The 1,110,358-nt window shown below is 50.0% G+C and overlaps 25 protein-coding genes and 8 long non-coding RNA genes across 180 annotated transcripts; 18 read left to right on the plus strand and 15 right to left on the minus strand.

Annotated features, from left to right (window-relative positions):
* Window positions 1-3,150: 3,150 nt before the first annotated feature.
* Window positions 3,151-10,230, plus strand: FAM219B (family with sequence similarity 219 member B). 6 transcript variants are annotated; one of them, XR_014808992.1, is made up of 5 exons: window positions 3,151-3,367; window positions 3,572-3,659; window positions 4,372-4,449; window positions 4,558-4,923; window positions 6,638-8,629. XR_014808992.1 is itself a non-coding variant. In XM_005666128.4 (5 exons), the coding sequence occupies exons 1-5, from the start codon at window positions 3,169-3,171 to the stop codon at window positions 6,800-6,802; spliced, it is 579 nt and encodes a 192-aa protein (XP_005666185.1). In that variant the 5' UTR covers window positions 3,151-3,168; the 3' UTR covers window positions 6,803-10,230. The 6 variants fall into 6 exon arrangements, 5 of the variants coding, with proteins under 5 accessions (XP_005666185.1, XP_084822471.1, XP_084822472.1 ...); XM_005666128.4 differs by having other exon boundaries at window positions 4,875-4,923; window positions 6,638-10,230; XM_084966345.1 differs by having other exon boundaries at window positions 3,151-3,362; window positions 4,875-4,923; window positions 6,635-8,629.
* On the minus strand, window positions 7,244-19,274 carry MPI (mannose phosphate isomerase). 2 transcript variants are annotated; one of them, XM_084966273.1, is made up of 8 exons: window positions 19,156-19,274; window positions 18,552-18,679; window positions 16,937-17,177; window positions 16,043-16,184; window positions 15,524-15,706; window positions 12,728-12,901; window positions 11,363-11,571; window positions 7,244-11,078 (listed from the first exon to the last, which is right to left on the minus strand). In XM_084966273.1, the coding sequence occupies exons 1-8, from the start codon at window positions 19,249-19,251 to the stop codon at window positions 10,860-10,862; spliced, it is 1,392 nt and encodes a 463-aa protein (XP_084822399.1). In that variant the 5' UTR covers window positions 19,252-19,274; the 3' UTR covers window positions 7,244-10,859. The 2 variants fall into 2 exon arrangements, with proteins under 2 accessions (XP_084822399.1, NP_001240850.1); NM_001253921.1 differs by having other exon boundaries at window positions 10,356-11,078; window positions 16,937-17,137; window positions 19,156-19,199.
* Window positions 19,275-25,033: 5,759 nt separating this feature from the next.
* Window positions 25,034-51,571, plus strand: SCAMP2 (secretory carrier membrane protein 2). 4 transcript variants are annotated; one of them, XM_005666127.4, is made up of 10 exons: window positions 25,049-25,217; window positions 38,627-38,695; window positions 39,121-39,219; window positions 40,004-40,132; window positions 41,407-41,524; window positions 42,059-42,187; window positions 42,868-43,027; window positions 44,710-44,811; window positions 49,733-49,850; window positions 50,055-51,566. In XM_005666127.4, the coding sequence occupies exons 1-10, from the start codon at window positions 25,161-25,163 to the stop codon at window positions 50,187-50,189; spliced, it is 1,116 nt and encodes a 371-aa protein (XP_005666184.1). In that variant the 5' UTR covers window positions 25,049-25,160; the 3' UTR covers window positions 50,190-51,566.
* Window positions 51,572-52,513: 942 nt separating this feature from the next.
* Window positions 52,514-59,623, plus strand: ULK3 (unc-51 like kinase 3). 29 transcript variants are annotated; one of them, XM_013978070.3, is made up of 16 exons: window positions 52,514-52,791; window positions 53,345-53,485; window positions 53,570-53,690; window positions 54,239-54,343; window positions 55,371-55,514; window positions 55,728-55,810; window positions 56,324-56,479; window positions 56,643-56,748; window positions 56,955-57,022; window positions 57,223-57,325; window positions 57,465-57,529; window positions 57,615-57,693; window positions 57,774-57,814; window positions 58,151-58,198; window positions 58,323-58,389; window positions 58,510-59,623. In XM_013978070.3, the coding sequence occupies exons 3-16, from the start codon at window positions 53,597-53,599 to the stop codon at window positions 58,524-58,526; spliced, it is 1,176 nt and encodes a 391-aa protein (XP_013833524.1). In that variant the 5' UTR covers window positions 52,514-52,791; window positions 53,345-53,485; window positions 53,570-53,596; the 3' UTR covers window positions 58,527-59,623. The 29 variants fall into 29 exon arrangements, with proteins under 29 accessions (XP_013833524.1, XP_084824933.1, XP_084824943.1 ...); XM_084968807.1 differs by having other exon boundaries at window positions 56,955-56,995; XM_084968817.1 differs by having other exon boundaries at window positions 55,745-55,810; window positions 56,955-56,995.
* Window positions 59,624-60,438: 815 nt separating this feature from the next.
* On the plus strand, window positions 60,439-72,004 carry LOC146401647 (uncharacterized). The gene is made up of 6 exons (XR_014810560.1): window positions 60,439-60,491; window positions 62,827-62,952; window positions 64,443-64,561; window positions 66,452-66,525; window positions 68,844-70,230; window positions 71,824-72,004. It is a non-coding gene; the product is annotated as an uncharacterized LOC146401647 (long non-coding RNA).
* Window positions 65,174-69,358, minus strand: CPLX3 (complexin 3). The gene is made up of 3 exons (XM_003128491.5): window positions 69,195-69,358; window positions 67,925-68,012; window positions 65,174-66,301 (listed from the first exon to the last, which is right to left on the minus strand). The coding sequence occupies exons 1-3, from the start codon at window positions 69,356-69,358 to the stop codon at window positions 66,077-66,079; spliced, it is 477 nt and encodes a 158-aa protein (XP_003128539.1). The 3' UTR covers window positions 65,174-66,076.
* On the minus strand, window positions 70,256-82,744 carry LMAN1L (lectin, mannose binding 1 like). 4 transcript variants are annotated; one of them, XM_084968801.1, is made up of 14 exons: window positions 82,419-82,704; window positions 79,387-79,541; window positions 79,166-79,273; window positions 79,016-79,074; window positions 77,479-77,578; window positions 76,995-77,115; window positions 76,636-76,785; window positions 76,141-76,196; window positions 75,414-75,546; window positions 74,971-75,122; window positions 73,858-73,925; window positions 72,621-72,744; window positions 71,905-72,032; window positions 70,256-70,553 (listed from the first exon to the last, which is right to left on the minus strand). In XM_084968801.1, the coding sequence occupies exons 1-14, from the start codon at window positions 82,594-82,596 to the stop codon at window positions 70,421-70,423; spliced, it is 1,665 nt and encodes a 554-aa protein (XP_084824927.1). In that variant the 5' UTR covers window positions 82,597-82,704; the 3' UTR covers window positions 70,256-70,420. The 4 variants fall into 4 exon arrangements, with proteins under 4 accessions (XP_084824927.1, XP_084824926.1, XP_001925484.2 ...); XM_084968800.1 differs by having other exon boundaries at window positions 70,256-70,556; XM_001925449.5 differs by lacking the exon at window positions 76,636-76,785 and having other exon boundaries at window positions 82,419-82,744.
* Window positions 82,745-88,907: 6,163 nt separating this feature from the next.
* On the minus strand, window positions 88,908-107,776 carry CSK (C-terminal Src kinase). Its single transcript, NM_001190173.2, is given in 13 exon segments — window positions 88,908-89,826; window positions 90,095-90,181; window positions 90,287-90,482; window positions 90,589-90,662; window positions 91,109-91,199; window positions 91,298-91,397; window positions 91,479-91,544; window positions 91,756-91,849; window positions 92,632-92,851; window positions 93,234-93,346; window positions 93,457-93,570; window positions 93,922-94,001; window positions 107,094-107,776. Coding segments are annotated over 12 exon segments (1,353 nt in total). The 5' UTR covers window positions 93,937-94,001; window positions 107,094-107,776; the 3' UTR covers window positions 88,908-89,643.
* On the plus strand, window positions 107,337-161,591 carry CYP1A1 (cytochrome P450 family 1 subfamily A member 1). 3 transcript variants are annotated; one of them, XM_084966767.1, is made up of 12 exons: window positions 107,337-108,287; window positions 113,726-114,181; window positions 123,028-123,130; window positions 123,391-123,588; window positions 128,934-129,036; window positions 131,335-132,662; window positions 157,785-158,649; window positions 159,202-159,328; window positions 159,412-159,501; window positions 159,592-159,715; window positions 159,861-159,947; window positions 160,112-161,314. In XM_084966767.1, exons 6-12 carry the CDS (start codon window positions 132,622-132,624, stop codon window positions 160,395-160,397), a joined length of 1,620 nt encoding a protein of 539 aa, XP_084822893.1. In that variant the 5' UTR covers window positions 107,337-108,287; window positions 113,726-114,181; window positions 123,028-123,130; window positions 123,391-123,588; window positions 128,934-129,036; window positions 131,335-132,621; the 3' UTR covers window positions 160,398-161,314.
* On the minus strand, window positions 131,981-138,583 carry CYP1A2 (cytochrome P450 family 1 subfamily A member 2). 2 transcript variants are annotated; one of them, XM_005666124.4, is made up of 7 exons: window positions 138,469-138,583; window positions 136,475-137,314; window positions 135,509-135,629; window positions 134,959-135,048; window positions 134,571-134,694; window positions 133,603-133,689; window positions 131,981-132,641 (listed from the first exon to the last, which is right to left on the minus strand). In XM_005666124.4, the coding sequence occupies exons 2-7, from the start codon at window positions 137,303-137,305 to the stop codon at window positions 132,344-132,346; spliced, it is 1,551 nt and encodes a 516-aa protein (XP_005666181.1). In that variant the 5' UTR covers window positions 137,306-137,314; window positions 138,469-138,583; the 3' UTR covers window positions 131,981-132,343. The 2 variants fall into 2 exon arrangements, with proteins under 2 accessions (XP_005666181.1, NP_001153086.1); NM_001159614.1 differs by lacking the exon at window positions 138,469-138,583 and having other exon boundaries at window positions 132,344-132,641; window positions 136,475-137,305.
* A 19,585-nt stretch (window positions 161,592-181,176) lies between the features above and the next one.
* Window positions 181,177-247,038, plus strand: EDC3 (enhancer of mRNA decapping 3). Of its 4 annotated transcripts, none has more exons than XM_021099053.2 (7): window positions 181,177-181,322; window positions 202,452-202,680; window positions 205,743-206,062; window positions 220,289-220,624; window positions 239,257-239,410; window positions 243,252-243,469; window positions 244,565-247,038. In XM_021099053.2, exons 2-7 carry the CDS (start codon window positions 202,517-202,519, stop codon window positions 244,897-244,899), a joined length of 1,527 nt encoding a protein of 508 aa, XP_020954712.1. In that variant the 5' UTR covers window positions 181,177-181,322; window positions 202,452-202,516; the 3' UTR covers window positions 244,900-247,038. The 4 variants fall into 4 exon arrangements, with proteins under 4 accessions (XP_020954712.1, XP_001927907.1, XP_013833525.1 ...); XM_001927872.5 differs by having other exon boundaries at window positions 202,470-202,680; XM_013978071.3 differs by having other exon boundaries at window positions 181,177-181,228; window positions 202,470-202,680.
* A 474-nt stretch (window positions 247,039-247,512) lies between these two features.
* CLK3 (CDC like kinase 3) lies at window positions 247,513-261,669 on the minus strand. 8 transcript variants are annotated; one of them, XM_001927924.8, is made up of 13 exons: window positions 261,608-261,669; window positions 258,339-258,490; window positions 257,450-257,666; window positions 255,503-255,599; window positions 255,159-255,225; window positions 252,714-252,830; window positions 251,980-252,146; window positions 249,958-250,052; window positions 249,736-249,865; window positions 249,415-249,497; window positions 248,803-248,882; window positions 248,535-248,625; window positions 247,513-247,922 (listed from the first exon to the last, which is right to left on the minus strand). In XM_001927924.8, the coding sequence occupies exons 2-13, from the start codon at window positions 258,488-258,490 to the stop codon at window positions 247,746-247,748; spliced, it is 1,473 nt and encodes a 490-aa protein (XP_001927959.3). In that variant the 5' UTR covers window positions 261,608-261,669; the 3' UTR covers window positions 247,513-247,745. The 8 variants fall into 8 exon arrangements, with proteins under 8 accessions (XP_001927959.3, XP_020954709.1, XP_084824894.1 ...); XM_021099050.2 differs by having other exon boundaries at window positions 252,562-252,830; XM_084968768.1 differs by having other exon boundaries at window positions 258,678-261,669.
* Window positions 261,608-753,115, minus strand: ARID3B (AT-rich interaction domain 3B). 15 transcript variants are annotated; one of them, XR_014810555.1, is made up of 16 exons: window positions 351,228-351,344; window positions 348,055-348,704; window positions 316,202-316,273; window positions 315,921-315,993; window positions 302,626-302,809; window positions 299,299-299,594; window positions 298,926-299,180; window positions 297,343-297,441; window positions 284,235-284,307; window positions 277,374-278,003; window positions 276,275-276,407; window positions 271,208-271,430; window positions 268,009-268,126; window positions 263,636-263,680; window positions 262,937-263,020; window positions 261,608-262,253 (listed from the first exon to the last, which is right to left on the minus strand). XR_014810555.1 is itself a non-coding variant. In XM_084968792.1 (10 exons), coding segments are annotated over exons 2-10 (1,629 nt in total). In that variant the 5' UTR covers window positions 348,628-348,704; window positions 351,228-351,344; the 3' UTR covers window positions 277,866-278,002. The 15 variants fall into 15 exon arrangements, 11 of the variants coding, with proteins under 11 accessions (XP_084824918.1, XP_084824916.1, XP_084824917.1 ...); XR_014810556.1 differs by lacking the exons at window positions 262,937-263,020; window positions 271,208-271,430 and adding an exon at window positions 321,477-321,646 and having other exon boundaries at window positions 263,624-263,680; window positions 284,182-284,307; XR_014810554.1 differs by lacking the exons at window positions 262,937-263,020; window positions 271,208-271,430.
* On the plus strand, window positions 351,558-360,159 carry LOC146401648 (uncharacterized). The gene is made up of 2 exons (XR_014810559.1): window positions 351,558-351,837; window positions 357,056-360,159. It is a non-coding gene; the product is annotated as an uncharacterized LOC146401648 (long non-coding RNA).
* Window positions 423,369-436,783, plus strand: UBL7 (ubiquitin like 7). 6 transcript variants are annotated; one of them, XR_014809017.1, is made up of 11 exons: window positions 423,369-423,420; window positions 424,764-424,976; window positions 425,733-425,852; window positions 429,331-429,413; window positions 430,179-430,263; window positions 431,209-431,266; window positions 431,950-432,083; window positions 432,343-432,392; window positions 432,635-432,802; window positions 433,372-435,563; window positions 436,134-436,783. XR_014809017.1 is itself a non-coding variant. In XM_005666130.4 (11 exons), the coding sequence occupies exons 1-11, from the start codon at window positions 423,381-423,383 to the stop codon at window positions 436,669-436,671; spliced, it is 1,212 nt and encodes a 403-aa protein (XP_005666187.1). In that variant the 5' UTR covers window positions 423,369-423,380; the 3' UTR covers window positions 436,672-436,783. The 6 variants fall into 6 exon arrangements, 4 of the variants coding, with proteins under 4 accessions (XP_005666187.1, XP_084822537.1, XP_084822538.1 ...); XM_005666130.4 differs by having other exon boundaries at window positions 433,372-433,494; window positions 436,534-436,783; XR_014809018.1 differs by having other exon boundaries at window positions 423,399-423,469.
* On the plus strand, window positions 447,571-472,201 carry SEMA7A (semaphorin 7A (JohnMiltonHagen blood group)). 2 transcript variants are annotated; one of them, XM_021099054.2, is made up of 14 exons: window positions 447,571-447,818; window positions 461,883-462,034; window positions 462,533-462,574; window positions 462,910-463,002; window positions 463,230-463,314; window positions 463,462-463,572; window positions 464,206-464,345; window positions 464,901-465,085; window positions 465,933-466,041; window positions 466,125-466,323; window positions 469,454-469,581; window positions 469,791-469,945; window positions 470,145-470,206; window positions 470,512-472,201. In XM_021099054.2, the coding sequence occupies exons 1-14, from the start codon at window positions 447,638-447,640 to the stop codon at window positions 470,871-470,873; spliced, it is 2,004 nt and encodes a 667-aa protein (XP_020954713.1). In that variant the 5' UTR covers window positions 447,571-447,637; the 3' UTR covers window positions 470,874-472,201. The 2 variants fall into 2 exon arrangements, with proteins under 2 accessions (XP_020954713.1, XP_020954714.1); XM_021099055.2 differs by lacking the exon at window positions 447,571-447,818 and adding an exon at window positions 459,199-459,416.
* Window positions 501,394-541,168, plus strand: CYP11A1 (cytochrome P450 family 11 subfamily A member 1). Of its 4 annotated transcripts, XM_021098320.2 has the most exons (10): window positions 501,394-501,554; window positions 526,257-527,316; window positions 531,959-532,114; window positions 533,758-533,957; window positions 534,900-535,103; window positions 535,882-536,039; window positions 539,187-539,353; window positions 539,627-539,705; window positions 540,213-540,410; window positions 540,785-541,167. In XM_021098320.2, the coding sequence occupies exons 4-10, from the start codon at window positions 533,807-533,809 to the stop codon at window positions 540,914-540,916; spliced, it is 1,089 nt and encodes a 362-aa protein (XP_020953979.1). In that variant the 5' UTR covers window positions 501,394-501,554; window positions 526,257-527,316; window positions 531,959-532,114; window positions 533,758-533,806; the 3' UTR covers window positions 540,917-541,167.
* Window positions 542,782-661,597, minus strand: CCDC33 (coiled-coil domain containing 33). 29 transcript variants are annotated; one of them, XM_084968735.1, is made up of 21 exons: window positions 660,734-661,597; window positions 660,287-660,415; window positions 638,208-638,371; window positions 625,516-625,649; window positions 622,014-622,123; window positions 620,289-620,405; window positions 616,427-616,518; window positions 615,568-615,688; window positions 609,519-609,648; window positions 608,753-608,874; window positions 607,448-607,519; window positions 595,154-595,348; window positions 552,796-552,955; window positions 552,503-552,561; window positions 552,152-552,283; window positions 551,966-552,056; window positions 550,499-550,665; window positions 550,069-550,164; window positions 549,409-549,495; window positions 543,811-543,924; window positions 542,782-542,977 (listed from the first exon to the last, which is right to left on the minus strand). In XM_084968735.1, exons 1-21 carry the CDS (start codon window positions 661,244-661,246, stop codon window positions 542,900-542,902), a joined length of 2,883 nt encoding a protein of 960 aa, XP_084824861.1. In that variant the 5' UTR covers window positions 661,247-661,597; the 3' UTR covers window positions 542,782-542,899. The 29 variants fall into 29 exon arrangements, with proteins under 29 accessions (XP_084824861.1, XP_084824860.1, XP_084824862.1 ...); XM_084968734.1 differs by having other exon boundaries at window positions 552,473-552,561; XM_084968736.1 differs by lacking the exon at window positions 607,448-607,519 and having other exon boundaries at window positions 552,473-552,561.
* LOC102162300 (uncharacterized) lies at window positions 560,913-587,906 on the plus strand. 3 transcript variants are annotated; one of them, XR_014810557.1, is made up of 3 exons: window positions 560,913-561,106; window positions 583,172-583,245; window positions 585,683-587,906. It is a non-coding gene; the product is annotated as an uncharacterized LOC102162300 (long non-coding RNA). The 3 variants fall into 3 exon arrangements; XR_014810558.1 differs by having other exon boundaries at window positions 560,951-561,110; XR_002345829.2 differs by lacking the exon at window positions 560,913-561,106 and adding an exon at window positions 574,557-574,653.
* On the plus strand, window positions 667,264-699,599 carry STRA6 (signaling receptor and transporter of retinol STRA6). Of its 16 annotated transcripts, XM_084968778.1 has the most exons (21): window positions 667,264-667,492; window positions 670,325-670,512; window positions 672,164-673,670; window positions 676,748-676,908; window positions 681,681-681,747; window positions 682,056-682,141; window positions 683,397-683,536; window positions 684,573-684,596; window positions 684,777-684,943; window positions 686,189-686,311; window positions 688,361-688,428; window positions 688,600-688,676; window positions 688,948-689,009; window positions 689,940-690,102; window positions 693,683-693,758; window positions 694,764-694,897; window positions 696,304-696,421; window positions 696,510-696,611; window positions 697,534-697,697; window positions 697,957-698,106; window positions 698,730-699,599. In XM_084968778.1, the coding sequence occupies exons 4-21, from the start codon at window positions 676,799-676,801 to the stop codon at window positions 698,897-698,899; spliced, it is 2,001 nt and encodes a 666-aa protein (XP_084824904.1). In that variant the 5' UTR covers window positions 667,264-667,492; window positions 670,325-670,512; window positions 672,164-673,670; window positions 676,748-676,798; the 3' UTR covers window positions 698,900-699,599. The 16 variants fall into 16 exon arrangements, with proteins under 16 accessions (XP_084824904.1, XP_084824901.1, XP_084824910.1 ...); XM_084968775.1 differs by lacking the exon at window positions 672,164-673,670; XM_084968780.1 differs by lacking the exon at window positions 667,264-667,492 and having other exon boundaries at window positions 670,277-670,543; window positions 673,507-673,670.
* On the minus strand, window positions 702,001-705,119 carry ISLR (immunoglobulin superfamily containing leucine rich repeat). 4 transcript variants are annotated; one of them, XM_001928174.5, is made up of 2 exons: window positions 704,842-705,119; window positions 702,001-704,013 (listed from the first exon to the last, which is right to left on the minus strand). In XM_001928174.5, exon 2 carries the CDS (start codon window positions 704,003-704,005, stop codon window positions 702,719-702,721), a length of 1,287 nt encoding a protein of 428 aa, XP_001928209.1. In that variant the 5' UTR covers window positions 704,006-704,013; window positions 704,842-705,119; the 3' UTR covers window positions 702,001-702,718. The 4 variants fall into 4 exon arrangements, with proteins under 4 accessions (XP_001928209.1, XP_013833544.1, XP_020954725.1 ...); XM_013978090.3 differs by having other exon boundaries at window positions 702,001-704,044; XM_021099066.2 differs by having other exon boundaries at window positions 704,512-705,119.
* ISLR2 (immunoglobulin superfamily containing leucine rich repeat 2) lies at window positions 733,555-745,509 on the minus strand. 7 transcript variants are annotated; one of them, XM_013978091.3, is made up of 3 exons: window positions 745,369-745,509; window positions 742,268-742,384; window positions 733,555-740,826 (listed from the first exon to the last, which is right to left on the minus strand). In XM_013978091.3, exons 1-3 carry the CDS (start codon window positions 745,421-745,423, stop codon window positions 738,578-738,580), a joined length of 2,421 nt encoding a protein of 806 aa, XP_013833545.1. In that variant the 5' UTR covers window positions 745,424-745,509; the 3' UTR covers window positions 733,555-738,577. The 7 variants fall into 7 exon arrangements, with proteins under 7 accessions (XP_013833545.1, XP_013833548.1, XP_005666219.1 ...); XM_013978094.3 differs by lacking the exon at window positions 745,369-745,509 and adding an exon at window positions 743,824-743,967; XM_005666162.4 differs by lacking the exon at window positions 745,369-745,509 and adding an exon at window positions 743,566-743,706.
* A 4,269-nt stretch (window positions 753,116-757,384) lies between the features above and the next one.
* PML (PML nuclear body scaffold) lies at window positions 757,385-802,474 on the minus strand. The gene is given in 11 exon segments (XM_084968842.1): window positions 757,385-761,723; window positions 762,800-762,950; window positions 771,418-771,486; window positions 771,489-771,529; window positions 771,532-771,588; window positions 772,533-772,788; window positions 773,158-773,277; window positions 779,027-779,097; window positions 780,626-781,206; window positions 800,068-800,534; window positions 802,260-802,474. Coding segments are annotated over 11 exon segments (2,739 nt in total). The 5' UTR covers window positions 802,395-802,474; the 3' UTR covers window positions 757,385-760,932.
* LOC102164231 (uncharacterized) lies at window positions 769,070-781,302 on the plus strand. Of its 3 annotated transcripts, none has more exons than XR_001297906.3 (7): window positions 769,070-769,184; window positions 774,008-774,267; window positions 774,699-774,826; window positions 775,517-775,960; window positions 776,953-777,074; window positions 778,126-780,174; window positions 780,565-781,302. It is a non-coding gene; the product is annotated as an uncharacterized LOC102164231 (long non-coding RNA). The 3 variants fall into 3 exon arrangements; XR_014810566.1 differs by having other exon boundaries at window positions 774,008-774,265; window positions 776,953-777,636; XR_014810567.1 differs by lacking the exons at window positions 775,517-775,960; window positions 776,953-777,074.
* Window positions 802,475-804,530: 2,056 nt separating the features above from the next.
* STOML1 (stomatin like 1) lies at window positions 804,531-813,579 on the plus strand. 7 transcript variants are annotated; one of them, XM_021099071.2, is made up of 7 exons: window positions 804,531-804,768; window positions 806,292-806,398; window positions 807,715-807,944; window positions 808,144-808,347; window positions 811,284-811,479; window positions 811,917-812,129; window positions 812,649-813,579. In XM_021099071.2, exons 3-7 carry the CDS (start codon window positions 807,927-807,929, stop codon window positions 812,840-812,842), a joined length of 825 nt encoding a protein of 274 aa, XP_020954730.1. In that variant the 5' UTR covers window positions 804,531-804,768; window positions 806,292-806,398; window positions 807,715-807,926; the 3' UTR covers window positions 812,843-813,579. The 7 variants fall into 7 exon arrangements, with proteins under 7 accessions (XP_020954730.1, XP_084824978.1, XP_001928425.1 ...); XM_084968852.1 differs by having other exon boundaries at window positions 811,920-812,129; XM_001928390.6 differs by having other exon boundaries at window positions 807,715-807,864.
* Window positions 813,580-827,511: 13,932 nt separating this feature from the next.
* Window positions 827,512-857,518, minus strand: LOXL1 (lysyl oxidase like 1). 2 transcript variants are annotated; one of them, XR_014810561.1, is made up of 7 exons: window positions 856,036-857,518; window positions 842,194-842,302; window positions 839,283-839,420; window positions 838,685-838,841; window positions 838,020-838,115; window positions 835,205-836,608; window positions 827,512-829,670 (listed from the first exon to the last, which is right to left on the minus strand). XR_014810561.1 is itself a non-coding variant. In XM_005666170.4 (7 exons), exons 1-7 carry the CDS (start codon window positions 857,186-857,188, stop codon window positions 834,119-834,121), a joined length of 1,776 nt encoding a protein of 591 aa, XP_005666227.1. In that variant the 5' UTR covers window positions 857,189-857,518; the 3' UTR covers window positions 827,512-834,118. The 2 variants fall into 2 exon arrangements, 1 of the variants encoding a protein (XP_005666227.1); XM_005666170.4 differs by having other exon boundaries at window positions 827,512-834,125; window positions 836,493-836,608.
* LOC110261566 (uncharacterized) lies at window positions 850,288-975,856 on the plus strand. 2 transcript variants are annotated; one of them, XR_014810568.1, is made up of 4 exons: window positions 850,288-850,383; window positions 851,176-851,632; window positions 952,503-952,718; window positions 969,479-975,856. It is a non-coding gene; the product is annotated as an uncharacterized LOC110261566 (long non-coding RNA). The 2 variants fall into 2 exon arrangements; XR_002345835.2 differs by lacking the exons at window positions 850,288-850,383; window positions 851,176-851,632 and having other exon boundaries at window positions 969,474-971,397.
* On the minus strand, window positions 879,065-901,282 carry TBC1D21 (TBC1 domain family member 21). Of its 5 annotated transcripts, XR_014810564.1 has the most exons (15): window positions 901,019-901,282; window positions 894,206-894,313; window positions 893,964-894,067; window positions 893,017-893,111; window positions 892,389-892,499; window positions 892,163-892,263; window positions 891,185-891,281; window positions 890,765-890,865; window positions 889,739-890,550; window positions 889,520-889,636; window positions 888,526-888,609; window positions 888,026-888,145; window positions 885,942-886,058; window positions 880,183-880,288; window positions 879,065-879,515 (listed from the first exon to the last, which is right to left on the minus strand). XR_014810564.1 is itself a non-coding variant. In XM_084968855.1 (12 exons), the coding sequence occupies exons 1-12, from the start codon at window positions 901,076-901,078 to the stop codon at window positions 888,113-888,115; spliced, it is 1,110 nt and encodes a 369-aa protein (XP_084824981.1). In that variant the 5' UTR covers window positions 901,079-901,282; the 3' UTR covers window positions 887,990-888,112. The 5 variants fall into 5 exon arrangements, 2 of the variants coding, with proteins under 2 accessions (XP_084824981.1, XP_001928582.1); XR_014810565.1 differs by lacking the exons at window positions 885,942-886,058; window positions 889,739-890,550; XR_014810563.1 differs by lacking the exons at window positions 879,065-879,515; window positions 880,183-880,288; window positions 885,942-886,058 and having other exon boundaries at window positions 887,990-888,145.
* Window positions 926,610-937,224, minus strand: LOC146401649 (uncharacterized). 2 transcript variants are annotated; one of them, XR_014809222.1, is made up of 3 exons: window positions 937,090-937,224; window positions 936,675-936,784; window positions 926,610-927,163 (listed from the first exon to the last, which is right to left on the minus strand). It is a non-coding gene; the product is annotated as an uncharacterized LOC146401649 (long non-coding RNA). The 2 variants fall into 2 exon arrangements; XR_014809221.1 differs by having other exon boundaries at window positions 926,610-927,835.
* Window positions 975,857-975,960: 104 nt separating the features above from the next.
* LOC102167130 (uncharacterized) lies at window positions 975,961-1,012,133 on the plus strand. Its single transcript, XR_014810569.1, has 9 exons — window positions 975,961-976,229; window positions 986,104-986,321; window positions 989,388-989,500; window positions 995,836-996,070; window positions 997,090-997,240; window positions 998,493-998,607; window positions 999,013-999,158; window positions 1,001,046-1,001,252; window positions 1,010,177-1,012,133. It is a non-coding gene; the product is annotated as an uncharacterized LOC102167130 (long non-coding RNA).
* Window positions 1,012,134-1,017,089: 4,956 nt separating this feature from the next.
* Window positions 1,017,090-1,033,234, plus strand: INSYN1 (inhibitory synaptic factor 1). Its single transcript, XM_001928612.6, has 3 exons — window positions 1,017,090-1,017,321; window positions 1,017,771-1,018,471; window positions 1,028,697-1,033,234. Exons 2-3 carry the CDS (start codon window positions 1,018,316-1,018,318, stop codon window positions 1,029,426-1,029,428), a joined length of 888 nt encoding a protein of 295 aa, XP_001928647.1. The 5' UTR covers window positions 1,017,090-1,017,321; window positions 1,017,771-1,018,315; the 3' UTR covers window positions 1,029,429-1,033,234.
* Window positions 1,033,235-1,049,058: 15,824 nt separating this feature from the next.
* LOC146401650 (uncharacterized) lies at window positions 1,049,059-1,084,645 on the plus strand. The gene is made up of 3 exons (XR_014810570.1): window positions 1,049,059-1,049,244; window positions 1,066,368-1,066,447; window positions 1,080,563-1,084,645. It is a non-coding gene; the product is annotated as an uncharacterized LOC146401650 (long non-coding RNA).
* On the minus strand, window positions 1,055,549-1,085,912 carry CD276 (CD276 molecule). 3 transcript variants are annotated; one of them, XM_021099076.2, is made up of 10 exons: window positions 1,085,832-1,085,912; window positions 1,069,476-1,069,599; window positions 1,067,098-1,067,445; window positions 1,066,617-1,066,931; window positions 1,065,710-1,066,048; window positions 1,065,240-1,065,536; window positions 1,061,950-1,062,084; window positions 1,060,935-1,060,976; window positions 1,059,226-1,059,261; window positions 1,055,549-1,056,998 (listed from the first exon to the last, which is right to left on the minus strand). In XM_021099076.2, the coding sequence occupies exons 2-10, from the start codon at window positions 1,069,543-1,069,545 to the stop codon at window positions 1,056,976-1,056,978; spliced, it is 1,605 nt and encodes a 534-aa protein (XP_020954735.1). In that variant the 5' UTR covers window positions 1,069,546-1,069,599; window positions 1,085,832-1,085,912; the 3' UTR covers window positions 1,055,549-1,056,975. The 3 variants fall into 3 exon arrangements, with proteins under 3 accessions (XP_020954735.1, XP_084824970.1, XP_084824969.1); XM_084968844.1 differs by having other exon boundaries at window positions 1,085,325-1,085,912; XM_084968843.1 differs by lacking the exon at window positions 1,085,832-1,085,912 and adding an exon at window positions 1,074,239-1,075,298.
* Between the last annotated feature and the right edge of the window lie 24,446 nt (window positions 1,085,913-1,110,358).

A 1,110,358-nucleotide genomic window follows, 5' to 3' on the forward strand; every position in this document is an offset into this window, starting at 1 on the left:
TAGATGGAGAAAAAGCACAGGACAAAATTCAGCTTAATTTATGACACTCAACAACGTGGGATAGAATGTGCCTCAACATACTAAAAGTCATATATGACAAGCCCACAACTAACAGCATACTCAATGGTGAACACTGAAAGCTTTTCCTCTAAGATCAGGAACAAGACAAGAATGCCCACTCTCACCACTTTTACTCAATATAGCATTGGAAGTCCTAGGCAGAGCAATTGGGCAAGCAAAAGAAAAGATAGCCAGATTGTAAGGAAGAAGTGAAACTCACTATTTGCAGATGACATGATATATATTTAAAAAAAACAAAACAAAACCCTAAAGAGGAGTTCCTGTCGTGGCTCAGTCGTTAACGAATCCGACTAGGAACCATGAGGTTTCGGGTTTGATCCCTGGCCTTGCTCGGTGGGTTAAGGATCTGGTGTTGCCGTGAACTGGGGTATAGGTTGTAGACGCGGCTCAGCGAGTTGCTGTGGCTCTGGACCCCTAGCGTGGGAACCTCCATATGCCATGAGTGCGGCCCTATAAAGCAAAAAAAAAAAAAAAAAAAAAAAAAAAAAAAAAACAACTAAAGAAACTGTCACAACTAGTAAATACTGTAAAGCATCAAGATACAAAATCAATGTATCGAAATATGTTGTTTCTATACACTTAAAAGCTATCAGAAAGAAATTAAAACAATCCTATTTACAATTGCATCAAAGATAATAAAATATCTAATAGGGAGTTCTCATAGTGGCTCAGGGTAATGAACCCGACTAGTATCCACGAAGAAACAGGTTTGATCCCTGGCCTTGCTGGGTTAATGATCTGGCATTACTGTGAGCTGTGGTGTAGATCACGGACACAGCTCAAATCCCATGTCGCTGTGGCTGTGGCACAGGCCAGCAGCTCTAGCTCCGATTCACCCCCTAGCCTGGGAACTTCCATGTGCCGTGGGTGCTGCCCTGAAAAGTAAAAAATAAAAATATAAATAAATAAATAAGGAAGTCTGCCCTTGGGGAGGGTAAATCGAAATGAGAGAATAAACACTACATACTTAAAACACTGTAAACTTCCTAAGATTACATTTCTTGAGCACTTAGTACATGCCAGGTACCATTCCAAGCACCTTAGGATTTAACCTTATAAATTCTATTATGCAAGTACTATTAAAATCCCTGTTCCTCAAATAAGGACACAGATAAAGAATTAAAATCTGGGTTCAGGGCTCATATTCAATGACATAACAATTAGCTGAGCACTAGTAATGGGAGACCCAGAGTGACATGGATGGGTGACTTTTTGGCTACTAGTTCCTGGAGATTTTGTAATGTGGAAAGGTTCTGGTCACATTTTTTTGGCCCTTAGTGAAATATCCATCAGCTTAACAGGCAGCAATAGCCATGAGGAAAACCACCTCTTTGGAGTCCACAGGCTAGGTTCGAATTCCAGGTTTACCACCTAACTGGCGAATCCAACCAAATGTAAGCATCATTTGCTTAACAGAAGTAGTAGTCAAAAGGAGAAAATATTGAGTCATATGAAGTCGTTGCTTCTGGAGGTCAAAAATGGTGGAATCAACCAAAATAGCATTCCTTTATGCTTCTGATTTTTCTTTTTGGGGGCACAGGAGTTCCTGGACCAGGGATGGAACCCACGCCACTGCAGCTACCCAAGCTGCTGTAGTGACAATGCTGGATTCTTAACTCACTGTGCCACGAAAGAACTCTGCTTCTCATTTTTCAAAAAATTTAGTTCTAGGAGTTCTCATTGTGGTTCAGCAGAAACAAACCCTACTAGTATCCATGAGGATTCAGACTAAGGATCCCGAGTTGATGTGGCTGTGGCATAGGCCTGCACCTGCCGCTCTGATTCCACCCCTAGCCTGGGAACTTTCATATGCCGCACCTGTGGCTCTAAAAAATAAAACTTTAAAAAACGCAGTCATAAATTATTTTCTCCTATCCCGCCTAATCACACTCCCACTCAACTGTTTTTGTGGCCCTGGAGGCTCATAAGTTGTACATTTTTGAACTACCCTGTGGAGACTAATAAATTAGCCTTGGGACAGCCTCATGAGATTTCGCAGTTACTACAAGGATCTGGAGCTACTTACCAGCCAGCTACAAACACATCCCTTGGGGGCCAGAGAAGTCACGAGCTGTGACAGCTCCGGCCTGGACACACTTTCATTCTTCTTCCCAAGGCCTATTTTGCCCTTGTTTGTCGCTGTAAGAAGGGTAGTGATATTGGTTCCATTTTAAAACGTGGAAACTGGAGTTCCCGGTGGAGCAGCAGAAACGAATCCGACTAAGAGCCATGAGGATGCGGGTTCCACCCCTGGCCTCACTCAGTGGGTTAAGGATCCGGCGCTGCCGTGAGCTGTGGTGTAGGTTGCAGACACTGCTTGGATCCCGCGTTGCTGTGGCTGTGGCATAGGCCGGCAGCTGTAGCTCCGATTAGACCCGGTAGGCTGGAAACCTCCATATGCCACGGGTGCGGCCCTAAAAAGACAAAAAATAATAATAATATGTGAAAACTGAGTCCTAGAGAGAGTCAGCCTCATCCAAGGTCTCAGGCATTGCGTGGTGTTGGAAATAACCTGGACTTGACATTAGAGTATCAGCGCAGGCAGTGTCTCTGGTTGTGTGACCTCCACAAGGTCTTTAAACTGTTTTCCCGCGCCTAGTTTCTTTTCTGGAGAAGGGCGCTGACACGTTCCTGTCTCCTACTGCTCTTTCTGGTTCAATCCAAGCTCTCCCCGGTCCGCCCTGGGGGAGCTGCGGCTGTGGCAAGAGGACCCATGCGCAGATACCACGAGGAGCGCGTGCGCACCAGGGCGCAAAGAGCTCGAAGTCCGCAGGTGCACATCCGCGGCCACCCCGAAAATATTGATATTTAATTTCCACTAGAGAAAAAATTTAGTTTGACAGCCAGGAACTCAGGCCAACTAAAAGCACGTGGTGTGCCAGAAAGGCGGGACTGCAGCAATCCAAACCCTCCGGAAGGGCGGAACAATTGAGCCAACCCCGCAACTGATGGGACCGGAAAGCTCAGGCGGGTACAATCTGCGCCCGCGCGCCGCCATCTTGCTCGAGGAGAGACCGCCTCCTTCCCGGTTGCTGGCTGGTTAGCCAGGAGGCGGGGCTCCACCACCCGGAGGGGCGTGGCCAAGCGATGGCGACAGCGGAGCCCAGTGGGCACGCGGTTCTGGCGTCCGTTCTGGGACCCCGGCCCAGCGGTGCTGGGTCTGCAGGTCCGCCCTCCGGCCGAAGCGGTATTGGAGTACCCCGGCTTGGGGAGCGGACTCTGGCTGCTGTGGAGAAGCGGGGGCCATACATGGTGACGCGCGCGCCTTCCATTCAGGCCAAGTTGCGTGAGTGCTGCCTGGTGGGGGTTCTCTGCCGGGGCGGGCTGCTGTGTCCCCGGGCGGGCTCCGGAGCCGCACCGGGGCGACCCTGGAGGGGCACCTGCAGCCCGCTCCCGCACCTCAAAATCCGTTCGGAGAGCGGGCTCCTGGCGTTTGGGATACACTGCGGAATGGGGAGGATCCCTCTGACTGCGGCCCTTTGACTTCCAGAGAAACACCGGGACCTGGCCAAGGCAGTTTTGCGGAGAAAGGGCATGCTGGGTGCCGCGCCGAACCGCCCCGACTCTTCAGGAAAAAGGTCTCAGCAAGCGCCACTTCCTCTGTGCAACCGTTTCCAGAGAAGGCTTTAGTGTTCAGGCCGGGAGACAGAAAGCAAACACACGTTTAGGGGCCGAACTAGTGATTCCCCTGAAGCCAACCTGTCAGGTTCACTGCATTAAAATGAGAAGAGGAACCACCTTTTCTTTTCCTTCTAGAATGTGATGATTTCAAGGAAAGGGCTTTGGAATAAGTTTTGTCAGTGAGTAGGGTCATTCACTAAGTTAGGGAGGAATATAGTGGCTGGGGCCCCAAAGAGTGAGGATGGAGAGCAGTGTGGGAAGTCAGGGCTGTTTGTTTGCTTCTAACAGAATGGTAAACTCTAAGGATTGGGTGGGACTTTATCCAGGGCCTCTCTTACAAATAAGGGCTAAAGCAGGTGAAGGAATTTGCCTAAGAACTTTTTCTGTTCCCTGGTTAAATTAGGTGGGGAGACAGGGCTTTTCCCAATTCATTAAAGAGGGGGTGTGCTTTTCTTCAGGAGCAGCAGGGGGAGTGGTGTGAGGAAGTGCATATTCTGAGGAGCTGTAGCCACATACATGGCAGGCAGTGGTGGCTGTGTGACCAGGTAGAAGGCAAGTCAGGAGTAGTGCCATCAGTTGGGTTTTTTCCCATAAGGGTGAGGACTCTGGCTTTCGCTGCGAAAAGCTGGTGCTTTACCTATGCTTGGTTTTCCCCCCATCTCCCCTTAGGTCAGTGAAGTTTAACAAGGGCTATACTGCTCTTAGTCAGAGTCCAGATGAAAACCTGGTGTCCCTTGACTCTGACAGGTAAGTGCACTCCTTGGAAATACCCTTGGGGAGTGATTTGGGTAAAATTGCAGATCACTTGCTTTGCTTATTCCCTGTCTCTTCCAAGACCTTTTGTGCATGTTCCAGGGCTGCACTATCCCTTCCCAGGATGGCTTGCTTAGAGGACTCATAGGTCATCTTGCTGCTCTTGGATTTGAAGCACCAACCTTATCTGGGGAAATCATCCTACCCTATAATGTCTGCACTGTTAGTGCCAGTGACCCTGTCCCTGCTGGAGCCAGTGGAAGGAGCTATTTATACTCATGGCACATTCTGGGCTTGAGTTTTATGGTGTGTGGTCTTTGCTTCACAAGTCCCCCAAACCCCTTTGCATGCTCTGCACCGTGCTGTTTATAGCTGTACTCCACAGGCATCTCCCTGATCTGACTGTCTTCATCTTCTAGTGATGGGGAGCTGGAATCCAGATACTCCTCCGGGTATTCCTCTGCAGAGGCAAGTCCAGAGCGCCTTTCTGTGTGGGGCCAGGCTGAAGGCAGTGTCACTGCCACTGCCAAATGCTTGTCTGGTTCCTGCTGTATGCACGGCACTGTGCCAGACTTGTGGTTTGTCCTCCAGTCTTCTACTCTGCACTCTCCCCCCAGCAGAAGTAAAGGTGTCTAACTAAGAAGGGCTGTTGAAAGTTCAAGAGACCACAGACCCTTAGGGCTGCAAATGACCTCACAAGTCTTCTAATCCAGGCCACCACTTACAAAAGGAATCCTCTTGATAAATCTCAGCTAAGTGTTTACCACCCTCTACTTGTTTGAATGCTCATTGTAATTGGGTATTCAGTGTCTCCAAGAAATCTGGCTGCCTATCTCCACCTCCTACCCCAACACACAATTCAGGTAGCTCTTAAGTCTTCCTTACTAATTTCAGATGTCGCCTGCAGCTTGGATGTAGTAGTCCTAGTCCTGCCTCCATTGTCACACAGTAATTCTAGTCTCCCTTGTTTTGATTGTTTCTTATCTGAGTTAAGCCTTCTCATCCCTCCCCATCTGTCTTCCACCAAGCTTGCTTTCTTCCAAGCCAGACAACTTCTATTCCTTCAGTTGTTCCATCTATGAGAACTGAGACTGAGATACTCCTGGGCTGGCCTTTTGGACATGTTTCCAGAGTGATTGTCCTACACAAAAACACAGGAATGTGGAGTTCCTGTGTGGCGCAGTGGAAACGAATCCAGCTAGGAACCATGAGGTTGCGGGTTCGATCCCTGGCCTTGCTTAATGGGTTAAGGATCTGGTGTTGCCGTGAGCTGTGGTGTAGGTCACAGACATGGCTCGGATCCTGCGTTGCTGTGGCTGTGGTGTAGGATAGCAGCTGTAGCTCTGATTAGACCCCTAGCCTGGGAACCTCCATATGCCGTGGGTGCAGCCCTAACAAGCAAAAAAAAAACAAAACCAGGGATGTAAAGTCCTGGCATGTGCATCTTACTGCCTTTGATAGAGGTGAAGTGCTGGGATGAAGACTATACTGCTGGTATCTTGTCCTTATTTTCCTGGAAACCCTTGGATAACCCCTGAGTTTCTGCCAAAAAGAATACAGGCAGTTTGAAAATTGTATCTTCTTTGAATGTCTGGATGCCTAAGATTGTTAAAACTGAAGAGAAAAATTAGCTGAGAGCCAGAGAAAGGCCTAGACTTCCTAGGCTCATTTTCCTTCTGCTCAGTGGAACTGGTGAAGCCAGGCTAACAGGTTCCACTTTGCAAGGAATGAGCTCTGTTGGCATCAAAGAATAACATGTCTTACTGGCAGTGCAGAAAAAGCCATTCTGCACCCTGTTCTACTCTAACCCATAGTTCTGGTACATTGTTCCATATTCTTCAGCCCTCATAGGGACCAACCTGGGTTCTCAGTGGGAATGGTTAGGGCTTGACTTACAAATATAATCTGGAATCTGATACTTTCATCAGCTCCCTCAGGATTCTTTAGTGAGGGCAGTTTCCTTGGAGGCAAGTGACAAGGCAGCTTGGACAGTACTGGCTCAGTACAGGGTGAGGCACAGGTAGGAAAAGGTGGCACTTCCTCCTGTAGTCCAGGGATGTGTGGGATTGGCCTGAGGGTGGAGTGTGGACAGGAAGCCTCAGTAAGGAAATGTGGGTCACCCTTTTGAGCAGCAGTCATTTGCAGCCTGGCTTATAGTTGTCTCCTCTCACGCTCTTAGCAGGTGAACCAGGATGTGAGCCGGCAGCTGCTCCAGGATGGGTATCACCTGGATGAGATTCCAGATGATGAGGACTTGGACCTTATCCCCCCCAAACCTATGGCCTCTTCAACATGCTCCTGCTGCTGGTGCTGTCCTGGGAACTCTTCCTCCTGTACCCTCCAGTAGACAAAATCCCCTAAGATGGGTCCTGCTCACCATGCCTGCAGAGTCCACTTGGCCCATCAGGGGTGACAGAGTGTGGTGGGAACTGTCATCAGCCCCAAAACACTGGAAGCACTGATGCTCTAGGAAAGTCAGTGACCTGCAGTTACCCCTCACCTGGTGCTTCTTAGCCAGAGGCCCCCATCTGAGCCATAGGGTAATAAGTAGAATTCTGGAGTTTTCCTCTGCTGCTGGAGCAGAGTTTGGAGAAACCACTTTAATAAGGGCAAGAACAGAGGAATTCTGGTTCTTATGGTGAGAGACAAAGCTGGCTAACAGAAAAACTTGCAGACATCTTGACTAGTATTTGTCATCATGCTCTATGGAGGGAAAAGAGAGCTTTTGTGCCCAGGCTGTCCTGGTGGTGTAATATATGGAGGCAGAATATAAAAGGCATTTTATGGCTTTTGCAAGAGAATCTTTGAACAAGAATTTATTTGGGACCAGTTCAGTTCAAGGCATTTCATACGCTCTCTTCCTCTTCCTAGTTCCAGGATGGGTTACACCTTACCTTCAAGAGAGCATAAAGCAGGCCCTTTGGCCTCTTTACATCATGCCTGTTTGACTAGGGCAGGGAGTACAGCAGGTTGCTTGATGGCACAGCCTCATCAAGGCTTCCAGAATCCCTGGACTCAGAGCAGCCCCAGCTGGTCCAACTGTCTGTTCAGTGACTCCAGTCACTCCATCAATAGTTAGAGGAAAACTGCTCTACCGTGCAGACAAAATTTGTCTTTCTTTGGTTGCCACTGTTCACCTTGGTCAGACAGTATCTAGTCTTTAAGCTACGTTAGGATGAAGGTTCTGGAGCTTGCCCCAGAGGCCTGCAGTTTTTGGTTACCAGCAGAGGGAGCTGCAGGAGCAGTGAGGGGCCTTACCACTTGTTCAGCTTTTTAAACTTGAGGAGCAGTGGATATGTATACTAGCACAGCTCTGTGTGGGCTTTGGCATAGATGGAGGCTCACAGTGAGGAGGGACCTGTGGAAGCTCCCAAGGCCCCTACCCAAGGAGATAATCTTGCCATTGCACAGGGCCTCCCTTCACCCTAGTAAGGGCCATTCAGTTGCATCTAGATGCCTCTGACCACAGCATGGGCCTCACAGTGCATACTTGGGGTTAGACTTTATAGAGTAAACCTCTGGGTGCAACACAGGCCTAATCTCCCACTAAATAGCATCTCTTGCTATACCAGGTCTCTCTCTGGAATTTAGTTTTTCAGTGGTTCCTCTTTTTTTCCTGTCTAAAATCATGAGGGGTATGGTAGTCAGGATTGAGGTGGGCCCCAACTTGGGAACATGCCCAGTTTGTTGCTTCATTTGGTTAGGACAGTGTAGCCTGAGTGACAGCTTCTGGGAGTGAGGGTAGCAGTGGGACCTCAAGACTAAGACCTCCAGTGGTCATTGCTATAAATCAACACTGGTATTTTGGGTTGCACTTGTCCCTGGAATGTTCTAGAGCTGGTTGACCTTGTCTGGTAGGCATTACTTTTATAGAAAAAATTTCCGGAACACCATGCAGGGAGGCAGGGTAGAATTGGTCAATTGTCTTGGGCTAGAAGCCACAGGCTAAAATGTCACCAGTAAAGGCACCAAGGTACCTAGAACCAAACTGCCTTAATTAACAGTGCTGGGTGTTTTGCAGGTGACAGTGCCCTGGGGAGTCAAGGTGTATTCAGGCTTACCTCACAGATGGGAGCGGTCCTGTATGGTGTTTACAGAATACTCTATAGAACTCCTGGCTTAGGCTTCTACGGCTCTGTAAGTTTATAAGAATAAACACAATCATGCTAGTTGAGCCGTCTGTGTTGCACTAGAATTTTTAAGAAAGGCCTAGACCATTCAGTCATTCCCTTTTTGAATTCTGAAATGAAGAAATAGCCTAATCGCCCCAACTGTGACCGTTCCTCTAAGGACCTCTTCTTTTCCCAGTGGGTGTCGTTTTCAGGCCTGCTCACTGAAGACCATGGATGGAATAGGCCTTTGCATATCACTTCTCTTTAGAATGAGTTTCCTGGGAGTTCCTGTCATGGCTCAGCGGAAATGAATGACCAGTATCTATGAGGACGCAGGTTCAATCCCTGGCCTCGCTCAGTGTGTTAAGATCTGGTGCTGCTGTGGCTGTGGTGTAGGCTGGCATCTATAACTCTGATTCAACCCCTAGCCTGGGAAGTTCCATATGCTGCAGGTGCAGACCTAAAAAGGAAAAAAAATGAGTTTCCTTTAGCAGATCCTTTCTTCCCAGGTTTTTATTTAATTTACTAAAGGCCAAAAAGAACCCAGAACAGATTAGCTAGAACTTTTTTTTTTTGGCCACACCTGAGACATGTGGAAGTTCTAGGGCCAGGGATTGAACTCATGCCACAGCAGCAACCTGAGCTACTGCAGGGACAATGCCAGTTCCTTAACCCACTGCGCCACAAGGGAACTCCCGGCTCAACTTTTGAAGGTGTTTTCCTGGAATTCCATCCTACAGGTCTAATGCAGGCAACAGCCCAGAAAGGTCCTTTTGTGCAAGTCTGATCCCTTACCCCACAGGAAGGAGCCACTAACCTGGGTCTCTGCCTACTATAAGGTGACAGGATTCTGAGACTGGCAGTTAGGAACTTCAATGGCAAAACATGTGCAACCTCCTGCAAGGGTGTGTCCCACCTCTAGAGGGTAGGCACAAGGTGAGCGGATGTCCTCCTTGGTACTTCCTACCAGTGAAGAGAAAAAGTAGCTAGTTTTCTCTTCACAACACTAATCAGATTATCCTGTCTCTAGAGTGACTGAGTGTACTCTAGAGAAGTGGTTGACAAACTTTCTGTGTGAATGGCCAGTCAGTACACTTGGCTTTACAGGCCATACAGTCTGGCGTTCCTACTCAGCTTTGCCTGGACAGCAGCTGACAGCTGGATAGTATGTGAGTGGGCATGACCAGATCCAGCTTGCTGGCCTCAGCTTGAGGATCCCTGCCTTAGCTAAGGCCAACTAAAACACAGGAGAGAAGAATCTTGCACTGACAACACCTATCCTTAAACCCACCTTCCACTGTCTGCAGGGCTGGAGGGCCCAAGGCTTGCTTCCAGGCTCTGCAGCAGAGACTATAGCAGGCCCTCTGTCCCACACCTTCCTTTAAAAGGCCACAGGAGGAGTTCCTGTTACAGTGCAGCAGAAATGAATCCATCTAGTATCCATGAGGATGTGGGTTTGATCCCTGCCCTCACTCAGTGGTTCAGGGATCCAGCATTGTCATGAGCTATGGTATAGGCCAGGGCCTGGATGCTGCACTGCTATGGCTGTGGTGTAGGCCAGTAGCTACAGCTCCAATTAGACCCTTAGCCTGGGAACTTCCATATGCCATGGGTGCACCCCCCTCCCCCCTCCGGCAAAAAATAAAAGAAAATCAAAAATAAAGTCCACAGGAGTCTTAGCCTGCCTACTTCAGGGAAATGTTTGATATAAGAATAAAGCAAAAACTGGACAACATCCAGGGAGGGCTCTTTCAGCCCACTTCAGGGACTGGAATGGCAAAGGCTGAGTGCTCTTAGCCCACAGGCCTCAACACAAGTGATCTTTAATTGCTTTGACAGAGCCAGAGTAAGCAACGTTAGTCCCCAGGCCTTCCCTTCCCCTCCTTCTCTGCAGCTGAGGAAATAGGCAGTCCCAGGGCCAGAACCCTGTTCTTAGAAATTAATTGTCTTGCTCTGACTGATGCTGAGCTAATCACAGGTTTCACCATCCTGCCTAATGCTACAGGCTGGAACAGAGCTACTGCTTCCTGCATTGAGGGGAGCCCAGCTCAAGGGTAGCTAGAATACAAGGGAAGTGTCAGCCCTTAGTCCTCAGATTCTGCCCCCAGAAGAAGACGGTTCAGGCTAGGGCTGCTCAGGAATCAGTACTTTGAAGCTTACTCCTCTACCCTGCTCTTGCAGGGTATACCCAAAGAACTCAGAGCAGGGAAGGGATTTGGGCTGGGTCTGAAGAGGTGAGGCTGGCCAGGAGGTAGGGTGACTGGCAGAGGAAAGCCAGGACGGCTGTGGTCTCTACAGTAGACAGCAGGCACGGAACATCAGCAGGTCCTCAGGCATAGTGAGCTTCAGTGACACACTCTCATTGGCCCCAATGAAGAGCACCCCGCCACGCTGCAGGGGGATAGTTGCCTGGGCTGTGGGGGTGCTGGCTGTCACTGTTCCCTGAACCATCAAGAGAATGCTGGCAGAGTCTAGTGCCAAGACCTTGTATTCAGGAACGGAGCCAGGTACCTGGGCAGAAAAAAACAGCAAGTCTGAGCTACTGTCAGCTCACAGGGGGCCCTGGACAACCCCAAGGGCAGTGGGCGGGAGAGCTGTGCTGCCTTCTCCACTGCTCGGGTTGTCAGCATGGATGCCCTTGTCTGGTCCCTGCTAGAGGAGTGGGCAGGCCCTGTGGCCATTCCCCCACATGAGCTTGGTGGAAAGGAAACCCAGCCCCAGGTATACGCTATATTGTGGCTCTTGCCTGCATTGTTCATACCACACAACAGACACTCACCACAGCCCCCACTCACCTCCATCTTCATAACAGTGAAGTCTGGCACAGGGGGGTCATAGATAACGAGGTAAGGGTCTTCTTGACTCTGTGTTGGAGGGAAGAGCCTGTCCTGGCTGGGGCTGGGGGTATAGCTGAGCATTTCACACAGAGTCGACACATCGATGAACTTGGGTGTCAGGCCAGCACGCACCGTGTTGTCTGAACATGCCATGCATTCCACGCAGTCTGGGGACAGACAGTTGTCATGGGCTAAGCTAACGAAGGATGCCTTAGTGTCTGGCTCTCCAGGGCTGAGCCTCCTAACCTAAGCACCATGAGCCCCCTGCAGTTAGTTAAAAATGTGTGAATTGCATTTTCTATGATAATGGGCTAAGATATTTGATACCAAAAAGAGGTGACATGTCACCCACCATTTTTAAGGAGAGTCATGTTAACTCCTGAGGGAACCCCAACCCTCTGGAAACTTTGTATTCTCCCCTTCTACCACAGAATCCTGTCCATGAGTGGATAAAGAGTCAGCAGTCAATACGTGACACCCTTCTATAGCAATGTGTATTTTTTTTCCCCTTTTTCAGCCACATCCACAGCATATGGAAGCTCCCAGGCTAAAGTTCGAATTCAAGCTGCATCTGCAACCTATGCCACAGCTGCGGCAATGCTGGATCCTTAACCAGTGGGTTAACACTGAGCTGGGCCAGCAATGGAACTGGCAACATCACACAGACAAGCCAGATCATTAACCCACTGTGCCACCGCAGAAACTCCCAACGTGTATTTTAGCATAAAATCTCTGTAGATATGTTAAGGCAGTGTGTCACAGGGAGCAAACCATAGTCTTGGACTCAAATTTTGGTTCCCACACACATGACAGGGCTTAACGTTAAGAGTATCATGACCTCACAAGGTTGGTGTGAGGATCCAAGCAGTGTCCAAAACCAAGCTGGCATTCACCATCCCTACTGGCCACTTCCCTGCTGACCCCTGAAACCCTGCAAGGTCAGAGCTAGAAGAGACTTTAAAGGTGGTCTCGGAGTTCCCATAGTGGCTCAGTGGTCATCGACTCTGACTAGCATCCATGATGACGCAGGTTCAATCCCTGGCCTTGCCCAGTGGGTTAAGGACCCGGCATTACAATGATCTGTGGTGTAGGTTGCAGACGGGGCTCGGATACCATGTTGCTCTGGCTGTGGTGTGGGCTGGCAGCTACAGCTCCAATTAGACCCCTAGCCTGGGAACCGCCACATACCACGAATGCAGCCCTAAGAAGAAAAAAAGGAAAAGAAAAAAGTGGTCTCCTCGACCACACCCTCCCACATTTTTCCAGATGGGGAAACAAGACCTGAAGGGACGGCAGTGGGGTCACTACTGAAATGTGGCTCACCTCCTTTCAGGTAGGCATGGGGCACGTTGGCCTCCAGAAACATGGCCTCCCCTGGCTTCAGGGTAAGCAGGTTCAAGAAGTAGATGGCAAAGCACCCAATATCACCTGGGTACTGCTGGTGCAGCTGCAGCAAGAGCTCCCCACAGATGTCTTCCATGTTGTTTCCAGCAGCCACTGAGGAACAGAGTACTTAGGAACAAACACTCAATGGTATTCACAGCCCCATCCCAGCCATGGAAAGTGCAAAAGAAGTCCCCACCCACAAGAGTCCAGAAATCCAAGGGCTGTTCTAGTCACCCCCCAGCCCTTTGGGGGCCAGCCTGCCTTAATATTCCAGCCTACACAGATGCTGCTTCCCCCATCCCCCCCCCTTTTTTTGGCCACTCCTACAGCATGTGGAAGTTCCTGGGTCAGGGATCAAACCCATACTGCTGCAGTGAAAAAGCCAGATCCTTAACCTGCTGTGCCACAAGAAAACCCCTGCCCCCCCCCTTTTTGGTCTCTTCTGGGGCTGCACCCATGGCATATGGAGGTGCCCAGGCTAGAGGTCTAATCAGAGCTGTAGCTGCCAGCCTTTGCCAGAGCCACAGCAACGCCAAATCCGAGCCACGTCTGCAACCTACACCACAGCTCACAGCAACGCTGGATCCTTTAACCACTGAGCCACGATGGGAACTCCTGTTTTCCCCATTTTTATTCTATGTTCACCACTACACTAAGCACTAAAAGGGCTAAAGTATTATTTAGGACACTGTTTCTCAATCTCAGCGTTACTGACATTTGGGGTCAGATTTTCTTTCTTTCTTTCTTTCTTTTTTTTGGTCTTTTTAGGGCCGCACCAGCGTCATACGGAACTTCCCAGGCTAGGGGTCTAATTAATTGGAGCTGTAGCTGTCGGCCTATGCCACAGCCACAGTCATGCCAGATCTGAGCCAAGTCTGCGACCTACACCACAGCCCATGGAAACACCGGATCCTTAACCCACTGAATGAGGCCAGGGATCGAAGCTACAACCTCATGGTTACTAGTCGGATTCGTTTCTGCTGTGCCATGACAGGAACTCCCCAGATTAACTTTCTGTTGTGGGTGCTGTCCTATGCATAATAGGGTGTTTAGCAGCATCCCTGACCTCTACCCACAAGATATCACTAGTACCCTAAACCCAGGTTTGACAACAAAAAATGTCTCCAGATTGTCGATGTCCCCTGCTTGGGAATTACTGCTTTAGGAGCTTACAATCTAGTTAGGAGATAACCCAAGGGTTCCATGTGGGGTGACCAACTGTCCCAGTCAGCCCAGGTCTTTCCCTTTTTTAACACTGAAATTCACTCAGTCTTAGGCAAACTGAGGTGGTTGGTCACCCCAGATGGCATGAGGCAGGATGCAACCAAGGGCCAAAATGTGTCCTGGAGGCTGACCAGGGGAGAGTGAGCTCAGCCTGGGCTAGAGTGGAGAGGAAAGGCTTCTTGGGAACTGAGCAGGGAGGAAGGGAGGGTGGTGAGCTGGATTTCCCCGCGTGTGCAGAGAAAGAGGATGGTGTTTCTAAGTAAAAGCAGAGTGTGTCAGGGCCATAATGCAAGAATCACCTGGTCTGGACTAGAGGATTGTTCAAAGACATGCTGAATGCCTACTCTGTGCTAAGCACTGTGGGGACACACAAAGGTTGAGACAGGTCCCCAGCCTGGCGAAAACCCCAGTTTGAACAAGTGTGCATGTGATGATATCTACTCACAGGTGCTAAGGGCTATACATGCCATATGAACAGGGTGTTACGGGAGCTCCAGACGAAGTAATCAGCAATCCTGTGAGTACAAGAAGCCCTAAAGGGAGAGGCATGCAAGCAGGGAAATACCAAAAAAAAAAAAAAAAAAAACAGCCTTCTAAGGGAGAGTTCCCATTGTGGCTCAGCAGTAACGAACCTGACTAGTATCCATGAGGATGCGGGTTCGATCCCTGGCCCCACTTACTGGATTAACGGTCTGGCTTTGCCTTGAGTTGTGGTATATAGGTCACAGACACGGCTCGTATCTGGCATTGCTATGGCTGTGGTGTACGCCAGCAACTGCAGCTCCGATTTGACCCCTAGCCTGGGAACTTCCATATGCCGCATGTTCTGCCCTTAAGAAAAATAAATAAATAAGTAATAATAATAATGTATGATTGAGTAAAATAAATAGTTCCTTGTGGCTCAAAAGTAGTAGGGGAAATGTGTAGAAATAGAACCAGAACTCCAGAGTCGCTTATAGAAGGGGCTGGGGCCTTGTCATGTATGCCACATAAGCTCCTAGCAGAGAATCCGTTCTGCCTTGGTTTTCACTGCTTATATTGACTCCCCAGCCCAGAGGTGACATGACCACACCCATCACGGTCATTTCCTGAACTCTCCTGAGTTAGCACAAGGTTGGGCACAGAGCAGGTAACTGAAGGAAAGATCTACAATTGAGAGCTCTGCACTTCAGGCAGAGTAGAAAGAAGATCCCTCTGTCCCCCTCCTGCTCTCCAGCCCCAAAGTATAAAACCACACATGGAGAGCAGCTACAGGGCTGGGGAGATCTCAGAACACCTGGGTGGACACCTAATAGTCCTTCAGGCCAGCCATCTAGAGAAAGTGGTCACTTAGGAAGCAGCACTCAAATGAGGGCCCTGCTCCACAAAGACTGGGGAAGAAATGCTAACTCGCTATCAGGCCAGCTAAGTCAGGCTAGTTCTAACTGAGTTGAGAATCGTAGCCCCATAGCCCAGTGTCTGTGCCAGGGGTCCACGCCAGGGCATTACACGCAGGCCTAAAACACCCACCTTGTTGGGAGATCCGCTTCACCAACAGGTTGAGCTGCTCCACCACTACCTTCTTTTCGCTATTCATCAGATGGGAGAAACAGCTCCGCAGAGCAGAGGCCACAGCCTGGGAGTCATGGCTTATGCTCTGCTTCAGCTGTGTTGCTGCACTGTCTCCAATTAGAAACTGGAACTCGGGCACCTCTGCAGGAAGGTCAGGGGCCACATCAGGAATGGTTAAGATGGAACCCACAAAAGTGGGAAACTGGAAGAGGCCTCCCCATCTCATCCCTAAGGGGGCAGGCAATGCTATGCATGCTTTGCAGTGAAAACCAGCTGCTCACCACCAGCCCTCAGCAACTATACATGAGCCTGGTCTCATGGGCCTGCACCAGGGGCGTCAAGACTTCATGAGGCCAACCAACCCCTCAGTTCCTATGACATTCAGCCTCTACTCTCTGCCACTGTTCCAGCTCTGCCCTGGGTTGCCCATGCACCTGGACCCAATATGCATGCTCTTAGCATTTTGCCCAACCTTACTCGTCAGAAAGGTCACAATCTCTTCAACTGGCCGGAAGCCACATAAGCCCTGGAAGGAGGTGAGGGCAATGGCTATCTCTGGCTTATGGTTGGCATCAGGGTAGTGCTGTGGAGCCTGCAGGTGCAGCTTCTCTGCCAGCTCCTGTGGGATAGCCAGGGGAAGAGGAGGATGGCTAAGGTGCATAATCATCTAAGAGGACACCAGTCCCACCCAGTACTTGCTCTCTACCTTCCCCAGTTGCCAGAGAGCAGTGGCTTCCTACCTCTGGCAATGAGCCCAGTCAAGGCATAATTCGGAAACTCAGAGTTCAGCCAACCCAAGGCAGGCACATGGGCCAAATCTGGAGGAGAGCTGGGGCAAGCTTTAAGAGACATAGAGTACGAATAGGAAACTCAGACATCAAGCCAAGCTGTGACACTAACAAGCTGTATGACTGCGTAAATCTCTCTTCTCTGGGTCTTACTTTGCTCATTGAGAAATGAGGAGTCTGGACAAACGCTTAAAAGGTGTGACTCACGGGCTTGTATAAAAAGACTATGGGGGTGGAAGTGAGGTAATGACTAGGATACCTGCCCTGCCCTAGAAGGTGAACTCAGAGAGCCAGATGGAAAAATGGCAGATATAAATAGTCCTAGGATGGCTGAGGGGAGCCCAGGAATAAGCTTGAAGAAGCTCCCCTGGCACAGGCTGCTCGGCTGTTCACTTAGACTTAACTGCCAACATGTGTCACCATCAACTGGCTTTGCAGAGCTAAATTGGGAGTTGTCAGGCCTGGACTTAGTATTGGGCTGGAGTTGACACGGTCAGGGTAAAAGCAGCAGTCAAAGTTGTAGGAAGGCCTTGACATAAGCTCTTCTCTACCCTGACCTCTGCGCCCTACTCTGATTCTCTACCTTGTTAGGGTGTGCCTGGATGGACAAGGCCGTTTCAACTGACAGCACTTTGAAGAGGAAGGGCAGCTTGCCACTGAAGGTGTCCTTGACCTTCGAACCCAAGCACTCCTGGTTCTCAGCAATCCACTGGCCTAGGGTCTTCTGTGAGATGCGGTTGTCAAGGATCTTGGAATCTCCCCTGGGGTGGGTCCCCATCCACAGCTGTAAAAAACAGGAAACTTGGGAGGAAAAAAGGAAGAATCTGGCACCACCAGTTGGCCTGCCCCAATTTGTAACCCTGTGCTCCCCACAGAGCAGCTAAGTTCTGAGAGGGGCCTTCCAGGAATGGGTACAAATGCTCGTACCATCACAGATATCTATGGGAGCAAGAGACCACAGAAGCCCAGGAGTCAAGAGACCCAAACCCTAGTCCAGGCTTTGCCTCCAACTGGGGAGGTTACGGCTAGTTATTTCCTGGGTCTCAGTTTCCTCATCTGTCCAATGAGAACAAAACCTGCACTGTTAAGGTCACTGGAAATCTCCAATGAGAACAAAACCTACACAGTTAAGGTCACTGAAAATCTCTGACTCATTTACATGACTCTATAAGGGGTTAACATTCTTTTTTTTTTTTTTTTTTTGTCTTTTTGCCATTTCTAGGGCCGCTCCCATGGCATATGGACGTTCCCAGGCTAGGGGTCCAGTAGGAGCCGCAGCCGCCGGCCTATGCCAGAGCCACAGCAACGCGGGATCTGACCTGCATCTGCGACTTACACCACAGCTCACAGCAATGTCGGATCCCTTAACCCACTGAGCAAGCCCAGGGATCAAACCTGCAACCTCATGGTTCCTAGTCGGATTCGTTAACCACTGAGCCAAGACAGGAACTCTGGGGTTAACATTAATTTATTCCAGTCTCAAAAGTACAGACTAAAGACTTTCTGTGCTTTCACTTTTTCTCTACTAAATGGGCAGGAGAAATACATATATTTTAGGCCATTAAAAGTGTCAAAGTTAGAGTAAAAATTTTAATTGTCAAGGAGGACTGAATTAAATTCAGTAAGTGCTGGGAGTTCCTGTCGTGGTGCAGTGGTTAACAAATCCGACTAGGAACCATGAGGTTGCGGGTTCAATCCCTGGCCTTGCTCAGTGGGTTAAGGATCCGGCATTGCTGTGAGCTGTGGTGTAGGTTGCAGACTCGGCTCGGATCCCGAGTTGCTGTGGCTGTGGCATAGGCTGGCGGCTATAGCTGCAATTAGACCCCTAGCCAGGGAACCTCCATATGCCATGGGAGCGGCCCTAGAAAAGGCAAAAAAAAGACCAAAAAAAAAATTTCAGTAAGTGCTAAAAATGTAAAATAAATAAGATAAAACTTATTAAGTGCTGAGAGTTCTTGGGTGAGGAAGGAGGGTACTGGAATTCCCAGTCTATTATGACAAAACCTCACTTCTTTTGGTGCTACCATCTAGGTTCATCAACCTGCACAGACCTAAGGAGGCAAGAGGACCTCCTCTGTCTTTGCTGTTTTCCCTTCCCTGCTGATCTACCTGACTGCACCACCCCCCACCCCTTTGAGTGGAGGAGTCCCTTGGTCTCACCTGCTGGTAAAGTAGACTGAAATACAGCTGGGTCTTACCTCTGCATATGGCTTGTCCTCTGAGATCTGAGCCAGTGCATCACTGCTAGCCAGCAGCCTAGCCACTTCACTGTTGGAACCCATCTTCCCCCAGGCATACTGCTGCACCACACAGGAAAGTGGGAATACTGGGGATACAGATTGAACGTCAGCTTCCACTCCATTCCTGAGACCTGACCCTCCTGTTTCGGGGAAACTAGACCGAGCTGAGGGTTTTGTCTGGGGGATAGAGTCAAATAACGGATTTGTAGGTTGCTGAGGCACCTTTGCAGGCCTCACTGTTCGTATGTGTAAGACGGGCAGTAAGGACCTTTTGCTGATATGAGGCTGTTGTGCTGAGGTGACGGAGAGGGAGTGGGAGGAATCTCTTCCACTGCACCCGCTCTTGAAATGACCCACGCGCAGCCCCCTCCCCTGAAGGCTCTCCTTATAGGGCTGCAATAACGGCTCTGTTCCCACCTGAAGTGCCCCCTCCTCTACCCGGCATCCATCCATCTTTCCGCAGAGCCCCACGGGAGGGTTCGACCCGGCATTTCAGGTCGGGAAGGGTCCAAGCACTCGACCCACCCCCCCACGCTTGCCAGCACCCCGGCTAAGAGCCCACCTCGTTGAGCGGCCATCCTTCCGGCACCAAACCTGGCATCCAACACGTATACCTTTCCCGGCAGCTCCCGCAGCCCTTCTGCGCCCAGAGCTTCATGGGAAATGTAGTTCCTCGAACGCTTCCTTGGAAGCCCGTGCGTCCTGTGCGGCCATTCCCCGCACTTTCAATCCCTCTTCCAACCTGCAGCTCTCAGGAGGAGCCCCCAACAGCACAGAGACTTCCAGCCCAAAATTTTGGGTCTCGGTATTCATTCATTTATTCATTCACTGGACACGTATTTATTTATTTATTTTTATTACTCAAATGAATTTATCACATATGCAGTTGTATAATGATCATAACAGTCTGATTTCACAGGATTTCCATCCCACAGCCCAAGCACATCTCCCCAACCCCCAAACTGTCTCCTCCGGAGACCATAAGTTTTGCAATGTCTGTGAGTCAGCATCTGTTCTGCAAAGTTCAGTCTATCCTTTTTTCAAATTCCGCATGTCAGTGAAAACATTTGATGTTGGTGTCTCATTGTATTTCTAACTTCACTTAGCATGATGCTAAGTTGCTAAAAATGCAGGTATTTCGTTCTTTTTAATGGCTGAGTAATATTCCATTGTATATATGTACCACATCTTCTTGATCCACGCCTCTATCGATGGACATTTAGGTTGTTTCCATGTTTTGGCTATTGTAAATAATGCTGCAATAAACATTGGAGTACATTGGACACGTATTTATTGAGAACCTGCTAAATGCCACAGACTGTTCTGAGGGCTGGACATGCACCCAAGAACAAGATAAGGATTGCTTTGCCTCTGTAGAGCTTACATTCTGGTGAAGGGAAGACAGCAATAAATATGTAAATCACGGAGTGCCCTGGTGGCTGAGCAGGTTAAGAATCCCAGGTTGTCACTTTTTTTTTTTTGGTCTTTTTACCTTTTCTAGAGCTGCTTCCCGCAGCATATGGAGGTTCCCAGGCCAGGGGTCTAATGGGAGCTGTAGCCACTGGCTGACACCAGAGCCACGGCAACGCCGGATCCGAGCTGCCGTCTGTGACCTACAGCACAGCTCATGGCAACGCCAAATCCTTAACCCACTGAGCAAGGCCAGGGATCGAACCCTCAACCTCATGGTTCCTAGTCAGATTCATTAACCACTGTACCACGACGGGAACTCCCCCAGGGGTCACTTCTGTGGCTCTGTACAGCTGTGGCTCAGGTTTGATCCCTGGCCCAGAAGCTTCTGCAGTGCCAAAGGTGTAGCCAAACAGAAAATCACATAGTATGTTGAAAGATAAGCATTACAGAAAGTAAGGGGAGTGTGTGGGAGTTGGAGGCAGTTTGTAGAATTTTAAAATGTTGCCTGGGGAGCCCCACTTCAGTGGCCAGTGGGTTAAGAATCTAGCTGCAGGGGCTCAGGTTGCTACAAAGGTGCAGGTTCCATCCTCCTGCCGCTGCAGTGGGTTAAAGGAGCCTGCGTTGCCACAGCTGCTGGTGTAGGTTGCAGCTGTGGTTCGGATTCAATCCCTGACCCAGAAATTTCCATATGCCGCAGATGTGACCATCAAAAAAAAAAAAAAAGGAGTTCCCATCGTGTTGCAGCGGAAACAAATCTGACTAGGAACCATGAGGTTGGGGGTTCAATCCCTGGCCTTGCTCAGTGGGTTAAGGATCTGGTGCTGCCATGAGCTGTGGTGTAGGTCACAGACGCGGCTCAGATCCCATGTTGCTATGGCTGTGGCATAGGCTGGCAGCTATAGCTCCGATTGGACCCCTAGCCTGGGAAGCTCCATATGCCGTGGATGCAACCCTAAAAAGCAAAAAGGAAAAAAAAAAAAAAAAGGAGGAGTTCTTGTCATGGCTCAGCAAAAACGAATCTGACTAGTATCCATGAGGACATGAGGACACAGGTTCGATCCCTAGCCTCACTCAGCGAATTAAGGCTCTGGCGTTGCTGTGAGCTATGATGTAGGCTGGTGGCTACAGCTCCTAGCATGGGAATTTCCCCATATGCCGTGGGTGTGGCCCTAAAAAAAAGGAGAGAAAGAAAAGTTGTCTAGATAAGTCTCATTGAGAAAGTGAGATTTGAGCACAGACTTGGAAATGAGGCGAAGAGAATGTTCTAGACAGAAAATATAGCTAGAGCGAAGGCCCTAAAATGGGAACAGGGGAATGTATGTGTCATATTCTGGAGTAAATAGCAGAGGCCAGAGTGGTTGGAGCAGAGTGAGCAGGGCAGGTGTTTAGAGAGGAAAGGCAAAACTTTGTATACTATTGTGAGGATGTCAAGTTTTCGCCAGCGAGTCTGAGGAATGAATTGCTGTGATCTAAGCAGGAACACACTGATGCTTTGTGGTGATGGCAAATGTCACATGCAGGACTTTTAATCTAGCTGAGCATCAGTGTCTTCCTCTGAAGAATGTGGGTAATAATGCTGGACTGACAGGGTTGCTGGAGGGTCAGGTGGGATGATGTGAGACACATCAAGGAGGAGGCAGGATAGCCTCATGTTCTGTGGACTGCTCTCCTCTGAGGCTGCCACAGCAAAGATCTCTGTATGCTGCCTGTGATACTATGAAAGAATAACTAACTCCTGGCCAGAGCACCTAAAACCTTTGTAATTTCCTAAGCAGCAAGAGTTGTAGGGCCATCTTTTTTCTTTTTAGGGCTGCACCTGTGGCATATGGAAGTTCCTGGGTTAAGGGTCAAATTGGAGCTGCAGCTGCCAGGCTATACCATAGCCACAGCAACACCAGATCCAAGGTGCCTCTTCGACCTGACACAGCTCTCAGCAATGTGGGATCCTAAACCCACTGAGTAAGGCTGGGGATCAAAACCGCATCTTCATGGATATTAGTCAGGTTCTTAACACCCTGAGCCATAATGGGAACTCCAGGCATCCTTTGTTCTAATACTTGGTCTTTGACTTGGTTCCTGACACAGAGCTCCTAAGTCTCTTGGAATTTCCTGGGTGATCTGAGCATCTTTTGTCTTAATTGGTGGGCTCCTGGATAGCTTCAGTATGGGGGCGGAAAGACTAAGCCATGATTAGAAGCTTGGAATATTCAGCCACACCGCTCATGCTATGGGGAGGGAAGAGGGGAGAGGTTGAGTTAATAGTTAATCATGTCTACATGATGAAGCCTCCATAAAAATCCCTGAACTAATTTTTTTTTTTTTTTTGCCATTTTCTTGGGCCACTCCTGAGGCATATGGAGGTTCCCAGGCTAGGGGTCGAATTGGAGCTGTAGCCCCTGGCCTACACCACAGCCCACAGCAACGCTTGATCTGAGCCGCGTCTGCAACCTACACCACAGCTCACGGCAATGCCGGATCCTTAACCCACTGAGCAAGGCCAGGGATCGAATCCGCAACCTCATGGTTCCTAGTCGGATTTGTTAACCACTGAGCCATGAAGGGAACTCCTAATGGTTTATTTTGTTTCTTCATTTCAGCCACACCCGAGGCGTATGGAAGTTCTTGGGCCAGGAGATGAATCTGAGCTGCAGCTGCAATCTACACCACAGCTGTGGCAACGCCAGATCCTTCACCCACTGTGCTGCAGCAGGAACTCCCCTGAACTACTGGTTTAGAGAGCTTCTGGACTGGTGAACACATCCCCTTACCAGAAAGGTGGCACACCCCAGCTCTACAAGGACAAAAGCTCTGGGATCAGGACCCGGACCTCACCCTTCAACTGGCCATTCATTTGTACTCTTTATCATGCTTTTTATTATATAATAAGCCAGTAAATGTGTTTACCTGAGTTCTGGAAGCCATTCTAGCAAATTATTGAACCTGAGGGGGCCGTGGGAACCCTGATTTATAGAAGTACAGGTGAGAACAGCCTGGGACTTGCAATTTGCCTCTGAAGTGGGGGAAATCTTGTGGGACTGAGCCCTTAATTAACCTGAGAAACACAAGAGGTTTTTCTTTTTTTTTTTTTTTGGTCTTTTGTAGGGTCGCACCCATGGCATATGGAGGTTCCCAGGCTAAGGGTCTAATCGGAGCTGTAGCCACCGGCCTACACCAGAGCCACAGCAACACAGGATCCGAGCCATGTCTGCAACCTACTCCACAGCTCATGGCAATGCCGGATCCTTAACCCACTGAGTGAGGCCAGGGATTGAACCTGCAACCTCATGGTTCCTAGTCGGGTTTGTTAACCACTGCGCCACCATGGGAATTCCAAAAGAGGTTTTTCTTATATTGCCCTCCGAGGGATGGCCCTGGGGGGTTAAGGAGTAAGGGCCGCACTCTCACCAGGTCCATGCCACGTCTGCAACCTACACTGTAGTTCTCAGCAATGCTGGATTCTTTAACCCATGGATCAAACCTGCATCCTCATGGATTCTAGTCAGATTCTTAACACACTGAGCCACAACAGAAACTCCAGGAGTAGGTAGCTTCTAATAGGACACAAACATATGTCCCTCCTATTCTCCCATTTGACATTTCCTGAAGAAGTGTGAGCTGGACCCTAAGAAAAGTGGATGAGGGAAATAGTAAATATTTGCTAAATGTCTATCATGTGTTTAGTACTATGTCAGTGCCAGAAATAATGAGGAAAACAGAGGCTACTCGTGCCCTTGTGGAGCTTATAGTCTAGCAGGAGAGACAGACACAAATAAAAAATCATCTATACAAGCGTGTACTTACAATGTGCAAGGTATTATAAAGGAAAAGCACAGGGTAATATAAGAGTTTATATTGGGGGTGGGGCTGATCTAATCTCTGGTGAAGAGAGACTACTCCTGAGGAAGGGACATATAAGCTTGGATTTGATGGATAAGTAGGAGTTAACTGGGGTATGATGAGAGCATGGGCTAAGAGCATACCAGAAAAAGGAAAAGTCCAGTGCAAAGGCCCTGAGGCAGGAGGAACAAGGGAAGTCTGAAGCACTGAAAAGCTACTAGGAGAGTTGGGATGCACATGGCTATGTTGTGGTGGTAGGGTAGGCACAAGAAGGAATGAGAAGAGTTGATAGGTGGAGGCAGATCTTGTTAAGACCTGGAGGCCAAACTAGAATTTGGGCCTCTATGGAAAATAATTGAAGAGTTTTAAACAGAAAGTTCCCTACTAATTTTGCCTCCTTCGAATGGATCTCTGGTTACAACACGAACAATAGACAAATTAGCAGCCCTGTACTCATCCAGAGTAAAGGATGATTGGCTGGATTCAGTGGCAGCAGAACTGTAAAAAGGCAGGAATAAATAAGGTGAGTTTGTGGGGGGCGAATCAGCCATCTCTCCCATGGCTGATGGTTCTATTGCTGAACTCCCACTTGCTTGGATAAATGCTTGATCCCCAGGTTAATCCCTGCTCAGGCCTTAAACCTGACCGGGCTGAGGGATCCTCATCCCTGAAACGATAAGATAAAACTTGACATTAGGGGTCAAGGCCTGAAAGAGTCAGGGCTCAGCTAGTGTCGGGAACAGCAGCACTGCCGGTTCTTAAAAGAACCTCTCTGCTCGGCTGCTACCACTAGAACACTTTCCTAGCCTGGCGAAATTCTCTGGGTCAGGAATTCTATTCCCTACTCTCGCCATAGGCTTAGACTTCTGTTTCCGGACCTAACCTGTGCATGCTTCCTAAACTTGCCCTCCAAGGAAGTTAAGGGGTTAAGTTTCCAGGCCCACTTTGGGAAGTTTACTTGAGTTTACTTTGGGGAGTTCTCAATGCTGAAAGCTAACTGACCGAGAAGCAATTGGGAACGCTCCAGCCCCGCCTCTCTCAAGTCCCTTGTGGTCTCCCAGACCCTAAACGCACCAGCACAGGGAAGCAGCTGATGGAAGCGGAACGCCCACGAGCTGCTCCATACTGGGTTGGGCAGGAGGGCGGAGCGGATTTCTGTTACGTCACACCACCACGCCCCTCTGGGAGGATGCTGCGCCTGCGCCAGAACGGCTGCCTCGCTCCCGGAAGTGGAGGGTCTGCAAGAAGAGCACCGCTGGGTCTGGGTGCCAAGAGGCAGAAACGCTCGCGGAGCTAGCCCGTTGGACCCCGATCGCCATGTCGGCCTTCGACACCAACCCCTTCGCGGACCCAGTGGACGTAAACCCTTTCCAGGTAGAGTCCTAATCTTACAGCGCTCTCTAGTGCCAAAGGCCGCACCGCCCTGGCCTCTTTCGCCAGGGTCGGGAGACGTGGCATAGGAGGGACGGGCTATCTGCCCAATGGGAGAGCAGGCTCTGAGGGCTGGCTTATCATAGCTCCTGGGGGGCGGGACTATCAGCAGGTGGAATAGCAGAGGAGGCGGGGCGCTGTACTTTGGAAAGAGGTGGGACCATGTAGCTCCCCAGACGTAGCCCCTCTAACTGGACACTGCTGAGGAAGGACATGATCAAGGAGATCCTCAGCTTCAGAGAGAGAAGCGATTTCACCTGAGGGGGTAGTGTGGCTACATCCCACAGTCTTGGGGAGACACCAGCCTTGAGTCACTTTAGATGGCAGCAACCTAATGAGGTGGTGGAACCCTATAATTGGGGTGAAAGTGGAGAAAATCCCAAGACCACCCCTCCACAACACAGACACAGCCAACTACTGTATAAGGTGTAGGAGAGCCGCTGAGGTTTATCAGGAAAGGAAGTCTGGTAACCCAAACTGAAATACGGCCTTGATAACAATTCCACACCTCCGCTGTGGGTCTGTTTTTGACTGGATTTTGGCTAGATGGGAGAGCCCGGGTTAGAGAGGGAGGAGAAGTGCGGAGCCTCTGGTGATCTTGAAGCACAAGGAATGTTGGTCTCATGGATCTATGTGTGATGGCGAGGTAGTTGAGATGCCCTGACCTATGAGCTGCCTTGACCCTTTGAACAAATAATCAAGGAGAAAACAAACTTCCTACTCAAAGTAAAAACCATTCTGCCTTTGAGCTAAGAGCACAGGGGTATTCTTACTCATGATGAAGGGTTGGGATTCCAGTTAGCTCCAAAGCTCCCGTGCCTCTCGTTTCATGTCTGTCCAAAACCAGTTCTCGGGAAGCTTGCTTGTGCTGACGGGTGATTTATGAGCCCTGAGCTTTCTGCTTTGTCAGGATGTCACCAGGCAGATGAACTCATCCTGCTTGTACTTTTTTTGGTCACTGGCAACTTCCAAGTTTCCTGCAGGTGTAGGGGGAGTCCTTGGAGGGGTCCTTGCTGCACCTCACAGCATGAGCTTTCCCACCTTGAATCCACCTTCAAGGGTCAGAACAAACACAAAGGAGACTAGAATGAATGTCAGATAATGGACATTTTGTGCCTCTTTCTTGGTCTCAAGGTGACTTAGCCAATGGAAGCCCTCAAGGCAAGTTTTGGTAGCTTGTTCTTTGTAACATCAGGGAATTCCTAACATTCCTCTTATAACTTAACGCTTCTTGACAGAACTGTTTGAAGGACTTTATCTCTTATGTAATGCAGTCATCTCTATTTGAGTAAAGAAAGAATATTTGCTTTTTTTTGGTCTTTTTAGGGTCATACCCACAGCATATAGCGGTACCCAGGCTAGGGGTTGAATTGGAGCCGCAGCTGCCGGCCTACACCACAGCCACAGCAACGCAAGATCTAAGCTGAGTCTGCCGGCCTACACCACAGCTCAAAACAATGCCAGATCCTAAACCCACTGAGCAGGGCCAGGGATCAAACCGGTGTCATCGTGGATAGTAGTTGGGTTTGTTACTACTGTGCCACAATGGGAACTTCCATTTTCTTTCTTTTTTTTTTTTTTTTTTCTGTCAGTGTTTTCAGATAACTGTTTTGCTTTAATTATAAAACTGCTGCATGATACTGGAGTTTGGGTTTTAGTAAGGATCTAATAGCCCTTTGGCTGTGTGCTGTTGTAATGATATGCCTTTTTTTTTTCCTTTGGTCCTGTCAGAATCAGAAATAAAATATCCGCTGCTATCTGACAGAGGCAGTCAGCTGTCCAAATATGTAGAGAGAGCTTGTCCCCAGTGCTAGTGGTGGGCAAGATAGTTGGCCTGAATTCTGCCCTATATTGAAAGTCTTAAACCACATCTTCAGCTCCAGAAATGATTGTGCAAACTGTGGTAGAAGTAGCTTCTGCATTCCAGCGAGACGGTCTGTCCAGGCAGCCCCAGGATATGACAGGACAGGAAGCAGCTGTGGTCCTTAAAGAGCAACATCTGGTGGGGAACTCTGTGTGGAAAGAAGAGAGCTGGCTGGCTGCAATTCTGCTTCTCCTGACCCTGGGCTGGGTTTTTCCTCTTGGTATATAGCTGTGTGGGGGCAAAGGAACTTAGAACGTGAGACCCCCAGTCTCCTTCTCCTGGAGAGCTACCCTCCCTCTCTTTGTGATGGTTGTGTATGCCACTTTCCTGACTGCCAGGGCTGGAACATTGGGAGGGTGCAGCCCTAGGGTGACTGGGTGTGAGCCTAGCTTCATTTACCCAGGGTGTTGGCACAGAGCTCAGGAGAGAACAGGCGGAGAAGCGATAGACTCAGAAACTGGCACACCTAGCCAGCTTTCAGAGCAGAGTTAATTTTTTTTGCCTTCACTCCACGTGGTTTACGAAAATATACTTAGTGTTTAGAATCCATGGTGGACTGTTAGAACCGAGAACGTCCTTGGAAATCTCTGCTAACCCCTTTAGTTGAGAGATGAAGAAACCGAAAACTCAGTGAGGGTGGGACATGCCGGAGTCCCCAGCTAACTTGAAGCAGGAAGGGGCTCAGTTCTGGGTGTCATTCTCAGGGCAGTGCTGTTTTAAACTGCCTTGGGGTTATTTAGGCTGCTAAGGAAAGAATATAATGTCATCATCACTGTCACCATTCTTAAAATGAGAGTACTGGTGGGGTGAAAGTAACAATTTAATATTAAGTAAGCTTTTTTGGCGGGGGGGGGGCACGGTTCAGAAATTGGGGCTGGAACAATATGAATTGTATGTGCTTTTTAAGACAGTACTTTAAAACAGCACATGTTCTGATTAATACCGGTCCTGAAAGGTGCTCCAAGTTCTGTGGTTAAATGAATTTGGGAATCATTTTTCTTGAAGATTGACCAGGCTTGTTAGTTTGTTAAAGGCTCTGAGAAATCCTACAATAAAGATATTTGCTCAACTTTGTTTGACCTAGCATTTCTCAAAGTTATTCAACCATGGAGTCCTTTTTCTGCTAACTCTTAAATATCCCCTGAAAGTCCTGGTGTGCCTTTTAAGTTGACTTCCTTATGCACGTTCTTGATCCACACCCTGCTCCCATCCCCACCCCACACTGTGGTCATGGGCTTTTATGACCTCCTCCTTGTGTGCAGTTATAGCGGGATTATTAGAAAACTTCCTGCAGAGTAAGGCTGCTAATGGAAAGTTGTCACAAGAGTGCAGCAGAGATTTTACCAAACTCCTAGGAGGAAGGAGGAAAGTGTAAGCCAAGTGTGGTTGATTTCCCAACTCCACTGGCACTCCCCAATCCCTCTTTGAATTATGGCACATCTGCTTTGTACCATCTGGCTACACGGGTGTCCTGCTTTCACCTGATTCCAGCATGTCTGTTCCCCAAAGTTTCTCAGTAAGTCTTGTCGAATGATGAAGAGGTTGAGGGCTACAGGTAGACATTGCACTGCCCATTGTATTTTTCAGCAGTCCACTAACAAGCAGGTCATTCAGACAAAAGCTTGGGCTGCTTTCCTACTCGGGCATTTCTGCCAGGTTACCCCAGGCAGGAGGGGGAATGGACTAGCTGGTGGTGCTGAGCAGAGAAAGCCTTTCAGTGTTTGTGAGTTGCCAAATCACACCATATCACTTTCACACGTTGCCTCCTTGCAGTTAAAAGATAATCTTGGTGGTGTGGCTGCTTCCCAAGGATTTAAACATTTCTCTCCTGTAGGAGGAAAAAGTGGTGGCAGCAACGTGATTTGGGTGTGAACAGAGTTACATGAAGTTCCCAGCACAGACAACTGAGGACTCTGTCACTTCTCAGAGAGGGTGGGCTCCAGCTTGACTGTGGCTTTGGGAATTCATGAAATCACCAGTTAGACCTGGTGGAACTTTCCTGGGAACAGGAGCTTTGTCTCAAGAAATCTGAAAATGACAAAGTTCACATAGTTTAACTGACTCCAGACAGCTGCCCAGATGGGGGCAGGGAAGGTCTCCCTACCATCATGGTTGGCGCCTGGAGCTAGGCTTGGTGTTAGAAAGCACTGAACTTTGACGCTATACTTCTGTTAAGTTTTTTTTGGATCCACTTGGTATGGGACATCAGAGACACTGCTGAACTTTGACCCTATACTTCTGTTAAGTTTTTTTTGGAGCCACTTGGTATGGGATAATCCTGGATTTAGAGAAATGGTGCTGTTTTTTTTTATTTGTTTGTATGTTTTTTGGTCTTTTTGTCTTTTTAGGGCCACACCTGTGGCATATGGAGGTTCCCAGGCTAGGGGTCTAATCGGAGCTGTAGCCACCGGCCAACACCACAGCCACAGCAACGCCAGATCTGAGCCTCGTCTGCAACCTATACCACAGCTCATGGCAACTCTGGATCCTTAACCCACTGAGCCAGGCCAGGGATCAAACCCACAACCTCATGGTTCCTAGTCGGATTTGTTTCTGCTGCGCCACAATGGGAACTCCTGGTACTGTTTAACTAAGGCAAACAAGGGGTACTTGATGCTGCTTCAGGGAAGGGTGCCATACACATTAATCAGCAAGGTGTGACCTGACCAGCAGCACTCCTTTGAGATGCTGACACATTTGTGCATGTCACCGAGCCACTGCTACTCGAAGGGCCTGTGCAGGTGACCAAGGTAAATGGGCAGATGGCCTGCCAGAGCTTCTGATCTGGCAGGAGAGCTAAGAAATGCTCGCTGATCATGACAACACACCGTGGTGCGATGAGGGCAGTGAAAACTTGACCAGAGGATCTGTGAGGCCCTGAGGAGGAACAGTGCAGACTCCTGTGGTAGGAAGGGCTTGAGCTGAGAGCAGAAAGCCTGGCATATGGCACGAGAGGATATTTCAGGTGAAGGAGCACCAGGAACCGAAAGTTGTTTCCCTGCGAGGTCACCCCCACAGCCCAGGCGCCTCCTCACTTTTGGATCCTGTGGTCTCTTTGGGGACTGTGGGCCCGCAATACGTCAGCTGCTGGTGACGCAGATGCTTATCTGGCCAGTCTCTCGCAATCCTCTCCGTCCTTGGCCTCTTTACACTGGTAACTCTCACCTCCTTCTGCTTGTTTTCACCTCCCGTCTCGTACATTTAGAGGTGTCCTGGAGTTCTGTCCTTGACTTTGTTCCCACCATACACCTCTCGGAGTAAGTCCTCCCATGTCTGTGGTTTCAGAACAGCATCCACCTACCAGTGGTCCCAGATCTAGAACTCTAGCTCTCACCTTTTTCCTGAGCTTCAAACCAGTATATTCAACTCTCACCTGGACATTTCCACCCGTTCCAACCAGTGCAACTCAGTATCTTCTCGGATCTTCTCCCTGCTCCCACTCCTGAGAAACCCGTTCCTCTTCCCCCCTGACCACCTGTCCTGCTCAGGGGCAGCTCTGTCCTCCATTCCCCCGAGCTAGCGACTCCCGTCACTCCACTTCCTCCTTTCTCCTCCCTTCCCCTTCATTGCCCTGCAGTAACTCCATACCCCCAACCAACCCTGAGAGTGAATGAGCCTGTGGCAGCTACCTGAGAAGGGTCTCTGGTAGAGAGACCCCCAGTGTCATCCCTTAGTTCAGTCTTTGCTGTCCCCACGTGGACTTTTATGTCCCAGCCAGTCACCCTCTGCCATCCACCTTCCCCTCGCCTTACACTCCCCTCCCTGCTGGCAGAGATGGTCACGGCATTTCCCACTCACAATCTCTGGTTTTCCCTTAGGGTAAAGTCCAAACTCCTGTAGTCAGGCCCAACCTCTTCATCGGGCTGGCTTCCTGCTGCTCCTGGCTCCTGTCCCTTGCTCCACAGTCTGCAGGACACCTTTAAGCTCTTTTTAAAGATGCCGTATCTCGGGAGTTCCCATGGCTCAGTGGTCAACGAATCCGACTAGGAACCATGAGGTTGTGTGTTCGATCCCTGGCATTGCTCAGTGGGTTAAGGATCCGGTGTTGCCATGAGCTGTGGTGTAGGTTGCAGATGCGGCTCGGATCCCACATTGCTGGGGCCCTGGCATAGGCCGGCAGCTACAGCTCAGATTTGACCCCTATCTTGGGAACCTCCATATGCCATGGGAGTGGCCCTAGAAATGGCAAGAATACAAAAAAAAAAAAAAAAAAAAAAAAAAAGATGCTGTGTCTTTGCAAATGCTTTTCTTCTCTCCCTTTTTGGTGCTTGCTACATTTCTTTCATCTCTCAAAATCCAGCTCGGGTCCTACCTCTGTGAAGCCTTCCCCGAATCTCCAGACAGCTTCCTCACTCACTCCTCTGAGAGCCCACTGCACTTGCTCTCCTCTTCTCACAGCACTGATCATGTGCTCTCACTTCTTGACCTGGCTTCTGTTTTGCTCTCTGTGCTATTTGCTTCTTGAGGGCAGGAACCAAGGCTTTTTCTTGGTGCCCTCGCCCTGTGCTTGGTGTGGAATAGTTTGTGTAGGGAGTAAACAGAGCTGGAAGGAGATGGCAGGGGGCTCCATTTGAGAGGACAGGCTGGTGCCAGGTCATGGAGGGCCTCAATCCCAGGCAGGGGAGTGAGTGAGACTCACTTTTCTGGGCAGTTCTATACACCACTGCTGTGGCAGAGGGGGAGGCCCCCAAGGTGCATCTTGCTCATTTGGTGGGTTTTCAGGCTCTCTTTTTAAAAATAAATGTATGGAGTTCCCTGGTGGCTCAGTGGCTTAAGGATCCAGCATTGTCAATGCTGTGACTCTGGTTACTGCTGTGGCATGGGTTAAATCCCTGACCATGGAACTTCCACATGCTGTGAGTATGGCTTAAAAAAAAAAAAAGGAGTTCCCATGGTGGCACAGTGGTTAATGAATCTGACTAGGAACCATGAGGTTGTAGGTTCCATCCCTGGCCTTGCTCAGTGGGTTAAGGATCCGGTGTTGCCATGAGCTGTGATGTAGGTCGAAGACGTGGTTCAGATCCCTTGTTGCTGTGGCTCTGGCGTAGGCCGGCGGCTACAGCTCCAATTAGACCCCTAGCCTGGGAACCTCCATATGCTGCAAGAGCGGCCCAATAAATGGCAAAAAGACAAAAAAAAAAGAAAGTTCTTGTTGTGGCTCAGTGATAATGAACCTCACTAGGATCCATGAGAACACAGGTTCAATCCCTGCCTTTGCTCTGTGGGTTAAGGATCCAGCATTGCTGTGAGCTGCGGTATAGTTTGCAGACGGGGTTCGGATCTGGTGTTGCTGTGGCTTTGTGTAGGCTAGCAGCTGCAGCTCTGATTCCACACCTAGCCTGGGAACATCCATATGCCACAGGTACAGCCCTTAAAAAAAAAAACAACAAAAAAAACAGTAAGCGTGTGTTTAACATAAACATAAGATAATCACATCATAGGGAGTTCCCATTGTGGTTCAGTGGAAACAAATCTGACTAGTATCCATGAGGATGTAGGTTCGATCCCAGGCCTCGATCATTAGGTCAGCTTTCTGGTGTTGCTGTGAGCTGTGGTATAGGTCATAGATGCGACTCAGGTTCCCGGTTGCTGTGGCTGTGGTGTAGGCCAGCAGCTGTATCTCTGATTCAACGCCTAGCCTGGGAATCTCCATATGCCGCAGGTATGGCCCTAAAAAGCAAAAAAAAGAAAAGAAAAGATAATCACGTTATAAAAAATTTGGAAAACAAAATAAATCATCCATATTTCTACTAGTCTGTTATTTAGATGTGAGTTTTCTGGGTGAGTACTTTTGACAGAATCATCATCCGCTATTCATATAACCAAGCCTTTTGTGTATTGCTGCCCCGAGTTCTTAGCTGTGATTTTTAGTAGCTGATTAGGCCATCAAGGGGATGTGCACCCAAATGTACTTGTGCTCGCTGTTACTGAATATTTAAGTCATTTCCTGCTTTTTTTTCCTGTTGTAAATACTTATGCAATGAGTACATTTGCAGGTACAGATTTTTATATATTTTCATCATGGATCCTTAGGCTCTGGGTCAGAGGGTACCAAGGTTCACTGTGTCTCTTTATGCGCCTGGGACCCAGCCAGTCAGTCTGGGGATAACTGCTCTTTCTTGTTCTATAACACACAGCCTTGTCGCCAGAGTAAACAGGACTTCACAGAGGTTCCAAAGTCCTGGTGACTCTCTGCCCCCCAAGAGAGAGTGGCCAAGGTTTGTTTAGCCCATGAGGTTATTTATTTAATGTGTTTATTTGGAGACTGAAATAAACCACACATTAGGAGCTGGGGTGGAGTGTAGGGTGGGAAAACAAGAAAGTCACAGTAAGCTCCAGCACAGCCAGGAGATGGGATGTGCATGGAAAGGGGTTGCCAAACCAGGGAAAATAAGTGTGTTTTTCAAGGCCCTTCCCCAGCAGAGCTCCAGCCTGACTGTGCTGCCTCTTTTTCTTAGGTCCCTTACACCCCAGCTCCACGGAGGGCTCCCCTTGCCCCGGAACTGTGATGGCCTAAGATTACTGACTGGGTTTTTGCTCCCCTTCCTGAAACCCGCCTGGGGCTGCCCCTCCCCTCCTGTCTTAGGCTGTGTGCCTGCCGTCCAGCTACCAGATATGGTCTTCAGAAGGGCAAAGGGCTGTGCCCTGTTCTCTTGGTGTGTCCCTCACACTGTGACTCTTTGCTGAATGAAAAGATCTGAGTTCAGGGGCGTTCTCTTTGTTATAAATTCAGTAAAGGGCATGAGCCAGTCTGAGGCCTTTGGGTACCCAGGATGTGTCAGGTTACTTCTTTGTAGGTGAAACTTAGCTCTCACCATGCTTTTTAAATAACTGCTTGACCCACTTAACAAGCCAGTTGACACTTGGTGAGTGGGAAAGAAGGTCATTGCTGTTGACTTTTTATTTTTAACTCAGTAAAAGCTGAGGGTCCTCATTGAAGCTATGTGTCCTACCAAGGGTGTTTGCCAAGAAAGACTGCTGTGAAGTCCGTGAGTAAAGAGTTGAGCAGAGGGAGTTCCTGTTATGGTTCAGCAGGTTACGAACCCGACTCATATCCATGAGGATGTGGGTTGAATCCCTGGCCTTGCTCAGTGGTTAAGGATCCAGCATTGCTGTGAGCTGTGGTTGTGGTGTAGGTTGCAGATGAGGCTCAGATCCCATGTTGCTGGGGCTGTGGCATAGACCAACAGCTGTACCCCTGAGGCAACCCCTACCCTGGGAACTTCATGTGCTGCAGGTGCGGCCCTAAAAAAACCAAAAAAGACAAAACAAGCAAACAAACAAAAGAGTCAAGCAGAAGCAGTCATCCCGGTCACTCATGGTGCCCTGTCACCCAGCCAGCCCCACACCAACAGGGCACCTTCTCTTGGTCCGCCCCCATGCCTAGCTCTGGGGCTCACTGCCCACTCAGGTTTACCACTTTCTTTAGAGACAGACACACTTGGTTTCAAAGTCAGGCTCAGTCACTACCCCTGAGGTCTTGGATGAGCTACTTCCCCTCTGAGCTGGGGCTTTCTTCATCTGCCAGCTGTAAAGCCTTCTCCCTCACAGGGTGGTCTTGAGGTTAAACGAGAAGCTGTAGCTTTTCTCAGCCAGGGCTCCTCAGCTGAGCCACAGAACACAGAAGCTAATTGGAGCAACTCTTTTCTCCATTCTCCCAGGACGGAACACAACCAGGCCTTTTCTAGATGCACAGCAGAGGAGTCAAGTCATTGCAGACAGTGGATGCCTGAGGGCAGTAGGGCTCAATTTTCTTGAGAAAGGCTGGTAGAACCTCCTATTTTTATTTATTTTTATTTTATTTTTATTTTTTATCTTTTTAGGACCGCACCTGCAGGATATAGAGGTTCCCAGGCTAGGGGTCCAATCAGAGCTATAGTCGCCGGCCTACGCCACAGCCACAGCAATGCAGGATTCGAGCCATGTCTGTCACCTACACCACAGCTCACAGCAACGCTGGATCCTTAACCCACTGAATGAGGCCAGGGATTGAACCTGTGTCCTCGTGGTTGCTAGTCAGATTCATTTTCTCTGAGCCATGACGGGAGCTCTGGTAGAACCTTCTTTTTTGATGGCTTGCCACAGTGGCCAGTTCTGGAATGACTAGAATTCCATAATAGCATTGCTGGCACATGGGAGGCATTCAGTAAATGTCAGCTCCCTTCTCAGTCCCTCCTCCTTCCTTCTCTCTCCAAGCCTCAGCTTCTCTTGAAGCCATGCACATCTTTCAGAATGTGCCTGGGTTTCCTCTGATGGAAAGTACCCATATCTCCTTTTCCCAGGCAAGGTGCTTCTGGGCCCCAGGGCTGCCGCTGTGATGCGAGTGGCCCTCCCCTTCTCTGTGCCCTAGCATTTGGGCAGTACCTCCTAGAGAAAGCAGAGAAGGGCCTACAGCATGCAGCATTTATTCTCAGACATTAGCTGAGCTTTTGTGTGCATCAGGCCCTTCACCAAGTACTAGGGAGCCAGAAGAATGAGCTAGATACAGAAGCACTTGGCTGCAGCGTTTACAGCCTGCTAGTGGAGACAGGATCTGTTTATGGTGAGCTTGGCAAGGGGTTCAGGGACAAGCCTTCAAGATTTTTGAAAAAGGAGAAGGTTTCAGCATGGACAGGGTCGTCAGTGCTCCCCAGCCCCCAGACTCCTCTTCTGGCTGACTTTGGTAAAGGAAATGACATCTCTTCATGGGTCTGGAGCTGCCAACACATGTACCTTAGCCAGGGATGTAGACCAGCACCTGAAACTGCACCAGAGCCACCCCTCTGTCCTTGTCCTCTGGTGACAGACTTGAGTAACCAGTTCCTTGAATAGTGGATCGGATTTCAGTGACTTCAGCTCACTTACTCTCCTGTGGCTTGATGTCTGCTGAGTCTGAAAGGGGAGCGGATTCTGAGCCTTAAATCATTCTTGCAGGAAGCCAGTCCAGTAATTCTGGGAGAAATCTGCTAGTTGTTCAGCCAACAAATAACCCCAAGGCCAATTCCTCCAACTTCAGGGGCCTCTGGAGCCTGAAGTTGTCACTTTGTGCGAGTTGTAGAAGCCACCGGCAGGGATGGTGTCCAGCAAAAAGGACAGAGCCACACTGCCTCTTTGCACAGGAGACTGGGTGGGGTGCAGAGGCTGAGGCTCATCCAGAGACAGGAAATGAGTTGAGGCTGTGTGCCCAGCTCTGGGTTAGGCCCTGGGGCCCTTCAAACACAGTCTTGTCCTCTAAGCTGGTGGCCTCAGTGGGAAAATGTATGACAAGATGTGTGAAAAAGTCACATTCATAGCTGACTGGTCCTCAGCTCTATAAATATTGGAAATAGAGAGCCAGCTCCCATTTTGAGACCTAGGACAAGTACTGCACTATGGAGAATGTCATTTCCACATGTAAAAATGAGGGGCTTGGGGGTTCCAGTGGTGGCTCAGTGGTTAACGAATCTGACTAGCATCCATGAGGATGTAGGTTCGATCCCTGGCTGGGTTAAGGATCCAGCTTGCTGTGGCTATGGCGTTGGCCAGCAGCTACAGCTCCAATTTGACCCCTAGCCTGGGAACCTCCATATGTCGTGGGTGTGGCCCTAAAAAGCAAAAATAAATAAATAAATTAAAATGAGGGGCTCATCTAGTATCCATGAGGATGCAGGTTTGATCCATGGCCTTGCTCATGGGTTGAGGATCTGGCGTTGCCACAGGCTGCAGCATAGATTGCAGATGCAGCCTGGATCCCATGTGGGATCCCATGTGGCTGTGGCGTAGGCTGGCAGCTGCAGCTCTGATTTGACCCCTAGACTGGGAACTTCCGTATGCTACAGGTGCGGCCCTTAAAAAAAAAAAAAAAATGAGAGGTTGTTCCCCAAGGGTCTCTCTCCTGTTAACATTGTGTTTAAAAATCCAGTCTATGGAGGCTTCCTGGTGGAGGGGAAGCGGAGCAGGAAGGACAGGAGCATCTGGACGAGTCATCAGGGACTGAGGGTGAGGTGTACAGATAGCGGTGCCTAGGAGAGGCCTTAAAACGGGCCTTGGCAGAGTCTGGTAGCAGCTATTTCTCCCAGGGGCCAAAGGCCAAGCTGTTAAACTGGACTTGAGCCACACCTCTTGCCTGGGAAGAGGAGGGGGTGCACAGGAGCTCTGTTGGATGAAGGGCAGGATGAAGCCAGCCCAGCCCCAGGCCAGCACACAGAGGCCGCTTGGTTGGAGAGGGTGGTAGGGACCCCATGAGGCCTTAGGCCGGAGGATTGCCCTCGGCAGAAATCAGATGGGAAAGGGGAGATTGAAAACTCAGGAAAAGTCTGTGTTCTAAGGACGTTTTTGCATTTTCTGAAAAGAATCCGAAAAAAAAAAAAAACAAAAACCAAAAAACCCAAAACATTTTCCTGGCTTTTCATCTGAGTCCTTCATATCTGTATTCCTAGCAACTGTGCACGAGGTAATAAAATCACACAGGCAGCCAGCAGCATGTGTTTGTTCCAGAACCCTAAGCTGCCCTTTAAAAAATAAGAAGAATAAATGCTTTCTGTAAAATCATAAATAAAACAGTGCAGAGAGGAGTTTCCATTGTGGCTCAGCGGTAATGAACCCAACCAGTATCCATGACGATTCGGGTTTGATCCCTGGCCTCGCTCAGTGGGTTAAGGATCCGGTGTTGCAGTGAGCTGTGGTGTAGATCACAGGTGAAGCTCGGATCCTGTGTTGCTGTGGCTGTGGTATAGGCCGGCAGCTATAGCTCTGATTGAACCCCTCCTGGGAACTTTCATATGCCGAGGGTGTGGCCCTAAAAAGCAAAAAAACAAAAAACAAACAAAAAAAAAAAAACAAGAGGGAGTTCTCGTCGTGGCTCAGTGGTTAATGAATCCGACTAGGAATCATGAGGTTGCAGGTTTAATCCCTGGCCTTGCTCAGTGGGTTAAGGATCCGGTGTTGCTGTGAGCCATGGTGTAGGTTGCAGACGCGGCTCGGATCCCATGTTGCTGTGGCTCTGGCGTAGGCTGGCGGCTACAGCTCCAATTAGACCCCTAGCCTGGGAACCTCCATATGCCACGGGTTCCCATACGGGAACCTCCATGTGCCACAAAAAAACCAAGAGTATAGAGAGATTATAAAGTGAAAAGTAATTATCCATCCACACTACCTCCTTTACTCCCCCCCAAAAACCCCTCCCTGGAGGTAAATAAACTATTTTGAATTTATAAAGAGCACTTACAAGAACATGGATGGTGTCTATTCCCAGGTCTCAGAGTGTAAGCCTTACTCTGAGTCTTTTCTGGGAAGTCATCTGGTCTGAACCCCTCCTTTTTCAGAACTAGAGAAGAGATGGCAGCTATGGTGTGTCAGGGGCCAGGCCCAGGAACCTTCTGGAGAGGCTTTTGTGGGCGCTAGGAAAGGCCATCAGCAGCTTCACTTCAGCCAGGCGTCCCTGGAAGGGGCCAAGAGACGATGGTGCCCCACCACCTCACCACGGTTCTCCTTTCTCCCCAGTGTCTAATGGCTCTTTTTCACCTTCTAGGATCCCTCTGTGACCCAGCTGACCAATGCTCCACAAGGAGGCCTGGCTGAATTCAACCCCTTCTCCGAGGTTGGTGAACTTGCTCTCTGAGTCCCTGGGTCCCCTAGGTGGTGCTGGCATCTCTGGGGTAAGGAGCCTTGGCAGAGACACAGACAGGCTGAGAAGGTGCCTTCCTCAAAGGGACAGACCTACTGTGAACTTGGGGTGCAGTAAGGATGAGGAACTCATTCATTCTCCCCTGAGATTTGCAATCTGGGCCTCTTCTGGAAGAGGGCCAGGAATTGCTGGGGGCTCTCCAGCACAGCCCAGGGGTCTGTGTTGGGCATCACATTGCCTGGACCCTGAGGCTTGTTGGCCAAGAAGCTGCAGAGGGAGGCCCAGAGGGAGGGCCTCTCATGGGCAAGGGCATATCACTCACCCTTCTGTGGGTTTGTCCCCACATGGCCAACTAGTGGAGGCCCACTCATCTCCTTGCTCTGATCTGCCCCATGCAGACAAATGCAGCGACAACGGTTCCTGTCACACAGCTTCCCGGGCCCTCGCAGCCAGCAGTTCTCCAGCCCTCAGTAGAGCCAACTCAGCCAACCCCCCAGGTATTGTTGACAAGGTCCCTTTGGCCTCTTACTTCCAGAAAGGGATGCACCCAGATCAATAGCTGAGCCCCAGGATCGAAGGTGGGCAGAGGGCTTTCATCCCTGGCTCCCTTGATCATCTCTTTGGAGTTGGTCACTGCATATGGAGGGTCTGCTCTGCCAACCTTTATCCTCACCCCCACCCTGCTCCCACCACCCACAATATGCTCTACTCACCAGACCAGCGTCCTTGGTGTCAGAGCAAGTATTTGCCCCTGTTGTGCCATTTCAGATCCTCTCAGGCCTTTTGTTTATTCTGCCTTCCTCATGGCCCAGAATCTCTCTCTCTCTCTCTTTGTTTTTTTTTTTTTAGGGCAGCACTCATAGCATATGGAGGTTCCCAGGCTAGGGGTTGAATCAGAGCTGCAGCTGTCTGCCCACACCATAGCCACAGCAACGCCAGCTCTGAGCCGCATCTGCGACCTACACCACAGCTCACAGCAACACCGGATCCCCGACTCACTGAGCGAACCCAGGAATCGAACCCACGTCCTTATGGATACTAGTCAGATTTGTTTCTGCTGCGCCACGACAGGAACTCCTCTCTCTGTGTTTTTTTAACCTCATTTACTCCTTCCTGTTTGCCTTTGTCCCTTCACTGCCTTCCTGTTTGCCTTCGTCCCTTCACCAGATACTGTGAATCTTGTCTGTTTTGTGCCACACTCCCCTCCACGCCTCATTGCCCTACCCCACGCTCCTCGCTGCTCCCGGTGAGCGTGGCCCACAGTGGAGTTGTATGTTGCAGCTCCTGCTTAGACAGGCCAGCAGGTTCCTGCCTACCAGATTCCTGGCAGTGAGCGAGCTCTCAGAGAGGCAGATGCTCCTAGGCGGAGATAGTATTCTCAGAGACAGCTACATGCGAGAGCTTCCCAAGGTAGGCCAAGTGCAGATGAGCAAGAGTGAGGGCAGGGCGCCTGGAGCCTGCTCAGGCTGGGCTGTGGACTCCAGGGGGCCCCAGGCAGCTCCTGCCTTCTGATTGGACGTGCTCTGAATGTGCTGCCCCCACCTGGGCCCCACCCTTGGCCCCAGAACCCTGTGGAGGTAAAGTAAGGCTTGGAGGCAGAGGTAACTTTGCTGTTTGGTTGGGTAGTGGGCTATAGGGACCTAGTCCTGCTCAACTGAAGTTGCAGACTTGGAGAGAGGAGGCTAAGACTCTCAGGGTGGTCTAGTGCAGTTGATTCCTGGTTCTGCTTCTGTCCCTGCTGCCTCGTATTTACCTCCGGAAGGCAGCCTTAGCTCCCTGGAGAACTTCTTTTGGGGGGGATGGTGGAGTGTGTGTGCACACGCACGTGTGTACGTACATGTACATGTATGCCTGCCATGTCATCCTGTGGGATGACCAGTTTAATACCTACTCCCTAAGAGGACTGTAGACTTTAGGAGGAAACGGGCACCAACACGGGGTGCAGGGCCCTGGGATGGAACATGAGGCCCAAGCCTAGTTTTCTGCAGCTTCATGTGTAGTCTCCTAGCTGCCTTACCCAGAGGCCTGCCTTGCCTAGAGAAGGCTAGAGCTTGGACTCTGCACACATGAAAGCAGGGTCAAGCGTGAGGGGCCATCCTGGGGTATAGCCAGTCACAGTTCAGGTGGACCTCTGGGCAGCTGCTGGGGCTGGGGCAAGGGGAGGTGCTTAAATATAGATCCTTGAGGCTCCAGGTCCCCAAGGCTGCCCTCAAGTCTCTTCCCTTCCCTGTCACTGCTAGCTGGTTTGTACTGTTTTCCTTACACACACACACATGCAGACAGGCACACATGCATGCACATGTATAAACTCTTCAAATCAGGCTTGGGTCTCTGGGTTTCTGACTATAAGTTAGTCTCTTGTGAGGTCTTCTTCCCTTCACTGTTACCCCAAAGGCTTCAGTGAACTTTGCCTTGACTCTGATATGGGGGCTAGTTCCCCTTGATGGCAAGCTCAGGGATGAAGGGGAGAGGAGAGTCCTGGTAACGGCTAAGGGCCAGGGGTGATGAGAGGTGGCAGGGGCAGGTCACCTTGGCCTCTCTGTGGTGGTCTCAGGTACCCAAGAGGTGGGGGCTGGCACTTCCTCTGGGTGGGCTCTCCCTGCATGAGGCAAGGCCCCTCTGACTTCTGTTCAGGCTGACACTGTCTCTCGTGTCTGGGTGCCCGTCACCTCTGTTTCCTCCAGGCTGTGGCCTCTGCAGCTCAGGCAAGCCTGCTCCGGCAGCAGGAAGAACTGGACAGAAAAGCGGCTGAGCTGGAACGCAAGGAGCGGGAGCTGCAGAACACTGTGGCCAACTTACATGGTATGGGAGGCTGCATGGGGCTGGGCCACCATGCCCAGCTCAAGGAGTTGTCTGAGCCCGCTTGCTCTGGGGCAGCCTCAGAGCTTTGCTGAGCTCTTGTTCATCTTAGAATGGTCTTGGTCTTGGGGAAGAGCGGTGAGGTGGAGGTCAGGAGACTTGCCATGTAATCCTAGTGGATGTAGATTATTTTTATACTCCTCAGCTCTAGAATTCTTCGATAGAGTGGGGGCGCTGGTCCCAGGATTCCTCACTCATGAGGTTGACCCCTTGTGCTATGGGCTGTTTGTTAATAAAAATAATCACTTGGGCCGCTGAGCTGTGTTTCCCAGGACAGTAGGGGTCCATATCTTGGAATGAGCTCATGGTATTTGCGTCCCATCACCCTTTCCCATCCTGCCCCATACCCAGGGACCACAAGCCCCACTTGCTGGTACCCCTCTGTTAGCCCTGGTTTGGGTGGTGTACTGAGCGGGTGTGTGCACTCTGCCGTGCCCTGCTGAGGCCCGGCTCACCTCCTCACCTCTTTCCAAACAGTGAGAGAGAACAACTGGCCACCCCTGCCCATATGGTGCCCCATCAAACCCTGCTTCTATCAGGATTTCTCCACAGAGATCCCTGCTGACTACCAGCGGATATGCAAGATGCTCTACTATCTCTGGATGTGTGAGTCCTGCTCCTGCCCCTTTGAGCTCCAGGGTGAAATGGGCTGTGACTTGAGAGCCCTATCCGTGCTCTGGCTCCTCCTCCCTGGCTGGCTCCAGTCTTCCTCAGTGCTGGGGTGGGGTGGAGGTGCCTTCTCCCACGTGACTGGCCCTCTGCAGTCTGCTCCCTGCCTGGGAACCTCCCCGAAAGGGCCAGTCCAGGCCACAGATCAGGTAGGGTGGGACCGGCTGGGGGCTTCTGAGTTCCTGTGCAGCTCACTGCACTAAAGGGCCTTCCTTAGGCAAAGGCCTCCCTTCCCCACAGTCCCCTCAGCTCCTAGTTGTTGGGATAAAAGACTTCTTGGAGCTCCATTGTGGGCCAGGGGAAAAAGTTGCTGAGAGAAAGACTTCATTCTCAAGGATCAGTCCTTGGGTCTGCATCTGCCTTTCCACTGCCACCTCTCAGATACCTGGACTGTCCCATCACCTTTTAGGAACTTGGTTTGGTCCCTGGTTTTATGGTCCCAGAAACCCAGATTTGAGAGCTAACCCCGTTGGTGTACAGACCGAGTTCCTTTAGTATTTCTGCAGCTGCCCTCTCAGCGTGGACCTCATTTCCTCTCCCGAGGGCAGTTTGCCTTGTTGGGGAGCCCTTCAGTCACCCTGGCTTAAGCCCATCTCTCTCTCCCTCTTCTTCCTCAGTGCATTCAGTGACTCTGTTTCTGAACCTGCTTGCCTGCCTGGCCTGGTTCTTAGTTGACACCAGCAGGGGAGTAGACTTTGGCCTCTCGATCCTGTGGTTTGTGATCTTCACCCCCTGTGCCTTCCTCTGTTGGTACCGACCCATCTATAAGGCCTTTAGGTAAGTGGGGCTGGGACAAGGGGTGAGTGTATGGCTGGCATCCCCAGCAGCAAGCCAAGGGCCATAAGTCCTGGGACCCCATCCCAGTCTTAGAGCAGACTTTCCCATTCCTACCTATAGCGAGAGCAGACAGGGCTCTGGAGCCATTGTCTTCAGGTCTGCTGTGGGCCATGTCCTTGGATGAGGCACAGGAGACCTGGAGAAGGGATCGGGAGTTTTACTTGCCTTTCTCCTGTTCCCAGTCTGTCTGGTGGGATTTTAGTACTAGGAAGAGGGTGCTCCTCTGATGGAAATAGACTTCTCTGATAGTCAGAGTTGGATAAGCTCTCAATGGCATATTTCTCCACACCCATTTCTTCCCTCCCCACCTCCCCAGTAGCTCTCGAGCATCACTGAGTGCCACTATTTGCTTGACCTGGAGTAGATACTGTGGACGTTAATGAATCCACCTCACAGGGCTTTTAAAATTGTGCCTCAGAGTTGATGCTTTCAGCATAGGGAGGCAGCAGGCCCCTGGAAGAGGGGGCAGGGCAGTGGCTGAACCCTCCCATGCACTCAGCAGGCAGAACCTGCACCCTCACTGTGTTCTAGCTCTCCAGGACACAGAGATAGAGGTTCTCAAAACATCAGTTTGGTCCGATGTTTTTTGTTTTGTTTGTTTTTTGTTTTGTCTTTTTGCCTTTTCTAGGGCCACACCTTAGGCATATGGAGGTTCCCAGGCTAGGGGTCTAATCACAGCTATGGCTGCCGGCCTATGCCAGAGCCACAGCAACACCAGATCCAAGCCGCCTCTGTGATCTACACGACAGCTCACAGCAACGCCGCATCCTTAACCCACTGAGCGAGGCCAGGGATCGAACCTGCAACCTCATGGTTCCTAGTCAGATTCATTAACCACTGAGCCATGACAGGAACTCCCTTTTTTTTCTTTTTAATTGTAGTTGATTTACAGTGTTTTGTCAATTTCTGCTATACAGCAAAAGTCCCCAGTTATATGTATATATATATTCTTTTTCTCACATTATCCTCCATCACGTTCCATCACAAGTGATTAGATATAGTTCCCTGTGCTCTACAGCAGGATGTCATTGCTTTGTCTAATGTTTTTTACTTCCCGAATACCTTTTTTTCGACCCAGGCCTACATTTTTTTTTCTTTTTACAGCTGTACCTGTGGTATATGGAAGTTCCTGAGCTAGGGGTCAAATCAGAGCTGCAGCTGCCAGCCTATACCACAGCCACAGAAACACTGGATCCGAGTTGCATCTGTGACCTATGCCACAATTTGTGGCACTTCCGGATCCTGAACCCACTGAGTCACTGTTGGAACTCTTACAGTTTTATTATTAGGGATTTATACCTTTGGCTTAGATTTTCTTGCCTGTTATAAAATGCAAGTAAGTACTCCAGGAGATGAACTATTAGGCTCTTCATATTGTCTTTTGGGTGAGCAACTTTATTAGCTCTTTGAGGAAGGGGTCAAACATTGACCTCTTAAATTGGAAAGCAGTGGCAGGCAAGCCCTTTCTGATTATGGTGGTGAGTGTCTGCATGTCTGTGTCCTTGTGCACAGTGTGGCTGCCCCACCAGAACTCTGTCTGCTCCCGCATCCTGCCTTCTGGCTCTAAGTGAGGAAGAAGCCCAGGCCCTCTAGTGACTTCTCATTTCCCTCTCTCTCTACAGGTCCGACAACTCCTTCAGCTTCTTCGTGTTCTTCTTTGTGTTTTTTTGTCAAATAGGGATCTACATCATCCAGTTGGTCGGCATCCCTAGCTTGGGGGACAGGTGAGACCTGGGGCAGCACAGAGGGAATTGTACCCTGTTCCCTGCTCCCAGGAAGCTCCCACAGATGACTTGTCTTCTGACATGTGGGGAAAAGGGAGGGAAGGGAGTGCCCCCATCCACTTACTGTCCTGCCTTGCTCACCATTTTCTGGGGTGTTGTGGGTGAACTTGGCCTGAATTCTTAGGCTACCAGGGCTGTGTCCTGTACTGACTGATGGCCTCTTCTTCCTTTTTTCCTGTCATGTCCTTCTTTTTTTCTGGCTTCCACAGGCCCCAGACTAGCCCTGGGGGTTGTACAGCTGCTGATGGATGTCTTGGCCTTTGCAAACTCTGAGCTGTGACTTTTTGTCTTTTTTTTTTTTTTCCGCCTTTTCCAAGGCCACTCCCATGGCATATGGAGGTTCCCAGGCTAGGGGTCGAATCGGAGCTGTAGCCACCGGCCTACGCCACAGCCACAGCAACTCGGGATCCGAGCCGCATCTGCAACCTACACCACAGCTCATGGCAACACTGGATCCTTAACCCACTGAGCAAGGCCAGGGATCAAACCCGCAACCTCATGGTTCCCAGTTGGATTTGTTAATCACTGAGCCACGACGGGAACTTCTGAGCCGTGACTTTTCTCAGAGGCCCTTTAACCTCAGGAGATGGAGCCCGTGCCCCTTGTGGATTGGCTTCTTCTGGCTGCCCTCCTTGAGCATATAGCTGACTTGAGTGTCCTGGCTGCTGCAGTGCTCAGCTCAGAATTAGTCTCAGAAAGAAAAGCTGATGGCTGATGTTTTCCTTTCTGCTCCAGTGCACAGGGAACATTACAGAAAGGTCAGGCTGGCACTTGGCTGAAAGCCTGAGCCTGGAAGGGCTGCACTATTTTGGTCCCCTCCCTTCAGTGGAGCTGACACATCCAGAGTGGTAGGGAGGGGTGACTCACCTCATGTTCCGATCCAGTGCACACTGCCCTCCCCCCTGCCCCTCTTCCTTCTCACCTTGCTCTTTCTAATCTGGCCCCTTTTCTCTTTGACTGGTGACCCAGTTTCATTACTCATTACCCTAAGTGAGATCCTGGTAAAGGGCTATGATTAATAACTGCTGTTTACACCCTGGCCTGGGAGTTGGAAGGCTTGAGTTCTGGTCCTGGCTCCTCCCCTCACTGCCCTGCCTGGGTCTGTCTGGATGAGCTCTGCAGCCTCCAGCCTCCCAAAGCCTTTCTCGTCTCTCCTCAGAGCACCCACAGTTGGGTTGGCATAAGGCCCCCTGCCTTATTTGTTGATGGTAAAATACACACAACATAAAATTTGTCATTTTATTTACCACTTAAACCATTTTCAGTATACAGTTCGGTGGCATTTTATTAGTCATACTGTTGTGCGAATATCACCTCTGTCTAATTCCAGGACATTTTTACCCTGTAAGGAAACTCCATACCCATTAAGCAATCATTCCCCATTCCCTCGTTCCCTGAGCCCCTGGCAGCCATTAAACTGCTTTCTATCTTTCTGGATTTGCCTGTTCTGGACGTTTCATGTAAATGGAATCATACAGCATTTGACTTTTTATACCTGGCTTCTTTCACTTAGCACACTGTTTTCAAGGTTCATATTAGTACTTCATTCCACTTCATGGCTGAATAATATTCTGTTATTTTTGGAGATACTGCATTTTGTTATCCACTCACTCATCAGTTGATAGACATCTGGGTTTCTACCTTTTTGCTGTGAATAGCGCTACTATGAACATCTGTGTAGAAATTTTTGAGTACCCATTTTGTGTTCTTAAGGATATGTATCCTAAGATGAAATTACTAGGTCTTTTTTTTTTTTTTTGGTTTTTTTGCCTTTTTCTTGTGCCGCTCCTGCGGCACATGGCGGTTCCCAGGCTAGGGGTTGAATTGGAGCTATAGCTGCCGGCCTACACCAGAGCCACAGCAACTCGGGATCTGAGGCTCGTCTGGGACCTACACCACAGCTCATGGCAATGCCGGATCATTAACCCACTGAGCCAGGCCAGGGATTGAACCTGCAACCTTACGGTTCCTAGTCAGATTTGTTAACCACTGCGCCATGACGGGATCTCCTTACTGGGTCTTATGGTAATTCTCTATGTAATTTATCAAGGAACTGAACCATTCATTCCCAGTAGCAGTGTGTGATGGTTCCAGTTTCTCTATATCCTTACCAACACTTATTATTTTCCTTTTTTTTTTTCCCTATTAATAGCCAGTCTAGAAGTATGGTATTTCATTGTGGTTTTTGATTGGTGTTTTCTGAATGATGAATGCATTGGCCATCTTTTATGTACTTGTTTAGCCATTTATATATTTTCTTTGGAGAAATGTCTATTGAAATCGTTTGCTGGAGTTCTCTTATGGTGCAAGCAGGTTAAGGATCTGGTGTTAGCACTATAGTGGCTTGGGTTGCCACTGTGATGCAGGCTAGATCCCTGGCCCAGAAACTTGCATACAACATGGATGCAGTAAAAAAAAAATTCATTTGCTAATTTAGTAATCACATTGTCTTTTTGTTGTTGGGTTCTTTATATATTCAGGATACGAGCTTCTTATCAGATATGTAATTTATAGTTTTTTTCCTTTCCGCATGTTTTTCATTCTTTTTTTTTTTTTTTTTTTTTTTGGTCTTTTTGCCTTTTCTAGGGCCGCACCCATGGCATATGGAGGTTCCCAGGCTAGGGGTCTAATCACAGCTATGGCTGCCAGCCTACACCAGAGCCACAGCAATGCGGGATCCAGCCGTGTCTGCAACCTACACCAGAGCTCATGGCAACTCCGGATCCTTAACCCACTGAGCAAGGCCAGGGATCGAACCCGCAACCTCATGGTTCCTAGTCGGATTTGTTAACCACTGTACCACGACGGGAACTCCTGCATATTTTTCATTCTTTTTTTTTTGTTTTTTTGTTTTTTTTTTTTTTTTTGGTCTTTTTGTCTTTTGTTGTTGTTGTTGTTGTTGTTGTTGTTGCTATCTCTTGGGCCGCTCCCGCGGCATATGGAGGTTCCCAGGCTAGGGGTCTAATCGGAGCTGTAGCCACTGGCCTACGCCAGAGCCACAGCACCGCGGGATCCAAGCCGCGTCTGCAACCTACACCACAGCTCACGGCAACGCCGGATCGTTAACCCACTGAGCAAAGGCAGGGACCGAACCCGCAACCTCATGGTTCCTAGTCGGATTCGTTAACCACTGCGCCACGACGGGAACTCCCTATTTTTCATTCTTGATGGTGTCCTTTGGTGTACAAAGTTTTTTTTTTTTTTTTTTTTTTTTTTTTTTTTTTTTTTTAAATTTATTGGGAGTTCCTACTTTGGTGCAGCAGGTTTGATCTGCAGCCTGGTGAGCCCCAGCTGCAGCTCGGATTCGATCCCTAGACAGGGAATTTCTGTATGCTGCAGGGTGGCCAAAAAAGAAAAAAAAAAAAATGTGATTGTCCCATTGGGGCAGCGGGTTAAGTGGGTTTGATCCCTGGCCCAGTGCAGTGGTTTATGGATCTGGCATTACTGCAGCTGTGGCATAGGTTACAACTCTGGCTTGGACCCAGTCACTGGCCTGGGAACTCCATGTGCCACAGGGCAACACCCTTCCCCCAAAAAATGCTCTCTCTTTTTTTCTTTTTGGCTGCACCTGTGGCATATGGAAGTTCCCAGGCCAGGGGTTGAATCCAAGCCACAACTTTGACCTGTGGCACAGCTGGGGCAACACCAGAACCTTAACCCACTGTGCCAGGCCAGGGATCAAACCTGTGCCACCAAAGAGACAACGCCAGATCATGAACCTACAGCGCCATAGTGGGAACTCCTGCAATCTATTTGTATATGTTAATATTGTATCCTGATACTTGCTGAACTTGTTTATCAGTTCTAGTAGTTTTTGTGTGGAGTCTTTAGGGTTTTCTTTTTTGACTGCACCTGCAGCATATGCAAGTTCCCAGGCCAGCTGTGACCTATGCCACAGCTGCGGTAATGCTAGATCCTTAACCCACTGTGCCACAGCAGGAACTCTGTAGGATGTACAAAAGTTTTTTAATTTTGATGAAATCCAAGTTATTTTTTGCTTGTATTGCTTGCGCTTTTGATGTCATATCTAAGAACCATCACTAAATCTGAGGTTATGAAGAGTTACCTCTGTTTTCTTCTAAGAGTTTTATAGCTTTAGTTAGTAGGTTTGAGTTAATTTTTGTGTCTGGTTGAGGTAGGGTCCAACTTCATTGGTTTTGCATGTGGATATCTAGTTGTCGCTGCACCATTTGTTGAAGAGGCCATTCTTTCTCCATTCAGTGGGGTATTTTCAAAAATCAGTCAATGATAAATATATAGGTTTGTTTCTGGACTCTCAGTTCTATTCCATTGATCTGTATGTCTATCCTGATGCCAGTTCCACACTGTTTTGATAGTTGTAGCTTTGCAGTAATTTTTTAAGTCAAAGTGTGAGGCTATCCCCTTTTATAGATGAGGACACTGGGGCTCAAGGAGGAGACATGACTGACTGGAGGCAGAGGGGTTGTCCCTGGGCCCCAGTGGGAGGAGCTGAGGTGACAGGATGAATGGAGCGGATTGGCCAATGACCTTCCTTCCCAGAGGGAGGGCCCTCAGGAGTGAGCAGCCAGGCTTTCCATGTCCCCGGAGCCCCCAAAGCACAGGGAAAGGCCCCACCCAGTGCTCCTCCTGTCATGACAGCAGCCACATCCTCCCTTCAAGACCTCACATGGCCAGAAGATTCCTCATGGGCAGTATGTGGCCTGAGGGCCTTCACAGAAGCCTGGCCTCTCACAGGCTAAGGATTTCTGGCCCTCAGAGTTCTGCTGCAAGAAGATATCTGGGTAGTATTCCACACACAGTGGCCACTGGGAGAAGAGTCCCTCCAGGGAGCCCTGGGACCCACTCCCACTGTGCTCCCTCTGGCCTCCTCCCTTTGCAGTGGTTGGATCGCAGCCCTGTCCACACTGAAGGAAGACTTGGCCGTGTCAATCATCATGATGGTGGTGGCTGGCTTCTTCACCCTCTGTGCCGTGCTCTCACTCTTTCTCCTGAAGCGGGTGAGTGGTGGTGCTGGGCCAACAGCAGACCCGAGGAAGCAGGCACCTCTCTCCAGCCTTCTCCATGGAGATGTCCATCGCTATGGCCTCCTGGGTCCCCAGAGGTCCCGCAGCTCCCTCCAAGGCTCTGGGTGGGAGGTCAGCAGGCTGGGCTTCCTGGTGGCCCACAGGGCGGGCTTCTCTCACCGTAGCCTCTTTCCACAGGTTCACTCCCTGTACCGCCGGACTGGGGCCAGCTTCCAGCAGGCCCAAGAGGAGTTTTCCCAGGGCATCTTCAGCAGCAGGACCTTCCAGAGCGCCGCCTCATCTGCTGCCCGAGGAGCCTTCCAGGGGAATTAGTCCTCTTGCCTCTCCTCCCTTTGGCCCAGCCCTTTCTCTCAACCTGCCTTCTGAGCTGCACTTTCTGTGGGTGCCTTACGCAGTGGTTATGCCCAGCACAGACCTGGGGAGGGTCTTGCCCGTGTTTCTTCCTCCTTCCTCAGCAGCCAGCTGTCCCTTCCACTTGAGGAAAGGGGAGGGAGGGACAGGGACTTTTTTTTACACAGGAGAAAAGAGGAAAACAAAGCTATCATTCCTTCTCTGGTGGTGGTTTGGTAGGGTTTTTGGTCCCTCTGGAGACAGTGGGACTGAAGTTCTCTTCTACACACACACGCACACGCGCACACACACACGTACACATTTGGGATCGCCAGCTGCCCTGGGCCCACCACAGCTGGAGTTTTCTTTCTGTCGGGGTCCTGAGACACCACTCTTACCTGAGCAGGCCTGGCCTGAATCTGGCTCCACAGGCCCGCTCTTCCTTCCTAGCCAGGCTGAGGAGGTCTCCTAAGGGCTCCCCTTTAGATGAGCTGAAGTCTGGGCTCTGTTCCCCAGGTCAGTCTCGGGTGGTCTTTGGGCTTCCAGAGCCTCTGGCCTGGTTGCTCCAGCCTTACGTTTCTCACAGTTTCACAACCCTTTAGACCCGTTCCCTCCTGGTATGGGCAGTACCCTCTGGGGTGCTCCTTGAACCCTTTCCTCTTTAGACTTACTGAATGTGCAATGGGGTTGGTTGGGATTTGGGGATGGGGAGAGCTCGAGGACACTGACCCCAAGTTGTCCTGACCAGCCTTTGGCAGTCTTCTAGGAGAGTGGGTCGCACTGTTCTGGTGTGGTTTGTTTTTGGTCCTGTTTGTTTTGATTTCCTCTCTTCCTGAGGGACAGCTGCCCTTTACCTTGCCCCCCACCCCCCGCATCAGCAATATCTAGCTTGTATGACTCTTAGGGAGGGCAGGGGGAATCAGTCCAGAAATGCATCCTTCAGACTGGACTGATGAGCCACCTTTTTGAGAGTTCCAGACTAATCCTCCAGGGTTCCTCCCATACTTCAAGTAGAGACTAGGTCACCTTCTTCTAGTCCTGGGGATTTCCCAGGACATGTGTCACTGTGATGGGTACCTAGTAGTTCAGAGTTAAAACCTGTACCGTGTCCACCACAGGTGGTACAAGTGGGTGTGTGGACTGAGGGGACATCTCAAAAAACTGGCTTGCCTTAGGTCTCTAGGTCCTGGGCCCATCTCAGGCAGCCCACAGGATGCCACCCCATACAGCCCCAGAGCCACTGGATGATAATGTCAGTGACGACGGTTTTGTAAACTCCTTTCTGGTATTTTTTTCTCCATGTAAAAATGTATATGTTATGTCTCAATTTTTGTCCTTAAATAAAACAAGACATTTTCAGACAACATTGGTCCTCGTGTCTGCTGGACTTGGGAAGTGGGAGAGGCCCACAGGGTAGGTGGGGGCTGAGGCACGCCAGCCTCAGGCAGGAAGGGACAGTGAAGATGCTGCATCTGGCCACTCCACTCCCTGGCTGGTCTGTGACAGGCCAAGGCCCTCACCCCTGGGGCTAAGCCCCTTACTGAGACTGTTTGGCCTCTTCTGTGGTAATTTCTTTTCCTTCTTTTTCTTTTCTTTCTTTTCTTTCTTTCTTTCTTTCTTTTTTTTTTTTTTTTTTTTTTTGTCTTTTTAGGGCCTCACCCATGGCATAGGGAGGTTCCCAGGCTAGGGGTCGAATTGGAGCTATAGCTGCTGGCCTACACCACAGCCACAGCAATGCAGGATCTGAGCCACATCTGCAACCTACACCACAGTTGGTGGCAACAGCAGGATCCTTAACCCATTGAGCGAGGCCGGGGACTGAATCCACGTCCTCATGGATACTAGTCGGGTTTGTTAACCACTGAGCCACGATGGGAACACCCTGGTGGTAATTTCTTGTACCAGTACTTTCACGTTCGGAGCTGCTGGTCTTGGGGAAAGGGGGCCTCTTGGAATCTTCCCTACATTTTACACACCTGCGCAGCAGGACTCCTCCTCTGTCTTCCCGTGGTCGATCTCTAGGATGCTGTCTGAACCTGGATGAAATTCCCCGAGTGATCTGTCTGCCGGCTCCTGCTCACTTCTATTCAGCCTGCCCAAGTAGGTCTTGTGCGTACTGGCAGATCATGTGATTTCCAGGGCCGGTGGGGGCGGACGCCCTGGACGAGCATCTGGGGGGTGGGGAGCCCCGCCCAGCCCGCCGTGCTGCACTTCCGGCGGGCGGCGCTGGGGGCAGTGTGGAGTCCACTCCGGCCGCGTCGCGCTCTACCCTCTCGGCTCCCAGCCGGAACCCTGCGCCGGGAACCAGGAAGCGCCCGGCGGCTGGCGCGGGGCGGTCGGGATGGCAGGGCCAGGTTGGGGTCCCCCGCGGCTGGAAGGCTTCATCCTCACCGAGCGCCTGGGCAGTGGCACGTACGCGACGGTGTACAAGGCCTACGCCAAGGTGGGTGCGGGGCGCCCCGGGGTTTCTGTGAAAGGCAGGATCTGGGGGCACGAGAACTTCTGAGGGCCTGGTCTCCGTGCCCGCAAGAGCAAGTCGACGGCGAGCAAGCCGAGCCGGGTGCTGGGCCGGAAACTAGGAGAGGTTAGAGACGGCGTGAGAGGCACTCGGGGCTCACATCTGCCTTGTCCCTCCCAGGTTCTGTGGAGGGGGTGGGAGGTGACCGCCACAAATAGGCCTTCAAAACCAACACACGCGCACACACCCATTTTGTGTGGAGACACAGGTGGAATCCTCCATGCAGCCTCTGTGTCAGTGGCCCCAGAATAGGCTCACAACAGGGGGGGGGGGGCCGGTCTCTGTGGGCTGGGAGGAGTCTGGGGCAGGGTTCTAGGAGACTGGACCCACGGAGGACGCAGAGTGTGCGGTGTAGAGCAGGAAAGGGCATTCCTCAGCAGGGGCGCCTAGAACTCAGTGAAAGGGATTGTGGAGCAGAGAACACCAGGCTTGTGGGGAAGCTGAAATTCCAGAATCTGGGTGCCTCATTGGCCTGGGAAGGGGCAGCTGGGAAGCCTGGAGCGGGTGTGAGTGGGCAGGCCCAGTGAGGGGGAGAGGGCCAGAGGAACCAGAGCCCTTCTGGCCACACATGGTCCCTGGTTTTCTCAAGGCAGAGCTCTCAAATCTCCTGTCCCCACAGAAGGACACTCGTGAGGTGGTAGCCATAAAGTGTGTGGCCAAGAAGAGTCTGAACAAGGCATCTGTGGAAAACCTCCTGACAGAGATTGAGATCCTCAAGGGCATTCGACACCCACACATCGTGCAGCTGAAGGACTTCCAGGTGTGGACCTGCGGCGGGGCCACCCCCAAAGAGGGCTGGAGAAAGGACCCTCTCTCCAAGCCTCCTCTCTGCCTCTCATCACAGTGGGACAGTGACAACATCTACCTCATCATGGAGTTCTGTGCAGGAGGTGACCTCTCTCGCTTCATCCATACCCGCAGGATTCTGCCTGAGAAGGTGGCTCGGGTCTTCATGCAGCAGTTGGGTAAAAGCCTCTGAATGCAGTCTGCAACCTCTTCCCGTGATCTCTGCTCTCTCACCCACCCCTGCCCCTGGCTTAGAGCTCTGGCACTCTTAGCAGTTGCCTCTCATCCCAGCTTGGATTTGTAGGGCCCCTCCTTCCTAGGTGCCCATCTCTGGCTTAAGGATGCTGTGAGAAAGACAGGGAGGACCCCCATCTGTGGGGAGTCCAGGCTTCCACTATTGAAACATAATATAAGGACCTCGTAGAACATTCTGAAGACCCAGGTGCTTTGCCAAGGGAAAGAGCAAGGGCCTGAAGGGCTGGGGCATCTCGGGAGGAAAAAGACTTGTGAAGGGCTAAAGGGAGGAAGGAGGTCACTCGGGATGGGGGGTGGGACAAGTTCATGGCAGAGATGAGAGCCTGGTGCTTATATATAAAGCATTCAGTCGACCATTGAGTCCAGAACTGGGGTTGTGCAGGCTTGGAAAGACAGACAAGCCTGGAAAGATGAGAGGAGGTGAGAGATAGGGTCCTCTGACCGGGCTCTCTGCATGGGTCCTGCCCCCCAGCTAGTGCCCTGCAGTTCCTACATGAACGGAACATCTCTCACCTGGATCTAAAGCCACAGAACATTCTGCTGAGCTCCTTGGAGAAGCCTCACCTTAAATTGGCAGGTGTGAGTCTGGAACAGCAGGGGTGGGGGTTTGGAAGGTGGGTAGGCAGAGGCCTCCTCCTGTCTGGGTTCACTCGGCAGCCCTGGTTCTCATGGAGGCCTCTGTTGAGTCATCAAGCAGTGACAGACTGGGAGATCCAGGGGTGGGCCCTGTCACCAAAAGGCAGGGCCTTTCTTGGGCTACCCATGCTTGACTCCAGCAGTGGCATGGTGGGGTCAGGGCTCACTCTGGGGTCAGGGTTAAGACTCAGTGTGTGACCAGAGTTCAGAGTGTGACCAGGATTAGGACTTTTTCTGTCACCAGGATTGGGGCTCAGACTATGACTCAGTCTGTGGCAGTGTTGAAAGATGTGAGATGGGGAAGGGTTGGTTGTGGCCTCTGGTGAAATTTGAAGAACTGACTTGAAGCTGGAGGCCAGAGAGGCCCACTGAGCTTGGTGGGACAGTGAGGGAGGGTTCTAACCCCCGTGAGCCCTTATCCTCATTGCTGGTATGATTAGGGTGGGCATCCTAAAAAGGCGCTGATGGGAGTTCCCGTCGTGGCGCAGTGGTTAGCGAATCTGACTAGGAACCATGAGGTTGCAGGTTGATCCCTGGCCTCGCTCAGTGGGTTAAGGATCCAGCGTTGCTGTGAGCTGTGGTGTAGGTCGCAGACCCGGCTTGGATCTGGTGTTGCTGTGGCTGTGGTGTAGGCCGGTGGCTACAGCTCTGATTAGACCCCTAGCCTGGGAACCTCCGTATGCCATGGGAGTGGCCCTAGAAAAGGCAAAAAGACAAAAAAAAAAAAAAAAAAAAAAAAAAGGGCACTGATGGGGTTATGCAGGATTGGAAGGATTTATGCCCCTAGAGCAAGAGGTGAGAGGGTGTTCCAGGCACATAATGAGAGAAACAGCATGAGCAAAGGAGGGAAGTGGGATCAATCCCAGTGAGTCTAGAGGGTGGGAGGAGCCCTGTGCTGGAGCCCTGTACAGTCCTGGAGCAGAAGCAGCTGGAATCTGCAGCCCTGCTGCCTGCCCTCTTGCCTGCAGACTTTGGTTTTGCCCAGCACATGTCCCCCTGGGATGAGAAGCATGTGCTCCGTGGCTCCCCGCTCTACATGGCTCCCGAGATGGTGTGTCAGCGGCAATACGATGCCCGTGTGGACCTCTGGTCTGTGGGGGTCATCCTGTACGGTGAGAGCTCTGTCCCCTTGCCCCCACCTGGTGGCCTGCACTGTGTCCTCAGGCAAGGCCTCTCTGGGGCACTCCTGAAGGGTTTTAATGAGAAGGTTGACTTTCCTGGTCTGGGGCCCCTGTTCTAAGGGATGCCAGGCCCCCTCCCCAGGAGGGGCCAGACCAGGCTTGACCCTGTCCCCTCCCAGCCTGCCCTCTGCCTCCCTTCCACAGAAGCCCTCTTCGGGCAGCCCCCCTTTGCCTCCAGGTCGTTCTCGGAGCTGGAAGAGAAGATCCGGAGCAACCGGGTTATTGAGGTAGATCTAGCAGGGCCTTGGCAACTTTGGGGGGGGCGGAAGGAGTCAGGGCCCTGAGGTGGGAGAGCTCACTGCTGCCTACGCAGGTGGAGGGGTGGGCTCCAGGCCACCTTCATGGATCTGGGGTACACTCTGGCCTAGAAGTCAGGCTCCGTTCAGTTCCAGGGATTCAGATCAGCCTACAACAGGATGCAAAGGGCCTGCCCCACAGCCTGCTACAGTCCCCCTTTGGGGAGAAGGCCAAAGCAGACCTGGGCCAGGCTTCCCATGAGCACAATCCAGAGAGGAAGAAGGACCTGGAAACAGGGTTCTGTGATAGCTATGGGTTCCAGCGAAAGCGTGAGCAGGAGCCTGGGGGAGGAGGCTTGGCTCTTCACCGGCTGCGACACTCTAACTGGTCATGTTATCCATCTGGGGCATCTCAGGACAGGGTTACAAGGTGGTCCTGACAGGCCCCTGAGGCTGGGGTTGGAGGTGCTGGAGCCCAGTGTGATCTGTACCCCTCTCCCCCAGCTCCCCCTGCGACCCCTGCTCTCCCAGGACTGCCGGGACCTGCTGCAGCGACTCCTGGAGCGGGACCCCAACCGCCGCATCTCCTTCCAGGATTTTTTTGCCCACCCCTGGGTGGACCTGGAGCACATGCCTAGCGGGGAGAGCCTGGCACGAGCAGTGAGTAGAGACAGGTGGTCTGAGGGCGAGTTGGGGGGTCTTATCTACCCCTTTCAGTGGTGATCACGTGACTTGCCCAGCAGGAGACAGAGTGGGCATGGGACATCACCCCCTCGTGGTGAGCATGGTGGGTGGGCATGACTCCCATCTACTTGTCCCCCAGACCGCCCTGGTGGTGCAGGCTGTGCAGAAAGACCAGCAGGGGGACGCCGCAGCAGCCTTATCTCTCTACTGCAAGGCTCTGGACTTCTTCGTGCCTGCCCTACACTGTGAGTGCCAGGCTGTTCCAGGAGGGGTGGGGTCAGCCATGGCTGCAGTGGATAGATTCTAGAAGCAGCTCTCCTTCCAGAATTTTGTGGGAGACAAGGCAGAGGGTAAATTTGGACTTTAGTACTTTGTGGGGTTTCAGAGAGTTTGGTGGGGGCAGGGCTCTCCTTGCCCCACACTCCTCATATAACCCCCTTCTTTTCTGCAGATGAGGTGGATGCCCAGCGGAAGGAGGCAATTAAGGCAAAGGTGAATGAGAGGCTTCTGAGGAAATGGGTGAGGGATCTCAGGGCCTCTGGGGCTTGGTTCTCCTAGAGGAACTTCTCTTCTTGGGAAGGGGTCAGGCCAGCCTCTGTTGACCCCTGATGTTACAGCTTGGGGCAGTCACTGAGGACTCGGAGGGCGAACCTGGAGGTGGGTACTGGCGAGGGAGGCAAGGCGGGACAGCCCTTCCTCAGCCCCTTGCCTTCCTGCAGGTGGGCCAGTACGTGTCCCGGGCTGAGGAGCTCAAGGCCATCGTCTCCTCCTCCAATCGGGCCCTGTTGAGGCAGGAAACCTCTGCCCGAGACCTGCTTAAAGGTAGGCCCCAATTCTGGCTGACCACCAGGTCCCCAGCAATTTCCTCCAGCCTGAGGGGGAGGCAGACCCCTCAGGGTAGGTGTCCTGAGAGGAAAAGGCAGGTTGTTCCTCTCACCCTGAGCTTTTGCCCTCATTCCAGAGATGGCCCGGGACAAGCCCCGCCTCCTAGCTGCTCTGGAAGTGGCTTCAGCTGCCATGGCCAAGGTTTGCAGCCAGTGGGAGGGGTCCAGGTGGGGGAGAGAGAATCCAGGTCATGACCCTAAATGACCTCGTGTCCCTGGGGCTGCAGGCAGAAGAGGCCGGTGGGGAGCAGGACGCCCTGGTTCTGTACCAGCACAGCCTGGGGGAGCTGCTGCTGCTGCTGGCAGGTGAGACCCCATCTCCACATTCCTTCACGCCCCTGGCTGCCCTGCCCTGCCCTCACCATGCGCTCTTCCTGTCTTTGCAGCGGAGCCCCCAGGCCGGAGGCGGGAGTTGCTTCACACTGAGGTGCCTATTGGGGTTGGGAGGGTTGGGGCCTTCCTCTTCCCCATTTGACCTGCTCCAGTTTAGGGGGCCCTCCTGGGGACTTGCTGAGTCGGTGGCCCCCTCAGGGCTTGGGTGCTTGGTCAGGCCAAGGAGTCAGGCGGAATCTGGGAACTCGGCAGCAGAAAGTCAGCTGGTCCGCTGCAGTCAGACGGCTTCCTGGAGGAGGGAGCGGATGAGGGTTCAGTGGCAGGTTGTTCTAATGAGGCAGAGGATTGTGGAGAGCATCAGGAGTGAGGAGGAGCTCAATTTGAAGGCCCTTCATCGCCTCACACCCACGGGCATGTCTTCCCTTGACAGGTTCAGAACCTCATGGCTCGAGCTGAATACCTGAAGGAGCAGGTCAAGGTGGGCACGTGGGGGCCCTCACTGGGGCGAAGCCGTTTGGGTTCTGCTCCTCAATCTGTGTGTATCCCTCTCGTCTCTGTCTGAAGACTGCTCCATCGCTATCTGTGTCCTTTATGTTCCACAGATGAGGGAGTCTCGCTGGGAAGCTGAGACCCTGGACAAAGAGGGGCTGTTGGAGTCTGTTCGTAGCTGTGAGTCCTGCCCTGGGGTCTGACCTTCCACCCAAGGAGGGATGAGGGCTGAAGCAGCCCCGGATTCTGCCTCTTTGGCCAGAGACCTGAAACTGACCCTCCCCACTTTCCCCTCTATAGCTTGCACTCTGCAGTGACCCTGAAGGATGATTGGACAGGTCACTGGGAGTTGGGGACGCACTCACCCCTACTGTGGCCCTCTGCAGCCCTGCAGAGCAGGCTTCCTGGATGGGCGACTCTGAGACCTCCCCACACCCCAGATCCCTAGCACCCCTTGGGAGACTCTTTACCGGCTAGAGGGTCTGATAGCCCACGGAGTGCGCTGGGAGCACTGGGCCTCGGCCCAGGGGAAGAGGAGCAGGACTCTGGGAGAAGAGTATTTCTTTCACGTGACTTTTGTTATTTGGTGGTTGCTGTGCCCTGAACCTGTTGGTTTCTGTTTTTGCTCTGAGCAGAGGGCACGGGGCAGTCTCTGCCCTGTGGCCACCCCTGTCCTTCCTGAGAGCCCTTATTGCAGCTCACCTCCCTCCTTGCACTGGAATGGGGCCGAAGACCCCTCAGGGACCACCCATCCCACATATGCACTCAGCCCCGCAGAACTCACCAGTCTTCCTGGAAACTGACCCCTGCCCACTTTCTCAATATTTTAAGATACTCCTTCATGCATGAAAATAATATCCTCTGTAGAAGTGGAGCAAATATGAGAAACCCATGCCTTGTTCTTGCCCTGGCCCAGGGGGTACAAGGGGAGGGGTCCTCAATCCTCATCCTTCCCACCTCCGTCCCTCTTTGGGGAACGCCCCTACTGGCCCCAGAGCTGGTCCTGGCCTGGGAGAGAGAGGCATGGGGACTTCCTGGCCCATCAAGCTGTGGGGGACCCAGTGATCCAGGATAGCTGGTTCTAAGTCTGACACTGCCACTATTCCAGCGTGTGACCCTGGACAGGCTCCTTCCCCTTTCTGGGCCTGACCCCATCTCTCCAGTAGGTCTGCCAATATCTTCCTAGGATCCCACATGGGCTTTTAGGAGAACAAAGTGACTTTAATCTGGAAAGAACATGCATACCCATAGTTACTTGGAGGTTTCTTTTCTAAAAAATCAGAGAAGGTGTTAGTGGTTTCTAATCCCACTGCCCTTAAATGCCTCCTTTCTTTAGGAGAGTGTCTGCGTTCCCTCTAGGAGGCTGGGTGTAAAGAATGTAATTCATTGTTTTTCTATTAAATTATTTTCTGAATGTGTTCTTCTCTTCTTGCCCTGGGAAAAAAAACAGGTGAGGTAGTCCCTGTTCACAGGCTGGAGCTAGAGGGGCCCCAGAAAAAGCCAGGTGACCTGGGGGAGGCCACAAGGTGGTAGGGAGTGAGAGTCACGTCTCCTCCTGCCCTCAGCCTTGAGGGGATCCAGGGGCCCAGCCAAGACCCTATCTGCATGTGGAGGAGGGCTCAATGGCAGGAATGCAATCCTGGCAAACTTCTGAGCTCTGCCCTGTATGCTTACTTACCCAAGACAGGATCCCCGGCCCACCCCTCTTACTCTGGCCAGTGAGCTGGACTGGGGAAAGGACATCTTCTAGGGTATCTGTGCTCATGTGCAGCCCCCCAGGACCCCCAAGTTGGGGTGGTTTCCAGCAGCCCCCTTCCCCAGGTCTTGGTCTGAATGGTACTCAGGAGCATCTCTGGGGACTTAAGGGAGAGGCAGCTCACTCCCTGGGCAGCCGCCAAGGCAGGAGTTCCCTAGCTGCTCAGCCTTCCATGCAGACACTGAAGGGCTGCTGTACAGGGAAGGAAACCCTAGGAGGGACCTAATTTCCCTGAAGCCCTTGGCCTGACATTGGGAGGCAGTGTAGAGCAGGGGCCCAGAGGGCAGGAGGCAAGGCTAAAATCCTGGCCCTGCCATTTGGCCCTGAAGCTTGGGACCCATTGATTAGCCTGTTTCTTGGTAAAATGAGATGAAGATGCCATGTGCCGTGGCAATATGTAAGGATTAAGTTAGTCACTGTACAGGAGCCTGACGCATAGTAAGATTTCGATAAAATGTTATTTTCAAATCTAGACAGAAGAATGCGCTCAGATTTCTCTGGGAATGGGCTGGACTTAAAAGCTTCAGTGAGTAAAATAGAGGAAGGGAGGAGGGGGATGAAGGGGCCCATGGGTGGGTGAATGGAGAAGACTAAGTGGGAGGGAGAGTGGGAATTAGGAAGGATGGGGTTTGTGAAAGACTAATTGAATAGAAGCATGGTGGGATGGAGGACTGGCCCACAGGGCCCAGTTGTTTGTAATATCGGCATTGGTTCTCTGAGAACAGAGGCCTGAAGTTATTATACATGTGGATATGGAAGGGCATGAGCCCCCTTGGGGGGACTGGGTACAGAAGAAGCCAGAGGAGGAGGCCCTGGAGAAGGGCCCTCCCTGGATAAAACATTGAGATACCCTTCAGGCTGGTCCTGTGTCTAATCCACTTGCCAGGGAGGGAGGCAGGCCAGCCAGAGGAGGTGGGGCTCCCTAGAATTTTTTTCAAATGACAGAGGCCTATGGGAAATTACTAATGTGCTTGTTAAATACAGTTTTCTCCTAGAAGCGAGTTTTTTCCACCTCTCACCGTTAACACTTTGAAAGTGCCTAAGACACTTTCAAAGTGCAGGAAGACAGCCCCCAAACCCCAGCGTCTGAGTGCCTCACCCTGCCCTGTCCTCCCCGCTCCCCTAAGTCCCCTAGCCGAGCCAGCACTGGGCCAAGCTGGGGAAGCAGCACCTGAGCCTGGAGCCTGGACCCTCTGTCTCCCAGGGGCCTAACCCTAGGGTACAGAAACTTGGTTCCTTTTTTTTTTTTTTTTTTGTCTTTTTGTCTTTTTGCCTTTTCTAGGGCCGCTCTTTCGAGGCCTATGGAGGTTCCCAGGCTAGGGGTCTAATCGGAGCTGTAGCTGCCAGCCCACACCAGAGCCACAGCAACGTGGGATCCTTAACCCACTGAGCAAGGCCAGGGATAGAACCCGAAACCTCATGGTTCCTAGTCAGATTCGTTAACCCCGGAGCCACGACGGGAACTCCCCCCTTTTTTTTCTTTTTAGGGCCACACCTGAGGCATGTGGAAGTTCCCACTCTAGGGGAATCAAGCTACAGCTGCCGCCCTACGCCACAGCCATAGCAATGTGGGATCGCAGCTGTGTCTGCAACCTACAGCACAGCTCACGGCAATACTAGATCCTTAACCCACTGGGCAAGGCCATGGATCGAACCTGCAACCTCACAGTTACTAGTTGGATTTGTTTCCACTGAGCCACACCAGGAACTCCAAAACTTGATTCCTGATAGGAGGTCATTTAGAAGGGCCCTTGTCGGAGTTCTCAGCGTGGCTTAGCCACCTTGCTCAGTGGTTTAAGGATCTGGTGTTGCCACGAGCTGTGGTGTAGGTCGCAGACATGGCTTGGATCTGATGTGGCTGTGGTTGTGGCATAGGCCAGCAGCTGTAGCTCCAATTGGACCCCTAGCCTGGGAACCTCCATATGCCGTGATGCTGCCCTAAAAAGACAGAAAATAAAAAGATAAAAAAAATTAAAATAGAAGGATCCTTATCCTCAGAGGCCAGCTGCCATCTTACCCCTCCCTGACCTTGAGGCTAGGGCATGAGGGAAGGGAGGACATCAAGGACCACTTTCCCAAGAGTAACACACCCACACCTGTATGGTGGAAATCCCATAGATACACAGACATAGGCCATGGGCCACAGGCACAAAAACACTGAAAGCTACATACAAGATCACAAGCCCTGTAGACCCCATGCAGACTTACACTCAGGATCATACAGGCACAGTTCTCGCTAAATAAAGGAAAGGCAGCTTCAACATTACTCTTCTCCTGGACCCAGCCCATCCTGGCTCCCCTGTTCTGAGCCTCACACGGATTCCGGGAACAGTGATGTCTGGCAGGCACCTGGTGGGAGGCAGGGCAGCAGGCTTTGGGCTCCCCACCCCCAAGCCAGCCTCAGGAGTCAGCTGGGTCAATAGGCACTGCCAGCAGCTCAGGCTCAGCCAACAGACATTCCCCCAGATGTCCCAGCCCCTGCCCTGCCAGGGCCTCCCGTGTTTGAGGAGGGACCATCTGGCTGTTGGGGGAAGGGGGAATCCTCAGAACTAACCCATCACTGCCCTCCCAGACTTCTCCCTGGAGACTGACTGGCCTCCGGAGAGTCATTTGCTCTCTCTGCACCCCTTTTTCCTCTGGGAACCAGGTCTGAGCCATCTGGGGGGATGGAAGGCAGAAGGGGACTTGAGCTGTGCAGGAGCCAGGGCTTGTCACCAACCTCCCTGAAATTCCCTGTTTCTGGGGCCAGAAAACCTGAGGGTGAGATTGAAAGTGTACAGGGCGGCCTGAAAGAGTCAAAGGGGGCTGGAGGGCCGTCTCATGACCTTTCAACATTTCCTGTATCCTCTGGCTACTCTCAGGGCGAGAAGGAGGAAAGGAGAGAAGAACAGGAGGAAGGGCCTGGAGAGGCAGTGGCCTTCTCTAAAGTCTTGGTGCCCTAAACGATGGGACTTTATATAATCGGTCCGGAAGGGCAAGTTTTGGTGGTAAGTGCCTTTCTCTGTGGCCCTCACATCACACCAGGAGGGTGGACTAGCCTTGGAGAAAGTGGTTGTCTGAATGGGCGTGAAGCAGGATAGGAGGAGAGCATTGCTCTTTTTTTGCTTTTCAGGGCTGCACCTGCAGCCTATGGAGGTTCCCAGGCTAGGGGTCGAATCAGAGCTACAGCTGCCCGCCTACGCCACAGCTCACAGCAATGCTGGATCCTTAACCCACTGAGAGAGGCCAGGGATCGAACCTGCAACCTCATGGTTCCTGGTCGCATTCATTTCCACTGTGCCACAATGGGAACTCCAGAGCATAGGTCTAGTAATAGGGCTGGCAGTGGGGCAGGCCTGCCCCACACTGAGGGCGTCGGGGTAGGACACATAGGAGCCAGGAATGAGACAGAGGGTGGGGCACACAGATGAGGGGACATGGACTGACAGAGAAGCCTAGAGAGCAGAGGAAGGAAGGGGGAGGCAGGTGAGGCCAGCAGAACTTGGGGGCCCCTCAGCCTGCCCTTCTTGCCCATCTCTGCCTGAGCCCCAGAGCCAGCTCCTTCTCCCACAGAGCCTCATCCCCGTCTCGATTCCAGGGATGTGCAGACAGGTCAAAGCTTCTTAGGGTTCTCAGGCTGTGAGGAAGTAATCAGTGTGGGGGCTCAGCCCCCTCCCCCTCCCTGACCTCAGGCCCCAAGCAGCCCATTTTGTGAGGGTTTAGTGAGTGCTAACCCTCCAGCCTTCCCACGGCCCACATCCCTGCCTCTTTTGCTCTTGGTCTTGCAAACCACTGAGGGGAAAGGGGTCTGTCCAATCCCATTAGGCAGGAGGCCCCTGGAGGGCGGAGTGCTGACGTGGGTCTTGCTGCTGACGCTGCTGAGGCCCGTGCTCCCTTCTGCACAGCCCAGGGCTGGAACTTGGTCTCCTCCAGCTCCAGGAAGGTCAGGAGGGGTTTTTGTCCAGTGACCACCCCCAGGGATGGGGGTGTGGGCTGCTTAGGAGCAGCTCAGAGGCCCAGGCCCCTTGCCCCAGGGATGCTTAAGAGAGAAGGCCTGGCACGACAGCCTGAGCAGCACTGCCCAGATCCTAGGCCTTCGTCCCTTGCCACCCTTAACCCTCCAAACTCCTCATCCTCTCTTTCTCTTCCACTTGTCCCTCCCAACATTACCTATGGCCCAGGTTATATGTTCCTTGTTTTTATTTTAAAAAGGAGGCTTGGAGTTCCCATCACGGCTCAGTGGAAACGAATCTGACTAGGAACCATGGGATTGCGGGTTCAATCCCTGGCCTTGCTCAGTGGGTTGAGGTTCTGACGTTGCTGTGGCTGTGGTGTAGGCCAGCAGCTGTAGCTCCAATTCGACCCCTAGCATGGGAACCTCCATATGCTGTGGGTACAGCCCTTAAAAAAAAAAGGGAGGCCTAATGGAAGCTTCGCCCTTGAAACCAAACCCTTAGATGGCTGTTCCACCTGTAAATCTTGGCTGGCTTCTCCACAGGCTGGTGCCAAGCGGGGACATCAGGGTCGGCCTATAGCACCTTGTTCCTCTCAGGCCCCTGGGATGGCCTGCTTGTGGAGCCTCCTGATTGGTCTCCTGGACCTCCCCGCTTCCCAGTGGTAAGCAGGATGAAATTTGGACTCTTCACTTTCCTTTTAAAGAATGAGTTACTACTGATTGATATGGTGTCATATGCCAAGGACTTTACAGATGGTCACCTTTTGAAATGTATTATTGTTATTGAGGGAGGGACTCTCCATTTCACAGCAAGAAAAACAGGCTCAGGGAGGGAAAGAGACCTGCTCAGAAATCACACAGCAGTGCCAGGGCTGGAAACAGTTGCTCTGCCTTCTTTTTGTTACACCCTCCATTTGCAAGCTGCAGAGAGGCATATAGGCACAGGTAACAGAAAGAGCCATAGTTGAGCCTTGGCACCTCCTTCAGTTTCAGGTAATGACCCAGAGGCCCTGCCTTTCCCAACTGCAGCCCATCCAGCTGGCTCCCACATCCTCCCCAAAGCCCAGATCTGTTTCATCTGGCTGCAGACTGAACTGATGCTCATTCGACTAATACTAGGACCCTGCACTTACCCAGGGCCCTGAGAGTAGAGCTTGGATATCTTACAGGGGCTGGAACTCCTACGAAGCTACGGCTGAGGAGGGAGAGGACACCCCTCCAAGGGCCGGGTTAGGGGCCTGGGAAACACAAGACTCCTGGAGGCCAGTAAGAACTGGGAGAATAGGCAGGTCATTTGGAATTTTTATTTTTCACTGAGTTGAGAGAGGAAATCCAGCTATGGAATCCAGAGATAGAACTACAGGAACAGAACAGAAATTGGCTGGGCCCTAGGCCCAGAGAAGGCCTGGAGCTGCCTGGGCTACTGTTCAGTGCCAGCTTCATCCTTGGAAGTAGGCCCCTCACATAGCATTGCTCAGCTTCCAAGAGCCAGAGCCCACAGTGGCAGCCACTTGAGGCCATGGCTGCAGCTGCTGCCTTGCCCAAGGAGGAGTGTGGGTTTGACTCCAAGGGGCCAGAAAGGGCCAATTTAGAAAGTCTTAGAAATCACCCAGTCCATCCCCATTTTATAGATGATGAAATGAGACCCAGAAAGGGCAGTGGGTTTTGAGGAGAATAAATGTGGAGACTTGTATTTAGGCCTCCTGCCTGCTGAGGGTGTCTGCCTAAAGCCCCCTCTAAGCATATCTGAGTGTTGATGTCTAGAGGGGATAGGCACTCAGGAGCTGGCCTGTGTTTGCGTCTGTGTGTGCCAGGATGCATCTGAGGCATATGCCTCTACACCTGCCAGGGTTTCTGTGTCCCTCTGTGTATTCCTCTACAGGTGTTCCTGTGTGCAGAAACTTGGGACCATGGCCAGAGAGGGTCAGGCCTATTCTCACAATCTTAGGAGGCTTCCCCAGGCAGAGTAGGGAGGGTGGGTCCTGAAGGGTAGGGCAAGGAATGGGGACTTTTCTCCCTGTGGAGAGAGAGTGTGGAAGGCAGACTTGAGCCATGGATGAGAAGGGGCTGGTGTGGGGCAGGGAAAAAAGCCAAGATGGGATATGGGACCCTGGAATGTGAGACATGCTTTTAGTGCTTATGTGGGCCCAGCCCTCTGGTCACCCCAGGGGATGTAGTCACATGACATGGCACTTCTCAGCTGATTGCTTGAGGTCCCCCAGTGTGGTCTGGGCCTTGTCCTTGAGTGAGCCAAGGTCCAGGCCAGGGAGGCTGGCCAGCTGTCCAAGGACCGAGGCCCTCTCCTCCTCCTCCTCTGTGTCCTCCTCAATCATCTTGGCCAGCTCCCGGGGCAGCTCCACGTCTCCACCTGCCATCTGGATCTGGCTCTCATCTGTCTCGTTCTGAAGGGAAGAAGGAAAGGGGTGGGGTGGGGTTGGAGGTCTGTGGGAACTCAGAGTCGAGGGACAAGGAGGAGGTCTGGACTGGGTCCCAGGCCCCTAGATTCTGGAGTTCCGTATTTCAGTACGCTCAGTCCCCGTCCCCCATCCCAGGATCGAGCTTTTGCCACTTGAATATGGAGACCTTGCACTTGTCCGCCGGCTTACTTCACTCTGAGATACTGAAGGTAAGACAGCAGCATAGTGAGTGATGACAACACGAAAGTACCTGGGCGTCAGACTGAGTCAGCCAAGTTGTGTGTTGACTGTCGTTAACTGTCCTGAAGGATGTTACTAATCGCAGTGATGGGTTCCATTTGTCAAACACCTATTACATGGCTGACATTGAGCTGAGTGCTTGTGATTCTCAAAACAACCCTGTGAGGTAGATGTTGTTTTCTCCATTTTACAAAAAAAGGAAATTGAGGCTCAGATAGCTTAAGTACCTTGCCTAAAGTCACACAACTAGGAAGTGGGGGAGCTAGATTTCAACCTATGTCCCTGATTCTGACATCTGTGCCTTTTTTGTGCAGCACCTACCTGCTGATTGTCATTGCACCTCCCTGTCTCTTTGGGGGCCCTGGGGCTTTCTACTTTATATCTTGCTCAGTTACAGCCAAGTCTTTTCTCTCCTACTGGACTCAGAGTTCCCTGATGGCAGGAGTTGTGTCCCTTATATACTTAGTGCAAGCATTTGAGGATTGACTCCATTCCTAGCTGGATTTAACTCTCACTTTGAGAGCCTTTCAAAAGACTAATGCCCCGTAGGGAGTTAGAGGCCATCAAGGGCTCAGCAAACATTTGTTGAATGGGTAAATGTGATGTTCACATATCGGATCTTCCAATTCAAGTGGAAGATCAAGGTCAGGTGTACTGTAGCCCGTACTTCTGTTTCTCCTCAGAGTCTAGCATGATTATGGGCACTGGGAGTAGCTTGTTCTTCAGTTCCCTCCTTAGGCAGCAGGAGTAGAACACTTACATGCCCATCTGGTGCTGCAGTGCCCAGGGAAGCATCCTTATGGCTACTCAGCCAACTGAGGGGGTACTTTGCTCTCTACAGAGAGACTCCATACTCTAGAAGGCAGCCAGGGGTCCTGGAGCAAGTGCAGGCTCAGCACGCCCAGGCTTGAGGTCTGATCCCAGTTCCATCACTTGCTGGCTGTGTGACCTTAACCAAGTCCCTTAATCTCACTGAGGCTCAGTTTCCTTATTTCCAGATGTGGGTAATAGTTATGTGGTAGAATTACTGTGGGGTTATGTAAGAGTGTGAAGGTCAAGTGCCTGGCCCACAGTACTGCCTTCTCCCCATCTGCTCCCCTCCCTAAGTGTTCAAAGTCCAAGAGATTTTACCCCTGCATAAAGTATACTGCCTTCCAACTTCTCGCCTGTCTAGGCCTGACTCTGAGAAGGGGCCTGGACTGGCTCCAGAAGGACTAGACTACTTCTGAGTGCCCAGCATTAAACTAAATGAATGAATGAGTGAGAGTATCAGGATTTCGTCAAACCCTCCTCGAGAGTTGCAGAGGAGTCTGCAGCCCAGAGCTCAGGGTCCTGGATGTTCCTTGCAGCCCCAGCCCCTAAGCTTACCTTGGGCAGCCGGTATTTGTCTCGAAAGTGGCTCCGCAGCGTGGCCCGTTCTGCCTTCCTCTGAGTGAACTGTGCATCCCGCTCCATCCTGCGGGGGCACGAGGGCCAGAATCATGGACAGGGCTGAGAGAATGGGTGGGGGCTGAGAGGAAGGGGCTGGAAGGGTCTCTGCGTCCTGGCCAAGGTTAACAATGCTTCCACCTGCTGGCCTGTGTGCTGGGTACTTGGTGCTCTGATCTGCTGCAATCTTTGCCACCTCTCCCCTATCACAGAGCACTTTATCACCTCCACACCCGTTACTAGACGGAGCTATTGGGGCAGGGGCGTCACTCTGTCTGGCTCTCTCTGCAGACCCTAATATATGTCCCTTGTGGCCTCTGACTGGGTCTTTTTCCCTCCTTGACAGATTGTGTCTTGTGAGGGGAAGTATTCAGGACAGACATGAGTCCGAGTCCTGGCTCCACTTCCGTACCACTTTTGGTACGTCTTTGAGTAGGTCACTTACCTTCCTCTTTTGTAAAATGGGGGTAAGATTTTGCAACTCACAAAACTGTTATTACGACTAAGTGATATAATAAGAGCTAATATTCAATGATTTACCATGTACCAGGAGCTCCACTAAGTGGTTTATGTGCATTAAAGTTTATCCCTCAAAAAAATATAAGGCACTTTTTATGATTACCATCCTCATTTTACAGAAGAAGAAACTGAGGCACAGAAAGATTAAGTAACTTGCCTAAAGTCACCCTTCTAAAAAGAAGCAAAGCTGGGACCTGACCCAAGCAGCCTAGCTCTAGAGTTCAGCCCTTGATTCCACCCCAGCTGCCTTTTTGTCCAGCATTGTCCTCACACAAGTACCCTCAATATCTGTGAGTGCCTCCATCTCAGGATCTGTTTCCACAACTGGTTTCCCCCTCAGCTGCACCGCTTTTCTCAGAGTTTCAGGCTCTGAGGAGCTCCAGTTGGAAGACACAGACGGCTGGGACCAGATCGGATTAAGGGATTACTTATTTCGTCAGAAATGCACGTGCCCCCACCTCGTCCCAGGGCCCTATCGCCCCTTCCCCCACTCCCTGGACCCGAAGGCGAAAGTGGAGCAGGGTTTCTGGGTTTGAGATGGGGTGGCTCTGGGGGCAGCCTAGAGGGCACCTCCCAGTTTCTTATTGCGTCTAGAAAAGTAGGGGAGAGGCTCGGGGTCTGAGACTCCCCTAAGCGTGGGCAGGGCGGTTCATTAGGGGTTAGGATGGGGAGGGTCGTTGGAGCCACTCACTTCTCTTCCACCAGTTGCTTCTGATACTCTTCATACTCCTCTCGGCTCATGCCCTGCGCTTCGGCGGCCGACTTGTCCCCGTCCCCCTTGTCCTCGCCGCCCCCTAGGCTCCCAGTGAGGTTCTTCAGCTGGCCGCCCACCATGGTCTTCACCATAAACGCCATGGTCTTCGCTGGCCCCGGGCGCTGGGTACCACGCGCCGGGCACCCAGGCACGTCCGCGCCTACTTCAGCACTAGGTCTCGGGGACAGCTCCCGCCGCAGGCAGGCGCCCCACGTTCTGCACCGCCCACCGCCCGCCCCTGCCCGGGCCCGCCTCCACCTCCCCAAACCCCTCCTCACAGGGGGCGGGGGGCATGCACGGGGCTGAGAAGGCTGGACCACGTGCACGCTCTTCACTCCCGCCTCCCCCACGTCCCTCCTTCAATGCCAAGCTCCGCTGGCCACAGCGGATTGGGGCCTGCCGCGATGTGGGGGGTGGGGGGCTCGCTCTCCAGGGGAATGAGCTGCGCTTTTACGCGCCCAGAACCCTATTTCCTACTCTCCCCCTAGTTCCTCCTCCCCCGGGTCGCTAATAACCAGGATTTCACTGAGAGATGCGAATAGCGAATAGCCCCGGGCCCTACCCCAACCTCCTCTTCGACCCGCTGCTCCAGCAGCTGGGAAAGGGAAGCAGAGCGGGAATCCCAATTACGGCTCCATGGGTTGCCTCTCAGAGTTCTTAATTGTGCGCCTGCCCTGCTGACCCCTGGAGCTATAAGAAGCAGGGAGAAATAGCTGTTCCTGGTGATGCTGGCTGGGCAGGACCAGGAAAGGCACCTGGACCACTCTTTGTTCTGGATAAATGTGGGGACAGAATTATACACAGCTGTGACTCCGTCTCCCACCACAGCCCAGGGCTCAGGGCCTGTGGAGTATCAAGGACTGTCTTCTGGAAGTCAAGCCAGCCCTTGGCCTCTTTGCCTGTTTGGACCTCACTCCTAGCTATTATCTGAAAGAGATGGAAGTCTTCAGAGAGATTAAGGGAAAGCTGGAAGGTAAATGAGTATATTAAAGCATGGGGAGAGGGAAATCACTTTTAATAAGGTTGGAGCCTCTGAAAACTAAGGTGTGGATAGGAAGTGGGTACCCAGAGGGAGAGAAACTGGCCAAGCCCTCCATCCTCCAGGCATATATCGATTTCTTAGTTTCGAGTCGTGGACATTTTCTTCAGGTCTTTGAGGCAGGTCATGCATGTATGTTGGGGTAGAGGGGCTGCCGTCTCAGAGCACCCAGAGCCCTAGAGATTTGTGGTGCTGGACTCAGAGGAAGGCTGCCTGTGGACAGATAGTCCTGAAGGTTCTTGTCCAGCTCCTGCTTGCTGCTAGGAAGAGAAGAAATTTACTTGAGCTTCTCAGATCTGGGTTTTTGAGACTAGACACTCTACACCTGCTATACTCATCTCCCTACACACTGCACCACAGCACCCCCTCCTCTGGGACTTCTATAGCTGCCTTGACCTGCTCCATCAGGACCACACTTTCCTCTAGCATTCAAGGTCTGTGCAGGTAGCTCCAGCCTTATGGCCAGCATAACATCCCTGTGTAACACATAAGCCTGTCATCATTTCCACCACATACCTTTGCTGTTCTCCACAACTGCAGGTCATTCCCTCTCCCACTCTGCTTTTAAAACTCAGTGCATTTTGGTCCTCCTCTAGGACCATCCCAGCCCATACTGATTCTTCTTGTCTTGAAATTCCACCAACAAGGACTGTCCTATTTCTGAGCTCCTTAGCACACCTTAGTATTTCTAAATGTTCCATTCATCTACAAACACTCTTCAAGCAGAAATGTGACCTCCCTCCAACCTTTTTTTAATTTTTTTTTTTTTGGTCTTTTGTCCTTTTAGGGCCGCAGTGGCAGCATATGGAGGTTCCCAGGCTAGGGGTCAAATCAGAGCTACAGCTGCCAACCTACACCACAGCCACAGCAACACCAAATCCGAGCAGCATCTGCAACCTACACCGTAGCTCACAGCAATGCCAGATCCTTAACCCACTGAGCAAGGCCAGGGATCAAACCCACAACCTTATGGTTTCTAGTTGGATTCGTTTCCATTGTGCCATGATGGGAACTCTGCCCACCAACCTTTTAAATTCTCTTTGCCAAGTTTCAAAAACTGGTTCCACCCTTTGCCTAAGAGTACTGAACTTGCTACTTTTTCTCCAAACTATTCTGGTTTTTTTGTTTGTTTGTTTTTTCTCATGCTTCCATGCCTTTTCTCATGCTCTTCCTTCTGTATCATCCTGACTTATCTTGTCAGGCTGGAAAGTTCCTAGTTGCCTTGATGACCCATATCAAATATCCCTTCCAGGTGATTCCCTGATCTCCCCTAGCTGAATCAGGTGCTGTTTCCTGCATTCTTATAGCCCCTGAGCTTCCTGCCATCATGACACTGACCACAAAGGATGTGACTGTCATTTACTTGTCAGTTTCTCACTTTAGAGAGTGAGTTCTGTGAGGGCAGGACCGAGATGGGACCAGTGGCTGAGCAGGTAGTCAGTAGTCTCTAATGAAAAAAAAAAATGGATCCTAACTTGGGTACTGCTCCTTGCCAACCGGTGGACTAGACAGGCACCCCTACCACAGGCCTCAATGCCCCAATGACTATGACCCAGACCCAAGAAATGCCAAGTAGATGTGGGAAGTCCTGCCCACGGGAAGGCCCACCTGAAGTGTACGTAGCAGAAGAAGCCTACAGTCTGGACGAGGAGGAAGAACAGGAAGATGCCAGGCCGAAGGCACGAGAAAATCCCTGGGGGCCAGCCAGGTGGGCGGGGGTCCTTGGCTGCCGCTTTCTGAAAGGGGATATTCTAAGATCCCAGGTCAGCTTCTTATCCAGAAGGAGGGAGGGGGACCTGGAATCTAGGTCATTGTGGGCTCTGTTTCCCAGGCTTGGACTACCCTGGCTCTTATCCACAGAACTTGTAGAGGGGGCAGGGGACAAAACTGCCTCCCCCACACCAGCTCCCATGGGTCCATCTGGGATCATTGGGAGGCTGAAGGCTCTAGAGATAAGAGAATTAGAGAGCAAAAGACTGGTGTGATGGAGAGGGCAAGGGAAAGAGAAAGATGGGGCAGGGGTAGGGAAGAGCAGCCTTCACCGAGCTTTGAACGCTCTTGGGTACAACCTATTCCCATTTGTGTTCTGGTTATTGTGGGAGTTGGACCAAGTGGTTTCCAGGGCTCTGCTAGTACTGAGAGTCTGTGGGACTCTCCAGAAAGCAGAGACGGCAGAGGGAGGATGTGATCCGTGTTCTTGCATGCACACACAGACACAGGTGTTCCTGTTGGGAGGGCAGGGGCAAGGCAGGAGGGGTCTGGGGCTACAGAAGTGCTGGAAAAAGCGGGGCTGAGCCCCATGGTACCCCTTCCTTCCCTCTCACCGCTGGACCCCGAAGGTCCTTCTGCAGTAGGCTCAGGATCTGGGCCAGCTCTAAGAAATGATGCTTGGTGCCCACAGGTAGGTAGAAGACCTGGGCTCTTGAGGCCATGTGAGCAGCTGCATCCCTAGTGCAGGATGGAAACCAAGGGAGAAAATTCATTATCCTTTATTATTACACCCAAACTGCTTAATCATTTCCCATAATCCCCTAAGGCAGCACCTGGGTGGAGAACAGGTACCATTCATAGGGCCTCTTCTTGGGGGCTGGTCTTCTTACCCTAAACCTTCTTCCTGGATCCTGAGACAGTTTTAGCTCAGAGAAGCATCTCCCTAAAGCTGTCCATTCTTAAACCCAGGCTCCCTGGGCTCTGCTTTTGGTCCTTGGCCCCTCTTTCTCTTCCCATAGTCCCATCCTCAAGCATCTTGATGTGGGGGAGGGAGTAAGGGGGTTGGGCTGCAGCCATAGCATCCAACCTGAAGCCACCCTCCTCTCATGACAGGGCTTCATAGGTAACTCCAGAGGATTAGAGTGGGATGCTGGGAGGCCGAAGGTGAGTAAAATGAAGTTAAGGACTGCTCCCCTCTACCCCCACCCCTGCTCCCTCCAACTGGGCCTGATTTTGGTTGTACTCCAAGAATCCCATCAAAATGCCTCCTCCTTCCAGAAGCTATCACTGAAGGAAGGCTCAAATTTATTAACTCTCCCTGGAGTGAGAATGTCTCAGGGAATTGTATTTAAACTAGGAGATTCAAAACTTTAAACTTAATTCACTTAAATTCAAGTCAACTCAACAAACCTAATTCTGCCCCTAGCTCTTCCCTGGGCTCCAGGCTTTGTGCTGGGTGCTCAGGAAACACAAAGGAATAATGGGCTGGAGTTCCCTTCGTGGCTCAGCAGAAACGATTCTGACTAGTATTCATGAGGACGCAGGTTTGATCCCTGGCACTGCTCAGTGGGTTAAGGATCCGGTGTTGCCATGAGCTATGGTGTAGGTCTCAGATGAGCCTCAGATCTGGCATTTCTGTGGCTGTAGGCTGGCAGCTACAGCTCCAATTCCACCCCTAGCCTGGGAACTTCCATATGCCATGGATGTGGCCCTAAAAAGACAAAAAAAAAAAAAAAAAAAAAGAAAAAAAGAATAATGGGCTAATGGGGGGACTTCAGGCAGAGAAGCAAATCAGTGGACTGGGACTCCTCTTCCCTCTCCCCCGGGATCCTCCCCACCCTGTGCACTTACCTCATCTCTTGCAGGTCTTGGAGGAGAGTCAGCTGTCCACGGAGTAGGGCACTGACCTTGGCTGAGTCCTGCGGGAGTGCCAGCCTCTTCTCTAGGGCCCAGGGCACAGCCCCTCTCTTCTCAGATTCCATCTTCCCCAGGGACTTGCAGCCTCTTCCTTCTAGAGGCCTTCCCCGGGCCCTCCTCATTTTGGATATGTTAGGTTTATCTGACCCTGTCCACCTGGGCTCCGATTTCCCCCTCCTGGCAAACCCCTCTCCCTGAGGGTGCTGGTTTCCCCTTGACAGTGACTGACTAGGGGCTTTCTCAGAATCCCTCCCTTCCCCAGAAGGAGGCAGCAGCCCAGTCCAGTCCTTTCCTCTTCTCTTCCCGGGGTACAGGCAACCACTCCCAATTTTTGGGCCCCTGTCTTTCTGAGTGACCTGGAGAGCTTGCTGCTTCTCTCGGGTGGACAGAATCTGGCAGGGGGAGTTCCGGGCCTGGCAGTAGGGTCAGAGAGACCTAGCCCTTGAGTGTAGCCCCCTTCCCCTCTGCCCTACTCCAGCTGCTCTGGCAAACCTTGAGCTGCCAGAGCTCAGCAAAGCCCACAGGGGCTGCTGGCCTCTTCTGCCCAGCATCTAACATCTTGACTGAGTTCGGCTCTCAGGCTGCAGGCTGGGTATGCCAGGGGACATGACTCCCAGGGGGAAGCCAGGATGGCAGTGGAGGAGAAACGGGGATTCTGGTGCATCTGAGCGTTAAGCAAGCGTATGTGAATCAAATCACATGTGGAGCTACATGCAGATAAGCACTTGGTCTATTTCTGTCACTTGTCTAGAGACCCACATCTAAATACCTGGCAACTCCTCTCCTCGGCCCCAGCCGCGGGGCTCTGTGGGCCTTTGCTTGTGCAGAGCAGCCCTCCCCGCACACTCTGCTGCCTGGCAAGTTCTCCCCATCCTGCGACCTGCAGCATTTCACCCTGCCCACCTTTCCCTCCAGGCTTCGGGGGAGGCAAGTGCCCAAGTGTAGTGCTTGCTCCTCTTTTTAGACAGAGGGAGGCCACTGGTGCCTGGGGAGCTCAGCTTCTCCAGGCCTGTAGGCAAACCTTTGATTACCACAGAGTCCACTCACCCAGGTGCTCTCAGGCCTGGCACAGTCTGTGGACCCCAGCTCCTTCTTCCATTGCCTCTCAGCCTGGGCCAGCTGTTTGGAGAGACCCTGGAGAGCCTGCAGGATCTGGCTGTATCGGTCCAGTGTTTCCTCCAGGTCAAAGATTCTTTCCCCTGGGGATTGGGGCAGAGCTGGGATGGGCAGCCCACTGGGGTGGGGCAACAGACCCTGGCTTGGGGCAGAAACCACACTTTCCTGGCCCTCCAAGATTCTTCCCCGGAAAGATGTGTCTGGGTGGTGTGACAGGGACAGGACTCAGAACCTGGGCCCCAGAGCCTGCTAATATATGGCTGCCTCAGGCCTCCATCTCCCCACTGGGTATAGGACCCCTGGTCTGAAGGGAAGAAGATCCTGGGACACTCGAATGGGCCCTTGGACCACCTGCCTGTTCCCTGAATCCCTACCCTCCTCCTGGACTTTGGAGTTTGGCTTCAGAATCGTGTCCTCCTTGGTGCCCAGGGCCAGCCTTGCCCGCAGCCCTTCCAGCTGCCTTGCCAGGCGGAGCTGCTCCATCTCAAGGAAGGGCTGCGGGGGAGGCTGGAGGAAGAAGATAAAAACTCAGGCCCCAAATCCAGGGGTGACCTGGGGGCCAAAGGGGTCTTCCCACAAGCCCAGTCCCCCTCCTTGTGCAAACATTTACCCCAGCATGGGAAGGACGTGCTCCCCCACCCCAAGCCGGCTCTCCTTTACCTCAGCCACTAGGCCCAGAACTTTCCAGTTCTCCCAGCCCTGCTGTGGCCAATCCTCATACCCTTTCCTCCTGCTGCAGCCCAGACCCCAGCAGCTCTCTTAGGCCTCACTTTGTCTATGCCACTCCCTCTGTCCCTTCAAACTCATCTTTTCCATGCGGTCTTCCCTGCTTTCCTGGCCAGTTAGGAGCCCCCTGTACTCCCACGGCTCCCAGCCAGGCTGGAAAGTCCCTGAAGACAGGGCCTGGCTGGGTCAATTCCAGCCCCCAGCACTGCCCAGCACAAGGCTTGGCCTGAGCAGAGCTCAGCAAGCAGGTAGAGACAACAGCTGGAATGACAGGTCTGGCAGCTGGATTTGAACAGAGCATCCAGGGAGGGGAGAGATCCTTGGGCTGCCGCTCCCCCAGCCCTCCCCCCGGGGCAGGCCCAGGGCTGGCATTACCTCCGGACCCGGCTCACTCAGACTGAAGGTCAGGAAGGACAAGACATCATGGTCATCTGTAAATAGGGGTGGAGAGGGAAGGTGGCCCCCACCCAGCCACTCACCCATTCAGCCCTTGCCCCCAACCTCCATTATGTTCCAGGCAGGCAAGAGATCTGGTTGACTTTGGGCCGCTCTGACCCTTGACCTGCTCACTTCATAGGAAAGGTGTGAGGACCAGACAAGCAGATGAGTGGGCTGTGAGGGCTGACCCACACACAGAGCTGGGGGGAGCCCCAGTGAGAGGGAAACCTGGACAGTCCTGAGCTAGAGCCATGGCTGCAGAATAAGCAACACCCTCAGGCCTGGAGCCTGGCTGCTACTGGCAGAAGCAGCTACACAGAGGCCACCTCCTCTACGTGGGTCTGACCATGTCACTCTCCTCCTCTGCAAATTTCCATGGTCCCTGGGGCCCAGAGTCTAAAGATCAAAGTCCTGGCATCCCAGGACTCCCACCTCCAGCTGCACCCTGCTTTCCAGCTGAGTCTCTCCACAGGACCCCCGTTACATCACATCGCTTTGCTCCATTTCCCGAAATGTCCCTCGTGGCTGTCCCTCTTCCTCTTGCCCCACAATTCTCAGCTAGGGGCTCTTGTGGTGCCGATACTGGGAAAAAATCTTCTCATGTTTTATTCTTTTTGAGACTTTTTTCAACTCTGCAAGGCAGACATGACCTTCCTTTGCTGGTAACGAAGGCCCAGAGATGGCTCATGGCTTTACTGGGTCACACACGGTGGCCTCACACCCAGTGCCCCTTAGAAGGGGTGTCTAGCAGGCACCACTCCTCTGTTCTTACCTGCCCAGAAGGCACTTACCTGCCAGCGTGCTAGTGGCTGCCAAGACCCCAAAGAAACCTCCAGGGGCCAAAAGCAGAGGCCCCACGTCAACGCAGAGCTCGTCCGGGTCGCTGGGAGTGAGTCCGCTGTTCAGGGATAACTGAGGGGCATGGAAGGCACAAGCCCCTTGTAGAGGGAGCCCACTCCTCTCCCCTGAGCCCAGCAGGGGATGGTCCCTGCCTGACTCAAGGGCTCCCCTGGACTGGAAGACCTGCTGGCAGCCCTAGGGCCTGCTGTCAGAGCCGTGTGGAGGGGCTCACACATCTAGTCTCATCCTGGCCCACCCAAGCATGTCCTTGGGGCCAGTTAGGAGTCTGTGTGGGGAGGAGGATCCTGTGTGTGTATGCCAGGGACCCTGTGTGGTGACACAGGTATGTGGGGTCGTGGGCATTCACAAAACTCCAAGCCCTGTAATCTCCACCTCACGCCCAGTGGACCCGCAGAAGCAGGAGGGGCGACTCACACGCAGCCTCTGCCTCCAGTAGGTGATCCGTGCTCTGAAGGGGTTCGGCCGGTTCCGGAAGGCCCGGTGGCAGGACCCCAGCACCCGGCTGGCTCCATCCCTGTGGGCACATGCAATCCAGCCAAGTCACACAGGACCCAAGGCCTGACAAGTAGGGGTGGTCCCAGAGGCCGTCCTGCCCCGGGCTGTGGTGCCACCCCTCCTCACTGGTACAGGACGTGTCCCTGCTGTCTAGCTTGAGCCTCCCCGGCTGTGGTCTGCCCCCATGGCAGAAGAGAGAGGAACAAAAGCCTTGCCTGGCGGGAGGCTGGGACTTGGAATTCGCAGAAGAGGCCAAGGGCCTCCCTGGGGATCTTCCCTAGGGGGCAGAGCCTGAATCAGGAGTGGGGTTTCTACCCACAATCCTCCAGGCCCACCACCTCCTCCTACCATCTCCCACTGGCTTCCCTCTGGGTACAGCTGCTCTTTCCCTTCTGCCAGGCTTGGCTGCAGCAGGACTGACTCAGGACAGACAACATGAGACTGGATCACCTTAGCAGCCAAGAAGAGTATGACCAGCCTGCCCCCCCACCGGGGGGCAGTGCAGCTGGCTCTGAGAGTTAGGGGCGTTGAGCCTGAGAGGTTCTGAGTTTCTCTGGGCGCTCTCACACTGGAGCGTCTGTCACCACTACCTTCAGTGGGCTCAGAGCCAGGGAGAGCTGTGTGACCTTGGGAGAGTTACCTCACCTTCCCAAACTTGAGTTTCCCCATCTTTAAAAAAGGATAATAATTGAAACTACCTCATAACATTGTTATGAGTCTTAACCAAGAAATGAATGTGAAGTGCTTGGCGCTGAGCCTGGCGTACAGTAAGCTTAGGTCATAAATGTTAGCAATTATTCTAATTGTTATGAGCTAAAGGATGTTTGCCGAGAGACACTGACAAACTGAGGAGGCAGCTGCTGAGGCAGCAACCTGATTGGGGAAGGATGGGAAGCCACGTCATCTAGGAGACAGGGACAGGGCTGGCAGGCTGGTTGGCAGCAGGCGCGGAGAAGGGCGTGGGCCTTCCACAGGCAAGTCTGGCCTCAAATCTCAGCTCTGTGCACAGCTGTGTGAACTGGGGCAAGTCACTTCACCTGTTTGGGCCTCAGTGTCCTCACCTGTAACTGGGCACGAATCATCCCCACTTCTCAAGAGTGTCAAGATGAGAGGATGTGTGTGAAAGCACTGTGCTCCGACCCCACCCTGTGTCATTTCACCACCCCCGCTGGCCTGGGGCTGTTGCGTTGCATGAATGGAGGACTCAGTGGGATGGTTCCCGGGAAGAGCAAGGAAACTCTGGTTCCAGGCCAGAGAAGGTAGAGCTGGGACCCAGTGGGCAGGAGCCCCAGCGCAGCACCGTCAGCTCAGATGAGAGGTCAACAAGGAGGGCACCACCCTAGGAGGGGAAGGCTCCCCATCAGAGGCTGGGGCAGGGCATCGGGGGCAGTGGAGGTAACCTCTGAGCCCCTTAAAGCCCAGGGATGGGGTGAGGGTCAGCCCAGGCAGCACTTACCCGAGTGGCTCGTCGGGGTTGTGCCCATTACCAACCAGCACGCGGATAGCAGGGCTCTTCTGTGTGGGAGGCGACAAGCGGCCTGAGCCACTGGCACAGGGAGGAGGGGGAGGGTGTAGGCAGGGCGGGGGGCGGGAGACTATGACTTACCTGGGTATCCTCAGCCGAGGAGTCGAAGAGGATCCCGATGCTGTCCCCCGAGTCCAGCGCCCCCAGGACAGAGCTTACCTGGCCCCTGCCCCGGGTGTACCACACAGCCTGCGGGGCCCCAGCTGCTCAGCTCGGGGTCCCTGCAGGGCACTGGAACCCCAGGCTCACCTCCAGCCTCCCTGATTCACCCCCTCTGCTGGACCTTGGTGGGGGCCACTCACCATGCCCTGGGCTCCCAAGCGCCCCGGCCCGGTCACCCTCATCTGCACCTCTACCTCCCAGGCGGGGAAGAGGACAGGGGTCCTGCTCCACACAGCCCCACTCCGGTTCCGCATGGATGGGGCCAGGCGCACCTCCTCCAGGCCCAGGATGGCATCTGCAAACCGGGGCAACTCAAGGCCTGAGCCCCATCGGCCCTGCTCCCCAGTCCTTCTCTCTCACTGATCTAGGCTGGGCTCTAGGAGGAGGAAGGAGGTGACATCACGACCATCAAATAACAGGCCGGCTGGTCGGACACAGGAATCCACCGAACAAGTAGGAATTGGAGCCCAGCATGGCTGGATGGGTCTTTGCCAGGGAAGGGCCATGAAGGCCAGACTGAAGGGAGTACATTGCATTCCTTCTCATGGCTAAGGCTCACCGCACATCTGTGCGGTCTGCTTTCATAAGACCCCCACTTTACAGATGAGGATGCTGAGGCTCAGAAAAGTTAAGGAACTAAGTGAAACTCTACTCCGTCTCCAAAGCACAAGCTTTTTCCACCGTGAGAGAGATTTGTGTCCAGTCCTTTGTGTTTCTCAGTTGAGGGCCTGTGAGAGAAAGGATGTGCCCGAGGCCATAGAACACGGGGGAGCTCCTTGACAGAGGAAGCATGCGGAGGGCCAGGACTCCAGGCTGTGAAGTAGCCACATGAGGCTGGACCTTCCAAGGTGGGGAAGCCATGAAAGTGCGGGTGGGCTGAGGAAAGGCTGAAGGATGGTCTGTGTGACAATTACCTCTGGTGAGGGGCTGGGGGGTGGGATGAAAGGGGCGGGAAACTGAGGTAGGCTTGGCAGGAAATGGAGGGAGATGAGAGACCCCACCCCAGCTGGCTCCCTTCCCCTCCCCTGTGGCCTGCCAGCCTGGAACCTGGCCCAGGGCCCAGTCCCTGCTGGGATGTTCCGGAGACTGCTAATCCACCCTGTTTGCTCGGCAAAGGCCAGGGCTGGGGGCAGGGAGGCTCAGGCCAGGAGTGCTGGGGCTCGTGGAAGCCACCTCTGCCTCTGAAGTGACTTGCAGGAGGCAAGGATTGTCCACTGCCTACCCTGCTTCTCGTTCTGCTGCATATAGATATTTTTTTTCTTTTTCTTTTTTTTCTTTTTTGGGGACGCAAGTGTGGCATATGGAAGTTCCCAGGCTAGGGGTCTAATCGATAATCGGAGCCACAGCTGCCGGCCTACACGACAACCACAGCAATGCGGGATCTGAGCTGAGTCTGAGACCTACACCACAGCTCAGGGCAATGCCGGATCCTTAACCCACTGAGCCAGACCAGGGATTGAACCCACATCCTTATGGATCCTAGTCATAACCACTGGTTCATAACCACTGAGCCGCAACAGGAACTCCCTCATGTGGGTTGTTCATGGGACCTCACCCCATACTGCGGGCTTTGTGAACCTAACTCAGCCTCTGGGCTAGTCACAGAGGGTGTGGGAGTGAGGTATGATAAAAGGATGAATGAATGTTTTGTTTGTTTGTTTGTTTTGTTTTTGGCTGAGGCATGCAGTGGCTTGATGTGAGATTTCAGTTCCCATACCAGGGACTGAATCTGAGCTGTAGTGGTGAAAATGCTGAATCCTAATCACTAGACCACCAGGGAACTCCCAAAAGATGAATGAATGATGAACATTACTGGGTGATCTTGGCGAATATGCCTGTTCCCCCACATGGCCTGTGACACCTCAGACCTGATACTGCCCAGGGCAGTGAGTGGCCCTGAGGCGGGGCCTGGCCCTGTGCTGTGAGGAACAGCCCCCCTCCTTTGCTTACCTCCTGGCCCCCGTGAGGGAGGGCCCTGCTGAGAGGGCCTGTCTTCTTAGAGATATTTGTTCTGGTCTTAGGAATCATGCAGTCATGCTGTTTTTCAGAACTTACATCTCATAGACACAGAAATACACAATGGATTTGATTTCTTTCTTTGGTTTGCCTTCTAGGAGTCTCTGAACCAGATCAATGGCTCAGCTCTGAAGGGTGGACTGACTTTACAGCATAATTTTGGCAACTGGACTCATTTCCTGCCTCAACTCTTAAGTCCCATTCTTCTTGCTTGCTCCTGATTTAAGCTCTTCTCTATTACATAGGCCTTATACAGCCTCAAAAATATTTTTTTTAATTTAAAAATTTTTTTATTTTAATTTTTTATCTTTGTCTTTTCCAGGGCCGCACCCACGGCATATGGAGATTCCCAGGCTAGGGGCCTAATCGGAGCTGTAGCTGCCAGCCTATGCCAGCAATGTGGGATCTGAGCTGCGTCTGCGACCTACACCACAGGTCACGGCAATGCCAGATCCTTAACCCACTGAGCAAGGCCAAGGATCGAACCCACAACCTCATGGTTCCTAGTCGGATTCGTTAACCACTGAGCCATGACGGGAACTCCTCAAAAATCTTTTTAAAACAAAACCAAATAGAAGATGGATTCTTTGTAGGCCTGGATTTAGAAAGCCCTGAACACAATGCATGGGCTAAGATGCTCTCATTCTTACTTCCACCCAACAAACATATAGGGCAGGGCTAGGGGCGCTGCTGGTGAAATAGCTGGCTGTGAGGATGCCTCCCTCCAGCAGCCCCCCAGCTGTCATGGACAGCCACACACCTGACAGAGTGTAGGTTTGTGCTGGTCCAAGTTGCTTTGTGTCTATGTGTCTAGGACTCAGCATGTGAGGGTGTGAGTGTGTGTTCATGGGTCAAAGAGGCAGGGTTGGGGGGGATCCTACAAGGAGAGGAAAAAGAGAAGAGAGAAGTCCCAGAGCATAAAAGGGGAGAGGCAGAGAGTAGAAACTGAGGCTGGTGGATGAGGCTGGGGTTGTGGTGGAGTGGGAGACAGGCCTAGGGAAAGTCCTGGGGCCCCTGGCACTGTCTGTCCCAGTCCTGGCCCCATCTTGGGCAGAGGCTATTACTGGCAGGCCCATTCCCCACCAAGTCACAGCCACCCAGAGTTGGTCAGCTGCTCCAGCATTCTGAGGAACCCTGGGCATGGCTGGTCCCTCACCTCCATGATGACTCCAGAAAGGTATTCCAGCCCCAGGCAATGCCAGCCTTGGTCCTTTGAAGCTGAGCTTGTATTCAAACCTTCGCTGAGGAGGATGGCCCCCCTCAGGGCTGTGGGGGTCCAGGAGCAAGATGAGGAGAAGGCTGAGCAAAGGATCCAGACCATGGACCACCAGCATTGTGAAGGGATCTGGTATCCGGCCCCAGGGTGGATTTGTAGCTGGGAGGCTAGGGACGGGCTCCTGGGACTGGTCCAGGTAGGGAGGAGCTGGACTGAGCAGGAGCTGGTTTTTGGCACTGCCTCATCCCTCCCTCCCCAACACAGACATCCTGTTCCTTTCGGGCCTGACCTCAGGCCCCACCCCTCCTTCACTTCTTGCAAACCTGAGCTCTGCCCCTGCTCCTTGGCTCAGGCCATTTCTCCACCTTCCTTCTGCTCCAGCAGCTAAGGGCCTCAGGTGTCACTGGGACAGGCCACTCTCAATAGCTGACTTTCCTCCCTGCCTGGGTGGGCTCCCACATCCTGCCTCCTTCCCATAGCTGGATGTCCCCCACTATCTGGACATTACCTGCCCCCACCTTCTCTCCCTGTCCTACACTCTCCACTGTTATATTCAGTTCTCCTGCATGTTCCCAAATGCTCGTGCCTCCAAGCAACTGGCTTCCTCAATATTTATTTATTTAAAGTATATGAAAAAAGAAAGGGGAGTTCCTGTTGTGGCTCAGTGGTAACAAACTCAACTAGTATCCTTGAAGAAGCGGATTCAATCCCTGGCCTTGATCAGTGGGTTAAGGATCTGGTGTTGCCGTGGCTGCAGTGTAGGCAGGCAGCTGCAGCTCTGATTCGACCTTAGCTTGGGAACTTCCATATGCTGCAGGTGCGGCACTAAAAAAAAATAAATAAATAATAAAGAAAAAGGAAAAATAAAAGAAGAAAGAGGGAGTTTTGAGAGAGCAAATAAGTGCTATCCACAGACATTTTTTGTAGCCTAATTTTAACCAACTAAGTGGCAGTTGGAGGGGGGAATGAGACAATTGGGGGAATTTGAACAATGACTAATTAAATTACGGAATTCTCATTAAAATTTTTTAGGAGTAATAATGGTATTGCTGGCCATGCCTGTGGCATGTGGCAGTTCCCAGGCCAGGAATCAAACCTGCACCACTGCTGTAACCAGGGCCATAGCAGTGACAATACCAAATCCTTATCCCATTGAGCTGTGCAGGAACTCCTCGGGTAGAGTTTTTCTAAAAAGTCTTGTCTTCTGGAGTTCCTGTCGTGGCTCAGTGGTTAACGAATCCGATTAGGAACCATGAGGTTGCAGGTTCGATCCCTGGCCTTGCTCAGTGGGTTAAGGATCTGGTGTTGCCATGAGCTGTGGTGTAGGTTGCAGATGCAGCTCAGATCCCGTGTTGCTGTGGCTCTGCCGTAGGCCAGTGGCTACAGCTCTGATTAGACCCCTAGGCTGGGAACCTCCATGTGCCGCAGGAGGGGCCCTAGAAAAGGCCAAAGAGACAAAAAAAAAAAAAGTCTTGTTTTCTGGATAAACATACTAACGTGTTTTTTTATGGATAACTTGATATGACACCTAGAATTTGCTTCCAAATATCCCAGGGGGAATAGGGTGTGGATGACAGGGGAGTGGCCTTGAGCTGGTAACTATTAAAGTGGGTGGTAGGGGCATGGGTGTTCCTTGTATGCTTCTCCCTACTTCTATTTTTTTTTTTTTTTTTTTGGCCACCCCAGCGGCATGCAGAAATTCCTGGGCCAGGGATCAACCCTGAGCCACAGCAGCAACAACACTGAGTTCATACCTCCGTATTGAGAGTGAACTCCCTCTACTTTACTTCTACATGTTTGATAGTTTCTATAATTAAATAAAAATTTAAAAAGATATGCTAGGAGTTCCTGTGATGGCTCAGCGGTTAATGAATCTGACTAGCATCCATGAGGATGCAGGTTCAATCCCTGGCCTCGGCTCAGAGGGTTACGGATCTGGCATTGCCATTAGCTGTGGTGTAGGTTGAATCCTGTGTTGCTGTGGCTGTGGTGTAGGCTGGCAGCTACAGTTCCGATTTGACACCTAGCCTGGGAACCTCCATATGCCACGCGGGTATGGCCATGAAAAAAAAAAAAAAAAAAAAGATATGCTATATTTCAGATATATTCATCCAAATTCTGGTTTTCGAGTGGCTCACTTGCCAAGAATTCTGGATAGCTGCAGTTTTACTGTATTTTAAGTCCCCAGTAGAATTAAGATACTGAAGTGCTACAAATTAATTAAAACCAAGGCTGTAAATGGGGAATTTTAGGACATGAAGAAATGAAGAACTTCATTTCCCTACACTAAGCCCTCGGCCTGCTCTCATCCCTCACCTTCACAGCCAAGCTGTGGAAAGGTGGCTTCCGTTCCAGCCCTGCTTCCTGGCCTCCCTCTACGTCCTTCCAGCTCCCCACACTCCCCAGGGAAAACTGCTCCAACAAGACCCAGCCTGTTCTCTGTCTGTGCAGGGTCTCCACAGTGAGAGATGCTGTGGTCACCCCTCCCTCAGCCCCTCCCCTTGCTCCGAGAACCACTGCCCCAGGGCTCACCTGCCTTTCCCCAGCCCTCTGCACCCCAGGAGCTGCTGCTTCTTTTTTTGGGGGGGAGGGCAGGGGAAGTTCCCAGGCTAGGGGTCAAATCAGAGTTGCAGCTGCCAGCCCACGCCACAGCCACATTGGATCTGAGCCACAACTGTGACCTATACCACAGCTTGTGGCAACTCTGGATGTTGAACCCACGGATCGGAGGCCAGGGAGCAAACCCGTGTCCTCATGGATACTAGTTGGGTTCTGAACCCACTGAGCCACAATGGGAACAGGAGCTGCTCCTTTGCCACTGCTCTCCCTCCCCAGCCTTTCACAGTGGGGCCTCTTGCAGGGCAAGTCTCTCCTCACTGTCCACTGCTATCTGGCCAAGCTCATCCACACCCATGGCTTTGCACATGATCCTCAAATAGCTACTTTTAGCCTGGCTTCTTCTGGAGCTGCAGGCCCACATGAATGCCTAACTCTGGAGGGGACTTCTCTGCTTGGATGACACAAAGACCCCCAGCCAACATATCCCAAACCCAACTCCTTGCCAACCCCGACACATCCTCCTCCAGGGCTGGGGTGTCGTGAACGGCACCACCCACCTTATCAGATGGGAGATTGGAACCCACCCACCCCCATGCCTTCCTCTGCCTCAACATCTCTCATCAACCAGCAGCAGGCTCTTCAGTGTGCTCTTTGCACTCCCACACTGTGTCACCTGATGCTTCACTCTAAGTCTCATTTTCCTTATCTGTAAAATGGATGTAAAAATCATCTAAGAGTTGTTGGGAGGCTTCCATGAGATAAAACTTTTTTTTTTGCTTTTTAGAGCCACACCCAAGACATATGGAGGTTCCCAGGCTAGGGGTCTAATCACTAATTGGAGTCACAGCTCCTGGCCTATGCGATAGCCACAGCCACATCAGATCCAAGCCGAATCTGCAACCTACACCACAGCTCACAGCAATGCCGGATCCTTAACCCACTGAGCGAGGCCAAGGATCGAACCTGCAACTTCATGGTTCTTAGTTGGATTCGTTTCAGCTGTGCCACAATAGGAACTCTGATAATACATCTATTATGCTTAGAATAAGGTCTGACAGAGCTCAGCTCAGTAAATGTCAACAGTGTCTTGTCCTCACCTCCTACTGGCTTGCCTAGACCAGGGCACCATCAATCACTAAACTGGCCTATCAGCCTCCCCACCATCTCTCTGTCTCTACTTGGGACACCACAGCCCCTTCTAGTCAGACTCTAACTAGAATGACCTTTTAAAAATGTAGATCTGACCATGTCACTCCTTTGCCTTAAATCCTTCAATTGCTCTCGGTCATCTTTGGACAAAGTCATATTCCTCATGAGGCCTGCAAAGCCAGGTGGGGTCTGGGCCTTGCTTTCTCTTCAGTCTCACTTGCTCCCAAACTATACCCCCTTGGCCCCTTAGCCTCAGCCACACTTGAGTACCTCAGCAGTCTGTCACCTCACCACCTTTGCCCAGGCAGTGGCATCCCTTTGCCAGGATCACACTCTCCCTTTGTTCCTGTCCTCCACGTGTCTGAGAAGCTACTTTGCACTTTTGTCCTTGGCCTCACTGGCTCGGTGCTGGCAGTAGGCGACACCCACCAGATTTCTGGGCACGAAACCGCGTCCCCCATGTCTGTGAGCTCCTTGGGTGAGAGCTCTGTCTCACTTATCTATGTCAGTGGCCAGCAGGACAGAAGAGAAGGATGAGAGAGAAGAAAGAGGGACAAACAAAAAAACCTAAACCGAGAAAGGGGAGAAAGAAGGAATGGGGGCAGGAGGGATCACAGGCCACCAGGTAGATGGAACAGGAACATCCCGCTACCTACGCCTGTGCTCCCATAGCGCCCCATCAGCAGGGCTTGCCCCTGCACTCTTGCTTGTCACACCTGGCCTGATTCTCCATTATGTCACCTGCCTGGCCCTTCCTGTGACCATATGGTCATGGGCATCTTCGCAGGCTTCTGAACCTAAGCTGGTGAGGGCCAACTGTCAAAACCCCCCAAGCACTGCTTCCAGTAATGTCAGACTGGTAGTGTGAGATTGGCTGTGGCAGAGGGCACACCATGGATACCTCGCACAATTGATCAGAGCTCCCCACCCCACCCCACCCTGGCCCCAGATCTGAGGGTCAGACATGCAGTGTGCCACTGCTGGCTTCCCTTTCCTCTGCAGTTTCACTGGGACAATCCCGTCCCATTGCAGACCCACCATGCCTCATGCTGTGGATTCCAGCAGCCCGTCCTTGCTCTGGGGGAGGTTCCACCTTCAACCACTATCACTCCCTCCCCTCTCAATACGTGGATATGAACAAAGGTAAGCAGTCTTCCTTTCGGCAGTGAGGTTTGCTCAAGCCTCTGCTGTCTTAAAAATCCTCAGCCTCTCTCTTCATTAAGCAAGATTCCTCCAAAGACTGTCTGGCTTCCCGCATGGCTTGTACCTCCTCTAGCCACTGTAATCTGGAATCTGCCTCCACTAAAGGCAGCTCTTGCTAAAGTCACTAGCAAACACTTTGTGGCTGACACCTGCAGCAGTCAGTGTCTCCTCTCCCATGTGCTCTAGGAAGTTGGGACAGGCTGGCCCCACCCCCTTGCAATGCTGGGGCTCTCCAACCCCCCCCTTTTTTTTCTTTTGTCTTTTTAGGGCTGCACCTGCGGCACATGGAGGTTCCCAGGCTAGGAGTCTAATCAGAGCTGTAGCCACCAGCCTACACCACAGCCACAGCAACGCTGGATCCTTAACCCACTGAGCGAGGCCAGGGAGCGAACCCACAACCTCATGGCTCCCAGTCAGATTCGTTTCCGCTGCACAATGATGGCCGTTCACCCTTCTAATCTCTGCTTACATGTCATCTCTTCTGAGATGCCTTCCCTGATCTACATGTTATATGTGTTTCATAGCACTTACCAGTTTGTAATTGTCTGTGTGATTATCTGTCTTCCCAACTGTGAACTCCACAGGGTCTGTTTTGCTCACTGCTGAACCCCAGTCCTACTGCATAGTAGGTATCCAAATATTGGTTCTTGAATGGATCTAGTTTTAGAGAAATGAGTCTGGCAGTGTGCAGAATGGACTGGGGGAGGCGAGGAGCCAGCAGCACTGGGCTGCGTGGGGTGGGGTAGTGGTGTGTGATGGTGCCAGACTGAGGAGGCATGCTGCCAAGTCAGAACTGCCCGGATTTCAGGTCCTGCTGGCTGGGACAGGAAGGGTCAGAGCCCCAACTGGACAAGGGGAACCCCCACCAGCTGCCTGTCTCAGTGAATAGTGAACCTCCTCCAACCCTCAGAGGTTTGGCAATGACCAATGGCCCTAGGAACCTGAAGGGAGAAAATCCCATGGCTGGTTCACATTCTCCATCTATTCCCCCCAAGGGCGGTGGAGAAGGCCCCCCCAGCTTTTGTATCCTCAGGCACAGGGCTGGGCACACATGGGGGTGACGACAGGGTGAACTGAGAACCACTGGGAGCTCAGAGCCTCCCCTCTCCCTCCAGGTCACTGCCTCCTCTGAAGTATGAGGCCTTTATTCTGCCTCCTAGCAAGGGGAGCCCATCTCCAGCTGGTCAGGCCTGGTTTTCTCCCCGTCCTTGGCTCCAACCCCTCTTGTGCTGAGGGCTTGAACAGTACGGCGAGAGAGGCAGCCAGGACCTCTCGGCATCACCCTGTGGATGGGCCCCAAGCCCATGACCACCCCTGGGCCAAGCCTGCGTGGCAGCAGGATGCTGGGGGAGGCGGGTGGTGAGAGTTCTCCCACGGCAGACACAGGACACTCGCTCGTGCAGCTGACACAAAGCGGCGTTACATCTCCCGGCAGTGCTCCCCACCCCGCCCCACCCACAGGGCAAGCACAGCCCCACTCACAGAGACAGGGGGATGGACAAGATGGCACGGGGATGGGGGCCGGATGGGACAGGCAGGCCCGGCGGAGGAAGCGCCGAGGCCGGGCAGCGGTGTCCTCATGGAGTGGTTTATTACGATTCCATCTCACAAGGCAGGTGGGCGGGCGGCAGCGGCACACGGACTCCAAGCCCCTGACAGACGTCTGCCTCGGGCGCATGCAAACAGTGCAACATGGTCAAGCGCAGACACCGGGCGACCGAGGCGACACGGACACGGAACACTGGATGGGGACAAGGCTGGGGCGATGGGTCCCTAGAGAGGGGCCTGGTCTCCCCAACCCTTGCGGGCAGGACAGGAAAAATAAGATTCGTACTTCTTGTAAAATGCCCATTTGCTGGGTACTTTCTTTCTCCTTATCTTGAAAAATAATAAAAAATAAACACACGGAAAAAAAAATCTCAAAAAAGGAAAGGAATAAAACTCTAAGAAGGCGAGAGGTGGGAGGCCAGGGGGAGCCTGACCACGGAAGGGGCATCACCTCCTGCTCCTCAGCCTCCTCCCTTCTTGGCCCTTGGGCGGGGCTCCCAAAGCCCCCCAGGTGGGTCCTTGAGAGAAGGTGCCAGTCCTAGGCAGGTCTCTGGGAGCCAGAGGGGGCGCAGGCTGGGACAGAGAAAAGAGGCCCACCGGCCCGCTGGGCTCAGTTCGGGTTTGGGCCCAGCGAGCTGGGGCACCAGGTCCACAATCCATCCGAGTTCAGTCCCCGCAGGCCCACGAGCTAGGCGGGGGCTGGCAGTCACAGGTGCAGCTCATGGGTTTTGATGTGCTCCAGCTGCTCACGGAGCTGCAGGAAGGAGGGCCGCGTGGCGGCGTCCAGGTGCCAGCAGTTCTTCATGACCTCGTAGACCGCAGCAGGGCAGCCGTCAGGGGCGTCCATCTTGTAGCCCTTCTCCACCCGAGGGACAACGTCCTTTAGGGGCTGTAGGCAGGTGGCTGGTATGAATCATTGCCAGGCCTGACTTCCCCCACCCCTGCCGAGGGGACCCCCTACTCAGCATTCCTCTCCAAGGGCCGCTCTAGCTTCACCTTAGATCCAGGCCCAGAGAATGGCCTGGGAGGTCCTGAGGGCAAGTCAGCAGCTTCTAGGCCTAAGGCTGGGGAGGCAGGGCTCCAGGCCAAGCCCTGGCCCTCACTCTCCCTTGCCCCGAGCCCCATGCTCAGCCCCGGCACCCCCAGCCCGCACTCACAATTCTCGGATAAGGCACTCGCCCGAAGGAGTAGATCTCCCAGAGAAGGATTCCGAAACTCCACACGTCAGACTTGGTGGAGAATTTCTGCCACGTGGATGGGAGAAGCAGTGTCAGATCCCGGGAATTGGGGGTGGGAGGGACCCAGGAACCCCACCCCCCACTGCTCAGGCCCTGGGGGAGGCCACCCACCTTCTCTCTCAGGGCCTCGGGGGCTGTCCACTTGACCGGCAGCTTGCCCGTGTCCTGGGTGCTCGAGGCCTCCTTGGTGAGGCCAAAGTCGCTGACCTTGGCCACGTTGTCCTCAGATACCAGCACGTTGCGGGCAGCCAGGTCCCGGTGCACGAAGTTGTTGCCTTCCAGGTATTCCATAGCCTCGCAGACATCTCTAGGAGAGAGCCAGCCACAGGTCCCCTCAGACAGGGGTTCCAGAGCAGGGCTGCTCCCCCACCCCCGCCCCGCCCCGCCCCGCCCCCAGGGGCTGCTTCACTCACAGCGAGAACTTGAGGAGGCAGTCTCCGCCTAGCACCGACCGACCCCGGGATCGCAGATAGTCCACCAGGCTCCCCTGGGGTGGACAGACAGACCAACAGGCCCTATAAGTCAAACCTGCCCGCCAGACCTTGGGAACAGTAGGCCTGGGGCTGGGTAACCGGTGACACTCAGTGGGCAGTGTGAAGAGGAGGTGGACAGGGGAAGGGTCAGGACATCACTTCTGAAGGAATAGCAGACGCTGTGCTCAGCAATTTTCATGCATTATTTCTTAATTCTCATAAATCTCTGAGGTAAACTTTGCTAGTGCCTCTGTTCACAGGTGAGGACCTGAGGCTTGGTCTAAGGTCATAGTGAAAAAATGATGAGCCAAGTTGAGCCTGGGTGACTTCAAAGCTCGGCTGGAGAGAAGGAGCAGGGGCCCAAGGGTGTGTGTGTGGGGGGAGGGGCTTGGGGCAGCTGGAAAGCTCGAGCCCGTGTTCAGCTCCAGGATGGGGGCTGGGTCCCAGGGAAGGCACCCACCTTGGCCATGTACTCTGTGACGATGTAGAGCCCGCCTTTCTCCTCTACGATCACGCCCAGAAGCTGTACCAGGTTGCTATGCCGAAGTTGCCTGGGGCAACATGGGGTGGTCAGAGCCTGCCGAGCCTCCCCATCACCTCCTGGCCCCCGGGGCGACCTCCCTACCCCTTCACCCCCAGTCCAACTCACGTCATAACTGAGGCTTCAGCCAGGAAGGCCTGGGCAGTGGCGTCATTCTTAATGCACTTGACGGCGACTTTGTTCCCTCGGTAGTCGCCAAGCATCACGTCTGGAGAAGAGAGTTAAGGGTTGGCCCTGGATTCCGCACAGTCCCTGGCACCTCTCAGGGCTCCCACCCTTTCTGGCTCACCTCCAAATTCCCCCTTCCCAATGGTCTGCAGCAGCTTCAGGTCCTTCATGTTCAGTGCCCAGCCACCTGGGGGGAGGGGGTGGTCAGTTGAGGGGTGGTGAAGCCAGAGAAGGGGTCACAGCAGAGGCAGACTGGACATAAAGTGGAGGACGGGTCGGGGTGGGGTGAGGGGTTCCCTGGAGGCCTCCAGAGCCTCTGGGATGGAAGTAGTGCCAGGAAGCCTGGGTGGGAGGCGGGTGGGTGGGCCAGTGAGGTCTCGGGGAGGGGTGGCACTCACTGCGAAAGAACTCATCCTGGGCCGCCACGGTGCCCTCCATGAGTTTTGGCTTGATGAGGCGGGTACAGAGTCCATCTGCATCTGAGGTGTAGTGCTGCAGAGGGCAGGGCAGGCGCTCAGGGTCCCCTGTGCAACTCCAATGGCTGCCATGCCCTGTCCTGGTCTGACCACCAGGGGGAAGCAGAGGCCAGTTCCACCCAGCCCTGCAGTTGCTTTGGGTTTGGAGGGCTTTGCGTTTCCAGCAGGGGTGAGGGAGGCCCCAGACACCTGGCCCATGTCACCACACACCGAGGTGCTGAATGGATACTGGGGTTGTTGCTACCACTCTGGGGCCTCACCAGTATCCTGAGGCAGAGGACAAGCCCTGGCTCACTCTAGATATCAGGCTCTAGTGGGCCCAGGTGCCCCCTGTCGCAGGTCAAGCCAGGCCAGCAGAGAAAAGGCGAAGGCGCCCAGTGAGTGCAGGAGGCATGTGAAGGCTGCCTGGGGCACAGATGGCCTTGGAAGATTCAGGGACATGTGGCCCTTCAAGGTGAAGGTCATGAGTATGTGCTTACACACACACACTTGGCATATAGTCTATGAGGAACTGGATGGAAGCTCATTCTGGGGTCAGAAAACTCAGATTCTAGTCCCAGCACCTCTAGTTTACAACCATGTGACCAGAGGTGGGTTCTTTAACTGCTCTGAACCTTTGTTTCCTGACCTATGAACCAGGGTGCCACCTCCCTGTGGTGGGGTCAGAGATCAACCCTGGAACACAGCAGGTGCTCTATCAGGGTGTTGCTCACAGAGGCTGCATGACGTGCCCCAGGCCACCAGTCAGAAGCAGTGGGACTGGAGCTGGAACCTGGGCCAGCCCTTGTGTCTGCTCACCTCCACCAGCTGCATGAGGTTCTCAAAGTACACCTCCTCGTCGATGCTGAGCTTGCTGGCGTGGTACATGATGCGGTAGTGCTCCACCTTGCCGTCGCAGCTCACGCACAGCGTGTAGTCCCCGGGGTAGTTGGTGCTCTCCCGCACCAGGAACAGGCCTGTCTCTGGTGGGCACAGGAGCCGCTCTGCCTGCTCCCTTGTGATCTTGCCATGGAACCAGCTATGGGAAGGCCAGGCCTGGGGTCGTGGTGGCCCGCGGGCACTGTCCCCGGTGCCCCCACCAGCCTCCTCATGCATCTGCCAGGCTCCACTTCCTGGAGGCCCTCTCCCTCCGGGTTCTTCACACGCTTCTGCAGGTGTCAGGCCCTGGGGCCCTCACCCTCTGTCTCTGACTTTCTTTCTTCAGTCCTCCTGGCTCCATCCTCCCCTTCCAGGTCCAGCACCCACGCCCTTCCCCTCGTTGCCGGAAGCCCTCACGGAATCCCAGCCCCTTGCTCTCACCTCCCTGTTCTCCTGACTCTCTTCTGGGGAAACCAGGGCTCCTGGTCCTCTTTCCTCCCCAGCCTGGGGGCCCCCAACCATCGCTCCTCGGAGGTACTCACGGCATGAGGCTGAGTTTGGTGCCTGCCTTCACGCCCTCCCGCTTTTGGACGTAGTTGGCTGGGATGATGCCCTCACGGCCCACCTTGTTCTTGGCTTTGTACCAGTTGGGGTCCTGGGTGGGGAGGAGCCCAGACACGCTCTCAGGCTCACCCACCCTTCCCTGCAGGGCAGCTGGGACCCAGAGGTGGGCGTGGAGTTTGGGGAGCTGAGGTCACTGATTACCTTGGTGACGGCCACAATGGTGAGCACGTCTCCTTTGCAGAAAGGAAGGTCCTGCTCAGCAGTGCCGTGAAAGTTGTACTTGGCAATGCATTCTGTACCGGATGGCCAGGCGGCCTGCAAGGCAGGTGACAGGTGGGCAGTGCAGCCCAGGGCAACCCCGGCCCACCTGCCCGCACACCCTCGAGATCACAGCCTCTTGGCTGGCCTGCAGGAGCCTGGGTGAGGTGCCCTTCCCCCGGAGAGCTCCGGGCATCTTCCAGCTGAGATCTCTCCACTGCCCCAGACCTGTGCTCACATCTTTAGGACCCTGCACGACCAGTGTGCCCTGGAAATCTATTGTGTTGAAAGCCAGGACTGGGGAAAAGGGGAGGGAACTGACCTGAACCCTCACTCTCTCTCCTCTCAGCACCCCCCCGTGGTGGTGGTGGGGACACGCAACTGCCTAGCCCCCCATCCCTGCAGTACCTGTATTGCCGACATCTTCTCAGAAGATCTGGCGTCCCCGTGTCACAGGAAGGCCGACCTATCACTTGGTACCATGAGAGCTGTGGGGAAAGGGGACGATTGGGGTGAGGGTGAGAGGAGATGGGTCCCTCCAAGTCACAGAGATGATGCTCTTTCCCCAAAGCTGGGACTCAGGGCAAGGGCTGTCCTCTCCAGTCTCAGCAGGTAGAAGGCTGAGGACCACCCAGGGACAAAAAGGTTCACCAACCCCGAGCCCGATGCAGTCTTACAGCCCACAGAATGACCGACCGACAGAAGCCACGGAAGCAGAGTGAGTGAGTTGCACCTGCTCCACCAGTTTCACGCAATGTTAGCTAAGTGGTCTGTGGGGGACCACAGGGCAGCTGTGAACCTGGGGAAGGTGCTCAGGACCTTGGGAAAGTCACTTGTCCTCTGTAGGCCTTTAGTTCCTTCAACTATAAACACTCGCCCAGGCAGTATCTTTGAAGGTAAATGTACGCCGACCCCAAGATCTGGTCACCCCACTTCCTGGCATACGCTCAAGAGAAAATAGGGCAGGCGTCGCTGAGGCAGGCACGGGAGCACACACAGCAGCAGGGTCTGTAACAAACCTCATACTGGGAGCCGCCCAGTCGCCCATCAGGAGCGAGCTGGATAAACTGTGTACATTCACAGAACAGAATACTGTACAACGGGGAACGTGAATAAACTACAGCTATGAAACAACACTGATGCATTTCTAAATAGCGTGTGAAATACCAAAATGCCATGTGATTCCATTTGTATAAAGTTCAAAATCAGGGGATTTCCCAGTGCAGGATGGTGACTGCCCTTGGAGGGGGCAGTGACTGGAAGGGGGAGAAGCAAGTCCAACTCTGTGGCAATTCGCTGAGCTGGGCCCTTGTGACTGATGTACTTTTTGTGTATGTTTACTTCAGTAAAGCAGACTCCCCCCAGATAGCTCTCCACGCCCCGAGATCAGCAAGCCAACCCTATCCTGCACACACTCTGTGGCCCATGCTCAGAGCTCCCTCTATGAGCATCATCACCCAAACACAGCCCAGAACCCCCGTGGACCTGGCTCAGGAAGCAGGGGCGCTGGGGATACTGCTCTCTGTACAGATGAGGAAACTGAGTTGGACAGGGGTAGTGACTGCACCATGGTCACAGTATGTTAGAGAAAAAGCTCCTCCATGGGCCTTGTCCCCAGGCTCACTTGCAGGATGGACAAGGTCTGGGGTCGGGCGGACACAAACGTTACCTCCTGCCCCAGGCCAGGCGTGGGGAGAAGACATTTGAGTACCTGTACCCAGGGGTGTGAGGTGAGGGAGGAGTGCAGAGTTTAGGTGGGCTTCCTGGAGGAGGGAGCGCTGGAGCTGAGCCCTGAAGGTTGGAGAGCTTAGAAAGGCAGAGGTGGGCTGGAGAAGGTGCCCCAGGCTGGAAGCCCACGGTGAGGAGGGTGGGAAACAGATCCTGACCAATGAAGCCCCTGTCAGTCCACTGCAGGCGACTGTGTGGACTGGGTCTGCCTGGCACAAACCTGGCAGGGAGGCGGGGGCTTCAGATGCCAACATGAGGAAGCAGGGCTTGCTTCTGAGGGCCACAGGGCCTGGGGGCCTCAGCGGGGGCATGTGTGGTCTTGGAGACCAGAAGGAGCCGGGGAGAACTGCCACCGCTTTCAGGCTTCACTCCTGGTTCTACATAACTCAGGCAAATGACTCAACCCTTCTGAGCCTCAGATCCCTCACCCCAAAGGGGAGGACCGGAATCTCCTGCACGCAGGCTGTGGAGGAAGGGGAGTGAGCCCCAGACCTGGAAGTGTCCACTGTAGGGCCGGGCCATCACTACCATCCCACGAGGAATAAAGGGCTTCCCTTTCTCCTAGGACACAGAGCGCTTCCTGTGCCTCAGCTGGTCCGTCAACCTCTGCCATCTGGACAGGGAGACAGGGGTCCCTATGCCAAGTATACATTGACACGGCTGCGTAGCAAGCAGCCCTGGGCTCTGAGGACCACGTGTGGGAGCCATGAGATCTCTTACTCCCATTTAATAGAAATGGTAACAGGCTTGTGAGGTTTGAACAACTTGCCCCTAGTCACAGAGCTAGTTAGGGATGACAGTCCAGAACTTGAACTGGGGGTCTCTCTGTGGTTGGCTGGGACCCCCAAATTCAGCCCCTTCTGAATAGGGGCCCTGGTGGCTCTCTACATCCCCACACCTCCTCTCCTGCACAAGGCTCGCCGCCATGGGGGGTGGGAGGGCGCGGAGGCTGAGGCACTGTTAGTCACCCTCCCAGCTGTCAGTTTGCAAACACTCCTTTCTTGGCCTGCAGCTGCTGCTGCTGCCTCCCCACCGATTTGATGATAATAATAAAAATAATAACAGCCCCTGTTTGCTGAGCACTTATTCTGTGCCAGGCCCTGTCCTTGGCACATTATGGCTCATCAAATCCTCTAACAAGTGGAAGAGGGGCTATTATTATCCCCATTTTACAGATGAGGATCTCAAGCCAAGCCGAGAGGCAAGGCGGCCCTGCCTGGAGCTACACCTCCGGTGGGTGTCCTGACCCACGCAGGTGTCAGACACCTGTGCCAGGAGCCAGCCCTGGTGCCTCCCCACCCATGTGCCCACGCCATGCCTGCAGGGGCTGCCGGGGGGCAAACTGGCCTAGAAAAGAGTGCCAAGGAGGAGGCAGAAGCGAGCGGTGCTCAAGAGGAAGGGGCAGGCCCAGCCATGTGAGGGTGGGCTTCCTTCAGGGGCAGGTTTTGAGGATGACATGTCTAGAAAGGAGAGGGAGGAGCTAACCTCTCCTCTTTGCTCTACTGGCTGGGACTTTAGGATCTGGTTTCCACATCTGTTCAGTGGGTTGGTGATAACCCTGCAGGGCTGGTGAGAGACCTGCCTTCTTTAGACAGAAATCCCGCCAGTGGGAGCTGCGGATCCTCCCTGAAAGCGCCTCCCTGGCAAAGCCACGAGGCCAAGATGGCCCCTTCCTTATAGTTCTAAGGGTCCAGCTAGGCCATCCCCCTCCAGGTCAGAGGCCAAGAGTCAGAGTGGCTGGGAGGGGCTACTGCAAACCTGGGCCTCTGGTCCAGCCTTGGTCAGGCACAGAGAGCCCTTCCAGGGTTACATGAACCTGGTTTCAGGCCACTTTCTGGAAGAAGTGCAGGAACTGTGTCTTGGGAGTCAGGGGCTCTGTATCTGGTTCCTGGCTCTGCCACCAACTTGCTATGTGACCTTGGGAAAGTCCCTTGGCCTTTCTGGGACTCACTGGCTCTCTAACACCCGAGCCAGACCCGTTTCTCACCTGCTGCTCCTAGGACATGGGCGCCTCAGCCTCCTCCCTGCCTTGGCATTCCCTTTCCACTTCCTCCCGGGAGGTCCTCTGCCCAAGGAACTTCCACTCAACCTTGGCAGCTGCACACACGTGTGCCTCAAAGAACACAGTAGGACAGTCCCTATAGTACTGTTTGTAGTAGCAAGAGTTTGGGAGACAACCTTTATGCCATTAATAAGGGACCAAGTAAATCCATGACCAGACATCCCAACAAGGGAACACCGCAACTCCAGCAGTGATGAGCCAGGATAGGTGTGAGAGAGGACCCCCATCTCCATGAGAGAGTAAGCAGAAATGGCAAAAAACGAGCTCAAGTCAAGACAGAAATGCTGCTGGGGGAAACAAGATGCAGCATCCACGTATCACCCTCCAGATTAATCAGAGAGGAAAAGGCACCTCCACAATACAGAGATGTTGCAGACACCTCGCTCACCAAGTCATCGAATTAAGCATCACCAATACTGAGAGGGGCACACTAAGTGCTCTTCCCCCCGCACTGAGGGCACAGCATCCTCTGTGCCATGGTCCTGTAGAGCTGCTTCAGCCGACTCCAAACAGGACGACACAAGCAGACAGAGCCCAAACAACCAGCCTGGACTCCCAAGTCAGTGTCATAAAAGATAAAACAAACAAAGGCTGGGGAATGTTCTGGATTAAATAGGACACTAAAGAAACACAACACGACAACAAAATGGTAATTATGTGAGATGAAGGATGTGTTAAGTAATCTTATTGTGGTAATCATTTCACAATACACGCGCATATCAAATCATCACTTAGTACACCTTAAACTCACAGGATGTTAAATAGCAATTATATCTCAATAAAGCTGGAAAAGAAAGAAGACACATGACAACAAGATTCAATGAGTGATCCAGAATCAGAGGGAAAAAATAGCTATAAAGATCATTTGGGGACAATGGGGAAAATGAAAATGTTAGATAATATTATGGAATTAATGTTAATTTTCTTTTTTTTTTCTTTTGCCATTTCTTTGGCCGCTCCCACGGCATATGGAGGTTCCCAGGCTAGGGGTCAAATCGGAGCTGTAGCCACCGGCCTACGCCAGAGCCACAGCAACACGGGATCCGAGCCGCATCTGCAACCTACACCACAGCTCACAGCAACGCCAGATCGTTAACCCACTGAGCAAGGGCAGGGAACGAACCTGCAACTTCATGGTTCCTAGTCGGATTCGTTAACCATTGCGCCAAGACGGGAACTCCCCAAATGTTAATTTTTTAAATGTGATCACAGTGCTGTGATTATGTAAGAGATCCAAGCTAACGTACTTAGGAGAGAAAGGTACCCAGGCCCGTAGCTAACACTCAAACAAATCTGCAAAACAATACGTGTACATATGTGTGCATATATATATATATATAAGACAGGGAAAGCAAAAGAGCAAAATGTTAAGAATTGGTGAATCTGGGTAGAGTACATTCACTATACTATCATTTCAGCTTTTCGGTAGGTTTGAAATACTCAAAGTAAAAGACTGAAAGAAAAAAGCAGAGAGAAGGACATTATCCATGGTATATCGCAAATTATTATTTATTTTTATTTATTTATTTATTTATTTATTCATTATCTTTTCTAGGGCCGCACCCGCGGCATATGGAGGTTTACAGGCTAGGGGTCCAATCGGAGCTGTAGCTGCCAGTCTATGCCACAGCTACAGTAACGCAGAATCCCAGCCGTGTCTGCGACCTACACCACAGCTCACAGCAAGGACAGATCCTTAACCCACTGAGCAAGGCCAGGGATGGAACCTGCATCCCTATGGATGCTGGTCAGGTTCATTAACCGCTAAGCCACAACGTGAACTCCACAAATTATTATTTTTTAAAAAGATGTACCATTTTCCCCTGACCTCAGACATGCAGACTATCTCTTTTCTTTCTTTTTTTTTTTTTTGTTCCCGGGCCAAGGATCAAACTCGTGCCACAGCAGTGACAATGTCAGATCCTTAACCCACTGAGCCACGAGGGAACTCCTACAGATTATTTCTGAAAGATCGAAGAAACTGATAATAGGTTGCTTCTGGGAATGGGAAGGAGGAGTAAGTATCAAATTCAAGGGAAACTTACTTTTTATTGTACATTTGCTATTTTGTTCTTTTGACTTTTATTTTTTTAACCACATGTACCTATTAACTTCCCCCTAAAAATAGGATTAGTAAGAAAATAAGTAACGTTTTGAAAACCACATGTGCCAGGAACCTTCCATGGTCCCCTGGCTGTGGTGGCTGCTCTGGGCCTCCCTGGCCTCTCACAGCTCTTGCTCCAGTGTTCTCACTGACCCTGCATGGAAGCCCTGCAGGAAGAAGGCTGGGGCTGACTCATGTCCCGGCAGGGACTGGGCCCAAAGTGGCTGCTCAGTGAGTGAGCCTGAATGAATGAATGAACCAACAAACGACAAGGGAAGCTGGGCTGCTCATGCTGAGGTCCCATAACTGCCAGGACTATATTTAACCCCACAGGGACAGCAGCTGCCACCCCACCCCCACAGGGCTGGAGCACAGGGGGCTTTCACTCTGACTTCCTGCCCCAAACCCTGCTCCCAGCAGCCCTTGTGCTGGGGTCCCGGGAACAGGCTGGGCATTGTGCCCAAGCGCTGAGGTCAGTGGCCGCAGCTTCAGGCAGGCCTTTCTTGGGAACCCAGGCTGGCAGGGAGGGGGAGCCCATGAACTCCAAGGCTGCCCTCTCCCTGCCTTGGGGCAGCTGCACACCCCCAGAGCCAAGCGTGTGCTGAGGGCCACAGTAGGTCAAAGGGCTCCCACCCTGCCCCCCACACCAAAACTCCACTGCCTAATGGGGCGTGGGAGCCTTCAGTAGCTGTTTACACCCAGCTAAAAATACCCACTGAAAAGGGAAGTGCACAAGAGACCTGGGGGGACTCAGGGCCATGGCCCCCAGAGACTCTGCTCCTGCCACAGGACCCAGCTGGAGCCTCTGTGGGGCAGGGGCAGCCCCGGGAGGTAACAGGCAGGTTCACCTTGCCCTCTCATTCTTTCAGCTGTTGTTTCAGAAGCCTCCCTGGGCAACGTTCAGTCCCATGTGTGGGAAGCCAGGATGGATGGCGGGGACAGGGTCCAGGAGGTCCTGCTCTTGAAACCCCAAGAATGCTTCTCAATGTCTCTCCCCCGTGCTGGCCTGAGGCCCCCAACCCAATGCATCCTTGCTGATGCCCTCTGGCTACCAGGTGGTCAATCACGGCCAGGTCAGTGCCTCAGTAGATGGGAAAGACGGAGGTGGGGAGGGGGGACAGGGACAGGGGCCACTGGGGAAGGCTTCCAGGAAGAGGGGGAGGGGAGCTGGAACTGAGGACTGCAGGTGGAAGTGACTAGATCAGGCCAGGATTAGGATTTCAAATTATGGTACAGAGAATTAATTATGGCTGAGGAAGGTTCAAGGTGGGGGTCCACAGAGGCTTTGAACCCAGCCAGCCCGGAAGTTTCTGACAGGTCTTGGGACAGACTCAAGCAGAACTGAGTTTCCGCCTGGGCACGCCCCTCTGAAAGGGCAGTGCACCTGAGGAGGGCGGGGCCCGCCAGCAGCTGAGCTGGTTTGGCAGCAGTAAAATCAGCCGCTCCTCTGGTTCTGCAAGGGGCACCCAGGCTGTGTGACGCCTCTAGCCCCACACCAGGCCATGGGCTGGAAGGTTCCCACTGAGCCAGACGGGTGGTCCCGGAGCCCTTATCAGACCTGCTACACAGATGTCTCAGGGTCGGGCAGCTACAGAATCGGGCACAAGACCCTTGCAGAAGGCTGAAGCTCCCTGGGGGTCAGAGGAGAGGGCAGGAAGGAGGGTCCCACCTTGGCTCCAGTGTTTGCTGCCCAACCCCCACCTCTAGGGTTCCCCCAGCCTTCAGCACCCCTGCCCTAAGGGGAGGGGTGAGCTGAATGGCTGAAAAATGCTAAAAACTAAACGAGAGCAACTCACTGGCTCTTCCTGCCCCCAATGGCTCAGTGGGACCGGAAATCTCGTCTAGCGGTTTGGCGGGGCTGGGCCGCAGCTAGAGGAGGCTAATGGGGAGCCTCCTCCCCCAGGCACTTCTGCGGCTAGAGGCTGACACTCCTGGCCCAGAAAGGCTTCTAAGCTTCTAATTACCGCTCAAGAGCCTAATTACCTACATGCACTGGGCAGTGGGGACTCTAGGCCTCCCCAGAGCCCTAACCCAGGCCTCGGTTCTGCCGCCCCCCGCCCCAAGTACACGCTATGGTCTTTGCATCTTCATTTGCCCACATTTACATACAGCCTGTCAGCACTGACCTTCAATGAACCCTTAAAAACCAGAGTGTCCTTGTCCCTCACCCCAAAGTCTCCTAGCCACCTTACAGGTGGGGCCCAGAGGCCAGGGAACTATCCAGAACTTTGGCCCCCTGATTCCTGGTCTCCCCATCTCAGAACCAGGACCCACAAAACACACAGCTAGGGCGGCCCAACTCAAAGCACATTCAGCCTAGCTCCCCAGAAGAGGGAAAAGAGGTGTTACCAGTACCCTCCCCCCACAGGGTAGACTGTGCAAACGAGAGCATGGGAGTGAGCGCCTACTGACCCAATGCCGCCTGAGTTACTTAATCCTCAAAACTCCCCTCAGGTACTACTGTTGATCTGCTTGACAGAGGAGGAACCAGGCTGAGGAGAGTCACCCAGCTCCAAGGGGCAGAGCAAGGGTTTGAGTTCAAATTCTGTCTGAACTTGGATGGGAGAAAGCCCTCCACCCTCTCCTTAGGCAGGACAGATGACACCCTAAAAAGGGACAGTTAGGCGAAGGAGGGTGGCTGAGGGGACCTGTGCCCAGAGACCGGCCTCCTGCTCTGGGAAGTGTGGGTTACATCTGTGCCATACCCTGCCTGGCAGAGAGGCCAAGAGTTTATCCAGGGCCACACAGCAGCTAGAGAAGCCAGCAGCCCTAGAGCAGGTAGATACTCCAAGCAAGGATCTCTGCCCCTACCCTCCCTCTTTCTCAAATGCTTCTCGATGTTCATGGCCCTTCCCCTCCAGGAAGCCCTCCAGGCTGCTCCAGCCTACGCAGATCCCCAGCTTCTGAGCTCCTACCAGCCCTGCCAGGAAGTTGGAACCACAGGCCTCCCCTGACTAACTCCTCTGACTCTGGTCTCCTCTACTGGCCAGCAGTGGAGCTCTCAGGGTTCCTTCTTCCCCGCTCCCCTCCAGTCTCCCTGCAGTGTGGACAGCACAGGCTACAGCCAGCCAGGCCTGGGTGAGGACCAGGGGCCGGGCTGAGAAGCAGCCGCCAGGGTGTGCAGGCGTCAGATGATACCCAGGTTTTCACCCACCCACAAGGCTTCCAACTGCAGAGAGCAGGACCGACAGAGGGGGTGCCAGGCCGCCTCTCTTCTGCTTCTTGGGGGCCCAGACCACGGAAAGGGGGGGAGGCGGAGGGAAGCTGCGGTTGGAGGCCCAGCCCTACTGAGGCGTACAGAGCTGGTGTGTGATGAGAAGCTATGCTCATCACAGTACCTCAAAACCAGGAAGAGAAACTGAGCAGGCAGAAAGGCGAGCCAGGCTGCGTGGGGCCCTCAGGGCCCTGGGGGCCTGCCAAGGGGAGCTACTGGACAGTCACTGGACAAACCACCTCTCCTCCCAGGCCTCAGCTTCCCTATGGGAAAAACGGGATTCTCTGCCTGGTCCTTCCAGTCTGCCCTGACTGGGACGGGCTGGGGCCTGCCTGATACGAGACCACCCCCCACTAGTGGAGTACTCCTGATCCCGCAGTGGGCTCTGGACTCTCCCGGGAAGCGGGGTCAGCCCCCTGAAGCCAGCCTCGCCCAGTCTGCTTCTCCCCTCAGCCACGCAGGGAGCACACTAGCTCTTCCTTCACCAGCTCTTTATTTTTAGGTCTGAATTTGACTTTAATCATTACTTAGCGGATTCTATTTCCAGCCCTTGGATGAAGGGACCCAGAGGAGTGGAGGAAGGGAGGCAGTGCTCCCTGCCTGGCGTGGGGGGTGGCCTGCTCCTCCACCCATCCTGTCCCCAACCAAGGAGGGGGGCACTGAGAAACACCCAAAGGGCTCACCCCAGCCAGGCCAGCATCTTGGAGAGGACCACACCCTGTGACCTCATCCAAGCCCAAGCTGTGGGACAGGAGGGCAGTTGTAATGCCCACTTCCCCTGTGCCAAGACCAGGGAAGAGGGAGAAACTCCAAAGGCAAAAGTCTGGCTGCTGGAATCCAATGTCATGCACCTGGGAGCCCTCTGCATTGAATGGACCGCTTCAGGGAGGACCCTTTCCTAAGTTAGTCCTGAGCCATACCAGGATCACCTGGGGTTATGGACTCCTAGGCCCTGGGAGTGCCAGGCTGAGACTGGCTTCCTCCTACTGTCCACGGGCTGGCCCTAGTAGGGCACTGGTCCCCACAGAAGCAGAACAAGAGGAAGCGAGTGACGTCACAGCAGTACACACTCAGGTTAAACCTGAGGAACACCGGCCAAAGGGAAGGACGCTAACACACAAGCCTTCCCCCGTGATTTGGGGACTACCCATGTTCTCCTCCACCTCCCAGGGGCGAGGGTCTAGAATCTCTGCCTCCTCCCTCCCAGATGCTGGGAAGGGCAAGACCATGAGGCTGGCATGGCTGTCCCTTGCTTGGGGCGCAAGACGCCTGGGTCCCTTGTCCAAGACTCAGTTTTCCCAGGGAAAGCTGGCCTCTATTTGCACTGGGGAAACAGGGCTGGCCCAGGATGGCTGAAGCTGGTGGACAGGAGGCATCTGGACCCTCAGAGAAGAGGCCTTGTCTGTGCATCTCTGATGCTGGAGGAACAGAAGGAAAATGGGTAGGTCCAGGGCCCAGAAGCCAACCAGCAGCCCATCTTCCACATGGTGATGGGGGCGGGGCAGGGCAGGGAGGCAGGGAGGTGGGACAGCACACTGGCCTGAGTAGCCCAGAACCTCAGGGACATGGGGTTTCAGAAGGACTCCCCAGGCAGAGACCCCCCCCCTCCGCTAAGTGAGCCATCAGCCAACCCTGTCCCAGGCGTTTTCGGCACATGCAGAGGTAGCCTACGGTGGGCACTGGGTCAACAATGCGTCTAGTGGTGGCCAGGGGCTGCACCAGGGACCTTCTAGTACCTTGGTTAGTTAGTTAGTGTCTGCACATGCTCCCCTGAGGTATGTATCACCGCCCCAGCTCAGAGGATGACCTATCCAAGGTCCCTCTGCCCTGGCCTAAATAGCATGGCTGGGCCTGGAATCACGTTGGCTGGGTACCAAGTTGCCCCTCTCTCCAGTACCCTGGGGCCTGGAGTAACAATAACCACAACAGCAACAGATGGGAAACAACAATGCACAGGCTTGGTAAGAGGGTTGGGTGAAGCTGCTGTGGCAGAGCAGTTTGGGATGCTCTGTAGTTTTCTAGAGATTAAGTTACATGGACCATGTAGCCACAAGAGAAAATGCCCAGATACGGTATTAAATGAAAAAAGGTGTGATGGCTGGCACACAGGCCTAAATGACAACAGCAATGAGGGGAAAAAAGATAAGGAAAAGGAGGCGGGGAGTGCCACGATAATAACAGTCACGGCGCCGGTGAAGAAACAGTGGGTGAATTTTCTGTTTTCTAAATTTTCTGTAGTGCTGTTTTGTTACTTTCTAAATTAAGAAAACTAATACTACATACCGACATATGCAGTGTTCTCGCAACGAGCTCAGATTCATTTCCCTGGGGCCTGCCTGCCCCTCAGCTCTGGCCTGGTGTCTGGGACATCTATGAAAGGAGGGCCTTTCCAGCTTGGGACAGCACCTCAGCACATGAGGCTCCCTCCTTAATTTCTCTTGCCCAGACCCCAAACCTTTGGAGTGTCTCTCTGGGACCATGAGCCAAGGTTTCAAAATCCCCCAAGAGCTGGAGCCCAGAACTGGACCCAAGCTGTCCTGCCCGCTCAGGCTTGTGGGGGCAGCCACGTCACTCTGCAGGCCCTGGTCCTCTGTTTCTGTCTCTGCCTGCAGTCTGGTCTGCTCTGGGGTGGCTCAACCCCTTGGGGCCTGGTGTCCCCTGCAGTGGTGCTGGGGACCATCTTCTGGTCCTTCTCTGTCCCAGACCCCCGACGCAGAGAGAAGAGCAAGGAGGAAGGCACCAAGGTGGCCAGATAAAAAGGGAATCCCTGCACATATGTTTGCCAGAAGACAGACCCCTAGTTTCTACAAGGGCCTCGGGACCCCAGGCTGCACTCAACAGTTGGTATAAAGGCACCCAATGATGTCAGGCTTCAGCCCCAGACCCTCAGGCTGGAAAGGAAGTTAGGGTTGGGTGAGGGGAGCCTCACCGGCCCACCACATCTGTATCCCCTCCACCATGCATGTCAGGGCAACCGGAAACAACTCTAAATCAAGGGCAGAGGCCTAAGCAAGACAAAACTGCCAGATGCCCCGAGGGGCCCCAGATATGGCTCAGTATCCTCCAGGGAACCTCCCACACTTCCAGGAGCCAGAGGATGCTGCCACAGTCCCAATCTTCTTCCTGCTGCCTTCACCCTGTTCCTGCGGGGCCCCACCGAGAAAGACATTGGGACCATCAGGGTGTGGGGAGCTTGGAAGAGACCCCCTGGGTGTGCTCGCTCTGACAATGCTCCTATGCCAAGGCTATACGAGGCTTGCTCCCTGTGGACACAGGGCTCTCACATTCTGCATCCAGATCCATTCATGCTCCTATACCAGCTGGGCCAAAGGGTCAGGAATGACGATCAGGCTGTTTCAGCTCAGCACCAGGGCTACACCCCACGGGTGCCCCCGCATGCCACTTCCCGTCAGTAAGACCCAGCCTCAAGCACCAGAGGGAAATCCCATGGGCAGTGCTGATTCGGTCTGAGCCCAGACCCAGGCAGAACCGTCACCGGAAGCCCTCTCCCTCCTCTCTAGCCCTCTGCAGGGGAGCACGTGCTCACCCCACAAGGTCCCATGGGCCAGGCTGGGGGCTTATGGCCCCAGTGGGTAAAGGCTTATGCCTGGTTTCCCTGTACCCATAGCAGTCCAGGTGTTGTGGGGTGGTGGTGGGAGGGGATGGATGACGGAGGGACAGACAGCCTAACTCTGCCAAAGGCCTGGGATAGCAACTTCCCCCTTTGAGCCTCAGCCCCCCAGCCTACAAAATGGGAGGGGAGGTGAACCCTTAGTTAAGCTCCAAGGATCTGGTAGCTGGACACACCCCTTCCTGACAACTGGCCTGGCCTCCAACGAGCCTGGGAGAACAGAAAGGGCTGACCAGGACGCTAGGAGGTGGGGACCCACCTCCTAATGCCCAGTGTCACCTCCACCGAGGCCAGAGGCCCTGCCTAGTTTCCCACCCAAGGGTCAGATGTCCCTGGGCTTAGGCCTGGCCTTCTAAAAGTCCGAAGATGATAAGCTCAACCTCTGGCAGGCTCAAGGGAGGCGGCTGGACCCTGGGCCTCCGCAGAGGGAATGAAGGAGGGGTCAGAACCAGGCAGGCCAAAAAACCTGCAGGCCTGCAGGGAGGCCCTGGGCAGGGAATGGCAAACAGCCCATTCTCCTGGGCTCTGGTCCACGCTGACCCCTTCCCCTCCGCTCCAGCCAGCCCCAATACGGGGAAAGGACAGACTCCGGGTGGCCTGAGACAAGTCTGAGGGGCTGGGAGGGCAGTACCTCCCTCGTGAGCCCCCCTCCCAGACGGGCTGACAGTGACTCCCGGGAGATTTCGAACCCGGGAAGGAGGGGGTAAGGGAGTGGGGGATGGGTGTGGACGCCACGGCAGCTGCAACAGAAGCAACAGAAGCGGGACGTACAACCTCCACCCGTCTTCCCCTTGGGAAGCACTCGGACGCCCACCTCCTTCAGGGCCTGCCAGACACTCACCTTTTTCGGGGCACTGCGGTCCGGGCCACCTCGCTGCGGGCAGCATCAGCGGCCTGCGGGACGGTCCATGCGGCCAGCCGAGAAGGGAGGGGCGCAGGGGTCCCCGGGGGGTGCGGTACAAAGAGGTCTGGGTGCGAAAGGAGGGGGAGGAAGGACGGCCAGACAGAGGCAGGGGGATGGCTGCGCGGCCCGGGTCGGGGAGGGAAGAAAGGCGGGGGAAGGGGGGCGGGAGGGACTCAGGGGGAGGAAACAATGTAGCCGGTGAGGCCCCGGCAGAGTTCCGCTTCCAAACGCCGACACCAAGGCTCGATCTGGGGACGTCGCGCCGGCTGCCCCGGGCTGCCCCGGACGCTGGCTCGGGGGCCGCAGGGTCTCTCCACGTTCCACGCCCCGGAGACTCCTGCGGCCAGAGGCTGCCTGGAGCGGGAGGGACGGCTGGCCGGGGGATAGCCCCGACGGCGGCGCTGCCGGGCGATGGCCCAGCTCGGACCCCACCCCGGCAGGACCTCCGGACAGGGTGCGGGGTGGGGCGGGAGCGAGAGGGCGGCGGCGGTCTCAGCGGCGGCGGTCTCAGCGGCGGCGGCCAAGCTCGGCTCGCCCTGGGCTCCGCTGGGAGGAAGCTCGCAGGCCTGGCGAGAGGAAGCGCGGCCCCGGATCCTCCGCCCGCGGCAGCGCGCCTGCGCGAGGGAGCCAGCCGGGAGCACGGCGGGGCGTGGGCTGGCGGGAGGACAGCGCCCTCTGTCGGGATCCCGGGGCACTGCGGGGGGTGTGTCCGCGCCCAAGCCCTGCCCCCACCTGCCCGCCCGCGTCGAAGGCTTCAGAAGGTCCCTCACTGAGGGCCGAACAGTCCGCCTTGGAGCAAACGCCAAAACTTCCCTGGGGAACAGCTCTCCCTATGCAGAAGCGACCTCCTTCTTCTCGTATCTTTTTGTGGAGAATGGGTCTCGCTCGCAGCAGCATTCATTCATTCATAGGTGTTTCCTGGCGCTGATGTTGCGACAGGCCCTGTAATGAAGACCGCTTCATTACTGCCAAGGAGTTCCCAGAACTGGCAGGCCAGCAGACAAGCGCTAAGAAATAATTGATAAAAGTGAAGAAGTGTGTACAGGTCCACAAGAAGCAGAAAAGAGGGAAGGGTAATGGGCAATCTTCATAAAGCTGGGACCCCAGGCAGAAGGAACAGCATGGACAAAGGTAGGGAGAGGTGAGAGCCATTTGGTGGCTCTGGGAACTGTAAATAGCTCAGTATGGCTGCAGTTTGCAGTGTGGGTCCAGGAGAGTCCTGGGAGATGGCGTCCCCGACAGCCGCGGAGACAAAAGAGATCCAAAAAGACTGATGGGACTTTTCTTGGACTTTGTTTTCGAAAAGCCTGGCAGCAATGAGGAAGTTGTCAGTAGCTATGTGACCTTGGGAAAGTTACTTAACCTCTCTGGGCTCTAGTTTACCAAACAGGGAAAGTGACAGCACCAACTTCTTAAGGTTTTGTGGGGAGGAAATGAGTTAATACATTTAAAGAGCTTAGCATGCAGTGGCAGGCACATGGTCAGTCCTTAGCCAAGTATTGCCTGTTATTATATATTACAGTTAACAGGATGTCATCTGCTCTGAGCTACAGGAGCTGATGTGCATGTGGGGGGGGGGGGAGCATACAGTTTTGGGGGCAGGGCAGTGATGGTGGAAAGACCAGAGACTCCAGTGTAGGTGGGGGTGGGGGGGCACTATCCTAGGGACTGGGCCCTGAAGGAAGAGTCTGGTTTGGGTGGGCAGAGGGGAGGGGCATACTGTGGTGGGGGAAATGAGGTGTACTTGCAAAGTCTTGAAATTCAAAATAAGTGAGGGGCTAGGGACTGAGAGGGACAGTAAAGGGCCCTGTGGGAGAGTGAGCTGAATGTGCAGTGTGGCTGTACATTGCACAGAGAGGAGTTGGGTTTGCCTCCCGAGACAGACCACAGAATGGCCCTCCGACCCAGTGCACCCCTGGGCCAGCTTTCCAGTACGGAGCCAGCCCTTCAAGGAGTGAAGCAGTAGTCCCACCCCTGCCCTTAGGAGACATCCACTAAGTCTCAGAGATGGCTGTGGTGTGATGGGGAAAAGTATGAATTTGGAGTTCAAATCATAAAGTTAAATCTCAGTGGGGCCGCTTCCCAGCTGTGTGACCTTGGGCTAGTTACTTAACGTCTCTGAGCTCAGTTTCCTCCTCTGTAAGATCAAGCTCAAAAAGGCACCTCTTTCACAAGAGATGGTGCAGATCTAGCAAGATAACGGCCTAGGGGTGAGGGAGGTGGGGAGGGCGCTCAGCTTGGCTGGTTTCCCTTTCTTTCCTCTGAGGTCAAGATGGAATGATAAATTGGGACCGGATGGGGCCACCTCTCAGGCTGAAGGGAAGGCCTTCAGTGGCTTTGCAAAGACTTCTGGAAGTGCGAAGTTGACATCTCCCCTCCCTTGACTGAATCAGCTGGCAAAATGAGAAAGGGCTGTGGGGATTTGGGGAAAATGCTCTAATCCCTGTTCCAGTTTTGTCACCAGCCCATCTTTCGTTACCCTCAAGCACATTTGACTTTTTCCCCTGAGTTTGCTGCGGTCTGAGTATGAACTTTGGAGTCAAACAGACTTGTATTTGCATCCTGGCTCCACCTCTTCACAGCAGAGTGAAATAAACTTGTTAACGTCCTGAACCCCAGGCACAGGAGAAATCAATAAAGGGCCTTGCCCCACAGAGCTCTCCTCTAGTGGAGGAGCCAATTAACTTCCAACCTTATCACCACTCATTCCTTCATTCCCGCAAATACTGAGCGCCTGCAAAATGCTCTGCACTATTCTGGATGCGGGAGATGAAAACTACCCTGGTTCTTGTCCAGTGGGGTAAATAGGTAAGCAGGGCAATTAGACAGTGTGGGATGAGGGCCATGAAAGTCTGATGGAGGAGAGAGCACTGCAGGAGACGGGCCCAGAGAGCCCACAGTTTACAGGACAGCTGGAAAGACGGAGGTGACAGGATCAGAGGAGCAGGGGAGCGCAGCATGAGAGGAAGCTGGCCCAAGCTGCTCGGGTGTTGTGGACCAGGAGTTTTATCAGAAAAGTTTGGATTGTTGGAGTTCCTGTCGTGGCTAAGTGGTTAGCGAATCCGACTAGGAACCATGAGGTTGAGGGTTCGATCCCTGGCCTCGCTCAGTGGGTTAAGGATCCGGCGTTGCCGTGAGCTGTGGTGTAGGTTGCAGATGCGGCTTGGATCCCGAGTTGCTGTGGCTCTGGCATAGGCCAGTGGCTACAGCTCCAATTAGACCCCTAGCCTGGGAATCTCCATAGGCCGCAGGAGCGGCCCTAGAAAAGACAAAAAAGAAAAAAAGAAAAGTTTGGATTGTTATCATAGGAGCAATGGGGAGATGTTGAAGGATGTTAAGCCGGGGAGTGACACCACTGAGCAAAGACCAGTGGGGACGCTTTGCATAACCTGTCCAGTGATGATGGGCATGGGCCCTGGTGGACAAAGGAGAGCCACGCAACGCTCAGCGAGGGGTTGTTTGGGAGGAGGGAGGCCCCAGAAGAAAGCGGGCCTGATTCTCAGGGACCAGGGAAACACCTGGGGAAGTGCTGGTGCTCTTTGCTGAGGTAGGGAGGACATGGGAGAGGGGCAGGCTGGGGGTAACAAGCAGGAGGTGGCTTTTGGATGAGCTGAGTTTAAGATGCCTGTTCCATAGGATGATGCCAAGTGGGTGTCTGGAGCCATGTTTTACAGACAAGGCCACTGAGGCTCGAACCTAAAGAACTTCCCTAGGGAGTTCCCTTCATGTCTCAGTGGTTAAAGAAAGCGACTAGGATCCATGAGGATGTGTGTTTGATCCCTGGCCTCGCTCAGCGGGCTAAGGATCCGGCGTTGCTGTGAGCTGTGGTGTAGGTCGCAGACGTAGCTTGGATCCCGCGTTGCTGTGGCTGTGGCATAGGCTGGCAGCTAGAGCTCCAATTGGACCCTGCCTGGGAAACTCCAAGTGCCTTGGGTGTGGCCCTAAAAAAAAAAAAAAAAAAAGACAAGGAACTTTCCTAGAGTCCCATTCCAGGGCTATGGTTTGGTCAGAGGACTTCCAAAGCCTGAGGCACCAAAGTTCCTTCCCTCTCAGGGACTCTAGGAAAGGAAATCAGCAGAGAAGCGTCCTCGGGTTTTAGGACAGGGGAGGAAATTTAACAAGAGCCCCCTCCCTGCCAGGTCGGCTACTTGTCCCCTTCTTGGGAGAATGGAGATGAGAGGAAGGGCTGAAGATGCCTGGATGTGAGGAATGGGCCTCAGGACTCCTGGCTGCATTTGATGACACAAGGCAACTGCACTAGCTCGATGATGCAAAAGTTGGGTTGATTACCAGAAATCTGGAGCTTAAGCATATTATGTATGGACTGAGCTCTGCTCCCAGGGTCCTCAGGGAAGGGAAGGGCCTCTCCTTCTCCCCGCCCCCCCACTGTCTCCTCCCCTCCCCCAGCCTCTTTGCCCTGAGATGGCAGTTTAGAGAAGCTGGTGTGAAATAGTTTGAAACTCAGATCCTCTGGGCGGTCCCCCAGGGCAGAAAACAGGAAGCCAAGATTAAAGGCAGATTTCCAGCAAAGTCCCCTTCTACTTCCTGCAGAGCAGGTGCTCAGGCTGAGCTGACTGTGAGCAGCTTCCCTTGCTCTCAGCACCTCTGGTTGGCTCTTCAGAGGCTGGCTCTCCTGCTATAGGAGCTCATCTTTGGCCTTGTCATCACTCTCCCCACCTGAGAGCTCCTGCTGCTCCTGCTGGAGGGGGGGAAATTTAGGGAAACAAGCATCCCCCAGAAAGAGGCTAGGGAGGGTGGAAGGAGCCGTCACTGGGGAAGAGGCATCAACAGGAAACAGCACCTGGGGACACTTGGACGGCAGTGAGACCAGGTGGAAAGGGTTTGGGATCACTTGGGCCTGGTGTAAATGCCACTTCCTTGTGGAAGTCTCACTGACCTGTGGGGATGGGTGGAGGCAGGGAGGCAGTGCAAAGAAGGGCTTTAGGGAGACTGGACCAATGCTGGGGCAGAGTCCTGGGGAGGCAGCTTGTGACCACAGTGGCCCCTGCCATCTCAAGGCCAGCTGGCCAAGCTGATAGCCACAGCTGCTGAAGGCTCTGGGAACCAAGGACCAGGACGGCCCTCCCTTGTGACCTCTTCCCCTTCCTGAGCTGCAGGAGCGCTGGCTTCCGTGGGCTCCATCAAGGCAAGAAGCTGTGCCTGCCTCATGCAGAGGCAAAGCCTCAGCCTTCCAGATAAGCCCTGTGTTTTCCTAAGAAGCCTGAGCCCCCCTGCCTCCCTCTTACAAAGCTGCCCTGGGAGTAAGCCCTGCCCACCTGAATCTAGGGGCATCACACATTGAACCCATCCCTCCCTGGTTGGCTGACTTTATCATGAGGACAAGGCTGACCCAGGTTCTAGGGACAGACTGGCTCCTGACTTGGGGCAGATGCTCCCCATTTAGGCCTCACTTTCCCCTCCTATGTACTGAAGGGTTCATCTGGTGATTTGCGTGCGGCTCTGACTCCTTGTGCACAAGTGGAGCCTGGGCATGGGGAGGGTGGGCGGCTGCTAACTGCCTCCAATTTCTGTCCCCCTGGGACCAGGGAACTACATCTACTGAGCACCTACTATGTGACTGATACTTTTTTTTTTGGCTGTGCCCACAGCCTGTGGAAGTTCCTGGGCCAGGTATTGAACCCGTGCCACAGCAGTGACCCAAGCCATTGCAGTGATGTTGCTGGATCCTTAACCTGCTGTGCCACAGCAGGAACTTCCTGATACATAATTATTGTTACTGATGATGATAGCTGGGCACTTACTGTGCACAAGCTTTTTATTGTTAGATGAAGGTCTACTCTCTTTACCACACCACTTTGCTGCAAGTGGATTTCCTAGGAAGCTTGTTTGCTTGTTTCCACCATGATGGTGGCAGACGTCTTGGTGGTGATGGTTTGGTGGCTTTTTGGCTTTAGGGGTGTTAGTGGTGGTGCTGAGGCTGTTGGGAGCTGGAGGGCCTCCCCACCCACATCACTGGGGGTAAGTGGCTGGTCCCCTGACCTCAAAGGTCATGGGTCTGGGCTCCCCAACTTGGAATCTCTCTCAAGTGGGTAGGTACAGAGACAAGTTCATGACACAAATTGGTGGTCAAGGAACCTGGGATCCCTGCAACTTGTCTTGGAGCCTTCCTCCTGGCACATCTCTTCTTGGTCTGTCTTCTTAGTATATTCTCTCTGGTGGAGATACTGATGTTAAATGGGGAGCTGAGATATACCAGGAACGACGGGCAGGTGTGATGCTGGTGCAGCACAGAGAAGCCCTCCTGACCTGAGTGCTCAGACTGCGGGAGGAGAGATGCCTGGGAGGCAGGCAGAGCCCGTGATGGGAGCAGGGGTTGAGCTTTGGGAGAAGTGGCAATAGGCCAGGAAGGGCTGAGGTGCAGGGCATGGGGGGCAGGGCCCCGCACCTGCAGGGCTTCCTGTATCCAGTGGAGTCTTTGGACTTCCTCCTCAGGGCAGAGGGACCCTGCTCTTAGAGGGTTTTACCGCTGTCTCAGCTGTGTATTTGCATTTTTAAAAGATCACTTCTGCTTGTGGGTGGAGAATTGACAGGTTTTTTTTGTCTTCCAGGAAGCTGCAATGGAGTTCCCATCGTGGCTCAGCGGAAATGAATCTGACCAGCATCCATGAGGACATGGCTTTGATCCCTGGCCTCGCTTAGTGGGTTAAGGATCTGGCATTGTGGTGAGCTGTGGTGTAGGTCACAGACGCAGCTCAGATCTGGAGTTGCTGTGGCTGTGGCATAGGCCAGTGGCTACAGCTCTTATTTGACCCCTAGCCTGGGAACTTTCATGTGCCACAGGTGCAGTTCTAAAAAAAAAAAAAAAAAAAAAAATAGGGCATTTTCTAAATCCCCATGCTGGATCACTCCTCTCTGCTGTGCCCTGTGTGGGCCCTCACCTCAGCTTTGCAGTACTGACCACCTGCTTTGTGTGGGTTTCCTGGTCTGCCACTGGAGGCTGAAACCCCGTGCTAAGAAGTGGTTAAATGAATGAGTGACATGAATTCCAATGAATAATAATATCAGTAAGTAACACTACTCTAAGGCTTACAATATGCCAGGCACTGTCCTAGGCACTTTACATGTCTTAACTGTCATTTAATCTTCGCCACCCCGTTTAACAGGTAGGTATTATTCTCCCCATTTTGCAGAGGAGAAAACTGAGGGGATTCCATGAAGGAGCTCTATCACCAGACCCTGGGTAGGGAAGGGAGATTTCAGGATGCCATTGTATCATTCTTACCCAATTTATTTTAACAGCTTCTGGGTTAGAGACTGGCCTGGCCTCATTCCTGCCCAGCTGTGTGACCTTAAGCAAAAGTCACCTAACTTCTGATGCTGAAAAGTTAATCACTTAGCACAGTGTTTTGGCCCAAGGCTCACTTGCACTCACTGGCAGTGAGATGAATATGTTTTCTCTGACTCCTGAAATAGGCTCTCCCCTGCTGTCCTCTGAGTGTTCAGTCCAGCTTCCTGAGGCTTTTTTCTATTCCTGAGCCTGCAGTTTCACGATGGCTCATGAGCTGTAGCCCTCCTCCATCCATTCACAAATGTGGAGGGTGTGTTTACTATTTTCCAGGCACTGGAGTCCTTGGGGCTGGGTAGGACCAGAACTTCCGTGGTTCTTTGTACCCCGAGTCCTGGGCTCACAAAGCCTCTTACAGGTTGATGCTGCCCTCTCAGGGCTGCCCAGAGACCCTCACCTGCCAGGTGTTTGTCTTTTTATTTTATTTTTATTTTTTGCTTTTCAGGGCTGAACTCGTGGCATATGGAGGTTCCCAGCCTAGGGATGGAATCGGAGCTGTAGCCTCTGGCCTATGCTATAGCCACAGCAACTAGCCAGATTCGAGCAGTGTCTCTGACCTACACTGCAGCTCATGGCAACGCTGGATCCTTTAACCCACTGAGAGAGGCCAGGGATTGAAGCTGCATCCTCATGGGTGCTAGTCAGATTCACCACCAAGTCAGGCTGGACCAACCTCCACCCAGACCCAGGCTCAGCCTCACAAATTGGAGGCCTAGTTGGTGTTATTCTGACTCTCTCATGGGGACTGTGTGGGGGAAAGCACGGTGGGGTTCTGGGTTGGAAACTTGCTGTAGGACGGGGACAGGCGGGGGGAAGGAGCAGAGGTTTGCCTGGCTTGGGCTGCAAAGGGAGAACAGCTGGGTGCTGTCGAGCCTCAGGCCAAGCTTCTGCAAATCACATGCAAAGCCTCTTGCCCAGGAGTATCTGTGAATAAGCCTGTGTATCCCTCGCTGAGATCTGTGGAGCTTTTGGAAGATTGTGGGGAGCTGGGCTGGGAGGAGACCCTACCTGAGCTGAGGAGGTTCTAGAAACTCCGTGAGTCAGGAACGGGGCCTGGAGGGCTCTTGTCAGGGGGCTCCAGGGGACCTGGAGGGAAACCTCCCTTCCCTTTGGTTTTTAAGCCCCCCTCAGAATTTAGTTCTGAAGAGTGGGTGTCTGGGTGGGGAGTTTTGGGGCTGTCTCTCCATGGGGTGCACAGAACCTGTAATAGTAATTGTGTGTGTGTGTGTGTTTCATTTTTGGCCGCATATGGAGCCTCTGGGCCAGGGATCAGATCTGAGCTACAGTCTTGACCTAAGCCACAGCCATGGCAACACCGGGTCCTTAACCCACTGTGCTGGGCCAGGGATCAAATCTGCGTCCCAGCGCTCCCAAGATGCACCTGATCCTGTTGCACCACAGCTGGAGCTCCAGTAATTGTGTGTTGAGTGAATTAGTGAGCAACTGAATTCTCCTTGGGGTCTCTGGCTGCCATTCCTGCCACAGGTCTCAGGGTTCCCATCCCAAGGAGAAGGCCCTTGTCTGCCCCCCTGTTGTCCTCCCTCCCAGCCCATTTTAGACCCCTCCCGTTAACCGCTGGGTCTCCAGGAGTGCTCTCCTGTCGTAGAGGTAGCCTCCTGGAGGTCTGGATCACATGTCTCTCCAGCTAAAGCCAGTTCTGGTTGTAGAGCTGGTCCTCTTACCCCCAGACTCTTCTCCCTACTCCTGGGGCCATGCAACTCCAATTTCAGGCACACAAAGTGCAGCCAGTCCCCCGCCATGTGACCAGTCAGCAGTGAGGGAGGCAGCCTCAGAGGAAAGGCAGGCCTGCCTGAGTCTGGGAGCCCGGGTCCTAGGTGCTTGATGTAGACAGGGACCTAGCCTGGGGGGCGTTGAAGGAGTGAATGATGGAGGTGGGAGTGGTAGGGCCAAAGCTTGGGAGGAGCTGGTTGCTTCCATAACCTTGTGGTGCAGAGAGAATGTGAGGCTTCAAGTCAGCTAGGGAGAGGGTGTGCAACAGAGGGAAGCAGAGCCACAAATGCTAGGGACCCGTGAAGAGTTTTTTTAATTGCAGCTGGGAGCCAAGAGGCCCGGGGCGGCAGCATCCTGTTCAAACTGCACTGGAGGCCTGACGTTGGCTGTCCCCTTTGTGGCGGTCTTCTTTGAGTGACTCTCTTTTCTGCTGCTTTGGTGTACAGCACGTTTGGTTTTTGCTTGTTAGCTAGAGGTTGGTTTCTGTCGTTTGTGACTTAGCCCCCTGCCCCCACCCCTGCTCCCGCCCCCACTGCGGTGGCTAGAGGGGGAGGTGAGGTCCTGCGTGGGAAGTGCCAGATTCATAGGAGCGGTTAGACAAAGGCCATTGTCTTCCCTTGAACTCCCCACCATGATCTGCCTTCTGTGGTCTCTTAGAATTTGATCTTCCATGATGCGGGCCTGTGGTCGCATCGGGCCTGAGGGGGAACAGCGCCTTCTAGTGGCCAGAGTGCAGATCCCAAGGGCAAGAGAAAGTGATGGGTCTGCAGGCAGAGCAAAATCACCCAGCTCTGGCCAGCAGCCCCAGGGCCTTAGCTGCAGAGCAGGTGTCTGCTCTGGAAAAACTGGCCTCTAGGAGCCTGGGTAAGACCCTGTCCTGGGCTCAATTAGGACCAGAGACAGAGCTGACCCTCGCCAATTAGGAGTGCCGCAGGGCAGGCTCTGAGCAGGGCTGGCCAGGGTAGATGAGGACAGAGAACCCAGCGCAGCTAGAAAGGGAGGAGATAAGGCCTTTTCCAGAAAGCCTGAGTGGGTTGGTCATCCCTTCACAGAGAGGCAGAATCCAGCCCTTCCAGAAACCACTCCTACTGGCTATTGTCTGCCTTTGGAAGGGCTTTTTCCACACGGGGTGCTGGTGGGGGACAGCCAGATCAGCACCTGGCTGCCAGAGTTCCCCAGGGTCCCCCACCTTGGGCTGCTTTCTGATTCCAAGGCCACCACCATGCTGGCCCCGAGTGCCTGGACTGGCCTGAGCATTGCTGACGCCCTCTGGGGTTCCCCTGAGTAACAAGAGCAAGGTGAGGCCAAGAAGGCAGGCATGCTCTTCTGAACAGCAGGGTGTTTCTACATTTGATTTCACTTCATCATCATCTTTCAAGGAAAACAGTAGCATCTAGATCTTATCTGTATGGCAAGGGGGGCCCACAGAAAGTGATTTGCAGGACCTCCTCAAAGCCTTGGCTCTCTCCCCTGCCCCAAGAGAATTGCTCTCAGATGCCAGGCCACTTCAGAGGCCCCAGGTCACCAGTTGCTAGGCAGTAAAGGGGCAGTGAGCTGGGGCACATGTTCACAGCCTTCCTGCCAGTCCTCCACTGAGGTTTAGAGGAGCTGCTGGGGCAGGGCAGGAGGGTCTGAGTGGGATAACCTTGGGTCCCAAAGTGGGGCCGCTGGTGGAGGCAGGGCTGGAGGGGAGGGGCATGAGGGGGCAGGCTGGGATCAAACTTCTGGCCTCACAGTCTGCCCCAAACCTTCTCAGCAGACCTTGCTTGGGCCCAGATGTCATGCATTGGGGCAGGGTATTCTGCAGGAGCTGCAGGAGTCACCAGAGTCATGTCTGACTCTGCAAATGACTGGCCATGTCGTCCTGGGCAGGTGACCTCCCCCTTGGCACCCCATGCCCAGATGCCTGGCAGGCATGAGCATGCTGCCGTCAGACTGTTGTGAGCACTAAGTGGGGTAAAGCACCAAGAGGGACCTGGCAGAGAGCAAGTGTTCAGGGGACTCTGGCTGATTCTAGAGCAGAATTAAGGGGGCAGCCTGACCCAAGATATCTTTAAGATTCTAGGGTTTAATTCCTTTTATTATGAGACCCCTAAGAAGATGTAGGCGGGGGAGTAGGTTCTTTTAGCACTGGCCATGCCCATCTCTGTGCCAGTCGGTGCACCTGTAACCCTGTGTGCTCACCTCTTGCTCCAGGTGAGTGAGCAGTGTGAGTCCTAGGAGATCAGGGGTGGGTCAACACCATCAGTGTTCCTGATTACCTCCAGAACAGAAAAGGTCATGGGTCAGCCTTGGGGTAGTGAGTTCCCTGTCTCTGAAAGTAAGAGAACAGAAGATGAACTCCCATCAGGAAGCTGGGGAGTTCCCATCCCAGCTCAGTGGTGATCAACCTGACTAGTGTCCATGAAGATACAGGTTCAATCTCTGGCCTTACTCAGTGGGTTAAGGACCTGGTGTTGCCATGAGCTGTGCTGTAGGTCACAGATGCAGCTCAGATCCGGCATTGCTGTGGCTCCAATTCGACTCCTAGGTGGGAACTTCCACATGCCACACCTGCAGCCCAGAAAGAAAAAAAAAAGTAATCTGGATGTGTAATTTCTACTTTGGGTGGGTCTCTGAAGACCAGGCCAGGGAATGAAGGGGAAGGGATTGCAGGGAGAGTCCTCTGGACAGTTTCTGGGTGGGAAGGACTTGAGGCTAAACTCACTTTTCCTTAGATTGTCTGTTTATTTGGGATGGGGTCTCCAGGGCTACAGGAGGTGATGGAATCAGTGGCTTCAAGAAGCCTGTATTTCTCTGATTGGCCACGAGGGAGCAGCCCAAATTACATTATTGCTGCTCCAGCTCCAAGCAGAAGGATGGGGGCCGATCCTGACCTGAGATCTGGGGTTAGGAAGAGGGGCTCAGAATTGGACAGCTGCTGGGGAGCAGAACTCTCCTCCCGGAATATCACAAGCCTGACTTCTTTTTGGCAGGGGAAGGAGAAGTGGGGCATAGTAAGTCCAGCTACTGGGAAAAAATGTAGAATTTGAAGAAAACAGTTGTAGCAAGTGTCTAGGAAGTCTTTCAGGTTGGCGATAGGGACAAATTCCGCCTTTTCTGGGGCAAGGAGAATGTGAGGATTTGGCTGCCGGGAGGAGGGGCCTAGAGTACGGGAGAGGAGCCTGGAGGCAGAGCTGACCCCAGGTGGGAGGCCTGTGGTGGCAGCTTAAGTCACAGGGGGGAGGTGTGGGCTATGACCATTCCTGGAGTCCCTCTCATTATCCCCTGGGAGGGCAGACTGTGGTGCAGGCTTTCCAGTATCCTGGGCATGCACACCCCTCCAGGGAAACAGACCTCAAAGGGGGTGCTGGTGTGCAGGGGAGCAGGACTGCGCTAATGAGTGTGCTCATTTCAGAGCTCCTGGCCTCTTCCCGGGTCAGCTGCTTTCCTGGACTCTGTAGGGGCTTAGCACAGGCTTAGCACAGGCACAGCTGTGGTTAAGCACAAGGACTTCCACCTGCCCTTGGAGGGGGGCCTGCGTGAGATGAGGAGTAGCCTGGGGAGAAGGCAGTCCCTTGTCATACATATCAAGTGTGTCCCTGGGGGGGCACAGGGCCAAGAAGGCCAGGACTCCTTTGGATTCCAAGTTGGAGGTACAGGGCAAGGGCCAGAGAGTTCAGAGCCTTCCTGTTCTGTTCGCACCTACTACCTGCCTGCCCAGCTGGGTGGAAAGCTGGCAGGAGCAGGATGGTCTTCCAATCCTGGGAGGGGGCCTGGCTGGGAAGAATGAAGGCTGGCTTTTTAGCCTTGTCTACATCGGCTTGCCAGGTGCCTATCCAGACCTCAGTTTCCCCCTCCATGCCATGAGGCTCACTGCCTGTTTATCTAGTGTTGACCGAAGGGCAGGCGCTTTGCCATCCCACCCCCTTGGGTCTGAGTCTTTGCTCTGCCCCTTACTTGCTGGACAATTTATGTGATGATCGGGGCATCAGTTTTCTCATCTGTAAAAAGGCGTAAATAATAGCATGTGCCCCATGGGATTGTTGTCAGGATTAAATTATTATGCAACAAGGAAAATGACAACTGGATCCTGTCCTCAGGGAGTGCTCAGTGTAATCACAGGGAGAAGGCTCACACATGAACCTGCAGATACACGAGAATATGCATACTGGCGTGCCCTGAGGTTTGTACACAAAAGAAGCAGCATTTTAAAAGAGGCCCATTTCAAAGTCTGGGGCAAGGTAGGGCGTGTTCCAACTCCAGGCCAGAGGTGACCCCGGTTAAGTTAGCAGCTCCACTCAGCCAGGCAGTTGCGTTGCCAGATGTATGCCACTAGAGGGAGCTGTTACCAGAGCTTTCCCTGGAAAAGAGCTGATGGGAGAGATGCCAGTCTCCTAATTAGAGCTTCCATTCCAGGGGCCCTGCTAGAAACCCAGTGCAAGGGAATCTGTGGCTGAGGCCCCTGCAGGCCAGCTTCACAAGATGGAGAGCAGGGTGGAGCTGAGTAGAGAGGGCATCTGGAAGGGCCAAATGTGTGAAGATACCCTGCGCACATTTACTGTATGTTTTTTTTTTTTTTTTGCCTTTTTGGGCGTATGGAGGTTCCCAGGCTAGGGGTGGAATCAGAGCTACAGCTGCTGGCCTACACCACAGCCACAGCAATGCCAGATCCGTGCTGCATCTGTGACCTATGCCACAGCTCACGGCAATGTTGGATCCTTAACCCACTGAACAAGACCAGGGATCGAACCCACAACCTCATGGTTCCTAGTCAGATTCATTTCCACTGCGCCACGACGGGAACTCCTGCTGTATGTCTTTTGACTTTGTTCATGATTCCTCTAAATGCAGAAATGATTTATTTTTATATATTAGCATTAATTTTTCTTGTAAAGCTTTCGGACTTGTGTCAAATTTAGAAAGGCTTTTTCCACCCACAGATTATTTTTTAAAAAATCAATTCTTTTTTTTTTTTTTTTTGGTCTTTTTTTTTGTCTTTTGTTGTTGTTGTTGCTATTTCTTGGGCCGCTCCCTCGGCATATGGAGGTTCCCAGGCTAGGGGTCCAATCGGAGCTGTAGCCACCGGCCTACGCCAGAGCCACAGCAACGAGGGATCCGAGCCGCGTCTGCAACCTACACCACAGCTCACGGCAACGCCGGATCGTTAACCCACTGAGCAAGGGCAGGGACCGAACACGCAACCTCATGGTTCCTAGTCGGATTCGTTAACCACTGCGCCACAACAGGAACTCCTAAAAAATCAATTCTATGTTTTCTTCTGGCCTTTTATGGTTTGGTAATAACAACATTTCATATCTGATCCATTCGGGAGTTCCTTTGTGGCTCAGCAGGTTAAGGACCCAGACCCAGCATTGTCACTGCTGTGGTTCAGGTTACTTTTGTGGCTTTAGTTACTGCTGTGGTTCAGGTTCTATCCCTGGCCCAGAAACTTCCACATGCCGTGGGCAAGGCCAAAATTCTTCTTTTTTCTTTCTTTCTTTCTTTCTTTCTTTTTTTTTTTTTTTTTTTGTCTTTTTAGTGCTGCTCCTGTGGCATATGAAGGTTCTCAGGCATATGAAGGTTCTGTGGCATATGAAGGTTCTCAGGTCCAGTCGGAGCTGTAGCCGCTGGCCTATGCCACAGCTACAGCAATACAGGATCAGAGCTGCATCTGTGACCTACACAGCAACGCTGGATCCTTAACCCACTGAATGGGACCAGGGATCAAAGCTGCATCATCATGGATGCTAGTCTGGTTCGTTAATCACTGAGCCACGAAGGCAACTCCTCCAAATGTTTTTGATCCATTTAAATTTATTTTGGTGTTGGGAGGTACGTATCCAGTTATTTTCAACATGATTTATTCAATAACATATCTTTTTTTTTTTCCTTTGGATGTACCTATGGCTTGCAGAAGTTCCTGGGCCAGGGACTGAACCTACACCATAGCAGTGACCGGAGCTATAGCAATGACCACACCAGGTCCTTAACCACTAGGCTACCAGGGAACTTTAATTCATAACATATATTTTCCCCATTGATTTGAAATGTAAAAAAAATTTTAGTGAACTTTTAGTAAAAAAAAAAAACTTATATGAATGAATGAATGAACAAATGAATGAATGAAATGGTAGCATTGCTGGGAACAAAAACTCACTGCTGTATTATCTGCTATACGGCACTAGACCTCATTGTTACCCCTGGGCCCTGCTTGGGATTCATCCACAAACACCTGCCACATCCTTAGTGTCCTCTGAAACTTCAAGTGGGCATAGTCATCGTGTGGTGTCCGCAAGAAGAGAGCATTCTTGGGGTGGCCCAGCTAAGAGTACCAGTGAGCTGGTGGGGAGTGGGCTGTGGATGTGCATGCTCATCAAAGGTAGTTCTGGGGTGGGGTGGGGGAGTTCCCATTGTGGCGCAGCGGAAATGAATCCTACTAGGAACCATAAGGTTGTAGGTTCAATCCCTGGCCTCGCTCAGTGGGTTAAGGATCTGGCATTGCTGTGAGCTGTGGTGTAGATTTCAGACACTGCTCGGATTCCGCGTTGCTGTGGCTGTGGCGTATGATGGCAACTGTAGCTCTGATTCGACCCCTAGCCTGGGAACCTCCCTATGCCATGGGTGCAGCCCTAAAAAGCAAAAACAAACAAACAAAACCCATAGAAAACCAAAAACTAGTTCTGGGGGGCCTATTAGGTGGGCACCCACTCTCTGTGGGTGCGTGCACATGGGCAAGCATGAGCCTGGTGTGGTCAGGTGCATATATGTGTCTGAGTTTGCCAGGTGTGCGTTCAGGAGGGTCGGCACGCCAGCCAGGTATGTGCATGCTTGCAGCCAGGTGTGTGTTTGCAGGTGTGCCTACCATCTCTTGTGCCCTCGGGGCCATGGGAGCTGCTTGCGTGCATGCCTGAGAGTCCTTCTTGCCGTGGGAACCGAGGAATCACTCAGGCCCCAGGTTAGCATGTCCTCCGAGGTGGGGGTGGATGTGGCCAGGTAGTGTCATCAGGCAAGTTTGTGGAGCGTGTGTCTGTTCCTCCCGCTGGGAGGTCACCTGGGAATCTGGAGACCTGGACCTGGACAGGGGGAGACCCTGCTCAGAACTTTGGGGGTCATGGTGCACAAAAAGAAGTAGTGGAGCAAGATGCAGATCAGACCCAGCTCTGCCAGGAGGGCCTAGCTACACCAGAGATGCCACCCAGTCTACTCTGTACACAGGCTGCCAGGTGGGGAAACTGAGGCCCAGACAGAGTGCATCTTGTCCAGAGGATCTGGTCAGCAGCTCACCAGGCGTGAACCCTCTGAGTCACCCTGCTGGGTGTGGAGGACAGGCACAATGGAAGAAGAGCCCCTCTCCCCCCACATCAGAAGGCTACTAGTCTGATGGTGGAGGCTCTGGACCCACCAGGAGTGAAGGTAATTGTTGCCTGAGAAAGAAAGTTGGGGGCATAGGTGAAGACTCTGCTATATAAATGAAACCCTGAGTGCTGGAAGGAATTTGGGGGCGGGGAGAACATCCTGGGCCCTCAGCTGTGTGCCCTGTGCCCTCTGGAGGGATTTCTGGGGCCCTGACCTCCTCCCTGTCTGCAACGCAGGATTTCTGGCTGAGCCTGGAGCTGGATCCTTCTCTCTCTCATCTTTCCTGGCCCAGGCCCTGGGTTCTGACCATCCTTGGACTGGCTTCCTGCACTCACTCACTCACTTGGTCACTGCTCCAGCCAGGCCACACCAAGGACACAGAGATGAATGAGGACAGGGCCCTGGACTCTTGCAGGTGGACCCAGCCCAGCCCCTGGGGAGGGGGTCAGGGATGCCTCTGAAAGGGTGTGGGGGAGGCCAGGCCAGGTGCAAGGACTGACTGTACCAAGTGAGAGGCCTGGAGTGCACAGGCCCCCCCCTTGAGCAGCATGGGGGATCTCCAGGCTTCCCTGGGGCAGTCATCAGGGGGGCGGTGCCCCAATCCACTGGGAGGTGAGTTTCCTTCCGGCAGCTCCTTCTCACGCAATGGGCCGGAAGGGGTTGGGGGCCCATTGTTCCCTGGCACGCCAGCACCCCCCAGCCCTCCCCAGCTGCTGGGTGGGGGGAGCAGTGGAAGGAAGTGGGCTGAGCCCAGGTCCTGGCAAGACCCCAGTGAGGGGGTGCGAGGTCCCAGGAATGCTGGCTCACACGTGTGGGCATGGTATCTGCACAGCTGGGCATGCCATGCATGTGTCCTGCGTTCAGTCCTGCCCCGGACCACCTTTCCTGGCATTCCTGGTGTGTGTGCGTGTGTGTAGCATTGATCTAATATGTGCCACTTTACATACTTCATCTCATTAGGCCCCCAGCAACCCTGGGGGGTAGGATTATCATCCCCAGTTACAAGATGAAAAAATCTAGACTCAGGAATTTTGTGCAACTGGCCCAGGATTAGCGGGCGAGCTGGGCTTTAGACCTGTCTTTGTGAGCCAGCCTCCTGCCTCATCCCCTTTCCCTTTCCCAGGCCCTGCTGAGAATTAGACTCTTACCGTTAATTACCGGCCCAGGGTAATGGCGTGTAGAGGTGAGGAGTGGCCTGGGGAAGAATAGCAGGTATCACCATGCCAGCCTTCTAAAACTAGAAACACCTGCTGGCACGCAGGGTTGGCAGGGAGAGCACAGGTGGCCTCGGTGGAGACCAGAAGCCACCTCCCTCAGTCTCCCCACCCAAAAGTGCCCCCTCCCCTGCACAACCATAGAGCTGCCACAACAGTTGCCCAACCTTGAATTAGAGAGATGACCCCGGTTCCAGGGGAATTCTGCGACCCTGGTGTCACGTCAGGATAGAGGGGTAAGTGGAGTGTAGGGTCTTGGGGGGCTAATTTTGAGGGAGGGGATCCTTGAGGGCTGGGGAGCTCAGCTCAGGGTGTGATGACCTCTCGTGGCAGCCCCCTCTCAGGGATAGGAGCCAATGAGAGGACAAGGTGGAGGGCTGACTCTTTGAACTGCATAAACTTTCTTTCTTTTTGGGGGGGGCGAGTGTGCTTTTTAGCATATGGAGGTTCCCAGCTAGGGGTCGAATCAGGGCTATAGCTGCTCGCCTGCACAGCAGCCATAGCAATTCAAGATCCGAGCCATGTCTGCGACCTACACCACAGGTCACCGCAAAGTCAGATCCTTAACCCACTGAGCAAGGCCAGGGATTGAGCCCACAGCCTCATTTTTCCTTGTTGGATTTGTTTCTGCTGCACCACAACGGCAACTCCAACATCACCCTTCTTTCAGATAGTCTGCTCCCTCCTCAGATTCCTTTGTCATTTGGAAAATCCTTCCTTGGGGAGCAAGTTGCCTTTGGACTGAGACTTACCTGGACAGACCCAGGCGTCCCTAATGACTAGATTCATTTGCATAGGGACCAAGGGGGTGGGGGTGGGTGGGGGGTAACCCTGAGGAAAAAAGAAGTCAGGCAGGGTCACCTGCCCCAGTGTCACAGCCACCTTCAGAGAAGGGGTGAACTAGGCCAAAACAAAAGTGAGGATAGAGCTCCCATTGTGTCTCAGTGTTGTTGTGAGCTTTGGTGTAGGAGGATAGGTGTTGCTTCGGTTCCTGCGTGGCTATGGCCTAGGTGTTGCTGTTTGTAGATGCTTGGATCCTGCATGGCTGTAGTGTAGGCCAGCGGCTGTAGCTCTGATTCACCCCCTCGCATGGGAACTTCATATGCTTTGGGTGTGGTCCTAAAAAGACAAAGAAAAAAAGAAAGGAAAAAACAGAAGTGGTGTTTTTTTTCTCTAAGTTGTTGAGAAACCCAGCCGTTTGGCATCTTAGGGAGGACTGAGGATGAGGGCAAGATTGCTGGGCACTAAGAGTAGGGGGCAGGGTGGGCAGCCAGGAGAATGACAGGTGGAGTCTCTTGTGCGGCTCTGCTGGCTTTCCCCTGTGCCACTGCCTCTCCTGGGCCATGGTGGCCAGTGTGCTATGACTGTTTGGACACTGCTCCAAGGGGACCCAGCACTGAGCAACATGGCCTGGTTTAATCAAACTCCTCTCTCAAGAGCCTGAACTGAGTTATACAAAGGAGAGAGCAGGTTAGTGGTAGAGGCTTAGAAAAAAGGAGTTGAGAGTCTGACCTGGACAGACAGGCTGGGAGACTTCGGGAAGTCACCTCATTCTCCCTGTGAGGCCAAGGTGGGATTCCCAGCCCAGAGTCTTTCATGCCATTTTATCTTATTATTTTTTGTCTTTTTGCCTTTTCTAGGCTGCTCCCGTGGCATATGGAGGTTCCCAGGCTAGCGGTTGAATCAGAGCTGTTGCTGCTGGCCTACGCCACAGCCACAGCAACGCTAGATCTGAGCTGCATCTGTGACCCACACCATAGCTCACGGGAATGCCAGATCCATAACCCGCTGAGCAAGGCCAGGGATCAAACCCACAACCTCATGGTTCTTAGTCGGATTTGTTAACCACTGAGCCACAACGGGAAATCCACACACCATTTTATCTTCACCAGATTGCTCCTCCCCAGTGCCCTGCCCTCCCCAGCCGGTTCCCAGCTTCTCAGCCTTGTGTTTCTTATCTCTAAAGGAGGTATAATGGTGTCTACCTCCTGGGGAGTTGAGAGAACAGCCTGGGTGGTGTGTCCAGGGCCTGTCCAGGAAAGGGCAGGACAGGATGGTTCCAGTCTGCCACCAGCCTGCTGTGGGGGGCAAAGTCTCCATGTCCAATTTCTCCTGCTTTGGCTCTGGCCAGAGGGGAGCCCTAAACCAGCGCAAGTGAGTTAAAGATTGGCCAGGTGTGCGTGAGAAGCTCAGGCCAACTCCTGACCACAGGGAGCCAGGCAGGGCAATGACCTTGGGTGACCACTGGACCTGAAACTCTCCAGGTCCAGTGGGACCAGGCTGGGACCTGGCTGAGTCTTGGATTGAGAAAGTATGGCAATGTCTGGGGCTCACTGGGGGGCTTTGCAGGGTGCATCAGTGGAGTTTTCTGAAGGATGTGCCATGTCTCTGACAGACTAGAGCTCCCAGAACAAGGGCCCGTCTCCTTCCTCAGACCCGGCCGTGTTTCCTGAGGTCCCCAGGATGGGCTGCACCTCCCTCCTCAGACCAGGGCTCTCAGGGTAGACTCGTCTCTCCCTCAGACTGGAGCCCCCACATGGGGCTGCGTCTCCTCCCTCAGCTTGTGACGTTCAGGACAGGGTCACATTTTGCTCGGTCACAGGTTCCCAGGATGGAACTGCCTTTCCCCTCAGACCCGGTCCCCAAGGCAGGGCTGTGCCTCCTTCGTCTGCCAGCTGAGCTGTTTCCTCTCAGATGGAAGTTCCTTAAGGAGTTCACTTTGGGTTTGAGGCCAAGCCTGGACCCAGACAGGTTGGGCTCAGGTGAGGTGCTTCCTCCTTCTGGGTTTTAGCACAGAATCCAGCTGATTTTCTTCTTTTTTAGGGCTGTACCCGCAGTCTATGGAAGTTCCCAGGCTAGGGGTTGAATTGAAGCTACAGCTGCCAGCCTATACCACAACCACAGCAACGTGGAATCCGAGCCATGTTGTGACTTACACCATAGCTCATGGCAACACTGGATCCTTAACCCACTGAGCAAAGCCAGGTATCAAACCTGTGTCTTCATGGATACTAGTTGGTTTCTTAACCCACTGAGACACAACGGGAACTCCAGATTTTATTCTTGGGTTTTTTTTGTTTTGTTTTGTTTTGTTTTAGTAGCTTCCTTCCTTCCTTCCTTTCTTTCTTTCCTTCTTCCTTTCTTTCTTTCTTTCTTTTTTAGGACCACACCCTCGGCATATGGAAGTTCCCGGGCTAGGGGTTGAATCAGAGCTGTGGCTGCCAGGGGGTCAGGATAGATGTGCGGGCATAGCCGTTCTTTCTGTGTCATTCTCTCTCACCTCCTTCTAGGACACTCCTTGAGAATTCCTCAATCATTTTCCTTCCTTCATCCCCAACCCCCAGCCAGTTAATCCCCCCCAAGCATAAAGATATGTCCCTGGAAAGAGCCTTGGACATTAAGGAGACAGGAGGGACATTAAGGAGACAGGTGGTCAGTTCAGGTGTGTGTGAGAGGGGACGAAACCCAAATCTCGGTATCCTTAAGCACTGTTTCTCTGTATCCATTTTTTTCCCCCATGGCGAGGAGCCTTGCTCATGCATGTAAAACATAATGAATAGTAGTTCCCGCTGTGGCGCAACAGGATCTGCAGCATCTCTGGAGTGCTGGGACGTAGGTTTGCTCCCATTCCTGGCACAGTGCATTAAGGATCCAGTGTTGGAGGAGTTCCCGTTGTGGCGCAGTGGTTAATGAATCCGACTAGGAACCATGAGGTTGCGGGTTCGGTCCCTGCCCTTGCTCAGTGGGTTAAGGATCCGGCGTTGCCGTGAGCTGTGGTGTAGGTTGCAGACGCGGCTTGGATCCCACGTTGCTGTGGCTCTGGCGTAGGCCAGTGGCTACAGCTCCAATTCGACCCCTAGCCTGGGAACCTCCATATGCCGCAGGAGCGGCCCAAGAAATAGCAACAACAACAACAACAACAACAATAACAACAAAAAGACAAAAAAAAAAAAAAAAAAGGATCCAGTGTTGCCACAGCTGTGGTGTAGGTCGCAACCGCAAACGTGGCTTAGACTTGATCCCTGGCCTGGGAACTCCATATGCCTCATGGTGGCCAAAAAAGAGAAAACAAAGAAACATAATGAATAGCTCTTTCATTTTGTGAAGACTGAAGCCAAGGTATTATGCACTTAGAGCCGAGGGCTCTCGTGAGATCAAGTAATTCAACTCCCTGCCTCTGTTTTGCAGGTGGAAACACTGGAGGTCAAATTAGGGAGTGTGTGTCTGAGCTGAAAAGGGGGCCTCTGCCACCATGGAAGTGCTCCACCCCCAAGGCTATTGTGAACAAAGGGTAAGTCCTGGGCCTTCTTTCCCTAATGTTTTGGCAATATTTTATTGAATGACTTGCCTTTTTGGTTTTTTTAATTGATAGGCTTTTGGGGGGAGCAGGTTTAGGCTATAGAGAAATGAGCATGAAGTAGCAAGAGTTTTTATGTACCTCTCCCTGCTCCCAGTTTCCCCTGTTAGTAACATCTTGCATTGGTAGGTACTTATTCTACAATTAATGAGCCAGTATTGAAACATTTTTATTAACTAAAGTCCACAGTTTACATTAGGGTAGCACATTCTGTAGTTTCTGACAAATATATAATGACATGTATCCACTGCTACAGTATCATACACAATAGTTTCATAGCCCTAAAAATCCCCTTGCTCCACCTGCTCATCCCCCCTCCTCCCACCTACTCCCTCACCCCTGAACTCCTGGAAACCAAACCATTGTTCTTTCTTTCTTTTCTTTTCTTTTTTTTTTTTTTTTCACTTTTTAGGGCCACACTTGCAGCATGTGGAAGTTCCCAGGCTAGGGGTCGAATCAAAGCTACAGCTGCAGGCCTACACTATAGCCACAGCAATGCAGGATCCTTAACCCACTGAGTGAGGCCAGATATCAAACCTGCATCCTCATGGATGCTAGTTGGGTTTTTGTTAACTGCTGAGCCATGACGGGAACTCCAACCACTGATCTTTCTACTGTTCCCATTGTTTTGCCTTTCCCAGGATGTCGTATTGCTGGAATCATGAAATAGGTAACCTTTTCAGATTGGCTTCTTTCACTTAGCAATGTTCCTCCATCATGGAGTTCCCATTGTGGCTCAGCAGTTAACGAATCTGACTTGCATCCATGAGGACCCAGGTTCGATCCCTGGCCTTGCTCTGTGGGTTAAGGGTCTGGCGTTGCCATGACTTATGGTGTAGGTTGCAGACTCTGCTTGGATCCTGCGTTGCTGTGGCTGTGGCTGTGGTGTAGGCTGGCAGCTACAACTCCGATTCGACCCCTAGCCTGGGAACCTCCATATGCTGCGTGTGTGGCCCTGAAAAGCAAAAAAAAAAAAAAAAAAGTTACTTCATCTCTTTTCGTGGCTTTGATGCTTGCTCGTTTTTATTGCACACAATAACATTTTATTGTGTTATTTGCCTTTAAAAACTGTGGTTAAAATATACATAATAAAATTTACAATTTTAACCATTTTATGTGTATGATTCAGTGGCATTAAGTATGTTAACAATGCTGTGTAACTATCACTACTATTCATTTCTATTTCTAGAACTTTTTCATCATCCCACACAGAAACTCTATGCTCATGAAACAATAACTCTATTCTTCCTTCCCCACCCCCAGCCCCTAAGTAACCTCTATTATACTTTCTTTCTCTGTGAGTTTGCCTATTCTAGATACCTCATGTAGGTGAATCATACAGTATTTGTCCCTTTATACCTGGCTTATTTCACTTAGCATCATGTTTTCAATGTTTATCCATGTTGTAGAATGCATCAGAATGCCATTCCTTTTTTATGACTGAATAATACTCCATTGCATGTCTATGCCACATTTTGTTTATCCATACGTCTATTGTTGGACACTTGGGTTGTTTCTACCTTTTAACTATTAAGAATAGTGTTGCTATGAACATTGCCATGCAAGTTTTTGTTCGAACACTTATTTTCAGTTCTTTTGTGTAGATACCTAGGAGGGGACTTGTTGAATCATGTGGTAATTGTATGCTTGACTTTTTGAGGACCTGCCAAACTATTTTCCACAGGGACTCTATCATTTTATATTCCTACTTGTGATGTACCTGGCTTATGATTTTTCCATGTCCTTACCAATGCATGTTAATGTCCTTTTTTTTGCTTTTTAAGGCCACACTTGTGGCATATAGAAGTTCTCAGGCTAGGGGTCAAATCAGATTTGTAGCTGCTGGCCTACACCACAGCCACAGCAACGCCAGAACAGATCTGCGTCTATGACCTACACCACAGCTCATAGCAATGCCAGATCTTTGACCCACTGAGTGAGGCCAGGGATCGAACCCGCATCCTCATGGTTACTAGTGGAGTTCATTACTGCTGAACCACAACGGGAACTCCTACTATTTCTATAAGTTACAAAATGATCACCACTCTTTTGCCTATTTTGTAACTGGCTTGTTTGCTTTTTGTTGTCGGTGTTGAGTTGTAGGAGTTCCTTGTATATTTTGGATATTAATCATTTATCAGATATATGAGTTGCAAATATTTTCTCCCATTCTGTGGCTTATCTTTTCATTCTTTTGATAGCCCCCTTTGATGGAACCTGGGCCTTTTGCAGGTAATCCAAGCACTTCTGGGGAGCTCACCTTTCCCTAGCTGTGGATGAACAAATCAGAACATTGTGAGAAGTCAGATGTCTTCTTCCTTTTGAGGACTGCACACAAGGGATCCCCCTTCACCCACCTGGGTTTGGCCCACAAGGCTGGGTCCCTTCCTCCATGTTCCCTTCACGTGTTCCAAGATTTGGATCATACAGTAAAGGAGAGATGAAAGAGCAGTGAAAGATGTACCCATCCATGACAGAGGAAACTGACCTGGGCCTGGTCCCAGGACTTGCTGACACATGCTGTAACGTGGATGAACCTTGAAAATGTCATGTTAGGTGAAGAAGCCAGTCATAAAAGACCGCTTAGAGGTCAGAGTTCCTGTCGTGGCTCAGTGGTTAACGAATCCAACTAGGAACCACGAGGTTGCGAGTTTGATCCCCGGCCTTGCTCAGTGGGTTAAGGATCCAGTGTTGCCGTGAGCTGTGGTGTAGGTCACAGACGCGGCTCGGATCCTGAGTTGCTGTGGCTGTGGTGTAGGCCAGTGGCTACAGCTCCAAATACACCTCTAGCCTGGGAACTTCCATATGCCGTGGGTGCAGCCCTAGAAAAAGGCAAAAAGACAAAAAAAAAAAAAAAAAAAAAAAAAAAAAAGACCACTTAGTGTATAATTGCATTTATATGAAACATCCAGAGTAGGCAAATCTATACAAACAGAAAGTAGATTAATAGTTGCCTAGGACTAGTGGGGCAGGGAAGGTGGGTTGGGGGAAATGGGGAGTGACTCCATCCATAGGTATGGGTTCCTTTTTTGGGTGATGAGATGCTTCTAAAATTGATTGTGGTATGGTAGCATAACCCTGTGAATATACTAAAAGCCATTGCATTGTGTATGTTAAGGAGGTGAATTACATGGTAAATGAATTACATCTTTATAATGGTGTTAGTAAAATAAAAGAAAGGATGAAAGGAAGGTTCCTCAGCAACCTGCACCCTTCCCTCTGCCTCAGAACTCTGGTAACTTCATTTGATGGGGAAACGCAGATGTGCCTGGAAATGCTTGCAGTGGGCATGCTTCATGGTCAGCCCGTAGATGGGGGTTAGGTCCACTTTCACGCCTGGAGGCACGCTGAACTCTAGCTGCTGCAGCAAGATGGCCAGGAAGAGGAAGACCTCCCACTTGGCCAGGACCTCCCCTATGCACCGGCGCTTGCCCATGCCGAAGAGAATAACTTTCTCACTCATGGTCTTGTGGATGGCAGTGCCATCGGCAGTGAGGAATCTCTCTGGCCGGAACTCGGATGGGTCCCCCCACAGCTTCCTGCGAGAGGAAACAGAGGAGGTGAGATCTCTGGGCTGGGGAGGCCCTGGGGGAAAAGGCCTGGGTGGGGGGACTTCTGTGTTAGAATAGATGTAGAACAATGAAAGGAGGGTGGGGAAAGGGACCAAACTGTACTTTGTTGCTTATTTGCTCTACATAGCTCTCTCCAAAATGACCAGCCCTGAAAAAAGTGCTTTTTAATGTTAATTTCTTATTTTAGAGAAATAAAACTTTAAAAGAAATTAAAAGAAGGGATGGATGTCTTTATCCTGCTCAATATACAAGGGGAATCAACAGTCCATCCTGGTTTATGCTTATCGTTTTGTAGTAATTTTTTTTTTTCTTTTTTAAGGCTGCACCTGCAGCACATGGAGATTCCTAGGCTAGGGGTTGAATCAGAGCTACAGCTGCAGGCCTAGGCCACAGCCACAGAAACACCAGATTTGAGCCACGTCTGTGACCTCATGGCAACACCAGATCTTCAACCCACTGAGTGAGGCCAGGGATCAAACCTGCAACCTCATGGTTCCTAGTCAGATTTGTTTCTGCTGCGCCACAATGGGAACTCCTGTTTTGTGTAATTATGGATAGCATCGCTTTTCACACTCAGAGGTACCCCTGTTTGAATGGTAAATTATATGATCCTCCTTCCTAAAGACTACAGTGGGATTTTTTTTTTTTTTCCCAAAGAGGTCCTTAAGTGATTCGCATCAGAGTTTCCTGCGGGATACCACCTTACCTACCAAAGTAGAATCTGGGGGGACAGGGCCCCATAATCTAAAGCCAACTCCCTGATCAGTGCACTAACATTTGAGAAACATGGGCCTAAATTTTGTCCCTTAGCATAGGCTGCAGAACCATCAAGGCACCATTCCTTTATTATATGGCCAGTTCCTACAGGACAAAGAGCCTTCCTGACTGCTGGCCTTCACACATTTTTCAGTGGGGGATGTGTACTCACGGGTCATGATTAACCTGCCACTGGTTTACGAGGACATGGCGTTCCTTGGGGATGTAGAAGCCATTCAGTGTCGTGTCCCTTGTTGTGCTAAGGAGGGAAGAGGGCTTTGTCAGGCTCAGGGGCTGGAAAGCTGGGCTGGGTCTCTGGGAGCTTCTTGCTCCTACCTCCACCCCACCCCAATAGCCTGCCCACCACGGTTTCCCGCACCCTACACCAGGGGGATGGTCAGGAGCAGGAAAGTGTGGAAATGATTCTTCCTCTTTCTCAGCGCCTGTCCTTCAACTTCAACAGATGTTTACCAAACTTTTGTTTGTGCCCAGCTGTGCCCTTGGCCATTCTCTGGAACCAAGAAGCAGACAGTCTGGGCCAGTTCCCAGCCTGGCTGAGGAGTCAGGGCTCTTCCTCTGGGAATAACTAGACCAACACTCACACAGAAATCAGTGTTCACAAACTCTCTTGACATTGTTAAAATCCCAGGACTTAATAAAAGACGAATGACAGTAAATCCTACAGGACATCAGAGAATGAAGCTGTGCCGGCTGGATGAGTCAAAAAAGGTTTCTGTGGAAAGGGAAGTTTGCAACAGGATAGGATTCTGGGAGCCAGAGAAGAGGGGTAGAGGCCTTCCAAGTCGAAGGTCTAGCATAAGCAAAATTAGAAGCTGGCTGGTTCATGCTTGTGAGGGATGATGAGGCAGCCTGGCTGGGCTGAGAGTATTTGTAGGGAGGGGATTTGAGCAGAAATGAATGAGAGCTGAGGTCAGGAGTGCGGTTTTCTCCTGAAAGCCTGGTAGTTTGATCAGGTTTGGACTGGATGGGGGCAGAGTAGAGGCTGAGAGTCTATGAGGAATACGGTGCTGTGGCCAAGAAGGAGATGCTGAGGTCCAACCAGGGCCAGGGCTGAGAAACTGGGAGGAGGAAACATGGCAAAGATTTTAGGGGTGGGAGGGCAGGATAGGTGGGCCTCACCTGTGAGGGATGGTGAAGGGAACGAAGGAGGTGTGTCGGAAGAGCTCCAGGATGAAGGCCTCCATATAGGGCAGCTGGGGTCTGTCGGAGAGCCGGGGCCGCCGCGCCCGGCCAATCACTGTGTCTGCAGAATGCAGAGGACAGGCAAGGCTTCAGGGCTGTCCTGATTGCCTATGGCATCTGCATCCTCATGCCAGGTGTCACTCTATGTGGTACTACATTACAGGTCTGAGACCCATTGACCCCCCGCCACCCCAATATCTTCTAGGCAAAGGTAGGCATCATTGTATGCCCAGGTCTTGCACTTAGTAGGCATGTAACAGCCATATGTAAATTGAACAGATGACTTGGGACCCCAAGGACAAGAGTGTTGGGGGACACTGCATACCCAGCTCCTTCTGGATCTTCTTCTGTATCTCAGGATATGTCACAAGGTATAAAAGGCTCCAGGAGATGGCTGTGGTAATTGTATCAAATCCTGGGCAGCATGGGGCAAGGTGAGGAAGGAAGGAAGACAGGAACAAGAAGCCAGCATTTACTAAGCACTCACCATATGTGTACCAAGCATTGTCTTCCTCCTTTTCCCCCAAGCCCCCTACCCTGAATTTTCTGAGAGCAGAGACCTGGTCTCCTCAATGTAAACTTGAATCACAGGTTTCATGATTAGCTACTAGAATCACAAGGACCTAGACTTAACAGACCAGAGAAGCCTTTATTGTTTTGATGGGGACACTAAGGCTCTGAGTAGAAGAGGGACTGGGTTGAGCTTTCAGCGGTGGGACAGCCTGGGCTCAAACACTTAAGCCTGGGCCAGGTCTCTGTGTTCTGTACCATTGGCAAGTGGTTGGCAAGTTATCTGATGGCCCTGGGGGCTAGGCAAGGCAGTGGATGAACAGCAGGTGAACTAAGGGATGGAGGGGCAGGGGTCTGGCTCCTACCGGCTCCAAAAATGTCATTGACAAGGTTGATGGTCTTCTCCTGGGAGATGAGGCCACCGCTGGTGCTGGAATTCTCCTCGCTGTGCTTGAATAGGGCGCTTGTGATGTCCTGGATACAGTTCTGAGGGGGCACAAGTTTAGGGGCACCCTAAATTTCAGGGATGGAAGGCTGGATCTTGCCCCCATCTGGCATTACCTCCTGGCCCCTGAACAGTGGACTGAGCTCATGATAGGAGATGGCCAGCCCTAGGTAGGACTTAAAGTATCATTTCGGATTTCCCGTTGTGGCGCAGTGGTTGACCAATCTGACTGGGAACCATGAGGTTGCGGGTTCGGTCCCTGGCCTTGCTCAGTGGGTTAACGATCCAGCGTTGCCGTGAGCTGCGGCGTAGGTTGCAGATGTGGCTCGGATCCCAAGTTGCTGTGGCTCTGGCATAGGCTGGTGGCTACAGCTCCGATTCGACGCCTAGCCTGGGAACCTCCATAAGCCGAGGGAGCAACCCAAGAAATAGCAAAAAGACAAACAAACAAATAAAAAAAACCCAAAGTATCATTTCATGTCCTGTTGACCCTTCCTCCCAATAACCCCAGGGGTCCAGTTTCAAAGGGAGGTTGATGTGAGTACAGGGAAGCAAAGTGTCACTTGAGCTGGGAATTAGTCACTGCTGGGGTTCAGGTTCCTGTAGAATAAAAGCCTTCTCACTCATTCACTCCCCCCCACCCCACCCATTCACAGCCTCATCTCTCTGGGGCTTTGAGTGGCCCTGAGAGCAAGACTGTGGGAATGAGGAAACCGAAGCCAGAGAGGGAGAGGGATTGGCTCCAGGTCACACAGCTTGTCTGAGATGTCCCCAGAGTCTTCCTAGGCCCAGCCTCCTACCAGCTGTGTGGGTGCCTTGGAGCTGGGTGAGAGGGGCCATACCCAAGCTCTAGGGTGCCCTCGCACCACCTGCACCCTGGGCTCACCTTGTCAAAGTCCCGATAGCGCTCCTGGACCATTTTCCTCAGGAATTGCAGGAGCCTTTGATTGAAACTCTTGAATCTTTGCAGAGTAGGGCTGGGCAGATATCTAAGGATGGGGAAGAAGTCCACGGGGTTCCCGGATGAGGCGGTCTCCACAAATTCATGACTGTTCTTCACGATGCTGAACATCTCCTCACTGCTCTGTGGGAAGCCCTTCCCGAAGCACATGGCACCGATGACACGGCCCACTGACACCACAATGTGGTCATAGGGATCAAAGTGCCCAGGCCCTGCCATCAGCTCCTGGAACTTGCCAAGGAGGCACTCAGCCTCCTTGCTCACATGATCCTCCAGGTAGCAGGAGGAGGAGGAAGCCGGGTCTGAGGCAATGGAGAAGGTGTTAAGAGCCTTCTGGGCCAGGCGCCGACGGGCAGCCCACACTGGTCCAGAGTCTGGGTTGAAGGTCATGCTCTGGCCATCAGTGACCAGAGTGAAGCTGTAGAGGTTGGGCCGTCCCTTGAAATCGTCGCCCTGCCGCACCAGGGCCTGCCGGATGGTGTCCAGGCCGCTGAGCACCAGCACAGGGGTGCAGCCAATGCGGATTTGCAGCACATCTCCATAGCACTGGCTCAGCCTTGCCAGGGCCAGGTGTGGGCTCTTGCCCAAGGTCAGCACGTGCCCGAGCAGGGGCCAGCCCCAGGGCCCTGGTGGACTCTTCAGGCCTTTGGGGACCTGAGGCTGCCAGGTCCTGACCACCCAGAATACAAGGCAGAAGATGGCAGAGGCCAGGAGCAGCTCTGTGGCTGAGAAGAGACTGGGCTGGAATAATGTCATCTGTACCAACTACAGGGAAAGAGGAAGGAAGAGCCAGACTTAGGGATAGGATGGAGCCATTGATTCATTCATTCATTTGCTCACTTAAGTCAATAAGCACTTGCACATGTTTTCTGCCTTGCCGCCAGCTAGACATCAGAAAGTTGTACCCACTAAGTCATGTGGTTCCTGCATCCCAGGAGCTCATCCATAGAGTGCCTCACAGAATAGGGGCTGGAAAGGAGCCTTGAGATTCCCGACTTGAGTGTCTGAACTCTTAGCCCTGGCCCTCCCCTTTGCCCATAACCTCACTTTCTAATTCTGAGGCTGGAGTGACCACTTCAAAACAGAAGAACACTTGCAAGCCCCCAGTGCAGGGTGTATGCTGGGCATTGTGCCAAAGCGTCCCCACCAGGGCTAGCTTACTGTTGATACCTCCTCATACCCTTGGAACAGGGAGCTGCTCCTCCCCAAGCAACGCTGATGGGACCAAGGTCCCAGGGCTGATGCAAATGGCTTGGGAAGCTCCCTCCCCCAGGGCATTCTTCATCAAAACTAAGAAGAAAACCTCTTCCAAGGGCAAGTCCTCATCCCCTCATAGCCTTGAAGGCTGAGGCTGGGTTCCAGTCAGGCCAGGGCTGCCTTCTTGCCTGATGGGGAGCCCTATCCACTCTCTACTTCAATCATACAAGGCATCCTTAGAGGTGGCCTAGTCCAACCAAGCTTCTCATTTTAAAAAAATGGGGGGAGTTCCCGTTGTGGCACAGTGGTTAACGAATCCGACTAGGAACCCTGAGGTTGTGGGTTAGATCCCTGGCCTTGCTCAGTGGGTTAAGGATCTGGTGTTGCCGTGAGCTGTGGTGTAGGTCGCAGATGCGGCTCGGATCCCGCGTTGCTGTGGCTCTGGTGTAGGCTGGCGGCTACAGTTCTGATTAGACCCCTAGCCTAGGAATCTCCATATGCCATGGGAAGCGGCCCTAGAAAAGGCAAAAAGATAAAACAATAAAAAATTAAAAATTAAAAAATTTAAAAAATGGGGAAACTGAAGTCAGGAGCTGGGCAGCAAGAACTAGAACTCAGGCCTCCTACACCTAACCCAGGTCCCTCCATCCCTCAGTCTCCACTGGTTCCCAGGATACATGATGGGGATCTTAGGAACTTAGAAATGAGCCCAAGAAAGGTACCTGTAGAGGCAGGTGCTTGAGATCAGCAGGATTGTAGGAGCTGATACACAATTTCTGGTTCCTGGTAAAGGGCCTTTTATAAACATCACCCCTATCAGATTGGCCCTGCTCTCCTGGTCACCTGATATCAAAGACACCAAAATACGTTGAAAGGACCTGTCCTTGGCCTTGGGCCATGATCCCTCAGCTCCACCTACTTCCCAGGGCCCAGAGGCAGCTCTTCTGAAGGTAGGTGCTATGTCCTTGGGGAGTATCTTCCAGCTCCTTTCTGGGGTCCAGAGTCAGGAAGGGGGTGGTTATTTCTCTCAAGACAGGATAGGGTGCTGGAAATAAAATCCTCTGGGTCCAGCCTATTTTCCCACTGTACCCTGGAGGAAGGACCCTGCCTGGACATTCAGTCCAGGCAGGTCAGTGGGGTGGGGGTGGAGTGTGTGGTGGGGGGTGGTGGTATGTCACTGCTCCTCTCCAGAAGGATGCCCTGTAATACTCCTCCAACAACATATGAAACCAGGTAAGGAATAAGTATGTTCTGGCCACCTCTGAATTTCAGCCCTGGTCCTTAATCTGAAAGCAAGAGATGATGAGGATCCTATATTTTGAAGAGAGCCCCCCCCCACCCCTTGCTAAGAGATGGTAAAATTTCATGAAGAAAATCCACACTGTGGGCTATTCTTCATGGCAACTGGCTTAGAATCTTCAAAGTGGTCAATGTCATTAAAAAAGAAAAAAAGGAGTTCCCTGGTGGCTCAGTGAGTTAAGGATCCAGCATTGTCACTGCTGTGGCTCAGGTCACTTCTGTGGTGCAGGTTCAATCCCTGGCTGGGAATATCTGGATGCCACACGTGTGGCAAAAAAATAAAATAAAATAACAAAAAGAAGACAAGAACCTTTCCTAGAGGAAAGAGACCAAAAAGACATAACAACCCAATGCAATATGTGAAACTTGATTGGACTTTGGATTAAAAAAAAACATTTTCTTTTAAGCTACAAAAGACATTTTGGGGACAACTGAAGATATGCAAACATGGACTGAGGATTAGATGATATTATGGGGTTAATGTTAATTCTCTTATGTATGAGCCTGTTATCATGGTTTCGTGGGCAAATATTTAAAGACATATTCTTAGGAGATTAATGTTTTTAGGAGAGAATTGCTCCAGTGTTTAGGCGATGAAGTGTCATTATTTCTGCAACTTACTTTTCAACGGTTTTGTTTAAAAATGTACACTAGGAGTTCCCATTCTGGCTCAGCAGGTTAAGAAACCAGCTAGTATCTAAGAGAATGTGGGTTCCATCCCTGGTCTCATTCAGTGGGTTAGGATCTGGCATTGCTGCAAAGTGTGGGGTAGGACAGCAGCTGGAGCACCAATTTGGCCCCCAGCTTGGGAAATTCCATATGCTGCAGGTGCATCACTCAAAAAAAAAAAAAAAAAGTAAATCTGTGTATCTATATGGAGACGAAGGGGAGAATAGATACGACAGAGGTGAGCTGAGACCCTGTGGGAATGTCCTGGGCTGTCCATTGTATGAAAGGGACTTTTGAGGTGGAGCTGCTGCTTGGTAAGGAGGGAGTCCCATGATGGTTCTCTCCTCCTGCATTTGAGTTCCAGAGGACCCAAACCTTAAGAGTGGGATGCCTGCAAGAAGGGAACTCCTCAGCCATGAGTTCAGTTGGGTGGGAGCCTAGAGAGAGAGACGATGACATTTGTGTATTTTTCACGCTCTTTACAAGGCTCTTTACTTATGGGCCCCATGTTGTTATCCGAGCTCTAGACTTATTAACAAAAAACGTTCTCAGTAATCTTATGGGATAGAAATTAATTCTATTCTCATATTACAGTGGGATAATAGAGGCGCAAAGAAGTTATGTAATTTGTTGTAGATCTCATATCTTAGAGTTGGGACTTGAACCTTTAGAAGACTGTGCTCTGGACCACTAGGGGAGAGATCTGTGGACCCAGAAGCTGAGTGGACACTGAGTCTGTGATGGCAGGGCAGAGAGGGCACCCCACATGGCCTGAGTTGGGTACCTTATCAGGATGAGAGTCTCCTGAGGGCTGGGCCAACATGATGGACTTTAGCTGCATGGATGAGACCTGGCAACAGAGGGGAGGGGACCCCAGCAGTGACAGGCTACAGAGGGTCACCGTGGGAAAGAGCTGTGTGGGGGCGAGGGGCGCTGGTAAGAGGTCAGCCAGAGTCCAGCAGCTGCATTAGGCACTGTGTGATGTGGAGGACAGGCTGGAGCTCCGAGGCATTCGATGAACAGCTGGCTCTGGACGGTTTACCACACACAAGGACATTCTCAGCTAAGAGAAGATAAACAGCACCAGCCAAATAAAAAGAGATCGGCTCCTCTTCCAGCACCCTCCCCCTTTCCCTTCCCCCGTGGTGGGGGCAGGATGGCAGGGAAAGAAAGGAGTGCCAAACGGGAGTGTGACTCTCCCCTGCCTAGACAAACCCAAAACTGGGTATGAGAAGCCAATTTTGCTTTAGTTAGGACTGGGCTTTTTTAATTCCTGAAGATGAGAAAGCTGCGATGATGTCAAAGAGCAGGGCTGGGGAATCTGACGAAGCCACAGAGGCTTTGTGGCTGAGAGGAAAGGAGAGCTTTTTTCTATCCGTACCTTCACTGGGTTTGGCTCACTCTATAAAAAGGTCAAGGTCTGAGGTTAGGGTAGGTTTGTTTTTTTTTTGTTTTCGTTTTTTTGTCTTTTTGCTATTTCTTGGGCCACTCCTGCGGCATATGGAGGTTCCCAGGCTAGGGGTCCAGTCGGAGCTGTAGCCACTAGCCTACGCCAGAGCTACAGCAACGTGAGATCCAAGCCGAGTCTGTGACCTACACCACAGCTCACGGCAACAGCAGATCCTTAACCCACTGAGCAAGGCCAGGGATCTAACCCGCAACCTCATGGTTCCTAGTCGGATTCGTTAACCACTGCGCCACGACGGGAACTCCTAGGGTAGGTTTTATAGAAAACTATTTTTCTCTCTCCCTTCCCCTCTCTTCCTCTCTCTCTAGTCAGCTAGATCATACTTTATTCAGATTTTCTTATTTTTTTGTCTAATGTCCGTTTCTGTCCCAGGATCCCATCAAGGAGAACACCCCATTGCACTGAGTCTTTTACCTCTTTAGGCTCCCTTGGTTGTAACATTTCTCAGACTCTGTTTTTTCATGCCCTTGACAGTTTTCAGGAGCACTGGTCAGGTGTTTTGCATGATGTCCTACTATTGGGATTTGTCTGATGTTTTTCTCAGGACAAGGCTGGGGTTATGGGTTATTGGTGGGAAGACCACAGAAGTGGTTGCATATATCAAGCAACCTAGCAGGAAAGTTGATGTTGGCATTGATTAGCTGGCTAAAGAAGTGTTTCTCAGATTTCCCCTTGGTAAAGTTACTCCTTCCCCCTTTCCATCTGTGTAAATTCTTTGGACTTCTACATGAGGGACAATTTCCCTTTTTATTTTAAATATGTTCTTAATTTGCAAGATACGTACTGAAAAGTGTAGGTAATCTGCATAGCTCAATCAATTTTTTACAGAGTTAAAAAAAGTAATGTTACCAGCCCTCAGGTCAAAGACAAAATGTGGAGTTCCTATTGTGGCTCAGCAGGTTAAGAGCCTGACAGACCATCTGTGAAAATTCAGATTTGATCCCTGGCTTCTCTCAGTGGATTAAGGGTCTGGCATTGCCGCAAACTGCCCTGTAGATTGCAGATGCTGTACTGCTGTGGCTGTGGCGTAAGTCTCAGCTGCAGCTCCAATTCGACCCCTAGCCCGGGAATGTCCATATGCTCTAGGTGTGCCCATAAAAAAAATGTTGCCAGGACCCTAGAAACCCCTGGCACTCCCTCTCTTTGAGTAACAATGTTCCCAGCTTCCAATAGCATCAATTAGTTCTTTCTGTTTTTGTTTTTATGTAAATGAAATCATGCTGTGTACTTTTTTTTGGCATGGAATTTTTTTTTTATTAAAACCAATTTTTGGCTGTGCCCACGGCATGTGGAAGTCCCCAGGCCAGGTATCAAACCCTCACCACAGCAACAACCCAAGCCGCTGCAGTGACAACACCAGATCCTTAATCTGTTGTGCCACAGGAGAACTCTGTGGCATGGAATTTTAAAAAAATTAATGGATTTCAATTTTTATAGTGGTTTTAGGTTAATAGAAAAATTGAATGAGAGTGCAGAGAGTCCCCATATACCTCCCCCCGAATCAGTTTCCCGCATTATTAACATCTTGCATTACTGTGATACATTTTTGTTACAATTGGCAAATGAATAGTAATACAAGATTATCAACTAAAATTCATAGTTTACACGCACTCTCTGTGTTATAGAGTTCTTTGAACTTTTTTTCACTTTTAAAAATTGGGGTGGGAGTTCCTGTCGTGGCTCAGTGGTTAACGAATCCGACTAGGAACCATGAGGTTGCGGGTTCGATCCCTGGCCTCGCTCAGTGGGTTAAGGATCTGGCGTTGCCGTGACCTGTGGTGTAGGTCGAAGATGTGGCTTGGATCTGGCGTGGCTGTGGCTGTGGCATAGGCCGGCGACTACAGCTCCGATTAGACCCCTAGCCTGGGAACCTCCATATGCCGCAGGAGGGGCCCTAGAAAAGGCAAAAAGACCAAAAAAAAAAAAAAATTGCAGTGAAATAGAAAACTAAAATTTACTATTTCAAACATTTTTAAAGTGTATGATTCAGTGGGCAGTGTGTACTCTTGTATGTGGCTTCTGTCACTTCTTTTTTTATGAGATTCATCTACAGAGTTGGGGGGAGTTGTAGCTCAGTCTCATTGCTGTTTGGTGTTCTGTTATAATATGAAAGCACAGCAATGTATTTATCCACTCAACTGTCCATTGACATTTGGGTTTTCTGTGTTGGGTGATGATGAGACCTGCTGTTGTGAAATTCTTGCACATATTTGGTATGCATTTCTGCTGTGTATAGACTTAATGAGTGGAAATGCTAGGTCATTACTAACCATGCTAGCCTAGGCATGGTTTAGTGCTAGTAGAGTCTAGCTATGAACACTTTTCCAGAGTAGTTGAACCAATTCTTACTTCTGCCAGCTGTGACTGAGGGTTCCGATTGCTTCTTCTGCTCACCACCTCTGGATTATTTTTTTTTTTCTTCACCACTGGATTATTTTTTTTTTCTTCAGCTAAGATAGTAGAAGAGACAATTTATTGTACACGTGTTACATTCAGTCACAACTGAGAACAGAACTAGTCCAGAATGGGCATTTCTGTTGTGGCACAGTGGTTAACGAATCTGACTAGGAACCATGAGGTTGCAGGTTTGATCCTTGGCCTAACTTAGTGGGTTAAGGATCCGGTGTAGGTCGCAGATGTGGCTTGGATCCCTCGGTTGCTGTGGCTCTGGCATAGGCTGGTGGCCACGGCTCCGATTAGACCCCTCGCCTGGGAATCTCCACATGCCGCGAGAGCAGCCCTAGAAAAAGCAAAAAGACAAAAAAACAAACAAACAAAAAAAAAAACAAAAAACAAAAAACTAGTCCGGAATGTCACAGGTCCAGAGCAAAGAACCAAAAGGAACTGTTTTTTTATGAGCAGGGTGGGTCTCAAAGATGGTCTAGGTGATCAGAATGGCAATGGCATTGAGTAAGTTCTAGACAGTAGGCATGGAGTGCAACAAATTGTACCAGTACCTCTGGCCTCTGGCTTTCCTTGTTTCTGTTCCTGTGGCTTCCACGGGTGTACAAGCTCACTTGGACCTCTGCCTCATCTTTCTTCTTTGCTCTTCAGCCTGTGAGTTTGTTTTTTACTCCGCTTTGCTCTCATGGCATTAAGGTTCTCAGAAGATGGTGACAAGGCTGCCAGCACCACTGGATTATTTTTAATCTTTTTCATTTCAGTTCATTTTGGAGTGTGTGTTGACTCCTCCTTAAAACCCCTCAATATTCCCCTTAGATTTCAGGATACAAACCAAATTCCTTTGAGACTCAAAGTTTTCAGCAGTAACTCTTGCCTGCCTCCCTGGTTCTGTTTGCCACCATGTCCTGCCTGACCCCTTCTCCAAATGTTAATCTATTTGCTTGAAACGTGCGGCCTACCCTGTGTTCTCTGAGCAACTCCTGATCCTCATTTTATACCCTGCTCAGCTGTCACCATACTGGTTGGGTTCTGAGTCCCTTCTCTGAGATCCCACAAGCCCTGTACTGCCCTCCTTGACAGCGCCTGTCATGCTGTTTCCCCCCTTAGACTCTGTGTTCCTTGAAGGTCAAGGCAGCCTCTGTTTTCGTTTTTTTGTTTGTTTGTTTTTTTTTTTTTTTTCAGATCTCTAGTCTTTAGTACAGGGACTGACACAGAGCATGTATTCAGAGAAAGATTTTTTTTGGGGAGTTCTTGCTGTGGCTCAGCAGTAACGAACCTGACTGGTATCCATGAGGACTCGGGTTCAATCCCTGGCCTTGCTCAGTGGGTTAAGGATCCAGCATTGCAGTGAGCTGTGGTATAGATCGAAGATGTGGCTTGGATCCTGCATTGCTATGGCTGTGGTGTAGGCCTGTGGAGTTGTCATAGCAGTGGCTGGGTTTCTGTTGTGGCACAGGCTTGGTCCCTGGCCCAGGAACTTCCACCTGCTGCAGGAGTGGCCAAAAAAAAATTAATAATAATAATAAAATTAAATTAAATTAAAAATTAAAAAAAAGGAAAGAAAAGAAAAAGATTTGTTAACTCAATCAGTGTTCACAAGTGAGAATACTAACCTGTGTAAGAGCTTTGTGAAGACTGCTTTGGGCATTTTCCTGCATTGGTTTTATGGAAATTGCAAATAATAACCCTTACAGTTAAAATTTATTGAGTAACTACTATGCCCTCAGCTTGCCCAAATGGATGATGTCACCTCCCTGCCCAAAAACCTTCCCTCTGGGTTGTCCCCCTAGCCAGAACCCAGGGAATCTTCAGACTCCTTCTCTCATTTAACTGCTACCAAACTCTCAAGATTCTACCGCCTACGTACCTCTTGAGTCTGACCCCTTCTCTCCATCACCGTGGCACTTCCTGGAGAAGACTCTCAGTGCAACTTCCCACCTGGACTTTAGCAGGAACCTCCTACCTGATCTCGCTGACTCTAGCTAGTGTTCTCCAAGAGAACTTTCTGCGATGATGGAAAAGTTCTGTGTCTGTGCTAGCCAATAGGTAGCCACATGTGGCTACTGAGCATTTGAAGTGGCTGGTGCAACTGAAACACTGAATTTTTAATTCTATTTAATATTTATTTGTTTGTTTCTTTGCTGCATCTACAGCATATGGAAGTTCCTGAGCCAGGGATTAGATCTAAGCCGCAGCTTTGACCTACGCCACAGCTGCAGCAATGCCAGATCCTTAACCTGCTGCACCACAGGAGGAACTTCAATTTTATTTAATTTTAAATTTGAGTAGCCACATGTGGTTAGTGGCTACTGTATTGGACAGCACAGTTCCCCACCCCATCCCTTCAATCCATGCTCCACCCAAGTGAACTTTCTGAAATTGCAAGCCATATCCCTACGTAAAATCCCTTAGTACTGCTTTCTTAAGACATTCAAAACCAAACTCAAACTCCTTAGCTCAGCATGTGAGCCAGTTCCTACCCACTTCTCTTACCTAATTTCCCACTTGTTCCTCCCTTTCACGCATCTTTCCCACCACTGAGAAGGAAGCTCTTAGAATTCTTCTAGTTTTCTGCCTCTGTGCATTCAGACACTGAGCTCCAGGTTCACCTCCTCTGGGGTGTCCTGACCACCCACTTTGGTTTAAATTTTCCTTCTTCGGGCATAGCTCTCTCATGGCACAAACACCACAGTGCCATTTTGCTTTGGTTTCATTTGCCCTCTCTGGATTATGCACAACTTGAAGCAGACTATGTTCTTAGTCACCCAATCTTTATTATGGTGCCTGTCAAATAGTGGATGTCCAACCATATTCTTTTGAGTGTAAATTATGCTCAAACAGCCACTGTTTAAGGAGGAAATTTAAAGCAGTGAATAAGACAGAACTGGCCCTCAGAGAGGAGCCTGAAAACAAGTGAGCAAACAGATGAATGAGATCATTGCAGACCCAGATTGTGCTGAAAATCCTCTTTGTCCTCCACATCCACCACCACCCCCTTCTCCACCCTGCTCTAGGCACTGGGAGGCTTATCTCTGCAGACTATGTCAATGGGCTCCCTCATCCGTTGGCTACTTGTTGGTTGCAGTCAGTGGGAGGCATTGGCATGAGATGGGAGGGTGGGAGGAGATTGAGGTTAGGGTATTTTTTCTCTAGTCCCTGCCATGAGAGGCCACAGCTCCTGCCAGGCAACTCCCTTCTTCTTACAATTTCTGTCTCTCTGGGTTCCAGGAACAGATCCTTCCTCTTGTCCCTTCAGGCCCAAGAGAGTAAGGGCTCTTTTCTGTTACTAGTCATATGGTACCACACTACCCTGTGTTGGTTTCTCTATACCTTATCCACACTTTTGTAAATATTCCCTTTATTAAATTCTCCTCAGTGATTCAATTTGAGTGGATCTTAATTCTTGCAAGGGCCCTGAATGATAAACTGGTCCTCCGCAAATTTCTACTGCGCCATCATTAGAGTATCCACCTTTCCCCTAAGCTGTTTCCCTTAAGGTCACAGGATGGCTGCTTCAGTTCTGGCCATCATATCCAGACATGACAAGGGCCAGAGGGACAAGAATGTATCTCTTGTCATATATCCTTTATTTATTTATTTATTTAGCTTTTTAGGGCTGCACCTATGGAAGCTCCCAGGCTAGGGGTCGAATCGGAGCCATAGCTGCCAGCCTATGCCACAGGAACAGCAATGAGGGATCCTTGCTGTGTCCGCAACCTATACTGCAGCTCAGGGAAATAGCAGATCCTTAACCCACTGAGCAAGGGCAGGGATCGAATCCGCAACCTCATGGTTCCTAGTCGGATTCGTTAACCACTGCGCCACGACGGGAACTCCCTGGATTCATTTCTGATGTGTCACAATGGGAAGTCCTTATCATGTATCCCTTTTAAGAGAGAGGAAACCTTTCCCAAATGCTGGTTCAGATCTCTCCTACGTAACATTGGCCAGAATCATGCCACAGATCCATGTTTAATCCAATCACCAGCAAGGTACCTGGGGCCACAAAGACTGGTTCAGACTAGCCAGGACCCACTCCCTGAGGTCAGCCTTCTCCCAAAGCACATACCTCTGGCAAGGAAGATGGAGGATACCTGGACAAAACTGAGGTGGGGAAGGGTGGTGGGAAGGAGGAAAAGTCAAGGTGGTGGGAATGGCTATTGGGTGTCTACAAGGGGTAGAGCAGTTGGAAAGGGAGTTTTAGGTTGATCGAGTGGCCTGTTCCTGGCTGATGGTGATAGGTCTGGATGAGGCCACCTCTTTGGCAGAGACTATGAGAGGACGTCCAAGAGCACTTGGCTGACACAGCAGGGTCCTCAGAGACCCTACTATGATGAGAGGACAAGAACGTTGGTTGTCAGCAAACCTGTGTTTACATAGAAAAGGACATCTCAAATTTGAAAACAGAACAGTCCCCTGAGCTGCTGAACATGACCTTCAGTAGGCCAAATATCTCCCTGCAAGGCTCTTTTCACAATTCACTGGCTTGGTAAACATTTCCCCAGCAATAAACACAACTGCCAAGATGAGCAGAAATAGCCAAATTCTGATATCTAACATGGGTCTAAATTAATGATATTTGATGCTGTTGAAGGAAGAAGAGAGAAAGTAAGAGGAGGGTCTGCCTTTATTTATACTGCCTTCTATCTAGGGCACCTCTGGGATAATCCCTCTCCACCCCACTTCTCCGGGCAGTGCCCCAGGGTCTGCATCCTCCCTGCCCTTCCCCACCCATCAAGACATGGAGTTCTCTTGTCCCAATCCTGTAGAGCTCCCTCTGCTGAGAGCAGCTACAGAAACTGCTCTCTGCTGATTATAGCAGGGGAGCTGGATTGTGGAGAGAGGTGCTGTGACCTCTTGAGGGAACCAGAAGTCTTTGAGATTGCAAGAGGTTGGGGATTTCTGGCGATCACGGCCATATGGTCGGTAGTGAGACCTAGTCCAGGCACTGACCCTGGACAAAAGTGAAGAAAAGTGAAGGTAACTTAAGGTAGGATATCTGAGCTGGGCCAGGCTTTTTTTTTTTTTTTTTTTTTTTTTTTTTTTTTTTGTCTTTTTAGGGCCACACCCAGGGCATATGGAGGTTCCCAGGCTAGGGGTCCAATCAGAGCTGTAGCCACCATCCTATGCCACAGCCACAGCAACGCCAGATCCGAGCTGCATCTGTGACCTACACCACAGCTCACAGCAACGCCAGATCCTTAAGCCAAGGCCAGGGATCAAACCCGCAACCTCATTGTTCTTTGTCGAATTCGCTAACCACTGAGCCATGACGGGAATTCCCGAGATGAGCTTCTTAAGGCAGGACTGTGCCTAACTGCTTGTCTTCTGGCAGCAAAATGAGTAGCACTCAGCCAGTGAGTGCTGAAAAAAGGATCTGGACTTGGTGTGGGGGATGAGGAGTTGGATTCCATTTAGCTGACCATCTTGGACTTGATGCCCTGCCTACCATGAAGACCCATAATCTCACAAGGCCTCTGCCATTTCAAACTCGGTATATTTTCCTATTTGGGGGTTTAACATGTTTCCATTCATTTATTTAACAAATATTCACTTAGCATCCACAGTGTGCTAGTGTGCCTTTTTTTTTTTTTCAGTCTTTTTGCCTTTTCGAGGGCTGCTCCTGCGGCAGAGGTTCCCAGGCTAGGGGTCGAATCGGAGCTGTAGCCGCCAGCCTACGCCACAGCCACAGCAACTCGGGATCCAAGCCGCATCTGTGGCCTACACCACAGCTCGTGGCAATGCCAGATCCTTAACCCACTGAACAAGTCCAGGGATCAAACCTGTAACCTCATGGTTCCTAGTTGGATTCGCTAACCACTGAGCCATTATGGGAACTCCTAGTGTGCCTTTTTTTTTTTTTTTTTGCTTTTTAGGGCTGCACATGTTGCTAGCCCTGGGCTGCTGCATTGTTCCCGTTGATTTCTCTAAAGCTTGAACCTTAAGCAATTCACAAATTTCCTTTATTAAATTCTGCTCAGTGACTCCATTTGAGGAGGCCCTCTGTTTCCTGCAGGAATTGAACCTGACAAATACAGGGAAGGACTTGCCTGGTGTGACTCAGGCAGCTCTTGTGCCTGGAGAGGAATGGGCTGAGGAAGGGGAGTAACAGGGGTGGAGGTCAGAGAGGTAAGGGGAGCCCCATCTGGAAAGGCTTTGCCTGCTATTGGAAGGACTGTTTCCTCTGAGATTCTTCAAAAACTTCCTCCTGAAAACTTCAGCTTGGGGAGAGGATGGCATCTCTTCCTCAGCTAGGATCTAGGAGGGCAAATGGGGCACATTCTTTCCCAGGGTGTCCCTCAGCCAGGAAGCCTCCAGCCAACAAGGTGCGAGCGTTAGCTCCCAGCCGGGTGAGGTGGCACAGCCTCCTCTGATGATGCCTGCCTCCTCCTGGGCTCTCTCCAGGTGCTCCCTGGTCAGCAAGTCCTCAGTACCAGCATAGGGTCGTCTGGAGATAAAACTAGCCTCCCGTGGTGGTGCCAATGGTGGAATTTTTAGCACAGGGGAAGACCAGTGGGAAGCTTTTAGACACGAGTAACTTCTTAGGATTCTGTCCAACCTGTCTAGGCCTCTTAGAACTGCCTCAAGTGCTGAGATTTAATTACTCAGAGAGTGCTGCTGGGTAATCCTCTCGGGCCTGCAGGGTTTTGTTATAATTTTTTTAGTTGCCAACCCCTACATTCAACTCCTACTAGAAGAGAAAGATGAGGGGAGGAGAAGGTGAGGAGGAGGAGGTAAAGGATGAGATGGGGAGATGGTGACGATATTGAGTCATGTAACAGATGTTCTATGGTGAACTTCATTGGCTTCAGGAACAACTGGATCTAGGTATTCAATGTCTTCAATTCTTGCCCTCTCTCCCTCCCCTCATCTCCTGATTCTTCTTTCTTCTAATGAGTTGTCTTGAAAAATGGCCACTGGTAGGTCCAGAATTATTTTTCTAGCCAGCTTAGCCACCCTTGGTAGGCTTGGTAGAAAGAGAACTTCTTTTCCAGCAATTTCACTAAAACCCCTGTAGGGCTCTCACTGGCTTGGCCTGAATCATGTGCCAGCCTGGTAGCCTGGGGCCAGGTGAGCTCCACTAAACCTATTGACCTAGAGTAGGGTAGGGTAGTCCTCAAAGGACCATGGGCATAGTGTTTCCTAAGAAGAGAGGATGAGTGTGGGGCACACAAAACCTTTTACGTGTTTACGGTCACTGAGGTAACCATATAATTTATTGCCCAAGCCAGGACTCTTTTGAGAGTGAAAGAAGGCACTTTTAATTGCTATACCAAGACAACAGGTTAGACCAAGACTATCCTGGGAAAGGATATCTAAGAGCCAGGGAGCCAGGGGCTGCCTCATCTGAGCCCTGGATCCTACAAACCAAATCTCTCTGGCTCCTTGGACACAGGTAGGAGAAGGGAAGGTGCTCAGGGCTCAGATCTCAGGTGGGGTGATGGGTGGCTTGGTGGGGTGAGGACACCTTGGTAAACAAGTCCCAGTTCTCTATCTCCATTCAAACTCCACTTTTCTCAAACTGCCTCCCCTCACCCTCCCTCTCCCACCCTTTGTTCAAGTTATACCCCCTCCTTGCACCAGAGATACCCTTCCTGCCCTCCTCATCCTCTAGGACCCTTCTCTAGCCTTCCTCTCTCCCTCCGGGACCTCAGCCTTCTCACAGCTCCTGTAGCATTTCCAGATTCAGCATCACCTCTTGCTTGGGCATGGTTCCTGCTTCCACCATGGGGCAGGAGATTTGCTGTGGGCCTTGCTATCTCCCCATTCCCCTCGCCACATAGCCCTCAGCACTACTGACCAAAGACTCCAGGCTGGATCCCTCTGCTGGGCCAGGACCCTTACTTGTCTCTCTCCCTCCAGCCCAGAGCCCTCTCCTTTCTGCACTGCCCATCCTTCCTCTGTGTTCCTGGTATTGATCTCTAGGAAATCCTAGCCAAAGAGTCTCTCACGCAAAGGCATGCAAACTTTGACCCAGGATTGGCTGTTTGGCTCTAGGCCAAGGTCCTCTAACCTCTCGCCTGTCTCCCCCTTTCTCTTCCCTGTGCTCCTGAGGGCCCCCTTATGTCTTGGGGGCTGTGAAATGCAGGGCTTGGTGCTGAGAAATGCAGTGCCTCCTGTAACCCCAGTGCACCAGGCCCCTGTCCAAGAAGATGGGGAGTTGGGCAGCCCTGACCCAGGGGCTGAGCCTGTCAACCTTTGGCCTTCTGGGACTTTCCTGATAGTCTGGGACAATAAATCATGGAGGGAAGAGCCCTGACCGAGAAGCAAGAGGCTAGATCTGGGCTCTGCTTTCCCTGGTCATGTGTCCTTGGGCTTTCTTTCTGGCATCAGTCTCTCCAGCTGAGAAGTGGGAGAGGAATTAGCTAATTCTAACTGATTCTCTGGGAGCAAGAAACCTTTGAGAATTTGAGGGAAACAATGCGTCTTCCGCCAAGAGAAGGAGTTTTCTGGGTCTTGGTTAGGTGCCCCGCAGATGGTCTTCTAGCTCTGATGAGCAGGCTGCTGTGGTTCTCCAGAGCTCTAGGGCATTGGTGGGGACTCTGAGAGTCTAGGGAGAGATTGGGCTGCAGAGCAGGGTGATGGATCTGGGAATGCCTTGTTCCCCAGTTCCTTGCCACAGCTTCCACACCGATTCTTTACATTCTTTGTGGCTCTAGCTCCAACTGTGATTGAAGGACAGACACAGACCTCTCTTGGGTACCACAATGCTTCTCAGACTGAGCCAGAGATGCAAAGGTGAAATGAATGGAAGGATGCTGGACAGAATGGAAGCCCATCATTCCTTGTCTCCTACCTGTTCTGTTGCCTAAATTCCACCATTATAGCATCAGCGCTTTGTGTTCAACATCACCCTGGTCATGTGCCCCATTCATAATACAGCTGGATTAACCCATTTGCCAGTTATTAGCAGTTTCCCGCAGTGGGTTTTCTGTGTTGCTTGGAGGAAGGGGTGACAGGCTGGATCAGGGTCCTAGCAAGGGACAGATATCCTGAGAATTACCATGGAGAAGTGCTGGAAACAGACCAGGAAAAACTTAAATTGCTATGGAAAGGATCGAGGCAGACTTCTTAGAGAGGCAGTGATATTTTAACTGAGACAAAGGTGGGGTGATTAGAAGTAGCAGTGGGCATTCCTAGTAGATTCTGCTAAAGATTCTGGTTTCTTTTATTTTTCTTTTTTTTGTCTTTTTAGGGCCACACCTGTGGCATATGGAAGTTCCCACGCTAGGGGTTGAATCAGAGCTGTAGCTGCTGGCCTACACTGCAGCCACAGCAATGCAGGATCTGAGCCATGTCTGTGACTTACACCACAGCTCACGGCAATACCAGATCCTTAACCCACTGAGCGAGGCCAGGGATCGAACCCACATCCTCATGGATACTGCTCAGATTCTTAACCTGCTGAGCCACCACAGGAACTCTCTAAAGATTCTGGTTTCTATTCAGATGGGAGCTACTGAAGAGACGAGGTGGCGATGAAATGAGATTTTTGCATTTTTTGAAAAGACCACATGCCACAGGATGGAGAAGGGAGATGGTACCCAGGCTTGGAGGCTGGGAGCAATGATGGGAGCCTGGATGAGGATGTGGCAGTGTCGCTGGACAGACATGAAAGTGGAGAAATGTGTCCTTTACCCCTTTAGTCTACTCTCAGCACAGTAGTCAGTAGTCTTCCTTGATTCAGACTCTACAATGTCTCTATCTCAAAGGAAGTCCCATGTTTCTCAGCAAGGTGCTCCCTGAACCTGGGACAGGACTGTCCCTCACTCATCCCACTCAACTCCAGGACAATTCACCAGTCATGAGACACTGCACATTTCCAGTGCTCCTAGTACTGCTCCCTCCCTCAAGGACCACTGTGCAGGGCCTTTGAACTTGCTGTTCCTTCTGCCAGGTAGTCTTCTTCCAGATATCTGTGTCCCTTGATTGTTGCTCTCACCCTCCTGCCTGGGTTGGGTGTCATTTTCTCAATGAGGTCCTCCCCAAGCAGCCTGTGTTGAATTGCAGTCTGCCCCCACATGATTTCTACCCCTTCTCTGCCTTATTTTTCTCTATAGCACTTTTCACTCTCTGAGATTCTGTAGATAGTTTCTGTCCTCACCTCCCACTCCTCTTGCCCTACAATATAAACCAAGGTGAGCAGGAGGTTGTCAGTTTTGTTCACCTCTATGTCAATTGCCAGCAGAACAGTGTCTGGGACATTGTTGGTAAATATTATTTTGTACAATGCATGAGGTGGCATCTGATTGGAATGGGAGATGAGGGGATAGGATGAGGCTCTCTTTTCTGACCTGGGCCATCAGCTGGTGGTGCCACTCTAGGGAGGCCGGGTGATGTGGTTAGTTGGGGACACGTTGAGCTAAACACGCAAATGAAACTTTGTCTCTCCCAACTTCCTACATCAGGAAGGCTCGACAGGGGCCGGGACAGCGTTGGAGGCAGCTGGCCCGGCGACCTGGGGGGCACTGGGCTGCGTGTCCAGCTATAGGCATAGACCAAAAATACAGACACACTCAGGCACCCGCTTGTTTGCAAAAGCCCAGCTCCGCACGCAAACCTGGACCTTTTGCACCCATCCAACGAGGCTTCCGCCGCTCCTCTCGCTCCATGTCTACCCCCACGCTCCGTTAGAGACTGGCCCTTTAAGAGCCCCGCCTCCGACTCCCCTCCCCACCCCCCTCGCGTGACTGTATCGGACCGAGCCTGGCCAGGGAGTTGGGCGTCTGGGTGGCTGCGCGGGCCTCCGGGCCCTTCTCACGCAACTCCTGGGCACCGCGCCCCCGGCCAGGTGGGGCGGGGATGGGCCGCGTGACCTCTGCCCCCTGGAGGGATGTATCAGACACAGGCACGCTAGCCTGGGGAGGCATCGGCACGGGACTCCCTCCCTCTTTGGTCCTGGGGCCCCCTCTCTTGCCCGGCCCTCCCTCGCCGCCCAATTTCTCAGCGATGCCAAAGCGCGAGCAACCCGGGAACCTCAAGGGCCCGTGGGTCCTGGCTGGAAGTGCCCTTGGTTTGCAGCATTCCAAAGTGGCCCTAGAGGCAGCTCAACGTGTCCCCGCTAGTGCGCGCTCAGTGAGATTGCACATTCTCAGTCCATTCCTACCGCTCTGTCAGGGAGCACAGACTTCTGCTAGTGGCCCAGTCTCTGGGGACTTTAGGAGAAGGGGCCAGCCCATCGGCGCCTCGGCCTTCCGGTCCTGGCGACCTCGGGGCTGGGGTCGCCACGCTTCTCACGCGAGCCAGAAATCAATAACCCAGGTTAGGAGGTCATCAGCCGGCAGCTCCACCCCTGCCTGTGTGGCCCTTGCTGCTAGAGAGAGGGAAGCATTTACATGCCCAGTGTTCAGTGAGTGCAAAAATCAGGGTGAGGGGTCGTCTTGCCCGGGGCTGGGGCCACCCCATCACCCAATAGCCTCTCTTTTGGGCTATCCTGGGACTTCTGAAAACCCCTGCTCAGCAGGGCTCTGCAGCTGTTCATGGGGTACCTTGGAACTGGGGGTCCCAGGTGTCTGTAGCCCTCACCTTCCTAAGTGCCAGCACTTGAATGAGGCATCCCCCTGGTGTGTTCTTATCTATGTCCCTGTGTCCTTCCCCACGCTCCCCCCTCCATCCTGGGAAGACCGTCCCCCCCAACCCCAGGCTGCCCCTCCCTCTGTCCCATCCCAGAGCTCCAGGGGGCGTGGCCACACGCAAAAGCTGCCTATAAAGGTGGCAGTGCCTTCATCCTCACTCTGAAGGTGACAGTTCCTTGGGGCCTTCCTTGATCTTCTTTGGGGTCCCTGGCTCCAGAAACCACCCTTCCTAGCTCAGCTCTGCAGCCCTCAGAGCCGCAGGTGAGTGCTGGGGGCCTTAGGCTTGACCCTTCCCTCCCCCAAAAGGAAAATTTTGATACCTTCCTGTCTTCCTAGGTAGCCACCAGTCCAGCACCTCAAGAAAGGAGGCTAATAGTATCCCTAGTGAGGAGGCAGTCTGGCTCCCTCCCTAAGTGGGGAAACTGAGGCCAGGGGAAGGGCAGAGCTTACCCAAGGTCCCACAGTCAGTACCAGAACTCTAGATGTAGGTGCTCCCCTCAGGACTCTGGCTCCATCTCCCACTGACCACCTGAATGTCTTGGGGCTTCTCCATGAGGGCTACCTGGGAGGCTGGATAAGGAAACAGGTGTGGGAAGCTGGAAACAAGTGTAGCCAATCTTCAGGCTGTGTGAGGGGTGGGGGGCTTCTCCTGGGTGGTCAGGGTGGATGGAGGGGGCAGGGTGGGTTCCTACCAGCTGTACCCTGCCTTATTTAAAAGCTACCCCTGTCTGGCACCACCCTCCCAAGGCATAGCTTGTCAGGGCTGAGATGTGCTGGCCAGACAAGGGAGGCTGATCTGAGTGGGAGTGCTGGACCCTGCCCAGGGACCCTCTCTGTTCCATTGCCTGTCTTCTCTATCCTCTGCTGTGGGCAGGCAGTGTGAGAGACTGCCAGCTGCAGAAAGCTGGACCCTGAAAACTCAGCAGTAACATTTCTTTTTGCCTCCTATCACCTTACTAAGGCTAGGGGTCTTTGAGGCACCGGGGGTGCAGAAGGGAACACCATGGCACACTGAAGCCTAACGATGTCCCCATTTCACTCAGGGAGTGGGACAGAAGTGTGCTTTGGAATTTAGCTCCTCCAGGAAGCCTCCTAGACAGAGGCTGTAGCAGTTGAGGTAGGAACCACACAACCTCCCCATCCTGGGTGGCTTTTCTGTGGGGAAACCTCACTAGTCAGATGGTATAGTTTCCCAGGTTAGGTCTGGGTTTTCTTTTCTCTGAGATCCAGCTGGTCACCCTGAATCAGAGATCACATCCCACCTCCTCTCTCAGATGAGGCGACTGGAGCCCAGAAGGGTAAAATGACCCGCCCAAGGCCACATCCTAGAGCCTGGAACACTGGTGTTCTGACCTCCAGTCCAGGGCACCGGAAAGATGCCCCAGTCAGAGCCTCCTGCTTGGAGAGAATAGTCCATGAATTTGTATAACTTTTCTAGACCAAACCTAGAGACAAAATAGTGTCTTAGCATCTGTGATGTTCAGATCCATTCCTAATTTTCTGCATTCCAATCTGGAGTTTGCTTGTAGCCTTTGCCTAGTGGGAGCCTTTCATTTATTCTCAGCTCTCTAGTGATTGGCAAATGGGGGAGGCCCAGACTATTCATTCATTGAAAACTGAACCCAATGAAAACCCTGGCATGGAATTCTGTGACCAGGAGCCTCAATCTGGCTGGCATCTAGCTGCTTTTAAACTGTGGGTCAGTTGAACTCAGAGAACTGGGACTAAGGGCATTATGGCTTAGACAATAAGTAAGGGGGTAGTCCCCTGTCCCTTCTCTACCCTGCCCCAGAGTCTGGCAGGATTCCCAGATCCTGGGTTCGAGGAGTAGAGAACTAAGGGTCCTGGGAAAATTCCTTTTCATCAACTGATCTGACCACACTTCAAAGGGAGGTACCTATGGCAGGAATTGGAAACTTCCCCGGGAACTTTCCCAAAGAGAGCTGAGCCCCAGCTCAGTCTGTGTGCTGGGTGCCTTTAGCCAAGTCAGTGTCCCCTTGGAGGTCAGTTTCCCCACATGTGAAATGAGGCTGAGGAGTGAATGATCCCAAGTGTTTTCCGCAAGTGTGGTGGATAATACTCAAGGGGAATTGGATGATACACACCGATTATGTGTTAATTTTAATATATGTTAGGGGAAAAAGATCAAATCTGTTCTTTCACACAGCTATTATTATTAGGAATGATGCTAAGTGGGTGGATTTAAAGTTGATTTTAGAAAAATATGAAGTAAATAATAGTATAAATGCTTTATGGAAATCACAGACTGACATAGATCAGTGCAGCAGTTAAGTAGATGTTCTCAATTTAGGCAATTTGGGTTGGAATTTGGATTCTATACTTCCTGGCTGTGTGACCTTGGGCAAGTTACTTACCTTCTCTGAGCCTCCCTGCAGCCTACCACATATGCTGTGGCCAGAACTGAATGAAGAATGATTGCAATTCTTGGCACACAGTGGCAGTTCAACAAGCAGCTTCTCCCACCTCCTCCCCTTCATGCCCAGTGAGCAGTTCTGGATAAAGTTTTCCTTTCCCTTGATGAGCATGATAACACATTAGGACATTGCCTCCTCCCATCTCCCCTTTTGATGTTTTGACCTTTTCGTCTTGTCCCACCTCTCAGCAGCCACCTTGGAATCTCTACGCCGATCATGTTCTCTGTGTTTGGACTCCCCATCCCCATCTCAGCCACAGAGCTGCTCCTGGCCTCTGCCATCTTCTGCCTTGTATTCTGGGTGGTCAGGACCTGGCAGCCTCAGGTCCCCAAAGGCCTGAAGAGTCCACCAGGGCCCTGGGGCTGGCCGCTGCTCGGGCACGTGCTGACCTTGGGCAAGAGCCCACACCTGGCCCTGGCGAGGCTGAGCCAGCGCTATGGAGATGTGCTGCAGATCCGCATTGGCTGCACCCCTGTGCTGGTGCTCAGCGGCCTGGACACCATCCGGCAGGCCCTGGTGCGGCAGGGCGACGATTTCAAGGGACGGCCCGACCTCTACAGCTTCACTCTGATCTCTAATGGCCAGAGCATGACCTTCAACCCAGACTCTGGACCAGTGTGGGCCGCCCGTCGGCGCCTGGCCCAGAAGGCTCTTAACACCTTCTCCATTGCCTCAGACCCAGCTTCCTCCTCCTCCTGCTACCTGGAGGATCATGTGAGCAAGGAGGCCGAGTGCCTCCTTGGCAAGTTCCAGGAGCTGATGGCAGGGCCTGGGCACTTCGATCCCTACAAGTATGTACTGGTGTCAGTAGCCAATGTCATCTGTGCCATATGCTTTGGTCAGCGCTATGATCATGACAACCCAGAGCTGCTTAGCCTTATCAACCTGAGTAATGAGTTCGGGGAGGTGACTGCAGCTGGGAACCCAGCCGACTTCATCCCTATCCTCCGTTACCTGCCCAACACGTCCCTGGATCTCTTCAAGGACCTGAATCAGAAGTTCTACATCTTCATGCAAAAGATGGTCAGGGAACACTATAAAATCTTTGAGAAGGTAACCCTGGGGTGAGGCACCAAGTGGGTGGGTAGGGAGCAGGTAGGGCCAGGGGTCAGGAAGTCAGAGACAACTAGAACAGTATAGGGTTTGGCAGGCTCTCATGGGCTTTCACCCTAGGCTTTTGAAGCCAATAGTAGAGGGGACTCCATCCTTGGCAGGGAAAGAGAACTTTTTCTTGACCAGCCCTTCTAACTTCAGACAGCAATATTTCCTGAATAGCCAGCCCATGCAGGACCCTAGGCCAATTGTTGTGGGGACCAGGAAGAGTTAAAGAGTTAGTCTTCTGGCCTCATGGGAGAGAAAAGGGTAGAGAGTGTGTTGGGGTGATGATGGTACTAGAGTCTATGACCGATGTCCCCTGAGTTGGGGCTGCAAGTATTGTGAGTCAGGAGAGAGCCTTGGAGAGGCAAGAGTAGTTGGAAGCGCAGCTTGGAGGTGGGAGTGGTCCCCTCTTGAATGAAGGTGCTAGGGATGGTGAGGGACCGGTCCTGAATGGAGAGGCAGGTCTGGGTTTGGGGTCTTGCTCATCTGTGAGGCTTGCTTACCCAGGGGCGCATCCGGGACATCACAGACAGCCTGATTGAGCACTGTCAGGACAAGAGGATGGACGAGAATGCCAATATCCAGCTGTCGGATGAGAAGATTGTGAACATTGTCATAGACCTCTTTGGAGCTGGTATGAGCTACTCCGTTGTGCCCTTCCTGTGCCCAGCTGCCCTGACCCACCAAACACCTAACGTCTCTCTCTCTCTTGGCTAGGGTTTGACACAGTCACAACCGCCATCTCCTGGAGCCTCATGTACCTGGTGACAAATCCCAGCATCCAGAGAAAGATCCAGGAGGAGCTGGGTAAGTGGTAGCTTCCTTCAGTGCTCAAGGCAGGGGGCCTGGCCAGGGTCTGAGCGGCCCCTTCATCTGTCTGTCCTCTGCGTTCTGCAGACACGGTGATCGGCCAGGCGCGGCGGCCCCGGCTCTCCGACAGACCCCAGCTGCCCTATATGGAGGCCTTCATCCTGGAGCTCTTCCGACACACCTCCTTCGTTCCCTTCACCATCCCTCACAGGTGAGGCCCCATGGATCTGCTGCTGTCTGAAACAGGGCTTAATGCCAGTCCATATACCTGATCAGGGCAGTGGGAGGGACATGGTACGGGGGATGGGGGGATCTCCTTGTGGCCCCGAGCCTAAACGAGCTTCCTCTCTCCTCAGTACCACAAGAGACACAAGTCTGAATGGCTTTTACATCCCCAAGGGGCGTTGTGTCTTTGTGAACCAGTGGCAGATCAACCATGACCAGTAAGTTGAGAGTGGACAGGGGAAACTCCACCCTCTCCTGAGCTTCAGACTCTTGCTGTCCCTGGGCCAGTTGCCAAAACCCTGTTCTTTTGGGCTGGAGCTCAGCCCACATGATGGTTCTGAGCCCCGAAGCTGCCACTTTAGCTGCCTCTCTCCAATCACAGGAAGCTGTGGGATGACCCCTCTGTGTTCCGGCCAGAACGGTTTCTCACTGCCGATGGCACCATCAACAAGGCACTGGGTGAAAAGGTGATCCTGTTCGGCTTGGGCAAGCGGAAGTGCATCGGTGAAACCATTGCCCGCTTGGAGGTCTTTCTCTTCCTGGCCATCCTGCTGCAGCAGGTGGAGTTCCGCGTGACCCCTGGTGTGAAGGTGGACATGACCCCCATCTACGGGCTGACCATGAAGCATGCCCACTGCGAGCATGTCCAGATGCATGTGCGCTCTTAGGCGGTGGAGAGCCCTGCAACCTAGACTTTCTCCTGCCTGTCTGGGCAGCCAGGCCAGGGGACTGACCTGCGGGACCTGAGCTTTAGCCCAAAGCCCACAGATACTGTCTGGCTGATTTTTTACTGTCTGGGCTACAGGCAAGCCTGAGGGATCATACCCGTCCCCCACCCTGGACTCATCCCTCTGCATGCTGACCACAGGTAGCAGGGGCCACCTGGGAACTGATGGAGCCTTCCGAAGTTGTGCTTAAGCTAGGAGGTCTAGGAGCATTAGGGGGTCCCCAGGCCTTCAGAAAGGAGCTCTCTGGAGGCCCCTGGGCCCTGTAGCTGGCTGGTTCTCTGTGGGGGCTGACTGGCTTGAGAGATGTCCTGCCACACCAGGACCTATGCAATCTCTTTGACAATTAGGAGCTGCCAAGAGTGGGGGTGGGGGGGAGGTGAGGCAGTCCAGGATACTGGCACAAGGTGGTCTCCCCGCTTAAACAAGGATGAGCAACCAAATCACAAGAGTCTGGAATACTGTACCTGTGGGATCACCTTCCTCTTTGCAGGCAGGAACAGGGCTGCCTCCTGGCCTCGTAAGGCCCCTGCTCCTGTCTAGGATGGGCTGAGGACTATGTGTCTAAGAGGAGCAGAGAGCAGAGGGAGTGCCCAAATTCAGGCGCCAGGACCATGTCAGGAAGGAGGACAGCAATTCAATTGCCTTCAACTGGGTCTCCTTCTCTACGCCATGTCCTTTTAAAATGTTAGCATGCAAAGAGTGTTTTCTTTTAGCCTGTATTGTACTTGTATGTTTGCATTTATCACATATAAAAGCTTTAGAACAGTTTATTGAGTGCAATGGAGAAAATTCTAACCCAAGTATCCAGAAAAGTGTAAGAAACATCCACCTGAGCTAAATAAAGATACTATCCAGAAGTCCTGTAGGTGGAGATTTTTTGAATCGTGAGGGAAGCCACTCCCATCTACATGCCCACTTTGAGCCCAGTTCTGTTGGGTTTTACTGTGGGAGGACGAAGGGGAAGAGGCAGAGGTGAAGTGGTGAAACTGCTTTCAGGCTACTCACAGTCTGGCTGGGGCACAGGCTATCACTTCACTGCCTTCCTTCTTCTCTAACTGATCACATGTTGATGAAGAGCATTCTCTGGACCAGGCTCTGGGGGGATAAAGTGAATAAAACACTGTCTGCCTTCAAGAGCCTCCTAAGCTGGTTGGGGGGAACTAGCTCATTAAGACATCGTCCAATTCATTGTGATCAGGGCTGTACCAGACAGATGCATGCGGAGGGTGAGGCCCAGAGGCAGAGCAGGCTGGGAAGGTGAGGGAGTGTGCGCTGGGAGAGGTTACCAGGTCTTGGGGATATCTGCGTGGGGCCCTCCTTGATGAATGGAAGGCACTCTTATTTGGGTCTCACAGCATTAGATGCTCAAGTTCAGCAGGTGGACTCTGGTCATGGTGTAAGGGGAGGGGAAAGGTCCTCAGCTCAGAAGTCATGGTCTGCTCCTCTCTAGCCATGCCCCATTCAGGTCCTGCAACCCTATTAGACTCCACAGCTGATCACAGATGGAGAACAAGATGTTTCATTGTTGGCATTCCTGTTGTGGCTCAGTGGGGTAACACCTGACTGGTATCTATGAGGATGTGGGGTTCAATCCCTGGCCTCATTCAGTGGGGTAAGGATCCAGCATTGCTGTAAGCTGTGATGAAGGCTGACAGCTGCAGCTCCAATTCGACCCTAGCCTGGGAACTTCCATATACTGCAGGTGCTGTCCTAAAAAGAAAAAAGAAAAAAAAAGATGTTTCATTTCTGGACCCCACAAGCAGACTGTGCCCCAGATTTCAAAGCTTAAATCATCCCTCTCCACCTGGAATGGCAGAGTAGTTGTGCCAGTGAGCATAGAGGTTGGCCCCACATAGCTAGCAGCTGTTCTGGCTGAGGGACCAAGGGGAGGTGCATCTTGGGCTATGACTCCAGCCCAGCTTTCTTCCTGAAGTGTTGGCAGTGGCACATTGTGCAACACTAATGCACTATTCTTTCTGGCTTCCACTCACCAAAGGTTTCAGGCTGCTGTGAAAATGAGCTGAAGTCATCTGGAGCAACTCTGTTTATGTAGGAGGATGGGGAACCTGGTGCCCAATCATTCTCCTATTGATTTAATTTTAACTTAAAAATAATTTGTGGGAATTCCCTTTATGGCTCAGTGGTTAACAAACCTGACTAGGATCCATGAGGTTGAAGGTTCGATCCCTGGCCTCACTCAGTGGGCCAGGGATTTGCTGTTGCTGTGGCTGTGGCATAGCCTGGCAGCTGTAGCTCCAATTTGACCCCTAGCCTGAGAACTTCCATATGCAGTGGGTGTGGCCCTAAAAAGCAGGGGGTGGGGGGGAAGAAGAGAAAAAATAATTTGTGTTAAGGTTAAGGATCCAGCGTTGCCATGGTCACAGATGCGGCTTGGATCCTGCATTGCTGTGGCAGTGGCATATGTTGGCAGCTGTAGCTCCGATTGGACCCCTAGCCTAAGAACTTCCATGTGTGGCAGGTGCGGCCCTAAAAAGCAAAATATATATGTATATATTTTTTTATGTGTGTATATATATATATATATACACACACACACACACATATATAGTATATATATAATTATATAAAATTATATAATATATAGTATATAAATAATTGTATTATATATATAACATATGTACATATATTTCTAAGTGTTAGAAACAATGACCAACTAAGAGCAATGAGCATCCTAATGCCTAGGTTATCATTCAGGGCTTTTTTGAAGAAATGCTGGTTATAAATCTGGGGCAGAAAATGTGAAAGATGGGCCTTGAATAGTAGCCTTTACCAGACAGCGAAGAAGCCACAAACACTACCAGGAGTGGATCAGACTGAAGAGGCTCCAAAAGGACAAAGATAGGACAACTTGAGAGTCAAAAATGATAATTGCCACTGATTAAAACCTGGAAATACCTTTGAATCCGAGTTCATAAGGATATATATACATATATATATATATACACACATACATACATATATATATATTTTTTTTCTTTTTTGGCCACAGAGTTCCCAGGCCAGGGATCAGACCTGAGTCACAGTTTTGGCCGATACTGCAGCTGTGGGCAACACTGGATCCTTTAACCTACTGTGCCAGGCCAGGGATCGAACATGCGTCCAGGTGCTGCAGAGACACTACTGATCCATTGTGCCACAGTGGGAACTCCTATATATTTTTTAAAATTAGTCTGTCATCTTCAGAAGAACCAATTCACTATCTTAAAAAGTGAAAAAGGCAAAGAATAAAGCATTCATCCTACCTTTCCTATATGAACCATACCTACAAATAACCAAATAGTAGATAAGAAGCATCTCAGTAAAATTCTCCAATTAATAAATGAAAAAGAAATAATAGAATTAGAATGTCACGGAGTTCCCGTCGTGGCGCAGTGGTTAACGAATCCGACTAGGAACCATGAGGTTGCGGGTTCGGTCCCTGCCCTTGCTCAGTGGGTTAACGATCCGGCGTTGCCGTGAGCTGTGGTGTAGGTTGCAGACGCGGCTCGGATCCCGCGTTGCTGAGGCTCTGGCGTCGGCCGGTGGCTACAGCTCCGATTCAACCCCTAGCCTGGGAACCTCCATATGCCGCGGGAGCGGCCCAAGAAATAGCAACAACAACAACAACAACAAAAGACAAAAAGACAAAAAGACAAAAAAAAAAAAAAAAAGAATTAGAATGTCACTATTGGGGTTCCCATCGTGGCTCAGCAGTAACAAACCTGACTAGTATCTGTGAGGACTCGGTTGGATCCCTGGCCCTGCTCAGCGGGTTAAGGATCTGGCTTTGCTGTGAGCTGTGGTGTAGACCACAGATTCAGCTCTGATCCCAAGTTGCTGTGGCTGGGGTGTAGGCTGCCAGCTGCAGCTCCAATTCAACTCACAGCCTGGGAACTTCCATGTGCTGTGGATTTGGACCTAAAAAAAAAAAAATGTCACTATTTTGCATCCACCAGTAAATTAAGGATCTGGGCATTGTGTCCAACAACTGCTAGCGTCATAAAAAGAGAGAAAACCAGATATGTGCCTGATGAAAGAAACCAACACTGCCCACAGTATCGCCAAAGGGATTGAACCAGAGCCTGGCCGAGCCTCAGGATCCAGCTGTCATTTCGCAATAATACAGAAGATGAAGAAATGTGCTGAATGGAAACATCAGGGAGCACTTGTAAAATTCAGACTTCGGAAAATTCTAAAAAAGTCAAAAGCTATGGGGTCTTCACAGAAAAACTGTCAGGAAAAGAAAAAGATGGAGAAGATATTTGTAGATTAAAAGAAACTTTAAAAGACATCGAATTTAAGAAATAAGCAATACTATACTATAGTGTCTAGGAATATACACTTGGTGATAAATCTTATAATAATAAGGTAATTTTTTTTTTTTTGTCTTTTTGCTATTTCTTGGGCCGCTCTCACAGCATATGGAGGTTCCCAGGCTAGGGGTCGAATCGGAGCTGTAGCCACTGGCCTACGCCAGAGCCACAGCAACGTTGGATCCGAGCCGCGTCTGCAACCTACACCACAGCTCACGGCAACGCCGGATCGTTAACCCACTGAGCAAGGGCAGGGACCGAACCCGCAACCTCATAGTTGGTAATTTTTAATATTAGCATTTGGAAAGTGGTTACTTTTGGATGGAGGGAGTAGGTTATCAGGTTATCATTGAAATGGGATGTGCGGAGGGCTTTTAGGATGGTTGATAAAGTTCTATTTCTCTCTCTCTCTCTTTTTTTTTTTTTTTTTTTTTTGCCTTTTTTTAGAGCTGCACTCACAGTATATGGAAGCTCCCAGGCTAAGGGTCAAACTGGAGCTGCAGCTGCTAGCCCACACAATAGCCACAGCAATAGCAATGTCAGATTCGAGCTGCCTCTTCGACCTACACCATAGCTCACGGCAATGCCGGATCCTAAACCCACTGAGTGAGGCCAGGGATTGAACTCACATCCCCATGGATCCGAATCAGATTCGTTAACCACTGAGCCACGAAGAGAACTCCCAAAGTTCTATTTCTTAATCTGGGTGTCATTCAAGGATGCTTGTTTTATAAAAGTGAGGAAATAATAGAAATAACTTGTATTGCTTATTTCTTTTTAGAAGAATAATTAATATGTTAATGTCCTTTGGTCAAACACCACCAACCGTACACACCTGCAGTTAAACAAGCTGAGTTTCTTATTCAGCACAGTAAAGGAGAACACACACCATACAGAATGGTAGAAAGAACTCACACGATTTGGGTTTTGGCTGAAAGATTTAGGGGAGGGTTAGTTCTAAATTGGATGCTGTCAGAAATTGGGAATAATTCTGCAACAGGGAATTTGGTGGGTATCGTTGTGACCTTAATTTATCTGTGCTTAGGCAAAATTATAAAGCAGCCTTTTTTTTTTCATTTTAAAAAAGTTGGTAAAATATGCACACAACATAAAATTCACTATCTTAAGCATTTTAAGTGTACAGTTCAGTGGTATCAAGTTCATTCCATTCATAATGTTATGCGATCATCACCACCATCCGTACCCACAGCTCTTTTTAGGTTACAACACTGAAACTCTACACCCATTAAGCAGTAACTTCCTATTCCCTTCTTTCTGTGGCTATTCTACTCCTGACTCTATGAGGAGTTTCATTTTATCATGTTCTCCAAATAACCTGTATGAGGCTGGTGTTCTATGAGAAAAGAACCAGAGAAGGGGAGAACAAAGTGGCCTATAAGCAACAGACCAGTCTGTAATAATCTTGAGGTCCAGCTGTGAGCATCAGGTCAGTTCCAGCTATCAAGGGCTGCTCTTTCTCCAACCCCTTTTTTGGTCAAGAAAATTAGGTCTCAGAACATTTGTCCATTTATCCAGATTTTCCTCATTGCCAGAGTTTTGTTAAGATCAATTTGCAGATTAAGAACATCCACTGGAGTTCCCATTGTGGCTCAGTGTTTAACGAACCCAACTAGTATCCATGAGGACGTGGGTTCGATCCCTAGTCTTGTTCAGTAGGTTAAGTATCTGTCATTGCTGTGAGCTGTGGTGTAGATTGCAGACGTGGCTGGGATCCTGCATTGCTGTGACTGTGGCACAGACCAGCAGCGACAGCTCCAATTCAACCCCTAGCCTGGGAATCTCCATATGCCGCTGGTATGGCCCTAAAAAGACAAAAAAAAAAAAAAAAAAAAAAAGAACATCCACTGAATGTAGTCTATGAGTGAACAAGGATTAATCTTCTGTTATAGGATGAGTTATTGGACTATCTGATATGACAATGGCTATGCTACTAGTAGTGCCCCAACATGTGTGTATGTGTATGTATATATATATATTCATTTGTCTTTTGAGGGCCATACCTGAGGCATATGGAAGTTCCCAGGCTAGGAGTCAAATCACAGCTACAACTGCTTGCCTACATCACAGCCAGAGCAAAGCTAGATCTGAGATGCATCTGCGACCTACACCACAGCTCACGGCAACGCCAGATTTTTTTGTTTTGTTTTGTCTTTTTACCATTTCTTGGGCTGCTCCCGCAGCATATGGAGGTTCCCAGGCTAGGGGTGGAATCGGATTTGTAGCCACCGGCCTACACCAGAGCCTCAGCAACGTGGGATCCGAGCCGCGTCTGCAACCTACACTACTGCTCACGGCAACGCCAGATCCTTAACCCACTGAGGGAGGCCAGGGATGGAACCTGCAACCTCATGGTTCCTAGTCAGATTTGTTAACCACTGAGCCATGACAGGAACTCCGATGGCAACGCCAGATTCTTAACCCACTGAGTGAGGCTGGGGATCGAACCCGAATCCTCATGGATACTAGTCAAGTGCCTTACTGCTGAGCCACAATGAGAACTCCCTGTGTGTATTGTAATATAGGTAATTGTTGGGATCAAAATGACTGTTAGGCTTTTGATAGGTCTAGAAGCCAAGGACCTAGACTATTAAATACATACAATCAAAACATGTCCCAGGGGTTCCTGTCGTTAACAGCAGTAATGAATCTGACCAGGATCCATGAGGATGCAGGTTCAATCCCTGGCCTTCCTCAGTGGGTTAAGGATCTGGCGTTGCCATGAGCTGTGGTGTAGGTCACAGACAAGGCTTGGATCTGGTGTTGCTGTGGCTGTGGTGTAGGCCAGCAGCTGAAGTTCTGATTTGACCCCTAGCCTGGGAACTTCCACGTGTTGTGGGTGTGGCCCTAAGAAGAAAAAACAAACAAACAAACAAATAAAGTAATAAAGATATGTTTTCCCCTTTGGGAATTTCCTGAGCATCTCTTGGTGAGTCCTCCATAGAATAACCTCAATCTATTAAAAAGAAGGAAAGAAAGGAAGGAAGAGAATCAAAGAAAGAGCAGAATTGTGAAGTAGTCCAAAGCATTCTTGGGTTTATCACAAAGTTTGTTTAAATGCTTTTACCCTGGGAAGTTCCCATTATGGCTCAGCAGTTAACGAACCTGACTAGTGTCCATGGGGATGCGGGTTTGATTCCTGGTGGGTTAAGGATCCAGCGTTGCCATGAACTGTGGCATAGGTCGCAGATGCAGCTCGAATCTGGTGTGGCTGTAGCTGCGGTGTAGGCCAGCAGCTGTAGCTCCCATTCAACCCTAGCCTGGGAACTTCCATATGCCATGGGTGAGGCCCTAAAAAGCAAAAAAAAAAAAAAAAAAAAAAAAAAAAGTTTTTACCCTGTATGCAAAATTATTCATTTACTTCCCACTTTCTCCAGCCCTTCTCTTGCAGAGGGAAAATCAGATATGTCAGGATGTGGCTCTAAGGTAATGGAGGAGGAGGAGAACAAGGGAGATATGCAGCTTCCAATCTTTACCTGTTTGGGCAAGTGGGGAACAGGCACAAGTGTCCTGAACTCCTAAACATTCTGCACAATAATCTGACCCTTGAGGTGTGCTTGGGGAGGACAGCTAGCCTCTAAGTCCTCAGGAACACACTGAACCTGGAAGGCTCTGCGTTTGCCGTGATGAGCTAGGAGGGGTTCCCATCCAATCCCCTCCCTACCAACCTCGGGGTTCTGTTTGGTCCACCTCTGTGTCTGCAAGCTGAGATCGCCTCTCCTGAATATTTTAACAGTTGACTCTGTGAACTGGAGATCAGCACTGGCCATCTGCCTTTACTGCAGCTGCCAACTCTCAACACCCCCTGAAAGGAGCTCAGGGTGGAGATCAGGAGTGAGGCACTTTGTGCTCTGGGAAAACTGACACGTCTTCAGATTGTTAGATATTTTCAGGAGAAGATTTTATGAGCCCAATTCTTGCATCTCCTCATATCTACAAAAACACTAAAAATCCTTCACGGTGACGTCTGCTCCTTGTTACTAGCAGTAGCCTTCACTAGACTAGCAGCAACTTCTGTAAAATGTGTGCGTGGTTGCATGAACCTCCCCTTCCATCAAAATCTCATATATGCTGACATTCTCCCACCCCCGCGCCCGCCTCTTTGGAGTATTTCAGAGCTATCCGAAATGCTGCCTCCTGGGCTATAGTCCTCATTTGCCCCAAATAAAACTTAACTCTAACTTTTAAGCTGTGCATATTTTTTAAGTTGACAACTCACAGGTCCAGGTGAGGAAAATCAGGAGCTTCTGGGTCTGCATGCAACTCTTTAGGCTTTGCCTGGGAACCTGAGAGTTGTAAAGTCGAATGTCCTGAAACCATTTAAAGCCCTTGGGCGAGAGTAAGAAGTGGCAACTCAGCAGTAGCATCTGAAAAGGCCAGTTGTTGCTGAGCTGGTTTCTCTCTGAGTATCCAAGGAGGGGAAGGGGAGGCTGAGTGGCTGGAGCTGGGAGGGGCCTCATGCCTGAGGCAAGGCTGCAGCCACACCAGTGGCAGTTGCTGTCTGGTCTCTTTTTGGAGGTCTTTTCAAACAGGAAGCCCACCCTCTCCTATTATCTGGCCCAGTTCTAGATTCCCTTTGTTCTTCCTGCTCAATATCTATCCCTGCCCCATGTAGAAAATTAAGATAATTCTCTCTAGCTTAGACATAGGGAAAGAAGCTTGAAAGAAAAAATCGAGGATGTGGTAAGGATCACAGGGTGTGGTGGGAGAGGTGGAACAGGAGGGAGAACACCGCATGGTGGGAGAAGGTTTGTAGCTGTGGCTGGCGGACCACAGGTGCCTGGCCATGACCCTCCTAGTTCAGCCTCATCTGCAGTGAGTCAGGATCCCTGCTTACTGCACGGACGCCTGTTTTATGCATTTGATTTCACCAAATTGGGATAGAAAGGAAAGGCAATTCCCAGATGATTTCAGCCAAAATGCAAAGCTATCCCTTGAAAAATCTGAATGGTTTGTTTGGGGAGTTCTTGTTTAACCAGATGAGGAGGAGTTCCCGTCATGGCGCAGCGGAAACAAATCAAACCCCACTAAGAACCAAGAGATTTCTTAAATGTTGCTCGGCGGGTTAAGGATCTGGCATTGCCGTGAGCTGTGGTGTAGTTGCTATGGCTGTGGCTGTGTCTGTGGCCGGCAGCTGTAGCTCCCGTTAGACCCATAGGCTGGGAACCTCCATGTGCCACAGGTGCAGCCCTAAAAAGCCAGAAAAAACAAGTAACGAGATGAGGAAATTGCAACAATTTTGGTGGTGAGACAAGGTTCTATGAGACAAATCCATTTCCCTATTAACTTCCAGTAAAACTGATGGTATCTATCAAGTACTTTGCCCATTTAAATTAAATTAATTAATTATTTTTAGGGCCGTAAATGCGGCATATGGAAATTCCCATGCTAGGGGTCGTTCAGGAACTGTATCTGCCAGCCTACGCTGAAGCAACTCAGGATCCAAGCTGAATCTGCGACTTACACCACAGCTCACCATGACGCCAGATCCTTAACCCACTGAGCTAGGCCAGGGATTAAACTCCCATCCTCATGGATACTAGTTGGGTTCGTAACCGGCTTAGCCACAATGGGAACTCCTGCCCATTTTTAAATTGAGTTGTTCATCTTTTTTTTTTTTTTTTTTTTTTTTTTTTTTTTTTTTGTCTTTTTGCCATTTCTTGGGCCACTCCCAGGGCATATGGAGGTTCCCAGGCTAGGGGTCGAATCAGAGCTATAGCCACCGGCCTATGCTACAGCCACAGCAGCGACAGATACGAGCTGCAACCTACAGCACAGCTCATGACAATGCCAGATCCCTAACCCACTGAGCAAGGCCAGGGATTGAACCCGCAACCTCATGGTTCCTAGTCGGATTTGTTAACCACTGAGCCACGATGGGAACTCCTGAGTTATTCATCTTTTTGTTGTTGAGTTCTGAGTGTTCTTTATTCTGGACACTAGACCCTTATCAGATATATGATTTGCAAATATTTTCTCCCACTCTGTGGGTCTTTTTACTTTCTTGATATGTCCCTTGAAGCACAAAATTTTTAAATTTTGATGAAGTACAATTTATATATTTTTCTTCTGTTGCTTGTGTTTTTGATGTCATATTTTAGAAAGTCTTGTGTAATCAAAGCTTATTATTATTATTTTTAAAAAAATGTTTTGGCCACCTCACAGCATATGAAATTCACTAGCCAGAGATCAGATCCAAGCTGCAGCTACAACTCTGGATCCTTAACCCACTGTGCTGGCTGGGACTAAACTGCACCTTAGTGCTCCAGAGATGCCGCAGATCCCACTGCGCCACAGCAGGAATTCCAGGTTATTATTATTTTTTAATCCTGACCTTGTTTAGCATTTTAGAGTCTGGGACCTGCTTTCATGTACTTCATCTCACTTATAAAATGACATGTAAGAGTTTAAGACACTTAAACCTTTGAGATCACATGAAAGAAAAATAATCTTATAAGTAATTAGCATTGCTGGCCTAGCCCCAACTTTATGCTATATAAGTAGGGTGACTGTAAAATTTATTGTCTAAACCAGAACACAACTGAGAATAAAAGCAAGTGATAATAATTGTTATGGGTAACAGGTGTGAACTGAGACTGTTTTAGGCAAACTGGGATATATGTTTTCCTGAAAGGGTAAGTAATGGAGTCCCAATGTTGGATCCACCATTAACTCGTCAAGTCCTCACCCATACAGTAGATAATTTCTAAGGTTCCTTTCAGCTCTACCATTCTAGAACGCCATGTACTTTCAAGTCAAGATTAGTGCCTTTTTTTTTTTTTTTTGGCCATGCACACAGTGGCTTGATGTGGGATCTCAGTTCTCAGACCAGGGATTGAACCCAGGTCTCAGGGATGAAAGTGAAACTGACAATGATCATGACTTGAACCTAGCCAGAAGCCAGATTGGGACTTGAACCCACAGTTTTTTGGATTTACTGAAGTTCAGGTTCTTTGTGTCTCAGTGCAGAAGGAATTCAGTGAGAGACAAAGTGATAGGCAAGACAGATTTATTACGATAGGAAGGTTGTGAGAGATACAAGTGGGCCGGCAAAGAAGTTTGGCCCTGAGGATTGAGTGGGCTACATTTTTATAATCCAAGGAAAGTGGGTAGGTGGGAAAAGACCAGCCTCTTTCTCTCTCTCTCTCTTTTTTTTTTTTGTCTTTTTAGGGCCACAACCCACGACATATGAAGGTTCCTAGGCTAGAGGTCGAATGCTAGCTGTTGCCGCCAGCCTTCGCCAGAGCCACAGCAATGCCAGATCCAAGCCGCATCTGTGACCTACACCACAGCTCATGGCAATGCCAGATCCTTAACCCAAAGGTCGAGGCCAGGGATGGAACCCGCAACCTCATGGTTCCTAGTCAGATTCGTTTCTGCTGGGCCACCATGGGAACTCCTCTTCCTCTTTCTTAGAGTGGATGTCAGGCTTACATCATTAGCTCCCTCTCTGTATCCAGTAAGAGAGTATCTGACTATATGACATCAAACTAGGACTAACATGATGCTTATTCAAATCAGCAGAAGGGTGGTAACATATGCTAAAAATGTTGAATCATCTCAGCTTTCCGTATAATGAGGGTCTTCTACTTTGGAATGTCATCGTTCCCTTAAATTCCTTTCCTTGATCCTAAGAGTCATTATCTTTTTTTTTTTTTTTTTTTAGGGCCACACGTGCAGCATATGGAAGTTCCCAGGCTAGGGGTCGAATTGGAGCTGCAGCTGCTTACCTACACCACAGCCACAGCAATGTAGAATCTGAGCCTCATCTGCGACCTACACTGCAGCTCATGGCAACTGGGGATCATTAACCCACTGAGCTAAAGGCCAGGGATGGAACCTATGTCCTCACAGATACTAGTCATGTTCACTACTGCTGAGCCACAGCAGGAATTCCCTAAGGGTCATCATCTTGCTGAACTTGAATGCAGGCCTCATTTTATCTTTCACTTAATGATATGAGGCATATCATATGCTTTTACTTATGGTTTTATAGTTAAGCCTGCTTTGCTCTGATGGCTCTGATGGCTTTCGTGAATGATTATTAACTTACAGTAGTCTCCCAAGGGGCCCTAGGTTCCCCTCTCTGTCTATGGTCCCCTTTTGGGACTTCTATGACTACCTGTGTGGCTATCCTGCTCCATCCCTATCAAAAGCACTGACCACCACCAGACCACTAGACTGCCAGGGAACCCCCAGGGCTGTGCTGTTCTTGACCTAAGAATTTGGTGGTTGATATCCTTGTTAGATACTCTTATTATGGTCTGCAAGTCTCGTTAAAACATATGCTCTTTTCCATACGTCAGGAGAGGCAAATGGGTGTTGCTCACTAGTTTTATCTATCAGGGATTCCTGGAAACTTGACTCCAGGGTCCACCCAGTTCAAGTAACTGTGAATAACCAGCAACACCTGGTGGAGTTCTGTGACTTGGGAGTTTAGGGAGGCTTCCAGAGGATTTGGTGAGTGATAAACAGCTACCTTGTAGTTACTACTGTATCTCACTTCTTACCTTCATAGTCAAACTTCTCCAAGTTGTCTACACTCACTGCTACCACTTGATCACCTCTCATTCTCTCCTCACCCACTGACATTTGATTTCTGGCCCCTTCAGTCCATTATGGAACCCTTGTCAAAATCACCAGGCACCAACTGGGTGCTAAATCTAATGTACATTTTTCCCCCCCAGTTTTCTTCTGATTTGAACTCTTTGTAGTATTTAGCACTGTTGTACTATTCTTTTAAATGCTCTCTTTTCTGGGTTTCTTTGGCATCCCCACTGCTGTGTTTTCTTCTGTAGTCTTAGCTGCTGCTTCTCGATTTCCTTTGACTCATTCTCTTCCTGTGTGTATCCCTTAAAGTTGGTGTTCTTCAGAGTTCTGTTGTTGGCCTTTGACTCTTCTTATGCTATGTGTTATCCCTGGATAGCCCATTACTGGAACTTTTCTTTCTGCCTGATTATTGATGAATTCTAAATCTCATATCTCTTTCCTGAGCTTATCCATATATCCAATTTCCTTAAATGAGTGTGACCATAAAAAGTGCCTCTGTTGTGGTCAGCCTGGATTCCTCCTCTTCCAAGCTCTTTGGAACGTTTTCCGGATGCCAAAATGCTGTGTACTAGAATTGTCATGCCTTATTGTCAGTCTGGAACTACTTATGTCCTTCTTCAACTGTCACTCTAAATAATTTTTAAACAATTGCAGATTGCATTGCTATTAGGAGGCTTTGTTTTCCTTTAATGTTCCCTGTAAACAGCTGGTATCCTGCTCCATTTATTAAGCTAGGAATTTTCTCACTTCGTGGGGCACTTGGGCTTGCTAATGGCATCTGGGTTCTCAGCGTCCTGATCTATGTTTCTAAGCCCTGAATTTTTTTGATTCTTCAAGGTGCTGAGGTGAACGGTGGGCTGCTGCAAACTCCCCATTTGGTGGGTAAAGCAGGAAGTAGCTCTTTGATTGGAATCCAAGTTGTAAAAATGGGCTTCCCCACTGATTGCCAGTGCACATGAAATTACACTTTTCTGATAGCTTTAACACACATTTTTCTGCATTGATAACCAACGCCCCATTCTGATCAGCCGGCTCTGGCTTTCTCTAGAGTAGGTGGGTGGAGGTGGTGAATGGAATGCCCCGAAAATGCTCCATGTTACGACTCTTTGAAAAAAGATTTTTTAAAAAATATGTATGACATGGCTGTACCTGCAGCATATGGAAGATCCCCGGGGCAAGGGTTCAAATTGGAACCACAGCTGCAGGCCTACACCATAGCCACAGCAATGCCAGATCCAAGCCACCTCTGCGATTTACACTGCAGCCCCGTGGCAAGGCTGGATCCTTAATCCACTGAGTGAGGCCAGGGATCAAACCTGCATCCTCATGGATACTATGTTGGGCCCTTAACCCGCTGAGCCACAATGGTAAATCCTGAAATAATTTTTTGTTTTGTTTTGTTTTCATAGGGCTGCACTCGAGGCATATGGAAGTTCACAGGCTAGGGGTTGAATCAGAGCCATAGCTTCCGTCCTACACCACAGCCGCAGTAACGCCCAGTCCAGTCCAAGTCTGCAAACCACATCACAGCTCATGGCAACACTGGATCCTTAACCCACTGAGCAAGGCCAGGGATCGAACCTGCATCCTCATGGATTACCAGCCAGGTTCGTTACTGCTAAGCCATGACAGCAGCTCCCTGAAATAATTTTTAAAAGTTAAAAATTTTTTAATTACACATAATCTTTGTAAAAATTCAAACAGTAAAAATAATATGAGAACTTCATATTATTTTTTAAACAGACATCATATGATTTCATCAGGAAATATTTCAGTATGTATTTCCCAAATGACTTTCAAGAAACAAGACCATGCTGGAGCTCCTGTCGTGGCTTAGTGGTTAATGAATCTGACTAGGAACCATGAGGTTGCAGGTTCGATCCCTGGCCTTGCTCAGTGGGTTAACGATCTGGCGTTGCCGTGAGCTGTGGTGTAGGTGGCAGACTCGGCTCGGATCCTGTGTTGCTGTGGCTCTGGTGTAGGCTGGCGGCTACGGCTCCAATTAGACCCCTAGCCTGGGAACCTCCATATGCCGCAGGAGTGGCCCAAGAAATGGCAAAAAAAAAAAAAAAAAAAAAAAAAAAAAAAAAAAAAAAAGAAAGAAAGAAGACCATGCTTAAAAATTAATAAAAACTTAAAATCAGTAAATGTCCAAGGTGTTTGAACTTCCTGTTATTTAATAAGTCACAAAAACATCACTTAACAGTATATTTTAAAAAGTAGGTTCCAAACAAAATCTGCATATTGATTGGTTATCTTTTAAGGCTTATGTAAACTATATAGGTACACCCTTCTCTTTTTGTTCCCTCTTGAAATGTGCTGGAAAAAAAAAAGGTGTTTGTCCTCTAGAATTTCTCATAGTTTGGATGTTGCTTACTGCATCTCTATGCAGTCATTTAATGTTTCTTCGTCCAATGTATTTCTTGTAAATTGATAGTTAGATCTAGAGGTTTGTTCGGCTTCAGATTTGATTTAGGGGGGCAAGTTTACTCCATAAATAGTATTACATTCTTCTATCCAGCAGTATTTAATGCCTGATTGTCTTTCTTTCATGATGTTAACAGCTGTTAATGTTCAATGCCTAGATCATTTAGTTCATTAGAGGTAGCAAAGTGATATGCTATCATTTCTTCTTCATTTACTAGCTGGAATACTTTTTCTTTTCCCCTTTTTTTTCTTTCCTTTTTATGGCCACACCTGGGGCATATAGAAATTCCAGGGCTAGTGTTTTGAATCAGAGCTGCAGCTGCCGGCCTGCACCACAGCCACTGTAACACGGGATCCAAGCCACATCTGCGACCTGCACCACAGCTCATGCCAATGCCAGATCCTTGACCCACTGAGCAAGGCCAGGGATCAAACCTGAGTCCTCATAGATACTAGTCAGGTTCATTACCACTGAGCCACAATGGGAACTCTTAGATTTTCTTTTCTAGGAACTCCCTGGAATACTTTTTCAAAGAGAAACTTCCCCGCCTCTCTTTTGTGTACTCAATAGTACAGATGGCATAAGAAAGGCAGGCTAGGAGTTCCTTCTGTGGCTCAGCCGGTTACAAACCTGACTAGTATCCATGAGGATGTGGGTTCAAACCCTGACCTTGCTCAGTGGGTTAAGGTTCTGGTGTCTCAATGAGCTGTGGTGTAGGTCTCAGATCTGACATTGCTGTGGCTGTGGTGTAGGCCAGCAGGCGTAGCTCCGATTTGACTCCTAGCCTGGGAACTTTCATATGCCAATGGTGCACCCCCGCCCCCCAAAAGGCTGGCTATATGCTGATTCTTTCACTTCACTTATTTGTTTTCAAAATAATGTGTTAGTTTCTAGCATCCTCCAACAGTTACCTATTGTTTTTGGGTTTTAGATTACTTTATTCTTCCTTTACTACAAGTACAATTAATTGATAAACAGCTAAGAAAATGATTCTTTGTGGGATCAAATGTTGTAATCTAGTTTAAAAATTATTTTAAACTTACATATGATAAAATTCACTCTTCTTGGTGTAAATTCTATGATTTTTTTTTTTTTTTTTTTGTCGTTTTATCTTTTAAGGCCATGCCTGTGGCATATGGAGGTTCCCAGGCTAGGGGGCCAATTGGAGCTACAGCTGCCGGCCTACACCACAGCTCACGGCAACCTGGGATCCTTAACTCACTGAGCAAGGCCAGGGATTGAACCCGAGTCCTCATCGATGCTAGTCAAGTTCGCTAACCACTGAGTCACTACGAGAACTCCCATTCTACACATTTCTTTTTTTTTTTTTTTTTTTTGTCTTTTTTGTTGTTGTTGTTGTTGTTGTTGTTGCTATTTCTTGGGCCGCTCCCGCGGCATATGGAGGTTCCCAGGCTAGGGGTTGAATCGGAGCTGTAGCCACCGGCCTACGCCAGAGCCACAGCAATGCGGGATCCGAGCCGCGTCTGCCACCTACACCACAGCTCACGGCAACGCCGAATCGTTAACCCACTGAGCAAGGGCAGGGACCGAACCCGCAACCTCATGGTTCCTAGTCGGATTCGTTAACCACTGCGCCACGACGGGAACTCCCCATTCTACACATTTCTTAAATGCATACAATCAAGATTCAGTTTTCACATCCCCTCATTCCCTTGTGCTTCCCCTTTGCAAACTTCCCATTCCACATGCTCAGGTAAATCCTGGTTTCTGCACCTATAGTTTTGCCTTTTCCAGAGTGTCATACAAATAGGATTATAGCATATAGACTTTTAGGTCTGGCTTTCACTTAGCGTAATGCATTTGAGATTAATCTATTTTTTTTTTGCATGTACTGATTTGTTCATTTTTATTGCTTGTATGGATCTACCAAGGCTTGTTCATCCATTCTTCAGCTGAAGGGCATTTAGATTGTTTCCAATTTTTGGCGATTATAAATAAAGCTGCCATATACATCCCTGGGCTGGTTTTTATGTGGATAGATTTTAATTTCACTTGGGTAAATAAATAAGAATGGGAGCACCAGGTATATGGTTAAATGTTGCCGTTTAAGTGTTTAAAAATTATCGTTAGTGACACATGGATCCTAATATATTTGATGAATTTCTACTGTTTTCACTGATGCCCAAATTGTTCTACTTTTGGCCAGTGGGAACCTCTTCAAGTTGCCATCTGAGTTCTTTTAACAAAAATCTAGTAGTCTTTGCAGTTTCTTAATATCTTGTATGATAAGATGTTTCAGGCATATGGTATTTCTTGTCCAAACCAGTGTTTGAATTTAACACATAAGGAGTATAGCCCATGACTGTAGCAAGGACAAGGGGTTTGGAACAATGTCACAGGATGACTCTCCACCTTCTCTAACTCTGTAAAATGCCAATCTTTAATCTGAATTTGTTGTGCAATTAATGAACACCTCAAATTCTAGATTCTGCTGAGAGAACAAGCCTTTTGTGCAAAACTGAATATGCATTTGTGTGGAGATATCATAGCCCAGAGGAAAAGGCAAAAGAAAGAATTAGGCTTTGGAGGAGTAAACCTTGTCAATTTCTGTATGTGATTTGGACATGGAGTGGTGGTGGGAGGTTTGGAGAAGGAGCAGTGATGCTAGGAGGATGCCATCTTTTCTCTGTTAAGCAAAGAACTTGATGTGGCACCAAAAGTACAGTCTTCCAGCCACAGCATCAGATCTCCCTGTCAAAATACAGATTCCTAGATTCCACCCCAGATTTCCTGAGTCAGACTCTTGAGAGTGAGGCCTAGGAGGTGTAAATATTTTTTGGCTGTACCCTTGATATACGGAAGTTCCTGGGTCAGGGATTGAACCTGAGCCACAGCAGTGACAACACCAAATCCTTAACCACCAGGCTACCAGGGAACTCCCTAGAATGTGTTTTTGTTTTTTGATTTTTAGGGCCGCACCCCAGGCATATGGCGATTTCCAGGCTAGGAGTCCAATCAGAGCTACAGCTGCTGGCCTACACCACAGCCACAGCAACAAAGAATCCGATCCGAGTCTGTGACCTACACCACAGCTCACAGCAACACCAGATCCTTAACTCACTGAGCAAGGCCAGGGATCGAACCCACAACCTCGTGATTCCTAGTCAGATTCATTTCTGTGGTGCCACAATGGGAACTCTGAGAATATGTATTTTTAACAAGTAGGATACAACTAGTTTGTGGTTTCTGAAAGAACTTAAATAAAAGTAACTCTTATACACTCAGGTCAGGAAGGGAAACAATCCCTTTCTCAGGGAGAATCTTTGAGATTCTCAAATGACCAGCCCTTAGAGAAAGAATGGAATGGACACAGATTAGAGAAAACAATGATTCTCTTTTCCAATTCTGAATGTATTTGCCACTTTTTGTAGGCCAAAGGAGAAACTTAATGCTTAAAATCATGAAAAGATTTAAAAGTCTGGGTGATTGATCCTTCCATGAGATGAAAGTTCAAAAACAATATAGCATAATTCTCTAAGCAGAGCAATTCATTTAATGGAATTAAGGCGGATATTGATCTCTTTTCCCAAGTGTAATGGCTGGCCAACTAGGACTTCAGATCTGACTAGAGCTTCCTACTCTGAGCTCTGAGGAAAGTCCTATATTGCCTCAGAGCAATCTGTTCATTCATTCAACAAACACTTATTTTAGCACCTACTATTTGGTAGGCACTGTGCAAAGTGATGGGGATACATGAGCAGACAAGCATCCAAATGACCTTGGAGGCTACAGCAGTGCTTGCAGCAGAGAACAACCACAAGACGAAAGATTGATTCTCTTGTGAATTTGGACAACTACGCTGCCCTTCCAAGCAGTGGTTCCCAAACCAGGTGTCAGACTTCAAGATGATCTTGCAAACTCTAAAATTCCTCATTTACACTGTCTTGGCCCTAAACGTCCGCTCTTTTCAAAATCAAGACTAAAATACCACGGAAAAGAGAGCGGCACTTTTCCTCCCAATGAACAATGGGGGTGGGGATGGGGGTAGGGAAGCACAGGAGAATTAACTACTCTTACTGGCTGACATTAAGCCCAAAATGAGCTGGAGCTGATAAACTCTGAAGATAAACAACAAAGGGAATTTTTCGTTTCCTTTAACTCACCACTGGGATCTACTTATTGCACCCCACAGCTGAAAATGATCAAAGATGAGGTCCCTGTCACTAGGCGCAAGCCCCGCCCCTAAGTCTTCTGCCCAGCTATTAGCGTAAGAGGAACTGGAGGAGTTTTTAATTAAGACTAAGAAAGATAGGAATTCCCGTCGTGGCTCAGTGGTTAACGAATCCGACTAGGAACCATGCGGTTGTGGGTTCGGTCCCTGCCCTCGCTCAGTGGGTTAAGGATCCGGCGTTGCCCTGAGCTGTGGTGTGGGTTGCAGACACGGCTCGGATCCCGCGTTGCTGTCTCTGGCATAGGCTGGTGGCTACAGTTCTGATTCGACCCCTAGCCTGGGAACCTCCATATGCCGCGGGAGCGGCCCAAGAAATAGCAAAAAGGGAGTTCCCGTCGTGGCGCAGTGGTTAACGAATCCGACTAGGAACCATGAGGTTGCGGGTTCGGTCCCTGCCCTTGCTCAGTGGGTTAACGATTCGGCGTTGCCGTGAGCTGTGGTGTAGGTGGCAGACGCGGCTCGGATCCCGCATTGCTGTGGCTCTGGCGTAGGCCGGCAGCTACAGCTCCGATTCAACCCCTAGCCTGGGAACCTCCATATGCCGCGGGAGCGGCCCAAGAAAGAGCAACAACAACAACAACAAAAGACAAAAAAAAAAAAAAAAAAAAAAAAGGATAAGAAAGATAGGAGTTCCCCTTGTGGCTCGGCGATAAGGAACCCGACCAGTACCCATGAGTAAGCGGGTTTGATTCCTGGCCTCGCTCAGTGGGTTAAGGAGGGTTAAGGATCTTACGTTGCCCTGGGCTGTGATGTAGGTCGCAGACAGACACCCACTCGGATCTGGTGTTGCTGTGGCTGTGGCTTAGGCCAGCAGCTACAGCTCCGATTGGACCCCTAGCCTAGGAACTTCCATAGGCAGAAGGTGTGGCAGTAAAACACATACACAACACGCTAAGCAAGATGGACTTCCCATAGGGGCGCAGCGGGTTAAGGATCCATTGCAGCAGCTGTGGCTAGGTCACAGCTGTGGCTGGTATTGATCCCTGGCCTGGGAACTTTCATATGCCCCGAGTGCGGGAGACCCTCTACTCGAAAACAGAATCCACTTGACAGAAGTGGGGCACGCAAAATGGGCTCGCAGGAACGATTCCGGAAAGCCTCAGAGCTGCCGGAGGCCAGGTTCTCTCAAACTCTCAAATTTCCCGGGAGCCCCGCCCCTCAACAGCCAGCTCTTCGGTATCCGAGGCGTCGCGCCGGAAGTGACCTAAGGACGATGGTGAGACGCTGGGCGCTTCCGGCGGCGGAGGCGGCCGCGGCCCGGGCTGTGTAGGTGGGTGGAGGAGCCTATCCGTCTCAGGTCTTCGAGTGCTTCGGAGCCGGCTCCGTGTGGTGTGCGGAGGAGGCGTAGGCCCGGCGGCGTGGAGGTGGGAGCGAAGGGGAGGCGGGTGGCTCTTGGGCGCTCGTGGGAGGAGGCTTCCGGGGTTGCCAGGAGGGTTTGCTTTTAGGTTTCGTGGTTCTAGGCCTTGGACCTTTATAGAGGCGAGCACGAGCTGGGGGCCCATTACTAAGGCTTGCTTTGGGGATGTGGTTTGAGGTGAGAGTCGGAGGGGAGCGGGATTCAGAATAGTCGAGGAATTGTGGGAGGTGTGAGCCATTAGTGGCCTATGCTCTTAGTTTAGTCTTGTTGATGGCTGCTGCAGCCCGTCCACTTAGTGCTCCGTGCCTCAGTTTTCTTTTGCACAGTGGGGTCGGGTGGCAGGGAAGAGCGCGAGTGCCACATAGCTGGAAGACAGAAGTGAACTGGGGTCTGAGAGAGAAGGGTGGCTGAGAAAGTAATGATAGTTGGCTCAGGGCACAGCTTCTGCTGAATCCTAGGGACTTTCCCTTGTTTTTTTTTTTTTTTTTTTTTTTATTGCTGTTGCTATAAGTTTGAATTTGTGCTCTTTGTGTGATATTGGTTGATTTGGTCAGCAATTGACTTGTTGAATGGTTCATTTGGCGTGTGGGAGGCGTGGTCCTCACTTGCTTGGCCAGGTGGTTGTCAATAAATCTAGTTCCAGAGCTAGGAGCCCTAACAGTCCTCTCTTGTGGTTACAGATGAAGAACTCGAGGCCTTGAGTGGTTTTTGTTCTCTTTCCTAGCCACAGACTAAATTCAGTTGTCTGTGGTCTGTCAAATACAGGTCTTAATCTCATCAAAACAAATGTCTCTGACAGGTTACTATTTCAGCTGGAAACCTCAGGTGGATTCTAGTCTTTATTATGAATGGAAGATTAAGTATATTGAGCACAAAATTGATACTTTTTTGTTTTCTCTGTGTGAAGTGGATATGGTTACAAATACAAAGAACATAACTTTTTGACTGCTGAGAATTTTTGAGTGGAGCTTTCCTGAGGCTGTAGGGCTATGGGACTAGCATAGTGTCTCTCAAACTTTTTTCACCTGTGATCCACAGTTAATGTATTTTACATAGTGACTCTCTGTGATCCCCTCATGCATAGAGTGTGTACACACAAACAAAAGTTTACTCTTTCTACATATGATGCCCTCTGACATTTTCTATTTCATTAAAATAAAAAAAAGTTGATTGTAGCCACTAAATTGACTCTGACAGCTAATGAATCTGCCTGCTAAAGACCTGTAGTTTGAAACACATTGGGCTAGAAAATGTTTAAGATCTTTGTGATTCCTGAGATTCTCTAATGCAAGGTGAAAAAGTGTATCATTTTTCTGTTCTTAACCACAGGATCAGGGTTGCTAGAATTCTTCAGCCAGAACAACAGGACAGAACATCCATATTTGGTGTCCCAAAGGAGCACAGTATCCATAGTGATAGTGTGTCAGAATTTTGGCAAGGCATTTAAGTCTTTTACAATGACCTGGTGGGTGAGATGGGGTATTTGCCAGATTGTGATAAATAGATGAAGTCATGTCTCTAAGCATCTGTGTCTGGAGGGATTTGATTTACACAACTTACAGCTGGGATTTTGGTGATTGGCATTGAGGCTCTTTCACTCTCTTTATACACAGTGTGTATTTGAAGCCTTATCTGGAGGGTGTGCTTATCAAATTTGTTGCCTTTTTGACGTGAAGAGAGAAAGTATTAGCTGGTTAATCTCAAGATTTGCCCAGTGTAGTTTAATGAAATGGGAGGGTCATCATAAATTTAAGTAGATAAATATTTAATTTTAAATAATTTATGTTGTAATTTCTCACAGGTAGTAAATATTGGCTTTTTAAAAATAGAATTTCCCACCTATAATAGACATTTGGTGTTTTAAAAATATGCAAATAGGAGTTCCCGTCATGGCGCAGTGGTTAACGAATCTGACTAGGAGCCATGAGGTTGCGGGTTTGATCCCTGGCCTTGCTCAGTGGGTTAAGGATCCGGCGTTACCATGAGCTGTGGTGTGGGTCACAGACGCGGCTCGGATCCCACGTTGCTATGGCTCTGGCGTAGGCCAGAGGCTACGGGTCTGATTAGACCCCTAGCCTGGGAACCTCCATATGCCGTGGGAGCGGCCCTAGAAAAGGCAAAAAAGGACAAAAAAAAATGCAAATAACCTTTTTTATATTAAAAAACTCATGGAGTTCCCGTCGTGGCGCAGTGGTTAACGAATCCAACTAGGAACCATGAGGTTGCGGGTTCGGTCCCTGCCCTTGCTCAGTGGGTTAAGGATACGGAGTTGCTCTGAGCTGTGGTGTAGGTTGCAAATGGGGCTTGGATCCCGTGTTGCTGTGGCTCTGGCGTAGGCCGGCAGCTACAGCTCCGATTAGACCCCTAGCCTGGGAACCTCCATATGCCGTGGAAGCAGCCCAAGAAATGGCAAAAAGACAAAAAAAAATAAAAATAAAAATAAAATAAAAAACTCTTAAGGTAGGGATATGTATGAATGGTGTATTATATATAATACTTGATTTTCAGATGTTAAGCCAATCTGTGTTCCTAGAATGAATCCCATTGAGTCATGATGTAGAATACTTTGTATGTATATGTTGCCAAATTCAGTTTGCTCATCTTTTGATAAGAATTTTTTACCCACATTCATGAGGGATATTGGTCTAATATTTCCTTATGTTGTCTCTGGCTCACCTTAGTATCAGAGTAAAAGTACCCTCATACAATGAGTTGGGAAATGTTCCTCTTCTGTTTTCTGAAAGAGTTTGTGTAGAATTGTTATTTCTTTCTTTCTCTGTTTGATAGAGATTATCAGTGGTAAAGTCCTCTGGGGGAAGATTTTAAATTACTAATTCACTTTCTTTACTTGGAATAGGTCTATCTGATTTTCTATCACTTTTTTTTTCCTACCTGCTGATATTTATTTATTTATTTTTTATTTTATTTTATTTTATTTTTATTTTCCCACTGTACAGCAAGGGGGTCAGGTTATCCTTACATGTATACATTACAATTATATTTTTCCCCCACCCTTTCTTCTGTTGCAACATGAGTATCTAGACAAAGTTCTCAATGCTATTCAGCAGGATCTCCTTGTAAATCTATTCTAAATTGTGTCTGATAAGCCCAAGCTCCCGATCCCTCCCACTCCCTCCCCCTCCCATCAGGCAGCCACAAGTCTCTTCTCTATCACTTCTTGAGGCAGTTTTGATGGGCAGTTATGATAATTGTATCCTTCTGTCCTGGGAATTTGTCCACTTCATATTTTTTCCTTTTTTAATTTAATTTAATTTTTTGCTTTTTTAGGGTCACACCCATGGCATATGGAGGATCCCAGGCTAGGGGGCAAATTGGAGTTGTAGACCCTGGCCTACACCACAGCCAGAGTAAGGCCAGATCCAAGCCTCATCTGCAATCTACACCACAGCTCACAGCAATGCTGGATCCTTAACCCATTGAGCAAGGCCGGGGATTGAACCTGCATCCTTATGGATCCTAGTCAGATTCGTTTCCACTGTGCCACAACGGGAACTTGTGGCCACACCTAGGGATATGGAAGGGCCATATCCCACACCTGTGGGATATGGAAGTTCCCAGGGTAAAGGTTGAATTGGAGCTGCAGCTGCCGGCCTCTGCCACAGCAATGCCAGATCCAAGCGGTGTCTGCTACTTGTGCCACAGCTCCCAGCAATGCTGGATCCTTAACTCACTGAGCGAGGTCAGGAAATAAACCCACGTCCTCATGGATGCTAGTCAGTTTCATTACCGCTGTACCACAGTGGAAACTCCATTCCCACAGAATTTTATCCTAAAACAGATGTCAGCAGGGGAGTTCCCATTGTGGCTCAGCAAGTAAGGTACATGACTAATATCCATGAGGATGTGGGTTTGATCCCTGGCCTAGCTTAGTGGGCTAGAAAACTGGTGTTGCCAAAAGCTTTGGTGTAGGTTGCAGATGGGGCTTGGTTCTGGCGTGGCTGTGGTGTAGGCTGGCAGCTGCAGCTCCAGTTCGACCCCTAACCTGGGGACTTCCATATGCCACAGGGGTGGCCTGAAAAAAGAAAAAGAAAAAAAAGTCAGCAAACTTTTTCTGTAAATGGCCTGGCCATATCGTCTCTGTCAAAACTACTCATTTCACTGTAGAGCAGAATAGCCACAGACAACAAGCAAGCAGCTGCATGTGGCTGTTCCAATACAGCTTTACTGGTGGTGGGCCAGATTTGTTACATGGGCCATAGTTTTCTGACCCTTGTTTGAAAGTAACAGATTTTGAGGGAGTTCCCATTGTGGCTCAGTATAAATGAGGATGCAGGTTCAAGCTCCGGCCTCACTCAGTGGCTTAAAGAAGCCAGCATTGCCATGAGCTGTGGTGTAGGTTGCAGACACATCTTGGATCTGGTGTTGCTGTGGCATAGGTTGGCAGCTGCAGCTCCAGTTCGACCCCTAGCCTGGGAACTTATATATGTCGCACTTGGGGGCCCTAAAAAAAATGATAACAAATTTTGTGGTTCTCATTGTGGCTCAGCAAGTCAAGGAGCTGACAGTGTCTCTATTCAGTGGGTTAAGGATCTGGTGTTGCTGTAAGCTGCAGTGTAGGTCGCAGATGTGACTCAAATCTTATGTTGCCATGACTGTGGCACAGGCCCCGGCTGCAGCTCTGGTTCGACCCCTAGCCGGGGAACTTTCACATGCCGCAGGTGTGGCCGTAAACGGAAAAAAAAGTAGCAAATTTTATGGTTGAAAATCTTTTATTAATAATCCAGTTGTCCAGGCAGATCAAGTTTATGAAAGAATAGCTTGGAAATTGATTCTCTCGCTTGTGTATCTTTGTGTATCCCAAAGGATATATGTACTGCAATTTGAAGATTGAGACTTCGTTTCCAAGATGTTGCAGAAGTAATTTAGGCATTTTTGTGGTTTTGTTCAGGTGATGAGGAAGGTGGCCCTCATAGTAGAGCCATAACTCAAATCTCCTATCTGGCCAAGTATTCCTTCTGCAAAAAGGAGACTTTCAAAATAAAATTTGCCCTATGGTAGAAACTATATAGATTATCTCTTTTAATCTTCACCATGGTTCTATGAGGTGATAGTATAGTTAGTATACAGTTGATTGGAACAATTCGGGGTTAGGGCCACCAACTCTGCAAAAATCTGCATGTAACCTATAGTCAGCCCTCCGTATACATGGTTCTGTATCTGCAGTTTTGCATCTCAGATGCAACCAACTGCCCGTTTTATACTGCTTTAGTATTTAGTGAAGAAAATTGGCACGTAAGTGGACCTGTGTCATTCAAGCCCATGTTGTTCAAGGGTCAACTATAATTCCCATTTGTAGTTTATACAATTGACGCTCAGATTAGGATAATTTGCTCATAATGCTGGCCTGTGATGTCTGCCTTCAAAAAGTCCCTGCCCTTTTCACTATGCTGCCTTTTGTGGAAGCTAAGGACTAGATGTTTCCTTTTAAGACCTTTGCCATTCCCAACCTTTTGATTCTACAAACACCTTTCTGCATAGATGTGTGGGAAAATACCTACTTTTTCAGAAATCCATAACTGACAACTCACTCATCCATAGCTGTTGATTTAATTGTCCTTAGCAGACCAAGGGATTGCTCCTTGGATCTGAATGCTGTGAGTTCTGTCTGATGTGGTAGATGAGATGGAAGTTTGTAGGTCTGTGATTGCCAAGTTGTTTTTGAATCATTTCGGCAACTGCCTCAGTTGCATAACTTCGTTATCTAAAGGCTTTCTTACAAGGGAATTCCCATTGTGGCTCAGTGGTAAAGAACCTGACTGGTATCCATGTGGACTTGGGTTTGATCCCTTGCCTTGCTCAGTGGGTTAAGGATCCAGCATTGCCATGAGCTATGGTGTAGGTTACAGATGTAGCTTGACTATGGCGTGGCTGTGGTGTAGGCTGGCAGCTACAGCTCCATTTGACCCCTAGCCTAGGAACTTCCATATGCCATGGGCGCAGCTCTAAAAGATTAAAAAAAAAAAAATGCTTCTTACAAGAGAAATGATTCAGTAAAGTTTCATACCTAGTGGGGAATTCAGTAGTCTGGAAATCCTGATGGCATTTGAGCAGAATTGTCCCATATCTACTCCTATGTAATATGCCCAACATAAATGGGTACATTTGTCCACCACAAAGACGTATGCAAAACTATTTAATTCTTTATTCACAAAACCCCCAAACTGGAAATAATGCAACTATCTGTCAGCAGTAGAATGGATAGGCGTTCCCATTGTGGCTCAGCAGTAATGACTAGTATACATGAGGATTTGGGTTTGACCTCTGGCTTTGCTCAGTGGGTTAAGGATCTGGCATTGCTATGGCTGTGGTGTAGGCTGGCACCTGCAGCTCTGATATTCTACTCCTGGCCTGGGAACTTCCATATGTCATGGGTATGGCTCTAACTTAAAAAACGGGGGGTGGGCAGTAAGAATGGATAAATACATTGAGGCATAGTTATATAACAGAATACTGCATAGCCTTGAGAAAGAATGAACTATTGCTGCATGCAACAGGAATGAATCTTACAGATGTAATATTAGGGAGAGAAGCCAAACACTCACAAGAGAACCTTTATGATTCCATTTATAGGAAGTTCAGAAACAGGCTAATGAATCTTGTCGTGATATTAGAATAATGGCTACCTTTGTGGGAACACATGGAACCTTCTGGGGTGTTTAAAATACTGTGTTTTGATTTGGGTGGTGGTTATTTGGGTAAAATAATATGTAAGAACTCATTGGGTTATAAACTTAAACTCTGTAGATGTACTATCTATGTTGTACCCTGATAGAAAAGTGGAAGATAAAAGGCATCAAAGATGGGTCTGCTTGTAGCTGCTAGATCTTCTGTTCCAGTGGTAGCTCTTTTTTTTTTTTTTTGACATGAGGTGTTAGTAATTGACGAAGCCCCCTCCCTGAATGGTTCATCTGATTAGAAACCCAGGTGTTGGCACTCAATTTGTTTTAGATTTACTGTTTTCAGTTAATAAAGGACTTTTCTTGAAGATTCTTAAAATTTAAAGTTCCCATCTTGGCACAGCGGAAATGAATCCGACTAGGAACCATGAGGTTGGGGGTTCGATACCTGTCCTCACTCAATGGGTTAAGGATCCAGCATTGCTGTGAGCTGTGGTGTAGGTCGCAGACGAGGCTCAGATCTGGTGTTGCTGTGACTGAGGTGTAGGCTGGCAGCAATAGCTCCAATTCCTAGCCTGGGAACTTCCATATGCCGTGGGTGCAGCCCTAAAAGGACAAAAAAGATTTTAAAAAATCTTAAAATTCCATGATATAAACTTTAATGTATAACTTTAAAGATGGATGTGAGTCTGTTTCTGTTTTGTAGATGGGTTCATTTGTGTCAGAGTTTAGATTCCACATATAAGTGATATCACAGGGTATTTGTCTTTCTCCTTCTGACTTCTCTTCATATGAGAGAGACCAGGGATCAAACCCGCATCCTCACGGATGCTAGTCAGGTTTGTTAACCACTGAGCCACTGCAGGAACTGCTGATAACTGTAGCTTTTTAATATTGTCTGAAGTCTATGAGAGTTATGCCTCCTGCTTGCTTTTTTCTCCTCAAGATTGCTTTGGAAATTCTGGATCTTTTATGGTTCCATATAAATTTTTGGATTGTTTGTTCTAGTTCTGTGAAAAATATGGGTAATTTGATATGGATTGCATTGAATCTGTAAATTGCTTTGGGTTGTATGGCCATTTTAATGATATTAATTCTTTGAATCTAGGAGCATGGAATATCTTTCCATTTCTTTGAATTCTGTTTAACTTCCTTGATTAGTGTTTTATAGTACTCAGCGTATAAGTCTTGTACCTCCTTGGTCAGGTTTATCCCTAGGTATTTAATTTTTGGAGTGCGATTTTAAAAGATATTGCATTTTTATATTCCTTTTATAATATTTTATTGTTAGTATACGGAAATGCAACTGATTTCTGAATGTTGGTCTTGTATCCTGCTACTTTGCTGAATTCGTTGATCAGTTTGAGTAGTTTTTATGTGGAGTCCTTAGGGTATTCTATATATAGTATGTTATCTGCATAGAATGACAGTTTTACCTCTTCCCTTCCAATTTGGTTACCTTTTATTTCTTGTGTTTGATTGTATTCAAAGTTGTAGCCCCAACAATGTTGAATAAAAGTGGTGAGAGTGGGCTTCCTTGTCTTGTTCCAAATTTTATCGGGAAGACTTTTAGCATTTCTCTTGAGTACATTAGCTGTGGGTTTATCATAACTGGCTCTTATTATGTTAAGATATGTTCCCTCTATACCCACTTTAGTAAGAGTTTCTTTACTTTTTTTTTTTTTTTTTTTTTTTTTTTGTCTTTTAGCTTTTTCTAGGGCCGCTCCCACGGCATATGGAGGTTCCCAGGCTAGGGGTCTAATCGGAGCTGTTGCTGCCAGCCTACACCAGAGCCACAGCAACTCGGGATCCCAGCCACGTCTGCAACCTACACCACAGCTCATGGCAACGCCAGATCCTTAAACCACTGAGCAAGGCCAGGGACCGAACACGCAGCCTCACGGTTCCTAGTCGGATTCGTTAACCACTGAGCCACGACGGGAACTCCAAGAGTTTCTTTTATGAATGGATGTTGGATCTTGTCAGATACTTTTTCTGCATCTATTAAGATGATCGTATGGTTTTTGACTTTTGTTAATGTGGTGTATGACATTGACTGATTTGTGTATGTTGAACCATCCTTATGAACTTGGGATGAATCCCACTTGGTCATGGTGTATGATCTTTTTATATGTTGTTGGATTTGGTTGGCTAAAATTTTGTTGAGAATTTTTGTGTCTGTATTCATCAAAGTTATTGGCCTATAATTTTTTTTTTTTTAAAGAGCCACACCCACAGCATATGGAGGTTCCCAAGCTAGGGGTAGAATCAGAGCTGTAGCTTCCGGCCTACATCACAGCTACAGCAACGCTAGACCCATGCTGCATCTGCAGTCTACACCATAGCTCACGGCAGTGCTGGATCCTTGACCCACTGAGCGAAGCCAGGGATTGAACCTGCAAGCTCATGGTTCGGATTCATTTCTGTTGAGCCGCAACGGGAACTCCTAATTTTGTTTTTTGGTAGTATCTTTGTCTGGTTTTGATAATAGGGTGATGGTGGCTTTATAGAATGTCTTTGGGATTATTCCTTCTTCAGTCTTTTGGAAAAGTTTAAGAAGGATAGGTATAAATTCTTCTTTCATGTTTGGTACAATTTGCCTGTGAAGCCACCTGGTCCTGGACTTTTGTTTGTAGGGAGTGTTTTTATTACACAGTCAATTTCATTTCTAGTGATTGGTTTGTTCAGTTGATCGGTTTCTTCTTCTTCTTTTTTTTTTTTGTCTTTTTTGTTGTTGTTGTTGTTGTTATTGTTGCTATTTCTTGGGCCGCTCCCGCGGCATATGGAGGTTCCCAGGCTAGGGGTTGAATCGGAGCTGTAGCCACCGGCCTATGCCAGAGCCACAGCAACGTGGGATCCGAGCCGCATCTGCAGCCTACACCACAGCTCATGGCAACGCCGGATCGTTAACCCACTGAGCAAGGCCAGGGATTGAACCCTCAACCTCATGGTTCCTAGTCGGATTCGTTAACCACTGCCCCACGACGGGAACTCCTGATCTGTTTCTTCTTGATTCAGTTGTGGTGAGCTCTGTGTCTCTAGAAGGCTGTCCATTTCTTTTAGGTTGTCAAACTTATTGGCATATAATTGTTCATAGTTCATAGTTTTTTTTTGTATTTCTGCAGTATCCGTTGAGATTTCTTCTTTTTCATTTCTTATTTTGTTTATTTGAATTCTTTCCTCTCCTTTTGGTTAAGTCTGGCCAGAGGTTTGTCAATTTTGTTTACCCTTTCAAAGAACCAGCTCTTGGTTTTATTGTCCTTTGGTTTCTTATTTCACTTGGCATAATGTCTTCAAAGTTCACCTGCATTGTAACATACATCAGAATTTCTTTTTTTCTTTTTTTGGTCTTTTTGGGGCCACACCCATGGCACATGGAAATTCCCAGACTAGGGGTCGAATCGGAGCTACAGCTGACAGCCTCTGCCACAGCCACAACAATGCAGGGTCTGAGCCATGTCTGCAGATCCTTAACCCACTGAGAGAGGCCACAGATTGGACCCGTGTCCTCATGGATACTAACTAGTTACATTCATTAACTGATGAGCCATGACAAGAAGTAACAGAATTTCTTTTTTTTTTTTTTACATTGACATGTTGTTGATTTACTGTGTTGGTTTACTGTGTTAGTTTCTGGGTACAGCAGAATGATTCAGTTATACATATATATGTATTTCTTTTTCATATTCTTTTCCATTATGGTCTATTATAGGGTATTAATTATAGTTCTCTGTGCTGTATGGTAGAATCTTGTTTATCTGTTTTATACATAGTAGCTTGTATCTGCTAATCCCAAAGTCATAATTTATCTTTCTCCACCTCATTTCCCCTTTGGTGACCATAAATTTTTCTGTGTCTGTGAGTATGTTTCTGTTTTGTAAATAAGTTCATTTGTGTCATTTTTAAAGATTCCATGTATAAATGATATCATATGGTATTTGTCTTGCTCAGTCTGACTTTACCTACTTTGATAATTTCAAGGTCCATCCAAGTTGCTGCAAATGGCATTATTTCATTGTTTTTTTATGGCTAATATTCCATTGCGTATATGTACCTCATCTTCTTCATCTCTTCATCTGTTGATGTACTTTTAGGTTACTTCCATACCTTGATTATTGTAAATAGATACTGGGGTACATGTATCTTTTCAAATTAGAGTTTTCTTGGATGCACAGGAGTGGGGTTGCTGGATCTTATGGTAACTCTATTTTTAGGGTTTTTTTTTTTTTTGGTCACTTTGTCTCTTTAGGGCCACACCTGTGGCATATGGAGGTTCCAGGCTAGGGGTCTAATCAGAGCTGTAGCTGCTGGCCTATGCCACAGCCACACCAGATCCGAGCCATGTCTGTGAATTACACCTCAGCTCATGGCAATGCTGGATCCTTGACCTGCTGAATGGGGCCAGGGTTCGAACTCACAACCTCATGGTTCCTAGTCACATTCGTTTCCACTGCACTACGTAGTAACTCCTATTTTTATGTTTTTTTGTTTGTTTGTTTGTTTTTGTCTTTTTTGCTGTTTCTTGGGCCACTCCCGCGGCATATGGAGGTTCCCAGGCTAGGGGTCCAATCGGAGCTGTAGCCACCGGCCTACGCCAGAGCCACAGCAACACGGGATCCGAGCCGTGTCTGCAACCTACACCACAGCTCACGGCAACGCCGAATTGTTAACCCGCTGAGCAAGGCCAGGGACTGAACCCACAACCTCATGGTTCCTAGTCGGATTCGTTAACCACTGCGCCACGACGGGAACTCCCTATTCTTAGTTTTTTAAGGCACCTCCCTACTGTTTTCCATGGTGCCTCACCAATTTACATTCCTACAAACAGTGTAGGAGGGTTCCCTTTTCTCCACACGCTCTCCAACATTTATTATTTGTAGACTTTTTAATGATGGCCATTCTGACCAGTGTGAGGTGATGCCTCATTGTAGTTTTGATTTCCATTTCTCTAATAATTAGCAATGCTGAGCATCTTTTCATGTGCCTCTTGGCCATCTGTGTGTCTTCTTTGGGAAGTGTCTATTTAGGTCTTCTGCCCCCCCCCCGCCCCCACTTTTTAGGGCCAAACCTGTGACATATGGAGATTCCCAGGCTGGGGTCAAATCAGACCTATAGCTGCTGGCCTACAACACAGCCACAGCAACACAGTATCTGAGCCTCCTTGTCTGTGACCTATACCGCAGTTCACTGCAATGCGGGATCATTAACCCACTGAGCAAGGCCAGGGATGGAACCCGAAACCTCGGATTCGTTTGTGTTGCACCACAATGGAAACTCCTTCTGCCCATTTTTTTATTAGATTCTTTTTTTGTTATTGAGTTGTATGAGCTGTTTGTATACTTTGGCAATTAGGCCCTTGTTGGTTATATCGTTTGCAAATATTTTCTCCCAGTCCATAGGTTATCTTTTCATTTTGTTTATGGTTTCTTTTGCTTTACAAGGACTTCACTTGTAGCTGACAGCATAACTACTTGGGGAAGCTTCTACACTGACTCTGGTTCCATCTCTGGCCTCTTCTGTACAAAAGCTTTTACGTTTGATTAGGTCCATTTGTTTATTTTTACTTTTATTTTGATTGCCTTGGGAGACTGACCTAAGAAAACATTGGTACAATTTGTGTTACAGAATGTGTTGCCTGTGTTCTCTTTTAGTAGTTTTATGGTGTTATATTTAAATCTTTAAGCCATTTTGAATTTTTTTTGTATGTAGTCTTTTTAGGGGTGTACCTATGACATATGAAAGTTCCCAGGCTAGGGGTCTGATTGGAGCTGCAGCTGCCAGTGTATGCCACAGCCACAGCAACCCCAGATCCTTAACCCATTGATTGAGGCCAGGGATCTACTGCATCCTCATGGATACTAGTCAGGTTTGTTACTGTTGAGCCATAGCGGGAACTCCCATTCGGAGTATTTTTGTATTTTTGTGTTTGGTGTTGAGGGTATGTTCTAACTTCATTGATTTGCATGTGGCTGTCCAGCTTTCCCAATACCAGTTACTGAAGAGATTGTCTTTTCTCCAACATATATTCTTTTTTTTTTTTGCTTTTTAGGGCCGCACCCACAGCATATGGAAGTTCCCAAGCTAGGGTCTAATTGGAGCTACAGCTGCTGGCCTGTGGCACAGCCACAGCAACGGAAGATCCAAGCCGAGTCTGTGATTTACACCACAGCTCATGGCAACTCCAGATCCTTAACCCACTGAGTGAGGCCAGGGATCGAACCTGCATCCTTATGGATGCTAGTCAGATTAATTTCCACTGAGCCACGACAGAAACTCCTACTTTGTCTAAGATAAATTGACCTTAGGCTTGTGGATTTATTTCTGGGCTGTCTATTTTGTTCCATTGATCTGTATATGTCTGTTTTTGTGCCAGTATCACACTGTTTTTATTACTGTAGCTTTGTAGTATTGTTTGAAATCTGGGAAGGTTATGTCATCAGCTTTAGAACTTCCTTTCTTTTAAAGACTGAATGATATTTTATATATATATATATATAATATTTTATAGTGTATTTTGTTTATTCCCTCATCCATCATGGACATTTGGGTAGTTTCATTGTGTTTTGGTTTTCATTTCCCTAATAATTAATGATGATGAACAGCTTTTCATGTGTTTATTGGCTATTCATACAATTTCTTTTGCCTGATTTAAAAAGATGTGGTGTTTCCTTTTTATTCCTGATTTGTAAGCCTTCCTTATATATTCTGGATACAAGTCCTTTATTATATATATATCTATTGTGAATATTTTCTCCTTGCTTGTGACTTACCTTTCCTTTTTTCTTATTTTGGGGGTGATTATAATAGAAGAGGTCAGAAACATCTTTTTGCCATTCAAAATCTGGATGTTTTCTTGAAATGCTTATCTGTCTGGGATTTTTCACTGGAGTGATTTTGAGATGGGCTAGATTGTATGGAATACCTTCCTAAATATTTTAGTACAGTACCATTATTTTAAATGTATGACTATCTGAACCCATCCAGAGAATGACTTGGTTTGAAAAAAAGATAGTTTTCTGCTCTGGTATATTGTAATCAAAGTTAGGTTGTTTTTCCTTTTGATTGACTAGGCTCTATCCTAAGAAAATAATTTAAGACAAGCACTGAATGAAATTGATCATTGCTATATTAACTACAATTGTGAAAAATAGAATTATCTAAACGTCCAATTAAAAGAAAACTATAATATGTAAATTCAGTATAATAATATGTATAGCATGGAAAATATGCCATTGTACTAAGAAGTTGCCTTTGTCTCTGCTTACAAGTGTGTAAAACATTCATTATAATCTCTGTGTTTCAAATTCCCCATCTGTAAAATGGGATAGTAAAGTAGTTTCCTTATAGGGTTGTTATGATAAATGAAGAAAGAATGCCCTAAAGTTTTAGCTCATTCTTGAGACATTGCAAGTATGCAGTAAATGCTAGCTGCTGCTGTTGTTATGCAATATGATGGTATGTGTGTAAAGACTGTGGGGTTTTGTGTGTTCTGTTCACCTTTTGTTTTTTTCCTCTCTTCCTCCTTCTCTTCCTCCCTCCCTTCCCTTCCCCTTCCCTGTACTGGTACTCACAACATATGAAAGTTCCAGGGCCAGGGATTGAATCCGAGCTACAGCTATGACCTATGCCACAGCTGCCCTACTGCACCAGGTCGGTGATTGAACCTGTGCTACCACAGAGACAACACCAGATCCTTAACCATCTGTACCACAGTAGGAACTTCCACCTTTTGTTAATAGTGATTCACCCCCTCCCTTCTGTTATCTACCATATTAAATCATCACCAAATTCAAACCATCGTCTTTATAAGTGTTGAGTCCATCAGCTCCTTTCCATCTCCATTGATTCTATCTAGTCCAATTTACCTCCTTCTCTTTTTTTTTTTTTTTTTTTTTTTTTGTCTTTTTTGTTGTTGTTGTTGTTGTTGCTATTTCTTGGGCCGCTCCTGTGGCATATGGAGGTTCCCAGGCTAGGGGTCCAATCGGAGCTGTAGCCACCGGCCTATGCCAGAGACACAGCAACGCGGGATCCGAGCCGCGTCTGCGACCTACAGCACAGCTCACGGCAACGCCGGATCGTTAACCCACTGAGCAAGGGCAGGGACCTAACCCGCAACCTCATGGTTCCTAGTCGGATTCGTTAACCACTGCGCCACAACGGGAACTCCTACCTCCATTTCTTAAATTAACTGTTCTAGTTGCTTCCCAGCTGGTCTTGCTGCATCTTTTTTACACTTCTTCCAGTTTGTATTCTTTGGTCAACTTTTAATGACAGCTTTTAAATTTTGATGAAACCATGGCGTTCCTGTCATGGCTCAGTGGAAACGAATATGACTAGTATTCATTAGGATACAAGTTCAATCCCTGACCTTGCAGTTGGGTTAAGCTCACCTCGTGAGCAGTGGTGTAGGTTGCAGACACCACTCGGATCCCTCATTGCTGTGGCGTACGTAGGCCAGAGGCTACAGCTCTGATTTGACTCCATATGCCTCGGGTGTGGCCCTAAAAAGACCAAAAAAAAAAAAAATTTCTTTTTTTTTATGAAATCTAATTAATCAGATTTTTCCATTATTTATTTATTTTTGCTTCTTAGGGCTGCACCCATGGCACATGGAGGTTCCCAGGCTAGGGGCGAGTTGGAGCTGTAGCTGCCAGCCTACGCCACAGCAACGTCAGATTGGAGCCGTGTCTCTAACCTACACCACAGCTCATGGCAGCACTGGATCCTTAACCCACTGAGCGAGACCAGGAATCAAACCTGCAACCTCACGGTTACTAGTCGGATTCGTTTCCACTGCACCATTATGAGAACTCCAGATTTTTCCTTTTTTATAAAAAAATCCTTTTAGGCCCGCACCTGCTCATACGGAAGTTCCCAGGCCACGGGTTGAGGCCTACACCACAACCACAGCAACGGGGGATATGAGCTGCATCTGTAACCTATAGCACAGCTTGTGGCAATGCCAGATCCTTAACCCACTGAAAAAGGCCAGGGATCAAAATATATCCTCATGGATGCTAGCTTGGTTCACTACCCCTGGGCCACCATGGGAACTCCTGTGTTATAATTTAGATTCCACATATAAGTGATATCATATGGTAGTTGTCTATCTTTTTCTGACTTACTTAGTGTGATAATTTCTAGGTCCATCCACATTGCTGCAAATGGCATTATTTCATTCTTTTGTATGGCTGAGTAATATTCCTGTGTGTGTGCGCATGCGTGCGCATGTGTCTTCTTTATCTGTTCGTCTCTTGATGGACATGTCTCAGCTATTATAAATGGACCCAGGCTAGTGGTTAAATTAATATTTATGTTTGACCCACAGATCAATTTGGGGAGAATTAACATTAAGCTCTTCAGCCTTTGAATGCAGTATATCCCTTATCTCTCCATTTATTTAGATCTTTTTTAAAATTTTTAAATTTTTTGTCTTTTTGTCCTTTTAGGGCCACAGCCATCGCAAGTGGAGGTTCCCAGGCTAGGGGTTGATTCAGAGCTGTAGCCGCCGGCCTACGCCAGAGTCACAGCAATGCCAGATCCAAGCCACATCTGCAGGCTACACCACAGCTCGTGGCAATGCTGGATCCTTAAACCAGTGAGTGAGGCCAGGGATTGAATGCACAACCTCATGATTCCTAGTCGAATTCATTTCCACTGCACCATGGCGGGTACTCCAGATCTTCTTTTAATTTTTCTCAGTCTTTCATAGTTTTTATCGTAGAGATCCTACGCATTTTTCATTAGATTTATTCCTGAGTATTTTATATTTTAATATTATAAATAGTATTTAAAATTTTTATTTGCTGTTGTTTCTTGCTATTATATAAAACACAGTTGTTTGTTTCATATTGAGCATCTATCTGTAATTCTAAAGTCATTCTAGAGCTGTGGTGTAGGTTGCAGATGCGGCTCGGATCCTACGTTGCTGTGGCTCTGGCGTAGGCCAATGGCTGCAGCTCTGATTGGCCCCCTAGCCTGGGAAACTCCATATGCCGCGGGAGCGGCCCAAAGAAATAGCAAAGGAAAAAAAAAAAAAAAAAAAAGTCATTCTAGCAGGAATTTTTATTCATCTTTTTTTTTTTTTAAGGGCCTCACCTGTGGCATGTGGAGATTCCCAGGCTAGGAGTCCAATCAGAGCCATAGCTGCAGGCCTACACCACAGCCATAGCAATGCAGGATCCAAGCTGCATCTGCATTCCACACCACAGCTCATGGCAATCCCAGATCCTTAACCCACTGAGCAAGGCCAGGTATTGAACCTGAGTCCTCATGGATGCTCGTCATATTTGTTAACCACTAAGCCACGACAGGAACTCCAGGAGTTTTGTTTTTTTTTTTTTCCTGATACATTCCTTATGATTTTCTTCTTACACATCATCAATATAATTACAATTAAAGATAACTTTACTTCTCCTTTTCCAGTATTTATGCTTTTTATTTTTTTCTTGTTTTATTGAACTGCCTAGGACCTACACTATAGTGTTAAATAAGGAGTAGAAGTGGTGAAAGTGGACTTCTTTGCCTTGTCCCTGTCTTGGGGGAGAAAGAGTTATTGTTTCACCATTAGTAGGATGTTATAATTGTTTTGTTTTTTGTTTTTTTCTTTTTGCCATTTCTTGGGCCGCTCCCGTGGCATATGGAGGTTCCCAGGCTAGGGGTCGAATCGGAGCTATAGACACCAGCCTATGCCAGAGACACAGCAACGCAGGATCTGAGCCACGTCTGCAGCCTACACCACAGCTCACGGCAACATCTCTTTTTTTATACAATGGATGGATGTTAAATTTTGTCAACAAAATTCTTTTCTGCATTTATGGGCATGATCGTACACGATTTCCTCATTTCCTTTTTTTTTTTTTTTTTTAATGTGGTAGGACATTGATTTTTTTTTTTCCTAATGTGGTAGGACATTGATTTTTAAAAATTGACCTTTTTTATTTGAGATAACTGTAGATTAATATGCACTTGTAAGAAATAACACAGGGAAGTTACCAGTAGCTGTAGCTCCAATTCAACCCCTAGCCTGGTAACTTCCATATGCCACAGGTGCAGCTGTAAAAAAAGTAATAAAGCAGGGAAGGGGATAAGACAATGCTGGTGGATTGGGTGAAGGGCAGCAATAGTAATAATGTACTGCGGTTCTGCAAGACGTTACTAATGGGGAAAACTGGGTAGTCTATATGGAATCCCTGGATCATAACAATCCAGTTTCACAGGATTTCCATCCCATAACCCAAGCACATACCCCCACCCCCAAACTGTCTCCTCCGGAGACCATGAGTGTTTCAGAGTCTGAGTCAGCATCTGTTCTACAAAGAAGTTCAGTCTGTCCTTTTTTCAGATTCCATGTGTCAGTGAAAGCATTTGATGTTGGTGTCTCATTGTATGGCTGACTTCACTTAGCATGATAATTTCTAGGTCCATCCATGTTGCTAAAAATGCTGGTATTTTGTTCCTTTTAATGGCTAAGTAATATTCCATTGTGTATGTGTTCCACATCTTCTTGATCCACTCCTCTGTCGATGGACATTTAGATTGTTTCCATTGAAAATAGTGCTGCAGTGAACATCAGAGTACATGTGTCTTTGTGAGTCGTGGTTTTCTCTGGATGGATGCCGAGAGTGGGATTTCTGGATCAAATGGTAGTTCTATTTTTAGTTTTCTGAGGAACCTCCATCCTGTCTTCCACAGTGGTTGCACCAATTTACAATCCCTCCAAAAGTGTAATGGGGTTCCTTTTTCTCCACACCCTCTCCAGCACTTATTGTTTGTAGACTTTTTGGTGATGGCCATTCTGGCTGGTGTAAGGTGGTACCTCATCATGGTTTTGATTTGCATTTCTCGAAGAATGAGTGATGTTGAACATCTTTTTCATGTGTTTTTGGCCATCTGTATGTCTTCTTTGGAGAACTGTCTGTTTAGATCTTCTGCCCATTTTTGGATGTGGTTGTTTGTTTTTTTGGTATAGAGCTGCAGAAGGTGTTTATAAAGTTTGGAGATTAACCCCTTGTCAGTTGATTCACTTGCAAAGATTTTCTCCCATTCTGTGGGTTGTCTTTTTGTGTTTAGGGTTTCCTTTGCTGTGCAGAAACTTTTAAGTTTGGTTAGGTCCCATTTGTTTATTTTTGTTTTTATTGTCATGACTCTAAGAGGTGGATCTGAGAAGATGTTGCTGTCGTTTAAGTCAGAGAGTGTTTGGCCTATGTTTTCCTCTAAGAGTTTTATAGTGTCTGGTCTTATATCTAGGTGTTTAATCCATTTTTAGTGTATTTTTGTGTATGGTGTTAGGGAGTGTTCTCATTTCATTCTTTTCCATGTGGCTGTCCAGTTTTCCCAGCACCCCTTATTGAACAAGCTGTCCTTTCTCCATTGCATATTCTCGTCTCCTTTGTCATAGATTAGTTGGCTGTGGGTGCGTGGGTTTAATTCTGGGCTTTCTATCCTGTTCCACTTATCTCTATTTCTGTCTTTGTGCCATTACCATGTGGTTTTGATGACTGTTGCTTTGTAGTATATTCTGAAGTCTGGGAGCCTGATTCCTCTAGCTCCATTATTCTTTTTCAGGATGTTTTTGGCTATTCTGGGTCTTTTGTGCTTCCAAACAAACTTTAAAATATTTTGTTCGAGTTCTGTGAAAAATGTCCTTCGTAATTTGATAGGGATTGCATTGAATCTGTAGATTGCCTTAGGTAGTATATCCTGCCTGTTTTTGAACGGGACCTCCCTTTCTATTTCTTCTTGTATTAGTTTTGGTAACTTTTGTTTTTCAAGAATTTCTCAGATTCCTGTCATGGCACTGCAGAAATGAATCTGACTAGAACCATGAGGGCGAAGCTTCAATCCCTGGCCTCCCTCAGTGGGTTAAGGATCTGGCATTTCCCTGAGCTGTGGTGTAGATCGCAGATTCAGCTTGGATCTGGCATGGCTTGGCTGTGGTATAGGCTGGCAGGTGTAGCTCCGATTCAACCCCTAGCCTGGGAACTTCCATGTGTCACAAGTGCAGCCCTAAAAAGAAAGAATTTCTCTGTTTCATCTGAGTGGTCAAATTTACTGGTGTAGGGAGTTACCATTGAGGCTTAGCAGGTTTAGAATCCAGCTTGTATTCTTGAAGATGTGGGTTCGATCCCTGGCCTCAGTGGATTAAAGATCCTGTATTACCACAAGCTCTGATTCTATCCCTAGTCTGCGAACTTCCCTACGCTGCAGGTGTGGCCCTAAAAATAAATAAAATTTACTGGCTTAAAGTTCTTTTTTTCCCTTAGGGCTGTACCCATGGCATATAGATTCCCAGGCTAGGGGTCCAATCGGATCTACAGCTGCCAGCCTATGCCACAACCACAGGAACCCCAGATCCAAGCCATGTCTGTGACCTCCACCACAGCTCATGGCCATGCCAGATCCTTAACCCACTCCTAGTTGGATTTGTTTCTGCTGCACCACGATGGGAAGTCCAAAGTTATCTTTTTAATGCATGTGATGTCCCTTTGCTTATTCCTGACACTGACAATATATGTTGTATCTCTTGGTTAGTCTAGTTAGGGATTTATCAAGTTCATTAATGTTTTCAAAGAACTGATTTTTGGCTTGATTTTTATTTCCTGTTTCATTTATTTTACTCTTTAGTTCCTTTTTAATAACTTTGGGTTAATTTGCTCTTTTTTGACTAGCTTCTTAAGATGGAAGAAAACTTTCTCTTTTTCTAAAATAAGCATTTAAATTAGAAATCTATAAATATATATAAACTTCCCTTCAAGCTCTACTTTTAAGTGCATCTCACAAATGTTGATACATTCTATTTTCATTTTTATTGTTTGAATTTCTAACTTCCTTTTTGATTTCTTTAACTGATAGTTTATTTAGAAATGTCTTGCTTAATTTTCAGATATTTGGTGTATTTGAAATATTTTATCAATTTCAAATTTAATTCTTTGTGGACAAAATATACTCTGTCTAATTTCAGGCCTTTGAAATTAATTGATACTAACTTAAGGCCCAGCGTATGTTGATGAACATTCCACGTGGACTTGAAAATATTTATTCTGTAGTTGTTAGGTGTAGTGTTCTGTAATGCCTTCAGTCAGTTTTTTTTTAAACAAAAATTTGTCCAGAATTTTTCGCTATCTTCAGCAAGAGGGTTAGTCTGATAATGAGCTACTCAGACATTACTAACATTATTTTTTATATATTATTTCTTAATTATCTCTTTGAAAGCATTCTGATGGCAGATATATTAAAATATAATACATTATAAACAGGTGATAATTTGTGCAATTTAATGTCTAGGTAAATATCTTCAGCCAGTACATGTGATTTAAAGTAATTAAAGATCTTTATATATACATTAAATGATACTGCTTATTCATTAATATGCTTTACTCCAATGAAAAAAAGTTTTATTTTTTATGCTTTATTATCTCAAGGATGTGACAGAATGTGTATTACCAAATAACACCTGGTACAGAACCTAATAGAATATTTGCTGAATTGAATTAAAGATGTGTCTGTTTCTTAAGGTGCACTGCATGGTTCCTTGTCTCCACGGTGGCCTTACAGCTGAAACATGGCTACGGATTGGCTGGGCAGTATTGTGTCCATCAACTGTGGAGATAGCTTGGGTGTCTATCAGGGAAGAGTATCAGCAGTTGATCAGGTCAGCCAGACCATTTCTCTTACCCGGCCTTTCCACAATGGAGTGAAGTGCCTTGTGCCAGAAGTCACCTTCAGGTGAGTATCCTGACTAATTCTTCCAAATCCAGCCTGGTGGTCTGGGGAGCTTGAGCCTGGGTCTTGTTGCCAATATTCTCTTGCATAGGGCTATTTTTGAGTAGAGTCTTGTCAAGGGTGAGATTTTACAATCAGATCTTATAGTCCTGCTGCTCTTTTCAGCAGAGACTTTATGTTATAATTAGCTTTTAGCTAATGATTCAAGGTTTATGAAACATTTTTATTATCTCTGTCAAACTTATGCAGTATTTCAATGTGTCAGACTCTGAATAATCTTTCTGTTTTCTTTTATGGTTTCAGATTTCTTTTGTCAGTTCTGAATTGTTTGCTCTTTCTTAAATCTAAGGTCTTTATTGACTTCTTTCCTCCCTGTGTAACTATCTTTCTTTGCAGGTGTGTGTTATAATTTCTCTCCAGAGAACACACTGTAGCCAATAGCTAAAGTCCTTAGCTACAGGAATAAATTTGCCAAAGATCTCAAGCTTAGATGTCTTCACATCCCTCCTTTATAAATTTGGCAGATAACCTCCCTTTCTTATGTTTAAAAAAAAAAAAAGTCTTGAGCTAGAGCTTCCTTGACTTCCTACGTAACACCCACACATAACCTTTTCTGTAGGCATATCAATTCTTATTTCTTATCTCCTCTGAAGTCTCCATGGAAGGAATGCCCTTTGTGTTCAGGGCCAACCTTATCACATATGCTTTATGAGCTATGCTTTCTTATCTCCTTTGAGACCCTGCTCCTTTTCTTTTGTGTCTTCACTTTCAACCTTAATACTGGCTCTTTTCTCTTCTCTTTCTAACATTCTCAGGCCTCCCCCATAGTATAAACACTACCCTTCCACACACCTTACATTTGCCCTAGGTATTGCCCTGTCGGTTTCCTTCTCTTTAGACTCACAGTTCTTTTCAGAGTAGAATACAGTTGGCCCTTGAACAGTGAGGAGGTTAGAAGGCCAACCACCTACACCATCCAAAATCTTGGTGTAACTCTCAGTATCCATGGTTCTGTATCTGTGGATCATGTGGTACTGTAATATGTATTTTGTTGAAAAAAAAAATCCACGTTTAAGTGGACCTACACAGTTCAAACCCATATTCAAGGGTCGAATATAGTCTCCTTTTACTCCCTTTGTGTCTTAGTCTAGCCTCTTTCTACCCCACCATTATCTTTTTCTGTCTTTACCATCTTGCTGAACTAGCTGCTTTTGTTAATTTGTTTTGTTTTTCTTTTGGCCGCCCCATGGCATATGGAGTTCCCAGGCTGGGGATCAGATCAAACTGCAGGCTGGGGATCGAACCTGTGTTGCTGATCCCATTGTGCCACAGTGGGAACTCCTGAGCTAGCTTTTGCTGAGATTAAAAATGACCTAATTGCCAGATTCAGTGGCAGTGTCTTAGTTCTAATCTAATCTTATTCAGATGTTCCCTAACCGTTGGAGTGACCTCTTCTTTTAGTTTCTTTGTTACCCCTTTGGGTTTTCTTCCCAAGTATTCCTCCATTCCTTTATACACTTTTTCTCCCCAGCCCCACAGGTTCCTTTTCTTCTACTCACTTTTTTTTTTTTTTTTTTTTTTTTTGGCTTTTTAGAGCCACACCTGCGGCACATGGAGGTTCCCAGGCTAGGGGTCCACTCGGAGCTACAGCTGCCAGCCCACACCACAGCCACAGCAATGCAGGATCTTAGTTGCGTCTGCAACTTACACCACAGCTCAGGGCAGCGCTGGATCCTTAACCCACTGAGGGAGGCCAGGGATTGAACCACAACCTCATGGTTCCTAGTCACATTCGTTTCTGCTGCGCCACCACAGGAACTCCTCTTCTACTCACTTTTTAAGATGGATTTAGTCGGAGTTCCATCTTTGATTCTTTTCCTGGTCTGTATTCTCCTTAGACAATCTCTTGTATACCTTCTTACACATTAATGAGACCCCAGATTTTTATTAGACCCATTATCTGTGTTATATACACTTTAATTGTCTACTGGTCATCTCCAAGTGGCTATCCTACAGATATCTTAAATTTAAAATTTTCGAAGCTGAGCTGACTATGTTACCTGCACATTTCTTCCTCCAAAGTTCTATCCTTAATTAGTGACTGATGACACCTTTCACCCAAGTTAGAAATTTAGGAATCATAATAAAGTCTTTCTCTTGATCCTCATGTTTAGTTAGTCACCAAATTCTGTGGATTCCTGATATTTCTTGGTTCCATCCTTCCCACTTCCTTTGCATTGTCACTTGCCCTGTTCATCCCCATGTTCTTTATCTCCTAACCAGTGCCCCTGCCTCTAATTTCTCCACCTTCCCTGTAGCCATCAGGAAAATCCATTGTGATTATGATCTGGTCCCTAATTTCCTCCACAGCCTGACCTCCTAATGGCCCTGCACAAGCTTTCTTCCCTTTAGTAACCCTGTCACATTTGAAGTTCTCCAGATGGCCCACGTTTTCTCCATCTCTGAGCCTTGGCCTGAGGTGCCCTTCTCCCTACCAGACTGTTTTGCCAACTCTTTGTTTTCCTCCCCAGCCAGACTTAGCTTAAGTGTTTGATCCATCTCTGCCAAACTAACATATATTTTGCTTTGGGGTGCATTGGTCCCCAGTGCACACCTTTTGTCATGGTTTTTAACACTTGTGATTACCTACCTGAATTTTCTGCTGACTAGACTGTGAATTCCTTGTGGGCATGTATTGCTTTTCATCTCTGTATGCTCCACTCGTAATACAGAACTTAGCACATTGTGAGTACTCTGTATATACCTATTGAATGAGTAGATGAGTGAATGAATGAAAAAAAGCCATTAATTAAGCATTCTAGAAATCTAAGATGTTAATAATAGTTGTGTGGTTAACAGTAGGTCTCTTTAAAGGCCAGTGCTGTGACAGTTGAATGTTGGTGGCCGAGCCTTATCTTTAAGTACTCTACCACCTTTTCTAGTTTTTGCCTTTGATGACTCATTGAAATGCTGCCCTGCTATGGTATAACTGGTTCTTTTTGATCCCATTTTCATCACTGTTATCACTATTATAGTTTTGACTTGGGCTCTTTTGTGTACTTCAGGGCAGGTGACATTACGGAACTAAAAATTCTGGAGATACCAGGTCCTGGAGAAAACCAACATTTTGGAGACCTTCATCAGGCAGAATTAGGCCCCTCTGGTGTTGGGTGCCAAGTAGGTATTGGTCAGAATGGCATGGGCAAGTTGGTTAAAAAGCCAGCCTCTTCCAGCAGTGCCCCTCAGAACATCCCTAAGAGGACAGATGTCAAGAGCCAAGATGTTGCCGTTTCTCCCCAGCAGCAGCAGTGCTCAAAGAGCTATGTGGATAGGCACATGGAGTCCTTGAGTCAGTCCAAAAGCTTCCGGCGTCGGCACAACTCTTGTAAGTTGGATTGAGTTAATATTTCTTTTTTACCTGATGTTTCATGTCTATAAGCTCTTATTCATTGCTAGTCTTTAAATAAATCCTTTATTACCCTAATAAAAAAAGATGCTGGCAGAGCTTCACAAAAATATAGCATGGTTCTTTCATTCTGGAACTATTTCCTCAAGATAATAAGGGAAAGGAAATAAGCTGTTAGAGACTCACACCAGCTCCTCGCCCTCTCTCACCACTTCCCTTCCTTCCAAAAAAAGTCATTCATCTGTCTTGAGTTCACACAGACAAAAGCGATGTTGTTTTTAATCTGCTAACTGGTGGTAGTAGTGATACCTGGGTTGAACTTACACTTAAGCTGTTCTAGGGGATTCTCAAATAAGTTTTCTTCTTGTATTTTAATTCCCATCCTTAGAAGAGAGGAAGCGATGGGCCTAGACATCTCTGTGATCTTAAAATATCTGACATACTGACAATTTTAGATTTGCTGTATTCACTCCCTGCTAGCACATCAAGGAGAGCATGCACTGGTGTGTGTATTTGTTCCCAGTTTTGTTTGGTACTAATGAATTGTTGAATGCCATTTACTCGTTATAGACCATAGTTAATTCACTAGAATCTGGTATGCTCTTTAACATATTTACTAGAGTAATGTTACAGTAGTGAATTATAACAGATCCACTAGACTCTGTGTGGCCTTTCAGGACCCAACATTTTTAAGTTTTCAAAATGCCTGATTCTGTGAATAAGCTACTGACATTTTGATTTTTTTTTTTTTTTTTTTTTTGTCTTTTTGCTATTTCTTGGGCCGCTCCTGCGGCATATGGAGGTTCCCAGGCTAGGGGTCCAATTGGAGCTGTAGCCACCGGCCTACGCCAGAGCCACAGCAACACGGGATCCGAGCCGCGTCTGTGACCTACACCACAGCTCACGGCAACGCCGGATCGTTAACCCACTGAGCAAGGGCAGGGACCGAACCCGCAACCTCATGGTTCCTAGTCGGATTCGTTAACCACTGCGCCACAACGGGAACTCCCTGAAATTTTTTTTTAAATGTATTTTGAGGCACTTTGCCTCAGTACATCTTAAATAACTATATGAATTGACAAATGAAGACCTGAACCTGAAGTTGAATTGTTAGTTCTTCTGTGTCCTTTGAAAAATTGTAAAATGCTTAGATAGAAAATGACTTTTTCCGTTTAGACTTTAACATTTTCTACTTTGCTTTATTCTCTTAAAAAAAAAAAAACTTTTTTCTTTATCAAAAAATTGACTTGTTTATTAAAAGTTCAAATATTCAAGCAATTTATAATTGTACTGTACTTGGAGACAGTGCCTGTTAGCAATTTGTAAATTTTTTTCTGCATATTTTCTGCCTATTATTAACATCTTACATTTTTATGACATATTCGTTACAGTTAATGAAACAGTGATGAGACATTAACCAAAATCTATATTTTATTCAGATTGCTTTAGTTTTTATTACCCAGTGTCCTTGTTACAGGCTCTCATCCAGCATACCATGTTACATGTAGGAGTCACCTTTTCTCTTGACTTTGACGGTTTCTCAGACTTTCATTGTTTTGTGATGACCAGGACAGTACTCGTCAGATATTTTTGTAGACTATGCCTCAATTGGTATTTGGTTTTTTTGTTTGTTTGTTTTAGGGCTGCATCAGTGGCATATGGAAGTTCCCAGGCTAGGCGTTGAATCAGAGCTTACACCACAACCACAGCAGTGCCAGATCCGAGCCACATCTGCCACCTGCAGCACAGCTCACAGCATTGCTGGATTCTTAACCCACTGAGCGAGGCCAGGGATCAAACCTGTGTCCTCATGGATGCTACTCAGATTTTTGAACCACCGAGCCATGATGGGAAATCCTGATGTTTTTCTTATTATTAGACCGGGGTCATGTGATTGGGAAAGGAAGATCACAGAGATAAAGTGTCATTTTCATCATATATCAAGAGTATATACTAACAACATGGTTTCTGACTTTTTTACTTATTTCTACTGCTGCATCTGCAGTGCATGGGAGTTCCTGGGCTAGGGGATGAATCAGAGCTGCAGCTAAGGCCTACACCACAGCCATGGCAACACCAGATCCATCTGCGACGTACACTGCTGCTTGCAGCTACACTGGATCCTCAGCCCACTGAGCAAGGCCAGGGATTGAACCTGAATCCTCATAGAGACAACATCAATCCTTAACCCACTGAGCCACAATGGGAACTCCCTTGTTTCTGACTTTGATGTTGACCTCAAGTGCCTGGCTGAGGTAGTATATGTCAGATTTGTCCTCTGAAGTCATTCTGCAGCCCACCCCTAAGAAGTCGAGAGTCATGCAGAGTATCTACATAAATTATTTGGGATTTTTCTGTTCCAGAGATTTGTTTCTTCTCCCTCATTTACTTATTCAGTCATTTATCTTTATGAGTATGGACTTATAAGTATTTATTTTATCCTTTGGGTTATAATTCATTTCCACTTTATTTTGCTGCTCATATTGTTTCAGCTTTGGCCACTGGGTGCTCCTTCAGTTGGCTACTGTGTCCCTTTGGCATGCCCCCATTATACATTCCCTGCCTCCTGGAACTTCCTCCCTTTCAGGCACTGCAAGATGCTCTAGGTTTATCTGTGTTTTCTGCCCCAGCCCTAGGGACCTTGTTTCATTTTATTAGAGAATGGTATTACCACAATCTAGGCAGTAGATGTGCTTATTGCTGCTGGGTGTCACCCTTTCAGCTGACAGAGCAAGAAAATATATGTGTGTACTTAAACCAGTGTATATACACATATCTGTAAATACATTTTGTTTTTTTTTTTGCGGGGGGGGGCCATGCCTGCCTCATATGGAAGTTCCCTGGCTAGAGGTCAAATCAGAGCTGTAGCCGCAGAAACACTAGATCTGAGCTATGTCTGCAACCTACACCACAGCTCATGGTGACACCACATACTTAACCTACTGAGCAAGGCCAGGGATCAAACCCACCTCCTCATGGATACTAGTTGGGTTCTTAAGCCCTTGAGTCACAACGGGAACTCCTGTAAATAAATACATATATATATATATAACCTTCACTACTATATTAAGCTAAATGTGAATTCATGTTGATGTATCCAAGTCTAATCCATCACCACATGATTCATTCTAGCTTCCTTTTCTCATCTGTAACCTCTTACTCCCAACAGCAAGAAATCCATACTGTCTTTCATCATTGACTTAAATTATTTAATTCCAGTATACAGTATCAGAATTGCTAACTCTAACCCATGCCCCCATCCTCTTTATTGACTAGTCTCATATATTTGTAACAGATCATTTGCTTGCATTCTGCACTCCATCCTGGGCTCCTCCAACCTCCTCAATGATTTTTTTTTTTTTTTAATTTACGTACATTAGGCTCCCTCTTTGTGCTCTAAAGTTCTGAAGGCTTTGACAAATACATGTTATTTTATATCTATCAATACAGTATTGTGGAGAATCCCTGTGTTTAACCTATTCAGTCTTTTCCATTTTCCCTCCATGATTGCTTCCCCACTCCCCACCAAGCAACTACTGATCTTTTTATCATCTATCTCTGTAGTTTTGTCTTTTCCAGAATATCACATATATGTAGTCTTTTCAGGATTCTTTATTTTACAATATGTATTTGATTCATCCATGTCTTTTTGTGACTTAATAGCTCATTTCCTTTTATTGCTTAATAATATTCCATTGTGTGAATATATAAAATTTGTTTATCCATTTACCTATTGAAGAACATCTTGGTTGCTTCCAGCTTTTGGTGATTATGAATAAAGTTGTTATAAATATTTGTGGTTTTATATGGATATAAGTTTTCAGATGAGTTGGGTAAATACCTATGGGTGTGAATGCTGGATGTTATGAGACTATTGGTTTGTTTCTTTTTTTTCTTTTCTTTTTTTTTTCCCCTGTTACTTACAGTTGTAGCAGCTTCTTGAAAGAGTACAGTTAAGTTCAAAACAAGTAATTTAGGAGTTCTCTTGCGGCACAGCAGGTTAAGGACCCAGCAACTTGGGCCACCACTGTGGCATGGGTTCTGTCCCTGTCTGGGAACTTCAATATGCCGCAGGTACAGCCAAAAGAAAAAAAAAAAAAAACAACAACCAAGTAATTTATTAGCTCTTTATCACGTCACTCTAGTGTAGTAGAACATGGGGTCATTCTCAAAAGTATACTCTGGTTGATTCTGCTTCTGCTTTTGCTATTTGGTCCATTCCCTTTTCCTAGATTAGTAACAGCTTGTAAATAAGGTAAAGCGATCATGATCAGTAAATAAGGCAGTAAAATGCTGGATTCTCTTTCTGAGAATTTCTTTTGATCCTGGATTTGTGTGGAAATGTCTGTAGCCTGGGAATTTGATGATGAAATGTGTCACAGAATTGGTTTGTCATAGTAAGCAGAGTAACTTTTATTCGTCTGATTGGTGAACCCTGTAAAATGAGTAGAAAAGTCTGCCAGAGATTGACTTATTACTTAGCATTTATGTAGCATTTTAAGGATACCAAGGAGATAGGTTGGTTTCTTCCCACCATAGTTGTAATGTAGATTATCGATGTTTTTTTCATTGATGAGTGAGAAATGGATATTAAGTATTTTTCTCATTAGAGATCTATAAATCACATTTTCTCTATGTACATTGATGTTGAGGCCAGTAGATTGATAAAGCTATAGGAGTATAATCTCTTGTAAATTCTGGCTTTTAATTGATCTTTCAGGGTTAGTAATGAGTTTTTGAGGAGTTTGTTGATTCTGGTTCCTTAGTCCAACTTGATGAGAGATTTAGCACAAGCAGATTTTAATCTCTTCTTTTAGGCTTGGTGGTAGGAGGGTGGTTATAGTTTCTATAACCTTGGTCATTGAACTGACAACTCAGAATATTTTTCAAGTAGATAAATGGAACATCAGCCCCAGGGAGCAGAGGGATGCCTCTTGAGGCCTGTTAAGGATACATGTCTGTGTATATCGTCTGTTCAGTGTAACAGTGATCCCACTGAATGAGGGCAGAAAGTTATTTTTTGCTATGTTTTTGTGGTCCTTCTGAGGTCCTAATGTGACTTTTTAACCTCCTTAGATGTGCTTCATATATTCAGCAGACTTGGAAAAACCCCGTGGTGCTGCTGTTGGAGCCAAGACGTTGACTGATTACTGACCTAGAATTTGGGAGTTGAAAAGAAGGTCCCAGATACTCTCAGAAACCTCCTCACAAAGCCCCTCTAGTCTGGCACTAAAACATATGTAGGAGTTCCTGTTGTGGCTCAGTGGAAATGAACTCGACTAGAATCCATGAGGATGAGGGTTTGATCCCTGGCCTTGCTCAGCGTGGGTTAAGGACCTGGCGTTGCTGTGAGCTGTGGGGTAGGTCTCAGATTCGGTTTGGATCCTTGTGTTGCTGTGGCTGTGGCATAGGCCAGCAGCTGCAGCTCCAGTTCAACCCCTAGCCTGGGAACTTCCATATGCCACACCTGCAGCCCTAAAAAGAAAAAAATAATTGTAATTTGACCTTCATGTGCCCTTTAGCGTGCCAAGTGCAGGACAGAGTTCCCCTTTACAATATGTGTGTGACAAAAACCAATAAATAAGTGGCATTGAGGGTTACACAACAATGGATTTGTTATAAGTTGTCCTGGCCAAAGGACCTCTGTGCCAAAGGCTGGCAGCAAAATGGCACAGGAAGGCGGCCAGCCTCTAGTGTTAACATACACTTGGCCCTTGAAATTGAAAAGTAAAGAAATCTGGGAAGCATTGTTTATCTTTTCCAAGGGAAGTGGTTTTCTCTCCTACTGGACAAAGGCCACTTTAATATAGAGCCCAGCCCTTTGAGCTGAGTAAACCAAGTATTGAGACAGCCTATTCACCCAGAGCTTCCCAATATTTGTATCAAAGTACAAGGCAAAGGAAGAATAAGAGACAACTGAGGCAGAGCCTGCTTGCATCTCTCACAAGCATCTTAATCTATTTCTTGCCTATCAAAAAAAAAAAAAAAAAAAAAAGGGGCAACTGAACATGTTAGCCTGCCTTTCATTTGTTTGATATTCTCTTAACTTTTTCTTGCTGACCTGTGATATCAGAATTTCTTCCTGGAAATTTTTTTCACTGATGGCTTTCCTGACGGTATTTGGAGCATAGCTAGTTCTCAGTGTATATTTGTCAAATGAATGAATGGAAGACCTATATTCAGTAGGAACATGAGAAAATACCTGATACTTTCTGCAGTCACAACTGTGGGTTTTATTGTAAGTTATGTTTGTAGAGTCTGTGGCCGAGCCAAAAATGATTTCCCGTTTTGCTTCTTTTTTTTTTTTTTTTTTTTTCCTGGTCTTTTTAGGGCTGCACCCAAAGCATATGGAGGTTCCTGGGCTAGGAGTCTAATCGGAGCTGTAGCTGCTGGCCTACGCCACAGTCACGTCATATCCGAGCCGCGTCTGTGACCTACACCACAGCTCACGGCAACGCCCCATCCTCAACCCACTGAGCGAGGCCAGGGATCGAACCCAAAACCTCATGGTTCCTCGTTGGACTCGTTTCCACTGTGCCATGATGGGAACTCCCTGTTTTGCTTCTTTTATCCTGTCCTCTCTCCCATCGATTAATTGCTTATCTTCCTCTATCAGTGTAATAGGTCCAGGATAGTTCATTGTCAGTTTGTACTGGACTTGACTGAGCTCTGTTCCTCTGAAGCTCTTGTCTCATAGTCCCCTTGTATTATTGTTGACAACTTTATCTTCCTGTCTCTTTCAGTCACGCAACACCCTTGGCTTAGTTTTTGTTGGCTCCCTTTCTTTCTCATAGTTAGTCTCAAATTGTCTTTTATAACCGCTTTAGACTATTTTGTTGTTTATTTGGGGGGTTTTTGTTTTGTTTTTTGATATGTCTGCTTTGATTTTTTAATTCAGCAGAGATTTGTGTACTTATGGTGGAGCAGGCATGGTATCGGGTGACAGAACTGAATGACATGGTTCTGCCACTCTTTGGCAGAACTGGTTCTGTGTATGCCAGAGAGTAAAACTGGAGACTGGAGCCCACTGGCAATGCAATGTTGGTGCAGTATTGAGCAAATAAGAAGGAGGAAGTCCCATCTCCTTCTTCTTTCCTCCTACTCTCTTCAGGTACCGACTTCTGGTGGTAGAAGCTAACAGGAAGCCAGCTAAGGAAGGGAAAATGTAGTCTTTAGAGTTCTAGCTGGTACCGCAAAAGGTGAGTGTGGTGTTGGAAGACAGTAGTTTAATAAGTGACGCACTTAACACTTTGAATAAAACGAGATTCAAAGAACTCTGGTTAGGTACAATTAATTAATAAAAAATTTTTTTTTAATTTAATGGCAGTCATAGCTGGAAAGAATGCCTTTCTTTCCAGCATGAGAGGCATGGTGTAGAGCAGGGTGATGAAACTTTTTCTGTAAAGGTTCATACATTAAATATTTCAGGCTTTGCAGGCCATAAGGTCTCTGTCTCAAACATTTAACTGTTTTTGTAGCACAAAAGCTGCCTTGGACAATATGTAAACAAATGAGCGTGACTGTTATTCCAATAGAACTTTATTTACAGAAGGTCTTTTGCACAACAGGTTAAAGATCCTGTGTTGTCACTGTAGTGGCTTGGGTCACTGCAGTAGCATTGGGTTTGATCCCTGGCCTGGGAACTTTTGCATGTTGCAGGCATGGCTAAAAACAAAAAAACTTTAGGAGTTCCTGTCATGGCTCAGCAGAAATGAACCCGACTAATATCCATGAGGACATGAGTTTGATCCCTGGCCTTGTTCAGTGGGTTAAGGATCTGGTGTTGCCATACCTGTGGTGTAGGTTGCACACATGGCTTAGATCCCATGTTGCTGTGGCTTTGGTATAGGCCAGCAGCTGCAGCTCTGATTTGACCCCTAGCCTGAGAACTTCCGTGTGCCTCAAGTGTGGCCCTGAAAAGACAAAAAACAAACAAACAAACACAACCCTTCATTTATAGAAATAGGCAGTGCGTGAGCTGGATTTGGCCCTGGGATATGAGTAGAGTATATTCTTAGGGTGAAGTTAATCAGTGGTAGTCCATATAGATTCATGTTTAGAATAACCTTGATTACTTTTTAATTCGGAAGACCATCTTCTCAGATGTGATAAGATTAAATTTTTTCTTTTTTATTCTTTTCTTTGGCTGCACCCACAGCATATGGAAGTTCCTGGGCCAGGGATCAAATCCAAGCTGCAACTGTGACCTACTCCACAACTACAGCAACACCGAATCCTTAAGGCATTGAGCCAGGCTGATGATCGAACCTATGCCACCACAGAGACAACACTGGGTCCTTAACCCCATCCACCACAGTGGGAACTCCTTGATGAGATTAATTTATTTTATTTTTTGCTTTTCTTCCCCCTTTTTAAATTACTTAATGAATTTTATTAAATTTGTAGTTGTACAATGATCATCACAACCAAATTTTATAGTATTTCCATCCCAAACCCGCAGGGCATATCCCCACACCCCAACCTGTCTCGTTTGGAAACCGTAAGTTTTTTAAAGTCTGTGAGTCAGTAGGTGTTCTGCAAAGAAGTTCATTGTGTCTTTTTTTTTAGATTCTACGTGTAAGTGGTAGCATTTGATGTTGGTATCTCATTGACTGACTTCACTTAGTATAATTTCTAGGTCCATCCATGTTGCTGCAAATGCCGTTTTTTCTTTCTTTTTAATGGCTGAGTAACACTCCATTGTGTATATGTACCACATCATCTTTAGCCCCTCCTCTGTCGATGGGCATTTTGGTGGTTTCCACATCTTGGCTGTTGTATATAGTGCTGCAATGAACATTGGAGTACATGTGTCTTTTCAAGTCATGGTTTTCTCTGGATAGATCTGAGGAATCTCCATACTGTTTTCCACAGTGGTTGTACCAATTTACATTCCTACCAACAGTGTATTAAGGTTCCCTTTTCTCCACACCCTCTCTAGCATTTATTGTCCGTAGACTTTTTGATGATGGCCATTCTGGCTGGTATAAGGTGGTACCTCATAGTAGTTTTGATTTGCATTTCTCTAACAATTAGTGATGTTAAACATCTTTTCATGTGTTTTTGGCCATTCGTATGTCTTTGGGGAATTGTCTGTTTAGATCTGCCCATTTTTTTGTTGGGATTGTTTGTTTTTTTGGTATTGAGCTGTAGAAGGTGTTTATAAATTTTGGAGATTAATCCCTTGTCAGTTGCTTCATTTACAAATATTTTCTCCCATTCCGTGGGTTGTCTTTTCATTTTGTTTAGAGTTTACTTCGCTGTGCAGAAACCTTAAAGTTTAAGTCCCATTTGTTTGTTTTTATTGTCATTACTCTAGGAGGCGAATCTGAGAAGATGTTGCTATCGTTTATGTCAGAGTGTTTGGCCTGTGTTTTCCTCTAAGAGTTTTATAGTACCTGGTCTTATATTTAGGTCTTTAATCCATTTTTTTAGTAAGTAAATTTTATTTTATTTTTTATTTTTTTGGCTTTTCTAGGGCTGCACCCGTGGCATATGGAGGTTCCCAGGCTAGGGGTCTAATTGGAGCTGTAGCTACTGGCCGACGCCAGAGCCACAGCAACTCGGAATCTGAGCTGCGTCTACAGCCTACACCACAGCCCATGGAAATGCCAGATCCTTAACCCACTGAGTGAGACTAGGGATCAAATTCGAAACCTCATGGTTCCTAATCGATTCGTTAATCACCGAGCCATTATGGGAACTCCTTATTTATTTTTTTAAATTTTATTTTATTTTTTAAATTGTTTCCCCAATACAATTTTTTTTCTAATGTACAGCATGGTAACACATACATGTACACATTCTATTTTTCTCACAAAGTCTTTAATCCATTTTGAGTTTATTTTTGTGTATGGTGTTAGGAGGTATTCTAATTTCATTCTTTTTTTTTTTGTCTTTTTAGAGCCGAACCCATGGCATATGGAGGTTCCCAGTCTAGGGGTCTAATAGGAGCCGTAGCTGCCAGCACAGGATCCGAGCTGTATCTGTGACCTACACCACAGCTCACGGCACTGCCAGATCCTTAACCCACTGAGCAAGGCAAGGGATCGAACCCACAAACTCATGGTTCCTAGTCGGATTTGTTTCCGCTGTGCCACAACAGGAACTCCTCTAATTTCATCCTTTTACGTGTAGCTGTCCAGTTTTCCCAGCACCACTTATTGAACAAGCTGTCCTTTCTCCATTGTATATTCTTGGCTCCTTTGTCATAGATTAGTTGACTGTAGGTGCATGGGTTTAATTCTGGGCTTTCTATCCTGTTCCACTGATCTATATTTCTGTCTTTGTGCCAGTATCATACATTTTTGATGACTCTAGCTTTGTAGTATAGTCTGAAGTCAGGGAACCTGATTCCTCCAGCTCTGTTTTTCTTTCTCAGGATGTCTTTGGCTGTTCTGGGTCTTTTGCGCTTCCAAACAAACTTTAAAATATTTTGTTCGAATTCTGTGAAAAACGTCCTTGGTACTTTGGTAGGGATTGCATCGAATCTGTAGATGCCTTGGGTATATAGTCATTTTGATAATATTGATTCTTCCAATCCAAGAGCATTGTTATGTCTTTCCATCTGTTTGTGTCATCTTTGATTTCTTTCGTCAGCATCTTATACTTTTCAGAATACAGGTCTTTTGTCTCTTTAGGGGTTTATACCTAAGTATTTTATTCTTTTTGATGCAATGGTAAATGGGATTGTTTCCCTAATTTCTCTTTCTGATCTTTCATTGTTAGTATATAGAAATGTAGTCGATTTCTGTGTATTAATTTTGTATCCTGTGACTTTGCCAAATTCATGGATGAACTCTAACAGTTTTCTGGTAGAGTCTTTAGGATTCTCTAAGTATAGTATCATGTCATCTGCAAATAGTGATAGTTTTACTTCTTCCTTTCCAATTTGGCCAGGGATCAAATCCAAGCTGCAACTGTTACCTACGCCACAGCTACAGCAACACTGGATCCTTAAGGCATTGTGTCAGGCTGACAATTGAACCTGTGCCACCACAGAGATAACACTTGGTCCTTAACCCCTCCACTACAGTGGGAACTCCTCAATGATATTAATTTTTTATTTTATTTTATTTTTATTTTTTGCTTTTTAGGGCTGCATCTGCAGCATATGGAGGTTCCCAGGCTAGGGGTCGATGGAGCTGTAGCTGCTGGCCTATGCCATAGCCATAGCAACTTCAGATCTGAGCCGCCTCTGCAACCTACACCACAGCTCATGGCGATGCTGGATCCTGAACCCACTGAGGGAGGCCAGGGATTGAACTTGTGTCCTCATGGATGGTAGTCAGATTTGTTTTCCTTGAGCCACGACAGGAACTCCTGAGATTAATTTTTGAAAAACCTCATTTTGGTTAAAGAAGGCTCGTAAGAGAAATAGGAGAAGCCTTGTCCTTGCCATTCTTTTGTTCACTTACAATTGCATTATTAATATTATTTTATTACATAGCTTCTTTTTTGTGGGGGGGCCACACCCATGGCATGTGGAAGTTCCCAGGATAGGGATCGAATCTGTACCACAGCAGTGATGACACTAGATCCTTAATCAGCTATGCTACAAGGGATAGCTTCTTTATAGCTTCTTTATAGGAATCTTTTAAGCCACTTACTAATTTTTTATGCTTTAGTAGTTAAAAATGCATATAGTTGCACAACAATGTGAATGTACTTAATGCCATTGAATTGTATACTTTAAAGTGGTTTAAGTGGTAAGTTGTATGTTATGTATATTTTACCATAGTGCTAAACATTTGATGTAAATCCACTTGCATGGACACAGGTTTTTCCCCCCATTTTTTGAAGTTTTATTGAAGTATAGTTGATTTACAATGTTGTGATAATTTCTTTTTTGGGGGGGGGTCTTTTTAGGGCTGCATCCACGGCGTGTGGAAGTTCCCAGGCTAGGAGTCAAATCAGAGCTACAGCTGCTGGCCCACACCACAGCCACAGCAAACACGGGGTCCGAGCTGTAGCTGCGTCTTCGATCTACACCACAGCTCACAGCAACACCGGATCCTTAACCCACCAAACGAGGCCAGGGATCGAACTTGTGTCCTCATGGATACTAGTCCGATTTGTTACCTCTGAGCCACGCCAGGAACTCCTGCTCTCCCATTCCTAATCCAGCTCTGCTTTCTCATGCTTATTTCTATATACTTTATATAAACTTCTACTATAATTCTGACTATATTGCATTTTAGTTAATTGCTTATATCTCTCTCCCCCTTCCTCTTTGAGTAACATGTCTTAGTTATAAACTGTATTCCTAGTACCTAGCTGTGGCATACAGCATGCTCTCAATAAATGTTTTTATCTAATTATTAGAACTAGAATTAACCCAAACTTTGACAAGCATCTCAGTGGTTCATAATCTCAACTCTTTATGATGGCTCAACTAACTCTTCCTCCCCTTCATAATTTTGGTTAGCCTTGAGTTTTTTCAGCAGCTTAAATCTCATCTTTACTGCCAGCACAGCCTTTTTTCATACCAGTATTTGGCATTAGGAATACTTGGATGTGAGTTATATTTGCATAGTACATATCTTTCAGAATAATTACTGTAATTGATCTTGCTGATGTTGATTGTTAAATATTTATTGACTGCCTGCTGTGTGCTAGAGGGTACCACATTGAGTATTTTATATACAAGGAAATTATGAAATTGGATGATAGATACAAGATCCTGTAACATGTTAATGACAGAACTGCACCTAGATCCTAGGTCTCTTGACTTGTGGTCCATTGGATAGAAGGGAGTTGCTGTGAAAAGAGTTAAGTAGTAAAGTTGGGATGGTATGTGTGAGAGAGGGTTTGCTTATGATCATTCTAACCTCTACTTGAGTATTTTCAGTAATTGAGAAGTTAAGACTCAAAAAAGGAAGTACATTAGGAGTTCCCATCATGGCTCAGTGCAAACAAATCTGACTAGCATCCATGAGGACGCAGGTTTGATCCCTGGCCCCGCTCAGTGGGTTAAGGATCCAGACTTGCCATGAGCTGTAGTGTAGGTTGCAGACGTGTTTTGGATCTGACGTTGTTGTGACTGTGGTGTAGGCTGGCAGCTACAGCTCTGATTTCAATCCCTAGTCTGGGAATGTCCATATGCCATGGGTGTGGCCCTAAAGATTGAGACCCAAAAAAAAGGAAGTGCATTGTGTTTATTCAGACTTTTGGAGGTTCAGTTTAATCAGTTTGGCATACCTTTCTGGGTGATCGGATGGACATCAAACTGTAAATTCAGTATAGGATGCTCTGGGAAGAGATGGTGTGGGGTCTTCTGCCTTGGCTGCTATAGAAGTAGTTGACTGATGTGTGGTAGCCAAATAGAGTCTCAGAGACAGAGGGTGACTGACTGCTGTGGTGTTGTATGTATCTTGGTGGCCTCTACATGATACGATCAATATGGTCCTTGTCATTATTTGATGGTTCAGAAATAGCTTACCCAGAAATAGTAAAATTTTGAGAAAAAAGATCACAAAAGATCTAAAAGCAGGTCAAAATATATCAACTTAAAGTGGTAGATGTGTATCTGGCTCAAGATCTGGAATCTGTCTAAATAGGGATCCCTTCCTGCTGGGTCTAGCCTGAGACCAGGTTTAAAAATCAAAATGGCATTGGCGGCTCTGGAGTGCTGAGTCACAGGTTCAACCCCTGGCCTGCATGGTGGGTTAAGGATCCGGTGTTGCTGCAGCTGGATGAGGCGTAGGTCACAACTGCAGCCTAGATCTGATCCCTGGTCTGTCTTGGTAAGGACAGAATTTAGAGCCACTTGAATAGTGTCTTCCTATGAGCTTCAGGTTATGAGGACTTGGCCTTCTTTTACTCTGGGACTAGTTCTCTCTTAATCAGCTGCTGGACATTCAAAAGCAAATCACTCAGATCTGTGGGAAGAGACTGCTATATTCTTGGCCTTGCATTGTTTTGATATTCAGTTGTCAAAAAAGCCTGGGTTATTAACAATTTCCCTATGAAGGGTGGAGCTTAAGATTGCCCCAAAAAACGGAAATAAGAAAAAAAAATAAAAAACAAGATTTCCAGGAATACTGTTTATTTCATATTTACTGTTACTTGGGTAATATATAAGATCTATTATTCTATGAAATTTGTGGTAGTTTATGCTACTTTTTTTTTTCTTTTTTGTATTTCCCACTTCTGCTGAGCACTTTCCGTGGGCACACTGACTTTAGTCCCTATTTTTTTCTCCAGGGTCATCTAGTAGCAGGCACCCAAATCAGGCAACTCCAAAGAAAAGTGGCTTAAAGAATGGCCAAATGAAGAATAAAGATGATGAGTGCTTTGGGGATGATATTGAGGAGATCCCAGACACAGATTTTGATTTTGAAGGGAACTTGGCCCTTTTTGACAAGGCAGCTGTGTTTGAGGAGATTGATACCTATGAGAGGAGGAGTGGTAGCCGTTCCCGGGGCATCCCAAATGAGAGACCTACTCGGTACCGCCACGATGAGAACATCCTGGAGTCAGAGCCCATTGTCTACCGACGGATCACAGTGCCCCACAATGTAAGCAAGGAGTTCTGCACAGGTAAGTTAACCCTACATCTCACTGGCTGGTCTTCACTTTCTTTCTTTTTTTTTTTGTCAGTTTAACTTAATTTTTATTTTATGTTGGAGTATACTTGATTTACAGTGTTGTGTTGGTTTCAGGTGTATGGCAAAGTGATTTAGTTATGCATATATCCATCCTTTTTCATATTCTTGCCATATAGAATTATAGAATGTCAGAGTTCCCGTTGTGGCTCAACAGTTAATGAACCTGACTGGTATCCGTGAGGATACGGATTTGATCCCTGGCCCTGCTCAGTGGGTTAAGGATCCGGAATTGCCATGAGCTAAGGTGTAGGTCACAGATGCGGCTCGGATCTAGTGTTGCTGTGGCTCTGGCGTAGGCTGGTGGCTATAGCTCCAATGGGATCCCCTAGCCTGGAAACCTCCATCTGCTGTGGTTGCAGCCCTAAAAAGACAAAAAGACAAAAGAAAAAAAAAAAGAAATACAGAATGTTGAGTAGAGTTCCCTGTCCTTTCCATTAGGACCTTGTTGTTTATCTGTTTTATATATAGTAGTTTGTATTTGCTAAATCCAACCTCCTAATTTATCTCTCTCCAACCCTCTTGCCTCTTTGAAAGCCATAAATGTGATTTAAAAAAATTTTTTTATTATAGTTCATTCCATAAATGTGTTTTTTATGTCTGTGAATCTGTTTCTGTTTTGTAAATAGGTTTGTTTGTATCTTGTTTTAGATTCCACATATAAGTAATGGATAATATTCATCTTTGTGTGACTTTACCTGGTATGATAATCTCAAGATCCATCCATGTTGCTTCAAATGGCATTATTCCATTCTTTTTTATGGCTGAGTAGTATTCCATTGTGTGTGTATGTCACATGTTCTTTATTCATCTGTCGATGGACTTCTAGGTTACTTCCATGTCTTGATTATTGCAAATGATGCATCTTTTTTTTTTTTGCTTTGTTGAGTTAGAGCTGTAGCTGCTGGCCTGTGCCACAGCCAGAGCAACATGGTATCCGAGCCACATCTGCAACCTACACCACAGCTCACGGCAACTCCAGATCCCCTACCCACTGAGTAAGGCCAGGGATCGATACTGGTTGGATTCATTTCCACTGTGCCACGGCGGGAACTCCGCATATATCTTTTTGAATTAGAGTTTTCTTGGATACCCAGGAGTGGGGTTGCTGGATCATATGGTAACTCTATTTTTAGTTTTTTAAGGAATCACCTTACTGTTTTCCATAGTGCCTCACCAATTTACATTCCCACCAACAGTGTGGGAGGGTTCCCTTTTCTCCATACCCTCTCCAGCATTTATTATTTGTAGACTTTTTAATGATGGCCATTCTGACCAGTGTGAGGTGATGCCTCATTGTAGTTTTGATTTCCATTTCTCTAATAATTAGCAATGCTGAGCATCTTTTCATGTGCCTCTTGGCCATGTGTATGTCTTCTTTGGAGAAATGTCTCTTTAGGTCTTCTCCCCATTTTTTGATTGGGTTCTTTTTTTGTTATTAAGTTGTACGAGTTGTTTGTATATTTTGGAAATTAAGCCCTTGTCAGTCATATCGTTCACATGTCTGTATGGATGATTTCCTGCCTTTACTGTATGTTTGCCTTTAATGGTGAGCCTTTCCATTCATAATTTTCTTGTTTCTAGTTGTGGCCTTTTCTTTCCACTAAGAGAAGTCCCTTTAGCATTTGTAAAGCTGGTTTGGTGGTACTGAATTCTCTTAGTTTTTGCTTGTTTTTTTCAGACTGATCTCTCCATCACATCTGGATGAGAACCTTGCTGGGTAGAGTATGCTTGGTTATAGGTTTTTCCCTTTCATCATTTTAAATATATCATGCCATTCCCTTCTGGCCTGCAGAGTTTCTGCTGAAAAATCAGCTGATAACCCTATGAGGATTCCCTTGTATGTTATTTGTTGCTTTTATCTTGTTTCTTTTAGTATCTTCTTTTTGTATTTAATTTTTCTCAGTTTGGTTAATATATGTCTTGGTGTGTTCCTCTTGGGGTTTATGGGACACTTTGTGCTTCCTGGCCTTGAGTGAGTGTATCCTTTCCCGCGATAAGGAGGTTTTCACCTATTGTCTCTTCACATATTTTCTCAGGCCTGTTCTCTCTCTCTCTTCTCCTTCTGGGACCCCTACAATGTGAATGTTGGTGCATTTAATGTTGTCCCAGAGGTCTTTTAGACTGTCTTCATTTATTTTTGTTCTTTTATCTTTATTCTGTTCCTTGGCAGTGATTTCTACCAGTCTGTCCTCCAGCTCACTTATTTGTTCTTCTGCCTTATTTATTCTGCTATTAATTCCTACTAGTATATTTTTCATTGCTGTTATTGTATTGTTCATCTCTGTTTGTTCTTTAAATCTTCTGGCTCTTTGTTAAATATTTCTTAAATCTTCTCTGTGCATCTGCTGTTTTTTGAGATCTTGTATCATCTTTACTGCCCTTATTCTGAATTCTTTTTCAGATGAAGTGCCCATTTCCCTTGCTATCTGTTCTTCTGGGGTTTTTATCTTGTTCTTTCATCTAGAGTATAGTTCTCTGCTATCTCATTTTGTCTGACACTCTGTGTCTGTGGTCTCCATTCCATAGGCTGCAGGAATGCAGTTCCTCTTACTCTTGGTGTCTGCTCACTGGTGGGTGAAGTTGGTCCAGGGGTTTGTGCAGGCTTCCTGGTGGCAGGGACTGGTGCCCGCCCACTGGTGGGTGGAGCGGGGTCTTGTCCCTCTGATGGGCATGGCCATGTAAGGGGTGTGTTTAGAGGTGAGGCAGCTGTGGGTTCAAGGCAACTTTAGGCAGCCTGTCTACCAGTGGTTGGGGTTGTGTTCCCACCTGTTGGTGGTTGGGCCTGAGACGTCCTAGCACTGGAGCCTTCAGGCTATTGGGTGGAGCCAGGTCTTGGTGCCAAATGGTGACCTCCAGGAGGTCAGTGGATATTCCCTGGGGCTTCTGTGACCATTGTTATTGTCCCCACTGAGCCACAGCCAACCCACACCTCCCCAGGAGACCCTTGAAGACCTATAGGTAGGTCTGGCCCAGGCTCCTGTTGAGTCACTGCTTTGCTCTGGTCCCAGGGCATGTGAAACCTTGTGTAAACCCTACAAGAGTGGAGTCTCTATTTCCCTCAGTCCTGTGAAACTCTGGCACTCAAGCCCTGCTGACCTTCAAAGCCAAATGCTCTGGGGGCTCCCAGTTCTCCCAGGCTGAGGAGCTTGACATGGGACTCAGAACTCTCACTCCTGTGGGAGAATCTCTGTGATATAATTATTTTCCAGTTTGTGAGTCATCTGTGCAGTGGGTACAAGATTTGATTATATTGTGAAAAATGCCCATTCTGCCGTCTTGTTGTGGCTTCCTCTTTGTCTTTGGATGTAAAATATCTTTTTTCATAGTTTCCAGTCTTTTTTGTCGATGGTTGTTCAGCAGATGTTTATTTTGGTGTTTTCATGAAGTGAGCTCAAGTCTTACTCTGCCATCTTTTCTCTGATCCCTTCCCTTTCTTTTATATTTGAAACAGAGTGACCCAGATTCTGAGTCAGAGTCTTGAAGTAGGAATTAACTCAAGTGGCATGTTGACTGGCCCATTATACTATGTTGTCTCTTGGAGATTGTGGCCAGTGTAACATCCTGCCTACCACTAGGTTGCAGGTGAGGGCTGACTTCTCTTCATGTCCATTTATACCCTGCACCTGGAGGAATCTGGTCTCCTATTTATTAGGTATGTTATTAACAACTAAAGACACAGAGGCCGACCATCTATATTCACATAATCAGGTCTGTTTTCAGTTGGACTTCGCTGTTACTGCCTGTTGATTTTACAAGAAGTTCAGCTCTTTTTCACTGGTTGTTTGCTGGGGTAAGAAATAGTGGAGCTGGATGGTTAAAAACACTGGCTGAAATTAGAGTTTCAATAAATTACATTTGTTTACTATACCGTCACCTTCTCCTGCTCACCTTGGTCATTGAGTGTTGGCTGTGCATGATGGTCATGTGACACAGCAGTGCCTTGGTAGTTACGAAGTCACTGTGTGTGATAGCCTAGTCTGTTACCTTAGTGCTTTTTAAGTTTCTTTTTCCTTCTTTCTTTTTTTTTTTTTTAGCATTAGAATCTTTTCTTCAAACATGGCATTTGAGGCAGCTGTGGGAGGGGTGATCTACCTCATCCCTGCCTCTGTCCCTTCTCTAAACTTATTATTAACTGGACTTCTTGGAATACAGATTGAAACCATTGTTACTAAGTGATCTTAAGACCTAAAGGGGGAATCATAATCATTTTAATAGGTAGGGAAGGAACTGAGTATAATCATTTAAGCTTGCAGTTTTGAATATAGGGAATATAAATCTTGAATGCTAGTAGCAGCTACAGGGAGATTTATGGAGACAGCTTAATTACATTTAGAGGAAAATCAGAGATAGGGCGTGGCATTTTGTAAACAGTAAGGCTCTGTTGTATTTGGTTTTGCTGAGTATAAAAGCTTCCATGCAAAAAAAATAAAGCAGATTGTCAAGTTAAAAAAGACTGCTAAATTGTTTTCATCTTCCTCTGGCAGGCGTGCCTCTTTTCTAAGGTAGTTTCCTTAAGTGACATTGACAGTACGACTTGGTGAACTCCTTTAATTTTTATCATCTGTGTTAAGACAAACAACCTAGTTTAGAGCCAGGCCTATATATATTTTTTTTATATAATAATTTTTTTAAATTTTCCCACTGTACAGCAAGGGGGTCAGGTTATCCTTACATGTATACATTACAATTACAGTTTTTCCCCCACCCTTTCTTCTGTTGCAACATGAGTATCTAGACAAAGTTCTCAATGCTATTCAGCAGGATCTCCTTGTAAATCTGTTCTAAGTTGTGTCTGATAAGCCCAAGCTCCCGATCCCTCCCACTCCCTCCCCCTCCCATCAGGCAGCCACAAGTCTCTTCTCCAAGTCCATGATTTTCTTTTCTGAGGAGATGTTCATTTGTGCTGGATATTAGATTCCAGTTATAAGTGATATCATATGGTATTTGTCTTTGTCTTTCTGGCTCATTTCACTCAGGATGAGATTCTCTAGTTCCATCCGTGTTGCTGCAAATGGCATTATGTCATTCCTTTTTATGGCTGAGTAGTATTCCATTGTGTATATATACCACATCTTCCTAGTCCAATCATCTGTCGATGGACATTTGGGTTGTTTCCATGTCCTGGCTATTGTGAATAGTGCTGCAATGAACATGCGGGTGCACATGAGAGCCAGGCCTATTTTAAATTGACAGGTTTGGAGTTCCCATTGTGGCTCTGTGATAATTAATCCGACTCATATCCATGAGGATGTATCCCTGGCCTTGCTCAGTGGGTTAAGTATCCAGCGTTTCCACGGGCTGAGGTATAGGTCACAGACTTGGCTTGGAACTGGTGTGGCTATGGTGTAGGCCAGCAGCTGCAGCTCCAATTCAACCCCTGCTTGGGAACTTCCATATGCCGAAGATGTGGCCCTAAAAAGCAGAAAAAAAAAAAAAAAAAAGCCAGGTTTGGAGTTCCCGTCGTGGCACAGTGGTTAACGAATCCGACTAGGAACCATGAGGTTGTGGGTTCGATCCCTGCCCTTCCTCAGTGGGTTAAAGATCCGGCGTTGCTGTGAGCTGTGGTGTAGGTTGCAGACGCGGCTCGGATCCTGCGTTGCTGTGGCTGTGGCGTCAAACGGCGGCTACAGCTCCAATTGGACCCCTAGCCTGGGAACCTCCATATGACGAGGGAGAGCGGCCCAAGAAAAGGCAAAAAGACCAAAAAAAAAAAAAGCCAGGTTTTAAGCATTTCAAAGGCCGCTCTCTCGTTGTGTCATAGGCCTGCTGCTGAAGCTCTGATTTGACCCCTAGCATTAGGAATTTCCATTTGCCATAGATGTGGCCCTAAGAAGAATGAGAGGAAAAAAGCAGCTCTCATCCAGTAGGTCTGATAGTATACTCAGATCCTGCCATCCATCCACCTTTGATTGTTCTCCTTTTTATTGCCCTCAGTAGCCAAATGAGCTGCCTCTATTCATAACTCTCTGAAAGCTCAGGTGGTTGGGTCTTGCAGTGTGTGACTTCTCTAAAATTCATGAGCTTGAGGAAATTTAGCCTGCCTTGGAGGGAAGTGGCTAAAAGAGAGAGAATGATAGTAAGAATTAGGAAAGATTCTTAGATCTAGAAGTCTGAGAAAACATTTGCCAAGTTAGACAAGAGGAGAGGTGGGTATTTTTCCCTACTACATACTCCATCTTCCCAGCTTAATCTTCCAACTTGCGCTTTTTTTTTTTTTTTTTTTTTTTTTTGGTCTTTTTGCTATTTCTTTGGGCCGCTCCCACGGCAAATGGAGGTTCCCAGGCTAGGAGTCCAATCGGAGCTGTAGCCACCGGCCTACGCCAGAGCCACAGCAACACGGGATCCGAGCCACGTCTGCGACCTACACCACAGCTCACGGCAACGCCGGATCATTAACCCACTGAGCAAGGCCAGGGACCGAACCCGCAACCTCATGGTTCCTAGTCGGATTCGTTAACCACTGCGCCACGACGGGAACTCCGCACTTGCTTTAATTTAATGACGGAAGTCAGAGTTCCCTCCTCTCATATGAAACTATTTTCCCAGAATAGCCATTAACAGACATACTACAAAGCACATGTGCTGGACCTTGGCCAAGAACTCAGGTTGGACCTTGGCCAAGAACTCAGGTGTGGCAGCTGCCAGTGTGTAGTGACCAGTTGCATTCACTGGAGCATGACAGAGAGGAAACAGGCCCTGTAGCCTCATGCTGTCTGGTTTCTCTTTCTTCTTAACAATGGTAAGGAGTAGAAATGAAGTCTTTTTGCCAAGCAGGGTCTATGCTGGAAATAGAGCAAGCAAGCAGTTATCTTGCTGAGTAGCTTCTATAGATGATTTTTATCTCTGATCTGGCTCCAGGGCATAAGCCTCAAAGCAGATTTTCACTCAGGGTTATTCAGGTAGTGCCTAACTAATTTTCCAGTTGGGATCTACTATTCAAATGTTAGTATCAGAATAAGGCACACTATCTGGAATATGTGGAGAAACAACCTAGGGCCCCAAAATGTTAGTGTTGGGTTACTTGATCAGGTAGTATAATTTTCTCTTTTTACAGATGGAGAACATTGAGTTCCAGGGAGGTAAAGGCTCTTATCTGTCACATTTCCATTCCTTTTCTGAATGCGGATAAGTTAAAAAGAAAGAAGACTATAGTGTAAGAAGAGAAGGACGGTTTAATGGCAGTTAGACTGTCTAGCCGTCTCTCTTTAGTATTCCCCAGAAATAGGTTAACTTAAATCAGCACTTGTACCGTAGCTAGGCCAGCTCTCCAGTCTAGCCTTGTAACCTTCATGTTCTAGAACTCCAAATTACCTTTTTTTCTACTAATTCCCAGAATAGCAAAAGAACATCATGTTTACTACCCATTTGGTAATGGCTCGGGTTTCAGGATTCTGGCAGCCTGCTGCTGGTATTACCATTACAGTGGTCTTGCACATTGACTGCATGCTAAGTGGCTAAGTGGTGTCAACAGTTTCTAATCCGTTATACTCCTAATTGCTCATATTTCTTTTGGCAATACTCCTTGCCAACTGTGTGTGTGTGTGGTGGGGGGGGGGTGTTATAAAAGCTCTATTGATTGGGAAGACACATTTGGGAAAACACATTCAGGAAGCAACTAAATTTAGCACCCAAATTTTTTCTCTCTGGAAAGCCACTTTGGGTTCTTAAATAGTATTGCTGCCTCAAACGTTCCTCAGACGTTCCTTCAGCTTGGACCTGCGCTGCTAAATAATAGTATCCAGTGGTCACATACATGTTTGTTAAGTTTGGCTATAAAATGCTGGATGCATGCGAGCCCCCTGTGTTCAGAGGTGAGAAGTCCCCAAAGAACACTATTTGGGAGAGTGGTAAGATTTTTCAGAGAGAAGAATCTTTGCTAAATACTCATGTAATATTCTAAGAAGTAATACTTAAGGCAATTTGGGTCAGTCAGAATACTGTGGTTAGAAGTTTCCGTTGTGGCGCAGTGCAAATGAATCTGACTAGTGTCCCTGAGGATGTGAGTTTAATCCCTGGCAGGTTAAGAATCTGGTGTTGCCATGAGCTGTGGTGTAGGTCACAGGTGCGGCGTGGATCCCGTGTGGCTGTGGCTCTGGCATAGGCTGGCAGCTGGAGCTCTGATTCGACCCCTAGCTTGGGAACTTCCATATACTGCAGGTGCAGCCCTAAAAAGCATAAAAAAAAAAAAAAATACTGTGGTTATTATGTGTAAGTCATTCTAAGACAGTTGTAGCATTCAAGTTATTAAAGTTTGCTGGTAAATGGAAAGATATCATATATATCTGGAGTTCACTGAGTGCAGACATGAAGTGCACTGGCTGTTGAGAGACAGGGAGAGGTCCTGAAGCCTGGGTTAATCAGGGAAGGCTTCACAAAGGGAGCAGGACAAAAGCCTTGAAGCATGGGCAGGATGTCACCAGAGAAGAAGAGAAGGAAATTCAGTTAGGCTGGGCAAGTGCTGGTGAATAGTGTGAGTAAAGGACCATATAGGAGATTGGCCATTGACTGGTTTGGCCAGGGCAGAGGTTTTGTGGGGAGAGTAGCAGGAATTAAAAATAACTTAAAGAAAAAAAAAAAGAGGAGTTCCCATCGTGGTGCAGCGAAAATGAATCCAACTAGGAGCCATGAGGTTGCGGGTTCGATCCCTGGCCTTGCTTAGTGGGTTAAGGATCCAGCATTGCCTTGAGCTGTGTAGGTAGCAGACACAGCTCGGATCTGGCATTGCTGTGTTTGTGGTATAGGCCGGCAGCTACAGCTCTGATTAGACCCCTAGCCTGGGAACCTCCATATGCCACAGGTGTGGCCCTAAAAAGCAAAAAAAATAAATAAATGAAATTAAAATTAAAATGACTTCAGACCAGAGCTCAGAGAGCCTGTGTACTGGTGTCGTCTCTGTTTTATGGCCATGGGGAACAACTGAAGGATTCTAAAAATGACATGATCCAAAGTCTCTTTTAGGAAGACGTGTTAGTCTTTTTTTTTTTTTTTTTTTTTTTTTTGTCTTTTGTCTTTTCTAGGGCTGCTCCCACGGCACATGGAGGTTCCCGGGCTAGGGGTCTAATGGGAGCTGCAGCCTCTGGCCTATGCCAGAGCCACAGCAACGCAGGATCTGAGCCGCATCTGCGACCTACACCACAGCTTATGGCAACACCGGATCCTTAACCCACTGAGCAAGGCCAGGGATCGAACCCGCAACCTCACGGTTCCTAGTCGGATTTGTTAACCACTGCGCCACAATGGGAACTCCAGGAAGATGTGTTAGTCTTTAGGAAGACTGATCTCATGATAGAATTCAGGGTATAATTTGAGGAGAGAGAGATCAGAACAGGAAGATAAATTAGGCCAATGAAATAACTAATGTTCCAGGGCTTTGGATCTTTGAATGGAGAGGAAGACAAAAGATGTGAGGGAAATGACCAAGGGGAATTTGATAGGATTTGATGCTTGAAAACAGATCAAAAGGGATTGAGTGAACAAGAGGATTCAAAAGCATTGAATCTGAGGGTCATGAAGAAATGGCAGTGAGTCTAGTTGTGGTTAGATTACATGAGTTTATAATAGGCCAAATCTACATGGTTTTGTGATTTTTCCTCCTGCTTTGTGGCTGAGCCGAAAGAAAGCAGATACTTTCTTTACCACAATGAGGGACTTATTAATTATTACAGGCTTCAACGAGGGGCTTCTGCAGAATCAGAGAATTTAGTTATGTAGCCACATGGGGACTACTGAGCCTCTTTCTTTGTCTGTAGAGTGGGATAATACTTGTCACTGTATTATCTCACTAGTAAATGAGATCACGTGGAAAGCAGGTAGTATAATGCCTGGCTTATAATTATTATTTAGTTAATATTTGACTTTAATGTGAATTACAGAGTCTGCCTCAGTAAAATTACTTCAGAGCATCAATGTTTGCAAAATTTTTCCCTTGTGCCAAGCACTATTCTAGATACTCTAGTTAAGTCATTGCCCATAACCTCAGGGACCTTAGAGTATAGGGCACCCAGATGTGTAAACAAACAAATAATAGAAGTGTGTCAAGATTTAGAGGTAGCAGAAAGCAAAGGGTAGGGCCTGGTTCAGGAGAAACAACATTATAATCAACATCATAATATTAAATGTTCGTTGGGTGTTTACTAGTCCTGGGCACCATTCTAAGCACTTCTCGTGCTTGTCTCAGTTAATGTTCATAGCATCTCTATGAGGTTATCCCGATTTTGTTATATCCTCATTTTGCTGGAGCTAAGTGTTCCAGTAAATCTTTAATCAGGAGTGACTTTAAAGTGTCTGAAACTCTTCATTCCTGGGCTCTGAGAAATTCTTCTCAGGTATGTTTATTCAAGAGCCCTTCCTTTTTGGTAGATTTCTGATTTAACTTCCACCATTTGTTTTCCACTATGTAACCTTCTCTTGTCTTCAAGTGTGTAGAAGCCAGATGGGAGGCACCAGGGTGCCCTTGGTACTGGCACTGAATCTCCACAGTTGTCCCATTGGCTTTGCCTGAGGATGTTCCTCTGCTCCACACTATGTGTCTGCTGAGATGTGGAGAGCAGCAAGTGTGTGATCTGAAGTTGAGTTTACTGTTACTGTCTTGAATGACGAGGTCACAGTTTGAGTGAGACACTTTGGTCTAAGCTCCCTTATTTCGGCACCACTTACCCTGTACTCATTTTTCTCAGTAAAAGCAGTTCTTGTTCCCACTCTGAAGCACCTGGCGAAGCCACAGTTGGTTTTTCCTGCTGTTTTGTGGCTTTTGTCTTGATTCTTCCCACCTTGGCTAGCCAAGTCTTTGAGCTTCAGTGGGGATGTATCTTGCTCTCAGGACAAGCTGGCTTTCACCATGCCATCTGGCAGTTGTTTTCCACAGCTGGCATTCCATTTCGAACTCCCAGCCCAGGCTGCCTTCTGCTGCTGCTTATCACCAAGAGTCCTTCAAGAAGTGTCCTAATGTGGAGTTCCTGTCATGGCGCGGCAGAAATGAATCCTACTAGGAACCACGAGGTTGCGGGTTCAATCCCTGACCTCGACAAGTGGGTAAAGGATCTGGCGTTGCCATGAGCTGTGGTGTAGGTCACAGATGCGGCTCAGATCCAGCGTTGCTGTGGCTGTGGTTGGTGCAGGCTGGCAGCTGTAGCTCCGATTGGACCTCTGGCCTGGCAACCTCCATGTGCCATGAGTGCGGCCCTAAAAAAAGAGGCAAAAAAAGAAGTGTCCTAATGCTTTCAAGACCAGCAGTGTGTTTATTTCTTAAAGAATAAGTAATTAGGAAATCTCCTTTGCCTTTGCTTATACGTTCAAAAGGAACTCAGAAAGAAATACATCTTTTAGCTTAGAAGTGGCCGTTGAAGAATTTTACCCTGAGGGGAGTGAAGACTGCCTTTAGAGCCCCTTGTGCTCTTCAGGAAGATCCTTCTCCTGTGGAGACTCCAGTGTCTGCTGTAGTGGAACTGGTCATGATCTCATTGCTTTTTCAAACCATCGGCCCACCCCATGTAGGTTCCTGCCTTGATCTCCCTTCAACGCTCATTCCTTTTCTCATGTTTACAGAATAGACCATGTCCCATGCCCAGGGAGGTACCACTCCAGCATTTCTTCTCTTAAGAGAGCCCAAGGGAGACATGAGGTAAATTCTAGGAGGACCTGAAAACCTGCACTAACAGAATCTGTGCTCCTGAACCACATGCCACTGTAGCTTTTAATTGAGCAGAGCTTCTGAGCCTGGTTTCTGAAATTGTGTCTCTGCTGGCAGACTTCCTTGACAATGACTTGATTGATTTGGGGAACTTCTGGTTCTAGCAGATCCTCTCGTGCCAGGAGTGGAAGGAGTAGTCAGTCCTTTAAACGTGGAGTCCATCAGAGTTTATGGGCCTGAATAACCAGATGGACACTTGTCATCAGCACGATGGGCTTGGTTCTGGTCGTTGGCACTTTCATGAGGCTTTAGAGCAGTACTGTCAAGACAGGTATCTTGGCTTAGACCCTTTTCCCAGTAATGAACTCTTGTGCTTCCTACAGTCTTGGAAAGCGTCTCGTGGCAACTTATTGCCAGGTGTTATTTTTTGGTTTTTGGGGCTTGCACCCGCAGCAGATGGAAGTTCCCAGGCTAGCGGTTGAATTTGAGCTGCAGCTACCAACCTACACCACAGCCACAGCAATGCCAGACCTGAGCCACGTCTGTGACCGACACCACAGCTCATGGCAACACTGGATTCTTAACCCACTGAGCGAGGCCAGGGATCAAACCCACATTCTCATGGATATTCGTTGGATTTGTTACCGCTGAGCCACAAAGGGAACTCCAATTTATTGCCAGTTTTAATTTAAGATTTTAAGCTCTGGAGTTCCCGTCGTGGCCTCACGAAAATAAATTTGACTAGTATCCATGAGGACGGACATAGATTCGATCCATGGCCTCACTCAGTGTGTTAAGGAGTGCACGCTCTCTCCTATCATTGTGACTATAATCCTGCCTGGCTCAGAGTGAGAATTTGATTCTTCTTGCAGCTCCTGGTTTGAAATCCATACTTTGCACCTGTGCTCAAGATAATACAGTTGGTTTTATATTCTCTGATATCTGCATATATATATTTTTTGTTGGTAGCTAGGTTGTAAGACTGGGAACATGGTTTGTTTTCGTATTCTTTTTATTTATTCTATTTCCTGCCACTCCCACCACTGGCTTGATGTATTATTACTCAGCAAACATTTGTTGATCATATTTGGAGACATTTGACTCTTTTTTTCTCCCCCAATTTTTTTTTTGGCTGCACCTGTGGCATATGGAAAAGTTCCTGAGCTAGAGATTAAATCTGAGTTGCAGCTGCAACAGTGCTGGAGTTAACCAGGCCAGGAATCAAGCCTGTGCTTCTGCAGAGATAATGCTAGATCCTTAACCCGCTGTACCACAGCAGAAACTCCTCCCCAACATTTTTTTTTTTTTTTTTTTTTTTTTTTTGGTCTTTTTAGGGCCGCACCCATGGCATATGGAAGTTCCCGGGCTAATGGTTCAATCGGATCTGCAGCTGCCGGCCTACACCATAGCCACAGCAATTTCTGCTGCTTATCAGAATTCCCTCCAACTTTTTATGTTGAAAAAAATTTCAAACTTTTCAGAAGAGTTGCTAAAATGGTATAATGAATGAACAGCCATACATCCTTCACTTAAATTTATTAATTCACATTTTGCCACATTTATTTCACATAAATACATACACACACACCTGAACAATCTGAGTTTTAGTTGCACTCATTACATTTCACCCCTAAATACTTACATATGTCTTCAATAGGATGTTGCTCTATACAACTGAACTATAAGATTGCTCTCAGGGAAGAGTTCCCATTGTGGCTCAGTGGTAACAAACCTGACTAGTATCCATAAGGACGTGGGTTTGATCCCTGGCCTCGCTCAGTGGGTTAAGGATCCAGCATTGCCATGAGCTGTGGTGTAGTTGGCAGACATGGCTCAGATCTGGCATTGCTGTGGCTGTGGTGTAGGCTAGCAGTTGTAGCTCTGATTGGAGCCCTAGCCTGGTAACTTCCATATGCCACAGGTGTGGCCCTAAAAAGGCAAGAAAAAAAATTGCTCTCAGAGAATTTAAAATTAGTACAAAAGTATTATTTAATACACATTCCATATGCAAAACTTTCCAGTTACCCCAATCGTGTCCTTTATAGTTGTATTTTTAATCAACTATTGTCTGTTACATTTAGTTGTCATATCTCTTTCTTTTAATCAGGACAGCACCCACAACTTTTGTTGTCTTTTGTGATATTGACATTTGTGAAGAGCCTAAGCCAGACAGTTTACAGAATACCCCTTAGTTTTGATTTGCTGATTGTTTTCTTTTGATATAATTCATGGTAAATATTTTTTCCAGGATTTTGGTGGGGCTCTCTCTTGGGGCATCATGTTATAGAGGATACGATGTCAGTTTGTCCCATCACTGAGGTTGGTTTGATCCCTTGGTAAGGTGTTGTCCAGCAGTTTCCTTCCTTGTAAAGATACTTTTCCCCCTTTATAATTAATGAGTTAATCTTGTCAGGAAGTCCTTTACCTCATGAGTCCAAAGCTTGTTCCAGTAGAGCTTTAACCCAAAGGAATGAGGTCCAGTGTGGATAGGAGGTTTGTCTAGATTTTAAAGGGGGAGGAAGAAGTGGGGAAAGAGAAACATCTCACCCATGCTTGGCTTTGCCTACAGCTGGGCTCTTACCCAGTTGCAGAACGCCCTGAGGCTGTTGGGTAGGTTTCCCCTTCGCTCATTCAGCATGTGTTCATGCAGCCCCTCCACTAGGCTCTGTGCTAGCACCGAAGACACCGTGGAGAAGAAGGGTTCACAGCAGTGAACGAGACAGGGTTACTGCCCTCGTGGCGCTTACAGTCTAGCAAAGCTATAGTCCAAAAAGAAAAAAGAGTCACTTACAGGTTGTATTAAATACAACGAAGGAAGTAAGCAGCATGCTGAGTCTGAGGGATGTTTAAATTGAGCCTAAAGAATGAGGAACTAGCCCTGTGTGGGGTGGGGGAGCGTTGGAAGAGAGAAGAGTGCCTGAGGAGGGAAGGCTTTTGAGGGGCCATGCTTTCTGAGGCCAGAAGACCCCCAGAGTACTTGGAAACAGAAGGCAGCCAAGATTCCTGGAGCATGTGGGGATTGAGGTCCAAGGCAAAGAGGCTAAATAGTGTACAGGGGCCAGATCATGGGAGGCCTTATGGACCCTAATAGAGTTTTAAGAGTAGTTAGGTTTCTTGTAACCAATTCTTGTTTCAGAGATATTCCTGACACCAAATTGAGTTTTGTGGTAGATTTAATTTAAGTCTATAAGGGCTGTATGTACATTGTGGGTCTGAAGATATGAATTTACCAGTGGTTTTATACCCCCCCCCAAAGAACCAATATGAGGAATTCACGATCCTAGAGGAATACCTGTGCCCTTTACTGAGTTGTGCTCCTCATTGCTAAGACATAGGACACACACAGCCTTTCCAATTAAAAGGCCATGTCACTATGAGGATTGAGTTTGGATTTGCGATGCCATTTTGTTGTGGGAGTCTTGTTAGACAACGCAAAGGCCGGGAGGTTTGCAGGACAGGGGAGGGATTTTGAGGTTACTGGGGAAGGCTTAGATGCAGCTCTGGAGGGTGTCTTGAGTGTGGGGAGGTGCAAGGGAGGATGTGAGAACGTGCACAGGTGTCCACTGGGGAGAGAAAGGCCTGAAATAGTCAGATAGAAGAATCAATGCAGGAGTGGCCAAGACACGTGGGAGGGACAGTCTGTAGTGCTGGGCCACAGGCTCTATGGCCCTGCCTCAAGCTGTGGAATGATTGTCCTGGCCTGTGCTGGGTGTGCTTAAGCCGTTTTTCTTGATACCCTGAGGTTAATCAGATCCTAAGAAGTGTTCTGCTTGTCACGAACGGGCTATAATTATCTCTCTCTCCTGTTTCACCAACAGCTGTAAAATACATATTAATATTAAGAGAAGCCCTAACAACTGATTTTACTGCCTTGGTTCCCAAACAATAAAGATCCACCTTCCAACCCAAACATAATTAGGCTTGGCCCATGTTCAGGCTTTGGCGATGTTATTGTTTGCACTTTACACGCTATGTTCTTGGTTCCCTTCCTTTGGAGTTTATTTTATTCCCTCTGCCTCTTTCTGATAAGCCCGTCTGACTGGTTGGCTTTGTGTGTAACTGTTGTTGAAAAGGAACATTTTGTGGTGCTTGCATGTTCCTTTCAGAGAAACAGAGTGCAGTGGAGTCCTAGACCCTGCAACTGGCAGACTGAACAGAAAGCATTTCTGGCCTTGTCTTTCCCTAAGCTGCAAAACATGCCAATTCATCACAGAGGCCCCTCCCCCCAGCCCAAATCAGTGCAATATAGCAGACGCTGTTTCCAGCTGCAGCACTAGCCAGCCAGAGCGGGGTCTGTACCTTGAGTTTTATACCCTTAAGGACTGTGAGGAGAAAAGTAGCAGGAAATGCTCAGCCTGCCCCCACGGAGCCCTTAGAACTAGAGAGTGGGTGCCTGTACACACGGCACAAGACCTAGGCCCAGAAAGAAAGTTTGATTTGTGGGGCGGCAGGCCCAAGACTCACAGCCCTGACCTGTTTCAAATTCAGCAGAAAAGGAGTAAGTAGGGGAAGCAATGCCCAGACCCAAGGGGAAGCTCTCCCTTGCGTGACTCTGCAGGTGAAGACAGTCTTTGAAGTAGGCAGGTGCGTGACTTGTCTAACAGGTTTAGGGTTGTTAGTAGCTGGGACTCTTGAGAATTCATTCAGCTTTTTCACAATGCTATCAGTGGTTCCTAATTAGTTCTGATAATATGTGCATGTCTGGAGCAGGCCATAAAAAATGGCTGTTTTAATCAGCTTTTGACATGCAAGGTCAGACTACAGCTGCCAGCATCGGCACCTGGGACATCAGTGACTGACATTTCTGAAAGGGTGAAGGAGAGGCAAAGCTTGTGATGGCACTTTTTGCTGTTTCTGCCCCAAGCGGGGGTAGGACTCAGGTGGAGGGGATCAGTTGACCAACAGGATAGTGTTAATTCTGACATGTAGATGGTTTTTATTTTGTTATTACATGATTGTTATTTTGCCTTCTCTTGAGAAGATACAGACCGGGGTGCTTTAAGTTCAGTCATTGTGCTTGTATACCTGTTGTTAAAATGTACAGCCGCAGCCTAATTGTGTGTGGTTTTAAGAATCTATATAATATAGCAGCATTAGACACCAGATAGAACCGCAAGACATTTCTCCTGAAGTGATCAGTGAGGAAAAGAAGTTTTTCTGTACAGGACTTTGAAGCCAATAGGATGATGATGAACTTTCTGAAAACATCTGCCTTAGAGTTAAGCCACACCAGAAATAGCAGTAGGTTTGCATCATTCATACATTTGCGTACCTGATAAGAAATTGCCTCTGTTGATAGATAAATACAGCTAAGACAGTGTAACTGAGGTGGGGGCTGAGGAAGTACAATTCCCTACTTTGAGGAGTTTTCAATCCAGTGTAAATGAGGATACAGGATCTAAAAAGGCGTGTGGTCCAGCCAGACAAGACTAGTTACATGCTGGCCCATAATGACCTGCTGGTTGAAATCCGTGTTTCTTGGTCAGCCAGTGAGGCCAGATGGGGCTCTTTGGCAGAGCTTGCTCCCTTGGGGCCAGCCCAGTAACTTCAACATTTGTTTTTTATTTTTTATTTATTTTTTTGTTTTGTTTTTTTTAGGGCTGCATCCTCGGCATATGGAGGTTCCCAGGCTAGGGGTCAAATCGGAGCAGAGCTCCCATCGTGGCTCAGTGGTTAACGAATCCGACTAGGAACCATGAGGTTGCAGGTTCAATCCCTGGCCTTGCTCAGTGGGTTAAAGATCCGGTGTTGCCGTGAGCTATGGTGTAGGTTGCAGACGTGGCTCGGATCTGGTGTTGCTGTGGCTCTGGCGTAGGCCGGTGGCTGCAGCTCCGATTTGACCCCTAGCCTGGGAACTTCCATATGCAACGGGAGTGGCCCAAGAAAAGGCAAAAAGACAAAAAAAAAAAAAAAAAAAAAAAAAAAAATCAGAGCTGCAGTTGCCAGCCTATACCACAGCCACAGCAACCCCAGATCCAAGCCGCGTCTGTGACTTTATACCATGGCAGCGCTGGATCCTTAACCCACTGAGATCACAATTTTTTGACTTTGCTGTTCCTTTCCTGTTCTGGTTTTCTGGGCCCTGAAACAGTTCCTTGATAATGATATATTTAATGCTTTAGACTCGTTCAAGTGCACCAGCTGCCGCAGACTTAGGCTTTGTAAAACCAAGTACTCTCCATGGTGTAGTTTCAATGACTATGATCTCCTAACCTTTACAGAGTTCTGTTTATTTATGATGAATAAATTAAGATTCTTCTGAGCAAGGCATTGGTTGCTTTCCATGTAACTTTCCCCCTGTAGTATGAGTATTAGGTTGCAGTCACCCAAAATGGGGAGTAAATGACAAATTATTTGAGAAAAAAGGTTTCTAGTTGTACTTCTTCCGCCAAAAGGAGGGGCTGAGTAGAGGAGAGTGGGAGGAGGAGGATGTGTGGAGCAGATAGGATGAGCAAGTCCTCTTATCTTGAAATTGAGCAGCAGGGACCAGAGGGTCAGGAGGGTTTGCTGGTATCTGTTCCACTTTGGGGCAAGGATAAGGGGTCTGCTTGTGAGGAACACCCCACTGCCAGGAATGGCGTTTCCCTCACTTTGAGAAAAGCCTATTTTTTGCTAGTGTGGCTGATCGAGTGCAGCCTTTTCTTGCTAGTACCAAATACAGCATGGTGGATTTGGCCTTCGTGTTCAGAGCTGAACTTCTAGGAGAGCTTAACTTCACTTCTGCTCTCTGGAAACCCGAACAAATGGTTACTCAGTTCCCCGTCCACTGCTTGAACTCTGGGGCACAGCATAGCATCCCTCCGTCCCAGCTTTGGTGGCTGGGCTGGGGAGGGTCAGTCTTAGAGTCTTGGCTTTCGTAGATCAAGTGCACTCGTTTGTGGCCCTGGTTGCCCGTAATTGCTTTCCCTTTCTCTTCATGTCCTTTTGAACTGCAGACTCTGGCCTGGTTGTCCCAAGTGTTTCCTATGAGTTGCATAAAAAGCTGTTGTCTGTGGCTGAGAAACATGGCTTGACCCTGGAACGGAGACTGGAGATGACAGGTGTGTGTGCCAGCCAGATGGCACTGACCCTGCTTGGAGGACCCAACAGGTAAGTGCCTCCAGGTCGGCGGGGCCAAGTGTGGGTGATGCTACTCTGCCTCAGCTCCACCACAGCACCTCACACATGGTTAATTGGACAGTTGCTGCTCTTCTCACATGAGTACTTCTAGAAGTCACTTTCCTGTCTGCTACAAGGTTTTTGTTGGCCCCCCTCACCCATGTCCTGAAAGTCCTCGTTCTTCTCCCATCAAACCACCCTTGGCCCTTCCTTCCTGGGGACAGCTGGCTCTGACTTTGGCTGACTGCCAGAGGCCTGCCTGCTAAGGACCTTCGGAGACCCAGCCTTTGGAACTCATCATTCACTCAAAGGGTCTAGGATAAAAATCAGTTCTGAGTTCCATACCTGAGAACTTCTAGAATCACCGTGACCACTGAGTGTGAGAGCTAGACTGGTACCTTTCCACTACTGTTTGGGCTGATGTATCCGGAGCAGTGCTTAATTTTATTTGTGGATGTTTACTGGTACCATGTACCAGTCCTTGTGTTAGGGCCAGTTTCACAAAGAGAAAGAGACTGTGCTCCTGCCCTGCAGTAGCCTAGCGAGGCCTCCAGAAAGTGCAGTGCTGTAGTGGAGAAAACAGAAGACTCTCTAGGAGGCTGCATTTCTACTTAGAACAGTGACATCCAAGCCAAGTCCTTCAGAGCAAGGACGAGTGCACAGGGGCGAGCAGGAAGGGGGAAAGTAGTCTAGGTCTAGGGAGCAGCGTGTGCCAAGGGGCAGAGAGGATGGAGAGACTGTGAATCAGTCAGTCATTTTGTGTGGCTGAAAAGTAGGGCTTTGGTATAGCTGAGCAACAGGGAGCTGCTGAAGGGATTCCAGTAGGGCTGTAACATGATCGGTCTTGTGTTTTAGAAAGATGACTTTGAGTAGATTGAACGGAGGCAAGACTAGAGACCATGAGACCAATTGGAAAACTGTAACAGAAAACTAAGGCAGGGGCCAGATGAGAAGTGATCCAAACAGGGAAGTACGGATCAGAGAAGTGGGTGGATGAGGGAATTTCTTTAAGGTAAAACAACAGGGCAGGATAATTGAATGGATGTGGGAGGTGATAGAACATGGAGCGCCGATGATCACGGAACTTAAAGCTTTCCAGGAGTTCCCATCGTGCTCCTGTGCTCCTGCTCCATAGCTCAGTGGTTAATGAATCTGACTAGGAACCATGAGGTTGCAGGTTCGATCCCTGGCCTTGCTCAGTGGGTTAAGGATCTGGCGTTGCCGTGAGCTGTGGTGTAGGTTGCAGACGTGGTTCGGATCCCACATTGCTGTGGCCATGGCGTAGGCCAGCAACTACAGCTCCAATTAGACCCCTAGCCTGGGAACCTCCATAGCCGCAGGAAGCGGCCCTAGAAAAGGCAAAAAGACAAAAGAAAAAAAAGCTTTCCTGCCTGGACACCTGGTCAGGTAATAAGGAACGTGGGGAGAGGAGCAGGTTTGGGGGAGATGGTGGATTTTGTTTTGGATGTGTTGAGTTTAGGAGGCCTGTGAGATATCTGAATAGATCATTAGCAACCCGAATCTGAAATTTAGAAAAAGGTCTTAGCAGAATATAGAGATCTGGAGGTCACCACCTAGTCCATGGTATAAGAATTAAGGAGGGGGTGGATAGTGAGGAAAACGTATCACCATTAAAGCATGGTTACGAGATGAGGAGCCTTCCAAAATGGCTAAGAAAGTTTAAAGCTGGAGCCGTAAGAGAACCAAGAGGGTTGTGTTTAAGACCCCCGAAGTGGTGGTGAAGGAATAAAGGCACGGTCAGCAATGGTTCTGCTTAGAGAGCAAGTACCGTTAGAGTTGACAGGCGGCTGCTGGGTCAGCAAAGAGGAGGAGGACGGCAGCAGCCTTGTGGGAAAGTGTGGTCAAAGGGATCCAAGCTGGTTGTGAGATTTCCCCTCCTTGCTTCTCCACTCTCTTTGCCTAGAGAGTTGTGCTTATTCCTCCTTGGCCAGTGATTTAGACCTACTTCTCAACCTGGATCCCTTGCCTCTGCTGTGCCAGGAAGAGCCACTGTAGACCCCAGAGTGTGGTAGGGCAGGCTGCCTCTGAAGGAGCATCAGGCCCTTGGGTCTGGCAACTGCTGAACCTCTTCCCAGAGCAGCTGCTGGGGCATCTCTCGGAATAAGCTGTTCCTGGGAGTATTTAAGGCTATAAAGTGGCTTCCCAGAAATAGCAGTCTGGGGGCAGGATCTGAATGTCCTCACCAAGTCACCTTCCTCTCTTGTCAGCTTCTTGGGGATGGCTGTCCTTGTGCCTGTCTATTCTCTCTCTGTCTGAACTCTCCAAAGAGCCGCTTCCTAGCCTTTGTAGCAGTTGCCGGTTTTCTCCTAAGATTCCCCCAGTGAGCAGTTTCAGGTGTGTCCAGTGCCATGCGTTTCCCACTGTGTTGCACAACAGCACTTAATTTGACCCTCATAGCTTCACCTTGAAGGTGAGTCATGACTCATGCTTTAAGATGAGCAAGCTAAGGCTCAGAGCGGACATGTGACACTGCTGGTGCACAGTAGAGCCAGGTCTCCAGTGCCTGTACTCTGACCCCTGCTGTTGGGTACGTGGGGGCTGTGGTCAGCTTTGAGTCCTCTCCTGGGGGGATGCCTCTGTGAGAGGGAGAGTCCATTTAGGGACTAGACATAGGTGAGTCAGATGCCAGAACTCCGCAGTGTCTGTGTGAAGGGATGCCAGTGTGGTGGGGGAATGCATGGCTTAATGAATAAGTAGAGTACAGTGCCAAAAGTCCTGCAAATTTATTGCGAGGGTGGGGGTTTCCTCTTTGTCTTGACATCTGTCTTCCTCCCTTTGGGAAACCAGTAAGTGGCGGTCACTGCTCTGCCCCTAAGCAGGGACCTAAGCCTCTTTCTTGTGGTTCATCTCCTCTTCTTGCCTAGGGGCAAACTGCACTGCGTGTGAGTTGGGCGCAGCTCTAGGGCTAATCCTCCAAGCCTCTTTACTTGTGACTTCTCTGAGACCAGAGAGGTCTCAGCTTTGAATGGCTGGAAGCGACTTCATCCAGAAGGTCGGTATCCAAGGCAGCTACCAGCCTAGGAGGCTGGGAAGGCCCTAACCTGCTGCCTCTTCTGTGTCCAGTACTAAAATGATGCCAGCATTGATTGAATACTCTCTCTGTGTTGGTTCCTATTTCAAGTGCTTTACATCCATTAATCTACCCGGCATCCTGTGAAATAGATGCTATTAAGAACATTGCTGTTATTAGCTTACTGGCGGCTCAGTAAAGAACTTGGACTGGCAACTGATTGAGGATGATGTAGAACTATCTTCTTTGGTACTTGCTGTGAGTTTCTTCAGAGTTGAGCCATGGTAATACTAGAAAGGGTAGGTCAGAGTTTCAGAGATGAAAGGCTTTCTGGGCAAGGGAAGTAGTTTGAGTAGAAGCAATAAAGAACCTAACAAGTGCAGGAGAAAATGATGAGACCAGTCTTCTTGCTGCAGTGGAGCAGGCATGTTGGAGAAGAAGAGCAAAGAAGGCTGTAGAGGTGGACAAGGCTCTTTGCTAAGGAGAGTTTGGACCTACTAGGTCACACAGTGAGAACATAAGTGTTCTTGGTCAGAAAGCAGCCTTCTGCGAACAGTGTTATATGGAACAAGATCTGGGTGAACTACCTAGTGAGAGGACCCAGCAAATGAAGTGACACTCGGGTGTGGGACAGTGGGAATGCCACCGTATAAACCTAACCTGTAGTGGATTTTGTCCCCCTCTGAAACTGGAACTAATGAGAACTTCGAGAGCAACAGGTCTGAGAGGCACTTGTCTGGTATATGGCACCAGGGATTGGCAGACCTGCTGCTAATAATGCTCCTTTACTTTCTGTTCCAGATTGAATCCCAAAAATATTCACCAGAGGCCTACAGTGGCCCTGCTATGTGGGCCCCATGTGAAGGGGGCTCAGGGTATCAGCTGTGGAAGGCATCTAGCTAACCATGATGTCCAGGTCATCCTCTTCCTTCCCAACTTCATGAAGATGCTGGAATCCATCACCAACGAGCTGTCTCTCTTCAGCAAGACCCAAGGCCAACAAGTATCTAGCCTCAAAGGTGAGCACTTGGACAGGGCCAGGCCGAGGCCCTCTCCCTCCTCCGTAGTTTGATGGTCTGGCAGTGCCACCCAGTGGCGGCAGGTGGAAAAGCACCACAAGCATAGTGTTCTTTCCCTGTGAGTGGAGTTAGTGTCTGAGATAAATAATTTTGGTGCCAACCGGCCTACTTCCCATCCCTTCACCTTCCTCGTTCTCCACTCAGATGGAGAGGTTGGGACCCATTTATTCATTTCACAAATATTTACAAGATGGGCACCGTTCCTGACACTTGGGGATATTGGCAGCAGGTTTTGTTCTTTTGGATTTTTTTTTTTTTTTCCTCTTAAATCTGTGTTTCCATGGAGCTTACATTCTGGTTAGGATGGGCCACAAGTAACATTTCTATCCGGTCAGATGGTAGTAAGTGTTAATGGAGACAAATAAAGCAGGGAGGAGTTCCTGTCGTGGCTCAGCAGAAACAAATCCCAGTAGTATCCATGAGGACACAGGTTCGATCCCTGGCCTTGCTCAGTGGGTTAAGGATCCAGCGTTGCCATGAGCTGTGGTGTAGGTTGCAGCTCAGCTCGGATCCTGCATTGGTGTGGCTGTGGCGTAGGCCAGCAGCTGTAGCTCTGATTCCACCCTGCCCAAGGACTTCCATATGCCTCAGGGCGGCTGTAAAAAGAAAGGAAGGAAGAAGGGAGTGGAGGGAGATAGAGATTGTTGGCGGGTTGGGTGAAAGGTAGCAGACTTAAACATTTAGGGTCTAATCATAGATTATTGTAAGGATTTGACCTGTTACTCTGGGTGAGATGGAGAGTCAATGGAAGGATAAGAAGAGAGATAATCCAGCTCAGGTTGCAGATGATCATTTTAGCTGTTATTTGAGAGAAGATTGTTACAGTGAGCGGTGTGAAGGCTGTTGGGGTAACTGGAGAGGGAAATGATGTGGCGGAGGCAGCATGGTAGTGGTGGAATCAGTAAAAGGTGGCCCCTGCAGCGTCATCAGAGTGGTGGAGTGGCATCACTCTTGGGGCCACCTTGGTTCTGGTCCCCTGCCTGGGCTGCTCTCTGATTCGTAGGGGTTTTCAGATGGCACTCTTTCCACCTGCAGATCTGCCCACTAGCCCTGTGGACCTGGTGATCAACTGCCTGGATTGCCCCGAGAATGCCTTCCTGCGGGATCAGCCCTGGTACAAGGCAGCTGTGGCCTGGGCCAACCAGAACCGAGCGCCAGTACTCAGCATAGACCCTCCTGTGCATGAAGTTGAACAGGGCATCGATGCCAAGTGGTCGCTGGCTCTGGGCCTGCCTCTGCCTTTAGGGGAGCATGCCGGCCGCGTCTATCTGTGCGACATCGGCATTCCCCAGCAGGTGTTCCAGGAGGTGGGCATCAACTACCACTCGCCCTTTGGCTGCAAGTTTGTCATCCCACTGCACTCCGCCTAGAAGGGCTCTAGGCAGGCTGGACCTTGCGGTCCCCCCGCTGCTCCTGATACTGAACTTGACAACGAACGCCTTAAGGATGTGAAACTTCATGGACCTTGTTCAATTTTTTCGTTTGCATTTGTTTCTTTGAGAGAACAGATGGTATTTAAAACTGACCTGTCACCTGCCCTTAGCCAGGGAAGGCCTCCCCACTGGGTGTGCGGGGCAGGTGGCAGGCTGAGTGGATGGTGGGTCCAGGGATCCATACACTCAGCCCCCGTGTGGTCAGATGGGGCTTTGTTTACAGACATAGGCAGCTCACAGACTGTGTTTCAGGTTTACAGCCACTGGACCTGGACGAGCGCCTCATGGGGTGGGGCAGTTCTGTTTAGGGGCCTGTGCTTGCTCTGTTTCAGAGCTTGTGGCTTTGTCTCCCCTGCTTCCTCCCCCCAAGCAGCCCTTACCGATCATGTAGAACTGGCTGTGCTGCAGTTGCCCACTAGAGGGCAGACTTGCGTCCTCCATGTAATCTGAGGGCTTTGAGGTCTTCTCTGAGCCCCACCATAAGTTGATTTGGGGGCTTTTGACCCTTTCTCCTGAGCTGATCTAAGTTTTATGCTGGAGTTTTGTTTTTTGTTATTTTTTTTTTCTAAGATTCCTTCCTCCTTCCCACTCCATCACTCTGAGAGGCAGAGAAGTGGGGGTGGCATCAGAATTGTTTTACTATATTGGAATTTTTTACTGTTTTTCTGTTGTCTTCAGTACAGGTAGTATAAGGTTATGTTACTAGAGAACCACAGTGCCCATCTTGCCAGCAGTGCCCCCCGCCCCAAACCCATACTCTCTAGCTGGGGGCTGAGCCTTTGCCTAGTCTGGGGCCAGACCCCTCAGGGTGCAGCTTTAATGTTTAGTATTGGGGAGGCCCCAGGGGGAGCCTGGTGCTGAGCCAGAAGAGGCTCCCTGGTGCTTCTGTCCTAGGCCACCACTCCCCTCCGCTCCCTGCCTGCACACACATACCCGTCTTCTCTTCTACCCCCTCTGCCCTTCCTCTGCAGTGGTCCTCTGCAGCTGTGATCCCAGAGCAGGGTGCATGTCTCTCCCCTTTGGGCTCCACCCCAGCTTTTACAGTGTCTGGGCCTTGAACCCTCTTTGTCCTTTCTAGATGAGTAGGCTCAGGGCCAGCGCCCTGTCTCAAAGATGCCAAAATGAGGCTAGTTCTAGATGAGCTAGCTGGGGGGTGCTCAGCCTGAAGAACATTGTGCTGCTCAGATCCTATGCACTGAGCCCGTGGACATTCACAGGCCTAGGCCCTGGAGGCTGGCAGGACAGGAGCCATGCCCCGAAGTTTCTGGGAGAGGCTCTTGCAAAAGGCTTGTGCTTTAAAGCCTCTTTCAGGGCTTCAGGCTTCTGCTCTGTGCCCACTCACTCTGGTTAAGGGGGTGAGTAAAAGGGCTTGGCAAGGATTGTGGACACAGGGTAGGCCCTGGCACCATGGGTTTCAGGCTACTTTCACTTTCTTATAGGAGCATAGCCAGGAGCAGATGAGGCAGGGCAGAGGGCTGGTCCCTCCTTTCCTCCCATCCTCCTTCAAATGCTGAATTGTCTCTAGCAGTGGAAGGTCAGCGACTGTGAATCCCGTGCTGTATATCCTTCCTGAGCCTCTGCTTACTCTCAGGGCCAAGAAGCTCCCCACATGGGGCCCTCTCTTTATAGAAGCAGGGCTGTAAACTGAGGAGCAGTGCAAGATTACAGGCATTTTGGTAAGCAGTCGTTAACCCAGCCCTGGCTTCCGGTTAATGCAGGTAGGTCCCCTGATTGGGTGCAGTGAAAAAGAGCTAGAAGAACCCTGGCCCAGAAGACTCTGCTTGCTCCAGTAAGTCACAGTGGCCCTGGGGTGCTGGCCTTGTGTTGAGGAGCCACAGGGAATTGTTAGTGGCCAAGGCTTTCCCTCTTTTCTCTCCAGGCAGCATTGGAGCCTCTCCCCACCCCGGCCTGGGCCTTCCCCAGTGGTGTTAGAGAAAAGCATGTTCCTCTGTTGTCAGCTCTTTTCAGGGGCATCCTGCCCACGATGCTCAGTCCTCAGTCAGGTGGCTGAGACCATCACTCATGCAGCTTCTGGGGAACCAAAAACCAGCACTAAAATAAAGCTGAGTGACCGAGTCTGTGCTCTGGTGCATTGCTCTCTAGGCTGCAGTGAGGTACTGCCTCCCCAGCCCTAGGAGCCTGCCTTGATTCTTTCTTACACTTGACAGCTTTCAGTAAACCAGTTATTGGGCACATACAGCCTCAAGCCCCAGCCAGGGACAGGCCTGGAAGGATAGGTACAACCAGGTGCTGCCTGGCTGACTACAGGGGGCTACTGCTTACATTCCTTGGGGGCTGAGAGGGCCAAGGGCCAGCAGGGGAGCAGGTGCCTTTCAGAACTATTTAGCAGACCTACCACCTCAGGGCTATAACTGCTCTTCTGGGCCCCAAGGGACCTGAGCTGCTGGTCTTTTCACTGGCTAGCCCTTCTGTGCCTGGCCCAGTTCACACTTAGCTCTCCACAAGCTCAGCTACTAAGAAAGACTTTATTAATAAAGTAGGGAAGGGAGAAGGCAGGGAGCCTGGAGACGGACACACTGGTACCAGGGGTTACAAACAGTAAGAAACACTTTATTATAACTTTACAACATATAAATAGCTTGGGTCAAATCTGTGCTTTCTGGCAGCTGGGCATCAAGTCTCCTCCCCTGCAGGCTCCTGCCTGCCTTCACATTGCACTGTTCGTGGGTGGCTCTGGCCCTGGGGCCAATGGTAGAGGTTGGAGAAAAGGGCCGGGCAGCCCAGTCCCACTCTCCATCTCCTGGCGCAGTGGCCTGTGCCTGTCATCTGCTTGGGTTGCGGCTGGTGTGGAAGGACCGCTCCTCAGGGGTCAGGCCAGCAAAGAAGGGGTGCAGCAGGGCCTCCGCCAGTGTAATGCGCTGGGCAGGGTCGAATTCTAACATCTTCCTCATCAGGTCAAACAGCTGCACGTGCTCCAGCGAGTCTTGGAGCATGTAACTCTGCTCAGGGACACAAGGTGCCTCAGTGTGATGACAGGGCCATGGGAAGCCTTGCTGTGTGGCTGAGGAGGCAGTGGTACCTCCCCGCCTGGAGGACTACTGCCCTCTCGGACTGAGAGCAGCTCTTCATGCCAGTAATCATGTTTGCTCTGAACTCGGCAGGCTACTAGGTGTCTCCCTGGCTTGGTGCCTCTGCCCCACACGCAAAGTTCAGACAGGTGAGTAGGGAGCACCTCTGTGAAATCCACATCTGAGCACCAAATGCAGTTGACAGCGGCTTCCTGGCCATGTCTAGGTCTCCCCCCATCCCACCTCAGTCCTGCTTAAGTTCTTCCCCAGATTGGGGGGGGGGGGGCAGGAACTAGAAGGGCTTCTGACATCTGGCCCCCCGGGTGCTCCCCGATTACATTCACAGCCACCTTGTGGGGATGGGGTAGGGCTAAGGGGCCCTCTGGGGCAGTCTGCAAGAAGCCCCACTGCCAGCACCCAACTCCCATAGAGCTGGAGTGAGGAGGCAGCCTTTGGCTGCCTGGCCTGTCTCGCTGCTGTGTGTCTGCCCAGTGCCTGGGGTCCCCTTGGCATGCATTGAACTGGGGGAAGCCAGAAACTGACCTTCAGAGGTTTGCAGTTCTCCTTCACATACCGGCCGTCAGAGCTGTTCTCATCCCAAACCAGGCCCCCTTTGTAGAAATACTTCTGTTTCCTGAAAATGAAGGACAGGAAGGGTCAAGTCTTCAGTGGAAAAGACAGCAGCAGCCAGGAGCCCAGCAGCAAGGCCAGGTGGGGGATCCTGAGCTGACCTGGCAGGAAGGTCTGGACAGCAGCTTTGCCAGGTCTCTCTAAGGAAGGAAGGAAAGGCCCCGAGCCGAGGCCTCCTTACCTGGTCCGGTGGATCATGTGGGATGGGATGGGCCCTAGGATCTTTTCCATCATCACCAAATGTTCTCGATTCTCATGGGTCTGTGGAAGGGTGGGACAGAGCAACCAGGGGTCAGTGCCAGCCTTAGCCCCCTCAGAGAAGAAGGGGCAAAAGTTTCCTCCCTGCCCCAGGAGATGGAAACCTACAGCAGTCCTAGCCTTTCTGACCTGTGGCAGCCTGGGGCCAGGGATGAGGCCAACCTATTCTCCTTGCAAGGTCAGGGTCGGACTTCTTGACCCTCCCCGTTCAGGTGAACCCCATGAGTTCATTCCTGCTCCATTCCTCACTCCCCAGAAGGTGCCCATCTCCATGCCCTCGCTCATAGCTGTGCCCCTTTGCCTGGAATGCTCGTTCCTCCCATCCCAAGCCTCCATCCTGAAAGGCTGATCACAAGAGTCCCGGAGTGTTCCGGCCACCCTGATCTCGTCCTTCCCCTGGGCACCTAGAACCCTCAGGGGTCAGTCTCACACCATGCGTGCTGGTAAGCGGTGGGAGGGCTTCCCACACTAGGCCGCTGCAGCCTGTCAGAGCAGCAGTGCTTAAGGCAGTGGGGGGACATGGGAGAGGCCATACCTGGAAGAGTGTGAAGCCCCGGTAGTACTCAAACAGAATGCAGCCAATGCTCCAGACGTCACAGGGCTGTGCCCAGCCCAGCTCTGAAAGCCAAGATGGGAGAGGCTATGAGATTCAGCCCTGGGTTCCCAGCCTGGAGGTCACAGGGCAACTACCACACTGCCTGGCATGATTCTTGCCCCAAACTCTGAAGTCCCTTTCTTGATAAGGCCAAGTCAACAGCCACAGTGACTCAGGACACCAGCCCCAGGTGGCAGACAGGCACCATACCTTCCAACAACTGCCCACTTTATCAGGGTTGGGAGCTACACAGTCACTTACCGAGGATGACCTCAGGTGGGCGATAGTGACGGGTGGCCACGATAGTTGTGTGATGCTCGTGGTCAAAGGTAGCACTGCCGAAGTCAGCCACTCGGATGCTGGTGTTCTTCACAGACTTCTCCTCACAGCTCTGAAGGGCAAGGAGGGGGAGCCGGGTCAAGAGTCTGCCCTGGTGGGTAACCCAACCCTGGAGCAGGGGCTTACTCCTTCCCCCTCCAATACCTTGTGCTCATTGTAGAGGGTTTCAAACTCCGAGTTCACAAACAGGATGTTCTCTGGCTTCAAGTCTGTGTGGGTCAGTTGGTTCTCGTGTAGAACTGGGGAAGCAGGAGAGGAGGGAAGCGGATGCTGGGAACCTGGACTTTTCTCTGGCCTCGCTGCAAGCGCTGGGCCAGATCCCGCCCCCAAAGCCAGCCTGCCAGAGCCTCTCAGCCCCTAACCTCAGCAGTGAGCCAGCGGGCAGACTGAACTGCTGCTGCACTGGCTTTTTTTTTTTTGTCTTTTTCCTTTTTTTAGGGCCGCACCAGAGGCATATGGAGGCTCTCAGGCTGAGAGTCAAATTGGGGCTGGAGCTGCCAGCCTACACCACAGCCACAGCAACGCAGGATCCGAGCCGCATATGCAATCTACACCACAGCTCACAGCAACGCCAGATCCTGAACCCACTGAGCGAGGCTAGGGATCAAACCCATGTCCTCATGGATGCTAGTTGGGTTCGTTAACCGCTGAGCCATAATGGGAACTCCTGCACTGGCTTCTTTCTCCAGAGTTCTCTGTGCTTAGGACCTTGAAGCATTCTGATACTTGAGAAGTGGGGATACGGCAGACTTTTTTCATTTAGAAAACCTCCCTCCATCTGTCTGTGGGGGACCAGGCCTCCTCAGCCTGTCTCACCAGAGTTGCAGCATCAGCCCTGGGGTGGTTCCCACTCCCCACCACGAGCTACGTAATATTTGAAGTCCAGGGCAAAAGGAATATGCACGTCCCCTTATTCAAAAATTACTAAGAATCTCAGGGTGTTCCCCTGGTGGCAAGAGGGGTTAAGAATGTGGCACTGTCACTGCTGTGACTTGGGCCGCAGCTGTGGCGCACGTCTGATCCATGGCCCAGGAATTTCTGCATGCTGAGGAATTTTTCCCCAGCCAGAAAAAAAAAAAAAAAAACCTCAAGATGATATGAACAGGAGTTCCTGTCGTGGCACAGTGGAAATGAATCCAACTAGCATCCATGAGGTTGCGGGTTCAATCCCTGGCCTTGCTCAGTGGGTTAAGGATCTGGCATTGCCGTGAGCTGTGGTGGAGGTTGCAGACTTGGCTCGGATCTAGTGTTGCCGTACCTCTGACATAGGCCGGCAGCTGTAGCTCCAACTGGACCCCTATCCTGGGAACCTCCATATGCCTTGGGTGCAGTCCTAAAAAAGACAACAAAAAAGATGATAGCAACAGAGCATTAAACCAACATAGGGCCACCTACAAAGCCAGTCCTGTGCCTCATCCCTAGCCCTGAGTGGGGGCTCGGAGTCCGCCTTTTTCATCCAACCCCCATCACACTGATGGCTGTACTCTGTCACTCACCACTTTCCCCACCTGGCACTGAAGACCCTCACAACGGTGCAGCCCACCTCTCCCAACACGGGCCCTCTCTTCACCAGAGTGAGTTTCAGCACCTGCCAGGCTCTGGGCCATCACTAAGCGGCTCACACTGCTTGGAATGCTCCCCCGTCCCATCATCTATGCAGGCCTGGCAGTCTAGCTCTAGGTCTATCCACCTCCTCTCCAACTAGCCTCTCTGACCTGTTCCAACCACTGCAAATACTGCAGTGCCGGGCATAGGCACCAGCAGATATGCTCTGTGAGGTTGGCAGACAGATGGGAAGTGTGGTGAGACAGGGTGTCTATGTGGTGGGTGGGATCTGTCTGCCAGGTTAGTCTTTGACCTTTTCATCCTAAGCAGGAAGGTGGGAGTGGGGGGGGTACCAGGCCTATTTCAGAACAGCTCTTTGCTTTTACCTCTTCCCGAGTGCCTGGGGGCAGAAGATTGCTCAGGAGGCCCCTGGAGGGGACTGCAGCCTCTCCATCCCCACAGTCGCCCACTTCAAGGCCTTTCAGCCAAAGTGGCCCTGGTGTCTCAGGCTCAGCAAATAGTTAGCAACGTGCTGGTGTGAATGATGGGGAGCAAGACTGCCAGGTGACTTGGCTGCAGCTATGTGGCTGCCCCATGCTCCACCTGAAGGTGGAAACTCACATCTAAGGGCGTGGCAGAGCTGGTAGGCCATGTGCCGGACATGCGGTAGAGGGTAAGGCTGGAAGTTATTCTCCTTCAGGAACTCAAAGGTGTTCTTGCCCAGGAGCTCAAAGGCGATGCACATGTGACCATGGAAGTTGAACCAGTCAGACATCAAGACGCACAGGCTGGAGGAGAAGGATGGGTGGGGCTCAGGGTCCGTGCTGGGGGCTGGCTGCCCCACCCCCTCCTTCAGGTGAAGCCATCCCCGCTCTCTCCCAGGCCACTGGGTCACACACAGGATGTGGATACATGCCAAGAAAATTATGGACATAATCCCTGCATCTCAGAAAGAGATGGGATAAGACCAGTACACTCCACAGACCTGCACTGCTTTCCTCCAACTCCCTCAGCTGAGCTTCCTGACAGCTTGCAGGGCTCAGCACAGCGCCTGTGTGCCCAAGGCGGCTCTCCTCCGACTACCTGAGAACCCCACTGAAGCCCCAATAGAAAATACAAGCCTGGGAGGCCTGCCTCAGAACACAGAGCTGGTTGTGCTGGAGCCTGTACTGAAATCCAAAGGCTCCTTCCAGCGAGACTCACTTGACAAACTCCCCCGGCTCTGGGCACAGGGAGAAGGCAGGGTGCCAACCACGTCAAAGGGCACAGCTCAGCCCCAGGGTGTCTGGGCAGCTGGGGCTGCAGTGGACGCGGTACCCTTAGAAGCGTCCCTCCTCTTTCCTGCTGACACTCACAACTTGTTCTCTTTGTCCTTCTCCTTGATTTTTTTAAGCACATTGATTTCTAGCCGGGCGGCCTCCCGGTACTTGCCCACGTTGCGGATGATCTTCAGGGCAACCTGAGACTTCCCTCTGGGATCGAGGAAGGAAGCAAAAGTTCTCATGAGAAGCCATGCCGCCCTTCCCCCACCCTCCACCCCAACCCAGCAACTCCTGGCAAACCCTGCTCAGGACTCCAGGAATAGGGCTTGCCCTGAAGAGAGCAGATTCTTGACACGCAGCCTGCCCCATGCAACACCATACCTCTACCCTCCCAAGAGCAAGCTGCTCTTGGCATCCATGCCAGCCTTAGGCTTTTATGACCTTGGCCACTGCCAGCTCCCAGGGGGCGGTGTACAGAGGAGTAGAGCCCTATCCTGCTGACGAGTGCCAGGCCAGAACTCACTCATGACCCAACCTGCAGGCAGTCGGTCCTGACCCTGGCTAGGCCACCCCACTCAGAACCCTCTTGCGGCCCCCACGCCCCTCCTGGAGCACACTGACACGTCTGGGCAAACAGCTCCCCCTGGGGCGGGAGTTCCAGGATGGAGTGAAAGCCTGGCAGGCAAGAGGGTAAGGGTACCAATGATAGGTTCCTCTCACTGGGAGCCTTACCACACCCCGTGCCCCCGGCCCCGCCTGCCTGCCTACCAGCCATAGTATTTATCAGAGATCACTGAGTGGCCAGGAGCCCTTGTTCAGTGTCCAATCAGGATTCTAATAGTTCCTGCTCTGCACATCCCTTACCCTCAGCACCACCCCTGTAGGGCATTTGCAAGATGCCAGCAGAGAAGAAAATCTGCTGAGGTTAGGCTGCCAGCCCCAAAGCTGTCAGGAAGGGACAGCCAGAGGTCAAATGTCCAGTGGGGGACTCGAGTGATAAGCCCTAACCTGCAAGGGAGTGGCCTGACGGCCTCTGGGAAGGTGGCCTTGGTGCCTAAAGAAAGGTTCACAGGCCCCAGGGCAGAGGCATATTCTAGTGAATACGCCCCCTTTTCTTTCTTGAACCCATTTTCTCAGATTTTCAAGACAGGAAAGGGCCTCAGAGGAAAAGCCACCCCTCCGTCTTGCTAGAATAGGATTCCTCAATGGCTTTTCGAGCCTCGACAGAGAGCTCATCACTTCCACACAGCTACTACCAGGGTTGGACGCCCTTCCTTTTGCTGAGCTGAATTCCGTCTCCTCACAAGCAGCCCACTGGCTGACTTCCTCTGGACCCCCTAAAGGTCCCCAGAGCCCTGTGCCTGCCCATTAGCAACTTCAAAGGCTCACTTCCCCTCTAGCTTCTCAGAGCAACACAGCCCAGAGAGCCCCTAGGTGGCCCAGGTCTCAGATCTGCCACCTCTCTCCCCGGTCATGACACGGTCTACATTTCCCTCTGCGCACGGGTCCGGGCCACCCTCTTAGGCCACACCAGGTCTGAGGGTTGTTTAAATGGGATCTGGGCACCTAGGGAGGCTCCCTCAGTAAAAACCTCTACCTTAAACTGAGGCCACATGGCTGGCTGGACCGCTGGGTCTGTCCTTTCGGAGCACCCCTCTGCACCCCTCTGCATGGGGGAGAACTGCGTATAGTGGCTCCGCCACTCAGTTTGGTGGGGGAGGAGGGACAGGGATACAGACAAATGCTGAGCAATGTTTCCCCATCTCTAAAATAGTACAAGGCATGTACAGGCTCAACTGAGACAGCGAGGACACAAGCACTTTGTAGCCAAAGCAATGAGAGGGCCGTTAAGGCAGGAAGGCCATGTGCTCGCAGGAGGCAGGCCCCCAGCCTGAGGTGGAGAAGGCGAGAGTTCTGACCTTGAGGGATGACAAGGGGACAAAACAGTATTTCACTGTTGAGCCCAGAAGGGAGCAAGGTCCCCCCTGCAGCATCCCAGCACATGCAGGTGTACCCCTGCTCTACCTGAGCACGCTCAAAGGGGCCCACCCTTCTCAGCCAACCTGCAGAAGGCAGCAGCCTGCTTTCTCAGCCCAAGGTCTTGTTTCTCTCAACTGGAACCTGCACAGCCTCTCAGGCAGACCTCTTGCTGGGGGCTAGGGGTGGGGGGTACGCTCATGCTTGGGCTGGACTCAGCAGTACTCTCAACCCCCTGCCAGGCCCAGACCCTAAAAGAAATCACAAGAAGCACTCCAGACCACTAAGGAGCCAGAGCCTTGCCCTGTTCTGATACCCACCACCACAGCCCTGGGGAAGTGGGGAAGCCGGGAAGCCAGGGCAGTGCTGCTCACTATCCAGCAGCTCCTGGGCAGGGATGCCATCTGCCTATGAAATCCCAGGAGTTTCAGGGGATCAGCAAAACCCCAACACGCACAGGACGGAACTCTGCTTTGGTGCTACCCTTCCAAAAGAAAAAGGTTAAGCTGTGCCACCACCTTCAAGAAACTCGGGCCAGCTCTTTCCAGGAAGATGGCTCACCTGGCATGGTCCAAGCACTCCACCACCTTGCCAAAGGTGCCTTCACCCAGGTTCCCCACGATCTCATCTAGGAGAGAAAAGAAACGGGGCATGAGGGTCTGGAAGACAGAGGGTCGGCAGCTCCTGCAAGTTCACAGCATTCAAATTCTCAAAAACAAAAAAGGTTTCTCTCTCACTGCTACACTCTTAAAAACAGAAGTTGCTAGCGTCTGTGTCATTCAGGCAATTACTGGTGGCCCCGCTAAGGCGCCACGCGCACTAGAGGCCCCTCCGGGCGGGAGAGGTCTCGTCTAACAAGGGGGGTAGAAAGTAGAGAGGTAAAGTTTTACGAAAGGTGGCTGTACATCGCTCTTGGAGCCAATCGCCGATCCGGCACACCAGGTGGCCCTCCTTGTCATCTTCCACACTCCGGCTGCTGCGCTTACTGCTCTGTTGGCTTCTCTGCATGCACCGCCCCCCGAAACGCCATCCGACCAATCGCATGGTAGGCGGTTCCGATTGACAGATTGAGGTGTCAGTCAAAGGCAGAGGTGGAGACGGTGAGGAGCCGGTGGGTTGGTTGATTGGATTTTCCAGATCCCAGCATTTCATAAGGCACACAGCATATATAACGATAGGGATATTGCAAGGGACACGTCAAGACACAAACTGACTTCAAAAACAGAAAAGTAAAAACAGCTACAGGTATGTAAAGAAAACTCGGACATTATCTAAGAGAAGGACGCCGCAAATGCTCAGAAAGACCACCAGCCTCTGCTGCTGTGGGGCTGGGCCGTGTAGAGAGGCACAGCCCTGACTCCCTCCTCCACTGAGTCTCCCCCTCCCCGGCCCTCCCGTGATGGCTTCGCCAGGGTGAAGTCGCAGTGAGAACAACGGCGCAAGAAGACGGCCGGCCCAGCCTGGGTCCGAGCATCCAGAACAGTCAGAGGCCACTCTGGCTTCAGCTGCAGAGTGCCCAGCCTGTCCTTGTCTGCCTCTGTTCGCCCGCGCAGAGCTGCACGTGCCTGACAGCTGCCACCTGCCCCAAGACGGCATCCGTGGCCCAACTTAACTTCACTACCAGAAACGGCCTTCCATCAAGCAGCCCTTGTGCCACCAGCCTCGAGCAGGGAAGGAGCCCTGGATCTTCTGGGCCGGTCGACCCTCCAAGGCCTACCACCACGACGGCCCACACCGGCCCCAAGCCAGCTCCTGCCCTGGCCTTGGCACCTACGCTACTCACAGGTCAAGCCTACCCTGAGCCTCATGACAACCGAGGGCACCAAAAAGAGAAGCAGCAGAGCCACAGACCTGCACTACTATCCTACGGCAGTGTCCAGAGAGGCCACCAGGCCATGCCGGGCGCCCAGTCAACCCTCAACCCATGGCGACTCAAAGAAGTCACGTGAAAGCGGGGCAGAGAAGACACCTGGCCCCCTCCAGTGATCGGCCACCACTCCTCAGGGGCCTCAGGGCCGGGAGCAAGTGACGGAGGGAAGAGGGCTGGGGAGGAGAAGAGAACACCGCACACCCTCAGAGATCCGCAACTGGCCTTCCTTCCCCGAGCAGAGAGCGCAGTACGGGTTCCCGGTCTCAGCAGAGATCTCAACAACCCTCCACGTTAAGAATGCTGCCAGGCCCTGCTCTGGGTATGTGACCCGCATCTGGCAAGGCCTTTCTGCCATTTCTTCACATGCCCATCAGGCAGGCAGCTTGTCCTCCTCGCCTTGACTGCCCCTCAGGTGAAGAGGCTGGGCTGAAGAGGGCCTGACTGGAGGTCAGAGGGAGGCTTCCAGTCCGAGCTGATTGACAGGCAGACCCTCCCTCACCCGTGGGCGCTCCAGCCTCCGGGCCTTTGGGGAGGGGTGTGGAGACGAGACTGCAGAGGTGGATGCAGTCCACACCGGTCAGAGTGCTCTGCTGTGTGGGGACGAATCTCTGGGTGGGAAGGCCCAGGCCACACGGCTCCAGACCACATACCAGCAATCCTATTCAGGATCCTGAAGAAGTGTCCCTGGCCACTTGCACCATGTGGCCTGTGCCTGGGGCAGTGCGGAAACAGGCCAGAGGCCAGCCGGCGCCGGAACCAGAGCCCCTGCAGTTGCCAGTGCCCATGGGCCAGAAGACAGAGAAGCCGGGCCCCCTGCTCAGCCCTGCACCTGGACCAGACGACACATACACACACACATGCACACACACCAAATGCACGTGCGTGGGGCTGGCAGTACTCACCCAGACCAGCCAGCCTGAGAGAAGGCTAGAAAGAGAGGAGGCCTTTAAGCCCCAGCCAGCACACTCTGGCCACCACTCACCGAGGAGGCGCTGCTACAAGACCTGGTGCGGCGTTTGTGGCAGTGGTGGGCGTGCTTGCGGGTCCGGTAGGGCTCCCTCTCCCGTGACCGCCGTCGATGATGGGAACGTGAAGATCCATAGCAGTCCTCTCCAAAGGATGGGCTCCGCTCTTCACACCGGTATGTGTCGCTGTCACGGTGCTCCCTGTACCTCCTCTGGTAGGGTAGGCGGTCATGACTGCCAAGACAGGGACAGGGACACTGGTCAGATGGGGCCCTTCCTCCCACCAGCCAGGTTCCTGCTGCCGGGCAAGACTCGTGCAGTGGGGTCCCTGCAAAGGGCTCTCATGGGTAGCCTGCTGGAACAGCAGCCTCCAAACTAGGAGAGGTGGCGGGCGGGCAGGAGTGGGGCACATGTCCGTGAAGTCCAACCTCCAGAACCGTGGCTCCTGACGGCATCCCTCCGGTGCCGCACGAGGCAAGCACTGGGGAAGGTGAGTATGGCGGAGAAGCCTTTGAGGCTTCCACCGTCCTAGAGCTCTCCGTGGCCTGCGGAGTCTGTAATTTTGGTCAGGGAGCTGAGAGAAGTCCAGGGACCAACCTCTGGGAAGGGCCGAGGTGATGTTCCTAAGCCACACTGAGGAAGGCTCAGAGATTAGCAGGGGAGATGCTGGCCTAGAAAACAGGGGAACATGTCAGGAGAAAGAAGACTCAGAGAAAGCAGGGCGGCAAGGATGGCAGTGAACCTTGAGGCAGGTCGGGGGTGGAGGGGGCCTGAAGCAGACAGGGCAGCGATCTGGGCAGAGGCGGCCGTCACCTGAAGAGGCCCAGGGCTGCCACGAGCCTCCAGACTGTCTCGCTAGCCCAGAAGTGGGAAAGAGTCCTTTCTCTCACCCTAAATCCCTCTCACCTTCTAGACCGAGATCTTCGGGGCGGAGGCTCCCTTCGAGATGGGTATCGCAGTCTCCCTTCATGCTCCCGACTGTAAGACCTCCTCCTCTTCCATCGGTAGCTCAGGTACGGGTCTGGCTCAGGGGAGCGGTATCGCTTACAGTGATGCATCTAGGCCACAAGAAATAGAAAGCCCAGCTAAACATGCAGCCAGCCACGGGGCTCCCTGGGCAGCCTAAGTGTTCCTGAAGAAGAGGCCCATTGTTCTGTTTGGGGGCAGCCCCTCCCAGGGGTTTATGAAGTGAGGAAGAACTCTGAGGTCACACTGGTCAAACAGCAGACAATGGGTAACACCCACCTCTGCTAGTGAACAAACAGCTTCCTCCCCAGCAGAGCATCAGTGGCCTGGTGGTCTGAGCACTAGGAGAACTGGGCAAGCCAGGACAAGTGCTGAGGTAGAATGCAGGGAGAGGCTGGTGAGCACCTTCACAAGAGTCTGGGGCCAAGAAGAAAGGGAGACTCCTGTGCTCAGTTCCCTCCTGCCTGTCTGTAGGGTCCTAGGAAGTGCCTTTTCTGTCAAGCCAGAGGCCAGAGTCAAAAGGCTGCTGGCAGGAGTCAACACACAGGAGCAAAGGGTGAAAGTCCTCAAGTTTGAAAAGCCAAGTTGTCTGGCTGAGGCTCTGGAACTGGACCCTACACAAGGGAGCAAGGACCACAATTTAGTGTGAGGAGCCACTGGCAGAAACGAGAAGACCAGCCCTTGGAGAAAGAGGTACACGGGGCCCCACAAACATCCCTTGGGGTCTGGCCAAGCAGATATGGGGGTCTCTCCAGCCCTTCATGGTCTCTATTCAGTCTCAGCATCAATAAAGTCCTCAGAGCAACCAAGTTTCTTGCCTGAAACCTATTTAGCACCCTCAGACCACCTGCCACTGGTGCCATGCCAGGCAGTGCCTCACCTCTATCCCACTACTGTCCCCACTTCTATATTCTGAATTTCAGGAGGAACTAGAGGATCGGCTGTCTGGCAGGCTGTGTGCTTGGGAAAGCAGGCCAAAGGGGCCCCACCTCCCTATCCCTGGTTCAGTGTGGACTTACAGCCACCACAGGAAATTGCCATCTTGGATCAGCCATCAAACGAGAAAGATGGGTATGTGAGGCCAGCTCCCTGTTCCACCCACAATCCAAACCCTGACACTGCCTCCATAGGAAGGCTGGGCCTGAGCAATCCTTCCAGATAAATACTTTGTAACACCTCCTCAAGAGCTCAGACTGCTGCTCTCTTTTGGTGATCAGCTGACTAATGTTCACTGTTTCTCCCCAGTTAGGCTGGGTCACGTGACCAAGCTGTGGGATGAAGACGGTATCTCACATCTGTGTCACTAAGTGACATGGAAGATGCTTCAGTGGCCAGGGCAAAGGGCTTGCCCATCCTCACTGGGCAAAGCACCAGAGCTGGAAGTCACGGGGTCTAGTCCGTATCAGGCTAGACTCCTTCCTGGGACCTAGAAGATTCTTAGTGCACACATGTTCATGTTAGTGGAAAGAGCACAGCTTCAGTCACGCTGATGTCAACATGAATGCTGACATGGCCACTTCTAGCTTGTGCCTTTAGGCAGGTTATTAAACACCTCTACCCTTCAGCTTCCTCTTGCAACAAAGGAACAGTAATCACTTACAGGGTTTATGTCACATCTTAAAGTAACATGCCTAGTACATGCCCTTGGGTCAAATGCCTAGCATGGGTCACAAGAGATACTGAAGGCAGCTTTTCATTAAAAAGTTTCCAAGTAACACCTCTGGGTCTATGTTAAATGCCTTAAAAGCATTAAAGGTAGTTCATAAGTCCCAAGGGAGCAGAGGGGAGAGAGGTATAGGTAGAAAACCCTATACCTAAAGTAAATCCCAGTGCTGCCACTTGGCCTTGTGACCTTATACAAGTCACTCTGGGCCATGGTTACAATATCTGGAAAATGGAGATATGACCACCTCCCAGCCAAGTTGGCAAAGGGAATGACAAATATGAGAGATATAAAGTATCACACGCAAGGCAATCAGAGAGGACATAATCTCCCCTGTTTTAACACATTCTAGGCAGGTGAAATAATGGTAACACCAGATGCCCCTCATAATCCTCCCAGCTAGGGTTCTAGGGCCCATTTCTCCTCAATTATCTCTGATTCTCTGAGACCCCAGCAAACAGGTTGTAAAAGAAAAACAAGGGCCACAATTACGTTCCAGAAGGCTCTGCTTGGCACAATTAAGAAAAAGGTAATGTGAAAGAAACCAGGGCGAGGATGCCAGCTTTTCTCTGAGCACAGGCCTAGCTGTCTTCTCATTTGCTGTTCCTGGCCAGAGAACTGGGTTGACAAGAGCAGCCAGCCAAGTCAGCGGCAGCCCTGCCGGATCCCAGCCACCCCAGCGCCCCATGGTTATTTTTGGCTGACGCTGCCCCAACACTGCAACCTCAAACCTGCCACCTTGCAAGCCGCCACCACCGGGAGAAACGCTCCTCCTTTTCAAGGGCATGGAGGAGGGAAGCTGGAAGGCCGCCAACTCCGCCTCAACGGGGCCCTGGCTCAGGCGATTCCCACCCCAGCTCCACACCAGGACACCCGCACCCGGAACTAAAGCACAGAGACTCCTGGACCATGCAGCAGCCCGGGCATTTGTACTGTCAGCTTGGCTCGGCCCCTCCTCCGGGCTGGAGCGGCTCCATCATCACAACAAAACAATCAGGGGGCCCGCAGCCCTCGCTCGCGTCCTTCCTGACGCCGCGGGTCCCAGAGATCTGAGGCGGGTTCCTGGTAACCGCCGCCAATGGAGGCGAGGGGAGACCTGGGGTGGGGGAGGCGGGCAGGAGGAAAGCCAGCTTGGGCCGGAATCAGACTCCAAGCCGCGCGGAGAGGAGGAGTCTGCCGACCCAGCCTCGAGCCAGGGTTAGGGGAGGGGTCTGAAAGCCCCTCCAGGCTGTCGCAGGTAGGACCCTGACCCCATTCCGCGGGCAGGTATAGGGCCGAAGGTGGATCCCTGCAGGGCCCTCAGGGGCCTCTCACAGGTTCGGACTCGGACGCACAGGATCGAGAGACTGGGGTCTGCTGTGACCGCCCTCTGGGGGAGAAGCGGCAGGTCAGGGGTGAGAGGTCGGGGCCGCGGCCTGAGATGGGCCAAGAGAACGAAAGAGAGCAGACCAAGCCCGAACTAGAAGCCCGGGGACCCACACCCAGCGTACCCGCCCCTCTGACTCAACCCCCCGCTCCTCGTCGCGGGCCAGGGCCCCACACTCACCGTCTCCCAGGCTCCGGCTGAGGCTAGGCCCCACTCCCCGCTCCGAGCGCCTCTTCCGCTTCCGGCTCCGGCCTCCGCCCGTGGCGGGCCCGCCCCTCCCGTGACGCAGCCGTCGGTCGACTGAGCTCGGCGACTTGGCCCCTCTAGCCGTGAACTCGAAGACTCTGGAGGACCCGCCCTGTCCACCTGGGTCGCTGCGGCGGCGGTGGAACCTGGTTCCTGGAGGGCCGAGGGGATGTCCCCAGCCGCGGCCCGCCCCCTGCCGTGTCACGAGGCACGTAGGCCTCAAAGATGCGGCGGGGGGCACCGGTGGACAGGCGCTGAGAGCCGAAAGGTGGAGCCCCGACCCCGCCCAAGCCCGCTTGGCCTTTCCTTTCCTGAGCGCCGGGAGGAGGGCATTGTTTCGCTGTCGCCTCAAGTGAAAACTGGGTAGGCCTTGAGCGCCAGCCCGGCCTCGAGGCCCTGGAGGGCGCTAAAGCCCACGGAGGATCGGGAAGGAGGTTCCCGACTCCCGCTGATGTGAAAGAAGCAAATGAGACCTTATTCATGTGTGGAGGAGCTTTTTAAAGTCATGGCGGCGCGTCCAAGCCCGGTGTATGTGCACTGCAGTTTCTGGGAAGATACTGGAGAGTCACGTCGGCGGGGCCTTTGAAGGGAAAGGGACGGGTTCTGGGGTAAAAGGGGGTCTCGTTTTCCTTGAGCATTCTTGGGCACGGCAGTGAGCAGACCAGAGTTGTTTCTTAGTTCATAACCACCCGCGTCCCACCCCCGCCGAAGAAAAGCCCCGCGGCCCCCCTCACTCCTATTTCTCCCCTGGAGTCACCTGGTGACCTCTCTGCCCCCGCCGCCGGCGCGGGCTCACCGAAGCCCCGGCCACCTACTGCCCCGCTCTTGGTCATAGGGAGATAAGGAGGTCATCTTTTCCAGATGAGAAAACCGAGGTCAGGTCCTTTGGGAGACCTCGCGGTTTATGAGCGTGCACTCCCTGCCCCCCCCCCCCCCCCCCCCCGGCTCTCGCTGGCGTCGGTCAAAGAGGGCGGGAGCGGCCTCTAATTGCCCCCTAGCCACGCCAGGGCCCAAGAAGGAGGGACACAGCATCCTTCCGGGCCCCGCCCCTCCCGGGGACTGAACTGCGAAGGCTGCAGCATTTCCCCAGCACCGCGTGGGCCTGCTTGTCACCACCCCTTTCCCCAGCCCCGGCCCCGCCTCCGCCCTCGCCGCAGCGAGGGCTGGTCACGCCCCTGACATCCGGCTAGTCTCCCAGCCACTGAGGCGGATTCCAAAAGGAAACGACCCCTCCGGAGTTGCGAGGCCTCTACAGTCTCTAACCTCTAGTTCCCCCTTAAACTGGGGTCTGACGGCATGGCTTGAGCAGGTGCTTAGTACAAATCTCCGTTAGTTCCACCACTCCCACTGCAAGTAAACAACCAAAGCCAAGTTCAAACGGGTTGCTTACTACACTAATGCAGCCTCAAGACCGACTCCCGGTCCCGGTCCAACCAAATGCACCCATTCCCCCCAATATAAATTCCGGAGCCGCTTCTACTGTGTAGTTGGCGACCGAGAGCCCGGCTGTCTCTGCCCCTAAATCCTGCCCCTTTAGGCTCCTGCCTCTGGGGTGGAAGATTCTGAGCAGCCATTTTTGCCTAGGCCTTTGCCCTATGCCAGAGGCCACACCAGCAGGGGTCCATCTAAGGGTTTCATCCATTAAGATGAGGTGGAAGGGCTCTGGTGTCTCCTCCTCCTACAGCTATGTGTTGCCTGCAGTTTCCATGGCTCCTGCAAGCTAGGATCACAACAGCAGCTGAGGGTGGAGGAGCTCAGAGCCCGGAGTCATGACCTGGGCACCAGTCTCTGAGCTGGTAAGTCAGGCCATCTTCCCACCATCCCTCCCACCATCAAGAACACAGGAGTCCCTGCCTCCTAGTAAAGAAACAGAGCTCTCTTTTTCAGAAATAGAATAGGAGCCATCTCCCAGCTCCTTCTCTAAAGTCTGCAGTCCAGCAGCTGTCCTACCTGATACTCTACCTTTAAGCCTCATTCTTCCCTCTTTGTTCCTAAGAGAACTCAGACCTAGATGAAAGAAAGGCAGAGTGTCAAGCACTTGGAAAAAGTGAAGTATGAGTAACTCTCCACCCACAATGCACTCCTCCCCCTCTCTCCTCCAGTGCTGGATGGCTGAGACCTTGGCAGCTGGTGGCCGGGGAGCTCAGGGGCCTGGGCCACCTTTAGAGGAGGACTGCTCCACATCCGCTGCCACTCAGGCCCAAGCTCTATCTCTAGGCCTCAATGCATGTGCCCACCAAGTCTTTGCTATGCGAGTGGAGGACATCAAGGAGATGCCTCTGCCCTGTACCTGCCCTGCCTCCAGCCACCTAAGCACCACAGCAGTTCTGGCCCCCTTGATTTCCCCATTTGCCCCCATGGGCTCCTGGCTCAGCTCACCACTCCCTCCAGCTCCAGCTTCTCTGACCCCCCTCCTTGTCCTGCTGCCCTTGTTCTGTTGCCTTCCACATCCATCTTTGCCTCTTCTAGGGGTAGTTAATTCACTTTTGGGCCTTAGCCCCAAAGTAACCTCTCTGGAAAGCCTTCCTGGGAGCCCCAAGGGAGGGTAGGGCTTCTCTTCCCTGTGTTCCCACAGCACTGGTTCAACAGCCTGGGCTGTGCCACTCCCCATTCCATGAGCCTCCCTCCCCCAAACCAAGTCAGGCAAGCTCAGGGGCTCAGTCAGAGGGGATGCTGCCCAAAGAGGACCCCTGCCTCTAAGTGGGAAAGACAGAGCACCAGTCAGGGTAGAGCTGTGGGTGCTGTGCCAGGACATGGGAAGTGGGGGCAGGGGCTGGTCCTCATGGTGCCTTTTGGAGACACCTTGTGTGGTGGTGAAATGGGGTGAGACAGCACAGGAGGGAGCTCCAGGAACCTGAGCCTGGAGTTGGGGAGAGGAGAGAGTCAAGGTGTCTAGAAGGGAGAGGACCTGGTAGCAGTCCTGAGTAAGGAGCAGGTTGGGAATGTGGGCAGAGCAGTCGTGAGGCAGGGCCCCATCTTACTGCTGCAGCTATGAAAGCCAGACAGGGACCGGAGCAGTGATTTGATTTGAGGACTTCTGTTCCCCCCCACATACACACACATACATTAGAGCTAAAATACAGTGTCCCCGCAAATGTTCCTCTGACCCCGGCCATTTCTAGACTCCCACACTGGGAAGGAGAGCAGCAGAGTGGGGGCAGTAGGCCCAGGTCACAGTGGACTGACCACCAGCATCACCAGGGCAGCTGACTTCCCCTCTTGAGCTTCAGTCCCCCCACCCCAAAGTTGGGAACATCAAATAAACTCATGGTTGTTTAGCAAGTGGCTGGGCTATAGTCAGATCACAGATCATAGATCATGGAAACTGTTGGGACAGAGAACTGTTGGCAAGGTTGAGGCTAGTGTTCATTTGAAACCTGAATCACCAGAGAGAATCCTGGGCCAAGTGTTGGGGTTGAAGGTTTAAGTGTCTGCTCAGCTCAGGGGCCTCAGTTTCTACATCTGAGGGGTCTCAGAGGCTGGTGCTCTGGGAAGGCAGGCACGCCCCAGCTCCAGGGTTTCCCCTCTGTCCTGTTCTCAGGACCCACTGAAGCAGAGCCCCATGGATCTGCCACCTATCCTTGCCTGCTGTCCCCAGTACTCCCATCACCCCTGGCCACTGGACTGTGCCCCACTGAGCCCCACTGAAGGATGCGGGTGAGTGTGGGGAAGATGAGCAGGGGAGTCCCTGTGGCCCAAGCAGAAGCCTGGCTGCTCTTTCCGTGGCAAGTGTTCAGACAGGGCCCCCAAGAGAGACTAGAGGCCATCAGAGAAGGACCTGCAGGTGCAGCTGGCAGAGAGCAGGTAGCAGTGGGCCAAGCTGGCTGGCTGCCTATGGGCAGCATTGGAGGCCCTGTCTGAGCTGGCACAGGTGCTACAGAGGCAGGACAGTGAGCTGGGGTTCAGCAGGGCCCAGGGTGAGCTGCTGGCTCTGAGGTAGAAAGTGAGGCTCTGGTCCTCTCCCCCTGATCCTCCTTGCTTGTCCACAGCCCCAGGGAGGTCCCCTGAGCAAGCAAGTTCCCCTGACTAGACTGAAAACTCCACAATGTTTGGGGCTGGTGCCCACATCTGGTGTCATGTTCTCAGGAAGAAGTTTAGTCAGAGTCTGGGAATCCAGAGAGACAGAGGAGAATCAAGTCTCCATCCAGGCTACCATGTTTTAAAGTGTCATCTCTGTGAATGGTGCCCCCTTGAGGTGTGCAACGCATTGCCTGGTATGGCTGGGAGCAGTGGCTGGATAGATGCAAAGGAAGGGCCAGGGAACCTCTGCCCTCCCCTCCCCAAGCAGATTCAGAGGGAAGGAGGTGGCCAGGAACTGGTCTGGAGAAGGTGATGTATTCTGGGTCCAGCTGGAGATGGAGGGTTGCACATCTGGAGCCTGTAGTGATAACAGCTGGGCAGCCCCTCAAAGTAGTGAGGCACAGTCCCTTATATATAGTTCAGGACACAGGTCTATGCAGGGCCAACTGGGCTTATCACAGCTGGTGGAGCAGGCAGGGCTTTGTGGAGTCAGCCTGCTTTATCAGGGGCTGCAGACACTGCCCTGCCAAGGGTGGGGGATGTAGGTGCTGAGGCTGGGCCAGCAGGTGGAACGCTCCCTGACCCACCTGGAGCAGGAGAGGTACCACTTGTGGGGATCCCAGGATAGAAGGAGTGGAAGAGACCAGACAAGGACAGAGAGGACAAGTGAGGTGTCGGGAGGTGTGGGAGGCCCGGGCAGAGTGGCAGAAGATAGGCAGACAGTCCCTTTTGTCCCCAGGATCCTGCTACTGCAGACAGAAGTGGAAAAGGCCCAGCAGTGTTTGGACCAGATGAGCCGACAGCCCTTTGGCCCAGAGCCCAGCCTGGAGTCCCTAGGTGGTAGGATCTCTTCCAAGTGGGTGCATGGCAGAGCCCTGAACACTGGCCCTCCCACACCCTGGGCCCACCTGATACTGCAACTCCCAAGTCTTCATTCCCAGAGCAATTGCTGCGAAAGGAGGGCAGCACAGGGGCTTCTGTTCAGCCCAGAGAAGGACACCCTTCTTCCTAACATTTGGGAAGAGGCTGAGATCAGCCAGCTGACTCCTCTCCCATTTAAGATGGGAAAACAGGGGGAGTTCCCATCGTGGTGCAGTGGTTAATGAATCTGACTAGGAACCATGAGGTTGTGGGTTCGATCCCTAGCCTTGCTCAGTGGGTTAAGGATCCGACGTTGCCGTGAGCTGTGGTGTAGGTCACAGACGTGGCTCAGATCCCATGTTGCTGTGGCTCTGGTGTAGGCTGGTGGCTACAGATCCGATTAGACCCCTAGCCTGGGAACCTCCATATGCCAAGGGAGCGGCTCCAGAAAAAACAACAACAACAAAAAGATGGGAAAACAGCCTAGAGGAAAGGAAGAGCTTATTCAGGGTCTTAACATGTGATCTGGAGACTGGGAGGAGCCCCCCAGACTGAGTGTACCTGCAGGAGATACTGGTGCCAGGCCTACAGAGCCAGGAGCAGAAGTGGGATGGCAACGGGATCCAGGCACCTTAGGGCCCAAATGGAGTCTCAGTGGAGGCAACTGAGACCTCTGCTCAGGCTTCCTGCAGGAGCAGCTGCTGAGGCTCACCCAGGTGGGTTAGGACAGCTGTTAAACTCAGTCCTGCAGGGAGCCTAGGGCACCAATTGAGCCAGGCTGTACCCACCTGTGCCAGGGGGCAGAGAAGAAGGGGAGCCTGGGCCTTGTCCTTGGGAGATTCTGAGGTTAGGTGAGGGGATCTAAGGACACCATGGAAAAGAAAATGACCAAGAGGGACAGTCTGGAGCAGGGCTTCAACACAGCACAACTCCAGTGAGCACAGTTTACATCGTGGGCCACTGAAACAGCACCCTCTACTGGCGTCCAGCCTTAAATCACTTGGTTCAGAGTTAAAGCCTGGAGTCCTGAGAAGCCTCTGTGGGCTTGTGATCAGAAGAGGCCTCTTGTCCTTTTTTTTTTTTAGGGCCGCACCCACAGCGTACGAAAGTTCCCAGGCTAGGGGTCCAATCAGAGCTGCAGCTGCCAGCCTATGCCACAGCCACAGCAACATGGGATCTGAGCCCTGTCTGCAACTGACCTAGACCACAGCTCATGGCAGCACCAGATCCTTAACCCCCTAAGCGAGGCCAGAGAGCATCTGCATCCTCATGGATACTAGCCGGGTCTGTTACCGCTGAGCCACAACGGGAACTCCAGAGGAGGCCTCTGGGAAAGACTGAGTCTCAGAGGCTGCAGAGATCAGAGATGAGGAACTCGGGAGGAGGGAGCTGCATGAATAAAGGCCCGCAGGCTAGCTTGAGCAGACAGATCCCAGCCAGGGGAGCTCCCTCACCTGAGGCTGAGCTGTGACTCTGGGTGGAGTTGGGGTCTTCTCAGGTGAATGGAGACTCTCAGAAGAGCTGGGCCAGAGCCACCGGCAGCTAGGGGTCGGCTTGGAGCACCTGCAGCAGCTGCAAGGAGAGAAGACAGTGTTAGAGCACTGTGTGAAGGCCCTGGAGGCAGACGTGTCCAGCTGCTTGGGGAGAAGTCAGTGCTGGTGGTAGCGCTGGGGGTGGCCCTGGCCAGAAGGCCTGGTAAGTGGCTGCTCAGGCCCACCCTCAGTGTCCCAGTTGGGCTAGGGTGGGGTCCTGTTTTAATACTAGGTGAGATGGGCTTTGGACAGGAGGTGGGCCAACCTCTGTCACAGCTGATGAGCGGGAGGAGCTCAGGGCCCCAATCCTAAATCATGTGGCCACAGCCAGACTCCCCTTCCCAGGTATCAACACTCCTGGTTGTCACATTCTGGCTCCTGTGAGAGCACGTGGGAAATCCGTCAGCTTCAACAAGTCCTGTCTGCCCTACACACAGCTGAGCCGCCCCCTGCTGTCCCAGGGCCAGGCTGGGGGGGGGGGGCACACATGAGATAACCGTAGCTGCTGGCTCAAGTCAGGATATTTGGGATTAGAAGTGCTCAGGACAGAGGGCTGTGTCTGTGCAGGGAGCCGTGAAGGAGGTGTCCCTGTCCTAGTCCCCATCTCTGCCATCAGGACACAGTGAGGACATCTACGCGACTTGGAAAGGAATCATTGAAAATGGGTAAAAAGGAGTTCCTGTTGTTGCTCAGCAGTAACAAATCAATCCCTGGCCTCGCTCAGTGGGTTAAGTTTGATCCCGCGTAGTGGTGAGCTGTGGTGTTGCAGATGCAGCTCGGATCTGGCATTGCTGTGGCTGTGGTGAAGGTTGGCAGCTACAGCTCGGGCTCAGTCCCTAGCCTGGGAACTTCCATATGCTGTGCGTATGGCCCTTAAAAAAAAAAAAAGAAAAAAGAAAGAAAGAAAAGAAAAAGAAAATGGGTAAAAATAATGTGGGTGATCTGAGGTCCAAGCTGTGCCCAGACCACCTCATTTCTATTGGCACATTCCAGGTCCAGGAGAGACCAGTGGCCCTCAGGAGAAAGCTGGAGGAGAAAGGATCACATCCCAGGCTTCATGAGAAGGTGGCTGAGTACTGGAAGGCATGCTGGCGCCAGGGGGCAGTTGCTCTGAAATTTAGGGAGGAAGAACTACAGAGGCAGCATAGGCAGAATGAGGCCTGGCCTGCCCAGGTAGATACAATCTGTCTACCTTTTTTTTTTTTTTTTTTTTTTTGTCTTTCTGTCTTTTCTAAGGCCGCACCCACAGCATGTGGAGGTTCCCAGACTAATCAGAGGTGTAGCTGTTGGCCTACGCCAGAGCCACAGCAACATCAGATCCGAGCCGCGTCTGAGACCTACACCACAGCTCACGGCAACACCAGATCCTTAACCCACTGAGTGAGGCCAGGGATCGAACTCACAACCTCATGGTTTCTAGTCAGATTTGTTAACCACTGAGCCATGATGGGAACTCCCTGTCTACCTCTTTCCTCTGCCTGCCCTTGCTCTCCCCCATTCCCTTCCCCACAGCCCTGTCTTTCTTCCTGCATGCTAATGAGTCTCTCCCCCTTCTTAGAATGCACCTGGCCTTTGTCCTCCACTTCCTTCCCTCTGCCTGTTCCTCATCATGCTCCATCATTCTCCACTCATTCATTCATTCAACATGCATTTACTAAGCATCTACTACATGTCCGGCCCTCTTCTGTACACAGGAGAACCAGAGCAGACCATTTCCTGTCCCCAAAAGCCTCTGGTTTGCAGAGGCACACTGTCATCAAACAGGCAATTGTAACTGAATGTGTCTGATGAAGGGAGAGGCACTCTGAAAGCTGGGGGCAGGGCAGCAGACAGGAAATTCTCCTCCAGAGAGGAGGCTTCTGAGCTTCTAAACCCTCACTGAGGGATGAACAGCCATCCTCAAAGAGCCAAAGAAAAAAAAGGATACAGATGGCCAACCAGCACATGAAAAAATGTTCAACATCACTGATTATTAGAGAAATGTAAATCAAAACTACTGTAAGGTACCACCTCACATCAGTCAGAATGGTCCACAGATAACAAACACTGGAAAGAGTGAAGAGAAAAGGGAACCCTCCTGCACTGTTGGTGGAAAGGTAAACTGGTAAAACCACTATGGAAAACAGTATGGAGATACCTCAGAAAACTAAAGGAGAACTACCATATGACCCAGCAATCCCACTCTTGGGCATATATTCGGACAAAACTTTCATTCAAAAAGATACATGCACCCGTATGTTCAGAGCAGCGCTATTCACAATAGCCAAGATGTGGAAACAACCTAAATGTTCATTGATAGATGAATGGATTAAGAAGACATGGTATAACTATACAATGGGATACTACTCAGCCATAAAAAAGAACAAAATAATGCCATTTGCAGCAACATGGATGGAACTAGATACTCTCATACTAAGTGAAAGAGAAAGACAAATACCATCGGATATGACTTATACCTGGAATCTAATATATGGTACAAAGAAACCTTTCCACAGAAAAGGAACTCATGGACTTGGAGAACAGACTTGTGGTTGCCAGGGTTGGGGGAGGGGATTGGGATGGACTGGGAATCTGGGGTTAATGGATGCAAACTATTGCATTTGGAATGGATAAGCAATGAGAGCCTACTGTAGGGACTGGGAACTATATTAGTCACTTGTGATAGAACATGATGGAGGATAATGTGAGAAAAAGAATGTGTACGTGTATGTGTGACTGGGTCACTTTGCTGTGTAAAAGAAAATTGACAGAACACTGTAAACCAACTATAATAGAAAAAATAAAAGTCATTTAAAAAAAAAAGAAAAGAAAAAAGGACTTTTCAACAAGAGAGAAGAGCTCCTGCAAAGTCCCAGAGAGGAGAGATCAGGGGTGGGGGTATTGTGAATAGTCCCTGACTTAAATGAGCAATGGAGCAGGTGAGGGGTTGCCATGAAATGCGGGACAGAGGCCAAAGCAAGGGCTTGCGTGTTCCAGACACTGTCCATCCGACTTCAGCTCCAGCTTGGTGACAGTCTCCTCCTGGCCAACATCCTCCCTTAGTCTCCTGGCCAAGTGCACATGTGCACAGGCAGACAGACAGCTAGATATGTACACACAAGGATACACATCAGACACTCACCCAGAGACAGGTGCATGTGCTCCCAGATGTCCCCACACAGATACAGAGAAACAGGTACAGATATCGAGCAGGGATGTTGAATTTTAAGGACCAGGATGGGCTCCACACTGTGCTGCAGGACCCTGACCAGAGCTAGTCTGCTGCTGTGGCTTGAAGGCGAGGGAGAGCAGGTCTCAGCAGCTGTGCTTAGCTGGCCTTGGGCTTCATAGAAGGTGGAGTTGGTCTAAATGGGTGAATCACAAACTGGGATCAGAGTGAGGCTCTGAGAGGGCTGTTATTTCCTCAGGGAAGCAAATCTGCAGTAACAATTTGCAGCTGCACTTTTGTACAGCAAAAAACATTCATTTTTTGTCTGTTTCTCAGTTCAGACTCTTGAGAGTCAGAGATCGTCTCCTTGGGACCTGAAGGGACTCTGTTCTTTAAGGCGTGTTCAGTGGACTACATGAGTGAGAAGGCAGGACACATAGCGGCCGAGGGCCAGGCCCTCTGGGCAGATTCAGATTCCAGGAAGGAAGGAGGTGGTGGCAGGGGAGCTCTACGGGGTTTGTATTTTTTTGTTTTGTTTGTTTGTTTGTTTGTTGTTTTGCTTTTTAGGGCATATGGAGGTTCCCAGGCTAGGGCTCCAATCAGAGCTACAGCTGCCGGCCTACACCACAGCCACAGCAACACAGGATCTGAGCCTTCTCTGCGACCTACACCACAGCTCATGGCAATGCCAAATCCTTAACCCACTGAGCAAGGCCAGGGATCAAACCCGCAACCTCATGATTCCTAGTCGGATTCGTTTCCACTGCACCATGATGGGAACTCCAGGGGAACTCTATGTAAGCACCATGCAGATGCCCTGTAACCAGTGCCAATTTGGGGTCCAGCCCCATGCCCTTTAGGGACTGCCCTGCTGTGTCTCCCTCTCTCTAGTCCCTGGGTGCCCTGCCCAGGACTCACCTGTGAGTGGGTGCCCTAGGCTCTACGCTTGTCCAGGGAAGATGACCTAGAAATCCGCCCTGGGTCATGGGCAGGGGTCCTGTGCAGAGCAGCCGAGGGGCCAAACACAGCAGGGAGGGGGCAGCAGCTGGAGAGGGTCTGACGCTGCATCAACATCTGGCTGTGGGGGGGTAGGGGTGTGGGCGAGGGGGACCCAGGGCCTCCAGGTCTCTCCACCTCTAGTCCCGTCCCCCACCTCAGGCTCCTTCCACCGAGGCCCTCTCCGGGTCTCTACCTCTGGCTGTCTTCCCCTTCAATGCCGGGATGGTGTGGGCTTCATTGTCCCCAAATTAGTGGTTAAGACCATGGGCTCAGGAGCCTGATTGCTGGCTTATTAAATCCTGGCTCCACATTATTCTGGCTGGGCGCCATTGGGTAAGTTACTCCACTTCTCTGGGCCTCATCTATAAAAGCCAAAAACTGGAACAGTTCTCCTACCCCAGGAGCTGGCTGAGGGGGTTAAACTGGACAAGAATGTAAAAGGCTCAGTGCTATGCTGAACACACGGCATGTGGTTGTGAAATGTTAGCTACTATCTTTTTTTTTTCTTCTTCCTTTTTTTTTCTTTTTAGGGCCACACGGCGGCATGTGGAAGTTCCCAGGCTAGGGGGCCAAGCGGAGCTGCAGCTGCCGGCCTATGCCACAGCCACAGCCATAGCCACAGCCACACTGCTTCCAAGCCACATCCACAATCTACAGTGCAGCTTGCAGCAGTGCTGGATCCTTAACCCACTGAGCGAGGCCAGGGATTGAAACCCATTCCTCATGGACACTATGTTGGGTCCTTAACCTGCTGAGCCACAACAGGAGCTCCAAATGCTATATTGTTACACATTTCATGCTGCTGCAGGCCTGGCTGCTTTGAGGTGAAAGTCCCCCTTCTGAATCAGGGTTGCTTTGGGCCATAGACCTGCCACAGGGGATTGATCTCCTTCACCTTCTGTATTAGTTTGCAAGGGTCGTCTTAACAGAGTATCACAAAGTGGGGGGCTTAACCAACAGCAACTTACTCTCTCACAGTTCTGGAGGCTGGCAGTCTGAGATCAAGGTGTCAGTAGGCGGCTGGGAGGGTGCATCTGTTCCCCAGCCTCTCCTGGTTGCTCACAGTCTCTGATGTTCCTTAGCTCACAGACGCATCACCCCAATCCCTGCCTTCGTGTTCACATGGCACTCTCCTTCGGTACATGTTTCTGTGTCCATACCCACCCACCCCCCCGTTTTTTGTTTTTTGTTTTTTTTTGCCTTTTTTGTCTTTTTAGGGCTGTGCCTGCTGCATATGGAGTTTCCCAGACTAGGGGTCCAATCAGAGATGCAGCTGCTGGCCTAGACCACAGCCACAGCAACGTGGGATCCAAGCCGCATCTGCGACCTACCCCACAGTTCACGGCAATAACAGATCCTTAACCCACTGAGCGAGGCCAGGGATCCAACCCACATCCTCATGGATGCTAGTTGGGCTCGTTAACTGCTCAGCCATGATGGGAACTTCCACATTTTCACTTTTTATAAAGACCCCAGATGGAGTTCCTGTCATGGCTCAGTGGTTGACGAACCCAACTAGCATCCATGAGGATGTGGGTTGGATCCCTGGCCTCGCTCAGTGGGTTAAGGATATGTTGTTGCCATGAGCCATGGTGTAGGTCCAGACACGGCTCAGATCCTGCATTGCTGTGGCTGTGGTGTAGGCTAGCAGCTACAGCTCCGATTTGACCCCTAGCCTGGGAACCTCCATATACTGTGGGAGCGGCCCAAGAAATGGCAAAAAGACAAACAAAAAAACAAACAAACAAAAAACCCACCAGATACACTGGATTAGGATCTACTATTATCAGCTCATTTTTAATTAGATTACTCTGTAAAGACCCTATTTCCAAATAAAGTCACATTCTGGGGTACTGGAGGTTAGAACGCAAACATGCCATTTTTTTCATAAGGGACGCAGTTCACCCACAACACCCTCCAGTTTGCTTCCTGCTACCTTCTTGTTGGGTGGGTTGGGTGTGACTTGGGATCATGGGGTCCTAGCTCTTTCTTGGCTGTTTTTTTCCTTCATTTAATCCCAGGACCTTGACATAGCTGCAGAGAGGCTGGAGGGTCCACCAAGGGGCTGTTCACTGACCCCCTGGCACTACATCTGCATCTGGGTGAGGGAGAGAGACTGGGATCCAATTGAAGATTGGGCTCCTCTCTGCAGGCCAGGCCCTGCCCGGACCCAAGAGCCTGTGCTGGGGTGTCAGTGGGAGAAAGGATGGGGGCGGGGTTCCCCTCAGATGGGACTGCAATCTGTCCTTCACTGCCTGGCTCTGGCCAGCGACGGGAGCAAGATGCAGGCTCGAGAGAAGAAAAACAATCAGATGGCTGGCGAGATCCAGAGATGGAAGGTGGGAGGAGCTGGAGGCTGACTGAGGGGGGTGAGATGGGGCCCTGACCCCCAAGGTCAAGAAGCCCTTCCTGATGACCCCACGCCTGAAACCAGGGACCTAATGCAAAAAAACTAGATGTCCTGGGTTCTGCCACAGTCACCAGCTCCTTCTCCCCATGGGGCCTCAGTTTCCCTGTCTGTATAATGGGTCCCAAAATCCCTGCCTTGGCCCCTGTAGTACGTGGGGGCTCAGGTACAGGGTGTGGAGTCTCTCGGGCTGAGGCAGCCCTTCAATCTGCAAATGGCCAAGGGCCTTACACTCCAGGCTGAGCTGGGCGCCTGGGGGCAGGAGCAGGACTCTGGGTGCAGCTGGCACTGGAACTGCAGCTTGAGCTGCTAGGGGCCAGGGTTGGTGGCCTCGGCTGGGCATGGTCTGGGCCTGCCCACACCCCAGGACAGGGGCATGAGAACCTGGACAGTCCAGCCAGCCAGAAAGGGAGGCCAGCAGTCCAGGGGTTCTTGAGTCCTAGGCACCCACCCTCTTCCCATGAGCACAGTCCCCAGCAGGGACCCCAGGCAAGCTCCCAGAGTCTGGGCATAGAAGGAGGCTCCACCACAACTCCAACCCTCTGTGGGGGTCTGGGCCCAGTATGGCTTCTCTCTGAGGACGAGACTGGCATTTACTCGTCCTCAAGCCCACTCCCCTCAGCCTCCAGTCCCAGAGCTTGGGGAAGGCCTCTGCGGATTCCTCCCTGGGCCTCTCAGGCAGCAGGGTTTCCAACACAGAAGTGGGGTTGTCGCCCGGTGGCCTTGGACAAACCCTCTGCTGACTCTGGGCTCAGGTCCCCATCTGTGCCCCGGGACTGGCAGGTTCTGACCCTCGGTGATACTATGACCCTATGCAGTTTACCCTCTGAGTGTCTGTCCATGGGTCATGCTCTCCAGCTCAGTGCCTGTGTCCTAGCAGGGGGGCCCACTGACCTAGGCTGGGCTCAGAATGGGATGGGGGTAAGGGGTGGCAGAGGCTGGCAGAGGAACCCAAGGAGTGTTCAGGGCAGGCCCCAGCAGAGGCAGAGGAGAGAAGTCAGGAGCAGGTGGGGGCAGAGCCCCTGCAGGAGGTGAGAACTGGCCTGGGGTCGGCCTGCTGCCCTCCCTCAGATCAGACTGGGGATGGGGCTGGAGGTAGGGCCTCCCAGGCAGAGGATGCAGCTGTATGGACTGGCCTTCTAAGCCTACACAGGGTCCTTGTGACTAGGAAACAGAGGACCTGGGACTGAGGCCGAGGCTACCTGGAGAGGTGAAGGTAGGGTGAGCCCAGGAGGTGGGGAGGGGAGGGCTTGTTGGACCCAGGGAGTCAGGATCAGGATGTCTCCACTGAGAGCCAAGAGCTGAGCCCTGAGCTGTCCCACGCTGGACCCCAGGCTGCCTTGCCCTTGCACGGTCTTGGGGTGGTCCTGGGTGGGGACCAGGCACTTACTCCTTGGTGGCATGGGCTCACCAATCAACACAAAGCAAGTGCGTCAGGGCCAAGGCTCTGCAGACCCAGCCTGGTGCACAGGGACCTAGTGCAGAGAGGTGGGAGGATCAGGAGACGGAGGGGAATTTGAAGACCTAGGCCTGCCCTAGGAAGCCCTCAGACAGCTCTCGGGCTGGGTGGTATATTCATACAGGGAGCATCACCCATCAATATTTATGGAATCAATTTGGAAATTTTTAGTTACCTGTACAGTCTGGAGGGGCAGAAAGACACCATCTTGCACCTTCCCCCTAGTGCTGTTCCATCAGCCTCTCCCAGCACCTGGCAGCCAGACATCTGTCCTGTCTTCGGGTCAAGGTGCAGTCCCAGGCAGGACCCTGTGAGGATGAAGTGGGATGATGTCCTTGGGGAAGCACCAGACTGAGACGGGAGCGAATGACGACCCCCACCCTTGCCAGACTTCCCTGAAGGAGGTGGGCTCCGAGCAGACCCAGACGCAGGCTAAGCTGAAGAGTCTGGGACGTGTGGCAAGCCCAGGATTCAGAGCTGGAGGCTCAGCAGCCGGCCCTGGAGGGTGCCCAGAACCAGGTGCTCAGCACTGCCCCCGCCTCTGTGCCTCTGCCAGGCTGGCCTGCCCAGGGAGGAACCTATGGTCTCTCCTGACAAGATAATTGGCCATTGGCTTTCCCTCCCTCAACTGGAGTCAGTCCCTCCCAAGCCCTCACTGCCTCTTCCCCCAGGGCTCAAGCCCTGGAATTTGCTCACTGCCTCTCTCCCTCCCCCTCAAGGTGGCTGAGAGCCTCGCTGAGAAGCTGAGGCTGGAGCAGCAGCTGAGGCTCCACAGGAGCTGGTAGAAAATGAGGCCCATGGGGGTGAGGGGCGCCTGGGTCTGAAGGGCCCTGGGGGAGAAACCCCTTTCCCTCATGGAGATGCTCACTGAGCTGCATTGCTCTCCTCCCTGCCCCAAGGCTCTGGGGCAGATGGCAGGGGCATTTGGAGACATGCTGTTAGGCGCACCCTAGGATCCCTCAGTGGCACGGGGTGGGGGGGACATCGCTAGGCCTTGGGCCTGATGTATCTCACTCTCATCCTTATCCTTTCTAAAGAGGGGAATCCAGGGGAAGAAGCAGGAGGGGGTGTGGCTAGGTGGGCTCTGGTGATACGGGGGGTTGAGAGGTCTGCATTCCTGGGCCTGAGATCATGGATTGAAGGAGAGTGGCCTTCAGAGCTGAGAAGTCCTGTGCTTGAGTCAGCTCCACCCCCTCCTAGGCTGGTGAGCATGAAAAAGCTTCTCTAGGCCTCAGTTTCTTTATCTGCAAAATGGGGATACTGACAGTACTTACCTCAAAAAACGCGATGAGGATCATGCAGACAATGCACACTGCACAGAGCTTGTTTCCAGTCCCCCTGAACTTCCTGATACCTCAGGTCCAGTTTGGATGAGTCAGTATTAAAGCCCAATATCAAATGTGTGTGGGGCTTTAGTCTCAAAGTCTATTTATCCGGGGTTCCACCAGCAAGGCACTGCCTGCACTTCTGATGAAGCTCAGGAAACAATTTGATATAACATGCAGCTGCGAGTGATAAACAGTGTAGCACATCCACTCCCAGGAGCTTGAATGCTGTTAGTGCTTGGCTACTGTTTCACTCTGACTGAGGGCCTCATCTTTAGGACCTTGCATGGAGGGTATGGATGGGTGGTGGCTTCTTGTCTTTTGCCTCAGCTGCTCTCTGGGAACCCCAGGGGTAGGGGGGGCAGATCCATTGGTGGACCCTCAGGCTTTGGACTGTGTCCTCAGGGAACAGGAGCTGGTGCGGCGTCGAGCATCAAGGGCTCCAGAACCAGGAGGACAGGAGCTTCTAGCTGCCTCTGAAGCCCTGCAAGTAGCAATTCTCCAGACCAGTGGGCAGGGTGACCCCTGCCTCCCAGTGGGTCCCAGGCCCAGTTTCTCTCTCTGTTTTTGTCTCGCCATCTGTAAGTTGGAGGGAGAAACAGGATCGAAAGGGTCCTTCTAGCCTGGGCCTTTGCTGGTCCTCCTGGATCCCTCAGCTGGACCCCTTGCCTGCACAGAGCTAGGACAACCCCATATCTGTTCCTGCCCTGCCTCTGTGCCCTCTATGGGTCAGCCTCTGCCTCATCTGCTCCCAGATCTCAGCTATAGCCCTAGAACCACAGAGGAGGTGAGCATCTGAGAAAGTTGGCAGCCAGGGGCAGTACCCTGGTCAGGGGCAGTACCCAGGCTGGGGAAGAAAGGTGGTGTGGGGAGTTCCCGTGGTGGCTTAGTGGTTAATGAATCTGACTAGGAACCATGATGTTGTGGGTTTGATCCCTGCCTTTGCTCAGTGGGTTAAGGATCCGGTGTTGCCATGAGCTGTGGTGTGGGTCACAGACGTGGCTTGGATCCTTATGTTGCTGTGGCTCTGGCGTAGGCCAGCAGCTATAGCTCTGATTAGACCCGTAGCCTGGGAACCTCCATATGCTGCAGGTGCGGCACTAGAAAAGGCAAAAAGACAAAAAAAAAAAAAAAAAAAAAAAAAAAAAAAAAAGTGGTGTGACTGACTGAGGCCCAGAGCCACAGCCTCCCTCTGCAGCACAAGAGACTGAGGTCCATCCCTGGCTTTTAGCCTAGTGAGCTGGGCATCTTGGCACAGAGTGCTGGGATTGACAAGCCTCAGGGAATCAAGCGGGGACAAGGACTCCTGGGGAGAAGGGAGGCCCCATGACTATGCCTTTGGTCACCAAGGCCAAGCTCTCTCTCTCTCAGGCCTGAGGCTTATAAAGAAACTGTCCTTGTCTCCCACCTGCCATGGGGCCTGAAATGCTCATGTCAGCACAATATTCCTGACTGTCAATGGATGAGGCCACTGGGCCCTTTCCCAGGGGAACCGTCTGGCTCAGAGTAGAGTGGGGCAGAGAGTGACCTGTGGGGATGCTGGGGTCCTTGTGGGGCTTGGTTGGCCTACTCAGGGCCCCAGTGCCAGCAGAGTGATGCCACCTGTTTCACTGGGGAAGCCACTGGGCACTGGGCTTTCGATTTTAAAAGTGAGTTTTCATTTACTTGTACTTTACTCACTCTACAGTTTACATTTCACAGACAAGAAATTGCCCAGAGCAGGACAGTAACTTGCCCTAGGTCACACAGCAAAAGAGCAGCTAAACCTCTCTGGTTGCCTAACCTGTCCCAAAAAGGTGGTTTCTCATTTCATACTATCTATTCTGAACTTGAGAGCAGGACCATGTCAATGGTCAGCTTAGGGTTGACATCCCCCTCAAGGTCATCTGGCCATTTTTCTTTTTTTGTACCTCCCTCCCCACCCTCCTGGGTGCTTCCTTCCCCTACAGAGCTCTGTCAGCTGGGCCACATGCCCCCAGAACCCTCCTCAGTGCTGTCGCTGAACACTCCCTCCATCTACTATCTTGAGTGAAGTGGGGTTTTGCAGAGGCGGACTCTGACAGGGGGAAGGGACAGAATGTCTCTGGGACTGTTTCCCTAGCATCATCCTCTACAAAATGTTCTCTGCCCTCCCTGCCATCCAAAGGCTACTTTGTGTGTGGGGGGGGGGAATGCTGCTGAGTTCTCGATTGATCCAGCACTGGGTACGGAACCCAAATGAACCGATGGGTTCTTTTCTGGGATAATTGGACTTGGGACAAAAGAGTAATATTTCCAGGGCTGAAGACCAGACGCATAAAACTGGGGAGCTGTCAACTACATTGTTTTTCTCTGTGGAAAAACCTGGATTTCAGTGAAAGCAAATGCAGCTAGCGATTCCCAGACGTTGAAATTGGGATGGAGAGATTTTGGTTCAGGCCAGAGGCCCCTTGCATGGAGAAGACATAAACTTGACTTCTGGGGTATCATCTCAGTTTGGTCTGTGGCTCAGGCAGCAGGCTGAGCTGGTCTTCGGAGGGGAGAAATACCTTTCGTGGGCACGCTTCTGAGTTCTAGACTCTTCCCGAGGCCAGCCCCCGGGTCCCACTGCCCTTGGGCTCCTCCACACACCCTGGTGTCAGAAAACAAACGCCCCTCCTTTCTGCTCACGTGTGCCTGAGTGGTCTGGGTCCCTTGCCAGGGCAAAACCCTTAATGCCTCCAAAACAGACAGCTGCCGCTGCATCCCGAGGGCCCTCCCTAGATGCCGAGCCTTGCCTTCCACTGGCTTACTCTCAGACCAGTCTCCAGTTTGTTCTCCTGACACAGTGGGCCACTCCACCACCCTTTGGCCTTCTTCTGTGACCCTGGGTCTGGGGTTTGTACCTTACTGCCTCCAAAAGCAGCGGGCAGGGGTGTGTGGGGTGATCCCCACTCTTCCCAGTCCTGTTGTTCTGGTCGTTTCCTTCTCCCCTTTCTTCCAGTAGGGATTACAAACCTTCCCTTTCGGAAGCCCCAGGCCACCACTACTCACTTCCTTCTGGTCAGGAATACGCACACCCCCTCACACGGATGCAGGCGAAGGCGTGACCTGCGCTCACCTTTCCTCCAAGCTCCGAGAGATACCAGGGCCGATCCTGTAGCCCCGCCCCTCCTCCCATTGGCTGCGGGGCGGGCACATGCCCAGCCCTGGCCAATGCGGTGGGGGAGAGCTGCGGCTCGCGGCCGGGAAATCATCTCAGGGAGATGCTAAAGACCCTCAGGTGACAGCCACCTGTGCTCGGCGAGGCAGAGCCAAGAAGCGCGAACATCTGAGCGCCTCCACACCGCAGGCATCCTCTGCTTCCATCTCCTCACCGCGCCGGGTCGCCCCTGCACTCGCTGAAGCACATGCGGGGAAGGCCGGACAGCTGCATTAGAGTCCATTCCTAGCTAGCCCTGCCATTCACAACATATGTGACCTCGTGCACATCTCTGATCTTCAGTTTCTTCGTCTGTAAAATGAACAAAAGTCACTGCCTCACATGTCTGTGGGTGCGGTGTTAAATGAGATGCTTTGTACAACGTGCTTAGTTAGCGCTTGCTCGTGGTTAGGGCACAGCCTCTGTACCCCCTGACTCAGAACCCCTGCTGCTCTTCTCACATCTCTGGGACCACCTCATCTGTAAAATGGGGGTATTATAGTCCCATTTCATTAATGTGCAGAGGAGCAAATAAGTTAATTCATGCAAATAATTCTGGCACACATAAGTGTTCAGTAATTATAACTTTCACAGGCTCGTTATTACCAGTGCTGTCCTGTGTCCTGTGGCAGAAAGGTGCAGGAACTCTGCTGCAGAGTTCCTCTGGGATACAAACCTGGGAGCATAACTGATGGGCCCCAGGGCATGTGCATGTTCCACTTTACTATATAAAGTCAAAGTGTTTTCCTGAGTTAGGCTAACTTAAACTCCTCACAGCAATCTGTCAGAGTTCCACTGCTCCCCACCCTTGCCAAGACATGGTATTGTACGACTAAATTTCCTGCCAATCTAACAGTATGGAATGGTTTTCTGTACATTCCCGATTGCTAATGAGGTCCAACCATTTCCTCTTCTGCAGAAGACCTGTTCATGACTTTGCTCCCTCTCCTCAATCCTTCTTTTCGCTTTTGACTTTTTTTTTTTTTTTTTTTTGGTCTTTTCTAGGGCCACACTCCCAGCATATGGAGGTTCCCAGGCTAGGGGTCGAATCAGAGCTAAGCCGCCGGCCTACACCACAGCCACAGCAATGCAGGATCTGAGCCGTGTCTGTGACCTACACCACGGCTCATGGCAACACTGGATCCTTAACCCACTGAGCAATGACGGGAACTCCCAGTTTTGTCTTAACAACAAGCATTAAGACAAACATGCTGACAACTATGCCTGTTTTCTTTTTCGGGCTGCATCTGTGGCATATGGAAGTTCCCAGGCTAGGGTTGAATTAGAGCTGCAGCTGCTGGCCAGATCCGAGCCACATCTGTGACCTATACCTCAGCTCATGGCAATGCCGGATCCTTAACAGAGTGGGGCCAAGGATGAAACCAGCATCCTCAGGGATACTAGTTGGGTTCTTAACCCACTGAGCCACAACGGGAACTCCTCTACTACTACTCCTTTGTTGGTTGTGTGTTGCAAGTAGCTCCTCCCAGTTTATATCTTTTGATGAACTTCCTTTGGAGGGTCTAGTTTGAGGAATTCTTTCCTTTATCGAGATCTTGAAGATATTCATGTATTATATATACACTGGAGACACACGTGGCATGTGGACATTCTGGGGCCAGGGATCAAACCTGTGCCACAGCAGCAATCCAAGCCACAGTGACAATGCTAGGTCCTTAACCCACTGAGCTACCTGAGAACTCCATTTTTTTCTGTTAATTTATTATGGGATGGAAAGGCAGTGGCCTCGTGCCTTGTTCTTCCCAGATTCTCCATCTCCATCAGGAACTTCATCCAGCTGCCACTTCTCCTTCAGCAACCCCTCACAGCCATTACACAGTTTGTATCTCAAATGTCTCTGGATCCCGCTTCTCCTCACTTCTCAGCTCCTTGTACAGTAGGCTTGCTGAACCTCCATGTGGCAGCCCCCTGGTATGTCATAGTTGTGAGGTGTGATCCCAACTATTGGTTGGTTAGTAATTCAAGTACTAAAGGGTTGGTTACTTCTTTTTCTTTTTTTGCTTTTTAGGGCCACACCCATGGCACATGGTAGTTTCCAGGCTAGGGGTTGAATCGGAGCTACAGCTGCTGACCTGTGCCACAGCACAGCCATGGGATCCAAGCCACATCTGTGACCTGTACCACAGCTCATGGCAACACAGGATCCCTGACCCACTGAGCGAGGCCAGGGATCAAACCTTCATCCTCATGGATCCTAGTTGGGTTCGTCAACAACTGCGCCATGAGGGGAACTTCAAGGGTTGGTTATTTTTATCAAAAGATTTTTAGGGAGTTCCCGTCGTGGCGCAGTGGTTAACAAATCCGACTAGGAACCATGAGGTTGCGGGTTCGATCCCTGCCACTTGCTCAGTGGGTTAACTATCCGGCGTTGCCGTGAGCTGTGGTGTAGGTCGCAGGCGCGGCTCGGATCCCGCGTTGCTGTGGCTCTGGCGTAGGCTGGTGTCAACAGCTCCGATTAGACCCCTAGCCTGGGAACCTCCATATGCCGCAGGAGCGGCCCAACAAATGGCAAAGGACAAAAAAAAAAAAAAAAAAAAAAAAAAAAAAAAAAAAAAAAAAAAAAAAAAAAAAAAAAAAGATTTTTAGGAGTTCCTGCTGTGGCGCAGTGGAAATGAATCTGCCTAGTAACCATGAGGTTGGAGGTTGGAGGTTTGATCCCCGGCCTTGCTCAGTGTGTTAAAGATCCAGCATTGCCAGGAGCTGTGGTGTAGGTCATAGACATGGCTCAGATCCTGTGTTGCTGTGGCTATAGCTGTAGGCCAGCAGCTGTAGCTCCAATTCAACCCCTAGCCTGGGAAACTCTATATGCCACAAGTATGGCCCTAACCCGCCCCCAAAATTAGATTTTTAAAGCATCAGTGAGATTCAAGGCTGTCCCAATGTCACCCTCATTTTCTAGCACTTCAAAATGGCAGAGAAAACCCCTCAGAAGGCGCAGACAGGTGAGGTGTATGTATGTTATGGGTGCAGGAAGGCAATCACAAAACTACTCAGTGCTTTACCTCTCTGCCTATTTCTTTTTTTGGGGTCTTTTTGCCTTTTCTAGGGCCGTTCCCACGGCGTATGGTGGTTCCTAGGCTAGGGGGCTAATCGGAGCTATAGCCGCTGGCCTACAACCACAGCCACAGCAACTTGGGATTCGAGCTGAGTCTGTGACCTACACCACAGCTCACGGCAACACCGAATCCTTAACCCACTGAGTGAGGCCAGGGATCAAAACCTGCAATCTCATGGTTCCTAGTTGGATTCGTTAACCACTGGGCCACGACGGGAACTCCATCTGCCCATTTCTTTTGGTTTTACCAAAACCAGGTTGTGCCCATAGGATGTACATCGTGGCAGGGGAAAAAAGGCTGAGCAGGCCTAAGTTTCACTGGCAGTGTCTCAGGGTGCCCACACCTAGAATGTCTCCCAGTTCCAGATCACCCTTCTAGAAAAGCCTTTTCCTGAGCTTATGTCCTTAAAACATGCTAGCAGTGTCCTGATACTCAGAAGACGATGCCCAGATCACTTAGCATGGGATCCAACCTGGTCCCAGCTACACTTTTCCAGTCACCCATCCCCCTCTGAAGGTACCGCTCAGTTGCCCAATGCCAGGTCCTTTGATGCCACCGAGTTTCCATATGTACCAGTTCCCCTGGTGAGAATCTTCTTCCTCACGTCTCCACTTGACAATCTCATTCTTCCAGCTGAAACATCTACCTGTAAGCACAGGGACTGTACTTCAGCAGGAGCTCAAAGAGGGCTTGCTAATGGCGGAGAGCCCTGGCCCTGCTGGGGCCCTGCTGGGATCCTGTTGCGACACTGTGGGTATTGGTTTTGGTGATCAGGCAATGTCAGAGGTGCCTGGCTAATAAAGAAGGCAGGTTGAGAGTGAGTGCTTTGGGGAAAAAGGATGGCTGAGCAGTTAAGGGGAGAAGGTTGAGGAAAAGTCAGGAGATCAGAGGGCAGTTCACCCAGCTCCTTATACTCTGAAGGCCCTTGCTTCTTCCCTATTACTGTCCAATGAAACAGTCACTGAAAGGTGTTCCCTTTGTGGCTCAGCAGTTAATGAGCCTGACTAGGATCCATAAGGATGTGGGTGCGATCCCTGGCTTCATTCAGTGGGTTAAGGATCCTGTGTTGCTGTGGTTGAGGCATTAGACAAGCAGCTGCAGCTCCAATTTGACCCCTAGCTTGGGATCCTCTATATGCTGCAGGTATAGCCCTAAAAAAAGCAAAAAAAAGAAAAAGAAAAAGAAAAAGTCACTGAAAGTACCCAAGAGATCTGCTTGTGTGAAGAGGTAGAGGTTTATTGAAATATAAACATTCGAAAACATGTAAGATAGAAAATAACCACAACATATACAGACACTTGCTGCAAGAGGACATCTGAGGTATTTATCCACTGCCTAGGCTACCCATGTGCTATCACATTTTTTCCTGGTTAGAAAACAAGTAAGTTAGGGAGGGGGAAAAGACAGAGCAGCCCTGGCCAATGAATGCCATGGCCTCAGGGCTGTACCCTCAGCAAAGTTTCTCTTGGCCCAGGTGTTCTGGGGGGGGCACCTGCTGGCACTCCCCACCCTGGGGCTTTCAGGCTGAGACCCTGCTAATGCCCTGAGGGCAGCAAGGGCTCACTGAGAGGGTGAGGCTGGGCAAGCTGCCTGGGAGAGGGAGAGGATCCAATGACCAGGAAGACAGAATGCACTGGCCCTGCGTCCTCCGGGTGGGAAGAGTCCATCCTTCGTGACCAAACCCCTGAGAAAGACATATTGGCCAATGTCTGTGATGTCTTCAAGTGGGCCTGGCACTGGCCAACTGGGCTCCTCCCTGACCCAGACCCAGGACACCCTCTGCCTATGCCCTGCATGGACCTGGCGGGTAAGGTATTGAGGCTTCTGAGGCTATAAGAGGGTCAGCCCCCAGTGATGAGGCTATGCGTGACCGTGTGTGTGAGAGAGAGTGTGGAGACGGGGGGAGGGGAGAGAGGCGATGCAGTCCGGCACGGCTGCAGCTTACCTGGCTGAGGTATGTCTTGTGCTCAAGCATTTGGTTTCCCTTTCTTTTCCCAGACAGGACCGTGGGTGGGCCTGTGCCTCTGTGGCCTCCCACTGCTGCAGCCCACATCACACTAGGGGGGTTCTATGAACACTGCAGGGCTTACTCCATTGAGAGGTGAGCCTTGTGAGAGAATCACCTCCTCTTTATGACACATGAGCAGCCTGCTCCACCCCAGGGTCCGAAAGGAGAGACAGAGCTCTCTTAGCATTGCCTCACCCTCGACTTCAGCAAGGCCTGCGGCTGCACCTGCCCTGGGGTGGGAATGTTGAGCAAAAGAGAGACGCTCTGTCCCCACCCAGGTGAGCTGGGCTTTGGGGAGTGGGACTGCGATGCTCCAGTGGGAAATGGGTCAAGGGCCATCTTGAGAACCAGTGTGGTTTCAGGACCCAACCTGCATGAGAGAGGGCCTCTCAGTTCCACCTCCTCCTGCCACTGTGATCCCTGAGTCATTTCTCCTGCTGCCTCTCCCAGCTCCTCACCGGAGTCTTAGGGAAGGGCCGGAGGGGCTGGGGTACCAGATCATTTGCTCGGCTTTGGGGGTGATCTGCTTTCATTTCTTTGGTGCTATATGATAATAACAATAAAAATTTTAAAGTAAAAAACAAACAAAGTCAGCAAACACATATAAAAAAGATTTCAGAGATGCAAATACTTCCTGAAGAATCAAACATAAACAATTACAAGTCTGAGGTATTTCAATGAACCTGACATCAGCAGGTCTGGAGATACTGGGGCTGAGATGGCCCCATGAGAAGAAGGGGGGCGCAAGGGACAAGTGGGCTGTTTTCTGGGAGAGCTGGCCAACAGGGGTGAGAGGTCTGGGAGGGTCAGTAAAGGGTCAGTGGAGTGGGTGCCAGGGCCTGCCTGGGCAGCCCTGAGGCTCTGCCTCTCCCTTGGCAGATGCCCAGCAGGCCCTGAGGGTGGCCCTCATGAGCCCTTTCTTGGGACCATTAAAAGGGGGATATGGGGCCCTGAGATGCTTCAAGACTTGAATCTGAGGGACCCACACCCCAGGAACCAAACCCAGTAGGCAAGGTGGTTTGGGAGGACCTCATCCCATGCTCAGCAGAGAAGGGCTGCGAAGGCATGCTTTAGGCTCTGAGCAGCCCCACATGGAGGTTAAAGATGGGGACTGAGCAAGGGAAGAGACCAGGGAACCTGGGGTCATGGCAGAAGGCAGGAGAAGGGAAATAAATTAAAGGGGAAGGGATGTGGAGGGCCTCCAGCCCTGTGTCAGCTTACAGATTGTCGATACACTGTGCCCGGAATAGGAGGTGGCCTGGGAGCCCTGGAGGAAGCTGGACGCCCACAGACCCCGCCCAGTTCTCCAGGACAATCCCTGATTGGACAACGCTGCTGTCAGGCCCCTCCAGCCTCTCCCTGTCTCTAGAGTACAGCAGGACCTGATGGAGCCTGGACAGACGGACACATCCAAACTCTCAACATCTGGCCAAGTGGTGTTTGATGTGGGCTCCGAGAGATGAGGTAAATTCTGTGCATCAACTTCCTCCACTCTTGAAGGGAGAGTGGGGAGTGGAAGCTGGGTCCTGCCCTCAGAGGGACCAGCTGGTGGAGGGCTCTGCGCTGGGGGTGCCCCGAGATGAGGTAGGACTTGGTGAGCAGTGAGAACCGCTGCTGCTGCTGGCGCTGCTGCCAATGCTTTGGGTAGCAGATCCTGCGATGAGGTGGACCACAGGCTTCTGGGCAAACAGCACACCTGAGTGAGGGGGCGGGGAGAAGGAAGTGTGAGCAGATGGGGAAGACGGGACAGCTTCAGCTCACCACACTGTATTTACTGCTAACTCTCCATGCCAGATGCTGCGCTGGGGGGGACACTGCTCTGCCCCCAGGGGCTTAGAGGCTGGTGAAGGGGACGGAGTCATTTGCTCAAATGTCTGTCACAAAGGCTCTAGGGGAAGTGTGCCCAGGGTGCTGTAGTTTTGGAGGCTCTGGAGGGCAGGGGAAAGTGGGTCAGGAAAGGCTCCAGGATTAGAGCATGCCTGGACTTTTAGAAAAAGTGGTCACTGGAGTTCTCGCTGTGGCAAAGATGTTTAAGTATCTGTCTGGTGCTGTCTCTGCGGCAGCACAGATTCATTCCCCTGCCCAGTGGAGTGGGTTAAGAATCTGGTGTTGTCACAGCTGTGGCAGAGATTGCAGGTGCAGCCTGGATTCGATCCCTGGTCTGGGAACTTCCATATGCAGTGGGTGCGGCCAAAAAAAAGTAGCCAAGTAAAAAGGAGGAGATGGCGTGGCAGGCAGAGGAAATCTGAGAGAGCAAAGAGCAGAGAGAGGCAACAGAAGCGTTGGAAGCTCTGTCCCCTTCACCAGCCTCTAAGCCCCTGGGTGTGCAGTGTGGTATAATCAGGGGATGCTGGAGGCAGGAGTGTGGCACAGGGGGCTAGAGAAGTGGGAGGCAAGGAAACAGCCTCCTGAGAGCCTCTAGGCTCTCTGTAGGGATCATGGAGCCCCTGAAAGTGTTTTTTTTTTTTTTTTTTTTTTTTTTTTTTTTGTCTTTTTGCCATTTCTTGGGCCGCTCCCGCGGCATATGGAGGTTCCCAGGCTAGGGGGCTAATCGGAGCTGCAGCTGCCAGCCTACGCCAGAGCCACAGCAACGCGGGATCCGAGCCGCATCTGCAACCTACACCACAGCTAACGGCAACGCCGGATCGTTAACCCACTGAGCAAGGGCAGGGACCGAACCCGCAACCTCATGGTTCCTAGTGAGATTCATTAACCACCGCGCCACGATGGGAACTCCAGCCCCTGAAAGTTTGAAGGAGGGACATCGGGAGACATGGGGTTGAGACTACTCTGTGAGGTGGGGAGGAATGTGGGTGGGTGGAGGCCTGTGAGGAAGCTACTCTAATGGCGAAGAGAGGCCTGACCCAGGGCAGCAGCCGGGACACGGCAGAGATAGGAGGGCACCAGCGTCTGCTCAGCTCTGGGCAGCAATGGCCTGAGGGGCTCTTGGAGCAACCTCCAGGTATCTGACCTGGGTGACCGCATAGTTGCTGAGAAAGGGCACAGGTGGCATGGAATTGAGGCAGGTGAGTTTGGGGAGCCTTCAATTGCCTTCTGACTGGTCCCCATGCTGAGGGAGAAAGAGGCATTTCCTTCTCCTTTCTCCTGAGAGAGGACGAGAGGAGATGGAGAGCCAGGCACCAATATCCTCCTTCCCTGCTTTCGCCACAGACCCACTCCCACTCCTAACCCTCCTGAACCTCCTAGGCACCACCAGAAGGCAAAGAGCACTCAAGCCTTACCTAACAGCTCAGCCAGTCTCCTCGAGGGAGTCTGTATTAGCAGAGGGCTCTGAATGTGGCCTCTGAAGCACCAACTCTGTGGTCACTGGTGAGGCAGCCTGGAATCCCTGCTTCTCTGCAGGCTGCTCCCAGAAACTCTGTCTCTTCCCTTCCCCAACCCTGATGCCCCCCATGAGTGGCCCTAAGAGATCCAGAACACAAGGCCTCCAGGGTGGCATCCCGAAGGGGCCTGGTCCCCAGCCCCCGGAGAAGAAGCACTCAGAGGGCAGGGGATGCCCCACAGAAATGCCCCTGGTTCTGATGGAAGTGTGTCTCTAACCCACCTGCACTGGACACCTCGCCATACCTTCTGTTAAGAGGTGGCCAATGCCCAGGCCCCTGGCAGAAAGCTGCTGGCTAGTGTGCCCAGGCTCTGTGGCCCCAACTCAGCAAGCTACACGTAACAAGAGTCAGCTTATTTGTTCCCAGACTCACCCCTAAACCAACAAAATGGGAGTGGGAAAAAGATTGCTTTTTCTATGAAAACTAAGTTGAATACCTTGGAAAAACTTGTCGAAGGTGCTAAACCGACCAAATGACCAACCAACCAACAAAAAACCATTACCAAATTAGACTTAGGAAGACACACTGTAAAAGACTGAGTGGGAAAATCATGAAAACACAGGCTGACTTGGTTGCATTCAGATTCCTTTGCCTGTGTCTCAGTCCTTGGCCCATGAGAGATGATGTTTAGGAAGAGAAGAGCTGAACCACCGTCAAAGAAAGGAGACCTGAGCATTGGAAGAGCAGAATAGTGGACACTGATTTAACGTCTAATGTTAAAAGTAGAGGTATAGAGTTGACAACGATTCTTTACATTAAATGACATTTTCAGTTAAAAGGCCAACCAATAGTCGAAAAAGGGTTACACAGGGGGTCTCTATCACTCTATCAAAGATGGCGAAGAGGAGTTCCCATCTTGGCTCAGCAGAAACGAATCTAACTAGCATTCATTCGGACAAACATCCATCCCTGGCCTCACAGAGGGTTAAGGACCCAGCATTGCTGTGGGCTGTGGTGTAGGTCGCAGATGAGGCTTGGATCTGGCATTGCTGTGGCTGTGGCCTGTGGCTACAGCTTGCTACGATTCAACCCCTTGCCTGGGAACTTCCATATGCCACAGGTGCAAACCTAAAAAGACAAAAAACAAACAAACAACAAACAAAAAGGTGGAGGAGGAGACGGGATTAAGATGATGGAACAGAAGGACTGAAGCTCACCTTCTCTCATAAAAACAACAAAATTACAACCAACTGATGAACAACCTTCAACCAAATAGACTGCAAACTATCAAAAAAGATATCCTACTCCAGAAGACAAAAAGGAGGCCATATCAAGAGGTAGGAGGAGCGATTACTCGATATAAGCAACCCCATACCTGCCAGGTGGGAAGCCCACAGACTGGAAAGTTACTGTATCACAGAGACTCACCTACAGTGAGAGAGTTCTGAGCCCCACATGGGGTCCCCACGCCTGGGGATCTGGCAATGGGAGAAGGAGCCCCCACAGCATTTGGCACTGAAGGTCAGCAGGGCTTGTGTGCAGGAGCTCCACAGGACTGGGGGAAACAGAGACCTCATTCTTGAAAGATGCACACAGGCTTTCATGTGCACTGCGTCCCAGGGCAAAGCAGAGACTACACAGAAATCTGGATCAGACCTGACTGCAGCTCCTGGAGGATCTCCTGGGAGAACAGAGGGTGACTGTGGGTGGTTGTGGGGAAAGGACATTGGAGGCAAAGGTCTCTGGAATAATCATCAGTGTGTGTTCCTTTACAGGTGACCATTTTGGAAAAGTCTGGCCCCACCCACCAGGGCTGAGAAGCCCCAGACCAAACAATAATCCAGGTGGGATCACAGCCCCACCCATCAGTAAACAGGCTGTTGAAAGACACCCCCTCACACACACACAGCTGCCTCTAATCTCACCCAGAGACAAAGACCCACTCACCAGAGGGATAAGGATCAGCCCCACCTACCAGTGGGCAGGCACCAGTCCCTCCCATCAGGAAGCCTAGAGCAAGTCCTCAGTACCAGCTTCAGCCACAAGGAGAGCAGACGTCAAAAGTAAGAGAGGCTACAACTCTATTCTCTGCAAAAAGGACACCACACCAAAAATCTATACAAAATGAAAAGGTGGAGATCTGTAACTCTGATAAAGGAACAAGAAAAAACCCCAGAAAAACAGCTAAATGATCTGGAGATTATCAGCCTCCAGGAAAAAGACTCTAGACTGTTGATGCTGAAGATGATGCAAGACATTGGAAATAAACTGGAGGCAAAGATGGATAATTTACAGCAAACAGTTCGCAAAGAAACACAAGATTTAAAACTTAAGCAAGCAGAGATGTAAAATACAACAACTGAAATAAAAAAATTCATTAGAAGCAGCTAACAGCAGAATACAGGAGGCAGAAGAATGAATAAGTGAGGTGGAGGACAGACTAGTGGAAATCACCGATGTAGAACAGAAAAGAGAAAAAAGACTGAAAAGAAATGAAGACAGCCTAAGAGAATTCTGGGACAACGTTAAATGCACCAACATCTGTATTATAGGGGTGCCAGAGGGAGAAGAGAGAAAGGGTCAGAAAAAATATTTGAAGAGATAACAGCTGAAAACTTTTCCAACATGGGAAAAGAACCACTCACTCAAATCCAGGAAGCACAACGAGGACCATATAAAATAAACCCAAGGAGGAACACCCCGAGACACATACTAGTCAAACTGACCAAAATTAAAGACAAAGAGAAAATACTGCAAGCAGCCAGGGAAAAGAAACAAGTAACATACAAGGGAATCCTGGTAAGGTTATTGGCTGATTTTTCAGCAGAAACTCTGCAGGCCAGAAAGGAGTGGCATGATATACTTAACGTGATGAAAGGAAAAACCCTTCAACCAAGATTACTCTACCCAGCAAGGCTCCCATTCAGATTTGAAGGAGAAATCAAAAGCTTCACAGACAAGCAAAAGCTAAGAGAATTCAGCACCACAAAACCAGCTTTACCACAAATACTAAAGGAACTTCTCTAGGCAGAAAAGAAAAGGCCACAACTAGAAACAAAAATACCACAAATGACAAGGCTCACCAGTAAAGGCATATATACAGTAAAGGTAGGAAATCATCCACGCACAAATATGCTACCGATATTAGAAATTGTGAGAGGAGGAGGGTACAAATGCAGGACACTGGAGAGCACTTGCAATTAAGAAACTAACAACTTGGAGTTCCCGTTGTGGCACAGCGGTTAATGAATCCAACTAGGAACCATGAGGTTGCGGGTTCGACCCCTGCCCTTGCTCAGTGGGTTAACGATCTGGCATTGCCGTGAGCTGTGGTGTAGGTTGCAGACTTGGCTCGGATCTGGCATTGCGGTGGCTCTGGTGTAGGCCGGCAGCTACAGCTCTGATTAGACCCCTAGCCTGGAACCTCCATATGCTGCGGGAGCGGCCCAAGAAATTGCAAAAAGACAAAAAAAAAAAAAAAAAAAAAAAAGAAACTAACAACTTAAGAACAATCCTGTATATATACAGACTCCTATATCAAAACTTCAGGGCAACTGCAAACCAAAAATTGATACACACAAATTAGAAAAATCAATGCAAATACAATACTAAAGACAGTCATCAAACCACAGAGAAGAGAACAAGAGAAGGAAAGAAAAAAGAGCAACTAAAACAAGTCCAAAACAATTAGTGAAATGCAATGAGAACATACATAGCAATAATTACCTTAAATGTAAATGGACTAAATGCCCCAACCAGAAGACATAGACTGGCTGAATGGATACAAAAACAAGACCCAGATATATGCTATCTTTAAGAGACCCACTTCACTTCTAGGGACACATACAAACTGAAAGTGAGAGGATGGAAGAAAATACTCTATGCAAACAGGAATCAAAAGAAAGCTGGAGTAGCAATACTCATATCAGACAAAACAGACTTCAAAATAAAGAATAAGAGATAAGGAAGGACATGATATAATGATCAAAGGATCAATCCAAGAAGAAGATATAACAATTTTAAATATATATGCACCCAACATAGGATCACCTGAAAAAAAAGGCAACTACTAACAGCCTTAAAAGGAGAAACTGACAACAACACAATGATAGCGGGGGATATTAACACCCACTTCCATCATCCAGACAGAAAGTCAACAAGGCAACACAGGCCCTAAATAAAGCATTAGACCAGATGGACTTAAAAGGTATTTATAGAACATTCCATCCAAAAGCAGCAGAGTACACATTCTTCTAAGGGCACATGGAACATTCTTTAGAATTAATCACATTCTGGGTTACAAATCAAGCCTCGGTAACTTTAGGAAAATTGAAATCATATCAAGCATTTTTTCTGACCACAACGCTATACGAGTAGAAATCAACAAGAAAAAAACTGCAAAAAACAGAAACACGGAGCTGCTGTCGTGGCGCAGTGGTTAGCAAATCCGACTAGGAACCATGAGGTTGTGGGTTCGATCCCTGGCCTTGCTCAGTGGGTTAAGGATCTGGCGTTGCCGTGAGCTGTGGTGTAGGTCACAGATGTGGCTGGGATCTTGCATTGCTGTGGCTCTGGCATAGCCTGGCAGCTACAGCTCCGATTAGACCCCTAGCCTGGAAAGCTCCATATGCCGCAGGAGAGGCCCAAGAAATGGCAAAAAGACAAAAAACAAAAACAAAAACAAAAACAAAAAAAACATAGAAACATATGGAGACTAAACTACATGCTACTAAAGAACCAATGCATTACTGAAGAAATTAGAGGAAATTAAAAAATACCTAGAAGCAAATGACAACAAAGATACAACACTCCAAAACTTATGGGATGCAGCAAAAGCAGTTCTAAGAGGCAAGTTTAGAGCAATACAAGCCCGCCTCAGAAAACAAGAAGCACCTAGAGAGAGAACAGACAAGACCTAAAGTTAGCAGAAGGAAAGAAATCATAAAGATCAGAGCAGAAACAGATGAAATACAAATGAAGAAAACCACAGAAAAGATCAATGAAACTAAAAGCTGGTTCTCTGAAAAGATCAACAAAATTGATAAACCCTTAGTCAGACTTAACAAGAAAAAAGAGAGAGGACTTAAATCAATAAAATTAGAAATGAAAAAGGAGACGTTACAACAGGCATCACAGAAATACAAAGGATCCTAAGAGACTACTAGTTGCAACTATATGCCAACCTATATGTCCTTTTTTAAAAGGACAACCAAGAAACAAATTCTTAGAAAAGTACAATCTTGCAAGACTAAACCAAGATGCAATAGAAAAGATGAACGGACCAATCACAAGTACTGAAATTGAAACTGTGATTAAGAAACTTTCAACAAACAAAAGTCCAGGACCAGATGGCTTCACAGGCAAATTCTATGAAACATTTAGAAAACAGCTAACACCTATGCTTCTGAAACTATTCCAAAAAATTGCAAGGAAGGAACATTCCCGAACTCATTCTCTATGGCCACCATCACCCTGATACCCAAACCAGACAAAGATACCACAAAAAAAAGAAAAAAAGAAAATTACAGGCCAATATCACTGATGAACATAGAGGCAAAAATTCTCAACAAAATACTAGCAAACCAAATCCAACAATACATTAAAAGGATTGTACATCATGATCAAATGGGATTTATCCCAGGGATGCAAGGATTTTTCAATATCCAAAATCAATCGGTGTGATACAGTACATTTACAAACTGAAGAATAAAAACCATGTGATGCTCTCAACAGACGTAAAAAAAGCCTTCGACAAAATCCAACACCCATTTCTTTTTTCCTTTTTGCTTTTTAGGGCTGCACCCACAGCATATGGAGGTTCCCAGGCTAGGGGTCAAACTGGAGCTACAGCCACTGGCCTACACCACAGCCATAGCAACATGGGATTCAAGCCACACCTGCAACCTACACCAGAGATCATGGCAACACCAGATCCTTAACTCACTGAACGAGGCCAGGGATCAAACATACACCTCATGGTTACTAGTCAGATTCCTTTCTGCTGCACCACAATGGGAACTCCAACACCCATTTCTGATAAAAACCCTTCAGAAAGTGGGCATAGAGGGAACCTACCTCAATATAATAAAGGCCATATATGACAAACCCAGAGCTAACATCATTCTCAATGGTGAAAAGCTGAAAAAATTCCTGCTGAGATCAGGAAAAAGACAAGGATGTCTGCACTCGCTAATGCTATTCAGCATAGTTTTGGAAGTCCTAGCCACAGCAATCAGAGAAGAAAAAGAAATAAAAGGAATCCAAATTGGAAAGGAAGAACTAAAACTATCACTATTTGCAGATGACATGATACTATACCTAGACAATCCTAAAGACGCTATCAGAAAACTGGGAACTCATCAATGAATTTGGCAAAGTCACAGGATACAAAATTAATACACAGAAATCGACTGCATTTCTATATACTAATAATGAAAGATCAGAAAGAGAAATCAGGGAAACAATCTCATTTACCATGGCATCAAAAAGAATAAAATACTTAGGAGTAAACCTACCTAATGAGTCAAAAGACCTGTACTCTGAAAACTATAAGACACTAATGAAAGAAATCAAAGATGACACAAACAGATGGAAAGACATACCATGCTCTTGGGTTGTAAGAGTCAATAAAATCAAAATGACTATACTACCCAAGGCAATCTACAGATTCAATGCAATCCCTATCAAAGTACCAAGGCTATTTTTCACAGAACTAGAACAAAATATTTTAAAGTTTGTTTGGAAGCACAAAAGACCCAGAATAGCCAAAGCTGTCCTGAGAAAGAAAAACGGAGCTGGAGGAATCAGGTTCCCTGACTTCAGACTATACTACAAAGCTACAGTCATCAAAATCATATGGTACTGGCCCAAAGAGTGAAATATAGATCAGTGGAACAGGATAGAAAGCCCAGAATTAAACCCACGCACCTACAGCCAACTAATCTATGACAAAGGAGGCAAGAATATACAATGGAGAAAAGACCTTCCCTTCAACAAGTGGTGCTGGGAAAACTGGACAGCCACATGGAAAAGAATGAAATTATAACACTTCCTAACACCATACACAAAAATAAACCCCAAATGGATTAAAGACCTAAATATAAGACTGGATACTATAAAAGCCTTAGAGGAAAACATAGGTCAAACACGCTCTGACATTGACCACAGCAGTTATTTTCTCAGATCCACCTCCTAGAGTAATGATGATAAAACCAAAAATAAACAAATGGGACCTAACTAAACCTAAAAGTTTCTGCACAGCAAAGGAAATCCTAAACAAAATGAAATGACAATTCACAGAATGGGAGAAAATATTTGCCAATGAAGCAACTGGCAAGGGATTAATCTTCAAAATTTATAAATACCTGCAGGTCAATACCAAAAAAACAAACAACCCCATCAAAAAATGTGCAGAAGATCTAAACAGACAATTCCCCAAAGACATACAGATGGCCAAAAAACACATGAAAAGATGTTCAACACCACTAATTATTAGAGAAATGCAAGTCAAAACTACTATGAGGTATCACCCTACACTGACTAGAATGGCCATCATCAAAAAGTCTATAAATAATAAACGCTGGAGAGGGTGTGGAGAAAAGGGCACCTTAATACACTGTTGGTGGGAAAGTAAATTGGTACAATTGCTGTGGAAAACAGTATGGAGATGCCTCAGAAAACTAAAAATAGAATTACCATTTGATCCATCAATCCCATCCCTGGGCATCTGTCCAGAGAAAACCATGACTCAAAAAGACACATACATGTACTCCAATATTCACTGCAGCACTCTATACAATAGCTAAGACAGGGAAACAACCCAAATGTCCTTTGACAAAGAAGTGGATAAAGAAGATGTGGTACATATATACAATGAAATATTAATTAGCCATTAAAGGGAAAGAAATGATGGCATTTGCAGCAACATGGATGGACCTAGAAATTATCATGCTAAGTGAAGTTAGTCAGATAGAGAAATACACCAACATCATATCGTATCACTTACAAGTGGAATCTAAAAAAAAGGACACAATGAACTTCTTTGCAGAACAGATACTGACTCACAGACTTTGAAAAACTTATGGTTTCCACAGGGTGGGGTGTGGGGGGATGGGTTGGAGGTTTGCAATGGAAATGCTATAAAACTGGGTTGTGATGATTGTTGTATAACTATGTAATAAATTTCACTGAGTTAAAAAAAAAAAAAAAAGGTGTAGGGGAATCTGTCACCCTGTTAGCAATCTTCGGTCTCTCCTCATCCAGAATTGCTTTTTCCTTTGCAACCCTGAGCCTACACAAAAAAGCCACCCTGGGAAGGTGCTCAGACAAGCTGCAGGGAGCTCTACTAGCTGCCATGCCGCTGCCTCCCTCAGAGCACCAAGAGCCTCACCTGCATAGGTGGTGCCATCGATGTCCACAGACATGTTGATGCTCCCAATGCTGCTCGTGGTCAGGTTCAGTGCTGCAGCCGAGGCCTCTGCTCTGTCTTCTGCTGGGAAAAGGGAGACAGTGGGCCTGGTCAAGCCTTCCGGCATTTGCGTCCTCCTCTCTGAGGCTTTCCTGCTCTCCCAGCCTTAGAAATCATCTGTATGACCTCCTGAGTGTAAGGTCTGGCAGGAGAACCAGGCTTGCCATTGCTTGCTTTCTCCACTGAACTACTTCAACTTCCCCAACTCCCTCTGCTTGGAAAAAAAAAGGGATCACATAAGCAAGGAGGCTGACCTTGGCTCAGGGCTGTGCACTGATGCTTTTAACGCAAGTCAGCAAACCGTGAGCTCCACTATCCACCAGGCAGGGGGATCAGAGACCACTAAGGATAGGCCTGTTCTTCTGAGGACTCATCCTGCCTCCTCCTCCCATAACCAGGCTGGGAGGTCCTCAAGGAGTGGGTCAACCTGCCCAGCACCTGGCACTCCATCTCACTCTGCAGCTTGTGGAAGGCTGCAGGCACTGCACACAGGGCCTCTGTCTGGCTCACAAGACTCTACCCTTTCACGAAGCCAAGAATTACTCCAGATGAGGTACCTCGCCTATTAGCCTCCTGCTTGTGGAGGACCAGGAGCACTTGACCCGAGTGGGTAACACGGCAGAACCCTGCTGGCTGGGCTGTTACCTCCAGTTCCTTTTGGCTCCTCGACCAGGGGAATGTGGGACAGGAAGGGTGACTGGGATTAAGCATAGCTCCCTTCACACCTTATTTCTCCCCAACACAATCCTGCTCATGTTTGTTCTGAGATGGACTCAAGGGCAAGGATGGCAAAGAGAATGTGTGTGGGGGAGGGGAGAAAGAGGAACAAGGGAAGTGGAGTGTGTGGTTTGGGGGATGAAAAGGTGGGGCACCTGAAAAATGTGGAGGGGAAGGGAAAAGATGTCAGTTATGCTGCCAAACTTGAATTTCCTCCTTTCCTCTCTCCCAAGGGTCACTGGCAGCCTGGCCCCTCACTGAGTGAACGCACTGTCTTCCTCCCAGATGTGAGGTATCGGCGTGAAGGGCGAGTGTATTTTGTTTTTTCCTCCACACTGGTGGCACAGGGAAGTTTCCAGGATAGGGATCGAATCTAAGCTGCAGCTACAGCCATGCCAGATCCTTAACCTACCGTTCTGGGCTAGAGAGTGAACTTGCACCTCTGTAGAGGCAACGCTGGATCCTTAACCAACGGAGCCACAGAAGGAACTCCAAGGGCAAGCCATTTAACTGAAACTGATCAAAAGGCAGGAGAGACAGGGAAGACATAGCAGTTGTCCCTGAAGGTCTCTGGCTCCTCCTCCTTGAACTGTTCTTCCTTTTTTGCCAGGCATGCCTGAGGCAATTTCAGGTCCCCTGGAAAATGACCTCAGCTTGATGAATTGAGATCTCCACAGCCACCGAAGGGGGCCCAGGGGGCAGAACCTGGAGGGGCCCCACCTCAGTCCCTGAGATAGGAACTGGCTCTTGAATGGAGCACGTGTTTGGCGTGCAGGCCTGGTGCTCACCCCTGCCGTTGATCCTGATCTTCATGGGCAGCTGCCGCGCCATGCTGAAGAAGTTGCGCTGAAAGGCCTGCTGCACCAGGCGCTGCTCCTCCTCCGACAGCCGGGACGCCTTCTTCTCAGGGGGCTCCCCTGACTCCAGTCGCTCCCGCAGCTGCTCGAGTGTGGCTGTTCGGGTACCAGCTTGTTGGCTGGCCAAGGTCACGGGCACAGCCAGGCGATTTGGCACGGGCATGGTTGTCACTGGGACTCCATCACCTGACAAAGGCACCAGAGCTGGATCCAACCCACAATCCACCCTCCCACCCGCATCTTGGACCCGAGCAACCTGGCACCCTTCCTCCCTGTCTCCCCTCCTCCTAAGGGCCCTGCAGACCTTTCCTGAGAGTGGTTGCTGGGGATATCCGAGGGCCGCTGGCATTGGTGCCACTGCTGGAGCCTAGCCCGAGGATGGGGAAGCGGATCTTGGGTGGCGAGAGGAGGGCAGGGGCCCCGGTAACGGCGGCGGCGGTGGCAGCGTGAGAGGCACCAGCGGGGGAGTAGCCAAAGAGGGAGGAGCTGTAGCTGGGCCGCCGGCCCTCCCTCCGGTTGCCATCAATGGCTGCCTGGAGTTCGGCCGGGGAGCTCAAGGCTTTCTTCTCGCACTCGTAGGCATAGAGATACTTCATGTACCTGGAGGTAAGGAAGGAAAGAAGCAAGAATCATCCAAAATGCAGCACCAGGACAGCCCAGTAAGTCGATGGGTCTCTGGAGGCGGCCTCTGTGGAGCAGGCTCTGTCCTGCAGGACAAAGGAGCACAATGTGCGCCCTTGAAGCAAGGGGAGCCTACAGGACAGATGGGCGCTCCACCCAGGCCCTCTAACTCGACCCAGTTCTAGACACAGCTTAAACCAGAGGCACCATTCATTAAGGGAAGTAGCTAATGCTTCAAGTTGGTGTGGTGCCTTTCCAGTGCCCTGGGAGAAATGAAGCCCGTTTTTTGCAATGTCTTTCTGGCTCTTTGATTTCCTAACTGCTGTGAGTCAGGCTGGTTAGACAGGAGCAATTCTTCCCATTTTGTGTGGACCTGGAAATGCTATCCCTCTTTGTGTCAAATGCCCCAAGAAGCAATTCTCTACCCAAGTACCCTGGGAACACTGCTATGCTGGCTATTGCTCTGCCCCCAACTTCTGCTTGAACAGTATCACTAGATAAAACCCTTCTACTTTTCAATAAGGCCTTAATATGCCACCTAACCAATAATCCAAAAATTTATATGGATCCATAAAAGACCCAGAATTTCCAAAGCAATCCTGAGGGGGAAAAAAAACAAAGCAGAAGTATAATACTTCAGGCTGTATTAAAAAGCTACAGTAATCAAGACAGTGTGGTACTGGATACAAAAACAGACATGTGGATCAACGGAACAGAACAGAGTCCAGAAATAAACCCAGACACCTACGGTCAATTAATCTTCGACCAAGGAGGCAAGAATATACAATGGGAAAAAGACAGTCTCTTCAGCAAGTGGTGCTGGCAAAACCCGACAGCTGTATGTAAATCAATAAAACTAGAACACACCCTCATACCACACACAAACTCAAAATAGCTTATAAAACTTAAACATAAACAAGACATCATAAAACTTCTAGAAGAGAACGTAGGCAAAACATTCTCTGGCATCAACCATACAAATGTTTTTTTAGTCAGTCTCCCAAGGCAATAGAAACACAAACAAAAATAAACAAACGGGACCTAATTGAACTTACAAGCTTTTGTACGGCAAAGGAAACCATAAACAAAACAAAAGACAGCCTATAGATCAGGAGAAAATAGTTGCAAACGGATGCAAATGACAAAGGCTTAATCTTCAAAATATACAAACAACTTAAGAACAAATAAACAACCTAACTGAAAAGTGGGCAAAGACCTAAACAGACATCTCTCCAAAGAAGACATTTCCCCAAAGGAGGCACAGGAAAAAATGCTCAAAATCACTAATTATTAGAGAACTGCAAATCAAAACTACAATGAGGTACCACCTCACACCTGTCAGAATGGCCATCATTAACAAGTCAACAAATAACAAATGCTGGAAAGAGTGAAGAGAAAAAGTAACCCTCCTACACCATTGGTGGGAAGGTAAACTGGTACAACCACTATGGAAAACTGTATGGAGATACCTCAGAAAACAAAATATAGAACTACCACATGACCCAGCAATCCCACTCTTGGGCATATAACCAGACAAAACTTTCACTGAAAAAGATATGTGCATCCCTATGTTCAGAGCAGCACTATTCCCAATAGCCAAGATGTGGAAACAACCTAAATGTCCATTGACAGATGAATGGATTAAGAAGACGTGGTGTATCTGCATAATGGAATATTAGCCATAAAAAAGAACAAAATAATGCCATTTGCAGCAACATGGATGGAACTAGAGACTCTCATACTGAGTGAAATAAGTCAGAAAGAGAAAGACTAATACTATCGGATATGACTTATACCTGGAATCTAAAATGTGGTACACGTTGCTGTGGCTGTAGCTATAGCTGTAGCTCTGATTTGACCCTTAGCCACAGGAACTTCCATATGCCACAGGAACGGCCCTAGGGAAGAAAAATGTGGCACAAATGAACCTATCTACAGAACAGAGATTGACTCACAGACATGGAGAACAGACTTGTAGTTGCCAGGGGGAAGGTGAGAGAGTGGGATGGACTGGGAGCTTGGGGTTAGTAGATGCAAACTATTACATTTAGAATAGATAAGCAATGAAGTCCTGCACAGGGAACTACATCCAGTATCTTGTGATAGAACATGATAGAATATGAGAAAAAGAATGTATATATGACTGAGTCACTTTGCTGTACAGTAGAAAGCGACACACTGTAAATCAATGACACTTTTATTAAACAAATTAAAAAAAAAAAGGCCCTAGAAAAAGACAAAAACAAAAAACCAAAAAACCCCCCAAAACAAAACAAAACAAAAAAGACAAAAAAAAAAAAATTGTTGAAGGGGAAAAAAAAGTGCCACTTAACCGACATACAGCTGTTCTCTCCCTGTTCTTCAGAGAGCAACGTCTAGTGTTCCCAAAGAACAGACTCTCTTCTGGCCCTCATTCCCCAATGCTACTCATGCTCGCAGTACTTCTTTCATCCTTGTAATTTACTCAAATGGGTAAAAAAAAAAAAAAAAAAAATAGGTCACCAATCCTGGTGGGGCCAGCCTACCTGCCTTCCTCTGCATCTGGGGTTGCTGGGGCAAGCTGATTGCCAGGTTTGAAGGGCCAGGCTTGGGGAGGGGGCTGCTATGTGGGAGATGGTGTCCTGGAAAGAGTGGATTTCAGAGACAGGAGCCCAGGTGGAAATCTCGGTCTGACCACTTACTAGCTGGTATGGCCTTGACCAAACGATTTAATATCTGAGACTTCCTTCTTGTTTTTGGAAAACAGGGACAGTATCTACTTGATGGGGGTGCTGGTGAGGTTTGAATAAAACAGAATGGTGAAGCAGCAGCATACAGGAGATGCCTGGGAAAGGGCACTCTCAGAATACTTTAGGTTAGTGAGGGATTTATCTTAGAAACTCTTGGCTCTTTTGGGAATTCCACCCCTCTTGCTCACTGTACAGTGGAATTTCCTTCCTTCCTCTCCTCTAGGTTAAAGCATCCCTTTTCTCCAGCCTCAGCTTCCTTCCCCAGGGCCCTGGCCACTCACTGGGTCCTTAGGGTGAAGGCCGCGCTGGTGATGGATGTGGGCAGGTTCAGGCCCTTGGTGATCTCCCTCCAGATCTTCTTGTTGATGATCTCCACCAGCCCCCCCTTCTCTGTGACCAGCTTATACAGCATGTACAGGTCCAAGATCTGCTTGGCCATGATGGGGATTCGGTTGATGGGAGTCCCTGTGATTGCGCAAAGAGAGAAACAGAGGGTTGTGCCATCATTAAGCAGAGAAAGAAAATACCTGTGGGTGCCCACCTTTTGCTGAGTTGGAACTTCTATTCATGGTTCTGTTTAAAAGTATAATTTGACTCAAACTCCCAAAGCCTGGACACCATCAGACTAGCTGCCAGTTCTGGAGATGAACAGAAAAACAGGTCTAATTCACAGGCTGTGTGGCCCCGGGTAAAACACATAGCCTCTCTGGGTCTGAGTCCCATCTGCAAATTGAAGGGCTGGAGTAGATGACTTGAAAGATTCCACGCCCCCCGCCCCCTTTTTTTGCTAGGACTATGATTCCAAATTCTTTCCTAATGATTTGGCAACTCCCAGTCCTCCGCAGCCTTCAGAAGCCATTCAGCTGCCTCCTGGGGGAAGTCTTTCCCTGACTCCCTAGACAGGTTAAGTCCTGCCCCACTGGCCACGGAGATAGCTCCCCGGGCTTCTCTTTTGCAGCTCTCAGTACAGTGTTTTTATTTGCATACTGCCTGTTTTCTCATTTCTTCTCCTGCTGCAGGATGGAGAAGTGGTTTTCTCTCTCCTGTGTCCCCGCTATGGCAAAGGAGCTGCTGGACACATGGGTCTCCAGGGGGATAAAAAGCCATTCAACAATTCTCTCTCCACTAATCGCTCCCACCCCCCACCCCGGCCTCTGAAAGAGGGAGGGTCAGAGCCGCTTCCGCCCACTGGCCCCGAAGGGAAGTGAGAGGAGTCAGGGACTTGATTAGGAAACCTGGCACCGAGCAGGAAGGCCCACTAATGAGCACCAGGGGACGGCAGGGAGGGCGGAGCTGGGCTTCTTTCACAGGCAGCCGGGATGCTCGTCAGGAGGAGTGATGGATGACTGTCATTTGGCAGCCTCGGGATTAATGATCTGGAGGTCAGAGGGGAGAATTCCAGCGGGAAGGGTCACCGTCCGGGGCAGGGTATGAGACTTGTTGCCTTTTGATGGCAAGTCCTTTTACTGTACACAGGCTGCTCCTCCTCTGCCTTGCCGCCCTCGTCCCCCCTCAAGTCTTGCTGAGGTCTCACTGACTGCCTGGTGGACTTTTGGCCAGTCTGATTACAGAAGGGCTGTTTGTTTGACTCTTTCTGCTTCTTCCCCCTCAAGGAATGGCATTTTCTTCTCAGCCCTGGAACACAGGCCTCACCAACTCTTTTACAGGATAATTCGAGCCAGAGGGGAGTGAAGGGTCCCACGTTTACAAGGAGGATGCAGCATGAGCATGAACACGTGGCAGTGCTATGGCAGGACGGGGCCTCTTTTCTCAGTGTATGGAGGGAACCAGAGGTCTTGGAGACCTTTGCCTCGACTGGCTGGTCTTTGGAGGGTCAAGGACAAAGGGGCCATAGAGTTAGAGTCAAAGATTCAGAGGTAAAGTATCAGAGGACTGCTCCAGAGACACAATAGCTAGTATGATGGTTAACTTTTTCTCCCTCTGCTGTTTTGGGCAGTAGACCTCATTCCTGTCCTAAGAACAAGAGTCTTGTGCAGCAGAACTGGTCTCCTGGCAGGACAGGGCTAAGGCTACTCTCCCTCCTTTGGAGGCCGGCCTGGCCGTGCACACTCATGGCCTTGGCGAGTTCACACCCTCATGGCATCGCCTGGAGAGGCTGGTACGACCACTCCCAAGGCCCCCTCACACAGGACCCTGAAGCCCTCATTTCCAGAAGCTTTGAGGATATCTTTACACTTGCAGGTCAGACATTCACGCTGAGCTCACCATCCCCTAGGCTACCTCCTTTTCCCCACTGCTTCCTCTTTTTCCAACAACACCATTCTTTGAGGTCTTGGGTAGGAACGTCAGTGGCAGCACTGGCTCCTCTTCTCTTCTCTCTTACCCACCAATTGGATGTTGGGAGGCTCACTGATTCCCCCACTGAGGTATCTCTTAAAGCTATCCTCTCAGCCTGCAGACATCACCCTGGGCCAGGCTGACCATAGTAGCCTCAAATCGATCTGCCCTGCCTGAATGCTGCTGCCAGTCAATTGATGAAAACACCACTATGACCACATTACTTGCTTCCTTGATTAAAAACCTACAAATACTCTCATCTCTGGCCCATCCCACCTTACATGTTCAACCCCACGACTGGGTTCCCACCACTCCTTGGAAGATTAGGTGCGACGTATGTTGAACACATCCCAACAACTCACTCTCACTTTACTCAGCTGGGTCTTCTCACCCTCACCCATAAATCAAGCTCCTTCTGTACTTTTTGCTTTGTGCTCTCCCTCCTCATCAAGCCCAAGCTGACCTGCCTGTGCTCAAATCCTTAACGTTCTCTCCCTCCAGGAAGAACTTTCTAGCGACCCCAGTTCATGTGGACTTCTTGTCTCTCGAAATTTCTATTACAACCCCTTCAAGTTTAGCAAATAATCACACTCTAATTATTCCATGTTATGTTTGTCTGGTGTCACAGGAGGACTGGAAGCCCTATGAAGGCAGGGCCTGTTTTTCCTTTACCCTGTCTTGAATGTTATACAATGTTCAATAAGTTAAACTACCATGTCAATTAAACAAACCAACCAACCAACAAACCTGCTTCTCAGAGTCAAAGCAACCAGCTCTGTGGAAACTAAATGGGAATATTAAACACATTTCCTTCATGCGTGTGGGATGCCCACCAGGGTGTCAACTACCTTTAAGAATCTAATGCTGGAGTTCCTGTCATGGTTCAGTGATTAACGAATCCGACTAGGAACGATGAGGTTGCGGGTTCGATCCCTGGCCTTGCTCAGTGGGTTAAGGATCTGGCGTTGCTGTGAGCTGTGGTGTAGGCTGCAGACGCGGCTCGGATCCTGTGTTGCTGTGGTTCTGGTGTAGGCCGGTGGCTACAGCTCTGACTGGACCCCTAGCCTGGGAACCTCCATATGCCGCAGGAGCAGCCCAAGAAATGGCAAAAAAAAAAAAAAAAAAAAAGAAAAAGAGAAAGAATCTAATGCTGAGAGCCCTGAACAGAAGTCACCTCTCAGGTCCTGGCACATTCATTATGGTCACAACCCTCATTAAACAGACTGGGGAACCGAGACCCAGAGTGGTTAAGCCTTTCAAGTCTGAGTTCTACAGTAAGAGGACCACCAGCAAGCAGAGGAATGGATGGAGGGCTGGGGACTGTGAGAAGCTACAGAAACCATGATCTCATTCAGTGGGGCCAAAGAGAAGGGGAGACAGTCATTAGAGAGGGGAAGGTAGCTGGGTCTGTGACATACAAAGAACAGGCGTGGCTGAGTGAGAGCCAAGAGGTCTTGCCCAGCTGGGGGAGTGCTGTCCTTCAGAAGTGAAACCTTGGAGAGCCAGTGAGCACATAGTTTTGGAACTCTGTTTGTGAAAGCTTTCAGAATTTGCACTATTTTCATTTGACTCTCTCCAAAGGAGGGTAAATCTTCAAACGTAAAGGGTGTATTTTACTTTTAGAAACTGTCATTCGTGGAAGCAAGCCAGGAAAATAGGATGAAGTGACTAGGCTGTTTATACTGATTTTGTGTGACGATAAGGTGTGGCCATAAACCTTGACAGATTTTCTAGTGTGGCTCAAACCACCTCTGAAAGCAACTTCTCAGAAAGGAATTACAAATTCACTTTGAATAGTTACTAGACTAAATGTCAAGTCATTTGAGATGGTTTCTTTTAAAGACAACAATGTCATTATATACAGAAATTTCATCAAAATTTAGCCTTTTTAGAGTCACACAGAGAGTGACTGCATTAGGCTGGGGGGACTGCTCAGAGCAGGGGAAACAGGTAGCTCTAGGACCTGAGAACACCAGGGAGGAACAAAGTTGCATTTCAAGTCCCAAAAGTGAGCTCTTCCCAGCACCTCTGAGAGAAACCACAGGCAGGACCGGTCTGTGGCCCAGGCCCACTTTGGGCATGCAAGGGTCATGATTTCCCTCGCTTGGGTCACTGCGGTGTGGCCAGGCACCCTGGTTCTGGGGATCAGCGGGAACAGGCACTTTCTTCCTCATGGTTGGCCCTCCATCACATTGTTAAAAGTAGCTCCCAGTGTAGGGGGGCTGCTCAGTATCGTGAGAAACAAAGCCGAGGCTATTCTGAGCGCCAGCTCTAGATGACAGTATGGTTTTCTCACACTACAAAGCCAATCCAGACATAAAACGTGCCCTGACTTTGATTCTTTCATCAACTAAGAGACAGGCAGGATCCTCAGGCTGGTCTGTCTCTGAAGTCTGCTCTGTGCATAGTGGGCCTGTAGCCATCTCCCTTGTCCCAAGGAGATTCAACTATGAAAAGGAGGGAGAAAGACCTGTTAGCTGAGTTTCCCTGCCTGAACAGGAAAGGGAACCAAGGGGGTGAGGATGGGGCCTGGGAACACTTCCAGGCCTCAGTTTACCTGTCTGTCTGAAACAAGCAACTTGGACTAGATGACTTCCAGTTCTAAAGTCCTATGAGTCTATGAATAAAAACTTAAAACAAAAATTGATAGTCATGATTATTACCAAAGGGAGGTGACTTGGTTTTAGGAGTTTGCCTGAATTAAGGAATAATGTTGCCAAGTGACCTTCAGATGGATGGTTTAGGTTTGGGATCTTCTCTTATGAAGAGCTCCTGTGTGGCTTAAGACCAGGTCTGTGAAGTTCAAGTCCATAAGCAGTAACTCCTTCCTTAGCCTTGTGGGGAAGGGGAGGAATCTCTGGCCTGGTTACATCTTCCTCTAAAGAGGCTCTTCACCTGAGAGGGGATGGGCTTTAGTCCACAGTAAGTGCAAAAGCAACCTGTAGAGAACCAGGAAGGAGGTCAGCGGCCACTGCAGAAAAGTTCTTTGTGGGTCACCAGGGTTGGCCCGGCAGGAGGTGGAATCTCCGCCCCCATCACGCTGCCCAGAGGGGGCGGGAGCACCTGATAGGGAAGCCTGTGGACTGTCAGTCACTGCTATCAAAGCAGAAGCTAAGATTGAGGGTAATTAATCATGCTCCCTCTGACAGGAATCCAGAGCCTTATCGGTACCCCAAGAAATGCCGCTGGTCTCCAGTTCCCTCCTCAATAAAGGAGACTGACAGTTCCAACAAAGAGGCCCCTTATCAGATTTCAGCCAGGGAGCCTGAGGCAGCCCGAGGGACAAGGCGGAAAAGGCTTTTATGAGGGCCCCCAGACCCACTGAAGCTGTGGGGGCTCCCAGAGCTTTAACCCTTGGTGGTGGGAATGCCGCTGGGCACTGGTACAAGCAGGCCAAACCTGTGATTGGGGAGCTTTCAGCGAAGATGGAGCCAAACAAAAGCTGCTCCCTGGCACTTGGCTCTCCTTCCCAGCACGCAGACTGCAGAGACAGAGCAGGGTGGGGTGAGGGCAGAGCAAGGAGAGGGCCTCCTCTGGCACTAGAGACAAAAGATGGGAGATGGCATGAGTGGCCAGTTCTCCCCAACCCAGAAATGGGTACCTTGCAGTGAAGATCAGAAGCAATTAGGGGGCAGGGACCCCAAACAGAGTTGCACGGCTCCCTTCCTGCCCACTGGTCAGGGGGAGGGGCTAGGACCCAGGGCGTGGCCCCGCTAGGGACCCTCACTACTTTTTCCTGGCTTTGAACAAGATCATTCATCATTTCCATAGCCTGTCAAGAGAGCCAGGCAGCTGACCGGGGAGCCTAGAAGAGTTAAGTCCCACGTTAAGCAGGGAATGTGCATAGGCAGACAGGCAGGCAGGCCTGCTCATACCTCTGCATATTTACTTTGGCCCTGCTCTAGTCCTGCTCCCTAGGGGAGAAAGCAGAGGGATGACTAGTGATTTTTCCCCAAGTTGCTCATGGATAAAATACCTTTCACTGGGAAACTGGGCAGCAGGGCCTGGTGGTGTGCCATGCAGTGTGTAGCTGACTGTTCCACAAGACAGCGCAGAGGCAAGGATGTTCGAATATCCTAATACTGGACTGGACCAGCACATACTTTCAGCGCTCCACCTCCCATTTCCCACTGAGGAGGGGTTAACTGACAGAGTCTGGTGCACTAATCTTACATATACAGCCCACTACAGGTTTTCACTGTTGAGTACATCCTGTAACCGTTCCTCAGGTCAAAATACAGAACATTTCCTGCACCCCAGAACACGCTCCCATTATTCTTCTCAATCAATATCTACCCCTCACCCGACTCCTCACAGGAGGTAACCATTTTCCTGACATGTATCACCAGAGGTGATTTTTTTGAACTTGACATAAATGGAAGCATGTAGTACACACTGTTCTGTATCTGGCTTCTTTTGTTCAACATGAGACCTGTGACAGTCCTCCCAGTTGTACACAGCAGTAATTCATTCTTTGTTATTGCTGTGTGATATTCCACTACGGGACCATATATCACTTAGCTATCCATCTTACTACTGACAGATACTTGAGTTCTTTCCAGTTTTTGGCTATGCTGCTAGGAATACTCTCAAATGTGTCTTTCAGTGAACATAAGCTCTCATTTCTGTTGAGGATACACCTAAAAGTGGAACTGCTGGGTAATGGGGTTTGCATACTGTGGCTTTAGTGAACACTACCAGATTTCCGTGGTTATGCCCATTTACATTCCCACCAGCAATGCATGGGAGTTCTAGAGGCACCATAACCTAAAAGGCTAATTTTAACTTTTATTTTGCATTTTAGAGCCGTACCTGTGGCATATGGAGGTTCCCAGGCTAGGGGTCCAATCAGAGCTACAGGTGCCGGCCTATGCCATAGCCACAACAACCTGGGATCCAAGCCACGTCTGTGACCTATACCACAGTTCACGGCAACACGGGATCCTTAACCCACTAACAAGGCCAAGGATTGAACCCACATCCTCATGGATACTAGTTGGGTTCGTTTCTGCTGAGCCACGGCGGGAACTCCCTTGAGAAGCTAATTTTACACCTACTGCCCTTCTTGATACTCTAGCTCGGGCTAACTGCTCTTGGTGAAGCTCAACAGTATGTGCAGTGCTGTTTTCTACTATGGCAAATAATAAAATTACAGTTATGGTTACACTGTCTCCTGCCTTAAAAAAATAAGTTCAGAGAAGGTGGCCAAGGAGTTAGAAGGAGGTGGGCTGTCAGGTCTTCTCTGCTTCACCTGCTGCTGATCAACAGCCCTGGCCAGTGTCTCCAGGAGAGGGGGTGGAAGGCTGGCCTGGGAGAGGTGCAACAACTCATGGGCATTCTGGCCTGGGTAGTGCATGGCCGTTTGAGCTTCCATTGTCAATCCCTGCCTCTAGCCTCTTAAGACACAGTGTAAGTGGGCCAAATGCTTACCTTCAAACTTTCCCTACACCAATCCTTGGATGATTTACCGAATACTGGCTCACCTTGGAACAAAGCAAGCAAAACTACCAACCCAATTTTACCAAGTGCTGTAAGTACCAATAAAGGATTTTGAAGGGGAAGAAGCTGAATTTAAACACCAAAAAGGGCTACTGAAGTTAACCATGTCTTTCAAAAACCAGGATCTCTTCCCATTATCATGGATAACCAGGTAGGTATAGGGTATTTAAATGACACACACATAAAAGGGTGTGTGTTGGGGGGGAACCCTAGTATTTGAACAGTGGTTGGATCACCTGGGGAGAGAAAAAGATCTGGCCTAAAATAAAGGGTTACCCTGAGACAAAGATTTGCATTTTGGACTTTCATTTGGGGATAAAGTTAGAAAATAAAGTCCCAAAGCCCATTTTATCTGACAAAGACAAACATATTTTAGTCTATCAGGAAGAGTGTCCATGGCACAGACCATTTACTACCAGATACAAAGAATATACGAGAAACTCCCTCCACCAAAAGGCAAAGCAATATATGTCACGAACATTTCCTTGCCTGAGATGGATAGATAAGCACACAACAGGAGGAAAAACACTCAAATTGCACTTTGAGGCAGACCAAACCCTTTTCCCACAGTAAATTCTTTGTATACACACATCAAAAACAGATCCAACAATCCATTTGGGAAAACCAAGGTCAATTTGCAGCCTTGAACAGAGCTGGTGGGGGAGGGAGGGCACTTCTGTGGTGAGGTATGATAAAACTTGTCTTCCACATGACCAAGCAGGTCCTTAGGCTGGTGTGCCAAGCTGGAACAGAGGCTAGAGGGGAGATCCTTGCTTGCAGGCATTTGGGGTGCATGCAAGATGCTACTGTTAGGGCTTCTGTCTCCTGGGCCCCACCCCCACCCCATCCTACCCTGACAGATGGCAGCCTCTGTGCCCCTGTGAGCTGTCACATCTGCCCCCGCCCCATGAGATAGGCCTTACGCCGAGATGAAGACTCTTCTTAAATGAAGAGTTCTACCCTGTGTTAATCAGCTAGATGCTGTCAGATCCTACTGAACACTGACCTGTGGAGGTGGGCTACACTCTCTGTGGGGCTCAGAAGGCTGAAGGAGAGATGAGGCTTGCCTAGTGTTCCAAGGGGAAGTGATGGAACTGCTGGTGCTAGGAACAAGTTTCTCAAGGGCAGTGCAGGAGAGGGAAAAAGTCATAGCCTGGTGGTTAGGAGGCCAAGTGCTAAATCGGCTCTGTGGCCTCAGGTGAGTCAGTTACCCTGAGGGCTGATTCTTCAGGGCTAACACGATAACCTTTGTTCTCTCTACTCCACAGGGCTGGAGCTGTGGGGAGCAACAGATCAGATAATGGGTTGAAAGAGTTCTGTAAAGTGCATGGGATAAAGATAATAAAATTAACAGCAAAATAATCTTCCTCTTCTTTGATGAAACCATACTTCTGTTACACCGCCTGGGGAACAAGAAAAGCGGCTCCTCTTCCTCACTGATGAAGGAAGAATGGAACTATTTAAAAGCCTTTGCTGATGAGACTTCCAAATTAGTAACCCCGCCAAGTCACCCTAGAAAACTAACCAGGAAATGACAGCTCAGAAACCACTCACAGTGAGCATTTTATTTACAACTGTTTGGCTTTTTCAGAGGCAAAGAAATGTGTGTGTGTTTGACACACACACACACACACACACACATGCATGTGGCAAAGGTGAGCAAAAGAGGGCACTGGAGTGCTGAAATCTAACCCATCTTTCTTGAGGAACATTTGAGGGTGGAAAAAAAAAAATCAAAGGCAACTTGTTTAATTCAATTTGGCTTCAGTAAGTAAATGAAGAAACATTATTCAGCAAGGGAAGGAGTGAAGTGTTTGGTTTTGGGGGTCCTTGGTGTAGTTTTTATTTTTTCTATTTTGCGAGAAAACTGCTCAAGGGGCTTATCTTCTGTTTTGCTCATCGAGGGTGGCTCGTTATCTGTTGTAGTGCAACAGACACAATCATGACACAATCATGGACACATAATAAAAAACAGAACTGGGAAGAAACTTCCAGGATCGACTCTAACTGAATGCTCTTGTTTTATAGATAAGGAAACTTGGGGCCCCGGAAGAGGAAGGATTTGCTCAGGGTCCCAGAGAAGGGTGGGATGTTAGTCCTGGCCTCACACTCCTCAGCCCAGAGCCCTTTGCCTCTCCACCTGCCTCCTGACAAGGCTGTAATGGCCATTCCCTAGGCAGGCAGGCAGGACACAGGGAGCTCAACTGGGGGCTGCCTCAGCCTCTTCTCAGGCGCCTTCTGGGGCAGGCTGTTCTGCTGATGGGGGAGGGGTAACGAGGGTGCCTAGAAACCAAGGTGGCGAAAGCTGAAAGGCCCATCTGCTGCAGTCAATTCACCCAAACATGTTAACAAGCCAGAAAGACCAGCACAAAGCAGCAGTTATGGCCTGGCTCCCCTCCCACTGGACAGCAGTTTTATCACCTGCAGCTGCAGTCATTTGGGGCCGCCTGCTGCACGCTGCCTCCCTAGGTGCCCGGTCCACTCCCTTCGAGGTGCAGCCTGCTGTGTCAAAGCTGCCTAGCCTACTCCACGCCCAGGCAGGTGTCACCGGGCCTTTCAAACACAGGCCATTTTCAGTGGTTCCTTTGAAATCTACTGCTTATCCTTCATATCAGCTCTGCAGTAGGAGCTGCTGATCCACTGCTAAGGTCTATGAGGCCTTTCTTTGGACTCAGCCAGCTAACAAGATCAGGCTTCTGAGTGCCCCCAGACACTCTAATTTGGGATGTCACAAATTTCTAGGGGCCCTAGGCCTCACCATTCTGTGAAGAGTAAAGACAGCAAGCTTCACATGATTAAAAGTGCAAATAGCTCCCAGCCCTGCTGAACTGCCCACTCTAATTTAGACTATCAGACACCAGTTTTCCAGGAAGATCACTGTGAATTTAAACAACCTCCATAGTCTCCCTGCTTCTTCAGCTTGCATTGCCCCCAGCTTTCAGCAAGCCTCCTGAAAACCTGGCTCTGGTGACACTCCCCCTTTGTTAACTTCAATGACTCAGCTATGTCATAGCCTGGAGTGCTAACTTCTTGGCCAAACACTGCTCCTCAGTCTGGGGTCAGCTGATTCATCCAGGCCACAGACAAGGATTCTTCCAGTTGTGCCTGGGCCATGTACACCACTCATGCCACTGCATTTCTGCCTCACTCTCATTACCGCCGATATGTTGGTACTATAGCTCCTCTCAGCTCCCTGCACCCCCAGCCCAGAATGACTGTCTTTGATCAGTCATCCACTCCTCTGGCGCTCAGCCACAGCGGGGAGCGCGCACTTCTGCCTGACACAGGCCCTGCCGCCCTCAGGCACTGCTACCTGAGTGGAAGTAAGATGATTTCCTGGAAGAGTTTCTCTGCAGAGGAAATTTTTGACCTTCACCATCTTTCCCATCCTATGGCAGTGTCCTCGACAAGGGACATTTTATAATATCTGGAGACATTTTTGGTTTTCAAGACTGGGGGTGCACCCCAAACAAAGGATATCCAGTCGCCAAAGTCAATATGCTGAAGCTGAGAAACCTTATATTAGAGTAATAAACAGAGAGCAAAAATGACTTGACTGTTTCCCTTCTACTGGTGATGCCAGCAAATAGTGAAATACCTAACATACGTGTTGAAGACAGCGAAGATTTACTCAGGGCCTGAATAACAATAAACTGACTTGATCAAAGACAGGTCACTTACTCCTGCTTTGGGTTCACTCGGGAATAGACTAGATGGTAGCCCCCCAACGCTGTGGAACAGCAGCACACACTTGTCTCAACTGCCGGGTACAGGCCAAGGGTACAGCTTGGCCTCCCTGCATGGACAGCTGAGTTAGGAAAAGCAAGAGGACTGCTCCTACAACAAACATGTCCTGAGGACCTTCCTCTCTGGCCCTACGCTCGCTCGCACTGGGGACACAGAGGAATGACCAAGGGGCTGTCCTCAGGGAGCTCCTCATTTAGTGGGGACGCAGTAGTAAGCAAACAGTTACTGGTCTTCACTCTTGGCTAGGCTGATATAACTTCCATTTTCCTTTAAAAATCCTTCTGGGAAGAGAGAAAAAACAATAAAGTGGAAAATAAAGCAGGAGACACACTGCTGATTAAAATCTATATTGCTATGGCAGCCCCTCTGAGACGAGATCAGCTCCTGGGTTTGCACCAGCTGGGCTTGTGGAGCTTGTAAATAATTAAAAGGTAATTGGAAGGGGAGACCAAAGTATTAAGTGGATTTCTCTCTCTCAGGGCAACCGGGGAGTTTCATTGCTGCCAGTCACATTATCTTTCGGGATTATATTCTTGTTTTTTACTGACACATGCAGCTCCAGATAACAGTTGGAGGAGTAAACTAATTAGAGCTGCTTAGACTGCTTTGATAGGCTTGGAGATGGGGGGGAAACCGAGACTCAAAACTTTCGATTGCCTTTGTAAGCAAACCAGCAGTGACAGGCATGCTACTAAGAAGGCAGTAAGGCTTTGTGGAAGGTAAAGGAAAGGGAAGGAGGTGGAGGTCGGGGTGGAGTTGGTGGGGAGAGGAAGAGGGAGATAGGCAGGGAGAGGAGTTAATGCAGAGCATTTAGTTGCTGGGGGTGTCATACAGCTCAGCCTAGGATAAAGAGGAGGATTTCGCTTCCAGGTCTCAATAAAGGAGCTGACACAGAAACCAAGGGATGCATGATCAGGCAGGGCACCAGTGAGGATGCTGGTGGGAGCAGCTCTCTCTACAGCTCGGTCCTGAGGGTGAAGAAAGTGGAGCTTCACAGGCTGTGGTGGATTATCTCCAAGAGAGGCTGGGGTTCTGGCCATGCTTCCTAAGGACTGTCCCAGCTGGTGAACTCATTGCTATGAGAGGATACAAAGCCAGGAAGTTAAGTCACTGGGCTCAAGTAGAGATGGTCCAAAGTAGAGATGGTTGGGGGGTGGTGGGGGGAGAAGGAGAAAAGGACACAGAAGGCAGAAGGTTCACTGTAAGGCAGATGCCCATGTACTCCACACTCAAACTGCAGCCACACCCTGACTACGCCAGCGGCTGCAAAAAATCTTTAAAAAGCCAATGGCTAAGAAAAAAGAGTTAGCCTTTCCTTTTCATGGATCATTTCAGAGTTTCCAACAAATCCTGAAGGGCCTCTATTCTTTCATTGGCCTTTCTAAGTCTCTATAAGGCTAGATGTACCAGCAGGAAGCCTCATATATCAATTTAAGTGATGTCCAGGGCTGTTATAAGGTAAGAAAAAAGAATATTTGAATTTGAAATGACTCCAGAGACCAGTTAATCAGAAGAGTGAAAAAATAAAGCAGGACCAAACTTGGAGGATCATTACATTAATTTACTTATTTTTTATTTATTTATTTTTTAATGGCCGTACCTGAGGCATATGGAAGTTCCTGGGGTAGGGATAAAATCGAAGGTGCAGCTGCAGGCCTATGCCACAGCCACGACAATGCCGGATCCAAGCCCCATCTGCAATCTAGGTCGAAACTTGAGGCAACGCCGGATCCTTAACCCACTGAGTGAGGCCAGGGTTCAAACCTGCATCTTGACGGAGATTATGTTGGGTACTTAACCCACTGAGCCACAATGGGAAATCCTCCATTTTCTACCCAGGCCCTCTTTCTCCTCTTCAGTCTGTCTGCCAATTATTTGGCTAGGTCTGGGACCAGTCAGCAGCACACAGCTCTTGTCCTCCTAGGCTAAAATGGTGGCACTCTGTAGGGAGGGAGGCTAGCAGTGACCTGCACACTGTAGGTATTCAGCAGATATTCAGTGAATTGAAATGAAGAGTAGACTGCACACTCACCCCTCTTTTGCATAAAGACGAAGAGGTCATCCAGGAACTCTTTTCTTTCCGGATCACTGTCCAGTTCATACAGCTGCAATCCCAAACCCCAAAGGGGAAAAAAAAAACACCACACACAATGAAAAATTCCATCTTATGCAGAAGTCTTACACTTGAGATCACAACTATCTGAATGACTAATGTGACCCATAGGCCACTTCTGTCCTTAATCCTTGGGGATCAGATACAACAACTCACAATAGAACTGCCCCTTTCGTTGGCCCAAAGGAAACATTACAGACCTTGGCAAAATCACGAGAGATCTCTCTTCCCCGGCCTCCATCTGCATCATCACTCCAGGCCAAACCACCATTCTAAAGGGAACAAAGCACAGAATTCAGAAGGGAGTAGGGAGAAAGAGAGGGCAAGGAAATCATTTAGGGTGAAGATGAGGACCCTTAGCAACTGTGTTCCCCTGGCTCACAATGAATGACTACTCGCATAACCGCCTCCGCCGCCCCAACAGGGACATCTTGGGGGTTTTTTGTTTGCTTGGCCTTTGTTTTTTTGGTCACACCCAGAAGTTTCCAGGCTAGGGGTTGAACTTGTACCACAGCAGTGACCCAAGACACAGCAGGGACAACGCCAGATCCTTATCCCTCTGAGCGACCAGGGAACTCCAGGGACATCCTATTTTTATGTTTTCAATTATGGTTCCAAAACCAGAGCAAGTCAGGTGGAAGAAGCATTTCCACTTGTTGGAGGTGGGTGGGTGTTACTTACACCAGATAATCCTGGAGGAGGAAGACACCAAGGCCCAATTTTCTGAGATCCTGCTCATCTTAGCTGATATTCTGGAACTCATCACTCTGAGATGTACCATTTTTCTGCAAGCTCTGTATAGCATATGTTTGTATGTTTTACGGTATATTGTAAAGATACCCAGTCTGGACTCTCACACAACACTCTGAGTGGAAGATAAAGAGTCAAAGGGAGCAAGACAAAGATTCTGAAGATCTCAAAGACCTTGTGGTCTTTCAGTCAAATCTCACTAGAAGTCCTAACCGTAGTGATCAGAACTCTAGTAATTTGAGGGCCCTCAGGGCCCGAGATTATTCCCAATGTACAGAGACTCTGTGCCACTACAGTGAGGTTCATTTTCATTAGAGAAATGATGAAAACCTCATCCTAATTTAATTGATTATAACTAATACCATTCAACTGAATGGGAGGGAATGGCAAATAAGCTTTTATGCTCTTGAAATCTGCTTTCCACTCTTATTCAGTTGGGTAACTTTTTTCTTTTCTTTTGGCTGCACTGACAACACTGGATCCTTATCCTGCTGAGTCACAAGATAACTCCAAAGTTGGATAGCTCTTATTCCTCAAATTAGGACTCACCTTCTATGGGAAGCCTACCCTTCACACCCGGCTGCACAAATACCTAGAAACACTCCCTGTACATTTTGAGTTTAGAATCTGACACATTTTGGAGCTCCTGTTGTCACTCAGCAGGTTAAGAACCTGTCTAGTATCTACTAGGAAGTGAGTTCGATCTCTGGCCTCATGAGGTGGGTTAAGGATCCTGTGCTGCCGTGAGCTGAGGTGTAGGCCAGCAGCTGCAGGTCCTATTCGACCCCTAGCCTGGGATCGTCCATATGTTGCAGGTGCAGCCCTAAAAAGAATTTGATATATTTTGGAATGAACTATCATTCCCATGTATTATAAACTTCTTGAGAGCAACGTGTCTTTTTTGGTTTATTTTTAATTAAAGTACAGTTGATTTACAATGTTGTGGCAATTTCTGCTATACACAAACACACATACACTCTTTTTTTAAAATATCATTTTTTATCATGGTTTATGGTTTGGATATAATTCTCTGTGCTATATATAGTAAGACCTTGTTGTTTATCCAAGAGAGCAAAGTGTCTTATTCATCTTTGTACCTCCAGCACACAGCCTGACACTTATAAGGCTCTAGTGAATACCTGATGAACTATAATCATTGTTAAAAGGTGTTAACTGGTTACTGAACCAATTAAGCTCCTCTTCAAAAAATGTACAGACACATATACCATACAGGAGAGTCCAAAAGGCCCTCTGCTAGTGGGGAGTATAAAAAGTCAGGGCAGAAGTAGTCTGTTCAGCCGCCCCGTCGGTCAGTGGAGATTCCAGGGATGGGACTGGCACGCTCTCATTTCTCCCCCAGGATCAAAGGTGCCCACAGGCCTTTGAGCACATGTGCCTCTAGCTGGCTGGGGTGTATAAGTGGCTGTGGAGGGACATCTGGGGTTTGGGAGCAGAGGTTTCTTGGGAGGACATTCTTTGGACTGCAGAGGGATCTCGTAAAATCATGCCAATAAAATGAAAGCCTGGTCTAATTCCATTCTCTCCCACCTCCCCCTTCAGTAAAGCTTAACTGAAAGCAGGAGGTACTATTCAGTTATGTTTTGGGGCCATACTTTGCTTTCCCCTACTCAAAGTGATCCCTCAGATGCAGACCCATTTTCTGAGAGCAACAATTTAGCACATACGAAAGTAAAGTATAACCAAGAAGTGACGCCCTGTCAGTTGACATGAAACAGGCTACATCAAATTGTTTCCCTGTTATCTAGTCAAAGACGTGTGTAAGGAAGTGCTCAGGAAATGCTATCTGACTGTGGCTTCATCATCTCCCCCAGGCAGACGCTGTAGAAATCTTCCTACAGCACCTTTAGATCAGGGAGGCCTCAAGAGGGACAAACACTATTAAAAAAAAAAAAAAAAAAAAGCTAAACCCCACCCCCACATTGTAATTACAGTCAACAGAAATCTGGTGTCATCTGGTGGCAACTAGCACAATGAATAATCAAGATGAATTATGCCTGTCAGGTCAGCAAAACCAGACAGAGTTACAGTCCCCTTTTAAAGGCTACAGTAGGCTGTCCTAATGCCCAGTGATTTTGTTTGAGCCAGTAATTCCTGCTGGAAAGTCAATTATCCCGGGAGCCCCTATCGGCTAAAAGACACTTAATGGGGGATCATTGCCGCTTCTGTTATGTCAGCTGTTTACTGTGGCAGCTCAATTCCCAACTCTCTAGCTGGAGATCTGAAGCTGATTCTGGTCTCTGGAGGATTCTTTCTCTATCTGTCACCAAGAGAGATGAAAACACAGTTTTTTTGGCTAATCACAGTAACTTCCAGGCACCCTGAACATTCACTCAGAAACTATTTAACACTCAGTTGGGTGGAGAAGACGGAATCCACAGCCTAGAATCTCAGACAGGGCTTCCCAGAGCAGGAAGGGAGTGTAAAAACAAGCACGGCGGTGGTGGTGCCAGTGTCACCACGGTTGTGACTATGTGTGAAAATAAACACCTGGGTGTGAGTGTGGGGGCTCAGCTCCAGGAACAGAGGAGAATGCCCTCTAAGATGGGGGTGGGGGTTGTTGTGACCCCTTGGCTTTCACCAGCTCTGCCCAAACCATGGCAGAGTCTGAGCAGTGGGATGGTCAGACCATGTACTAGCCACAGTCCACTAAGAATGAACCACTCAGATTAAAAATCTGCCTTTAGACAGGATTTTGGCCTGAAATGCACTAGCTTGGTGACCACAGAAGACAAGGAGACTTGTCAGAACAGGATGGAAATTTGAGCAATCCCACTGTTTGACCCATTCCACCGACAGGAATGTCAGTTACTATTTAAAGAAAACACAGGAAAAAAGTTGCCTAGGAGTAGAGCTGTTTTCTTTTGTCCAAGGCAAAACTGGGCCATTACTTAATTTAAAACATTCAGCTGGGGCTGATGGGAACACGCATTACTTTGTCTTGGGGTGGTTAAACTTCGACCTTGCTTCACAGGATTTTCTGGCTGAGGTGAGAGTAACTCCTGAACCCTGCTCGCCCTTCACAGTCCAGCTGGAATTCCTCCGTGAAGCCTCCGTCTCTGCCCACCAGTCTTTCTCCTCTGGGCTGTGTCACCCCGTGTTCTGGTAACTTGTGCTCCTGCCTATGTCTCCAGTCTATAAGCATCCTGCATATCCCCAGTCCCCAGAACATAAAAAGCACTGACACATCTGCTGCAAGACAGGTGGGCTCTCCCATCCCACAACTCTGTTTTCCCCGGCTCCTTTCATTGGGAGGATTACAGGCTTCAGCAGTTATTTTCTTGGTTCTTAACTCTGACCAACTGCTATAAAACACAGCTCACTTATGCACTTCAAGTTTATGTGCAGGAGGATTCTTGGCCTATCAACACGGCACAGGTGTGATTGTGCAGAGTTATCAGCCCAGCAATGATTGAGTTTCGTGAATGCAGAGTGTGGCTGACTGAGACTGTAGCAATGGTGGGAAACAGGGAGTGGCAGAAGCGAGTATTGGGAAAACACACCCCAAAAGAGTCAGCTTAACAGTTCAGGGGTCAGAAGGGGTTCCCAAGAAAAGCACTTCAGTTGAAGGGTCACCACATGCAAGTCTGCCTGCTGGGGGAAGAGGTTTTATTCAACAGCCCAGAAATGTGCGGGATCAACAGTAGTCAGTGGCCACTCACTGCCATTTACGACCGTTTCAGCCTCTCCTACTTGAGAGCCTGCTTTAATAGCTTTGATCTCACCAGGAGCTCACAGGAAACTGACAGTTTGTTCCCAAGACTAGCTTTGGCTAGTCTCCCCCGAAACTAGTTTTGGCTACTATACCCACATTCAGCTCATTTTTCCCAGGGAGGCCAGAAGAGTGTTTGGCCTGTAAATCCCTCAAAATTGGTAGTGGGAGCAGGAAGTTAGTGTTTGTGCATCTTCTGTGTAACAAGGATTGGACCAGGAGTTTATCAAGTATTTTCTCACTTAACTCTACAATGCAGAGGTAGTTATTTGGAGATGGGAAAACCATGGCTCAAAGAACTAGTTAACTTGCCCACGGTCTCAGACCTTCTAAGTGGCAGTGCCAGCAATGAAAGCCACTGCCTGGCTCTCTGCCTCATGGGTTGAAAAAAAACAAAAACGAAACAGTAGAAAGTGTTCTGGGAGGGGCCATTAGGAAAGGAGAGAGGGAGGAAAAGAAGAACGTTCTCTGCACACAGAAGGCCTACAATGCCAAGTCTGGGCCTTGGATGGCTCCTATCAACGGAAGAGTCTTTTATTCCTTGATTCTTCTCAGTGGCTTCATCTGGGAGGTACATCTAAATAGAAAACCAGCCCTCACACAGCAGTTGCCCAGGAGGACTCATCTGGGGCTACTGAAATAAGAACTGCTAACCTTTCACCACTACCTCTAAAACAGAACATCCTGGCTGGGAGGAGCACCTCCCTCCCCTTCCTCTCAGGAGAGAGACAAGCAAGTGATAGCACTGAGGGGTCTCTAGAAGAATATGGCACTTAGCACAGCGACATGTGCTTTATGCCTGTGGAAAGTAACATAATGTCTTTTCTATCAAAAGGAAAATCTTGGTTACTCCATTTTGCTCCGGTTTTGGCCCAAACGCCCCCTGCGACCCCCTTCCTCTTTACCTCTTTTCCCAGCAACAATTTGTCTCAATTAGCCAACCAGGAAGAATGTGTGCCCTGACCTGACCAATGGGAAGGGGACAGGTACATCACCTGCGTTAGGGGTAAATAGGGGAGGGTCCTTTGTTCAGCACGCATGCTTTTTTGGAGTACCAGCGCCCTTCTGCAGAAGTAAAGAGCCTTGTTGAGATTTCTCCTTGTCCACGTGTCTCACTTTCCAACACTGACGACTTGAGCCAGAGTTATCTTAATTTCCAACATGCCTTCAAAAAATAACAAATCAACGACTAATCTGAGTGCTACTCAAAATGTAAACAATGCTCCCCCAACACTTCAACCCTGGAAGGGGAAACGTATTCATTACTCCCTGAAAATCTAAAAGGCTGCCTTGTGGAAGAGAAAGTAAGGTTGTCTTTTTTTTCTTCTTTTTTTCTCTAAAGCTCCAGAGCATAGAACTAGAGTTACCGGGTAGAAAAGTAAACAGGGGTAGGTTTCAGGTCGATCAGAAGGACTTTTCTAACAATCAGAACTGCTCAGTAAAGGAGTGGGCCTTCTCAGGATGCTTCCTGTCCCTAGATGACCATCTGTCTAGGATGTCAGGGTATGGAATCGAACATGAGACAGGGCTGGAGGAGAGGGTCCCTCTGTCCTGAGAAGCAAAGAGCCTACGGCAAATTCATTCAATGCTGATTTCCTGAGAGCCCACCCCAGGGAGAGCATTGTACAAGCTGCTGAGGAGAATTACCCTCCTCCCCCTTCCCCCCAACCCCAAAAGTGGTTCCCACCATCAGGAGTTTTACCACAGAGTTGGAAAAACAAGCTGAACACACACAGCATTTAATAGATAGGGCAAGTCAAAGTACCAAACACAAAGTGCCCAGGAGGGAGAAGAAAGGAGGCGGCTCAGAGGTGGAGATGAAGCTGGCCTGAAAGAATGGGCTGGGAGATTTACAGTCTCAATGAGCATGGAGTGGGGAATAAACAAGGCATGTTTTGGCAGGGAGGATGCAAGTCTGAATAGTTAGGTGGAAACAGGCTGTGAAATGCCTTGAATACCAGGAGGAAATTTCAACTCTGAACTGTGAAGATGGGGGAGGCAGTGGATGTTTTCTGAAAAAAAAAAATTGATTAAATCAGTATTTAGATGATTTTGATGATCCATTTTTGTTGGAAACTATATCATATACCATAACAAATGTATGCAGACATGTAACTGAATTGGAATTATAGGGGCGTTTCACTTTTCAATTTTTTCATTATATCCGTTCACACACAAACACCTGATCACTAGGATATGCTACCTACTGTGAAAGATTCTGAGAGAAAAAGAACAAGATTGTTAACAGCCTCTGACTTCTTGGGGGGTTACAGGCTAATGGAGAGAACGACAATTTAAAAAACAACTTTATTTTTTCTAGATTAACGTTGGAATCTTTGTCAAGACCTATCTCTTGCTCCCCATCTTTCCTCCCTGCTTTAAAAGGAAATTTGGATTGCAACTAAAATTACAGAATAATTTAGTGAACTGACACAATCACAATATTTAGTCTTTCAAGTATGCGAGTAGTATGACTCTTCATTTTTTTTTTCAGTAGTTTTATTATTTTTTGGCTGCACCTGTGGCATGTGGAAGTCTCCGGGCCAGGGATCACACCCCCATTGAGTTACAACCTGTGCCACAGCTGAGGCAATGCTGAACCCTTAGCCTTCACCACACAGGAACTTCCTATGACTCTTTATTTAATAAAATATTTATTAATGCTCCTAATGATTTACAATGAAAATATATTGTTGAAGATCTGAGAGGAAAAGCCAGCACTGGGGCTGGGCAGCTCTGCAATAACCCCACGCTGAGGATCTGAGTTAGGAGTAGGGGTAGGGGAAGCAGTACAACCAGGGAGAAATGACTGTCTTAAGAAACAGCCAAGTCAGAGAATCAACTGGATCTGAATCTTAACATGAGAAAGGTATTTTCTGATGAAAATGGAGATGCTGGGCAGGGGATCAAGCAGGAAGCCTTTGAGCACTAATGAAAATAGACCACTGTCTCTGGGGGTGCACGGAGGGTGACAAGAACAATTCTACAGCCCTGGAGGAAGCCAGGTCATGGCAGCTGGCAGGAGCAGGAGCCAAAGGCTTATTGCCAAACTTCCAGTGAGGAGAGAGACATTTAACCAGCATCTCTTGACCCAAGAAAGCTACTTTGAGCCTTTTTTACTGGGATTTGGGGGAAAAAAAACAAAACAAAACAAAAAACCAGACCACGCCTCTAAGATCTTAGGAGCCAGCACTGCATTCCTTAGAGCTGTACCTCCCCAGAGACAGGAACGCCTGACTTTAAAAGCAATTAAGTATCTAGGCTATTTTAGGATTACTCCTTGACCACCTGGAATATCTTATTAAAGCACAGCTCAGATGTCCAAAGCAATTTTAGTTCCCATTCCTCACTCTCCCCAAGGCAAGAGTTAACTCTTTGCTTCAGGTTTAAAGTGTAGGGACTAAGCTACTAACTCTTCATTTGAGCGACTTGTACTCTGAAACCTTTAAGAAACTGCCCTGTCCTTAGAACATCACACAGGTTATAACTTTTATAGAGATTATTGAGTGTTCTTTAAAGGCAGAACAGTAATGTATTTCTTTCCACGTACTCTATAATCTAGTAGATTCCAAATCCAACCTCAGGTTCAGATCTGGGCGAATTCCTAGGACTTGAGCCTCAAAGTAAAATTACTAGACTTCAAAGGGCTGATCCCAAGCTCATGGATATCAATTAATAACTCTGAAATACAAAGTATAACAAAAATATTTTTGTTGTTAGTATTATTATTTTTTATTTTTTGTCTTTTCTAGGGCCGTACCTGCGGCATATGGAGGTTCCCGGGCTAAGGGTCCAATCAGAGCTGTAGCTGCTGGCCTACGCCAGAGCCACAGCAACGAGGGATCCAAGCCAAGTCTGCGACCTACACCACAGCTCACGGCAACGCCGGATCCTCAACCCACTGAGCGAGGCCAGGGATCGAACCCATAACCTCATGGTTACTAGTCGGGTTCGTTAACCACTGAGCCATGACGGGAACGCCTATTACTTTTTTTTAATAAGCGAGGCATAAACTAACTTTTTCTCTGCTACACCTGTGGCTCTGCAGGTTTATTACCTGTTTCACACTTGTGACTACCCGACTACCAAATGAGCTGATGATGTTCTAATGTTAAAAGTCCAATTCCAGATCTTGGGAGAAAGAAAAGCAAAACATTCTGTCCTCCCACCAGTTTTAACTGATCCTAGGAGGTAATGAGACATGCACAGTGGGGGTAATGGGCAGGATTATAGGGGAATCCTAAAACGGGAGGGAGCCCCAGGAAGTAAAACAGATACTGTTATAAGCAACACTGTTGGACTACAAACCCTCCTGATAAGATCAGGATTACTGCTCTTAGCTCAATCGCTCAGGCCTTGGAAGCACTAGAGTTATAATTATCAGATGCACACCTTCTGCTGGTGCTGGCGGGTAACTTTAGCAGGAACCAGAAAGCACCTCCCCACCTTTTACTAGCAACAAAGATCAATTCAAACTCAGTGGCTTGGAAAAAGAGCCAAGGGACACTTTTCTGATTAAGCAGTAGAAAGGAAGGGTGGGGGAGGGGAGAGGGTGGCAGTCTAGGCACAAATAATCAAGAAGATTACCCAGAAATGGGGTGTTCCTATAAAAGGAGGAAGAACAACTAAAATGCACTGCTGGTGATGAGGATACCCCTATGCAAGAGTGAAGTGGCCCAGCCAAGACTAAGTCTGAGGGCCACAGAGCAAAATGCCAGCTCCTTTTCTCTGTAGGATTCACGTGGGCAGCACTGCTTCTTCTGCCCTGTGAGCTGCCTACCAGCTGAACGTCCACAATGGTTGCTGACACCCCTTCACATCATAGAGCTCAGGAAGCCAGAGCTTGAGAGCTGAGTGGAAGAACACCGTGTCTGACTTTCGTCAGACAGAAGGGCAGACTGAGATCTGCAGAAGTCAGGTAAACTGCCTGAAGTCAGTGCTTCAGAGAAGTTTCATAAAAACTTTCTTTCTTTAAACTACATATTTTTTTTTGTTTGTTTTGCTTTTTTTTGGGGGGGGGTTGTCAATACTTAACTGCTGAATGTATAGGGTTTTTTTTTTTTTTTTTTTTTTTAAATTGCCTTGTTAAAATCTCATCAAGGAGTTTCTGGTGCTGCTCAGCAGAAACGAACCAAACTAGTATCCATGGGTATGTGGGTTCGATCCCTGGCCTCGGTCAGTGGGTTAAGGATCCAGTGTTGCTGTAAGCTGCAGCGTAGGTCCCAGATGCAGCTTGATAAACTTTGCTGTGGCTGTGGTGTAGGCCACTAGCTGTAGCTCTGATTCATCCCCTAACCTGGGAACTTCCCTATGCTGTGGGTGCGGCCCTCTTGATGTGGCCTCCTCTTTGTCTCCTGGAGTAGGGTATCTTTTTGAAAGTTTCCAGTCCATTTGGTTGAAGGTTGTTCAGCATTTGGTTGTAATTCTATTGTTTTTAATGAGAGAAGTTCCAAACTACATATTTTAAATGTTTAAGAAGAAAACATTTTTTTAAAAAAATGCTATGATGAATTATAAAGTGAAAACATTTTTTCAAGTTGGGTATTCCACAGAACAGGTCTCCTCAGGCAGAACACAGTGGCATTTTGTGTTTACAAGAGTCAGCCCCATTTACAATTTTGAGTGCTTCTCCTAGGGCTTCTCCCAACCCCACACCCCCATACCCTTACACCCTGGGGATGGCACTATGGTATACTTGTTCCAACTCTGATGCCAACTGCCCTGTGCTACCCGCAGCCTCTCCCAGACTCAGTCTCTCAAACAGGGACAGTGACTTAGTCCTCTGTGAGGCTTGTGCACCTGTCATAGGACCCGGCAGATGGTAGGGACTCAAATGAATGTCAGTACCTGAAGAACAAGCCACAGAAATGAACTTCAGAGAATCACCACAGGCTAAGAGATGAATTTGGGCGGGGGGAATCACATGCTGAAAAGCAGGGGGGCTTCAAGTTCTAAAATACAACTCCATAAAAGAGATCTAAAAGGCAATATAAGCCATTTCCTAAAGAAAGCAGTCTAATTTTAAGGTTCAAGAGAATAATACAGGAGAGTGCACCTCCACCCTGGCAAAAAAGGAGCCTATCATTCACACGGGTGGTGGCATTCAATGATAACAAGGACTGGGGCAATGGGATCTCCTATATTTCCATCAAAATGGTATGATCAAAAAATGGTATGACCTTTCTTGAAAGTCACATGCCTTAAAATGCCCATCATAATAAAAACAACAGTGGCAGCAACAACTAATAATAACCGAATACTTAATATGTGCCAGGCCTTGTTCCACTGTTTTATGTGCACTAAGTATTTAAGCCTCAGCACAATGCTCTGAGGTGGGTACTGTTAGTACCCTCATTTTATAGATGAGAAAATCAAGGCTAAGGAAGACACAAGGAAGTGACTTGAAGAAGGCTGCAAAGAGATCCAAGAGTGCAACTGAGAATCAAAAGGAGGCAGTGCACCTTTAAGTCCCAGCATGCAACTGCCTTACTTAGTTTCCCCCAGATCCAATAATTCTGTTCCTTGAATCTATCCTAAGAAAATAGTAGAATGTATTACAATTTTATTTATATTAGTAAAAAATTAGAATAACCTCAACGTGTGATAACAAGGGAACAAACAGGTAACACATGAAGGTGCTATCCATGTCAGAACACTGTGCAGCCCTTTAACACTGCTTTTTAAAAAGTTTGATACCAGAGTTCCCTTCGTTAACGAATCCGACTAGGAACCATGAGGTTGCGGGTTCGATCCCTGGCTTTGCTCAGTGGGTTAAGGATCCGGCATTGCCATGAGCTGTGGTGTAGGTTGCAGATGCGGCTTGGATCCTGAGTTGCTGTGGCTCTGGTGTAGGCTGGTGGCCACAGCTCCGATTCGACCCCTAGCCTGGGAACCTCCATATGCCACGGGAGCAGCCCAAGAAATGGCAAAAAGACAAAATAAATAAATAAAATAAAAATAAAAAAATAAAAAGTTTGATACCTACTTCACACCCTTCCAATTAATTCCAGACGGAGGACAAAAATATACCACAAAGAAATAACAATACATATTTTTTATAATTCTGAGGAGGGCAGGGCCTTTTTAAGTGTGACAGAAACCATAAAGGAAAATATCAATAGATTTAGCTACAAAAACTTAAATTACTTGATGAAAGAACTACAATCAAGCTGAAAGACCAACAACTGTGAAAAATACTTGAAACATTAAGACAAGGATCCATGCACAATAGCTACTACAGATCAATAAGAAAAAAAGATAACATATGATGTACAGCAGAAATTTTTTTTTGTCGTTTTAGGGCCACACATGCAGCATATGGAGGTTCCCAGGCTAGGGGTTGAATCGGAGCTACAGCTAACAAAAATAAGTAAGTAAACAAAACCCCTCATATTATGAAGCTAAAATAAAAAAGAGGAAATGACTAGGAGTTCCCGTTGTGGCTCAGTGGTAACGAACCCAACTAGTATCCATGAGCACACGGGTTTGATCCCTGGCTCTGCTCAGTGGGTTAAAGATCTGGTGTTGCTTTGAGCTGTGGTGTAGGTCCCAGATGAGGCTCGGATCTAGTGTTGCTGTGGCTATGGCATATGCTGGCAATGCCAGCTCCGACTGACCTCTAGCCTGGGGGCCTCCATATGCTGTGGGTGTGGCCCTAAAAAAAAAGAAAAAGACCAAAAAAAAAAAAGAGGAAATGATTTCCATTAAATATAGCAGTATTGAGTAAATGAGTAAACAAGCAAATAAACAAAAAACCCCAACAGAACAGAAAAGGCAAAGGCAAGAAAAACACAACACACCAAAATTCATGAAATGCAGCAAAAGCAGTACTAGGAGAGAGGTTTATCCTAGTAATAAACATGTATACTAAAAAATAAAAAAGATGTTAAATAAACAATATAATTATGCCTCAAAGAACTAGAAAAAGAACTAAGCCAAAAGTTAGCAGAAGGAAGGAAATAATAAAGATTACAGCAGAAATCAACAAAACAGAGAATAGAAAAATATCAACACATCTAACAGCTGTTTTTCTGAAAAGACCAACAAAATTGACAAACCTTTAAACTAAGAAAAAAAAAAAGAGAAGACAAATTTGGAAATGAAAGAGGAAACATTACAACAATGCCACAGAAATAAAAAGGATTATAAGAGACTACTGTGAACAAGTATATGCAAATTGAATAATCTAGAGGAAATAGATAAATTCCCAGAAATTTAAACCTACCAAGACTGAATCATGCAGAAACAGCAAATCCGAAAGACCTACAACTAGTAAAGAGACTGAATAAGTAATCAAAAACTTCACAATTGGAGTTCCTGTCGTGGCGCAGTGGTTAACGAATCCGACCAGGAACCCTGAGGTTGCGGGTTCGGTCCCTGCCCTTGCTCAGTGGGTTAAGGATCTGGCGTTGCCGTGAGCTGTGGTGTAGGTTGCAGACGCGGCTCGGATCCTGCGTTGCTGTGGCTCTGGCGTAGGCCACTGGCTACAGCTCCGATTCGACCCCTAGCCTGGGAACCTCCATATGCTGCGGGAGCAGCCCAAAGAAATAGCAAAAAGACAAAAAAAAAACAAAAAAAACAAAAAAAACAAAAAAAACACAACTTCACAATAAACAAAAGTCCAGGGAGTGCTCTTGTGGTGCAGTGGGTTAAAGACCTGGTGGTGTCCCTGCTGCGGCTTGGGTAGCTGCTGCTGCACAGGTTTCTGGCTCAGGAACTTCCACATGCCATGGGACTGGCCAAAACAAACAAACAAACAAACAAAGAAAAAAAAGGAAAGCCCAGAACCAGATGGCTTGACAAACGAATTCTACCTAACACTTAAAGAACTAACACCAATGCTTCCTAAACTCTTCCCAAAAATCAAAGAAAAGGGAATATAAGGCCAGCACTACCCTGATATCAAAGCCAGAAAAAGCCACTATAAGAAAACTACCTAATGAATACAGATGTAAAATCCTTAATAAATTACTAGCAAACCACATTCAAGAGCACATTAAAAGGCTCACACACCATGACCAAGTAGGACTGATTCCTGGGATAGGAGAATGATTCAACATATAAAAATCAATGTGCTACACCACATTAACAGAACAAAGATAAAAACACACGATTATCTCAATAGGTGCAGAAAAGCCATTTGATGAAATTTAACACCCTTTCCATGGTAAAAATAGTCTCATCATTTTAAAGGCTATATATGTAACATATATATGTAACATAACAGCTAACGTCTATAGCTAACATATTCAATGGCAAAAAATAAAAGCTCTTCCTTTAAGATGAGGAACAAGGCAAGAATGCCTACTCTTAGCACTTCTGGTCAACACAGTACTAGAGCAATGAGGCAAGAAAAGCATCCAAGCTAGAAAGGAAAAAGTAGAATTATCTTTTTTGGTAGATGCCACATGTTTATACGTAGAAAACTCTGAGGATTACTTACACACACACACACACACACACACACACACACACACACACACAGAAACTGTTAGAACTAATAAATGAATTCCAGAAAGTTGCAAGACACAAAATCAACACATGAAAAATCAGTTGTGGGGGGGAAGGGATAAATTAGGAGTTTGGATTAACATATATACACTATTATATATGAAATAGATAATCAAAGAGTTCCCTGGTGGCCTAGTGGTTAAAGGTTCATCATTGCCACTGCTGCGGTTTGTTGTTACAGCTGTGGCTCAAGTTCAATCCCTGGCCTGGGAACTTCCGCATGCTCTGGGCATGGCCAAAAAAAAGAATAGTCAATAAGGACCTACTGTATAGTACAGGGAACTCTACTCAATATTCTGTTATTAACCTATATGGGAAAAGAATCTGAAAAAGAATGTATATATACACACATATGTATATGTATATATGCATAACTGAATTACTTTGCTGTACACCTGAAACTAAGACAACATTGTATGTTAACTACAATCCAATATAAAAGTCTTTTTTTTTTTTTGGTCTTTTTAGGGCCGCACCAGCAGCATATGGAGGTTTCCAGACTAGGGGTCAAACTGGAGTTGAGGTTGCTGGCCTACACCACAGCCACAGCAACGCCAGATCCAAGCCGCATCTGAGACCTATACCACAGTTTATGGCAATGCTGGATCCTTAACCCACTGAGTGAGGCCAGGGATTGAACCTGTGTCCTCACAGAAACTAGTCAGATTCGTTTCCGCTAAGCCACAAAGGGAATTCCCAAAATAAATGTTAAAAAATGAAAATTAGTTGTGTTTCTACATATTAACAACAAACAATCTGAGAAGGAAATTAAGAAAAACAATCCCATTAACAATAGCAGCAAATAGAATAAAATACTTAGGAATAAATCTAACCGAGAAGATGAAAGATTTGTACACTGAAAACTACAAAACATTACTAAAACAGAGATACAGATAAATGTAAAGACACCCTGTGTTCATGGATTGGAAGAACTTAATATTGTCAGAATGTCCATGCTACCCAAAGCGATCTACAGAGTCAACCAATCCCTATCAAAATCCCCTGTACAGCAGTAGTTGGCACAGCATTGTAATTTAACTATACTTTAATCATTAAAATAATATTCCAATGGGATTTTTTTAAGAGAAATAGAAAAAAAATTCTAAAACTCATATGGAACCACAAAGGACCCCAAATAGCTTATCTTGAGAGAGAAGAACAAAGCTGAGGCCTCACACGTCTTGGCTCCAAAACATATTACAAAGCTACAGTAATCAAAATGGTATGGTACTGGCATAAAGATAGATATACAGACCAATGGAAAAGAATACAGAACCCAGAAATAAACCCATGCTTATATGGTTAACTGATCTCTGACAGAATGGCAAGAATACACAATGGGGAAAGAACAGTTTTTCCAACAGCGTTGAGATAACTGGATTTCCACATGTAAAGATTGAAAGGGCTCTTTATTTTACACCACACATAAAAAACCAAGTCAAAATGATTAATGACTTAAATATAAGACCTGAAACTGTAAAGCTCCCACAAGAAAATACAGGGTGAAAGCTTCATGACATTAGTCTGGGCAATGATTTCTTGGATATGACACCAAAGAATGAGCAACAAAAACAAAAAGAGACAAATGGGATTATATCAAAGTAAAGAGCTTCTGGGAGTTCCCCTGTGGCTTTAGTGGGGTAAGGATCCAGCATTATCACTGCAGTGGCTTGGGCTGCTGCTGTAGCATGGGTTCAACCCCTGGCCCTGGAACTTCTGCATGCCATAGGTGTGGCAAAAAAACAGAAACAAAAACAAAAAACCCCCACAGAGTAAAGAGCTTCTGCACAGTAAACAACAGAGTGAAAAGGCAACCTAGAGAATGGGATAAAGTATCTGCAAACCATACATTTGAAAAGAACTTAATATCCAAAAGATATAAGGAACTCCTACAACTTGATAGCAAAAAACATACAGCCCAACTAACAAGTGGGCAAAAGACTAGAATAGATATTTCTGCAAAGAAGACACACAGATGGCCAGTATGTATATGAAAAGATGCTGAGTATCATTAATCATCAGGGAAATGCAAATCAAAAGTATAAGATATCACCTTGCATCTGTTAGGATAACCATTATATAAACAAATAAACCAAAAAAATCTAGAAATTAACAAATGCTGGAGAGGATGTAAAGAAACTGGAATCCTTGTGCACTGTTGCTGGGAATGTAAAATGGTGTCCCCAATATGGAGAAGAGGATGGAAGTTTCTGAAAAAGTAAAAAATAGAACTACCATATGATACAGCATATGGCAGTTCTCACTTTTGAGTACTTAATCAAAAGAATTGGAGTCAGGATCTTTTTTTTTTTTTTTTTGTCTTTTGTTGTTGTTGTTGTTGCTATTTCTTGGGCCGCTCCCGCGGCATATGGAGGTTCCCAGGCCAGGGGTTGAATCGGAGCTGTAGCCACTGGCCTACGCCGAGCCGCGTCTGCAACCTACACCACAGCTCATGGCAACGCCGGATCGTTAACCCACTGAGCAAGGGCAGGGACTGAACCCGCAACCTCATGGTTCCTAGTCGGATTCGTTAACCACTGCGCCACGATGGGAACTCCGGAGTCAGGATCTTGAAGAGATATCTGTACTCTCATGTTCACTGCAGCACTGTTCACAATAACCAAGATATAGAATTAACCTAAGTGTCCACTGATGGATGAATGGATAATAAAAATGTAGTTCATACACATTATGGAATATTAGTTACAAAATAAGAAGGACATCCTGCAATACGTGATAATATGGATGAACCTGGAGGGCACTGTGCTAAATAAATGCGAACATTTCAATAAAACTTTAAATAATGTAAAGTAAGCCACTCATAGAAGAACAAATGCTGCATGATTCCATTTATATGAGATACCTAAAGTAGTCAAATTCATTGAAGCAGAAAGCAGAATGGCAGTTGCCAGGGGCTGGGGAGGGGGGCAGGATGGGAAATGGGTATAGATTTCATTCATGCAAAATGGCAAAGTTCTAAAGATGTGCTGTACGATATTATGCTTATAGTTAATAATATGAACTTAAAAATACGTTAGAGTAAATCTCGTGTTACACACAGTTAAAAAAAGAAAAAAAGGCAAAGGTGGAGTTCCCGCTGTGGTGAAGCGGAAATGAATCGACTAGGAACCATGAGGTTGCAGGTTCGATCCCTGGCCTCGCTCAGTGGGTTAAGGATCCGGCGTTGCCATGAACTTCAGTGCAGGTCGTAGACGCAGCTCGGATCTGGCACTGCTGTGGCTGTGGTGTAGGCTGGCAGCTATAGCTCCAATTAGACCCCTAACCTGAGAACCTCAAAGGCTATAAGCAGGGTAAGTCACAGAACAAATACAAAAGGCATAGAAACATGAGAAGATAGTAATATATATATATACACTCTGATTACAGTAAGTTCAAACTCCAGAATAATCTATTTCTCTACAGAAATACAGACAGAAGGGCAAAGGGTTAAAGAGCATCTACAAAGAGAGTCTGTGGTTATACTAAATACACACACTTTCGTATATCTGCAACTGCACACTAAATAGGTAAACATATAGAAACAGCCATAGAAGCTGATTCATGCCTAACTGTGGCCTCCTCTGGGATTGGGAGGGAGCAGGGCAGGCTACAAGGCTCTATATTTTTTACAACTATAAATTTTTACTCTATATTTTCCTATATTAAGTTTTCATAAGCACCTATTTACATTACTTATATAAATTCTGAGTTGTGCTTATAAAAAAATAATAAGTTTAAGATCTTTATAAACATGCATGAAAGGACAGTCATAATACTGAATGAAAAAGTAGGGAGTTCCAGTAGTGGCTCAGCAGTAATGAACCCGACTAATATCCATAAAGACTCAGGTTTGATCGCTGGCCTTGCTCAGTGGGATATGAGCGTTGCCATGAGCTGCGGTGTAGGTTGCAGATGTGGCTCAGATCCTGAGCTGCTGTGGCTGTGGTGTAGGCCAGCAGCTCCGATTCAACCCCTAGCCTGGGAACTTCCATATGCCTCAGGTGTGGCCCCAAAAAGACAAAAAAAAAAAGTAAGTTGCATAACTATTTTTGTTACAAACAAGTAATGTATTTATGAAGAGAAAAAGCTCTGAAAAGGCTGGAAGTTCCCGCAGTGGAAATGAATCCAACTACAAACCATGAGGTTTTGGGTTCGACCCTTGGCCTCGCTCAGTGGGTTAAGGATCCGGCATTGTCGTGAGCTGTGCTGTAGGTCGCAGATGCGGCTCCCATATGGCGTTGCTGTGGCTGTGGTGTAGGCCAGCAGCTGTATCTATGATTTGACCCCTAGCCTGGGAACCTCCATATGCTGCAGGTATGGCCCTAAAAAGCAAAAAAAAAAAAAAATCCAAAACTGTTAACAACAATGACCATCTGTGGAAAGTCAGGCTTTTTACTTCATATGTCTGTATATTTTTAAAATTATCTGAGTCAACAGAACTCAAAAACATTTTTTTAACTCAAATTTTTTAAAAATTATACTATCTGGAGTTCCCTTCGTGGCGCAATGGTTAACGAATCCGACTAGGAACCATGAGGTTTTGGGTTCAATCCCTGCCCTTACTCAGTGGGTTAACGATCCAGCATTGCCGTGAGCTGTGGTGTAGGTCGCAGATGTGGCTCGGATCCCGCGTTGCTGTGGCTCTAACGTAGGCTGGCAGCTACAGCTCTGATTAGACCCTTAGCCTGGGAACCTCCATATGCTGCAGGAGTGGCCCAAGAAATGGCAAAAAGACCAAAAAAAAAAAAAAAATATATATATATATATATATATATATATATATATACACTATTTAAAAGTAACAGTTTATTTTTATTTATTTATTTACTTATTTATTTTGTCTTTTCTAGGGCCGCATCCGCAGCACATGGAGGTTCCCAGGCTAGGGGTCTAATCTGGAGCTGTAGCCGCCGGCCCACACCACAGCCACAGCAACACAGGATCCAAGCCGCGTCTGCAACCTGCACCACAGCTCATGGCAATGCCAGATCCTTAACCCACTGAGCAAGGCCAGGGATTGAACCTGCAACCTCATGGTTCCTAGTCAGACTCGTTAACCACTGATCCACGATGGGAACTCCTAAAAGTAACAGTTTAAAATAAATTTCAATTATAAAAATTGCTTATGGGCTATTGGTGATAAAAGTTAGGCACAAAATAAAACCAAAAAAATATTCCTGTAATAGGCATTTTGGGAAAACACAAAGGAAATACAAGAAAATGTTTACAGTTTTATATCTAAGTTATATGGTTGTGGTGATTACATTTTCTTCCTTATAAATTTTTCCGTTTTCTAAAGTGGGTCTGAATTACTTTGACAACCAGAAAAAATAGTTACTTTTGGAGTAATGAAACCACTGAGATAAGATTATTCTTGCCCTGCTTTCTCTGGAACAGGAAGAGAGCATGGAGGCAGAAGTTGGACCACCTGGGTTCACAGCCCAGCTTCCCAACTGTGAGGCCACAAGCAGCCCATTTCACCCTTCTTTCCTCACCTGTAAAATAAAGCAAATGTGTAGAGGGGGGATAACAGCAGGGCCTACCTCACACAACTCATTGAAATAAGGCAAATAACCTAGCACATGAGAGGTCAGTAAGTCCAAGCTATTAAAAATCAAAAACAAACAAAAAAAACCAAAGAGCAAACAAAATCATGGGTGAGGACAATCTGATGTGGAGTAACTTTACTACCTCCTCCCCTCTCCGAAGAAAATCTTGCTAGAAATGCTAGATAAAAATTTAATACTCCACACCCCTTACAGATATAGCTAAGCTTGAAACCAAGAAAGAAAGCAGAGTCCATAGTGCCAGAAACAAAAAGGAAGGAATCAGAGCAGTGAACAGGTGCCAAAGCTAAAGGACTCAAGAAGAGACCTGGATACTGTGCTTAACAGCTGAGGGCTGAGGACTGGGGACTTAATCATCCCTAAGGGAGAAGAGGCCCTGGGCTGCAGGCCCCCTGCATGCCAGGAACCAGAGTGAGATAAATGCTTAAAGCCAGAGGACAGGAGTTATTACACTTCCACCTCCATGAACTGGGGAGGTGCTAAAACAGTGCTCACCAACCTGGAAGAGTGAGGAATCTTCCCATCTCCTAGGAGCCTCATGGAAAAAGAGGGTCCATAAGAAATGGAAACCCAGACTCTCCACCAGGCACAGGTGTAGACTCCAAATGCATATATCCCAAACTAATGACAACCAGCTAAACTTGTAGGGTTCCAGCAGAGAAGAAAATAAAACTCCTCTTAGGAATCTTTCCATAATCCAAAGCACATAAGAGTCCCATGGAAATAAATCCCAATTCAAAATGAACTTATGCTGAAAAACAAAAACAGGAGTTCCCTGGTGGCCTAGTGGTTAAGGATTCAGCATTATCAAAGCTATGGCTCAAGTCTCATCCCTGGCCTAGGAACTTCTGCATGCTGTGGGCACAACCAAAAAGAGAGAGAGAAAGAAAAACCACTGCAAGAGGAAATAAACCATCGCATGGGAGAGTAACATGACACACATGTATTAGAAATTATATCCCAAGAATTAGAAATAATAAAATAATCTAAAAGTATCTTTAAAACAAAGATGTTTAAAGAATGGCAGAATGTTGGTAATTGCTAGAAGCTGGGTAAATGACACAGGTGGCTCATTACCGTTCTCCTGTTTTTATATATGGGACTTCCACAATTAAAAGTTTTAACAATTCTATAATACTAAGTTTTTAAAAAGTTAAAAGATATTCAAAGAGCTAAAGGAAGAAAGAGAAACCATATGGTGAGAAGAGGCAGATTTTTTTTAAAGCCAAAAAAAGAACAGAAATTAAAACATACTATCAAGATAAACTTTTCTTTTGAAGTGATTAAGTAAAATAGAGCTGAAGAGAGAATTAGAAATTGGAAAACAGAATGTGAAAGTACTCCAGAATGCAGGAGAAAGGCATAAAGTGATAAGGTTATAAAAGAAAAGACACAGGGAGTTCTCTGGTGATCTAGTGGTTAGAACTTGGTACTTTCACTGCTGGGCCCAGGTTCAATCCTGGTCTGGGAACTGAGACCCCACATCAAGCATGCCAAAGCCAAAAACAAACAAACAAACAAAAAACGAAACAATAAAACAAAGATGGCTAAATGAGAAGTTTCAAATAGAACAGTGGTCAAGAAAAAAATAGCAACCAAGGGAAAAATAAAAAAGACACAAATCAGGTTGAAGGAGCAGATCAAGGCCCAAGTGGGGTACACAGAAATGTATTCAAACCTAGAACACTAGTGCAAGTGCAAAATAGCAGAGTCAGGAAAATCCTAAAAGCTACAAAAGAAAAAATGATCACAAAGGCGACACACTGACAATAGACTTCTCAACAGCAAAAACAGTTGCTAGGAGACAATGGAATCATAGACACAAAGTATTAAGACAATCTAGAATCTAAAGCTATGAACAACTGAACAAAAATATGGGAAAGATAAAGAAAGACATAAATTAAAAAATTTTCTTCAGACATACCAAGACTGAGTTTACCACATACCAATCTCTGCTAAGAGAGTTACTAAAAAAGGAAGAATGAGGCAACAGGGAAAGAGTGGGATATAAGAAGTGGTGAGAAAAGAAATGGATAAACTTGTTGGGAAGTTTAAATAATACTGACTCTTGGGGGGGGGAACCCCCTAATTTAGGGATGGGGTTAAAACAAATTGAAATACCACAATAAACTGGAAGAGGGACTGAAGAGACAGAAGCTAAGATCCTAATATTGTTTGAGAGTAGTGTAACAAGTCAAGAATGTTAAAACCTAAAAGTAACCAATAAAAGAATAAAAACGTAAAGCATAACTTTTAAATCATTAAAGGAGAAAAGACTGACTAAAGAAAACTCAATCAAACAAAAGACAGGCAAGGAGAAAACAAAAAGCAAGGAAAAAGTATCATTAAACTGGAAGTCCATAGAAGGCACAAATAGATCCAAATGAATCTCCAGTCCTAATAACTACATGGATTAAATAAAACAGACACAGAGGAGTTCCTGTCGTGGCGCAGTGGTTAACGAATCCGACTAGGAACCATGAGGTTGCGGGTTCGATCCCTGCTCAGTGGGTTAACGATCCAGCATTGCCGTGAGCTGTGGTGTATGTTGCAGATGCAGCTCGGATCTCAGCACTGCTGTGGCTCTGGCGTGGGCTGGCAGCTACAGCTCCGATTAGACCCCTATGTGGTCTCCATATACAAAGATTTGAATACACAAGGAATAAATGAACAAATACTAATTAGAAGAAAAAGGTCTTACACTGGAATGTTTTGTTTCACCTCTCTGAAAATGATCACATAAACAAAACTTAGTAAGGATAAGGAAGATCTGAACAATACAATTAAAAGGCTTGATCCAATAGATACACCTTGCCTCTATCAAATAGAGAATATACATTCTTTCCAAGCTCAAACGGACAACTAACAGAAATCTCCATATGATCTCCTTGTGATCATATACAAGGCCAACACAAAGGCTACCATAACAAATTCCAGAAAACTTGTAGCACATCAGTTCTCTAACAACAATGGTTAGAGCTTAATTACAAGCTATAAGTTAATATTAAAAAAAAAATAAACCCCACATATCTGGAAACTAAAAAAATGCTTTTGGGGAGTTTCTGTTGTGGCTCAGGGGAAACGAATCCGACTAGTATTCATGAGGGTGTGGGCTGGATCCCTGGCCTGGCTCAGTGGGTTAAGGATTCCGGGTTGCTGGTGGGCTGTGGTATAGGTCATAGACATAGCTCGGATGCCAAGGTGCTGTGGCTGTGGTGTATCTCCAATTCAACCCCTAGCTATGGACCTTCCATATGCCACACCTGCAGCCCTAAAAAGCAAAATAAATAAATTAAAAAAAGTGAAAAATACTTTGGAACAACACATGGGTTAAAGAAGCAGTCACAACTGAAATTTTGAAATGTTTAGTACTAACCGATGGAAGCATTGCTGTTAAATCTTGAGGGATACAGCCAAAGTGCAAACTGAAGAGAGTCTGCAGCTTCAAATGCATGTTAAATATCAAGACTTTTAGAAGACGTGTTGAACATACAACTAAATAGGCTTAAAACAGGATAGACACATACAGAGTACAAGCAGAATTTAGGAAATCTAAATAAGATCAGTGGCTCCTATCAATGTCAATATTCAGGTTGTGAGAGTATACTATAGCTTTGAAAATGTTAGTATTGGGGGAAACTGGACAAAGTGTATGGGGATCTCTAAATTATTTTTTAGAACTGCATGTGAATCTAAAATTATCTCAAAATTTCAACTGGGAAAAAAAAAAAAAAAAAATCCCAAACACTCACACTACCACATGCTGGAAAGATGCGGAGTAACAGGAACTCTCATTTATTGTTGGTAGGAACGCAAAGCGGTTACAGCCACTTTAGAAGACAGCGTGGCAGTCTTACAAAACTAAACATGCTCTTTCCATACAATCTAGTAATTGTGCTCCTTGGTATTTATACAAATGGGTTAAAAACATGTCTACAAAAAAACCTGTACACAGATATTTATAGCAGCTTTATTCATACTTGCCAAAAGGTGGAAGCAACCAAGATATCCTTCAGCAGATGAATGGATAAACAAACTGTGGTACATCCAGACAATAGAATATTGTTTAGTGCTAAAAAGAAATGAGCTATCAAGCCATGAAAAGACAGGAAAGAAACTTAAATGCATAGTATTAAGTGAAAGAAGTCAATCTGAAAAGGTTGGTATGAATAGGCTGGAGCACAGAGGGTTCTTAGGGCAACAAAACTACTCAGCGCGTCACTGTAATGGTGGATTCATGTCACTATACATTTGTTGAAAGCCACAGAATGTGAAAGAGCAAACCCTAAGGTAAACTTTGGACATTGGATGATAATGTTGTATTAGTTTTGGTTCACTGTAACAAATGTAGCACCCTGGTGCAGATTTTGATAGCTGAGGAGGCTGTGCATGTGTTGGGGCAGGGAGGATATGGGAAATCACTATACTTTCTGCTTAATTTTGCTGGGAACCTAAAACTGCTCTAAGAAAAGCATTTTTATTTTTTAAAGTGATGAAACCGTGTTATTCACATAAGGAAAAAAAAGGCAAATTAAAAGGAAGTAGAACAGATATTTATACAGCACCTGTTATCCGTCATTATTCTGCTGGGTGCTGGGACACAATGAGAAGGGAAACAAACATGGTCTCCATCCTCTTAGAGTTTACCATTTAGTCTAGGACTCAGATATCAAACAAATCACACAGGGAGTTCCCGTTGTGGCACAGCGGAAACAAATCTGACTAGGAACTATGAGGTTGTGGGTTTGATCCCTGTCCTCAGTGGGTTAAGGATCTGGCATTGCCGTGAGCTGTGATGTAGGCTGTAGACCTGGCTTGGATCCCCTGTTGCTGTGGCTGTGGCATAGGCTGGCAGCTGTAGCTCTGATGGGATACCTAGCCTGGGAACTTCCATACGCCATAGGTACTGCCTTAGAAAGCCAAAAAAAAAAAAAAAAGCTTGTTTTTTTTGGCCAGTCCCTTGGTATGTAGAAGTTCCCAGGGCAGGGACTGAACCTGAGCCACAGAGGTGACCTAAGCCACTGGAGTGACAACACCAGATCTTTAACTTGCTGTACCACAAGGGACCTCCAGGGATACCTTGTTTTATTGTGCTTTGCCTCACTGTGCTTCACAGATACCGCATTTTTTACAAACTGCAGGTTTTCGACAACCCTGTGTTGAACATGTCTATTGGCACCATTTTTCCAATAGCATTTGCTCCCTTCTTGTCTCTGTGTCACATTTTGGTAATTTTTGAAATATTTCAAACTTTTAAAATATTATTATATTTGTTATGGTGATCTATGATCAGTGATCTTTGATGTTACTATTGCAAAAAGATTACAATTCGCTGAAGGCTCAGATAATGGTTAGTTTTCTTTTATTGATAAAGCATTTATTTATTTATTTATTTATTGCCTTTTTGCCATTTCTTGGGCCGCTCCCGCGGCATATGCAGGTTCCCAGGCTAGGGGTCCATTTGGAGCTGTAGCCGCTGGCCTATGCCACAGCCACAGCAACTCGGGATCCAAGCTGCATCTGTGGCCTACACCACAGCTTGTGGCAATGCCGGACCCTCAACCCACTGAGCAAGGCCAGGGATTGAACCTGCAACCTCATGGTTCCTAGTCAGATTTGTTAACCACTGAGCCACTACGGGAACTCCCGATAAAGCATTTTTAAATTAAGATATATGCACTGTTTTTCTAGACATAATGCTATTGCACACTTACTAGACTACAGTAACATAAACATAACTTTTTTTCTTTGGCCACACCTGGGGCATGTGAAAGTTCCCAGGCCAGGGATCAAACCTGCACTGCAGCTGCAGCCTGTGCCACAGCTGCAACGACAACAATGAATCCTTAACCTGTTGGATCACAAAGGAACTTCCAAACATAATTTTTTTTTTTTTTTTTTTTTTTTTGCTTTTTGCTTTTTAGGGCCCAACTCAGGCTAGGGGTTGAATCCGAGCTGCATCTGCGACCTACACCATAGCTCATGGCAATGCCAGATCCTTAACCCACTGAGCAAGGCCAGGGATCCAACCAGCAACCTTGTGGTTTCTAGTGGGATTTGTTTCTATTGAGCCACAATGGGAACGCCCCAAACATAATTTTTATTTGTACTGGAAAACCAAGAAATTCATGTGACTTATTTTACTGTGCTATTTACAAATGAGTAATATGATCTACACTAAAGGTTAAGGGTGCCTCTGAGGAAGTGATATTTTAAGGTGAACACTTACGGCTGGGTTAGCCTGGAGAAATGTTCTCGGCAGGACTAGCATATGTAAAGGCCAGGGTGGCTGGAGTACAGTGATAGGTCAGGATATGGGCAACAATAAGGGTGGAGAAACAGACAGGGATCAGATTATGCAGATTTTGACTTTTACAATTAGAGCAACTGATGACGTACTTGGAGGGCATTAAATGAGTAACATAATCTGATTTGCCTTTTAGAAGATCCCTCTGGCTGCTGTGTGGAGAATTAGAATGGGGGAGGGAAGACACACAAACTTGGTGATAGCTACAGCACTAGGTAAGTAGCTTGGATTAGGTAGGTGGTGGTAGGGAAGAGAAGTGGCAGGGTTCTAGATACTTAGATGGGAGAAATGATAAGACTTGGTAATAGAGTGGATATCATCAGAGGGAACGACAGAGTAGGAGGTATGAAAGATAGGCAGCTCAATGGTTTCTGACGTGAATGACCAAGTGGACAGAAATACCCTTTACAGAGGAGGAAATTAAAGGAGTAAATAATGGTGGAGGAGTAGGTTGGAAATTCAGAGTTATATGTATTAAACTTGAGGTCCCCGTAAAACATCTAAATGGAAATGTCAAGAAAGTAGTTGGGAATATATTTGTGGAACTCAGAATGGAAATATGGGCTCAAACAATATACTCCGGAGTCAAGAGTTTGAGGATGGTATTTAACGCCATGAGAGTGAAAGCAGTTGCCCAGGGGTGGCATATAGGGAAAAGGGTTTAAAATGGAGCCCTAAGGTTAAACTTGAGAGTTCCAGAGGTTAGACAAAGAGAAAGATTAAAGAAAACAAGCCAACGGAGGGGCTATAGAAAGCAAAACAGAGAATGTTTCAAGGAGAGGAGTCTATTGAATTTGATACTGCTAAGAAACCTGCTGAGAAACCACATGAGGTGAGGGCAAGTGGGGCTCAGTAGCATGATGATCACTGGGAAGCCTCACCAAGAGGAACTTCAGGGATGCAGAAGACACAGCGTCTAGAATGAAGGGTGTTCAACTGTGTGTAGAAGGTGACAGAGTGGAGGGAGGTAAGGAGTGCCAACAATTCCTCTGAGAAGCTTTGCTGTGGGAAGTGGGGGGTAGTTAGGATGACAGGACAAATTGGAAGGAGATAGTGCAGTCAAGGGAAAGGTTTTAAAAAGTAACTTATTTCCTTGTAGCAACTGAATCAGGCAGATTTGCTGATTAAGGGAGTTTTGTTTTGTTTTGTTTTGTTTAATTTGGGAGACAGTAGAACATTTACTATTAGATGAGTGTGAATATGGAAGAAACTTTAGAAATGAGTCCAGAGTCAGGGAAGTTAATTCACTGATAGAGCAAGTCCCTGAAATTAGGAGGGGATGGGTCACACATGAAGGGGATTAGTCTTTGTTAATAAGGTAAAGACCCAAGTTAGGTCACTGACCATGTATTTACAAGAAGTCAATATAAACGAAGCATACTTCTACCTAAAGAATATTTTTTTTTTTTGGTCTTTTTAGGGCTGCACTTGCAGCATATGAAAATTCCCAGGTAGGGGTCTAATCGGAGCTGTAGCTGCCAGCCTACATCAGAGCCACAGCAATGCGGGATCTGAGCCATGTCTGCACCCTACACCACAGCTCAGGGTAACGCCGGATCCTTAACCCACTGAGCAAGGCCAGGGATCGAACCCACAACCTCATGGTTCCTAGTCAGATTTGTTAATCACTGAGCCACAACGGGAACTCCCAATATCTGTATTTTAATATGGAAAGAAGCAGCTTCAAAAGTGCAATGGTTTTAGCTCACATAATCTTAAAATGTTTCAGGGAACCCTAGAATACTAGTTTTGGTCACAGCTCCAGAAAACTTCAAAAGGAGTTGTTTTGGAGCACTAAAATTTATGGAACATCTTACCGTACAGAGGTAGTAAAAACTGAAAAATTATAGCTTCAAAAATTATTTAGGTGCTTATGACAATGAGACCTAACCTCTGCATCATGGTATAAATTTTACAAAGATCTTTCACATTCATATTCTTCTGTTTTTGTAATATCTTTAAAAAATTGCTCCCTGAGGATGGCAACAGAGGATTATCACTCTCTGGGAGAGACATATGCTGAGTATTCATGCCTGAACATTTTGGGGTTAATGTCTAGAAGGGTGACTGGGCTCTCTCACAAATCACCATCAACATCTCAGACATCATGGAATGCTGGGCTGGAAGAACCTGATAGAGCCAAATGAGAGTGCAAGTTCTAGGTCCCAATCCTCTGCCAAGTAATGGGCAGTCTGCTCACCTAGATGATAACGGGGTGAACAAACAAACTCAACACAGATACTGAAAACAGAAGTGAAGAAAATTCAAGGTTGCCAAACACCCCAGTTACCAAGAGCATACATAACACAAAGGAAGAGTGTGGGGCAGTGTCTGATGAAAGCACAGTAATATGTTCTCTTTCTAATTACACAACCTAAAGCAGGGTCTGTCAACTTTAACACTACTAACATTTTGGACCAGATAATTCTTTGTTGTGTCCTGCGCGTTGCAGGATGTTTAGTGGTATCCCTGGCCTCTACCCACTCTATGCCAGTAGCACCTCTCCACCTGCCCCAGTCATGACAACTAAACATGACTCCCAACATTGCCAAACAACCCGTGGGAGCAGGAGCGGGTGGGGAGACTGACTCCTATTGAGAGCCATGGATCTAAATCCATTCCACTATGAATAAAGAAGCTAAAGGAATGCAAAGTAGACCTACAAAGCAAGTGGAGAAAGCTTATCAAGCGATCTTATTTACTTTCATTTAACAGTTTGCACAATCTTTACTAAAAGCATCACATGTTCCAAAGACATGCAGTATGTACCCAGAAAACTAAGTCTAGCCCAAGAGACTACATCTTATTATTTAGAGGGACTCTTGGTAATGGATTCAGGAGACCAAGCAGTCAGTCAACTTTTCTCCTTTCCACACTCAGTAATCCAAGTGCCCGCTGAAGGACATAGAATAGTGTGTTAGACACACACTCTCCGGCTCCCATATGCTGGTCAAGCCATCATTAATTGCCCTATTCTATGGGAAGGAGTCTCTGCCCTTCCGGAAACCTAGCTCCACTAACGGGCTCAAGACGACAAAGCCTGTGTTGCCTGAAATGCCCTCTTCCCAGGAGGACAGAAGATCACCCCTAATGGGTCAGCAACACCCCCTAATTGGTTGTATGTTGACAGGGTTCTACTAATCGCCTTTGAGAGAAGGGACACTCGGCTCTGTTGTCTTGTTTTACAATTATTTACTTTGCCCATCGAAATCTGATGGATTTTAGATACTTGGCTCATCTTCCCATTGCTCTAGTGTCAGAGTCTACCATATTTTCTAACAACCCAGGCCTTGAAAAGCAAATATTTTCGAAGACTTTCTTCAAGGAGAAAACATGAAACAATATTGATTTCACATGTTCTAAGAAAGAGATTTCAGAAACAAAAGATAATCTGTGAATGCTTAAACCTCAAATTTTGCTTTTCAGTTGGCAGATGCCTACTATGACCCCCAGTGTCACCCTCAAATCTTGCAAAGTACTTTTGAGTGTTCCTATTGATTTACTAAGCTATGTTGGCTATGCTGTAGCCAAAATCAACTTTATTTTGGTGTATGTATCTCGGAAATAAAACTGTTTCAAAACATTTGCAGCATAGCTCAGACTGGGTAGTTGGGCTTTACCTGACTTGGGGACAGAGTAAAATTGTTGCAACCCAAGACTCAGTCCCCCTTGAAGTTCCCACACTGCTTCTGCTAAAACCTAAATGGTCAACCCTTTGAAGGAGAAGCATGCCTAAGCCCCTGGAGCATAGGCCTGGCTCAAAGAAGCCTCCATAAAGGTCTGTTGTGTAAAACAAAAAAATGGACACTGTCACACATTAATAAGATGATTTTGTGTCAACTGTAAAAGATCTTTGTTAACTGTTGTTGGAGGAATGGATACTCTCTTTCTGCTCTGTAGAAGTTAACTGCATAAGAAACAAAAGACTCTGAATAATAATAAAAATCCTTAAAAAAAGCTAGTTTCATAGTTTGCAAAGGTTTCTCTAGGTTTTCCCCAAGAATGTTTTTTTTTTTAGTCCTTCCTCCAAAGCACAACCAAAAAGTTTTTAAAATCCCCAAGCACATTATTTACCACTTTTAGAAGCAGGATTAGACAAAGGAGGAGGGCACAGACCAAATCAGTTTTGAAGTATTAAATTCAAAGGGAAAAAAGGAAGTACACATGTAAGGTTTAGAATCATTGTCGCCCAGTGACCCCCTCCCCCCAACAGTTCTTGATCTCCAAACCCTAGGGGAAGGTAAATGTATGGTGTGAGATGAGGCCTCAGTTACGCTGGCATTTAAAAACATTTTGGCAGGTGCTCTGCCAGGCAGTCTATAATTAGTGAATGTGCTTCGGAAACAAAATGATCTCAAAGGGTTTCAGAAGCCAAAGCCTGCCTCCCGAGCACTGAGCTGTGTAGCCACAGGGCTGATGCTGTCTAGAACCAGCGCTGGGTGCCTGCCACGGTGCACACGTGTGTGCACGCACATGCCACTTCTGCAGAGTGTCTTTTTTCAAAGCTCTAATGGCTTGACCTCAACACCTGCTACACTTCCTGAAGACAGACAGGCTCTGGAGCTCCACTTGTTCCTCGCACGAGGCTGTACTTTCTAGGAACGACCGCACACACGCAGAGGCTGGCCAGCTGCCAAGGCGGGGGCAGCCCAGCCGCCTCAGGCCTGAACTTTCCCAGTGCTGTCAGGGCGGGATCCCGCTTGGAGCTGACTCAGCGGCCGGCATGGAACTCTGCCAACCACACAGCAGTGCGGGGGCTGCCGGCAAGTCACAGATGTTTTGCTAAACCAAAGCAATCAGCCGGGAGGCGGGTCTGGGCCGGCGGCCAGGCTGCTGCTGTCGGGGAAGTTGGGATTCTCTGATCCTAGTCCGAGCCCTGCCACTAACTCCCCAGTGATCTGAGGGAAAACCTCTGCGCATCTCAGCATCTCCCCTGCTTCTGAGCATGTCTGTATAGATGCAGCAGAGGATGGCACTGTTTGCAAAAAAGAGCACCTGGAGTCCTATTACCCACCCCATGCTAAACCTGTTAATCCTCACAGCATCCTTGGAGGTACGATTCATTATTTTTATTTCACAGAAGGCTCAAAGGAATTAAAAGCCCTGCTAAAAGATCACAAGGGATCTGAACTCCACTTGGCTGGCTCTTGAATCTACTGCAAACATTGCTACTGTAAAACTCAGATCAACTGCCCAGGCAGGGCTCTTTGATACAAAGATGCTCATTTTTCCGCTTGCAAAGGATCTTTCTCATGTAACTTCTTGGTTGCTCTGTGTAAACCCACAACTCTTCACAACTGATTTCTAAACAGCACCACTGGACCACATGAAGAATATGTGCTTATATGGGGAGTACCAAATATTAGCAGCTTTATCACGAATTCCCTGCCTAAGCACCAACAACTCTCACTTAACCCAGAAGAACTTATCATCACTCCCAGTCTTTGGGTGAAGAAAGCTGCATGGCAAGTCGGAAAGACAAGAAGATTAGAAGGCAAAGACTTGATTGAGAGCACAGATTCCTTAGGCCCTACCTACTGAGATAATTCATTAGGAACCTGGAATCTGTATTTCTTAAAACTCCCTGGATGACTCTGATGTTCCGCCACATTTGGGAATCACTGAAGCTTGCCTTAGTTAAAGGGAATTTTGAGGTTTACCTTTCCCTGTTTCCAAGAAGGTGATATAAGGCTGAAATGAAATCATGTCTAAAGGGCTGTTTGCTGGAAAATATACACAATGCAAAAGCTTCTCCTCAGCTATGTTCAGCAGCAAAACAACAAAACTATCCTTAAAGAGCATGATCCTGGATTAGGCTGGAGCTAAGACACTTAGGCAAGACAGTTCTGTTACCACAGTATTAGAAAAACTGAAATTAGAGTCACACATCTCATTCTTAGATATCTCTCATAACACACTGTTGCAACCTCATTCTTCCAAAAAAAAGGCTGGAGCTGACATTCTTTCACATTAAACTTGCAATGATCCAAATTAGAAGTTTAGAAGTAACTCACACATTTCACTGCTCTAATCAAGAAAACAACTATGAGGAAAAAACTTTATCCATGTCTAGGCTGCTGGTCACTGAAGTAGGCTGACAAGGCACAGACTCTGGACCTGGCAGTCCAGTACCCCTCCCTGGCTAGCCTTTCATGAGAACAAATAACCCCCAACACCAGAAAGACTGACCTGCTTGAGCTGCTCATCCAGATTCCAGCCTGGCTGCCCCGTTGTGGAGACTGAAGCTGAGGCCTTAGAAGCATCTTTGGTATGGTCTTCTTTAGCTTGCTGTCCATGTGGTGGGAGCCCTGGTGCTGGCAGCAGACCAGATACAGGTGCTGCCCTGGGGTCTTGGCGAGTCACCTTCTGTACATGAAAATATTTTGAAGCAGTCTGGGCCTCTTTCTCAGCGACCTCTGCAACTTCATCATCCCCATCCTCATCTTCCAAACCTCCTTCCTCTTCCTCAGGCTCTGAGTTCACTTTGCTCCGCTCAAAAACTCGGGCCACTGCCGGTGGAACTCTGGCTAAGGGACCCAGGGCAGGGCTGCCAGAAGACCTCCCAGGTGTGGCAGAAAGGTGAGTCTGCTGTGTGACCAGCTTCTGGGCATATAAGAATGGGGCTTCTCTCATCTGCTGTCCCTGCTTCTCTCTGGCATCCATCTGCAGAGGAGCCAGGTGTGGTGGCTGTGGTGGTGGTGGTGGTGGCGGCGGCGGCTGCTGCTGCTGCTGCTGCTTCTGCTGAGGCTGCAGTGGCTCCATGACTGCCTCAAGCTTCACCCACTGATTGGCATGGCTCTGAACCTGGGCACAGCCCAGGAGGCACACTGGGTCTATACCTTTAAGTGATTCATAGAAACCACAAAGGAGGGAAAAAAGGGGGGGAAAAACTACATAAAACAGGTATAAAAATGTTTTCTTTTCTCCAGTAAAGGGCGTGACTTCTGAACATTAAATATATGCCCTTAAACCTGAGTTTTAAGATGAGTGAGTGGTGGGAGTTGGGGGGTAGGTGGTAGGTGGATAAAGAAAAGTGTGAAGAAGAGGAACAGGATTTAAGAGGAGAAATATGGGATGAATCTCAGTAGTGGTAGACTACTGTGGGTTTGAAATGAAGTAAATCCAGATGACATCAAGTCTGCAAACATCTGTGTTCTGATCTCTCCCTCAACATTATCAAACATTAATCTGTTTATTACTGCAAAAGCAACTGGGTTTGCACTGTACAGAGGTTTTAAGTATGAAAACCACAATAAAAAAGGGAAAGAAGGGCCTGCCTATAAGAGAGAATATTGCTTATGTTCCCAGGCCCATCAAAGAAAGATAGTGCCACCTAAGCAGACACACAGCTATCAGGCACATGAAAGATTTCTCTTGCAGAAAAGCAAAACCTAGTAAACTGCTCTTGGGTTTAAACTTTTCCCAGATCAAATCGCCAGCCTGCTTTTTGAGTGGGCTGAATGAGCCATGCTAACTGGACATTACAGACTCAAAAAGAATCCAATTTCAACAACATGAGAGAAAGAAACAGGCAAGGAGGCAAGAGTTTCAAATTGCAATCATCATTCAAAAACAAATGGGGGGGTAATTCCTCTGGAGATTTTTAAGTTAATTAATTGGAAACAGGTATCAATATTGTCTAAACAAAACAATGCTTCTTTTTTATAAACAGCCTAGTAAACAGATCTTTTCACCTTCCCCTTTCTTTCTGATTCACTTCTATGACAAATACAAAAAGAAATGGCTTTCAGGCCAAAAGTATTCTGGGGGCAGGTTTATCAGCATTCTTACCAATCAGTCTCCAAACACACACCCCTTTCACACCCTCTCCTCCTCTAACCCCCCCCCTCCTTTCCTTCGTTCCAGGCCCCCACCTGCAACAAACCTCACTTGAGTTATGTTTCCTCAGCAAGGCTCCATAACTGAATGGATTACTATGCATGGGCATACTTTAGATGAACAGGATTTGCAACATGGCGTACAATGTTGTCATCACATGAAAGAAGAAGCTGCACTGCACAGGTTGGGACTTGATATTTGCACTGTTCCACTGTATTAGGATTGGGTAGAAAGATTTTTAAAAAGCAGCTAAACGTATTAGCATCTTCAAAAATTCATGAGGAAGTAATCACACCCCTAAGCAATAAAAACTGCTTGGATTTATGATTTTTTTAAATGGGCTAGAAAAAAAAAGGCACAACTTTTAAAGTTAGGCAAAGTAGAAATTTTAAAATTCTCACTTTCTGCTTATCTTAGGAGCACCGCTTTTGCCTTTTGCAATCTGTGAGAGATTCAAATTCCAATTTGCTTCTGTCTTTACTTCCTCTCCTGGCACTTTAGAAAGTGTGAGTTATGCCTGAAGCAATACTTCGTTCTGCTATAGCCCTTTTTATAGTGTAACAAAGCATGAAAAGATTTACACCCGCATTAAATAAACCCAGCTGCCAAAAATGTTCATTTAAAATAAAAATAACTTGCATCAAAGAAAAGTAAACAAACGAATAAAACAAAGAATTCAGTGGTCATTTTAATTCTCCTAGTAACATTAGGCAATCAATCACAAGTGGGGTAATTTTTCAACCAAGTCCTGCCGTCATTGAACAACTGCTTCTCATCTTATGGCACCATCTTCCCTGCATGCTGTCCCCAGCAGAGGGGGAGGTGTCTCACAGCCTCTTTAGTAAGACTGAGATGACTCAGTTCTACAATTCGATACACACACCCTCCCCCAAAGAGCCCATCTTCCCCTTGTCCCTAAGTAGCTAGTTGATTCAAACAACAATACTACCTGCCTACTTTTAGAAAAGTTATGTCTCAGAAATATAAACCACTCTATCCCTTCAGACGTCCCCCTCTCCCATTTCCCCTAAAGTTCCCGGACCTCCAGGTCCGGCGCAACGGACTGCTTACAGCTCTGAACCCAGCCTTGCCCACCATTCTTTTTACCTTTGCTGCCAGATCCCTCTGGCCTCAGCTCCCTTTAAGCCCCACACCTCCCCCCATCCCAGCCATTCTTCATAGCCCCCCAACCCAACCCTATCACTTTTACCTCTACCAAGACCTCCCAGCCAATCCGCCGGCTATGCTTAGATCGCTCCAACCCCACCTATTCTTACCCTCTCAGTTCCCGGGGGCCCCTTACTCATCCCATCCCTTTATCTCAAATCACCCTAATGGGCGAGGGCGCCTCCAGGCTCCTCCCAGCGTTCTCACTTTTCCTCCGCGGCCCCCGCGCTCCGCCTGCCCGCGCCTTCACGTTTTCCCTCTACACACCTGCCTTTCCTCCTACCCCTCTGTCTCCTCCACCTGCCACAACCCCCGCTCCCGCCGAGGCTGAAGGAGCCGAGCCCGGAGCGGCTTACCTGTGTCAGGCGCTCCGGGTCAGCCGTCGTTGGAGGAGATGGCCACTCAGGCCCCGGCTCGGCAGCTGGGTTTCGTACTTCTCCGCAGCCGGCGGCCACAGCCGGGGCGGGGCCCGCACCGGAAGCGGGACCGCTGGGCCGGACTGCCGGGCCGGGAAGGGGCGAGGCCACAGGGATGGGGCGGGACCTGAGGCCGGAAGCGGCCAAAAAGGGAACAATGGGCGGGTCGGGCGGAAGTGACTTCTAGGAACAGCCCCGCCCTACTGAATCGTGGGCGGAAGCGAGTTGAAGCTGGCGGAAGCTTCTGCCAATGGGAAAGCGGAGACAAGCAGGAGTTCCGGCGTCAGCACTTTCGCGGGGAGTTGAAATCAGCTGGGGTGCCTAGTCTTTTTTGCGCGTTTTCTGGTTGTGGAGGGTGATGTAGTGCGGGCGGTAGGTAGGGTAAATAAAGGACAAGGACTGTCAGGATGTTCTTCTGCTTTAGTCCCTTCCCCAATCTCCCACTTTCAAACTGGTCTTCTGAGATTCCCGCTTCCGGATCTGCTTTTCTCCGAACTTCTCTGGACTGAGACCTGGCTGTCCCGTAAGGATGCTGCATCCTCTCACATGGGTTAGTATTTTCATTTCCTGGGTTCCAAAAGTGGGGGACAAATGCTGCCACCTTTTGTAAAAACCCTTGTTTCTCTGAAGCTTAGTCTTTTTGTGAATCATACAAATTAGATTTAAAAAAAATTTTTTTGGAGTTCCCTGTTGTGGCTTAGCAGGTTAAGAACCCAACTAGTATCCATGAGGATGCCTGTGCAATCCCTGGCCTCTCTCAGTGGGTTGAGGATCCCACGTTGTCATGAGCTGTGGTGTAGGCCAGCAGCTGCAGCTCTGATTCCACCCCTAGCCTGGGAACTTCCTCCATACGCTGCAAGTGCTGCACTAAAAAGAAAAAAAGTGGTTTTTTTTTAAAATTTTTTTGGTTGCATTCGCAGAGTTTGGAAGTTCCCTGGGCAAGATATCAAACCTGTGCCATGGCAGTGACTTGAGCCATAGCAGTGACAACACAGGATCCTTAACCTGCTGATCAACTGGGGAACGCCTAGACTTAATTTTTTCATTTTATTATTTTTTAATTGAAGTACAGTTAATTTACAATGTTGTATTAGTTTCAGATGTACAGCACAGTAATTCAGTTACGTGTATATGTATGTTTTCTTTTTCAGATTCTTTTCCTTTATAGGTTTTTATGAAAGAGTTTGTATGGTTCCCTGTGCTATACAGTAGGCCGTTGTTGGTTATCTATTTTATTTATAGTAATATGTTATCTGATGCTTACTTCTTAAGACACTCCTCTGTAGAGAGGAGACCATCTGCTAATTTGTTCACCCAGCTCCTTGTCTTACTTTCCTCTAACCATCTTCCATCTTGATCATTTCAGTCAATGTGGACAACCCATTTCACATGCGGGCCTCATCCCTTACATTAGCCCCCCAATCCCAGTCAGAAACCTGGACCTTGTCACCAGAAACCCTATTGTGTCATGAATCAGTACTTCCGACATCCCTCTGTCCAACCACAGCCTGATATTCTTTACCTGGACGGCTCAAGAACTTCATTTACATTGTTTTCACTTTATCAGAACCTCCAGTTCTGATTGAAAGCTTCTACTTAATCCTCACTTTTCACTTCACTCCTTATCCATCTTAGATTCAGCAGTATATCATTACAGTCTCCCTCTTACTTACTCTTAAGCCCACCCCAACACCCCTCTTTTCCCCAACTAAGTCCTCCACCCTGGATGAACTAACATACTTCTCCATATACCTTGTCATAGTAAATTGTCCTGATGAACAAACAGGCATCACTAAATGATTTCAACCTTAAATGAGCTCCGAACAGTGCCTGGAAATTTCATTTTATTTTTCTAGTTAACTTGTTCTCCACTATCTGCAAATCTCTAAACCCTATGCTTCCCATACCTCTTCCCCTGATTATCTTACTGTGTAAGTAATAGGAAATGTAGAATACCCTAAAATCTAGAAATCTACATATGTTTCCATCCTGTCCTTTCCTCCTATAATTTACTCAATAAAAAATAGTTGTTGAACTCCCACTATATTCCATATGAGGCACTCATCTAGGTGCTTGTTAAGCAGTGAACAAAAAAAAAAAATTCCTTGTCTTCAAGGACCTAATATAGGGAGACAGAAAAACATACACATGTATGTTTATGTGTATATATGTGTGTATGAAGAAGAACAAAGCAGGGTAAGAGTTAGACAGTGGTGTCAGGTGACTGCTGTTTTAGATGTTAGTCAGAAAAAAACTCGTTGATAAGAGACACTTAAGCAGAAACTGGAATTGACTTGATGGGGGTGAGCCATGTGGATATCTAGAGAAAATATGTTCTGGGCAGAGATTACAGCAAATTCAAATGGTCTGAGGCAGGACCATGCTTGACATACTATAGAAATAGAAAGATACAAAGTGAGTGAGGGGATAGTGGTTAGAGTTGAGATCAGAGAGTTATCCAGGGGCCCATCTACCTGGGACTTAATAGGCCATGGTGACAACTGGATTATTACCACCTAAACCACTGAAGAAGTTTAAATACACAGTGATTTGATCAGATTTAAGACTCTGAAAGTTTCATTCTAGGAGTTTGTGGCTCAGTGGTAACAAACCTAAGATTCCTGAGGACGCAGGTTCGATCCCTGGCCTTTCTCGGTGGGTTAAGGATCCGGCATTGCTGTGAACTGTGGTGTAGGTCGCAGATGTGGCTTAGATCCTGAGTTTTTCTGGCTATGGTATAGGCCAGTAGCTGTAGCTCTGATTCGACCCCTAGCCTGGGAACTTCCATATGCCACGGGTGTGGCCATTAAAAAAAAAAAAAAAAATTCCATTCTAGCTGTTGTGCAGAGAATAAGCAGTGAACGTAGAGGGGTAAGAGTGGAAGCATTAGCCCTGGCATAAGATGACGGTGGCCTGAACTAGATGACACAGTGAATATGCTAAGAAGTGGTCAGATTTCAGGTGTATTTTGAAAGTAAAGCCACAGGACTTACTAATGGATTATGTATACGTTAGAGATTCAAGGATGATGCCAAGGTTTTTGCCCCAGATAACTGGTAGAACAGTGCTAACATTACCGACCTGGGGAATTCTATCAGAAACTGACCCCAAATGGAATACCACTCAGTAATAAAAAGGAATGAAGTATTAGTAAACCTCCAAACTTGGCATTATAACAACATAACAATAAAGGCATTATGCTGAGTGGAAGGAGCTAGTCTCAAAATGATAGTCTTGAAAATATTAAAACTATAGTGATAGAGAATAAGTCAGTGGTAGCCAGGAGTTAGGGATGGAGTAGTGACTGTAAAGGTATAGTTAAAAAGGAGGATTTGGGAGTGAGGGAACTCTTCTGTATCCTGATTGTGGCTATGTATAGTTACATGAATCTATACATGTGTTAAAATCCATAGAGATGTACAATAAAAATACAGTCAGTTTTATTATATGATAATTTTTTAAAACCAAACCTTCCATGCATGCTCAAATTTCCCTTCCCAATTCTCAGGGTTCTTCCTTTAACTCTTGCAACATTGGACCCTTCCATCAGTATTCAAACAAACTCTTGTTTCAACCATCTTTTGCTTTAAAAAACAAAAACAAAAAAAACCCCTTCCCTTGACCCCATATTCTGTGACTAAAGCCTTATCTAAAGATTCCTCTTCCTGCCAAATCTTCTAGAATTACTGTCCTCATTGCAGCCCAAGTGATCTTATCTCTCTCCTTAAAACGCTCTATGGCTTCCTGTTACTCTTGGGATCAAGACCTAAATTCCTTCATGTGGCCTGCAGAGACCTAGCCTCTGCCTGCCTCTTTGGTCTTATCTCTGCCTCAGGTGTAGTTGAGGACCCAAGAGGGCAGCCTTACTAGATAACCTAAGTACTTGAAACAGAACACCACCCTCCCTTCATAGTAATGTGTCTTAAACCTGAAGATAGTCACTCATCCTGGTCTGGTTACAAGGACTATCATTTAATCTCTCTTCTTTGGCTTCCTGAGAGTTTGAACAGAAAAGCCACAGTATTTTTTAGCTTCTCCCATTGAGAGGTGGAGTCTGTTCTCTGCATTTTCTGAATCTAGGCTTGGTCATGTGACTTGCTTTGTTCTATGGGATATTAGCAAATTTGATATTAGAAATCTTACAGAGTGCTTACAGTTATGGTTTGCTCTTTCTTGCTACTGAGAACTCTTCCACCACCTTGTGAAAAACTCCTGACTAACCTGATGAATGATTAAAGACATGTGGTCATCTCCCCAACTGACATCTAAGCAACTGCCAGACATGTGAATGCAGACCCTTAGACCAACTAGCCTGCCAACCATCAGACGTGTGAGCCAAGCCATTGTAGACCATCTAGGCCTAATAATGCTGGCCCAGAACAGAGGAAGCCCCTCAACAAAGCCACAAATCAGTGAAAAACAATGCTTATTGTTTTAAAGTTAAACCAGGAAGTTTTGAGGTGTTTTGTTTTGCAATAAAAGATAACTGATATCCAAGGCATTTCTTTGCATCTACCAGGCTGGATTTGCTTTGTGTAATTCTTAGAGCTACTGAGCACCTGAAGAAGAGATCCACCTTGCATCATCTTCACATAGCTGGCCTAGGTTACCTTAAGTTCTCCCATCACATTTCTCATAGTTTTCCTTAAATATAATAGGGATGGAATTCCCTGATGGTGCAGGGGGTTAAGGATCCAATATTGTCATTTCTGTGGCACAGGTTCGATCCCTGGCCTGGGAGCTTTTGCATGCTGAGGGTGTGGCCAAAAAAGTTAAATATTAGTAGGAATAATCTTACATCCTGTCTCTTTTATTTCAACTTGTTCAATAGAGGTGATAATCATTTGCATGGGCATGGTTTTCATTGATTTTATTACTCTTAAAAAAAGGCTAGGGAGTTCTCTAGTGGTTAGCTTTCACTGCTGTAGCTTGGGTTCAATCCCTGGTCTGGGAACTGAGATCACATCAAGCTGCTGCACCCTGTGCTCCCCCCCTCCAAAAAAAATTTTTTTTTTTAAAGTTTGAATTATATAAATAATGAGTATAATTTGTATGTATGTTTTGTTATAAATTTAGTCTTAAATAGCACAGGGCATAAAAACTGAAACAAACAGGTAAATGGCCATATTATAGAATAATGTAACTAGTCATAAATAATGAAAGGAAATGCCTTTATAACTAATGCTAATTATTGATGTAATTGTATCCATCTTAAAGAGAATTTGTGTTTCCACATGAATGGATGTCAATTTGTGAACTCAGGAACATATAAAATATTTTCCCTTTGAAATTAACAGTGATTACATTTTCAACTTGCATTGGCCCCAAATAAGAGATTCTTTCAGGTAAAGCAAGAGGGGACTGTCTTGCAGTTACTATACCTTTTACAGTAATAGAAAATTAAAATGTAACAGATGATTAAGGTTTTTTTGTTCTGAGATCAAGGTATAGCCTCAGGAGGCTAATGCATGTGTAAAGCCTCTGTTGAGTGAGTGGTATTAATGTGTGTAAAGAAAGAATGTGGCAGTCAAGCACGCGAGGGGGTGGGGGGTGGGGGACGACTGAAGGGAGGTGTATCTAGTCCACATTCCTGAGAAGACCTTGCTGTTATGGAGGTAGAGGTGGATACACCAGTATGTTATCTGCGGCCTAATTGGGCTACTGATGTGTTTCCTAACGGACTGTATGCCCATCAGGCTGACTCCTAAGTCCTTTCACAGAATTTTTTGTACTTTTGTACTTGTTCATATTTGTGTGTTTGTTTACAGCTTCCAGCCACAGCTTGTGGAAGTTCCTGGCCTGAGAGTGAATCCTAGCTGCAGCTGTGACAACAGCGGATCCTTTAACCCACTGTGCTGGACCAGGAATCGATCCTGCATCTCTGCAGTGAACCAAGCTGCCACAGTCAGGTTCTCAACCCACTGTGTCACAGTGGGAACTCCACCTTGTTCGTACTTTAAATCAGATTGTTGGTATTTAGTGTACATGTCTTGAGTTATACGTCAGCTTTCATCAACCCTAGGGAGCTGCCAGCACCTGGGTATTGAGGCCCCAAACTGAACTTTGAGATTCTTTAAAGTATTGAGGCCTCCTAGAAGTGGGTAGCCAGCCTTCCTCTGCAGGAAGCAGCTCTCTTGCCATATTCTGTTTCAATCTACTCTCATTGCAAAAGTCCTTTTCAATCCTGTAACTCTTGGCTCTGCTGACATTTTGATGAACTGGACTCTATTGTTCTTTCTCTCACCTGGGAAGAGAAGAGGTCAGACCTCTAAGGCAAATAAAAAGGCCAATCCCAAAGTGACTCATCTTTGAAAACACTGGGTCATTCCACACTTTTTCACACTTAATTGAAAGCTGTCTTTGCAAAGCTTCACCAAGAGATTTCCGCAGTGGCCTCAGCATTTAGTAGCCCCATAGACTGCCAGAGCAAAAGGGAACGGGAGGCAGTTTAAACCATCTGTTCTAGAACAAGACATCTGGTCTCGGGTCTGTGCCTTTGGTTGGGGCTCTTTGGGAACCATCTGCCTCCCCATCTGACAGAGCTGTTATAAGCCAGGCACTGTCAAGTGTTAGGGAGACTAAGAGGAGAGGGTGCCCAAGCTGAAGTCATCCTGGTAGTGAGCTTGGTTGTCTGGGAGAATTGTGGGGCTAACCAGTTCCTGTAAACATGTCTATAGACACCCACACATGCCCAGGGGCTTTAAACCATCAAAAGTCTTTTATTTCCAAGTGCCAACACTGGATGTTGAGTTCTTGAGGATAGTAATATACATTTTCTATTGCCAAGGTTGGCCAAGACTCTTGCCCTTTCTGTGTTAAAAGAAAAAAAAAAAAATTGAGATAAGTATAGAGATGTTATGGAGGATACCAGGCAAGGATTTTGGAAACATGAGCTAAGAAGATACAAGGTATATTGGAGGAACTTTAGTGGGAAAGAAGTTTCCCAAATAAAGGGTGAGGAGCACTTGCTTTTATGAGATTTGAGGTGTTTGGGCCCCAGGCTCATCATGCTTTTATTGCTGCCACACAGCATACACACCAAGCTATGTTAATGCTAGTTTATCCTTGAGTCTTAGCTAAAGGAAACCTAGTTTAATGGAAGTTCCTGATAGTTTATTAAGGTGAAATATATTCAGTGCCAGAGAGGTTGAGAAGGTTATCTGTTCTTCAGGCCTTTATTTGCTACTTTATGGCAAGAACACAAACTGGATCCTTTGACTGACTGACACCAGCCCTACAAACCAGGTTCTTACCTCTGCTGTAATTTCAGGGAATAAGAGATAGCCTCACTGGGGAATCTGTTTCAGAAACTTCATCTTAAAAAACAGAGCTGGGAGTTCCCTGGTGGCTCAGCCGATTAATGACCCGGTATTGTTGCTGCTATGGCTTGGGTTTGATCCCTGGCCGGGAACTTCCACATGCTTCAGGAGAAGCTTAAAAAACAAAACAAAACAAACTGCGCTGATTTTTTTTTTTTTTTTTTTAGGGCCCCACCTGCGGCATAGGGAAGTTCCCAGGCTAGGGGTTGAATTTGAGCTACAGCTGCTGGCTTATACCACAGCCACATGTAGTGTGGGATCCGAGCTACGTTGGTGACCTCTACCACAGCTCACAGCTACGCTGGATCCCTGACCCACTGAACAAGGCCGAGGATTGAACCCACATCCTCATGGATGCCAGTTGGATTCGTTTCCGCTGATCCATGACGGGAACTCCAGAAGTTTGACTTTTTTTTTGGCTTTTTAGGTCTGCACCTGTGGCATATGGAGGTTCCCAGGCTAGGGGTCAAATTGGAGCTGTAGCTGCAGGCTTACGCCACAGCCACAGCCATAGCAACTCAGGATCCGAGCCGTGTATGCAACCTACACCACAGCTCATGGCAATGCTGGATCCTTAACCCAATGAGCAAGGCCAGGGATTGAAGCTGCGTCCTCATGGATGCTAGTCAGATTCGTTAACCACTGAGCCATGACAGGAACTCTGAAAGTTTGATTTTATAATGCTTAAAACTACACTGAGACTATGCTGGAAGAGAATACAGAGCTAACTGGTTTAATAATAACACTCTCCTGACCAATTCCCTTTCATGCTTCCCCCAACCTCTGCAAAAAATAGGGCAAAATACTTAGCTTAACACTGTGGTCATCGAGCAACCAGTCATTTCCAAATATGGACAGTTGAACCCTCCAGTTTCACTTCTGGAATTCAAGAGCCAGGAGAATGGCATTTACGTTTGTGTACATTTTCTACAACTCTTTTCCTCTCATTCCCCAACTCGATGAAGCCTCTGTGTTGTTTGCTTTAATATTAATTATGGCATCTTCAATGAGTGAATTGTTACTAGAAAAAAAATAAGTTACAGTCTTTAAGAAGAATGCAGTTAATACATTTCTACTGGCATAGGAAGTTGTCAGTGGTAGAATTTAAAGAGAAACTAGCAAGTTACAGAAAAGTATGTTAAATAAAATCATTTTGAAAAAGAAAAATGATTTAATGTTTTAAAAAAGCAATTTCCCCTCTTTTTAAAATATTTAATTAATTTTTTTTTTCTTTTTTAGGGCTGTACCTGTGCTATATGGACGCTCCCAGGCTAGGGGTCGAATTGGAGCCACAGCTGCTGGTCTACACCACAGCCACAGCAACACATAGCTTGCAGTAATACCAGATCCTTAACCCACTGATGGAGGCCAGGGATTGAACTCATATCTTCATGGATCCTAGTTGGGTTCTTAACCCGCTGAACCACAAGAACTCCAAATTCGATGACTTTTACTATATTTATAGTTGTACAACCATCATCACAACCTAATTTTAGAACATTTCCATCAATTTCCCATCTTAACAATAAAGATAGTTATGATACATGTCCTGACATTAGACTCAAGTTTAATTTTTGCCTTCTTTGGTAATTACAGAAAATTATGTATTAAGGAAAATTCTACAGTGCTTATTAGCTGTTAGTTGTAAGTTATTGTTCACTAAGCACTTCTCTTACATTATCATTTAATCCCCATTTTACCAGTGAGAAAACTAATGCTTATAGGAGTTAAGCAACTAGCCCAAGGTTAAGTTGTATGTTATATGTAGCAGAGCCGGGATTTGAAGCCAGGGTTGTCTGACTAATTCATGCTGCTAACCACCATGCTATATTCCTCTCATCAATGTAAGGATTTGACTTGTAACCATTTGAGTTTTATAATGGTAGACCACAGAGAATCGATATGGTCACATGTTAACATTGTAATTTGGCTTAAAGAAAGAAGCTAAAGAAACTCTTAATTCAGAGTGTAATGTCCAGGACACTGGACCTGAAGCTGACCTGCACCTTGCATTTGCAGAGTAACAGCTAAAAGAACTACAACACAGGACTCTAGCTAAAGATTAGGAACAACAGAAACAGACTCACAGTGGATTAAAGAAAACACATTAAATTAAAAAAAAAAAAAGATTAGGAACAGCCTAAATGTCCTTCAGGAGGGAACTAGTTAAGTAACATGGTACTTAAGCTATCAAAAACCCAAAAGAGGAAAGAAAAGAAAAACAAGGAAGTTTTTTATGCACTGATATGGAATGCTTTCCAAGACATTAAATGAAAAAAGCAAGGCTCATTGCAGGATGTTTAGTACGTTACCATTAATAATATGTTTAAAGAGGATGTACATATATAATCATTATGTTGAACAAGCATGACTCATGGGGTGTGTATCAGTTCATGCAGGCCAAACTACTGCACAAATAGATCCAAAACACAACTCAGCAAAATAACTTATTTCTTGCTCACCTAATAGTCCTGGACAGATATTCAGGTCAGGGAGGAAGCTCTCCATTACTGTCATTCAGGGTCCTTGGCTCTGTTCATCTTGCGGTCTGCCATCCCCTAGGTCAGAAAGTGGTACACATTGCTTCCGCTCACATTATACTGGAGAAAATTTTGTCATATGATCTCACTTGAATTAAAAGGGAATAGAGGAAACTAGCCTAGTAGTCCCAGAAATTAATGGCTTTTGGTAGACAGACAAGGTCTCTGTTATAGTCAGCTTCTCACGTCACCAAATAAACTCACTTTTCTCCCAAGGGATATGACCAAGGTCCCATCCAATTACTGGATTTCATATCAAAGTCTGGATTGCAGTCTTTTCTAATCAGCCTGGATGAGTTTTCTCATGGTCCAGCAACCTATGAGCTAAAAGCCAAGTTGTTGCCATTTCATCACTACCCCAATAAAACCAGCCACCCTATAACCAGTGATAGAGAGGACAGAAAAACTGCAATGAAAATTCCTATTTGGAAATGGGAGAATGAAACACGAAACAGTCACGTCCGAAGCAATTACGGAATTCTGCCAGCTGTATATTATGAAAATGCTCTTGGACAGAGGACCTGAATAGACATTTGCCTTTTTTCTTTTTTCGGCCACCCTGTGGCATATGGATCCACATATGGATCCCCTGGCCAGGGATCGGATCTGAGCTGTAGTTGCAACCTACACCAAAGCTGTGACAGTGCTGGATCCTTTAATCCTTTGTGCTGGGCAGGGAATCAAACCTGCATCCTGGCACTTCAGAGACACAGCTGCCACTGATCCTGTTGCACCACAATGAGAACTCCTGAATAGACATTTTTCCAGAAAATATACAGATGGCCAAGGACACATGAAAAGATGTTCAATATTGCTAATCATCAGGGAAATGTACATCAAAACCACCTGTCAAAATGTCTACTATCAAAAAGACAACAGGAGTTCCCGTCGTGGCGCAGTGGTTAACGAATCCGACTAGGAACCATGAGGTTGCGGGTTCGGTCCCTGCCCTTGCTCAGTGGGTTAACGATCCGGCGTTGCCGTGAGCTGTGGTGTAGGTTGCAGACGCGGCTTGGATCCCGCATTGCTGTGGCTCTGGCGTAGGCCGGTGGCTACAGCTCCGATTCAACCCCTAGCCTGGGAACCTCCATATGCCGCGGGAGTGGCCCAAGAAATAGCAACAACAACAACAAAAGACAAAAAGGCAAAAGACAAAAAAAAAAAAAAAAAGACAACAAATTTTGGCAAGGATGTGGAGAAAAGAGAACCCTTGTACACTGTTGGTGGGAATGCAAATTTCCTTGTACACTGGAAAACAGTATGGGGGTTCCTCAAAAAACTAAAAATAGAACTACCATATGATCTAGCAATTCCACTTCCCAGGTTTTTTTTTTTTTTTTTTTTTTTTTGCTTTTTAGGGCTGCCTCTGTGGCATATGGAGTTTCCCAGGCTAGGGGTCAAATGGGAGCTGGAGCTGCAGGCCTACACCATAGCCCCAGCAATGCAGGATCTGAGCCACATCTGTGACCTACACCACAGCTCACAGCAATGCCAGATCGCCAACTCACTGGGCGAAGCCAGGGATCGAACCTGCAACCTCATGGTTCCTAGTTGGATTTGTTTCTGCTGCGCCACAACGGGAACTCCCAGGTATTTTTTCAAAGAAAACAAAGTCACTAATTTGAAAAGATATATGTGTTCCTGTGTTCATATAGCATTATTTACAACAGTCAAGATAGAGAAGCATCCTGTCTCTATTGATAGATGAGTGGATAAAGAAAATATATATTCTTTAGGCTAATATTACATTGTGTGTGTATGAAATCTTGCCATTTCTAACAGTATGAATGAACTTGGTATGATGCTAAGTGAAATAAGTCTGAGAACAGCAAATGCTGTGTGATCACACTTATAATGTGGAATCTAAAAAAACAAATGAACAAACAACAAAACAGAAACAGACTCAGATACAGGGAACAAACAGGTAATTACTGGGGTGGGAGGGAATAAATGGAATGGGTGGGGAGATTAAGAGGTATAGCCTTCCAGTTACAAAATAGATGAGTCATGGGCATAAAATGAACAGCATAGGAAATATAGTCAATAATTACATAATATTTATAACAAAATTCATTGAGGAGTTCCCGTCGTGGCGCAGTGGTTAACGAATCCGACTAGGAACCATGAGGTCGCGGGTTCGGTCCCTGCCCTTGCTCAGTGGGTTAACGATCCGGCGTTGCCGTGAGCTGTGGTGTAGGTCGCAGACGCGGCTCGGATCCCGCGTTGCTGTGGCTCTGGCGTAGGCCGGTGGCTACAGCTCCGATTCAACCCCTAGCCTGGGAACCTCCATATGCCGCGGGAGCGGCTCAAGAAATAGCAACAACAACAACAAAAAAAGACAAAAGACAAAAAGACCAAAAAAAAAAAAAAAAAAAAATTCATTGAATTATTAAAAAATCTTTGATGACAGGTGGTAACTAGACTTATGATGATCATCTTGTAACATATAGAAAAGTCAAATCACCACGTTGTGTACTTGGAACTAACACAGTGTTTGTAGGTCAGTTATACTTCAATCTTTAAAAAAGTTAAAAGGCAGGGGCTAAAAAACTTCTGGCAGTGAAGGAAGTCCTCATTATTAGACTCATCTTGCTCTTTAGGAAAAATTCACTTGTCATTGTTCTCCTTATACCCTGGCTCTGCCCTCTGGCAAGTCCTTAGCCATTTCCCCCCTGCCCTGCTCCACCTGAAGTGGGAACATTGCTTTCTTGAGGACTGTGCAGCTTTGACAACCTGCTTCCTGATGCTGCAGGGTCGGAGATCCAAGTGTTGTTTTATGGCTTATCTATTCAGGCCAGGCTTGTGAGGTTTTTGGCAATATGGTTCCCTCAGAAACTTTAGATCTGTTTGCTTCTAAGCAGCTTGTATTCCCAAAGATCTCTCAGACAGGTTTTCAACATTATCCAAAAAAAAGGTAGAAAAACTTCAAAAAGTTTCAAAAGGTAACAACCTGGGCAATACTCCTTGTCTTATTCCTCCCATAATTTATGTCAAGAAGAGAATTTTTTCTGGGGGTTTAAGCTGTGGAAATTTGGATCATGATTTTGGTGAAATTTCCAGTCTCTCCTTATTCTACTAGTTGTGTTTTTATGTTGTAGGCATATACTGTCTAGTTGGTGTCAGCATGAAACTCAACTGTGTGGTAGTTGTCTCATCACAGGGTGCAACAGATGATCCTAAATCGAAAACAAAATGGAGTTCCGCTGCAGCTCATTGGGTTACAAATTCAACTAGTATCCATGAGGATGTGGGTTTGATCCCTGGCCCCACTCAGTGGGTTAAGGATCCAGCATTGCTGTAAGCTGTAGTGTAGGTCACAGAGGTGGCTCGGATCCTGTGTTGCTGTGGCTGTGGCTGTGGCTGTGGCTGTGGCATAGGCTAGCAGCTGCAGTTCCCATTCAACCCCTAGCCTGGGAACTTCCATATGCGGCAGGTTCGGCCCTAAAAAGCAAAAAGAAAAAAAAGAAATCATGATGATCACTAAAACCAACATTTCACCTTGCAGGGAAACCATAACCCTACCTAATCCAGATAGATTAGATCTAGAATTCTAGACCAGGGGTCAGCAAACTATGGCCTGAGGGTCAAATCTGGCCAACCACCTGTTTCTGTAAATAAAGTTTTATTGGAACAAAGCCACACTTACTTGTTTTCCATCTTGTTCATGATGCTTCTGTGCTACAACAGAGTTGAGTAGCTTTAACAGAGACAGTACAGCTCACAAAACCTAAAATATTGACCTTCTGGCCCTTTTTCAGGAAAAAAAAAATTGCCCATTTTTGTTCTAGACAATATTTAATAGCCTCTTCCGTGATCTGTCATTGATGACCAAAAGGAAGATAAGAATGAAAAATTCCACTCTTGCCTGAAGAACCTTACTCATGCCCTTAGGTATTTAAACAGGAAAAGGTAAGACCAGTCAATTGATACTGGTTAAATCACTCACAGACACCAAACTCTGCTGCAACAGGTCGGCTCTTGAAATCCATCCAATCAGTGACTAACCACTTCACTCTGAAACACTCACAGCCAATCATTTATATTTAACCCAAACCCCCACATTTCCCCCAAGCCCTACAGAAACCCTATCTTTTACTTTGTTCACAGAGATTTTCTCTCTCCTTGCAGTTCTCCCTTGCCTGGCAAGAAATTAATTTGTGTGTGTGTGTATGTCTTTTTAGGGATGTACCCACGGCACATGGAAGTTCCCAGACTAGGGGTCAAATCAGAGCTGTAGCCGCTGGCCTATGCCACAGCAATGTCAGATCCCAGCTGCATTGTGACCTACACCACAGCTCACGGTGACGCTGGATCCCTAATCCACTGAGTGAGGCCAGGAATCAAACCTGCATCCTCATGGATGCTAGTCAGATTCGTTTTCACTGATTCACAATAGGAACTCCAAGAAATTAATTTCTACTTGTGTTTTCCATTTCTAGATTTGAAAGAACTGTGACTTCTTTATTTTTTCAATTTCTTTCCACTTTTTAAAGTTTTATTGAATATAGTTGATTTACAACATTGTGATATTTTCTGCTGTAAAACAACATGATTAGCTACACACATATACACATCCATTCTTTTCCAGATTCTTTTCCCATATAGGTTATCGCAGAATATTGGGTAGAGTTCCCTGTGCTATACAGCAGAATGATTCTTTTAATACAAGCAAACATAAATTACAAGGACTTAAGAAAGTAGGAGTTTATATCTTGCTCACCTAGTAGCCTTGGACAGGTATTCAGCTCAGTGGGGCATCTCTCATCCTCCCTGTCATTCTTGGACCCAGATTCCTTCTGTTGGTCATCTTTTATGCCCTTGTCATCATATGCATCCAGGTGGCAGGAGAGCAAAGAAGGAGTTTCATTGTGTGGGGGTGTTTACTAAGCCAGTCCTAGAAGTGGCACCCATCTATTATCCCTAACCCAGCTCACATTCCATTGGAGAGAATTTAGTCTAGAAGTTATGTCAAATTGTAAAAGACACAGAAATACAGAGTAGCTTTGTGCCTAAAGGATAGAATGTATACTCCTAGAGGGAGCTAGAGGTCTCCACTATGGAGTGTAGACCAGAAAGCATCTTAATTTTTTTTTTTTAATCTTTTTAGGGCTGCACCCATGGCATATGGAAGTTCCCAGGCTAGGGGTCTAATTGGAGCTGTAGCTGCTGGCCTACACCACAGCCATAGCAATGTGGGATCTGAGCGGAGTCTGTGACCTACACTGCAGATCACGGCAACACCAGATCCTTAACCCACTGAGCAGGACCAGGGATCAAACTCACGTCCTCATGGATACTAGTCAGTTTCATTACCATTGAGCCATGATGGGAATTCCAGTATCTTAATTTTTGCCTTCCACTGGCCCTTTTGTTTATTCTCCATGGCTGGTTTTCCATTGCCTTTTTCACCTTGGTCAAGTCCATCAACTTTGATAACCACTCTTATGTATTAAGTCCTCCTGAAATTCTAGTCTCCCAAACAACATCAGTTAAGTAACAGAAATGCCCAGCCCCCTCTAATAGTTATCACCCTAAAATTGATTTAAAACAGATTTCTTTCTCTCTCTCTCAGTGTGAGCCTCTAAGATGTGAGTGATCTCCTTTGGAAAAGGAGTGTGTGGTCACTTTTGTTCCTTCTTCATTCTATGCTTCCACTTTTCCCTTGTTGCTATCTCTGATCTTTCCAAGCTGGGTGGATGCTAGTTCATCTGGTGTCTTTGTGTAGATTAGAAAAAGGTTTCCTGGAGTTCCTGTTGTGGCTCAGTGAAAACAAATCCGACTAGGAATCATGAGATTGCATGTTCGATCCCTGGCCTCGCTCAGTGGGTTAAGGATCTGGCGTTGCCATGAGCTGTGGTGTAGGTCACAGACGTGGCTCGGATCTGACGTGGCTGTGGCTGTGGCGTAGACCGGTGGCTACAGCTCTGATTTGACCCTTAGTCTGGGAACCTCCATGTTCCGTGGGTATGGCCCTAAAAAGCAAAAAAAAAAAAAAGAAAAGAAAAGGTTTCTTTTCTGGGTGGATGCAATCCCATGGTGAGAGAACTGTGCCTCTGTGTGAAGTCGAAAAAGGCAACCCTTTCTCCAAGCAGATACAACCCTGTACCAAGATATATGGTTTGGAGAGTGGAAAGCAGGCTGGATTTGAGCCCCCACTGGCACCTACAGACAGACACCCTTTCCAGTGAATAACTGGTACAACCATGAAGGCTGTTAAGGCTGGAACATATGGAGGAAGTCTCAAGGGAGACAGTAATGTTTGAACTTAACTAATACAGCTGTGAGTGGCATCTGCATTCGCTGGGCTTTGCAGATGTTTAAGCCTTACTCTTTTTTTCTTTTTGCAGCCTGTATTTCTGAGTTCTTTAAAGCTCCCTCACCTCATCTTTGGGGATCTCATCACTGTGCTTTCCCACAGATGCGTACATTGCTCTTGTGGTTCTTTGTTTACAATTCTTTCTTGAGACTCTGGGCCTCTGCTGATAATGCCTCCACCCTCCTTCTGCTGAAGTCCATTCACTCCTCTAGGCAGCTTGCTTGCTTTCTTCCCTCCTTCCTTTTCTCTTTCTTATCTTTCCTTCCTTTTCTCCCTTCCTTTTTGTCTTTTTAGGGCTGCACCCACAGCATATGAAGTTCCCAGGCTAGGGGTCTAATCAGAGCTATAGCTACCGGCCTACGCCACAGCCACAGCAATACAGGATCTGAGCCGCATCTGCGACCTACATCACAGCTCACGGCAACACCAGATCCTTAACCCACTGAGCAGGGCCAGAGATTGAACTCGTGTCTTCATGAATACTAGTCAGATTTGTTACTACTGAGCCACAACGGGAACTCTCCAGGCAGCTTTCTTTTTTGGTTTGGTTGGTTTTTGGGCCTGCAGCATGTGGAAGTTTCAGGGCCAAGGATCAAACCCAAGCCACAGCAGTGGCCTAAGCCACTGCAGTGACAACGTTGATCCTTAACCCATTGCACCACAAGAGAACTCCCCTAGGCAGCTTCCTTGAACAGGACTCAAGACAGCACTTCTCCAGAGCTCTTGTATTTATGTACTACATTTGGACTAGAGAAAACATGTTCATTGACCCACTGTCAGGAGTTCTGCTTTATCTCAAACCATAGCCTCATCTCCACCCTACAGGATGCCTGAGCCAGGCCTTTACCTTTTACATATCCCAGACACAACTCAGACATCAGCCACTGTGCCTCTTAGGTTGGAAGAAATATTACATACTGCCATGTGATCCCAGAAACCTCCTCATATCAGTGTGAGGTGAGGGGGCAGACACTGCCCAGGATGAGGTTAAGAAGGTGGCAGTGACTCAGTACACCAATAGCTTTCTCTAAAAACTTTGAATCTTCTTTTTTTTCAACCTCTCCAACACCTTCTGTAAGCTGGAGGTGGGTGCTGAACTTAGAGTAAAAAAACTGGTTTCCTACACTCTCCATCTGCAAATCCTGTGTTGGTGAATTTGCATCTAACTTTGAATATGACCTTATTGTTCTGGGGTCTCAGCCAAATCTGAGACTAAGTGAGGTTCATTTAAACATTCTATCTATACATATCTCTGAAAGTATACATATGCAACAGAAAATATTGCTTACCTTCGGTGGGAAATTTGTTGGCACAGGGGAGCTGTGGGAGGGAGAGTTTTCACACATGCTCTTAAAACTGTTTAATTTTAAACTATATATACGTAGTACCTATTTAAGAAATACACCTTCTAAATATAGATTAAAGCACATTGCTATGATAGAGCACTTTCCAAGTCTTAAGAAGAATGAGCTAAAATTTCTGATGTAGACAAATCTCAAAGATGTTAAGAAAAGGAAGATACAGACTATTTCATAATATACCTGGTTTACATACAATAAAATTGGGCATAATTACATGTTTTTTAATGTGTGATAAACATTTCCAGAAGACTTTATCAGGATAGGCTAAATTATGTTTTAGTAACATATTAACATATTAAATTTGAAATATCTGGAGTTCCTGTTATGGCTCAGTGGGTTAAGAATCTGACTAGTGGGAGTTCCCATTGTGGCACTGTGGAAACGAATCTTACTAGTATCCATGAGGATGTGGATTTGATCCCTGGCCTTGCTTAGTGGGTCAGGGAACTGGTTGCTGTGAGCTGTGGTGTAGGTTGCAAATGTGGCTTGGATCCCACTTTGCTGTGGCTGTGGCAAAAGCTGGAAGCTACAGCTTCCATTAGACCCCCTAGCCCTAACTTTGATATGCCTTCAGTGTGGCCCAAAAAGACCAAAAAAAGGGGAAAAAAAAAAAGAGGAAAAAAAAAAAGAAATCTATGTTGGTTATCACTGCAAAGATTTATATTTCTTGTGTATACACATGTCCACTGAGAGAGGTAACTATTTTAAGGCAGCTGTTCTCTACATGGTGACTCAGGGATCCAGGCTGTTTCCACCTTGTGGCTCCCCCATCTCAAGCACTCCATAATTGCGGCAACAAGGGAAGAGAAAGCTGCAGAGTCACAAACTGGCAATAAATGCTTTGGCTCAGGAAGGCACATATCACTTCTGTTTATAACTCTTGAAGCAGAACTAGTCTCATGGGCCTAGCCTCACAGTAAGGCAGGGGAGGAAACGCTGTCATCCTTCATACTCAGGTAGAAGAAAATAAAATGGGCTTCAGTATCATATGACATTATCTTTGCCACAAGCATGCACACACACACACAAACAGGTAACAGGAGGAGGGAGTGTGAGGATCTGAAATCAGATTTACTTTCCATGGTACTATTCACAATAGTCACTATGTTTGGATTTTTTTTTTTTTTTTCTTTTTAGGGTCACACCTGTGGCATATGGAAGTTTCCAGGCTAGGGGTCACATTGGAGCTGTAGATGCTGGCCTACATCACAGCCATGGCAACACCGGATCAAAGCTGCATGTGCAACCTAAGCCTCAGCTTGCAGAAATGCCAGATCCTTAACCTACCAAGCAAGACCAGGGATTGAACCTATATCCTCACAGACGTCATGTTGGGTTCTTAACCCACTAGCCACAAAGGGAAGCTAGTTATATGAGGAATAGGATATAGTATAAAAATATCTTCCTACATGATACTTATTAATTATGAGTGGACAAAGAATAGCTTTACAATGACAGACAACACCTTAATTTAGGGATCAAAGTTAATTAATATCACCAATAATGGGCCAAAGAGACATCATATGCCTCCTGATTTAATGAGCTAAAAAGAATGCAGTATCATTTTTGTGACATTTCTGCCAAGAATGAATAGCCTGAACTTGAGGAATCATGAGGAAAAAAACCAGGTAAACCTAAATTGATGAACTTTTATACAAAATATCTTGCCTCTATTCTTCTCCTTCTTCTCTTTGTTCTTCTTTTCTTTATGGCTATACCTGTGCATATGAAAGTTCCCAGGCTAGGGGTCAAATCAGAGTTGCAGCTGCTGGCCTATGCCATAGTCACAGCAATGCCAGATCCTGAACCTGCTAAGCGAGGCCAGGGATCAAACTTGAATCCTCATGGATACTAGTTGGGTTCTTAACCTGCTGAGCCACAATGGGAACTCCCTCTTGCCTATATTCTTCAAGTGACAAGGTAATGGAAGGTAAAGAAAGACTGAGGAATTAATCTAGATTGAAGGAACTAAAGAGACTAGTCAACTAAATATAATGGGTAATCCTGGATTGGATCCTGAACCAAAAAAAACACAACAACAACTATTTTTTTTCTTTTTTAGGGCCACACCTGAAGCATATGGAAGTTCCTAGGCTAGGGTTCAAATCAGAGCTGTAGCTGCTGACCTACACCACAGCCACAGCAACACCGGATCTAAGCCACATCGGTGACCTACATCAAAGCTTGTGGCAATGCCAGATCCTTAACCCAATGAGCGTGGCCAGGAATCGAACCTGCATCCTCACGGACACTATATCAGGTTCTTAACCATCGAAGCCACAGTAGGAACTCCAGAAAAATACCATTTTCCAACAACAACAACAACAACAAAAATACCATTTTCCTCTTTGCTATAAAGGACATTATTGAAACATTGATGATATCTGAATAAAGTCTGTAGGTTAGATAACAATGTTATTTTTCAGATTTTATAATTGCTCTATTATGTGGGAGGATGTGCTTGCTTTAGGAAACATATACTCAAGTATCTTCAATTTACTCTCAAATGGTCAAATGGTTCAGGAAATAATTACACAAACACACATACATATACAAAGAGAGAGCGAGGAGGAAGAGAAAGAACAATAAAGCAAATGTGGTAAAATGTTAACATTTTGAGAATGTGAATAAAAGCTATATAGGAGGTCTTTGTTGTTGTTTTGCTTTTTTTTTTTTTTTTTGTCTTTTTAGGGCCACACCTGCAGCATTTGAGGTTCCCAGGCTAAGGGCCTACGCCACAGCCACAGCAATATGGGATCTGAGCTGTGTCTGTGATCTACACCAAAGCTCACGGCAACATGGGATCCCTAACCCATTGAGTGAGGCCAGGGATTGAACCTACATCCTTATGGATGCTAGTCAGATTCGTTTCCACTGAGCCAAGACAGGAACTCCAGGAGCTCTTTGTATTTTTTACGCAACCATTCTGTAAGTCTAAAATTCTTTCAAAATAAAAAGCTTTTAAAAGTGACTAGTGATTAACTTATTAAGTTTGTGACTTCTAAATAAAATGCCAATCAGCAAATTCCATTTGTAGTAGAATAAAAGTACAGGGTAACTATTTTAAAATTGTATCTTACAGACTTATGATAAGGATCAAATATTGTGCTATGTATAAGTACAGTCTGTTGTCATTATTGCATTGTTTATGTGTGAATGCATGTTTTCATTATAATTAGTATTACTGTCATTTTGGCTGAAGTGGGTGATTCCCACTGGAGAGTAACGGAGGCTGAGGTTGAAAGAGTGACATGAACAAAAAACAAAATCTTTTAATTTTGAAAAAGATTCTGAATGCCAGGCAAGGGGGCTTGAATTTTGCCTCATGAAGGTCACTTGTGGGACACTGAAAAGTCATTGCTTACCAAAATGGGTTGGGGGAAGGTGAATTCTTAGCCATGCTGGAGAGTATCAATAAGAGATGAGCTGATGATTGGTCCGGCCTCCTCATTTTAGTTAAGCTGGTGGGTTTTGCAGATGAGGCATCTGGACGAGAGTCTTGAAGATGAAGCTGTGAAAATTCAAAGATTGAGAGTGAAGATAAAGACAAACAAGGAGATAAGAAATGTCACATCACCAGGACCAGCTACATAGTTTAGGGACCTGCTGTGAAATGAAAATGCAGAGCCCTTTGTTCATAAGTTATTATGAATTTCAAAGCAGTAACGGCAGAAAATTAAGCCAGGGCTTGGTGGTGCGTGGTCCTACTAAGCAAGAACAGCATAAGTCACACATCCATGAAGCTGGCCCCACACACAGAGTTCAGCAAGGATGTCCACATTCTGTCATTCACCCAAGGTCACTAGGTGCTTTTGGTTGAAAGGGACTGGAACCCTGATTCAAATTGGCTTCAGCCATAGGGAAGTGTACAGGATGAGCAAAGGCACTTGAAGTCATCAAAGGCCCCGGGTTCTTTGAGGCAAATCTCTGTGCTCAGTGTACAAGATTTGACCTCAAGCCCCTTAACATCCAGTGTAGGAAATGGGCCACCTTCTCTGTTCTCTTTGAAGGGAGCAAAGACGACTTTCCCAGGAGCCTCTCAGCTTTCCTTAGCCAGGATTGGGTCCCATGTCCATGGCAGGAGGTAGCGGAGCCATGATTGGATTAAGCAATTGGGATGCCCCTCCTGTAGCTGGGAGTGGGGCCATCTTCCCCTGAAGCACAAGGCTATGTAGAGAAGGGTGGACACCTGAACAAAATCAGGCCTCTGGTGGGAAAGAGAAGGAGCTTTTGCTATGGTTCCTGAAACTGCTGATTCCAGAACTGCTGACCCTTGATGGGTTAGCAACACTAGGCTGTGTGAGAAGGAATGGTGTTACACAATCTAATCTTAGGTAGGTCACAAAAGAATATCTTTATTTCAATAAATACATGTTTATTCTTATGAATATATTTTAAAAATAAGTTGTAGGCACAAGACAACATTAACCATAAAGAAAAAAAATTGATAAACTTACTAAAATGAAGCACTATTGTTCATCAGAAACAACATTGAGAAAAAGGCAAGCCATAGAGAGGGAGAATGTATTTGTAATACATATATCCAACAATGGACACTTATCAACAACACACTCACACACATACATATATACATACATCACACATATACATGTATGGGGGGGAGATGGGACATGTTCTGTGTAATCTGTGGCCCAAGAAAAGTCCTTGGGGTTCTGGAAAAAACCCATGCCACTGGCAGTAGAGCATTAAAAACTTTTTGAAAAATATATACACATACTATAATACCAAAAAAAATCAATAAGGACAAAACCAGACAACTCAATTAAGGGCAAAATACATGAACAAACACTTCACAAAAAAAGGACATGTAGGTTGACTGATAAACATGAAAAGTTTTTCAGCCTCATTAGTCATCAGGGAAATACAAATTAAAACCACAATGAGATACAACTTTAAGCCAATAAGAATGGCTAAAATTAAAACAGCTGATGATATCAAATGCTGGTGAGGATGTAAAACAACTGGAATACTCATTCAGTGATCCTTGGAGAGTAAACTGGTACAGCCAGTTAGAAAATTATCTGGCAGTACATAGTCAAACTAAACATGTCTATGACTCAGCAATTTAACTTTTTAGGTAGGTACCCTCAGGCATATATGCGTATACTAGAAACATGAACAAGAACATTCATTGCAGTGCTATTCATAATAGCTAAGACCTGAAAACAACCTAAACGTCCATCAATGGTAGACTGGATAAACACACTGAGGTGTGATCATATAACAAAATACTACATACCAATGAGAAAGAAGAAATTATTGTCATACGCAACAAAATGAACTTCACAAACATAATGTCAAGAGAAAGAAACCAGCCACAAAAGAATACATGAGTATAACTTATTCTATTTATATAAATCTCAAACACAGGTAAATGAGTGCACTCATGTTCATAGCAGTGTTACTCACAACAGCCAGAAGGTGGAAGCAACCCATGCCTGGTAACAGAGGAATGGATCAACAGAAGTGTGGTGTATGCATACAATGGAATGGCTTAAAAAGGAAGGATGTTCTGCTGAATGCTACAACATGGATGAACTCTGAGGGTACTATGCTAAGTGAAATAAGCCAATCACAAAGACAGATATTGTATGATTCCACTTATATGAGGTATCTAGAGTAGTCAAATGCATAGAGATGAAAGTAGAAGCGGTTGCCAGGGGCTGAGAGAACTTATGTCTCCTATCTTATATCATAATATAGCCCGAGGGGGGTTGGCTATTCGGGCACACTGCAGAGCACCTCACAGATGCATCACATTGATGGCGTTATGTAACTGGGCCAGATGAACAAGAGTAGAGAGTTCACTGGAGGCCTTGGTAACACATGTACTCCACAGGGAGCTCTGTGAAGATTCAGGGCCTTCTGAGTGTATACAGTTTTTAGGAGTCCAGTTATCAAGGGCATGACGAAGTTATCAAGGGCATGACGATTAACCTCCTTCACAGTAAAAGACAAGTTATTGCCATCTTACATTGACCACAGAAGGAAGCACACCACCTGGTGAGCCTCTTCAGGTTTTAGAGTCAGCACATCACACACTTAGGGATACGGCGCCAGTCTGTGGCATGAAAGGCAGACAGCTTTGAGTGAGGCCTAAAGCAGGCCCAGAGCACACTGGATTCCTTCTATCCAGGAAGGGCCAATCGTTCGTTTTCACAGAAACAGGCACATGTCCCAGGTATAGGTTTGCCTTTCCTGCCCACAGCATCTCAGCCAGCACCACTAACCAGGGATTATTGAGTATTTGATCTGCTATCATAGTATCCTACATAACTGTGTCAGACCAGGGCCCACTTTATAGGAAAGAAGTTACAGGAGTAGGCCCATGAGCATGGTATTAATAGTCATATCCTGCACTGTACCTGATGCAAGAAGATGCTTGGGGCATCATTCTAGGGGACAGGAGTGGGAGGAAGGAGAACAATTAGGAATCTCTTAGGATAATTCTCACCTGAGATGATGGTGGCTTGGATGAGAATGGCAGAGATGGTAAGCGGGGGAATTCTGATCCACCTCGTTCTAGTGCCTCCACAGTCCACCAGAGGGCACTATACATGTGTCCTGGTGAGGCTGAGCTGTGACTTCTAGTCCTTCATCCTAGCAAAATGATAGGTTGTCCTATCTACCTACATAACAGTTACCCCTCCCTCTTTGATTTTTATTTGAGATAGTGGGGTGCCCATCCTCAAGGGAGGAATCTTGACAGTATATGCAACATTTCCATCTCCATGATGGTGTTAGCTGATGTTCTGACCTTCTTTTCCTTCCAAGACCCTCAACCTCTCTATCACCCTCTCCTATACATGCATCGACTAGCTTATTAAGGTATCTGGGAAAACAGGTTTGCTGAACATGACTAGAAGCTCCTTTTTTTTGTTATTATTTCTTTAAGAACACTGCTTTTTCAAACCTTCAGTGCTGAAAGGGAAAAAAAAGAATATTTTTAAAAATTTGGGGAGTTCCATTCATGGCTCAGCAGTTAACAAACCTGACTAGGAACAATGAGGATGCAGGTTTGATCCCTGGCCTCACTCAGTGAGTTAGGGATCTGGCATTGCTGTGAGCTATGGTATAGGACTCAGATGCAGTTTGGATCCTGTGTTGCTATTGCTCTGGCATAGGCCAGCAGCCTCAGCTCTGATTTGACCCCTAGCCTGGGAACTTCCATATGCCGTGGGTTCAGCTCTACAAAAGCAAAAACAAACAAACAAATTTAATTCATGTGCATGGATAGTTCAGGTTTTCAGTGTGTGGCAGAACATCTTATCATCCTCCCAGTATTCATTCTTCTCTTTTCGTCATTATAACCACCCTCCCACCCGAACCCCCTGCCAAATTTGACAATGCACACGAACGTCTAGCTGGAGACACCATTTCCTAGCCTCCCTAAGACTTGTGTGTGTATTTGTTTTCTATTTCAGTGTAACAAGCTACTGAAAACCTAGCAGCTTAAAACAATCCCCACACATTATCTCAGAGCTTTGTAGCTCAGAAGTCTGGGCTTGGTTGGGTTTTCTGTTCAGGATCCCACAAGGCCAAAATCAAGGTGTCCACTGGGTCAAGCTCTTATTTTGAGGCTCTGGGAATGAAACTGCTTCTAAACTCATTCAGGTGACCGGCAGAATCCAGTTCCTGTGGCTATGGATCTGAAGTCCTGTTTCCTGCCTGACTGTGAGCTGTGGGCTGCACTCTGTTCCTACAGGCTGCCTAGATGCCTCCTCATGTGGCCTCAACCCCTCATGCTCTAAATCTCTCTGATTCCATCTTTTTTTTTTTTTTTTTTTGCTTTTTAGGGCTGCACTCGCAGCATATGGAGGTTCCCAGGCTAGGAGTCTCATCAGAGCTACAGTTGCCAGCCTATACCACAGCCACAGCAACGCAGGATCTGAGCCACATCTATGATCTACACCACAGCTCATGGCAACGCCAGATACCTTAACCCACTGAACGAGGACAGGGATTGAACCTGCAACCTCATGATTCCTAGTTGGATTCGTTTCTGCTGCACCATTACAGGAACTCCCAAAATCTTTATTATGGACTATAGGCCATGTTGTAGTCTTTGTAAGGTCCTACTTTGATCTCCTTATTAGCTCTGTGACCTCAAATCCTACCACCGATCCCCTCTTTCACTTCACTGTAGCTTCACATGCCTTGCTATTCCTTAAATGTGTCAAAATGTCCTTTAGGGCTTTTGTACTTACTATTCACTTTGCCTAGAATGTTTTTCCTCAAGATATCTGAATGACTAGCACCCCCACCCCCCCAACCCCCACACACGGGAGACTTCATATTCCCCTACCTTGCTTTATTTTTTGCTTTGTAGCACTCTTCATTATACATCATAGTATATTTTAAATTTATATCTTGTTTGCCTCCACTAAAACATAAATCCACTAGAACAGGAACCCCCCTCACCCCCCACCTCGCCTGCCTCACACACACACACTTTTTGTTCATTATTATATCAACCTGGCACATGGTAAGCACTCAAAATTGTTTGGTGAATGAATAATAACATGAGAGAGCAATGATGGGAGTTAAGACATTCTTAGGTCCTTACATTGTTTAGAAAAAAGATAGCAATATTTACTAACTTTAGACTGCACTAAGCTAAATGTGCAGGCTCCATTTTTCAGGGTTACCACTAAGAGAACAGAAAAAGAACTATAACTTCAACATCAATGAGAAGGTAAGGGCAAAAGAAAATTTAAGCCAATGGAAGTAAGGAAAGAAGAGAAAGCAGCAGAGATATGATACAAAGAAAGCACAGAGCTCCCTGATTCCTATAGAATAATGGAAGATGTCTAAATCCCTTCTCAAATCCTCTAAAACCCACACCAATCAAATTAAATCACCCTAGCCCTTACCTACAGCATCCTAGGAGCAGGAGAGAGAGTACCTTAAACTTCAATGTACATGTAAATGGAGAGATAAATATCTGAAACCCGTAGAGCCAGCTCCAGAGCTCGTCTCTGAACTGAGGGGTGGGGGGTGGGGATTTGGTGCGGAAGAGAGAATAGTGCAGCCTGGTCCTAGAGGAGGCCAAATACCAACAATATCAGCTAGAATTTTCCCAAGAAGAGAGGATTCTTTTATGCTAGGTCTGAACCTGGTGGATCAGAGCACTGGCTATCAGATAATCGAAAAAACATTCATGAAAGCTGATGATCTATTAGGTTGCAAAAAAAAATCTCAAGGGTTTCCCACTGTGGTGCAATGGATCAGTGGCATCTTGAGCACTGGGATGCAGGTTCTATCCCCAGCCTGGCACAGTGGGTTAAAGATATGGCGTTGCTGCAGCTGCAGCTTAGGTTGCATGGCCAGGAACTCCATGTGCCCTGGGGCGGCCAAAAAAGAAGAAAAGAAAATATCAATACCTATAAAAATAGCAATAATATAAACATTCTCTGATCACAATGCAATAAAAGTATAAGTAACAAAATTAAAAGCAAAGAATCTTTCACTAGAAAATTTAAAAATTCTGTATTAAGCAACTCCTAGGTTAATAGATAATACAAACAAAAACTGCAGAATTTTATGAAACAGTGATAATGGAAACCTGGCTTATTTGAATCTATGAGGTACTGCTCATAAAATAGCTGTTAGAGGAAAATGTATTAAACTAAATATCTAATTAAATTAAGCATCAATTTAAAAGCTACAAAAATAAAAGCAAAGTAAACCAAGAGAAAGCAAAATGAAGGAACTATTAAAGATATAAGCAGAAATTAATGGGTTAGAAAACAGAAAAAGAAAATCTAAAATGAATTAAGAAGTCCAAATGGTTCTCAGGAAAAAAAAAAAATCATTCAAAGAGACAAACTATTAGCTAACCTGATCAGGGAAAAAAAGGAAAAGGCTTAAGTATGGAAAATAAGAAATGATAAGGAGGAAATAGCACTGAAACAGAAGAAACATTAAAAGTCTTAAGATACTACTTTTGGAGTTCCCGTTGTGGCACAGCAGAAATGAATCCGACTAGAAATCATGAGGTTGTGGGTTTGATCCCTGGCCTCACTCAGTGGGTTAAGAACCTGGTGTTGCGATGAGCTGTGGTGTAGGTTGCAGACGCAGCTCAGATCTGGCGTTGCTGTGGCTGTGGTGTAGGCTGGCGGCTACAGCTCCAATTAGACCCCTAGCCTGGGAGCCTCCATATGCTGTGGATGTGGCCCTAAAAAGCAAAAAAAAAAATACTACTTTTCATTAGTCTAGACAAACACATTTGAAAACCTAGATTAAAGATAATTTCTTAGGAAAGTATTACTTGCCAAAATTGACCTTATTAAACAAAAAATTTAAAGAAATTAAATGATCACTCCTCAAAAATTAACAAGGCCCAGAAGAATTCCTAGGAGAATCTACCAAAATTTTAAAGCTACTTAAAAGGTTCCAGAGCATGAAAAAGGAAACCCCCACATTATTTTTAAATAGCCACATGCAATTTATTCCCATATTTACCATTTCCAATGCTCTCTGTTCTTTTCCAAAGATTCAAGTTCCATCTGATTCTAGGCAAGATAAGGAGAAATAAGTGAAAAGGAGAGAAGGAATGATACTTATAACCAGAAAGCAAAGCTTTTCCAGGTATCTTTGGCAGAGTTTTCCTTATGTCTCAATGGCCAGAAAACTTTGGTGTCATTTTTAGCTGGGCACATTGCTTTCTCTAACAAATTTAGGGTTCCGGTGGAAAAGAAGACGTGGAGAATGACTACTGGGCAGAAAGAAAGCAGTGACTGCCACAGGCTAGACTTTTGGCAATTCATCCTCCTATATACAGAGTATATACCCTCCTTACTGGGGACAGTTCTAAAGTCTTATCCAGACACTGCATCCATCTCAAAAATCAGAATCTCTAGATATATGCAGTTTTCCCCATTACAGGACTATGTATGAGGATTCTGCTGTGAATCCTCATACATAGTCCTGTAACCTAGACACTAAAAACCAAGTTACTTCACCCCAAATATTCCACATATAATAGTGGAGAAATAGTGAAGAAGGAACAACATTAAACTCCCACATGGGAAAGAGAGGAATGGGAAACATAACAAAACTATTGCAAATATTACAACTATGGCAAATACCAGATTCTGCTATAGACAGGAACAGGCAGCACTCCCTGCCTGACAGTAATTTCCATACTTAGCCAACCTGCTCTCTGGGAGGAACTGTTCCATTGTGTTCCCTGGTCCAAGTTCCATCTTCTTTTGAGATGCTTCTTGTGCATCACCTTCTTTAACCATATCTGAAGTGAATTTTGGGGAGGATGCCTTTTCTGTCGTGTGTGTTGAGGGACCTGGGGTTGAAAAATGATGAAGTTTTGCTGGTCAGGTCCTTACATTTTCATTTTTGGTGATATGATTCCTTCAAAATTGTTGTAGGCTTCCAATCTATTTGCCCCTTCCTCAATCCTATGTGTGAGTAGCTACACCCAAAGTTCTTATGTAGCCATATTCTTTAAATCTGAAAATCCTCCTCTGTGGTTGGCCTCTGGTGCTTTGCCTATTCTAGCCTTCAACTTAATGCTCATTGACTTGAGACAATTGGAAACAAAAGGCTCTAGGCAGAAAAGAACATTCTGCAGACTCTTCTTCCTCTGTAGAGCAGTGATTCTTAAAAAAAGGTGCTTAGGAAAAGGCCCAGGACACTAGTCTCATCTTCTAAGCTTCTTGGTGTCCACCAATCCTATTTGCAAAACAAAAGCGATGATTATTTTTTGGGCCCTGCAAGTCTCAAATTATGAGATGCTCAAAGGGGATTTGCAGGCCCAAGCAAAGAGTTTTCCTTAGTGAAGTGGTACTTCCTTCCTGTTTTACTTCAGCTTGGATAACTCTCGTTCATTAGTCTCCTTCGGGACTTTGTTGAAAAATGGAACAAAGTCACCAGCGTGTGCTAACATTCTGAATCATTCTAGCTATTTTCCCTAACACAAAAGACTTGGTTGGTGTGTGGGATATCTCCCATAGAAAAGCAAATTGACCAAATGTTCCATCACTGTATAACAAGGTCACTGGCATTCCAGTCTGCAATGCATCTATCCTCACAGCCCAAAAGCTCATCTCTACAACTCAACAATATCCATGTTTCAGATCCTTGCAGCATCCCACTTCAGTATACTGAATTCTCTAAGTGATAGGACTGTATCTAGCTGCTTTAACAGAAACCTGACAAAGTGGCTAAAGCAATAAGGGGTTTACTCTTCTCATGTTATGAGGAGTCTAGGGTAGGGAGTCTGGGAACTGGAATAGCTGCTCAAGGAATCAGCCTTCTTCTGTCTTCTGCCATCCTTAGTGTTTGTGTTTTGGCTTTATGATCACAAGTTGCCTGTCACTCTTGGATATTGTGTCTGCTTTGCAGGCAGGAAGAAGGGGGTTAGGGAAGGCAGAAGGCATATGCCGGTTGAATCTGCACCTCCCGCTTTTGTAAATCAGGAAATTAATCACTTGTCCAGAAGTACTACCCAGGGATTTAAATTAGCATCTTCTTGGCCACACTGCCACTCTTAGCTCAGGGGAGTAGGGGAGATTAATATTTTTAAACTATGAATAAAATAGGTGTTCTGTAAGTAAAGAAGAGGAGGAGACTAAATTTTGGATAGTCAGCTAGGTCTGTCAGACCAATGCAAACTGTTTTATATCGGAAAAGGAATATCTTGGAGTTCCCGTTGTGGCGCAGTGGTTAACGAATCTGACTAGGAACCATGAGGTTGTGGGTTTGATCCCTGGTCTTGCTCAGTGGGTTAAGGACCCGGCGTTGCCGTGAGCTGTGGTGAAGGTTGCAGATGCGGCTAGGATCCTGCGTTGTTGTGGCTCTGGCGTGGGCCGGTGGCTACAGCTCTGATTGGACCCCTAGCCTGGGAACCTCCATATGCTGTGGGAGTGGCCCTAGAAAAGGCAAAAAGTCAAAAAAAAAAAAAAAAAAAAAAAAGAAAGGAGAGGAATATCTTGGCTCAAGTAACTGACAAGTCCAGAGGCTGCGCTTGCTTGATCCAATGGAATAAGGAAATCATTACGAATCAAATTTTTCTCCACCTCTCCACTCTGCCTTCCTCCATGTCAGAATAATCCGGGGCTGACTCCCCTTGTTGCTCTCAAATGGCTCCCAAGGGGAAATACAGAGCATCAGGATCTCAGGATTTGCAGCTGATATGCTCAACCTATCACTGGGCTCAGAGGATGGAATGCACTGATTGGCTTAGCCTAGGTGGTGAGCTCTAAACCTAGATCTAGGATTGCACCATTCTAGGAACTACAAGGATCGGATTCTCCAGTGGAAAGTATGGTCTGTTGAAAGGGGGCCACTGACCTCTGGGGAGAGAGGTGGGGCAATAGACGATAGGAAGACAACCAACAAATGTCCTCAGGGTATCTAAAGAAAGAAGGAGTCAGGAGTTCCCATTGTGGCTCAGTGGTAACAAACCTGGCTAGTATGTATGAGGTCACTGGTTTGATCTCTGGTCCCCCTCAGTGGGTTAAGGATCTGGCACTGCCATGAGCTATGGTGTAGGTTGCAGACTTGGCTAGGATCTGGCATGGCTGTGGCTGTGGCATAGGCTGGTTACTGCAGCTTTGATTCGACCCCTAGCCTGGGAACTTATATATGCCATGGGGGCAACTCTAAAAAAGACAAAGGAAAAAAAAAAAAAAAAAAAAAAGGAGTCAGTCAGAAAGGGGATTAGCACTGGAAAAAAGGAAAGTCACTGAAGGGACATTGTCAGTCTTGATCTGAGCATTGGTTGGGAGATCTGGCCCAAGGTAACATCCTGTCCAGTTCTAGCGGCAGATCCTTTTCACTGTGTGTCTTGGAAGCACATTCCTGCTATTCTCCCATTCTGGTGCTCTGGTTCCAGCTCACCTCAGCCTTCTGATTGTATTTGACCTCTCAAGTTGTTTTCTTACACGGAGTAAGTATCCTAATCAGCGACTGGAATGCTTGGCAATTCTGGTTCATGGTGTGAATTAGTACATCAGTATTCTGAATTTTACATTGATTTCTGACTCACTGTGTCAGCAAAAGCTCTTTTCTGAGCCTGTGTGGCTGAGAATCAGACCCTGAAGTCCTGGTGTCTCCAGGCTATCTGACAACTTTCGACTCTCTTAGCAACCAGCCAGTAGGTTTTCCTTGAAGATCCCCATGTTGCCATGTGTCCAACCCATCGCCTATTTCTTGGGTTCCGATTTGAGGCTTCGTAGAGTTCAGTGTCTTAGGCTGGAATCCCACTGTATCATTCCTGATGCTGATAAGACTTGGTTTGAGTAGATGCAAAGTTCTTTTTCATCTTCAGGATCTTTTGATGTGAGCTTCATGACCTTGCCTAGCTGCCCTTTTGCTTCAACAGTGGAAGAGTCTATGAAGCACAAACTTCAATCTTACATGAACAGACACTTCACACAAGAGGATATTCAAATGTTCATATGAAAATGTATGGATGCTTGTTAGTTATAAAGGAGCTATAAATTAAAATCAAAATGAATTATTACTATATTCCCATCAGAATGGCTAAAATTAAAAAGACCTATAATACTCAGTGTTGGCAAGGATATGGAGGAAGTGGGACTTGGACAATTCTTCTGGGAGTGTAATTAGTGCAGCTGTTTGGGAAGTCTGTTTGGCATTATGTACTAAGCTGAAAATACATTATCCTGTATCCTGGCAATTCTACTCCTACCTATATGGAACAGAAATGCATACATATGCTTACCAAAAGACATATGTAAGAATAGTCATTGCAGGAGTTCCCTTCATGGCTCAGCCGTTAACAATCCCGACTAGGATGCATGAGGATGTGGGTTCGATCCCTGACCTCGTTCAGTGGGTTAAGGATCTGGCATTGCCACAAGCTGAGATGCAGGTCGCAAACTCAGCTCAGATCCTGTGTTGCTGTGGCTGTTGCGTAGGCCAGCAGCTATAGCTCTGATTTGACCCCTAGCCTGGGAACTTCCATACGTCGTGGGTGCAGCCCTAAAAAGCAAAAAAAAAAAAAAAAAAAAAAAAAAAAAAAAAAGAATAGTCATTGAAGCATTATTTCTAATGGTTCTAACAGAAATAATCCAAATAGACATCAGAGGTAGAATTAATAAATACATTGTCTTATATCCACACCATGCTACACTATAAAGCAATGAAAACAAAGGAAGGACTACTGCTGCTCACAACAATCTGGAATAATCTCATTAATAGAATGTTAAATGAAAGAAGCCAGACACAAAAGACTATATATGGTATGATTCCATTTAGAAAAAATTAAGAGTAGGCAAAAGCTAATCTATGGTTAGAAGTCAAGATAATGGTTACCTTTGGAGGAGGAGGGTGGTAATGACCAGAGTGGGGGTGGAGGGCAAGCAAATTTCTTATAAAATGCTGCTAACATTCTCCTTTTTGCTCTGGGTAGTGATTATATAGATGTGTACACTTTGTAAACAATTCATCAGGTTATGCAATGATAATCTGTACTGTGCTCTGTGATATGTCTATAAGGTCATCTGGCAGACAGCTAGCCTAGGCTGGCCTGTCTTAAGGCAGTTTAGGAGACTCAGCTTTGCAGCAGCCTAGCCCAGGCATGTTCTCGTGGTGATGGCAGAGGTGCAAAAGGTTAACTCCCAGTGTTCAAGTCCCTTTAAAGCCTCTGCTTCCATCATAACTGCTTACATTCTATTGGCCAAAGCAAGTCACATGGTGGAAACTAGAATCAAGGGTGGGCAGGTCACTCTACTCATGGTGGGCAGCATGGCAAAGTTACTTAGTAAAGGGCATGGATACAGAGAGGATGATGAATTAAGCATCAACACAACCAAGTTGTGGACAAAAGAAAAATGAAGTTAATAACAATACAATACACATATGATACACATTTAATCACACATACAACACATACAATACAATAGCTGAGAGAAACACATATAATAACTGAGAGAAGTACCGGGTGCTTTAAGGGCACAGAAGAGGGTACATTTTATATTTCATATGTATTAAAATTATTCACAAAAAAATTGGGAGCTCCTGCTGTGGCTATCAGGTTAAGGATCCAGCATTGCTGCAGCTGTGGCATAAGTTGCAGCTGTGGCTCAGATTTGATCCCTGGCCTGGGAACTTCCATATGTCGTGGGTGCAGTCAAAAAAAAATTATTCATGGAAAAATTTATGCATGGACATTTCCCCTTCCAGATTATGAACTTCTTGTATATGCTGCATTTTCACATCTTCCACCACTCCTGGCAGAGTGCCTTGCATAAAATAGGCACTTGAACATTTCTAAAATAGATGTTCAGCCATAAAGGTAGTAATTTCTTCTTTATCCATTTTTATTTCAGGCTCTAGAAGAAGAAAGAGACCCACATATGCAGCAAGACATATTTTTATATTTTACAACCATTTTAGTGAACTCATAATCTCTATTCATAGAACAGTCTCCAGCCAAGTGGGGGGTTGGAAGAGTTACAGTACTGAGTTGGGTGGAATCACTAAAATTTTGATGTGTTCCCTTTTTTGGTGGTGGTGGCAGGGTCTTCTATGTATTTTTTAAAACTGTGGTAAAATATACATAACAAGAAATTTCCCATTCTAACCAGCTAAGTGCACAGATCAGAGGCATTAAGTACATTCACATTATTGTGCAACCATCACCACCATCTCTAGAACTTTTTTATCTTCCCAAACTGAAACCCTGTACCCATGAAACAACTCCTCAATGCTCCCTGCTCCCCAGCCCTTGCCAACCACCATTTTACTTTCTGTCTCTATGAATCTGACTATTTTAGATATCTTATATAAGTGGAATCAAACAGCTTTTTTGTTTTTTGCATTTTTTTTCAGGGTTGCACCCATGGCATATGGAAGTTCCCAGGCTGCCGGCCTATGCCACAGCCACAGCAACACCAGATCTGAGCTGCATCTGCAACTTACAACACAGCTCACAGCAATGCCAGATCCTTAACCCACTGAGCGAGGCCAGGGATTGAACCCAAAAACTCACGGTTTCTAGTCAGATTCATTTCTGCTACGCCACAATGGAAACTCCTCAAACAGTTATTTTGTGACTGGCTTATTTCACTTAGCATAATGTCCTCAAGGTTCATCCATACTGTAGCATGTGTCAGAATTTCCTTCCAATTTAAGGCTGAATGATACTCCATTGTATGTATATACAATTTTTTTTTTATTCATTCATCTCTTGATGAACACTTGGGTTACTTCTACCTTTTGGCTATTGTGAAGTAATGTGCAAAGCAAATTCCTTCCTGGTATAGAATTTTGGGGTGGAAAGTGCCTCAATACTCAATTTGAAAGCGAGATGAACCAGGACAATGTAGCTAAGACTCATGGCCTTTCATCGGAGCTCAATTTTTTTTTTCTTTTTAGGACTGCACCCATGCCAGATGGAAGTTCCCAGGCTAGGGGTTGAATTGGAGCTGCAGCTGCTGGCCTATGCCACAGCCACAGAAATTTGGGATTCGAGCCTCATCTGTGACCTATGATACACCTTTGGTAATGCTAGATCCACTGAGAGAGGCCAGGCATCTAACCTGCATTCTTGTGGGTATTAGTTGGGTTCTTAACCCGCTGAGCCACAGTGGGAATTCCAGAGATCATTTTCATTTTTTTGTCTTTTTAGGGCCACACCCATGACATGTGGAGTTTCCCAGGCTAGGGGTCAGATCTGAGCTGCGACTGTGACCTACACCACAGCTCACAGCAGTGCCAGACCCTTAACCCACTGAGCGAGGGCAGGAATCAAACCTGTGTTCTTATGGATACTAGCCAGATTCGTTTCTGCTGAGCCATGAGGGGAATTCCCCAGAGGTCATTAAAAAAATTTTTTTTAAAAAATTATAGTTGATTTACAATGTTCCTTCAATTTCTGCTGTAAGCAAAGTGACCCAGCCACCCATACAGACTTTTTTTTTTTTCATTTTCCATCATGTTCTAACCCAAGAGACCAGACACAGTTCCCTGTGCTGTACAGCAGGACCCCATCACCCATCCGTTCTAAATGTAACAGTTTGCATCTACCAACCCCGAACTCCCCATCTGTCCCCCTCTCTCTCTTCTCCATCCTGGAAAACACGAGTCTGCCTTCCATGTCCATGATGTTTCTGTTTTGTAGACAGATCATTTCTGCCATATTTTATTTTATTTTATTTATTTATTTTTTATTTTTTTTTGCTTTTTCTTGGGCCGCTCCTGTGGCATATGGAGGTTCCCAGGCTAGAGGTCGAATCGGAGCTGTAGCCACCGGCCTACGCCAGAGACACAGCAACGTGGGATCCGAGCCGCGTCTGCAACCTACACCGCAGCTCACGGCCACGCCGGATCGCTTAACCCACTGAGCAAGGGCAGGGCCCGAACCCGCAACCTTATGGTTCCTAGTCGGATTCGTTAACCACTGAGCCACGACGGGAACTCCTGTGCCATATTTTAGACTCCACATGTAAGTGATATTGTATGGATTGTCTTTCTCTTTCTGACTTACCTCACTTAGTGTGAGAATTTCTAGTTCTGTCCAGAGATGATTTAAAAAATAGGGATCTGATAATGATACCAGGAATGATAACAGGAAGAAAATATTTTTCTCAGAGTGATAGATCTGGCTGAGAATTTAGGAATAGGATGAGACATTAAGCTAAGTCTCATTATTGACCCCAGGAACAATATGCAGAGTGTGGCAGGCACTATGATTTCAAAACCAGGCTTGTGGGTAGAAAGTCATAGGTGAACTAACATAGGTCATTTTTAAGGTTGGCTGCCTCTGCCTGGACACTCCCCACCTCAACCAAACACCCTTTTCCCCGCCTGGCTAACCTCCAACTAATTCTTTGACAGTCAGCCCAAACATCTCCTTCTCAGAAAAGTTTTGCCAGACCCAGGCCTTCACCTCAAGCCTGAGCTGCCTGGCGCCCCTCCATGACATGGCAGGGATGAGGACCACTCGTCTCTTCCCCAGAAGTTGGACCTGGATCTGGTCTATACCTGCTCAGCAGCTCATCAACACTCACAGAACGCATGAGCGACTCCTCGACCACAACTGCCACAAGCATCCTAGCCAGGTGGTCCCTGGGGCCAGGCGGTGGTCACTGGGTGCAGGAGTGGAAGCCACAGGGACAACCGCCCTTGCTGCGGGCATCCTCTCCTGTCACACTGTCATGGCCCAGCTGTCCTGGAGCAAAGCAGGCCAAGTGGGAAGGGCCTCCACAGAGCACAAAAAGCTCAGTGTCCAAGGTGACAAAGAGCCGCGTGGACACCAGGAGTGGGAAGACTGACCTGAAGGCTGGGCTGCCCGGAGGCCTGCAGCGCATGCTGTAGGGCTTGGCTGAACAGATCGTTGGTGATGGGCGTCTCTGACTGGACGCCTGAGGACATTGGGGAGGTCCCAGAGGAATGGCCCTAGAGACAAACCAGAGTCAGTGCCACCCTCAGAGCCACCTCGATCTCCCAGCCCGCACCCACTGCTGTCGCCTCACCCCAGGCTGCCCCTGGGTGCCCGCTGACTGCCTCCCAACAGGGGCCTGCGTTGGTCAACCACACAGAGGCATCGAAGAGCTCCATGTGTGGCCAGGAAAGGTGCTGTTCTCTTTCGCTCCAGTGAGATGAATCAAGCCCCTGACCTAGCCTAGGACCCAGCACCGGGAGGGATGGACTTGGAAGCTGGAGTGACGGCCGCTGGGAAGGCTTAAGCCCATGGTGTTTGGCCCCTTTCAGGGAAACGTGAGGGCACAGTACTTGAGGGGAGGGTCTTCCACACTGCTGGGAGGAGGAGTCCATCAGGACTGTGCTGAACCCCGGACCTCTGAGCCCTGAAGGCAGATGAGGGGGAGGTCGCCTGAGCTGCAGTGGGAAACCCACCAGGGCACCAGGCAGAACTCAGCTCAAAGCGGATCTAGCACCAGAGTCAGCAGACCTGGGACCTTCTCCCGTGGGGGCCAGGCCACGTTCTTCCCGCCCTCTCTCCATACCTGGGTGCCAGGAGTTGGCGTGTGAGAGCTGCTCTCCGGAGTGCTGGCCAGGGCCAGGGCCGTGGCCAGCTCGCTCTGAGTGATGGGCCGGGGTCCGGCGGCTCCACTGTACCCCAGGGAAGCTGGGCGGGAGCTGGACGTGCTGCTCGAGGGCGTGGACCTGGCACTCTGGACAAGGGAGGCACCCAGATCAGGGAGCAGCCCTGGGACAGCCCAGATGAACCCCAGCCCGCTCCAGGAACCGTTCTTGGGGACACTCCCCAAGCCGCCAGGTTCAGAAAGCAAGAGCAGGACACAGCTGGGCCACCAAAGGGCCTCGGACCACCTCCCTGCGGGGGCGTGCCGGGTCCCAGGGAGGGCTGCATCCCCGGCACCATCTCCCCCAACTGGCATGCAGCCGGGCCACTTACTGGGTGAAAGTCATCCTCCTCATCGGAGAGCCCTTCAAACAGGAAGCCACCTGGAGGAGGGAGAACAGATTTCAGGAGGAAGAACAGAAAGGCACAGGCGCGGCTCCAGAATCAGCTCTAGCTACTCTCCAAACTCAGATTTTCATCTCTCCCCTTGGAAAATTACAGGACAGATGCACTCCCTGACTCAAAGTGAGAGTTCCCAAGGAACGCCCTCTGCCAGCACTATACATAGCTGCTGAGTAAAGCCAATCCCTGGGCCACTGCCTGCTCCCGAGGCGGCCTGCCTTCTGCTGTCCTGGTGCTCACTTGGCATGTCCTGGTATGGGAAGAGGAGTCAGTTCCAGTGCTTTGGCCAGATTGGAGCATAACAGCCCTCTTTAGCATGGAAGTGCGCACACTCATGTATTCACCCAGACCCATACGCTTCTGTGGGGACAGCCTGGGACCTGCAGAGCTTTGTACACTCTGCACCCTCCAGATGGCCAGCATCTGATCCCGTGCACCGCCACTACCAAGGCATTTCCTACTTTTTCCAGACAGCAGAGCTATGTGGTCTGCTCCTCTGGTGGCCTTCAGAGACACTGGTAGTCCAGATCAGCAGCATGCCAGGATGCAGGCAAACAGGGCTTTGAGTGATGCGCATCTGAGAGGAAGCCGTGTCACCATGTCTTATATATATATATATACGTTATGGAATTTCCTCCAAAAATGAAAAATAGAAATACCAAGTGATCCAGCAATTCTATTCCTGGATATTTATCCAAGGAAAGCAAAAAACTCTCATTAGAAAAGATATATGTGCCCCTATGTTCACTGCAGCATTATTTATAATAGCCAAGACATGGATGCAAGCTAAAGTTCCATCAATAGATGAATGGAGGAGTTCCCGTCGTGGCGCAGTGGTTAACGAATCCGACTAGGAACCATGAGGTTGCGGGTTCGGGCCCTGCCCTTGCTCACTGGGTTAATGATCCGGCGTTGCTGTGAGCTGTGGTGTAGGTTGCAGACACGGCTCGGATCCTGAGTTGCTGTGGCTCTGGCGTAGGCCGGCGGCTACAGCTCCGATTCGACCCCTAGCCTGGGAACCTCCATATGCTACAGGAGCGGCCCAAGAAATAGCAAAAAGACAAAAAAAAAAAAAAAAAAAAAGATGAATGGATAAAGAAAATGTGATTGATACGTATGCATTCGTATGTGTATGTGTATATATACACACACAATAGTCCATATCTTGCTACTGTAAATAATGCTGCAGTGAACATAGGGGTGCATACATCTTTCCTAATTAGAGTTTTTTGCTTTCCTTGGATAAATATCCAAGAATAGAAGTGCTGGATCACTTGGTATTTCTATTTTTCATTTTTGGAGGAAACTCCATACTATTTTCCACAGTAGCTGCACCAATTTACATCCCCACCAAAAAGGGTTCTCTTTTCTCTATATCCTTGCTGACAACTGCCTTTTTGACGACAGCCATTCTGACAGGTATGAGGTAATATCTCACTGTAGTTTTGATTTGCATTTCCCTGAAGAGTGATGTTGAATGTCTTTTCATGTGCCTGTTGGCTCTGTCTTATGTTTTTTCTTTTTTTGGTTGTACCCAAGGCATGTGGAAGTTCCGGGAGCCAGGGACTGCAACTGAGCCACAGCAGTGACCAGAGCATACCACATGTCAGACACTATTAACCCAGAACAAGCAACACCAAGACATAGTCTGTTAAATTTGCTGGTTAAGAAAAGAAGGGAAAAAAAACTTAGGTAGCTAGGCAAAAAGATCAAGTAACTTAACTTGTAAGGGAAAGAAAATAAGGTTTTCATCATCAGAAGAAAATATCTCAAGCCAAGGATTTTATATTTAGAAAATTGATTTTATATTTAGAAAATTGATTTTCAAGTATAAAGGACACACACACACACACACTGCTATTAATATAAAAATATCTTGGGAGTTCCCATCAGGGCTCAGTGGTTAACGAACCCGACTAGTAACCATGAGGTTGTGAGTTCGATCCCTGGCCTCACTCAGTGGGTTAGGGATCCGGCGTTGCCATGAGCTGTGGTGTAGGTTGCAGACGTGGCTCGGATCTGATGTTGCTGTGGCTGTGGTGTAGGCCAGCAGCTGTAGCTCCAATTCGACCCCTAATCTGGGAATCTCCATATGCCGTGGGTGTGGCCCTAAAAAGACAAAAAACAAAAACAAAAACAAACTCAGGGAATATCATTGCCCTTTCTGAGAAACCCAATAGAGAATGAGTTTTAGTTGTAAAAAAAACCAACCAATGGTGAACATGAAACATAGGATTCTTTGGAGAATTGAAAGGGTTAAGAGGAAGAAAGTAAAGTATTTAATGGGAATAGACTCAGATAATACATTTTATCTGTTAGAATAAAAAGAGTAGAGGGAGTTCCCATTGTGGCTCAGCAGGTTACGAACCTGACTAGTAACCATGAAGATGTGGATCCCTAGCCTCACTCATTGGGTTAAGGATCCAGCATTGCCACAAGCTGTGGCATAGGTCGTAGATGCAGCTCAGATCCTGCATTGCTGTGGCTGTGGCGTAGGCTGGCAGCTACAGCTCTGATTCAAGCTCTAGCCTGGGAACCTCCATATGCCTCAGGTGCAGTCCTAAAAAGGAAAGAGTAGAAAAGGTAGAATGAAAAGGGTATGCACAAACAATTTAAAACCTTTTTCTCAATGATTATATCAGTGATGTAGTACTCATATTTGTTATGCTGGAGACTGTTGTGCATGTGCTGCGGGGGGATAAAGTAAATGAGTAATCATGGAATATCCCCTATGTTCTTTTTTTTTTTTTTTTTTTTTTGGTCTTTTGGTCTTTTTTGTCTTTTCTAGGGCCGCTCCCACGGCATACGGAGGTTTCCAGGCTAGGGGTCGAATCGGAGCTGTAGCTGCTAGCCACAGCCACAGCCACGCCAGATCTGAGCTGCATCTGCGACCTACACCACAGCTCATGGCAATGCCGGATCCTTAACCCAATAAGTGAGGTCAGGGATCAAACCCGTGACCTCATGTTTCCTAGTCAGATTTATTTCTGCTGTGCCATGACAGGAACTTCTCCCCTTGTTCTTGAGAACTAGGATTCTCTGTGGGGAAAAGGAAATAAACATGTAATATACAAGTTTATATAAACCCCTGTAGTCATGAATTTGAAGTAGCTGTATAAATTATCTCTTTCTATCTTTATGAGTACAGAGATAGATATGAATATAGGTAAAGATCTAAATCTAGATCTCTCCCTAGCTCTCTCCACTGAAGCAGCTTAGAAATAATGACCAATCCAGTAGCCAGAAGCATCCCTAGTGCCCAGATTGAAATTCACTTCCCACTAAAAATCACCTGAGCTTTTTAACAAATGGCTCATTCTTGTGTTTGTGGCAAGAAATGTATAAGATGAGCCTGGAACTCATGCCAGATAGTAACGTAACTACCAGTTACTATGCCAGATAGTAACATAACTATCAGAAACTTTTCAGTTAAATGTTAAAATAACTCAGCCACAATTTGAAGAGTCTCCACTGCGATGGCACCATGGATTTCAATATGAGTAAATGCAGGTATATTTATTGTGGAGAATGGGAGACATTTTGGAGCAGAAAGATAAAATTATAGAGGAAAGGAAGACTAGAGAAGAATATGAGTGTTGAATTGTAGTTTGAAGTATTGGTATTAGAACATATATGTATTACTTCATATACATAATATATATATAAAATGCAAATATAGATGAATGAGTTTGTGTGCGTAAACATATATTTCCTAGGTCCATCCACTGACAGGCACTGGAAATAACATCTCAGTGGCAATAAACACACCTAGCATCCAGACTTGGATTCTAAATACCATTTTCCACTAAAGGGAACCAAGCCTATTGGGATTAATGACTGATATGAAAAACTTTGTGAAAATCTCCCACATAACTTATGAAAACAGCAATGAAACCATCAGTCTTCATCTACCTGGGACAGTTGATGAAATTTAAATTATATCTCTAGGTGGGATGGTACAACTATATTCATTTCTTGATTTTAATGGGTTGTACTGTGGCAATGTAGGAAAGTATGTCCTTGTTTTCAGGAAATACCCACTGAAATATTTAAGGGCAATAGGACATCTTAGCCTCAGCTTGCTTTCAAATGGCTTGGGGAAGAGGGAGGGAGAATAATATGCATATAAAGAGGATGGGAAAGAATGATAAGGTAAATGTTATGACATGTTAACAACTGGTAGAGTTCCCGCTGTGGTGCAGTGGGTTGAGAAACCAACTGCAGTAGTACAGGTTGTGGGTTCAATCCCATGATGGTTGCAGGGGGTTAAAGGATCTGGTGTTGCCACGGCTGCAGTGTAGGTCCTTGCAGCTCGGATCTGATCCCTGGCCCAGGAACTCCATATGCCTCAGGGCAGCCAAAAAAGAATTAAAAAAACCCCTTATTTCATTCAATTAAATTATATTTTTAGAAGCATTAAAAAGTTAACAATTGTTGTCTATTGATGATAAAGCCATGTTAAAGCAAAACAAACTTGGAGGACTTAATGCTACCAGATGCCAAGACCTACTCTGAAGCTTCAGAAGTCAAGTTTTATAGTAGTGACACGAGGAGAGAAAAATACATCACTGGGACAGAATAGAGTCAGAAATGGACCATTACATAAGTTACTTTGTTTATGACAAAGCTGCCAATGAAATTAAGTGGGGATAGGGTTAAAAATAAGTAGTTCTGATCAACTGATACTCATATGGAAAATAAGAACCTTGATTCCTATTTTACCTTATACATAAAAATACAAAATTAATCATGGACCTAAATGTGAAAGATAAAACTTTCAGAAGAAAACAGCAAAATTAGGGCAAAGATTTCTTAAACAGGACATAACAAAAATTAACCATAAAAATAATATTTCACAAGTTAAACTTTCAAGAAATTCTTAAAAATACCATTAAGGGAGTAAAAACACAAGCCACCAACTGAGATAAGATATTCACAAAATACATTTTTTCCTTTTTAGGGCTGCATATGCAGCAAATGGAAGTTCCCAGGCTAGGAGTGAAATCAGAGCTGCAGCTGCTGGCCTACGCCACAGCCACAGCAATGTGGGATCTAAGCCCCATCTGTAACCTATACTATAGCTCACAGCAATGTGGGATCATTAACCCACTAAGTGAGGCCAGAGATCAAACATGCATCCTCGTGGATACTACTTGTTTTTTGTTTTTGTTTGTCTTTTTAGACATGTGGAGGCATGTGGAGGTTCTCAGGCTAGGGGTCTAATCAGAGCTGTGGCTACCAGCCTATGCTACAGCCACAGCAACGTGGGATCCAAGCTGTGTCTGTGACCTAAACCACAGGTCATGGCAATGCCAGATCCTTAACCCACTGAGTGAGGCCAGGGATTGAACTGCAACCTCCTGGTTCCTAGTTGGATTCGCTTCCACTGCACCATGACGGGAACTCCACTAGTTGGGTTTTTAATCTGCCGAGCCACAACGGAAACTCCACAAAATATTTTTGACAAGGACCTACATCTTTTAAGTTTTAAATTTCAGTGACAATACTTCTTATTTCTAAAAGTTATTTTTAATCCTTCTCAAAACATCCTATTCTTTTTTTATCATGTTATTCTTTGTCTTGATGTCTTTTCAGTGTAAAAAATTTTATCATGCTTATTTTCTCTTTTTTAATTGTCTAATAATATCTGACATTTTTTGGTGTTGCGATGTGTTTGTTCTACTCTTTCTCATAATGGCTTATTTACAGGAACACTTGTTAATTCTCTGTGTGAAATCTTCAATTTAGCTTTCTTTTCTCCTGTTGGATGGCATGAGTTTTGGTAGTGTTGCTCCAAAAAGGACTTATATTTGCTTTACCAAGAACACCAGGACCAATATATATATATATATATATTTTTTTTTTTTGACTTTTCTAGGGCCACTTCCCATGGCATATGGAGGTTTCCAGACTATGGGTCTAATCGGAGCTGTAGCCGCTGGCCTACGCCACAGCAACGCAGGATCCGAGCCGCGTCTGTGACCTACACCACAGCTCATGGCAACGCTGGATCCTTAACCCACTGAGTGAGGCCAGGGATCGAACCTGCAACCTTATGGTTCCTAGTAGGATTCGTTAACCACTGCGCCACAATGGGAACCCCAGACCAATATTTTTCAGTGTACATTTTACTGTATGTAAACTATCTCTAAGTAATGTTGACTTAATGGGTTCTCTTGAGGCTCAGAGGGTTAAGAATCTGGCAGTTGTCACTGCAGCAGCTCAGGTCACTGCAGCAGCCTGGGTTGCGGCTGTGGTGTAGGTTCAATCCCTGGCCTGGGAAATTCCACATGCCATGGACATAGCCAAAAAAGAAAAAAAGTGGACTTAAAACTTGAGGTAATGTTTTGTGCATGCTAACGTTTTATTTTCATATCTTTGGTTTTTATATTTTTATTCATACAGATCTGGTTTTTGTTGATTTGTCAAAGAATGAACTGAATTAAAAATTTTAAATTGTAGAGTTTAATTGACATGTTATTTGCCTTTTCCCCCTATTAAAAAGCAGACTCAGCCAGTCAACTTCACTCAACACAAAAGCCACCAACTACACATTTCCTCCTGCCACTGAATCTTTAATATCCTAATAGAATACCACTGTTTAACTGTATGTTAAAATGCAGACCCCAGGAACAATTTTGGATACTTCTCGGAATGTCTGACCACAAACATACACAAAGTACAGGCCTGGGGTTTCAAATTCTTAGAGAAGACTATTATTTTACATATAACTCCCCTTTCACTGCCCTGCCCTCAGAGCCGGAGAACTTCTCTTGTTTTCTCTTAGTGTTGATGCATAGGTTTGGGGTTTTTTGGATTTTTTTTTTTTTTTTTTGTCCTCTGCCCTTTTACATACAATGCAAATGTCTTAATGATTTCAACTTTATGTAATGGTTTCAGTTTCAATAGCTCAGGGGTCCAGCCCAAAATTTTGTTATTAAAACAAAAATCTCCAAGCAAGGTTTTCAGGACCACTAAGCTCTTTAGAAAGGTGCTTATCAGCTTTCAAAACTTTTTTCCAGTTACCCCTTCATTTCTGGCATCTGAGGATTTCTCATTTCTCCTGTGACCATAGTTATGTGATTTCTGTTTTGTTTTGTTTGTTTTGGTCATGGCCATGGCATGCAGAAGTACTAGGGCCAGGGGTCAAACACACACTACAACAGTGACAGCACCAGATCCTAATGTGCTGAGCCACCAGGAACTCTGCTACGTGATTTTTAGTAAGCGTAGTATTTTTATACCTTTTTGTTTGTAGCAGGAATATTTATAGATGATTTTCATTTTCTATCTTTCCCACTGTAGTTTTTTAAATTTTTTTTTATTAAAGTATAGTTGATTTATAATGTTGTGCCAATTTTTGTTGCATAGCAAAGTGATCCAGTCATGTGTATATAATATACATTTCCTTTCTTCATTTGCTATCTTGCCAGACCAGAAATCCCCATATTAATTTAGAAAACAGTTATTCTAAAAATGCAAATTTAATTCCAAACCCCCAAAAAATCACAGAAAAGCTCAAGTGAAGTTAGAACAGATTGTTTTAAAAAGGAGTTTCAATTACATTTAGACTGGATATACTGTATAGCACAGGGAACTATAGCCAATGTCTTGGGATAGACCATGATGTAAGATAATATAAGAAAAGGAATGTGTATATATCATATGTGTGTATATATATGAATGACTGGGGCACTGTGCTATATATAGCAGAAATTGGCACAGCACTGTAAATCAACTATAATTTTAAAAGCAGTAAAAAAAATATAGTTTCAGATTTCTTTTCAGAGGAAAACAAGATAGTGGAGTAGAAGGACTTGAGCTCACCTCTTCTCATGAAAACACTAAAATCACAACTAACTGTTGAAAAACAATCAACAAAGAAGACTGGAATCTACCGAAAAATGTATTCTACACTCAAAGACAAAGAAGCCACAATGAGATAGTAGGAGCAATACTTTGGTAATATACTCAAATCCCATACCTGCTGGATGGGTGACCCACAAAGTGGAAAACAGTAATATTGCAGAAGTTCTCCCAAAGGAGTGAGAGTTCTGAGCCCCACATCAGGCTCCCCATCCCGGGGGTCCGTCATCAGAAGGAGCCCCCAGAGCATTTGGTTTTGAAGGCCAGTGAGGCCCAAGTGCAAGAGTTCCACAGGCCTGGGAGAGAAAGAAAATCCACTCTTGGAGGGCACACACAAGGTCTCATTGCACTGGGACCCAGGGCAAAGTAGTGACTCCATAGGAACCTGGGCCAGTCGTAACTATGGGTCTTGGAGGGTCTCCTGGGGAGGTGGGTATTGGCTGATGCTCACTGTGGGGGCAAGGACATTGGTGGCAGAGCACCGGGGAATAATCATCAGTGTGAACTTCTCCTGGAGAGCTTACCCAACAGACTTCAGGCTCTAGCGCTAGGACGCCTCAGGCCAAACAACCAACAGAATGGTAACACACCCCCAAGCATCAGCTGACTAGCTGCCTAAAGTCCTTCTGAGTTCACAATTGCCTCTAAACATGCCCTTTTATATGGCCATGCCCACCAGAAGGACAAGTCTCAGCTCCACCTATCAGTGGAGACATCAGTCATTCCCATCAGGAAGCCTGCACAAACTCCTGGACTGACCTCACCTACCATGGGGCACCAGAAGCAAGTGGAACTACAATCTTGCAGCCTCTGGAATGGAGGCCATAAACACAGGAAGTTAGACAAAATGAGGTGGCAGAGAAATATGTTCCAGAAGAAAGAACAAGATAGAATCCCAGAAGAACAACTAAGTGAAGTGAAGATAGGCAAATTACCTGAAAAAGAATTCAGGGTAATGATAGCAATGATGATCCAAGATCTAGGGAAAAAAATGGAGGCACAGACATAGAAGATATAAGAAGTATTTAGCAAAGAGCCAGAAGGTTTAAAGAACAGAGACAAAACAATATAATAACTGATTCTTAGAGGGAATCAAGAGCAGAATAAATGAGGCAGAAGAACGAATAAGTGAGCTGGAGGACAGATTGGTGGAAATCACTGCCAAGGAACAGAATAAAGAAAAGAATAAAAAGAAATGAGGACAGTCTGAGAGATCTCTGGGACAACATTAAAAGCACCAACATTAACATTATAGGGGTCCCAGAAGGAGAAGTGAGAGAATGAGCCTGAGAACATATTTGAAGAGATAATAGGCAAAAACTTCCCTAACATGGGAAAGGAAACACTTATTCAAGTCCAGGAAACAGAGAGTCCCATACAGGAAAAACCCAAGGAGGAACACACCAAGACATATATTAATCAAATTGAGAAAAATTAAAGACAAACAAAGGAAAAGCAAAAAATAACATGCAAGGGAATCCTCATAAGGTTATCAGCTGATTTTTCAGCAGAAACTCTGCAGAGCAGAAGAGAATGCTATGGTATATTTAAAATGATGAAAAGGAAAAGGCTGCAACCAAGCATACTCTACCTAGAAAGGCTCTCATCCAAATTTGATGGAGAAATAAAATTTTATAGACAAGCAAAAGCTAAGAGAATTCAGCACCACCAAACCAGCTTTACAACAAATGCTAAAGGGATTTATCTAAATGAAAAAGAAAAGGCCAAAACTAGAAACAAGAAAATTACAAATGGGAAAGCTCATCCATAAAGGCAAATATATAGTAAAAGCAGGACATCATCCACATACAAATATGATATCAAAACAAGCAATCATGGGAAGAGAAGAAGAAGTACAAAGCAGGATATTGGAAATGCAGTTGAAATTAAGAGATTAGCAACTTAAAACAGTCTTGTATGTATGCATACTGTCATATCAAAACCTCATGGGAACCACAAACCAAAAAATCTACAATAGATACACACAAAAGAAAAATTAATCTAAACACAACATTAAAGATTGTCATCAAATCACCAGAGAAGAGGCATTCCCATTGTGGCTCAGTGGTTAATGAATCTGACTAGGAACCATGAGGTTGTGGGTTCGATCCCTAGCCTTGCTCAGTGGGTTAAGGATCTGGCATTGCTCTGAGCTCTAGTGTAGGTCACAGACGCAGCTCAGATCTTGGGTTGCTATGGCTCTTGTGTAGCCCGGCAGCTACAGCTCTGATTAGACCCCTAGCCTGGGAACCTCCATATGCTGTGGGAGCAGCCTTAGAAAAGGCAAAAAGAACCCCCCCCAAAAAAGAAAGAAAGCTGGAAGTAGCAATACTCATATCGGAAAAAAGAGTTTAAAATAAAGAATGTTACAAAAAGGACACTTCATAATGATCAAGGGATCAATCCAAGAAGAAGATATAACAATTGTAAATATATATGCCCTCAAAATAGGAACACCTCAATATAAAAGGCACATGCTCACAGCCATAAAAGGGGAAACTGACAGTAACAATAATAAGTGGGGGACTTTAATCCCTTGCTTACATCAATGGACAGATTATCCAGACAGAAAATTAATAAGGAAACACGGGCCTAATTTGATACATAAGACCAGATGGACTTAATTGATATTTATAGAACATTCCATTCAAAAGCAGCAGAATGCACATTCTTCTCAATTTCACAGGTAACATTCATCAGGATAGATCACATCCTGGGCCACGAAGCAAGCCTCAGGAAATTTTAAAAAATTGAAATTATATCAAGCATCTTTTCTGACCAAAATACTATGAGACATCAACTGCAAGAAAAAGCATTTTTAAAAACACAAACATATGGAGGCTAAATGTTATTACACAACCGATTGATTACTAAAGAAATCAAATAGGAAATCAAAGAATACCTATAGACAAATGAAAACATGATGATCCAAATCCTATAAGACACAGTAAAGGGAATTTTATAGGAATTCAATCTTACCTCAGGAAACAAGAAAAATCTCAAATAAACAACCTAAACTTACACCTAAAGCAAGTAGAGAGAACAAACAAAACCCAGTTTGTAGAAGGAAAGCAATTATAAAGATCAGACAAGATACATGAAATAGAGATGAAGAAAACAATAGAAAATATCAATGAAACGAAAAGCTGGTTCTTTGAAAAGTTAAAAAAATTGATAAATCCTTAGCCATACTCATCAAGAGGGCTTAAATCAAAAACAATTAGAAATGAAAAGGAGCACTTATAACTGAGACCACAGAAATACAGAGGATCATAAGAGAAGACCACAAGCAACTACATGCCAATAAAACGGACAATCTAGAAGAAATGGACAAACTCTTAAAAAGGTACAATCTTTAAAGACTGAACCAGGAAAAAATAGAAATATGAACAGACCAATCACAAGTATTGAAATTTTTTTTGATCTTTTTTATAGGGCGACACCCATGGCATATGGAGGTTCCCAGGCCAGTGGTCAAATTGGAGCTGTAGTTGCTGGCCTACACCACAGTCACATCAATGTGGGATCTCAGCCGAGTCTGTGACCTACACCACAGCTCATGGCAATGCTGGATCCTTAACCCATTGAGCAAGGCCAGGGATCAAACCTGTGACTTCTTGGATACTAGTCAGGTTCATTTCCATTGAGCCATGACAGGAACTCCACAAGTACTGAAATTGAAACTGTGATTAAAAAACTTCCACAAAACAAAAGTCCAGGACCAGCTGGTTTCACAGGCAAATTTTATGAAACATTTAGAAAAGAGTTAACACCTGTCCTTCTGACACTCTTCCAAAAAATTGCAGAGGAAGGAACACTTCCAAACCCATTCTATGAGGCCACCATCACCCTGATACCAAAACCAGATAAAGATAATACAAAAAAAAAAAAGAAAAGAAAAGAAAGAAAAACTATAGACCAGTATAGATGATTAATATAGACACAAAAATCCTTGACAAAATACTAGCAAACTGAATCATTAAAAGAATCAGACACTGAGATCAATAGGATTTGTCCCAGGGATGCAAGAATTTTTCAGTATCTGCAAATCAGTGTGATACACCACATGAACAAATTGAAAAATGAAAACCGTGTGATCATTTCAATAAATGCAGAAAAAATTTTGACAACATCCAACACCCACTTATGATAAAAACTCTCTAGAAAGTGGGCATGAGGGGAACCTACCTCAATATAATATAGGTTTAAACTCACAACTAACATCTTTCTCAACAATGAAAATCTGAAAGCATTTCCTCTAAGATCAGGAACAAGACAAGGATGTCCACTCTCACTAATGCTATTCAACATAGTTTTGGATATCCTAGCCACAGCAATCAGAGAACAAAAAGAAATAAAAGGAATCCAGGTTGGAAAAGAAGTAAAACATTCACTGTATGATGTAACACATAGAAAATTCTAAAGATATTATAAGAAAAGTACTAGAGCTCATCAATGAATTTGGTAAAGTTGCAGGAAACAAAATACACAGAAATCTCTTGCATATCTATACACTAACATGAAAGACCAGAAAGAGAAATTAAGGAAACAATTCCATTTACCACTGCATGAGAAAGAACAAAATACCTGGGAATAAATGTACTTAAGGAGGCAAAAGACCAGTACTCTGAAAACTATTAAGACATTGATAAAAGAAATCAAAGATGACACAAACAGAAATATATACCATGTTCTTGGAAGAATCAGTACTGTCAAAAATGACTATACTACCAAAAGCATTCTACAGATTCAATCCAATCTCTATCAAATTACTGGAGTTCCCAGTGTAGCTCACTGGTAACAAACCTGACTAGTATTCGTGAGGATGAGGGTTCAATCCCTGGCCTAAGTTAGTAGGTTAAGGATTTGGTGTTGCTGTAGGCTGGCAGCTGCAGAACTGATTGGACTCCTAGTCTGGGAACTTCCATATCCTGCAGATATGATCCTAAAAAACAAAATGAAGAAACAAACAAACAAACTACCAGTGGCATTTTTCAAAGAACTAGAACAAAAAATTTTTTTAATTGTATGGAAACACAGAAAAAAACCCCAATATCCAAAGCAATCCTGAGAAAGAAAAAGGGAGCTAGGGGAATTAGGCTCTCTGACTTCAGACTATATTAAAAAGCTACAGTCATCAAAACAGTATGGTACTGGCACCAGACCAGAAACATATAGATCAATGGGACAGGATAGAAAGCCCAGAAATAAACCCATGCACCTATGGTCAATTAGTCTATGACAAAGGAGGTAAGAATATACCATGGAGAAAAGACAGCCTCTTCAATAAGTGGTGCTAGGAAAACTGGAGAGCTACATATAGAAGAATGAGATTAGAACATTCTTTTATACCATACAAAAAAATAAACTCAAAATGGATTACAGACCTAAACGTAAGACAGATACAATAAAACTCTTAGAGGAAAACACAGGCAAAACACTCCTTGACATAAACTGCAGCAATATTTTTTTGGGTTCACTTTCTAGAGCAATGAAAATAAAAACAAAAATGAACAAATGAGACCTGATTAAACTTAACAGCTTTTGCATAGCAAAGGAAGCCATAAACAAAACAGACAACCCATAGAATGGGAGAAAATATCTGCAAACAAAGCAACTAACAAGGGATTAATCTTCAAAATATACTAATAGCTCATGCAGCTTGATACATTAAAAAAAAAAAAAAACCAACAACAAACAACTCAATCAAAAACTGGGCAGAAAATCAATAGACGTTTCTCCAAAGATGACATACAGATGGCCAAAAAGTACATGAAAAGATGCTCAACACTACAAATTATTAGAGAAATGAAAATCAAAATTACAATGAGGTATCACCTCACTTCAGTCAGAATGGCCATCACCAAAGTCTACAAACAGGAGTTCCTGTTGTGGCATAGTGGATTAAGAATCTGACTGCAGCATCTCATATTGCTGTGGAGGTGTGAGCTCAATTCCTGGCCCAGGGCAGTGGGTTAAAGGATCCAGTGTTGGAGTTCCCATCGTGGCTCAGTGGTTAATGAATCTGACTAAGAACCATGAGGTTTTGGGTTCGATCCCTGGCCTTGCTCAGTGGGTTAAGGATCCAGCATTGCCGTGAGCTGTGATGTAAGTTGCAGATGCGGCTCAGATCCCGAGTTGCTGGGGCTCTGGTGTAGGCCGGTGGCTACAGCTCCAATTGGACCCCTAGCCTGGGAACCTCCATATGCTGTGGGAGTGGCCCAAGAAATGGCAAAAAGCCAAAAAAAAAAAAAAAGGATCCAGTGTTTCTGCAGCTTCAGCATAGGTCATAGCTGCAGCTCAGATTCAGTCCTTAGCCTGGGAACTTCCATGTGCCATGGGTGTGGCCATGAAAAAAAAAAAAAGTCTACAAACAATAAATGCTGGAGAGGATGTGAAGAGAAGGACCCTTTTGCATTGCTGGTGGGAATGTAAATTGGTAAAAACAACTATGGAGGAGTTTCCATCGTGGTACAGTGGACACGAATCTGACTAGTATCCGTGAGGTTGCGGGTTCCATCCCTGATCTCACTTAGTGAGTCAGGGATCTGGCATTGCCGTGAGCTGTGGTGTAGGCTGCAGATGCAGCTTGAATCCCATGTCACTGTGGCTGTGTGTAGGCCAGCAAGTGCAGCTCCAATTCAACCCTTAGCCTGGGAACTTCCATATGCCGTGGGTGTGGCCCTAAAAAGCAAAAACAAAACAAACAAAAAAATAACTATGGAGAACAGTACGGAGTTTCCTCAGAAAACTAAAAGGAGAACTACTATATGATCCAGCAATCCCACTCCTGGGCATATATCTGAAGAAAATCATAATTAGAAAAGGTACATGCACCCCAATGTTCACTGCAGTGCTATTTACAGTAGCAAAGACATGAATGCAACTTAAATGTCTATCAACAGAGGGATGGATAAAGAAGATGTGATACATATATACAATGGACTATTACTCAGCTTAAAAAAAAATGAAATAATGCCGTTTGTAGCAACATGGATGACCTAGAGATTATCATACTAAGGTGAAGTAAATCACACAAAGACAAACATTGTATGGTATCACTTCTATGAGGCATATTAAAAAACGATATAAATGAACTTATTTAAAAAACAGAAAAAGACTTCAAAAACAAATTTATGGTTACCGGAGGGAAAAGGTTGGGGGGAGGGATAAATTAGGAGTTTGGGGTTCAAATATACACATTACTGTGTATAAAATAAATAAGCACCAAGGATGACTGTATAGTATAAGGAATAGTAGTATAGAATTACTGTATAGTACCTACTACTGTATAGTACAAGGAACTATACTCAATATTCTATAATAACCTATACAGGAAAAGAGTATTAAAAAGAATGGATATAACTGAATCACTCTGCTGTAACCTGAAACTAACACAACACTGTAAATCAATAATACTTCAATAACAAATAAAAATTAAAAAAATAAAATTGAAAGTAGTTTCAGGAGATCCTGTTGTGGCTCGGCAGGTTAAGAACCTGATACAGTGTCCATGAGGATGCAGGCTCGATCCCTGGCCTTGCTCAGTGGGTTAAGGATCCAGCGTGGCTGCAGAGGAAGCTGGCAGCACAGCCCTGATTTGACCCCTAGGCTGGGAACCCCCACGTACCCAGGAGTGGCTGTAAAAAGGAAAAAAAATAGTTTCAGCTAGGGAGAAGTTATCAGTTAGGAATAGTATTTGCCTCCTGCTATACAGCACAGGGAACTGTGTATGATTGAGTCACTTTGCTATACAACAGAAATTGAAGAAACATTGTAAATCAATGACACTTTAATAAAAAAATTATTTATTTAATATTTATTTCTTTTTGCCATTTCTAGGGCCCTCCTGCATGTGGAGGTTCCCAGGCTAGGGGTCTAATGGGAGTTGTAGCTGCTGGCCTACACCACAGTCACAGCAACTTGGGATCCGAGCCCAGCCTGCGACTTACACCACAGCCCACAGCAATGCCCGATCCTTAACCCACTGAGCAAGGCCAGGGATTGAACCCACAACCTCATGGTTCCTAGTCAGATTCGTTCACCACTGAGCCATGACAGGAACTCCAAAACTTTTTTTTAAAAAAGGAATTGTATTTGCCTGCTATTAATTAAATATAATTTGTCTTAAAAATGCAAATGTGCATGTTTTTTGGATTTTTTTTTTTTTTTTTTTAGGGCTGCACCCACAGCATATGGAAGTTCCCAGGCTAGGGGTCGAATCGGAGCTGCAGTTACAGGCCACAGCCACACCAAATCTGAGCCACATCTGTGACCTACGCCACAGCTCACACAATGCCGGGTCCTTAATCCACTGAGCAAGGCCAGGGATTGAACCTGCATCCTCATGGATACTGGTTGGTTTGTTCCTGCTCAGCCACAGTGGGAATTCCCCAAATGTGCCTTCTTATAATTCATTTTCCCTTAGTTAATGATTGGGCAAATAATCTCTTGAAAGTTTAATGTAAAATTGTTCACCACTTTCTCAGAGAAAGCTAATGAGGGTATATGTCTCCAAATATGGATTGACTAAAGGACTGAGCCTGGACACTTTCCTTTTTACAATATCTACTCATCCATCTTGGTCTTGTGTCCAGACTTCTAATTTTACCTAGAATCTGACCCTTGCATCTGACAACAGCTCTTGGTGAACTGGTTCCCAAAGAACCTGTTTGGTCCTGGGTTATTCCTTCACTCATTAAAAAAAAATTATTATTATTTTTAACCAGCTTTATTGAGGTATAAATAACATGCAACAGATTGCATATATTTGTTTTTGTTTTTCTTTTTCTTTTTTGGCTGCCCTATGGCATGTGGAAGTTCCCAGGTCAGGGATTAGATCCAAGCTGCAGTTGTGCCCTAAGTCACAGCTGTGGTAACACAGCATCCTTAACCCACTGTGCCAGGCTGGGGATAGAACCAAGATGCCGCCGATTCCATTACACCACAGCAGGAACTCCCCCTTCATTCATTTATTCATTTAATAATATATCATTACACTGTAATGATTCAGAACTCAGAGAGGCTTACCTCCTTTCCTAGAAGCAACAAGCTACAGCAAGACAGCCATATTTGGTAGATGAGTTATTTATTCATGTATTTATTACTCAACTACTATGTTCCAGGTCCTGGTCAACTGCTGAAGATAAAGTGGAGGGTAGGATAATCATTGCTCATTCTATGGAGCTTATAATGAAATTAATCAAAGCAAAAATTCATGAGCATACAGTATATTCAGCTCCACTATGAGGAAAACAAGATGAAGACAGGGTCCCTGGTTTCTCCTGCAGGCAGTAAAGCACAATATTGAACAAAATTTAATAAAACACTAAATTATGTAGTTCAGGTGAAAGTACCTTACTAGATAGGAGAGGAAGAAGCCTTAAGAGGGTTGGATAGTTAGGATCTCTGAAAGAGAGGATATATCAAAAAATGGAGAGAGTTCCCATTGCGGTGCAGCAGAAATGAATCCGACTAGGAACAATGAGGTTGTGGGTTTGATCCCTGGACTTGCTCAGTGGCTCAGTGGGTTAAAGATCCAGCGTTGCCGTGGGCTGTGGTAATAGGTTGCAGACGTGGCTTGGATCTGGCATTGCTATGGCCCTGGTGTAGGCTGGCACCGTAGCTCTGATTTGACCCTTAGCCTGGAACCTCTATTAGCTGTGGGTGCGGCCCCAAAAAGCAAAAAATAAAAATAAAAAAATTGGAGTTCCCGTCGTGGTGCAGTGGTTAACGAATCCAACTAGGAACCATGAGGTTGTGGGTTCGATCCCTGGCCTTGCTCAGTGGGTTAACGATCCGGCGTTGCCGTGAGCTGTGGTGTAGGTCGCAGATGCGGCTCGGATCCCGTGTTGCTGTGGTTCTGGTGTAGACCGGTGGCTACAGCTCCGATTAGACCCCTAGCCTGGGAACTCCATATGCCGTAGGAGCGGTCCTAGAAAAGGTAAAAAAATAAATAAAAATAATTTTTTTGTTTTAAATGGGGGCGGAGTTATTTGGAGACAACTATGAGGAACCTAGGCTTCAGCAGGATTGAGTCGCTGGAGTTCCCTGGTGGCTCAGCAGGTTAAGGATCCAGCATTGTCCCTGCTGCAGTGCAGGTTTGATCCCTAGTCCAGGATCTTCTACATGCTATGGGTATGGTTAAAAAAAATAGAGTGGCAGACTTTTGTGAACATCTCCCACATAACATGTTAGAAGAGCAAGGTGGTGATTAACCTCCAACGTCAGGCCCTCAGAGACCCTGCAGTTTATCTGCTCTCCTCAGTCAAGTTGCCCTGCTCAGTTGCTGCGTTAGTCCCAGGCAGTACATTGGGATGTTTCAGAGTTATGCTTATGTTTGTGCACACTGGATCAACCTTTAGTTGTAGACAGGCTGGGACCTGAGACCCTTTGCTGCAGTGAGTGCAGTGCTTGCACCTGGACAAACAGCTAGAGCAACAAAATACAAATAAAGTATAAGGGACTAAAAATAACTAGAGCATGCAAAGTTGGGGCAAACTATGGTACAAAGAGCCTAAAAAAAACTGTCACTTCTGAAGAGCCAAGAGCAAAGGCAAGGTGTCAAGAGCAAAAGCAGGACACTACAAATGCTCCCTGCACACATCATCAAAGGGGTGGGCAAACCACCTAAGCCACCCCTCCAGCCTGACCCTTGGAGCCACCCCTACCCTCAATCCATATAAGGAACCAGTTCACCTCACAGGGAGCAAGCAAGTGAGCAAGGGAAACTTGCTCATTTCTGCTCCCCACTGCTGCAGCAGGGGCCCCAATAAAGCCTTGCCTGAATTTCTCTCCTGGCCTCTTACCAATTTCTATTGAGGAGGCCAAGAACCCTGAATGGTAACATTCTTTGGGGACCATTGTCCTGTCCCAGGAGAGGATCTGAGCACCTCTGGGACCACTGAATGTGGCTTCCCTGTGGGTGAAAAGCAGCCTCCTGAAGCTCTTGTTTCAGCATCACCACTTTTGATAAGTCTGCCTTCCTAGCTCCTGAGGGCCTCAGTACCTTCAGTCAGGCAACTCATCCCATTTTTTTGTCCCCTTCTCCTCACCACTTTCTCTTTTCCCATTGTCCTTTTCCCTTTCCTAAAATCTGCTTTCTCTCTCCTCTTTACTTCTGTCCTATCCTTCTGAGAGAATGGATATTGAGCAGCTGTATCACCACTTCTTTCAGCTTGTGAGACCATGCTCCCTCTGGCTGGCAATGGCTCACCTTGACAGGTGACAGGGAGAGGTGGTAGAGACTTGCCTTACACCATGCAGATCCTGGTCCAGCAGGGTCTTCCTAGCAGATTTTTAAGAGTGATAGAGGTTCAAACCTCATATTGTGTAGTGGCTGGAAGTCCAATCATCCCAGTATTTTCACCTTTATTTCCCTGCCAACAAGAGGAGTCCCATTGGGAATGGGCTGAAGCTGCTGATTTCTATATACTGGTGACTGGAGTATGTGTGGGTTAGAGTTCCATCTGAAGGTTGCAATCTCACAGTGTACAGCTGGCTGGTTTCTGGGCTTGATCACGCTGGAGAGCAGTGGACAGGGCACTCCCTCCTCCACTGGCCCTTTCTGGAAGACCCAGGTTGGTGCCTGAATAGACACCTGCAGGGGGTGGGTGAAACCACAATCTCTCTCTTTTCTCTTTTCTAATCTTTCCTGTCCCTCCTACCTTTCCCTTTGTCTTCACCCCATAGTCCCGTCCCCTTGATCCTGAAAACTTTTTGTGTCTTTTAAGTTTCTGGCATTGGTATCTTTGTTTTATGCAGTTCTGTTTGTCCAACTGCTCTTGCAAATCTCTGCCGAAATTGTGGGCATGGTGGTGCATTTAAGCCTTGAAATACAAATACAGCCCACATTGCCTGAGGCTCCAGCCTTTCCAAAGAGCAAAAAAAGAAAAAAAAAAAAAAAAAGAAAAGAAAGAAAAAGTGCTTGCATTTCCCTCTTCTGCCTTTGAAATGTGGCTGTTCTGCTTTGGTTCTCAGGAATTATCTGATCCATCTGTAATCCCACAGAGTGAGGTGAAAAAAGAAAAATAAGAGGCCTTTTAAAATTCAAGTGGAAAAACTATGAGCTCTCTGGTTCTGTCTTTATGTGAAAATTAACTTGTAAATGAGCTGTATTTAATTGGTTTAAAGGAAAGTGTGCACCTACATATACTCTCAGAAATATAAAAGAAATGGCCAAAAAACACATGAAAAGATGTTCAGCGTCACTCATTATTAGAGAAATGCAAATCAAAACCACTATGAGGTACCACCTTACACCAGCCAGAATGGCCACCATCAAAAAGTCTACAAACAATAAGCCGGAGAGGGTGTGGTGAAGAGGGAACCCTCTTACACTGTTGATGGGAATGTAAATTGGTGCAACCACTGTGGAAAACAGTACAGAGATGCCTCAGAAAACTAAAAATAGAATTACCATTTGATCCAACAATCCCACTCCTGGGCATCTATCCAGAGAAAACCATGACTCAGAAAGATATATATACTCCTTTGTGGGATGGAAATCCTATAAAACTGGATTGTGATGATCATTGTACAACTATAAATGTAATAAATTCATTCAGTAATAATAAAAAATAAGAAAATAAAATAAATTTACACCATAGGAAAAGAAATTAAAAAAAAAGAAAGATACATGTACTCCAATGTTCACTGCAGCACTCTATACAATAGTCAAGAGGTGGAAACAACCTAAATGTACATCAACAGAGGAGTGGATGAAGATGTGGTACATATACACAATGGAATATTACTCAGCCATTAAAAGAAATAACAGCATTTACAGCAACATGGATGGACCTAGAAATTATCACACTAAGTGAAGGCATCGAGATACCAACATTATATGGTATCAATTACAAGTGGAATCTAAAAAAAGGACACAATGGACTTCTTTGCAGAACAGATACTGACTCACAGACTTTGAAAAATTTATGGTTTCCAAATGAGACAGGCTGGGGTGTAGGGGGATGCACTGGGGATTTGGGATGGAAATACTATAATGTGGTTGTGACAATTGTTGTACAACCATAAATGTAATAAAATTCATTGAGCAATAAAAAAAAATAAAGAAATATAAAAGAAACTTGCCAGAGTACATTTCAGGTTCATGTGATTTGAGAAATATTCAATATTAAATTAATATCTGGTATTAAAGCTAGCTTAAGCCTGAGGGTTTAATTAATACAGACCTGTCTTTAGAGTCACTAAATATAATATTTTATTGCATCTGGATTTACTGAAAATCACTAAGTGCATATTGCTTTTGTTATAAAATTTATTGGAGTTCCCATGGTGGCTCAGTGGTTAAGAAACCCGACTAGTATCCATGAGGATGCGGGTTTGATCCCTGGCCTTGATCAGTGGGTTACGGATCCAGCGCTGCCATGAGCTGTGGTGTAGATTGAAGACACGGCTCAGATCCCAAGTTGCTGTGGTTGTGGTCTAGGCCAGCAGCTGTAGCTCTGATTCGACCCCTAGCCTAGGAACTTCCATATGCCATGGGTTGGGCCCTAAAAATACAAAAAAAAAAAAAAAAAAAAAGATAAAATTTGTCGATAAGGGGAGTTCCCGCTGTGGCGCAGTAGAAACAGATCCAACTAAAAACCATGAGGTTGCAGGATCAATCCCTGGCCTCGCTTAGTGGGTTAAGGATCTGTCGTTGCTGTGAGCTGTGGTGTAGGTCTAAGACACGGCTCGGATCTGGCATTGCTGTGGCTGTGGCGTAGGCTGGTGGCTACAGCTCCGATTCGACCCCTAGCCTGGGAACCTCCATATGCCGTGGGAGTGGCCCTAAAAAGACAAAAAAAAAAAAAAAAAATTGTCAGCAAGGAAAATACCTGATATGATTAATTTTTTAAAGCAAATATCACTGATATAAGAGCATTTTGATAAACTTTATAAGAATAATTGTTTTGGAAATGTCCACCAAATGTATTCTCTCCACATTTTGCTAACTTGAGACTAAAGTTATAGAAATTCATTGAATATCCAGGCCATTGCAAATAAGATAAACTATTGACACATTAATTGCTAAACAGGTTTAAATTTACCTACTATAGTTGTCTTATGAGAGAGTAAAGATGTTTGGTGCCACTTGAGATGTTCTCTACCAAACTACAGAATGCTGAAGATAGTTCATGGTTGCCAAAGGCAAGTAGGATAGGTGTTTTCAGTGAAGAAGTTATGAGAAATAGAAATACATTTTGTTAAAGGGGAAAAGAGATGATTTTGGCCTATAGCTTGTTGTTTCTGAATGGGAAAAGAATAAAGGACAAAATAATAGGGATATAGAAAGTTGCAAGTTTGTTGAAAGAAAACATTAGGGGAGTTCCCGTCGTGGCGGAGTGGTTAACAAATCCGACTAGGAACCATGAGGTTGCAGGTTCAATCCCTGCCCTTGCTCAGTGGGTTGACGATCCAGTGTTGCCGTGAGCTATGGTGCAGGTTGCAGACGCGGCTCGGGTCCCGTGTTGCTGTGGCTCTGGTGTAGGCTGGTGGCTACGGCTCCGATTAGACCCCTAGCCTGGGAACCTCCATATGCCGAGGGAGCGGCCCTAGAAAAGGCAAAAAGACAAAAAAAAAAAAAAAAAAAGAAGAAGAAGAAAACATTAGGAAAATAATTTTGTTTTCAGTCAGAATTTTCTAAGGTTGGATTAAATTTAATTAGGTAAATGGATTTTTTAAAATGATTTTTATTTTTTCCATTATGTTGATTTACAGTGTTTGTGGATTTCTACTGTACAGCAGAGTGACCCAATCATACATATATATATGTATATATATACACATATTCTTTTTCTTACATTATCCTCCATCATGTTCCATCACAAGTGACTAGATATAGTTCCCTGTGCTATACAGCAGGATCTCATTGCTTACCCACTCCAAATGTAATAGTTTGCATCTATTAACCCCAAATTTCCAGTCCATCCCAGGTAAATGGATTTTAAGAGTAGGCTGAAGCAAGACTGGATTTGGTTTCTCACATAAGAAAACAAAGTTTTCCTGGAATGTTGCTTTCTTTTTTCTTTTTTCTTTTTTTTTTTTTTTTTAGGGCTGCACCCGTGGCATATGGAGGTTCGCAGGCTAAGGACCGAATCAGAGCTGTAGCTGCTGGCCTATGCCACAGCCACAGCAACACCAGATCTGAGCCACGTCTGCAACCTACACCACCACTCACGGCAATGCTGGATCCCTAACCCACCAGGCAGGGCCAGGAATCGAACCTGCATCCTCATGGATGCTAGTCAGATTTGTTTCCTCTAAGCCTTGATGGGAACTCCGGAATGTTGCTTTTGATAACAGACTGTGTGAGTTTCTGTGCCTTTAAGTGACCTGTATTTACATTTGAAATCTTTCTCTCAGCTCAAGGAGTAAGTAATATTTCACAGCAACCTATGATCCTATTTGACTGGGTGTTTTAAAGTTTTTTGAAATTTTTGACAGACTTCTCAAAGATCAAATTCTAACTAAAGACTTTTGACCTACAGCTAACTTTGCTGTGCTTTGAAAGAACCCTGAAATATCCCAAAAAGAGATCTTAAACTGGGTTTATTTGTTATGTTAAATTATATGGGAAGCACTGTGAAATGAATACTAAATCTTAGGTGATATTGTATGGGTAAATATTACTCATATAGATACTCTAGAAATTATATGAAATTCCTAAAAGTCTAGTATGTCCTGATAATTTTAGTTATTATAACCAAGTTCCTTTGTCAATTACATTGTAATCAGGTGTTTAACTGTGCCTTCTAAGTCTTTCATCATTTAGACAGTTAAGCTGATGCTTTGCAAAAATGCTTAGGGATGAGCTGGAGTTCCCTGGTGGCTTAGTGGTTAAGGATCAGGCATTGTCACTGCTATGGCTCAGGGCACTGCTGTGGCCCAGGTTCAATCACTGGCCTTCTGCATGGCACAGCCAAGGCAAAAAAAAAACCAAAAAAACAACAAAAAAAAACCTTTAGGGATGAGAAAGTGTATCAAAAAGCAGGTTAACTATGAAAAAGTTAAAGGAGTGACCCAAGAAGTAAAAGAAAATCCAGCCCTCTTCTGGGGATGGCTTGTGGAGACTTAGAAAATTTACTAGGAGTTCCTTTGGTGGCCCGGCGGGTTAGGGACCCAGCTGTGTCATTGCTGTGGCTCAGGCCACAGCTGTGGCACAGGTTTGATTCCTAGCCCCAGAACTTCTGCATGTTGTAGGTGCAGCCAAAAAAGAAAAGAAAAGAAAAGGAAAAAAAAATTAATTTTGATCCCTCTACTCCTGAGAGTCAATCTCTGCTGGGACAACATTTTATCAGGAAGTCTGCCCCCCATAAACTTTTTTTTGGTAAATTCCAAAAGTTAAAATTAGGCCGACAAAGTCCTACATTCCAACTCCTGGAGGTAGTCTTTGTGGGTATTTAATAATTGAGATTGGGCTGAAGAGGAAGAAAGAATGCAATGTAAAAACAGGCAGGCCAGGGCTCATGATAAACTGATGACTGTTGCTGTTCAGCCATGCCTTCCAACCTCAGGGCAGCCCAAGGAAGCCAAGGAAGCTTAACTATCTACCTGGAGATAAAACCAGCAAGGTTTTATCAAAAACTTACATTTGCTTCAATGTTAAGTCAACCAGCCACAGGGCCTGAAAGTGCCAGAAAGAGCAATGGTCCATGTCTAGTCTGCAAACCAAAAGGAGATGGGACTGTTCCTAGTCCCAAAGGGGAACTCCTGCTCCTAGGATGGCCATGCTAGATGACTGAGGTGGCCTGGGAATTCTGGTGGTTCTCCTCCCTCATGATATATCTTCCACATCCTTAACTGGCTATGTCAGCAAGGGAACTCTGAAAATTAAAAATTTTAAAAGTGATATGGGAACAATTTACTCTGTCCTGATTTTTCATGCTGAGCCTCCAAAAGCTGTACAGTAACCAGTGTTGAAGGGAAGTCTTGCATTGGCCCCCTCAAACACTCAAACAGTGTTTGATCTCACAGCAATGGGCTCAACATTTAGGATTTGTTTTGACCCCAGGGGCACGAGCCCTGGCCATAGATCTAAAAACAGCCATTAGCACATTACCATCTTCAGTCACCCAGGGGCAACTCTGAGGCTTTCTCAGGATGGCTGGGTTCTGTCATATCTGGATACCAAATTATGGCCTTATAACAAAACTCTGATATGAGGCTCTAAAGGGAGAAAAAGGGAACACTTTCAATGAAATAGGGTCCATCAGCAGATCTTTGAGACTCTAAGGGCTGAGTAGAGTACAGCATAAGCACTGGGGCTTCCAAATTTGGACAAGCCCTTTACTCTATACATTTACAAGTGGTCAGGACAGCCCTAGGAGTCCTGACCCAAAAGCCAGAACCGATCAGAGACTAGAGGCTTACTTTTCAAAACAATTGGACTCAGTGACCCTGGGATGGCCAAGCTACCTGTGGGCAGTAGCAGCCACAGCCCTGTTGGTTAACGAGGTGTCCAAGCTTACCCTGGAATAACACTTAGATGTATTAACCTCTCATCAGATACAATCTGTGACTGGAAAGGTTAACAAGATATCAGGCCCGGAGTTCCTGTTGTGGCGCAGCGGAAATGAATCTGACTAGTAACCACGAAGTTGCAGGTTGGATCCCTGGCCTCAGTCAGTGGGTTAAGGATCTGGCTTTGCTGTGTGCTGTGGTGTAGGTCGAAGATGTGGCTCAGATCCTGTGTTGCTGTGACTGTGGTATAGGTCGGCAGCTCTAGGTCCGATTTGACCCCTAGCCTGGGGACTTTCATATGCTGTGGGTGTGGCCCTTAAAAAAAAAAAAAAAAAGATATCAGGTCCTCTTAAAGAACACTTCCGATGTTACCTTAGAGGTACGCCAAACCCTGAACCCAGCAACTCTGCTACCAGTGGTAGAGAGTGAAGACTTATCGCATCAGTGTATAGAGAACACCAAACTTAATTCTAGCAGGTCTGATCATCCAGATGAACCTCCTGAGAAACCTGAGGTCGAATGGTTTACTGAGGGAAGCAGTTATATAAAAACAGGAATCCATGGAGTTCCCGTCATGGCTCAGTGGTTAACGAATCCGACTAGGAACCATGAGGTTGCAGGTTCAATCCCTGGCCTTGCTCAGTGGGTTAAGGATCTGGCGTTGCCATGAGCTGTGGTGTAGGCTGCAGACACAGCTCGGATCCTGCGTTGCTGTGGCTCTGCTGTAGGCCGGTGGATACAGCTCTGATTAGACCCCTAGCCTGGGAACCTCCATATGCAGTGGGAGCGGCCCAAGAAATGGCAAAAAAAAAAAAAAAAGAAAAGAAAAAGAAAAAAAAGGAATCCAAAAGGTGGGGTATTGCAGAAAAAACATTTGACTAAGTCCAACATCCATTTATGATCAAAATGGGTATAGAGGAACATACCTTAACATAATAAAAGCCATTTACGACAAACCCACAGCAAATATAATACTCAATGGAGAAAAGCCGAAAGCCTTCCCACTAAAATCTGGAACAAGACAAGGATGCCTACTCTCATCACTGTTATTCAACCTTGTATTGGAAGTCCTAGCCACAGCAATCAGACAAACAAAAGAAATAAAAGGTATTTGAATTGGACGAGAAGAGGTAAAATTGTCACTGTATGCAGATGACATGATACTATATATAGAAAACCCTAAGGACTTATCTGAAAAACTACTTGAAGTGATCAATAAATTCAGCAAAGTAGCAGGATATAAGATTAACGTTCAGAAATCAGTCACCTTTCTGTATACTAACAATGAAATATTAGAAAAGGAATACAAAAATACAATACCTTTTAAAATTGTACTCCAAAAAATCAAATTCCTGGGAATAAACCTGATTAAGGAGGTGAAAGATTTATACATTGAAAACTATAAAACATTAATCAAGGGAATTAAAGAGGATTCAAAGAAATAGAAAGATATTCCATGCTTCTGGGTTGGAAAAATTAATATTGTAAAAATGGCCATACTACCCAAAGCAATCTACAGATTCGATGCAATCCCTATCAAATTACCCATGACATTTTTCACAGAACTAGAACAAACAATCCAAAATTTACATGAAACCATAAAAGACCCAGAACTGCCAAAGCAATCCTGAGGAAAACAAACCAAGCAGGAGGCATAACTCTCCCAGACTTCAGGCAATATTACAAAGCCACATCATCAAGACAGGGTGGTACTGGTATCACAACAGACATACAGACCAATGGCACAGAACTGAGAACCCAGAAATAAACCCAGACACCTACGGCCAATTAATCTTCAACAAAGGAGGCAAGAATGGGAAAAAAGTTTTTCAGCAAGTGTTCCTGGGAAAACTGGACAGCTGCATGTAAATCAAACTGGAACACACCCTCACACCATGCACAAAAATAAATTCAAAATGGCTTGAAGACTTAAATGTAAGACAAGACACCATCAAACTCCTAGAAGAGAACACAGGCAAAACATTCTCTGACATCAACCTTACAAATGTTTTCTCAGTTCAGTCTCCCAAAGCAACAGAAATAAAAGCAAAAATAAACCAATGGGACCTAATCAAACTGACAAGCTTTTGCACAGCAAAGGAAACCATAAAAAAACCCAAAAAGACAACTTACAGATTGGGAGAAAATAGTTTCAAATGATGCAACAGACAAGGGCTTAATCTCTAAAATATACAAACAACTTAACACAACTCAACAGCAAAAAAGCCAACAACCCAATGTAAAAATGGACAAAAGGCCTGAATAGACATTTTTCCAAAGAAAATATATAGATGGCCAACAAACACATGAAAAAATGCTCAACATCCCTGATTATCAGAGAAATGCAAACCAAAACTACTATGAGATACCACCTCACACCAGTCAGAACGGCCATCAATAATAAGTCCACAAATAACAAATGCTGGAGGGGGTGTGGAGAAAAGGGAACCCTCCTGCACTGTTGTAATATAAATTGGTACAACCACTATGGAGAACAGTATGGAGGTACCTTAGGAAACTATACATAGAACTGCCCTATGACCCAGCAATCCCACTCTTGGGCATACATCTGGACAAAACTTTCCTTGAAAAAAGACATATGCACCTGCATGTTCACTGCAGCACTATTCACAATAGCCAAGACACAGAAACAACCCAAATGTCCATTGACAGATGATTTGATTAAGAAGATGTGGTATATATACACAACGGAATACTACTCAGTCATAAAAAGAACAAAATAATGCCATTTGCAGCAACATGGACGGAACTAGAGACTCTCATACTAAGTAAGTCAGAAAGAGAAAGACAAATATCATATGATATCACTTATATCTGGAATCTAATATACAGCGCAAATGAACCTTTCCACAGAAAAGAAAATCAGACATAGAGAATAGACTTGTGGTTGCTGAGGGGGAGGGGGAGGGAGTGGGATGTATTGGGAGCTTGGGGTTAATAGATGCAGACTATTGCCTTTGGAATGGGTAAGCAATGAGATCCTGCAGTATACCACTGGGAACTATGTCTAGTCATTTATGATGGTTCATGATAATGTGAGAGAAAAGAATGTATAAATGTATGTGAAACTGGGTCACCTTGCTGTGCGGTAGAAAATTGACAGAACACTGTAAACTAGGAATAATGGAAAACATAAAAATCATTATAAATGGAATTAAAAAAAAAAAAAGGCAGGGTATGCCATAGTCAGTCTAAATGAAGTCATAGGAGCCAAGGCCCTGACACCCCAGACATCAACCCAGATGGCTGAACTAATTGCATTAATGAGAGCTCTGCAATTAGGGAAGGATAAGAAATATTTTTACTGACTCTAAATATGGGGTACACATGCTACATGTTCATACTACCATCTGGAAAGAAAGAGGAATGTTTACCACTGGAAATTCCCCCATAAAATATAAAAATTTGATTCTGGCTTTTTAAAAAGAGGTACAGGAATTCTGTGATGCAGCAGGTTGGGGATCCAGCATTGTCAATTCAGCAGCTTGGGTGGCTGCTGTGGCGCAGGCCTGATCCCTGGCTCAGGAATTTCCACATTTTTTTGTAGCCAAAAAAAAAAAAAAGAAAAAAAGCTCCTGACCTAGGTAGCAATAATCCACTGTAGTGGCCATCAGAGGGATGGATCTTTTGTGAGCCAAGGGAATAGCAAAGATGATCAAACAGCTATACAGGCAGCTTGAGTGCAGAAGCCTGAGCAGGTTATGGCCCTAGTCACTGCCCACCCTGCTGAACTCCCTAGCCTCCCCCAGTGCTCCCCACAGGAACAAGAAAATGCTGAGAAATGGAGCTATGAGAAAGGAAGTGTAGGCTGGTATAAAATGGAGGGTAAGTTTCTTATCCCTGAAGCCCAGTGATGGAAACTCACTAAAAGCTTAGATGATGCCACCCACCATGGGAGAGCTGTACTATGGGACTTGATGCAAAAGGCCTTTTCAGTGAAGTGACTTAAAAGAACAGTAAAATGAGTAACACTTGTCTGAGATTTATGTGCCCATAATAATCCACAGGCTCATCCAATGCCCCTTCTGTTACTCAGGCCAGTTCAACCCTGAGGGCCATTTGGGGAGTGGGGGGGAATTTCACCCAAATGCCCCCATGATGAGGATATAAATATCTTCTAGTGTTTGTTGATACTTTCATGGGATGGGATGAGGCCTTCCCTACCCAATCTGAGAAGGCTATGGAAGTCTCTAAGTCCCTTTTAAAAGAAGTAATTCCTCCGTTTAGACTTCCAAAGTCCCTCCAGAGTGGTAACAGGCCCTCCTTTATAGCCAAAACCACACAGGGGCTCCCAACGGCCCTTAGGATAGATTACAAGCTACATCCATCTTGGCACCCTCAGTCTTCAGAGAAGGTAGAGAAAATGAACCGTACTTTAAAAACCTTAGCAAGACTCTGCCAATAAACTGAAACGGCTTGCTTCCTATTGCACTCCTTGAGGTCTGTGTAGCCCCTGGGAGTGATCTGAGACTTAGTCCTTGACATGGCCCATGGGAGGCCTTTCCTTACCACTGACATTCTGCTTGATGAGGAAGTGAACTAGGCCCTGAGATTAATCTAGGACAAACTCAGAAGGTAATCCAGAACTATGCCCACAAGGCACTACCAGCTCCCCATAAAAATACAGAAGGAATTACTTCACCAATAAACAAACCCTAGAGGTCAAGTCCTTCTTAAAACCTGGAAAGAGGGTTCCCCCAAAGACCAATTATTGCCAAGATGCAAGGGTCCCATAAAGTAATTTTAGCCATCTCCACTACTGTCAAACTGCAAGGGATATCTAGTTGGGTACATCTGTCTAGACTAAAGCTTTTACCTCCAGAAACCCTGCAGGTTACAATGGGTGGACAACAGACCTGTGAGCTAGTGGAAGCTCTGAAATACTTATTCAAAAGATAGGTACCATCAACAGATAAGTAAAATAATGTAGTGGGTTAGACTCCCATTTGCCATTCTTGCTTTTGTACTCAAAAGGAACATACATGAACACCTTGTTTAAAATGTTGGAGAGATTTATATCTTATCAACATAATGGTCCGCTGTCCCCTAATTGTTTAAGTAAACTAACAAGAATTATATCCTTCAAGGGTTGTATGCTCTTAACAACCATGAGACAGACATTCAGGTCTGCATGCCTTAAGGCTTTGTTTTCCTCTGCCAACATCCAAACCTTCATAAATTGGCCAGGCCCTGTCCTTTTCCAACCAAGTTATAGCCTATAAATGCATTGACAATGTTCACTTTATAGAAGAGTGTACTACAGGGATAAGAGGGACTTTTTACCTATTACAGGACCACTCTGGCCCACCACCAAATCCGGAAAGCACTAGGAACGATCTTGGCAGAGGCAGGGCTGGCAGCTCCAGGGAGAGGCTTACCTATAATGAAGGCAGCATTGAGAAACCTCATCAGACAGCTTAGTTATATGACAAGCCTTAACAGGACTTAAGACCTCTTTTGTTTCTTGCTTTTAATCATCATCCGGCTCTTGATTATCTTCTGGAAGAATAAGGTGGAGCTTATGCAATAACTAATCTTCCTGCTGCACCTGAATTAATGTGATAGGACAGGTAGAATATTAAGGAAACACATGCCCAGGCAGACTGGCTTCACAATTTTTTCAGGGGCAATAGTGCCTTCACTGTCTGGTCAACAATTAAGCAATCCCTCCCAAAGTTAACCTGGTTCCTTTCCTTTCCAGGTCCTTTAGAGACCATTGTTGTTCTTCTTGGCCTTTGTTTGTTTAACTTTCTGGTTAAATTTATGTCTTCTAGGCTCCAACAATTTCAAGGAAGACCCATGATGGCTAAAGGATTCAACCCGTTCCAGTGGAGGGTGGCCCAGGTCCTTACAGATCCTTGGAACAGTCAGCAAGGTGTGGAAAGTAGCCTTCCACACCTCTAGGGAAAGCTAGGGTCTGAGGCCCCTGACCACCAGGAAGAAGTTTTGGCAGAGAACTTTGGGCCCTTATCCCTTAAGAATAAAGGTACTGAATCTCTCATGAGGGAATGAGGCAGGCTGGGACCTAGGACCTGGGACCCTTTGCTACAGTGGCTACAGTGCTTGCACCTGGGACAAATGTCTCTTTGAGCAACAAAATACAAAGAAACACTCAGGGACTAAAAATAACCCCATGCATGCACAGGAGGGGAAATTATGGACAATAAGATACAAAAAGGCTTCCATGCACCCCAGTGTTCCTTGAAGCATTATTTACATGGAAGCAACCTAAATGTCCATCAACAGAGGAGTGGATAAAGAAGATGTAGTACATATATACAATGGAATATTACTCAGCTATTAAAAAAAACGAAATGCCAAATGCAGCAACATGGATTTGCAGCAACTTCATACTAAGTGAAGTCAGACAGAGAAAAGTATCATATGAGGTCACCAATATGCAGAATCTAATAAAAATAATACAAAGAACTTACAAAACAGACTCAAAGATTTCAAAATCAAATTTAGGGTTACCGGAGTTCCTGTCGTGGCTCAGTGGTTAATGAACCTGACTAGGAACGATGAGGTTTCGGGTTCGAGCCCTGGTCTTGCTCAGTGGGTTAGGGATCCGGCATCGCTGTGAGCTGTGGTATAGGTCGCAGACGAGGCTCGGATCTGGCGTGGCTGTGGCCGGCAGCTGTAGCTCTGATTAGACCCCTAGCCTGGGAACCTCCACAGCCGCGGGGGGGGGGGGGGGGGCTAAAAATACATAAGACAAACAAAAACAAAAACAAAAACAAAAGAACCTACAGTATAGGCAGGGTAATCTATCAATACTGTGTAATATCCTATATGACAAAAGAATCTGAAAAGGAATGGATATGTGTATAGCTGATCTACTTTGCTATATACCTGAAACCAACACACCTTTGTAAGTCAACTATATGCCAATAAAATTAAAAAATACATATACAAAAAGACTGAAAAACCAGCTGCCACTTTTAAAGAGCCAAGAGCAAAAGCAGGGTTCTACACATGTCCCCTGTACACAACACCACCAAAGGGGTGGGCAAGCCACTTAAGCCACCCCTCTGGCCTGATCTCTGGACCTGCCCCTACCTTCACCCCATAAAAGGAACAACCTTGCCCCCCTCAGTGATCGAGCAAGGGAACCTGCTGCTGATTTCTGCTCCCTCCTGCTGTAGTGGGGGCCCCAATAAAGCCTTGCCTGAACTTCCTGCTTAGCCTCTTATCAATTTCTAGTAAGGTAGGCCAAGAACCCTGGCTGGTAGCAGTTGCTAGGACCTACCTTATTACTTTCTTACATTCACCTGTTTTTGGGTTTTTTTGTTTTTTTGTTTTTTTTTTTTTTTTGCCTTTCCTTAGCCGTTGGAGTAATTCCTTAAGTAGAGTCCAATCAGAAATGGGCCAGCCCTTTAAGAGCTCTCCTGTGGCATAGTGGTTTGAGGATTTGGCTTTCTCACTGCAGTGACTTGGGTTGCCTGTGTGGCACAGGTTGCATCCCTGGCCCAGGAACTTCCATATGCCCTGGGCACAGTCAAAAAAAAAAAAAAAGAAAGAAAAAGAAATTAAAAAAAAAAGGAGTTCCCATGTGGCTCAGTGGGTTAAGAACCCTACAGTTGTCTCTGTGAGGATATTCGGGTTCAAGCCCTGGCCTCTCTCAGTGGGTTAAGGATCTGGTGTTGCCACAAGTTGCAGTGTAGCTTGCCAATGTGGCTCGGATCTGGCGTGGCTGTGGCGGGGGCTAGGCCACAGGTGCAGCTCCATTTCGACCCCTGGGCTGGGGAACTTGCATATACTGCAGGTGTGGCCATTGAAAAAAAGAAGAAAAGTGGCTCCCTTAATTGATTGGCGAGGCCTAACACCTGCGCAAATACAATCCACTCTAACCATGCATCTAAAATACAGTTGGTGCGGCCTTAAAAAGAAAACAACAACAACAACAATAAAATCAGTTGGCCCCTCAGTATCCGAGGGACAGGGCATTCGGGAATAGGCAGGGCAGACTATATGCCATTTTGCATAAAGTGAGTATCCGCGGATTTGGTATCCGCGGGGGGAGGAGGAGGTGCAGGAAGCAATGCCCCGCGAATACCTAGGGACGACTGTATGCATTTTCTATGAGAATTCAGTGAAAATTCCCCTCCCCGAATTGATTCCATTAATGACCTGGATAAATCCCACCATCGCATACTGGGGCGGACCAGGAACCCGGTTTGCTAACTCCTAAGAACTGACTTTTCGAGGAAGTCATCATTGGGTTCCTGGTAAGCCCCCACAGGGAGGTTTAGTCGGGAGAATCCAGAGGCGAGGGTCACAAAAGAGGCTGACTTCACCGAGGGCAAGTCGTTTTCTGTGAGGGCTGCAAAGAACCGCTGAGGAGTGTCTGAAGAAGCTGCTCGGGAAAGGGCCCTCCCAGAGGGAAAGGTTGGAGCATTTGGGGTCCGCAATCAGGCCGAGAGCCCGGCAGCGGGCGTTCCCACCTGTGACGCTGTAAGGACCTGGCGTAACCTACGGACTCTGCATGCGTCCCAGGACAGTGCGGGAATCACCGGGCAGTACACCTCACACCAAGCCTTGCTCTTACGACCCAAGAGACCCACACCCTAGAACACTAACAATTTCAGTACCCTCTGAGGCGAAAGCACCCAGAGACCCTCGCGCCGTAACTTTCAAATGGTCGCGAAGTCACACCCTCCCCGGAACCGGAAACTTTGCAACTAGCGCCTCTCGCCGGCAAGCTGCTTATAAAGGAGCAGGAGCCGCAGTAGGAACTGCAACTCCCAGAATGCAGCGCGGAGCTTCCGGTTTCCGGCGAGAGGACCTGAGTGAGTGTTTACACGGCGGCCCTGCGGCCGGGTTCCTTCCGCGGGACGGGTGAGGGCGCTGGGTCCCGGGCCGCGCGGGCTCAATGCGTATTGACTAGTTCGCAGGTCCCATGGGAATGGTGGGGTCGTCACCCAGGAGATAGTATTCCTGTCCCAGTATTAACTGTCAGTGACCTTGGGCCACTGATTTCACTTTTTTGAGCCTCAGTTCCTTTGTAGTACGTAGATGATAATGCCTGCCTCGGGGTCCATTTGAGAGGATTAAATGAGATAGGGTATATTAAAAGACCTATTTCCTTCCTGTTTAAAGGCAAAGATGGAAGGTTTTGAGGGTGCCCTGGGGTCTGCTGGACGGCCTCGAAGCCTTTCTTTCCTCTTCCAAAGAAGCCACTTTGGAAGCAATATTGATTATAACAGTGGCCTGGCTTGCCTTACAAGATTCTTTCTCATAGTTTCAGATTCATTTTCTAGGCACCCATATGTACTGGGCATTGGGACAACAAGGACAAAAAATTCTAGTCTTTGCTGTCAAGGGCCTCTACGAATGGGATGCGGGGAGATTGAGATGTAAACAGATGTTTGTAATCCTTTGCCATGAGAGAATGTGAGAACAACAGAGGGGAGGGAGGGAGGACAGAGAGGTTGTGTTTGGGTTGGTCTTGGTAGGAGTTTGCTTAGAGACTGAAGAGGGAAGAGGAATTACATGTAGAGGAGTTAGCAGATGAGCAGAGGTATAAAGTGAGGAGAACTTTGTTGTGAATCCAGGCTTCCTGAGGATAGACCTAAGTGTTGGGGAGGGTGGGGCAGCCCAGAGCTCTTGGGGAAGGCGGTTGTCAGAGAGAAAAGGTGTGAATGGTTTTGAAAATCAGGCTGTGGCATTTAGACTTATTCATAGAGGTGGTTTGGATTCATTGGAGGGGTTCTAAGCAGAGGAATGACTTGATCGGATCTGGTTTTAAAACAAGTTGGCTGGCAGCATGGATATTTGATAGGGAGAGGCAAGAGGCTGTTGTAGCAGTTAAAGCAAGAGATAATGAAGAGTGTACATAGGGGAGAGGGTTGGATGATCTCATTTGAATCTCACAACATTCCTGTTAGCTGGGATGGCATTTTTATATCTACTTGAAAGCCAAAGAAACTGAGGCCTAGAGAGCTGAAGTTCCTTGCTCTCTGTCATAGGATGAGAGAGGACCCCAGATTCTAGTTCTAGCTTCCTGATGCTGCTTCCTAGGCTTTTTCAACAGTGTCACACTGAGTTATCTCTCATTTAGCCCCTTGGTGGGGTGGGGCTGGTGTAGAGTGATGGTCTGTCCTTTAACCATTAAGGCTTTGTTCCTTTCCAGGGAGAAAGAGAGAGCGCGAAAGAGAGAGGATGTCTCTCTCAGATTGGCACCTGGCGGTGAAGCTGGCTGACCAGCCACTTGCCCCCAAATCTATTCTTCGGTTGCCAGAGGCGGAGCTCGGAGAATACTCACTGGGGGGCTATAGTATTTCATTTCTGAAACAGCTTATTGCTGGCAAACTCCAGGAGTCTGTTCCAGACCCGGAGCTGATTGGTGAGTCTCTGTGGACTGGGGTTGGGCTGCTACTCTGATTTCTTTTTGGGGAGAATAATTCTGGAATTACAAGGGTAAATTAAGAGTTTGGGACTTGTTGTCTCATAATGTTAACACTCCAGGGAAGTGATTGTTGTTGGGTGAATAGAGACACAAGTCATATAACAAAGCTACTGGTTGCCATTTTAGTTGTACATTATACTCAGCTGCTTTATCACAAAGGTCTTTAACTATGACATTATTGAATTCTTTCTCTGAAAGAGCAAGAATTTAGGATGGGAAAGAGAAGCTGGTCAGGGAAAGACCCTCAGTATATGGCATTTGAGGTGGGTCTTCGGCATGTGTAGAAGGATGGTTGGTTGGTTAGAGAGAAGGCAGTGAAAAAGGAAGGAAAGGTGGCAAGGGCTTTCTAAGTGGAGGAAGACTAATTACATTATAAATAAACATAATGGTATATAAACTGAAAAATGGTATAAACTGGCAAAAAGTGTGTTTTCAGGCATAAAAAATACTGGGTTCATCCTTTTTTATTTTTGGACTTTCCCACTCCTTTAAATTGAACAGTCTTCATGATGTTAAGCTCTAGAGCTTTCCCGCATATAGATTCTGTATTTTATCAGTTTGTACCTGCTATTAATTGTTATTAAAACGTACTTATTAAATAAGAGTACTGTTTAAAGCATGTATCGTGTATTATTTTGAGGAGCAAAAGATAAATGAACAGGTGTTTTTTTGTTTTGTTTTTTTTTTTTTTAGATCTCATCTACTGTGGCCGGAAGCTCAAAGATGATCAGACTCTTGACTTCTATGGCATTCAGCCTGGGTCCACAGTCCATGTTCTGCGCAAGTCCTGGCCTGAGCCTGATCAGAAACCGGGTGAGAGATTGTTGGCTCTTAGACAGGCAGCGTTTCTGTAATATCTACAAGGGCAGGAGGATCTGTGTGTTCTTGAGGCAGAGCCTGAGTGGGACAAAGGACTGATTTACTGAGATGATAATAGAGGATGTCTTTATTACTTATTGGATTAGACCATGTTGATAAATAGAGCGTAATTCTGGTCTTCTTGCTGCCAGCACCACTGATAGAAGGGGATTTGTTTCTCTACTTTTAAGTTCATTACCCACTGTTCTAATAGGATGGGGAGTATGTGTCTGTTTAAACTCCTTTAGGGCAACAGTTTATTTCTCAGTGGACTTTGTATCTTTTTGTTATTGTTATTGTTCTCAGTAGAAAAAAAGCTAGAAAGCCCTTGCCCTCCTCTAAATGCTGTAGTTTGTTCTCATGTTAGCAGATCTTCCCACAAAATGCTTCAGGTGGTGATTTGTTCAGTCAGCTTACTCCTGCTATATTGGTAACTTATTTTCCTGACTTGAAAATATTCGAACAATATGAAAATAGCCCTTGGAGAAAACATACAAAGCCTCTAGTGCCTTTAATGACTTATTAATAAAAGGTGCTGCTTGGAATTACTAATTTAAATTTTGGAGTTCCCGTCGTAGCGCAGTGGTTAACGAATCCGACTAGGAACCATGAGGTTGCGGGTTTGGTCCCTGCCCTTGCTCAGTGGGTTAACCATCCGGCGTTGCCGTGAGCTGTGGTGTAGGTTGCAGACGCGGCTCGGATCCCGCGTTGCTGTGGCTCTGGCGTAGGCCGGTGGCTACAGCTCCGATTGGACCCCTAGCCTGGGAACCTCCATATGCCGCGGGAGCGGCCCAAGAAATAGCAACAACAACAACAAAAAAAGACAAAATAAATAAATAAATAAATAAATTTTGCATTTGTGTTTTAAAAGCCTCCACGAGGATAGAGCTAAGCTGTATAAGAGATTAGCTTTGTTAAAAATGGGCAGTTTTACATATTTTTATAATGTTCATGATTGCTATGACTGGTTATGAGCTTGAAATTTTCTTTCTTTTCAGTTATAAACATAAAGGGCAAAAAAAAAAAATCTTTTTTTGTATCCTGATGGGGAGTGAGAAAGAGAAAGGCAGTCTCTGATATCTGGGGGCTGGCCTGGCCCTCAGCTAGGCCTTGAAATAAGAACAGTTTCATAGATCACCAACATCTACAGGACTACTCACTCTGGGACTGTAATAGATCAAGACAAAAATAAGAGTCTTCTCATTTCTGAACAGAGCCAAAAGCCTGAACATTGTCCAAACCACGAACATTACCAAATACCCTTCCATCCTGGCTGCCATGAGTGACTACTGCTTCTTTAGCAGTTACCGATTTCACCTTGCTCTAGTTATTCCTTCCTTCTAGAGTTTTTAAGATAACCTGATCATAAAATCACCCCTACTTCCAGACAGCCTCCAATCCATAGCAAAACGCTGCTTCCTTAACCCCCCACCCCACCCCGAGTCACCCAACCAAAGCCCAAATCTTTAAGTCTTTTCTAACATCCTCTTCTTGAGCTGCCCCGTGGTTCTTGTGGTGCACGTTCTCTCTGTAGGGAGCAGTGAATACAACCTGCTCAGCTGCAGGTGTGCCCCTCTGGTCTTTGGCTGGAGGGGATTGACAGAAGGAAAGCCAGTATTTGTTGCTTCTTCCAGCCAGATTGTTTCTTTTTGATATCTCATTTAATAATTACAGTGGCTCTGCAGGATAGGTAATGGCATTAGCATTTTATAGATGAAGAAAAAGAGGGTTAGAAAGGTATGTATTCAAGGTCACCTGCTTAGGAAATGACTGCAGGAGCTGAAATGTGAATCTAGGTTTTCCTGGCTCCAGAGCCTGTGTTCTTTCTACCAGTATGGCTGCTTCCCATTTCCGAAGGGTGAGATTAGCTCAGAGATGTTAAAGAGACAAGCATAACTCTTAGCTGATTATGGCATTAAGATTTTGAGTTCCTTTTCCTCCCCCTTTCTGCCTGGAGATTTTTTTTGTTTTTTATTTTTGTCTTTTTAGGGCCGCACCTATGGCATTCGGAAGTTCCCAGGCTAGGGGTCGAATAGAGCTGTAGCCGCCAGCCTACACCGCAGCCACAGCAAGGCGGGATCAGAGTCATGTCTTTTTTTTTTTTTTGTCTTTTTGCCATTTCTTGGGCCGCTCCCACGGCATATGGAGGTTCCTAGGCTAGGGGTCTAATCGGAGCTGTAGCTGCCAGCCTACGCCAGAGCCACAGCAACGCAGGATCCGAGCCGAGTCTGCAACCTACACCACAGCTCACGGCAACGCCAGATGGTTAACCCACTGAGCAAGGGCAGGGACCGAACCCGCAACCTCATGGTTCCTAGTCGGATTCGTTAACCACTGCGCTACGACAGGAACTCCAGAGTCACGTCTTTGACCTACACCACAGCTCACGACAATGCTGGATCCTTAACCCACTGAGTGAAGCTAGGGATTGAACCTGTGTCCGCATGGATACTAGTCAGATTCATTTTCCTGAGCCATGGCAGGAACTCCTAAACCAAATTTCTTTGCCTATGAAATGAGCTGATGTCCTAAATAGTAAAGTAACCAAATAAAACTAAGACAACTGCTAAGCTTTCCCACATATGTAAGTCATACTGTCCAAATATCAAAAAGGAGCTTCGAGTCCCAGTGATATACTTGCTTTTGAGCATGTGATGAAAGTTTGTTAAGAACCCTAGAAGTACAGTGTTTCCTTGGTCCTTCTTGTATTTGGTTGTTTGCGGTGGGGGAGGGGGGCATGCCATGCAAATGTTCCTGGGCCAGGGATCAACTCTTTCCACTGTAGTGACCTGAGTCATAGCAGTGACAACACCAGATCCCTAACCTGCTGAGCCACCAGGAAACTCCCATTGTATGTTTTATTTTTTTAATCAAAATAATATTACAGAAGCCTGAAAGAAAATATCCAAGAGAACACAGTTACCCCTGATCCCATCACCCTAGCTTGTTCCCTTCCACCCTTGGCCCACCTGTGTACTGACACATCTTACAAAGTTTTACTGGAGAATGCATATACAACTTTATGTTCTATTTCTTTCTCTTAACATATTGTGTCAACATAGCTCCATATTGTTCAGATGGCTTGCAGCACTTATTTTAAATCACTGCGCTAAAATCTACCAAGTTCATTATACCCTCCTTTGCAAATGTAAAGGGTCTAGTTTTCTTGCAGTGGGATATTTATCAGAGCAGTCTCTTTCATGTGGTAAGATTCCCCTCTGTTGGAATCTGAATTTGTTTATCTACTGAAGATGCTTTAAAGAGAGTGCAATTTCCACATCTGTGGCATAATTTTTTTTTTTTAACAGAAGCTCATTCTTAGTGGGGTGATGAGGAAAGGGAACCTGCATCTGGGCATGAGCTGAAATGATATTCTGTGTTTGTGGCCAGGGCAGGGTCCAGGTTGTAGGGTAACTGAGTGTCTTGTCCCCAGAACCTGTGGACAAAGTGGCTGCCCTGAGGGAGTTCCGGGTGCTGCACACTGCCCTGCACAGCAGCTCCTCCTACAGGGAGGCGGTGAGTATGTGCCACAGTGCCTGTGAGACTCTTGCCAGGCCTGCTGGCAAGTGGTGCAGAGTAGGAGCTGGAAGCCGGTTGCCATGGCTTCCAAGAGTTCCTTGGGGAGTTTTTGCCATGCCTGTGGGTCTCAGTAGAGCCCCGTCTTCCCCCAAAGAGGCTCTCAGCTAGGCATTGTTGATTTGCTCTAATGATAATGATACAACCCTCCTGACATCGGCGTCATGGAGTGAATGTGGTTGCAGTCAAAGGATCCACATACTGTTTCTGCTGGGCTTCATTCTTTGACTTTGGCTGAACTGCCTGCCCGCCACTCCTCGCCAGGATTTCCTCATTGGGAAAACACACTGATGTTTTTCTGTAGGAGAGCTGATAGGCAAAATTAACACAGCTGCAAACTTCTCACTATATATAAATGTGAAATGGTAATTGTATGGAGATTGAAAGGGACTTTGGGGATCTAGAGAAACCTTTGTTATGGGGCTTATAATGAGAGCTTTTATTTTGGAAGCATTAGAGCTGTAAATGTGGGAAAGGACCAGAGACTGAAGGTTTACTGCGATCTTGCTTTTGTATTGTTTCCCCTCCAGTAACCATGATCTCAGAGCAAAAAGAGTTCATCTGTTTCCTGGGGCCATTGTTGCATTGTGGTGGTGTATGGGCAAGCACTTAGAGAGGGAGGAAGGGGTCCTGCAGTGGAGTGTGGGTATCTGCTGAGTGCAGTGAGCTGGTTGGAGTGCTCAGCCCTCCCCTTTTCTCCTGCAGGTCTTTAAGATGCTCAGCAATAAGGAATCTCTGGATCAGATTATTGTGGCCACCCCGGGCCTCAGCAGTGATCCCATTGCTCTTGGTAAGTGCAAGGCTGAACTTAAGGAAGTAGGAGCAGCTGGAGAAAGAGAAGGCAGGAGGAGGCAGTTACCCTAAAGAACCTTAGACCATCTTGTGAATGTAGAATCGCTGGTCATGTGGAGGGAGAGGGAGTAATCCAGATGTGTTCCATTTACCCAGCCCTCCAAGAGCTGGCAGTCCCATGGAGAAATCATGGCTTACTTGACATCAGAAATGAGACTATGAGGAGTTCCTTTGTGATACAGCAGGTTAAGGATCCAGTGTTGTCACTGCAGTGGCTTGGGTTGCCTCTGTAGCTCGGGTTCCATCCCTGACCCTCGAACATCCACAAGCCATGGGTGCGGCCAAAAAAGAAAGAAAACGGAAATGAGGCGCTCCCGTCGTGGCGCAGCGGAAATGCATCTAACTAGGAACCGTTACGTTTCGGGTTCGATCCCTGGCCTCGCTCAGTGGGATAAGGATCCAGCATTGCCATGAGCTGTGGTGTAGGTCGCAAAGATGACTCGGATCCCATGTTACTGTGGCTGTGGCATAGGCTGTCAGCCACAGCTCCGATTAGACCCCTAGCCTAGGAACCTCTATGTGCTGCGGGTGTGGCCCTAAAAAGCAAAAAAGGAAAAGAAAATGAGACTATGAGGAAGCCATGTTTAGCCCAAACCACTGCAATCAGGGAAGACTTCCTGCATATGTTGGTGGATAAGACAAGAACCCAGAAATATGGGGGAAAGAGGCTGCTGTGCTGGTACACTGGATATACCCTCAGTGCAGGGGGCAGTGGAGAGGCAGGGGTTTGTGCTGCTGGTGCTTTGTTTCCCCCACTTCTCCTCAGGGCTGCTTTGTTGTCTCGAGTCCCTGTTAAGCCAGTTGCTCTGAGGCCTAAAGCCTCTTCTCCCCATTGGACCTGGCTGAATTTCCAGTTTCTGAGATGAGCCCTGTTCTGCTTCAGGGGTTCTCCAGGACAAGGACCTCTTCTCTGTCTTTGCTGATCCCAACATGCTTGATACGTAAGTACATCCATTTACAAAAGGGACCTTATTTCTCATGGTTGGGCCAGGAACCTTAATTGTGGCCCCAGATCCACTCTTGGAGCCCATCCTCCAAATATGTCTCCTAAATGTGTCAGGAGGCAAAAATGAGCAAGGGCTGCTGGAACAGTAAAGCCCAAGGTCAGGGGTATGCAGAGATTTTGGAATGAAGCAGGGCTCTAAGGGAGGTGGCTTCGCAGGCCAGGATCTGTTTAGAACTCATTCAGTAGCTATTAGGGGGCCTTTGGAGGATTTTAATCTGGGGAAAGAAGCAGGTGCATAGATGCCAAAATTTTAGAGCTGGAAGGGATAGTAGAAGTTGTATCCTCTTGTTTGCAAATGAAGAAAACAGCCACACCCTGGAAGAGAAGGGACCAATCAAATATTGCCCAGTAAAGTAGTGGTGGGGCCCCTGAGCCTCCTGGTTGCTGGAGGGGAAGGTGGAGCATCTCTGGTAGGCCCGCAGGTGAAGGCCTTGCTGTTCTTTCTGAGGGCAGAGCAGCAACAGTACAAACCAACTGGAGGGAGGTACTGAAGGGTGGGGAATTTAAGGGCAGGCATGGGTGACTTGATTGTTGTCAGAGACATAAAGTATTCCTGTCATTGCCAAGGGGGCTCTCTCCGTCTTAGTCATCCTTGGGTTTCTTTTTGTCCCATCTCAGGTTGGTGCCTGCTCACCCAGCCCTGGTAAATGCCATTGTCTTGGTTCTGCACTCAGTAGCAGGTAGCACGCCACTGCCAGGGGCCGACACCTCTTCCCGCGGCATGCCCTCCAGCTCATACCGGGACATGCCAGGTGAGCGCCAGGACAGCAGAATGCAGGCCGCCTCGGGAGCAGGCAGTGGCCCAGGGATTGGCTTTACTCAGCAGCTATGTATAGTGCTGGCAGAGGGCGTTCCTTGGGAACTCTCACTTTGAGTCAGGGAGTGCATCTGTCCTGTAATTTTCCAAGGGGAGAGATGAAAATCTGAGTTTGGAGAGTAGCTAGAGCTGATTCTGGAGCCGCGCCTGTGCCTTTCTGTTCTTCCTCCTGAAATCTGTTCTCCCTCCTCCAGGTGGCTTCCTGTTTGAAGGGCTCTCCGATGAGGAGGATGACTTTCACCCAGTAAGTGGCCCGGCTGCATGCCAGTTGGGGGAGATGGTGCCGGGGATGCAGCCCTCCCTGGGACCCGGCACGCCCCCGCAGGGAGGTGGTCCGAGGCCCTTTGGTGGCCCAGCTGTGTCCTGCTCTTGCTTTCTGAACCTGGCGGCTTGGGGAGTGTCCCCAAGAACGGTTCCTGGAGCGGGCTGGGGTTCATCTGGGCTGTCCCAGGGCTGCTCCCTGATCTGGGTGCCTCCCTTGTCCAGAGTGCCAGGTCCACGCCCTCGAGCAGCACGTCCAGCTCCCGCCCAGCTTCCCTGGGGTACAGTGGAGCCGCCGGACCCCGGCCCATCACTCAGAGCGAGCTGGCCACGGCCCTGGCCCTGGCCAGCACTCCGGAGAGCAGCTCTCACACGCCAACTCCTGGCACCCAGGTATGGAGAGAGGGCGGGGAGAACGCAGCCTGGCCCCCACGGGAGAAGGTCCCAGGTCTGCTGACTCTGGTGCTAGATCCGCTTTGAGCTGAGTTCTGCCTGGTGCCCTGGTGGGTTTCCCACTGCAGCTCAGGCGACCTCCCCCTCATCTGCCTTCAGGGCTCAGAGGTCCGGGGATCAGCACAGTCCTGACGGACTCCTCCTCCCAGCAGTGTGGAAGACCCTCCCCTCAAGTACTGTGCCCTCACGTTTCCCTGAAAGGGGCCAAACACCACAGGCTTAAGCCTTCCCAGCGGCCGTCACTCCAGCTTCCGAGTCCATCCCTCCCGGTGCTGGGTCCTAGGCTAGGTCAGGGGCTTGATTCATCTCACTGGAGCGAAAGAGAACAGCACCTTTCCTGGCCACACATGGAGCTCTTCGATGCCTCTGTGTGGTTGACCAACGCAGGCCCCTGTTGGGAGGCAGTCAGCGGGCACCCAGGGGCAGCCTGGGGTGAGGCGACAGCAGTGGGTGCGGGCTGGGAGATCGAGGTGGCTCTGAGGGTGGCACTGACTCTGGTTTGTCTCTAGGGCCATTCCTCTGGGACCTCCCCAATGTCCTCAGGCGTCCAGTCAGGGACGCCCATCACCAACGATCTGTTCAGCCAAGCCCTACAGCATGCGCTGCAGGCCTCCGGGCAGCCCAGCCTTCAGGTCAGTCTTCCCACTCCTGGTGTCCACGCGGCTCTTTGTCACCTTGGACACTGAGCTTTTTGTGCTCTGTGGAGGCCCTTCCCACTTGGCCTGCTTTGCTCCAGGACAGCTGGGCCGTGACAGTGTGACAGGAGAGGATGCCCCCAGCAAGGGCGGTTGTCCCTGTGGCTTCCACTCCTGCACCCAGTGACCACCGCCTGACCCCAGGGACCACCTGGCTAGGATGCTTGTGGCAGTTGTGGTCGAGGAGTCGCTCATGTGTTCTGTGAGTGTTGATGAGCTGCTGAGCAGGTATAGACCAGATCCAGGTCCAACTTCTGGGGAAGAGACGAGTGGTCCTCATCCCTGCCATGTCATGGAGGGGCGCCAGGCAGCCCAGGCTTGAGGTGAAGGCCTGGGTCAGGCAAAACTTTTCTGAGACGGAGGTGTTTGGGCTGACTGTCAAAGAATTAGTTGGAGGTTAGCCAGGCGGGGAAAAGGGTGTTTGGTTGAGGTGGGGAGTGTCCAGGCAGAGGCAGCTACCTGTTTGAGTGAATATGAGGGTACATGTGATGGACTAAAATCCGCAAGACCAGGAGACAGTGTTCTTGTGTGTAAGATCCTGTGGTGAAGAAAAGGAGAGCAGAAATGTGAGTGTGAGGGCCTTGAGTGCGTGGGTGAGGAGATCAGACTTGTCCTGAGATGACCAGGGAGCCATGGCAGATTTTAAGCAGGGAGTGACACCATCTCCCCTGCCTCACAGAAGGTGGAAGCTTAGCTCACAGCTAAGTGGAGGACCCCAGGGCTTCCCATCTTCCTACATGCCTCTGTGCACCAGCTGTTTGCTTCACTCTCTCTCCTTCGCTCTTAAGCCTGCGGCATGAACCTCATTCTGGAACTTGACCGTTAAGTGATGCAAACAGAGTCAGGCCCGTGTAGTTCTTGCTGCCCCACGTGGCCCTGGTGGACAGTGAGGGGAAAGGAAGCAGGATCCGTGGACAGCTGGTCTTTCCATTCCGTCATCTTCTCCAGCCTGCTGACAGTTCACGCCACTGCTCAGCTTGGTGGCTTTCGTGTCTCCACCTGGCCTGTCAAAGGAATTTGAGTTGGTTTGTGTGGTTTTTTAAAAGCCTTCCACATCCACATCCTTGCCTGCGTGCCTCTCTGAATTTGTTTTTCATCCCACTGCCTTCTCCTTCCCACAGGGTGAGCACATCCTTCTCCCTAAGGTGTGTACTTCCTCCTTCCTGAGATCAAGATGTTGATGAAGTTTGGAAAATACTAAAGTTCTTTAAATCTTTATAGTAAAGAAGGCTTTTCATAGCTGAAAGTTAAAATCCAGGAATTATTGTATAAAGAGTAACATATAGAAGTGAACATTTCTCCATAGCAGACCAACCAACCAACCAAGTCTGAAAATAAGAAGAAACTGAGAAAAAAAAATCTGTGACACATATCAGACAAAGGGCAAAACCTCCCTGAATTGTAAAAGTTCTGGTAATTTAGTACCAACAACTCTATAGAAGAATGGGCAAAGGTTATGAGCCAACTATTCATAACAAAGGAAGTACAGATGGCCCTTAAAGCCGCATGATTCCTTGCAGTCCTGTGTCTTGGAAGTTATCATGGAGATGTATGTGCATGAAGAGAATGACACACAGAATCAGTCACTGCAGTGTTGTTTGTAATGGTAAAGATTGGAAACACATCAGTTGTAGAATATTTTGGGGCACCCATGAGTTGGAGTATTATACAGTATATGTTCTCCATGTGGTGGCATAGAGAGATCTGCAGGATACATTGTATGTTAGAAAAAAAGGAAGGATATAAGAAGAGGATAAATATAGGGACATAGATTCATATTTCCTCAGAGAAAATGGGTTGTTGGGGGTGGGGAAGGGAGTAGGTAAGAGCAAGACTTTTCATCATGTATCACATTAAGGAGCAGGGTGGGGTGGGGGGGCGCGCATGCGCACATCTAGCAGGAAAAACAAAGTAATTTAATCTTTCGAAATTTAGTAAATTTAGAAGTTTACTTTGCTTTCTCTCACTTTCTTTTTTTTTAAGGGCCGCATGTGCAGCATATGGAAGTTCCTAGGATAGGGGTCAAACTGGCGCTTCAGCTGCTGGCCTACACCACAGGCACAGCAATGCCAGATCTGAGCCACGTCTGTGACCTACACCACAGCTCATGGCAACGACAGATCCTTAACCCACTGTGCAAGGCCAGGGATCAAACCCACATCCTCATGGATACAAGTCAGGCTTGTTATTTATTTATTTTTGGCTGTATCAGTAGCATGTGAAAGTTCCCAGGCCGGGGATCAAACCATGCCACAGCAGCAACCTGAGCCACGGCAGTGACAACTCTGGATCCTTAACCCACTGGGGCATAAGGGGACTCCTAAAGCATGGTATCATTTTTTTTCTTCCTTTTCGACTGTATGTGCGGTATGCAGAAGTTCCTGGGCTAGGGATTGAACCTGTGTCACAGCAATGACCTGAGCTGCTGCAGAGACAATGCCAGATCTTCAACCCACCAAGCCACAAGAGAACTTCTTGCTTTCTCTTTTGATCCGTATGTTACATATTCCACTTTCTTATTGGGAAAACTTTTTTTTTTTTTTTGCTTTTTAGGACCGTACCCATGGCATATGGAGGTTCCCAGGCTAGGGGTTGAATTGGAGCTACAACTGCTGGCCTACACCACAGCCACAGCAACTCAGGATCTGAGCCTTCTCTGTGACCTACACCACAGCTCACGGCAACTCCGGATCCTTCACCCACTGATCGAGGCCAGGGATTGAACTCGCAACCTCATGGTTATTAGTCAGATTCGTTTCCTCTGCTCCCCAGCAGGAGCTCCCTGGAAAAACTTTTAATTTGTTCTCTAACCTCTCAGGCCTCTCTTGTAGTCCTCCTAGAAGCACTGTATTATATGGGACTTCACATCAGCAGATTTGCTGGAGGAACCCACCATCTCTTCCCTGACAGGAGAGACATAAGTGAGTTTCTGTAGGATCCTAACTAACAGCTTCTACTTGCCCTGTCTTTCTACAGAGCCAGTGGCAACCCCAGCTGCAGCAGCTACGTGACATGGGCATCCAGGATGATGAGCTGAGCCTGCGGGCCCTGCAGGCCACCGGGGGGGACATCCAAGCGGCCCTAGAGCTCATCTTTGCCGGCGGGGCCCCGTGAACTCCCTGGTCCTCCTGAGCCCCCAGCAAACTGCCAAGGCAGCTGCCCGTGGGAAGCACTCCTGAAGGTGCCCCATCTCTCCTTTCCCCAATACACCTGATGGCCGACCTTCTGCTTTGTCCAGTGCTTGGTCTTTCTGGCTGATCTGAGCTGGTGGAGGCAGTGGGGCGAGCGTGGTGTGTGGGTCCTGGTGCCCCTGCTTCTAGGCCCTGGGTGAATTTTAGCCCTACGTCCTGAGGTGCTGTGTGACACCCACACACACTCTTATTTTGGGAGAAGTTTCCAGCGATAGCCCCAGACCCTTTGGTGCTTGGGGCTGTGGCATCCTCAGGATGTGCCCAAGGACTGCTGCCTGGTCCTCAGGGTGGCTGCTGTGGCCAAAAGAGACTAGTGCTTCTGAAATGACCAGCGAGGAGTGGCCAGGTGGACTTCGGGGGGAGCAGGTCGGGGAAGCTCCCCCTCTACATGACTCCTTCTCCCAAAGGCATGCAAAAGATTTCTTATCCATCCCCTGGCCTAGCCTCACAGGCGTTCTGATGCCTGTTTTGTAATGATGCCAGAATCCAGGCCTCAGAGCTGTGCCAGGAAGCAGGGCCCTCTTCTCTGTCCTGAAGGCGTAAATACAAGAACAGTTAAATAACAATACTAAACAACAACACCAACACGAATGGGGCCCAGCTTTCATATTGAAGAGAGGGCACCAACCCCCAAGCTGCTGCTCCATCTGCCCGTGCTCGTTCCCCTTGGCACCATGTTCCCTGGAGCGTCACAGACATGTCCAAGCTGAGTGAGTGGGTTTCATGTGCTTTGAATACTTTGTCAGGAAAAAATCCTTCCCTTCAGCTGGTGTTTTGGTGGGAAGTTGCTCTGAGGTTCGCTCCTGCCCTGTGCCTTTGGCAGAGGTTTTACCTCCAGCATCTGTGATCACAGCCATTCATCCCCTTTGTCACCTTCTGGGACAAAAGGTTTACCGCTGATAAGGACTGCCTACTCTGCCCTTTGTCCCCAGAGGGTTTACCCCTGAGCCCCTTTTCTGTCTTGAGGGGCCGCACAGAACAAGCCTGCCCCTTCTCCATGAACAGGGCTTCAGTCAGGAAAGTGTTAGGGATTCATTGCCCTTTGACCTGTCCTCCTGCTTTTGGCCCTTGGCATGGCCTGTTCCTCTCTCTGAATGACCTCAAGTCTATCAGTGATACTCCTAAGGAGAAGTACTGGAAGTCCTCCTACTCCAGATGCAACCTAAACGGCACACTATTCTTTCCTTCCAGAAAGTGCGAAGTCTCTCCACATTTCCCTCTCCATCCTAGAGTTGATACTGAGGGGTGTTTGCTTCGGCTGAAAAGGCTCAGAACCCACCCGGCCTCTTGGTGCCCAGCCTTTGTGCCTCAGTGGTCTGCCTGGATCGCAGCTGCCTCTTTGTGGTCAGCAGCAAAGACCGGGAAGCTCTGTCATTGAACCTGATGTCTCTGGCTTGTTTGTGATGAAAACAAAGGCCAGTTCCATCCTCAGAGGCCTGCCTTGGTTAAACAGGGCTGACACAGCCCTTCCCCATCCCCATGATACAGCCTTCCTCGAGCTGGTTTCCATTCTGTGGTGGCTCATGCCACCCCAGGGACTGAGCTGGGGCTCCTTGACTCCCCCGCTCCATTCTGCTGCAGAACACTTGGGTAGCCTTGCCTTGTCCCTGGAACTGACTCCTAAACACCAGTTACACTGCTTCCCAGAATTGAACCTTCCCCTGATTTCCCTTTCCCTTCTTTGTCAGCTCTTTCCTCCTGGGTCTTGGCAAGTTGGCGTTGCTTCCTGTAGCCATGTTTTAAATAACATAGGTTGAGTCTGATAAGTGCCCCCACCGAGCCTGGGGCTTTCCATGGGCCAAGGACTCCTTCCTCGCCATTGTCCCCTTCACCCTTTCAACAAACATTCAGTCTCTACTCTGTGCCAGGTAAACATGACGAGGTCCTTGCTCTCTAGAGCTGCGCACTTGGTAAGACAGACAAACAGAATGTTCACACTAAAGCCCAATGAGAACAGGCCAGGCAGGTCCTGAGGGTTTGGGGCTGATAGGAAGGGAGCTCAACTGGGTTAGGGTGGGGATGTGTATGAGGGAGAGCTTCTTGGAGAAGGTGGCATCAGCCTGAGACCTGCAGCAGGTAAGGAGGAGTGGGACAGGAAGGCGTACGTGTGGAGTGGGCCGGGACCTGGGAGAAACAGCTCCCAGAGCCCTGTGTGTTAGGGTGGACTTCGAGGTAGGCAGAGGCTAGATCATTTTCAGCCATGTAAGGAGTTTGAGCTCATCCTAAGGACAGTGGGAAGCCACAGGAGAGTTTGAATCAGGGGAGTCAGGTTTACATTTTAGGCCACTGACGGCTGTGTGTGGCTAGATGGGGAGTGGGGCAGTTGGAGGGAAACCACCGGGGAAGCTGTGAGCCACTTAGAACTGACTGTGTGTGACGGGCAGTGTGGGAGTTGGGGAGGAGAGAAGGGGGTGGGTAGGGAGAGACTTCAGGAATTAGTGTTGATAACACATGTTGGGAAAGGCGAGTGTATTATGATGAGCTCCATTTATCAGATGGGGACACCGAGTTTAAGAGGTGGGATCATCTGTCCACAATCTCATGGTGGAGCAGTGGGCAAGTTGGCCTTAGAAACTCAGGTCTGTCTTCCTCCAAAGCCAGTGCCCTTCCTGCTGCTGCCATGGCTTCTGAGTGTGGAGAATTGGGAGGTGTGTGTGTGGGTGGGGTGGGTGGGGGGGTTTTCATCAGGTCGAGATTGGGCTTCATCCTGAAGGCAAAGAGCACCCCTTGGATGGCTTTAGCAGGCCAGTGGGGGGACCACACTCCTGTGTGAGATAATCTGACAGCTGCGTGGAGGCTGGATTTGTGGGAAGTGAGACTGGGAGTGGGAGACCAGCTCGGAGGCTCACTGCCTCCAGATGGGACACAGTGGGGGCCTCGGCTAGAGCTGCAGCAGGGGAGCTGGGAGGAGGAGAGGGATGTGAGATGTGAAAGACTGGATTTGGGGGGGGGGCAGGATGTGAGTGGGTAGATGGTGCAGCAAGAATGAGGGATTGGACTTGGGATTTGGAATGCAAGACCAGTTTGTGATATATTGAGCTTGAGGTGTCATGGGACAGCCAGGAGGGAATGTCTTGTAGACAGGTGGATATTTCTCAGCTGGAGATAATGATCAAGCAGTTTTAAGTTAAATACTGGGCCTATGTCATGTGAGAAGGGAATTCAACTTTTCTGAGAAAGGGAGAAGAAAGTTGCCTGCCCAACTGGACAAAGAGGGCATGGTCAGTGGTGTGAGAAGCCACAGAGATACATGGTAAAACCAAGGGCTGACCTGGGATTTGACAACTTGAGCCATGGTGACCTTGAGGTGTCATAGCCCAACTGCAGGGGCAGAGGCTGGAATAGGTAAGGGCATTGGAGGCAGGGAGGGCAGAGAACTCTGGAGAGCCTTGCCCGTGAGAGGGTAGTTGGAGAGGAGGTGGGGTTGAGAGCGAGCTTTTGCAGTTCAGCAGAGGTGAAGTTGGAATTGATCACGAGAACTTTTCTAGGAAGCGAAGGGGAAAAAAAAGGAAGAGACCCCAAAATAGAATATGCAAATATGCAGAGATGGGTTGAGTTTTTTGAACAGATCCCTTCTCCTGATATAACTCAGATTTGGCTGGGCTGACTTGGACTGGGCTGGCACGGCTTGCTGGGCACATGGGCCCTGGTTCTCCTCCTTGCCTCAGCCCCATCTGGCCTGGGCCCCAGACCAAGCTCTGAGTCCTACCCTGAGGTGGCCTCTTATTGCTTGTGCTGCAGGATTTAGCAGTGACTGGTGAGGATGTGGAGCAGGGACGGTTACTGAGGCCTCCTTCTATCCACTTACCCAGCTGCTCCAAATCCCCTCTGGCCCTGGGCTGAGGTTAGATCGGCTTGGCTGTGCCTCTGGTTTCCCTGGGCCTGGCCATGTCTGGCTCCTGTAGAGTCTGCAGTTGCTGGTAACAGAATTCAGCTTCCTCTATACTTGAAATGCTTTTTTTTCAGAGACCCAGGCGCTGCCCTACTCTACTTTGGCAAAAGTGGCTCATAGCAATGCAGTAGAATAGCGCTCATTTATCAACCACCCTCTGTGCCAGTCATCGAGCTGGGCTCTCACATATGCCATCTCAGTTGATTCTCCTAACAACCCTGAGGATTAGACGTTATTATCCCCATTTACAGATGAGTGCTTCCTGTTAACCAGACATGACTGTGCTGGGAAACTGGCCTTTCTGGGACTTGGGTGAGTTTGTATCAGCACGATTCCATCATTGCACCCACCTGGGGCCTCGTGCCGGGCTGGCAGGCCGAAAGCCACTCAGAGGGTCTGAAGGGTCTATTCACTACTCATCCTTCCTGGAAATGGCAGCTTGAGCCTTGGAGGGAAATCAGGCTTCAAAGTCAGAATGAGCGAGGTGTAGGTCTCTTTTCCACAGCGAACCTAACCTCTTGGAGCCTCAGTCGTATCTGTTTGACATTTTCCCTCGCAACTTATATGTGTACATTGACACCGTATCTATTAGAGATATGAAGGCACTCGGAGCTGGACTAGCGAACGTTCTAGGTGGCTGACAGAGTCAGGAGCTTGAAGACGAGGCAGCCCTAGGAATAGGGCACTCTGGGGGCCTCTGGTGGGGTCTAGAAAATCAGCTGCTCTCCTGCAGGCTAGGGTCTCATTTCTTCCCCTCCTGGGCCCAGATTCAGACTCACAATCTTTATCAACCAGTACCTCAGAAAAAAGCCACTGCTGATAGATGGGAATTGGCCCAAGGATGACCCTAGGCTAAGATAAACAGGATTTAACAGCCTGGTGTCTCAGCCCAATGAGGCAGTGCCTTTGGAGGGGCTGTAATAGGAGCAGGGAAGTCATCTTTCCAGCCCCTTATTCTTCCGCATTTCCCCTAGGTGCTCTGATCTGATCTGGTACTCTTTGAAGGAGATGGACACAAACCAAATTGCCTAGCACCTAGGCTGGTCTCAGGAGAAGTTTGTTAAATGACAGGCTGGTGATGTCCTAGGAACCAACCAGGATTAGAGAGACTAAGTGAAGTCCCATGAGGGACCTGGTTGGAACTGGGATTATTTACTGTGAAGAAAGAGTATTCAGAAGGACATGACCTCTGTTGAAATCCCTGAAGGGCTTTATGCCAGGAAGAGGGATTAGATGTGCTCTGTGTGGCCTTGGAGGACAGACCTAGGACCACTGGGTGGGAGTCTTCCCCTGGGGAAGAAGGCTTTGTGTCAGAGCCAAACAAGATGGGCAAGGCTGCCTTGGGGGTGAGCTTCTACACACTGGAGGTATGTAGGCAGATGCCAAAAGGGCTGCTGTGAGGAGCTCCCAGGTTAGACTGAATGACCTCTGAGAGTTACTTCCAACCCAAAGGACTAGGATTCTTGGATCACTGTATCTATGAAAGAAAGTGAACTGTTTGTGGGAAACTGCATCTGCATGCACTTCTTTTCCTTACTCAAGTAGCCCCAGCAGGACCAGGGATCACATCAGAACTGGGAGGGTCCTGGGATGCCATCTATCCTCCAGAGATTTAAAAGCATGTTTCTTTTAGCCTGTGAACAAGAAAACAATGCAGAAGATGGAATGAGAAATCTTTGTCTTTCTCTAGTCTAGATAGGAGATAGACTAGAAGAAGAGCTGATGGTGTAGCTTCTCTTTCTCATTTTGTAAACAAAGAAATGGAGGCCTGGCCTGGGACAGAGTCTTAATGTGGGTCACTGGCCAAGCCAACACTTGATCTTTGGCCTCCCAGTCATATCTGGTCAGGAGACTTAGTTGAGATGAGTTCCACATGACTCCCACAAGATCCTGCTCTGCCGCAGGCCTGGAGCGCTGAGAATGGAGGCTCAGAGATGGGTTCGGGGGTGGGGTGGGGGGGTAGGAGAGAGGGTAGGGAGGTGTGGAGGGAGGATTTTGTTTCCAGAAAGGCTTGGGGGTATATAGTTGACCCTTGAACAAGATGGGGTCAACTGGTGCTGACTCTGTGCAGTCAAAAATCCATGTATAACTTACAGTTGGCTCTCCAGATCTTGTGTTCTGCATTTGAGGATTCAACCAACTGGGGGTTGGACTATGTAGTACTGTAGTATTTTCTTTTTTCTTTTTAGGGTCACACCTGTGGCATATGGAAGTTCCCAGGCTAGGGGTTGAATTGGAGCTGCAGTTTCTAGCCATAGCCACAGTCACAGCAACACCAGATCCAAGCCACATCTGCAACCTACACTGCAGCTTATAGTAGTGCAGGTTCCTTAACCCACTGAGCAAAGCTGGGGATAGAATATGCAACCTTTTGCAGATGAATTCTAGTCGGGTTCGTTACCACTGAGTCACAACAGGAACTCCTATAGTATTTTCTATGGAAAAAAAAAAAATCCAACTGTAAGTGGATCGATGCAGTTTAGACCTGTGTTGTTCAAGGGTCGACTGTGTTATCTATGCACTTGGTCTCTACTGAGACACTGCTCTGTTCTAGAGTGACCACCAGGTGGCACTCACACCACAAGCCTGGTGCCATATGGGCAATTTTGGGGCTAAGGACGCTGGGCTGCCCCTGGAAGCCGTGCAAGGACCTGTCATGTTTTGGGGTGACCTGAGTGTCCTGATGGAAGGAGAAAAGGTCTCTCTCTCCTCTGTCAGCCTCCTGTCCATCACTGAATATCACCCTGCGGATTTTTACTTTTTTGTCTTTGAACTTGGCTGGCCAGACTCCGACCTTAGCAATTTAGGGTAAAGCCAGTCAAATAAAAATTCATCTAGAATGACGAGGACAGAGAACAGAGATGCAGGAATGGGATACTGCTGGGAAGTATTTACCCTCCAGGCTGCTGGGAAGTGTTGACCCTCAGGAAGCGTGATGGCAATTCTGAGAAGTTCTCATTCAGGGTGGCTCTGAGCTGGCCTAGAGGGAAGAGGCAGGTTTGGGTGGGAGTGGAGGTGTGGGCACTTGAGGGGACCATCCTGGCAGAGGTTTAGGGGTGGGCAGAGCACTAGGAAGGGTGAACTATGCTATTAGATTCTGCATGAGCCAAGGAGGGTTTCCTCCACACACCTTACCTGGTCCAGCCCAGAGCCCTCATATGGTCTTCCAAGAGCTGGGCAAAGTTCAGTGGAATCTAAGGCTAGTGTGACCATACCTTTTCCTGTGAGATAGTCACAGGCCTATATGCCGTGAGCACACAGTAAGTTAGAATTACCGGATGTCACCTATATGACCATAAATATCTTACTTTTGAATTATTTGCCAATATTTTAAAACTGAGGGAGTTCCCAGGTGGCCTAGTGGTTGGGGACCCACCATTGTCACTCCTATGGCTCAGGTTACTGCTGTGGCTTGAGTTTGATCACTGGCCCGGGAACTTCCAAGTGCTGCAGGCGTGACCAAAAAAAATTTTTTTTAATTGGGAATTTCAAAGAAAACTCATTTTCGTCTTCTCTTGAAAAACCAGCTGCTTGTCACACTGAGTGTACTTCCTCATGGCCCCCAGGGGCTGGAGCCGAATAGTAAAACTCCCCTGTAGACAGATCTCTCTGGTCTCTCTGCCCCTGTAGTCAAGGGTGGTGATGATGGGGGCACAGGAAGAGTTGATATTATTAGTAGCTAGAGGTCCTGGGTGGGTACCAAGCTCTGAGGGCTCATAGCAGCAGGGAGTCTAGCATGAGGAGGCTGTGGTGGGCTTGGGGTACTCATATCTTCATCCTTATGCCTCCCACAGGCCTCTTGTTAGGGGTGGGTCACTCCTTTGAAGAGCAGGGGTAGCCATGGCATCAGGGCTGAGGAGGGGTCAGAAGAAGCTTGGAGAGTGAGGAGTGTTTGAATAGGACCCTCAAAGGCCTTGCTCTGAAGACTGGGGAGGGCTTCTAGGGCCTCTTGCAGCTTTGGGGTTATGAACTCCAGGTCTGTGATGTCCATTTATCTGATTCCCCAGGGGGCTTTCTTAGATTTGGCTGTGCCTCCACTGCTCACAGGGAAGACCTCCTCAAGGTAGTTTTCTCCTACATAGGAGACCCCACATTGTTTCTTTCTCTCAGCATCCCTCCCCGATGCCCCCAGCTGTGGGGAAGGAGAAAGGCAGGAATGTGCCTCCCCTTCAGACCTGTTAGCATCCACATCTATTCCTTCTTCTGCTGGTCCATTTCCCATCATTGGCCATGAGTGGAGATCACACCCTCATCCTTGGTCCAGGCTCAAAAGCCAGCCTTGAGCCCCAGTAAGGGCAGGCTCCTATCACCACCTCACCATTCTGATTTGATTTCCATGTGCCACCTGAGGCAGGCAAGTCCATGCCACATACTGGCTCTCTGCTCTCCCCACCCTGGGCACCTGTTGCCCTCCATGCCCATAGTCAAGCTGCATTCTCCTTCTGTAGAATGGCTGCCTCAAATCACCAGCTCGGTTCTCACCTCCCCTGGCTGCCTGTATAGCCAACCAGGAGTGGGCTGCCATCTGGAGCTGGCCCTTTGCCCCTAGATTGGCTGGCTCAGGGTGTCCATTGGTGGTGAAGCAGGTGCTGAGCTGAGCATGGAGGAACCCAGCCAGAGGCCCACCCTGTGACATGAGGTGGGACTGTCTTTAGCACAACCCCCTCACCCCACCCCAGCCTCTGCCCCATTTTCCATCTGCTGCCCTGTTGCTTGGGAGGCTGAGCCCAGTCCCTGGCCTGCCCTCCTGTCCAACACCTGGTAACTTCTCTGGATCTTTCTGAGGATCGCATGGATCCAGCCATACACAAGAGGCAGCAGCAGAAGGGTGCATTGCATCGAGAGCATTACGATATGGAAGATACAGGTGTGGGCCCCAGAGAGACTGCCTGGGCTTCAATCCCAGCCCTTCTCTAATGAGGTGTGTGACCTTGGGCACATCTCATCCCCTCTCTGTACCTTGGTTTCCATGTTTGCAAAAGGAGCCAAATAATAACACCTACCTCTGAAGATTGTGAAGATGAAATTAAAATGAGGCTATAAAACATGCACAGCATACAGTAACCTCAGCATTAGCTGTTGCTCCTAGAATTAGAAAACCCAGCCTCCCATCCTGACTCCATCAGCTGACCATGGGAAGATCCTTCTCCCTCTCTTTGCCTCAGTTTCCTCCTCTAAGGCGGGGTTGTGCTCTCTCCCTAACCATGGGAGAGAATGTAGGACTGGCGGGGAGAGTGTAGGTGGGAGTGGGTTGTGTGTTGCGAGTTGCCATGCATGTGGGCAGTGTTATCATTAACTCTGAATTCTCAGTTCTTAAAGGTGGGGCAGGCAATTACTTATTTTTTTACCTGAGCAGAGAGGGCAGACACTGGAGGCCATATAGCTTAGCAGATGAGGTCCTGGGCTAGAAATTGAGCTTCAGTTGTGGAGGCTAGCCTGGGCTCGGACATGCTGCTGGCTTCAGAGCCAGAGGCTTGGGTGTAGGCCTGAGGAGGGGCTCTTCACCTGTCCACAGCCTCCCTCCCTTTGGGGCAGTGTCCCTCTGGGCCTCATGAAGCTGTTGGCCCCATCCAGTGAGCCAGGAACTTAGTCCTGCATGATCTCTGGAGCCATCTTGATTTCGCCTTTTGGCCTGTTGGTGTATTTTGGTGACACTTAGGGAAGCAGGAGGGGATAGCTGGAAGCAAAATATGGAATGGTAAGGCAGAACTTCCTGATGATAACCTCTTCTTGGCCATGGAGCAGGGCAGAGGTTTGGAGCTGGAGCTGAGGCCAGGACAGGCTGCTCTCTGTCTCTGGTGGTGTCTGCAGCGTGTGACTCAAGTCCAGCTAGGTCTGTGGGTCTTGAAGGCTGCAGTGCACCTCTGCTACTTACTCCTCACCCTGTCTCTTCTCTGTGCAGTCCACCTGGGGGTAAGCATCCAGTAGGCACTGGATAAGTGGATTTTTTCATCCATGGTTACCTTGGGCAGATGCAGAGGTGGGTCTGGGACCTCTCTGGCTTGAGGGAGAGAAGACTCCTTTAGAAAGGCAGGCACATGGCTCTGAATAGGTGAGCTGAAAGCAGAGCTGCCTGGGCTGTTCAGGTGACTGTAGAGGGACTGGCCCGGACCCTATGCAGGGGGTCATGGTGGGGTCATCAGGCTGCCTGCATAGCTGAGCACTAACTATGCATCTTGTGGGCAGAGATCCCTTAAAGCTGGTCTGACTGACTCTGCCTTCCCAACAGTGAGTCCTGGGCACGCAGGATGCTCCCCTCTCTTTCTGCTTGGGGAAGGGGACTTCTTAATTATATCCCCCTCCACTCACATGGAAATGAGTTTGGATTTTCTGAGCACACACCAGCTGGCTGGGGGGGAGGCAGCCCAGAAGGCTGCTGGCTGGGGAAGGGAGGAGAAAGGCGGGGAGGGAGCCAGGCCAAGATGAAAATTCCGTGTTCTCACAGCTGAGCAAGGATGGGGCTCTGAGTGCTCCCTACAGATTATCGACCTTCTGCCCAAAACCCACACCCCCTCCTTAGGGGAAAGCGTCTTGTTCCTTCTTATAGGCTCAGAGGAGCCGTGTCCACTCAGGTCAGCCCATCCTCTGAGAACCACAGCCTTCAGAGTCCACTTAGCTGATCATTATCGAGGTTGTCTGTTCCCTCAGGAGAGGTCCTCTCTGACTTCTAGGCCAATCCCTTCCTGGGGTGGGGGGAGTAAATCTAAGGCCTTGAGAGGGGACAGGACCTGGCGCCGATCACAGGAGACCACAAGTCTGTCTTGCTCCCCTTCCCCCAGGTTATCCCCGTGGAGTTGCCCAGGAAAGGGGTGTCGAAGATTCCCCTGACAGCGGTCACTGCTTTACCCCTAAGCCAGCGGGTGGGGAAGTCGGAGAGGGACGGGGGAGGGGCGGGGTGGGGTCAGGCGTTTGACTCCGCCTCCTCTCGTTGGATCTGCCTGCGGTCGGGCGCTGGCTCAGTCTCGGCTGCTCTCCGCCGTTGCTCCGGGGCCGCGGGATGACACCGCCTCCGCCCGGATGCGCCGCCCTCGGCGCCCCGCGCGCCCGCGTTCCCAGTCCGCAGGCTCGGTCCGGGCTCCCGCTGCGGCTGCTGCTGCTGCTGCTGCTGCCGCTCTGGACGGCCGCCGCCTCTCAAGGCCACTCGAAGAGCGGACCCCGCATCTCTGCTGTCTGGAAAGGTAGGTGGCGCCGCGCTTGCAGCGCGGCTCGAGATCCGATGCCGCGCGGGGCGGGTGCGGAGTGTGCAGCACTGGAGAGAGTGCGTGCGCGCGGCTATGCAGGTCCTGGGCTGTCCCCGCGGATAGCGTGTGGGTCTGGGTGAATGTGTGAGTGTGCCCGCTGCCACGCCGGAGCGGGCTGTGACGCTGCGGCGAGCGAGCGGCAAGGGCTGGAGCCCCGGCTAAGTCACTCCAAGTCCGCCCGCAGCCGGGAGCCGCAGCGCGGGGGTGCAGGGGGGAGGGAGAGGGCCCTTCTCTCGGCCCCGAGGCGCTCTCAGTCCTCCAGCGCTGAGGCCTCTGTGCAGAATCCTTTCTCCTGCCGGGACCCCCACCCAGCTCCTCTCTTTCTGAGCTATGGGCTCCGCTGTCGCGCAGGGCGCAGGCTGGGCCGGCAAGGGGGGCGCGGACCCTTTGCCGCCGCCGCTGCGCTCCGGCTGCGGGAACAAAGACCCCGCTGCCTGCCCCTGCCCCCGCCCCGGCCCCAAGCGCGGGCCGGGTAAAGGGGTGGGTACCCTGTAGTGAGCCGGGACGTGGCTCCGTGCGGAGGCTTCAGGCACCCCGGCGCTGCCTCTGCAATGCTGGGACCCGCCGCTCCCCCCTTGTCCGCACGTGGCAGTTGTCACCAGGAATCCGAGCCAGCATGGGGGGCAGTGCCAGTTGGGTGGGGCGCGGCCACTGGGACCCCCAGGTAGGGGATCTGGCAAGGGGCTGCAGCTTTTAGGCCCTGGTGGATATGTGAACTTGGGGGACCGAAGTCTCCCCAGGGGCGCCTCAGTTTAGATCACTGTACAATGGGTCAAAAAGCTGGCTGGGTAGGTTTTGAGGTTTTGTGTTGCAAGGGACTGAAGTTCCCTGCATTGCACAAAAATGCTTCCCCACCCCCAGGACGACTATGCTCTGTCCCCAAATTTGGCAGGTGCTGCAGCCCCCCTGTGGTGGTGGTGGACTGGCAGTGGGGGTGGGAATGGTAGGTCTGGTCTCTCTGGGAGCCTTTTGATGCCTGAGGCGGTTTGCAGGGATTGCAGGAGCCTGAGCATTATCTGGGGCAGGTATTCTTAGCAGAGAGAGAGGGGGAAAAAAAACCCAAAAATGAGTGTCCTGAGCTGCGGCTGCAGCAGAGAGACTATGACTCGCCCAAGGTCACTCTGCATTGTGTGAGCTCACAGTGCAGACAGGGGGCTCTGATCTGGCACAGGACCGGTGCTTGTTCTGGGTTAGAAAGTGAAGAAAGATTTAAGCAGTATTTTGATCATGAAGAGGGTACTCTGAGGGCCAGCCCAGCTACCCAGCCAGAGCTGATCCTTGTGGTAGTGGAGCAGGGCAGTTGGACCTCTGGCGATGCACCTACTCATGGTGGTCACTTGCAGACCCCTCAGTTAGACCAGCTCCAGGCTGGGCTTCTTCTGCCTTCTTGGCATTTGCTTTTTCTTCTTCCTCTTGGTTGTCTTGGACAGCACAGCATTTGTGCACTCTGGAGGGGATGAATGGCCATGTCTAAATGTTCTGGAATCTGCCCCTGTGCCAAACCCCTTGCATTTGGCTCTGCTCACCCCCATCCCCCAAGTCTTCCCAAGATACCCCTCCACACACAGATACTTAATGCACACCCACCTCTTAGCACTTAATGCTGCCTCCCCAGCTCGGGCACTTAGTCCCCACCCTGAGGCTATTTAAAGCTGCTTTCTGTCCTGTTACCCACTTTCCAAAGGGCTCTTTCTCCTGCATGCAGTCACCATTGTAGCCACACTGGCTGTGCCCTCTGCTTGGTAATGCACTCTTGACCCCCACTGGGGTCTTCCAGTCCCTCACCTGTCTTGTCCAAGGGTGTCTGTAGTCTTCTTCACTGGTGCCAGGCACCCCACTGGCCAAAGAGACCCTGCCGTCCACCTGTTCCCCAGGACCACCAGCTGGTAATGGTATGCCTAGCTGACAGCTGCCTCTTATTTCCTTTGGGATGACACATGGCAGTCAGACAGGAATGGGTTTGAGCAAGGCAAACCCAGGAGTTGGATGAGAGGAGGACCCTCCCAGCCTTGCTGTAGGCTGGTCCCTGTATACCAGTGGGTTGAGGGGATGGGATAGTGGCCTCCAGGAATGTCTAGATCAAGGATAGTGGTGGTTCTGGAGATGATTCTCCTTGAGGCCCAGATTGGGGTTTTAGTTATAAGTCAGGACAGGTGCGAGGACGAGTGGATATGAGGGATCGTCTCTATTATTTTCGGCTGCTTGGACCCCCTAAGTCCTAGAGAAAGATTAGATAAAGGAGTTCTGAGAGGGTCCCAACCTGCCTGAGGAGGTTGATGCCTCTCCAGCCTGATGAAGGCCTGGCCCAGGGCAGCTCTGGTCAGAGGGAGGGGTGCCCTTGAGCTCTGTACTTGTCTCTGACCCTCAGAGCTTGCCAGGGCTCTAGAGGTTGTCCCCTCAGGGTTGTCACTGCCACATGGGCCAGTCACAGATGTGACTGTGTGAGCCTGACCTCCTTGCAGCAGGTGAGGGTGGGGGTTGACATGCTTATGTAAATTGTGTACCTCTCTTCCATTCCATCTCTGGTTGGAGGAGATGGAGAAGCCTAGGAAGGCCCTGGCCTCCAAGGTCAGAGGTGAGCCAGCCTGCCCACAGAGAGAAACATAGCCCAGTCTCTACCTGTCCAGCCGGTTCTACCCTCTCCTTTGTCCAATTAAACAACAGGATGTTATCGTTGACTTGGTGGCTGCTGGGGGAGCCATTATGGAGCCGTTCCCCAGGGCAGGGGGTTGTTGTCACCTCCTACAGGGGATGAGGTCACAGCTGGGGCTCCCCAAGCATCACCATTTCCAGTGGAAATCCTTGCCCCCTTGGGAACTTAGATGTATTCGTCATCTTCAAGGTGAACTCCCCCTGCAGAACAGGGGCGGCAATTCTCAGGAGGAGGGAGGTTTCTAAGCCAGGAGAGATGCTTGATGATGTCACCAGGGGTTTCCTGCCAAGCTCTGAGGCCCCTCTGTCCTGCATAGTGAAGATTCTAAGAGCAGGCTGGGGTGGAGGAGATGCTGGCTTGGGCCCAAGCTGACTGTGGTGTGGGGAAAAGAGACGGGAGGTTGGAAGCCTGGTTCTGGATCCAGCTCTGGCCTGATTTTCTGTGTGACTCTGGACAAGTGCTTGCCTTTTTCTGAACCTCAGTTTCTTCAAATTTCCAAAGCAGGTGTAAGGAGTAGCTTATACTTATCAGAGCACTAATCCCCTGGAACTCTTGTCCCTCTGGGGTGGGAGGGGCTGTAGTGGCCTGTTCAAACCTTAGCAGTGAAGAGAAATTGAAATCTGGGAAGTCAGGGGAAATCCTTAAGTTTCGTGTTCTTATCTTTTTTCTCTTATGAGCTGAAGGCTGAGGATCAGCTGGAGGAAATGGCTCATTTGGTTTGTGTCTCGAGGGGGTAGATGTAGTAATCCAGCATTTTTTTTTTTTTCTTTCTTTGGCTGCACCCACATGGCATGTGGAAGTTCCTGGGCCAGGGATCAAACCCAGGCCACAGCAGTGACCTAAGCCACGAGGGAACTCCCTAATACAGCATTTTTGACATTTAACATTTGCAAGGGCCAAACTATGCTGGTCTTCAGCTTTGGGAACCAGGGATGAGAAACTAGATGGATCCATAGGTTTCTCTGTGACAATGGGGAGACACAGACAGGCAGGTCAGCCTGCATTTACAGTGAAATATGTCAGGCCATGTAACAGAGGGCAGCTGTGGGGGTCAAAGAGGTGCCTAAGGCAGTCTGCACCATCAGAGAAGACTTCCTGGAAGAAGTGATAAGTCAGAGTTCCCATGATGGCTCAGTGAGTTAAGGACGTGACCTTGTCTCTGTGAGGATGCAGGTTTGATCCCTGGCCTCACTCAGTGAATTAAGGAGCCAGCATTGCCACAAGCTATGGCTTAGGTCGCAGGTGCAGCTCGGATCTGGTATTGCCATGGCTGTGGTGTAGCCCTTAGCTACAGTTCTGATATATCCCCTAGCCCAGGAGCTTCTATATGCTGCAGGTGTGGTAGTAAAAAAAAAAAGTGGTAAATCATGATGGCAGGAGGAATAGGAGCCAGCTGGCGGAGAGGAGGGACAGGAGGAAGCACCCAGGTGTGACAGGATTTCAGACCCCCAAACTTGCAACTAGGACCAAAGAGAGGAGAGGAGTTGTGTGTGGGGTCACTAAGAGGGAGATTTTGAGTCAGCCTGGGGGCTCCGGGAGGGTGTCCTGATGGAGGGGACATCTGAGCTATGCTACCTGACCTTCCACAGCCAGCCCCTGGGTAGGAAAGAAGGGCCATGCAGGCCCGAAAAACCCGCCAGTGTTAGAGGCCGCTGATGGGAAGCTGGGGCTGCGTCCACACCAGGGCTTGCCACCTGAGTCCTGACCAGGACTTCTCCAGGGAAGAGGCCCGTCTTCTCCTCAGCAGAGACTCTTAATTTGGGAGGCCCCCCAACACCCCTGTGTGGGAGGGGAAGATGCCCTTCCTCTGCCCAGCTTCCCCTTCCAGGAACCTTCACATCCTTGGTGGGGGTGGATCACTCCCCACGCTGGGCACTTGGAGAAGCAGGGAGAGCTGGACATCTTTCTCTGAGGAGGGCCAGGCCAGCGCCCCTAATGTACAGGTGGGAAGCTGAGGCTCAGTCTGGGGGATGGAGCCCAGTGGCCTGCAGGGGGCAGTGGTAGGAGTGGGTGGCCTTTGAGGTGACAGCTTAAGCCCCAGCTGATGTCCTACCCTCCACCCCCGCGTTCTGTGTCCTTCATTTCAGCCACTGCAGGGCCGTCTAGCTGTGTCACAAGAGTCTGACTTCCCCCACTCTGGTTGGCAGCCCTGGGGCCAGAAAGTTCCCCTTTTCTTGTTTTCCTTTTTTGGCCAGGCCTGGCTGCCCCGGAAGCTTCCTCTCTCCCAGGCTGCAGGGAGGAAGGGGACCTCCTGGAGCAGGGGCTGTGGCCCCTTGTTTGGTGTCCCAGTCAGAGAACATGGGCTGCTCCCTTCCTTAGCCAGCACAGGCCATGAGGGACCATTAGACCTGTCCCTTTCTCACTCCCTGTGGTACGGGGGGGGGGGTTCACCCCCTCCACTCAGCCTCCAAGCCCTTTATCCCACCCCCACCCACCCCTGCGCCTTGGCCCGGGCCCTGCTGTGTCTTTAGGACTCTGCCCTGGCCTCCTTGAGGGCCCCCATCTCTCCGGGTCACTGTGCTGAGCATTCCACCTGGAGCGCACTGCCCGCCTTAGCTCCTGCAGGTCTCCCTGCCCGCTCCGCGGCTCCCTACTCTTTCCCGCCTCAGCGCTATTGCCCTGCTGGTCATTGTCCTGCTGGTCTACCCTTCTTGCACCCAGCTCACCCCTGTCCTCCTTTCTGTCTCACTTCCTCCCAGGAGCCTTCCTGGATGACTCTTAACTCACACAGCCTGATGACACAAAACAGATGTCAGAGATCAGCTGGGCCAACCACATGTTCCACAGATGGGGAAACCGAGGCCAGAGGTGACAGGGATGGGCCCAGCGTCACCCAGTGAGACAGGCAGAGTTGGGACCAGGGCTGTGTCTTCTGCCCGAGCCTGGCCCTGGCCTCAGCTCTTGGCCTCCGTCCACCTGTCTGTTTTCATGCTCTGGCTCCAGGTTGAGGACTCCCTGAGCCCATTTCCTCTTCAGCCGGTTCAGCTGAGCCCAGACTCCCCCTGTCCTGGCCCTGTCTGCTCCCAGGAGCCCCAGTGGCCATGACCATCCTCCCTTCAGGACCTTAGATTTAGGTCAACTCCATGCACCTCTTCTGGTCTTTCCCTCCGGGCAGCTGGGCCTCAGGTCTCGGGGAGCAGGTTGATCCGTGTCACGGCCTGGGCTAATCTGGGTTTAACCCTCACAGCAGCCTGGGATTAGCTTGATGCTGCTGTGCCTTCCTATACCTTCCTTCTTCCAATCAGGGGCTGGAGCTGTGAACCAGCACCCCTGGGGACAGCCCTCACTGGAGGGCAGTGAGTCCCCACTCTATGCCTAGGCCTGTGTTCAGATGCTCTGGGGCAGGGATGTGGGGAGAAACCCTGGGTTTGCCCTTGGGGGTACATGCTGGGGCCTGGAGAGGTGGGCCTGCTGCCTGTGACTAGAGAGGGCACCTGGGGAACTCAGGAGCCTTGTGCAGACAAGGACTGTGACAGGACGGGATGTGAGAGCAGGAAGAGTCAGTGTGGAGTGGTGCAATCAGGGAAGACTTCCTGGGGGAGGGGGAAGAGCCAGGCTAGAGAGAGGAGCAGGGGCATGGGGTGAGGCAGAGTGTGGCACAGATTGCTATTCGTGTTCTTTATCTTCTGGGCCTGGGGCTCTGGGCTAGCCTGGTAAAGAAGGAAGGTCACTGGGAGAAGCTCAGCATCCTGTCAGTGGCCCAGGAACCACTGTTCTAAAATGTCTCCTTGTCTGACATTGGGGTTTGGCCTACCCCGGTCCTGCTCCTCCCTATTCTCTGCGCTGCCCCCACGTGCCCAGTCCTGGCCTTGGCTTCACCTTCATGGAATACGAGGAGGGCTGGCCTTCACCTTGAGGACCCCACGGTCCAGCTGAAATTCCACCAAACAGTGTGATCTGAGAGAAGAGGTTGTGTGCCAGATGGTGTGTAGCGCAAAGTCAGGGGGAGGACGGAGCTGTGGGGCTGGAGCAGTCTGGAATTCCTCCTGAAGCCAGGGGGACTGAGGCTAGATCTTCAAGGACAGGTTAGACCACGTGCACAGGGAGAAGGGGGACAGGAGAGCGCAAGCACAAGTGCAAAGGCGGGAAGCAGCCAGGGCAGAGATGAGCAGAGACAGGTGGGCTTGGGCTGCCAGTTGGAGGAGTTGGGCCCTGCTGAGGCAGGCAGTTGGGAGCCATTGTGGGTTCTGGAGCTGAGGAACCAGGGGGGTGGAGGCAAGTGTTTTTTGCCCGTGCAGGTTGGAGGGTCTCTGAGCACCTCCTCCCTTTGTTGTGGTTTGCCCCAGACTGCATAGCGCTTCTATTCTGGGCAGAGATCACGAGAGACTTATATGCTGGTTAGCGCCCACACTATGCTACACCCCCAGATCCCTAGTCCCTCGTTTCCTCAAGCCTGACACCCACACTCATTTACATATATCCTCTTTGGGGCGTCATGATGGAGGTCAGATCTTCCTTGGCCAAGTGACCTCTGGCCAGGTTCCACCCTCTCTGGGCCTCAGTCATCTCGTTTGTATGGGGGAGCCTGGAGTCAGCCTGCAGGTCAACCTCGACTCCACCATTAGCTGTGTGATCCTGAGCAAGTTATTCAACCTCTCTGGGTCTGGCTGCCCATATCTGTCACGTGGGCATAATAAGAGAAGCCACCTCATAACAGTTCAGTGGTGATTGAATGCGTTAACAGATCTGACACTCGTGTAGAAGAGGGCCCGGCACACAGTAAATGCTATCGGATGGTTAGGTCGGGGGAGTGGGGTATCATCGTTGTCATTGTCATACTCCTTTGCCTTTGGCATCTCTGATTTCAGATGAAATGCAGCCCTGGCAGCCTGGCTCCTGCCAGCTCCCCCTAACTGGCCATGCTGGCTGCCTTGCTCTCTGCCCCCACTGGCCTGGGCGAGGGCTGAACTGAGGAACCTTCTGTTTTCCACAGTCTTCCCATCCTGCGTGCCTCCTTCCCCTTGGGGGGTGGTCTAGCCACCCTCTGCCCTCTCCCTGACCCCTGTTCTAGTTTTGGGCCCAAGGGCGGGCCCTGTACCTCTGTCCGTCCTCTCCTTCGAAGGAGCCACCAGCTGACTTCAGCCTCACGCTGGGGCTTTTGGAACCTGCTGGGCTGAAAAATGGCCAGAATCTGGACAGGACATGGCTTCCTGCCTTCCCTGGGCTTGGAGCCCCCTCCTGACTCCAGCTGAGCCTCAGTGCTAGCCTTCCCTCCCTGAGCTCCCGAATCTGTCTCAGCTCAGACCCGCCACCCCCACCCCCTGCCCACCCCTAGCTTGCTCTCCATGCTGCTTTTCCCCCACCCCACTCCCCAAGCCTTTGCTCCAGCTGGTCTCCTTGAAGGCCATGCCTCTGGTGCTTCAAGGGCAGAGGTGCGATGTAGAAAGCACACAATGTACAGAGCTGGCGTGGAGGGTCCTTAGCTCTCCTGTCTATGAAATGGGCATGCAGATGCTTGCCCCACCTTCTTTGCAAGGTGGTTGGGGGATGTGATGAGCTGCTTGGTGGGGGCAGATGAGGATGTGGTTTCTTTTTCTGTCTTCACCTCCAGAAAGCCGTCTCTGACTTCTTCAGCATTCACAATCCCACAATTTCCCCAAATGGTCCCAAACTTAACCCTGCATTTTTCTTTTTTTCCATGCCAGTGGCATGTGGGAGTTCCCGGGCTAGGGATCGAACCCCTGCCACAGCAGTGATCCTAGCCACTGCAGTGACACGGCTGGATCCTTAACCTGCTGAACCATCAGGGACCTCCAATCCTGATTGTTTTGTTCCAAGAGTCATGATAGGTCATAAAACCTAGACCTTAGCAAGTACCAGCCCCTCCAATGCACAGAGGAGGAAACCAAACCCAGGAAGGTCTGCTCTTGGTCACGGTCACAGCCAATCAGACCCCAGCCTGCCAAAGGGAGCAAAGGGTTTTTTGGAACCAGAGCTGAGCCCCCATGGAGATATGCTCCCCTCCCACTCTGGGCTGACCTTGGTGGGTGGGAAGACGTGTCCTTTGGGCCCAGAACACAGCTCATTGTTCCCATGGCTGATAAAGAGAGGCGCGCCTCCCACGCCCATGAGCTAAGTACTGCCGCAAGGGCCCACCACCTGCCCCAGCACACCAGTTCTGCCCCTGCCAGGCAGCTGTCTGGAACCTTGCCCTGCCATGTGTTGCCGGCCCCCCAGCAGCAACCACAACCCTTCCTTAGCATGGGCTGGTGCTACCCCAGAAACCTCACTTCTGGGTACGAGGAGAGGCTTCTCGAGCCCTCATCCCTGGCGCTCCTGCAAAAGGCAACATCGATGAAGTATTTGTTCCTTTGCCGCACCCTCCTCCAGTGGAAAGGTTTCTGTCCACTGCTCTGACCCACGCAGGGGGTCACTCCTTTGTGTTGAAGACTCTGATTGCTAAAGGCCCCTGGAGATCAGGACCCTACCTGGAAGGTAGGTGGGTGGGTCATTCCCTTCAGTTGTCAGGTTAGTGACTTACCCCCTGGAGGACACGGGAGTGTAGGGCGAAGAGCAGGAAATGACTTAGGGGAGTAGAGAGAAGGTGAACTTCGGCCTTTTGAAGATAAGAGGCTCTCAAGGAAGTCTGGGCTGTGGCCGTGGGCTGGAGCTGGGTGACGGCACCAGAAACCCTGAGCTGCAGCCTACCCCGATTGTGCCTCCCTCACTCTGTGCCTTGGGCCAGTGGTGCAGTCCCTCTGGCCTCTGTGCCGCCACAGCTCAGCGACTCTTCCCTTCCCTTCCCTTCTACCTTGACCTGTAGGGTGTGGGTTCCAAAGAGGGGAAAGGCTGCCGGCTAATTCCTGGGCCCCGCATGTGCCTTCTGTCTTCTTCCTCTGGTGACAGCGTGAGGTGGGCCCAGTGATTCAGGTGGGCACACCTTTGGGAGGAGGCTCCTGCCAGATGTGGGTGGACCCCCAATCGGAGGTTGGCCCGGCTCCTGCCCTAGACCCACCCGTCCAGGGGGCCTCTCTGGCTGTCTGACTCAGGCCTTCCCTGCTGGGCACCGCATTCCTGCCATTCTCAGGGCCTGCCTCAATGCCCGCTCTCAAAGGGCTCCTTGAGGTTAGCATTCAAGGCCCGTCGGTTCAGTGGGTCAGCTTGGAAGGCTGTGCCCACCCAGACCAGATCATGGGGGCCATCCATTGTTGCTTCCTTCACAGATGACAACACTGCCCCCCGGTTCTAACCGTTGTCGCTGCACCCTTCCCCTGAGCAGCCCTCTTTCACAAGCAATGAAGATAGGGGGATGGCAGGGACCAGATGGTGACAGCACCCAGTGAGTGAGGAGGAATGATGTTCCACCAGGCAGCCTTGCTTTGGGAAAACCTGCTCCACAGAAGTTCACACATGTCCCAGCCAGTCCGTCTCTGGGACTGTGGTGGGAGGGGTGGGGGCACACGAGAGGAATGAGGTCTGACTTGTTCCAATAGGATCGGAGCCCCATGGATGACCTGGGGCCTGGGATGGAGGTGGGGGGCCTGTCCCCTCACACCTAGCCATCTTTTTCTTCTTTTTGAAAAAATTTGTGTTTTTCACATGTCCTTTCTGATTTTTACTTTTTGGCCATGCCTGTGGAATGTGAAAGTTCCTAGGCCAGGGATTGAACCTGCACCACAACAGCCACCCAAGCAACTGCAGTGACAGTGCCAATCCTTATCCCGCTGTGCCACAAGAGAACTCCTCCCCAGCCACCTTCGTGACTCTCATCTCTGGCTGGGGCTGGGGCTGGGCCTTGTTGGTCCTGCCACTGTGAGGACAGTGGGGGTTAGGGAGCCTTGGAGTCTAGCTGGGTCCGGGGCAGCGCAAGTGAACCCTTTCTTGGTCCAGAAGGAGCCAGGATTGGCTTGGAACCACATGGGGGTGGGGAGGGGGGTGTCTTGTGCTGGTCTGCCTCGGGGGCCATGCCCACTTCATGTGTCCCTAGCCCCCTCTCCTGCCTGAACCCCTGGTTATTCTGGGAGCTTTTAGCTACCACTTAGTCAGCCACTAATGCGTCAGGCCGGGGAGTGAAGGGGGAGACACGGTGCCAGACGGTGCTCCTTTTAGACATCCAGGATGGGAAGCGGAGGGGGCTGGTCAGGGCAGGGGAAGCCAGGGTGGCGGGGTGATGGAGGAGAGGAGGCTGCTGGATGCTGGCCCTGCCCGTAGGAAGCAGAGGGCAGCTCCAGGGACTGACAGGCAGTAGGTGGGTGAGTCCTTGGGTGCGTCTCCCTTCTCATCACACTCCGGACTTCAGCCCACCTTCCTATTCTTCTCCCACTGGGTCTCTGGACCCACCATTCAGTCAGCTTCCCCACCTTTACTCAAGCTGTTCCCACTGCCTGGAATTCTCTTCCTGCCTGTTCTTGACCCGTCTAGCGTTCTGCCTGCCCCATCCTTTCAGATTCCTAAGGAAGCAGAAAGATGCATTTAGGGATGTGGCATTTGCTCCCTCGGCTGGGCCTCTTTAGGGGCAGCCCCCAGCCTTGCTCAGCTCCTGCTTGCGTGGAGCCTTGAATGCCACCCCCTCCCCTCTTGGTGCCATGGGGCCACGGATCCTGGCCGAGAAGGCTTGGTGCTGCCTTCACTTCCAGGCAGCCCTCCTGCCCCTGAGCCCCCAGCCCCCGCTCCTGTGACCTGAACAAAGCTGCCTTTCATGTATTCATCGAGCTGCTGCCGCTCAGACACTTCCCCGGCACAATCAGGCCCTTTGAGGGCCTTGGGCAGTGCGGGAGCCGGGCTGGGGCTGGGGTAGAGAACGGGCCAAGGCCTCATCCTGGGGCCGAGCTGGTGCCATCTCCCCCATACACATCACCCGGCGCAGAGCCGGGAGGGGTGAGCGCCTTGGGGTCAAGGGAGGCAATGCTCCTGGGCTCCTGTTTGCTCTTCTGCAAAATGAGGTGAGCAGTCCCTGCCTTCCCCCTCCCCCTGAGCCTGGCAGCCACAGCCAGGATTGGAGGGGAACCGGGCTCAGGCTTAGGAGTCTGTGCAGGTATGTCCTGCCCGGCAGCCCCCCCATGCTGCACCCCAGCAGCAGGCCGCCCTCACCCTCCTTTTGCGTTCTCGGAAATACTTTGTGAGCAGCTCTGGGGTCTGCACCGACGCAGTTTTGCTTGAGCGGTGCAGGGGCTTGCTCTGGTGTGGCTGTTTCACCCCTCCAGCCGGGGTAGAGCCAGGGCCTCCCACTTGGACCTTGTTCTCCAGAGCCAGGCTGCGTCTCCCATCAGACTGGACTCCTCAGGGCAGGACTGCCTCTCCTCACTTTGATGACCCTGTGACCCCAGATAAGGGCTCCCTCAGGCCCCCCTCCTGTGCCTCTTTCTCCACGACTGGAGCTGTGCATTGGCTGTGCAGGCCCCTCCTCTGAGGCCTGGGGCTGAGGCCTTGTGTGAGCTGAGGGGACCGGTGGAGGTGGCCGGCATGACCTGAGCCATGGAGCTCTCCTCTTCGGCCCCGGGGGGCCTCAGATCTCAGGCCGCAGCCCAACATCTTCAGACAGAGATATAAGCTTTTCCAGCCACCTGGCTGGCTGGGGGAGGTGGTGAGGAGCTGGGGTTATCAGACTGTTTGGATTCGGGGCTAGGCTGCAGGATGGGGACGTGGCTGCTGCTCAGGCCGCAGGTGAAAGGGGAGCCAGGGAGCCCTGGAGCTGAGACAGAAAAGCCTTATGATTGACCTCAGCACTCTAATTTCATCCCAGCTGGGGGGAGGGGAAGTCTAGAGCCTGAGACCTGCCAGCCCTGCCCAGCCTTGGCTGATACCCTACCTCTGCCACTTGGCAGAACATGGGCTCTCAGCCCCTGCCTTGCGCAGCTTCAGGTTTCAAAGAGGCCTGACATTCTGAGCCATCAGGCTGTTTGTGGAGCACCCGAGGAGAGCCGGGTGAACCCCAGAGCAGCGAGCTCAGTGCTTGTCTGTGGCCTGCGATGCTGGCCTCTCCGTGAACGCGCACGAGAGCCAGTCCTCAGTCTGGATGGGCCAATCTGTCCTGCCTCCTGGTATGACCTTGGGCTAGAGTGTCCCCCAGGGGCCCTCAGCTTCTGCCGCTGTACAGTGAGCCAGACCACAGCGAGGTGGAGAGTGAGAATAGCCCACTTCCAGGGACCACCTGGCCATGCAGGGACATATCTTAAGGACAGGGAGCAAGGGTGGGGGTCACCTGGTGGGTAGTGCTCTTTTCCCTGTGGACTGCAGAATCGGTAGGAAGGATTCAAATGGCACCAAGGGAGATTTGGGGGCAAACTCAAGGGCATGGCAGATCTTTTCTGTCTGGGCTGGAGTGTGTCCTGCTTGGGTGTCACCACTAAGCTGACTGCCCCTGAGTTTGCTGCAGCTGAAAAAACAGCGGTCAGGCTGAGTTCCTGGGTGAGGCTCTGGGCTGGTCAGAGGTGGGAAGATGCTGGCTCTGGCTGATTGCTGGGGGCACAGCCACAGGCTGTCCCAGCCCTGTAATTTAGCCATGCAACCAGGACAACCTCAGCAATGTCGCCGGAGATGAGACATCTTCTCCCCGGAGGCAGTGGCTGCAGACAGTTTCTTTTTTGGGCAGAACTGTTCCAGTCAGCCCTTCTACTTAGAGGCTCAGGTTGTGCTCTGTGAAGGGCCTCCTGTCCCAGAGTTGCTGGGGAGGGCGGGCTGACCTTATGCCCCGGGGTGAGCTGGCAACTCTGGGAAACCAGGCCAGGTCCCCAAATCCAGCTGGAGTTCATGGCCCACTACTGACCATGCGAGCTTGGTTCTCTCCAGACCCGCTCTCCAGACCTCTGTTTTTCCGTCTGTAAAATGGGAGGGAGTGAACCTTACGACTCCTTTCTAGTTCTGGTCTATACCACCTTGCTTGCTAAGAGAGTGGGTGGGCCTGGCGAGGTTGGAAAGGGCTTCCTGAAGGAGGGGATGGGTTCTGAGCAGCATGATTCCTGGGCACCTGAACTGTAAGTGGGGTTCTTAGAGGCCCTGCTGCCTGCAGGGGTGGAGGGAGCTGCTTGGTCTGTCTTGGGCACAGAGAGTTTCATAGAGCAGAGGTGGGGGCCTTGGTCCTTCTTGCTGGAGCCCAGCCCCTTAGGAACAGCAGAGTATGTGTTGGGGGGGGGTCTGTTCTCCCAGGGGTCCCTAAATCCTGCCCCCCTCTGAGGTCACCCATATTGTAGAGTGGGTACTATGCATAGCTTTGGGGTGAGGACAGCTGGTGGCTGGACCCCACCAGAGGACCCCCTTACTTCTCTCGCTCATGGCTCTGAGTCTCTGCACTGCCCTAGCCGGAGCCAAGCACTAGCTTCTCAGTGGATGCCTGTGTGCCTGGGAGGTGGGCCACGATCTTCCAGCCCAGGGCCCAGCCTCAATGTTTCTGCCCATTGTCTCCTCCTCAGGCCATGCAGGGCAGGACCATGTGGACTTTGGCCCAGTGGAGCCGCACACAGTGCTTTTCCATGAGCCAGGCAGCGCCTTCCTATGGGTGGGTGGACGCAACAAGGTCTACATCTTCAACTTCTCCAAGGGCAAGAATACCTCCGTGCACACGGTGAGCCTGGGCATCTCTCCCCACTCCCATCTCTGCTTATCGCCCCTCCAGCCTTAGGGAGGGGCCTCGGGGCATCTGGGGGAGCTGAAATCTCTTCTGAAACTGGTCGACCCCCTAGTATATACCATAAATGGTCCTTGGGGTAGATTCCCTTAAGGTGGTCCCAACTGGCATGGGTGGTGGGGTGCTGTGGAGAGAAGCACAGAGCTAACGCGCCTGTCCGGTGAGTCCTGCTGATTGCTGAGGCCTGGGCAGGAAGCTGGGCTCCAGAACCCCACGGGCCCTGTCTTCTGAGATCTCTGGCTGGCCCATGGGCTCTGGGCTTTGGCTCCAGGTTTCAGGCTGAGCAGCCTATGTGATCCCGGGTAAATCACTCCCCTTCTCCGAGCCCTAGTTGCTAATCTGTCAAATGAGCTAGTCCTGAGGATGCATGGAAAGCACTTCCAGGGGCATTTGGCCCCCGACAGAGTGAACTAATGCCCCCTCTCCTCCCCCCAGGTGAACATCGGCTCCACGGTGGGGTCCTGCCGGGACAAGCGGGTGAGTGGGAGAGAGGGTGTGCAGGGGGGAGCCTGGGTCCTTTGGTAGAGGGATGGGTGTTCCTGAGAGTCTGAGGAAGGAGGCATGGCCCTCCCTTGGGAGCCCCAGTCTGAGCCCTGCCCTAGGGTCCCAGTCTGAGGGGGAGACACTCCTTCCCTGAGGCCCTTCCTCTGCTCTTACGGGGCTTGGAGTCGGCTGGACCTGCTCTGGGCTCTCCTTGGAGGCTGCCTGGTGTGCTCAGACTTCTGATGCCCTCTTCCCCAAGACTGAGGCTCCTGGCGCTAGGCCTGCCGGGGCCACCAATCAACCCCTCTCCTTCCCCTTCTCCGGGGCAGGACTGCGAGAACTACATCACACTCCTGGAGATGCAGAATGAGGGGCTGCTGGTCTGCGGCACCAACGCCCGGCGTCCCAGCTGCTGGAGACTGGTGAGGAGACCCCTCCCGGTGTGCCTGGTCAGCTTACCCTTGTCTGGGTGGGCTTCCCACTCCTGCCCCCATGGTGGGAAGGAGGCGGGGGGACTCTGAGGCTGGCCGCACCTTGAGCAGAATTCCTGGGAGGATAAGGGACCCTGGCTGGGCAGCTGGAGCCCATGGGAGGCAGTGGCCATGGGATCACGTGGCGGTCTGACCCCCCTCCCCCCGGTCTCCCCCAGGTGAATGACACTGCGGTGTTGCTTGGTGAGAAGAGAGGCTATGCCCCCTTCAGCCCGGATGAGAACTCCTTGGTTCTGTTTGACGGTAGGGCTGTGGCTGGAGCAGGAGGGCTTCCAGAGGGCTACCACCCTGGGCTTGGAGAGGGTGGTCAGCTCTGTGCCTGGTGGCCCAGGCCTGGGGGTACTTCCAGAAGCTGTGTGACCTTACCACTGCCCCTCCCACTGTGCCCAGGAGACGAGGTGTACTCCACCATCCGGAAGCAGGAATACAATGGGAAGATCCCTCGGTTCCGCCGTATCAAGGGCGACAGTGAACTGTACACCAGTGATACCGTGATGCAAAGTGAGTCAAGCTCCGGCTGGGCTGGGCTGGAGGAGGAGGTGTGAGTGCCCGGGGTGACAGATAGGATGCTCACGTTCCTGGGAAGGCTCCCCAAGGGCCCCTGGCCACAGACCAGTTAGGAGAGCAGGGGCTTGGTACAGCCCTGTGTGGGCAGAGCCGAGGACTCTGGCCTGCCAGGGATCAGGGGAATAGTACAGACAAAGATGTGGGGGCAGGATGGGCCCAATACCCTCTGGGAACAAATCATAGGAAGCCCCAGCCCCAGTGTGGGGTCCCCAGGAGCCGTAGCATATCCTTCTGCTGAGCTCATGCGAGGGCAGTACTCTCTCCCTCCTCATTAGGGCTCTGCCAATTAGGCAGAAGTGACATAGGGGCCCCCAGGGAGCTCCCCTCAGTCCCCAAGCATGAGTCATTGCTCCTGGGCCGATGACATCTTTGTAGGAGAGGGCAAAACAGGTGTGGGGTGGGGTACAGAGTCTCAGGCCCCTTGGGATGTCGGACCTGATGTCCTGAAGTTTATTCCAGGTCCGTTTGCCCCGGGTTTGTTTGTGCAGACTTGGAGGGTGTGCAGGGTTGGAGTGGGTCCTCTGAGAGGCTCCCAGCCTCACACCCATTCGCCTCTGTCCCTGGCAGATCCACAGTTCATCAAGGCCACCATCGTGCGCCAGGACCAGGCCTACGATGACAAGATCTACTACTTCTTCCGAGAGGACAACCCTGACAAGAATCCCGAGGCCCCTCTCAACGTGTCCCGTGTGGCCCAACTGTGCAGGGTGAGTGGGTGCTGAGTGAACAAGTGTGTGTGTCTGTGCCTGCATAGGAGCGAGTGAGTATGCGAGTGCCCGTCTGCAAATGTGCACACATGTTTGTGTGAAGGAGTGTGCGAAATGTGTGAGTCTGTGAGGAATTGTGAGAGGAAGTGTGTGTGCACAGGAGGGTCTGTGCATCTGTGAGTGGGTTAAGGTGGCTGGGCTCACGTGCACATGAGATAGGTGCAAGTGTGTGCATTTGTGTGAGTGGGTATGCACGTGGGTGTGAGCATGAGAGTGTGTTGAGCTTCACCTGTTTGAAGGGGCTAGAATGTGTGAGAATGGGCAGACGTGTGTCTGAGCCAGTGTGCTCTGTGGGGACCTGACATGGACACCCAGCAGGTGTCCTGTCTGGAGCCTGGCCCAAGAACCCGGCCTGAGTCATGAGGCACCTCGGCCTCATCCCCTGGCGGGTTCCAGCCCCTTTCAGGGCCTCCCTTCCTCCTGGGAAGCCTGGGTGCTGGCATTCCTGGCAGCTGAGGGGGTGCTGAGGAGCTTCTCTCCCCTCCACCCTTCCAGGGGGACCAGGGTGGTGAGAGTTCACTATCAGTCTCCAAATGGAACACCTTTCTGAAAGCCATGCTGGTGTGCAGTGACACTGCCACCAACAAGAACTTCAACAGGCTGCAGGACGTTTTCCTCCTCCCCGACCCTAATGGCCAGTGGAGGGACACGAGGGTCTATGGAGTTTTCTCCAACCCCTGGTGAGTGACCCTTGTCCTGGGGCTGAGGCTGGCGTTAGTTAAGTGTCAAGTGGGGATCCGAGGGTTTGGGCCCTGCTGAGGGGATGGCTGATGTGGCAAGAGTAGGGACTTCAGGCTCAAGGGACAGGACTGTCACTGGGCCTGGTGGGCAGACAGTGCTCAGGGAGATGTGTGCCAGTGTGTTTGTGAGTCTGTACACACGGGTGTGCATCCACGTGCCAAATGCATGCTCATGGCTGCGCCTGGGGCTGTGTGTCCCCCAGCTGTGTGCTCAGAGCCAGTGCTGGGCCCTGGAAGAAGGCTGCGGAGGCCCCTCGGGGTTCTGGGTGCGGGGTGCTATCACACCCACACAGGCAGTGCCTGTGCCTGATAATTCACACCTCTTAATCGCTCATTGATTGAAAACAAGGCAGGCAAAAGTGTTGGGTGTGTATAGGGAGAGGAGGGGGACAGGGTGGGGCTCCTGAGTGGGTGGACCCAGCAGGCTGAGAAGGGGATGGGGGCCTGGCCTCCTTGGGCGTCAGCTTGGCAAGGACGCGCATGCTGGGATTTCTCCTGCCCTGGCATTGGTGTCTGAACTCAATGATTCTGGGACAGAACATGGGTTGTGGTTTTTCCTGTGGCAGAAAGGAAGTAGGTTGAGCTTCCCCTCTCCTTCCTTCAGTGGTATTTGATAACTCAGGCACTGGCCTTGGCCCCCAGGATAGTCCCTGCCCCCCTGGAGCTCGAAGGCCAGGGAGCTTGGTTGTGAGGCTGCAGTTGTGCTGTCTGGGGCTGGGCTGGCCCTGGGGAGTGGAGGTGGGCAGGTCCTGGGCTCCCCTCTCAGGTGGTCTTTGTGTCCGCCTAGGAACTACTCGGCTGTCTGCGTGTACTCCCTTGGCGACATCGACAGGGTCTTCCGCACTTCTGCTCTCAGAGGCTACCACAAGGACCTTCCCGACCCACGGCCTGGCAAGGTGAGAGGGACACCCACCAGGCCCCAGGCCCCAGCCCCTCCTCCCAGCCACCCCACTGATCTGGACCTTTGCTCCTTGTCCAGTGCCTCCCAGACCGGCAGGCCATACCCACAGAGACCTTCCAGGTGGCCGACAGTCACCCTGAGGTGGTACAGAGGGTGGAGCCCATGGGGCGTCTGAAGACGCCGCTGTTCCATTCTAAGCATCACTACCAGAAAGTGGTCGTGCACCGCATGCATACCAGCAATGGGGAGACCTTCCACGTGCTCTACCTGACCACAGGTGAGGTGCTTCCTGGGACCCATTCCCCCACCCCAGTGGCTTTGTACAGATGGATATGAAAGGTATAAAGAATAATGGAATTAATACTTGGCTGGATCTTGATACCTAGAAGGGAGAGTTGAGTGACAAAGAACTGTCAGGAGTTAATATGTGGGCCGTGGAAGAATGAGGCAGGGAGGGCTTCCTGGAGGAGGTGAGGCAGAGGGGTAAGGGAAGGGTATCATAGGCTGGGAGAAGAGCAGGTGCCAAGATTCTGAAGCAACAATGTGGCAAGTATGAGCAAAGCTGGGGGCAGCTTCGGTCCAGCTGTCTGACTTCTGAAGATGGTAGGAAGAGATGTGGAAAGTCAGGAGGAAGGACCTGGTTCCAGGGTGTCCTGTGGGGGCTCTGCCAGGTGGAGTGGGGAAAGTGGACCCTCTTCCTGTCTTTGGGATTATTATGCAGGTGAGAGGAAACATTTGATGTGGGATGCAAAGGATTTAGTGAGATGTGAAGAAGGACTTCCAGATGGCAGAGCCTTTGCAGGGGTACCTCTCTTCCCTGAAGGGGGCTTCCTTGGGAGAGCAGGGTCTGGCTGACCCTGGAAGCTGGGTTGAATGTTCTGAGAGATGTCCCTGCATCCTGGAAGTCACCAGCCATGGAGGCGCCAGCCCAGAGCTGGCTTTGTAGCAGCTTCCTGGTCCCAGGCTGTGGGCAAAGGTAGCTCTGGGAGTGGGCATGGAGATCATTGCTGGGGGGCTACTGCAGGCCTTCCTTAACACTGGGTGGTGGTGCCATCAGAAAGGCAGTGTCTGGAGTTTCTATTGTGGCTCAGCGGGTTAAGAGCCCAACATCATGTCCATGAGGATGTGGGTTCAATCCCTGGCCTGGCTGAGTGGGCTAAGGATCTGGCATTGCCACAAGCTGTGGTGTAGGTCGCAGATGCAGCTCAGATCTGGCGTGGCCATGGCTCTGGCGTAGACCTGCAGCTGCAGCTCGCATTTGACCCCTAGCCTGGGAAGTTCCATATGCTGCAGGTGTGGCCCTAAAAAGAAAAAAGAAGGCAGTGTCTGCCCCAATGCCTAGCATCTCTGGGGTCACTTAATCCAGTTCTCAAGCACGCCCCTCAACTGTTCATACTCGCCCCATGTGACTTCCTGCTGTTGCTTTACCTGGGGGTTTTCTTAGGGCCATAGTGGCCACATAAGTTTTGTCTGTTTGTTTGTTCTGTCTTTTTAGGGCCACACCCACAGCATATGGAGGTTCCCAGGCCAGGGTCCAACCAGAGCTGTAGCCGCCGGCCTTCACCAGAGCCACAGCAACACAGGATCCTAGCCATGTCTGTGACCTACACCATAGCTCATAGCAATGCTAGATCCATAATCCACGAACGAGGCCAGGAATTGAATCTGCGTCCTTATGGATGCTAGTCAGGTTGTTAACCACTAAGCCACGACAGGAACTCCAGTGGCCACATAAGGTTTTGTGCCTCCTGGGAATCTGGGGGAGAGTAACTTCCCATTAACAGGCCTAGTTTCTGAGTCCCGAGACCCACCTCTTTTCTCCTCTCTTCATCCTGGCTGCACCCATTGGCCCCTGTCCTTACTCTGTTCCAGCAGTGGCTGGCTTAGCTGTTGTGGCCAGCCATGGGGACAACAGGGCATTGGGGAAGAGGAGATGAGGAAGTCACAAGGTGTGGGACTGGGAGCAGGAGCCAGGATAAGGAAGACTGGGCCTGGGCTGAGGGACAGTGGGCCCCCTTCCTGCAGATCTGTGAAGCAGGTGTACTTGAGCGATGAGGGCGTTTGTGTCCCTTCTCCCTGAGGGCCATCGGAGAGGTACCATTTTGGGAGCCTATAGCAGGAAGGATTGGGGCCAGATAAGAAATAGAACTTTCTGAGCCCTCTGCAAAGAATGGGAGGCTCTCACAGGGGGAAGAAGCTCTGGGAGGCTGTCACCAGGCTGCGTGGAGGAGGTGAAGGGCAGCGTGTGTGTGTGAAGGCAGTGACTGGGCTAGGAGCTTGTCAGGCCAAAGGAGCATGGGGCTACATCCCAGAGCCTGCAGGGAGGGGGGGCGGGGGAAGAGTCGGGTCACAGACACGGGAGGAAATGTCCGAGGCAGGAATTATCTCATCATCTGACTGCTTTTTTGGGGCAAGTGATGCCCTGGGAAATTGGGAGGGAGGGGGAAGGAGGCAGGCTGTTCTAGAAACTGGGACAGCCTGTGAGATGGGATTGGGAGGATGCAGAGGTCAGCACGCCCATTATTCCCGACAGGTGTGGATGGAGAGAGCGCTGGCCCCCGAGGCAGGTAGCCTAGTGTGGGACCTTGGAAATCCCTCTGTGGAATCTTAGGTCCTTCCTTTTCAGATCTAAGATTTTAGATTAAAAAAACAATTAAAAAAAATCCCCTAAGACGACATGCAGTGTGGAATCCCAAATTGGATCCTGGAATAGACATTAACGGAAAAACCCATGAAATCCCAATAAAGTCTTAAAGTCGGTAGTCAAGTTAATAATAATATACCAGTGTCAACTGTTCAACTGCGACACATACCACCGTTATATAAGACGGTGACATTAGGGGAAACTGGGTGAAGGGTATACGAGAACTCTGTACGATGTTGGCAGTTTTTCTGTAAACCTGGAGTTATTCCAAAATAGAAAGTTTATCTAAAGAAAAAAAAACCCCAGAGAATCCAGGAAGCAGGGGGGTTTATGGGATAAGTTGAGGGGTGGGGTTCTGACGCTCTGGGTTCCAGTTACCGCTGTGTGACCTTGAGCAAGTTGCTTGTCCTTTCTGAGCCTCATTTCCTTATCTGCGAAGCGGGGGTGATAATCCCCACCTCCCAGGGGGGTGGAGGATGAGCAAGGTTATGCTAATGCATGGAGCTAGGGCCTGGCAGCACGTGGGCCTGCTGGTTCTGTTCATGCTCCAGCTTCCCCTGTGGCCTTGGGGAGCCATTGGCCTTCCTGGGATGACCCTCCTCAGTCGCACTGTCCCACCCCACCCGAGTCCTATGACCCTTGCCTGAGCCCTCACTTCCCAGCCCACCCCAACCTGTCTTTCCTGGTCAGCTTAGCCTAGAGGGAGGCTGCCTGGCTCCGGGGTGGGCCTCCCAGCTGCTGACCCTCTGCCCTTCACCCACAGACAAGGGCACCATCCACAAGGTGGTTGAGTCTGGGGATCAAGAACACAGCCTTGTCTTCAACATCTTGGAGATCCAGCCCTTCCGCCGTGCAGCCACTATCCAGGCCATGTCACTGGACGCTGACCGGGTGAGCCTCCCTACCCCCCAGCCACCCCTGTCCTATGGGGCTGCCCAGTGATGGCCAGCTGAGGACAGAGTTTCTCTGTGTGTGATCTGCATGTCCTTTTCTGAGTCACTGGGCCCCACGGCCTGCCAAACAGCTGAACCTCAGCCTGGGAGCTTAGAACTCATTTGTGGTGGAGGCCCTGGCCTGACCCAGTCCTTCTCTCCTTCCAGCGGAAACTGTATGTGAGCTCCCAGTGGGAGGTGAGCCAGGTGCCCCTGGACCTGTGTGAAGTCTATAGCGGGGGCTGCCACGGCTGCCTCATGGCCCGAGACCCCTACTGCGGCTGGACTCAGAACCGCTGTGCCTCCATCTACAGCTCCCAAGAGTATGTTGGCTAGAACCTCTTGTCCCTAGGAGAAAGTAGATGCAGCATTGGGGGTTGATGGGCTCCAGGAGGTGTCCCTTCTGGCCAGAGCCGCCTGTGGGTGGGCACCGCTGCGAATACTGGGTGGGGGAGGAAGAAGGGAAAGAGCCGGGCCTGTGGCCTCCTGTCTGCTTAGCCTCTGTTTTCCTTCCGGCTCCAGGCCAGTGCTGCAGTCCATCAATCCAGAAGAGCCACACAAGGAGTGCCCCAACCCAAAGCCAGGTACCTGATCTGGCCCTGCCCTGAGGCCCCAGTCCGATGAGGGCCCATCTGATGGAGGCAGAGTCTGGTCCTGGGGGCCCTGGACAGATGGGGCGGGACAGTCCTGTGGAGGGAGCCCTTTGGGTGTTGGGGTGCTTGTGAGAGGGGTGGGGTGAGGGAGGCAGGGGAGAGTAAGGAGGAGACTGGGCGCTAGTTTCCCCATGTTCATTTAGAAGCCTTGGCCTTGACAGCCTATCAGCGGGGGAGGACACAGCCTTTCTGGGAGCCCTCAGCCCCTCCTCACAGCCCCTCCCATCCCTCTCCAGAAGGGGCCCCACTACAGAAGGTTTCCCTGGCCCAGAACTCTCGCTACTACCTGAGCTGCCCCATGGAGTCCCGCCATGCCACTTACTCATGGCGCCACGAGGAGAATGTGGAGCAGAGCTGTGAACCTGGCCACCAGAGCCCCAACTGCATCCTGTTCATCGAGAATCTCACGGACCTCCAGTACGGCCACTACTACTGCGAGGCCCGGGAGGGCTCCTACCTCCGCGAGGCTCAGCACTGGGAGCTGATGCGTGAGGATGGTATCACGGCCTCACACCTGCTGGGCCACGCCTGCACGCTGGCATCCTCCCTCTGGCTAGGTGTCTTGCCCACGCTTGTTCTTGGCCTGCTGGTCCATTAGGGCTTCCTGGGGCTGAGCATGCTGCAGGCTTCTGCAGCCCCAAGGCACTAGAAGAGTCTCACACCCAGAACCGGCTGGGCCCGGGAGCTCCTTGCCCACCACTTCTTCCAGGGGGACTGCATAACCTGAAGGGGTCAGCAGGCCTGGAGATGGCCAGCCGCAGGCGGCTGCTGAGCCCCAGTGGGGCGGGGGGTGGTGTGGGCCAGAGAATGAAGGCTCTGACTGTGAAGCCGGGGCACTGATGACCCAAGACTTTATCTTTTGGGGACTATTTTTCAAAAACTCAAACTGGCTAAATCAATAATGCTCTTGGCCCAAGAGCCTGTGGGCCAGAAAGTGGGGTTTCAAAAGGGGACTTGGGAACCCATCTCTGGACCTTTGGGCTGAGGCCTGAGTCCTTCTGGACTCTCTATACCCAACCCCCCTCCTGCCCATCCTCCCTCCTGCCATGGCTGGGGGTGGCTAGTGTTCCTGCAGGCCCAGGGCTGCCCTCTGTGGCCACCTCGCCAGCCCTGGGTCCCACTAGGCAGCTGCCTTGCATGTTTATTGAAGGATGTTTGCTTTCCGGACAGAAGGACGGAAGAAGCTCTATTTTTATGTTAGGCTTATTTCATGTATAGCTACGTCTGACTGCATCTGTATGAAATACCAAAACTACATGCTGGGGTGGGGTGGGGAAGGGTGGGGCTGGGAAGGGATGGGTCATGGGGGAGGGGTCCCAGCTGTGGCTCCCGGGGACAGGGACAGGATGAGAGTCCAGGAATGGACATGGGTTGGAGGAGAGTAGCATGAGCTGGCTCTGCCCGGGGAGCCCAGTCTGAGGGGGATGGTGTCTGAGCCCCTGATGTGGGCTGATTATGGGAGAGGGTGGGATGAGAGAGACAGGGGAGAATGAAGGAGAAAACTGAGCCCCAGGTTCGCCATGTTCATTTAGAAGGAGCAGCCGGGTCCTCAGGAGGAGGTTTCAGGACTCTGCCCTTGGCATTGGGGGTTGGGGGGCGGGGGGTCTCCCTCCCCTCCCCTCAGCCCCCTTCCCCAGGGGCTGTGCTTCCATGCTCCTAGCCTCCCACCTTCAGCTCAGGACATGTTATAACTTAGGCTAAACTGTGAATTCCTGTAGGGACGCCCTGGGCCAAGCTCTCCTGGTGGGCGCCTCTGCCCTCAGCCCTGTCCATGGGCTTCAACAGAGAGCTGGGACTTTCTCTGGCTGTGTCTGGCCAGCCTGGGGCAGGGCCTGGGGCTGGTGGCCTTCCAGCTTCGGCCCCTGCATCTCTTCTCAATGCACTTTAATAATGTAACATATTACTAATAAACAAGCTATTTATTTACTTGTGCCTGCTTCTTACCTTCAAAGCCATTCTGGTCAGGAGGTGAGGGTGGGGGGCTCCTGTTCGTGACTCAGCACCTCCTGCCCGTGTGAACATGACACACTCTCACTGGCCTTCTCCTTAGAGCCTTGGAGCCGAGGAAACACTCAGCAGGACTCCCAGTTAGCAAGAGGTGGGAGTGAGAGCTGAACTCACAGCTCCCAAGCAGGGCTCTGCCTGCCAAGCGATGACCTTGGAGCCCAGACCACTCCTGAACCCCACCTCTTCTCATTAAGAATGGACCTTTCCCTCTTCCTGGCCTCCAACCCCATTGGAGGCCTGGCCCTACTAGAAATGGCTTCAGGCCTCCCTGCCTTCAAAGAGTCCATTGTGGGAGGGAAAGCTGATGGAATAAGCCCCATGGGATAAACCTGTGGTGAGGAAAGGGTGCGAGCAGGAGGCTAGAGGGCAGGAGAGGTGGTACCTGAGTGGAGACACGGGCAAGCAGCGTGGGGCTCAGTGTGCATGCTGAGGGGGTGCTGAGAGCAAGGAGGGACCAGTGTGCAGGCTTTGTGTGCTAGTCCCAGAGCTTGGCTTTTCAACCCTCAGGGCAGTGACAGGGCTGTGGGGGGATTTGTGCCTTAGAAACTCTTAAGCTCCCTTCACGATAAAGCAAATAGGTGTTAGAACCCCAAAGGATGAGTGAGAAGGGCCCCCAGAGGCGGGGTTGGGGAAGTGGGAAGGGGAGTGGCGGGGGGGGGGGCTGCTCAGGTGGGTGGGATTAGGACAGGACTGGGGATGGAGGGTGGGGCCGGTGGGGGGATGGGGACAGAAAGCCAGATGTCCCCCAGTCTCCCCACATCTTCTCCTCTCCCCTCCCTTCTATTCCCCTCTCTGCTGCCCCTGTGTGAGGACTCAGGCCTTTCGGGGTGTGTGGGAGATTGTCCTGAGCAGTAACTACTGGAGAGGGCGTGTGGCAAACTTGGGGGAGTTCCCTGCTCTGAATCTGAGCCCAGCTTCTGGCTGGCTCGCAGACCCCACAGGGCTGGAATCGCCCTCCCACCATGGAGTCATAGCCGTCTTGCGTCTGCCCTGTGCCCTCCTGTGCCAGCCCTGCACTGGAGATTCTTCCTGGTTCTCTCCTCTCCCACACCCTGCTTTCCAGGGCGGCCAAGGTGGCAGCAGGTGCCCAGGCCAGGAGTCTGGGAGCTGTGAGACCCCAGTGAGCTCTGGGCTGGGGGTAGACACCTGGGGCCTCCATCACCCCCCCATGATCCCGGGCAAATGTGACTTTTCCTGAGCCTCATTCTCCTCCTATTGAGGAGGAAGGGGTTGGACAGAGCTCCTGAGGGGCCCCTTCTTGTGCACTGCTGTGGGTTCTGAGAGCAATATGGTCTTTGCAAGGAGCTCGAAGTCAATGACTTGGTCTGTTTGCCCAGCTCACAGGCAGCAGCAGCAGCAGCAGCAGCAGCAGCAGCAGCAGACTTGACAGAACATCTCCTCTGCAAGCCCTCAGTGGTGGGAAAAGGGCAGAAGAAGTGGGTTCTGGGAGTGGCTAGTGGAGAAAGCGGGCTCAAGCCTTGACCCCACCTGGATTATTGAGCAATCTCCAGTGAGGTGCCTGCCCTATCTGGACCCCAGCAGGCTCCCTCTTGGTGATTCTCTTGGTGCCCCGTGGGCCTACAGCAGGGAACTTGAGGGACAGACGGAACTCCTTTGTCGCTATGGAGGCATGGGAGGGGCCAGGTGGGCAGGCGGGTGGGAAGCTGTGGGTATCAAGGCATGAAATGAGCCCATGTAAATCCCATGTAAATGAGCCAGCGGAGAGCGGGCAGCCCGAGCACAAGGCTTATGCCGTTTCCCCTGATGGGCAAGCAGCAGAGGGGACCTTGGGGGCGGTGGATGGCAGGACCATTAGGTTGGGCCTTGGAGGCATGGAGATCTGCACAAGATCATGGCACCAACATCAGCCTCTTGGGGGCCTGTCCTGCTTTCCATCTTGTGCATCCTTGACCCTGGGGAGGAGAGGGGCACAAAAGAGAGAGAGAGCAAGACTGAAAAACCAAAGTTCAGCTCTCCTGGAGAAGCCAGCAGGGAATGGGGGGCCCCTTTATGCCTCCCTCTGCTTCATAAATCTAAGGGCCACTGAGTTTACCCTGGTCAGTTAGCACCCTGCCATCCTGTCTCCCATGGGAGAAGGCCACTGCTTTCTCATCTCTCTGCTGTTTTTGAAGCCCTTTAACAACGCCCAGCATTCCCAGTCCTGAACCCTGGCCTTCTCTATCCCCGGCTCCCCTCAGTCATCCGCCTGCCTTTGCTGGAGACGCTGTGCCTTTGCTCCTCTGAGGCTCCCTGGCTCCCCTGGAATGCCAGGAGTAGGAATGCCAGGCAGGGGCTTCACAATGACCTTGAATTCTTCAGAGGAATCCTAGACCCCACCCCCACCCCCATGCCTCTCCTGCTCAGTCCTGAACTTGGAGGAAAAGGGAGCTTAGGGTGGGTGCTTCTGGAGTCAGGCGCTGGGGTCCTGGCGAGGGAGGGCACAGGCCCTCCCCTCAAGCCTCTCAGCCTGGTGAGGGAGGCAGATGTGGGGCTAGAGGGCCATTATACTTGTGAAGATCCTAGGTGCGCAGGTACCCAACCCATTTCTAAGGGAAGGCATCAAAGAAAGGGCAGAGTGGGCCCTAGAAGATGAGTAGGTGTCCCCCAGGTAGAGAGGCTACTGAAGAATTAAAGAGGGAATTTCCTGGTGGCACAGTGGGTTAAAGACCTGGTGTTGTCACTGGTGTGGTGTGAGTTTAGTCCCTGGCCCCAGGAACATCCGCAAGACATGGGAATGGCCAAAAGAAAAAAAAATAAATAAATAAAAATAAAAGACTGCAGCAGCCCCAATACAGCTCCTAGCCAGGGAACTTCCACATGCCACAAATGTGGCCCTAAAAAGCAAAAAAGAAAAAAAAAATGGAAGAAGAGGGAAGAGCATTTGCAAAGACCTGGTGGTATATGAGGATGTGGGGTATTATGGGTTTGGCTGGAGTAATGTGAGCTCCAGGAAGGCAGGGGACCGGGATCTGGGTTAGTTAGTTTAGGTCACAGCTATATCCCTAGAACCTAGACCAGTGCCTGTGATATATTCTTGTTTGTTGGAGGAATAAGATGAAAGAGGGAAGATGTTCTAAAAGTAAAATTAAATTACCCCATCAGTGGCAGCTCCTGGGAGCTAAGGCCCTGGATTTTTATCCTGTGGGTTCTAGGGAGCCAGTGAAGGATTTCCAGAAGGAACAGAATGGGTGATGATGCTAACAATGGTAAGGTGGCCCAAGATCCAGTTTTTCTCATATTTCACCCCTGCCTCCCTCATTCCAAGCACAGCCTTCGCTCCCCCAACCCACAGGCATTTCCAGCTGCCTCCGTGGCCCAATTTTAGCTTCTCATTGTCTGGGAAAGCAAATGGAGTCTGGGCTGTGCTGTCCCAGCTAGGGTTCCGGCCAGGAGGTCTGCGGGTGTGGGCTGGTGGAGTGGGGCTGAAATGGCTAATTCAGGCTCAGGAAATACTTTTATGTTGGTATTATTTAACTCTGGGAGGAAGAAGTCTTGGGAAAAAACAAAAGCAAAATCCCACATTCCCAGGGTCACCAGTGGCTACAATCTAGCCCACACGATAGGAAACCACACAGGACCACACCCAGGATGCCCTTGCCCTATTGATGTGCTGGTGCCTTTTGGTAGTATGGTGCTCAGGCCAAAAATCCTAGACTCACACCTGATTTAAGTCTCAGTCGTCGGATTGACAGTTTTCTCAGATTGAGCAAGATGATTGGGTTCAAAAGGCCTGGGTAAAGGAGAAGACACGCTTGGGGTTGGCAGACACATGGCTTCTAACCTTATCCAGCTCAGGCGTCCTGCCCAGGTCCATAGCAGACATCACTAATCAATTGTGGCATTCCTTTCTCTGAAGCTCTGATCAATGATTTCCTCTAGAACTGCATTCTCCAAGGGCTTTGGAACACCTAAAATGTAACTCGTTTGAACTGAGAAGTGCTCTAAGTATATGAGACCTACCGAATTTTGAAGATGTAACATGAAAAAATAATGTATTAAAAATAGTTCTATTGATTACACGTGGAAATGAAGATGTTTGGGTATATCAGGTTATACTAAACGTATTGTAAAAGTTCCTCTCACCTGTTCCTTTTAACTCTGATTTACTGTGGCTATTAGAAAATTAAAATTATCTGTGTGGCTCAAATATTCTGCTATTGGGCCACACTGCTGTACAATATATGCCCTGTGAGGGCATTTTGTCATTTTTGCTCACAGCTAAATCTCCATCACCCAGAATAGTGTCTGCCACACAGTAGGTACTCAAATGGTAATTTGTGGTTTGAAGGAATGAATTGCTCTTCATTGCTCTTCAGGGAGCCACCACCGACTGATCAGATAGAACGCATTTGCTATTCTGATAACCCCCCCTGCTTGTGCTTTCTGATTTTAGAGCTTCAACCCCCAGGAGGGGCAGCTAGCCGTGGACTCAGTTGAATGCACTGCTCTGCCAAGGGCCCTCTGAAAGGGAACTCTCAGTTCCTTCTGATGAGGAAGATAGGCAGCGTGCAAATGATATGAAAATCCTTCACGGGCATTTGCATGTCTAGGATGTGCTGGGCATGCTTCCGGTCCACATCCTGGGCCTCAGCCCCTCATGTCTAGGAACAAACGAGAAACCTCTGGAGACTCTGAGCTCCAGGGGGACCTGGGGCCACTTTAGTCTTTCCCCAGCGAGCCAGGGCTGTAGCCTGGAGCATCCTTGTCTCTGCAATCCATCAGGAAGGAGACTAAAAATAGTCTGCAGTTCCAGCTTCCCCCACAGCCAACCGCACGAAACTGGGCCCTGCGCCCGCCAGCTCCTCCGCAGCCCAGACTGTCTGCAAGGTCTGCCCCAGCCACCAACCCCCATCTCTTTAGCCTAGGGCCCATCCTGGCCCCTAGGGACCCTGAGCTCAGCACTCCCACTGTCAGGCCTGATGAGGGTTTGCTTACTGATTTGCCCTCCCAACAGACCAGACCCAGGACTCCTGGACCTCCAGACCCCATGCTCTGTCTGCTCGCCCATTCCTGAGAGGACGTTGGCCAGACACAGAGGCAGCTGAGGGTGTTCCAGGCAGTGGAACCAGCATTTGCAAAACCAAGTGGTGTGAGAGACATGGCACATGAGAAAAGATGAGCCATTTGGAAGGGCTGGTTGAACAAGACGGAGCAGTGCGGCCAGGCCTAGGCTGGAAGCCAGTAGGGCAGGTCTGCTGGCTCACCCCCTCCCATGCACGGGTCTTTCAGGTGTTTCTGTCCTGCCCCACGGGGAGGGGGCGACCCCTCTTAGATCTGGTGGTCTATGGTAGGGTGGTTGCCATTCTGTCCCGGGGGAGTGCTCAGTGCCAGGGCTCTGCTCCCTAGCATGGGCCTTCCATCAATCTATGATTTGTGGGAAGCCCTGGTGCTTTCCAGAACTGAGCTTTTGGGGTCCCCACCTGCTCATCAGGGCTCCCCACTGAGGCCCAGAACAGGGAGGTACTCAAGGCATTCTGGAGCACCTGGTAGATTTGGGACCAGAACCTTCATACCCGACGCCCAGCTGGAAACTATCCCCTCACTCTGAGGTTGGGTGACCGCTGTTGGGGGCTCATCCTGGTCCAAGTCTGAAGAATGAGGTTTGGGGACGGCCTTCCTGGTGGCAAGAGTGAGTGAGCAGGTGACACTGTTAGCTCATGACAGGTTTCCCACTCTGAGCTGAGCAGGGTCTCAGCTGCAGGAAGTGGGGGCGGCAGATGTCACAATTTCCTCCTCTGGGGGGAGGGTGAATTTGGGGGAGATGCTGAAGTCATGGGGCAGGTCTTCCCACAGCTGGTGCTTCTTCTTGCTCTCACACCTTTCAGGGGCCTGGCCACAGCCCTCCGAGGCAGAGAGCCAGTGTGGGCACCATCTTCCTCCAGTAGGAAGATGGAATGATAAAGCAGGGGCAGGGAGCCAGAGCTACCTGGCCCATTGGAGCCTGGCCTAGAAGGTTCACCTCTTCCCCCATACAGCACCCTCCCCCAAGGAAGCAGGGGTGGGTGTGATGTAGATCTTGCCCAAAGTGAAGGTGTTGAGGAGCTTTTAGAAGCCTGAGGTTTTCTCACCTCTTACTGCGCTCCCCTCATTTCCCGGCAGGTAGGAGCCCTCTTCAGTGTGCACACAGGCCACCATGAAATGTCAGACAGTTTCAGGATGTTCGTTCCTGGTTCTGGGGCTTTTTCAGGGGTACTCTCCGTCCCCAGCCACCTTGGGAGCCCAGAGCCATCTGGAGCTCATCTATACCCTGGATAGCATCCTTGGGACTTCGGACCCATTTCTCAGCTTGAGGAAACCACGGCCCTTGAGGAAGGCCCAGACTGGTCCTGTGAGTGAGGAGGTGTGGGGCTGTTGACATCCAAGCCCTGATACATCTTCTCCTGAACTCCACCTGCTGCTTACTCACCTCCCCTGGAAACACACCCCCCCCCACATCATAGGCAGAAACAGATACAGCTGTCAGTATAACAAGAGGTGAGCCACATGCCCTGGCATACAAATCAGGGAAGATGGAATGGCAGGCTTCTCTAGCTCTATGCCTTTCATGTCTACACATAACAGGCACATAGAACCATACACAATACCTGCTCACATTTATACACATGCAGCCATGTGCATCTGTGCACATGTGCATCCATCCACCACATACTCACGAAGCTCTCTTTTCCTGTGTCCACAGGCTCAGGAAAGACCCACATTGAATTTCCCTGCCTTCATGGCACCAGACTGGGACTCCCCCTGATATATGAATTTAGTGGGGATCACTAGGCCAACATGGCTGGAAGAGAGTTCGTTCCTAGGAAGAGAGCAGGGGAGCAGGAAGAGTTGCTGCCCTGGCCCTGAGGGTGTTCCAGGCCTTGCCCCATTTGATGTCCCTTTCCTGTGGGCCTTCTGTGAAGTTCTAAGACCCACCTGGGAACTGTGGACAGAGGAAAACTGGACCACAGGAGGCCCCAGGGTGAGATGGCTGCAGGGAGACAGCTTGACTGAACACGTACTCCGCCCACAGGGACCTGGGACCGGACGTCCCTAGGGGCTGGCACGGGGGCGAGGGGGGGGGTGTTGGCAGGGAGGTGGGTCATAGGCGGGCCGCTGTTCCTATCCTTTCAGGACAATGGGCTAGATGAAGCCACACCAGGTACTAGGGTTTCCTGGGCGGGCCGGGGCTTTCCTGGAATACCCAAACTTCCTGGTCTCCCAGGGTTGAAGCGATCCCACAGGAAGAGAAGGGGCCGTGCAGGCAGGAAGCCCGTGGAGACACCGAGGGCCGGCCCTGTCCTGGCATCCGGGCTCAGGTGGTCCCCAGAGCCTTTGCTGCGACCACCCTCAGCACGTGACCAGCCCTCTGATCAGAGCAGCCCATTTACTGAGCACATACGTGCAGGCTCTGTGTGCATGAGACTCGTGAGAGGCAGGAGGCGCCAAGGCTGGACACCTGGGAGGGGCCACCTCTCACCACTAAGGCAGGAACTAAAGGTCCTCCAGGGACTGGGGCTGACCTGGCAGGAGCCCAGAGTTCTCCCTAAAGGTGTTCACTGATCTCCACCCGCTTTGCCAGAAAAAGGCATTGTTCAGCCAGCCACCTGGCTGGTCTCCCAAGGGCAAGACAATGAGGGCAATATTACGAAGAGTGATGGCGGTGACTGTACACCACACATCACACATAGGCCTGGGACTGTTCTGGAAGTTTTATATGAATCATCTCAGTTACTTTTGTCACCAGCACTTTGAGGTTGATACAATTATTGTCCCCGTTTTATTAAAGAAACTCAGGTATCGAGAGGGTAAGTCAAGTTTACCAAAACCTCACAACAAAAAAATGACTCTCATTCTTGCCCTCAGGAAACTGGAGTTTTGAACCATATTTTCTGATCTCATTCATTCATTGTGCAGTTATTTATTAAGTTCCTCATCTTTGCTGGGCTGAGGTTGACACAAAAGATATACACAGCAGAGGTGAGCAGACAGGTGGGGGGTCTCTCAGGCAAAATGAAAGTGGGCAGGCCTGGGGCAGAGGCAGCCCTAGGGGACCAGGGCTCCTCATACACCATCAGCTCGTATCTGATGCTTGGGCATCAGAGGAAGATGGTGGGACTGCTCGTTCCAAGAGGCTCAAGGAGGGGAGGGCCCTCAGCCAACCTAGCCTCTGAGAGACTGCAGGCAGCCTGGGTGGGGACCCAGCCCCTCTGCTGTGGTTGGGGGGCTTCTTCAGTGGTGGGGGGAATCAGCCTTCTCCTTTCGCTGGCTCCCACCAGCACCATTTCAGGAAGCAGCTGCTTTGGGGGCTGAAGGGAGCCCACATCCTGCTTCATCACTATGAAGTGAGCATTCGAGTTCAAGGACCTCCAGGGGGTTCCAAAGCTGATTAAAGCTGAATCAGGCTGACTCAGTGGAAACCTCTGCCCACGGCTATCTCCAGGCTGATACCACAATCAGACAAAAGGAAGAACTTCCCAACGGCTGGCTGGGAACGCAAACCAAAGGAGAGAATTTCGGGAGGGTGCCCCGTCCCAGGCTTTGCCATATCTCATCCTGCCCTGTGAGGCAGACTCCTGATGGGAAACTGAAGGAGACAGGACCAGGGTCAGAGCCCAGACAGCAGCCAGACTGCAAGTCCTCTTGTCATAGGGGCACCTGCCCTGAAGCTGGGACACAGGAGAGAGCTTCATCCTACTATACAGCTCACCAGGTCTCCTCCCCTCCCACCCACTCCGCACAGGCTGAATCTGGGGGCAGGAGTGGAGTGTGGGGTATGGCTTCCCAGGACAAAGAATGGCTCCTGTGGGATGGTGTTTTCAGAGAGACACATATAGTTGAGCAAACCAGCCAGCCAGACAGACAGGTTTGGTCTTCCAACTCGTCCATGGGGAGGTGGTTTGCTTTTATTTATTTATTTATTTATTTTTGTCTTTTTGTATTTTTATTTTAGGGCCGCACCCACGGCATATGGAGGTTCCCAGGAGAGGGGTCCAATTGGAGCTGTGGCCTCCAGCTGATGACACAGCCGCAGCAATGCCAGATCTGAGCCACATCTGCGACCTACACCACAGCTCACAGCAACACCAGATCCTTAACCCATTGAGCGAGGCCAGGGATTGAATCTGCAACCTCATGGTTCCTTGTCAGATTCGCTTCCAGGGCTCCACGACAGGAACTCCTTTATTTATTTATTTTATCGATATAACAACCACCCTTTTTCTTTTTGTCTTTTTAGGGCTGCACCCACGGCATATGGATGTTCCCAGGCTGGGGGTCTAATTGGAGCTGTAGATGCTGGCCTTCGCCAGAGCCACAGCAATGCGGGATCCAAGCTGCGTCTGTGACCGACACCACAGTTCACAGCAATGCCGGATCCTTAACCCACTTAGTGAGGTGAAGGATTGAACCTGCATCCTTCATGGATACTAGTCATGTTTGTTTCCACTGAGCCACAACAGGAACTCCCCCCAAATCACCCTTTTAAAGTCTACATTTCAGTGGTTTTCTGTACATTTACGGTGTTGTGTGACCACCGCCACTATTTACCGAACATGCCGTCACCCCAAAAGAAATTCCATACCTGTTAGTAGTCATTTCCCTTTTCCCCTCCTCCCACTAACTGCCTTTCTGTCGCTACAAATTTCCCCACTCTGAACATTTCATATAAATGGAACCATACGTGTGGCCTGTGTGTCTGGTTTTCTTTCACTTAGCATACCGTTTTCACGGCTCACCGGCGTCGTAGTCTGTATTGGTTATTCACATTTCTTTTAGTGCCAAATACTAGCCCATGGTGTGACGACGCTGGATTGTGTTTATCCATTCATTAGTTCACGGACACTTGGGTTGTTTCCACTTTTTGGCTGTTACGAATAATGCTGTATGAGCATCAGTGTACAAATTTTTGTATGAACATATGTTTTCAATTCTTTGGGGCTCGATCTACCTGGGAGTGGAATTGTGGAATCATATGCTGAGTCTCTGTTTAACTTTTGGGAACCTGCCAAAGTGTTTTCTGCAGAAGTTATGCCATTTTACAATCCCACAGCAAAGGCTGGTTCTAACTTGTCCACCTCCTCGTCAACACTTGTTATTTTATGGGCCTATAGTCTTTCACCATGTGTTTTATTGAGCACCTCCTTGGTGCCAGCCTGTGCTTGGAGTAGGGGATACAGGGGCACCGAGGCTCCGGCTGCTCAGGCAGGGCCAAGGGGACACAGACATCAAACTGTGGCAGTTGGTGGTGAGTGAAAGCAGAGTAACAGGGGGCCCAACCTGTGAGGGGCAAGCAGGGCGGACTTCAGAGGAGGTGACATTTGTGCCACGGTCCCCAGTCTCTTCCTTGGCCTCCTTCCCAGCACTTGTGCCCTGGGAAGGATGGGTCAGGTGCCACACGCCTCAGTGCTGCTTTTCTGAGAGGTTCCATCCTTGCCTGCCATTCGCCCCCTAGAGCCTATTACTTTGTGTTGAGTCCTCATCTTCAGGTCACATGTCAGCAGCCCGAGCCAGATGAGGAAACTGAGGCTCAGAGGGGGAAATGATTTGCCAAGGATCACCCTAGAAGGCAGGGGCAGAGGGACGACCGGAGCCCTGATCTCTGGGTTCCCAGCCTGGGATCCTCGTAGCTCTGCTGAGGGGAGGCCTGGGGTAGCATGAGGCTGGGGGGAGGGGAAGGGAAGTTGGCAGAAGGCTGAAGGGAGGCTCAGGTAGGAGGAAGCCAAGCTTCAAAGATTTTCCCAGGCCAGGGGGAGGGGGCTTTTGTTGGGGTTTGTGTGAGTGAGGGGTGAGTATTTGAAGTCCCTGGGGGCTGCTCAGGCTGGTTTCTCCTCTCCCCAGTTTCAGTTCTGTTTCACTTGCCCCCTGAGACCCTGGGATAGGAGGTGGTTTGGGTGGTGTTGGCGTGACTCTTAGTTAAGCCCATCTTGTTCCTTGGAGGTGGGGTTGGGGGATGGGCCCAGCACCAGCTTAGCCTGCCTTTTTGTCCCCACCAGGTCCCACAGTCTGAGGGACCCATCCTTAGTGGGTGGGGGTGAGCTAGGGTGGGGCCTGGCTGACGATACGACAGTGTTGATGGCCTTTTCTGCTTTCACATCTCGAAGCTTGGACAAGTGATGAACTTGGGGAATGTTTGCTCAATGAACACAGATTTTATGGGACTAAGTTGAAATGCACCCCCCACCCCTTACTCCATACTCTGACTCACAGGACCCCAAGGTAAGTCCCTGGCCATACTAGGTGTTGTGGGCATATGGGAACAGAGTGGGATGGATCCCCATTCTTCCAGACAGCAGGACAGGCCCTGGTCCTCCCACCAGCAGGCTCAGGATGCTAGAAAAGGCTGTGGTTGTGGAGCTGATGCCGGTGCAGATAGGTGGGGCCAGCCTGACTGGGGTGCTCAGGTGGGTGGCCTGGCAGTCCCAGGCCCTGCCTGACCCTGGAAAAACATTCCCTCATGTTGATGTGAGCTCAGAGATCATGCCCAGATTTATCAAAGATGGTCTCCAGTTGAGGCCTTGGACCACCATTGGAGTTTTTTGTTTTTTGGGTTTTTTAAAATAAGATTGTATTTATTTAGTCTTTTTAGGGCCACACTCACAGCATATGGAGGTTCCCAGGCTAGAGGTTGAGACCAGAGGTTACAGCCATTGGTCTACACAGAAATGCCAGATCCTTAACCCACTGAGTGAGGCCAGGGATCAAACCTGCCTCCTCATGGAGGCTAGTCAGATTCGTTTCCGCTGAGCCATGACAGGAATTCCGGACTACCACTGGCTTTGTCAGGTACCTTTGCTGCCCTGTGGGAGAGGTGTCAGGGCTGCTTCCATGTCTTTGGTTCTCTGGGGTCCTCTAGGGGCTCTGGGCCCTGGCAGAGTGACCTCAGGCCTGCCTTAACATCCCCTCCTGCGCCCCTTGCCCAGGACTCTCCTTCTAAGGGCCTCGGCCCGCCAGTTCTGGGGGCCCGGAACTCTGAGAGCTGGGAGGGATCACACATCTCTCAAACTCACCACCTGCCCTCTCTCCCCTCCCCTCACACCTCATTTCCTCCTCTGGGGGCTCAGCTTACTCAGGCTGACGTGATCTTTTGATTTTGTGCCTTGGCAGCCCCCAGGCCTGTCCCAGTGGCTGCCAGGAAGAAATGTGAGTCGTGGGGGGAAGTCCAGAAGGTGCCGTCCTTGAAGGGCTTCCTGCTACCCCGGCCTCCTGAAGGCCTCACTTCCCCATCACAGAGCTCCCGTGGGGCTTCGGGGACAATTTTTGGATCTTCAGCAAAGGGCCTCTGAGGGACTGGCTTTTCCATGGGGCTGCCCTGGTGCTGCAGCACTGTGCAGTGGGGAATTATGGCAATGCCAGGGGTTTGGCATGGTCGAAACTCCCCTGGGCTGGCTTAGCTGCCCAAACATAAGCCCCTAGGCTGTCCCAGCCAGGCCTGTGCCCCTGGGAGGGTGGACATCAGGATGGCACCATGCCTTTGTGATGAGCACGCCAGTGGGGGCCAGAGCTCTGACAGCAGGGGACCCAGGTCAGGAGGTGTTTAAAACCAATGAGTTGCTATATTAGCAAAGTGGGTACTAGCTTAGGCTGGGCAAAGTGGTTCTTGAATTCTGACTTTGTGGAAACGTAGGAGTTATCTAGGCATGGAAGGAGCAGAGGGAAACTGCGTGGTCAGAGGCACAGAGGTAGGGAGCAGAATGACCTCTTTGGGAAACAGCAAGAATTTCCATATGACTGACTGGAGTGGAATGGCTGTGTGGGGACAGGAGGGCAGAGCAGCTCAGAAAGGACCCCAAGGGCTCGGGAAAGGAGCAGGAACTTTCCCTGAAGCCAGCAGTGGGGGGAAGAGCTAGGACCTTCTTGAACCCCTTGCACATCTGTGCAGGGAGGCCTCTTCCTGCACGAGGCTGCCAAGGCAGATGGCAGCTGACTCGGCTCTGCCGCTATGAGGGCCAGTGGGAGGTTGCCAGTCCACATGAACTACCTGAGCTGTGGTGTGGCCCGGGGCTGCCCTCGGGCCCTTCATGAGCTCGGGCTCTACTTCTGAGGGTAGGCATGTTGGTACAGCGGGGAGGATATGAATTGGGAGTCACCCAGCCCTGGGTCCAGGTCCAGGCTCTGCTGAGCATACCGGGTTTGTGAGGCAGTAGGAAAACTACATGTCACACTTGCTAGTTACCTTTGACCCAGCAATCCCACTTCTGGGCGTTTGTCCTACAGAGAGACACCTGCACGCATAAAACATGTGCAGAAGATCATTCACAGCAGTGCTGTTGTGACAGCCAACAATTGGAAACACCCTTTATAGCCATCAGTATGAGACTTGCTTCGACTAGGGTATGTCCCCATGACGGAATACTACACAGATGTGAAAAAGATTGTGGAAGATTTCTAGGTATGAATGTGCAAAAAAAGCTCTGGGATTTTTGTCAAGTCAAAAAGCAAATACAAGTCACTGAAGCACAGAGAAAACAGCTCATTCCCAGGTCAGTGGCGGGAATCAGTGTGATGTGTTCAGAAGACATGGGGAGTTCACTGGGCCTGGAATGAAGGGACGGTTTTGGCTAGTGAGATGGAGACCAGCTTTGGGAGAGCCCCTGGGCTCAGAGAAGGAACTGAAAGCCACCAGGAGCCAAGGGACAGTTTTCAACAGGTGTTGACCTGCTTTTTCTGATAGCAAGATCTGACAACTGCAAAGCAGTAACCCCCATTTATAATTTGCTTTATGCACATTGTCCCATTTAAACCTCTCAACTCCAAACCGCATGGGGGAGGTGCTATCATCATCCTTATTTTACAAATAAGGGGATGGAGCCCAGAGAGGCTAGGGGACTAGCCTAAAGTCACACAGCAGAGCCAGAAAAAGCACCCGGCCAGTCTGGCTCCTGAGCCCACGCTCAAATCACTTTGCTAGGCTGCCTGGAGGTGGTATGTCCTGGAGAGGGCTGGATGGAGGGCAAGGGGAGTCAGGAGGCTGTTTTAGCAACCCAGACAAGAAGCAATGAGGGCCTGGAGAAAAAGCAGTAGCTGTGGGGATGGGGATTCACAGGTAGATCTATAAGATTTTAAGGAGATGGAAACAAGACCTGGTGGTGAATGGGGTGTGGCTGCTGTGGAGGGGGAGAAGCCCAAGGTCCGTGCAGTCCACTCACTCATGTTAGCAAATTATCAAGTGCCTCCTGGGCGCCAGGCACAGTTCCAAGACCTGGGCTTGCCTCAGTCACCAAAAAAGCCAAAACTCTCTGCTCTTAAAAAGCTTTCTTTTTAGCTGGTGGAGACAGACAATAAAGGATACACATATTAGATATGTTAATTACATGGTCTGTTAGAATGGTGGAAAAATAAAATAGACGTAAGGGTGATTGGCAGACTTGGTCAAGGAGGCTTCTCAAGTTTTAAACAGGGTTGTCAGGGTGAGCCTTATCGAGGAGGTGCTATTCCGGTGAAGATGAGGGGAGGTGAGGGAGTGAGCCCTGCGGCTACATGGGGGTGGGGCATTCCAGGCGGGCGCTTAGGAGCTGGAACACCCAAAATGTTTGTTAGACTCGAGTGGAGCACAGAGTGGGCAACCAGGGAGGGGTGTGGACGGCCAGATGGCGCGGGGCACATTTGGGATGCAATCGAGAAGGAGAAAGTGAAAGTTTGCTTGGTTTCAGATGCTTGGTTTCAGCATCTGGGCCAACACTGATGGAGAGAGACGGGAGGGAAAGTTTGGGGGAGGTGACAAGCTGTGAGTTCCTGAGAGACCTGTGGGAGGCAGTATCCGGTAGGCATGTACATTATCTGGTCAGGAGCTCAGGGGAGGAGCTGGCAGGCCAGCACCTTGAGGATACACGAGGGAGAGCTAGGGGTGGAAGAGCTCTGACTCCTTGGGGTGCGAGGGCAGAGAGAGAAAAAGGCCCAGAACAGAGCTCTGGGTGGGGCTCATTTGAAGGGGGCCTGGGGAGCAGGGGGGAAAGAGAACCAGGCAAGGCCAGTAGGAGCAGTGGTCGGGGAGATGGGAGGAGGTCTGCGTGTGCATCTCAGGAGCTGAGAGGACTCAGGTTTCAAGACAGCGTGTGTGGTCAGCAGTATGGAACAACAGCGCCGAGGGGCAGCGTGAGATGTGGGCAGAGACACGGCGAGGAATGACAGTGGAGCCTGCCAGTGACCTTGGTGGAGTGTAGGGTGGGAGTCAGGTCTTTGAGGAGAAGAGAAGGTGGGAGGTGGGAGGCGGGTGGTGATGGAGGTGGTAAGTAGAGACTTGCTTTCAAGAGCTGTGGGGCAGAGGCTGGAAGTGGGGGTGAGGGGGCTGTTGAAAGAGGGTTCTGGTAGTGTGGGAAAGTCTCAGGCAATGGGTTGGATGCCAAGAGGTAGCAGCAGGAGGTGGGAGGAGGTTGGGATGCAGACAGGACAAGGTGAATGCCAACAAATTTCCTGGACCCTCTCAGGGACACATCCGAGGTGCTGGGCTCTTGCTTTGCTCTGGCTCCTGAGTCCTGAGGCGGGAGGAGAGGAACCCTAAGGAGGTTGTGGGAGGGGGAAGGGGGAAGGGGGTCAGAGTCAAGTGAAGGACTCCGACCCTTGAAGAGGCAGGAGCAGAGGGAAGAGTCAACATCTTTTGCAGAAAATATGATTGTTTCCACTGTGCTAAGGAGACCATAAATGAAACCCCATGAAAGTAGGGGTGCCTTTTGAAAGAATTTCCCAAATGTGGGGGTGCAGGCCCCCCTCCCGGTCTGATTCTTCCCCCAGGCCTGAAGCTAGAGATCCTCAGAGGGCCTCCCAACAGAAGGGCCTCCAGATGGGGCAACCCTATAGTCACAGGGCGAGAGGGGCCCTAACAAAGACAGGGAGGCAGGGAAGCCTTGTGACATCTGGGAGGCAGAAGAGAAGGGACTGGCAGGGAGGGAGGCTGAGGCCTGCCGGTGGAGACCAGCCCACCAGGAGGGATCATCTGGGCCCTGCTCACTCAGCAGGCTTCAGATGCCGAACCGAGCCGTCTTTGAGGAGCGTGACCTGACCAGAGATGCCCCCTGGCCCTGTGTCACCTGATGCACCCAGCCTGGGAGGGCCTCCAGGTCCTTACCACCCTCCCCAGTGCCTGGGTGAAAGGTCCCAGGAGGGAGTGGTGGTACAGATGAGGATTCAGGGGAGGTGCTCCACAGCTTTGTCACCTCTTCCTTTTCTTTCCTTCCTTTTCTTTCTTTCTTCCTTTCTTTCTTTCTTTCTTCCTTTCTTTCTTTCTTTCTTTCTTTCTTTCTTTCTTTCTTTCTTTCTTTCTTTCTTTCTTTCTTTCTTTCTTTCTTTCTTTCTTTCTTTCTTTCTTTCTTTTCTTCCTTCTTTCTTTCCATGCTTTTAGGGCCACACCTGCAGCATACGGAGGTTCCCAAGCTAGGGGTCGAATAGGAGCTGTAGCCACCAGCCTACGCTACAGCCACAACAACTCGGGTTCCAAGCTGCATCTGTGATCTTCACCACAGCTCATGGCAACGCCAGATCCTTAACCCACTGAGCGAGGCCAGGAATCAAACCCACATCCTCATGGATCCTAGTCAGATTCATAACTGCTGAGCCACGACAGGAACTCCCACCTCTTCCCTTTCTGGGTACACCTGGACCCCACCCACTGAAACTTTAGAGCTAGACGCTTGCCTAGGGCAAATCTTCCCCCTCCGGTCTAAGGTTTCTTAGGAATCTACCTACTTCCTCTTTTCTGAAAATCGGAACTACCTTTGTAACCTCAGGGAAAAGGAACTAACCCTTTTGACGGCCCTCCTCCCTAGACATGCATGTGTGCACGCACACACACACACACACACACTCCAGAGCCGGTTCTCACATACCTGTGTGACCCGCAGGAAGACCTCACAGCAAGGACGCTGTGCTCCCCAATCCTCCAGTGGGGAAGCTGAGGCCGTGGGAGACGCAGTGACTCAACCCAGGCTGCATTACGCAGTGAGTGGAGTGGCCTGGCCATGGGGTCATCTGCCCCATGTTATCTGCCTGTGGCCTTGTCTCTGGACAAGTTCCTAATCTCCCCTTCTATCTTGGGTGCTGGTTTCCCGGATGTCTCTGTTTCCTGTGGCTCTCAGGACATACCAGAGGGTTTCTTCCCCTCGGGGGAAAGTGCTCAGGGCCTGAAAAAGTCTCCGAAGGAGGACTTGGCACATGGCCTGCTTCATGGACACCGTTTGGTTTTGGGGGCACCGCACTGTGGACTCAGGATTGGCCCCTGAAGGAGCTGGTGGCAAGAGCTTGGGGTCCGAATGTGGCTCCCCAGTGGTGACCCCCAGCGGTCTGCTCTAGGCTGTGTCCCCAGTACCACACAAGCACCCCAGCCAGAAATGCCCCACACATCTCTGTCTGCTTAAGCACAAAGAGTGCAGACCTTGGACTCAGAGATGAGGCTTTGAGGCCATCTGTGTGACCTTGGGCAAGGCCTGTGAGCTCTCTAAACCCTGTTTCCTCATCTGCAAAATGGGGATGCTAACAATGACCCCGTCCCCAGAGGACTGCCGAGGTTGAGGGGAGAAGGGTCTAGAGCCTGGCCCGCAGCAGGTGCTTAGTAAGAACTGTTTCCTTTTCCCCCAGGCTCCCAGCTTCCTGGGATGACAACCCCACTGTCAGCAGCTAGGTGTCAGAAAACAGGAGTGGCTTTAGGTCTTGGTCCTGCTCCAGGAAGCTGACGGTTCACCCTGGGGCTTTAGAGTTCATGTCCCTTTCAGGGCCTTCTACAGGAAGGAGGCCATAAACTTCCGATCATGAATGAGGAAGCCCTGTCTGAAATGCCTCTGACAGGCCCACCCCTGACATCTGTTGGGCTCAGGGCAGAAGTAAAAAACTGAGGCCCACATAACACATGTCTACACATTTAAGTTATAATCAAGCAAACAGAATGCTCCACAGAATATGCTCTAGCCTCCCACACTGACAAATATACCTTTATGACCACCTGGAAGGCCAGGTTGTGTTTAGAATTCTTGGACAAGTGGGAGTTCCCATCATGGCTCAGTGGTTAACAAATCCGACTAGGAACCATGAGGTTGTAGGTTCGATCCCTGGCCTCGCCCGGTGGGTTAAGGATCCGGCGTTGCCGTGAGCTGTGATGTAGGTTGCAGACGCGGCTCTGCTCCTGCGTTGCTGTGGCTCTGGCGTAGGCCAGCAGCCGCTCCGATTAGACCCCTAGCCTGGGAATCTCTATATGCCATGGGAGCGGCCGCAGAAAATGCAAAAAGACAAAAAAAAAAAAAAAAAAAAAAGGAATTCTTGGACTCCTGGAGTCCAGAGCTGGAATGTGGCTGCATGAAGAAAGCTGATCCTCAGCCCACCCCTGGCCCCAACGCTTGGCCCCCTGTGTGACTATCCCAGGCCGTTGGTCTGTGGTCCATCCACACACCTGTCAATAGCTGCCCTTGGTGAAAAGCCCCTGTGGACCGGAGGGCAGGGGATTCTGGGGTTCTGTATTTGCTGGAGGGGCATAGGCCTCGGGTAGGTGTGTCCCTTTGGCTCAGGGGACTTTTTGGCCCCTGCTGCAGGATGGAGAGGCCAGAGTGCATTTTTTCTGCAGTGCAGGGGTCCAAAGCAAGGGCCCTTCTTGCCTCAATCTAAGTTTGATGCTGCTTCCGGGCACCCCCAGACCTGGCTCTGGAATGAATGTCCCCACCTTGCTTGCATCCCAGCACTTGAGGCATCCCAGAGCCCCCTGGAGCAGGGGGGACAGGGTCCGCTGTGCCTGGCTGGGCTTACAGTCCAGGGAGCCAGCCCTCCTTCCCCCCCAGACACCAGGGCTCCTCTCAGGCACAGCCTCTCCCTTCCTACCCGGAACACACCACTTTCCTCTTGTGGGGTTGGTGGGTGAGGGGGTAGAGGGGGAGGTCTGTCGCTACCTGCTCCCACCCTTCTGGGATCCTGACCCTACCCCTCCTGCTCTGGCTCCGTGGACCACTCAGTGCTGGGCCCTGCGGGCAGTCGGCAGCCCTCCCTAACTTGTGCCAGGAAAGTGGGCCATCGACTCTACTTTAGCCAATGTTTCTTGCTCACTCAGCTGAAAAGCTACTGCTTCCCTGAGGCTCCTAACCCTCCCTGGGCCTGGCAGCTCCTTCCCTGATGCTGTGTGACAGGCCGACATCAAGGCCCCCACACCTGTCCTGCCGCCTGTCCTGCTCCTGGGAGCCTCCTTCACAGGGGCACGGCATGTGCCACAAGACTCTTGCCCCCACCCCATTGGTGCCACCTGCCTTTGGGCTCAGCAGGACCCCTTCTAGACTCCCGTTACTGAATGTTCCCCCTTCCTCTGAGAGGGGTGGTGAATAGACCCTCCCAACAGGGTGGTGAAGCAATTCAGAGACCTTGTCCATTGAGAGAGGAGGGCCCTGGGCCCTGGGCAGAGGACACTGACAGGGCTCTCCCAGGAAGGCTCCCATGTGCCCTAAGCTATGGCCAGGAGGGGTCTAGGGCAGCCCTGATCCCAAGAACGTGATCAGAAACACTCTGGACGGGACCCTCAAGGGGGAGGTGATCTCATGCCTCCTCCCTCAGCCATGTGGCCGAGGTGCCCACTGCCACCTCAGGAATGACTCCTGCAGACGCAGTCCCCATCCCCGTCTTTGTTCACTGATGGCCTCATTCTTGCTGTGGCAGCATCATCGCTGTCCCCTGTCAGGTGTGGGGGCTCCTCGTTGGTGGGAACTGGGTCTGGGGCCAGGATCAGGAGTGACTGCCTCGTCCTGCCAGGTAACAGAGGGAGGGAGGGGCACCCCTCACCCCCAGGCTCTCCTGGGAGGCCTCACCTCCTTCCTCACCAGGATGGGCCTCGTCTCCCTTCCTGGCAAGCGGCCCCTCCCTGCTGGCCCAACAGGGACCAGTCACTGATCTGTCAGTCAGTGAAGAGACTCCATGATGGGGAGCAGTGCCGGGGGTGGTCATCACCTGTGGGGGACCCCGATTCTCCCCTTGCAGGCCAGCCTACCTGGCTCAGGTGGGACGCAGACCAGCGGCCTTAACCCAAGAGGGAACACTGAACCCATCCTCTTCTCCACACCTTTGCACCTGCTGTGGCCATCTCCCCCTCCTGGTGGCCCTTGAGACCCCACAGTGCCCCCTTTCTGAGAAGCCCTCCCCACCGCAGAGCTCCCCGGCCAGGCTGGGTGAAGGACCCATGACAATGGGTCCTTGTTTTGTGATTCAAGGCTTCTGGGAACCAGCCCGTGGACCCTCTTGGCCTTACCCTGCCACCCTCCTCAGCATGTGCTGAGCCCTTGGGGCTCATGATGCTCACAGCACCCACCCATGCCCCCGTTGCCCACCTGAGAAGAGGCACGCCCTGCCCCCTACTCCATTTCCCAGGCAGAACGACACCTGCATCCTGGTGGGAAGCACCTTCCTTCTCTGGGAAGGGCTCAGGAAGCAGTCGAGGATCTGACCTCATGTTGATATTCATCCGGCCCTGTCTGATGTCATCAGATAGATGTTCCAGGATTTTCAGCAGGGGAGGGGGTATGGACAGGAAGTGGGGCTGCAGGATGAGGAGCTGGACTTGACCTCAGCCCCTTTGGGGATGAAGCTGTCATTCTCTCCAACCAGGGTCCCAGGTTGAGGGGTAACCCAGGCTGCACAGCTCGGCTGCCCATGCCTCTTTGCCCAGAACGATCCCTGGCAGAAGCTAGAGATTTGCGGGGGAAAGCACACTGGTAGATACAAGGCCTTGAGCCTATCTGAGTCTTAAGGATGTAAAAAGGCAAGTTTGGGTCTACAGCTGACATGGAGGGCTGCTGGGGCCAGGGGACAGGAGCCTCTGGGACACCGTGCCCTGCTGGGGGTATCACTGAGCTGCCTTGTGGGATGGGCTGGAGGGCAAGCCAATTCCTCTCTTTGGACTATGCCTTTCTAATGAGATCATCTCCTGCTTCACTGCCCAGCCCACCTGGCTGTCACAGGAGCAAATGAGGTGACACAGAGACTGAAAAGCATAAAGGTGGCATTATTATTAGCAGGAGTCATATTTGACTTGCTAATTAGCTTCCTAAAAATAGCCCCGTTTATTATAGCACGGGGAGAACCCTAGCTGAAGCTGTCGCCCTGGATTCTTGAGGCTCTGTGGCAGCCTTGCTGTGGGACTTTGGGCTGGGCCCTGGCCCTCTCTGGTCATCTGGCTCTAGGCGGAGGCTAGACAGTCTCTGAGGGCCACAGGCCCTGAGTGGGAAACAGTAGTCAGATGTAAACTCAGGGAGGAAGGCTCCTCTGAGGGACTAGATCATGGCCATTGTGTCACTGAGGCTATCTCTGGCTCCTGTTGGGGAATTTATGGGGGTCTTGAGTCTGGCCCTGATCTTGGGGTCTGGGGGCAGGCTGTCTGCCCTGTCCCACCGCAGAGCCTAACAGTTAGGAGGCTCTGAGGATTCCAGATGAGAAGGGTCGGAGAGAGAGGACCTGTGGCCTTGTAGGGTAGGGTTGGGGGATGGGAGAAGAGGGGCTGCAGACTCACTACAGGTCATCCTGCTGGCTGGGGAATCCATCCATTCAGTGCCTGTTTACTGAGTGTCTATTATGTGCCTAGCGCTGTGCCACATGCTGCAGGGGGGATGGAGGCCAACCTAGACCTAGTTCCGATCTAGTGGGGGAGGGGGAGACTCACCATTTACCCCACGACTAAACCTCACAACATACATGCAACTCTGACAAGGGCTAGAGAGAGGGATGCATGGTGCCAGGGGTACAGGTAATAGGGAATTGGACTTAGCTGAGAGATCAGGGAAGGCTTCCTGGAGGAGGTAACGTGGGTTGAAACCTGAAGAGTAGGTAATAATTGGGCAAAGCCTGGGGGTGGGGAGAGGGGAGAGGAATCCCAGGCAGAGGGAACAGAGGAACAAAGACTGGTTGAGCAGGTGGAGTAGAAGGGGCTGAGGAAGAGCTAAGGTAGCTGAAGTGGAGGGGGCCCCCGGAGGCCTGCTTTACCCACAATGTCAGTGTGATCGAAGCCCCAGAAGGGGGAAGAGACTTTCAATTTGAAGCTCTTATTGTGGTCCACACCAAAGGTGATGGCACTGAATTAGGATGATGGTGGCAGTGGGGTGGGGAGGGGTATTCTGAATGCAATTTGAGAGCACTAGGATATCGGCCAGACTCAGACGGGACGTCAGCATGAGGCCGTGGGAGTGGCCATGGTGACTCAGAGTGCGGATCTGGACTTCACCTGCAGAATAAAGAATACAGGATATAAAGAACACCGGATGGGGTGTTTCTCCTTTACTTTTTGTCTAGTTTCGGCTCTAGACGGAAATGCCCCTCTGTCTGTCCCTGTGAGTCACTGGTCCCTCCAGAGAGTGCAAGCCTGAGGCCTGCTGGGACTCGGCCCCTCATATGTCCTGATCTCAATTTTCCTTGCCCCTCTGTCCCCAGGTGCCTGCTCTGACTCCTCCGCCCTCTGCCCCACCTGTCTGCTTTCTGGGCAGCGGAGCCAGTCAGCTTTTGAGAACTGAAGTGTTAACTGGGACAACTGGCCCTTCGAAGTGGCTTTCCTGTAGACAGTGCCTGGACTTGGGTGTATGGGGACACTGACGGGCTCCTGAGGAGGGCGATGCCAAAAGTCACCCCAGGAGACCATCTGATCTGTCCCCTACTCGGCACAGCCAGGCTGGGTGCTGAGGGTCAGGGAGGGTATGACTTCCCCGGTAAAGCGTAGCTACCTGGATGAGAAACTGCAGCTTCCTGGGCAATTTATTTTATTTTTTAATTTTCATTTAAAAATTATGGTTATTTTTTATGGCCATACCTGCGGCATATGAAAGTTCCTGAACCAGGGGTTGAATCCAAGTTGCAGCTGTGTCCTATGCCACAGCTGTAGCAATGCTGGATCCTTAACCCATTGTGCCAGGCTGGGATTGAACCCATGCCTCTGCAGCAGCCTGAGCAGCTGCGGTCAGATTCTTAACCCACTGTGCCATAGAGGTAACTCCCTGGGCATTTTAAATCTTGGGGGAGGCAGGACTGTGGGGGCTTTCTGGCCCGGGGGCCCCCGATATTCTCAATATCCTGGACCTTGCATTGCCTCCTCCCCTAAGAATTTTTCTCCTTGAAAAATGGGGACTCTGGGACTTGGAAGGGGGGCCTTGGGAAATAGTGAGCTTTCAGTCAGAGCAGGGATTCAGCTTTGGTCATGTTTTAGGAAACTGGTTACAGGAAACTTCTGCAGAGAAGGGTCTCAGGGCATTTGAGGATGACATAGAGCCTCCTCACCTGGGGAAGCCATTGCCCTGTACTGGGGTCTCTTCTGGGGCTTGGAGTGCACCCCCACCCACCCCTCTCCTCCCTTGGCTTCCTGTGGAAAGTTCTCTCCCTTCACCCAGGGGAGGCCTGAGAAGGCAGCAGAGACTTTCAGCCCCTCTCCTCACAGCAGTCTGGCTACCCTCCTTACCCCCCAGAGTAGGATTTTGGTAAAAAACAAACAAACAAATAAACAAACAACCAATCCCAGGATCCTTCAGGGACACACAGAGTGGAGACCTTGGGAAGTTCCTTCTTAGGTCTAGCTTCATTGCAAGACAACTTTCTGTGCAGGGCTGCAGCCTAGGATGCATTCTCTTTTCTAGAGAGCAGAGGTTGGATGGAGCTGGGTGCATTTCCAAACGTTCTCTAAGCTGGTGGACATGTAAGCATGGAAAAAGGGCTCATTTTCTCCAGTGTTCAGATGGGGATACTGGACCCTGAGGGAAGAGGGGCTGGCATGAGGACGGAGACCAGGAGTCCTGATAGTCCTCCCTGTGTGCTCTTCCCATCCCTCGAAACCCTGTTCTGTCCTTCCCCCCACACATTCCGTGCCCACAAGCGCCCCCCTCCCAACCCCCTGACCTTGGGATGGACCCTTGGAGAGGCTGGGAGACTGGGAGCTTTCACTCCTGGGACAGCACCACCCTCTGCTGGCCACCCAGAGAGGCCCAAGGGGCTGGAAGTTTCCCCTGGTTCCTGCTGGTCAGCCCAGTGAGAGCTGTTGGAGGCCCAGAGGGTCTGATCCTTGTTTCTGCCCAAGGCCCGGCGAAGCGGTACTAGGGCCACCCTCAGCCTGGCCTCCCTCCCCACCAGGTCCCAGGCTGCTTTAGGCCACTGAGAGTGGAGATGGAGTCCCAGCCTAGGAGATGTCCCGGCTTGGCCTCTGACAGGCTGAGTGCCCCAAGGCAAGTTTCTGTTCTTACCCGGGCCTCAGTTTCCCCATCTGTGCAATGAGCAGGGCGACTCAAGGAGGTTTCCCCAGCCTTCGGCTCTAGCACCTTCTCTCAGCCTACCTCCCATGCCCATTCCTCTCTCCTTGGTGCCTGGCCGGCCCTCGCTCTGGGAGCCCTCCCTGGGGCACACCCGCACCTCCCTTCCACCTCTGTGTGACCCCCTCCCCACACACAGGCACTCCATGTGTGGGCCTCCTTCTGCCTTGGGCTTGGCTGGCCCCGTGCTTCCTCCCTCTTGCCCAGGTACAGTCTGCTCTGAGCAGGCTCCTGATGGGTATGCCATGAGGCCATGACATTATCCAGCTTGCCCCCAGTCAAATGGGATAATAGCATCTAACTCCCAAAGCTGTTAACGAGGATTAAACAAGCGAAAAACATGTTTGCGAAAGAGCTTTGTAGATGGTGGGGTTATGTCAGAGGAGGGGCAGTGAGAAACTCTGGGAGGTGCTCACGGCTGGTCCCTGAGGGGATTTTTGCCATGGATGGTCAGAGACATGAGGCCAGAGAATCTGTATCTAGTGTGTGTTTGTGGGGGTAGGAGGCGGGGGGGGGGGTGCACTTCTTCCTAAATATTGAATAGACCTCTTCCTTGGCTGCGAGCTCTGACTTGTGTGTGGTGGGTCTCAGGCCTCCTGTCTCTTCAGAGAGAGCCCCCGGCCCTCCCCAGTTCTCCAGCCCTTCTTGGGTGCTTTCCCTGCCTCCCTTCACCCCACACCCCCTGCAGGGCAGGCCTCTGAGCCAGGGTTTCCTGCCTGGCGTGGTGCAGAGAGAGATCCCGCAGCAGCCACCAGCCCCCCACTCCATTCCGGGTGGCCTGAGGGCTGCAGGTGACAGGCTGGCCCTGGGGAGGGGGCTCCTGAGATGTTTCCTTAGACATATAATTGAAATTGCACTGCTTGGTAATTAGGAGAGGCAGCACACAGTTCTATAAATGACTGTAATTATAGTTACTTTCTGTAGCCTAGCCAGGAGTTTCGGGGATCACCCAGGGGAGCCAGGTGAAAGGGGGAGGGGAAGAGAGCCGAAGCCTTGGTTGTAGAGGGTCCGCTGTGGGCCAGACCCCCACTACGAGCTAGCCTATACTCTCTAGTCCCCTCCGCAGGCCCCTGGGGGCTCTAGCAGCCGAGGCCCCACTTTGATAGAAGGGAGAAGGCTGGAGAAGGGGAGGCTTGCCCCAGGTGATGGAAGCATTAACAGCAGAGCCTGCACTGGAAGCCAGCCTTCCTCTCAGCCAGATGGAGCCTCTCACTTTGGGTTTTGACCCATGCCAAGTGCTTCCTCCTCTCTGGTCTTTCTCCATTACTCCCCCAGCTTGGCACACCCCCCCTCTCTGGCGTAGTCTTACTCTTCCCTCAGGTCGCTGTGTAGCACCTCCTCCAGGAAGCCTTCCCTGAATCTGTGGGTAGGGTCAGTGCCTCCTCAGGTTCTCCATGGCCCCAGGATGTCCCTCTGTCCTCCAACAATGATCTTACCTTGGGTGGACCTGTCTTCCTTAGAGATTTTGGTCTTGAGGTCATGGACCCCTTTCAACTCCCAGTAGGGAACTGGGGCTGGCTTATTCCAGTTTTTTGAGAGCTGGTGGCTAAGTTTTCAGGACTTTTCTGAATTGGTTATTAAATTCAGCCATTGTTAGTAATTATACTATGTAAACTTACAATTAAATACATTTTGTTAAAAAAGGAAATACACTCTAAAACCTCATCACTTCCTAATTATGTTCCTGTTACCTTTCCTGTTACCTGTGTTTGTAAGGTTATTTACAAACATGTATGACAGTGTGAACCAACCCAGCATTCAGCAACAACGCATTGGTGGCTGGTACCTGCCGTGGTAAGAATGTCGACATCACAGAAATGGGTAAATGCCACACATGGGCGCCTGTCGCCACAGCCCAAAGAGCTGGTTGTTAAACATTTTTTTCGGTTCAGTTCTGAATTCATCTTTGACCTGCCTTGGCACACAGCAGTGCTCAGTGAAGGGATGCCCAACAAGAAGAGAGGAAGAAGGCAGCCTTTGCCTCAAGATGCAGGATTATCTGCTTCCAACATCTGCTGCCATTGCTGGCTCTGGCCGCTGTCCCATTTTCCTCTCAGAGCCCTCCTGGAGGCACAGGTAGGGCCTGTGGCTGGCCTGCATCTGTGAGCACTGAGGTGGAGGGAACCCTATTTTCCCAGGCTGAGGGGCCCTGGAGAGTCAGCAGGTGTGGGCGGCTTTGGCAGGGTGCCCAGAAAGCTGGGCCCGGAGGGGTCCTGACACTTCCTCTCTTTAACCGTCTGTGGCAGTGTGCCACCTTCTTGCACCCCTTCTAGTCTGGCCACAGCAAGAGGGGTGGGCAGAAAGCCTGAGCTGGCATCTGAGAAGGGGCCTGAAGTCCCCCCTCTTACAGAAATTTGGTTAAGAGTTGACCCTTTCGGGTTCTTTCTTAAAAGTGGCACCCCTCTCTTTGGGGAGCAGACTTGAGAATCCCAGGTCAGGGAAGAAGAAGGCAGGGAGCTGAGCACTTTTCACCCATTGCCATATACAAGGCAGCCTGGCTCTACCCTCATTCTATACTGGGCGATACTGATGAACTTGCAGCGCACTTAGCCCAGGGGTTTCTTCCAGCTCTTTTACAATAGTTCTCAACCAGGAGCAGTTTTGCACCCTTGCCCCCTCCCCCTGCCATCCTGCCCCGGGCATATTTGGTAATATCTGGAGAATTATTTTTTTTCAATCATCCCAGCTGGAGAGGGGTACTGCTGGCCTCTAGTGGGTAAAGGCCATATTGTTAAGAATCCTACAGTGCACAGGATAGGCCCTCCCAGGAAAGAATGATACAGGCCAAAACATCAATAGCGCCGAGATTGAGAAACACTGACCTAGAAATGTGTACTTGGACAAGGACACACACCCAGTGTCAGAAGATCCTTCAGTCTTGAGTTAGGAATCCATGGTCTTCCACCTCTTAATTTACAAGAGAGGAACTAACCAAAGGTGAGGGTGGAGGGGAAGGGTGTTCAAGTCATCCACCAAGCTCCCCTGGCGACCTGTGTAATTAGCACAGTATATGCACACAGGAGCAGCTCAATGAGTGGCTGTTAAATTGGGGAGACACCCAAGAAAGGCTTGGACTCTGGCCTGCAATGCCTCTCAGGGTAGCCCTAGGCAGGACCCCCAGCAACATGCTCTCAATCGTCACTGGACCCCAACATTTTGGCAGCCATTGTCTCTCCTGACCAGTCCCTGCCTGACTGCAGTAAGGAGGCGTGAGCCAGGCTGATGGTGTCTGAGGGATGAGGGGGAGGTTGTGTTGAAGCCAACATCACACATCTGAGCCAGAGAGGCCACAGCAGCTTAAGGGTACACCATGGAGGGGAGCACCCAGGGCTCAAGGAGGGCTGGTGCTGCCTCCCCACGGCCCTTTGAGGCATGTGGTGTGCGTGTACAAGGAAGTTCAGATTTTCTGACCTTACTACACAGATGACCCAATGTCCTTGATTAGCTAGAAATCCTTGTCTGGGGCACACTTCCAGAACTGGCCTTGGAGAGCTCGCCGGGGTTATGCCTATAGGGAGCTCAGCTGCCTTCTCCATTCTCCACCCTCTTCACGGGAAGCCAAACTGCATAGTGTGAGGCAGGCATGCTCTACAGCTCTACTCCAGGCTTCGCATCTGGGATTTACTCCTTATGATTGGCTGTGTGAGCTCAGGCAAGTTACTCAACCTCTATTTCCTCATCTGTAGAAAGGGATAAATAATTGTATCTGCCTCATAGGATTGGTGGGTGGATCGAACGAAGTAATATTTTATAAAGCATGCCTGGCCTAGAGTAACCACTCAATGAATGTGAGCTATTGTTGGTATTGTTTTTATTAGGCTCCTCAGGCTCTCTGGAGCAGGTGGAAAGAACCCATGGCTCTTCAGTCTCGAATCCCCGTCTCTCTGCTGCCCCCTAGTGGACATTGACGGCGCTGTCCTGAGGGAAGACTAGGTGTTTAACTTGGTGTGTTCGTGTGTTCAGAAAGGTAATTTCTTCCTTTAGACTTCAAAGCAAGTTTGCCCTAGTTCCCGTGTGGCTCAGCAGGTTAAGGATCCGGCAATTGTCACTGCAGTGACTCGGGTCGATCCCTGGCCCTGGGAACTTCCACATGCCGCAGGAGCAGCCAAAAAAACAAACAAAAAACCAAAGGAAGTTTGATATCTAAGGATCCTTATGGTTGATTCTTGGATAGAGTCAACAACAAATTTCTTCCCCTTCCTCCCACAGAACTGGGAAATTTTTTCCCATATTAGCTTGCTTGAAGCAGCACTGGTATTACAAGAGGAGCAGTTTATCTTCTTGATATTGATGATTGATGATGCTCTGTTTTTACAGGTGTGATGAGCTTTGACTCCAACACATTTCTGCAAACCTGCTTACCCCACTGGTTAAGGCAAGCACTGCCCTCACACATCCTCAGTGATGGGGATAACCTGTCAGTTCCTCAAATTCTCTCTCCCTCCCTCTCTCTCTCTCACACAGTTTGGTGTGAAAAGCTTGTGTAACAGCAGAGACCGTGTCTGTTTTGCTCACAGCTCTATTTCTGGTGCCCATCACAGGGTTTGGCACATAGTAGGTGCTCAGTCCATGTGTGCGGAATGAGTAATGCCCTCATAGCCATCAGGTGGCCATGTTGCCCCCACCCCTGCTCCACCCTCCCCCTCTACAGAAGCTGTGAGAAGTGAAAGGGCAACCAGAGAAGGGGGCGGGGCGGTTTTGTGCTGGGCGCTGCCTGTACAAAGCTAAATGTGATGTATCCTGGAGAGAAAATTTTTTTTTTCTTTAAAGGGGAAAAATGAAAGTAAGGGAGGGCACGGCTGCTGGTAACAGGGGGCGGGCGGGTAAGAGAAGGTCAGGACACCTATCTGGTTCCGCTGGTGGGAGGTCAGCAAGACCAAAGAGAGAGGCAACAGTTCCGAAGCCGAGTTCTGGAAACGACAAAGCTGCTAGAGGGAGCCTGGAGCTTGGTCTCCCGTAGCACACCTGTGCCTGGGGACAGCATGACCGAAGATCAACCCAGATACAGGATCCGCTCCGTAGCTCTCGCTCAGGCCTCAGAGGAACGCGCGCAACACCTGTACCAGGTCTGTGCATCTTCCCCAAGCATCTTCTCCAGGCTTTTACATCTCTCAGCCCCACCCTTGATCCCGCCCCCTTAGCCCCCAGCCAATCCGAAAACCCCAGCAACCCTGATGTCCAATGAGGAGCCCCTTGGCCCGAGCCCGTCCCGCCGCCTCCACTTGCTACCGCGGCGGGTTAACACGTTCAGTTGCTGGGTCACCTGCGCTCGTTTGCAGAATCCCGGGCCTCTGCTTGCCTCACCCACTCCACCCCTGCAGGTGTTGGAGGATTTGGTAGCCGTGAGCCTCTGCCAGTCATAGGCGCGGGGGCTAAGCGGGCACTTCTCAGGATCGCCAATTCCGGAGGCAGCACCTTCTTCACGTGCGCCCTCTCCATAAGTGGGGCACGGATTCCAGGAGCAGGGCAGGGGAAGGAGCTATGGCGCGTGCCCTAGCTTCAGCTCAGTACTGGCTCCCCTTGACTCCCTCTGAGGGCCTCAGACTCGTCTGATAAATAGGGGTTTGTGGCTGCGCGGGTAGGCTCTGGCACCATTTAGCCTTTACTGCTAGGGCTGACTTTGTAAACCAAATAAGTCCCTGGGATGGGGCAGGCTGTCCAGTCCCCTCCCTGGCCCCGCTGCTGACTCAGCCTCTCTTCCCCTCCGTCCTTTGCCTCCCAAGCCCACCATTCTCTTAAGCCCTGGCAGCTGAGCGTCCCAGCCCCACGTTGTTGCTGTGGGCTTTGGCTCCACCTACTGGCAAAATGTGTAACTTCAGAGGCGCTGGCCGAAGCTCTGGGGCGAGGGAGGTGGCTGGTTCTCCGCGGATGCCTAGATAACTCGGAAAGATTGGGGAGAGGACAAAGTGGCTTTTCTCTGCCTTGGCTCTTGCTGCAGGCCTGGCTGAGGACTGCCTCAGCCCAGCCCCTCCTCCTGGTTCTGAGGGGATGCTGGGGTCCTGGGAGAGGTTCTCACCAAGCCAAAATGCCCCTCCATTCTCCTCTGCCTCCAGAAGGCTTCGGTTACACCACATGGGCACTGCAAGGAACTGGCACCCCTGCCATCCCCACCCTCACCCCTGGGCTGGCCCTGACACCCAGTTGTTGCCGTTGTCCCAGAGCCACCCCAGCCCTGGGACAGCAGGAGAGATCCTGCTCCCCTTCCCCTGAGTACTGGCACATGAACCAGCTCTCTTTCTGCTTTTCTCCCTGTCTCACCCCAGTTCCTTCTCAGCAATGTGCTCTCCCAATCCTCTTCCTCCTCTCTTCATCCACCCCACCAGCCCTCTGTCTGTCAGCCTTTCCATGTCCTCCTCAGAGGGCACTGCCCTTGTGCCACAGAGAGACCTCTCACAGCCCGCTAGACCTAATGTCATCTGCTTCGAATGCAGAGGCTCTAGTCCCCAAAGAAGTCCAGGCAATTGCTCTGTGGCTGGCTGTGAAAACCAGGGTACATGGTCCCTGACCTTCCTGCCTCCCTTTACCCATCCTTCTTGAGAGGGAAGAAGTACCTGTGCCAACCTCCAAGGCTGGTTTTCCTCAGTCTCTGTGCCCTTAGCAACTCCAGCCACTGGTTGCAGTAAGGAAGACCTTTTTTACGTGACATATGACATGACATGGCATTGCTTCAACTCCTACTCAAAACTGGCCCCAATTGGCTTACTCATCTGGGAGCTAGACTCTGACTCCACGGTCTAGCCAGGGTGACATTTGTCCTTTGTGTGTGTGTGTGTGTGTGTGTGTGTGTGTAAAGGGGTGTATGCTTCAGGTGGAGGATAGGGAAGATGTATTGGCCCTGCTTATTTCTATGTTGCTCACGAAAGGAGCCTGTGGCCTGGGGCCTCCACAGGGGCCCCGTTTGAATATTTGAATATTTGACAGCTGGAAAAAAATTATTGGCTCTAAAATAAGAACACTGCAAAATTGAAATCAATAAATTCTTAATCAAATGTCCAACTGTAACATTATATCAACTTCATTAATTGTTAAATTTAGTATTCATAAAAATTTCATTACACTTGAAAGAATGTGTGGGCTAGGTTTTTCTCATTTTACAAGAATTCCTCAACTGTAATTTAAATCAGTCACTCCTAGCCAAATGGTTTCAAGAGCAAAATTATAAATACCCTTTCAAAAATTTTACAGAGAACTTTTAATATTTTAATATGCTTGTACTGATGTGGGACGAACCTGTCAAAAATAAAAATGCCTGGACTTACAGAGGTCCTAAAACCGTATTTGTCTTAGGCTGAGGCAGGAGGCAGGAGATATTGAGGCTGCTGGGGTGGGGATGGGGGTGGGGCACAGGAAGGCCTGGGGGACAGGGAGGGGACAGTGGTGGCGATGGGAGAGGGAAGTGTAGTGTCTTCTTTCTGCAACCCAGCAGGGAATACTCTGGGCCACTTATTCACCCCTCAAGTTGGAGTACAGGTACTCCCCTGGACTTACATGGTCTTCCCACAGGGAGGGGCGAGAAGGTGGATGTGGGAAGATTAGGGCTCAGGCTTGCATTCACCCCATGAGAAGTCCCTGTGGGTGCTGGGCCCTGTGCAGTAAGGTCTCAGAGGATGGCTGTGATGGGCAGCCCCCATAGCCAGTCCTCAGCGGTGCCCTGCTCAGGGGTCCCTGTGCGAACTGGGAGCACTCTTTTGCTGAGGGCTCTGGGCCCCTGGCTTCCAAGTCTCATCTTCTCCCCCGACCCTCCAGCCCTGTTTTATTCTCAACCCCAAAGTTCTGCCAACTCTGTCCCATATTTTCCTTCATCTCGCTCTCTCTGGCTGGAAGGAACAGCCCAGGATCCATTAAAAGGAATAGTTCCCCAAGTGGTGTCCCTTTTCTTCCAGGGCGCAAATGATAAACCTTGCCTATGGAATCATCAGCAGAGGCATAGAGGACAGATGCCATTCCCTCCAGGGACTGTCTCCTGACCTTGAGAAGCCACGTGACCCCTCCTAAAGCAAAAGAAGGAAAGGAAGGGAAGAAGGAAGGAAGGAAGGGAGGGAGGGCAAAAGGAATTTAGTGTTAATAATAATAAAAAAATGTTTGGGGAGTTCTAGTCGTGGTGCAGTGGTTAACGAATCCGACTAGGAACTATGAGGTTGCGGGTTCGATCCCTGGCCTTGCTCAGTGGGTTAAGGATCTGGCGTTGCCGTGAGCTGTGGTGTAGGTTGCAGATGCGGCTCGGATCCCGTGTTGCGGTGGCTCTGGCGTAGGCTGGCAGCTACAGTTCCGATTGGACCCCTAGCCTGGGAACCTCCATATGCTGCAGGAGCGGCCCAAGAAATGGCAAAAAGACAAAAAAAAAAAAAAAAAAAAAAATTTGGGAGTCATATTCTGCTCCTTAAGATTGGAAAGGCCACAACCTTGAAACCTGTCTCCAGGGCTGGTTTCTTTCCAAACATCTCTAGGCCCTTCCCACCTCCTCCTCCAGACTATTTAAACTGTTCCAGTTGGGTTGGGGTTAAAACATAGAAGAAAAACTCACTCTGAGGAGGAAATAGAGTAGGGCGGGGTACAGTTGGACTTAGTGACAGTTGGACACAGCCTGGAGCTGTGCCTGTGAGAAGAAACACATGATTTTCATATAGGGCCTCCACACCCTCAGCTAAGCCCCAGAGGCCCGTCAGGTGCTATCGAAAGCAACAAAGTTAAGTGGGGCTACTTTGAGAACCCATGATTTTCTAGGTGATTTGTTATTTTACTTCATCTTTGCAACAACCCTGAAAAACAAGAATGATTATCCCCGTTGCAAAGATGAAAAGAATTAAGGCTGAAGTAGTTTGTCCAAGGCCACATTAGACACTCAGTGGTTGACCTAGGCTTTGAGTCCACATCCATCTGGCTCCAAAGCTTTTGCTTGTTGCACAGAGCAAAAGAGTACTACTGTATCTGTGGTCTGCCTGGTGCATCCTTGCATGGGAGACTGTCTTTCCCATCCCGAGGCCCCATCCACCACAGAGGTTGCTGGTCCCTGGCTGCAGGGCTAGGTGATGACACACACCTGCCCATCAGGCCTAGCATAGTGGCCCTGTCCTCCATGATTGACTAAGGGGTGGCATGTGATCCTGGCTGGACAATCAGACCTGTGCTTGTTGTCGGGGGGGGGGGTCCCCTCTACCTCTAGGAGAGTGAGCTCTGGTGATCATGGAGGCTGGAGCTGCCTTGATGTCTTTCTTGCCATATGCAGATGGCTGCATGAGGGCCAGACCCACCTGGGAGATGGGAGAATCAAGAGACAGGGCGAGAGTTGCTGAGAGAGCATGTGAGCCCTGAGACGCTGCTGGATCACCGGTTTCTACCCTGACTTTCCAACTGTATGCCAGTGAATTTTTATTTATTTATGTATTTATTTTTGTTTAAGCCAATTTGAGCTAGATTTCTGCCACTTGTTACTGAAAAATTTCTGACAAATACTGTTCTATAATTAAATGTGTTATAAACACGGAAGCTGTCCCCTCCTGGAACAGGAAAGGTAACTGGAGTAGTCCGTTATTGATGGCAAGTGACAGAAACCCAGCTTGAGTTGGGTGGCGCAGACTGGGGCTTTACCAGAAGGAGAGAGGTGCGGCTGGGCCTCCGGGGCTCCCAGCCCAGGAACGAGGTCTTGGCCATGACCAGTGTACTCAGAGCTTGCCTCTGAGTTGCTCTGGCTCTGGCTTCTTTCTCTTCACGGGCTTCTTCCTTCTGGGTGGACAGAACATGGCCTTAGTCCTCACTGTTTGGCCCCCAGTGAGATTGTTGCTCTTTTCTCATAAGAACTTCAGAAGGTTCTGGAAGGAACTATGAATGGCCTAGTGTGGGTGAGTTGACACTCAAGTAGAATTGTCATCTGTGGCCAGAGGGGAGGGTTACTCAGGACCCCTCTCTGTTTCAGGGTCTTTCCGAGAGAAGAGGTGGTTTTCAAGAGACGGGGAGTTTCCCCTCAGTGTCTACCACAGAAATGGAAGTACTGGTCATCTATTTGGTGTCAGGCACTGTGCAAGACGCTGGGGGTTTCTGAGCTTCCAGGCACACTCCTGCCCACCCCCACCCCTGCAAGTTCTGCAATGATTTAGCAATAGACCCAGATGTCAGACAGGGTCAGATTCTCAGCCTTATTCTTGGATGGGAGAACCAGGCTTCCTTCCCATTCTTTCCTGACTTGGCCTAACTTATTGCAGCCAAGACTCCTGGCTGGGCATGTTGCCACCAAGATAAAAACTACATTTCTCAGGTTCCCTGCAGCTAGGTGCCATCACATAAGTCAATTCTGGCCAGAGAGTTGTGACTGGACTTGCGAAGGACCTTGGGGAAGTCTGCTTAAATGGAGCTGCCTCAATGGCAAGGATCCTTTTGTTTTCTTTTCTTTTTTTCTTTTTCTTTTTTTTGTTTTTCGTGTGTCTTTTTAGGGCCACACCTGAGGCACATGGAAGTTCCCACGCTAGGGATGTAATCAGAGCTATAGCTGCCGGCCTACGCCTGAGCTCAATGCCAGATCCAAGCCGCGTCTGCAACCTACACTACAGCTCGCAGCAACACTGAGCGAGGCCAGGGATCAAACCTGCAACCTCATGGTTCCTAGTCGCATTCATTTCCACTGTGCGAACTCCCCCTTTTGTCTTCTTTAGTTCCTCTTCCTTCTTTTGGCCAGTAGCATGATTAGAGCTCTGGCAGCATCTTGGACCATGATGTGGCCATGAGGCTGCAAAGCAAGCGCTGGCATGCATGGAGCAGGAAGACGGAACCTGAGTTTTCTGCAGCTGACACACTAGTCTTGGACTGCCCAGGCCTGGGCTCCCTTTATGTGGGAGAAAATCCATGCCTATTTTGTGGAAGCCTGTGGTTTAGATTTCCTGTTTACACCTCCAAATCTGATCCCAGTCAACATGATCACCTTCTCGGTCATAGACAGCATTTCAGATGGATCTAATTGTGTACACTTGTGGTCTGAGAACTACAAGAAGAGGCCTCAAATGCAAGAGGCAGGGGAGAGGCGAGAACACGGGCCTCGTAAGCACTGGCCAGCCATCCTGATAGATTGGAGATGGGCTTAGGCATGCCAACGGTGCTCCCCAGAGAATTCGCTTTCCCATTGTGAAGGGCTTGGTGAGGTGAACCCTAACTTCCTGTCACTTTTGAGAGAGTGAAAATTTCAATTTGGGCACTGGCAGGAAGAGAGAGAAATGGAGGGGAAAAATGATATAATATATATACAAATATGCATATACATCACACATATGTATGTGATTTCATTACTTCCTGCACCAGTTGGTGGGATGGGTGCTAATTTTTCCACGAGCAACTGAGGAAATAGCATTTGCCAAGAGCCCCACAGCGGGTCTGAGGTGGATAAGAAACTCTATCACATATTTGCCAGATTCTTAAAATGTTTCTGCTTTTTCCAGTACATGTGGGTATTGAACTGAGTTGGAGGTTGAAGGCATAGGGAGGCCTATCTAGAATGACTGTTTGGAGTTTGGAGGGTATAGGACCCATCAAGGCCTAAGTGCATGGACGTGGTCTGGTCGCTGGGACTCAACTAGTAGGTGTTCCAGGTTTGCTTTTGATCTTAAAAATCTAGTATTTGGGCATTCTCTCTGGGAAACAACGCGAGAAAATAGCAAATGTGTGACTGTCCTGGAGTTTCTTCTTAACAGAGTCTTCTCAAGATCAAGGGCACGCCTATGCTGATTGTCACCTTTGTAAGAACTTATTGGCTTCTCTGCGCAGGGCAGCCCAGTGAGTGGGTGGGCGGTGTCCTGGATCCCCCACCCCCACGCAGTGGGTGGGATCATTATAATATACCTATTGTCTCTGTGCCCTAGTCTTCATTCCTACCAAGGGATCAGGAAACATTCAATTCCAAGCAGTAGAAATCCCAGCTCAAAAAATTAGCTGATGGAGTTCTCGTCGTGGCTCAGCGGTTAATGAAACCAACTAAGAACCATGAGGTTGTGGGTTCCATCCCTGGCCTTGCTCAGGGGATTGAGGATCCGGCATTGCCGTGAGCTGTGGTGTGGGTTGCAGACGCAGCTCAGATCCTGTGTTGCTGGGGCTCTGGTGTAGGCTTGGTGGCTGCAGCTCTGATTTGACCCCTAGCCTGGGAATCTCCATATGCCGTGGAAACGGCCCTAGAAAAGGCAAAAAAAGAAAGAAAGAAAGAAAAAAAAAGACAGCATTTTAGGGAGTTCCCATTGTGGCTCAGTGGTTAAAAAATTCGACTAGGAACCATGAGGTTGCGGGTTCAATCCCTGCCCTTGCTCAGTGGGTTAACGATCCAGCGTTGCCGTGAGCTGTGGCATGGGTTGCAGATGCGGCTCGGATCCCATGTTGCTGTGGCTCTGGTGTCGGCCAGCAGCTACGGCTCTGATTAGACCCCTAGCCTGGGAACCCCCATATGCCTAGGGAGCGGCCCTAAAAAAAGGAAAAAAGACAAAAAAAAAAAAAAAAAAAAAAAGCTGAAACTATAAAGAGGTTTCATTGGCTCATGTAACTGGAAGGTCTTAAAGGAGGCCCAGTTTAGAGCTGTTTTAATCCAGCATCTCTAGGGCCTGGTTTTTTCACATCTTTCTAAACACTGACTCCCCTTTGGAATTCCAAAATTGGCTGCCCAGAATTTCTGAGGCTGTAGGCTTCCTCAGTGTGGTTTCTTCTTCTTATTTTTTGTATTTTTAGGGCTGCACCCTTGGCACACGGAAGTTCCCAGGCCAGGGGTCTAATTGGAGCTATAGCTGCTGGCCTATACCACAGCCACAGCAACGCCAGATCCAAGCCACATCTGCAACCTACACCATGGCTTATGGCAACACCAGATCCTTAACTCATTGAGCGAGGCCAGGGAGAACTTCATGCTTCCTAGTTGGATTCATTTCTGCTGCGCCACGACGGGAACTCCCTCAGTCTGGATTAAAATCTGTCTACAGATTCCTTGTCACTTCCTTTAAAGGGTGGAAACCCAATTCTCTTCTCCTTGAGTGGGGTTAGACTTAGTGCCTTGCTTCTAACAAAGAGAAAAAAGCAGACATGACAGCATGTAAACCCAGCGATTAGGGCGTAAAAGAGAGTGCAGCTTTCTGCTTGCTGTCACTCAGATCACTTGCTCTGGGGAAGGCCAGCTGCCCTGTTGGGAGGACACTCAAGTAGCCCTGGAAGTGGCCCATGAGGTGACAAACTGAGGTCTCTGACCAGTAGCCTGGGAGAACTGAGTCTGCCTGCTAACAGCCACAGAAAGGTCTTGAACAGGGCCAGTTTAATCGCGTGAGCTTGGGAGCTGATCCGCAGCCCTGGCTAAACCTCAGGTGGCAGCAACCCTTTCAAGACAGACTGAGCTACAGCCACCCAGCAGAGTTGCTTTTGGATTCCTGGCCCACAGGGATTACAAGGTGACAATCATTTCTTGTTTAAGCCTCTAAATTTGGGGTTAGTTTATTAAGCAGGAATAGGCAACTAACATACTTAGCCTTTTCAGGGAGAAAGATGCTTCTTGAAGCTCTTTCAGCAAAGTGAAGAAACCTTTTCCCCAGAAGCTGCCACCAAATACTTCTTCACATCTCACTGACCCAGACTGATTACAACCTATTCTGCAACCCGTGACTGGCTGATAACCTCCATCCTGGGCCACTCCTGGGGTCAGGGTCCTGAGAAGCATGGCCTGCGGGGGAGGAGTGGAGGCCTGACCAGAGGTGGGCTTCTGCCAAGAAGAGAACACAAGTTTTTCACATGTGCCAGTTAGGACTCCTTCCAGGGAGGACTGTGGGGCCACTAAAGAGATTGGCTTTAAATCCAAAATATGTGAATTTCGCCTTGGTTCTGAGAGTCTATGAAGGAAAACAAGTCATCTGCTTTTCTTCGTGGAAGTCATTGCCCCAGTGCTGCCTGTGAGACTCAGCCTTTCTGGGCTGATGTCATTCCAGGCTCAAGGTCATCAGTGAGGCAAAACAGGCTCCCTCTAGACTCTATCAGAAAGTCATGCGGGGATGGGGCAGTGGTCCCTCCCCGAGGGGAACAAAAATGACTCTTGATAAGTGCAAATAGGAAATATACATAAATATAAAATGTTAAAACATATAAATATAAAATACATGTAAATATAAACTAAAAAAATTTTTTTCCCTAAAAATCCGCTGATGTAAATTTGTTGGAAAATTTGCAACACTATTGGAATCCTGAGTAAGTGGCTGCACAGGGACAACACTCACTATGCTGGGTGACCTATGTTCTGATATACACAGAAGGGTTAGGAGGCTGTCAGGTTGTGAATATGCAAGCACATGTGTGTGTGTGTGTGTGTGTGTGTGTGTGTGTGTGTGTGACAACAGCTTTGTTGAGAGGTAATTCACAAAGTATACAATTCACCTACTTAAAGTGTTTCAATGGTTTTTCATATATTCAGAGTTGTACCACCATCACCACACTCAATTTTACAACATTTTCATGTTCATTACCTGCCCCCCCATAGAGACTGTTCCCTTGAGATATCATCCCCTCAGCTAGAAGCAACCACCACTCTACTTTCTGTCTCTTATGTGTGTGTTTTATTATTTATTTATTTGCAGCATATGGAAGTTCCCAGGCTAGGGGTCAAATCAGAGCTTCAGCTGCTGGTCTATGCCACGGCCACAGCAACTCTGGATCCAAGCCGCATCTGCGACCTCCACCACAGCTCATGGTAATGCCGGATCCTTAACCCACTGAGGGAGGTCAGGGATCAAACCTGCATCCCCATAGATACTAGTCGGGTTTGTAACCCGCTGAGCTACAATGGGAACTCCTTATGTGTATGTTTTAAATACCATCTTCTAGTTGCCAGCAGGTAAGATATTGGAACAAAAAAAAAAAAAAAAAAAAAGGGAGAGATCATAAAACACAAGGTATAGTGTAGATTATAGTGATGAAATGGGCTACATGGCAGGTGTGTTCTTCCTGGCAAATACACTTTTATCAAGCACGCGGTAGTTTTGTTGAAACTCTGTTATGATTGATCCTTGTTTTCTGGAAAAGTGGTGGGTACAGAAGGGGGAGGTGGGCCGGGGGAGCTGGGCTGGGCTAGCGGTGTGGTTTGGGGGGGAGGGGTTGTGGAGACAGATCAGAGGGGAAAGCAACAGAGCCAGCGTGTGGGCAGGAGTTGACATCCTGGGTTTGGTGGTGACCTGATTTGCCAAGATTTTGGAGTGAGTCCAGAGCAGCCTGACCACAGACCTCAGCTCAAGGGATCTGGGGCTCCTCTGAGTTAGCCATGCTGAATCATGGCCTCAGATCAGGGCCAGCTGGAGAGGGATGACGAGGATTGCTATTCAAGGTGACATTCCTTTGTTTCTTCAAGTTCTTCCAAGGCCAGGGGGAGAAAGGCTTTCTCATCTCCTCCTCTTCTTGTTCTGGCCTTCCCCCTGTCATCAGCCAGGCACCTACTATGCGAAAGGCCACAATGATTGCCCAGGTGGCTGCACACGCACACGGGGCAGGTTAGGAAGGAGCCAGTCATGCCTCTTCAAATGGCCACTCTTGACTTTGGGTCCCTGTGGCTCTTTGGGGGCTTGAGACCTGGCTTGAGACCTGCCTCTGCTCTGTTTTGCTCCAGTGACCCAGGGCAGGTCTCCACCCCTCTTTGGACCTCAGTCTTCCCGTCTGTATGATGGGAGACCAGAGAACTGACGCACAAGGGCCTCTCTAGGTCTCTCAGGCTTGAGACCTAGTTCAGTGAGGGTAACATGGTCATCGCCCTACAGTTTGCAGTCCTGTCACATTGTCACTGCCCTCATTAGTGTCCCCAGGCCAGCTTCTCAACAACGTGGTGACAGGGCTGAAAGAAAGACCACCTGTGTTTGAATCCTGGCTCTGTCTCTGGTAGGGCAGTGTCTTTGGGGAAATACCCCTTCTGTCTATACCTCAGTTTCCTCATCTGTAAAACAGGGGAAAGTACTAGAAACTACCTCATAAGAGAGGTGTGATGATTAAGTGGAATGATGCATGTAACACGGTCTGCATATAGTGAACATTCACTATATTTGATCAGTGCAGACAGGGATAGTTATGGGGCATGCCCAGGTTCAGAAATGGAAAATCAGGTGCTTTTTTTGACTTTCCTGAGTCCAGATGCATGGGAGGCATGCAGCCTGGAGCAGACCCCTTTACTTCTGTTGAGGCTGGTGAAGTTGGCCTCCATTGGCTGCATGTTGAAGGGAGCTGTGGGGTAGGAGGTAAGGGTGGGACAGGGCTGTGGGCGGCTTGTGGGGTGAGTGTTAGGCGGCTGAACGAGGCTGTGTCCTGGTCAATGGGGGCTGACTTCTCTCCTCTGGCAGGGGTGCAGTGTGACGAGGGCAGGCCACAAGGCGGAGATGCAATGCCCAGGAAGTCACTGACCTTCTTGTAATTTATTTTCCTCCTCCTTCACCCTGAGACCTCTTGTCACTGCTGGGCATGGTGTGACTCAGAAAGAACTTTCTCCGGAGACAGTCTTCTTCCTGTCCCCACTGGCCTTGCCCCCACTCCCTCAATCCCCCTCTACCTGGACTCTGGGGGCTGCTTCCTCCCTGGCCTCTCCTTTTCCCTCTGCTCCTCTCTACCTACATAAGTTTCCCTTCTTTTGCCCCCAAGAAGGAAAGCAAAGGGCACCCTGACCGGATCTGTCTGCCCATCCATCCTTGTTCCTTCACCTCATTACCACTCCTTCAAGGAAAGGTCCACACCCATGATTCTGGAGTGCAGGGCCTCTCCAGAAGGTTCTGAGGACAGGGTTCCAATGACCCTGTGGGTAACTCATTTGACCGAGGTGGATACTCTCTTTCAGAGAAGATGCAGATGTTTCTTGGGTCACCAGCTGGTACGAGGCAGAGGCAAAGCCAACCTGGTCGACTTGATTCTGTGCTGTGATCTAATGCCTCCCTGTTTCATCCTCTCCCATTCGCCTCTCATTTGTTCTCTGACTTGATCCTTCAACTCTTGCCTTGGAGAGGAGGAAATGGGTGTGACACCAGCAAACGGTGAATGGTCATTCTTAGGCAAACCCTGTCCTGATCTAGCCCTCCCCCCAAGATAGCTCAGGACACAAATGGCACAAAGACTCCCAGGAACGAAAACTGTCATTATGACACACCCAGACCCAGTGTCCCTCCCTTGGTGGGTTTGACAACCTTATCCAGCTCTTGAAACTTGGTCCCTTTGTCTCTCTCTTGCCTTTTCTATGAGCTTCCCCTCTGTCCTCTTTTCCACATTCTTATCTGGGGGCCCATGGGGGCCACCAAGCCACAGCCCACAAATCCCACTTCATCCCTCTCCTTGGAGGCCAGAGTCTCTCTGGCCTTCCCTGCCTCATGGCTGTCTTACCTCCTCCCCTAACTGTGCCCTCCCTGAAGGCAGGGCTGGCGTGGCCCTTGGACCCCTCCTCTAAGCCATCACCCGGAATCAAAGATATTGAAGGCTGCAGGTGTGGGAATAAATAAATGTCCCTGTCTTCCCACCCCTTTGTTGTTACCTTATATGACCTGGCTCCAACTAATCACCCAAGGTGACCTCTGAACCTCACAGTTCTGAACTTAAAAGAATAAGCCACGGATAAACTCGTTCATAGAATACTATGCAGCTTTCCAAGAGACAGCTCAGGGGCATTTATAAATAAGTGAGAAATGCTTATGATGATTTTGGGGGATTGCGGTAGCACACAAAATTATACGACCATGATGATCATAGCTATGTGCACATGGAAGGTTTCTGGATCAACAGGTTGAGGTTTGCTTCCTGGATTCACTGAATCAAGAAGGCTCTGAGTCTGGGGATACCAGCCACAGTGAGGCAAGTGAGAGGTCTCATACTGAAAATGTATAAGATTCTTCCTTAGGGAGAATGGTCAGCCTAAGTGAAAATTCATATAGCCACTGACACTGGGAATCTGTCAGAGTCCTCTCTGATGATATTTCCCCAAAGCCACAGCTGGACCAGCCCTGTTCACCTGCTCCAAATTGGTCAGCCTTTTAGGTTCCAACTGTCAAATTTGATGTCAAGGTAGGACTCCTAAGGAACTGCCAAAAATTCAGTAGACATTTGAGGAAACTTCTAACATGAAAGGTTGGGACCAAAACAAATAGAAAAAGGAAACCAGAGGAAACAGAGATCATACAGAGAACAAAAGAAAACCGAAGACTAAACAAAGAAACTTTAAAAACCAACTGTATGATTAATACCTTCAGAGGTTTGAGGAGCTGTCAAGTCCATATTGTGTCCACATCCAGATATAGGAAAGAACTCTAGGAAACTAAAAAAATGGGTAATGGAAACAAAACTGCAACAGAGAGGCTGGAAACTGAAGTAGAAAACCTCTTATTGGGTAGGAGGAAAAGGCAAAGAAATGTAATATGGGAGAGAAGATTAAAAAAGAGATAAACCCAGGGGGTTCATGTATAACTACTAGGAGTTCTAGAAACAGAGAAATGAGAAAATAAAAGGGAGAAATTATGAAATAAATTATGAAGAAAATGCCCAGAAATTTGAGGACATGAATTTCCAAATTAAAGAGGCTTACTAAGTATCTAGGCAAGAACTAACATGACAAGATGCATTGTGAAATTTAAAGCAGCCAAAATAAAGAGAAGTTTCTATGAGTGACTGCAGGGGGAAAAAAAGAATCAGAATGGTTTTGGACGTCTCAACAGCAGTTCCAGAATTCTATATCCAGCTAAACTCTCAAACAAGGTGAGGATAGAATAAACACATTGTCAGATAAGCAGGATCTCAAATTTTACCTTTTGGGCACCCTTTCTGCGAAAAGCACTGCAAACAGGAGAGACATGGGATCTAGGAAACAAGGACTAGAAGGAAATATATCAAAATGTTTTTAACAGGCATAAAATAAAGCACCTTGCCCACCATCCAGTTCTATGCACAGTATGCCCTGGAAGGAATTCAGGGCAAAGATCAGGAATGAAGCCCTCTGCGCTCTGGGAAAACAGGTAGAACAGGCCCTCAGAAGTTAGGTATTTTTAGGAGAAAATTATATGAAACCAGATTCTTTCATCTTCTATACTTAGAAAAGCACTAAAATCATTTACTGAGCTATCTGTTCCTCGTGACTAATAGTATCTTTCTACCAAGATATGTGCTTGATTGCACATACCTCTTCTCCAAAATTACATATAAACTGACTTCCCCTTTTACCGCTTCAGAGCAGATCCTTGGAGCTCTCTGAGAGCTGTCTCCTAGGCCATAGTCCACAGTCCTCAGTAGCCAAATAAAATTGAAATTCATCGCTCTCACATTGTGTTGGTGTAGGGTTTATGTTTATTTCAGGGTGATGGAATGACAGGTATCACAATGGCAGTCCCCATAACAATCTTAAGGTCCCCTGTTCCCATCAAAAACCTCTTTGTTATGAGACTTTCTTTGGTCCCCAGAATGTCCCTGGAATGAGTCTTTAGGACATAAATTAAAACTAGGATGGCACAGGAGTTTCTGTTGTGGCTCAGAGCGTATCCATGAGGATGCAGGTTCAATCCCTGACCTTGCTCAGTGGGTTAAGGATCTGGTGTTGCCACAAGCTGTGGTGTAGGTTGCGGATGCAGCTAGGATCCCGTGTTGCTGTGACTGTGGTATAGGCAGGCAGCTGCAGCTCCAATTTGACCCTAGCCTAGGAAATTCCATATGCTGCAGGTGTGGCCGTAAAAAGAAAAAGAAAAAAAAAAGTAGGATGGTAGAAAATGATCCAACTTAGTGTATTAATTTGAGCACAAATGATGTTTTACATGTGAGAATGTGGTGAAATTTTTGCAATATTACTAGTTGTTTACTATTGATTCATTGAGAGATCTTGGTTGTCAAGGACAGAATTCACTCTAACTAATATTCTCAGGGAATGCATTTCTCAGGGGATACCACATAGCTTATAAAATCCCTGGGAGGGTAGACAATCAGGCTTAGATGTCATGGTGTCAGGAACATCAGCTGAATGACATCCCAGGGCTGCCTTGGTGGCCACCCACTGACCCCTACAGGGCTCACATGCTGCAGCTGGCCTAGGCTGGTGGTCTTTTCAGACATCTTCCACATGGTGCTGCCTCTGCATGTCACCACCTTCCCAACCAAAATTTCACAAGGGAGGTGTTTGATTGGTGTACTGGGTACAAGGGATGCTGGGAAAGTGAGCTTCTGGCTTCTGCCTCCAGAGGTGTGTGGATTTGTTAGATGGAGAATATCCAAAAATGAAGCAATGTATGGAAATTTGTGCTTGGGCAGCCCAGCCCCAATACTCAGGAGTTTTTGATAAAAGGAAGTTTCTGATATATCGGCCTCTAAACAGTGAGTCTGATGGCTGCTTTCTGGCCCAGCAGGGCACACATTCAGGTGTGGCAATTCTGTCATCCTGAGACCCATTGAACAAATTGTTGCCCCTTCCCTGCCTAGACCAGTGCCATGCCGAAATTCTCAGGGTCAGGGCTCCTAGTACCCTCCCCATTCTCTGTGTTCTGCTCCCAGTGACTATTTGCTTACCTTCAGCCAGCGACTTCCTTCTTTCAACTGTATCTAAGCATGGGGTGCTACACCAACATTGATTAGTATCACTCGAAGCATATGGAGGTTCCCAGGCTAGGGGTTGAATTGGAACTACAGCTGCCGACCTACGCCACAGCCACTGCAATGCTAAATCTGAGCCACATCTGCAAACTTCATCACAGCTCACTGCAACGCTGGATCCTTAACCTACTGAGCGAGGCCAGGGATTGAATTTGCATCCTCATGGATACTGAGCAGCAATGGGAACTCTGGCCCATTGTTTTTTACAGGAAAAAGAATCTGTTAGAAAAAGATGTTTTTTGTTTGTTTGTTTGTTTGTTTGTTTTCAAGGCTGCACCTTCAGGATATGGAAGTTTTCAGGCTAGGGGTTGAACTAGAGCTTCAGTTGCCAGCCTACACCACAGTCATGCCAGATCCAAGCCACATCAGTGACCTACTCCAAAGCTTGCTGCAACACTGGGTCCTTAACCCACTGAGCAAGGCCAGGGATTGTACTTGTGTCCTCATGGACACTGCATTGGGTCCTTAACCCTCTGGGCCACAATGGGAACTCCTGAATTTTTTTCTGTACATTTTAAGTGTGGTATGTTCCATAAAATGCAAATATCACCAGTTTATGGCTCAGGTGAATTTTTACATATGTAAGCACGCAGATGAAGACAGAGAACATTTCCAGCATCCCATGAAATTTTCTTATGCCCTCTCCTTGTTATTACCCCACGAGAGAACCACTTCTTTTTCTTTTTGATTTTTACTGCCACACCAGCTGCCTATGGACGTTCCCAGGCTAGGGGTTGAATCGGAGCTGCAGCTGCTGGCCTATACCACAGCCACAGCAATGCCAGATCTGAGCCGCACCTTCGAACTGCATTACAGCTTGCGGCACCATTCGATCCTTAACCCACTGAGTGAGGCCATGCACCCTCATGGATACTAGTTGGGTTCTTAACCCACAGAGCAACAATGGGAACTCCTGAGAGAACAACTTCTAACACCATAAATTCCTTTTGCAAATTCTTGGACTTTGTCAAAATGGAATCCAAAAGTATGTACTCTTTTGTAACTGGCTTCTTTCACTCAACATGAAAGACCCAGGAGATTTTAATTTTTCTTGATTGTATGACTGTAATTCAATTTATTTTTTATAGATAGTAGGAGCTTTGAAAATAATCATAGCAATTCCTATCAATTACAACATTTTCAGAAAATATAGTGTTTTTTTTGTAAGCATAAAAATTAGAACTTTAAAAATCATTGGGAGTTCTCGTCATAGCACAGTGGTTAACGAATCCGACCAGGAACCATGAGGTTGTGGGTTTGATGCCTGGCCTTGCTCAGTGGGTTAAGGATCCAGCGTTGTGGTGAGCTGTGGTGTAGGTTGCAGATGCGGCTCGGACCCTACATTGCTGTGGCTCTGTGGAAGGCCGGTGGCTACAGCTCTGATTCGACCCCTAGCCTGGGTACCTCCATATGCTGAGGGAGCAGCCCCAGAAAAGGCAAAAAAAAAAAAAAAAGACCAAAAAAATCATGAAACTATACAAAAACAGTTATAATCATATATATAAATAATGGGGCCACAACTATATCTATGTTGCCCCAAAGCTGCAAGGTGACTCTGACCTCCTCATGGGCCCTCATTATTATTGTAAACCTCTGGCTGTCTGCACATCCTCATGGATGTCTCAGCAGCTAGTGTTACTGAGCTGAATTTGTATCTGTTCACCCAATGCACAGCAAAGCCAATCTGCTGACACCAGTTGTGGTGAAGGAAAGTACAGCATTTATTGCAAGGCATCAGGCAGGAGAGTGGGAGACAAACCTCAGATCCACTCCAACTTGGTCTTTAGGGTTAGGGTTTTTTTTGTTTGTTTGTTTTTTGTCTTTTCTAGCATATGGAGGTTCCCAGGCTAGGGGTCCAATTAGAGCCATGGCAACGTGGGATCCAAGCTGTGTCTGCAAGCTACACCACAGCTCATGGCAATGCCAGATCCTCAACCCACTGAGTAAGGCCAGGGATCGAACCCACAACCTCATAGTTCCTAGTCAGATTCATTAACCACTGAGCCATGACAGGAACTGCAGGTTAGGGGTTTTTTAAAGGAGAAGGAACAAAGAGGCTGGAATGAATCATGGTCTTGTGACATTTCTGTGGCATTTCTTAATTGCAGTGTTAGGACTCAGGATGTCCCTGATTTATAGTTCTCTGGCTAAGTGGTCCATGGCTTGGGGGTCTGTTAACTCATCTTGTCCTGGAGAAATAACCTGAGTTGTATATTGATGATGATATCTACAACAGCAATTTTAGTACATTGATGATGTTATTGGCAGCAACAGTTTTAGTCATCTGCCTGGTTAGCACAGGATTGTGGTCAGAGGGTACAAGAAAGGGAATAAAGTTTTGGATAGAGAGGTTAATCATAAACTCAGTAAGAAAGTTCAGTTTTAGGAGGACTCAGTTTCAGTGGGTCCCACAGTGAGAGTCAGCAGGAGGCCAGCAGAGGACAGGCACAAACCTATAGCATTTCTGTACCATGTCAAATGCCTGCTGGGGTTGACACTGAGGATAGAGACAGAGGGGTATCCCTGGGCTTTAGGGAGCCTCACTGACTACAGGAATTCCACACCAAGCCTTGGTACTATCAACTGAAAGACAAAATGTACAACGTGAGAGTTGTGAGTTTCAGTTTTATTTGGAGACTTACTAAGGACTGTTAGGAGGAAGACATTTTCCTCTCCTCTTCTAGGTTCTTCTGTCTGGTCTAAGAATGAAATTAACATAAGACAGATTGAGAGGAGAAAATAAAACAAACTTTGATACCATGAATACATGGGAAAGACTCAGAAAAACTGAGGAACTCTCCAAAATAGCTGAAAACTTCACCTTAAATACCATCTTCAGTTGAAGACAAAGGAAAGTGTTGGAGGTAAGGGTTGAGGGCTTTGAGGGCCGTGGAGATGGAAGAGCAAAGGTTTAGTAAAGAAATGCTTGCTGGGCCATGCAGAGACAGTGGAACACAGGTGGTCTCTGATCTCTAGGGATGTCCCCCACCACACTTAGCCCCTATTCTTTGCAGATACTTCTGGTGATTGCTGAACCAAGCCCTCTGTCTATCTACCCTCTTCAGGCAGTTAGGGAGGAGGTCAAAAGTTTCCTCCTGTGTCTTTTGAGTGTTTTCATCTTGAAATAATTTGCATTCCAAGGAGACATTTTGAGATGGCAAGTTTGTTTTCTTACAGTCCTGCTTTTGAAACTTTTAAAGTTTCACATTACAGAGGCTGAGTTGGTAGATTGTTCCATCTCATTAAACCACTGCCTTAGTCCTGACAACAGGTCAGTCCAGTCAAATTCATTTTAGGAGAGGGTGATGCAGAGGGGTTCTCAAAGTTAGGCCTATAAGGTGCAATGCAACTGGGTATTTAATAAGAGGCATTTCTAAAGAGACAAAGGAAAATGTAGGTTAATGAATAGAGCAAATTATAAACCCAGTGTCTGAGTCCTGAGAGCTGCCACTCAAGATTCTAGATGTCAGGGTCAAAGCACCTTTTGAAGTCTGAAATGTCTTTGATGATGCTGTCAGGTATTTAGGTAAACTTTCTGAGTGGCCCAAACAAAAACAGAAATGTAAACTGTTTAAACATGAGCTGCTGTGGTGATTTCTCTGAAATTTTTATCATGTCATCTGGCTTCAGTTTGCAGGGCTTGGGGAAAAAGTGTCATTTTATTTCTCAATGATTCCAGTCAGAGTAAGAGAAAAATTGGACAAGTTTGGAGAGTTGTAGTCAAATATTTGAGGAAACTCTAAGAATTGAGGATCCAGTTCAGTTTATAGGGGGAAAACAAAACCTCAAAGATGATTAACAAAATTAGAATCTAATATCCACAACCACTGTGTTAGTTTCTGCTGAAACACTAATTTTTTTTCTTTCTAATTAAAAGCCACCATTGTCATCCCAAGCTCTTTTTCTAGCTGACAAATTTAGTAACAGAAATAACATAAACTTATTTGACTTTTGGTAAACCTGGTTAGAATAAGAATTTTACGTTTAATGTGGATAACACTAAAGACAAACCTATTTTAATTAAACCAGTAATTTAAAATTTGCTTTTATTTACTAAAGATTAGTCCTAGATCACATGAACTTGAAAGACATTTGGGTTAGGTTCTATTACACTTTTGAGATTCAGAAATATTTAATTTATAAGCACTTACTTTTAAGCCACTTAAATGGAGCCCTTTTACAAATTACTTTTGGTAATACTATGCAGAGGTATAAAAAAATATTATATCTATAATATACATATTACAACATGTCGACAAACACATCCAGAGACCTCATAGCTTTCATTTAAAATTTTTATCATAAAGTGCTTAAAAATTGGGTTGTGATGATCATTGTACAGCTATAAATATAATAAAATTGAGTAAAAAATTTTTAATCATAAATCAGGTAGAACAATGTAAAACTCACTAGTATATAAATAGCAGTTGGAATATGTTAAGTTTATTTGATCAGATGGCCAAGACTTTTTTTTCCTGTCTTTTCAGGGCTGCACCCATGGCATATGGAGTTTCCCAGGCTATGGGTCTAATGAGAGCTACAGCTGCTGGCCTATACCACAGCCACAGGAATGCAGGATCCTTAACCTACTGAGCAAGGCCAGGGGTCGAACCCTTGTCCTCATGGCTACCAGTCGAGTTCATTTCCACTGAGCCATGAAGGGAACTCCCAGATGGCTAAGGCTTTTTGTTACTTGTTCATGATAAATCCTTGGGCAGTCTGTGAATTCGATTTTGAGTAAGGGAGAATTTCCAGCAGTTTATGCTTTTAAAAAGGTCACTCTTCCTCTTTGTTTCTTTGGTTTCAGGTTCTACCTGATCAAGTTATCTAGGCTAAGTCTCAGCCTATAGTATGCGATATTTATATTTCTGACTTTGTAGAGATTTGCAAGACAAAGACAGTTTTTTTTTTCAATTCCCCAAAGCACTGGGCTGCTGCCTAAAGGATATCAAAAGATTGATTTGTCCAACTGTATTTTCTTTAATTTGCTTCTTTACATCAGCTAGAAGATTTCCAACTAAACTGGTAATCAAACGATTTTTCTGTTCTAGAACGACAGGGCTGTCACTTCACTATCATGCCTTCAAAAGTGTGCACAAGGTGTTCAACAAAGATCTTTCCAAGTGCACAAGTCAACACCAGACCAATTCACCCCTGGGGCAAAAAGCTTCCACTCTTGCTCATATTAGTCCCCAGTTTTTAACCTCCCATTGTGTGGGTTTGGGCAACCTTTTGGTTTCCCTTATTTTTATTTGTTTGTTTATTTTTTTTTTTTGTCTTTTTGCCATTTCTTGAGCTGCTCTCACAGCATATGGAGGTTCCCAGGCTAGGGGTCGAATCAGAGCCATAGCCGCTGGCATATGTCAGGGCCACAGCAATGTGGGATCCGAACCGCGTCTGCAACCTACACCACAGCTCAGAGCATTGCCAGATCCTTAACCCACTGAGAAAGGCCAGGGATCGAACCTGCCACCTCATGGTTCCTAGTCGGATTCATTAACCACTAAGCCATGATGGGAACTCCTTGTTCGTTTATTTTTATGGCTGCATCCCAGGCATAAGGAAGTTCCTGGGCCAGGGACTGGATCTGAGCCGCAGCCTATACAACACTGGATCCTTAACCCACTGTGTGGGATCAGGGATCGAATCCTCACCCCTGCAGCAACCCAAGCCACTGAGGTCAGATTCATAACTCACTGCACCACACATGGAACTCCACTATTGGTTTCCTTTAGCATGTTCAGTTAACATTGTCTGAAGGTTGGATGTCTATGCCCTGTCTCACAATGTGAGGGGAAGCACTCCCCTTTAGACACAATGTCCATCCCCGCAATACAATCAGATGAAAGAGATGCAACCATGTTACAAAAAGCCCATTCAGTTACACCAATTTTTCTTTCTTTTTTTTAGGGCTGCACCCCTGGCATATGGAAGTTCCCAGGCTAGGGGTTGAATGGAAGGTATAGCTGCGGGGATACACCACAGCCACAGCATGCGGGATCCCAGCCTCCTCTGGGACCTACACCATAGCTCACTGCAACGCTGGATCCTTAACCCACTGAGTGAGGCAGGGATCAAACCCGCATCCTCATGGATCCTAGTCTGGTTGGTTAACTGCTGAGCCACAAAGGAAACTCCGTGCCAATTTTTAAGTAAACTTTCATCTCAATTCTGTTAATGCTTATACCTTCAACCATAGGCTCCATTAGGACCCTATCAGCAAGTCTTTGTTTTACAAGTGTTACCAAACTGAATTTGGGTCCATTTGCCAGACTCAGAGCAAAGCCAATCTACTGACACTGGGTTGTGGTGAAGGCAACTACAGTGTGTACTGCATGGCACCAAGCAAGGATAATGGGCAGCTCGTGCTCAAAAGACCTCAACTCCTCAGCGGCTTTCAGGGAAGAGTTTTTAAAGGCAACATTAGGGGTGAAGGTTGCAGCTCATGGACTCTCTTCTGATTGGTTGGTGGTAAGGTAACAGGATGATATTTCAGGAATCTTTATCATCAACCTTCTGGCTCCAACCAGTCTGGGGTCTGCATGCTTGTGATCAGCATTTAGTCACCATTCTTCATTAAGTGGGGGTCTTAGTTTCTGCAGAACAACTCAAAGATAGGTATCAGATTGTCCTGTGTATCCCTTGAGGAACTCTGCTTTATCACTGAACTATTGCTTAAGCTCTCATTACTTTTCTTGCTTGACTGCTTTTCTTTTGTTTCTGCATTCCCTCCCTTCTCTAATTGTAAACTTCTTGTGCCTGCTCTTTGGAACTTGGGGAAGGTCTAGGAGGCTAAAGTTTTTTCTACAAACAAGAAGTGGGGGACATGGAGGGGTCTTGTCACTGGGCAGACCCAGCAGGGTCCTGCTCAGTTTCAATCCTCCCTCTTCTTTGATACCCCTCAATCCTGAGGGGAACAGGGATGGGACAAGAAAGGGGATAAAGTTTTGGATAGAGAGGTTGATTACAAACTTGGTGGGGGAACTTGGTTTTAGGGGAACCCAGTTTCACAAACAGTCCCAGAAACTTTTCTTTTTATCTCCTGTCTATTGTATCCATTGCTGCATAAAAGTGAAATCGCACAACTCAGATGGGACTTGAACTCATAATCTTCTAAATGAAACCAAAAAACTCATCTCAGGACGTAAGGAAGCTCAGGTTCTTTATGTCTCAGCACAGAAGGAATTCAGCAAGAGGCAAAGTGATAGGCAGGAAGTAGATTTATGAATGTAGGATGCTTGTGAAGGATACAAGCAGGCAGGCAAAAGGGAGCTTTTAAAATGTAATTGAGGAGTTCCCGTCGTGGCGCAGTGGTTAACGAATCCGACTAGGAACCATGAGGTTGCGGGTTCGGTCCCTGCCCTTGCTCAGTGGGTTAACGATCCGGCGTTGCCGTGAGCTGTGGTGTAGGTTGCAGACGCGGCTTGGATCCCGCGTTGCTGTGGCTCTGGCGTAGGCCGGTGGCTACAGCTCCGATTCAACCCCTGGCCTGGGAACCTCCATATGCCGTGGGAGCGGCCCAAGAAATAGCAACAACAACAACAAAAGACAAAAGACAAAAAAAAAAAAAATGTAATTGATAACAAGAATTAAGAACTAAGTGGGCTACATTTTTATAATCAAAGGAAACATGGGGAGGGAGAGAAGACCACTTTTACCTCTTCCTCTGTAAAGATATTGCAGGAAAATGGGGTGCAAGAAGATGGTCGTGTCCCAGGTCTTGGGGGAATTCCTGGGACCGGCCACGAAATGAGGGTCCTCGGCTTTGTGCAGGAAAGAATCAAGAGTGAGCTGTAGTAGAGTGAAAGCAGAGAGACACATTCCATAGGTAGAATGTGGTCTGTCTCAGGTGGTGAGAGAGGCCCTAGGAGATACACACTCCATAGACAGAGTGTGGACCATCTCAGAAAGTGAGAGGCCCCCAAATATGGTGTAGTTAGTTTTTATGGGCTGGGTAATTTCATAGGCTAATGAGTGGAAGGATTATTTCAACTATTTTGGGGAAGGGGCAGGTATTGAGCCACTGTCCACTTTTTGGTCTTTGATGATCAACCTTAGAACTGTCATGACATGTCTTGACATATGCTAATGTAATACAATGAGCACATAATGAGGCTCAATGTCCACTGGAAGTCAAATCTTCCACTGTCTTGGACCTAGTTCTAACAAGCGTATGTCATATCCTCAATGGTTATGTCATTCTTCTAAAGCTTGTGCCCTGCCCCCTTCCCTCCTGCCTCAAAATGTTTTTGAATCCCAGTTGAGGGGTCAAATCAAGGGACCCAGGCACTTTTGCTGATGTTTAACTTAAAAAAAAAAAAGTTGTTTTCTTTTCCTTTTTAGGGTCACACCTGCAGCATATGGACATTCCCAGGCCAGGGGTTGGTTTAGAGCTGCAGTTGCCAGCCTACACTGTAGCTTGCAGCAACACCAGATCCTTAATACACTGAGCGAAGCCAGGTATCAAATCAGAATCCTCATAGGTCCTTAACTTGCTAAGCCTCAACAGGAACTGTTGATATTTAACTTGATTAATTGGCCTGTTGCCAATTAATTGCCTAAGCGGTTGCTGGTCAGGTTTTTCAATGTATTTTTTTTTCTTCCATCCTTTAAAAGTTTTCTAAAGTGGGGGTAAATAGAGTAGACTTGTTTGAGGTCCTTTAATGTTTGGGGGGGCCTCTAGGGGGTTCCTTTGGCCCATCCAACCTTATTAAATGCTGCCCAGCCCTAATACTGTATTAAAACCTTTGTTTTCTTTATTTGTTCTGGCCATGCCTGTGGCATGCAGAAATTCATGGGCCAGGGATTGAACCTACACCACAGCAGTGACAATGTTGGATCCTTAACCTGCTGAGCCACCAGGGAAGTCCAAAATCTTTGTTTCAATCCAATCAATGTCTATTTTATTTATTCCATTTCTTAATAACCATCTAAAGATTTCCATTACCTTTTCTGATTTCTCTTTTATTCTATCTTTCTACTTTCTACCTACCTTCTATATCTGTTTTACTTACCTTATTTTTAAATAACCCTTTAAAAATTTCTACCTTGTTCCCAGTGAGGGGAAGCTATGATACTAAACTCCATAAGCCTTCCCAAACTGTTTTCTTTTTTTTTTTTCTTAGTAGGGAGTTCTTAAGGTTAACTGTTACATTTATTTGTATCCACCCTTTAATTTGTTCTTTACATAGGTTCCAATAAAACAAGCTCCTTCTAATGACAGCTCTCTAAAATATTTTATCAGTTTAGAAGTTTCTGCCAACTTAAAAGAATCCATTATCCAGCCATTGATAAGTAGGATTTTAATAGTGACTCACGCAAATAAGATGCAAGAGGCGTCCCCACAAGAGAGTGCAAAGGATGCAGCCCTTTCAGATCCAGAAAGTTTACTCTCAAAAATAGTCTCAGAAAGTAAAGACCTTTGTTGCATCACTAATAAAGCAATGAGGGTTGAGATGACAATGGCCCCCTCTGAACTTGGACTCCTTAAGACAAACTCCCGAGAGCTGGCATGGCTGGACAAGAAACTATTTGGAATCCCAGTCAATTCAACTGGCTGCCAAATGCACACTGGTATGTGTATCTTCCAGATGGCAGAGGCTGGACAGAATAGTATCACCGGTTTACAAGCCAAACTCTCAAACAGAACAAAATGAAAGGAAAACCTGATCAGATGAATGGTTTTCTCCTTATGACAAAGGACACAAAAAAGAGAGAGAAAGAAAAAGAGTGACCATCCCTGGGAGGAAAAGGATCAACAAACCAAGGGTACTTTGCCATGTTTCAACCAAGAGTCACAAGTTCAATGAGCTAGCCCTACAAATATGTTCTCCAGCTAATCTAATTTTAGGAAAGAGAAATTTGCTGTTCTTGTTTCTAACAGACCCTGCAGGCAGAAGATCCAGGAGACTGGCAGAGTAAGAATTCTTACATGCCGGAGTCTTTTGTCAGTTATCCCAGGATCTCTTACCTATAGCAGCTTTGGAGTGAGTAATGCCCAGCCAGGAAATCTGCATTCCACCCTCACTGCCAGCTGTTGGGGAAGAAGACATTTTCCTCTACCCATCCAGGGTCTTCTCGCTGGACTAAGAATGAAACTGACATGAGACAAACTGACAGGAGAAAGTAAAACAAACTTTGATAACATGCATACATGGGAAAGACCCAGAAAAATTGAGGAACTGGCCAAAATGGCTTGAAACCTTCACCTTAAATACTATCTTCAGCTGAAGACAAAGGAAGATGTTGGAGGTAAGGGTTGAGGACTTTGAAGGGGCGTGGAGATGGAAAAGTGGATGTGCGGTAAAGAAATGCTTGCTGGGGAGTTCTCATTGTGGCTCAGTGATTAACGAATCTGACTAGGAACCATGAGGTTATGGGTTCGATCCCTGGCCTTGCTCAGTGGGTTAAGGATCTGGTGTTGCCGTGAGCTGTGGTGTAGGTCGCAGACGTGGCTCAGATCCCATGTTGCTGTGGCTCTGGCGTAGGCCGGCAGCTATAGCTCTGATTAGACCCCTAGCCTGGGAATCTCCATATGCTGTGGGAGTGGCCCCAGAAAATGCAATAAGACAAAAGAAAAAAAAAAAAAAGGAAAAAAGAAAAAAAGAAATTCATGCTGGGCCATGCAGAGACAGGTGGTCTCTGATCTCTAGGGCTGTCCCCACTGCACTTAGCCCCTATTCTTTGCAGATACTTCTGGTGATTGCTGAACCAAGCCCTCTATCTATCTACCCTCTTCAGGCAGTTAGGGAGGAGGTCAAAAGTTTCCTCCTGGGTCTTTTGTCTGTTTCCATCTTCAAATAACTGGTACTCCAAAGAGACATTTTGGGGTGGCAAAATAGTCTACAGGATTCTATGGCATAGGAGACAACTCTCAGATAGCTCTGCAGACCTGCTCCAAAGAAGTATAGGAGAAGCCAGGATTTATAAGAACTTTTTTGTTGGGAAAATAAATGTAGTCAAACATAAAAAGACAACTGCTAATAACAAACAATAGACATGTCAAGATAATGACCTTAGTGCCTTTCTATGTGTGGAAAGACTCAAGAATCTGGGGTCATTGAACTTTTTCCTTAGATATGCATCTTAATATCCTGGGGTCAGTATAATCCAAATGCTTCCTGTTTTTCTCCATCCTAAAGTCCCCTCCGGGTGCACTGATGGGTTCCCCTCCAGTGGGCAACTGCAGTGGCAATTGGCTTGATCTCTGTAGAACTGGAATGGTGGGCAACATTCTTTTCTTTACAGTATCCTGAGTCTGGGAGGGGCTGTGTGGGCCAGAGCCTGTATGCAGGAGGAGGAGGGAGTCTGATCGCTTAGTCAGCTTCTCGCTTAACCTTGAGCTGGTGGTTATAAGCTGGGCCCCAGGCGCCCGAGGCCAGACTCACCTCATCAGGCCCTGCTGCAGTGGGAGCAGGGAGAGTAGCAGTGGTAGGGGCAGCATGCTGGCCAGGGGGCTTGCCCTCCGCTCAGTCCTGGTCAAAGGCTGCCAGCCCTTCCTGAGTGCCCCTCGGGAGTGCCCAGGGCATCCCAGGGTGGGCACTGGAGAGGGAGCATGCATCTCCACTAAAACCCCTCGCCCCTTCAGTGAAATCCCCTCTCCTGGTGACAATGGCTGGATTAACCTGTACCGTTTCTGGAAGGAGAAGGGCACACAGAAAATCCACTATCACCATGTCCAGAACTTCCAGAAGTATGGTCCCATTTACAGGTAAGCCCTGCAGAAGGTGGGGGCTGGCGAGCCAGGGCACTGTGCTCTGCTCCTCTTTCCCTCTCTGGTCTGCTCTCCCACTCCAGGCTCTCGTTCACCTCTGGCTTTATTTTGTCCTGCTTGGGGGTGGCAGGAGCAGGGATGAGGCTTCCCAGAGAGTGGGTTCCATTCTCAGCCCTGAGGCCTCAACCCTCCCTGGGCCCTACACCCTCTGAGACTTCAGGGGGGTGGGAAGGCTAAGCCACGATCTGCAGGACACTTTGCAGGGTAAGTTTATCACCCCAATTATTAGAGATGAACGAAGTTCAGAGAGGTTAGGATTCTTGCCCTCGTCACTCAGCTAGATCCCTGTCCTCCTCTGGTGCTGGTCTCACCCCTTGGCCCTGTGCAGCTCTGGAGCAGTTGATTTTGTCCCTTCCACTAGCCTGGCTGGAGCCCCTACTTCCCAGGCATCTGCCTGGCTTCCTGCTGGGAGAAAGGGCCTTTGGTCTTTTGGCCTTTGAGCACCCCAATTTCTTGTCCTAGGGTAGGGGTGGGGCGTGGGGGTTGCCCCTGGTGAGAGGCCTCATTGGTTTGGGTTTAGCAGTTTCTAAGGTGGGTGGGCTTCAAGCCACCCCTGGGTTCTTTTCTGAGAGCATAGGCGAGGGGGATGGGAGGTGGTGAGGGTGGTGGTTGAGGGCAGGGAAGGGACACTGGGAAAGACAGTACATTTTATGTTAAGTAAAAGGGTCAAGATGGGGAAAGGGCATCACAGAACACGTCAGCTGGCTAGATAGGTGGCGTGGAGGGAGAGGCTTTTGTGGGTAGGGGACCAGCTGCTCACTGGTCTGGGTCACTTCCTCCCTCTCCCACAATCCCTTTGGAAGTCTTAAATGCCTGTTTTTTAAACAGCTAGTTGGAGGCAGGGAGCACCCCTCCCCCACACCCCATCTCCTGGCCCCCAAGTTTGCTCCTGAGCCTCTCTTCCTTGTCTCTCTTTCTCTTCTAGGCCTGTCATTGTCACTATCCTCAAGCTTACTTCTCTGAGATCTCATGTTACTCCCTGTTTCCTCCTTCCTTCTCCTCCTCTGCTCCTATTCCTAGTAGGAGCTGCTTATTTTATAAAGCCCCTCTCTGTTTTCTGAGTCATTTTCATCTGAGCCTTGCAAAAGTTGGTGTTGTTATCCCAGCGTATAGATGGGAAAACTGAGGCCCAGAGAGGAAAAGGGTATTGCCAAGGTCACACACTTCATCAGGGCAAAGCCAGGTCTGGAACCTTGATCGTCTGACTTCTAGTTCAGTGGGTCACTGTTCTAACTATAGCCTTGAAATGATAAACTCTTAAATAAACATAAGAAATTTAAAATACAAGTTTAGTAGATTTTTTTCCCTTAATACAAGATTATTCCTGTTCTTTATAGAATAATTTAGAAAAATTGAAATCAGATAAAATTTGTTTTGATATTTGTGTACCATTCAGAATGTGAATATATTTATATGCTGTTTGTTGCTGTCCTATAACAATGTATTGATGACTTTTTCTCTTTTCTCTCTTTAATGTAATTTTATTTTTATTTATTTATTTATTAAAAGTTAGCATTTTATTTATTGTTGCTTTGTTTTTCTTTTTGTTTTTGGCTGTGCCCAGAGCATGGCAAATTTCCTGGGCAAGGGATCAAACCCACTCCATAGCAGTGATCCACGACACTGCAGTGACAATGTCAGATCCTTAACTTGCTGTGCCACAAGGGAACTCCTCTTTAATATAATTTTAAATGGCGGCATACATTGTCAATCACTATACTCTTAAAAAAAAAAAGGAAGCATAGTAGCCCATAGTATGGATAATGCATATTTTTTTAGCTAATTCTTTAGTGAGCTATTTAGCCAACTCTAGTTTTTTTTTTTTTTTCTTGGTGTTGTTTTGTTTTTTTGTTTTTTTGCTGTTAGACATCCTTATCCTTTTTTTTTTTTTTTTTGCTATGAACATTCTCATCCATCAGGCATCTTTGTCCAATGTCAGATCGCTGCCTTGGGCTGGATTCCCAGAGGTGGCATTGGTAATAGCAGTTCAAGGACTTTGCTTAGTTTGTTTGTTTGTTTGTTTATTTATTTATTTATTTTTATTATGGAGCCAGTGGTTTAAGGATGTGTGGCAGCTGGAAAAACAGAGGGGATTTTCTGGGGGCCACAGCCAGCCAAGGAAACATGGGGAAGGTAGGCCCAGGTTTTAAGGGTCAGTGGTTCAAACAGTTCTCTCCCCCTACTCCTTCTTCACCTGCCCTCTTCCCCTCCCTCTTCTCTCTGGAGGTAGAGGGAGGAAGAGAGGGGAGGGCAGGGAGAGAAAGAGAGGGAGGGAGAGGGAGACAGAATTTGCCTTGTACTTTCTTGTTTTTATGGGATTGTTACCCTAAAGTGTATCTTAAATTAACTTTCTTATGCAAAAGGCAGATGTGAGTCAAAAGCAGAATTTTCTGTTTCACAACAGTTGTATTTTAATACTATCTGCAAAGTGCTTATGAGGTATATTTATACCTGGAACTCGATGTTTTACCACAGTTTTGATAGTGACAAGGTAATTTGTTGGGCATCTGATTCTTGGAGGCAGGACAGGCCCTCCCAGAGTTTCAATCCTAGTGCCTAGAAGGGATTGCCTGGCTTGGTGTATGGCCTGCCCAGCAAGCGACATGGAGTCACTCCAGTACAGGGTCACTCCAAGGTGCCTGTTTCTGAGCTCTGCATGTGAGAGTGTGGAGGGTGCTGAGAATGTGGACACACAGGAAGAATGAGCATGGAGGACTGGATGGTCCAATGAAGGTGGGGATGGCCTGAGGACATGCTGGGGACCTGCTGAGGTAGGCAGGAGCCACTGTGATGATGAGCACAAAGCTGTCACTTACAGACAGAATGTCTAACAGGAGTCACACCCATAGGTTTCATATCAACTTATCCCTCAGCAATCCTGTGAGACAGGCACTGTATTTATCCTCATTTTATAAGAGGAAACTGAGACTCAGAGGGGGTAAGAGACTCAGGTCACACAGTCAGGAGGCTGTGGGGCAGGATCCATTCCTGGGCCTGTCTGCTCTGTGCAGTCAGCCATAGGGGGTTACAGACAAGCAGAATCCCGTGTCCTGATGGCCCAGGTTCTGCTTGGCTCTTCTCAAATCCTTACATTGCAGTGTCCCTTCTTTGCCACCTCAGGGAGAAGCTCGGCAACTTGGAATCTGTTTATATCATCGACCCTGAAGATGTGGCCCTTCTCTTTAAGTTCGAAGGACCCAACCCAGAACGATACAACATCCCGCCCTGGGTTGCCTATCACCAGCATTACCAGAAGCCTGTTGGGGTCCTGCTGAAGTGAGTCCTGGGCCACCTCACTGGGGCTGGAGGGAGATGAGGGGCAGCTGCAGCGAGGGCACAGGCTGGGGTGAGGGGCTACAGCCTCTAGACAAATCCCTGTCATCTTCCTGCCTCCCTAAAACAAATTATGGGCATGATGAAATGCCCTGCCAACCTTCGGGGACATGGTCAGGCAGAAGATCTTAATGAGTAATTAACCTTGAAAAATTCTCATTTATTGGCTCATTCACTAAGTCCCATTTTACTGAGTGTCCTTGGGCTAGGCTCTGGGTGATAAGCAGGACAGGGCCCAGTCACTGCGAGTCCCTTATAGTCTAAAGGAGCAGTGAGAAACACAAACAAATCAGTGTATTTAAATGTAACAGGTGGCGTTTCCCACCAAATTGCTCATCAAAAATTTAAAATGTGACCAGAGCAGGTGATGGTGAGGATATGGAAAAACAAGAATGCTCATAGCTCCAGTGAGGCTGAAAAGTGAGGCATCACTTTGGAAAATGGTGAGACATTACTTCCTGTAGTTGAATATCCTCATACGTATAATGCAACCATTCTGCTCTCAGGGATATACTCCTAAGAGTATCCCTGGCCCTGAGGGGGACGTGTACTAGAATGTTTGCAACCCTGTTGTTCATAATAGCAAAAACCAGGAAACGCCCAACAGGAGTGGGAATGAGTGAACAGTGGCAGACTCCAGTCAAAAAGAATAGACTCAGTGACTCACAACAACACAGACGATAGAAATACAAAGCTGAGGGGAAAAAGAAGCAAATCATGATGGCTTTTTTAAGAAGTTGAAAACTATACTTTTATTTTAAAAGTATGTTTTAGAAATATATACCGATTAGATAAAATTATATACAGAAACAAACAAGGGAGTCAGGTTGGTGGCTCCCTTAGCTGGGGAGGCAGGACGTGGGAGGACCAGGTAGGTACCCGTAAGTCACCATAAAATTACCCTAGTTTTCATGTCGGGTGGTGAGTTTATAATAACATCCTTGAAAATAAACAAAGCCCCAAAATGACAAAGAGGGCTTTGCACAGATCTATTTTCAAGAATGGGCCATAAGGTGAGACTACGAATGGGCATTAACCTGATTCTGAGCCCCTAAGATTCCTCACTAATGTAATGGGGCATGTTAGGGGTGCAGAGGAGGAGGGGTTGGTCAATTGCATTTGTGCAGGGGTTAGAAAAGGTGATATGAAGGGGCTCTTGAATGGTAGGAGGTGAGACTGGCCAGGAGGAAGGGGAAGCACTGGGGAGGGCAGGCCTATAGCAGAGGCAAAGACTAGAGGGCTTGAAAGTTACTTAAAGGCTCTAGAAATAAGAGTTCCTGGCTTGAAGCAGCAGTAGCAGAGGGAGTGGAGGGGGTCGGGGTTTTGTTCTCCTTCAGCTCCTTTTTCCTGTCACCCCCACCCTCCCCCTCCCCCACCCTCCCCGCTCCCACTCCCCCCCACCCCACCCCAGCCCCAGCCCAGGCCAGGCAGAAGCTGAGAGGAGGTGAAGGCAAGGGTCGACGTGGATGCGAGTGCTGGACCTTGAGCTGTGGCTCAGCCTCCTGGGAGAGCCAAGTCAGCCCCCTCTGTGTTTGCCAGGCCTGGGGGTTGTGACCATGAGGGCCCGAGGGCCCATGTTTTCTTAGGAAGTCAGGAGCCTGGAAGAAAGACCGGTTGGTCCTGAACACGGAGGTAATGGCTCCAGAGGCCATAAAGAACTTCATCCCCCTACTGGACACAGTGTCTCAGGACTTCGTCGGCGTCCTGCACAGGCGCATCAAGCAGCAGGGTTCTGGAAAGTTCTCAGGTGACATCAGGGAAGACCTGTTTCGCTTCGCCTTTGAGTGTAAGGGGCTTCACCTACCTGGTTACCATCCTGGGGGTGGGAGAACCCAGCACCCCATCTCAAAACCCAGCACAAACCCTTGTCCAGGGGGAGCTGCATGCTCTCATCTGATTCATGCTAAGAGGGCAAGGGTCTCCAAAATGTAGGTCCCTATTGCCACTTTCCTCCAAAAGCCAGAGCTTGGCTTGGCCTTTCATTCTTTACATCTCTCTCTCCTGGGACAGACACCCTTGAGGTCTTGAAGGGGAGGGGAAGGTTGGGTGGTTAATCTAAACTGGGTATTGGAGGATGTACGGGAGTTATCCCAAAGGCATAAGGAGGACAGACAGTATAGGCAGAGAGAATAGTACATGCAAAGGCCCTGTGGCTTGATGGATATCATATAGTCACTGCAGGAGATTTGGGTACTCAGAGTTTTGCATGAAGTCAGCATCTAAATTCCTGACCCAAGAGGTAGGAAAACCTTGGGATTGTTGTGACTTCTTATGTCCAGCCAGAGTGGACCCTGGATGGCCAATTACCAGGGATTGGTGTCTCCTAGGCACCCATCTGACCTATTTCAGATGACCTATTTGGTCAGTTATAGATGGGAGATCTCTTTCCCTAAGAGGAAAGCTGAGAGGCTGCTGGAGGTGCTGGTGGAAGGAGGACAGAGCACATTGGCTAAACCCTTCCCCAGCTCTGCTAGAAGATCTGCTTCCCATTTAAGTGAACCCTTTTTAGGACCTGCCATGTGACCCTCTGAAGGACCTGACTGGCTGCCAGAAAGGGAGTTTTTCTTAGCCCTGCATTTTCAGCCCTTTGGCTGGAATTGTAACTTTACTGAAGGAGGCTGAGGTTGGGTGCAGGGGTTCCTATGCGCTAAGGGGGATGGTTTCCTGGGAGCTGAGACTCTCAGATGGTCAGGTTGGAAGAAGTTCCTCAACCTTGCCTCCCCTGCAGCCATCACCAATGTCATATTTGGAGAGCGCCTGGGGATGCTGGAGGAAATAGTGGACCCTGAGGCTCAGAAGTTCATTGATGCTGTCTACCAGATGTTCCACACTAGTGTCCCCATGCTCAATCTCCCCCCTGACCTGTTCCGTCTGTTCAGGACCAAGACCTGGAGGGACCATGTAGCCGCATGGGACACTATTTTCAATAAAGGTAAGGGCCATACCCTGGCAGCCAAATGTTGGGGCCAGGAGAGCCTTGCCTACCTCAGAGATGGGAAGTCCAGGCAGGCTTGGGTTGGTGTGGATGATGAGGAGTGGGGAGAGAGAGAGAGGGAGAGACAAAGCCAGCTGGAGGCCCCAGACCTTGGCCTGCCTCTTTGTCCCAAGTTATGTCAATGAGCACTGACTTACCATGTAGAAAACCCACCCTCTGGTGGGAAGGGATGGGCATTGGGAAGGCCCTGGAACCCCTGAAAATGGTAGGCTGCATGCTAGCTATTGAGGATGATTAGATTTTTCTGGAGAAAGGAGATTAAAGATGCCCATCATAGTCTTCCAAGAAGCCCATGATCCCCAACATGAGTCAAGGACCAGTGTTTCTGTGCTTGGTGACAGAGCAGGACTTGGGTGAGAGAGATTGGTAAAGTAGGGTGGAGAAGGCTGACTGGGGTGTGATGATGACACCAGGCCCAGAGTCAAATCCCACCCTTGCTGTCCCCATCCCCCACCTACGTGACCTTGGGCAAGTCATCACCTTAGATGGGCTTCTGATTCCTTATGTGTAAAATGGGGATGATAGCACTTATCCCAAAGAGCTGTGGTCAATAAAAAACAGATATGAAGGATTTAGCAGACTGCTGCTCAGAAAAATGGCAGCCTAGAAAGTGCAGGGCTCAGAATCCCCAAGCCCTTGTACCAGCTCCCACCAGTGCTCCTTCCCTCCCCTCTGAAGACAGTCTCGCTCTGTTTTCTTCCTTCCTGTCCCACAGCTGAAAAATACACCCAGAACTTCTACTGGGACCTGAGACGGAAAAGAGAATTTAACAATTACCCAGGCATCCTCTACCGCCTCCTGGGAAATGACAAGCTGCTCTCAGAAGATGTTAAGGCCAATGTTACCGAGATGCTGGCAGGGGGTGTAGACACGGTAAGGACACAGTGCAGTGGCCGTAGGGGCACATCCTGCCCCTTTCTGTGCCCTTTCCCACCAGCCTGCCTTGTTGTCTGAAACTCTGTCCCTGTGGGTGTCAATCTCCCTCTCCTGACTCCATTTTCTAGATGCTAATCTCCTAGGAGAGTGAGGCCAACCAAGTCAGCCATCCATATGGAGCTTGCCTTGAGGCTGATCCATCATTTTTCCTTTGCCTGTGAGAAGGGAGTGACTAGGCACAGGTGGGTGACACAGCTCCCGCAGAGTCAGGAAGGAAGGCGGATCCTCAGAAAAGCTGGGAGCCAGTAGAAGTTGCCCTGGGCTCCACCCTCTAAGTGTCTTTCTCCTTTTAATTTTTTTCCTTTTTAGGGCTGCACCCGGGGCATATGGAAGTTCCCAGGCTAGGGGTCGAATCGGAGCTGCAGCTGCCAGCCTACACCACAGCTACAGCAATGTGGGATCTGAGTCACATCTAGCGGGGTTCTTAAGTCAACTGAGCCACGATGGGAGTGTACCTCCAAGTCTTTCTTGTTGCCTTCTATCCTCCCCCTTCCAGACCTCAGTGCCCCCCCTACCCCCCCACCCCACGCCCCTGATGCCTGAAGGCAGCATCTTTAGTGTCTTCCTGAGATCCTTTCCACAGGCAGAACAATACCCCAGAAACTTGTGTTCTTGAATGTTAAGACTTCTCTGTCCAGTGTGCCATCTTTTTTTCTAATGCCTTAAACTTTTTCATGCTAATGTGATGGTGAGGGTTAATTCTTGAGTGTTTCTTGATTATTAGTTATGATTCAGGCACTGAGACTAGAAAGATGGATATAACAGACCCCAAATTTCCCAAAAGGGCTCAGAAAGGAAGAGTCTATTAGTTTGCTAGGGATGCCATGACAAAGTACCACAGTGTGGGTGGCTTAAACCACAGATATGTATCATCTCATAGTTCTGGATCAAAGTAACAGGAGGGTTGTTTTCTTTGGAGGCCTCTCTGCTTCGATTGTTGATGGCTGACTTCTTCCTATGTCTTCCTCTTCTTTCCATCTTCCTTCCCTTCTTATACAGACACTGGTCCTAGTTCATTTTACCTTAATTACCTTTTAAAAGGCCCTATCCCCAAATATGGTCACATTGTGAGGTACTGGGGGTTAGGACTTCAACATAAGAATTTGGTGGCACAATTCAGCCCATGACAAGGAGGCAGCATGGCCACTATTACACTATGTTATAGGACAGAGTGACTAGGCATATACCAGGTATTGAGGATGCCAAGAAGAGTGGGGAGCCTAACATGGCCTTGCAGCACAGGGACGGCACTCCACAGAGCTAAAATCAACTTGCCTTTCCTCTTGCTGCTATAAGGAGAGAGAAGGACTAGCATTTTAGGAATGGGGAGAAGCATGTGTCAAAGCCCCTGGGTGAATAACTTGATTTCCTAGATATCCTATTTACATTGTGCCCTAGTGGAAGAGTTTCTGTCCCTGGGCTGCAGGTGGAGCCTTTGGGCATATTTTTAAAAAAAGTTCATTGTCAGCCCTGTGGGAGAGATCTCCAAAAAACACTCACCTGCACCAAGCAGCTATTACTCTTAGATAACATTTATTAAGCATGTACTATATGGCAGGCAGGGTCCTAGCTTTCCACATATGTTAACTCATTTAGTATTCACAAATAGCACTATGAGGTATCAACTGTTAGCTCCCTTTTTCAGATGAGGACTCTGGGGCACAGAGAGGTTAAGGAACGTAGTCAAGGTCACCCAGTTAGTGACTTAGTTGACTACTGTAATAAGGTATCTCCTGAGTACCTGCTCTGTGCCAGGCCTTGGAGGCAGTGAGACAAACACATGCATTTGATCTGAGCCTTGAGGAAGGGGTACACACTTGCTTCCTGGGTTGCAGAAGGGAAATGAAGGAAAAAGGAACAGCATGAGGAAGATTTCTGGCTTTAGGAGCTGTGTGTAGCTCAGTGTGGCTAGAGCATGAGGAGCATGCTGAAGAGAGTTGGTGGTCAGCTGGGAGTAACCGGCTGGTGTTGAGGGGGCCCATGGGGACTGGCCAGAGCCTCTGGACTTGATCTGGGGACTCCCAGGAACCAGGCAAGGATTTCAAGCTGGGAAGTGACTGGATAGCATTTTTTCACAATTGCTTCTGCTGGGAAGAAGAAGGAGCATGTCTAAATCTCTTGGACCAAAACATGATCCTTGATAAGACAATGTGCCAACAACTTGTGTCCTTACCCTAGGAGGGAGGGCTGCTCCAGCCCGGGGTCCCACCACTGAGGAATCTGGACTGTGAGGCTTGATAAGGGTCCCTCTTACTTTCAGTGCAAGCTAACAGCCACTACCTTAAACTAATACTAAGATTAGCTAATTAATCTCAGTAAATACCATGTGCTAATTACAACACTGAGAGAAAACAGATCTGGTTGTTACAGTTTCAGCATTTTTTTTTTTTTTTTGGTCTTTTTTCTAGGGCAGCACCTGCAGCATATGGAGTTTCCCAGGCTCGGGTCGAATCGGAGCTGTAGACACTGCCAGATCTGAGCTACATCTGCGACCTATACCACAGCTCACGGCAACACCAGATCCTTAACCCACTGAGTAAGGCCATGGATCAAACATGCAACCTCATGGTTCCTAGGTGGATTCATTAACCGCTGAGCCACAACGGGAACTCCAGTTTCAGCATTTTTGAACTCACTTTATACTATGCTGCTATAGGCAAATGCCAAGTTTAGTGGGGAGTTCTACTGAGGAGAGGGCTGGTCATTTCACAGGCATTTCAAGAGGAATGGAGGTCATTCAGGTGTACAACCATTACACAAGTAGGACTTGGCCTCATAGGGCCTCTAGAAGAAGGCATTAGCTGTGTGGATGACCCTCTACTGGCTGGGGGGAGCTGGGTGGGCTATGGTGACATGAGGGAAGAGGGCAAGGACAAGTGCTGCCTCAAACATTCCTGCCTGGGCTGCAAGAAAGGCTTCTTGGACATTTGCCTTCTGAATTGTGTTGTGCCTTTTGTGGATGCTGGTTACTGGATACTGGAACAAGGGCGGGGAGAGGTTTTGAGCATGAAAATCTAGCATGGGTCTATGGACCCAGGAGTGACCGGCCCTCTTGGTTTTCTGCACCCCCACACTCCTTGCCAGACATCCATGACTCTGCAATGGCACTTGTATGAGATGGCACGTAGCCTGAATGTGCAGGAGATGCTGCGGGAGGAGGTCCTCAATGCCCGGCGCCAGGCCCAAGGAGACACAAGCAAGATGCTGCAATTGGTCCCACTCCTCAAAGCTAGCATTAAGGAGACACTGAGGCAAGCCCACCCCACCTGTGCCTGTCCCACCCCACCCCCTCAAATCCCTGCGAAGGGTCAGGGTGGTGCCCGGGCACAGGGCTACAAGAATGGGCTGGTGGGGGAGACTGGTAGCAGGAAGTGAGAGGTCTGGAGGAGACAACTGGGAATGGCAGAAGAGTCCTGCCTCCAAGTCCCCCTAGGGTGCTGTAGCTGGGGCTGAGATGCCATGCTGGGTGTGGGGGCTTTGTTCAGGCCTTGGGTCATCAGCTTCTGAATGTCTTCCCCTGGCAGACTCCACCCCATCTCCGTGACCCTGCAGAGATACCTCGTGAATGACTTGGTTCTTCGAGATTACATGATTCCTGCCAAGGTAGGTGCAGCAGGAAGGCTGCAGGCTCTGTCCATCAGACAGAGGAGGCCAGAGGAAGATGGTAGTTGTGTATAGATGGTGGTGATGGGGGCTTCTGTCGTTTGTCTTCCCGGAGCTGGCTGATGGGGCCTTTGGCAGCAGCAGTCCAAGTCTGAATGAAGGGCGGAGGTGGTGGGCACAGTGGGCAATGGTCTCTGGAATGCTGATGGAGCCCAGGGTTAGGAGAGAGATCTCATGGGCTTCCTGGGTCTCTGGGGGCCCTCTGGGGCTGAGAAAAGAGGTAGGGCAATCCCTTGGGCCATCCCTGACCGTGTGTCTTCAGATCATGCCCATATCATGGGTGAGGCTCAGGGAGGTGTGGGGCCTTGTTCAAGATCACACAGTGGGCAGTGTCCCGTGCTGCACAGCTGGGGAGCCAGGCTGGGGACTGGGGGGTGGGGATGCTGGCTAATGCTCTGGGCTGTAAGAGGTGAGGCCTACTCAGATCTCCGTTCATTCTGTCTGCAGACATTGGTACAAGTGGCCGTCTATGCCATGGGCCGAGACCCCGCCTTCTTCTCAAATCCAGGCCAGTTTGACCCAACCCGGTGGTTGGGTAAAGAAAGGGACCTCATCCACTTCCGGAACTTGGGCTTTGGCTGGGGCGTGCGGCAGTGTGTGGGCCGGCGGATCGCTGAGCTCGAGATGACTCTCTTCCTCATCCATGTAAGTCTATCCCAGGGACATCTGTCTCCCATTATTTGGTTTCCCCTCCCCAACAATTCCCTGCTGCTTCCTCTTTAGGCAGATCCACTCACTCCCCATTGGTGCTCCCTGGCCATCTGTCCCCTGCAGTGGTGATGGGATGAGGGTGGGGTGGGATAAGGTTTTGTAGACACCTAAGTGAAAGTCTGAACCAAGGGGACAAAGCACTAGTGGCATTTTCAGGCTCTGCTCAGGGTTCAGTAGGAGCTGGAGGTAGACCCCTTGGAGCATCTCAAATCACATTCAACAGGCACTGCTTCCAGGTGAATGAGCCTGGTCTGGGGGAGATAGGACCTCCCTGCCTCTCCCCTAAGCCCACCACTCATCCTTTTCAGATTCTGGAGAACTTCAAGGTTGAATTGCAGCACTTCAGTGATGTGGACACCATATTCAACCTCATCCTGATGCCGGACAAGCCCATCTTCCTTGTTTTCCGGCCCTTCAATCAGGATCCACTCCAGGCATGATCGGAGAGGGTGGGCAACCCATTTCCTACCAACCAGGCTAGCAGGGGTGTGGGAGGATGGCCTGATGGGGTGGGGCCCATGGAAGTGTCTGTACCACCAGTGCTCGGTCCCTACCCCTGCTCCTTTCTGGCCAGCTCTGATCAGATAAAGTTGGTGCTCAGTAATCAGCTGCTCCAGTTCAGCTGAGGCACCCCTTCTTTCACTCCACTTCTTCATCCACTCCCATGAAGGCAATAAATAGCTGAACTATGTGAAGTGTTTTCATTTCTGTCTAACCCTTAAGATATCTATCACTCTTGTGGAGATGCTCCCTGACCTAGGTCAGCAAATAGATCTGAACATGAACGGGGAGCCAGAGGCAGCTACATGTAAAGCCATTTCTGCTGGGACCCACACACCTACAGCAACCCAGGAGCCATCAGGGTCAACCTCCCTGTTGTTGGGGCTGAGGGTGGGAGGCAGAGCAGGTGGGGAGCTATTGGCACGGCACTAGGAGCTACTGAAGCAGCAGGCAGAGGGACAAAGAACTTGGCAGAGCTCTGTTGAGAAAACAGGGCAGCCTGAGAGGTATGGGCTAGTCTTGGCTTCCATGGAAGGACCACCTATCAGGGGTGAGGCTCTTGCTGGGGTTTGCTTGGCTGAGCCCTTGGGTGGGTATTCCCAGTGGGGTCATGAAGACTTCCTGCCAAGGACCAGTCAGAGTCTTGAGTACATCCCGGGACAATGTGGTGAAGGAGCTGAGATGAGCGACTGGCATGAGGTGGCTTACTCTGGGGATGAGAGGCTAGAATGCTTCCTCTACGCCATCTGACCCTTCTCTGGGCTTCCCCAGGGCTTAACCTCCTATTTTGGTGGGACACGCCCACGTGTCCAAGCTCTGCCTGTGAAGCAGGGGGACTAGGGCAGAGTCTTTGGTGCATTATTTGGACTGCCTGACAACGGTCCCAATTTCATCCCCCTTAACTCCCTCTGAGTTCCATGACTCCTGACTTGACCAGGTGCCTGATCCTTCCTGGCCATTGGCTACCCAGGTCTGAGTCCTGCAGGCAGACAGGGGGGGCTAGTCCTGTTTGAAACAGCAGCCCTGCCAGCTTGGCCTCTTCTACCAAGATCCGCAGGTTTTGAATCCACTCTTGGAGCCTTTCTGCCTTTCCTCATCACAATCCTCTTCCTTGTTTTTCTCTCTCCTTCCTACTCTGGGCGTGAGTCATCTTTGACTCAGAAATGTTAAGATCTAGAAAGGGCCTTACTGTTACAGAAGTTAAGATCTTTGGGGATAAATGAGGCAAACTGAAGCCTAGAGAGGTTGCTTGAGTCATCCAAGGTCACACAGCATGCCTGCAGCTAGAAGCCTCCTAACTCTCAGTGGAGGGCTTCTTCCTCTGGCCCCATCTGCTTTTCTATCCCTGGACACATTTAGACATAGCACTGCCAGCTCAACCTAGCTCTGGTGAATGCGGGTGTTCTGCACTAACATATAAGTGATTGTCACAGGCAGGCTTCAAGTCTTTCCCTTCCCAAAGAACAGATAAACCAAACTTGAAAGAAGGGATTTCATATATGATAGATGTTTAGGGGCAGGTAGCAAGTCCCAGCCTCCCTCATATCTCCTAACACAGCTGGCCTCTGGTGGTCTCAGTTCTTCCAGAGGTCTAGATGGGACTTGTCTCCCTGGCTCCTGCTTTGGAAGGCCTCTTCTCCCCCAGTCCTGGGTCCACTATAGCCTTTGGCTCTCCAAAGTTGACAGCTCCTGGGAGGGGCAGGAGGCTATAGGGCTTCAGCAGAAGACCTAGGTCCAGAGTAGGATCTGGAATGAGGAAGCTTGGGCCCCCCAGGCTGCTCTGCTCCAGGAAAGAGGTGAATGATCACTGACCGATAGCATTTAATAAAGTCATTTTTAGGGGGCAGGGCTGAGGCTCCTCAGCACACACAGAAAGGCCTGCTCCAGGACTCAAGTCTGCTAGTACTCAGTATGCTGGGATTTCAAAAGCTTGTTGAGCTGGGAATCAAGGGGTCCAGCTTGGAGGGTCGCCTTTTGTCCTTGGAGAGGGCGGAAGGGTTCTGCAGTGGGCAAAGCAAAGTGAAGTGAGTATTCCCAGCGGGAAGACCCATTAAAATGCATCTTGCCTGGCAAGCCATGTTTCAGAGGTTCCAAAGCCCAGTGGGTTGTGACTTCTCAAAGATTTCCAAACCCACTTAACCATAGCAGGTCACAGCCCAGAGTCTTCAGGGCTCAGTGGGTGAGTTTGCAGAGGTAGCCCTGTGTTCCCCTCAGTTCTCCCATCCTTTCCAGGCCTTTCTAGGAGCCTGAAAATGAGCAGAGTGCTGATGGTTCAAGAGTGGGAGCAATCAGGGGTTTTGCTTTGGGGGACTGGGTGCCCAGGGCTGAGCTTGAGGGGCAGTAGTGAACAAGCCTATTTGTTCTTGGGAAGCTGGCAGTGTTTCTGGCAACATGCTCCCATCCCTGGCAGCACTGCAGTAGCCCAAGGTCGTGTTCATGGGAGACTCTTAGGCACAGTGGAGTGGGGTGGGGACCACAGCTACTCTGCCCCCGAGCAAATCCTAAAGTACAGCCAGTGTGAGAGCATTCAGGAAATGCCCTTGTGGGCAATCTGTCAACCACAGCCATCTCATCTTTGATTCTTATCACCATCCAAAGGGGAGGAGGTGGGCTTGACACCTTGGTTCTCTACTCCTTTAGACAGATGAAGGATTGAGATGGGGCAAGGGCTTCAGCTGGTAACCAAGCAGAAGTTGAGTCCAGGTCTTCTAACTACCAGCCAGAAAGCTAGACCCCCTGCACAGTTTTTCTCAAGGCCCAGTGACTTGGGGGTGGGGTGGCTGCCAGCCCCACCACCCGAACACCAAGGAGCTCCTCCAGAGGGATCACTCACAGGTAGGTCCGTGATGATGGTGTTGGAAGGGTGCCTCAGGCCATATTCTTGCTCTTGCAGCCGTGTGGCCAAGTCCTGCTTTTCTCGTCCCCAGCGTCGAGCTGAGTCCTCTAACTACAGACCCAAAGAGAGAGAGAGAGATCAGGTCTCACCCCTGAGAGCAGGGATAGCCAGAACCTAGCCTGCTCTGTGGACAAAAAGCAAAACTCTGTGCAATGTATGCTCTTACCTTCCAAGAGACCTCAAGGGTGACAGGAGTGGGTGGAGAGTGACCAAGTGACAGACTAAGACTGATGCAACATCTCTGAGTCCACTAACATACTGAGACCCAGTATTAGTCACAATTAGCCCAGAAGACCCTCCTCATACAGGGAACTCCCATCCTCCTCAGATGCAGACCCCACCTCTCCTCACAAACTGAGTCTTGATCCTGATCTTCCTCACACAGGGAACACCACCCAGATCATACGTGTAGCCTGAATCTAATCACATATGGTGCCCTGAATTGCTTTACACAATGAACCATGACCCTGGTCACACATAGAGTCCTGATCAAAAAACACCCACAGCCTTGATGTTCCTCAAAAGGAAGCCCCAACTCTGGTAACACCTTCTTTATATACTGAGCCCTAGAGTCCAGAACTTCATCACAAAGAGAACCCTGACACTCTTCACATCCAAGGACCCAACCCTGAAAGACAGGCCCAATGCTCCTCATGCTTGGAGCCCCGAATATACTACCAGAGAGCCCAGACCCAGTCACAAAAAGCCCAGACCCTCCTCAGACACAGAACCCCATCCTGCCTCACACAGAGAACTCAACCCTTTTTACACACAAATCCCAGATACTGGTCACATATGAAGCCCCCAACATTATCGGAGGCAGACCCTAGTCACTCCTAACACATGGGGCCTAGACACCTCTCATACAGGGAAAACGACCCTGGTCACACATGGTGCACCAAGCCTCTTTATACACTGAGCACCAACCCTGGTCCAAAAATGGGGCATGGACACTCTTTAATACTGAGCTTGAACCATCCTCATGCCAGGATCTAGCTGCTTCTAAAACAGGAAGCCCTGACCCCCCTCACACACTGACCCCCAGCTTTCCTCACAAAGGGAGACCCAACCCACCTCAAACAATGAGATATCACCCTGGTAACATGTGGAGCCCTGACCCTGTAAAAATGGAGCCTGACCCTCCTCACACAGGGAGCCTGGACCTTCCTGACACATAAACCACCCCTGGTCACAATGAAGTCTGGACCTTGAACACAGGCTGAACCCCACCCTCCTTAAATAAGGAGTCTGGATCCTACTCACAAAGTGAGTTCCAACCTGATCACAACCAGAGCCTCAATCCTCCTCATACCTGGAGCCCCAACCTTGTAAAAACCAAGCCCTGATGCTCTTCCCCAGTGGAGCCTCGACCTTCTTAATTACAGAAGCCCTGATCCTGGACCCAGATGGAACCCTGACCCTGTAAAAATGGAGTCCAGAACCACCTCACACACTGAACCTCGAAGTTGGACACAGACTGAGCCCCAATCCTGTTCCACAAACAGAGCCCCAAACCCTTGCAATACTGGGCCCTCCTCACAAACAGAGCCCCGTATCTCCTCACACTGGGAGCTCTGAGCCTGGATACAAAACCCCACTCTGTAATAGGGGAGACTGGATTCTCCTCACAACTCAGAGCCCCAATCCTCCTGACACAGGGAATCCTGACCCTCATCCGCAAACAAAACCTCAACTCTCTTCAATACTAAGCTCCAACCACGCTCAGGCACAAAGTCCAGACTCTCCTCACAAACAGAGCCCCGAACTTCCTCCTCACTCTGGGAGCCCTGACCCTGGTCATATGGAATCCCAATTGGTAACATGGAAGCCCCGTCTCTCCTCACATACCCCGACATGGGAATTCTGACCCTGGTCCACAAACGGAGCTTTAGGAGCATGAACATAGACAGAACCCTGACACTATAAAAATGGAGCTTGGAACCTCCTCCTCACCCACTGAGCCCTGAAGTGGACAGAGACTGAGCCCTAACCCTTGTCCACAAATGAGCCTTAAACTTCTGCAATACTGAGCTCAAATCATCCTCACACACAAAATCCGGACCCTCCTCACAAACAGAGCCCCGAAACTCCTCACACTAGGAGTCCCCACTTTGGTCACACAGAACCCCACTCTGTAAAAGTAGAGCCCAATGCTCCTCAAACATAGATCCCCAACAAGAAATGCCAATTCTGGTCACAAACGGAGCCTTGACCTCTTTAGTAATGACCCTGAACCATCCTGATGCCAGGATCCCAACACTCCTCAAGCAGGAAGCCCTGATGCTTCCGACACACTTAGTCCCAGCTTTCCTCACAGAGGAGGACCCAACCCCAATACAAACACTGAGCCATGACCCTGGAGACTTGTGGAGCCCTGATCCTTTAAAAACGGAGCCTGACTTTCCTCACACAGGGAGCCTGGACTTTCCTGAAACATGAGCCACACCCACTGTGTAACACTGTGTAACCCTCCTGAAAAAGGAGTCTCTGTCAGCCTCACACAATGAGAGAGACCCTGGACCTCCTCACACATGCAGAGCCCCAATGTGGACAGAGACTGCGCCCTAACCCTGTCCCACGAATGGAGCCCTGACCCTTTTGACCTTTTTGTCTTTTTCTTTTTTTCTTTAGGGCTGTGCCCGCAGCATATGGAGGTTCCTAGGCTAGGGGCTGAATTGGAGCTGCAGCCGCCAGCCTATGCCACAGCCACAGCAATGCCAGATCTGAGCCGTGTCTGTGACCTAGGCCACAGCTCAGGACAACGCTGGATCCTGAACCCACTGAGCGAGATCAGGGATCAAACCCGTGTCCTCATGGCTGCTTGTCGAGTTCGTAAACCCCTGAGCCACGATGGGAACTCCAATCCCCAGCCCTTTTTTGCAATTGAGCTGGAACGATCCTCAAGCATGGATTCTAATGCTCTCCCAACAGGAAGCCCTGCCCCTCCTCACGCTCTCAGCCCAGCTTTCCTCACAGACGGAGCCCCAGCCTGCCTCAACACCAAGCAGGTGTGATCGCCCTCATCACATGCAGAGCCCTGGCCTTGAAAAAAACCGAGCCTGACCCTCCTCACACAGGGAAACTCGGACCTTCCTGACACACGAGCCACATCCTGGTCACAGTGAAGTCCAGACCTTGAACGCAGGTGGAACGCCACCTTCCTTAAATGAGTCTCGATCCTCCTCACAAGGTGAGTCTCTACCTGATCGCACCTGGAGCCTCAATCCTCCTCATACCCGGAGCCCCAACCCAGGAAAAACCGAGCCTTGGTGTTCCTCCCCTTTGGAGCCTTGACTTTCCTGATTACAGGAGCACCAGCCCTGAACATAAACAGAGCCCCGGCCCTGTAAAAATGGAGCTTGGAACTTCTCGCACACTGAGCCCGGACTCTGGTCATATATGGAACCCCACTCTGTAACACGGGAGCCCCGACTCTCCTCACACTCGCCTTCGACTTGGGGAATCCCGACTCTGGTCCGCACACGGGGCTTCGTGTGAGGATCCCAACCCTCCTCAAGCAGGAAGCCCCGACCCTCCTCACACACTAAGCCCCTGCTCTCCTCACAGAGGGAGCCCAACCAGCCTCAAATACGGAGCCATCACCCTCTTCGCACAGTTTTTCACCCTGAAAAAACGGAGCCTGACCCTCCTCACACAGGGAGCCCGGACCTCCCTGACACGCGAGCCACACCCTGGTCACAGTGATGTCTGGACCCTGAACACAGGCTGAGCCCTACCCTCCTGAAAAAGGAGTCTCTGTCAGCCTCACAAGGCTGAGTCCCGAACTGATCACTCCCAAAGCCCAACCACTTCACAGCTGAAGCCCTGACCTTATAAACACCTGAGCCCCGAGGCTCCGCCCCCTCGGAGCCTGGAACTTCCTGAGGACAGGAGCCCCGACCATGGACTGTACACAGTCGGGGGGCCCTGACCCTGTAAAACATGGAGCCTGGAATCTCCTCACACACTGAGCCCCAACACCATCCACAAGCTGAGCCTGAATTACCCTCACACAATGAGAGAGACCCTGGACCTCCTCACACATGCAGAGCCCCAATGTGGACAGAGACTGCGCCCTAACCCTGTCCCACGAATGGAGCCCTGTCCCTCTTTAAAACTGAGCTCAAACCATCAGCGAGGATTCTGATGCTCCTTAAGTAGGAAGCCCTGACCCTTCTCACACTCTGAGGCCCGGCTTTTCTCTCAGAGGGAGACCCAACTCTTCCACAAACACCTAGCCATGACCCTGGTGGCTGGTGGAGCCCCGACCCTGTAATAATGGAGGCTGACCCTCCTCCCACATGGAGTCTGGACCTTCCTGACATATGAGCTCCACTCTGGTCACAGTGAAGTCTGGACCCTGAACACATATGGAACCCACTTTCCTTAAACAAGGGGACTTGATCCTTCTGACGCATTGAGTCTTGAGCAGGTCACACCCAAGGATTTGGGTCCTCCTCACACCCAGAGCCTCAACCCTATAAAACCCTAGCCCAGATGATGCTCCTCCCTGCTGGAGCCGTGACCTTTCTGATTACACGAGCCCTGTCTCTCTATTACCAATGGAGCCCTGATCCTGTAAAAATGAAGCCTGGAACCTCCTCACTCACTGAGCCCCAACTCTCTTTACACAGTGAGCCTGAATTATCCCCACACATGGAGACCCCGAGCCTCCTCACACATGGAGCCCTGATCCTGGAAGCTGCTTGAACCCAAACCCTCCTGACACAGGGAGCCTGATCCTGGTCACTACAGAGCCCCCATCTCTCTTCTCATACTGGTTCTGAACCATCCTTATACGAGGTTCCTGACCCTCCTCAAACTCAGAGCCCTGTTTCCTCACACTGAACCCAGAGCCCCCTCCCATGAAGAGTCCCCAAACCAGTCACTCCCAGAGCCCCTGATCCTCTTCACATCTGGAGCCCTAACCTGTAAAAACAGTGCTTGGAAGCTCCTCATCTTCCTGATTACAGGAGCCTTGACTCTGGCCACAGACAGAGCTCTGATACCAGACACACACTGAGCCACAACCCCAGTCAAACATCGAGCCCAACACTCTTCACACACTGAGCCTGAACCATCCTTACACACAGAGTCCAGACCCTCCTCACCTATGGAGCCCTGAACGGGGTCACAAACTGAGCCCCAACCCTCCCAACTCATTGAGTCCCAACCCTCTTCACATACAGAGCTCCATCCATCCTCACACTTGGCCCCAACCCTCAAAAAGGAAGCCCTGGTCTTTGTTATACACAGAGCCCTGAGCCTCCTCAGACACTGAGCTGGGACTCTCCTCACAGACTGAGCCCCAAACCTTGTCACACACTGAGCCAGAACCATTCTCATACTTGGAGCCCTTACCTAGTGATATACGATTCCCCGACCCTCCTCACACTCAGAGCCCTGACACTGGTTACATGCCGAGCCCTGATCCTGGTCACACAGGGAGCCCTGATCCTCCTCAAACACAGAGCCTGATTACTCAGGCTGAGTGGTGAGGCTCTCTGGCCTGTGTGACCCCTGAACCTCACATACCTGGCTTTCCAGGGAAAGAATCCGGCTCTGAGCTCGCTCCAGCTTGGCCAGGAGGTTAAACTTGTCTGAATTATTGGCAAGGAGATCCTGTGAGAAAAGCAAAAACTCACCCATGGTCCCAACTCAGGGCTACAGCTGTGTGAGCTCAGGAGACCAGGTGACACTGCGGGAGAAATCAGCCAGGTCTGATGCAAATTCAGCTCCACATTCAGAGCAGAGCCTCAGACTCAGGGCCAACCCCCCTTCCTGGAGTTTCAGACCTGGTATGGTTTGTGCCTTTTTCACAGCCATTCTCCCCACAGATTTTGAGTGTATGAAAGTTTTGCACATCAATTTTCAAACATCAAATGCATTAGGTAGCATTAGGTTAATGCACAGAAAGGAATCTTGAACGGGGTCGGGGGGGGGGTCTTTTTGTAACATGAAGGATCTGTTTGCAAAGCAAGGGTTTCCCAGTCCTCTCCACTTCACTTAGATGTCCACGCATCGGGTGTGCTTTCAAATAGAACTCACCTTCTGTGAGTCCTGAGATGAAGAGAAAAACTCTCCTGTGCCAAGCCCACCCCTCTCCTGTAATTCTAAATGTCCTGTTTGGGGGTTTGCATAAAGCAGGGCCACCTATCACAGCCTCAGAAGTAGAGAGGGGCCAGGGACACCTACCTGTGCGGGCAGGGTGCCCTTGGAGTGGCCTGGGCCATCTGTTTCTTGCAGCCTCTCTGCCAGGTCTCCTCTTGCTCCCAACTCCCCAGGGTCCACCTGGGATGGGGGAAAAGGGCTCTCCAAGGCTGTACCAATCCCAGGAAAATTTCGCTCCAAAATGGAGTTCTGAGAGGCCTATGTGAAGCCCAACTGCAGGCCAGCCAGGTGGCAAAGGGGCCAGAAATCAAGGGTCAAGGGTCAGTTAGGGGCTTGCTTTCTCTCCCAAGAGGCTAGGTGAGGGTAAGAGTGTTCAGATTCACATGTGTTCCCCAGGGAAAAAGAAACAAGGCCTGGAGCTGGAGACACCCACACTGGAGACCCTGGGAAACCTAGCTCCTAGTTCTGGGCGTCAACTTGAATTCTGCTCCGAGACTGTGCTGGTGTCTCTTACCGGCAGGGCCTGCTGCTGCAGAATGATGGGGGCCGACTGGTGGCGGTTCTTGTCCAGTTCAGCCCGCAGCCTCGAGTTTTCTGCCAGCAGCACTGAGTAAATGTCAACAGGCAGGGTCTCTCCCGTAGGAGCCGGGGGAAGGCCAGAGGCTGAGAGCATGGGGAAGGCTGTGAATGTGGCCACAGATGTTCATGAGAAGGGCTTTTCTGCCTCCATGCCCCTGGCCTGATCTGCCTCAGGATTTTACTTCATCCTGTCCTCCCTCTGCTCCCAAGCCTTCAATGGCTCCAGTGGGATAAGGTCCACCCTCCTTGGGCCATTGTTCTGGGCTCTTTAGAATCTGACCTGAAGAGTCTCCTTCATCACTCCCCCAACATTTGTCCTGGGTCTGTTTCAGCTCTTCGCCTCTATCTTTTGTCCCTTCGCTGGTGCCTGGCAACATCACTCTTTAGGACTGTGCCTGGCTGTTTCCCCTCCCTCTATTGCTTTCTTATCGCTCACCCCAACCTCAGGATTCCTGAAAGGTGGCCCAGCTTTCATGGTTTCCTAAAGACCTTAAAAAGTGGCCCCGGAGTTCCCGTCGTGGCGCAGTGGTTAACGAATCTGACTAGGAACCATGAGGTTGCGGGTTCGGTCCCTGCCCTTGCTCAGTGGGTTAACGATCCGGCGTTGCCGTGAGCTGTGGTGTAGGTTGCAGACGTGGCTCGGATCCCGCGTTGCTGTGGCTCTGGCGTAGGCTGGTGGCTACAGCTCCGATTCAACCCCTAGCCTGGGAACCTCCATATGCCGCGGGAGCGGCCCAAGAAATAGCAACAACAACAAAAAAGACAAAAAAAAAAAAAAAAAAAAAAAAAAAAAGTGGCCCCCACCAACACCCTCATATAGTGAAGGCTGACACAGGGGCTCACAGGGGTCCCTGGTGAGGTGGCACTGATGGGCTTCAGGAAATCCTCTGCTTGGGCTGGCCTGATAGGGGGTGATCTGTTTCTCTCCTGCTCATCTGAGCCACCGATGATTGGTAGTTCCAGGTGGCTTTGGTTAATATCAGTGGAGAAAACAAGTCATTGATGTAACCAAAATATTTTTCGTTTGTTTTATAGAAGCAGATTCTTTCAAGATATGCAGGGATGAGCAAATAATTTGAAGGGTCCTACAGTTAAGAAATTGCAAACTGTCGACCCAGACAGCCCCTTTTTGCGTGTAGCCCATCTCTGCTCACTTGGGTCTCCTGGCCTCTCCTGGAAGGTCGGAGACTCTTCTGAGCGTGGCTCATATACTGACTGTGTCCCTATGTGTTCTGAGGGGCTCCCTGGTAGGAGAAGGGAGCTCGGGGGACCTCTGGAAGTGCTCAGTGCCTGAGGGGGAAACTAGCACCCTTTGCTGCCATTTGAAGGTGCTCCTGAAACTGAAAGGCTCCAGGAAAGCAGGGCCTCCAGGGATGAGACAAAGGCCTGAGAGCAGACTTACCCACGTTGGGTTTTCCCTGCAGCCTCTTCTGCAGCGGCTCATTCCTATCCTGCAGCCTGTCCTCCAGCACCCGCTCCATCTTCTCGATCACCTGGAGGGCAGAGCACAGGGACTGGGCTGGCCTGGGGGCTTCTCATCTTCCCATCTGTGGCTGTGCCTGGGCAGCCTGACCCTTCTGGCACCTGCCTTCTCCTGATGCCTCACGGTCTCCTCCAGAGCCTTCATCTTCTGCAGCTTGTCCTGGTATTGCTTCAGCAGTGCTGACTGTGGCTGCTGAGCCTGGTGCAGGAGGAGCAGCTCCTTTTCTCGATCATTCTTCTGATGGTAGGGGAGGTGGGGGAAGGAGGGAAAGCAGGGGTGCCCTTGGCCCTGATGGTCCACCCCCGGCCCCTCTGCTCAGTCCTCCACTGAGCTGGTCCCCTGCCGTCTATGTCCCTGTCCCTTTTACTCCCAGACATTTCTCCAGACACTCCCCCCAAGCTCCCTTCCCCACAAGCCCCAGCTCACTCGAATCAGCTCATTCTGCAAATGCTGCACCTTGTCCCTCAGCTTCTTCTTGTCCAGCTCACTTAGCAGCAGTTTCTTCTTCATGGATGCTGGTGGTGGTAGAGGCACTGGCTCAGGGAGGAGGCTCCTCCCAGCTCAAATCGGCATAGTTAGAGGGTGGGGAGCAGCTGTCTCTCAGCTGTGGGGCTTGAGACAGGACTGGACTCTCAGTTTCCCATCCTGGAGAGGATCTAGCCAGGCTCCTACAAGCCTGTGTCTAGCCGTGTGCACACATAGGAAAGGCTTCCACCACCCTGTTCCCCTGGTGGCCTACATGCCCTCACCCAGGTTCTGGGCCTTGTTGATATTGTCCTCTTCTTCTTCCTCCTGGGTCAACTGGCTCCTCAGCATGTGGTTCTCTGCCTCTAGGATGCTGACCTGTTTCTGCAGTAGCAGGATGTCCTCTGCCATCTTCTTCATGGCCCTCCGGTAGTTGTTCATCTCCTGTGGACCCCAGAGCTCAGGGCTGAGCCTCTAGTCTCACTGGAGCCCCCACCCAACATCTACACCCATTTGGAAGTCAGTAGGTCACTCCTGAGGCCAAAGAACAGAGAGAATCCCAAGCCATGCCCTCAAGTCTTAGCAATTCCTTGAAGGGATGGTCATGACTGGGTCTTTGCCCCTCCTGGACACGTGAGAGCAGCCAAGCAAATGTGCTCTCCTGGGGGCTACGACTTTTCCCAGGATGCCAACTAGATGGGGATCCAGGGCTCAGATACCAGGTGAGGAAATGCATGAATGACAGAGACTTGAAAGTCTCTGGGACCAGGTTTCTAGGGCCTGGCTTCTCCATTTCTCCATCTTCTCCTTTCTCCCTTCTCTAATCTTTCTTCTTCACGTCACTGAGGAACCCAGGGAAGAATCTTTCAAAAATCCTACTGAATGCCATTTGGGAGCTGATCCTAGGCACTAGCCTCCCAACCAGCCCAGGGGTCGTGAAGGGACACAGGGTAAACCTAGGAGGCCCAGATAAGTACTTGGGGTCAAACTAGGATCCAGGGTGAGGCCAGGATGCTGGGCTCTGTCATTACATTAGGAGTATCAATAATAGTAATATCTGGTGTTCACTGAGCATTTGCTATGCTCCAGGTTAGGCCCCTGGAGGGCCTATGAGGGTGGGTGATGTTATCATCCACCTTTTACTGACAAGGAAGCCAAGGTCTAGAGAGGTAAGTAGCTTTTGCTTAGCCACAAAACTAATGAGTGGCAGAGTCAGGGTCTGAAATCCAGGGCTGCTGGCACTTGAGTATACGTTTTTAAGCGCTGTACAATCCTGCCATGGTGCCTCATATGTGGGAACTTCACACTATGTTGAGAAGTGATGAAAGCAGGTTACTTAAAAGAGATTATCAGTATGATCTTAATTTGGGAAAAAAAATCATGTCTGCCCTTGTTTATGCACAAGAGAATTAATAAGCTATATTTACATGCATTTTTTTAGAATTAGAAATCCCCTACTATTATTTATAAAGAGAGTTTCTTTCTTTCTTTCTTTTTTTCGTTTGTTTTTGTCTTTTTGTCTTTTCCAGGGCCACACCTATGGCATACGGAGGTTCACAGGCTAGGGGTCTAATCAGAGGTGTAGCCACTGGTCTACGCCAGAGCCACAGCAACGTGAGATCCGAGCCACATCTGCGATCTACACCACAGCTCACGGCAACGTCGGATCCTTAACCCACTGAGCAAGGCCAGGGATCGAACCCACAACCTCATGGTTCCTAGTTGGATGCATTAACCACTGTGCCACGACGGGAACTCGTAAAAGGAGTTTCTTCAGTATCAATAGTACAACAAAATATAAAAGAGGGACCCACCATGTGAAGCCAGAAATGTCCATAGAAGGGGAAGCGGTGACAGCTAGGTTGGGGGAGGAGTGGGAGGAGGGAAGAAGGGCCAGTGGGAGTTTGCTAAGTGCTGAAGGCTTGTGGCCTTCCTGAGGTTGTGGAGGCCTTGCCTGTGGGGGCTCTTAGGTTCAGCCAGGAAGGGGCTCCCAAGTCCTCAGGAAACAGAGTTCTGTCCCCAACTACCACCTGTGCCCCATGCTGACTGGGGGTGTGGCCTGGCTCCCAGCCACTGCCTCCAACCTGCTGCATGGTGGGCCACTGGCTTCCTGGGGAGGGGTTTCCACACAGCAGGGGCTCATCAGACACCACTTGTCACCTGCTGCTGTCTAGCCTTTTGGCTGGATTCCCTGTAAACAGTGCCAGTGCTGGGCGCATCTCCCCAGCACCTGCCTCAGTCAAGTTTCCAGTCTTGGATCCCCCAGATCTGCCCATCTGGTGCCCTCAGACAGCTTCGTTAACTAGGACCCTCAGCCCAGAGACTGAACACACACAGGGCTTGGCCACTGACTCACTGAGTGAACCTGGACAGGCCCCTTCACCTTTCTGAGCCTCAGATTCACCTTACAGGAGAAGCATGGAGCTACTGGAAGCTCAGAGTCAGTGTGTGTGGTGCAGGGCGCTGCCCAGGGCAGGCGTGACTGGGAGGCAGCAGTTTTCATCCTACTCCATTTCTGTTCTAGTGGCTGCTCTAATCAACAGGTCAGATCTCTTCTTCCTCCTTGCTACCCTCACCTTGGCTTCCCCTGCTCCCTCCTCTGCTGTGCTCTGCATCTTCAATTTATAGAAGCCCCAAGATGAACAGGGGTTTGGGAGGCCCATTAGACTGTCAAGAGGAAGAACATGATATTTTAGAAAAGAAAATTCATCTCTTCTTTCCCTCCTTAGCCTAGGTCAGGCTCTTATTAGGTCTGCTTTGAAGAATTACAGTCAAATGAGTCTCTTTGCTTTAGGGTTATCTTTTTTTTTTTTTTTTTTTTTTGGTCTTTTTGACACTTCTTGGGCCACTCCCGCAGCATTTTGAGGTTCCCAGGCTAGGGGTCGAATTGGAGCTGTACCCACCGGCCTACACCACAGCCACAGCAACACGGGATCTGAGCCGTGCCTGCAACCTACACCACAGCTCACGGCAACGCCAGATCCTTAACCCACTGAGCAAGGCCAGGGATCGAACCCGCAACCTCATGGTTCCTAGTTGGATTCATTAACCACTGAGCCACAATGGGAACTCCAGGGTTATTTTTTAGAGGAGCACACTCATCCAAGAAAACATGTTCAAGGATGCTCCATGATGTGCAGTCTGTGGTCTTATTCCAGGGCATGCTCAGTTTCTGGACACAGGCGGTAGTTACAAAGAATGAGCTAGATTTCAAGATGTCCATTCTGTTGTTGTTTTGGGCCACACCTGCAGCATGTGGAAATTCCTGGGCCAGGGATAAAACCTGTGCCACGGCAGTAACCCAAGCCACAGCAGTGACAACACCGGATCCTTAGCCCATTGAGCCACCAGGGAACTCTGTCACACCCTACTGTTAAAGGTTAAAAGGTGGCAAATTAATATGACCCCTCCATTACTGGCATGTGTGTGCATGTGTGCATTCATATAGATGTATAGTAACAGTGGCTACTGCTCAGCTTGGGAAGAGAAAAGAACACTTGGATCATCTCTATCTTTTGCATTTTTACTAAGAATGTATTCATATATTATTCATCTAACTAAAAATGATTTAAACCTAAATATACTGAGGACAACACTATGTTCATGGATTGAAAGATGCAACATTTAGAGTTAGTTCTCCCCTAAATTGAGTATATAGATTCAACACATTTCCAATTAAAATCATAATGCGCTGTGTATATGTGTAGAAATACATGAGCTGATTCTATGAGAAACAGAAAAAGCAAGTATAGCCAAAATATTTTTTTTTTTTTGGTCTTTTTGTCTTCCTAGGGCCGCACCCGCAGCATATGGAGGTTCCCAGGCTAAGGGTCTGATTGGAGCCACAGCTGCCGGCCTACACCACAGCCAGAGCAATGCAGGATCCTAGCCACCTGTGTGACCTACACCACAGCTCACTGCAATACCAGATCTTTAGCCCACTGAGTGAGGCCAGGGATCGAACCCTCAACCTCATGGTTCCTAGTCGGATTGCTTTCTGCTGTGCCACAATGAGAACTCCTAGCCAAATTTTTGAAAAGGAAAAGGTGGGAAGAGATGCTTTATCAGCTATCAGGACTTACGATAAAGCTACCGTAATTAAGACAGTGTGATATCAGGGCAAAGGTTGACAAGCAGGCCAAAGAAAAATAAGAGAGAGCACTGGAACAGACCCACACAGATATGGACCCTTAAAATATGCAAGGATGGGAATACAGGGTGGCAGGGAAAGGATTGTAATTTTAATAAATGGTGTTGCATCAGTTTAATACCTATGTGGAGAACAGGGAAATCTGACCCCTAGCACATTCCATAAGTAAAAATAAATTCCAGATGGATTGTAGAACTAAATGTTAAAGGTAAAACCATAAAGCTTCTAGAAGATAAGAACTCGGGGTAGGGAAAGGTTTTTCAAAACAGGACATGACACAAAAGCACAAACCAGAATGGAAAGGATTGATAAGTTGGGTACACTTAAATGAAGAACTTTTACACATGAAAAGGCATCATCAAGGGGGTGAGATGGGCAGGAAAAGTGGGAGATGATATTTGCAACAAACACACCAATGATGGATTCATATTCAGATATAAAAACAACTCCTACAAATCAGTAAGAGAAAAACAAACTACGCAACAGCATAATGGACAAGAGATTTGAAATGGCCCTCAGCAAAATAAGCCAATAAACATCTGAATTGGTGGACACCCACATTAGTCATTTAAAACCACAACGAGGTACTGCTATACACCCACCACAATGACTAAAACAAAAACAAAACAATCCTGACCACATCAAATGTTGGTGACGATGTAGAACAAGTAGAACACTTAGTCACCACCAGGGGAACACAAAATATCATCATCCTTTTGGAGAACTGCTTGAATACGGGAACCTATTCAAGTGGGACGCAGGCATAGCTTAATGATCTAGCAATTGTACTCCTGAGTATATCCCCAGCCAAGACCCATGTGCAAATGCATCAAGAAGCTGGTGTCAGAACACACCTAGCAGCATTATTAGCATTCCAAACTGGAAACAACTCCAGTGGCCAGCACAATAACACAAGTGCAGAGGGGTGGGACAGTCATGCAATACAACACGTGAATGATGGCCACGTGAAACCACATGGAGGAATCTCTCCAACTAATTGCGAGCAAAAGAAGGCAGACACAAAATACCTACTCTACAGGCACACCTAAGAGAGTCAGCAATCAGGGTATCAGGTCCCCTGGGGGAGGTGGGTGACCGGAGGCGTGAGGGAGTTTGGGGAGTGCCGGCAGTGCCGTACCTCTTGACCTGCAGGGCCTGTGGGAGTTCCATGTGTGTGTTCACTTTGTGATGGTTCATCACATGAAATCTTTATAATTTGTGCATTTGTCTGAATGGGTGCTGCAAGTCACATTAAAAAGTTAAAAACATTTATTGAATTCAGAAGTAAATGAAATCTTGGCTCAAGTTTGGGTCAAGTATAGGAGGCCTCCACATTGCAATCCTTTGGGGACCCTCCCAGCCCTCAGCAATAGTGGGTTCTGTCCCAGCCCTGAGCTTTGGAGGCTCTGGGGAGGCCGTGCTTCTGGGACTGATTGAAGCCTCTCTACCCTGGAAGGCCTTATCCAGTCCTGTCCAGGAGGGCTGGCCAGGTCCACTCCACCTCCCCAGCAGGGCCCTTGAGAACAAGCAGGCACACACGCCGATCCTTGTTGAGGGCCTACATGATGCCTCAGAACATCCTATGAGACTCAGATTGGTTCGGGTCACATCACCTGCAAATGTGAGGCTAACTTGTGAATCCAGACTCTGTGCTAAAATCTGTGCTCTTTGCACTCACTGGACTGAGGGAGGCTGGGGCTTCACCCAGAGGGAAGAAGAATGAGATCCTGGGTTAACTTTGAGCTGAATCTGTCTACAGATATTGAGAGGCACTGATGAGGAAGGTGCTCTGCACAGGCCCCAATGTCCATCTGATGTCCCAAGGTCCCATGGTCCCCTTTGTCCCTGAGGCCAAGGCTGTCCTGGGTGGAGATGGAAGAAAGGCATTCCCTGCCTGCCCCTCAAGGAGCCATCAGGGGCTCCCTGTGATGGGAGAGATGGGCATGTAGCCTCATCTCACTGTCCCCACCCATGCCCGTCTGGCACAGTAAGAAAACAGCTGGACTGATCCCATTGCTGGTTTACCAGCTTCTCCTTCAGTGAGGCCTTCCCGAGATAGGGGTGGGGAGAGAGAGGCCCTGGGCAGGCAAGAGCTCTACTGGATGCTGGGTTCCCGGACATCTTAGTCTGTGTGTGCAGGCGGAGGGCTGAGATCTTCAGGACTGTGATTCAGAATGTGTTCCCGAGGTTTGCACCAGCTTCCCCCAAGCTCCCCATTAACTCAGATGCAAAGTTTGAGGCTTGGTATTCAAGGGCTCTTGCATCCCCTCCCTCGTGTACCTCGGCCCCGCCCTTCCCCTCCAGCACAATCTTATTTCCCCCTTCACATCTCCCTCACCCTGAGCCATCTGCAAAGAACATCTCTCACTACCTAACTTTTGCCCTTTTAGAGTCCACTCAGTAATTTGCAATTGCAGGAGGACTAATAGTGTGTGCTCCTGAGTGTGAATGCATGGAGGGAGTTCTGGGGAAGGGGCTGCTGGCCCTGGCCTATGCTATGGGTCTGTCTAATCAGCAACTCTTCTCATCCAGGGGCTCACCCTTTCTAATACCCTCTTGTTCATCACTCTGCAGTCCTGGGGGTGAGCAAAGCTCTGTTCTTAACACCCCTTCTTGACAGATGAAGATGAATCCAGAGCATGGACAAAATAAATGGAGGAGACAGAGCATGGCTCCTGATGAAGTGGGGTGCCTTGCTTCAGCCAGATGGTCGATGGGTTCTTGGGGACTCCCCTAGATTGGAGATTAGCTTATAGACTTTCCAGAGGCCCCTACACCACCCCCAGGCTGGCTGTTCTCTGAGAGCGAAATCTCCCCAGGAGGGATGGAGAGGAACACGGGCCTGGCTTACCTTCCCTTGGTCTCTACCCTGGCTGGCACCCTCTGTCCAGGGGACCCAGAGAAGAGGCAGCCTGGCGGGCCTACCCTTCCTCCTCAGCTCCACCTACCGCCACAGCTGAGCAGTAGACTGCAGCCCTGACCTCTCCCCACAGCCTGGGCTGGGCTCCCCGCTCAGGGCCATGCTCTGCGTCACAGCCCAGCCTTGAGAACACACAGAACACCATGACCCAGATCCCTGCTGTGGTGCTTCCCCTCCCCCGCTCCCTGTTCTGATGTGAGCTGTGAGTGGGATGTCAGCCCCTTCCCGCTCTCCTCCCTGGGCTAGTACTTCCTCTAGGGACACTGGACTCCCATCCCGTGCCTTACCCTGAGTGCCCACTGTAACCCCCTCACCCACTGACACCCCACCAGGACCCCAGCTCCCAGAACCAGTGGAGGTGAGAAGCATCAGATGGCTTTGGGTTCAAATCACTCCCCTGCTACTGGGTGCTGGCAGCTTTTGCTGCATTAATAACTCCTCACTGGCTCTGGAAGGGTAGTAACTATGCTCTGGGCCTCAGTGTCCTCATCTGTGGAATGGGAAAATAACCCTATCTCGAGGGGTGGCTGTGCAGTCAAGGAGTGTGAGAAGGGCTAGCCCAGCCCTGGCATATAGGATGCCTGGAGATGCTACCTCCTATCTTTGTACTACCTTTTGGGTGTTTTTAAAAAATTATTCATAGAGTAGCCCTGGGGACAAAGCCCAGAAGGTAAGATTATCTTACTGATCCCACTTTGCAGAAACTGAGGCCCAGCATATATCTTGCCCCCCTTACCTTTAATTTTTTTTTTTTTTTGGTCTTTTTTGTTGTTGTTGTTGTTGTTGCTATTTCTTGGGCCGCTCCCGCGGCATATGGAGGTTCCCAGGCTAGGGGTTGAATCAGAGCTGTAGCCACCAGCCTACGCCAGAGCCACAGCAACACGGGATCCGAGCCGCGTCTGCAACCTACACCACAGCTCACGGCAACGCCGGATCGTTAACCCACTGAGCAAGGGCAGGGACCGAACCCGCAACCTCATGGTTCCTAGTCGGATTCGCTAACCACTGTGCCACGACGGGAACTCCCCTTTACCTTTAATTAAGGGGGAGACATGGTGCTTATCTTTCATAAAAGCCTGAAGAGGGCAATGCTTGCCTCTCTGCCCCCAAATAAGTTCTTATGATGGAATCAGAGGCACATTATCCAGGTGCAGATGTTCAAATATACCTGTGGCTACTACCAACTATGTTGACCAGAAGAGCCCTTATACCGTCATCGTTCAGAAGCCGAGCTAGGAGACAGCAAGCAGTGTGCCCAAGGTCACAGAAACTCAGCTACAAAGCCTAGACTGGGAGGAGTTCAGTAAATACCCAATCAACAAACACTTGCTGAGTGCCATGTCTGCGCCAGGCTGAGGCCACGGAGCCCAGACTGTCTCTGCCTTCAGCGGGCTCCTCACTACACAGAGGAGAAGGCAGGAAGTGCCTGGGACAGAAGGCAACTCAGAGAAGGTGCAGTTTAACCTGGCCTGGGGGGCCAGGAAGGCTTCCTGGAGGAAGTGATCATCTGAGCTGACTCTTGGCAGTGAGTAGGTGATACCTGGGGATGCAGAGAGGGCACCCCAGGCAGAGGAGGTGCTGCAGCAAAGGCAGGGGGGTGAGTGTGTGATGAGGAGAAAAGCAGGTGAGAGCAAGGTGCCGCAAGGGGAAGCAGGGGTATGGCTGGAGGGGTGGCAGAGCAGACGCAAGATGGCCATGAAGGCCAGTCTCAGGAGCTTAGACTTGGTTCTAAAGGCCACCTAAGTTGCAGGGCAGGGGTGCCTATGACAAGACCTCTCTAGCTGCTGAGTATGGATTATGAATTGGGTGACTGAAGGCCAAGCACAGTGAGCCAAGTGAACGTGATGGGACCAGAGCCAGGTGGATACAATGGAGATGAGGAGGGAGGAGTTGCAAACGCCTATGAGGAGCTGACTTAGGGGAGCAGGGCGTGCCGTGTTCGAGATGCCCGTGTGGCCTCCAGGTGAAGGTGGTCACAGGCCATTTATTTATTTATTATTTTTTAAATTTAATTTTATTTTTTGTTACTCAATGAATTTATTACATTTATGGTTGTACAATGATTATCACAATCCAATTTTATAGGATTTCCACCCCACAACCCCAGTGCATCCTCCCACCCCCCAAACTGTCTCCTTTAAAACCATAAATTTTTTCAAAGTCTGGTCACAGGCGATTGATGGTGGTCAGTTTGGATAGAATCTCAGCTGGAACTGGAGGGGTTGGGGAGCAGCCCATGAGGTGTGATGGAAGCCCTGGAGGAGAGGAGATTTTCCAGAGTCAGGGTGGGGTGTGGAGTGGGGAGGGGATTCAAGGACAAAGGAAAGGGGTGGTGGTGGAAAGGAGCCCTTAAATTCAGGGGGAATTGCCAGAGGGGTGGGAGGAAAGGGGTGGCAAGGGCAAGGCCACAGAGCCTTAGAAAGGAGGGGCGATGGCCTTCCACTTTGGGTAACGGCACTTCCAGTAATATAGACCAACCTCCCCTGCAGATAACCTAAAAACCTAGATACAAAATAAAAATCACCTTGTTAAAAGCATAAAGAGCTGGTGAGTCAGTGAGGGATTATTGGACAGATAAGAGATGGGGGAAGGCGAAACCCACACAGGAGAATGTTACCCAGTAACAAAAAAGAACCCACAGCACCAAGCAACCATACAGATGAATCTCATACAAACAGCTGAGCAAAGGAACCAAACACAAAATAAAACACACATGGCCTGCTGCCCTTTACGGAAAGTTAAAAACAAGGGCTATTAGGCCATAGTGATTAGGGAGGCGTGTGGAGGTGACGACAGAATAAAGAAGCAAAGCGAGGCATAAGCTGGTACAGTGGTCACATCTAGAAGAAGAGGGCTACCAGGGGCTTCTGGGTGCTAGTGATGCTCTATTTCCTGGCCTGGGTGGTGCCTTCTTGGATGTTTGCTTTATAATAACTTGGTTGTGTTTTGTTTTTATGTTCAGTGCCATTTTCTCCATAGGAGTAGTTTTCCCAGTTTAAAACGTTTTTGAAAAAAAGCAGAAGGCTCAATAGTGTCCCAATCTGCAGAGGGAGCCAAAGGGGGTGGCTCCTGGTGACCTCGGCTGGTGCTCTGAACTGTAGGAGGAGAATGTGCAGGAGGGGGAGGATGGAGGCGGACAGGGAGGTTGAGAGGGACAGAGGTAGCTGAGGACAGAGTCAACAAGAGGCATGGGGATGGAGAGAGAGAGGGTTTTCTGGAGGATGAGGAGACAGCAGAGAGAGGGGGCACGGGCTGGAGCAGGGTGGGGTGTGAGAGGGTAGTAGGGCAGGTGCTTCACATTCCTCCAAGGGGAAGGATGATCCTGAGGCAGGGGCAGGTGTAGACTCGTGTCTGGATCAGAGGCAGTGTGAGTGTGGGGCTCTGCAGGGAGTGGAGTGGGTGAAGAGGGTGTGCAATGAGGCCCGGCCAGTGTGCAGGGTATACTGGGCTGGAAATCCATGCTTCCCCACTTTGCTTTTCCCTGGACAACCACCCAACCTCTGAGTCCCCAAGCCCAAGGATCCGTGGCTGGCAGGCCCAGGCTACCTGCCATGTAATTTGCCTCTACAGCCAGCAGAGGACACCCGGCTCCCACAGATCCTCTGGCTTCAGCCGGTAGTGGGAATAAGGCTGGCCTGAGTGGGCCCCACAACTCTTGGGGAGCTTGGCTAGGGACGCTGTCTTACTGATCGACACACTTGTTCCTCCTCCACGTAGTTGAGCCCGCTCTTCTCATACCTCCTGCCCCTGAACTCTTACCTCAGAGATACTGCTGGGTGCCCTCTGCTAAGAACCACACATGGAGGCCAGAGGGGTACAGTCATTAGCCCGAGGTCACACAGCAAACCCTGATCCTCAATTGGAACTTCTGTCCTGAACCAGTCCCAAGGAAAATGATGGGGTTGAATAGGGAAGGAAGAGGCTTGAGATGAGAGTCTTCTCAAATCACTAAAGGGACCCGCACTGAAGTACAACCTGCACAGCAGAAGACATCTGAGGCTGACCCATGTGCAGAAGGAACAGTTAAGAGGGGCTTGGATGCAGTTTAGTGTAACACACACAAACACACACACACACACACTCCCAAAGCCTAAATCTTTGCAAGACTTATCCATCCTGGAAGACACACTCTGGACACAGAGCCCAGGTAGGGATCATGGCAACTCCCCTTTGTTGAATGCCTGTCACTGGCCAGGCCCTTTATATAATTTTTTTCTAATGTGAGCATTGAGTCTGCGTTTCTGAGGAGGAAGCTGATGCCCAGAGTGGGAAGAGCTGGGTGGTTTGTTCAAGGTTGTACTCAGGCAGAGCTGCAATTTCACAGGGGATTATTGACAGAGGTGCTACAAGGCCCAGGAGACAAGCCTGGGGTAGGGAACGGAGCTGTGATCTCCAGGGGGACAGGGTGAGGTACCACTCTGCCTTTGACCTTCTCCTTTCACAAAGGGCTGGGGCTAGTCTCCTAGGCAAGGGGTCTGCCTAGGTGTGCACACCCCACCCAGGCCTACTGCATCCCCTTCCAGCAGGTGAGGTGCTCTTAGGGCCCTTAGGAGCTGCTTTTCTGAGCCAGAGACAGAAAGATTCCTGCCTCCCCTGGGCATGGCCAGGCCTGTTTCCTGGTGTCCCTGAGCCCCTATGCGGGCAAAAAGGGGTCATTTCTACTCCTTTATGACCTGCCTGTTCCCCTGAGAAACTACAGTGATGTAGTGTATCCACCCTCTCCGCTGGGATTTCCTCTGCTCAGAAAGGCACAATGGTGAAGCAGGCCCCCTCTCATGGCTCCTGGCTAACTGGTCTGATCTCTGTAACCTCCTTCAGGCAGGCCTCCTGGTTCTCTGACTCCCTCATGCTTGGGCTTTCTTGATGCTGCTTCAGTACACAGCCCACCTATCTGGTAGATAAAAGATGGCTGAAAATGCTGTGCTCCTCCTCTTATCGAGAGATGGGGTCTGATTTCCCTCCCCTTGTAACTGGACCAGTCTTACAGACTGGGCAGAATGCAGCATCACAAGTTCTGGGACTTCTCAGGTCGGGTCACCAGAAGCTATGCAGCTTCCACCCTCCCACCTGGAATACTCGATGTTCCCCCAGGGAAAGGGCCCTGTATCCCTGATGGCCCTGATGTGAGGAAGCCCAAAGTAAGTGGGAGAAATCAGTGTCCACCAAGCCCCAGCTGCTCTGGTCCCCTGCCCCATAAGTCATCACAGCTGGACCCACACATCATGGATTGAGACCAGCCCTCCCTGCTGTGCCTCAGCCTCACTCCTGACCCTCAGAACTGGGGCAGAATAATAAAAGAAAGAAATTACTGCTTTAAGTCACAAAGTTTTAGGGTGGCTTATAATGCAGCAACAAACAACTGGAACATGTTCCTTGGCCTCTGGAGCCCTTCAGTGATTCCATGTGCCCACATAAAAACTTTCAACTCTGAATTTTTAAGGTGGTCTGTCCCGGTACAACCAGACCACCTTTCAGAAAATAGTCCTGGCCACTCTGCTCATAGGCCAGGCTTCCTGGGCTCCTATCTATCTTTGAAGTCTTACTACTTCTGTAGAGAAGCCATCCCTGACCTCCTACCCCCACTCCAGCCTGGCATTCCTTATTCCAACAAGGACCACCTAAACAGTCTCCCTCTGGCTGCTGGGAGGCCCTAATATATGGGAGGAACTCCCCTCTTCTCCGCAGCCTCTGGGTGCCATCCTGAGTCGGAGAAGTAGGGCAAGGACCCACTCAGGTGGCCAAGGACCTCAAACTTGCCATCATTTGATGGATGGAAGTCCTGCAGGTTCCCTCAGGACTCTTGGCTAACCTAAGTTATCCAATACCTTTAAGGAGAATTAACACACTTCTTTAACAGAAAGTGAAACCATTCAGCTGGAACAAACTGGTGCTGGCTTCTGCCTTTCCTGAGATCAGAACGCTGAGCAAGAGCTCAGTTGTGGGGGGCTGTCTCAGAGAGACATGGGAGAGGATAGAGGTTGTGCCCTAAGAGCTGCTGAAAGAGAGCAGTACTTTCCCAGGAATCAGGGCTCGCCCTGGCTAAGTAGCCCCTTGTTCACAGGTATACCCAGGCCTACGCCTCTAGACCCAGGCCTCTCTGCCTTTGGCCACTGCCAACTCCCCTGAGCTCCCTTTCATCACCTGGGACAGTGTGACAACAGCAGAACCCTGCGATCACGAGAACAAGTCTCTTCCTTTCCTCCACTGCCTCTTGAACTTCATCACCACCAGAAGGTGGATCAGGAAGATCTGTGAGCCCTATTGGGGATGGGGACGTGAGGTCCAGGGTGGGTCCTCCTGAGGGCATGGCCTGGTGGGAGAGCCTACACTCCAGGCAGCAGAGGGTCTCTGTGGTGGGTCCTTGTCCCTGGAGGTGGGGGCCTAGAGGAAGTGTAACCCTGGAGGATCATGTCTCTACCTGCCACCAGTCTTGAGGCCAAGCCCAGGAGCTCTGCTTCTGAACTGAGGGCAGTCTGAAGCCACAGAAGATGTTAGAACCAGAGCCCTGCTCACCCCAGAGCCCTGCTCCTGGTTCCACTCTACACGACAAAGAATGTTGCTCCCCATCCAGTTCTACCTACAGTACAATGTGAAAGGAATTCAGGACAAAGATTAGGAAGGAGGTCCTCTGTGCTCTGGAAAAACTGGCAGAACAGGCCCTGAGACAGATATTTTTAGGAAAAAAATCATGTGAATCCAGATTCTTGCACTTCCTATATTTAGAAAAGCACTAAAACCATTAACTAAGACATCTTTTCCTCACGACTAACAGTAACCTTCTACCAAGATATATGCTTGGTTGCATGTATGTGTCTCCAAAATCACATATATACTGAGCCTCCCTTTCAGATCAGTTTCTTTTCTTTTTTTTTGCTTTTTAGGGCTGCACCCGTGGCATATGGAGTTTCCCAGGCTAGGGGTTGAACTGGAGCTATAGCTGCCAGCCTATACCACAACCACAGCAACTCGGGATACAAGCCCTGTCTGCGACCCACACCACAGCTCATGGCAACGCCAGATCCTTAACCCACTGAGTGAGGCCAGGGATTGAACCCACAACCTCATGGTTCCTAGTCAGATTCGTTAACCACTGAGGCACGATGGGAACTCCCTACCTTCAGATTTTTGTTCTTTTTTTTTCCCCATTTTCTCTCTCCCTCTCTCTCTCTCTCTCTTTTTTTTTTTTTTTTTTTTTTTTTTGGTCTTTTTGCCTTTTTCTGGGGCTGCTCCCGCGGCATATGGAGGTTCCCAATCTAGGGAGCTGTTGCTGCAGGCATATGGAGGTTCCCAATCTATCGGAGCTGTTGCTGCAGGTTTATACCACAGCCACAGCAACGTGGGATCCAAGCCGCGTCTGTGACCTACACCACAGCTCATGGCAACGCTGGATCCTTAACCCACTGGGCGAGGCCAGGGATTGAACCTGCAACCTCACGGTTCCTAGTCGGATTCGTCGACCACTGAGGCACGACAGGAACTCCTCTCCCTCTCTTTTTAACCTTTCTTTAGGATACAGTTACTTTCTCTTCCCTTAAATGCATTTCCATTCCTTATACCTTCTTTTTGTCTTGCATACAAAGATTTGTTATTAATTTTTAATAGTTTGAATTACATATTTTAATTAGAATTCTTAACTTTTCAAAACTTTAATTTTTAGTAAAAACTAAGAAGTAAGCAATTAGGAACTGTCTTTGGCATTCTGTAGATTGGCAGACTTACACATACTATTTATAATTTCTAAAAAAAAAAAATGCCTTCTTATAGGAAATGTCTGAGTGTGGCACCAAACAGTTATTAATAGTTCTAAATATCTTTAGTTCTCTGTAAAAGGAAGCCTGTGCTTAGTAATTAATGTTTCAGTATCTTATTTGGGGGGGTGACCTAGACATTTAATAAACTTTCATCATTTGACTTAGCAAAACTTGATAAGTTTCAAGTTACCAAACATCTGAAGAAACTATTTTTAGGTGGACGTTCCTAAGACACAGTTATTCCTAAAGGGTTCATCTAAAAGCTCTTATCTCATTTACATTTAACTTACTTATAAAAATCTCATATCAAGTTATTTTTCTTGCTGACAAGTTTTGTGACAGAAATAATAAGATATTATTTGATGTTTAGTAAACCTAGGTACAATGAAAGGATTATACCTAATGCTGAGGACTCTTAAGACATGTCTGTATTAATTACACCAGCAAACTTAAACTAACTTTAGTACCTACTATTAAGTTAATACTGGTCACATGAACCTGAAATTCATCTGGGTTAAGTTTCTTTTATATTTCTGATCATGTATACAAACAGTATTCTTTAAGCCAGTTAAATAGAGATCATTTATAAATTCATTTTGGTAATACCCTCTGAAGGTAGAGACATATCTCTAACAGACCTACAGAGATACAACCAGAGATCTCATATCTTCATTTAAAACTTAGTCATGATATTGCAATATAAAACTCACTAGTTTATAAGTAGTAGTAGAATAAGTTTATTCCTCTGGAGTTTAGAAAGGCCTCTTTTCTCTCTTTTTTCCCTCAGGCTCAGGAATTAGAGATGGTCTAGTAAAGAGCTCCCAAGAGCCGGGTAGAATATTTACATCTCCAAGGGACAGGGAGAGAAATGCAAGTTCCTCCTAGAAGGACTTGTTGATCAGAATTCTGAAAAGATGTTTTATCGAGCTGAGCATTCAAAACCAGTCTTGAAAAGTCAAAAAGCCCTATCTTGGCCATTTTCAGGGTGAGATTTCCTTCAGGCCCCAATTGAGTAAATACTTGCAAATATATGTTCTGTATGTATTGTGCCTGAATATGGTTGGAATGTTAGCTGGAGACTGACTTCCTGATGTCCCTCGTTTCTTTGTTTGAGAAACTTTGTTTCCCATTTTAAAGTTCAAAATTTGTCAGGATAAAATTTGCTATGAAACTGGCTACTGAGCAGATGTTCTCTGGGTCCCTGAGCGTCTTTTCAGCTCTTTTTGTGTGTGTCTCCGTTTCTCCCTCTGGCAGTGTTAAAACGGCTTGGATGCTTGGAGCATTCGGTGGCCAATCGCTATCTCATGCATCTCCAGACAAATCAGCTTTAAATAAAGGGTGGGTGTCTCCCTGGGACCACTGCACAGTATGAGGACTCTGCCTCCACCACTCCTGCAAATTTCTCTGTTGCCAGAGAAAGCCGTAACTTGTCCAGAAGGAGCCGTGTCCCTTCCTCAGAGCAGAGAGCTCTCATGTGATATCTTTACTTTTATCCTGACAAATTCTGTTCAGGTAGCCCAACTGAGCAAAGACGTTAGGCCAACCTCCTAGCTAATCACTCAGTCCAGACCATACAGTGTCTTTCAACTGTGAAAATCCCAGTGCCTTTCAAGTGGGCACCTCTAGCATCTTTCACCGAGGGGGCCAGGTACCTGTTATATACCACCAAATAAAACCCAAGATCTTGGAGTTCCCATTATGGCACAGTGGTTAACAAATCCGACTAGGAACCGTGAGGTTGTGGGTTCGATCCCTGTGCTTGCTCCGTGGGCCAAGGATCCGGTGTTGCCGTGAGCTGTGGTGTAGGTTGCAGATGTGGCTCGGATCCCGCATTGCTGTGGCTGTGGCATAGGCCAGCGGCTACAGCTCTGATTAGACTCCTAGCCTGGTAAACTCCATATGCTGTGGGAGTGGCCCTAAAAAAGGCAAAAAGTCAAAAAACAAACAAAAAACCCCTCAAGATCATCAACCAATATTCAGGAGACCAAGGCCGAGAGAGAGTTAGCCAAATTCATCTGAACTCAAACAGAAGGCAGAGGGGCATAAGGAACCCTTGGTGGTACCAAGGCTCCAGACCATTGTAGAGTTCAGATGAAGGGGATAAGTCTGCTCTGGATCCCTTCGTGGTTGCCAAAATTGTTCACTGAAGAAAAAACGAGAAGTACAACATGAGAGCTATGAATTTCAGTTTTATCTGGGACTTACTAGGGACCATAGCCCAAGAGACCTCCTCTCAGATAGCTCTAAGAAACTGCTCTGAGTCCCCGTTGTGGCTCAGCAGAAACGAAACCAACGAGGAACCATGAGGTTTCAGGTTCAATCCCTGGCCTTGCTTAGTGGGTTAACGATCCGGCGTTGCCGTGAGCTGTGGTGTAGGTCAGAGACACGGCTTGGATTCCGAGTTGCTGCGGCTCTGGAGTAGGCTGGAAGCTACAGCTCCGATTGGACCCCTAGCCTGGGAACCTCCATATGCCGAGGGTGTGGCCCTAGAAAAGACACACACATGCACACACACACACAAAAAAGACAAAAAAATAAATAAATAAAAGTAAGACGGTACAAAACCTAAATTTGGTTTTCTCTTTATTAAAAAGACAGTTTTCTTAGAATATTGATCCACTTTTGCAAACATATTGTAAAGTTTTTTACCTTTTAAATAATGTTATAATCTTTTTTGCCTTTGGAATCTTTTATTGTGACCTATGACCCTGTTTGACCAAATATTTTATAGAACCTTTTTGATATTTTTGACAAACTTCCCCCAAATCAAGTTCTAAACGAAGTTCTTTTAACCTCTATTTAACTTGAAACATCTCAAGAGATTTGTTTTCTCTCCTTGCCAAAGAAAGATACTACGCTAATTAGGTATATTTGGTGTATTAAATTATATGGGAAGCACTGTCAAATGAGTTACGATAAACCTTAGGTTACATTGTATGGTTAAATGTTATTAATACTGATATTCTAGAAGTTATATGGAATTCCTAAAAATCTGGTATGTCTTGGTATACTATAATCAGTAATAATCTGAGTTACCATCTTAAAATGTTGTATGTCACAGCAGTAACCAAGTTGCTTTGTCAATTGCATTGTAACCAGATCTTTAACCACGGTTTTTAAAGTCTTTTGTCATTTATAGACAGTTATTGTTGTTCTCTGATGCTTTAGAAAACAAACAAAAAGCTTCATCTTTAAGAAAAGTCATAGCAAATACCGTATGATATCACTTATATGTGGAATCTAATGTATGGCATACATGAACCTATATACAGAAAAGAAACAAACTCATGGACTTGGAGAGCAGACTTGTAGTCACCAAGGGGGAGGGGGAGGGAGGGGGAGGGACTGGGAGTTTGGGGTTAGTAGATGCAAACTATTGCATTTGGAATCGATAAGCAATGAGATCCTGCTGAATAGCACAGGGAACTCTATCCAATCATTTGTGATGGAACATGATGGAGAATAATGTGAGAAAATGTGTGTACATGTATGACTGGGTCACTTTGCTATACAGCAGAAATTAACAGAACACTGTAAATCAACTATAATAAAAAAAGTCACAGAAAGGATTTTTTAATAAGTACAAGGTTCTGCTAACTTTTGAATTATACCACTGAACTGGGTGAAAATTAAAGAATTCTAATGGAAAAACCTGATGGCTTCATAAACTATTAACAAAAGACCAATAAGAGTTAGTTACGTAGGGCTGTTCAATCTTTGTTTTCCAGACATAAGGAAGCCTTTCCCCTTATGCTAATTATGACTTACAGCAATTTGGTGAATTATACATTTATAAGCAGAATTGAAACATTCATCTTTTCTCTCTACTTGACCTCTCCAGGAATTGGCACCTTTTAGGTTCCCAGCAACCTTACCAGGTGAATAAGGAAGGCTACCTCCTGGCAGGTGCAGGAATCCCAAGATATTTTGGAAACCTTAAGAGGAACCCACCCAAATCTGTAGATATCACAGGCAGAATCTGATAACAAGTCCTTGGTTGTGGATTTTCTGGCCCCAGAAGGCCTCTTAGAAATTCAGTCTGAGACTCATTATGCAAAATTCCAGCATAGACCATTTAAAAGAGACTGTATGGGAGTTCCCGCTGAGGCATAGCAGGTTAAGGATCCGGCATTTTCTCTGCTGCAGCGCAGGTTGAGTCCCCAACCTGGCACAGTAGGTTAATTATCCAGCATTGCCACAGCTGTGGTGTAGGTCACGCTGCAGCTAGGATTCAGTCTCTGCCCCAGGAACATCCATATGCCATGGGTGGGACCAAAAAAAAAAAAAAAAAAAAGATCATTTATATAAATAATCAGGCCAAGTTTACTAAAACCAGACCTGTTTTGCAAAAAATTAGTCTTAATTTGGGGCTACATTTGGTAGAAATGAGGGTAATTTTAGAGAGAAAAAGATTCTGTTTTGATGAATGTTGTGTTCTACTGTTGTTAACTGTCTGGATTTACTACCTAAGACTCACTTCCTAAATGGCTCCTTGTTACTATTATTACATTACTGTAAAGTTTAATTGAATTATTAAAAGGACAATATAATTTGTTTCCGAAGCTTATCAGCAATCTATCTTTGGATGAAGATTAGGTGCCCTATGACTTGCAACCAGGAGATTATGGATATTAGAAAAGACATCATTTAAAGCTCTCTCTTCAATCTAAAAGGAAGGTCCCAGTTGTTCCCATTGTGGCTCAGTGGGTTAAGAACCGGACCAGTATCCCACGAGTTTGCGGCTTCTATCTCTGGCCTCGATCGGTGGGTTAAGTATCCGGTGTTGCTGTGAGCTATGGCATAGGTTGCAGACGTGGCTCGAATCTGGAGTAGCTGTGGCTGTGGCCTAGGCCTGCAGCTGTAGCTCTGATTCAACCCCTAGCCTGGGAACCACCATATGCTGCAGGTGCGGCCCTAAAAAAAAGAAAAAAATAAATGGAAGGAAGGCCCCTTATCAGATACTCTTAACTAGTTTATGTGCAGGAATAATGAAGGGAATTTCCTCTTAGATTCATATTTCCCACTTATAAAGCACCCCTGTACTGGACTGATCAATAGAGAGGACTGCTGACCTCAAATTCCCCTTAAAAAATGCTCAGAGGAGAATGACACCTGAACCAGGCAAGAAGAAGATGACATCAGAAGTAAACAGCTTTTCCAAGGTACTGGACCTCACTCGTGTGATTATAACATATTCTTGATTTTTTGAACTTTTGCCTATGAATTAAATGTTTTTTCCTATTATGAGCACAATCCTATGCAGAGTTTAAAAATTAATGCAGTTGTTAAGTTTTTAGTCAATTATCTATATCCACTATTTCTTGGTGGATTTCTCCTCTCTAAGGCTCCAATTGGATGGCCCTTAGGGAATTTATTCTAAAAGAAAGAAGTTGAAGTTCTGTTTGGGCCACTATTTTTTTTTTTTTTTCCAGATGTGCCTGCAGCATGTTGAAATTCCTGGACCAGGAATTGAACCTGTGCCACAGTGGTGACTTCCAGATCCTTAACCCACTGAACCACTGGGGAACTCCTGAGCCACCTATCATTAGATGGGACTCACTTGGCCAATCAGTCATACTGGTTCTGACCATGACCATAAACATGAATTTTCTTTAAATTTATACAAGCTCAATCAGAGAAATTACCTCAATTGCAGTCAAAGAATACAACTTCCTAATCATTAGGACCGAGCCTCCCTCAGTTATGGGATGGATTGATATGGTTTATGCCAGGCTATTCTGTTGTTTAAGGGACACCCCCTCCCTTAGGTTGGAAATAGTTAAATTATACTAAGGATAATCATCCTAATAACACTAGAAAATAGGACTGGTTGCTTATGAACAATGCCAATATATCATTTACCTTAAAGATAACGATTGGTACAGAACAGATTGGGTCAGATGATCAGGAATATACTGGATGGCACCTAATGGAAGTTCTTGGCTAAAATTCTTATTTATGACCCTATTACTGCTACTAGCTATATTACTTATATTCTGCCTATTTTACAAAATTACTGTTGCTTGTATTATACAACGTGTGACTGAGTCTCCAATAAAAATGATGACTAGGCAACTTGAAACAATTGACCAAATATGTAGTGCTAGATAAGATCAGTGATTATAATAGTGTAATTCTAGATATGGGAAGAAGCAACAAGAGATAATCTTTTCCTGGACCGTAACTAGTCAGACTAGTTAGATGCATGGTCCAGAGACTTTGGGCTACTGTTAACAGGGCCTAGTCTAGGTAACAGCACTTGAGTGATCTCTCCCTGAAATCACTGGAATGAGTGACCTAGGAATGCACATGCCTAGTGCCATGGAACAAACTGGTCATGAAATACCCCCCAAACCTTGGTCAAATTTATGACCAAAACGGGGGAAGCGGAAAACAAAAAATGTTGCCCCCATCCAGGTCTACCTAGAGTATACCCTAAAAGGAATTCAGGGTGAAAATTAGGAATGAGGCCCTCTGTGCTCTGGGAAAACTGACAGAACAAGCCCTCAGAGAGTTAGATGTTTTCAGGAAAAAATTACACGAATCCAGATTCTCGTATCTTCCCATACTTAGAAAAGCACTAAAATCATCAACTAAGATGTTTGTTCTTTGTGACTGGCAGTATCCTTCTACCGAGATGTGTGCGTGACTGCACGTACCCCTTCTCCAAAATCACAGACATACTGGCCTCCCTCCTTACCTCTTCAGAGCAGTTCCTTAGAGCTATCTGAGAGCGGTCTCCTGGGCCATAGTCCTCAGTTAAGTCCCCAAATAAAACTGAAACTCACAGCTCTCACGTTGTGCAATTTTTTGTTTAGTCCATATCTCTGATGTCAGCTGAGCCTCCCAACCGCAAGCAAATTGTGCAAATTACCGTTTAAAACATGTTCCCTGAGCTGGAGGCAGTTGCTTCTTTGTTCAACCCAAGGTTACAGCAAAGAAAACAAAAGGAGTGATTTTTTCCCTTTCTTCTGTTCTTTCTTTTCCTTCCTGCTGCTGCAGAGATGGCGCCTAGAAAGCTTTTGTGTTTAGCACACTGAAGCTCTGAGGGGTGGCGAGGCCTTGGCTGCTGACCCCAGCCCCTGCCTAATTGGCCCCTGCAGGAGCCAGGCCAGCTAATTGAGCAGGGTCTGGACAATGGGGCTGGGGGTGGGGCTGGCTTGGGGGAGGGGCTTCCTAGAGAGGCTCTGTTTTTCCTTTCCCATTTCCCTTCCCAGGCCTCCCAGAACCCGGCCAACCTTCAGGGCTCCACTCTGGGCCCTCCACCTCCAGGAAGATCCCCTGGGCTACCTCTACCCAGCCATCAATCACTCCTTCTCAGGTTTGTGGCTCAGAGTCCTGCCTCTTCTGGACTCAGCTTGGGATGGGCCCTTGCCCTCAGCCTAGGGAAGTACAGAGCCAGGCACTCAGGGGGTTGATGAAGGGACAGACCCCAGCCCTGGCCTCAGAACCCTGCTCACTCTCTCATAAAGAACCCCTTCCCAGAGGTCCCCTTCTGCTAGCATTCTCCCTAGTTAGAGCTTTGCCGTCTCTGAGTGCCCCATGCGGGTACTAGGAGAGCCCTGGCTGGGGTCTAGAATCTTACATTTTAATCCAGCTTCTGCCCATCTCTGCTATATGATCTTAGACAAGTTGCTTGCCTGCTCTAGGCCTCCTCATGCAGGCTGGGGTGATGATGCCTGCTGAGTGTGCTCTGAGTTCTTGCCACAAAGAAAGAAAAATGCTTTGGTGACTAGGGTCTGAATGAGAAAGTTATCACTAACCCAGACAACACAGGCCCCCTGCCTGAGGCTGATTCATTTCCTCTTGGATGCCCCTATCTGCCTCACTGGTCTCCCTCAGAGCCCTAGTGAGCGCTGCCCTACAAATAAGACTTCTTGGTCTGACCACTCCAGGCTAGCCAGGCCTGGTTACTTTCTAGGATGTAGGCCTGGACCTCCAAGAGGCCAGCGCCAGGGCCCCACTTAGCAGGAAACAATGATCACTTTATTGAGTTTTTCTGGAAGTCCTTTTCTCTTCCTTCTCTGGGTTCGTGGGTGTGGGCTCAGGTGGCCTGGACTGGGAGCCCTACCCAAGGTTCCTGTGAACACGGGCATCTAGGGCTCAACACCTGCAGGCCTGATCTTCTAATCTTCCCTCTACCTTGCTCTGGGAACCCTTTTACTGGTTGCCAGGCAACACATCCCAACACACCTGGCTGTTAGGTGAACCAACCCACGCTCCCAGAACTGGTGGGTGTTGGGGCAGACTTACAGAGCAGCTGTCAAGGAGGCCTGGGGCAGCCTTGGGGGCCAGAGCGGATGGGGACTCTGCCTCCCCCATCTTTCCTGCTAGCAGTTCTGTTCCCTAGGATGGGTCCTCAGGGACTGTTGCTACAACAAGTGCCTGCCTAGTGACCAAGCCCAGCCCTGAGCTGGAAGCAGGCAGGCCCAAGGGGCCACTTCCCCATTGTTTCAGGGTGGGGGCATCTGGGTGGGGTGACTAGAATCATGCTAGCTCATTCCTTGGCCAGAAAACTGCAAGGAGATGGCAGGGCCTGGAAGGGCTAGGGGGCCAGGAGGCCAGGAAAGGGGCAAGGTCCTGAATGGCTCTGGCCTTCTGCCTCCTCAACCCCAGTCTCAGCCTCCCCCTGCCCTGCATCTAAACCTCAGTCTCCCCTTAGCTTCCCCTCTCCATCTCCGTGGTCTCTGCCCCTTGGTTACCCCATACCCTCAATCTCCCCCTCCTTTTTCCCCTCAGCCGCCTCCTGTTTCTGGCCCTTGGCTTCCCCTCTCTGCAGCACTTGCACCCTCAGCAATCCCTCCACAGCAACCCAGGCTAGACTCACTCTTCTCCTGCAGCTGCACACAGAGGCCTAGGGCCCCACGCCTGCCCCCTGGGCTTGCCCATCTCTGCTTTCCTGATAGTCTGGACAAATTCCTTTCCTGTTAGTTCAGTTGAGACAACATGGGTGGATGTTTTTAAAAGGAACTCACTGGGAAGCGAATGGAAAACAAACCCAAACAAGGCAACTCGCCACTTAGAAACGGCCTTGGTCACTAAGGCAGAGCCATCTGCCCTAACTGCCCTTGGCCTGGGTTGCAGAAACACCCACCTAGGGCATGGAGGGGTCTGTCTGGCTTTTCCCCAGCTGAGTTGGGTCCAGCCTGTCCCAGGCAAGTTTGGTCCCAAAGCCTTTCCTAATAGCTACTCCCCTCATCTGTACCTAGCAAAATTCCTGAACAAAGTTGGGACTCCATAAATATTTGTTGATCTGTTTAACGAATAGATAGAAGAATGTTGGGGGTTTCTGGGGTTTCAACGGTGGCACAAGAATCATCCCTGCCTGGAAAGTCCAAGACAGGGGGTTTCTGGGGTTTCAATAGTGGCATGAGAATCATCCCTGCCTGGAAAGTCCAAGACATACAGATTTTTTTTTTTTTTTTTTTGGTCTTTTTAGAGCCCCACCTGTGGCATACAGAGGTTCCCAGGCTAGGGGTCCAATTGGAGCTGTACCCACCGGCCTCCACCACAGCCATAGCAATGCCAGATTTGAGCCACATCTGTGGCCTATACCACAGCTCACGGCAACGCCAGATCCTTAACTCAATGAGCAAGGCCAGGGATCAAACCCACAACCTCATGGTTCCTAGTCAGATTCGTTTCTGCTGTGCCACGACAGGAACTCCTTTATTTTTTATTTTTTATTATTTTTTTATTTTTTAGCTTGACCTTTTTCAAAAGCAGGCACCCCGACCCTTGGCTGCTGGGTGCTAGCATAGGACTCTATATGGTTGGGGGTCTCTGGCCTCTGTCAGTGGTGTAGGGGGGATCTTACTCTCTTCCTCTGTAGGCCTCATTTTTTATTTAATTTACTTTAAGACCCTAGAGAGTTCACTGTTTTTTAATGGGGTTTCTTCCTCTGTTTAATAGGGATGGGGCAGGGGAGTTGGCTGGGACTGGGAGCCATAGAAAGACAGTGGGTTTCAAGTTTGCTCAGTGCTGTGTTCGAGTCCCACTCTGAGCCTCGGTTTCATCCTCTGTGAGATGGAAAATGTGACTGCACCATCTCCTGGAGCCTTTGGGGATGTACTGCGGTTATGGGGAAAAGTTCCAAGCATAGTGCCTGGCATGTGATTGGCTCAGGAAATATTAGTCCCTCCTCTGTGGGACTCACGGAGGCCCTGGAGGTTCCAATACTATTCTAGGGAAATGGAAACAAGGCTTGTGATGGGGATGGCCAACCTCTCCGGTGGCATCACCCACCCAGTTGGCACCCCAGATGTGGGCCTAGACCTTCCTGATCCTGCCCTTCTGCCTCCCCATAGGGTATATGGGCTGTTGTGTGTACATCCCCTGTCCCAAGACCCAGGGGCAGAAGCCTGGGATAAAGACAAAGCCAGACTTATGCCCCCCTCCCAGCCCAGCCTTCAGCTGCCCCCTCGCTGAGAGGGGCCCAAGGCTCCCAGGCCCGCTGCACTGCCAATCGATTGAATCTGCTCCCATCCTCAGGCGTGCCATGAATTTTTCATCAAAAGCCTGTAGACTTTGGGAAACGCACAATTAGAAGCCCCATCAATAATGTACCATGCAGAGGCATTGCTGTGCTCAGCCAGGCTCCCGACATGGCTGTCTTCCAGCCCTGCTCTGGTGGGAGGCAGGAGGGAAACTGAGTGGAGCCCTCGGGGGCTCTGTCACTGGACACAGAGCACGTGTGGGATGCTTGGAGGGAGGGGAAGCTGTACCCAAAGGCTTGAACATACCCGTTGAAGCCCAGTGGGACTTGCCTGGTCTCAAAAAATCGGTGCTAAGGAGCCCCCACCCTGAAGCGTGGTGAGGCATAGCAGAAAGTTGCTGTGTAAAGACTAGGGTTCTTTGCGGGGCTGGGAGATGTCCTTCCTCTGTGGGGTCCAGGAAAGCAGGGTAGGCACCAGGCTGAGGTAGGGAGCAGGTAGAGGGGAGAACAGAGAAGACTGGTGGCTCTGGGGTGGGGTTATTCATCCAGCTCAGTGGTCAAGGTCCCATGTGACCTGGCCCCACGCTCCATAGCCTCATAGAGCAGCTCCCCTTCCGCCAGTGACCCCTACATGCATTTGCTTCCTGAAACCTCAGAACCGCTGAATGGAAGAACAGAGGCTCTGTTCTGTCCTGCCTCTGTGCCTTGCAGTTCCTCCACCAAAAGGATGGAGGCGCCTTCACCCTGTCTCTGCAGATCCTTTCTTGATCCACCTCCTGACAAAAGCCTTTTCCACCCCATTTGGCTAGAAAAGATGCCAGCTTCCTTTTGTGAGTTTCTAGAGCCTGAACCGGACTAGAAACCCTCACTATGGGCCAGCCCTGTTCGAAATACTTTGAATAGATCAATGTAACTTCATCCTTCCAGTAACCCAATGAGGCAGCTGCCATTATACCCATTCTACAGAGGAGGAGTGAAGCAGGACAAGGTCAGGAAACTTGTCCCAGAAGGAGAGCTGGTTCCAGAGTCTACTCTCTTAACCACCTGCCCGGACTATGCAGCTGGATCTCCTGTCCCCAGCTGGCCTTCAGGTCCACCAAGTGTGTCAGGTGGTACAGGAGTAAGGAAGGGGTAGGTTCCTGGCAGAGGGAACAGCAGGTGCAAAGGTGCGAAGGTGAGAGGCCCAGTGGATGAGGTGCAGAGAGTCAGGATGTGTGGTGAGGAGGGCGGTGGGAGATGAGGCTGTGTGACTGCAGGGCCCAGTCATGGGGCCTTGAATGGCAGGCCAAGGCCTTAGTGTGGAGCCTGTTCTAGTCAAGGGGCTGGGCTGGACTAGAGCTAGACACTGGCACCACGCTTGACTGTGAATTTCTCAGGCTAAGGCCTGGTTACCTGGTAAACATACCCAAAGAGCTGTAGAGGGCACCAAAGCCCAGAGAGGGCAAGAAATTGCCTGGCCTCCCATAGCACCTTCCTGCCAGAGGCAGCTGAGCATTTTGTCACCTTTCAGGGCCAGGAAAGCCAGGCCATCTCTGAAGTCTGTGTAGAGGGCAGGAAGCACTGTCCCTCAGTGTTGGAAGGGGTCAAGACCTTTCGGAGGAAAGGGTGGCTCCAAGAGGAGTAGGATTGAGATGTTGGCCGGTAAGAACCTGGGGATGGGGTGCTGGCCATGGGTGGACAAACTTAGGATGCTGCCCTTTCTCAGTCCTCTGGGTGGGCCACCTGCCCTGGCATCCTGGAGCCACCAGGCCATGGCCCACTTCTCCCTGAGGCTGTGCAAGTCTAGGTTCTGTCCCACTCTTGACCCATGCTGCTCATGGGAAACATACTTGACCGTGGCTTCTCAGCCCCCTGCTACGCTATGGCCCAAGGATGTCTCTGTTCTTGGAGGAGGGACCTGAAAATCTCAGGCCGTGGGAACTAGAGCTGGGACAAGGTCTGGAGACCTGCCTCTCAGGCCCCCAGGGTAGCCGGCCTTCTGGGGCGGGGGGAGCTTGATTTGGACTGGAGGGCCAAGGCCCTGCCTGGTGGGTTCAGCCTCAGAAGTGGTCTGCAAGGGCCTCAGATCAGCCATGGCTTGCCGGGGTGAGGGACTAGAGGTGGCCGGGTGGGGGGCAGACGAAGGAAGGGGAAGACTTAGCTCCACCTTCAGCTAAGTCCTAGACCAAGGGAGGGGACAGTGCCCCCGTCCGCAGAGCCAGTTTGAGGAGGATGCCATGTCCCTGCTCTGGAGCACATCTGAGGAGGAGGCAGGACCCACACACTCCTGATAAAAACACATGAAAAGAACAGATGGTGCCAACAAGTGCAAATTAATTGAGCGAAGCCTGTGTACACAGGCGCTGCGAACAGGCTGGCTGACAGGCCCGGGAGGGGGTGGAGGGGGGCCAGGGCAGGGAGGTGGGAGAAGCTGTAACGAGCACTTATCGATGTCTCGCTGGATCTGCAGTTGCGAGCAGTTATTGACAAAGCCTGTCTATAAATCTCCCGGCCATGTCTCCAGAAACCTTAATTACGGGCCCTCATTACCCCTCACACCTCTAGGCACTGGGGACTAGCCTGAGCCAGAGTGGCTGCTGACACTGTGGCTGCTGCTGACACTGTGGCTGGCCCATGACAGGCGGGCTGAGCCCCTGCAGTAAGAGATGCCAGCTGACATGCCTGAGGGGACACAACTTAGGATCCTGGGCCCTGAGTGGGAGGCTCAGCCTCAAGGCCAAGGACAGGGAGATGCAAGAGATTTTGGTGCCAGGGAGCTCAGCATTCACGTTTTGGTTTTGCCAGTTACTCTTGGCTTTGCCAAGCACTTGGCTTCTCTGATCCTCAGTTTCATCATCTGTGCAAGGGGGAGAGGGCTATAGTGAAGAAGAATTAGTGTCCAGTGTCAAACGCAGTGCCTGGCACTGGAAGAAGCAGCCCCTGATGTGCCAAGAGCTGGTCTGGTGCACAAAACTAGACCATGGTGTTGTCTTATTGAACATAATATCACAGCGTCAGACACAGCTACTCTCTGACCAGAAAGACAAAACAACAACAACAACAAAAAAAAAAAAAAAAAAAAAAAAGAAAAGAAAAAAAGGCCACTGTGTAATCATGTCTGAACACAGATGAAACATGAACATTGTCCAAACCACAAAGATGACAAGACAGCAGCCTTTTCTGGCTAATGTGAGTGCCAACTGATTTTTTTTTTTTTTTTTTTTTTTGGTCTTTTTGTCTTTTTGTTGTTGTTGTTGTTGCTATTTCTTGGGCCGCTCCCGCGGCATATGGAGGTTCCCAGGCTAGGGGTCAAATCGGAACTGTAGCCACCGGCCTACACCAGAGCCACAGCAACGCGGGATCCAAGCCACATCTGCAACCTACACCACAGCTCACGGCAACGCCGGATCGTTAACCCACTGAGCAAGGGCAGGGACCGAACCCGCAACCTCATGGTTCCCAGTCGGATTCGTTAACCACTGCGCCATGACGGGAACTCCCCCAACTGATTCTTTACCAAGGACAGTTGCAGCCTCATTGTTCCCCTGCCTTCTGCATAAGAATCACTAAAATCCTCACTCATAGAATTATCCCCCCTCCTGAGAGCATCTAACCAGAGCAAAGCCCTATGTCCTTGAATTCTCCCCTGAATCACCTAACAGGACCCTGAGTCCTTTATGTCCTTTTCCAACACCACTTTCTGATGCCCCGACCTACCTTCTTGGCCATCTTTGGCTGAAGGGAATTGAGATAATTAGTAGAGCATCATCTCTATAGATAAGCATGCTCTTTAGACCTGAATTCTAGACTCTCGTTTTCACCCTCCCCCATCTTATCATTTCTGTGAAAGTAGGGGCCCACTGCTTCCCATTCAATGTCCCCTCCCCAGGCCTGGGGGAAAAAGCTCTGGAGTAGGGCTGTGGTGGGCAGAGATCCTGGGGCCACCTATAAGGTCTCTGGTGTGGGGGAAGGAGGCCCAGGCTGGACATCTGGGCCTCTTGGGGGATTCAGGGAGGCTGAAATGATCTGGAACTGAGAGAGGGATAGTGCCTAGGGGAGGGACTGGGGTGACAGAGGAGCTGGAGGTGGGGCTCACCTTAGCCCCTAGAAAGCCAGCACTGGGAGGGGTCCTCTGCTCCAAATGGCCAGGCCTGATGAGCTGGAAGGCGCAGACTCCCAGGGCTTTCTGGGGAAGGCTGGCATGGCTGGGCAATGCCTCAGGGTACTTGGGGATGGGCAGGTGTATGTCCCCATCTCTGGGAGCTCACTGACCTCATCTCTGTCTCTCTGGCCCCATCTGGATCCTTTCTAAGAGGCCGTTATATCCTCTGCCCCCATCCTCAGCAGCTGGATCCTTTCTGGCTGGTTCACCCTTCCTGCCTCCAGCCCAGCCCTGAAATGCTAGAAACTGATCATTTCTGCCAGGCTCCAGATTAACTCCATAGCTTCACAAAGCATTCTGCTTTCCAACTCCTGGGCAATGCTTTGGAAACCTGCATTACATTTTACCTTTGGAAGCTTGAGCCACAAGGCAGTTGGTCCCATCAGGGCCCCTTCTCAGCTGGCTTAGCAGCTTTTTTCTCATGACTCGCCCTCCTCATCCCTGGGAATACCCCTGGGCCCTGGCCCTCAGAGATGCAGGCAGCAGTGAGAGGAGGGGTTTCTTGGGGGTGCTCCCATTGCCTGAGGGCTCACTCTCTACCCAGTCTCTTGGCGGGTGCCAGTGCCTCTGTTCACCTCAGGCCCAGGGTTTAGGCTCAGAATGAAAACCCTGATTAGTCAGACCTTCCCCAAACACACCTCTAGTCCTACCAGCTCCCCTCCCACTTTTTTTTTTCTACACCAGCAGCAGGTGAAAATTCCTGGGCCAGAGATTGACCCAGGCTGCTGCACTGACAACATGGGATCCTTAACCTGCTGCCCCACAAGACAAATCCAGCCTCTCCCACGATTTTTTTTTAAGGTCACACCCAGTGCATATGGAAGTTCCTGGGTGCTCCAAATCAGAGCTCATCTGCTGGCCTACGCCACAGCCACAGCAACGCGGGATCCGAGCCACATCTGCAACCTACACTGCAGCTTGCAGCAACACTGGATCTTTAACCCAGGGACCGAACTCGCATCCTCATGGATTCTGGTTGGAGCCACAGCAGGAACTCCAATCCCCTCCCACTTTTAATGCCCAGGCCCCAAGCCCCTCCTGCTGAGAAGGCAGTAAGATCGAATACTGATAGAGGTCTTGGCAAAGTCTGGGACCGGTAAGGAAAAGACCATACACACGGGAGGAATGGATTCCCTAACAGAGAGGCCGATGGTTGTCTGACACGAAGGTCTCGGAGGAGCTGAGAGAAAGGAAATCTGGACTCCCCCCAAAGCCCTAAACTCTCCCATACTGTTCTCTTCACATCCTGCTGCGAATGTTAAGGAACCAGAGGCCCTTCGTGTCTCACAGAACCCTTTCCAGGTGCCATGAGGAGATTTTTGCAGCCAGCCTGTGGGGTAAGTGTTACCATTATTCCTATTTCACAGTTGAAAAGACTGAGGCTCCTATAGGTGCTGGCTGGGTGCGGAGTCAGGAAGCAAATTTCCTGTCTCTGATCCGGGCCTGTCTTCTCCCCTGGACCAGGTGGCTTCTTAGGAAGGGGCATTTTATGTACTTGTGGACCCATTTATGGAGCACCTACTGTGTGCCAGGTCCCTCAGAGTGTGGATCGGGGAGGGGATATGTGGCTGAGAAAGCAGAGCAAAGGCCTGGAGCTGTGAGCCAGTATATTAGGGTTGGGTGTGGGTAGAATATTCTGGGTTGGGGCACAGGCTTCAGCGGTCACATGAGGCTGAAGGGCTCGTGCTTCAGGTGAGGGAGCTTTAGAAGTGTTTAGAGCAGGGGCAACATACCTGGTAGCTAGTGTCCTAGGGCAAAGAGGGTCAAGTGGGCAGGAGAGTTCCATTTGGACTACTGGCTCCTAGACCCTAAGCCAGCTTCCTGAGGGAGCCCCTCTGGCATTCCATGGGAGCCCCCATCACTTAAAGGAGAAGGCAAGAGGGAGGGGCCTTCACCTTGGCCTCCACAACACTCCCCCTTATGCTGAAGCAGGGCTCAGAGGGGCTCCCCACCCTGCCAGAGGAGGGAGCTGAGATGCCTCTAAAACCAGTCGTCTGAGGGCGGTCCAGCCGCCAGGCCCTTGCCCTTTCTGTCCCTTCTAAATCCCTGAACCACTATCCAGCCATCCCCAGGGCCCACCACATGGAGCTGGATTTGCATATCTGAGAGGAAAAAAATTCTGCTGCAGAAGCTGAGCCCCATCAGGGCTGCTGAGTCCCCTTTTGTCTATTTGAGTAAGAGCCGGCTAAAGGCTGAAGGATAATTAGTCCCCTGTGGGCAATGCTGTGTGTCCCCCCCCCACACACCCCCCACCTTGAAGATTTAAAGGCACAGCCCACAAACTCAACTCCCTCCTCCTGGCCTACAGTTCCCCACTGGCGTCTCAGCCCTTCTCCTGTAGCCCCTCCTGCCCCACCCCCCCACCTACTCAGTTCTGGAGGCGCTGAGGAGGGGAGTCTGCCGCTGGAGGAGCGATGAATGGGTATTTTATCTGATTAAACTGGGAGTGAACTGGCCCTTCTCTATTATCTTTGGGCCTGATTGGATATTTAACACTGAATGTAGTGTGTGTGTGTGTGTGTGTGTGTGTGTGTGTGTGTGTGGGCATGAGCTGGGCTTTTCCAGTCCAGGTCAGGAGGAAATTGGATTGTACAGAAAAGCATTTAATCTGAGCTCAGGAGTCCACCCTAATAGAGTCAGTGAGCTGGGGGAGGGACAGTTGTGCCCTTAGCCCTGGACTAGAAGGGCCCTTGCCCAGGGTCCTATGTACTATAAGAGTCCCGCTCTGGCCCTCCTAGGGCCACACCCTCCTCAAGGGGTGAGAGGAGTTAGTGGGGCCAAGGGCATATGCCCATCCAGAGCCTGAGTACCACTCCAGACTACACTTCAGTGCTGGGGACCCCAAATCCCTTCTTCCTGCTTCCAGGCTTGTCCCCCTAAAGGGGAGGGTGCACCCTCAGGCAGGTAAAAGGCCTCACACAGTCACTGGGTCATTAGGGTGTAGAACTGACACTGAACTGGGTAAGAAGGAAAGGGGACATCTCCTGTGAGAGATGGGGGCGCCAGGGGCAGGGAGCTGGGAGCTGCTCTCCCCATGTCCCCAGGGTCCAAGGTGGAATCTGAGAATTCTCTGGGGTGGTTTCTAAGATATACTTGTTGGAGTAGAAGAATAGGACATATTTACTCGTTTGTGGGCTACAGCCTGATTTATAACTTTCCGTTATTTGGGGTATAGGAAACATGGTGTGTAGCCCTCCACATGCATTCTCACAGGTTTGGGGTGGGGTTGGGGTGCCACCACAGAGCTCTGCTTTGGGATTTAATAGATACCAAGGCAGCCCTCCCACCCAGATGGGCTGGGATGATGATGAGTCAAACTCATCAGGCTCTTGACTTCTTCTGCATCATGAGGCTTGGCCAAGGCAGCTGCAAGAGCAGGCATTGGGCTGAGACCCCAGATGGGCACTGGATCGATGAATGCTCCCTCTCAGTCTTGCTCTGTGGCCCTGGGAGGGTTACTGATCTCCCAGCAGTTTCCCCAACTGTAATATGGGGATGATAACTGTATATCCTTCATCAGATTGGTGCAAGGATGAAACAAGATTATGACAAGGATCTGAGAGCAGAGTAAGAGCTCAATAACGACTGATGGATATAATTCATATTATTAAAAGGAGGGCTAATCTGGCAGTTTGCAGAAGGGATGGGCCCCTTTTCCCAGGTTAGCAACTCTCTCCCAGCTTCCCCTGGTTCTGTAGTCCCCTCCCACCCTCACCAGTCAATGATTTGAGCCTTCAGCAATTGATGGCCTCATCATCTTGGCTTTATTTACAGAGAGAGCTGCACTCCTGCCCCGCCCACCCACCATTTAATCAAGGCACCGAGATGGACAGTGATACCAGGCAGCAAGAGCCGTCTCACTAAGGAGCAGAGCCAGGAGGCCGTCCTTCCTCCACCTGCCTTGTCTGCCGGGATGAAAGAGAAATCATCAATACCCACCTCCTGACACACACTCCACACAGGGGAGGCTGAGACCCTGAGAGGGAAGGAGGTCAGCCAGGGTGGCCCCCCCAAGTCACGGCAGAATAGAAACTGGACCTTAGGTCTCTGGATACCCTTCCTATTCAGTGCTCTCTCGGCTGCTAATTTTCTCTCCTTCTGGGGGTGGGGGTGAGGACTCTGCCCCAGTGGCCCTTTCATGCATATCTCCTCTGAGCCCAGTCTTTCGGTACTTGGGGCTAGGTCTTGATTGGGCCAATCCATTGCCCTACCCACCCATCAGTTCCCTCCTCACCCTACTAAGACTTCCTCATCCCTCACTGGAGGGAGGTATTCTCCCCACTTTACAGACAAGGAAACTGAGGTCCAGAGAGGGAAGGGACTAGCCTGGGGGCCCCACAGTATCTCTCGGTGAGATCCCAGGTCAGGATCCCACCTGGGAGATATGGAGATACACGCATGTAGGCACGCACACACACAGGTAATCTCCACCTAACAGATTCTTCTTGCAGGAACAAGCTCACCCACCTACACTTCTCCTGTACCAGCAAATCACGGTCAACCTACGACAACAGTGCCCTCTGTGCGCCCTGCCTGGCATTCTATGCAAAGGGTTGGGGGTAGGTTAGGCAAACTCCCCTCTGTGCTCCTTCAATCCCCTGAGCAGACTGCATCCCAGTCCTGGCCATACCCTCCTTCACTGATTTCAGATGTGTCTCTTTGGCTGAATGGAGGATTCCTGAGGACAGGGATCTGTATACGTTTCTGCCACTTAGCCTAGGGACAAGCTTCTGGAGAGGGTTCAGAAGGGAAGCCCTGGGTGCGCTGTGCTTCCCCACTTCTCCCTCCATCTTCAAGGGCTCCATGAATGCAGCGACTATTAATAAGCCTCCTGCAAAGTGGATGGCCCTTCACTATCTTCTTGTCAATCTTCTCAAAAGCTTCAGGAATTGGGTAAGGGGAGAGTATTTCCCCCTCTTAACAGATGAGGAGGCCCAGAGAGGTGGAGCGACTTAATCCAGGGTCACACAGCTCCTGAGTGGTAGAGATCGGGCTTAAAGCTGCCACAGCTGCACGAATGAGGAGATGAGTCTACAGGGGGAGGTAACAGGGCGTGGCACATAGTAAATGCTCAAAAAACTAGTTGAATGAATGAATGAACAAATGGGTGCACTGTGTGACTGCTAAGTCAACAGGAAGGGGAGCAGCTCAGGGGGTGGGGGTGGGGAAGCACTTAATATTTTTTTCCTTGTGTTCACGGGCCCCCTTCTTGGCTCCTCAAGCAGTGATCAGACTTGGGGCAGAGTTTCTTCCCCTTCCTACCCCTCAGCCCCTGGGGTGGCGCCCCTTTCTCACCCACTTCCCCAGGCTGTCTCCTGTCCCTTGGCCTCTGCAGGCTCCTCCCCAGTTAGGCTGGGGGCCACTTGCATGGAAGTTTGCCTCCCCATCTCTGGATATGCCCCTGCTACCTGTGAGGCCCAGGACAAGGGCATACATGGAGGCGCCCTGCAGATACCCACCCTCCCTCCAAACAGCTGTTCCTGAAAGTATTTAACCCCTGGGAGGATAGACTTTGTGGGCAGGGAGTCCTAGGGTCTTGGTTACACAAAGACTGGTCTAGATCATGGTGCTGGGGCTCTGGAGCACATACGCCTTACCCCTTGAACCCTTTGCTCTGTGGGGAAAGATAAGCCTGGAGGCCCAGAAAGGGCCCCCTAAATCATCTAAGGGTGGGGTCCCTCTCCCATTCTAATACGCTGTTCCATGGGCCCTGGGAACCTTTCCTGGGACCAAGGCCACTTGCCCCTCTGGTCAAGGTGGTCAGAAAAACAAGCCCACTCCAATGGCTAGTGGCTTTCTGTGGGCTGGTCAGCACTGGGCTCCCCACCAGCTCCAGGACCCGGCAGGGATGCAGGATGATGTGAGGGGGGGTAGTGAGCCCGAAAGTGAGAGAGTATGGGGCATGGGGGAGGGGAGCTGACCTGCAGGGGGCCTTGCTCAGCTGCTTATACACACACACCAAGACAATAAATCGACAAACACTTAATCTCTCTGCAAATTGAAACGGAGCCGTAAATATCTGCTGCATCCCAGTAGCTGAGTTATGAGTCTCGTTTATTAATCTCTTTAGTCCCAGGTGATGGATGGAGGAGGAGAATGGCCCACCAGGGAGATTCCAGGGTGGGGGGAAGGAGGGAGGAGAAGTGGGTCAGGGGTCTGGGAACAGCCCTTCTGGAGAAGGGGTCAGAGTGGGGAGGCCTGGAGTCTGTGTGCTTTTCCCATTTTATTCTCCATTTTGAAAACCCCCATCAGTGACTATTAATAAGCCTCCTGCAAAGTGGACAGCCCTTTACAGTTGCCAATGCACTGTCATCCACTCTCTTGTTAATCCTCCCCGCAGCCCACAGAAGCGGGCGTCGGGGGCGGGGGGTGTCTCCTCCAATTCACAATGAGGAGACAGGCACAGAGAAGTGGAGTGATTTATCCACGGCCGCACAGCTCCTGAGTGGCGGAGACAAGCTCAAATCTGCTACGGTGAGGTGAGGAGGGGGAGGAGGGGTCTGCAGGGGAAGATAACAGAGACGCAGGCAGGGTGGGATCCTTATTTCTTCCTTTCCATCTCCCTCCCCCTCCCTTCCTCAAATGCTTGAGATGCACTCTCTCTTTTTCTCTGTAGGAACTGGAGGAGGAGGAGGAGGACAGACTTGGGAGAGGAGGAGGGGGGAGCTGGTGCACCTCACAAGATTTATTTTTAGAAAGCCCCAAGTGCCAGCATGCAGGGCTCACCACTCCTGGGCTTCAGGAGTGCAGGGGAGGAGTGAGGAGGTCTGGAGCTGCAGGAGCTGGGCCTGGGAGGGGCCGGGAGGGCGAGCGGGATCTAGGGCTTGTGTGTGGTGAACATAGGTCTCTAGGTGGGCCTTGAGGCCAGGGGGCCAGAACAGGGGTCTTGCAGAGTGGCAGGGACAGAACACTGACCTGGCAAATGGAGCCACAAGCACTGGGCAGTAGAACTGGGGATGATGGAGACTGAGGTGTTGGAGCAGGAGGGATGGGGTGACAGTGATGTTTCAGAATGCACTTAGTGGCCTGTAGGGAGAACTGAGTCAAGGGCATCTGACTGGAGGCTGTTGAGGTGGGCACTAGAGGGCTGTGCCTTCTTTAATCTCTGTCTTGCTCTGTTTCTCTTGTAGTTTCCCTGCCTCTTGTGGTACAAAGATTTGAGCAGGGCTCAGACTCTCAGGTTCTGGGTGATCTGCCTCCCAGGTTGGGTTCGGTGTCATCTGGCTTACGGGGTGGCGGAGGGACCAACCCCAGGCTCCTGGGCTTGGTGAGGCCATTACCCTGGGCTGATGCTCCTGCTACTAGTTGCCACTGACGTGAATAGTGTCCATACTCAGACGACCCACTGCTGGCAGCTGCCTCCTGCTCAGGACCCATTGCCTGCCACCAGGTGGTGACCAGGGATCCAAGGTTAGGCCTGAGCCTCTCAGCCTCTCCAGGCTGCAGATTTCATCCTGGGCTAGAGCCTGGGGGCAGGACCAAGGCTCCAGTCACAGCCCAGGAGTCCCAGGGGCCTTTGGAACATCTGCTCCAACCTCTTCTGCTGACACAGGAAGGTACTGGAGCCCAGACAGGGAAGGGAGTTCAAGGTCACTTCAAGAAGGTGGTGAAAGCACTGTGAGTGCAGGGGCAGGGTGGAGCCGCATTGATGGGCAGAGGGTGTGTGCCCTATGGCTGTGGGGTGCTGAGGGGGCTGAGGTTGCAGCCACCTTGAAAGGAGCAGGGCTGGGCATGGGAGGGCCCACGCCATGACCCCATCCTGATTTGCCTGGAACTGTCTCGGGTTTAGTACAAGTTCTAAGTCCTGGGAAAACAGGGATGGTTGATCACCATAGGGCCATGCCAGGTACTTGCAGGATCAGGCTCACAGGTGTCTCTGCTACACTGCCAGCCCCTTCTGAAGGCCTCTGCCTCATCTGACCCTGAGAGGCAGGAAAGTCAGGGTAAGCAGCTCTCCATTACAGATGGAAAGATCAAGGCTCAGAGACATAAAGTGCTCTGAGCCACCCTGGGAAGGTATGGCAGAGCCATCTCTCCCCCTGGCTGGTGGGGAAGCAGTCCCTGGGCTGGGGAGGGACTCCTGTGATCTGAGCGGGAGCCACAGCTTCTCTGGCCTTCCTGCCTCTCCTTACCTTTGAAATAGGGCCCATTTTCTTGGGGGAAGTGGTGTCCAAAGGGTCTGGAGTCAACCTACCAGGTTAAATGGGATGCGGGAACCTGGGGAAGGGGACACAAAGAAACTGGGAGATTGCGGGAGCACTCTGGGTTCAGCAGACTCAAGATGGAAGAGAAACAAAAGTGTAATGCAGGGAGCAGGGAGAGCATGTGGGGACCAGGAAGGGGAGAGATGAAGGGAGGGGGTGAGGCTTTCAAACAGAATGAAGGAAATGAGTTATTCCAGTGTGGTGAGGTTGGAAAAACTCCACTGAATCTTTAAACAACCCTTGTCAATTATTCATCTGCTGGTATGAGGGCCCTTGGTCTGCCACAAATCTCCTCTGAGCAGTGGAGGAAAGGAGGGAGGGAGGGAAACTGGAGGGAGGGAGGGAAGGGGGTTGATGGGAGAGAAAAGGGCAAATATTTACTGGCTGTCTGCTGTAGCTCTTGCCTGCCGGGGAACTCCCAGAGCTCAGGGCCTTGGCTTTTTCCACCCCACCCGCTTTGGGCCCCTGCACAGTTGGGCATAGCTCTGGGCACCTGGCAGGGGTAGGGAGTTCTTTTTTCCTGGCTGGTTGGAGGAACTGCTGATGTAGCTGCTGGCAAGTGACAATCTGGTCAGTGGCAGGGGTTTTATGAGCCCCTGTGAATGGAGCCAGGCCTGTCTGGAGGCTACACGGAGCTCCTCATGTCACCAGCTCTTACCCAGTGTCAGAAGATATTGCCTGGCTCAGCATGAGGTGGGTTTAGGGCATGTAGGGGTAAACAGTGAGGTGGGTTTAGGGCAAGTTGTTTAGTGCTTGGAGAATTGTCATGTTTGGGATGACTCTTAATACCTCACTCTCTATCCTCACTTAATAGCCTACCTCTTCCAAAAAAAAAAAAAAAAAAAAAAAAAAAAAAAGATTCCCCAGGCTGCTCAGAAGGGAAGTGAAGGCTTCCTCTAGCTCTGCCCAGGCCTTACACTTGTCTCAAGGTCACAACCACAAGAACCTGACCCTAGTGAGGTGGGTCCACTCAGGACTGGAGCTTTGCACCACTTCGACAAAATGGCACTTGAAAGTCTGTGTCAAAATCATGTGTCCTGGATGAAACGAGGAAGAATGGATTGAATTGCAACCCAGGCATGAAGGCAGATCCAAGGGCATATAGTGGGGGGCATCCCATAGAGGGGGCTGTGGGATGGACCAGCAGGCCCCAGGGCAGCAGAGTGTGTCTTTGGCATCCTCCCTGCAGAGAGGGTGCAGACCCTATATCCCTTCTACTCTCCTCTTTGTTCCCAAGGTTCTCCAGAAAATAGTCAATTTCCTATTAAGCTCTGGAGGAAATCAGCAGTAGAATTGTTTCTTGGGCTCTCGGGAGTGTGCTATAAGACCAGACACAGACTAATGCACTTCTGGAATCAGGGGATGCTGAGAGGCTCACAGCCTGGATACAATGGCTGAGAGCTGAGAGACAGCTAATCATTTGCTCACTGCACAACTACTGCCATGTCACTGGGGTAAACTGCTGTACCCCCTGGCTCTGTTGCTGGTGGCCACTCCCTGACTGCATGTCCAGGAGTCACACACCTTGGGACAGTGCCATTGCTGCCTGGATGTGTCTCAGTGCCAGTCAGGCATCTTTCACTGTTCTGTGATTCTTTCTATACTGTACACGCCATGTTCTGTGCTCATTGTTCCATGACTGCACCTTCCTGTACCGAAGTGCTGTGCACCGTTTTGGATCTACTGCTATGCAACTACATGCCACTGCTCCCTGACTATGTCCTATATATAGCTTGTCACTGTCTCTTGGTTGCATGAGCTCACCCATTGCTATGTAATTTTGTTTGGTTGCTATGGAACAGTGACCCATTGCTACATGCTACATGCTACCTGTACACTGTTGCTACCCACCCACATTCTAGTGCTTGTGACTGGGCAGTACTGGCTGCATGAGTGTTTGTCTGGGTTCTACCCTGGTCGTTCTGGGCTCTGCCTAGGGGACTGGAGCTGGAGCTGAGTCTCTAGGACCCAACCAAGGAAAGTGTCAGAGGTGGGAATAACCAGCATGATAAATCTGTGCAGAGAGCAGGGTGGAGGAATGATGTTGTGCAGGACTGAAGGAGGCAAGGAAAGGAGGGTAAGTTGAATGGAGTCAAAAGTCAAGAACAAGGAAGTGACAGGCTGGCCTGCGACAGGATAGGAGTAGTGCCCTGACTGACAGGGTTGACGAGATAGGAATACTGTCCTGCTGCCCCGAATACCATGTGAGTGTCTGAGTGACCCAGTGGTGTCAGGTTAGCCGCAGCGTCCAGGCTGGGCATGTGGGCCTCTGCTGCCATCACTCAGCTGTATGCAAGGCACCATGGGGTAGTGGAGTTAGGAAGCCCTGGGCAGGTCCTCCCACTGCTGGGCCTCCTCATTGCCATCCTTTGTAAAATTAGGAGAATGGACTGGATTAGTCTATGGTTCTTTCTGATGCCCTTTTCTAGCCAGGGGTTCAATCACATGGCCCCCAAGGCATTTACCTACATGTGCTGGGTGAGGCCTGGCCTGGGCCCTGAAGCCCAGAGATGAGGAAGCCAGTGTGCTTGGTTCAAGGCCTGGAAGGTGTGGCTGAGTGTACTTAACTCTTCCGCAAGCCAGAGAGAGAGCCAGTGCTTGTGGCCTTGCCAGGTACCCAGCAAGGCGGGGAGTAGAGGGACCATCCCACCACTGGAAGTGCTGGGTGATACCCAGACAGGGCAGGCATGAATTAGGTCTCCATGCGGAACACTCACACTGTCTCTGACATGGTATAGGGCAGCCCTGAGCCCCCTTGTTCTTACTCAGAGCATCCCCAAATCCTGACGTAGTGCCCTTGGCCCTCTTGTTTCTCCTCCTGCCCTCTGTCACGAACGATGTTTACTTAACCTCTTGCTCAAAAACAATTCCTCCTTACGGCTAACTTTGACATCTCAAGCGCGGTCTATTCTCATCTCCATGGTTAAACCTTAAGATAAGATTGAGACTAGCTGACTCACTACCCAAGTTATTATCCTTTAAATATTAAAGGATATTAAAAACATACAGTGTTGGAATTGCCCAAGTAGTGAATCCATCCTATAGGTAAAGGCCCTTTCCTTCTTAGCTCTGCTTTTGTTCTCCTTCTTTCCCCCATTATCATCATGAACATTATCACCACTGTTGCGATTTATAAGCATAATGAAGACTCTGATGCATTCCATTCCAACACTTCCTACACTTACCTCCCCAAACAAATACACAATATTAAGTCATCTCTAATTTCTCTCAAATAATCCAGACCCCAAGACCCATAGATCTAAACTCAGACTTGGATCTCTTGCCCAGCAGAAATGTTCACCAGACTCCAAACCAGGGAGGGCCTGCCATGCATGGTACCAGGAGTGGGGCTCATACCGCTCCTTCCTTGGTCCCACTGGGTACAGCACCTAAGATAAGAAGCTCATCTTGGAGTTCCCATCGTGTCGCAGTGGTTAACGAATCCGACTAGGAACCATGAGGTTGCGGGTTCGGTCCCTGCCCTTGCTCAGTGGGTTAACAATCCGGCGTTGCCGTGAGCTGTGGTGTAGGTTGCAGATGCGGCTTGGATCCCGCGTTGCTGTGGCTCTGGCATAGGCCGGTGGCTACAGCTCCGATTCGACCCCTAGCCTGGGAACCCCATATGCCGCGGGAGCGGCCCAAGAAATAGCAACAACAAAAGACAAAAGACAAAAAAAAAAAAAAGAAGCTCATCCTGCTTCCAGAAGCAGTGTGAGGTCTGCATCTGGCAGTGAGGAGGGGCCTCCCTGGGTGAAGATGGAGGCTTAGTGGGTTCAACAGGGGGACGGGGCGTTGGGTAGGGGAGGGGATGCCTTTGCCTGTCTTGGGCCTTCCTGTCTGCTCTTCCCCTCCATAGCACCTTCCCTCTTCCTTTCTTCTCTGGTCTTTTCCTCTTCTTTCTCCCTTGCATTATTTCTGCTCAGAGGCACAAGAGGGATGTCAGAGGCCAGGCTGTGGGGGCGGCAGGCATTGGCTTATTTATGCTGCCCGAAGTCTCCAAAGTCACGTCTGAATCTTTATTTTCAACCCAACTGAAGGCTGAGCTGGCAGGTCAGGCCTGAGCTGCTTTCCAGAGGGGGAGTGAGAGGAGGACGGGTGAGAGGGGGGTGAAAAATAGCTGTGAGTGTTTTGGCACCTGCCAAGGACAGCTCTGCTTGGGGTGAGCAGGAGCACGCCACATGGGAGGATCCTGGGTGCTCCACACCCAGCAGGCAGCACCCTTCCTATTCATCCAGTGGGACATGTTCCAGGAAGATGCAAAGTGCCAGGGGAAGATGTGGAGGCTGTCAGTGGAAGGGGGCAGGTCCTGGGAGGAGGAGGTCCAAGGGATTCCCTATGGGCCAGTGACCCTGGCTCAGGCCTTTTCTCAGGATCTTCCAGAGCAGTGTTCCCCATGGGCTCCGCTGTGGAAGAAGGGAGGAAGCTACACATGAATTTACCTATGGTAACTGGGGCATGACCTCAACTGGGGCCTTTGACTGGACTGTCTTACTGGTGGCCTGCCCTGGAGCTTTCTGCATCAAGGGGCTAGGACTCAGCACTGAGCCCTCATCAGATTAAGGCATCACCTTGGCTGCTTTTACCTGCCCCCCTTTCCCAGCAACTGGTCAGTTGGGGACAGGAAGACATACCAACTCCCATGATCAAGGGCACAGACCAAAGGTGGTGTCCTCTTTACTTTGTCCCAATTTCCTCTTTCAGAAATTAAAACTAACCTCTTAGGGGCTTCCTCTTACTCAGAGGATGAGCTCTCAAGGAAATTCTGAGTTGATGACTATTTGAGTCAGAGGGACCCAGTTTTACAAATGTTGCAGGGGTTTGTTTTGAAAGAAATCATTTGGAAATTCCATTCAGAAGGTAAAGAAACTGTAAAGTGAGGAATCTACATCTTCCACCAGTTTAGGGTGACTCACATATGGAGGTCCCAAAGGGGAGGTCCACTCACCACCTGAGAAGTGAGTAGCCCACAGGTGGCAGGCAAGCCCTTTCCTCGGATCCCATCCCCACTCTGACTCTCCTCGCTCTGCGGGGAGACACTCACCATTTTCCGGAACATCTTAGTCACCTGAGGCTCTTCCTCTGCTTCCTCAGAGGTGGATGTTCTGAGACCAATCGTGGAGCTCACTGTGGCCTTGGACCCGGATTCATGGATGGTATCCAGCTCCTCGTCTAAGATCTTGGGGTCCAGGATGGGCAGAACCATGTTGTTGTTTGGTGTCAAGAAGCTTTTTGGCCTCTGGGAAGAGAAGGTGCAGAAAAATTGCTCTAAGCCTCTGTACCACAAGTGTGCCTTTTACACTCCCCAAACCCTTCCTCCTTGTGGTTCAAGGAGGCCCTGCCCTCCTGGCTCTGTCCATTCCTACCACCTGCCCCTTGCTCCCTGGGCTCTAATCACATTGTCCTTGCCTTTCTTCCAACAAGCCAAGCTCTGTCCTGACTCAGGGCCTTTGCATCTGCTGTTCTCTCTTCCCAGACAGCCTCACAGGTCTTTACATGCTATCCCCTTCTCATCATTCAGGGCTCAGCCCAGATTTGATCTTCTCAGAGAGGCCCTGCCTTTGAGATAGAGGCCCACTCCATCGACACTAACCCTTCCTCCAGCATACTCTATTTGTGTTTTCCCATTTTACTGTGTTCGTAGTACTTATTCTACCAGAAAATCCATTTCCAAAAAATGACTGTACTTTTTTTTTTTTTTTTGTCTTTTTGCCATTTCTTGGGCCACTCTCATGGCATATGGAGGTTCCCAGGCTAGGGGTCAAATCGGAGCTGTAGCTGCCAGCCTACACCAGAGCCACAGCAAGGCAGGATCCGAGCCACATCTGCGACCTACACCACAGCTCACGGCAACGCCGGATCATTAACCCACTGAGCAAGGGCAGGGATCGAATCTGCAACCTCATGGTTCCTAGTCGGATTTGTTAACCACTGCGCCATGAAGGGAACTCCCCCAAAAATGAGTGTACTTGTTGACTGAAGCCCTGGATGACCCCGAGGCTGACTTTGGCATGGAATGCACTTCATAACTTAGACTTCTGGGGCTGTTTTGTCCCTGGGTATTAGGCCTGGCTGTCTCTCTCACCCACTTCTCTCAGTAATTTTCATTCATTTGGAGGCTCCCCACTGAACACACCCTCTGTGTAGCATCAGAATCAGATGGTTTGGGGTTTTCTGGTTGTCTGCGTGTTTTACATAGGGAAAAGCACTGCATCTGTCTCCTATTCAGAACAGCTGAACACCAGATTGGCTGGAGCAGGAAAACTACAGAATGTATATTGGATGGATGGGTGTGTGGCTGGATGCAGGAGGGAAGGAAGGGAAGGATAGCTAGAGGAAAGACCAATTCCCCATTGACCGGCTGGCCCCTGGGGCTGGGGTGAGATGCTGATTCAGGACCTGTAATGACATTTCTCCTCATTTCCAGGCAGAAAGCCAATCTTTATACCCTGGATTTCATAGACTGCCATATAATCCAGTTAAGGGAGGAAGCGGACGTAATGAAATCAAGGGAGAGGTCTCCAGAGGAGCCCCCATCAGTTCTGAAAGCAGGGACACTTTGCTGAGAGTCCCTTCCCCCACAGCCTATCTCCCTGGCATTCACCCTGTGTGGTCCCAGCAGCAGCTTGGTCAACTCAGGGACCCAGAGCTGACACTTATGGGGTCCCTGATCAGAGCGGGATACCCACCAGGTACTGTTTTTGTGTGGCTTCTGAAATTATTATGTATAACCCATTTAATTCTATCACAAAGATAAGTAAAAATGAAACAGACCCCTCAGTCCAGACCAGTGCTTCTACCCCACTGGTCTCTTGTGGGCAGGAGGGCTGTTCCAAGAAGGGAAGGACAGGTAGAGTATTATGAACTTCAGTCTATTCAGCCCACCTGACCCCCCGGCTACCCTTCCTGCAGCCCCTGCCAGTCTCAGTGGTTCTGCTCTGCTCTGCCCTCTTCATGGCTGACACTGGCCTACATCTGCTTCCACAGTTGCTTCGTGCCCGTAGCCCCTACCCCCATCCCACATGTCTCCTGCCCACATTTCCAATCCCTGCCCCAATCAGCTTTGCCAGGATCCAAAGTGGGTGGGTGACTTTTATAGGAAAATCTTTACACTTCCACATAATGCAGGCCTGGCAAAGAAGGTCAGAGGTAGTTGTTCTAGTCGTGTGATGTGAGGGACCCCAAGAGGGCCACAGTGCCTCATACAGTGCTTAAATTCTCCCAAATAGTTCCCTTCCTTTAGGGTCATCATTGCCTGTCCAGACTCAGCTTCAGTGTGTCCACATTTTGGGGATGGGATTGTGCCTTTCCCTCCTTGCTCTTATAGAAGGAGGCTTGTTGATACTACAGGGAGGAGCCAGGCTGCAGGTGGTGGTGGGTGGGGTGGAGGATGGGGGTTGGAGCAATGCTAAAATCAGGGTCGGGAGAAGATAGAGCTCCCTATTCAGGGCTGGTCTCACCTTGCCTTCCACCTCCCCCACCCCCTCCCCCAGCTTTCCTCCAGGGGTTGGGGGTAGAGACTACTGATGCATGCCACAAGTCTGTTTGTTTGATTATCTATTTGCCAGGCTTGGCCAGGCCTGTGGAGGCAGCTTGGGGCTGACAAGTGGCCCCTCACTCTGTGGCTCTGTGGCTGCAGCATGTCTTGCTTCATTAAGGCTGTAATTGGAGACCTACTTTAAAAACTCAAAGTGATGCACAGCCATGCACTGGCTCAGACTCGGCACCCAGTCTACCACTCCTTGTGGGGCTGCAGCTGCCCCACACCGCATGAGTGTATGGTGGGGAAAAGACACTCCTTCTTCACCATTCTCAGCCCTCATTGTTGCCTGCAGAGGAGGGTCTGTTGAGTCAGACCAAGCCAATAGCATAACAGGCTCAAGGCCTCTTGGGTCACCTGTTTCCCCCTCCTTCCCTAACATTGTCTGCCTCCTTCCCACCCACTGCATCCCCTAGATCCCTGATCATGCAAAATGCAACAGTTCCAGCCTGCTCTGGCAATTACAGACTAGCCAGGTTGCAGCTGCTGTCCCCGGTGCTGAAAGTGCCCGCCTTGCATCCTGCCCGCCTCTCACCCCGCCCTGAGCCTTCTTGCTGGAGCGCAGAGGCTCTTAATTCAATTAGCTGGCCCTGAACCCTCCCCAGGGAGCCCGGAGCGGAAACTGACAAATTCTGTTTAACAAAGACATTTGTCCCCCGCCCTGCTGGCTTTGGGCTCTGCCCGCCTGTATCCTGCTCATTAGGTATCTAACAAAGTGCGTCCCAAGAAATCTGCTTCCAATCGCTAGTAATTCAGGAGGCCTGATGCAATTTTCTCCCTGATAAGGGTGTCTCGCCCGCTGGCAAGCACTGTAATGAGCCCAGTGCAGTGGATCCCCCATCAGTTGCTGCTTTGTCATTTCCTGTGGCTGCAGTTGTAGGTTCTTATCTCTTCAGCTGAAGGCGAGGCTCAGACAACTCCCTTCAAGAGGGCTTGCTGCCTCCCCTGCATATCCTAAGCCTCATTTATGACAAACCATGTGGTCTTGCAGCTGTGGTGGGGTTTGAAGCTCTGAGTCTGTCTGCCAGCCAAGACAGGCCCAAGTGTTAATCCTCACAGGGGCCGTGATTCATTCTCCAGAAAATGGTGTCAGGGGGTTAATCTAAAAGCAAGTTGTGGGTCAGAGGAGGGGAGCCAGTGATAAAAGATTTTTTAAAATTCTGGCAGGGTTTTTAGTATTAAATGGAGCTCTGTTTCTGGCTCAGGGAATAGCCTGTTAGCTCACTCTTGTTAGTTTGAAACCTGGTCTTTCTGCATGAAGTCTTTCCCATTGGCATATTTAGAGAGACCCAAGGCATAGGTCAGATCATATCCTACTGCTGCTCAAAGATCTTCCTTAGCTTCCTTTTACAACAAAGTCTAAACCCTGCATCCTGGCATCCTCTACAATCTAGGCCCCATCTAACCCTCCTGTCTCACTGTCCAAGATAGCCTCCGCACATTCCATGCACTCCAGAGATGCCAGGCCTCTGTGGCTTTGCACTTGTGGTTCCCTCTGTCAGAAGCTCTCCTGCCTTGCCCATTTCTAAGCTACTCTTTGAGGCAGAGCACAAACCATGCTTCTCTATGGCCCTTTCCCTGACCTCTGTATGCTCGATGCACTTACCTCAACTAGAACTCTTAGCAAGATGGATAGTGGTGATCTTTTGAGGTGCTTTCCTGCTTGGCACAGGTTAGCGATCTAATAAATGATTGATGAATTCATGCCTGAATGACCTTGGCTAGACCAGGTCATTTTCAGTTTGGCTGAAAGGAGGTCTAGGCCATGGTAGTCTGGCTTTGAGTTGGGTAAAATGCCAAGAGCAGCACCCACTTTCTGAGGTTTGGTCTGGAAGCCTCTGTCCTGTTTCACTTTCTCCTCCCTCTTCTTCAATCCAACAGCTATGCACTGTGCTCATATGGAAAGCAGAGCAGGCCAGGAGAAGGCCTGAATGTCCAGTTTCTTAGTCATACCCACATCCTGACTCAATTCACTCCATCTGTGGCTGGGAGTTACAGGTTCACATTCTCAAGGCAACACAGGATGGTTGGTGAGACTTTTGGGATGAGCCTGCAGTATGACTCTGGGTTGACCCTTCCTACACTGACCTAAGAGCTCACAAGTCAAGAAGCAGGTCTTTTTCTCTCTCCTCCACAGGCCTCAGCTCAGGGCTCTGGCCTCTGGAGAGATGATTATCTGTCTCTTCTCCATTTCTTCAATTCCCTGAAAAACTGCTGTGAGACCAAATGTGGTGCTGGTGACGTTTATCTTCAGCACTTGACAAGGTCTCCTGATGTCCTTATAGATGTGAATCTGGTGGAGCAGCTGTCATGAGGGGCAGGCGCCGAGTGATGGATTAGCACAACTCTGTCGTTCCCTTCCCCCAGGAGTCCTGTCCTCATCCCTGATGAGTTCAGCATGTTTGTCAGCAACTTAGGTGAACAATAGCAAGCACTCCCTTTACTGCATGTCCGTCTGTAAGACCCTGTGCTGGGCACTTCCACACTGTCCCTCATTCAATTTTCACAACATTCCTGGCTGGTAGGGATCACAACCCCTTTCTATGAATTCAAGAGGAAGATCAAGAATTCAAATCTAGGAGTTCCTGTCACGGCTCAGTGGTTAACAAATCCGACTAGGAACCATGAGGTTGCGGGTTCAATCCCTGACCTCACTCAGTGGGTTAAGGATCTGACATTGCCGTGAGCTGGGGTGTAGGTCGCAGATGCGGCTCGGATCTGGCGTTGCTGTGGCTCTGGCGCAGCTCCGATTCGACTCCTAGCCTGGGAATCTCCACATGCCACGGGCGCAGCCCTAGAAAAGACAGAAAGACAGGAGTTCCCGTCGTGGCGCAGTGGTTAACGAATCCGACTAGGAACCATGAGGTTGCGGGTTCGGTCCCTGCCCTCGCTCAGTGGGTTAACGATCCGGCGTTGCCGTGAGCTGTGGTGTAGGTTGCAGACGCGGCTTGGATCCCGCGTTGCTGTGGCTCTGGCGTAGGCCGGTGGCTACAGCTCCGATTCAACCCCTAGCCTGGGAACCTCCATATGCCGCGGGAGCGGCCCAAGAAATAGCAACAACAACAACAAAAAGACAAAAGACGAAAAAAAAAAAGAAAAGACAGAAAGACAAAAAAAAAAAAAAAAAAATCAAACCCAGATCTAAGGATGGGCTTTTGGGTGCACATTGCCAAATGATAGACTTTAGCTGCACCAAAGGGGAAAATGTGTTTGCAGAAAGAGAGTGACGGTCCTATTCTACCCACCAAAGCTGATTCAGCTCCACAGTTTGGGGGGACACTTTAAGAGGAATGTCGTCAAGATGAGACAGCCAGGGGATGAGAACCAGAAGCCAGTGTGACAAAGAGCAAATAGAAGAAGGAGAGTTGGTCGGGCTGGAAATGACACAACGATTCACAAGGGCTGACACAGGCATGGGGGCTGAATTCTCTGAAGCCAGTTTCAAGAAGGAAAAGGCAGGACTGAGGGAGACAAATGGAGAGAGGCAGGAGGAAGAGGTTTGCAAGGAAGCTGAGAGAGGCTGGAGAAGGCTTCTTGAGAGGTAATGAGCTTCCTGTCATGAGAAGTGAGCAAGTAGAGTCTGTAAAACCCTGTGGTCGGAGGGAGTGTCAAACTCCCTCCCTGAGGTAGGAAGGATGCGGGGACGGTTGCATGAGAATCAAGCGACAGTGTGGGGAGGAGTATTTGTATCCAAGGTATGAGGCACTACTGAGAAGAGTTCAGATTTTTGGTTGTTTGTTTTTGCTTTTCAGGGCCACACCTGTGGCATATGGAGGTTCCAAGGCTAGGGGTCGAATCGGAGCTACAGCTGACGGCCTATATCACAGCCACAGCTGCACCAGATCCGAGCCATGTCTGCGACCTACACCACAGCTCACAGCAATGCCAGATCCCTAACTCGCTGAGTGGGGCCAGGGATTGAGCCTGCAACCTCATGGTTCCTGGTCAGATTTATTTTTGCTGTGCTATGATGGGAACTCTGGGGTCAGGTATTATAAAAAGCAGGCAGGAACCTCTAATGATGGGATGGCAAACCTTGCCCCAATGCTGAACATCTGTGATCCAAGGACCAGGCTGGCCCTGGAAAAGCACAGGCTCCCCGTCTCATTTACCTGTCCCTAGCTTCCTTTGGTTGTATGGGAAGAGCCCTGAACTGGGCCTAGAGTCTGAGCAGGTAGGGAAAGGGTACCTGTGAAGGGTACCTGTTCCACTGTCTCCTGCCATGTGGCCTGGGAGAGTGGGAGGACAGGGAGGGTAGGGGGTTTAGGGTGGGGTTGGGGACCTGTGGGTAGGGCAGGGAAGACAGGCAGGGATGTGAGGTTGAAAGAGGGGAAAGGGTATTTTTCTCTGAATTCACCATTGTCCTTACAGTAGTGTTTTCAGAGCTGGAGTCTTGGGGGTGGAACAGGAGCTCCCAGAGGATAGAACTGGCTGGCAAGGCTGCTGTGCTACCCTGGACACTGGGCCTTCTGGACAGCTGGGCTCAGTGAGGAAATAAGAAGCTGGCTTGTGTCAAGGCTTCTCTGAGGACCAACCCAGGGCTGTCATGTTTGATTTTCCAAAAATCTGTAACATTTCATCAAAACTCAGCCTGTCCCCTGCCCTCCATTCCACATTTGCTAAAGAGCCACTGGTCCCCACTCTGAGCTGGTCTCTAGAGAGAGTTTTGTAAGTGGTCTGAATAAAAACACCAGGACAGCCTTTTGCATGGCATCAAAGACCTTCCCACACCACCTTGTGAGGGGAAAAGGGAAAGGGAAGGTCAGGTGGGACGGACTGTGGGAGATGCCCCTTCCCTCAGTGGGGAGTAGCAGGTGCCACCTTCTCTTTGCCTTTAAATGCACCCTTCCTGTGCCAAATCCAAGGAACCAGTGGTTTTCAAGTCTTCCAGCATCTCTCAGGGTTGTGAGCTGAGGAGTGGCTACCCATCTGGGAGATGCTGGTTCTGCCTGGTACCCTGGCACCCTGCCTGGGCAAGACTCTGGATCCCAAATCCCAGCTGCAAGAGGGGACTTGTTGCCAAACACCCAGATGACAGCATGGATTTGTCCCACTTCATGGGGAGGTACATTTCCAGGCAAGGAGGCAGGAACAGACACAATGAGCACTTACTGAGTGCGTGCCAGGCTCCAATCCACATAGTCAGCCTAGGAAACCTGGTCAGTTGTCTCACTTCAAAGAAGCTGACTGCAAGCTGGAGGGCATTCAGGATGCCATGGACCTCTTCATTAAAAAAGGCAGGGTGCTTAGCCTGGAGAAGCACAGGCTCCTGGGGGACCTGACTGCACTCTTCAAAGAGAAGAGGCCAAGATCAGAGGGGGAATGGAGGAGACCAAGGGTTTACTGGTATATGTGGAGCAGCATAGGCGCATAGGTTCTCAGAGTCTAATGGACTGCCAAGTGAGCCCCTATAGAACAGGCACTAAAGGGAAGTTTTTTGTGTCTATGCAGATGTGTTTGTGTGTTTCTAGCTTTTTGTACTCATCTACATCCACAACTCCAGCTTAAGGCAGATCACTCTGGGCAGCAGGTATCCATAGAGAAGTTCCACCAGAGGGAAAAAGCAACCAATAGAGCCAGAGTCAATCACAAGATCCCAAACCAGGAGATGGCTCTCTCTTACCATTCACTGGGACCACAGGTTTTGTTGGCTAGTCTGCCTGCCAGCATGCTGGATGGCTTCGGAGGAAGCTTGCTGGGCTTGCACTGCAGCTCGGGAGGGCAGAGCCAGGACCCTGGGGCAGAGGGAGGACCCTGGAGGTAAGGGTGGCTCAATGTGGGGTGAGCATTTCTATTAACTGCACCGTAGCCAATGAGCCCTGGGACAGGCTGCTTCTGGAGGTAGCGAGCTCCCTGACATGGCAGAGCAAGAAGACAGGCTGTGACAATCACCCATGGTGGACAGCATCAAGGAGATTCCTGTCCAGGGTGGGCTGTCCAGACACCTCTGCAGTCTCTGCCTATTTGGAAATTCCACAACGTTCCTGTTCCTAAAAGTCTGAGAATGGGTGATGCGGAAGCAGTGGGTGTGGGGAAACTGTTTTCACCAAAAATGTCAATTAACCAGGGTGGCCTCTGCCCAAATCTCCAGGCCATGGAAGCTTGCAGGAAAAAAGCTGTGTCCTTAAGTGGAGGTACACAAATAGGACATGCTTTTTTTTTTTTTTTTTTTTTTTTTTTTTACTGAGTTATCATATATTTTATTTATTTTATTTTTTATTTTTTTAAATTGTTGTTTCCCCAAGGACATGCATTTTTATCTGTCCTGAAGTATTTCCTCTCTGTAGCACAGCGACCATGCCCAAGGAGTTGCCCCTAAGATGGAATTATTTAGCCAGGTGGACAAGGGGCCCTAAAAGGCCCATCACCACAAGTCCTTCTGCTGGTGGAGTGTCCACAGGACTCTAAGATCACCAGGCTTTGGGCAGTGGCTCTTGAAGCTTTGAGCAACAATGTTTGATTATTGATTTAAACAATGGAAGAATCGATGGTTCTGGACCCAGGTCTGGTGCTGCCTTCCCACAGGCTGGAAAGCAGAGATAAAGGCTGGGCACCTCCAGCCACAAATTGGTGGACCACACCTTAGGTAGAACAGTAAGATGGAAGGAACACAGTCTCTTTGTTACAGCAGCTTGGTGGGACCTTACTCAGATAGCGCATAGAATCCAAAGAGCCTGTTTGAGCACTCCCTATCAAGTCACCCCATTTGAGTTCCTTTTTTTCCCACTGCACCCATGGCATGCAGAAGTTCCTGGGCCAGGGATGAAATCTGTGTCACAGACCTGAGTTGCTGCAGTGATAACACTGGTTCCTTAACCCACTGTGCCACAAGGGAACTCCCTGTTTGCATTTTATCAGGTCTCATATCATGAGCTGATTATCTACTAATGAATTGATCTGCTCATTGTCTAGTCCACCCTTCCTTCTCTTTAAGAATGCAAGTTGTATGAAGACAGGGCCTTTGTTTTTTTTTTTTTTTTTTTTTTTATCTTTTCAATGTAAAATCCCTAACCCATAGGACAGTATCTGCCTCACAGCAGGTGCTCAGTCAAGACTTGCAACTGCATGGAGAACAGTGGTGGTATTACAGTGAAGGCGATTGTGAGGAGTGGAGCCAGGGATGCGCCTTTTAGACTTAGCTGCAATGTCATCTGATCTGTTCATCAATGCTTTCCCACCATGTCTTAGGGAGGAGGATGCCAAAAGGGCTCAGATACTAGCAGAGAGCCATGTCCATGCCAGAGGAGGGTAAATTCAAAGTTTATGGGCTCCATGGTTGCCTCCCTCTCCTCACTGCAATCCACAAGGGCAGCCAAAATTCTAGTCCTCATCAAATATATATGGAATAAAACAATGAATGAACAGGTGCCATGCCTGCAAGAACCTTACACCAAGTCTATACATATTAGCTCTTAATATGCAGGCCCCCAAATTGGACTTAAAGATTTTAGAATCAAAGTGACTCAGTGATTGGCCAATTCTCGGATAGTTATACCAAGAAACAGTTTAACCACAAAAAGATTTCGCTTCTGTGTGTGCCAATGCGAGTGTGAAAACATCTTTGTGTCAGTTTGCATGTGTGTGGGAGCATGTATATGTGCATTAAATGTGTGCAGTCTTGCAGAGAAGTGTGTATGTGTGTGTGCATGTCCGTGCACACGTGACTGGTGGGTATTCAAATGTGACTGTGTGTATGAATTCTTGGCTGTAGAATCTGAACATCCTCCAGTACTATTTTTCTGGTACACACCCAATCTTGATCCCCTTTCTTTTCCTTTCTTCTCGGAAATCCATTACTGAAAGGTTTTTTTTGTTTTGTTTTGTTTTTTTAACCCGCCTCCAGGGGGAGGGGGCTGGGCAAAGAGGAAGCTAAAATCACAAGGCCCAGATCAAAACACTCAGCAGCTAAATGAATTCGGCAGCATTTTCCCGCATGACTTGGAGGGATAATTTAGTGAGGCCGCCAGCTGGAAGGAAAGGGATTAATTCTGCACTTAGCACAGCTCCAGTGAATAATTCATCACTGGGACCTCTGTGCCCAGCCCCTGGGCAACTGGAGGAGTGTCCTGCCCACCTGCCTGTTGCCTGCCTGGGTCCCCTAGGGCCCTGACCAGCGGCACTTGATGGTCCTTTTGGTCCTCAGAACATATGTGCCCCAGCGAAGGGTTAGGAGGCAAGGGGAGGTGAGGAAGGGGCTGGCAGTGGCCACTGATGGACTCTAGACCCTGAGAAAAGCCGCGGAGGGCTGAGTTCCAATATGGAACATTTTTTCCCAAGAACCCTGCTTCCCCTTTCTTGGGGTCTTTTGTTGCTTCTGTGTCCTCCCTTCTCAGTAACTTCTCCGTCCTGTACCTGGTTTGGTGGTGATGGTGGTGGTTGGGGTGGGTGTCAGATTGTATCTAACAAACTCCCTCTCACCAAGAATGAGAGGAATCTCTAGAGGGCAATGAGGCACATTCCACAGTGGAGAGTGCTAATGGGAGCTTTCAAGTCCCCACCAGAGGCGCTTTGGGGAGATACTCTGGGGCTGGTACCTTCCCAGAAAAACCCTGTAGACCTTTCCTGAAGGAACCCCCTGTGTTCTTTACAGGTAGGTCACAGGGCCAAGTATTACCCTAGAGCTGGTGGCTATTTTTCCAGGCATAGGAAGCTAGCAGGAGTGGACTGATCCAGACATCAGCCCCTGCAAGCATTTCTGGGGTTCACCCAAGCTTCACATCCCACATCCCACAAACTGCCTACATCCCAGCTTCATGTCTATCCCAGTGCCAAAGAGAGAAAAATGGAAAAATCCCAGCCTGTCTGGTACACTGGATGATCTGAGTCCACTCCAGATTCAGAGCCCAGGTACAGCTGCTAGAGGAAGACATCCCATCCTTCAGGTAGGGCTCAGGCCCGGGGAGGGTTTCTACTTGGGCCAACCCAACAGTGGTGGGCAGATTCCAAAAATGAGCCTCCAAGATTCCAGGCCCTAATCCCTGAAACCTGTGAATATGATGAGCTATCACTCCTGTGACTATGTTACATGGCACAGTTGACCTTAAGATGGGGACATTATCAGAGTGAGCTAACCTCATCACATGAGCCCCTTTAAAAGCAGAGCACCTCCTCTGGCTGCTGACAGAGGAGAAAGTCAGAGAGCTCTGAAGCGTGAGGAGGATTTGACACGCTTGCTGGCTTAAAGATGGAGGAGGCCTTGTGAGAAGGAATGTGGGCGGCCTTCAGGAGCTGAGAGAGGCCCCCAAGCTGACAGCCAGCAAGGAAACTGTCCCACAACTGCAGGGATCTGGCTTCTGATGACAACCTAAGTGAGCACATATTTCCCCAGAGTCTCCAGACAGGAACAGGCCCCTGCCAGCACCTTGATTTCAGCCTTGCTGTGCTGGATTGCCTACCTCCAGAAGTGGGAACTCATATGTGGGTGCTGATTTAAGCCACAAAGTTTGTGGTAGTTGGCGATGCAGCAATAGAAGCTGATATCCTAGTTCATCCTTGTGAAACCCTGATCCCAGTGAGCCAGGCTTGGTTTGGGTTAAGATAGAGGCTGACTCCCAGGTCTGGGAGGCCCTCTGCTCTCAACTGTCTTCTTCCTAATCTCACTTTTCCCTCTGATTTTCTGGAGCCTACAATCACCCTCAGAGATTTCCACCCCAAACAGCAGACCCCTCTTTCCAAAAGCCCCTGACCCCAACCCCTGAGCAAGGTAGTAATCGTGAGGGAGGTTGGAACCCACTGAGGGGCTACAAGAGCTGGCCCATGGCTTCCAGGCCCTGACCCTCCCCTTACTCAGAGTCTTACCTCCGAGGAAAGTAGCTGGAGGGAGAGATCCACTGTGGGGGCCTCACCATTTATGGTTTTCAGCCTGGTGTTCTGGAGAGGAGAAGGAAGCAGTTGGCCACCCAGGCCAGGGCAGGCAGCTTCTGCCTCTACTCTGCCCACTGTTCCAGATTCCTGAGGAAGGTGTTTGCTGAAGGCTGTGCCCAGAGAGTGGGAGGGAGGCGGGAGCTGGTCTCCCACCTCTGCCACCCCACCACCGTTCCCAACCCCAGGGAAGCCCTGACTAGCACCTCCAGACTTGCTTCCTTCCAGATTGGGAAGATCCCATGTGTTAAGGTCTGTTATGTCAGGGTGACCAGAAGTATTTTAGAGAAAAAGGTGGCAAAGAAATAGACAGTGATGATAATGATGTCTTCATTCTTACTGAGAGCGTGTTCTATTCTAAGTGCTTTACAGGTATTTCCTCCAAAAAAATCTCATAGCAACACTATGAAAAAAGTACTATGGGGAGTTCCCATTGTGGCTCAGTGGTTAACGAATCCGACTAGGAACCATGAGGTTGCGGGTTCGATCCTTGGCCTTGCTCAGTGGGTTAAGGATCCGGTGTTGCCATGAGCTGGGGTGTAGGTCGCAGATGCGGCTCAGATCCTGCATTGCTGTGGCTCTGGCGTAGTCCAGCGGCTACAGCTCTGATTAGCCTGGGAACCTCCATGTGCTGTGAGAAGCGGCGCTAGAAAAGGCAAAAAGACAACAACAACAACAAAAAAAAAAAAAAAAAAAAAAAGAAAGAAAGAAAGAAAGAAAGAAAGAAAGAAAAGTACTATGGCTACAAAACCATTTTATAGTCAGGGAAACTAAGGCATTGAGACCAAGTAATTTTTCCATGGTCATGCAAGCTGGTAAGTGGTAGAACCAGACAGTCTGGCTCTAGCTATACCGAGAGATCACATACAGCATCTTGTACTCATTTGAGAGATGGGTACTCTTAAGATTCAGAGAGGTTAAGTAACATGCCCCAGGTTCTACAGTGAGGACTAGGGCAAGTCAGGATTTGAACCCAGGTTTGGCTCGTTAAAAGTCTGAATTCTTGCTGCTTTCCCACAGGGCCTCCCCATGCTTCTCCCAAGTTGCATGGGGGCAATTTCATCACAAGTCCAAGACTGAACTTTGGTGTTAGGGGTCCTCCTCACACCTGTGGTCAGTGGTCAGATGCCTTGTGGGGGACCTGGTGGAAGCCCTGGAGAAGCCAGATTCACCTGTGTTGGCGGAGCCAATTGGGGAGGGGTGGACCAGCCATGGACCGTTGGGAGAGTGGGGGGTACTCACGGTGATGGGGAGCTTCTCCACACGCAGCCCATTCAGGCCTTTCCCTGTCAGCATCTTTTGGTATAAGTGGCTCTTTAGTGGCAGCACGGAAATGCCGAGGGGCTTTCTGAGGGTCCAGGGTTCTGTGGGGGAAGGACCAGCTGGGGCTCCTGCCAAAGCCCCCAGCCCAGGCTTCTTGGATCCCAGCGTCTGAGGCCCCACTGGAGCCCATCCTTCGGTACTTGACATCTAATTCTACCATCCCTCACTGTTTCCTGCCTCCTGGCCTTTCCCTGTACAAACCCCCTCCTCCTCCTTTGCCCTTCAGAGCTTGTTGAGTTCAAGGCCAACTCTAAACACAGTCTGTGTCTCTCAGTATTTATATAGATCTCCCTTATCTCTCCCCTCTGGGGGCTTCACTCTTATAGTGTGGCTATGACTGTGGATCACTGGGTCTCTGAATTCTGTCTCCCCACTAGACTGTAAGCTCTGAGGGCTCCATCCCCTCCTTCTTCATGGACAGGCACATGGGGAAGGGGTGGTGGTGTAATAGGAACTCACGGATTTGGTATAAATACAGGGCTCATGTGTCCTAGCCCATTCCCCAGTGTTGCCATTTGGACAAGGAAGCCAGCCAGGCACTCCCCAACATGTCTGCATGCCCTAGAATGGGGGGGGGGGGCTCCTTCACCTGCTCCCGCAGGAAGTAGGGCAGCATGGTCTGAACACCCTGAGTACACATGTTCTGGTGCACAGCTGCCCTAGTGTGGCCACGAGGGTCACTTACTTGAAGATGAGGGGTAATACTCCAGCACCAGGGCTGTGTCCCCTGAGAAGGTGGTGGCTCCGTCTCGGCCGTGGAAGAGGAAGGACTCATTCCACAGGGGCAGCTCAGGGGGTCCCCCAGGCTTGGACAGCTGAAAGGAGAGGGTGGGAGCAGATAGTGAGGCTACAGTATCTCCCAAATCAAAGGATGTCCGTATATTTGGTTGTATGCACGTCTATATATGTCGCAGATGTTTGTTCTAATTATAAAAGCAACAAACACTTAATGAATAAATTTTGAAAAAATACCAGAAAGTAGAAAAGTGAGAAAACAAAAACATATTCCTATACTAAGGACAACTGTTCATAAGACTGTATATTTCTTTCTAGTATTTTTTCCTATGCCTATTTTGTCATCCTAACATCCTGCCTTTTTCATTTACCATTAAAACTTAAGCTTATCCAGAGTCCTAAGTGACAGTAATTATCCAACTTTAGTAGCTGCAGGATATTCTGTCATGTCTAAGTGTCCTGGTTTCTTCCTTCGCATTTGTTCAATAACACTGCATTGAATGTTCTTTAATATATCACTGTGTATCTTAAATTATTTCCTTAGTATAAGTACCTAAAATGGAAATGCTGAATTAAAAATTATTTTTCAAGGCACTTGAGTCATCATGGGGAAACTGTTTCCCTAAAGAGTTGCACCAGTGTTCCCACCCACGGCTGCTGGTATCATAAACGCCAAGGCAGATGTGACCTCTGCCTTTGTTGCCAGCCCCTCTCTGCCCTGTACAAGTTTCCCAGCCCTTCACAGAAGCCACGACAGGTCTTCAATAGGGCATTTGGGGGACTTAATGGCACGCTAAGCCAGCAGTTGGGGCATACATGTGGGTAATATTTAAAAAATGAAACAAGACAGCATTTATTATACCAAACTATCTGAGCATCTGAGGGGCTATCAGACATCCCTGTGGGTGATCAGAAAAGCCTGAAGGAAGCAGGACCAGAGGAAGCCTCTGAGGCAAGATGTGGTAGGCTCAAGGGAGCGTGGATGTTATTCTGGGTGGGAGGATGGCCTAAGCGAACATGTGGAGGTGGCACCAAGCCTGGCATGTGTGGACCCTGGAATGAGGAGGGACTCCAGGGGGAGGAGGTCCAGCAGCTGCAAAGGCCAGAAGGTGGTGAGTGAGGAATGAGACTGGGGTGTTAGCCTGTAGCACCCAGCAGGCAACCCTGCATGGCCCTAACACTGAGAAGGGCCGGGGGTGGGGTATTACTGGCACAGACTCTCCAAGTGGCTGCCTTGCTTCTGCCCTCAGCCAGGGGCTGTCAGCAACAGTGACAGCCACTCCCACCTCCTGCTCCCCTGCGGGAATCGTCATCACCGGAAAAGGTCAGCACAAATGTACCACCGGCTCCAGGAGTTATTGATGCAGGATCGTGAAATATCAGTGTGGGTCCACTCCCCCCGTCGTGGCAAGGCCTTGATGCCTGTCACACTAATGTGTCTGCTCCCGTTCTCCCAGGACCAGCCTGAGACTCAGCTGTGTCTGCCTGTGCCCCTGGAGAGATAAGCTACAGTCACTTTGGGGCCAGGGGGCCCTGAACAGTGACAGGGGCAATGAGAGTGTTTCTGAAAGCAGGCTCTGTGGCAGCTCAGAGACAGCCACTTGGCAACCACGAAGCTGCTCTGGTTTCTAGGGTACCTGAGCATGGCCTTTCAGGATTTAGGGTCAAATCATGCCCATCCCCTTCTCCTGAGTCCCTGGGGGGGTATCCACATAGCCTGGACCATCTGGCAGACACTAGGGCACTCAAGGAGGACCTGTGACAGCCCTAGATGCCCCATCTCTTGCTCCCACCCAGCAAGAGGGGTGTTTAATGGATGCTGGCTGCCCTCTCTAGGGCCTATTAATGTGTCTAAATGGAGTCTACAAAGCAAGAGACGGTGTCTGCCTGTCCAGGAAGGACAGCTCCTTCCCTAAAGGGTTTCCCAAATGAATCCCTCAGGAAAGATCCCTTCAGACCTAGAACTGGGGAAGGAGGATCAGCCTCTTTTGTGCGTGTATGGGGTGGGGCAAGGAATCAAGCTTAAACCACCTTCAGAGTCTGATTCCAGGGACCCAGTGAAAGTGCTGGTAGCAGGCCTGTGTGTATTTGGGGACACGGTGAGGAGGGAAGCCATTCCTCACAGATGCTAATGGGAAAGGCCCTGGCAGGCTGTGGAATTAAGGAATGTGATTAACCTTCAGCTATGATCTTCAGCAAAGCCATTAACCCCAGCCACTGAGGCAGACCTGACTTCCCTGGGGACAGGGCCTTCATTCCTGGGCCTAAGGGCCCTCCTCTTATTTCCCCAGGGCCCCCAGTACCCACACTCACACCCGCAGCTCTCTGCTCTGCTCAGATGCAGCAGTGGCCATCCTTGTAAGCAGAGCTACTGGGGCAGCTGATGCTGGGTGGCTAGGACACCTTGGCTCTGGGCCCAGGTCTGCCTCAACCTTGCTGTGTGACCTTCAGCAAGTCCCTTCCTCTCTCTGGGACCTGATTTTGTCATGCCCAGTGAGAAAACATCTTATGCTTCCTGCTTTGAAAGGCTACTGTGAGGGTTGAAGGAGAAAGTGGCTATTTTGCTGTGAAGATGAAAAGTTCAAATCAATTGAACTTAGCAAATGCTGAGTGGGGCATTTTCCAGGCTAGTGGCCTCTGGGGTGTAGCAGGGCATATGGGAGAGCTAGAGCGAGACCCTGCTTCCCTCTGGAGCTGTCTTCCAAATGGATAGAACACACACACACGCGTGCGCGCGTGCATACACACTTCTATGATCCACGCAGAGGCCTAAGCAAGTTGTGGGTTGTGGAAGCTGAAAGTCTGAGGGGAAAGCTTTGACTTCCAACCTGGGAGGGGAGGACCTTAGGGATCAGGCAGTAGGTAAGAAGGTAGAAGGCCATTCCAGGTTGAGATTATAGCAAGTGAGAGAGGACAGCATGGGTGTGAACAGTTAGTTACACAGTGGAGCCAGAGAATGCCTGGGTAAACTGGGGCAGTGAACCAGGAGGCTGGAGGGGACAAGGCCTTGTGTACTTGGTTGGCAGTGAGGGCTCTGTCCTGTCCATGGTAGGGACAAGGGGGCCAGAAGGGCCTAACCCTGGGCAAGGGGGTCTCTGTGCCCACTTGTCACAGGATGGATGGGAAGGGCCCAAGTGGAGGCTGCTGCAGTGGTCCAGGCAAGAGAAGATCTCGGCCAGGTCGGTGGGATGGGAAGGGGCCCCATGAGAGCCTGGGTACAGACTGGCTGTGGGGCTGAGCAAGGAGGAGATTATGCTGGGCACTGACAGCTTTTTTCACCACTGCTTGTATTTCATCATCCAGGAATTCTATCAGCTCAAGAGGAGGCCAAGCCAGCAGGAGCCACCTGTTGGGCAGTGTTTCCCCTTAAGGGTGCAGGGTGCAGGGTGCAGGGTAACTCCTAAGTCCCACCCCTATGTTGGATCCCACAGGCTGGGTGAGGTCCAGCTCAATGGCTCACCTATCCCTTAACTCATCAGAGTTCAGGTTTTGCCATCACCACTAGGCTCTAAGAGGAGTAAAAGAGACACTCAACCATTTCCTTCCCTCCTCATAGCCAAGAACCTGCTTTGGTCCAGGTGTTCCCTCTCTACCTCTGTGGGCACTTGCTATTGGCAGGGTGATAACCCATGGCCCTCCTCCATGTTTGGCTGAGAGAAGTGCATGAGACCCAGTGGGAGGTTCTGCCGAAGGGCAGCTGGAAGAGAGGTTGCCAGCTCTTCATAAAAACCACACTGGGAAAGGGAGGCTCTCTCTTCCTCTGGTCTTGGTCCTGTCTGGATGGGGTGCCAGGAAAATTTTTCCCTCATGTGCTGTTTATCCAGGAGGGATATTGCAAACATCCTGAGTCCTTGAGGAGGATGCTGAGCCCAAGTATTAACCAATTCTGGTGCCGTCTTACATGGGGCCCCACCAGATGTGGGACAATAAATATCCTTAGGGTTGAAGTTAATGTGAGTTGGGGTTTATGTTACTTGTAGCCAAATGTAACAAGAACAATGGTGAGGCTGGCCTCAGAGGGGGCACTGGCAGCTCTGAAAGGGTCTGAACCCATTTAGCTTGGATGTTTTGCACAGGTTACCCCCATATGTTCTCCTATCAGCCTGATAAGGCAGGAATCAGGAACTGGTGGAATTAGGAAGCTTGTCAAAGGTCAGAAAGCCAGTAAATCACAGAAGAGGGGCCAAACCCAGGTCTGCCAGGCTTTGGCTTGGTGAGCCACTGGTGGGACACCACAGCACCCCAAGATGTCAGAGAGGCAGGTCCTAGAAATTACTTAGTCCAAACCCTTACCCCCTAAACGGAGGCAAGGAGATTGATGCTTAGAGAGGGGACAGGGCAGAGGTGTGTGTGAGCTGCTGACTAGTGTCCCTTCCAGGTAAGGCTCTGCCCATTCCCCTCTCTCCCCACCTGTGCCACAGAAGCCTGCCCCTGTCCTCTCACTGCTGGCACCTGGACTCTCTGTACTGGCTGCCATGGTGCCGGGTGACCTTTAGCAAATGTCCTGCCGTCACTGGACCTCTGGCCTTAAGTCCCACACATGCAAGAGGCACTGGGGATACTCCCCACCCCACCCCAGACTAGTTAGGCAGCAAAGGCAGCTAGAGAAGTCCTGGAATGGGGAGGGGGCTCACTCATTAAAGCAGCCAGCACCTCCTGCCCCTCGGGACTGCCTGCTGATTTGTTCATAATTTTCTGGGCAAATGCAGGGCCATGTGTGAAATGACTCTGGGGAAATCAGGCCGAGGATTGGTTCAGGTTTGGAGCCTCTGTCCCCGGAGTCCCCCTCTGTCTCACCCCCTCCTTGCCTCCATCACTCTTGTTCGTGTCTAAGCCTTCTTCAAATGTCTTTGCCTTTAAATGAGGGCTGGGGCTCCGTAGGGGTACCTCATTCTATATTTGCCATGCCAGGCGTGAACAGTTTGGCAGACCACAGGAGGGACCTCCCAGGCACTCTTATCTTCCTCAAGGCCTCTCGGCATGTTGGGACCATCACGTGGGGCAAGTTCCCATGAAGTGCAGGCTATGGGAAGAGATCAGTGAGGCCATCCCCCTGGACTGGCCCCAACCTGCACAGCCCCCGCCCCAGCGTACTCAAACCCGCCACCCTCCTCTCCAGCCCTGATGTTCATCGTGTCCTGTGCAGCCCCATCTCCACACCTGTGCTCCTACTGTTCTCAGTCGCCCTGCGCCAACCCTCCCCTATTAAAAACTCAGCAGTCCTATGTCCGGACACCTGCCCCCATCACCCAGGCTTCACATCCCTCTCAGCTCTGAGTAATCTTTTTATGGTGGTAAAATATACATGACATAAAGTTTATCATTTCAGCCATTTTTAAGTGTAAATTCAATGGCATTAAGTACATTCACAGTGTTGTAGAACTGTCACCACCGTCTATTTCTACAACATTTTCGTCATCCCAAATAGAAGATTTGTACCCACTGAAGAATAGTAACTCCCCATTCTCTCCTCCTCATAGTCCCTGGCAACCACCATTCCACTTTCTGTCCCGATGAATTTGCCTATTCCAGGTACCACATTTAAGTGGAATCCTACAATATGTGTCCTTTTGTGTCTTCTCTCCTCTGACTTTTACAGCTCCGACAGTCCCTCCTGCTTGGTTATTAATTATAATTATCTTGTGTTGATATTTAACATTTTCACGCGTGTCACTCCTGTCTTCCTCATCTTCAGCATCCCCGAGGGCAGCTTCAGCACGGACAGACAAGGCCCTGGGTACAGGGCGGGATTCAGTAAACTTTTTTTTAGGTAATTATTTTATTACAGTTGATTTACGGTGTTCTGTCGATTTCTGCTGTACAGCAAAGTGGCCCCGTCATAAAGACATATACCCTCTTTGCCACATCATCTTCCACCATGTTCTATCACAAGTAAACCCTTAAGAGTCAAGTGAACAGCCGAGTGAACAAAGGAGTGAGTGAGTGCGTTACTAGAAAGAATGGACCACTGAGAGGGCAAATGAGGGAAAGAGCCATACCTGAGGGCACCCGTTCCGGCTAACCTGAGGGACATCGAAGTTCATCACGGAGGGGATAGGGAAGGAGAGCTGGGTGATAGGCAGCCCCAGGGATGCCGGGTCCTGGTTCTCCTGATTGACCCTGGCGAGGCAGAGAGACAGGGGTCAGCACAGGAGCACTGCGGGTATCCAGCACTGTTGGCTCTGTGCCCAGGCCCGGCAGCCGAGGAATCCCACACAAGCTCTGGATTGAGGTGGGAGAGGAAAGTGCAGTGACCTGCATAGTTCACGTCTGGACACCCAGACGGGTGGTGGACCCTGGTCCTTCCAATGGCTGACCCAAGCCTTGAGAAAGCTCATCTTGGCTACAAGATGACCTGCAGCTTCCAGGTTCCTTTCCCCATGACTCACTGTGGCCTTGACTTCACTAGCCTGCATCCCCTCCTGAGGACTGTGAATCCACCAAACCCCCAAGGAGGCTGGGGTATGAGGGAGACGAGCCAGGGCTGGGGCCAGGGAGACCTCCAGGAGGGTGAGGGAGGGGACTTGTAGGCAGGATGAAAGGATATGAAGTTTGGGGACAAGCACTGGATGGATGGTGCCTTGGCCCTAGAGTGGGAGGGATATGGTGGGTGGGAGGTGGGGAGGCCGGTTTGGAGGAGCCAAGGACCCCTCTCCTCTGTATGCTCACTCTCTCCCGCAACCCTGCTCTTGTGAAGGGTCTGAGCTGCCTCTTTCCAGGGCTATGGCAGCTTCTTGGGACTTCGGTTCCACTGAGGAGGTTTGAAGAGCCTCATGGGGAGGGCAGGTATATAGCCTCCACACAACTTCCAACCCTTCCCCCCATCTCCCCGCCCATATCCACCCGGGCCCCACTCACTGAAACTCCTTGTAGTTGGGAACCACCCGGGCAACGACCACCATGGGGCTGGGGTTATTGGCCAGGGGCTCATTGATGCCCCAAAGAAAGACCTGGGGGAGAGAGGAGACAGGTGAGCCTGGGGTGGCCTTGGGCCCTGTCAGGGACATGGCCAGCCCACCATCTTTCTCCCCAACAATGAGATCATCCCTCTATCCACACCTCTGCTCCTGTCTCACCAGGTTCTTCAACAGGGGCTCAAGGCTGCCCTCTTTCAGGCCCTGGGCCAGACCTTGGGAAGGCGGCATGAGAAGGCCCTGATTCTCCACACACTTACACTGTCTTCCTAGCAGCTCCTGAACTGACTCCTGGTCCTCACCCTTGTCCACCAATGGCCCTCACTGCCCCCTCAGCCCTCATCCCACCCGCCAGCTGTGATTTCTGTGGCTCCTTTTACTTCTCTGACCCCTCACTGGCCTCTGCTTCTACTCCTGGCCCCAACTTATCCCCTTTCCCATGGTAGCAATAGCAGCCTTGTTAAAAATGAATTCGGGAGTCCCAGCTGTAGCTCAGCAGTAACAAACCCAACTAGTATCCACGGAGGTGTGAGTTCGATCCCTGGACCCACTCAGTGGGTTAAGGTTCTGGCATTGCTGTGGCTATGGCTGGCAGCTGCAGCTCTGATTCGACCCCTAGCCTGGGAACTTCCACACGCTGCAGGTGCAGCCCTAGAAAGAAAAAAAAGAAAAAAAATTGAACTGGATCATCTCATTCCTCTGCCCCACACCCACTGCCCTTAGAATGGATTCCATAATTCTTACCCTGCTAGCAGAGACCTGCATGTGTTGGCCTGTCTGCCCCTTAGCCCACATCTCTTGCCAACCCCCAGCCTCTTCTATCTCACCCCTCCAACACACCCTACTTGCTTCTGTTTCAGGGCCTTTGAGTGTGCTGATCCCACTGCTTAGACTCCTCCCCAGCCCCAATTCGGTGGCTGGCTCCTTCTCTTCCCGTAGGGCTTAAACATCACCACCTGTGAGAGGTGGTCTGTGACCACTCTTACTAAAGTAACCCAGCCCCTAGGGTGCCTCTTCCATAGCATCAGCATTGCTGGGTTATTCTAATTTCTTTCTTGTTTATTTTCTGTCCATTTGATTAGATCTCAGGCTCTGCAGGGGCAGGGACCATGTTCATCTCATTCACTGCTGTATTCCCAGCTTTTAGTAAAAGTACCTGACACACAGCAGAAGCTCAATATGTGTTTGTGGGACAAATGAATCCCACTGATGAAAGAGAAAAGGGGAGAACAGGTGAAGGAGAGGTCGGCTGTGTTTATGAGTGAGAGAGAGAGAGATACCAGAGACCTGGGAGGGGAAGGAAGTGGGAAGGACAGGCAGTGGCCTCAGGGAGGCGCTGGGGTTGAGTTGGTCTTGGAGGATGGGTGGGATCCTAATTACGTGGCACTGTTGGGAAGAGGCTCAGGAAGAGGAAGGGGCTCTGGATGCAGCTGAGGTGCCACATCTCGGGAACACGTCAGGATGGGAAGAGGACCCTGCCAGGCTGGACCACGCTCTCCCTAGTCCTAGCTCCGCCTTCAATGAGAGGAATGTGCCTGGAATAGGGGCTTGTTCTGGATCCCTCTCCCGAGCCCCTCTGCCAGAGCCCATCTCAGCTGCTTGCCCGCGTGCTCCACACAGGCGTGAGCTGCTAAGGGTTTAAGATAGTGAGGAGGACCTTTCAGCTCTCAGACCTCTGAAGACTGAATCCCTTCACCAAATTCAAAGGACTGATTCTTTCTTTCTTTTCTTTCTTTCTTTCTTTCTTTCTTTCTTTTCTCTTTCTTTTCTTTCTTTCTTCCTTCCTTCCTTCCTTCCTTCCTTCCTTCCTTCCTTCCTTTCCTTTCCTTCCTTCCTTCCCTCCTTCCTTTCTTTTTTAATGGCCACACCCACAGTGTAGGGACATTCCAGGGCTAAGAACTGAATCCAAGCCACAGCTGGGGCAACATGGAATTCTTTAATCCACTGTGCTAAGTTGGGGATTAAACCCACACCTCTGCAGGGGCCCAAGCTGTATAGTCAGATTCTTAACACACTGCGCCTTTGGAACTCCCAAAGGACTGAATCTTTGATGGTGGCATTTCAAACTTTGGAGGGGGGTAGGGTCTGGGCCTGAGGGATTTCACTGGACCCTGTCAGGCTCTATTGCTCACATGGACTCTAACAGCTGTAAGGGCTGAGAGGAGGGCTTAGAGATGCGTGTATGTCAGTGTGCAGGTGGGTGTGCCAATTTACAACTGTTCTGTGCTGAATGGTCAGGTGTGAATGAGACAGCTGCCCAAGCACACCTGCTCGTGACTGCCTGGTGAGTCACAGAAGCAATTTCTTCTTCCACTGCGCTCTCCTATCTGCTGTCAGGAGCAGACAGGGGGTCATCTGCGCTGGGGCAGGCAGGGTGCTAGAAGGCAGAGAGGCCCAGACTCTGTGAGACAAGTCAGAGGGCTGGGGTGGGGGTGGAGCAGATCCATGGGGTGGGGGTAGGGGTGCCCAGCAGGCCAAAGTTCTGCCAGGTCTTGAGGTGTGGTCCCCTCTCTATGGGGTGTGGCTGGGGGACAGCAAGGCCAAGCTGTTGTCACTCTTCCTTGGAGTGTGTGTGTGTGTGTGTGTGTGTGTGTGTGTGTGTGTGTGTGTGAAGTGCTGGCTGTCCTCAGGGAAAAAAAACCATGATCAAAGAGAGGAGGGAGAGAGGAGCAGAGGGTGCCTGCAGGTGAGACACATGTTAGCATCCAAGGGTGGCTGTGGGGAAGCAGAGATGTGGGTCAGGAGCTCTGGGCTGCCATATCAAACTCCCTTTGGGTCTCAGTGTCCCCAGCTGTGAAATGAGGCTAAAGAACACTTCTTGCCCTGCCAGGCTTACAGTCTTATGGAGCAGATCAGATCAGCTGTATTGAAGCAGGGAAAGCCCAGAGCTTGAGCTCCCTCTGGCTCCCACCCTGATCATACTCAGCCCATGACTGGATTTTTAATCTGCCACCCTGGACAGTTTGAAGGCTGGGGGAAAGGGAGAGAGGCTAAGTCCTGGGACCACATCTTCCCAGAGCATCACCAGTCCTCCTTAGGCTACCTGAAAGGCCTATGGATAGAAGGTAATGGGGGGGGCACGGTGAGGGGCATATATGGAAGTGAGCTCATCCCCCAAGCTGAGCCCATCCCTGGACTGACTAATGGAAGAAGCTCCAAAAATAACTGTTGAATGAATGAATGAAAACCTAATTGGAAGACCAGACAAACCTCTTTAGAAACGGGACTCCAGGAAGGGTGGGGAGGTCCCTAGAATTTTCATTTAGGGGATGTAGGCCCTAGGTCAGGGTTACTACTCCAGGACGGACAGAATAAGAAAGAAAACACCAGAGAATGTGAGCCAAGGTGGGAACTCTCTTCCTCTCCCCATGAGATTCAGGGAGACACAGGGTTTGGGAGCTTCTTATTGTCTCTACAGCACTCCACGAATGGTGCGTGAGGAGTAGAGCAAGGGAAGGCAAGGCTAGGGTAGTGCCTGTATCCATGGAAAGTTCTGGAAAAGTTTAGGCATCATCATCGTCTTTATCCTCATCATCCCTGCCACCCCAGGGCAGGTTCTATACAAACAACTTTGGCTATTTTTGAAATATCCAGTTGCCCCCTTTTTTTTTTTTTCCCCAGATGACAACATGGTAATTCAATTTATTTTGTAGTTGCTTTTTTCTTTCTCAATTTCTTCCCCAGACATCCCTGCCCCACACCATCAGGCCAGTTAGAGATGGCCAAGAGCAGAGCCTGGGATCTGCTCAACCCCTGGCCCCTTCCCACACCACCCCACCCGACCCCTAAAGGCCCAGTCCCAGCACCTCCAGAGCTGTGTGGTTGTGGCCAATGTAGCGGGGGATGAAGCTGCCCTTCCGAATGACTGTCGCATACAGTTGGGTCTTGGCAGTGGCTTCATCAGCTTTCCCAGGCTCAGTGGGCTGGGGAAAGGGTGGGGGAAGAAGACACACAAGGAGGAGAGTGACTAAGGGGAAGACCCTTGCCATAAATCCAGCCCTCTGCAGACAATCACTTGGCATCGCTCCGCTGGGGCTCTGAGCTGATAATTAAAGCTCATGGTCCCTGTGAGCCCTTCCAAGGAGATCAATATAATAAATCTTCCCTTTTCTACTTGAATATTTCATTGCCCTCACAAGGACCACTGCCTGCCTGCTCTCTTTGTAAAGATGTGATAACAAGGTCTGGGTTGTAAGTGGACAGAGAGCCAGGAGGTCTCTGTGATGCTCCCAGAAGTACAGCTGAAGTGCTGAATCTTTTAGGTGAGTCACTAATCTCTCTGGGCCTTCCCTTCCCTGCCTGCCCCTGAGGTATCTCATCCTGAGGCCTTGGGCTTGGGGTTCTCTTAGAGCCTAGGGAAGATAAAGACCTGAAGGGGCATGGTTGAGGAGTCGCTTTGAAAGGAAGTCAGTGCCAGGGTCTGGGGGAGGGAGGGAGCAGAATATATCTGAACTGAGCACCTACTATGTGCTAGGTACCTTGCTAGATGTTTTATGCTCATCATTGCACTTGACCCTCCAAATGGCCATGCCAGGAGAGATATTGCCTCAATTTTGCTGATGAGGAATGGAGGGGGTTTTCTATGGACATATAGTTGGCAAGCAACAGACCTAGGTTAGGAATCCATACCAACACACGTCATATTGTTCTTTATTCTAAACAACCAAAAGGGTCTGGAATGCACACAGAGGGAGGGAAAGTCGTGCTTCTGTTCACCTCTTGCCCAGGGCCTGGCACAGAGTAGGTGCTTAAAAAGTACTTGAACAGTGAGTGATTTCTTCCTTCCATCAATCAGCAATGGGGAGGGGAAGAGGCAGGGAAGCTGGCCTGAGAGGTTCAGACCATGAACTGAGGGGCCCTGAGGCTCCCTACTCCAGGCTTCCCATTGTCCACTCAAGGGTGCATTCCAAGGAACACTTTATCTCCCACATACCCCAACACTCCTGGGCCTTTCTCCTGACAAAGCAACATGTGGAGGCAACACAGTAAGAACTAGCATGGGACATAGTGTGACCTGGGGTCACCCTTGACTCTGTTACTCACTTGCTCTGTGACCCAGGATGAGAGGATTCTTCTCCCTGAGTCCCAGTTCTATGTATTCAAAATAGAATTCACCTTGAGGGTTAGAGATGGTGTGTATGGCATCTAGCCCAGAACCTGGAACATAGTAGGTACTCTGTAAATACTGTATTTCTTTTATTTTTAGATACATTCTCACTCTTTAAACATACATGAAATGAGAATCTATCTTTAATTGGTGTATTCATTTAATGTGGCAGATATGCTATGTTATTGGGCTGTTCTCTGGAGGTGAATTCAGAGAATTCCAAACTCTTATTCAGAGAATTCCTACCTGCTGGGAGCTGTGTTTCCTAAACCCAAGTGGTCTGAGAGTTGTCATACTGCTGGGTGGGCATGGGATACCCAGGGATGCTCTGACGGAGAGATGGGGGCATCAAGTTGGTTCCCACCTGCTCTCCCACTACCTATCGCAGGCCCACTTGGACCCAGATACCAGGGCTTTGACTCACATTCACCAGCTCAAAGTGGTAGGGGTGGAAGACACGCAAGTACTTGATGGGGATTTGGAAGGACAACAGCTTCTCTTTCTTTTTATTGTCTGCCACCTTGAGGATCACATCTGAAGAGAGAAAAAGTGAACACAGGTGGAGGTCAGGGATTAGCTGACCACTGTCCTTCCTAGCGAGGTGAGACAGTGAGAGGTGAGAGACACTGCTGAGAGCAGGGGAGCAGGCCCACACTGAAGAGTCAACATGTATGCACATGTATGGAACACACACATGCACACAACTTAACAAGCAGTGTCTGAGCTCCTGCACAGGGCAAGGCTTCATGCTAGGTGCCGTTAGGGGCCTAACAAGCAATTCTCCCCCATATCTTGTGGAGGGAAAACTGAGGCTCAGTAAGGAAAAGTGATCTGCTCAAGAAATCTTTTGATGCAAATATCAATAAAAGTATACTCCAAGTAAATGAAAACTAAACACTAAGAAGGATGTACCACTTAAAATCCTTCCAAAGAGAATAGCTTTTGTTGTATAGTACACTAATGGGAAGAACACCAATGACCTGGAAATAATCATGGTGGGCCAGCTTAGGAGCATCCACTGCATGCCAGGCATGGGGATGGGCACTCCTGAGCCATTATTCCAACAAGTCCCTACCACCAGCCTTCAAGTAGGAATCACCGTCTCTGTTTTTTAAATGTGTAAACTGGAGTGCCAAGAGGTTATATAACTTGATCAACATCCCACAGCTAGTAAATGGCTGCTAGGAGAGGATGGATTCTGTGACCCTGTGGGTATCTTCCCACTTTGGAAACGTATGATTTGAGGAAGAAGAGGAGATGGAGAAGGAAGAAATGAAGAGATGGATAGGGGAAGGAGGTAGGAGGAATAAGGGAGATGGGGGAGGGAAGGAGATAAAAGAGAGATCTAGAGAAGAATGGGAAAGGGAGGACTGGGGTGGACGGGTGTATCTAAGGGAGCCTCTTGGGTAGCCCCTTGCTTTCTGCCTCTCTTCTTGAGACAAGGACATTTCAGCACCAGGGACAGCTGCCGGCTCTGCAGGATCACTGGGAGCACAGAGCTGCTGGGTCACTTGGAACTGGTGGGTCATTTGAATGAGGGGGTGGAGGAGGAAGGTGAGGGCTTTTCTAATTATTCTTCCTTTCATTCTCCTCCCCACAGTTACCTAGGATGCATAGAGAGGGTAAAACACTTGCCAAGTCCCTCAAGAACAGGCCATATGGGATTCAAACTCAAAGGAAAGAGGGGGAGATGGGCACCAAAGGGCCTTGATGCTGCCTTGAAGAAAGTAGAGTAAGGCAAGGGATATGAAGTCAGGAGCTCTGGTTTCTAGTACCAATATACCAACTTGCTTTGTGACTTTTAGCCAGTCGCTTAACCTCTCTGAGCTTCATGTTCCTGCTCTGCAAAATGTTAATACTTTAAAGAAGAAAAACTCTCTCTCCTAATAATTGCTGTTAATCCTAACCCTAACTCTAACCCTAAAATTGTTGTGTTTTTCAACCTATAAAATTCTAAGAAAATGCTCCTAATAACTGTCACCATTCTCCTGCTCATTAACCATCTGCAGTGCTCCCTACACTCACCTAGCCCTGACAGACTGAAAAAAACTCAGTTGAAGGATTCCAGGGCTTCCAGCCAAAGCTACAACAGTAGCTGTGGAGGTTACAGCCCCCTACAGCCACTACCCATAGGTCTTGAGTCCCCAAATCCAGTTGGAATTTACTGAGGCCAAACAAGGGGTGAATGCCCTGTGTTTCTCCCTGCTACTTCAATCTCTGAAGCTCTGTGTGGGCCGCCAGCAGATGAGCTCTAATTGGGGGGAATGGACAGCCATCCCTCCCCATTCCTGTCTCCATGCTACAAACACGCTTCATCAGCTTCTTCTCTGGGCATTGTGCCCCTCCGGCCTCCCACAGCTCCTTTTGTGTGGCCAACAAGCCTGCTTTGGCCCTGACACAGGGTTTGCAACTCCCCTTTGCTTTTCATTAACACATCCTTGAGCTCTCTCCCGCCCTTCCCCCACCTCTTGGCCTGGCCCCCATCTCACCCACCCCCCACCGCAGACATCACCACAGCAACCAGTTCCAACCAGGTTCCAACAAGCATCCAGCTACTTCAATCTGCAGAGAGGTGTCTGCCAATATTCCATGCCTGGCCATGAGGCCTCCCCACCCTCCGGCCCCTCCTGCAGTGAGTCCTGCTCCCCTCTCTGCTGCACAGATGGGCCCCAAGGACACTGACTCATCGTGTTCTTTCCTGTAATAACCCCAGATGTGTAGAGCCCAGGGCAGGATCACAGCCCAGGTCCACTCAGCACAACTCCTAACTTCCTGTCAGCTGTAGAGATGTACACACGCACACACACACACACACACACACACACACAAAACTACACACGTTTATGCACCACCAGGCACACACCAGCTCCCAGGTAAATCTAGGTGCATGCAAGACCCCCTGCTGAAGCCAGACATGTGCATGCAGACACACATACAGGATACACAGACATGCATGCCTATAGGCACAGTCACAAGCTCGTACTCACTCACACGTACAATGTTCACACGTGCATGTGAACTGGCAAGCAGGCATTCACAAAGACATGCACACACAGGGGCACATGTGCTTTTGCTTGAAGTTCTCCTCCTCTTTCGTATCTTCCTGACAGCTCCACCTATCCCTTCCTTTACAAGCAGAAAAAAAAGAATCTTTGGGCTTGACCTAGAACCAGCTACTTCTCCTTTTACTGATGCTCTTCACCCCTTTCCCCTCTCCCTTTCCACCATTTTTAGCAGCTGGTTTTCTGCTCCTAAATTGCTTACAGTGTCAGAATTCGCCAAACTGGGGACTTGAGGCTTGAGGGGGACAGTGGAGGAGCAAGAACTATTAGGCAGTTTCTATGAGCGTGTCCCTCGACCTCAGAAGCACAGAGACCCTACTGTCTGACAGTGGGCAGTGCTTGGGGAGGACAGGCAGGATAAGGGGCCATTCTAGGGACGCAGCTAGGGCTCAGGAGCTACACTGAGAGCACGGAAGGCTGATCGGGGGGTCCTCCATTTACTGATGACTTCAGCTTGAGCCTGTGACATAATTTCCTTGAACCTCGGTGTTCTCACCTAAGCAACAGAGCAGCGCTGCTCGTCCTGAGAGGAGTGATCCAGTGAGCAATGCATGGGGATGTGCCAGGAAGCTGTAATGTGCCGTTCCAGTGGGAGCCAGTGGTAATAACAACCATGAAAATAATAACAACGGTCGTAAAAAAAGATAAGCTTTCATTGTCTGGAAAATTCATTTATGTGGAACAACTCATTTTTCGAGCAGGCTGGGGAGATGAGGCATGACAGCATTATGATTTTTTTCCTTTAAAGTGCTTTTAACTGAGCCCAAGGAGACGTTCAGGTGGCTTCCAGCTGTGCCGAGACAGAGCTTGCTTCTGCCTTGCACCCCTCCCGAGTGTGCCAGCCCCCATCTGCCCCCGCCTCACCTTCGTGCCCTGCATCCTCAGCTTGGATCTCCACTTTGACAGTGTCCCCCCAGATGGGGGCTCTGGTGGGCTCCCTCGGCACAGATGTGACTGCCCTGGAGATCTGGTTCTTGCCTTCCTCCGATGCAGTTTTCCTGGGGTGGGGGGGAGGGGCAGGTTGAGTCAGAGGGAGAGCACCCTGCCTGTTTCTCTCCCCTCTAGGACCCCACCATCTGTAAATCTGAGCAAAGGGTGGACAGAGCATGAAGAGCTCCCTCCCAGGCAGAGACACTCATGTCATCCCAGGCCTCTATCCGCTGCCCTGCTGCCTGAGTGACCAAGCCACCAGAGGCTGAGGGTGGAGTGTGGAAGTAGACACCTTGCCTGTCTGACTTCCTACCTCCTGCCAGGTCAGGGCTCTCTAGCAGGCACCTGAGTGCATCACTTCCCTGTCTTGACCCTCTCTTGAGGTTCTGTTTGGTGAGAGGAAGCCTCTCTGGGCTGCATGGTGCCTGTTTGGCTGGTACTTCCTTTAACCTTCATCTCCCTAAGCTTCTGGCCCAGCTACCCTGGATCTGAGCCTTTTCAATGGGGCATCCATGTGCCACCATCTTCTGCAGCACCCACTGTGTGCAAGGCCCTGGGCTAGCCACTTAGAGCTGGGCATGGGGCAGGGCAGGGAGTGGTGAGGGATTTCTGGCCAGCAAACCCTCAAGGTCCTGCAGGGTCAGGCTGTCAGAGGTGAGGCCTGGGCCTGGGCCCACTGCATCTCAGTGGATCCCACAGGTACCTGGGATAAGTGTCCCTGAGATCTGGAGCCATCAAACAGTTGAGTGAGAGAGTTAATGCTGCTTCTGTTGAGGAGCTTATTATATCAGCGCTGTAAAAGGTGCTGCTACATTAACTGCAGCAATCATGGGTGAGGAATCAGCTCAGAGAGCCTGTGGCAGGGGGAGCCACACCACACACTCAGGAGGGGGCGGCATCATGCACAAATAGTACCCCAGGGTGGGAAGCAGAGACGGCAACCTCACCAGCCCTTGGCCCCACCGCCATGTCCCCCCAAAGGGAGTGTGGAGCAGGGAAGTCGACCCAGAAGCTCAGAGCCCCATATGTTAACAGCCCCAGCCTGTGAGCCTTCCCTCAAGTAGCTGTGTGACTTTGGGCAAGGTACACTAACCTTGCTGTGCTTTACTTCCTCCATTTCTGAAATAGGGATGAGAACATCGGGTTGTTGCAGGGAGGAAATGGATTAATATGTGTAAAGTACCAGACACATTGTTAAGCACCACGAAAGTGTTAATAATAATACTGGTAATGATAATAACAATCATTTGAATTCCCCTGGCCTAGTGTCTCCCCATCTTGACCCTAACTCTGGTCCTGCAACTGGGCGTCTCTGGCTGTTGTGACCAAGGTACAGACAGACTACAGGCTTTGGAGCTAGCTTTGAGCCCATAGTTCTCTCCTGGCCAGGTTGCCTCCCACCCGAGGCTCGGTTTCCTCTTCTCTAAGTAGCACCTCCCTCTGAGGAAGATTATAAGGTCCGGAAGAAAGCATGTTGAGCTCTGGCACTCAGAAGGCCCCTGTTCATGTTAGTCCCTCATTTGTGACACAAAACAACCTGGGTGTTTCTCAAAGCTGCCTGACTACTCAGCCATGTGAAAGGGAAAGGGCTGTCCTGGGGGAAGGCTAAGCTGAAAAGGGGTGCGCTGCCCACAGAGCTGGAGCCCTAGAGTCCCCCAGACTTGGTGCCCACCTAGACATAGCCATTGCCTCCCTATACCTGCAAAGGGGTTCCTCTGGCCCAGGGGTGTGGGAAGCTGCCAGGCTGGAGAGAAGGAGCAAGGTTGTGGGGTGGTGGAGCCCAGCTCCTCGGGTCCCTTCCTCCAGCGCTGTTACCTCTACCAACTGAGGAGTACAACCTGGGCCCCTCCTCCTGCCACTCTGTGCCCTGGTTCCCCCTCAGCTTTCTCCAAGGTCAGAGGACGCAGAGCTCTCAGCAGCCCCTCACCAGCTTCCAATCCTCCTCTCTGCTCCCCACACCTCCCTTCCTGGACAGAGGGTAGAGCGGCAGAAAGGCAGAAGCACTAAGTGGGGAGTGTTGCGGGGAGGCTTGTAAGAGGAAGTCTGACCTCCTACACCCAAATAGCAAACCTGCTCCTGCAGGGCACGTGGTACTTGCATCCCTGAGCGCTTCCTGGTGCACAAAGAGGACAGAACCAGGGATGAGTGATGGGCTCAAGTCGCAGCAGTGCGGTGACACCACTAAGGTTGGAGCCTGTGACCCGAACTTGCCAGCTTGTCTTCCACCGTCCCCCCCACCTCCATGGCTTCAGCCGCTTGTCCCCTACCTTTCTCTACACAATCTCCTAAGCATATGACAGGAGGAATTCCAGGTGGAAGGAGATGGGGAAGGGTGATGGCTAAAACCAAGGAAGCCTGCTGGTGCTGACTTGGCTCAGGCATAGAAAGAGTTAAGCAAGCATCTCTCTTCCTCCCTCTCTTTCCCTCCCTCTCTCTCTCTCTCCCTCTGTCTCTCTCTCCCCTCCCTTCACTCAACACAGAGGTCAGGCAGGGCTAGGTGAGTGGAGGAGAAATAACTCCTGAGGGGTGAAGCCCCAGGGGAAGGAGGGAGGCTTTTAGCAGGTGGAGGGAGGCTGCCAGGGTAATGGCTTTTCTTGGCACAGCTGACTCCTCCAAGCCCTTGATGCTATTCTAGAAATGAGGGCTAGAGGGGCCTCTCATTCCTCCCAGAATAGGAGAAGGGAGCCAGCTCACTCTCTGCTCTCAGCCCCTGTTCTGTGCCCCCAGTCGGGCACAGAAGCTGAATTCTAGGATCCTTCAGGCCTCTGATGGAGCTTAGGTCACCCAGTTCAGTCTCAGAGTCCAGGGAGCCCCTCCGGCGTCTGCCTCCACACAGCCCAGCCTGAGCCACTGGGGAGCTGCCAGGTACTGGGCCTCAGACTTAATCCAGCCCTGGGGGCAGGGCAGCCACCCCAGGATGGGACTGGGTGGGGTTCAGAAGCACAATGCAGTGCTCCTGAGTCCCAGGCTGCAGGAAATATAAGCCCCCTCAACTTGGCCCACCCCTCAGGGCGCTGGAGGGGTGTGTATGTTTGACAAACTCCAGCCAGGCCCAAGCACAGCTGTGAGAGGGAAGGGAGGGCTCTGCTTTCCCTTTGTGAGGTCAGAACTAAGGGGAACGCACTGTCTGGTTCCCAAGGGCTGCAGCTGTGAGAGGAGGTGAGCTCTGGAAAAGCACAGCATGTTGACTGGGAGTGAGCAAGCTCCTGCGTCACTCCCCACCCTCCCCTGTCCTCTGAATGCCCTCTAGGATGTACACCACAGGGTGGGACCTGTGTGCCACTGTCCTTGTATCCAGGAAGTTTTCCAGGACTCTTCTGCTTCCCCCTTCTATTACAAGCACATATGTGCATGCATGGGTGCATGTGCATACGTGTGCACATGCACACACACACACACACACACACGCAGGCTGCCTGACAGAGGTCTGTGTGCCATGCTGTACCTGATCTCCTTACCCACCTGCCCTGTCTCCCAGCCCTCAAGCTGCCTCCATGGTCCCTAAGCCCCCCTCCTACACCTGCTCTGCTTGCCCTCTTTGTCTTCCACATTCCTGAGCATCAGAGCATGAACAAAGTCTGGCTTCCACCTGGGTGGAGCTTTGGAAGGATGCATGCCACTTGACTTGTCCTCAGTGCCAATGCCAGGGCAGCCCCTGGAAGATCTGGAGAAACAGGAGCACTCTAATTTGGATCTGTTCTGGCTGCTGGGTCCCTGGCTGGGCAGGCTCGTAAATCCTAAAGACCAGAGGGATATTCCCAGAATCCCTGGGTGGTTGGGTAGATGGAGAAGGATACGACAGAGGGCAGAACCTTTAGGCGACTAGGTGGCAGAATAAGAGGCCTTGGGACCTTCTGACCCATCCTCCACAGCTCTGCCACTCTCTCACAGGGAAACTTAGAGGGAGGAGGGAAAACAGGTTGAGATTAAGATTCCTGCCGGCCAGATGCTGCTGTGTCATGACTAGGCCTCATTCCCCTATACCTGTACCCTCCATGTGGCCCCTGAGCCACAAAGGCCAGCCTCTATGCTCCAGAAGCCCAAGAGGCAACAGACTCCCAGGCCACAGGCCTAATTCCATCCCTGGAAGGCATAGAAAGACCTCACGACCTCCTCCTGGCCCAGATGCTCAGCTTTATGCAACAGGAACAGGATGCAAGAGATGGTCATTTGAACGGGTGGGTCAAAGGCTGAATTCTTGTGTCTCTGACCCTGACTGGGCTGGATGAGGGAGGGAATGATTCCTGGAGAAACCAGGGCTTGAACAGATAAAAAGGAGGACCTTCCCCATCTGAGAATACAGCCTGAGATTCTGAGGAGCCATGAGCTCATGGGTAGGTCTGGGGAAGGGCCGCCTGGCCTATCCAGGATCAACAGGTTGAGAGCATGTCTTGGAATAGTCAGAGAGGAAGGTGAGGCTTGTGGTCCTCCCTGACTTCATTTCCTCTCCAGCCCTCTTCTCCCCACACCCACAGGCATTGTCCTCTGAGGCCAGACAGGCAGGTGTGTGTGTGCGGGGGAAGCCCTGGCTCTCATAACCCTGGCCCTCATACCTCTGGCCTTGACCAAGCTCCCCTGGAATAGCTGGGCAAGAAGACAGCACCAAAGCCTCCATACAGGAGGAGCTGAGAGAGCTGAGGCAAGGAGTGTCTAGTCTGAAGCTTCCTTCTCTCGCCTCTCCCACCTCACCAGACAACAGCCTATCCACGACGCACCCCCCCCATGCTTGCCTCTCCTCCAGCCCCCAGTGCATCTGGTCCTTGTGGGTTTTGAGCTCTTGGGAGGCTGCCACTTAAGGCGTGAGTGGGGCTGTTATTCTCGGCAAAGTGATGGGCTCTCCTCCTGGGTTCCATTTATTAATTGGACTCTAATGAACCACCACTAATTGTTGATGGTGCTACACCACTACAGGTGGGTCTCAATTTCGAGAATGGAGGCTATAAGGGGGATGTCAGCTGGAGGCCAGCCCTCTCTGCATCCACAAGGGCCTGCTCCTTCCCTTGCACTTTCCTGTAAGGAGCGGGGACTGCTCTGGAAATCAGAAATGGCACCTTCCAAGGAAATCTGAGATGAGCATTCTGGCAAAGGGAAAAATCTTCCTGTGAAACGAGAGTGCTGTTCCCCACATCCCCACCCACACTTTCATCTGAAATAGCCCTGCTCTTCTCAGGGGAGCCCCTTATGGTCAACAGGCTCCCCTCCCCCTGGCAGCTCAGGGAGGCAGCAGGGCAGGGGTAGTCTTTCCATATGGCCCGGGGAAAACCACAACCCACAGAGTTTTGCAACTGTTCCAAAGCCAGACGCAAGCCCCAGTCTGTCAGGCACTGTCACATCCTCTATCCTTCCCTGGGGAGAATGGCCTTGTTTTCCATAGAGCCCTTTCTTCTCTGTTGAGACAGGAGATGGTGCAGGGCCAAGGAGGGTCCCCACCTGTGCCATCTGCCAGCCTTTGGAATGTCCAGCTGTGGCCCACCCTGTGGCCTAGCTTGGGGAGAAGCCCTGGGAGCCATCTTCTTAGGCAGAGGAGAGAGGGTCCAGCTGTCAGTCAATACCATGGCCCTAGGGGACAGAATGACAGTCCCCTGGGCAAGGGAGAGCCATGGGTGAGACAATGCTGGGGGATCTGCCATGACTTGGAATCCTTCTTGATGGGTCACTTGAACATCCCCTCTTCTGGGGACCCCCTTTCTCATGGACGCAGCCTTAGAGCAGGAGGAACGTGGGCAGACATGCAGGTGAACTTCTCAACCTCGGAAGAATGACCTGCAACACAGCCCTGCTTCCTGCCCCCTTCCCAAGGGACAGCCTCCCTGAGGGGTCCTGGCACCCAAATGCTGGGGCCCTGAGACTGCTCGGCTACCTTCTGCCTGGGGAGACTGTGGGCACAGGACAAGTGAGTGAACAGTTATCTACTTACTCACCCCCGGCCCCTGACAGACTGTGAGCCCCTGAAGGACAGGGGCCGGTCTTGTCACTGCTGCAGTTGTTCCCAGCTCCCAGTCTGTGCACAGTGGGACCCAGCAAGTGTTTGTTGAGTGAAGGAAGGGGTGAGAGACCCTTGGAAAATCATGTGGAGACAGAGGCTCCTCTCCAGCTCTGTTGGACCAGCCCCCAGCCCAGACTGCTGGGGCCCTACTTTAAACTGTGGCAGCTCATTAGTACTATCCTGGAAGCAGCTCTTGGGCTGGGATGAGGGTTCAGATTCCAAGTTCTAGCCTAAAAGTGTGTCCTCAAAAGGAGAGAAGCAGAGCCCAACTGTGGGGCCTGGGCCCCCTTGAGGTTCTGGGAACTTGGGGTCTTGAGACCCTTGGATCCTGGCCTCTGTCCCAGCCTGAGGCCCTGTGGCTAGATCCTGGGTCTGCTTCTCCTGACTTCCATCCTGACCATCCTGATGGACCCCAGCTGTAGTCATGATCTCACGGTCTCACCCCCTAGGCCCTGCTTTTCCAACACGCACAAAACACTTGTGCATATACCTAGCACTCCCCACAAGCCCTGGAGCTGCCTGGGAAGTCAGAAAGTGAGAGATGGGGGACGAAGAGGGTCAGGACCACCAGCCCTTCTCCTCACTCAGGGACAGCTGCCCCTCTGTCCCCACCTTTGTGGGAGTAGTCAGGGGAGGCCACAGGGTTAAAACCCCTCAGTATTCCCAGGCCAGAGAGACCACATGAGCACTCAGGCTCACAGGATGTGGGTTTGAGTCCTGGCCCCACTGCCTACTGACTGTGTGAGCTCATCCTCTAAGTTCAGCTCCTCCCGATAATGGCTCCCTTAACTCACAGGTTTCCAGGTGGATGGACAGCCACAGAAGAGGAGGGGATGAGAAGGCCAGTTTGGGGAAGGCTGACTCTGGGGTAGAGGGGACATCGACCAGTGGGTCCATAGGGCTGGAGCTTAGGCAAAAGGCTTGACCTGCATCCAGACACTCTGGAGGCTTCAGGATAGGGGTGGAGGGGGTTTCCTGGGGTGAGGGAGACCTCCCAGGAGAGCAGAGCTGCAGGGGAGAGTCGAGGACGGAGAGTTGAGGACTGAACAGGGCACGTGGGCAGTCACAGGGTACAAGGAGAAAAGACCCCACAGAGGAGTGGGCAGAGAAAGAAGGGGGAATCAGAACAGGGTGTCCTGGAAACAGAGAAAGAAGGGCTTCAAGAAGGCAGGACACCTCTGTCAGGGCAAAGGGTCAGTGGCCAGATGGGGACGGTCATCTTCATCTGCTCCACTCCCACTGGTCAGCACTGTGATCTTCCTCAAGTCCCTTCACTGCCCGGGGCCTTGGCCTCCTTGGCTATCACATGGGCGAATGCAACTGCCTCCCAGGGCTCTTTCAGAGACCACGTGGGTGACGAACTGAGCTCCAAGTGAGCTCAGCATGGTACCTCCTCAGCAAACAGGGGCCACTTTACTCCTGGTACTGTCCCATGACCACTGTTGCTGTGAGTATTATTTTTGTTGAGTCCAACCCTTTGGCTGCTGAGACAAGCTCAAAGGTCACCTGTAAGTCATGTGGGGCCTCCACCCACTTCACCCAAATTCCTGCCTTCTGGGGGCCTTTGGCCAAGGCCCACCCACCAACAGGGGAAGGTATGAGCAGTCAGGTCCCAGGAGGGGTCTTCAGATTGGTCAGCAGATCTTCTCTGCAAATCTGGGTGAGGACCCTGATACCAACTTCCAAGGACAATGGTGACATGACGATCAAGGTAGAGAGGGAGGTGGAAAGAGCTTTCGGATTTGGCAATCTCAGATCCTGGTCTCGGTACCCAGTAGTTCTGCGACTTTAGGCAAGCCACAGAAATGCTCTGAGCCTCAGTAACCTCATGTGTAAAATGAGGCCAGTGTTACCTAGCTCACAGGATCCAGTGATGATTCAATGCTATCACACACGCACACACCCTGTCCTAGCACATTTGACAGGTTTATGGTAGACACTTGGAAAACACAATCTTCTTTAATCTTCCTCTCTTACAAGGACCTTAGACAAAACTGCTCTACTTTAAACATCGTCTTCAATTAGTTGTTAGGCTCAGTCTGGGGCCAGGGTCAGGGCTCCCAGGGTCCTCCAAGAAAACCAAAGATCCTATGCGTATGACTAGCTGACCTGATCTGTGCCCTGTCCCTCTTACACCAGCTGGGCCCAAGCCTGCCCCATGTGCACAGAGGAAGTTGCCCTTCCCGTTCCAGTGTGGGCTCTGTCTCTGCTTGTTAGCTCTGTGCAGCAGGTGGTCAGAGAAGCGGCTGCCAAATGGCAGCTCAGCCACGGAGCCTTTGGCCAAGGGTCAGAACCTCATAGGCTGTCTCCTGGCTGGCCCTTTCCCCACACTCTGCCTGCTGGGGTACTCCCCACCTGTCAGGGCCACTGCCTTCCTGGTCCCTGCTGTGCTCTGACTGGCAGGTCTCTCTGTGCCAAGGTGGGAGGCAGGGGCTGGACACTGCTCAGGCTCCAGAGCCTTGATCCCGGCCCATACCAGTCATGGGAGACCTTGGGCCTGGCCACAGGCCCAGCAGACCTGGACACAGAATCTGCTGTCTGGTACAACTGGGGCACTTACTGACTGTTCCCCAGGCCAGAGCACAAACCAGCTTGGCAAGCTTGGAATAGCATGGAGGACAAGGCTGGCCAACCTGGCCAAGGGAAGGTCCCTGCTCAGAGAGGGGCAGGGACTGGCCTGAGGTCACACAGGGAATTGGGGCTGTGGGCCAGACTCTGGGTTTTCTGATTGTATTTCAGCTTCTCTCCACTGCCCGGCAGATTTCTTCTGCTAGGTCTCATGTGCCCACTGTGACTGCTACTAAGGATATGCCCCCCACCCCATGTCATGCTTTAAAGCTGCCAGCACCTCCCACTATCTGGCTCCACCTTCTCTACAGCTTTTTGGGTAGGTACCCAGGAGAGGCATTTGGGCATTGAGCGGTAAAGTAACTTTCCCAAAGTCACAGAGTATGCTTGAAACAGGACTGGATTCATTCACTCATTCATTCAACAACAATTTATTGAGAGCTTCCTATGTTTCAGAGACTGTGTTGAATGCAGGGATAGAATGGTGAAGGAAACAGACCCCGTGGTTTCTCAGGGAACTAGTGGGACACAGTGTGGGGAGGCACTGATGAAGCATAAGCCAAGAATCACATACAAGCACATAAAACTCGTGAAACTGCAGCTGCAACCCTGGAGAAGTACATAGTCCCTCGGAGGCATGTACTGGGGGAGAATGTGGCCTGATCTGGAGGTCAGGGTGGGCTTCCTTGAGGAGGTGATGACTGAGCTAAGATTAAAATAGAGGAAGGGAAGAGAGAATGTTCTGGGGCAGGGAGAGTGCAAAAGTCTGGAGTAGGAGAAAGAGGGTCTGCTTAGAGAATTGAGAGGTGTTAGTTCATTAGGTGTGGCTGGAGCAGAGAGAGGGAGGTGGGAGGTCAGGTTGCTGGGGAGCTGGAGGGGCTGATAAAAACCCAAGCATCTTGGGCTGACAAAAACCCAAACATGTTGGCACAGATTTGATCCCTGGCCTGGAAACTTCCACATGCTGTGAGTATGGAAATAAAAAATAGGAGTTCCCAGTGTGGCCCAGTGGGTTAAGAACCCTTTGCTCTTTACCCTGGGAGTAATTTGAAGCCATTGGAGGGTTCAAAGCATGGGTTCCTTTGGTACTATGGCACCAGAGTATTGAATGATAACCTGCCTTTAGAGGGGATCTGAAGAGGGGCAATATTAGATGTACCACAAGAAGAAAAGTGCAGAAACCTAAGGTGGTGGAGCTTGCAGAGAAAAGCAGCCAAATTTGAGACAGGAGAAGAATCAACACGATTTGGCAAGGAACTGGATGAGGGCAAAAGAATGTGGTTACTGATGCCACAATAGGGATGAGCTCATGCAAAGAGAGAGTACAGAGAATAGGAGAGACCTAGTGTTGAAACCTGGGACAGGCCAACATTTAACACCAGGTAGAAGAGATAAAGCGGTACACGTTGAAGAAAATAAGAGCAGAGCATCTTGGAAGCCAAGAAAAGAAAGGGCTTCCAACAGAATGAGTGGTCCTGAGGGGCTCTTGCCCAGATGAGATACTCACTGGATGGGGAGCTAGGCATGGCGATCACTGGTGAACTTAGAGAAGGGCTTTCAGTGGAGAAGTGGGGTCAGACTGGAAGCAAGTCAATGGCTCAGATGGAAAGAGACAGAACCAACCACAAAATGAGCCAAGTGGACCTATTGGTCTGGCATAGATGCCACTGGAGCACACACCCTATTATTAGATTTGCTTAAGGCTAGAGCCTGCAGGGTGAAGGGAAATGGCTATGCCCCAAACTAGAGAGGCCTCATCTTTGAACCTGAACCCTCTTCTGCTCCCTGCTAATGCAATGAGTGATTGAATGGCTTCAGGGCACTCTCAGGCCTGTGCTTCAACCCCCATCCCCTCTCCCCGCTGCCCCCCTGCTGGGAAGGCAACAATCCAGAGAGGAGGGCAGTGGAACTAGGCAGAGAGAGGAATCTCCAGGATCCCATGCCTAGTTGGAAGGGAGACAATACAGGATGGCAGAGAGTAGGAAACAAAGCCAGGAGACTGCCTTGAGGGCACCAAAACACAGGCAACAAAAAGATGGGAGACACTATTTTGGAAGAATATGAAATTATGTATATATATATAATATGTTACTTAAGATTTAATATTATTTAATATATATTAAATATATAATATATATTTTAAGCATTAAAATATCCATTGTGAGAAAAATGAAAACTTTAGTGGACTTGCTTATGCCTATTGCATGCTTTGTTGCTGTGAATTTGGAATCAGACATGGGGCACAAGTAACATATTCTTTCCAGGTTTAGGGCTTCTGAGGGTCTCCATCCTCCCTCTGGGGTTCCTGCCTGGGGCTGGGGGGTTGCACTGAAAGCCCCTTTCAGGTCCTGACAGCTGGGCCTTCTTTCTCAGAAGCCCTCCCTTCTGCTTTCATTTGCATCTCATTAGCACCTCCCAGGGCTGGTGGCAGCTCAGCTGCCTGGAGCCCTGGAACGCTGGCTTCAGGATCGCCCAGGCCTGCTCCCTGCCCCCTCCCTGGGTGGAGATGGGTGCAGTGATGCGCTCCCCACCCCCTCTCCACCCCTCACCCAGGCTCAACGGCTTGGCTCCCACTGCGTGTTCCCATGGCAACCGGGTGATGGCACAGGTCGAGGTGCCTGTCGAGGAGCCAGGGGCCACCCAACTCCCCGCCCTGCCGCCAGGACTGGATTGGAGATAGGCAGGGCCTCAATCTCTTGAGATGATCAGCGATAATTGGTTTATGGAAATAGCTGAGGGGAGAAGGCAGTGAGGGGAGAAGGCCGCTCCCTGCCAAGCCTGCTCTCTGCCACCTGTCCTTCCTCACCACGGAAATGGAGTTGAGGGAGGGGAGGGCTGAGGAGCTGGGCAGTGGAAGTGGGGCTTTTGAGACAGGCAAGTGTTTCACCTGTTGGGCTCTGACACACCATCTATCCTCCTTTCTCTGTGTGGGTGTGTGTCTGTGTTGGGGGGGGGTGGATTTGTTGTCATAGTAACCTGGGTATTTGCCTGGCTCCTTGATCCCTAAGTCTGTGCTCAGGCCTATACTGGGCACATTGTTGGGGAAACGAAAAGGGAGACAAGGGATCGGTCCTAGGCAGCCCCAGTTCAGGGGACAGAGGGGCAATACATAACTTTATTTATATAAATATGTCAGACAAATGTTGCCACTGTTCCAAAGGAGACAGCGCTCAACCCAGGTGGCTGCCTGGAGGAAGAGGCTCGCAAGCAAGGCTTTGCAAGTGGGGTTTCAGAAGATGTTGGGGCAGGCACTCCCCAAGAGAAAGTGTGGGCAGAGCCTGCAGGCAGGCACTGAGTGTTGCTGGTAGAGGTGGAGAAGGGGAGGTGTAGGTAGCTTGTGGGGAGGCTCCCAATGGCTACAGAAGAGGCTAAGGGATGGCAAGCTCATGGGAGGGGGCTTGATAATCAAGACTGAGCCCAGGTACAACATCCATATAGAAGGCTTGCTGGCTGGAGACTGTTGCCCCTTGATGCCCTTCCAAGAGCAGTGAGGCCCATGAAGTGGGCAGTGGACACGGCGTGGCGGACCTCACTTGGCCACCAGGCTGTGAGAGGTGTGTGCCCTGACTACAGCTGGTTGGAGGGGGCCGTGCATAATAGGATCGGAATTAGGGAAGCCCCTGTGATAGAAATGACTGGAGAAGTGGGGAGGGCCTAGGAGGATGGTTGTGAGGACCCTACCCCAGGACTGGGTGCGGTAGGATGGGGCACTAGGAGGCTGGGAGAGGCCAGACTTAGGTCTTCTCCTTCCCTTGACCATTACCTCCCACTGAGCCCAGCCCAGGCCTCTGCCTCCAGGGGCCCTGACCCTTGAGTTGGATTTGTGGCCAAACCCTGGTCAGCTGGTTGTGGGGTCAAGGAGTGGCTCTTGCCTCCCTTCCCGGCCCACACAGCAGGGAGGAGGGCCAGGCCTCACATCTGCAGAGCCCAGAGCCCCTGTGTGATTCACACTTGGCTTCCCCTCCAGGTACTACAGTCCCAGCCCAAACCTTTGGGTGCTCATATTCCAAATACCCATCTGTGTCCCAGCCTGGACACTGTCCCCTGCCCCCACTCTTAGCCAGCTACTTACACTACCACAAAGGGCCACGGCTCAGAGCCATCTTTGCAGGTGGGTAGGTTGGTGGCCCCATGGAGAGTGACTGTGATGATCTCCTTATTAGGGGGAGCCAAGTGGCTGATGACAGAGTCCACATTCTGGGAGGTATTCGGGGGGTCTTCTGGGCCCTCAGTGACCTGTGGAGAAAGCCAGGGCTGAGTGGCCTCTTCCAGTGTGGTCACCTCCCTTTACCACCTCCCTCTAACTCCAGCCCTGTCACAGCTCCCCTCCAAGTGGCTGTTTCCCTCTGTCATCCCCATACCACATCTGGAACCATAGGAGCAGTCACCTTTGACCCCACTTTCTCCTTTCTCCCACACTCCACATCTCTGTCTCCCTCTTGCCTCCCCCAGTCCTGGACCCATCACTTCCAGAACCAGACAGGGGACTGCACCTTTCAAGGCCAGTCCCACCTCTGAGCCTCTGCTTTTGCTGGTACCTTTCCTTGTGATTTCTAAATCTGCCTGCTTTGGAAGTACTGGCCATCAGCCCGCTTTGCTGCCTTCTATAACTTCACCCCAGGCCATTTGTCACCTCAGGTCCTTCCTGTGCATAGCACTTTATAGTTTATAAGGCTTATCCACATCCATGAAGTCACCCAAAGCAATTAATGGAGATGAATGAATGTGTCTTTCCCAGATGCCTCATCTATATCCATCTTCTACCCAAGAAACCCTGCAGACCAAGCAAGAGGAGAGGTGCCCGCACAGGGGCCTCTTAGGCGGGCTGTCCCAAGCAGACGCATGTGCAGGGGCTCAATGGTGCAGCAGCTTGTGGAGTCACAAGCCGGAAAGCAGAACCTTGAGCAGAGGCAGCAAAGTGAGAAGGGGAGGGAGCCTCCTGAGGCCCAGGGCAGGCTCAGTTTGACTCAGGAGGCAGTGGGGAATCAGGAAGGGTGGCAGAGCTGGGTTAGGGACATGGGGCTGCTGTGGTTGGGGTGTCCTGTCCTCCCTCTGCACTTCCTGGCTGGCTCCCACTCACTCCCAGTACCTGGAATTGACACAGTTGACCTTAAGCCTCATCTGGCAGGAAGCCACTCCCACCTTTTGTCCCTTCCATTGATTAATCAGCACCAGCTGATGTGAGAGGCCACGGAGGTGTCCTCCTGGCCCTAGGAGGGGAGCAGTGGGCCTCCTCAGGTGGGGGTGCAGCCCTGGAGGGAGCACTGGAGGCTGACCCAAGAGAAGCTTGGTCTGGGAGATCCTGCATTCCAGGGCAGGCGCTGGCAGGGGTGGGAAGAGTCCACAGAGACCATGGAGAACAAGGTGAGCCAGAGGCCCAGAGAAGAGTGAGGGTCTGGTCCTGGGCAGGCTTTGTGCTCATGGCAGCCTCAACAGGTTGGGTCCCCTGGCTCTGTCCTGATAAAGACCGAGTGTTGGGAGGGGCTGAGTTTAAACCAGCTCTGCCTCTCACTATGGTGGGACCCAAAGCCAGCTGTGCTCTGAATCATTTTCCTCAACAGGATGATGAATGCTTGGGCCAGCCTGTCCGAAACCCACCCTGCTTCCTGTGCGAGGGCCCAGGTTCCCCATACACTGTTCCCCTTTGAGCCTGGGGGTCCTGGCACAGTAGCTCCTGATGCCGGGAAGCCTCCAGGCAGAGGGAAAGGGAAGGGCTTTTCATGGCTGTTGCATGCAGTTCCTGTGCTACTTCAATCCGTCAGCACGTCCTGCCAGCCCCACCTTCAAACCAGGTCTAGAATCCAACCCCTTCTCAACATCTCCAGTTGGGACTAAGACACAGGATTCTTGCACTTGCCTCCTCATTGCTCTCTTATTTCTGTTCTGGCCCTCCCTCATCTCACAGAACAGCCAGAGGGTTGCTCTACAAATTTTAATCAGATCACATCACCTCTCTGCTCAACATCCTACAGTAGCTCCCTGTTTCACTCAGAGCTTCACTGCGGCCTGCGAGGACCCTCCAGCCTAGGAAACTGACTTGTCTTATCCCTTGCCCACTCGCTCCAACCACGCTGACCTTCTAGTGGTTTAATCCCACCCACCAGGCTGGCTTTTGCCTCCCAGCCCTTGCCCTGGCTGTCCCTTCTGCCTGGATGGCGCTTCCCTACATGTTCGTCACTGTGGCTGCTTCCCTCACTGCCTCACATCTGACTCTTTATCAGAAAGTACAGGCTGTGGTCCTTGCCTAACAAGATGACTAGACGGGAGGTGAGAACATTACCCTCCTCCCAACCCCAGAAGGGCTAGCCCTACAGAGACTCTCCTTCCCTTCCCCTGGACTAAGGAGCCCCTCCCCCAACCCAGGACCCCACAGGAGCCACCACCATCTGCAGAAGTGTTGAGGTCCCCCCCTCCTCCATTCCAGGCCATTCGGGAGGAGCGGGAGGGAGAAGTCCCTGCCAGGGGGAGGGGGAAAGGGGAAGAAGCAGCCACAGAGCCACTCCCACCCACACAGATCAGAGCAGCTGCCTTCCCAGCGCTCCATCCTCACTGCACACCCCATAACCCATTCATTCCCCAGAAGGTTCCATCTTCTGGTTTGGTGAAATAGGAGCAAGACCAGCAGCCTAGGGGTCAAGAGCCTTAGGTTTCTCTCCAGTTGTGCCCCCAACGATCTGGGAGATCTGAGCCTTAATGTTCCCACATGGTCACTGGGACTGTCTGGAATGGTCTGTAACTGAGTCTTCCCAAGAACTGACCTAAGATTCCTGCAGCAAGGTCAGGAGAGGTGACTATGTCTCTCCCACTCCTGGATTCCCAGGAACTCCTGAAGATAGTAGTCCCAAGCCCTCGTGAGCTCCCTGGGGCCCTAGAAGTGAAGGGATGGCAGTACAGCGGTTGTCCGAAGGCTCACTGACTCCCTGGCAGCCCCAAGTCCAACAAGGCATTTTACAGACCAAGTCGGGAGTGGTACCTCCTCTACATCCTCTCTGTCCTACACATGCTCTATGCCTCCCCTCTGGGACAGCCTTACAGGAAATAAAGTTTGCAGGGGGCTTGGCAAGAACTGCTCGTGCTTCACTTTGGGGCATGAGGCCAGCTGCCCAGCTGGTACTTCCTGGTGCGGCTGGTAGGCACGTGCCCACTGGGCAGGCTGGGCTCAGGGCCAGGAAGGTCTGGGACCAAGGAGGAGGCCTGGAGGGGGGTGGGGGACAATGGGCCAACCTTTCTGCTTTCCCCTCTTTCCTGCCTATGTCTGGAAGGGAATCTGCAAGCTTTCCTCAGACATGTGCCTACATCAGGACCAATATCGCACCCCACCCCCAACCCCTGCCCTTCCCAGGCCTGTGGTGGAGACTTTACCAGGGAATAGAAAATGTACTTGCTAGTCTACATATGGGGGAGTAAACCGTGGCTGATGATGAAACCAAGTCTAAGTTCCTATAAACTCACCTGTGGGAGCGAGATGAACCCTAAGGAGGCAATTCACTTGCTCTGAACACACTTCTGACCAGAAGTGGAGCTGGATATGCCATAGGCTTATGCCCTGTTAACTCACCCAGCACTGCTAGGTTGCATAAAGCAGTGGACAGTATTTTCAGGCAGAGGTTTGGCTGGCTTACTGCTGCCCAAGGCCACTCAGCCAGTCCTGGCAGGACAGGGTTGTGAGAACCCAAGCCCGCCTGACCCCAAAGCCCAACCCTCTCAGCTGCTCCACTGGGGCCCAGCACGTGGGCAGGCTCAGGAGCAGCTGATTCCAATGTCTCACTCTCTAGTCTGCCTTGCCCTCAATAAGCCAGGATTAGCCAGCAGACGTCCTGAGAGACCTGTGACTGCCCATCACCCAGGGCATTTGGAGATATGTGTGGTGGGGGGAGGGGACATGGTGGGGGTAGGAAGACTGCACCAGCAAGGAAGGAGTTAATGGTCTATTGGACAGGAACTCAAATTGGCTCTGGTTGGGAGAGAGGTGCAGGAGACAGACTCTTCCATCCTTCCCTGGCCACTCCTCCGCCCTAGCAATCTGGGAGGCCATGAGAAGCAAGGAAGCGCAGTCCTACCCTCCAGAATGTCCCTGGATCTAAGAGCCATGCCAGCTGGAGAGCCTCTGCCAGAGGCCAGAGAAGGGGGCACTGGGCTGGGAAGAAGGGGGTCTGGCTGCCCTGATCGGTCATTTGGGCTGATTCACTCCAGAGGCCTCTGTGTCACCAGCTGTATCACAAGGGCTTTGAATTAAAAATGGTCCCTTATGTTCCTTCTCTTGCCTGGGAGTTACAATAGCCATGGTGAGGTCCTTTTATAGGTGAGGAAACAGGCTTAGAGACAAGAAAGCCCTTGCACCAAAGCACACAGCTTAGTTCGCAGGGACAGAGCTGGAAAACCAGGGTCCATCTGCCCCCACTTTCTGCTGTCTCTGCTCTGCTCTCACCAGCTGTTCTTTGGACGTGACGTGCTTTCTTTGGGTCCCAGTGGATACATGCTTGGGCTCATAACCTGCGTCAACAGTACTAGCAAATGGTACTAACAATAGTTGTGATGTCTGTGGCAGGAAAGGATTTTCAAAAGCACACAAAAGCAAAAATTGTCAAGAAAAGGAATGATAGATTTGATTACATTAAAATCCACACCAACTTCTATAATGGCTGAAATCACCAGGTTGAGCTGATTCACCTGCAAACACTCTGCATTTCAGATCCATGTATTCCAGGAGTGTAGGACACTTCACCTCACCTGGAAGAGCCACAGAACCCACCTCCTTCCCCATTTCACAGCTGTGAAAACTGAGGCCTAGAGAAAGGCTCTCCAGTCATGATTGAGGAGCAACAAAACAATGGACTTTGAAGGACAGATGATTTCATGCAGGTGTTTGATCCATGCCCCCAGGCCTCACCTTTTTCTTTTTCCGTCTCATCCTCTTGGGGGCAGGGGTGTTTGGCCTTGTTTAACAATCTTGGGGACCAGTACCTGGTATTGGTGGGTGATCAATCCTGCCCAGACAGCTAGCCTGGGTGCCTTGGAGTCTTTGGGGGTGGCAAACAGTATGGAGCATCAGTGTGGTCTCTGGGGTGCCAGACAGGGCTCTGGGGCCTGGGCAGGGGAAAGAGGAGGGTGGGGCAGGGGTCTGGAGCTTCTCAGCAGGGAGACATTATGAAATTGGAGGTGTCCCAGGGGCTCTGGGCCATGGCCAGCAGGGCAGGGGTCAACAACTGGGCAACTGGCTCTTGGTACCCAATGGGAGTGGTCCTCTTTCTGCCCAGACCTGGAAAAGCAGTGAGCTTTCCCACCCAGCTGGGTCACCTGGGCAACGTTGTGTGACATCATAGGGCAGAGTATAAGTCACAGAGACTTCTGTCAGGTGCAGATGGGGGGAATCAGAAGCCATTTCCCTTATTTCTGGAGCTGTGTCCTCCTGCTTTCTGCCATTCAGTCAGCGCCCTTCCTGCTGGTGGCACACCTAACAGCCCATAAACCAAGATTCCCCTGCGCTCAGCCACATGCTGACCACACGCAGGAAAGGAGGAGACTCAGATGTTGCCTGCAAGGAAATCGCAACTTGTTCCTCAAACAACTATTTCTGTTAATGAATCTGCAGCCATCCTGCCTCTATAGAATACCACAGTCTTTTGTTTGTTTAATAATAATAAACATAAAGTTCAGGAGAATGGTTTCCTCTTGGAGGATGGGTGGGAGGACGGGAGACAGAATGGGGAATAGATGTGTTATTGTAACGTTGTCTCTTAGATGGGGTGGTCAGTTAGTGGGTGTTCATTATATTCTTGAGAATAAATGATAACTAACAAGGGCCATGTTTGGGTCAACAATGGTTTTTAGGGTATGGCCCAAAGATGATGATCAATCTAATTCTGAGCTCCACAGAAATCATTACCAAGACAAAAATTTTTTCTTTTTATTTTTATTGAGCACTTACCACATGCCAGGCACAGTTCTAAGTGCTTTTATGCATGGTGAGATGGCAGAATGAGGTATGACTGGATCTTGGCTGGGGTTGGGGTCTGCTCCATGGGAAGGCGAGGTCTGAACTGACCTCCAAGGATGATCAGGAATCCTGGGCTAGCGAAGGTGGGATGGGGAACACTGGTAAAGACCCCTGTGGCCCGTCTCATTTTTCTGCCAGCTGATTTAAGCTCTATACTGAAAGTTCATCTCATTTTTCTTGATGTGGGGGCCAAGAGCAGGTGTACCCTGGCAGCAGGAGCACACTGCTTTGTGGAGACCTCCTAGCCTACCTCCCACCCCACTCCAGAGAGAGAGAGGCAGAGAGAGTGCTTCTCCCCAGTTTAAAGACAGAAAAGCTGAGGATTCACCTTTGATTAGAACAGAAAGGTCACCAGCCGAGGTCACCCAGATGGTTGGGGATGGAAGCTGTGAGTCCCACTCCCAGTTTTCTCCCCTCTCAGGCCTGGGCCAACACGGTCACAATCTAGCAGGTGTAGAAAGGGTCTCAGTGGATGGTTCCCCAGTCTCCTTAGAATGCTTCTCTCTTCCTCTCAGTCTCTTTGGGAGCAAGTTGTGGTGGGAGGAGGGGACCAGCACTACTCCACTGCATACAGGGGACATTTGCGGCTCAGTCCAAGGCCCTGCAGCAGGTCTGGAAGAGGCCAGCAGGGCAATTAGGGAGCACACATTAAGGAGGCACAGGCTCTTAGGGCTATGTGAATGTTTCTGCCACCACACCTCCTTAAATTCTGTACCCTCACTGCCTTGCCTGCCTCAGTGTGGCCCCTGCCCTGTCCTGCAGCTCCTTCCAGTGCCCCCCTGGGCTCTGGGCTCTGACCCAGCTGCCCTACCAGCATCTGAGCTTTCTGCTGCTGCAGCCCCTATTGCCTTCCTGCCTGGGAAGAAGATGATACAACTGGGCCCTGGCTCCAAGCCGTCTGGCTCCAGAGCACTAGTGAGCCCTGCACCCTGCACACTCAGCAGCCTCCGGAAGGAGAGCATTCCCACCACCTCCCTGGACCAAGAACCTGACTGCCCAGCTCCCTGGACCAAGAACCCCTGGGACATTCACTCCTGTGCTACACTAACCTTCCCATCCCAGAAAGGCAGTGAGACAGCCAGCAGCCTGGAGACTGGATACGGCTTTCCTATTTAACACTATGAACCTCCCACCCCTCTCCCACCAGTGGTTCTACCTGCCTCATTCCCCTTTCTCGGTAAGAAGAGCTCTGCCTCCCCAGCCCAGAGAAATGAACCTGCTTCCTGAATGGCCAGAAGACCTTCTGCTCCCCTGCCTGAGAGTCAGCCCCAAGCTTTGATGACTCAGGGAGATGCCACTGTGAGGAAAAGCAGGTAATGATTGATCTCACTGCTAATAGGTAACCCTACCCACCCCCTGCCTCCCAAGAGAGAACACTTGGAGCTGCATCATTTAGTGGGGCCAGGGGTTAAGCACAGCCGTTAGGAAGCCCAGAGTGGCTGCTTTGGATCTGGGGTGGGCTCTTGAGGAAAGAGGGGTCCTGCTTCCTCCCATGGCTTTGAGATGCGCCAGCTGGGCGGCAGGAAGAGTCTATCCTCCACCTCCCCCATTCTTTTACCACCACTACCCCCCTCCCATCACCTTCTCTCCATTTCTTTTTTTTTTTTTATAAGATTTTTTTTTTCTTTGTCTTTTTGCCATTTCTTGAGCCACTCCCATGGCATATGGAGGTTCCCAGGCTAGGGGTCTAATCGGAGCTGTAGCTGCCAGCCTACGCCAGAGCCACAGCAATGTGGGATCCGAGCCACGTCTGTGACCTACACCACAGCTCACGGCAATGCCGGATTGTTAACCCACTGAGCAAGGGCAGGGATCAAACCTGCAACCTCATGGTTCCTAGTCGGATTCGTCTCTCCATTTCTTTTGGGCAACTGGATTGGGCTTCTGGGGAAGGAAAGGGATAGATGCGGTGGGAAACTTGGTATGATTTTTGTAGCAAATGACAGTTGATAGCTGTGTGATCTTGGTTCAAATGCTAACCCTCTCTGAGCTTTGGTTCCCATCTTTATACAGTGGGGAAATCCAGGCAGCTCTGAGGGCTGAATGAGGCAATGCAGGTAAAGCACTTAGTGCTGATATTCAGTTCAGTGCTCCCCCAAATGCTTGCTCTCTTCCCCGCTAAACAACCTTGGACTTGGCAGGTTCTCCCCAGAAGCAATGGGCCAGAGAAGTGAAAAATGCCTGCAGGTCACAGCATGCACAACTCCACCCAGTGCCTGAGCCTTCACCCTCAGCCCAGATAATCCAGCCCCTCTCTCCTCTTTCCCAGACACACTCTGTTCCCAGCTTCCAGCTCCATTCCCACAGCCACCTCTCTCCAGGCAGCCGCCTCACTAGAAATCTCTCCTCCCCTCCTATCTAAATCCAATTTATCCTCATGTCCAGCTCGAGACCCTTCATCTGGGAAGCCTCCCTCTTTGTCTGCTCCTAACAGTCCTCTTTCCACGGTAACACTTGCCTGTGTCTGTGCTGCTAAGTTCACTCCCGATAGGAAATAAACCTAAGGTCAATGCCCTGCCAAGGCAGTTCCCTGAGGTCAATTGTCAGCCAAGGCAGTTCCCTTAGAGGGTCTCTACCCTCCAAATGCCACTTTCCCTCAGCCCCAGCAGTGTATACAGCAGGTGCTCACATTTTGGCTGAAGGATGGCAGACTCGAGGAGGACCAATGAATTCAATGGTGAATCCACAGCCTGTGAGGTCAGGACCGTTGGGGGCTGCTCTGACCTCGCATGAGCTAAGGCTCAACCTGGAAGTTTCTGCAGAGAGATTTGAGGGTGGCTGAGTGGGGACTGGCTCTGCCTTGTGCTTCAATGAGGGCTGCCACTGGGACCCCTGGGGGCCAGTTCACACCCCACCCCTTAAGGCACTAGGCTGAGTTTGAGCTTAAGTCACTGCAACCAGAGCTCTCTCTGCTGGGGGCACCCAGGAGCCCCTCTCTCTGTGGTCCTGCCTCTCCAGCCTTCCCTCCTCTCACCCTCAGCCTCTCCAACACCAAGGAAGCAGCCCAAGGACAAGGCTGCCTGCTTCCTTTGAGAGAGTTCAAATGGGAGAGCAGGTGAGTATGGCTGGAGAGTACAGCTGAGTCTCCTCTCCTGTCACCTGTGCTGTTGGGGGTCTCCCATTTGTACTGCAGATCCATTCTCTTTCTCCTCTTCCCTGAGCTGTGCCTGGAGGCTGTCCCTGGGTTCTGGTTAGGCTGGGAGGGCCAGCAGGGAGAGAGGAAGCTCCCTCCCAGCTGGTTCTCTGGATTGGCTGGTCCCTCTCCCCATGGCTACCCTGCCTGGCAGGCAGCACTCTCCACACAGCCACCCCTCCAGGTCATCATTCCCCCTCTTGCCTGTTTGGGTCTAAGGGGCAGTGAAGGCTCCTCTCACTTACTAGTCCCCAGGGGACTACACATCCCTCTTGTTCTTCCTAAACTTCGCCCTCAACTTTGCAAACAGTCCCTCTATTAACCTCCCCTCAAAGGATTGAAATTGCATGCATTCTTTTCCCTACAAGGTCCTGACTGATGCACCTGCTGTGTGAGCCCCTCTCGGTGGGCCTGAACACTGGTCTGATATCCTGGTATTGCTGGCACCCTCACCACTACCACGTCTTCACATCCTGAGAAGACCGAGTGGGCAGTAACTACGCCAGGTGCTGTGCCCAGAGTTTACCTCACTGCCTCTTTTTATCCTCATTTTCACAGCCCCAAGAGTTATTGCTGTTACTCCATTTTTTTTTTTTTGTCTTTGTCCTTTTTTTAGGGCTGCTCCTGCAGCATATGGAGGTTCCCAGGCTAGGGGTCTAATTGGAACCGTAGCCGCCGGCCTACTCCAGAGCCACAGCAACATGGGATCTGAGCCATGTCTGCAACCTACACCACAGCTCACAGCAACGCCGGATCCTTAACCTGCTGAGCAAGGCCAGGGATCAAACCCACAACCTCATGGTTCCTAGTCAGATTCGTTTCCTCTGTGACACCACAGGAACTCCTGTTACTCCATTTTTAAGAAGAGGAAACAGACGCTCTGAGAAATGAAGGGACTTGTCCAACTTCAAAGCAGCAGAGTTGGGATGTGAATGTGGGTCTGCTGGCTCCAAAGCCTACCATCACAATCACAAAAGCGTATCGCTTTCGCCTCCTCTCCCAGGGAAATGGGTCACATCTCTCCATCCTTCATCCTCAAACTGGGATGACATGAAAAAGGCACAGTTCAGAGATGACAACATCTGGCCTTTCAAATGGGGCCAGAGATATACTCTGTGACAATGCCACCCACAGACACGAGAGTCAAAGGAGAGAGAGGAAGGGCAAGCTGGGGGTCTCAGCTGGGCACAAACCAGGGCAGAGGACACCTATCAGCACAAATGGGTGGCAAGGTTGTCTGGCAGGATCCCTGCACCCTGGGCTTGCTCCCAGTTCCAGCTGAGTCCCTTCAATGGAGCCTGCCTGCAGGCTAAGCGGACCATGGCAGATCCCAGAGGTGTTGGGGGGCTGCCCTTCCGACCTTCTGGTGCCTTACTGTGCAGAGGTGACCTGGGTCAGCTTAGTCAATGGCTGCTGGACTTAAGGCATGAGCCTCCATATTTTGTCATGGCGGACTTGATAGTTCCAACCCTGTCACTGTGCCTTGTTTTCGTCCTTCAGGACTGACCAGCCTGACCCAGCACTACTACACTGGGCAGCAAAAAATACTCTGGCTCCTCCATGCCCCACAGCAAGCATTTTACGCAAGTCCTTTGACCCCCTTGGGCCTCAATTCCTCAACCACAAGGCAGAGAGGATAATCCACCTTGTAGGGGTGCGGTGAGGACCAGGTGAGAAGATGGGTGTCCCACATATGGCAGGTGCCCGGGTACAAGCTTCCCCTGGGTTTATGCCAGTTTGTGTCAATCCAGGGCCCCTGTGGCTCCAGTTCTCCAACAGGAGACTTGGGGTGACTGTTATGGGTGTGCTGCTCTCCCTGCTGGCTGCCACCCTGTCCCTTAGTTCAGCAGGTGCATTTATTGATCCTGCATTGAAGGAGACCTCTCAGCATTTGGTAACCAGAGGTCTCATTCAGGGCAGCCCAAGTCCCATCGCCATGCCACAAATCACTTCACTGAAGATGCAACGTGGCTTTTGGGCATTTTTCTTTTGAGAAATCAGTAACTCGTTAACAAGGGACTGAATAAAGGGGTAAGCAGAGAAGGCCACCTGCCGTTCCCTTCCATCAAGAGGGGCAGAAGGGGGGGACCCTGCCAAGGTGGAGCAGGGGTCCGCTCGTGGCAGAGAGGCCGGGGGTGGGGGGATCCAGTAGGCTCAACCAGTTCCCTCACCCCAACTCTTCCAACCTACAAATGTGCACAAGTTTCTTCTCTGCTTCCATGAACTGCTCTCAGAAGAGCACTGCTCTCAGAAGAGATGCTGACTCTCAGGAGATCCCTGCAGGCCTCATAGTCTGCTCCCTCCAGCCCCTCCAGCCTCATCACAGCTGACCCCTGCCTCACACCCACGCTCCCCTGAATGGACTCTGGTCTCCCCAGACTTTTGGCTTTGCCATATGCTCTCTGGACTGTCCTTCCCATAGCAGCCTAAATAACCATGGTGCTTCTTTAAGATGCAAAGCAACAACCTCCAGAAATCTTCCCTGAGACCTTCCCCCACTGCCCCTACCCCAACCCAGAGGCATCAGAGCCACAGCCCCTGGGATTCCCCCTGTCTCAGAGGAGAAAGACCCTCTCCTGCTGAATTCCCTAGGAGAGGGTCTGTCTCCTCTGAGGGCAGAGATTGGGTCTGGTGAGACCTCATCCCCAAGGCCCGAGTTGTTGCCTGGCACAGGGCTGGTGCCAGGGGGGTGCTCCCTGAGCGAGGGAGGGACAATCTTAGCATCAGACACATTCCTCTGCCCTGTTAATTCCCCAGATGCCACCACTTCAGCTTGGGATAGTGATGCCTGGTCCCCAAATAGCCCCCCTCTTCCAGAGTCCAAGCTGGAATGAGCCAGCAGGTCCAAGGAGCTCCAGTTACAAGAAACTGCTTATTCAGGCCTCATCTGCTAGGACCCTTGATTGCCACCTCTCAGATTTCCGGCTCAGCGCCAGGCCCCTCGCCCACACTGCGTACTGTCTCTACCCAAGAGCAGAGCCTCTGGCCCTAATCTCATTTGCGGCCATGAAATCGCATTTGCAGCATATTAATGCAGTGCGGAGCTGGCCTGGCCCGCCTGACTCCTGGAGGAGAGGAGCCTGGAAAGCAATCTTGTGGGGAGACGTCTCCCGGAACTCCCACCGACAAAAAGCAATTATGCTTTAAGAGGAAGATTAAAATAATATCCCTGCCCCCCCAGTGCCCACCGGAGGCCCCCCATCACCTCCCAATAGCAATTCAAGGGCAGGCTTCCTGCTGGGGGATAGGGTGGGGCAGACTGGGTTCTCTCCCTCCCGAATGTGCCCCCAAGGCCCCTCCCTTCACTTCCCTGCAACCTTACCACCCTTTACCCCCTTGAGTTCCCCAAAGAAACCACGCCCTCTCAAGCCTCTGGGCCTTTGCCTGGGCTGTTCCCTCCACTGAGAATGCAGCCCTCCAACCCTCGTCTATCTGGCAAGCTGCCATTCACACAACATAGTAGTCATAACATATTTTATGAGCATTTAGTATATTCTTTTTTTTTTTTTTTTTGGTCTTTTTTTGGGTGGGCTGCACCTGTGGCGTATGGAGGTTCCCAGGCCAGGGGTCGAATCAGAGCTGTAGCCGCCAGCCTACACCACAGCCCCATCAACACCAGATCCGAGCTGCATCTGCGACCTACAACTCAGCCTACAGCAATGCCGGATCTTTAACCCAATGAGCAAGGCCAGGTATCAAACCTGTGTCCTCACAGCTGCTAGTCAGATTGGTTTCTGCTGAGCCACAAGGGAAACTCCATATTCTTTAAATTTACTAAATGTTCAATCTGACAATTCTGTCAAAGAACTACTGTCATTACTCCCATTTTATGGATGAAGAGAGAGGGGCACGGAGAAGTTAAGTCCCATAGCTAGAAGGTGGCAGAGCAGGGATTTTAAGGAGAGCTGTCATTCTTTGATCCAGGGGAGGCCCAGCTGCTTTCCCCTCCCACATCTAGGTCGGCAGGGGTCTCACTGTAGTGTCTTGTCTCCCTGGGAGCTCTGAGAGGCCAGGCCTGGAGGAGAATCAGGGCCTAACAAACACTTCTTATGTGGAAGAATCGACGCTCCTCCTGCAGGGATAGCAGGGGTGCAGATGTTTGTCCCACTCCTGCCTCCAAGGCTGAATCCTTCCAGTCTGTCTGTATCGGAACTGGAATCTATTTGGAATTCCCTCTCCTCCAGGAAGGGCGCCAGGACTGCAGTCAGGCTAGCATATTATTTAACTTGCTAGGCATCATTATCCCCATAGTACAGAGAAGAAAACGGAGGTCAGAGAAGTAAAGTGACTTTATCAGGAACACTTAGTACAAGGCAGAGCAGGGATCTGAATTCATGCCTGAGTCCAAAGTCTGTTTATCCACAGCATCCTCCTGGCTATAACTCACTCTTGCTCCTCACATAGGGTGGGTAAGGGCTTAATTGTGTGCTGGGGCTATTTACACAACACTTTTTTCTAAGTGTCATCAGCTAACTCCAGTGGGCCAGGGGTTTTGCATGGGAACCCTGAGTCACTGAGAGCACCAACCCCCTCCCCAGTCCGTTCCCAAACCACCCAGGACAATGAGCCCTCGCTGTTGGGGTCAGATAACACTGAATACTCTGTCTTGGCTGGACTTGGTGTGATATGCAGCTACAAGAAAGAAATCTGTTCACCCAAGTGCTTGTCCATGATCCTGTCATGCTGCCTGGAAAGCCCATGGAAGTATGAGTCTCCCTGGGAAAGAACACTGCAAGTCATTCCCACCTCTGTGCTGATTACGGTAACAGAAAAAAGCAAAAATATATGGTGGAGACCTGGGTTCTAGCCTGGCTTTGCTAGTGAGTCACTGGGAAGCCTTGAGTGAGCCACTTAATTCCCAAGGGCTCAGTTTCTTACTCCAGCATAGGGACATGATCAGGGCTATCCTGCCCACCTCCCAATATTCATGCAAGGCTCTAATGGGTTTTGCAGCTTCCCCTTTGCTAGCCTGGCTGCAAGCAGCCTGGGCAAACAGGATAGCAGAGGGGTCAGAGCCCTGGAGCTGGCCCCAAACTTCCATGCCCTCAGCATACCCTGCAACTCCCCACCCCACAAACACGCACTCTCCACTTCATCCCTTCTCCCTGCTTGCTGTCCCTTCCCCCAACTCCACATTCTGGCCCCCAGAATTTTGTTCTCCCTGTCTTTTCCCCTTGAAAACCACTCTTCTTAATCCCTACTGGACCCCCCATTTTTTGAGGCAGATGTCCCCCTGACATCTGTGAGGTGGGTTTTTGTTTTGTTTTGTCGTTCTAGAGTTGCACCTGCGGCATATGGAGATTCCCAGGCTAGGGTTGAATCAGAGCTGTAGCCGCCAAATCAGAGCTATGCCACAGCCATGGCAACGTCAGATCAGAGCAGTGCCTGTGACATACACCACAGGTCATGGCAATGCTGGATCCTTAACCCAATGGGAGAGGCCAGAGATGGAATCTGCATCCTCATGGATGCTACTCAGGTTCATTTCCGCTGAGCCTCAATGGGAACTCCTGTGAGGTGGGTTTTAATGAAACAAGCAATTTCCCACCCTTGTCCTCATCTGAGTCTCACAACCTCCCTGCCAGTGGGCACTGCTTTGTCCATTGTACAGATGAGGAACTTGAGGCCCAGGGAGGTAACTGATATGCCCAAAGACATACAGCTCTTACGCAACTGCAAAACAGAGTCCTTTCCTACAGCAGACTGAGTCCTTGATGACCGCCCAGCCCGTACCCATAACTTCTTCCCCAAGCGCCAGCTGCCATCACAGTGAGCTTATGTCTCTGTCTTTCAACTCCTCCTATTTCCTCTCCCCACCTAGCCTGGCAGCTCCCCAAGGGCTGGGAGATACAGGTACCTTCTTTACTGATGGGGGAGTGGATGAATGGATGGATGGACATAGTCACTGTGGGCCAAGAGAGGTTGGAGCACTGGACCCAAGGGTAGGCTTCAGATCCAGGTGGAGAAAGAATATCTCTGACTCATCCTCCATCCATCCTGTTGGTTGCAGCTGCTCCTGAGGCCAGGGCCTCTGCAGAACCAGCCCAGGGCCTCTGCAGAACCAGCCCAGGATCCAGAGTGGGATGTCTCAGCTGACTCTTGACAGGCCAACCCCTTACCAGGGCTAGGTTAGGCCAACTGGGTCCTGTTAGCTTTCTTTCCCTGCTTCCCTCCCTCATCTGCTGTTTTATTAAAGACCAGTTATTAAAGACTGGTTTCACACGGCGTTTTGATTGCACCTCATATATCACACATGCCATGTCCGCAAAGCCTCCTTCTCCTCTGGTAGAAGCTGCACATTGGGGGTCTGTACAGGGACAAAGCCAGAAGGTCCCAAGGAGCTGTGGGTACATGTAGGGGAAGGTGTGTACCCCATGTCTGTTCAACAATGTGCTGGTGTAAATCCACTGTTGTGATGTGGGGAGGTGGGGGTCTCTGCATGCCCACGAGGTGGTGGCTTTACATATATCCAACACGGGTGTGTCCTTCCACATCTGCACATCTGTGAATGCGTCTGTGTACCCGAGTATCTGTTGAGGGCACATCCACTTTCCAAGGGTGTGAGTGAGGGAGAAGAGAGGATGAGCTTAAAAGGCCATGATAACTTGGCCCTCCTGCCCCTCCTCCCTCCTTGCCCCTGAAGGTAATTTCTGGAGATGAGGGGCTACCACAATTCTCCCCACTAGAGCACACAGCTGCTGGGCCTGAGCTGGGAGGACATCAGAGCCTGCTACCTCTCTCCTCTCCATCTCCTCTTCACCACATACATCTCTCTCTCTCTCTCTCTCTCTCTCTCTCTCTCTCACACACACACACACACACATGCTCGTGCACAGGCAGTAGTGCCTGACTGGGGTGGGGGAAGGCAGCGATGGGGGAGGGGTGGCAGGGCCATCTGGTAAGCTCAGATACAACAATCTGCTAATGGGGCTTCTTCCCAGACCAGCACCCAGGCTGATCCAGCCTTCTCCACCCTGAAACCTGGTACCCAGGTCCCAGAGACAGTGGGGTTCACAAGTTTCCAACACCCTTCCCCTGGGAAGCCAGCTAGGTAAGCAGCAGCAACCCTTTCTTCCAGATGCAGGACCTGAGGCCCAGACCCATCTACTTTCCCCAGTAGAGACATTCCAACTCATTACTAGAACAGCATCTATTAAACCCTGCCTGCAGGGCAGGGCTAACCGTATATCAACTAATTCAATTTTCCCAGCAATAGATAATACAGGAATCGCCCCCTCCCCATTTTACAGATGTGAAAATGGAGGCTGAGGGATGTTATGTGACCTGCACAGGGTCAGTTACTAAATAAATGCCAGAGACTGATCTGAACCCAGATCCTCCTGACCCCAGTGCACCTGCCTCTCACTGCCAGTTGGCTGAACCCCAAACCTCTCCTGTAATATCCCACCCTTCTGAGCTCTGGGCACTGTTTCCAAGGCAGGAAAACAGGCAGGTTGGGTGAAGAGACAAGCCTGGGCAAGGACATAAATAAAGGACACCCCTACCCCACCCCCATGCCAACACTACATATTTTTCAGGTCTTAGCCACTATCCACTATGTACAGGGACCTCTGCTTTCTTCTGAGCACCCCCCCCCCCCACCGCCGTGGGCAGAAAGTCTCTCAGTACCACCCAGAAGCAAGAGGGGACAGTATGTGGCCTGCAGAGTCATTGTGGTGCATAGAGCCAAGGGCCTTTCTCTTCCTGTGGGGCTAATGGCCATGTCCCTCACCCCTGCCCTCCCTGGGGCCAGGCCCAGCTAGCCCCACCTCTCCTGTCAGCCTCAGCCTTTGCCTGGTGACAGGTGACGGGTCTACATTCCTCCCTGCATGGGTGACAGCACTCTCTGGGAACACATTGACAGTGCCTTTGTTCCCCAGAAATAAAAGAAAATCGAGCTACAAAGGGAAACCTCAGGTAGCTTTTAACGGAGCTTGGCTGCCTGGGGCAGAGTGTGTTTAAGCTGGAGGCAGTTGTCAGAGGAGCAGAAGGGGGAGCTGCCTGCAGTCCCCTCTTGCCCCCCTCACTCCCTTGATCGAGTTTACACAAGGAAAAGGCTCTTCCAAATAGCATGCAAAGGAGAAAATCAATGAGAATTGACAGAGAAATGTAAAGCAGCAAAGCAGCCGTGTGTGTGTGTGTGTGTGTGTGTGTGTGTGTGTGTGTGTGTGTGAGAGAGAGAGAGAGAGAGAGAGAGAGAGACAGCAGAAGTATGCTGTCTGGACCCAGGCTGACCTACTCTGGGGCCCAGGCCTGGGGATGGGGGTGGTGGGAGTCAGTCCCAGGCACGTGCCTGCGGAGGGGCGCTGGTGGCTGGGGGAGGGGTGGCAGCTGAGTCTCTCACTCGAGTTAAGAGAGAGATTAATATATTCAATCCGCTCGGGGTAATTGAGGGAACAATTGGAGTGTTTTTCTAAAGCACATAAAACTGCCTCATTTGCAAGGAGGAGCTGACCTGCTCACATCCTCTGTAGGAGATGGAGCTCAGGAAAGGAGGAGGGAAGGTGACACTGGTGTCCCAATACAGAGGGCTTGGGGCACTAGCTTGGGAGAGGGGGAGCAGTGCTGATCTAACCCATTCTAACCTGTCCTACCTTGTTAGTAGCAATCCAAGCACTGCATTCCAGAGCCTCTGTTTCCCCACCTGTGAAATGGGTACTGGGCATAGCCCTCCACCAGGAAATTGGATACAGGAGGGAAGGCCACGCTGACCTTGAAGGTCTGGCACTGAGGTGTAGGGGCGAAGAAGTGTCCAGCTCCCCATCTCCACCCCAGATGAACCAGGCAGTAATGTTAATGAAATCCACCGTGTGTGTATTGCCCCCCCCCAATCCTTCCTTTCTCCAGGGCAATAGAAATGGTATATGCAATAGTGAGCAATAAAAGGCAGAATGAATTGAAAAGCAGGGCCGAAAGGGGAAGAGAATGAGGGCCTGGCGTGTGCTGGCCCAAAGGCAGAAGGATGCCTGGGGCTTCAAGAGTGTGGGTCTGGAGCTCCAGCCAGAACCAGCACTCCAAGGGCGGAGAGACTCAGAGGTGGGTGGAGGAGGGAGGAAGAAAGGGAAAGGGGTGGGGGAGGGGCGGAGGGAGGGAACAAAGAGAGACTGCTGCGGAGACCTAGTTTGGGAATGGACGGGCTGGCAGCGGGGACGCTGAGCAAGCCTCTGACTGCTCGTTCCCCTCCACTTCTCCTTAATGAAAGCCCCCCAGCCTGTTGGTGCCAAAGCCACAATCAGAATCCACAGGCATAGAGCCAGGTGCTCAGCATTTGGTGATTGCTTTATTAGCTTTTTCTTCTCTTTTTCTCCCCTCCAGGGCAAAAAAAAAAAAAAAAAAATGTTTTAAATGGAAAAAAAAAAAAAGACCCTTGAAAGCATCATTTAAAAGGCTCCTTGGGAACAGAATCATTTCCTTGAAACAAAACTGCAATTGTTTGCAAAGGTAAATGCCAAGAAGGGAGCCCATCTCCCCCTCCCTCTCCCCTTTTCCCACTCCCACCCCTGCTCCCGTGTGGGAGGAAGCTCTGGGTCTAGTGTGAAGGAGCCCCCAGGATGGCTTGCTGAGCTACAGGAAAGGAATTTTTAAGTTCATATTTCCAGAAATTTCATCACTGGGAATTTCCAGTCTACAGTTTCCCTCTTAAACAGCTCTGTGCGGGGGGGGGGAGGTTGTCCTTATACCTTCAAGATCTCTTAGAGAGGTGGGTGAGGTACAGGAGGGATTGTAGCCCCTGAGGGCCTTTGCAGCTCCAGGCCCAAGACCGATGTGGCCTCCCCTTGCCCCTCAATTCCCCAGAAGGCCTTGTGTGCCCTTAAAAAAGTTAAGGGGTGTACCCCCAAGGCCTCAGCAGGCAGATTTGGCCTGCCCCTTGCTGCTTCCCTCATCCTGGGGGACCTACCCTGCATGGCCATCCTCGATCTGGTTGGATGAACTCCCACTTGCCCTGGGGAAAGGGGCCTTGAGGGTGCTGGGGTGGTGCAGCCACATGGTCTCAAACCTGCCAAGAGGCGAAGGAGGCAGCATCAAGGGACAGGATGAATCTGGTAGAGCTCTGCCGGGAAAGGAAGCTGCCTGTGCAGCTGGCAGGAAACCTGGAGCTGGCTCCCTCCTTTGCACGGTAAATTTCCCTCTGCAGCCACTGCTTGTGCATCCTGGTCCCCCAACTCGTGGGTCAGGGCCTGAGGGAGTGAGCTCTATCGTAGACGCTGTGACCTACATGCTGGAAATACTCATGGGGGATAAGCCCTCACTACCACCAACCCCCACTCCCCCCCCCTCACCTCCCCACACACACAGGGGAAGAAACTTGGGGACTGGAGAAGTGAATATGTTAGCTCAGGGAATTGACTGTCCCAGCAGAGTCTCCAGGATTTCTGGAATGCTGTGACCTACGCTGGCATGGCTATTTAGGACTATGTAACCTGTGGGTCATGGCTGAGAAGCAAAGTGATTCAGAGTCAGTCACTGACGCTTACACTGAGCCTTGCCTCCTGTTCCCTACTCATCCTTGATCATTGTATAGCTAATGCCCCTGCCCTCTGCCCCCTGCTGTATCCTCACCCCATTCCTCAATCCATGACCATCAGCAGTTCTGGCTTTAAAAACGGACACACAAATTGGAGAACAACTTGAGTTAACACTGAAGTTCTAAATTGGGTAGATTCAATGGTTGAAATCCCTGATGCAGACAGCCCTGAGGCTAGTTTGGAAGGGACAAAAATCAATTCAGGGAAGGCTTCCCGGAGGAGGTGGTCTTGCGTCTATCCATTAGCACCTGGAGCCCAGAAGTCCATCCCTGGCCTTGGAACTGAATATTGCTGAATCTGCACTCAAGGATGCAATTCCCCCCTCTCTTCTCCATGCCTCCTGCTCACTGCCTTTTCTTCTCACTCCCGCCACCCCCCAAATTGCTTTTTTCTCCTCTTCAGTTGAAAATCAGAGAACTGGGTTAAGGTCTTCATTTTCCCTATCTGCAAGAGTCCCTGTGGTTCTAGGCCACATCCACTTCCCCAGGGAGCTGGCCACAGGTCCAGAGGAGGCCCCATTGCTCTCTGAGAGCCTGGTCATGCCGTTGTCCTTCCAGCTGTGCCTTGGTACCTCCAAAGACACCAGAAAAGTGCCCTCTTTCCTCAGACTGAACTGCTGGATGAGTCTGCCTGAGCTGAAAGAAACAGCCCCTCTATTTTCTGAAGGACCCCTCTCCATTGTCTGTTCCCCTACTGGCTTCCTGGCCCTGTTGTCAGGGTTGTGATGGCTAACCCCCCCACCCCCACCCCTGCCACCGCCACCCCTCAGTGAGGAAAGCGATTTTCCTCTCCCTTGAAAGCCATTTTCTTGTCTTGGTAGAGGCAGACATCTGACACTTTAAGAGGGAGAATGGCAGGGAGATGATGGCATTAAATAACAGAAATTAGAGCTGCAGTGAATGGCTCAGCCATCTCACGGTCCCCCTTCCCTGCAGCCATCCCACCCTCCCTCACAGGCATTCAGAGCTGCAGCCTGCAAAGAACTGTCCACGTGGCCCAGGGCTCAGGTGGCAGGGACATGCTGGGACCTAGACAGCAGGGGACCACTTCTTCCTGAGCACTGAGCTTTTTGCATATCTAGTCCTGTAATGAACTGTAGAACAGAGGAGCCAGACCATGAAATCAGGAGGCTTGCAGCCTAAGGGGACAGAATGTCCTGTAAGAACCAGGTATCATCCATCTCACTGACAAAGCTCACCATTGTATCCTCAGCAGCCACACAGAGCTGGGCATACAGTAGGTGGTCAAAAGTATTTGTTGACTGACTGACTGATGAATGAATAAACAGAGGCCAAAGTAGTCTATGTAACAGACTGAGACCTGGGCAAGATAAGGTGGTCCCTGGTCCCTGGTCCATTTATCCAGTTCTCATGGCACATTCTTCCACATCACTCTGCCTAAACCACAGGTCAGATTGTCTTTCTCCGGCACACATCCCTCTGCTGGTCCCCCACAGCCTCCTGAACTGAATATCCACCCAGCTCTTTTGTTACTGTTCCCTGATTCCTTCCACTTTCTCCCATCCATTATTGGTGCTCTCATCACTCTGGGCTCCACTTCAGCCCAGACCAATGCACTGTGGGATGCAGGCACTGCAGGAGACTCAGGCACCTTTGGTTGTTACCTTTCGGTTTCGACCTCAGTTCATTCTGTTGCCAGCCAAACCCATTCCTTCTCCTCAGCCAGCTTATTCTGGTCCCTCCTCCTTGGAATACGCTCCTCAAAGCCCAGAATTGCCATTCCTAAATCTTACCCACCTAGCATGGGGTCTGATAGAGTCCCTTAACAAATGTTTGGCAGATTAATGAATAAATGAGTGAATGAACGAATGATTCATCTCAAACGACCTCTCTTCTGAACACCCTATCCTAGGCTTCAAAATTAGACCTGCACACTCCTTCACCAGAGCCTTCCTTCTAGCTTATGGGACCATATGAATCCTATGTTGTATCAAACTGTTTTCAAGCCAGGTGGCACCTTGAACCCAGGATTTTTCTTTTTTTCTTTTTCTTTTTTCTTTAGGGCCATACTCACGGCAAATGGAGGTTCCCAGGTTAGGGGTCCAAACGGAGCTATAGCTGCCAGCTTACACCACAGCCACAGCAACATCAGATCCAAGCCGCATCTGTGACCTACACCACATCCCATGGCAACGCCAGATTCTTAACCCACTGAGCGAGGCCAGGGATCGAACCCACAACCTCATGGTTCCTAGTCAGCTTCGTTTTTGCTGTGCCAGGACAGGAACTCCCCAGGGTTTTTCTTAGCTTTGGATTCAAAGCTCTATTGTGCATTAAGGTTCCCAGGCAATGTTGTGGGCCTTAAATGGAATCAAGCATCCTTGGGAACAAGCCTCAGTTTCTCCACCTATGAAATGGGCTGTTCACACTACTAGCTTCTACCTATACTGGCTGTGAGGCCCACAAGTACGCTACCTGGTTGCAGAACAAGACCACAACCAGGAACCCTCCTCAGCTTGGACTAGACCCTCTCACCTGGGACTGAGGCTGCCAGGGTCCTGGCTCAGGGCTGAAGCCCTCCCGGCTGTGGTGGGAGCTGGATGGGCTTGAGGGTGGGTGCAGAAAGACTTCCGTCCCCCGATCGCTCCAGGCCTCCCTCGAAACCTGGTGAGAATGTGTGACAGCGAATTTGAGGACTGAAAGGTCTCAGGGGACACTCACCCAGTGGGCAAAGAAACTCCACCGAGTAAGGATTTCTTGCTCTGTGGAGCCTTTATTCCATTTTTCTGTTCTCCCTCACACTGGGACTCCCTGCTCCACCCTCAGAATGCTTGTTCTCACAACCGAAGGAGGCGACCTTAGGGAATTCAGGAGCTCTGCTCACTGAAGGGCTGGGAGACAGCTAGGCTGATCTGAGGCACTGGGGGCGCCTAACTGGGGGAGCAGTGACGCTGGAACCCGACGGGCCCAGGAAACACCCACCTGCAGGCCGGGCAGCTGGGGCTCTGGGCGCAGTGACTTTGGTTCTGGCTGGCTGGCACCCAGAGGCCAGTTGAAGGCAGGAGGCTGCAGGGCCCCGTGCACGTGGAAGGCCACCCTGAAGGCCGGGGCCCCGCCGTGGCGGGCCGTGGGGTCTGGCCCGGAGCAGAACCAGGCTGCTGCAATAGGTCCATGGGGGTTGGTCAGGGCGCGGGTAGATGGGAAGATGGCGTCCCCCAGGACGCGCACAGCGGCCCCTCCTGAGGCCCCGCCCAGCCTCAGCGTCTCCACGCGCAGCCGCGCGACGTGCTGTCCGTCATTCTTGCAGAACCCTGGGTGTGCAGCCTTGGGCTCCGAGGCAGTCCCTGCGGTCTCTCTATGCCTCCGCCGGGGGATGAGGCGGACAGGCAGGCACCTTGAGAAACCCGGGCTGCCTGGCAGTTGAGTGGAAGCCAGGGTTGACTCAGATTTCCCTGTGGATGACTCTCTCTCAGATCCCACCCATGGCTCCCTCATGTGGGGAGCGGAGGGCTCTTAGCCTGTGAGATGGTCCTAGTCACCCGCTGCCCTCCCGGGAAGAGTTCACCTTGACCCTGATCTCTGACCACATGAAGGGCTGGAACTCAGCTTCCCCATTCCCTCACATGCCTTCCTCCAGGAAGATTGTTTGGATGGCCTCGCAGTCTAGGCATGGACATTCTGCTCCAGTTAACTGTTCTCTGGAATTCCTGCCTTTGTACCTGTTGGCTGGAATCTTTTCGAAGGTAGGACCCAGGTCTCCTTCTCTCTGTCTACCCCAGATCCCCACAGTCCAGTGGCTCTAGGCTACTCTAGGATGCCCAGGGGGACTAGCCCCAAACCTGCGGTGTGCTCAGGGCTCACAAAGTCACAAAGCCATTCTTCACCTGTCCTTTTATTTCCTTCTTACCCAACCCTGTGTGACAGGCGTCAGCATCCCCACGTCACACTGAAGGAGGCAGGGGCTCACAGAAGGTCAACATAGCCCAAGTTACACAGGCAGAGCTTTGGGATTCGGTCTAGAACTCTGCCCCTGCCCCTTCTCATCCACCCCGAGGCTCTCTGGAATCCCTGATAGGGGTCACCAGGATTTGCAGGGGCCCTGTCTCTCCCCCAGCACCACCCTTAACTTTATACCTTTAGGCAGAGTAAAGACAAACTTGCTCCTGGTGAGGGTGAGGCTCTGGCCAGGGTCTTGCTGCTCATGACATCAGTGACAGCAGAGCAGGCAGGGAGGGGGTCCCCATCATTCACCTGCAACCGCACCCCAGCCCCAGAGCCGGCCTAGAGGGGGTTCTCAGCTGACAGCCGCAGGGCGTTTCTGCCCTCCTCATTAAACCCACACTCAAGACCTCAAACTCCAGGTCCAGTGTTTTCTCCTCGGTCTTCAGCCTCTGGCTCAGCAGGGATGTAGGGACCCATAGTTTAGGCCCCCCGAAGGCCATGGCCATGTCAGGGACTAACCCCCAGAGCTGCACACTGCCCCCTCCTACCCACAGTCTCTGCCCGGGCCCAGTCCGAAAGTCTACACACTAGGCACTGAGGGCCATACCCCACCTTTCTCTGAGGAGAACCCAGGTAACAGGGCAGGAAGCCAGGCCTGTCCCAGGGAATGAAGGCAGCAATAGATTCCTCCCTATTAGCATTTGTTCATTAAACAAATATTTATTGAGTGTCTACTGTGTGACAGGCACTATTTTAGGCATCCAGAATATAACAATGAACCAAAGACTCCTGCCCTCCTGAAGTTTATCTTCTAGTGTGGGAGAGAGGTAGGAACAAGTAAAAATAAGCACTAAATACAGAAAATAAGTAAATGATGGTATCTGCAAGATGATGATAATTCCTTTCTTTTTTTTTTTTTTTTTTGACTTTTTGCCATTTCTTGGGCAGCTCCCGTGGCATATGGAGGTTCCCAGGCTAGGGGTCTAATCGGAGCTGTAGCTGCCAGCCTATGCCAGAGCCACCGCAACGCGGGATCCGAGCCGCGTCTGCAACCTACACCACAGCTCACGGCAACGCCGGATCGTTAACCCACTGAGCAAGGGCAGGGATCGAACCCGCAACCTCATGGTTCCTAGTCGGATTTGTTAACCACTGCGCCACGACGGGAACTCCAATGATAATTTCTATGGAAAAACTAGAGCAGGGTCAGGGATGAGGGGTACCAGCGTGGGGAGCACATGGGTATGGGATCATCAGGACTTCCCATTTCCAGGAGAGCCTGTCTCCACATGCCTGTTCATTTGCTAGAGTTCATGGTTACATGTGAGTGTGGGGGTACTGTTCCCTGGGAGCATGCCCTTAGCATCTGCTTCTAGAACCAGCTTGTTACCTGATGACTCAAAACCCAGAATATGGGACACTTTATAGAAAGTCTCACTCTCTAAAGCTTCACTTTATAGAGAGCCTAGAGGAGTTCCCGTTGTGGCTCAGCAGTAATGAACCCAAATAGAATCCATGAGGATGTGGGTTTGATCCCTGGCCTTGCTCTGTGGATTAAGGATCCAGCATTGCCACGAGCTGTGGTGTAGGTTGCAGATACAGCTTGGATCCCGTGTTGCTGTGGCTGTGGTGTAGGCCAGCAGGTGCAGCTCCAATTTGACCCCTAGCCTGGGAACTTCCATATGCCGAAGGTTCAGCCCTAAAAAACAAAACAAAACAGAACAAAACAAAAAAAAAGAGAGAGCCTAGAGTTGTCACGCCAAAGAATTGTCAAACATGAACCCATCCTTCTGGCTCCTGGGTGTTGCTGATAACCAGTGAGAGGGGGATTCTGAACACTCCTCAGTAAGAGTCATCTCTACCACCACCACCACCACCACCACCACCACCACCATCTTTCTCATCATTAGCTGGTATCATCGTTATCATTTATGATGCTCTTCATTGAGAAGCTACTGGATAGCAGGCACTTTTCATGGCTCTGTGAGATAGATATAATTACCTTCATCTTACAGATGAAGAATCTGAGGCTGAAAGAATCTCAGATAACATAGCTAGTAAGCAGCAGAGCTGAGATCTGAACCTAGAAATCATAACTCTATCTACAGTTTTCCCCTACTAAATGTGTCTTGGGATTGGCTCAAAGATTTAAATTCATACTATTAAGGACTTCTGTACTTTAAAACTATAGAGGTATAGTTCTGATTTATGGACAGCATAGATTTCATTCAAAAGAGTGCATTTGATGTCACCTTGACTGGAAGGCATCATTTTCAAAAAGGAAAAGATTGGAGTTCCCATCATGGCACAGTGAAAACGAATCCGACTAGGAACCACGAGGTTACAGGTTCAATCCCTGGCCTCGCTCAGTGGGTTAAGGATCCGGCATTGTTGTGGCTGTGGCGTAGGCCAGCAGCTCTAGCTCCAATTAGACCCCTAGCCTGGGAACCCCCATATGCCTCAGGTGTGGCCCTAAAAAGACAAAAAGACAAAAAAACAATAAATAAATAAATAAATAAAAGTGGTCTGAAGATGACATTGGCGAGCCCAGCTAAGGGCTTCCGATATACATGGTAGGCTTCCCTGCAATGATTAAAATTCAGCTTCTTCAGGTCCCTTAAGGAGAAATTGAGCGAGAGGGAGAGGGGGTTTAGAAGACCAAAGTTCTAGTTACCTGATATGCAGGTGAGCTTGGGCAGATCCCTTTCCATCTCTGGGCATCAGTGGCCCCATCTGATGATGGATGGAAGTCAGGTGGATCAGTCTTCTGGATAAACTCTGGCTGTCTAAGACTCTGTGAGTCATTTTGGGGAAGGCCACAGTCTGGCCATTTGGGAAAGAAGGTGGCTGGCAGAGGCTTCCTGGAAAACTTTTCCTCCACAGCTGGGCATGGCCAACCAGCCTGGGCACGGAAGCCATGGTTTGCTTCCACTGGTCTAAGGTCTTGGAGAGCCAGTGATTCAGTAGAAGTGGCTCTCTTCTCTGGCATGTTTGAAGTGACCCTCAGCGATGTTACAAGAAGGGCATCAGTCTCTTCGGCTCTAGGGCAAACCTCTGTGCAATGCACCCAGCCCCGTGCCCCTGCAGAGTGGCCTCATGCTTACTACCATTCTTTATTATTTTGAGCCCCTTCCTCAGTGCTTCCCTTCCCCACTCTGACCTTTTTTCCCTCCCTCCAACTTTCTGCAAAGGACCTGAGGTGACTATGTCAGTGACGGCAAGCTTAGAGGCCCTCTGCATCTGATACCCAACCCTCCCATTTTTAGTGCCCCCCTCTCCCCTACTCAGTCTCTGGGCAAAGCTCATTTTGTGTGTGTGTGTCTGGGGGTGGGGGTGACTGTTTTTTAAATTGTGGTAAAATATGCAACTGATGGTCGTAACCATTTTTGAGTGTGCAAGTTCAGTAGCGTTAAGTATATTTACACTGTTGTGCAACCAAGCTCCAGAACTCTTTTCATCTTGTAAAAACTGAAACTCTACACCATTACACAACATCTCCCGATTTCCCCTCCCTTTGCCCCTGGCAACCACAATTCTACTTTGTGTCTCTATGAATATGACTACTCTAGGCACCTCATATAATTGGAATCACATGGTATTTGTCCTTTGGTGACTGGCTTATTTCACTCAGCATGATGTCCTGGGGAAGGCTTTCGTTTGCCCCAGGCTGGCCCTGCCCTGTCTCCTGTCATCCCCTCCCTATCTTTGCTGGTGCTGTTCATTCTACCCAAACTGCCCAGCCCCACCTGCTGTCACCCAACTCACCTGCTCAGAGTCTGGCTAAAAGCCGCCTCCTCTGGAACCAGGTTGATGACTTTGTCCTCTGCCACTCTGCACATTCCTCTCCCATCTCACATGATGGCTTGTCCACACTCGACTGAACATTCCTTCAGAAATCACATCTGTGTGCCCAGGACAGGGATGGGCAAGGGACATGTGCCTGGGGGGCCATTACAGCCTTCTAGAATGAAAGGAAGGGAAGGAAGAAAGAAAGAAGGAAGGAAAGGAGGGAGGGAGGAAGGAAGGGGTCAACTAATGGACAAACCCAACCCAGCTATTGCTTGTACATCAATGAATAAGGTTTTTTTGTTTGTTTGTTTGGCCAGTTCATCTGGAGTCCATCTGTGAGAAGTGAGGACCATTTTGGGCTTTAAACCTGCACTTGGACTCAGAGACATGTCCTGGTGTCTCAGTGGGCAGGCTGGTGCCCAGGAGGGAGACTGGCAACATGGGTAAGTGGCATTGTAGAAGGCAGTGTTCCTCATACTCAGGCTTCTCTGCACCTGGCCTCAGTTCTGTGGAAAAAGTCTGGACACTTCAGTGAATTTTAGCAGGTCAGGACTGGACAGTACTCCCATTTTACAGATGGAGAAACTGAGCCCAGGAGAGCAGAGCAGGACCAGATCCCGACTGCCTTCCCAGGATTCGCTCCACACCCAGCTGCCTCCTCCATTCAGCTTCATGTGGTTTTCAAAAGTTTTAAATTCCAGGCAGAGGCCTGGCTCTCATAGAAGAAGCCAAGAAGGGGCAGGGTGTGGGGTGAGGAGAGGAGGTGACAGTGCTGGTGTCCAGGCTGCCTTCCGCAGTCCCAGCGTGAAAAGCCTTAATGGGACTCTCAAGCCATCTTTCTTCCCCAGAAGAATGACCATTCAGAGGCCACTGGCTTTGTCTGGAAGAGCCTGGGACTGTAATTAGCCTACCCCCGAGAGCTCCCTTCCTGCTTCCCACAATAGCGCCTTTCAGCCTCCCCTGCTGACAGTCCCCGTGGCTCCTGTGGGCCCTCAGACCTCCATCTCCAAAGGCCCACCTCCGACTCCCCCTCCCATAGCCCCCACCTCTGCTCAGAGCTGAGTCCTCCATCTGAAGGTTCACCGCATCCTCCCAAGGCCTGGGGCTGGGACGGTTAGGCTTCTACACATGGGGAAGGAGAGGCACAGAGAGATCAGTAGGCGAGTGACAGGATGGACCTGGATCTCAGACCTCCTGACTTCCAGGCCAGTGTGATTGTGGGATCATTGCTGCTTCACACTGGGACTTCAGGCCCCAGCCCCTCTCCAGCATCTTCCCCTCCCATAGATAGAACCACCTAAGGCCATCTAATACCCCACACCCTTCAAATCCAGAGGCTCATTGAGTGATGGAATCACAGACTCAGACTGGCAATGTGAAACACAGCAGCCAGTCTCACCATTGCACAGATGGAAAAACTGAGGCCCAGAGCTGGAAAGCGCCTTGTTTGTGGTCACTCAGCTAGTACGTGGTAAAGGCAAAAATTGGAAGAAGCCTAGTTTCTTGACTCCATTGATTGTGATTGTTAGAACTGGGGCCTGGCTACCTTGAAACTCTCCCTTCTGCGTGATAACTGATCCAGTCTCCATGCCTCCGGCCCCATCAGGTGGCATACCCTTCCCTCCTGACCTTTCGCTTCAGGCTCCAGCATAGAACAGTGACAGGAGAGTCTTGGGCCATCCCTGAAGCCCTCCGGCTCTGGCCTTCAGCCAAGCAGATGCTGGGGCTGCACCCGTGATCCCTGGGCTTGCCCTGACAGCCCCCACCACCAGCCTTGGCTCAGAAGGGACAAAGTCCCTGGGGTCGCAGGAGGGAGAGGGCGCTAGCCTCTCTGGCGGCATCAGCAGCGCTGACCTTCCTTTGCCCTCTGCGCCCAGTTGCCCAGCTGCTCCCCCGACTTCAAATTCAAACCCCTGCAAGGGCGTCCAGCCTGCCTGGGGGGTCCTGCAGACTCCGGGGGTTCTGAGACCAGTGCCAGTCCTCCTACAGCAGCAGAGGCCAACAAAGCAGGTGAGTGGGGCAGAGACGGAGCAGGAGCTGGCCAGGGCAGCACCAAGTCAGCACACAACCTGTCTCAAGAAAAGGTACTGCCTAAAACTTTATGAAGAGAGAGAAGCTTCACAGTTAGGCTCAGAGAGAGGGAGACAGAGACACAAGAGAGCAGGAGAGAGAGACAAAAAGGGAAATAGAGGGAGAGCAGAGAGGCAGATCTCGACCAAGAAAGAATGAGGCAGAGACAGAGTTAGAAGGAGGGACAGAAAGAGAGCAGATGGGCCAACTGAGGCAGACAGAGAGAGGGTAGGCTAGAGAGAGATGATAATAGGGATGAAAGAGGAACTGATGGACCAGCACAGACAGGCAGACAGGACGACAGAGAGGCAGAGAGGCAGAGAGAGAGAAAGAAGCCAAGTAAAGAGATTCTGACACACACACCCACCAGTGGGCACAGGTTCTGCGGTGTGCTCATCAGAGTGCTGAGAGGTGGGGCCCAGGCCTGCCACTTAACCAACTCTGGGGGCCTTCACCCAGCCCGAGGACTGGGCCCCAGAGGGTGTCCTCCAGCCACAGAATGGAACAGCATCAAAGTTCTGGGAAGAGAGGTTTCTGGGGAAAGAACCACGTACTCTGCGGGTGCATGTGGGTGGGGCTGGGGTAGAGGATCTCTGACAAAGTTTCTCTTAGCTCCATCACTGCCCCTGGCATTTGTGGCCTCTCTGGTTCTCAGTTTCCTCTGGGATGTGATAGTGAATATGGGTGGTGCAGGGTTCTCTGAGATCTCCTCCAGCTCTAAGATCTGGTCTTTGCTCAGACTCTGTCTTTGCAGCTAACTTACTGCTCTAGCCTATCTAAGTCATGACCTCCACCTCATAGCCCAAGATGGCTGCTTGAGATCCAGCCATTATAAATGCATTTCAACCAATGAAGGAGGGAAGGCTAAAGAAAACGTTTTTCTTTTAAAAAACACCTCCTTGAAAGTTATGCTCAACACTTCTTTTTCCATCGCATTGGCTAATGCTTAGTCTCAGAACTGCATCTAGCTTCAAGAGAGGCTGTGGAATGTGTTGGGGATAGAGTCCATTTCACATAGTTTAGTGATGCCACCATAGCTGCTCCCAGCAGCTTTGATACAGCCATACCGTTTTCCTTTTGCTTACGTTAGATAGATAGTTAGATAGATAGATAGATAGATAGATAGATAGGAAGATAGATATGTAGATAATACATTTAAAATATGTATTTCGAATAAGTGAAAAATCCCCTTTCATTTCTCCAAAGTCATTTCTCCCAAGTGTGACCACTATGAACATTTGCTGTATCTGCCATATTCATTTTTTTTGTGTATTTACACACACATGCACACACACACAAACTTATACCTAGTTTAAAGGAACATACACACATATATGTATTATTTTGCAACTTGCATTCTTGGTTATTTTTATGGGACCCTATATCTTGGAGGTTCAACCACGCCAGTCCACCTCATTCTTTGCAACAGCTGAATGGTACCTTACCAAATAGATTTATCAAAGGTTATTGATAGATATTGGGCTTGTCAAATTTTTATATTACAAATAGGCGTGGGCATCTTCTCTGCATATATACATATCCAAGTGGTCCTTGAGGATAGGTTCCTAAAAATGGCCCAAAGTTGAATTCTCTCCTGGTGTATGGGTTAACCCTTCCTATGAAAATCCTTCTTCTCCATGAGGAAGAGACCGCTTCGGGTCTTGACTTAGACTGAGCCCTCTCCCTCCCTCCCTCCCAGCCACCAGGCAGGCACTGGCCTGGCACCATCCTCACCACTGTGCCCTCCTTTCCAGGGTCTGTCCCATCACGGGAAGCCAGTCTCACATCCTAATGCCGCCTGGGCTGCCCCACCCTTTTGTTGACTCTTCCTCCTTTCTCCTCTGGGTAGGGAGACCCTCTCCTGGTAGCCTTCTCCTGGGAATTTCGGATCCTGCTTCTGGTCCCCACCTTTATCCCTGCCCCCTTCCTTACTACCACAGCACCATGTTTTAGAACCTTCTGAGCCCTTCCTTCCTTCTCCAATCCTGTTTACACCCCTCAGGGGGCACCCCCTCTAGGAGGGAGAGGGGATGGCATGGTGAGCCTGAGCCCAGCTCAGGGACGGGGATCAGCCTTGGGGGTTGTAGGAATGTACTCGGGACAAACAGCAGGCCCCAGAACCCTAGCCTTCTTCTAGAGACAGACCGAGCCATGAGGAGTTGAAGAGAAAGCTCTCTAAGAGAGCATTTGGCTCTCCCCCTGGAATGGACCATACCTGAAATTTGAGCCCCAAAGCTCCATGAAGGTGTGACAAATCCCCCCTTCCTACGGTCAGGGCCCTCAGCCCAGCTGGGCAGCAGCAGGATGCTGATCAGGTTATTAAAAGCTTAGCTGGTGGTTCTCCTCTGGCTCAATTCATCAGGCAATAGCCTCCTGGGAGTGATGGATGGTGACAAATGAAGGTAGGTAGGGGGTTCCTGAGCCCATCCTGGGCCACAGCTGGGGAAACTCAGCCATCAAAGCCCTGTGCAGCCTTCTCCACGAGGTGACTCTGAGGGCCAAGGAGATCAAGTTTCGGCAAATGGTTTGGGGGTGGGAGAGGCTCCGCCAAAGACAAGCTGCCCTGTGTGTTGTGTGGGGCCCCAGCCGGGCTGTGGGCCTGAGCTGGAGAGATGGGGGGTGGGGTGGGCTTCTCTGATCCTGGAATCACAGGCGGGAGGCCTGGGGGGCGGGAGGAGGGGCAGGGCCAGAGCTGGCAGGAAGGAGGGAGCTGCTTTTCTGGGAGGAGGAGATCAAACACCTTTTAAAGCAGGTGCTGGGGCCTCTACTCAGGGCCAACTGCTGAGACCGCACAACAGTCATCCCTCTGGGATCCCAGCCAGAGCTGGTTCTGGCGCTCAGAGAAGGAGGTCCCCGTTGTTGGGGAGCACGTCTGCCTGGAGGGACAGGACTCCTCAGGGTGATCAATAAGAAGAAGGAGGAGATACAGAAGGGAGAAGTCACGAGAACGCCTGGCGGAGGTAGGGCTGGAGCTAAGCCTTTTTGGGCCAGGTAGGATTGGAACAGGTGGGGGAGCAAAGCAAAGACACGCTGGGGAGTTGGGGGGCAGAACATGAACAAAGATGTGGGGCAGGAAGAGGGCAGGAATGGTAGGGTTGAGCAATCCTGAGGCATGAGGTTGGAGACCTGGAGATGGCTTACCTAGGGCACCCCAGAGAGCAAGTGCAAGCTCCGAAAGGCAGGGAGACATCAGAAGAGTCGTGTCTGAGTAGGGCCTGCTGGTGGGCAGGAAATTGACGGAGACCCCTGTCCTGTGGGCAGCAGAGAACAAGGAGAGAGAGCTCAGGAGATCTGCCCAGCAGTGGGTGTGCTCGGTGAGGAAGGAGGGCCGCACAAAGCCTACATCTCAAGGCTAGACCATGGTGGCACCATCCCAGGGAAGATGTGCTGGAAAAGGACAGTCTCCCAAGAGGTGGGAGAATCTTCATGGCCTTTTGGCTAGCCCTCCTCTGAAAGCAGGAGACCCTCTGTAAACATCTTGATGGTCCCAGACTCTCCTGGGTTTTTTGTTTGTTTGTTTTTGTCTTTTTGCCTTTTCTTGGTCCGCTTCCGTGTCATATGGAAGTTCCCAGGCTAGGGGTCAAATCAGAGCTGTAGCCATTGGCCTACGCCAGAGCCACAGCAATGTGGGATCCGAGCCGCGTCTGCGACCTACACCACAGCTCACAGCAACGCCGGATCCTTAACCCACTGGGCAAGGCCAGGGATCAAACCCACAACCTCATGGTTCCTAGTCAGATTCGTTAACCACTGCACCACGATAGGAACTCCCCCAGCCTCTCCTTGACTGCCTCCTCCAATGGGGGGCTCACGACTCTGTGAAACTAAGAAAGCTACCTTTGTCCTGAGTTGAAATCTGCCTGCCTGCCTTCCCTCCTCTGAGTCAGTTCTAGCCTAGCCCTCTGGGAGGGAAGAACACACTGCTCTCCCAGAACAGCTGACTACCCTCCTCCTCACCATTGTCCACACTCATGCCAGAGCAGTCTGGCCTAAATCCCTCATGCTATGATGATGCCATTGGTGAGGGGGCAGGAGAATTCCAAGAAGGAACTGTCAGATGCTGTTTCTGATGCTCCCATATGACAAGAGAGGTAGGGGGTAGAGAGCCATCCCCACTTTCCCCTCATAAGCTTAGCAGCCCACAGCACTGCCTTCCAGCCACTGAATAGGGTGCAGCTCGGTCCGGAGCCAGGGTTAGGCACCTGCATGTGCTGGGGGCAGTTTGGTGCTTGCATGCGAGCACACTGTGTAGATGGGGCAGACCCAGAGCTCACTGGTCCATGTGGGGTTGAACCTGCCTTGGCTGCTTATCCACAGGCTCATGGGGGGCTGGGCTGCACAGGCAGGTGCATCAGCCATCCCATCATTCCTGGACTGAGGCACCCCTTGGCCTTTCTCTGCTGTGATGCTGGGAAATGGGGGTGTTGCTGAGGCGCTGAGGTGTTACTAAGGTTCGAGTGCTGTAGAATTTTGGAGGGGTACAGTACACTCAGAGAGCCATAGGCTGGGATGGGAGGGTGGTGAGGAGTGGGGAGGGGGTGTCTCTGGGCCCTTTGCAACTGCCCACCATGGTTTTGACCATTTTGCCCCAACCTGTGCTTGATTTGCCAGAGTTTGAGGGTCCTTGGAATGTGGCTGCAGTTCTGAGATGTTTTAGATGTTCTGGCATGTTCCTCAGGCTCTGGGGGTGCCTGGGGATGACACGGGAGAGCTTAGGGTGTTCCTAAAATTCTTGGGATACTGCTGAGATTCTAGAGGTGCTCTGGAGGATCTGGGAGTCCTTGCTGGTGTTTCTGAGGTTCTTCCTCAGTCTTTCTGGCCCCCTGTCAACTTCTTTTAAGCTTAGCACTTTGCCCTTTGAGCATTTTGATAACCACAGCCTGCTGAAGGCACACACGTGGGCCTCTGTTCCTGGACGCAAAAATTCCTCAGATTTAATCAACTTGAACAAAAACATGGGGAGGAAGGAAGCCCTCTCCTGAGGCCTTCATGGGCCAGCTCCAGCCTGAGGGGCAGGGCAGGGCAGCTCCTTGCCAGGCCCAGATGGCAGATGGTCTTTGTCTGCTCAGAGCCCAGAAGTTTTTGTAAGCCACCCCCCCACCCCCCACAGTGAGCAGGGCTTTGCCACCCCCCAGTCTGAGCCCCTCGCTGGCCTGGGCTGCTCAGTGGCGTCAGCCCCATCTGAATGTGCCCACATGGCCTCATGAGGGAACAGCCTGGCAGCCCTGACCCCCTGCCCTGCTCTCTCCCTGCCTCTCAAAATTCTCTTTTCAGCTCTCCTGAGACACTTACACCTCACTCTTGTCATCATTACCTATGTGACCTCAGGGCCCTGCTCCAGGCCCCCTCTTCCAGGAAGTCTCCGAGACTACTCAAACCGTCTCCTGCCTCCCCTCTTCTCTCTTCTCTGAGCTTTTACTTGCCTCCCAAGGACCTCCATTCACCAGCCCCTCCTCTCCTGATGACAGCTGCCAGCCTCTGACTCTTCTGGGTGCAAGTTCCCCTGTAAAGCCAACTGCAGGAGGCAGGCCCCGGACTTTGCCACCAGGCCTTTGGAGAAATTCTTCCGGAGCCTGTCATTACCATCTTTCTCCTCTCAATACTTTTCTTTGCCAGCCTTCAGTCTGGCCAGGTGGCATCCTTCCTAACAACTCAGCGGTAGCCTACCATTTCACAGATGTGAGTTCTCCTGGCTTCAGGCTGGGGAGGTACTTTGGGCTCCAGCAGTGGGGTCCTCTTCCCAGCCTGAGCCATGCAGCCACCTAGAATCTGTGGATCTTTGACCCAGCCTGCCTCCCTGTCCTCATTAGAGTGGACGGGGGAGCTGGGGGCCAGGAGGGTGGGTGGAAGACAGTGAGGGAATGTCGGGGCAGTAAGAGCCACTCTCTGTGGCTTTGACCTTCTTACTGAAACCATTGCCTGATGTGCTTGCTCCACATTCCTGGGCTATGAAGTCATTGAGGGCAGGGAGTGGGGGCCTTGGGGAGAGAAGAGCCCACAATCAAAGAATCTCCTGGCTGGATAAGCTGCCCATCCTGGGAGAGAAGCAGGACTGCAACTCAGAGAGGCCAAAGGAATCCCTCAAGGTCACACAGCCAGTCCCAGAGGTCAAACCCAGGTAGGTTGCCTCACCAACCTGACATTTCCCTCTGCCTTATAGAAACCAGCTCTTTCCTTCTGGACCTGCTTCCTCGCATTTCCAGCCTGGCCTTGACAAAGGAAATGGGCACGAACTGCCCTCTCTCCCTGGCGCCCATACCTGGGGAGGGGGGGCGAAGCTCACCCTTTTGTCCCCTCTGCTTAGGGCCTCCCCAGTGAGGAGGGAGATGATACTATGAGCCCTGGCCTATTCCTGAGGGGAGGGATGGTCTCCACTGGCAAGAGTCTTTGGGGGCAGACCAGGCATTAGGTCAGGGAGGGGTATGTTGGGGTTGGGGCTGTGCCTAGACTTAGCTTGGGCCCATCCCTGCCAGGCTGGCTGTAGCCCCTGAGGCCAATGGGCCCCAGGTAGCCTCTTTCCTCGGTGTCCAGGTGGGTACCCTTCTTCCTTCAGGTGTCTGCTCAAGTATCACCTTCTCAGCTGGAACCTTTCCTCACCCATCCTGCCTAAAGTAGTCAACTCCTGTGTGTCTGCCTCTCCTGTCCTATCCCACTTTATTTTCCCTCTCAGCCCATAGGACACACGTTTTATGTCCCTGCTGCCCCCTACCACACGTAAGGTTCCCCAGAGGTACAGGACTTTATCTGTCTTGCTCAGTGCTGTATTCTCAGCATGGAGAACGTGGCCTGGCACATAGCTGCCATGCAGTCAATCTCTGTTGACTGAATGAGGGAATGAATAAACCAGACTGGGGAGGAAGATTCAGACTTCCACCAGGGAAGGGAGCCGTTTCTGACAGGTAGAGTTATTCAGCTATGAACCTCTCTACCTCATAGAGGGAGTGAGTGCCCCGACACAGACTGGATTCCAATTTTTGGAAGGGGAGGCCTAAAATCAGATAAGGAGTTGCTCCCTTAGCTGTGGATCTAAGACTCTTGAGCAGTGAAGGGAATGAGGGCTATGGTGTTGGAGCAGAGGGCTCTGGAAACCCGTCTGGAGAAATAGTAGCCTGCATGGGACAGGCCCATGGAGGGGCGATAGTTACCAGAACAAGCCATGGCTTTGCCAAGCCCCATTGAGAAAGTCCCTTTGGCCCCAGAGCCGTATATTGTGCACCAGGAGAAGGAGGGAGGAGGAGGAGAAGAGGCAGGCTCTGCCCTCAGGAGCTCAGAGCCAGGGCTGAGAGTCAGGATTCACCCCAAATCCCTGGGATGAGAAAGGCAGTGTGGGCTCCTGTGTTGCATCAAATAAAGTTCTGGTTCAGCTCTGAGTCAGCAGATGCTGACATCTCTATAGGCCGGGGCAGGGGTGGGGTTGGGGGGGAGTGGAGACCAGAAGAGCGGCCGTTTGGGAGGGAATAGGAAGAACCAAGGCCAACAGAGCTCTCAGGCCCTCGTGCCAGAAGGCCTTGTGGGCCTGGCTACAGAAGTTGGAGCTTTTAGGACTTTCAGTTCTGTATGTCCCCTCTGAGCCTCACCTATGCTGTTCCCTCTACCGGTAACACTCTTCCTTCCACACTGCCACACCCTCCACCCTCAGCTCACCACTGAAAGGTTTCTTTCTTCAGGAAGCCCCTCCCTCTCATCCTTTTGGACCACATTCAGTTTCCTACTACAAGTCAGGGCACTCTGTGCCTCCCCCTTGAGGTTATTTACCTACTTGTCTGTGCTCCTCCCAAACTGTAGACTATTTCAGGGCCCCAGTGGGTGTTCAATGAATGTCTGTTAAAAGAATAAATGAATGTCTTTTTGAAAAGCTTATTGAACGAATGGCTTTGCTGGTGAGCACCATGGCCTAGGCACCCTGTGGGGTATCAGAGGCTAGGGATCTGCCAAGGGTCGGGGGGGCCCCTCCGACCCCCACCCAGGGATAGGAATCTGAGAGCTACTCTCTGCCTTGTCTGCATCTTGCCATTGCCCACTCACCCCACCTCCACCACCACTACCCCTCCCCCTACGGTTGGGGGCCAAGAAGGGGAGGGAAGCCAGCTAAGGGTGTTGGAGAGGAACCCCCACACCCTGCCTAGACCCTGCCTTCTTCACCCTCACCGTCACCCCATACTCCAGGAGGAACAGGAGACAGGCGGGGTTCTTGCCTGCCCGTGGGTCTGGTTCGTGTTTAAAGGACTAATTTCTGCCTTGTGGGGGTGAGTTATCTCCTTGTGAAATCAAGTTGGAGAAACAGAAAGGTTTTACCAGTCAGACACATGTTCTTCCAGGAGAGGGAATAGATGTCTCCCTCCCTCGCCTCCACCCCCCGCCCAGTCCCAGCCGGCTCCCTGGGCTGCAGGAATGCCTGACTTGTGTGTGGGGCCCCGCACATGTGCTGGGCAGAGGTGTGGGAGATTGGGGGCAGGCCCTGAAGGCAGGTATGTGCGTGCAGTCGGGAGCTAGTCCCCCTGGCCACACTCCTCCTGCGCTCAGGCCACCAGTGGGGAGGGGGCCTGTGAAGACCATGGTGTGTTCCCATCATGAGGCCCCAGGGGGCCAGTGAGGGGCAGGCTGAGGCTGGGGGATGGTCTCAAGGGAGTTTGAACAAAGAGGGGGGGATTGGGCTGGACCCCTGAGAGCGGGAGGGGGTCTGGGAGACTAGGCTGGGAGGGTCCGGGAGGCTGTACTGAGCCCGCCCGCTGCCCGCCCACCCTTTCATCTTTGCAGCTCCTTCCTCCCTGGTCCTTCCTTGCGTGTGTGTCTGTGGGTCCGTCTGAGTGGGTCTGGTGAGGGGGAAGGAAGGGGGGAGTTGTCTGTGAGCAGCTTGGATTAGACAAAACTTCTTTGAAAATGATGCTTTGAGTCAAAGCCTGACGGTGCCAGTCAGACAGAGCGACAGACAGGTGCTCCAGTGAGAGCCCAAGGACCCCGAGGGAGCACTGTCCCCAAGGGATAACGCCTCCTGCAGACTGGACGGGAAGGGACAGGAGGGGACAGGAGAAGCCCTTCCCCTCGTCCTGTCCCCGGCCCTCACTCCCAGACCGGCTTTTCCCAGGGAGCTAAAAGCAAGAAAGTAACCTTCAGGATTAAAAAGAAACGTTTCTTTGTTTGGGTTTTCTTTCTTTCTTGTTTTTTCCCCTCCCCTAAGCCTCTTTTCACATCTAGAGTGGCCTTTTCCCTCTTGTTTGGGGGCGGCCGAAAGAGAAGGACCAGGGAATGTCGACCCAGGGCTCAGGGAACCAGACCTCCTCCGGAGCCACAGACGACGACTATGGCAGCTGGTACATCGATGAGCCCCAGGGCGGCCAGGAGCTCCAGCCGGAGGGGTGAGTTGGAACCCCTGGCGGGGTCCTCCAGCACATGGGTTGTGGCAGAGGTTACTGATGTGGGGGGATGGGGAAGACCTTGTGTGAGGGCTGCTGCGGTCGGTGGGCTCTGCCGCTCCTTTGCTGTGTGGCCCCTTGGCACGTCACAACCTCTCTGAGCTTCAGTCTCCGTACCTGTTACATGCCCTTGCCCTGGTGTTAAGATACTTGAGGTATGGGACCTGGAACAGGCTAGTCACCTAAGAAGCACCTGTAGGGTGTGTTTAAAATACAGATTCCTGGGCCCCATCCTTGCAAACTCAGATCCAGCTAGGCTGGGGTGGCTCCCGCAGTGACTCTGGCCTGTAGCCGGGGTGTAGTTCTGGGTGAGTGTTGAGGGAAGTTGGGACTGCCTTCAGGGGGTTACTGGTCCCTATGGTGACCATCTGGGCTGTGCTTTTCAGCAAGTGTCAGGTTCTCTGGGCAGGCCCAGGGCAGGGGAAGCCTGAGGAAACACTCTGGCCCTGTTGGCTTTGGCTGATCTGAGTCTCCGTGAAGATGAGATTCTGTTCTCTTTAGCAGGAGAGCTCTGGGTGGCCCAGGGGAGGGAGGCAGGCTCAGCCCAGCCCAGCGTGGCTTGAGGACCCGGCCCACAGCCGCCACTGCCCAGATCCCTTCTATCTTTGTTTAGTCCAGGCACGCTGGTGGAGGAGCTGGGCCTCCCTGTGCCCCCATGCTGCCAAGGACGCCTTGCCTACGTGGGCCCCAGAGCCCAGGTCCCCCCTTGTTGTTCCTGGCCCTGACCCCAGCCCCCACCACCATGCTCTGTCTGAGGCTTTGGGAACTGGAAAGGTGAGGCTGGGGGCTTGCTGAGCCAGATGTGTGCACATCTGTTCTCCATCAACAATCAAAACCAGAGAAGGGAAAATGCTCGCGTGCCTCCCCAGGGGCTGGGGCTGTGGCCTGGCCAGACCGGGGTCACCCAGTAGGGATGGGGGCCCCACCCAGGCCTGGGGGAAGGAGCAGTTGTTTGGAGGACTCGGGGTTCTCACCACCTGGAAAGCAGCCCTGCTGTCAGTAAACACATGCCCTTCTTCCTCTCTCCAGCTGACCTTGAGAGCCCAGGGCTTCCCAGGTCCCCCTGTGTGTCGGGGGTGGGAGAAGCAGCAGAATGGAGAGGGGTCCAGGAGCCACAGGTGGACACAGTCCCTGGCCTGGGTTAAGGCCCTAATTTGAAGCTATGTCCTTGGTCCTTGGCTGCCTCAGGGCCCAGGCATTGGCTCAGGCCAAATGCCTGCAGCCAGCTCTAGTGGCTCAGGTATTTAGACATGGCCTTAGAATAAAGGGGGTGCATGGCAGGGACTGGGTGATAAGGAGACTACCTCTAATCGGGGTGGCATCTAGAATCTGCAGCTCCCTTCTCCCATCACAGAGAAAAATGAGAAGCTTTATTTGAATCTATGTACTTGGCTAAACCAAGTCGAGCTTCCTACCAAAGGTGGGAGAGGGAAGCTGGGAGCTCAGGGGAATCCCAAGGAGATGAACTTGGACTTAACCTCTCCCTGGGTGAGTCAGACACCCAGGGAGAGGGGACCCCCACAGTTCTGAGGAGCTCTGGACGGTGCTCGCCCCACCTCCATGTGCCCCAGTAGTCTGGAGTCAGGGTTGTGGGCACTGGTGACAGTGTCTGGGAAGGACTTAATCTCCTGGTCACACTTATCCAGGTGACAGGACCTGGTTGAAGAGGTTGGGGAGTAGATGAGCCTGATGGGGATGGGATGCATTGTCTGGGGTATTTTGCGGAGGCAGAGGGATGTGTATAAGCTGAGCTGGCTCTTTCCTCCCCCAAGAGGCTCCAGGTTATGGACCCCACTTGCCATGTGCTCATGTGTCATCCACCCATCGTCAATTCTGAGCTTCCCAGCCAGAGCCTGGGGATACAAATACATCTGTGGCCGCTGTCCAGGATGTCAGTCACCTCCCCACCACTTCAAAGGGCTGCCTGGAAGGCGGAAGTGGGAGGTTTCCTTCATGGCCTGCCCTCCCACTAAGTGAGGCCAACAGCAGGGACATCTGCAGGCTCTTCTGCTGTGGGGTTGGGCGGGGGGGCGGGACCAGCATCAGGCAGCAGGGCTCCAGGCTTCCCGGGGACCACAGGACCCCCACCTGACCCGTCCACCTTTCCTCTCACCACAAAGATCGGCTCTACCCTCCTCTCTGGATGGGGTCCTTTGCAGTCTCTTACTCCGAGCCAGAGTTCTAGAAACAGTCGTCTTGCTTCTCCTCCCAGTGTCCTCACCACCCTGTAGTCTGGCCTTTGTGCCCATCACCACCTCTGAACTGCCCAAGACCAGGCCTCAGCTTCCTTGGGCTCCATTTGGCTCTGGTCCTCATCCTTCGTCTTGGAATAAGGCCCCAAACCCTCCAGGCATCCCCCAACCCCCCCCTTCTGTCTGTTTCTCCACATCAAGGCGTATAAATCCTTCCTCATAAATTCCTGAGATGCTGCCTGGCATTTTCGCTCCCCAGCAAGTATTTATGCAGAACCGCTTGAAAATACTAGTACTCGACTGTTTTTGAGGTACAGAGATAGCAGTTTCATGGGGTTTGACTTATTATCTTCCTCCACATACTCCTTACCTCTCACACCCTGGTCACATATGGCTGCTGGAGCCAGATGACCTCAGTTTGAATCCTGGCTCTGGTGCTTCACCAGCTGTGTGATTTGGGCCACATACCTAGCCTCTCTGAGCCTTGTTTTCCTTGTCTACACAGGAGGATACTAACAGCATCCACCTCTTAGGTAATAACTGAGTTAATATATGGAATAAACCGTGCCTGGAACTTAGGCAATACTTGGTCAGTACTAGTTTTTCCGGTTGTTATTGTTATTCAAATCTACTCACAGAAATATCCGTAAATCCGGAAAGGCTGCCTTGCTCAAAAAGTCCTCGGTGGCTCCCTAGCACCCCCCATGCCTGCTATAACCAGCTCTCTGTCTGCCCTAGGTTGCAAGCAAGCTGAAAACCCTGCCTGGCCCCAGCCACGCTGTCTACTGCCTGTCGCTCCACTTGCTCACGCTCTTCTCTCTACCTAGAATTCCCTTGCCCTTTATTTGCCTAAAGAGATGCGAACCATCTCTCAAGCTCAAACACCATCCCCCCTGAGGCCTGGCCCCAAATTTCTCTCCCTTTTCTGTGTCCTTTAGCCTCTGCTTGTGCCCCTTCAAGGATCCAGCTCCCACCCTGCCTGACACGGTGTTCTTTGTGCCTGTGCCATCCTGCCTGTCCCACAGCACAAAAACATGGCCCCGCGAACCATCCGCCAAACAAACATTTGCTCAGCCTAAGTTCTGTTGCTCAGACCTCAAACATTTTGAGCCTCAGCCAAACTAAGAAAAGGGTAGATGAGGAGTCCCAGGTGGTATAGAAAGAGCCGGAGAGTCCCCCATTCAGGGCCCTGGGGTCCATGGGGGTAAGAGTGGCTCTTGGTCAGGCTGCTCCAGGGCCCATTTGTTGAGCCCCTGCCCTGGCTGGGTCTGGAAGGCAGGAGTGAGTAGGACATCGTCAGGTGATGTGGTGCAGGCTGACAGGGCCTGGGGTGGTGGCTTTGAACTCTTGGGGCTGGTCAGGGACCCTGCCTCCCCCAACCCTCCTCCCACATAGTCAAGTAAGATGCCTCAGAGCTGGAAACGGGGAATGCGAGGTTTGGGCTCGGACAGCAGGAACCCGATCCCCTCCATGGCCCCTACTCTCCCACGAGCGCAGTTCCGCTTCAGGAAGAGGACGGCTCTGTCCCGGGCCAAGAAGTTGCACAAAACAGACTTATTGTGTCCCTCCTCCCCAAGGACAAGCCCACATGACTGAGGTCTTTCCTGCTTTTCACTCTCTGGGATTTCCAAGCTCAGGGAGGCATGGCCCTCCCAGCACAGGCTCCTTGGGATTTCTCTTTTCCACGTAGCCACAGGGACCCTAGGTGGGTGGGTGAATCTTCTGGGCAGGGAGGGTCCAGCTACATACAGCACAGGGCTTCCTCGATGCCTTGCCCACCAGAACTTGCTGGCCCTGCCCACGTGGGTGTCTTCCCTCTGGCGCTTCTAGGCTCCAGCTGGGCCATCCTGGAGCTCTACCTCGCCTCCAGGAACCCGGTCCTGTCTGCCCTCCCAGGTCCAGCTCCAGCCCTGAGCTCAGGGCTCCTTACTTGATGCTTTTCTCTGCCACGTGACCCAGCCCTTCATAAAGGCAAAACTGGTCAAGGAGAGACATAAACCCTGGAAGATCAAGGTAGATCATTCCCGTCATAGACACAGACCAGGCTCAGATGCCCATGAGTGAAGGGCCAATCATAGGACCCATTGCTTGATGGCTGGACCCAGGCGGTATCTCAGGCACAGTTTGGAGGAGAGAACTGTGGGACCTGCAGCAGTCAGGGAGACTTCCTAGAGGAGGGAGGAATGAAGCGGGCCTTGATGGATAGGAAAGCCATACTGGCCCATTCTCTTTCTCCCATGTCTTCCCCTGGGGAACCCCTGTCTCCTTCAACCCTGTGACCTTAAAGCTTGGCCTGGTCCGGCACACCGTTGGGGCATGAGAGGCCCAGGATAGCCCTGAGGAGGTGAATGGGGCAAATTTGTGGAAGAGACATCAGAGGGTAGAAGGACGTGGTAGATAGAGCCCCAGCAGAGACAGCCTGGACCCCCAAACCTGGCTGCACACCTTGGTGTGTATGTGTGTGTGTGTGTGTGTGTGTGTGTGCCCCTACCTAGCCTGACCCTGCCTTCACTCCTTCTACAGGGTGGTACCCTCCTGTCACCCCAGTGTGCCACCCGGCCTCTACCACGCCTGCCTAGCCGTGTTGTCGGTGAGTCCAAACTGGCTTGCAACCCACTGCCAGCCTGGGCAGGGTGCGGTGTGTTCCCTGCTAGGGCTGGTGGAGGGAGACCCTGGAGCTCAAATGTGGAGGGGCTACTGGGAGCTCTCCCAGGCTGGGGACCCAAACCAGGAGGCAGACTGAGTCCAGCGACTCAGACTTCTGTCACCTTCTAGCCTTCCCCAAGATGCTGCATGGGTGTGCACTGGGGAGAAGGGGGCACGTGGGGCCAGTGCTTTGACTTAGCCCCTCAGGGAAGGCCTGGGCCCCCCGAGCCCTCCTCTGTGCTCTCCTTTCAGATCCTCGTGTTGCTGCTGCTGGCCATGCTGGTGAGGCGCCGCCAGCTCTGGCCCCACTGTGGGCACGGCAGGCCCGGGCTGCCCAGGTTGGTCCTTGGCCTGGGCACCCCCACTCAGGGGGCTCAGATATCAGGCTGCTCTGGGAGGGTGGTGAGCTGTTAGATGCCTAGAAGTCAGCTCTGGCCTCCACACCCCAAACTCTGTCTGTCTTTGGGCTCTCCCCGCCTCCACCCAGATCTCCAGGCTTAGTTGGGACCCCTAGAGGGAAGGGGAGGGACCCACTCAGGTGCACCTGCTCTTCTTCCAGACCCCAGGGAGACTGAACTCCAGAGGGCCCAGCTCCAGGCCACACCCCCCTGGCAGCCCATGGTCTGGACAGGCCGTAATCACTCCATGTCATCTTGACCCTCATTTTCCCAAGGGTGTTATCGGGACCCTGAGACGTCAAGGCAGATTGATGAGGGATTGACCATCAGTCCCTATGACTGAAATCTTCTGCTTGTGTCTCCTTCAGCCCTGCAATCCTAGAGTCTGGGGATGGGGACGACACTGAGGCTGATGGAACTGAGCGGGCTTGTGAGGGAGAGACCAAGTATTGGGGGAGGTGGTGGAGGATCTGCAGTGTAGACAGCCTTGTACCCCAGACCCGGGCTGCACCTGGAGGTGGGGTCCGCCATGCTGGTTTTTTGCTGGAGAACTCACCTGCGGTTTCTGCCGCACTGGCTGGCCCAGGAAAGTCCTTGCTCTGCCTGGGGATGGGCAGGACGGAGCCTTCGGGGCATGAGGGCAAGCTGGAACCCAGAAGCAGAGGGTCTGAGTGGTCTGCTCTGAGCCCAGAGGGGCGATGCCTGGGACAGTTGTGCCCGCTGTCTGCCCTCTGCCCCGGGGCCACTCCCAGGCCAAGGCGGCGGCCGTTGCATAAGGATGTTGTGACTTTCCAGCTCTCTGAAGATCTGCCAGCCCAGACAGACCAATTAGTGTGGAGGCGGCTATTTCCTGGAGCTTCCAGAGTGGGAGGAGGGAGCAGTGCTCAGGCTTGTTATGTGTGTGTGTGTGTGTGTGTGTGTGTGTGTGTGTGTGTGTGTCTGTTTGTCTGTGTGTTGGGGGGTGGTTCCTGCGTCACTTTGCTGCAAGACCCAGACCTTGATACATAGCAGGCACTCCACAAATGTCTGTGGGACAAAGGCAGTATTTGTGGAATGCATACATGAAGGGGCCTCAGTTTCCCCATCTGGAAAGTGGGACAGGCACCACCTCCCTGCTTTATGGAACATGGCGGGAGGTAATGGGCGTGCAGGGCCTGAGCAACTCCCTCCTGTCCTGTCCCTGCCTCTGCACCAGCCCTGTGGATTTCTTGGCTGGGGACAGGCCCCGGACCGTGCCTGCTGCTGTCTTCATGGTCCTCTTCAGCTCCCTGTGTTTGCTGCTCCCCACTGAGGACCCACTGCCCTTCCTGACCCTCGCCTCACCACTTGGCCAAGGTACCCAGCACAGCTGAGGCCATGGGCTGGATTGATGGGGGGTGGGGTGGGAAGCCAGAGCACTGGGGCTCCCCATCCCAGTTGTGAACCTCAGCCCAGAAGAAGCTGTCCTGTGACCCTGCCCACCTGTCCCACCACAGGCCCAAAACCTTTGTTATTCTGTCCTGGGGTCAGTACTGCCCTCTCTGCTTCCTCTGTTCTTGTGCAAACCCCACCCTCAGGAAGGAGAGAACTCTAATTCATGGGCACAGGCTGAGTCCCCTAGACAGACAGCTCTGTTCTGTGTGAGCATGGAGAAGGGTGGGGAGAGGACTGAGGAAGGGCCCTGGAGAACTGAGCTGGGCTCAAGGAGGTGATGGTAAAAAGGACAGCTGCCATCTGGAGGAGCCACTTCCCTAAAACATGACCTCCTTAGCACCGGTATAGGTTTGATCCCCAGCTCTGCACAGGGGTTAAGGATCTGGCATTGGCACAACTGCAGCTTTTGCTGCAGCCCGGAAACTTCCATATGCCATGGTTATAGCCAAACAAAACAAAACAAACAAACAAACCAAAAAATGACCTCCATAGATCATCTGATCCTCACAACGACTCCAAAAAGCACAGATATCAGCCCCATTTTACAATGGAGGGTCAAAGAAGGGAGCAGTAATAACACAGTAGCTTAATTTACTGAGTACTAATTCAGATATTAAGTGCTAAGGATGACATATACTTTCTCATTTTGGTTTTTCGTTTGTTTGCCTCCTTTTTAGGGCTGCACCTGCGGCATATGGAGGTTCCCAGGCTAGGGGTTGAATCAGAGCTGCGGCTGCCAGCCTATACCACAGCCACAGCAACACAGGATCCGAGCTGCCTCTGTGACCTACACCACAGCTCATGGCAATGCCAGATCCTCAACCCACTGAGCGAGGCCAGGAATTGAACTTGCATCCTCCTGGATGCTAGTCAGATTTGTTAATGCTGAGCCATGACAGGAACTCCTACTTTCTCATTTTGTTTTTGCTAATTTACTACTATTATTTCAATTTTTCAGATGGGGACACTGAGACTCCAAGAGGTAACTTGCCCGAGATCACAGAGCTGAGACTAAGCGCCTGGGTTTGAATGCAGGGCTTTTGCCCACTGAACCAGCTGAGGGACTTGGAAGGTGGAGACGGGAGAGAAGCCTGGGTGGGCTGGACCCAGGCCCCACCTCTGCCCCTCCATCATGTGCCTCTCTGCCTGTCTTGCCTTCCAGGGCCCTGGAAGATTCTGGCCCTGCTCTATTACCCTGCCCTCTACTATCCCCTGGCTGCGTGTGCCACAGTCAGGCATGGAGCCGCCCACCTGCTTGGCAGCGTGCTGGCCTGGGCTCATCTGGGGGTCCAGGTCTGGCAGAGGGCAGAGTGCCCCGAATCGCCCAAGGTAACCACGGACTCATGACTGGGGGCTGAGGGGTGTGGAGGGGCTGCTTAAACCAGCGTGGCTCCTTTGATCTCTGTCCACACGCTTCTCTGCTGCCTTCCACTCAGCACGGGACCCCTCACCTTTACATATATGCTCCGTCCAAGCTCGGCCCCTCTGGGGGAGAGACCAGGGACCAGGGAGCTGGCCTGTCCTCAGGAGCCTCCAGTCTGAGGGAGGGAAGCAGGGGTGGGATGCAGAGAAGGAAGGGGAAGAAGCCTGCGATCCCCCCATTATTGATTCCCCAGCTTCCCTTGGCCAGGCTGGGGTGGGAGTGAAGAGAGCTGGAGGATGCAAGGCAAGAGTTGGGGGATGGTCTCAGAGGGCTAAAAGGAGAATTCCAGAACCTCAGAACCTGGTTCACTGGAGCCGGCCAGAGGTGTGAAGCTGCCTCATCCAGGGCTCAGAGGGTGGGGGTATAGGCTTTGTTTGAATTCAGCTTTAGCCCTTCCTTCTTCATTCAACAAACATATTTGAGCCTACGCTCTGTACCAGGGACATTTTCAGGTGCCGGATACAGCTGTGAAAAGAGAGATGAAGTTCCTAGCATTCCAGAAGGGGACACACAATCAAACAAATAAATATACAAAATGATGCCAGGGGTGCTAAGTGCTTTCAGGAAACTATGTCACTTTCCTGAGACTCGAGCCCCCCACCACCACCACCTGTGCCCCTGTAAATGAAGTTGGGAACTGAATCCCTTGAGGTAGATTGAAGATTAGGTGGTTTCCTTGAGAGCAGTGACTTGATTGCTCTTTTTCTCCACCCAGGACCTGGCACGTTATAAGTTTTCAATAAAAACATATTGAATCAACAATTATACGCATAAATATAAAAGGGGCCCAACCCTGGGAGGACTTCAACCTTAGAAGGCAGGGCATGTATTTCCCTGATGCTCAGGTTGCAAATTCTGCATAGAAAAAAATCAAGCCTGTGTCCAAAACACCAGGAACATAGGAATATAGAGGGTGGACATCCAACACCCCCCCATTTCATGTCTGATCCTAGCCCCCTGGGGTGGGTAGGAGGGGATTACAAAGCATCAGGTGCTCGGGGCTGGGGAGCAGTGATAGAAACAGAAGCCTTACCATGACCCTAGACCATCCTCAGCGCCCCCATGAGCTGGGAAGGGAAATGGATCCTGGTCTTTGACTCGGGGAAGGAGGCAGAAGGCAGATGTGTCTAGGTGTTTGTCTGTCCACCCAGATCTACAAGTACTACTCCCTGTTGGCCTCCCTGCCTCTCCTTCTGGGCCTTGGGTTCCTGAGCCTTTGGTACCCGGCACAGCTGTTGAGAAGCTTCAGTCACGGGGCAGCAGCGGGCTCTAAGGTAAAGGGGCAGGGCTGGGGTGGCTTGTACTCAACTCACAAACCTTGAACTCGCCATGTCTGTTGTGTGCTTCTGCTTGGAGAGGGCCTAGAACATAGCAGGTGCTCAGAAATGTTTGCTAAGTCGCTGAGGAACTGCTTAGTCCTCTCTCCCCAGGCAAAAGCTAGACCAGGCCCTCGGCTGGCACCCAGGGTACTGAGTGGTCTACATCACAGGGACTCCACAAAGGAGCCAGAAGACAAGGATGTCATAGCCCTGTTTCTGAAACATAGGATCCAGCTGGAGGAATGAGACAGGCCAGGAACCTTGTGCCTAATAGGAGCTCTGCAGGTGCTGACATGACTCAAGACGTACTCAGGGCAGCAGTGTATTGTGAATCAATTCTAGATTGGATAAAGTCAGAGAAAGCAGAGGGCTGAGCCTGCTAAGGCAGGCTGGGAGGGCTTCCTGGAGGAAGTAGAGTGGGGCTGAAGGACAGGGAGGATCTGGAGTGGGGAGAGAATAAGGAGAAGGCATTGCAGGCATAAGAAAGAGCATGAGTAAAGGGGCGGGGCTGGGTTGCATCTCTTTCATTCACGTATGATTTGCAGCCCTGGGTAGGAGTGCACACGGTAGACACTCCGCAAGGAGTTCTAAAGTTCTGGGTAGGTGGGTGGGTGGATGAATATATCATGCAAGAGAGAATTCTTACAAGATCTGGCAACCTTATTTTAGATTACATAGAAATCTTTCTAAGCACCTACACCGTGTCAGGCCTTGGGCTGGGGCTGTGGGTGCAGCCAACCAACCTGTGTCAGATGTCCAGGACCTCCCAGTGTGCAGAGGGAGAGGGATGCGGCAATGCATATTTATAGGGCAGTGTGAGGAGCGCGCCTGGAGTCATCCAGCTGCTCAGGAGCTGCCTGTAGAGGCAGGGCCAAAGGCTGGTTGCTCTGCAGGAGAGGCGGGAGAAGGAAAGGCCCAAGGGTGGCATCTAGGATAGACAGATGGTGGCCCCAGTTGCTAACTTCAGAACTCTGGATGAGTACTGAGTGGAGGGATGATGCGCAGCTGTAGTTGTGTGATGCTGAGGGGTCTGGAGGGCACAGCTGGACCGTGGACCTGGAGCTCAGGACGGGCTGGGACTGAAGCCGAAGAAGGAGTGAGGTCCCCACAGAGGGATGAAGAGTGAGGGGAGAAGAGGTGGGTGGGCTCAGCATTTCTAGGGGCGGCCCACCTGACCCCGGGTTTGGCTCTCAAAATGCTCAGAAGAGGGGAGCTGCACCCCAGGCCACGTGCTGCACCAGGCCCATCTCTACCTTGCCCAGTCCCTTCCCTCCTCTTCCACGGATCCTCTTGGCCTCTCCCTCCGTTGCATGCTTTTCCTCTTGGGAAGTCTAAGAAGAAATAAAATCCTCTTTGGCCCTAGGTCAAAGAGGTTTAAGCCCCAAAGGACACAGTCAAGCTTTGAGCTGACCCACACCTGCCTTGAAGCCCAGGGTTGCCAAGGCAACAGGTGACAATGGCCTATATTTTCCTAATGATCAGGGGCCAGGGGCTCACTGCCTCTTACCAGGGGCCTCTGCCGCTTGGCAGGCAGCTGAAGGCCTGGAATGCGGCTTAGACAAATCCAGTCACCCTTGTGATCTCCCTGGAGTAGGAGGAGAGGCCTGGGGGTTCTGACCTGAAATGGCCCCATTCAGTATCCTGGTCAGGGATGTGCTCATGAGACATAGGCTCTCTTTTGCCCTAGTCTCAGCCAGCAGAGGCCAGAGGTCCCGGAGAAAAGCAGTGATGCGATGTGACTAACACAGGAGTTGGAGACAGATCTTAGGAAGAACTTCCCAGCATTGAGTGTTCTTAAATAGGAGATGGATTGTCTTGTATTTACGGAGGAGGAAAAGGAAACGTTGGGAGGGGGAATGGACCTTGTCCCCAGGGTGGCCCTCCTCTGTACTCCACCACAGCCAAGAGGTTTATACGGTATACCTACTGGGTGCCTAGCGTGATACCCTAACCAGGGCCCCAGGGTCAGGTCTCATCTGCCTGACCATCCATCTGTCCCTCCAGGGGCTGCAGAACTGCTACTCTGAAGAATATCTGAGGACCCTCCTTTGCCACAAGAAGCTGAAAAGCAGGTGAGGTCCCTGGCACATCCTTTGGGCCATGGGGACAGGCCTGGGCAGGCAGCTTATTGGGGGCCTGGCACTGGGCAGCATGGTGGGGCAGCAGTGATGAATGAGCCAAACTCTGGGGCCTGGGGCAGGGGCTTCTCCTGAGGGTTCCTGCCTGCCTGGGTCTTTCTGCAGCTCCCACTCCTCCAAGCACGGCTTCCTGCCCCGGGCCTGGACCTGCTTCAGACACTACACCTACACACCACAGCAAGGTATGGGGTGGGGAGCTGAGGTCATGAGTGACAAATAACCTCACCCCTCTCTTGCACAGAACAGCTGCAGTAGAAGGCCAGCTCCTACCCCAAAACCCTTGTCATTAGGAGGAACCACCCCAGCTTGGGACAAGGGGAAGCCCCTGGCCTAGCCTTGGTGGTTCCAGGACCTGTGAGCCCTGGCCCTTTTCCTGGGCCTCTTGGGAGGGATGGGGCTCCCGGGCCTGAGGGGTGCTGGGGTTCACCATGCCCCTCCTTTTGGGGACTACAGGATTTCGACTCCCCCTGAAGCTGGTGCTTTCAGTCACCCTGACAGGGACGGCCATCTACCAGGTATGTCCTGCCTCTCTAGTGCCATTTGCCTCTAGACCCCAAACCCCAAGCCTAGGATGGCTCAGGCCCAGCTCGGCTCTCCAAAAGCCCTGCCCATAATACTGTCCAGCTGCTTCTGGCCATCTCGCAAACACGGGCACACCCAGGGGGAGGGGATGTTAACCCTTGTCGGGCTCACATAGGCTCAGAGCCTGAGTTTTGGAGGCACATAATCATAGATTTAAATCCTAGCTCCTTTCTGTACCTCCTGAGGGACCTTGAACAAGTTACTCAACATTCTTGAACCCAGTGGCTCAGCTATAAAATAGAGGCGATAGAATCATTTCACTTCCTTTTAGACTAATTGGGAAGGTTGGGTTAAATAAGGGTGTGATAAAGCCCCACCACCACTACCTCCCTAAAAAAGACAAAGAACTCCCACTCCCCCAAATCCTGGGAGGTAGGTATGTTTTTCTCCATTTTACAGATGGGGGAAATTGAAGAAGAGAGTAAATTTGATTTGGCAAAGTTCCTACAGCTGACATGTCAGGGTAGCCAAAATTGGAATCCAGTTCTGTCCAGCTTCAATGCCTGTGCTCCTTTATAGGACACTTTGCTTTCTCCAACATGGGAACATTGGGCATTTTATACCCTGAAGTTTAGCTAGATGATTGATAGTCAGAGGTGTACATGTACAACTGTGCTACTTGAAAGCATCTGTGGCCTACAATGCTAAAGTCGTATCTGTTTGTAACATGCTGATTAGGGGCACGAGGAGGCTGCTTTAAGGGACAGATAAGAACATCATGATGGGTGATGGGCGTGTGGATGCAGCCTGTGGAGTTTTTCCCCTGAAGTCTCCCTGTGAGCTCAGGAAACACTTTTCCTGGTATGGGCATGCCTGGTGTGAGTGCTGCCAGGCCCTGGCGCCCTCATTTTGGGCTCTTGCAGGTGGCTTTGCTGCTGCTGGTGGGCGTGGTACCCACCATCCAGAAGGTGAGGGCGGGGATCACCACAGACGTCTCCTACCTGCTGGCTGGCTTTGGGATCGTGCTCTCAGAGGACAGGCAGGAGGTGGTGGAGCTGGTGAAGCACCACCTGTGGGCTCTTGAAGGTGAGGCCTCCCGGGAGTCCCTGAGGGCCCACAGCGGGAACCTGAGCCGGGATACTCTGAGTCTCGGCTGCCTCGTCTCCAAATTGGGGCAGCTGGAGTTTCCAGTTCCAAGTCTCTGAGACCTGAAGGGGTTACCTCATCTCAGCAGCCCCCTATTAGCCTGTGAGGTATCTCTCTCCACCACCCCCAGTGTCTTTGCCCAGCTCTGCAGGCATGGAGATGGGGAAGGGCACGGTGTGCATGAGCTGAAGGGGTGGCTCCAGGCATTTGCTGCAGGTGGGAAGGGGGAAAGGAGCCAGTGAAGTGGGACAGTGGCCCAGGATTCTGAGCTAATCCTCGTGGCAAGTGGGTGGGGTTGGGCAGGGCCAGATGCTCTCTCTTCCCTAATCCCTGTCGTCCAGGCCACCTCCTTTCTCCTTTCTTCCTTTGACAATGAGCTCCTGTGTTCAGGAACAAGGCTAGCCTCCCCTCCTGTGGTCTAATGCCTCCTTTAGGCTTTAGCCCTGTTACCCACCTACCCCACTTCCAGAGCTGAGAAGTATCCCCACTTGACACATGGGGAAGGACTCGCCTAAGGTTGTACAGTCAGGCAGAAGTGGAGCCAGGAGAACCCAATCTCCTGACTCCCAGGCTGGGGCTCTCCATCACCTTGAGATAAAGCCTTGGTCAGGTGTCATGGGACCTGCACCCTCTGCTGGCTTGGGAGTTCCTGGCTGGTATGGCACCCTGGCTCTTGAGGAATAAAATGTGATGGTTGGAGCTTAGGCAGCCAGTATTGCAGATGGAGGTATGACTGCTCTACAGCCGTTCCTCCCCATTACCATCATCCTTGTCCCACAGATGGAGAGGGGAAGGGAGTAGGGGTGGGCAGAAGTGTGATCAGTGACTTCTTCCTTCACTGACCACCACTCCCACCACCTTCCTGAGTGCCTCTGTTCCCATACCAGAGGGCTTCCCTGGAACTGTGACCAAAGCCCACAAGCTAGACAGATGACAAGTTCTGGATGGGCTAAAAATGACATCTCCAGGGAGATTTTTCAAGTTGGCTGCAATCTGAGCAGTAGGCAGGAGCAAACAGCCACATCAGCCCAGGTCCAAGCTCAGACCTTGCTTACAGCAGCCTTAGGTCAGTGTTATTGATATCACCTCACAGAGCAGGAAATCAAGAGGAGGAAGGAGGATGTAACATGTCCGGGATAATGGATTCGGTTTCTACGCAACACACCTGACACTCAAAATCGCATGCTGCAGTTTCCAAGCTCAAATGCTCTCACTTTGGGTCTCCTTGGATGCAGTATTTACCCTCATAGGTCACAGACCTAAGTATTTACCCTCTTAGGTCACAGACAAGGGAAACTGAGGCTCAGGAAGATCAGAACTATGCCCAAAGCACTCAGCCAGCCAGGGGTGAAACTAAGATTAGTCTGAGCTTTGCGGGGCCCTTTGATCCGTTCTTGATGCCTTCTGAGCTTTGACAGCCTGTTTTAGAGCTGTGCAACTGGCACCTGGACCACCATCCTGGTGTTGTTCACAGAAACCTCACATTCTGAGGTCAGGCAGACTAGATTAGAATTCCTCCTCCATCACTTCCCAGCCATGTGATCTTGGGCAAGCCACTTCACTCCTTTGGACCTTTATTTCTCTGCTGTCAAATGGGGGCTGAAGCTCTAAAGACAACCTTGTCCTAGAGGCCCTTGACTGGGTGGGAGACAGACTGATCCACAAAGCAGGACCCAGAGGAGGCAAAGAGCAGGAAGATTTTACGGGTACCAGGACTAGGAGGGACCCAAGTTTGGAACGAAGTCGGGGAGAGAGGAGCAGGAGGGAGACAGATGGAGACTCAAGTCCAGGCCAAGGGCCAAGGAGGCTTGCTAACCCTTCACCCCTGTCAACCTATTCACTCACCTGGGCAGACACAGCAGACAGGCTCCTCACCTCCTGGCAGAAGCAGTCCAGAATGTACCTTCGCTGGCACCGAAGCCCCAGAAGCAGATGAAACGGGGCAGAACTTCATGTGTCCAGGGCTTTCTCTTAGCCTTACTTCTCAGGAGAGTGCTACCCTCCTGCCCCCAGAGGAGTGAGCCGGGGCAGGCAGATTGGCCCCAGGTTTCTGTAGCAGTCGTTCTCCATCCTGGCTGTGCCTGAGAATCACCTGGAACTTATAAGAATTCTCAAGTCTCAAACTCTAGGTCAGGCTTCAGAAACCTTGAAGGAGGGGTCCAACCTCTGTGATTAGACAAGTCTTCCCCGTGATTCGAATGTAAGCCTGAGTTTGAGAACCGCTGTAGCAGGCACTCGACACATGTCGGTTGGCTGATGATTTCCGACGCTAATTGAAATAGATCATTCAGGCTATATCTTTGGAAAAAGCTCAGTTCAGTGGTTCTCAACCCCGACTGCACATCGGAATTCCTGGGGTCACTTTCCCCAAAGCTAAAGCCTGCGTCCTATGCCTGGAACTCCTGATTTAATTGGTCTGGGGTACAGCCTGGGCCTTGGGCATTTCAACAGCATCAGGTGATCCTAATATGCTGCCTGTGCCTGAGCCGAGACCCACACCTCCAGCACCCATGGCTACATGGACCTCGTGCTTACCTTTCCCATGTGTTTGCTCCCCTCCTGCGTCTCTGATGGGAACCAGGAACAGCGGTTCTCAAAATCAGGCTTGACTGATGTGATCAGGGTACAGACACCCTGGCTCATTCTAGGTCTGCTTGGAAATGATTGCACAACTCACTCCATCACTTCCTAGCAGAGTGGCTGGCAGGTCAGTCCCCCTCTCTGAGTCTCGGCTCCTTTGTTGGTCCCATGTCTCGCTGTGCCTCTCCTGTGAGGTTGCTATGAGGGGACCGAGTAAGACTGGATGTGGATGTAGGATGGAAGGGTAGCAGCCCTGCTATCCTTAAATATCAGGCTTGTCCACAATACACCGTGCAAACTCCTCCAGCTGCTAGTGATACAGGGATCTCACACTCAGTGCACTGACCAGGGTGGGCGGGGAGCTGGGGAGGAAGGGCCACGCCCGGTAGGAGATGGGTAGGAGCGGTCACGTCCCTCATTCCGATGGACTTGGGCCACATTGGCAGGTGCTCACATTCTCTGTACCCTGAACAAAGGCCACAAACCTGGGACCTAATGGGACCCAGGGTTTGATGGTTCATATCATGCTGAGATGTGACTGGCATCAGCAAGCTTGTGCTGGGAGATGAAATGACCCTTGAAGGCCCCCCAGATGGGAAGCCTCAGAGGTAGGGTGGATGTTGGCTTGGATGGCATCTCACAGGGGGCTCACACAGCAATGGAAGCAGCAAGACCAGCGTGAGGGCCAGGTCTGCAGCCTCAGAGCTGGCCTCTCCCTGCCTTGGCCACCAGATGTCACCTGACAGTATGGGCCAACCGAAATCATCGACTTGTAGTGGATCTGAGAACAGGGGATGTGGCAAGTGACCTCTGCTCAGAGCGGGGCGTTGGGCAGGGAGGACTCCCACCCAGGCGCCACCTTGGCAGCGGTTCAGAGGCTCTCAGGAGCCCCCCACCCCTCAGCCCTGACCTCCCATTTTGCTCCCTTTCCACCTTCCAGTTTGCTACATCTCAGCCTTGGTCCTGTCTTGCTTACTCACCTTCCTCATGCTGATCCGCTCGCTGGTGACACACAGGTTAGTGGCAGGCTCTGACTCCCCCAGTGCAGACGTGGGGAAGAAAGAGGTCGGATCCCTCTGGGCCTGTAGGACTCCTGACCTGGGAGGCCTGTGGGGAAAAACTTGGGGCTGGAGGGAGGGAGGGAGGGTCTCTGCAGGAGACCAGGTGGTCATTGGAGCCCAGCTGCCCTGCCATGTGTGGAGAAGGTAGGGTGTCCCTGGCTGGTTGGGAAGCATCTGTGAGTGATGATAGGGCACCACTGATAAGGGGCTGGCATGTGGAGCTTGCCCCTTGAGAAGAGGCCACTTGAGAAAGCTGGCATTCTGCCTGGGAATGGAAGAAGAGATTGTAGATGAGGGAGGAGGGTGCCACGGGCCAAGGAGCTGTGTGAGCAGGAGCATGCGTGAGCGGGGTGAGGAGGTGACGAGCCTAGTGCTAGGATACTAATGCCAAGCCGCCTGTCTTTCCCTCTCATGGTGAAGGGTGAAGAGCAATGAGGAAATGGGAGCACAAAGGGAGGGAAGGTTCTGGTTGGGTGCCGGGTGGGTGGGAAGGGGAGGGCCGGGACTAGCAGGGAACTGGCCCTCATGCCCCAGGATCTTTCCTCACACGGTTGGCTCTACTTAGGCTGGCATTTCAAGGCCTTGCAGCCTCTGCCTGCTCGACCCTTGCCTCCTGCCCTGGTGGCCAAGCTGCCAGTCACTTACCATCCCTACCTTTGGGCCTCACTTTGCCGACTTGGCTCAGTTTGAGCTTCTTAATTTGTCTCCCTTGATCCCTGCCCGGCCCCCACCAGTTTACTCTTATTCATCCTTTAAGACTCATTGCCTCCTCTGGGGAAGCCCTCCCTGACCTCCCAGGCTGGGCTAGCTGCCTCCGCTGGGCTCCCACAGCCCTGGGTTTCCCTGCCTCTGGGCGTGGATTAAACTTAAACTGGGAGCTCAGTTAGAGGCTGGCCCTGAGCAGGAAATGAGAGAGCCCCAGTGCTCCCTGTGCTCCCTGTCTTTTTCACTCCCGCCCAGGACCAACCTGCAAGCTCTGCACCGAGGCTGCGCCCTGGATCTGGGCCCCCAGCTCCAAAGCCCCCGTCCCTCTCGTCAGGCCATATTCTGTTGGATGAGCTTCACCGCCTACCAGACTGCTTTCACCTGCCTTGGTGAGCCCTCTTGCCCACACCACCAGGCCCCCGGCTGGCCTCTGCCTGGTGGGGCGTGGAGAGTGCTTAGAGGGTCTTGGCTGCCCCTGGGGGTCTGCTTGTGCTACATCTGGCCCTGAGACAAGAGCAAAAGGAGGGACCCACCTTGCCTTCCCTGACCTCAGGAAATCCACACATTTGGGAGGGGGGAAAGGCCTTTGGGGAAAGGATACCCGCCATGTGAGGATGGCTCCTTGGTGCCCCCAGGTGTTTACAGAGCAACCCAGGTCTGCAAGGTGGGGAGTTCAAGAAAGTACATTTCTGCTTGTGTAAGGGAAAGCTATATCACGATGGGCTGTCTCAGAAGGTGATGGGATCCCTGTCACTGGGAGTTATGTGGCCATTGTTGGAGGCTGCAAAGGGGGTCCTGCCCTGAGGGAATTGGACAAGATTAACCTCAAGGACCCCTCCAAACTCTATGTTTCTGATTCTCCGGTCACACCACCCTGAACACACCTGATTCTGCTGATTCTCCCCTTGGGCACTTCAGTGAGTAAAACCTGCTCGAAGGTGAAATGCCTGAGGCCAGTGTTGCAAAAGCAAGGGCCTAATTTCTCTCTCTGCTGGTTCCTTTAATTCTCACCTCCCTGGAGGAGGTGGAGAGACATGACAAAGGGGTAGAGGAATTACTAGCACTAAACTCCTAATTCCCCATAGTGGTAAACCTTATACCTCTGAAGCCCTTTTGTACATACCCCATGTAAATAACTAGCCAGCTGTTTCAATAGACAACTTCCAGGCACCTACCATGTGCCTGGCTCTGGCCAGCAAGAAAGCAAACATTAATTTCAAATACACAAAGTTCCCATCGTGGCGCAGCGGAAACGAATCTGACTGGGAACCATGAGGTTGTGGGTACGATCCCTGGACTTGCTCAGTGGGTTAAGGATCTGGCATTGCCGTGAGCTGTGGTGTAGGTCGCAGACCCGGCTTGGATCTGATGTTGCTGTGGCTGTGGCGTAGGCTGGCGGCTACAGCTCCTATTGGCCCCCTACCCTGGAAACCTCCATATGCCGCAGGTGCGGCCCTAAAAACACAAAAGACCAAAAAAAAAAAAAAATTCAAATATAGTCTTGTCTCAAAGACTCAGAAAAATTGCAAAGCACTTTGTGGTTTTCAAAGAGTTATCACAGATATTGTCTCATTCGATCCTCAAAATACCCCTTCTAGGTAGGGGCTGCTATACTCATTTTACGGAGGAAGGAAGCAAGGCTCAGAGAGGTGAACTAACTTGCTCAAGGAGACACAGCTAAGCCGCAGCCTAACAGGAATCTGAAGCCAGGTCTGCCCAGTTCCAAAGGCTTGGGTTCCTGGGAGTGCCAGGGGCGGGCTGATGCCTGTCCCCCTCCCCATCTCCCTGCTGGCAGGGCTCCTGGTGCAGCAGATCCTCTTCTTCTTGGGGACCTTGGCCCTCGCCTTCCTGGTGTTCATGCCCGTGCTCCATGGCAGGAACCTTCTGCTCCTCCGATCCTTGAAGTCTTCGTGGTAAGTAAGGCAAGGGGCCGAGGACCCTGGGACTCCTTCCCCAAAGGCCACTAACAGTGACACCCTCCCCATTTCCCCACCCCCACAGGCCCTTCTGGTTGACCTTGGCCCTGGCTGTGACCCTACAGAACATGGCAGCCCACTGGGTCTTCCTGGAGACTCACCATGGACGCCCAGAGCTGACCAACCGGTGAGATAGCTTCTGGGCTCATGGCTCCTTCCTCAGTGTCTTTCTTTCTGCACCCTTTTTGTCCACTGCCATCTTTCCCCTTTCTCTAACACAGAGTCCAGCGGACAGTTAAAAGAGCTTGCCTTATCCACAGAGAAAGGGGGCAGTGGCCCAGCTTAGTCCAAAATACCTTTCTGCTAGAGTACCTGTCGTGGCTCAGTGGTTAACAAATCTGACTAGGAACAATGAGGTTGAGGGTTCGATCCCTGGCCTTGCTCAGTGGGTTAAGGATCCGGCATTGCCATGAGCTGTGGTGTAGGTTGCAGACACGGCTGGGATCCCTTGTGGCTGTGGCTCTGGCGTAGGCCAGCGGCTACAGCTCCGATTAGACCCTTAGCCTGGGAACCTCCTGATGCCGCGGGTGCGGCCCTAGAAAAAGGGCAAAAAGACCAAAAAAAAAAAAAAAAAAAAAGCCTCTCTGCTTACCTGTCACAGGGCCAGAAATCCCCTCATGAGCTTTTCCTGCCTTGGGGATCAACACTGTTCTCCCCTTTGCAGAGAGGAAGTAAACGGATGTATTATTTCCGTGCTAGGTGGCCAGGCTGTGGGAGGACCTTGGCCCCAGGACAGACTCAGAGTCAGTGGACCTAGAGAAGGGAGTGGGAGATACTAGGTCACCGAAAGATCCAGGTGGACCTGGACTTAAACCCCAGATCTGCCACTGACCAACTAGATGGCCTGAGCTAAGTCATACAGCCTCCCTGGGCCTCTGTCTCCCAGATGCGCGGGATGGGCGAGCTGGGTTGAGAGCACAGACGTGTACTCGGTACATGGCGGGCCCTCAATAAAGACGTGGTGGTTATGGCCATCCAGGTCTGACACTGACCTGGAGGAAGGCCCTCTGTGTGGGGACCTGGCTCAGCTCTTCTCTCTCCCTCCTCAGGCGAGCCCTGTCCGCAGCCACCTTCCTTCTCTTCCCCATCAACATGCTCGTGGGCGCCATGGTGGCTGCCTGGCGAGTGCTCCTCTCTGCCCTTTACAACGCCGTGCACCTTGGCCAGATGGACCTCAGCCTGCTGCCACATAGAGCTGCCACTCTCGACCCTGGTAAGGTCACTGGAAGGAGGGTGGGTAAGGGCGGCTCAGGCTGCCCAAGCAAGAAGGGAGGGTCTACCCGGACCTAGTCTCGGTGGAGGATGTCTGGGACCCTGAGCCTCAGGGTCTGCAGGGGACCACATGCAATGCACATGCCACACGCGCAGGTGTCCACGTGCCCATATGCAGTGTGGGCAGGGCACTCCCTGTATGGTGTCAGGGGCCACCTGGGGCCCTCCCATACTAGTGCTGCCGTGCCCCACCCACCCAGGCTACCGTACCTACTGCAACTTCTTGAAGATGGAGGTCAGCCAGTCGCATCCAGCCTTGACAGCCTTCTGTGCCCTGCTCCTGCGAACTCAGAGGCCCCAGCCCCGCACAGCCCCCCAGCACGGCCTTGGACCAGAGGAGGAAGAGGAAGGTGTGCCCTCCCCCTGGCAGGGGTGGGAATTGAGCCCATCCAGCTTCTCCCAGGAAGGAGGCACGCCCCTTCTCCAACACATGCAAGGGAGAGAGGCCAGGAAAATGCTCGCGTCCTCTCTTGGCTGCTTGTGGGAGAGAAGTGAGAATTTTCCTGAGCATCTCAGGGTAATTTTTTCCATGACGCTAACATACACATACTCTCTGTCATTCCACATAGGTGCACACACATTCTCACTTTGTCACCCCCACACCAGGCCACCCCCTACCTCTCCTTCTAAGGCAGTATGATCTCCCCCTGCCCTACTCCCTGGGAAGTGTGTAGTAGGGAGGGGGACACTAAGCTGGCTCCTGACCCTTGTCCCAGCCCTGCCTCTAGTCCCCCTGCAGAGCTCATCCTCTCCTTCTTCTGCCAGCCACCCAGAGGATGACATCCTGAGCCTTTGCAAACACCCCAGTGCAGACCCACAGTCCTCCTACTCTGTGAGCCACCACCCGGAGCCCCAGCCCCGTCAACCTCCTTCATTCTACGCATGGGATTTTGAGACTCAGCTCCAGCCTTAGTGTCAGGGGTGGGGCTTGGCTGGGTGTTTGTTGAGTGACTCACAGAAGTTCTCTTCTTAGGGATGCAGTTGCTTCAGACCAAGGACCCGATGGCCAAGAGAACAGGGCCCAGGGCCCGTCGAGGCAGGGCCCGCTGGGGTCTGGCGTACACTCTGCTGCACAACCCGGCCCTGCAGGCCTTCCGGAAGACAGCCCTATCAGGTGCCCGGGCCAATGGCGCCCAGCCCTGAAGGTGGGGAAGGCCATGCCACCATGCCCTCGCCCGTGCTGAGGTGTTTTCCCTCCTCCCAGCCCACTCCCTCCCTGGCTCTCTCGGCATCATCATCACTCCAACCATGACCACCTCTCTGCTTGGCACCAGCTCCGCAGGTCCTAGGGGTTCAGGGCTGCCGGGGGTTGCCATGGTTGGGTGGAGGTCTGTCAGCACTATGAGTCTTGGGAAGGATCTGGTCTGCCCCTTTGACCTTGGGAAGCCAGCGAGGGCTCTGGAGAAAGCCAGGGGAGGTTTGGGCCTTTGGTCCAGGAGTCAGTGGAAGGAGGGCAGCCACATCCAGGCATCCCCAGCCCCTGGCTCTGCCACCAGCCACCAGGCTTCCTCAAGGCCTTCTCCTGCCTGGGGTTGGTGATTTCGTCTGGGACAGACTTGCGTTCCAGCTTGGCCCGCTCAGACTTGGACCTCACCACGGTGACCCGACACAGCACGTCCTCTCTCCTGACCTCTCCCTTCTCTTCTGGGGGGGCCTCGTGGCCAGCAAGGCAGCCCCGGGAGGAAGCCATGGGCTTCTACCCAGCAGCGAGGAGTCAGGACTCAAACCAGGCCCCACACCGAGCTGCCCACATTTGAGAGCTTGATATTTTTGTAGTTTGTATGCCTTTAGATACTATGAAAGAGGTCAGTGTGTTCACTGTAATAAACTTGTCCCTAAGAAACAGTCCTCCCGAGGGGGCAGGGTACACAGGGAAAACCGCCCAGACTCTCAGGAAATCAACACTGCGTTTATGGGGCTTGGGTGGGGCTGGGGTGTTCTGGTCACATGCCAAGCTGCACACTGGTTGGGGGGCAGAGGGGAACCCTGGCCGCATCCCTTTGGGAGGTGGAGAGACCTGGGGCCTCTGGTTCCACCCCTGTGCTGTGTGAGCAGTGGCTTTGGAAGCAAGACTCATTCTGGGTCTTCAAGAATGTGCGAGCTTTGGGGAGGAGGAGAGAGGTCAGGAGGTGAGGAAGCAATGCCAATAAAGGTCTGGCAGTGGGAGGAGACCAGTGTGCAGACGGAGGGCCACCTGAGGGGGTCCCTACCCTTGCTGGGGACTGCTGGGGTGGGGGCATGTAGGATTGAAGGTATGGGGGCCACTGTGGGGCTGGGGCTTTTGAGGATGGGCAAATGTGGCCACTCCACGCATCTGGATTATCAGGGCCTCAAGACAGGTCCACACAATTAGTGGAGACCAACTCCCACCGTGTTCTCACGCCCAAACAGCCTCAACCTCCCAGGAAGCCAGGCAGGGCCAGGGAGCTTGAACCTGCCTTCAAGGATGCCTATGAGGAGGGCAAAGAGGACAGGGCCTGATCCCACTGCAACCCACTGAAAACTGTCTTCCTAGCCCTGTGTCAGCAATTGACCGGGTCCAAAGTGTGAGATGACCCACTGGGTCTCTGCCCTTAATAAGGAAATAGAGTCATAGCAGAGTGTCATCAAGCTGGGATGTTGGATATTCAGGGCGGTGTGAGCCAGGGTCCAATTTGGAGGAGTGGGGGCAAGAGCATCCAGGAAGGCTTTCTGGAGGAGGTGGTACCTAAGCCAGAGTCTCAAAAGCTGACCTAACCCAAGTGAGGAACAGGAGAAGGATGCCCAGACTGATGGGATGGTATAAGAAGGATGCCCAGACTGATGGAAAGGTATAGATGGTGACACACCTCGGAGCGTAAGGCACAATTAATTAGCTGTTCCGAGAGAGGTGGGCGAGAATGACTTTGGAGAGCCAGTCAGAGGGGCCATGAATGGCTGGCTGGGGACACTCTGGCTTCACACTTAGGGCATGGGGGCCACGGATGACTTTAAAGCAAGTGAGTAGCTAGTTCATTCAGAGTATAGCTGTTCCCCAGCTACCCCCGACTCAGGTCTTGGGCCTACATCCTGCTGCAAGAAGCCAAGCCTCTAAGCTGTGACTGGGACCAGAGACATCAAGGGATCCCAGTCAGGTTAGGGTGACCAAGGCTCAGATAATCAGAGTCGATGAGTGTCCTATCCCATCCTTTGTTTTCTAAGGAAACCGAAGTCCAGAGATGGGCAGTGACTTACCCAAGGTGGCACAGCACAGGGGACTTGGCTCCATCCTGCTGCTTTCCATCAGAGGTGCACATCCTTGACATGTGCTTTGGTGATATCCGCTCAGAGGGAGCTGATGAGGGGGATGGGAGGGTTCTCTATGTGGAAGAGGGGGAATGGGGCTGGCCAGCCTCCGAAGCTCACAGCTGATACCCCATGCTCCTGGGCTTCCCTGCCCCCGCTGTGCTGGGCTCAGCAGTTCCAGGGGCTCTGGTTGAGGCTCCAGAGCCTCTCCCATGGGGTCTTACCCCTACACATAGCACCCTTTGATCTGGGGAGGGTGGGGACGGATACTGTAGCGGATACATCTCTGACCCAGCCCAGGTATATGGTTCTAGAGTCTCCAGGTTTTAACCCCATCCACACGCTCCCCATTCTAAGACACCCACAGGCTGCTGCCTCAGCCCTCCCAGTCAGTTTCTGATCCCCCTTTTCTGTGAGGATAGCCTTCCCTCCAGGAATACTATTTCCTCTTTCTGGAAAGGTGGGAAGAAGTACCATTCATTTCCTCTGTCTCCTCCTTCAGATGTGTTCTCTTGTTCTTGGTCTTTCTGGGATTTGCTCTTTCCCTCTCTCCCCCGTCCTGTGTCCCCTCTCTCCTCCTTCTCTTTCCCCTCCTTTTTGCCTTGCCTGTCCCCACTTTCGTTTCCCTAATATCTCTTGTAGGGTAGGACTGGTAAGAGGGACCACAACCCAGGTACTTGATCCCCCAGCTCCCCTAAAGCCTGGTCAGGCCACTGTTGGCTAAAGCACTTGCCCAGCGAAAACTCTGCAACAGTTGTCAGGTTCGTGCCCCCACCTGTGCCATGGGCTAGCTCTGGGGGAGGGGAAGAGGACACCAACAGCTCAACCCAGCCCCACAGGCCACCACTGGGTTGCCCCTCCCTACTTCACAGGCCCCTCACATGGGCACAGGCAGGCTAGGTGTCCTGACTCCAGCTTCTGGTCCTGTCCTCTGCCAGGGGGGTCCTAGATCCACGACAAAACTCTAGGCAGACACAAGGGAGCATCAGAAATGCTGTTTATTTCTCTGCCACCCCCAGGCTGGCTGGCGACTCCCGGAGGGGCAGGCTACAGATGCATACCTGGAGGGAAAGGCGGGGCAGGTGTCCAGGATGGAGAGAGGAAGAGGGGATGAACGCCATCCTAGATCCTCCAGTTCTGTCTGAGGTGAGGGCACAGGCTCCCAAGCCCTCAAGTCATCAGAGAACAAACACCAAAGGTCAGCAGGAGCTCAAGCAGGTCACTGAGCGCCTCAGAGCCACATGGGCCACTTCCTCTACATCTGACTCCTCCCTCCTGTGCCAAGCCTGCTGCAGGCTACCTCCCTGCCCAGCCCCAACCCCCACCCACAGCCTTCGCCAGCTTGTCAGTCCCAGTGCCTGGAATTTCATCAGTGAGGCTCCGTCCAGTTGGTTAGGGCATCACCTCATCAGCATGCTACCACCAAGAGAGGAATGCAGGCAATGTGGTTAGCAGCAATCAGCACCTTAGACAGGGAGTTATGGGATCAAATCCTGTCCTAGTCACTAGCTTTGAGCAAGTCTAGAAGTTGGGGTGGTGAGTGTTCTAGAAGGGATGAGAGGGGGAGGTCAGAAAATGGGAGGTTGCCAACCTCAGACCTGTGGTGTGTGCAGCACTTATAAGAGACAGCCTCGGAGTCAGGGGAAGGAGTCAGTGAGGACTTGGGGCTGTTCCAGCCCAGCCCAGGTCAAGGTGGGGCTAGAAAAAAGTGAGTACAAGAAGGAGGATGCTCTGGCCCAGCAGGAGTAGGCCTGGGGGCTGCTGTGCAGAGACCCCTTCTCCCGTTGCTGCAGCCTCAGGGCCCCCAGTGCGGCTGAGGTAGATGATGACAACGTTGTCCTCTGGACCTGATGGCTGCACCTCATTGTCAACCGTGTAGCAGCCCTTCCCCTCGGCTGCTTTGCCGTGGAACCTGCGCCCTAGCGCATCCTCGCCACCCTCGCCCGGGGTGGCCAGTGCCACGTTCACTGAGCTCTCCGCACTGCCCAGCTCATTGGTGGCCAGGCAGCTGTAGGTGCCCTCCTCCAGCTTGCCAAAGTCGGGGATGAGCAGACTGCCATTGGCAAAGGCCTGGAAGCGCGGCCGGGCGCTGGCTGCCAGGGCACCTGGCAGGGCGCGCCCATCGGCACCCACATTGGGACTGGCAATCTCCACAGTGCCCCTGGGGGTCTGGATGTGCCAGTGAAGCTGGGGGGCTGGCTGCCCATCCACATCACAGTGGAGTGCCAGCACGAAGCCAGGCTGTAGCTCGGCTCCATCCTGGCTGGGCTGGTACGTGAGCTGCACTGAAGGTGCCGAGCAAGGCAGCGGCAGCAGGCGGTTTAGCCGTGTGCCCTTGAGCACATGGGGCGAAGTGCAGGTGATGTTATCCTGCTCCGGGATGGACACAGCCGTGGTCAGGGCCCATGTCTTGAACCACATAATGCTGCAGGTACAGTCGAAGGGGTTATCGTTGATCTGCAGGTGGGACAGCGCGGTGAGCGGTTCAAAGGTGCCCTCTGCTAGTGTGTGCAAGCGGTTGTGATTGAGCTGCAGGGAGCGCAGGGCACGAAGGCTGCGGAAGGCGTCTCGGGGGATGAAGGTCAGCTCGTTGCTGTCCATCTTGAGCAACTGGAGGGCGCTGAGGTTGTGCAGGTCACTCCAGGCAAAGTCAGAGATGAGGTTGTGGCTGAGGTCCAGGCTCTTGAGATGGCCCAGAGGGGCCAGGGCACCAGCGGCCACTGTGCGGATCTCGTTGTGTGCCAGCCACAGTGACTGCAGCAAGAGCACCTCCCTGAAGGCCCCCTCTGGCAGGCTGGGCAGCCTGTTGGCTGACAGACTCAACGTGGTCACATTGGCCGGGAAGCCGGGAGGCACAGCCTCCAGGTCACGGTAGGCACAGTCGGCAATCTGGAAGCCATACTTTTCCCCGCAGTCGCAGGGCTTGGGACAGGCCTGCACCAAGCCCACGAGGACCACCCAGCACAGCAAACACAGCTCCTGCATCCTAACTCCTGCAGAGAAAGACATGCCACCAACGTGACCCTGAGGACCCGCAGGAGGCATTTGTCTCTCTCAGCATCCCAGCCCAGAGCGCCTCCCCATCAGAAGGTCCTGCCCCACGTAATCCAGCCAAGACCCAACACCACCTAGCCCACCACCCCCATTCTATAGAAGGGGAAACTGAGGCCCAAAGAGGGTCCAGGACTTGCCCGAGGTCATGCAGTCAGAAGGGCTGAAGACAGGATGGAAGAGGACCCCAGCTCCTTCTCTGAGCAGAGAGCTCTCCCTGCCTTGGCCAGCTCCTAGCTGATTTTATGACTTGAAATCTGTTTTCCAGCTGCCCCCTCCCCCGGCACTCAGCAGAACCTCCCTCCTGCCCTCCCACATCCTGGCCACAGTCCCTCCCACTGGAGCCCCCCCATAGGTATGCTTGGCCCTGGCCTAGACAAGGCGCCTTGTGCAGTGCACACCACCCCCGTCCACCCCACCCACTGTTCTCCCACTCCTACCGGCCGTGACCGCAGCAGACACCAGACCCTTTCTGCAGAATCACACCCTTGGCCTGTTCAGTTCAAACTACGCCAGGCAGCTGCCTAAATAAACCCCTACCAGGACCCCTCAGCTGGCTTGGGTGAGGCCAGTGGCTCAGCCCGAATACTGCTGGGATTTCCGGGGCTGCGGCTGCTAGAGGGACAGACGCCCCCTGGACAGTTCCAAGCAAAGGATTGTCCCAAGCACCCCAAACCCACAGGAAAGCACTTGGGGGAGCCCAGCCCCTGTGTCCAACAGGCTGCCTTCTCCTCTCACTTGTCCTCGGAGCCCTCTTCCCGCCGGCTTACCTCAGGCTACTCTTTCGGAGTCAAGCAGAGCCTCTTCTAAGACGGAACCCAAAACAACAAAGGACTGAGTTCGCCCTGGACAGTCTTCAGGGCAAGGGAAGATGAGGCTCCAGGAGGAAGGACAGCCTGGTCCCTGCCCCACCTTCAGTCTGCAAGCCTGGGCCTGCCCTTTTCGTCCCGGGACAGGGTGCCTGAGAAGGTCTGCAGAGAGGAGGCTGCAGGAAGGGAGCCCAGGCAGCCCGTAAACTCCCTCCTTCCGGCCAAACAACTGCTTCTCTGCAGCAACAAGGACCCGTGTTTCATAAGTGACACCAGAAACTTGGGGGAGAAATTGCCAGATTTTTTTTATGTTGTTTTTTTTTTTTTTCTCTCTCTCTCTCTCTCTCACTTTTAGCAGCTTCAACTTCCTTAAAGACACAGCACTAGCTAGACAGGACCCAAGAAGAGATGCGGCCAGAAGGATTTTTACAGGGTGGGGGAAGGCTGAGAAATCAAATCCCAGGGAAGGTGGGAGCCTTCTAACCTCACAAGAAAGAAAATGTGTGTGTGTTGGAGGGGGGGTATTCTCCAAGTTGGGACCATGTGAGGGATTGTGTGTACCCTTGTGTGTGCATGTCCGAAGGTGGGCGTGATATCTCTGTGTGTGGCGGAGTTTGTACGTGTATTTGTGTGGATGTGGGTGAGAGACCATGCATGTGTGAATCTGTGTGTTTGGGAATGTTTGAGTGTGTATATTTGTGTAGGTGTGAGGCTGAGTCTTTGTGTGTTTGTGTCTCTGTGTCTGTGTGGGTGTGCCTGAGTCTGTATGTATATTTGGGCATGTGTGCATGTGCGTGTGTGTGTGTTTGTGTACAACTGAATGTGTGTCTCTGGGACTGTTCGTGTAGGTGATGGGTATGTTCCAGTGAAAAGCTGAAGCCAAGGAGTGTAAACACCCACCATGCTCCAAAGCCTCGGTGAGAAGCCAAAACGTTAGGCCTGTTTTTGTAAGAACACATCCTCGTTGCCGGCTGCAGGCCTGCCTGCTGCCTCTGAGGCTGGGCTGCCCTAAACACATGTTATTGCCCTGGGAGGTCCCCAGGCTTCGAGGCTCTAGCCCTGGCTCCCCACTTTGCTGGGAGGGGAGGGCTGGGAAGCAGGCAAGAGGGTGCTTGGGTTCCAACCAGGTAAGAGAAACTTTGGACCGGAACCAGCTGGGCTTCAGCTTCCTGACTGGGATTCTGAGACATCCTGGCTTCCCACAGGGCTTGAAACCCCACTCATGGGTACTGCAAATTTGCAAAGGCAGCATCGCTCTCAGCTCCGCGGTCCCAAAGCTCACTGCCTCCGGTGTGGCGGGGGCGGGGGATGCTTGCATCCAGTTCCTGTTTCATGTATATATTTTATTTCTCTGAGGATAATAATAGCCTCTTTTATTATGACTTTTTTTGAGCTTCCTTCTATCTGCATTGTCAGATTCCTTCAAGTTGCATTTTTTTTTTTCTGTTAGCTAACTTGTTTGGGACTTTTGTCTTTCCTATTAGAGGTTTTCTCAGTTAATTCACTAGACAGAAATGTAGTCCCATGTGTTTAATGGTAGACCCTCTGCTAGAGGGGAAGCCTGTTGAAGGCAGACATCTTGTTCCTCCCAGTTGTTAATCCCTGGCACAGAGAAGATGCTCAATAAATACCCCTTGCCCCAATGAATGGGCAGGTAGGATGGGCATCAGATGCCAGAAACAAAAGCACTTTTGGGGGTTACCTTCCCCACCTCCTTGTTTTACAGATAGGGACTCTGGGCCCAGATTGGGTTCCTTAGGACAGGACTTTTTTTTTTTTTTTTGTCTTTTCTAGGGCCACTTCCGTGACATATGGAGGTTCCCAGACTAGGGGTCGAATCGAAGCTGTAGCCGCCAGCCTACGCCAGAGCCACAGCAACGCAGGATCTGAGCCTCCTCTGTGACCTACATCACAGCTCATGGCAACACCGGATCCTTAACCCACTGAGCAAGGCCAGGGATCAAACCCGCAACCTCATGGTTCCTAGTCAGATTCCTTAACCACTGCACCACGACGGGAACTCCCAGGACAGGACATTTTAAAAATAGTTCAGGGAGGGAGTTCCCGTCGTGGCTCAGTGGTTAACGAATCCGACTGGGAACCATGAGGTTGCGGGTTCGATCCCTGGGCTCTCTCAGTGGGTTAAGGATCCGGCGTTGCCATGAGCTGTGGTGTAGGTCGCAGACACAGCTCAGATCTCACGTCGTTGTGCTGTGGCGTAGGCCGGTGGCTACTGCTCTGATTAGACCCCTAGACTGGGAACCTCCATCTGCCGTGGGAGCAGTCCAAGAAATGGCAAACAAACAAACAAACAAACAAAAAAATTAGTTCAGGGAGTTCCCATTGTGGCCCAGCGGTAACAAACCTGACTAGTATCCATGAGGATGCAGGTTCAATTCCTGGCCTTGCTCAGTGGGTTAAGGATCCAGCGTTGCCTTCAGCTGTGGTATAGATCTCAGACGCAACTTGGATCCCATGTTGCTGTGGCTGTGGCTGTGGCCGGCAGCTGCATCTCCAATTTGACCCCTAGTCTAGAAACTTCCATATGCCATGGGTATGGCCCTAAAAAAAAAAAAAAAGAGTTCACATGATATGGGAGACTCCCCACACTCTATTGGGTGGGTGGGTGAGTATGTTACTAACCTCCCAGGGGTAGGAGAGCCCTTGTCCCCTAGTCCCCATCATTAAAGACCTTGATGGCAGCTGAATACTAGGCTGGTCTCAGAATCCCACTGCGGAACAGTGGTGGGGGGTATCGGGGTGGGCAGGAGAAGCAAGAGGGACCTGCCCTTCCAGGGAGAACTGAATCTGCACACACCAGGCTCTGACAGCTCTCTCCCATCTGCCCAGATCCCATCACCTCCTGAGGGTGCCACTGCCCCACCTCCACCAGGAAGGACAATAGGACAATGACCACCAGAGCCCAGCAGGCCTCTACTAAAAAGCATCAGGTCCTCCAAGGAACTTCACAGTGAGCCACGCAGCGCCACTCCCTGCAGAGTCTGAGGAGTGGCGGTACACCTCCAAGCGTGGGACTCGTTATCTCCTAGGCAGCCCCTCTACTCTCCCTGCACTGTCATCAACTGAATGTTCTTCAAAGCCCATCCCACAGGAAGTAATGCAAGCAGGCAAGGAGACAAGCAGGAGATGGGCTGGCTTCCCTTCCTCTTTCCAGCCAGGAGCTGCCTGTGCGCTGCCTGAGCCATCACCTTCTCTCCTGGCCTCCCCTGAGCGGGCTCAGGCCTGGAGGTGAGGGTCCTCAGTGAGAATGTGGATTCCTTGACTGTCTCCAGATCACAGGCAGAGGCCCAAAGGCCCAGGACCGCAGAGCTCCTCTCAGACCCTAAAATCTCTCCACCGCCCCTGGATCTGCAGCTGCCCTTCGACAGTGGGAGGGAGAATTGGGAGGCCGGGAGTGGGAGGAAAGGGGTCTGGTCTGGGAGCCCCTCCTTTCAGTGTTAAAATCCGGACAATCCCAGGCCAACCAACCTGGACAGCGGATTACCCTAGCAGGGGAGGCGTTGCTCACGTCTTCCCACAACTTCCCTGCTCCCCTTCCCTAGCCCTCTACAGGGGCCCAGCCCTCTCTCCTCCCACCCCTCCCGCCTCCCCCTCCCACCAGGGTGGCCAATCCCTCTCCAGCTGCTGTGGCTCCGCCAGCCTGACTCCCCCACCTTAAAGAGGCCTCCTTCCCGCTAACGGGGGCGGGAGGCGGGGGGGTGCTGGCCACGGCCACGTCAGCTTTTCCTGGAGGGCAAAAAAGATCCTGGAGAGAGAGAGAAAATAGAGTGAGAGGGACAGAGCCCAGCAGAGAGAGAACTGGAGAGAAACTGAGAGGAAAGGGAGAAAGAGACGGGGAAGAGAAAAAGAACGCAGAGAGTCTCTGACAGCGAGGGTCAGACCCCCAAGGTAGAGAAAGGAAGACACAGAAGGGGGATGGAGAGCCGGGCTCCAGTGTGCTCTGAAATAGGCTCCAGGGGAAGGAGACAGCGGCTGCTCAGATGGGTGGGCAGCTGTGGTTGGGGCTGTTGCCCTGATGCCAAGTGGGTCTGGATCCCAGCCCCATGTCCCTCCACACAGCCTGTGGGGATAATTGGGAAGAACTGGGAGGAAGCTCAGCTGCTCCTGGAGGAACTTGACTAAAGCTGGGCATCTCCCAGGAAGAAGAGTCTGGCCTGGGCCGCAGAGAAGACAATTTCTCTGTCCTGTGCAGGAGTTGGACTAGATGCTCTGATGTCCTGGAACCCTGATGTTCTAGAATTTAGAATGAACGTCCACCTTTACAAGAGGAGTCCCTGTGCAGGCCAGTGTTTGCACATACTCCTTTCTGTGTGCACACACATGAGCCTGTGCTGGTTCTCCCCATGCATTTGTTGGTGCGTGCCCATTGCGGGAATGCAGTGCAGCAGGAGCGAGCGGCAACTCATGGTGGGGGTGGCAGGCCAAGCCCCATCTTCTCTCCTGCATCAGCCTCAGGCCAGAGGCCCCAGCACAGGCCTCGGCCCCAGGCTGACCCCATGGTACCCTTACTCCCGTCTCCTCTCCCAGTCTCCCACCTCCTCTCCACACACCCCTCTCCACCACTCAGCTGTGAGGGCCCCTCCTCTCATCTCTGGTCTCAATTCCTCAGACCTGGGAACCCTGGAGGTGCCAGGTGCCATGGTGACCCACCCCTGGCTACTCATCTGGCCCCACCTCCACCTTGCTCCTACCTTGGGGCTGCTGCTCTTGCTCTTTCCTCAAACTGGACTCTGTCCCCCTGTATCTGCAGGGCTCCCTTTCTTTAGTCCATGGAGACTTTCAAATGCCAGCTCCCCAGAAAAGCCTTCCCCGACCACCTTACATAAAGAGCCTTGTCATTCTGTCCCTTTGCCCTGTATTATTTGTCCCTCTTCCTAACACTTACCTCTGACATATCTTTGAGTGTGATCCTTGTCTATCTACCCAGTCTGACCGGGAGCTCCACGGGGGTGCACCCTTGGCTTTATTCACTGCAATACCCGCCTTACTTGCCAAAGAATCTGTTGCTTAGTCTGGCCTCAATAAATAATGTTGAATGAGTAAGTGAAAAATGACCTCTAGGCTTCTAGAAGGAAGTCTCAGGCCAGCCCTCCCCACCTGCTCAGGGCCTCGCCAGCCCCCTCCCTTCTGTGTGGCACTGCCCTGTCACTGGGTACTCTCCAGCTGGCATTTCTGGTCCCGCTCCTAGCATCATCCTCACTGACCTTTCCCATAGTGAGAAGGGACCGTTTTCAGTAGCAGCTCTAAACTGGGCACATTTCACTGGAATTATTTTTGTTCTGCAGACCAATCTCCCCATTTCCAGAAATCTGGACCTTGACCCAGGGCACATACCAGATATCCAAGTTTCAGCCCCTGCCCTTCCCAAAGGCTAGGGGTGAGATTGGGGAGTGTTGTGAATGAGCAAGTCTTTGAATTAAGGTTCTAGAGTGGACCAGAGTTATACAGGCAGGATCCCAGTCGCTAAGTAGCTCTGGGCAATGGAATAGGACAAAGGCCATTTGTCAGGAGTCGGCTTGAAAGCCAGGATTAGATGTGCATTCAGGTTTAGAGGCTCGGGAAAGGGTAGTTAAATGCAGTATATAAAGCAGGGTCTGGGGTCTGGAATGGGAGGGTAGCAGTGGTCCCTATGCCTTGTTGAACAGTAGAACAGAGGCAGTCAGCAGAGGACTAGGGTGTAATGCAGACAGAGACAAAGGAGAAACAGGGAGACAAGGGCAGAGAGAGAGAAAAGAGAGAGAGGGGAGCAGGCAGGGTTAGAGACAAGAGAGAACCTGGGAGGGAAAGGCCAGGACAGCCAGGAAGAGGATCGAGCATCTCACCGTCCCTGGCAGCAGAAAGCCCTCTGGACACCTGCTTCTCATCAGCAGGTCAGGCTGCAGCACAGTTTCCATGCAACACTTGCTCCACACCAACCTGCAGAAAGAGGTTGCAGGCAGGGATGCAGGCTCCTTCTGACCCTGAGGGGCTTCCTAAGGGTGTAAGTGGGAGATGGAGGGAGGAGAGGCGCTCCGGATGAGGCTGCTGCCCTTGGCCCACAGCCACCTCTCGGGGGAAGACAGTCTCTGCAGAGACCTGTGGGGGAGAGCTGGGCAGGGCAGAGTGCTGCACAGCGTGGGGATGCAGGGATTGAGAGAAGGGAGTGTGAGCCCAGGTCAGGAAGACTTGAGAGAGGAGCCGGGAACTTGAATAATTTTCATAACAGAGTAAAGAATGCAAATTGTAGAACAGAAGATCAAATGGACAGAGAGGCTTAATAAAAAATGCTATAGTTATCTGCCTTCCATCCTTCCCTCCCTCTCTCCATTCCCCCAGAGGCAACAACTTGGGATGGTTTCTGTTTTTAGTTCTGTGCTTACACACATCAGGCCTGCCCAGAATGTCTGCAGGGCCTGGGGTGAGGGTACGTTTGGGGGCACACATACCTTAGGTCTAAATATTTAAAAGCTATAAATCCTGCAAACTACATAATATGTTCTGTTGTCCTACCTTGACAAATGTACCTTCATAACCACTTGAAGGCCAAGTTCAAATTTAGAATTCTTGGACTCCTTGGAATCCCACCCTGAACCAGACAGGCATGCAGAGCCATCCCCGCAGAAGGCCCCAGCCTATAGCTGTCCTATTTCTCTTCCCATTCTGGGCTCCATCCTGTTCCACGAGGGACCCTGTGCATATAGAAGTGGACACCCCAGCACTCACACTCAAGCCCTGTTCACATCCCTCACCTCCCTTAAACTGACTCAGGCCTGGGGAGACACACTCTCTGGTGTGGTTCTGCCTGGGGAGGAGTGGTCAGGATGAAAAGACTTACAGAGGCCCTGGAAGCTGGCTCAGGCTCTTTCATTTGGGCAGAGAATTCCAGGGTCCCAGGTCTTCAAAGTTTGGCCCAGAAGTGGGGGTGCCGGCTCTAGGTGGAAAAGTCCTCTTGAAAAGCATGTCCAGGGTAGAATTGCCAGATAAAATACAGGACACCCAGTTAAATTCGAATTTCAGATAAATAACAATAATTTTTTAGTATAACTCCAATATTATATGGCACATACTTATGCTGAAAAAAAAAATCCTCTTTGTTATCTGAAATTCTACTAAATTTGGCAACTCTAGGCTAGAGGGGTGTCAGAGCAGAGCCCTCTAAAGCCTGGTGCTCAGGGCAGGGGTCCCTTCACCTGGGTTAAAATGATATTGATCTGCATAAATCTAAACTATATGCATAGAACACTATGTCCTTTTTCTTTTTTTTGTTTGTTTGTTTTTTTTGGGGGGGGTGTTTTGTTTTTTTAGGGCTATACCCACGGCATATGGAAGTTCCCAGGCTAGGGGTTGAATTGGAGCTGCAGCTGCTGGCTGACGCCACAGCCACAGCAACATGGGATCTGAGCCATGCCTGCAACCTACACCACAGCTCATAGCAATACCAGATCCCCAACTCACTGAGAAAGGCCAGTGATTGAACCCAAAATCTCATGGATACTACTCTCTATCATGGTTTTAATTGGATTCCCTCCAAAAAGATACGTTGAAGTCCCCCAGTACTGCAGCATGTGATGTTATTTGGAAATAGGTTCTTTTAAGAAGTAATCGATTTAAAATGAGGTCATTAGGGTGGGTCCTAACCCAATAACATTGGTGTCCTTACAGAAAAGGAGCACAAGAGAACACCATGTAAAGACACAGGGGAGGATGCCTTATGAAGGTGGAAGCAAATATTAGAATGATGCATCTCCAAGCCAAGAAATCCCAAAGATTCCTGGCAAATCCCAGGAGCGAGGAGCCCTAGGACAGGTGCTCCCTCAGTCTCAGAGGAACCAATCCTGCAAACATCTTGATCTTAGACTTCCAGCTTCCAGCCCTGGGAGACAGGAAAGTCTGTTGTTTAAGCCATCGGTTTTGGTACTTTGATATGACAGCCTTAGGAAACTAATATACTCTTCTAAGGAAAAGCAGGTTTTAGTTCCCTTATTTGCTCCCATGTCCTCTCCCCTATTCCTCCTGGGTTTTGCTAGTTAAAATAGTCTTTGGCTCTTCTATTGGTTACATTTGTGCTCTAAAGAATACTGCTTGCTTCTTAATCCATAGAATGGAGACACCATCTGATGCCTTCCGACCATGTTAAATGAGAAATTGAAGTTCCAGCTGTGGCTCAGCAGGTTAAGAACCCAACAGCGTCCGTGAGGATGCAGGCTTGATCCCTGGCCTTGTTCAGTGGGCTAAGAATCTGGCATCGCTGCGAGCTCCAGCATAGGTTGTAGATGTGGCTTGGATCTGGTGTTGCTGTGGCTGTGGCATTGGCCGGGTACAGCCCTAAAAGAATAAATAAATAAATAAATAAATAAATAAAATGAGAAATTTATCACTCCCATCTCCTCTTTCCCTCCCCCTAAGCCTTCTATCTCTCAACCTGTCTATAATAAATAGCCTTAACATTTTAAGAGAGGATAATGGTTAAATGCTATTTCGAAGTCATAATTCTGACAGTTGCATTTTGTCCTTAGGTCAGCTTTAAAAAAAAAAAAAAAAAAAATCAATAAGTCGATACTACACTCTCATGCCTGTATGAAAATTGTTCACTGCTGAGCCAAGGAATATGTACCCAAGGATTATATTTCTTTCTCTTCGGATCCAAAGTCATGATGCCCAGAACACTCAAAGGGTGGCTAAGAATACATCAAGGTTACATGTATTCAATTTTCTTATGCTCCCTCAGTTGCTCAAAGGATTACCACATTTTCATTTGCTTTATATTTGGGTGATAGCTTTTTTTATATAGCTTTTGATTTTCCTGGAGTTTCTAATTGCTTTCTTTATTCTTATTGTCAAAAGAATAAGGTGCCTTCACCAAATACTAAAAACAGCAGCTTTGTGTGCATCTCCTTGGGCTGACATTGCCTCGTATTAAAAGCCCTACTTTCCTTAATGACTTGCTTTATTGGCATATGGGCTTCTTCTGTTTATTTTTGCTTTTCAAGCAGCTGGAAGTCCTTTGAAACCCTGAAGGCTTGTCAGTTATGGAGTCCAGAATGAGGCTGGGCCTGAGAGGGCACTAATCAAAGAACCCATTTGAAGTTTCATGCTCCTCCCCAATATTTGATCACAATGTTCCCTCTAGCATATCACCAATGCTGGGGAAATTTCTATTCCAAGGAGCCCCATGGATTTGGAGAATTTTGAGGATCTCCTTCTTGGAAAAGGTCCAACCATCACGAGTCTTTTCTGGAGCCCTGAGCCCTGTCCCAGCTCAGTGACTCCCCTTGGGGAGTTCCTGGTCTGTTGGTTTACCTTAATCCTCTTCCTTCATGAGGTTTACATATGAGATTATCCCAATCTGTCCACCCTGGAGAAGCAGAGATGGGCACTGGCTCTGCTCCCTACTGCCCCCTACCAGGCACATGGTCTTTTAGCCCATGAGGGCTCTCCCGCCAGCAGGAAGGCTGGCTGGGGGCAGGAAGGGAACAGAGGGGAGTAGGGGGAGAGCGTCATGATTGACTAGCTCCTCTTTAGGGTGTGTGAGCTTTTAGGCTGGGGGATACCCCAAATGCCGGGGGAGGCACTGCGCTCAGAGGCAGCAGCACCCACACTTGAAATCCTGTCTCTTCCAGGCAGTTCCTCTGACGATTCTAGGGAAGAATCCTTCAGTTTGGGGCTGGAAAGGAATTTGAAAAAACTAATCAATTATACCCTGTTTTTAATCTTTTTTTTTTCTTTCTTACTTTAGCCAGGAACTGCCAAAAATCACATCTACCATTCTTTAAAGACCTACTGTGAACCAGACCCTTATACAAACCATTTCCTTACAACCACACAAAAGGTAGGCTATAATCCCATTCTAGAGATAGGAACACTGAGGCTCTAGTTAAGGAATTTGTCAATGTCTCCTTGCTTAGGAAACAAGGGGACCAGGGTTCAAACCCACCTCTGTCTGGTTCTCAAGGGGCCTGACAGGCTGGATCTGTTATGGCTTCAGTAGGAAAGGAGAGGATAAAAGACAAGTGAAGGGGGAGTTTGACCAAAATCCCAAGCCCTCAGAGGGCCAGCGGGAGGAAGGGAGCCAGGGCCAGGCTGCCCGCTGGCTTTTCTCTTGTGGGCACCTAAGAGACAGTGTAGATGCTCGGCTGTGAGAGCGACAGGATAAGAGCTAGGATTTATGAATTTGGCACCTGGTGCAGATGAGATCGATTAGAAAGTGGGGCGCGGAGGAGGCTGGGGGCACTGAGAGAGTGGTTAGGAGGCTGGTCCATTGCCCAGAGGAAGAGCTGGTAGGAGGGGAGCAGCAGGGCAGTGGGCAGGCGTGAAAGGTGGTGAGAAGAGACCCCATCGGCCACGGGAAGGGTGGTGAAGAGAGCGGACAGAGAGTGCAGTCACTGCTTCTGCGCCAGATTCACACAGGCCGGTGAGAGGGAGCCACTTTAGCAGCACAGAGATACTCATTCATTCGTTCATTCCAGCACCTGGGGGAGGGGAGCTTCTGGGATGAGGTGGGCAGGACAAGGCTGACAGCCTGACAGTCGGATTCCTTCCTGGGCTCCCCAGGCCACCCTCTGAGAGTAAACTGTTAGAGCAACAGCGCTCCCCTCCCCCATTCCTTCTTTCCTTTTTCAGAACTTTCAGGGCTGGGAGTGCGAGCTTTGCGGGGAGGGCAGAGTCGGGTGGTCCCCCTTCCTGCTCTTCCTCAGCCACAAGCTGATTCTTGACCCCAAATATGCTCCAAGTCACGTTCCTTCCCCAGGGCCCTTTCCACCTGTCCCACTCTCCAGTTTCACTGGGGGACTTGGCTCTAGGTTTCCTTTTTGTCTCAGTTCCTTGCAAGGCAGTTGCGAATGTCTGTCAGAATGGCTGCTGTGAAATGCTAAAGTAATGAAATAGCGCTACTCATCTAATAGAATGCCTGGAGAAGGAAACTTTTTAAAAAAACTCTTAAAATTATCAGGTGCTAACTGGGATGCAGAGCAATTCGTCCTTTGTTGGGGGAATGCAACATGGCGCAGCCACTTTGGAAAACAACATGAGAGTTTACCTTTATGTTTTCTGTACAGCCTATCAGTTCTACTCTTAGATAGTTACTCAAGAAAAGTAAAAATAGGAGTTCGCATCGTGGCACAGAGGAAACGCATCTGACTAGGAACCATGAGGTTGCGGGTTCGATCCCCGGCCTCACTCAATGGGTTAAGGATCCAGCATTGCCGTGAGCTCTGGTATAGTTTGCAGATGCAGCTCAGATCTGGCGTTGCTGTGGCTGTGGCATAGGCTGGCAGCAACAGCTCCAATTAGACTCCTAGCCTGGGGACCTCCATATGCCACAGGTGCAGGCCCTAAAAAGACCAAAAACAAAAAAGAAAAAGAAAAATATATGTTCATACAAAGGAGTTCCCTGGTGGCTCAGCAGGTTAAGGATCCAGCATTGTCACTGCTATGGTATTATGGTATGGGTCTGATCCTTGCCTTGGGCATGGCCAAAAAAAAAAAAAAACTCTGCATGCACATGTTTAAAATAGCATTTTCGTGGAGTTCCCTCATGGCTCAGTGAGTTAAGGATCCAGCATTGTCATTGCTGTGACTCTGGTTACAGCTGTGGCACAGGTTTAATTCCTGGCCTGAGAGATTCTGTATGCTGCTGGCACAGACAAAAAAAAAAAAAAAAAAAAAAAAAAACTTTAAATAGCATTAATCAAAATTACCCAAAACTGAAACAACATGAAAGTCCATCAGTTAGTGAATGAATTAAATCAACAGAGGTATGTCTTTATTGTGGAGTAAAAAAGAGATTGGACAACTGACAGATAAAGCATGAATGAATGTCAGAAGCATTATGCAGAATGAGAAATAGGAGGCCAACTTTTTAGAAAGATAACCCAAGACAGAACAAAAATATTCATAATCCTGGGTAATAATTATATAATGTGTGCTATTACTTTTAACTTTTACTATACAAATATAAAAAAGAGGTGTTTATTTGAAATTATGTGTTATTCTATATCATTTACTTTCTGCTACATAATGCTATTATTTTTACTTTTTTTTTGTCTTTTCACCATTTCTTGGGCTGCTCCTGTGGCATATGGAGGTTCCCAGGCTGGGGGTCACATCGGAGCTGTAGCCGCCGGCCTATGCCACAAACACAGCAATGCCAGATCCGAGCCAGGTCTGTGACCTACAACACAGCTCACGGTGTCGGATCCTTAACCCACTGAGCAAGGCCAGGGATCAAACCCGCAACCTCATGGTTCCTAGTCGGATTCGTTAACCACTGAGCCACGACGGGAACTCCAATGCTATTATTTTTAAAAAAAAGAATTATCAATGGCCATTAGTGGTAAATAATAGTAGGACTAATTGACGTACAGTATGTGTGAGAAAATATAACAGGAGTTCCCGTCGTGGCGCAGTGGTTAACGAATCCGACTAGGAACCATGAGGTTGCGGGTTCGGTCCCTGCCCTTGCTCAGTGGGTTAAGGATCTGGCATTGCCGTGAGCTGTGGTGTAGGTTGCAGACGAGGCTCGGATCCCGCGTTGCTGTGGCTCTGGAGTAGGCCGGTGGCTACAGCTCCGATTCAACCCCTAGCCTGGGAACCTCCATATGCCTCGGGAGCGGCCCAAGAAATAGCAACAATAACAACAACAACAACAACAACAACAAAAAGAAAATATAACAATATTTTTATATTCTTTCTATCCTCTGATACAGCCATTTATTTTAACTTTTTAAACTCTATTGGATACTTAAATTTTATAGACTATTGTATATTCTTAAGATACATACATGTAAGAGTTCTAAAAAGGAGATATAATAGTATCAGTTAAATGGATATTACCTATACTTAGTAAAAATTAACAGCGACATATTTCCTTCAGGCCCATGCATTTTCTTTCAGCTTCCTTTTCCTGCAACACCTCTCTGAATTGCCTGCAGCCTTTATGACATCCTTTTTTTCCTTTATATGCAGTGGTAGAATGGAGTAGAGACAAATGCAAAAGTCACTTTGACCTGTGGTTCTGCTTTTCTCAGGCCCACACTGTACTGGGTCCTAGTGTCAGCTCAATGTGATGACATTGTGCAGAATATCCTCTCAAGAAAAAATGTTTGAGCCTGGAATACTTAGGATTTTCCTTACCAGCCTCAGCATATTTTTGGACGTGTAGGAATTCATTCCCACCTCTCCCAAAATACCCATCCTCTTTGTATCTACAAGCTCATTTTGAGAGACCAGCAGTTTGTCAATCAGGTCTTTTGTGTCCACAAGTTCATCCTATAAGCTCTCCATGTCTAAAATGTCCATCATTTTAAAACATCTTGAAGCACATCAAATGTCATCACAAGCTAAACCTCTTTTCTCAGGAAAAATGGTTTTATAGCACAGAGGCAATTTGAACTTGTGAAATTGAACTTGGATTTCAAATAGCAATGGCAGAGGAATTAAGGAAGTCCTGTTCAACTTGGCTGTCCTTTACTGGTGATAATTTTTTTGCATTCCAAAGCAGTCTTCTTACTTCCAAGAGATGACTCCTTTTTTTCCATTGGATAAGTTTTTGTCACAACCTACACCTAAATGGAACTAGTCAGGTGCTTTGAGTTCATCCTTTTATACAGCTCCTGCAAAGATCATTAAACAGGAGTTCCCGTCGTGGCTCAGTGGTTAACAAATCTGACTAGGAACCATGAGGTTGCGGGTTCGGTCCCTGGCCTTGCTCAGTGGGTTAAGGATCTGGCATTGCTGTGAGCTGTGGTGTAGGTTGCAGACGAGGCTCGGATCCTGTGTTGCTGTGGCTCTGGCGTAGGCCAGCAGAAACAGGTCCGATTCGACCCCTAGCCTGGGAACCTCCAAGTGCCGTGGGAGCGGCCCTAGAAATGGCAAAAAGACAAGAAAAAAAAAAAAATCATCAAACAATATTGGAGGAATGGCATATAAATTCTATTTCCCATAACCCTTTTCTCTACTCTCATCCTCAATGCATTTCCAAGTTAGAGAAAGAAATTCTTCTGATCCCACACTTGGAAAATATTATTTTACAGCAGGCCAACATTTTATCATCTATCTACGAGACATCTTGTAAGCATATGTCTAAGGAAGCTATCTTCTTCTGCTTCTATAAATAAAAAAATCTCATTAAGTCTCTTCTTCATGCTTTCAGGAAACGGGAAAGTGACCTAAAATTTCATTTTGAAAATCTCAATTTCATAGGTAACCAAACCAGACCTCTTTTTAGAGGTGTTGAGTAAAAGGTGTGGAGGACATTTAGCAAGTAAGATTTAAAATTTTTTCTTTGGTGAGAAGTTCATAGAATGGAATTTTCCAACATCTACATTTGCACTCTTTGCCAATAAGCAGACAGATGAACAAAGTGAGCATTTGGACAAGATAACAATCTTTTGTTTCACATAATCTGTGGTTTCACTAAGCTCTTCAGAGAAATCAGGAAAACAATGTAAAACTCCATCTTTCTTTTTTTTTTTTAATTCTTTTTTATTTTTTTTATTTTTTTTATTTTTTTATTTTCCCACTGTACAGCAAGGGGGTCAGGTTATCCTTAGATGTATACATTGCAGTTACAGTTTTTTCCCCCACCCTTTCTTCTGTTGCAACATGAGTATCTAGACATAGTTCTCAATGCTATTCAGCAGGATCTCCTTGTAAATCTATTCTAGGTTGTGTCTGATAAGCCCAAGCTCCCAATCCCTCCCACTCCCTCCCCCTCCCATCAGGCAACCACAAGTCTCATCTCCAAGTCCATGATTTTCTTTTCTGAGGAGATGTTCATTTGTGCTGGATATTAGATTCCAGTTATAAGTGATATCATATGGTATTTGTCTTTGTCTTTCTGGCTCATTTCACTCAGGATGAGATTCTCTAGTTCCATCCGTGTTGCTGCAAATGGCATTATGTCATTCCTTTTTATGGCTGAGTAGTATTCCATTGTGTATATATACCACATCTTCCGAATCCAATCCTCTGTCGATGGACATTTGGATTGTTTCCATGTCCTGGCTATTGTGAATAGTGCTGCAATGAACATGCGGGTGCATGTGTCTCTTTTGAAAACTCCATCTTTCAACACGAAATACCTCAGAGCCCGGGAGAACGTGTTTTTGTTGCCATGTTCAGCAGGCTGCCTGACACACCACAGAGCCTGTGCTTATTGGAAGGGCTCGCAGAATCAGCTCTGCCCTGCAATGGGCTGACACATCTGTTAAGCAAAATTTCCACTTTTTGCTTCCCCAAAGGACATTTTCGTCACAACCTCTAAATCAGGAAAGGTAACTTTACTTAGTCTCATGAGGCCATCAAGAAAACAATTCAACAATAAGAGTTTCTTTACGTGATGAGCCCAGACTCATTCAGTGGCTGCGGTGTTCACTTGTGCATTAGTGTTTTGGGGACATAAAAAATATTGATTGATTTAGAAATACCTGTCTCGGAAGTTCCCTTTGTGGCTCAGCAGGTTAAGAACCGGATTAGTATCCATGAGGACTCGGGTTTGATCCCTGGCCTCCTTAGTGGGTAGGGGGTCCGGTGTTGCCTTGAGCAGTGGTGTAGCTTAGATTCCACACTGCTGTGGTTGTGGTGTAGGCCAGGCAGCTGTAGCTCCAATTTGACCCCAGCCTGAGAACTTCCATATGCCGCAGGTGTGGCCCTAAAAAGCAAAAAAATAAAAGAAAATTCAAAAATGAAAAAGTACTTGTCTCTTCCCAGACTTGTGATCCATCCCTTCCCTCCCCAGCCAGGCTACTGCACTTGGCCTGGGAGGTACTCCCCTCACCTCAAGGTTCCCTGAAGATCTCTTGGAACAAAACAAGAGGGTGTTGCCTCCCCAAACTAGAGCTGGGTTTCAGGGTGACTTTTCTAGACCGATGCACAGCTGGTCAACTGTGTAGCTGCAAAGGTAGGAGGGGATGCTCTCATCAGTGTAACTGCTTCTAGGCCTTACACATGACTGAGAGAAGTGGGGAAGTCTTCCATAATGTGAGTGATGGGTGAGTTTCACTAACATAATATCCTCAGTCGTCTGTGTTAGGCAGGGGGCAGAGGAGCCAGCAGATGCAGACTGGGAGGCAGGCTGCTTTCAGAGAAGAGGGAGCACATTGGGCACAATGATCCGAGGCACCTTTGTCATTGGTTACCTTTGGGCAGGCCTCTGCTCCATTCAGCTGTTCCTCCCCTACCCTCCCATGGGGGAACAAGAAGAGGCTCTGCTGGACTGGAATGGACCAGAAAGAGGTCAGGTGATTGGGAAGAGGCTAGGCCACCAGACTGCAGGTTAGCAACAAGAGAGGCCAGTGCCAGGAGAAAAGCAAGGCCCAGCCTGCAGCCAGATCACAGAGAGGCCACAAGCCAGGTGAGGGGAAATTGCCTCTTGCGGTTAATTATTATGTTTCTAGCTGTTCCAGGCACAGCTCAGAGAAGGAATCAACAGCTCAGATTTAAATGATTTTTTTAAGTAAAGGGCAGAGGAAAATCCATCAAAATTAAAATCAGAGCGTAAAAATGCTTAGAGATGGGGAAGTGTTTACAAGACCTCTCCATGGAGAAAACCAGGGACTGGGGATGTTTGGTGACTAGGGACATTCAGGCCAAAATTGCTTTGGATATTTTTTTTTTTTTTTTTTTTTTTTCCACAGTGAGATGCTGGTTCTGTTAGACAGTGTCGTTTTCCCATGCCTCTTCAAGTTACAGACACCAGGGAGCTGGCGGAGATGTGGGATTTTTCAGAGAATAGATATGGCATCCAGAAATAGTCCAGAGCCCAGTCCAGAGTGATGAAAAGATGAACAAGGCCGGCAAAGCTGCCAGGGGGTGGGGACTCACCATAGCAGCAGCTCTGGGGGAAGGGTGAACAGATTTTTGCCGACTGGGCTTTGTCAAGAGCAGCTGAGACTAACAGACCAATTTCCTGCATCAGTCACTAGGCCAGGGCAGGCCAGGCCATTGCTGAAACACGGGTATGTATCCAGTTGCAAGAATTTGGAGACAGTGAACATGGAGAAAGCAAGGGAAAGGCAGGCAGGGAACTCAAGTAAGTAGCAACGATTGTTGCATCTCCAGCTATTGTTTTAGATTCATGTGAGACTGTCATCATTAACCATAGGACTCCATCATTGTTACCCAGTCTCTGCCTCTTGCAGGAGCAAGGACTTTGAGAGATCTGCTTCTAAACAATGGAGCTCTTTCAGTAAAGTTACTTAAAATTCTCCATTCTGTGATTACACATATTTCCAAGGCAGAGGATGTTTTTCCAGAATATCAGGTAGCTACAGCTGTGAATGGGGAGAACCCAGCTTGTGGGACAAAGAGGGACCAGGCACCAGGTCTCTCAGCCTCCTTCTCTGTCTCCCAAGTTGAGCAATTGTTCATTCATTCATTCATTCATTCAGGAAACACATATTCGGTACTGATTATGCTTCAAGAACAGTCTAAGTTTACGGAGAGAAAAGTAAGGGCTATTCCTTCCCCTCCCGAAAGATGTAAACCTTCCAGGTTTCTGTTATCCAGGTTTTTTATCCTCAGCAAATGATGACTATATCTTGACGAATAAACACAAATCCAGACCTGGGTAGGCAGAGACTTTGATTAGAAAGAAAAGACTATTGCTATGGGGAGAACACTCTCGTCTCAGAAATCTTCAAGCGTCTTAAAATCAAACCGAAAAAGAGTTTTCTTTTACAGGGTAGAGGAGAGGCCAGTGTAGATAAGCAGAATCTTTGGAGGGGAAGCTGAATACGCAAGGGGAAATACCAGTGTGATTTGGCAGGAAAAGTGTCCCGCTGTGGTCAGGCAATTAATTCCCAGGAGAGGCTGACTGGAGCGGGGACTGGGGGGGTGGGGGGGGGCTGTTACATCTCAGTGTTTTTGTGCTTGCTCAGGCTTGGGAGAAAGCAGGGTTCAGGGGCCTGGAGGGAAGAGTGAAGCCCACCTAAAGTGTGGTCAAGGCAAAGTAGAGGGTAAGCAAGGGGCAACTGTGGACACTTGGCCCATCTGCGGACACTTTTTTTTTTTTTTGCTTTTTAGGGCCTTACCTGTGGCATATGGAAGTTCCCAGGCTAGGGACTGAGTCGGAGCTGCAGGTGCCAGCCTACACTACAGCCACAGCAACACGGGATCTGAGCCTTATCTGTGACCTATACCACAGCTCATGGCAACGCTGGATCCTGAACCCACTGAGCAAGGCCAGGTATCGAACCTGCATCCTCATGGATACTAGCCAGATTCATTACCACTGAGCCACAACGGGGGACTCCCATCTGCAACTTGTGATAAGTGTCAGGCAGGTGGCTGAGGAGAGCAAGACTAGGGCTGATGAGCTGCACTCCTGCCATTTTCCAATAACCATCCACTCTCACACCCACACGCAGACAGAGCCATAGGGTTCCTATCCCGTGGTGATTTTGATTGCTTTACTCTATATTTTATATTTTTCTAGGCCACGAGCAGCAGCTTCCCTTTCAATGGATAAAATTCAACCTAATTACCCCCAAAGCACAACCTGTAGGCAGAGAAAAATGAGAAAACAAGTTCAGATATACTCTTCCGTCTCCTAAATAGAAAAGCCAGGAGAAAAGAAATAAATGTGTAACTTGCAGACCATAAGAAGAAAAACAGAGTAAAAAAAAACTTTACCTATCTAACATAAGGCAAAAAATAGAAGGGAGTGGGTACAGATGGTAGATAGGACACTCAAAATAAGATGTTAGGAAGAGATATGAACCTATCACTAAGTATAATGAAGTGTGAACAACTCGTTATCAATAAAAAGAAAAGCATTCAAATCAGGTTTTTGAAAATCCAATTATATGTGATTGTGTGATGTACAAGTGTTCAGTTATCTATTGCTCCATGACAAACCAGTCCAAAATTTAGTGGTTACAGGCAAAATAATTTATCCTTTTTCACAGTCTTGGGGGTTGGCAATCTGGGCAGTTTTGCCAGTTTGGCCTGGGATCACCCACGTGGCTGCTGTCAGCTGACTGCTCAACTGGGGATGGAGGGTCCAGGTGGTCCTCAATCTTTCTGCAGAAATTGGTGATGGCTATTGGCTGGGGCTCCGCAGTTCTCTTCCATGCGGCCTCTCATCCTGCAGGAGGTTAGAGGGGGCTTCTTCACAGCGTGGTGATTTGAGGGGGGATTCCCAGGGGGATGAAAGAAGGAGTCCCAAGATCCCATCTCAGAAGTCACATGTAGCTTCTACCACATTCTATCTGTCAAAATAGTCACAAGTCCTGCTCATGCCAGGTGTTAGAGTAACTGCAGGAATATCTGAGATCAGATTAAGAAAGTACAGAGCTGGGGATACATTTGGTTTTGGTTCGGTGACGTATACATATATATACAATTATGTGGTTTCCAGCCTCTTCCTTATGAAGTGGTTATTGCTCACATCTTATTGTAAAAATGATATTTGTGAATATTCCCATCACCCACTGGGCTAAATTACCCAGCACTGTGACCAGAATGGGCAAGGCCAAGTGTTACCATAATTTGAATCTATCCCATGGCATCCAATTACATAACGTGAGCAGAAGAGAAAAAAGGAAGTTTTGAAATGCATGGAGCCAAAAGCTAGTCTGTGAAAAATTCTCCCCATCATCAGATGTACAAAACTGTAAGGAGAGAGTTCAGTTCTCACTGAAGCTTTGTCAATGGCAATATATTTAATACTGCAAAACAGACTGATACCTTCCAAATGTGAAGAGAAAATAATCTCAAACTTAGAATTCCATATCTAGCCAAATGATTAATTAAATGTAAGGGCAGAGTTTTTCTTTCTGAGTGGGAACCATAGGAAATGGAATTTATTGGAATCCTTGTATCTGCGGGACAAAAAATTGTAATAGTATTATAATGTCAAGTCCAATTGTGTGAAGTCACATATTTTATGAATCTCAACTAGACATAACAGAAAACAAATTTTGAACAAGGAAGCTAAAGGAAAGGCTGAAATATCTTTTTATTTTCTTAATGGAAAATATAAAATGGTACAGAATCATTACAGAGCAGGAGGGCAGCAGCCACCAGTTTGCAGCTCACACACATAGTTGCTTGCTTTCCTGCTGGTGCCCCTCCTTGGTGTGCAGCGGCTGCCAGGCAGGCAATGCTCCACCTTCCCCTAGGTCCTCCTCAGCTTCTTCAGCTCTTGAGTCAGGTGTGTTTTAACTCTGTGAGGACACCCCCATCATCTAGGTTTGAGGCAGTTCCAATCTGCCCTTCTGGGTCCCAGCTTAAGCTCGGGGTTCTAGTTTCTCCTTGCTCTCCCCCAGTTTCCCTTCCACCCAGTCTGCCCTGCAGACGTCAAGCTCCAGCTGCAGATGCAAAAGCAATAGCTTTATAAAGCATGTTTAACCAGCTGTCACAACGTGCAAAGCCCTGTAACAGACCCCCAGATGGGCAGAGAGATAGATAGATGAATGGATAGATAGATAATAGATACATAAATATAAAGAACAGACTTGTGACTGCCAAGGGGAAGGGGGTGGGGGAGGAAAAATTGGGGAGGTTGGGATTAGCAGATGCACACTATTATATATAGGATGGATGAACAACAAGGTCCTACTGTATATAGCACAGGGAACTATATTCACTATCTTTTGATAAACATGCATGGAAAAGAATATGAAAAGGATATATATGTCTAACTGAATCACTTTGCTGAATAGCAGAAATTAAGGCATTATAAATAAATTATACTTCAATGAAATTTTAATAATACATGGATGGATAGATGGATAGATGGATGAGTAGATAGGTAGATAAATAGATAATAGGTAGATAGATGATTAGATGATAGATGGCTAGATAGAAAGAAATTCTTCCTTCCACTGGGATTGGCTTCTGATTGAACCTCAACTAATACAAAAGTCATCAGAGTCACAACGGAAATTTCAGGACGAAAATTACCATAGGGATATGCCAGACAGTTTAACTAGTTAGACTAGTTTCCTGGATTTTGTGATGTTTGTGATAACTGCTGCCATTTTCAAACATGCAATTTATTGTGATTCCTTCTCCCATTCTAGAAATTTTGAATGGGAGAAGGAATCTTTCTTCAGCCCCACAAACCAGGATGCTCTACTACTTCTCTAGAGAATGTGCTCCATCAAAAAAGGGAATAAACCAAGAAGAGGAAGACAGAGGATCCAGGAAACAGGAGGTCCAACATTAGACAGGGCAAAAGGAATTGGGAGGATGAGGGTGCAGGGGAGTCCCAGGATGGCCTAGTGAGCAAGCAGCCTGGATGTGGACAGAAGGGAGGAAGGCCTCAGGGAGTATCTCCAAAGAAAGACACTGATCAAATATCTCACGTTTTTTTTTTTTAAAATGGCTGCACTGGTGGCATAGGTGACGCTGCAGCTGTGGCAATGCTAAACTCTTTAACCCACTGCACTAGGCCCAGGGATCAAACCCCACACCTCTGCAGCGACCTGAGCTGCTGCAGTCAGATTCTTAATCCACTGCAGCACAGTGAGAACTTATCAAATACCTCACTTTTTAAAATATACTGAGAGAATTATTCTGCAATAAGTTTTGGAGCATAGTGATAAAAATAAACAAATGAAAAAAAAAAAAAAAAAACCAACCAAACTAATTATCGACTCCAGGGAGAACAAAAGGTTCTACAAGAAAAGAAATATAAGCATAATTAATTACATGAATCAGCTGTGAGTAATGTTTAGGTAATTATCATCATGTAAACACTGAACACTGATTTAAGCAAAAATTTTTATTTAATCATATTGGAAGAATAGAGGGAGGAAGGAGAGAGAAAGAGTTTGTGAGAGAGCTAATTCTTCAACCTCCATAGAAAGTCAATAAGTAACATACAAATTGGAAAAATAAGAAACAAGCATGTATTTTTTTTAATATGGTGGGCGATATTAGAATAAAAGCTGAAAAGCTGAAAGCTTTTGCTTAAAGAAATGGAGAGACAGACACAAAAGGTTCATGGATTAAAAGACTTCACATAGTAAAGATGTCTGTTAGTTTATCGCAATGCTTTTAAAAATCACAGCAAATTTTTTTTTTAAATATAGATAAGCTTATTCTAAAAATCTGATGAAAAGGAACAGCCCCTAGAATAGTTAAAACAATCTTGACAAGGAAAACTAGAATGGGAGAAATCACCATGCATGATATTAAGTCCTTCTGTAGAGCTACATAATCCACATAATATGGTACAGTCAGTGGAGGGATAGAGCCATAGATCAATGGAGAGAATAGAGAGTCCAGAAATAGAGCCATTCCAAGGTACCAAACTGATTTTTAACAAAGATGCAAAAGCAAGTCACTGGAAGAAGAATAGCCTTTTCAACTAATGATGTTGGAACAACTGGATAGTCATAAGCAAGAAGTTCTCCACCTAAACTTTGAATTTTATACAAAAATTAACTCAAAATAGATCGTAGATGTAAATGTAAAACCTATAACTATGGAACTTTTTTTTTTTTTTTTGTCTTTTTAGGGCCACATCCTGCAGCATTTGGAGGTTCCCAGGCTAGGGGTCTAATTGGAGCTGCTGCCACCAGCCTATGCCAGAGCCACAGCAACATCAGACCTGAGCCGTGTCTTAGACCTACACCAAAGCTCACGGCAACACCAGATCCTTAAACCACTGAGCAAGGCCAGGGATCGAACCTGCAACCTCATGATTCCTAGTCAGATTTTTTTCCGCTGCGCCACAACAGGAACTCCAATAAAACTTTTGGAAAAAATAAAAGAAAATTTTCAGGATCTAGGGCTAGACAAGGAATCCTTCAACTTGACAGTAAACCATAATTCATAAAAGGAAAAATTGCCAGATTTGACCTCATCAAAACTAAAAATATTTGCTGCATGAAAAACTTGTAGAGGATGAAAAGACAAGCTATGATGTGGGAGGAAATATTTGCAAACCGCATATCTAACAGAGGACTACTTACTTTCTGGAATATACAAAGAACTTTCAAAATTCAACCATAAAAAAACCCCGAACAATCCAATTAGAAAATGGGCAAAAGAGGAGTTCCCGTCGTGGCGCAGTGGTTAACGAATCCGATTAGGAACCATGAGGTTGCGGGTTCGGTCCCTGCCCTTGCTCAGTGGGTTAACGATCTGGCGTTGCCGTGAGCTGTGGTGTAGGTTGCAGACGCGGCTCGGATCCCGCGTTGCTGTGGCTCTGGCGTAGGCCGGTGGCTACAGCTCCGATTCAACCCCTAGCCTGGGAACCTCCATATGCCACGGGAGCGGCCCAAGAAATAGCAACAACAACAACAAAAAAAAAGAAAATGGGCAAAAGACATGAACAGACATTTTGCTGGAAAGGTGGTGTAGACAGCATATAAAAAATGTTCAACATCATTAGCCACTAGTCAAGTGCAAATGAAAGCCACACAATGACATATCCACACACACATGGCAGAATGACTAAAATAAAAAATAGGGACGACAACAAATGCTAGTGAGGATACAGAAAAACTGGATCACTCATTGCAGCAGGAAGAATAATGGCTCTCCAAAGATACATACACCCTAATCCCCAGAACCTATGCATATGTTAGATTATATGGCAAAGGAGAGTTAAGGTTGCAGATAGAATTAAAATAGTTAATCAGCTGACTTTAAAATGGGGAGATTGGAGTTCCCATCGTGGCACAGTGGTTAACGAATCCGACTAGGAACCATGAGGTTGCGGGTTTGGTCCCTGCCCTTGCTCAGTGGGTTAACGATCCGGCGTTGCTGTGAGCTGTGGTGTAGGTTGCAGACGCGGCTTGGATCCCGCGTTGCTGTGGCTCTGGTGTAGGCTGGTGGCTACGGCTCCGATTAGACCCCTAGCCTGGGAATCTCCATATGCCGCAGGAGTGGTCCAAGAAATAGCAAAAAGACAAAAATAAATAAGTAAATAAATAAATAAAATAAAATGGGGAGATTATCCTGGATTATCTGGGTGAACTCAGTGTGATCACAAGGATCCTTAAAAGTAGAAGAAGGACACAGAAAGAGAAAGAGATATGATGACAGAAGTAGGATCAGAGAGTCCAGGAAAAAAAAAAAGCAAAATGCCCACTCAACTCATATATGGTTATCTACCAATGACAACGTTGCCAAGGCCTTATACTGAGCGAAAGAGCACATTTTTTTTTTTTTTTCAAATTCACAGCATATGGAAGCTCCCTGGCCAGGAATGGAATCTGAGCCACAGCTGCAACCTATGCCACAACTGTGGCAATGCTGGATCCTTAGCCCACTGTGACACGGTAGGAACCCCAAGATCATCTTTTTAATAAAAGGTGTAAGGTCAACTGGTTATCCACACACAAAAATATGAATCTTGATCCCCATCTTCCTTTATACACAAAAATAACTTCCAAATATCTTATAGATCTAAATGTAAAAGGCAAAACTGATGCTCTTAGAAGAAAACATAAGAGAATAGTCTCATGACTTTGGGATAGGCAAAGATTTCTTAAATATGGTCCAAAAAATTCTAACTATAGAGGAAAAAAAAATCAATACATTGGAACACATTAAAATTAAGAAGAGCTCAGAGTTCATTGTGGCTCAATGGTAACAAACCCAATGAGTACCCATGAGGATGCAAGTTCAATCCTTGACCCCGCTCAGTGGGTTAAGGATCCAGCATTGCCGTGAGCTGTAGTGTAGGTCACAGATGCAGCTCAGTTCCTGTGCTGCTGTGGCTGTGGTATAGGCTGGCAGCTGCAGCTCCAATTTGACACCTAGCTTGGGGACTTCCATATGCTGCAGGAGCAGTCCTAAAAAAAAATAAAATAAAAAATAAGAAGACCTTTTCATTTAAAAAAAAAAATGAGGAGTGGAAAAAGGAGCCATAGAGAAGGAAAAGAAATTTTAAATATAAGAATTTCTATCTAGAATATATAAAGAACTCTATGAATCAATAAGGAAAAGGATATACAACCCGATAGAAGAATGAGTGGAAGACACTTTACATAAGAGGATATCCAAATGGGCAATAAATAACAGTGTTCAACTTATTAATCATTAGTGAGATGTTAGTTATAACCACGGTACCATGGTGCTACACACTCAACAAAAGGTCTAAAACACAGAGTAGACAGTGCTGAGTGTTGATGAGGACTCATGACTGGGGCAAGTGTCATTTGGTCGATACCAACAAACTGTTTGGCAGTTTCCACCAAAGCTAAGCATGTGCATGCTGTATTGCCTTGCAATTCCCCTGCTACAAAAATGTATAAATTCCCCAAAGACATATAACAGCATTATTTCTAATAGTCCCAAGCTGGTAACAATATAAATGTCCATTAAGAGTAGTATGAATACATGAATTGTGGTATATCTCACAGTGGAAGACTATACAACAGTGAGAATGAATGAACTGTATGCAATGACGTGGATGAATCAGTCTCACAGACATAATGTAAATAGAGGCAAGACTAACTTACGCTGTTAGAAGTTAGGATAGTGGTGGCAGGGGAGTGACTGGAAGAGAGCATGAGGAGGCTGCTGGGTGCTGATCATTTTCTTTTTTGTAGACATCAGTGCTAGTATACATGCTTTCTCCTTGTGAAAATACTTTTCTGTAGGCATGTTACACTTTAATAAAAATCTAACTGAACAAGAATACGTCTTATGACATTGCCTCAAAATCACACAATGTGAAAAGAACAAAGTACAAAAAAAACCAGATAAATCCACAGTCACAGAAAGAGATTTTAATACATCTTTCTCAGAAATTAAAAGAGCAAGCAGAACAAAAAAACTGGTGAGGAAAGACAAGATGTAAACAATATGCAAACTTGATCTAATGAATATATAATCATGAACCCTTCAATTTAATCATAAGAATCCTTTTCAAATGTATCTAAACATTTGCAAGAATTAACACATACTATTCCTCTGAGCAAGTTTTAATAATCAAATAACCAACCATCACATAGTCCTTATTCTCAGAATACAGTACAACTGAACTTGTATCAAAACAAAACAGAAATGGCAGGGAAAATACATACACTTGGAAATTTAAAAGCACATGTCTAAATAATTCATGAATTAAAGAACAAATCTCACGGAAATAAAATATTTAAAACTAAATGACGAGGCAAACACTATCAAAACTTGGGCAATGTTGTTATAGTAGAATTTAGAGGGACATTAGTAGCACAAACATACACATTAAAATGAAGAAAGTTTTAAATTAATGAGTTAAGAACAGAACTCAAAAGGTAGACACTGAAAGTTGTATTGGTCTGGCTCAGAGGGAGCTTGTGCCTTGGGTCCCTGCAGTGCTGCTCAGAGAGAAGATTAGGTTGGTACCAAAAGGACACTGGGCAGTCTGACAAGAGTTCCGTGTTCCACGCTGGTGTGAAAACAGCAAAAGACCTTTGTGAGAGGCCCCAGTGGGAGCTGAGTGCTGCCTGCAGACCGCCCAGACTTCACCCCAGCAAGCAGCACCATCAATCAGGCTGGCCCTGGGCCACAGGCCAGCTCTCCCCACAGTCAGGAGGGAGTGAAGAATGTACCTGATTTATAGTCGACCCCTTGCCCTGGGAGCACCCAAAGAGGAGTAGCATCTCAGCGATGAGACTGTGCTTGATCCCCTGTCTGACTTGCCCCAGGTAACATTTGTGCTTACAATAGCCCAGGACCGAAATAGCTCAAGAGGAGGGGAAATAGAGCCCTTGAACTCTGGTGGGGTGTGAATGGTGGAGATGACACCCTTCACTTGCACTGGGAGAGGCCGAACTGAACCAGATGGAAGCTCCCTGAGCTGGGGTGGTGTTAATGACACTGCTTATATTTCCATACAGATCCATGCACTTTACAGATGCATGCCAAAAAGGTCTGGAAAGATACATGCTCCCCAGTAAGAATGGTTATCACTGGGGAGAGCTCTGGGGCTGCAGGTGGTAGTCAAGGAGAGTTTCAGTTAATCAATATTTAATTATTTTAGGACAAGAATGCATTCATATGTCACTCATGTAATTTTATAAAAATTATTTTAGAAAGACATTGGAAGGAATATAAAATGCCAATTATGTTTTTGTTGGACGGGGTATTATAAGTAATTTATTTTTCTATACACTCCTACATATTTCAATTTTCTTTTGAAACACTGTGAACAGAACTTTCTGTGATGATGGAAATGCTCTGTCTCTCTGCTGCCCAGTATACAATAACCACTAGCAATGTGTGGTTATTGAGTGCTTGAAATGTGGCTAATGTGATTGAGGAAGAGAATTCTTTGTTACATTTCAATTAATTAAAATTTACATCTAAATAACCACATGTGGCTATAGCTTGATGTATTGGACAGTACATATTAAAAAGTATATATTACTTTGTTGCTTTATTTCCAAGGGTTATTTTTCTATTTTTAAAAATCAATGTATAACAATATAAAGTGCATAAATTTTAAGTGTATAGCTTGATGAATTTTGAAATATGAAACCACCACCCAGATCCAGATATGGAACCTTGCTGGCACCCCCAGAACATTCCAGTGATTGCTCTCACTCCTTGTCAGTGCCTTCCAACACTATTCTGACTTCTTTCACCAAAAATTACTTTGGCCTATATTCGAACTTCATGTAAACGAAATCATGTATTACATATTCTTCTTTCACTCAACATTATGACATCCATGCTGTTGCATGTAGTTGTAGCTTTGTTCTTCTTCATGGTTGTGTAGTATTCCATTGTGTGAATATACCGAAGTTCCCTGCACACCTCCCCCATTCTACCTCGGTGAATATTTGGGTCATTTCTAATTTGGGACTACTAAAAATAAGCCACTATGAACATTCTTTCACTTGTGTCCACCAAAATACTTGTCTGTCTTTTGATGGACATAAGGGTTCATTTCTTTCGGATATATGTCCAAGAGTGAATTGGCTGAATCATAAGCTAAATGTATCTTTACCAAAGATTTTCCCAAAGTAGCTATAACTATTTACAATTAATCACTCATAACTTTTATAATGGAGGTACTATTTTGAGAAATAAGAGAGCTAGCAAGAGAAACCCTTTTTCTAGACAAATTCCATAATTAGCAGAAAATTTAGCAATACTCTATAGAATATACTATCCTTTGCTTAGACTGATTTATAGAGGTATTGGGAGAAGGTTTGGCTTCGTGGTGAAGAGCTCTGGTGTTAGAATCAGATAACTGAAGTACAAACTTCAACCCTGAAAAATACAGCCGTTTGACCTTCAGCAAATGACTAACCCTCTCTGCTCTCTGGCCTCTTTGCCTGTAAATGGGAATAATAATATCACCTTACAGGATTATTGTAAGGATTAATAAAATAATGCTTACAAATTCCATGTGGGCCTCAATATGTAAGAGTTCAATAAATGTTAGCTACTATTGATATTATTAATATTCTTACTAAGTGACCAGTAACATTTTAGCCAGTCTAAATACATGACAGGTCACTTTTATTATAAAGTGTGATAATTAATTCTCCATTCCCATTCTTTCCCCATTTCAACACTGATCAATTCTTATGAAATTCCTCTCTGATATCTATGATGTTGGCAGCTTTTCTCTCAAATGGTTGGATGCCTTGAATGGCTTTCAGACTCAATTTAAGGACCAGTTTGCTAGAGTGTTGCTAAGAGAAAATGCATCTAATTTGCCAAAACCAAATTATCTCCTAATACACAAGGGGGAATGTTTAAGCAGTAAACAGCTGATAAAAATATAAACACTTTTATTATCTGTATTCCATGTGGACATAAACTTAATTATTAAACTTACATTCACATGTCCAGACAAAGCACATGCAATTAGCACAATTAAAAAAAATCATAACATCTTCAAATTACCTAAATGACTTATTCAACCAAGGAATGATACAAGTCTTTCCGACTAATTTAACCCAACAAGTCTACCCATCATGGGGTCTTTGGATGGCTTTTTAAAAAATACATATCAAGTCTCATTAGGAACACCAGTCATATTTTGAACTAAACGCTAATATTATAAGACAGCTTATAATTCAATCTCTTTTACGTGCCAGTCACAGCAAATCTTTCATTTTCAATATAATGCTATTCTCTGTTGAGTCCTAAGGCAAAATCTTGTCATTGAACACATACGTGTGGTTGGATGTGTTGCAAATGCAATCAATTAATTGACACATTACAACTGAAATGGCTCTGCTTGCTCCATCCCTGATTTTCCAGAACTGCTCTTGTCAATATCTTTATGTTGGAGATTTACAAGGTAAAGGTATTTGTTAGGCCAGAAGTGGCAATATATGGCCTTTACATGAAGGCTTCTTGTATCCTAGTACCTGGACATAGAATGCATCTAATCCCTGAAAGGCAAGTTCTCCCAGTTTCTCTTGCTCAGTGGTCTTGCTGTCACAGTTCTCTCTCTTGTCGCCCTTTGTGCAGACAGAAGGTCTCTCTTTCCCTATGGAGTGTCTCATAACTGGGGCTCTGATACTGGCAAATCTGGGGCAAGGCAGTCATAGCAAGATGCCACCCCCTTTATGTACCAAAATACATTGCCCTGAGATCCTGGAAGGAAAAAAGCCAAGTTTAGCATCACCACCAGAGAGTAGCTATCCAAACATTTACTGACCCAAGTCATCTTTAGAGATGTCAGCTTTAGTTGTGGTTGTTATTCAGGTGTCATGCATGGAGGGCTGCAATCCAGACACAAGATTGGGAAGCAGAGGGCCCCACACCAGCTGCTTCTTCCTCAAAGAAGCCCTGCCTCCCTTTGTCCTTTTATATTAATGGACTTTCTCTAATGATCTTCAAGATGGTTCTCATTCCAGCTGATCTTTAGGAGACACTGGCAGGGGTGGGGGACACTCTTTTCAAATCACCTTTCTACAGACAGTTTTCCAATCTCATTCAAGGCCACATCCTGGGCATCTGCTTTCTGTAGCTCAGAGAATTACTGCTCCTGATAAATTGCTCTGAGTTCCAAGGCTACTGCTGTCATACTGTATTCTCAGACCATTTTCCAGGTCCCCTCAATACACACTTAGACTCTCTCTCCCTTTCTGTCTCTCTCTCACACCCATTAGACTCCATTCCCATCCAAATAAGTTTTTTGAAAAAATACACTGGAGAGAGAGAGATAGCATGGCACCTGAAGCATAAAGTAGGGGCTCAAAAAAATAAATAAATAAAATTGCTTTGAATTAAAAAGCTTTGGAACCTGAAGTGAGGGATAGAGGTAGAGATGATACCCCAACACCTTTGCAGGTTCTTCCAGAGCACATGCCAATGGCAGAGTCATGCCTGAGGGGTGGCAGTGAGGAGTAGACACATTTTCAACCGCTCACAACTGGTTCCTTGACTGGAGGGAGTAAATAGTGAGTCCCCATCTCTGGATAAATATAAGCTGATGTTGTCAACCACCTGATGGGGACACTGTAGGAAAAATTAAACCTCAAATGGGTAGTCGAATTAGCAAGTTTCAGGGTCCCTTCCAACCCTGGGGTTTTATGAGACTCCTTGAGGAAGCAAAAAGGGAGAGGCAGAAAGAAAAGGAGAACAGAGAGGAGAGAGGGGGAAGAAACAAAAGAATAAAATTCAAAAGGAGACAGGAAGGAAAGCCAGCAGCTGGAGACCATTTCATACATGTGCCAAACATTTAGACAAAAACTGCTGAGTTCCTGAGAGGGCTGGTATCTCAATAGCCAGTCAGCAGAGTGTCACGGCACCAGAGTCCTGCATGTCCAGCACCCACCCATTCCCAGCCTGTGGACAGACTTCAGGCCTGGCTTTGCCCAGGGAGCAGGAGGCCTAGCTGAGCAGTGTGTATTCATTAGGAAGCTTAGCCTGGGACAAAGAAGGAACAGAACTCTCAGAAATTTTACGCATTCCCCTGGGACACTCAGGATCCTTAGGGGTCTCCAGGAGGGTCCTCAGTCCATAGAACAGGGGAGACAAGCCCTTCTCCCCAGTCCTCCTCTCCCATGATGAGAGGGTTGGTTGGGACCAACACTGATAATACTCACCTGCCCAGCCAGGCCTGTGCCTAAATGCAACCATGTGGGTAGATTCCTGAACCAATCATACAAATTGGGCCAGTCCCTGTCCCCAGCTCAAATCAGCATTTGTAGGCAGAACAAAGCAGCCCTCTCCCTGAAGATCAGATGTCTGAGCTCTGTCCTTGATGGTGGTATGGGCTGCAGTGGCAGGGCTTGGGCTGTGGCTCTCAGAGGGGAATTTTTCTAGGAGACAGCTTTGCTGATCTGGGAAGAGAAACTGGCCCTGGGAGGTGTCCCAGCCACTGTCTCTGCCAGGAGATAGGCTAGGAGAGGATGCTGTGTGTCTGGACCTCGACTTGATGCTAGGCTGATCTGGTCCAATTTGAAAGTGAAAAGAAGGGAGAGCAGGGATGGTCTCTTCACCTGCCTCCTTCATTTGTATTCCTTTCCTCTATCCTCTGGGGCGGGGGGGAGGGGGGGGGAATTTCAGCTCCAACAGGACCAGCTCAACCCCAGTACTGTAGGTTGGACAGAAGCATCCACTTTTGATCCTTCTGCCTCTTCTGTTCCCCACCCAAGAAGCCCCATTTCTAGGACTTTTAAATCAGCTGCCAATCCTGATTGTACGTGTGCACCCACCTCAGCCCATGACAATAGTCTCACACCCCCTGCCAGGTGGCCATGCATCATTCACTGAGCATCACCTCCCAACACACACACACAGCTCCTGGGCTAAACGTGCCAGCTTGTTTTGTGGAATCAGCCCTTCCAAGTTTCTCCCTTTGCTGCTTTCCATTATTTGCCTGCTCTGTAGTTTGTTACTTGTGATGTCTTTTGTCCAAGCCACAGCAGTCTTGCCTTTATGAATACTCAGAGAACCAGGGCTGGTGCTGAGACACAAAAACTGGGTAGTCCTCACACACACACAGCCACACCCCACCATAGTGACAGTGTCAACCCAAGGAGGATTGTGCATGCACACAATACACTCATGCACACACTACCCCAGAGCTACCCCCAGTTCAGTCTGCAGTGAGTCACCCCTCCCTCCAGGCAAGCCCTCCCCACTCACTTCCAGCCTCTCTCATCCCTCTTGGTTTCTCCTTTACATCCTGGAGTTGGAGGCACCAAGAGCAAGCATCAGGTGTAAACACCTGGCAAAATTACAGAACAGCCAAACAAAAAATCACACAAAGGATCCCAGAGGGAGGATGGGCTCCTTCCTTCTGCGGTTTCCTCCTGCATCCCTCAGGCTTCCTCCTCCGTCCCCCGACAAAGAGTCACCAAGCCCAGTTCAAATCGATTGTTTTATTGACTGTTTACATACAGACGCCTTTAGAAAAGGGTGCGGGCTGGCTCCAGGAGGCGATTCCACCCCCCCCCCGGGGCCCACACTTGTGCTGCGCTTCACTGACGGGGTTAGCCCCCATACCCCAAACCCCCCACCCCAACCCCGACGCTTTTTTGCAGGAACGAAAACAAGACTCGCCCGCCCGAGTCGCCGCGCTGCCTTCCCTCTCCCCATCCCTCCCGCCCGCCCGCCCGCCTCCCTACATTACACTTGACACACTTTTACAGGACACAGACTTTTCTCCTACAGAGCACGCTTGTCTAGGACTACAGCCGGGCAAATACTATTCTCGAGGAAAGAGGGGCAGGGTGGGGAGGCGCGGGGACTGAAGGGCTTATCTCTACCCGGATCCCGCCGCACGGTCACGCGCAGGCTTTGTGCGTCCTAGGGCGCTAGTCCCACCGGAGAGGCGGCGTCCAGGAGACCAGAGTTGGCTTCCTGCGCACCCCCGCGTTTCTCCAGCTGAGGCCTGGGCCCCATGCAGCAGTGGAAGCGGAGCTGTCGAGTGCACCAATCTCCAAAAACCCCAACTCACCCACAATGAAATTGGCCCGGGACCAAGCCCTTACTCTCCGCAGGAAAAGGGAGCGCGGTTCTGCGGCGTTTTAAATTAGGAGAGAGGGCAAGGGAAGACGGATTCCCCCCATTCCCAGACAGACACACACACACACACACCCACCCAATTTCCCCAGAGGGTAGGGAGTGTTAGCACCAGACCCGGACTGTCGCTGTCTTTGAAAACAACGAAAATAAGAAAATCAGAGCGCGGAGCTGGAAGGCGCCGCAGGCACCTGTAGAGGCTCCAGCTGGGCAGAAACGGAGAGGAGGTGGGGGAACAGAAGCGGTTGGTTCCCAGTCAGAAGGGGGCTTTGAAACTAAAAACTAGGGAGTTGCCATCGAATCCTGACTTCTGGTTTGTACATCCCGAGAAGGGTGAAGTAGGGGTTGAGGCGGGACCCCATAGCGCTCCAAGCTAGGGACATCTGCCGGGGGTCCCGGGCATACCCCCAAGCTATGGCGTTACCAGCAAATGTTTCCAACGTCTACTCCCATTTCCTCTGGCTCCCGAGCCCACGGGGAGAAGGGCCGCGGAGCCGATTTGACAGATAATTGTGGGAATGGAGAGGCCTGGATTTCGCCTCACGGTCAGCGGTCTCACACAAGGAAGGAGGAGCGGGGATCTGTGCTTGCCATGAAGGGGAATTCAGCCCACAAGGACAATGACCATCGTGGGCGGGACTGGTGAAATCGTCCCATTCCCCACTGTAAGTCGCCGGTAGTCAAGGTTAGAGGGTGGTAAGGGGGTGAAGTGAAGGTAGGGGGTGCAAAAATCCTGCCAGCCCTAGACTTCTGCCTCCAGGCACCCAAGGTACTGTGGGAATGAATATGGGCGGCCTGGCGGGCGGGGGGTTCAGCCTGCTGTCTGCCTATAGTTGCCGTTAATCTCCTGGGCGATATTGACCGCTTCGGCACCCAGGGGCAGGCGGTCACTGTACTCGGAGCCCGCCTCGAACTCGTCTTGGTTGGCCTTGGACTGGGACTCCACCAGCGAGCAGGCCGCCAGGCTCTCCTCCCTCTGCAGGTCCCCACCGGGGTCCCCCTGTTCCACGTCTTCGTCAAGGCCTTCCCCGGGGGCCTCCTCTGGCTCCTCGCCGCCCGCCTCGCCGCCTGCCGGGTAGCTTTTCTCGGACTCGAGGTAAGAGGCACGCGGGTCGAAGTCGGCGGCGATGCGCTTCTCCATGGGATCCGCGGCCTGCGGCCTCAGGATAAGACGATAGGGCTTGCCCGGGTGTTTGGCCAGCAGATGGCAGCAGGCGGCGCCCAGCAGGGGCACGGTGGCCAGCACCAGGAGGAACACGCTCACCGCCACGATAACCAGCAATGAGGGCAACTCCTTCTTGGTGGCGAACACCACTTGCACGTGGCAGGCCTCGCCCGCCAGTGCCAGGCACACAGAGTAGTTGGTGCCGGGCCGCAGGCCGCGGAACCAATAGGCGTTGACGCCCTCCTCGACACGCGACCACTGCACTGCTGCGCCGCCCCCAGCCGGACACAGATAGAGCAGGCGCAATGGCCGCCGCCCGGGCCGCCCCGCTCCCGCAGCCCCGCCGGGCCCAGGACCCCAGCGCGCCGCCAGCGGCGTCAGCTGCACCCGCGCCTCGCGCTCAGCCACGTCCAGCGCGATGACGCCCAGCTCAAAGACGTGCGGCTTAAGCTCGGCGCTCTGGTTGAACGCGTGGTTGGACACGTACCGCGAGGGATCCCCGTGACCACAGCGCTGCTCTTTCACCCTGTCAGCTGAGACCTGGTTTTCCGCCTCTTCTCCCTCATCTGCCTCTTCCTCCTCCGGCCTCGCCTCTGTCTCCCCGAGGAAGCTAACCTGTCCCGGGCCTAGGCCTTTGATTTTGCCCTCGGGCTTGGAAGGTAGGACACTGTTGCCCCGGCTTTTGGCTGTGGACTTACGTTCAGAGGTTGGGGCCTGTCCATCAGGGTCTCCCCCTGCGCCAGAGGCATGCTTTGGGGGCCCGGCAGCTGCCACTGCCACCCGTACTGACGTAGAGTTGGCACCCAGCTCGTTGTGGGCACGGCATGTGTAGACGCCTGCCTCCTTGGCACTTAGGAGGGGCACCAACAAGGAGCCATTTGTGAGGGCCAGGAAGCGCGGGGTGGCTGGGGGCGCGGGCCAAGCGGGTGCTGGAGTTGGAGTTGGGGCCTCTGTCTGCGTTGGCCCGTCCCCATCTCCTTCCTCCTCCCCGTCTTCTGCCCCGTCCCCGTCGTCCTCCCCACTCAAGACTGGCGGCACTAAGACTACAGTGCCCCCCGGGATCTGAAGTTGCCATTGCAGGCGGGGCGTGGGGTGTCCTTCCGCGACGCAGTGTAGTGTGAGCGCCAGACCAGAGCGCAGGGGGCTGCCGGGCGCCTCAGGCGGCGGCTCAACACTCAGATGCACGCTGGGTGGTGCACAGGACAGGGCGGGCAGGCGGCGCACCGGCACCCCCTGCAGCGCGGGAGGCGAGGAGCACTGGATGGAGTCGGGCTCCGGTAAAGAGACCCGGGTGCTTGCGGCCCAGGTCTGCAACCACACAAGGCTGCAACCGCAGTGGAAGGGGTTATGATAGAGCTGCAGATGTGAGAGCGCGCTTAGTGCATCGAAGGTGCCAGGAGCCAAAGTACGAAGCCGGTTGTTGTTGATACGCAGGGAGCGCAGGTCGGGCAGTGCACCGAGTGCGTCCCGGGGCAACGAGCCCAAGCGGTTGTGGTTCATCTTGAGCAGCTGTAGCGCGCTAAGGTTACGCAGATCGCTCCATGGGAAGCTGGATATGAGGTTGTGGCTCAGGTCGAGATTCTTGAGTTGGCTCAGCACCGCCAGCGAGCCCGGCTCCACAGTGCGCACCTCATTGTGCGCCAGCCACAGCGATGTGACCTGAGTGACGTTTGCGAAGGCCCCGCGCCGCAGCACGGTGATCTTGTTCGCCGACAGACTCAGCGTAGTCACATTGGCCGGCAGTCCTTCTGGCACCTCACGCAGCTCCTTGTAGGCACAGTCGGCGAACTGATGCGCGTACTTGTCCACGCAGGCGCATGGCTCTGGGCACGCTCCGACCACTTCTAGCAGCGCCAAGGCCAGCCACAGGGCCCTCAGGAGCACCATCGCGGACCCTGCACGTGGAAAGCGGGGTGGGGGGGGGGAGGAAGAAGGTGACACATGGAGCCCCAGCTTCCCTCCCCTATCAAATGCTGTCTCCAGTAAACCCGTCTAGGGCAGGTCCTGGGCTCCGGTAACTTTCTCCTTCGTGCCCAGGAGCCTCTCTTATGCAGGAGCTGGAGCTCAATAAAAGCCTCGGGATTCAATGCTTGTTCCCCGTCGTCAGGGCCCCCGTTCCTTTTCCTTGTACCTTCGTGTTTTTTCTCCAGTCATCCTGGGACTGGCCCTTCCACAGGCTGGGCCATTAGCCCTCTGTCCTGGGCTTTGCCCTGACCCCTGTTTCTAAACCTTCGTTAAACTCAGTGGAAAGGGATACACAGAAAGGGTGTTTTTGTACATGACCGCCTATCCTTCCTTGAACTCTTTGTCTCACGCACAGCACTCGCACACCCGCCCATACAGGCACACAACAATACAAACACACGCCCAGGCACCGCCATCAAACTGCCAACTTCAGCAGGTGCTTAGAGGTTCACAACACATTTTGTAGAATGTACAAACACAAAGGCATCCAGACACTAACACAGTATATCCTGGAGACCTCATTGTTCTCTCAACTGAAGAGGGCGTTTGTACAGTGTTCTCCACCAAGGGGCAAAGCACTTTCCTATTCATTGTGAAAACTGACAGACATCAGGACACAAGTCCTCTCATGGACCAACCCACACATAGGGACACAGGCGAGCACTTGCACACAGCTCTGAAACAAATCCCAGCAGATCAACAAATGCTGAGAACTTGCTGCAGATGGCAGGAGGCTTCGGACTGGGGAAACAGTCCCTGTCAGGCCCCTCTCTGGCCGCAATTGAAGCTGCCTGCCCTGGGCTGCAACTCCCGGGTTGGGGGGGTGGGGGGGAAGACCACTAGGGCTGTTAGATCAACCTTCCGTCTGAGGACGGAGGTCCTCCAAGCAGGGAGCGGGGGGGGGGGGGGGGGGGGGGCGGGGGGGGGGAATGGTGGGAGGTCACTAAAGATTCTCCCTCCTCCCCCATCTTCACCTTCCCAGACAGCTCCCATAGGAGTATGGGGGGGGTCCCCAGCTGATGGTTCAAGGGGGCTGCCACTAGCTAATCAAGAAAAGGTTCAAGACTGTTCTTTCTTTTTTCCAGCCCACCATGCCTGAGCCCCCCCACCCATGAAAGCTTCTTATCCCCAGCCACACGAACTTACACACAGATTCTTCGCTCCCACCCAGGGCTCCTGGCAGGTTCAGCAGAGCTCCTCCCATACCCTTGTCTTTGGAAAGCAAGTTACCCACTCCCTCTAGCTCCGGAGGGAGGGTCCCACCTCTCCTCTCTGCGGTCTAACCTAAAGATCACCAGCAGGGTCGCGCATCTGGGGGTGGGAGACCTGCCCCACCTAGGTCAAGGTTGTGGTAGGGTCTCCGCGGCTTACCGGCTGCTCGCCGCCGACTCTCCTCTCGCTGCCCTCGGGGTTCAACTCCTTTTCCAGACTTAATGTGGGGGAGCCAGGACGACAGCCCAAAGGCGCTTCCCACATCTGTTGCTGCAACTGTGGGGAAGACGGGGGAGGGGCGGAGAAGGAAACAGGTAAGTTCGTGGACTCCCCTGGCCCTGAGGTCTCACTTCAGCTTTTCCTTTCCCGTCTGTTCCCCCCACCGCTCAGGGGCTGCAGATTGAAGAGTCCTTGCGCGCCCCCGGCTCGGCAGGGACGCGCACAGCCTCTCCCACCTCCCCTGTCATCTACATTTGTTAAAGCCAAAGAGACTCCGTCTCTTGGCCGAGAGACACTGGTCACAAAGGGGCGCCCCCACACCCACCGTCCTCCACTGGGCTCCTTTCAGTTCACCACACTCCATAACTTATTCCTCCGCCTCCACATTTACACATCTGCAGACATTGTCACTATCCCTAATCACACAGTATCCCCCCTCCAGACAGTCAAACACGTTGGCACAGACACAGATCCTTACACCCTCCAGACAGTCGCTCTTCACATGTTAGAATTACCCATCATAATGTAATAATCACGTCAATGTGTTGAGCTCTCGCTACATTCACACGCATTTTCCAAGGCACACCTTCACCCAGGACATTTACCATTACCCCCCACCCTCCGCCCCTGCTCTTCTGCACATTCATGCGCACTCACCCTCATGCGCGGGTCCCGCCAGGGCCCGTGAGCTTTGCTGCTAATAGAATGCGAGCCGCTTTTACGCCCCGCAACATGTGAGACAAACCATCTTTGAGGAATTTGGGGGAAGAAAAGGCGCACAACTGAAGTGGGGGAGGCGTGTCTTTGCCTTAAAACTCTTTTTGCAAAGGCAGGCAGTGGCACAGACAGACCTCGACCGGACTGGCTGAGCGGCTTGCAACCCGGCTCGCTCGGACCTTTCCTTCCCCCACCTTCGCTGCTAGCCGCCTCCTCCCTGAAGCCACGTTCAACACGATGCATAATTGATAGTGTTAGCAGAGCGCCTCACCCTCCCTGCTATTTTTTGCCTGGATCCGGGCAGCTACGAGCCCTGCTCTCCCCCGCCCCCACGCTACGCCCAGCCCGTCCAGCCCAAAGCGGAGAACGCATCGCCCAGCAGGGCGCTCAGGGAAGCGATGCTCCCCTCTCCAGCCACCATCGCCCCTTTCCATCCTCTTCGGCTCGACTCCGTACCTCTTGCCTTTTGTGACTACACCAACACTTGAAACCCACCGCCCAACCCGCCTGCCTGTGCGCACCGCAGGGTGGGGCGAAGCGCGTGGGTAACAGCCTCTGCTCCCAGGAAGCTGGCCCGAGCGCACCCAAGCTCCTCGCCCTCGGGTCCTGCCGGCTGGAGGCGGATGGGGCTCTGAGGCTGCAGCAGACGTTGGCACTGAAAGGAGTAGTTACAAAACGTCTGTTCCTTTTGAGCTTTGTGGGCTGGAGACTTAAGGTTTGAGCATCTCTCTCCCTCCTCCACCCTCACCAATGCCTTCACAGCCTAACAAAAAACACACCTTCAACTCCACACACTCTCCCCCCAAGCCTCCAGCGTCCGATACCATCCTACTGTCTCACATACACCCTCACACAACAAGCCGGCCTCAGCACACCAGAATATTTGCTGTTCCCGACTCTCTCCCTGTCTTTGGCCAAACCCTGAAATTTATTTTGGCAACAAGCAAGTGGAGGCACGGGAATATCACAGCATTTTGTGTAAGACTCGACTTCAGTCCCCCACCGGCCGCCCACCGCAGTGTCCAGGGCAGCCCTGGAGACAGAGTTGCTGACCAGAATCGGGAAAGGGGTGAAGGCTCTGGGAACCACAAAGAGCCCCTGCCTTCCTGGCTTTCTCTATAGACACCCAGCACTCCGGGCGCCCTCGGCCCCCCATTCCTCACTCAGGCTGAAGTGGTCTCCGGAGGTGGGTCCATGGGGTTTGGGGCCTTGGAGATCAGTCTTCTGATTTGAGTGTTGAGCATTTTAATGAGCTGGGGAGGTGGACAAGAGAGCCGGGTGATGGGTGCTGCATCTAAAGAGACCACCGACCAAGGCTTCAGAGGAGCCTTTGTAAATTAAATATGAATAGCGCGCATACTCCCCATTCTTCCCTCTCTCTTAGTCCTGTGGTCGCTACTGACTGGGACCAGCGCATCTCACTCAACCCAGAATTCAGAACCCAGAACTTCATTCCACCTACTGGGCCCTGTAGTCCTCACAGACAACCCCACCCCCACCCCCTGGAAGGGCACCCAGGGGGAGAAGGTATCTTTGAGAGGGGAGGAGGAGTAAAGGGACCTTGACCCTGCAGTGGCGGAGGCAGTCAGAGCAGGTCTGGGGATGAGTCTGAGCAGTTTGGGCTTAACTGGGCCAGGGAATGGCGTGGCTGGCTGGCCTGGCACAGCCTCTTTGTTTGCGGAGCAAGGAGGGGGTCCTGAGGGCGTGGCTGGTGTCTTGGGAATCCTGAGAGAGCAGCTCCAGGAGCTTTGTCTGAGGAAGAGGGATCTGAGGAGGCTGGGGCACAGCAGCAGGGCTGCAGAGTCCTGGTTGGGGTGTCTTGAAGACTTTTCCTGGAGGAGGGAGGGGCGCCCGGCATAAAGGCAAGGACCAAGGTCCAGGTGTGGAGGCCTGCGAGACTTGTGGACCCTCCACCCAGTTTTCACCTCTTTTTTGGTTCTTTTCATCTTCAGCTAGAGGCAGACGGGGATGCAGGCAGGGGATAACATGGAGCAGTTGAAGGACCGAAAGACAGACTGGGGAAGGGAAGGAAAAATGAGCTCGCCCACTCTCGGCAGAGAGCTTCCCTGGACTGCAGACACCTGCCCCACCCACATCCCCAGAATCTCTGCAGCCCGCCGGCCAAGAAAGCCCCTCATCCTTGCTCTTTTGTCGGAGATACAGAAGCCAGGGGAATTCTCAGGGAGACAGGGCTCCAGGCTCCCGGAGGGTGCAGCGGCCACCCAGGTGAGGGTGCCGACTCTGGCAGACCCTCAGGGCTCCCATCCAGTCTCCAGCAAGCGCTTTTGTTTCCCAACCCTGCCCTGGGGGAAAGACGACCTTACCCTCGCCTTGGACCCTGAAGAGCTCAGTGCACGCCCTGTCTGGGCTGGAGCCCATCTCGCTCTGAGCAGAGTTCGCTGAGGCTAGGGGTAGGAGCAATGACTCCAGGATCTGCCTCCGAGCCCTGCTAGAAGACTGAGAGTATCTGGACCCGTGCCACCAGGCACGCAAGAGCCGCTCTAATGTCTGTAATGTTAATAATGGTACAGTCACTGAACGGCTGGGGAACTGGGAGCGAAATTCCACCCCCATTGCTACCCACGTCTTTGATGGTTAAAGAAACAGATATCTAGTCCGGTGTGTGGAAATAGGTGTAGGGAGAGGAGGGATACAAGGTTCCAAGAGGCCAGCACGGAGGGCCCAGTTTTGGAATCCACAGAATCCGGAATAAGGCTTTTTGAGCAGGCAGGGTGCCAGTCCTAGATAGACCCAGGGCAGAGAGCTGGAGCTCCGGACAGCATTTTGTGGATTGATCTCTACCTTCCACCTTGCCGCCCTGGACGGTCTCAGGGTTGGGTGAGTTGAAAGCCCGGTGATCCCAGCGCTCGCTTCCCGGGTTCTGGCCAAAGCCTTGGTCCCAGGTCTGGTTTGTGCGCGCCCCCTGCTGGAAATTGCCAGCCGGCCTCCGAGGCCCTGGGACAATGGTTGGGGAATACTGGGGCTCAAGCCTGGGATCAAGGCATGTGCTGCACCCGGGACCCCATGTTTCAAAGTGGGAGACGCTAAACCAAGGCACCGAAGCTTTCCTTCCCATGCACACCCAGTGTACATCCCAGGAGTCTGCAACATTCCTCCCCTAACCCCACCCCACCTCACACCCCATTGTGTTTCTCATGCCCAGGATATAATAGGCACCCTCTGTATACTCATTGATCGAATAGTCCCTGGCACGAACTAATGAGTTTAATTCTGGGACAAAACCGTCCTGTATTCCCCAACCTACCCCCCCCAATCCCATCCCTTGGTGCCCAGAGCACTTTCTCTTTGAGTTAAGAAAGTTAAGTCTTCTAACTTTCCCAGGGACCTATAAAAAGTCCAAGGTCTGAAAAAGAAAATCTTTTCCAGGCTCTAAAAGGGGAATAGAAAACTACAAAGTTGGAAGGAATAGATGTTTGATTAAATGTTTAGGATATATCACATTGTACATTCGACTGAGTGCAACTGCATTCAGAGGTGGCCATGTCCTTGTATCTAATATGACAGGTGCGTGATTTAATAAATGAAGGGAGGGTCTCCGAGAGTAAGAAAGCCAGAGCCCAGAAGGGCATCACGCATCCCCAGCTTAGCAGTCTGCTCAGGCAAACCTCCCCTCCAGCCAGAATTTCCTAAATGCAGAGCTTCCAACCTTTTGGCTTCTGTAGTCCCTGTTTATAAACCACTGCCCCCCCATCCCTCCTTCACCTCATACATACTCTACATAGTGGTTAGGAGCGAACATTCTAGCATCAGACTCCACCATTGCCTCTCCTTAGGTCTGATTGACACACACTGGCTCAGGACTCCCCCCCTTTGTACTCACTGTATGACCTTGGCCAAATTACCTAACCCCTCTGTGTGGGGGGTGGGAGGGTTATATAAATAAGAATACCTATTTTATTGGGTTGTTGTGAAGGTTAAATGAGTTAATGCATGCAAAGCACCTAGTACCTGGCACTTAGGTAGTGCTGAAAGATAGCCAGGATTAGCCATGGTCATTACCTCGCAGCATCGGGGACAGGTATGATGAGATGTTCTGTTGCACACACCCCTACATGCTTGTGTCCTGCCTCCCCAATGGAAGGGAAAGACTTTGGCCCTTCCCCCCTCACTCTTCACTCCTCCTGCATCCCCACACCATGGCACAGGTAAAAATCAGAATGACTCATTACTTGTAAAGATTTCTAGTCTAACATACCTAAACCCAGATTCTGATGTTTGCAGCCATCACTAGTGCACCTCTTTGCGAAGAGAGACCTGCAGCTGCAGGCTTGGAGGAAGGTTTTTAATTAAAACCACAATCTGTTTAAGTATTTATTGGGTTCTGTGACTTTAATTATTTTCTAGGGAAAAACAGAAAAATCCACATTTGCATATGGGAAGACTCGATTTCAGAGGAAAGTAGCAACCTGTGGCAGTTTGCTGGAGGCAGCTGGGAGGAATTTCGTGAATGGTTCAAATGAAGCTTGACTTTATTAATAAGCTGGGATCCAGTCCACGACCTTCCTCCCAGTGCTTTCATGAAATTAGCTTAACTTGCTGCCAAGGCGCTTTATTGCCATCAAAATTAACAACAGCTCTTCCAGTGGCATCTCATGTAATTATCTGGGTCTGTGCTTGTCTTACTAAAGATGGGAAACTTTCCTGGAAGAGGCAATGCTCCTGCCCGGGAGGAGCAGCATGCTTAGCTATCCTGCCCAGCTTGGGCAGGACTGGTTCTCCCAGAGGGGGAGTCCTGGGAAGCCAGCCCCTCCATGGCAGGGGGAAGCCCAGGAAGGAAAGGCAGGGAATCATTTATGATGCTTCCATCTGCAGATAACAAAATTCCCAACTCAAAGCATTTTAAACTGTTATGTGCATCATCCCACAAGCGGGAAGCAGGGCTGGCTTCAGGGCTGATTGATTCAGTAGCTCAGTGACATTGGTGCACTCGAGTTCTTTCTGTCTCTCTCCTCTTCCATCCTTAATGGGGCTTTGTCTTGAGACTCAGTGGCCATCCGTGTCATTGGAGGGCTTCAGCAGCAGCTGGGGTAACATGCTTCTCTGTAGCAGACTAGTGGGACAGGGAGACTGGATTCTCTTTCCAGAAGCCATTGCCTCTCCTTAGGTCTGATTGACACACACTGGCTCAGGACTCCCCCCCTTTGAGCCAATCCCTGGCAAAGAGGATAGAATTGATTGGCTTAGAGTAATCGTCTAGCTCTGAAATGGATGTTGAGGAGTCAATCCCAAGATTCACTACAAGCAAGAAATCCCCTTCAAATAGAAGTTGGGGGGAGTTCTTGTTGTGGCTCAGCGGTTAACGACCCGGACTAAGATCAATGAGGATGCAGGTTCAATCCCTGGACTTGCTCAGTGGGTCAAGGATCTGGTGTGGCCATGAGCTGTGGTTAGGTCGCAGACTCGGCTCGGATCTGGCATTGCTGTGGCTGTTGGGTAGGCCAGCAGCTGTAGCTCTGATTCGACCCCTAGCCTGGGAACTTCTATATGCCTTGGGTATGCCCTTAAAAAAAAAAAGAAAGAAAAAAAAAGTTGGGGAATTGGATGATCAGAGTAATCTAATACTGTATCAGAATGAATTGAGAGTGACATAGTTATAATGAACCATAGTAGCTACCCCCTTATCTGGAATTAGGCCAGTCCACAGCCTGTGACCAGGGTCAGGACTCATGTGTGATCAGGATCAGGCATACAAACTAGAAGCTTCTCTGCTTTCAGAGAATTCTTGAAAGGATAAAGATCTGTTCTTGGAAATGCCTGTGCTGGGATCCAAAGCTATTTTGGGAGCTGTGGAAGTTTCAGTCTTAGTTGGATATTTATGAACAGGAGATGTTTCTGAATTCAAAGATGTTCCTGCATGACTTCACATCCTGAACAAGTCACCAGGTCTCAGGGCAGAGAAGAGAGGCACTTTACTGTCGAGGTGGAAAACAGGAGGAAGAATTCTACTAGTCTTATGAAGAATACGGAGGTAGCACAAAGGTGCCAGCTTCCCAGATTTGCTGTGCGATCTCAAGCAGCTCCGTGTCCTCTCTCATTCTAAATCCCCACCATGGCGAAGGGAGAAGAATCGGCTAGATGTGCTTGGAGGCCCTTCCAGGACCCCATCGCCCTGGGCTGCTGTGGCTTCAAGAGCAGCTTTGCAGGTTGAACTGGGGCCTCTAGGGGGCGTCTGCCAGGGCTTCCTGAAGGAGGAGGTTTTCAGAAAGTCTGGGGGGCCAAGGCTTGCCCTCCTCCTCATGTGCTGAGAGCCACAAAGTAGCTAAGAAGAATGATTCTGCATGAGGCCTAACTGTAAGCAAAGCTACAGCAGAGGCTGAAGAAACTGAAGCTGCAAAGCAGTTTCGAAGAATCCCCCAGCTGATCCTGTTTAGTAAAAACTCCTCTTCTACTCTTGGGCTTCTTTCCTGTCTGATTTTAATGTGTGTTATAAGTCATTCTTGGCTCATAAAATGGGAACCTCCTCAAATTCTTGAGCCTCCACCCAAGTATGGGCCATTACCTACTTATAAACCTAGCTCTTGCAAAATAGGTTGAAAACAGTTGAGCGTTGTGTAAAGAACTTTCCTAATATGCAGAACTGCCACGTAAACCTGGGAATTTGTGGACTTCGGTCCATTCCCATGGAGACAGAGTAGGGGGTGGTTTGGGTGTTGCCCATGGTTCAACAATTGTGGTTACTATAAGGCGAGATATTTTTCCACAAAAAACCCTACCTGTTGGGACCCAGCAGGTGGAAATTATTATTAATAATTGGCAGGATTCTTTGATGTATAGAGTTGATAATTAATAAAAATTTATATAATTATAGACAAGGTTTATATAAGACAGTTTATGTTCCCACGACCTGCTGATAGTCTGAGGTCAGCCTTACCTCAAAAGCAAGCCACGTGTGAATACCCACTCCCCATTAACGGCTGCTCATGCCTGCTATAGGAGCACAACAGGTAGCTTGAGGCATGAATGTCTGTCACCTTATGCCAAATCTTACTGAAGCAAAAATTAGATACCTATTCTGCTTGCTATTCATTTATCTTCTAAGAATAAAGTACAGTTTGCATGTATTTTCTATGTAATCTTTATTTAAAATCTAAAACTAAAAGAACAGTTTTGAATAATAAATTAGCACTTGTTGTTTTGTATAATCTCGCACAAGAGTAAAATGTATAAAAGTTGATGCTCTCCCTTCAATAAATGGGTCATCTGCAGCATTTGCTGAGGGAGTTTGCTCCAATTCTTTCCGTGCCGTTTGTAGCCCATCCTCCTGTTCGTTGTCTCCTGGCTGCTGGGGCTGGACTCCGGCACTCATGCTGCCGGGTAGTTTCTTTGTTTTCCCTCCCTCCACACCTGTCTCATCTCTTGAGGTCATCAGCACACCTGGGCCCAGGACTTAATGCCCCCAACCCCAACCCCCAACCTGCTGCACACCCCTCAGTGTGGGGGTGGGGTGGGGGAAGTGAGTCCTCTGGGGGCAAAGCACTTCCTGAAGGTCCTCACACATGAGGCTTCCCAGGGGGCAGAAGAGGTGATGTGATTAGCGATTAAATCTCGTCGCTGAATATTTCAAGAGCCTGGTGTGTAGGTCCAGGAAGAAAGGCCAAGGTGGCCCGAGGCTCCTTGGCTGGTGTCGGTGGGGAGAAACAAGTCTTCCAACAGCTTGAGGCCACTCCCGTCTGTTCTGGGACCCTCAGAGGACTTGGGGAGATGCCACAATAAACACGGAGTCACAGACTCCCTCTGCACCCCCACCCCAGTGTGGCCCCCAGCAGAGCCCAGAAGGCAGGGCATAGGGAAGCTCCCCCTCCACCCCTCAGACTCCAAGCTCCTAGAGGGTCACCCAGGGTCTTTGCATCCACTGTCCCCGTCCAAGCCCATGAGGGCACATGGCAGCATGGACTAAATTGAATTTCCTCCTGGGTATCTTCAGTTTCTCGCTGTCATCAGGCTTTTCATTTGTTTTTGGATATGGTTTTGCAGAAGCAGAGCTGAGATAAGGATTCGCACACCGGTGATCCATTAAGAAATGCCTCAGCAAAAAAAAAAAAAAAAAAAAAGGAAATGCCTCAGCAGAAACCGGCAAAGGAGAGACGGGAAGCAGAGAGAAAGGGGAGGAAGCCAAGCCGGGGTGTGATTTCAGGCAATCTCAGCCTGATCCCAGGAAGCTCGAGGCATGATCACACCTCAGAGTTTGTCCAGATTTGGGGGAGGGAAGCTTGGTTTCCACAGACGCCCAGCAGTCAGACATTCGCTAGGGGCTGCCCCCTGGGATGGGAACGTTGGGCATTTCTTTCTCTGAGTGCCTGTAGGCAGAGGGCAGGGCTTGGAAGAAAGCTGCAGGTGGGAGTTGTCAGAAGTAAAGCACACAGAGGCAGAGGGATGGGCATGCAGAAACAGATTGTTCCACAAATAGTTACTGAGTCTCTGCCATGTTACCAGGGGCCCTGCTTGGCCTAGGTGCAGCTAGGAACCAGCTCTCTGCCCTAAGAGCACTTACAGGCTCCAGCACCTTCTGGCAGGTTCAGATCTCTTGCGTGCATGAATCTTGGGACTTCTGGAAGGCTGGTGTCCCTCAAACAGGCTCCATCTGCTCCATCAGGTCACCTGGGGCCGAAGCTGGAAAGACTCTTTGAAGCCTGCACCTGTCTTAGAGGAAGGACAGACTGGGAGCTGTCTGAAGTCACAGAGCATCAGCGCTCAGGGCCAGAGGTCCTCTCTCCCTAACCCCCTTGCTTTATTGGAGAGAAGATAGGCCAAGAGGGAGGTCACAGGGCTGGTAGGGCTGGGACATGCCCAGCATGCAAATTCTCTGAGATGGCCTCCCATCTTGGTCTGGTTTAGGACAGGCTGAGCCCGGCGGCAACCGCGGACCTCCCTGGTTAGGAAGCCCTTGAGATTCTCAGGAGATGTGGCCTCTCCAGTGGGAGAGAGCAGCTGTTTCTGGAGTGGGACAGGTGCCCCCACTTCGGGTCTCTTGTATTAGCCCCCTGTAGTCCTCTTCCAGGGCTCACAGGCACCAGAAGTGGAGCCATGCCCAGGCCTGGGAGGGATGGAAATTGTGTCCTGGATTGGAGCAGCCCTACTGGTGGCATGCTGAGCACCGGCCAGGGCAGAGGTTCTGGGGGAAGGAGAGCCCTCCCTCAGGTGGGTCATGGCCCAAGGCAGAGCTGCCTCCAGTCTGCACCCAGGCAAGTCTAGTGCTAATGGCCACGTCTTGGTGACAGCCAGGTAGAGTTCACTGCAGAGGGATCCAGAGCAGCCGATCAGGGGTTAGGGGGCCATACCTGCTTTTTCACTGGCTTCCTGCGTGACCTTTGGAAAAGCCTCTCTCCCTTCTCACTCTGTACGCCTGTCCCTGTCAAATCTGTCCCCAGAAGGGACAGCCCCCTCCCCACCCTGGTTCTTTGCAATGTCCTTTTTGAAGTTCCCCAAATAGGCTTTCCTGCCGCCCATGAAACCAGTGTGGATGTGCTGGGAAGGATGAACCGGTGCATTGCCTGTGATGCCTCAGCCTGTTTCCCTGAGCCCTTATCTCCAGACACAGCTGGAAACTTGATGTATTTATTTGCTTCTCCCAAGACCTCCTCTGTCCACCCCATAGCTTTGTTGTGCCTGAGAAAGTGACCTTCCTGCAGATGTCTGTGTCGGGGAGCCAGCTGGGGGCCGAGGAGGGCGGGGACAGTAGTAAATCCCTCCAGCCTCCAGCCACCGGCAGGGTGACCCCGTCATGGGTAGAGGAGACAGTGGAGGAGGCTTGGAGAGATGCGGACAGAGGCAACCACATCCTAAAAGGACTGAACCCAGAAGGAGGGGGAGAAGGGGAAGGGAGGGGAGGGGGAGAGGAAGGATGTAGCCCACAGTGCTTTCTGGGAGTGAGCACATTGCCTTCTCTTCTATGGTGTTGGATGTTTAGGTTTTTTTGCTTTTTGTTTTTGTCTTTTTTTTTTTTTTTTAGTGGCTGTACCTGTGGCATATGGAAGTTCCCAGGCTAGGGGTCAAGCCACAGCCACTGTAGAAGCAACACCGAGTAGTTATGTTGTGAGCCACATGGGAAGTTCTGTTTTTGTCTTTTTAGGGCCACACCCATGGCACATGGAGGTTCCCAGGCTAGAGCTTGAGTTGGAGCCGTAGCCGCCGGCCTACACCACAGCCACAGCAACGTGGGATCCGAGCTATGTCTGTGACCTACACCAGAGCTCATGGCAATGCCGGATCCCCGACCCACTGAGTGAGGCCAGGGATCGAACCTGCATCCTCTTGGATACTAATCAGGTTTGTTAATGGTTATTTATTTATTTTTTTTTTTGTCTTTTTGCCATTTCTAGGGCCGCTCCCGCGGCACATGGAGGTTCCCAGGCTAGGGGTCGAATTGGAGCTGTAGCCACTGGCCTACGCCAGGGCCACAGCAACGCGGGATCCGAGCCGCATCTGCAACCTACACCACAGCTCACGGCAACGCCAGATCGTTAACCCACTGAGCAAGGGCAGGGACCGAACCCACAACCTCATGGTTCCTAATCGGATTCGTTAACCACTGCGCCACGACGGGAACTCCGGTTAGTTATTTTTTATTGCGCATCACCAATTTGCCAAGTTTAGGGCTTTATGCACCTGATTTAATCCTCACAACTTTCTAACTAGGTATTATCATCCCCAACTTGCATATGAGATTACAGAGGCTAAGTAGTTCATTCAGGGTCACACAGCACTGCTAGAATTTGAACCAGGTCCTTCCAAAACCCACATCCTAACTACCACACATCATCCTGCCCAGTCCCCAAGCAGATGTGACAAGGGCACCCCTTCCACCTACTGCCTCCTCCTTGGTTGGTCCGATTTACTCTAGAACTGGTCCCCTGTGGTGTCAGCCAGGACTTTATGGCTGCGGAACACCAAGAGAGAGTCAGTCCCTAGGCCCTCTGTGCTCAGTCTGCGCAAAGAACTCTGTTTTAGACAATCAGACAAGTGACACACTGGATTTCACAATATCTCCTATCACACTTGTTTGGCCGGAGAGCTTCGTGGAAAATTTCTGTGGTTAGCTAGATAGCTTTTGTAATCTGCTTGGCTACCAAGTTTGGGACATTTATAAAGTTTATAAACTGACTTTAGCATGGTCTACGCAGCTGGTCTTTAAAGGATTCTTCTGGGCTGAGTTTAAGGAAGTTCCTTGAGCCAAGAATGAAGGATTTTTTCCCTCAGTTGGCAGCAAATGCATTTTATAGGGGTGGGTAGAGATCTTCCAAGTTTCTGTTTTGTTTTGTTTTTGGAGAGGGGGACTCAGTTGAAATTCTAGACCCTTCTCTCAGTAGAGTCCCCACTGGCATCTGCTTTGTTCAGGTCCAAAAGGTTTGGAACTGACTCCTGGCTTCTGAGACAAAAATACATGATGGTGCTGCCCCTACCTCCCAACCCTCTGCTCAGCCTGGGCCTAGAGCTGAGTCTAAGACCAAGGCCATCCCAGGAAAGCATGACCTTAGAGACCCCTGCCCATGCTCCCTCCCATCTCCCTGTAGCCTATTTCCACCTCATCCCCACCAGTGAACCGAGCCACTTGGAGGGGCTGACACCACCATGACACTTCTCACTTTCCTTGTAACTGGGGATAGGGCCTTCCCCTAGATCATACATTCTCAACAGGGGCAATATTGCCCCACTGAGGATGAAAATTGGTTTGGGGGAGTTCCCGTCGTGGCGCAGTGGTTAACGAATCCGACTAGGAACCATGAGGTTGTGGGTTCGGTCCCTGCCCTTGCTCAGTGGGTTAACGATCTGGCGTTGCCGTGAGCTGTGGTGTAGGTTGCAGATGCGGCTCGGATCCCGCGTTGCTGTGGCTCTGGCGTAGGCTGGTGGCTACAGCTCCAATTCAACCCCTAGCCTGGGAACCTCCATATGCCGTGGGAGCGGCCCAAGAAATAGCAACAACAACAACAACAACAACAGACAAAAGACAAAAAAGACAAAAAAAAAAAAAAGAAAAAAAAAAAAAGAAAGAAAATTGGTTTGGGGTGGAAAGGGCACGAACAACCTTAGATATTCCAATGATTTCCGACCCTCTAGAGAAGCACAGAACAGATACACAGATAAACAGATACATAGCATAGCTGTGTAAGGAAGAAGTAAAATGATCTCTATCTGCAGATGTATACATCTTGTATACAGAAAATCCTAAGGAATCACAATATTAAAATTTCATTGGGAGGAGGCTTGATGAGGCAAAAAAATGACTAAAAAGGCTCCTCTTGGGGGGCAATAATGGGGGAAAATTTGAAGAAGCATTGTCCTTAAAAAATTAGAATTAGGATAAGTTCAAGCACTGGGACCAGAAGGTTGGGGTATGAGTTATCTGGACCTTGCATTTTGCAACACAGGAGAACAGACCAGAAGGCCACAGGAAGGAGAGAGTGGAAAACCAGTCCCATAAACAAATGGCAGTGCGCCCAGCAGTATGGGCCACAGAGGGCTCCAGCACAGAACTTTGCCACATTCAAGGTTAATGAGCTGCAGCAAGGAACTCAGGCTTCTTGCCCCACTCCCCACCCCACAACCAAGGTAGAATGAGGATGATGATGTAACTGCACAGGGGGTTGGAGAGACTAAAGGAGGGGAGACTAAAGGAAGAAGAAGAGAGTGTCCAGCATGGAGTTATCTTTAGTCATGTTAGATGGGAGCTTAGTCACCTGGTTGTCCTGGGGACTCTTACCCTGGGATGGGATGGGTCATTGTCATCCCCGCCCCCAATCCCTTGGGGTTCAGTGAGCTCAGATGGAACCTCTGCTGGGTGCTTCTAGAAGAGGATGCTGGGAAGGGAGTCCAGCTCCACCTGGGGCTCCACATTAGGGGTCCTCCTCAGAAGTTCCTGCCCATCTGTCCTCAGGTTCATGGACCTTTCTGTTGTTAAAGTGACAGCAGTAGCCTGAAGAGTGACTCTAACTCCGTTTCTGATGAAATTCAATTCCTAACCCGAATCACCAAATATGACCCTAAACTTGATATAACCCCAAATATGAACCTTAGCCTCACCCTGACTCCTAAACCTACCCCATCTTACTCCAGTTCTAACCTGGGCCCTAACCTTAGCTCTAACCCTCACCCATAACCCTCACTCTAATGCCACTGATGTTAGAATGAAGGTTAGAATTAACTTGCTCATTACCACAGTCATAAGTTTTGCTTTACCTGTGTTCCTTCTGAACTTGTAGTTACTTCATATTTGTCCTTCAATTAGACCTTTAATGAATTCCATCTTAGCATCCTTCTGAGCAACCATGTTCCAGAAATCATGGTGTTATGTGCCTGTGGCACAGGGACGTTCATAGGCCAGGGACTGTAACCCCCTCACAGCAGTGACAACACCAAATCCTTAACACCAGATCCTTACCAGAGAACGCCTATATTTTTTCTAATAGATGTTAAAATAAATTGCAAACGGTTAACATGTTAAAAATTTCCCCAGGCACCCTCATATACCCCATAACACCGGAAGTATTCTTGGCAGCTTGGAAAAGACGGCTGCCGCTGAGAGTCTTAACCCCGCGCACGCCCGTTCCCCATCCCCTGAGAGCAGCAGCCTCAACGGCAGGCCTGGCAGGGCTGCAGTGCCCTCTGCTGGCGAGTCTGCGAACTGCTCTAGTAAAGCCTCTCTTCTGTCGGGGAGGGGTCCACAAAGGTTGATTCTCTCTGGCTAGACTTTTGGTGTCTCTAGCTGTGCAGTTCCCTTAATTGTGAGGAGTGAAGAAAGGTGAGAAAGGACCCCTTGCTTTAGGTATAGGGGCTGGGGCACCCGGGCCGTGGGGTGGAGACAAGCCTGAAGTCAGAGGAGGTGGGAGCAGGCGGGCTCTGTGGGAAGGAGCAGGAACTCTGAGTTAGGGAGAATTGTCAGGGTTGGTACCAGGGGTCAGAGTGAGTCTTGGGTAAGAATAACGGTGGAGGTGGGGCTGGCCAGGGGTGGACGAGGTGAGGCGGCAGGGGAACAGCTGGACTAGGACCTCGAGCAATGTAAAAGGAAAAGGGAGCTTGAGGTTAAAGCAGATTTTCAAGTGACCTTCCTGGAGGTGTCAGTGAACTTATGGGCCTCGGAGGAGGGCCCTAGAGTAGGGGAGGGCTAGGCAGTACTGAGCTGCCACAAGAAGGCTGTTCTGTCTTCCAGGTCTATGTGGCTGAATCCTCCCATCTGGGTGTTTCAGAGCCACAGAGCCACATACCACTCAGCCACTCCAAGACAGACTTCCTGCTTTCCACCCTGGGACCCAGGACCCCCACCGCCCGCTTGTCTGCTCTGTCCCAAGTCTCGTTCTTTATTCCCCTGAAGACAAGCCCATGTTCTTTGTTTACTAAGATCCAATATCTGTTTATTTTTCTTTAACTTGTAAAGCCAGAACACTCATCTTGGAGCTGTAAAATAAGATCATACATTGGTATGGTTCTTCATATATTAAAAGGCTATTTTCACACACATCTTCTTATCGGTTCGCACAAGAGCCTAAGAGGTAAAAATGACCCATATTATCCCTGAGCCTGAGCATCAGCGAGTTTGATGCACCAGACTGGAGTCAGAGGCAACTGAACAAGGACTGAAACTCAGTGTCCTGACTTCTAGCCCAGTGAGCGTGTGGTTATTTGACATGGATGAACCTGAGATGGAATTCAAAGATGAAGCCCAGGAATTATGTTTGGATCTGTAACCAGAGACCACTCCAGGACTGGAATTTGGGCATCCAGGATAGGTAGGTGGGGTTGAGGATAGTGGCACTGATCAAGTCACATAACCTGGCTCCTCACCCAGGCTGGGAGGTGGAGGGGATGGATGGCACTGATTCCTTCACTGCTGGTGCCAGGGAACTCCTTGCAGGTACTAATGAGAACTCCAGCTGTGACATCCAGGGTACAAGACTGCCCAGCAGGAGGCAGAAGTAAAGTTCCTACAGTCCTTGGTCTCTGGTCCTTGACTCCTCTAGCAGGTAGGGTTTTTTTTGTTTTTTAATTATTACTCAGTGAATTTATCACATCTGTAGTTGTATAATGATCATCACAATCCAATTTCGCAGGATTTCCATCCCACAATAGCAGGTAGTTCTTAAAGCTGGTCCTTTGTTCCCTCCACATGGCTCCCCCACTTTGGAGATGATCCCAGGCCGGCCTGCCCTGGTCTCCCCACTTGGAATGGGGGTTCATATCCTTAAGGCCTTCAGCACCAAGCAATGAGGGGCTCTCAGCTGAGTCCTGAAAGACCCCCACAAAGAACAGCTGTGCCAGCAAGTCCCCTCTTCACCAGGCAAGGAGCTGCTTAGTGGCTCCTGGGTGGGCTGAGTAGCATTTGCGACTGGTGGATCAGGCTTTGAAGATTCGCATCTTTATTAAAGGCTGTGACAGTGGAAAGAGGACAGGACAGCCCTTTGCTATAAAACCTGTGATCAACTCCCTAGGAAGAGAGAAAGCACTGCGGGCCTGGGCTTGGAGCTGGAAATCAGTGTCCTGGGTGGGGCTGAGGGGAAGATGCTGGGAGGAGAGGCCCAAGCACTGCCTTGCCGCTGCCAAGATGGTCATCACAGCCAGACTGAAGGTCCAGCCGCCTCCTCCCCTCACCAACCAGCCGGTTCTTACTGAGTTTCAGAGCCAGGGCCTACTTTCAATCAGAATCTTATTTTAAATGCCTCAGAGTTAGAGCCAGCACACTCACATGGCAGCAAGTTCCTATGTGATCCCTTAGTGGGTCTTTAGGGCACCTGCTGGACAAGGCTGGGGGTGTGGGCACACAGACTTCACCCATGTGAAAGCAGAGGCCACGGAGGTGGGAGGCCTGGGCTACATCTAGGAGGTATCCCAGGATCAGGGAACTGAGGAAGAGAGATGGGGGGGGGGGGAGGACAGGGGTTCTGCTAGCCAAACCTGCCTGTATTCTGCTGCTGACCTCCAGTGGGACCACAGGTTTAAGGACCTTAGCTTAGGGCTGAGGCCAAGGGTTCAAGAATGAAAACTGGAGTTCCCGTCGTGGCTCAGCGGAAATGAATCTGACTGCATCCATGAGGACGCAGGTTCGATCCCCGACCATGCTCAGTGGGTTAAGGATCCAGCACTGCCGTGAGCTGTGGTGTAGGTCGCAGATGCAGCTCGGATCCCGTGTTACTGTGGCTGTGGTGTAGGCCAGCGGTCCCCAGCCTGGGAACCTCCTTATGCCGCAGGTGAGGCCCTGAAAAAAAAAAAAGGAAAGAATGAAAACTCCCTGACCCCTTCTTCAGAGGCCTGCTGTTCTCTCCTAAAACCACAGAATGGCAGAGCTGGATGAGAGTTCTGGGACCATGGGGGCTGACCAACCCATTTTATAGGTGACCATGGGGGAGTTCAGAAAGGGGCCCTTTCCTGGGTGACCTTCAGCAGGGCCAAGGCTAGGACTTTCTTCGTTGCTCCACACTGCCTTGCCTCGGAGGAGCAGTCTGTCAGAGCAGTGGTTCTGAAACTTGGCAGCCACCAGAGTCACCTGGAGAACCTGCTAAAACAGCTTGCTGGGGCCCACCCCAGAGATTCTGATGAGATGCAGAGGGGGCCTGGGCTCTGTGCAGAGAGTAGTGTTGGGCTGCAGGCCACTCCTTGGTGGAGCTGGGCAGGCAGTGCAGGGAGTGCACAGGGCTTTGTTGAGAGGGGCTGGTGCCTGAGGACCAAAGGCAAAGTCTCAACTAAAGGGAGGCGTTGATGTGGCCAGGAGGAGGGAAGAAGGCTTGGAAGGGTCCCAGTCTGGAAGCAGGGACAGGCATGGAGCAGCACCCCCTGTCTCTGCTGAGAGGAGGCCCTTTGGGAGTGAAAATGCTCCAAAGGGGAGATGAACAGAACTGCCCCCAGGCAGGCAGAACCTAGCCCATGAAGGGTGGTCTGTTTTTTTGTTTGTTTGTTTGTCTTTTTGCTATTTCTAGGGCCGCTCCTGCAGCATATGGAGGTTCCCAGGCTAGGGGTCTAATCGGAGCTGAAGCTGCTGGCCTACGCCAGTGCCACAGCAACTCAGGATCTGAGTCGCGTCTGCAACCTACACCACGGCTCATGGCAACGCCGGATCCTTAACCAACTGAGCGAGGCCAGGGATGGAACCTGCAACCTCATGGTTCCTAGTCAGATTCGTTGACCACTGAGCCACAACGGGAACTCCAAGGGTGGTCTGGTTTGAAAAGCACTTCCGTACCCAGGTGGGGCTGATCCTGGGTGCCACTGGTGTTGCAGGTCGTGTCTGTGGGTGCTGTCAGCAGGTCCCCTGGGGCTATGGCCAGAACACTTGTGGGAATGGAGGTTCAGTGGCTGGGGCAGGATGGGGGCCACTTAACCAGAGGCCACACCTTCTTCACCTGGGAAGGCTGTTGTAGGGGCAGAGCCAGGGGTCCAGTCAGCTCACTCACCGATGCTTCCAGGGCCCAAGCTGATCTGGTGGCCTCTTGATGAGTGGCTGCTTGGGCTTGGAACCTTCTCTGTAGGGTTGTTATTTTTTTTCTTGTCTTTTTAGGGCCACACCCATGCATATAGCATTTCCCTGGTTAAGAGTCAAATTGGAGCTTCAGCTACCGGCCTACACCACAGCCATAGCAATGCCAGATCCCGACCACATCTGCAGCCTACACCACAGCTCATGGCAACATGGGATCCTTAACCCACTGAGCGAGGCCAGGGATAGAACTCACCTTCTCATGAATACTAGTCGGGTTCATTACCGGTGAGCCACAACTGGAAAAAAACTGTGGGGTTTTTAACAGGAGGGGAATCTGGTCCCAGAGAAGGAGAACTGATTCTAGACCAAATGACCGGGGGTACCTGGAATGCTGTGAGGGGAAGGCCTGCCTCAGTGGCCCCATCCCTCTCCATCCACAGAAAGCCAAGCCAGTCGTCCAGTCCTCTCAGCTCTCCTGGGAAGCCCTTTCCACCAAGCTGTGGTCAGTGAGGAGGCTGGAGCTGCCTTCTGCCTTCGTGGAGGCCAGCCCCTCCCGCAGGCCTTTGTCGAAGTAGGTGCCCAGAGCCTGCAGGTTGAAAGCAGACTGGGTGGGGGGCGATGAGGGACTCTGAGGGCTCAGGAAGCAGTTGTACTTCTTCAGGCCCTCTTGTGGGTCATGATGATGTGCAGTCACCAGCTCCAGGAAGCTGACCTTGTGGAGGGCCAGCAAGCGGGCCTTGGCCCGGGGCAGGACGGCTGCCCGCACCAGAGGCTGCAGAGATGAGAAGCACTGCAGGCAGCTGAAGGAGTGGATGTGCGGGCCCAGCTGGGGGCCCGGGGTCACCTCGAGGAGGCGGCACAGGTCACGCATGGTCACCACGGATGCCAGGGCACTGCGCGTCTCGTTCATGTTTCTTGCCAGGTAGGTCTCGGCCAGATTCTTGAGTTTGAAGCTGCTGGCCCCAGGCACGCACTCCCGGATGAGGGGCAGGATGGCCAGGAAGCCAGAGATGGCCTTCCGGAACTCCTGCAGCCTGTTCATGTCCTCCAGGGCCCGGAAGAGGCTGGGGAGGCCAGGCCCCCACAGCTTATAGCAGGCGAGGATGGGTTGGCGCATGTTGCCCAGGAAGTGCAGGAAGTGCTGCAGCCCCACCTCCAGGGAGACAGCCTTGGAACGGATGGTGAAGGCTTCGGGCTGGATGAGCATGCGGAACTGGCTTTCTTGGTTCACGGCCGCCAGCTGGCTAATTTTCTGGGCTGAGCAGGAGAAAAGGGCAGCGTGAGGCCCCAAGGGCACTGGGGGGCACCACCTGAGAAACAGGGGGTCCTCCAGGGCTGCCAATCTCACCATCCAGAGACCCCACCTTGGGGCTCGCTAGTAGGAATCAAACATCAGCCATAAATGCAGCTCTGACCTGGGCTCTGATGGAGACAGGGGTCAGAAGGGGAGGGGGGCTGCCCTCACTCACCCCTGGCTCCCCAGCTGGGAGTCCAGCATCCCCCAGCCCTGCCACCTGCCCGACTTCGCCAAATCTTTTCATTCCGGGTCCCTTCTGTCTGTCTTCTGCCATCCTCCACCCACTTACATGGGAGACCCCTCAGTGTTTCTGCCTAGTCCTCTGCTCCCTTTCCCCTGGCTCCCACGCCCATCAGTCACTGAGCTGAGGCTCCCAGCCATCGGAGCCCCCGGCTCAGACAGCACACCTGCCCGGTCCCCTCTGCTGAATATGGCCCACAACATCCCAGTGAGGTCTGCAAACTGCTTCTTTGTCCTGTGGAAACACTTGCTGCTTCTGTCCGCCTGGGCGGACCCCACATTGAGTCTAGACCACAGGACAGGGCCTGGCCTTCTGCAGGGCCAGGGCAAGCGCTGTGGGGGAGACGGAGAAGGGGTCATCGCTGTGCCCATGACTCTGCTGGCCTCCCTGTGCAGCCCCCTGTGGAACGAAGGGGCCCTGGACTCAGAAACATGCAGCCACAGCCTACGGCCGTGCTCAGATTGCTGGTCTTACTGCAGCGACTCTAGTATTGCGCTTCTGTTCAGAAGTGTGTTCCCAAGGCTCCGTAAGAGAAGTGCCGGTGGGGGGAGGGAGCTCACAGAGGCTCTCACCTCCTGCCTTCAGGCACTGGTCAGAGCAGACGTCCTTATTCAGGGGACCAAGTTCAAACACCTGGGAGGCTCAGGGGTGGCCCAGTGCTCTGCCCGCTCTCTGGCTGCAGCCATCAGCCAGCGCTCAGGGCTCTCCTGGGCTCGCAGATGGCCCTGCCTGCACTTAGCTTGGGGACTCAGGGACTAAGGTAGAAAGGGGTGGGGGGGCCACTGGAGAACCCACTTTCACTGTCAATCTTGAGGTCAAAGAAAACCAGGGGCCTGTCTTCTGCTCCGGAGTTGATGAGGCTCTCGTCCAGGACCCCGAGGGAGCTGGGGCCCTCCAGCTGGAGGTCACTGGCCTCGCTGCTGCTGTTGTCCTGCTCTTGGGAGGACTGCAACACAAAAAACCAACAGGTCAGGGGGTCTGGGGCGGGGGGAGGGAGCACAGTGGCAGTGCGAGCCTGTGCCTGTGAGCCGGTGTGGGTGCCTGTGCGTGCATGAGTGTGTGCGTGGCTATGGGGGGCACCTGTCGGGGAGGGCCTGTTCCTGGGAAAGGGAGTGTGTGAATGGATGTGCATGTGTGCCTGTGAGGGTCGTGTCTGTTTGTGAACCCAGGTAGGTGGCGTTAGTGCGTGAGTAGGGTGAGATCATGTGGCTGAGTGGGTGAAAGCACGTGTAGGAATGAATGCAAGTGTCAGGTGTGTGTTCTGGGTGTGCACGAAGGGGTGTGGATGTGTGGCCCTGTGTTGACACAAGTGTGTGTGGACGTGTGATACGATACAGGAGCGTGCACGTGGGTGAGCAGGGCTGGGTGGGGAGGCTCAGGGAAGGGGCTGCTGCCCTGGTGGGCAGGGTGTGTCTGCTCCTCGCTCCATCTCTCTGAGCCGACTCAGGAGACATACCATGAGCCTGGGATGGGAAAGGAGCCGCATCTCAACCTCTAGGTGTTTCTCTGGAAGGGGCCAGGGCCTGGCTTTACTTGTCCCCCAACAAAGGGGACAGAGGACTGCTTGGCCTCTGGGACACCACCTCTAGGGGGACACACATAGCCTGACCATGAGAACAGTTGAGAGAAGGCTCAGAATCTAGGGGGCCCCCATCATTTGGCGTCTAGGAACCAGCTGCTTAGGGAAGCCTGAGGCCGGGGCACCTCCTGGCTGGGCACCTGGCAAGTATGCTGTTTGAAAGGCCTTGGGGTCGGGGAAGGGCTCCGGCTCTGAGAGTCTGGGGGGAGGGCTCTAGAGGGAGGTGGAGCCTTTCATAATGCAGAGAGTGAATTGTCATCATTTGCACACCTGCCAAAGCCAGTCGTTCCATCTTTGGTGGCCTGCTCAGAACCTCCTGTGAATGCCATCCTCCAGACACTAGGAGGAAGTGACAAGGCCAGGGCCACAGGGACACTGCTGAGACAGAATCCAGAGCAGGCCTCGGATCTTTCCCCCTTAGGGACTGCCCATGGTGGCTGATGGCCTCCCTGAACTTTGGTGTCTGGCTAATGTCCCTGGCCTGGGGCGGAATCAGCAGGCTCTCTTAGGCCCTCTCCAGGTAAAACTTCTGTTTTATCCAGAAATTTCAGCCAAGAGCAAAGTCTTTTCTAAGGACAATTAAAAAGTGCTGATTTCCCTGGGAGTGGCTGATTACTTTATTTGCATTTCATAGCCCTGCCCCAGGCTCCCCAACTTCCTCCTAGTCACTGATATAAACAGACATTCACCACGAGTCTCTTCAGACATAGTTTTGCTTAGAGCAGTCTGTGAGTTCTGGGACTTTATACCCCCCCCCCCCCAGGCCCTCATTTGACAAAACACGTCGTCAAATGCCTTGCACGTATCTGGACCCTCGATTGGCTGATTTAGCATGTCTTGGTCTGAGTGTCTGGCTGTCAGGGCTCCCCGACCTGCCTGTTAAGGAGCCTTCTCCAAGGCATCTTCCTTAAAGTTGGCAGCTGTAGCTGGGAGACTCCAGTGCCATCTCCAACCTTCCAGCGCCTGTCCCGTTCACAAGGCAGGGTTGCTCTCACGCTTGGGCTGGTAGAAAGAGTTGGACTCCCCTCACTATGTCCTCCCCTGGGCCTCAGCTGCAGAGCCGTCCCCTGGCCAAGTCCTCTCTGCCACCCACCGACACGGCACACTGGACTTTCCCTTCTTCTTTCTGCTCCAAACATTACTGCAGAAGCCCTTGCAGTGGCCCTCAGTGCTTCCGCCTGTCTTCCTTCGGGCAGTGTCTGTTTAGGTGACAGGGCCACGGTCTTCTCTTTGGATATTCTCTTCCAAGAGTCAAGCTCCCTGGAGGGCAGCACAACTGCATTTTGGAGCCAACTCCCCCATTTTTATACCAGGGTCATTTATGATGGCCATGAGAACCTCGTTTTGGTTTGTTTGTTTGGTTTTTTTTTTTCCTTGGAGGCTGCCATGGTCCCAGGGTCATTTTGTCTTTCATAGTCACGGAAATAGCCTTTTTTGTCCTGAACTTACTGAAGGCCCCGATGGCTCCCTTATTAAGAGGGCACCCCTTTCTGCTGAGCTTGTCAAGGGGTTAGGGGGAAGGCTGGATCTTCTTGCCCTGACTCCTCTTCCTCCTGAATTCCTCTTGCTCTTGGGGACGTCCAGCAAGTGTGGCTATTCCATGGCGCTGGTCTCACTGGAATGCCTTCCACCAGACTCTAGTCAACTGTAAACAGAATCCCCTCTCCCTGCCTTGAATCCCAGCAACGCAGCTGGAAAGTACTGACACATGTTCTAAAGACCCAGAGTTAACAGAATGAGCACCTAGAGGTTCTGGTGCAGGATGCCTTTCTGCTCCTGCTCACTAAGGGCTGCCTCCACTGTTCTGCCTCATTCCATAACCAGGATGATGGGGAGGGGCACAGAGAGGGATAATGGTAGGAACCAGAACCTAAGATAAGAGTCCAGGAAAGCCTGAGATTTGCTGGGAAGGGAAGGGAATGGCAGCAGAAGGCACAGGAGTGGAAGAGCCCATGTGAGAGGACGGAAAGTGAAAAGTGGGGAAAGGCTTTGAAGGGCCAGGGAGTGGGAGATAATGAGTGCTAGAGTGAAGGGGCCTCCGGAGGGTGTGGGTACCACTGTGAGTTAGGTGTTGGATTGCCTAGTCATCTTCGAAAGATTCGAGTAAGCCATGGATACTTGGTTAATGGGCTGTGTTTCTTTGACTTCAAAGTACTGACACATCTTCTAAAGACACAGAGTTAATGGAATGAGCACCTAGAGGTTCTGGTGCAGGATGTCTTTCTGCTCCTGCCTCCACTGTTCTGCTTCATTCCATAATCAGGATGATGGGAAGGGGCATGAGCTCGGACTGAGCCATACGCGACCCAGGATTATTTTAGAATACACAGACAACTAGGACACACATGCAGTTGGGTTCACAAGCTATATTTCACTTCATCACTGTCAGCCTAGCAGATCAACTGCATCCCAACTCAACACAGCAGGTGTAAGGGCCGAACCAAGGGTGCTCATGGGAAGCAGCTGGGTGGACATCTCACCTTCCAGAAGTCTAAGGGGTTCATCTGGAAAGATCCAGCGGCTCCTCTCCCCGCCTGGATCCTATTCCCACATGTGCACGTCACCTCTGTTCACGGCTGATACACACACAAATGAGCAGCATTTCTGACACACATGTGCAACTGAATCCCCTAACTTAGTGGTTCTCTACTTTGGTTGTGCATTAGCAGCTTAACAGAATCTTGATGTCTGGGTGCCTCCCAGACCAAGTCAGTTAGAATCTCTAGGTGGGACCCAGGAATTTGTCCTTGGTAAATCCCCCCGAGTGGTACCAGTGTGCAGCCAGGGTTGAGAATGCCTGTCCTAATTACCAACCATGTTTTAGCATCAACAAATCAGACGGGAGCCGAGCTCTTTAATATTCCCCATCCTCACCTGCGGTATCTACCTAGTATCCAACATGAGGCTAATCAAGAATCCTCAGCGCCGAGTGTAAGCAACAGCTGGGATCCATTTGGCAAGACACAAGCCCTGCTGTATTTGGCAGACACAGAACCCCAGCTTTTGCAAAGTCTGAAGGTCCCAGAGAGAGCGGGCATGTTGTCTGTGACCTAGGCCATCCCATTAGATAGCTTGTGGCTCCTACGGCCCCTCTGCAGGCTGTTGCTGCCCACTAGGCGCCAGCAGGTGTGGCTCCCAGCTTCTCAGCAGAGCACAGGCTTCTTTTTCTGATACACTCACCAGCATCACGGCCCCTCCCCAGGTCAGCTGCTCCCCACAGGCCTCCCTTCCACTTCCGTCACCACTACCACTTCTTCCAGGGGTTGCCCCCTTGGCTGGGCCCCCTGCTGCTTCCACTAGGTCCTGCTGCTACCAGGCACTGAAGTGAGTCATCTGTCACAAGAGTGGGTAAGAACATCTATCTTTTTTCTGCTTTGTATCCCAACACAGGGCCCAGGGCAGAGGCATGGCTGACCCACCTCCTCACCCCAGGTCTCCAGCCTCGGACCTGGGTCTCACCCCTCCACCCTAAGGCCACAGCCCCAGTGCCTCTTCCAGCAGTGGGAAGGCCTCCTACAGAGCACCCCTCCTGCTCAAGCTGCCTCTCCCTGAGCCCTGACCAGCATGCCAGATCTGTGCCAGAGCCCCCACGGCTGGATTCCAGCCACTCACACAGCCACAGCCCAAGGGTCAGGGGGCTACATGCCCAGGTACACTTGGCAAGTGTGGTATCTTGGCAAGTGTGGTATCTTAGCAAGCTGGGATTTTACAACCCTCACACACTGGCAGGCTAGACTGAAGGCCAATGAGAGGGGAGGGCATAGGAGCCTGGAGCACCCTGCCAACGTCACACCGTCCCCTCCCTCTAAGGGACTGTGGGAGAACCAGGGTTCTGGAAGGGGGCACAGAATGTGGGTGAGAGATGCACTTAATTAGCGGTATCTAATTTGTTTTCTTAAAAAAATTTTTTTTTCAGTAAGCATCCCACTCCTGTAATTGTTAATTTTAAAACCTGTGTCTGAAAACCACGTCCACTAAAGCAGGGAGTGTCTGGCTCTCTCTGGTCGCAAAGGTGAGCAGCTGCTTCTCATCATTTAATTCTTTGTGATCTGAAATGTGCTGCTCCTTCCTGAATTGGTCACCCTGAGACATCACCTAGTGGCCTTGCTGACCGCGGAGGACTAGACCCCCCCCACCCCACCTGCCACACATACACCCAAATGCTGTCATTTTCAGTGCCTCCCCCTAACACTCAGGAAGTTTGGGGAGAGCAGTGGCCTTCCCATCCTTCTCTCGCTCTTTCCTTCCTGGTCTTGTCTCCACCCAGTGTCAGTTTTGCTTTAATTTTATCAAGATTATGGGATGAAAGAAGTGCCCAGATTTCAGAGGAATTTAGAACATGGAAAGAAAGACAAGACTCAACAGGTGACTGGCTGGGAGAAATAACAAAAAAGGGGGAGGTGGGCCTGGGCCGCTCTGGGGCCTCAGCCTCTGTGACCGCACAGATGGTGATTTGCTGAGAGGAGAGGAAGGGAGTCTGAGGATTCTGTGGGGTATCTGAGTGCAGATGTTGGCAGGCCAGCGGCTCTACTGGCCTGGCGGGCAGGAGCCTGTAGTGGCTGTGGATGCAGCCGAGGGCAGGGTCAGCGTGCACAGACTAAAAAGAGAGCCTAGAACCTAAGCTGGAAAAACAACACTGAAAAGGACAGAGAGACCTGAAAGGGTAGTGAGGAGGAGCAGCCAAAGCTGCAGGGGAACCTCCTGAGCCCAAGAAAAGCAGAGTCTTTCGGGGGGATTTAGGACTAAAGGTGACCAGTGGACCTGGAGCATGGAGGTCACCCTGGTGCTGGTGGCAGGGCTCAGGCATGGTGGGGAGGGAGCGCCTGGGGTGGGTGGGGAGTGAAGGCTGAAGGGGAATGCAGGGAGGGGGATGGGGGTGGGGGCAAGATGGGCAAGGCTTTCTTCAGGTAGCTCTGGGAGAGTGTTTGAAGATGCAGATGAGGATGGGAGATGGATCGAGGCTCCCAGGGAGGTGGGAGGGCTGGGGCCCCGAAGAAGGGGAGTGAGTCCCAGAGTTGGGTGGCCCTCTCCACCATCCTACCAGGAGGGACGGAGGAAGGACGTGATGGGGTCAATCTGCCATCAGTGACGCAAGATGTGGGCTGCTCCCATGCCACCTGTCCCATCTGTTCTCCTAGGGCAGAAGGTTCAGTCACCTGCTGAAAGCTAGGGTGGGGACGAGGGAGCAGGGCTAGGGGAGTGGCAGCTCACAAGTAGCTGTGGGGGTGGGGGGCCGGGTGAGCGCTGAGGCTGGAGTGCCAGGGAGCCCTGGAGACAGACAGTCCCTGCAGCTTTCACTTGCCTGGACTTCTCACCAACAGAAGTTGGCCTCCAGGTGGCAGAGCTGAGCAGGAACGCCACTCTGAATCCTTCCAGGGCTGTCTTTGGAGGACAGCCTACCGGAGGCCAAGGTGGGCAGGGCTCCGGAGATCCTGGTGAAAGATTGGCTTAAACACTGGACTTTGCTGGCTGGTGGGAGGGAAGTTAAGGGCAGAGGGAGCCGGAAGGGAGAGCAGAGGCCTGAGAGACAACTGAGAGCTCAAGGACCAGGAGGCTGTGGTCAGAGTGTGAGTGGGCTGGTTTAGAGATTCCCAGTTCTCGGTAAGGGTGAGGTCCAGAGAGAAAAGGGGGATGTGGCTGCAGGGGAATGGGGTGGGGATCCCTGAAAGGTCGAGGTGAGGCCAGAGTGGGGGATGCTGAAGTCACCCAGGAAGAAGGGTGCACCTGGGTGGGGAGAGGAAACGTAGGAGGCAGGAGATGCCTGGGGGGAAGCGAGAGGATGACCAAGATGAGCTGGGGGAAGTGGGGTTCACCTAGAGAGCTGGAACCACAAAGGCAGAGGGGATCTTGCCAGAAGGTGGGACGGAAACAGTCCAGGAGGCAGAGGGCCTGAACCCCACCTCCCACCTCTGATGCTCACAGAGTGTGGGGGAAAGAGGGACACAGTAGCCCCCCAGGTGAGCCAGGTTTCAGTGCGGGCAGGAGACAAAGGAAGAGCTAAGCCCAGCAGGGAATCTGATGGTCATGGAAGAAGGGTTTGCAAGGGTGATGGTTCAATAGGTATTTATTGAGTAGCCACACCTGCCAGGGCCTGGGAGCAGCAGAGTCCTTGCACTTGTGGGCTCACATCCCGGCAGAGGCCCAGAGGGAAGGCTTGGGGTGGGGGAATGGGGCAGTGGGAGGTGCAAAGGGGGAGAGAAGCTTTCTTGTTTGGGGAAAAGAGGCTGGAGGATGTAGAGAGCAATGGCCCCATCAGTCATGGCCCCCTGGCTGGGAAGGACTTGGTCTCTTTGCCCTGAGGTCCACGTAGCTCTTCATTCCCTGACAAGATGCAGTGCGCGCCTACTGTGTGCAGGGCCGGGCGGCGGGGTGGGTGCTGGCCACAAGGTTACAAGAGGAAGGTGCTCAGGGTTAGGGCTGTGGAGTAGGAGGGCACGTGGGGCTCTTAGAGGCTTGTCTGCGGGGTGCTCATGCTGGTGGGAGGTCTCTCTGGAGGATGGGGTGGTGGAAATGCATCTGGAGGGCCTTCCAGTGGGACCTGGACTTGGAGATTCTCCATGGGGGCCCTGCCAGAATCCCCAGGGGAGATTCTTGCCCCAAGAGTCAGGGGTGCTCCTCTGCCTCCCCCCAGGTGCCCCCTGGCAGAGGCATCAAGCTGGGGAGGCACAGAGGAGAGAGGAAGGGCAAAGAAGCTGTGGAGCCACTGGGCCACATGCGGGGAGCCCCGGAGGGAGCGGCCGCGGGATCGAGCTACCCCTCGCACCCGGAAGGGTTGGCCGTTAACCCTTTGGAGGTGGGTGGGACACTCCTGGGGATTGGCAGGATGGCTGGGAGGCGTGGTGGTGGCAGGAGTGGTGGCTTGGACCATGGCAGGAGGACAAGTCAATGTGATGCCACGACACACTTTGAGGGGCAGACGCAGGATGTGGCGAAGGCGTGGGATTCTCAGTGCTCCGCGTGACAGGAGGCGGACACCCGGGGGGCTGGCAGCTTGTTCCTGGAGACCGGTGGGCTGGCTGGGACACTCAGCGTTGGGGTTGGCGGCTTGCTCCGGATGGTCGGGAGGCCGAGCTTGGAAGCGGCATGTACCACGGGGCGGACGGAAGGCCCGGCAGGGGCGGGACGCATGGCGAGCTCTTGGCGAGGGGTGGGTTGGCGAGGAGGAAGGTGCGTTGATCTCCATGGGCTCCGCACACTTTCCAACACAGAACCTCAGACTGAGGGTTGGGAGGGACCTCGGGGGCCCCCCAGTCCAACCTTCCACTCTACTCCAATCCCTTGTTCCCCTGGACAGGTGACAGCCCAGCCTCCACTAACAAACCTCGAGGGTCACAACCCATAGGGCCACGTGTTCCACTGTGGGATAGCTTTAAAGAAGTTCTTCTCACATGGAGTCACGGCTTGCTTGTTTGGGCCCTGCACGGTGCGCCCTCACAGCCCTGCACTGGCTGCCACTGGCCGTGGCCAGCCAGGGACTTGGTTCTTGTCCACCCTCCTCACTGAGGACTTAAGAGGCCAGAAAATGCATAAGGAAGCTCCAGACAAGGGTAGCCCCGAAAAAAGACAGGGCTCTGGAAGGAAGCCCTCTCTCAGCTTTTCGGAAGAGTGCATGTGATTACTGAAGGCTCCTGCCCTGGTATGGAGGGTGGGCTCGGGGATCCAGACCCACAGCTGGCGCTTGGAGACTAGCCTCTGGACAGCTCAGGACTCACTGCCTTGCTGGCAAATTCCCCAGGCGCAAGGCGAGTCTGAGAGTCACCTGCTGTGGCTGTGCCCCCTGGGACCTGGAATGAAGGGAGGCAGGAGTCCTGGGCCAACCTTCTGAGCCACTCACCGAGTTTTCAGCATCTGAGTCTTCTGAGCTGCTGATCACCACGACGCGCTCCTCTGAAACGGGGCGGGGGAGACAACGTTAGGTCCTGCCAGGGACGCTCGTGGATGGGGCCCCGGGTGTTGTCCCGTGGGAATCCTTGCTGGCCAGCGGGCTGGGTTGGTGACGCGTGCCCTGCAAGGGGGGGATGTGAACATTCACCACGGGTGCCAGTGTGGATCTGCTTGTGCAGAGGGCTTATTCAAAGCTGCTTTCCAGCATGCCTGCTGTGTCCTGTCTGTGAACACTTAATTCAGCTGTTGGCCCTGGATTCAGAATTTACGACCTGCAGAGGGGCTGTGACAAGCACCCCCTCGTTTGGAACCTTTTGCCAACCTGGAGCAGGACACTGATTTGTTCCAATTCTCAGCCCCCTGAGCTGAGATGTTTGAAATAAAAGAGACTTTATCTAGCTGACTCAAAACCCTCTGACTACCAATAGCACCTGTGAGCAAGGATTATCAGTCGGGGCAGAGTGTGTGACCAGGGACAGGGCTCAGTGTGGGACCCAGAGTGAAAACAAAGCAGGATGCTGGGTCAAACAGATCCAGCAAGAACTGTCTTGAACATTCCAGAATTCCATGTGTTGACCTCAACTCATGTGAAAAGACTCCCCATCTAGCAGTGGTTATAAAGAGTCTCTTGGACAAACAAGGCACCTTTGGCAGGTGGCCTCTGCAGAAAAATTGGGAAACTGAAGGGTGTGGCCTTTACCCAAGTCCTCTCTGCGTAGGTGCTAGGCGCCCGCCAACACACGTTTCTGGGAGAGACCCCATTCTGTGCAGAGACGCGATGCTGGGTTCTGTACAAGGGGGCTGGGGGAAGGAGCTGGGGCCTTGAGCCCCTCATGCCCCCGCAACACTGGCATCCCAGCAAAGCACAGGGTACACTGTCCACTCTCACCCCACAAACCCTGGGCTTTCCCGTCACCTTTTGGTGGCAGCTGAGGGCAGGACACGCAGGGAATGTTGTTAGCTTTGGGCTCCCTGGGTGGGGTCAGGATGCAGAAGAGGGAATCCCACCCGGACCCCAAAGGACAGCGTGCAGGCCTCAGCCTCTGCTGCCACCCACCTCCCTACCTGCCTCCCCGGGGTTGTTGCCAGTCACGTGGTTGCTGTCAGGCCAGAAGAGCTCATTTCCTTTGGTGGGGCTCTTGGGGCTGAGGGGCCCGTCCAGGTGGGGTGGTGAGACTGCCTTAGAGGTGCTGGGCCTGGGCTGCTCGGGGGAGTTCCGAGCCCTCTCCTCCTCCACTTCTGACTCCATCTTGATGACCTTCCTGGGGGCCTCAGTTTGGCAGGACTTCCTCTTCTGTGGTGTGGCTGTGCTGGAGCTCTCCTGTACAGAGGGGAGCCACAGGCAGGGTCAGGAGCCACTGGGGCAGTGGGCAGAGACCCAGACCTGGGTGGCAGGGACTTGTGCCCTTTGCTCCTGCTGGTCCCCCTACTTTCTGCCATGGAGATCGTGCCTCTCTCTGTACCGTATGCCCTCCCAGGTCACCATGAGCACTGGCTCCACTGGTGACCACTGACCATGGCTGGCCTCTGACTACCTCCTGGGAGTGGCTCATGCTTGGAGGGGAGCCTCCTGACAGGACAACCCAGGGTGAGGAGAGTCTGGATCCTCACTCCACTCCACCTCCTACAGCCTGCTGGGATCTGGGCCCTCAGGGATCAGGGGCGACGGGGGAGGCTGGGAGAACCTTACCTCTCTGCACGAGGGGTCTTTGATGGAGTAGGCATACACTGGCACAGGGTGTGCCCCCGGCACCGGCTGGACTACAGCCAATTCCGGGGTCTGCCCTTGGGCCCTCTGCACCTCCTCTGGCTGCAAAGTCGGGAGACAGGGTGGTTAGAAATGACCAGGCAGCAGGACCAGGGCTGGGTGCAGGCTGCCCGGTCCAAAGCCCAGAGCCCACTGGGGACCCCACAGCCTCTGTGACTTCACCCCCTTGTGACCCTGAGGGGCTGGCATCCAGGGGCCACTTCAGTGCCTGTGCATCCTTGCCAGGGCTGGAGGAGGACCTCAGGGATCACACTGCCCAGCAATCCCTCAAGCTTGCGTGACAACCAGGCCCAGGCTGGACAGCTCCGGGGACAGGGTGCTCACTACTAATGGGAGCACCTCCTCTCCAGCTGCGGTTATAACAGGGAGGAAAAATCCTTCCACCGAGCCTCCTGGGACACCAGCCTCCCTGTGACCTTCACTCTGCCCTGGGCCTTACTCCACCTGGGTTAGAATAGCAACTACACGATTACACACCTCGGACGAACCACTTCAAACTTCTCGGGCCCCAGTCCCCCTCTGTATAATGGGAATAATAATATCCACCTCCCAGAGCAATGTGGATGCAATGTGACTACAAGGAAAATGTGTAGAAGAGCACCTGGCACTTAGTAAGCAGCTGAGGAGGAAGATGAGGCCACTATTTTTATTACACTTCTGGGCTGGGCACAGTGCCGAGGGCTTCATGAACCTCTCCCCGAAATGAAACAGGGGCAGTTCCTCAAAAAGCGAAACAAAGACTTCCCATATGATCCAACCACTCTCTTTCCAGGTCTACCCTAAGGAGCTGAACGCAGATGCTCAAACAGAAACCTGCACAGGGATGTTTATGGCAGCACTAGTCACAGCAGCCAAATGGTGGAAACAACCCACGTATCTATCAGCCGATGAATGGATAAACAAAACGTAGGACAGCCATCCAGGAGAATGTTATTCAGCCATAACAAGGAATGACGTTCTAACACACACAATATGATGAACCTGGAAAACACATTTTACTAAATGCAAGGCAGCCAGCCACGAGAGAACTGTGTGAGTCCATTTCTTGGAAACGCGAGGCGCTGCATGGAGACGGGCAGGCGGGTGGGGGCCGGAGGGTGGGGGATGGGGACGTGAGGAGCGACTGACTCATGGTGTGGGGTTTCCTTTTTGGGGTCATGAAAATATTCCGGAGCTAGAGAAGGGGGATGGTTATACCAGACTGAGTGTATGAAGTGTCACTGAACTGTACACACTTTAATTGAAATGGTGACTTTTATGCGAATTTCACAACCAAAAGAAACCGTAGTTTTTTTAACAAAGGGATTGGTACCATTTATAATTACTATTATTATGCTATAATTATAATTTACAGAGAAGGAAACTGAGGCAGAATGAAGGTATACTTCTCAAGGTCACATACCTATTAAGAGCCTGGACCAGTGGGGTTTTTGTTGTTGTTGGTCTTGGTGTTTTCTTTTTAGGGTCACACCTGCCGCACAGGGCTGAATTGGAGCTGCAGCTGCCGCCCTACGGCACAGCTCACGCCACCGCTGGATCCTTAGCCCACTAAGCAAGGCTGGGATAGAACCCGAGTCCTCATGGATTCAAGGTGGGTTCCTTACTGCTGAGCCACAATGAGAACTCCTTGAATCCAGTGTTTTGGAAATGGACGTTCCCTCCCTGCACCCTCATGTACTCTTTTCTTTGGTCACTGTCTTGTCCATCCCTTGGCACCACTGCTTTCCATCTGGGAAGCTGCAGAGTAAGCTGGCCCTTCTGCTGAAGCCCAGTGGGTGACTCGGGAAGCAACCCCCTGAAAGGGGAGGCCCAGCCTCAGGGGGTCCTGCCTCCAATCCCAACCCCCTGGCGCCTCACACCCCCGGTGTGCTCAGTGGATGATCACACATCAGGAGCCTGCAGTCCATCCACATCCCCCCAGAAAAGGAACGGGATTCTGACACAGCCGGAGGGGGCCCTTCGTCAAACAGAGCTGCATCGGAAAAGCCAGGCAGCGGGTGGTGAGAGGATGAGGCCAGTGTGTGCTTTCCTCATGGGGAAAAGCTCTGTCCCTCTGAGCCACCGGCAGGCTCACCCTCACGGGAGAGGGGGAGGGCAGCAGGGATTACCTGGCCAAGCCGTGGCTGGGGAAGGCAGGCAAAGCCCAGCACCACAGGCCAGGTGCCGGGACTGGAACCCCGAGGTGGGTTTTTCTCAGTACTGAGCCCTTTCCTGTGAAATGTGGGCTCTGGATGGACTGATTTCCTTCTCTCCTCCCCCTTCCTGGCTCTCTTTTTCTCAGCATCTTTACCGAAAGCGGGGAGAGCTGTCTCTGGATCAGAGCGTGGACCCACCTGTGGGAAGTGGGGAGAGGGGATCATCTCCCAGGTCACTTTCTCCCAGGCCCATCGAAAAAGGGCACCATCTCCACGGCACTCTCTGCACCAGGGTTTTGCCAACTACATCTGCGACCCATGAATGGATCATGAAAGCAACGTGATGACTGGCACTTTTTTGGATTACAGACAAAAGCACCGAATAGAAAATATTAGCATATGTCCTATCTTTATTATAAGTGTTAATTTATTTTGCCAAACATCTGTTTTAGAAGTTCCCTGGTGGCCTAGCAGTTTAAGCATCCGGTGTGGTCACTGCTATGGCACAGGTTGGATCCCAGGCCTAGGAACGTCCACATGTGGCTCGCCTGGCCAAGAAAAAAACAAAAAATCTTCTGTTTTAGCTACAGGTATTGCATGTGTACATGCTGTAGGTTAGATGTAAAATATATTTTTTTACAGTGGGTGGGGGTCAAAAAAGTTTAAACTACCTCGCACTCAATAAGATGGCTATTAATGGAGTTCCTATTGGGGCTCAGCAGGTTAAGAACCCAACACAGTGTCCATGAGGGTGTGAGCTTGATCCCTGGACTCAGTCAGTGGGTTAAGGATCAGGCGTTTCGGTGAGCTGTGGTGTAGGTTGCAGATGCAGCTCGGATCTCGGCATTGCTGTGGCTCTGGCGCAGGCCGGTGGCTACAGCTCCTATTCAATCCCTAGCTTGGGAACCTCCATATGCCGCAGGAGCGGCCCTCAAAAGACAAAAAAAAAAAAAAAAAGAGAGAGAGATGTGGCTTGGATCCAGCGTGGCTGTGTGGCTGTGGCGTAGGCCAGCAGCTACAGCGCCGATTCAGCTCCTAGCCTGGGAAGTTCTACATGCCACAGGTGTGGCTCTAAAAAGAAAAAGGGAAAACAAACAAACAAGTGTGAATGAGGATGTGACAAATCTGGAAGCACTGTGCACTGTCAGTGGGAAGGTAGATGATGATGGATGGAGACACTATGGAAACTTATACGGTGGTTCCTCCAAAATTAGGAACATAATTACCAAAGGAGCCAACATTGTCCACTTCTAGGCAAAATTTATGTTATACATATTTGATCATCATTTGAAATTAAGGGGAAAAAAAATTGCAAAGGTCCTGGTGTATCCTTCCACATCTGGCTCTGTAACCTGAACCTCTTTGTGTGGGCTCTGAACTCCTAGAAAGGCAGGGCTGGGCTCCTCTCCACCTCTGTCCCATCCTCCCTGACACCCCGCCCCTTCCCATGTTAATGAAGCAGGGGACACACAGGAGGGCTCGGGACAGGAAAAAAAAAAATCATGATGACTGATTTATAGTTGTTTTACAGCTTTGAAGTAATTTATTCTTTTTCCATTGAAGTATCTCGATGTCATTACAGAGCAAGCCTATGAGAAATAGAGGAGGGAAAATGCCCAAGCTGCTCTCCCACCCAAGCGCGCCTAGTTAAGCCTGTTGGTGTGTTTAGCATCCTCTCCGCCTAGGCATGTGGTGGTGATGAAGGTAAACTAGCAGTTTCAAGAGGGATGCGTGTTGGTGCTGGAAGCCCAGCTTCTGCCTCCTAAGCAGGAATGCGGGTCCAGGAGTTGCTTTTCTCCAGGCATAGTTCCCTCAAGGAGACACACCTGTCCTCTGCACTAACAGTATGTGACCCCCCCCCCACCAGACTATTACCTAAGTGAAAGCAAGAAACTCTGCACAAACAGCATTCTTCTGATGCCCCAAGTTCAAACTGTTTAGTGGCTGGCAGTGAGAGATCGCAAGACAAAGACCCAGCAAAATGCCCAGACCTTACTCACAGGAGACAGCATGGGCTCTCTTGCTGATCATTAGCCAGCGACTGGCACCTGGAAGATAGCCGTGATCTGTGGACCCAGGGCCCTTTCCATGTGGTATCATTCACATGATTTCTTTGGGAATATTATTCATTCTACTGTGTTTATAATACCAAAACCATCTAAATATGATCAACAAGGAACTGGCTAAATAAAGCAGACTACGACCATTTAGTGGACCATTATGCAGATGCAAAAAGGCATCAGGAAGCTCCCTGCCTACTGATCAGGTTAGAATTCCCAAATATGTATATATGGTACTGTGCTACCTTTGTGGGGGATAAAAAGGAAAGCAAATATCCAGAGTCATACATGTTTGTCATTAAAGAAATTTTGGTAGGATATGTAACAAATTAATAAGTCTAGTCAAATGGGCATAAAAACTAGATAAATGGGGGACACAAAGTAGGCGACATGATCACTTTTTAAAATTCTGACCATGATTATATTGCCTATTCAAAAATAATGTCCATTTTAAACTTTTGTATATGTGTTAAATGGGAATGCTCAAGGCAGTTAGGAACTGGCTTCAAGTCCTGTCCCTAGCTTGCTGTGTGGCCTTGGGTTGTCATACACACTCTCTGTGCCTTAGCTTCATCTTCTATGCAAGCGGTGAGACTCCATGCTCTCTCCACACTAACTCTCAGATCCTAAGTTCTGCCTCCTCCAGAAAGCCTCTCCTGATTGCCCCATCCTACAGCAATCTCTCTCTCCTATAGGCCATGCCATGACCAAGCCAGAAAGGATGACTGCCACAGCCACAAGACCTGCTTTCCATGGAGGACCAGTCAGTCTGGGGCCCCAATCCTTGACAAGCAGGCACACCTGAACAACCAGCATGGGGAGCAAACCCAAGGCCCAGTCTAGGAAGGAACTGAAGCAGCTTATCCTGGCGGAGAGGAGCCATGCAGGCAAGCACCCAACATGGCAAGTTAAAGGGATGCCATGGCATTTCCACCTAGCGAAGCACCAGTCTAAGTCAGAGCAGTCCAGAGATGGGAGTAGCTGTCTCAAGAATGAGCGAGCTTCCTGTCCCCTGGAGGTCTGTGCATGAAAACTGGCCAGTCACAGGTCAGGGGTGCTGCAGAGGGAATGCCAACATTAGAGGGAGTGTGGGCTCCTGCAAACCCTGAAAACTGTGGTTCTTGGAACTATGCTGGCCCTAAAATCACACTGACGGAACCCAGGCTGTTGCGATCATTGTCTGACTCCCGGATCCATTCTCCGTTCCTCTCCAAGAATCATGTATGGGGGGAGGAGGAAGGGAAAGTCCACATAGCTGGGGCGGAGCACATGGAGGGGAGGGGAGGGTCACCTGCTTCATCTATCAGGGCTGCCTACCTCCTGTCCATCCCTGGGTCTCACCCCTCCTGAACTCATTGAGAGCTACTTTGGCATTTGAGAGCCCAGAGCCAGCCAGCTAGCCAGCCCTGCTTATGCCCTCCCACTGAAGGCTCCATTTCAGGCCCTTGCTATTCCCCTCTCAGGGGCTCTCCCTCCACTATCGCCTACAAACATAGGGACAGTGAGACTCAGTTTCCTTCCTGACACAAGGGAACTCCCAACCCACCTGACCTGCTGTTCATACCACCCCGCCCTCAGACCTCAAGCCCATCTCACCAGGTCAACATCAGAAGTGTCTCTGGGTGTGCTGGTGGCCTCCGGGCTGGCTCTCCTGGATACAGCTGCATCTGGAGAACACAGAGAAGGTCACAGGCAGGTCAGGGACATCCCTGGTAAGAGGCATTCTGGCTTGGGACAGTGACAAAGGAAACATCCCTGTTACTTTTCCTGGAGACCCATTTTCCAGGGCCTCTGGCAATACTGGGGCAGTTCCATGGAGGGGCTTTAGCTGCAAAGAAAGCTCCCTGACTGTGAAAGATATGAACTCAGCCAGAGGGAAGAGAGGGATAGCATTAGAGAGTTCTTGCCTTTGACTCCAAACCCCAAGCACAGCTCTCTCCAACTCAGGGCTTCCACCACGGCAAAGCAGAGACAGTCCTAACAGCATTACTGCTCACTGACCTCTCTGCATAGTGAGAGAGCCATGATACTCTTCTGACCTGCAGACTCTTTTTAGTAAATCGAAATCTCTCATGCTTCAGAATAAAATAACCCCTTTCTCTGCCACTGCCTGGTTACAAGAGCCAAGGCACGGTAAACTCTATGGGGATCATGTCCTATACATGGGCTAAGAGTCACCACCTAGGTGGAAAAGGGGCAAGTCCATACCCACCCTAGTATCACACTCTTATGAGCCTACATCCATCAGCTCAGCTCCAAGGGCAGAAGTGAGCAAGCCTTCCATCAGTAGCACCTGCTCAAGAATCTTCAGATTCTGTAGCCTCCCTCCCCTTTCCTGGTAAGGGCATCCTCGCACCAGCTGTCCAGAGCTCAGATTCCAGCCTAGAGATTTTTGTCAAAGTGCCACTAAAGCCCCCCCTCCCCCCTCACCGGAGGCCCCTTTGAGCACCACTTCGTGTCTCTTGAAAGCCCCCTCCCTGCCCCACTAATATCTCCAGCCCATATCAAGCTGCTACAACTGGATTTGGACTGCAGAGCCAAGCCGTGTCTCATGCACCAGCTATGTGACATGCCCCAACCTTGTCTCCCAGTTGGACTGGACAACTCCAGGTCAGAAACTGGTCTGCTGTCTCCCCATTTCCCAAGTACCCAAAACCGGGCAGGGCCCACAAAGGTTGGCAGCTGGTCCAGGGCAGGACATCCTAGGAGCAAAAGATCTCCACCGAGCCCTTGCATGGTTTTGGGTAAGTCCCCCCGCCAGGGGTTTTTTCAAATCCTCCACCCTAACCTCATGTTCCAGTTGACTTCTCTGTTGTCAGACACAGATGGCTTAAGAGAACCTCCTGGAGTAGTTGGTCCCTCTGGGGCTAAAATAATACTACAATTTTGTAGTGTCTTAACTTTCCCAAGGGTCACGAGATAGCAGCTCATCTGTAGAGTCTTGTAAATCAGTCAAACATAACCCCCTGCTGGGTGGTTGGCTGCAACCTCCTATCAGCACCTCCTCTCCCCCAGTTTTATCGTCTCCCCAGAACCTATGACGGTGAACAATCCCAAGAGACTTAACAAAAACCCCCCAGTTTCCTTTTCTGTCACACAGAACTAATCTTTTTCCACTACTCCTCCTTTCCCAGGAGGCAGCTGCAGGGCCCAAACCCTGAAAAGGTAAACAGGCCAGGCATGAGGGTGGCTTACCTGTGCCCTGGGTGATGCAAGAGACGAGGTCCTGCAGGCGCACCTTGAATTCGTCGAAGCTATCGGTGCGCACGGCGGCTCTCAGCTTCTGGGGCTCCTCCTGGCTCAGGCTGTGGAGCGCCTGGCGCAGGAAGCTGTGCATGTCCAGCACCTCCTGGTCCGAGGCATAGCGCTTCATCCTCTGCACAAGGGCGCTGCCCACGCGGATGCGCTGCAGCACAGCGTCCAGGCGGCTCAGCTGGCTTGCTATCTCTTCGTAGTCGCGCTGATACCGCGCGTTCACCCCTTCCAGCAGCTCCTGCTCCTGAGCCAGCACGTGCGCTACTACCTGGCGCACACGCGCGTGGATAAGCTCCTCGGTGTCGGTGCGCACGCGGCCCAGCTGGCTGACAGCCGAGCGCATCTGCGCTTGCGCCGCGCCAAAAGCGTGATCCTGCTCCTGCAGCGCCTGCGTCATGGTGTCCAGCTCCTCCTGCCGCTGCTGGATCTCCATGCCAATGTCACACTTAAGCTCGCTGTGGCTGGTATCCAGGAGTGCGCAGGAACAGCACAGCGGCTTGGAACAGCCTCGGCAGTAGATGCTGTGGACACAGAACGCTGGTCTGATTTAGGGCTCTCCGGCCTTTTTTTTCCTCTTTAAATTTCTATTATTAAATTCCTCTTCAAAAATTACAAAACCTTGAATCATGGTATGTTTCCACGTTCATGCTTTTCCCAATGGAGTGTCTGTGGTTATGGTGATAGTATCCAAACTACCAATAAAATATTACGCCATAAAAAGGTTACCAGAGTAACAAGAGCTAGCCTCCATTGGTGAAACAATGCAAAGATATACAAAAAGAAAGTTAACCATCTCTTCCCAATTCTTCTGAGTTTCCTTTCTCCATCTCTGAGGCAACCAGGTGAGCACCCTAGATGCATCCTGCACATTTCTGTATTCAAACCACTTTACGCAAATTCCAGACTATGCTGCTACTAGCAGGATTTTAAGGGTTTCATCCCCATTTAATCTTTGCTAGAGTTTCCAAGGGAGAATTATTGTTATCCTCATTTCACAGATGAAGAAGCCAAGGCATTCAGAGGTTAAATAACTGATTGGCTCAAATATCTACAACAATTTTGGGCAGGTTGATGTTCTTTAAAAAAGTAAGATTGTGCTAAACCATTACTTTGTAACTTCCTCCTCTAACTTTTCTTCAGGGCACTCCTCTAGGTCTACAAGTATGGTTCTATTGTATTCTCTTTAATAGTTCCATTAGGGGGACTTCCCATCCCGGCTCAGCAGAAAGGTATCTGACTAGTATCCATGAGGACGCAGATTTGATCCCTGGCCTCACTCAATGAGTTAAGGATCCAGAGTTGCTGTGAGCTGTGGTGTAGGTCACAGACGTGGCTTGGAGGATCTGGCATTGCTGTGGCTGTGGTGTAGGCTGGAGGTTACAGCTCTGATTTGACCCCTAGCCTGGGAACCTCCATAGGCCACAGGTGTGGCCCTAAAAAAAGGCCAAAGAAAAAAAATTGTTCCATTACATTCCAGATAGAGTACACTGATTCGGTCATCCCATTAATGCATAGTCCAGTGATTTCCTGTTTATGCATTTTCTCCCAATATGGACCAATGCTTTATGTAGCCTAATACATGGATCCTTTTGTTTCTATGAAATAGATTACAAAATAATAGGATTGCTAGACCAAAGAGTGTGAATATTTTTATGTATTTAATATATCTTAGCCAGCAGGCACTTCCATAACATTTATTATGTGGCAGACACTACCATAAGTAGTTGACAAATAGCAACTCTTTTAATCCTCCTAACAAGCCCATGGAGTAGGAATTACTATTATTTCCATGTTAAGGATGGGGAAACTGAACAAGAGATACAACAACTTGTCCAAGGTCACACAATTAGTAAGTGGTAGAGTGCAGATGCATATTGTAGTAGGCAGATAATGGCTCCTCCAAGTACTAATTCCTGGAACCTGAGGATGGTACCTTACATGGCAAAAAGGGCTTTATAGGTATATGACTATGTTAAGGGTCATGAAGCGGGAAGATTATCCTGGGTTATCTGGGTGGACCCAGTATAATCACAAGAGTCCTTAGAGTGGAAAGAGTGGGAGGTGGGGCAGGAGAGTGACAAAAGGGAGATGTGATAATAGAAATGCAAGTCAGAGTGATGCTATCCAGCTGGCTTTGAGGATGGAAGGGGATCATGAAACACAGAATGTGGGCAGCCTCTAGAAGCTGGAAAAGGCAAGAAAATGGATTCTTCTCGAAAGCCTCCAGAAGGAACACAGCCCTACTGACATTCTGATTTTATCTCAGTGAGACTCATTTCAGACTTCTGACCGCCAAAGGTACCTAACAATTAATCTGTCATGGTTCAAGTCTCTAAATATGTAGCAATTTGTTATGCCAGCAATAGGATACTCACATAAAAACCCAAGCAGTCTGGCTCAGAGTCCATGTTCTGAAACATGGCAGTGCTGCCCCTTCAAATATTACTGGGAAAAATATTAGTTACTTCCCTAGAAATACTACTGTAATCTACTCTCACCAGCAATGACAGTAAGAAATCACCACTCTGACTGGTGAGAGTAAATTACAGCAGGATTTCTCAGGGGCCAAGAGAAAGGATTTTAGCTGGGGCCACTTTGGCCTCAATAATTGATATCCGCTTGTCCCAGAACCGCCAGCAGAGAGTCTAGTGGCCCACCTAATTCCAAAATCCTGGCACCAGATCCTGGTCCTCAGCTTTGCTGGCTCTCTCAACCTTTCCAAGTCACCCAAGATAGTAAGTTTCCAGGGCTTGATCCTTCTGGTCAAACCCAGGAGACTTACTACACACCAGCAAAAGTTTGCTAGAGAGCCCAGAGTGTGGAAAAGGGGAATGGGGGTTTCCACTGGGTCTTGAGCTTTCAGCTTCCCCAGCTTCAGGGAATCTGATTTAAGTAACACAGGCCCATCAGCCAGAGCCAGGGCCAGTGACTAAGGTTAAGTGGCAGGTGGAGCAAAAAAATATGCTGGGCAGATGTGGATCCAACCTCAGCTCTGCACCAGTCCTTGGCAGGCCACTTAACCTCTCTGCACCTCAGTTTTCTTGTCTTTAAAACAGGGATAAGCCCCACCTCATACGGGCAGGCTATAGAGGATCAACTAAGTCCTATATAAATGTTTTTAACAAAGACCATGATATAATTGACCGATATATTAGTGGTTCACCAATGACACTATTCATGAGAAACGCTAGGCAGGGAGTTCTCTGATGGCCTAGCGGGTTGAGGTTCCTGCGTTCTCACCGCTGTGGCTCTGGTTGCTGCTGTGCGGCGTAGGTTCAATCCCTGGCCCAGGAATTCCCACATACTGCCTGTGTGGCAAAAAAGAAAAAAAAAAAAAAAAAAACAAGAGAGAACCTGAAATAAACGTTGCAACTCTCATTAAAAAAAAAAAAAAAGAAACCCTAGGCAATTACAAAAAGAAAGAAGAGCTTCTACCGAGGGCAATCTGGCAATATTCATCAAAATTACAAATGCGTTTATCCTTTGACACAGAAATCCCCCTTCTAGATAGCTATTCTGCAGCTCAATTTCCACACATACAAAATAACATCTGTACAATGCCACACAGTCCATGATAGCAAAGATTAGAAACAACCAAGGGGAGTTCCCGTCGTGGCGCAGTGGTTAACGAATCCGACTAGGAACCATGAGGTTGCGGGTTCGATCCCTGGCCTTGCTCAGTGGGTTAACGATCCGGCGTTGCCGTGAGCTGTGGTGTAGGTTGCAGACGCGGCTCGGATCCCGTGTTGCGGTGGCTCTGGCGTAGGCTGGCAGCTACAGCTCCAATTAGACCCCTAGCCTGGGAACCTCCATATGCCGCAGGAGCGGCCCAAGAAATAGCAAAAAGACAAAAAAAAAAAACAACCAAGAGCCCATCACTAGGCAGTGAGTTACAGAAATCATGATGCACTCATACAACAGGGGAATATGCAGCTGAAAATATTTGAAGATGTTCATTATATGGAAAAAATCTCCCTGGCAAGATGAGGATAATAATAGGAGTATTAGGAGGATTAAATGGGTTAATATACAGAAAAGATTCGAACAGTGACAAGCAAATGAGTGTTCAATATTTAATATAATGTATGTTTTAAGTTAAAAAAATCAAAGTGCAGAAGTAGGAGTTCCCGTTGTGGCACAGCAGAAATGAATCCAACTAGGAACCATGAGGTTGCTGGTTTGATCCCTGGCCTCGCCCAGTGGGTTAAGGATCCGGCTTTGTGGTGAGCTGTGGTGTAGGTCACAAATGTGGCTCAGATCCCATGTTGCTGTGGCTGTGGCATGGGCCGGCAGCTACAGCTCCGATTCGACCCCTAGCCCGGGAACCTCCGTATGCCCTGGGGGGTGTGGCCCTAAAAAGAAAAAAGAAAAAAATCAAAGTGCAGAAGTATATGTATAGGATGCTACATTTTGTGTATGAATGGAGAAAAATAAGTCCATATTCATATTTGGTTGCATTTGAATAAAGAAACCTTAGTACACAAATTAATAAAAGTATCTAGGAGATGAGGCAGGGCAGAGGTGGAACCAGACATTTTAGGTTGCCTTGATGTTTAAACCTTGTGAATGTATGTATTAACTATGTTGGTTGTTGTTTGTTTGTTTGTTTGTTTTGCTTTTTAGGGCTGCTCCCTCGGCATATGGAGGGTCCCAGGCTAGGGGTTGAATCAGAGCTGTAGCTGCCGACCTATGCCACAGCCACAGCAGTGTGGGATCTGAGCCGAGTCTGTGACCTACACCACAGCTCACAGCAATAGCGGATTGTTAACCCACTAATCGAGGCCATGGATCAAACCTGCAGCCTCATGGATACCAGTCAGGTTGGTAACCTGCTGAGCTACAGTGGGAACCCCCTTACCTATGTTTTAAATTCCATTAGATGTGGCTCATGGGATGCATAAAGAATCATTAGATGCAAAAGAATTCAATTAGATGTGGATCATTTTAGGGTGCAGAAATAAGGTGCAGTGGGTTAGGGATCCAACATTGCCACAGTTATGGCATAGGTCACAGCTGCAGCTTGGATTTGATCCCTGGCCTGGCTGGGAACTTCCATATGCCATGGGTGTGGCAAAAAAAAAAAAAAAAGAAGAGGAAAAACAAATAAAGGGAGAAGAACTAAAACCAATTGTCATTTTCCTGGCTTTGGGCTCCTGTGAGAGGGGCTGAGTCTGAGTTGAGCTTCCTTTCCTTAGAAACAGTGCTCCAAGACTTGGAGTGGACTCCTAGGGTGGCCTGGCTGGGGAGAGAGCAAGACTTGCCTCGTGGCCCACAGTTCTCCTTTGCTTAAGCCCCTTCTACCCAAAATGGGGTCTCCCCAGGGAAACCTGCCACTGCTCCCCCTCTGAAGAGAAGGAGACCACTGGCAACAGGTCTCTGTTCAAGGGCCCAAATCCCTCAATTTCCTGATAAGACTGAGGTGCAGACCCTGAATCAGAATGACCCAGCATGGTGCTGCCTCCCAAGACCAGGAAGGACTTCCTTGGCCTAGGGTTCCTTCACCTTCATCCAAAAGACACCCTGAGCACCTACTGTGTGCTTGGCACTTTGTAGGGAGACAGGTGAGGTGGGCACCTGCCTCTAAGGAGCTCCATGACAGGGACCCAAACTCAACACAGGCTGAGAGAGGTGCAGCTCTGGAAAGGAAAGGACACTTATTTGATCCTGGAATACTCTGAATGAGCTAAAATACCACAGAAGCAATAAGAAGTTTCTCAGCAAAATGGCTGGATTACACCAGAATTAAGAGATGAAAATGGTGTTGGGGGGGGTGGGATGGACTGGAAATCTGGGGTTAATAGATACCAGCTATTGCCTTTGGAATGGATAAGCATGAGATGCTGCTGTGTAGCACTGGGAACTATATCTAGTCACTCATGATGGAGGATAATGTGAGAAAACGAATGTATGCGTGGCTGGGTCACTTTGCTGAACAATAGAAAATTGACAGAACACGACAAACCAGATTTAATGGAAAAAATAAAAATCATTTTAAAAAAGGAAAAAAATAAAGAAAAAATAAATTTCTAAGTTTAAAAAGAGAGAGAAAAACAGCTTGATTCTATACCAGCAAAGCTCATGAAAAGAAATATAGAAAATTTCCATGTTCCCATTCAGAACAACTTTAAAAATGCTATAAAAAACTCCCTAGACACAATTTTGTAAGACTTATGTGGAGAAAAAGACAAAAACCCACTGAGAGAGTGAGAGAGTCTAAAAAACACAAAAGTGTAGGAGTTCCTGTGGTGGTGCAGTGGAAACGAATCAGACTAGGAACCATGAGGTTGTGGGTTCAGTCCCTGGCCTCGCTCAGTGGGTTAAGCATCCGGCGTTGCCGTGAGCTGTGGTGTAGGTCACAGACGTGGCTCCAATCCAGTGTTGCTGTGGCTGTGGTGTAGGCAGGCAGCTGAAGTTCTGATTTGACCCCTAGCCTGGGAACTTTCGAATGCCGCAAGTGCAGCCCTAAAAAGCACAAGAAAACAAAACAAACAAAGAAAAAAACAAAAGTGTAATAAGGTCCCAACTGAAGAGACTAAATATTATAACATTAATTTTCCTCAAGTTAATATAAAGGTTTCAAGCATTTTAGTCAAATTATGAGACTTTGAAATGTAACCAGCTGATTCCAAATTTCACATGAAGGAGTAAACAAATCAAAGCGCTAAGAAATTTTTTGAAAATTTCCTTCAAAAGCGGATTTCCTCTGCCAGATAACAACATTATAGAACCACCATTACTAAAAGCATGGTATTAGTCAGCACAACAGAAGAGATGGTTCTAAAGAATCTATAAGAATGTCATATTTCATACAATAAAGAAAGCATCCCAAACTAATGGACATTAAAAAGGTTTTCAACAGCTGGATCAGGAAAAATGGCCACAGGGGGGAAAATAAATCAGATAATAAATAGAGCTTTGCTTCACACACTACACCAAGATATAATTTTTTTTTTTTTTTTTTTTTTGGTCTATTGGCCTTTTCTAGGGCTGCTCCCGAGGCATATGAAGGTTCCCGGGCCAGGGGTTGAATCGGAGCTGTAGCCACCAGCCGATGCCACAGCCACAGCAATGCCAGATCTGAGCCACGGCTGCGACCTACACCGCAGCACACGGCAACGCTGGATCCTTAACCCACTGAGCAAGGCCAGGGATCGAACCCGCAACCTCATGGTTCCTAGTCGGATTGGTTAACCACTGAGCCACGACGGGAACTCCGAGATACATTTTTGATGAGTCCGAGTTAAATGTGAAAAATAACACCCCAGAGATATAATAGTTGATTATTTACTTTCATGACAGTAAAGACCTTATGACCATTGAAGTAATGGAAGAAATCATACAATTAACAGATGCAGTTGCCTAAAAACTCAAAACTATTTTTGGCAGGACAGTCACGACCTTCTATTTTAGGAAAAATCACATTTTGTAACACTTGTGTTGTTCATCCTGTTGTATATTATAGAGACAGCAGGAAGGAAAGGAAAAAGTCTATATGGACAGTAGTTACCTCTTTTCCTCCCCTCTCTCTTTTTCCAAAGATTTTCCAAACCTTTCCATAATCAACTCTCAACAAAGGAGTTTGGACTTTAAATAAGAGGCAATTTGGGAACCTTCAAAGAACATCCCATCTAAGAATTACAACGCCGCTTCCTCGTCTTCCTTGGTGAACTGTTTCGCTTATCTTTTTAGAAAGTTCAGTGAATTGACTACACTATTAATATTTTAAAGGATGCCCCAACATGTTTCCTGGATTATCAGTCTCTCCATCTCAAAGCTACTTGTGTCTAAAGTACCATGCCAGAGGCCACCTGACCACGGAAAGGGTGTGGGTTCTAGAGGCGGATCGACCTGGGCCTGAATCTGAGCTCTTCCATGATTCCTGGCTATGAGGCCTTGAATAAATTACTTTCTTTCCGAGTCTTAATTTCCCCATCTATAAAATGAGGATAAAGGATGCTCTTTCACAGTCTTTTGCAAGGATAAAACGGCAAACCAGCACAGTACCAGGTCCACACCAGACATTCTGGAGACATTAAAAGAGGGGGCATTAGCTACACATGTCCACACAGCAGGGACAGCCCTGCTGCTGGTGGGGCAATGCTCTCAACAATAAGGAAACATCCCCATTGAGTGTGGTCTCTGGGCTGATCCCTTCCCAATAGGGACATGCCACCCCAGTCTAGCCACACCTCCCACTAGAACCAGAGCAGCATGCCACTTCTGCTGTTCTAGGAAACAGGGCAACTCAGAATGCAGGAAGCAAAAATCCGAGGAAAACAGGACCCATGGAGGAGAGCTGGCTCCAGAGCAGGACTCTAGGGCAGGGCCTGGCTTGCCTGAATGGTGATGGAAAAACTCGCCATATCACCATCCCCATCTCAACAAGGGTGACTGGGAGCTTTCACTTTGGTACAGTAGTGAAAGGAGCAGCCTTCTTAGGAAACTCAAATAACTAGCTGGAGGGTAATTAAAGGGATCCATCAGTCATTTACATTGTAGTATGAATGCACTTAATCAGACTGGTTTCCTGCTATCTCCAGGGTGACACAGTTGAGGAAATAAGATTTCTTTTTTGTTGTTGTTATCTTTTTTTTTTTTTTTTTTAGGGTTATACCCACGGCATATGGAGGTTCCCAGGCTAGGGGTCAAATAGAGCTGCAGCTGCAGGCCTACACCATAGCCACACAAAATGCTGCATCTGAGTCGCAACTGTGGCCCACACCACAGCTCACGGCAATGTCGGATCCTTAACCCACTGAACAAGGTCAGGGATCAAACCGGAGTCCTCATGAATACTAGTCAGGTTCATTAACCACTGAGCCATAACAGGAACTCCATTGAGGAAGTAAGATTTCTGAAGCGAGGAGAGGAGGTGTATAATTATTGAGGCTGGGAAGCTTTAAGGGAGTGAAAGGGTAGTGTTGGCTACCCTTCCTCCAACAATTCTTTAATTGAGAAGGTGGTGATAGAGATGGGAAAACCTGAGGTCTTAGAGATGAAGATACCAGAAGTTAAGCGAAGCAGCAAGGAAAGGGGAGAGGAGGAAGCCTGGTCTATTTCACACTCTTGTCTCACGCCGGCTCCATAGCCAAGAATGAGTAAGGGAAAGTTTGTGGTTTTCCTCCCTCACTCTTTTTTGACGGTGTTCTGTTGGGCCATGTCACTAATTCAGTTGGTAGCAGGGGCACTGCCGCACGGGTGCCCCGCCTCCCCTGCTCTCTTCATGGCAGTGAATGACACTACCATTCAAAGGTCACTCAAGCCAAAGACCAAGGAAAATTCCAGATTCCTCCCCCTCCCCTACCACTTCCACAATAACTCATCATTAAGTCTTACTGAATTCTACCTTTGTTTACTTTAAAAAAAAAAATTACAGAGTACCAACAATGCGCAGGTGTGGGGCCAGATGTAGAGATGATTAAGGGAGAATTCTGGTTCCTTAATCTGTCACATTGGTTCCCAATGCTACTGCCTTTGTTCTTGTCCCCAGCTACAGCTTATCTCCTTTAGCACTGTCCCCTAATAGGCCTCCTTGCCTCTGTTCTATCAATTAACCCTTCCCAGTGCCACTACATGGTACTGCCAAAATGTGATTACAGGCATACGCTGAGGTGATTACAATGCTGTCCCTTAGAAGTACAGTCTAGATAGCATCAAGTGCAAGAAGGATTTTAAGTATCACATTAAGTTATAGGTTAATGAAGGAGATTCAAGTTTTGGAACAAAGTTAGATAACTTGAGCAAATTCATTGAGTTTTATAATAATGCATTACAATTATATAGTAGTGAATATTGGTGAACATGAACACAGTTGGGATTTAATGCCAATAAATATTGCAAGACAAGACAAAGTTTATCATACAGAGAAATGATTATCAAGCTATTGTATTTAAGTCCAACCTGATTTCAATAAATAAAATGGCAAAAGAGATGGAAATAGTAGCATCAATTAACTAAAGACATAAATAAGAAAAATGATATCTGATGATTAAGATAACAATAACTTAATACTATATTAGTTAAATAATATATGGTATAAACAGGCAGCACTCATATTCAGTTGTACCAACTCTTTTTTTTATTTTTTATTTTATTTATTTATTTATTTATTTTTTTGGTCTTTTTGCTATTTCTTGGGCTGCTCCTGGCATATGGAGGTTCCCAGGCTAGGGGTCTAATCGGAGCTGTAGCTGCCAGCCTACGCCACAGCCACAGCAACGCGGGATCCGAGCCGCTTCTGCAACCTACACCACAGCTCACGGCAACGCCGGATCGTTAACCCACTGAGCAAGGGCAAGGACCGAACCCACAACCTCATGGTTCCTAGTCGGATTCGTCAACCACTGCGCCAGAATGGGAACTCCCTGTACCAACTCTTGACAGTTTTGGCAGAACAGATCCAAATTGTAAAGTCTGCCAAAGAAGGAATTTGTTACAAAATTCAATGACTATAAAGTTAATCATTAAATGTTAACAGAGTCTGGAGACATAGAAAACAAGCAGTACCTCCTTATGTGACACATAATTTTGATATTCTCAAGTACTTTTATAACAATGGGTAGAAGATGATTTTATTTACCCCTAAGTGTATACTATGGTTCTGATCTTTGTTATTCATTCAATACTAATTAAATACAAAGGTTTCCCCCAAATTGTAGTAAATACAATAAAGATTACTAATCTGAAAAAAAATTAAGATCATAAATTAAAAACTGAAACACTAATGGTAATAGAGCAAGAGAAAAATGAGGAGGAAAAAGAAGAACAGGGAGGAGGGATAATGCAAGAAAATTTTATTGAAATAAATAGAACTTTCATTTTTTTATTTTTTATTTTTTTTGTCTTTTTTCTTGTTTGCCTTTTCTAGGGCCGCTCCCTGGCATATGAAGCTTCCCAGGCTAGGGGTCTAATCGTAGTTGTAGCCGCTGGCCTACGCCAGAGCCACAGCAACGTGGGATCTGAGCCGCATCTGCAACCTACACCATAGCTGACGGCAACACCGGATCCTTAACCCACTGAGCAAGGCCAGGGATCGAACCCATAACCTCATGGTTCCTAGTTGGATTCATTAACCACTGAGCCACGATGGGAACTCCTAAATAGAACTTTTAGACTAAAGGAGCATGCCAGGTTCCATGATTAATTTGATATGAAATGCTCAACACCAAGATTGCCTGGTGAAATTAATAAACTTCAGGAATGAAAAAGATTTTTAGGCATCAAGACAGAAAAAGCAAATAAATTTGGCCTTAGACCTCTCCTGGTGAACATTTGGAAGACAATGCAGCAAGGCCTACAAAGCTCTAAAGGAAAGCATGTGACCAGGTATTATTATACCCAGCCAAGATGTCATGCACATATAAGAGCAACTGACAGATGTTCTCAACACCAACAGACTCCAGGAATTAAGAACACAGAAGTCCTTCTTGAGGAAAACTGCTGACTGACAACATCCATCCAACTAAGAGCTGAATCAAAAGAATCTGTGAAAAGTAGCATTAAAGTAAAAGGACCCGAGAAATGGCATTAGAGCCATTTTGGTGTGGAACCAAGACTAGAAACATACAAGTGGGCCATCCTGATCTTCCACAACAAGGACTTCATTCCCACTGTCTAAAACAGAGGCACTTCACTAAAAAACAAACTATAATGACTCCAGCCTATTAATATCCTACTAATTTTTTTTGCTCAATCTTAGAGAGGGCTTTCAGGAAATATTTTAGGATAAAGAAATATTTCTTTAAAGTTTAGCAAGTCAAATTTTAGTTCAGTATCTTTTTCTTTTGTCAGAGTCAAGGAAAATTAATTTTTTTTTTTTTTTTCGAACCGAACTCAAGCAGTTTTTAATGATTTTCTAGGAACTGCGACGTGGGGAGGTTGGGGTTGGTGTATCAGTCGCAGCGGCCGGGCCTTCTCATGAGGCCCAGCCGCCCTTCCGCGGGCCGGTTGGTGTGCAGGCTGGCTGTGACGCGGGGGTGCACGGGAAGGGGTGGGTGAGGAAGAGGGCACCCCATGCTCCAAGCCCTGCAAGCAGGACAAGCCCGGAGATTTGAGGGGTTGCAGAGATTGGCGGGGTTAGTGTTCGCATTCCTGACGGTGGGACGCCACCCAAGGGGCAATCGGAACGGGAGGTGGGTGAGCCCAGAGCTGGCACTCAGTCCTACTGGGCTCTGAGAAGAAGGGCCGGAAGCGGGGAGAGAGCGGGTACGTCCGACTCGGGGTGGGGGGCGCGCTACCTGAGGGGGTGGGAAGAGAGTGAGTCCAGGGGGTTGCAGGTGCACTGCCGCAAGCGCCTCCACGTGGCCTCCAGGAAAATTAAATTTAACATTGCTTAAACAGCATGCATCCTTTGCATAATCTAATTCTAAGGGAAAATACCACTCTAAGTTGTAAACAAGCAACTTGTGGAATCCCCCTTTTTTTTTTTTTTTTGGCCACTCAGCCCAGTTGTTCGTTGATGATCGCCTGCATGTGGAGGCCAGCAGCTCCAGGAAAGGTGCACAGCCTGAAGTCAGGAAACACTGCATCCTGTCCCGGGCCTGGTTCCCATTTGGGGATGAGCTCCCATTAATGCTCTCCTAATCCTACAATTCTCTCTTCTGCAATAATTTTATAGGAGGATGTGGGAATTAAGATAACAGCACAGGAAAAACATCTCAAAAGATAGGAAAGTGCTTCATTGTGTTAATAGGTCCAATCCAATCAGAAGAGCCCATTCTCTGACCATACTGGTAAAGGGAAAGTTTCCTATCGAAAGGTGATGCCCAGGTACCAGAGGTGGGGAGTTTCACTCAAGGCTGGCTTCAAACCTGTTCACTGCACCCTGGCTTCTGCAGCTACTGCATGATGTCCACCTCTGCCCTGAACCCTCCCCTGGGCTTCCCAGGGCATCTTTCCCCATTGGGTGCCAATCATTTCAACTTCTGGTCTCAGGAGCTCTTTCCAGCTTATGGTCTCATTATATCATGATAGGTCTTTTGTTTTCTCCACTTAACCAATGCCTATAAATTTTGACGGCCCTGGATTAATTCCCCTACCCCATCCAGCCGACCTTTGGGATCTGACAAGCTGCTGTCCTAAACCCATGTGACCCTTGGCTGGACGGTCCTCCCCAGCACGCCTGATGAAAAGGCTGGCAGCCACCGTGACCTCCAGGTCAGGCAGGCCGTGGTGGTGTGAGACTCTGGCCTTCTCCCCGCACTGCCATCTCTACATTCTTGCAGCCCTCACCTCTACCTGCACCATGGCCTTGGCCTCCTAATTGGACTCCCTTTCCCCAGGTCCAGAGTCTTTGCTTCAGTTTCCACTGGGTCACATACCCAACAGTATGGCAGTAAATCTCAGATTCTTTATGGAATCGGGTAACATATAAATGAGCATGCAGTCAAAGAAAGAAATTGTAGTCTCCCTGCTCCCAAACCTGCCCACTTCAAAGTTCCAGAGTACAGAGAGAGGATGTGAACATTAGCCCACCCTCTGCCTTAACACCAGCAGTGGATTTCCAACAGAGTCCCCCATAGGTCCACTCACACTGTGTTCTCTAGGACATTCACAAGTACAACAAGAGTAAACAGCAGGAAAAAGGAGCAAACGGAATATTCTTTGTCCCTGAGATTGTATGACAGAGTCCCAACTCTTCCAATTCTCCCAGGTTTGACCCCAGCTCACCTCCCAGGCCCTGCCCTCCTGCAGAGCCTTTCCTTTCAGTTCTTAAAATGCAGCAGACTTGCCCCAAACCCCAGCTTTGCATATGCTCCCTCCCCCTTCTGCTTCCTTACATAGCAGGCTAAGTGGGACATCCTCTTGGAAACTACCTTCCCTAGCCAATGCAGGCTGGGAAGGAAGGCTTTTCTGAGATCACTGGCCTTGTGCCTGCCTTCCTTCTTCCTTCTTCCCTTCAATTATTGACTGAGCACACACTGGATGTCTGCCCTGTGACCTGTGACAGATGGGGATACTGGCAAGGGAGAACATGAGGGAGAGGACAGTGTGACAAGGGCAACTATTGGCAGAGCGACACTGGTGAGCAAACTTCCTCAAAGCATTTTGCAGCCTTCATTGTTAATTGCAGATCTGGTTCCTTCACCAGACTGTGACCTCTGGGAGAGGCAGGGCTGTATCTGTTTGTACTATGCCCTAGCCCTGAGCAGAGGGCCTGCTACACAGTAGGAACACGGGCAGAGTAGGAAGGGACTTCACAGGCACGGGACCAAATGCCAAGGGCCCCAGGGAGGACACTCCCAGGCTGAGGCCTACATTTAAAGCCACTTCTGAGGCTGCTCGTCAGTGTGAGGCCCAAATCAGTTCAACATGAAACTGTTTATTACCGACTTGTCACTGGAAAGAAGTTGTGGGTTATTTACAGCCCTGAGGTTTTGAGTCAGAGGAAACAGTTGAGTTTTTCTAGTAATCACTGGTAAACTGTGAAACAATGTGAATTGTGACTGTGTGTATGTGTGTGAGCATGATTTTTAAGCAACACAGTCAGGTTTTTGAAGCCATCCATCATGATCAAGAGAAAAGAATCCTGTCCTCTTACTGGCTGGACCACCTTGTCCACTGTGCCTAGGAAGAAATCCACCCCAATCCACCCCCTGCTTACATGTGTGCAGAAAACAAAGAACCACAGGACTTAGGAAAAGAATCAAAAAGACAAAAAAAAAAAAGAATCAACAGTCAAAATGGGGACAAAACTGGTTCTTGGCTCACACTAAAAAAAAAAAAAAAAAAAAAAGGAAACATAAACCTTTAAAATTCAAAGTTTGTTTTTCAGGGAGATTTAAGAACATCCATCAAGAAAACAAAAACAGGCTGCCAAGAAAAAGCACCCTGAGAACACTGACCTTGTTTGGCAATTAAAAAAACATGATTGCTAGGGAAAACAAAAAAACTCAACATAGATATAGTAAACAGTGGAAAGAAGTCTCTTAAAAAAATGAGTTGGTGAATGAGAAAATCAATTCAAGCACCTCTAAGAATCTGGAAGAAAAAAGGCAAAGTAACAGAAACAATGAAAAAAAGATAAAAGATGTAAAAGATGGATTTGGAGTTCCAATCTCCATACAACAGTTATAAAAAGAAAAAAATAAGCAAATAAATGGAAATCAGCACATAAAAAAGAAGACAATTTCTTTGAGCTACAGAAAGACTTGAACTTCCAGTTCAACAATGTCAGAGAGGATTATCGAAAAAAGAAAAGAATACCTATAGTTTGATCAATCATTTTCAAGAATAAATTATGTAAAAATCCTTAGCAGGAGTTCCTGTCGTGGCGCAGTGGTTAACGAATCCGACTAGGAACCATGAGGTTGCGGGTTCGGTCCCTGCCCTTGCTCAGTGGGTTAACGATCCGGCGTTGCCATGAGCTGTGGTTTAGGTCGCAGACGCGGCTTGGATTCCCAGTTGCTGTGGCTCTGGCGTAGGCCGGTGGCTACAGCTCCGATTCGACCCCTAGCCTGGGAACCTCCATATGCTGCGGGAGCGGCCCAAGAAATAGCAACAACAACAACAACCAAAAGACAAAAAAAAAAAAAAAAAAAATCCTTAGCAAACAAAAACAGATCACTCACAGAGGAAATATAATTAGACAATAGCCGAATTTTTTTTTTGTCTTTTTATGGCTGCACCCGCGGCATATGGAGGTTCCCAGGCTAGCGGTCCAATCAGAGCTGTAGCTGCCTGCCTACACCAGAGCCACAGCAACTGGGAATCCAAGCCGCGTCTGCGACCTACACCACAGCTCATGGCAATGCCAGATCCTTAACCCACTGAGTGAGACCAGGAATTGAACCCGCAACCTCCTGGTTCCTAGTCGGATTCATTTCTGCTGCCCCACGACAGGAACTCTGACAATAACTGAATTTCTTTTTTTTTTTTTTTTTTTTTTGTCTTTTTACCTTTTCTAGGGCTGCTCCTGCGGCATATGGAGTTCCCAGGCAAGGGGTCTAATTGGAGCTACAGCCACCGGCCTACACCAGAGCCACCACAACGAGGGATCCGAGCCGCGCATCTGCAACCTACACCACAGCTCATGGCAATGCTGGATCCTTAACCCACTGAGCAAGGCCAGGGATCGAACCCGCAACCTCGTGATTCCTAGTCGGATTCGTTAACCACTGCACCACAACAGGAACTCCAATAACTGAATTTCTTATCTATAACATTGGAGACCGAATTTATGAGGCAATGTTTATGCATTTCAGCATGGAAGATTTGTGACCCCCGTTAACCACTGCGCCACAATGGGAACTCCAATAACTGAATTTCTTATCTATAACATTGGAGACCAAATTTATGAGGCAATGTTTATACATTTCAACATGGAAGATTTGTGACTGTGACCTCAGAATTTTATATCTAGCTAAACTTTCCTTTATGTATAACAGCAAAAGGACACACAAGTTAAGGTACTGAAGGTCCCAGAAAGTAAACACTTTCTGAAAAACAACCAAAAAAAAAAAAAAAAACTTGAAGTTTTCCAGCCAAATGGAAATTAATCACAGTAAATAACTGAAGAAAGAGTAAGATATACTACAGAAAAAATACTGTGAGCTATGAAGCCAATTATAATCTATTATGGACAACAAGTGGGTTATAATGTGATGATGACACTTAATAACTTTCAAAAAAGGATGCTTAGAATAGAAAAAGCATATAAAAATTTGGTATTAATCTAAAGTTACAATTTCATGTTATTCCAACTAAGTCTAAATGTGGGAAGGGAAAGAGGGAAGAAAAAGTATGCTAAAGGTTTTATCTTATCTGGAAGAATAATTGTCATCTACTCTTGATGGTTAGAGAGAAAGACACACATTGTAATATGTTCGTTAAAAATTTAAACAAAAATAATTTTTTTTTTTTTTAATAAGAGTTCCTGTTGTGGTGCAGTGAGTTAAGAACCCGAAATAGTGTTCTCGTGGATGCAAGTTAGACCCCTGGCCTTGCTCAGTGGATTCAGGATCTGGGTTTGCTCCAAGCTGCAGCATAGGTCACAGATGCAGCTTTGATGTGGCTGTGGTGTAGCGCCAGCGGCTGCAGTTCTGATTCAGCCCCTATCCCAGGAACTTCCGTATGCTGCAGGTGTGGCCAAAAAAGGAAAAAAATAATAAAAAAATTTAGGGAGTTCCTGTCGTGGCACAGTGGTTAACGAAATCTGACTAGCATCCATGAGGAAGCAGGTTTGATCCCTGGCCTCGCTCAGTGGGTTAAGGATCCCTCGTTGCCATGAGCTGTGGTGTAGGTCACAGACTCAGCTCGGATCCTGTGTTGCTGTGGCTGTGGTACAGGCCTGCAGCTACAGCTCTGATTAGACCCCTAGCCTGGGAACCTCCATATGCCTTGCATTAGGCCTAAAAAAAGGAAAAAAACAAACAAAAAATTTAAACAAAAACAGAGTATGTGTGTATTATATATATATATAAAGAATGTATATATATATTGTAAATCCAAGGAATATGCTAGTCCAAGGAACATGGTATATTCCAAAGAAAACCTCACAATAGTCTCAGGTAGGACTCTTACAAACTAATTGACCATTCTGTAGAAATTAACATCACATATTGAAACCAATCATCACAAGCCACTTGAAACTAGAAAACATTCTCCCCCAAACTCTTCCATAAAAGAGAAAATATTTAAAGAGAAAAGACCAAAATTATTGCTATTTAAGAAATGACTGACTATAATTACACTACTTATCAAATTTACAGGATGCAGCCAATGTCCTGCTCAGAGGAGAACAACAACTATACTTCAATTTTTTTTAATTTTATTTTTTAAAATTCAATTTTTAAAAATGGGAAAAACAAAAAGAGTACATTATTCAATAAAATTATTGAGAAAACTAGCTTTCCCCTTGGAGAGAAAGGCAAAGTGAGGGTTCCTACCTTATACCATGCACAAAAATAAATTCCATGGGAATTAAAGATTTAATAATAAAAGCAAATTATAAAACAGAATATAGATAAATATTGTCTACATTGGCATGGGAAAAATCTTTTCTAGGGTGGTCAAAGCCAGACACCATCAAGGAAGAGACTGATAGATTGGACCATGTGAAACTAAAAACTTAAACACAACGACGACTCATATCGAATGAAATGACAAAAGTCAACACAGGAAAAGTATCTGCACTGTAACAAGCTCTTACAATTAAAGACTAATTCCTCAAAGCAAACAAAGGACCTCAGTAGGCAAGTCACAAACAAGAACCTCAACGGCCAATAAACATAAGAAAAGCCACTGAACCTCATCTTTTTTTTTTGGACCACGGCTTAAGGCTGCTTGACATGGGATCTGTGTTCCAGACCAGGGACTGGACCCAGGCCCAGGAGTGAAAGTGTAGAATACTAACTTAACCAGGAGAACCTCAATCTTAATAAACAAAGAACTCCCAATTCAAACAGTATCAGCTGTTGAGGAATCTAGTCGTACAGGTGGTAAATCTCCAAGCAGAAAGCCAGCCACAGTTTAGCAGAAAGGGAGTTCTGTCTGAGCGTGTCCTCAAAAGCCAAATACCTTCACTTTGCAAGCAGATCCCCAAGAATCTTATATAAGCAATCTATTGGGGGGGGGGGAATGTTAAAAGTTCACATAGGTATGCAACCTGTTTGGCTAAAAGGGGGAAAAATAAAGACCTTATAAGATGATATACTCTTATCTGCGTGCATATTCACAAACTCTGGAAAAACATTCAAAACTAGTAACAATGGTTACCTGTGGAGAAGTGGTGGGTATTAGGCAGATGGGGCACAGCGTGGAATGGGGACTCCCCCCTCTCTATATTTTGTTTTTTATTTTTTTGAACCACATAAATGTATTATCTATCAAAAAATTAAAATCCTGTGCTGTTCAGTAAAAATAATTATAATTGGACTTGACTTTTTTTTCCATACAAACACTCTCAGATAGCATGGTGTTCCGGTTTTGACTTTTCAGATAGAAACTAACTACTCACACCTCAGCCTAGAATCTAGCTGTACTGAGACTCCATGGCAGTGCTTGTGGAAAATTCCATTATAAGACTTTCTAAAGGGCAGTTTGGTAATATGTATCGAAACATAAAACTTTCATACCCCTTCACCTAGCAAAGGCATTTCTGAAAACTTATCCTAAAGAAATTCCTGAATATGCGTGCAAAGATGATTCTGCAGCATTATTTCTTATAAGGGAAATTGGAAACTATTACTATCCATCCATTTGCATTCGATAGCACAAAGAGTATCATCACCACTGACGCAGCTAGTCTTCGAGCCACACTTTGAGTTGTAAGACCTTAGAAGCTCCCCGTCCCACGTTCCTAGTGGGACTCTATTATCTCTGCTCCCCGCATCCTCTACCCCGCTCCTAGATGCGCCACCCACACCCTGGGCCAGTCCGCTCACCTAGTCAGCGCAGGGCTGCGGTGGTTGGGGTTGGAGCAGAAGATGTTGTTTGACTTGCGCGTGCAGTCCAGGAACTCGCCGACCGACTGGCTGCGGAGCTCGGCCAGCGGCCTGGCCTCGTGCTTGAGGAACCACTGATGCGCCTCGACACACTTGGCGCAGAGGAGCTGCTCACACTCAAAGCACCAGTAGTTGGCTGGTTCTTTGCAGCGGGTGCAAAGCGCCTGCGAATCCATGATCTGCCGGTACACGGACAGGCGCCGCTGCAGGCTCTCGAAGAAGACGTTATCCAGGGCCTGCGTGTCAGCGCCTTGGGGCCAGGGTGCCTGGCAGATGGGGCACTGCAAGCCCGGCTGCGGCAGGCATCCTGAACACAGCGTGTGCAGACAAGGTAGCAGCTTGGGGCATTTGGCTTCCTTCCGGCAGCCCTGGCAGCGCAAGAACTGGAACTCTTCTTCCATGGCTTGCTGGGGGACCAGAGAGGGAGGTGAGACCCGAAGTTCCAGGAGTCCCCACCCAACACGTGCTTGCCCCTATGGCTGGAGGCTGGGAGTGGAACTTACTATTCCATACCAGGCTGTCACTGGATGAGGCAAAACCCATCAGCACCCCAATCCTCCGTTTACTCAAACCTTCCCACACTTACTCCACAATTTACTGAGCACCTGCTTCTCCTAAGACACGGTACTAGGCCCATCCTATACACGGATGTATAGCACACATCCCTGCCTTCAAGGAACTTAAGTTTAGAAAAGAGATTCATTAAGTGTATGTCATATAACCTCATATAAAATACCAAAATACACTTTGGTAGTTCTTCAAAAAGTTAAACGTAGAACTACCATATGATCCAGCAATTCCACTCCTAGATATATACCCCCAAAAACTGAAAACAAGTACCCAGATACCCATTGTTCTACACACAGCATTATTCACAATAGCCAAAAAGCACAAACAACCCAAGTACCCATCAACAGATGAACGGATAAACAAAATGTGGTATACAATGGAATATTATTCAGACTTCAAAAGGAAATTCTGATACATGCTACAACATGGATGAACCTTGAAGACATTATGCTAAGTAAAATCCAATACAAAGGGAAAAATGTTGTAGGATTAAACTTATATGAAATATCCAGACTAGGCAAAATCAGAGACAAAAAGTAGATTAGAGGCTCTCAGCCACTGGGGGAAGAGGGGAATAAGGAACTATTACTTAGACGGTACAGACTTTGGATGAAAAAACTCAGGAAAGATATGGGTGATGGTTACACAACATTACCAACGGCTTGAAGCCACTGGCTTTTACACTTAGAAAAGGATAAAACACACATAACACATAGATGTTATTGTATTTTACTACCAAAAAAATGCTAAACACAATACGTGGCACATGAAAAGTGTTCATAAAGGTTAACGGTATTGTTAATATTATTCCTGGGTGTGATAAAGCAGATAATAAAAGTTACTGCAATGTGGTCTTACGTGTACTTTCAAGAGGAAGAGTAAAAAGGGCCTGTTAGAACACAGAGCAAGTGATGTAAGTAGTTCCTTTGATGTGGGAGGCTGGGGAGTCTGTGCAGGAGGAGACTAATAAACTCCTATTAAACCCTTTGGGGATGGGGGTTGGGAGGGCAGAGGACTCGGAGAAAAGGATCCAAGAAGCTTCCTAAAGGGGGAACCACAGGAACTTGAGGCCTTAGCCAAGACACCTACCTCTCTGCCACTTTCTGATCTAAGAACTAGGGTTCTGGTTTTTCAACGCCTGGGACATACTCGGGGCTCCCAAGCCAGTGCAATAAGGCTGCTATTTCCTTTCGTCCTAACAGGTGGGGTCTTTCACCTGAGGCAGGGATAAGAGGTAAGTCGCCAGCGTGGGCGCAAGAGTCTGGTCTCCAGTGCCACTGACCCTCAGCATCTCACCCCGCTGCTAGTAGAGAATCACAGTCCAGAGAGGCCCACCTAACTCATCCTGGTCCCCTTTTCTACTTTCGCGCATCCCTACCCCAATCGAGAAGGTCAGAACCCTTGGGCCTGATCTTCCCTCTTTGTGTCACTCTTTAAGGTACCTGACCAAGTTTCCTTGTCCTTTCCCATCTGTTCTCCCCCACCCACCCACCCCTACCCCCGTCCTCCGACCAAAGCAAATCAACAAAGCCTAAACCCCATCTCCCCAAACGCAGTAGTACCTCTGTGGGGCTGGGGCTGGGGCTGGGCTGGTGTCCTTCGGTGGGGGGCTCCGGGGGCGGCATGGTGGGGGCCTGGGGCAGTACGGGGTTCTGCTGGGGCCCCGGAGATCGGGCGGGTGCCGGTTCCTGCTGCATGGAATCCAGCGCAGTTTCGTTTCTCGGTTTTGATCTGGGAGGGCGGGAGAAGCTGAACCAGAGGCGTGCGCGAGAGCACTGAGTTCCCGGAGCAGTTCAAAGGGGAGGTGCCCGCTCTGGGCCCGCCTCCCGAGAGGAAGTGAGACGCGAGCTGTGGGGGGAGGCTCTAGGGCGGAGAGGCCAACTGTGGGTTTTGAAGGCTCGTCCAGAACGGGGAGCAGGGAGAGGGAGGAGAGGAGTAGACTCAGAGGTGGACTTTGGCAGAACTGACCCCGAGGGAGGCAGCCCCCGCCCTCGGCTTTGAAACGTTCATTCAGCTCACACTGGCTCAGCTTTTGTGCCAGCCCTCCGCGGGGAGCCGGGGCCGCAAGGATCTCATTCCCTGCTTTGGAAGAGCAGGCCCCTCCGTGGAGATTTTTCACACAGTATTGAGACTAGCTGGAAAGGAAGTGTCTCACTGGGACTTGAAGGAATGGTGGGAATTTACCAGGGATTCAGAGATTGCAGGACTCTTTACACAGAGAGAACAGCACGTGCAAAGGCGTGGAGGTTTGAAACAGGAGTGCCTGTTTAGAAACTAGTTTTGGTTATTTTCAGATTTAAGAGGGGACCCATGTAATGTCAGCCTAGGAATGGGCTGGGGCAAGATGGTAGCTAGGGAGACCCGACCTGTACTGTGGGCAATAGAGAGTCAGTGAAGGGTTTGGAAGCCAGGAGCAACAGGATCCTTTGCGTATGCTGGGACAGTCACTCTGACGACCAGGGCCCAGTGGTCTGGTCTAGGACAGTGGCTGTGGGATGCCTGGGAGGACCTGAGTCAGAGACACTGGGAGTAGACTGTGTGGAGATGAGGGGAATGGGACGATGCCCTGTGTGACCATTGGAAGGGCTGGTGAATCCGAGGCAGTAGAGAGTGGGGAAAGCTGGCAAGCAGGAATGGGAAAAGTGAGGGGAGAGCAGGTTTGCTCTTGGCCAAAGGAGAAGCCCAGGCCCCCAGCTGGTGTGGGGAGAAAGCACAACTCCAGGTGGCATCACTGGGCCAATGCCGCTGTCTTCAAACTTCAAAGCATCCCAGCCATTGTGCGGACTCCCATTCCTGTTCTGTACCCATTCTGTGCTCAGCTCCAGCTTGGGACAGACTATAGAGGGATGATAACAGGGCCTTGCTCTTGTAAAGCTTATAGTAGGGAAGGATAACTAACTTCCCAGGGACAGTGAGAAGCCTCAGGAACCTACCCTATCCTGCAGCTTGATCAGTAAGGAGTCATCTGCAGAAGGGACCTGGAAGTGGTCTATGGCTGAGGGGCCTGAAGAGGCAGGAGTGGCATGTGTGAGACAAGGAAAGCTTTTTAATTTCTTTGCCCACTTTGGGAGACAGACTGCCCAAAATCTTGTTGGAAATTACTGCTTCTCAGAGTAAATTCACCATTTGCATTTGAGTTTTCTCAATTGGTGGAGAGGCAAGTTACCTCTGCGTACCTGGATCAGGGGGCTGCTCTTTCTGCACCTGCAGAACCAAGGATCTCACCTCTCTGGTGCTCGGAGGGCTGCTCTGGCATAACACTGTGCGATCCCCTTGTTTCTTACTCTGCCATGCTCCCTGAGGTCTGCAAATGAAATTTCTTGCATTTTGTACCCAGGTTCAGGCCCTCCTGACCCACAGTGACCTGGCTACCCCTTCTTTCCACAGGTAAGCACTGAGATCCACTCTGTGCCAGGCCCTGCTTGCTGGGCTGGGGGGAAACAAAGGAATAATTTGTTGATCATTCCATAGAGGAAACCCTAATTCTGAATAAGGGCAACCTCCTCCAAAATCCTGTCCCTAGTTTGTGAGTTTGTGCTGAGAGAAGGCTGGTAACATTTCCTTGATTCTAGAGAAGATCCAGCTCCTGACAACCTTCTTACAAAACTCAACTTTCCTTTCAGCTCCTTTTCTAAGGCCCAGTGGGAGAAGGGAGCAGGGAGTAGGAACCTCTAGAGGACTCTTGTGAGATCCCAGGAACCCAGACTACTCTTCCTTCCCGCTCCGCGGCCGCAGTTCGGTCCTCCTAGCGCAGGGGGCGCTGTGCGATGGCGGGATCCGGGCCTGGACTGCCTCCTCTTCCTGGCCTGGGCCGCCGCAGCCCTCCGCTGCGCAGGCGAACCCGGAAGCGGTGGCGGGCAGGGGCGGGGCACTGTGGTGGCCCGCTGGTCAGGACCTGTACCGCGCCGGGGCGTGGGGCGTTCCTCCTGTCAAGAGCCATGCTCGGCAGGTCCGGGTACCGGGCGCTCCCCTTGGGGGACTTTGACCGTTTCCAGCAGTCGAGCTTCGGCTTCCTGGGCTCGCAGAAGGGCTGCTTGTCCCCGGAGCGGGGCAGCGTGGGCCCGGGGGCCGGTGAGTGGCCGCCCAGAACAGCGGACCTGGGGAGCACCGGCTGGCACCCCTGGTTCCGAACCCTGCCTCTCGGGAGTCAGCTGGTCCGGTCCCCCCCGCACCCTATGAGGAGGGACCAGGAGGGGACACGATGTGGAGAAGAGCCTGGATCAGGCGATGGGATCCTACCGCTGATCCGCCCTTCCCCGGGCTACAGCCCCAGAGCTCTCTCTTCCAAGAAGCCTGGACTCTTTCCCCGTTTTATCACCGCAGAGGTTTCAAGTTCCCATTTTGCCTAGAAAGAAACTTAAGGTCTAGGCACAGGAGGTGACCAGCATGCCAAGGGCACTTGGCTGCAGAGAAATGACAGAATCTTCATCCCAGGGGCACCTCTAGACTCCCTGAGCACCTCCCCGTGTCCTAGTGGGGATATGCAAGCCAGAAGGCAGGGCCTTGGGTGCCTGTTGTGTCTTGCTCCAAATCCTTGAGTGATTCCCTCAGCCCTCAGGCCAGATGGTACATGTCTCAGCCTGATAACCGAACCTCAGAGGGTTTGGTCCCTCTCTGACCTTCCTGTAATGACAGTTGCCCCATCCAAGGGTTCCTTTCCAACAGGGGCCACATGGGTCAGAAGGAGGCAGGAAAGGAGACCAATATTCAGGGGCTCCGAGCCCAGAGGGTATGGGGTTCCTGGAAGGGTGGAGCAGAGGCGCCTGTTGGCTTCCTGTCCAGGGTTGGGAATGAAGGGAGAGCAGAGAATAATCTCATTCTAGATTCTAGGCTTTCTCAGGTTCATTCCCATCCTGGGCTCTGGGATCTTGGTTCAGATAAGTCTCACCTTCCTCATTCCCCCTCCCCCACTCCCCCCGAAGTTGGTTCAGGTGAAGCATGCATTTGATGATCTTTAGGGCGTTAAGGTAGGGTGAGGTATTGTGAGACAGGAAAGAACTTAGCCCTCATTTCTAGCACCTGTTGAGGAGCCTTTGCTGCTTTATCCCTTTAGACTAAGGCATTATCTCCAAAAGGACTCCTTGAAAGCGCACTTCTGGGGCTGGTGGTAGAGGAGGTATTATGCCAGCAGCATTTAGTTTAACCCTGCGTATGTTTGCAGAGGCCCAGGTACTCTTGGCTCTGTGCCAGGTATGGGAGGCACTATAAATCAGACAAAAGGATTGACTCCTAGTGAGGAGAGCAGCACATGATTGGCTTCTCAGCGTCCTTGGCTGTTGCCTAGCAGAGAATAGGCCTTTCGAGGGGGGCACTTGGGACAGGTTAGCTTTGATGTGTGGGAGAAAGCAGCAGTTCTTAACTAACACCTGCTCAAATATACAGGAGTAATATTAGACAAGGCAAGATGGCCCTTAGGGCACTGAAGTAGGGTAAAGAGCTGTGAGCTCGGAAAGAACATCTTGGCCCTTGAAAAGGAAGGAGCTGCTGAAAGGGGAGGTGGGCAAAAGGTACACTTGACCGAGTTCATTCAGCCTGCGGCTGTCCTTTCAGATCCAGTAGGCATTCCTTGACTGCGTGTGCTCTCTTGTTCCCAGATGCACCCCAGAGCTGGCCCTCCTGCCTTTGCCATGGCTTCATCAGTTTCCTGGGGTTCTTGCTGCTGCTGATCACCTTCCCCATTTCAGGCTGGTTTGCCCTGAAGGTAAGCCTAGCTGGGTCAGCCCCTAGGGTGGTTGGGCTGCATTGAGAGCTTTGGCATTGGTGGATGAATTCCTCATCCTCTACCTCCTTCCCCTAAATATTGTCACACCTCGGTGACATGCGCTGGGCAAGGCTTGTTCATTCTCACCTTTCAGATGAGGAAACTGAGGCTCAGACTTGTCTAAAGTCATTCTGGGGGCCAGGAAGTGGTAGAAATAAGTCTTCCCAAACTCCCAAGTCTGGGGATCTGGACATTGGCTTTAAGGTACACACAGATATCTTTGCCAAATCTTCCTCCCTTTGGATTAGGCTAAATTGGACATGAAAGACACTCAACCTGGCCCAGAAGGTGATGAGTAATAGGGACTCAGTCCTCGTTTTCCACAAAGGATGGTAAAGATGGGAAAGGATGAACTGTAGTGGAGGGTCACACCTGAGAGCTTCAGGGAAGGTGAAGCCTGCTCTGGTGTGGCCTGGCCAGCTGTCAGCTTGGGGTTTGGTGTGGTCTGGAAAGGAGTCCTTAAAAGGGCCTAAATCCTAGTCCTAAAACTGCCACTGAAATATCATGTGACCTTGGGCAAGTCAGTGTCTGTCTGGGCCTTCATTTCTCAACTTGGACATATTTCCTTCTTTGAGGACGCCAGGAACCTGAAGTTGGCAAAGCCCTTTACTCGAGGTTGCTGTTAGGGCAGCTCAGCTTTTCCCTTAACTAAGACAAGGGCAGACAGTTTCCGGTTTGAGTCATGTCTAGCTTCAGTCTAGACACACTGCTGAAAGGCTTCACTGAGGATCAAGTCACTACTGTGAGCAGTTGAGAACATGGCTTTTGGAATCATTCAACACTGGCCCTCAAATCTTGCCTGTTTCACTTGAGGACTTTGTGATTTCTGAGCAAGTCACTTAACCTCTCAGAACCTTGGTTTTCTCTAAAAACAGAGCTAAGGAATTCCCATTGTGGCACAGCTGAAAGGAATCCGACTAGGAACCATGAGGTTGTGGGTTCGTCGCTGGCCTCGCTCAGTGGGTTAAGGATCCAGTGTTGCCGTGAGCTGTGGTGTAGGTCGAAGACGCAGCTCAGATCCTGCGCTGCTGTGGCTCTGGCGTAGGCCGGCAGCTGTAGCTCCCGTTTGACTCTTAGCCTGGGAATCTCCTTGTGCTGTGGGTGAGGCCCTAAAAAGCCAAAACAAATAAATAAATAAATAACAGAGCTAAGGATACCTGATATTGAGCAAGGCCTGGAGGAAGAGGTGAGGGAGGGACCTGGACAGACATCTTGCCAGCATCAGCCCAGCGCTGTCCACCCTTTCCTGTGGACAGGTCGTGCCCACCTATGAGCGCATGATCGTGTTTCGACTGGGCCGGATCCGCACCCCTCAAGGACCCGGTATGGTTCTGCTCCTGCCCTTCATTGACTCTTTTCAGAGGGTGGATCTGAGGACACGCGCCTTCAATGTTCCTCCCTGCAAGGTGAGGGGCTTCTCGGCTCCCCTGGACAGAGGGAGTCGGGCCTTGTGCAGGGTGTATTGTGGATGCCAGTACCTCAGCCTGTGAGTATCCATCAGGGGTGAGGGGTGGCAAAGACACCAAGAAAGAGGAGGAGGGAAAATGGGAGGGCGTCCTTGCTCCATCCACCTAACCCCATGCCCCCGAGGAGCTAGAGACCAGGCGAGTGGGTCAAGTTGCCCTGTCTACATGGGCCTGGCCTCCCTGAAGCCGCAGCCCCTCTTTCATGTCCTCCCCCAACAGTTGGCCTCAAAGGATGGGGCTGTGCTGTCCGTGGGAGCCGATGTCCAGTTCCGCATCTGGGACCCAGTACTGTCAGTGATGACGGTGAAAGACTTGAACACAGCCACGCGAATGACAGCCCAGAATGCCATGACCAAGGCCCTGCTCAAGAGGCCTCTGCGGGAGATCCAGATGGAGAAGCTCAAGATCAGCGACCAGCTCTTGGTAGGCAGCTCCACACAGGGCAGAGTCCGGTGGCCGGCACCTGGGCCCTGCTCTGCCTGCCAGGGCACTTTGAGCAAAGCACCAGGTCACTCCGGGCCCCGGTTTACTTTATGTCCCCAGAGTGTAACAACTTTTGCAGAACCAGTGGCGTGGGCAGGACTGTGAGCTGAGGAACAGAAGCCGGGTGCAGGCCATAGGGATCTAGGGCAAACCAGGCCCTGAGAGGTGAAGGGGCTGGGACACTGGAGTGATCTGACAGATACTTGGGTCCTCACCAGACAGGCCGGTGGGTGAAAGGAGCAGGGGCCTCCCTGACCTGGTCACGTGCTGGGAAACTCCCTGCTTCCCGAGGCAGCCGTGCGTTTTTGTGGTTTGGCTTTTTTTGTGGTGAAAAGAACAAAGGGACGTGAGAACATTTGGACCTTTCTCCTGCCTCTTCTCCATGTGTGAGCAGCCACGCTGAGCTTCACCTCACGTCTCCCCTGTGACGAGATGGGGTGGAAACACACATGTGAGGGCGTGCGCTCTGCTCTTTAGGCTGGCCTTGTGCTTTCTCCACGTCCTGGCACAGGACCTCAGATGAAGGGTCCCTCCTTCCTCCGGGCCCTTTATCCCCAGGTCTAGAAGATGGGAGGGGGAGTGGCCCGTCCAGGCCTCAGACCCTTCAGGATACAAATCAACCAACTAGGTGAAATTCCCAAGAAAGCTCTATTTGTGATAGTAACCATAGCTCTCACGTGCACCCCTTTTGCCTTCTGTATTGTATCTGGGCTTTACTTTTTGCTACAAGAAGTCCAGTATTAATGGTTTATTTCAGAGGAAGGAAACTAAGGCTCAGAAATTGACTTGCCCTTAAGAGCCGTGGTCAAGGGCAGAGCTGGGCCAAAGCCAGATCACCTGCCCCTCACTCCTCCATCCAGTGCTTGTCGTCTATGACTCAGATCACAAGTTGCTAACAAGTTTTGCTCATGAAACTCCATACCGTTTTAGAAGAGAAAATTGATCTCCATCTTGTTGCCGTTGTTCTGGGGCAACAAAACCAGAGAGGCAAGGCCTTTTGGGAGAATGAGTCCCACAGCAGAATGTTAGGGCCGTTGCCCAGACTGAATTGGCTCCCAATAAATGGAGTCAATGCTGGTAAAAATGAAATCTCAGGAAATCCAGCACCCTTCCCTTAAGCCCTGGTTCAAGCATACAGTTCTCATTCTCATTCCTTCTTCTGCCTACTTTCCATCTGCAGGGATAGCACACTCCCCACCTCCCGCCTGTTGGGCCCTCCTTAGCCACTTACCCACTCATCCTCTAGGCCAGCCCTCTCCCCTCGCAGCCCCTGTTTCACCCCTGACTGCCTGGCCCAGCCTCCCCCCACCAGCCCTCTGCGCAGCCTTTGTCTTTTAGGCCTCAAGAGGAAACACTCTAGGGTGAGAACTCTTTCAAACCCATCTGCATCTGTGTTGTTTTCTACTTCACTGAAAACTTCTGCTTCCTCTGCCTGAGACTCCTCTCTGCCGGGCAGTGCTCTGGGCCCAGGTCTCCACTCCCTTCCTCAATTCAGCCTCCTCTCACCCTTCTGACGTCACCTGCTCTCCGTTTGCCCCAGTCCTCCTCCAGCTCTCACCCTCCATCTCCCCTTCCCCTTCCCTTCCCTGCCTCTAGGCTTAGGCTCCCCTTAGGTTTCTAAGAAAGACACAGTGGCCTCCCTCTCACTAGTGCTTCTCAGTGTTCCCCCGCCCCCGTGCTTTCCCTGGTGGCAGCCTTTCACTCCGGGGACCCATCCTTCTCTTACTCATGGCGCTTTTGTTACGCCACATACCTGGCTACTCCCTGTTCTCCTGCCCTTCAGTTTCCAGGTTTCCCTGAATGGCCTCTTTGACCTCCCGGAGGGCTAATCCACCCGGCTCTATCTGCTGCCTCTGGGCACCAGTTATTCACAACTCTGATCCAGCCCCACTCTGTCCTGCACCCTGGACCCACCTACCCCATTGCGGTGGGCTGTCCCATAGGTACCTCAAGCTTAAGGTATTCGAAAAGTCACCCTTCTTCCCCCTCCCCACCCCCACATCTGTGTCTTCCTCTGGGTGTATCTGCTGGGCACACCTGTGATCCGTGATCTGTGCAGGCACCCACACTAGAAACCTGAGTCTTCCAGCGGCTCCTCACCACCCTCCCTCTTTACAGCCATCTGGGCTGACAAGCCCAGTGGTTCTAATTCTCTAGTGTCCTTTGGTATGTAGCTTAATATAGTTTTCAGGGCTGTGCCTCTCCTCGGTGTGTCTCAGCTCACAGCTGCCTCTGCCAATACCACATCAGCATCATTTCTGCCTGTAATTTGAAACAGCATCATACCTGGTCTCTGCCTCCACTCAGTCCCTCCAATCCAGTGTCCACATAGCAACCAAGAGAATTTTTCCAGGCAGCACAGCTCTTCTGTCACTTTCCTCCTAAACTCCTTTCTGGGACTCCTTGTGTTCCAGAATAAATCCAGGCGAGCAGGAGCAGCTGCCTCTGACCCCTCGGCTGTCTCCCGTCTCCCAGCCTACACTTGAGGGTCCAGCTAAATGGATCTGTGGTTACTGGCAGTGCATTCCAGGTTCTCTTGTATGAGCTTTTGCACATGCTGTTCCCATTGCCTGGAAGGGTCCTCCTTCTCCTGATGCCCCTTCACCTGGATAACTCCTCTTGCTCCTGGCATCACTCCTCCCACCTGCTGCACCCTCTCCTGGGCCCTGCAGGTGAGCCAGGGCCTCTCCTGGTTACTCGCTACCAACTGCCCACAGCTGGGTGGTGAGTGCCCTCCACCTCCACCCCAGGCTGGGAACTTCACAAAGGCAGGCCAGGTGCCTCTTGTGCCGCTGTGGCCATGCCAGCCTGCCTAAAGAAGGTGCTCTGGAAAGGTTTGTTGAATGAGTTCCATTTCTCCCCACACCATCCTCTAGCTGGAGATCAACGATGTGACCAGGGCCTGGGGGCTGGAGGTGGACCGCGTGGAGCTGGCAGTGGAGGCCGTGCTCCAGCCACCCCAGGACAGCCCGACTGGGCCCAGCCTGGACAGCACCCTTCAGCAGCTGGCCCTCCACTTCCTGGGAGGAGGCCTGTCTTCAGTGGCAGGAGGTGCCCCTCTCCTGGGTACAGGTGAGGAGCCCCAGGGAAAGGTGGGGGTGCTCACCAGGGTGCTCAGCTTGGTGTCCGGCACAGGCTACCTGTTCCCTTCACTAAGCACCTCGGGCAGTGCACATCCTGCCCAGCTCTTCAGGCCTCCCCAGTTTTGGAGCTGACCAGAGGTAAGGCAGGGAGAAGGGTCCAGGCCCCTGAGGGTGTGGAGGCCTTTGGGAGCCTCTCTGTGGGAAGAAGCAACAGCATCCAGAAAAGAGTTTTGAATTCAAGGCTGGGGTAGTTTAGAAATGGGATTTGGAGTTATGGAACTCGGGCAGCTTCTTAGTGGAAGAGGAATTTGAACACAGGAGGAAGAGTTTTGAAGGTACAGAGGCCACAGTGAGCCTGACCTTGGCAGCCTGTTGATCTCCTTCTCTCTGCCTCCCTCCCTCCCCAATCCTGTCGGCCACCCCCAGCAGATACCTTGGAGATGGTGAGTGAGGTTGAGCCGCCTGCCTCTCACGCTGGTGCCGGGTCCAGCCCCAAACAGCCTGTGGCCGAGGGGCTGCTGATGGCCCTGAAACCCTTCCTGTCTGAGGCCCTGGTCAGCCAGGTTGGGGCCTGCTACCAGTTCAATGTCATCCTTCCCGGTGGCACCCAGAGCATCTACTTCCTGGACCTCACTACAGGTGCAGCTGCCCCCTCACCCCCACTCCCGCTTCTGCCCGGACTGCTCATAGCCCCCGCCCCCATGGTCCTTTTTCAGACTGAGCCCTGCTCCTACGAGCAGTTCAGGGTGAACCCATAGTGGTCAGGGGCCCTGACACTCTTTGGTGACAGTGACTATCCAGGCCTTGGTCTCCCTGCCCTGTCCTTGGCAACAGGACAGCCCAGATGAGATGGCTGAGCTTCCTGTACCAAGCCCTGCCCATGTTGCAGACCTGCTCATGCCAGACTGTGCTGAGCGCATTTCGTGCATTATCTCACCTACTTCTCCCCATGCGCCTGGGATGTAAGGATTATCGTCATCCCCATTTCACCAGTTTGGAAACTGAGTGGTCACACAGCCAATAGGACTTGAACCCAGGGCATTAGAACCTGAACTCTTAACCACTATTTTCCACCCTTCCCAGTGGGACACGCCCCCATCTACCCCCGTGCAGCATAGCTGTCCCCCTACTAATGCTCAGTTTTCTTTCCCCCCACAGGGCAAGGGAGGGTGGGACACGGGGCACCTGACGGCATCCCTGACGTGGTGGTGGAGATGTCCGAGGAGGACCTGCAGGCCCTGTTGTGCAGGGAGCTGCGGCCCCTCGGGGCCTACATGAGTGGGCGGCTGAAGGTAAAGGGCGACCTGTCTGTGGCCATGAAGCTGGAGGCTGTCCTCAGGGCCTTGAAGTAGCAGGCTTGGCTGACTGGCCACAGCCCAGCCCCGAGCCTAGCACCAAGCCAGGGGGGCGTCTTGGAGGAGGATGCATTGGCATTGCACCTTGGATTATTGACAAGTTTCAGGCCCAGCAGGAGCCAAGGAGTGGAGCTGGGAGACACAGGAGACTGGGAGAGGTCGGGTCAGGCAGCCCTGCCCCTCTTACCCACTTGGTTCTTTGGACAAGCCTTTGCTGATCCTGGTCCCCTGCCAAGTGCCCAGCGTAAACTGGGCACACAACACCATGACAGGAGAGCCAGGCCTGCTCGGGCCTGCTGGCCACCTGACTGGAGAGATAGGGGTGACAGAAACAGCCTGACAGCAGCTGGTTTGGTCTCAATGTGAGGGAGCAATGCATGTGGCTCGGGCCCCTGGCTCCAGAGCAGGGGTTGGAGAGGCTGGGGGAGGGGGAGGGAGAGGGGAGGTGGCCACCCAGAGGAGGTCCCTGCAGTGGCAGGGAGCTGGGGACCAGACTGGCCCACCTTGCTGATTGCAGACTAGCCCCAGGCTAGCCCAAGGGATGAGGGGGACAAGAAAGAGTGGGGCCTGCGCCTCCTGGCCCTGCTCCTGAAGATGCCTTGTCTCATCTCCAGCTCTTGTCTTGCATGCCTTAGGGGCCAGGGCCCAGGGCAGCATGCAGGAGAGCCCTGCCCTTTTCTGTGCTTCCTCCCAGAGGTTTGAAACCCTCAAATAAATATGGTGTTTACAATGTATTGGAGAGAATGTAACGGTAATGGGGGTGGGTAGGAGGGTCCCCGAGGTGATACCTCTGCTGCTAGACCAGGGCCCAGGCTCTAAAGGGTGACACAAGCCCTGACAGTGCTCTCAAATCACCCACAGCTCTCCTTCCTGTCAAGGGTCTCAGAGCCCCTGGGGCTGGAGCAGGGCTCTCTGTTCCTCTTTTGCCAGGAAAGAGGGCGTGTGGGTGTGCCAGAGCTGGTTCAGCAAACATGACATAATGAGAGGCAGGGTTGGGGGGCTCCTGTCACCTAATACCCCTGTTTTGCCACTGTTCTGGCCCAAACCCCAGGGACCCCCCCAAAAGGGGGTGCCTAAGATGTGTGGGGTTCTAAGAAATGACTCTCACTTCCTGGAGAGGCTTGTGAAAAAAAAAAAAAACTCCCACAGAAATCTGAGCCTCCTCTTTGAGGAACAGCCTCTAGCTTTTCCTTGGGCACCAGGCCTTCCCCCTCCACCCTGTCCAGCCACCTTGGCACCGGCCTGCATCCACACTGCCCTTTTGCGCCTGCCCCTGGTAGGACTTCTCAGGGTAGACCAAACACCCTTGGGTTCAGGTTTCAGCCCCAGGGCCCCTCCCTGGAGGGCCAGAGCCCCAGGCTGCTGGTCCTCTCTCTACTCCCCTGGAGGCCACCCAGCCAGGGCTGCCTGTTCAAAAGCCTTCCCCCCAACCCCTGCTAGCCATATTCCTGCCACCCTTGAGCCTGAGTGAGGCATGGTCTTTCTCTCGCCTGGGCTCCCCATTTGTGCTGGGACTGCCGTCGTGCCCTTTCCTCACTGTCTGTGACATAGTTCTTTGCATCAGTGCCCACCCTCCCTGCTGGACCTTGAGCTGCGTGCCTGAGCCCTTCACCTCTGTTCCCTTCATGCTACTGCACACCATGCCCCAAGGGCCTTGTGACACTTTACGGGAAACTGAAACTCAGATTTTTCTTTTCTCTTTGGTGGGTGTCAGAGGATCAGCATAACCAGGGGAAACTGAAACTCATCTAGATGTGTGGGTGGAGAGTTGGGGCTGCTGCCAGCTGTTAATATCTGCATCCTGTTGAGGAGAACTCATTCGTTGGTGAGGCCAGCCCTCCAGGGAAGGGAGCCCACAGGTTCAAGGCCTCAAGCCTTTGCAGGACTGAGCAGACCTTTCAGTCCCCAGGAGGGGACGAGGGGGACCTGAAGGGACTAGGGCATGGGGAGGGAGGGAGAGGATGTACATCAGAGAAGGCTTCCTGAGGAGGTGATGCTTGAGACGGAAAGAAGGGAAATGGGAGAAAGACTTTGTGCAGAGGGGAAAGGCCTCCTGAGGTCACAGAGGAGAAGGCAGCTGGGCCCTTCCACTTTGGGCACCTGGAACCCAAAGGCTGAGGGGGGGGTGTGTGCAGGGACTTGGGGCGGGGGGTGGATAAAAGCAGTGACTGTTACTGTATGCTAAGTATGGCCCCTGTACTGCACTGGGCACTTCCTGTATATTTTTTCCTCCAGATAACCTGGTGGATAATGATACTTAAAATAGCTATATTATGCTATATTGATATAAAATGTATTGTTCTGATGTTATTTTAAAAATAAGTATTTTGGGAGTTCCCTTCGTGGTGCAGTGGTTAACGAATCCGACTAGGAACCATGAGGTTGCGGGTTCAGTCCCTGCCCTTGCTCAGTGGGTTAACGATCCGGCGTTGCGTGAGCTGTGGTGTAGGTTGCAGACGCGGCTCGGATCCCGCGTTGCTGTGGCTCTGGCGTAGGCCAGTGGCTACAGCTCTGATTCAACCCCTAGCCTGGGAACCTCCATATGCTGCGGGAGCGGCCCAAGAAATAGCAACAACAACAACAACAAAAAGACAGAAGACAAAAAAAAAAAAATAATAATAATAAGTATTTTGTTTCGAATAGCTGGCACAGTCACAAGGCTGAAATCTTTTGGAAGATTGAAAAGGCATGCTATGAAAATTGTCCCTCATACTCCTAATCCATCCACATATTTTCCATACCTTCCTCCAGACAGGTATCCCCTGGTATTAGTTTCTTGGTTATTCTTTCAGAAGGTGGGTTTTTTAAAACAATGTTTTATTATATAGTTGATTTACAGTGTTCTGCCAACTTATGCTGTACAGCAGAGCGACCCAGTAGAGTTTTTTTTTAAAATACATTTATAAGAAAATCCATATATATTATTCTCTGTGAGTTTCGTGTGTGTGTGTGTGTGTGTGCATGCGTGCACGCTTTTTAGGACTGCATGCATAGCATGTGGAGGTCCCCAGGCTAGGGTTGAATTGGAGCTACAGCTGCCGGCCTAAGCCACAGCCACAGCAATGCCAGATCTGAGCTGCATCTGTGACCTACACCACAGTTCATGGCAACGCCGGATCTTTAACCCAGTAAGTGAGGCCATGGGTCAAACTCGCAACTGATGGTTCCTCAACCAATCCAACCTCATGGTTCAGATTTGTTTCTGCTGTGCCAGGACAGGAACTCCTGGGTTTTGTCTTTTTTTTAAAACACAAATGACGTAGCAGGCATGATGTTGATTTGTTACTTAACTTGAGGATCTTTCCATATTAGCACACCTAGACTTTCCCTGTTCAGTTTTGTAGTTACATAGGATTTCATGGTATGGATGTTTCATAATTTATTTAACTTGGTTTACATTGATGGACATTTTGATTTTTTTTTGTGTTTTGCTATTTCAAACAAATGTTGCAATAATAACCTTTCACATATGATATTTCACCTGTGGTTGAAGTTCATCTGTGGGATTAAAAAGTCCTAGAAGGGAAATTGCCAGGTCAAAGTATTTATAATTTAAAAAATATTTCCCAATGCCTTCTTTGCAGGATATTCCAATTTACATTCCCATCATCAGTGATTGAGAGTCAGTTTTTCCTCATAGCCATGCCAACACAGTGTGTTATTAAACTTTTGGATTTTTTTTTTTTGTCTGTTTTTGCTATTTCTTTGGGCCGCTCTCGCGGCATATGGAGGTTCCCAGGCTAGGGGTCGAATCGGAGCCGTAGCCACTGGCCTACGCCAGAGCCACAGCAACACGGGATCCGAGCCGCTTCTGCAACCTACACCACAGCTCACGGCAACGCCGGATCGTTAACCCACTGAGCAAGGGCAGGGACCGAACCCGCAACCTCACGGTTCCTAGTTGGATTCGTTAACCACTGCGCCACGACAGGAACTCCCAGTAATTTTTTTTTTTTTTTTTTTTAATGAGAGTTGCAGTGTTTATTTTAGGTTCTCTTGTGGGGGGGGGGGGATTGTATTTTTTATTTCTTTTTTTGTCACACAGGCAGTATGTGGGGATTCCTGGGGCAGGGATCGAACCTACACCACACAGCAGCAACCAGAGCCACAGCGGTGAGAACGCAGGAGCCTCAACCCATCAGATGAGTTAGGCCACCTCAGATGAGCTAGGCTATCAGAGAACTCCCTTGGTGTAATTTTTTAAAATCTCCATTGTTTATTGCTTTTTAAGACTTGGATTTTCAGTCCCAGCAGAAGCACAGGGTTTTTCCTGTCTTCCTCCAGCATTTACTTTTTTTTTTAAAGTATAATAAGATAAAATGCACCCATTTTAAATGTGCTTGATATATTTTGAGAAATGTGAACACTGTAACAACCAGCCACCACCATAATCAGGATATAGAACCATCAACTCATATGGTTCCCTGTGTCCCTTCCCAGTCAGTCCTCAGGGCCTCACCACCCCCGCCCCAGCCCTAGGTCACCACTGATCTGCTCTCTCTAACTATGGATTAAATTTCACTTTTTTAGGGAAACCATACCTTGTGTATCCTTTTGTGTCTAACTTCTTTCTCTCCCTGCAGTGTTTCTGAATCATCTGTGTTATTATGTGTATCTGCAGTTTGTTCCTTTTTTATTATTAGTGATATTCTTTGGTATGGATAGACATACAGTTTATTCCTCTGTTGATGGACGTTTGAGTAGTTTTCAGTTTTGATCATCAAAACTTCTCTGAGCATCTATCTGTGTACGAGTCTTTGTACAGATATATGGTCTCATTTGGGTAAATATTCAGGAGTACAATTTCTGAGTCAAGAAACTGCCAACCAGTTCCAAGGTGGTGTTGTCATTCTTTTCTAGTGAGTGTGGCTTATGACTCTGAGCCTCTCTGTATGCTAATTAGACATGTCTTCTTTTGTGAAGTATTTTTTCCCAGTGTAAACAAATGGCTTATTTCATTGGTATATTATTAGTAGTACCTTTAAGAGTTCTTAGTAAATCTGGATACATGTCTTTTAGCAAATATGTGTATTTGGAATTTTTTTCTCCCAGTTTGTAGCTTGTCTTCCTAAAAGTGCTTTGTCTTGAAAATTTTGATGAAGTCCTATCTATGATTGTTTAACGGTTAGAGGTTTTGTGTCCTTTCCTGGAAGTCTTTGCTTATCCCAAGATCTTGAAGTTTTTCCCCTATGTTTTCTTCTAAAAGTTTATGGATTCAGCTCTTACTCTTAGGCCTATGATCCATTTTGAGTTACTTTTTGTGTGGATATGAGAAAAAAGGCTGAAGTGTTCCCCTCCTCACCACCACATAGGTATGTAGTTGTTCCAGCACTTCTTGTTGAAAAGATATATACCTTAAAACGTCTTAATTTTCACTTCTCTTATTTTGTGTGAAGTTCAACACTTTGTAATGTGTTTCTAAGAGCCATTGTATTGCTTTTTCTGGGAACCTGTCATTTCATCTACTTTGCCCATTTTTCTAGTATTAGTTTTTTCTATTTTTGTTTTGACATCTGGGAGCTCTTTAAATACTAGGGAGATTAGCTGTATTTGATATGAATTGTAAATTTTTTAACCCAATCTGTTGTTAACATTTGACTTTGCTTATGATATTTTTTCATGAAATTTGACCAGTGTATTTGAAATTAATATTTTTTCATGTGACATTTAGGTTTTAAGTCATAAGAAGACTTCTGAGATCATGAAGGAATTCCAAGTACTCTTATTATTTTAGTTTTTACATAAAGCTGTTTTACCCACTTGGGATTCAAATGAGCATAAGATATAAAATATGGATCCACATTTTTCAATACCGCATATTTCTCTTTGTCCTGGGGTCTATATCTGGGCAGTCTGTTCTGTGCCATTGGACTATTGTTTTGTCACGTACTAGGGCCATATTGGCTTTTAATTATTGAGGCTTGGTAAAATGTTTAATATCAAAAACATTCTTTTTAATGTTTCCTAGGAAATTCTTCCTGCCTGTTCTTTTTGTTGTTGTTATTTATTTATTTATTTATTGTCTTTTTACCTTTTCTAGGGCCACATCTGCAGCATATGGAGGTTCCCAGCTAGGGGTCGAGTTGGAGCTGTAGCCACTGGCCTACACCACAGCCACAGCAACACCAGATCCAAGCCACATCTGCGACCTACACCACAGTTCACGGCAACGCTGGATCCTTAACCCACTGAGCGAGGCCAGGGATCGAACCTACCACCTCATGGTTCCTCGTCAGATTCCTTAACCACTGAGCCATGATGGGAACTCCTTGTTGTTGTTTTTTAAATAAACTTTAGAATTATCCAGTCTAGGTTAAAAAAAAAAAAGTACATATCTTTATTAGTTTTATGTATGAAGTAACTCAGAAAATTGCAGTCTTTATGATATTGAGGCTTCCTATCCATGAATGTGACATGTTTTTATGTCTTTTATGTCTTTTTTTATGTTCTTCAGAAGGTTTTACAGAGCTCTTCATACTGGTCTTGCACATTTTTTATTAAGTTTATTCCCAGGTGCTTTATCTTTTCTGATACTACAGTAAATGGAGTCTTTCATTATATCATCTGATCAGAATGCAATTTACTGCTCTGCAGGAATTCTGTAACTTACCAACTTAATTTTTACCTTACTAATTGTATTTTTATTCATTGTAGTTCATCTTCAGTATATAATCATCTATAAATGTTGATAGCTTCACCTTCTCTTTTCCCTTGTGTAAAATGCTTTAAAATGCTTTCTCTTGTGTAAAGGCATTGGCTAGCATGGAGGTGGGTGTTTTAAAGATGGAAGTGAGAGGGCGTTATGCTGAGGGGAAGATTCCAGGAGAGGGAGAGGAACGGGATCCTGAGCCATGATGGAAAGATTAGCTGTGGACAGAGAGTGACACCTCCCCCTGGAGAAGGAAGCGGGGAGGTAAGGATGGGGGCAAAATGCACACCCCATCCCTGCCCAGCCTAGCACTTGGGGGTGGGTAGGCAGGGGTGCGGCTTGAAAACGTTTACTAACTGTAACACTTTCAAGGGAAAGACGTGCTGGTGGTAAAATCTTAGTCTCACAGGCCTCCCTAGGTTCACCCCTCGTTGGGGCCTCTAATCCAAAAACCATGAAATGGGAGTGATTGGGGGTGAGGACTTGGGGGGTTTCTGTATCGGAGGTGTGGAAGCTGGGAGGAGAACATCTCTGGCTTCTCCTGGTGAGTGGTTCTTGCTTCCCTTCCTAGGCCAAGTGGAGTCCAGCTCCCCAGCCAGGACAGCAAGTCTTTTAATGCTGACCACAGGCCAACACCTTCCAGACTGATGAGGAGAAACGGGGAGGGCGAGGCGAGGTGAGCCTGTAAGGCGGCCAGGTAGGGACAGTCCTGGAGAAACTTAGGGTGTAGAGCTGGAAGGAAGCCCAGCTGTGGACCAGATGATTGGTCCACAGATGGGAAGACCCAGGCCTGGCAGACCTGGAGAAAACCTTCCCAGAGGGATTTGTGGTGGGACTGGGCCCAGATCCTAAGTCTCAGGGCTCCCAGCCTGTGACTTTTCCTTTCTGTCAGTGGGGGCCATGAGGTGGCAGGATTGGCTTAGAATAAAGAGGGTCTCAAGATTCTGGGGCTTTGTGTTGCCCCATCGAGCCTGGCTCCAGTGTATGGGGCTGGGTGTGGACTGTGTAGGGGTGGACAGAGACAGGCTCATACCCCTTCTGCTGCCCCAGATTCTCTGCCACTCAGCCAAGGGAGAGGCTGGAAAGAGAGAGAGGAAAGCAGAGAGGAGGGGAGATGGGAAGGGGGCGGGAAGAGGGGGAGGGAGGCTGAGGATAAAGGGACTTGCCCACCACAGTCCTCCTTTCACTGACTTCTCTGAGCCTGGCACTGTCCACCATGCAGCAGACACCAGCAGCTGGTTTTCAGAATGAACTTATTGAATAAGTTGAAGTAGCACTAGATTTTTTTTTCTCATTTAGTGACCATTTAAAAATTGAAATATAGGTGATTTACAATGTTGTGTTTCTGGTGCACAGCAAAGGGATTCAGATTATATATGTACACACGTTTTCTTTTTCATATTCTTTTCCATTTGGTTTATTGAATCTGGTTTCCTGTGCTATACAATAGGGCCTGTATTTTATATATAGTCATTTGTGTCTATTTTATATATAGTCCATCTATTTTATATATAGTCATTTGTATCTGCTAATCCCAGACTCCTAATTCACCCCCCCCCGCCCCCCTACATTCTTTCTCCTCTGGTAACTGTAAGTTTACTTTCTCTCTCTCTGAGTCTGTATCTGTTTTGTAAATAAGTTCATTTGTGTCATATTTTAGATTCCACATATAGGTGATATCAAATGGTGTTTCTCTCTTTCTGACTGACTTAGTGTAATAATCTCTAGGTCCATCCATGTTGCTTGCTGCAGGTGGCATTGTTTCACTCTGTTTTATGGCTGAGAAAGCAGCATCAGATTTGCTGAGGAAGATGGAGACAGACGGAGGACAGAGAGAGAGAGAGAGATAGGGAGAGAGACAGAGTCAGAGATAAACAGAGAGAGAGACGGAGACAGAAGGAGAGAGAGACAGATGGAGAGGGCGGCTGGAAGATGAACAAGGAGAGACGAAATAGGGAGACAGGAACAGCAAGATGGAGGAAGGGCCAAATTGCTTTGCCTCCCAGAAAGTCAAAAATAGAGCCCTGAGGGTCTCCCTGGAGAGGCCAGAGTCACCCTGGAAGAGCAGAAGAGGCTTGTGAGGAGGGTCTTCCAAGGTGCCTTGTCCTCCAGGTCTGAGTTTCCTTTCCTTGAAGGGAGCCCATAGAAGCCCAGTCATGAGCTTGTGGTACCATCTGGTGGCAATTTGGGGGATAGCTGGTTTTCTTCTTTCAGATGTGCTTTCAAGGGCTGGGAAGGATTTGGGGGCCAGTGGAGTCCCACTGTGGAGAGAAAGTGAAGAGCAGAGCCAGAGCCTGCAGGGCAGGCCAGGGAGACACTCACCTTGTCCGACCACCCCCATACGCATTCACACATACACACATCCCTGTGTGCGCCCCAGCCCAGGGTAGGCTGAGTGGTGGTGGTGGTGGTGGGGGGGGTAGGCAAGGAAGTAGGGGGCAGGAAAGGGTGAGAATTTGGCCAGGAGAATTGGGAGAGGCGTTGAATCGAGTAACCAGGAAACTGCAGATCATGAAGTTAAATCTGTGAAATGGGGCTAATAATAATAAAGACCATCTTCAGGCCTTCCTAGGATGAGATGCTATTAGTTTTGAAAGTTCCTCCCCCAAATCAATGATTGAAGTACGCAGGATTGCTACCTTAAATATGTCTTATTTCTGTAACATAAAACGAAGTGATTTTTGTAAGTTTGCCTTGGAAGGTATATTGGCTAAGAGTAATTCATCCACAGGATAATTATCTTCAAGTTCTCAGTACTACGTGGGCATTCATTTGCATTCTGGAAGTACTTGGCAGAGTTTAAAAAATCTCATCTACACATTATTTCCAAATATAATGCCATTCTTATGAACACTACATTTAATAATTAAGGAAGCCGACACAATTAATGATATAAATTAGCAATTGATGACATGTAGACATTTGATTAAACACTTATTAATTTGGGTTATTCTGTAGTTTTTGCATTTGGAGCCAGACTTTCCTCAGGTTTTAAACATTTAAGTAGGTTCCTGAGAAGCTCTTGGACTCTGGGCACTGTGTCGCTTGGGACAGCCTTACCTGAACAACTAATGGCGGGATAGTATCTGTCCTATGGGAGAGCTACAGAGAATGAAAATGGGATAATGTGTGAAAGCATTTAGCACAATGCCCAGTAAACTCCAATAAAAAGTAGTAGAAGTTGGAATTCCTGCTATGGCACAACAGGATCAGCAGTGTCTCTGGAGCGCTGGGACACAGGTTCAATCCCTGGCCTGGCATAGTGGGTTAAGGATCTGGTATTGCTACAGCTTGAGCATAAATTGCAACTTCAGCTCAGATCTGATCCCTGACCTGGGAACTCCATGTGCTGAGGTGCGGCCAAAAAAGAAAAAAAAAAAAAAGTAGTAGATGTTATTAAGTATATGTGCAGACATGCATAATCCCATGTTCATTCAATCATTCCTTCTAAAACATTATAGTAAGCACTCACTGTGCGTGTGAGACAAAGCACTGTCATAGGGGCTGGAAGAGTAGTGAACAAATAAACTGCAACACCTACCCTTGTGGAATTTACATTCTAGTTGGGAGAATCAAACATAAGAAAGTCAAGACATGGGTACTGCCAAGAGAAGCAGGGAGCCGGGCAGCCCATGGCCCACCAAGGGCTAGCTCTTCTGGCCCCCATGCTGATCAGGATTTGGGGCTGGGGAGAACTGCGCCCAGCCCCGGTTATTCCAAATTGAGCTTTGGCACCTTAAAAACCTGTGTCTCCAACTTAGGCACAGAGGATGAAGGTTCTGGAGGGCAGCTTTTGTTGATACCAGCTCCTCTGTCACTGCCCCTTGGCCTAAATATATATTATTTTAAAAATTAGGAAGTCATGCAGTTATATTAGAAGGCCATGGGTGCCTTGGGAGCCATCCCTCGTGGTCTAGTAGTCAGGATGCGGTGTTCTCTCTCTCATGGGTGCCTTGGGAGAGGGCCTGGCATATTCTGGAACAGCACGGAGGCCAGTGTGGCTGGAATGGAGAGCGGGGGAGGGTGGGAGATGAGGCTAGAGGAGGAAGTGGGGCCAGTTCACGCGAAGCCTTGTAGCCACTGTAAGGACTGGGCAGTGGGACGCCGCTGGAGAGCTCTAGCAGAGGAATGGGAGAGACCACAGATAAACACAGAACTCTGATCCTTGACCTGCAGCAACCTGCCAGGAAACCAGCCCCTTATCTACCTCGGCCAGCCCAAGAAGCAGCCTCCTAGCAGTTAGACTTGAGGCAGCCAGCCTACATCTCTGGTGACAGTCCAGGGAGAAAAACAATAACTTCAGTAACAGTTGGCCCCAAACGGTCAGGACTCCAGTTAGAAGTGACAGCTTCATTGGAGTTCCTGTCACGGCTCAGTGGTTAACGAATCTGACTGGGAACCATGAGGTTTCGGGTTTGATCCCTGGCCTTGCTCAGTGGGTGAAGTAAGGATCTGGTGTTGCTGTGAGCTGTGGTGTAGGTTGCAGACGTGGCTCGGATCCCAAGTTGCTGTGGCTCTGGTGTAGGCCGGTGGCTACAGCTCCGATTTGACCCCTAGCCTGGGAACCTCCATATGCTGTGGGAGCGCCCAAGAAATGGCAAAAAAAAAAGTGACAGCTTCACTAATTTTTGTTCCTGCTTCCAACTTGGGACCCTCCAGAGAAAGCCACATAGGCACACTTAACTAATCACATAGGCGTCCCCTTTCTGGTCAGCTCACCTGCAGCTTCCCCGACGTGCAGCCTCTGATCAGGACACACCCAGAGCCTTCCCCGTTTTCCACTATAGAGCTTTCCACCCCTCTGCCTGCCTTTGGGTCTCTGCCCAAACAAACCATGGTGGCTGACTTCCTTGCTATAGCACACTCTGAAAAATAGCCTTTGCTTTTCTCATTTGGCTGGTCTTCATTTATTTTCACAAATGATAGAAACTTCCTTCTTAAAAGCTGCTCTCTTAAGAACAGACTGTTTGTAAAAGTAGGGAGACCCATTAAGAGGGCATTATAATAATCCAGGCAAGACATGAGAGTGACTTGGACCAATCTGAGAGCAGGGCAGGAGATTAGAAGAGGATGGATTATGGTTACTTGTATTTTATTTTTATTTTGAAATTATAATCCACTATTTGTTGCAAAGGAATGAACAGAGAAGTCTGCTATTCCCCTCTCCCAGCCACCTCAACATTTCATATAAATACGGGACAGTGTGAAACCAAGGAATTGGCATTGGCGTAATCGGCTAAGCTTACTCAGATTTCATAGGTTATACATGCGCTTATTTGTGTGTTTGCATATGGCTACACAATTTTGTCACATGTGTAGCCTGGAGTAACCACCACAGCATCAAGATGCTCAATGGTACATGGGGTCCCTGCTGTGCCCCATTTATAGCCACACCCCTTCTTCTGGTTCCTAACCCTGACAGCCACTAATCTGTACTCTGTCTCCATGATTACATTTCTCAGGATTGTTGCATGAATGGAATCATGCCGTATGTATCCTTTGGAGGTTGGCTCCTTCACTCAACATATTTCCCTGGAGATGCATCCTCTGTGCTTCGAGTGTCAGCAAGTCACCCCTTCATTGCCAATTGGTATTCTGCAGTGTGGATACACCACAGTTGGTTTCACCATTCCCTCTTTAAAGGAGGTCTGAGTAGCTTCCAGGTTTAGGCTGTTACAGGTTAAGCTGCTATGAACATTTGTGCACAAGTTGCTCCATGAAAGTAAGGCTTTCTTCCTCTGGGATAAACGCAATGGCTGGGCCCTTGGTAAGCCCATTTTTAGTTTTGAAAGAAACTGGTTCTATTTTGAAGATAGAGCCAAAGGATCGCCTGATAGATTGGATGTGGGTTTGAGAGGAAAAAAAGAGTCAGGGATGGTTTGAAATGGGCTAGTGCACTTAGTGCTGGAACCTAGTGAGGGCCCAGTAAGTGTCAGCTACACAAGTGTCAGCAAGCACAACCCAAACTATGGGGAAACAAGAAAACCCGTGAGACTTGATAAGCCACAGGCATCGCTTGAGAAGGCATTAGGAGTCACTCAGGGGAAACTTAGCATATGGAAACTCCTTTGATTATTTGCAAGTATCAAAGGTGCAAGAGAGGAGTTTCACTACCTCTTAGGATGTAGAAAGCCACAAGAGAACGTCCCTCCCATTCTGACCAGAAGCCAAGTAATCTGCAAAACTAATTCTTTAAACCCATCAGAGAGCTGAGGTCGTCATAGGCAACCAAGAGAACTGAATTCCAAAGAGTGACATGATCCTCCAAGGAAATATGGGCCAGATGGTTTTGCCTTGGGAAGAGCATATTGTGGGGGGGAGTTTGCCCCCCCACCCCCCGCCAAGTTCTTCCCAGAAGGAAGATTGGAGGCAGAGCAGAAGAGGGAGAGGGAAGAAGCTGCATTGGTGGCATAGATATGCAAGAGATGACTGGCTGCTGCCCGAAGGGCAGGCTCACAACCTCACCTACTTTCTGGAGGAAATTCTCTTAAAGTCACTGGGGTGAGGGGACCAGAGCAGGACATAGCCAGTGGTCCCAGCGCTGCTGGAGAAGAGGCAGAAACTAAGATCCATTGCTTATGGGGGAAGGATAAGAGTCAATACCCCCACTTGCCCTTGTGGGGGGGGCAGGAGACATTCTCCTGTCGAAGACCCACAGGGTGAGGGTCAGTAACAAGGCCAAGGTCCTCCCTCTGGGTAACAAGTGGGCAGGCTCTGTGAGGCTGGGCCAGGAAGGGGGAGAAACTGCAGCCACAGCTGCCACTAGAGGGCAGGCAAGCTCACACAAAGGGACTACTTTGGTGCTGGAGACACACAGGGACCTCTGAAAATGAACAGTGAGAAAAATCCTCTGGAACCCAAAGCTGGCTATCTACAAGAAACCCATTTTAAATATAAAGACCTAGGTGTGTTAAAAGAAAAAGAATGGGAGTTACTGTCGTGGCTAGCAGGTTAAGGACCCGACCTTTTCTCTGTGAGGATGTGGATTCAATCCCCAGCCTCCCTCAGTGGGTCAAGATTGCAGATGCATCTCAGATCTGGTGTTGCCATGGCTATGGCGTAGGCTGTAGCTGCATCTCCAAATCAACCTTTAGCCCAGGAACTTCCATATGATGCAGGGGCAGTCATAAAAAAAAAAAAAAAAAAAGAATGAGTGAAAAAAGGGCATGCACTGCTCCGTGGAGTTCCTGCTGTGGCACAGTGGGATAGGTGGCATCTTGGGAGCGGTGGAACACAGGTTTGATCCTTGGTCTGGCACGTTGGGTTAAGGATCTGGTGTTGCCATTGCTGTGGCTTAGGTGGCAACTATGGCTCGGATCTCATCCCTGGTCTGGGAACTCCATATGCCACAGAGTGGCTGAAAAAGAAAAAAAAAAAAAAAAAAAAAAAGAAAGAAAGAAAAAAGAAAGAAAAGAAGAAGGAAGAAAGAAAGAAAGGGGACATGCACTGATCTAAAGTTCAAGTGTCTATATTAATGAGTCGCAGCAGACAATGGAACAGAGAATATTTCCAGGAATAAAGAGGGACAATACATAATCATAAAGAGATTAAGTCCATCTAGAAGGACAACAACCTCAAAGTGTATGCACAGGAGACTAGACCCTCAGGACACATCCACTATGACTGATAGAACTGAAAGGAGAAATAGGCACATTCACTTCCCTCTCAGTATTTGATAGAATTAGTGTGTAACCAGCAAATCAGCCTGGATATGGATAACTTGAATAATACTATTAACCAACTTAATCTGATTGACATTTATAGGATATTCCACCCAACAACAGCAGGATACACATTCTTTTCAAGACATATGGAACTGCACCAAGTTAGACCACATGCTGAGCCATAAAACAAGTCTCAACAAATTAAAAATAATTAGAATCGTGCAAGTATGTTCTCTCATCATAGTAAAATTAAACTATAAATCAATATCCAAAAGATATCTGGAAAATCCCCAAATAGTTGGAAATTAAACAACACGCTTTTAAATAACTCATGATTCAAAGAAGAAAAGCCATGAGAGTAATGAGAAATATTTTAATTAAATGAAAGGGGACACACAGCATGTCAGAATTTAAAGCAGTGCTTAGAAGGAAATTATAAGGTTACATGTTTATCTTAGAAAATGTAGGAGAATATCTCATGACCTTGTTTAGGTAGAGATTTCTTAGATAAGAGAAATAGTAAAATCCATAAAAGAAAAGACATGATTATATTGGCTTTCATCAAAATTAAAAACTTCTGCTCTTCCAAAGGTAGCAGTAAGAAGATGAAAATACAAACCACAGATTGGGAGAAAATATTTGCAACGCTCATAACTGATAAAGGATTTGTATCCAGTATAGATAAGGAACTCTTCCAACTTTGTAGTAAGACAGACAAGCCAATTAAAAATGGGCAAATGATTTGAACCGAAACTCCATCAAACATGAGATATGATGGAAAATATGTATGTGAACAGATGCTTAACATTATTGGTTATTAGGGAAACGAAAATTAAAACCACAATGAAATACCACTACATACTTATGAGAATGGCTTAAAAAAAGAAAGATCATATGAAGTATTAGCAATAGCCAGTTTGTGGAGCAATAGCCACTTTGGAAAACAGCTTGGCAGTTTCTTGTACAGTTAAACATACACTTATCAAATGACTGAGAACCTCATTCCTCGGTATTTACCCAAGAAAAGTGAAAACATATGTCCATTCAAAGACCTGGGTGAATATTGACAGCAGTTTTTTTCCATAATAGCCCCAGACAACCCAAACATGTATCTTCCGGGAATGGGAAAACAAATTGTGGTCCACACAATGGAATATTATTTAGCAACAAAAAGGAACACACTTGATACAACAACAAAAAGCATTATTTCAAAAGCATTATGTTAAATAAGACAGATATAAAAGGCCGCATACTGAATGGTTCCATTTACATGAGATTCTGAAAAAAGCCAAACTACAGGGACAGAAAGAAGATGAGTTGTTGCCAGGGTAGGGATGGGGGTAGAAAATTGACTGCAAAAAGGCATAATGGAGCTCTTAAGGGTCAGGGAAATATTTTAATCTTTCTTGTGGGGGTTTTTCTGCAACTGCAGATGCTTGTCAAAACTCATCAAAATTTATGCCTAAATGGGTAAATTTCACTGTGTGCAGATTATTCCTGAATATACTTGAATTATCTTTTAAAAGTGAAAGAGACTAACTGAATCAGAAATGAGATGGTCTTTGATGGCACATAGCTTGGAGAGAGAATCCTGCGCCCTCCAGTGGCCTCCAGGGGCATCATCAGTTCTCTTTGCTAGGCTGAGATGCTCCCAGGTTGCTGGGACCCTCTGCTGGGACCCAGACAGAGGGGCCCCCCTCTCTCGTTTGTCATGGGTGCACTGCCAGCTGGATCAAGCCTCTTGGGCCCAGGATTCTGTTGCCCAGGTCACTGCAGGCACTGCCCCCAAGTTTTTTAAGGGTATGCATATTGATACAGCAAAGAGGAAATTCCACCAGGACTTGACTAATCAGATATTACTATGCCCAGCAGGGAGAAAGCAGAGAATGTTATGTAAAAACAAACAAACACTTAAGAACTTCTCAAAAAAGGAAAATAAATGACGAGTCGTCAACCTAACAGGGTATTCCAGGTGACCACAAGTTTCCAGCAATAATTCAAGCTGTAGCCTTTTTGATTCTTTGCAGGCTTTGCACACCTGCTCCATTTTATTTTCTCTGCTTCCTGAGAGGGGTGCTTAGGACTATACAAAAGGAATGTTGTGTCCAAATTGCCTGGACCCAGATTTCGGGTCCAGTTTTACCCCAGCACAGATCCAGGGACCGGGAAAGCAAGACAGGCTCTGGGTGTTGGCGAGTCGGGAGCAATACTGTCTGCATCAGGCAAGACGATAATACAGGATTCTATTTGCTGGCCTTTTAGGGTTCTGTATCCGCTGCCAAAAGTAAAACTGGTCTGTGGTTATCATCATGCAGGTGGGTGGGATAGGATGCCTGTCTTTGTCAGATTTGGTGTCAGGATTACGTGAGTGTCATCAAATCAATTCCAAAGCATTAAATCCATCCATCGTATGCTCTGGAAAGGTTTAAATAGAGAAATAGAAATGACCTGTCTTTCTAGTTTGAAAGAACTCACACTAAAACTCTCTATGTCTCAGGAGTTCCCATCGTGGCTCAGTGGTTAATGAATCTGACTAGGAACCATGAGGTTGCGGGTTCGATCCCTGGCCTTGCTCAGTGGGTTAAGGATCCGGTGTTACCGTGAGCTGTGGTGTAGGTTGCAGACATGGCCCGGATCCTGCATTGCTGTGGCTCTGGTGTAGGCTTGGCGGCTGCAGCTCTGATTTGACCCCTAGCCTGGGAACCTCCATATGCTGCAGGAGCAGCCCTAGAAAAGGCAAAAAGACACACACACACACACACACACACACACAAAACCCCAAAAACAAAACCCAAAAAACTCTCTACGTCTCAGATCTTTTTTAGAGACAACTTGTAAAATGTCTTCTCTAGGTAGAGGTCTTTCACTCATGGAGTCAATTTTGACAGTTTACAAATATATTCCTAGAATATTATTATTTAATGTTGAAACACTCTCATAAGCACAGAGAATGTATGTTCTCTTAAATTTCAAGTAGTCTCCATAGCTGTGTTAATATTTCATTTCTAACCTCATATTTTTATTATTTCTTTTGACTAGACCAGTTGATGGGTTGTCTATTTTAATTTGCCTCTACTTTCCCCTTCCCATAAAGAACAATCTAAGTATGAATTCCATGACTTCTAGCAGGAATTATGTGTCTCCTTGCCCAGCCACTTTTTGAGCTGCTGACTCCAGGAGTCATGAATCTAGAGGGCTGCGGAGGAAGGAGCTGAAGGTTTGAATAGCGCCCTGGCTGTGCTTCAAAGCACAGGCATATGGCTTTTTGTCTGGTCTCAGATGCCTTTGAGGATCTGGTGGAAGCCACACCCCTGTCTGCAGAAATGCGTCTGCCTTTGAATCCTGGCTCTCCTATCTCCTAGCTGAGAGAACTGGGGCACATCGCACAACCTCTCTATGCCCCAGCTTCCCCATCTGCAGAATGGGAATAATAGCAGTGCCTCCCTTATAGGGTCACTGTGAGAATTTGACGGGCGCATCTTTGCAGAGCATTTAGGGCAGAGCCTGGTACACAGCTGACTGTTCAAGAGGTTAAACGTCATCATGAGTGGTATTCTCCTCCTGGGTCTTTTTCTCCCCCATCCCCAGGAGGTACTTGTGCTTCCCCACCCCAAGGGCCAGATCTGAGGTGGCTCCCTGTGAACTGAGTGCACCGCGGGGTGGTAGAAGCTTGCCCCAAATAGCAAGTGGAAAGGAGTGAGGGGTTGGGGAGGTTGTAGTAGAAGCAGCAGAGGAAAGAGGTGGAGACGTCTTCCCCGAGACTGGGGAGATGGCAGCCGTGGTTCCGCTAGTAGCAAGGACAGTGTTCTGCTCCTGGTGGTGCGCTAAGGATATATGAACCTTGAAGGGCAGGCTGCGTGGTGTCCCTGTGCCCAAGCTGTGCAGGAAGTGGAGACAGCCACACTCGGGGGTTCAGTCCGTGAGCCTGCATGCAGTGATTGGAGGGGACCAAAGACCACAGGGTCCCTCTCTGATGTTCTGGGCCTTTTGAGGCCTCTGGGGTGGGAGTAAAATGGCTCAGGACATTGAGTTTCTCACCTGGTAGCCAGGGGCTCAATGCAGATTAAATTTGATTTAAAAAAAAATTTTTTTTAGGAGTTCCCATTGTGGCTCAGCAGTAAGGAATCTGACTAGGATCCATGAGGACACGGGTTTGATCCCTGGTCTTACTCAGTGGGTTAAGGATCCGGGGTTGCCATGAGCTGTGGTGTAGGTTGCAGACATGGCTCAGATTCCATATTCTTGTGGCTGTGGCATAGGCCAGTGGCTGTAGCTCCAATTGACCCCTAGCCTGGGAACTTCTGTATGCAGCAAGTGTGGTCCTAAAAAGCAAAAAAACAAAACAAAACAAAACAAAAAACAAAAAACAAAAACAAAACCAAAAAACCAACAACAAAAACATCTTTTTAAAATAAGTGATTTCGCATAACCTGGGCATATGGGAACCAAAATTCATACCTGTTTCTCCTGCCTTCCATACTTTGAGTTTCTTTGTTAGAGCTTTTTCAGGATTTTCTCATTCTTAGAAAGTTTTACTGCAATTTCCAGGGTGATGTGTCAGGTGCACCCTTGGGTCCTGGGTTCTGGCTGTTCTCCTGACCTGAATCCCCAGGCTTCAGTGATGTTTCTGGGGTGTGGGCAGTGCCTCTCATTCTCCTTGGCTGGTTGGTGCCAACCCTACCCATGGACACTGCCTATGGGACTCAAGCTGGGGGATGTTAGGGGATTTGTGGGGAGGTGTGCAAGGGTCCCCCCCAAATGCTGTGGTTGAGTGTGTACCCGATGCCGCCACAGTGAGGAGCAGCTGGGGAGGGCCTGTCCCTGTGCATGAGCAGCAGGGCTCAGGGGCTGTGGAGGGCAGCCATGGGGGCCTCGGTATGGTGCCCACGAAGGGGAGATGCCTGGTGGGAGCTGGGGAGAGAGCCAGTGCCCCAGGCTGGAAGAGCAACAGTTGTTAACCTCACTCAGTCTGCAATCAGCTGGGCAAGCAGGACCTTCCTTGGGAGGCTGGCCCGAGGGACGGGCATCAGGTGTGGGCCCAGTGTGGGTGCTGCAGAGGCAGGCTGAGGGACCCCCAAATCATCGGGAAGAGCGCACAGGCACTGGCTGGACCAAGAGGGAAGCTGTATGGCACCAGCCCCTCGCCGACCAGGCAAGCCCCATGCTGCTTTCCTGGAATGCAGCTTCCAAGGAGTAACTGTTTTTTGGTTCAGGCACGAAGGTGTTCTGCTCCACCTCCCCTCCTGCTCCTCCTGCTGAGGGGTCCTCCATGCTGGCCCTCTAGCCATCTCCAGAGCCAGGCAGCCCCCGCCCCCACCAGGAGCACTGTGCCTTCCTAGGACCTGAAGCCTCTGACCTTAGGCTCCCATGCTGGGCTTCGGCTTCCTGACCTGGGAACTGAGGACTTTTACTCTACCTCCTAGGGACCGTCTGACTGTCTGGAATGTGGTGACTTGTCTGAGCCCTCCCTTGCTCTCCTGGGGGCACCTCGAAAGGAGAAGGATAGGGCTGGAATCAGGACAGCATCTCTGAGGTAGACATGGGTGCAGGGCCCCTGAGTGACAGGCTTCTGCCCACAGCCACTTCTCAGTTGCCCCGCCCAGCCCCAGGTGGGGTGTGGCAGGGCGGCAGCACTCACCACTGGCCAGGAAGAGTTGAATCTTAGGAAGACTCAGTGAGGGAAGATGAGAGGGGCTGTAGCCACGGTCTGCCCCTTCCTCTGCCTGGGCTGGCGAGTGGCCCAAGGGCTCCAGTGGGCTGGGGCCAGGACCTTCTGGAAGCACAGCATGGATCTGAGAAGCCCCCCCCCCTCCATCCTCTCAAAGTACCTCCTTGCTGCCAGGGATCCTGAGGTGTGAATTGAGTGAGAGCCCCTTTTCCTTGGAGGATTCTGAGTGCAGTGGACCGGGGAGTCCAGAGTGATCAGAAGCTCACCCAGCACCTGTTCTTTCAGGAGTAGCTCACCAGCTTTCTGGGTTAGCCTGCGGACCAGGCAGGAGAGTGTTCCCATTTTGTTGATGGGGAAACTGAGGCCCAGAGTTATAGCATGACTTGCCCAAAGTCACACAAGCCAGTAAGCAGGTGAACCGGTCCTGGAACCCAGAGCCCTGTTTCTTGGACCAAGTTTGTTTCCCTTTCCCACTAGTGTTACTCCCCTGGGAAGGGAGGGAGCTGGCAGGAGGCAGGTGGGTGCAGAGAGGGCTTGTGGGAGGGGAAGGAAGAGGGGGAGGTGCCTTCCCTCTGCTTCTTTCTGCCCAATCCAGTGTCCAGGAGCTAGGGGTACCACCGCCAGGGCAGGAGAGAGAGAGCCACCCTCTTGCCTTTGTGAAAGAGCAAGATGGGTGGGAGTGTGAGGCTGTGGGGGTGGGGGAGGTGGTGGAGGATGAGACACCCAGGCCCCTCTCCCAGTGGCCCAGTGGGATGTGGGCATCTTCCCACACAGCAGGCTTGGCCCTGGGATCAACCCTGTGGGGTGTCCACAGTGGGCTTGATGCCCTCTTGGTCAAGCTGGGGCCCTGACAGGGTGGTGGCTGCCTTTCCCACCTTCTACGAGGGAAGGATAAAGCCCAAGGATGTCCCCTGAGCCCAACTTAGTTCTGGCCAGCAGGCCACATGTGGAACCACAGAGTAGAAAAACCTTGTTTTATTCAGCCCCGGCCTGGGCAATCTTGCGCTGCGGTACGGCCAAAATATAAAAAATAAAAAAACAACAACCGACAAAATAACGTTGTAGGGGAAAGTTAAGTACACAACTAGGCCTGGCATCCGGAATCCCTGTGGTTTCAGTCCACGATCGCTCCCTGAGGCGGGCAGGGGAGGGTGCTCCCGGCGTCCAGTGGCCCCCCCTGTGGGTGGGGGGCTGGACCCATTGGGCCGGGCTTGTCCTGGCAGGAGGCTGCCGGGGAGCTGGGCCTGCTTTGGGAGGTGGGGAGGTTGGCCGTCTGCACATCCTCTCCCCAATCAGGATCTAAGGAGAGAAGGAGCCCAGGTCAATGGCAGGCTGAGCCCCCCCACCTCCCCCCGCTGCCTCCCTGGCCAAGTGCCTCTCTCCCACAGTCCAGATCCCGTGCTGGGGGGCAGGCGTGGGTCTCCATTCCCTCAGCAGTCTGGGCTCAGGGAAAGGGGCCCCTCACCCCCAGCTCCCAGAAGAGGGGTTTCGCAGACTCCCACCCAGGACAGGGTCTGGGCGCCACCTCCTCCCAGGAGCTCCAGATTGCTTTCTAGGCCATTAGCAGAGCTGCTACTGTCTGGAAATACTTTCTTGTTTTTTCTAACTCAGTACTTTTGAAAAAAGTCCTCCTTTTTCCTCTTCAGAAACATGATTGAAACCCACAGGCGTCAGTCCCGTGGCCTTTCTGGGAACGCTCCGTCCGGCTTCCTGTGCACTGGCCCAGCCGCCCGCCTGTGGTCAGGGTCGTGGAGACGCACTAATGAGACCTGAGCCTTTCCAAGCACTTATGTAAAGGGCTCGGGAAGAAGGGCCCCGGCATTCCCCGTGCCCGCAGGCCCCTGGGGAACTGGAGGGGAGCTGGGCAGCTTCTCTGTCCCCCAGCTGAGGGGCCCAGCTCATGGTGCCACCCGGGAAGTGGGAGGCCATTTGAATCCACCCTTCCCAGTAGCACCAGAGGGGATGTGGGCTCCCTGCCCGCCCCCATCAGCCCCCCTTTCTCATGCATGCCCCGGCCTCCCTCCCTCCTCTTTCTCCTTCCCTAGAATTGCCTTCCAGAAAACCTCTACTGTGGAGGTGATCCCTGGATTTTTTTTTTTTTTTTTTTTTTTTTTGTCTTACTGTCTCTTTAGGGCCACACATGTGGCATACGGAGGTTCCCAGGCTAGGGGTCCAATCAGAGCTGTAGCTGCCAGCCTACGCCACAGCAACTCGGGTTCGAAGCCATGTCTGCGGCCTACACCACAGCTCACGGCAACGCCAGATCCTTAACCCATTGAACAAGGTCAGGGATCGAACTTGTGTCCTCATGGATGCCAGTCAGGCTCATTAACTGCCTGAGCCACGACAGGAACTCCAATCCCTGGATTTTTGATGGCTGAGTGAGACAGGCCTTGAGAAGTGAGAAAGTGCTGGAAACCCAGGCCCGTAAAAAGGCTAAGTTGCCAAGGAATGGGGCAGGAGTCAGCTGTTTCAAACACACTCTGTGACTTGGATAATTCTGCTCTCATTCTGCTAATGAGTAACATAATCTCTGAATCACACTAGAGACTAGTGTTCTCACGGTGTGGTGGGGGGCTATGAGCAGTTAGCTTAGTGGTAGCAGCCAAGGGTGAAAGGGCTATCTCTAAACACACACCGAGCCTGACCCTGGTCACATACCTCGCCCTAATCCTGGTCCCACATGGAGCCCTAATCCTGGTCACACGCTGAGCCCTGACCCTGGTCACATACCAAGGTCTGTCCCTGCTCACACACTGAGCCCTAATCCTGGTCACATGCTGAGCCCTGACCCTGGTCAGAGGCTAAACTTCTCATACCTGTCAGCCACTAATAAGCATACATGTTTGGGGAAAGATGCTTCTCTGGGCCTTGGAATCTCTGCCATTTGTCCCCCGGCTGAGAGACTAAAGCTCTAGGAGACTACTCTTCTTTCCTTTATTTTTTAGATGGAAAAGGGGACGAGTTGCTTTGGCCTGATCCAGCATTCAAGATTCATATGGAGTGGGGTGGGGTTTCTTAGTGAGTTTGTAAGGGGGGAAGTCCCTCTGCATGCGGGGAATCAGGAGAGAGGCTGAGGACCCTGCCCCGGAGCTAAGTGTCAAAACCTGGGCCCAGAGCTGATCCATTCCCTCTGCAACCTTGGGGCCCAGTTCCCACTAGAATCACTCCTAATCTGGGACTGCTTAATTCAGTCCACCTGATATAGACACTAATGCTCACACAGCTGCCAGGCATTGAGACCACTGTGAGGGTTCTCAAACACACAGACATCAGGCCTTTAAGTCCTCCTCGAAAGCCCGCCTGGAAGTACTCACGAATAGAGTAGTTGAGAGAGGGGAGGTGAAGTGCCCAGTGTCACAGAACTAGGACTTCAGAGCACATGCTGCTTTACCCAACCATGCCACCTCCTGCTGGTTCCCACTGGAGGAAGGATAGGGAGTCACCCCCGAGATCAAGGCCTGCAGCCCGAGCCCCGCACCCCATGAGCACATGGCTTGGGGTGGGCATGGACCAGGCTTCTCCTGCTCGGCCTGCAGGCTGGCGCAACAGCAGCTATGTATGGCCATCAAGGTGACCCACGTGTCCTGCGTATTCCATGCAGCCCCGCCGGCTCCTCAGGTGGGAGAGGGGCTGCAGCAGGGAGGTGGGTGGGGGAGCACTTACTGGACAATCTTGCAGTTTGTTGCAGAAACGTAGCGACCTGTATAGTGGATGTTGCATCTCACCACATTGTTGGTGAAGTCAGACTCCAAAACAATGTACTTTGGGTTCACGTGCACCTGAGATGAAGGGGAACAGAGGGAAAAGGGATCTAGTCAGGGTCAGTGCTTCGCTTGGTTTCAGGGACGGTGGCAAGGCAGACAGACACAGAGACAGAGGGAGATGGAGAGAGACCATGTGAGGCCAAGAGAGGTGGAGAGCTGGGGGGAGAGGCAGAGAGACAGGGAGAAGAATAAAGAGACAGCTCATAGTCAAAGAAAGCATCATCGGATCACCCTTACTGGAAGATGGGAAGCTTCCTTAGAGCCAGAGCCCAGGCCAGGGGGCCTCCCAGGGGCATTCCATGTCAGAGAGGTTGAGCCACTGCCCCAGGGAACACAGCAGTGGGTGAGGGGCGGAGCAGGGGCTGACCATGCCTGGTCTCCTTGACGTGGAGGCTCGGACCCTTTCACCACATATGCGTGCCTAGATGACCTGTTGAAGGCCTTTCTGATGCCAGGTGGCATCTCCTGCCCAGGAGCCTAAGGCACCTGACACTCATTGAAATGATGGCCCAATTAATAGCCTGTATGAAGAGGAGCTATCAGGACACCAGGAAATCTTTTAAATGTTGGACTGATTCAGGGAGGGTGTCACTGGGGTAGGCTGCATGCAGTCTTGCCGGCAGAACACTTAAGAACAGTTGCGATGATGTTAGATTTAAGGTACATCCCTTGGGGGCAGGACTGTGCATCACTTGGATCCTCTGTGCCTAGAATGCAGAGGGGCCTTTGTATGTGTTGAGTGGATAAATGAGGGAAGGAAAGGAATACCCTTGACAACCCTGGCCCCTGGGGGGAGACTGAGCAGAGGCCCCACTGAGCCCACTGAGGTGCTTAGGATGGGGCTGCCATTAGCTGCTTCCAGGTTGCTGTGTGCTGAACCCAGCCACCCAGCCCCATCTTCTTAGCATGGAGCAGGGGCCCTGCAGAGTGAGCCCCACTCTCACTTTGCACCAGCCAGGGAGAGGCCAAGATCTGGCTTCCCCAGGTAAGGTCATGATGACGGGGGGGCCCCCGCCAGCCTGCACGGATGTATCACGTTGGGCTGTGTGTCCTTAATGTGCTTTTCAACTTGTTCCCCCAAGGGAAGGGGCACTGCAGTGAGCGTACTGGGGGAGGGGTTCATGCCAGAAGGGACTATTGGTCGCAGGAGCCCTCGTCTGTGCAGGGGTCCTTTGAGGGGCTGAGGGTCTCTCTTGGGGAAGGGCAGTGTGATGGCACAGAGCCACCTTGGCTGAAGGTTGCTTGGTGTCTTTATGGGAAGAGGCTGTGTTTGCCTGAGACCAAGGCCTTCAGGTGGGCCATGCAGACATTGGGAACATTGGCAGCTGGGGGCGGGGAGGCACACACCCAGAGGGTAAGGTTATCTCAGAAGCGGGGACTGAGCCTGAGTGCCAGCTTGGAGGAGTGTCCAGACCCAGGGCCCCACCTTGAGGATGTAGTTCCCAGGCTGCACGTCGGTTATGTCAATCCACTGGCAGTCGATGTCCGCGTTGTATGTGTCATAGCAGCCTGGGCTCAGGCCCTAGGAAAAGGGACAGGAGCAGAGGTTAGGGTACTGTGCGCTCCCCAGTGCCACCCCATGCCCACTTCAGCAGCCTGGGGCCTCCTTCGTCTGTGCTTTGTCCTGATCCTGGCCCAGGGTAGCTGCTCGGAGTGGGTCTGTCCCTTCCTAAGCCCATTGGCTGAATGGACCAGAGAGACGATAGACATAACAGCCAGAGGGAGGGATGGAATGAGGGAGGATACCTGGGAGAGATGGATGGAGGAAAGGACAGAGAGACAGGTATGGTCGATGGATACCGTCTGGATGTTGGGCCAGACTGACAGAAAGACGGATGTGGGTGGACAACTAGGTAAATGGAACATTGTGCCATCCAGACTTGGTTGGAATATCCCCTTCTTTCTAAGAGCTGACACCCCCTGGGAATGTTATAGGAAGGGCCTAGGGGTGGGGGCAGTCCCCGAGAGGCCCTGTGGTGGCCTCAGGCCTGGTGAGGAGACATGCGCTCTGGCTGAGCCAAGCACCAGCAGCCTTGGCTCGGCCCATCTTCAGCTTGGCCCAGCCTCCCTGGCCTGCCTCTCCCGCCCAACCTGTGTGTGAGAGGTGCACGCGTAGCGCTTGAGGTTGCCAAAGTCGCAGGTGCTGTCCTCCAGGCAGAAGCTGGCCTTGTGGCCCTCGGCCACTTTCTTGCCTGTGGCTGCGTCCAGCAGGTCATAGTGGCTGAACTCGTCCATGCTGTGGTAATGTCTAGGGGCAGAGAAGAGGAAGAAGGGGGCCTAGTCATCCATGGCTCCCCATCCTGTTCCCTCTGAGATGGGTCCAGGAGACTCTGCTGTGACATTGCCTCTGACCAGTCTGGGCTCCTGGGGCCCCTTGGTCCCTGTGTCTCACAGGCAGCATCCCTGGTGTCTAGGAGGGCACCTACTCAGACCCCTCACCCCCCTTCTTGGGCTCCCACATGTACTGGCCTCCCTTGGCAGTGCTCTGTGTTCTAGACCCTTCCATTCCCTATCAAGACCGATCCTTCTTTGTCCCATCCTCTAGACCAGCTTTTGCTCAGGCTCTTCTGAGAAACCCTTGCCCCAGGGATGGATCCTTGGCAGAAAACACCAGCACTGGCCCTCCCAGTGCTCATGGGAACACTCCAGAAGAGGGGGCAGGAGAGGCCGGGCAGGGCCGCCCACTCACTGGTGGCAGCTGTGCCACTCCCAGGTGTGCCGTGGCCGGTTCGGGAGGAAGTCTGCTGTGCCCTGGTTCTTCACGCGCTGGGGGAAACGCAGCAGCACCCGCACGTCATAGTCGGTGGCCTCTGGGGCATAGGCTGTGCTGCGGGGACAGGTAGGGAGACAGGAGTGGGGCTGGGTACCAGACACAAGTACCCAACTTGTGTGAGGGGCTTCAGCTTGTTCCTGAAGATTCTCACAGCTGACCCCTGCACTGCAGCCAAAGCTCAGGCCTCTCCACTCTGTGAGCCGTCCCTTCCTTTCTGGCCTCCACCATGTGGCTAGCAGCTGGAAGGAAATCTTTCTAAAGCAGCATCTGTCGCGAAAATGACCTTCTGAGGGTCTCTGATGCCTGCAGGTGACTCTCAGCTGGGGAAAGCCCCTGAGGGTGGAGGGCATATCAAAACCTTTGGAGGACATTTTAAATGGCCCCATGCAAGGAATTCCGACCTTCTCCTCCCTCCCCTACACCCTGGGTTCCAGCTTCAAACGCTGTTTGCCAAACAGACGGAACTCTTTCACGCACCTGTATTCTTGCCCATGCAGTTCTCTTGACCCAGAACTCACCCAGCCTCCTAGACCCACCTCAGCTCCCTTCCTCCAGGCAGTCTGCCCTAATTGCCCCACTTAGAAGAAGCTTGACTGCCTGTGAGACCTAACAGTGCTGCCCGCAACACACCCAGAATACACACCCGCCCGGAGCCAGGGTCAGAGGGAGGAGGCCCCCTCTGCGTGCTTGTGGCTTCAGGGCCAGTGACCTGCCCTTTTTTATTCAGGGAGCACGGGTCTGGCACAGATCGCCTGCTCACAATTCACCTGGTAACCCCCAGTTGCCAACTGAGACAGGCCTTGTGAGGAGAGAAGGGAAAAGCAAGAGGACCGAGGGGTGGCAGTGAGGGGACACAGAGGGACGGCGTGCTGGAGGGGCCGGCTGCAGGCACCTCCCTTGTCCCGTCTGCTGACTGCTGACAGCTGTCCTACAGCCTCAGGGGCACTTCCTTGGCTCTCATTAAGGTCTGGGCCCTAAGGCCAGAGGGAGGAGGTGGCCAGTCATGGGGATTAGCTCTCTCTGAGAGGATGTCTGGACAACAGGCGGTGCAGGCTCCTGTCTGCCAGGACTGTAAGGCCCTTGGCCTTGTCTGAGGGAGGCTTGGAATCTGTCTGTGTCTGTGTTGGAACAAAACATCCTCCTTCCCTCTGTTCAGTTAAATCCTGCCCTTCTGTTCGGCTCAGCACACCGTGGGAAACCAGCAGGGTCTGGGTTCTAGGCCTGGCTTGGCCACAAACTCGTGGTGAGACTTGGAGCAAGTTCCTTCCCTTGTTTGGGTCCTGCCTGCTGTCTGTGAACGGGCACCGCTCTGCGGCCCATGCTTTCGATGATCTCCGAGGGCCCTGCCTCTCCGGGGCTTGTTTTCTAGGTCTGCATCCCACGCCCGGCCTTGGCTGATGCCCCAGGCCTTGCCAGCCTCTCCCTCTTCCGACTCCGCACAGCTCCAGCCTGCCAACCACTCCTGGCTCTCCTCCTGCTCTGGGTCACTTGGTTGTGTCATCAGAGGGTGAGGGGCCACTTGCTCCAGCTAGACCAGGAGATCCCCTAGGGTGGAGCCCCCGCCGCCTCCCCGCCCCCCTGCCAAGCCCATCAGGGAGCGTGGTTTGAGCACAAGGGATGCTTCATAAAGATGGAGTGACAGTTTGGTGTTGACTCAAACTCTGTAAAACTCAGCCTCAGTGGATTGCCGTGAAGGCTGAGTTCCCCACCACAAAAGGGATTCTGGAAGGAGCAGAACCATTATTGTTGCTGCCATCTCAGAGACAAGACCCGAGAGCGCAGGCTGATGGGGTGGAACGCACGTGTGGTCTCTGGACTGGTGCCAGTTTGCACACTGTCTGCTGCCAGTCTGTAATGAGACGGGAACTGGCACCAACGCAGCCATCAGCTACATCACTAATTACACTGTTGAGCAGACACTTCCTCTTTGTGGAGCAGAACTTTCTTGATGAAGGAGCCGTGTGTTGAGTGACATTCTGGTACAAGCTCCTTATCTTATTACAGATCGGTGATGGTGGTCAGTACCCTGCGAGGCAGTGAACTAGAGGTTCCACAAGTGAGAAAAAGTTGAGATGCGAAAGGCTTCCCAGATAATGAAAAGGGAAAGTAAATAGTTCCAGGTTTTAAAAAAGGGGAAATAATTAAGAAAAATCAGTGCTTTCAACATAAAGGAATGTCAACAAAAGAAATACGTCCGTGTAAGCTTGAGCTAGTTCTTTTAGTACAGGGAGATGTTTCCCAAATCACCCCTATTTGAACAGAAAATTTGCTGTCAATAAATTTAGAAGCAAGCTCTGCAAGAGGTAGACTCACGGAGGAAGAGCAGAGGATTAGCCGTGCTCAGATAAACTGGTGTGCTTCCCCTCTCTCTAGGGCACCGCGTAACTGCGGCCTCATGGTCCTGCGTGTCCACCGCCCCGCTGGACAGCCACACCTGTCCTCTGTGGGCATGGCTCCATGACCCTGTCCTCTATCTTGAAGGCTTGTACCCTGATAGGACTTCCCCTGGCTCCCCGTGGGGAACCTTCTCACGAGGCCGCTCAGATCAGAAAGGTTTCAGTTCTTCTTGCTGCTCCTCAGTTTAATGACAGGGCAACACATGCCTTTGGGGCCGGTGTGACGATTAAAAGCCATTAAGGTCCTCCCATAGAGCGGTCTAAAGAAATGCTGGATAACCCCATTCCCTTCCCTGCCCGATTCCCTTGGCACAGGTAAGGCCCACAGATGAAGAGGCCAGGGTCGTGCAGCCCTGGGCAGCCTGGCCGGCATGAGCACAGCTTCTGGGTGACTCCCAGGGACTGTCCACTCTCCATCCTCAGCTCCTTACCTGGCTAGACACTTCTCCTCGGCAGCACAGCGCAGGGAGTACAGGTGGGCTCTCTGGACGTAGGTGGACGCTTGCACGTAGTTGGGGTCCGGCACCAAGTCAGGAAGACCTGGAGTGGGAGTGGGAGAAAGGGAGGGGCTTGGCATTGCGGGGGGTCAGGTTGGTCATGGTGAAGGTCGAGAGGCCCCCGTGACCCCAAACATGCTTTGCCATCCTCCTTCCTCCACACGGGCTGTCACCTCCTCCTGGAAGCCTGCCATCCTGAGCCAGGTGTGTGATTTGAACTGCTCTGTCTAGGCTCAGGTGTGGGTCAGGGAGCAGAGGCTCCCCTCTGGAGCTCCGTGCTGTGGGGGCCACGGAACCTCCTGGAAGAGCTGGGACATGAGCAAGACATGGGAGGCTGGGTGGAATTTGGAGCCAGAGAGGACAAAAGAGTATTCTTGGCAGGGGAGCAGTGTGAACAAGGGCCTGGAGGGAGGACCGCGTGAACCAAGTAATTTCCTGACAGAGACACTCCCCTTTGTGTCCTTATTTCCCAGGCCTCTGGGCATCAGACCCCAGACACTCTCTGTTCCTCTCGTCCCTGCAGCTGGCATTCTTCGTGAACCGCCAAGAGAGAGCCCTAGGCTTCTGGCCCCAGGCAGGTCCCAGAAAGCTCCTGGGCAGAGCCCAGGGAACAGTGGTTGGCAGGAGCTGGGCTGGGCAGGAAGGGCTGGGCTCACAGGAAAGCAGGTCCCCAGGGCGGGCTGCTGACCAGGCAGGATTCTCAGCCTGGGCGCCCAGCCTGACCTTCTCAGGATCCCTTTCTTCCTGTCATTGGCCCCCACACCTGACCACACCTTCCCCAGTTGCAGCCTCTGGCCTCTCATCTGAGGAGGGCCTGCCTGGCTCCCTGCCCTGCAGGGCCTGGGACCCAGTGCCCAGGAGGAGTCTGGAGTCTGCTCCAGCCCCAGGATCACTGGCTCCCCAGGATGTGCTAAGCCAGTGGTCTGTCCATTCTGCCCATCCCACCTCTGTATGTAACTTGGTGCCAGTGAGAGTTATGAGGAATCAGCAGAAACCAAACTCAGGTGTCCAGACCCTACGTGCATGGAATAAAGAAAGAAATGTCTGGATGCTGAGCATGTGGAAGGGGTGTGGCTCAGGGTGGAGGGAGATGAGCAGGGGGAATACAGAACCCTGGGCTCCTTCCCAACTCAGCCACTGACTTAAAGGGGAACGGCCTGGGCCTCCAGTCCCCTCCTCTCTCAGGCTGCAGGGATTCTGGCAGATAAATGATAAAATGAAGCTGTAAGTTCTTCTTAGCTTCTTTCAAGCCCTTTGCTCTTGAGGGGCGGGCATGGTGAGGGGGCTTGAGTCATGCAGACAGGCTTCCAGCCCCCTCTTCTTGCTGCCAAAACCCTCTGTCCGTTCCTGGGTCTGGAAGAGGAGGGGGACTCTGGTTTCTATGCTTTCCATTGAAGGTGTCTGCCTGCACACCACCCCTCATGAACTCAGCCCTGGGATTCACAGACCCTATCCCTGCTCGCCCTGGGCCCGGGCCTCATGCAGGAGCAGCCAGGGTGATCTCACCTACTCAGAATGAAGAGGAAGCTTGGAGCACAAGGGTGGGTGAGGATGAGGTGGCTCCTGGCTGATGGGGGCTGTCTTGGCCAGCCTAGGCCCCATTACTCAAGCCCCCAGGAATGCCTGCAGTCATTTCCCAAGGGATCCTCAGGCCCTGAAAGCAAGGGGCCACCTCAGTATCAAGCTGGTTCTCACCCTCTGGTCCCCAGAAGCCTCTGGGTGGGGAGGGTGAAGAGACAGGAATTGTCCCCTTCCCATTAGTAAAGAGCCTTGTCCTCAGCAACATGGGGGTGGGGAGTGGGGGGCTGAAGCCTCATGAGACCCAGGATTTGGCACCAGATGGCCTACCACCCCCACCCCAGGCCCAGTTTCAATAAACACTGCACAGATGGATTCACAAAGCTTTTCTGGCCCGACCCTTCCTCTCTGGGCTATTTCATGAGTTGGCTACGCAGTCCAGGGAAACTACAAGAGCCAGCTAAGAGGTTAGGGGTATTCAGGGCCAGCAAGGGTTGGTGCCACTCCTGGCCTCTGACCATGATTACGTGCTGAATCCTGTTCCTGGTCACACACTGAGCTCTGAACCTGGTCCTATACTGAGCCAAAGATGACCGTCTTCCTCTTACTGTGGCAGAATCTCAGGTTCAGGCAGGTGCTCCAGGAAGTCTTCCCTGATTGGCAGTGACATTCCAGGCTGTACACACCTCTGTCTCCCTGCTATATCTGTATGGATCTGTAATTAGATTTCATCATATTTACCTGTGTCTACTCTCCTCCAGACTACGAGCTCCCTGAGGGCAGGGCCTGGGTCCTGCTCACTGCTTCAGGATTGATTGACCTATCCTGTCAGCCTCTGTCAGGCAAACTTTTTTTTTTTTTTAAACGATTAGCAGCTTAATTCTTTACTATTCCAATCATCCATGAGCATGCTCCTCACCTTGCCCTCCACAGGACACCAAGGCAGAGAGAAGTGCTGGAGGGAATGGAGACTCAGAGAAGGCAATGAATTCGCCCACAGTCACACAGCAAGTCAGGAAAGCCCCAGGAGGAGTTCTCAGGTCCCCACCTCCTTTCAGGACTCTACTTGTTATCCTCCTGTTTATAAAAATGTGGTTTTTTTTGAAGTATAATCTACATATAGTCAAATGCACAGATTTTAGGTGTACAGTGTGCTAAATTTTGACAAATGTATACGCAGTGTAACAACCACCAAGTTCAAGCTGTGAGTTGTGTCTGTCATCCCTGAAGGTTCCCTCTAGCCCCTTCCCAGTAAGAAAATTCCCTCCCCCCTCCATCAACCCAGGGAATTGCTGATCTGCTTTTTAATCACTTTAGATTAGTAATGGCCTTTTCTAGAACTTAAATGGAATCTGACTATTATTTTATGTTCTTTGTTCTGCTTCTCTGACCATCAGGGGTCCTGAGACTCCCTTAACTGGCTCCCTCTGGCCCACCCTCCACTTCTGTCACACCCTCACTGCTCTGGGGGAAGCTGCTAGAAAAGACATCAGCCTGAGAGCTTTGGCTGGGTCTCCTCACCCTCTTCAGTATTCCCGGAGGCCAAGGTCCCTGGGAGCCGCAGGCCTCCTCTCTCAGCTGGTGTGCTTTTCGAGAGAGGAACAATGCCTCCTGCTCCACTGTGTTCCCAGGAGGCAGCTGGGGGCAGTCAGGCCTGCAGGCTAGGGCTCCAGCCCCTCTCTAGGGGCTTGGGCAGTGGGTGGGTTGTGCGATGTTGGAAGGGGATAAGGGAAGGCTTGAGTGGGGGCTTGTTGATGTAGGGGTGGGGGTTCCGGTTTGCTGTCTCTGGCCTGTTGGGCACAACCAGGCCCTCCAGGCAGGATGGCCAATGTTGGGTAAAGTCTGGTTCCAACCAGACTGGTACTCGCCTCCCCTCCCCCACATCCCAGAAGTGTACATTTTAGAGGAAGATTCTGGGGAGAGGGTAAGGCTTACTCAGAAGACAGTAAGAACCATCAGTCCTGAATGTAATTTTGTGGGGGCTAGGATGTCTTATCCAGAAGTCAGCCAGCCCTTGGACCTTGCAAGGGAGACGCTATCAAGTAGGTTCCAGTGGGAAGTTTTTTTCTAGAGACTCCCGTTTTTATAAATACAGAGAACTGAATTTATCGTAATTTTCATTTTTCTCCTTTCAGAGCAAACCGGCCATTATCACTAGTGTATACAAGGCCCCTCTTGTAATTAGATGTTTTTCACCTTCATCCTCGCCCTGACCCTCAGACATAGCCTTGAACACCGTGTCTTTGAATAAAACCTGCAGGGTGTTGGCAATGGGTCTGTATCCTTAAAGGAGATAAATGATACTGTCTTCTAGGTCTCATTCCGTTTCTTGATTTCCAGTCAACATCAACTTTTTTTTTTTATCTTTTTGCTATTTCTTGGGCCACTCCCACGGCATATGGAGATTCCCAGGCTAGGGGTCGAATCGGAGCTGTAGCCACTGGCCTACACCACAGCCACAGCAATGTGGGATCCCAGCCACATCTGCGACCTATATCACAGCTCACGGCAACGCTGGATCCTTAACCCACTGAGCAAGGCCAGGGATCGAACCCGCAACTTCATGGTTCCTAGTCGGATTCGTTAACCACTGAGCCACAATGGGAACGCCTCAACATCAACTTTTAAGATATGTCTAGTTCATTGCTTGTCATTGCTAGATAGGATTCCACGGTACACACCCTCCATGGTCAATCTAGCCGGTCCCCTGGGGGTGGTGCTGACTACTCAAAGGCTGGACAGATGGCCCTGCTCAGGCTCCCCAGTGTTTACTCCCGGCATCCTGCCTTCCATGCCCAGGAGGCAGGCAGGAGCCTGACGTCTTGCCTACTCTGCCAGACATTCTGCGTGGCCCCGGGCAGCCCTGACCCTTCTCCAGGCTTCACTGCCTCCTTTTATACACACAGGATTGTCTTTTTTCTCATTCAGGGCCTGGAGCCTGGGGCCGGCCCCCTGTGAACGCTCTTCCCTAGAAGGAATATGTTGACTGTGGGGTCCAGGCGGCACAGAGGCTGGACCAGGACTGTGGAGACGCCGAGTCAGAGGGCGGCAGAGGCCCCTGGGAATGGGGCCCAAGGCCATTCTGCCCGCATGCAGGCAACTCTGGTCTGGAGGAAGCCCTTCAGCCTAGGGGGGCCCATCAGAGCCTCCAGGGCAGCGAAGACACAGAGCTGCGGAACAAGGACCAGAGTTCTGCATTCCCACTCTGCCCCTGGAGCTTGCTCTGTGGGGGATCCAGGGCCCCTCCTGAGGGCCGATATCCTCCCGCCCCACCTAGGGCGGGCCTGGAGCTGCTGCCTGGCCCACACGCCAGCTCATGGGAAGCCCAAGGTCTGTCTTCCCTTCCCTGGCGGGACTCGGCTGGGGCCTTCTGGCGGGAGACTCCAGCAGGCCATTATGCCATCTCGTCCAACACCCCCCTGTCCAGCTCCCTGCCCTTTCTTCGGCTCCGTTTCCCCATGTGGATGATGGGGAGATTAGACTGACTGTCCCTTGAGAGCAGGTTTGATGGCTCCATAAACACTTGGAGATTAAAATATTTTCAGGAGCTATTCAGTCCATTCTCCAGCTTTGGGCAAGAGCCCAAGACCTCTCACAACCTCTGCAGACGATACTTTAGCTGCCAGGAAATTCTCCCACCGTCTGACCTAAATCCTTCCTGCTTTAGCTGCAATCTGTTCCCTCCTGCTCAGTGGTTCCTGGAAGCGGCCCAGAGTGGAGGGTCTGAGGTTACTGCTGTTGCTTGCCCACACCTCACCTGTTTTCCTTTTGGCTTCCCCTTTTCTGTGGTTTCCGGAAACCACACCCCCTTTGAAATCTTTCGGCCTCCCGCTCACAAGATGTAGACGAAGGAAAGTGGAATGCAAAAGAGCCCTAATCTCTCATGCCTGGGGCTGCAGGATAAACAATGTCCAGCAGGAACCGGTCAGTGGGTTGTGAAATATGTACAGAGCGGGATGTTTTGGCCCCGCAGCCCGACTCCAGAGGAACCCTTAGGTGGGGAAAGCCGAAAGCGCATAGAGCTCGGCCTTGAATAAAGAGGAGCCAGAAGGGCTTCCGGGGTGGGAGCTGGCAGCTCCAGGCCCTGAGAAATAACCATCAAATAAGCAGGACCTAAAATTGTCAGTGCCAGCCTGGTGGTACCACATCTGAGTGACCGGCAGGCAGGCCAGGTGGCCGCAGGATCTGCTGCGGCTCACTATGAAGGGCAATTTCAGCCCAGGGAAAGGAGCTGGGATGGCCATAAAGCCTGGCCCAGACCCTCCAGTGGCTCCCTATTCACTTATGGAGTCAAGTTCAGACTTCTCAGGGTGGCAGATAAGGCCTTCTGTGGTCTGACCTTAACCTGGCCTTCCAGATCTGAACCCTAGGGATCAGTAGGCAGCTCCTAGCACAACTGACCTTTTCTGCCCCTAACCTCTGACCTCCCAGTGTCCTTGTCCTGGAATTCCCTGTCATATACACGTACCCCCCCTCACAGACCTACCCAAAGCCTACGTTATTAGCCTTCCTCTGCCACTGCCTGGCGCCCTGCCCTCTTCCCCCCTCGCAGCGTTTGCTGCTCTCAGACCTGGAGAGGCAGTCCTGGGGCAGGGATGGCCTTGCCCCTCTGGGTGGCAGGACCAGTCTCCGAGGAGAGGATTTATGTTTATCAATTGAGCAGACTGCTCAGGAAGTAGCTGGGGCTGAGCTGGAAGAGGCTGCTGCTCACCATCGTGAAGGAAAGCTACTTTCCCCTCTGGCCAAGCCTTCTGCCGTCTCCTTGCACACCTCACTCGCTCACACTCTCCCCAGTGTGAACACAGCCCCCATCCTGGCAGGCCCTGCTTAGTGGCCCTGGCTGGCTTCCAGAAGCCTCTGTGGATTCTGCAGTCTCCTAGGTTCCCTTCCTGCCCCTCAGACCCTTCACAGTGACCTGAACTCTTTATCTTTCTTACAGAACCTGCTCAGCCCATGGCCCTTCCACCCTAGCTTAGGGCAACTTCTTCCTTTTAGCTGCAAAGGCCATAACCCCTTCTGTTCTGCCTGACCCCTTTCTCTTACACCCCACATCCAATCCATCAGGAAAGCCCATCAGCTCTAGCTCCAGAATAGATCCTGACTGCCCACCACTTCTGTGGTTACCCCCTGCCTGGCCACCAGTATCTTGCCAGCCTCCCCCTTCCTGCCTCCTCACTGTCCATTCCCAGCAAAGCAGTAAGGGACCCTGTTTCAATGTCACCGCACTAGCTCCCCAATGCATGGAGAGTAAAAGCCAAAGTCCCCACAGTGGCCTACAAGGCCCTCCATGGTCGGGACCCTGTCATCTCTCTGACTTGTCTGCTCTAACTGCGCAGGAACACACTTGAAAACCCCAGGGAATTCCTACCTCAGGGCCTTTGCACTGGCTGTTCTTCTGTCTGGGATGCTCTGCCTGTGGTAGCTGCAAGGCTCACTCATGTGCCTCCTTTAAGTCTTTGCTCAAAGGCCACCTTTGCAGCCTCTCCCAACACTCCAGATCTCCCTGACTTATCTCTGTTTTTTCCACCTTCTATTATTTATTATGTTTACCCATGAAAATGCAAGACCCACGAGGGCAAGGATTTTGTCTCTTTTTTAAGCAAATGAATACCCAGCTCTAGACCAGCACCAGCACACAGTAAGGCACTTGGTGAATATTTGTTAAAGGGTTGGATTTCCTTGGGAGATGCTATCCAGATGAGAGCCATGGGGAGGGGAAGGGGGGGGCTGAGGCTGGCCCAGGTCTGGTGCACAGTGTGTTCTGAGAGCTGGCGAGCCAGGCGCGGTGGAGGTGGGCCTGGGCCATGGCATCCTGCCTACCTGGTTTCTTGCTGCTGGGCTGAGGCCACGGCGAGGACAGGGATGGGTCCGGGGCGCCCCTGAATTCCCTGTACCCAGCTAAGGGCCTGGCACCTGTGCATCCTCAGCGAGCACGAGCACAAATACCAGCCCCCCACAGAGAGAGAGTCTGCTGGCACTGCCCTGTGAGCAGAGCCTTCATTATCAGGCGAAGGCTGGGACTGAGTCCAAAAAACCTTTCTTTTGAAAAAGGCTTAGCATTGGGGCTGGAAAATCCATGGTTCCAATGGGCCCATGAAGGGGAGGAAGGGTGGGTTGTCTCCTGAGACTTTGGTGGTAAACGTCCCTGAGGCCTTGACATCCCCATCTGACTACCTTCCTGCTCTGGTTCTAACCCGCTCTCCCCACCTTCAGGTGATGCCGCAGTGCTGGGTTTCTGGGTGCCCCTCAGTGACGGGGAGGGACCGGGTGCAGCCTCGGCTTGCAATCTGGAATCCAGACAAAAAGGCCCTTCGGGTCCAGCTGCCTGTGGTGAGGAGGCCGCTGGGTCAGGGCAGCGGAGGGAGGAGACCCAGCCTCTCCTTCCGGCCTCCCTCCCGAGCGGATTGTGCTCCGCAGGAATGTGGGGCACAGAATTGGAAGCAGGTGTGGGCTGCCTGGGCGGACCTGGACCACCCGCTCCTCCCCCGCCCCTTCCTCTGCTGCCATTCCAGCCACTGCCCTGGGGAGTTTTCCATGTGTTCTTGGCTTGTACAGGAGTGGGGTGGACTTGGGCTGGAACTGCTGGGGAGAGGTGCCCCTTTGAAGGTGAGAGGGCATGAAGATGGGGGCCCCTGGGCGGTGGAGAGAGGGAGGAGAGGGGACAAAAGGCCAGAACCGCCCCCCCCCCCCCCCGCCGCCCCTGCCCCGAAAACACACAAGTGCGGCAGAAGCCTGGAGCCCGTGAGGCCCTAGAAACTCCCCACCTGGCTCAGCCACCCTCCCCAAAGGCTCTGTGGGGCCTGAGAGCTCAAAGCAAAAAAATTCCAACGATTTGTGTCCTAGGGGGTTTAGACCTGAGGGAAACAATTTAACCTGGAGACATAGCTTCCCTGGGGGGCAGGAGCAGAGGGAGGGCTGCAGCGGTTCGGTGGGGGAGAGAGAGTCCAGTCTGGGCCCAAGCTTGGCCACCGATGAACTCTGAGACCCTGGACGAGTTACTGAACTTCTCTAGCCTGGGTTGCCTCCTCTGTGAAACATGGACGTTAACACCATCTACCTCACAAGCTTGCTGGGGGACTCAAAGAGGACATGAACAAAAAATGCTCAGCATAGTGTCTGGTGCCTGTGAAGGGTTCAACAATATCAGCTGCTATTATGAGTATTTAACATGGGGGCCGTCTCTTCTTGCGGGGATGGTTGTTTGAGAGCCAAGGAGAGAGGACGTGGCCTAGCCACTGGATGATCTGAGAGGAGACAGGGAGTCTGCCTGCCATGAGGCTGCCCCGGTCATGATGCCAGCGTTTGTTCCCACACTAGGGCCCTCTGGTTGGCAAACAGGGGAGTAGGAAGAGGACCCAGGGCCCTCTGTCTCCACAACTGTCTGGCTCTTTCCCCCAGGTTCCTCGCCTGAAGACTCCATTTCTTTCTGAAGGAGCAACTTGAGACCACTTCTGGAAGTAAGGAGGGATCCTGAGCTGTGATTCTGCCTCCACCAGTCACCAGTAGGTAGCCTTGGGCAGGTCACTTAACCTCTGAGGGCCTCAGGTTCCTCCTCTGCAAAAGGAGGGGAGTCATAATACCCAGGGTTGCTATGAGGGTTGAGCGACTGTGATTGTGAAGCTCCAAGAACAGTGTTAGGCGCTGATACGCGCTAGAGACGTAGATGTGTTTGTTAAACAAACATGCTGGAGTCTGGAGTGGGGATGACAAGGCTGCAAGCCAACGCCACACGGAGGAGGTGCTCTTTGCTTCCAAAGCTGTGCACACTCACTGTCCAGCCCTCACTCTGTTGCAACCCATGCCCAGAATGTGGGAGAAGTCGAGTATCTACTGAATGACCAAATGGATGTGCAAGGTAAGCCTGAATACATGAAAATTTAAGAAAAAAAAAAAAAAGTATAGTGGTTAAGAACCCAGGATAGGGAGTCAGGCGGACTCCGATCCTGGTTTCACTACTCAGAGGTTGTGTGACAATCAGCAAGTGAGCCTGTCGTCTTAGCTATGAGATGGGATGATGACAGCATTTGGCTGGTGGGGTTGCTGTGGGCATCAAGAGAGATGATGTATAAAGTGCACCGTATACGCCGGCAGAACCATCCCCCTGGAGGTGGCTGTGGGAACTGGCGCCCACGTCCTGCCTCGCCTGGTTCGCGCGGGGGAGGGGGGGGCACGAGCGTCCTCCTGGGTCCTCTCAGGACGATGCAGAGATGACAGGCACAGACTGAATTCAGGCATGGACACTTTGAGCTGGGAGCTCTCGCTAGGTCTCAGTTTCCCCATCTGTACCAGTGGACCATAATCCCCACCTCTCTAGGAGAGGCAGGGGTGAAGGAAATTGCACATTCACGCCACCACGCTCAGCAGGTGCTCCTCTGCAGAGGGCTGAAGTTGTTATCACCATCCCGCCTGGGGGCTCCAACTCCGGGTGCTTGTTGGGTGGAGGCCTGCCCTGTCCTTCTCCGTATCTACTCTGAGCCTTGTGGAGGTGGGTGGGTGGCCCACAGAGGGGAGGCAGCCTGCGAGGGGGAGGGGCAGGCTGTGGGGGTGCAGCAGGGAGCCAGGGCTGCTCTCAGGGACTAAAGGGCCCTGTCTGGCCTCTTGGAGGCAGGAGGCTGGATAGAGAGGGCTGTGCCCTAGACACACCCCTATGTGAATGCAGGGCTTAAAACACCTGGGCTAGGGGCAATACAGGATGCTGTGGAGGCCGGAGAGAGAGAGAAGGAGGAGGGGAGAGAAAGGAGGTGCCTCAGGTTCTGGAGCAACAGGCTAGAGCATTGAGATTTTGTCCTAAAGACCTTGGGAGCCAGAGAATCTTCTTGACCGGGAGAGTACCATGGTCAGCAGTGCAAGGGTGTATCTGCCCCATGCTTAGGATGGACTGAAAGTGACCAGGGAGGAGGCAGCCACGGCTCCGATTGGCTGTGTGAAGACAGGGATGGAGGACCCACGCCAGGCCAAGCTGGCACAGCCATTGGAGATGCCCTGGGAGGACAGCCAGGCGGCCTGCTCCATGTTACTTTCACAGGGTTACTGGAGCCAGTGAATCAGGCCGAGGGTGTGAGGGGGAGGCCCTGGGAGAAAAGCCATGGTCTCCTAGGGCCAGGAGTCATCTTAGTCCACACGAATGCCACTAGCTCAGAGGTGCTAGGCTGTGGAGAGGCAGAAGCAGGGCCTGGCCGTGGCAGAGGAGACGCCCAGCGCAGGGGATGCAGCCAGGCTGGGAAACAGGCAGCCGCCCTCTGGGCCTCTGCATGGATGTGCTGTGACCAGCAGGCCAGGTATGTGACCTGGGCCTCTGTTGCCTCTCCTTCCCTCCAGTCACGTGTCTGAGACCACAATAGTGCCGGAGGCTTTGGGCAGTGTTCCTCCCCACAGGGTGAGAGGGAAGAGGGTGCAGGCGCCCAAGGAAGAAACCAGGCTCTGGACAGGCGCTTGGAAAGGGCCCAAACGTGGAGGACGTGGGTGGTGCGCACATGTGTTTGGTGTTGTGAGGACACGTCCACGCCCACACACATGCGCACGGGCTGCCAGCGCCCAGCCTCAGACCCCTGGGTGTGCGGCCAGGAGGAATGAAGTCAGTTTCGGAGAATCCGCTCTGGACGCCCACACCAGGCCTGGGGGTCTGATCTCAAGCACAAGGCTTGGCCTTCCCCGAACCGGGATTTTCCACGGGCCCAGCTTAGCAGGGTGGAAAGGGGAACAAATGATGGGTGAGAAGGTACTGCTCCCTCTCTGGCCTCTCCGTGGACCCTGATCTAGCCTGCACCCCCCCATCCCCCATGACCAGAGAAGGGACACCTGCAGAGTGCTGACAGCATTCCTGTCAGCTTGGGCATCTCCTCCTCTGGGAAGTCCTCCCTGAGCTCTGAGCCCTGATGGGGAGGACCGACCCATGGGTTCCCTTAACCTACCCCCCCAGTGCCTGCCCAGTTGTGGCACTGAGGTGCTCCCTTTTCTATGCCTCCTCAGGACAGGGTCTGGATTCATATGTGGCATCTAGTATATTATCTTCAGGGGAGAAATGTCTTCAATCCAAAACAAACCCTGGGGCTCAGGGGCAATGGCCAGAGGTCCTGCTAAGCACCAAGGACCCCCCCACTCCAGACGCGGCCTTGCCCGGGCTAGTCCCCTCTGAACCTCAAGAACTGAGAGGCCAAAGAGGAATCTTAGAATGCCCACTGGCTTAGGGCACAGCTGTCAAGTCCCAGGCCTGGCTCAGCCAGCAGTGCTATTTGAGGCCTCGGTTTTTCTCTTCTGCCCAGAGGCGGAGCTCTTCTGGCCGAGCCACCCTGTGGTCTTGCATTCTAAGAAAAGCCGCCACAGAAGTTTAGCCTATAGGTAAAACTGCTCTCCTCCAAGGAGTTCTAGGAGTAGCTGAGGCACAGCAGACACACACCCAGCTGCAGGGATGCAGCAAGTCCTGGTGAGGCTCAGATGAGGGTGAGGCGGCCTTTATCACATCACAGAAGGGCCCTCTGTCTACCTCCCGACCTGAGCTCCTGCGGGTTCTCAATGTGGGACTCAGCCTCCACTGGAGTGCGATCTATGTCTTGGATGTGGGGGAGGGCGTACTACATGGGGACACTCCTCTCCCCTGGCCGGGAGCTCCAGCAGGCCCTGGAGAGGCAGGGGTTGCCACTCCTCTACCTCAGCAACAGCCTCTCACCCCAAATCAGTACGGCCGGAAACAAAGCAGTGTGCCCGTGCTGACAGAGGCACAGGACAAAGGCTGGGGGTGCAGTACCTGGGTCCCTGGGCCCTGCAGTGCTCAGCCCTCACCTGGTGGGCCTTGCACAGCTGCCTGCATGTGGAACAGAGAATCAGGCGTGGAGAACCAGGGCATTAAATGAAGCCTACAAGAGGCAAGGCTGGGCTAGAACGCATATGCACCAGGGACTAAATAGAAAACCCTGACCAAAGCTTACTTGGGACTTACAGAGACAGAAGCAGGAAGGGGAATTCTAGGACATTGGAGGTTAGGCCAATAGCTGTCCAGCCCTGGCCAGACCACTAGTGGGCCCTTGCCAAAGTGGCCTGCCTGCTAACCACACGTGTGGAGTTGCTCATCTGAAGAAGGAAGCTGCCCCTTCTGCTGTGTCCTCATGTGCAGATGGCTTGGGCTTTCCCATGATTAGGTCATATCTTCAACACCCCCTGTACCCATGTCCACAGCTGCCTCCTGGGACTCTCCAACAGGGCCAGGACAAGGGTGACTGAGGCCCTGGCCTGGGGTGCAAAATTTAAGATGGCGCCTAAAAACTCAGTAACTAAGAAAAGTAATAATATTTGAGACAATATCCCACTCCTTTTTTTTTGGCCACACCCATAGCATGCAGAAGTTCCTGGCCAGGGATTGAACACACGCCACAGAAGCGACTGGAGTCACAGCAGTGACAATGCAGGATCCTTAACCTACTGGAGCCACAAGGGAACTCTGAGCCAGTATTTTTACAATTCAACACTGATGCATAAAAATATCTGTGATGAACAAAACATCAAAATTTCAAATAAAGACATCAGTATTGCTGATTTTTCAGTCTGCCTCAGGCTCGAATACAGTTTGGCATGGCACCCTTACTGGTTCTATTTAAAATCAGGATATTTTGTTCATCTTTTTTTTGGCATTTTTTAAAATCTAAAAATGTATTAAACTATTCCTTATCTTAATTACTGAGTTTTTTGGCACCCAGGCCAGAGCCTCACTTGCCTCTCTAGTCCAGACTTGCATTGTCCCCCCTGAGGAGCTCCCCCACCCCAAGAGCTCTGGGTCATCTAGTCTGCTCTCCTGTCTTGGGCCAGAACCTTCCTTAACCTCCTGCTCATTCAGGCCAAGCTCACATATGCCCAGTGACTGGGAAGTTGCCACACCCCCAGAGGCATCTCCCAAGGCCTTTCTGACCCGTATGCTCCCTTCTTCACCTTGAGAGGCTGGCAGAGGGGCCCCTCCAAGTGTAGACAACATGCCCTGATGGGAGAGAAGGAGAAGCGGGGAGAAGGGTTCCTTTACGTTGTCCTCAAGTGACCCAAGCCAGTTCTGGAAGGCGCCTCCTTCCAAAGCCTTGTCCAGACCCACCACCTTCTACCTTCCCAAGCCAGGGTCAGGGCCTGCGCAAATCCTGGTGCCAATGACGATGGTAAGGCCAAGGAGGGAAGCATTGGGTTTGCCGTCGCGGGCGAGGGTGCGGGTCCTTCCTTAGGAGCTGGGGGATGCTCCCCGGAAAGGAAAGGATCTGGGTCTGGGCGCAAGGCTCTACTCACCTCGACCGTTCTGGTTGGGCCGGTACACGCTGCCCACACTGAGGCGGCCCTGCTGCGCGCCGCTGCGCTCGGAACCCGGTGGGGGCGCGTCGGAGCTGCGCACGGGCAGGTAGGGAGGCTCCAGCACGCGGAAAGGGGGCTGCGGCTCCACGGCCCGCGGCGGGCTGTAGGCCTCTGGCGGCATGTTGCCGTAGGGCGGGTACCAGCCGAAGCGGGGGTCGCCGCCGTAGGTGCCGCCGTTGGGCTGCGCGGCGTCGGGGCCCGAGTCGGGGTAGGCCTGCTCGAGGCCCGCGGTGCCCTCGTGGTACAGGCTGTGCGAGTAGCGGCGGTCCAGGCCGTCGGCGGGCTGCGGTGGCGGCTGCGGCGCGGGCGGCCTCTCCAGGGCCGGGTAGAAGCCCTGCGGCGGGTACTCGGGCTGCTCCTCGCCGCCGCCGCCGTACTCCTCGTAGCGCGCCCGGGGCTGGGGCTGGAAGGGGTAGACGACCCCCGCCGAGGCCACGGCCGCCGCCCCTGCTCCCAGGCCGCCTCCCGGGCCGCGGTAGTACACGTAGCCCTGGTCGTAGGTCCGCGACGCGGGGTCGTACGTCTCGTACTGGCTGACGAAGGGCGCCTGCGGGTAGGGGAACTGCTGCGGGAAGGAGGGCGGCTGGCGGTAGGTGGTGGCGAAGGCCGAGGCCGAGACCGAGGAGGCGGAGCCCCCATGCCGTTGCTGGGAGACGGAGGTGCGGACCCGGGCCATGCCTGTGCTGTCCCCGACGGCCACTTCGCGCCAGTTGTCGGGCACCTGGCCGAAGCCAAAGGGGTGCCGCGCTTGGCCGCGCACGGTGTCCGAGCCGACGCGCCCGGGCAGGGGCAGGGATGGGGCCTGCCGACGCCGGAGGCCCCCCTGGCTGCGCCGCTGCGGGGCCTGGGGGGCTCCGGCCAGCAGCACTCGGGAGTTACCTTCGGAGCGCTGAGGCCCCGCCGGCACGTACTCGGAGCCCGAGTTGAGCAGGCTGTACACCTGCCCGTTGTTCTCCCACTGGATCAGCTGCCGCCAGCGTCCCGGATCTGAGCCCTGCCCCGGCTGCGCCTGCTGCCCATGCACCAGCACGCAGAGGCAGGCGCCCCACACTAGGGCCCCCAGCTGCCAGCCGGCTGGGGCCAGAGCCATGGTGGCCCCTCTGCAGAGGCCTGATGGACCGAGAGGCTCTCGGGAGTGGCCCCCTGTGCCTGCTTTTCTTCCCACGGCCTCGAGGACAGGACGGCTCCTTGCCTGCCCCAGCTCTAGCTTTGTCCATCCTGGCCTTGTCCCGAGCGGGACCGCTCCTCCGATGACAGCATTTCGAGGCCAAGGGGTCAGGGCAGGGCAGGGGCGGTGCCCAGGGCTGCAGGAGGCTCTCTGCAGGGCACTGGGCAGGCAGGACTGCCTGGGGGCCTTACATGGCCAGCCCGGCACTGGCTGGCCGCTTGGCTGGCGCTTTCCCACTCTGAATGAATAAGCAACAGGCTGGGAGCGTCAGGAGGTTTTGGGCAGCCTGGTCTGCCTGCTGGGGCCTCCTCCGCGGGGCCCTATGGCCCGCCGGGTTTTAGCTATGTGGCCTGTCCCACAGCTGCTGTGCTCCCTCAGTCCCTGGAGCTCCCAGCCAAGCCGCAGACCTGCCTTTGAGGAAGGGAATGAAGTGGGGAGTAGGAAGGGGCCCCTGGGGACTCAAGCCTGGTGACTGGGGCCCTGGCAGGCAAAATGGGGCTGAAGTGGCAGCACCGCTCAGGCCATTTCTCTCTGCTTTAGACCCAGCATCCTTGGTCTCACCTTACTAGCTTCTGGTTTGGGTTTGAATGAGCCCTTGACTCCTGTCCACTCCAGTCTCTCCCCAGGGCTCCCATTCTCCAAAGCAAGTGCTGAGACACCCTCCTTGTCAGTGGGCTTTCTTGGGGGAGTTGCTGAACCCGCAGCTGAACCATCCTTTGATTCTTTGACCTCAGGTGCACCTTAGTTCATTGGGCCTGAGTACAAAGAAGATGGAACTTCAGCCTTTTCCCTCTTGGCACACCCCTGGGGCTTTGCTCTCCCAGTTTGTAGAATGGGGGTGTGTCCCTGTGCTGAAAGGAACTTGCGAAATCATAGGAGAGATCAACTTGCTGCCTATCGTGTGTGGTTTCTGTCCTGCATCTCTGGAGTCGACATAGCCTAGAAATCACTGGAGTATACACAGGGATAAAATGAAACCTGGGGCCTGTCTTTGATACCGGACAGGAGTCATGGGGAGGCACCATGTGCCGTAAGCACAGAACAGCAGAAGGGGGGAACTCGAGGAATGAGCTAGTCCAGCAGCTGTGATTAAGCTGCTGGGTGATCTGGGGCAAGCGCCTTCCCCATTCTGATCCAGTCACCACATCTGATCAGTGGAGGATTAGACCGGCTGTTTCCTCAAGAATGCTTTGGCAGGTTCTCTAGCCTCTTGGCAAAAATCAGAGGGGCTTCAGAAGTTTGGATGCTTTGGCCTCCAAGAAATCACTCTGATGCCTCCCCTGGGCTGCTTTCTCCAACCCTGGTCATGGGAACCGGAGGGCAGACATTCCCCTCTTGTGCTTCCACACCAAGGACAAGAACCTGCCCTTGGTCTCTCCAGGTTCCCCTACTTTGAAAACTCCTGGCGCCCACCTTTGGAGGAGACAGCAAAAGTGGACCTTCCTCAAAGACCCTGGACCACCCCCCCATCCATACCCGTCAGCATTTGTTCCATCACACTGTGCCTCAGGATGAAGTTTGGTTCAGGTGACTCAGGGCACCTGTCCACCCTCACAGTCCAGCCAGCAGCCATTCACAGCATGGCCCTTGGCTCCCTGGTGTGGGGTTTGATCTTAGATACCAGACAGGACTCCTGCAAGGAGCAACTGGTTTGGCTCGGGACAGGAAGCCAGATGCCCAGCTGGGCTCACTGAGGCCTGGGACTGGGAGGGTTAAGCCTTCCCTCCCTCCCACCTGCCCCCTGCAGCGGTGGCCTCAGCCTCTTGGAATCCCTGGGGTCCTGTAGGGCCCTCCCGCCAGCCAGCCAGATGGGCAGCAGCGCCAGGAGAGGAGGAGGGAGAGCTATGGAAACAGGCCTCAGGGTACCCCCAGGTGGGGAGGGGGAGGGAGAAGGAGGAACAGAGGGAGAACAGAGGATGGCTGAGAGGTAGGGGAGCCCTGCTGGCAGAGTGGAGAAGGCAGGACCCCTCTTCTCCAGCCAGGCAGGGGGCAGGGGCTGCCTCAGGGCTCTGGAGCTGTGGGGATCAGGGCACAGGCCATTGTGCTCAGCCAGCCTCTGCCTGGGAGCCAGCTCTTGGCGTGAAACCCTACCCAATGCTGGCTCCTGCTCCTCTTTCTTTTTTCTTAATAAGGTCGAATCAGAGTGAGTCAGAGGAGCCAAGTTTCCTGTTAGGCTCTGTTTGAATAAACTCTGCTCTGAACATAGCTTGGGCCTCTGCACAGGCTCCCGGGGCCAGGGCTTTGGCCCTGCCAGCCGTCTCTGCTGAGACTGGAGACCTGGGGTCCCAGGGTGACTGAGCCAAGGTCCTGGCCTGACCCCCAGCCCCTCCCCAGGGAAGCCTTTTAAGCTCTCAGAGCCTCAGAGTCTTCATCTGTAACTTGGGAGTAATAATACCTTTCTCGTGGTATATTTGGGAGGATGAAACAAGAGGATTATGAAAAGTAGCCAGCGCAGTGCCAGGCATATGGCCACTATTTTTCTTTCCTCTTAGACCAGTGAGGGAACAAGGGCTTTATCCCCAAGGGTGTCCACCCTCTCCCATTTTCTCTGTCCCTTTCCTATTTTTATCTGCCTTCAGCATCCTTCCCTGTGCCCAGCTGGGGACAACCCCCTGGGGCCTGTCCTCTTCCCTCCTCCGCACTTCCCGCCCCTCACCTTCCTTCTCCCTCCCTGTCCGGGTCTCACAAAGTTACTGACAAGACCCCCTCAGATCGCTGAGCCCAGGGGAGCCTGCCTGGTTCCACCTCTCCACACGCAGGGCAAGGCCTTGCCTGAGTAGCTGGCAGCATCCTGGCTTCCTTTGATTAGACCCTGCAGAGTGGGGATCTGAAGAAGACCTGGGCAGTCTGCAAAGGGTGCAGGGCTGAGGTCAAATGAGGGCTTCGAGGCGCCAGGCTAGACTGGGGCCGAGCTGTCTGGAGGTGAGTGGAGTGGCAGGCAGCTCTTCTCTAGGCCCTGTCCCTGCAGGCCGGGTTCATACCCTCAGGTTTAAGATCTAGCCATGTGGCTGAGGCTTGTTGCCAGTCCCTGGCACTAGGAACCAGGCGTAAGGGCTCTTGGAGGGCTGAGGGTATGGAGGTGCAAAAGCTTGTTGGTAATGTGTGACTTTATTAGAGACCCTATTATGTGCTCAGCTCTGGACCAGGTTGTTCTGCCACTAGGCTTCCCATGGGACAGCCCTTGTCCTTTGATCCTAAGAGAGAACTCCAGGCTCTGGAAAATCCATTGGGGAGTGAGGAGGCCTCAGACCCAACCCACAGAAGGTTTAGGGAGCAGGGAAAGGGCAGAAGCGGCAGGATCCTTACTGCTTCGCCCAGGAAAGGATCAGGAGGCCCGCCGTGGGTCAGGATGTTTCTCTGGTTGGGAGGAAACGATGAGGCTGGCTCTGGGCACCCCTGCCCTCTGTGCCCCACATGGAGCAGGGCTGGGTCTCCCCCGCCCACCATGATCCCTGGCTGCCGAGCCCAGGCCTCTTGGAAAGGGCATCAGGAAAGGCCATTGATGAGATTTGTATGGAACTGGGGATGGAAGCCCCGGCCAGGCAGCGCTGGATTGTGAGGCCCCAGCCGCTGCCTCTGGAAAGTGGGCCGGAGGAAGTGCTAAGCGCGGAGGCCCGGGCAAGCTGGCACAGAACACGCTGACTCTGCAGGGAGAGGACCACCGAGTGACCACTGCCAGCTGGGCCCTGCGCCCACACCCTCCCCTGCAGCCACATCTGGTGCAGTGGTGGGGGAAGCAGGGGGGTGTTCCGTCCCCAGAACTAAGACAGCCTTGGAGGGGTCCACGGAGGGGGCTGGGGCCCTTTGGTTTGGAAGTGTCTCTCTGCAGGGCTGGAACTCAAGAGAAGCCCGGAAATGGGGGAGGTGAAGTCAGAGCGTTTTTGAGGGACAAATGGGGTGGGGGATGTGGGGCGGGAAGGAACCCACCCTTCTCTAGGACCCAGGGGAAATCGGTAGCTCTGGCCACCTCCCACTCGGTTTTCCCTGCTGGCTCTGGGGGCCCTCTCCCCCATGGTTCCCTGGGGAATTGGAAATACCAGAGCTGATAGAACAGTCTGGGGATTGAGGCAAAGCTCTGTGAGGCAGGAAGCCTCCTCGATCCCCTGATCTCCTCAGCCACCAGCCCAGACAGCTTCTCCCCCTCCTGACTTTCTCCCCCTCCCCAGAGACAGGCGGGGCTCCGGCGCCTGCTGAAGGCTAACATTCCCTCTCCCCTTCCCCCCAACTCCCTGTCCCCTCTCTTTCCGGGTCTGGAGCTGGCAAAGGCCAGGAGGATCCTTATTGCAGGATCCCGCAGAAAGGGTCCCAGCCCAGGGGCCTTCCTGGATAGCAGCTAGGGCCTGCGGGCTGGGAGAGCCCCAAACCTGGAAAGAGTTGGAAGGGGTGCTCCGCCAGCATGCCCTTGTGAGAAGGGGGTAAGATAGTTCCCTGCCCTAAGGAGAGCGGGCAAGACCAGACAGGATGCTGGTCCCTGGGCTGCAGCCCTGCAAACCCTGGAGAACAGTCAGGGAGATGAGGCAGGAACCCCAGGGCCTGAGAGCTGCAGGCAAGCTTAAAAGGGAAGGAAGGCTCTTTTCTCTCTTCTTCTGCTTCTGTTTTCTGGCCTTTAGATCTCTAACTTTCATTTGGGTATCTCTGTGTTTCTCTACCTTTTTTTTTCTTTTCCCCCCAAACCCCCATTTTCACATTCATTTATTCATCATTCATTCATTTTCTCCGTCTCCCTCCATTCGTGTGGCTTGCAGTCTCTAGTGCTCCTATTCTTTCATATCTCTCTTACTCATGGAGTCTCATCAGTCTCATCTGTGTTTCCAAATTACTCCTTCTCTGTCCCCTCATTCAGTCAGCATGTTCCCTGGGGGCCTGCTGCATGCAGGCCCCATGCTGGCTACGGGGGTCCCCAAAGAGCAAGAGCTCGCAGTCTGGTGGGGGTGACACAAGTAAACAGACAAAAGAGGGTGACCGGTCTTGAGTCCAGGTGAATCATTGTGCTGACTCTGTGACCTTTGAGTCACTCAGTAAATATTTGTTGAATAAATGAATGAACGGTGATTTTCCTGTTCATATTCTTGGATTATTTTCTGTTGTAACATTCATCTGTTTAGTATTGACTTGTTATATATAATATATTTAGCATCTTTTCATATATCACTCTGTCACATGTTATGCAGGTACTTTTTAAAGTTTGTCACTTGCATCAATATTCTTAATACTTTCCTGATATACTGAAGTGCTTCATTTTTAAGCTGTCAGATTATTGATTTTTCCCCTTTGCCTTCACCAAGAATATATGTTTTCAATTAAATTTCCTGCCAAAGTTTTATATTTTCATCTCATTTTTTTACTTAACTCTTTAATCTGCTTCATCCTCATATGTGGCGAGGGGTAAGAATATAACTTGAGAACAGATTAAGCCACTGTCCCAACATGAGTCATGTGAATTCCTAGTGATCTGAGAAGCCATTTTATCCCATACAGAATCTTTTTTCTGTTTAACTAGGCTTTCTTTTCTGTTCCATTGGTTTGTCAGATAATTTTTACACTGATATTGTCTTATGCTAATAATTGTAATTTTTATCTATTTATTTATTTTGGGCCAGCAACTGAACCCACGGCACAGCAGCAACCTGAACTACTGCAGTGACAATGCTGGATCCTTAACCCACTGCTCCACAAGGGAACTCTCAATTGCGACTTTTAAATAAGGGTTATCAACTGAGAGTATGTCTCATTTATTTTTTTTTTAATCACTCTTTGCACTTATGGTTTAGATGAACTCTCAATTTTTTTTTTTTTTTTCCAAATTAAACAAAAACTAAATAAGGAGTTCCCATTGTGACACAGTGGTTAACGAATCCAACTAGGAACCATGAGGTTGGTTCGATCCTTGGCCTTGCTCAGTGGGTTAAGGATTCGGCGTTGCTGTGAACTGTGGTGTAGGTTGCAGACGTGGCTCGGATCCCGAGTTGCTGTGGCTCTGGCTGGCGTAGGCTGGTGGCTCCAGCTCTGATTAGACCCCTAGCCTGGGAACTCCATATGCCTTGGGAAGCAGCCCTAGAAAAGGCAAAAAGACAAAAAAACAAAAAACAAACAAAAGCAAACAAAATATTCCTCTGAGAATTGGGATTGGGTTAAATTTATGGATTAAATGTAGAGATAATTAACTTCTTTGCAGCACTATGTGTTTCCATTCAGGAACGTGGTGTAACTTTCTGTTGTTAAGGTCTTTTAATGTGTTCTTCAGTGGAGATCCCGTCATGGTGCAGTGGTTAACGAATCCGACTAGGAACCATGAGCTTGTGGGTTCGATCCCTGACCTTGCTCAGTGGGTTAAGGATCCGGTGTTGCCATGAGTTGTGGTGTAGGTTGCAGACTCAGCTTGGATTTCGAGTTGCTGTGGCTGTGGTGTAGGCCGATGGCTACAGCTCTGATTTGACCCCTAGCCTGGGAACCTCCATATGCCACGGAAGCGGCCCAAGAAATGGCAAAAAAGACAAAAAAAAAAAAAGTGTTCTTCAGTGAAGTTTTATGGGTGAACATTGTGTTTGGTGCTTCTTTTCACTAAACATGGTGGACTTCCCACCATGGCACAACAGGATCTACAGTGTCTTGGGAGTGCTGGGGCACAGGTTCAGTCCCTGCCAGGCACCATGGGTCAAGGATCTGGAGTTGCCGCAGCTGTGGCTTAGGTTGTGGCCTGGATCTGATCTCTGGCCCGGGAACTCCACATGCTGCAGGGAGGCCAAAAAACAAAGCAAAACAACGCAAAAAACAAAACAACAACAACAGAAACATGGCAATGGCATCTGTGGCAGGCAGCTTCTGAAATGGTTCCCAGTGACCTCTGGTAGACTGTGGAAAAAAGTGATGGAATGTTAATTCTGAGATTAGGTTGTGAAAGACTGTGACTTCTGTCTTGCTAGAACTCTCTCTCACTCTGGCCTCTCTATGAAACCAGCTGCCTTGTCGTTATCTGTATTCTGGTGGCATTGTGGTCTGTGTTATGGTGGCAAGGAACTGAGGCGCTCAGTCCAACAACTGTGTGAGTGAGCTTGCCCACTGAACCTTCAGATGAGACCAAGCTTGGGCTAACTACTTGACTGTAGCCTTGGGAGAGACCCTGAGACAGAGAATGCAGCTGAGCCACACCCAGATTCCTGACCCACAGGTACTCTGAGATAATAAATGTTGTTTTAAATAATAATACAACATCTTTATTTTTTTGCATAATATCTTCTAACAAGTTATGAGGAAGTAGAAAAGATAATAACTTCTGTAGTTATAACTGGTCACTTTACAAAACTCTTCTATTCTGATAACTTTGTGTTTCTTTTCCTAGTTTTTCTAAGAGGATAATCATATTCATAAATAATTATTATTCATTTGCCACTTGTTATATTTTTCTCTAATTGTGTTAGCTAGAATCTTTAGAACAATGTTGAATAACAAGACAGAAGAAATCTTTTGTCTTGTTCCCGTATTTGATGAGAATGGGTCCTGAATTTCACTGTTTTGGTGTTGGCTGTGGGTTTGAGAGCTCATACTTTTTATTGTGTGAAATAAGTATACTTCAATCTCTAGTTCCCTAGAGGTTTTTTGTTTTGTTTTGTTTTGTTTTGTTTATTTTTTTGTCTTTTTTTAGGGCTGCACCTGCAGCAAATGGAGGTTCCTGGGCTAGGGGTCAAATTGGAGCCGTAGCTGCTGGCCACAGCCACAGCCACAACAATGCCAGATCTGAGCCACGTCTGCGACCTACACCACAGCCCATGGCAATGCTGGATCCTTAACCTACTGAGCGAGGCTAGGGATCGAACCTGTGTCCTCACAGATACTAGTCAGACTCGTTTCTGATGAGCCACAACGGGAACTCCTTGTTTTGTTTTTAAATTTTATGGCTGCACCTGCTGCATTTGGAAGTTCCTGGGCCAAGGTTTGAATCTGAGCCACAGCTGCAACCTATGCTGCAGCTCTGGCAAAACCAGATCCTTTAACCCACTGCACCAGGCCAGGGATTGAACTTATGCCTCTGTAGCAACCCAAGCCACTGAAGTCAGATTCTTAATCCACTGCACCATAGTGGGAACTCCTACTAAAGCTATTTAAAAGAAAATCAGAAATAGATAGTGAAATTTACCCATTGTCAGAGTTCCTGTTGTGACTTAGCTGGTTAAGAACCTGACTGGTATCTATGAGGATGCCAGTTCAATCCCTGGCCTTCCTCAGTGGGTTAAGGATCCAGCCTTGCTGCAAGCTGCAGGATAGGTCACAGATGCACCTTAGATCTGGCATTGCTGTGGCTGTGGTATAGGCCGACAGCTGCAGGTCTGATTCGACACAAGGCCTGGGAACCTCCATATGCCATGGGTATGGCCCTAAAAAGAAAAAAGGGAAAAAACAAGAAAGAAAGAAATTTACCAAATATCTATATAGAATGTAACATTATCTTTTTTTCTCCTTTGACCTGTTGCTCTGGTTAATCAGTTTCCTGCAGTTTTGATATGGCATCATCCATGCATTCCAGGAATGTTTGCTCAAGGAATATTCTTTCAATAGTTCTGGGTACTTTCACTGTAAGCATCTTTGCCCAGTCATCTTTGCCATAAATATTTACACCGCATAATTAACCGGTTGTAAGGCAATTTTGCCATAAAAGATAAAATTATGAAAAATAAAAGAGGGGCATTAAGGGGGACAGAACCATGCAGAATGAATAATGAAATTAAAGACTTTATTGCAAATACAAAATATTCTAATACTTTTTTCTTTTTTATTAATTATTTTTATTTTTTCCATTATATCTGGTTTATAGTGTTCTGTCAATTTCTACTGTACGGCAAAGTGACCCAATCACACATGTATATACATTCTTTTTCTCACATTATCCTCCATCATGTTCCATCATAAGTGACTGAATACCTTTTTTTGTCTGTTTGTTTGTTTTGCTTTTTTAGGGCTGCACCCGCGGCATATGGAGGTTCCCAGGCTAGGGGCCATATCTGAGCTACAGCTGCCAGCCTACCACACAGCCACAGCAACATCAGATCCGAGCCACATCTGTGACCTGCACCACAGCTCACAGCAACACTGGATCCTTAACTCACTGAGCAAGGCCAGGGATTGAACCCGTAACCTCATGGTTCCTAGTCGGATTCGTTTCCACTGCGCCAAGAAGGGAACTTCATAAGTGACTGAATAAATTTTAAATGTGTGTAGATTCATGGCAATCCTGCACAAACAACTGATTTTATTTTGTGGATTGTATCTATGCACTTATCTTCCAAGTCTTGCGTTCATAATATTTTATACTTTTGCTTGATGATTTGTCTTCTCATTTGGCATCTCACTCTTTCTGCCTAAAATTTCCTCCTTCATCAAGAGGCGTGTCTGTTTCCAAGTCCTAGGATGTGTACTTATCCCTGAGCTCTGTATAGAGCTGTGAAAGCCTTTACACTGTTGTTAGTTCTTAGCGAAATGTCACATGTCCCTGAGAGTTGTGCCAGACTTCTGTGGGAAAAGTGGACTCAACTCTGTGCCTTTGAAGCCCTCGAGACCTCTTTCTCCTCCAGTGTAGTGTGTTTCAAAATAAGAAACCAACTCTTCGGGCAAGTCATCGTCATCTGTCAGCTCCATAAAGCCGTCAATAATGTCACTAACTGGAAGAAATGCTAACACATTTCAACCAATGGAAACCAAACTGTCAGACCAAAAACTCTCAACCAGTTATGTGATTTTTCTCAGCAAAACTGCCTTGCATCCAATTAGTTATACAGCAAAAATTCTTGCAGTAAAAATGCTTTCGGCAAAGATTTCTCTGGCAAAGATGCTTACAATGAAAGCACTGAGCACATTCTTTTAATACATTGTTGGACTTGCTCTGGACTTTAATCTGATTAAATTTTTATTAGGACTTTACATGCATATAAAGGAGACTAGCGTATGACCCATGTCTTTGCTCTGTTTTTCTTCATGCCATTTGTCAGGTGTTAGAGTTACTCTGGCTCTACAAAAAGAGTTGAAAACTATGTGCGTCAGGGTCCTGGCAAGAAACATTCCCCTCAGATGGTTGAAATACAGTTGAATGAAGGAACTGCCCCACAGAAGCGTGGATAACGTGAAGGAAACAAACACGGGATGTGAGGTACCCCAAGCCTGGCACCAGTAGGGAGATATTATCATCCCCAGGGCTGCAGGGACCAGGGAGGAAGCCAGAGAGAGCTGGCACCTTAGAGGATAGGTCCAGGCAAGACCTGAGGTTGGGGACACTGCTACTGCCAGAGAGAGGGCACTACAGGTGGGGAAGAAGCAGGAAGAATACAGCAGCCAGATAGCAACCCCTGTTGTCAGAACCCAGCCAGAGCTGGAGCATCTGGAAGCCTGGGGGCGGGTGTGTGTGTGTGTGTGAATGCGGTTTGTGGGGTCAGCCCCCTGCGGCCTGGGACTGGACTGGAAGGATGTGGTTTCTGCTGTGGTTTCTCTCCAGTGACTGGACTCTGATGGATACATACATCATCATATGTCTGATAATTTTTTTTTTTTTTTTTGCCTTTTCGAGGACCGCTCCCACGGCATATGGAGGTTCCCAGGCTAGGGGTCTAATTGGAGCTGTAGCTGCTGGCCTACACCAGAGCCACAGCAACACGGGATCCCAGCCGTGTCTGCAACCTACACCACAGCTCACGGCAACGCCAGATCCCTAACCCACTGAGCATGTCCAGGGATCGAACCTGCAACCTCATGGTTCCTAGTCGGATTCCTTAACCACTGCGCCATGACAGGAACTCCTCTAAGTTTTTAACATTCGCTTCCACATCTTTATACACCAGACTTCTCCATACTGATTTTTGGCTGGTGTTTACTATGATTTTGCTTATTCTGATTGGTTCCCGCCTGCTGCGCGTCATCCCTGAGTACGTTCCCCCCGGGAGAGGAAGAACCACACTTGGCATGTATCCCCAATTCTGGAGGGCAGCAAGGTCTTTTTCTGTTGACTTCACGCATGAGGGTGCCTTGCAGATTGTTGGACTTTGGGGTCACAGCGATGATCTCTCAAAATCCTATAGAAGAGTGGTTCCCGAAGTGTGTTCCACAGAGCACTTGTCTTACCACATAGCCAGTGGGAAAGGGTTTTGCCATTACACTTGGAAAACTGTGCTTGCTAATATCACTAATCGAACACATGGTTTCAAAGCCCCAAGAATGCCTCGTAGAGGACCTTGTCTTGGGTTGCTTCCCTCTGCATCTCCCAAGTTGGTTTTTTGACAGAAGCTTTTTTTCTCCACTGTAAGTACTTCCCAGCATTTCATGGACTCACTCTTCCAGTTAGACATTTTTCAGAAATGTTGTCGCTGCTTCCCCCCTTTATCCCTCTGCATGGGTGCTTACAGAATTATTTCTCTTTATCCTTAAAATGGACAAAATCGTGCATGGTATTTCTAAGATTTTTATTAGTAGCATTAATTTGGGAAGTCCCGTCGTGGCTCGGTGGTTAGTGAACCTGACTAGCATCCATGAGGATGTGGGTTCGATCCCTGGACATGCTCAGTGGGTTAAGGATCTGGCGTTGCTGTGAGCTGTGGTGTAGGTCGAAGACAAGGCTCAGATCCCACGTTGCTGTGGCTGAGGTGTAGGCTGGCAGCTGCAGCTCCGATTCGACCTCTAGCCTGGGAACCTCCATATGCCGCAGGTACAGGCCCTAAAAAGACCAAAAAAAAAAAGAAAAAAGAAAAAAAAAATGCACAGGCTTTCCAGAGGGGGTCAGCCTTAGAACAGAGGATGGGTTGGAATAGCCAGAGGAGCTGTGGCAACCGAGCCAGGGGAGGACAGCCTGGTGAGATTTGCTTCCACATTCTTCTCCTGGCCCCCCAGGGTCTCAGAGACTCCCTAGAAGAGAGAGAGAGGGAGGACAGGCTTAGGGCTAGATCCACCCCACACCCCCACCCCCAGCTCTGGGCCACGCACTAGAGTCTCAGCTCTGCCAGAGCAGAGGTGGGGATAACTGGAGGAGCTGAATGGGGCAGAGGGTTGATTGCTGAAGGAGACTGGCCCAACAGAAGGCAATGGTAGGGGAGTTGTGCCATGCGGGCAAAATGTCATTAAGACCCCTGCCACCCAGCAGAAAAGGGGCTTTCAGCAGAACACAGCTGGGAGAGGGGACTTAGCTGTTCGAAAACAATTTCCACTTTATAACCCCCCAAATTGGGACGCTGCAATGAATGTGTTATACTCAGAAAACATTCTGAAAAGCCAAAGAGGAAAAAGCCAGCTTTGGAACATGTTAGGGGTGGGGAAAGTAAAAAGTCAGGGCTGGGAGCTTCTGTGAGTGAAGATGGGAAGCCAGTGCAGGGGGGTGGGGGGGGACCAAGGGGCTCAAGGAGCATGTCCTTGTCCTTTTACTTGCAAGTGACAGAAGCCCAGCTCATGCCAGCTTATGCAGATGTGGGGATTTATTGGAGGGATCCCAGAGCATCGCACAGAATCTAAGCACGAGTTCAGTGAGAGCTAGAGGAGAGGTGGTGACACAGGTAGCATGAGTGACGTCTGGAACCAGCCCTCTCCCAGCCCTTTGCTCTTGCTTCCTGCTGCAGGCCAGCCTCATTCCTTTCGCTGTGCACTGGTTTTGTCCAGAAGACAGAAAATATGGCCACTAACAGTTTCCAAGTATTATACCGTGAAGGTTCTGTCATGAGAAAGAACTGACTCTCAGTGAGCCCTGAGTCCAAAAATACCAGAGAGTGGCCTTGCTGCCCGGGTCAGGCCAGATACACACCTTGCAAGGATCAGACAAGACTGGGTGCGTTCAGGGTGGGCTGGCTGACGCACACCTTGGAGAGTCAGCCTGGCCAGGGTGGGTGGTGTTGGCGAGGAGCAGGGAAGGCCTGTCCCAGGTCAAAGAGAATCGGTGCCATCAGGCAGTCACAACTGGTGTTCCTGGTGGGAATCTGGCTGACATTGTGGCCTTCGGTAAGGATGGGGCTCTGACGACCCCACCATCTCTCCACCAGTCAGTGTGTCACACAAGCTTCAGAGGTTTGATGACACTGTGGTCTTCCTCCCTCGTGATGTCCATGGCAAGGGAAACAACCACAGAAATCATAATAGCGGACATTTATTGCCCACTTCCTGTGTGTCTGGTCCTGGGCTGTGCTCTGTATGAATTTTCATTGAATTCTCCCAGCAACCATATTATTTCCATCCATTTCCAGGACAAAGATGCAGAGGTTGTTGGAGAGGTGGCTAGCGAGTGCCAGTGCTGGCAGTCTGCCCAAGTCTGTCTGGCTCCCAAATCCACAAGTTTTTTTTGTTTTGTTTTGTTTTTTGTTTTCCTTTGCCATTCAGCTCTTACGCCTCTAGGACTAAAGTTCTGGGCCTTGGCATTTCCGGAGAAAGTGGAAATTCTCCCTGGCCTGGAGCATAGTTCCGTGGTGCAGACTTTGTGGCATCACAGCGAGAGCCTGAGAAACTCCCTGGGGACTGGTTGTATCACTGTGAGGTCTCTAAAAGGAGCATATGAAGGGGTGACTCTGCTGTGAGCAGCTGCTGCAGTTAGGGGCTGCCCTGCAGAGCTGGATTCCCCATCCTGGTAGCAATGAGGACAGAAAGGACCCAGGCTCCATTCTTCCCTTCTCCCTTTGTCCTGAATCTTCTTTCTCTCTCCTCCCTTCTGCTTTTCCCTCTTCCCGCACTAAAGGGAGGGGAGTTCTCCAGGCACCCAGGGATCGCTATGCAGGCTCTAGCTAGGTGGGAGTGGACTGCAGGCAGTGCTGTTGTCAGCAGAGGGCGCCAAAGCCTCTTCCTACATCCAGGGTCGAAGCCTGGCCCAGGAGGGGAGAGCAGAAAGGCAGGTTAGCAGGGGGTACCACATGCTCCCTGCCCAGTCCTCTTGCCTCAGTCAGCCTGTCCTCTGTGCACCGTACCCTGAGCCTACATGTGCACATGCATTCATTCCTGTGTGTGTGTCTGGTTCTCCCAGTGTCAGAGAGGAAGGCCAGGGCCAGGGCACAGGGCAGGTACTCTGTACATAACAAGCCACTAATTATAGACCTTAGTAACATCACTTTCTGGGCAGGCATTGCACTTGTAGTTTCCACCCTACTGTGGGACAGCCAGGAATGATGGCATGAAAGGAGGGGAGTGTGCAGTTACCCAGCTCTCTGTCTGTGCCCGGCCTTGGCTAGAAGCTTTAACCCATTATCCTGGTTGGCCATCCTAACAGTCACGTGAGCCAGGTAACACTAGTCCCATTACACAGATGAGGATGAGGTGGCTCAGGGAGGTTAAGTAACTTGCCTGAGATCACACAGCTAGGAAGCAGTGAAGGTAAGATTTGAATCCTCGTCTCTCTGATTCCAAAGTCCCAGTGGGTTTCACACCTTCTTTGCCCCCTCAAAGTTGGTGTTTTCCTTACATGCAGACACACCCCCACTGCCACCTCCCCAAAAAGAAATGGGCTTTCCTGCAGCCCAGTGAAGTTCCAGCAGCAGCAGCTGGCTCGTGGCTGGAGTGACTGCGAAATGCATGTTGATAGACAGTGGTGGTTTCTGAGATTCAAAGAATAAGGGACTATATTTAGCTGTTTGCTGTGGGCTAGTTACTTAATGGAGAGTGAGGACCCAGATTGGGGGTGGGGAGAGAGAGAGAGAGAGAGGGAGAGAGAAAGGGAGGGAGAAAGAGCATGAAAATGAGGCGCCCAGCTGCCTGGGCTGGCTCCTTGCCCTCAGAGTTGGGTCTCTGTGGCCAGCTTTGTGTGGAAGCATGACGGGTTGGGGTTCTCTTTATGAAGGGAAGTCCTGACTATATCAGGGCTTGCAGAGGAGAATCTTCTAGGCCTTCCAGAATGTCTTCTCCACACGTGGGATATTGGTCTGAGAGCCATTCTGGCTTGGGGTGTGGGCGTCCGTGACCAACATTTGGCACAGCTCAGGTCCAAAGAATGGCAGCTGCCTCCTGGGGAGCGGTTGGGGGTGGGTCTGTCCCTTTGAGTTATGTGACTTCAGTTGCCCCTCCTGGGCCAGGACATCCCTCTCCTTCCTCCCGAGGGGAAATCAGGGCACTTGCTCTGGGTGTGCCTTGGGCTTAGTTTCCCAAGTGATCGGCTTCTCAGAGAGGTGAGTTCTGGCCTCCTCCTCACATGTCTGTGGTTCTGGCCCAGTCCGCCCTCCTCCTCAAACCACTTTGTCCCCTCCTCATGTAACTGATGGGGCTGGACCCTCATCCTTCTCTTCAAACTACCCCCCCACCCCTGCTGCCCTGATCAGATTTCACTCACTCAAAGATCAAGGTCGAATCTACCTTGCTCCTTGGGTAGAAAGACCTAGAAGAGGGTCTCACACCCCAGCGCAACCCCTGGGATGCTTTTTTGACATTTCTCTCTAGCCTTCTCCCCAGTTAGGTCCCCTTTCAAATTTGCCAATGCAGATCCTTCAAGGTGATGCCACAAAGGGCCGCAGGCACCAGGGCTTGGCTTCCCAGGAAGGCCGTGGAGAGTTATAAATGACAATAGGACTCTGCTGTGTAGAAGTAGCACAGCAAACTTCCTGGGACTCTGAGCCCAGGGCTACCCAGCTGGACCTGCGCCCCAACCCCAACGCCACCCCCAGACACGCTGCAGGCAGCAGTGCCAGCTGCTTCCCTCGCTGGGCCTGGATTTCCTTGTCTGAATTCTATTCCCTCCAGACCACACTGCCTGGAGGGGAGACACGAGGACCCCTGGGACAGGCCCCAGCAAGTCCATGTAGGCACCATATTGCCCACTTGACAGCCCCCAGGTGGCTTCTGCTCTATCCCCAGGGAGGCTCCCAGCGGGGACCTGGAGCCAGTGCTATAAATCCGCAAGTGTGCTCAGGGTTCAGCACACCTGGGAGCCAGAGACGGCTTGGGGCACGGGTGAGCAAAGGCCATGGTGGTTTTCTGAGGAATAAAGAATCCCTGGTTTGTAGCACTTGCCAATTCCACGGTATAAATGCTCCCCCCATGACCAATTTCTGGCTCTCAACATGATGCACAGAATGCAGCATCTGGAGGAGATGTGCACAGCTGTTTTCTCAAGCCAGCACCAGCCGACTTTGGCACACCACTGGGCAAGTGCAAGGGCAGAAATCCAGGGACCCTAACCCCAAGGATGTGTGGGCTTCAGCCGGGCAGAGCTACCAGGCACACCCCTCAACCTGTGCATCCCTTCCTCAGGCCGATGTAACAAGGGAGAATAAAAAACTCAAGGGTGCATTTATGAGGGAGTTTCTTTCAGAAACAATCAAATCACTTAGCAGTTTAATTGCCTAAATATTTTTTACCTAATTTAAAAATCGCTCATCCTGTGAGTAATTGGGTAATGTGTTATTGAGTTATGGAGGGATTTAGGGCCTAAATTGAAGAAGCACTCAAATGTTTGCATCTTTGAATCCTGTCGTTGATTGACACCTGAGGGGGTATTCACGAGGGCTGGGCTGGGCTGGGCTGAGGGCTCAGGGCCTGGTTCTCCCAGCCATTCTAGCAGGCTGCCCCTGGGCACCAGCAGCCTGGGCGTGCTCGCTCTCTAGGCCCTCTCCCACTGCTGTCTTTGCTCTTCACACCCCCTGTCACCTCTGTCACTGGATCTTTCAGTTTCTGCCCCAGCTCGCTCCATTTCGGGCTGCTTTCCTCTCTGGTTTTGCCCCTTACTCCATTGGCCTTGTCACACTTTTTTCCTTCATCTGCTTTTTGTACTTTTGTCTGTGTTTGCTTTCTCTCCAAGTTTTTCTATCTTCCTCTTCCTTCCCTCATTGTCTCTTCCTGCTGCCCCTCTGTTTCTCTTGGAATCTCTCTCTCTCTCTCTCTCACACACACACACACACAGAGCCCTGGTCTTGCCCTCCAGGCCCAGGTCCTCCCTGCTCTGGTTTCCCAGCTGCACGTGGGTCTGGCTCCTGTCTGCATCCATCTTGGCACCAGGTTGCCCAGTTGACTTCCTTCCCCCTAGCTGACCCTGGCCTGCTTCTTGGGTGGAAGATCAGAGCCAGAACCTGTGCTAGGAACCCACGACCCGCTCAGGATTTCATTACAGCTGGGAGCCACAGGGGGTGGAGGCGGGGATGGGGCAACGGCTGTGTGGCTCTTTGAAGAAAACGAAATCCTTGCTTTGTAGCATTTCCAATTTCCATGGTGTAAATATTCTCACCATGGCTGATTCCAAGCTATCAAGGCTGTGTCAAGGAATGCAGAATTGGGAAGAGAGGCGTAAGTTTGGTTCTTTTGAGCCAGTGCAAGCTGAGTTCAGCGCACCACCAGGCATCGGGTGGAAGAGGATGCCTTCCTGACTGCGAGGCTTGCAGGGCTGCTAACAGAACTGACCACAGAGCAACCCACCGCAGCATCCGCAGGGCAGGGACTCCCCAGGCCTGTTGGGCCTCGCTCTGAGCCAGCACCCCATTCTGTTCTGGCTACCTCTTCCTTGAAGCTGGCTTCACAGTATGCTCACCTTAGGAAGGAGCCAGAGGATTGACCTCCTAGATGAAGTGCCTGGGTTGAGCATGAGGCAGTGTGTGTGTGTGTGGGGGGGGGAGGAATGTTGGTGCTGCTGGTGCCCACGAGCATTTCTCTGTTCCCAGCATATGAAGTTGGAGGCTGGAGAGGGTGGAAGGTGGTGCAGAGGAGGCAGACACGGCTGGGGGTCCGGAGGACCTTGCAGACAACGTGTAGGAGCCTGTTCTTTTCTGGTTGGCAGTGAGGAGAGTAACGTGAGCTCTTGCCTTAGTTTGGTTTCCTGGAAAACAGGCCTTTTGACAAGGATTTGGGTGAAGTCATTGATTTGCCAGGTGATTCCAGGGAGCAGGTGAGGGAGCAGGGAAGTAGCCAGAATGGAGAAGAGTGGAGAAAGTGTATTCATGAGTGGCTACTGCTGTGGGCAGTCAGGGCCCAGGCCCAGTGGGGCCCTTCTGACATGTGGAACGCACTGCAGACTGTCCACTCTGGGGTGGGAAGTGGGGCTAATTATCCACACAGCTCCTCCCTCGTTGGTGGAGGGTTGCTTCTGGGGTGGCAATGCCCCTGGCATTCCAGTCTGACCCCATATGTGCGGGCCAAGTTCAGTTCAGGGTCGGTAGATGCCCTTATGAAGAGAGACCAAGCTGCCCAGGGCCTGGGTCCCAGGAAGCAGCAGAGAAGCGCACAGGGTCAGCATCTTTTGAGTGGGTGACTCTGGGGAGGGTAGGTTCAGTGAGAGAAAGGTGCCAATGCCAGAGGATGAGACTTAGACTTAGGGGGAGAGTGAGGGACCATACAGAGAATATAAACTACTCAGAAAAGGACGGACAGTGCAGGAACGGTTGCAGGGCCCCTGAGGGTAGGGAAAGGGTGAGCCTCGTGCAGACTTGGGAGTTGCTCAGAGCCCAGGAGAGCAAGAAAATGGCCCTGCAGGAGCAGCAGCATCTGCTCCACCCGCTGCCAGACCTGGGCTGATGGAAGTGTGGGAGGGGCCTCCCCAGAGCCCACTTCCTGCACCCCCCCACTCCCCCCCACCCCGGCTTGCGCAGACTCAAACCAAACAGCCTGTGCCCTAGCTAACACCTCACGCTTCCATATTTCTCCTTGGATGTCATGGATTGGCTCAGCATGACCAGTTCTGCAAGCATTTATTTGATGGATTGGAAGCAGACCCCATCTTAGGCATCAAGGGGGTGAGAAAAGGAGAAAGATCTGTCCGCATAGTCTAGGGGGTTTCGGCTGTGCAGTGACAGATGCAGGCATCTGCGGAGGCATCGGGGAGCACGGTGGAGTGAGAGAGGAGGCAGCTATTCTGCCTGGGCAGGGGCAGCGAAGCCTGAAAGATGTGGGCTATTTGGAGGTAGAGAAAAAAGACAGCAGGCATTCCTGGCCCTTGAAGACTTCCTAGAGCCTGCTTCTGCCTTCCTGGTAACTGGATGCCACTCGCCCTGAGAATTAGGGATCCATGGCCTCCAGAAGCTGTCCTTTCAGAGCCACACCCCTACCCTCATCCTTTGATGGGTCAGACTGCCCTTGTGGGGGGTGTCAAAAAGGATGCCTGGAAGGAGATGAGGAGGGTCCCACTGGGCCTCCAGCTCAAGGGAAGAAGGCTGCTTTCTCAGGTTAGTTCCTTGGGGGTTGGTTGAATAGCAGCCTCCTCTGCAAAGATATCCACTTCCTAGTGCCTGGACCCTGCGAAGGTTACCTTACATGGCAATCAGGACTTTGCAGATGTGCTGAAGTTGGGGCTCTTGAGCTGGAGAGATTAGCCTGCATTTTCTAAGTGGGCCCCATAAGTAATCCCAAGGGTTGTCATGAGAGGGTGGGACAAAGATCAAGGGAGGAAGTAGGGAACATGGAAATGGAAGCCAAGGTTGGAGTGATGTGAGAAGGGGGAGACCAGCCAAGGAAGGACCAGACCTGCTGACACTTGGCCTTTAGCCCCGTGAGACTGATTTTGGACTTCCGGCCTCCGGAGCTATAAGAGTACAAGTGGGTGTTGTTTTAAGCCACTGAGTTTGTGGTGATTTTTTTTTTTTTTTTTTTTTGTAGCAGCCAAAGGAAACAAGTACACCTGGGAAGCAGACTTAGTGACAAAGATTTGCAGGTAGGAATTTAGGTGGGGAGCGCCCCTCACTTGTAGGGAGTGAAGGAAGCAGAGGTGGATGGACCAGGCAGCCGATGGCTATGGAGTCACAGAGGATTCCACGTGGCCCTGCAGGGTGCCCCCAGAGGAGACAAGAGAGCCTGCCGTGAGCCTACAGTTCTTGGATGGGGCTGCCCTGGGCAGGAGATGTGGCCTTGGATAGAGAGCAGCTCATGGGGAGGGACTGTGGGCCCTCAGTGGCCACGCTCACTGGGTCCTGCAGGGTTCCTGCCCCTGAGGCGGGCACGCTTCTCTGTGCCTTCTCCCCTAGGTCCATAGGCTTGGCACTTGGACAGCTTTCTAACATCCTGGACGTCCTCATCTGCTGCCAAGATCCATGGTGTGTCCACAGCTTTCCCTGAGCAAGAAGTGGGGGTTTTGGTCTATCAAGTCTAGATGGTTACTAAATGCTTTGCACATGCTGCTGACTTTCATCTTAGGAGGATCATTAGCTATTATCCCCATTTTATGGAAGAACAAACTGATGCTCAGAAGGGTAAAGTGAATGCCCAAGGTCAGGGCCAGGACGCTCCCTAGGTCTGCCTGGTGCCTTCACTGTCCTGTGACTTTGCTTCTCACCACCCACCATTATTAGCTGTGTCATCTCGAGCAGGTCACTTAACCTCTTTTGGCCCCAGTTCTTTCAAAAGTGAATTCTAGGCTTTGTTGTGCCTCCCTCCTAGGGTTTTGTTTTTACTTGGCTTCCAAGGACACATGATGTTTTGTGCTGGGCCTATGACCCTGTTGCTCTGAGTCCCTGAGCCCCGCAGGCTTGCCCCCCCCTGCTCCGCCTTCATCCAGTCCCCTGGTAGTGCTGGGCTCCTGATCTAGAAGAGAAGGAGGGAGCAGCAGGGGACAAGTCTCATCTTTGACTCGTCACCTTTGTGTTTTCTCTTAATCATGTGAATTAGGCAGGACCGCTATGAGTAGTCATGTGGTGGCGGGGGGCGGGGGGTGGCCACGGAGGAGGTGGGGGGTTGAAATCCAGCCCACACCAGGCACCTCTTGGTTGGCACAAAGGCACCATCTGCCAAGGGGCTGCATCTGCCCAGAGGGAAAAGCCTTTTAAAATTCTTACGAAAGCTACACATAGGTTCGCAGTGTGTTGGCCTAGCAGGAGCCCAGGGCTTTCAGCTCAGCCCTCAGACCCTGGAATCCAGAGTAGAGAAGAGAAGGAGAAGCAAACCCCACCCAACTCCCAGTGGCAGTTCTAGAAGCCCCTGGGATCCCTGTGTGGGAGCTGCCCAGCCTCCCAGAGACAGGCAGACGGAGCCCAGGGTCTCCTGTGTTGCCCACCTTGAAGCCCTCTCCCCGCAGAGGGGTTATTATTCGTCTCTCCCTTTCCAGTCTTTCCCATATGGGCTCCAGACTAATGTGCCTCAAACTCAGACCTTACTGCATCCCTTCTTTGGCTCAGAAACTTCTTGTGGTTCTGCCTCATCCAGGATGCCATTCAGTGCACATCACACATACACACACATGCACGCACGCACGCACGCACGCACATGCCCCTCCAGGGCCAAGAATCTCCTTACTCTTCCCTAATTTTCTTTTGGCTTTCTGTCACCTCCTGTCCCTAGATTCCACTTTCAGATCTCTGCCTCTCGGATCACTATCCTCACCCTCTCCCCTCACTCTCTAAATAGTAACTTTCCCAATGAGCTGCACAAAATCCCCTGCTCACGCAGGTCAGAAGGCCATCTGGCCTTAGGCAGGGCTATGGGCCAGCAAGCAGCTCTGGGGGTTCAGCTTGGTGCCTCAGATACCCTGAGAAGTGGGTGCTCTGTGGAGCCTGCATCAGACAGCATCCTCCTGTGTGATGGGAGTTCCCCAGGCAGGACTTGGGGGCCCCATCTAGCTGTGAGTAGGTTCCAGGTCCCCCAGAGGCTCCCATGGCCCCCCTAGATGGGAGGATCAAAGGTAGAGGAACTGCAGCTCCTGGGGCCCCTCAGCCACCTGCTGCTGCTGGATCCCCAGGAGACCACCAGCCTGGAACCCAGACAGTCAACACACACGAACTGAGACTGAGCACTGGAAGGTGACACGTGTGCCTAATACACACTGCCCCACACAGGAACCACTCACAGCCACGTGTGGCTGCTGAGCACTTGCATTGTGGACCGTTCAATTAGGAAGGGTTGAAAGTGTACAATAATAATACATGATGATATTATGGTTCTATTGGGTGGGAAAAATCGTTTCAATTGTCTTTTTACTTTTTTAATGTGGCTATGAAAATATTACAAATACATTTGTGGGTACCCTTATATTTCTGTTGGACGCCGCTGGTCTTGCGTGTCGAAAACATGGGCAACGTCCTTGGATGGTCCTTCCCACTGTGAGGCAGGCAGTGCTTAGAGATGGCCTAGAGAAAGCAGAGGTGGCCTCCGACATGGAGCACTGGCTGCGACAGGTGTGGGGCACTGGCCCCGATGCTGCCCTGTGGCCCAAGGGCATGGCTACTGCAGCTGCTCCCCGTGCTGGGTGCGTCTCGGAACAGAGCCTCTGCTCAGACCAGAGTCTGAGCGTCTGGTGTGTGCAGATGAGGGGCCGTGGGCCTGGGAAGGAGGCTGACAGATTCTCCAGGCAGCCTTCATTACCATTCCGAGAGGTGACTCATCTGGATCCTGCTCTCCTCAGGCCACCCTGGGTAAACACGGGCCATCATCTGAGCCATTAGGATGGCTACTGTCACTCATAGCAAATCATGTTGGACTGCAGTGGGGGGCAGGGGGGGTGCAGTAGGGAGGAGGGGATGCCCAGCTAAGAAAGTGGGTGTGGAGGAGGACAAGGAGCTCACTGCACCCCCTCCACCCCAGGGCTCTGGAGCTGTCAAGACAAACTTTCAGGAAGACCCCAATGGCTCCTACATCCCAAGCCAATTGCCAGTTCCCAGCCAATCTGCAGCCAGAGTGGAAGGCTTAGGACCTCTGAGAGTCATGAGCAACACAAAGACCCCTGCCCCTCTTCCAGCCCCCCACCAAAGCAGCTCTGGCCCAGGGGGCTAGGCTTCCTCCCCTGCAGCTCCTCCACCCCAGCCAGAGCACAGGGACTGACAGAGTGGCTCTATGGGCCAGCAGGGTGCTTCCTCCCTGGGGCAGCCTGGCCTCCCAGTGGAATTTTGGCTCATGGAGGCGGTGCGCCCTCTGCAGGATTAATGTACAGTTGCAGGCTCCACAGGGAGGAGGAGGTGGCTTATTCCAGAGGCTGTACCTTGGGGCTGTGGGAAGCCATAGGTCCTGGAGAGGACCTCTCTCCTGTGTTTAAAGAATGCGTGAAAAAGTGTGGTTAAAAATAAATGATAATGGTGCACCTGACTCCTGGCAGTGTCTGCCCAACCGTTCCCAGTTCTCTGCATTTGCTGGGCCACACACGTGTAGTCATTCACGTCACAATCTGTAAGGTAGGTCTTTTTATTCCTAATTTAGAGGTGAGAAAACACAGGCTCTGAGAGGTGATGCGTATTGTCCAGGGCCACACAACTGTTACCTGGAGTCTGACTCCAGAGCCCTGGACTAAACCAGCTCACTCTGCAGTCTGCTTAGGGTAGGGCTTCTCAGGAAAGAAACAGGGTGGGCAGCTCTGGTGACCATCATTGTAGTGACCAAGATGAGGTCATGGAGAAGTGGGGAGGACTTGGGCCCTGGGGTAGGAGCCACAGCAGGCCATTTCCGAGTTCTCCTGAAGCCCCAGCAACATGTGCTGTGTCCTGTGTCCACCCCCCCCCTCGCCCCCGCCTCCTTCCCCAGCCCTCAATAAGACAGCTCCATGCACTGGACCTGCCTCTGAGCTTAGCCACAGGGTTGCGGTGAAAGATGAGAGCAAACCCACTCATTCACTTGCTTTTCACTCTTCTTCCCATTTCTCAGAGGGAGAAACGGAGGTCCGGCAGGTGTTTGTAGCTGAGACTTTGCCCAGGAGAGAAGAGTCAGGCATTGTCTCTGAGCCTTCTCTGGTCTGTGGCTGCGGGGGAGGGGGGGGGAGGCTCGGCCCTGTCTCCCCATCTCTGCAGACCTTGTGTCTCTTCTTCACATTCTTTCCCTCCTCCCTCCTGTCTTGTTCTGACAGGTTCTCTAATATTCTCCCCTACTGAGCCGAAGCGTTTTGAGGACCCATCTTCCCCAACTCCCCCTCATCTGTCACTTCTCTGTCACTTCATCACCCTCATCGCATATAGGTCACAACAGTGACCTTCACCACACCCGCCCCCTCCCGCTGCCTCCGTTAATGGCATTTCCACCATCACCTTCACTATCGCCACCATCACCGTTGCTCTTGTTTCTGTCAGCAGCATCGCTATCATTACCTCCCCCACCCTGTGATTTCCTCCACCCTCGCCTCCTGTTGCCATCCTTTCTGCCACGACCATCGTCAGTATTACCTCTGTCATCTCCATTTCATCCAGAGCATCCTGTCCTATTCTGCCATGATCATCACCGCTGCTGCCACTACTGTAACCTCTGTCATATTTGCCGTCACCGGCACCATGGCCACCATCCCCTCCAGGACCCCTCTGTCACCACCCCTGTGAGCAGGAACTTCACCCTCCCTTCCTCCTCTGTCATCTTCTCAGCTATTTCCAGCCCTATCACTTCCGCTCTCATCTCTCCCATCACCTCCAGCATCCCTGTCACCACCACCTCTCCCCCCAGAGCTCAGAGTCTGGCATTGAACCAGGGACGTGCGTAAGGAGCCCCGTTAGAGGAGAACATTCTCCTGCTGGATAGACACCCGCTCCCAGACCTCTCAGAGAAGACCAGCAGCTGGCGAGGATGCATAACCATCCCTCCTCTTGCCCCTTCCTCAGGACGCTTCTGACAGGAGACCCAGCCCTCCCCGCCAGCCCAGCCAGTACCTGAAGAGACAGCTGCTGTCTGGACGAGGCCGTTAATCTGGGGCTGCCCTTATTTGCATAATGATTGCATACATTTGCATTCCATTTGCTCCCCGCTTCTGAGCACCCTCATGGTGTGGGTATTTAGGTGCCATTTGCATATCACTGCAGGTGAGGGTCAGCCTTTGAGACTTGGGCACTTATTAATTCCCTAGAGAGATTCTTTTACGTGCTGGTTCAGAAAATAACTTGGAATGCCCAATTCTAGAGTCTCTCTGCTGAGGGGCTGTGAGGCAGGGAGGTGGGAGGTACAGTTAAGAGCCAGGAAGGAGAGGGCAGTGGGACTTTAGGGAGGTCCAGGGCGGAACCAGTGCTGGAGGGAGGGTGTACTGGCTGCAGAGACAAACTCTGGTTCTCAACATCAGTTCAGGATAGTGCCCTGCACAGCCACTCCTATCCTAAGCCCACTCCAGGAGTTCCCGTTGTTGCTCAGTGGGTTAAGAATCTGACTGTATCCATGAAGATTCAGGCTTGATCCCTGGCTTCACTCAGTGGGTTAAAGGATCTGGCATTGGTGTGGCTGTGGCGTAGGCTGGCAGCTGCAGCTCCGATTCAACCCTTAGCCTGGGAACTTCCATATGCTGTGGGTGTGGCCCTAAAAAGACAAAACAAACAAACAAACAAAAAACCCACTAAGCCCACCCCATCTAATGCCTGCTCTGAGCCTAGCAGTTCTCCTGACTACACACTAGAATTGCTTATGGAGCTTTTTAAAAATACCAGCGTCCTGGCCCCACCCCCAGGGATTCTGATTTCATCATTGGGCCCTGGGCACAGGTTATTATTAAAAGCTCCCTGGCGACTTTAATGTGCAGCCAAGATTAAAAGCTGCTGCTTGTAGCTCTACCCTCCCACCTTGCCCCCACCTCCTGCGGTCTCCCATGACCCACCTCTCTCATTTCCAGTTGCTGCTAAACTTCTCCTCACTGTGGGCTCACCTAGCCCCAGGGTCTTACAGGACAATTTGGATGCTAGTGCTCTGGCTGTAGACCTCAGAAATAAATCTATTCCCTGCTCCCCCACCCCTCATCCTCCTGGCCATGTGGCCGATCGCTCGCAGGGCAGGAGAGCATTTGGCACTGCCTGGAAATTCCTGTCTCTGCTTTGTTCTTGCCCAATGTCATCTCTGTGTCTGGGGCTGGTCCAGAGAGGGGTCTGCAGGGGCCAGGATGTGGGGGGGGGTGCTCCTGTGCAGTTCTCCTCCACCCCTCTTCTCCCAGACTCACGTATCTGGCTCATTCCAGCCTCCCTGGCTTTGCTGCCTCGGCTTCCATGCCCAGCAGAGCCACGGTAGCTCCTCTTAGCTCTGCTGATTTCCTTGTAACCCCAGAGCCCCACCCAGCCCAGCCCCCGTCCTGGAAAAGCAATGTCCAGAGCAGCCTGAACGTTTTTCTGCAGAACAAGCAGCAGTACACATGGCTGTAATTTGGCCTTCCCCAAACTTATGGATCCTAACAAGCATGTGGTACACAGGGCAGCACAGGGGAAGTAGGAGAGCCACTGCATGCCCTCCCTCAGGATCCAGCCCTGGAGCATCTCAGCCTACCCATGGGTGGGTCCTCAGTTTGCCAGAGGCGGGGTGGCCTGTGACATGGGGTCTGCCCTGCAGGGGTCTGGATGGAAGACTCGGGTGTGTGCCTTGGGGGAGACAGCAGACCCTGGGTAAGGCTGTGGGCAGATGGAGAGGTGAACACGGGGAGCTGGCCCAGGACCAATACTGTGGTGTTAACAGTGGAGGCTTGGGGCCCACGGTCAGTGTTCACATTCTGACCTTGCCCTCGCTGGCTGGATAGCCCCGGATCTCAGCTTCCTTACTAGTAAAAAGTGGGCAATGATGGTGTCTGTCTCTTTAACTTGAGGTTGATGGGAGAGGAAGCCTATGGCGTGCTTAGCACAGGGCTTGGGACACAGTAATTGCTCAGCAAGTGCTTCTCATTGGGTCAGCGGTGGCAGTAGCAGGAGCAGCAGAGCTGGCACAGCCCCTCCTGACTACTGGTGACGGCCCACGGCCCGAAGGGGGCAGCTCAGGCCCCAGCACTGATGAGCTCTGGGCTTATAGCCCCTGGCCTGAGACCACCAGAGGACACGGGTCAGAGGACACAGTCAAGCCACATTCCCTCTGCAGGAGTGACAGAACTGAGCAGCTGGTTTATGCTGTGGTAGAACTGGCAGAACTTGGTCAGATTGACATGTATATATGCATGCACACGGAGGGGCAGGTGGCAAGGGCAGGAAGGGAGGAGATAGTTCGTTTGGTCCAAATGGACCTGAACATCCTTTTTCTGAAAGGCAAACAAAAAAGACCTTTCCAGCATAGTGCCATCTCAATCAGGTTTGAACAACAAAAACCAACAGGAATATCCTGAGGCTGCAGTATTTGTGTATGTGTGTGTGTGTGTGTGTGTGTGTGCACGCGTGCTGGGGATGGGGCCTGGGAAACACATCCATGACAAATATCAGCCTAGAGGATCAGTGCGCAGGTACTGTTTGTCACTTCGCCATGTTCAGCCAACACTGATGGCTCTACTGATGCTCGCTGAGATGGCCTTTTGTTGAGAAAGAAACCTCACATTGCCTCCTATATCACTACCTCCCCATTTTTTCTAGTATTTCTTTGTTTTTCTTCCTTTACTTCCTTCTCACCCTCTTTCTTCTTCCCTTGTCCCCTTGAGAGGCCAGTGCTCTGACCTCAAGTCTGATTACTTCGGTGGGGGTGGGCCCTGGGCAGTGGAGGCTCCTCCCACTGTGTCCCACCAGCTGTGTCCTTCCCCCTGCAGGAGGAAGAGCCCTTCTTCCTCACTGGACAAAGTTCTGGGGCTTCAGCCCAGGACTGGACCCTGCTGGCCAGCTGGAGGACGGGTGCATAGCCCATTTCCTTGCTCCCTCTCTGAGCCAGAAGCACAGACTCTGGGTCCCAGAGAACTTGGGTCTTTATACATGCCACCTCTGTGGGACCGTAGGTGGATGGAGAGCCGTTTTCCTGGTTTCAGGAACAAGGAGTGGGTTTGGGGTCATTCAAGGCGGCCAGAGAAGGAGAAATGAAGGACTTTCAGGGACGAGGTTTCGAACAAGAGTGGAAGGAGGAGAAGTGGGATGAGGTCATGGAATGGATATAGCCAATCCAAGATTTCACATCAGGCTCAGGACCAAGTTTTGGTCTGGATGCTTCCATTTACTTTATCTCCATATGCATGACCACCATGACTCATTTAAAAATAATTTAGGTCTTGCTCATTGGAAGTGTGTCTTTCCAGAATGAATTTATCCTTGATTTCATCTCCATCATGATTGCCATCACCACCAACACCATCATCAATATCAAATCAGAGATGGCCATTGTAGGAATTCCCTCTGTGGCTCAGTGGTTAACGATTTGACTAGAATCCATGAGGATGCGGGCTCAATCCCTGGCCCTACTCAGTGGGTTAAGGATCCGGCATTTCCATGAGCTATGGTGTAGGTCGAAGACAGGGCTCTGATCCCAAGATGCTGTGGCTATGGTGTAGGCTGGCAGCTGAAACTCCAATCTAACACTTAGCCTGGGAATTTCCATATGCCATGGGTGTGGCCCTAAAAAACAAAAAACAAAAAAAGAGAGTGAGAGAGAAAGATGGCCATTGTAGACAGTGTTGTGGCCAGAACACAAGTCAGCACAACCATTGCCCCCCAATGACATCTTCTCCACCACTGCCAGAATCGAACTCACGCCTCTGCCAGGAGCACCACCACTGACATCACCACTACCACCACCTTCGCCACCATCAATGACCTCACACCTCTACCACCACCCCTGCCACACCACTGACACCAAAACATCACTAGCAACCAGTATCATCACCAATATCCCCATTGTCATCACCAAGACTGACTTGGCCACCTCTGCTACCAACACGACACCATTGCTGACATCAGCATAACTGCCACCACCCTCTTTGATGTTCCTACCATTGGCCTCACTGACACCACTCCCACAGTTATGATTCACCATTAGTACCAACATCACAACTCCTCCCACCCATTATTATCATCATGACATCATCCTTGAATCACCACCCTTGTCACTGGCACCGCCACCACCACCACCACCGCTAATTGCTGTCTTCTCTCCTAGAACTGCATTCCTTTCCTTCAGAGCTCAAAAGGGATTTGCAATTATACGTATTCTTTAAGGCGATTACCAGGTTCTCACTCAACCACACGTGCCATGGAAACAGGGATCGCGTCCCTCTTTTTCCCATTGTGGGATTCTCAGTGCCTGGACACTGGGCAGCTCACAGTGAGGACTCAGTCATTGTCTGTGGAATGACATTATTTAGACCAGCACACTCTTGACACTGAGGGAACATAATCTCTAGACTTTGAATGCTTCCCCTAGTTCTCGCTCTAGACGGGATCTTACTGGAGAAAAATTACCCTGGGTGATAAACTACGAGAGGAGAAGCCCGCCCAGCGGTGTGGTGGGAAGATTCTAATCTGCAGTCCACCAGGCAGGAGCACAGCCGATGAACGGAGAGATGTTTAACTCTTCTACCATCTTCATTTCCATCCCTATGTTACCTGCAGTTTATCTGAACCGGAATCAATTCCCTGTCAAGACTTAATCCAGTTCATCTTTAAGAGAAACGGAGCTTTTCAAACATGCTCCCAGTAGGCCAGAGATTCTTTGGAGGAAATGATGACCTTCAAGGAGGGGTCCGGGAGGGGGGGTCACAGAGACAGGGGCTCTGGGCTTCCCACCCAGACTTCAACCTCTGGGCTCCTGGTGTAGATTTTGTAACAATAGGGCTCCGGTGGTTTTAAAATCAAGTTTGAACACCATTAACCTAGAAGGTGAGTGGTTGGGTTTTTTTAGTTTTGGAATAGATGGTTGGCATTGGGTCTCTGACCCAACCAAAAATCATAAGCCAACCAACTCCGCCAGGACAAAAGAAGCATTAGGAAATGCACAGTCAGTGTTTCGATGGACTCTTCTCTTCCCAAGGTCACAGTTAGCTCATCCAGATGTCTTTAACTCTAGTCCTTTGGCAAAGTGGAAACATAGTTTTGTTCTTATAAAATTGTATTCCATGCAGAAACCCTTATTAAAATAAACTGTCCTGGGAACAGAAGCCCGAGGAGGAGCGCAGTATGTGAATTTATGCATGTGCCTTCCTGCCCAGCAAATGCTCCCTCTTTCACCATGCAGAGAAGACCCTGGTGGGGGGACCAGGGCCTCACTCTTCAGAATAACCCCGTCCAGCAGAGGCAGAGCAGCCAAGAGACTCAGAGCCAGCCACAGATGGGAGATTGTCACCCGAGGAAGGGAAACCAGACACTAATTGGGGACATGGTGCCTTTCAGTGATGGTCACTGAGAGTGACAGGGTGTGAGCAGAAGGAGAGGGAGAAGGATGGTTGTGCTTCACCCTCAAGGGCAAGGGCCACAGTAAAACCGGCAGATCCCTCCTGCCCATCCATCAGCCCTCTCTGCAAAAGAGTAGCTACTGGGCAGGAGCCTGTAGGTGTTTGTGTGTGTACACAGGTGTGCGCAAGTGCATGCACACACATGCAGCTGTACACACTTGCCAAGCAGCTATGGGGGCACTCGGCCATCCCTGCCTCTCTGCCAACTCATGTCCGTCCCCAGGGTGCCCCTTAGGGCATGGGCAGGATGGGGGTGGGGGCTCGGGGCTGGGGCGCAGTCTGGGGACAACGGGCAGCAGGAGCCTCTGCTCCAGGGAGAAATTAAGGCTGAAAAATCGAGTTTAGTTTGAGCTGGCCTTCCAGGCTGAGCATGAAGATGCACTTGCGAGGGGGCTTTGAAACCATGAGGGGAGTCACTTGCCAGCCGGCGTCTATTCCTCCCACAGACTGATGGGAAGCCCAGGAAAAACATATTCATGCGTGACTGATGTGTTGGGAGTAAGGGGAGCAATGGAGGGGGAGCCCTGGGGTCAGGCCTTCCTCCCAGGACTGAGCCCCAGGGAGTGAGCAAGCCTATTAGAGCCGCTGCCTCCAAAAGTTGATTCCCCCTTAACCCTTTCCTTTCCGGTGCAAAAGCACTGCCGCCTTGGAAAATCCTCAGCCACCAAGGAATTGCTGACCAGAACAATCTCTTCCCAGGATATGCCCGCTCTCTAGCCCTGGCATTCTCTCTTCTTGTTAAACAATCCTGTCTCTGCCCTTACACGCCCCACCCCCCACCCCCCAGGAGACACACTGCTCACCACAAACTGTGACTCCAGAAGGCGGTTTCCTTGCAGCTGTATTACCTATGCACTCACCCGAATGCCCCATTGGACCTGATCCTGACCTCATCAGGATCTCGTCTGGTCCTGTCCATTGAGGGCGTCTATCCATTGTGAGTGTCCTCAGAGAAGGAAATCCTTTAATGGCTGAGGGACCTGAGGAAGAGGAGAATTATGGCTGGTAGAGATGGATAGACATTGGTCTGTCATTCTCATGCTTCAGTTCATTCAACCAGTGACCTTCTCCTGAGCCCCTGAGGGCCCAGCCCATGTGCCCAGATCTGCTGGGATGGATGCAGGGAACGAGGAATAAGGGCTGTGTTCTCAGAAAGCACCACCTTCCCTGGGGAGGCAGGAGTTGCACCTGCACATGGAGAGGAGACCATGCAGAGCAGCCCCCGTGGGCTAGTGACAGAGAATGTAGCTCAAGCTGTGTCTCTGAAGTCGAATACACCTGCCATGGGCCGGGCTTGGGAGATCAGGGAAGGCTTCTTGGAGGAAGAAGTGAAGGAGGACAAATAATCAGGGTAACTTACATCCTTTTGGATGAGCTCAGCATAAACTATGCAGGCAGCGGAGATCAGCTCATCAGCATCAAGGTCGATAAGGTTGTTGCAGGCCTGTGCCGAGAGAAGGTGGGGTGAAGGTAGGGCTCCCTGGGCACAGGCTGGCACAGGTGGTGACCTGCCACTTCAAGGGGACAAGGCTGCTGCTCATGGTAGTCACTGGGGCCACCTGATCTCTCTCCAACCAGCTTGGCACAGTGCCTGCAATTTTACCCTTGGAATTTTATATATTGGAAAGATGGCAAATGCAGGTTTCCTACTGGGCTCTAGCAAGTCCCGGGGTTCTGCCGAATGTTTCAGGGGCTCCTAGGAGGACTCGTTTTATGATTGGGGTGCCATCTAAGATTATTTGTTTGTTTGCTTTTTAGGGCTGTACCTGAGGCATATGGAGGTTCCCAGACTAGGGATCCAACCAAACTACAGCGGCCAGCCTACACCACAGCCATAGCAACACAGGATCTAAGCCGCATCTGTGACCTACACCACAGCTCATGGCAAGGCCAGATCCTTAACCCACTGAGCGAGGCCAGGGACTGAACCCACAACCTCATGGTTCCTAGTTGGATTTGTTTCTGCTGCGCCATGATGGGAACTCCTAAGATTTTTTGGAGTAAAGATTTCAGCTGCTTTTTAGAATCATTGGAAAATTCTAGGTCTTTTGTCACAGGAGGGACAAAGGGTTAGATGTCAGTCAAGCTAAAGGTTAAGAACCGTTTAAGGCCTCACTTTCCCCATATGCTAAGTAGGGGTGACTGTGATGATGTTATTAGCCCTCTGCATCAGGCTTAAGTGAGCTGGTCTGTAAAAGCACTCAGCACAGTGTTGGGAGTATGTCAGCCCTCATCGCTACTCCTGCCCAAGGGCAAAAGGGGCGCTGGAGCCCAGGGACTTCCCCAGGGATGGTGTGGATGGTGGGCGCCTCCACGAGCTGGTGGGGCGGGGCCCGACCCAAGGGTGTTCTCACCAGGAGGATGTCATCGCCCGTCATGCTTTCCTGCAGCACCTGCTCACGCACCATCTGCAGCATGCTGTAGGCCACCAGCACCTGGGAGTTCCTGCAGGGCTTCCCTGTCAGCAGTACCTGCAGGTGGCAGGTGAGCCTTAGCCTGGCCTGTGGCCTGAGACTGCAGATGCCCTTAGGATGGTACGGTACCCACCAACCACATGCCCCTGTCGGCCACACCTGGGCCTTGCTGCTGCTGTGCTCATTCATCCAGCCTCTGGGGTTCCAGGCATTGTGCTTACTGTTGGGGAACTCAGAGAAAAAGGCTTCAGGGAATTCCTTACACAGAGGAAGGGAGGAGGGAGAGTGTAATGAGAGGGAAGAAGGGAAGGAGGAAGCGAGGAAGCAAGAGGAGAGGGAGAGAGAATGAAAAGGATGACTGAATAACTCTGTAGGATTTGAGTGGAGCTTTGGCAAAGCAACCGTTGTTGGAAAGTCAGCAGCCTAGGGGTGTCGCCAAAGGCCTGGGGGTTGTCATGGACTTGAGCATGGAAACCAGCAGGCCAGGAGGGAGGGTTGAGGCGGGGGGTGTTGGATTGTGGGGTGCCAAATGCCTGGCAGCGCAGTGGGCTGGCTCCTGCAGGCAGTGGCGGCCAGTGGGCAGGGCAATGATGAGCGGTGGGCATGTTCCTGGGAGGTTCATCTGCTGATGCCCTGGGGACTTGGGTCAAAGAACTGCAAGCTCAGCCTGTCCTTGGGAGACCCTCCTTCTCCAGGGGTGAGGGCTCGGAAGGAGTGGGCCCTCAGGTGGAAGGGAAGGTCAAGGAAGCAGCAGCTGGGAAAAAGAGAGCAGAGCGGGGCCGCTCGCGCAGGTGGGGTGGCAGGGAAGCAGATGCGGGTATGGCTTCCACTGCACAGGCCCCTCCTCCCTGTACTGCCCCGAGAAGGTGCAGTGGTGGCTTTAGATGAACAGATGGACCAACTGATGCTCCAGTGTCTTCCAGCAGGGTAGAAGCAGAGTCACTGGCCCAATACATCCTACTGAACTCCATCTAAAGCCGGCAATAAGGGGAGGCAAGGAGAAGGGCTTCCCTGGGGTAGGGCCTGAGACTGCAGATGCCCTTAGGATGGTACGGTACCCACCAACCACATGCCCCTGTCAGCCATGCCTGGGCCTTGCTGCTGCTGTGCTCATTCATCCAGCCATTCATTCATTCAACCTCTGGGGTTCCAGGCCTTGTGCTCTGCCCCCAAGGAGCCCCTCACCTCCCAGAGCCTCCAGACGTCATCAAAGGACTTGAAGGCGTGTTGAAAGCAGAGGCAGAACCAGGGGAAGAGGGACTGCACGGCCCCAGCACCCTTGCCTTCTGTGGGGAGAGAAGCAGGGCGCCAGCTGGGGGCGGGGGTCAGGGCAACAGCAGATAAAGCAAAAACCCACAGAATGAGGCCAAACAACAGAGCACACAGACTCACTCAGGAAATGTGGAAACCTGGGCTTTCCCTTTCCCATCTGCCCTTGGAGATGGTTTGAGGTGGATTTTCCACGTTCCAGACTCCAACCCCATCCAGAGGAACCCTCCTCCCGAGGCCTAACGGAAAGACCAAAGGACCCCGACTGGGTCCCAGGCCCTCTCCCACGCATGCCCTGGTTGGGAGAGGTGTCCGGTGGCAGAGGGGGGCACTCACTTAAGTGATCAGAGAACACAGGGTCCAGGAAGTTGATCAGGATGTTGAGCATGTCGAGGTTCTTGCCCACCCCGATGTTGATGACACAGCTGTGCTCCTGGGAGAGACGGGGGTGGGGAACCTCTTGAAAGCACTGAAAGAGTCATCTTTGCTTCATCAAATCCCAACTCTGGAGGCTCTGTGTGCGTCTGGCTCCAGGCCGAGCCCATGTCTCTGTATGCGTCTGGGTGTCAGTGTATGTGTGTTTGCAAACATGCATATATCATGTCTATATCTCGTGTGTGTGTGTGTGTGTGTGTGTGGTGGGGATGCAGAGATGTCTCAGGTGTGGCTCACAATGCAGTGAGTCCAGTTATTCCTCCAGACACATACCGTGGGTCTGAACTAATCAGGACCAGGCAAGAGCAGCGTGCACACGGTTGCAGGGATGGGGGTGGGTTTGGGGCAGCCTCTCACAGATCACGAGGAAAGGCTTTCCAGGAAGACAGTAACAGGGAGCAGCACCTTCCAAAGCCCTCACCCTCAGTGTGGGCATACTAAGGCCCTAGTGGGTCTGGATGCAGGTCATGAGAGAGTAGCAGTGAGAGATCACACTGAAGACAGAGGCCTTGAATGTCTGGCTGAGGTTGGATTTTATTTGGGGCCTGTGTGGAGCCTTGGAGGATTTGTAGGAGCAGAGCTGTGTTTTGGGAGTGAAATGCCAGGAGAAGGGTGCCCTCGGTGGACCTTGCCAAACCTTTCAAGGTGTGACGAGAGCTGGACCCAGAGCATTGTTATTCCCCTTCTCAATCCCAGTGCCTGCCATGTCCCGTCCAGAATGCACCCCACTGAGGCTGGCATTGCCTTTGTCTGGGAGAAGCTCCTCTGGGACTCAGAGGGCTATTTCCAGGCTGGAGGGAATGGCTGGGCTGCCAATACTTGTTTAACCTTAAGGAGTCGTTTGAGGAATGGGGATCCCAAGCCAGGCCCAGCTCTCACCGTTTTCTGCAGAAAGAACTGGAAAAGCCAGAAGGTCTCATGGTCATGTTCTACCATCAGGTGGAAGAGCATCACCATATCATGGAAGCCCTGCTGGTACTCTGGAATGGAGGGGGCCAGTGAGGGGGGGGGGCACGGAGGAGCGGAGCCTGGGCTTGGGCAGGGTCAGGTCCCAGGAAGGAGTTGAAATGATGGGGCTGAAGGGAGGCCCAGCCCTGTGACACACCTGCTTCGGTGTTGCAGACATAACTCAGGAGCAGGATCTTCTCCAGCCTCTTCTTATCAATAAGGACATTGCCCAGGGGGTCTTTGTCATAGAGTTTCTGGATGTCATATGCTAGGTGGAGGGCAAGGGATCGGGGGGTAGCACCAGATCACCTCCAGCAGAAGGTCCATGGGTGAGTTTATTTTCCCCCAACCCCAGAGGGTAGGACCCAGGACGTCCCGGGAAGGGGGCTGTAAAAAAGGTACATCAGCCCACTAGGCGCCACCGCTCACTTGCGACCTGACTGCCTGGGTTTTTTCCCACCTCCAGATCTTTGACCAGGCTTTATCCTTTGCCAGGGGTGGCCCATCCCCATCCATTTCAAATCTCAGTTCATGGCCAAGGGGGAGGAGGTGTAGACAGACCAGCAGGAACAGCATATACCAAGGGACCTATGGTGCTGGGCATCCAGGGGCACCCAGTAGGGATGGGCGGATGGACTGACCAAGGTTGAGCTGGAAAAATTCCTGGCACATGTCAAGGAAGCTCCCAGGAACATGGGCACCACCCCACGGACGTGACTGAGAAGGGGCAGGAATGACATCCAGCCCTCCCTGCTGCCCAGCCCGGCCCATGCCGCTCCGCTCACTGATATTGTTCCGGGTCTCTGTGAAGTTCCGGTGCAGGTTTTCCAGAAGGGGCTGAATCTTCTCGTACATCTGGCATAAGGCCTCGTAGTTCTTCCTGTGAGACAGAACTGGGGCTGGACGAGGCAGCCTTCCCCTCCAGGTGAGTCGAGGGCCTCTGAGCAGTGCCCCCACCTAGATGGTGCCCGCTGCCTCCCCTCAGCTCTGTTGCGCCAGCCCCAGCCACCCTCTAGTGTGCAGGGAGACAGGTTTAACCTCATGGCTCTGCAGTCTGACCGCTGCTCCTGAATCCTGCATCCACAGCTTAAGACCTGGGTATCTGCCCCTGGGGTCAAGACTTGGGGATATCACTTTCTACCTCTACGCCTCTGTTTCCTCATCTGTAGAATGGAGCCAACACTAGCAGCCGTGCCTCAGAATTGGAGGGGCTGGATGTGTCCATCATTAGAATGAGGTTAGGTGGTATCATGGGCTGCATGGTGACCTCCCAAAAGATGTATCCACGTCCTAACCCCTGGAACCTGTGAATGTGACCTTATTTAGGAAAAGGGTCTTTGAAGATGTGATTAAGGATCTTGAGAGGAGCTCATTCAGGATTACCCAGGTGGGCCCTGGATTCTCTGCTGCCTGGCTTATTCTCTGCTGGCCCCGTGTGGGAATCTGCTCCACTTCAAGCAGACTGCACAGCGTAGGGCTGGGCTGGGGGGCAGTGCGAGGAGGTGCTGGGATCAAGTCCATGTGGGGTGCCACATCCAAAGTGGGGCAGGGGAAGGTGCCCATACCCCTATGTGCGGACCCTGAGCGTGGTGGGGGGGTTGTCTCTCAGAAAGAGAAGTCCATTTGAAGGAAGCAGCCTGAACCTACCAGGCTGGGGTGGGCACCCACTCCCACCTGCATTGCCACCTGCCCCCCCACCCCCCACCCCCCCACAGGATCCGGCACTTTTTACCTCCTCGTGCTGTCCACTGTGAGCCGCTCATCCTGGGAACTCTGCCACGAGTAGTAGCCTGTGAGGAACTTCCAGGCTTCCGTCCTCACGAAGGGGTGCAGACCCTGGGAAGGGGTGAAGGTGAGAAGTCATGGGCTAGCTGGATGCCTGCCAAAAGGGTCCCTCCCAGTGCCATGCTCATCCCTTCGCCCACCATGCCACCCCAGTTCCAGGGGGAGCCCAAGGGTAGTTCAGGATCGTACCCTTTCCAGGATATTAACGCAAATGAAGTCTCGTGACTTGGCCAAGTGACCATTCTCGTCAAAGAAGCCATCCCATTCTGTCTTGTCAATGGGTGGTTTTCTCTTCACCTGGCAAGGACACCCCTCTGTTAGGAATCTTTGGCTTTTCTTTAAGTGTGATTTTAAAATGATAGATCCTGGATTTTGCATTGTGAATCAAAGTTCACGGCCTCTGCTTCACTTCTGAAATTTATCCTGAGGAAACTACTGAAGATATATAGAAAAATGCTGTATGCACAATAATTTTCATTGCACAGTATTTACCAAAATGAAAAATGCAAGCCTGCACTAAATGTTGTGCAATAAGGGAATAGTTAAGTAAACTCTGGTTTATACGCTCAATGGGATATCATGAGCCATTTAAATTGATGCTTACAAGGAATGAATAATAATCTGGGCAAATACAAATGGTAGCTGAAGAAAGCAAAAAACAAAATTGTGTATTCAATATCTATTCTATGTACCATTCTCCATATGCATCTGTTACATATTGTAAAAACTGCTCCCTATATACTCTTATGTACTTTTATAGTGAATTAACCACTATAAAATCCTGTTAGAAAAAAGGCTAACCTCTCAACCCCCCAAAAAACAGTGATTGTCTTTGAGTCATAGGATTATAAGTGGTTTTTTTTTCCCTTTTCCTTGTATTTTCAAACTTTTCCATCCTTATATGTACCACTTTGTTAATGGAAAAACATAAAATATGCACTAATTAAACACATTCATGAACTCCGTTTTACCTTTCCTAGAAGAGTGAAACAGTGCATCATAAGGACTGGTTTCCAGTCTACACAAGGGGTAGGGGTGTGTGTGTGTGTGTGTGTGTGTGTTGGGAAGGGTGAATGAACATTTGCATGCAAGGTAGTTTAAAAGGGTCATAAAAGATTAACTAGGAATTGAGTTCCTGTTGGAACAGGAGAAGATTCCTAGAGGAATCTTGTGTTGGAGAAAATATCTTGGACTGTCACCCTGCAGACAGGAAAGTGTGCTGATGGCCAGAGCTTGGCAGGTGACTAGACAAGTCCGATATATATCCTACCAACTTACCTGTGATATATACTTGAATATGTGCATGTGTGACTCAAACCTAAGTTTGCATACAAGTCACCTGAGGTTCTTTTTAAAATGCAGATTCTGACTCAGAAGGTCTGGGGTGGGGCCCAAGACGACATGTTTCTAACAAGCTCCCTGAGGATTGCTAATGCTGGTCCACTGGCCTTGTGTGTAGAAAGGGGTTAGAAATGTAACAGCTCTGGAAATGGAAAAGGAGAGCCCACAGACCCAAACTGGAGGTAATTTCCACCACCTCCATGTTCGATAGGGATGGATTGAACAGTACACTTTAGTGACTCATATGTGCTCCATCTTCTGAACCAAAATAGGACATATGAACCCAAGAAGGTACAAAAAAATCTTGGCATTGGCCTAACCTTGGCAAGCAGGGTCCGCCCTGATGTCATACCCCACTCACTGCCCAGACACTGTCCCCTGAGCTGACCTGAGCCAGGCTCCTGCCCCCTGACAGCCATCGTCCTGTTCTCCCGACCTGTCCCTGTCAGAGACTGCAACGCTCAGAAGGAAGGAGAAGGGAATCGGCAGAGCTGGGCTTAATTATAAAAGAAAATGCATGAACTTCAGGAATGCATTTCCTTGTGAGTTTGAGTCTGCTGTCGATGTCTGCGTAAAGACAGCTGTGATTTTGGTGGGGCTCGCAGTGACCCTACAGATCCAATTTGGGGAGAACTGATAATACTAATGAGTCTTCTGACCTGTGAACACAGTCTGTTTCTCCATTTGTTTAGGTTGTCTTTAGTTTCGCTCAGCATTATTTTTTGTGGTTTGGGATGTGTCAGTTATTCATATGTTTTTGTCAGATTTATTGCTAAATATTTCATTTTTTCAGGATGCTATTGTAAAGGGTATTATTTTCAACTTCCAACTGTTCATTGCTTGTTTATGCAGATACAGTGGATTTTTATGTATTGATTTTGTATCCTACAGCCTTGATACCCTCACTTATTAGTCCTAGCAGCTTTTCTGGTGGATCCATAGGATTTGTTATATAGGCCAGTGATGGGCAAACTACACCCCATGGGCCAAATCCAGCCTCCAACCTTTTTTTAAAAATAAAGTTTGGAGTTCCCGTGGTGCCTCAGTGGTTAATGAATCCAACTAGGAACCATGAGGTTTCGGGTTTGATCCCTGGCCTTGCTCAGTGGGTTAAGCATCCGGCGTTGCCATGAGCTGTGGTGTGGGTCGCAGAGACAGCTCACATCCCTCGTTGCTGTGGCTCTGGCGTAGGCCGGTGGCTGCAGCTCCAATTAGACCCCTAGCCTGGGAACCTCCATATGCTGCAGGAGAGGCCCTAGAAAAGGCAAAAAGACAAAAAAAAAAAAAAAAAAAAAAAAAGTTTAACTGGCACACAGCCATGCCCATTCACTCAACTGTTGTCTGTGGCTGCTTTCCCACTACAATGCTAGAGTCAAGTGCAGCAGAGATACACGGCACACAAAGACTAAAGTACTTACTATCTTGACCTTTACAGAAAACGTTTGCCCATCCTGACATAGATGATCCTATTATCTGTGAATAAAGGCAGTTTCACTTCTTCCTTTCCAGACTGGATGCCTTTTATTTCTTTTTCATGTTTTCTGCCCTGGCTAGAACTTCAAGGGCAATGTCAAATAAAAGTAGGGAGAACAGACATCTTTGCTTTGTTCCTAATCTTACAGGAAAAGCGTTCGGACTTTCATGATTTGGTATGATCTCAACCATAGGCTTTTTTGTAGATGCCCTTCATCAGGTTGAGGAAGTTCCCTTCGATTCTCCTAGTTTGCTGAGGGTTTTTAATCAGGAATGGATGTTTTGCATCGATTGAGAGGCTCATACGGCTTTTTTTTTTTTTTTTTTTTTTAGTTTGCTAATATGGTAAATGATATTGAATTATTCTGAGTGTTAAATCATTTCTTGGATAAACCCCTCTGGTGATATATTATCTTTTTTATACATCATTGTGTATTATTTGCTACAAAATTGTTTTTTTTGTTTTGTTTTGTTTTGTTTTGGCCACAGCATGCAGTGGCTTGATGTGGAATCTCAGTGTCCAACCCAGGAATTGAACCCAGGCTGGAGCTGTGAAATCATCAAGTCCTAACCATTAAACAACCAGAGAATTCCTGCTACAATTTTATTTAGGATTTTTGCATCAATGTTCATGAGAGATATCAATGTGTAATTTTCTTTTTTTTAACAATATCTTTGATTTTGGCATCAGGGTAATGTTGGCTTCATAGAATAAGTAGGGATATATTCCTGCTTTTCAGTTTTTAAAAATATTTTGTATAAAATTAGTATTATTTCTTTCTTCAGCATTTGGTATAACTCATCAGTGAAGCCATGTAGGCCTGGAGTGTTCTTTGTGGCAAGATTTTTACCTGCAAATTCAATTTTTTATTAGATTGAAAGACAGTGTCAGAAGAGATTGTTTTATTTTTGACTTTTAAAATTAGAAATTATAGGAATAGTACATTTTCCTTCTAATTCACTTAAAAAATAAAAACAAACAATACAGGAAACAACAAGGAATCAATAAATGCACAAAACTGATAGAAACCCAGAGAAATTATGGAAATAAATGCATTAAATTCCCTTATTAGCTGTAAACACTTAAAAAGTACTGATGATATTCTAAGCACTTTACATTTACCAACTGTTCCATCTTCACAACTATTGAGAAGGTAGGGGGGTTGTTACATCCTTTTAAATATTAGGGAACCTGAGCCCTAGAGGGTTAATTAGTATATCTGCAGTCACACAGTAAATATCAGAGCTGAGATATGAACCCAGAGCTTTTTGGTGCAAGAGTCAAGGTGCTTATCTCCAAGGCCATGCCACTGGGGAGTGGAAAAGGCAAAGATTTTCAGCTGGAATAAAAAATAAACACCCTACCCAAGCTGTTAACAAAAGGTATACCTTAGGGAGTTCCCATCGTGGCTCAGCAGAAATGAATCTGACTAGTAACCCTGAGGACACAGGTTCAATCCTTGGCCTCCAACAGTGGGTTAAGGATTGGGTGTTACTGTGAGCTATGGTGCAGTTTGTAGACGGTGGCTGTGAGGTAGGCTAGTGGCTACAGCTCCTATTTGATCCCTAGCCTGGGAACCTCCATATGCCGCTGCCCCTAAAAAGACAAAAAAAAAAAAAAAAAAAAAAAAAAAGTGTAAACATTGAATGCCATAGAAAGATTTACAAAATAAATGAACAAAGAAGTGTGAAAAGGGTCAAACACAATGAAAAGTGGCAAAGTACTCAAAGTAATATGCACAGAACAGCATAATAAAAGGTATAGCATAGACACAATAAGGCAGAGATAATTAGAAACAGCAAAAGAAGGCTGGCGTCTGCAGTCTGCCTAGTGCTGGGAGAATTTGCATCACTAAACCTCTACCTGCAACAATTGGCCATCTGCCTGCTTTGCCATGGCTGAGGTTGCTTATAAAAAGCCACTGGCTTTTTCCAGCAAATGCGTCTTGTCTACGGCCCACCACGTCCCTGGATCTCCCCACATCTCAGCAAACTCCAGCCCAGCCACCGGAATATCTAAGACATTTGCTAGCAAGCCGAGGACAAGCACAAAAGGCCTGACCACCTGCAAAAGGCAGTTGGGGAGGAGGTGGATTTCCACAGGAAGACCCCTCTGTCTCTTCACCAGTATAGCCACACCACCTGTCTTGGCCAGAAACCATAGGATCTGCATCTGGGGTCCTTCAAAGTAATAGAGATTGTCAACTCAATGACCACTCAAATCCATCTTCATCCTCCTATATCCCACAAACCTGTGATCACCCTGCCCACAGTCTGGGCACAATGATCTGGTCGTCCAGGAGACCCTGGTGGTCCATGAGGTGCTGGGTACCCTTCAGATTGTAGTAGCTCCTTTCCTAGTCCCTTGGGGGAGAGCAAGTATAGAAATCTCTGCCCGCCCCCCCTGCCTTTTTGGCCTGTCTAAGCAGGTTAAAGCCCCACCAGCAAACCTGGGGAAAGCCTGCCATGCACAGGTCCCTGGAGAAGGGGGTCAGAAGTGGAAGCCCTAAATGGTTTAGCCTCTCTAACAGCTCCTGCTGCTAGAGGCCTTGGCTGCAGGGAGATAACTCCCCCCTCCTTCCCCCTCTGCATCACTGGGTTCAGGATTTTCTCCAGTATTTTTAGTAAAGGAGAAAAGCCACTGGAGGATAAGGAAAACTTTCTGTGAGGGTTTTTGGTGCTATTTGCTCTGAATACTCATGGCCACAAGAGCCCCCAGTAAAGCCTCAGGTCACCTGAAGGACAAGACACACTTGTAGCAGTCACCATGTCAGTGACTCTCACCAAGGGGAGAAGGATGGCTCAAGGAGGGCAGGCATATTGAGTAGAAAGCTGGGCGTTGGGGGGGATGTGTGCCATTTGAAAGTTGTCTGGAGGATTGTTATCAATCCAGATGTGGAGGTGTGTCATCAGGATAGCATAGTCATTTTTTTAAATGGCTTAAAACAGGGGTTTTCAAAGTTAGCTGCATTCAATTAAGCTTTAAAAAAATGGAAAAACTGTTGCTGTGGCTGTGGTGCAGGCCGGCAGCTGTAGCTCCGATTGGACCCCTAGCCTGGGAACCTCCATATGCCACGGGTGCAGCCCTAAAAGGACAAAAGACAAAAAAAAAAAAAAAAAAAAAAAGGGAAAATGGAAAAACGAAGTTAGCTGCACATCAGGTTCTCCTGGAGGGCTTGTTAAACCACAGAGGGCTGGGCCCCATCCCAGAATTTCTGGTTCAGAAGATCTGGGCTCAAGAATCTGCATTTCTTTCAAGTGTCCATTTGATGCTGATGCTGCGGATTCCAGCATCACACCTGGAGACTCACTGCTTTAGGAGATGGACTCCTAAATCCTGGGTTTAAATACCAGCTCTGCCATTTACTAGCTGTGGGACTGAGGGCAAGTTGCTTAGTCCCTGTGCCTCAATCTTCTCATTTATAAAGTGCAGATAATAGCTTTATCCACCTCCTAGAATTATGATGAGACGAAGCAGCTATAAATAAAGCACTTAGAACAATCATTGTACATAATAAATGCTATATGACAGTTTATTTTATTATTATCCTTCTCTAAGTTCAGAGAAATGAAGAGAGATATGAAGGAAATTCAAATCAAGGCCTGCTAATAATCTGCAATAAAGCAATAACATTTAAAACTCAGGGGGAGAGGTGCTGGTTTTGAATTTCTGCTTTTTTATGTACCACTCTTTAAATCACTATGATTAATGAGTCTTGAGATTGGTTAATGTCATTATAATTAATTCCTATGATTTTGAAAAATACACTGTGTGGAAAATTTTATGACAGAGGCTGAATTCAAATGAACAGTGCATCTTATGAAGTGGTCAGGAGCCCACTACTAACAAAAGCACTACTGCCACCTGGTGGCAGCATACCAAAATTGTTGGCAAAAGCACCAAGGAAAGTATATCAGCATCTTTTTTAAGACTGAACTTGCAAACCCAGAACTCATTAAAGTTAGAATGTCACATATAGGCAAAAGGTAACACTGGCTTAGAGAGAAGGGCAAAAAGGGACCTGTATTTCTGAGTCTTGTCTGTAATGATGGTGAGACCAAGGTTTCGCCTACACTCTCCACCTTCTAGGCCAGTCAGGGTTCTAGTCCTCCCTAGACAGGGGAAAATGGCCCTAATGCAAACCAGAGGTTAGGGAGTGAGGGACTCAGAGCCGATGAAGAACCCACCAGGATGAAGGAGGCCGACTGCCTGGCAGAAAGGCTGTTTTCGGGAGAGAGGGTGGTCATGGCCCCTGCTGGCCTTCTTCAAAGCGACCTCTGACCAGATCTCACTTGAAGCTCTAAATGATGCTTTAATGAAGCAGGGGAAGGCAGTCTTCCTTTTGGGGGATAAGTTTCATTTCCAGGAGGAACTGGGCCTCTTCTGACCTCCCATACTTGAACAGAGCCAGCCAGCACGTGTCACAAAGCCCCTGGAATCCTCGTCACAATGACCTTGGAACCTAGGAGCACTCAGCTTTAGAGGAAAGACCCACCCAAGAACCAAGGGGACTAACCCTCCCTGTTTCCCAGAAAAATCACAGAGGACGTGCAGTGGGGGTTAGGGTCAGAGGACATGAAGACCAGCATGCTGAGCTGGTCAGGGAGGGCTTCCTGGGAGAGGTGGGCCTTGAAGTCTTTCTCCTTACTTCTGGCTCTCCTTCCTCTGAGCTCCCTTTACTTGTTGTCCTATCTGAACCTGGAGAACACCTAGAGTAGGAGACTTAGATTTCTTGGGTGCCACTTGCCGACTCAGGTTCAGAATGTCTGGGCTGTGGACTGGGGAATTATATTTTGAAAAACTCCCCGGGTGACTCAGGTTAGGTATTAGGATGGTAGTTTCCAGGGATACAGATCAGTTTCCCTTGTCTTTATATCCAAAGCACTGAAGACTGTGCCCGAGTGACTGAATGAATAATTTAATTGAAGAGAAGAGTAAATGAAGCTCTCTTAGACCCCATCTTACTTTCCTCTCTGTATATATTACCGAGGTTTCTATACAGGCCTCATCTCCCCTCCTACGCTGAGTTCCTTTAAGGTGGGGCCAGTGTCTGATTGTTTTCTGCTTTCCCCTCCCAGTGCCAGCCCGCCTCCTGGCACTTGGTAAGGGCTCAGTACCTGTGAATGAATCTGAGGAGCTGGCTCCTCTTGGCTCCAGCATCACCAGTTCTCCACCTTAAGCATCACTTGCATTTCTACTCAGGTCCCAGCCATTAAAGCCATCTGGCTCCATAGCATCCTTAGTCATTAGAAGAGAGTAATTAGACCAACCAAATTGAAAGCAGGAGCTGGGAGCTGGAATTTGGACTCTGACCTCAAATTTGGATGTTCCCCCCTTCTGAGCCATGGATCCCCCAGCCATGAAATCAGAATACAGTCAACCTCTGGCTTGCCCATCCTTATTAACATAATGAATCAGCATCCATATGGAAGTCTTCAGTGGACACAATTCACTGTCTCATTTACTGTTACTGTTCTGCTAGCTTGCGGCCCTGCAGGCAGCCTTTTAAATCAAAACACTTTCTTCTCTGCCTCCCTCCACTATTCCATCCCAACCTAGGAAAGCGCGACGGCCTCTTCCCCTGGATCTCCTGCCCCTAGGTCTTCATGGAGCAGGAGGAGGAGCAGCTTTGAGTAGGAAAGATGTAGAATAAGGATGAAGCAGCCTCCAACGGCAGGATGCCTAGCCTACCCTCTTCTTTTTTTAGGGCTGCACTGGTGGCATATAGAAATTCCCAGGTTAGGGGTCAAATTGGAGCTACAGCCACAGCAACGTGGGATCCGAGCCACAACTGCGACCTATACCACAGCTCATGGCAATGCAGGATCCCTGTTCCACTGAGCGAGGCCAGAGATCAAACCCTCATCCTCATGGATACTAGTCAGATTCTTTTTTGATGTGCCACAAAGGGAACTCTGGATGCCTACGTTCTGAGTCTTCCAAAGCAAATGTCCCGAGTGGGAGGCATTTAGTATTATTTATGCCTTGGTTCCTCTACATTAATGACGACAACGACTGAGAAGTAACTGTAATTTTGCCCTGAGAAGCTGAGGATCAGCCAGGGAGTTGGAAAATCTGAGTGCTACATCCAACGTGGCTTCTAAAATGAACACGATGTGCATAGATCATCTACTGAACTTCCTCTCACCACTGACTCTCTGTCTGCAAATTGCAGATAATAACCCTTCCCCCAATTAGCCAATAAAGTTTGGTCATATTACAAAAGCCTCACAGCAACCACATGGAGGCTTAATATTCAGACAGAATTACCGGACCCTGCATTGAAGCAAGAAGGATTTTTGATCCCCTTTCCTCCTTTTTTCTGATCCTTACAAGGGATTTGCATTTGTCAATCTCACTTTCTCCAGGGCCAAATGGTCCTTACCATGTCCATTTATTTGCATAATTGCCCCAATTCTTTAGATCTCCCTGTATTTCTTTTCTTTTATGCATTTCCCCCCTCCCTGATTGAATTTCTGTACATAGGGATTCTTCAGGGCACAAAAACCCAGGTTTTTAAATATTCTTTGTGGTATGAGAGTGTGGGCAAAGGTTGGAGAGATTTAGAATTTGCATTAAAATATTTCTATAAATAAGATAAAACGCAATGTGCTGATGTAGAAATATCTTTATTATGTGTTAAAATTAAGCACACTACAATATAATTCTGAATAATATAATCATACTCAAATATTTTTTACTTTTATTGAAGTACAGTATATTTACAGTGTTGTGTTCATTTCTGCTGTACAGCAAAGTGACTCAGTATACCTGTATATTCTTTTTGCATATTCTTTCCCATTATGGTTTGATTTTTTTAAAGTTTTATTGAATTATAGTTTATATATATTTAAAATGTATCTGTGTATATACTTTAAAATGTATATGTATTATACATGTATAATTTATACATACATATGTATATACATATACATACCTACAGTGAAGGAATACTAAGTAGATTGTGAAATCTTGACTTCCTTGCTTTAAGTAATACCTTCATGACTTTGGGAAATTTTTCCTAATCTTTCTGTGTCTCAGATCTCCATCTGTAATATAAAATGTAAAACTTGGAGTTCCTGTCGTAGCTCAGTGGTTAACAAACCCAACTAGTAGCCATGAAGTTGTGGGTTCGATCCCTGGCCTTGCTCAGTGGGTTAAGGATGTGGCGTTGCTGTGAGCTGTGGTGTAGGTCTGCGGTTACAGCTCCAATTTGACCTCTAGCCTGGGAACATCCATATGCCATGGATGCGGCCCTAAAAAGACAAAAGACAAAAAAAAAAAATGTAAAACTTAATAAAATTAAAATGAGCATAAAAATATTTACGTGAAAAAAAATAATTTGCATTAAAGAATTCCGAGGGAGGAGCTCCCACTGGGGCACAGCAGCTTGGGAGCACTGGGATGGATGCAGGTTCAGTCCCCGGCCTGGCACAGTGGGTTAAAGATCTGGCATTGCTGCAGCTGCAGCTTAGGTGGTGACTGCGGCTCGGATCTGATCCCTGGCTCAGGAGCTCCATATGCCACGGGGTGGCCAGAAATGGGAAAAAAAAAAAAAAATTCCTAGGAGGGAGCACAACCTACAGCCCATCTTTCCCCTGAGGACTCTGGCTGACCAGTGACCCTCTGTGGGAAGGCGAGAGGGCAGACATGGAAGTGGGAGTCGCTGTGGGGTCTCTTAGGTAGATGCCCTCCCCACCAGAGCCTATTGATCTGTGCCCTCTCCTCACTGCATATTTATTTGCAATTAGTAGTACAGTTTCCCTGAGTTTTTCAAACAGGAGTAGGCAGGGGAACCTCTGTGGAAATACACCTCAGTCTCCCATGTGGACATGGTGAGAGGTGGAGGTGCCCGGGGGGTGCACTCTCATCTTGGACACACAGTGTTCATGCCATGAGAAGCTCATGGGCTTTGATGCCAGAAACACCCAGGTTCAAATCTCGATCCTGCCACCCACCCACTGTGTGAACTTGGTCCCACCTGTTGGGATAGACTGGCTCATGCATTGTTTTCCCACCCCTGCTTGGCCACGTAAGAGTGGGCCTTGGGCCTGGAACCCTTCCTTGGCACAAGGTAGGGAGCCCTTGCATTCTGCTCTGGATTTATCGCCCCGTAGGGGGTGTCTTTCCCAGTTCCAGATTTGGTATATGCTCCTTTGTTCTGCTTGAGTGTGCATGTCTTCTGGCACCTGGCCAACAACCTGTCTCTTCCCAGCGGCAGCAGGGGTGTGTGTGTGTATGTGTGTGTGTGGTCTTTGTGGCCCTGGGGGAACAATACCTTTAACTGAAGCTGATCCCTGCTCTGACTCTTCTGGGTGTGGGTAAAGTGCTGTTCCCTCCAGGGCCTGCATGAGTCCCATCCTTCTGGGCGACCCTGACACCTGCAAACGTGGAGTGACATTCTGAGGTGCTGGTGGCAGGTACTGCTGTGCTATTTGTTTTCCCCCACGCAGGGGGACTCCTTCCCTGGAGGTGGTAGCAGGTGCCATTTGCTTGCCAGCATCTCTTACTCTTTCTGAGTTTCAGAATCCTCATAGGTCCTGGGGCGGGAGGCTGAGAAGACTTTCCTGGAACGGGAGGGTACGTGAAGTAGCCAGTGTAAGGAGCTGGGCCGGGGCTGGAAGCCCAGGGCACGGGAGGGGCTGTGAGCCTCAGCCTCACCATTCGTATTACCAAGACCTAGGAGGCGTCTGTAAAAATCTCTGTGAACTAGACTTGAGTCAAGATGCCGCTGGCTTCCACGAGGCTTGCAGGAACATCAGTGCCCAAGTTCAAAGATCTTGCCAGCCAGACGGTTTCTGTTTCTCTGCCTTTCTCCAGGAGTCTGAGGATCATGGTTACTATGAAAGCGGGGTGAGGCCAGCATCTGAAACCAAGCTCACTCCTGTTCCCTTCCTGTCAGGGCAACACGACATAGCTCCGTGAAATGTGTTTGCACAAGATCCCTGTAAGAGTTACCAGGTATCCTCCTCCAAAGGACGCCTACTCATGGCTATCTAGTCTGGGGCATGCCAGTTCTTGGTATAATCACATGCATTCTGACTTGATTCCCCTGCAGAATGCCACAATCTTTTCTCTTCGCCCCTCGTTTTAGGGAACCGGGATAAGTTTAGATTTTCCGCAGCAGGATTTCTGCCCCCGTCCCCACGGAGCAGGGTATTTCTGACAGTGCTGGAGACAGCTGCACGTCATGTGTCACTAACAGGAGGGAAGCAGAGGGATGAGGGGCTGGGAGTGGAGACAGCTGTCTTCTGAGCATGTGGTGTTGCCATTCCCCCAGAGCAATAACCAGCCTGGCCACCTGAAGTCCCTCGAGCTAATTGGAGCGCCACGGGGTTATGTGCCTTTGGGGCTGTTGCCATCATCTTGGGGAGCCCCCACTTGCTCCACACCTCCCGCTCATCAGTTGAAGATGACACCTCTGTCACCTTCAATCCAGCTGTCATGCATACCAGGAATAACTCATAGGAGAAACTTTGGGTAGAAGCTGCCACAGTCAGCAAAAGAGAGGCACTCAGCCCTGGATGGCTGAGCCTCCATGAGCTCCCTTCTGCTCTGAAGGGGTCTTGCCTCTTAGGGGGTCCTCATCCTGGTTCTGACTCCTGCCCCCCAGCCGTGGGGTACCACAGAGCACATGACTCTGATTCTCAATGAGACTAGGCTGCATCTTTCATGCTGACCTGTCTACTGCTCATTCTGTCCCCAGAAGCCCCCTCTTGTCCCTGGACATCCCAACCATAGCTGCCTTTTATAGGGCACTGGCTGTATACCCCAGGGGAGGTGCTTTATAGATGTCAGGGCAACGTTGACCACCCTGGTGAGGGCAACAGAAGTTACTTGCTTGACACCCAGCTAGTAAGTGGGGGGCCAGGAACCTACTAGTGCTACCTCGATTTGCTACCAGCCAGGCCAGCTCTGTGTCCCATCAAGCTGCCTCCCTCGTCCTGTTGGCAGAAGTGAACATCTTTGAACCCCTTGCTGGCTCAGGGGACTGTGATCCCATAGCCCAGTGGGGAGAACTCCTTGTCCAGACTTTAAAACAGTTATTCAATCCAAAAATGGAGTGCGTGGTGGTGGTTGGGACAGGGAGCGGGGAAGTGTTACAACCTCACATATGAAGCAGATGGAAAGAGTGAAATGGGGAGGAAAAAGGACAAGGAATTCCAGCAAACTCCAGGGACCGCTAATGGAGAGAAATACTGTGGCTAATTACCTCTCTGAAGGCTATGTGTTCCAAAATGAATTTTTAATGAAAAAAGAATGCAGTTTTCCCCTGCAACTCAAATCCAAGAAAGAAGGGAATGGGCAGCATCTCCCAGAGCAGGCAAGAGCAGCCGTGTGTATCCAGCTGCTCCACATCCCAGCATCCTGGTCCCTAAGGTGCCTGCAAAGCAGGCCTCCCACAGACGCCACATGAGCAAGCCGTGGGAACCTCACACACTCTGACCTCCAGGAACAGCAATGGGGACCAAGGCCTATAAATCTAACTCGGTCACCCCATCAAAGCTTAGAGGGGTTTCTTTTTCCAACAGCTCCAGGGCCTTCTCTATGTGAGGACCCATTATTTCCTCTGCCAGTCTCCCCTTCCGTTCTCCCCATCAGGACTCATGAATCTTAAATCCAAGTATATAAAGCTCCTTTTGTGAAACGAAGGCTTATCTGTGAGTTTGGGGAGAAGTGAGGGCCCATTTCCCGTCTTTCTAGGATAATTCATAGGTAAGAATGGGGAGACAGGAGCATGAGTTTTAGAGTCAAACAGACCTAGGTTCAGATCCCAGTCATAAAACCCACTTGCTGTGTAACCCAAAACAAGTATTTCATTTCCCAAGCTCAGTCTCCTCACCTGTAAAATGGGGGAACAATATTTACTTCAGAGTATTGCTGTGAGGTTGTATGTCTCTAAAGTGTTTGGCACCGTGTCCAGCACAGGCTGAGCAGTTGTCTGTGCTGGTGTTATTTGCCCCAGAGCACATCCAGGCTCATCTTGAACCTCCCAAGAAACTCTCTGCTAGGACCCCGCAGCCTCAATCTACCTCTCTCACCTGGTGTGACCACCTGGGCCAGACATCAAGAACCATAGGGACATCTGGGATCACTGATTTCACTGCTGACCCTTGACCTCAGATGGGATGTTTGGTCAAAGGCCCAGCTTGGGAGTTCCCACTGTGGCACAGTGGGTTAAGAACCTGATTGCAGCAGCTCGGGTTGCTGCGGAGATGCAGTTTCAATCCCTGGCCTGGCACAGTGGCTTAAAGGATCCAGTGTTGCTGCGGGTACAGCATAGGTCGAAGCTGTGGCTCAGATTCAATCCCTGGCCCAGGAACCTCCATGTGCTGCGGGTGTGGGTATTAAAGAAAAAAAAAAAAAGAAGCTCCAGCTAGCCCTCTGGACAGAAGAGGCAGTAAGTCCAGAGCCAGCAGGAGTCTCCACCAGCCAAAGGAGAAATGACCAAGATGCTCAAAGGCCCACGGATGCCCAGCCCGTGTTGTCCTTGGGCAGAGAGATCCCTACATTGGTGCTTTTTAGCTGCACACTCACCCCTCGTGAGTTCACACCTGTCACTCATTCTCCTACACGAAATCCAAAACGAGGCACAACATTCCTCAGATTCGGGACTATATGAGCATCCCGATAATGCAGGGCCACAGGCTTCAGTGTTCACTCTCCCACATATTCAGACCCACAGAAACACAAATAGCCCCATCAACATGCCCACAACCACACTAAGGACATATACCCCACACATGCACAGCCACAGGCTTCCCTGAACATAGCACAGAGCCAATCCAGGCCACCTCACTTTCATGCCAGAATTGCCACCTCACGTGTGTACTACAAAGCACACGTGTGTGTGTATGTGCACGCACCCATACACAAACACACCCATGCCCGCAGGTGCACACACCTGGGCAGGATGCCAGGGTGGCACCTCTGGGTCACATCAGCCCTGGCAGCAGAGGGAGCCCAAGCTGAGGAGGTCAATGGAGGCAGCCATGAGCAAAGAGCTGACGCTGGAGACTTCCTGGAGGGCAGAATTCATGGGGGACAGGGCCGAGCAGGAGCCCAGGCACCCAGAATGACAGAAGGGGACGCAGTGAGCAGCGATGGCCCGAGTCCTGGAGGCAGAGAGCAGGTCTCTGCTCTGGCCCAACCCACACCAGCCCCTCACAAAGCAGGGAGGCCAGTCATTTTTCCCTTCCCGCCTCATTCCCTCTTCTTTCTCTTTTCTGGAACAATCCTATTCTCTAGACCCTGGGAGACTCTAAAATGGCTGGCTCTGACCTGACGTGTAAGCCCATGATCTGGAGACCATATACAGGAAGCTTATTACTGAGATTCTCAAAAGGAGGCAGCTGGCTGATGCCTGAAACAGCCAACGTCAGCTCATGGGTCCTGGTTGGAGGATCAGAACTCCTGCAGCCTCTGTTCTCTGTCTTTGAGGCCTGCTCTGGGGGCAGAATATGAGTAGAGAATCTTAATTAATTTAGCTCTTTCACTAGCCCAGCAGAGAAGGGCTGCACCTGCGTGGGGTAAGAGGGCAGAAGAGGCTTCCCGCCTCGAACCTGAATTCATCAACCTGGTGTTATTATAAGCATCTGGAGGCAGAAGGTCCCAGGACGTTCCCCCTCCTACCCCTGCCCCGTGCCCCACTCCCTTCTTCCCCCAGCCTTCCAGGGGCAGAGCCTGAAAGTTTCTCTGCCTTCTGTAGTCCTTGAGCAGCTGGGGCCCTCGCTGTCACAGGAATTGTTCCTGCCCCTTACCGGCAGAGCCCACAGACTCAGGATACTGCTTTGCTGGCAAAGCAGCTCTTTCCACTGATGGGATTACACAGAAACACATTTGGCCGAGGACTTGGAGGCCCTCAGGGTTATGGGGCAATCCTTCTGTGACGGGATCTGAGAAAGACAGCTCTGCAATCTGAACCTGTATCGCATCCTGACCTGGGCCGAGTTGGGCTCAACCTCAGGATTTTAAACTGAGTACCAAAAAACATTTACAGGAACTCTACTTCATAGGTAGAGAAATTAAGCTCCAGAGTGGGGCAGTAACTTGCTCAAGGTCACACAGCAAATCAAAGGCTCCCCCATAAGTAGAACTCAGCCTTTTGCTTCCTGTCCTCGTGTGTTTAGATCTCGGCAAAATGTGATGTTTTCAAGTCTAGCTTTCAAGAAAAGAAGAGGATGCACAGGTGAGGAGGGACCCTTGTGAAAGTTTAATGAAGGAGTCGAGGAAGCTCTTACTTTCTGGAGTAGACGTTCTTTTTCCTTCTCCTTCCTTTTGAGGCAGGGCCAGGCAAAGGCCAGAAAGTGCCAGGTTCTGCTCATCCCTCTCACGCTGGGGGTGGATTGGGAGCTGAGGGGAGGTGGCAGGCCTGGGTCCACATTGCCTCCTGCTCTAGTCTTCTTTGGGAGCGGCAGCAGCAGCTGCAGAAGCACGTGGTACTGATTCGCAGTGAGGCCGAGATAAGAAGGAGGATTGATCCTTCTGCTGCTTCAAAGAAAACAGAAGCCTTCCCTGTCATGGCTGTTGATCAAAGTCTCGGCAGAGGCTGTGTTATGTGCCCTCCCCTCCCCGACTCCAGGCCCATGGAGGCAAGAGTCCGACTCCCTGTCATGCTGAGATATCCCCAAGTCTCCCTGCAAGCTAGAGATACCCCCTCCCAGCCAAGGTCCTGCAGCAACTACCAGGAGCCAGAAGACCAAATTCCACATTCAGCCTTTTCTTCAGGCAGCTCAGCCCAAGGTCATGGCCCAATCTGTGGGAACTGATATTATCCTCACTGTACAGATGAGAAATGGAGGCACAGAAAGGATGAGTACCCTTGTCCAGAGCCACAAGGTGGTTAACTCTTGGGAAACCCCCCATCCTTATGGGGTTACATGGCCTTTGTCCTCAAAGTCCCCTATCTGATGGCAGAGGCATGCTCCTGCCTCTGGAGCTGCCAGTTCACATGCAGACCCCAGAAAGACTGTGAAAATAACCTCTTCAAAAAAGGAAGGGTGGGCCCTACTTCTAAAATGTCTCATTTCAGACATCGGGAAAAATCCAAATTCTTTCCTTTTTCTTTATCTCTCTGGTGGGAGAGAAAGCAGATATTTCCTGCCCCAACCCATACTCCAACTCCATCTATCGGCAAAAATGTGCCTCAAGTGTGAAAATCCTTAAATGCTTATTCATTAAATACAGTATAAATTCCAAATCCCTTAGTCTGGCAATCAAGGTTTTGAAAAACTTTGAGAGGCCTCGTGCCCTGTGGCTAAGAGTGTCGGCTCCTGGACCAAACCTTCTGGGCTAGTTTACCAGGTCCTTAGCCTCCTGGATTTTAAGCCATGGATTATTTAGAAATGTGTTGCTTAATTTCTAGTATTTGGGGGATCTTCCAGATATCCTTGTTATTTATTTCTAGATTGATTCCATCATGGTCAGAGAATATATGATGTATGATTTCATTTCTTTTAAATTTGTTAAGATTTGTTTTATGACCCAGAATATGGTCCATAGTAAATGATTGATGAGCAACTTGAAAAGGAAATGCATTCTGCCTTTGGTGATGGCGTGTTCAGCAAATCTCCACTAGATTGAATTGGTTGATGGGGTTGTTCAAATTTTCTATGTCCTTGCTGATATTCTCTCTACTTTTCTTTCAGTTGCTAAAAAAAAATGAGTGTTCAAGTCCCCAAGTATAACTGGATTTGTCTGTTTCTCCTTTTAGTTCTATCAATTTTTTGTTTTGTGTATTTTGAAATTCTATTGTTTGATGCATACACATTTAGGATTGTTACAAATTCTAGGTGAATTGATCTTTTTATCATTATAGACTATTCCTCTTTATCCCTGGTAAGTTTACTTATTTAGGAGTCCACATTCCCTGATACTTGTATAACCTTTCCAGCCTTTAAAAAATAATACTTTAAGGTATAATTTTTAATCCTTTTACCTTTAACCTATCAATATTTTTTCAGATCATCTCCATTCTTTTTTCCCCATACAGGTTATTACAAACTATTGAGTAGATTTCCCTGTACTATACAGTAGGTTCTTTTTAATTATTGTATACAGTAGTGTGTATATATTATTCCCATTCTCCTAATTCCTCCCTCCCCACTCCTCCACGATGGTAACCATAAGATTGGTTTTGAAATCTGTGAGTTTCTTTTTTATAAATAAGTTCTTTTGTATCATTTTGTTAGATTCCACATATAAGTGATATCATGTGATATTTGTCATTCTCTGTCTGACTTACTTCATTCAGTATGGTAATCTCTAGGTCCATCCATGTTCCTACAAGTTACGTTATTTCATTCTTTTTTATGGCTCAGTAATATTCAATTGTAAATATGTACCACATCTTCTTTATCCATTGCTCTGCAATGGACATTTAGGTTGCTTCTATGTCTTGGCTGTTGTAAATAGTGCTGCAGTGAACACTGGGGTGCACATATCTTTTCAAATTATGGCTTTCTCTGGATATATGCCCAGGAGTGGGATTGCTGGATCATATGGTGGTTCTGTATTTAGTTTTTTTAAGAACCTCCACACTGTCCATCATGGTGGTTGCACCAATTAACAGTGTAGGAGGATTCCTAACCTATCAGTATTTAAAGTGAGTTTCTTATAGATGATATATAGTTGGGTCTTGGTTTTTTAAATCGAACCTGATAATCTCTGTCTTTTAATTTTATGTTTAAACCATTTACGTTTAATAGATTTATTGATGTGGTTGGATTTAAGGCTACCATTTTGTTGTTTGGTTTTTATTTGTCTCCTCTGTTTTTCATTCCTCTTTTTTTTTCCATTTTTGCTTTCTCCTGGATATTTGCATGTTGTTTTAGTATTCCATTTTTATTTATCTGACAGCTTTCTGTATAGTTTTTTAAAGTGATTGTTCTAGGGATTATAACATACATTCCTAACTCTTCATGATCTACTTAGAATTAATACTTTACCACTTCAAGTGACATATATAAACCATGGAGCCAATAGGTCCTTTTCCCCTCCTCCTTTATGCTGCAGTTGTTATAAGTAGTGCATAATTATACATTGAAAACATCATTATTGTTATGATTTTTTTTAACAGTCATGCACACATTAAAGGACTTAAGGGGGGGAATAGTCTATTATATTAACCCAGTTATTTTTGTTTTTGTTTCTTTTCTTTTATTCCTAACCTTCCAGGTTTCCTTCTGGTATCCTTTCTTTATCTTAAAAAACTTCCTTTAACATGTCTTTTAGAGCTGACATGCTGGCAATGAATTCTCTTGGTTTTCCTTTAACTAAAATTATCTTTAGTTAGCCTTTTAAAAGATATTTTCACTGGATATAGAATTCTGGGTTGACAGTTCTTTTCTTTCAGTACTTTAGAGATGTTCCCTGACTTCTGGCCTTCATATATTCTAATAAGAAATCTGTAGTGATTTTAATTATTGTTCCCCTTTATATAATAAATTGCTTTCCTCTGGCTGTTTTCAAAAATATTTTCTTTATCTTTGGTTTTTTAGCAGTTTGATTAAGATATGTTTGGATTAGATTTTCTTTGAATTTATCCTTCTTTGGGGCTTTACTGAGCTGTTTAAATCTATAAAGTTATGTCTTTTCACCAAATCTGGAAAAACTTCAGCCATGCTTTCTTCAATATTTTTTCTGCACCAAGCCTTTTCTCCTCCCTGTCTGGGAATCCAAAGACATGAATGTTATAGCTTTTGATGTTTTCCCATAAGTCCCCAAAGCTCTATTCTTTTTTTCCCATTTTTTTCTATTTTTCAGATTAGATAATTCCTATTTTCAAGTTCATGGACTCTTTCCTCTTTATCTTCACTTTGCTATCCAGCTTATAGAGTGAATTTTTTTTTCTTTTTAGGGCCACATCTGTGGCATATGGAGTTCCCAGGTGTAGGGTCCAATTGGAACTGTTGCCTCCGGCCTATGCCAGAACCACAGAAACATGGGATCTGAGCCAAGTCTGCGACCTACACCACAGCTCATGGCAACGCCAGATCCCTAATTCACTGAGCAAGGTCAGAGATCGAACCTGTATCCTCATGGATGCTAGTCGCATTCATTAACCACTGAGCCATGATGGGAACTCCTCACAGAGCGAATTTTTCATTTTTCATTTTCAATTTTTCATTTCAGCTATTGAATTTTCAGTTATAAAATTTCCATTTGGTTCTTTTTTATAGTTTCAATTTCTTTCCTGAGAGCTACTATCTTTCCATTCATTTCAAGATAATTCATCCTTACCTCAAGGACTATATTTTTAACTGCTCCTTTGTATGATACATATGTTATGTGATATAAGAGTCTTCATGTGATAATTCCATCATCTGGATCATCTTGAGGCCAGCATCTGCTAATTGTCTTTTCCTTTGAGAGCAATTGAGATTTTCCTGCTTCTTTGTATGTGGACTAATTTGGGGCATTTTAAATATTGTGTAATAATATGTAATCAGTCCTATTTGTTTCAGAGTATAATGCCTGACTTGCCTTCTGCTTTGGGTCAGGTCTGTTCTGTGAATTCATAGCTCAAGGGTGAGTCCAGAACTTTATAGCGAGGTATAAGGGGTGGCCTTACGCAGCTCTTTATGATGGCCTTTACAGTCTCTGGCTCCCAGAAGCCCTTTTCCTGATGCTTGGACTAGAAACCTGGGGTTTTAACCTCCCCATATTATTATTGTTGTTGTTGTTTGGTTTGGGGTTTGTTTTTGTTTTGCTTTTTAGGGCCATACCTACAGCATATGGAAGTTACCAGGCTAGGAGTCGAATCAGAGCTGCAGCTGCCCGCCTGCACCACAGCCACAGCAATGCCAGATCCAAGCTGCATCTGTGACCTACACTGCAACTCATGGTAACGCTGGATCCTTAACCCACTGTGTGAGGCCAGGGATTGAACCCACATCTTCATGGATGCTAGTTGGATATGTAACCCACTGAACCACAACAGGAACTCTCAGCCTCCCCATATTGTTGCTCACTTCCCCGGATTGGGCTTACCTTGATGGTGAAGCAGCAAGATAAAAGAGAGAGAAAAAGTTAACAGAATCCCCCCACCCCTCCCTACGGGAGCCCCCTTTCTTAGTTCCTCTGAGTTTTAGGTCCTGCACCACCAGCACTGCAGGAGAATAGCTTCATGACTGGGGTTTCCCTTGTGACACACCCTGGACAGTAAAAGAGAAAGAACTGAGATTCTCCTCGCTCCTCCCCCAACTCTCTATCCTGCAGGGTCTCTGTCTGCGGTCCTCTGGCAGGAAAGAGAGGGTTTCTCTGGAATTCTTTCTATTTGTGTCCACTGCACAGCCTTGAGTTTAAGCTAGGAAATAGCGGAGGAAAAAATATCTAGGAAACTCACTTTCATATTGGTCATTCTTTGAGCATTTGTTTCCTTCCCCAATCCCCCTACAATTATTTATTTTTCAGAGTCCTTGGTGCTGTATTTTCTTCTTCCTGGGTTTTTATTTGCAATCAATGGGGGGGGGGGAGGAATTGTGCTTACTCAATCTTAGCTGTAACCAGAAGCCTGTAGACATGTACATTTAAGTAGAAAGTTATGGGAGAATTGGATTAATTTTGCAAATAGTATTGCAATATTTAAGAGGATGTGAAAGTCATTGTACTTATAAATTTATTTTTTCAGACTTACCACAGTTTTTCCCAGTACCCAATGCAAAGGTTTTGCTTGTTCAATTAGACTTGTAAGTTACTTGGGAAAATCAAATATATGAAATGTTCAAGTATAGTTGAAATTGTTTAAGCAAATTTAATTAACTTGTAAATGGCACTGATTGTTTAAGGAGGTTTAGTTGTTTCAACTTGAGTTAATTGAACTTTAATTGAAGAAAAAGTGAAGGTCTTGTTCTTATTACATTTACAAATGGAACAATCAGATCGGTAAGTGGAACTTGAAGAAAAGCTATATTTTCAAGTGTGCGTCCTTAGTAAATTAAATATTAATTTTTAAAAGGTAACTGTAGGAGTTCCCTGGTAGCCTAGTGATTAAGAATCTGGCGTTGTCACTGCTGTGGCTTGGGTCACTGCTGTGGTGCAGGTTCGATCCCTGGCCTGGGGAATTTCCATATGCTGCAGGTGCAGCCAAAAAAGAAAAAGTGACTACAAATAGTATTTTTTTGTGTGCACAACCTCCCCCCAGCACACCAAGAAAAGCTTAATTGATGGGGCCTCACCCCCTCCAGAGCCAGTCACGTCACTCTCAGACAGCTCCCACTATTGGAAAGATGTCTTTCTTTCTACCGAAACCCTTTGGTGGTATAGACTATATAAGCTTTCGCAGATGGACTGGAAAGTTACTTTACTCCTTGGAAACTAAGTTTTCTTATCTACAAAATGGGAATTTAACAAATATACCTCAAAGGTTTGTTTTGAAGAGTCAGCAGATAGTATAGGTAGAGTGCACGTGTGTGTGTGTGTGTGTGTGTGTATGTGTATGTTAAGTGCTTAGTGCAGAAACTCTAGCACTTGGAGTAGAAGCAGATGGAAGTAATAGTAAAAGCTCTTGCTGTTACTGAACCACAGCTGGTGTTGTTATGCTGGGAACCAATTCCCAGAGGTGCCAGACCCTGGCACGGGGAGAGGCAATGTGAAAACCAAACTGAAGTAGGGGCTGGCAGTAGGACCCTCACTGCTGCCCTGCCTGCATGGCTGTTCCCTCTCTGGCCCAGAGCTTCTGTCATGCACAGTTGCCTGGGGTTGCCAGGTGGTGGCTGGAAGATCCAGAGCTTTGCCGAGAGACTTGTGTTCAGACCCCGGCTCTGCCTTTCCTCCTGGGTGATTTGGAAAAGATGCCCATGCCTCTGTTCCTCCACCCACCCATAGTGTGGAACTGAGGATAATGAACCCAGTGGGTAGCTGTGAGTCTTAAACAAGGTTCCGTGCTGTGTCCGGTACAGCATCTAGCATGTGGCAGGCTTATGCACTTAGGCAGGGCTTATCTTGCCTCTCCACAGTGTAAGTTTTATTCCAGAATGGATTCTTTTGCCCTTGGTGATCTAGTGGTCTACACTGACGCAGAGTATCTGGTTATCTTGTCTACACTGACTCAGCTGAGGAGCAGGAGGCCTGGGTTCTAGTCCTGGGCCTTGACACTTAGGTCAAACCCCTTCCCCTCCCTGGGTCTCAGTTTTCCCATCTCTAGATTGGGTGTGGCATCCCCCATACTGTCCCCACTGAGCCCCATGGCCCAGATGGCCTGCGGGTGTGGAGGGCTTAGTTTTGAGGGGCAGTTTGCCCTGACAGACCTGGGAGATGGATGGACAGAGCAGGATCTCTGGCCCCTTTTCACCCTGACAGGAAGCCAGGCACTTTGTGCTTCTGAGGGCCTGAAGGCAGAAGCAGGCAGCCTCTCGCAGATTTGTATTCTGGGTCATCCATCCATCAGCCCGGTGCTCACTCCTTCAGACCAAAAGAGAAGGGGACTCCTGGGTGTCAGTGCCATCCCTCCTCTGCTCGGGCTCCCCTGTAGCTGCACTTTGATGCCTGGGAGTCTGCTCCTCAGCACCGGCACAGGCGGCTTCCCCTGCAATTTGGCTCACCTACCTTTGGGCCTTGGCTCCTCAATCAGCCATGCGCATGCTCCCTGCAGCAGCAGCAGCCAGGCGCTTCGAGATCAACGCGAGCCCTTCCCTTCCTCCAGGGAGCCCTCCTGGCTCCTCCAGCCCACACCACCCTCTCCCTTCCCAGAGTCTGAGCCGCATACTTCAGCTCCCGCTCACCCTCTGCCCTGCCCTGGGCTCTCACTGTTCTTTGGGTAATTCTCTCACCTCATTAACTCCATAGATGGGAGCTTCAGAGGGGAAGGCCCAGCACACCTCCTTCCCTACCTCCCTGGGATGGAACCACAGTGCTTCTGAGGCTGCCAGCTCATTGGGGAACGTGACGTGGGGCATCAGGTAAGGGGCAGGGGCCAGGTCTTGGCTGTGTTGCTCCAATGTTTTGGCTGCCAAGAGGGACATGAACCCCTACCATGAGGCCCAAAGCTCCTTGGGGACCACTCTCTGGTCTCGATAATGAAAACGTCTCCTGTGAGTTGAGGGTCTCAAGAATTCAGAACGTCTCATTCCTGCAGCCATTTGCCAGTGTGGGCTTGATTCCCCCTCACCGACAGAAGAGATATCCAGGCATCCAGGTATCAAAAGAAGTGTTAGACTTCCCAAGGGCACAGAGGTACCAAGGCAGAGATCCTGGCTAGAACCCCAGGTGCTGACTCCCAGCCTCTTACTCTCTGTCTGTGACTTTCACGGCAATGAGGTGGGAGGTGGTGTGGGAACAGCAGTGAGTGAGCTGCAGCCTTTCCTGCTTCCTTCAAGCCTTCTCTGCTGGAGACGGGCAGACAAGGAAGGAGGCAGAGCAGAGAAGCAAAGCTGGAGACTCAGTCTGGCCCGTGTCACCTGGGATGGATGCTATCTGAAAAGCCTGGGGGTGGGTGGATGTGAGTATAGGCCACCTGCTGCCCCAGCACCGGCCACGGAGACCCTGTGAACTCCTGTTCCATGTTCCTTCCTGCTTCCCCAGCGGCACACGTGATCTGAGCATCTCTGGAGCCTCTCTAGCTCCAAAAGTGAGCCTGGAAGTGAGGGTGACTAAAGTGATGGTATTGGCTAGAGGCTAAGATCCAGCTCAGAGGCCCCTGCCTCCCTTCCTGTCCTATATCCCAGGAAGCTTTGCTCTCTGAATCTCTCATCCTGTTTTCAGTAAAAGCTGGAGTGGGAAGGTCTTCCCCTCTCTGCATAATTTTGCCCTGGCCCATTTTCTTCCTTTTTCTGCACCTGACTCCAGTAGGGAAAATACAGCTAGTCAGCATTCCTTCCCACTGGCCCAGCAGAAGCTGCCAGCAGAGGAGTTCATACGTGTGTGTGTGTGTGTGTGTGTGTGTGTATTTCCTAAAGACGGGCCAGGCTTCCCCCATCAGACAGGCAGGGACCCTGCCTTGCCCAACAGAGCTTGCAGAAAAGATGGCTCCAAAGATCAAGGCCTCCTCAATCTCCCTGGCAGGTTCAGGGAGTAGAAGATGCTGGCAGTCAGAAGAAGCCAGGCCACCACAGTAGCCACCATCCAAAGGCTTGGCCCGGGCTGCCAGCAGGCCCTGATGCTGAATTCAAGGCCACAGAGGGGTGGCGGGAGGAACCAGACCAGAGCTGGCAGCTAGAGGACTAGACACATGATGCTCAGCATTGGCCAGGAGTAGGGAGAAGGGTCAGCACGACCCCTCATTTATCATGTGGGGAAGCTGAGGCTCAGAGGGGGACAGGGCTCTGCCAAGTGTTGTGGATAAGGACTGAAAATAGGTCTTTGGATTTCAATTTTTTTTTTTTTTTTTACATCTATCATGTCACATTGTTCCAAAATCAATAGCTGGAAAGTATATTTATCTCTATTCATTGCTCATTTCCCAGATGCTTCTGGGGTACCAGGCCCTGTCCCGAGGCTCTGTGAGATCTGGGAGTACATGAGGTTGCTCCCTCTGTGGCCAGGCAGGACCCAGTTGACTGTTCAGGAGCTCTTACAGCCCTTGGGGTTAAGAACTGTGCAAGAGAATGTGCTGCAATAAAGTTACAGGCAGACCACAATGGGACATGGAATAGGACGGAGAGAGAAGGAGGGAATTTTGCTTGCTTATACCTTAACATCGTTCCCAAAAGGTTTAGGGAGGCTCTGAGGCTGTGTCCATAAAGGTTTCTAGGGTATGACCTGACCCTGAAGGATAAGTAGGATTTAAGGAGCACAAGGTGGAGACGGGCATTCCAGGAGGGGAATGAGTGGTGCAACGATACAGAACATGTGTGAAGCCTCGTGAGGCCCAGGGTAGCTAGAAAAGACGGGGTGGGGGGGATGCTGAAGGAAAGGGGGGCACTATTCAGACTCCCTATTTACCAGCTCACTGTGGGCACCCTTGTGGATAAGCCCACCTCTCCAGAGGCTGATCTCCTTAGCGTTAGTCACTGTATTGTCTGAATAATGTGCTATAAGAAACTCCCTGTATTCAGTGGCTTGAAATAATGAACATTTAACTTACTATTCTGGGGGGTCCACAATTTAGGCTGGGCTCTGCTGGGTGATTCTTTAGGTCTCAGTTGGGCCCACTCACATCTCTGGAGCTCAGCTGGCTATTGGCTCCCTGAGGCTAGCCCTGGCTGGGGCAACTACGATGACTTGGCTTTGCTCCACATATCTCTCATCGCCAGCAGGCTGGCATGGGCATGTTCTCAGGATGCTGGTGGAGCACAGGTAGGCAGGCTTTGATGTAAAAACCTTTCAAGCCTGCTGGCATCTCATTGGCCAAGACAAGTCACATGACTGGGCTCCGTCAGGGGAGAGGGGCAGGATAGGGTGAGGAAGAGCAATACAGAATCACACAGTAAAGATCATGGACCCAGACAGGGTGAAGCTTTGGGCCATGAATGTGATTCACCAGAGTCATTTCCACCCAGCCTTGCTTGGCACGCATGTCTACCCCACATCCCTGAGTAAGGGCAGAGCAAGCCTCCAGGACCTAGTTCAAATTCTGCCTTATCAGGGAAGCCCTCCTCCATGGCTTAGCCCTCAACTTAGTTCAACTTCTTGGTCCTGTGAGGGCTCCTGTGTGTGTGTGTGTGTGTGTGGTCACCACCTCAACCAGATGGCAGGAACTAGTGAACAGGTGCCTGTTTCTTTGTCATCCCACCATGCTGGGCTGTGGAGCACAGAGGTGAACCAGACACATCCGCTGCCCTCCAGGAGGCCCAGTTCTCTGAAGCAGACACTTCTGCAAGCAGTGATAACCCAGCATGACAAGGACCAGGACACGAAGACCACAGGGCACAAAGAGAGACCAGAGACAACAGTGGGCCCAGCCTGACAGCCAGGAAAAGCTTTCTGAAGCTTGATTTACAATGTTGTGCCAATTTTTGCTGTACAGCAAAGTAACTCAGCATCGTGTTCTATCCCTGGAGATTGGTTATAGTTCCCTGTGTTATACAGTAGGACCATGCTTTTTATCCTTTCTTATCCGTTCTAGTAATTGTTTTCATCTCCTAACCCCAAATTCCAAGTCCATCTTTCTCCCTTCCTCTCCTTGGCAAACCCAAGTCTGTGCTCTCTGTCTGTTTATGTGTTATAGATGGGTTTACTTGTGCCATATTTTAGATCCCATGTATAAGTGATACTGTATGCTATTTTTCTTCTCTTTCTGACTTACTTCACTTAGTTTGATAATCTGTAGTTGCATCCGTGTTGCTGTGAATGGCATTATTTCATTCTTTTTAGGGCTGAGTAGTATTCCATTGTACAAATGTACCACATCTTCCTAATCCATTCACCTGTTGATGGACATGTAGCCTGTTTCCATATCTTGGCTATTGTGAATAGTGCTGCTATGAACATAAGAGTGCAAGTATCTTTTTGAATTCTAGTTTTGTTTGGATATGTGCCCAGAAATGGGATTGCTGGATCAGACGATAATTCTGTTTTTCGTTTTCTGAGGAACCGCCATACTGTTTTCCAGTGATTGCACCAACTTATGTTCCCACCACCAGTGTAGGAGGGTTCCCTTTTCTTCACTTCCTCTCCAGAATTTATTATTTGTAGGCTTTTTAATGATGGCCATTTTGGCCTGTGGGAGGTGGTACCTCTTTGTAGTTTGGTTTTGCATGTCTCTAATAATTAGCTTCAAGAATGTAAAACTCAAGTGGAGTCTAGAAGCTGAAGAGAGGAAAAGGAGTGGACCAGTGCTTTTAGGCAGGGCTGGGAGAATCTGTTGTCTGCAGAGAGGACAGCATGGGCAAGGGCCTGGCAGAGAGAAGAGATGGCCATGTTTGAGGAGTAGCCATGGCTGGGGGAAGTGGAACCCAGGGGGGTGTGCTGGGGAGAGTGGGGACGAGCCTGGAGAGGTTGACAGAGGCCATGCCACTGCACCTTGGGTGTTGCTGCAGGATGAGGGAGGCAATGAAACTGAGCTGGGAAGCTGGCTCTGGGTTGGATGGGACAGAGCATGTGTGACAACAGTCCCTGGGAGAAGAGGAGAAAGGCCTGACCCAGGCAGAGGTAATAGAACCAAAGAAGAGGGAGTGGATTAGAGAAGTGGTTTAGAATCTGTAGGACTTGGTGACATTTAAGGTATGGCCCCCAAGGTAGGGCCCAGTGTTCAGGAGCTAGAACTGAGGGTGTTGGGGTCCCCGAAGTCTAAGTGTTAGAAGGGCTGCCTTTGGGAGATTGTCTGCTGGTTAGATGTCGTGGGACATAGGCTAGGGTCCCCTGGAGGAGCCAGGGTCCCCCAAAGGTTAGGGTTCTGGGCTGGGCCTGGGCTGAAGACAGGCTTTAGGGCCCCGATTCTGCATGGCACCCGCCCGAGGGCCCCGGCCTCCCTCTGAAGCAGCTTGGCACAGCCTGTCTTCCCCCGCCCACTTCTTCATCTCACACATCCTGACATGACAGCACTGCTGACAAAGAGCAGAGGGATCTTGAAAAAGCCACCGAAGAAAGGAAGCATCAAAGCCCCTTCGCAGACCTGTTGTCTCCCCCCAGCTCCAAAGTCTGCTTCAGGCACCCGACTTACATCACAGGCCTGAGGGGGACTGACTGGTGACCAGGGAGGCGCCAAATCATATGTCCCTTCCTTTGGAGTTTCAGAGACAGCCCTGACCTGCCAGCCCCCTGTTTCCCACCAGGGGTGGAGGGCCTACCCCACCTGCCCCTTCGGGGCCTTTGGCGCCTTCTCCCCTGACCTCGGGCCTCAGGGAGCTGCCCCTCCTTTCCCACAGCATCCTCAGGCCCTGGGGGTCCCTTTGAGAAACAGCTATGCCCTCAGGCCTAGAGCAAGGGCTTCTCTGCTGCCTCAGTGAGCAGGGACTCAGCCTGTCTTTCCTGAAGAAGTGGGACTAGCTCTCAGTCAGCTACTCAGGGCAGTGAGGCCCCTGGATGTCAAATTAAGAATTCCCTGGGGGAGAACCATGCTCTGAAGGAGTCTCTCCTTTTTTGATTTTTGGGTAGCCACTGGGTTTGGGACAAGCCCTGGCTGCTGAATCCAGAGACCTGGGTTTCTCTCATTTGATTTTGGGAAACCTCTTTGGTCTTCAGTTCCTTCAGCTCAGAAGGGTCTCAGAAGCCTTGGAAAGCTGGTGTGTGCCTACAATAAAGTTAATACATCTGAAAAGGTCTAATAGGGCCTAGCACATAGTAGGTACTAATTTTTTTAAAAAAATTATTGATTCGGTAATGTGCATAAGAAGCTTCCATGTGCATGCTACTCTTTGTACTAGAGGAAACCCCAGAAGGGAAGGTCCTTGAGGGGAGGAACCTTGGAGAGTATACAGGTGGGTCCAGTGGAGCGTCTCTGTCCCACAGCCTGTGTCAGAGCACACGGGTCATGATAAACCCAGCCAGCAGGTACCAGGGTGGGAGAGCTTGGTGTTAACAACACAAGTCAGGCATCCGGGGCTGCAGGAGCTGGGGCAGGAGATGGTGGGGTTGGCAGGTGATCAGGAGGAAGGGAAATGATCCGGGTCGAGCATTTTGAAAGTCAAGATGTATGGAGACATAAGATGCCCTCATAAACCCAGCATGGTGTTGGCCAGGGACCATCTGGGGGGCTCTGTCCCCTGGAAGGAAGAGGCTTTAGTCAGTGAATGCTGGATCCCTTGATTGACAAGGGACATGTCCTACTGGTCTGACCCAGGGAGACCAAACAGTCCTACACTGCAGGCTCTGGGCCAGGTCTCCCTGGACTCAGGACAGTGGGGCAGCATGGCCTTGGTGCTCTGGGGCACCAGGGAGCATTTGCTGCCCCTGGTAAATGCCAGCACTTTTGCTGCTGGAACTGGAAGCCCAAGGAGAATCCTGGCGCACAGAAACTGCATGTGGACCAGGGTGTGATTAGAATGTGAATCCTCTTCTTGGCCTTTAGAAGCAAGCCCTGGAGTTCCTGGGCAAGAGGAGCAGGGCTGGTCAAGATGTAGAGAGGGGTGGGGAGAACCAGAGAGAGGCAGAACGCACCCAAGGCTCCTCCAGGGCAGGGGCCTGCATATTGCTTTTTCCCCAAAGCCCAGCCAGAGCCTGGTGCGGTGGCAGGGGGAGTGTTTGTCAAATTGGTTTGATAAGGGAAATGCAGAGTGAGATACAGTCACAGAGTGGGGGAAACAGACGGAGAAACGGAGAGATAAAGAGACATGCAGAGTCAGGTAGAAAAACCTAGAGAGAGAATGGAAAACGGAGAAAGGAGAGAAAGAGAAATAAAACAGCAGAGACAGAGGAGAGAGAGAGAGAAGATAGCGTCTTCACCAAGCCCCAAAATAGCAGTGCTGGTGCCGGCAGCCTGCCCTGAGATGGCCCCTTAATTGGGGCTGAATTCAGCATTCTCTGAGACCAGCGCAAGTGTCACCGAGGACGGCATGTGCTGGGCTGAGGTTGACAGAAAAGGCCCAGCTGGAGCTGGAATGTGTGCAGGGTGTGTGGCTTCCTGCCCCCGGCTCCCCACGCCTCCTCCAGCTCCCACCATGCACACTCAGCTCACTCCCGCATGCTGCTCTGAGAAGGTGGCTCAGCTCTGGGGAGGTCAGGGCTTTTCCTGCTCACCTGGGCCTGGCTGTGGGGAGAGGGATTGGGCCGAAGGAGCAGGGAGATGGTGGAGGGGAGCGGATGCTCATTGCATTTGGGGAAGAAACAGAGGTTGGAAAGTTGGATCCTTGGTGCTGTTATTTTAGGGACAAGTTACACTTTGGCAAACCGATCTCAACAGGCTGATTTGTCTGCTCGTGTCCTCTCTTCCCAAAGCCAGCACTCAGTTGTGTGGCCCAAGCAGCCATAATTTCAGGTAATCCCCCTCTCTAACCCATTTCCCCCCCACTGCTTAGGAAGAGGAGCTGCTCTTGTGTCTGAAGGGAGCACAGCCTTTGCTCCAGCCGCTATAAAAGAAGATCTGGCTGGACTCCATTTCTCCTTAGGGTAAAATCCAAATGCCAGCTATTCCTCATGCCATGAAGAATTTTTGTTGGATGCCAAGAATTTTCCAACAGCATGAAAATCAAGACTAACAGACAGGGAGAGGCGAGTTGATTGACCATCACCCACCTCCCTGCTCTATCACATGGAAAATTTAAAACTTTTCCTATAGACTTATACCCCATCTGTGCTTGTGATACTTAGTACTGGCTTTATTTAAAGGCATTCCTTGGCAATTATGTGGAAGGTGCCTGAAACCCAAAAGAAGAGGGGAAGGAAATTCATATTTGTTGAGCGCATATTTACATGCCAGATACTGAGGTGAACAGGTTTCCCTGTGTTGCATCATTTAACTCCTGTAACAGGCCTGTGATTTTTTATTATCATTTCTGTTTCAGATATAGGAATCATAGCTTGAAGAGATTATGTAAATTGCTCAAGTTCACCTAGTTGGTTAGTGAAGAAGCTGGAACCCAAACTTGGATCTTCTTGTCTTCAAAGCCCATTTGACTATGCCAGGTGACTCATAGAACATCAGGGAAGGCCCGCTTCTAGAAGCAAGACTGAGGACCACCATAGAAATTGGGGTGATCAGTCTTTAGGAGACTGTGGAAAAGCTGATAGGCAAGGCAGCTCCACTCTGCCTTAGTGGGCCTGGATCCAAGTAGTCAGATGGTGGGCAGGGGTGTCATGGGGCCAAGACTTTAGGTTTGGTTCACCTGGAAGCAGACTATGGGGTGATTTGTATGTAGAACATTTGTTGGGGGTGTCATCTCAGGGCCAGTGCTTTTGGGGGAGGAAAGGGAGCAGGATTGGGCAGAGGGAGAGGTTGGGCTGCAATGCAGTCTCAAGGAAAGCCTCAGTTGATTCTGCAGGAGCTCTGATGCTGGGATGAGCCTTTAGAGTTGTCTTGAGTTGAGCTAAGGGAGATGGGCTTTTATGCCCTGTCATTGACCCATCAGTCATTGGGCATTGGCTGCCCTCATAAGGGGATGTGACCTTGGATAAGAACAGGTCCTTCAGCTGAAGATGTTCCATTGAGAGTGGACATTACGAGAGCTGTCAAACAACCACCTCAGATCAGCTGTGAGAATAAATCCTATTAGGGCCATCTGGGTGGTGCAGCACAGCCTCCATGACAAAGTTTCTCAGTGATACAGTGGGAAGGGTGGCTGGGAAAGACATCTAAGCATAATTAGATGGTCAAAGACCATGGTTAAGGATTTCCTAGGGGCAGGTATTCTTACAGCTTATGGGACAAAGAAAAGGAATCTGGGCTGAGAAATCCTGGAAGGCAACTTGAAGTTTGAATATTCCCCTTCTTCTCCCTGTGCCAACAATACCAGACAGAAAAGGTGCCCCGGATTGGATTCTGGAGAGAAAATTAAAGCTGAGGACAGAGTCCTCCCCTGGCTCACATCCAGAAGGACCTTGAGTGCCTAGCTCATTGTGTGGAGCTGCAATGAGTAGGAGGATAAGGAGAAGAGAACAAAAGAGAAAAGTAAAGGACAGGTTGGTTCTGTCTCAAGGCATCCACATGCAGGCTGAGGGTGCAGCCTCATCTGTGGGAGCAGGAAGAGAGCAGTACACAGTGTGATCCCAGCCTGTCTTGGGTGTTTCTGCCAGATCTTGGGGTAAATGAATTCCGAGAAGGGAGCCAGCAAGGTAGAAAAGTCAAGGAGAGAGTCTCAGAATGGAAGAGACTTAGGATGAGCCTTGAATAACCGAGAGGAGTCAGGCAAGCAGTGATCTACACTCCTGAAATGTCCTCACACATCCCTCTGCTCTGTGACCTTGGAGAAATGAGGCAGTGCTCACCCAGAGCTGGACCGTCTCTGGATTAAGAAGTGACCCAGAGAAGCACCTAGTTCTTTATTTTTTAAAATTATTTTTTCCATTATAGCTGGTTTACAGTGTTCTGTCAGTTTTCTACTGCACAGCAAGGTGACCCAGTCACACATACATATATACATTCTTTTTTCTCACATTGCCATGCTCCATCACAAGTGACCAGACATAGTTCCCAGTGCTATACAGCAGGATCCCATTGCTTATCCATTCGAAAGGCAATAATTTGCATCTATGAACCCCAAATTCCCAGCATCCCACCTAGTCCTTTCTTTTACCTTTTTAAACCCTCTTTGCCTTCCCAGGCACCCTGGATCTGTCCGTGGTGCTGAATCTCAGGGGGCTTGTCCAAGCCTCACCTTGGGAGGACCAAGGCTGAAGTTTTAGTTTTTCCTTTTATAAGAAAGTAGCAAGATGAGCCTCTTCACAGCAGGTTTGTGTATGGGGGCTGCAGCTGATACCAGGAGACCTGCCTCTGGATTCTCCTTCACTGGGCAGAGCAGGACATGAGAAGTATATCTGTCCAGCCTCATGAACAGAGCACAAGGCCACATCCTTTGTGCCTATGAGCAGAGCATAATGTGGGAAATTAAAGGCTTGCCATCAAGGGAGCTCCCTTTTGGTAGTGGAACCATTTTTTATCTTGAATGTAGTGGTGGTAATATAGATTTATACACGTGATAAGCTTATAGAACTATACATATACACATACAAAAAATAAGTCCATGCAAAAATGGGTAAAAACTGAGTAAGATCTGTAGTCTGGTTAATTACATTGTACCAATGTCAATTTCCTTGTTTTGAAATCACTATGATTGTTCCTGCATTCCCCCATACCATCAGGGAGGCTGAGTGACAGGTACTTAGAACCTTTTTATATTATTTTTGCAACTTCTTGAAGTCTACAGTTATTTCCAAATTTAAAAACAAAAACAAACAAACAAAACCCACATGTGCCCAATGGCTAGGCCTTCTTAAGTTCCTCTCATCTGTTGCTTTTTGTTCAGCCATCTAGATCCTTTAGAGCTCTGCTCAAGGCTTTTCTTCTCCAGGAAGCTTCTTGATTACACATGCCCCCTTCTAGGTCTCTGTAGCACTTATGCTGTGAACTCATAGCCAGGCCTCTGTCCTCCTTACTTTTGTGTGTCCGTTTTACCTCCTCAACTGCACTGAGAGTTCCCTGAGTGTGGGGGTTGGTGTTGTATCTTCTGGGTCTTTCATCTTCTTCTCAGATCCTGAGGATACACAACTGGTGCTAAATTATCACTTGGTGACAGACTGATACATAGCTGCTTCCCAAGGGACCCAGGTTTTCCCAAGCCTTTCATTGCCTCCCTCCTTCCACAGCTCCTGTCCAGCTTTGCAGCAGCCTGTCTCCAACAAACACACACAGAAGTGAGCAAACATTGAACTTGGAGCCACTAGAGCTACTAGATCATGAACCCCTTACTGAATATCCACATCGCGACAGTGCTTAACATGCATTGTATCTAATCTAAGCTTCATAACAACCCTGCAAAGGGGGACAGACATACTATAGAGAGGGGTGGAAGGGACAGAATGGAAAACCAAGTTCTGTTTCCCAGCTCTGCTAGCTGCAAGTCATGTAAACTTGTGTCAGTTGCTTAACCTCTCTGATCTTCAATTCCTTCATCTGTAAAATGGGAGAAGGGTACCTTCATCCCAGGGATTTTGTGAGAGGTAATGAAATGACCTTCACAGCATTTGTTATTCTGTGGATTCCTCAAAGTCAGGGCCAGGCCTGAGATGTGGTGGGAGTTCACTATGGGTTGTTGAAGTTACCAGCAAATGACTTAATGATTGAAAGAATGAACAAATGCTTTTAAAGTGCTCCCTCAGTGTTGAGCACAGGGCAGGAACTCTCTAAATGTTAGTTCCTCCCTATGTTCCTCTTCATTCCACTCCAGCCCTTTCTGGCATGAGTTCCCATCCAAACAATGCCAGAATGGTAGAGAAGCTGTCAGTCCCTTCTGGCTCCAAAGGAAGGAAAATGTGCCCTTTGCTGTCTGGGGAGTCTGGACATGGGAAGAAGGCAAGTCTAGACCATGCTTCCTCTGCCCTTGAGCTCATTGTCATGGGACAGGTGAAGGCTGTGCAACCCAGTAACATGTAACAAGGGTGGCGGCTGTTCAGAGGCCTTATTCAGGGTGCCTAGAGAGTGAACTCCAGGGGTGAGGCCTGAAGCCCCAGTGTTTTCCCACAAAGCAGCCCCATGCAGAGGGGTCGGGGGGTCCAGGGAGGTCTGTGGGACACTCACCTTTAGGGAAAAGGCAATAGGGCCTTAGGGCATCTGTATGCCTGTCCCTCACCCAGAATCTTGGAATCCAAGCTTGTGAGAAACCCTGCATATTATTAATATAAGTTTAAGAGAGTTGATTCCTCTCTAAGAAACTGGTCTAAGGCTCGAAACCCCTAAGGGCGGGACTTACTAGCCCTTGGGTGTGGCCATTCACTGCTTGCCCTGATGGGAAGGGCAAGAAGAGCCATCTCCACATTTCTGGAATCCAGAGGTGCTTGAGCCAAGCTGAGAGAGCAGTGACTGCATAGCAGAAGGTTCCATGGCTAATTATTTTCACATCGATCCCTGGGCCAGAATCTTGCATTTGCCTGGAGGGTGTCAAGCTGATAGGTTAATCCCTTGGGGAGGGGTGACGCAGCTATAGAATTCACACTAAAGTGCAAATGATTGACAGGCCAGGTTCTTCCCTGTCTGATCAAGGCCTGGCCTGCTGGCCCCAAACCCAGAAATCTGTAGGGCCATGCCATGCAGTTTTTTGCCTCCAGGGCTGTTTGCCTAGATGGATAGCCAGCATATTCCTAATGCTCCCTCTCCCCTTGGCTCCAACATCCCACCTCCCCTTTGCCCCCAAGATTATTGGGTTTAATCCATATACCCCTGCTTTGACCTAGCTCCCCTCATTCTGGTTCACTTGTGCAGGCTTCATTCCTTCTGCCTCTTCCTAATTTCAGAACTGAAAAGAATTCCTGACACTTTTAAGGACCTTCTCACAAATCATCCCCCAGGATTGAACATCTATGGAACATGTCCCATTTCAAAGATGAGGAAGCCAAGCTTGTGCAAACGATAGTAAGGGAGACCCTGGCAAGCCTGGATCTAAATCCCAGGGTTCTAGGTTCTGCTTCAGTGCTCTGTTTGGGATTCCTGCCCCTACCAGCTTCCAGTCTGCCAGCAAACCCCAACTGCAGTGGTTTTACCTTTTTCTACAACTGCCTTTCCCCCCAGTTCTTCCAGTGGGAGCAGGGCTAGTCTGTGTCAGCCACACTTCAATCTTGCCTCTAAGGGTGAACATTTTTTCCTAAGATATTTAGTGGAATGAAGAAGGCTCAGGCTGGGTCCCAAATGCAGTCCAATTTCTGGACAGTCAGGGCTTAGTTTTAGGAGCTAGGGGCTAGAGGGCGTCCCAAATGGTGACACAAATATGGTCTTTCTCTTTGGTTTTGAAAGTAGGAAAGGACATATAGCCATGCCCACATGGCTTTACTGTGTGTCTTTCTCTTCACTCAGGACCTCGCTGCAAGCCAAGTGCTGTGGGGGAGAAAGAGGCAAAGCCCCTCCTCAGGGTGCTCCTGGCTCTGGATCAGCCTCACACAGGGAACGGTTTCCAAGCACATTGGTTTCCTATGGCTGCCATGACAAAGCATCACACATTTGGTGACTTAACACAAGTTAATTTTCTTACGGTTCTGGAGGTTGGAAGTCTGGCACAGGTCTCACTGGCTAAAATCAACATGTTGGGGGAGTTCCCATTGTGGCTCAGCAGTCATGAGCCTGCCTAGTATCCATGAGGATGTGGGTTTGATCCCTGGCATTGCTCAGTGGGTTAAGGATCTGGCGTTGCTGTGAGCTGTGGTGTAGGTTGCAGATGCAGCTCTTATTTGATCCCTAGCTTGGGAACTTTCATATGCTGTGGGTACAGCCCTAAAAATCAATAAATAATAAAAATAAAATAAAATAAAATAAATGTGTTGATAGGGCCGTATTCCTTCCTGGAGGCTCTAGGGGAGAATCTGTTTCCTCTCCTTTTCCAGCTTCTAGAGGCTGCCTGCATTCCTTGGCTCATGGCCTCTCCCTCCATCTTCAAAGGCAGAAATGCTAGCCATGTCTCTCTAATATAGCACTCAGACACTGGCTCCTTTGCCTTCTGCTTCTCCTTCTACCTTGTGATGCCATTGGGCCAACCTGTATAATCCAGGGTCATTTCCCTATTTTAAGGTCAGCTGTTTAACCACTTCAATTCCATGTGCAACTTTAATTTCCCTTTGACATATAATGAAACACATTCATGGGTTCCAGGGATTAGGACATGGATATCTTTGGGGGGCGGGGGGAGGGATTAATCTGCCTGTCATACCAGGTAATGAGGCAGTGGTACTTTCACTATCTACCAGTGGGAGCTGGAGACCCAGGTTCTCATTTTGGCTTGCCCCCAGCTGGGGTGTGGCCTTGGATGGGTCCTTTTTCTCTTGGGCCTCAGCATTCCTTCTATATTCAAAAAGGGTAAAATAGATAGTGGCTGTATTAATTAGGATGTAGTTGGGCTCTGAAACACAGACACCCAGCAATAATTCAGTGGCTAAAAAACAAACAAACAAAAAAAAAAAAAACCCAGCCTGTTAAAGCAATCCAAGATGAACTTCCCAGGTGTACAGTCTCTGCTCTGTGTGGTCATTCATGGTTTGAAGTTCTTGCTCAGTCATAGCTTGAGGCTTTACTACTCAATGTCTGGTCCCTGGGCCAGTAGCATCAGCATCACCTTGGAGCTTTTTAGAAATGCAAATTCCTGGTTTCTACCCCAAAAGTTATAGAATCAGACCCTCTTAGGGTAGGGCCCAGCAATCCATGATGTAACCATCCCTCTAGATAATGCTGATGTACTCGGAACACTAGGACCACTGCTCTAGGGCCCTGTACTTAGCTGTTTGGTTGCAGCTGCATCCCAGGCATGTCTGAATTTGGGCTCATTGGAAGGGTTAATGATGGACACACTTCTAAGACTTCATGGCCCAGGCTTGGAAATGGCATAGACTGTATTGCTATTGGTGAGAATTTTGTCCTGTGACTACACTTAGTTACACAGAAGCTTGGGAAATGTAGTCTCTAGCTGAGCAGCCATATGGCTAACTACAAGTCTATCATTTTGGAAAAAGAGGAGGATGAATTTGGGTATATAACTAGCAGCCTCCACTATAATTCCTTAATTCTCCTCCATCTCATAGGAACAATGAGAGCTGTCCAGATCACAGGCCTCATCTAAAAAGCGAAATACACCCCAGAGGTGTGTCCTCATCTATTCCAACTCAGCCATAGCCTCAACTGCCTGGCCATCCCAATGGCAATTGCCAAGGTCATTGTCCAATTTGGAATGAGAGTGAGAAGAGGAGAGAGGAGGAAATGGCTTTACAATATTTTGGCCCGATTCAGTCTGAGTAGACGAAATTTGGGGTCGAGGGACCTTGTTGAGGATATTGGATGTACTGACTCTAATTTGCCCCCTTGGAATCCATAAAACACTGGAGGTTTTCAAGATATCCTAAGGACAGCAGGATGGGGACACTCTGGTTACTGCCCCTCCCCACCCCCTAGTATTTACTGAGTGTTCGCCATGTCCCAATCTCTGAGCTGTATGATGAATGAGCAAGTGACACCAGTTGCTAAGGATTCAGAAGATGCTCAAAGCTTTAAGCGGGAAAAACGAGGAAATAGCTGTGCATCCACCCCTCTCTCCTACCACATCGTTCTAGGAGCTTAAGGTAAGGCGAGAGGCCTCTTCCTTCATATGGGGCATAGCCTAGGAACAGGGGACGGACATCCTGCCTCCCCTTGGGTTCATTGTGCCTCCTGGTTCTCTCTCCTCTGTCACATTGAGCTCCTCCATTCAGATTTTCAGACCGAGTCACGGGTGTTCTGGTCGTTCACTCGCAGATGGCCTGTGTTTTTGCACCTCTCTGGCCAGTGTTGGCTGAGCTTCCTGCTGAAACTCTGCCCTGAGTCGAGCTGTCCTGAGCTTGGCGCCAGGCCATGGCTTGTGCAGAGGAAGTCTGAAGAACGTGCCTGTACTTGCTGCGGGTTGGGGAAGATGCTGCCCGTGGGCAGCTCAATGTACCCTAAGTAATGGTTCTGTGATAAATTCTGCTTAGAATTTAGTGACAGGGATGGGTTTGTGTCTCCTGAAAAGCTGGCCTTTTGTTCTGGCAGGGAGAACACTATATCCTTTTGGTTCCACTTTGGTCTGAGCTGCCAGGAACTTTGGAACTAAATTTAATGATTGATTGCAACAACCTCAATATTTCAGCATGGGATGTAGTTCTTGCTTCCTTTCCCATTCACCAGAGCTTCTCAAAGTGAGGGCTGGAGATGCCTGGAAGAGAATCAACTGGCTAAAGTGCAGCTGACTGGTCCTACTTCAGACCTACTAGGTCAGCATCCTGGTGAGGCATGGGGGCAGGGTGTTCCTAGGCATCCCAAGTCAATTCTTATGTACACTGGAGACTTGGACTCACCACTCTGAGTCATAGTGCTCTTTTATCTCAAGCATCCTCTGGTGAAGGTATGCTCTCCTTCAAATGACTTCAGGATGTGTTTGGATGCAGGAGGGTTTTGAATTATAAAAAAAAGTCTGCCATGGAATGCTATGCAGCTGTGAAAATGAATGAAGGGGCTTATTAAGAAATAAATGAATCAAGATATTCATTAGGTGAGAAAAGAAAGGAGCAGAAGAGCACTATAGGATACTATTATTTTGTGAAAAATAGGGAGTAAATGAGAGTACATATTTGGTTTTGCTTATTATAATAGGTATAAAGAAACTCTGAAAGGCTTTGTAAGAAATGAATGGCAGTTTGCGGGGGGGACTGGTGGGATCTTGGGAGTGAAAGGAAAGTTTTTGCTATATACCTTTAATTTTTTTTTTCATTTCTAAACTATGTGAAGATATTTTAGATTCAAAAAAATCATCTCTATATATCTATCTATCTATCTCTGAGCAAAAGGTGCTGGCATGTCACAGCCATGTCACCTGTTTTATTGAGACATATGTTTGGTTTCCTCTGTGTGAATGCTTACCTCACACAACCCCAGCCCAGGTCAGCCTCCTCTGAAAGGGCCCTGGAGCCCATGGCTTTGGACAGAACCAGCTATGTCCTCAGAAGTGTGCAAAGCAGAGTGAAGAAATTAGAGTGAAAATGGTTCCCACCTTCTAGGAACATTTGATGTTCAGTGCCCTTGCTCAGGAATGTTTCACCATCATTTTTGCCTGTCCAAGGGGCCTCTTGCCGAGTCGGGCTTCTCTGAGGCCCTGTCAGTAAGACCAGTCTGAATTTGAGGACTGAGTCTTCAGATCCTGACCTGGTTTGCGTCTGGGTCAACACTGGGACTAGTGGTCTGGCAGAAGGTCGTTCGAATCGAGTAACTTGTGGGAACCAGGATGGCAAAGGTCAAGGCAGGCATAATTCAGATGAGAATGAAGACAGAGGGAGCAGAGGAGGACTTCCTCTTGTGGCTCAGCGGGTTAAGGACCCAATGCTGTCTCTGTGAGGACGCAGGTTTGATCCCTGGCCTCACTCAGTGAGATAAGGATCCGGTGTTCCTGGGGCTGTGGTGTAGGCCCCAGCTGCATCTCCTATTTGACCCCTAGCCTAGGAACTTCCATATGCTGCAGGTGCGGCCTTACAAGGAAAAAAAAGAAAGAGCAGAGGAAAATAAAGGGACAGAAACCAGCTGTGAAGACCCCCGCATGGCCCTCCTTAAAAAGAATAGCTTTAGGATCCCCCCAAGATGGGAGGTGACTAAGCATCACCTTCACCACCCCAGCCTTGGTCCTTGGCTCCAGATTCTGTTCAGAACCCTGGAATGCCCACCTGCTGCCAGGCTTTGCCTCCAGGGAGCTGAGGCCTCCAGGACACCTGCTTACCCAGTTTTCCGGGGGGAGCAGCATTAGAGGTCATCCCGTCAGGCCCCTTAATTTTACAGAGAAGGTGAGAGAGTGTGGAGAGTGACTTTCCAAGGCTACGCAGCTCAGACCAAGGGTTCCCTTTGTCCCCCTGGAGCCATCAGGGCTGAAGGGGAGGGGGGCTCCCCTGAAATGCTCATACCCCTGGGGGATCCAGCAGGCAAATCAGGAAAAGGGCCTTATCTCCTCTTCATCATACTATTTATACTCTGGGGAATCTGTTCTCCCAGGTCAGAGGCAGGGGCTGACCCCAGGAGAGGGGCTGTGCCATGGGGTTGGGGGAGATCACGGAGAAAACACCCCCCTCAAAGGGCTGTAGGTAGGCAGACACGCACATCTTGGGTCATTAGGATGGCGAGTCAGGGAGACAGAGATGTTTCAGGAACACTGTCCCTAAAAGGGAGAGAGAGTGGCATAAATTATGGCTTAACACCCCCCAATAAATCCTGATCTGATATCTCAGTGTTCTTGCTGCAGGCATAAATGCTGAGCCTCTGATGGATGGATGGATGGTGTGGTTGAAATGACGGAGCATTCCTCCTGCGTCTCTCCAATCTCCCAGATGATGCTGGCCCTGTTTTAAGCTCAGTATCTATAACAAGGACGTGTCCTGTAGTGAAAGATGGTTCGGGGATGGCAGGAAAAACCTGTCTCCATTATGTCTTCTTCGGCAAGGGAGGACCGCTGGGTTGGCCTTGGGGCCAGAGGAGCTCATGGTTCTGTGGGAGGAGCGTGCATGGCACAGAGGCCCCCTCTCCCACCATGGGCCCCTCATCCCTATGTGGCCATGGTGGCGGGGTGGAGTGACTTCGGCCCCTCCCCATTGGCACAGTGCAGAGAGGTCATTTAATGCAATCTCTGTGGTTTCATTTTCTGTGGCTTGCAGTGGTGGGGCCAGGGGGTTGGGGGGGCGGTCAGGACTTGGGGAACCTGTTCCATGGACCCGAGAGTAAGAGGCCCGAGTCCTTGGCCATTTGGATCTGGAATTGACTTGGAGATGGACCCAGCCCCTTGGAGAAATTACTGGATTCCTGGGCACAGGCTCTTTTCACAGAGAAACATTTGATCCTGTGGTGGCTTTGGACCTGCTGGAATCTGCCAGGATTTCCATACTCCCCAACCTAGATCTGAGCTCTGTGCCAAAGTTCAGAAAAATCTTCCTAAATATTCTTTCCCATCTCTATGCGTTTACCTGTACAATGAGCCCACCAGGATGCAGTCCCAGCCTCTAACCTTTCAAGTCATTCTTTCTTGTCCTGCAAAGGTCAGGTTCGCACGTGGCCTCATCTAAGAAGCCTGCATGGATGACTCTGGCCTACATAGAGGGAGTTCTTCCTTCCCCCAGCTCCTCTGTGCTCACCCTGTGAACCACCTCTCACTTTGGGTTAATCCTAAGTTCCTTAGGTCCGATTGCTTCATAAGGTTCAATTCCTAGCAAAACTACAAACCTCTCAACCTCTGCCATGGGCCCCCTGCCTGCCCAGCCCTCACACAGGGTAGATCCTTAATAAATGGGAACTGAATGGCTGCCTTGAATTGGAGGACAAGTCTCTTCCCTCCCACCAGACTGGGAGGTCACCAAGCATAAAGAAGCCACCTTCTCCACCAGCCCGTTGCCTGGCACAGCGCACTGGCAGAGGATGCAGAGAGAATGGGGGCCGATAAAGCTGTGTTCAGTCCCACAAAGCAAAGGCTAAGCTGGCTCTCTCGGCAGTGGTTTGCAAAGCAAGCCTGCTCCAGATGTTGGTGCTGAATCTCCCCATGGACCCGACACTGTGCCCTCCACAAGGGCCTGAACAGGCTCTCTCCAAGGGCCTGGGGCTTCTGTCCAATAGAGCCTCTGGAAAGTCCAGGGCCAGGTGGCCTGCTGCTGCCTCTGCGTTGGGGGCTGGGGGTCGAATCCACACCTGCTCTTTTCCTGGTCTCACCAAGGGGCAGCACCAAAAGAGGAAAAGGGGTCACTTGGAGATGTCACATCCAAGCATTGGGACATCCACCTCCATGAGGCCTAGCTGGCTCATGCTCTCACCTCTGGCCTCTGGGACTCGCTACACACCGAGCCGCCTTCCCTTTGTCCTCTTACCAAGGGCCATCTGTGCAGTCTCCTCCTTTGTCAACAAAGCCACTTCTCTCGAAGAGGTCAGGTCGTCCAGGCCCCAGTGCCTGAGTCTGTCCAGGAGGGAAGTTTGTGTCCTTGGGGAAAAAAGATGATGTCACACTTATGCCAATGTTTAGCCACACTCATATCTGGGAAGTTCATCCTTGTATCCTACCCAAGTCTCTCACAGCACCGCCCAAGCCCATTTTGCTCCCTGTCTTCCACAAAGCTTGGCTTCTGTCCTCAAGCTCCTTCCCTCGCCTCTTCTTTGCCAGCTGTGTGGCCAAGATGGGGCCATCCTGTGACCTCAGTTTAAATCTCAGAGCCTGGGGAGCGGCTTTTATCATCCCCGCCAGTCAGTTCCATCTGTCTTAATTACATTTTCGATTTTGTCACTTACCGTCACTTCTTATTTCCTTCAGCGGCTGAGCGTGGCCACGAGGACCCGGGCTGGGGAGGTCCCTGCCCTCTCCAGCCACTCGGCGGTTCCCGGCTCTGTCGCTCAAGACTGGCAAATTGCTGGCACCTGCCCTGTGGAGCTCGCTGCAGAGCAGGATGAATAAATCGCCACCCTCACCCTCCACCCCAACTAAACAGCCTTGGCTGTGGCCCAAGGCTCTGATCCAGGACGTCCCTGCTGCCAACTCCTCCAGCCAGCTGCCTGCCCGCCCGCCTGCCGCCTGCCCGTGGGTTTCAGGGTGACCTGGGGCTTGTCTCCAAGGCGCTGCAGGAAGCTGTGAGGGCACCAGACTGCCCTGGGCCGGGCACCTGCTCAACTGGCCTCTTGCCTGGCTCCTTCTCCTTCTGCACTTGTTGTGAGAAGTGAGCCAGCTCATTTCACCCCGAAATAACAAGTTTGGGGGGAAAGAGTGAGGAGAGGGCCCAGAAGTAAAATGGCTTTGAAGGCTAAGTAGGATACAAATGAGGAAATTAAACTTCTACTCTGATAGCCCTTCATTATGGTTTATTATCCAGGGAAACTAATGAAATCGAGCTCATACACAAGGGGTCGGTGAGTTTGACACTCTTTTCCCATCAACAACTGAGTCCAGCTTCCAGTCCCAGACTGAGCCCTGCCACTGGTTCTAGATTGAGCTATAGTCCTTGTCACAGACTAAGCTGTGATCCTGGCTCCAGGGTGAGCTCCGCCCTAGTCACCGATTGGTCCATATCCCAGTGTCATTTCTGATCTTGGCCCTAGATGATTCCTCTAGGATGGACAGCCCTGGCCTGGCCCCTAAATGAGCCTCAGTGCTGGCCATCTGGGGCCTAGCTCCACATCCTAAACACATACACTTTCCAAAATGTCTGGGTACAAAGAGTGGCTGGTTGGGCATGATGTAACCCCAGGGCTGTGTACGCGGATTCACAGGACTGTCCTTATTCCCTGGTCCACAGGCCTACTAGAGGCACCCCTCTTGAAAGGAAAATGCTGGATGCCTTCCTGTGGAGGAGCCACAGGGAGGGGAGGAGGCAGGCCAGAAAGCAGCCACCACTTCCCGACCTCGAGCCTGTCGCTTGAGTGCATCCATCCCCATCCTGTCTTCAGAGTCTCAAAGCTAACGGCTCAGGGACACAGGTTCCTCCCTGGGGAGTGATGCCTAGCCCCTCGCCCTGCATGCCCCTTAGGCCACCACCTGTTTTCTATCCTGCTGCAGATCGAAAGTCAGCCCCCCAGCCCCACCCCCCAGTTAACCATAGGCACCACGCCCCTCTCCTCCTGCCCCTCAAGCTCTCAGGGCAGCTGGCCACTTGGGTGCAGCTCTGGGAAAGGGAGAAAAAAGTGGCCTCCGTCAGGAAGCCTTTCTCTGGCTCTCCATCTCCGGCCTGGCCTCCTCGGAGATGTTTCTGGCCACACCCTGTCCCCCCTGAGCACTCCACAACCTCTCTCTGCAGAGCCGCAGTGACACTGGCCACCCACAGCCCTAAATCCTGCTTTGTCTGTCGGTGGCATATTTATTGCCACACCCATAATGGTCAGGTGGAATTGATACTCCAGGAATGTCAACACCACACATCCTGGAGGTGATACCACGGAGGCCTCATTTTACAGTTCATGGTGCTGTGTCAGGATGTTGGCTCTGCTGCTGAAACAGGGACTTAAAGGAGACAGAAGTTTACATCTCATCCATGCAAAGATCGCAGCTCCTCTGGCATTTCTGTGACCTCGGTCGTGATGCTCTGCCATCCTAGGAGGTTGCCTTCACCATCCTCTTCTTATCCCAGCTGTCAGGAGGTGAGAGTGAGTGTTGTCAGCATTCGGCACCACCCCCACCACCTCCACTATGTTTTTACTTTAAAACAGAGCCTAGAAGCTTCATTACCCAATTTCCCCAAGTCCTTTGAGAGCGGGATTCTGGTTGTGACTAGTTCCAGCCCATGATCTTCACCCATATTCAATTTGGGAGGCTGAAAGAAAGCTGAGACCATTTCTCCTTAGGCCCATGGGAGTTGCCACAGTGGCTGCATCTTCAGGGCACTGCCTGGTCACCTTGTGTCTGCAGGTGGCTATGTCATTGGAGTGGTGTCCTGGGGCGTCCTGACCTCTAATTTGTAGCTGCCATGATGTGATCAGAAATCCTAGGGAGTTCCCATTGTGGCTCAGCAGGTTATGAACCCGACTAGTATCCATGGGGATGCAGGTTCGATCCCTGGCCTCGTTCAGTGGGTTAAGGATCCGGCATTGCCATGAGCCGTGGTGTAGGTCACAGATGCAGTTTGGATCCTGCGTTGCTGCGGCTGTGGTGTAGGCTGCAGGTGCAGCTCCGATTGTGACCCCTGGTTTGTGAACTTCCATATACTGCAGGTGCGTCCCTTAAAAGAGCAGAAAAAAGATGCTCCTGGAGTTCCCTTGAGGCTCAGTAGGTTAAGGACCCGTGTTGTCACTGCAGCGGCTCTAGTCACTGCTGTGGCTCGGAATCAGTCCCTGGCCTGGGAATTTCCACATGCTGCAGGCGTGGCCAAAAAATAGTGCTCCTTCATCTCCATCTTCTCCAGCTTTCTCCCCTGACTCTTACAGGTACTGCCTCCTCCAAGAAGTTTTTCTCTGACTCCCAAAGATGGACCAGGTACCTCCTCTGGGCCAGGGACCCGTGGGTCAACAACCCCCCCCAACCCCGGGGAGCTTTTTGGAAATGCAGTCTCAGGCCCCACCCCAGACCTCCTGAGTCAGAACAGGCAGCTTGACAACATCCCCAAGTGATTCCTGCACATTCGAGCTGGGAAAGCGCCGCTCCCACCCCACTGATTACATGGCTGGGGATCATCTGTCTGGGGTCTTTCATCTCCTACCAGACTGTGAGCTTGTTCTAAGGGCAAGAAATCTCTCTTGTTCTTTTTATCCCCTCCTCCTTCCCCAGTAAGTAGGGTTACCAGGCTGAGCAAATAAAAATACAGAATGCCCAGTAAAATTTAAATTTCAGATGAACGATGAATATTTTTTTTTAGCAGAAATACGTCTCATATGATACTGGGGGCATAGCTACACTACCCAGTGATGCATTGTTTGGCTGAAATTCACATTTCATTGGGCGTCCTGTATTTTTATCTGCAACCCCACCCCAGCTCCTGCTCAGTGCTTTGACCTGCACAAGACAGGTGTTCAACCCACGTTTGCCGAATGGAGGCTTAAAGGGCGTGCAAATGAGAGCCTCACTGTAAACCAGAGAAGCTCGCCTGCCAGTCTACTTCCCAGGGTTACCGCTAAAATAAAACTCGTGGAAGTGCTGTAGAAACGCTAAAGCTGTGTACAAATGTGGCTTGTTATCACAGTCATCATCATTGCCATCATCCAAATGGCCCCAAATATGTCTAAACTAGGCTTTGTGAGCATTTGTGTATGTCAGTAATTCTTTTATATTGCTCAGATCAATCTGGATTTAGCACATTAGGGCAGGTGACAGTATATGATAATCCTGTTATTACTCTTATTATTGCCACTATTGATATTGTTACAGTGTGCCACTTTATGGATCACAGTGATTTCTTTCCCCACAGAGAATGTTATGTTCCTGTCATGGACTTCATTGTAATAATGAGACCTGAGACCTTCCCCAGGGCTCTGAATGTTGGGGGCCTGGAAGCCCTGCCTCCCTTTTGGAAACCGGAGTGTCCTGGCCTTGAATCCTTCAGGGGAAACAAAGATATGAGGTTCATTTCTGGGTCCAAATCTAGGTCAGCTGTTCCCACTGTGCAGTCCTTGGACCAGCAGCATTGGCAACACCTGGTACCTTGTTAGAAACACAAATTCTTGGACCTCACTCCAGACCTCATGAATCAAAAACTCTGAGGGTGGGGTTCGGGAATCTGTGTGTGAACAGACTTCTGGGGGATTTGATGTACCCTAAATGTGAGAATCACTGATCTAGGTGGTTGGAAGAGGACTTGGTGCTCTGAGATCCCTTCTAATCCTGCAACTATAATTCTACTGTGTTCACCAGGATCTAGGAAGACTGGGGCCAGTGGGGTGAAGAGGAGAGCATGGGCACCAGGGGAGGGGATAATATTGGCTGGCTTGGTATCAGGCTCCATGGCCAGGGCTCTCCTTTTATTCGCAGGCTCCCCAAGGTAAAAGCGAATTTCCACTGGGACTGGGGAGGGTGGAGCACTCTAAGCAGAGGAAGTGTCATGTGCAAAGGCCCTGAGGCTTGGCAGCGAGGGGCAAATTTGGGAAAGAATGGGCTTCCAGGCTGTTGGAATCTGTGATACGTGTAAAGAGGGTCTAGAAAGACAGAGCATGGTGGTCCTTGGATGCTACAGGACCATGCAGATTTTGTTCCATTGGTTTTTGAAGGACTCTGAAGGGTTTTGAGCAGAGAGGGCCATCAGCAGCGCTGGGCCTGTGCAGAATGGAAAGGGTGAGCCAAGAAGCTGGGAGCACAGCAGGAGGCTTCCATCAGGGCTGACTCTTGCAGTCACCCAGGTGGGGCCCAGTGGTTGCACAGCATGCTGCATGTGGCCCTGACTCCAAGAGGAAAGTCCTCCAGAAAGCTATCGTTTTTCACTCACAGCATTAACAAAAATAAAACAACAGCCCTGGCTGGTTGGACTTGGCAGTTTTTCCTGGCTGGGGAATTGGGATCTGTGACAGTGACTGCCACGAACAGCCATGACAGCTCCAACACCCTCCGGCAGGTTTTGGGTCCTGAGCTTCCAGGCAAAGGCTTTGATCTAGCTGCAGCCATTGCCATGGACATTTGTGAGGGTTGTTGTTTTGCAGGGAGTGGATGGGAATAGGCACCTATAGGGAGCATGATGGCAGATGGAATCTCACCCTGGCTCCTCCCTAGCCAGTAGGGAGGAGGCCGCCCTTGGATACGGTTCTGTTAATGTCTGGAGAAGGAGGAAGCAGGGCAGGAATAGGGGTTGGAGGTGATGGAGAAGCAAAGAACAAATATTTATCCTGCTCCCATTCCCCCTCTCTCACTGTCTTCACCCTGTCCCTGCTCTGCCTCAAGGCACAGAAGCGGTCTGTCCTCCCTCTGAGGAGCATCAAAGAATATAATACCTTATAGTCTCCTGAGGACAAGCAGTTTGCAGAGCACAGCCTGTGAGGCTTTCTCATAAAAGGTATTGGCCATGGAGGCAGCAGTGGGGTCTCCTCCTGTGGCTCCATAGGAAGGAGACATTGCTAAGACGGTCTCTGGCAGGAGAGCAGGGGCATGGCACACCCCCAGTTGGTGGGAGAAAATACTGATCCTTGAGTACGATGGAGATACTCCATGGAGACACCAAATATCACTGTGTGTGTTGAGGGGATCTCTACATGGGGTTGGCCCTTGGATATCAAGGAGGGCAATTGCTATAAAGGTGACTCCATTGTGCCCCTGGGCTGGGAAGACAAGCACTACATGTGCAAGGTCCCTGGTGTAATTGTACCCGACAAATGCTTGTGGACAAATGAATGTTCCATAAATTGGCTCGAGTGGTCACTGTGACCCAGGTTCTTTTCTGACCCTGTGGGCTCCTCCCCTCAATCCCTTGGAGACAGGGCCATGGATGCCTGCAAGTCACAACATGTATCCTCTCTGCTTTCCGTGAACATCTGGTCTCACTCTCTGATGGAGGATCCCCGGGAGTGCTCCATGTATCCACTTCTTCAAGACAAAAAGTTAGATCTGGGGCTCTTCAAGACTTTGTAACCAATTCCCATTCACACAGTAGAAATGAGAAGCAGATCTGGTGTGGAAAATTACCAGCCCCAAGTCTCGAAGGGAGTCAGGAACACAGTTAGCACTAGAAGCTGGATCGTCTGACGTTCACACTAGCACTTGCTCCACTGAGTCATGTTGTCAGTCTCCAGCACCATCCCTGAAGAGGGGACGGAAATTTGCCTTAAAGAGAGCCCTGACATTGTGGGACGAGTCCTCCAGGGTTTCAGATCTCCCTGTTCCTCCATCCTCCTGACAAAGGACCTTGGGAAAGCTACTTCTCATCCCTCTGGAAGGTTCAGGCTCTTAAATTACATCGTCCATGCCTTGAGAGCAGTTGCTGGGTGTTAGGTTTGGAAAGAGAGGGACATGCAAGGCCAAGTTAGTAAAGCAAGAGAGATTTATTAAGGCATCAGATGGGGATGGGCTGAGCTCAAGATGGCACCAGCCCTGACTGTGAGGAGATGCTAGGCCTATAAATGATCTGTGGTGGGAATCTGGAGCTGGAGTTTATGGCAGGGACTTGTGGCAGGAACAATGAAGAAGGAGGAGGAGAAGGTCAAGCAGGGGTAGGGTGTCGAGTGCCATGACAGAGGGCAGTTAATCCTTGTTGGTGGTTAATCTATGCAGACAGTTGTTTTCCACAGGCCATTGTTTCTTGCTGCCCAACTTGAGCGCCCACATTCTGGCAGAGGGTGTCCCTAGCAGGTCTCCAAGGTGAACAGCTACATTTGTTGGGGGTGTGTGTGTCTGTCTTCATCCTCCTGGAAACCTGTCACTGGTGTTAGTGATTACATCTTGGGCAACATAATGGTTAAGGGCACAGAGTCTGGAACCAGACTGACTGAGTTCACGTTCCTGTTTTGAACTTAATACCTACACTGACTTGGGCAAATCTCTCAACCTCTCTCAATTTTTTAATCTCAAAATAGGGATGCTAATAATACCTACCTCATAGGGTTGCTATGAGGATGAAACGAATTTCTTTTTGTAAAGGACTGAGTACTATGTCTGGCACACTGTGAGAGCTAGACAAGGGTTTAATGTAATGAAGTACTGTTGTCATTTGGGTTCGCTAGAAACTGAGCCCAAGACAGGGATTCAGGTGCATGGGAGTGGGGGGAGGGAAGGAAGAGGAAGAACATGGGGAAGATTTAAGTAAGGATGTGGTCTCAGCTGGGATCTGGAAAAGCAATTGCTCCACAGGAGCGGGATCACCCGGAGGCAAGAGGCAGGGGTTAAGGAGAATGGGTGCAGCCTTTTGCTTATACCATTCAGTCCTTTCCTACAGGATGCTCTGAGTGAAGAGAGTGGAAGGTCCCATGAGAGGTGAATTCTATTTGCCAAGGGCAATTTTAGAGAAGGAGACTTTTATCCATTAGCTGCTGAATTTGCTGCAGCCGGGCAATGGGTGCACAGACCCAGCAAAAAAAAAAAAAAGACCCAGCAAAAAGACTTGGGGCAGGGCACTAGTGGTACTAACTGAAAGCGCTAGGACCTCTCAGATCCCTCTGTGCGCCACTGAAGGGAGGATGCTGTCCTTGGTCCTGGTCCTGATTCTTCCCCTAGTACTTCCAGCAGGGCTAGGCTTCCTCTCCTACACTATTCCCAGCAAGAAATCAAAACTCTCATCAAGAGCTGGAGAAATTCAAGGGCATTCCCAATCCTTTACCATTTTTATCAGCTCCTGCTTCCCCCTCCAAGCTGAGGGCTCTCCCAAGGACCCCTGAGCTCAGGAGGCTCTGACTCCTGGCACTCAGGACGGGTCCAGCCTACTGGTGATAGCTTGGCCTCCTCTCCTCCCCCAACCCCTGGGTCCCTGTGGTGGGTACTTAACCATGCAGGAATTTCTATCACACCATGAGCACCTTGGAGGAAAATCGGCAAAATTAATTGGAAATTAAAGTCACCAAATGAGCACTGAATTAAGAAACCATTAACTCCAAATGACTGCTGGAAGGGAGCGGGAGTTAATTACAAAGGCTGCCTGGTTATTTTGTGTTTTCAGCATCACAGTTTTCATCTTAGACCCTGATGTCTGAGTCTGATTAACATTCCATGGCTATCAGTGTTGATTTTGGTGAGATATACAACCCTCCCCAGGTATCCATGGGCCAACTCAGGCATTGAGGAAGCCTCCTCCTGTCCGAGATGGGGCCTCCCCACAAACCTCCTGCTGGATGCACAGCAGCTTCTTCCCACAGTAGCCCCCTGCCTCAGTAGCCTCTAAGGGAAGCCATTGCCAGTGGCATTCCAGGGAGTCCTTGCCCACACATTATCTTTGCATAATGGGCACCACCATCCACCTCATTAGGCTCTGCTGGGGATCAGGATTAAATGGGATAAAGTGGAAGAAGCACATGGCTTATTAGCCCAGGGGGCTGTGGGAGAGAGTTGTGGAGGGGAAGCGAACTGCTTACAAGAAAACCTCCCAGATGTACTGCCCTGAAAGGCAACTCTGGGCCAGCTTCCTTCCCTTTCTGGGAGGAATCCACAGCAATAGAGATGATTATAGGATGAAAGCTCCACGAAGGCAGGGGCTTTTGTTATTTTGTTTACAGTTCCATCCCTAGGGCCTAGGTCTGTCCCTAGAACAATAACTCTTTGTTGAATGAATGAGCGAATTGGAACTCCCGAGAAATCTTCCCTTGGTCATTTGCAGAAGGAAAGGAACCATCTGCAAAGGCCATCCAATGGCTGGGAGTCAGGATATTGCAACTGAAGGATGTGGTTGAGGCCAATCATGATATTTCACTGATACTACAACAAAGCTTGTCCCCCTCTATCTTATCTTGTATTCCCATCTCCCTCCCCCAGTCTCTGTATTGTGTCTCAGAGTAATTTTTCTAAAATCTCTATCTAATTATGCCCCTCCCCAGTCCAATATTCTTCAATGATTCTTTGCTGCCTATGGAGTACACTATAACGGTATAAAAGGTCTGCAACCTGGCACTGGAAACTCTCAGAGGTATATGGTTCCAAGAGCTTCCCTCCCAGAATGTGCCTCCTGTGAGAAGCCATTCCCAGCTTCCTGAGCCCACTGTGAACCTGAGTTCTCTCTTCTGTGACCTTCTTTGTGCTGAATTTAGCACATAACCAGATGCTTTCCAATATTTTTTCTCTTTATTTAGTACCCTGTCCATGTGGTTTTTGTCTCTCCCATGTTGATTATAATATCCTTGAGCAAATGGATTAATATATTCTTGGGGTCCCACAGAAAATGCAGGAAAGGACTGAGAACATAGAGATCTCATTATGAAGGATGCTGGCTAGTCAATCAATGAATTCATCGGCTTCTCCTTGTACTCCCCCGCCATGTTCTCTTATCACATCTCTTGGCATATCTCTGCTCCGTAATTCTCACACTGTCTTGTAAACATTGATTTTTCTCAACTGGCCTCATCCCCTGTGCTGTGGGATCTTAGAGAATAGGGGATGAATGCCCTTTCTCCCTGAATTCCCAGCAAGAGTGCTGGACACCCTCAGTAAACAAGAGATGATTAAAACGATGCCCCCCTGGCTCTATTTTCTTATCCCACACATGGAGGGAGCCTTATCTATACCTTCCATTGCATTCCTTTCATCTCTTACTCATTTATTCCTTTATTTCTTCAGCAACTGTTTATTAAACATCGATTATGTGTCCGATGTGAAGCTAGGTGTTGGAGGCAGAGTGATGAAAAGACAGGCAGTTTAGACATCTTCATTTCTCTCTCATATAGTGAGTTTCCTGAGGTGGGAGCATGCCTGAATCCACTCCATGGCTCCAGTACTTAGCATAGGGCTTGGCACACAAAGTGTTCATTAAGTGTCTACTGAATTAATCAGTAATACACCTAATTGGCTTCATCCCCCCTTTTAAGCCTGTGGTCTCACATTAATCCTATGAGATTTTAAAGAGATTGGAACTGCTATAAGGCTGAAGTTGAAGAAGCCACGTGAAGGTCAACTCACTAGGAAGATGCTTTCATTTGATAACCTTTTCCTGAAAAGGTCCCTGCCCTCAAGGAGCCCAGAGTCTAAAGGAGAAGACAAAGGTAAACAAAGAGAAATAAGCCTTGTGGGGTAAGTGCAGGAACAGAGAGACAGCAGGACATTGGCACAGGAGCAGCACTGGCATAGGAGAGAGGATGATTTCCTTTGTCTTAAAGGTGGGGAGAGAGTTTCAGAGAAAAGTGGATTCTTGATCTGGGCATTGACTCAAAAGTATGCCTTGAAGCATCCCACCATAAAGACCTAGGATATTTGGAGAATTTCTGGTGGAAGCTCAACATTGCTGAGCTTATGAGACAGAAGAGAGGGTGCAGCGGCAGGAAAGAGTGAGTCTATATTAGAGCCTAGAGACTAAGAAGCACAGGCTTTATCACATTAGCTGAGAGAGACTCAAACATTGGCTTCAGAAAATGAAAATCCATGTGGGAGAAATAATATGAACCCAGCTGTGCTGGACAGTGTGGTTTATCTATAGTCCTTGCCTGGCCAGCATTCCTTCACCCATCATTGGATAGGACCATTTTCCTCTGTGGAACAGCCCTCTGCCCAAGTCTGTCTATCTAAGTCTGTCTATCCAATGGGCTTACCTACCCAACGTCCACCCCACCGCATAGCCCAACCCTGACCAATCATAATATTCCACTCTCCTGGCCAGCGATTGGCTCAGAGATGATCATATGATCCCATACAAGCCACTGAGACTCAGCTCTGGGCTCTTTTGCTAGAATGAAGGGGATGTCTCTTCTGCTAAGGATGTTGAGAGGATGAAGTTATTTGTAGCCCTCTGCCGACCACATAGTAAAGGCCAGCCAGCATGAAGCCACTTTTGAAGGATGCAGAGCCAAGAGATGCCATGCAGCTGAGTTCTCGTGGCATTACATGATAGCTGGGAGCTATAACTCATACTTCTGGACCTTTCAGAGACATTTTTAAAATTCGGCTAATTTGGATCAGGCTTATGTTATTTGCAACTAAAAAAGTCCTAATACTCTGTGAAAGGTTAAAGAGAAGTATGAATTTCCTAGGCGTGGATACTGGGTTAACTGCTAGCATTGTCTAGACTAGAGGCTTGGCTTAGGAAGCAGAATACTGTGTGCCTAAGATGGATAAGTTTGGGAAGAGGCCAGAGAACACCACTGAGTTATTATTTGAGGACAGTAGTTTGAATGTAAACAGATGAGATGGATCTAGAACTCATGCATGTAGGGAAGCCTATTTATCCAGGAATGGAGGGAACTAGGGAAAGACCCTATCCTAAGATGGGGGGGTAGGGAGTAGGGATAAGTGGAGCTATCAATAATGCAAGATTGTGCTCAGAACAAAAATCTTCTTGCCCCAAGGAAATAAACTAGAGCAGTGGTTGGCAACTTATTTCCTGTAAAGAGTCATTTAGTAAATATTTAGGCTTTGTGGGTCATGCAATCTTTGTTGCAGCTGCTCAACTCTGCTGTTGCAGAGTAAAAGCAGCCATAGACAACAATTCAACAAATGAACATAGTTATGTCATAATAAAACTTTATAAAAACAGGTGGCACACCAGATTTGGCTGTGACTCATAGTTTGTTCAACCCTTGAACTAAAGACTGGCTATAAACAGAGCCATGTAAGAGCATGTATATGGAACTCCCCAATCATTTTCAATTTATCCCTACTTTGCCTACCATAGAGCAATTCCTCAGTGGGGTGGCAAGGATGATGCTAGGGTGGACTATAATTCCCATAAGTCCTATAGGTCCTGGTGTAAAAATTCAGTCTTGACACTGAAAAGAGGAAAGCATCAAGGATAGCAGATTGTGTAAAGTAATGGCCAGTACCAAGGACAGTGCCACTCCTTGGAGGGCAAGATTGGTTTGGGAAGCCCCTTGTTTCCATGCAGATAGAAAAGTCCTGTGATCAGGGGCCAAGAAGGACATCTTTGCATCTCCTACCACAAGGATCCAAAAAATGGCCTGGATATTTCAAGAAATGTCCTGAGAATCTGGGTGCTTGTGTCCACAGGCTGACCCCTGGGATCGTGTAACCAGTGAGAGCAAACCTTTTTTCTAAATGATCTAAAAATAAGCTACAATTCCATGCTAGTATATCTAGGTAGTGTGAATGAAAAGGGTGCCTGGAAGGGATCTTGGGAAGTCACTTTAGCTCATGGTGTCTCCTCTTCTTCACCTGTCAAATGGAGATAATCCTCACTTCCCTGCCTTGCTCACAGGGTCATTATGATTATCGAATGAGACAGTGGGCAGAAAAGTGCTATGAGCAGCAGAAAGTACAGGTGGGAAAACTCAGTCCAAATGTCCAGCTTAGCCTCTGACCTGCCATGACTCGTGCCCTTTTCTTTCTCATCATTATAAAAATTGTCTTTTTCTTCCAAGTGATGCAGAGAAAGAGTCAAAATTAGTTTCAACCTTACTACCTGTAGCAGGCATTGCTGGTTACTTACCCATAATCCATTCCACCTACCAATCATTTCTCCCACTAACAGAACTGAGGCTGTGATCAGAGTCAACCTCCTTCCCTAGAAGGTGGTGGGTTTCACGAAGGCACTCAAAGTGGTCCCATCTCCCTTGCCAGTTGTGGTTTTAGGAATGGATATTTGAACAAATCTGGCCAATGAGATGTGAAAGAAAGACTGCTGGAAAGTATGGATAATGAGCCCACACTGATTTTTTTTTTTAAACTTAAAGGGAACACATAGGAAGAGCAGATTTCTCTCAGAATAATGGAGTGACGTTAATAGTAGAAAAAGCAGAGCCAGCACTAGTCCTGGAGCCCCTGGAATCCATCCACCTTTCGGCCTCTTGTTTTGTGAGATAATAAAACTCCTTATTGTTTGAGCCAGTTGGGCCAGAGCTTTCTCTTACCTGCAGCCAAGGGCATCCTCGCTGGCAGTCACCGCTCCTGAGGAGATTACTAGGGAGCCCTGGATACTCGCTGGCTCCTGCATCCACCCAGGACTTCTCCTCTACTCACAGTTCCCCTCACCTTCTTTCAGGGCTTCATCTGGAAGCAAAACTGACAGGCCATATGCTCCCCAAGCCTGCACTCATCTTTGATTAATCCTCAGAGGCAGAGTGCTGGAACGGTAGGGAAGAGGGCTGGCTGCCAGAAGCATGGCCCTTATCTCCCCCTCCTCCCCAACCCTCAGACTTAGAGAATTTCCCCCTCCACTCAGATGCCTCTCCCACTCAGTGCTTGGGGACAGGACATTTTTAGGGAACTACTTACTGTGACTTGGACCAAGAATGGAAGAAGGAATGTTGTGACTCCTGGGGTATGCACTTGAGAAGAGCCAGGAGCTAAGGCCCATTCCCTTGGGAGCACAGAACTAGGCTTGGGCCCTTAGAGTCTATCTTAGAGTTCTTGTCTGGATGGGTTTGTCTAAGGTGGACATCTCAACTCACTCCCAAAGTAAAGAAGCCACTAATTAGGACTCATCCCCTCTTGGCTCCACCAGTCATCAACTCTCCTTGAACGGAAGACATTAAGAGCCAATGGATGCTCAGAAGCATAGAGGACATGGCTGAGTTAGGGGAAGGGGTGTGACATGAGGAGGGCAGAGGGGGAGGCTTAGAACTTGTTTACAGGATGAACTAGATCAGGCGATCAGAAGCCCAGACCAAGTCAGCAGAAGCATCAGGCACAGTTAGGCTTATTCAGATGAGAAAGGGAGGGAACCCTAGCTTTAGAGAGTGGTAGGTGAGAAGAAGGCTAAGATGAAAAAAGGCAAGGCGTGAGGTCACAGGCCAAGACCAAGGAGAATGAGGCAACATTCTGTTTGCTAGAGGGATAAATGCTGTTGGCCCCAGGCCCATCCTAATGGCATGGGCTTTTCTTCCCAGCTCCAGCCCAATGCAGTTCATTCTCTTAGTTGTCTTCCTCTCTGACAACACACTAAAGTGCACCAAGGAGCTCTGCTGGAAGAGGAAACATGACCTTTACTCTGGGTTGGCTTATCCCTCCAGCCACCAAATAATAGCAGGCATCCAGGCATCCCCCTACTCAGCCATTCTTGCTCTTTCTTTCCATGTGGACTATCATTGCCGACATCCAACCAACCACCATCTCTCACCCCGAGAGCTTCCTAACTGTTCCATCACCTCCAAGGTCTTCCTCTTTTATCTGTTGCCTCCACTCTGGAAACTAGAAGGATCTTTCTAAAGCATAAATATAAGCACATCACTCTCTGGTTTAGAACTTCCAATGGCTCCTCATCACACTCGATGTGAAGTCCAATCCAACATCCTCAACATGGCTTAAGAGACTTTTTATTATCCTGCCCTGCTTACCTCTCAAGCTTCATCTCAAACCAGATGCCTTCTTGAATTCATTCAGTATATTTTCTACATCAGGTCCTCAAATAGGCCATGTTCTCTTTCATCTTTGAGCCTCTCTGCACAAACCCCCTTTTTTTTTGTTTTTGTTTTTAGGGCCGCACCCGTGGCATATGGAGGTTCCCAGGCTAGGGGTCTAATCGGAGCTGTAGCCACCGGCCTTCACCACAGCCATGGCAATGCCAGATCCTTAACCCACTGAGCGAAGCCAGGGATCGAACCCGCAACCTCATGCTTCCTATTCGGATTTGTTTCTGCTGTGCCATGACAGGAACTCCTGCACAGACTATTTTATGCCCTACAAATTTCCCTTGTCTCCTCTCCCACCGCTATCCTTGCCTGGCTATCCCTACCCATGCTGCAGCTCTCCCTAAGGTCACTTCTGCTAGGAAGCCGTCTTGATATCCTGGCTCAGCCTCTCTCCCTTCCTTGGGGTTTTCCTAGTTCCCCGTGCTTATTCCCATCAAAACATGTCACTATATGCAGCATTTGCCTCTTTACCTATCTCTCCCCCTACCAACCTCTCAGGGTCTCAAGTATTAAATTGAAACATGAAATGTCCAATATTTGACCGTTTTGACTTACAAAATGGGCAACTTTGTACGCTTCCACCAACACAATGGACAGGACTGTCTCGTTACCTGTTGGATCCCAGTGTCCAGCACAAAGTCCAAAACACAATGAGTCCTCAGTAAATGTAGACCAGTGTTTTCCGGTGTGACTTCAATTAAAATTTTTGTGCCTGATGGCCAACAGAGATTTAGCCAAAATCTCTTTGGTGATAGAACCAAAGAGCATAAGGAGGGGGTCTCCTAGGGTCATTTGATTCAGCCCCCTGCCTCCTCTCAGCACTGATGCACATGTGAGAAGCTTTGGGGGGTTTCCTGGGCTGACTTTGTCTAGAGCTGTCCCCAGCCTGAGGTGTATTCCAGCAGGGCCTAGGGCATGTTCTGAATCTGGGGGCCACCGACCAAACCTAGGCTGATGATATCACCATGGCCACAGATGATCATTATCCAATGAGAACATTCTAGTGTTTCTTTAGCCAGAGTTCAGCATGCTTAGTACACCTCTGCAAAGCCAGGCTGGCCTTATAGACTGAAAATCTTGCATTGCACAGCCCCAGGAAAATTCTAGAAACCGGTAGAAGACATCAGAAAGATTAGATTCGATATTCGGAGTCTCCTCATTGGCATCTCACATTGAACAGCATAGGTTCTTCCTGTCACTCCCGAGTTAAGGCCTCAATAATTTACATGTCTGCTTCCCCATTTAGGAGTGTGAAATGAGAGGGCATCCTCCTACTAATGTATTAAATGATCCTCTCTACTTTCCTTTTCCAGGGCCTCCTGCCTCTGATAAAACCAAGAATCCCAGGGGTATATGTGAAATCCAGTCTATGGGTTGATCCTGGTACTGTTGCCTCAAGGGAGGAGGACAGCCCGCGGGCCTGCCAAGGTGTCCTGTGATCTTCAACTGAACATCTGTGCCTTGCAGTGCTGTGGGTGCTTTGGCAGAGTCTCATCAGCAGCACTGATGCTGCCAAGCATTTTGTCCAGGTATGTGGGAGGTGGGATGGACCTTACATTGACCTGTGGTCATGTTGCATCTCTGTAGGCCCCAGGGTCCCCATGCACTTTTCTCAGCTCAGACACACTTACCCCCCACCCCCGTACATACATCTATACACACCTGCACCCTCCTCCAAGGCCAAGCCAGTTTTTCTTCCAGGATTGGTAAACTATATACTAATTTGTTCTCATGCATCTCAATCACAAAAAGAATCCAACTTGGAAGGATCCTGGGAATTCCAAGGGCTTGCTCTCTCAGCACCGTTAGTCTCAGCATCCTTAGGGGTTCAGGACTTATCTCCAGAATCCCTACCTGACTGACTTTGTAGTCTTAGTGCCTATCTCTGTTCCCATCAGGATGGTCCAGGCAAGAAAACCAACCCTCTCCAGGCTCCCCTAAGGAATGCACTTATACTTGAGCATTAGAGAGAGGTGAATAGTTTACTGAAAAGTTTGTAGGGTGTATAAAGGGGCGTCTGGATCACACATGTCAGAAGCATCAGGACCTGTCTCCGGAACCCCTACCTGACTACCTCCATCAAGGTATTCTCTCTTGAGCCCTCCTCACTCCAGCCCCAGCCTCTGTGTCTCCTCTCTCCTCCAGGATCTAACTACCCCCACTCCCAATGGCATCTTTGGCCCTCTGGGCTCCCGTGCCCATACCTGCACAGACAAGCCCAGCCAAGCGCCCAGCAGACAGAAGGCCTTCCCTGGGGGATGGCTGTAGCTGCAGAAATTTTTTTGTTCTGCCTGGTTCTCCTAGTTGTGACCACAGTGTCCTGACACCTCCACGCGCATGCTGCCTTAGCACTTCCTCTGGATGATTTTCTAGCTCTTCCCAGAACTCTGTCTCTGGTCCCAGGAGTGCCTCCTCCAACAGACTGGGGCAAAGCCCCTCCCAGCCAGTGAGGCTCAGGCCCCAGGACCCTGCATCTGTACACAGCCCCGTGCCTCTGGCAGGTCACATGCCTCCCCATTCCTTGCTCCTGATCTTGCCGGGGAACTAGACAGAGGATAGAGGGGCTGAGGAACAGGAGGCATGGTTTACACTTGAAGCACCAAGGAACTGCACTGGTGAGGAAGATGGGCTGGAATGGCATTTGGAGAAAATATTTTGGCAACGATGTCAAGGGAGAAAGAGGACCCACTTGGAGATTTCTATACTAGTTTAGGACTAGGGCCATGGGTGTCTTAAACCAGGGTGACAATCTTGAGAAGAGACCAAAGGGGACAGCTAGGAGAGCAGTTTCCAGGGAGCAGGCTTGGAACCAACTGGGTATGAACAATTGGAGTTGCAGGAGAGAGTAGAAAAATTTAAGAAGAGAAAAAAAGAAAAAGGAGTTCCCATTGTAGCTCAGTGGTAACACACCTGACTAGTATCCATGAGGATTCAGGTTCAATCCCTAGGCTTGCTCAGTGGGTTAAGAACTTGGTATTGCTGAGACCTGTGGCGTAGGTCTCAGATGAGGCTTGGATCCTGTGTTGCTATGGCTGTGGGGTAGGCCTGAGGCTACAGCTCTGATTCGACCACCAGCCTGGGAACTTCTGTATGCCACAGGTGCAGCTCTTAAAGAAGAAAAACAGGAAGGAGAGATTGCTGCAAAGTAGTAGGAATTGCAAGGGTCCAGGAGGGTGATAGAAGAAAAAAGAAGCAGATGTTAGGAGAGATAGAAGCAAATGGACGGAGAACCTGAGGCAGAGAAACAGGGGGAAATCATGACTGGGACCTCGGGACCTGCCACAGGATGGGAACCTGTGCTCTGGAGCAGCTGCAGGGCAGGCCAGCCCTGTCACCTGTCCCTCCCTGCCAGAGCCCACATTGGTAGTATGCATCCTGCTGGGGTCAGAGTAGGGGCCTGGGCCCTGCAGGTGAGACCCGATTTACTCATAGAAGAAACAGCAAATTGCAGAGGGTAACTTTGAGTCCAGAACCCCCCTGGAACCCACCTCTCCACCTCGCCCTGCTCTGGCCTGCCTCTGATACCCTTTCCATGCAGCACCCACCCTTTCCATGCAGCACCCACTTGAATTCAGGGACCTCGTGTAAAGGAGCTGGAGCCTGAGCCTTCCCTGGAGAGAGGAGAGACTGCAGACCCAGGAAGGGAGCCAGGCTGTCAGCCTTGGAGAGAGAAGCAGGGAGCGAGGGTGCAGGGAGCTGGGAGCACACACCAGCTCCAGGAGGCACCCCAGGGTGATCCCTCTCCTTCCCTGAAGATGAAGCCTGGATTCCTGGCCCATCACCCAAGGTCCTGCAGAGATAGTCTGCCTTCCCACTGGGCTGCCTTGGGCTGGGGTGGGGGTGGGGGTCTCTCCCACTCCCTCTCCTAGAGGGAGGGCCCCGCAGGGCTCCATATACCCCCACGGCATCCTCATATCCTCTTCTGTCCCCAGGTGCTTCTCCCTGCCTGGGACGCCCCTCTTAACTACCTTCTTAAAAATCAGAAAAGGACTGAAGCTCTCATCCACGTCAGGGGCCTGCAGAGTTGGGGGGAGCCCTGCAGGAAGCTCAGAGCTAAAGTGGGGAGGGCACTTGGAAGACCCTTCACGTCCTGCCAGCAGCATCCCGAGCAGAGACAGGTGACGTGCATCTGTCCTCAGGGCAGCCCTCACACCCTCTCCTGTTCTAGATACCCCCACTCCCACCCCCAGCAGCCTGGCTTCCACCTCCAGGACCTGCGGTGACTCAGAGATGGATCTGGCTCCAAGACATTTCCTTTTCATTTAACAAGGAAACAAAACAAAACAAAAGAAAAAGAACGTGGGAAGAGAGAGTGTTTAAGATGCCCTCAGCTAAGAACCCCAGCCATCCTTTACTGCCAGATGTTAAAAGTCTGGGCACACACAGGGCCTGCTAAGAGCCGCCTCCAGGTGGCTGGCTCAGCCAGGGAGGAGGCAGCATGCTGAGTGTGCAGGCCAGGGTGCGAGCGGGCCCGAGGGACCCCGGCCACCAGCCCTCACTCAGGCCCAGCTTCCCCTTCCCTGACCTCCAGGCCACCCATCATGAGCTCCCATTTGGCCCCTGCTCTCATTAGCCCAGCTCCTTTTTTCATAGCTTGGGGTCGTGGAAGGAGCCCTCAGCTGGGGTCAGAGGAGCAGCCCAGCTGAGATCCGCTGAGTGGCTATAAGCAAATCACTCCCCTCCTGATCTTGGGCAGCAATTCTGGCAGTGGGGGCAGGGATGGGGGTGGAAATGTGGATGTATTGGTTACTAGGGATCTTGGGTTATTACTGGGCCCTGTTTTCTTTCTTTGTCCCCTCTGTGTGCATCTAGACATGCCTCACGGCACCTACTTACTGAGAACTTCCTCTAAGGAAGGCCTTCCTAGCACAGCCCCCGAGGCAGAGGCCACCATATTTTATTCCAGCCCCATCCCCTTACCTGGTGGCTACTGATGGGACAGAGGTAGGCATGTAGGGAAGTGCTAAGGAACCAGTGACCTGTGTCCGTGGGCATGTAACTGGGGAAGTGTCTCTGTGAGAGAGCTTCCTTGAAACAGTAGCATTTAAGCCAAGATCCAGATGGTAAGTAGGGTTGGCCAGGTGGAGAAGGAGCACAGCATGTGCAAAGACCCAGGGGTGGGAAGGAGCTTGGAACCCCTGAAATGAGAAAAAGAGCCAGTGAGGCTGGACGCTGCAGATTCGGAGGAGTGGGGAGAAGGGAGCGGAGGTAGGCGTGGAGGGTCTGGTAGAACCGATAAGCATCTGGACTTGACCCTGCCTGCTTCCTTCTGTCCTGCCTCCAACTAGCTGTCGCTGTTCCCTTTTGGCTTTCTGCTCCTCTGCAACTTCAGCTGCACAGACCCAGCACAGCCTCTCTGGATGCCTCTGTCTCCCGGCTTTTCTATACCACCTTTCACCACTAAGAAATCGGTGCAGTAAGAATCCCTTTCCTGGCAGCATCAGGGCCACTGCCTCCTGGGCACAGCCTCACTGCTGCCCATGATGCCCCTGAGAGCATGGTCTCCATGGCGTAGAGGATGAAACCAATATTAGAGAGAAGACATCGCTTGCCCAAGACACTCAGCTGGCAAATAGCAGAGCCAGGATCTGAGACTGACACCAAACACCCGGCCTCACCCCTGTTGTTGCTCCTGATGCCCAGAGGCTGCAGGCAGGGATGCATGGGCATAGGGCATCCATTACGACGGACTCTCATGGGAGCTGAGGGGCTCTAATGGGAGCCGACAGACCCAGGGCATCTACAGGCTGGTCTGGAAGGTCTGAGAGGTGACCATCTTCCCATGACTGCGGTGGGCAGTAGGCAGAGCCTGGACCACCTGGGAGCACTGAGGCAGGGGCATGGAGCCCAGGGATGTTCAGGAGGCCTGAGACCATGGCCTCTGCAGCTCGTCTGCCCACCTGGCCTGGGCTCCACTGTGGAACCAGGACCCAGACAGTGGCATCTAAGATCCTGCAATGGGGGTCCCCCAGCTGAACAAGAGACCCCCAAGGATCTAGACAATATTTGATCCACGGGTCACCTCGACACCACGTGCCCGAGGTTGGTTTTTTCAAATGGTGATGGATTTCACTCTCTGATTGTCCTTTGCTTTGGTTGACGTTAACTCGTGTTTCCTTCAACATGTGGGAATTGGCATAGCACAGCGACAGGACTGCGAGGACTCCTAAAGGTCGTTTGGTCCACTTTTCTCAAACCTTCTCAACTCCAGCCTCCCTCGGATAAATATAAAAGCTTTACACTTGCTTTTAGTGATAGGCGACGTTTCTAAACAGAGTCAACGCAATGGTTATAGCAGGTTGAGTAATAGCCCCCATGGCATCAGGTCCTAATCCCTGGGACCAGTAAATGTTAGCTTATTTGGAAAAGGGTCTTTGTAGATGTGATTGAGGTAAGGCTCTTGAGATGGGAGTGTGTCCTGGAGTATCTGGTGGACCCTACGTGCTGTCCCTTGCATCCTTAAAAGAGCGAGGCAGAGGGAGATTTGGAATGATGTGGCCACAGGCTAAGGAATGCCACAGCCACCAAAATTTGGAAGAGCAAGGAATGGAGTCTCCCCTAGAGCCTCTGGGGAGAGTGAGTTTCTGCCGAACCCTGGATTTCAGCCCAGTGTTACTGATTTCAGACTTCTGGCCTCCGTGAGATAATGCATTTCTGTTGTTTTAAGCCACCCAGATTGCGGTCATTTGTTATGACAGTCACAAGAAGTGAATATAATGATTTTAAACAAATCAGAGTCACAGTGGACTAAGTAAGTTGTTTGCAAACCTGAAAAGTCACCTTGGAGGTTCTGATGTTATTTAATGTACCCAATTTGCAGAGGAGAAAACTGAGGTCCAGAGAAAGGAATGGATTGCCCAAGGTCACAAAAATAGTTAGTGATAGAGACAGGACTAGAACCCAAGAAACAACTCTCAGCCCTCCCATGGCCCTAGGCTACCTCCTCCCAACCTCTATTCCTCTCTCTGGGGGAGGAGAAGGGAAGGTCTAGGAAAGTCTGATGAATCAGAAAAGTGAGATTGGGGCCAGGCTGGGAAAAACCTGGAACAGCACATCCTGGAGTTGAAAGCTTATCTGATCGATAAAAGGTACAGATGTTCCAATATTTTTCTCACTCAAGAGCAGCTTCCAGAACTTGTGAGAAGTATCAAGTGTGATTTATAAGGCCTTTGGGAAAAGACTGCCTTTATACACCCTGGGACGGAGATCAAAACTGGACACCTGTCCATCAAGAGAGGCATCTTGTGGGGAAACTGAGAAGGGAAGGACCAAGGGGACGAGAACCAGAGCCAGGGCCAGCGAGGGGGTGAGTGCCAGCCTCAGAATCCTCAAACTTCTCAGCTTTGCCGAAGCCCCGCCCCTGCCAGGAATAGGAGATGTGGGCGGATGTAGCCAAGCCCTAGCGTGTATACACTCCGTGCACACGTGCATGTACACACACACACACACACACACACACCGGCTAGAGCCAAGCCTGGCTAGCCAGAGAGAGCTATCCATAATTTGTTAGTTGCCCTTTGGGTTACACTTGAGGTCCTCAAGCCAAGTGGAGTGTGTTGCCACAATTCGTTCTCATGGCATCGCAGATCTAGCTCCATCCCCAGCATGAGCTGCAGCGTGGCCGGGCGTCACACAGCTTCCTCTCTCGGGGGTCTGCCACCGCCCAGTCTACCCAGGGCCCCCCTCCCTGGGCCTGCCTCTCTCTCCCCTCCCTTACATCAGGCTGCTGGATCCTCGGCACAGAAAGTGGCAGATCCAAATCCCCATGAACAATCACCAGACTCACATGCTCTAGGATTTTGAAAACACCTTTTTTTTTTTTTTTTTTTTTTCCTAACTATTTTTAAGGGGGAGAAAAGTTTTCAGCTTAAAGGGGGAAGAGAGGGCTCCGTGCAGCAGCTGACCCAGGAGACAGAGCCTCTCAGACCTGAGCCTGGGTCTTAATTCTCCAGCATCCATCTCAGAGAGACCATTGTCATGGGGAGCGGGAGCCACAAACCCAAGGAAACCAGCCCAGCAACCTGGGTCAGAACAGAGAGTACAAGGCCCACAGCAGAAGGTGAGGGCACACATGGATAACTGGTCCCTTGGCTTGGAGCGGGCAGCTGCCAATGCATCATAGCCACCTGGGCTACAGGGCCCAGAGGGCAACACGTCAGGACCCAGGGCAAAAGGATTGGCACCAGGGAAAGGAATGGTGGTTTCCATGATTTTGCACTGAGGCTTGGTTGTGCTGTTGCTGTTTTTCAAGAACCTCCCTAAATAGTCTGGAGGCAGGCCCAGCACCAGCGGAAGACCAGGAAACAGTGTTTGCTGTGCCCGGCCTCGGCTGGTGCATCCACGCAGAGATGGACCAGGCCTTTTCCTGGGACTGGGACAGGTATAGGCTCCTGGCCAGCAGACCAGGCCAGGGGGACTCTGGACCTCAGGTCTAGTTTTGCCTGCCTTCCTTCAAAGCTTGGGTGGAGACAGCTTGGCTCAGGGCATGGAGGCTTGCCCCCAGTGCCCATGGTTGTGATGGTGCATTCACTCAGCCCAGTCTCCATTCTGCTGTGTTAGGTGCCCACTGCCCACTGGTCTGTCTCCCTGCCAGGCTGAGACAGTTCCTCCCTGACCCCACACTGCCTGGGCGAGACATGTACCAGAGCATGCCCAGTGAGCCCCCGTCTTGGGGGAGGTTTGGAGATGCCCATCAGAGGCTCCCAATGGAGACTTCAATTGTCCCCTCTCCTCTAGAGTCTGGGAGGCACTACGTTTTTCGTGACCCATGATGGAAACCAAATAGGAGCCAGTTAGGCACAAAGGGGTTGTTCCTGGATCATAAAACCAAGTGTTGAGGAAGACAGGGGAGCTGGAAGCCTTGCGGCACCTGGAAGTGAGACTCCTACACCGCAGGCTCCCCCTCTTGGCCTCTCCTCTCTGCTGGTCGAGGCTGCCGGCTTCTGTTTCTCCTGCTAGGCTTCTCTACCGCTGGAAGCTTGCTCATGGGCTGCTTTCAGGGTTCCCTGTGCAGAGAGCTCTCTGCAGAAAAGAAGGAGCTCTCTTCCTTGGGTTCTAAATTTTCAAATCCCAGGGAAGGATGCAGCGTGGCCAGGCTTTGGTCATGCACTTGGCCCTTTGGGTGGGAGGATGGATAGAAGGTGGGAGTTCTGGGGGTGGGGTTCTGTGATTGGCAGCTCCCTGAGAAGCAGATAGATGGATGGGGCAAACCAAGCAAGCATCTTAGATCACCTGCAACACCCCCGCCTCCTCTGAGTGGGGGGGGGCATAGATGAGAAAGGGGTACAGGTGACATCAGAGGCTGTCCCTTCTCTTCCTTCCTTGTTACCTCTCAGATCAGCTCTCCACCCTCTCTTTGGCATCTAAATTCCTTAACAACTCCTCCCCCACGCTTCTGCTCCTCCTGCCCAAACTCCTTCTGCCCAAACCCTCCCTCCACTCAAGGAACTTCACACACTGCAGAGCAGAGCAGTTACGAGTGTGGTCTCTGGAACTAGACTGTCTGACTTCAAATCCCAGCCTTGCCATTTGCTAGCTATGTGACCTTGAGCAAGTTACTTAACTTCTCTGTGTCTTAGTTGTTGTGAGCGCTAAGTAAACGCAGCCATGTAAAAGCCCTTGGAGCAAAGCCCAGCACCTATAAGCTGTCGGGAGGTGTTAGCTATCATCCTGGCACCTAGGTTTGCACCACCCACCACCTAGGGTGCCCCTCCTCTTCTCCAAATCCTCCCCATCCTAAGGCTCCCCAGGCCACTGAACGGCTATGGACACTCCTCTCCCTGTGGCTCTCAGGGCTGGGCGTCTGTGGGAAAGACTCACCTTCCCAGCTGGTCCAGGCGCCCTTCTTGCGGTGCACTCTATCCCCAGGGCACCCTAGCTGATCTAGGTACTTGAGGGTGTCAGGAAATGCTTGGACCCCCCTCCCCTGCAGGACAGGCCAGCAAAAGGGAGAAGAAGCTATTAGTGACCCCGGAGAGCAGCACAGATGGAGGCCACTGGAGCTAAGCAAGCACGGCTGCCACCTGCCCCACCGGTGGAGGGGGGGAAGCAGGAAGCCCCTGTACCTGTGACATCACACCTTCACCCATAAAAATAGCCGGCACATCTTAGCAGCCTGGGCACCGCCTGCTCTGGGAGGTGACAGGTTCTGAGTACGCCACTCTGTTCTGGCCCCAGAGCAGGGACACCTGCACCACCAGCAGAGATCTCTGAGACTGGGAGAGATGGAGAGGCAGCAAGATGCACAGAGGCAGAGTCCAGACTTTCCAAACTGAATGCTGGAAACTGGAGCAGTCTAGGTCCCTGTATCTGATGCAAGGTCTTGCCCTGGCTCTGGAACTGGGTCTCCGCCCTTGCCCCCGCCTTTGTCCCCCCTCCCGCTCCCGAGTCTGTCTCAGAGCTGGGGTGCCCAGGGCTGGGCAGGCAGAGGGCAGCACGACAGAGGTTTAAGGAAGACAAATGCAGATCAGTCAAGGACCATCGGACCCAATTACGTCTCCAAGGAGCCTGACAGCAACATTATTTAGTCTTTGGGCCCTTCTGAACCAGTTGCACTGGATTCTACTGCCTCCCACAGGGCCTCCCCTGGGCTCTGGCCTCAGAGGGGACCAGGGCTCCCCACCTGACTCTGAGTGAGTCAGGACCAGAATGGGTGCCTACCAGTGCTTCCCAGCTCAGCAAATGGCCTGAGGTGGGGAGGGACATTTGCATGCCCTCCCACCCTGGGGGGTGCAGACAATGGCAACTAGCAGGCTGAGGTCAGTCTTGGGTCCAGGACTCCCCAGTCTTTCTGTTCCCCAGCATCTGGGAGGTTATGAGAAGCAGCAATGGCTTAGAGAAACACCCTGAACAGCCCGGCACGTTTGTTTGTGCGTGTGCGTGTGTGTGTGCGTGTGTGTGTGTGTGTGTGTGTAGCAACAATGGCTCGTGGCAATAGTCTTCGAGTCTCATGCGCTATGAGTTGGGTGTGTGTGACTGGGCCCGGAGAGGAGTGCTCAGAGGCAAATGTGAATAGCCTGTGACAGTATGTGTGTGCCTGTGAGGGTAAAAGCTGGGGAGGCTTCCTGGAGGGGGAGACAGTGGAGGAGGCTCCTGGCACCCATATCTGGGCGAATCCCCTTTATCCTTATATCCATGTCTATCCCTCCTGACAAAGAGTGCGGCTGGATAATTCCAAACACCAAGTCTCTTTAACTTGGGGCCTCGTTACAGAATTCCTTTTCCCATCAGAAAATTGGCTGAAGCAACACGATGTTTGGCTTCAGCAAATATGAAGCTGGTTCGCTTTCCCAGAGCTCACGCCGGAGGGAGGGTGATGAGGAGCCTGGGGCCATGGGAGACCCACAGGGGATGCTTAGTTGGCAGGGCGGCCTCTCTGTGAACAGCCTCACTCCCCGGAGGGCCTCACACATCTCTGCCTTTGCCCGTGCTGTGCCCTCTGCATGGAATGTTCACCCTTCTCCTTGCCCACCTGATAAATAGCTCTGCCTTCAGGGATCCGTGGCCTGCCCCCTCTGGGAAGCCGGCTGGTGCCCTGCCCTCCTCACCCACAGCATCCACACCCTGCACTGTGGGGGGGGGGCTGGTTCCTCCAAATGGCACGTCTGCATGTCTTCCCCACCAAACTGGAGTTTCCTTGAGGATTTTTTTTTTTTTTCAGTTCTCTAACCCTGGCACATGTAGGTACTCTTTAAAACTGAGCACTCATTGGCCACCTACTAAGGGCCCCTTTGCAAAGAGTGCCTCTTTTATTCCTCAAAACAGCCTGTGAGCTCCGTTCTCATCCAGCATCCCATCGTGTAAAGGACGTTGAGTCTCCCACTGTCTGGGGGAGGAGGTGGGCCTTGACATCAGAGCCCAAGGTCATCACCAGTATATGATGCTGACTCCCTCCAGACCGAAGTTCTGGACTCAAGGTCTAGAGGCCTGAGGTCCACACTGGACACGCCACTTAGCTCTTTGTCACCTGGGGCCTTGGCTTCTTTAACCATAAAATGCAAAGGCAGATGCCTCCAGCTTTAGAGATCTGGGCCAGTAGCAGGAAAGGCAATAATTGTACCTTTGAGTTGACATTTTGTTATACAGATTATCCCTTCTGCTGTATTTGTTCAACTGCAGCCTTCTGCCCATGGCCTCTGGATGTCTGGGAGTGAGACCACGTGTTTCTTCCCAGCACTTTGGGGCAGAGAACAGAGCCCAAAGCTGGGGTCTCAGACACTGGCACTCAGCTCCCACTCTGTGTGGTCTGCACTACCCAGCCCCGGGTCTGGTGAGCCAGTGGTGTCAGATCGGAGCTGGCTTCTGCGGGACAGGCCTGGCCGACTGCAGGCAGCTCCCCCTTCCCCCCATCTCTGAGGGACCTGTCATCCTGAGTGACCCTAAAACTCAGGCTGAATCCTGCACAGATCCTCCCCAGCCCCTCTGGGAGAGGCAGGAACCCAAGTCCCCAGCTGGGCAGGCAGGATGTGGGCGGCAGTGCCCAGGGCACTGGCTGCCTGAGTGCCCAGCTGTGCCCACACCGCCCCTGGGCGCTCCCAGACAAGCTCGCCCACACCAACCAGACACAGGACAAAGGAGCCCTGAAGAATGAATCAATGGGCCCCAAGCCACTGCCTCTGAAGCTTCCCCCAGGGCGTGCATCCTCTCCTCCCCGCCCGCCCTCCTCCTCCTCCTCCTCCTCATCCTTCTGGTTCTGTCTCTGCTCGCTCTCCCCTCCCTCTCTGCCTCTTTCCTTTTTTGCCCTCTCTCTCCCACACCGCTGCCTTGTGCGAACTCCAGACCATACTTCACAGCCTTGAAGCAGAGGGAAGACCACGGGGTCGAAGTTGTGCTGTCTGTTCTCAATAAGAGAAAATTCTCACCGGAGACAGTCCCAGCTCAGGGTCTCTGAGCCCCCGTCTGCAGGGACCATGACGTTATCACTAGCTTTAACCTCTGGTTAAAATCTCAAACATAGCTGGGGGTTTGTTGAGTTGTAAAGCCATTACCATTACCATTATACACATACACACACACACACGCACGCACGCACGCACGCTCACATGTGCACCTTACACCCCACCTGATTAGGCCAGAGGCTAAGTGGATGGATGGGCAGAGGCCCAAGGCATGGAAGGGCAGGTCCCACCATGGGTGGACCAATGACGCTGGCCAGGTAAATGAAGGCATGAAGAGTGGGAGGCTGGGGGTGAGCAGGTGAGTAGAAAGTTGGCGAATGGAAGGATGACAAGTGTTCCTCATTGTCTGTGCATGGAGGCGCTGATGAGCCCATGAGGTCTGGGCCGATAGCCTTGCAAGGTGGTTCTGACATGCCATTGTGTACGTGGGAACCAGGAGATGACCTAAAAGTTCCTGACTGGTCACTTGGACAGCTTCCATGATCCAAGGGCTCTCTGAACCATCTCAGGTCAACAGGCCTGGAGGGTGGCCACAGAAAGGTGAAGGATTGGCCTAGAGCCCAGGTCACAAACTTCTGTAAAGAATCAGCAGGCTTTGCCGACTACACAGTCTCTGCTGCAACTACTCAACTCTGTGGTTGTAACTCGGAAGCTGCCGTAGAGCATAGGTCATGAATACACAGGCTGTGTTTCATTAAAACTTTGTATTGGAGGTGCTGGAATTTGAATATTATATAATTTTCACGTGTCACGAAATATAATTCATCTTTTGATTTTCAATCATGTAGAAATGTCAGATTCGTTCTTAGCTCGCTGGCCACATAGACAAGCAGTACTTGGGCTACGGGCAGTAGTTTGCTGAGCCCTGGGGTAGAGGGTGCTTAAGACAGATTGGGGCCAGGGTAGGGCAGCAGCATCAGGCCTTCAGCAAATCCCACAGCCACCCCACTGCCTCTAATTCAGGTTCCCCAAGGGGACTTCTGATCATCTTCTTTTGTAACTTGCTTTCAGAGAGAGAAGATTTGGACCTGGGAGTTTAATGAGTGCCCAGACCCCTCTGAAGTTCCATTTCTCGTTATAAGTTACCAACCCAGCTTTTTTTTTTTGTCTTTTTAGGGCTGCACCTGAGGCATATGGAAGTTCTCAGGCTAGAAGTCGAATCAGAGCTCCAGCTGCCAGCCTATGCCACAGCCACAGGCAACACCGGATCCGAGCTGCATCTGTGACCTATCCTGTGGCTTGTAGAATGCTGGATTCTTAACCCACTGAGCAAGGCCAGGGATCAAACCTGCGTCCTCACAGAGACAATGTTGGGTCCTTAACCCGTTGGGCCACAATGGGAACTCCCCAGCAGTATTTATGATAATTTTACTTCTCCTGTTACTTGCCTACTGGGAGAGACTCTCTTCTGCCAAGGCAAACATCCGCTCCACTTGAGTAGCATTTCTTATTATAAATTAATAAATTGGCATCCGGGTGTATATATAAATATCAGTCCCCGTGAGCTGGGTAAATATAAGTCTGTCAGAGAGAGATGAATCTCCTTAGCACTCTGCTCACCAAAGCAGAGTCCCATGGCTCCAAGGCTGGCAGCCAGGCCCTTGGTAATGCCACCCTGAGAAGCCTCCAGGCTGCCACTGATTGCTAGTGAGGAGTCTTTGCTGTGCTCCGCTATCTGCCTCCCCCTTGTGTAGGTATCTGGCTGGGGAAATGGATGGTGTTTGACGGGTAGCTGGGTGGGTAGAATGAGTGAAGGGGTAGATGATGCACGGGAGACTGGTGGCTGGGAAGATGGGTGGATGAAATCCACACATTTCTGGATTCAGGTACCCAGAAAGAATGGCCCTGGTGGGCATGGAGGGTGACAAGGCAGTCACATATGCCCCAAGAGGTAAAGGGAGAGCCTGTAACTAACATGTGTTAAGATCTGCCATGTGCCAGCACTGAGTACAGGACCGGTTTACCCGTCCTCCATGTTCTATGACCCTGTATTCCTGAGTTTCGTCTTTTTTTTTTTTTTTTTTTTTTTTTTTTTGGCTGTGCCCACAGCATGCAAAAGTTCCTGGGCCAGGGTTCAAACCCACACCACAGCAGTAACAATGCTATATCCTTAATCTGCTGAGCCACCGGGGATCTTGCTTCTTGAGCTTCATTTTAATAGGCTGTATGTGGGCCCTTTTGGGCTCAGTTACTAATTAAGAGAGGATTCTCTTATGTTACTGGGGCATTTGGGAGTTGGGGAATCTCCTCTCACCCTCTCTCAGCTCCAGCCCTTGGTTTATCCATAATGGGTGCAAAATGGTTTTGGCCCAAACCTCACTTGCAGGAACAGAGTCCATCTCAAGAAACGTTTGCAATAACACAGGCTTCCAAAGTAGGTCCTCGGCCCGCTTACTGGCCTTCCCCACTTCTCTCCTTCAAAGCTGTGCTGTATCCATCCCTGCCTTTGGCCCATAATCAATCAGACTCAGGTTCCTCGCTCCCATTCTCAGATCCACAGGTCCTTTCTTCTAGGAAGCCCTCCCTGATTGCTCCCAGTTGAGACCCATCTCCTACAGGATGTTGCAACTCTGTGCCTGAACTTCAAGTCATACAGAGAGCTATAGTAGGCTGTGTGTGTGTGTGTGTGTGTGTGTGTGTGTGTGTGTGTGTGTGTGTGTGTTGGGGAGCTCTCCCCTTGGAGCTAAGCTGGGATGAGGCCCTGAAGGTTCTGAGCAGCAACCAGCACAGTCCGATTGCTCCATCTTAAATGAGAAGCCGTTTAATTTTCCCAGCAAAGCTTCCCTCAGTGGCCGCACTGAGGATGCGCTAGGGGAGCAGGGCTGGCCCATTGAAGGAGGGAACCGCCAGGAAATAAACACTGAGCTGGGCTATTATTACTTTTTTTTATTGTTAATTTATTCCCTGCTTGGCTTCTGATAGGCTCCAAGATGACTAAATAAACCCAGGAACTGACTCCCTTCTCCCCCAAACTCCATCTTCAGCGAGGGAGAGCTCCGTCTGCAGCATAAATTAGCAGAAGCCGGAGTGTAAAAATATGACTCTGTGAACAAACAAAAGCCTCCAGTCATGAGACCAGCAGAGGCTGAGCTGTTCCCACTGCCGTCAGCTCTGTTTCCAAGCAATTCAAGGCAGGGGGAGAGGAGCGGGCAGCCTCTCAGCGGGGCAGGAGGGGGGCAGGAGGGAGGCAGGAGGCAGGGGGCAGACCCCAGGCCTGCTGCTGAGACCCTTGGAGCTGGTGCCAGGCTGGCCTTGTAGGCAGGAGACCTGGTCTCTCTGGTTGCAGGCTCTGAGGACTCTGCAGCCGTGGTTTTTGCCCCTGGACTCAGTTTCTTCATCTTCCAAAGGAGCATCATAACGCCTCGTGACTTTCTCACAGATATGCTATGGGGAATGGACAAAATAGAGGGTGAGAAAGGGTTGGAGGAAAGATCGAGGTATGTGAGGGGTGATGGCTGATAACCCAGGGGCCTCCGGGGAGGGCGTGTCTCACCCCAGACCCCCCAGTTCCCAGTCTCCACCCATGCCCATTCTATAGATCTCAAAAGTGAGGCCCAAGGAGGTTGGGTCTGGCCCAAGGTCACTTTCTGGAAATTAAGCCACGTCTACCAGACATGGAAGGAACAGAGGGGTCTCCTTGTTCCCTCTCATAGTCAGAGCACTGTTTGGCAAAGCAGAGCCAGAGGGCGAGGCTGTGGGATGAGCTGTTATGGTGTGTGTATGGGCAGCTTGGGCCTGGCTCACCCGGGCTGATCTCCACGAGAGACTGAGCCGCCCACAGCTCAGCACCTGGAAGGTCGGTTTGGTCTAAAACTTCCCCCATCAGAGCCCAAAGCCATCAGTTCTCTGGCCTCTTGCAGTAAGATTCTGGCCGTTCAGACCCTAGAAGCATCCAGTATGAGCAAGGACATTGGAGACCCTGGGATGGCAAGACACAGTCCTTGTCCCCACAGGGCTCTCAGACTAGTGTTGATGACAGACTCATGGACAACCTTCATGGCCAGCATTGGATGGCACTTCCCTGCCCAGATTGTCTCACCAGAGACTCCAGAAATGCCAGCGGACAGAGCCAACCTTGACTGTGCACAGACTCAGGGCCACGTGCTCCTCCTGCTCTCAGGCCCGTCCCCCCGCCCAGCTCCACGGACCCTCTTTTCTGGACCAGACACATGGCAGTGAAGAAACAGGAACTGCTTGTTGTAAATCAACTAAACTTTAATTTAAAAAAATAAATTTTTAAAAAGAGAAAGAAACAGGCACCCCTGCCCCCCTGGTGCTTACGTGCGGGTGAGTCCTGTCAAGCATTGAACAACATGAAGTATGGGATGGTGGTGGGGTCAATGGAGAGAAATAAAGGGGGGCAGAGTCAGGGTTTTCAATCAGGTGGTCTAATTTCACCCTTAAAATAGCCCTCATTGGACGAAACTGAGACTCTGAAAGTGTAACTTGCCCAAGGTCAGACCGTGAGGAAGGGAGGAGCAGGATTTGAACCAACTGATGGCGGAGCTCTGCTCTAAATTACCAGGCCACTGTGACTCCAAATGACGCCGCAGCAGACAGAAAGCAACCTGGATGAGGCTCCAGCAAGGAAGCTCACAGATGGAGATGTTCTGTTTATTCTGTGCAATCAGAAGGGCTTCTCATGGGCGGTGGAAGCCCTTGGGGCTGGAAGGGAGAAGTCCCCACTGCCCGCGATCAGAGGCTGCATTGAGCCTGGGGAAGGGGGCTGGTGCAGGAGGGGGCAGCCTCTGTTTTCTGGCCGGCCAGCCTTAAACAAGCTGCCCTGTTCTCTAGCCAACCCCTGCCTTCCAGAGCCAACTTGCCTTCGGAGGCAGGCAGCAATGAGAATCCCTTCCTGTGCCCGTCGACAGCAGGCCCATGGCCAGCCCAAGGCTGGCTCCTTTAGCCCTGAGCTCCAGGCAGCAGCCTCTTGGCCTGGCAGAAAGGCTGCTGGGGGAAGTTTGGCTGAAAAAAAAAAAAAAAAAAACAGAGATGGAGAGAATTGATTTTTTTTTTCCAGCTACACCATCGTAAACATAAACTGGAAGATACATCTCTTCCTTTATGGGAGACAATCAAAAACACAGTCCGAGTTTATGGAGGGAATGTGTCTTTCTTTCACAGGGTATTTTCCCCCAAACACCTGGCAGCCTGAAACCACTTCATTCCAGAGATAAGTAACCAAGGGGAAGAGAATCGGTGGGGCAGGAGGAGAGGACCTGGGCTTTGATGAGCCAGAGACCTGAGGAAGTTAGGAAGGGGTGGCTCTCCTTCTGTGTCTTGCTCCCCTGGAGGCCCAGTGCAGTCTGAGCTGAGCCCCAGGGGCCCAGAGTCAACCTTTGGCAGCCAAGCGCCTAGTCTGGGTCATCACTACACTAATTCTTTCAGTGCAGGTTCCCTGGGCAGCTCTTCTGGGCCAGAGCCTGTGCTGGGAGCTGAGGACAGACAGATCAGACCTGCTCCTCATTCTTGAGAAGACAGCCAACAGAGAAATGAGAATGCTGAGGCTGACCGTGAGCAAAATGAATTCAGAGTATGTAAGTGTTTTGTCCTTCCTCCCCTCCTAAGTCTTTTCTTCTCTCTCTACCACACGCCAGGGCACCCAGCTAGGCACCTGCCAGGAACTGCTCCATAAAGCTTGCCCTCTAGATCACTGAGGCAGGGCCTTCTGTGGCAGCAGAGATGCCCAGAATTTGGTGGCTTCGAACCAAATGCACCTAATCCCCCTGTAGCAGAAGCCAGTTCTGGTTCAGCTGCATTTAGGAAAGGACAGTTCTATGCCAGCACAGCGCCCACCTCAAACACCTGCGGCCCTTCTCTCCCCTTTCTTTCTGATGCCACAAGAGCTGATTGGGCTCATGATCAAGTTCCATCCAGAAGAGCAGAGAAGTGAACAGCCCTCTGGGGCAAGCCCTGGGCCAATAGGGGTTGGGAACCAGTGGATAACTCTTCCAGCCTTCCAGCCTTTTGGCAAACAGTTCAAGAGGTCCCAGGGAGTAGAGCCCCACCTGTGCCCTAGCTTCTCAGCTCATGCTCCTTTATTTATTTATTGACCCCAGGCTAGGGGTCAATTCAGAGCCACAGCCACCAGCCTATGCCACAGCCACAGCAATGCCAGATCTGAGCCATGTTTGCGACCTACACCACAGCTCACAGCAACGCTGGATCCTTAACCCACGAGCGAGGCCAGGGATCGAACCTGCTGAGCCACGGCAGGAACTCCTAATGCTCCTTTGTATCGACTTTGCGTGCTTTCCCTCCCTCTCTCTGCATTCCCTCCCTCCTGCTTCCTGAGCCTCCCTCCCACATATATCCCAGGCCCCCAAGTTCTGGTCTCAAGTTTTGCTTTCAAGGGAACTCAAACTGAAGGAGTTCCCTGGTGTCCTCGCGGTTAAGGATTTGATGTTGTCACTGCTATGGCTTGGGTTTGAGCCCCAGCCTGGGAACTTCCACATGCCGTGGGCATGGCCCAAAAAATAAAAAATAGAAGAAACTTTTTAAAAAGAGAAGTCACACCTTGGAAGCCTCCTCCATTCCCACCTCCACCCTCCCCAGCACACAGGCTCTCTGGCCACCTAGCCCCTCTAGAATTGCTCGAGACAGACAGGTCCTCTGGGCAGAGGAGCAGAGCCCAGCCTCAGCTGGGGGAGCGAGGACAGGGGGCCCTCTTCCCGGCAGCCACCCCTGCCTCCTGTCCACCCTGACCACAGATGGTGAGGCTTGGGGCCCAAAGGACGTGGGGTGGGGCTTAGTGCCACCATCGCCACCCTGGTGACCTTGCACACATCACTTAACCTCCTCAGCCCCAGTTTTCCTGTCTGTCAAGTGAGTATAATGACAGTGTGTTGAAGAGCTGCGAGAATGAAATGAGAGCCTGTGGAAATGAGAAGCACGATCAGGCTGAAAAACATGAACCACTGTTTGTTCGAATTTTGTCTCTCTGAACAGACTGCCAATTCCTTGAAGGCGAGGAGGGCTTTCTTTATTTTTTCCTGTCTCCCCCTCAGCACCACCATGGAGCTGGTGCATAGGAGGCTCTCGCTGGAAACTCCCTGGGTAGAGCGGGCATGGGCCCTGGGCCCTGGCTCTTCTCAGACTCGCAATGCCGAGGGACTAGGGGACAGGGCCGGCTCTGAGCATGCCTTGGATGGCCCAGAGCTGGCCTGGAGCCTGCTTGGGGCCAGTGGGAGGACAAGTGGCTTCCTAAGCTGGAAACAGAGGCGACAGTAGCCAGAACCCAGAGATGTAGTGCTTGCTGACATAGCCATCCCCACCCTGGTTAAAAAAAATTAAAAAAAAAAAAACAACAGGATAACAGTGTTGGGGGCTTCCTTTAGGCCTGAACTCTCTTTGAGTAAAGGGAAAAAACTGGCTTCTCCTCTGAGCCCAACTGCATTCGACATCTGGCAGCTCAAAGTGAAGTGACTCATGCAATCCTTAGATACAAGGAAGTGGAGGGGAGAAGAGGGGGAGGAGGAGGAGGAAAAGATGCCACGGAGGGAGGGAGGGAGGGAGGGAAGCAGGAGATGCGATGCAGCCCCAGACAACAGAATCGGCAGCCAGGGTGGAGAGCAAAGGCTGGTCCAAGCTAGGTGGCTGACCATGAGTTGTCCAGCCTTTGTTTCCCTCACCCAGCTTCGGGCCAGGTGTCAGAACCTCTGGCACCAGACACTGTTGACTTAAAGAGACACTGATTCTGACTAACCCAGGCTGGATAAGGAATGATGCTACAGGTAGTAAGCAGCCTGTCACTGGAGGCATGCAAGAGAAGCCAGATGAGCCCTGGGGTGTAGGGGTGTGTTAAAGACTCTGGCCTCATACCTCATGTGCTTGTCTGATGCTGAGAGGATCCTTGGAGTGCGGTGGGTTGGGGGGGGGGCTGGTCTTCGGGTGAATGACCTGGTGGCAATTACGGCACAACTAATCTCATGCCTAAAGCTTGGTCAACCCACTCCAGGTGCAGGAGTCATCTCCCTCCCATGCGGGTGACAAGCGCAGGCAGGATGGTGTGATGGGGCCCTGGTATGGCTTCCCCTGGACACCAGGACTTGGAGGCCTTCTCCTCTCCTGCAGGATTGCTCTGTGGGAGACGGAAGGGGGAGGGCTGCAGAGCCGCCTGTCATGGGCTCATCACCTTGGGGAGCTCAGGACGTGGAAGGCAAGGAACACAGGCCTGTGGAAGGACAGAGGAAGAAATCTCGATTTTACGCAATCCCATTCATTTCACGGAGCGGACTCGGGCTGAGAGCCACGCAAGAGAGTGAGAGGCCAGCAGGTGGGGGTGATCTTGGGAGAATTCTTGGAGGAAGTAGAGCCTGGAGCTGAGTCCAACCACAGATAAAGGTCCAGCCAACCTAAGGGAGATCTGGAGAGATAGGAAGGGCAGTCATTCCTGGCTTGGGCACTGCTGGGCAAACGTGTGGACTGGGAAGGAGGCTGGCCTGTGAGGGGCCAAAGCTGGCAGTCAGGGGCCAGGAAGGCCGCCTCTGTCCTTTCTAGGCCTCAGTTTATGCCTCCCTTGAGGATCTATCTTTTCAGGGTTTCTCCTGGATGGTTGAAACCTCAGACAGTATTTCCTGCCTGCTGTGCCCCTGGGAGGGCCACACACCAGCAGGGAGCGGTGGGGAGGCCAGTGAGCTGCCCTTTCCTCCCCAGACCCCCTGTTTCCCCCCAGCACAAACTGTGTTGGGCCCCCGATCTGTGAAAGCCCTTCTAGCCCAACTCTCCCCCGACTGTCAGGTCTATGGGCCAGAGTGAGGCCAAGCAGAGGTCACCTCTCGGCTGACTTGGTGGCACGACTGCCAGCATCTCCCTTGGCCTCAGCCAGACCAGTTCAGTTTGACCCTGGCCTGTGGGTCCTCGGCACCCCTCCCCCTCAGCACCAGGTCAGGCGTTCCCTTCCTTCCGGAATGCCCACCGGGCACCTTCACCACCAGGCCTTAGCTCACACTCCTCTTCCTGAGAATCCCCTTGCTCTTCACCTCTGAGCAAACTGCACATCCTGGAAGGGGCCAGGGGCAGAGCCATGTGCAGCCTTCCAAGAGCAGAGGCTGTGCTGGGCCCTGAACATGGAGCCGGTGGCAGGCGGGTCTGCTCAAGGTGTGCCCTGGAGAGTGTCCTCCAGCAGGGGCCTTTGCTGAGGACCCCAGCCATGGCAGCCCTGTGCTCCGAGCACTGAGGAGCCGACAGGCTTTCTTCCTCACCTGTCATACCCTTCCTTGCCCAGCTGCTCCTTCTCTGCCTTTCGGAAGAGCACAGGATGGGCCTTAGGAGCCTGGGCTCAGAAGGAAGACCCCTGGGGCTTGCATGCAACCTCCCCACCCCTAACCTGATGATCGTAAGCACGTTAGGGAACCTCCCTGCATCTCAGCATCCTCATCCGTAAAATGGGGGTAGGACAGTATCTACTCTGCAGAGTTCTCACGAGCGGTAAATCTGTAATCCACGTAAAGCACAAAGGATCGCATCTGGCGTATCACAGGTGTCCAGTGATACTCAGGTAGTGTTCAAATGGCACTGCTGTGAGGACCCCAGCCCCTCTCCCCACTTTCTCAAGGCTCCTCAAGGGCAGGGCGTTGGAGGCCCGTGAAGACGCCGCGCGCGCCTGGTCGAGGACTTCATCGTGAATGTGTATTTGATTGCTTCACCGGTCCCTTGAGCCCCATGGACTCCCAGGGACAGCCTGAAGGGATGGGACCAGAACAGGTCAGTTTTAACATCACAGACTGTGGCGTTTGAGGCACCCCAGAGGGGTTCCTGGATAGTTGGGTTGCCTGGTAAGCCCTGGGGTGGGGGCTCCTGCTGAAGGTGAAGCAGCTTTAGTCACACTGGGACTCATTCAGGGCCAGGAAGATCCAGAGAATGACATCCAGGGACGGGCAGGCCCTGTCTTCCTCCTCAGGCTCCAAAGCCCTTCGTCTCTTGGCTGGGTCCAAACCCTGGGCCACTGCATCTGTCTTACTGCAGACCTGGACTGGAGAGGGAGAAGTTAGGGGTGCTGCTGGGGAAGGAGCCTGGATGTGGTGGGGGGCATGCAGTCTGGGAACCACACTGCAGGGGAGATTTTTGTCTGGAGAAAGGGTGCTTCAAGGCAGGTATTCTGGCTTTGCTCTCTTCCCTCCTGAGATCCCCCAGCACCAGGGATTGGGCCTGCAAGTAGCAGCTGCTCAGTAAGACTCTGTAAAATGAATGAGCCAATGAATGAATGAGTGAAAGAAAGTGAGCTGGAGTTGGGTTACCAGGCGACGCTTGCCTGTGGGACCCTCCCCCAATTCTCCAAAAAAAACCCATCCTCCCACCCCTCTAGTCCTTGCCGCTACCCCAGCTGCTATCCTGAGCCCAGCCCCTCCCCAGCCCCCACTGCAGCCAGGCTCTGCCTCCACCCTGCCCAGCCCCCACTCCTGCCTGGCAGCCTCAAGCCAGCTTCCAGGCAAGCCCAAGGAGGGAAGCCAACTTGCAGGCTTTCTGTTGTCTTTAGCTGTCAGGTCTCAGGTAATAGCTCCTATGGAGAACCAGCTGCTTTCGCTGAAGAGTTTGCAAATGCAGCCCTGGAGGGGGCGGCAAGCAGAGGGGCAGGTGACCTCGGAGCCACTTCCTTCGCTGGACACTCTGGCCCCCCATCACGGGCTGGGGGGAGGGGTCTCTCCCGCATGACAGCCTTCTGGGTCCCACAGTGTCCATCCACCGCTCCCTCCTGGCCTGGAGCTCCTCACCTGGCCACACCCCTACCTGGTCCAGGCCACTCCCTGGGAAATCAGATGGGGAAACTGAGGCTCAGACCAGGTACATGCCTCACTCCAGATAAATCTGGGGCTGCCTATGGGGCGGGGGGGCCTGAGCTCACGTCTGTCTCCCCCTCCAAGTGGATGCCATATAGATGGCTGGACAGAATGCACAAGTGAGTGTAGCCAAGGATGCAAGTGACACCCCCTGTGGGTCACAATGGTGGCCCCTAGAGGTCACGGTGTCAAGGTGGGAGAATGGGTGGCCCCTCTCCCTGTAGTTAGGCATCTCATCACCAAGGAGCCTCAGGGCAACTACTGCTCCCCAAAACTACTGGTGTCATAGGTGCTAATTGCTTCCAACTAGTGTGACCAACTCATCACAGTTACCTAAGGTGGTCCTGCTTTTAGCACTGACAGTCCCACAGCCCAGGAAAGCCCTCGGTTGCAGACGAACCAGGACAGTTGGTCAGCCTACATCCAAGTGGCACTGCATCCGCTCTCCCAGCTGAGTACAGTTTGGGCTGTAATTGCTAATCAGTCACCTACCCCACCTCTGCAGGGCCTGAGCCTCCCTGAGATCAGCCCTGGTCTCCTGTGAGGGCCCTCAAAGCCCTCCTACTCCAGAAAGCTCCTGCTTCTGGGCCCTGCTCCAGGGGAGGGCTCTAATTGGCCAGGTGGAGCCTGCTGCCTGTCCTGTCAGGACCCTCTATAGTCATAATGAGATACTGACAAATGGGACTTCTCAGATGGCCCTTCCCAGGGGACAGGCCAAAGTGCCTGCCTCTGGCCACTGAGAGGGCAGCCCAGGGCCGGCGGCACAACTGCTCTGCCACGGCATCCTCGGGTAATTGGCCAGAGCACCCAGCCAGGCTCAGCCTGCCCTCTGACCCCCTCCTCTGCTGGCTCAGTGCTCCCGGTCCAGCAGGGGCCAAGCATCTCTAACTGGGTCACCCCCACCCCCATCCCCACCATCACGCCTTCACCAGCAATAGCGTTTCAGCTGCAATTAAGGATTTCAAGTTGCAATTAAATATTAATTGGAAACCATGGGTTGTTTATGTCTCTCTGCCCTCTATCACCTGGCTAGGGGCGGGGTGTGGAGGAGGGAAGGACAGGTGAGAGGAAGAGGGCTTTTCAGAGCAGTTGGCCATGGGAGAAGGGTCCTCTGAGTCAGCCTAGTTGCCCTGGGGCAGATTTTCTCCTCTAGGCTGAAAGACATCAACCTGTGGGCCTTGAGTGTTACTGTCCCTGAGTTTGTTGAGAGCCTAGAGCATGGAGGTCTGTGGACCTGAGAAGAGGAAGAGTAGAAACAATGCAGGGGGAAGAGGTGGCAGAGCCAGGCCCGGAGGCAAAGGTCGGAGTGTCCCAAGTTCAGGATGGCTTCTTCAAGTCCCGCTGGAAGGCAAGGAATTGGAAGCAGGTAGGTCAACTTGCTCATAGCCCTAGAGAGGCACCAGGTACAGGGTTTTTGTCTAACCTCTGAAATGGCCCATATGCGCTGGTCCCAGGCCCTGCTGCCCAGACCCCTGGGTGAGGTTCTCCCTTATGTTCTCAAGCAAAGAGTTTCTCAGTTCTCATTCCTTGGTCTCCCACCAGGGCCTGATCTGACTGTGAACGCTGTATTTTCAGATGAGGACATTTCTTCCCGCTCAATTCCCTGTGGACACAGAGGTCGAGGTCCCCTTAGCATTAAGTGTTATCTTAGCCTCTGGAGTCGGGTGGCCTCTGTCTCCTCTGCACCTCTCCTTCTCAAAGCCTCCTGCCCCCAGATGGCCCTTCCAGGTCCAAGGTTCCCTCCTCCTCCACGAAAACCTCTCTAATTCCTACAGGCTGCTGCCTCCCCTGAGATCCACAGCACCTCCTGGCTATGACCCTCCGTGAACCCAGATTTTTTTTCCCATTTGTATTGGTAATAAGCTGTATGAGTGTGTTTTCCTCTAGAACTTGGAGAGGGGAGGTCCTGGGTTCTCTTCTACTCCATGATACAAAAAATGTTATCTACCAGCACTACTGACCCACTATCCTTAGCATCTGGCATTCATTCTTGAGGGTCCAAAATGGCTACTTGAGCTCCAGCCATCATATCCACATTCCAGGCAAGAAGCAGAAATGTGGAGTATAGTGTAAAATGGCAAGTGTCATCTATTTATCAATCTATCTTCCCCTTAAGAAATATTCCCAAATGACCACACGCCAACTTCTGCTTATATATCATTGATGACCTCTAGGTGAAAGGAAGCCTGAGAAATAATAGTTTTTCAGCTGGGTATCTTGCTACCTGGAATAAAACTGAGGTTCTATTACTAAGAAAAATCGGAGAGAATGGGTATTGGAAGTGTGGTAATTGGGCCAAATCACATCAGCAACCCCAACAAGTCAAATAAGCCCTAAGAAGACCTCAGGCTTGGCTGGGCTGGACCAAGATGTTATCTCTTTCAGGAAGGAGAGGGACTCCACATAGTCCCAGAAATACCCCTGAGCCACCACTTCCCTGTCCACAGAGAGTAGGAGGCCAAAGCTTTCGTAAGCAAATGCTTAGCAGAGCTACCTCTTTGCTAGAGTTTCTGGCCATGCTGGAGAGAGTGGGAAGAGGACTGGCCAGGTGACACCTGGGCCCTGAGATGGGGAAACAGATCAGTGACCTAATTGTTCATTCTTGTTTTTGCTCTTTTATTTTGCATCTAAATTACAGGCCTCCAAATTACCCTAAGAGGTGGTAGGCACCTCAATTACCCCCCTTTCTCAACACTTTTCTAATGAAACACCTTTGCCTGCCTCTAGCTCCTACCAGGAGAGGTACAGGATGCTGCCCAGAGCCTGCAGTCATCGTGCTGCCTTATTTAGAAAAGAGGTGTCTTCTGAGTGTGTCCATGGCAAGGCTGGTAATCAGGGAGCAAACAGCTGCTCTTTCAAAACTGACTTGGATACCTAGGAAGGGACTGCCTTGACCAGTGCTGTTCAGAGTCTCATTAGTAAACCTGTTTTGAGCACTTAAGACGTATCAGGCAGAGGCTAGGTGATGAGGAAGATGGACTACCCCCCACCCCTCAGGACACAAGTATGATAGGGATTTTGAAGGAGAATGCAGGATGGAAGGGAACCAGCCATAATGTGATGGATCAACAAGTGGGAGAGATGGAGGAGGAGAAGCCCTTAGCTCCTTTCCTGGATACTGAGGCCAGGGAGAGACAGGGCTCAGCCTCGTGTGACAGTAATAGAAGCACATTTGTTCAATGTTTACTGAGCACCTGCTGTGTGTCAGGCTCAGTTCTAGCCCTGGGGATGCCTCAGTGAATAAAGCAAAGGCTTCTTCTTGTGAAGCTTACAATCTAGGTGACAGAGACAGACTTGTTTTGAGCACTTAAGACATATCAGGCAGAGGCTAGGTGATGAGGAAGACAATTAAATACAAGTGCTACAGATAAATAAAGCAGGCTAAGGAAATATGGAGGACTAGGGGTGGCAGGGAGGTTGCTCTTTGCTACGGGCTGGTCGGGAACTGTGCCAGCTGAGATGAGATGGAAAAACAGTCATGGAGTAAGCCTTCAGGATCATCTAGGCCTAAGGGTATAACGAGCTGAAGGAACAGCAAGTGAAAAGGCCCAGAGGTAGCGGGGAGGGTGCTGGGCATTTGTTGAGAAGCAGCAAGGAGGCCAGTGTGGCTGGAAGAGAATGAGGGAAGAGAAAAGGAAGAGGAGGGGAGGTCACATTGGTAAGGGAAGGGAGGTCACTGAGGGCCTGATGGACCATATGAGGACACAGCATGCTGAGCCTGCTGCTGTGCGGAGGGGGGCAAGGGGAGGAAAGGAAGATTGGCAGAAAATATTACAATAATCACAGGAGGTAGTAACTAGAAGGTAGCCTTCATTCAAAAACAAAAACAAAACAAAACACCCTCAAAATAGTCTAAGCATGAAAAAGGAATTTATTGGCTCATATAAAGGAATACATTTCAGGCCTAGGTGAATCAGCAGTTCAACTGAGGTCATTAAGAATCCGTAAGTTTTTTCCGCGCCCCCTCTCTTTGTGGTGGCAAAAAGTCCCCAGCCGTTCCTAGTTCACATTTTATCAACTTAGCCATTGCAGTAGAGGGCATATTTTCCCCAGGGATTCCAGCCAAAGTCCCAAAGCAGAATCTCATTGACCCAGGATGGATCATGTGACCACCACCCTGTCATTGGCTAGGCCTTCGTGATATGCTCATTCTTAGAAGCATGGGGGGGGGGGGGTCAACCCCACCCCGATCTCATAGACTGAAATGAGAGAAGGGAAATTTCACAAAAGGAAAAGGTAGTTACAGTTTCCAGAAGAAGGGGGGAAATGATGATGAGAGAGCAGAAGCTACCGGTTTTGTATACATGGCATACACAGGACAGAACCAGGCTGGGTGCATGGCTGTTATTAAAAGAAAGGAAAGGAACATGGAAGAGAGGCAGGGAGGAATATTCAGATTTGGAGGACTTATTCTAGGGGACAGTTAAGGAGAAAGGGCCATCAGTGAGGGCTTCCTGGAAGAGGAGGGATTGATTCAGAGGCAGGAGAGAACCTTGTGTTTAGGTGGGGAAAGGCCAGATTGATCCCTTGCATGGGCAGGTGCAGAGCCTGGTGGGCTGACGTCAGCAAGAAGACACTGAGTATCAGGGAAGAACCAGCCTGGGCTTACCCCATGCCCTTGGACTATGTCCCACAAATGGCCTCCCTGGCCACATTTCTATTTGTGGAGCAGTCATCACGCTCATGTTAGACACGGCTGCTGTTCCAAATGGATTATTGCAAATGATTTAATCACCCACATTAGCTCTCCCTGGCTCCCACATGGGGGCCACATAGCGTCTCCTCTCACATCAGCCCTGGCAGGAGCTTTTTGGAAGGGGCTGCTGCCCAAATCACCACAATTTACGAAGGCTGCTAGCACATGAAGTAGTCTCCCAAGTACTGTTCCTGCCCCCAGTGAGGACACAAAAGGATCCACTGGGGTGTGGGAAGAATGTCACAGAACTTCTATTTATATTTGATTTTTAATATCTTAGCCTTTTAAAATGACTATTTTGTATCTGTTTTATAACACACAGAATATGTTAGTGTAGAAATACATGCCTGTAATTTAAAAATGAATTAATATCTGTATATACTGGACATGTTTTTTACTGATCGGAATGAGTTGTCAGAAATGTTTGGCGTCTACTGGTGCAGATGACAATAGCCAACAATTATGGGGAATCTGCCATGTTCTAGGTCCTGTGCCCAGTGCTCATGTACTCCTCACAGCAGTCCATTTTCACAGATGAGGAAACCAGAGCACAGAGAGGTTAAGTAACTTGCTCCAAGCTGCTCAGCCTGGAAGATACAGGGCTGAGGCTGTCCCTAGTGGTCTTGCTTGGAATCTATGAGACTTTTCTAAGACCAGGGTCCTAGGACAGGAAGTAGGGATCTGGGATTATTGAGTATCATCTTTGTTTCTGACGAGACAGCTCCTTAGCTACCCATGATCGATGGCTTAGGTCCCAAAGGGGGCCCCCAGGCCCAGCCCATTCCTGGCCCTCATAGCTCTCCCTCACCAACCCGCCGGCACCATCCTCATCAACCTCATTAGGTTTCAGCCCTTTTCTCCTCTGGGAAAATGGAGAGCAGATATCAGTCTTGCTGGATGGGGCAGGGAAGGCTGGCTGGTAGCTGGAATTCTGACCTCTTAGAAAACATCCAGATGAAGGAGAGGGGAGAAAAGAGGAAGCCAAAAAAAATGCAAGAATCCTGGAATCTCATGATGGAGGGACAGAGACGTGGGCCAGGGGGCAGCTGGAAGAGAGAGAAGGTGGCTTGTTGGAGACTAGGCAGCAGGTGAGAAAGGGCACGTGGGAGGGAACCCAGGAAGCTCCCCCAGAAGCCTGGGGTCCTCAGCTCAGATCTGGTGACTGCGGGGGCCAGGGCTGCAGGGCTGATCTGCCCTTAGAGAGCCCAGGCCACAGCCAAGCAGAGGTCCCAAGGCCTCTGAGTAAAAGTCAAGGGTTATCAAAGGAGTGAGAGTCTTGCCCCCAAACCTTCCCTACCCCGAGCCTTCCTGCCTCCAGCTAAGTCCCCCAGGACCCAGTGGCTCTTTTGGCCAGGGATGAGCAGACAAGCTGGTCCTTTGACTCTGACTCTACACTGCATCAGGAGGGCAGCCTTGGGGCCAGCTGTGGAGCTGTGAGCCCCGGAGCCTCCAGGACAATGGTGTGGACGTGTGCGTGTGGACCTGTGCATGTAGACATGCATGTGACAGAGACTGATGTTTCCTGACACTCACGGTGTGCCAGGCTCACTGTGGCTTTTCATCTCATTTGGCCTTCCCAGTCTATGTCTTCTTAGCCTCCTTGACTGTTGAGTAACCCAAGGGTTAGTGGCCAGAACATTGGCCAAGTGAGAGTCAGCAAGTGGTAAAGCCAGGATTCAGACCCAGCCCACATGACTCCACAGCCCCTTCTCTTACGGATTACCTTACACTGCTCCCCGTGGGCAGTCCCAGAGCCCCTGGCACCTGGCTCTTAGGAGAGTCAAGTCCTAGAAACAGTAGTTTCTGACAGCATCTCTAGGCTGAACTCTGAACATGATCATACAATGAGCCATGGTCACAGACTGTACCCCACAACTGGTCACCCAGTCACCCTCTGAGCCCTGATGGATGTCTACCTTCAGAATAATGGCCAACGCCACCATTTGTTGAGCAGATCATCGCTGAAGAGCTCTTGAGAGCTGCATTCTGATCACAACTTTCTCAGGAATTATTGGGGACGTTTGTGCCATGTGAGATGCTGCTGGGATGTTGGGAGTTTGGCTGGGGGCTCAGGATCCAGATGGGGCTCTTCCAGCCATAAAGCTCCAGATCTGGGAAGACAGGCCCTGGGGGCTTACTGGACAGGTGGCTGGCTGTAAGGATGGCCAAGTTGGGGCAGAGCTGCCTGGAGTCTGAGGCTTCTGGGATGGCAGTAGCTGGCACAGCAGGGGCGTGGATGGAGAGGGGCCTGTGTCTCTCCAACTGGGTGCTGCCAGCTAGGAGCATAACTTGCTTGATCAAGGACAAAAGAGTCTCAAGAGAGCCCCTCCCCAGAGACATGGCGCAGATCTATAAGAGAGAGAGGAACCTTCCTCTATTCCCCGCCTCTCTAGGCTCAGCCAGGTGCATTTTCCAGGCTTTGTGCTCACCTGAGCCTTCCCAACAGCATCTTGATCAGTCTCTAGCACAACATCAGATGCTCCTGGATCCTTCCACTTGCTCCTAGAAAGAGGGAGCAAGGCAGAGATGCCGCTTCCTGTTTTCCGGATGAGGCATCTTGGGTCCAGAGAGGGGAAGTAACCCGTTCCAGTCCCACTTCTCCAGGAAGCCTTTCTGATAGCTCTGACCCTCCCAGAGCGCTCCATCCTCCTCCCCCAAGCACCAGGGCCCAGGGCTTCTCCTTTCACAAGGCCATGTTCTGTCTTTACAACCACACAGGCTCAGATGTTGGAGTAAGTGATGGAATGAACAAATTAACACTTTCATTACTGGGTGGCTGGCTCGCATGAGGGCTTAGGGTCTGTGTCAACACCACAGATCCTCCAAAAGCCTTCTCCATCCATCACCAGGAGGTCTGGCCTCTCTTCTCCTCTCTCCTTCTTCCCTACAGAGATCATTTCATGCCCAGCTGTTGGTGAATGGGGTTGTTAAACTCCCATGTGACCTTAGGCGGGTCACTTGCCTCTCCGTACAGATCCATCCTGGGAAGTTGGGAGAGCAATTGCACCCACTTCACAGATTCGCTGCAAGATTTACATCTGGTAGTGCATGTAAAGCAGCTTAGGAGTGAGTGGGAGCCAGCAAAAACTCCTGGTGCGAGCCTGGCTTTAGTAGATGGTGCATTCAGCAGAGTCCCAGTTCCCGCCCTCTGCCTAGCACCTTCTCTATGCCCTAGTTAGCAAGAGGTGGGATGGAGTGTCCTTGCCTGGCCCTAAACCCTAATCCTTTATTCCCACTGAATCCTCAGAGCCCCCATCTCCCTGGCTGCCCATTCCAGCCATTTTTGCACTGTTTCCCCCACCCCCCGCCTTTGCTCTTGTAGTTGCTGGTTTAATGTGCACGATCCAATTAGGCAAAATGGCTTTCCCATCAAACCCCCAGCAACTTTCTTCTCCCCATCCCACCTCAGCGTCACCAGGCCCCATTCACTCCCTCCCTCAGGGACCATGGAGTTTCATTTCAGGAAATACTTCCCCGAGTAACACTCCTCTGTGGGGCCCTGCGCACACCCCAGAGAACCCTTGGAAGCCAAGATGGGATTTTGTTGGACAGGCAGCCCCAGGAGTCAGGGGTGGAGCCCAGTGAGAGAGGGAATCCATAGTTAAGACAGTTCTACTGTGTAGCTCACTGTCTTGAGAAGGCTTTTCTCCAAAACAGAATCTAAGACCAGGAATTAGAGGCAGAAAGTTTGAGAGCAGTAGAGCAAGCAGGGAAAGAGGAACTGCCAACACAAGGAGCATCCTTGGAGTTCCCCTTGTGGCTCCCCTTGTGTCTCAGTGGGTTAAGAACCCGAATATTATCCATGAGGACTCAGGTTCAATCCCTGGCCTTGCTCAGTGGATTAAGGATCTGGCATTGCTGTGAGCTGTGGTGTAGGCTGCAGAGGTGGCTCAGATCTGGTGTTGCTGTGGCTGTGGTGTAGGCCAGCAGCTACAGTTCCCATTCGACCCCTAGCCTGGGAACTTCCAGATGCCCCAGGTGTGGCCCTAAAAAAAAAAAAAAAAAAAAGAATTCCTGCCCAGCTCTGTCTGCTCCCCGACCCCAGTGTGGCCAGGGCTGGAACTCAGATGCAGCACTAGAGGAGGTTCCCTCCTGGACCTGAGCCACCATCTCTGGGTCAATGTCAGAACCTGGCCTCTGCCTATGACTGCACCACTCAAGGCCAGGATCTTGGCCAGCACCCCACCCCCACCTCATCCCCATACCAGGCTTCCCTGATGTCACCTTGTGGCTCACCAGGTCTCCAAGGCCACCAGCCCCATGAACCCAATGGGAAGCCAAAAGATCTTGAGGCTGGAACCCTGGGGTGCACACACCTGGATTTGGATCCTGGCACCACCATTGCAAAGTCTGTGGCTATGTGACACTTTCTGTGAGCTCATGTCCCTGGGCGAGGGTTACAGGCGATAACCAGAGGCAGGAAGAACCGAGGCACAGGAGGGAGGGTAAAGGCAGGTGTTATCCTTACGTGGATGGTTATTTATCTGCACAGGGAGATAGGGAAGGGGCAGTGTCCCACTCACGGACCCTGAGCTGTAGGACCAATCCAGCTGCCAGGGGACTTGAACCTGGGCACTAGCGGGCTGTGCTGGAAAGGACCAGAGACCCTGTCCAGGTCCCAGGACCTAGGCTTGGGGTGGGTTTCCTATAGTTGGCAATTTCCACTTCAAAAGCTGCTTCCAGCCTCTCTCTCACATTAGCATGAGAATGGGGTGCCTACTGGGATCAGTGGGTTCAAAGGTATTTATTTGTATTCCAAACGGTTCCCTCTGTTGCCTCAAAGTCATCATCACTATCTGAGCTGGGAGCCTGGGCTGGGATCCAAGAGGCCACTGCAGGGCGGGCGAAGGGAGAGAGGTGCCCGCCAAAGAGGAGCCGCCCTGAGCTCCAGACCCTCTGCACCCCCTCCCCTGGCCACTCTTCCCTCCAAGGCCCCTGCCTGGCCTCTCCCTGGTTGGCTCAAGGACCCGAAAATCCAGCCCAAGCTGTTCTCACCTCCCCCATACCCCATCCTCTGAGAGAGCCTGCGCTGTGTGTGTGTGGGGGGGGGGGTGATTTTCCTTTTAAAAAAGCATATTCCACATAATAAGTGCTTTGATTTGCTTTTGGCCTCAACCTTTTATTTCTTTGACATTTTCACACCTGTACCACTAACAAGAGGAGTTTGAGCTTCATATGCTTATCATAAGAGAGGCTGCAATTTTTTAAAGTTGAGAAGCACTGTCCAATGGGATTAATAATAACAACCATGATAATATCTAACATTGTGAGCACTTGTCCCTTGCCAGGTACTACACTAAGCAATTTCCATAATCTTTTTAAATCCTCATATCAACCCTATGTGATACTATTATAATCCCCATTTTATAGATGAGGCCACTGAGGCTTAAAGAGCAGAGTGACTTGGGAATTCCCATTGTGGCTCTGCAGATTAAGAATCTGACTAGTATCCATGAAGATGTGGATTTGATTCCTGGCCTTGCTCAGTGGGTTAAGAATCCAGCGTTACCGAGAACTGCCTTGTAGGGTGCAGATGCGGCTCAGATCCCGCATGGCTGTGGCTTTTGTTGTGGTGTAGGCCGATAGCTGTAGCTCTGATTTGACCCCTACCCTGGAAACTTCCACAAGCCACACGTGCAGCCCTAAAAAAAAAAAGAAAGAGAGAGAGAGGAGTTCCTGTCGTGGCTCAGTGGTTAACAAATCCAACTAGGAACTGTGAGGTTGCAGATTCAATCCCTGGCCTTGCTCAGTGGGTTAAGGATCCAGCGTTGCTGTGAGCTGCAGTGTAGGTTGCAGATGCGGCTCAGATCCTGTGTTGCTGTGGCTCTGGCGTTGGCCGGCGGCTGCAGCTCCGATTAGACTCCTATCCTGGGAACCTCCGTATACCTCAGGGGCAGCCCTAGAAAAGACAAAAAAAGAGTAGAGTGACTTGCCCAGGATCATAAAAACCAGTCAGTCAGTGGCAGAATGAACTGCTATCCCCAAGGAGCCCCTCACTCCTCTGGGAGGGAGTGGCACTAAGAGGGGCGGGGGCTCAGGCACCGGGATGGGGGTGGCTGCTGTTGTAGGCAGGAATTCTCCCTCAGGCCCCTCTCCACCCATCCTGTTCTGGAGGTGCCCGCTGCCAGGAGGACCAGCTGGCCTCAGGCTCATCAACGCTCTCTGAGTCTTGAATGCAGCACTAGAGCCCCGAGCCCAGGGTTAGGGTCGCTCCTTTGGGCTGAACTTGGTGACATGTCCAAGGGCAGGGCAGGGGAGTGCCCCCGGCTTGAGGTAGAGCATTCATTGCTACCCACAGGAAAGAACCCAGGATGCTGCGTCTGCCTTGCAAGGATGGTCTTTACTCCCCTGCCCAACTCCCTCTCCCCATCACTCTTGCCCAAACAATCTTGACACCTTCTCTTTCCCCTCCCCTCCGCCCCCTCCCTGCGCACTGCAGGCTAAGAGCACAGTGAGTGCTGGGGCCACCAGACCCCACAGGAGGCAGGCCCATGAACCACCCAGATTCTCTGTGAAACCTGTTCCTGTCTTCGTTTTCCATCAGGAGTCCATCATACGAACCAGAAACCCTCATGTCCAGCTTTGTCACTTCCTAATCCAAAGCGTCCCAGGATCTAGAGATCCTGACCACTCCAACTGGGCAAGAGCACTCGTGGTGACCCCCACAGGAAGTGCTAACGGGGGATTCCAGGCACCGGGGAGTCCCCATGATCTGTGCATCCCACAAGGGCCATGGCCGCCTGGATCCTATCATAGGCCAAGGTACAAGGTCTTCACTTGCATCTGGAGAAGCTGAGGTTGGGGGTAGGGGCCAGCTGGGGGCTGAATCAGGGCTGAGCTGGGGGCGGGGTGGGGGGACTGGGGAGGACTGGGGAGGAACAGCCTTGCCAGGCTTTTCATCTGCTCCTCATTATCCTCTGCCTGAGAAGGTAATTAAGTTTTCCTCCCATCAAAGGCTGAGGGCTGGCTTCACCCCAAGGCCTAGCTCCCACGGAAGGGAGATAATGAGCGCTCTCACCAGGGCTGGGGAGGGTGGAGGAGCCAGCCCAGGCCCTGCCCCCACCCCGGCCCCCTTCACATTACACATCCGAAAAGCTGGCTTGAAATTCTCCATTGGTGCTGCCAGGGCTGAGGAGGAAAGCCCAACTCCCAGGGTGTTCTGAGGGCCAAGAAGGTGAGCTGTGTGGTCCTGGGCCCCAGGGTTCAGGATGTGGCCGTGGAGGAGCCCAGGAGTAGGGGAAGGTATCCCCAAGTCACTCTTCAAAGTCAACAGAGCAGAGGACAGGGACCATGGGTGCTCCGGCAGCTCAGAAAGGGGACCCATAGATTCCCACAGCAGAATGATGAATGAAGCCTGAGCCCTTGGTGTGGGCAGGGCACCTGCTGGGCCCCAAGGAAGCATTGTCTCATTTAGTGAAAGCTGCACTGCACCCTTTTTGAAGCAGATTTCTTTCTTTTTTTTTTTTTTTTCCTCTGGGCTGTACACGAGGCATATGGAGGTTCCCAGGCTAGGGGTCAGAGCTGCAGCTGCTGGCCTATACCACAGCCACAGCAACACAGGATCTGAGCCACGTCTGAGACCCACACCACAGCTCATTGCAACGCCAGATCCTTAACCCATTGAGCGAGGCCAGGGATCGAACCTGCGACCTCATGGATGCTAATCAGTATCGTTAACTGCTGAGCCACAGGAACTCTATGAAGCAGATTCTTATTGTTCCTGCTTTCTGCCCCACTTCTTCCTCCTCCAGAGGCACGATCTGGGGAGGTTAAATAACTTGCCCCAGTTACAAAGGAATCTTTCCTGGAAGAGTGGCCTTTGAAGGATGAGAGGCCAAGGTGAACATGGAGGGAGGGCAGCAGTGCAGGTGGTGCTGAGAGGGTGGATGTATGGGTCAGGCTAAGCCTAGTGATGTGGGGAGGGTGACAGTGGGTGCTGTGGCTGATGGGGAACCATTGCATGTTTCAGAGCAGAAAAGGCATAGGAACAGGCCTTAGGGGCAGAGCTGTTACATGGAGAGAAGTGGCCGGTGCGTAACAGTGCCAGGAGCCTGACCTCAAAAGCCTGCCCACATTCCTGGTTCTGCTCCAACAGCAGGGTGGTTCCTAGAGCCTAGCCTGGGGCACTCTGCCCAGGGATAAGGTGGAGGCCTGTGCCATAGCCTCAGGCAGCACACGGCCCTGAGCCTTGATATGGTATGGCAGGAATCTGCCGCACATCTTTGAGCCTCAGTTTACTCATCTGTGAAATGGGATAAGGATGATGTCCATCTCACGGGGCTGGAGAGAATGAAATGACATAATGTCTGCATCAGAACAGACCTGCATTGGGTTGCCACAGGTGTCTTCCAGCCAAAGGGGGCCTTGGATATGCTCCCTGCCTTCTCAGGGGCTTTCAAATCTCAGGGATGTGCATGTGTGGTGGAAGGGGTTCAGGCCAACCTCCAACATTCAGGTAGTAAATGCCTTGCCAGAGCAGCTACTCCATTACCCTTAACCTTCATGTCTGGAGCTGGGCCACTGCAGGCCCAAACAAGCCCCAAGCCCTGTCCATCAGTGACCCAAACCCCTCCCCCTCCTTGCAGTCCCCAGGTGACTGACAGGGGATGTGGGGAGCCCAGGACACCTTTTCTCTCCTGCCCCAAACTCCCTCCTCGTGCCAGCAGGTCAGACTGCCAGGCTGGAAGAGAAAATGTTTTGGGCCACAGAGACCTGGTTTGAAATTCCACCATTAGCGCTTGGCTCTGGGCCTAGAAGGCAACCTACCAATCCCCTCTGGGCCCCCTTACTGGTCATGAACAGCTGCCTCGAGGAGGGATTTTATTAGATCCCTTCCAACCAGCACGTCTCTGGGCAGGAGCAGGTTTGGATAGTGGGAGAGCAGAGCAGAGGGTGTTGGCCTCATGAGGCGAGAAAGGAAGCCAAGAACACTGAGGCCGATAACCCGCTGGGGCGGGGCCTCATCTCAGAGGCCAAGCACCAGGGCTCCCGCGTCAGCCTGGAGTTTGGGCTGAACCTGTCTTATTACAGGAGCCCCTGGAGGAAGGTCCCAGGGTCCCCAGTTGTGAAGCAGCAGGTGCACACACACAGACACATACAAACACACAGACACATACACACATATGCAGACACACACACACAGTCATACACACATACACAGACACACTCTCACACACAGTCGCACACACATACTCTCTCACACAGTCACACACAGACATACACACTCTCACACTTTAAACTGTCACTCACACACACATACACAGTCATACCCACACATACACACCACACAGACACCCTTGTACACACACACATACACAGAGACATACACACACACACACACAAGCAGGGAACTCTTTCTGGCCACTTTCTGGCTACATCTGTCAGAGGAGAGAATGAGAATAGGAGCCGGAGGCTGGTAACTCAGACAACGCCTCACTTGGCTATGGACTCACTTTCTTTCTGGAAAACGGGGAGATTTCTTGCCATCATGTGATCAGCACATGTCCCCAAGTCCTTGTCCCAGAGCCGATGAGCCCTGAGACCTATGACTCCAGATGGCAGGAGTGAGCCATGATTGCTTCCCTGGGGAAGTTGGTTCACTTTCGTGCGGCCGGAAGGGCTGGATCAGATGTGCCAGGAGAGATGAGACAGGCCTGGGCATGGTGGAAGGGAGTGGTGGGAAGGAGATAGGAGTTTTTCTTTCACCAGAGCAGTGTGGTTTCAAGCAGATGCTGCCACAAGGTGTCACTAAAGGCCCAGAGAGGTTGACTGACTTGCCCAAGGTCACACAGGTCTTCTGATACCCAGCTTTTGGGCGTTTCTTGCCAGGCCCAGAGTGGATCCCTGCACTCCCTCTGAGGTTAGATGGGAAACTGGAGAGGACCCGGAAGACCTTTCTGTGCTGTAACATCGGGAGCCTCCTGTGCTCAGGGCTCTGAGGGGTAAGGATGTGTCACATATCAGGGGTGGAAAGAGGAGCTCTTAGAGCAGGGTCGGTGGGGGGTAGCTTGGGATCTCTGGTACTGTGGGGGGCTGATGTTTCTGGGAGAGCAGTCACCCTCTCACGCCACATCCAATTCATAGGTGACTCTACTACCCATGCTTGCCTGCATACCTCCTCCAACCTCCAAGGGAAGCCAGTTCATAAGTGGTCAGTGAAGTGGGGCTTTGAGGCTAGCCTTATTTAAACTCCTTTTCTCCAAAGTCAAGAAAAGACGTTTGCAGGCTCAGGACCCTCTGACATCCAGGGGACAGGACCTCCATCCAGGATCCCTTTTCCTCAGGGCTGGGCTCGCTTTGGTCTCCTGCTCTCTCTGCTACCTGGATTGAACTGAAGCTCATGTCCTCACTGAGCTCCAGGGCCCAGTCACTAGTCAACCTAGGGCAAGTATTAATGTTAGTTGAATGACCACTCCAAGAAGGCCATTTTTGGACAGGCTTGCTCCCACATCCCGGGGCTGATGGCCATGTGCTACTGTGAATGCCCATCTGCAGCAGACACTGTTGGCCACTTGATCCAAACCCCTCCACCAGCCCTCTCTCCCCAGCCACCTTCCAGTGATTGGTCTAGAGGTAGCCAAGTGACCTACTTCTGGCCAGTGCAATGTAAGGGAAGCCCTAGGTGGGCTCCCAGGTGCTCTTTTTAAAAACATCAGAGGAGTTCCCGTTGTGGCTCAGCAGAAACGAATCTGACTAGTATCCATGAGGACACAGGTTCAATCCCTGGCCTTACACAGTGGGTTAAGGATCTGGCGTTGCAGTGAGCTGTGGTGTAGGTTGCAGACACGGCTCAGATCCTGTGTTGCTGTGGCTCTGGTGTAAGCCGGTGGCTACAGCTCTGATTCAACCCCTAGCCTGGGAACCTCCATATGCCTTGGGAGCGGCCCAAGAAATGGCAAAAAGACCAAAAAAAGAAAAAAGAAAGAAAGAAATGCTGAGCCTGGTAGAAAGGGATCTCTTTCCTCTGACCTCAGTATTTACTGCAGGAGGTCAGGACCCCAAGCTTCCAATGCACTGTGCGCCCAGGACCCTCTTAAAGCAGGAACTGACCTGGAAATAAGGCTGAGTGTTGAGTGTCAGTAACTCCACTGCTAGACTGAGATCAGGGACCACGTGGCCTCTTCCTCCCCTGTGTAATTTCCTAGTCCCTGCACTCTCAACTCTACCAACTCTCAAACTCAGCCCATGCGACCTCTTCCAATGCCCCCCGACCTTTCCTTAACCCCCAAGATGGTTTCGATATGAGTGTCCACACAATAATCTGGGCCACTTTCAGCACTACGTTTAGCACCTAAAGATGGGAAGCTTTGTGTGTATGCTGGCCTCTCTCATCAGACCGGGTCTTTTTACCTTTATAAGCTGGGTACATATAGTCGGTATTCCAGTCTTCCAGGGAGCCATCGTTCTTTTGCTCATGCCTTTGTTAAGATTTTACTGAGCTCTCCTTAAGCTCCTGAGGCCACGCGGAGCATTCTGAGCTGCCAAGCTGTCACAGGGCCTAGAACATCCTTGCATGGGGGATCCCTGGGAGCAGTCCTCAGAAGGCTGGACACAGGAATGAGTACATCCAATCACAAGCTCAGCTGCTAACAGTGTCCCAGAGCAGGGAGGGAATGTAAGCCTGGAGCCAAGACAGCAGAGTAGGTTCTCATTCTGGGCATTCTGCCCCACCCCCACTCAACCCTGCTGTTTAATGAGGAAAGAGAGTCAAGGGCAAAGCATTTCGGGCAGTATGGTGCAGGCCCCGTATTGCCTCAGCTCCGGAGCTGGAGGGGTGGTCGTAGGGGACCTTGCAGGGCCCGCAATTATAATCATCTCCTCCAGGACTTGGGAACTGGGAATCAGAGAGGAGGGAGAGGCAGGGGGCATCCCCTATGGTTGTAACCATCTGGCCCTGAAAGCTTCCTGGATAAAACTTTCATCCCCTCCCTCCTCTGGACCAAGAAATTGTTCCTCTGAAATTCCTCCCCATCCCCGCCATTCCTGAGATCCCTTTCTCCCCCTCCATAAGCATTACCCAGTACCTGCATGTCATCATCGGGCACTCAGCATTGCAAAACCAGAGCTGCTGAGTCCATTGATGTGGGGGTTCAGAGGGTTCCACTTCCCCTGGCTCCCTGGGTGCTTGGAGGGCTCAGTCAGCCCTTCCAGCCTCATGTGCCAATCTTTCAGGGCTTTCCTGTCATATCCCAAGTTTCTCTGGCATTTTAGAAGAGTGCAGGCCCTGGACCCAAAGAGGAGGCACTGGCTCCCATCCTGGGCCCCTTAGGCTCTGATGGACAGAGGGCTGGACATCAGGATGCCCAGGTGCAATGTCAGGAGACCTAATGTGTTCCAGGCCTAAGTGAGCGTGCTGCTCAGTCACTATACTCAGGGAGTAGATGACTCCGTCACCCTGGCCCATAACCCTGCCAGGTAGGAATTGCGATTATCTTCTTAAGGATGGGGAAATTTACCAAAACGAACATGAGAAGAAATAGAAAAGAGGAATGCTTCTAAAAGCCCTAAGGACATTGAGTTTGTAATCAAAAACTCTTCTCACAGAGAAAACTCTAACCCCAGATGATTTTCATGGTGAATGCTACCTAATGACACAAAATCTTCCAAATGATAGAAAAAGAGGGAATTCTTTCAAAGTCATTGTATGAGGCCAGCGTAATCTCCTACCTCGATTCCCACATCTGTAAAGCAGGGGCTGTCTCAGATGTAGGGAGGGTTAGGATTAAGGAGTTGTGTGCACAGCCCTTGGCATGATCCTGGCACCCACCACGTGCTCAGTGGATGGGGATTGTTTCTGTGCAGCCGAGCCAGGATTCAGGCCAAGGCCTGTGCCTTGTCTGCACCATGCTGAGGCCAGAACAGCATGCCTTTGACACAGAAAGAGAGAAGAGGGCTGGGGAAGCACCATGAAGAGAGCCCGTCTGGTGACAGCCATTTAGCAAACTTGGTCTTGTTCAACTCTCACAAAACACTCTGCAAGGTAGGTGTATCAATCCCAGTTTGCAGGGAGGAAAGCTGAGGCTCTGAGAGTCTATGACAGACTGTCTAAAGCAAAGCCAGACCAGTCTGAAGATAAAGGTCTCACTCAGCCTTGCTAATTAGGTAGGAGTACTAACCAAGCAAGCCACGGAGCCCTCTGACCTTGGGCTAAGCTGATGCTGACCTTCAGGGACTCTGTCTATAAAATGGATGGAGGGGCGGCTCTCTCACCTTGGGCTAAGCTGACACTGATCTTCAAGGACCTTGTCCATAAAATGGATGGAGGGGCTGCTGTCTGAGTCATCAAAAGCCAGATGAAATAGGCGGAGTCTCCTGGGCTCTCTTGTCTATTTGAAAAGTTCCCGGGAACCAGCCCACCTGGGCTGTCAGGCTCACCCCTGCCAACCACAGCCTTCCACGCAGACCAATCCCTGCCCTCACACAGCATGGCTCTGCTCCCGGTGTGGGGAGGTGGGTCCCCCAGGGCAGAAGCGTCCCTCCTGTGTACAGTGTTTTTATTGTGCAAGTGATACATGGATACATTCTCATTGTCATAAAAACTGAACCCGTTCAGAAGTATGTTGAATAATAAGGGGACAGGCCCCTCGCCCTCCCCTCCCCCCGCCCAGAGATGAACATCGTTCAAACAGCAGCAAAGACCTCCTTCCAGACCTACCTCTGTGCGCTTACTCTTGTGTATGTTCACACACATGTCCCTGTGCCATCCTGAGGTGGTTTTGCACACACCGCCAGCAATTGGCCTGTGTGGATTGTTCTGCAACTTGCTGCTCCCACTTCCCAAGTCCATGTGCTATTTTTATCTCTTCTGCTTCCCGAAAGATTTGAGGAGGTTTACCCAGGGTGCCCGAGGGTGAGGTGCAGAAGGGCAGAGAGAGCTTGGGTGCTGGAGTGACGCTGACTGATCTCTAGCTCTGCCAGCCTCATCTGGAGGACCTTGGGCCGGTCCTTAAACCCTCTGAGCTGTGGTTTCCTCCTCCGTGAAATGGGGGGATAGTGACAGGGGTTACCCAGGGTCAGTGTGGCTTCACAATAGGGATGACAAAGAGGGTGTTCAAGCACTTCGGTCCCCAGCCTCCCTGGGGCTTGAAGAACGAGGACCTCAGGGGTCCGGAGGCCAGAGGTGGACCAGACAGTCCTTAGAACTCAGAGTCCAGGCCTCGGATCCTCCGCTTTTCCCGAAGAGAAAAGAGAGAATCGGGGAGAGCATCGGGGCATGCTGAGGCCTGGCCTTGCTGCTCCAAGGCTATGGGTCATGGGGGTTCCTCCAGCCACCGTGGGTGTTCTGAGGGGAGGGCTGAGTCCCATGAAAGGGGCAGCTGTGACATCAGCCTGGCCCTGCTTTCCCTAAGCAGTGGGGGAACCAAGCAGCCCTTGCTAAACATCTGTTAATGTCCTTTGAATGAGTCCATGACTCGTTCCTTCACTTTTTTTTTTTGGTCTTTTTGCCATTTCTAGGGCCGCTCCCGCAGCATATGGAGGTTCCCAGGCTAGATCCGAGCCGCATCTGTAACCTACACCACAGCTCACGGCAATGCCGGATCCTTAACCCACTGAGCAAGGCCGGGGATCGAACCCGCAACCTCATGGTTCCTAGTCAGATTTGTTAACCACTGAGCCATGACAAGAACTCCTCCTTCACTTCTGAGACCTGGTGGAGCCTTCTTCTCCCATTTGGAAAAGGAGGAAATGCAGGACAGGAAAAGTTAGAGGTGCTGGGCCTCCGGGCGTCACCGGCCCAGCCTCCTCATGTGACATGAAGAACAGACCCCAAGGGGAAAGTAACGGGTCTGTAGAGCATTCTGGTTTATAGTTAGTACAATAAATGTTCACTAGATTGGGGCCAGACTGCTTTATTTAATTCTCATCCAGCACAGTGAGGTAGGTGTTGTGGTTTCCCATTTTATTGTCCAGAAAGCTTAGGTCGCTTTCTCAAGGGAACATCACTCGTAGGAGCCAGAGTCACAAGTCTGTGTGTGAGTCTCTCGCCAACCCACCGGCCGGGGCTGCCCATCTGCGCGGAACATCCTCTCTGCCTCCTGCCAGCACCGGCCCCACCTGCCCCATCCTTCTGGCAGCTCGGTGAGGAAGGCTGGCTCTCCCACCCCAGGGGCGGCTCTTCCCACCCTCCTTGCCCCGCTGCTCCATCCTGACATTCAGGACCCCAGAGCTCGCTGACTTCATGTTGAATCTGTCCTCTCCCCTGAGACTGTGAGCCCTCAAGGAGAAGGGCCAGGTTCAGATCCATCTCTGTGCCCTGACACCCAGCACAGGGCCTGGCACAAAGTAAGCAAATGTGAATCTTTCTGGAAGGAAGGGAGGGAGGGATGGGGAAGGGAGGAATTCCAAAGCCCATGCTCTATTCTCTGTCCCACAGCTTCTGTTGACAGAATCAAAGTCAGGAGTCAAGGGCCTCAGGTTTTACCCCCAATTTGATCTCTTTCCTCGATCTCATCACCACTGCCCCTTCCCCCATTCCCTAGGCTCCCTCTTCCATCCCCACTGCCCAGGGCAGCAGTCCCACCCTACCTCCCCCGCCACACCACCGGCAGCTCTCAGGGACTGCCAATGCCAACCTCCCTCCAATGAGGGCCCAGGCCTCAGTAAGGGCTCCCCTCACCAGGCTCTTGCCTTGAGCAGGTGACAAGGCCTTGATCACAGACCAGTGGGGGAAGGGCTTGGAGGCTTGGTCTTGCCTTGATTTCAAAGCACTTGAGAAAGTGGCACCTCCTCCACCAGTGCCAACCTCCTGCTTGGCCAGAGCCCTCATGGTCCACGCTCCCCCCTCCAAGGTGGGTAAGGGGCTGGGGAGACTCCCAGTGTTTGTCAGCCAGAGTACTGTAGTTGGGGAGAACTGTGTTTCCATGGATACAAGCCATGGGAGCTGCTTGGAGATGGGGCCATGGTGTACACAGACATAGATCCACACAGACCTGCAAGAAAAATAGCAACAGATTTGCTGAGTCATTGGCCCCACATATTTATAGTCTCTGGCAAAAGCAGACCTGCCTATCAGAGGCTAATAATACTGCAGCAGTGTGTTAATTGCAAAGACAGAGTCTTCAAGCATCCATTCAGACACCCGGGACCGCTCCTTGAATAAAGAGTGGGGCCCTCGTAATGAGAGCTGGCATGCATGTGAGTGTGCGTGTGTAAGAGTGTGTGTGTGTGCAGGTACGTGTAACCCAGCTCTAGCAGATTAAGAAAGCTCAAGTATCACCAGCTGATCTCCAACCACCTACAGCGGTGTTGGTTATAAAGCACTCTTCCATCACCTAAGGATGCCTAGGATTCAGCTCAAGAGGAGTGCTGGACAGGAGAGGAAAGGAGGCTGGTGGCTCTCTCCCAGGATGGGAGTGGGGCCAGGATGCTGGTGTGCAGCCCCCAGACCTTCATCCCACAGCCTGTGGGGACAGCCATGGTCCTCCAGCGCTGCACAGTCGGGCAGTTGGAAGAACAGGAGAAAGAGACCTGTGCCTTCTGGGATGTCAGCCCCGTGAGGCCACCTGACACAGGTGAGATCATTCAAAGGCCCAAATACAGGAAGAGGGTAAAGGACAATGGGTGCCCATGAGCCCAGTGCCATCTTGAATAAACACCTGAGGGCCAAACTTGACTCTGGAGGAAAGTCTTTGCACCATCACGTCTGAGAACCAGGAAACCCATCTAGCTTTGATTCAGGCAAATCAAGTGCTTGCCTCCTATGACTTCCGTCCGGTCCTGGTGGTTCTGCCCCAGAAGCCCTGCCTTTGGGTGGCATTAGTTATGTTCCTGTCTATTACTTCTCCCCCTCTGGCAGCTCCATCGAGGCTGAGCCACACATTCTCAGCACCTGGCAGAGAGGGCCCTTGGTGAAGACTAGTGGCTGAGACACCAAATCCCTCCAGTTCTTTGAAGGCAGGTTGCAGGCCCCTGGAGTCTTCCAAACTCCAAGCCAAATACGCCCCTGGCAAGAGTCCAGGTCTTCTCCCTGGCTCCATTCCTCTCTTCATGTGCTCCTTACACTGTGCCCCCCATTGGACAAAGAGGGCAGAGGATGGGCCCCCAAAGGGGTCTCTGCCTACAATCCCCATACACTCACTCCTGCCCCCAGGACAAGGAGGGCAAGGATTGCTGAGCCCAGCCTTGCTTTTGCTCCAGCTGGAACGCAGCCCCCTGGCCTCTGCCCTCTAGCTCAGCCTCCTTTCCCTCCTGGGGTCTGACAGCTGGGGGTTGGTGGGGAACTCCGGGGACCCACAGAGGAACAGCAGCACAAGGCCGTGCTGGGAAGAGGGGTTACTGGGTCCACTGTGTGAGTTGGGCTCCAATTTCACTCCCTCCAGCCCCCCAAACAGCTCAATCATTCATGACTGCACCTGCAGTATTCTGAGGAGGGAGGGAGGGAGGGAGGGGAGAGAGGGCCAGCGTTTGAGTTCTCTCTTCTCTTCAAGAGAAGGTTGACTCAAGAGCTATTATTAATAGTAAATTAAATAGTGTGGTTATTCTGAATAATAAAAAGCTCTCCTGTTCCAAGTTTCCACTGTCCTCTCTCCAGGGAAATACCTGCCGTGGCCTGAGATGTGGCATCCATGATGGACATTTGCAGGACGATACTGATGCTCCTGCTGTGCCCCGTCACGGGCTGCCAAGTCCCCCCGAGAATGTCTCTGTCACCCTAGCTCCTCATTTGGGGGAAGACATTTCAGGTACCCTCCATGATCCCACCTTGGAGCCCGAGTCACCTTATCCATGATGTCCCTGCTGGCTGAAAGTGGCACTCCCGCTTGTTAGCTGGTGACCTTGGGCAAATCCGGAACCGTCAGCCCCCTCATCTGTAAAATGGAAATAATAATAGTATCTACCTCATGCTATTATTAGATTAAAGGAGTTGATCATAAGATTGTTGTTATACATATAAGGTGAACATATAAGATTGTTGTTATACATATAAGGTGAATAGGCATGAAAGGCTCCTAACTCTGCTGGGCACTCGGGAAGCACCATGTCAAGGTTTGTAAATAAATAAGAGACTATAGGGCAGAGGCAGGGACCCAAGGCTGCAGGCACCTGGGTCTTTGATTGGAAGTAATAGTCCTTGCAGAAAGTGCTGCTGTAAACACAAGCCCAGGGCTGAGAAGGAGATTCAGCAGTAACTTGACACCTGACTCCTCGCCTCCTCTGCCCACCAGTACTTGAGGTCACAGATTGTGAGGCCACAGCTCTGGCCCAGCCTGCCCTCATCTGTAATGTTTAACATGAGCTAACCTTAACTGAGCTCCTACTCTGTGTCAGACACTGTGCTGGGTCCTGCAGGGTCTGTCAGTCATTCCATTTAATCCACACCACAGCCCTCCAGGTGGGCTTTCATCTCCTCAAATGAAGAAACAGAGGCTCAGAGAGGTTAAGCACTGTGCCCAAGATCACACAGCTAACAAAGCGTGGAGCTAGAATTGGAACTCCGTTCTGTCTGACCTCACAACCCAAACTTGACATCCTTTATGCCATGTCATCCAACTGCTCATCAGATTCTTGGCCAGGAATATGTCATGTAACTCAGGATTGCTGGAGGCGGGGTGGGGGGGGGAGGGTTAGGGATAGTTGGGTGCAAGAGAGGGGGCTTTTAGCAGCCATTTGATTCATTTGATATCCGCTTGTCCCAAGAGATGAGAACTCCTGCTGGCCGCCTTGTGGCTAGGACAAGGCAGAGTGTGATAAGTGGATCTGCTAGAGAAGTTGCTGTTGTGGATCAGCGGGTTAAGAACCTGCCTAGTATCCATGAGGATGTGGGTTCAATCCCTGGGATCACTCAATGGATTCAAGGATCTGGCGTTGCAGCAAGCTGCAGCATAGGTCACAGATGCAGCTCAGATCTGGCATTGCTGTGGCTGTGGCGTAAGCCTATGGCTACAGCTCTAATTCGACTCCTAACCTGGGAAGTTCCATGTGCTTCATTTGCAGCCCTAAAATAAAGGATCCTCTGGAGGATGGACTGAGAAGACCCTGGGAAGACCAGAGGATGAGCCTGAGGCCCAGTGAGAGGCAAAGTCAGCACTTTTGCCAAGGCCGAAATCAGGTGCCAGCATCTGGGCTGCAAGGAAACCCAAGGGAGCAGGGCCCATCAGAGGCCCTCCCACCCGCCTCCCATCTATTCCCAGTCATCTGGTCCCTCCTGGGTCCATTTGGCTTCCCCCGCTGCATCTCCAATGGCAGCAGCTGTGGGGGGAGCATTCTCCCCTGGGGCCCGGACGCTGCGCTAAGTTGTTGTTTATGAGGAGGAAACAAGGCTGACTGCATTTTCTAAAGAGGCTCCAGGGAGCTGCCGCTGCCTGTGAGGCCAGTAATGGGGACCCCTCAATGCTCACTGCTGTCAGAGCAATACAGCAAACCCCGGGGGGCACGGGGATCACCGGTGGGGTGGGGGACCCCAGCGGGGCACATTCAGGAGCATTGCTGAGTGTGAACGCATGTGTGGTTGCAGGTGCATTCACTCCAGGGCTGATGGAGCAACACATGTTGCGGGGCTGGCCCTGGGCTGGGCAATGGATGGGACCGCGGGTGGAGCGGGCCACTCCTTGGCTTCCTGAGCTCCTGGAGGTTGATGTGCAGAGACACTATCTTTGCCTGGTAAGTTCCAAAGAGGCAATGAGCTTGGGGACTGTGGTGCCATCTCCCCAGGGGAGGGCTCCTGACCGAGCCTATGGAGGCAGAGAGGTTCCTTGGAACTGATGAGTCCTACCTGGGGAGGGAAGGTGGGAAGGGCAGCTCGGGCAGGGGAGCAGCACGGGAGAAGGCCCAGAGGCACAGAATGAGAGGCGGGTTTGCCACTGCCAGAATCTATTTCCTCAGGGTTGAGGGTCTGGGGTGTTCGACAGAGGCCAGTTCTAAGAGGCCTGAGATACTTGGGTCTTCAGCTGAAGCCAATGAGGAACTGCTGGAGGGAGTCAACTGATCTGACTGACCTTTAAAATAAGACCACTCTGGGGAGTTGCCATCCTGGTTCAGTGGTAATGAACCTGACTAGTATCCATGAGGATGGGGGTTTGATCCCTGGCCTTGTTCAGTGGGTTAAGGATCTGGCGTTGCCGTGAGCTGTGGCATTGGTCACGGAGGCAGATCAGATCCCGCGTTGCTGTGGCTGTGGTGTAGGCTGGCAGCTGCAGCTCTGATTCAACCCCTAGCCTGGGAACTTCTATATGCTGCGGGTTCAGCCCTAAAAAGACAAAAAAAAAAAAAAAGATTACCCTGGGCCCAGCCACCCTATCCAGCTCTCCAGAGCCCCAAGCCCAAGCCCCTAAGCATCACAGTGCACCTGCCTAGATTAATTGGCCTCCTGGTTTAGGGAGTGTGGGGGGCCAAAGTATGAGCGTGCTCACAGCCCTGGGATTCAGGGCACAATACAGATCTGCTATTCAACCAGATTTCTCTCGGGCAATAGATCTCCTCCCCATGGTGCAGATGGCTCTGTTAGAAATGCAACGGAGTAAAGATGATTACATATCAGAAAAATCAGTCCCTGTAATTAATCATGTCAATTACCAGAATGGGAAAAGTTATGTGACAGTCTTCACAGACAACAAAAACGCATTTGAGAAAACTGAACATCCGTCCTGATGAAAAGTCTTAGTAAAATACAAATAAAAGAACATTTCCTTGACATCATAAAAAATACCCATCCGCGACCAACAGGTAACATCATTCTTAGCAATAAAACACCCGCAAGAGGTATTCATATTTAAGTCAGAGCAGGACAAAGATGCCTGTTATTATCACAATTAGTTTACATTGTCTGGGAAGTTCCAGTCATTGGAAATAGTACCTTAAAAATAAAAAGCAAAACGTTCGGGAAGGAGGGGAAATTGCTATCATTATTCGTTCATGATATGATTGTTTACCCAGAAAACTCAAGAGAATCAACTGAAAAACTAATAAGAGACCATGAGGGAGGTCAGTAAGATGGCCAGTATCAAAATAAATATACTAGGAAAAATCCAGTTAGAAAACATTTTTTAAAAAGTCTCCATCCTGGGTTCTTCAGTGACTCCCAAGCCTGAGAAAATGGGGTGAGGAAGCCGATCAAGGGACCCTAAGTTCAGGAATAAGCTTCAAGCACCAGGGCCCTGGGGGTGGGGGAGGGGAGAAAGATGGGACACAGGTGGAGCTGGAGGGGTCAGAGGAAGGAGGAGGAGTGGGTCCTGGAGCCTCTACCGGATCGGCAAGAGTCAGCTTGAGCTGGGAGTTGCCCAGCCTTGGGACCTGGTTCCCAGAAGCCCTGGGACGATGAGACCTGGCCATTCCCAATGGGTCAGTGAGCCTGGACTCACTTGGGGTAAGACCGACCCAGTCAGTGGTTCCGGGCTGTGCTGTATATGCGGTGCAGGGAGTGCAGATCCTGAGGGCGAGTCTTCATCCACCACAGGGCAGGGACTCCCAGCAAAGGAGAGTCCAGCTGAAAGAGTATCTGAACATTTGATGGGCTGATTACAAATTGCTCCTCTGGATCCATTAAAGCAGATTTCCCAGGAGAAGCTGTCCGTGGCAAAGAGACATATCCAGGCAATATCGAAGCTCCACTCCAATGCGGGGGGCTCCCTCCCCAGCTCTCTGCCTCCAGACTCCTAGCAATGTCGTGCTTGGGATGGCATGATTCCCCTGGAGGTGCCCAGCAGGCCTGCAGGTACACAAGCACTGGCTCCTTGGCTCCAGGCCCATCTTGAGAAGGTAAGCCTTCCATTTTCTCTGGTGTGAGTATGGCATGATGTGCATGCATGGCTTCTCTCAGATGCTGAATAATCTCTGGGTTTTCCATCACTCACCATCAGGGAAACCCCTCAGCCAAAGGCAAGAGAGCCGGCCAGCATTTCAGGGTCGCAAACTCCCCTCTTCCAGTCTTCTTCCTCTTGTCCTCACTCACAGGCACCACTTGCACTAAAAGATAATCACTGCCCCCATCTCCCAGCACAACTGCCCCTGCTCAGAAGTGGGATGTTTATCTCCCAGGCAAGAGGTTGCTACTTAAAAGGAGGTTTGGAACCGAGCAGTGGTGCTTCCGTGGTGGAATCTTAGGCACCAGGACAATGTCTGGTAGCATTTTAGTCACTGATTATGTGAGGATCAAACTATTCAGTGCCTAAACTCAGAAAACTAATGAGGGGCAATGTAGGGCTTCCAGTCTCTTCAGGAAGCTGTGGTGGCCCAGAGGCAGGGAGGAGGGGAAAGTAGGAGGAGGAAACACACCTACTCCATGCTTTGCCTATATATCCCGTGAAATCCACAACCACAGGGCACGGGCCTTACTGACACCCGGATTCAAACCCTGGCCACTAGGATTCCACAGCCCAAGTTCTCAAGTGCTGGCCCCTGGCTGATCCTTAGAAAACCAAGCTCTACACGGCAAGCAAGCCCTGGATTCCTCCTCACCAGGTGCTGCCCTCCTTCTCCTTGCAAAGCCACTCCCCCACTCTCTCGCTTACCTACCTTGGTCTCCTCACCTGCCTTGGTGCCTAGTTACCCACGGGTGTTTCTCACCCTTCAGATCAGAGCTGCCCTCCTATGGGTGCCCTGTGACCATCCAGGTCTTCCCCACGAGGGGCTACACTCAGCACAGTGCCCTCCAAGGAAGGGAGCTTCTCAGGCAGGACAAGGGGCGGGGCCTGGGAAAGGAACGGGAGCACAGATTTCTTTTGCAGGCTCTGTCTTTGAGCCCCACCCTTCCTACTTCTGCAAACTCATTGGTTATCTGGAGTCTTCTCCCCAAGCCTCTCCAATCGTCTGGGAGACGATTCTGGGGGTGGGGTGGGGGGTGGGTTGGTTTGGCCTAATTCACCAAGTCCCCCTGGCTCCTTGGTCTTGTCACCATGGAAATCTTGGGAGGTCACCAGTATCACTGGAATTGGTTTTCTAAGGATCAGCCAGGGGCCAGGACTTGCACACATGGGCTGTGGAATCCTAGTGACCAGGGTTTGAATCCAGGTGTCAGTAAGGCCTGTGCCCTGTGGTTGCAGATTTCCCCAGATCGGTATCAGTCCACCAGTATCAGAGGGGACTCTCTCCCTCTCCCAAAGTGAGTGCCCGCTTGGTTCCAGTGGCTTTTGTGCAGGAGTGAGGAAAGCCAGAAATGGTGGGGGCGGGGTGCAGGGTGCAGTGGGAGGCCTGGCCCCATCTTCAGGGCACAAGTCTTCAGCCTCCCTGAGATTCTTAATCGTGCTGCCAAGGCAGAGCAAGTCCTGCAACTTTATGGACTTGGCCAAGGAGTGGGAAAGGGCTCTTCCCAGGCAGTGCTGCTGAGTAAATCCTCGTCTAGCAGACTTGGGGACCTGCTGCTGGGGAAGAGAGAGGGAGCCAGAGTTCTGGATCACTGTTCTAGACCCTCTTCTCTCAAGGGAAGGTGACCACGGGGTTGCCGGTTGGGGCTGACATATGACTGGAGGGGATCAGGGGTCCATGGGTTCTAAAGTTGGATCAGATGCCACACACCCTTCACCCTGCCTTCCTCCACATTGCCAGTGGACCTCAGATGCTTACTTGCACTGAAGAGGGCCCCGGTGCCCTGCTGCTCCTCTCTGAGGCCAGCAGTGGGGTCAACAGCTCAGCTCCTCACACTCCTCTCTGCAGGCCTTCTCTGTCTGGCCGGCTTCTCAGCTCTGGACCATCTTCCTCTCCAGATTCAAAAAATCTCTCTGTGCTGCCCTCCCAGAGTCCAAATTCCTCCCACCACTTTGTTTTTTGTTTCCTTTTTAGGGCCACACCCACAACATATGGAAGTTCCCAGGCTAAGGGTCAAATCAGAGCTGTAGCTGCTGGCCTACACCACAGCCACAATATCCTTACCCCCTGAGTGGGGCCAGGGATCGAACCTGTATCCTCAGGGATTCTAATCCAGTTCATTACCACTGAGCCACAACAGGAACTCCCCTCCTGCCACTTTCAAGGCCCTTCTCAGCACCCACCACTGATCTTCCCTCCGACCATCCCTTGAGCCAGTGGGTCTCTTCCCTGTTCTAGGCGCTGGACTCATGCTGCTTCCTTTATCTCATCATTTCCCATCCCCAAGACAACCTTTCTCCTCTTTTGCATCCATTTGATTCTATATTACATGCCTCCTCATCATCCCTTACTGCATGTTCAGCTTTATATTTCCACTGTGCCCAGTACCACTGTCCGGAACTTCTCCAATATTCCATCATCACTGCCCTCAGCACCACCATCACCACTGTGCTCATGTCACCACCAACACCACTCTCACCACCACCAAACCACCACCACTGGCCCTTCCATCAGTCACGCTGCCTCTCACCGCCATCATCACACCTCATGGCTACCACCACTGCCCTGTGTCAGTGCCACCACCGCCATCTCCATCATCAACGCCATCACCACCACCGTCACCATCGCCATTCTCAACATCATCCTAAATCACCACCACCTCGACCATAACTGCCATCCCACTGTCAATACCACCCCTGCTAAATCTCACCACCACTGTCCTCGCCACAGGATCACTCCTCATTATCACCACCGCTGCCCTCATCACGGTCACCACCATTTGAAGGGACGTGATGTCTCCCCGAACAAAATCGATCATGGAACCGTCCATAGAGGGAGGGGCAGCTGGATCACATGGCCCCCATTCTTGCTCCCTGGGATTCTTCATCTTTTGAGAAATCTGTCACCCATTGCCATTTTTGTCACCAAAGTGGTCACAGGGGCCCTTTGTTTAATACCTCAGTGCATAACTGAGACAAACTGGGTGGTTTATAGTAAGCAGGACAATAATACAAGCTGCTGATGAGAGGGTAAATTGGCAAGAACTTTTTAAAAAGTAGTTTAACAACATGACATAGCGTTTGGAAAGTGCATTTTCAGAAATTTTACTTCTAAGAACCTGTCCTCAGGAAATCATTAGATAAATGTGCTAAGATGATGTGTGGGTGTTATAATAGCAAATACTGGAAATAGCCGAAATACATAGCGGAAAAAGTGATGGTTTAAAGAACCATATGGACTAATATGCAGCTGGTAAAATAGAAAAATATAGATTTACCTATTGACATAAAATTTGCCGATTCTATATGGTTAGTGAAAAAGAGCAGGTTTCATGGCAGCATTTGTGGGATAAACCCCACTCTGAAAAATATAAACGTGTCCATAAAACAAGGTGAAAATATTTCATCTTAACAGCTGGCACCAAAATTCTCCTTAGACAGGAAACTGTCTTTTTTTTGGGGTGGGGGAAAATACTTGGGGCAACAGTTTCCACAAAGGATGACTGCAAAGCACTCAGCATGAGAAAAGGGAAGGAATTCCTCTTCCTCTTGAGGAAGATGGCAGAGCAGGATGGCATGATCTGGGCAGAATGGAGAGAGATGGGGGAGCAGGCATGGAGGAGCGAGGTTGAGATGGGGGCGCGTGCCAGAAAACTCTCTGGTGGGAGGGTGGTGGAGGAAAGCTTTAAGAGCTGGGGTTCCGGCCCTCTGCTTGTAGGCTGCAGTATGGGCCTTTTCTTCTTCTCCCTCACACCAAATATTTAATCAGCTCTTCTAGGGAGTTCCCTTGTGACTCAGCACATTAAGAACCTGACTAATGGAGTTCCCGTCATAGCGCAGTGGTTAACGAATCCGACTAGGAACCATGAGGTTGCGGGTTCGATCCCTTGCCTTGCTCAGTGGGTTAAGGATCCGGCGTTGCCATGAGCTGTGGTGTAGGTCACAGACGCGGCTCAGATCCTGCATTGCTGTGGCTCTGGTGTAGGCCGATGGCTACAGCTCCAATTTGACCCCTAGCCTGGGAACTTCCGTATGCCGCGAGAGCAGCCCAAGAAAATGGCAAAAAGACAAAAAGACAAAAAAAAAAAAAAGAAGAAGAAGAAGAACCCGACTAGTATCCATGAGGACCAGGGTTCAATCCCTGGCCTCGCTCAGTGGGTTAAGGGTCCTGCGTTGCCATGAGCTGTGGTGTAGCTCGCAGATGCAGCTCAGATCCCGCATTGCTGCGGCTGTGACGTAGGCTGGCGGCTTTAGACGTGTGAGCTTTCACAGACAGTACCTCGAGATAACACCATGGCTCCTCTGATAGTCATACCAAAGCACACACATGATGGCTAGCTAGGTAGGCGTCTGGTTTGGTACACTAGCACCACCATAACCTCCAGCCTCCCAGTTATCCGATTCCTGCACAGCCATCCAGGTCCACCTATGTAGAGGGTGAGCTTGAGGTGGGACTGAAAGGACACTAAGGAGAAAGGGGTGGGGGAGGGCCATTTTGTCCCCACCCTCTGACACATCCCCGATGCGCACAAAACCTTGTACAGTTCATTCACTTGGTATTCAATGGAGTAATGTAGCTGGTAATGAATGTGTTTTGCATTCAGTTGGATAACACGGTTCGTTATGAATTTATAATTTGCACAGGGATGAGGCTTTTTTTTCTTCGAGGCGTCAGAGAAGCTGTTGCTTACAAACTTGTAATTCGCCACTGCAAATCCATCTGTAAATGACACTATTGCAAACTGAAAATCTCCCAGGCACAAGGAACACAGGCTTAGAATTAAATTGTGTGTTTGACAAGAACATGAGGTCCTGTCCTGCCCCAACCCGGTTGGCCCCTCTTGAGGGCAGGGGGGTTTTAGTCTCAGCTTTGCCCCCACAGCCCTCATTCCCCACAGTCCAGCACCAAGCCCCTAGCTCCTCTCCTCCCACATCCAGAACCGGGTCACTGGCCAAGCCAAGGTTGCATGACTCGTGGAGGAAATTGCACAGCGGCTCAGCTAGCACAAGCATCATCTGAGTCTGTGGAATGAATGTGGAACCCCACTGCCTGCCTCTCCAAACTCTCTGGGCCTTGGTCTCCCCAACGTTGATGGGACCCAACCCCCTTAGACGTGTTTCCCCAGATTTACCAGCCAGAGTAAGGATAGGCAGTCTGAGTCTTCTCAGGAAAGCACCCCACAAACCAGGACTCAGATGAGGGGAGAAGAGGGTAAGTGAGGAGGTGACCTGGGGACTCAAAGGGCAGGATTGTGAAGAGGGCAGTGACCTGAGAGATCTCAGTCCACAGACTATAAGTGGACAAACCTCTTTACCTCAACTGCTTCTAGGCTCTTGTATTTTATACTTTTTGTCTTATTTCCTTTTCTGCTTCCCTCAGTTATTGGCTGATTTATTCAGTAAAAGTTTCTTTTATGAGTTCCCGCTGTGGCGCTACAGGATAGGTGGCATCTTGGGAGCACTGGGACATGGGTTCAATCCCCGGCCCAGAACAGTGGATTAAGGATCCCCTGTTGCTGCAGATGTGGCTTAGGTTGCAACTGTGGCTCAGATCTGATCCCTGACCCAGGAACTCCATCTGCCTTGGGGCAGCCAGAAAAAAAATTTTTTTTATTATTATTTCGTGTCTTTTTTGTCTTTTTAGGGCCACACTCATGTCATATAGAGGTTCCCAGGCTAGGGGTCCAATCTGAGCTGTAGCTGCCAGCCTATGACACAGCCACAGCAACTTGGGATCCAAGCTGCATCTGCAACCTACCCCGAGGCTCACAGCAACTCCGGATCCTTAACCACTGTGCAAGGCCAGGGATGGAACCCACTCCTCGTGGATACTAGTAGGGTTAACCGCTGAGCCACGACATGAACTCCAAAAAAATTTCTTTTAAACTTTTAGCGTTCTTTACCTTAGAATGAAAATTTTAAAAAAGCTCATTCCAGGAGTTTCCATCGTGGCACAGCAGAAATGAATCTGACTAGGAACCATGAGGTTATGGGTTTGATCCCTGGCCTCACTCAGTGGTTTAAAGATCTAGCATTGCGGTGAGCTGTGGTGTAGGTTGCAGACACAGCTCACTAGATCTGGCATCGCTGTGGCTGTGGTGTAGGCCGACAGCTGTAGCTCCGATTGGACCCCTAGTCTGGGTATCTCCATGTGCAGCAGGTGCAGCCCTAAGAGGACAAACGACAAAAAGAAAAAAAAAAAAACTCAATCCATAGCTGGACTGAGGACTGAATTTGGTGCTTGGCAGGAAAGCAGAGCTGGAAAATAATTTGAGGGACTCAGCCCCAGAGGGTCAAACCAACACTCATGCACAGTACTTGCTCCCCACCACATTCCAGATGCTGAGCGAGAAGGCAGGGGCACAGGAACACATAAGATAACATGGCCTCTGCTTCAGAAGCTTAGCGGGGAGAGGGGCCATTACATAAGCAGCTAGAATCAGGAGTGATCACTTTTTTTTCTTTTATTTTTTCCTTCTTTTTTTTTTTTTTTTTTTTTTTTTTGGCACCCATGGCACATGGAGTTTCCAGGCCAGGGATCAGATCTGAGCCACAGCTGCAACCTGTGCCACAGCTACAGCAACACCAGATCCTTTAACCTACTGTGCTGGACCAGGAATGGAACCTGTATCCTAGAGCTGCAGAGATGCTGCCAATTCTGTTGCACCACAGAGGGAACTCCATGATCACTGCCTTGATACATGGAATACTTGTGTTTGGGGGCCCCACGGCAGAGGCACCAAAACTAGTCTACCAAGGTTTAAGTTGAGACCTGCTACTAATAAGCTGTGTGACCTCAAGCAAGTTGCTTAACCATCCTGAATTTCCTGTTATCAGTGTTTTCTGAGCACTTGCACTGTAGTTAATAACAGGGATGTCCATTCTTGCAGGGAATGCAGGTATAACAAAATTACAAATAACAGGGAGCATGGGCAAGTCTGGGGCAAGGTTCTGGAAGGTTTCCTGATGAGTGAAATTTCAGCCAGGGCCTCGAGAGTAAGCAGAAGTTAGATGAATGAGGAAGGAGTAAGAGGGCCCCTGAGGGAAAGGGAACAGCATGTACGAAAGACTGGAGGAATCGTGCATCCAAGACATTGAAAAGAGGTTGGTGTGACTGAAGGACGGAGAGTAGTGGGAGATGAGGTGAGAAATTCAGGGGTCGGGCCACCCAGGGACTCGCCCATAAAGTGAGAATTTGGACTTTAGGAAAATGTGGACCACATGAGGGATTTTAAGCCGGTGGAATGATATGTCGGACTCAAAGTGCTTTGAGATCCTTGTGGCTGTTGTGTGGCAAATGCCTTGGAGAGGACCAGAGAGCATATGGTGGAAGGTGGATGTCATTGTCTGATGGAGAGATGATGAATGATGGTGCCCCAGACAAGGGGGTAGCAGCAGGGAGGATTGAGGTATCAGAAACTACTCAGGAGGCAGATTGAGCAAACAGGTGGATCTGATATGGAGGGCGAGGAGAAGGTATAAAGGAAGAGTCCCACGGTTTCTGTAAGAGCCGCTGAAACGGTGGACACAAGGAGGAAGGATTGTTTAGGAAATATCCTGAGCTTAATTTTGAATTTCACGGCCCAGGAGTCAGCAGGATCTACAAGTCTGGAACTTGGAGAGAATTAGGCTAGAGATGCTTAGTTGCAAAGGGGGCCATCCAGGTGGTAACTGCAACCATGAGGGGGCATACGATGAAGGGGAAGAGAGAAGGGTGAGAAAGGAAAAGGCACAGAACTGAGCCCTGAGCCACTCCTGTGTTCAAAGACCTACAGGCTGGAAAGCGGGCAGAGGAAGCTGAGAGTCAGCTGTGAATGTGCAGCCAACGGAGATCCAGGAGGGCGTAGTGTCCATGCAGCCCAGGGAAGAGGGGTGATTTGCAGGAGAGGCTGTGACTGACCCAAAGGCAGTGGAAAGACAAGGCAGATCAGGGTTGTGGACTGAGCATCTTGGAAGTCACTGGTGACCTCAGCATTTAAAGTCGTGTTAAGGAAGTGTGGAGGCAGAGTCCAGACTGCAAAGAGGGGAGAAGGGAATGAGAGCTGCAGGAGGACAGGCAGGGAATGGAGGAGATGGAAACCTGACAGGGAAGTGGAGAGTCAAGAGTGATGGCCAGCATAAGAACCCCCAGAAGGCAGGAGGAGTGCTAAAACCACAGCTCTCCCATGCTGTTGGCAGACAAATTGGTGATTCTTTGTGGGAAAGTACTCTGCAAAATACCAGCTTCCTGGAATACCCCTGCATCCGACTGTTAGAAGAGGAGGCAGAGGCACAGAGAGGGTATGTGATTGGTCTAAGTCACACAGCAAGGTTTGGCATACAGGTCTTTCCCAAGGAGAGCAAGACTGTTAGAGGTTCGGGGGAAGAGTTTAAAGGCTCAGGATGTGTGTTGGGGGGACCCCTGAGCTATGTGCCATGCCCCTTCTCTCCAGCCTTTCCCGTCTCCCGTCCCCTTAAGATATTTTGTTTAATAAAAATGTAAAACATCCCGCTGTGTCACACTGGGAACTATGTCTGGTCCCTTGTGATGGAGCATGATAATGTGAGAAAAAAGAATGGATATATGTGTGACTAGGTCACCTCGCTGTGCAGTAGAAAACTGACAGAACACTGTAAACCAGCTATAATGGAAAAAAAATAAAAATGTAAAACAAGTAAGTATCTTAAAGATTTAAATTTTACAAAGCTACCTTGAGAACTGATTATAGCAGACTCTGATTGAGGGCACGGAGGCGTCAGCTCTGCAGCAGCTCCTGGCCTAGTGGGAAAGAGTCAGACTCATGATGACAATGGAAGTGGCAAGCGCCGAACTTGCTGTGGATGGGGGCTCTTTGGTGGCACAGACAGAAGGGGGACCTCACACGCTGGAAAATATTTCAGGAGGGTCTGGCGGTTGGCCCAGAGGAGAAGGGTGAGAAGAGGAACATTCCAGGCAGAGGAGAGCAAGTGACAGGACGGCAGTGAGGCAGAGGCTGCAAGTAGCTCAGCCTGGCAGAAGCATTGGAAGCAAGAGACAATAGAGAGGAACTTGCAGAGTCAGACAAGGGTGAGTGCCTAAAAAGATGTGAATGCCAAACAAAGGGGACTGAACTTGCCTTGGAGGGACAGGGAGCCATGCAGAGTCATAAACAGGTTGATGAAAAGCCAATACCAGCAACAATGGACTTCGCAGGGTAAGTCTAAAGGTTGGGCAGATCTCTCAGTTGGCCATCAGTTGATGCAGGGGCCGGTGGGTACAAAAAAGAGCCTGATCATCTGTAGGGAGACAAAGAAATCTGTCTACACACTGCTGAGAGGGTAGAACCCACAGAACTTAGTGAATAACTGGATTGTGGGACAATGATAGTCTAGGTTCATCTCCACTTTCTGGCTTGTCTGGGGAGGTGGGTATGGCAGGGGGTGTCATTCTCTGAGAAGGCGAAGATAAAAGGGGACACAGGAGTTCCCACTGCGGCTCAGTGGTAACGAACCCAACTAGTATCCATGAGGATGCGGGTTCAATCCCTGGCCCTGCTCAGTGGGTTAAGGATCCGACTTTGCTGTGAGCTGTGGTGTAGGTCACAGATGTGGCTCAGATCTGCCCTCTAGTCTGAGGACTTCCATATGCCACAGGTGTGGCCCCAAAAAAATAATTAAGTAAAAGGGGACCCTTTTGGGGGGGAATGTAATGGGTTCTGACTTGGGCACATTGAGTTTGAGGTGCATGCAGGACTCCTTCATGGAAATGTCCAGTAGGCAGTTGGCAATGTGGTTTTGGAAAGGTTTGGAAAGATCTTGTCTGGAAATAGCAAATCGGAAGGCAAGGACTTTTAGGGAAGGTGAAAGAGCTCTCTTGGGGAAGGTATAGGGAGTGAGAAGAAAGCCTGTGGATTCCACAGATCACCAGCACTTAAGGGGCCAGAGGAAGAAGCGGCTGAGCTAACTGAGAAGAAGCCTCTGAGTGGTGGGAGGAGAATCAAGAGAAATGAGATGCGGTGCCAGAGGAGAGGGTGCCAGGAAGGAGGCGAGCCTCAGCGGGGTCGAGAACAGTAAAGCCATCGCCTTCCAAGGGGAAGGAAGCGTTTGCTGGTCTTAGCAAGAACAGGGTCTTGCTCCGTGTGGGTGATTTCAGCAGTGCAGTTGGCCCAAAACCAGGTTAGAGGTTTGAGGGTGACGAGGAGTGAGGAAGAGGAAGCTAGTGTGGAAACCTCTTTTGAGAACCTTGCCTGAGCTGAGATTACAGCGGACAGGACCATGACAAAAATGTCCCACACATGGGTTCCCCAATGTGAACCCCATCACTGTCCAGCCACAGAAGGACCCATGTCACCTAGCTGTTCTAAAGTGGTCTTTCCTGGGAGACCCAGCCATGGATTCTCTCCTTGATGTTGGGACTTTCTCATGAAAAGTTTGTCTATAGAGTTTTCCACTCATCCCACCTTTTTGTTTAGAAAATTTCCCAAAGCCCTAAATATCCATAATAATAGCTCGTTTTTATGGAATACCTCCTAAGCCCTGTGCTGACTGCTTTATTTAGTCTTCAGGATGACTCTCAGGAAGGTATTTACAGAGATGGGAAACTGAGGCTTGGAAGATTTAGTGAGGCACACAGTTAGTGGAAAAGCAAGCTTATGGACCAGATCCTTCCAACTCTTCTGCCTAAGTGCTAGCTGCTCTATTGCCTCTGTCAACTCTGAAGCCTGAAGACATTCACTCTGGCTCTGGCACAGCTTTCCTCATGCCAGGACCCACTCCTTCTGAGAATCCAGCTTGCAGATTGAATCTTTCTTCCCTCTTGGTCTACATGCCAATCTCAGTCCCACACAATCAGCCACAGTGGATTGTAGGCTAACAAAAACAACCACCATTTTTCTAGTACTGTCTTCCCCTGCCCTCACCTTAGGCACTAAGTTTTGTGCTTCTTGTTCCTTATCTGATTCCATCCTCAAGGCAATCCTGTGCAGTCACTATGATTTTGCCCATTTTACATATAAGGAACCTCAGATTCAGAGAAGGCAAGTAACTTGCCCAAGATCATACAGCTGGTGAATGGCAGAGCTGGGACACAAATCTAAGTCTGCCTGATGCAATAACCTCCCAAATATCCTTCCTCTCCTCCATGACCACAAGACAGCAGCTCCCAACCCTCTGGCTTCAGAAAATGTAAACATCCCACCCCATCTGGGAGCCCAATTATTTAATCAACACTCCACTTATTTAGTATTCCCTGGGTGTATAATAGGGTCAGGTTGCTACTAGTTGCATGAGACAGAAACCCAACCAGACAAGCTGGAACCATAAAGAATGTATTGCTTCCTATAGATGGACATGATGTTATTGCAGCTCCCAGGACTAAAAGAAAGGAACCAAGACCATGAAAGCCCAAACTGGGACTCTCAGCAATGCTGCTAGCAAGCTCTTTAAATTCTCCTCCCCTCTGTTTCCTTGCCTGGATCTCACATTTGGTGGAAAAGAGGACTTGTCCATAGCCTGGGGCCTATAGCTCCAGTTTTGTGCTCCAGTAGAAAGGAGGCTTCCTCCTCCTGGCATCCACATAGCAATCCCAGGGAAAGAATCTGATTGGCCCTTCTTGGGAACATGTTTGCCCCTTGGGCCAATCACTGGAGCTGGAGGATGGGCTTCTGTGATTGGTGTAGACTGGGTTACATGCCTACATGCTAGCAATAGGGTAGGGATGAGTAAGAGTAGTGGGCACTTTAATGGAAAACCCACCATGACTATGTGAGTACAGGGAGGAATTTCCCAGAGGAAAGAGATGCCTGAAGTGGGATGATGGAAGACAGGCCAAAGTAAAAGTCACTAGCTGTCATACTCCACTCCACTCCACTGGTCCATGTGAGAAACAGGGGCAGACACCATCCTGAGAGTTCATAGCTTCACAAGGAAATAAGGCTTATAGACACAAAGCCATTAAATAAGAGCCGATAGCAGCTACTATCTATGGAGCGCCTACCAGGCATTGGGCCAAGTACTTCCATGTGCTCGCAATGACCCTGGAAAGTAGGTACTATTATCATCTCTATTTTTCTGAGTCAAAGAGACTGTAGAAAATAACCTTTTTTTTCCCCTTCCTTTTTGGCAAGACAGCCAAGACAGGAAAAAAATTAAAATGTTTATGGGCTCCTTATTCCTGTTCAGAGAGGTTAAGTGACTTACCCAAGGTCACACAGCTAGCACATTAAATGAACACCCTGGGAAACATTTGGTTAAGGGCCAAAAGAGTACTTCTGTTTTTCCCTATTGATTGGAGAACTAGGGAAGGCTCTCTGGAGGTGGGGGGTGGATCTAAGCAGAGACACAAAGGATGGGATATCTGGGCAGATGGCCAGGGAGGCTGGGGGAGCAGAGCGGACAGGTCAGTCTCCAAATGCTAAAGAAGATGAGCCTCGGCACCTCTCCCTATGGCTGCGCTTTGAAGATTTCTAATCAGAGACCCCCTTCTCCTGATATCCCTCTTCTCCAGCCTTCCTGGACCAGCCTAACTCTTCTTCACGGGACATACACACCAGTCCTCCACTGCGCCCCCTCCCACCTCCTCCATCCTGGCTGCCCTCCTGTGAAGATACCAGTGAACTGGGGTCCTAGACATAGTTTGATCCACACAGATGACAGAAGACATGTCACCTCCCATTTTTCAAACACAACACTTCTATTAATGAGATCCAAGATCAATTAGATATTAAGTAGTCCTATTCCAGCCTTTCAAAGTGAGTTCACTGCCTCCTAACACACCTAAGTTCAAATATACCTCTCCCATCCTGGATGTAGCAGAGGATTCCACAGACCTAAGATAAGACACCCATTTTATTTTCTCAGGCTCAGTGCACTTTTGATTTTGGCTATCCCTTGGCATCACAGTTTTCAGGAAATTGATTGGTAGGACAGTATGGTTCCACTTACATGAAGGAGCTAAAGTAAACTCATAGAGTCAAAAAGTAGGATGGCAGTAGTTGCCAGGGGCTAGGGAGAGGGGGATGGAGAGTTATTGTTTAATGGGTACAGAATTTCAGTTTTGTAGGATGAAGAGAGTTCTGTAGATGGATGGTGGTGATGGTTGTATAACAACGTGAATGCAAGTAATGCCCCTGAACTGTATTACACAGTCTTCCTGATTAATTTCATCCCCCTAGTGATGATTCAAAAAAAAACAAAAAAAGGAGTTCCTGTCGTGGCGCAGTGGTTAATGAATCCGACTAGGAACCATGAGGTTGCGGGTTCGGTCGCTGCCCTTGCTCAGTGGGTTAACGATCCGGTGTTGCCGTGAGCTGTGGTGTAGGTTGCAGATGCAGCTTGGATCCTGCGTTGCTGTGGCTCTGGCATAGGCTGGTGGCTACAGCTCCAATTAGACCCCTAGCCTGGGAACCTCCATATGCCATGGGAGCGGCCCAAGAAATGCCAAAAAGACCAAAAAAAAAAAAAAACCCTCTCAAGCCCAGACATAGATCATATACTCTACTGTCTTACTGGCTTCAGGATCTCACCACCTGTCCCAAATTAGACTCCTCATCTTCATCTCAGACCTGTTCTTCTAACTCAGTGTGTGGCACAACTATCTACCTAGTCTCCCAAGCTATATGCAGAGACATCCCGGACATCCACTCCCTCTCCAAGTCCAACAAGTCTCCAAGTCTCCCATGTTCTCCTAAATGATCTCCTCTTCTCCATCCCTACTGCCACGCATGCCCCTCCTCTCTCAGCTTCTTGTAACAGCTTCCTAGCTGGTCTCCTCCCAGTGCCCTAGCCCCCAGATCACCATCCACAATGCCCCAGAGGGGTCTCCTGAGAGCAGAGCGAGACCAGGGTCCTCCCCAATACCATAGCTTCCCTCTTCCTCAGAATAAAACCCAAGCTTCTGACCATGGCCTCTGGGTCTCTCAGGGTCTGGACATCTTCTAACCCACTTTCCACAGAGCTGTCAAAATGGTATTTTTAAAAGGCCACAGTTGGTTCAAACCCCCCTCTCCCCTCACCTCTGCTCTGAGCCTCAATTCTCACTCTCTCCCAGCCTGGAATGTTCACCCCCACCTCCCCCACACTGACAGTCACCTGAGTAACTCCTACTTTTCCTTTGAGACTCAGCTCAGGGGTTGCCTCAAGGAGAGGCTGCCAGCCCCTGGCCTGGGTTGCTCCCATTTGCCCCCGCCCCCTCCGGCCCCGAACTTGCCTTGGTCCTGGATTTACCATCTCTGAGTTCCCTCAGGAGTGTCCCCACACCCTGTGAGCTTCCTGAAATGCTGCTTTTCCTTCCTGTGACCCCAGAGTCTAGCATGAGGTCTGGTACACAGAAGGTGCTGAATAAATGTTAAGTAAGTGGGTGAAATGACCTGTGTGTGTCTAACGCATCCCTGTCATCTGCGGAACCTCCAATTCCCAGCCCGATCCAGCCCAGCGCCTGGCACACAGTAGGTGCTCAGTAAAGGTTGTCTGAATTAATCTGACTTAAGGCAATGTCTGGAAGTGGTGTGAGTTACGGCAGGGGAAGGGGGAAGGTCTGGATACTGGAAATTTAGCCAAAAGGGAGGCCCAGGGCGCACCGCAGTGGAGGCAGGGTGAGTCGGGGGCTTATGGAGAGGTGGGAAAGAGCTGAGTAAGCCCCTATGCTGTTGCCACTCTGCGCCCCGAGGTCAGCAGGGGTGCGCCCGGGCAAACCGGCCCCCAGCCCGGCAAGTGCTGGACGTTTCCACGTCCCCGGGGTGGCGAGACCCCCCGGCTGGCGCGCTCAGCGCTCGGCGCTGGGAGGCGTGTGTGTCGCTTTAAAAGCTCCCTCCCGGCGCGCCGGGCCAGCCCCTTCCCTGACAGCGCCGAGGCGAGCTGAGCCGAGCGAGCCGGGCGGCCTTTGAGGGAACCAGCGCCCGCCCGGGCCGCCAGTCCGGCGGGGGGTGGCGGGGGGCGGCGGGGCGGCGGGGCGGCGGGGCGGGGGCGGCCGGGAGCGGGCAGCTCGGCGCTCGGGGAGCCGGCCCAGGGCCGCGGAGCCCGGCGGGGCAGGGCGGGGCTAGGCGGCCGAGAGAGGCCCAGCCCGACCCGGCGCCTGGTGGCCCCACCGGCAAGACCCGGGCGCTGGCCAGGCTGCGAGCCGAAAGCTAGCAGGCGGGAGGAGGCGGAGCGCGGCAGAGGCTGCGAGCCCCGTGTGCCCCGGCCAGCCGGGCCCTTCGCGCGCCCCCTCCTCTCGCCTCTCCTCGCCTCGCCTCCTCCTCCTCTCGCTCTTCTCGCCTCCTCTCCTCTGCCGGGCGCCGCTCCCGTCCGCGCCCGGGCCGCCGAACCCAGCCCGGCCAGGCCCCCTGCCTCTCGCGCTCTCGATCCCACGGGGACCTGGTCCCGGCGGCCAGCACCGCCCCTCCCCCCCCCCCCAGGACCTGGCGATTCCGGACCTTTCCGATCGTGGACTGAACGGAGGGAGCGTTGTCGCCCCCGGAGGACCGCGGGGCTGGGCTGAGCGGACCCTCGCGGCCGCTCCGGACGCCGCAGGTGCCAGAGCGCGGTCATTCTGGGTCCGGGCTGAGCGCGTCCCGGGCGCCCACGGGTGCCAGCTTACTGCCGGCAGGGCAGGGCAGACCCCGGCGGAACCCGGAGCCAGCTGATCTGGACTGGACAGAGCGAATCCCGGACGGCGCTGAGTCCGGGGAATGCCAGGCGGGCACTGAGGGTATCCCGGCGCCTTCCCATCCTTCTGACTTTGGCTCTCGCGCTGGGACCCGCCCGGCGTCGCTTCAGTGGCCCTGTGCCCGGGTCACCTGTGGCCTCGGAGCCCCGGGCCCGCCAGACCCTCGCTCGTTCCCCACCCGGAACTCGGCGGGGGTTGGGGGAGATTTTTCCTGCCCCCTTCCTTGGAGCGTGGAGGCCCCGCCCCCTCCCACCGCCCAGATGTCTCTGGTGGCGGCTCTGAGGACCTCCCTGAGGCCAGGGGCTGAAGGGTCCAGAGAGAGAAGCCCGCCCTAGGAAGCCTTGGGGGCCCCCCAACCTCGCCTTGGGACTTGGCCCCCCCCCACACACACTGCTCGGAAGGAAGGCCGGTGCCCCTACCCTCGGTGAGTCCAGGAGCGGAGTGGGGGTTCTGACGGAAGGTAGGGCTGGGGAAGGGAAGGTCCAGATGGGAATGAGGACACCCCCGGGGGCACTAGGAGGGAGGACAAATGACTGGAGAGGCCCTCCCTCCTATGAACCAGCGGGGCCGGGCCTGGCTTTGGGGTGGCAGGGAGGGCGAGGGGGATGGCATTGAGTGTAGCCAGGGCAGGGTGCCCCATCACAGGCTGAGGACTTCTGCTATTAAAGCAAGGGCTCCCTCTTTTCCCTATAGAGGAGGGGCTGTGCTACAGAACACCTGCCTCCATCACCCCTCCCTACAAAGAAAAAAAAACAAAAAACAAATTCCCAGCGAGGAAGGGTGCAACCTGGGGTGAGGAGGGAAGCAGCGGCATTGCCTGCCCGCTGATGCTGCAGCCTCGGAGGGCTGACGCCAGCCTCGCTCTCTCTGCAGGGGGCTGCCCTCCTCCACTCCAGCTCCCTTCCCAGAGCCACCCACATCTGGACCCCCTTCACATCTGGAAGACCCCAGCTACCATCCCTCTGAAGGTGTCAGTTGCATCTCAAGACCTCTGCCTTTGCAGTTGCCTAGGAGTTGTGAAGGGATAACTGCTGCCTTCCCCCCATCCCAAGGGCATCTCTTACCCTTAGTCCCTGCAGAGTCATCCCCCTGCCTCTCTGTCCAGCTTAGCATACCCACAGGCACTTCAAGTCCTGGAGGCCACTCCTGAGACCCAAGGCTCCTCCCCCTGCCCTCCTGTGTCCTCACCTTGACCCCCTCTATCAGATTCTGTCTCCCTCTGGGTCTCATTCCCCACCCAGAGGTAGAGGAGGCGGGGTGGCAGGGGGCAGGGGCTGGGTGAGGGCCACCCAGGGCCAGGGTGGGCTGGGGGGCCGTTAAGATGTGGAGCTCTGCCCGGCTGAGGGGGGCTCCGTGGAGGCAGCAGCGTGTGCCCGGCTGGGGGGAGTATGGGCAGGCCTGCGGCCACCTGGTAAAGGATGAACATTCGGGGCACCCCGGACCTCGGGCAGCCCAGTGACGACCCCAGCAGTGGTGGCGAGCGGGAACGGATTCGACAGCGCATGAAGATGGTCATCGGGCAGCTCGAGGGCATACTGCGGGAGCTCAAGGAGGTGGCCAAGGAACTAAGGGAGGTGAGTGAGGGGCCCGGCGGACCCTAGACCAGCTCTCCTGAGCCTGGCATAAAAACCTACTCACACATATGTGTTTAAGTGTGTGTGTGCCTGCAAAGCTGTGCACCTGTGCTACTCTGCTGGTACTTCCTTCTCCTTGTTCTCCTTTCCCCAAATTGGCTTTGCTGGAGATCTCTGTGCCCCAGGGCTAGGGGGTCCTCGGCGATCCAGAAACCACTTGGGTGGCATGTTGTGTGCCCGTGGCTCAGAAGTGCCAAGGTGGCAGCTGAGGACTGAATCCCACCAAAGCCTCTTAGTGGAAGGCATTCTTCTGACCTTTGACCCCACCATCTGCCTCCTAGACTCTGATTGGCTTACAAGGGGCCCTGGGAGAGTGTGGTTGGCTCTTACCAGGGCAGTCCCCATGCTCAAGGCCCAGCTCAGAGCATTCCCCAGAGATCACACACTTAGAACCCTGATCCTGGAAAAATTAAAGCCAGCTATGCCTTTTCTGCCTTGAGGTAGGAGTGGGTCTAGGGAGCTGCTGGTGGGCATCAGAGTTCCTGTGTGCATTGGCAGGGGCAGGAATCACCTCTGAAGGGATGCACCCCCATCCTACAGTTCTGAATGTTGTATGCCAAGGCTGAAACGTCATCGAGAGATCTTGAGATGTGTGTCTCTTTCTAAGCAGAGCCTGGTTTAATTACTGCTTCCCACATTGCCAGGGTAATGAGGTACACATGTCCTCAGCCCTGCCCCCTGGGCTATGTTCGAGCCCAAAATGCATGACCAGCGTTCTGAGCCGCTGGCCTGAATTTGCCCGCTGGGTGCCATTATGCCAGCCAGGTGGGCTTTAGGCAAATGTCAACTCCTTGTAACCAGGGTGCCCCCGCAGAGATGGCAGGGAGAGTGATTGAACTGGAGTTATGGGCTTGAGCTCTCCCCAGGCAGCTGTGTGGGGAGGAGGGGGGCTCTAAGAGGGTCACGGAGAGGGGGTGATGGTAGACCAACTCCTGACTGGCAAAGTGGCAATCCAGCCTGGCCTGAGAGCCAAGGAACAGGGAGTGTTTGGAGGGAGTCGCGTTCAGAGTAGAGGGGCTTGTGGAGATGCTGGGACAGGAGCAGAGATTGGGAAGGGCAGCCCCTCTGCCCAAAGTCAGCCTCATGGAGTGTACTAGAAAGTCCTTTCTCAGGAACTGGGAATGGCTAGCACTGCGGGTAGAAAGAAGTGGTGGTGTGTCTTCCTATGGGCTAGGCTGGCTGTGGTCTGGGCTGAACATCCTTAGGGAATCTGATTTGGACATCAAAGACCAAATGCCCCGAGCAGCCCCTCCTCCGCAACCTCATTGATCCAAAGGACTACATCTCCCTTTGACCAGTTCCATTGGAGCCATGGAAACTGTCCAGAGTGTCAGTCTTGGGCAGAGGCACAGGCGCTTTGCCCCAGAAAGGGCCAGAATTGACTCTGAGCCTGAGAGGCAGGTTTGGTAAGCCCAGAGCCTACCCGCAACTGAGCATCTTCCAGCAAATGCCTTTCATCTGCCCTCCCCCCAGCCCCCCACCCCGCGTAGCCATCCAGAACTCGAAGGCATGTCACATGTCATCTAGACCAGCCGTGTCTGTTTGCTGTTGAAGAAACTGAGGCCCAGAGAGGGCTAAGGGCTTGTCCAAGGTCACGCAGTGGCAGAACTAAGCCTAGAACTCAGGTTCCTGATGCCGATTCTGGGGCTTCAGCAAGTGGGCTAGTGGGTGACCTCTTTGTATTCTAGAGCTGATGCCTCATGATCATATTGTGATACTCTAAGGGGTACGCTTTAGGGGTGAAGCAGGGAGCTCAGAAGCGCTCAGATTCATTTGCAGACCTTTTAGATGTGCCTTCCCAGTGCTTTCACCCACACCCAAGTCTCCAACAGCAGAGCTTCAGATTCCCAGGCTTTGCAGCCTAGAGGCCTGAGCCAGGACAAAGAGAGATGAATCCCCTCCCCCGACACCCTGTAGGCCATGTGCCTCCACCCAAGACTTTGGCAGGTTGCTATGGCAACCAGAGTCTACCCGTATGCCACCACCTGCCTGCTGCCAATGGCACCCAGCTGGGAGGGGGGAAAGGCCTCAGAGCTCCCCCAGCCCCCAGTCAGGGTCTGGACATGGAGTGTTGGGCAGAATGATTTGGGGGAAGACAGAGGAGGCTCGGGGAGGCCCAGGCAAAGGAGGAGATGGAACTTGACCAGAATGGGGTTACCGAGCCGGGGGTGCCAAGCCCTAGTTTGGAGTAAAGGGTTTCCATCCCCATGGTACCTGTGATCTTAGCTCTTGGTCCACCAAGGGGGACAGTAAAGTTGGATCCGTCAGGCTCTCCTTCTCCATAGCTTGGTGTGCCATTCTCCCTTGAGGGTGTGGGTAGGTCCCAGGTCAAGAGGGTGGCAGGCACTTTTCCCCTCATCACACCCCACTCCCTGCTCATCTCAGGGGGACAGAGCACTTAAATGTGAAGATGAGATTCACATGCAAGGCTGCTGGGGAGTAGCCCAGGATGCTTGGTGAAGGAGCAGGGCCAGCAGAGAGAAGGGTTCAGCTCTGGCCCCCCCTACAGTCTTCTCTGTCTGCTGCTCCCTTTCCCCCTACACCCCAGACACCGCAGATCATGGCAGACCCTCTGCTCCCTCCGGAGCACCCCCTGAAGTTCATAGAAAGGTGAGAGTCTCTAAAGCACTGCCTCCCCTGCGCCTCAGTCCACTCATCTCTGAAATGGGGATGATGATCCTTCACACCTCAGTCTGATCCGAGGATTTATCAGGGTTTGGCATGTGGTGAGGGGGCCGACACCTACTCACACCCCTAGAGGATTTGGGGTTCCTGCTCTCGCACCTCCCCAACCTTCCCAAACCCCTGCTGTGGCTCGGTCATTGGCCTCCCTGGCAGTAGGGAGCAAGTGCTGTCCCATGGATGAGGAATGTCAAAATGCTTTGGAAGCTAAAATTGTGCTGCAGAGGGATGTGACGGTCAGTCGTGTATTAGCCTTCATCTGTCCTAGGAACTCCAATACTCCAGGATGCCAGACCAATCCCAGCAGGCTCTCTGAGGTCCTCAGTAGTTGGTGGATCTTAATTTAGAGACAGCACAGCCTAGGGGCTAGGAGCATGGGCTCTGCAGCCAGAGGTCTTGGCTTCAAATCCAAGCTCTGCCCCTACCTAGCTGTGTGAACTTGGGAAGTTACTCCACTTTTTCGGTGCTTCTGATCTCCCATCTGTAAATGAGAGTAGCGAATTTTACGCTCCCCCACCGCACCCCCCAGCCCCAGGGTGGTTGTGGGAATTAAGTGTGATACGGTATATAAAGTACTTAGCACAGTGGTGGGCACAAGACTCCCTCTGCGGGTATTGCTAATGAAATCTGACACTGGCCTGCTCCTCACTCTGTGTATGGCTTTAAGCTTTTGGAGTCGCATCAGCTGCTTAACCATGATCAGAGAGGTCAAATCCAGGGCCCTGGCCTCCTGGCTGGCACCCTTTAGTATCTACTGCAGTCGGCAGGCAGTCCCATTCTCTTGGCTGGGAAAAGGGGTAGAGAGTGGCAGTGGTGACAGTAGGAAGGGGGTTTCCAGTAAGATGGTTTTTGAACAGAGAACCACAGGAAGTAAGGAGGTTATCTAGGGGGTAAGCCTTCCAGGCAGTGGGAACAGCCTGTGCAAAGATCCTGGGAGGGGATTCCCATCGTGGCTCAGTGGTTAACGAATCCGACTGGCATCCAAGAGGATGCGGGTTTGATCCCTGATCTCGCTCAGTGGGCTAAGGATCTGGCATTGCAGTGAGCTGTGGTGTAGGTTGCAGACTCGGCTTGGATCCTGCGTTGCTGTGGCTGTGGTGTAGGCCGGCGGCTACAGCTCTGATTCCACCCCTAGCCTGGGAACCTCCATATGCCATCAGTGCGGCCCTAAAAAGACAAAAAAAAAAAAAAATTCTGGGGAAGAAATGTGCTCCTTGCACTCAGGATCAGCAAGGAAGCCAGTGCAGCTGGAGTGGAGTAAACTGGGAGAAAAGCAGGAAGGAAAGTCAAAGAGGGAACAGGGAATCAGATTGCAGAGAGCCTTCAAGGCCAGGTATGGAATTTGGATTTTGTCCTCAGTGAGAGTCCCACGCGCTCTCCAGGAATCTCCTGGTTGTGTTTCTGGGTGGGAATCTGCCTCTCCTCTGCTCTCCCCGTTCCCTCCCAAACAGGAGCCCCAAGGCCAAGGATAAGGGCTTTGCCTTTGGCCTCCCAGGTGTTGAGCTTACCTTGAGCAGGCACATGGCCTCCTCCTCCTTGGTTTCCCCCCTTGCCAAGATGTCACTCGGCATAGGGGCTTGAAAATGTTTCTTGTGTTGATTGCCAGTTTGTACCTATCATCACTGACTCCTGGGAGGACACAACTTAAGGACATAGTTGCCCTCCTTGGCTCGAACCCCTCAGAGGGATGGAGGGATGGGTACAAACCTTCCATGGCCAGAGGTGGGGATGGAGGATCTCCCTGACCCAATTTTCACAGGGAGCAGGCCTGGTGGTAATTGTGTGGTCCCCTCGGCAAGGAGCTGCATATTCGGTGGTAAGGAAAGCCAAGGGCCATGCGGGCATGAGATAAATGTGGCCCAGCCAGGAAGCAGCTGGAGCAGAGAGGCTGGGGACCACGGAGCTGTGCCAAAGTGGGTCAGCTCCATCACCCGCAGCTCAGCAAGAATTGTGCGGATTTTTTCTTATTATTTTTTTTTCTCGCCTTCCTTGCCTCCTTTTTCCCTTTGCGTTCTCCTCCTCTGGACAGATTCACGAAGCTCCTCAGCCAATTAGGCCAAATTGCAGGATGAGAATCGCGAATCACGGTCAACTGGCTCCCCACCCCACCCGTTCCCCAATTCCACAGGCCCCCCAGGAAGACAATAAATAACATAATCAAGAATTAAACAATAATCAGTGGTCATAAATAATGCAGAATTCCCAGTTATGTAACCAGCTGCCCTGGGAGCCGTGAGGGAGGGAAGGAGGTAGCAGCTTGTCAAGGGAATTGAGGGGGAGGTGAAGGGGTGAAGAGGTGAAGGGAGAGGGGGAGACAGAGGGGAAGGGGGAGGGGTAGACAGGTTCTGGGACTCCTGGGTCCTCAGTCCTAGGGCCTTAGGGAACACAGATGTGCTTTCCTTGGAGAGGAGTCTCACCCAGGACTAGAGGGTGGGCGATGGCAGGCAATATTGGGGTGTCCTGGGATCACGGCATTCTGTCTTGAAAAAGAAGCCCCATGGTGGTTTTATGAAGCCCTCTGTCTCAACGCGTCCACTCATTTGAAAGCTGTATTTGTGGGAGTTCCCGTCGTGGCGCAGTGGTTAATGAATCCGACTAGGAACCATGAGGTTGCGGGTTCGGTCCCTGCCCTTGCTCAGTGGGTTAACGATCTGGCGTTGCCATGAGCTGTGGTGTAGGTTGCAGACGCGGCTCGGATCCTGAGTTGCTGTGGCTCTGGCGTAGGCCGGTGGCTACAGCTCCGATTGGACCCCTAGCCTGGGAACCTCCATATGCCGCGGGAGCGGCCCAAGAAATAGCAAAAAGACAAAAAAAAAAGAAAGCTGTATTTGTAAAGAGTGGGCCAATCCCTGGGCCAGCCTGGGGATGCAGTGGTGGGCAAGACAGACCCAGCCCTGTCCCTCCTGGGGCTTCCTGTCTAGTGGGGAGGCAGACATCATCCACGTCATAATATTTGCACGCGGAATGGTAGCAGTGGTAAATATTGGAAAGTAGGGAGCGGTGTGGGCAGAGGGCTTTGAGAGCCTTTCACGGGGAGCCTGTCTGCACCTGGGGGTCGGGGAAGACTTCCTTATGGAAGCGAGGTAGAGTGAGTAGGAAAGGGGCTGGAGTAGGGGGGCGCATAGGACTGATGAGAAAGCAGGCCTGGCAGGGTGGAGGCCGCCTGCTGGGGAGAACAGGACCTGCGACCAGGTTTGGAGTGGGGCTGTGTTTTGGTGAGGCTTAGGAGTTTGGGGAGCAGGGACATGCTGGAAGCAGAGGGGTGACAAGGTCATGCTGGCTGGTTAGGAAGTTCTCTGGACTCCCCTTTCAGCAGGAGCTGGACAGGAAGCTGCTGTCCGTGAGGAGCCTGGATGGTGCAGTGCGAGGGAAGGCAGGCGGAGGATGCCCTTGGGACGGTGCCTGGGACCCTCAGAGGGCTTTGTGGCAGCCCTTAGCCCTGCCCTTCCTCTCTAGTGTTCATTTATGTCCCCTGTAGGGCAGGGGATTCTTCTTAACTCCCAACTTCTGGTCTCAGCTCAGCTCCTTCCAGCCTCTGGGTCCCCGTTTCATATCAGCAAGCACAGAGAAGGGTGGTCTCCATGGCATCCCCAGTGCCCCTGGCTTCAAGGTTCTAAGGTTCTGTGATTTCAGTGGTTCCATTTCTCTCTCCATTCTCTCTCTCCCCCTCTCTTTCCTTCTGTGTATATAATTATTTCCCTGCATTCCAAGACAGTCCCAAATTACATGTAGGCAAAATGATTATTAACTCTCAGAGGGAAATCATAGATTTAAGACAGCCAAAGCAGAGAGGCAGGTAGCCTGGGGCCTGCCCCACACCTGCCCTCCTCACTGGCCCCATGAAACGAGGCCCCAGGCATGGGCAGCAGGGTTTGTGTACTGACCCGGGCCCTGCGTACAGTCTGGGTCCCAGGGCACGTCACTCCCCTTTCTGATTCTCACTCGTATTGTTTATCAAGTGGGTATGACCTGGTCCACCCAGTGGACTGAGCCAGATTTGCCTTTGAACCTCAGCTCTTTGACTTTTAGAATCTCTTCTGTTCTGTCTAGAGACAGCCCTACTTTAGGGAACATAGGTGCCACCCCTGTGCTAGGGTTTGAAAGGTCCATTATGTCCCATTATTTTGCCACAGGCCCTGGAAATGTCCCCATCACAGTGTCATTCCTTTGGTGAAGGACTGACTTCCATCAGCTCTTAGGCCTGGTGCCCGGGGCCTGGCCGTGGGTTAGCACCCATGGGTGCACAGCAGATATTGGTAGTCTGTATTGTTCTATGTGCTTTCTGTGCATCAAATCATTAAAGCCTTACCAGAGCTCTATCAAGTCAGTACTACTAGAATTCTCCTTTGATGAAGAAACTTAGGCCCAGAGAAGTTGAGTAACTTGGCTACAGTCACACAGCCTGTAAGTGGTAGGGCCACAGTTGGACTCCAGGTCTGGCTGCAGAGCCCAGGTTCTTAAGTGCTTGGCTGTGCTGACTCTGCAGTTTAAAGCATCTTCCTCTCTGTTGACTCCCCATCGCTTAGTGAGTAGAGGCGCCTTTACAGGCGAGGAAGCAAGGCCTGGAGAGGGAAATAATATGCCTCTCAATGCCCTTAGCCAGGATGGGGCAGACCTGGGACTTGAGCTCAGACCTCCCTCTCTTCCTTCCTTCCACATGCCCAGGATGGGACCAGAGAGGGGCCTCCTGAGCAGGTGGCCGGCAAGGGCTTCTAGGGTGGGGGAGTATCCAGTCCTGAAGGCTCTAGTGCTCCTGCTCTGTGGACCCTGCATCCACGTCACAGGGGACTAGACGCCCACCTTCAGGGCCTGGCCTGGCTTCAACCAACCCTGAGCTCACCCATTTAACTGTAGATTCCTCCCGCCCTCCTCTCCCCTCAGACAGCCGAAGGCTCTCAGCAGCTTTGCTTGATCTGGGGAGTCTAATTAGGGGGTGCAGCTGTCCCAGAGGTTCAGGACCTCTCCCAAGGGTGGCGATGTCCTGGGGTGTTTATTTCTTCACCAGCTTAAATTCCCAGCCCCTTAGGCCAGTGGTTCTCAATGTCTGTCCCTGCAGCAGCAGCAGCACCTGGAAGCTTGTTAGCTGTGCACTTCTCAACCCCTATCAAGACCTACTGAATTCCTGGGGAAATTCTGGGGAGTGGGCTTCTGTGCACCCCAGTTTGAGAGCCCCTACTCTAGGCCAGGCCCCACCAGCATTCTCTTGGAGCTTGGGTTAAGTGAAGGTTTCAGGGGGATGTGAACTTCTTTGAAGTTGGGGAGTCCTTCTGTAGCTGAGGGGGACATAAAGAGGGGGCCAGACTGAGGGTAGAGCCCCATCCCCATTCCCTGTCCAGGCCCAGAAATCATGGCAGCACCTTGGCCGTGTGCAGTGTGGCAGGGCCAGTGGGGACAAGAATCTCGGGTCCGCCGTGACTGGTGCCTTGGGCCACCACCTACAAACACGGATGATGATCTCTTGGGTGGAAAGCCTGACACGTAGTGGGTGCTCAGAGATGGGAGGTGATGCCACTTTTCTGACCAGTGCCCCCATGGAGCCCTTTCACTGCCTTCTCCCTGTTCCCCATGAAGCTCTGGGAAGGTTGGCAGGGCTGAGATTATCCTACCCAATTGGTGGTGAATGAAGTCGAAGCCCAGAGAAGTTTTGTGAGTTACTCAAAGACACACAGAGTATTTGCTGTCTAAGCTGAACCAGGAACCCAGGTGTCTTGACTCCTCCGGCTCTTCCATAGGCCTCAGCCAAGTGGTCTGGGGCTATGGGAAGTGGGGCTCCCTAGGCATTGACACCCCCAAACAGCCTCTCAAGTCACTCCTTTAATCACAGAGCCCTAGAATCTCAGCGATGGAAGGAACCTTGGAGATAAACTAGTCACCCAACTCCCCATTTACAGATTGAGAAACTGAGACCTAGAGAGAGAAAATAACTGACCAGATCACCTGCATCAGAGCCCTCGACTCCTGGCGCAGTAGACGCCCCACACCAGACCCCTCATGACCCATCATTTTGCCCTTGTGTTCCCCTTACGCTGTGGTGCACTCACCTCCCTCACTCCCTGCCCCACACCTAGAACGTCCTTGGACAGCAGGCTTCTTCAGTAAAGGTTTGTTGAATCAGGGACGTCAGTAGTTAATGAGGTAACTGACCACTCCGGCCCCAGGGCAAGAGCATGGAGAGGGCTGGGAGCCTGCGGGCCTGATGACTCACTGCCCGTGTCTCTGGGTCTCTTGGTCCCTCCGATTTGCTTTTGTTGTTGTTTTGCTGGTTTGGACTTTGGCCTGAATCTTCTCTCCTCTGCTTGCTCTCTCTCCACCTGTCTCTGCCTGGGTCTCCCTTTCATCCTCACTGTCTTCAATCGCTGACGACTGTGCTGATGGCAGCCCAGACCAGGGGTCATCCTGAGGCAGGGCTGCTTGCATGGCACAGGGCTTCACCTCCTGTGGGCAGGCGGGTGCAGTGACCTCTGCAGCCACTGAGTGCATTTAACAAGCAGGTCTGCACCTGGGATGGATGGTGTTCTTGTTGCTCACCAAATAATGCTTGCTTTATTCCTTCCCCAGCAAAAGCCAGAATTGATACTCATCCAGGAGCAGGCTGGGGAAAGAGGGTGGGGTGGTGGAGACCTATGGGGGGTAGTCACTGGCCCACTGCAGGAGCTGGTCCAGGATGCTTTAGACAGCCCAGGCAGGGAGTTCCCACTGCGGCACAGTGGGTTAAGGTTCCCACTGCAGTAGCACGGTTCCGTGCGAAGGTGCGATTTCAGTCCCTAGCCCTGCACAGGGGGTTAGAGGATCTGGCATTGGCATAGGTTGCAGCTGCAGCTCGGATTCAATCCCGGAGCAGAGTCTTCTTTGCAGTGACCACATATCATTTCCTCTCCAAGGTGGTGGGCTGCTCATCCGGCCAGAGCGGACTTGCTGGAGTCTCTCGGCCTTTCTTATTTTATGGCCACACCCAAGGCGTATGGAAGTTCCCGGGCCGGGGATTGAATCCAAGCCATAGCTATGACCTACGACACAGTTGTAGCAACACCGGATCCTTTTTTAATCTGCTGCCTGGCCGGGGATCAAACCCACACCTCTAAAGCCACCCAAGCCACTGCAGTTGGATTCCTAACCCACTGCAGTTCAGCCTTTTAAAAATGACCCTCTGGCCATCAAAGGAAGATCAAGCTCTGAGCCCCAGGGCTGCCCCCCAGCACAGCACCTGGCTTTGGGGGAGGGGCATGTGAATGGGTGAGATGCAGGCCCGGAAGGCACCCCCCCTTCCCACGCCCAGGCACTGAGGACTGAAACAATGGGAATGGCCAGAATCAGCTCTGTTCACCCTGGGCCAGTTGGTAAGGGCCAAGAGCCTGTGACCTCACGTCCAGTCATGTCCTGTAGGGTCATCAGCCAAGGGATCTAGCAGGGCGGGACAGGGCACACTCACACCCAGGTGATACATGGCTCCTCTCACTTCTCTCTCCTACTCCCCCCACCCCAGGTGGTGAGCCAGATCGATAAGCTAACCTCCGACTTCGACTTTGAACTAGAGCCGGATGACTGGACCACAGCCACTGTGAGCAGCACCTCCAGCAGCGACAAGGCGGGTGCGGGCGGCCCCTTTGACCTGGGCCACCTGGACTTTATGACAGCCGACATCCTCTCGGACAGCTGGGAGTTCTGCTCCTTCCTGGACGTGTCCACCCCGTCGGACTCCGTGGACGGCCCCGAGTCGGTGCGGCCGGGGACTGGCACTGACTACCGGCTCATGAACGGCGGCATGCCCATCCCCAACGGGCCCCGGGTGGAGACCCCAGACTCCTCCAGCGAGGAGGCCTTCGCCGCCGGCCCAGTGAAGGGCCAGCTGCCCCAGCGGACCCCGGGCACACGGGAGAGGGTGCGGTTCAGCGACAAAGTGCTCTACCATGCTCTGTGCTGCGATGATGAGGAGGGGGACGGCGAGGAGGAGACGGCGGCAGCGGCAGAGGAGGAGGTGGGCCTGTCCCCGGAGCCTCCCCATGCGGAGGCCCACGCGGGCCCCGTCAAGCCCTCCCCGGCGCCCTACAAGCCCAGGCGCTCCCCACTGACGGGCCGCCGCTCGGGCCCCACCACAGCCCCCGAGCAGACCCGAAGGGTCACAAGGAACAGCAGCACCCAGACGGTGTCAGACAAGAGCACTCAGACGGTGCTGCCCTACACAGCCACCAGACAGAAAGCCACCGGGAAGAACTAGGGGCCGGGGTGGGGGCTGGGGGGCGGTGGGCACATAGAGCTATAAATATATATATATATATATATGTGTGTGTATATATATATATATTTAAACAAACTCAGTCATAATAAAATTTTAAAATGCTAAGGGTCCGACCCCACAGACACCAGAGCTTTCACGAGCTCGTCTTAGACACAGAGATGCCTCCTCATCTCCTAGGTCCCCAGAGGCGTGGCCAGAACCCCCTCCCTCCCTTCCTATGGCAGGGTCCCTGAACGGAGTGTCCCGAAGTGGGTGAATGATTTTGGGAAATCTAACCTGGGACTCGTCTATCTTGGTGGCGGAGTCTGACTGCCGGCCTGTTCCATAGCCTGGAGGGGACTCAGCAGCAGGAGACAGGCTCTGGAGGAGCAGGGTCCAAGGCCAGGGCTAACTGTTGATGTGATTCAGAGGAGACTGCAAGACCGAGGGTCTGGGTCACCCGTGCTGGGCCCAGGATCACTTGCAGCAGCCCCACCCCACCCAGTGCCTTCTACGCTGAGGCTGACTTTTGCCTCTCCTTCCCAAAGGCAAATTTCCTGGGATATAGGCGGTCCCACCCACTTCCATCTTGGGGTTGCCCAGCACGTAGAGAAGGGGCCAGCTGCTTCCATGGGTGGGCCTTCATGCTGGGAAGCTGGGCTTCCGTGGACCCTGGAGGCCAGGCTGGGCTGGGCAGAGGTTTGTTGGGAAAGCCTGGAACACTCGGAATCCTTTCAGCTCCCATGCTCAGCCTTGACCTCTAGGGATCAAAAACTCAGAGCAGAACCTCCGCCAGCCTCTGCTTGGCCCTGAGGAGACCTGAGGTCCGTATGAGAAAGCAGGCAGCTGCCACCGTGGGGCTGTGAACCAGAGCCACAAACAGGTTCTATAGCAGGCAGTCCCGGAGAGGAATCCAGTGGCCATACTCTGTCCCTGCTTCTCCGCCTTGGGACACCAACAGAGACAAGATGGGAGCCTAGAGGTACCAGGGCATCATGTGGGGCTTGGCCTCTACGCAGGGACCGCATCTGGTATCCTTGCGATAATAATTACAATCACAGCTCGCATTTATTGGGCAGGTCCCTATGCCACTAGAGCACCGAGGTCATTTTAAGTATTAATTCACTTAATCTTCACAACAACCTGACGAAATGGGAACTATCATTATCCCCATTTTTTACCGGAGGAGACTGAGAGCCTCAGTGTGTTAAGTAACTGGCCCAAAGTCACAGAGCCTGTGCCACCCTGCCCACCATGAGCGTGTGGTTTCTGGGCCGTACCTGGCTCTGCTCTCCAGCAGAGCCATGACCTTGAGCCAGTCCATGTGCCTCTCTGAGCCTATCTACCTCACCTATAAAATGGAGCTGAGAGTCGTCCCTGACCTCATCAGGGGCTCTTGGGTCTGGCAAGATGGGGAATATGAAAGCAGTTGGTAAACGCCAAGGCACTGGACAAGTATCATGGTCAGTGCAACCCCAACCTAGATCCAGTGTTTTCCAGGTGGGGAGCCCTGCATGGAGCAGGCAGAGAAGCCACTCCCATCAACTGGGAGCTGTCCCAGGGTCACTGCTTCACCTTGCCCCACAGCAGCTTGAGGTCAGGAGATGGATGCAGCTTGATTCACTGCCCCTCGCTCAGAGCAAGGAGGTAAGGACATGGCTCCTCAGGGGCCTCCCTCCCTGCTGTGCATTTTCATTAAGGCAGATTCACAGCCCACCTGGCAGGAGGGGTCTCTGCTCCTCACATGGGGGCCTGGCAGCACCTACTGCCCCTGGCCTAAGGGGCCAGGGGAACTGCTGTCCAGCCTCAGCAGTGGGGGAACCAGAGGTTGTGTGGGCCAGTCTGGAGTAGATGCTGGGGAGCTCTCCGGATAAGATGGGCCAGGTCTGGGATGCCTGCTCTGCAGAGCTGGGATCTTTTCTCAGGCCTGGGCTGAGGTCAGAGCCCTAAAGATCTAGCTAGGGTGCAGCCTTCAGGGTAGAAATCCAGGAGTGGGGTGGGCTGTGGCTGGCTCTTCTAGGTCCAGGCCTGAGAACCGGGGGTCTGAGCTCCTTTGTCAGTCCCAGGAATCTCTCAGGCAGTGGGACTGATGAGTGATGGGCTTGGAGAATGAATGCCAGGCACCCCCAGGGCCAGCTGGGTTCTGGCCTATCTGACAGTGAGGAGGGGGCAGTCCTGAGTGGCCCCCCCGCAGCCCCAGGTAGGAGCACACCTAGCTCTGAAGCAGGACTTCCATTTCTACCTCCAGCACTTGTTTGTGCTCTCCTATGGCAAGATTGGTTTTAGACTTACAGTCTCTCATCTTTACAATAGTCAGGGGAAAGAAACCTACAGAGTAATACCCATTTCCCCCAGGAAGAAACTGAGGCCCCGAGCCCGGGACATCTGAGAGGGAGCCCCGGGTAAGGCCTTGTCCCTTCCTGGGAGCCTCCTCCCCACCCCGACACTGGCTCTCTATGTGATGGCCTGTGGTCACGACTAATGTCCATTAGTTAGCCAGACCTGTTCCCTGGACCACCAGCTGGCTACTTGCCCCCAATGGGGCAGAGATGCAAGGGGGTCCTGGAAGATGGCGAAGTGGGTATGTATTCTGGAAGGCCCCTCAAATTACCTGACTTCATAACTGGGCCACACCCAGTCTGGGCCTCACTGACAGTAGGGTGGAATCTCCACAACATCCTTATGACTTCAAAGGCAGAACGTAGCCCCCTAGGGAGAGAAGGGTGACAGAGCTGTTGAGCCACAGAATACATGGTTACTGAGTAGTGAGCTCCCTGTCCTTGAGCAGACGCCGCCATCCCTGAGACCTACTCCTCGACCTCCTTGCTCCTCCAGGTACGATCCCTCCCTGCTCATCCCCACCTCCCAACCTTTGCCAGTTTCTAGGTTCCTTACCCAGAATGTCCTCTCAGATCTCCCTGTTTCCAAGAGATCTTATTTCACGGACCACCTACTGTGTGCTCAGACTTGTGCTGACCAGAGCTGTGCAGGTGGTGGAAGAAGACAGGCGCTCGTAACACAGGGCAGAATCATAATCATATCTCGCTTTCACTGAGTACCTTACTATGCACTGGATGTTACTCTAAGCATGTGCCTTAGCTCACTTGTTTCTCGCGGCGAATATGAGCTAAGCACTTTCACTTACGCCTGCTTTCCAGATGAGGGACCTGAGGCTCTGAGAGGTTAAAAAATTTGCCTAGGGGCAAAGGATGGGTTGTGGCACCAGGATTCAACCCCAATGTCAATGACTTGGCACTCACACATCTGCTACAGTCAAAACCTGTGGTGTAGGAGTTCCCGTCGTGGCTCAGTGGTTAACGAATCTGACTAGGAACCATGAGGTTTCGGGTTGGATCCCTGGCCTCAATTGGTGGGTTAAGGATCTGGCGTTGCCATGAGCTGTGGTGTTGGCCCCAGATGTGACTCTGATCCTGCATTGCTGTGGCTGTGGTGTAGGCCAATGGCTACAGCTCCGATTAGACCCCTAGCCTGGTAACCTTCATATGCCACGAGAGTGGCCCTAGAAAAAGAAAGAAAGAAAAAAAAAAAAAGAAAAAAACCCAAAACCTGTGGTGTAAGCAGCGCTCTGGTTTCAGGCAATGAGGGAGGGGGCTGGGGCTGTGAGAGCCAGGTGGGCCTGTGGGTCAGTGGGGGTGTTGGGAGCAGGAAACCTGTGAATGTCATTCAGTCTTGGGAGAGCTTGGCTACTGTTAACCTGAATGTCACAGCCCTTGACACAGAGCCTGGCACCAAATGGATTATTGGTTCAATAAATGTTTGTTGAATGAATGAATGAGCCCTACTGGCCGAGGGGATCCATTGTGCATTCATTCAATCAGCTTTTATTGCAGACCTCCTACGTGCCAGGTCTCATGTTGCTTGTGCACACACATACACACAGCTCCCTGTGTAGATCTGTTCTGGTGTGGCTGGGAGCTGGACAAAGTCAAAATGGAGCTGGTGAGGGGGGTAATTCTCAGTGCTGAGGAGCCCCCAGGCATTGGGTCCAGCCTGTGATCCCTGGGAAAGGAGCCTGGAGCATGAGGCAGGAGACCAGCTTAGTGAGGAGACCCTCAGGGACACATCTTTGTGGGGGCAGGGGTTCTCAGCCTGATGCCATTTTAATGCACATTGCAGTGTCCCCAACGTCTGAGGATGAGGAGGTCACTGTCTCTATTTTACAGGCAAGGGACATATGATGTCGTCTATAGCAGTGGTTTGATGAAACCAAGGGGCAGAAAGGGGGCAAGTTATTCAGAAACCCCAGCACCATCCCCCACCCTGGAGACTACATGAATCCCTGTCAACAGAAGTAGTAAAAAGGGCAGGGAGGACGCGGGGCATTCAAAGCAGCCAGCCTTCCTCCTCTGCCCCTCCTGAGTTCCCTTTCTCTGTTCCAAGCCCTCCCTCCCCCATCTATCTCCCACCCTCCAGCTGGGGCTTGTACAAGACAACTGACCTTATCGACCACTTAGTATATGCCAGGAACTGTGCTGCATCTCTTAGCTAACATGAAAGGACAGATTTAGTTGTGTCTGGCGCATAAGAGGTTGCTCGATAATTATTTATTAAATAAATGGATGAACCACAATCCTTATTATACAGGTGAGGGAGCTGATGAACAAACAAGGCATTCGTTCAACATTGCACAGCAGGAAATTGGTGGAGCTGGAGATTTGCCATTGTGGTTATTATTTACACCATGGAAGAGCTCCTATTTATGGCATATACCTATTATTTGATGCATTAGTCACTCTACATAAATTATCTTACCTACGTTATAGCAACTCTCCAATTAACTGAGACTATTACCATTTTACCAATGAGAAAACTGAGATGCGGAAAGGTGTATCCTTCCCAAAAGAACCAGCTCCTGATGCAGAAATAGGATCTGGATCCAGACGTCATCATGCTTCTGACACTCCTAGCTTCAGGGGACATGGAACCCCTGCAAAGTAGAGACTTTGCCAGAGCGTGGACTTCCCTCAGCACAAGGGCTCACCAGGGTTCAGGGCCTGCTTGCTTCAACTCCATCTCCTCAGGCCCCTGGGAGCCAGATTCCTAGAACCTGCCCTGGGTTCTCCACGAGCCAGGGGGCTCTGATGAGGTGACTAGCAGAAAACAGCGCTGGGTCCCATGTGTCCACTTCCCCTTCTCATGTCTCCAGAAGAGCCAGGAAGACCAGGCAGTCCTCAGCCCCTTGATGCCCGGCCCCTTTCTGGTCTGGGCTGAACTGGCATTCATTAGAAACTGGCGCATCTAGGAAAGGCTTCTGGGAGGAGGAGGAAGAGGATTTGAAATGGAATTTATTTGCGGTGGGGTAGACCTCGGACACTAGGAAGAGGGGATAAAGGGTACCTGGCACCGGCGCAACTTTACAAAGACAGCTGGGGCGGCCATCCAGGGCACAGGAGACATGGCCTTGCTGAAGCTGAGGTTGCATGCTGGCACAGGACGGGAGAAATGAGAGCGCGTGCAGCAAGGGACGCAACTTAAGAGTCCCACGGCCCCCTCAGAGCCACCCTATCCTCTTGACTGCGGGAGGAGGAATGGGGGTTTCCTGTGTAGACTGAGCCTGGGAGAAGAAACTTAAAGGAGCTCAGTAGGGCTTATCCAGAGGAGACCATGCTGAGAAGGACCCACTGTCACAAAGAGGTAAGAGCATCACATGATTAGCACATAGGTAATAAAATAGATACGCTAAGGCCCCACTGTATTTCACAAATAGGTTAAACACCCCTCCTGCCACGCATTCTCACTGAACCTTTCTTTCCTCCGCGGGCTGGGGAGTTGGGATGCTGGGACCGCATTGGCCCCATTACAGGTGAACTAGCCAAGATCCTGATGAGACCTGACCCTGCCCATCTGCCAGCCCTGAACCCCGAGGACGGAGGGTTGGGCAGCCCCTCCTGTCACCACCCAGCTCTCCCACTTTCTGGTACCCAGCCAGGTCAGCCCAGGAGACGAGGTGGGTGACTCAGGCCCATGCTGTCCACACCCAGGCACCGTGCCTGATCAGATCTGACACCATGCCGGGAACGCTCAAGCTCACACACCTGCCTGCGGCTCTCAGTTCCCTATTCCGGCTGCTCCCTCTTCTATCCAAGCTGGGATTTGCAGGGGGTGAGAGCTCCCCACCCCCACCTTGGGGGCAGCAGTATGGTGATGTTAAGCCAGTAAGGCGTCCTTCCAGCCCTGCCGCCATCTAAGCAGCGCCAGAGACACCAGCTCACCTGCACTTCACTCTACCTGACCCATCTCCCACCCGCTGCAAGAAGGTAGAACAGGGCAGGGGTCACTTGTGGCAAGTGGCCTGGGGACCCTGATTTTTGTGTGGTTTCTCTGTGGCTGGTGGGAGGCCCTTCCACGAGTTTTTGTAGGAATGGATAATTTTCTCTGAGCCGCACAGCAGGTTATGGGAGGCTTTCCAAAGGAGGGTTTTATCCACTTTGGAGAGGTTGGGAGGAAAAGAGTTCATTGGTGACCCTGGGTGCAGGGAGAGGGGCAGAACCCTGGCATCATCTCCCCCACTTTGCCCCCAAGACTGACCACTCCCTTGGGGCACATTTGGGAGGTGGAACATTTGCCCCCTGGGACCCAGGGCAATTGTGGAGAGTTAAACCCATAAAACCAACAGGAGGACTTGCTGTCGTGGTTCAGCCAGTTAAGAATCCAACTAGGATCCATGAGGACTCAAATTTGGTTCCTGGCCTCGTTCAGTGGGTTAAGGATCCGGCGTTGCCATGAGCTGTGGTGTAGGTTGCAGATGCAGCTGTGGTGTAGGTTGCAGATGTGGCTTGGATCCCGTGTTGCTGTGGCTGTGGTGTAGGCCAGAGGCTGCAGCTCCGATTTGACCCCCAGCTTAAGAACTAACATATGCCCCACATGCGGCCCTAAAAAGCGAACAATAACAACAACAACAAGGGAGGAGGAGTCTCAGGAGTGATAAGCCCAGTGTTTGGGGTGAAGATGCTTGGGGGCCACCTGAGATCCCAGAGGCACACATGAGGTCCCTGGGAGAGGAGCCAGGAGCATGCGGCATGGCTGCAGGAGATCAGCCTGAAAAGGCCCAGGGTGCTCAGCCTAATACCCCTTTCATGGTGCAGCATCCCTGGTGCCTGAGAATAAGGTGCCGCCCTCGGAGGACAGTGTAGGCAACAGGCAAGGCATTCAGGGTGGGCCCCAGATGTGGATTCCAGTCTTCCCCACTCAGCCTCTCTGTCTCCCTCAGGGTCCTGCCTCCCTCTAGCTTCCTCATAGAAGACCTCCTAATGCTCAGGCCAAGGGGAGGAGCCTGTCCAGGAAGCTGCAGGTGGTCCTCCTGTCCCAGAGGGGGCACTCTGAGAACTTCTCAAGCCCCGAGACCCCTCTCAGGTCACGCTGACCCTACTCTCCCTCCAAGTCCCTGGGTTTTTCTCTTCCTCCCTTCCAGGTTGCAAATTGGTGGGCTGCACACTTGTTTGCTTCCCACGCATGATTTGGCTTTAAAGAGGATGTTACATAAAAACACAGATTTCAGGTTTCTGAGGGGAAAAAAAAAAACTCAATTTTGTTCTAAAAAATTGTCTTTAAAGAAAAATCAATAGATCTAACAACGCTAGGCTGGTATCCCACAGGGAAACAGCAGAAATTGAGCAGCAGGGCCCCTCCAGGTGGAGCAGGCATCACCAGCAGGAACCCCTAGTATGGCCCCCTCCCTTTCCCTCCCTTGGCCTTCATTCATTTACAGTGCTTCCTGCAGGCTGTCTGATTCCTCTGCTGATAAGACCTGCCCCCAGTTCATCTTTCATCACGCCATCCCTTCAGTATGCGCCGGAATGTCCTAAACCTACCTTCCTCCCACCCACCCTCATCACTGCAGTGAGATTCGGGTTCCCATACAAGCCCCTTGAGGGCAGGAACATCCACATGCTTCCAGGAGTTGGCACAGGGTTGGCACATAGTAGGTCCTGGGTGAAGGTACGTTGAATAAACATGCAGTGAGGGCCCTGAGTCCCACAGTCTTCCCAGAAGGAGAGGGTGTCATTCAGGGTCTTAGGGGAGCAAAGGGGCAATAAGGGTGCTGACCATGGCTGGAAGTGCTGAAACATCTGCTCAGTTTTGTTTTGCTTTGTTTTGCTTTGTTTTGGGTTTTTTTGTTGGTGGTGGTTTTGTGGGGGGGGGGGGTTGTTTTGTTTCTTTGGCCGCATCCTCAGCATTTGGAAATTCTTGGGCCATGGAGTTCCTGTCTTGGCAGAGTGGAAACGTATCCGACTAGGAACCACGAGGTTGAGGGTTCGATCCCTGGCCTCGCTCAGTGGGTTAAGGATCCTGTGTTGCTGTGAGCTGTGGTGTGGGTCGCAGACACGTCTCAGATCTGGCATTGCTGTGGCTGTCGTGTAGGCTGGTGGCTACAACTCCGATTAGACCCCTAGCCTGGGAACCTCCATATGCCGTGGGTACAGCCCTAAAAAGACAAAAGGAAAAAAAAAAAAAAAGAAATTCTCGGGCCGTGGATCAAATCTGAATCTGAGCCGCAGCTGCGGCAATGCCAGATCCTTAACCCACTGTGCCCAGCCTAAGATGGAACCTGTGCCTCTGCAGTGACCTGAGCTGCTGCAGACAATGCTGGATCCTTAACCTGCTGTGCCACAGCAGAAACTCCACTTTGTTTGTTTTTCAATTTAGAGACACCACGACAAAGACTGAGGGATGAATTCATACTTTTTAATAAAGGAATCTTCAAATCAAATAGCCCTTGTAGCTATTCCATCAATCCACTGGAGCACCAGCCACAGAGATAATTCATTCACAAAGTAATTGCCATCATTCAAGGGTTGGATGGGACATTGTGAGATGTCAGTTAAGTGAATTTTTGCTTAATCAAGTGCGTTTTCCCCATAAGGTTCGTACATTCTGAAGGCCCAGTGGATGTCAGCGAGGGCTGAGCTTGGCTAAGCCTTACTTACCAGCTCTCCTCATCCCTCTCCTAAGTAAGACCCCACTGGGATGTGGCTATGATGGGGCGGGGCTGGGGGCCCCACAGAACACCCCTGACCCCAGGGGGTCATTATGTGCCCCCCAATCCCCCTCTGGTTGCCAGGAAGCTCCAGGTTTGCAATGAGAGCCCCCTTCATTATGGAAAAAAGGGAGCTTCAGGTTCTAGGAACTCACCTTCCTCTCCTCCCCCACTTCCTCCTTCCAGTCTGCCTCCATTCACGGGTACAAGGCAGGCATGGCCCAATCATCCTTCCTGAGGAAGCTGACCCTTCTCAGCTTTTTTAAGACGTAAGCTCCAGGCTGCAGCCACAGCAACAGAGAAGGGCTGTGTTGAGTGAATCACTCTTTCACCTGATCACCCCTGTGATCAGTGGCCTTCCTAGGATGGTTGGATGAGATAAGGACCCAGCTGCCAGACAGGCTCAGGCTACATTAAGAATTAGGGCTCCAGGAGAGACAAGGGCGGGGGCTCAGTCCACTCTGCCTGATTCAGCTCCCCAATCTCTAGTGGAAACCATTCTTCACAAACAAAATGCAGAACAACTTGTCACTCTCCAGCCTTAAAACCTCTTATGAAAAAAAGAAAAAAAAGTCTGATTCTTTGTGGTCTTTAGGATCGCAAAGCAGGACATTTGAGACCTTCTTAGCTTGGTGTCTGCTGGGCCCTGCCCTCCTTCCACTCCCACCTGCGCAGCTTTCATTCAAGGCAGATAAGCTGCTCGAAATCCCTGACGTGCCTCCTTCTCTCACTTCTGGGTTCTCAAGGCCATTTCCCTTCATGGGACTGAGACTGCTTCCCCTCGGTGTTGTGCAGGGCCTAGAAGCTCCAGCTCTAGACTTGAGCAAAGATGGGTTGGATCCCTGCTTTATCTCTTGCTAGCTGTGCGACTTGGAGCAAATAGCTTAGCCTCATTGGAGCTCAGAGGACAGTTATGGCACCCGTGCATGGGCCACAGTGAGGCTTTCAGGCTGGACCACAGGCAGTTTTAACACATACTACTCATTTTGTTCATTAGTCCCCGTTGTGTTCACACCTGGCATCCCAATCCTACCCCCTCCTGGTGGCCTTGCTTGACTGCTGTGCATGGAAAGCTAAAAATGATGCTTCTCAGCGCCCCCTCTTACAACAGGGACTCTGTGTGGGAGCTGGGTTCCAGCAGTTAGAGGCACTGTGGCAAGTCTCAACTGGCAGATTTGGAGGCTCTCTACGGCTGCCTTGGGCTGTTCTGGGCCAGCAAGCCTGGCTGTGGAAACACAGCAGCCTTTCAGGGTTGAGTCTTCCGACTGATTTGTGTGGGGAGGGGACCACACGATCCTGGCTCCCCAGCCCAGCGACAGCAGCAAGGCACAATCCCCAGTGCTTCCTCCCCTACACCCCATGTTCTTTTTGTTGCCGTACCTGAGGGCCACGAATGGAGAAGCTTAAAACAACACACATTTCTTCTTTTAACTCTGGAGGTCAGAAGTCTAAAATCCATCTCACTGGATCAACATCAATGTCGGCTGGCTTGTATCCCACCTGGAGGCTCTGGGGAAGAATCTGTTTCCCCGCCTTTTCCAGCTTCCAGAGGTTGCTCGCAGTCCTTGGGTCATGGCCCCTCTGTCTTCAAGCCAGCTCCTGCTTCTGTCATCCTATTGCTTCCTTCCTTTCTTCCTTCTTGACCCTACTTTCCTGCTTCCCTCTTATAGAACCTCCTTTGTGGTTATATTGGGCCCACCTGAATAGTCAAGGATAATCTCCCCATCTCAAGATTATTTTTTTTTAACTGAAGTATAGTTGATTTTTAATATTGTGTTAGTTTCGGATGTACAGCAAAGTGATTCCATTTTTTTCCAGATTGTTTTCCATTATAGGTTATTACAAGATACTGAATATAAGAGATCTCTTGTGGCACAGCAGGTTCAGGATCTGGCATTGTCGCTGCAGCAGCTCAGGTGGCTGCTATGGCACGAGTTCTGTCTCTGGCCCAGGGAACTTCCACATCCCATGAACACAGCCAAAAAAAAAAAAAAAAAAAAGAAAAGATATTGAATATCATTCCCTGTGCTCTACAGCAAATCCTTGTTGTTTGTCTATTTCATGTATAGTAGTTTGTATCTGCTAATCCCGAACTCCTAATTTGTCCCTCCCTCCCTTTCCTCTTTGGTAACCGTAAGTTTGTTTTCTATGTCTGTGAGTCTGTTTCTGTTTTGTATATAGATTCATTTGTATTATTTTTAGATTTCACATATGTGATATCACATAGTATCTGTCTTTCTCTGACTTAATTCACTAAGTATAATATACTCTAGGTCCATCCATGTTGCTGCAGATGGCAATATTTCATTCTTATTATGGCTGAGTAATATTCATATATATATACACACCACATCTTCTTAAGCCAATTGTCTGCTGATGGGCACTTAAGTTTTTTCCATATCTTGGCTATTGTAAATAGTGCTGCTATAAACATTGGGGTACATGTATCTTTTCCAATTAGAGTTTTTGTTTTTTCCAGATGTATACCCAGGAATAGAATTGCTGGATCATATGTTAGCTCTATTTTTAGTTTTTTAAGGATCCTTCATACTGTTTTCCATGGTGGCTGCACCAATTTACATTGCCACCAACAGTGTAGAAGGGTTCCCTTTTCTCCATCCTCACCAATATTTGTTATTTGTAGAATTTTTGATGATGGCCATTCTGCCAGGTGTGAGGTAATACCCGCTTCTAGTTGTGATTTGTGTTTCTCTGATAATTAGAGATGTTGAGCATTTTTTATGTTCCTATTAGCCATCTGTACGTCTTCTTTGGAAAAAATGTCTATTTCTGTCTTTTGCCCATTTTTGGATTGGGTTGTTTTTTCAATATTGGGTTATATGAGCTGTTTGTATATTTTGGATATTAACCCCTTATCAGTTTCACTATTTGTAAATATTTTCTCTCATTCTGTAGGTTGTCTTTTTGTTTTGCTGGTAGTTTTTTTGCTGTGCAAAAGGTTTTAAGTTTGACTAGGTCCCATTTGTTTATTTTTTATTTTTTTCTTTGGAGACTAATCTAAGAAAATATTGCTACAATTTATGTCAGAGAATGTTTTGCCCATATATTCTTTTCTAGGAGTTTTAAGGTGTCATGTCTTATATTTAGGTCTTTAAACCATTTTGAGTTTATTTTTGTATATGGTGCGAGGGAGTGTTCTAATTTCATCAATTTACATGAGGCTGTCCAGCTTTCACACCAGTTGTTGAAGAGACTGCCTTTTTGCATGGTGTATTCTTGTCTCTTTTTTGTAGATTAATTGACCATAGGCATATGTGTTTATTTCTGAGCTTTCTATTATGTTTCTTTGGTCCATATGTATGTTTTTATGCCAATACAACAGTGTTTTGTTTCCTGTAGTTTTTTTTCTTTTTCTTGTTAGGGCCACACCTGTGGCAACTGGAAGTTCCCAGGCTAGGGATTGAATCAGAGCTATAGCTGTCAGCCTACGCCACAGTCACAGGAATGCCAGATCCGAGATTCATCTGCAGCCTATATCACAGCTCACGGCAACACTGGATCCTTAACCCACTGAGTGAGGCCAGGGATGGAACCTGCATCCTCATGGATACTAGTCGGGTTCATTACTGCTGAGCCATGATGGGAACTCCATGATCACTATAGCTTTGTAGTATTGCTTGGAGTCTGGGGATGTTATACCCCCTGCTTTGTTCCTTTTCTTCAGGATTGTTTTTTGACAATTCTAGGCTTTTTGTGGTTTGATATAAATTTTAAGATCATTAGTTCTAGTTCTATAAAAAGGTCATTGTATTTTGATAGGATTGTATTAAATCTGTAGATTGCTTTGGGTAGTATGGCCATTTTAACAATGTTAATTCTTCCAATCCAAAAGCAAATGGATCTCCTTCCATTTCTTTTGAGTCATCTTCAATTTCCTTTATCAATATTTTATAGTTTTCAGCATATAGGTCTTTCACTTCTTTGCTTAAGTATATTCCTAGGTGTTTTTTTTTTTTTAATGTGAGTTTACATGGGATTGTTTCTTTACTTTCTCTTTCTACTATTTCATTATTAGTGTAAAGCAATGCAAAAGATTTCTGCATATTAATCTTATACCCTGCTATCTTGCTGAATTCATTTATTAGTTCTCATGGTTTTTATGTGGAGGCTTTAGGGTTTTCTATATATAGTATCACGTCTTCTATATTTAATGATGATTTTACCTCTTCTCTTCCAATCTGGATGCCTTTTATTTCTTCATCTTATTGGATTGCTTTGACTTGGACTTCTGATACTATGTTGAATAGAAGGAACAGTGCATTCTTCAGCTCCAGGGCTACTGTTCAGGCTAAGGCATCATGGCCCTGAATCCAAAAATGCAGAAACAATGGCATGTGATGGAAGGGATGGGCCTTAATCCACAGGAGAATGTGGAGGGTCAAATCTAGAAAACAATCAATGAGCAGAGGCTGAGTCTCCCTTGACTGGAGGCAGAGAAGGAAACAGGCCAAATGAGGTCCTCAGTCTATGGTAGGCCCTGACCCTACCCCACCCGGGACAGGACAAGCAGTCTGGCCCCAGAACTCAGAACAGCGTCACCATGCCTGGGCGTAAATGGAGCAAGGAAACTGTTCCTTAAACGTGTCAGATGCATGCAGCATATCAAAGAAAAACTGTATGCCACCTTAGATGACGTCCATATAAAGATGGGATGATAGGAAAAGACAGCCCTGCAGAGGTCCACCTCCACTGGCACGTGAGAACTAAAGAGCCCAAACTGGAAAACATGGAGGTGCTACCTTGCCTGTGGCTGTTGCATCTTGTAACATCAGGCAGACCCCATGCCCTCCCTGGGCCTCAATCTCCTCCATTGGTACAGTGGGAACAGTAGGCTCTCTGCTGAAGGGCTTAGGGAAATAAGGAAAACAAGAGAGCATTGCACAAAGTAGGAGGTTAGGAAGGGCAGGGGAGCAGGTGAGGCAGATCCTGCACCATGGCAGGAAAAGGCTCCAGTTAAGGAGGGAGGCCTGGGGTGTCACTAATGAGATCCCAGCAGACAGGGCTGGGCATGAGTGAGCTTAAGGAACCAGCCCTCCTCCATCCTGATGCTCAGCACACTTCAAATTAATAATTAAAATGCTTCCTGTCAGATTCCAGCCTGACACGTAATTAGAGCAGCTCCAGGCTTTAGGCAATGGTGATGAAAACAGCTCTTGTTAGAAAGAGAATTTTCTGGGGATGAACTGGGTGAGGATAGAACCCTCCTCCCCAAATTTCGCCATCAGGGGGCCCCTCCACCTGCAGTCTGGAGAGACACAGATGGGGTTTTCCCTCCAGCCTGGGGAGGGGCATGGGTGTGGGAAGGAGCTGCCTGCACCAGGAGGATGTTGTACAAGGTACTACCCTAGCTCACATGAGAGGGCAGCGCAGGGGTCTGGGCAAGAAGGAGCATGGGTGGAGACTCCTTAGAGTTTCAAAGACCAGTCAGACAAATCTGGGGCCAGATGCAGATCCCTAATGCTACCCCAACATGTGTACACAGGTATTGCTCTCATATCCCTTCTTTCCAGGGCTGCTGGGGAGTAGCTGGGCTCAGCCACTGCCTGTTCAGTGGTCAAGGCATCCCAGGCCCCTCCCCACCAAACCATGGTACCCATCACTCCCTTTTGGAGCATAGCCCTTCCTATCAACAAAGTGGGGCATGGACCCAGGTGTCCTAGCCCCCAGTTCCCAGGCTTCTCGGTCCCCCTGGGGCCAAGCTTGGAGATGCTGTCCATGGTTCCAGAGAGACTTGCTGTTGTCAGGCTCCTCCCCTGTCAGAAGTTCTCTCAGAGCCTCAGCCAGTCTCCCTGACCCCTGCTTCCAGAGTCCAGTCCCTAAGCCCTGTCAACCTCCCACCGGGCCTGGTTCCCCAAGAGAGAGAAGGGACCGCCACAGCTTAGCTCACTGAAGGCGAGTCCCAAGTGCCCACCCCGGGGCATCACCATCATGCATCTGTCCTGAGGAGCTCAGCAATCAGCGCTCATGCCAAAGGTACCTAATAGAAGAACAAAAACATTTTAAAGCAATGTTGTGTTGTTTCACTGAAGTTGCCTTCATAAATATTTTAGAGGTGTTTATTAGGAAAACCCCAGGAGCAGAAAAGAGGCTGTTGCGGCTGGGAGGACGAGATGCCCCAGGGAGGTCTCAGCCGTGACAGCAGCCACCACCAGTGAAACATTTGCTCCCTCGGAGGGACTGGCCCTGTGGGGGCTTCAAAAAGGAGAACCCCCCCCCTCACAGGAGGGGGTTGCTCTGATGCCATGTGCCTGTCCTCAGATTGAACCCCAGAAGGTGATGCAACAGCATCCTATGGACCCAGTGCTAAGCTGGGACAGGAACCTCCTGGGCCTTCCTCTGAGTGCTGCTCCCGGTTGCTGGGCAACTGCTCCCCTTCTCTGACTCTGTGGTACAGGGGACAGACCAGGGAGGTCCCTTCCTGGGCAGGCTGAGGTACCCAGATTTGTGGATGCTGCCCTTCGTCTCCTCTCCCCAACCCCACATCTACTCCCCACACACATACCCATCTAGAGCTGCAGCAGAGCCACAGCAGGTACGGGGCCAGACAACCATACCCAGGAGCCCCCCAGACTGGGCATCTCAGCCTTGCCTTGCCCCACTCTACTGGGCAGAGACAGCCCAGCTCCAGGCCTGGGGAGGAGATAAAAATGGTGTCTCCTACCCCATCATCCCTGTGGGGGTGGGGCAGGCCTGAAGGCACCATGGCTGCCTCTGACATGGCTCCTCTCCTTGGGGAAGAGCCTCTTTCTCTTCCCCAAGCCAAAGCCAACAAACCAATTAAACCCTGAGAAAGCAGAATCGATCTGCAGGCCAAGGGATTACATCGATCTGCAGTGCTGGTACCCAGGGTGGTGATGGGGGCTGGAGGGGGGGGGGCATGGCTTCCCCCCTCGTGCCTGGAGCTCCTTCCACTGCTGTTTTCAGCTGAGCCATGAGCAACCCCTATCTCTATTCTCCAGCACCCCACCCCCACCCCCTCCTGTCTGCCTGCTATCCCCTCTCTGTTGGTCCCAGGTCAGACCTCTCATTTGTGCAGGCTGAGCCTGAGGCCACCTGTTCAGATCTGTATTCATTCATAATGCATCAGGGCAGGTGAGGTGACCCCATGAAGCCTCTGTCCTTTGGGTGATCTCTCTTCATCTCTATCAACCAGAGAAGGGAGTGTATTGCTCTTGACCCCATTTTGCAGATGTGACCTGCAAGGACACAGAGCATCCGGCACCCCAAGTGTTAGCAGGCAGGGCTCTCCACAGAGTGTGGGGGTGGGCAAACAGCTTAGGAAACTTCTCTGGTAAATAAAAAAAAAAAAAAAAAAAAAGAGAGAGAGAATGACTTTCAATTACCATATCAGTTGTTTCTGGGTAAATAGGGGCTTCTAAGAGATTTTTAAAATAGATTATTCCTTTAAATAGGTTAAGCACCCTTTGGCAGCCTCATTTACATTATTCATTTGCTGGGAAATCCTTTTTTTTCTGGGGATAGTGCAGAAGTAAACTTCAGCCTCAGTCTGAATTCCATTCAGAGACTGGATTAATGCAGTTTGGGTACTTTACCAGAGGACAGGGGCGGCTCCGTGCCCTGGGCCCAGTGGAGAAAATGCAGACCTCCTCTGGGGAGAGAGAGATGAACTCCCAGAGAGTGGCGAGGGAACCAGTGCTTTATTATGGCCGTGAAACGTGGCGAGGGAACCAGTGCTTTATTATGGCTGTGAAACGTGGAGGTGCCGTCAGGGATCCAGGGGACTACACGGGAGGGAGTCTGAGGATTTGCTTAGGCAGAGAAGAGAGAGGGCAGATCCAGTGGAGGAAGAGCTTGAAGAAAGTCTTATAAACAGGACTGACTGAATATAGTCTGTGCAACTTCTGCCACTCTGGCAGTCATCTCTGTCCCCTTCTCCCTCATCACCCATCCTCCAGACAGGGCAAAACAAACTCCTCTCCAGTGTGGCAGAGCCCACTCCACAAATGCCCCAGGGTCCAGACTCCCTGGCCGCCAGCATATCCTCTTGCAGGACTGACCCAGATCCTCCAGGCTGCAGCAAGTAGGCAGATCTCAGAAGGGCATCCGGGGAGTCCTCTTGCGGCTCAACGGATTAAGGATCCAGTGTTGGCACTGCAGTGGCTCAGATTGCTGCTGTGGTGCAGGTTCAACCCCTGGTCTGGACCTGGCCAAAAAAGAAAAAAAAAGAAGAAGAAAGGCAGCCTGGATGGAGAGGCCAAGGAAATCAGCGTTATGGCCATGCCTCCTGGTCACCAAAGTCCTCAGTGTGGTCACCCAAGGAGACTGAGCTCCCTCAGCCACCTGGCCAGCTTTGGGCTCCCAGATTTGCTGAAGGTGCCACCAGTGGGCACTTGGGGGTCACATTTGGCGGGAACAGTTTAGGAGAGGGTATGGAAACACAAGAGGCAGGAAGGGAGCAGAATAGGGTGCAGATTAGGACTCAGGGAGCCTACCCATCTGTGAATTCTGGGACTAACAGACCCCAGATAGGTAAGTTTTGAGACAGAGGAAGAACTAGAGGCCAGGAGGGCAGAGGAAGGCAGAGGTGCAGGAAAGATGCTACACTCTGTCACTCTGGATGCGTTGCTGGAATTCAGCCTCTGTGGCTGAATTGAAACGCAGAGACAGAGTTTGGGGTAAAGGAGAAAAAAATAAAGCTTTATTGCTTTGCCAGGCAAAGGAGGGTCGCAGCAGGCGAATGCCTTAAAGTCTGTGCCCCCTGCCCGTTGGAAAGAATTACGAGGAGTTTTATAGTAAAAAGGAGAAAAAGAGGTTTTCAGATAGGAATCAGGATTGGGACAAATATGCATTCTTCTCTTTTTGGAGGATCGTAGTCATCAAAGTTGGAGTCAGGAGGTCTCGATATGATCATGATGGTGGTCTTCTGGGTTATTGCCTAAAATAACAGTACTTGCAACAAGGGCATATTGATCAGAGATTAGAATAAACTAGGAAAGTTCCTGAAAAAAAATCACGTGCTAATAATCATTAAGCCCCAGGCAATTATGTTCAGGGTGCCTAATCTTTTGCTTACGGGTGATTGTGTTTAGGGTGCAATTAAGTCAGGGAGAAGGACAAGGAAGGACTCTAAGCTGTTCAGTTTTAAAGTATTCATTTCTAAAAGAAGCATAAGGAATATAACTTTTCTCTTAGGTGTATAACATGCCTATATTATTTTGTGTCTTCCTTGAGAGGGAACCAGGATCCTGCCCCAAGGCTGTACTATTGTTGTTTGACTGTTCCTCCTTTCCCTGATCAGCAACTGTCTGAACTTGTCCCTAGGAACTCAGGGAAGGTCATGGTGGCTGAACGAGGCCCATTTCCTAAGAACAAGAAATGCGGGACACAGAAAGGCTTTTGCGCCCAGGAGCCCCACGGGGCTGTGTCCAGATTCAGATGCAGCGGGTCTGTGGAACAGTGGAGGTTGCAGAATATCCTGGGGCAGAAGCAAGTTTGAGGAGGGGAGGAAAGAAGGCAGGAAGAGCATAAAGGCTGCTTCCTGAGCCTGGCTCATGTGCACAGACTGATGGGCTGCAGTGAGCAGGACAGATGGTCCTTCCCTTCCTGGTGCTGGAGGGAGGGAGCCGGAACCAGCCATGTGACTGTGCACATCTGGAGGTCTGGGGGAAACAAGGGAGAGAGGCAGAGGGACAAGAGGAGGCAGTGGGAGGAAGGGAAGGGAGCCCCCTATTTCCTATACTCATCATCATCCCTGGTGCCCCATCTTTTTTCACTTCCCCAGGGCCTGGGGGCCTGGTCTGACCAAGGGTAGGAACTCAGGGTTCCTGCTCTCCTCTGGGCACCCCCACCACCACCTCCATCCACCCCAAGTCTTCTACACTCTAAGCAGGATCTCTTCCCTTAACCTGCCTTGCACCTGTATTTTCTATGTTCCCCTTGATCTCGTTCAGTCATCATTGAGAACATCTGGCTCGTCTCAAGTGCCTGGGCTCAAAAGCCTCTGCTCCGGGCTGTCCCTCTGAAGCCTATTTTGCATTGACTTGTAAGCCAGGCTGGAGCCCCTGGGATATGCACATCAAATATTTAGCAATGATCTCAACCAGCCGCATCAGAACTTCTGGGACGGGGCCCAGGCACTACTATTATTAAAACTCTCTTAAGTGATGCTAAGGCTCAGACAGGGTTAAGAACCACTGCACTAATGGGATCGGAGCTGTATCCCTGGAAGCACAGCGCCCAGGATCAAGGAGGCAAGAGTTTGCTCTGTTATGAGCTGAAATATTTTGATCCATAGCCAGGACCTCCCCCTGAAAGGCACAGTGATGACACATGTCCAGAGGAGGGCAATGGGGGGTGAAGAAATCATATCACATGAGGGAGGTTGAGGGGAGGAGGCTCTTTTCCTTCTCAGGTGCTGGGCAAAGGCTAGGGACAAAGGTCACGGGCCCTCTGTCTCTGAGGCCTGGGATGCACCCCATGAAACCCAGTGTTTTCCTGTGCTCTAACAAGCATCATCTCATTAGCGGTGAAATAGAGTCACCGTAATTACCTGGAGCTTGTGGTGCCAAATGGCAGGTCGTGCCCACATTCAGACACAAGTGCAGGTAATTTAACTTGCCCTGAGGCACCTGCATCCAGTGAGATGCTGATGAACCTGTCCTGATTCGTGGAGGTCAGATGTGGCCATGCAGGAGGCAGAGCTCAGCCCAGGCCCCCATGCTCAGATAGCGGCGCCCACCCCACCCAGCAAGAGGCAGACGCACACACCTCCAGGACTCCCAGAACCAGGAAGACTGCTAGCTCCTGGACAACTGACGCTGTGGAGCCACGAGGCCGGTACTGATGGGGAAGGTAGCGAGGGTCAGGGGGTCAGGATAGAGGCTGAGTCCCTGAGAGCCTGGCTGGGGTGGGAATTCCCAACACCACTGCTGTCCTAACTAGAATCTATTTTGTTAGTAGCCCTAAGTAGTCTTCACTTTCACATTCTTGCCACCATAGACTGACTAAAAAGGCAGCCCAGGGAGTTCCTGCTGTGGTTCAGTGGAAACGAATCTGACTAGTATCTACGAGGATGCAGGTTCGATCCCTGCCCTCACTCAGTGGGTTAGGGATCCGACATTGCCATGAGCTGTGGTGTAGGTCACAGATGTGGCTCGGATCCCATGTTGCTGTGGCTGTGGTGTAGGCCGGCAGCTATAGCTTCGATTGGACCCCTAGCCTGGGAAGTTCCATATGCCACAGGTGCGGCCCTAAAAAGAAAAAAAAAAAAAAGGCAGCCCAAACAATTGGCAACTCTACCAGCATTTAAAATCCACGGGCCTATGACCCCCATGATCCCACTTCTGGGGCTCCATAGCCTGGAAACTGGAGCACAAGCCTGTATTATTTGTATGCATTCTGTAGAAACTAGCAAAATATATTCTAGAACAGCAGTGCTATCAGATACTATGTAGCCACTTTAAAAGAATGATGGGAGAGTTCCCTAGTGGTCTAGTGTTTAGGACTCAAAGCTTTCAACCACAGCCGAGGCCCAGGTTCAATCCCTGGCCTGGGAACTGAGAACCCACATCAAGCCGCTGTACACTGTGGCCAAAAGAAAAAAAAAAAATGAGGGCCATCTGTGCCAAAAGCTAGACATAAAATAGCATATACCGTATGACTCCATGTATATGAAGTTCAAAAACAAGCAAAACCAATCCATGGTGAAAGCAGCCAGAGTAGTATCTCCAGGTGCCACCGCTGACTGGGCAGGGGCAGGAGGGAACTTTCTGGATTTTGGAAGTGTTCTGTGTCTTGATGTGGGTGATGTATTCATGGGTAAACCCTCCTATAAAAATTCATGGAGCCATACGTGGAGGGCTAGCCCCCCTTTACACGTTGGATGTATGATACACCTCAATATAAAGAGTAAAGAAAGTGAACTGACGAGAAAAATGGCTAAAGAGCACAGCAAAAAGTTATACAACAGTATGCATGATTTTGTTTTTATGAATGGGTAAGCCTGGGGAAAAGTCTGGCTGGATAGCAAACCCTTAACAGCGCATCCCTGTGAGTGGGGGGACTGGAGGGGAAGACAACCGCTTTATACACTTCTGTACTGTCTGCATTTGTGGAGTTTGCTGCCCCTGATACCCTCCATCTCTGGTCACTCCCTTCACTGCAGTCTCCGCGCCTGCTTCTCTGTGGGTGCCCTGCCCTTGGAGGCCTGGGATTTTTTGGTTATTTTGAGGCAAACATTGGCTTACATCTCAGTTTAAGACTTGAGCTTTGCATCAAGATTGTCAGCCGTTGCCCCGCTCAGAATCTGCCAATGTCTCTGCTCATTGGCCCACATGTACCAGCATCCCACTTGGCAACTGCCTCCTGGGATGAGCAAAGTCATGTGTCTCTCCCTGAACAGACCCGTGGATGCGCCGTTCACACCTATGAACAGAAACAGAGCACTTGAGGAGTTCCCATCATGGCTCAGTGGTTAAAGAATACAACTAGAAACCATGAGATTGCGGGTTTGATCCTTGGCCTTGCTCAGTGGGTTAAGGATCTGGCATTGCTGTGAGCTGTGGTGTGGGTTGCAGATGTGGCTGGGATCCCGCGTTGCTGTGGCTCTGGCATAGGCCACAGCTCTGATTTGACCCCTAGTCTGGGAACCTCCATAGGCCGAGGGACAAGCCAGTAGAGAAAGGCAGGGTGACTCAGGTCCTTCAGCATTCTGTTTGATCTCCAGATAATTTTTTTTTTTCTCATTTCTTTTCCTGTGGTTGATTTCTAGTTTCATGCCATTGTGGCCAGAGAAGATGCTTGAAATAATTTCTGTACTCTTAAATCTGTTGAAGTTTATTTTGTGCCCCAGTATGTGGTCAATCTTGCACTTGAAAAGATTCCGATTTTTTGGGATGTAATGTCCTAAAAATATCAATTAAGTCTGACTTCTCTTGTGTCATTTAGGATCTCTTATTGCCTGGTTGATTTTCTGTCTAGAGGATCCATTGATGTGAGTGGGGTATTAAAGTCTCCTACTATTATTGTATTCCCATCCATGTCTCCTTTTATGTCTGCTAGTATTTTTTTTTTATGTATTTGAGTGCCCCTATATTATGGGTATATATATTGATGAGTGTAATATCCTCTTCTTGAATTGATCCTTTTATCAATAAATTGTATCCTTCTTTGTCTTTCTTTATGGTCTTTGTTTTAAAGTCTATTTTGTCTGATGTGAGTATTGCAATTTGCACTTTCCTGTTTTTTTCCATTGCTATGAAATATCTTTTTCCATCCCCTCACTGTCATTTTATATGTGTCCTTTGCTCTAATGTGGGTCTCTTTTAGGCAGCATATTGTAAGCTCTAGTTTTTTATTCCAGTCTACCACTCTATGTCTTTTAATTGGAGCATTCAGTCTATTGGCATTTAAGGTAATTATTGATAAATATATATTTATTGCCATTTTAAATCTTGTTTTCCAGTTGATTCTATGTTTCTCCTTTGTTCTTTGCTTTTTCTTTTTTTAGTTGGATGGTTTTCTTTTATTTTATGCTTGTGTCCTCTTCTTTTTGGTTTTTGTGCATGTGTTGTTTGGTTTTGATTTGTGGTTGCCCAGTCGTTCAAGTATGTTAGCCCCTTCCTATATCTGCTTGCTTTAGTCTGAGTCATAGAGGTTCAAACACATTCTAAAAAAATTTTTTTAAATCTAGATTTTCTTACTTTCCTTCCACACATTTTATGATTTTGGTATCTTTTTTAAACATCTTCATGTTTATGCTTTTGCTGTTCTTTGCGTTTATAGTCACTTTTACAATAGGCATTTTTCCCCTTTTTAGATCTGAATACTGATTTATTTGTGATTACTTTCCAATTTTGGTTTCCTCCTTCACCCTGTTTTTGTTTGTTTGTTTGTTTGTTTTTGCTTTTTAGGGCCGCATTTGCAGCATATGGGGTCACATCAGAGCTACAGCTTCCAGCCTACACCACAGCCATAGCAATGTGGGATCTGAGCCACATCTGTGACCTACACCACAGCTCACGGCAATTCCAGATCCCCAACCCACTGAGTGAGGTCAGGGATCGAACCCACATCCTCATGGATACTAGTAGAATTCATTTTGGCTGTGCCACAACAGGAACTCCCTCTTACTTTTTTATTTAGAGGAGCTTTTCAGTATTTCTTTTAGATTGGGTTTATTAGTGCTGCATTCTCTCAGTTTTTGTTGGTTGGAGAAATTCTTTATTTCTCCTGATTTAAATGATATTCTTGTTGGGTAGAGTTTTCTAGACTGCAAATTTTTCCCTTTTTGAACTTTGAATATATCTTGCTACTCTCTTCTGGCCTGTGGTGTTTCTGTAGAGAAATCAGCTGATAGCCTTTTGAGGACTCCCTTATAATTAAGTCTTTGTTTTTCTCTTGTTGCCTTTAGAATCCTCTCCTTATCTTTTAACTTTTGCCATTTTTATTATACTATGTCTTGGTGTAGGTCTGTTTGGGTTCAACTTGTTTAGGGCCCTCTGTGCCTCTTTTATTTGGATACCTGTTTCCTTCTTTAGATTTGGAAAGTTTCCAGCCATAAAATATATTTTCAATCCCCTTTTCTTTTTCTTCTCCTTCTGGAATCCCTCATGCTTTATGTTATTCCACAGATCTCTCATATTGCTTTCACATTTTTTCATTTGGTTTTCTGTCTGCTGTCCTGATTGGGTGATTGCCATTATTCTATCTTCCAAGTCGCTTATTCGTTCCTCTGCATTATTCATTCTGCTGTTCAACGCTTTTAACTCAGCTTTCATCTCTGCAAATGAATTTTATAATTTTTCTTGGCTCCTCCTTATAGTTTCTAGTTCCTTTCTAAAGTAATCTGTGTTACTGTTGATATCCATTCTTAATTCCTTCAGTATTTTCACTATTTCCTTTTTGAACTCAGGGTATGTTAGACTGCAGAGGTCTGTTTCATTGTTTGCTCCTTCAGGGGAATTCTCCTTTTTTAAAAAACTGGGAATGGTTCCTGTGCTTCTTCATTTTGCTTATATTTTTCTTACTTTGTGCGTTTAGGGAAAACAATTATCTACTGTAGTCTTGGAGGGCTTTTTAGATGCAGGAGCTTTCCTAGGTAAAGCTTGTGCAGGCATACCATTTTTTTTTTTTTTTTTTTTTTTTTTTTTTTTTTGGTGTGAGGGCTGCCTTTGGTTTGGATACTTTCTGTCTCCTTGGTGTGTGCAGGCTGTTATCCCTTGATGGGGGGGTGAAGGTATATGGCCTGCATGTGATTCCAGGGAGGTGAGGACAATGGGTGGTGCCTGCAAGTGGCACCTGGTCACTGGTGCTACCCACAAGGAGGTTACAGGGCCCTCGGCAATGGCAGTGACCCTCAGGGAGGTGGGAGGTGGCACCCGGAGCCCTTGGCAGTGGCGATGGAAGGGTGTATGTGTTCCCAGGGAGGTGAGGGCGATGCCAGCCATTCTGTTTGTACCCCCCACCCCCATGCACATACCCAGTCACCTCCTTCTCAGTAGTCAGAACCATTAATTGGTCTTCACAGCCTTGGTTACAAATGGTCCTGGAGGTGAATTCTGGTCACACCTCAAGCCAAAAAAATGAACCCTTGCTCTGTCCCCTCTTTAATATGGATGTGACACCTGCAGGCTACAGCTTGTCGCACTGTGAGAATTATTTCTCCATTAAAATGCAGGAGTTGGAGCTTTGCCCAGGAAGGGCAGCTAAAAATACTGCTCTCTGGGGCATCCGTCACAAGGGGGGCTTAGCAGCCACCATCCTTACTCTCCAGTCCCCATCAAAGTCCCACACCTACCAGGTCCCTCCCTTGAGCACTCAATTCAGGGTGGTATTTGAGCCTTACCCCAGCCCTGTCAGAAGGAAAAAGCTCTGGTTACTGTGCCCATTTTACCAGCGGACTAAGTGAGTTCAGACAGCTTGCTCTGGGTCACTGTCCTCTATCTACAGAATTGCCGAGGGAACGAGAGTGTGCAGCCCAGCTGCAGGGAGGGAAAGATAAGCCGTCAGGTTTGCCCAGAACTTTACAGTGTGCAGTCTTCTTCCTGCTTTGTCTAACCCTTATGACAATCCTCTGAAATGAGAATTACTCTTGTCCCCCTGTTATAGATGGGGTCAAAGCCCAGTGAGGTGAGAATATGCTCAAGGTCACAGAGGGAGATAAGCAAAGGCAGAGTCTTGGCACAAGGCTTTTGGTTCTAAAACCCACCCAGGGCATCAGCGGTGGGACTTACAGCCTGGTGACCAGTCTCAGGCCTAGGGCCATGGACTTTACAAGAAGCACCCCAGTTTGTAAAGAATGCCACACAATTTTCAGAAGAGGACTTGTCACCCCTACAAATAAGGAAATTAAGATTCAGAGGGCTGAAGGACTTGGTCACAAGTTAGAAGCAGAGCCACAAACAAAAGTCGAGTGTCCTGACCCTCAGCCCACCTCCTCCTGCTGCCCCAGGGCCTATGGAGCTTTGGGCTGCCTGGCCAGCCGGTGCTGAGACCCTGGCACCCAGAGGCAAGTGAGCAGCGTGCTCTGTAAGATCTCACATCCCTGTTCCCGGTTCACTGAAAACTCTGTGCCTGCCACATTCACCCCTCCTCTCAATCTTCAGAGCTGGAAGGTGGTGAAAGCCTCAGGCCCACTTTTCATATAAGAAAATGAAGGCCCAAAAAAGCTAAGTGTCCTGCTCAGGGTCACAGGGCAGAACGAGATCCTGGACCTGGAACTGTGAATCCAGCCTGGTGCCCATTCCACTGAGTCAGCCAAGAACAGCAGGCAGAGCTCCTGTCCTCTGTCAGCTTCTTACTGGGCCTCAGCTTCCTCATCTGTAAAACGGGGGCATTAGAGAGGCCTTAAGCCTAGGGGCTGAGTCTTCTGAGACAAAGATATTAGATATTAGGTGATGCTTCTAGGAGTGGGTGGAGCCCCTTACAGTGACCAAAGGGCCTGGATTTCTGGGCAGCCAACCTCACTTTACCAAAGGAGGAAACTCAGGCCAGGGAGGGGGCCACAGAAACCCAGTGACATGGGACGGTGAGAGTGAGGAGACCCTGGCATCCCTACTCTGGCCTCAAACACCCAGGAGGGAATCCTTTCTGCAGAGTGCTACTGCCCACCCCGCTGCCACACCCTTCACAGAAACAAAGCTTTCTACAAAGGCATTTATTTTTCCCAAAATACACCCCCAGTTAACAAAATTCCTCAGAGTCCCACATTTAAATAAGAAATCCCACATCTTCCACTCGTGGCAAAGGGAGGGATGTCAGCGGGATCGATCATCAGTGTTCTCCACCGAAGGCTGGGGACCCACCAGAGACAAGCCAGGAAGTGTCTGCCCAACCCCAGCATAGCACCATGGGGAGAGGGGAGGGCTGTCCCTGCCCCCAGGCTCCAGCCAATGAGGAGCGGCCCCAGGCTTCCCCTGGGCTGTGGCTCTCAGTTCCCCGGAGTCTGCTGGGCCTTGGCTGCCTGCCCACCTGCTCCTGCCTAGAAAGACACGTTTGGAAACCATCAGATTCTCCCGTTGGGGCGAGAGCCTCTGTCTCTCCAGGTTTCTGCCCCGACCCTTTGCTTGGGTAAACGTTAGGGATGGGACAGGGGTGAGGTGTCTAGGGAAGTCTGGGCACAGAAGAGGGGGACAGCAGGGAGTGAGGCAGGAGCCCCCTCCTGAACCTCTTCCCCCTCCTGAACCTCTTTCCCAGCTGAGAGGTGCGCTCCTTAAGGGCAGGGCTTGTCTTCTCATGCAGGGTCCCCACCACCTAACCCAGGGATGACACCTGTCCGTGTTCTGTGACTGCTATTTGAATGAGTAAATGAACGGCAGGAAAAGCAGAGGGACAGAAGCTGACCCCAAGGGGGCCCACGCGGCTGCCCAGAGACCCAGTGTGACCAGCACGAGCTTCCGGTGGGGAGGGCGGGCAGAAGGCGGGGCGCACAGGGCACAGCCCAGGGCGTCACGGAAGAGCCGGGGCCAGGAGAGGTCCTCACGTGTTCCAGCACGTACACCTGCGTGTCTCTGCCTGCCAGGGGGGAGGGGGGGAGAGAAAAGGCTAACACGGGGGCCAGAGAAGGAGGAGATGCCGCGAGATTCGAGGAAATGCTAAGGCTGCAGTGGCCCTGTCTGAAGAGGTGGGATCAGGGGCAGGTGGGAGAAAAGGCTGAGAGGTGATAACTGGTGGTTCTGGGCCATGGCAGAAACAAGGCAAAGGGTGACTGCGCATTACATCCTTGGAGAAAGAAAGCAGCCAGACGATCCGTATAGCACATCCATTGAAGAAATAAGGTGGTGGAGAGGTCTGTGTATCGTGTCCCTAAGAAATAAGGCAGCAGGATGATTTCTGTATCGTGTCACGGGAGAAATAAGGCAGCAGGATGACTTGAGAATCCCGTCCATCAGAGAGATAAGGCTGCGGGGTGGTCTGTGTATCGTGTCCTTTGCAGAATGAGTAGACCCACCAGAGGGGGAGCCTCTGGTGGGGGCAAGGAAGCCCCCAGCCCAGAGCTCACATGGAGGTTCCAGTGCAGCCAGGGGTGGGAGCCCCAGGGCAGGGGCAGCAGCAACCTGGTCCGCATGGTCAGGCTATTTCTGGTCCATCCTCTGCATTTCATGATGGGAAAGAGAAAAAGGAGGGGAAAGCATTAAATGCGGGAGTTCTGCCCTTGGGAGTGCGTCAGAAATCTGGGGATGGGCCACACGATCAAGGGGAGAGGACGTGTGAGAGGCCTCCAGTCTGACTAGCAGTGCCTCCCCACCAAGCACTGCCCTCGAGGCACCCCCCCCACACACACACACAGCAGCTGGGTATCAGACCAGGAAGGTGCCTGGGGGAGACTGCACAACCCTTGCCCACCTCTCTCTCAATTCCCATCAGTCCACCCCCCCACACACGTCCCCCTCTGCCCAGCACACTTTTCCCTTCCCCACCCCCTAGCCCCTGCCTGTCCCTTGATCCATCTTGGATCCCCGTGGATTCACAACCTGGCTTCCCTTCACTCCCTGACCTGAAAGGAGAGTATGCATGATCCTGCCCCTCCCTCTCCCATCCTTGAGGCTCTGTCTGTCCCTGGGAAAGTAGCTCTCCCTTCCGGGGACTGCCTCTGGGCTTATGCAGCCTGGCCAGAGCCTGGGGGGCACGGGGCAGGCTGCCATGTGGAGGAGGTGGGGGAGCAGGATCAGGAAGCCCACTGCACCGCACCCTCAGGCCACACTCTCCAGCAAAACATCAGGAGCCAAGCTGACACTTTGACCTCCACCTGCTCGCTCTTCTCTGCCTCCTTCGGTTCAGAACAAAAGGGAGGCAGATCAATTCTCTCCATCCCTCCAGACCCCAACCTAGGCCTCCACGCCTTCCAGGGAACATTCTATAACATTCTGAAGGACTGGCTTTACACAGAACACGTCTGCATTTGACACCTTGGCATCTGGCAAGGGGCGTGTGACAGAGGAGGAAACTCCCACTGGAAGGTCATGGGCACAGACTGAAAGGAGGTGGCCCCTCCCAGCCTAGGGGGCTCTTTCTTCCATATGAGGCTGCCTTTCTGAAGGCCTCTTGCTGCCGTTCGTGAAAGTCTGAGTGTATACCCCGCTTTCATCATGAATGCTATGCAGGTTCCTGAGGGTCCCATTGCCTCTGGAAGTTTCCTGTGCCTCTGGAAGTTTCCTGTGCACAGGGCCTATGTCTGTCCATCCTTTCTCCCCAAAGAAAAGAAAAGCTACATGCAAGATAAGCCTCCAGAAATTCTGTCAAAGTTTATTTCCTAACAGGTTTCCAAGGCAACCTGAAAGAGATTTTTGGCTCCATAACCTCTGGCAAAAAATTAAGGTCGCCAAACCTTTGATTTTCTAGGTGGAAGCCACTCGTATTTGGTGACAAATCTGTCAAGGAATTATTTTGCTCAAAATACACACACAGGAGTTCCCATCACAGCGCAGCGGAAACGAATCTGACTAGGAACCATGAGGTCGTGGGTTCGATCCCTGGTCTCGCTCAGTGGGTTAAGGATTGGGCATTGCTGTGAGCTGTGGTGTAGGTCACAGGCGTGGCTCGGATCTGTTGTTGCTGTGGTGTAGGTGGGCGGCTACAGCTCTGATTAGACCCCTGGCCTGGGAACCTCCATATGCCATGGGTGCGGCCCTAAAAAGAAAACAAAACACACACATACATACATGTTTACACACACACATACATTAGGTGTGGCTCTTAGTTGCTTTTAATAAGATAGAACCTCCAACTAACCTACCCTCCAACCAACCACTTCCTAACGCATGTTATAATAATCTGAGTAATAATGATAGCTAACACTTACTGACCACTTACTGTGTAGGGGGGACATGGCTGCCCAGCTGAAGACCAGGTCCTAACCTCACTTGACTTAGGAGTCATATGACTAAGTTCCCACTAATAGATACAAACAGGACTGACAGGGGCTGTTTCTAATCAAGTCCTAGAAAAAAGTTCCCCTCCTTCTCCTTTCCTCCTTACTTCTGGAGGAGGGTGTGGGAGCTGGAACAGGCTCCCCTGGGCCCAGGGATGGAAGCTTCGAGTTGAAGGAAGCAGAACCCAAGGACATGGAAGCTGGTTCTAGGACACAGTAGCCTTAAGATCACAACTCCTGTCCTGGGGAAGCCTCTGTCATATTTGCATCCTCTTAGGGCAGCAGTTTCTCCACCCTCTGCTGCTTCATCAGGGGGAAGAGGGCACTGCTCTTCTGGTGAGGGAGCCTCAGGGCAGCAGTGAAGGGTGAGAAGGCCCCCGCCCCAAACCAGCGACCCTCCCCAGCCTCCTACACACGGGTGTGCAACCTCACCTGCCACATGTCCTTACCTTCTTTGCTTTCTGAGTGTTTCAGAGGCCGCAGGGCTGCAAGAAAGGAAGGAGCACACAGTGAAGGGGTGACAGGTAGGGGGGTGTGCAGAGGGACAGGAGCTGAGGAAGGAATAAAAGCTAGAAGGACTGGGAGGAAGAGGCAGGAAGCTGAGGCCAACATCACAGCACCAGCAAAGGCCCTTGGCTGCCATCCCAAGTCCCAGCTCCACTCTGTGGCTTGTCACTCCTTTGCCTGGGCCTCAGTTTTCTGCATCTCTACCATGGGAGCAAACCCCCTGCCCTCCTGTGAGCTAGAAATGTGAGTACACTGAGCCTGCTCTACAGACAGGGTGAAGGGGTCCCCTGGTGGGCCCGGGAGGCTGCAGCGCTGAGACTGAGCTCATCTCGAAGCCACCTTCTTCCTTCCCACTCCCTCCCTTCTGCCAACTACACTTGCCTCTTTCTCGGAGCATGAGAAACAAGGCCTGATCCCAGGGCTGAATCCACACCCGCCCCACCCAGACACCGAAGGCAGAGGATTCATTGGCATACTTTCCAGGGGTCCATCTCCTGTCCTTCCATCTGCAGGGGTGGGGAGGGAACCCATGTCAAAGACACTATCCCACGTGGCTCAGTGGGAACCTGCGTCCCCCAGCCCAGGAGCCCCGGGAAGGGAAGGCAGTGAGGCCTCCAGTGGCTGCAGGGCACAGATGCCGTGGCACCTACCCTCTGCTGGGCCCCAGGCTTATGTCCCCACAGTCCCATGCCCTTTGCAGAGTCACTCGAGAGAGCTTCAAACAGCCTCTGGTGCCACCAGGACAGGTCAGAATGACATTTTACAGATGAAAAGCTGAAGCGCAGAGGAACAGCACATTGGCCAAAGTTACGCAGCCTAACCAGAGTGGGACTGTGTCAGGCTGATTACACGGTCCTAATAACAGGACTGCAAGGGACCAAACCCTCGCACGCACCAGATACAACTCCAGGCCCTTAACATACATGACCTCATTTCATTTCACCCCTCAGAAAAACCTATGAAGGGAGACAGTTAGGAGGAAATGCGCCCAGAGAGGCAAAGTGACTTGCTCAAGACCACTCATCTCAGACGAGCTGGAGCTGGAACTAAAACCCAGGTGGCTTTGTCTCCTGAGCCCTCATTCTTCCCCCTAGGAAGCTGCCAGACCTGGCAGTGCTGGTTACTCCCAGTGAAGCTGCCTGGGAAGATGGGAAAAGGTAGGCAGGAGAAAGGAAGCACCCAGGAGAACAGTTTCCATCATGGCTCAGTGGTTAACGAATCTGACTAGTATCTATGAGGATGCAGGTTTGATCCCTGGCCTTACTCAGCAGGTTAAGGATCCGGCGTTATCATGAGCTGTGGTGTTGCTTGCAGACATGGCGTTGCTGTGGCTGTGGTGTAGGCTGGTGGCTACAGCTCCGATTCAACCCCTGGCCCGGGAACCTCCATGTGCTGCAAAAAAGAAAAAAAAAAAAAAAAAAAAAAAGGAAGTACGAACGAACAAACCCAGAAGAGAATGAGAATTGGGGGACCCGTCTCTGGGTCTTAATGCTGAGCAAGGACCAGACTCACCTAGGCTGGGGGGCCGCTGTCCACAGGGCACACTTCAGTCACACCTTCAAGCCCACATGGCTCCTCCAAACCCCGGGGTCCTCCCCTGTCCCTGGGTTCATCCCTCAGCCAATAGTGCCAGCTTTTAGCTCAGACTCACCAGTCTTGGATCCTTCTCCATCCCCGTCCTGGTCCTCAGCTCCTGGAAGAGTGAACACACACTTCCTCCCTCAGCCCCACTTTCCCCAGGAGTGCAAGAGGCAGGTACGTGGGGCTGAGCAGGCCTGGCTGCTGTTCCAGATGCTGGACACCAGGTCGGAGCCTGAGACCAGCACAGAGCAGAGCCCCATGGCGGGAGGAAAGGGATACCAGCCTGGAGTCCACCACTCACCTGGCCAGGGACCATCTACTCACCCCTCCACCCACCCACCCACTCACCACCCCACTCAACCGCCACCTCCAACACACACACCCACCCCCGTGTCCTTCCTCATCCTTCCACCAGCCCCATCAGCCATCTGCCACACAGGCAGCCACCTACCTGTCAACGGATCGGTCTCCACGGACCGGTCTCTTCCCTGTTCACACATGCATGCTCCTTGCCATTGCCCAGTCACCCCCAACCTCTCACCATCTACATGCATGCTGACCCGCGTGCCAGCCATCAGGGTCAACTTGCCCACCACTGGCCAGCACCAACTCGCCTACCCATCCCCAAAGTCAATCCCCCTGACCCCCCAGTGCAGCCGCTTCAGACTCTGCCCGCTGTGAGGCAGACACACCCTTTCTCGGGGACATGCACGCCCGTGAAGCAGTCTCACCTCTGCTGCTCAGTGTCCAGCCCTAAATCTGAGCTCTCACTCACAGACACACTCATGTGACTGACGCTCTCACAGTCACGCTTGTGCACAGACACATTCACCACTTGTCCCACTTCAGCCTTACACATCCACCACTCCCAGTCACTCTCATATCCACACGCCTCCTGCCGTGTCTGCATGTTCACGGGCAGGCTCACAGTGGTTTACACACATAAGACATGTGTTCAGCCTCAAGAGCGCACGCACACAACTCATTCTGCCACTGGGAAGTGACACTCGTGTTGATGTCACGGACACACAGGCATACCCAAAGACACCTGCACGTGCGTGTGCACACAGCCCCCTCTCACTCACCTGCATTCTCCTCCTCACAGCTCTGTTTGATCTTCCTCCAGCACACGAAGGCCAGGGCCACCAGCAGTGCGACAAGACAGATGGAGAGCCCCACGGTCACCCACAGGGCCTCGGGGGGGAATGTCATGGGCTGCCCTGGAAGGGGAGTGGGGAGAGACTGTCATGCCTGGCCGCAGTGGCTCTGAGGACAGCGCCGCTGACTCCAAGGTGTGAATGGGGGGGCCCTACCCTTACTGGGCCCCAACACTATGAAGAGAGCTTAAGTTCCCATGCCCCACCCCCCATTCACACACCCTCCAAATCCTGCTGTGAACATGCCTCAACCTGGCAGCATTGGAGAGTCTGCAGGTGAGGATGCGTGGCTCCCTCCTGACACGAGGATAGTGCTTCAATCCTCTCAGGACGAGTCAAGGACTTCTATGATCCAGCTGCCACTGTTCCCCTTCCCTTTGTAATTCGCTGCTCTAGCTAGACTGGTGTCCTAACCTTTCTCTGCAGAGACAACTGGCTTCTTCCAGCCCCCCACCACCCTTGCTGACAGTTCCTCTACCTAAAAAGTGCTCCCTAACTCTCCACCTGGCTTGAGACGCCTTCTCAGGAGGCCCTCCCGGACTACCCCAGCCCCAACCTGGGGACATGCCCCATCTTATAGACCAGGATTTGGCAAACTGCAGCCCATGGACCAAATCTGGCCTGTGGCCTGTTTTTGTCCAACCCGTGAGCTAAGAATAGTTTGACATTTGTAAAGGGTTACCAAAAAAAGAAAAAGCAGCAGCAGTAGCAGCAACAAGGATGGTATGTGGCCCACAAAAGAAATACCATCCAGGCCTTGACAGCAAATGTTTGCAGATTCCCGCAGAAAGATGAGGGTGGGTGCCAGAGTGAAGGTTCTGGGTTTACCCAAGAGGAGGAGACTTGCCTGGAGAAAGTTTTCATGCATCATTGACGGCCCTCCGGTTAGCTCTCTCAGGGCAGAGGGAAGAGGTTGAGCTGCCCCGGCCTGGGTCAGCACTCACAGCTGATCCAACCACACCCTCCTCCAGCCCAGTCCAGGGCCCGTGAGGGTCCTGGGCAGGGGCCTGGAGGATGATGAGAGCAGGCAGCTCCCGCAGAAGGTGCCGTCAGAGCAGAGAGCAATGCCATGAACCCCTGGGCAGTGGAGGCCTTGGCACAGATTTGTGGGCCAGGGATTTGTGGCCGATGTCACCTTCTACAGGCATGGCCAGCAAAGCTGCGGCTCTGGACACTGGAAGCAAAAGGACCCGTCACCCTGGTGAGCAGGAGAGAAGGATAGGAGCTGTCACAAAGGTCCAGGAGGACCAGTCCACAAAGCATGTGGAAGGGACCCCTGGGAATCTGAGGGTGGGGCTCCTGCAGGAAAGCACAGAGCAGAGGCACAGAACTGCCCAGGAGGAGGGGCTCTTGTTACAGTGACACCCAGGCTGATACTGGGGCCTGGGACACAGCGCGGACTTGCCCTCATTCTGCCATCCAAGGACAGAGCGGGGCTCAGACCTGCATCTTCAGGCTCCACATCCAGTGTTTGCTCCACCAAGCCCCTCCTCATACAGCACACGCAACTAGCCTCCAGCAGGTGCGGGAGAGACAGGCTGGGGGACTGAAAGTCTGAATCCCAGAATGTTTTACAAAGCACAAAGCTGCCCGAAGCGAAATACAGGCCAAGGGCTCCAAAGTAGGCCAGACCTGCTCTCACAAAAAAAACAGGAGGCTGGGTGGTGGGGAGGAGAGAAAAGTAGGCTGAGAGGCTGAAAGTTGGATTCTGGTTCTGGTTCATCTGCTCACTGCCGGGTGCTGGAGCCAAGGTCCACAGACCCCCATGGATGAGTTTAGAGGGACCACAAACCCTCAACATTTAAATGCAAATGACAGCATTAATACATATCTGATTTTCAGAAAGGTACCTGACCCCCCCGAAAGAGTCAGAGTCACTATGCTAGTCTGTGGCCTTGGGAAAGTTCTGTCCTCCCTGGGCTTCAGTTTCCTCATTTGTGAAATGAAAGCACTTTAGAGCCCTTTAAATGTTAATTCCTAGAACTTTAAAGATTTTTCTCTCAGATGGGGTGAATGTCCCCAGTGAGCAGGAGGGCCAGTCCACGAAGCATGTGGTGAATCCTGAGGCTGGTATAGAAACTGGCCTTGGGTGGGCTGTGGGTCGGGTGGAAGTCATGGAAAGAGAAAACAGGAGAACCAGATGGACAGAACCTGGGGCCCTGACCCCAGAGCAGGCACGGAGGCCCCTAGGAAAGCTTAGTTGGCCCATGGGGAGGGACATTGGAACCAGACCGAGGTCCAAACCCAGATGGAGACTGGCTCCCCTGGTGAATGTGGGCCTCCTCACACCTCCAGGCAAAAGGGTGCCTACTGAAGTGGGCATTAAAGGAAGGGAAGGGGGTCTGGGCTAGGACCCCAAAAGCAGAGATTGAGGGAATAGCCAAATGGGCCGTGTTGATCTAGTGTTTGCCCACATGGGGGCAGCAGAGAGCGCCCGGCCATTGCAATGGCTTCCTGGGTCCAGGGGCAATTCAAACCGGAGAGCTGATTTTGATGGGGTGAAGGGGGCTGACACCTGGGGAGACCCAGCTGTGTCTCAGGGCCTCACAGTCCGATGGTGCCCAGCATCAATTCGTGATGTAGCCACACCTTCCCAGAACCAGGAGAAGTCGCCCTAGGAAATCACTCCAGGGCCATGCCTTGTGGCTGCCCCAGAACTCCCACCTACACCTCCAGATTCCAGGCAGGTACTCGGTGCCCTGTATAGGACCACCTAAGATGCTCTTAGGAGGGAAAATACTACAAATGATTCTTAACAGCTCGATAAAGCAACCCCTTAAGGACTTCTTGGGAGAGAGTTTGAGACACTTGAAATATAGGGGGGATTTTTTTTTTTTTTTTTTTTTTTTTTGCCTTTTTAGCTGTTTCTTGGGCCGCTCCCGCGGCATATGGAGGTTCCCAGGCCAGGGGTGGAATCGGAGCTGCAGCCACCGGCCTACGGCCTAGGCCAGAGCCACAGCAACGCAGGATCTGAGCCGCATCTGCAACCTACACCACAGCTCACGGCAACGCCAGATCGTTAACCCACTGAGCAAGGGCAGGGACCGAACCCGCAACCTCATGGTTCCTAGTCGGATTCGTTAACCACTGCGCCACGACGGGAACTCCGGGATTTTTGTTTTAAGTCTTCTGATCACCCAAGCCTACCTAAATTCTAGGTCAGGGTCCAGATAAAGGCAATGGCTCCGTCTTTCGCTAGCTGTCCGCCTGCTCCCTACCTGTGATAGTGACGGAGCCGTGAGCGTCCTGCTGCAGCACGGGGTTGCGCACCAGGCAGCTGTAGGTGCCATTAGCGCCCAGCACCACCCTCAGGACGCTGCGCACATCGAACAAGCCCTGCTCGTTGGCCATCTGCGATGTGGTCACGTTGCCGGTCAAGGGCGCACCCTGCCCGTCCTGCCAGAACACCTCAGCCTCAGGATAGCCCCGGTAGCTGGAACAGGTGATGGTCACTGTGTCCCCTGGCCGCAGGTCCTTGTTGGGCTCCAGGGTCATGCTGGGCTTTGAGTAGGGGGCTGCAGGGGGTCAGAGGGTAGAGGGCAGAGGTCAAGGTAAGGCAAGGGCAAGGGGACACAGTGGAGGGAGCGGGAGCTGTAAGGACATGGGTCTGCACTGGACAGTCGATAAGGGGCTGCAGGAAGTATGGAGGATGTGCCAAGGGGAGGTCGGCCCCCTTCTGGGCTCTCACCTGCCACCTGCAGGCTGACTGCGGCGCTGCCAAAGTCCCGGATGCTCACAAAGCAGGTGAAGCTGCCCTCATCAGCCACGCGCACGCGCTGCAGCCTCAGGGACGCGTTGCCCTGAGCCAGCAGGTCTGGGAAGAGTGTGGTACGGTTGGCATAGGCGCTGCCCTGGTCGCGGCCCTCGGCGAAGCTGTGCACCAGCTGTTTGGTGTCTGTCAGCTGCCAGATGAGGTTGAGCTGTGCCAGACTGAAGCCGGGCTCGGGAGAAAAGGAGCAGCGCAGGGTGGCGTCGGTGCCCACGAGGGCCACCACGGGGTCTTCGGGAACCTGGACTTCCACCGCACCTAACGACGAGGTTGGAGCGGCAGGGCAGTGAGGAGGGGCGGGGACACTCTGGGCTGCCACCCACAGGCTCCCAGATCTCTGTCAACCCCCAGGTTCCATTCCATCTTCCCCACACCTAAGAGCAGGTTGAGTCTCCCTAAGCTTCTGACAAGACTCCCAGCAGCTTGGTCTTGACCTGACAAGCCCCTTCCCCAGGGCAGACCCAGCCTGAGGCAGCCTCCAGCCCTAGCAAAACTCCTTTCTCTGCCAGGAACCATTTTCCTCTCCTCTCCTTCCATTCTCTTCTGAGATCTGAATGCTTCTCCTTTTTTTTCCCAGAGGTTTCCAGAGCCCTGGAGTCAGGAGATCCAGAGAGCAGAGAGGACCTGTGATCATCACCCCCACCTACTCCTACCCCGGTAAGTTTCCTTCCTACTCACCCTGTTTATCTTTTTTGTTATTAGGCCTCTCACTGTTCTGGGAGACAGAAGTTAAGGAGATCAGATCCCGTGGCCCCTGCAGATAGGCCCCAAATCTCCCTCCCTCAGAGGGACATTTAAGGATCAAAAACAAAACACAAACAGAAACCTGTAGGGCTTCTATGCGGCGTGATGGTAATGGAGCTGTGAGCGTCCTGCTGCAGCACGGGGTTGCGCACCAGGCAGCTGTAGGTGCCATTAGCGCCCAGCACCACCCTCAGGACGCTGCGCGCATCCAACAAGCCCTGCTCGTTGGCCATCTGCGACGTGGTCACGTTGCTGGTCAAGGGCGCACCCTGCCCGTCCTGCCAGAACACCTCAGCCTCAGGATAGCCCCGGTAGCTGGAACAGGTGATGGTCACTGTGTCCCCTGGCCGCAGGTCCTTGTTGGGCTCCAGGGTCATGCTGGGCTTTGAGTAGGGGGCTGCAGGGGGTCAGAGGGTAGAGGGCAGAGGTCAAGGTAGGGCAAGAGCTGTGGGACACAGTGGAGGGAGGGGACGCTTAGGGCTGTGAAGACATGGGTCAACACTGGGCAATGGCTAAAGGGCTGCGGTTAGTGGGGAGGGCGCCCCCCACTTTGGGGCTCTCACCTGCCACCTGCAGGCTGACTGCGGCACTGCTGCTGTCCAAGTCCCGGATGCTCACCAGGCAGGTGAAGCTGCCCTCATCAGCCACGCGCACGCGCTGCAGCCTCAGGGACGCGTTGCCCTGAGCCAGCAGGTCTGGGAAGAGTGTGGTACGGTTGGCATAGGCGCTGCCCTGGTCGCGGCCCTCGGCGAAGCTGTGCACCAGCTGTTTGGTGTCTGTCAGCTGCCAGATGAGGTTGAGCTGTGCCAGGCTGAAGCTGGGCCCAGGAGAGAAGGAGCAGCGCAGGGTGGCGTCGGTGCCCACGAGGGCCACCACGGGGTCTTCAGGGACCCGGACCTCCACAGCGGCATCTGGGGATGGGTGGGGTTGGTGGGGTGGTACAGTGAGGAAGGGTGGGGACACTCTGGGCCTCCCTAGTCCCCCTCCCCTTCCGGGTTAACTTCATGCCCTGTCCAGCCCCCTTGTAAGGCCTGAGGTTTATTATCTGTAGTCCTAGTTCAATGAATACTATGTATTCAACAAGAATACATAGTAGGTAAGCACCTACTATGCCAAATTTAAGAGTTAAGAATGCCACAGAGGACACCAAGGTCACACTCGTACAGCGCTTACGTTTTAGTGGGAGAGAGGGACAAACTAGCACATAAATTTTCACTAGCCTGTGATTAGGGGTATGAAGGAAGAAAAGCAAGCCAGTGGATAGAAAGTAAGGAGGCAGATTTTCATAAATCTGGCAGGTACTTTATACCTGTTTGTGCTGGTTGCATTTCCCCCATAGGCATAGATTATCTTTATAAATTGTAGAAAGACAATCTTAAAACGTATGCATCAAAATATTATTAATGTTTTTCTCTGGATGAGAAACAATCATGAGTGCTTTTTCTTCTCCTAAGTAAACATGATTCGTTTTTATGCAAGCAAGAAAGAATACCCATGCATTTAAATATGGTGGTGAATCATGTTCTCCATAAAGAGATCTTAAGCTGAGATTTAAAGGCCATGAAAAGGAGTCCGTCATAGCCAGAGAAAAGTCCCCTGGGGTAGGTTCCCCTGCTCCCACCCCTGCCCTATATCCTTTGGGTTACCCTGCAACCTCCTACCCAGTCATCTCTGCCTTCAGTCCAGCTCTTCTTTTAGATTCCTGGGAAGTTAGGTAAAGGGTTCCTGATAGCTGTTCTTTTGGTGAGATGTGGCCCTTAGCCTGGGACTGCCATTCTTGAGTAATGGTTAGATTAAGTGTGTACTTTGGGCACCAGCAAGGCAGACACATTCAAAAAGTGTGAAGGTCAAACAGTCTTGAAACAAAGCTAGCTGAATACAGCAGTCGTTAAAGGAGAAAAGCAACATTTGATAGCTAGTATTTTCATCATGAATTACAGGGAGGGGGCATCATCATTTTTGCAGTGTGTAGGGATCTCTAAAGGTCTTAAACCAGCACTGGAACTCTTGCTGCAATGCCAGGCCACAGGCCAGCTCTTCAATTGGAGACCAACCAGGTGCCCCTTGTATGGAGCATTTGGGGGAATGAAACCTGATACATCAGCCAGACAAAGCCCTTTCTCTAGAGAAATCAAAGTAGATCTGGGTAAAGTGGTGCTTCCTCTTTGTGACCACCAGATGGCACCAGATACTCAGCTTTGTCTTCCCCTCATAGAGGAAGGCAGCAGCTTTCCCCCACTGAACAGGAACTGATTAGGACTTGAAATATGATGGAGATGTTATTAAAGTAGCTGCCATTATTGAATGCTAACTCTGTGCCAGGAACTGTGTGGGAAGACTTACATCCTTTACTCGACATGGTTATTAAGCACCTGCTATGTGGCTGGCATCAATCCTGGCCCTGGGGATAGAGCCTGCTCTTTGAGCAAAGCAGGCAATAATAAGCAAGTAAACCCATAATATGTCAGATGGGGATAAATCTTGGAAAGAAGCATGAAGGTCACGGAGAAGGGAGATGATGTGCTATTTTATACAAGGTAGCTGGGAAAGCCTGGGAAAGGTGACATTTGAGCAAAGACTGAAATGAAATAACAGATCTAGTCAGACAGACATGTGGGCACAGCAAGTTTCAGGCAGCGGGAACAGTACGTGCAAAAGTCCTGGGGAAGAAGCACATGTACAGTACGTTCAAGAAACAACATTATCACATTTAGTGCTCACCTTACCACTTCACAGAAAAGGAAATAAATGGAGGCTGAGAAATGTAAAGCAAGTTGCCCACTGGATCCCAGAGGGAGGAATGAGTGTGGATAGAGCACAGAGGAGATTGGAAGGTTAGTCAAAACCTCTCCGGCCCTGCTAGACAGAGAGGCTGAGCAGGAGCCCTGGTGGGAGTGGGTGCCTCCCCCCAAACCTCCAGGCCCCACTGTCCTCCCCTCACCTGTGAGGCAGAACCACAGCAGTCCCAGGATGGTGGCCACATGCACACGCCTGCTACCCAGTTGACACATCTTCCCGTGAGGCAGCTGACAGCTGGGCTTTCCGTGGTGGAAGGCTGCCCCTGCCTGTGAGGAAGAGGAAGTGAGGCCTTTGTCTTCAAAGGTCCTCCCCGGGCCTTCTCACTGCTGGGAGGTCCTCCCTCCCACACACTTCAAGGCTTGTGGCTGAGGGATATTTTGAGTGATGCTGGCAGGAGGGAACCAAGTCACTGGGGAGGCTGCGCCAGGGGAGGCGGGGCAGGGGGCAGCTGGGACCCTCCCTTAGGAACTAAGATGTTGGCATGTGAATATAAGAAAGGGGAGGAGTTCCTGTCATGGCTCAGTGGTAACAAACCCAGCTAGTATCCATGAGGATGCGGGTTCCATCCTTGGCCTAGCTCAGTGGGTTGGGGATCCGGCCTTGCTGGGAGCTGTGGTGCAAGTTGCAGATGCAGTCAGGATCCTGAGTTGCTGTGGCTGTGGTACAGGCTGGCAGCTGGAGCTCCACTTTGACCCCTAGCCTGGGAACTTCCATATGCCACGGGTGCAGCCTTTAAAAAAAATAAAGAAAGAAAGAAAGGGGGAGGCCAGGCAGCAGGTAAAGGCAAGGCTGGCCCACTCAGGGCAAGGACGGCACAGATCAGTTTGGCTCAAGACAATAGCTAGTAAAGAATAAGACTTGGAGACTGGCTAAGAGGTCGAAAGTTTATCCTAAAGGCAGCTGAGAGCCATGGAATGTTCTGGAATAGGGGACGTGGTATGGTCAGAGCGGTGCTTCATAAAGATTACTCTGACAGCATCTGCAGGATCAATGAGAAGAGCCTGAAAGAGAGACAAAGCAGGTCTAGGGGAAAGTGAGGCTCTGAGGACACGGGAAGAGGAAGGGAGCAGGCAGCGTGTCCCTGGTTTTAAGCCCAGTGACCGGGTGTGGTACTCACAGAGATAGAGGACACGGAAGGGTTCGGCGTAGGGCATGTGCAGTGAGCAGTGTTTGTGCAAAAACTTCCAGGGGAAACTTGTAGAAGACAGCTTGTTGTGAGAGCATGGGGCGGAGGGGAAAGGGCCCTGGCTAATTTAACACATGTATCTGAGCGAGCAAGACCAATAGAAATGGACACGGCTTGGACTGGGGCTGACCCTCCCCCGGCTGGAGTCTGTTCTGAGTAAGAGGCATTTCTGTGACACACACATCAGATCTGAGCCCAGACCTCCCTGGATCCAGCCCTGCCTGTTTCCCCCCACCCCCGCTGCCACCAAGCTGTTCTCCACTGTGACCCACAGCTGCTGCCAGATTGCTCCTGCCACAGGCTGATCCAGCCTTGTCACCAGTGTTGATTTAGGCTAGCCAAGACAGTTTGACAAAAATATACAGGGTTTCACATTCTCTGAACCACCCAGGGAACCAGGCTGCCTGACTTGGTCCCATTTTTGCAAGAGGAAAAAATTAAAGCCCAGATAAATGAGGGGACTTCATTAATGTGATGTAATTTGCCAGCGAGCTCAGACGAGAAGGGTTTGAGTTCCCCACCTCCTGCCACCCCTCTCTGCCCTTCCAGGGAGCAGATGTCATCAGCAGCCATTAGCATCAATTCTGGTCATAGGCGCCCAGGCTCAACTGTCCCAAGCCCAGTCAAGCACTGCCTCCCAAGCCCCCCACCCCCACCCCGGCCCCGCACACACTCCCAGGAGCTGAGCTGAGGGAGACCCTGAGCCAAGCCGGGTGCATCCTGCCCAGCACCGCCTCCCAGCTGTCCGCAGCAGGGAAGCCCTGAGCAGCCACTTCCTTCCCAAACACTTCCGCTGCAAACCTGGTGGCCTCAAAGCCTCGCCGCCTGCTGAGTCAGCAGCCTTCGCACTCCATTCATAAAGGCACCCTTGGCGGGCACCACATCCTGTCCACAAGGGCCACCTCGGCCCAGAGGAAACACTGGCAGGCAGCGGAATCGCAGGGACTGAGGGTTAAGAAGCTCCAGAGTCCAAGTCTCCCTTCCTTTCTTTCACCCGCAGACAGGACCAAGGACTGCCCGTTCTTCCTGGGCCTGCTTCCCCTCTGCCGCTGCTGCCCACGCCCCCCCACCAGCCCCCCCACCTCCGCCTTGGATCCTCCTGTGACCCTCCACTCTGTCCCCCCAACCCTACACTCTGTGAATGCCCTCTGAGGACCTGAGTCAGGAATCTGCTCACATCCTTCCCCTGAAAGGACCTCTCAAGGTCCCCATTTACCGCCAGAGTAAACCCACACTCCTCTGCTTGGCACTCAAGGCCTTTCTTAAGACCACCCCCTCCATCCATCAGGCTCATTCCCGTCCCTGAATTGTACTTGCCAGGGTCTCCTGGGACCTCCTGCCCCCTCCACGAATGTGGGGAGGTCAGGAAGCAACGCTCTTTTGATCAGAGCTTTCAGATTCCCCAAAGGGCCGGGCTGTCCTTCCCTCCAGAGGGAGGATGAAGGGTTCCCATGGGTGGGGTTGGACTTGCTCCCTTCAATTCCTTTCCTAGACTCTGGACCCAGGACGTACCCGCCCCCCCCCCCACATACTTACCCTGGGGAGGAGCCTCACAGGCCAGAACTGAGGACACTGAGAGACTCCCACCCCAAAGGCTGGGCCCCCCCAGAGCCAGGGCAGGAGGAAAAAGCACATCTCTGAGACCAGAGGCTGCTGGGGAAATGGGAGCACAGCCTGCGACCACTGGAACAGATAGGATCCCAGTACACAGAGCCTCAGAGAGACACAGACCTCACGCTGCATTCATAGCACCCCATCCATCTGTTCTACAAAGGGGAATTCTCATCCCTGGGCAGGACCTGCCCTGGAGCCTGCCAGTTGGTCCTCCCTCCTCCTCCTCCTCCTCCTCTTCCTCCTCCTTCCCCTTCGTCTACCCCAGACCCAGCCAAATGTGAGAACTCCAAGGAGCCCTGCCAGGAGAGACGACAGGGTGCCTTGGCTTTCCCAGAGAAGTGGGAGTGAGGGGCCCAGGCCACCTCTGGCCTGAGGCTACAGCAAGTGCATCCAACACCAGCAGAGGTGGAGCCACAGGGAAGCTCCCAAGAGATGCCCCAAGAGGTATCCCCATAAAGCCAAAAGCAAAAATCAAGGGCTATCCTGGGCGCTACACCAATGTGCCCTGAACCTGGGGATAGATGTCCGGGAAGAACTCCTTGTCCAACCATGACCACCAGTAGCACCCAATATTCCCTTAACCCCCTCCCTTCCCAATCCCTGCAGGGGCTTCTTGGACAACACTTCCCACAAAAAAGGGCAAGAAGTGTCAAGCCACATAACCAGTGTCAATTTTTGCTGACCAGCATAGCAAAGACGCACAGCTGTTAAGCCCCTGGATCCAGCTATGCCTGAAGTAAGATGCACACCTAGACTGCCCAGATACTTGAGCCAATCATTTTTTCCCCTCAATCTAGTTTGAGCTAAGTTTCTATTACTTGCAGTTGAAGGAGTCCCTGCATATACATTCATTTGTGTATTTAGTTATTCACTTCACTATTCATCTAGTGCCTGGGAGGACAGAGGGGACTAAGCTGAGTCTGCCCTCAAGAAGCCTGCATTCCCATAGGGAAGTTCACAGAAATCACTGTAGTTCAGGACAGTGTACTATTGAAGATCCAGCGAGGGCCACTTGGAGGTACCTCAGAGCCATGATAACCCTGACAAATGATGAGTAGCTCCCCAGGTAGACAGACTGGGAAAGGTGGCCTCCCCCAGCCCCCAAAGACCTGTCTTCCTGGCACCGCCTGTCTGCCTCTCAGCCAGATCTCTTTGACATAGTAACAAGGGAGCTCAAAGTTTGATTTTAGGCCCAGTTGGCCTTTTGCTGTGCAGTCTTCACAAGTGACTTCTCCTCTCTGACCTCAATGTTTCCATCCTTAAAAGAAGCACTTTACTGGACACTAAGGAACCTCATGAGTGTGTAAAGCCTTCATGTACTATATCCTTAAGGTCTAGCCAATTAAATGCCATGCATGTCACATTGAAATGTACAGAACTGTGGCAGGAACCACTAGTGTTCTTACGTCTATTCTCCTCCTCTTCTGTAGGAAATTTCATTAGGCACATGGCCACTAGACTAAAGACTACAGATCCCAGCCTGCCTTGCAGCAGGGTGTAACCATGTGACCATTTGCTGGCTAACAGGATATGAGAGGAACTGATATGTACAACTTCTGGGTCATGCTTTTAAAGAGAAGGAGCATACCCTCCCTCTTCCCACTGGCTGAAACGCAGACGTGGTGAGCCACCTAGGGGCCAAAGCCATCATGCTGCCAAAGGCACTACCCTGGGGACTGTGGGCAAGCACGACAGAAGGCCCCAGGGGGGCTGCAGTATCAGCCCTGGACATACCCTGTCCCGTGGGTGAGAATAAGCATCTCTTCTAGCGTCACTGTTATTTTGAGTCTTTCTTATAGCATCTGAAGTGACTAATTTAGGGACCCATCCCTCCTTCCTCTCCCACCTTCTTTTTCCCCCTCTTCCCACCCCATGAAAATTGCTACTGCTCAGAGCAACAAAGGAAGACCACATCTAAAATAGGTGTTTCAAAATATGCACTGGACACTGTCTCATCCAAGTCACTTACTGATACCCAGGCCCAGCTTAGGAGATATTTCAAGGGTAGACAGAACCAGGTTTAGTGATTGTCTGGGAGGGAGGGAGGGGCTGAAATAACCAAGGATGTACTGAAGGCTTCAAGCCATGGGAGCCTGGAGGCATACATAGAAGGAAGGGATTCCTGGAAACGAAGCACGTCGAGAGGGAAGAACAATTCCAGCTGGGCTTGAGCTATGGATCATCCATGACAAAATGTCGGATGGACTCTTGGACACACAGAACTGGAGCTCAGAACAGGATGGGAGAGCTGTCTGTGCACTGGTGGGATGGAAGCCAAAGTTGGGGTCACTGAGAGAGATCGTGGAATGAGAGGAGGGGCCTCCCACAAATTCTAAGAAGCTGCAGAAGTGAACGGTCAGGCAGCAGAAAAGAGAACCTCTTTCTGGCCACTCCCACACCCTCCAGTGATGGGCACCCTCCACCTCCTACAGAAGTCCCACATCAGTCCTCGTTCGACCCCTTGAACCATGCAGACCAAGTATGCCTCCTTCCTTCCAATGGCCCTGCAGGTATTAGATCTTCTTCTTCCTGGCTGAGGTCATATTCGGCAGCCATGCCACACTGTTCCCCAAAACAACCCAAAATAACAGACTTTCAAATCTATGGCCAATGACCAGAAGTCACTTGCTCGCATTGCTACGGATCCACATCTCGCCCATCCTCTTCTGAAAGATTTGGGGAAGGAGTATAGGCCGTTTTGTTTGTTACTATCACATTTCATCCAGTTAAGCTGAGTCCATCACTCCAGTTGCCATGATCTTCGTTTTTTAATTGTAGCAAAATACACATAAGCAGTCTACCACTGTACCCATTTTCAAATGTACAATTCCACAGCTTTAAGTGCAATCACAGTGCTGCGTAGCCATGCCACAATCTTTGGAAGTACTGTTTTGTCAGTTCCTGGTGCATAGAAGGTGCTCAATAATGTTTTGGTGGATGCGGAATGAATGACTGTCATCTGAAGAGGTTGTCTTCCTCTCCCTGCTCTGTTTCTTGTGTCATGAAGATCCTCAGAAAGGGGACAGGAATGGGAAAGCCCTGCGGTACTAGGGTCTGCCTTTGGATCAGTGTACATCCACTATTCAGGGCTTGGAAGTTCCACGTTTTCCTACTTGTGCTGCCACCCAGCTGTCCATCAGTCTCATCCCCAAGGTGTCACTGCTTCTGGTGGGGGACCAGTCAGATGGAGAAGAACCAGAAAAAAAATAAAAAGGCTCATTTGAAGGAGGTGGACTCTTCCTCAAGTGCTCGATTGATAATTTGTTCTAGGGCTTTATCAGGGATTAAGGACACGGTCACTAACCTGCTCTTCCCATAATCTACCTTATTCCCCATAAAACGGGTTATTTGCCCCTCTTAGGCCTTCCGGCATTCATTTATCCATTCAGGCAACAAACATGATGCAGGTTGATAGCAGGTATTATGGGAATGGAAAGTCAGGCAATTCACTGGAGTGGGGAGGCTTAGTCAGGACCCCCTAGAGGAGAAGACATTTCAGTGGTCTGGCAAAGGGGCAGCACCAGCCAAGTCAGGGAGGAGACTGGGAAGACGGAGAGTCCGAGGAAAGGCTGGCAGGAGATGAGGCAAGGGAGGTTGTCAGGCATCGGTTCGGGGCCCTGGATTGATGCTGTACATGGTGGGAAACTGTGGAAGGCTGCGAGCCACACTTCCACCCCCCCACACCACTGTCGGCCCCAATTGAAATATCCCTGGCAGCTTCTCAGAGATTTTTATCTCCAAGTTCACTCAGCACCGGGACAGGAAACGCCAGAGGCCAAAAGACAAATCCATTCAAAGCAGAGTTTTACCTCTCCCCCTGGTCTGAACTTCAATTCCTTCTTAACAGCTTCTGTCCCTTCTTTCCTTGACACAGAAGCAAAATAGGTGCCAAGCAGACCTTCTCAGACTTCATCAGTCTTTTTTTTTTTTTTTTTTGCGGTCACACCTGCAGCATATAGAGGTTCCCAGGCTAGGAGTCCAATCAGAGCTACAGCTACCAGCCTACACCACAGGCGCAGCAATGGCAGATCTGAGCTGCATGTTCGACCTACACCACAGCTCACAGCAACAGTGGATCCTTAACCCACTGAGCAAGGCCAAGGATTGAACCTGCAACCTCATGGTTCCTAGTCGGATTCATTTCCACTGTGCCACAACGGGAACTCCTTGTTAGTCGGTCTTGATACTCTTAGTTCTCTGTCCCACATCCTTTATTCTCGGATGCCCCTCTCTCCTTCTAGGCTGGCTCCTTCTGATGACAGGGCTCCACTTGCCTGCAGGGAACCCAGTCCATGTAGAGCTGGTGGGGCTGATGCCCAGCTCAGGCCTCACTGTGTGACCAGACCTGGCTCCCTGGAGCACCCCTGCCCCACCCCAAACAGTGATTAGTTAGGAATGAGGCTGTGAGCCCAACCACACCCAGTCAGAGACTTCCCAGGGCTTTGCTGCTGGAACTCTCAGCAAAGACGTTCTAGCTAAGGTTGCTAAGAAGGATGTGGTCCGGGGCTCTTCACAATGAATCGATCAGCTACCAAGAATCTAATGAATTGATCCCAACACACAGAGCCAGAGGTGAGAGCAGGAGGGGTAAAGAGCCCTGAAAACAACATTTAAGCCCCTGTACCTGAAGCAAGCTGCACACACCTAGAGTGTCCAGATGCAGGAGTAACCCTTTCTTTTTTTCCTCAAGACAGTTAGAGCTGGGTTTTGATTACCTACAACTGAAGCGGTCCACCGACATTCATCGGTGTCGTTAGTTATCACGTTAACTATTCACTGAGTGCTTGGGAGACACTGGGGACAGAGAGGGGACTAAGCTGAGTCTGCCCTCAAGGAGCCTGCATTCCCATAGGGAAATGCACAGAAATCAATGCAGTTCGGGACAGGGTACTATTTAAGATCCAGCGAGGGCCACTTGGAGGTCCATGATAACCCTAAAGGTGAGCCCTGAAAGTTGACCTGCAGCTCCCCAGGTGGTCAGGCTGGGAAAGGCCACTGCAGGCAGCAGGAGGAGCCCAGGTGAAGCCAGTGAGGTAGGAAGAGGCATGGAGAGCGGGAGGAATTGTGAGCAATTCGGTATCTGCTGACATGAGGTATAAGCCCGCTGCCGTGAGAGGAGGAGAAGCCAGGGCTGGAGCCAGAAGTCATGTTTGGATTTTGTTTGCAGGTGATGGGAAAGAAAGAGGTCTAAGTGGAAGAGTAAGATTGTCGCCATAGGTAGAGCCAACCTTGGATTCACTGGCCTGCATGTAATGTTTACCTTGCTGAGGAGGTTTGAATTTTCAAGGATGATATTTTAAAAGGCCAATGGTTTACTCAAGATAAGAGAGCTGGGGTTCCCACTGTGGCACAATAGGATAGGTGGCATCTCTGCAGCTCCAGGATGCAGGTTCAATCCCTGTCCCAGCCCAGTGGGTTAAAGTATCCAGCATTGCTGCTGCTGCAGTGCAAGTCGAAACCGTGGCTCGGATCTGATCCCTTGCTGGGAACTCCATATGCCATGGGGTGGCCAAAGAAGAAGAAGAAAAAAAAAAATATGAGCACTGATGGTGGCAATTTGGTTACCAAAGAATTTTTTTCTAGATCACATCCTCCTGGAGATGATCAAAATACACTGCTCGGCCTGTGTCCTGGCTGTAGAATTGAGTCAGGCAGGGGTCAGCAAATTTCCTCCATGAAGGTCCAGATGGCAAATGTTTTAGGCTTTGCAGACCTTCCCATATCTGTCATAACTCCTCAACTCTGCCCTTGCAGCAGAAAAGCAGCCAGAGGCAGTTGATAAATGAATGAGTAGAGCAGTGTTGCAACAGAACTTTATTTATGGACACTCGGAATTGAATTGCATATAATTTTCATGAATCACATGATTTTTTTTTCACCTATTAGAAATGTAAAAACCTTTCTTAGCTTGCGGGTTATACAAAAACCAGCAGCAGAAGATTTGGCTGAGAGGCCATAGTCAGTAGGAACTGGTCGACTGAAACACTAGCTCCACTCTTCATGACACCCAGGTAGCAGCAAAAACGAGAAGCAGAAATGAGAAACAATTATTGGTACATTAATTATGGTGCATCTGCATAATGGAATAGCATACAGCCTTTCAAAAGAACATGTACTAACATGGAAATAGCCCATGACGTAGGTCATATGAATAAAGCACTGTCAGTAACATGACCTCATTTCTCTATTAATAAATGGTCCCATGGTCCCAGATCTGGTCACCTACCTCTCTCTCCAGCTCCTGATTTTCAGTGCAGGTCCTTCCTTCTCTGTCACTGAACCCCCTAGGGCTTGCTCCCAGGCCCTTTTCTCAATTCTCTCTACTATTTTTTTCCTAGATGATTTCATCCACTTTCGTGGCTTTAAATATCATTTACATGCTGGCGACTCCCGGATTTACTTCTCCAAGTCCACACCTCTCATCTGAGCTCCAAACTTAGACCCAACTGTCTCCTAAACATCTCCATTCCAGTGACTCACAGGCCTCTCACTCTTAACATGTCCCTCTTCAACTTCTTGACTTCTCCCCCAAACCTGTTCCTCTCCAGCCCCTCCATAAAGGCACCATCCTCCACCCTCTCATCAAGCCAGAAGCCTGATTTCTGTCACCCTTACAATCCATCACCAAGAACAGCCATGCTTAAGCGCCCCCTCCACTATGTCTCAGGGGTCTGCAAACAACAGTCCCAGCATCACATCTAGCCCATTGCCTGCTTTTCTTCAGTTCATTGGTGAAGACAGGGTTGAGCTCTTTGAACGATTAGAAAATCAAACGAAAAATATTTGGTAACACTTGGAAATCACATGATACTCACATTGCAGTGTCCCTAAGTAAAGTTTCATTGGCACAGAGCCATGCGCCATTCATTTACATACTGCCTGTGGCTGCTCTGTTCGACAACAGAAGTAAGTTGTGACAATCATCACAAAGCCGAAACTATTTACTTCCTGGCCTTTTTCAGAAAAAGTTTGCTAACCGATATAGCTTTACTCTCTCTATTCCCCTCCGCCCCTGCCTCTCCCTCTGCTCTGCCAAGTCCCGTCATCTCTGGCCTGCCTGCCTAAAAACCTAGTCTCCCCACTTTCTCTCTTGTGCCCCTACTCAGTTCTGTGCTCCACCCTGGACTCTACACAGCAGCCAGAAAAACTGCTAGGAAAACAAAAGTGCATCATGTCATCACTTTCAACATCGAATCGGCCCCTCCATGGCCCTGCCTGCCTCCTCAGCCTCACTGCTTCCCATTAGCCTCTCGCCACGGTGGGCCTCTTCCAGTAGGACCTGGTTTCCGACCTCACAGAGTTTTTGCATCCCTTTCCCTGGATGACATCATGAGGGTCACCTTGGCAGAAAAGCTGGGTCAGGGGTCCGCCCCTCCAAGGATGTCCCTGTTCTTCATTGCGGGTTATTTACCTTGCGTCGTATCGGAACCTTCCTGAGCAGGAACGACATCTGCTTTATTTACCATTGGACCCTAAATTCTAGCAGAGGCTTCACACATCATGTGTGTTTGGACATTGTTCGATGAATGAATGGATGAATCAGCGCATGTGTGTTTCGATAAAGAGAGAGATGGATAGATGGATGTTTGTATATAGGAAAAGGGTCTGGAAGCTTAACAGTGAACCCAGCTGTGGGGCATGGGGATGAAGATAAGCATCTACTTCCACCTTCTAGTGGATACACTTCTATGACTTTGACAACGAGCATGTAAGTCTTTTGTATTAACAAAAGAAAAAAGGAACACAGAAACACCAAAGATTTAAGTGGGTTTTAGACCAGTGTTCCCCATTCACTTGCTAGGCTCCCTAGAGCAAGCCTATTGCCTTGCTGGGTCTCCTCACCCCTCTAAGGAAGGTCCTGGCCGTCTTTCTGTGCTATGACCATGATCACACGCTGGGCTGGTGTAGTCACATGAAGCTTCATGGATGAAGAGAGCCCTGGTGTTTCAGAAGATTACTTTAGAATCAGAGATACAGGTTCAAATCCAGACTCTGCCAGTTCCTAGCTACACGACTTTGGGAAAACATCGTCTTTGAGCTTCAGTTTGCTCATGTGTGAAATAAGAATGATAAACTCTACCCTCATAGGATGATTAGAGACTCAACTGAGCAAAATCATCTAGACTGACCTAGTTAGCATAGGTGCTCTATAAATGGTGGGAGCCTGGGGAAAGGGTAGAGGGGATCTCCAGAGTTCCCCGGGAATCCTGTTGGCCTTCCTTTTCCTGATAATGAGTCAGTTCAGACCTTTTGTGTTCAAGGCTGTCCACCGGGCACTGATCCCCAGCCCCGTGATCCCACCCAAGAGAAGAAATCAATGCTTCTCAAAGTGATTTCTGTGTGAGTCAAGACAGCAGTGTGTCATCAGGGCCAGCCCAGCAGTTTGGGGCCAGGGTTTTCTTGGCATCTGCGGCCTGCTTCCCTTACAGGTTTCGCAAGAACAAGGAAGAGGGAAAACAGGACAGAGTCAAGTCCCTGGCCTCCCCCAACCAGACATCCCCATGGAGACACTCTCTGCACACTGAAGTCGGGGCATGAGAACTGGAAGAAGCAAAACCAGAGAGAAGGCAGGCACCTCGATGGGGCTGAGAACATGGTGACTTGCTGCAGCAGCTGGCCTGCCTCTCATACCCTCTTCTGCCTTAGAGGCCACCACAGAATGAGTTGGCATCTTCCAGGGTTCAACAGCCACTTGACAAGGTAGCATGACACCATCTCAGAACTGGAAGTGTGTGCAGAGGCTACACATGCACATGGGTGCACACAGTAGGTGTACATACATACGTACATGTGTACGTACACACACACACACACACACACCATCAGAAGCACAGAACACTGAAAAAAGTGAAAGCCACACTGGGCTCAGAAGAGGCCTGGCCAGAAGAAAGGATTCAAAGGAGGGGAGTGGGGAGAGGAAGGGAGGGCATGAGAGAACATGAGACCAAATCAGAGGGTGGATCCCAGGTCAAGCTCTGGCAGGCTTGCGGCACACACATCTGCAGTCACTCATTCCCTGCTGAGCCCTGCTGGGTGCCCACTCTCTCTGGAAATCTCATCCCTTCCAGAAGCCTCTCCAGAATTCACTCAAGGAAGGGCCCACCTACTCCAGATGTGCTCCACCTAAACACCTCCCTGCCTTCACATTCTTTAGGTTTCTGCCCTGAAGGAGGTTCACCCTGACAGAATAACTCTGCAGCCCCTCTCCACCTAAGCACCAGCCCCTTTGGATCTCTAGGGATTCTTCCTTGGGAGCGTAGCAGCCTCCACCAGTCTTCAGAGCTTGAAGGCCTCTTGGAGTTCACCTGTCCAGTGCTCCTCTCCATGCCCACTGGACAGATGGGAATCTGGGCCCAATGGACAGATGGGAACCAAAGCCCACTGGACAGATGGGAACCTAGCCCCAGTGGACAGATGGGAACCTGGCCCCAATATTACAGATGGGAACCTGGGCCTAGAGAAGGCTGCCCAGGGGCCCACACTCAGTCATCAGTCACCATCAGAGGTGACTAAGAGCCAGTTCACATGTGCCCCTGGGCTTAGATTCCTCATCTGTTCAACGGAATCATCAGGCTGCCTTGCCTGCCCTGGGGTACAGCTTGGGCTCAGATACAGGCAGCCCTAGGTTCAGATGCTGACTCAGAAGACTTGCTAGACACATGATCAAGTATAAATGACTTAACCTTTTTGAGATTTGATTCCACATCCCTAAAAGGGGGGAGCAATCCTTACCCAAAGAGGTGCTGTGAGAATAAAATAAGATGACGTATAGAGAGGACTTAAGGAAAGCACTCAGCATCCAAACAGTGGTAACAATTATTCCTACTTTTATTGTCATTGCCATGACACAGAGACAAGGCCTTCTGGGATGCTCTGCACTGAACCTCCCCTTTGCCTCCCACCCACTCTCTCCAGCCAAGACCTCCTCTGCTAGGCTCTAAATCTAGATCCCTCGGACCTGAACTCTTTCTTTGACCCTCTTTCCATCTAGGACCCCACCAGCACCCCAGCTCCAAAGCAGCTAATGTACAGTTCAGCTCCATCTCTGCATCTGGCTCATCCCCAGTGGTCCTCTCCCCCTTCCTCCTCCCAGAAGCTAGGACACAGCCATCAAGGCCCTAATGCTGCTGCTGCTGCCACCACATCCCCCAGTACAAAGCCTCCCCTGCAAGCACACATTCCAGGGTCTCTCCCCTGGAAGGCCCAGTTCCCAGGAGCCTGTGTTGACTTTAGGATGACCTGGGAGCCTCGCCTCCCAGAGGTGGTATCTCTCCCTTCTCCAAGGCTCCCAGCAAAAAGTGTTTCTCCATCCCCACTCCCAGCAGGTACCCTGCAGCCTACCCCTCCTAAGCCTCGGGGAGGCTAAAGGCCCAAAGCATGAGGGGTATGGAGGGTGCACCCATTCTCTGGACCACAAGGAGACTGAGGAATAATGGGGGTAGCTGGCCAGGAGCACTGGTGAGAACTGGAGGGTATAGGAGTGACTCCTGGAAGGCACGAGTGGGCTGAGGACCAGACCTCTTGAAGAGTTAGAACTCTTGCAGTGGTCCTGACTGGGCTGCAAGGACACTTAGTCTGAGAAACCCAGCTGAGGCCTGCCCTCTCCACAGCTTCCCAAATGAATCCTTTCTGCCTCACTGTGGGGACACTTAGCACATCTTGCGAGACTCCAGAATGACAGGTAAATCCTGTGCCTGCCTCCAGGATGGCACAAAGATCCAGGTCTGGAGACAGACAGCATCCTAGCTCCAGCATTTGCCAGCTGTGTGTCTTTGGGCATGTGACTCTCCCTTTCAAGGCCCTGGTCCCCCCATCTATGAAAGGAGCTAATGATACCCTACCTCATAGGACTGCTATGACGATTAAATGAGATGCCATCTATTAAGCATCCGCACAGCCCCACCCTCAAAACCTGAAAACCCAATGCTACTATCTGGAACCTCATACTGCAGGGGTGGCAGAACTGGGGGTGGCAGGCGAGGGTTACATAAAGCACATGTGGCCCTCTCTCAGATGTTTGATCCATTCTGGGCCAACAAAACCAAAAGAAATTTCTCAAAGATCACATGGACCAGTCCCCACCCTCTTTGCCCTCCCCCAGGACCTGACTATGCCTTTACTATTTTGCTGGTGGACCTCCCTGCCGTTCCTGCCCTGGGGAGGGGGTGGGAAAGGGCAGCAATGGAAGTGGCCACCCACTCAGAGGATATGCTCATGGGCAGTGACATCATTCTGCCCTGCGTCCTCCTCCCTTGACCCCATGACTCAGAGCCACAGGCTCAGGCCCTCCGTGGTTGTAATATAGGCTATTGGATGTGGGTCATTTTTCTTCACATAGTCCAAACACTGTATGTCCAACCAAGAAGCAGCCTGCGACAGGCCAGACACATTCTACAACACTTTCTAGAAGTCTCTATGGGTGTATGGAATCCCAACTCATGGCCCTATGCTCACGCTGTGTGTCTGACCCCAAACAGTAATGCCCAGCTCAGCATCAAAACAAAATCCTGCTCTAAAGAGTGGAGATTGATGACTCTAGAAAAGGTTCAGTTTAAGAATGGAGGAATTCCCACAGGAAAGGTCAAAAGTCAGCCTCAGCAGAATAAGGACACAGCCTCCTCAGAAAGGACAACACTTCCACAACTGTCCTTCCCACAAACATTCAAGCACCCAACCTGGCTGTCAGGCACCTGAGTGTCTCAGACATTCAGCCAAACTGCTTCCATCAGGTGCCTGGGCAGAGCTGCAGAGGGCCAAGGACAGAAGGAAAAGCAGAACCCCTTCTCACCCTTGGGCTTGTTTTAATGCAGGCTTCCCATCTCTAACAAACAAGCTGGATGGTCTGATTTCTTGGAACAGGGGAGTCTGGAGTGAATTGAAATGCTCTCTGAAAGCAGGCAGGAGAAACCACCAATGATGTCATTGGACAGAGAAAAGAACTCCAAAATCAGTCATGGGACCAATACAAGCACCGCTAAAGCCATTTAGTGCAAAGCTCACTCCCTCCAGAGTCCCCCTGCTGTGTAAGCCCTTAGTACAAAAGCTGATGTTCTCAGTGCTGGTCCGAAGCCACAAAGGAAAACTTCCCTGATGCCAGGAGTGTCCTGATATCAGACTCTGGTGTAAGTAATACTGGAGAGAAAGATTTCCATGCTCAGTGGTTAATATAAGTCTTAATGCTTAATCTCAGGAACTCCATATATCAGGGAAATGTATTCACCCGAAATATTCCCTTTTCCAAAAGAGCTGGAAATCTGAGCCACCACTCCTACCCTCAGCCTCAGAGCCCTCCACCCTTCCTGCCACTCAGATCAGCCCAACCCACTGGACATGTATAGACTTCAATTTCAAGTTTAGATGCGAATTTCCATCAGCGTCCAAAAGCACCCATCTATGTGCAGGCCCCCAAAATACAAGGAAGGCTGCACAGCATCAGATTTCCTAGGGACTTCTGGGAGGCCAGAGAGAATCAAAGAGGAGGCTGAACTAAATAAAGAACTCTCTTAAAAACAGAACAGCTTCATTACTTTCTAATAAAGACGCTAACTGCTAAAGACAGGCATGAAAGAAAAGGACCTGGGGCCTTAATTTAACGATAAAATCAGACTCATTTACAATTATCCACGTCCAATTTGAAGGTAAGTAGTTTTTCTCAATTAAGTCAAACAAACCCTCCTAACTCCCCGATCTTTTTTGCTTTCTTATTTGCTTAATATTTTCCTCAATGATAGATCCCATATCTGAGTCATCCATCACGCATTTCTCATTAGGGCAGGTCTGGCTTAGAAATAAATCCCCTTTTCTGGCAGTTCACTGCCTTAGGCCCCCAAACTTGCCAAATCGCTAGCTAAGCAGTGGTTGAGAACTTGGTCACCCTGGGATTCAATCCCCTCCCCCCCAAGTGTGCCCCCACCTTGGGTCCCTACCTTCCCTCTGTCATTTTCTCCTTCTCCATCCTACCCCACCCACCATCTCCCTGAGATTTCTCAAGCCCAAACCCCTCATCCCTGCTCCCTCGTGTTCTGCCTCCCACCCTCAACACCTATTCACCCCTTCACCCAGGCCAGTTGCATGTCCTCAGAATCCGTCCCCCTCATGCCCACTGCTGCTTGGAGAAGTCCTCCAGTTACCCACTCCTTTATCCTTCCGGGCCAAGCAGGGCGGATCCTCCTCCCGTTTCTAACCACTCACCCTCCCTTCCCTGGCAGCTCCCCCTCCTCAGAGCCGGTGGTCAGGTCGGGGTGTTTTCCTTTGCAGGGCCCCCCAGGAGTCTGCTTCCCTCTGAGCTCCAGCTAGCGGCTTCATGAAGCTTTCCAGAATCATCCACACAATGACAGATCTGCCTCTATTTGCCCTGTACACCCAAGGCCTTCACGATCACAGCCACCCGCCCAGCCTCCTCCAGCGGCTTCCTGGGTGAAGGCAGGTCCCACGATGTTCCAGGCCCGGCTGGCCAGAGGGGAGGGGAGGCAAGGCAGGGAGCGGGATGGGATTCCGGCAGCCCCCGGCCACCTCTGGGCCCTAGAGCCGGGGTCCTCCCGTGCCCCGAGGAGAGACCTGGGGTGGGGGCGCCCCGCGAGGTAGGGGGAATCACCGCCCGCTCTATCAGCAGGATCGCTGCTCCGCGGCCCGGGGCCGGACTAGGCTGCAGACAAAGGCCGCCCTGACCCGCGCGGGGCCCGCCACGCAAGCACTCACCGCGCCGCGCCGACTCCCGGGACTCGGGGACGCGGCGGAGCGCTGCCGAGTCGCTGCCGCTGTTGCCGCCGCCGCCGCAAGGCCGAGCCCGAATGGGGGTCGGGGGCGGCCCCCGGGAGTCCGAGGGGCGGGGCAGGCTGGAGGAAGCCGCGGGCCCGGAAAGGCCGCCCGGGTGAGCCCCAGAGGCCGGATTGGCCCCGCAGCGGTGGTTTGGGGCAAAGGCTTGAGCCCGCCCGCTGGGCAGGGCACCCGGCCGGGACCCGCCCCTGATCCGGGTCCGGGCCCGCGCGGGAGCTCGGGTGAAAGGGGGCGCTGATTGCATCTCAGCCCATCCCCCACCCTCCCAAGGAGCGAAGTTTATTTTCTGCAAGGAGGACAGGTGAATGGTCACTGACCACCCTGACTCCCCCTCCAGGCCACAGGCGGCAGAGCCGGAGCTCAGATCTGGCTGTCTTGACCCCCAGTCCAGTGTTCTCCGCCCCGCTCCAGCGTTAGCCGGGTACCTCGGCCTGGAAAGGGTTAACTCGACTGTGCGGCGTTGGGAGCTGCAAGGAGCTCTCTATAAATACAGTGTGTCGTGGGCGCCTGAGCCAACCACAAGGTAATTTCCACTGAGCTGGTTTTCCTCTCTTCCTTCCACCCACGGCCACCGGGCCAGCCCTGCCCCCAGCCCCATGCCAGGCTAGTGGCCAGCACAGGCTCCAAAAGGGGGAGCCCCTCTGACACGCGTAACCTGGGGCTCTGTCCTTACAGAACCCAGCTCCAGCCTGGGAGGAGATGGGGGCTCAGACTTGGACCTTACCTGGGAGGAGATGGGAGTCAGGCCTTGCCTTGGCACAGCCTGCCCTGGCACCTGTTCTCCATCAGTGACAGATAGTAACAGCTAAAGTGTGGCAGGCCTCTGTGGGCCACGATGGAGGTCAGGAGCTTTCTGTGTGGGATCTCGTTAAATCCTCACATCACCCCAACCAGGTAGATAATATTGTCTCCATTTCACAGGTGAGAAGGCAGACTCAGAAGAATAAAGGGACTCTAAAGTTGTGCTGCAGCCGGGCCCACCACCAAGGGGCTGCAGCAATGTGGGAAAGGGCTTAGGAAATATGTGTGACCACGTGGGCATCTCTGCATGTTAGCCACTCTTTTAAGCTCTTTACCATTTTTTTCTCATTTCATCTTCACAACTCAGTGAGGTAAATATTAGTTAACTTACTTAAGGATATCCAAGCATTAAGTGAAGGAACCAAGATTTGCTCCCCTCCCCTTGAATTTAAGTGCTGAATTCAAAATTAATTGTGGTGGGGGTGGTAGCAGTGATGCATGGGTATGTGTATTTTTGTCTAAGTGCACATGTGTTTCTGAATGTAAACGTGATAGCAGCTGTGTCTGTATGACTGCTCGTAGGGATCTGGCAGAGAATGGGGCAATCAAGGCCAGACCATCTAGTCCAGAGTCCCTGAAGGTCATCAGACTCCCCTCCAGTCCACGCTGTCAGCCCCTGGCCTCACAGATCTCAGGATGAGTAGCCCCTACTAGGCCCTGAAACCTGGAGAAGAAGCATCCTGGGGGAGAGGTGTCCCTGAGCGGAGAGACCCAGGAGCCCTGCAGCATTTGAACTAATCTAGAGGAATTTGCCTCACCCAAGAGTCAGTCCCGTGCCTTGGCTCTGCAGTGATGACACAGGTCTTGTCCCAGAGGACTTACAATCTGGCAGGGAAGGCACGACTCAGCTGTGAAGGAGACTGAAGGAACAGCATGGGACAGTTTATATTTGGGAGGAGGATTTTATGGTAATTGCTTGAGAGAATAGGTCGGGAGGGAAGGAAATGATATTGGCTCTTATTTCTGGAAGCATTGGCTTAAGAGGATGTTGATTCCCCCTAGAAAGGGCAAACAATGCAGGCAGGGGATAGACAGTGTGTCTGTAGGACAGGCTCAGCTGTGACTCAGATACTTGGCCCTGGACACAAACAGCTAGAGTGACCATCCCAGCACACCAGAATCTCCTCAAGTCAGAGAATGTTTGTTCTATGCCTAGTTTAAAATACACCTTTCCTCAGACTCCCTTGCAGCTAGAGGTGGTCACATGATCTAATGGGGCCAATGACGTGGAAGTGAAACCCACCGGTGGGGCTTTAAGGAAAGCCCTTTGTTAAAGGAGCTGGTTGACACTATAGAAAACCGCATGTTGATTCCTCAAAAAACTATAAATAGAATTACCATAGGATCCAACAGTTCTACTTCTGGGTATATCCAAAAGAACAGAAATTAGGGTCTCAGAGATATTTCTACACCCATGTTCATAACAGCATTATTCACAATAGCCAAAAGGTGGAAACAATACAAGTTTCCAATCAATGGATAAATAAATGTAGAAACTGTGTATAACAGCATATTATTCAGCCTTAAAAAGGAAGGAAATTCTGACACCAGCAACAACATGGATGTATCTTGCAGACATTATGCTAAGTGAAAAAAGCCAGCCACAGAAAGACAAGTATTGGATGAATCCACTGATATATGAGGTACCTAGAATAGTCAAACTCATAGAGAAGAAAGTAGAATGGTGGTTGCCGGGGACTGAGAGAAGGAAATGAAGGGTTATTGTTTAATGGATATAGAGTTTCAGTTTTGCAAGGTAAAAAGAGGCTGGAGGAGTTCCCTGGTGGCACAATGTGTTAAAGAGCCAGCATTGTCACTGCTGTGGTTTCGGTCACTGCTGTGACCCAGGTTCAATACCTGGCCTAGAGCTTCCACATGCCTTAGGAGTGACCAAAAAAAAAAAAAAAAAAAAAAGAGAGAGAGACTGGAGATTGATTGGACAACAATGTGAATGTACTTACTACTGAACCGTACACTTAAAAAGGCTAAGATAAATTTTGTGTTATATATATTTCACCACAATTTTAAAAGTTTAAAACAGCAGGCTTAGTTGGCATGAGCCTTTGCCTTTTGCCTCTCATTCTCCTTTCTCTTTGCGCCTTAAGTGCAGCAAGACAGTAAAGCAGCCATCTTGCATGAGGACAAAAGCTAAGCAAGAGTGGCAGAGGAGAAAGTCAGGAGAAGCCTGATTCCTAAAGGTACTGAGAAGCTGCTACTCAGTCCCAGACTGCTTCCAGCTCTTGGCCTGGCCCTTGAGTTGCCATTGTTCATTCAGGATTGATGGGGGAGGAACTGTGACCCTCCACATTCGTATCCTCCCCAGGCTACTTGGAAGGAAGGGCAAACCACCATTCTGGCAAAGGGATGGGGGGTTCTGACCCTCTTATTTACTCTCTCCCAAACTCAGAAATTCTGAGTTCATGGTGAAATTCAGAAACAATTTCCTTTTCCTTCCTCTTGTTTTTCCTTTTTCCTTCTTTTCTTTCTTTTTTTTTTTCTTTCTTTTTTTCTTTTTCTTTTTTTGGTCTTTTTGTCTTTTTAGGGCTGCACTTGCAGCATATGGAGGTTCCCAGGCTAGATCCGAGCCGCATCTGTGACCTACACCAGAGCTAATGGCAACGCTGGATCCTTAACCCACTGAGCAAGGCCAGGGATTGAACCCACAACCTCATGGTTCCTAGTCAGATTTGTTTCTGCTGCACCATGATGGGAACCCCTGTTTTTCCTTTTTCTTATAGCAGCCACTCTTGTGGCATGTGGAAGTTCCTGGGCTTGGGGTCAAATTGGAGCTGGGCCTATGCCACAGCCAAGGCAACACCAAATCTGAGCCACATTTGTAAACTATGCTGCCACTTGAGGCAGCACTTGATCCTTAACCACTGAGAGAGGCCAGGGATCAAACCCGCATCCTCACAGAGATGACATTGTGTCCTTAACCCACTGAGTCACAATGAAAACTCCCCTTTTCCCTCCTTTGACGTTAAAAGAACAAGTGTCTCCCTTATCTGTTTGAATACACTTCAATCCAGCAACTGTTTTCCTTAACCCAGCTTTAAAGTGGGGACTATACAGATGTTTCTGGCTCTTCAGAGCAGCTAAGCTGTCCACCTCTAAGAAAGCAGCTCATTGACCTGCCTCATCTAAGAATGATACTCAGAATCTTTCTATAAGAGAGAAAAATCAATTCTTGGCAACCCTTTTGGGTATTTTTTCCTAGGATCCCTGCAAAAGCAGTATCTTGGCTCTGGCCTCCCTCCACTCAGGCTTTTTGTCCCATATTACCCCCTGAGTGGTCTGAATTTTCAGGCCTCAAGTCCTTGATGTCTTGGCAAAGGCCGTATCCCCCAACCCGTCCTGCCCACTCATTTAGGGCTCCCTGGGCTGCCATCTGGAGCTAGCCGGCCAGCCAGCCCAGACTATCTAAGGCAACCACATTTCCCTAAGTGAGCAGATCCAGTGTAGCGTTGAATATGGTGCATGGCGACTACTACAGGTTCCTGCTTTCGAGTTTTGTATTCCTGGTAATTAAGTGTTGAAATAGACTTCAGGTGTCTGGACCCAAATACTTTCAGCTGGCAGCTTCCGGCTGCCAAATAACAGGAGCAGTTTGAAAAAAGAGAGGAACTGGAGTTCCCATTGTGGTGCAATAGGATCCAAGGGCCATGTTTCTGGAGCTCTGGGACATAGGTTCGATCCCTGGCCTCACACAGTGGGTTAAGGATACAGCGTTGCTGCAGCTGCATCATGGGTCCAAAATGTGGCTTGAATTTGATCCCTGGCCCAGGAATGCCATATGCCCATGGGGTGGCCAAAAAAAGAAAAAAAAGAGAGAGAGAGAGAAAGAAACTGATCTTCCGGGGAGGATCATCAGGAACAGTTTATCCTCACCCCTAACACACACTGCAAAATAACAAAACATCCCCTAACTAGGCCTGTATAACTAGCTGCCTTCATCCCACCCAGCATTGTTTCTTCATTATCTGTCCCTGATGGAACCATTCAGCCCCCTTCCCCTTGCCTCTTCCTTCTCCATAGCGCAGCTGACAGCACCCCCACTCCCAGGGATCCATCTCAGAGTCTGTGTCCCGCTGCGGGAGGGTCCCCATGGTCCTCCCATGAAGGGTTGTGCCAGAATTAAAGAACAAAACAAGAACATAAAAACTGCTCCATGATACCAAGGGAACTCTGTCATCATACTGGAAGTTTTGTTTTGTTTTAAGGGCCACACCCTCGGCATGTGGAAGTTCCCAGGCTAGGGGTCAGTTTGGAGCTGCAGCTGCCAGCCTACAGCCACAGCCACAGCCACACCTGCCACCTAAACTATAGCTGATGGCAACGTTGGATGCTTAACCCACGGAGTGAGGCCAGGGATCAAACCCACATCCTCATGGATACCGGTCAGGTTCATTTCCACTGAGCCACAATGGGAAGTTGTTTTTACCTAATTAATGGCTTCGAATCATGTTCAAATAGTTGAGTTATCAGCACTTGTAGGACCCTGAGAGAAGGTGCCTCCTTCAATTTTACAACAGAGGTGCCTCCTTTACGGCATCCTCTCACTGGCCTTAATCTTAGGTTTAGCTTGTGGCAGACTCAGAGAAGCAAGCACAGAACGGGACAACAAAGTGTCCCAAATGGAAGAATAAGGCATGGAGAACAAGAGGTCCAGCATCCAAAGTCAGCAGTGGAGACCCCGTAAGGAAGACAGTGGATAAACTGTCTTTCAAGTGGATGAACCATTTGAAACCCGGAACCAACCTCAATCCAGGTGCTGAATCGTAAGTACTATTATTGCTGTTTTTAGCCACAGGTTCTTATGACGGTCATTTGTTTTTAGTTGGACTTGAGACATTGTGCTTGGGTGTCTTCACAACATCTTACCATAGTCCCAGCCCTGGTGGGGACATTACAGTCCCAGTGCGGAGAACAATCTATTCGTTCCTCCTTGATGGGTTGTTCTTAATCTGCCGGTTCCTCATGTCAGTCCCTAATTTCTGGGGCAAGATTGACTGTAAATTTAGACCCCCTTTCCCTGCCTATCTTCTCTCAGCCCACTGTCCTTCTCTTTGGGAGAAATACAGTGTGTGTTGGAAGAAACCTCTCTTGGACCATGTCATGACCATTGCTAGGTCTCCACTTGGGTCCCTGATCCTGGAGAAAACAACCAGAGTCAAGCTGTGCAAGCTGGGGTGTCTCTAGTCAGTGACCAAGGTTCAGTCCTCTTACAGGTTCCCTCCCTCCCTGCTTCTTCCCACTGGTTGGAAACCAAGCTTTCTTCCTTCCCACTAGCCCACTTTGCCCATGGTTCGTGCATCAGATGTGGGGTATTATTTCTTATTGGCTTAACTACTTTTTCCACGTTTGTGGCTAGCAGTTGCCAATGAATACAATCTTGCATTTGTTTTCATAAAACAGGACTTTCAGCACAATAACATAGTTGGCATCTAGAATCCTTTCCTCATTTTTCATGATGAGATCATCACAAACACAACTTCTAAAGAAATTACTACAAGCAGACTTTCCAAGGAAACCTGACACCTCCACAGACAAATGGTGATGGATCCTGGGTTTCCAGGAGGGAACTTCAGCAGCAGCAATGACTCTCCACTCAGGGAGATGTGTGGCTACCCCTAATTACGACCCCAGCCACTAGATTCCTCCCCTCACCCTAGAAATTCTCCCATCAGTTCTTCATCCTTCTGTTGGGGTCAGCACTGCTGTCAAAATGTGGTTCGTTTCCATCAGTCCACATCCTCCACACTCTGTAAATACTCACACAGCCCCATTCCCTCCCCTCAGGGGAAGGGAGTCTATCAGAAGTGGGTCTCTCAAACTGGATAAATCCAATTACTTCCTTCTCTAAGTCCCCATAAAGGTGCAGGTGCCGATTTCAACCCTGACCTGATCTGACATTCCCTGCCCACTGTGTTCTCTGCTTGTCACATGCCGTGTCTCCACAGGCATTTTGAGAGCTCCCTTGGAGCAGGAACCCAGGCTCACTCTTCTCCAGGTTCCTTCTCCATGCTCCTTCAAAGTCCCACATGTTGTGGCTGAAAGAAAACGAACTCTGGAGTGAATGTCTTATCCCTGGCTGGCAGGACTGGGATGTAGACAGTACCGAAGGCTGGAAACCAGGACACCGGGGCTTACCTCCCAGTCCTGCCAAGGACTAGCCATATGGCTAGGGTATGTGGGTCCGTTGTTCAGGGTCTCTGCCTCCTTTTCCTCTAAAAGAATCCTCCTGGGCTTCCCCGCAGCTGGACGTTTCTCACTGAGAGCTGCAAAAAGATTCCTTTCTAGACCCTGGGGCAGATGGGACTGATGAAGCAGGACATCCGACCGTCATGGACAAGTGGTCGGCTAAACCAAGAAGGAACTAAGTTTGCCTCCAACTTCCTTGTTCTTATTTGTTTGTTTGTTTTTTTCAAATTCTTCCCTCCCTTGATGACTTTAGCACTTGCTACCCCGAGCCCCCTCCTGGTGAGAGATGGAAGGGCAGCTGAAGAGGGCTTCAGTCCTCACCTCACCCTAGATCTGCAAGGATGCTCCCTGAGCTTGGAGCTAGAGGAGGAAGCGGGCGGGGTGGAGGAGAAAGCGGTGTGTGCTGGGGCTGTGGAGATCAGAGAAGGGTTCCCAAAGGAGGTGGGCTTAGAGCTGACCTTGAAAGAGGGGAAGAATTTGACAAGTGAACCTCATCAGGGTCCTGCCCAGGCCTGGCACATCTCCAAGACAATGCAGGTTGGGACCACCTTGATCTGATTACCCTACTGGTGTGCCTCATGGGTTTGAGAGGAGGAAAGGGGTCAGGTGATGGAGGCAGAAGGGGAAAAAACCCTTGAAAAGGGCAGAGCTGGGAGGGAAGACGGAGCACCTGGGCCCACATACTTGCCCCCCCGCCCTCTGGTGCTGTGGGTGATGGGTGGCTGTTCCTGTTGAGGCAGCATCACCTATGCAAGGACATCACTCTAGTCATTCTGCCTTTGTCCTGAGGTCAGTCTGTTTACTCTCTCTCCTGATTGATTCTCTTTCTTGAAGCTTTTTCCACTTCTAGAACACTCTGCAGTCTTACTTTTCATCTCACGGGCTGTTCCTTCTAGTCTTCTATGTCAGATGCTTCTCTTCTCCCCAACCCCTGAGTTCTAGGGAACCCCAGGACTTAGTGCTCAGAACCCTTTTCTTCTGGGTCTACACCCCCCGCCCCTGATCATCTCATCTCTTTATAGCCTGTCTGTGCTCCAAGAACTCTCTGGTGCAAAGCTTCAGCGTGGACTGTGTCTTGAATTGTCTATTTCCAGCTGCCTGCTTGACATCTCTATTTGTCTCCAGTCAAATTCATGATTTCCACTACCCAATCTTACCACCAGTGAAACAAAATAAAGTCATTTCTCCGGCAGCCTTCCCCAACTCAGATGACAGCAATGCCATTCTTCCAATAGCTTAGGCCAGAAATCTTACAGTTGTCTTTGATTTTCTAATCCTTGCAAACCCAGTTCACCAATCTTACTGGAGCTACCTTTAGATATATTCAGAACCAGATGAACTTTTTTTTTTTTTTTTTAAGGAGTTCCTGTCATGGCTTAGTGGAAACGAACCTGACTAGGATCCATGAGCTCTGGCCTCGTTCAGTGGGTTAAGGATCCGATGTTGCCATGAGCTGTGGTGTAGGTCGCAGATGCAGCTCAGATCTGGCGTGGCTGTGGCTGTGGCTGTGGTGTAGGTGCCTAGAGATCTCTGAGAAGGCAGAAAGGGACAAGATTCGGAGCCTAGAGAGAACCACTCCTTCCTTGGGCTGGAGGAAAGAAGTTGATGATGGGGTGATAAGGATGAGAGATGGGAAATCAGTGGAGGCCCCATCGAAGGCTCCATTTTTTTTTTTTTTTCCTGTGAAGTAGAAGACAGAGCAAGGAAAGTGAGTGAGTGAAGCCTGAGAAGAGAGTAAAGATTTGGGTCAGTGGTAATGAGCATGGGAGAGACTGATCCTCTGGGACACCAGCATGGCTTTTAAACAGTGATGGAGGATCATGGTTTAGAACAGCAATAATGGCATATCCTCTTCCCCCTCATCTGTTTTGGGGGTTGCAGACAAAAATCATAATAGGACAGAGAGCTGCTCTGAGGAGGCAGGAATCCAGGTCTCCAAGTTCAGAGTCTATGCCTTGTCTTGCTGCCCCACCATGGCTGAAGCCACTGGACCCCAGCTCCTCCCTAACATCTGGCCTCCTCATGACTGTAATTCAACCCGAGTGTGGCAGAACAGGTTCCTGGGATTAGCATGCAGGAAGTTTATTTTATTTTTTATTTTTTTGCTTTTTAGGGCCACACCTGCAATATATGGAAGTTCCCAGGCTAGGGGTTGAACTGGAGCTGCATCTGCCAGCCTGCACCACAGCCACAGCAATGCCTGATCTGAGCTACATCTGTGACCTACAACACAGCTCATGGCAACGCCAGATCCTTAACCATCAAGTGAGGCCAGGGATTGAACCTGCGTCCTCATGGATACTAGTCAGATTCATTGGCTCTGAGCCATGATGGGAACTCTGTGGGAGTTTTTTAAATTAATTTTTTTTTACTATGTTGGTTTACAATGTTCTGTCGATTTCTGCTGTACCACAAAGTGACATTCTTTTTCTCACATTATCTTCCATTATGTTCCATCACTAGTGATTGGATATAGTCTCCTGTGTTATATAGCAGGATCTCATTGCTTATCCACTCCAAATGAGATAGTTTGCAACTACTAACCCCAAACTCCCAGTCCATCCCACTGCCTCTCCCTCCCCCTTGGCAACCGCAAGTCTGTTCTCCATGTCCATGAGTTTGTTTTTTCTCTAGATAGGTTCATTTGTGCCATATATTAGATTCCAGATATGTGATATCATATGGTGTCTTTCTCATTCTGACTTACTTAGTATGAGAGTCTGTAGTTCCATCCATGTTGCTGCAAATGGCATTATTTTGTTCTTTTTAGTGACTGAGTAGTATTCCATTGTATATGTGCACCAGTGGCATTATTTTGTTCTTTTTTATGGCTGGATAGTATTCCATTGTTTATATGTACCACATCTTCTTAATCCATTCCTCTGTCAATGGACATGTAGGTTGTTTCCATGTCTTGCCTATTGTGAATAGTGCTGCAGTGAACACAGGAGTGCATGTATCTTTCTCAATGAAAGTTTTGTCCAGATATATGTCCATGAGTGGGATTGCTGGATCATATGATAGTTCTATATTTAGTTTTCTGAGGAACCTCCACAGTGTTTTCCATAGTGGTTGTACCAGTTTACATTCCCACCAACAGTGAAGGAAGGTAGGTACCCTTTTCTCCACACCCTCTCTAGCATTTGTTATTTGTGGACTTACTAATTATGGCCATTCTGACCAGTGTGAAGTGGTACCTCACTATAGTTTTGATTTTCATTTCTCTAATAATTAGTGACATTGAGCATTTTTTCATGTGCTTGTTAGCCATCTGTATGTCTTCTTTGGAGAAATGTCTATTCAGGTCTTCTGCCCATTTTTCAGTTGGGTTGTTGGGTTTTTTTGATGTTGAGTTGTATGAGTTGTTGGTATACTTTGGAGATTAAGCCCTTGTCAGTTGCATTGTTTGAAACTATTTTCTCCCATTCCATAGGCTGTCTTTTTTTTTTTAATGGTTTCCTTTGCTGTGCAAAAGCTTGTAAGTTTGATTAGGTCTCATTGGTTTATTTTTTTTATTTTTTAAATTTTTTTATTACTCAATGAATTTGTTACATTTATAGTTGTACAATGATCATCACAATCCAATTTTATAGTATTTCCATCCCACAACCCCAGCACATCCCCCCACCCCCCAAACTGTCTTCTTTGGAAACCATAAGTTTTTCAAAATCCGTGAGTCAGTATCTGTTTTGCAAAGAAGTTCATTGTGTCCTTTTTTCAGATTCCACATGTAAGTGATAGCATTTGATGTTGGTATCTCATTGTCTGACTGACTTCACTCAGCATGATAATTTCTAGGTCCCTCCATGTTGCTAAAAATGCTGGTATTTTGTTCATTGTAATGGCTGAGTAGTATTCAGTTGTGTATATGTACCACATCTTCTTGATCCACTCCTCTGTTGATAGACATTTAGGTTGTTTCCATGTCTTGGCTAGTGCAAATAGTGCTGCAATGAACATTGGAGTACATGTGTCTTTTCGAGTCATGGTTTTCTCTGGATAGATGCCCAGGAATGGGATTGCTGGATCAAATGGTAGTTCTATTTTTAGTTTTCTGAGGAATCTCCACACTGTTTTCCACAGTGGTTGCACCAATTTACAATCCCAACAACAGTGTAATAGGGTTCTTTTTTCTCCACATCATCTCCAGCACTTATTGTTTGTAGACTTTTTGCTGATGGCCATTCTGGCTGGTGTAAGGTGGTAGGTACCTCATAGTGGTTTTGATTTGCATTTCTCTAATAATGAGAGATGTTGAACATCTTTTCATGTGATTTTTGACCGTCTGTATTCTTCTTTGGAGATTTGTCTATTCAGGTCTTCTGTCCATTTTTCAATTGGGTTGTTGGGTTTTTTTTTTTTTTTATATTGAGTTGTATGAGTTGTTGGTATACTTTGGAGATTAAGCCCTTGTCGGCTGCATCATTTGAAACTATTTTCTCCCATTCCATAGGCAGACTTCCACATGGGAATAAGGGGCCTTGGGTTCTAATCCTAGATCAGCTATTGACTCACCATGTGACATCAGGCAAGTCTCTGACCTCTCTTGGCCTCAGCTTCTCCATATGCCTATGAGGTCCTTGACCAATAGTCTATGGCCTTACCTGGTTAAAATCATGGGTAGCAAGGAGTGAAACTTGTCTGTGCCTCATGCTTGGACCTCAAAGGCCACTCCCCACCCCAGCCCCCTCACTTCTAGAGCTGTCAGGCTCAGGTGTTTACCAGCAGGGATCACAGGCTGAATAATTTTATACAAGGCCAAGGTTAGATTTAGAAAGGAGTGAGCACCCTGTTACTCCTTCCAGCTCACCCCAAGCCTCCTTAGAGCAGATTTTATCTCTTCCCAGAAGTATTCATGATCTCTGCCTCAGCAAAGAGACCCCACTGAGTATTCAATAGGCAAAATATTTGGAGGTCATTCAGGTTATCACCCCCCTGTTTGTTTTCCAGCATCACAGATCACACGGAGAAACCCCTATCTCCTAGGAAGTTAGAATCTCACATTAGTCATTAACAACTCCTGGGGGCAATAGGGACTTTGAAAGACCAGAGTGCAAGATAAAAGTAATTTGGAAGCCTGCTTTTGCTTTGGGAACAATAAGAAATCCTTCAGTTATCCCCCACTCCATGCATCTCACCCCTGCCACCAGGTTTACATTTCTCTGGAGCATCCTCTGTTCACCTAGCTCAGCTGCTCATTTCTGGAATTGTTTTGGTAGGTGGTTTTATGCTTTTCTTTTAAGAGGCAACAGTCTTCATTTCTCAGATCTCCATTTCACCTCCTGACTACTCATGAGCAGAGTGTGAGATTAGGGAGAATGTGGTGCCCCTGCCCACATTTCTGAACTAATGTGGAATGTCACAAAGAAAACAAGCCCAACAATAGCTGGGCCTGATCCCTGGAGTCATAGTGCATGAGAGGAGGAAGGCCCTAGAACACCACATTGTCCATCTGCTCTCACGTTACCAATGGGGAAGCTATGGAGAGGGAGGATGCGACCCCAGCTTCTTACTGAGGAGAAGATCCTTCAGAAGATGAGAAGGAAAGCTTTCAGAACCTGGTGTTGCATTTGAAATGACAGAATAGAGATACAAATGATTTTGGAAATAACCCATACATAACAGAAATAGAAAATAAGATGAAGAGCCATTAGCAGACCAGAAATACTGGGAAATTTCTAGATGATGGAAAGCAGATGGAGCTTTCAGATTCCTATTTTGATACTGAATTAAGTAGACTGAAGAGTCCCTCTGCCAAACTCAACCCTGATGACGCATTATTAGTGAGAGAGGAGTGATGTATCCAAGGACCTAACTCTGGAGAAACAGAAGCCAGACGGGTCCAGCCTGGGGGAAAACTGCAGATTAGAGGTGGAGAAAGTCAGATATCATGGATGGATGAGAAACTGAGGGAAGGCTTCCTAATTGTGGATTTTCTCTCCTCTGCAATTCTCCAGATACATAGTAGACTGCCCTTTCACCTCTCTGGACAGAAAACATTAATGTAGCACCAGTTAGAAATGCCAAGGTGGGAGTTCTTGTTGTGGCTCAGTGGTTAATGAACCTGACTAGGATCCATGAGGATGCAGGTTCAATCCCTGGCCTCACTCAGTGGGTTAAGGATCCAGTGTTGCTATGAGCTGTGGTGTAAGCCAGCAGCTTCAGCTCCAATTTGACCCCTAGCCTGGGAACTTCCACATGCCACGAGTACCGCCCTAAAAAAACAAAAGACAAAAAAAAAAAAAAAAGAAAGAAAGAAAGAAAAGGAAAAGAAAAACAAATGCCAAGGTGATCTCAAGGCAGTTCTAGAGCTAGCTAGGATGAGAAATAGAGTCAACAAACAAAGGCTGGCAGGCAGCCACTGAGCAGGCTCTCCTTCCTCTTCCACACCTTTGTTGGGATGAACCAACTGTATAGAATGAAGCAGCTCTTAGAAAAAAGGAATGACTAGGGCAAAGCTCAGAGATGTTCTCTGGAAGGCAGGGTTTTCTGGCTTATCTGTGTGCATTGACAAACAGAGACCAGATGCTCAGAGGCTCCACACCCTGAGGCACTCCCCTCATAGCTTTGCTGGGAGGGGCCAAAGCAGGAACCTGGTCCTGAATCTCACTCCTCCTCCCAAAGAACACATTATTGGCCAAGAGAGCCAACCCTTTCAGGGGAACATGAGCTCAAAGACGAAAACAACCACCAAATGAATGACTATAGCAGAAGTAAAACAAGCCATTGGGCAGAAGGATTTCTATTAAGGACAATACATATCTTCAAGATGTAAGGGAGGACATTGCAAACATAAAGCAAGAAGATCAATTATAAACAGTAACTAGGAATGTGGGGAATGACAAGTAGAATCATTTTAACAAATAACTTTGATACATGGGGGTAAATAGGGTGGATTCAGCCAAAGAATTGGAAGATTAGGCGGTGGACAAAAGCCAACATAAAAATATCAGGAAGTGGAGTTCCTGTTGTGGCTCAGTGGTTAACGAATCCAATTAGGAATCATGAGGTCACAGGTTTGATCCCTGGCCTTGCTCAGTGGGTAAAGGATCCTGTGTTGCTGTGAGCTGTGGTGTAGGTCGCAGACGCGGCTCGGATCCCGCTTTGCTGTAGTTCTGGCATAGGCTGGCAGCTACAGCTCCAGTTGGACCCCTAGCCTGGGAACCTCCATATGCCACAGGTGTGGCCCTGGGAAAAGATCAAAAAAAAAAAAAAACAACCTATCAGGAAGGATATAGAGATACAGAGATGGAAAAGATAAAGGGTGTGTGACAAACTGGAGTGGATGACATCCACTTAACTGAAGTCTCAGAAAAAGAATAAGATAAAGTATTTTAAGATACAATGTCCAGTTATTTTTCCATAATTAAAGACGTGGGCTGGAAGTCCCTTCATGGCTCAGCGGTTAATGAACTCGACTAGGATCCATGAGGATGCGGGTTCGATCCCTGGACTCGCTCAGTGGGTTAAGGATCCAGTGTTGCTGTGACACTGGTCACAGACACAGCTAAGATCCTGCATTGCTGTGGCTGTGGCATAGGCTGGCAGCTGTAGCTCCAATTTGACCACTAGCCTGGGAACCTCCATATGTCACGGGGACTGCCCTAAAATAGCGCACACACACACACACACACACACAAAGTAGGGCCTTTGATTGAAAATAGCTCTTGAGGTATAGCCAGTATCCTCTCACAGAACTAAAATAAAAATGGACCAAGTGTGTGAGTTAGTCATTAGTTCCACTCACCAAATGTTTCTGTCTTTCCTCCTGAGTACATGAGAGGGTTACACTTCCCTGTCTCCATGAAGTTAGGTGTGCCATGTAACTTGCTCAGTTGATGAAATTTCAATGGAAGTGACAAGTGTCACTTCTAAGCAGAAGCTTAAAGTTTTTAAATGGTTCTGCTTCTGCAGAACCATCCTGTAGTTTACCACATCTTGTCCCCTTTGGTGTGGTGACTCCACTAGCCTGGGTTTCTGAGTGACTCTGCGAAGTGGAGACTCCTGCTGATTTGCAGTGACCCAGAAATACTCCTTTGAGGCTTTAAGCTGTTGAAATTTAATGACTGTCTGCCACCTTGGTATAATTTAGGCTCTCTAAATTACTCTCTGATACAAAAAAGTGGGGTCCTACCAAACAATATAATCTAAAATTTGTGGCAATGGCTTAGGAGCTGGGCATCAGGTGGTGAAGAAACTATGAGCAGATGTTGGAAAGATAGCAATTCATATTCCATAGTGGCAAAATATTGGATAAAATTGTCACCTGCAGGAATTCTCTTGTGGTGCAGCGGGTTGAGGATCCAGTGTTGTCACTGCAGTGGCTAAAGTTCCTGATGTGGTGTAGGTTCAGTTCCTGGTCCAGGAAATTGCATATGCCATAGATGTGGCCAAAAAAAAAAAAAAAAAAAAAGTTGCCACCCACAATAACTTGGAAGGTAGATTTATTTTACTTAATTTATTTATTTATTTATTTAGTCTTTTTATGGCTGTCCTTATGGATACTAGGCAGGTTTGTTACCACTGGGCCACAATGGGAACTCCAGAAGGTAGATCTTAACACCTACTAAACTTGTAACCCTAGGGGAAAGAAAATAGTAGTGAGCCTCAGTTTCTGTTGATTGCATTTGAAATAAGCTCAGAAAGTAATTGCCATATCTCCAAGCACAAAAGGGAAAAAATTGAGAGGGACCAGAAAATTATGGTCTTATACAGTTGAAAGTCATAACTGCTCCTCACCCCTAACAGGTAAAAGGAAAAAATGAGGAGCTCCCATCGTGGCTCTGCAGGTTACAAACACGACTAGTATCCATGAGAATGCAGGTTAGATCCCTGACCTTGCTCAGTGGGTTAAGGATCCAGCATTGCTGTGGCTGTGGTGGAGGCCAGCAGATGCAGCTCCAATTCGACCCCTAGCCTGGGAACCTCCATATGCTGCAGGTGCAGCCATTTAAAAAAAAAAATGAGGACATGAAAGGTCCTTTTAAAAGGCCAATTAAAATTCATCTCTTTGGTAAGGATCCAGTCAAGTTCATGGCCATTTCACCCACTGATAACATTTTTGAATGGATGAAGGAGTTCCCTAGTGGCCTAGCAGGTTAAGGATCCTGGTTGTCAGTATAGCATCTTGGGTCATTGTTGTGGCTTAAGTTTGATCCCTGACCCAGGGAACATCCACATACAGTGGACATGGGCAAAAACAAGAAAAAAAACCCTTGTGAATGAATGAAGATGTCTCAAAATGAGGGTCCAACTCAAGGTGAGGTATTCAGTAACTCTTTTTTTTTTTTTTTTTGTCTTTTTTTGCATCTGCGGCATATGGAGATTCTCAGGCTAGGGGTGGAATTGGAGCTGCATCTGCTGGCCTCCTCCACAGCCACAGCAACTTGGGATCTGAGCCGCATCTGTGACCTATACCACAGCTCATGGCAATGCCAGATCCTTAACCCACCAAGCAAAGCCAGGGATTGGACCTGCATTCTCATGTGTTTTAGTCGGGTTCGTTACCACTGAGCCACAACAGGAACTCCCTTCAATAAATCCTTTTAATTTGACAAAATAGCTCTTGGGAAAGAGATTAAATGTGTGGGCTCTTCCACAAAAGCTGAATAACCTAGCTGCAATGAAATGAAAGAGAAGGAGTGGGGAGTAGGGAAGAAAGAAATGCAGAAAATCTAAGAAGTTCGTTTAGAAAATAACTATGGATTGGCTCTGCCATATGAACTGTCTGGAATCAAATAAATATGAAGGCTACTAAATTTTTAAAGATCACTGTATTGCCAACTACATTATAAATGTAAAGTTTAAAAATCTATGACCCTTGGGCCTTAAAGTGACTCTAGGGCCCTAACTACCAATGAGCAGCAAATGTGCTGATGCCTACATTAGATAAGGCCAAAGAGGATGATGGAGAGCAAAGAATCTTTCCAAAGGTAGAGTCAGGGATTACAAAGAATAAAGGACAAGGTAGCTACTCCCAGGCAAGGAAATCAGGGTCAAAGCAAGGGACATATGCATCCTCGAGACAGAAGGTAGGGATGACCGTGTGGAGTATGTAGGAAACCAAAATATGTCACCTCAAAATATGCCATTTTGGCATAAGGGTTATATTGAGCTGAAGGCAACTGAAAAGTAGCAAATACAAGAAAAGCTCCCTTCCCTCTTCCTATTTGCCTAAAAGCAGGATGTAAGTTTTCAAAGGTGTCCCCCCTTCCTTCTCTACTAGGAAGGACAAATGTAATTGCCAGAAGTAATTTTAGATCCTATCAGCCTGGAAACAACTGAAGAATCTAAATAATAAATATGCTAACTAGCCTCTCTCTACCATTACTTCCCTGTATTTTTACTTCCATATATATATATACATATATATTTTTACTTCCATATATATGTGTGTGTGTATATATATATATAAATATAATTTTTTTTTCAGGGCCACACCTGCGGCATATGGAGATTCCCAGGCAGGGGTCTAACTGGAGCTACAGCTCCAGTCTACACCACAGCCACAGCAATGCCAGATCTGAGCTATGTCTGTGACCTACACCACAGCTCACAGAAGTGCCAGATTCTTAACCCACTGAGTGAAGCCGGGGATAGATCCTGAAACCTCATGGCTCCTAGTCAGATTCATTTCCACTGTGCCACGACAGGAACTCCTACTTCCATATATATATTTATATATTCATATATAAATAAATAAATAAATATATAGGCATATATATATTATTTGCCCTTGGGAACCTAAAAACTATTTCCTTTGTCCTGTCACTTCTCTATGAATTTATTGTTCTTTGTCGAAGGTGCTATATAAGCCAGAGTTCTAAGCCCCCTCTTTGAGTTACTCTTCCCTGAGTTTCTTCCATGTATATGTGAAATATTCATGTGAATAACCTTCTATTTGTTCTTCTTTTGTTAATCTGTCTTTGCTACAGGGGCCCTAGCAGAGAACTATAAGGTAGAAGGAAAAAAATCTTCCTCCCCTACAATGTTTAGACAACTCCGTGAGGTAGGGAGGGAGTGCAATTTTTATGAGGGAGGGGGAACAACTGAATATTTGTTGACTAGAAGGACAGACCAGGGTTGTTCACCACATATTTCCAGTTTCCCCCCTTCTGAGCGCACAGTAGGATTGTACTTTCCCCTATTCTTGAAGTTAAATGTGTTCACATTTATAAAACTGCAATGGCATTTCACAGCTATGGCAGTGAAATGTGACTGGACATGATTTGTCATTTCTGGGTGGAAGCTCCAGAGCCGATGCATGGTTCACTATGTTCTCTTTCCCTCTGGGACAATGGCTGGCAGTGTCCAAGATTATGGCTGCTGCATCATCCTGGGCCCCTGAGTAGCTAAGGACTGGAGGCCCTTTGACAGGCCACTATGGACATGTAGCAAGAATAAGAAATAAATGTTTCTTAGAGTTCTGGGGCAGCAGCTTAGGGATCTGGCATTGTCACTGTAGTGGCTTGGTTAGTGCTGTGTTGAAGGTTCGATCACTAGCCTGGGAACTTCCATATGTTGTGGGCACAGCCAAACACACACACACACACACACACACACATTCTTCTTTTAAGTGAACAAGATTTTTTGGTTGGTTGTTAGAGTAACATAATATATCCTGACCAATATAACAGGCAATTTGCCGAATGGGAAATCTAAGTGTTTTAACATGTAGGTAGGAGGAGATGCTCAAGAAATATAAATTAAAACAGCAATGAAATCCTACTTTGTGTCCCTCAGATGGACAAAAATTAGAAAGTAGAAAAATAGCAAGTGTTGAAATATATGAGGAAATAAGAATATACAGTGTTTGGTGGAACTAGGGAGTTGGAGGTAGCCTAGGTATCCCACACCAGAGAATAAATAAATAAATGTAGTTCCCATTGTGGTGTAGCAGAAACGAATCCAACTCATGGTTGGAGGGGAGGGTTTGATCCCTGGCCTTGCTCAGTGGGTTAAGGATCCAGTGTTGCCGTGAGCTGTGGTGTAGGTCATAGATGTGGCTCGGATCTGGTGTGGCTGTGACTGTGGCATAGGCTGGCGACTACATCTCCGATTAGATCCCTAGCCTGGGAACCTCCATATGCTGTGGGTGTGGCCCTAAAAAGCCAAAATAAAATAAAATAAATATATAAATGTAGAGGATTATAATGCATTCTAAACCATTAATTTATATTTATATAATATCATGGATATGTATTAAAAACAATGTTAACTGAAAAAAGAAATAAATATTTTAGTCCCATTTATGTAAGTTAAAATACAAACTTACGCAAAGTAAAAATACATTCATCAAATAGAAATTGAAATAATGCATGAAGACCAAAATAAAATAGTAATAGCAGTACCAATAATGATGATGGTGGTGGTGAAATGTTGTAGATGGGTGATAACTGGTTATTATGAAATGGAGATTAATTCAACCCAATGCACTAGAGGTCCACAGAAGCAAAGATCAATTCATGAAGCTGGCATTCAAATTGACAGAAAAAGCACAGCAGAACTAATCGCATCCTAAACAAATAGAGATTTGAAACATATGTTAGAGATGCTTTTTCTCAAAGAGCTTCAAGGAGTTAACAAGGGCAGGGAGCACGAGTGGACCATGGATAACTAATTAAAGGTCTGCCCTGGAAAACTGAGCCAGTCATCATCTCCTCTCTCTATATATAGAGCAGCTGGCTGCCTTGTTTGGCCCCAGGATAAAGCCATGATTACCACTCTCTAATCAAACTGGAGAACCTGTCTGGGCGGGGGGGTACTCCCAGTCAGGTTGTGGGATCAGAGAATCAGATTAGGTGCAATATAATTCTCTAAATTCACAATATAAATGGAGGAAAAGAAGAAAGAAAATTGTAAAATGCAGCCTACATGATTAAAATAAAGCACTCATCTTTAGAGGAAAGTCTTCCCTTTTTTAGCCACTGCGTGAGCATTTCTGACTTCCTGACCTACAGCCTTTCATCAGTTCTGCAAATGAGAGAGGTGAGTTGTGGAAATGGAGCTTTGGTTATTAAGAGAATGAATGTAAGTTTTGTATCAACCTTGCATTAAAAAATATAAATACGAGTTCCTGTTGTGGCTCAGTGGTAATGAATCCGACTAGTATCCATGAGAATGTGGGTTCGATTCCTGGCCTTTCTCAGAGGGTTAAAAGATCCAGTGTTGCTATGAGCTGTGGTGTAGGTCACAGATGTGGTTTGGATCCCATGTTGCTGTGGCTGTGGTGCAGGCCAGCAGTTTAGCTCCGATTTGACCCCTAGCCTGGGAACTTCCATATGCCACAGGTGCAGCCCTAAAAAGACAAATATACATATATATATGTATATATAGAGAGAGACACAATTAAGAATCACTAGACATTAGGAAAACCAACCCCATGGAAGAGAAGAATTAAAATGAACAAAGAGGACATTCAACCCTAGAGGAAACAAAGTTAATTCAGGAAACAAAGAACTTAAAATGTTTTTTAACTCAATCAATGTTCTCGAAGATAATCAAGAGCACAGTGCATCTATAAAGTAAGAATATGCTGCTATGAAAAGATAACAATAGGAAAACAGAACAAACATTGACATTTATTGAAAAGGAGAAAAAATGTTGGGCAGGCATCCAACAGTGTTTTCCGTATAAAACATTATTTTGTCTCTAAGAAACAGAAACTGGCTTAAACAATGTAGCAGTTCCAGGATTAGTTGATTCACTAAATCTGGATCCCAGGTTCTTTCCATATCTCTGCTCTGCCATATCTTAGCATTGGATTCAGCCTCAAGCTGATAGCAAGATAGTGGCCACAATTTTAGGCGTAACGTCTGCATATGACAATATCCAAAAGAAGAAAAAAGACTGTGTTTTCTATGTTTGTTCCCTCTTTGGAACAAGAGAACCTTTACCAGAAGCCCTTTGCTAACTTTTTCTTGTGTCTCATTACCCAGATTTGAGTCATTTCTGAAACACTCACTAGCAAAGTGAATGTGAATGTCATTATCGATCTAGACTAATCATCTGGATGAATCATGATTTAGGGGGTCCACCAGTGTCCACTAGAATACTTCCTGTGGTGATTACCAGTGGACAAAAGCCTCACTGAGGCCGCAGTGTGACAGATCTGGGAGCCAATCACTGCATATTAGAATAACAGATCAATAGGATCCAACCAGAATGTCTTCCAGAATAAAAGTAGAATAGATTCTAATCAAAAGTAGTAGATAAGAAACTGGATGAACTTAGTGGTATGGCCATATGAGTTTTCCTAAAAAGAGAGGAAGTTAGTTAGAAATTCTAAGTAAGAATGAGTCTAAGAAAGTCATGGTCCAAAATAGAAAGCAAAAGCGAATTTATTTGACCTGGACTCTTTCAAGCATCACAGGTGCTCATTATTAATAGATCTCGTAAAGAAGGAAATATGGACGTTCCCGCTGTGGTGTAGTGGGTTAAGAACTCTGGGTCTGCAGAGGTGAGGCCTGACCCTGCACGGTGGGTTAAGCACCCAGTGTTACTGCAGATGTGACGTAGGTTCCATATGCTGTGGGTGCAGCTAAAAAAGAAGAGGAAGAGGAAGAAGAAGAAGGAAATGTGAGTTGAACATACAGCACAGGACTGAGAGAAGGGGATTGAATCCACCTTGTCATGGGTTGGGTTCTTAACCCACTGAGCTACAATGAGAACTCTATGTCTTTATATTTAAAGTGGTTTCCTTAAAGTTCCCATTGTGGCTCAGCAGATTAAGAATCTGACTAGTATCCATGAGGATGTAGGTTCAATCCCTGGCCTCACTTGGTGGGTTAAGGATCTGGTGTTGCGGTGAGCTGTGGGGTAGGTCTCAGACATGGCTCAGATTTGGTTGTTGCTGTGGCTGTGGAGTAGTCCGGCAGCTGCAGCTCCAATTCACCCCTTAGCCTGGGAACTTCCATATGCTGTGAATGTAGCCTTAAACAGACAAAAAATAAAGTGGCTTTCTTATGGACAGCATGTAACTGGGTCTTGGTTTTTATTTTATCTAATTCGATAATTGGAGTGCTTAACCCATTTACTTTGATTACAACTATTAATTTGGGTTTTAATCTATCATATTACTATTTGTTTTCTGTTTGACCCAATTTTTCTTTGTTAATTTCCCCTCTTTCTGGCCTTCTTTTGGATTTAAGGTTCCATTTTATTTTTATTGTTGTTTATTGTCTCTTTTATTTTTTTTTTTTAGTAGTTGCTCCATTAACTCTTTGGTTGATCACAGGTTTCTGCCAAACAATATTATATCACTTCATGTATAAAATGTATAAAGTGTAAGAATCTTAAGACAGTGTACTCCTCTTTCCCTACTCTTGCCCTTTATTTTACTTCTACATAGGTAATAAAACCCATGATATATTATTATTGTTTTTGTTTTAAATGGTTAATTATCTTTTAATGATAGTTGAAAATGAGGCAAGGCCTTTCATAGTTACTCATTTATTATTTCCAAAGGACTTTTCTATCTGATTTTAAGGTTAGAACAAATTTACTGTAGTTGAGACATTGTGGTTTGGTGGAAGGCTAGATGTACAGATCAATGGAATAGAATAGAATCCAGAAATAGATGACACATATATGGACACATATATGGACAACTGATTCATAATGGGCAGAGTGATTCAACAGGGACAGGATAGTATTTTCAACAACTTGGCATTAAAAAAAAATCTTAACCTTACTCCATACTATACTCAAAAATTAACTCTGGGTCATAGACATAAGTGCAAGAGCTAAAACTTAAGCCTTCCAGCACAAAACATAGGAGAAACTCTTTGACTTTGGGTTAGGCAAAGATTTCATAGATAGGGCACAAAAATGTAAATTAATCAAAATTAAAACTTTTGCTCTTCGAAAGACACTATTGTGAAAATGAGGAGTTCCCATTGTGGCTCAGTGGAAATGAATCTGACTAGCACCCATGAGGATTCAGGTTTGAACCCTGGCCTCACTCAGTGGGTTAAGGATCCAGTGTTGCCATGAGCTGTGGTGTTGGCCCCAGATATGGCTCTGATCCTGCATTGCTGTGGCTATGGTGTAGGCCAGCAGCTACAGCTCCGATTAGACCCCTAGCGTGGGAACCTCCATGTGCCATGGGTGTGACCCTAGGAAAGACAAAAAAATAAATAAAAAGAAAAGACACAAATGAAAAGCAGGGCACAGAATGTGGGGAAATATTTGTAAAACATGTATCTGATAAATATTTATATTTAGAGTATATAAAGAACTCCTACCATTCAGTAATGACAAACAACTCAATTAAAAATGGGCAAAAGATATGTCTATTAATATCTTAATATCTTAACATTTCAGCAAAGAAGATATGCAGGTTGTCATTAAGTACATAAAAAGATGTTCACTATCATTAATCAAGAGGGAAATGGAAATTAAAACCACATGGTATACAACATACCTATTAGAATGACTGAAGTTGAGAAGGCTGACCCTGACAAGTATTAGTGTGAAAGAACTACAACTCTCAAACACTATTGGGAACATAGTAGTATAACCAACTTTGGAAAGCAGTTTGGAAGTTTCTACCATATGATCCAATCATTCTGCATGTAGGCATTTACCCAAGAGACATGAAAGCCTATGTTTACACAAAGTCTTGCACATGAATGTTCATGCAGCTTTATTTGTAATAGGCATTACCTGGTAACAACCCAAAAGTTCATCAATAGGTGAGTGGATAGACAATTGCGATTTATCGATACAATAAAATACTACTCACAATAAAACCCAACAAACTTGACACACAACAATAATGTGGATGAATCTTGAAATAATTATGCAGCTGTCAAAAACAATACTCTAAAAGGAACTTACAGTGACAGGAGATCAGTGGTTGCTGGGGGTGAGGAGGAGAGAAATGGGAGGAGGGATTATAAATGGGCACCTGGAAAGGTGATGAATAGGAATCATTTCACTGGTGTATAAATATGTTGAAACCTATCAGATTGTACACTTTTAATATGTGCAATTTGTCAATTATACCTTAATAAAACCATTTACAACATTTATTGAAACTTTTTTTATGCCATTTACTATGCTGGGCTCTAGAGAATGAAACAGTAAATAATGACACTCCTTGAGGAGGTCACAGTGGAGAGGGCTTCATCCTCTCTGCAGACTGGCTTCTTGCACATGGCAGGACTTCTGGCCACCGACACCTGAAATCTCACATCTCGTAGTTTATGTGACTGAGGAGAAATTGACTCTCCTAAATTTGAATCCAGAAATTTCCCAGGGCTTCTGGGCGACTGGCTCCTCAGGGATGAAAGTTATGACCTCAGGCCCCAGTCGTGGCTGTTGTCAACTGATAGAGGAAACATTGCTTTGCCTTGTGGAGGGACCAGTCTCAAAGTGTTGTCTTTAAGCCAAGAGCATCGTCATCACCTGGGAATTGTTGCAGATGCAAATTGTCAGCAATCCGC

Source organism: Sus scrofa, chromosome 7 (assembly GCF_054392235.1).
Source record: "Sus scrofa isolate SSC_HxYL_T2T_F1_AM1 chromosome 7, Sscrofa_HxYL_maternal_Yorkshire_Landrace_v2.0, whole genome shotgun sequence".
Lineage (NCBI taxonomy): Eukaryota > Metazoa > Chordata > Mammalia > Artiodactyla > Suidae > Sus > Sus scrofa.

What these genes read in the sequence shown, in the direction of transcription:
- FAM219B (NM_001243582.1), top strand. Translation starts at nt 3,169, where the DNA reads ATGGCGACAGCGGAGCCCAGTGGGCACGCGGTTCTGGCGTCCGTTCTG. An exon ending in CCCGACTCTTCAGGAAAAAG is followed by an intron (nt 3,660 to 4,371) that starts GTCTCAGCAAGC and finishes ATCTCCCCTTAG; the next exon opens with GTCAGTGAAGTTTAACAAGG. An exon ending in CCGGGTATTCCTCTGCAGAG is followed by an intron (nt 4,924 to 6,634) that starts GCAAGTCCAGAG and finishes TCACGCTCTTAG; the next exon opens with CAGGTGAACCAGGATGTGAG.
- MPI (XM_084966273.1), bottom strand. Translation starts at nt 19,251, where the DNA reads ATGAAGCTCTGGGCGCAGAAGGGCTGCGGGAGCTGCCGGGAAAGGTAT. An exon ending in AAGGATGGCCGCTCAACGAG is followed by an intron (nt 18,680 to 19,155) that starts GTGGGCTCTTAG and finishes CTGTATCCCCAG; the next exon opens with TATTCCCACTTTCCTGTGTG. An exon ending in TCACTGTTATGAAGATGGAG is followed by an intron (nt 11,079 to 11,362) that starts GTGAGTGGGGGC and finishes TTTTCTGCCCAG; the next exon opens with GTACCTGGCTCCGTTCCTGA.
- SCAMP2 (XM_005666127.4), top strand. Translation starts at nt 25,161, where the DNA reads ATGTCGGCCTTCGACACCAACCCCTTCGCGGACCCAGTGGACGTAAAC. An exon ending in TGGACGTAAACCCTTTCCAG is followed by an intron (nt 25,218 to 38,626) that starts GTAGAGTCCTAA and finishes TTCACCTTCTAG; the next exon opens with GATCCCTCTGTGACCCAGCT. An exon ending in ATCCCTAGCTTGGGGGACAG is followed by an intron (nt 44,812 to 49,732) that starts GTGAGACCTGGG and finishes CTCCCTTTGCAG; the next exon opens with TGGTTGGATCGCAGCCCTGT.
- ULK3 (XM_005666148.4), top strand. Translation starts at nt 52,549, where the DNA reads ATGGCAGGGCCAGGTTGGGGTCCCCCGCGGCTGGAAGGCTTCATCCTC. An exon ending in TGTGGGGGTCATCCTGTACG is followed by an intron (nt 55,515 to 55,727) that starts GTGAGAGCTCTG and finishes TCCCTTCCACAG; the next exon opens with AAGCCCTCTTCGGGCAGCCC. An exon ending in GGGAGTTGCTTCACACTGAG is followed by an intron (nt 57,815 to 58,150) that starts GTGCCTATTGGG and finishes TTCCCTTGACAG; the next exon opens with GTTCAGAACCTCATGGCTCG.
- CPLX3 (XM_003128491.5), bottom strand. Translation starts at nt 69,358, where the DNA reads ATGGCGTTTATGGTGAAGACCATGGTGGGCGGCCAGCTGAAGAACCTC. An exon ending in AAGCAACTGGTGGAAGAGAA is followed by an intron (nt 68,013 to 69,194) that starts GTGAGTGGCTCC and finishes GTGCCCCCGCAG; the next exon opens with GATGGAGCGGGATGCACAGT. An exon ending in ACAAATACCGGCTGCCCAAG is followed by an intron (nt 66,302 to 67,924) that starts GTAAGCTTAGGG and finishes TCTTCCCTTCAG; the next exon opens with AACGAGACAGATGAGAGCCA.
- LMAN1L (XM_084968800.1), bottom strand. Translation starts at nt 82,596, where the DNA reads ATGCTGGTGGTCCATGGTCTGGATCCTTTGCTCAGCCTTCTCCTCATC. An exon ending in TTTCTGGAGTCATCATGGAG is followed by an intron (nt 79,542 to 82,418) that starts GTGAGGGACCAG and finishes CCCGGTTTGCAG; the next exon opens with ATGCCATCCTGGGCCTGGAG. An exon ending in CTCCAAAGTCCAGGAGGAGG is followed by an intron (nt 75,123 to 75,413) that starts GTAGGGATTCAG and finishes CCCAATCCCCAG; the next exon opens with GGGAAAGAATCTTTGACCTG.
- CYP1A1 (XM_084966767.1), top strand. Translation starts at nt 132,622, where the DNA reads ATGGGTCCCCCCACAGCTTCCTGCGAGAGGAAACAGAGGAG. An exon ending in TGCGAGAGGAAACAGAGGAG is followed by an intron (nt 132,663 to 157,784) that starts GTGAGATCTCTG and finishes CCCACCTCTCAG; the next exon opens with CAGCCACCTTGGAATCTCTA. An exon ending in ACTATAAAATCTTTGAGAAG is followed by an intron (nt 158,650 to 159,201) that starts GTAACCCTGGGG and finishes TTGCTTACCCAG; the next exon opens with GGGCGCATCCGGGACATCAC.
- CYP1A2 (XM_005666124.4), bottom strand. Translation starts at nt 137,305, where the DNA reads ATGACATTATTCCAGCCCAGTCTCTTCTCAGCCACAGAGCTGCTCCTG. An exon ending in CAATGACATTTTTGGAGCCG is followed by an intron (nt 135,049 to 135,508) that starts GTAGGAGCCAGA and finishes CATGCTGCCCAG; the next exon opens with GATTTGATACAATTACCACA. An exon ending in GAAGATCCAGAAGGAGCTGG is followed by an intron (nt 134,695 to 134,958) that starts GTATGCAGTGTC and finishes TGCATTCTGCAG; the next exon opens with ACACAGTGATTGGCCGGGCG.
- EDC3 (XM_021099053.2), top strand. Translation starts at nt 202,517, where the DNA reads ATGGCTACGGATTGGCTGGGCAGTATTGTGTCCATCAACTGTGGAGAT. An exon ending in GTGCCAGAAGTCACCTTCAG is followed by an intron (nt 202,681 to 205,742) that starts GTGAGTATCCTG and finishes TGTGTACTTCAG; the next exon opens with GGCAGGTGACATTACGGAAC. An exon ending in AAGCAAGGAGTTCTGCACAG is followed by an intron (nt 220,625 to 239,256) that starts GTAAGTTAACCC and finishes TTTGAACTGCAG; the next exon opens with ACTCTGGCCTGGTTGTCCCA.
- CLK3 (XM_001927924.8), bottom strand. Translation starts at nt 258,490, where the DNA reads ATGCATCACTGTAAGCGATACCGCTCCCCTGAGCCAGACCCGTACCTG. An exon ending in AAGGACAAAGAGAACAAGTT is followed by an intron (nt 252,147 to 252,713) that starts GTGAGTGTCAGC and finishes CTTCTCCTCCAG; the next exon opens with CCTGTGCGTCTTGATGTCTG. An exon ending in CCCACCTGAGGTCATCCTCG is followed by an intron (nt 249,498 to 249,735) that starts GTAAGTGACTGT and finishes CTTGGCTTTCAG; the next exon opens with AGCTGGGCTGGGCACAGCCC.
- ARID3B (XM_084968790.1), bottom strand. Translation starts at nt 348,627, where the DNA reads ATGGAGCCACTGCAGCCTCAGCAGAAGCAGCAGCAGCAGCAGCAGCCG. An exon ending in AGCAACCACTCTCAGGAAAG is followed by an intron (nt 299,181 to 299,298) that starts GTCTGCAGGGCC and finishes TGCCTTTGTCAG; the next exon opens with GTGATGGAGTCCCAGTGACA. An exon ending in GATCAGGATCAACGGCAGGG is followed by an intron (nt 297,445 to 298,925) that starts GTGAGCACCAGG and finishes CCCTTTTCCCAG; the next exon opens with CAGAAGACAGAGCAGAGGCC.
- UBL7 (XM_005666130.4), top strand. Translation starts at nt 423,381, where the DNA reads ATGCAGCGCGGAGCTTCCGGTTTCCGGCGAGAGGACCTGA. An exon ending in TTTCCGGCGAGAGGACCTGA is followed by an intron (nt 423,421 to 424,763) that starts GTGAGTGTTTAC and finishes GTTCCTTTCCAG; the next exon opens with GGAGAAAGAGAGAGCGCGAA. An exon ending in AGGAGGATGACTTTCACCCA is followed by an intron (nt 432,393 to 432,634) that starts GTAAGTGGCCCG and finishes TCCCTTGTCCAG; the next exon opens with AGTGCCAGGTCCACGCCCTC.
- SEMA7A (XM_021099054.2), top strand. Translation starts at nt 447,638, where the DNA reads ATGACACCGCCTCCGCCCGGATGCGCCGCCCTCGGCGCCCCGCGCGCC. An exon ending in GTCCCAGCTGCTGGAGACTG is followed by an intron (nt 463,003 to 463,229) that starts GTGAGGAGACCC and finishes GGTCTCCCCCAG; the next exon opens with GTGAATGACACTGCGGTGTT. An exon ending in CAGTGATACCGTGATGCAAA is followed by an intron (nt 463,573 to 464,205) that starts GTGAGTCAAGCT and finishes TGTCCCTGGCAG; the next exon opens with ATCCACAGTTCATCAAGGCC.
- CYP11A1 (XM_021098319.2), top strand. Translation starts at nt 528,507, where the DNA reads ATGCTGGCCAGGGGGCTTGCCCTCCGCTCAGTCCTGGTCAAAGGCTGC. An exon ending in GGGTTCTGGAAAGTTCTCAG is followed by an intron (nt 533,919 to 534,899) that starts GTGACATCAGGG and finishes CCTCCCCTGCAG; the next exon opens with CCATCACCAATGTCATATTT. An exon ending in TGGCAGGGGGTGTAGACACG is followed by an intron (nt 536,040 to 539,186) that starts GTAAGGACACAG and finishes ACTCCTTGCCAG; the next exon opens with ACATCCATGACTCTGCAATG.
- CCDC33 (XM_084968734.1), bottom strand. Translation starts at nt 661,246, where the DNA reads ATGAGGGAGCCATGGGTGGGATCTGAGAGAGAGTCATCCACAGGGAAA. An exon ending in ACCACTTTGAGCTGGTGAAT is followed by an intron (nt 620,406 to 622,013) that starts GTGAGTCAAAGC and finishes CCCTTTCCCCAG; the next exon opens with CCCACTGAGCCTGGGAAAGC. An exon ending in GCAGGGAAAACCCAACGTGG is followed by an intron (nt 550,666 to 551,965) that starts GTAAGTCTGCTC and finishes CCACATTCACAG; the next exon opens with CCTTCCCCATGCTCTCAGCC.
- STRA6 (XM_084968778.1), top strand. Translation starts at nt 676,799, where the DNA reads ATGTCGACCCAGGGCTCAGGGAACCAGACCTCCTCCGGAGCCACAGAC. An exon ending in CGCTCGCTGGTGACACACAG is followed by an intron (nt 693,759 to 694,763) that starts GTTAGTGGCAGG and finishes ACTCCCGCCCAG; the next exon opens with GACCAACCTGCAAGCTCTGC. An exon ending in GACTGCTTTCACCTGCCTTG is followed by an intron (nt 694,898 to 696,303) that starts GTGAGCCCTCTT and finishes CCCTGCTGGCAG; the next exon opens with GGCTCCTGGTGCAGCAGATC.
- ISLR (XM_013978090.3), bottom strand. Translation starts at nt 704,029, where the DNA reads ATGTCTTTCTCTGCAGGAGTTAGGATGCAGGAGCTGTGTTTGCTGTGC.
- ISLR2 (XM_013978091.3), bottom strand. Translation starts at nt 745,423, where the DNA reads ATGGGCTCCAGCCCAGACAGGGCGTGCACTGAGCTCTTCAGGGTCCAA. An exon ending in CTTCAGGGTCCAAGGCGAGG is followed by an intron (nt 742,385 to 745,368) that starts GTAAGGTCGTCT and finishes TCTTCCCCACAG; the next exon opens with TTGCAGCAACAGATGTGGGA. An exon ending in GAGTCGGCGGCGAGCAGCCG is followed by an intron (nt 740,827 to 742,267) that starts GTAAGCCGCGGA and finishes TTCCACGTGCAG; the next exon opens with GGTCCGCGATGGTGCTCCTG.
- STOML1 (XM_001928390.6), top strand. Translation starts at nt 804,636, where the DNA reads ATGCTCGGCAGGTCCGGGTACCGGGCGCTCCCCTTGGGGGACTTTGAC. An exon ending in CAGCGTGGGCCCGGGGGCCG is followed by an intron (nt 804,769 to 806,291) that starts GTGAGTGGCCGC and finishes TCTTGTTCCCAG; the next exon opens with ATGCACCCCAGAGCTGGCCC. An exon ending in AGATCAGCGACCAGCTCTTG is followed by an intron (nt 808,348 to 811,283) that starts GTAGGCAGCTCC and finishes ACCATCCTCTAG; the next exon opens with CTGGAGATCAACGATGTGAC.
- LOXL1 (XM_005666170.4), bottom strand. Translation starts at nt 857,188, where the DNA reads ATGGCTCTGGCCCCAGCCGGCTGGCAGCTGGGGGCCCTAGTGTGGGGC. An exon ending in GAGGAGAAGTGTCTAGCCAG is followed by an intron (nt 839,421 to 842,193) that starts GTAAGGAGCTGA and finishes CTGTCCCCGCAG; the next exon opens with CACAGCCTATGCCCCAGAGG. An exon ending in CGTGCACCTCTCACACACAG is followed by an intron (nt 838,116 to 838,684) that starts GTTGGGCGGGAG and finishes CCCTTTTCCTAG; the next exon opens with GGCCTGAGCCCAGGCTGCTA.
- TBC1D21 (XM_084968855.1), bottom strand. Translation starts at nt 901,078, where the DNA reads ATGACCACCCTCTCTCCCGAAAACAGCCTTTCTGCCAGGCAGTCGGCC. An exon ending in ACGTCTGGAGGCTCTGGGAG is followed by an intron (nt 889,838 to 890,764) that starts GTGAGGGGCTCC and finishes CCTCTGTGTAAG; the next exon opens with GAATTCCCTGAAGCCTTTTT. An exon ending in CTGAGCTCATCCAAAAGGAT is followed by an intron (nt 888,146 to 888,525) that starts GTAAGTTACCCT and finishes CCTCTTCCTCAG; the next exon opens with GTCCCTCAGCCATTAAAGGA.
- INSYN1 (XM_001928612.6), top strand. Translation starts at nt 1,018,316, where the DNA reads ATGAACATTCGGGGCACCCCGGACCTCGGGCAGCCCAGTGACGACCCC. An exon ending in TGGCCAAGGAACTAAGGGAG is followed by an intron (nt 1,018,472 to 1,028,696) that starts GTGAGTGAGGGG and finishes CCCCCACCCCAG; the next exon opens with GTGGTGAGCCAGATCGATAA.
- CD276 (XM_084968843.1), bottom strand. Translation starts at nt 1,074,316, where the DNA reads ATGATCCATAGCTCAAGCCCAGCTGGAATTGTTCTTCCCTCTCGACGT. An exon ending in GCCGCATAGAAGCCCTACAG is followed by an intron (nt 1,066,049 to 1,066,616) that starts GTTTCTGTTTGT and finishes CCTCGTCGTTAG; the next exon opens with GTGCGGTGGAAGTCCAGGTT. An exon ending in ACACTCAGAAAGCAAAGAAG is followed by an intron (nt 1,056,999 to 1,059,225) that starts GTAAGGACATGT and finishes CATGAAATGCAG; the next exon opens with AGGATGGACCAGAAATAGCC.